Source organism: Leptopilina boulardi, unplaced genomic scaffold, assembly GCF_019393585.1.
Source record: "Leptopilina boulardi isolate dan_hultmark-lab unplaced genomic scaffold, ZJU_Lbou_2.1 LbouV2_2, whole genome shotgun sequence".
Taxonomy (NCBI): domain Eukaryota; kingdom Metazoa; phylum Arthropoda; class Insecta; order Hymenoptera; family Figitidae; genus Leptopilina; species Leptopilina boulardi.
The window spans coordinates 1-1,047,500 of record NW_026137751.1 but is presented as its reverse complement, the minus strand read 5'-3'; the positions used below and the strand labels follow the sequence as shown (position 1 = coordinate 1,047,500).

The 1,047,500-nt window shown below is 30.3% G+C and overlaps 11 protein-coding genes and 4 long non-coding RNA genes across 18 annotated transcripts; 4 read left to right on the top strand and 11 right to left on the bottom strand.

The window, feature by feature from the left end:
- The first annotated feature begins 9,991 nt into the window (after positions 1-9,991).
- LOC127278231 (putative mediator of RNA polymerase II transcription subunit 26) lies at positions 9,992-21,848 on the top strand. The gene is made up of 5 exons (XM_051299831.1): positions 9,992-10,085; positions 10,190-10,315; positions 21,039-21,187; positions 21,264-21,413; positions 21,657-21,848. Exons 1-5 carry the CDS (start codon positions 9,992-9,994, stop codon positions 21,846-21,848), a joined length of 711 nt encoding a protein of 236 aa, XP_051155788.1.
- A 53,266-nt stretch (positions 21,849-75,114) lies between these two features.
- On the bottom strand, positions 75,115-99,896 carry LOC127278230 (myb-like protein X). The gene is made up of 10 exons (XM_051299829.1): positions 99,797-99,896; positions 98,654-99,060; positions 98,426-98,581; positions 98,174-98,296; positions 97,886-98,123; positions 97,684-97,790; positions 78,932-79,145; positions 76,280-76,456; positions 75,340-76,120; positions 75,115-75,169 (listed from the first exon to the last, which is right to left on the bottom strand). The coding sequence occupies exons 1-10, from the start codon at positions 99,894-99,896 to the stop codon at positions 75,115-75,117; spliced, it is 2,358 nt and encodes a 785-aa protein (XP_051155786.1).
- Positions 99,897-168,462: 68,566 nt separating this feature from the next.
- On the top strand, positions 168,463-173,997 carry LOC127278229 (uncharacterized). The gene is made up of 3 exons (XM_051299828.1): positions 168,463-169,993; positions 170,066-170,735; positions 170,820-173,997. Exons 1-3 carry the CDS (start codon positions 168,463-168,465, stop codon positions 173,995-173,997), a joined length of 5,379 nt encoding a protein of 1,792 aa, XP_051155785.1.
- A 54,055-nt stretch (positions 173,998-228,052) lies between these two features.
- On the bottom strand, positions 228,053-1,008,420 carry LOC127278228 (furin-like protease 1, isoforms 1/1-X/2). The gene is made up of 10 exons (XM_051299825.1): positions 1,008,286-1,008,420; positions 901,827-902,048; positions 833,564-833,692; positions 721,107-721,272; positions 702,709-702,881; positions 702,120-702,537; positions 695,635-695,752; positions 412,571-412,652; positions 343,043-343,253; positions 228,053-228,843 (listed from the first exon to the last, which is right to left on the bottom strand). Exons 2-10 carry the CDS (start codon positions 901,968-901,970, stop codon positions 228,053-228,055), a joined length of 2,232 nt encoding a protein of 743 aa, XP_051155782.1. The 5' UTR covers positions 901,971-902,048; positions 1,008,286-1,008,420.
- On the bottom strand, positions 240,766-247,516 carry LOC127278217 (uncharacterized). The gene is made up of 6 exons (XM_051299817.1): positions 247,392-247,516; positions 246,072-246,328; positions 245,190-245,300; positions 241,844-241,888; positions 241,726-241,770; positions 240,766-241,126 (listed from the first exon to the last, which is right to left on the bottom strand). Exons 2-6 carry the CDS (start codon positions 246,247-246,249, stop codon positions 240,885-240,887), a joined length of 621 nt encoding a protein of 206 aa, XP_051155774.1. The 5' UTR covers positions 246,250-246,328; positions 247,392-247,516; the 3' UTR covers positions 240,766-240,884.
- Positions 289,519-298,696, bottom strand: LOC127278222 (uncharacterized). Its single transcript, XR_007842462.1, has 4 exons — positions 298,404-298,696; positions 290,290-290,384; positions 290,028-290,163; positions 289,519-289,902 (listed from the first exon to the last, which is right to left on the bottom strand). It is a non-coding gene; the product is annotated as an uncharacterized LOC127278222 (long non-coding RNA).
- Positions 321,730-322,855, bottom strand: LOC127278218 (uncharacterized). Its single transcript, XM_051299818.1, has 4 exons — positions 322,382-322,855; positions 322,243-322,312; positions 321,985-322,153; positions 321,730-321,910 (listed from the first exon to the last, which is right to left on the bottom strand). The coding sequence occupies exons 1-4, from the start codon at positions 322,526-322,528 to the stop codon at positions 321,811-321,813; spliced, it is 486 nt and encodes a 161-aa protein (XP_051155775.1). The 5' UTR covers positions 322,529-322,855; the 3' UTR covers positions 321,730-321,810.
- Positions 323,215-325,138, bottom strand: LOC127278224 (uncharacterized). The gene is made up of 3 exons (XR_007842464.1): positions 323,674-325,138; positions 323,430-323,583; positions 323,215-323,334 (listed from the first exon to the last, which is right to left on the bottom strand). It is a non-coding gene; the product is annotated as an uncharacterized LOC127278224 (long non-coding RNA).
- LOC127278221 (uncharacterized) lies at positions 402,326-411,260 on the top strand. Of its 3 annotated transcripts, none has more exons than XR_007842461.1 (2): positions 402,326-402,395; positions 405,012-405,803. XR_007842461.1 is itself a non-coding variant. In XM_051299822.1 (2 exons), the coding sequence occupies exons 1-2, from the start codon at positions 402,356-402,358 to the stop codon at positions 410,851-410,853; spliced, it is 339 nt and encodes a 112-aa protein (XP_051155779.1). In that variant the 5' UTR covers positions 402,335-402,355; the 3' UTR covers positions 410,854-411,260. The 3 variants fall into 3 exon arrangements, 2 of the variants coding, with proteins under 2 accessions (XP_051155779.1, XP_051155780.1); XM_051299822.1 differs by lacking the exon at positions 405,012-405,803 and adding an exon at positions 410,555-411,260 and having other exon boundaries at positions 402,335-402,395; XM_051299823.1 differs by lacking the exon at positions 405,012-405,803 and adding an exon at positions 410,558-411,260 and having other exon boundaries at positions 402,344-402,395.
- On the bottom strand, positions 575,566-579,022 carry LOC127278215 (uncharacterized). Of its 2 annotated transcripts, XM_051299816.1 has the most exons (5): positions 577,769-579,022; positions 577,505-577,664; positions 577,263-577,366; positions 576,682-576,910; positions 575,566-576,549 (listed from the first exon to the last, which is right to left on the bottom strand). In XM_051299816.1, the coding sequence occupies exons 1-5, from the start codon at positions 578,396-578,398 to the stop codon at positions 576,092-576,094; spliced, it is 1,581 nt and encodes a 526-aa protein (XP_051155773.1). In that variant the 5' UTR covers positions 578,399-579,022; the 3' UTR covers positions 575,566-576,091. The 2 variants fall into 2 exon arrangements, with proteins under 2 accessions (XP_051155773.1, XP_051155772.1); XM_051299815.1 differs by having other exon boundaries at positions 577,263-577,664.
- On the bottom strand, positions 708,681-709,913 carry LOC127278220 (uncharacterized). The gene is made up of 2 exons (XM_051299821.1): positions 709,666-709,913; positions 708,681-709,586 (listed from the first exon to the last, which is right to left on the bottom strand). The coding sequence occupies exons 1-2, from the start codon at positions 709,696-709,698 to the stop codon at positions 709,170-709,172; spliced, it is 450 nt and encodes a 149-aa protein (XP_051155778.1). The 5' UTR covers positions 709,699-709,913; the 3' UTR covers positions 708,681-709,169.
- Positions 751,737-753,301, bottom strand: LOC127278223 (uncharacterized). Its single transcript, XR_007842463.1, has 4 exons — positions 753,132-753,301; positions 752,641-753,053; positions 752,311-752,554; positions 751,737-752,231 (listed from the first exon to the last, which is right to left on the bottom strand). It is a non-coding gene; the product is annotated as an uncharacterized LOC127278223 (long non-coding RNA).
- On the bottom strand, positions 758,204-758,519 carry LOC127278225 (uncharacterized). The gene is made up of 3 exons (XR_007842465.1): positions 758,472-758,519; positions 758,343-758,402; positions 758,204-758,267 (listed from the first exon to the last, which is right to left on the bottom strand). It is a non-coding gene; the product is annotated as an uncharacterized LOC127278225 (long non-coding RNA).
- On the bottom strand, positions 931,583-934,447 carry LOC127278227 (uncharacterized). Its single transcript, XM_051299824.1, has one exon. It carries the CDS (start codon positions 934,445-934,447, stop codon positions 931,583-931,585), a length of 2,865 nt encoding a protein of 954 aa, XP_051155781.1.
- Positions 947,964-1,005,762, top strand: LOC127278219 (dynein axonemal intermediate chain 2-like). The gene is made up of 3 exons (XM_051299819.1): positions 947,964-948,252; positions 1,002,970-1,003,131; positions 1,005,509-1,005,762. The coding sequence occupies exons 1-3, from the start codon at positions 948,070-948,072 to the stop codon at positions 1,005,611-1,005,613; spliced, it is 450 nt and encodes a 149-aa protein (XP_051155776.1). The 5' UTR covers positions 947,964-948,069; the 3' UTR covers positions 1,005,614-1,005,762.
- Positions 1,008,421-1,047,500: the final 39,080 nt, after the last annotated feature.

Sequence of the window (1,047,500 nt, the reverse complement as noted above, 5' to 3'; positions counted from 1 at the left end):
TTTTTGAAAATTTTGAAAATTTTGAATTTTTTCAAAAATTAAAAAAAATTATCAAAAATCATTAGATTTTGCATTTTTCAGCTATATTAACTCAATGTAACTGAAAAATAATTTTTTTTTCAAAAATAATTAATTTTTAACAATTTTTGAAAATTTTGTAAATTTTGAATTTTTTCAAAAATTAAAAAAAATTATCAAAAATCATTAGATTTTGTATTTTTCAGCTATATTAACTCAATGTAACTGAAAAATAATTTTTTTTTCAAAAATAATTAATTTTTAACAATTTTTGAAAATTTTGAATTTTTTCAAAAATTAAAAAAAATTATCAAAAATCATTAGATTTTGCATTTTTAAGCTATATTAACTCAATGTAACTGAAAAATAATTTTTTTTTCAAAAATAATTAATTTTTAACAATTTTTGAAAATTTTGAAAATTTTTAATTTTTTCAAAAATTAAAAAAAATTATCAAAAATCATTAGATTTTGCATTTTTCAGCTATATTAACTCAATGTAACTGAAAAATAATTTTTTTTTCAAAAATAATTAATTTTTAACAATTTTTGAAAATTTTGAAAATTTTTGTTTTTGTTTTTGTTGTTGTTGTTGTTGTTATTGTTATTGTTATTGTTTTTGTTTTTGTTATTGTTATTGTTATTGTTATTGTTATTGTTATTGTTATTGTTTTTGTCTTTGTCTTTGTCTTTGTCTTTGTCTTTGTCTTTGTCTTTGTCTTTGTCTTTGTCTTTGTCTTTGTCTTTGTCTTTGTCTTTGTCTTTGTCTTTGTCTTTGTCTTTGTCTTTGTCTTTGTCTTTGTTTTTGTCTTTGTCTTTGTCTTTGTTTTTGATTTTGTTTTTGTTTTTATTTTGGTTTTGTTTTTGTTTTAGTTTTTTTTTGTTTTTGTTTTTGTTTTTGTTTTTGTTTTTGTTTTTGTTTTTGTTTTCAGCTATATTAACTCAATGTAACTGAAAAATAATTTTTTTTTCAAAAATAATTAATTTTTAACAATTTTTGAAAATTTTTGTTTTTGTTTTTGTTGTTGTTGTTATAGTTATTGTTATTGTTATTGTTATTGTCTTTGTCTTTGTCTTTGTCTTTGTTTTTGTGTTTGTTTTTGTGTTTGTTTTTGTTTTTGTTTTTGTTTTTGTTTTTGTTTTTGTTTTTGTTTTTGTTTTTGTTTTTGTTTTTGTTTTTGTTTTTGTTTTTGTTTTTGTTTTTGTTTTTGTTTTTTTTTGTTTATGTTTATGTTTTTGTTTTTGTTTTTGTTTTCAGCTATATTAACTCAATGTAACTGTAAAATAATTTTTATTTCAAAAATAATTATTTTTTAACAATTTTTGAAAATTTTGAATTTTTTCAAAAATTAAAAAAAATTATCAAAAATCATTAGATTTTGCATTTTTCAGCTATATTAACTAAATGTAACTGAAAAATAATTTTTTTTTCAAAAATAATTAATTTTTAACAATTTTTGAAAATTTTGAATTTTTTCAAAAATTAAAAAAAATTATCAAAAATCATTAGATTTTGCATTTTTCAGCTATATTAACTCAATGTAACTGAAAAATAATTTTTTTTTCAAAAATAATTAATTTTTAACAATTTTTGAAAATTTTGAAAATTTTGAATTTTTTCAAAAATTAAAAAAAATTATCAAAAATCATTAGATTTTGTATTTTTCAGCTATATTAACTCAATGTAACTGAAAAATAATTTTTTTTTCAAAAATAATTAATTTTTAACAATTTTTGAAAATTTTGAAAATTTTGAATTTTTTCAAAAATTAAAAAAAATTATCAAAAATCATTAGATTTTGCATTTTTCAGCTATATTAACTCAATGTAATTGAAAAATAATTTTTTTTTCAAAAATAATTAATTTTTTAACAATTTTTGAAAATTTTGAAAATTTTGAATTTTTTCAAAAATTAAAAAAAATTATCAAAAATCATTAGATTTTGCATTTTTCAGCTATATTAACTCAATGTAACTGAAAAATAATTGTTTTTTCTAAAATAATTAATTTTTAACAATTTTTGAAAATTTTGAAAATTTTGAATTTTTTCAAAAATTTTACAAAAATTATCAAAAATCATTAGATTTTGCATTTTTCAGCTATATTAACTAAATGTAACTGAAAAATAATTTTTTTTTCAAAAATAATTAATTTTTAACAATTTTTGAAAATTTTGAAAATTTTGAATTTTTTCAAAAATTAAAAAAAATTATCAAAAATCATTAGATTTTGCATTTTTCAGCTATATTAACTCAATGTAACTGAAAAATAATTTTTTTTCAAAAATAATTAATTTTTAACAATTTTTGAAAATTTTGAAAATTTTGAATTTTTTCAAAAATTAAAAAATATTATCAAAAATCATTAGATTTTGCATTTTTCAGCTATATTAACTCAATGTAACTGAAAAATAATTTTGTTTTCAAAAATAATTAATTTTTAACAATTTTTGAAAATTTTGAAAATTTTGAATTTTTTCAAAAATTAAAAAAAATTGTCAAAAATCATTAGATTTTGCATTTTTCAGCTATATTAACTCAATGTAACTAAAAAATAATTTTTTTTTCAAAAATAATTAATTTTTAACAATTTTTGAAAATTTTGAAAATTTTGAATTTTTTCAAAAATTAAAAAAAATTATCAAAAGTCATTAGATTTTGCATTTTTCAGCTATATTAACTCAATGTCACTGAAAAATAATTTTTTTTTCAAAAATAATTAATTTTTAACAATTTTTGAAAATTTTGAAAATTTTTGTTTTTGTTGTTGTTGTTGTTATTGTTATTGTTATTGTTATTGTTATTGTTTTTGTCTTTGTCTTTGTCTTTGTTTTTGTTTTTGTTTTTGTTTTTGTTGTTGTTGTTGTTGTTGTTGTTGTTGTTGTTGTTGTTGTTGTTGTTATTGTTATTGTTATTGTTATTGTTATTGTTATTGTTATTGTTATTGTTATTGTTATTGTTATTGTTATTGTTATTGTTATTGTTATTGTTATTGTTATTGTTATTGTTATTGTTATTGTTATTGTTATTGTTATTGTTCTGAAAGAAATTGGCGTTGTTCGAACCTTGGTTCCAAAAATAACATTGGAAATTAGAGATATGGACAGCTTAACAACATCTGAAGAAGTTGAAGACGCTATCAAGAAGAGCCTTCAGAATTACCATGATACACTAAGTATAAGACTAACGAATCCGAACACAATGGAACAGCGAATGGCCATTGTTACTCTGGAACAGGAGGCTGCTTTAAAGTTGTTAGAGTCATCTCACATTAAAATAGGATGGGTAAACTGCCGGATAAGACAACGGAAGCAGATTCTAAGATGCTTTAAGTGTTTATCATTTGGACACGATAGAATAGCTTGTAAAGGACCGGATAGAAGCAAAATGTGTTACAAATGTGGGAAAGAAGACCATAAGGCGGCAACCTGTTCATTAGAAAAATGGTGCTTCCTATGTGATAAAGCTGAACCAGAAGAAAGAAAACACATTGCAGGAACTTATTCGTGTAAAATATACCGAGAGGCATTAGAGAAAAAAGCGCCATCATAGTGGAGATATTGCAAGGGAACATGAACAGAAGCAGAAAGAGTGGATGGTATTCTGATATACTTGGAACTGCAGCTATTTGGATACCACAACTACATCGATTACCAGTAACCAAAAACGGATCCGGAAAAGGTTTTGTTTGGATAAAGAGCGACACTGTAACTTACGTAAGCTGTTACTTTACGCCTAACGAAAAAATAGGAGAGTTCCAAGAAAAATTGGATGAGCTTGAAGATAATCTGCGAGATATGGATGGGGATATTTTGATTGCTGGAGATTTCAATGCTGGTGCAACGGAATGGGGAGAATCTACAACAAACTCTAGAGGGAAACGAGTTATGGAGATGATTTCTAGGCTGGATTTGGTGATCTTAAACACTGGGAAGTCCCCTACCTTCAGAAGAGCTGGATATAGGCAAACGATAGTGGATATCACTATGGCGACACAAAGACTTGCACAAAGAGTGAAGAAATGGAATGTTGCAGAATGGCTATCGGCTAGCGATCACCAGTATATTACTCTCAGAATCGAGGAAGTTCAATCTAAGGCAACCCAATTAGTGGGGAAAAATCGCAAAATCATTTGGAACACCAATCAGATAGATACCAAAAAACTATCTGACGCTCTAGAGTGGAAAATGAGCAATCAGAAAATTACTCTTAAAGAGCAGGAGACTCCGCAAAGCGCTGAAAAGCTAGTAGAATGGACTATGAGGATTATTTATGGGGCATGTAAAGAAACCATACCTAATAAAACACCGCGAAGCAAGAGGATGTCTGTATACTGGTGGACTAATGAGATAGCAAATCTGAGGAAAGACTGCTTAAAGCTCAGGAGAGTGGCTCAAAGAGCTAAAAAGAAAGACCAGAATATGCAGGATAAAAACGAGAAGTATAAAAAAGCAAAAAAGGACCTGAGACAAGCAATAGCAGGAAGCAAACGTCTATGCTGGAAAAAGCTAGTACAAGATGTCGATAGCAACCCCTGGGGACTGGGATATAAGATAGTCCTGAGAAAACTGGGTGCGCTTTCTAAAACGCCTATGCTGGATACCTCGACAATAACCCATATAGTTGAGACACTGTTTCCCACTCACCAGAAGAGGAGCATTCAACATGATTCACAGGAAACATCAGAAGCTGATTTATTCACGAAAGAGGAACTTATAACAGCAGTACAGTCGCTAAAGCCTAAAAAAGCTCCTGGTCCTGATGGCCTACCGTCCGAAATAATGCGTGCTTAAAGAATGGAGTCTTTTATTCAAAATGGAAGGAAGCAAGGCTGGTCTTAATAAGCAAAGGAAAAGGTCTACCTGACGAAGCTAGCTCATATAGACCTTTATGTATGCTGGATACTGCAGGAAAGCTTTTGGAAAGGCTGTTGAGACCAAGGATACAGCAAGCGGTTAAGGAAGCCGGAAACCTGTCTGAAAGGCAATATGGCTTCAGAAGAGGACGTTCGACGATTGATGCGGTACACGAAGTTGTGATGGCTGCTAAAAGCACAGAGAGAGGGAATCATTACTCCCGACCGATCTGCCTGTTGGTCACACTCGATGTCAAGAACGCTTTCAACTCCGTCAGATGGAAAGATGCTCTAGAAGCCATGGAAAAAGATTTTAAAATCCCGGAATACCTCATGAGAATAATGAGGAACTACCTGAAAGACAGATTTCTTCTGTACGATACGCAAGACGGACAGAGGAAAAAGGAACTCACAGCCGGGGTAGCTCAGGGATCAGTACTTGGAGCTGATGTCTGGAACATATCTTACGACGGTATTTTACGAATAAATATGCCAGAAGGGTCCTTTCTTGTTGGATATGCAGATGATGTTGCAGCAGTGATTATTGAAAAGAACATGGAGCACGCACAAATGCGTCTTAATCAAGTTATGCGAAGGATTTACTCATGGATGGATAAGCATGGATTGGAACTGGCCCTGTCCAAGACAGAAATAGTTCTATTGACGAAAAAGAGAATAGAATTCCCTATGTCTATGAGAATGAGAGAAACTGAGATCCCGATAAAGAAGGCTGTTAAATATGTTGGAGTGATGGTCGACACTAAAATGACTTTCTGGGAGCATATAAGAAGAGCAGCAGAGAAAGCAGCTGAAGTCACTACATCTCTGGGAAGACTAATGACAAATATTGACGGCCCTACTCCTAGTAAAAGACGCCTTCTACAACGCACAGCAGAATCTATCATGCTCTATGGAAGCGAAAACTACGCAGAAAGTTTAAAGTATGAAAAATATCGAAAACGTATTGCGGGAGTTCAAAAAATAGGTGCTTTGCGCGTAACCTGCGCTTATAGGACAGTGTCAGAACCAGTAGTAATGGTGATAGCAGGTATTATACCCATAGATTTAATCGCTCAGGAACGAAAATTCGTCTATGAAATGAAGTCTGTTCATGGTAAAGAAAAGGCGAAAAAAATAGCTAGAGAACGTACAATGGAAAAATGGCAAGATCGATGGGACAACGAATCAAGGGGCAGGTGGACCGCACGTGTATTAAAAGAAATTCCCTTGTGGACTAACCGGAAACACGGGGAGGTTAATTTTTATTTGACTCAATTCCTGACAAATCATGGTCTTTTCAATAAATATCTCTGTAGAATGCGTAAGGTTCCAAATAATCAATGCATCTATTGCAACTGCCAGATAGATAATGCTGAACATACATTCTATGTATGTGAAAAGTGGAAGGAAGAAAGGCAAGCAATAGAAAAAATAATCGGAAATTTTAATCCAGATACAGTAGTGCAGCATATGCTAAGAACAAAAGAAACATGGGATCTTATTGCAGAGTATGTAGAAAAAATACTTCGACGAAAAAGGAATGACTTTCAAAAAATAACAAAACATCATTGACTAAAAAAAAAAAAAAAAAAAGAAGAATGAAGAAATAAGGAGAAAATGAGGGAAGCCAAGTAGGCAAAAAATAGGCAGAGTCGAGGCACGACCAAAAGACGCCGATAACCACGACACCTGAAGTAATGCGAAAGCGGTTCCGGGAGTCATGCGAGGCGAAGAGTGAAGGGATGTTTTTATATGGACATTGTAAATGTATAAATCTGTATTTTTTACCATAACCCTTAAATAAAAAAAAAAAAAAAAAAAAAAATTGTTGTTATTGTTATTCTTATTGTTATTGTTATTGTTATTGTTATTGTTATTGTTATTGTTATTGTTATTGTTATTGTTATTGTTATTGTTATTGTTATTGTTATTGTTATTGTTATTGTTATTGTTATTGTTATTGTTATTGTTATTGTTATTGTTATTGTTATTGTTATTGTTATTGTTATTGTTATTGTTATTGTTATTGTTATTGTTATTGTTATTGTTATTGTTATTGTTATTGTTATTGTTATTGTTATTGTTATTGTTATTGTTATTGTTATTGTTATTGTTATTGTTATTGTTATTGTTATTGTTATTGTTATTGTTATTGTTATTGTTATTGTTATTGTTATTGTTATTGTTATTGTTATTGTTATTGTTATTGTTATTGTTATTGTTATTGTTATTGTTATTGTTATTGTTATTGTTATTGTTATTGTTATTGTTATTGTTATTGTTATTGTTATTGTTATTGTTATTGTTATTGTTATTGTTATTGTTATTGTTATTCTTATTCTTATTCTTATTCTTATTCTTATTCTTATTCTTATTCTTATTCTTATTCTTATTCTTATTCTTATTCTTATTCTTATTCTTATTCTTATTCTTATTCTTATTCTTATTCTTATTCTTATTCTTATTCTTATTCTTATTCTTATTCTTATTCTTATTCTTATTCTTATTCTTATTCTTATTGAAGCAGCTATCAAACAAGAAATTGAATCCCAGGACTTGGAAATCATTGTATTTTTGACAAAACCTAATAAAATTTCCGAAATGATTGCAATCGTTGAGACTAGCGAGCTAGCAGCAAAGAGGCTGCTCAACATGACAAAGATCAAGCTAGGCTGGGTAAAATGCAGAATTCGATCTAGAACCGAAGTGCCTACATGTTTCAAGTGCCTCAGCTAGGGACATCAAGCAAGAAATTGTACAGGCCCAAATCGGACAAAACTGTGTTTTAAATGTGTCGAAGAGGGACACAAGGGATTTAAGTGCAATTCAACACGATGTTGCGTCCTGTGTACGGAGAAAAAACTCGATAAGGAATTGACAAATCATGTTCCTGGAACAGGGCAGTGACATGTTTTTAGAGAAGAGCTCAGAAAAGAAAAGGAAAAGCAGAAAAGATGATCAACGTACTCCAGGGGAACTTGTACAGAAGTCGAATAGCAACTGATTTGCTGTCCCAGATCCTTCTTGAGAAACAGATTGACGTCCTGATACTATGTGATCTGTATAAAGATAGCGATAATCAAAATTGGTTTCGAGATAAGTTAGGCACTGCCGCTATCTGGATAAGAAATCCGAATAAAGTACCTGTAGACAATCATGGATCTGAAGAAGGCTTTGTATTGGTCCAGAGCGGCGATACTGTGTTTGTTAGCTGCTACTTCACTCCAAACGAAAGCATTAACGATTTCCAAAATAAATTGGACAAATTAGAAGATTTCCTTGTAGACACTAACTTACAAAAAATTGTAGCAGGTGATTTCAACGCAAAAGCGGTGGAATGGGGCATGTCATGCCCTGATTCAAGAGGTAAACGTGTGATAGAAGTAGTTGCCAGAAGGGGCCTCCTTATTCTCAACGTGGGAAATACCACTACATTTAGGAGACCGGGATATACTGAAACGAAACCTGACATTTCCCTTGCATCAGAGGAACTAGGGAAGTTCATTGAGAAATGGGAAGTGACTGAGGAATTCACTGGAAGTGATCATCAGTATATTACTTTCCAAATTAGAAGCAACAAACCCGAGAATACTTCTCTTGGAAAGATAAAATTTAAATGGAACATAGCGAAAATCAACGAAGAGATTTTTAAGAGGGAAATTAAAAGAGATGATACCATTATTATCGAAGCCCTTTGATTCGCCTCGACTAGAAAAGATACCGAAGCAGGAATAAACCTTGCTATGGATCTGTTTAATCGAACATGTGCGGTTGCCATACCCCGAAAATGGATTAAACTTAACCAAAGGCCAGTTTACTGGTGGAATCCTGAAATTGCCATGAAGAGAAAAACCTGCCTTGTACTTAGGAGAAGAGCGCAGCGTGCAAGGAAGAAGAATACTGATTTCGGTCAGAATCAATAAGAATATCTTCTTTCAAAAAAGGAGCTTATAACGTCTATTAAGAGAAGCAAACGATCCTGCTGGCAAGCTCTCGTGAACGACGTTGATAACGATCCGTGGGGTCTAGGCTATAAGATCGTAAATCGTAGACTGAGGACTTCACCTTCTAGCGTCAAGGACTACCCTACGATGGTACATATTGTGGATACGTTGTTTCCAAAACACGCAGAAGCAGTGGAAGAGGAACTTGGAGACACAGAATTAACCTTTGAACCCTTTAATGAACAGGAACTGAGTCTTGCCGTGAAAGCTCTCAAAAATAAAAATGCCCCTGGACCGGATGGTATCCCAACGGAAGTTATAAAGGTAGCTGAAAAGTGCAATCCTAAAATCCTGCTGGAAATGTTCAACAGCTGTCTGCAGACAGGATGCTTCCCAACAATCTGGAAGGAACAAAGGCTGACTCTAATTAGTAAAGGTAAAAGTGACACTAATTCTCCGTCTGGTAATCGACCACTCTGTATGCTGGGCGTACCAGGAAAATTACTGGAAAAAATGTTATAGGCACGCATTCAAACAGCCATTAAACAAGGAGGAGACCTCTCGGAAAGACAATTCGGCTTCCGAAAAGGAAAGTGCACGGTTGATGCAGTCAAAAACATTGTAGATGCTGCGCTCATTATTAAACAAGGGAACCATTTTTCACGGAAGGTGGTACTTCTAGATACGCAAGGAAGAAGAATACTGATTTCGGTCAGAAACAACAAGAATATCTTCTTTCAAAAAAGGAGCTTAGAACGTCTATTAAGAGAAGCAAACGATCCTGCTGGCAAGCCCCCGTGAACGACGTTGTTAACGATCCGTGGGTTCTAGGCTATAAGATCGTAAATCGTAGAATGAGGAATCCACCTTTTAGCGTCAAGGACTACCCTACGATGGTACATATTGTGGATACGTTGTTTCCAACATACGCAGAAGCTGTGGAAGAGGAACGTGGAGACACAGAATTAACCTTTGAACCCTTTAATGAACAGGAACTGAGTCTTGCCGCGAAAGCTCTCAAAAATAAGAAAGCCCCTGGACAACTATAAATAAATTGTAATACATTATTATTACGCATAGATTAATTGAATTGCCTATATTGTAGTACAAAAATCAATTATTTGATAATATAAGAATATACCTTCGTCAGTAACTATGAAGATTTGATGATAAATATGACAATCAGTCGAAATATGAGTGTCAAAGGTGACAGTGTAGTCGAAGATCAAATAACGAACTTAATTTGTTATATCAATTCTTGCAAAATGGGCAAGTATATGTATTTCATTATTTACAAATTTTTATAAAAAAATTTTAGAAAAAAATTTTTTTTTAACAAATTTGTTTATATGTGCAAATTGATAATCCAAAAGATGAGGGAAGGAAACAGCAGCCAGAACAGCACCAACAGTTACTAAGAAAACCACGACAACAACCACTCCAACAACAACAACAGCAACCACAACCAATACAGCATCAACAGCAGCAGCCGAAAAATCGTTATTATTATCATCATCAGCAACAGTTTATTAAAAAATTGAAAAAAAGTAAATATTAAATCAGTATTTATTATTATTATTATTTATTTCTGAAAAATATTCCGTTAAAAAAAATCAAGAAGTTTTTATTTTTTAATTTTACTTTTCGAAATGTTTATACTGGTTTATCTATTGTGTGCTATTTATTTATTTTATAATTCTTTTTTAGTTTATTACTATTTATCCTATTTATCAATTGACACATTGTTACTAAGAGTCGCGCGCGCCATGTGCTGCAGTATAAATAATTAGAATTAAGCAATTAAAAACTTCGTGCTTTTTTGTAACGGAATATTCTTCAGAAATAATATTAATTATTATTATAAAATTTATTTTTCATTTTATTATTATTTTATTTTTAATTTGCATTTTAAAAAAAAATATTTAATTTTATAAATTAAAGTGGCTATAGGCTTTTGTTTGTAAACACTAAAGTTACTTTTTCAAGTTTGATTCATTACAATATATACAATTTATTTTTTAAAAAACGCAAGCGACATGGAATTGTACGCTTCGTGGAGAATCACTTATATTTTTTCATTAATACTTTATATTTTTTGTATATAGTTACAATGAAATTTATAAACATGAATAAATAATATTATATAATTATAAAAATATAATATATATTAATATAATTAAATTTACAATATAAACTATATGTACCATAATATTTTCAGATAATTATCGTGGAAAAAAAGGAGGTTGGAAGCATCGCTCATTCAGGACAGACAACGACAGAATTGAAACAAATATGAAGTTAATTTTTTCTTCTATTTTACAAGCCACAAAACAAAAATAAATGTTAATTTATTACAATAATAGTTATTTCGATTTTTAACCCTAAAAACAGTTTTATAGCTATATTTCAGTTTTAGATTGTAATTTTTGTAAAATTATGCTAAAATGTGACTGAATAGCATTTAATACCCAAGTATAAAAAGTTTAGAAACAATCTGTTAAGAAATGAATAATATGAAAATTTTTGATTTTTCGAATTTTTAAAAAAGTAGCATATCTTCGATACAAATTAATAGTTTTTAATTGGGTATGACTAACATTTTAAGTTAGCCTAATACCTAAGAGACTGTCAAGTACTATTCATTATTTGATAAAGTGAAAGAAAATATTAAAAAAGTTGTAAAATGAACTATAAAAAACAAAAATTTCTTAAAATCGTCATTTTTCACTTCGCGTGAGGTGTCTAACAACTCGAGTTTTTCATTGTAGGACTAATTATAAACAAACTTATTAATTAATGCAGGATTGGGCATAAACAATCAACAATGCAAGATACAAAAATTTTTATTTTAAACATAAATTTGACACTAGATTATTGTTATTTAACAATTTAAAAAGTTAAATATTGGAAAGAAAAGAAAATAAATTTTCAATTATATTTGAAATTAAGTAATAATTATTTAATTTAACAAAAAACTGTTTGATCTTTTTTTAAATAATAAAATATATAAATTATACATAATTATATAAATTTATTAACAATTAATACAACATATTAGATTAAAATAATTAATATCAAATACATTCCTTATTCTGGTAGCATAACATACACATAATTAAAAATAAATTATTATAATTTTCATCAAAACAAAAGTCTATTGTCTGAACTATTAGAATAAAAAATATTTATATAATGAAGTCGTTCATCATTAATTCGTAACTAAAATTTTCACGTACTTAGAAACAATACAGATTTTAAAGTGTTAACACAAAAATTTTTTATGGCTGAAAAGCGAAATATGGAAAGCTCTAAAAACGAAAATTACAAAAAAAAGATAAAAATTAATGAAAGTGAAAGAAGTGAAAAAGATGAAAGTGAAGAGAAATTAAATATTATAAATTTTCCAGATTTGGAATCAATAGTTACGACGGAAGTAAATTTAAAATCAAAATTTAACAAAAACCACTTTAATGAACTGTATAAATTAAATAATTTATAATGGAAAGTAAATTAATTTATTACATTCATTAAATTTTTTAATTGTAACAAATACGATTTATTTGGTTAAAAAATTGAAATTCAAGTCATTAGAATTAAAAACATAATTATTGGATTAAACTAAACAATTTTGTATACAAGGAAATATTTTTCAAATAACTTTAATTAATTGAATAAAATAATTTTTATATAATGATTTTAAAAAATTAAGTAGTTTATTATAGTTTTTTTAAAAAAAAATGTGCTTATTTACCATGATATTTTTTTTCATGTTCATAAGATTATCTTTTTTTGAATATGCTTTTTTTGATTGTCGATTTATTAAAAGTTATATTGAAATATTGTAAAGGAATGTTAAATATTATAAAATAATTTCGTGGCTGAAAGGTATAACTGCATTTATCATGATTTTGACAAAAACAAATTTTCATGTCATTTTAGTTGTCTGAAATACAAAAATTTACAAACGTTTTTTGGATACCATTTAGTATAATTATTTTAGGTATTTTTAAAATATGTTCATCCTTTTTAATAAAAAGCACGAATAGCAGAAAATTTTTAGAAAATTTTAGACTGCACTCTACTTCTAATGTACTTATGCGATTATCCAGGCATAGTTTACATATGTAATCAACTTTACTCTGCTTTGTTAATGCTTAATTTTCTTTTTATTGAATACATTATTTATAGTTATTTTTTAAATTTCAAATCCATAAGCATAACATACATATGTATTCAACAATTTTTTTCGCTTTTTTTTAATAAAAACTTTTTACATTTTACGTCAACCAGGGCAATTAAGGTATATCAAATCTATTTTATAGATATTCTGGAGTACATTAATAAAAGAGTAAAAATTATTTTTTTAAAATTAAAAAAGTTGTTTAAAATTAAAACATTATGCCAACAACTAAAGGTACCTTATTTGAAAGTTTTAAAAATTATATTTTTCAAGAACCACATATTGTTTTAGATTAAGTAAATAACACAATATAATTTTTTCTAATATTTTTAATTTATTTTTAGAAAAAAATTTGAAAATAAACTTAAAAATATCGTAATACTAATGAATATTAATATGTTAATAATATTAATATTAATAACCCATTTATATAGTTTTTTCCATCTTATTTATAATAATAAATTATGACCATAATTTACTTTTTTCAGTTCTCTAATAATAAAGTATCATAAAAACGTATCAAAATGATCCACTTTAGAATTACACTGTGCTAGAAAAAAGTACTTTTCTGGAACATACTTGGCTTATAGTGCATTAACCTAATTTGGATACGCTGAATTCAATGCCGTTATCCATTTTTAATGATCGAGTCTTTTTTAAATAATCGACATTTTCTTTTTTTTCCATTATCATAATAAAACATTTTTTCTAATCAAAAGAATGACATTAAATTAACAGTCGTTACACTTTTCTCTTAACTTCTTCACTGCTAAAGAAAAAATTGATACTGTGGTCTCAAAATTTCCAACAAATTCTGGTCCACAAATTTTTATAAAACTTTGTTTATAAAGTTTTATTGGGTCTCTGAATTAAAAAAAAATTTGGTGATTTTTATATGTTTTTCAATTGTTTATTAATTAAAAATAATAAATAAACATTTAATTATTACTTAAACAAATATTATTGATTCCTGTTGTGTGCGAATAATGATATTAAAGAATTTAATTTACAATTTAAATACAAAATTTCATTTATTTTGTGTTATGTTATTTTGTTTTGTGATGAACACGACAAAACGTATGTGTCGCTGACAGTTTGGGCCTGTATTTTTTCACGACACATTGTGTGTGTCGTTGATAGTAAAAGGGTTTAAATATACAATAAAAAGTTAGCAAAAATCGTATAAATCATCAAAAATACATTGACAACACTTACCTGCAATATTTTGTGAAAAACTCAAAAACTTTATGAAAAATTCTATAAAATTTGCGCATTTCTGAAAATGTTAACCTAATTTTCGCAAATTTACAACTTTTTCTGCATTTTGTCAAAAAATTAAAAAAATACATTCAGTGACATCAGTATAAAATTAATCAGACAATATTTACTCAAAGCGACAAACTCAAATATTTAAAATCAAAGAGTTTATTTATTAAAAACTAGCATTATTCATGATATCCCCTGGGATGACAGAATAGCTTCGGTTGACAGTTTTAATTTTTTTACGCAAATAGCATGTAAAATACATCTCATTTACAAATTTAAGCCAAAAACAAATAAGTCCCTATGTAGTTCGTAATATTATAAACATACTAAAATGTTCGCCTACTGGTATTATTTCTTTAACCCCTTGAGTGCCAATGGCAAAGATCTTTGCCATTTCGAACTTTCCTCTGAGTGCCACGAAACTGACAATCTTTGCCATGGTAAAAATTGAAATAAAAAAGTCAAAAATAAAAAAAAAATTTTTTAAATGATTTTTAGGAAGTCTGAGATATAGAGAAAACGATGTCCGTTTCCGTTTTTAAATTAAATAAATAACAAAAAAGTTAAAAATTATTAAAAACAACGTTTTTGGCAAAGTTTTCAAAATCTTTGCCATGAACAGTGCAGTCCATTTGCTTTTTAAAAACGGCTGAAATCGCTTGAAACTTGTTACTCAGGGGTTTTTGGGGTCGCTGATTACGAATCAGAAGTCACTTTTTCAAAATTCAAAATGTCCGATCGAATATGGCGGACGATTTTATAAAAATTGATTGGATTTACCTGAAAATTGTCACTCGGGGGTTTTCGGGGTTGCTGATAACGAATCTGAAATCAGATTTTCAAAATTCAAAATGGCCGATCCAATATGGCGGACGATTTTCTAAAAATTGTTTAGATTTACCTGAAAATCGTCACTCGGGGGTTTTCGGGGTCACTGATTCCTAATCTGAACTCAGATTTTTAAAAATCAAAATGGCCTATCCAATATGGCGGACTTTTCAAGATATTTGCAAATTTTCATACTTTTGGAACACCGTGTATATCACTGAATTGCAGTGAAAATTTAACTAAATGAATCAGTTAATCTGTATTTTCTTTAATTGAAAAGATTCATTAACTGACTTGTAGCTATTCCACCATTGAAATTTCACTGATTTAAATTGGGAGAGAAAAGATAATTTTGATAAATTTTTACCTCCCTACCTCCATGTAAGAACACATAAGAATTTTATGACACCCCCTCCCCCTTACGTAAGTTCTTAAAAATTTTAATGAAATTAAAAAAAACGAATCACAACAATACAAATAGAAAATGCTTGACAAAATCTTACGTAAAAATAGCTTCTACCCCCAGACAAAAGACGATTTAGAGATTGAATAAACCCACCGTACTATTAAGGACACTTATGTAATTTATATTTGTGTCAAATAAGCAAATGTTCTGTTTATGCTACCTCGCGTGGTAAGTTTGATATAAGCTTACTTTACAAAATTGTCACAAGTTTGCAATGCAGTTAAACCTTTCAGCCACAGAATTACAATATTTGATTAATTATTATTTTTTGGGGGAAATATCAATAGATGGAATTCTAAAGCGAGAATCACAAACAAAAGTGAGATTAAAAATTTTGCCAATGGAAAACTCTTCACAATAGACCTGCTCGATGTTTCTGGAGAAATAAGGTGCACAATTTTTAATAATTGTGTAGACAAATTTTTTGAAATGTTAAAGGTAAAATTTTCAAAAAACATATTTTTGGAATATTCATAAAGTATTCTCATAAAAAAATCACCACCTAAAAAAATTCGGAAATTAATTTAATAGTTTGATAAATTGTTGTCATATAAGAAATTAACAAAATCAGAAAATATGAATTTTTTTTTATAAAAAATAATAAAAATTTAGTGGATTAAAATTTAAATTCAGTAAAACCTCGATAAGTCGAATAAAATCTCCATTCTCTTCCCTAGAAACTTAAAAACCTCTGTAACTAGAATTCTAAAACCTCTATAACTCGAAGTAATTTTTATTCCCCTGCAACAGCATATCGTTAATTGTTGTTAAACAGAGATTTTTATTATTTCTTTTTTAACAGATTTCTTCTTTATTTTTTCTTTTAATATTTTCAAAAATAACAGATATTAAAAAACTATTGTTTAAAATTAACAATCTTACGTAAATATGAACACTTTTATTATGTATAAATGTACAGTATCTAAAAACCTTTATATGTCGAATTATATGTTCAGAAACCTTTAAAACTCAAAACCCTCTATAGTTGAAAAACCTTATAAACGAAATATAATGCCAATCACAGATCTTTTTTTTGGGAGTACTTTTTTTAAAAAGAATGCCACTAATATGTCATTAAAATAAACTATTTTTTTAAACAAAGGTAGGAAAGCAGTACATTTTTTCAAATGTTACATTTGCAACTGCAAATAAAAAATTTAATAATTTTTCAAATAAATTTGAACTTCAGTTAAATGAAGAGAGCATTATTAATGAAGAAACCATTATTACATTACCAAGTAATAAATTTAATTTCATAAAAATAGAGCAAATTCATTCTAGTATTCCAAACAAAATAATAGGTAAAGTGAAAATTTAAAGTAATTTCCTTATTATATATTATTAAATTAAAATTTCCATTATGATCAAAATGATTAACCTTATTCAAAAATTTTTAGATACATTTGGAATAATAACAAATATAGATGAGGTTGAAACAATACATACAAGAGAGGGAAAAAAAATTCAATAACGAAATGTCACAATAAGTGATGAAAAAGAAAATAGTGGTTTTAGAAACAATTTGGTTTCTGCTATTATAGAATTTTTTTCAAATTAAAATTGAAATCACAGTATAACTTTTAAGTATTCGTCAAGAACGAAATATCTGTAATAGGCCTGACAAATTCTTTATAGTTTTTGAAAATTTTAAAGAAATTATATTTAAACTAAATGTAATATAAAGAGATATTGTGGTACTTAATAAAAATTTTAAATAATTTTTAATATAATAAAAAATAAAATTATAAAAATAAAATTATTAATTGTAATTTATGAAATTTTTGAGGAAATTTATAATAATAATAATACAAAAAAAATTTAAGAATCAAAAAACTAAATCAGAAAATTTATTTGGTAATTCACGGAAATTTAGGAGGTAATTTGTGAAATTTATACGGTAATGTATGAAATTTTTAAAATAATTTATAATATATAAAAGAAAATTTTAAAACCTAATTATTGAAATTTATAGGATAATTTATGGTAATTTATGTGGTAATATATAAAAATTTAATGGAAATATATGTAGTAATGTTGTGAATTATTTTTAAAAAATTTTATCGTAATTTTTAAACATATCACATTCAATTAAAGACGGGAAAAAGACTTATTCATGTTGTTAAGGCTTTCTCATGACACACAATAAATAATGTTTTTTTAAAGAAATTATTTATCAACTTTTAATCGGTTTTGCATTTTTTTCAGTACTTTTTGAAAGTTTAACGCAATAATCAGCGATAACGAATTTACAATTATTTTAATAATAATTATTTTAATATTGCCTGAATACTACTTGGCAATATAACCTCAGACTTGTCGTGTAAAATTTTCTCAATATTGCAGCGCAACAATGCGAAGTTCTATTTGAAATGTCAATTATTAACACACACTTTTAAAAAATCATATTCTCGAAGGCATCTTTACTTAATAATCTTTTTTTCCTTTATATAAATAATTATTTTTTAAATTCTTTACAGATTGATTTAGTATTTTGGAGAGAAAATGCCGAAACTTTTAATGAAGAATTAAATTCAATTATACTTGTAAAAGAAGGAAAAATTAATGAATTTAATTCAAGAAAAACCATATCAATACTTCAAACTACATTAATTAATATTAACAATTTTGAAGTAGAAGAAATTAAGAAGTAATTGTTTATTCTTAAAATATTTAATAAACTTGTTTTGCATCGTAAATTAATAAAATAAAAAAAATTTAATTAATTAAATAGAGTAAAAGCATTAATTGTCGATGATTGAAGGTAACATGTGAGTTTAATAATTTTTTCTATAGAATTAATACATTTCAAAATATAATAATCTTAAATTTAGACAAATAATAAAAAAAAATTTTTTAACTTTTACTGAAGGTGATATCGTATTACAATGAATAAATATGTACCTCGACAATCAGTATTGCACTTACTCTAGATTTTTTTATCTACAATATTAAAATTTATAACTATGTTCAATTGAACACTGATAAAATTATCTTTTTTAAAAAATATTTAAATATAAATAACTGTTTTTAGGTTTTTTAGGTTCAATTATGTTCTTCGTTTATGATTTATGTTACTTGTTAAAGATTTATGTTCTTTATGTATTGTATGTTTTTTGATTGATGTTTATGTTATTTATTGTGTTATATTAATTTAAATTTTTAATACATTCCCCAAGCAGCATTTTCCAATAGAAAGTTATATGGACACATTGTCATCTATATTAAATATATATAAAGTCCTGAGCAAATGTCTATATACATATATATCTATGTGTGTGTAACAAAATATTTTGTTATTTAATTAACACAGAAACGTTTGGATGTTTATACCTATATAAAGTTCATATTATACGAAAGTCCTCAAATTAAATAATTTTTTTGAATCTTTGAAAAATTCGTTTTTTGTATTTTTTTTAAATAACTTTTTCCTATTGTAACGCTATTCTCTGTCTCTTTCTATTTCGTTAATCATTTCCCATTGAACTTATGCTCAATGGAAAATTCCAAAGAAAAACGCTACAAAAATGGCGACGATGGCGGGAACGATTTCGATCCCGTAAATCTCTTATAAATTTACCGGCAACCAACGGTGATCCGTTTAGGGTTATCCCAGCGTCAAGTAATTAATTACTCGGACCTCCGCTAATTAATAATGACTATGAGCTCTTCCCGGACTAGCTCTATTTACCGCGAACTCATCATTATATTTTTACCATGCCGCACTTTATCTCAGGGACGTGGATTTTTCGTACACGGGAGAGAGAGAGGGAAAACAATACACTTTTATCACTAATAAAACACTGTAAAAATTAATAACAATTTGAACACTTTATTAATTTTTGATTCTTTTTTATTTTTCGAGAAATCCACGCTGCTGTGTCGTTGAGACTAGTCAGAGCGAAATGCGTCGGCGTCCTTTGTTCCGCCATGCGGTTAAACACTTTTCCCGACTTTTCCTTTTATCTTTGTGGTGCCATTACCGGACAGGAAGAATGAGACACTAACCTTGGAGTTTCTTTAATATTCTCCGGTAATCCATATTACTCTCCCTTTAACCTCGGTTACACCGTATCTATTGGAAAATTAAATAGTTTTTCTCGATTTCGTGTTGTCACTCACGAGTAGCCAAACTCGAACTGGCAATTACATCAGGGTCGCCTGACCCAGTGACCTGCGCAATGCGGAAGGCCCCTGCCGGTTGATAACCTCGGTACTTCCGTGCCTAATTATAGTCGGCTTTTCGTTGACAATTATTAATTATAATTCATAATCAATAATAGAGACTTTGTGAAGATTGGACTTTTTCAGTTGACTCTTCTTTCTCCTCTGACTAATCAATTCCATTGATAGATTTACATTATTACTTATGTGGATTTCTCTTTTTATAGAGAAATACAATATCACTTTTCTCAATAATAATTTGAGTTCTTATTTCTTGTCGACGTATTTTACAAATTATTATTATGATGTTTTCATTAACAAAATAAAAGAAAGAATATTTTACGTAAATGAAATAACATTTTTCCTTTCAATAAACATATGAAAATTACAATAATAAATGAAATGTGGTAGGAAATATATAAGAAAAAAGTTGAGTCCGGGCTTGGCTAATATATCGTGTTATTCAATCGAAACGCGATCATTTACGAATTTAAGAAACTTTAATCAATATGTTATTCGGCGATAACTCTGAAAATCGCGTTTAAACAGGGTATTTCAATTATCACGTTACAACTCCCCTGGGCTTAGTCGAAACATATTCCCCAAATTTTATCAGACAATTGATCTGATTCTTCCTTTCCATCAGACACCTTTCAATTATTATTTTAGTTTATCCAACCAAATACAATTTCAATATTTCTTTTAATTATTGGATAAAGTATAAAAGAGAACCAAAATAATTTCTATTATTGATTCATTATTGATCTGACAGATAGAACATTTATTGAAGAATAAACAAAAATGTCTTACCCGTGATTTCCCATCCACACCAGCAGTGTTCTGTCTACCTTCGATGATTTAGTTCCATTTTAAACTTACGAGAAACATAGATTATAAAACTTACCGAATCTCGTGGTTCTCAAACACCATCCATGAGGAGTGAATAGGGGGTCAAGGATTATTCAATAATTATATATGAAAAATTAGATTTATTATAAAAATAGCTCTTATACCCGAACACGGTTTAATTACAGCCTCTTTCTTTGGTTATTAAAAAAATGTGTATTCCGGTATTTACCGATGGGAATATAATCTCAGAGCAAAACAAAAAAAATGATACAAAATACAATCTTACGGTTAACCTTAACCTAGCCTCTCTTATATCTTTCAGTCTTCAGTTTCCAATACTGTATTTGCTAAAGATAAGAGTAAAAAAAATAGATGAAACTAATAAAAAAAAAGAACTGGAGGAACAACCAAACAAACAAAAAATGAAAACTTAATTCTCAACTGAGGATCAACTTATAAAAAAACATTCCAGCCAACAAAGGCAAGATTCAATATTCCAACCAACAAAGGTATGATGTTACATTCCAGCCAACAGAGACAAGATGCAATAATCCAACCAACAAAGGTAAAATGTTACATTCCAGCCAACAAAGGCAAGATCTCATACTCCAACCAACAAAGGTAAGTTGTTACATTCCAGCCAACAAAGGCAAGATGCAAATAATCCAACCAACAAAGGTAAAATGTTACACTCCAGCCAACAAAGGCAAGATGCAATAATCCAACCAACAAAGGTAAGTTGTTACATTCCAGCCAACAAAGGCAAGATGCAAATAATCCAACCAACAAAGGTAAAATGTTACACTCCAGCCAACAAAGGCAAGATGCAATAATCCAACCAACAAAGGTATGATGTTACATTCCAGCCAACAAAGGCAAGATTCAGTAATCCAACCAACGAAGGTAAGATATTACATTCCAGCCAACAAAGGCAAGATTCAGTAATCCAACCAATGAAGGTAAAATGTTACACTCCAGCCAACAAAGGCAAGATGCAATAATCCAACCAACAATGGTAAAATGTTACATTCAAGCCAACAAAGGCAAGATTCAGTAATACAACCAACAAAGGTAAGATGTTACATTCCAGCCAATAGAGGCAAGATCTAATACTCCAACCAACAAAGGTAAGTTGTTACATTCCAGCCAACAGAGGCAAGATGCAAATAATCCAACCAACAAAGGTAAAATGTTACACTCCAGCCAACAAAGGCAAGATGCAATAATCCAACCAACAAAGGTAAAATGTTACATTCCAGCCAACAAAGGCAAGATTCAATAATCCAACCAACAAACGTAAGATGTTACATTCCAGCCAACAAAGGCTAATAACATTTTGTTATTAACTAAAAATTGGAAAAATTAATCTTACAACTTGAAGTGACAGTTTTAAAGAAAAGAATACCTAGGGTGGAGATGAAACAAGAGAATACTGATAGTAATTTTACATAAATCCTCAAATATCATCAACACTACATTGTTGTTTGACAGAATTTTAACTCCAATCTATGTGCACATTGCACTTCTTCACAACTGTTGAAGAAATCTGGTTACATTATTGAAGTATCACGTTTAATTTATTGAAATTTGGCATTAAATTTGTAATTAGCAACCTTAAAAACCCCCGAGTAACAAGTTCTTGTCCGTTTATATTTTTGTTCGTTTGATTATTGCATCTTGTCTTTGTTGGTTGGAATATTACATCTTGCCTTTGTTGGTTGGAGTACTACATCTTGCCTTTACAGGCTGGATTCGGCATTACATCATGCCTTTATTAGATAAGTTGGATCCGCCATTTTGAATTTTAAACAACTAACATCTGATTCGTAATCAGCGACCCCAAAAACCCCCGAGTAACGAGTTTCAAGCAAATCCGATTAAATTTCTAATTTATTGTCCGCCATATTGGATCTGCCATTTTGAATTTTTCAATTCTGACTTTGGAATCGTAATCAGCGACACCAAAAACCCCCGAGTAACACGTTTCAAGCAAATATAGTAATTTCCCTATAAAATACTGCTTTTCATCCCTTAAATTGAAAGAGGGTGTTTTCTACCCTTAAAACTTAAAACGGGCCTATATAAAAATGTACGTGTTTAATATTTTTCGATGTTTTTAAAGTGTGCCAAGTTTCATCAAAATCGGTGATTAACAGTTGGGTAGTGTTACTTGTTAGACTCTATGAAGTCTTAATCGAAAAGAAACGAAAAGAATAAACAACCAAAAAAAAATTGTATGTGGATCAATCTCTCTTTGAGCACTGATCTTCAAGGTGTCCTCTCTGGTGACATTTTACTCACCATTGTAGAGGTACCCCTAGTTCGGCTGACCGTTGTAATTCCCATCTCACGATGGCTTCCATACTTATTTGTTCGGCAAAACTCCGTGCGACTTCCTTCGCTCTCTCCACCTCGGCCTTTTCCCGTGCTTCGGATTCTCGCTCTTGTTCCTCCTTACGAGCTTGTCTACGAGCTTCTTCTCTAGCTTGCCTCTCATTCCAGAGAACTTCCGCTTCCTCTAGTCTCTTTTTATAGGCTGCTTCCTTTTCTGCCCGTTCTTTCGCCTTGTTTTCGCGGCTCTGGTTGCGCTTTTTGGCGGCTTCTTCTGCTCTCTTTTCGCGTTCCATTTCTCGTATAAATTTTGGAGGTCTATTTGGCTCCGTTCTCAAGCGAAATTCCCTCCAGGTCTCATTTTCTCGCCGACCAGAGATGTCAGCTTGGGCTTGGCGGTTTGGTCCGGTTTCTTCTGAGTCGGTAGTCCGTGCGGAGTTGCGACTCATGCTTCGGTCGGAATGACCACCTGCTGGTTCCCAGACTTGTTCGGTGTATTGGGTATGTGTCTCCGTGTCTGCTCCACCTCTCTCGATCTTTTCGGTTCACCCGGATAGGAGTCTACTTGCCAGGTGTAGTGGAACGGTCTGGAATGATGCCAATTTTCCCAATAATCATCCTCCTGCCTCGGATTGTATCTTTGGGTCAGTGTTGGCTGGGTTTGTCTCGGTCTCACCGTCTGTCTGTCCTCCCTCCGTGTTGAACTGTCTCTACTCTCGGTTTCGTCGTACTCCAGGAACAACTGTTCCATTCTCTGGCCCAACTCACGACGTCTCTCGGCTTGGTGTCTAAGTTCTTCTTCCTCCTCTATAAATCAGAATGGGATTTCTTTCCTTAGTCTTTCATATAATTGGAAGATAAAAAAAACCAATCATTATGTCCCATTTACAAATAATAGCAGAAGCGAAGCAAAAAAAAATTAAGCAATTTACTAGCCAAGCGTATTAAGCGTATTATTATTACATGCAGAAAATAAAACAAAACTTTTTTTTTTTAATTTAGGAGACTTATTCTTCAGATGTTCTCCTATTCTCCCCCTCCCTAGGTTCTCTATAGGGGATAAGTAACTTAATGGGGAACCTACCTAATATTCTACCATTTTCTGTTGCGATTTCGTAAACCAACGGTCCTAATACGCGTACTATTGTAAATGGACCTTGATTTTTACCACCAAATGACCGTGTGATTCCTTTACTGGCGGATGAAGTTACTTGTCTTTTGCACATAACCTTGTTTCCGACCTGGAAAACTACATGTCTGCGTCTTTTGTCATAATTTATTTTCTGTCTTTCGAATGTATTTTCCATTTGAAGGGATACGAGGTCTTGCAGTTCTTTCAGTTTTTCTATCCTTTCTAGCCTTTCATTCTGATTTTCATGTGTGGGATCTATCGGTTCGTCTACGCGGTTTCTGAGGTTATGGTAAGGTTTTGGTTCTCTTCCCATTTTAAGATACGCTGGGCTCACACCAGTGCTACTGTGTACCGCTGTGTTGTACGCAAAACGTAAGTCTTTCAAGTACACGTCCCATTGTCTGTGATTCTTTGAAACGTACGCGGAAATCATCGTTTTAAGCACTCGGTTCACCCGTTGTACCGGATCAGATTGCGGGTGGTAGACTGGTGTGAATGAGTGTTTAATTCCGTACGCTTCTGTTAGTCCTTCGAACGCTGAGTTGACATACTCGGTGCCGTTGTCCGAAACTAGGACTTGGGGTGCCCCCCATCGATTCCAAATAAGGTCTTCGAAGGCTTTAATAATAGTTTCCGCGTTTGCTTTACGCATTGGAGCTATTTCTATCCATGCTGTATACAAGTCTTCGAATATAATTACGTATTGGAATCCGAGTGAACTTTTGGGCCAAGGCTCCATGACATCGGTTGCTACTACTGTTCATGGTATTTGTATTACCCGTCTTCTCATTAAACCGGCGGCGGGTCTTTGGTCAGGTTTAATCTTTTGACACAGATCGCACGTACTGACCCATTTCTTAATATCTCTATACATTCCTGACCAGTAGTAGTCTGTTTTCGCTCTTTGATACGTTTTCTCGATTCTAAGATGGCCTGCTTGGGGTTCGTTGTGGATTTCATTGAACACTGTTGCCCTTTGTTCTGCCGGGACCACTAATTTCCAAGCATCAAGGTCATCTAATACTGATTCTATCAAGGGATTTGGGCAAAATCGGTAAAGTTTATCGTCCGTAACTTTCCAACCGTGAAATTTCCTCGGAGTTTCATTAACTTCCCTCATACGTTGGCAGTACCAAGGGTCTTCGACTAGGGTCATGGCAGCTATTGGCAGGGCCAACTCCTTTTCATACATTCTAGATAGTGCATCTGGGACTACGTGTTCTGATCCCTTTCGATACACTACTTCGAAATCGTATTCTAGGAGATCCAACGCCCAACGACCTAGTCGCCCTGTGTGTAAGCTGTGTAGCCAAGGTAATGAGCTGTGGTCAGTAATGACAGTAAAATGAAACCCCTCGAGGTAATGACGATATTTCTTAACTGCCCAAATTACAGCGAGACATTCTCTTTCGGTTACAGAGTATTTCCGTTCGGTTTCCGTCAAAGTTCGGCTTGCGTAAGCTATCGCCCGGTTTTTTCCGTTTTGTACTTGGGTAAGAACTGCACCAATACCGAAATCGCTTGCGTCGGTGTGTAGTTCAAACGGTAATGTAAAATCTGGGTACGTCAGGGTCGGTGCTGTAGCGATTAGTTCCTTGAGTTTATCGAACGATTCTGTTGGGAATCTTCCCATTGCCATGAAATACCTGTTCTCAATAATTTATTTAGGGGTTCTGCCAATGTCGCTAGTTGAGGTATGAAATGCCTGTACCACGACGCCATTCCGAGAAATCTTCGGAGTTGCTTGATTGTCTTTGGTGCCGGGTATGTCTGGATTGGTTCGATTTTATCCGGGTCTACTTATAATCCTTTGCTGTTAACAAGAAATTCTAAATAACGAGCTGTCGTTAGGCCGAATTTACTTTTCGCCGGATTAATTGTTAAACCTGCTTCTTGTAGACGGTTTATTACTATTTTTAACCATTTCTTATGATCCGCGATGGTTTCAGTCACTATCACGATATCGTCTAGGTACGCATACACGTATGGTTCCATATCCGGACCAATAAGGGAATCGATCAGCCTTTGAAAGGTTGCAGGGGCTCCCGATAGCCCAAATGGCATACGCGTGAATTGGTATAGTCCTAACCCTGGTACTGTAAATGCGGTGTATTCTTTACTTTTTTCGTCTAAAGGAATTTGATGATAACCCCATTTTAAGTCGAGTGTCGTGATATACTTAGCTGCTCTGAGCTTCTCGAGGATCATATCCATTTTTGGTAACGGATAAGCATCGGTTTTAGCAATACTGTTCAATTTACGGAAGTCTATGCATAGTCGATACGTTCCGTCTGATTTCCGAACCATAACCACTGGACTAGACCATCCGCTTTTCGACGGTTCGATTATACCCTCTGCTAACATTCTTAACGCGTCATCATGCATCGCTTTCAGGACCTTAGGGGAAACCCTATAATACCGCTGCTTTATAGCGGGATGGTTCTGAACATCGATGACGTGTTGTATACGGTCTGTAGCGGGTAAGTTAACGGGAACTAAACGGAGGAGAGAAGAAACAAACTTTTCTAAATCTTCTCTCTCTTGTTCTGTAATAGTTACTAAACCGTTTATTTGGTCTGGTTGTGGTTGTGCATTTTCACCCTCTATTCTTATGGCTTCAAGCCCCTCTTCGGTATAGTGATGTACCGAATCTGGGTAGTCGGACATATACCATGCTCTCCGACTACCATCGTGTATCACGCCGAAAGTGTGGATAAAGTCGACGCCCAAGAAAACCTGTTCACCCATTCCTGGAACTATCAACACTTTCATCATGCGAGATACACGGTCTACTTCAATAGGGAGATAGCAGACTGCTTTTACTGGACGTACCGTTGCAATTCCGCTTTGTACTTGTCGGCAATTGCTAAACCGATATCTCCCAATACGGTTCGCGACGCACCATTGTCTATTAAGGCTTGTACGTTTGGGGTATTTCCTATCCTAATTGTCGTGAATACCCTCAAGCTAAAACCTTGGTCTTCTGGTGGCGGTTCTTTTACTTCTAACCGTAATGTTCTCGTTTCCGATTTTTCTACCGGTGCGTTATCCGTTTTCAATAAGGCCATAATTGTCTGATTGCCCTCCCAAGGATACGTGCCACTACATCCCTCAACGCGGTCATTGACTCGGACAGTTTGGTCGGCCTCAAATTGACGGGTGGCCTTCCGGTTTTTCGACTTCCTATCTCTGACCTCTGTGAAATTTCGTGTATTATCTAAGGGTACTGTAACGGATTGTTCCACAGATTGAACGTTTACTTTTGTTGAGGTCTGATCTATTTCTATAGAGGAGGAGTTGACCTTTACTGCCCCCTCTTCTTTCCGTTTCCCGGACAATTTTCGCAAGATTTGGTCGTTACCCCTTCTTTTCCACAACGTTTACAATAATCATTGCGCTTTTTCTTCGCGCATCCCGTTTGGAAATGACCTTTTTGTTTACAGTTGAAACAAATTACTTTATCAGGATCGAAATTTTCATTTTTACTATTTTTCGATTCTGATTGGGAGGGGGTTTTGTTCTGGTTTTTTTTTCGAATTATCCGATTCATTCTCCGACGAAGTGTTCTTTTTCTTGTTCCATTTGGAACCTCCGCGGTTTTCGTTCCATTTATGTCGTTGATTGCCTTGTTGGTACGACGAATTATTATTTACCAACGCAACTATCAACGTATCTATGGTTTTTGGCCACATTTCGCTTTTTGTCTCCATGTTTGCTTGCGATTCTTCTTCGACTTTCGGATTCTGCGTCTGTTCTGTTGACGATTCTATTGTCGCTATCCTATTCGCTTTTTGATTTACCTTACCGTGCCCTTGAAATGCATATTCCGGAATTAGCGATTTCTCCGGCGGTGGTGGGGGTAAGTCGTCATCATTGATAGCGATCACTCGTTCGTACTCGTTCGCGAGATCGGCTAATCCGTTATAATCGCAAACTTCAAATCTTCGAATTGCCCTTCGGTAGTCCGCTCTAAAATTGGCATGGATTCTATCTAACTGAGTTGTCATGTCTACGGGTTTCGTTGACAGTTCATAGAGTCCATACATGCAGGTCAGGTAATCGGCTGCAGATTCTGCGGGACCCTGTTTTCTACTGAGAATCTGTTCGTCCAGCCGATCCTGAAACCGTGCATCGCCAAATCTACATTGGAAGTGTCTTTTACATTCCTCCCAAGTAGACCATCGCTTGCGGTTCTGCCTGTACCAGTGAGCAGCCATGTCTGTCAGTAGAAAAGGCATCGCGACGAGAAGTTCTTCGTCAGTCATAAAGGAAGCTTCTTTGCCTTCTTCTACTCGCCACAAGAAATTGTCGATACTGGAGTTTTTCTGACCATTGAACTTTATTTTCCAGCTTTCGACTATTCTTGTGACGTCTCTAGGCGGTCTCGACGAATTATTACGAACCTGAGAAAATCTTTGTATCGGTCCCGGCAAGCTTGTGTACCTATCAACTTTTTCTTGCGCGGCTAGTGTTGGGTTCGCATGTGGGAATAAACTAGTCGGCGGGTACAACGTATTGCTTGGCCCTGGCCGGTAGGACTCTGACGTCATTTGTCCGTACGGCATTTGCGAGTACCGTTCTGTTTTCGGTTAGTACCCATGCGAATTTAAAAAAAACCGATCCTGATTACCGCTCCATGTTAATCTCGAAAATGGTGTGTTCACATTACCGAAATTTAGGGATTGCACGGGAGGTGGGGCTGACATTCCCATTGAAACCGACGGGTACGCGTTCTCTAATGTCTGTTGCGTTTGTCCGTGGTTGTAAATTTGTCCATGTGACGTTGTCTGATAAGACATGTGATGTCTCGTTACCGTTGTCGTCGTGTTACATGTTGGACATGTACTCACCACCGTTTGTGGGTCGAGTATTTGCCCTTGGACTAGTTAATGTCAATTCTGAAATTTGTTGTTGCATTAAAAGGATTATTTCTTTGAATTTTTCTGTCGCATTGTCGACCCGCCTCCCCGCGGTTTCGTGTTTACATTTGCGTACTGGGAGTTTGGGGGTGGTACTGTGTTGTGAAAATTTTGTGATTTATTCAATTTATTGTAACCACTTGCGTTATCTTGTGAGAAATAATTTTTCCTATCCGTATCTATCGGGCTTACTGGTAACGGAACATATCTCGCGGACCCTCGGGTAGTGGGGGTTGACGTTTGTACCATGTCTACTGGTATTTGAAACGCTTCATCTTTTTCATACCATGGTACATCTGTTTTTCCGGTTAGCCGCGCAATTAGTCATTCTATTCGCGATTGTAGTTCTTCGAAGGAGCCTGACGTGTTACACCCGTGTAACTTCAGTTGTTCCTTCATTTCTTCAAAAGCGCGAACGCGTGTTCCTAACTCTTAAATTAGACCGGTACCCGTTCCGTGCATGACTTGTTCCCGAGAATTTTCGCAAGGTTGGGATTTAGTTTTGGTATTTTCCGTAATGTCTTGTTCGTCCTCTGACGACTTTGACTTGTTTTCTCGATAGTCGTCTTTGGGGATTATTCTATTGCTGTCTGACATTTTTATTATTCAATTGAAAATACAAAAAAAAATCAATTTAATTATTTTCACACGAGAAAAAAAATCACAAAATTTCTTAAATTTCCGAAAATTTCCAATAATTCTTTTTAAATTACTCTTTTGTAATTAGCGAAATTTCCATTAAAATAAACGTACAATTCCTATTTATCCTATTCCAACAAAATTTTCAACAGATTCCTAAATTACCGGAAAATTTCCTAAGTTTCCACGTAAATTTCCAATGGCAAGAATCAATGGTATGGTATGTAAATTTATTCGAAAAAAAAATTAACTTATTTTTTTTAAACAAAAAAATTCTGTTATAATTTCTTATTATTATTTTTTCTGACTTCGACGGGGACTATTGTTCCTTTCCCCCTCCAGGGTACACCTGTCAAAAAAAAAATTTCCTGGAATAATTTTCAAATTTATCCCTTTTTCCAGAAACATAAAAAAAGGATTTCATAAATTTCTATTCGGTTCCGGAAACTTTCCAAATATTTCTATATGTTACCGGTTAATCAATAAATTTTGAAATCTTTTATGAGTTCGAGCTGTGACAACAACAAATAAAAATCAATACTTATTTTCGATATTAAAATTCATTTTTACTTTTTATCTTAAAGTCTGAATTTAATTTTATTTTCCCTATATTCAACCTCACTTCGTTGTTTAAATTATTCGAGAAATTTAGAAGAGAGAAAGAAAAAAAAATTTTTTTCTTTCTATGTTCGAGAAAAAAAATCACTTTCAAAATAATACTAAAAAAAATTTTCCTTTATTATTTTTCACGATAGGAAGGTAGGAAACACTGCAGGTATAAACATATATATATTTCATATGCTGAAAATAAACAATGATTTACAAGCGTATAAGCAAATAGTAAAATAAGCAAGCAAAAATCATTTTTATGCCCAAGCAAAAGCGATAAAAAAATTAAATGTTGCTTTACTGTCAGACCAAATGATTATCAATTAAATAAATTTTAATTTTACTATCAAGTAAATATTATTTTGTATTTACTCACCAGCAGTGTAGACTCTCTATTAAAATATCAAATTTTTCTTTTAATTAAATTTTCACTTCGATAAATTTCACTTGTGAACAAATTTAATTATCATATTTTATATTATGAAAAGAAAACAATACTATGAATCACTACTCTCTCAGCCGTGACGATCCTTGTGTTGGGCGCCACTGTTGTAACGCTATTCTCTGTCTCTTTCTATTTCTTTAATCATTTCCCATTGAACTTATGCTCAATGGAAAATTCCAAAGAAAAACGCTACAAAAATGGCGACGATGGCGGGAACGATTTCGATCCCGTAAATCTCTTATAAATTTACCGGCAACCAACGGTGATCCGTTTAGGGTTATCCCAGCGTCAAGTAATTAATTACTCGGACCTCCGCTAATTAATAATGACTATGAGCTCTTCCCGGACTAGCTCTATTTACCGCGAACTCATCATTATATTTTTACCATGCCGCACTTTATCTCAGGGACGTGGATTTTTCGTACACGGGAGAGAGAGAGGGAAAACAATACACTTTTATCACTAATAAAACACTGTAAAAATTAATAACAATTTGAACACTTTATTAATTTTTGATTCTTTTTTATTTTTCGAGAAATCCACGCTGCTGTGTCGTTGAGACTAGTCAGAGCGAAATGCGTCGGCGTCCTTTGTTCCGCCATGCGGTTAAACACTTTTCCCGACTTTTCCTTTTATCTTTGTGGTGCCATTACCGGACAGGAAGAATGAGACACTAACCTTGGAGTTTCTTTAATATTCTCCGGTAATCCATATTACTCTCCCTTTAACCTCGGTTACACCGTATCTATTGGAAAATTAAATAGTTTTTCTCGATTTCGTGTTGTCACTCACGAGTAGCCAAACTCGAACTGGCAATTACATCAGGGTCGCCTGACCCAGTGACCTGCGCAATGCGGAAGGCCCCTGCCGGTTGATAACCTCGGTACTTCCGTGCCTAATTATAGTCGGCTTTTCGTTGACAATTATTAATTATAATTCATAATCAATAATAGAGACTTTGTGAAGATTGGACTTTTTCAGTTGACTCTTCTTTCTCCTCTGACTAATCAATTCCATTGATAGATTTACATTATTACTTATGTGGATTTCTCTTTTTATAGAGAAATACAATATCACTTTTCTCAATAATAATTTGTGTTCTTATTTCTTGTCGACGTATTTTACAAATTATTATTATGATGTTTTCATTAACAAAATAAAAGAAAGAATATTTTACGTAAATGAAATAACATTTTTCCTTTCAATAAACATATGAAAATTACAATAATAAATGAAATGTGGTAGGAAATATATAAGAAAAAAGTTGAGTCCGGGCTTGGCTAATATATCGTGTTATTCAATCGAAACGCGATCATTTACGAATTTAAGAAACTTTAATCAATATGTTATTCGGCGATAACTCTGAAAATCGCGTTTAAACAGAGTAATTTAATTACCACGTTACACTATATAGAAAGTTTAATTGATTGAAATTGTTGAAATCATGGAATTGTGCTATAAATTGTTATTTAAATATTCAGGAAGATTAAAAAACATTTTAACTTAATATAACCGTGGAATATTTCATCCATATCACTGGAATATTTCCTCAATATTAGTTGGATATATATATATGGGACGTTCCACGTCAACAAGGACAGGCTTCTGCCCAAAAATGGTTTTGACGGATTTCAATGTTCTAGGGCTTAAAAAATTCGTAAATTTCTATACTTTCGAATGCCGAGTGGCGTTTTTCAAAATTTTAAATGGCAACTTCAATATGGCGCATAAATGGCAGTAAGTTTGAAAATTTAAAAATAAATTTGTGAATTAAACTTCTTAAAGAATTCCATTCAATCTAAAACACCTCATACAACAGTTTTTGGGGTCGCTGAATGCAAATATGATGTTAGTTTTCCAAAATTCAAAATGGCGAATTCAAAATGGCGGTCAAAATTTTTAAAATCGATCAAAATGGCTTAAAACTTATTTCTCAGGGGTTTTTTGGGTCGCTTATTATGAATTTAAAGTTATTTTTAATAAATAAGCAAAAATAAAATAAATTTTAAAATGGTGGATCCAAAATGTCGGACAAATTTTTTTAAAAACGCTCGAAATTAATTGAAACCCTATTCTAGAGGGTTTTCTTGGCCGCTAATTACGAATTTAAAGTTATTTTTAATAAATAAACAAAAATAAAATAAATTCCAAAATGGCGAATCCAAAATGGCGGACAAATTTTTTAAAAACGCTCGAAATTAATTGAAATTCTATTCTAAGGGGTTTTCATGGCCGCTGATTACGAATTTAATGTTATTTTTATTAAATAAGCAAAAATAAAATAAATTCCAAAATGGCGGATCCAAAATGGCGGACAAATTTGTTTAAAAACTCTCGAAAATGATTGAAACTCTTTCCTAGGGGGTTTTCCTGGCCGCTGATTACGAATTTAAAGTTATTTTTAATAAATAAGCAAACATAAAATAAATTCCAAAATGGCGGACTAAGATTTTAAAAACGACCAAAAATGATTGAATCTCTATTCTAGGTGGTTTTTCTTGCCGAACGTAAAAATGAAAACAAAGAGGGCCGTACATAGTATTTTATGCATGTACATCTTTCTTTGGAACTTGAAATTTTTAAAAATTAATAATTGTCGAATAGTATTATTAATAATAGAATATAATGAAATTAATTAATAATAAATTATTGATAAACAAAAAAAATACAAATTTCTTTTTCCGGTTATGTATATGAAGTACATCGGGCACAAAGATCCTTTTAGGTATACGTTACTGACAGACACTGCAGAACCTCACTATGCTCTCTACTTTTCCTAGTTTGCAACCGAAGGAAACAGTCTTATCGAACCGGAGCTTGTCGATCTGGCTTCAATTGTAATTTAATGATTTCACATATTAATAATAAAATAATGGTAATTAATTTTTTTTAATAATATTGCCAGTCACAAAACAAACCTATTGATCCAGTTTTATTCCACAATTAGTCGCTTCTTATATGACCATATATGGACATGTTCTAGAAATCATGTGACTCGGGCGGACCAATCAGCGCGTTGCTGGGTCCTACCACGCCGCGTATCCCCACTACTGTAAAAACTATCCTAGCTCGTTCACATTATTTTGTCTTTAATTTAAACTACAATCAGTCTTTTTCAGGACTACCAGTTAGCATAATTCCAAAATCGTTAATTTAAACTACAATCAGTCCTTTTCAGGACTACCAGTTTGCATAATTCCAAAATCGTTAATTTAAACTACAATCAGTCCTTTTCAGGACTACCAGTTTGCATAACTCCAAAATCTTTAATTTAAACTACAATTAGTCCTTGCAAGGACTACCAGTTTGCATATTTTCAAAATCGTTAATTTAAACTACAATCAGTTTTTTTCAGGACTACCAGTTTGCATAATTCCAAAATCTTCAATTTAAACTACAATCAGTCCTTTTCGGGAATACCAGTTTGCATAATTCTAAATCAGTGGCCAGATACTTCCCATCGAATAGAGTTTTAATTAATCTCAAGCGTTTTTTAAATTTTTGTCCGCCATTTTGGAATTTATTTTATGTTTGCTTATTTATTAAAAATAACTTTAAATTCGTAATCAGCGGCCAGGAAAACCCCCTAGGAAAGAGTTTCAATCATTTTCGAGAGTTTTTAAAAAAATTTGTCCGCCATTTTGGATCCGCCATTTTGGAATTTATTTTATTTTTGCTTATTTAATAAAAATAACATTAAATTCGTAATCAGCGGCCATGAAAACCCCTTAGAATAGAATTTCAATTCATTTCGAGCGTTTTTAAAAAATTTGTCCGCCATTTTGAATTCGCCATTTTGAATTTTGGAAAACTAACATCATATTTGCATTCAGCGACCCTAAAAACTGTTGTATGAGGTGTTTTAGATTGAATGGAATTCTTTAAGAAGTTTAATTCACAAATTTATTTTTAAATTTTCAAACTTACTGCCATTTATGCGCCATATTGGAGCCGCGATTTAAAATTTTGAAAAACGCCACTCGGCATTCGAAAGTATAGAAATTTACGAATTTTTTAAGCCCTAGAACATTGAAATCCGTCAAAACCATTTTTGGGCAGAAGCCTGTCCTTGTTGATGTGGAACGTCCCATATATATATATATATATATATATATTTTGGTTTCCTTAGAAAATCATGGGAATATTTCACGGTGATATTCAGGGGATGTTGAGGGGATACACCGTGCTGCTTGGGTTCCTTTATTATATAATATTAACAAATGGAAATGAAAAATGAAAAAAATGTAAATAATTTCATAAATGACTGTAATTATGGCGTCGCAAATGACTTTGTTACAAATAACACTTGTTATGATTAAAGAATTTAATTACTATTTAACAATAATAATTTAAAATTTGATATATCTTTATTTTTTTGATATAATGAATCAATAAATCTTGTTTTTTGAATTTATGTTTCATGTTTATATTCATTACATTATATTATAATTTTTCATTAACAGCAACAGAATAAAATTTTTTTAAAAATATTTATAAAATTTGAATTTTAAATTCTTGACAATTTTTCTAAAAAACAAAGAATAAAGTATTTCATGTCACTCACAATCTTAGACAAATGCAGTCAATCAATGAACATTTCCGAAGATCTAACGTGTTTATATATTTGAATGATTGATTACGGAGATCGCTAGAACGATTTAACATTAGTTTTGGCTTTGATAAATACGAATATCAGTTCGATTATATATTTAATTAAATAATCAATTAATAGTACTAATTAATTATATTTAATTAAAAATATATTTTTATATTTACAAATTTGAATATTATATAATATAAAAAGTAGGGTATTCGTTAGGAAAAGTGGTAAGGCCCTCACCAGTTTTCCTTACATAGCATTTAGTAGCAATTGAAAAAAGAGAAACAATTTACAATAAATATTATAGAATAAAATCAGAAATTAAGTCAACAGACATATAAAATTTGTTTTATTACATTAAATTAAATTTTTTTTAAAAAAGTAATTTGAAAATTTAAAAATTGAATTATTATATTTTATAATGAAATAATAATTTAAAACAAAAAATAAATATAGATATGAATAAACTACAATACGTAAAAAAAAAGGAAAACTTCAACCGAGCGAGCGTCAGCGAGCGAGGAATATATCGCTAGTCTAAAATTAAAATTAAGCCTTAATTTATTTCAGAAACGTGCGTTTGGATCCATTTATGTAAAAAATACGTTTCACTGATCTTGTGCGTTGAACTCATTTCAAAACAAAATAATGAATCTTCACCCTTGATTTTTACAACGAACTTTTTTTAACGCTAATTATCAATATTAAATTAATATTTAAAGTTAATATTGAATCAGTATTTATTATGTAGAACCAAACAAAAACGTAAGGATGACAGCATTTGAGAATATAGAAAAATCTTCCAATCTCATTCTAAAAATGGCCTTTAAAATCTATAATTAAATGTTGATTTAATTCGTTATCTTTGTTTAATCCTAAAATTAACATAATTTTCACTTAATATTACTGATTAACTAAATAAACTAAACAATTTTATTATCATTAATTATAGTGTAAACAATAATTCCAAAATAAACTACTATATACAAAAAAATTTTTCAAAATATTATTTAAGCTAGTACAAATTTTGTACAAGGTGATATTGAAAAACAAATTTTTGAGAAATTTTCAGCAACACCTAATAAAAATATCTTAAAATGTTTACAACAAATATTGTTGAATTCTGCAATTCTAAATTCTGCAACATTACAACGCAATATTATTGCAACATTACTAAAAAACATTTCCGCAGCTTTCAAAAAAATTTAATTGAATATTTTTTTGCAATATTTCTGGAATATTGCACTAACATGTTGCATTAGTCGGACGTAGCAATGTTACTGAAACATTGCTGAAACATTTAATCGTAATATTTCAAATATTGCAATGTAATATTGCTGCAATATTATGTGTTATGTGGGTATATACCAATCGATTCGCTTGAATGCAATGAATAAAATTATTTCACTTATACACTTGAATTTAAAAAAAAAACAATTTTTTTTAGATAAAATCAGAATTTTTGATTTTTAACTTTCATTAATTCTTTAAATTTTAATCAAATGTATATTGATTTTATATATGAACATACCTTTGGCTTTGGTATGAGAGACATGTTAAAGTATCTAAACTGTTAATATCTGATACGCAAAATATCATCGTCGGAACGAGGCTCGAGTTATCCTCATTTATCATCATGGGCTCACCTAGTATTATAAATTGACAGATACTTTGGTTATCCTTATAATTCGTTTAATTAGTCCAAAATAGTATATTAAACTCAAAGTAGAAATAAGTGAAAGTGGGAGTGGAATTAGAAAAAGTAATCATGGAAGTGGGGGTGGAAATGAAAGTAGGAGTAAAATAAGAAAAAGTAGAAATGAAAATGGAATGAAATTTAGAAAAAGTGGAAATGGTAATGGAAGGAAGAGTGTAAATTAGGAAAAGTGCAAGTAGAAATGTATGTGGGAGTGGAATTAGAAAAAGTGGAAATGGATAAACGTCCTTAAGTAACCTGCTTCAGGTCCTGTAAAGGATTTTTAACAGGATATCAATAGGAAAAATAATTCACTGTACAAAAATCTTAAAATTTGTACTTACCTGAATGTTAGTTATCTTTGAAATTGTTAGGAATTATTAGAGAAATTATTTGTGCTGTAAGAGACCATGTTGATTATAATGTAGTAATATATAAATTTATTGCGCATTCGTAAATGCCATAAAAAATGTAAATTTCAATTAAAAGTAGTATTAAACTATATTAAAATACTTAAACATTATCATACCATTGCGGTAAAAAATGAACATCTTTATTAGATGAGTAAGAATCTTTAATGTTTTAACATGTTAAATAAAAATACTTTAAAAATTGCACTTTCAAGTACTAATACACAAGAGTTTAACGTCTTTAAATTAACTTTGAGCTGTTTTGTTTCAGAATTTATATTAAAATTTAAACGACGTTGTCTGGCTTATACAAACTATCATAAAATTTTACAAGGTGAATTTAACTTCTCTAATTTTTGTACTTCCTCAATAAGTTCGTTACTTTCAGTAGAATTTATATTATTAAATACGAGTATTTCACAAACAATGTTTCGTAAAGAAGACTGTGCGTTGAAAATCCAGTTCAGATATTCTATATATGTCCATGGAATATCCTTATTGATGAGCAACACTAATATAAGTAAAATGAGCCAACCATAATCACGACTTGTTATTTTATTACTTCCACTTGTTTGATTTTCATTAGTTGATATCTTTATTGGATGCTCGGGATGTGAAACGTGATCCACTTGTTGACTTCCGGACCATGGGTCACCTACCGTATCAATAATATTCTTCCTATCATTTGTTGCTATATTTTCGGATATTTCATCTTTAGGCATAATAATTTGTCTGGGATTATCCTTATCCAATATATCATCTACCTCTAAGGAAGACTCAGTGCCGTAAAATACCAGTTTCCATTCTTCGAGATCTGCAGGGAAAATAATTATTTTATAAAATCAGAAACATTCTATACTTAAATCTAAAAATATATAAATGCAAATTATTTAACAGCAAATTATAGTTAATGTTTCTCATGGCATATATGATTGCTAGATATCTGCCATAAAGGATATATATTATAATTAACAGAAACAGGCGCAATATTGTCATATTTTGATACTTGCATTTAATTTAAAGAAAATTATTAATTCAATATTTAGTATTGAAGCATTCATAAGCTCCCAAGTCCGGGGATTATTAAAATATTATATAATTTCTTATTTTTATTTAATTAAATTTATGTGATACATCGATTCTGAAAAGCAAATAAGTTCAAACATGTGGCTGATAAACTATAAACATATATGTTTAGGGAAGTATCAACCACATTCTATTATCTCTAATACAAAAGAAATAATAGTATCGTCAAAATTTAAAGGGACACTATATTCTTAATTTCTATTATTCAGTATAATGAAACGCTTGCGAGCTATATCATCAGATATGGTTGTAAACATGTAGTAGAGATTTATGAATGAAAATACGTTCGTATTTATCTTTTATTTGCTTTTCCAATTTCTATACTATACTGATATATATTTATATTGTTCTCTTTATTTTTAATTTATTTGTCGCTTTTCAAACTAAATTAAAGGAATCTTTCCAATAATTATTTTGTTTTTTAGCTTTTGTTATTAACTTTTAACGGTAAAACGGTGTTATTTCGCTCATTGCGGGTAAATTCGCTCACCCACTTTTATGCTTTATTTCCGCTTTAAAATAAAGTTTAATAACTTTATTATCAAGTAAAAATGTTAGATTTGTTAATAGAAATACTGAATTTTAGTTTAAATCAAATTTAAAGCAAAAAAATGAGTGAGCGAGTTTACCCGCACTGAGCGAAATAACCCCGTTTTACGGTAGTTACTTTTATCTAAATAATTGAAATAAACAATTAATCTGACGATATAACTTTCTTTGTTTTTAAAACGATTGTGGGTTTATCCTTAATTATCTCTCTTAGTTCTGAATAGAATAAAATTTACTTTTAGGTTAATTTAGTATTATAAATAAAAATAATTATTATATTATTATTATTTATTTTTATTATTATATTATAAATAAAAATAAATAAAAATAAATACAAACACACCTTTACTTTGTGATTATATAACTTGTAAATTGAATTGAAATATTGCTCTGTGTGGTTTTGAAAATCTACAAAAAAATATGAAATAAATTATTTTAACAACATTATAAACTTTACCTAACAAAACTTTTAGGGGTTAGTTTCTCCTAACTCTATTCTATCTTTATTATTTTTGGCATAGAAAAATTAAACTCCAATGATTTATCATAGTTTAACAATATATTGTTAAACTATAAAGTTTACGTTGAATTTCAATAGATTTATCTTTGAAAAACCCTACTTGACAATTTAATTTGATTAAATTAATTATATCCTATTCTAACTAAATTTTCGAGTTTATTGGTATCATCTCTTTAGTTTAATCTTTCAAATTGTCATGTGGATCGTCTATTGCAATACACATGGCATATAAGAATATTAAACATTTACTTGGCTTATATAGTCGTGTCCCTACCCTTGATTTTCCGGGGTAAGAAAAATTCAAAATGTGCGAGTGTGTGAATAAGGAATTTTAAATTGATTGAGCGAAAATCCGCTCGCCCTGCATAAAGTGGTGCTTCCCGCACCACTTTATGCAGGGCGCTTCTACTATGTATTTCTTACAGCCAATTTCTCCGTCTATTTGGATTTTTCGCGGCGTCTATTCGGTTTCTAACGCTTGCCGAGAACAATGACATTGTCTTCCTGTCAATCATTTCCTTTTAACTGGTTTTATTTTCTAAAATCTTTAATTTCTTAAAAAATAATAGTTTTAAAATTATTTAACTTTTACCAATAATTTTTAAATAATTTTTACTTTAATATAACATATAATTTTTATTTAATCATTATTAATTTCAGCAATAATTTTTTATTATTTTATTTTCTAAATATTTAAAAATTGTAAAATAAAATTTATTCATTAAATAATAATTCATAAAAATTCTTTTTTTAATAAAAAGAATCTTTAAAATTAAATTAATACGTGCAAGGATGACAAGAGATGGCGACAGGGGCTGAGGAGGAGGCAAAATTTGAATGCGTACAAAGTGCAGGAGCATGGACACAACCAGAAAAGGAGGTTTTTAGCACTCCGGCAGCAGCACGTAGGGGGGGAGTTTGAATAAAGATAAAAAAGAGAATTTTGAATAAAAAAGAGAGGGAGAAAAACGAATTTAGAGAGGCTTGGGGTGGGGGGATATTAAAAGGGAATTAAAGGAGGAAATAAAAGAAGAAATAGGAGAAATAAAAAATTTGTGGATGAATTTTGAAGAAAGATGGAAGGAAGAAAAATGCATGGTATGGGAAAAATTGGAAGATTTGGAAAAAGGTCAAAAGGAGGAAGGAGAAGATAGGAGAAGGGAAATGGAGCAGATGAAGACAAGAGTAGAAAACTTGGAGAAAAGAAGGAAGGATGAAAAGGTGGAAGAAGATAACAGTAGGGAGAAGGTACTAGAGATGAAGGTTGGAGAATTAAGTAGGAGAGTTAAAATGATAGAAAGGGAAAAGAGGAAGGAGAACGTAGTGATTAAAGGATTGAAAGTAAGCAGAAAAGAAGGCAGGATATCAATAGAAAGATTATTTAAAGATATTGGAGCGAAGGTGGGAGTGAGAGAATTTAGAGGGGTGGGAGGGATTAAAGAGGAAAACTTGAGCATTTGGATAGTGCAACTGGTGAGTGAAGAGCAGAAAAGAGAAGTGATGAGACTAAAGAAAAGATTAAAGGGAAGAGAAGAGAGAATTGAGGAGGACAAAACCTATGAGGAAAGCAGAGTGAGCTGGTTACTGGAGAGCAAGGCTTGGAAGGAAAGGGGAAATGGAAGTGTAGTGATTATGGGTAGGGATTGTGTATGGATAAACAGAGAAAAGTGGGTTGTAAATGAAACGTCAGGCGAAGTGGTAAGGGAGGAAGGGGCGTGGGGTTTTGGAGAGAGAGGGAAAGAGAGAAAAGGAGTGAAAGAGGAAAAGGGGAGTCAAGAAGACAAAGGAGAATAAAAGGGGAGGTGGATAGGTTAGGGGGTTAAAGGTAACCTTTTGGAATATATCGGGGTTAAAAAACAAAGAAGAGGGCTTTTAAAAGGATTTAAGAAAATGGGATGTGGTGATGTTATGTGAGACATGGGTAGAAGGAAAAGAATGGGAGGGGGTGAAAAGAAAACTGCCGAGAGGATTTAAGTGGTCTATACAGGAAGCTAAACGAGATCATGTTAAAGGTAGGAGTGCAGGTGGAATGCTATCGGGGGTGATAACAGTTATTATGGAGGAAACAAAATGGGATGGATGGAAAGAAGAAGGTGCCATGGTAAGAAGAATAAAGATGGAAAGGAAGAGATAACGTTAGTAGGATTATATAGAAGAAGAGGAGAGAAGAAAGGATGGAAAATATTGGAAGAGTGGATGGAACAAGGTAGAGATGAAAAGGTTACAATAGGAGGGGATTTTAACGCTTGGACTGAAGAATTGGGGGAAGGGGAATGGAGTGAGGAAGAAGAAAAATATGTAAGGACATCAAGGCACAAAGAAGTGGATAAAGAAGGAAGAAAACTGTTGAGTATGATTGGGGAAAGAGGATGGGCAATCTGCAATGGCAACATGGAAGGAGATAAAGAGGGGGAGTTCACGTTTGCAGGAAAAGGTGACACAGTCATAGATTACGTATGAGCGGATGAAAATTCAAGGAGGGTAATTAAAAGATTGGAGGTAGGGAGGGAATCAGACTCGGGTCAGTTTCCGCTAACTGTTGAATTAAAAGGGGGGGAAAAGAACCCAAGGAGGGAAGCAGGGAGGCAATTGGTAAAGGAAAAATATATTAAGATGGGAAAATGGGAGGTGGATAAACTAAAGGAATTTGGAAAGAAGATGCAGGAGAGAATGAAAGAAAGAAAGAAAATAGGGGGGTTAATGACAGATTAATAAGTTTAAAAAAGGAAATGGAGGAGGTGTTAAAGGGGATGGGGAAAGAAGAGCAAGTGAAATCAAAGAAAGGATGGTGGGATGAGGAATGCGAGGAAAGCAGAGAGGAATTAAGGGATTGCGTGAGCGAATGGAGAAAGGGCAGAAAGTCAAAATCCGATTATAATAGGAGGCATAAGGAACATAGGAAACTGGTAAGGAAGAAAAGGGAAGAAGGAAAAGAGAGATTTGTAAAAGAAGTGGAAACAGCAATAAAGGAGGGACGAGAATGGGAGGTGATAAATAGAGAAAGGAAAAGAAGGAAGGGAGTAAACAGGGATTTATTGTAGAAATAAATTTAAATTTTTTGACATTTTATGAGCCAAATTTCACGGTTTGCATACGCTAGGGAAGAATGTGTACATGAATTGTTTTATATAATTTGAATTGCATAACAAAATACGATTTCAATAAGCCTAAGAACGTTTAAAAATATTAATTTTTGCCAGAGAAATAAAAAAAATAATAAAAAGATTGAAAATTGGGTTTTCCTTAGATATCTAATTGAAAAATTAACATACTCTCTTTGTCAAGGTGTCATTTCTTTCAGAATTTTATTAACTTTAATAAAATAAAGAGGAAAAAATTTTAGTTTTAATATTTTTGAAGATTTGAACAGTTTTATAGTTGTTGAAAGAGCAGAGTTCGCACAATTTCGGACGGTAGTGTAGGTTAAGAAAATTGTATTTGGTTCCTCGAACATTGCCGTAGGCAAGGAGAGTAAAATAAAATTGAAATTGAATTGTATATTATAAATATAATATATTACATATATATATATATATATATATATATATTATATTTATAATATAGTATATATATAGTATATTTATTAATTATTTATTAATAAATATCTATAAAAACATTAATAAAAGCATATTTACATTATAAAGAATTCAAAAATTCACGCTTGAAATTAACGGGCTGTCGGTAAAAACAGGCATAATCGCTCAGCTGAAGCGGGCGAATATGAGGAAAACGAAAAATAGGCACACCTACAAGAGTAAGCGCACGGTTTATACTTGTGTGTGTGGCCGTATGGAGGGATGCGCACGGGCGGCATGGTGGGAGTGGAATTGGTTTGCAGCCTGGCATCACTGTTGGACGTCTTAAAGACGTCTTTAATTTGGCTACGTATGGTATATCTTAACAACGTAAATAATTTGTCTGAGGTTCGTCCAAAAAAGCTTCCATGTCTGTTCATAAAGATGTCTTTATCATGTCTAAAAGACGTCTTTTTCAGATTTTGAAAAGAGAAAATTTTTCATGAAATTAACTTTTATATTTTATTTTCTAAGTTTAACGTAAACATCGAAACTATTTAAGATAAATGTTATAGAAATTTCTTTAGTTTGATTCATTTCATTGACAAAGAAGTTCGTAAACTTTGTAAACGATTTTATCTGTCTCCTATGGCTCAGATGCTTAAGGCGTAGAGTTTGAACCCAACGTATCGCGAGTTCGATCCCAGGTCCGTGTGCAATTTTTTTCATTCCTGATTTCTGTATAAGCGTGTACAAATAAAACAAAAAACAAAATAAAGTTAAAATTTAAGTAAGATAATAAATAATTAATGAGCTTTAACTTAAAAAATATTAGGAAGAAAAAAATAATGGATAAAGTTTCGAATAAGGTCCCCCTCGGATTTTAATGAAACTCAGTATACTTACGTATTTTTGTGCGCTGATTACGAAAATGATAGTGAAAATTGGCGCAAATTTGATTATCATGGTAAAAACCATAAAAAACACCATAAAATCATGGTTTTTTGCGATTATCTCGTAAAAAACAAAAAATTTCGAAAAAAGTTTTAGACAAAAGTTGTAGATCTCTAAAAAACTCACATTTTATGTTTTATGCATTTTTTACCAAAAGTCATTATTTTTTGAGAAAAATGGTCCTAAAGTAATTCGCGGAAATTGTGGGGTATGGAGTCTACAGCAGCGGTAAACGGAAAATACTAAACACGGCCTTCGGCCGCGTAAGGTACTGCTCGCTTTTCTTGTTAAAAAAACCTTGGCGAGAGGGGGTGGATATGGCCGAAAGTATTTTGCAGAAATTGTGGGGTGGAGTCTGCAGTAGCGGTAAACGCAAAATATTAAACACGGCCTTCGGCCGCGTAAGGTACTGCTCGCTTTTCTTTTTAAAAAAACCTTGGCGAGAGGGGGTGGATATGGCCGAAAGTATTTTGCGGAAATTGTGGGGTGGAGTCTGCAGTAGCGGTAAACGCAAAATATTAAACACGGATCTTCGGCCGCGTAAGGTACTGCTCGCTTTTCTTTTTAAAAAAACCTTGGCGAGAGGGGGTGGATATGGCCGAAAGTATTTTGCGGAAATTGTGGGGTGGAGTCTGCAGTAGCGGTAAACGCAAAATATTAAACACGGATCTTCGGCCGCGTAAGGTACTGCTCGCTTTTCTTTTTAAAAAAACCTTGGCGAGAGGGGGTGGATATGGCCGAAAGTATTTTGCGGAAATTGTGGGGTGTGTGTATAATAGCAAGCTTCAAATAATAAATATCAATATTTGAAGAATATACGTATTTTTGAATTTTATGATTATTTATTGTTTTTTACAATTTTCTCGAAAACTGTTCACTTTAGATAAAAAATGCATAAAACATAAAATGTGTGTTTTTTAGAGATCTACAACTTTTGTCTAAAACTTTTTTCGAAATTTTTTGTTTTTTACGAGATAATCGCAAAAAACCATGATTTTATGGTGTTTTTTATGGTTTTTACCATGATAATCAAATTTGCGCCAATTTTCACTATCATTTTCGTAATCAGCGCACGAAAATACGTTAGTATACCAAATTTTATTCAAATCGGAGGGGGACCTTATTCGGAACTGCACCCAAAATAATTTTTAAGTCCTAAAGACGTCTTTTAGACGTTCTTTCAGAATGTCTTTTAGATGTCCTTTTCGGATGTCATTCAGACGTCTTCTGGTCAGACATAGAATAATACGTCTTAAAGAAGTCCTTTGTATGTCTTTATGATGTCTTCGAGACATTATCATCAAAGTCCCAGGATGTCCGTGGAAAAAAACGACGTCTTTTAGAAGTCCCGTTGCCCACCTGGGCATCTTTTGAGATGTCAGCGAACATCCTACTGATATTCCTTCCAGAGTTATTGAATTTTTAAAACTTAAAGAAAAACGATTTTTGTCCATAAATTAAAAAAAATTTATTGACACCAATAGGTATTTATCTTTAGTTTTGTAGTTTTTCAAGACGCATCTTTTGACCTATTTGCGAATATTCTACTGTTATTTTATCCAGAATTATTAACATTTTAAAAATTGAAAAATTTTGAAAAACCTGCCTTTTTTGCATTATTTATTAAATAAGCTCTATGTATCTTTAACAGTATTAGGAACAATTTGGAGAATAAATAAAACTACGTAGTCATGGTTCGAACCCCCCATCCCACACATCGTTTACCGTAGAATTTCACTGAACTTACCCAACCCCTAAACTGCCAACGTGGTTCATGGACGGCCCTTAGAAGTATGTATCAAAAATAAATTAAGAACACAAAATTAAATTTTTGTTCTCATTTCACCATAAATGTGCCCATATATTAGGTTTGAAATAAAAAATGGTAAAATTTTTAAGTTAAAAACAATTAATTTGAATGAAATTTAAAATTAGGAATAAAATTATAGGTTCCTAACCAAAAAAACATGTTAAAACGTTAAAATATGTAAGATTTTCTCACAGCATATGGAAAAGGATTTTGATTTATTTGACAATAAGTGAAAATAAATTTTAATAAAGTCGAGGTCGGTGTCGCTATTGGAAATTTGTTAACTTAATTTATTTTTTTATAGATGACTCTAATAATAAAACTTAGCACTGCTACCACGACGCAAGCAATGCGGAGCATTGAAGAGGCAGACCCTCTATCTGTCTCTGCTACCGAATTCAAAATCGAGAATAAAACTGTAGCAAGTGCTGTAGCCAATAATGCTACACAGACAAAGAAGGAAGAGGGAATGCATAACAGAAAAAAAACTTAATGAAAGGGAGCATTTACATATTCCGTCACACGCTTAGGGGGTAAGGGGTTGGTTGAATATGTGACGATCTGTGATGTTGGGGGGTGGGGGTTTCCAGTCTCAATGTATCATCACAGTATTAAAATACTAATATAAATATAAAATAATAAATAATATAATAAACCATACCATTTTTGAATAAAAAGAAACGCCTTCCCTAGTTGGCGTATAAGAGCATTTAAAAACTTCTTTTTTAAAAAAAATCTAATACATTTAGATTGTATTACAATTAGAAAAACAAACACAAGTTACACATTTATACACTTAGTACACTTAGTACACTTCATTAGATGAAATTTCATTTGTCATAATTATTTTTGAGCCGAATTTTTATTTGTTCGAATTAGTATTTTGCAGAAGTTGTATTAAAACGATTTTCTATATTACACAATTTTTATATAACCGAAAACCGGACAAATGAAAATTCTTTCAATTGGAAATTCTTTTTAATGATTTTTCAGTTAAGTAAAAAGTCTGTAGCATGAAAAATCGGTTATATAGAAATTATATCAAATAATAATTCGAATAAATGAAAATTCTATGCAATGAAATTCAACGCAATAAAAATTCTTTAAAATGCCTATTATGTTAAATGAAAATTCGAGCAAATAAAAATTCGAACAAATAAAAATTTTGTGAAGTGAATTTTCGGATATATAAAAATTGTGTAATATAGAAAGTCTTTTGATAAAAATTCTGCAAAATACTAATTCGAACAAATAAAAATTCGGCTCAAAACTAATTACGACAAATGAGATTTCATAAAATGAAAATTCTTACTAATGATTTTTAGAAGATATTCATGCGGCCCAAAGTTTACAGTTGAATACTGAAAAAATTATTAGTATTAAGAAGCTAGTTTTGGATTCGTTGATACAATTAAATGATGATTTTTATAAACATTGTTTATAATATAAATAAATTACAAATTATATAACAATAAATTTTTATTTTGTTATCTTTACGTTGAGGAGAGGGGGGGGGGTGTGGAGCATGTGATATCACATCCAGGGAGTTAAATTTTATTTTGACGATACGTGACATGGGAGAGGGAGGCTTAAAAAACTCAAGATTTGCGTGACTGAATGATCCCAAAAAGAATAAAACAAAAAAATAAATTAAGAAAAATAAAAAAAAATAATAAACCTAATATAACACAAATCGAAAAAGTAAAACTCAACATGGAAAAATATTTGCTTTATAATAAAAAAATAATAACGAAATAGAGAAGGAGGAACCCTTCCCTCTATTTGTTAAAATTAACGGAATAGTTTATCCAAATGTAATCAGACTTACTGATTACATTAAATAAAAAATTTTTTTATGTACACTTTACAGTCGAATCTCCCATAAGTTAATTCTGGTGGGGGGTTAAGTTATGAGAGAATTGCCGCGTAAGGAGAAATAGTTGCGCAGTGACCTATTGCGCATGGCGGTCATTTTCAAAATATATGTTTGAAGTCTTATGAAGTAAATGAGTTATTAGAAATGTTTGAATATTTAATTTAATATAAGTTTAGTTGACTGTGAAAAACATTGTCGGTACATACTTGTATTATTCTTTTACCTACTTTTATTAATTTTATAAATCATGGACGGAATTTTATTCCTGATAAAATATTATTTGAGTTAATTGGAAATATTATTAAGGAATTAATATTCGTAAATGATGCAGCTACATCAGTGAAACAATTATTTAATAATTAAATTAAATTAAAAAAAACAAAATTCAATTAAATTAAAAGAAAATTCTTTTAAACATGAATCGAATGTTTTCATTCTAGGTAGTGGTGCAAGATGTTAATTACACGTTTTAGAAGAACATTGTTAAACATCGTAGACATACATGTTAACTTGAGAACTAAAGATAACATAAATTGAAATCAATTTTTATTATAATTATAATTCAAATAAACTGTATTTTTAAATTTAAATAACGAAAATATATATTTTAACTTCCTATTTAAAAATAAAATAGAATATTGAGATTTTTTGAATTAGTATTTTTTTTAAATTAAAAATATTTGTTGACAGTTTGTCAAATTCAACATATTTGTGTACATTAAAAGTAGTCAGTCTCGTGGAGTCTTAAAAGTACATAAAACTTTAATTTTTAACAAGTTATGTTATGTTTATGTGTCAGCCATCTTGGCACCACTATGCGCATGTGTAATGACTAAAGTTTTTTTTAGGTAAAGGGGGTACGTGATAGGGGAAATTTAACTTATGGGAAGTTAACTTATGGGAGATTCGACTGTATTTATATTTTTTTTCTTCCTTCAAAAACCTGCAAATTAGAAATCTCATTTCTCTTGTTCATTTTATTTATTTATTTATTTATTTAAAGTTTAATTAAAATTTAAATTAAATATTATGATTATTATTATTATTCTGTTTTTTTCGTTTCTTTTTTTAAGGTGCAACAAGCTGTAAATGAAAACATTATCGCAAATACAGACGAGCAGTTCCTTGATATGATTTTAAAAAAGAAAGGTTATAAAATGAAAATAATTAATTCAACAAACCCCTCACCAATAAAAGCAAAATTATATGATAGAAAGGAAAAAATGAATAGAATGATAGAAGATTTATCAAATTATTATGAAGGGAGAGAGGAATCACATAGAATAAATAATTTCGATAATACTATTTTAAATATGACAATAATATACAAAGCAACAAAAACAACATACTGAAGGGGTATGTTTTACTCCTCAAAACGGGAGTATTCAACAGCGTAATAATATACGATGTGGATGAGCATGCACATAGTTACATAACAAAGACCAACATCTTCCACAACGTATACAAATTTTTAATAATCCCCAAATTTTCCATAAACATGGCCCTAAGTGACATATCCCCCCAAATAGAAATATTTGGAAATCAAGTACAAATTTAAGATTCCAAAGTTTTACAAAAAATATCACATTGATCTTTTATGTTAAAAAATTTATAAATAATCATCATGTTGGGTGGGAAAAGCATAATCAGTTATTCATCTTAGATGATTGGTTAACGGAGAGAAAATTAGCCAATATAATACTGTTACGCCAATATTTATTTGGCAACATAAATAAAATTAAAACATTAAATTTTTAATAATAAAATTATTAATTAAATATGTCAGAAATATTATATTTTAAAATAATTTTTCTTTATTCTTAAACTTGCTTCAAGTTAGATTGTAGCAACTCTAATATCATATTACCGTCGGGAATTTCGGGACATCAGCGAAACAATATAAAGAAATAACGCAACTTTATTAGGCAACTCACATCTTAGAAAAATAATAATTTTATTCCTTTTAAAAATTTAATTTATATGAAGCAAGCTCTTGAAGCCAACACGAATTTTAACAATATATCAATTAATGAGGGGTAACAATTTTATAATCTTCATTGATTGATTGTTCTTTTATTTTTAATAAAAATTCTTGTAACTTCGTCAATAACGTCGTTGCAAGACCCGCGTCTATTGTAGTACACTAATAACCTTGCAGCGACGTTGCAGACGAAACTCGTGAATAACTAGTGAACCGCAATTTTGCGAAGGTTGCAGAATAAATATTCATGACTCTGACATCCTTACGAAGCAAATGGACCTTGTCGCAATGTTACCAACTTGTAAGTTCCGTAGTTAGCGAACCGAAACTTTGCGAAAGTTGCGGCTTCGATAATAAACATTGCCACAACCTCTTGAAGCTTATTAGCAAAAATCTCATTGAATGGTAAACAGCCGAGATATCGTCCGAAACCTTTCAGCAACATTGCGAGTCACTATTGAATAGATATATGTATACATTTAATAATCAGGTGTTAGGCAACAAGTGCGAATTTCGTTTCAAGTCATTAATTATTTATTCTTGAAAATGTATTATTATATTATTCTAAATATATCGCAAAGTATTTATATTATTGTTGCAAAAGAATTGTTAAATTCTAAATTATTAAAAATTAAATTAAAAATAAAAATAAAAATAATATTTCTGCAGCAATAGGTGGGAGTCCTCACTGAACGCGTTGAGTGAAGGCTCCCCGCGCGGCCCTCGACATTGCGCGAGAGAGAAAGAAGATTGTATGTAGCGGCGAAGCGTTCTCTCTCAGGCACACTGATCTCGCGGAGTACTGCGTTCTCTCTCAGTCGCATGACTTTCTCAAAACTGGAATTGCAACAACATTTAAAATACTACAAAATAGAATGGAATTTCTTTCTGCTTGGAAATGTCCATTATCCTAAATTATATTAACCTTTTTATGAGAGGATTAATTCTAAAAAAAATCTTAAAGATTAGGTAAATATAAAAATATTCAAAAGAATAATTGGAAATAATTTTATTTCAAAATAACTTTCCCGCGTGAAATGGAATCATGGGTAAAATCATGAAAACCATGGGCGAAATCGTTTGCCAAGGTAGGAACGACTAGACCCATGGTTTAAACCTTGGCAAAAATCTCATAAACCGTTGCTCATGTACGTTTCCCATGGTACAATTATTTTTAATTTAACGGATTTTGGACCATTGCTAAAATCTTGAAAACCATGGGAAATCTTATATTTAAATTTAAGGATTATGGACCATTGCTGAAATCATGCGAACCATGGTAAATAATTTTTTAATTTCACAGGTTTTGGACTTTTGCTAAAACCTTGCGAATCAAGGGAAATCTCTTACATAATTTTAGGGATTTTTACCATTACTAAAATCTTGCAAACCATGGGAAATCTTTTATTTAATTTTAACGATTATGGACCATTGCTGAAACCTTGCAAAACCATGGGAAATTATTTTTTTAATTCACTGGATTTTGGACCATTGCTAAAATCATGAAAACCATGGGAAATCTTTTATTTAAATTTAAGGATTATGGACCATTGCTGAAATCATGCGAACCATGGTAAATTTTTTTTTATTTTACGGGTTTTGGACTATTGCTAAAACCTTGCAAATCATGAGAAATTTTTTTTTAATTTACCGGATTTTTGACCATTGCGAAAATCTTGCGAATCATGGGAAATCTTTTAATTAATTTTAGGGATTTTTGACCATTGTTAAAATCTTGAAAACCATGGGAAATCTTTTATTTAATTTTAGGGATTATGGACCATTGCTGAAATTATGCGAACCATGGTAAATTTTTTTTTAATTCCACGGGTTTTGGACTTTTGCTAAAACCTTGCAAACCATGGGAAATTTTTTTTTTAATTTACCGGATTTTTGACCATTGCGAAAATCTTGCGAATCATGGGAAATCTTTTATTTAATTTTAGAGATTTTTACCATTGCTAAAATCTTGCAAACCATGGGAAATCTTTTATTTAATTTTAAAGATTATGGACCATTGCTGAAATCATGCGAACCATGGTAAATTTTTTTTTAATTTCACGGGTTCTGGACTATTGCTAAAACCTTGCAAACCATGGAAATTTTTTTTTTTAATTTACCGGATTTATGACCATTGCGAAAATCTTGCGAATCATGGGAAATCTTTTATTTAATTTTAGGGATTTTTGAACATTGCTACAATCTTGCAAACCATGGGAAATCTTTTATTTAATTTTAAGGATTATGGACCATTGTTGAAATCATGCGAAACATGGTAAATTTTTTTTTTAATTTCGCGGGTTTTGGACTTTTGCTAAAACCTTGAAAACCATGGGAAATTTTTTTTTTAATTCACCGGATTTTTGACCACTGCGAAAATCTTGCGAACCATGGGAAATCTTTTATTTAATTTTAGGGATTTTTGACCATTGCTACAATCTTGCAAACCATAGGAAATCTTTTATTTAATTTTAAGGATTATGGACCATTGCTGAAATCATTCGAACCATGGTAAATTTTTTTTTTAATTTCGCGGGTTTTGGACTTTTGCTAAAACCTTGAAAACCATGGGAAATTTTTTTTTAATTTACCGGATTTTTGACCATTGCGAAAATCTTGCGAATCATGGGAAATCTTTTATTTAATTTTAAGGATTATGGACCATTGCTGAAACCTTGCAAAACCATGGGAAATTTTTTTTTTAATTCACCGGATTTTTGACCATTGCGAAAATCTTGCGAATCATGGGAAATCTCTTATTTAATTTTAGGGATTTTTACCATTACTAAAATCTTGCAAACCATGGGAAATCTTTTATTTAATTTTAAGGATTATGGACCATTGCTGAAATCATGCGAACCATGGTAAATTTTTTTTTAATTTTACGGGTTTTGGGCTATTGCTAAAACCTTGCAAACCATGCAAATTTTTTTTTAATTTACCGGATTTTTGACCATTGCGAAAATCTTGCGAACAATGGTAAATTTTTTTTTAATTTCACGGGTTGTGGACTATTGCTAAAACCTTGCAAACCATGGAAATTTTTTTTTTTAATTTACCGGATTTTTGACCATTGCGAAAATCTTGCGAACCATGGGAAATCTTTTGCTTAATTCTAGGGATTATGGATCATTGCTGAAATCATGCGAACCATGGTAAATTTTTTTTTAATTTCACGGGTTCTGAACTATTGCTAAAACCTTGCAAACCATGGAAATTTTTTATTTTAATTTACCGGATTTTTGACCATTGCGAAAATCTTGCGAACCATGGGAAATCTTTTGCTTAATTCTAGAGATTATGGACCATTGCTGAAATCATGCGAACCATGGTAAATTTTTTTTTAATTTCACGGGTTCTGGACTATTGCTAAAACCTTGCAAACCATGGAAATTTTTTTTTTAATTTACCGCATTTTTGACCATTGCGAAAATCTTGCGAACCATGGGAAATCTTTTGTTTAATTATAGGGATTATGGACCATTGCTGAAATCATGCGAACCATGGTAAATTTTTTTTTAATTTTACGGGTTTTGGACTACTTCTAAAACCTTGCAAACCATGGGAAATTTTTTTTTTAATTTACCGGATTTTTGACCATTGCGAAAATCTTGCGAACCATGGGAAATCTTTTATTTAATTTTAGGGATTATGGACCATAGCTGAAATCATGCGAACCATGGTAAAACTTTTATTTAATTTTAGGGATTTTTGACCATTGCTAAAATCTTGCAAACCATGGGAAATCTTTAATTTAATTTTAAGGATTATGGACCATTGCTGAAATCATGCGAACCATGGTAAATTTTTTTTTAATTTCACGGGTTCTGGACTATTGCTAAAACCTTGCAAACCATGGAAATTTTTTTTTTAATTTACCGGATTTTTGACCATTGCGAAAATCTTGCGAACCATGGGAAATCTTTTATTTAATTTTAGGGATTATGGACCATTGCTGAAATCATGCGAACCATGGTAAATTTTTTTTTAATTTCACGGGTTCTGGACTATTGCTAAAACCTTGCAAACCATGGAAATTTTTTTTTTTAATTTACCGGATTTTTGACCATTGCGAAAATCTTGCGAACCATGGGAAATCTTTTGTTTAATTCTAGGGATTATGGACCATTGCTGAAATCATGCGAACCATGGTAAATTTTTTTTTAATTTTACGGGTTTTGGACTATTGCTAAAACCTTGCAAACCATGGAAATTTTTTTTTTAATTTACCGGATTTTTGACCATTGCGAAAATCTTGCGAACCATGGGAAATCTTTTATTTAATTTTAGGGATTATGGACCATTGCTGAAATCATGCGAACCATGGAAAATTTTTTTTTAATTTTACGGGTTCTGGACTATTGCAAAAACCTTGCAAACCATGGAAATTTTTTTTTTAATTTACCGGATTTTTGACCATTTCGAAAATCTTGCGAACCATGGGAAATCTTTTGTTTAATTCTAGGGATTATGGACCATTGCTGATATCATGCGAACCATGGTAAATTTTTTTTTAATTTTACGGGTTTTGGACTACTGCTAAAACCTTGCAAACCATGGGAAATTTTTTTTTAATTTACCGGATTTTTGACCATTGCGAAAATCTTGCGAACCATGGGAAATCTTTTGTTTAATTCTAGGGATTATGGACCATTGCTGAAATCATGCGAACCATGGTAAATTTTTTTTTAATTTTACGGGTTTTGGACTACTGCTAAAACCTTGCAAACCATGGGAAATTTTTTTTTTAATTTACCGGATTTTTGACCATTGCGAAAATCTTGCGAACCATGGGAAATCTTTTATTTAATTTTAGGGATTATGGACCATTGCTGAAATCATGCGAACCATGGGAAATCTTTTGTTTAATTCTAGGGATTATGGACCATTGCTGAAATCATGCGAACCATGGTAAATTTTTTTTTAATTTTACTGGTTTTGGACTACTGCTAAAACCTTGCAAATCATGGAAATTTTTTTTTTAATTTACCGGATTTTTGACCATTGCGAAAATCTTGCGAACAATGGGAAATCTTTTGTTTAATTCTAGGGATTATGGACCATTGCTGAAATCATGCGAACCATGGTAAATTTTTTTTAATTTCACGGGTTCTGGACTATTGCTAATACCTTGCAAACCATGGGAAATTTTTTTTTTAATTTACCGGATTTTTGACCATTGCGAAAATCTTGCGAATGATGGGAAATCTTTTATTTAATTTTAGGGATTTTTGACCATTGCTAAAATCTTGCAAACCATGGGAAATCTTTTATTTAATTTTAAGGATTATGGACCATTGCTGAAATCATGCGAACCATGGTAAATTTTTTTTTAATTTTACGGGTTTTGGGCTATTGCTAAAACCTTGCAAACCATGCAAATTTTTTTTTTAATTTACCGGATTTTTGACCATTGCGAAAATCTTGCGAACAATGGTAAATTTTTTTTTAATTTCACGGGTTGTGGACTATTGATAAAACCTTGCAAACCATGGAAATTTTTTTTTTAATTTACCGGATTTTTGACCATTGCGAAAATCTTGCGAACCATGGGAAATCTTTTGCTTAATTCTAGGGATTATGGATCATTGCTGAAATCATGCGAACCATGGTAAATTTTTTTTTAATTTCACGGGTTCTGAACTATTGCTAAAACCTTGCAAACCATGGAAATTTTTTATTTTAATTTACCGGATTTTTGACCATTGCGAAAATCTTGCGAACCATGGGAAATCTTTTGCTTAATTCTAGAGATTATGGACCATTGCTGAAATCATGCGAACCATGGAAATTTTTTTTTTAATTTCACGGGTTCTGGACTATTGCTAAAACCTTGCAAACCATGGAAATTTTTTTTTTAATTTACCGCATTTTTGACCATTGCGAAAATCTTGCGAACCATGGGAAATCTTTTGTTTAATTATAGGGATTATGGACCATTGCTGAAATCATGCGAACCATGGTAAATTTTTTTTTAATTTTACGGGTTTTGGACTACTTCTAAAACCTTGCAAACCATGGGAAATTTTTTTTTTAATTTACCGGATTTTTGACCATTGCGAAAATCTTGCGAACCATGGGAAATCTTTTATTTAATTTTAGGGATTATGGACCATAGCTGAAATCATGCGAACCATGGTAAATCTTTTATTTAATTTTAGGGATTTTTGACCATTGCTAAATTCTTGCAAACCATGGGAAATCTTTTATTTAATTTTAAGGATTATGGACCATTGCTGAAATCATGCGAACCATGGTAAATTTTTTTTTAATTTCACGGGTTCTGGACTATTGCTAAAACCTTGCAAACCATGGAAATTTTTTTTTTAATTTACCGGATTTTTGACCATTGCGAAAATCTTGCGAACCATGGGAAATCTTTTATTTAATTTTAGGGATTATGGACCATTGCTGAAATCATGCGAACCATGGTAAATTTTTTTTTAATTTCACGGGTTCTGGACTATTGCTAAAACCTTGCAAACCATGGAAATTTTTTTTTTTAATTTACCGGATTTTTGACCATTGCGAAAATCTTGCGAACCATGGGAAATCTTTTGTTTAATTCTAGGGATTATGGACCATTGCTGAAATCATGCGAACCATGGTAAATTTTTTTTTAATTTTACGGGTTTTGGACTACTGCTAAAACCTTGCAAACCATGGGAAATTTTTTTTTAATTTACCGGATTTTTGACCATTGCGAAAATCTTGCGAACCATGGGAAATCTTTTATTTAATTTTAGGGATTATGGACCATTGCTGAAATCATGCGAACCATGGAAAATTTTTTTTTAATTTTACGGGTTCTGGACTATTGCTAAAACCTTGCAAACCATGGAAATTTTTTTTTTAATTTACCGGATTTTTGAGCATTTCGAAAATCTTGCGAACCATGGGAAATCTTTTGTTTAATTCTAGGGATTATGGACCATTGCTGATATCATGCGAACCATGGTAAATTTTTTTTTAATTTTACGGGTTTTGGACTACTGCTAAAACCTTGCAAACCATGGGAAATTTTTTTTTAATTTACCGGATTTTTGACCATTGCGAAAATCTTGCGAACCATGGGAAATCTTTTGTTTAATTCTAGGGATTATGGACCATTGCTGAAATCATGCGAACCATGGGAAATCTTTTGTTTAATTCTAGGGATTATGGACCATTGCTGAAATCATGCGAACCATGGTAAATTTTTTTTTAATTTTACGGGTTTTGGACTACTGCTAAAACCTTGCAAATCATGGAAATTTTTTTTTTAATTTACCGGATTTTTGACCATTGCGAAAATCTTGCGAACAATGGGAAATCTTTTGTTTAATTCTAGGGATTATGGACCATTGCTGAAATCATGCGAACCATGGTAAATTTTTTTTAATTTCACGGGTTCTGGACTATTGCTAATACCTTGCAAACCATGGGAAATTTTTTTTTTAATTTACCGGATTTTTGACCATTGCGAAAATCTTGCGAATGATGGGAAATCTTTTATTTAATTTTAGGGATTTTTGACCATTGCTAAAATCTTGCAAACCATGGGAAATCTTTTATTTAATTTTAAGGATTATGGACCATTGCTGAAATCATGCGAACCATGGTAAATTTTTTTTAATTTCACGGGTTCTGGACTATTGCTAAAACCTTGAAAACCATGGGAAATTTTTTTTTTAATTTACCGGATTGTTGACCATTGCGAAAATCTTGCGAATCATGGGAAATCTTTTATTTAATTTTAGAGATTATGGACCATTGCTGAAATCATGCGAACCATGGTAAATTTTTTTTTAATTTCACGGGTTCTGGACTATTGCGAAAATCTTGCGAATGATGGGAAATCTTTTATTTAATTTTAGGGATTTTTGACCATTGCTAAAATCTTGCAAACCATGGGAAATCTTTTATTTAATTTTAAGGATTATGGACCATTGCTGAAATCATGCGAACCATGGTAAATTTTTTTTTAATTTCACGGGTTTTGGACTATTGCAAACCTTGCAAACCATGGGAAATTTTTTTTTTTAATTTACCGGATTTTTGACCATTGCGAAAATCTTGCGAATCATGGGAAATCTTTTATTTAATTTTAGAGATTTTTACCATTGCTAAAATCTTGCAAACCATGGGAAATCTTTTATTTAATTTTAAGGATTCTGGACCATTGCTGAAATCATGCGAACCATGATAAATTTTTTTTTAATTTCACGGGTTTTGGACTATTGCTAAAACCTTGAAAACCATGAGAAATTTTTTTTTAATTTACCGGATTTTTGACCATTGCGAAAATCTTGCGAATCATGGGAAATCTTTTATTTAATTTTAAGGATTATGGACCATTGCTGAAACCTTGCAAAACCATGGAAATTTTTTTTTTAATTTACCGGATTTTTGACCATTGCGAAAATCTTGCGAACCATGGGAAATCTTTTATTTAATTTTAGGGATTATGGACCATTGCTGAAATCATGCGAACCATGGTAAATTTTTTTTTAATTTCACGGGTTCTGGACTATTGCTAAAACCTTGCAAACCATGGAAATTTTTTTTTTTAATTTACCGGATTTTTGACCATTGCGAAAATCTTGCGAACCATGGGAAATCTTTTGTTTAATTCTAGGGATTATGGACCATTGCTGAAATCATGCGAACCATGGTAAATTTTTTTTTAATTTTACGGGTTTTGGACTACTGCTAAAACCTTGCAAACCATGGAAATTTTTTATTTTTATTTACCGGATTTTTGACCATTGCGAAAATCTTGCGAACCATGGGAAATCTTTTATTTAATTCTAGAGATTATGGACCATTGCTGAAATCATGCGAACCATGGAAAATTTTTTTTTAATTTTACGGGTTCTGGACTATTGCTAAAACCTTGAAAACCATGGAAATTTTTTTTTTTAATTTACCGGATTTTTGACCATTTCGAAAATCTTGCGAACCATGGGAAATCTTTTGTTTAATTCTAGGGATTATGAACCATTGCTGATATCATGCGAACCATAGTAAATTTTTTTTTAATTTTGCGGGTTTTGGACTACTGCTAAAACCTTGCAAACCATGGGAAATTTTTTTTTAATTTACCGGATTTTTGACCATTGCGAAAATCTTGCGAACCATGGGAAATCTTTTGTTTAATTCTAGGGATTATGGACCATTGCTGAAATCATGCGAACCATGGTAAATTTTTTTTAATTTCACGGGTTCTGGACTATTGCTAATACCTTGCAAACCATGGGAAATTTTTTTTTTAATTTACCGGATTTTTGACCATTGCGAAAATCTTGCGAATGATGGGAAATCTTTTATTTAATTTTAGGGATTTTTGACCATTGCTAAAATCTTGCAAACCATGGGAAATCTTTTATTTAGTTTTAAGGATTATGGACCATTGCTGAAACCATGCGAACCATGGTAAATTTTTTTTAATTTCACGGGTTCTGGACTATTGCTAAAACCTTGAAAACCATGGGAAATTTTTTTTTTAATTTACCGGATTGTTGACCATTGCGAAAATCTTGCGAATCATGGGAAATCTTTTATTTAATTTTAGAGATTATGGACCATTGCTGAAATCATGCGAACCATGGTAAATTTTTTTTTAATTTCACGGGTTCTGGACTATTGCGAAAATCTTGCGAATGATGGGAAATCTTTTATTTAATTTTAGGGATTTTTGACCATTGCTAAAATCTTGCAAACCATGGGAAATATTTTATTTAATTGTAAGGATTATGGACCATTGCTGAAATCATGCGAACCATGGTAAATTTTTTTTTAATTTCACGGGTTTTGGACTATTGCAAACCTTGCAAACCATGGGAAATTTTTTTTTTTAATTTACCGGATTTTTGACCATTGCGAAAATCTTGCGAATCATGGGAAATCTTTTATTTAATTTTAGAGATTTTTACCATTGCTAAAATCTTGCAAACCATGGGAAATCTTTTATTTAATTTTAAGGATTCTGGACCATTGCTGAAATCATGCGAACCATGGTAAATTTTTTTTTAATTTCACGGGTTTTGGACTATTGCTAAAACCTTGAAAACCATGAGAAATTTTTTTTTAATTTACCGGATTTTTGACCATTGCGAAAATCTTGCGAATCATGGGAAATCTTTTATTTAATTTTAAGGATTATGGACCATTGCTGAAACCTTGCAAAACCATGGAAATTTTTTTTTTAATTTACCGGATTTTTGACCATTGCGAAAATCTTGCTAACCATGGGAAATCTTTTATTTAATTTTAGGGATTATGGACCATTGCTGAAATCATGCGAACCATGGTAAATTTTTTTTTAATTTCACGGGTTCTGGACTATTGCTAAAACCTTGCAAACCATGGAAATTTTTTTTTTTAATTTACCGGATTTTTGACCATTGCGAAAATCTTGCGAACCATGGGAAATCTTTTGTTTAATTCTAGGGATTATGGACCATTGCTGAAATCATGCGAACCATGGTAAATTTTTTTTTAATTTTACGGGTTTTGGACTACTGCTAAAACCTTGCAAACCATGGAAATTTTTTATTTTTATTTACCGGATTTTTGACCATTGCGAAAATCTTGCGAACCATGGGAAATCTTTTATTTAATTCTAGAGATTATGGACCATTGCTGAAATCATGCGAACCATGGAAAATTTTTTTTTAATTTTACGGGTTCTGGACTATTGCTAAAACCTTGAAAACCATGGAAATTTTTTTTTTTAATTTACCGGATTTTTGACCATTTCGAAAATCTTGCGAACCATGGGAAATCTTTTGTTTAATTCTAGGGATTATGAACCATTGCTGATATCATGCGAACCATGGTAAATTTTTTTTTAATTTTGCGGGTTTTGGACTACTGCTAAAACCTTGCAAACCATGGGAAATTTTTTTTTAATTTACCGGATTTTTGACCATTGCGAAAATCTTGCGAACCATGGGAAATCTTTTGTTTAATTCTAGGGATTATGGACCATTGCTGAAATCATGCGAACCATGGTAAATTTTTTTTTAATTTTACGGGTTTTGGACTACTGCTAAAACCTTGCAAACCATGGGAAATTTTTTTTTTAATTTACCGGATTTTTGACCATTGCGAAAATCTTGCGAACCATGGGAAATCTTTTATTTAATTTTAGGGATTATGGACCATTGCTGAAATCATGCGAACCATGGGAAATCTTTTGTTTAATTCTAGGGATTATGGACCATTGCTGAAATCATGAGAACCATGGTAAATTTTTTTTTAATTTTACGGGTTTTGGACTACTGCTAAAACCTTGCAAACCATGGGAAATTTTTTTTTAATTTACCGGATTTTTGACCATTGCGAAAATCTTGCGAACCATGGGAAATCTTTTGTTTAATTCTAGGGATTATGGATCATTGCTGAAATCATGCGAACCATGGTAAATTTTTTTTTAATTTTACGGGTTTTGGACTACTGCTAAAACCTTGCAAACCATGGGAAATTTTTTTTTAATTTACCGGATATTTGACCATTGCGAAAATCTTGCGAACCATGGGAAATCTTTTATTTAATTTTAGGGATTATGGACCATTGCTGAAATCATGCGAACCATGGTAAATTTTTTTTTAATTTCACGGGTTCTGGACTATTGCTAATACCTTGCAAACCATGGGAAATTTTTTTTTTAATTTACCGGATTTTTGACCATTGCGAAAATCTTGCGAATGATGGGAAATCTTTTATTTAATTTTAGGGATTTTTGACCATTGCTAAAATCTTGCAAACCATGGGAAATCTTTTATTTAATTTTAAGGATTCTGGACCATTGCTGAAATCATGCGAACCATGGTAAATTTTTTTTTAATTTCACGGGTTTTGGACTATTGCTAAAACCTTGAAAACCATGAGAAATTTTTTTTTAATTTACCGGATTTTTGACCATTGCGAAAATCTTGCGAATCATGGGAAATCTTTTATTTAATTTTAAGGATTATGGACCATTGCTGAAACCTTGCAAAACCATGGAAATTTTTTTTTTAATTTACCGGATTTTTGACCATTGCGAAAATCTTGCTAACCATGGGAAATCTTTTATTTAATTTTAGGGATTATGGACCATTGCTGAAATCATGCGAACCATGGTAAATTTTTTTTTAATTTCACGGGTTCTGGACTATTGCTAAAACCTTGCAAACCATGGAAATTTTTTTTTTTAATTTACCGGATTTTTGACCATTGCGAAAATCTTGCGAACCATGGGAAATCTTTTGTTTAATTCTAGGGATTATGGACCATTGCTGAAATCATGCGAACCATGGTAAATTTTTTTTTAATTTTACGGGTTTTGGACTACTGCTAAAACCTTGCAAACCATGGAAATTTTTTATTTTTATTTACCGGATTTTTGACCATTGCGAAAATCTTGCGAACCATGGGAAATCTTTTATTTAATTCTAGAGATTATGGACCATTGCTGAAATCATGCGAACCATGGAAAATTTTTTTTTAATTTTACGGGTTCTGGACTATTGCTAAAACCTTGAAAACCATGGAAATTTTTTTTTTTAATTTACCGGATTTTTGACCATTTCGAAAATCTTGCGAACCATGGGAAATCTTTTGTTTAATTCTAGGGATTATGAACCATTGCTGATATCATGCGAACCATGGTAAATTTTTTTTTAATTTTGCGGGTTTTGGACTACTGCTAAAACCTTGCAAACCATGGGAAATTTTTTTTTAATTTACCGGATTTTTGACCATTGCGAAAATCTTGCGAACCATGGGAAATCTTTTGTTTAATTCTAGGGATTATGGACCATTGCTGAAATCATGCGAACCATGGTAAATTTTTTTTTAATTTTACGGGTTTTGGACTACTGCTAAAACCTTGCAAACCATGGGAAATTTTTTTTTTAATTTACCGGATTTTTGACCATTGCGAAAATCTTGCGAACCATGGGAAATCTTTTATTTAATTTTAGGGATTATGGACCATTGCTGAAATCATGCGAACCATGGGAAATCTTTTGTTTAATTCTAGGGATTATGGACCATTGCTGAAATCATGAGAACCATGGTAAATTTTTTTTTAATTTTACGGGTTTTGGACTACTGCTAAAACCTTGCAAACCATGGGAAATTTTTTTTTAATTTACCGGATTTTTGACCATTGCGAAAATCTTGCGAACCATGGGAAATCTTTTGTTTAATTCTAGGGATTATGGATCATTGCTGAAATCATGCGAACCATGGTAAATTTTTTTTTAATTTTACGGGTTTTGGACTACTGCTAAAACCTTGCAAACCATGGGAAATTTTTTTTTAATTTACCGGATATTTGACCATTGCGAAAATCTTGCGAACCATGGGAAATCTTTTATTTAATTTTAGGGATTATGGACCATTGCTGAAATCATGCGAACCATGGTAAATTTTTTTTTAATTTCACGGGTTCTGGACTATTGCTAATACCTTGCAAACCATGGGAAATTTTTTTTTTAATTTACCGGATTTTTGACCATTGCGAAAATCTTGTGAATGATGGGAAATCTTTTATTTAATTTTAGGGATTTTTGACCATTGCTAAAATCTTGCAAACCATGGGAAATCTTTTATTTAATTTTAAGGATTATGGACCATTGCTGAAATCATGCGAACCATGGTAAATTTTTTTTAATTTCACGGGTTCTGGACTATTGCTAAAACCTTGCAAACCATGGAAATTTTTTTTTTTAATTTACCGGATTTATGACCATTGCGAAAATCTTGCGAATCATGGGAAATCTTTTATTTAATTTTAGGGATTTTTGAACATTGCTACAATCTTGCAAACCATGGGAAATCTTTTATTTAATTTTAAGGATTATGGACCATTGTTGAAATCATGCGAACCATGGTAAATTTTTTTTTTAATTTCGCGGGTTTTGGACATTTGCTAAAACCTTGAAAACCATGGGAAATTTTTTTTTTAATTCACCGGATTTTTGACCATTGCGAAAATCTTGCGAACCATGGGAAATCTTTTATTTAATTTTAGGGATTTTTGACCATTGCTACAATCTTGCAAACCATAGGAAATCTTTTATTTAATTTTAAGGATTATGGACCATTGCTGAAATCATTCGAACCATGGTAAATTTTTTTTTTAATTTCGCTGGTTTTGGACTTTTGCTAAAACCTTGAAAACCATGGGAAATTTTTTTTTAATTTACCGGATTTTTGACCATTGCGAAAATCTTGCGAATCATGGGAAATCTCTTATTTAATTTTAGGGATTTTTACCATTACTAAAATCTTGCAAACCATGGGAAATCTTTTATTTAATTTTAAGGATTATGGACCATTGCTGAAATCATGCGAACCATGGTAAATTTTTTTTTAATTTTACGGGTTTTGGGCTATTGCTAAAACCTTGCAAACCATGGGAAATTTTTTTTTTAATTCACCGGATTTTTGACCATTGCGAAAATCTTGCGAATGATGGGAAATCTTTTATTTAATTTTAGGGATTTTTGACCATTGCTAAAATCTTGCAAACCATGGGAAATCTTTTATTTAATTTTAAGGATTATGGACCATTGCTGAAATCATGCGAACCATGGTAAATTTTTTTTAATTTCACGGGTTCTGGACTATTGCTAAAACCTTGCAAACCATGGAAATTTTTTTTTTTAATTTACCGGATTTATGACCATTGCGAAAATCTTGCGAATCATTGGAAATCTTTTATTTAATTTTAGGGATTTTTGAACATTGCTACAATCTTGCAAACCATGGGAAATCTTTTATTTAATTTTAAGGATTATGGACCATTGTTGAAATCATGCGAACCATGGTAAATTTTTTTTTTAATTTCGCGGGTTTTGGACTTTTGCTAAAACCTTGAAAACCATGGGAAATTTTTTTTTTAATTCACCGGATTTTTGACCATTGCGAAAATCTTGCGAACCATGGGAAATCTTTTATTTAATTTTAGGGATTTTTGACCATTGCTACAATCTTGCAAACCATAGGAAATCTTTTATTTAATTTTAAGGATTATGGACCATTGCTGAAATCATTCGAACCATGGTAAATTTTTTTTTTAATTTCGCGGGTTTTGGACTTTTGCTAAAACCTTGAAAACCATGGGAAATTTTTTTTTAATTTACCGGATTTTTGACCATTGCGAAAATCTTGCGAATCATGGGAAATCTTTTATTTAATTTTAAGGATTATGGACCATTGCTGAAACCTTGCAAAACCATGGGAAATTTTTTTTTTAATTCACCGGATTTTTGACCATTGTGAAAATCTTGCGAATCATGGGAAATCTCTTATTTAATTTTAGGGATTTTTACCATTACTAAAATCTTGCAAACCATGGGAAATCTTTTATTTAATTTTAAGGATTATGGACCATTGCTGAAATCATGCGAACCATGGTAAATTTTTTTTTAATTTTACGGGTTTTGGGCTATTGCTAACACCTTGCAAACCATGCAAATTTTTTTTTTAATTTACCGGATTTTTGACCATTGCGAAAATCTTGCGAACAATGGTAAATTTTTTTTTAATTTCACGGGTTGTGGACTATTGCTAAAACCTTGCAAACCATGGAAATTTTTTTTTTTAATTTACCGGATTTTTGACCATTGCGAAAATCTTGCGAACCATGGGAAATCTTTTGCTTAATTCTAGGGATTATGGATCATTGCTGAAATCATGCGAACCATGGTAAATTTTTTTTTAATTTCACGGGTTCTGAACTATTGCTAAAACCTTGCAAACCATGGAAATTTTTTATTTTAATTTACCGGATTTTTGACCATTGCGAAAATCTTGCGAACCATGGGAAATCTTTTGCTTAATTCTAGAGATTATGGACCATTGCTGAAATCATGCGAACCATGGAAAATTTTTTTTTAATTTCACGGGTTCTGGACTATTGCTAAAACCTTGCAAACCATGGAAATTTTTTTTTTAATTTACCGCATTTTTGACCATTGCGAAAATCTTGCGAACCATGGGAAATCTTTTGTTTAATTATAGGGATTATGGACCATTGCTGAAATCATGCGAACCATGGTAAATTTTTTTTTAATTTTACGGGTTTTGGACTACTTCTAAAACCTTGCAAACCATGGGAAATTTTTTTTTTAATTTACCGGATTTTTGACCATTGCGAAAATCTTGCGAACCATGGGAAATCTTTTATTTAATTTTAGGGATTATGGACCATAGCTGAAATCATGCGAACCATGGTAAATCTTTTATTTAATTTTAGGGATTTTTGACCATTGCTAAAATCTTGCAAACCATGGGAAATCTTTTATTTAATTTTAAGGATTATGGACCATTGCTGAAATCATGCGAACCATGGTAAATTTTTTTTTAATTTCACGGGTTCTGGACTATTGCTAAAACCTTGCAAACCATGGAAATTTTTTTTTTAATTTACCGGATTTTTGACCATTGCGAAAATCTTGCGAACCATGGGAAATCTTTTATTTAATTTTAGGGATTATGGACCATTGCTGAAATCATGCGAACCATGGTAAATTTTTTTTTAATTTCACGGGTTCTGGACTATTGCTAAAACCTTGCACACCATGGAAATTTTTTTTTTTAATTTACCGGATTTTTGACCATTGCGAAAATCTTGCGAACCATGGGAAATCTTTTGTTTAATTCTAGGGATTATGGACCATTGCTGAAATCATGCGAACCATGGTAAATTTTTTTTTAATTTTACGGGTTTTGGACTACTGCTAAAACCTTGCAAACCATGGGAAATTTTTTTTTAATTTACCGGATTTTTGACCATTGCGAAAATCTTGCGAACCATGGGAAATCTTTTATTTAATTTTAGGGATTATGGACCATTGCTGAAATCATGCGAACCATGGAAAATTTTTTTTTAATTTTACGGGTTCTGGACTATTGCTAAAACCTTGCAAACCATGGGAAATTTTTTTTTAATTTACCGGATTTTTGACCATTGCGAAAATCTTGCGAACCATGGGAAATCTTTTATTTAATTTTAGGGATTATGGACCATTGCTGAAATCATGCGAACCATGGTAAATTTTTTTTTAATTTTACGGGTTTTGGACTACTGCTAAAACCTTGCAAACCATGGGAAATTTTTTTTTAATTTACCGGATTTTTGACCATTGCGAAAATCTTGCGAACCATGGGAAATCTTTTGTTTAATTGTAGGGATTATGGACCATTGCTGAAATCATGCGAACCATGGTAAATTTTTTTTTAATTTTACGGGTTTTGGACTACTGCTAAAACCTTGCAAACCATGGGAAATTTTTTTTTTAATTTACCGGATTTTTGACCATTGCGAAAATCTTGCGAACCATGGGAAATCTTTTATTTAATTTTAGGGATTATGGACCATTGCTGAAATCATGCGAACCATGGGAAATCTTTTATTTAATTTTAAGGATTATGGACCATTGCTGAAATCATTCGAACCATGGTAAATTTTTTTTTTAATTTCGCGGGTTTTGGACTTTTGCTAAAACCTTGAAAACCATGGGAAATTTTTTTTTAATTTACCGGATTTTTGACCATTGCGAAAATCTTGCGAATCATGGGAAATCTTTTATTTAATTTTAAGGATTATGGACCATTGCTGAAACTTTGCAAAACCATGGGAAATTTTTTTTTTAATTCACCGGATTTTTGACCATTGCGAAAATCTTGCGAATCATGGGAAATCTCTTATTTAATTTTAGGGATTTTTACCATTACTAAAATCTTGCAAACCATGGGAAATCTTTTATTTAATTTTAAGGATTATGGACCATTGCTGAAATCATGCGAACCATGGTAAATTTTTTTTTAATTTTACGGGTTTTGGGCTATTGCTAAAACCTTGCAAACCATGCAAATTTTTTTTTTAATTTACCGGATTTTTGACCATTGCGAAAATCTTGCGAACAATGGTAAATTTTTTTTTAATTTCACGGGTTGTGGACTATTGCTAAAACCTTGCAAACCATGGAAATTTTTTTTTTTAATTTACCGGATTTTTGACCATTGCGAAAATCTTGCGAACCATGGGAAATCTTTTGCTTAATTCTAGGGATTATGGATCATTGCTGAAATCATGCGAACCATGGTAAATTTTTTTTTAATTTCACGGGTTCTGAACTATTGCTAAAACCTTGCAAACCATGGAAATTTTTTATTTTAATTTACCGGATTTTTGACCATTGCGAAAATCTTGCGAACCATGGGAAATCTTTTGCTTAATTCTAGAGATTATGGACCATTGCTGAAATCATGCGAACCATGGAAAATTTTTTTTTAATTTCACGGGTTCTGGACTATTGCTAAAACCTTGCAAACCATGGAAATTTTTTTTTTAATTTACCGCATTTTTGACCATTGCGAAAATCTTGCGAACCATGGGAAATCTTTTGTTTAATTATAGGGATTATGGACCATTGCTGAAATCATGCGAACCATGGTAAATTTTTTTTTAATTTTACGGGTTTTGGACTACTTCTAAAACCTTGCAAACCATGGGAAATTTTTTTTTTAATTTACCGGATTTTTGACCATTGCGAAAATCTTGCGAACCATGGGAAATCTTTTATTTAATTTTAGGGATTATGGACCATAGCTGAAATCATGCGAACCATGGTAAATCTTTTATTTAATTTTAGGGATTTTTGACCATTGCTAAAATCTTGCAAACCATGGGAAATCTTTTATTTAATTTTAAGGATTATGGACCATTGCTGAAATCATGCGAACCATGGTAAATTTTTTTTTAATTTCACGGGTTCTGGACTATTGCTAAAACCTTGCAAACCATGGAAATTTTTTTTTTAATTTACCGGATTTTTGACCATTGCGAAAATCTTGCGAACCATGGGAAATCTTTTATTTAATTTTAGGGATTATGGACCATTGCTGAAATCATGCGAACCATGGTAAATTTTTTTTTAATTTCACGGGTTCTGGACTATTGCTAAAACCTTGCACACCATGGAAATTTTTTTTTTTAATTTACCGGATTTTTGACCATTGCGAAAATCTTGCGAACCATGGGAAATCTTTTGTTTAATTCTAGGGATTATGGACCATTGCTGAAATCATGCGAACCATGGTAAATTTTTTTTTAATTTTACGGGTTTTGGACTACTGCTAAAACCTTGCAAACCATGGGAAATTTTTTTTTAATTTACCGGATTTTTGACCATTGCGAAAATCTTGCGAACCATGGGAAATCTTTTATTTAATTTTAGGGATTATGGACCATTGCTGAAATCATGCGAACCATGGAAAATTTTTTTTTAATTTTACGGGTTCTGGACTATTGCTAAAACCTTGCAAACCATGGAAATTTTTTTTTTAATTTACCGGATTTTTGACCATTTCGAAAATCTTGCGAACCATGGGAAATCTTTTGTTTAATTCTAGGGATTATGGACCATTGCTGATATCATGCGAACCATGGTAAATTTTTTTTTAATTTTACGGGTTTTGGACTACTGCTAAAACCTTGCAAACCATGGGAAATTTTTTTTTAATTTACCGGATTTTTGACCATTGCGAAAATCTTGCGAACCATGGGAAATCTTTTGTTTAATTGTAGGGATTATGGACCATTGCTGAAATCATGCGAACCATGGTAAATTTTTTTTTAATTTTACGGGTTTTGGACTACTGCTAAAACCTTGCAAACCATGGGAAATTTTTTTTTTAATTTACCGGATTTTTGACCATTGCGAAAATCTTGCGAACCATGGGAAATCTTTTATTTAATTTTAGGGATTATGGACCATTGCTGAAATCATGCGAACCATGGGAAATCTTTTGTTTAATTCTAGGGATTATGGACCATTGCTGAAATCATGCGAACCATGGTAAATTTTTTTTTAATTTTACGGGTTTTGGACTACTGCTAAAACCATGCAAATCATGGAAATTTTTTTTTTAATTTACCGGATTTTTGACCATTGCGAAAATCTTGCGAACAATGGGAAATCTTTTGTTTAATTCTAGGGATTATGGACCATTGCTGAAATCATGCGAACCATGGTAAATTTTTTTTAATTTCACGGGTTCTGGACTATTGCTAATACCTTGCAAACCATGGGAAATTTTTTTTTTAATTTACCGGATTTTTGACCATTGCGAAAAGCTTGCGAATGATGGGAAATCTTTTATTTAATTTTAGGGATTTTTGACCATTGCTAAAATCTTGCAAACCATGGGAAATCTTTTATTTAATTTTAAGGATTATGGACCATTGCTGAAATCATGCGAACCATGGTAAATTTTTTTTTAATTTTACGGGTTTTGGACTACTGCTAAAACCTTGCAAACCATGGGAAATTTTTTTTTAATTTACCGGATTTTTGACCATTGCGAAAATCTTGCGAACCATGGGAAATCTTTTATTTAATTTTAGGGATTATGGACCATTGCTGAAATCATGCGAACCATGGAAAATTTTTTTTTAATTTTACGGGTTCTGGACTATTGCTAAAACCTTGCAAACCATGGAAATTTTTTTTTTAATTTACCGGATTTTTGACCATTTCGAAAATCTTGCGAACCATGGGAAATCTTTTGTTTAATTCTAGGGATTATGGACCATTGCTGAAATCATGCGAACCATGGTAAATTTTTTTTTAATTTTACGGGTTTTGGACTACTGCTAAAACCTTGCAAACCATGGGAAATTTTTTTTTTAATTTACCGGATTTTTGACCATTGCGAAAATCTTGCGAACCATGGGAAATCTTTTGTTTAATTCTAGGGATTATGGACCATTGCTGAAATCATGCGAACCATGGTAAATTTTTTTTAATTTCACGGGTTCTGGACTATTGCTAATACCTTGCAAACCATGGGAAATTTTTTTTTTAATTTACCGGATTTTTGACCATTGCGAAAATCTTGCGAATGATGGGAAATCTTTTATTTAATTTTAGGGATTTTTGACCATTGCTAAAATCTTGCAAACCATGGGAAATCTTTTATTTAATTTTAAGGATTATGGACCATTGCTGAAATCATGCGAACCATGGTAAATTTTTTTTAATTTCACGGGTTCTGGACTATTGCTAAAACCTTGAAAACCATGGGAAATTTTTTTTTTAATTTACCGGATTGTTGACCATTGCGAAAATCTTGCGAATCATGGGAAATCTTTTATTTAATTTTAGAGATTATGGACCATTGCTGAAATCATGCGAACCATGGTAAATTTTTTTTTAATTTCACGGGTTCTGGACTATTGCGAAAATCTTGCGAATGATGGGAAATCTTTTATTTAATTTTAGGGATTTTTGACCATTGCTAAAATCTTGCAAACCATGGGAAATCTTTTATTTAATTTTAAGGATTATGGACCATTGCTGAAATCATGCGAACCATGGTAAATTTTTTTTTAATTTCACGGGTTTTGGACTATTGCAAACCTTGCAAACCATGGAAAATTTTTTTTTTTAATTTACCGGATTTTTGACCATTGCGAAAATCTTGCGAATCATGGGAAATCTTTTATTTAATTTTAGAGATTTTTACCATTGCTAAAATCTTGCAAACCATGGGAAATCTTTTATTTAATTTTAAGGATTCTGGACCATTGCTGAAATCATGCGAACCATGGTAAATTTTTTTTTAATTTCACGGGTTTTGGACTATTGCTAAAACCTTGAAAACCATGAGAAATTTTTTTTTAATTTACCGGATTTTTGACCATTGCGAAAATCTTGCGAATCATGGGAAATCTTTTATTTAATTTTAAGGATTATGGACCATTGCTGAAACCTTGCAAAACCATGGAAATTTTTTTTTTAATTTACCGGATTTTTGACCATTGCGAAAATCTTGCGAACCATGGGAAATCTTTTATTTAATTTTAGGGATTATGGACCATTGCTGAAATCATGCGAACCATGGTAAATTTTTTTTTAATTTCACGGGTTCTGGACTATTGCTAAAACCTTGCAAACCATGGAAATTTTTTTTTTTAATTTACCGGATTTTTGACCATTGCGAAAATCTTGCGAACCATGGGAAATCTTTTGTTTAATTCTAGGGATTATGAACCATTGCTGAAATCATGCGAACCATGGTAAATTTTTTTTTAATTTTACGGGTTTTAGACTACTGCTAAAACCTTGCAAACCATGGAAATTTTTTATTTTTATTTACCGGATTTTTGACCATTGCGAAAATCTTGCGAACCATGGGAAATCTTTTATTTAATTCTAGAGATTATGGACCATTGCTGAAATCATGCGAACCATGGAAAATTTTTTTTTAATTTTACGGGTTCTGGACTATTGCTAAAACCTTGAAAACCATGGAAATTTTTTTTTTTAATTTACCGGATTTTTGACCATTTCGAAAATCTTGCGAACCATGGGAAATCTTTTGTTTAATTCTAGGGATTATGAACCATTGCTGATATCATGCGAACCATGGTAAATTTTTTTTTAATTTTTCGGGTTTTGGACTACTGCTAAAACCTTGCAAACCATGGGAAATTTTTTTTTAATTTACCGGATTTTTGACCATTGCGAAAATCTTGCGAACCATGGGAAATCTTTTGTTTAATTCTAGGGATTATGGACCATTGCTGAAATCATGCGAACCATGGTAAATTTTTTTTTAATTTTACGGGTTTTGGACTACTGCTAAAACCTTGCAAACCATGGGAAATTTTTTTTTTAATTTACCGGATTTTTGACCATTGCGAAAATCTTGCGAACCATGGGAAATCTTTTATTTAATTTTAGGGATTATGGACCATTGCTGAAATCATGCGAACCATGGGAAATCTTTTGTTTAATTCTAGGGATTATGGACCATTGCTGAAATCATGAGAACCATGGTAAATTTTTTTTTAATTTTACGGGTTTTGGACTACTGCTAAAACCTTGCAAACCATGGGAAATTTTTTTTTAATTTACCGGATTTTTGACCATTGCTAAAATCTTGCGAACCATGGGAAATCTTTTGTTTAATTCTAGGGATTATGGATCATTGCTGAAATCATGCGAACCATGGTAAATTTTTTTTTAATTTTACGGGTTTTGGACTACTGCTAAAACCTTGCAAACCATGGGAAATTTTTTTTTAATTTACCGGATATTTGACCATTGCGAAAATCTTGCGAACCATGGGAAATCTTTTATTTAATTTTAGGGATTATGGACCATTGCTGAAATCATGCGAACCATGGTAAATTTTTTTTTAATTTCACGGGTTCTGGACTATTGCTAATACCTTGCAAACCATGGGAAATTTTTTTTTTAATTTACCGGATTTTTGACCATTGCGAAAATCTTGCGAATGATGGGAAATCTTTTATTTAATTTTAGGGATTTTTGACCATTGCTAAAATCTTGCAAACCATGGGAAATCTTTTATTTAATTTTAAGGATTATGGACCATTGCTGAAATCATGCGAACCATGGTAAATTTTTTTTAATTTCACGGGTTCTGGACTATTGCTAAAACCTTGAAAACCATGGGAAATTTTTTTTTTAATTTACCGGATTTTTGACCATTGCGAAAATCTTGCGAATCATGGGAAATCTTTTATTTAATTTTAGAGATTATGGACCATTGCTGAAATCATGCGAACCATGGTAAATTTTTTTTTAATTTCACGGGTTCTGGACTATTGCGAAAATCTTGCGAATGATGGGAAATCTTTTATTTAATTTTAGGGATTTTTGACCATTGCTAAAATCTTGCAAACCATGGGAAATCTTTTATTTAATTTTAAGGATTATGGACCATTGCTGAAATCATGCGAACCATGGTAAATTTTTTTTTAATTTCACGGGTTTTGGACTATTGCAAACCTTGCAAACTATGGGAAATTTTTTTTTTTAATTTACCGGATTTTTGACCATTGCGAAAATCTTGCGAATCATGGGAAATCTTTTATTTAATTTTAGAGATTTTTACCATTGCTAAAATCTTGCAAACCATGGGAAATCTTTTATTTAATTTTAAGGATTCTGGACCATTGCTGAAATCATGCGAACCATGGTAAATTTTTTTTTAATTTCACGGGTTTTGGACTATTGCTAAAACCTTGAAAACCATGAGAAATTTGTTTTTAATTTACCGGATTTTTGACCATTGCGAAAATCTTGCGTATCATGGAAAATCTTTTACTTAATTTTAGGGATTTTTGACCATTGCGACAATCTTGCAAACCATGGGAAACTTTTATTTAATTTTAGGGATTTTAGACCATTGCTAAAATCTTGCAAACCATGGAAAATCTTTTATTTAATTTTACAGTTTCTGGACCATTGTTAAAATCTTGGAAACCAGGGGAAGTTAATTTTTTTTATTTAACTGATTTTGAACCATTGCTAAAATCTTCCGAACCATAGGTAAAAAATTTTTAATGTTAGATATTTTCGACCATTGTTAAAGTCTTGGAAACCATGGGAAAATATTGTTTTAAAAATAAAACACTCCGTTAGGAAGAATATTTAATATAAAGTTTATTATAATTTAAAATCATCAATCAAGCTCAATTGTATAATAAGTCCAGTTTACTAAGAGTCTCTCGACTTATGAATTTATAAACGTCATTCGGGCAACACACAAAGCGTTACAAAACTGATCAAATACATGCAACGGCAAAACTTAAACTAAATTTTCACTAACATGAATTTACTCTTGTTCTATAGTATTGACAGGCTCAACGACGTATATAAAATTTCTGTTTTTAATGTATATGAGAAAACACAACGAACGTAAAAAATTTACATTAACAATTTTAAATTCATTTTCAAGAATTTCCAAATGATGAATATAATTCAATCTCGGTCCGCCAGGTATACATGTATTTGGATATGCAATGCGACTTCGACAAGTTTTCATTACTGCATAATGCTCTGCCCTACACTGTCATAACCGACGGCATAAGCAATTACTCACTCTTACAAATAGTACTATAATGCCAAACATAGTTTCATTGTTATCAAAGTATTTTGCACAAGTAGAATTCGTAACTTTTGACCGAGTATAGAGTTCTGACATGTAAACAGTGTTATTTTTAGATAATCTTTTAAAAACACTATATTTTAGACCTACGATTCCGTCTTGTTCAAATTGTTGCATAATTTCATCTCGAACATGAACTCTTGATAATCCTCCTGCTATGTAGAGAGATTGACCAATATTGTACAATCTCAGTTGTTTTTTCGGACACAAAAGCTTTTTACAAAAAAGGAACGGTTTACTACCTTCATTTAAAAAATCTTTGTTTAAAGTGAAAGTACCAATAAAGCAGCCGCACTGTAAATTTGTAATTGTGCACTTTTACTACCATGGACCAAATTTTTTATCTTACTATTAATGTCTTCAAAACAAAAACAACTGTACTCCCACAGTGGTCCTAAATTGCGTACGAGATCAGGTAGATGAAGCAAAGAATGAATGTTGCATGACATATTTCGGAGACCATATTTATATTGATATCTCGAAACAAATTCGTGCAACATTCGTGATGCTTCAACTATCATCTGTTCCGAAATACTCTTTTGGCAAAGTAGGAAAACTGCTCCAACTAATAATTTTAGGTGTTCAAAATTATCCCGTTTCATTAGATCTTCCAAAATTAAGAGAGAGTAGTAAAAGAAAAAATTCTTCATTTCTGATGCCTTCCAATATTTTAAATGTTTTTTAATCGATCGCGGTCTTCTTTGCACAAAACCAGGTGGTTTTAAATTTTGAAACCTTCTATCTGCAGTGTCAATATGATTATATAATGACCAAGGCATGTTGTCAAACTCTACATTAAACCATAAATTTAACATTGCTTTCATTACACCTTCAAAAACACAATGCATTGCATCAAGTGCCGTTGTTTTAATCCATTGGAAGACAAGGAGGGATAGAATTGTAAAACCTTTTACACCAAGTATGGGTTGTCTGTCAACTCGGGCGGCTATCCCATTAGATTGTTTCATATTCAAGAAAAGGGCTTTCGCGGGAAGGTCGCATGTTCCGCAAATTATTATTCCCTTTACTTGAATATGATTTTCATAACCAGGTAAATTAAATTGAACTCCATTTCCTATTTGCTGAATTTCATCATACAGAGGAAGAAGGAATAAGTTTGGGAGCAGCTTTTCCTCCCCAAACCACAAGCCTGCTAAAATTAAATTTTCTTTTTTGAAACGTTCTTCATATGGAAGTTCGTTAATTACGAGGTATAGCGGCCAAAACGAGAACTTGGATGACTTAAAAACCTGTACACCATCAGTATACCAGCAGAATGATATATTATTCGGATCGGATAATATTTGTCCATCTTGACTTAGCTCTTTGTAAACGCTACCATCATAAATTTCTTCAATATTCTCATCAACTAATTTAAGTCTATTATATTTGTAATTTAATTTCTCTCGAAAACCGCGTCTACCATACAATGCACTCAATTGAGAAATTACAAAAATTGTCATAAAATAACTGACTTCAGTTTGATCGAAGCAATTGGTACATTGTTGATTTTCATCTTCAACATCATTTAAACAATTTTTACATTAAAAATGTCTTTGTACTGGGCTCTTCAAATGTTCGAAATATTTTTTGAACTTATACAAAGATTCAATGCACAGATTGGGCTCAGGGCAGTGCATTTTAATTAATTCTAAAATAGATGCTTGTAACACACCAGTAATAGTAAAACGAAGTGTGAGCGACAGAATGCTTAATAAACTCTCTGAAAGTGTTAGCGGGCATCCTGGAAACAATGGTAAGTCTTCATTTTCCACAAATTCATTATTTTCATTTTCGGAACCACTATCGCTATCGCTTTCGTCATTACTTTCTTCAATAGCGTCATAAAATTCTAAATGGTTATAAATTGATTAACAAACTTTATTTTCTAAAATAAAAAATATAATAATAATTAAAAACTAGCCAAAAAATACTAAATGCATTGAATACTAAATTATTTGGAATTTTGTAGAAAAGACTAAAATATAATAAAGAAACTCTGACGAAGTGGAGACATAGATTTCAATTGAGTAGCTGCCTGCAATAACTCGCCGAGCGCTTGGCCGATCGCTCTAACGCCAGTCAAACGTTCAAAAACGTGAAAAAAATGAAAAATCAAAATTTTGATTTTTGAAAAGTGCAATCTTGTAGGACATAAGATGGCGCATCTTTTTTTCCTTTGAGTTTTTTTTGTAGATCAAAAAATAGAGTTAATATATGCAAAACACTTAAAAATTTTATTTCACAAATTTCATTCAATTTTTAAACATAAATCATAGTATCTTTGACAAATTGCAATGAATCTTATTGAAAATTAATATACATACGTATTTAGGTCCATAGAAGACGACAACATAATCAAAAATATTAAAATCATCAATTGTTTATTTATAATTAATTGTAAATGAAGACTTGTCAATAATAATGTTTACTTACCTTTGTCGACATAAAGTGTGTGGGGAACTTCAGAGTTGAAGAAACTTCCAGTGAGACATTTGTTTATCATAATGTAAGGAAGTTTTTTGTAAAATTGAAAAACAATTTATCAACAACTTTAGAAAATATAGAACGTTTAAGAAAACATGCGCGACGCGCTAGCGAGTCTCCGCGCGGAGAATTGCACACAAGAGTTAAGAAGGACGTTATGTTATGTTGTGATATATTATGTTTTGAAAATGGAGCCAACATACTATCACTGTTGATATGTAACAATACACTAATTTCTTAAAAAAATGAAGAAACAGAAAATAAAGATATACCTTAATATTAATTAATAAAAAACTTATTTGCAAACTGCACAAATAGTACATACAAGCACCAAAATATTTTAAAACTATTGATTATTTAGTAAATATTAAAAAAACAGTTGTTCAAATTTAATTTGCATTTTCATAAAATTAACACATATTTTATTTGAAAAACATTTCTAAGAATGTAGTGACAATATTTGTTTCTGTATTTTCGGTCCTCTACAACTCTTGTTTGCAATTCTCCGCGCGGAGACTCGCTAGCGCGTCGCGCATGTTTTCTTAAACGTTCTATATTTTCTAAAGTTGTTGATAAATTGTTTTTCAATTTTACAAAAAACTTCCTTACATTATGATAAACAAATGTCTCACTGGAAGTTTCTTCAACTCTGAAGTTCCCCACACACTTTATGTCGACAAAGGTAAGTAAACATTATTATTGACAAGTCTTCATTTACAATTAATTATAAATAAACAATTGATGATTTTAATATTTTTGATTATGTTGTCGTCTTCTATGGACCTAAATACGTATGTATATTAATTTTCAATAAGATTCATTGCAATTTGTCAAAGATACTATGATTTATGTTTAAAAATTGAATGAAATTTGTGAAATAAAATTTTTAAGTGTTTTGCATATATTAACTCTATTTTTTGATCTACAAAAAAAACTCAAAGGAAAAAAAGATGCGCCATCTTATGTCCTACAAGATTGCACTTTTCAAAAATCAAAATTTTGATTTTTCATTTTTTTCACGTTTTTGAACGTTTGACTGGCGTTAGAGCGATCGGCCAAGCGCTCGGCGAGTTATTGCAGGCAGCTACTCAATTACTTAATATTTTGTTATTTTTGTAATGAAAAAAAATCAAGTTATGTACTATAATACGGAGAGAAATAAATTGTACGGGGTACAATATTTGATTTTATATATATAGATAGCTTGAAAATAGGTTGAAGCTTCTACCTGGGGGCGATGATTAGGCAAAGAGAAAACAACGAAAAAAGAGTGTAAATCAAATTGAAGAATAAAGAAAGTACATCAGTTTATATAAATGAAATGATTAGAATAAAAAATTTAGAATTTACTTTTCAATGATTTTTAAAATTTTATTTTTAAAGTAGTTGGTGACAATTTTCTAACAATTATGTTGAAACAGTTAATGAAATAATATGCATTGTATTAAGAGTTTTTATTAAGGAATATTTTACCAAATTGTTTTTTTTAGATATTTCAGTCACTATTTCGAATTGCACGATATAAGGAAAGTACAAGAAAAGTAACCAAAAAAATGTTTGTAAATATAGATTGAAATTTTAATAAACTAAGGAAACTTTTTACATGGGAAGAAAATAAATTATAGTTATATGTTGAAAATTTTTGCTTCCTCATAGAGGTAAAATCATTCACTTTGTGTCTAATTATGTAATTTGAGAATTAGAAGCTAAGAGCTATATAATTTTCAATTGCTTCAATAATAAAAAATTAATGCTAATGAATTATTATTTATTATTAAATATATATTTTTTTATGCTTTTTAACTTAAGCATATTTAAATTTAAGTAAGCTAAAAATTACCTTCATCATTTAAATCATTTGGGTCATTAATTGAATTAGCAGAATTATCGTTATTGTTACTGCTGGATGAAACTGATTTTGTATAAGAACCAACACTTTCGTTTTCAGTCGAATCATCATCAATATTACTGGAATCGGTATTTCTTAAATTATGCTCCTCATAAACATTGTCTATATGTATGGCATTGACATCAACATCACTATCATCATTATCCTAAAAATTATCAGGGACAGTAAGTTATGCTCATAATATTGGTTATGCAATTTTAACTTTTCACAACATAAAACTTGTGTTTAATATTAATAGAGATTTTATTTTTAAAAAAATACATGAAAAAAAGTAATTTTTTCATTTTTTTAAAAAAGTGATCGGAATTGACGAGAATTTTTCCACGTTGAACTTATTCTAAAAAAATACAGTACTGTACAGCAAAAAATTATATAATAATGGATTACAATTCAAATTTTTTTAAGAATGAATATTATAAAAGTTTTTTTAAGAAACATTTTTTATAATTTGCCTTGCAAGTAATATTGCATAAAATATATTTGAAGACGAAAATTTATTGAAATTTGCCATTAAAATTTTTTTTTCTAATGCGTACTTCTGCATTGTAAAGTTTAATGCTAAAAGTAATTAATCTAAAATGTTGGAAGAAAATATTAATCTGATATTTAAAAAATGTGAATTCCAAAAAAAATTGTTTTAATTTCTGAATAGCACAATAAGTCAAATTATAAAATTTATAAAGTTTTTCAAAACATAGAAAATAAAAAATATATATGGGACGTTTCACGTCAACCGGCCCAAAGCTATGTCCAAAATTCTATGCAATAAAAATAAACATGTAATAGATGAAAATACTCGTAAACTCATCCCCTTTCAATTGCAAAGTGGCAGGATTGAAAATTCAAAATGGCGTCCTTACTATGTCAAGTGGAAGCGGCTAACTTGAGAAATAAGTAAATATAATTATTAATTTCTTTTAGAAAATTATGCAAAAATTTTAGGTCACCACATATTTTAATGTTTTTGAGGTCGCTGATTACGAATCTGAAGTCAGTTTTTCAAAATTCAAAATGGCGGATCCAATATGGCGGATTATTTTTTAAAAATTAATTGAATTTGCTTGAAACTTGTTACTCGAGGGTTTTCGAGGTCGCTGATTACGAATCTGAAGTCACTTTTTCAAAATTCAAAATGGCGGATCCAATATGGCGGATTATTTTTTAAAAATTAATTGAATTGGCTTGAAACTTGTTACTCGGGGGTTTTCGAGGTCGCTGATTACGAATCTGAAGTCAGTTTTTCAAAATTCAGAATGGCGGACGAATTTTTAAAAATTCATTGAATTTGCTTGAAACTTTTTACTCGGGGGTTTTCGGGGTCGCTGATTACGAATCTGAAGTCAGTTTTTCAAAATTCAGAATGGCGGATCCAATATGGCGGACGAATTTTTAAAAATTCATTGAATTTGCTTGAAACTTTTTACTCGGGGGTTTTGGAAGTCGCTGATTATGAATCTGAAGTCCTAGCGTTCTGAGATGCCTGAAAGCTTCCTCAAACACAACTTTTCCTTAATTTTTCTTTACTCTCTGCTATGATTTAGAAGAAAATTAGGTACAATATTTGTAGATAAAATTATTCACCTTGTTGCGAGTCAAAGAAACTGTATAAATCGAAAGGAAGAAAACGAATAATCAAATAATGTGTCTGATTCAGTACATTTCATTATTAACTGATTAACTGAGTTTTAGTAACTTCTTAAATGCGGCTGTAATAATAATTTATTTTCATGAATGTTCTTGTAAGTAGTAACAACAATTGAGCATCGTAAAAACATGCACGATATCTAAAATATAAAAGAGCTTATTCAGACTTCGTAAGATATGTTTTAGCGATTGTCATTCTTTTCACGATTTTCAACTGTTTTTATTAATCCCTCAGTGTGTCAACTGTAAAAATAGTTATATAGAATTGGCCTCTAAAAGGTTATAACGATGGTCTTATGTTTTAGTGATCTTCATATGTGTTAGCGATTGTCATTTTTTTCACGATGTTTAAATGTTTTTATTAATCCCTCAGTGTATCAACTGTAAAAATAGTTATATAGAATTGGCCTCTAAAAGGTTATAACGATGGTCTTATGTTTTAGTGATCTTCATATGTTTTAGCGATTGTCATTTTTTTCACGATGTTCAAATGTTTTTATTGATCCCTCAGTGTGTCAAATGAACGTGTATAGTTTTAGATGTGATTTATTTAAGAAAATTACTTGTACTCTTGAGTTGGTGAGATTTATTACTTAAAAATTAAAGATTACCCGTTTTTTTCTTGTCTTTGTCGCTTCCTGATAAGGAGGATCATTTCTTTCATAGTATTGAACTCAGATTCAATAACATAAATTGATGTTTCGTTTCTTTTGTTTTATTCGTTTCCTGATAAATTAAATTATTTCATTAACTGATTTTTTTTGTTATTCGTTTTCATTCTTGCGTTTTCATTTTGTGTTTTACCATTTTATGACAAGGTGAATTGTTCGATTTACATTTTTGTTTTTTTTCTTAATTTCGTTTTTCACAGTTTCTTTGCTTCCTAACAAAGTGAATCCACAAATTTAGTACCTAATTTCATTTTATATCATGTCAGAGAGTAAAGAACAGTTTTTTGGTGGTTCAAACCACGGAGATCGATGCATCAATCCCCTTAATCGAGAAAATCAAAGGGATCAGGTTTGAGAAAAATATCGAAGAACTTACTAAAAGTATTTCCTCAGATTTCTCCGTTCTCTAGGATATGTTACGAATGTAGAAAAAGATGTAACCAAGATAATTCAGTAGAGAATTCAAGCAAACCTGATGAACCACCGCGAAAAAAAAAATTTTTTATCGAGAGAGGATGAATTAGAAGAATTATTATGTGGTCTTAAAGAGAAATTTGCTTCTCTCCCTGAAAACGATCCTTCACGCTTATCGATACTGACAATAGCTCCTGAATGTTGGACTATTCGTCAGATTGCTTCCGAATTTGGTTGTTCTGAAAGACAAGCAAAAAAAGCGGAGAAAGCTTTTGAGAAAAGCGGAGGGAGTTTTGGCAATATCCATTTCAAAAAAAGGTAAAGTTTTACCTGATCTTACAGTTCAGAAGGTGCAAGATTTTTACGAGTTTGACCAAAATAGCCGAATAATGCCGAATAAAAAGGACACGGTTACTATTAAAACAAATGGAGAGACTAAGAAAGTACAAAAACGTCTTTTACTTTCGGATATTAAAGTCTTGCACACACAATTTAAAAAGGAATATCCTGAATTTCCTATAGGACTGACAAAATTTGCAGAACTTCGTCCAAAAAATTGTGTTTGTGCTGGTTCATCAGGCACACATAGTGTTTGCGTTTGCGTCATTCATCAAAATTTCAAAATGATGATTGACGCTGTAAATTTTGCAAAATTGACATGTGACTCAGACATCATAATCGAAAGCTACAAAGATTGTTTCAAATTAAATTTGTGCCAAAATCCTCAACCATCTTGTTTTTTGCTAGAATGTAATTCCTGTCCCGGTATTGAAAATTTCACTTAAAAAATTTCATCCATTTTGGAAGAAAATGATATTTCGGAAATCATTTTTAGTTTTTGGCAATCGACCGACAGATGCAATTTGAAAAAATTGTGCCTTTCTGCGGAAGATTATGTCAAAAATCTGTCAAATGATTTCCAAAAGTTTTCCCAGCACCATTTCATCGCTAAAAATCAGTCCAACTTCTTTAAAGGCAGAAAAGAAACTCTCAAAGATGAGGAGGTAATTTTGCAGTGCGATTTTTCCGAAAACTATGCTTTCGTTGTTCAGGATGCTGCACAAGGATTTCATTACAACAATGATCAGTGTACAGTCCATCCTGTAGTTTTTTACTATAAGCATGAAGGCGAATTAAAGCACTACAGCATGATATTACTGTCTGATAGTAACAGTCACGACACATCTGCAGTTTACTTACTGCAACAGACAGTAATGCCCATCATCAAAGAGGTTTGCCCAAGAGCAAAAAAAGTCATTTATTTTAGTGATGGAGCACTATAAAAATCGCTTCCAAATTGTCAACCTCGTACACCACAAGGAAGATTTTAACTTAGAGGCAGAGTGGCATTTCCATGCAACAGCACATGGAAAAGGATCATGTGATGGCATAGGAGCTATTTTAAAGAGAGAAGCCACTCGTGCTAGCTTGCAATCCTCACCAGACAAAGCCATTTTAAATGCAGAGAGTCTTTACCAATGGGCTAAGCAAAATATCAAGACTTCGCAGATTTTCTTTTACAACAAGCAACAACACGAGAGAGTGAAACGAAAACTTGCTAGTAGATTTTCTAAAGCACCTAGTGTTACAAAAATTCAATCTGCTCATTCTTTTATTGTAACACCAGAAAAACAATTAAAAATATTCAAATATTCAAATGCACCTCATCCTATTGCAGTTATGCAATATTAAAATATAATTACATTGGTTTGGATGTATTTTGTAAATTTAATTCAAACGGCCTTTTTTAAGGCCACCTAAAAATTGTGGTTTAAAAATTTTAACAATCAGCCTTTTTCAAGGCAACCACATTCTTACAGTTCATAATTATAACAAAGTATCACAAAGTATGGATTTGCCATTTTGAATTTTGAAAAACTGACTTCAGATTCGTAATTAGCGACCTCGAAAACCCCCGAGTAACAAGTTTCAAGCAAATTCAATTAATTTTTAAAAAATAATCCGCCATATTGGATCCGCCATTTTGAATTTTGAAAAAGTGACTTCAGATTCGTAATCAGCGACCTCGAAAACCCCCGAGTAACAAGTTTCAAGCAAATTCAATTAATTTTTAAAAAATAATCCGCCATATTGGATCCGCCATTTTGAATTTTGAAAAACTGACTTCAGATTCGTAATGAGCGACCCCAAAAACATTAAAATATGTGGTGACCTAAAATTTTTGCATAATTTTCTAAAAGAAATTAATAATTATATTTACTTATTTCTCAAGTTAGCCGCTTCCACTTGACATAGTAAGGACGCCATTTTGAATTTTCAATCCTGCCACTTTGCAATTGAAAGGGGATGAGTTTACGAGTATTTTCATCTATTACATGTTTATTCTTATTGCATAGAATTTTGGACATAGCTTTGGGCCGGTTGACGTGAAACGTCCCATAATTATAATAAATTTTAATTATTAAAAAATAAAAGCAATTTTTAGCATATAAAATATATTTAATGAACTAAGTAATTTTATTAAGTAATTTATAGGAAAATAATAATTAATTTATTAGTTCATAATTAATTAATAATAATAACTGTAATAAACACATTTATATATATATATTTTTTAAATTACCATCATTTGCAATATACTGCAGCAAAGTGCTCCTTTACTGGTGTCGGTAAAGAGGAGCGCTCCATTACGTCCTCACTCTATGTCTCGTATTTAAACCTATCACATTCTGTATTGGCACTCATATTTAATATTCAACTTCTATTTATTTATTTAATTATCACTGTCTTCACTGAACACTGGTATTTTCGCATTCTATTAACTTGCATCAGCCACTACATGCAACTGTTAATGCTAATTGGCGCGTTATTTCAATTTTATTCACAATTTAAAAATGTCTCGTATTTGAAGTACCCGAATTCCTCATTCCCCATTCCTTCAAATACGGAATTTGTCGTTTTCCGTATTTCAACCTCACTACTTCAAATACGGAATGTCGCCATTTCTCATTCTCCTTTTTTTACAGGGTTTCTATAAAAACCGACCAAAATCTACTTATGTATAAATAAAATTTTAAATTTCCCATTCTTTTCATTTTCAGATTCAAAATGTATCCTCTATTAATTCTGTTACTTCCAAAAACAACCTATTCACAATACATCAATACACATTTTCTTTCTCTTGGAGGATTACTTTTTGAAAAGGACATTGACTTTAAAGTTCTATCCGATGAATTCCACTTCATCTCCTACCTAAATATTACTCAACTTATTCAAGTCAAATATAATATAACGATAATTTATAATGAACTACTCGAAGGTTGTAAAAATTGCGATTCACTCGAAGAAGAAACTGAATTTACCGTAGAAGATAGAATGATAAGTGATTTAAAAGAAAGAATCTTTAATATCTTACCAAACAAAACAAACGAGTTACCCTTAAATGCTGAAAATTTATTTTCTCAAATAACAAACAACAATAATATGTTCAATACAAAAGAGAACAACTCACTCTTATACGAAAACAAATTTTTATCAAAAATGTCAGAAATAATTTACCCAAATAACATATCGTGAAATAACAACCAAGAAGATACCATCTTACCAGGTCACTACATCAGGTTCTAATTGGAGATTCTTTAATTGACATCTTAAGGTAACCATACCAAACGTTATACAACATAAGAATTTGTTTGATTGTCTTTCTTGTTACACTAATTATTAAGAATATTATATATTTTTTAAATAAATAATTTATATATTGTTTTTCAATTCATTCATTTAATAAACCTCTCCCCAACTTAGTTAAATTAGCTAAGTTAAATTGAGAAATTAGAATAGGGTAAAATTGTAAGTTCAGATTAGGCAAAATTAATAATAATTGAAATTTTAAATAAATATGACATAACAAATAGTTATTTATTAATATTTAAATTATTTAAACATTTAATAATAAATAATTTAGGACAATGATATTAATTAATAATAAAAATTAAAAACATAAAAAATTACCACATATAAAAAAGGTTGATTAAGTGTTGAGTGATAAGTGATTAGTAATAAATATTTACTTTAAGAAGAAAGAAGAGGATAAAGACACTAAGTATTTATTCTCTATATATAAAAAAATAATAATAAATAAAAATAAAATAAATATAAAATATTAAAAATAAATGAATAAAAAAATAACAATAAAGAAAAGAAAAATGTATAAAAAAATATATAATAATAATATGTTATTGTTAAATATAAATAGAAAATAAGTAATTCAGATAAGGTTCATATAGAAAAGTTTAGAATGGTTGGATTTCTCTTCATTTTGTTTGGAAACATTTCTTTAAATTTATATTCAATATTATTGAATAATGTCAAAAATGAAAATTCAACAATATTTTCCTTAAACTATAAAGTTTATATTTTGATATTATACAGGGTTGAAAGTCATAATTTTTAAATTTTGGTTAGTTCTTATTTATCAGCAGTGAGTGTAGTGTCAGAAGTAGGATTATACATTCTCCACGGTATTTATAAAAATTAAATAAAATAAAATTGTTAAAAATAATATAAACAAATAAAAATATGAAAGGGGAAAATTAGAAAAAAAAAATTTTATTTAAAGACGGAAGTTACAACGACTGACCAGGGAAATATGACCCGCAAATATCGTGATTGCGATAATTATGAATTAAAAAGGGGATCCACAATCTCCGACACTATAACTGGGATAAGAAGAATAAAAAGAATTTAAAGAGTAACAAAAAACAAATTAACCCAAACAAAAAAATTTAAACTCTAATAAAATAAATAAAACAAGCTCCAAAGCTATGAGGAAAATAAAAATAACAATTAATAAAATTAATGGAATAAACATTACTAATATTGAAAAAACGAAGATCAACTTGGAGAAACTTTTCGGCCCTATTATTTAGACTATAAACGTCAGACATTGTTTAATAAATTTAAAAAAATGTAAAAAAATAATAAAATTAGGAAGCCAAAAATGAAAAAAAAATTTTCTTCTCTTTTGTTTTCTCTCTGCGTTGTGAGTGATTTTGGGTGTCACCAAATCATATAGACTATCATTATCAATTTTTTTTCTATCTTTTCATTCTGATACTATTATTTACATTTCTGTGGTTGAAAGGCATAACAGCATAATTGACATTTTTATCAAATTTGAGATAACACCAGATTCTAGTACATTTAGTAATGCTTTCCAAAGATTCATAGTTGAAAAATCATTTATGTAACTATTTAAGTAGAAAATGATGAAAAACCTAATCGCATAACTGCATTTTTGGCAATAGGCGATAGGCATAAGCGCATAACTGCATTCAGAATAAAAAAACAATTGACGTAATCTACAAAATTAAAGTAATATTTTAAAATAAAAATATTATTATAAGATAAAAATAAATAATTATTTATTTTTATCTTATAATAAGAAATTTCAGAAAAAATAAAATTTTTTATTAGTTTGACTAATTTTTCCATTTTCTCTTTTCATTAATTCTTTTGAATCACAGGTATCTTCATTCTTCTCGATATCTTCACAAAAAATATTAAATTTGAGAAATTACGGAAATGTAAACATAAAACCTAACCAATTTTATAACCTATTTTTAAAAAATATTCGTTTGATTTTTTTCATAGATACAATAAACATAAATAATAATTTTATTCTTTTGCCTTGATTATAATCATCTCCTTCAGATATATTTGTTTCAGACTCAGATTCGTACGTCGCTATTAAATTCATTTTGACAATTTACTATGACATGAAAAATAGAGTGAAGTTGGTTACATATTTATACTTGAACAGCATAAACACATAACTGCAAAAAAACTTTCAATTTGACTAAGAATATATTAAATTTCATATGAATTCGTGCGTTTTATTAAATGTGATAAACGTATTTTAAAAATACATTAAATAATGAGACTAAATGCCGAATACCAAACACATCCATTGATTTTCTGATTTGACAGAGCTAAATGAATATTAAAACTCATTTTTCTCAAAATCGTGACATGTGCTGTTATGCTTTTCAACCACAGATTTTACTCTCTAAATCATAAAAATAATTGAATAGTCGAATACTATTATTTTTAAAGATGGATGATGACCACCATGATTATTTCATTGTTCTGTCAGTAGAACAATTTCCATCACAAATCCTTCAATTTAATAAAAAATGTAATATAAAAGTTATAAATGCTGTAAGTCCATCATTTATGAAAACTAAAGTCAAAAATTTTTAAACATCTCACGAAGAAGTAATGTCTGAACTCAGTAAATTTTTTAATGAATATGATGAAGGATTTAAATTTATATTTGAAGGAGATTTGGTCAATTTTGCAGGGTGGCCTGTCATTGCTAAAATAAATCCAGGACATTATATAAGGGCGAATTTGATGTAATTCAATACCGGGATGAAAGATGTGTTTTTGATATATGATGTGGACAATGATGTCCACATTCATGTAAACAAAGAAAACATCTTTAATATTATATATAAATTTTTAAACATAAAAAAAAACATTGTGAAAATAGCATTAACCAATATTGTGCCCAATAATGACTTAAACTGTGAAAAACAAAGTGTAGATAAATTTATTTTTTACATGCAAAATACAGAATTTCAAATTCATTTAAAGGGGATGATAAATGAAAACAATATGGGATGGAGAATTTTAAACAAACTTTGGTCAGTTGATGATAGACTAATAGAGTCACATCTGGCTCAATTAGCTCCAGGTATGATGGAAACATTTTCAATGTATGACGAAACAATTACTGAGAAGGATGTTGAGGAAGATGAAGATAACAATAATAGAATAAGAACTGTTGGCGCCTAAATAAAGGTATTTTTTTTTAATTTTGATTTTTTTTATTCTAATAAACAAATCTATTTATTAAAGGATTGAATACATTTATTTGTTTATGAGGGCAACAAGGGGTTAATCGTAAATTTATTTTTTTTTCTTCTCTTAAGTTAGCCTATTGAGAATACTTTTGTTCTTTATAAACAAATCAATTCTTTTATATTAAAAGAATATAATTGGTTTAAGGAGGCATTAAAGAGTTATTCGAATAGTTAAAAGATTAAATGAATTTAAATGCAAATAAAAAAAATATAGAGTCAGATCCATGTTCAAAAGTATAACGTTTTATTTTGATATATATATATATATTTCGCGTCAACCGGCTAAGAGCTCTGTCCAAAAATCTACTAAACGAAAAGTGACTTATTATGACTGAAAATAACTGTGAGCTCATACTCTTTTAAATAAAAAGTGTCGAATTCAAAAATTCAAAATGGCGTCCTTACTGTGACATCTTTTTCAAATTTTTTACTGACTCAGCAAACAAATGTACTAATTATATTAAAAAAATCATTGCTATTGGTTGGAGAATAGGTCACTCTTACTTTTTTGGGGTCGCTGAAAATGGTTCTCAAGTCAGATTTAAAAAATTTTTTAAATTCAAAATGTCGGATCCCATATGGCAGATAGGTTATTAAAAACTTAATGGATTGGTTTAAATCTTTTTACTCGGATGTTTTGGGGTCGCTGAATACGAATCTGAAGTCATATTTTGAAAATTCAAAATGGCGGATTCAATATAGCGGAAATATTTTTAAAAAATTCAATGGATTGATTAAAACTTGTTAATCGGGGGTTTTTGGGGTCGCTGATTACGAATCTAAAGTCAGATTTTGAAAATTCAAAATAGCGGATCCAATATGTCAAACATTTTTTTAAAAAAATTCAATGGAATTATACATTTGTTTGCTGAGTCAGTAAAAAAATTTGAAAAAGTTGTCACAGTAAGGACGTCATTTTAAATTCGCCACTTTTTCTTTAAAAGAATATGAGCTCACAGTTATTTTCAGCCATAATAAGTCAATTTTCGTACAGTAGATTTTTGGACAGAGCTCTGGTCCGGTTGACGTGTAAAGTCCCATATATATGAATGTCTAAACTATATACTAATATAGAAATTTTAAAAAAGTGAAAGAGCATAGAAAAAATAAATTTAATGTTTAAACACTATAAAAAATTTTAAATAATTAATAATATTTAAATAAAATATCATTTAAATATTGATAAATAATATAATGAAAATTATTTTAATTTGCAAAATTACTATAAAAGTAATTAATTATTTAAAGAAAAGTCAGAAATTATTTATAAAAATTAATGTAAAGTAATATTAAGAAATAAATTTAAATCTGGAGAAATAGAATTTCAGAAATAATAGAAAGAGATAGAAGACATTCATAGATAAAACTATCGAGAAATATACATGAGAAAAATAATAGAAAGAGAAGAAAGATACAATTTCGAATAAAAGGAAATTATTAATTTGATTTAAATTTAAAGATCTTTTATTAACAATATTAAAAATAAATATAAACTATAATAAAACTAATGAACCATATTCTTCATTTTTTCATAAAATAATGCAAATTATTTTAATTAATTCCTTAAATTAATAATAATAAAATAAAATTATATCTTATATCAAAGTAAAAATTATTTAAAAATTAAAGGGGAAAGTGAAATTATCGTCAAATTATTATTTTTTAAGATATTAAAGATTTAAAGGAATTATATTCCGTTATAGAAAAATGATTGACATCTGGACAATGGCATTGTTCTCTGTAAACGTTACAACGGAAATATGATGAGAGTATTCACTCTATTCTTACCAAAATAATTTATATATTATTGGCTAAGAAAATAGGCCGCCGCGAAAAATGCGATTAGAGGGAAAATTTGGCGGTAAGAAAAGGATAGTACGAAAGGTAGGAAGGGAAGACCGCGGATTTTCACACAATCAGCCGTCAGAATTTCACATATATAGATGAACCGTCCTCTCGATTCTATAAATAGAGAAAGAAACCCAAATTCTGGGCATTCTAAAATTTACTCGGGCACTATAAATTTATATTAGCATTATCTCATTCTTAACATTGGAAGTTGTTTAGTAATGTTTCATTGCTTTATTCAAAATAATTTTTTGGAATATTCCATTGATGTTCTAAGAATGTAAAAATATCCGACCTTTGTAATATCCATTTGGAATATTGTAGGAATATTCTGTTGGAATATCCTTGTACGTTCAAAAAATATGATGTTATTTTTATGTTTTTCAAGAATATTGATGTATTATTCATATTATAATATATTTATAATTTTTTATTTGAATATTCCCAAAATATTCCAATGGAATATTCCCACAATATTCAAAAGAAATATTCCTGTAGTAATCCTATGAAGTATCCAAATATTCTTGCAACATTTCAAAAGAATATTTCAAAAAGCATATAAGAATATTAAACAAAAATTACAATTTGTCCTTTTCACCACTCTTGGATAATCAACAGTGTTGGTAGAGATCGTTAGAAAGCCCTTGACCGTTGATTTTGCGTGGCTTGACAATGTAGATTTGTTTTTTTTGTTGGTATTTTGTGTAGTTTCTTAGATAATAATTTATTTAATTGTAGATTTGAAATTTGAAATTATTTATTTAAAATAATATAAAAGAACTGTTCAGATCAAAAGAGAAAGAAACGTGCATTTACTCAGCTTATATAGTCGCGCCCCTACCCTTAATTTTACGGCGTAAGTAAAATTTAAAATGTGCGAGTGTGTGAGTAAGAAATTTTAAATTAATTAAGCGAGAATCCGCTAGTTTTCCTCACCACTTTACACAGGACCCTTCTCCAATGTATTTCTTACCGCCAATTTCTTCCTCTATTTGGATTTTTTGCAGCGTCTATTTGTAGACAGATAGCAATTACATTTAAATTATTATCTAAGGACAGAGCTTTTGTTTCTCTAATTCCGTTTCTAACGCTAGCCGAGAACAATACCATTATCTACCTGTCAATCATTTTCCTCTAACTGATTTTTATTTTCTAAAATCTTAAATATTTCAAAAAGTAATAATCTTAAAATTATTTAACTTTTACCATTAATTTTAAATAATTTTTACTTTAATATATAATGAAAGTTTAAAAATTATCGACCGAATATCGTAAATTATCTAAAGTCGATAATTTACATTACCGACGGATCGCATACACCATGTAGTACACGTTCGCGACCACGTGAGTCCCGAGACTCTCGGTAGTGGGGAAGGCGAGCGAGCGCGCAAGCCCAACGCGCCAGCCAATCACGGATCACTGGCTCCGGCGTAAAAGCAGAGCGCGCGGCCCGAGTTCCTTACTTCTTCCTTCATTGCGAAAGCGGTCTTACCGCTAAAAGAAAGTGGTCTATACCACATAGCATCTTTTGAATGCGGTTTCACCGCAGAATACATTTTTGAAACAATGGTTTCACCATTAGTTAACATACTTTTCGAAAACGGTTTTACCGTATTTAACGTGTAAAATTCTTTTAACAGTGGTTTCACCACTATCGTAGATCCTTATTTTTGAATGGTTATTAACCTTAATTAATGAAGTCATTTTTGAAAGCGGTTTTACCGCTATTAAAATCGATATCTCTTTTTTAGGTGGTCATTACCACACGTAAAGTCCGAAAATAGTTTGGCGTAGAGATGCGACGTTCTCTGGCGCGGACTAATCGGTAGTTTTTGAGAAACTACGCCGTCGTACATCGTTTATTTCATTTGTTAATCGCGTTCATGATTATTATGTTATTTTCTGTATTAATCGTTTGTAAATAGTAAATTTCTTGTGTTATTAATAAATACGTTAAATCTGTAATTTGTAATGTTAAATTTATTAAAAACGAACCCTGGCACGACGAAATATAAAAATATTCTAATAACAATCATTACAAATATAACATATAATTCTATTTTATTATTATTAATTTTATCAATAAAATAAAATAATTTTCATTATTTTATTTCCTAAATATTTAAAAAATATAAAATAAAATTTATTCTTTAAATAATAATTTATAAAAATTCTTTATTTTATTGAAAAAAATCTTTAAATTTAAATTAAATTAATAATTATTTTTATTCGAGTTTATATCTACCTTCTCTTTCTATTATTTCCAGAATTTCAATTTATCTAGTTTTATTTCAATTTTTATCTAATTTCATTTTTAATATTAATTAATTTATATTTTTTTAAATAATAATTAAATATTTTGCAATTAAAATTTTAACTATTGAAATACTATTTCAATGCCCCCTTACACAAATGAATTTTTTAACATAAAAAATTTTTTAATTTGTTTCAAAAAAAATAATTTAATTTCAATTGCCAAAAAGAAAGAAAAACAAGAAAGAATTTTATTTAAATTTTTAAGGACAAATTGGACTCTGTCATGCCTCCCTAAACAAATAAATTTCTTTTAATTTATGAATAAATTGTTTCGTTTATAATAAAAAAATAGTTTATTTATAAAATATAAAAAATGTGCGCTGTTGTACTTTTGGGGCTCTTATAGGTTCATTTTCTTGTTCATCTTCCTCCTCCATTACTTCATCGTGATTGTTACGAACGGAAGAAATTATTTGCTTTGAAATAATAATTATTAAAAATAATTAGAACAATACATCGGGCTTTTTAAATGGCCCAAATATCAAAGGTTCTCGGAGGTCCAAACTGCCAAAGCCTGAAGGACCTTGTTTTTATTTATGGGTTCGTTTCGTTCTAATTGTTGATATTTTCTAAGATAAGATAGGAAAATATACCATGACTTCCTTTTTATAACTTGTTACTATTAGAATAGAGGGAACAGAAAATGAAGAGAAGAAAGAATTAAAAAAATTATTAATTTTATTTTATCATTTAAAAGTACTGCTGACAAATATATTCCACTCTCTCTTACAAGAAGGAGGGAGGGAAGAAGGATATAGTTACTAAAATTACAAAATTACCCCGGAACGATACTGCGTACTTACCGTTCCGCTTCCTTATTCTACCGTCGGCAATTTCTTTTCGACGGGCAAAAACATGAATTTTGAAAAATCGTCCTCACACAATCACTCGAGTGGCGCATTCGCGGTTTGCCGTATGTTCTCTTATTGCGCGAACAAATTTTAAACAGGGACAGACAAATCCACTCCCTCTTACTCTAATTCGTTAAGCCGTCAATTGCAAGGGCAGACGCGGGCACTCAGCACCCGGTTGGTCTTTCGATAAAAATTTAGAAAACGAAAATTAATTACATTTAAAAACTCTTCACTTGAATTGATTCTTAGTCGGCCTCCGTGGACTTCGGAGTAAATTAGCGTTTTACTTTACGTCCGACCGAAATTATTCGGGTAAGCACACAAATTATTTCGGGTCCTTGGTACCGGACGGGAGCGCATAGGCTTTTTAATCCGGGCGGTTCTAAACAGAGTTGGAACTTCGATGCTCGCGGAAACCGTACTGAACAAAAATTTAGGGGCTGGAGAAGCCTCTACAGGTCGGCTTAGGGCACCTGGTGAGAAATTCTGCTTATTTTGAATTTCGAAATTGTAGGTGGAAAGGGAAGGTGGGGCCTGTTGCCATGCCAGTTTTGCTGAATTTGTAAAGTAATAAAATCGATTTAGTGCAAAAGTGTTGAAATAATAAAGTTATTTCGAAATAAAATTATTTCTAATTATTCTTTTGAATAATTTTGTATTTACTTAATCTTTAAGATTTTTTTTAAGAATTAACCCTCTCCTAAAAAGGTTAATATAATTTAGAATAATGGACATTTCCAAGCAGAAAGAAATTCTATTCTATTTTGTAGTATTTTGAATGTTGTTGCAATTCCAGTTTTTGACATCAATTGTCTCAATATTGATCTGGAATTGATCAGTTGCATATAAATCTGAAAAACACATTATAGTAAAGCAATGGCAGGCATAGCATGTTGGCTTGAGTGATACAGAGGGGCAAGGTAGGATAGGCTGTATGTAAGGAAGCATGGGTGTATTGCTGCCATAGCGTACAGCATAGACGTCCCCAGCCATACTAATGTGTATCATGGTCGTAATACCTAATGAGTGCGAGAGAGCAAGCATCCACTATGCATTCGAGAGCGTAAGAGCAAGAGAGACGCGTACTAGTCATTGGAGCGAGGGAGAAAACCATGCGACTGAGAGAGAACGCAGTACTCCGCGAGAACAGTGTGTCTCAGAGAGAACGCTTCGCCGCTACATACAATCTTCTTTCTCTCTCGCGTAAGGTCGAGGGACGCGCGTGGAGCCTTCACTCAACGCGTTCCCATTCATGGCTGCAGAAATATTATTTTAATTTCTAATCTTATTATTTTAATTTCTATTTTAAATTTCATTTTTTAATAATATAAAATTTAACAATTCTTTTGCAACAATAATATAAATACTTTGCGATATATTTAGGATAATATAATAATACATTTTCATGAATAAATAATTAATGACTTTGAAACGAAATTCGCACTCGTTGCGTAATACCTGATTACAAAATGTATATATCTATTCAATAGCGACTCGCAATGTTGCTGAAAAGTTTTCGGATGATATCTCGGCTGTTTACCATTCTCCGCACCCGGCTGGTCTTTATACAAAAATTTAGAAAACGAAAATTAATTACATTTAAAAACTCTTCACTTGAATTGAGTCTTAACCGGCCTCCGTGGACTTCGGAGTAAGTTAGCGTTTTACTTTACGTCCGACCGAAATTATTCGTGTAAGCACACAAATTATTTCGGGTCGTCGGTACCGGACGGGAGCGCATAGGCTTTTTAATCCGGGCCGCTCCAAACAGAGTTGGAACTTTGATGCTCGCGGAAACCGTACTGAACAAAAATTTAGGGGCTGGAGATGCCTCTACAGGTCGGCTTAGGGCACCTGGTGGGAAATTTTGCTGATTTTGAATTTCGAAATTGTAGGTGGAAAGGGAAGGTGGGGCCTGTTGCCATGCCAGTTTTGCTGAATTTGTAAAGTAATAAAATCGATTTAGTGCAATAGTGTTGAAATAATAACCCGCGTGGAAATGGAACCATGGGTAAAATCATGAAAACCATGGGCGAAATCGACTGCCAAGGTAAATACGATTAGACCCATGGTTTAAACCTAGGCAAAAATCTTAAAAATCATTGCTCTTGTCCGTTTCCCATGGTACAATTTTCCATGGGAAATTTTTTTTTTAATTTTACGGATTTTTAACCATTGCTGAAAACTTGGAAACCTTGGAAATTTTTCTTTAATTTTACTGATTTTTGACCATTGCTAAAAACTTGCCAACCATGGGAATTTTTTTTTTAAATTTACAGTTTTTGGACTATTGCTAAAATCTTGAAAACCATGGGAAAAAGTTTTTTAATTTTTTTAATTTTAAACCATTGCTAAAATCTTGGAAACCATGGGAAAATGTTTTTTAATTTTTTTGATTTTAAACCATTGCTAAAATCTTGCGAACCATGGGAAAATTATTTTTTTAATTAATGGAATTTTGACCATTGATAAAATCTTCGAAACCATGGGAATTTTTTTTAATTTTACGGATTTTTTACCACTGCTAAAATCTTAGAAACCATGGGAAATTATTTTTTTTAATTAATGGATTTTTGACCATTGATAAAATCATGGAAACCATGGGAAATTTTTTCTCAATTTGACCGATTTTTTACCACTGCTAAAATCTTGGAAACTATGGGAAATAAATTTTTTTAATTAATGGATTTTTGACCATTGATAAAATCTTGGAAACCATGGGAAATTAATTTTTTTAATTAAAAAATTATAATAAAAATAATAAAACATTATAATTATAAATTAATAAAATCTTCGAATTTTATAAGATAAATTTCCATTAAAATTTATTTGTCACGAATTAATAATGTTTTAATGTTTCAGTTATTTGATTAAATTCTTTAAATTAAATTATTAAATAAAATTATTAAATAAAATTAGATTAAATTAATCAATTCTTAATCATTTTTTTCTGTTTTTTTTTCATTTCGTCATCTGAACTTTCCTCATCGCAGTCAGCTGTCTTATTTTGTCGTTTTTTATTATCATTGTGCTTGGGGTTTCTGAGGGTTCCACACATGTTGTTAATGACTGTGTAATTGTCGCCTCTTGTAAATATTTCTTCATTTGTCCTTTTTCTTTGAACGTATACTGTATTTATAAAATTTAATAAAATTTAAAATCTATTCCATGTAACCTGTAAAGTTGCAGGAAACATGTAGCAAGCTTGCTGCAAGTTTTTGCAAGCTTACACAAAACCGGGTGGTATCAAAAAACTATAAAATTTGGAAAGTTTTTTGAAAATGTTTTTAATTTTCTTTTTATAAGACTGAAATTACAAAAAAACAATCAACTTTAACAATCTTATTGAAAATTGCTGTGCAACAAAAAAATATTCTTGGGGAAAATTTCTCTTGCGAAAATCCTTTTAAATCAAGAATATTACTCTTAAAATAAAAGGAAATCCTTTGCGTGATATTCTAGAGGAATCCTCTGAAATCAACAATATTTTTTTTCGGTGTGTAATAAATGCTGAAAAATATGTCATACTTGCTAAAACTTATACAACATATCAAAAAATTTCTAACTACTTTATTTTGGCTATAAATTGGTCTTTTAATCAAAAATTTTAAAGTCGCATAAATTAAAAAAATATATATCTTGTGAACAATATAATTAGACTAGATAATTAGATAGGATAAGATTCTTTGCTTACAGAAAACAGCTTCTCTTATATTGTCAGGAATTCCCTTTTTCTTTCCCTTTCCTAAGGATGTCATATTTTTTAATTCTTCTCGTCCGACGAGTTCTATAAGTAATCTCCGTGTTAATTCATTGGGATTATTTCGGAATGTTTTTAAAATAAATAATTTGGACGACTGAATGAAGACTGGAAACTCCTTGCATAATTGCGTGATTCCCTTTTTAAAAATACATAATTGAGTTAAAACTAAAAACATTTTTATTCTGAAAAAATTTTTTAAGCACGAGAAGAAAATAAAATAATGTTAAATACTCTTTATGCAGAAATTGAAATTTAAAAAATTAATATAAAATGTGATTAAACTGACTGTTAATGATGGTGATTTTGATTTTTTGTCTTCAACATTCCTTCCGAGTTTTTTGCGTACGAGTTCCGAAATTCTCTCCAGTAAGATAAGTGTATCTGGAGTTATAACTGTGAAAAATTGTGCAAATTATTTATTTATTTACAATTTATAGATGAGACATTCTCTGAGTAAGCAAATAATAAATGTTGCTATAGGCAGGTACCTATTCCATCAAATAAATTGATTAATATCGAATCCATCTTGGAGTCTTCCACTACAGAAGATTGTCTTTCTTCATTTTCAATATTTTCATCAATTGTAACATTTTCATCAATCATTTCATCATCTTTGTCATTATTTCTATTCTCATTTTCTTCTTCATCACTTTCTTTCTTCTTATTTTCCTCATTTTCTTTTTCTTCTTTTTCTCCATTCATCTCATTTTCTTGCTCGTTTTCTTTCTTTTTATTTCTTGGATCTTTACTTTTTTCTTTTTTATTCATTTTTTTACCCCATTCGTCTTCTCTTTTTCTTCTTCAGCACTTTCTTTCTTCTTAATTTTTTCATCCTCAGTTTCTTCTTTTTCCTTTACCTCTTTTTCTTCATTCATCTCATTTTCCTGCTTGTATTCTTTCTTTTTATTTCGTTTATTTTCACTTCCTTTTTTTCTGTTTATCTCTTTTGCCCCATTTCTCTTCTCTTTTTCTTGTTCATCACTTTTTTTCTTCTTATTTTTTACATTTTCACTCCCTTTTTCTTTTACCTCTTTTTCTACATTCTTCTTTTCATTTTCTTGCTTGTTTTCACTTTCTTCTTTTTGTTTCATGCCTATTTTCCCAATCTTTATTTCATTTTTTACATCTTCGCTTCCTTCTTTTTGCTTCATCTCTTTTTCCCCAATCTTCATCTCATTTCTTGTCTGTTCGTTTTTTTTCTTTTTATCTTTTGCACTATCACTGTCTTTTTTTTCGTTTTTTTATTTCTGTCCAACATTTTCCATTTTTCTTTTCTCATTTCCTTCCATTTCATTATCTTTGTTTTTATTTTTCGTATCTTTATTGACTTTCTTCTCTTTTTGATTCTTTTCTTTCATTTCTTTTTTATTTTCTTGGTTTTCGTTCTTTTTATTTGTTGCATCTGCATTGTCTTTACTATCTGTCTTTTCTTTCTCTTCTTTTTGTTCGACTTTCTTTGTTTTTCTTTTCTCATTTTCGTGCTTTTCGTCTTCTCTCTTTCTTTTTCCTGTCGATTCCTTATCTTTCTTCTCGTTTTGTTTAGTTTTATTAATTTCTATTTTCTCATTACCCTGATCTTCACCTTCTCTCTTTTCATTTTGTGTATCTTCTTTGACTTCCTTTTCCTGTACTTTATTCTTTTCTTGTTTCTCATTTTCTTTATCTAAATAGACAAATAGAAAAATTAAAAAATACTTAAAATTAAAAAAAAATAATTTAAATCTTTTTAAAATAATAAAATTAAGAAATAAATAAAATAATTAATAAATAAAATTAGTAAAAGTAATGTATAAATTGCTTTTTAAGTATTTTTTATTTTTTTAGGAATTGCATAATTTACTTTCAAAACTGCCAACATCAATTGGAAATGTAATTTTTGTTGAAATGTGTTTTTCCAATATTTTATTTGTTTTTATCCTCATTTTCTGTTTTAATTATTCCGCTACTTTTTGCTTTTCGATTTTTTATTATTTTTCCCTTTTTCTTTCGCATTTTTACTAATAATTTCTCCTTCCACAGAAACATCAATTTTTTGAAGAAACTGTTTATCTTCTACAAATAGAAAGACAGGTTATGAAATTGAAATTAAAAATTATTTTTAAAACTATTATTACAAATAAATTTTATACATTATTTTTTATGTATTATTATTTATTATTTTTAATAGTATTTTATATATATTCTAAACATTTAAAAAAAATGTTCTATTGTTTTTTAATATATTTTAAATAAAAATAAAAATAATTTTAGTATAATTATTAATAATTATAATAATAATTTATTAATATTTATTATTATTCTATATATAGGTATATATTTCATGTACTTTTATAAATTTTTTTAAGTATACTTATAATTTCAAAAATATACAATCATATGATTACATTTTTTTTTCTCACCGCTTCGTTTAATTAAAATTGCCTTATAGCTATCGTCACCATAGAAAACTTCGACAGTATCGCCTTCATTATTTTTTTCTAAATCTGGAGTTTCCTCCATCACAGTAATTTTGTTCGATTCTGTCCATTGCAATAAGACGAACATTTTTTCACGACTTATTTCTTAACTGTCAAATCTTAGGCTATGTTAAGCTATGTACGAACAAAAGCCTAATCATTGATTAATTTTGTTTTGTCACTAATAAAACAAATTAATTAATTTTTCTCTACGTAATTATATAAAATATATTTAACGTACTTTGACAGTTTTAAATTGAGGTATGAGAAATATTTATTTTTCCATATAATTAACCATGGAACATTTACAAGGATACAGTATTCGACATCAAAGAAGAATATTAAATGTATTAAATTTAAATGCTTTACAAGAACCAAGCTCTGAAGATTCGAACAGTTCAGATGATTCATATAATTTAAACGACTCCCATTCTGTAATTATCGTTTGGATATTAGTATATTTTTTAGAATTATATAACATATATGGGACATTTCACGTCAACCGGCCCAAAGCTATGTCCAAAATTCTATGCAATAAAAATAAACATGTAATAAATGAAAATACTCGTAAACTCATCCCCTTTCAATTGCAAAGTGGCAGAATTGAAAATTCAAAATGGTGTCCTTACTATGTCAAGTGGAAGCGGCTAACTTCAGAAATAATTAAATATATTTATTAAATTTCTTTTAGAAAATTATGCAAAAATTTTAGGTCACCACATATTTTAATGTTTTCGAGGTCGCTGATTACGAATCTGAAGTCAGTTTTTCAAAATTCAAAATGGCGGATCCAATATGGCCGGATTATTTTTTAAAAATTAATTGAATTTGCTTGAAACTTGTTACTCGGGGGTTTTCGAGGTCGCTGATTACGAATCTGAAGTCAGTTTTTCAAAATTAAAAATGGCGAATCCAATATGGCGGACGAATTTTTTTTAAATTCATTGAATTTGCTTGAAACTTGTTGCTTGGGGGTTTTCGAGGTCGCTGATTACGAATCTGAAATCAGTTTTGCAAAATTGAAAATGGCGGATTTAATATGACGGACGAATTTTTAAAAATTGATTGAATTTGCTTGAAACTTTTTACTTGGGGGTTTTGGAGGTCGCTGATCATGAATCTGAAGTCCTACCGTTCTGAGATGCCTGAGGTCTTCCTTAAACACAACTTTTCCTTAATTTTTCTTTACTCTCTGCTATGATTTAGAAGGAAATTAGGTACAATATTTGTAGATAAAATTATTCACCTTGTTGCGAGTCAAAGAAACTGTATAAATCGAAAGGAAGAAAACGAATAATCAAATAATGTGGCTGATTCAGTACATGTAATTATTAACTGATTAACGAAGTTTTAGTAACTTTTTAAATGCGGCTGTAATAATAATTTATTTTCTTGAATGTTCATGTAAGTAGTAACAACATTTGAGCATCGTAAAAACATGGACGCTATCTAAATTATAAAAGTACTTATTCAGACTTCGTAAGATATGTTTTAGCGATTGTCATTTTTTTCACGATGTTCAAATGTTTTTATTAAACCCGCAGTGTGTGATCTGTAAAGTATCATGTGATGGCATAAGAGCTATTTTAAAGAGAGAAGCCACTCGTGCTAGCTTGCAATCCTCACCAGACAAAGCCATTTTAAATGCAAGGACTCTTTAACTATGGGCTAAGCAAAATATCAAGACTTCGCAGATTTTCTTTTACAACAAGCAATAACACGAGAGAGTTTTAACGAAAACTTGCTAGTAGATTTTCTAGAGCACCTAGTGTTACAAAAATTCAATCTGCTCATTCTTTTATTGTAACATCAGAGAAAAAATTAAAAATATTTAAATATTCAAATGCACCTCATCCTATTGCAGTTATGCAATATTAAAATATAATTACATTGGTTTGAATGTATTTTGTAAATTTAATTCAAACGGACTTTTTTAAGGCCACAAAAAAATTATGGTTTAAAAATTACAACAATCAGCCTTTTTCAAGGCTACCACATCTTACAGTTCATAATTATAACAATCGGCCTTTTTAAAGGCCACAAAGTATCACAAAGTATGGATTTGCCATTTTGAATTTTGAAAAACTGACTTCAGATTCGTAATCAGCGACCTCGGAAACCCCCGAGTAACAAGTTTCAAGCAAATTCAATGAATTTAAAAAAAAAATCCGTCATATTGGATCCGACATTTTTAATTTTGAAAAACTGACTTCAGATTCGTAATCAGCGACCTCGGAAACCCCCGAGTAACAAGTTTCAATAAAATTCAATGAATTTTTAAAAAATAATCCGCCATATTGCAACCGCCATTTTTAATTTTGAAACACTGACTTCTGATTCGTAATCAGTGACCTCGAAAACTCCCGAGTAACAAGTTTCAAGCAAATTCAATAAATTTTTAAAAAATAATCCGCCATATTGGATCCGCCATTTTGAATTTTGAAAAACTGACTTCAGATTCGTAATCAGCGACCTCGAAAACCCCCGAGTAACAAGTTTCAAGCAAATTCAATTAATTTTTAAAAAATAATCCGGCCATATTGGATCCGCCATTTTGAATTTTGAAAAACTGACTTCAGATTCGTAATCAGCGACCTCGAAAACATTTAAATATGTGGTGACCTAAAATTTTTGCATAATTTTCTAAAAGAAATTAATAAATATATTTACTTATTTCTGAAGTTAGCCGCTTCCACTTGACATAGTAAGGACGCCATTATGAATTTTCAATTCTGCCACTCTGCAATTGAAAGGGGATGAGTTTACGAGTATTTTCATGTATTACATGTTTATTGTTATTGCATAGAATTTTGGACATAGCTTTGGGCCGGTTGACGTGAAACGTCCCATATATATATATATATATATATAATCTGAAGTCAGTTTTTCAAAATTAAAAATGTCGGATCCAATATGACGGATTTTTTTTTTAAATTCATTGAATTTGCTTGAAACTTGTTACTCGGGGGTTTCCGAGGTCGCTGATTACGAATCTGAAGTCAGTTTTTCAAAATTCAAAATGGCAAATCCATACTTTGTGATACTTTGTGGCCTTTAAAAAGGCCGATTGTTATAATTATGAACTGTAAGATGTGGTAGCCTTGAAAAAGGCTGATTGTTGTAATTTTTAAACCATAATTTTTTTGTGGCCTTAAAAAAGTCCGTTTGAATTAAATTTACAAAATACATTCAAACCAATGTAATTATATTTTAATATTGCATAACTGCAATAGGATGAGGTGCATTTGAATATTTAAATATTTTTAATTTTTTCTCTGATGTTACAATAAAAGAATGAGCAGATTGAATTTTTGTAACACTAGGTGCTCTAGAAAATCTACTAGCAAGTTTTCGTTAAAACTCTCTCGTGTTATTGCTTGTTGTAAAAGAAAATCTGCGAAGTCTTGATATTTTGCTTAGCCCATAGTTAAAGAGTCCTTGCATTTAAAATGGCTTTGTCTGGTGAGGATTGCAAGCTAGCATGAGTGGCTTCTCTCTTTAAAATAGCTCTTATGCCATCACATGATACTTTACAGATCACACACTGCGGGTTTAATAAAAACATTTGAACATCGTGAAAAAAATGACAATCGCTAAAACATATCTTACGAAGTCTGAATAAGTACTTTTATAATTTAGATAGCGTCCATGTTTTTACGATGCTCAAATGTTGTTACTACTTACATGAACATTCAAGAAAATAAATTATTATTACAGCCGCATTTAAAAAGTTACTAAAACTTCGTTAATCAGTTAATAATTACATGTACTGAATCAGCCACATTATTTGATTATTCGTTTTCTTCCTTTCGATTTATACAGTTTCTTTGACTCGCAACAAGGTGAATAATTTTATCTACAAATATTGTACCTAATTTCCTTCTAAATCATAGCAGAGAGTAAAGAAAAATTAAGGAAAAGTTGTGTTTAAGGAAGACCTCAGGCATCTCAGAACGGTAGGACTTCAGATTCATGATCAGCGACCTCCAAAACCCCCAAGTAAAAAGTTTCAAGCAAATTCAATCAATTTTTAAAAATTCGTCCGTCATATTAAATCCGCCATTTTCAATTTTGCAAAACTGATTTCAGATTCGTAATCAGCGACCTCGAAAACCCCCAAGCAACAAGTTTCAAGCAAATTCAATGAATTTAAAAAAAATTCGTCCGCCATATTGGATTCGCCATTTTGAATTTTGAAAAACTGACTTCAGATTCGTAATCAGCGACCTCGAAAACATTAAAATATGTGGTGACCTAAAATTTTTGCATAATTTTCTAAAAGAAATTTAATAAATATATTTAATTATTTCTGAAGTTAGCCGCTTCCACTTGACATAGTAAGGATACCATTTTGAATTTTCAATTCTGCCACTTTGCAATTGAAAGGGGATGAGTTTACGAGTATTTTCATTTATTACATGTTTATTTTTATTGCATAGAATTTTGGACATAGCTTTGGGCCGGTTGACGTGAAATGTCCCATATATATATCGACGCCCCCGTTAATAAAATGTTAATTGAAAAGCCAGTGGAATAAAATGCTAATTCAAAAGTGTGTTCTATATGATTCTTATTTAAATGTTAAATTTTGTGAGATATGAATCTAATTTAATTGTTTGTGTAATAATATAATCTTTGAAGTTTTGTGCTATAAAATGAAAATTAAACCGAATATCTAATAAAATTCTAACTTCACCATTAATAATTATAATTGGTTAAATAAGAAATATTCTCTTCTGAGCCTTGCATTTTGAAATTCTAATTACACTCACACTTTTAAAATTATTATCATTAGTAGCATTTTCTAGTTAAAATATTCTTTCGTTTTTTAAATGGAAATTAATTTAAATAAATATTATTGAATTTTCGGTTTAATTGGCTTTTTATGGCACGCAACCTCATTTCGCGTTTCTCTAACATACATGTATATGCTCAATAAAGAGATGAAAAATCAAGATAATTGACACAATAAGACTCAGTGGTGGATTAGTGTCAAGTGTTTGCGGATCCCTATATTCAGGAGAGAAGAAACGGGGACCCACGATGAGGGTGCAGTCGCATAACGGTGCGAATGCACAATTTAAACCATGGATGCAATACATTTAGAAATATATATTACTATCTCTTTCACTATCACAATTTTATGGTTTCTGCATTCGCGACGTTATGCGACTAGTGTCTAACGTATAAGGGGTTAATCACACAGCCCCACAAAAAAAAAAAGTGTCGTGCGCGGCAGACCAGACTAGTCATTTCCTATGTATTTTGACGCGCTGAACACGAATCCGAAGTCCGTTTTGCTCCATCACGTCAGGATTTTTTTCTAACCTCCAAAAACCTGTCGGATTTTGAGAGGTAGGCTATTTTTTTAAAAATTGATGGATTTACTTCAAAATTGGTATCTAGGGGTTTTTTGGGTCGCTGATGACGAATTTGAAGTTAGATTTTCAAAATTCAAAATGTCGGCTCCAATATGGCGGACGAATTTTGTAAAAATTGATGGATTTACTTCAAACTTGGTATCTAGGGGTTTTTTGGGTCGCTGATTACGAATCTAAAGTTAGATTTTCAAAATTTAAAATGGCGGCTCCAATATGGCGGACGAATTTTGTAAAAATTGGTGGATTTACATCAAACTTGGTATCTAGGGGTTTTTTGGGTCGCTGATTACGAATCTGAAGTTAGATTTTCAAAACTAGAAATGGAATTTCTTATATACATAAGTAAGGTATTCACGTCTTTTTATGATAGCGCACACTTTTGTCCTCAAAGGATCTGTGTAATGGTTTTCTTTTCAAATTGGTGCCTCCAGGTACAATATCCCTTTTCAGCATCCAACAGTAGTCGGCCATCATATTTATATCCCATCTTCCTTGATAACGACGCTCAAATTCTTTCAGATCTTGATGGAATCGTTCTCTTTGTTCTTCACTGTAATCTCCAAAATTTTCAGGGAATTGATCCCGATGCGTGTCTAAGTAATGCAACTTTATGCTCATTAAGCATCCTAACTTACCAAAGTTTTTAATCATATCACTAACTATTTGCTCCCAATTTTCACTCTTGTGATTACCCAGAAAATTTTTGACAACTGCTTTGAAACTAAGCCTTGCGGCTTTCTCCTTTTTATTCATCTTGGTGATAAATTGCTCATCTTTTAACAATTTGCGAATACGTGGTCCGTCGAAAACACCTTCTTTCAGTTTCGCATCAGAGATTTCTGGAAACTTTTGTTCCAGGTATTTGAAACAGTTTCCTTTTTTATCTAAGGCTTTGAAAAACTGTTTAATTGCTCCTAGTTTCGTGTGTAAGGGCGGAATTATCACCTTTGAAGGATCGATATAATCCGCCATATTGGAGCCGCCATTTTAAATTTTGAAAATCTAACTTTAGATTCGTAATCAACGACCCAAAAAACCCCTAGATACCAAGTTTGAAGTAAATCCATCAATTTTTACAAAATTCGTCCGCCATATTGGAGCCGACATTTTGAATTTTGAAAATCTAACTTCAAATTCGTCATCAGCGACCCAAAAAACCCCTAGATACCAATTTTGAAGTAAATCCATCAATTTTTAAAAAAATAGCCTACCTCTCAAAATCCGACAGGTTTTTGGAGGTTAGAAAAAAATCCTGACGTGATGGAGCAAAACGGACTTCGGATTCGTGTTCAGCGCGTCAAAATACATAGGAAATGACTAGTCTGGTCTGCCGCGCACGACACTTTTTTTTTTTGTGGGGCTGTGTCATTAATTATTTAAAGTTTCTTAAGGGGTTAGGGGTAGTCAGAGGCACGAAAAAATGAGAATTTTCAGTATTTTTTTTTGCTATTAAATAATTTTATTTTACAAAAGTAGTAATATGGTATTATTAAACAATGTTTTGACTTGAAGTCACGAAAATTTAAAAAAAAAAATTTTTATTTCCGAAGTTACAGCTGTTTGTGTTAACCCAGTTCCAAAAAAAGGTCCTTGCGGTGACAATCATAAGTCCTTGGAGATTAATCAGAAATCAATCGGATAAAAAAAATTAGTTTTATAAATAAATAATCCTGGGCCTGATCGAAGGATTTTTTTTTTTTCAAAAATTAACAAAATGGCGGCCTCAGGAAATTTTTGTCTAGATTTTTGGGAAAAAATCAAAAGTTAATTGGTCTTAAAAAATCGAAATTTTTCAAAAAAAAAAAAATCCTTCGATCAGGCCCGAGTTTATTATGTATTCTAAAAGCTGTATAAATTTCATTAAAATCGACTGAGCGGTTTTCGAGTTATAGTTGTCACCAGTTCAAAAAACATAGTTTTGAGAAAAACGCGTTTAGTTTCACACTAGATTTACGTACAAAAAAACGAATTATTAAATTACTTACACCGAGTCATCTATTCCTGGGCCATATTAATTTAGGTACTACTACATATACCCAAGTCTAAGTTCATCGATGACAATAGAACCCTAAAAGCCGATTTCTTGCAGCTGACACTAGCTGCAAGCGCTCCCGAGCGCTTTAAAAGGCCCGAGCTCTCTTTGTTATTTGTCGAATAACTTAAAAACGAATTATCGGATTAACTTGAAATTTTCAGAGATTATTTTTAAGATATTTTACTTAACGAAAATGCAAAAAAAAATTTGATTTTTTGAAAATTCTGACTACCCCTAACCCCTTAAGGGAGGGGTGGTTTATAAAAATTCTACACGGTCTTATGTCGGGGGTGTGGATTCTATTCTTACTTAAGATTTTGACAAATATTTTCCATTTATATTGCTGTAATTAATTTATTAATATTTTGAATTACATTACAATTTTTAAAACCTTACGTAAAAATGGAGAGGGAGAATTCTAAAAATCTTAAGCGTCCTTACATGGAGGTAGGGGTGGTCAAAATTAGCCAAAATCGTCCTTACGTAATTACGTGTGAATAGCCCGTAAAAGTTATAGAAATAAAAACAATCTCTATTTTTCTCACTCTTGTATGTTACCATAAAGATCATGCACATTGCAGTGATGTATGATCGCTCCCTGAGGAAAAAGGGGTGATTGCCCCTCAAAGATTTTTGAAAGTTACAATATTAATATACAAATATATAATAATTACCTATATTATCATCAATACCTGCAAGTAAAATGAAGTCACAATTTTCTTGTGAGTATTTTTATATCTCTGCGTAAAGCAGCTCATTCACTTATTATCTTGAACGTAAAACTTGAAATATCTTAAGTGAATTACCATTATACCATTCATAGGTTTCAAAAATTTTAAAAGCAAAAATAATTTAATTTTCTTTAATTTTTTTTATTGGAAAACAAATTAGTTTAATTAAATTTTTAAACTGTAATCTCTGAAATTTTTTTTTACTATTGTTACTATACATCTCACACAGTACAATATATTGCTGTAAAGTTATCGTATTATTATATTTGTAGATTATAAGGTTACATCGTAAGCCTGTAGTAAACTTAAGGTAGACTAAAAATTTCCGCCGTGATAGTAAGGTTACATTATAAAGGTTACAATAAGGTTACATTTAATGGTGGTAGTAAGCCTACATGCAAAGCTTGTGATATGCTCACTCGGTAAGTTTGTGGTTAGCTCAAGGTTAATAGAAAACTACTAAAATTCGCATCTTCGTCCTAATTCGCATGTAAGGTAATTTATCAAGAATTTGGTTTTGCATTAGTTATGGTTCAACAATTAAGGGCTCAAATAAAATTATCAGCGACCTCAAAAACTCCCGCGTAACGATTTTGGAGCGAATCCGTTAAAATTTGAATATTTCGCACGCCATATTGGATCCGCCATTTTGAATTTTTAGGAAGATAGATTACCAATCTTTTTTCCCCTCATGAGATTCGCACATGGACTTGCACTTGTACTTGGCTTTTGCACCTATTTGGGAACCGCCTCTATAGCGTTCGTACAAGCCTCGGTCTGTTTTCGGTAATCACTATTATTAACGTTCATCCATCCATTTTACAATATTTGAATTTTTTCAATTTATTTTTTTGAATAAAAGAAATTAATTTACTATTTTTAAATTTAACTGACTAAAGTAAACACAGTCAAGATATAAACGTAAAGATATTAATAATTACTGTAATATTATACGTTTATGTGAAATATATAAAAATTTCAAAACTTTCTTATAATAAAATAGTAAAAGATAAAAATTAATCAGTCAAATATTTTTAATTAGTTTTTTTTAATATTTATGAAGTACATAACACTTGTATTGTTTTTTTAAAAATAGATGATGATCGAAATGAAATCGATACAAGCAATTCAAATTCTGACAATCATGAAGAATATGAAAATGCAGGACATCAGTCATTAAGAGATATTGAAAAAGATTTATCTACTGATGAAGGTAAATAAATTATTTTTATATTAATTCAGAATTTAAAAAAAAATTCTCAAAATAAATTCATTTATTAATGCTCATTTTGAACTGACTTTTATATTCATCCATCTCTTAGATGGATTAAATAAAAACTAAATTTTTATAATTAAAATTTCACTACATTAAGAAAAATTATATTATTTTGTTAAACATTATTATGGAGTATAAAGTGTACAAAATCAAAAAAATGTTTGAAAGATTGACTGTTTGGCTACATTTTACATCATTGATACAATTTCCGGTCTCTTCATTATTTCGAAATACAGCCATTCTACGCTTCCCTTGCAAGTGGTAATCTCGCGCTGATACTTGGAGCGAGATCACCACTTACGTTTTTTTGTAGTAAAAATTAAATAATTGATTAAAAATCATTGAAAAATATCAAATAAATACAAATTATCACTATTTTATAACACTTCATTTATTTAAAAAAAAGAAATCGTTTAGAATTAACAATTAAAAATTAAATAAAGACTTAGCTAAGAATTGTTCACTGTCTTTTGCAATGTTGAATGAATGTTACTTTAATTAGACAATTTGTTTGAATCGTAATTACTGTTGGGCTTTCTAGCCGCAAATTAGATAAAATGAAATCTTTTATAACTAATAATTAAAAATTAATTGACCCCAGGTGTATATATCAAGAGAAAAAACCCAGTATCTTTTAAAGCACTTGAAAAACGCCATATAAACCTCACATTCACTAATATTAAGTTTCATTCAGTAATAATAATAATAATAATAATAATAATTTGTTTCAAGAAATAGTAAATTCAGAAACTGAATCAAAAAGTCTAATGAAGAAAAACTTTAAAAAGTTTAAAAATAATCCATTAAGTGGGTCGAAGGAAAAAATCAATTTTAAAATGAATCCCATTACTTTATCATCTTCAGGTAAGATTTTTTATAATTATAATAAAAAAATATTTCATCTTACATTTTTTTAAATGTCGTATGCTATTTTAAAAGGACGTGAGAATAATAATTAATGCGACAAAAAAACATTTGTTTTTATCAATAAGACTAAAAAAAAGTTAAAACTTAAATAAAATTGTATTAAGTTACTCAGGTCTTCAAAAAAAGAATTTTTTTAGTTGTCGGAGTGGTTTTCAATGTTTTGTTATGTGCGATACCGGGTTCCGAAATTGCGTATTACATAAGGATTTTGAGTAAAGAGGGAGTAAAGTCTACGAAAACAGTCTTTTTGAGGATATAAATTTCTAAAATAAGAATATCCTACAAATTTCTTTTTTAATTTATCAGAATGTACTTAATTTCATACGTAACTATATGTACATTGAGAATAAAGCAGCGTCTTTCAAACTTACTTTTCCCTATAAATGCAGGCATAATATTCTTTCATTTTAACTTTCATCTATTCAAAATGTCTGAATCCCTCACGATGAAGGCAGTCGATGAGCAAAGTATTTTACACAGTTTATCAGTTACTAATTTGAAGTTTAAAAAAAATCAGAACAAATTTTTTTTCTTATAGTACACCTTATTTATATGCATAAGAATGATATGCTATATGAACCCGGCGTAGCTGAATATAATTAATTTTTAATTTAATCATTGTTAATTACGACCAAACTGTTAAGAAAACTTTAAACGCGTTTTTCTAAAAACTACATTTGAAAAATTGGTTAGCACTATGGATGCCACAAATTCCAATCGATCCTCTTAGTTTTTTTATTTTGTTTGTTATATAATTATCTATCGAAATACATACGGATTTTTTTAAATATTAATATTTACATTTTTTAGACAACTTTAAGAAAAGAAAATTTAGGCAAAAATAAGCACTTTTTTCTTCAAATCGATGCCATTTAACGAAAAATGCATTTTTTTAAAACGAATACGTATTTCGCTAGATTTTGAGCTGTAGAAACTAATGCTTTTTGCTTTCTCATGGAGAAAGCATTGTAATACCGAAATTTTTCAAACTTGATTTTTACATTCTTATTATAATGAGAAAGTATTACATTTGGGCGATTTTGAGCATTCTCTATTTTTAGTAAATCTCGACGTTTTGAGACTTTCTGCCAAAAAAATGGGTCATAAAAAAATGTCTGTCCGACGATAACTCGAATAAATTTTAATGAATCGACTTCAAATTTTGTATGCACTTTAAGTGTAACAAAATGTCGCCTGAGTTCGTTGGCTAGTTGATTTCGTTGAAAAACAACAAAATTATTCAAATTTTTAGTTTTTAAAAATTTCAAAAAATTCAATTTAATAAAAATAATAAAAATGCACGTTATAATATATATGTATATAACATTTTCTTAAATATCTTGAATACTATAAGAGCTGTAGGGATAAATTTTTTTTAAATTGTAGGTCTCACTGGCGGACAAATAATGAGAGTACTTTGAGCGAACATTTTACTGATATTCTATCAAAAGTTATTGAATTTTTAATAATTAAAGAAAATTGTTTTTTGCCCATAACTTAAAAAATGTATTGATACCAATAGATATTTATCTCTAGTTTTCTAGAGTTTTTCAAGACGAATATTAGCGAATATCCTACTGTTATTTTCATTTTGAAATTGAAAAATTTTGAAAACCCTGCCTTTTTTGCCTTATTTGTTAAAAAAATATGTATGTATATTTGAAAGTATTATGAACAAGTTGGAGAATATTTAAAAACGATTCAATTGACCTTTATTTGAACCTTTTATTGTGAAATATTACGAAGTTATTGATGTTAAAAATTTATCTCTGCAAATACCCAAAAATACAATTTAACAGCTTCTAAAAATTATAATAATACCAACTAAGTTACCATAAATTGATCACAAAAAATCTCCATGAGGAAGCAAAGTGTTAATTTTATGAACACAACAAGTTCATACTTCAACTTGGCAGCGGTTTTTTATTTTGATCTAGTTCAAATCTGGACCGAGTTATAGTGCCCAACACATGGCAATACATTTTTAAAGCACTCCGCCATATCATCTGTCAGACCAACATTTTTGAGTACAAAATTTTTTGCAGTTCTACAGTAGTATAATACCCTACCGTATTTTAATTTTCTTAAACAAATTTCTATTCTTCAATAAAAATTGATGAAAAAGCGTATTTTTTGGTAGGGTCAAAGTAGTATAACCCCTTAATACAAAACCCACATAGCACGACTTCTTGCTATAAGGTTACTGTAAGAATTCGTACTAAGGTAAATGCCCCAGTTTTCGTCACTGCCTTAGTTACCGTCACTTTCATTGAAAATTACAAAAAATATTTTCTAAAACAAATAAAGATTATGTTTTTTCGATTTTAAATAATTATTTTTATACAAATAATAAATTATAATAATAATTTTTTCAATACATTGCTTTAAATTCTCAAATTACTTATGTGACGATTACTAAAGCAAAAGTGACGGTAACTAGGGCATTTACCTTATGTGGGAATAATTTAATGATTAAAAACCAATAATCAGCGCACTACAGTGTGCGCAGGTCTTTCGATTAATAAATATTATAATTATTCTTTTTCAAATTAGGTATTTTAATTGAAAAATTTAAAAAACAATATTTTTTATAAACGATGCTTTGAGTACAAAGAATGGACGTGGAAAAAAGACACGGAGCAAATATGTATAATTTAAAAAAATCATAATTTTATATACGAAACCTGACATAGTAATAAATTTATGTACAATATTATGAAATAATTAATTTTTTCAGAAGATAATTAAATTTTATAGATATTTAAGTGAAGGCACGTCCTTTATTTTGAGTCCTTTAAATTTTAATGATGGCAAGAAGTTATATTTTTTTCTGAATCCTTTGGGTCCTAAAAACATAGAATGGTCAAGAAAACAAAATTTTAATTTTTGACCATTTTATAATTTTTATTTTATATAAAAATTAAAATTTTTAAAAATCCATATGAGAGATTCTGAACAATAATTAAAAAAGCACACGGTGCTCTTGGATGATGTTTAACCCAAAAGTTCCCCCCTCATCCAATTTTTCTCTCAAATCTTATTCTAGTATCAAAACTGAATAATTTCAGCCAAAAATGAAAGTCTTTTATGGAAGGAATAAAAAGAAAACTCAATTTTTCTTAATTTTTTGTAGATTATTTGTTCTAGCTAGATCCAAAAGCACCCCACAGTTAAAATTTCTGTTGGAAATTAACATTAATAGCATTGAAATAAAAAAGATTAAAACATATAATACGCGTTTATCAACAATATATACTTTATTTGGAACATTTTTCTGGAAATGTTTTAAAACAAGGTGAACAAATTAAACTACATTCAAATCCTTATAATTATATTAATTTTGTAAGGAATTTAAATAGGATCTTAGTAGCCGACATTTAACATTTATTCAAAAAGAATGCAAAGCACTATATTCGCACAACGCATGTAAGAGTCGGCTCTGATACTCCGGATGCGTATTTATCACACTGTATTTTTTACAAGTCTGTTGGAAATCTGCATCTACGGACATCCACGACATGAAAAAATACAGCGTGAACTTTTGGAGTAATGGGTAATCCAATTTCGAGGTAATTCCGCTTAAATGTGTCAATAGTTTGCTTAAATGTAGGGTCAAGTTGAGTACTGAAACAAGCTTTAATAACTGAATTGAAATTTTCGAACACTTTTACAAATCTTAAGCATCCTATATCACTCGAACATGATCGGAGCCCTACCGAAAGAATGGTACTGGAATGGTACTGAATCGGACTTAGCTTGAGTTCCACTTCAGTACCACTACCTAATAACCCATAAGAAGACATTTTTAAAGTACTTTAACAATACTTTTAAAGGTATATTAGATCAACAAAACGTCTCTCACGATATGCGTGTAAAACAGCAAAAAAAATATAAATAGAAAGTTTCCGTTAAGTTTGGAAATTATATTGCAATCCCTCTTTGAACAATAGACCTCTAGGTCATTTGTAGAAAGAATTATAATTTTAACCAGCGTTTTATGGCTTAAAAAATTTGTAATTTCAATAACTCAACTTTAAAAAATATGTACTTAGATTCTTTGACATTTCCAGATTATGAATATCTAAAATTTATCAAAAAATAGTTACATTTAAAAAAGTTATAATTTATCTCGTATACCTTCAGTTTGATAAAAAAATGGACATCATTTTTGAATTTATCTGCCAAAGGACATATCATATGCATAATAATGTATGAAAATAATATAAATCCATGAAAAACAAATATAATATTGAAATAAATATAAAGTATTAGTTTAAACATATTGAAAAAACTAGCCGCTTTTCACTTTTATGAGGGTATTAACGGTAACTCGACCCTTTTCGCAGGTAAATTTCCCAGTTCCATTTCAGTACCAAAATGCACCAAATTAGTACTGAGTTGGTACTGAGCCTTCAGTTCCAATTTCCCAGTACCACGCTTCCGGTAGGAAGTACATCAATTTTGTTCAGTAATTGTTTACAACCGTTTCCTTTAAAGCCCGAACAACCGCGACGAACATCTCGAACAACGCAGCATTTAGTTGCCCACATTAGAGCATCTTTTTCAAAATTATGAAGCAAATGTGTGTACAAAGTATTTACGACGCCTAGCATTAAATGCAATTCTGGCGGTGGAATGACAAAGAGGAATGATTCATCCTCCTTTGTTGTAATCATTGGAGGATGAATGCAATTTTTAAACGACTTCGCTTCAGACTTTTTGGCTCCTGATTGACGCCATTTCTCGTAATTTTCAATAGCATTGCGTACGGTTCTATACTCTCTACAAACATTCATATCATATTTCGTAGCATAGCACCAAGTGCAAGGATTGAAACTGCTGTGCGACATTATACCAACTAAAATTTTAGGTAATTTTAAATCAGTGGCAATTGTGCCTTCGAATTGACTTATTTTCAACGCCAACCATAGTTGAGCCACATTTTCAAAATTTTCTTGAGATCCCCCTGCTAACGCCAATATAAACAATTTATTAACGCCTGAATCTTTGAATTTTTTCGTACATATTCCGTCACTGAATTTTCGACGTCGCTCATTCGGGGACTGTGTTTCAACATTTGATTGTATTGATAAACATACCTTTAAAAACTTTCTCCCTCCGTCTATCACAAATTTAAGGTGATAATCAGAAACGCCGCGTTTTTCAGTGACATGTTTAATGAAACCTTCAAGATTTACGCAGTAGGCAACAATCTCATTGTCTGCAGTAGTTACCTGCTCCTTGTCTTTCGTGAAATTAAATGTTTTTACATTGAAAAATTCATTGATACAATGACTCTTTTTAAATAACTCTTTCTGCAAATTCGGTTTGATTATCTTTGAATTTTTCGTAGCAACACGCAACACTTTTGCTATTTCAAGTGGTTTACCTCCGTGTGATTGAACAAATGACAAACTTGATTCATTACACAGCCCCACAAAAAAAAAAAAGTGTCGTGCGCGGCAGACCAGACTAGTCATTTCCTATGTATTTTGACGCGCTGAACACGAATCCGAAGTCCGTTTTGCTCCATCACGTCAGGATTTTTTTCTAACCTCCAAAAACCTGTCGGATTTTGAGAGGTAGGCTATTTTTTTAAAAATTGATGGATTTACTTCAAAATTGGTATCTAGGGGTTTTTTGGGTCGCTGATGACGAATTTGAAGTTAGATTTTCAAAATTCAAAATGTCGGCTCCAATATGGCGGACGAATTTTGTAAAAATTGATGGATTTACTTCAAACTTGGTATCTAGGGGTTTTTTGGGTCGCTGATTACGAATCTAAAGTTAGATTTTCAAAATTTAAAATGGCGGCTCCAATATGGCGGACGAATTTTGTAAAAATTGGTGGATTTACATCAAACTTGGTATCTAGGGGTTTTTTGGGTCGCTGATTACGAATCTGAAGTTAGATTTTCAAAACTAGAAATGGAATTTCTTATATACATAAGTAAGGTATTCACGTCTTTTTATGATAGCGCACACTTTTGTCCTCAAAGGATCTGTGTAATGGTTTTCTTTTCAAATTGGTGCCTCCAGGTACAATATCCCTTTTCAGCATCCAACAGTAGTCGGCCATCATATTTATATCCCATCTTCCTTGATAACGACGCTCAAATTCTTTCAGATCTTGATGGAATCGTTCTCCTTGTTCTTCACTGTAATCTCCAAAATTTTCAGGGAATTGATCCCGATGCGTGTCTAAGTAATGCAACTTTATGCTCATTAAGCATCCTAACTTACCAAAGTTTTTAATCATATCACTAACTATTTGCTCCCAATTTTCACTCTTGTGATTACCCAGAAAATTTTTGACAACTGCTTTGAAACTAAGCCTTGCGGCTTTCTCCTTTTTATTCATCTTGGTGATAAATTGCTCATCTTTTAACAATTTGCGAATACGTGGTCCGTCGAAAACACCTTCTTTCAGTTTCGCATCAGAGATTTCTGGAAACTTTTGTTCCAGGTATTTGAAACAGTTTCCTTTTTTATCTAAGGCTTTGACAAACTGTTTAATTGCTCCTAGTTTCGTGTGTAAGGGCGGAATTATCACCTTTGAAGGATCGATATAATCCGCCATATTGGAGCCGCCATTTTAAATTTTGAAAATCTAACTTTAGATTCGTAATCAACGACCCAAAAAACCCCTAGATACCAAGTTTGAAGTAAATCCATCAATTTTTACAAAATTCGTCCGCCATATTGGAGCCGACATTTTGAATTTTGAAAATCTAACTTCAAATTCGTCATCAGCGACCCAAAAAACCCCTAGATACCAATTTTGAAGTAAATCCATCAATTTTTAAAAAAATAGCCTACCTCTCAAAATCCGACAGGTTTTTGGAGGTTAGAAAAAAATCCTGACGTGATGGAGCAAAACGGACTTCGGATTCGTGTTCAGCGCGTCAAAATACATAGGAAATGACTAGTCTGGTCTGCCGCGCACGACACTTTTTTTTTTTGTGGGGCTGTGTTATCTCCAAGTTTTCTTTTCAATAATGATGAAATTACTTTATCGACAACTTTAGGTCCTGCTTAATTCTTCAATAACATTTGTCAAATTTTCAATGCGCGTAGGAAGTGAACATTTGTGCAAAATTCCTCTCGAAATCATGGTGAAGCAATTCGAACATCGGACCTCAGTCGCATTTGATCATATGTAAAAAAGAATTTAGTAAATTTAACAATTTTTTTGGTCTAATCGCTATTATCAAAGCATCATAATATTACTTACCAGCTTCTTTTGCATTTACGTTAGAAACAGATGCAATTCCTAATGAACTTTTACGTGCTATTATGCATCAGAACTCATTCTTGTAAATTTCTTTAATGATGCGAATTTGCTGTAATCCGGCATTTGGACTTTTTTTGTCGGATCATTTTTATGAAAGTATATTTTACGCTTACAATTGGAGCACAAAACGACCGATAAACAAGTGTCACTTTGATCATATTGAAATTGATCAGGCATAAGAGAATATAACGCGCCTTTTATAAGATGCATAGTTTTACTTTTGCCCAGGCATAAAAAACATACCCATTTTCGATTTTCTTCATGATTCCTGGCTTTCGGCATTTTCGCAACGTCAATTTTTATTTACATTATAACAATAACCTCAATTTACAAGCAATTCTAATCATTCATTTGTTTATATCGTTCAACTTTAGAATTATAAATAATTTATATTATTGAAAGCAGCCTTAAGTATTTTTCTTATCGTAAATTAAAAAACTATACATATATTTTGTAATTAATGCGTTATGTTTTTTTATAAATTAAAAATAAACAATTAATTAAAAAATTGATTTTCACTGAATTTCAAGGGAATATAATCTTTCAATATAAAATGTTATTTATAATAAAGTGTTTTAAAAATTCACAAAAAACATTGTTTTTCTCTGTTTTTATAGGTAATCAAATAAATAATACATGGATAATGTGTAATATATGCTTTAATCTTTCTTATTTCAATGCTATTAATGTCATACAGAAGAAGAAATGTTAAAAATCAGCATTTTACATCGCGCTACCTGCCAATTGTGTGCCTGCCGACCAACAAGTAGACATATCGATATTTAGTTCGTTATATCTCTGGTTCATCTTATTGGATTAAAATGAAACTTGTGCTCATTTTTTCAAAATTTTGTCTGCTTCAAAAATGTATTTTTAAAGATTTTTATTTTTTTGCATACTAAAAAAGTTACGGCCCAATTACTAGATGGAAAACTTTTTTTATGTTGTTTTTTAACATTATGACGGACATATCTTTTTTTTGAGTAAAGATAAAAAGTAAGTTAAACAACCAATTTGTAGGTAATTTTATAAGCTTTCAAATGAATATTATAACTTTTACCATTAAAATTACGAAAAATTGAGTTTTCTCTTTATTCCTGCCATAAAAGATATAAAATTTAAACGTCTCAAAATAAAGGTGGTACCTCCCCTTAAAAATATTTATAAAGTATATAACACTGGTATTATTTCTTTAAAAATAGATGATGATCGAAATGAAATCGATACAAGCAATTCAAATTCTGACAATCATGAAGAATATGAAAATGCAGGACATCAGTCATTAAGAGATATTGAAAAAGATTTATCTACTGATGAAGGTAAATAAATTATTTTTATATTAATTCAGAATTTTAAAAAAAATTCTCAAAATAAATTCATTTATTAATGCTCATTTTGAACTGACTTTTATATTCATCCATCTCTTAGATGGATTAAATAAAAACTAAATTTTTATAATTAAAATTTCACTATATTAAGAAAAATTATATTATTTTGTTAAACATTACTATGGAGTATAAAGTGTACAAAATCAAAAAAATGTTTGAAAGATTGACTGTTTGACTACATTTTACATCATTGATACAATTTCCGGTCTCTTCATTATTTCGAAATACAGCCATTCTACGCTTCCCTTGCAAGTGGTAATCTCGCGCTGATACTTGGAGCGAGATCACCACTTATGTTTTTTTGTAGTAAAAATTATACAATTGATTAAAAATAATTGAAAAATGTTAAATAAATACATATTATCACTATTTTATAATACGAAATTTATTTTTAAAAAAGAAATCGTTTAAAATTAACAATTGAAAAAATACTTAGCTAAGAATTATTCACTGTCTTTTGCAGTGTTTAATGAATGTTGCTTTAATTAGACAATTTGTTTCAATCGAAATTGCGGTCAGGCTTTCTAGCCGCAAATTAGTTATATAAAATGAAATCTTTTATAAATAATAATTAAGAATTAATTGACCCTAGGTGTATATATCAAGAGAAAAACCCGATAACTTTTAATGCACTTGAAAAACGCCATATAAACCTCACATTCACTAATATTAAGTTTCATTCAGTAATAATAATAATAATAATAATTTGTTTCAAGAAAAAGTAAATTCAGAAACTGAATCAAAAAGTCTAATGAAGAAAAACTTTAAAAAGTTTAAAAATAATCCATTAAGTGGGTTGAAGGAAAAAAGCAATTTAAGAATGAATCCCATTACTTTATCTCCTTCAGGTAAGATTTTTTTATATTTATAATAAAAAAATATTACATGTTACCTTTTTTAAATGACGTATGCTACTTTAGAAGGACGTGAGAATAATAATTAACGGGGCACAAAAATACTTGTTTTCATCAATCACGATGAAGGCAGTCGATGAGCAAAGTATTTTATAGTTTACCACTGTGCAAAATATTTTGCAATTGTTTATTTAAAAAATAAAACAATAAATAATAAAAAAAATCACTTTTTTCTGCACCACTAAATAAACTGGTTTAGAACTTAAAATTTTCCTTATTTTTAAAGCTCTTATACCGCACAAGAAAAATGACGTGATTCGAAATAGTTAACTCAGAATTTATTAAACAATGCCTGTTTTCTTTTTTGTATTTTATTTATTGTGAAACGTCTGCTATCGCTGCGAGCAACATTCGGAAATTGTCGCTTTCGTTATTGAACATAAACTCATTACACTAGCGTAATAGAAAGCATGTTGTGCGAAAAGTGAGGTTATGTTGGCATTGAACGAAACGTAAACATTTTTGGTTATTATATTAAATGATTTTTAATTATCTACTTTGCAGTAAAAAATCATAAAAAAGATTTTTGAGAATGAAAACCCGCACGTTTTATACAACATGGTTTTTACTACGCTAGTGTAATGAGCTTATGTTCAATAACGAGAGCGACAACTTCCGAATGTCGTGTGCATCAATAGCAGACGTTTTACAATAAATGAAATACAAAAAAAATTGTTTAATAAATTATGAGTTAACTATTTCAAATCACGTTATTTTTCTTGTGCAGTATTAAAGTTTTAAAAATAAGGAAAATGTTGATCTTTAAACAAATTTATTTGGTGGTGCAGAAAAAAAGTAATTTTTTTTCATTATTTAATGTTGTACTTTTTAAATAAACAATTGTTTTTACTTAAAAAGTTATTATTTTTTACCTTTATATTAAGGTGGGAACACCAGTTGTAACTTTAACCTTTAAGCTGCGGGATTGGTCGATATATCGACCACTCAAGAAACACAACATATTTAATGTTTCTAGACAAAATTCAATTTTGAATTTTGAAAAACTAATATCAGATTCGTAATCAACGACCCCGAAAACCCCCGAGTACCTATTTTTATCAGGATTCGGTTTTTTTTATTCCACAATTTTTTGACTGCGGGGGTGGTCGATATATCGACCAGCAATCAGGTCGGGGACTCTACCTGATATATCTAGTTAATTTATGTATAAATTTTGGATTTTATGACAGGTCAATTTGTACTAAAATTTTCCCGCAGCTAAAAGGTTAAAAAAATAATTTTTTTTGTTCATTTTCTTAAAGTATATATGGGACGTTTCACGTCAACCGGCCCAAAGCTATGTCCAAAATTCTATGCAATAAGAATAAACATGTAATAGATGAAAATACTCGTAAACTCATCCCCTTTCAATTGCAAAGTGGCAGGATTGAAAATTCAAAATGGCGTCCTTACTATGTCAAGTGGAAGCGGCTAACTTGAGAAATAAGTAAATATAATTATTAATTTCTTTTAGAAAATTATGCAAAAATTTTAGGTCACCACATATTTTAATGTTTTTGGGGTCGCTCATTACGAATCTGAAGTCAGTTTTTCAAAATTCAAAATGGCGGATCCAATATGGCGGATTATTTTTTAAAAATTAATTGAATTTGCTTGAAACTTGTTACTCGGGGGTTTTCGAGGTCGCTGATTACGAATCTGAAGTCACTTTTTCAAAATTCAAAATGGCGGATCCAATATGGCGGATTATTTTTTAAAAATTAATTGAATTTGCTTGAAACTTGTTACTCGGGGGTTTTCGAGGTCGCTAATTACGAATCTGAAGTCAGTTTTTCAAAATTCAAAATGGCAAATCCATACTTTGTGATACTTTGTTATAATTATGAACTGTAAGAATGTGGTTGCCTTGAAAAAGGCTGATTGTTAAAATTTTTAAACCACAATTTTTAGGTGGCCTTAAAAAAGGCCGTTTGAATTAAATTTACAAAATACATCCAAACCAATGTAATTATATTTTAATATTGCATAACTGCAATAGGATGAGGTGCATTTGAATATTTGAATATTTTTAATTGTTTTTCTGGTGTTACAATAAAAGAATGAGCAGATTGAATTTTTGTAACACTAGGTGCTTTAGAAAATCTACTAGCAAGTTTTCGTTTCACTCTCTCGTGTTGTTGCTTGTTGTAAAAGAAAATCTGCGAAGTCTTGATATTTTGCTTAGCCCATTGGTAAAGACTCTCTGCATTTAAAATGGCTTTGTCTGGTGAGGATTGCAAGCTAGCACGAGTGGCTTCTCTCTTTAAAATAGCTCCTATGCCATCACATGATCCTTTTCCATGTGCTGTTGCATGGAAATGCCACTCTGCCTCTAAGTTAAAATCTTCCTTGTGGTGTACGAGGTTGACAATTTGGAAGCGATTTTTATAGTGCTCCATCACTAAAATAAATGACTTTTTTTGCTCTTGGGCAAACCTCTTTGATGATGGGCATTACTGTCTGTTGCAGTAAGTAAACTGCAGATGTGTCGTGACTGTTACTATCAGACAGTAATATCATGCTGTAGTGCTTTAATTCGCCTTCATGCTTATAGTAAAAAACTACAGGATGGACTGTACACTGATCATTGTTGTAATGAAATCCTTGTGCAGCATCCTGAACAACGAAAGCATAGTTTTCGGAAAAATCGCACTGCAAAATTACCTCCTCATCTTTGAGAGTTTCTTTTCTGCCTTTAAAGAAGTTGGACTGATTTTTAGCGATGAAATGGTGCTGGGAAAACTTTTGGAAATCATTTGACAGATTTTTGACATAATCTTCCGCAGAAAGGCACAATTTTTTCAAATTGCATCTGTCGGTCGATTGCCAAGAACTAAAAATGATTTCCGAAATATCATTTTCTTCCAAAATGGATGAAATTTTTTAAGTGAAATTTTCAATACCGGGACAGGAATTACATTCTAGCAAAAAACAAGATGGTTGAGGATTTTGGCACAAATTTAATTTGAAACAATCTTTGTAGCTTTCGATTATGATGTCTGAGTCACATGTCAATTTTGCAAAATTTACAGCGTCAATCATCATTTTGAAATTTTGATGAATGACGCAAACGCAAACACTATGTGTGCCTGATGAACCAGCACAAACACAATTTTTTGGACGAAGTTCTGCAAATTTTGTCAGTCCTATAGGAAATTCAGGATATTCCTTTTTAAATTGTGTGTGCAAGACTTTAATATCCGAAAGTAAAAGACGTTTTTGTACTTTCTTAGTCTCTCCATTTGTTTTAATAGTAACCGTGTCCTTTTTATTCGGCATTATTCGGCTATTTTGGTCAAACTCGTAAAAATCTTGCACCTTCTGAACTGTAAGATCAGGTAATACTTTACCTTTTTTTGAAATGGATATTGCCAAAACTCCCTCCGCTTTTCTCAAAAGCTTTCTCCGCTTTTTTTGCTTGTCTTTCAGAACAACCAAATTCGGAAGCAATCTGACGAATAGTCCAACATTCAGGAGCTATTGTCAGTATCGATAAGCGTGAAGGATCGTTTTCAGGGAGAGAAGCAAATTTCTCTTTAAGACCACATAATAATTCTTCTAATTCATCCTCTCTCGATAAAAAATTTTTTTTTTCGCGGTGGTTCATCAGGTTTGCTTGAATTCTCTACTGAATTATCTTGGTTACATCTTTTTCTACATTCGTAACATATCCTAGAGAACGGAGAAATCTGAGGAAATACTTTTAGTAAGTTCTTCGATATTTTTCTCAAACCTGATCCCTTATGATTTTCTCGATTAAGGGGATTGATGCATCGATCTCCGTGGTTTGAACCACCAAAAAACTGTTCTTTACTCTCTGACATGATATAAAATGAAATTAGGTACTAAATTTGTGGATTCACTTTGTTAGGAAGCAAAGAAACTGTGAAAAACGAAATTAAGAAAAAAAACAAAAATGTAAATCGAACAATTCACCTTGTCATAAAATGGTAAAACACAAAATGAAAACGCAAGAATGAAAACGAATAACAAAAAAAATCAGTTAATGAAATAATTTAATTTATCAGGAAACGAATAAAACAAAAGAAACGAAACATCAATTTATGTTATTGAATCTGAGTTCAATACTATGAAAGAAATGATCCTCCTTATCAGGAAGCGACAAAGACAAGAAAAAAACGGGTAATCTTTAATTTTTAAGTAATAAATCTCACCAACTCAAGAGTACAAGTAATTTTCTTAAATAAATCACATCTAAAACTATACACGTTCATTTGACACACTGAGGGATCAATAAAAACATTTGAACATCGTGAAAAAAATGACAATCGCTAAAACATATGAAGATCACTAAAACATAAGACCATCGTTATAACCTTTTAGAGGCCAATTCTATATAACTATTTTTACAGTTGATACACTGAGGGATTAATAAAAACATTTGAACATCGTGAAAAAAATGACAATCGCTAACACATATGAAGATCACTAAAACATAAGACCATCGTTATAACCTTTTAGAGGCCAATTCTATATAACTATTTTTACAGTTGACACACTGAGGGATTAATAAAAACAGTTGAAAATCGTGAAAAGAATGACAATCGCTAAAACATATCTTACGAAGTCTGAATAAGCTCTTTTATATTTTAGATATCGTGCATGTTTTTACGATGCTCAATTGTTGTTACTACTTACAAGAACATTCATGAAAATAAATTATTATTACAGCCGCATTTAAGAAGTTACTAAAACTCAGTTAATCAGTTAATAATGAAATGTACTGAATCAGACACATTATTTGATTATTCGTTTTCTTCCTTTCGATTTATACAGTTTCTTTGACTCGCAACAAGGTGAATAATTTTATCTACAAATATTGTACCTAATTTTCTTCTAAATCATAGCAGAGAGTAAAGAAAAATTAAGGAAAAGTTGTGTTTGAGGAAGCTTTCAGGCATCTCAGAACGCTAGGACTTCAGATTCATAATCAGCGACTTCCAAAACCCCCGAGTAAAAAGTTTCAAGCAAATTCAATGAATTTTTAAAAATTCGTCCGCCATATTGGATCCGCCATTCTGAATTTTGAAAAACTGACTTCAGATTCGTAATCAGCGACCCCGAAAACCCCCGAGTAAAAAGTTTCAAGCAAATTCAATGAATTTTTAAAAATTCGTCCGCCATTCTGAATTTTGAAAAACTGACTTCAGATTCGTAATCAGCGACCTCGAAAACCCCCGAGTAACAAGTTTCAAGCCAATTCAATTAATTTTTAAAAAATAATCCGCCATATTGGATCCGCCATTTTGAATTTTGAAAAAGTGACTTCAGATTCGTAATCAGCGACCTCGAAAACCCTCGAGTAACAAGTTTCAAGCAAATTCAATTAATTTTTAAAAAATAATCCGCCATATTGGATCCGCCATTTTGAATTTTGAAAAACTGACTTCAGATTCGTAATCAGCGACCTCAAAAACATTAAAATATGTGGTGACCTAAAATTTTTGCATAATTTTCTAAAAGAAATTAATAATTATATTTACTTATTTCTCAAGTTAGCCGCTTCCACTTGACATAGTAAGGACGCCATTTTGAATTTTCAATCCTGCCACTTTGCAATTGAAAGGGGATGAGTTTACGAGTATTTTCATCTATTACATGTTTATTTTTATTGCATAGAATTTTGGACATAGCTTTGGGCCGGTTGACGTGAAACGTCCCTTATATATAATTACTGCATTAATTTCAATTTCTTAAATTAATTGTTCAATACTAAAATTAAGAAAAAAATAAGTTTCGTATTTTTAATATTAATAAAACTTGATAACATGAATAAAATTCATACTTAATTTTTTTTTAATTTATGAGATGAAGCTAAATGAAAACTTATTAATTTAATAATTCATAATTAATTAATTATTTAATAGGTAATTATTATTCATTATTTTAATTATTAATTAATTAATATTATTGATAATTAATTATCAATAATATATTTATTTCAATTATGATGGGATGATGAAAGTTAATTAATACAGGTTCAAATTTCCATTCCAGTATTGGGATCTGACATTCGTACACATGCCATCTGGTGTTGAAAAATGTAACTAGTTTTGGATAACTGTTTGTGTCACTTGCAATTGTAGTTCCGCTGTCATTGTTAATTATTTTATCATTATGAATGAAGCTACATTTTTACCGCGTGAGAAATCTTCCTGCAGAATTAAGTGTTCTGTGAGAGGCTGTGGCAGTACTGTAGCGAAAAATTTAAGCGTAATTTTCCATAAATTTCCGAAACCAAAACAACGAGTAGTGGATGTGAAAATACGTTCGATAATTTTGAAAAAGTCGATCAATTAAAGGCCTGAAAAAATGCTTTAAAAATAAATAGTATAAAGCCTTCTATGAGAGTATGTTCTCTGCATTTCAAAAGAAGTGATTACATTTTGCCAGGTAAGTTTAAGATTTTAAAATTTGGAGGTTATATAATCTTTCATATTACCCGTGCATGTGAACATTTTGAAAGTTAATTTATCACTGTAGAAACGGATAAATAAATTTTTTTTCAGTTCTTGTTAACAGACTTTTACAATGAAAAATGAAATACATACATTTATAAATTTTCATATAATTTCATGAAATATAAAGGAAAATACAATACTTTTCTTGCACATGTATCGCTGGATTTGAGAAAATAATTTGTATAAAAATAAGATTTCTTTTATATTTTTATTCATGTTTGTAAATAGGAATGTAAATAGTAATTTTGTATTAAAAAAATTCACTTATACATTTATTAAATTAAGCAATATTTTTTAAACGATTTAGTTCTATTGCATCCCATGTTATTCCCATGTAAATTCACTAAAAGTGTTACCCAATTTACGCCATATTGCTTTAGGCCCCGCCCCCATGTCAGATCCCAATAAATTTTAATATTTTCGATTGTAAGATACACAATACAAATTGAAATGTATTTTAGACATTTACCATTAAAAAATTCTAATTAACAATTAGGTTTTAATTAATTTTTTAAAAAGTAGTCATTATAGATTCATTTTAAATATCTTTATTCTTAAAAATCAAGACAGTCCTGCTTTAAAATACAATTTTTATCACAACAACATGTTAATATATCTAAACTTACTAATTACGTTAAAATCGCGAAATCATTAAATTTTTTATTACACCAGAAAAACTGTTTTAAATTAAGGGGAGAGCTGAAATTTTAACACATGAAAATTAAAGCTGTTTAAGGTTGGTCAATATTTTTTCTGACAATATTAATTATTTAAAAGTATAGTATACCATGAAAAATTAAAAAACTATGTTAATAATTTTTTTAATAAAATTTAAAATTCTTGAAAATTTAAACTTTATTTTGAAAAATAAAACAAATTTGTAAAATTGTTAAAAATTACCTTTTGTTATTTATCTGAGTAGAATATAATTGTTGGTTGTAAAAATTTTTTTAAAAAAATTATTACCCCTAAACAAGGTCAATTTTGATTCCTTTCAATAATATTCAGTTTGCATAATTCAGTCATAAATTCGACAATACTCTTAAGGATGATATATCTAATTAGTGTTATATATCACTATAATAAAATCTCTTTTTTATGTTACTACGTCATCTGGGAATTTTATTTCTTTCTTATATATTGTTCAAAAAATTTTAATATTCCTGTTGTATAAGAACGTACAATTTTGATTGCGAGATTATTTCTATTGTCAATTTCTACTTAAAAATTTTTTTCGAAAATATTTTTTAAAATTTTACAATTGTATAATCTTTCCATAAGAACTAGAACTAGTGTTCTAAAAAATAAATTGTTTAAAAATGTTTTTTACATATGATAACTTGAATTTCGCTAAACTACTGCACTTCATAACAATTAGGCATGGAGCACACATATTGTTTATTGCCTAAATCTATTGCTACGATTTTCGATGTAACATATGAAATAGGGATGACAATAGGCTGTGTGGCACATGGAAGTACTTTCCAAATATGACGCACTGTTATATCTTTTATAACAAATTGCTGCACGCTCAGTATTTGCACTTTTAGCCAACAAGAACCATCAGGTCGAAGACATATATCGATAATCTGTGCAATATCGTCATTTGTTAATTGCACCACAGAATCATTAAATGAGTTGTTTCGGGTGTAATTCACAGTACTTAGTATCATATTTCTATACATGCATCGTAAGAAAGTCTCGCAATTTGAGGGGAAATCGTCGGACTTATATTTACAATAAAATTTAATCTCCTCAGAAGATTTATATTTCGCAGTGTAACGTTTTTGGGTTACAAAACTTTCGCAAAGATCTTGCACATCTTCAGGCAAATGACTTCGAGACTTAGATTTGTAGATCAATTGTTGCAGAGCTATTTTGACCATTTGTTGATCGGCACCTTTAGGCCCATTTGCATACTCTTTTAAAATAAATATAAAACTTTCGTATGGAAAGGCTGAAGTTGCCCAAAGGGGTCCAGTCTCATCAACATTCTCTTCGCTGTGCAACGATTGATGAACGTTAAAAGTCATTGCTTGTAGTTGGTAATTGATCTCAGTGTGTGCAACAAATTTCATAAGATCTTCACCGGATGTGCTCCTTTCGGAGGGAGTTATTTTCGTTTTTGATAAAGTGCACATTGAATTCACAAATAAAGCATAATGTGCTAATAAATCGATGGGTGCTTCAACTTCAGATAAAAGAGGGAGGCTGTAGTACAGCATCCAAGCTTTCCAATGAGTTGCTTTCCATAAACTTGTTTTTGACAATTTCGTTGGTATCCAGTGTAGCTCTCTTGGCTGTTGAATTTGAAGCAGCAAGGAATCAAGTTGGTCACGTTTTTTGCGAGATATTCTTTTTGTGATCTCATCTGTGACTTGTTCCGTCACTCCTAAAATTCCAAAATGCATATGATCTAAACTGAAGCTGCGGATCATGTCAATATTTGGAAAGTCGCAAAAAGCGGATCGACCTTTGACGCCATTATAAACGGATCCATTGCTTTCAAACTGACGAACATCTCGCATGTGAGATTCATGAGTTCTCTTTGTGCATTCACTCGCAATAAAAGGAAACTTTATAATGTTCAAGTAAAACCCCATCTGATAGCAGTTAGGGCAGCTACAGTAACCATTGTATCGCATTTTATTTTGTAGTAGTGCTTTAGCAGGAGAGTCAGCTTCAATAGAATGCACAGAAAAACGGAGAATTCGCGTAACACCATCTTCAGGAAATGTAAAGAGTATTCCATTTATATGTAAGAAAATGGCTTGTTCTTTAAATTTATTTATGTACAAATTTATTAACTCCATACTTGGCTCCTTACTTACAGTCATTATTCCAACAAGAATTATGTTTTTGAATCTGTGTTCAGGAGGCAAATCATTTAATGTTAACGTCAAATGCCAGAAACTACGTGCAGATTTTTTTGCGCTACTGAGAGGAGCACCATCTGTGCTTAAGTTGTACGAAATATTACATGGGAACTCGATATTAGTGTGCCTATATAAACGACTGTCTTGAATATCGTAAATGTTACCATCAAATTGACGCTGACCATTACGACTTACTTTTTTTAACAAAGATCGTCTGATAATTTTATCTTTTAACATAAAACGAAGTTGATATTCAAAGTCAACTGACAAAAAATAATTTGAGTTGTATAGGGAAATCTCATGACTGGCTTCACATTTGTCGCAAATTACTTTTTGACCTTTGATCTCGGATTTCATAGCTGAGTGCAGAATTGTGCCTTCGCAACTTTGGCAATAATAATTGAAAATTATTTTATCTTCAGGAGGATCTAATAATTGTTTAATCATATAAGTAGAGATAGTTAAATTTCGAAATTGAGGGCCTGCCAAAATTTTTATTATTTCTTTTATTTTAGTTCGCGCACTTTCAACTACTCCAAATTGAATAAAGTACCCTTGCAGCATTTCTAACACATCCTTTACACGAAGACCAGATTGAGGAAACATTAAGACATTGTTGATGTCAAGATATACAAGAATGTGGAGAGTCTGAGTCATTCATGAATGAAGTCGTATCTCGGCCAGTTTTACAGTTGTTGTCGTCTGATGGTAAATCGGAAAAAATAACGTTGGTATCTTTATGTGGACTTTCATGCTTCTCAGGAATATCAATTTTATCCCATTCTTTATCTATCACTCTGTCCTTGTCTAGAATTGTTCTCAAAGATTCGTGTAGATCATTATCAGCCAAACTTTTGCTTTGAAGACTTTGTTTTATAATAGACTGCTTTGCAATCTCCTTTTCAGTAGCTTCTACAATGAAAGAAATCTTATCAGTAAGGAAAAATATATTTTCCAATAGAAAATATTTAATTAATATTGTTCAATATTCTAAAGTTGTAAGTAAAAGTTCAAAAAACGTGAAATTCTTATATTGCTGTCTACTTCAATTCACTGCTTTTTACAATTTTAAATATGTTTAATAATTATCTGAATGAAACGTTAATTATAAAACTATTGAATATTATTATTTTATGGATCACAATGGTTACTGCCAATCGAAGAAAGTGGGGTTTTTTTTGTTGAGATTTGTCACTTTTGCAATTAAAGTATAAATCCCACTCTTCAATTGTAGATCAAAGCAACTTACAAATAATCAACATTTACTTTAAATTCTATAAAAATAATTTCCCATGCTATAAAATTTTCATTTTTAAAAAAAATTTTTTAATTGTTATTTTATATAAACATGAAATGGGTCTAAAAAACGAAAAAATAAATTGAAAAACTGTTAGAATGAATTTGACTTGTAAAAGCTGTAATTAATACAAAAAAATTATTTTGATAATTATTTAAGTAAAAAATATCGGCAATAAAATACAAGAAAAATAATGAAATAAAATTTTAATTGTGTGAGAATTTCAAGTTGTTTTCGTTTGTTTGTTTTTGATTTTTTTAGTTTCTGCTCTGGGAAAATAAAGAAAGTACTTAGAGACAATGATGGGGTCAAGAAGTGTCTCGCTTTTTAAAATACAAGAAGGAAACTTAAAAATCGTACAAAAATAATTAAATTAAATATTTTTAATTAAATATTAAATTAAATGGATACAAACTTTTAAAACTACTCTCTAAATCTGAAATAGTCGTTTTCTACTCCTTAAATAGTGCGAATTCGTTTACTAGTATCAAATAGTAACCGTTTGACCAAACAAATAGTAGAAAATTACTAATTAGTTACTTTCTACTAATTTTTTAGTCAAACGGTTACTATTTGATACTAGTAAACAAATCCGCATTATTTTATAAGTAGAATACTATTTCAGATTTAGAGAGTATGTATTTTATATATACATATATTAAATTATTATACACCCATTACAATTTTTTTTTAATTTTCCACCCCTTAATAAATTAATACACATAAACAAAATTTTCGCCTTAAATCTTCTTTAAAAAAAAGTCTTGTCCCCCCTTTACCGGATGTTTGCATTTTCTTTCTAAATCTATCATCAGTGGGGAAAATAGTTTCTGTTGTAGAGAAATGAAATAACAAATTAATGCAAATGAAAACCGGAAGTATTGCTTTTTAAAATTAAAATAAACTTCCGTCATTAATGAAGCATATTTATTTAGTCTCCATTTACGACAGTTGACTCTACATATTTTTTTAACCGTTAAAAAAATATTCCAGCATTCATTTCATCATAATTGCCCCCATACCATTAAAGGGTCAAATATTTTGGCTATAAACTTGTAAATTATTTTAAAATTTGTAGAGGGTTAATCACTAGTTTTCATTTCTAAATAAATAAACGAATAAGGTGTCAAAATTACGAATGTAAATTACAAAAGAAATATTAGTAAATGTCTTACCATGTTGCAGTCTTAACATTGAACATTTCGCTAACACATATTTATCTGTTCTACTACGTTTCTTATTGCCACTTGAGGTTTGCAAACTGAATGTCTTCATTTGACGATTCAATTGTGTTATCCATGTTGTCATCTAAAGAAAGATTTTTAACTGTAAAAAAAACCAATAACACAAAATAACAAATTTCCACAAAAATTTTTTATGAAAAATTTTGAATGAACTTTCTCTTTTGTAATATAATTTCCTTGTTTGTAAATTATTTTTTTAAATAAGAAATCTAATTCAGAAGTATACAAGAGCCAAAACAGAAGAAATAAAAATATCACACACTCCATAAGAAGAAGGTATATAATTGGGTGATTCCACGTCAGATTTCAGTTTAAATTTTAAGTTCGTCCAAACTATACTTTTGCGTTCTCTATTGAAAAAAAGGATACGTATTTTTTTATTTTTTTATAATTGGCCAAATTTTTGAGTTATGAATTTTTTAAAGTTCTGGTTTTTGAAAAGTAGACCTATTTTCAATGACTTGTTACTCGAAAACCATTGAATCTATGAAAATTTTACTCGGAAATGAAAGTTCCGTTTTTTTGTCGACTTTTTAATAGTGTTAATCAAAAAAATAATTTTTAAACTCCGCGTGTAAGTTGAGCGCGCGATGTACTTTCCGAATTTCTCTACTTTAAGCAGCAGTGTTCTCTTTCAACGTCAGTTTTTAATTTGTTTCTTTTATTTTATAACACATCTACGACAATTATTACTTTAAAATAATAATACTGATAATTATTATTTATATTACACCGTCCGACAAAATTCAACTTTTTTTTCACACACGAAAAAATCAATGATTTTCAGAAACTAGGACCAAAAAAAAAGATACCCGTGTCTGGCCGTTTTGCTAGATCAGGTCATTTTTTGCTTTTAAGGGTAAAAACAACCCTTAAATGAAAGGTGATAGGAAATCTTGTACAAATTAATAATTTTTTATGAAACCTGGTATCTCGGGGTTTTCCGGGTCGCTGATTACGAATCTGATGTCAGATTTTCAAAATTCAAAATGGCGGATCCAATATTGCGGTCGAAATTTATAAAAATTCACCAATTCATTTGAATGTTGTTACTTAGGGATTTTTGGGGTCGCTGATTACGAATATGATGTCAGATTTTCAAAATTCAAAATGACGGATTCAATATGGCGGTCGAAATTTATAAAAGTTCATCGAATTCACTTGAAACCTGTTACTTCAAGGTTTTTGGGGTCGCTGATAACGAATATGATGTCAGAATGGAAAATTCAAAATGGCGGATCCAATATGGCGGTCGAAATTTATAAATATTAATTATTTTTTGTAAAACTTGGTATCTAGGGGTTTTTGGGGTCGCTAAGTACGAATCTAAAGTCAGATTTTTAAAATTCAAAATGGCAGATTCAATATGGCGTTTGAAATTTATAAAAGTTCGTCGAATTTACTTGAAACTTGTTACTTGAAGGTTTTTGGGGTTGCTGATTACAAATTTGATGTCGGGTTTTCAAAATTCAAAATGGCGAATCCAATATGGTGGTCGAATCTTTAAATCGTAAAAATAAGTGTCTAAAATTTACACAAACGTAATACAAGAGTTGTTATGAAATGTTTCTATTAATTTTAATTTATTGCATTCTCACACGTTTATTATATATATATATATAATTTAGAATTTGCAAATAAAGAAAAGAGTAACATTATTGTTAATTATAAAAGCACTTATTGAAAAATGTTTATACAATTACCTCTATAAAAAGTTATGTTCTCGCATGTCACATTGTACGAAAAATATCGAAAACGAACTCGAAAATGATTTTATGCATACATATTTTTACAATTTTCACAAATCTGACTTCATCTGACTGTATTTTACATTGCTTAAAGTCACTAAAAAGTCTCTTTTTCGTTTACTCTCATTTACTTTTGGAAACGATATATTCTTTCTAGACCTTTCAGGACACAATTTTAGACGGCGTTACACATACATACTTTTATACACTTGCCTCTGTCTATCCATAAGTAAGACGAAGATAGTTATAACTATATATAGATATATGACATATGGTAAATACAAAGGCAGATATATAACAGTCTCCTATCTCTCTCGGTTCGCCAGTTAATGTGATAGCAGTGTGCACGTGTATGCGTTCCTTCCTTCCACGCAGTTTATAGTTCTTCTCTTTGACCATGCTACAGATTTTCTCATTTTTCTTCTGCGTTATCCATCTTTCCACGTACCGATATTAACAGCGGCCGTATTTATTTTCGCATAATATGGAATCAGTTAGTATATATTAGAAAAGATAACAAAACTATTCGTTTTATCTTTTATGGTAAATGAAATTTTATTATTATAAATATTCCGAATTTATTGATCATGAACACAAAGAACTGTTTTTCGAATAGTGCAAATGGGGATAATGTGGTACCCAAATATGCACATGTTTTTCTTTAAGATTTAAAACGTTTAGAAATAATTTAAAATTTGACTATTTAAAATTTGATCCGAAAAAGAATAGAACCTATACTATAAATTTTAAGTCTATTCAAGGATGCGTGATTAATATTGCAGGTAAGGTTATAACAATTAATTTAATAGTAATATAATTGTGTAAAAAAGAATTATTTGTACTTTAGAAAGAAATATTTCTTTTTTTTCTTTTCTTTATTGTTACTGTTTACTTGCAGTTTGTAACTCCATTATCTCGTTTAAACTGTAACTCTCATTAGAAACTAATTAGTGTGAATAATAAAAGTTGAAAACCATCGCAAAGAAAAAAGAAAAAATAGTAGCAGAAAACACTGCTACTTGTATACAAATTTTTAACCCTCCGTCCGACACATGGTTCCACCTAGACAGCGAAAATGATTAAATTAATATTTTGAGGATAAGAGAAAATATAATTCAAATATAGGTGTCGGACGAAGGGTTAAAAAACAAATTTGTCAATTGCAATAATTTATTTAGCTATATATATGGGCGATTCCACGTCAGTAGATTTCAGTTAAGATTTTAAATTCAGGGAAACATTTTTTTCTGTTCCTTAGAAAAAAGGTATACGTATTTTTTTCGTTTCTTTGTTAGACGAAATTTCGAGTTTTGAATCGTCGAAATTTTCATTTAATTTTCTATAAATAAAAAATTATTGATTTTAGAATAATTTTGCAAATAAAAGGTTTCAATTTTCCTCGACTTTTAAATAAAGTTTATTTAAAAGTTTATTTAAACATTTTTAAAAAATTTCGAAATTTTTTTTCAATAACAATTTTTTATAAAAAATGAATGTTTGTTCAATTTTGGCATTAAAAAAAATTATTTTTTAATCCATTTTTAAGCCATTAATAAAATTAAAAAATATTTTTTTCTTTAACTTTATTTAAAAGTCCAGAAAAAACCAAATTTATTCTTTTGGCGAAATTTTTCTAAAATTAATAATTTTCGAGTTGTAGGTCATTGAAAATAGGTCTGCTTTCGAAAAACTCAAAATTTCAAAAAGTCAGAATTTGAAATTTTGATCAACAAAACAAACAAAACAACAACAACAACAACAAAAAAAAGGAATTGTCTGCAACGAAAAAACGACCTTGAATTACAGCTCGAAAAAATGCTCCTTCAGCAGCAACTGACAGCTCCACGGAAGAGGAGCGTTTTAGAAAAAAGAAAAAATTGTCACAACCCACAAAAGTATGAAAATTTATTAATGTCTCAAAAAATATTTTGATAATGATAATTACATATTCATAAAATAATAATTTTTTAGGGTTGCAGTACAAAAAGACACATTGAAGACAATTTAAATCGAAGAATTGAAAAGAGTAGAGCCGAACGTCAATATTTAGAAAAAAAGGCTCCAAGTTTTGTCAATGCTAATTCCACGGATCCAACTGTTTCTGACATTGTCTTCAAAGAAAACAGAGGAAAGGAAAATGCTGATCTTAATGTTCACAAAACATTGCCACTGATTGTCAATCTTCATTCGAAAGATCAAAACGTTCCTGAGATTAAAAGGAAAGAAAAAAGAAATGTTGACATTATTAATTCCAAAACGGATCCACTGCTTGACAATCTTCATTCAATAGATCCAAATATTTCTGAGGTTGGAGGAAAACCAGGAGAACAGGAAATAAACAATCCTGAAGGCTTTAATTTCTTTCGTAATGGAAAGGTACGAATAACTGTAATACAATAATATTATATTATACAATATTATAATATTTATATTTAAATATATATATATATATTAATATTAATTATTATAATATTATTATTATTGTATTATTATACAATATTTATTAATAAAGTTACCGTAATTCTGAAGTTAGTAATTGAAAGTTAACGTAATTCCGCATCCAACGAGCACTATATGAAGTATTTTGGATGAGCAGATTGTTAATAAACAATTAGTTAACATTGCAATTGTTTATTAACAATCTACTTATCCAAAATACTTCATATAGGGCTCGTTGGATGCGGAATTAGCTTAACTTTCAATTGGTTAGTTGAGATTTACGATAACTTTATTTGTTAGTAAAATATTTTATTTTTTACTAACAACAAGCATCCAAAAGCCCTATATGAGGTATTTTTGTTCAATTTTAGTTAAATAACAATAAAAAATGAAATATCTTACAAACAAATAAAGTTATCGTAAATCTAAACTAACCAATTGAAAGTTAAGCTAATTCCGCATCCAACGAGCCCTATATGAAGTATTTTGGATAAGTAGATTGTTAATAAACAATTGCAATGTTAACTAATTGTTTATTAACAATCTGCTCATCCAAAATACTTCATATAGTGCTCGTTGGATGCGGAATTACGTTAACTTTCAATTACTAACTTCAGAATTACGGTAACTTTATTCGTTTGTAGAATATTTCATTTGTTATAAACATTAATTAATTAATTAATATCTCAAAAACTTTAAAAGATCCCACTCTGAAAATTACATGTTTTGTAGGAAATTAGTCAAGCTTTCCATTGAGATAGTTAAAAATAATTTTAAAAAATCCGATTTTGAGATAAACGTAAATTAACATTTTGACCTTGAATTTCAAGGTCAAATGTTATTTAAAAAAAAAAATTTTTATTAACAGCGTGTAGCTTGGCAAAAAAGCTTTAAAAATCATTATATATATGTTAACTTTTATGCTTTCTACTTATAAATATTGTACATTGAAAAAAATTTTTTTTTTCAAAAGTCAAAAATTAAAAACGTTGTAATTCAAAAACTATTTTATTAAATTCAATAATAATTGATTTTTAGACTTTCACCAACAATAACAACATTTTAGAAAAGTATGGATTAAATTCGAGAACTTTTAATTTTTTGTTCGGACATTTCAGGAATTTTGCCTCATATGTATATATATATATATATATATATATATATATATATGAATATAATATTTAATATTATACAATAATATCATAATATTATTAGAATTGATACTTTTCATTTGGCTCAAATTAAAATTTTTTTTTGTTTTGGTACTCTACAAGAAGTAGCTTAAATATTAATATATTTTTTATCTTTTTCATATGGAAATTTTTCGGTCTCGTCAAATAATTTCTTTGTAATTTAGTTAAAAAAATGTGTAAATACATTTGCCACTTTCTTTACAGTTTATAAATTTTATTTTAAAATTGCTTACTTTCTTCAATTATATTTGAAAAAAAAAAAATTATTTACTTCACACAATTTTTGAGCATGGTTTGCTCATAAAGAAACAATTTTCTTAAATTGCTTTCAAAATTGTTGAAAATGAGTAAAATTGTTTATGTTATCATAAATCGATATACATACTTTCAATTTTTTGGATATTATGCATACTTATATGTATATTTTAATGTATATATTATAAAAATTGTAGTCGGAATACCCAAAAATATCCCTGACTGGTTGAGAAAATCGGATTGCGACCGATTTCGATTGTGACTCGGTTGCGTTTCAGTTGCTGGTGAAGAATTTCTCCAAAAACTTGACAATTGATAGAAAAAACTTTTTGGCATGAAGAAATGACTTTATTTTATTTTAGAGTCAGTTTATTAATAATTTTTTTAGATTCTTCTTTATTAATTTTTTTTTCATTATTTATTTATAGTATTTATTTATTATTTTTTTATATTAAGAGTTTACTCCTACAATAGTTTGTTTGAATAAAGCTTTTATTAAATCCCATATTAATATTGAAATTTCGGTTGCTACTGAAAAATGTCATGAAAAACGTCAAAATTGATTAAATAAACTATTATATGAATAAACTTTTGAATTAAAGATTTATTCATTCCAATAGTATTTTCTATCTATTTTTACGTTTTTCTTGAGATTTTTGACCAGCAATTAGTGATGTATATACACATATTTGTAATATAAAAATTAGTAATATAATAAATTATAATGGATTGTATAAACATTTATAAATGTAAATAATGACTGTCGTATAAAAATGTTTCATCTTTAAGTAAAACTTCTTTTATCTTAAAACAATTTTGTCTTTCTTACTGTGTAGATTGATGCACGTGATAATGCAGATGAGAAAAACTCTTGCAGTGATTCCCATAACATTGAAAGCGATTTTTACGACAGTGAAATTAGAGACTGTGATGATGAGAATTTTGAATTTGAAAATAATTCTAGATATTTGGACACAGGTGAAAAGAAATTGATTCAAATTCAGCCTAAGGAAAACATTGCTTCCTTGAAAATCATTCCTGATGCCTCAAAAATGAATAAGGCTACGCAAAATGCTGAAGAATCTGTGGTGGATATTCGTTCTTTACTCGGTGAAGAAAGCGTAACTTTCGGGAGGATGATAAATCACCACAGAACGAATTCCGACAACAACAATAATGCGATTCTAGTTTTGAAATAACAAATACAACAAGCACTTGCTGAAAAGAAAGAATTAAAACGAAAATTACAAAGAGCAGAGGCAATTATTGAAATAAAAAATACAAAAATTAATGAATTACAAAACTTAAACTTCGAGTTACAAAACACTGTCATCAATGGCATGGATGAAATCCGAGGTAAAATAATTGAACAGATTTCAATTATTACATATTGAAGATTCCACGTCAGATTTCAGTTCACATTTTAAATTCAGTCAAACAAATTTTCGAGTTGCAAATTTTTGAAATTTTTATAATTAAAAATAATAAAAAATAAAAATCATAATTTTTTATTAACAATTTTATCTTTCTTCAATTAAAATTTTTATTTATTTATTTTTTTTGTTTCTTGTATGGAAATGGTAAGGGTGAAATCACATGAACGCGTCAAACGTCAACCGGAAATTCTTGTGAGTGAAAAGGATAACTTAAGCGGTTGCTACTTTTGCACTCATGGATTTCCTGTTGACGCTTGACCCCGCCATGTGATTTCACCCTAAAAATAGTTTTCAAACAATTTTGGAGTGGGTTTCATAAAACTGCATATTGCAATAATTGTTTTACAGAAAAACATTTTTTTAGTTTTTTTTCTACTTTCAGGCTTCCCAGACTGTCCCCTATTTCCCTAAAAGTCCACTTTTTAAAATCTAGTCCCCTCAAAGTCTCCTAGTTTGAAACTTTCCTCTAATTTTCCCCTTTTTTCCACAAACTCATTGTAAAATCTTAATTTTTAAGGTTTCGTTCACACGGAGAACAGGGACAAAATTGAGAATTGGTATATTTTTGACATTTTTTTTTTCGAAAAAATACAAAACTACTGGAAAATCTCTCGATGTGAATTTGCTTGTAATTGAATTTTGTCAAAAAATTGTGCCATTTTTCGAGAAATGTCAAGAGAAGTAGAAAATCCCTTAATGGCTTTTCTTATAATTGAATTCTGTGAAAATTTTTTGCCATTTTTTTAGAATATACAATTAATAGAAACAATTTTTCTCCTTATAATAAAATTATATATAATATTCCTTTTCATTTGAATAAGTTTCATAGTCCCCTAAAAATACCATACTTTTATATTTTCAGTCCCCTATTTCCCCTAAAATACGTTTTGGGATTACTGTGAAGCCTGTACTTTTTAAAACAAATTAAATTTATTATCACCAAAACTCTTCATTTACCTCATAGAAGAGCAAAACGGAATAAATTTTGATAAGAAAAATAAAAAAAAATCGAAAAAAATTTTTTTATAAATGTATTATTTAAACAATAAGATTTAACAGGCCCACTCTAAAGCTATATGAAAACGTTTCTTATCTTTTCAAGTTAAGAAATATTTTTAAAAATTTGGAAAAAAATTAATTTGCTTATTAAAATTGTATAATTTAAAAAAAATCAAAAAAATTTTTTTTTTCATTAACTTGATTTAAAAGTCCAGAAGAAACCAAACTTTTTTTCTCTTAGCAGAATTTTTTTAAAACCAAATAATTTGCGAATTAGAGGTAATCGAAAATAGGTCTGCTTTTAAAAAATCAAAATCAAATTTTGAAAAAAAATTCGTCTACCTTTTTTCCGTAAGAAACGAAAAAAAAATATTTGCCCGATTTCAAAATGTTAACTGCAATCTGACGTAGAATTATTATTTATTAATTATATAGAAAAAAATAGAAAAAATATAAATAATACCAATATTTGCTAATATAAAGTTAATCTAAATTATCAAAAATTAGACTTCAAATAATGAAATAAATTCTAAATTTTTGTTCTTGAAATTAAAACACAATTGTTGCTTCCAGTTTGAAAATTATAATTTCTATTCAAGTAAATTAAAAATGTGCAATAATAAATTGATTACATTTCATATTTCTATAGAATCAATTTTGTACAATTTTTACTCAATTAAGTTAAAGTTATTTTTAAAATGACCACGAAAAAAAATACTTTTCTAAATAAATCAATTTTTTCCAGTATTCATTCGGCAGCCTTTAACACCAGAAGATGAACCTTCGATTGAGCCCCCCGTAGGGCGCATGACCAAGGACTTGAAATTGGTAATTCTTGATTTAATATTATTTTTTACACTTTTTTAAAAGTACAGGACTTCTTGCCTGAATTATATGAGCATTATTATTTTTCTTTTAATGTTTACAGTTTCATATGGGTCGTCTTATTTACATAGAAACTAAAGACTATGTTAACGCAATGTCAAATTTGAAATCGTTTCCTCAATTTGTACGAAATATAACTGAAGTTGTTTTCGGAAAGAAAAAATTACTGTGCTCCACTGTTACTGGAAACCATTCTCGTAGAAAGGGTAAAGAAATAGAAAATATTCCAGACGCTGACATACTGGACCCCAAAAAGATTTTGGCTATAAAAGGTATGGTAAACTGTAATAAAGATATGAGGGACTGGATGCTATAAGAGGATACGCGTCATTTACTTAACACGGAGCGTATCACCTTATAGCATCCAGCCCCTCAAATTTATCTACTATTAAGTTTCTAAGTGGTTAAAGATTTTCGCTAAGTGAAAATGCATTCAAATAACAATTTTTTTATTATAAGTTATATCATAAATAATTATAGATAATATTTAATGTAAAATTAGGTTTCATTAAAAATCTCATCTACATAAATTTTATATAAAGAAATTTCTGTAAATTATTTGAACTGGAGGGGAAAACATATGAAAAATTGGTCAATATGAAAATTGTATAATATGAAACTTTGCTCATAAATAATCTGAAGTATGAAAATGAGGTGTTTTTTTACAAAATAACTATATATATGGGACGTTCCACGTCAACAAGGACAGGCTTCTGCCCAAAAATGGTTTTGACGGATTTCAATGTTCTAGGGATTAAAAAATTCGTAAATTTCTATACATTCGAATGCCGAGTGGCGTTTTTCAAAATTTTAAATGGCGGCTCCATTATGGCGCATAAATGGCAGTAAGTTTGAAAATCTTCTATTATATTAAGTTAACAAATTTCGAAAAACGACACCGACCCCGTGACCTCGACACCGTCCTTGAAAAATCTATTTTCAATTATTTTTAAATAAATCAAAATACTTTGCTTATATGATGTTAGAAAATCTTACAAACTATTTTTATGTAACATCTTTTTTCAATTTTAACCCGAAAAAGGGTTATTTTGCAATTTTTTAAGAATTTTTTGATTTTTTCAATTTTTTATTATTATTTTTTATTATTTATTGTTGTTTTTTCAATTTTTAGTTAGTAACCTATAATATTGTGTCTAATTTTAAGTGTCATTAAAATCAAATGTTTTTAACTTAATAATTTTAACATTTCTTAATTTAAAACGAAACATCTTCTATTATATTAAGTTAACAAATTTCGAAAAACGACACCGACCCCGTGACCTCGACACCGTCCTTGAAAAATCTATTTTCAATTATTTTTAAATAAATCAAAATACTTTGCTTATATGCTGTTAGAAAATCTTACAAACTATTTTTATGTAACATCTTTTTTCAATTTTAACCCGAAAAAGGGTTATTTTGCAATTTTTTAAGAATTTTTTGATTTTTTCAATTTTTTATTATTATTTTTTATTATTGATTGTTGTTTTTTCAATTTTTAGTTAGTAACCTATAATATTGTGTCTAATTTTAAGTGTCATTAAAATCAAATGTTTTTAACTTAATAATTTTAACATTTCTTAATTTAAAACGAAACATCTTCTATTATATTAAGTTAACAAATTTCGAAAAACGACACCGACCCCGTGACCTCGACACCGTCCTTGAAAAATCTATTTTCAATTATTTTTAAATAAATCAAAATACTTTGCTTATATGCTGTTAGAAAATCTTACAAACTATTTTTATGTAACATCTTTTTTCAATTTTAACCCGAAAAAGGGTTATTTTGCAATTTTTTAAGAATTTTTTGATTTTTTCAATTTTTTATTATTATTTTTTATTATTTATTGTTTTTTCAATTTTTAGTTAGTAACCTATAATATTGTGTCTAATTTTAAGTGTCATTAAAATCAAATGTTTTTAACTTAATAATTTTAACATTTCTTAATTTAAAACGAAACATCTTCTATTATATTAAGTTAACAAATTTCGAAAAACGACACCGACCCCGTGACCTCGACACCGTCCTTGAAAAATCTATTTTCAATTATTTTTAAATAAATCAAAATACTTTGCTTATATGCTGTTAGAAAATCTTACAAACTATTTTTATGTAACATCTTTTTTCAATTTTAACCCGAAAAAGGGTTATTTTGCAATTTTTTAAGAATTTTTTGATTTTTTCAATTTTTTATTATTATTTTTTATTATTTATTGTTGTTTTTTCAATTTTTAGTTAGTAACCTATAATATTGTGTCTAATTTTAAGTGTCATTAAAATCAAATGTTTTTAACTTAATAATTTTAACATTTCTTAATTTAAAACGAAACATCTTCTATTATATTAAGTTAACAAATTTCGAAAAACGACACCGACCCCGTGACCTCGACACCGTCCTTGAAAAATCTATTTTCAATTATTTTTAAATAAATCAAAATACTTTGCTTATATGCTGTTAGAAAATCTTACAAACTATTTTTATGTAACATCTTTTTTCAATTTTAACCCGAAAAAGGGTTATTTTGCAATTTTTTAAGAATTTTTTGATTTTTTCAATTTTTTATTATTATTTTTTATTATTGATTGTTGTTTTTTCAATTTTTAGTTAGTAACCTATAATATTGTGTTTAATTTTAAGTGTCATTAAAATCAAATGTTTTTAACTTAATAATTTTAACATTTCTTAATTTAAAACGAAACATCTTCTATTATATTAAGTTAACAAATTTCGAAAAACGACACCGACCCCGTGACCTCGACACCGTCCTTGAAAAATCTATTTTCAATTATTTTTAAATAAATCAAAATACTTTGCTTATATGCTGTTAGAAAATCTTACAAACTATTTTTATGTAACATCTTTTTTCAATTTTAACCCGAAAAAGGGTTATTTTGCAATTTTTTAAGAATTTTTTGATTTTTTCAATTTTTTATTATTATTTTTTATTATTTATTGTTTTTTTCAATTTTTAGTTAGTAACCTATAATATTGTGTCTAATTTTAAGTGTCATTAAAATCAAATGTTTTTAACTTAATAATTTTAACATTTCTTAATTTAAAACGAAACATCTTCTATTATATTAAGTTAACAAATTTCGAAAAACGACACCGACCCCGTGACCTCGACACCGTCCTTGAAAAATCTATTTTCAATTATTTTTAAATAAATCAAAATACTTTGCTTATATGCTGTTAGAAAATCTTACAAACTATTTTTATGTAACATCTTTTTTCAATTTTAACCCGAAAAAGGGTTATTTTGCAATTTTTTAAGAATTTTTTTATTTTTTCAATTTTTTATTATTATTTTTTATTATTGATTGTTGTTTTTTCAATTTTTAGTTAGTAACCTATAATATTGTGTTTAATTTTAAGTGTCATTAAAATCAAATGTTTTTAACTTAATAATTTTAACATTTCTTAATTTAAAACGAAACATCTTCTATTATATTAAGTTAACAAATTTCGAAAAACGACACCGACCCCGTGACCTCGACACCGTCCTTGAAAAATCTATTTTCAATTATTTTTAAATAAATCAAAATACTTTGCTTATATGCTGTTAGAAAATCTTACAAACTATTTTTATGTAACATCTTTTTTCAATTTTAACCCGAAAAAGGGTTATTTTGCTATTTTTTAAGAAATTTTTTATTTTTTCAATTTTTTATTATTATTTTTTATTATTGATTGTTGTTTTTTCAATTTTTAGTTAGTAACCTATAATATTGTGTCTAATTTTAAGTGTCATTAAAATCAAATGTTTTTAACTTAATAATTTTAACATTTCTTAATTTAAAACGAAACATCTTCTATTATATTAAGTTAACAAATTTCGAAAAACGACACCGACCCCGTGACCTCGACACCGTCCTTGAAAAATCTATTTTCAATTATTTTTAAATAAATCAAAATACTTTGCTTATATGCTGTTAGAAAATCTTACAAACTATTTTTATGTAACATCTTTTTTCAATTTTAACCCGAAAAAGGGTTATTTTGCAATTTTTTAAGAATTTTTTGATTTTTTCAATTTTTTATTATTATTTTTTATTATTGATTGTTGTTTTTTCAATTTTTAGTTAGTAACCTATAATATTGTGTTTAATTTTAAGTGTCATTAAAATCAAATGTTTTTAACTTAATAATTTTAACATTTCTTAATTTAAAACGAAACATCTTCTATTATATTAAGTTAACAAATTTCGAAAAACGACACCGACCCCGTGACCTCGACACCGTCCTTGAAAAATCTATTTTCAATTATTTTTAAATAAATCAAAATACTTTGCTTATATGCTGTTAGAAAATCTTACAAACTATTTTTATGTAACATCTTTTTTCAATTTTAACCCGAAAAAGGGTTATTTTGCAATTTTTTAAGAATTTTTTGATTTTTTCAATTTTTTATTATTATTTTTTATTATTTATTGTTTTTTTCAATTTTTAGTTAGTAACCTATAATATTGTGTCTAATTTTAAGTGTCATTAAAATCAAATGTTTTTAACTTAATAATTTTAACATTTCTTAATTTAAAACGAAACATCTTCTATTATATTAAGTTAACAAATTTCGAAAAACGACACCGACCCCGTGACCTCGACACCGTCCTTGAAAAATCTATTTTCAATTATTTTTAAATAAATCAAAATACTTTGCTTATATGCTGTTAGAAAATCTTACAAACTATTTTTATGTAACATCTTTTTTCAATTTTAACCCGAAAAAGGGTTATTTTGCAATTTTTTAAGAATTTTTTGATTTTTTCAATTTTTTATTATTATTTTTTATTATTTATTGTTGTTTTTTCAATTTTTAGTTAGTAACCTATAATATTGTGTCTAATTTTAAGTGTCATTAAAATCAAATGTTTTTAACTTAATAATTTTAACATTTCTTAATTTAAAACGAAACATCTTCTATTATATTAAGTTAACAAATTTCGAAAAACGACACCGACCCCGTGACCTCGACACCGTCCTTGAAAAATCTATTTTCAATTATTTTTAAATAAATCAAAATACTTTGCTTATATGCTGTTAGAAAATCTTACAAACTATTTTTATGTAACATCTTTTTTCAATTTTAACCCGAAAAAGGGTTATTTTGCAATTTTTTAAGAATTTTTTGATTTTTTCAATTTTTTATTATTATTTTTTATTATTGATTGTTGTTTTTTCAATTTTTAGTTAGTAACCTATAATATTGTGTTTAATTTTAAGTGTCATTAAAATCAAATGTTTTTAACTTAATAATTTTAACATTTCTTAATTTAAAACGAAACATCTTCTATTATATTAAGTTAACAAATTTCGAAAAACGACACCGACCCCGTGACCTCGACACCGTCCTTGAAAAATCTATTTTCAATTATTTTTAAATAAATCAAAATACTTTGCTTATATGCTGTTAGAAAATCTTACAAACTATTTTTATGTAACATCTTTTTTCAATTTTAACCCGAAAAAGGGTTATTTTGCAATTTTTTAAGAATTTTTTGATTTTTTCAATTTTTTATTATTATTTTTTATTATTTATTGTTTTTTTCAATTTTTAGTTAGTAACCTATAATATTGTGTCTAATTTTAAGTGTCATTAAAATCAAATGTTTTTAACTTAATAATTTTAACATTTCTTAATTTAAAACGAAACATCTTCTATTATATTAAGTTAACAAATTTCGAAAAACGACACCGACCCCGTGACCTCGACACCGTCCTTGAAAAATCTATTTTCAATTATTTTTAAATAAATCAAAATACTTTGCTTATATGCTGTTAGAAAATCTTACAAACTATTTTTATGTAACATCTTTTTTCAATTTTAACCCGAAAAAGGGTTATTTTGCAATTTTTTAAGAATTTTTTGATTTTTTCAATTTTTTATTATTATTTTTTATTATTTATTGTTGTTTTTTCAATTTTTAGTTAGTAACCTATAATATTGTGTTTAATTTTAAGTGTCATTAAAATCAAATGTTTTTAACTTAATAATTTTAACATTTCTTAATTTAAAACGAAACATCTTCTATTATATTAAGTTAACAAATTTCGAAAAACGACACCGACCCCGTGACCTCGACACCGTCCTTGAAAAATCTATTTTCAATTATTTTTAAATAAATCAAAATACTTTGCTTATATGCTGTTAGAAAATCTTACAAACTATTTTTATGTAACATCTTTTTTCAATTTTAACCCGAAAAAGGGTTATTTTGCAATTTTTTAAGAATTTTTTATTTTTTCAATTTTTTATTATTATTTTTTATTATTGATTGTTGTTTTTTCAATTTTTAGTTAGTAACCTATAATATTGTGTCTAATTTTAAGTGTCATTAAAATCAAATGTTTTTAACTTAATAATTTTAACATTTCTTAATTTAAAACGAAACATCTTCTATTATATTAAGTTAACAAATTTCGAAAAACGACACCGACCCCGTGACCTCGACACCGTCCTTGAAAAATCTATTTTCAATTATTTTTAAATAAATCAAAATACTTTGCTTATATGCTGTTAGAAAATCTTACAAACTATTTTTATGTAACATCTTTTTTCAATTTTAACCCGAAAAAGGGTTATTTTGCAATTTTTTAAGAATTTTTTGATTTTTTCAATTTTTTATTATTATTTTTTATTATTTATTGTTGTTTTTTCAATTTTTAGTTAGTAACCTATAATATTGTGTCTAATTTTAAGTGTCATTAAAATCAAATGTTTTTAACTTAATAATTTTAACATTTCTTAATTTAAAACGAAACATCTTCTATTATATTAAGTTAACAAATTTCGAAAAACGACACCGACCCCGTGACCTCGACACCGTCCTTGAAAAATCTATTTTCAATTATTTTTAAATAAATCAAAATACTTTGCTTATATGCTGTTAGAAAATCTTACAAACTATTTTTATGTAACATCTTTTTTCAATTTTAACCCGAAAAAGGGTTATTTTGCAATTTTTTAAGAATTTTTTGATTTTTTCAATTTTTTATTATTATTTTTTATTATTGATTGTTGCTTTTTCAATTTTTAGTTAGTAACCTATAATATTGTGTTTAATTTTAAGTGTCATTAAAATCAAATGTTTTTAACTTAATAATTTTAACATTTCTTAATTTAAAACGAAACATCTTCTATTATATTAAGTTAACAAATTTCGAAAAACGACACCGACCCCGTGACCTCGACACCGTCCTTGAAAAATCTATTTTCAATTATTTTTAAATAAATCAAAATACTTTGCTTATATGCTGTTAGAAAATCTTACAAACTATTTTTATGTAACATCTTTTTTCAATTTTAACCCGAAAAAGGGTTATTTTGCAATTTTTTAAGAATTTTTTGATTTTTTCAATTTTTTATTATTATTTTTTATTATTTATTGTTTTTTCAATTTTTAGTTAGTAACCTATAATATTGTGTCTAATTTTAAGTGTCATTAAAATCAAATGTTTTTAACTTAATAATTTTAACATTTCTTAATTTAAAACGAAACATCTTCTATTATATTAAGTTAACAAATTTCGAAAAACGACACCGACCCCGTGACCTCGACACCGTCCTTGAAAAATCTATTTTCAATTATTTTTAAATAAATCAAAATACTTTGCTTATATGCTGTTAGAAAATCTTACAAACTATTTTTATGTAACATCTTTTTTCAATTTTAACCCGAAAAAGGGTTATTTTGCAATTTTTTAAGAATTTTTTGATTTTTTCAATTTTTTATTATTATTTTTTATTATTTATTGTTGTTTTTTCAATTTTTAGTTAGTAACCTATAATATTGTGTTTAATTTTAAGTGTCATTAAAATCAAATGTTTTTAACTTAATAATTTTAACATTTCTTAATTTAAAACGAAACATCTTCTATTATATTAAGTTAACAAATTTCGAAAAACGACACCGACCCCGTGACCTCGACACCGTCCTTGAAAAATCTATTTTCAATTATTTTTAAATAAATCAAAATACTTTGCTTATATGCTGTTAGAAAATCTTACAAACTATTTTTATGTAACATCTTTTTTCAATTTTAACCCGAAAAAGGGTTATTTTGCAATTTTTTAAGAAATTTTTTATTTTTTCAATTTTTTATTATTATTTTTTATTATTGATTGTTGTTTTTTCAATTTTTAGTTAGTAACCTATAATATTGTGTCTAATTTTAAGTGTCATTAAAATCAAATGTTTTTAACTTAATAATTTTAACATTTCTTAATTTAAAACGAAACATCTTCTATTATATTAAGTTAACAAATTTTGAAAAACGACACCGACCCCGTGACCTCGACACCGTCCTTGAAAAATCTATTTTCAATTATTTTTAAATAAATCAAAATACTTTGCTTATATGCTGTTAGAAAATCTTACAAACTATTTTTATGTAACATCTTTTTTCAATTTTAACCCGAAAAAGGGTTATTTTGCAATTTTTAAAGAATTTTTTGATTTTTTCAATTTTTTATTATTATTTTTTATTATTGATTGTTGTTTTTTCAATTTTTAGTTAGTAACCTATAATATTGTGTCTAATTTTAAGTGTCATTAAAATCAAATGTTTTTAACTTAATAATTTTAACATTTCTTAATTTAAAACGAAACATCTTCTATTATATTAAGTTAACAAATTTTGAAAAACGACACCGACCCCGTGACCTCGACACCGTCCTTGAAAAATCTATTTTCAATTATTTTTAAATAAATCAAAATACTTTGCTTATATGCTGTTAGAAAATCTTACAAACTATTTTTATGTAACATCTTTTTTCAATTTTAACCCGAAAAAGGGTTATTTTGCAATTTTTTAAGAATTTTTTGATTTTTTCAATTTTTTATTATTATTTTTTATTATTTATTGTTGTTTTTTCAATTTTTAGTTAGTAACCTATAATATTGTGTTTAATTTTAAGTGTCATTAAAATCAAATGTTTTTAACTTAATAATTTTAACATTTCTTAATTTAAAACGAAACATCTTCTATTATATTAAGTTAACAAATTTCGAAAAACGACACCGACCCCGTGACCTCGACACCGTCCTTGAAAAATCTATTTTCAATTATTTTTAAATAAATCAAAATACTTTGCTTATATGCTGTTAGAAAATCTTACAAACTATTTTTATGTAACATCTTTTTTCAATTTTAACCCGAAAAAGGGTTATTTTGCAATTTTTTAAGAATTTTTTATTTTTTCAATTTTTTATTATTATTTTTTATTATTGATTGTTGTTTTTTCAATTTTTAGTTAGTAACCTATAATATTGTGTCTAATTTTAAGTGTCATTAAAATCAAATGTTTTTAACTTAATAATTTTAACATTTCTTAATTTAAAACGAAACATCTTCTATTATATTAAGTTAACAAATTTCGAAAAACGACACCGACCCCGTGACCTCGACACCGTCCTTGAAAAATCTATTTTCAATTATTTTTAAATAAATCAAAATACTTTGCTTATATGCTGTTAGAAAATCTTACAAACTATTTTTATGTAACATCTTTTTTCAATTTTAACCCGAAAAAGGGTTATTTTGCAATTTTTTAAGAATTTTTTGATTTTTTCAATTTTTTATTATTATTTTTTATTATTTATTGTTGTTTTTTCAATTTTTAGTTAGTAACCTATAATATTGTGTCTAATTTTAAGTGTCATTAAAATCAAATGTTTTTAACTTAATAATTTTAACATTTCTTAATTTAAAACGAAACATCTTCTATTATATTAAGTTAACAAATTTCGAAAAACGACACCGACCCCGTGACCTCGACACCGTCCTTGAAAAATCTATTTTCAATTATTTTTAAATAAATCAAAATACTTTGCTTATATGCTGTTAGAAAATCTTACAAACTATTTTTATGTAACATCTTTTTTCAATTTTAACCCGAAAAAGGGTTATTTTGCAATTTTTTAAGAATTTTTTGATTTTTTCAATTTTTTATTATTATTTTTTATTATTGATTGTTGCTTTTTCAATTTTTAGTTAGTAACCTATAATATTGTGTTTAATTTTAAGTGTCATTAAAATCAAATGTTTTTAACTTAATAATTTTAACATTTCTTAATTTAAAACGAAACATCTTCTATTATATTAAGTTAACAAATTTCGAAAAACGACACCGACCCCGTGACCTCGACACCGTCCTTGAAAAATCTATTTTCAATTATTTTTAAATAAATCAAAATACTTTGCTTATATGCTGTTAGAAAATCTTACAAACTATTTTTATGTAACATCTTTTTTCAATTTTAACCCGAAAAAGGGTTATTTTGCAATTTTTTAAGAATTTTTTGATTTTTTCAATTTTTTATTATTATTTTTTATTATTGATTGTTGCTTTTTCAATTTTTAGTTAGTAACCTATAATATTGTGTCTAATTTTAAGTGTCATTAAAATCAAATGTTTTTAACTTAATAATTTTAACATTTCTTAATTTAAAACGAAACATCTTCTATTATATTAAGTTAACAAATTTCGAAAAACGACACCGACCCCGTGACCTCGACACCGTCCTTGAAAAATCTATTTTCAATTATTTTTAAATAAATCAAAATACTTTGCTTATATGCTGTTAGAAAATCTTACAAACTATTTTTATGTAACATCTTTTTTCAATTTTAACCCGAAAAAGGGTTATTTTGCAATTTTTTAAGAATTTTTTGATTTTTTCAATTTTTTATTATTATTTTTTATTATTTATTGTTTTTTCAATTTTTAGTTAGTAACCTATAATATTGTGTCTAATTTTAAGTGTCATTAAAATCAAATGTTTTTAACTTAATAATTTTAACATTTCTTAATTTAAAACGAAACATCTTCTATTATATTAAGTTAACAAATTTCGAAAAACGACACCGACCCCGTGACCTCGACACCGTCCTTGAAAAATCTATTTTCAATTATTTTTAAATAAATCAAAATACTTTGCTTATATGCTGTTAGAAAATCTTACAAACTATTTTTATGTAACATCTTTTTTCAATTTTAACCCGAAAAAGGGTTATTTTGCAATTTTTTAAGAATTTTTTGATTTTTTCAATTTTTTATTATTATTTTTTATTATTTATTGTTGTTTTTTCAATTTTTAGTTAGTAACCTATAATATTGTGTTTAATTTTAAGTGTCATTAAAATCAAATGTTTTTAACTTAATAATTTTAACATTTCTTAATTTAAAACGAAACATCTTCTATTATATTAAGTTAACAAATTTCGAAAAACGACACCGACCCCGTGACCTCGACACCGTCCTTGAAAAATCTATTTTCAATTATTTTTAAATAAATCAAAATACTTTGCTTATATGCTGTTAGAAAATCTTACAAACTATTTTTATGTAACATCTTTTTTCAATTTTAACCCGAAAAAGGGTTATTTTGCAATTTTTTAAGAATTTTTTATTTTTTCAATTTTTTATTATTATTTTTTATTATTTATTGTTGTTTTTTCAATTTTTAGTTAGTAACCTATAATATTGTGTCTAATTTTAAGTGTCATTAAAATCAAATGTTTTTAACTTAATAATTTTAACATTTCTTAATTTAAAACGAAACATCTTCTATTATATTAAGTTAACAAATTTCGAAAAACGACACCGACCCCGTGACCTCGACACCGTCCTTGAAAAATCTATTTTCAATTATTTTTAAATAAATCAAAATACTTTGCTTATATGCTGTTAGAAAATCTTACAAACTATTTTTATGTAACATCTTTTTTCAATTTTAACCCGAAAAAGGGTTATTTTGCAATTTATTAAGAATTTTTTGATTTTTTCAATTTTTTATTATTATTTTTTATTATTGATTGTTGCTTTTTCAATTTTTAGTTAGTAACCTATAATATTGTGTTTAATTTTAAGTGTCATTAAAATCAAATGTTTTTAACTTAATAATTTTAACATTTCTTAATTTAAAACGAAACATCTTCTATTATATTAAGTTAACAAATTTCGAAAAACGACACCGACCCCGTGACCTCGACACCGTCCTTGAAAAATCTATTTTCAATTATTTTTAAATAAATCAAAATACTTTGCTTATATGCTGTTAGAAAATCTTACAAACTATTTTTATGTAACATCTTTTTTCAATTTTAACCCGAAAAAGGGTTATTTTGCAATTTTTTAAGAATTTTTTGATTTTTTCAATTTTTTATTATTATTTTTTATTATTGATTGTTGTTTTTTCAATTTTTAGTTAGTAACCTATAATATTGTGTCTAATTTTAAGTGTCATTAAAATCAAATGTTTTTAACTTAATAATTTTAACATTTCTTAATTTAAAACGAAACATCTTCTATTATATTAAGTTAACAAATTTCGAAAAACGACACCGACCCCGTGACCTCGACACCGTCCTTGAAAAATCTATTTTCAATTATTTTTAAATAAATCAAAATACTTTGCTTATATGCTGTTAGAAAATCTTACAAACTATTTTTATGTAACATCTTTTTTCAATTTTAACCCGAAAAAGGGTTATTTTGCAATTTTTTAAGAATTTTTTGATTTTTTCAATTTTTTATTATTATTTTTTATTATTTATTGTTTTTTCAATTTTTAGTTAGTAACCTATAATATTGTGTCTAATTTTAAGTGTCATTAAAATCAAATGTTTTTAACTTAATAATTTTAACATTTCTTAATTTAAAACGAAACATCTTCTATTATATTAAGTTAACAAATTTCGAAAAACGACACCGACCCCGTGACCTCGACACCGTCCTTGAAAAATCTATTTTCAATTATTTTTAAATAAATCAAAATACTTTGCTTATATGCTGTTAGAAAATCTTACAAACTATTTTTATGTAACATCTTTTTTCAATTTTAACCCGAAAAAGGGTTATTTTGCTATTTTTTAAGAAATTTTTTATTTTTTCAATTTTTTATTATTATTTTTTATTATTGATTGTTGTTTTTTCAATTTTTAGTTAGTAACCTATAATATTGTGTCTAATTTTAAGTGTCATTAAAATCAAATGTTTTTAACTTAATAATTTTAACATTTCTTAATTTAAAACGAAACATCTTCTATTATATTAAGTTAACAAGTTTCGAAAAACGACACCGACCCCGTGACCTCGACACCGTCCTTGAAAAATCTATTTTCAATTATTTTTTAATAAATCAAAATACTTTGCTTATATGCTGTTAGAAAATCTTACAAACTATTTTTATGTAACATCTTTTTTCAATTTTAACCCGAAAAAGGGTTATTTTGCAATTTTTTAAGAATTTTTTGATTTTTTCAATTTTTTATTATTATTTTTTATTATTTATTGTTGTTTTTTCAATTTTTAGTTAGTAACCTATAATATTGTGTCTAATTTTAAGTGTCATTAAAATCAAATGTTTTTAACTTAATAATTTTAACATTTCTTAATTTAAAACGAAACATCTTCTATTATATTAAGTTAACAAATTTCGAAAAACGACACCGACCCCGTGACCTCGACACCGTCCTTGAAAAATCTATTTTCAATTATTTTTAAATAAATCAAAATACTTTGCTTATATGCTGTTAGAAAATCTTACAAACTATTTTTATGTAACATCTTTTTTCAATTTTAACCCGAAAAAGGGTTATTTTGCAATTTTTTAAGAATTTTTTGATTTTTTCAATTTTTTATTATTATTTTTTATTATTTATTGTTTTTTCAATTTTTAGTTAGTAACCTATAATATTGTGTCTAATTTTAAGTGTCATTAAAATCAAATGTTTTTAACTTAATAATTTTAACATTTCTTATCTTCTATTATATTAAGTTAACAAATTTCGAAAAACGACACCGACCCCGTGACCTCGACACCGTCCTTGAAAAATCTATTTTCAATTATTTTTAAATAAATCAAAATACTTTGCTTATATGCTGTTAGAAAATCTTACAAACTATTTTTATGTAACATCTTTTTTCACTTTTAACCCGAAAAAGGGTTATTTTGCAATTTTTTAAGAATTTTTTGATTTTTTCAATTTTTTATTATTATTTTTTATTATTGATTGATGCTTTTTCAATTTTTAGTTAGTAACCTATAATATTGTGTCTAATTTTAAGTGTCATTAAAATCAAATGTTTTTAACTTAATAATTTTAACATTTCTTAATTTAAAACGAAACATCTTCTATTATATTAAGTTAACAAATTTCGAAAAACGACACCGACCCCGTGACCTCGACACCGTCCTTGAAAAATCTATTTTCAATTATTTTTAAATAAATCAAAATACTTTGCTTATATGCTGTTAGAAAATCTTACAAACTATTTTTATGTAACATCTTTTTTCAATTTTAACCCGAAAAAGGGTTATTTTGCAATTTTTTAAGAATTTTTTGATTTTTTCAATTTTTTATTATTATTTTTTATTATTTATTGTTGTTTTTTCAATTTTTAGTTAGTAACCTATAATATTGTGTTTAATTTTAAGTATCATTAAAATCAAATGTTTTTAACTTAATAATTTTAACATTTCTTAATTTAAAACGAAACATCTTCTATTATATTAAGTTAACAAATTTCGAAAAACGACACCGACCCCGTGACCTCGACACCGTCCTTGTAAAATCTATTTTCAATTATTTTTTAATAAATCAAAATACTTTGCATATATGCTGTTAGAAAATCTTACAAACTATTTTTATGTAACATCTTTTTTCAGTTTTAACCCGAAAAAGGGTTATTTTGCAATTTTTTAAGAATTTTTTGATTTTTTCAATTTTTTATTATTATTTTTTATTATTGATTGATGCTTTTTCAATTTTTAGTTAGTAACCTATAATATTGTGTCTAATTTTAAGTGTCATTAAAATCAAATGTTTTTAACTTAATAATTTTAACATTTCTTAATTTAAAACGAAACATCTTCTATTATATTAAGTTAACAAATTTCGAAAAACGACACCGACCCCGTGACCTCGACACCGTCCTTGAAAAATCTATTTTCAATTATTTTTAAATAAATCAAAATACTTTGCTTATATGCTGTTAGAAAATCTTACAAACTATTTTTATGTAACATCTTTTTTCAATTTTAACCCGAAAAAGGGTTATTTTGCTATTTTTTAAGAAATTTTTTATTTTTTCAATTTTTTATTATTATTTTTTATTATTGATTGTTGTTTTTTCAATTTTTAGTTAGTAACCTATAATATTGTGTCTAATTTTAAGTGTCATTAAAATCAAATGTTTTTAACTTAATAATTTTAACATTTCTTAATTTAAAACGAAACATCTTCTATTATATTAAGTTAACAAGTTTCGAAAAACGACACCGACCCCATGACCTCGACACCGTCCTTGAAAAATCTATTTTCAATTATTTTTTAATAAATCAAAATACTTTGCTTATATGCTGTTAGAAAATCTTACAAACTATTTTTATGTAACATCTTTTTTCAATTTTAACCCGAAAAAGGGTTATTTTGCAATTTTTTAAGAATTTTTTGATTTTTTCAATTTTTTATTATTATTTTTTATTATTTATTGTTGTTTTTTCAATTTTTAGTTAGTAACCTATAATATTGTGTCTAATTTTAAGTGTCATTAAAATCAAATGTTTTTAACTTAATAATTTTAACATTTCTTAATTTAAAACGAAACATCTTCTATTATATTAAGTTAACAAATTTCGAAAAACGACACCGACCCCGTGACCTCGACACCGTCCTTGAAAAATCTATTTTCAATTATTTTTAAATAAATCAAAATACTTTGCTTATATGCTGTTAGAAAATCTTACAAACTATTTTTATGTAACATCTTTTTTCAATTTTAACCCGAAAAAGGGTTATTTTGCAATTTTTTAAGAATTTTTTGATTTTTTCAATTTTTTATTATTATTTTTTATTATTGATTGTTGCTTTTTCAATTTTTAGTTAGTAACCTATAATATTGTGTCTAATTTTAAGTGTCATTAAAATCAAATGTTTTTAACTTAATAATTTTAACATTTCTTAATTTAAAACGAAACATCTTCTATTATATTAAGTTAACAAGTTTCGAAAAACGACACCGACCCCGTGACCTCGACACCGTCCTTGAAAAATCTATTTTCAATTATTTTTTAATAAATCAAAATACTTTGCTTATATGCTGTTAGAAAATCTTACAAACTATTTTTATGTAACATCTTTTTTCAATTTTAACCCGAAAAAGGGTTATTTTGCAATTTTTTAAGAATTTTTTGATTTTTTCAATTTTTTATTATTATTTTTTATTATTTATTGTTGTTTTTTCAATTTTTAGTTAGTAACCTATAATATTGTGTCTAATTTTAAGTGTCATTAAAATCAAATGTTTTTAACTTAATAATTTTAACATTTCTTAATTTAAAACGAAACATCTTCTATTATATTAAGTTAACAAATTTCGAAAAACGACACCGACCCCGTGACCTCGACACCGTCCTTGAAAAATCTATTTTCAATTATTTTTAAATAAATCAAAATACTTTGCTTATATGCTGTTAGAAAATCTTACAAACTATTTTTATGTAACATCTTTTTTCAATTTTAACCCGAAAAAGGGTTATTTTGCAATTTTTTAAGAATTTTTTGATTTTTTCAATTTTTTATTATTATTTTTTATTATTGATTGATGCTTTTTCAATTTTTAGTTAGTAACCTATAATATTGTGTCTAATTTTAAGTGTCATTAAAATCAAATGTTTTTAACTTAATAATTTTAACATTTCTTAATTTAAAACGAAACATCTTCTATTATATTAAGTTAACAAATTTCGAAAAACGACACCGACCCCGTGACCTCGACACCGTCCTTGAAAAATCTATTTTCAATTATTTTTAAATAAATCAAAATACTTTGCTTATATGCTGTTAGAAAATCTTACAAACTATTTTTATGTAACATCTTTTTTCAATTTTAACCCGAAAAAGGGTTATTTTGCAATTTTTTAAGAATTTTTTGATTTTTTCAATTTTTTATTATTATTTTTTATTATTGATTGTTGTTTTTTCAATTTTTAGTTAGTAACCTATAATATTGTGTCTAATTTTAAGTGTCATTAAAATCAAATGTTTTTAACTTAATAATTTTAACATTTCTTAATTTAAAACGAAACATCTTCTATTATATTAAGTTAACAAGTTTCGAAAAACGACACCGACCCCATGACCTCGACACCGTCCTTGAAAAATCTATTTTCAATTATTTTTTAATAAATCAAAATACTTTGCTTATATGCTGTTAGAAAATCTTACAAACTATTTTTATGTAACATCTTTTTTCAATTTTAACCCGAAAAAGGGTTATTTTGCAATTTTTTAAGAATTTTTTGATTTTTTCAATTTTTTATTATTATTTTTTATTATTGATTGATGCTTTTTCAATTTTTAGTTAGTAACCTATAATATTGTGTCTAATTTTAAGTGTCATTAAAATCAAATGTTTTTAACTTAATAATTTTAACATTTCTTAATTTAAAACGAAACATCTTCTATTATATTAAGTTAACAAGTTTCGAAAAAAGACACCGACCCCATGACCTCGACACCGTCCTTGAAAAATCTATTTTCAATTATTTTTAAATAAATCAAAATACTTTGCTTATATGCTGTTAGAAAATCTTACAAACTATTTTTATGTAACATCTTTTTTCAATTTTAACCCGAAAAAGGGTTATTTTGCTATTTTTTAAGAAATTTTTTATTTTTTCAATTTTTTATTATTATTTTTTATTATTGATTGTTGTTTTTTCAATTTTTAGTTAGTAACCTATAATATTGTGTCTAATTTTAAGTGTCATTAAAATCAAATGTTTTTAACTTAATAATTTTAACATTTCTTAATTTAAAACGAAACATCTTCTATTATATTAAGTTAACAAGTTTCGAAAAACGACACCGACCCCATGACCTCGACACCGTCCTTGAAAAATCTATTTTCAATTATTTTTTAATAAATCAAAATACTTTGCTTATATGCTGTTAGAAAATCTTACAAACTATTTTTATGTAACATCTTTTTTCAATTTTAACCCGAAAAAGGGTTATTTTGCAATTTTTTAAGAATTTTTTGATTTTTTCAATTTTTTATTATTATTTTTTATTATTTATTGTTGTTTTTTCAATTTTTAGTTAGTAACCTATAATATTGTGTCTAATTTTAAGTGTCATTAAAATCAAATGTTTTTAACTTAATAATTTTAACATTTCTTAATTTAAAACGAAACATCTTCTATTATATTAAGTTAACAAATTTCGAAAAACGACACCGACCCCGTGACCTCGACACCGTCCTTGAAAAATCTATTTTCAATTATTTTTAAATAAATCAAAATACTTTGCTTATATGCTGTTAGAAAATCTTACAAACTATTTTTATGTAACATCTTTTTACAATTTTAACCCGAAAAAGGGTTATTTTGCAATTTTTTAAGAATTTTTTGATTTTTTCAATTTTTTATTATTATTTTTTATTATTGATTGATGCTTTTTCAATTTTTAGTTAGTAACCTATAATATTGTGTCTAATTTTAAGTGTCATTAAAATCAAATGTTTGTAACATAATAATTTTAACATTTCTTAATTTATAACGAAACATCTTCTATTATATTAAGTTAACAAGTTTCGAAAAACGACACCGACCCCATGACCTCGACACCGTCCTTGAAAAATCTATTTTCAATTATTTTTTAATAAATCAAAATACTTTGCTTATATGCTGTTAGAAAATCTTACAAACTATTTTTATGTAACATCTTTTTTCAATTTTAACCCGAAAAAGGGTTATTTTGCAATTTTTTAAGAATTTTTTGATTTTTTCAATTTTTTATTATTATTTTTTATTATTTATTGTTGTTTTTTCAATTTTTAGTTAGTAACCTATAATATTGTGTCTAATTTTAAGTGTCATTAAAATCAAATGTTTTTAACTTAATAATTTTAACATTTCTTAATTTAAAACGAAACATCTTCTATTATATTAAGTTAACAAATTTCGAAAAACGACACCGACCCCGTGACCTCGACACCGTCCTTGAAAAATCTATTTTCAATTATTTTTAAATAAATCAAAATACTTTGCTTATATGCTGTTAGAAAATCTTACAAACTATTTTTATGTAACATCTTTTTTCACTTTTAACCCGAAAAAGGGTTATTTTGCAATTTTTTAAGAATTTTTTGATTTTTTCAATTTTTTTTTATTATTTTTTATTATTGATTGATGCTTTTTCAATTTTTAGTTAGTAACCTATAATATTGTGTCTAATTTTAAGTGTCATTAAAATCAAATGTTTTTAACTTAATAATTTTAACATTTCTTAATTTAAAACGAAACATCTTCTATTATATTAAGTTAACAAATTTCGAAAAACGACACCGACCCCGTGTCCTCGACACCGTCCTTGAAAAATCTATTTTCAATTATTTTTAAATAAATCAAAATACTTTGCTTATATGCTGTTAGAAAATCTTACAAACTATTTTTATGTAACATCTTTTTTCAATTTTAACCCAAAAAAGGGTTATTTTGCAATTTTTTAAGAATTTTTTGATTTTTTCAATTTTTTATTATTATTTTTTATTATTGATTGTTGTTTTTTCAATTTTTAGTTAGTAACCTATAATATTGTGTCTAATTTTAAGTGTCATTAAAATCAAATGTTTTTAACTTAATAATTTTAACATTTCTTAATTTAAAACGAAACATCTTCTATTATATTAAGTTAACAAGTTTCGAAAAACGACACCGACCCCATGACCTCGACACCGTCCTTGAAAAATCTATTTTCAATTATTTTTTAATAAATCAAAATACTTTGCTTATATGCTGTTAGAAAATCTTACAAACTATTTTTATGTAACATCTTTTTTCAATTTTAACCCGAAAAAGGGTTATTTTGCAATTTTTTAAGAATTTTTTGATTTTTTCAATTTTTTATTATTATTTTTTATTATTTATTGTTGTTTTTTCAATTTTTAGTTAGTACCCTATAATAGTGTGTCTAATTTTAAGTGTCATTAAAATCAAATGTTATTAACTTAATAATTTTAACATTTCTTAATTTAAAACGAAACATCTTCTATTATATTAAGTTAACAAATTTCGAAAAACGACACCGACCCCGTGACCTCGACACCGTCCTTGAAAAATCTATTTTCAATTATTTTTAAATAAATCAAAATACTTTGCTTATATGCTGTTAGAAAATCTTACAAACTATTTTTATGTAACATCTTTTTACAATTTTAACCCGAAAAAGGGTTATTTTGCAATTTTTTAAGAATTTTTTGATTTTTTCAATTTTTTATTATTATTTTTTATTATTGATTGATGCTTTTTCAATTTTTAGTTAGTAACCTATAATATTGTGTCTAATTTTAAGTGTCATTAAAATCAAATGTTTTTAACTTAATAATTTTAACATTTCTTAATTTAAAACGAAACATCTTCTTCTTCTATTATATTAAGTTAACAAATTTCGAAAAACGACACCGACCCCATGACCTCGACACCGTCCTTGAAAAATCTATTTTCAATTATTTTTAAATAAATCAAAATACTTTGCATATATGCTGTTAGAAAATCTTACAAACTGTTTTTTTATAAGTCCAAAAAATTTAGGGACTTAGAAAAATATTAATTTTTTTAATTTAATACTTTATTTTCATTTAAAATAATGTAAAGTTATAATATGTTTTAACTTATTCATCGCATCCATTCTGCAATTTTCGTAAGTTGTTTTATTTCTTATTAATTTTTAAATTTATTTTTTATAATTTAGTTTTATATGAGTGATGTTATTAATAAATTATTATAATTTATTGTATTATTTTCTTTATGTTACGCAGATGTTACTACTCAGCGCAGCCAGTTTACAGTTTTTGTTATTACTTGATTATTTTTTTTTTTGTTAATGAGGGAGCATATTTTATATATTTTTTTCTTTTAAATGGTTTTTTAATCCTTTCTATGCCATATGATCAGTATAATAATAATTATAATTTTTTTTTATGGCGCTGCCGTTACTGTTCAGCGCAGCCATTTCCAATTCAATGAATTAATTTATTTATAAAGTAGAGTTAGTAGATTTCTTCGTAGTCGAATTTTTTTAAAACATGTGTTAAATATTATTGTAATAAAATAATAATAAAAAAATAATATAAATAATAATTTAATAAAATAAATAAAATACTTCTTGGTAAACAATGTTTCTTACATAAATTTCTTTTTCATTGCCTATCTTTTTTTTATTCCTTTTTCGCTATGTGTAATACTTGAATTTTTATATAATAATACTTTAAGATTATATTTTGAAGTTACTCTTGATAAAGCAACATATAATTGTCACGGACTAAAAACATGTGAAGGAAGGTATATGCCTACTTTTTGGAAAGATTGGCCTTGAGATTTGTTGATTGTTAAAGCAAATCCAAGCCTTATTGGAAATTGCTTTCTTGACATTTGAAATGGTATTTCTTCGTTAGACGGTGACAATGTAATTCGTGGCAAAATTACAATCTCATTTTTACAATTTCCCGTTATTACTTGTGCATGAATAGAAAAACTACCCATTTTAATAACTTTTAGTCTTGTTCCATTACAAAGACCTCTTTCTAAATTAATATTCCTTAAAAGTATCACAATTGCACCAATCTTTAATATTAATTTGTGAGGAGGAAGTCCAGTTGGAGTTAAACTATTTAATACTTCAATTGGTATTAAGTTAGTTATTGTGTCACACTTTTCATCTTCTTCAGATGAATCTGTACTTAAATATTCTCTAGGTTCACCTGTCATTCGTTTAACAACATCATTATTTAATTCAAATACATCATTATTCCGGAGAACTAGTAATATATGTAAAATCAAACAAGAATCTCTTTATAACGGTTTACTATAGATAATAAAAATAAAAACCGATATTTTAAAAAGTATTTCGATTTATTACGAATATTTTTCTCAAAAATTTGCAAAATCTACATGTGTTTGTGGGACAATTTACATCAATATAATATAATATAATTTAAGATAAAAAAAATATATTATAATATAATATAATTAATATTGTTGTCATAATTATAATAAAAAAAATCTAATATTTAACAATTTTCATTTCATCCTTCAATGAAACTGATCAAAATTAAGATAAATTTTATACAATATTAATAAGATATTAATTTAAAACATAAATTATATATATAATATACATAAACTACAATAAGTAAACAACAATAAGTACAATTTTAACCGAGCGTGCGTTAGCGAGCGAGGAATACATCGCTAGTTTAAAAATAAATTTGTGAATTAGGGAGTTTTCCTGGCCGCTGATTACGAATTTAAAGTTATTTTTAATAAATAAGCAAACATAAAATAAATTCCAAAATGGCGGACAAAAATTTAAAAAACGCTTGAGATTAATTAAAACTTTTCGGTATTCCCGAAAAGGACTGATTGTAGTTTAAATTGAAGATTTTGGAATTATGCAAACTGGTAGTCCTGAAAACGACTGATTGTAGTTTAAATTAACGATTTTGGAATTATGCTAACTTGTAGTCCTGAAAAAGACTGATTGTAGTTTAAATTAAAGCCAAAATAATGTGAACGAGCTAGGATAGTTTTTACAGTGGTGGGGATACGCGGCGTGGTAGGACCCAGCAACGCGCTGATTGGTCCGCCCGAGTCACATGATTTCTAGAACATGTCCATATATGGTCATATAAGAAGCGACTAATTGTGGAATAAAACTGGATCAATAGGTTTGCTTTGTGACTGGCAATATTATTAAAAAAATTTAATTACCATTATTTTATTATTAATATGTGAAATCATTAAATTACAATTGAAGCCAGATCGACAAGCTCCGGTTCGATAAGACTGTTTCCTTCGGTTGCAAACTAGGAAAAGTAGAGAGCATAGTGAGGTTCTGCAGTGTCTGTCAGTAACGTATACCTAAAAGGATCTTTGTGCCCGATGTACTTCATATACATAACCGGAAAAATAAATTTGGGACGTTCCACGTCAACAAGGACAGGCTTCTGCCCAAAAATGGTTTTGACGGATTTCAATGTTCTAGGGATTAAAAAATTCGTAAATTTCTATACTTTCGAATGCCGAGTGGCGTTTTTCAAAATTTTAAATGGCGGCTCCATTATGGCGCATAAATGGCAGTAAGTTTGAAAATTTAAAAATAAATTTGTGAATTAGGGAGTTTTCCTGGCCGCTGATTACGAATTTAAAGTTATTTTTAATAAATAAGCAAACATAAAATAAATTCCAAAATGGCGGACAAAAATTTAAAAAACGCTTGAGATTAATTAAAACTTTTCGGTATTCCCGAAAAGGACTGATTGTAGTTTAAATTGAAGATTTTGGAATTATGCAAACTGGTAGTCCTGAAAACGACTGATTGTAGTTTAAATTAACGATTTTGGAATTATGGTAACTTGTAGTCCTGAAAAAGACTGACTGTAGTTTAAATTAAAGCCAAAATAATGTGAACGAGCTAGGATAGTTTTTACAGTGGTGGGGATACGCGGCGTGGTAAGACCCAGCAACGCGCTGATTGGTCCGCCCGAGTCACATGATTTCTAGAACATGTCCATATATGGTCATATAAGAAGCAACTAATTGTGGAATAAAACTGGATCAATAGGTTTGCTTTGTGACTGGCAATATTATTAAAAAAATTTAATTACCATTATTTTATTATTAATATGTGAAATCATTAAATTACAATTGAAGCCAGATCGACAAGCTCCGGTTCGATAAGACTGTTTCCTTCGGTTGCAAACTAGGAAAAGTAGAGAGCATAGTGAGGTTCTGCAGTGTCTGTCAGTAACGTATACCTAAAAGGATCTTTGTGCCCGATGTACTTCATATACATAACCGGAAAAATAAATTTGTATTTTTTTTTGTTTATCAATAATTTATTATTAATTAATTTCATTATATTCTATTATTAATAATACTATTCGACAATTATTAATTTTTAAAAATTTCAAGTTCCAAAGAAAGATGTACATGCATAAAATACTATGTACGGCTCTCTTTGTTTTCATTTTTACGTTCGGCAAGAAAAACCACCTAGAATAGAGATTCAATCATTTTTGGTCGTTTTTAAAATCTTTGTCCGCCATTTTGCAATTTATTTTATGTTTGCTTATTTATTAAAAATAACTTTAAATTTGTAATCAGCGGCCAGGAAAACTCCCTAGGAAAGAGTTTCAATCATTTTCGAGCGTTTTTAAAAAAATTTGTCCGCCATTTTGGATCTGCCATTTTGGAATTTATTTTATTTTTGCTTATTTAATAAAAATAACATTAAATTCGTAATCAGCGGCCATGAAAACCCCTTAGAATAGAATTTCAATTAATTTCGAGCGTTTTTAAAAATTTGTCCGCCATTTTGGATTCGCCATTTTGGAATTTATTTTATTTTTGCTTATTTATTAAAAATAACTTTAAATTCGTAATTAGCGGCCAAGAAAACCCTCTAGAATAGAGTTTCAATTAATTTCGAGCGTTTTTAAAAAAATTTGTCCGCCATTTTGGATCCACCATTTTAAAATTTATTTTATTTTTGCTTATTTATTAAAAATAACTTTAAATTCATAATAAGCGACCCAAAAAACCCCTGAGAAATAAGTTTTAAGCCATTTTGATCAATTTTAAAAATTTTTACCGCCATTTTGAATTCGCCATTTTCAATTTTGGAAAACTAACATTATATTTGCATTCAACGACCCCAAAAACTGTTGTATGAGGTGTTTTAGATTGAATGGAATTCTTTAAGACGTTTAATTCACAAATTTATTTTTAAATTTTCAAACTTACTGCCATTTATGCGCCATAATGGAGCCGCCATTTAAAATTTTGAAAAACGCCACTCGGCATTCGAAAGTATAGAAATTTACGAATTTTTTAATCCCTAGAACATTGAAATCCGTCAAAACCATTTTTGGGCAGAAGCCTGTCCTTGTTGACGTGGAACGTCCCATATATATATATATAATTGGCTTATAAATTATTTTTCAAATTTGCTTTATAAAATTTGATTTTATCGATATTCATATATTAACTATTTCAGGGAATATTTATGTGTCTCTATAAAAATATCAAAAAAATCTACCATCAAAAAATAAAATTAAAAAATTATTTGATTTATGAAACTATTACTTATTATTTAAACATTAATTTTATTCTTATTTTCTAGACACCTATAGCTATTGGATGCAAAAGGAAGAAAGCCTTAGTCGGACATCTGCTGATTTTGAGTCTTTGAAATTTGTGGGTTATATATCGAAATACATTTCAGATTTGAAAAGTTACAAGAATGGGAGTAAGACATTTTAAAAATGTTTTTTTAACAATTACACAACTAAATCGGTAGCGGCAATGATATATTGAAATTCAATCAATATAGCTGATAAAACTTTATTTGCAATAATTATAACTTTAAAAATCGCACTCTCTATGTATAGTAGGGTGGATCGAAAAATAAAGAATTATGAAATATAAAAATTATGAAGTGAAGAAATCTCATACTTGCATTGCGCATGCGTCACACACACACATATACGTACATCCAATATGATCCTAATTTTATTCGCGCATCGGCTTCTCCTTAAGGCGCATTCAGACCTTCGACTGTCTGCACAGGCAGCCTCCCACCACCCTGAAAACGTACAAGAGTAAGAGAGACAGAGAATCAGTAGATTCAAATTTGAATTTTCTGTCTCTCTTACTCTTGTACGTTTTCAGCGTGGTGGGAGGCTGCCTGTGCAGACAGTCGAAGGTCTGAATGCGCCTTAAGGAGAAGCCGATGCGCGAATAAAATTAGGATCATATTGGATGTACGTATATGTGTGTGTGTGACGCATGCGCAATGCAAGTATGAGATTTCTTCACTTCATAATTTTTATATAAGGAGAGGCAACTAGAATAGGGGAAGAGCAACATATCAGAAGAGTCAAATTTGTAGAATTCAACTGTAATTAATTTACTTTATGTATATTAAATAAGATGATAAACAATTTCTGCAACTTCCGAGCTTTTGCCGGAGCTGAAGAAATCGACTTTTAATATCCGTTAAAAAAAATTTCACAACAAGATGAATAAAATAACATTTTAGAAACTACCCGAACTTCACTTGAAATGAAACTTTTTTGATATCAATCTTGAAAACAAATTTTCTACAAAATTTAAAACTTCATTTACATTGCCGGAGCTGAAGATCGTAATCTCTGTCATCCCCAAAAAATTTTCTAAAGTTTTCAATGTCAATATATAACTTTTTTACTACCCAAATTGAATTTTTTGAATTCTTTATTTTTCGATCCACCCTAATGTATAGGCATTTTAATTTAAAGGCACTCATTAATCAATTAATGTTTTTCAGAATCTTCAAAAAAGAAAAAAGCGCCAAAAGTCAAAAAACTGGGCCACTTACCTCCGAACGAACAGAATGCTTCAAATTAACTGCTTCAACCCTATCAAAAAAATACGCGAAGAAATTCGCATGTAATTTGCGAGGGCTTTGCGAGTAAATACACTACTTGTTTTCGACATACATATGCGTGAATTTTTGCAAGAATTTTGAGAATAAATTTTAATATTAATTTTTACATATTCTGCATTTATTTATGCGAGGATTATTGACTTAAACATATATAACTTTTTTTGCATGTTGTTGAATATTTTTATATTTCTTTTCATCAATAACATGGAAAATTCCAATGAATTTTAATCTCGACACCAAAATTGTCTTTCTACGAGTTTTCGCGCCTATTTATACTCACACACGTTCAACCTCGATGTATTCGGGAACGACGACACACACACACATTCTCATAATCGAACACCTAGCCTAACGCGTTTGCGTGTAACACCAGTTGCTCATTAACCACGGAAAGAAATCAACGCTCATTTTTTGTGTTTCGCAATAGAGCTTTCTTCTTATGTTAAAATCGACAAACAAACAAAAAACTTAATTTTCGGAGTGTCTTATAATCATCGGAGTTTCTCATTTTAAAAGTGACCTCATCAAAACAATTTTTATGTGACAATTTTCCTTTATTTTTTTTTTGTGATCACCACGGCGTGGTGACGCCATTTTTGAGTGCGCATATACTTTCCTACCTCAATATATTTAAAGAATAAAATTAAGTTCACTTTATCCAAGTCTTTTATTCAGACCCACTTCTCACCATTAAGTCAATCTACTTTTTCAAACATTTGGTCCTTCGAGCCGGATAGTGATCTGAAAAAAAAAGTTTAAAGTGCAAGTTCTCTTCCAAGTACAGTGAAAGGCAAGTGTAGTGCGCAGGTGGTGGGGACTCAAGGCTCTCGCTCTGTGACGGACATCGACTTGCCCGCCATATTGGCTTTCTCGCTCCCCCACGGCACAGTCTCTCAGACGCTTCCCCTTGACTCTCTGCGCGAACGCCGTGCGTACCATCACGTACAGTGATCCGCTCCTCAGGCAGCAGTTCTCGCCATCTTGGACTCTCTCTCCCTACCAGTGGTGCGCTCTCTCTCTCTCATTGGAAAGTGCTCTCTCTCAACACGTGGTGCGCGCTCTCTCTCTCATTGGAAAGTGCTCTCTCTCTTAACACGTGGTGCGCGCTCTCTCTCTCTCTCTTTGGAAAGTGTTCTCTCTCAACACGTTGTGCGCGCGCTCTCTCTCTCATTGGAAAGTGCTCTCTCTCTCAACACGTGGTGCGCGCTCTCTCTCTCTCTCTCATTGGAAAGTGCTCTCTCTCAACACGTTGTGCGCGCGCTCTCTCTCTCTTTCAACAATTAGTGCTCGGTCTCTCTCCTTCTCACCATGAGTACAAAATCAACTGATTCGACACCGCATTCATCGACGGAAAATCTCACCACAAATCCAGAAGGCTCTGTTAAATCGGACAAGGATGTGAAGGAAGTGACTCACACCTTGCAAAAACTCACTGTAAAAGACGAAAAGTCACCATCACACATTGTTGTTGATCAACAACAATTAATGGAAAACTCACAATCAACATCAGGACAATCTCACGTTTTGACATCTCATCAGGAAGTTATCAAGGAAATCACCCATGGAAAAAGATCAAAAAGCTTAATTCATCAACCCAAGCCAAATCAGGACAGCCTCAAGGCACGACTCACATTCAAGGTAATTACTCAAATGAGTCGACTCAACATCATGACCGAATCACTAGAGCAAATCAAACACCAAAGTCACCGATACACAATCAATGAAGCCAATTCAATGCTCTCAGTCTTTACTGATTTATGGTCAGAATTTTCTCAAACTCACGTAGAAATTGGAGAAACGTGTAATGACGATTTTTTCAATGAACCATACATGAATGAGGATTGTTTTGAACAAGGACTCAAGACTTTGATGGAAGCCAAGGCTCTACTCAACTCTATAATTGCGCATCTCACTCAACCAACTGCTCAACCTACTCAAACAGCGGAACCGTCACTTTCCTCAAGAAGACAACTTCCAGAAATCTCATTGCCTAAGTTTTCAGGAGATTACTCAACTTGGACATCATTTCGGGATTTGTTTCTCTCATTAGTAGGACAGAACTCAGAAATCACATCTGTTGAAAAAATGCATTACCTTCGTTCATCACTCACCGGGGAAGCTGCTCAGCTGATTGCAAATCTACCTCTCTCAAGTGACGCATTTAACTCCGGTTGGGAATTGCTCACCTCTCGGTATGAGAACAAACGATTACTCATCGCTTCTCAGATGGACAAACTTTTTAACTCCAAAATCATCTCATCAAAATCAGCTAGCGACCTCAATTCCCTGATCACGACTACAACAGAGTCACTCAATGCTCTCATCTCGCTAGGAGCACCAGTCGATCAATGGGATCTGGTTTTGGTTCATTTTATCACCCGCCGGTTGGACACTCAAACCAGGGAAGCCTGGGAGGTTAAACAAGGCTCAAGGACAACTCACCCCACTTATCAGCAACTTAAGGAATTTCTAACTGGACGTGCCCGTGCGTTGGAAAATATGCAGCTTAACTCATCTCAATATTCACAGACAGTAAAAAAATTGAGTAGCAACTCATCAACAACTCAAAAATCTGCACAAGCTCTCACTGTTTCTCACCAAGACTATGGATTTGCCTGTTCATGTTGTCAACAATCTCATTTCATCGTAGTGTGTGAAAAATTCCGGAAATTAACTCAACAGGAAAGACGAGAATTCGTTAAAACTCAACGACTTTGTTATAATTGTTTGGGGAAACACTCAGCTCATGCTTGCCAAAGTGACAAACGATGTAGGGAATGCAATGGAAAACACCACACCATGATTCACATAACAGACTCTAAGGCGAGCACAAAACAAGGTACATCTCAACCGGCGACAACTCAACATGTTCAAAAGGATGACAAGTCAGACTGACTCAATGTCTTGACAGCTCAAGGTAACACTCATTTTAATATAAGACCTATTGTGCTTCTCGCTACTTCTCAAGCTTTGCTGCTACTCAATTTCGGAATCTCTCATCCAGTAAGAATCTTATTGGATTCAGGATCTGAGTTATCCTTCATTTCGGAACAACTTGTTGCTAAACTCAATCTTCCACGGCAATACTCAAATATTCCAATTGTTGGGATTGGAGGAACAGCATCCGGAACCACTCGAGGAATGGTTTCAATCAAGCTCCAATCTACTCACTCTGATCAAATTCTATTGCTTAACGCCTACATCCTTTCAAAATTATCCTCAACTCTTCCTTCAATCTCGCTTAATGCTCAATCCATTCCTGAATTTAAAAATTTACAATTAGCTGATCCTCACTATTTTCACAGCTCAAGAATAGACATCATTATTGGAGCTGATCATTATGGGCAACTATTAGAACCAGGTCTCATCCACGGCGTAGACTCATCACTCACTGCTCAAAAAACCTTCTTTGGCTGGGTCATCCTTGGTCCTGTGAAGGCTACCTCAACTAAGCCCAGTCACTCATATCATCTATCAGTGAATCAACAACTCAACGACCTCTCAGATCTCTTGTCTAAGTTCTGGGAACAGGAGGAGGTTCCATTCAAGGTCAAGGACTCACTCACACCACAGGAACAAGAGTGTGAGAACCACTTTCAAACCACTCACTCTCGAGACTCAACAGGAAAATATATTGTATGATTGCCACTCAACTCATCACCAAGTCAACTCGGCGACTCACTCGTCACTGCTCAACGATGTCTAAGGTCAACGCTCAAACGAATCTCGAAAAATCAAGTTTATGGGGATCTTTATCATGCCTTTCTCACGGAATACGAAAAGGATACTCATATGATTCGTGCTTCATTATCGGATCAATCATCACCAGTCTATTATTTACCTCATCACGGCGTACTCAGGGAACAAAGTACATCCACAAAATTGAGGGTTGTATTTAACGGATCAAGTTCATCAAGCTCAGGGTACTCGCTCAACGACATTCTTCACACAGGGGCGAAACTTCAAAGGGACATCTCAGATGTGCTGCTCTGGACAAGAAAGTTCCGATACATTTTCTCAACGGACATCACAAAAATGTTTCGTCAGGTCAAAGTTCATCACCTTGACTGGAATTTACAACGCATCCTATGGATAGATGACAATAACCAGGAGGTACCTTATCAACTCACGACTGTCAGTTATGGAACAAAATCAGCACCTTTTTTGGCAGTTCGTGTAATTCTTCAACTTATTCAAGATGAAGGGGACAAATACCCTCTTGCGGTACCAGTACTCATCAACGGTCGATATGTAGACGATATTTACGGCGGAGCTGATCAACTCAAGGATCTCATCCCTATTGCTCAACAAACCAAGGACCTTCTCAATCGTGGTGGCTTTCCATTGGCCAAATGGCAAAGCAACCATCCGGATTTAGTCAACACTATCTCACCTGGACAAACCTCATCACAAACTCATTTGTTCGAGAACAACATCACGAAAATACTTGGTCTTTCATGGTGCACTCAAAGTGACTGCTTTAAATTCATCTTCCAGTTACCAAGTCAATCATCGGAACCAATCACCAAGCGGATCATACTTTCGGAAGTGGCTCAAGTATTCGATCCACTTGGATTTTTATCACCTTTCATCATCCGAGCCAAGATGTTATTACAGGAACTCTGGCTCGCAAAACTCGGCTGGGATGACTCAATTCCCGACGAAATTACCAAAAAATGGTTTAAATTCAAAGGTGAACTTGCTCAACTCTCATCAATCTCAATTCCACGGTGGCTAAATCTCACAACATCATCAATAGTTGAACTTCATGGATTTTCGGACGCATCTCAATTAGCAATGTCAGCAGTCATTTTCATCAAAACAACAAACCCGGGTCTTGAACCAACAATCAATCTCATCTGCGCAAAAACTAAAGTTGCATCACTCAAAAGGATCACCATACCAAGGTTGGAACTCACGGCAGCGCAATTATTAACTCGACTCATGGTATACACTCAAAAGACGTTGGATTTCTCTCAAGTACCAGTATTCATGTGGACAGACTCACAGGTGACATTAAATTGGATCCAAAGTCACCCATCTCGATGGAAGGATTATGTGCGCAATAGAGTTTCGTTCATTCAAGAACAATTACCTCATGCTCAATGGCGGTTCATAAAAGGAAAGGAGAATCCAGCAGATTGCGCATCTCGGGGATTGGCAATCTCACAACTCAAGGAACATGCTCTCTGGTGGAACGGTCCACCATGGTTAAAGAACTCATCCGATCAATGGACATCCCCAACGGTCAAACAAAGCAACTCAGCTCAAGTTGAAGAGCGGCCAGGACTCTCACTCATGGTAGCAGCTAATCCTCAATCTCAACTCTGGGATCTAATAGGACGGTACTCATCACTCAACAAGCTGCTGAGAATCACATCAATTTGTTCAAGGGTCATCAAAACACTCAAGCAAACTCCACAATCATCCCTGGTTTATCCACTCACTCCTGGCGATCTCAATTCATCACTTCTTTACTGGGTTCGAGCTATTCAAGGAGCATATTTTTCAACGGAATTAAACACACTCACTCTTGGCCAAAAATTAGCAAAATCTCACCCTCTCACCCGTTTAACTGCATACATTGACAACCACGGAATCCTCAGGGTAGGAGGACGACTTAAACGTTCAAACTTAGATGTAGATTATGTGAATTCAATGATTCTACCAAAGGATTCAACACTTACTCAACTTATTATTTTGGAAGCTCACAAACGGACCTTACATGGCGGCACACAACTCACGTTATCTCATACAAGAAAAAGATTTTGGATCATAGGCGGACGTCACTCAATAAAATCCCTTGTGCTCAAATGTGTAACATGTGCTCGACAACGAGGACAACGAGCTCAACAACTCATGGGACAATTACCATTGTCAAGAATTACTCCAACAAGGGCCTTTCTCAACACCGGAGTCGATTATGCAGGACCTGTCTCAATCAAGGCTTGGAAAGGTCGAGGAGCAACTTCTCAGAAAGGTTGGATTTGTATATTCGTGTGCTTTTCAACGTCCGCTATTCATTTAGAAGCAGTAACAGACAACTCAACGGAAAAATTCATCGCAGCATTTAAACGGTTCACTGGAAGGCGTGGCATCTGCAAAACACTCTATAGTGATTGTGGAAAAAATTTCAAAGGCGCAGATGCTGAACTCAAACGGATGTTTCAATCTGGAACTAAACAATTCCAAAAGTTATCTCATCTCTTTGCCAATGACGGAACCACTTGGATTTTCAACCCTCCGGCATCACCTCATATGGGAGGCAAGTGGGAAGCAGGCGTTAAATCGGTAAAATATCATCTTCGAAGGACAATTGGCGAAACAACACTAAGCTTTGAAGAATTTACGACTTTTCTTGTGCAAATTGAAGCGATACTCAACTCTCGTCCAATGGAACCACTTTCAGATGACCCTGATGATTTCTCCGTTCTCACACCAGGCCACTTTCTCATTGGAGAACCACTCTTCACGATCCCAGAACCATCACTCATCGATTTGACTCTCTCACCAACTCAACGGTCAAAACTCATTACACAAAAGTTACAATTCTTTTGGTCAAAGTGGTCATCAATGTATCTACAACGACAACAGTCCATCTCAAAATGGCATTATCCTTCGAATGATATCAAGGTTGGTTCACTGGTACTTCTCACTGACGAGAGATTCCCACCTGCAAAATGGCCACTTGCTCGTGTACTCAAACTTCACCCAGGAAAAGATGGACTCACCAGGGTTGTTACAATCAAAACAGCCACCTCAAGATATCAACGGCCAATTCACAAATTAGCAATTCTTCCCATTCCTACGGAAGACTCATCATTGGAAGAAGAATCACCATAGAGCATCGTCAACTCTATTGCCGATGGGGGGGAGAATGTTGAATATTTTTATATTTCTTTTCATCAATAACATGGAAAATTCCAATGAATTTTAATCTCGACACCAAAATTGTCTTTCTACGAGTTTTCGCGCCTATTTATACTCACACACGTTCAACCTCGATGTATTCGGGAACGACGACACACACACACATTCTCATAATCGAACACCTAGCCTAACGCGTTTGCGTGTAACACCAGTTGCTCATTAACCACGGAAAGAAATCAACGCTCATTTTTTGTGTTTCGCAATAGAGCTTTCTTCTTATGTTAAAATCGACTAACAAACAAAAAACTTAATTTTCGGAGTGTCTTATAATCATCGGAGTTTCTCATTTTAAAAGTGACCTCATCAAAACAATTTTTATGTGACAATTTTCCTTTATTTTTTTTTGTGATCACCACGGCGTGGTGACGCCATTTTTGAGTGCGCATATACTTTCCTACCTCAATATATTTAAAGAATAAAATTAAGTTCACTTTATCCAAGTCTTTTATTCAGACCCACTTCTCACCATTAAGTCAATCTACTTTTTCAAACACATGTATTTATGCAATGTTTTTGACTTAAATTTTTTATTCATTTCACATTACCGCGTGTAATTTTGCAAGGATTTTTAATTCAAATTTTTTTTACCTTTGTTGCTTCTATTTATACGAGGATTTTTGACTTAAATTTTTTTTCTTTCCCCAATTTTCGCGTGTACATAAGCAAGGATTTTCAACTTATAAACTTGTAATTACATGTTTACCTTTTTCCGCGTCTAATTATGCAAGGATTTTTAACCTTAACTTTGATTAACATGTTTACATTTTCCACGTGTATTTTTGAAAGGATTTTTTACTTTAACGTTCAATTAAATATTTACATTTATCGCGTGTATTTTTGCAAGAATTTTTTATTTGAATTTTTACATTTTCCACGTCTATTTATGCGAGAATTTTTGACTGAAACGTATTTAACATTTTTTGCATGTAATTATGCGAGGTTTTTGACTTAATTTTTTAAATCTTTTTCACATTTATCCACGCGTATTACTGCGAGGATTTTTGACTTAAACATATTTAACTTTTTTTGCATGTATTTATGCAATGTTTTTGACTTAAATTTTTTATTCTTTTTCACATTATCGCGTGTATTTTTGCAAGGATTTTTAATTGAAATTTTATTTTAATTTTTTCGTTTCTATTTATACGAGGATTTTTGACTTAAATTTTTTTTCTTACCCCAATTTTCGCTTGTACATAAGCAAGGATTTTTAAACTTATAAACTTGTAATTACATGTTTACCTTTTTCCGCTTCTAATTAGGCAAGGATTTTTAACCTTAACTTTGATTAACATGTTTACATTTTCCACGTGTATTTTTGCAAGGATTTTTAACTTTAACGTTCAATTAAATATTTACATTTATCGCGTGTATTTTTACAAGAATTTTTTATTTGAATTTTTACATTTTCCACGTCTATTTATGCGAGAATTTTTGACTGAAACGTATTTAACTTTTTTTGCATGTATTTTTGCAATGTTTTTGACTTAAATTTTTGATTCTTTTTCACATTACCGCGTGTAATTTTGCTAGGATTTTAAATTCAAAATTTTTTTTACATTTTTCGCGTCTATTTATACGAGGATTTTTGACTTAAATTTTTTTTCTTTCCCCAATTTTCGAGTGTACATAAGCAAGGATTTTCAACTTATAAACTTGTAATTACATGTTTACCTTTTTCCGCGTCTAATTATGCAAGGATTTTTAACCTTAACTTTGATTAATATGTTTACATTTTTCACGTGTATTTTTCCAAGGATTTTTAACTTTAACGTTCAATTAAATATTTACATTTATCGCGTGTATTTTTGCAAGAATTTTTTATTTGAATTTTTACATTTTCCACGTGTATTTTTACAAGGATTTTTAACTTTAACGTTCAATTAAATATTTACATTTATCGCGTGTATTTTTGCAAGAATTTTTTATTTGAATTTTTACATTTTCCACGTCTATTTATGCCTGACTCACACGTCGTTTAGCGTCACATCACACACAAAAATAAACGCGTGATCCAAACACCATATTACGTTTCAAATTTTCATATAAAATCTTAATGAACAATTTTATTCAAGTTACTTTGTCATTGACATATTTTTTCTGCACTTAATTATCTTTTTTTGAAACAAGAAAAAAGTTTTTTCTTGAGCGTACAGCACTGACTCCCATAATACGTCTTTATTGTTCGCACACTTAACTACAACGTATGTGAAAAGTTCGCTGACATTGCTAACAAATACTTGCATACAAAGACAGATGGATCTAGTGTGATAAAACAAAATAAACGCGATGACTCAACTCTGACCACTGTCCAACCCTGACTACTCTCCCCTACATGTTTACATTTTCCGTGTCTATTTTAAAGGATTTTTGATTTAAAATTTTGTTCTTATTTTCACCTTTTTTCGCGTGAACATACGCAAGGATTTTTAACTTAAACTTTCATTTACAACTTTACTTTTTCCACGTGAATTTTTGCAAGAATTTTTAACTTTAACTTTCTTTTACATGATTACATTTTCCGTGTGTAATTTTGCAAGAATTTTTATCTTAAATTTTTACATTTTCCGCGTTTATTTATGCGACGATTTGTGACTGAACTTTATTTAACTTTTTTTGCATGTATTTATGCGATGTTTTTGAATTAAATTTTTTATTCTTTTTCACATTTATCATCGCATATTTCTGCGAGGATTTTTGAATTAAAAATTGTCTTATTTTTTCGCATGTATTTATTCGAGTTCTTTAACTTGAAACTTTTTATTCTTTTTCACATTACCGCGTGTAATTTTGCAAGGATTTTTAATTCAATTTTTATCTACATTTTTACATTTTCCGCGTCTGTTTACACGAGGATTTTTGACTTAAATTTTTATTCTTTTTTCCCCAATTTTCATCCCCTAGGGGCCTAGGACCTTGTTGTTGGTGGGGAGGCTTACGAATTTATTTGAGTACCGTCTTCGGACCCCATTCTTTTCCTCGCTATTCTGTTGTGGCCTTTTCGTGTGGGAAGGACCGTCCGGAAGTTAGAGAAAATTGGTGGGCAGAAATGACCACCACCGGAAGTGGAGGAGTTAAGTGCTTGGGTAGATTTAACCGAGAAACGGCCCCTCCAGTTTCTTGATGGGCGAGGAATCTGGAGTAAGGAGGCGCAAGTCTTCTAGCCCCCCCAATCCAAGATGTTTTCGCTGTGTCAATGGATGAATGGTACCATGGTTACCAAATTCATCTCGCTCCTGAGGAGGTAGGCGCGGACGGGGGTCGGCTTTCAGACTTGCACAGGTTTAGCATTGGTAAAGCTCGAGAGCGACTGTACCGGGCTGGGTCGATCTGTGGTCGCTCTGGCGCTCTGCGGAGTCGTGATGAAGGTATCGCAAACGGAGACACTAGACGAACTCTCAGTAGTATTTAGTCTTATCTTTGCATAAGGTGCTCTGTGAGGACGGACCTTCTGTTCCCCTGTTATTGTGGGATCTAAATGGAGACTACTGATAACAAAAACAAAAGTGTTTCGCCCGAGAATACCGAACACTCTTCGGAGAGTCGGGATTGAGGGCCGGAGATATTGCCGCAGGATGAAAGGGCACCTTCAACGGCCTCACAATGAAATGGGACCTGAAAGGGAACCATTAAGTTCTGAGGCTCTGATGCAGAACAGTTCGGGATCGTCCCAAGGTTCCACTGTTCTTGTGGTCGAAGGCCTAATGTCGAACTTATCCGTTAAGGGTAAAAAGCTCAGTTGCAGTGCAAGATAGTGGCTGAAGAAACTTATGGAGCAGAACCGGCAAGGGTCTCAACCTGCTTCTTTCTTGACTTCTATGCCTGCTAACAGCAAAGCTGAGTCTGTTGGTCAGGGCACGAAAAAGCGTCCGCGCCGACAAGACTCAGACGCCTCTCCACAGCAGGAGAAGAGAAGGAGGAAGGAACCCCTGGTAGGTACCATGTCCAAAGGTGAACCAGACTTCAATTCTGTCTAACCTCAGGAGACAGAATCCTGGGGTAGTTTCTACGGCTGCAGGCTGGACTCCCGCGGTAGGCGTGCCAGAGACTCAGTGAGTGTGCTCGAGTCTCTCCACTACAAACTGTGTCTCGGTCTTGGGCAGATCCCTCTTTGAGTGAGGAAGCACAGAACGGACACGGAGAGTGGTGGACAAGGCACGATTAGAGAAGCGACAGAGGATTCCGAGGTGCAGTCCTTAACTAGACGGGCCACGGAATTCAATGTTCGCAGATTAACTTGCAACACTTTAAAACCTTGGGTTTACAAGGGTAAGATTAGAGGTTTGAGTAACTGTAGGGAGTTAGTGAGTTCACCACAGGAAGTGGCACCCAGGGCGTGTATCGCCTATAAGGGAGTAATTGCGTTTCCTCTTTTAGAGTTAACTAGTCGAGATCTGGCAGTTATAAAAGTCATATATCGAGACAAAAATGGAAGTAACAAAAAGGTGATTCTTGCCTCTGGTTACTTTCCATGATCAGAAAATGAACCCTCACCACCAGACGAGGTGATAAGACTGGTGGATTACTGCCATCGGGAGGGACTTTTTCTTATTCTGGGTTGTGATGCCAATGCACACCACGTTATTTGGGGTAGTACAGACATCAATGATAGAGGTGTGAAACTTCTAGACTTTCTAGTTGAGTCAGGCCTAGATTTCCTTAATCAGGGAAACGAGCCTACCTTTGTTACTAAAAACAGGAGGGAGGTTTTGGATATTACTATCTGTTCGAGGTCAATGTGGGAGGAAGTACAGAATTGGGTAAGGTGAGAAAGTTGCTGCATAAAACAAAGAAAAATAGGAATCAACAGGCATGGACATTGTGACAGAGCTGAGTGTCTGAGTCATCTTGTGGGAATTAATTTCCCAGAATTTAGAGAATCAGAGCAGAGCAATGGGGGTCGGAATCCACGTAAATCTCGTCCTGGACGAGAACACTGGAAACTTGCATCCGACATTGTGACTGTGGAAAAGATTGATTGGGCTTTAGGCCGGTTTAAGCCATTTAAGGCACCAAGGGGAGACGGCATTTACCCGGTTCTTTTACAAAAAGGACTGCTGTATGTTCGTTTACCTTCGGTTAAAATCATGATATCAAGTATAGCTCTAGGCTACACTCCTGAGGCATGGAAAATGACCAGAGTAGTGTTTATTCCGTAGGCTTGGCGTGCTGTTTATACAGCAGCCAAAGACTTCAGACCGTTCAGTTTAACCTCCTTCATCCGTAAGACGTTGGAGAAACTGATCGATACTTTTATCAAACAGGAATGTCTGATGGATCAACCTTTACATCCAGGACAGCACGCGTTTAGAGCAGGCTGTTCTGTAGAAACAGCCCTTCATTCAGCGATTAGCAGAATAAAGGAAGAGTTAGACTCAGGGCGTTATGCGGTAGGCACTTTTCTAGATATAGAGGGTGCTTTCCCTAACACCTGTAGTCAAACAATATGCAATGCAGCTAAAAAATGTGGCATACCAAATCCATTGATTAGATGGATTAAAGGTATGCTCCATAATAGAGCCCTGGAAGCAGAGTATGGAGAGGCCAAAATAAATGGCCTAGTTTCCTTTGGTTGCCCACAAGGCGGGGTTTTATCTCCTCTATTGTGGAGCTCAGTTGCAGACGAGTTATTAGTAGAACTCAACGGCCAGGGATTTCATACGCAAAGCTATGCGGACGTCTAACGACTCTCTCGTTAGATACACTCTTAGAATTGACAGAGAAGGCATCAGGGATCGTCAAGAGATGGTGTGAACGAACTGACCTCTCTGTTAATCCAGACAAGACGGAAATAGTTATCTTTACTAGGAAATAGAAGGTTCCCACTATGAGAAAACCTGTATTTTATGGGAAAGAAGTGCCTTTTTCCGATTCGGTCAAATATCTAGGAGTGATTCTGGATAAGAAGCTGATCTGGAGAAAGCACTTAGAGTATCAATATAGTAGGTTTTGCACTACATTTCGGGTTTGCAGAAGGGCTATTGGATCATCTTGGGGTCTAAAACCGGATATGGTTCAGTGGCTCTATCGTATGGTCATGCTGCCAAGGTTTCTGCATGCATCAGTTGTTTGGTGGATTAGAAGCCAGTTGAAAACGGTGACATTGAAACTTGAACAATGGTGTCCAGAGGGATTACTGGCGCAATGAGAACCACGCCAACATCTGCGTTAGGTTTCTTACTGGCGGACGAACCTCTACATATTTTAACGGTTACGAAGGCTGCTCTCACAATGACCAGACTTCAAGCACAGGGGAAATGGAGAGATTGAGGAGAACACACAAAACTCCCGGCCTCTATACTAAAGATCCCAAAAATCAGTATGGGACAGGGTAGAATGGTCAAAAGAGTGAAATTCAAACCTCGCTTTGAGACCATTATTCCTTTGAGAAAAGATTGGGAAAAGGGCTGTCCACTTGGAGGTGAAGTATGGTTTACAGATGGATCCAAGATGGAAAGAGGCACAGGTTTGGGTGTATACTGTAAGTCTAATGCAACTAAAGTGACATTATCTTTAGGCAATTACACTGCGGTCAGGCAGGCAGAGGTCGGTGCTGTAATGACTTGCGCAATGATTTGTCTTGAAAAAGAAAAATCTGGAAAGAAAATTAATATCTGTGTCGATAGCCAGGCGGCTTTAGACGCCTTGAGTAATCCGACTATAGAGTCAAAACTAGTCTGGGAATGTTGGAAGGTATTGGACGAGCTGGGTTTGAAAAAAAGCTCTTATTAATCTGGGTACCAGGACACTAGGGAATCAGAGGAAATGAGGAAGCGGGTATCTTAGCCCGTAGAGGGTCTGAGATGACTATGATAGGTCCGGAACCGGCGGTTGTCATTATGCCAGGCGCGGTGAAAGGGACAATTGAAAGATGGTCTAGGAGATGTCATAAGAGAGAGTGGGCGGGGACTACTGTAGGTAGACAGGCCAAGGCTCTGTTGGGATTAAAACTCAATAGGGGTTTTTCCGAGTCCCTTCTAAAACTCAACAAGATCAGAGTTAGAGGAGTGGTCAGGCTGCTCACGGGACATGCCCTCCTGTACTACCATTAGCACAAAATAGGTAGAAACGTCTCACCTAGGTACAGATTGTGTGACGCAGAAGAGGAATCTTCGACTCATATTTTATGTCACTGTCCAGCTTACGCTGCAGCAAGACATCAATGCTGGGGTCATGCCTTTGTAGACCCAGATAGGATTCGCGTGTATATACGCAAGGATTTTTAACTTAAACTTTTATTTACAACTTTTCTTTTTCCACGAGAATTTTTGCATGAATTTTTAACTTTTATTCACATGATAACATTTTCTGTGTGTATTTTTGAAGTATTTTTAACTTAAATTTTTATCTACATTTTCCGTTTCTATTTATGAAAATATTTTTGACTGAAACTTATTTAACTTTTTTGCATGTATTTATGCGAGGTTTTTGACTTAATTTTTTATTCTTTATCTACACTTTTACTTTTTTCGCCTCTATTTATCCGAAGATTTTTGACCTGAAACTTTTTTATTCATATTCACATTTTTCGCGTGTACATATGAAAGGATTTTTAACTAAAACTTACAATTACATGTTTACCTTTTTCCGCGTGTAATTATTCAAGGTTTTTTAACTTAAACTTGCAATTACATGTTTACATTTTTCACGTGTATTTTTGCAAGTATTTTTAACTTTAACTTTTATTTAAATGAATCTTTAAATGCTATTATCTCGGAAACGTTATTTTTGAGAACTATGTACAGTTACGGTGACTGCTATTTTTTTAAAACTGCTAAACAGATCGGGCTGCAATTTTCAGGGGTTCTGTATACATACAGAGCTAGTGCGTGAATAAAGGAATTTAAATTTGAACCAAAATTAATATTTTTTTGATCAAAAGACCAAATTTTAAAGCCCTAAAGTCACAATTTTTAAGGAAAAATCATCACCATTTCTAAAAATTTTTTTTTTCAAAATTCTTCGTTCACACACAAGGTAATATATTATAATAAGGAAATTAGCGTTGTTTTTTAATTTTAGTTAAATTCTGTCTGACTTATCGCAGTCACCGCAAGCAGCTATTAGAAAATGGTGTTTTATTTCAAGGTCTACAGTTTCCACAATTATTAATATTTCTTAATAAAAATTTATATACAAGTACATCGAAATATATACTTTTCGGTAAAATAAATTTAATTTTTAAAAAATTTTAAATAACGGCTAACAAATTTTTTTAAAATTCCTCTTTTGTGACGCGCATAAAGGTATATAACCCCTTAAAACTTTTTCATTTTTTTCATATTTTTTTCAAGTATTCGGTTTCAGTGACATTACATAACAATTGAATTTAAAAATATTAAAAATTTTGGAATAAATGTAAAATAATTTATTTGCATACAAAATTTATAAATATAAAATATGTTAGTATTTTTTAAACACAGATAGAAGCTTATTCAAAAAACATGTGAATTACTGTCGCATGAAAAGTTCATCTTATTTATGTATTGATATTGCAATATATAACTATGTTAAACGTAGAATGGAGAAAACATATTTTGAGAGTAGTTAAATTACCAGTAAGAGTTAGAACTATTTAAATATACTTCTTAAATTATTTATTTTGTTAAATTCAGTAACGTTGAACAATGCAATAATTTTTTTCAAAACTAAAATATTTCATTATTTTGAAAAATATCGTACAATAGGGTAAGTGTCCTAATTTTGGCACGTTTAAATTATTTTTTAACATCAAGAATTAAATTAACATATACAAAATTTAAAAACATTTAGGACAGATCATATATATATTGATAATTTAGCACAGAATTTCGAACAATTATAACTTTTAAAGAAAAATGTGCTAAACCGTTGTTATTAACAAATAATTGTTTGTATGTCGCAAATTACCTGTCATTAGCACTCTTAAATATTTATTTATAATTAATAAATGATATAGTATCCACTGCAGAGTTGCTTAAAGAATTACACAAGGTCAACGATTAACATAAACTAATTATAAAAAGTGAAAAAAACTTAAAACATTGAATCGAAGAGTTTTAAACAGTTTCCAGCTTAAATTTTATTGCTCAAGTTCTTGAGCAAGCCGTTAAGCAGAATTCATTAACTAACCTTTAAAATGTAGAAGACAAACATGAACGAATATTATGTCGCACTAAATATATTATAGCTTTAAATAAATTTCAATCATAATAAATGCGAAGATATGTCATATAATTATTGGAGTTGTGCCTGATAAGATGTATACTATTAGCGAAATAGAATAAAATCTATAAATTGTATCAAGTGAGTAGCTATGTAATTTATTGTTTTGTATAACATAAGAAAATAAAGTTGACAGTCACATAGATTTTCTAAATAAGAATATTAAAATAAAATCGTGAAACTATATAGATCCGATAGTTAAAACGAATAAAACTATGATAATGCTCAAATTAAATATAGATTCCAATAATGTGAATGAGAAGGAATAATAAAAGAAAAATATAAACCAGGCGCTTATGTTATTCTTTGATTATACAAATTGCTTTTCGATATTTCATTCTGTTAGTGATTTAAATTTTGCCGTTGAATAATAGAGGAAGCGAATGTCAAAGAGGGTGAGTAAGAAAGAGTCAATATTGATCGAGAATTATATCGATAAAGCTTTTAAGAAATTTAAAGCTTTTATAAAGATAAAGTTTCTTTAATTGTCTTATTCTAATTGTTATTTTCACATTAAAGTTAATTCTTTTTTTATTTAAAAAAACCTCGTTTGTAAATTACTTACAGCTACTCAAAATGACCGACGTATGGTGCGGGAACTGGTTACTTTGAATAGTTGGAAGAGGTTTGCAAACGAGAATTTTGCATGCATGAATAAAGAGAAAGGCATTTGTAAAATTTGAAAGTAAAACTGCACGATGAATGAAAATGACAGAATGGTCACAGCGAAAGGTGAACCTATGACTACATTTTCATAAGAAAAATTTGTTTTGCATTAAAAAACTTTAAAAAGAGTCCTCCGAGAGGAGGATATTAACATCCTCAAAGGAAAGGATATTAACCATATACATAAAATCATCCAATGTTAATTTTTAGTCATATCACACGTGGGAAATGTCAAGAAACTTTTATTCAATTCAAACAATGATTGTTGAAAAACTTGTCTTTCCAAGTTTTAAATTAAGTATAACGAAGATAAGATAAGCAAACCTTACAAGAGAGTTTGATTTTGATACGATAAGATTAGCACCGACTGTATCAGAAGAATGTGAATTTGCAAGTCAATATAGATTACATGGAAGAAACTCTATTGTAAATCTCCATGACGAAATGTTAACGTACCAATATATTGTTTATATTTAAAAAAACGTGACACTCTAAAGTGACACAAAAATGAACTTCAGAAGATATAAAACAAAAATATAAAACGATTTGAAAACTAATTTGACAAAAATCAAGACCTCGGGAGTTAACGTAAAGAAGTGGTAAATCAGTGATGACAAGCATCGATATTAATTTTAAGAATCAACTAACAATGCTACAGAATGCTATGTTTCGGAAAAATTATTGGAAATAGAAAGACAACACTGAAATATAGTTAACTTAAAAAAAGTGATTTTACTGGTGAGAAGTATTTCTAGTCGTAGAATAAATTTGGTACAGAGCAAATATACTCTTTTTTTTTATCTTAAGAGAAACAGCAATTTTTTGCAACATTTGCACAGGTACAGCTTGAATATTTTTTTCCAACCTAATTACCTTTTTAAAATGTGGATGTTGATTCTTATAGGCTCTTTCCGTAAAAATATACTTACAAATTACATACTCTCTCTCTAATTGTTCATCTACGATAAACTCTAAGATTTTGATATGCAAACCGTTACTTAATTGCGCATAACTATTGTTTGACCGTTCGCTTTGTCTAACAATACCAGAGTAAAGACACTTATTTTTTACCATTCGTTTGTAAGAAACTGATTCAGGCGAAAGTTGTAGTTTTTCAATCCACTTTATTTTTGCTAACTTAGGCGTTCCAAAATACCGAACTAAATCAACTTTACACGTTTTTTGTGTGTTCTTGTGTGTTAGATTGGTACAATAATTTTGTACTTGTAGTGATGATTGTGGAAGTATATGATTTGTTAATAACAAATCACATTGTTTCATGGATAGTTTTCGGCAAATCTGATTAGTTACACCGTTAGCAGCATGAATCATTTTTAATAATTTCCCATTTCCACTTTCAAAAGGAAAAGTGTTATGAGCCCAAGATGGACCCCACCTATCATTACTTTTTGGCCAATGGTAACTTATGTGGGCGTTAAACGTCATCGCATTTTTTGTGTACAAATTTTCTAGGTCTGCTAAAAATAATTTTATCAAGTAGTCAGTTCGTTTTAATTGATCTTTTGTGATGACAGTTTGTAAAGATAAATAAAATGCTTCTACAAATAGAGCCCAATGATTTAAGTACTTGTCTTTTGAATATAATTCCATAATTGGAAGACTATAATATAAAATCCAATTTTCCCATTCTTTTCCCTTTCAAAATGCTCTATCGCTGAAAGACCTCGTCAAACGCATTGTTTGATGGGGAACTGAAATAGAAACAAGTAATTTATCAATTTCTTTTATAATTTTAGCCGACAATGGTTTAGATAGAGATGATGTTTGTCCCTTAACCCAAGAATTTGTAAGCTGCTCCGCTAAACCTAATCGAGCAAAGTGTAAATCGTCAGGCACAAATCCATCAATCATTTCAAATTTATTCAAATTATTTAAAGGAGATACATGATTTACTCCGAACGCACGTTCATGTTCATCTTCATCATCCTTATCATCATTATTATCATTATCATCATTATCATCATTATCATCATTATCATCATTATCATCATTATTATCATTATCATCATTATCATCATTATCATCATTATCATCATTATCATCATTATCATCATTATCATCATTATCATCATTATCATCATTATCATCATTATCATCATTATCATCATTATCATCATTATCATCATTATCATCATTATCATCATTATCATCATTATCATCATTATCATCATTATCATCATTATCATCATTATCATCATTATCATCATTATCATCATTATCATCATTATCATCATTATCATCATTATCATCATTATCATCATTATCATCATTATCATCATTATCATCATTATCATCACTAAGATCAGAAAGATAATTAACTTCATTGTCAGTGTTAGGTACAATTTGATGCTCCGAATCAGGGTTTTCTCTCGAGTTAGATTGATTAGTTTTAGTTGAAGAATTCTGTATTAATATATAATTAAGGCACTCTAAAAAATGGTCTTCTGTTCGTTCTTTAGGTACTTTATCTAAGAGAGGAAATTTAATGCAACCTCCTTTCCCTGAAACATTTTTTACATACTCTCCCGGATGTAAACACCAGTTACATGAATAATGACCATTGAACTGTTTAATGCCTTGCATCGGAGCTCGAGCAACTGAATCTACACTGCAGCATATTGCGTACGGTTTAACTAATCTAATTTCGCCTTCAATATTACATTCTACACCACAATTAGTAAACTCGTTCATTGTATTAACAAAACCTTCCATAAGAGCATTCATGTCAGGTTTAGATTTACCGAACCACAACGCACATATAATAGTTTCTGCAGTTCTAACTTCAATTGGCAATTCATTTATCATTAATTGAACTGGATAAATAGAACAGTTGCTACTTTCGAATGTCGGCGCACCATCACAGTTAAAAGTAAACGTCACATATCTATTTTGTTCATCAAGTGTTAAGTTTTCAACAAATCTTCTGTACGTTCTTCCATCATAAATATCACGATAAACTTCAGAATCATGATATCTATTTGTCACAACATTATTATAGTATTGGCCGTGACGTTCCAAAAGAGATTTTACATTACTTTTAACATCAAATGTTGCAAAGAAATTGTTGAAATTTGGACCATTAATACTAATTTCTTTGTGACAAATATTACATTGAATTTGTCGATCTTTTCGCACAAATGTACCAACGTATGAATTACAATCCGGGCAAATACAATGATATTTTACAAAATCAGTTTGGAAAAATAATTTATCAATGAAATATCGAGTGTCGGGTAAAACGTTAGAAGCGAAAATGCAATTGACTGCTTTAAATAATTGCATAACAGCAGTGTGATTTAATTCTGCGAAAATTGCGTATTTTAGAAAAATTAGCAGCAATTCTCCTTCACTCACCACTACCGGCGTAGTAATAACTTGTAATATTTGTGGTGATTGCAATTTTTTTTGTAATTCACTATTAACATTTTCAGGAGCTACAGGGAAGTCGTCAACTGCATCATCATTATCATAATTTTCATCATAAAAACCATTCTCTGATAGTTCACTCTAAAATAAATAATACAATTTCATTATGATAACAATCAAAATGTTTAACATAATAAAATTGCGATTAGAATAGTACAATTTTAAAATCTTTACAGATTTTATATTATATATAATGAATTTTGATATATTTCTCAATGCAAAATAAGTTGTATCAAAAAAAAATTTCAACGACTTTTTTAAAAATAAAATCTTATTTTTTACTTCTGACCGAATAGGGAACTATTTTTTATTTTTACCAGGAAACTTCCTAAGCACGGTATATCCCCTTCAATATCACCATAGAATATACCCATGCTATTCTGGAAAATCAAAATTCAAAATGTCCGCCTCATAGAAATATCCCAGTAAAAAAAACCTAATTAAAATGAATTGACTTTTGGTTCAATTCTTCTGAATCCCGCTTACTGATTTGTCACGACGAATTGAAATGAATAGAAATGAATTCCCAATGGGAAAAATACCATTAATGGCCCAATAATGGGAGCCAGGAATGTCAATGTAATTTCAATTATAAACTCAATAATGGACCATTATTGGTAACGTCATGGGCTGTCCACGCCGTTGCCAATGATTAGCAACCATCATTGTCAAAGTATTGGCAGCGAATAATAAGCAAATATTAAAAATTTCGATAATTTAAAAAATCAATTATTTAAAAAAATTATTTTCTTATAGTTTATTATTGTTTAATAGTTACTATTATTTTATATTTAATAATTAAATTAAAATATAAAAATTAACACATTGTTAGTGAAACCATTTCTTCCAAATAAGAAAGGTTTTTTTTTTTTTTTTTTTTTGCTTAGGGAATTTTGGGAAAATCTGTGTAGAGATACTTCGGCTTCTGCATGCCAAGGTTATGTGGGGTTGGTAAAAAAAAGGAGAACACTAAACAAAATAAGCTGGCGAACTACTACCAGCCCCGACCCACTAAAAGAAACCCGTCAACCCTTCTTGGGAGCCCTTTTATCCACCCTCGGTACTGTCGTGAAGACTTTTGCCTTCAAGGGTGGCGCTCCAACTCTGTCGCAAAAGCGACTTCGTCTATTCCTGCGGACATCCTGCGTTATCAATTTTAAAAATAAAACAAAGCTCAATGTCAAGCGAAATCAACAGCATACCATAACAGAAAACAATAAAAAGTCAATAAATAAAATAAAAAGTAAAATAAACAAAGTCAAAAATAAAATTGTAAACAGACAGATTAACACACAAAATATAACATAAAACTGTAAAAAGACTAAAATAAATAAACAGAAAATTGTAAAAAGACAATAAAAACAAAATAAATAAAAAAATGGATACTGTTAATTACGCCTTCCTGCGGCCATCGAGATCCTTTCTCATCATAACAGAGATGATAAAGGTCTCGATGAGCCGCCAGTTTTCCAGGGACTGGATCATCAGCGCTACCATGTTCTCCGTTGTAACTGTAGCGTTTACACCGGTGAACCGGCCTCTCCAAATCCCATCGACTGCAGGCAAAGAGGGTGTGCTCTGCGTTGTCCACAGGGAACTGGCAGTAAGCACACTCGTCGCTCTCTATCTTTTTAAAGCGCTGCAGGTACGAATTAAAACATCCGTGACCTGTCAGCGCTTGTGTCAAATAGTAGGAGACCTCTCCATGGCTCCTACCTAACCAAGTGGCGAGTGTCGGTATAAGGCGATAAGTCCATCGACCTTTTTCCCCCGCCCACTCTGGTGCTGCATAAAGCAGCTAAGCGTGGGCGACACTCGCCACCAGTCTCCGTTTCTTCTCACGGGGGCCTCCAACATTTGGCATCACCCAAGCTAAATTAGCCGCACACTCGATTGCCTTGTTCGACGCCGTAGCCATGTGGTGATGGAAATTTAACCTTCCATCCAGTTCCACACCAAGGTACTTTATCTGTCTCCTTCACTTGACCTCGAATTCGTCTATCACGATTTGTGGGGATTTATAACCACGTTTGTCTGTGACCAGCAATGCTTCGGTCTTTTCCAGGGCCATTTGAAGACTTCTGGTTTCCAGCCAGCATTTTACTAGCCGCAGACATTCGTTCACCAATGTCCCCAGAGCTTCCGCCGAGTAGGCAGCACACACGATCAACGCGTCGCCCGCAAAGCACCGCACCTTCGGGCAGGTCCATTCTCAGGAAGTCATCGTAAGATACATTCCATAAGAATGGTCCTACCCTCGAGCCTTGAGGGGCCCCACGCTGCATCTCTTCTTTGAGAATGCAGGTGTCTCCCTAGTAAATAACCCACCTGTCGCTAAGATAATTATCTATTATCCGCAACAGGTAGGGCGGTATACCCTTCTGTATCATCGACTCGATGAGATCTTCCCATCTCGCGGAATTGAACGCGTTCCGTATGTCTATTGCTACCAACGCGCAGAAGCTCTTCTTTTTATCTGGACCCAATTTGTTTTTCCCTTCTCTGGCGAGGTCCACAACTGCCTTTACGGCATCAACTGTGGACCGACCTTTGCGGAATCCAAATTGGTTATCGGATAGACTATTCTCTCCGGTCAAGTGAGATTGCATTTTCTGCAGAACCATGTCCTCTAGAAGTTTGCCCATCGTATCCAACAGGCATATGGGCCTGTAGGATGAGACCTTATCTAGAGGTTTGTCGCCCTTTCTTAGGAGGACCAGCCTTTGCCTCTTCCAGTCTGGAAAGAACTCTCCTCTCTCTAGGCAACGATTGAAGATGTCCAGCAAAATTTGGGGGGAAGCAACAATCACCTCTTTTAGGATCTTGTTGCTTATCCCGTCGATTCCAGGCGACTTGCCTATCTTCAATCTTTTCCCTGCTGCTTCCAATTTTTCAAGAGTAAAAAGTTCTTCCTCTGTGACTATGCTAGAACTCCAGTCCTTCCTAAGCCACGGCTCTGCAGGAGGAAACAGGGCTTTTATTACCTTTCTGACCCAAACGGGATTGTCCAGGCCGGGGGTCTTTTGCCTCGTTACTAATTTCTTAGTAACGATTTTAAAAGCCACACCCCATGGGTCCTTCTCGACGTCCTCGATTAGGTCCTTCGAGCTACGGCGTCGCGACGCGCGGATCTCTTTGCTGAGGTTCTTTTTGACCTCCTTGTATGCTTCCTTGAGCAAAGGATCTCCCTTAGATCGGGTATAATCCTCCTTGCTCCTTTCGCAAGGGGGCCAACCTTTGTGAACACTAGTGCAAGGATCTCTTCTTAGGGAATGTGCCATTGCGACGCGGCATTGACGCATCGCAGGCGGTGACGATTATATTTCTCACCGCCCGCACTTCCTTATCAAGACTGTTCGGCCTCCTTACCCAGCCCAACTCTTGAACTAAGCGGTCTTCTAGAAGGGACTGACCGAACTTCTCCTTGTCGAGTCTCTTAGTGTTCCACGAGGGACTTTTTCGACTAGGAGCTTCCTCTCTTCTGCCTCCTCGTGTGTCTCCCATTGAGACTGAGAACTCGATGTACTGGTGGTCACTTGCGGTATAGTCCTCAGAGACCCGTCAGTCGCATATGCGGCTAAATATTTTGGAGGATGCGATCGTTAGATCTATAATGGATCCGATCGCATCTCTCCTAAACGTCCATGTTTTTCCCCGGTTTACAACTACTAGGTCGTTCCTGGAGATCATTTCGCCGGTCAGAATTCCTCTTTTATCGAGCCTCGTCTCGCCCGACTCTGGAGACTTTGCATTAAAGTCGCCAGTGACGAGAACATCCAACTTGGAATCTCGTAGGCTCGATTCAAGGTCCTGTATATCGGATTCGAAGTCTGTCAGTGGATCATTTGGCGAGAAGTAGCAGCTATACATACGCATGTTAGCCACCTCCACCCAAACAAATCCACTGCTCGTCTCCAGGAACTTGTCAACCCGCAATTCTGGGTTGCACACCTTGATAGAGGCTCTCTTCGCCTTGTCCTGATACCAGGGAGCGAGATCGCCCCCTCGATGCTGCTCACTGCAGAACAGGATATCGATCTCATTTTCCCTGGCTGTTTGCATCAGGAGGACCTGTGCATCCTTACTTGTATAAAGGTTGACCTGAAGGAGCTTTAAGGATTTGCCCTTTTATGCCTCCCCAGCTCCTCCCTGTAAACCGGGCAGGAAATTCTTCCACTTACATGGTCCGTTTCGGTCTTTCGTAAATCAGTGCATGTTAAGCACTTTGGCTTTTTCACATCGCACTTCTTAGCGAAGTGACCCTCTCCGCCGCATTTCCGACAGTTCTTAGTCCTGTCGGGGCCCTTGCAGATTCGGGTCGCGTGCCCATAAGCTAAGCATCTTTGGCACCTTGCCACTTCTAAATGCTCTCTAATTGGAACATTAATCCACCCGATGTGGATTTTGCCTAGCTTGAGCAAAGCAGCACAGTCCACGTCAGGAAGGCGGATCAAAGCCGCCATTACTCCTCCAATGCGTGGTAAAAGTCGACACTCCACAGTCAGGTCAGACTTTTCCAACTTACCCCTCAAGGCACAAACCACATCCTCCTCGGTAGTGGTCTCATCGAGATCTCTGATCTCGATGGTCCTTCTGTTAACCAAAGCCCTAACCTCAGCCTTGTCGGACAGAGCCGAGGAGAGTTCTTTGGCAAACTTGGAGGTCTATCCTCCTTTTTTCACCACTACGAGGACTTCTTTAGTAAGGGTCCTCCTTACTTTTAAAACTTCGGTACCAGTTTCCTCTGGTTTAACCGAGGTTTTCATAAGTTTTAGGATTTCGGCGTAAGAATCTTTATCTTTTGCCGGAATCCTAACTGCCTCCGTGTTTCTTTGCCTTGAAGGGCGCTTCAGAGCCTCAGCACGCTTTTCGCCTTTCTTTTTCCGCGCCTTCTTTTTTTTATTGACTGCGAGTTGAAAGCCGTCACCGACTTTCCCGACGCCCTCTCCAGCACCCGCAACTCCGAACCCTTCCGCACGCAAAACAGCATCTCCCTGCACCTGTGAGATGAGGGTATTGTCAGGAGCCTCCTTGCTCTTGATCCTCTTCACTTTAGGAGTCATCGGCTGATGTCTTGCGTCGGGTCTTCCTCCCTCTCTATGGCGCTTTTTAGCTTCCTTGAGAGGGTGCTGAACAGCCTTTAATGTCAGCAAAGATGTCTGGACCTTTCCTTTGGACGGCTCGGAGACCTTAAAGGGTTCATTAATAAAACGTAGGTTACTGCGAATTATTTCGAACGCCTTCTCCAGAGCCATCATACCGTCTTGAACATCTTTGCTGACGTTCTTTTACCGTTTGCATGCCTGGCGCATGCTGTCCAAAACCTTTGGAATGGTTTGGAGCTGTTCAACAACATTCAGCTCGAAGTTGCTGGTTCCACTTTCTTTGCACCTTGATGCTTCACTTGCTGCAGGACCCAAGCAGTCAAATCCTACAGCCTTGTTGACGCTTGATACCGATGCTGGGGGGCCAACAAGCCCACCCCCGGCAGCGCCGTTGTTGAGGGATCCGACCACCTCAACGACCATATTTTCAATGGGTTCCATTATCATATTTTTTTTTATTTGGTTTATTTGGTCAGGGATCACCCTGGTTAGTGGTTGTCCTTTAGTGAAAAGCCCCACCACCACGACAAGGTCTACCAAGAATATCCATGATGTCCATGATTCTTGGCAGCGGACAACCATCGGCAAATAAAAAAGGTTGTCTCACATCCTAATAAATAAGAGAGACATCGGGCAGAAAACTTTTTATATACAAACCTAGTGGCACCTCAACTGCGAGAAAGAGTGATGTTCGCCCTCCCTTTGTCGCGTTTAGCGAACTACAGTGATCAAACTCACGAATTCAAACGAATGGTCTACTCTCTAAATCTGAATTAGCGACTATTCGCTTATTCCTAGCGCATAGTATGCAGCTGGGGATAAGTGAATAATCACTAATTGGAAATTCGCTAATTGCTAGCGAATAGTCGTTATTTTAATCAGCCCAGAATATGCAGCTGAGAGATTCTTTTTCAAAAAAAAAAATTCCCGAATGGATGAAAATCGAAAAATAAGGGTTGATTTTGAAAAACATGGGGTCAAAAAATTTTTTTTTTAAATTTCGTATACATTTTTGAAAAGTACGTGAAAAATGCATTAAAATTCATTCTAGGTAAATTAAAATCCATTAACTTTTGTCATAGTTATACGGATTTGAAAATGACAATGTTACCCTTAACGTCAAAACTTCAACCCCCTCTACTTTCTACAAATATTTTTTTAATGAGTTTATATTTTAGGGATTTATCACTATCATATAGGACAACAATTTACCAAAGTATGAAGCCAATCCCAGAACATTGACTTTTTGGGCTGGGGCGATTGAAAAAGAATCTCTCAGCTACGTTTACTGGGATTACATTGAAATACAATGACATCCAGGAAATATTCTATTGACATTGAGAAAATATTCAAGTGATATTAAGAAAATATTCCACGGTTATATTGCATTTTTTTGAGGCTATGTTTATGTTACTTTTACAATGATTAACAAATTTTTTAAAGATATATGAAATTATAATCAGTTTTTATTTATTTTTTTATTTTATTAATATTCCCTGAATGTCACCGTAGAATATTCCCATGAGGCGCACATTTTGATTTTCCTAGTAGATCATGAAAATATTCCAATTTGATATTCAGGGGATATACCGCCATGTTATTTTGAAAACATGATAACTAAATTCACATTGTACAGTAGCCTATCTGGGACTATCATATCGTTGTTAATCCATAAACGAAAGTCAAACGGTGCAAGTGGTCAACAGCAGTTAATTAACAAAGGAGGTATCTCAGATTAGTCAGTATTTCCGAAAGAAGCCACCCAAAACCATTTTATTTTGTTTTTCGTTCTAATGCAGTTTTTTTTAATAGTGTTTTATATTAAAAATTACCATGTCAAAGAATTTTGATAAAAAAAATTGTTGTTAATGTTGGACATGTTCTTCAAAAATTTCTGAAGAATATTCCGTTTCCAGTAAACGAAAACATATTCAGACAAATTAAAATTACTTAACTTTAACTTAATTCTATTTTTATCAGTTAGTTTCCACCTGCTGAGAATTCAATCATAAAGACCAACCCAGCTATTAAATTGAATTCGTTCTGATGAATTAAAAAATATTAATGCCCGTAAGATTGTTTATTGTCATCATCATTATTGTCATCTTAAATTTGCGCGAATTGGTCTTGCTTGGAATTATTTGTGAATTCAATCTAATTTGCACGAAATTCTTTTCGTTTATTGAGTTGAGAAAAAAATAGCACGTAGTTTGTACTTGTTTAATTTTAATTAATTTTGCCACAGTGTATGGCGTGCCCGCTTAACACGGTAAGGCACGTTCGATCATGCTTGTATGAATTGCGCTTCTCAAAAGCTGTATTTACTTTTTCTAAGAAAAAACATTTCCCACGTGAAAGAGTTCCCGGAAGTGGCTCCCGTGAAAAAATTCTGGATAATTTAGTTTTTTATCAAAAAAGGTTCCCAAGTATTTCCCTGGTGTCTACGTAAATTTTGGACAATATCTACAGAAAAAATTACCTAAATTAAAAAATGTGGAAAACTAGGAATTCTCAAAATGTTTGTTAGGTGTCAAGATCACTTTTGGTCAATTTATACGGTTATATAGACCACAACAAACAAATATGGAAAACCAGTTCTCAACATGACTGACCGGTGCCCAGGTCGATTTTGGTCAACATAAGTTAGCAAAGATGGAAAACCAGAAGGTCGATTATGTAATTCTATTTACATTCACACTTCCACTTTTTCTAATTTTCATTTCCATCTTCACTTTTTTATTTTCATAACCACTTCGACTTCTATTTCCTCTTTATCTAATTTTCATTTCCATTTCCACTTCTACTTTTTTATTTTGGTTACCACTTTCACTTTTTTTAATTCTCATTCCCACTTCTATTTCGATTTCTATTCTTTCTAATTTTCATTCACATATCCATTTCTACTTTTTTAAATTATAATGGATGGAAATTATAAAAAGTGGAAGTGGTAATAAAAATAAATAAGTGGAAGTGGAAATAAAAATTAGAAACAGTGGAAGTGGGAATAAGAATTAGAAGAAGTGGAAGTGTTAATGAAAATAAAAAGTAGAAGTAGCAATAGAAATGTAAATTAGAAAAAGTGTAAGTGGATTGGAAATGAAATTACCTAATCGACCATCTGGTTTTCCATTATTGTTAAGTTATGCTAATTTTCCTGTAGAAATTGTCCAAAATTGACCAAGACACCAGGAAAATACTTGGGGTCCTTTTTTGATAAGAAATACAAATTTGCCGGAATTTTTTCCCGGGAGGTTCCCGAGAACTTCTTCACATGGGTTATCAACATAATTTTAAAATTTCATATAATTTTTTCAATGATCGTTGAAATCAACTATTTGCATATAATTTTTTAATTTTATGACTAAAATAAAGAAATATATTCACTGATAAAAAATACAGATGTAATAAGAAATTTGCTTATTTTTTTGAAACATTAAGGATTATTATAAATTCTCAGTCATAGTATTTTCTATTAACTAATTTACAGTAGCACAGTAGTTTGGTTTTATTTTTTTTCTCAGTTTAAAACTTTCATTTAATGTAAGTTATTATAAAGTCTTAAAACTGGACTTAAAATTTTTTAATCTGAATTTAAAACGTGTTCTATATACGTTAAAAAGAAGTTACTAGTACGACTATAAAATATTTTAATACTTAAGTTAATTTTTATATATTTTTAAGCAAAAGATTTTCTTGGATTAGAGCATACGTTGGAGTTCTGCATTTTGTAATGGTCATAAACTAATAAAAAATGTCTTTTTCTTGAAAACATAAAAATATTATTTAACAAAACCCAAATTGATGTGCTACTGTAAATTTGTTAGTAGAAAATAATGAGTAAGAAAATAAAAAGGTTTCAGGTGGCTACTTTCAAAAATACTCACTCTGGTGTTAAATACTAAATTGAACAAGTAATAAACCGTTCGAATGGTCTACCCAAAAAGAAAATACGTGTAGAATATTTCGCTTTAATAAACCTCTTATAGGGTGCCATAGGCAAATGATGTTATTTAATTATCATTATCCTAAAGTTTTTTGAAACGGCTCGAAGTCATTTGGACAAATCGGCGAAGAATTGGTATTTCGCGAATATTGATGAACTAAAGGTTTGGAAAGAATTTCGAAAAGCCTTCGCCAACACTTTCATGGTCTAGAAGTCATTAACTCAGAAATTCCAACAGAATAAGCAGCATATTGCTTCTTCATAGAGGAATCATTGTAATATTGGAATTTTTCGAACTTGATGTTTTGATGTATCTTTATGTTTTTCGAGCACAGGAATCCAAAAATCACATTTTTAAAAAATGTCGTTCCGTGTGTGTATATATATATATATATATATATATATAAGTAATTAAAATTTCTTAATTGGGATTTTTCGAATTTGAATGCAGATAAGGAAAGTCGAGAGGAGTGGCTTAAAAGCAATTGTCAGGAGATTTATCCTTACACTATCTTATGTGGAAAAATAGAAAATATATCGCAATCCATTGTAGTTTTAAATGGAGAGAGTTATCTGTTTTCGAATCCCATAAAGGCAGTAGAAGCAAGTTTTAAGGGGGTAGTCTGGTGTTACGATGCCTTCTTGGGAGCTTATTTCAGAATTTACTTTTATTATAAAATAAAATGTAATCACACCAAATCTTTTTACAACGTTTTATTTTCCTTATGAAGTGTTGAAAAAAATTATAATCGATTATTTTTTACTAGACATTGTTATTTATATTGAATATTAATGTTTATATCAAAAAAATGCTGGCGCAAGTGATTTACAAAAATCTGTTCAACCGATTGCTTTAATTTTTTTAAACTTATTTTACAGAAGTATGGCTGTAGCCCGTACTAGAATTACGCAATTTTAATGATAACTTTTTTTTATTTTTAACTTTTTGTCAATAAAAAAGAGACAATTTTTGAATCTTTTTGCTTAAATAGTCCGCTATTTGGTTATTTATTAACAAAAATGTTTTATTCTAGTACGGGCCAGAGCCATGCTTGTGTAGAATAAGCTGTAAAAAATTTGTAGCAATCGGTCGGATAGATTTTTGTAAATCATCTGCGCCAGCATTTTTTTGTTATAAACATTAATATTAAATATAAATAACAAAATCTAGTAAAAAATAATCGATTATAATTTTTTTCAACACTTCATGATCAGAATAAAACGAAGTAAAAAGATTTGGTGTGATAATATTTTACTTTATAATAAAAAAAAATCCTGAAATAAGCTCCCAAAAAGGCATCGTAACACCAGACTACCCCCTTAAATACTTAATGTCACTTCGGACGTTTCAGTATTCAACTGATAAAAGTTTCAAATAATCCTGCATCAAGTGAAATAGAAGTTTTTATAGAAGTTGATATTGTTTAAAAAACACGCAACTTATTATAGATATTGAAATAGAAGACATTGAGGCAGAGGAAAATTTTTTATATGTGTAATTAAAACTATTTGTTTGGAGGTATATATTGATTTTTTTTGATTTCAAAAACCACGTTACAATTTTGGCGCCCAACGTGGGGCGACGCCAAGACATTGAGGCAGAGGAAAATTTTTTATATGTGTAATTAAAACTATTTGTTTGGAGGTATATATTGATTTTTTTTGATTTTTATTTTTTTGATTAAATTTTTTGTGTATTTTGTGTGGCCGTGTATATTGGGAATATACATCGGGAAATTGAACATTCGCCATGTGCTCAGACGTGACGTCACATTGAGCCAAATTGGCGGTATCAGGAATTACGTCATCGGAACGAAAATCGCGCGAAAGTGTTTGTGGCCTTTTCGGTTCTGGTAAAACCTGAAATTAGTAAAATTAATCAAGAAAATTAGTATTGATTAGTGTTGTGAGTTGTCGAGATTAATTATATAGGAATTTTTTTTTCTCTCTCGGAAAATTCTTAAATTATCGAAAATTTTTTAATTAGTAGATTAAATTGATTTTTTTCTCGGCGTGTGTGGAAGTGACGTCATTCGCGTATATAGTATCGTGAGAAATCTTTTCCGCGGGAAATATGATTTTAGACGCCATTTCCAAAATTTTGTGTGAGTGGTGAAAAATTCTTGCGAAGAAAAATTTAAATTTTATTTACGACTTGTCGTGGACAAGTAAAAGAATTTTAATTTATTGAACATTTTATCAATTTTTAAATTGTGGCTTGCTCATTCGCAAGGTTAGCAAATTTTTTTTAATTGTGTTGTTCATTATTTATTTTTGAATGTTAAAATTTCTTTTAATCGTGAGATTGGCTCTCTAGCGTAGCAGGTTGTAGATAAATTAATATAAGATTAAAAATTTTATTTAATTTTTATTGTGTGTTGTATGGTACTATTTTATTATCGGCGTATTTTTGTCCATTTTAAAGAGGGCGCTAGCTACAAATTAGTTAGCAAAATTTTTTTTTAAAATAACGTGTCAATAAATTTTTTTTTGTGTGTATTGGCAGTTACTATTGTCCTTTCTCAATTTTGTGGCACCATTTTGGGTGGAAAAATTTTGAAAAATAAGCCAATTAAATTCGAAAATTTTTTTTTTGGGAATTTGAAATTGATTAATTATTTCAACATGAGTAGGGAGTCCGACGTTTTTAAACGACAAATGGAGGCGGTTTTGAAAGATCCGAAGGCCCGAAAAATTTAAGAACAAGTCAAACAAATGACAATTGAAGATGTCGTCATCGAATTGAACAGTCAAGGATGCAGCATCAAAGGGTCAGTCCAAGTGCTGTATGAACGACTTTTGAGGCTCCGAACAAGAATTGTTTTAGGAGAAACATTGTATGTGCCGTGGGCAGATAAATACGATGCGGCAGATTCATCCAATGTATTCATTTTGGAAGGACTTCCTGGCCCTTTAAGAAAAAGGAGTAGTAGATCGGATTCAGTGGCCAGTGAGCGGGAGGAATCACTGGGGGCAATAGGAGGGCAAATTAGTGGCGCTGATATAGCGGTGACTGAGGAACTCAATAGCACTGACGAAAATGATTCGATTTGATCACAGCAGACACAGATACCCAGGTCCAGTGTTGGCGGAAAAGAAGTGTCAATGACGGGTGATGTCAATGCGGGCGCTAACTTGGCCAATTTTCCTGAAACTTGGAATATGAATCATATAGCTCAGTGGCTACAAAGGGGGCCTGAAGCACAAACCTTTTTCACCCACAGCCAAAAAACAGCGTTAGGTTGGTGGAAGATGGGTACTCAGGCTGGCGCCGATCAACGGGGTGGCAATCCAGACGCGGACACAAGAAGGGGTCCACTTACCAACGAGTTACCTCAACAAAGATTAGGTGCCATCTCTAAACAGGGAGTAGATCAGTCTACAACTAGGCAAAAGAGTGCAGATGCGACGATAGAGGAAATGTCAAAAATAGTACAGGACATGAAACGGGTATTAGAGGCCCCAGAATCTAAGGAGTGGGGACGACGGGCTAAGGGTGAGCCCACACCAAAGAAAAAGAGGCCTACAGGAAAGGAGTCCTGTGGTGAGGATAGCGTCAAGAGCTATCACTCCGGGGGCAAAAAGGACAATTATGCCAAATCTAGGTGTAGCGACAAGCAGTCGTGGCGAACATTGTCGTCTTCGGAATCGGAAAGCGATTCGGACGGTGTTGAAGATAGGCAGGACCGGAACCAGCAATCCAGGTCGGATCAGGGGACGGTCAAACTACTTAAAGACTGGGAAATTAAATTCTCGGGAGGCGAGAAGGAAGATCCAGAAGAATTCATCCAACGATTGGAAGATTGCAAGTATTGTAATGGCCTGAGTGATGGCCAAATTCTCAGAGCAGTCCCAGGAGTTCTGCGGCAGTCGGCCACGAGGTGGTTTAGGGTAGTGAGGAATGAGATTGGCTCATGGAAGACTTTTAAAAAAGTTTTCATGAGGGAATTTACCAGGGTATTGGACGACGAGGACATTTGGGATGAGCTTAAAGCCAGAACCCAAGCCAAAGGCGAGAAACTCTCCTCATATATCACTAACCTAAAAATGATCGCAGATCACTTTAAGAGGCCCCTATCGGGAGACAAAATGTTAAAATTAGTGTTTAGAGGGCTGACACCCGAATATAGGCGGTTTATTGCAAACCAGGAGGTGCAAGACTTGGGTGACTTGGAGAAATTTGCGCGAAGATACGAGAAGATTCGTGATCTGGATAAGCGTTATATTCCACCACCCACTAAGGAAAAAATGAGATTTCCATCGGCTGCACCAAGAGGTGGAGCAAAAGCAAGCAAGCTAGATGCGCTGCTTGAGGATTCTGCGTCGGAGTCGGGGTCAGACAAGGTTAAACAGACTGCAAAGAAAAAGTCCAACACCAAAAAAAGAAGGCGACCAAGAGCACGGAAGATGAGACGGTCGATGCATTCCAAATGCAAAAAGGGCAGTGGAACGCAGATGCAAATAAAAAAGTGGCAAGACAGTCAGCACGACAAGCACCCGTAGCAGTGGCTCCTAAGAGGTTTTAAGGACAAAAAGCACCCGAACCATCGAGGCCGGTCAGTGGTACTGTACCGGAACCACGGCCATTTTTGGGCACCTGCAACATGTGTCAGGTGGTGGGACATAGGGCGTCCCAATGTCCGACGAGGATCTGCTATAAGTGCAGAGTTCAGGGACATTTTGCTTTGGAATGCCCAAACAATCAATCGGAATCTCTTGGTGGCCAGTGTCAGGTCTGTGGGACCAAAGGCACTGTGTTTAAAAGTTGTCCAACTTGCGCCCCATTGCGAGCAATGTGGGGAAACGAGTTTGGGGGAAACAGACAAACCCTCCCCCCAACCTTAGGCTCAGTCACCACAAGTGAAGAGGTGTTCCTGAGAGTGCAGGAGAAGGTGTACTCTGATAAGAGTGGGGAGGACCCACTCAAGCATCAGCAGGAACGAAGAGAAGCACGTAGGGGTGGGTGTCCACCCAGTGTGAGTGTAGAGTGTCAAACTCAAATTGAGCAGAGGACGAGTGAGGAGGACTCACTCAAGGCTCAAAATGAGAGACATGTATTAGAGAGAGTTGGTGAGTGTTCACCAAGGAAGTGGCCTTCGTGGCAAACTCAAATTGAGCAGAGGACGAGTGAGGAGGACTCACTCAAAGCTCAAAATGAGAGATGTATGTTAGAAAGGAGGGGCGAGTGTTCGCCCAGTGTTAAGTCTGTGAGACTTACTCAAGTTGAGCAGAGGACAAGTGAGGAGTACTCACTCAGGGCTCATCAAAACGTCTCAAGTAGAACGGGTGAGAGATCGCCCAGTGATATGGCCGTGGGCCATTCACAAAATGAGTCGCTGGCGAGTGAGGAGAACGTACTCAGGACTCATCTACAGGTCACAAGTGAAAATGGTGAGTGTTCACCTAGTGGAAAGTCTGCGCGGCAGACAAAGAAAGTTGGTTGTTCAAGTGAGGAGGACTCACTCCGTATTGAGAGAGGGACAGAGCGTCCCATTGTTTTTGGGACACCAAGCATTAGTGGCTCTGGGAAAAATTGTCCCAGTAGTAAAAGGATATTACATCCTACTAGTGGTGTTGGTGTTAGTGGGACTAATAGTGCTGAGCATATAGCAGCACGTATAGTCCAGGGGAGGGGAGAAGTTGCAAGTGATGCAACGGAATTCCCCGAACCTAATGAGATGATCGATGGGACAAGGGCTGAAAATAGATACTTTTTAAAAGTCATTATCGCGGATCGTCCATATATGGCGTTGTTCGATCTTGGTGCGATGATATCAGTCGTAGGTCCCAAATTGGCGGCCAAATTTCGGGAGAAATTAGAAGCGGCCGATACAGCGGTCCAGAGTGTCCTTGGTGGATCAACGAGTACATTAGGACAGTTGAGATTACAGAGATCTGAACAAAGTAACCATCAAAGACGCTTATCCGATCCCTAGTGTGGATTCAATTTTGGATAAATTACGGAAGGCCAGATATATATCCAAGATAGATCTGAAGATGGCCTATCATCAGGTACCAATGTCGGCGGAGAGTAAAAAGTATACAGCTTTCTCAATTCCAGGCTTAGGGTTATTCTAGTTCAAAAGAAGGCCCTTTGGTCTAACGAACGCGCCTATGACATTTCAACGGCTAGTCGACTCTTTGTTCGGTCCAGAATTCGAACCAGTGGTGTTCGGGTACCTGGATGATATTATTATCGTGACAAACGATTATCAGGAACATCTTCATTGGCTGAAAATTGTCCTAAAGAAACTTGTTTCAGCTGGTTTGGTAGTGAACCCGAGTAAATGCGAATTTGGTTGTTCAAGGGTCACGTACTTGGGATATGTCTTGGATAAAGACGGTTTGAGGCCAGATCCGGATAAGATAGCACCGGTTCTGGAATATCCAGTTCCACAAAATGTCAAACAACTTCGTAGATTCCTAGGAATGGTAGGATGGTATTCGCGGTTTATCCAGAAGGATAGCGAGCTTAAAATACCACTTTTGCGGCTACTCCAGAAGGATAAGAGTTGGGAATGGGAAAGCGACCAACAAGAGGCGTTTCAAGAGTTGAAACAGAAATTGGTTTCGGCACCAGTGTTGGCCCGTCCTGGTTTCACTAAGCCGTTCACGATTCAATGTGACGCTAGTGACTCAGCGATTGGAGCTGTGCTTACACAGGAGACTGAGGAAGGCGAACATCCCATTGTTTATGCCAGTAGAGCATTAACATCGGCGGAACGCAATTATAGCGTTACCGAAAGGGAATGTTTGGCCCTATTGTGGGCAATTCGTAAATTTAGACCATATGTGGAAGGCTCTAAATTCAAGGCCATAACGGATCATAGTGCGTTGAAGTGGCTGAGGAATCTGAAGGATCCTACAGGACGTCTGGCACGCTGGGCATTGGAGATGCAGCAGTGGGATTTCGACATCGTACATAGGAAGGGTGCGAATCACCATGTACCAGACGCATTGTCTCGCATGTTCGAGGAAGAAGAGGCCGAGATAGCGGCCTTCGAGACAATCACAGATCCGTGGTACTTGAAGAGGAAAGAGATGGTCGTGAAGTTTCCGAAGAGGTTTCCTGGCTGGTTGATCGAAGACGAGAGATTATATCGTCATCGGAATGACCCATTATTACTTCCGATACCTGGCGATGAAGTGGGGTGGAAATTAGTGGTTCCACTTGAGTATAGGGCAGAAGTGCTGAAAAACGCACATGCTGAGATTTCGGCGGGACACTTGGGCATTGAGAAAACGTACCAGCGCTCAGCTCAGGAATATTATTGGCCAGGAGTGTGGCATGATGTTCAGACGTTTGTCAGGCAATGTCCCGAGTGTCAACGGTTCAAAGTGTCACAAGAAGGACCTCAAGGTCTCATGGGTCAGAGGATTGTGGATAGAGGTAAAACCTCTGAGATCGGCGGATGGCAAATCAATTGCCAAGGCCTTCGAGGAGTTAATTTTATTTCGATGGTTAACTCCGAATTTCTTGTTGACTGACAACGGGAAAGAATTCGACAATAACCATCTTAAATCAACACTCGAAGAGTATGGTGTGCGTCATTTGACTACACCACCATATCACCCTCAGGCCAACCCCGTTGAGAGAAGTAATCGGACACTGAAAACAATGATTGCTACCTTTGTAGGTTCTGACCACCGTGATTGGGACAAGCATGTGCACGAGTTACGTCATGCAGTCAACACGGCAGTCCAAGCGACTACGAAGGTATCACCGGCGTTTCTCAATTTTGGTAGGCAACTTAACCCCGTTAAGAGTTTACGGCGGAAGGTTGAAGAGAAACGATTAGTGCAGCGTATCGATCCTGAAGTCTGGTGTGACAGAATGCGTAGATTGGACGCATTGCGCGATTTGGTGGCTCGTTTTATCGACGAGGAAAGGGAGAAACAGGCGAAGTACTATAATCGAAATAAACGCGAAGCAACGTTTAGCGTAGGCGATTTTGAACTTTGGCGAACGCACAAGTTATCGAACGCGAATCAGCGGTTTTCAGCCAAGTTGGCTCCCAAGTTCGAAGGTCCGTTCGAAATAATTAGGCGACTATCTCCCTCGGTTTATGAACTCAAATCTGAAGATAAGCGGCGAGTGGCCAAAGTACATGTCTCGGATTTGAAAAGATATATACCTCCTCGTAAATAGAGTCAATTAACGGTTGAGAGTGGTGATTAATATATTCTGATTCCAGAGTTCACGCAGAGTTCTTGCGGCAGCGTGATAGAGGTTCACTGTTGCAAACTAATCGCGGCTGGTGAAGAAAAAGGATTCTTAACCAGAGAACCGTCGTAGTCCGTCGGTTCAATCTCAAATTGAGCGGCCCCCACCCCGGGAGGAGAATGTTGAGGTTGAAGCTCAACCTGTGGCGACGTCTGGCCTGAGTCTCTTAGATGAACTGCGTGAGTTAGACCAGCGCCTTGAGGGGGTTCCTCAAGAACTAAAGGAGGAGTTAAAACTTGAATTCCTCAAGGACCGTCAGAAGCGACGTGTTTGAATCAAAGGGAAGGAGATTCCAACGATTTTGAGTTAAAAGAAATATGTATTTGTGCAATGATTCTCCTTTCTCTTTCTTTTTTTTGTAATAAATTTTTCGTTTCTTTTTTTTTGAACTATGTTTAGAATACTTACTTTCCCCCCTTTAATCGTTTTTTGTGATTTGATTTTTTGTGGCTCTTTGTGAGGTTGATAGGCGATATTACTGAGAGTAACATCGGCCTAGGGGAGGGGATTGTAACGAAGCATTCGTTAGTCAGTTTTTGGTATTGCTTTTCTATGTGGCAGTCTAATTCAGTTGCTTTCGCGAAATCTGTCAAAGGCGTGACGTACGAACGTTTACGGTGGGCGGCGAATAGGGACGAATAGTCATTTTCGTAGGCTAGGATTGTCCGTAGGAGTGAGAGAGATCGAACCATATTGGAGATCTAAGGACCGGCAGGGGGATCTATCAGCAGTTCAATTACCCGATCGATATAGAGCGGACGTGCTCACGTTTTCAATTATTTCCTATACATTTATTGTTCTATATTTTATTATAATTAATTAGTTAGTACTTAATAAATAGTATCGTGTTAAGTTTGGAGTATTTTCATTAAGAGTTTTTCTCCTTTGCGGATTTCTTTCCACTACTTGTGAAGCGGCGTCGGTTTTGAGTCAGCTGAGCGTCCTCAAGGTAAGTGAGGTTAGTGTTGGCCTGCCTCAACGTCCGGCATCAGATGTTTGTGTCTTGGAGGATCCCCTTGTGAGATTTGTTAGTAAAAAAGTACCTTTTGAATTGGCGGGTTAGATGCCAGATTTATTTTAATTATAAATTCAAAAACCACGTTACAAGGTTCTTTGGTCTTGTTATTGGTGATTGAATTTCTAACAAAACTGATCAGTGCTGGCAATTGTATAAATTCCTGAGGAAAATTATAGATGTACTTTCCTCACCACGTCTAATTCGTTCTGATTGAAAACATTTGAAAGTGCTGATAAAAAAACATAATAAATTATATGTAAAACTTTTCGGTTCACTAAAACCCAAATTTCACAATCTACTCCATTATCCTCGTATATTATTAGAAAATGTACCATGTATTAATTTTTGGTGCATGAGATTTGAATATCGTCATAGGAAGATAATGGCAACAAACTGCAAAAAAATCTGCTTATCACAATTGCGACGAAACAAATGTTGCAATTTTGCTCAATGCTTCAAGATTTCAATTGCAAAACAGATGCTGTCTCAGGTTCTCAAATAAATAATAACTCTATCGATTAATGTTATAAAGAAGTCAAAATTTGTAATATTTCGTAGAAAATATGAAATTTTGTTGGAAGTAATTTAGAAAGTATTGAAAAGAAATTGGGAAAAATTGTCGGAATAAGTAGACTTGATAATAAGATTTTGTTTAAAATTCAAATCTTTGCATAAGTAACATTCGATGAACACTACGATGCATACATTGTTAACCCACGCTCTAATAAGTTTAAATTAATTTACTTAATTAATTTAATTTTTTTGCCTAAAGCTCCGCCATATTTATATGTCTTTCAAAACAATACACATTTCATCGCAACAGATTATATGTTATAAATTATACACTTATGAAAATTCCTTATAAGAAAATAATGTTAAAGCTGAAATGTTTTCAGTATAATGTTTTTTGTATAATATTTTCGCGATTATAGGTAATTTATTATAAGAAATTCATTATAAATTATTACAATTTTATAATTATGAAAATGTAATTATAGAAAATAAAATTTTGCACGTGCAAAAATTAAAATATTATAAAATTAAAATTATAAAAATATATAATATATAGTTATCAGTAAAATACAAAATTAATTAATTTCTGTAATTAAATTTTTATAATATTTTAATTTTTGCACGTGAAAAATTTTATATATATATATAGTTATCAGTAAAATACAAAATTAATTAATTTCTGTAATTAAATTTTTGTAATTTTAATTTTATAATATTTTAATTTTTGCACGTGAAAAATTTTATTTTCTATAATTACATTTTCATAATTATAAAATTGTAATAATTTCATTATAGTGTCATAATTATAAAATTGTAATAATTTCATTATAGTGTCTCTGATAATTATATTTTTATAATTATTTGAGAAAAAAAATTTTATAATGAATTTCTTATAAAAAATTACCTATAGGTAATCGCGAAAATATTATACAAAAAACATTATACTGAAAACATTTCAGCTTTAACATTATTTTCTTGTAAGGAATTTTCCTTATAAGGGGTGTTTTCCAAATTTTTTTGTGCTCCTGCGATTAGTGAAAAAAAATTTCAAAAAATTTAAAATTTGACCCTTTTTTTAAAAATCAAAATTTTTTTGATTTTTTTTAAGTTTGGTCTTTTTTTTAATTTATTTTTTTTGAAAGTTAAAAGTATGCATTTTTACCTCAAAAAATATTGAGATGTCATTTTTTGTTATTTTCGAGATATTAGTTAATTAATTAATGTCATTAAAAATTTATATATTTTATAAATGAATAAAGGTATCGTAATTCTGACGTTACTTAATAAAAGTTGACATAATTCCTCATCCAACGAGCCCTCGATGAAGTACTTTGGGTTAATGAAATGTTAATAAACAATTGACTAACATGGAGATTGTTTATAGAAAATCCTGTAATCCAAAATAGTCTATATAGGACTCGTTGGATGCGGAATAATGTCAGCTTTCAATTGGTACCTTCAGGATTGTAATAACTTTATTTATTTGTAAAATATTTCATTTTTTATTAACATTAATTAATTAATATATGTAAACTATATGCAAGTTACAGCCCGATCCGACAAACTTTTTTTTCACTTTTGTTTGCTACAAGAATTTTACCCCATCTATATTGACCAATAAGAGTATAAAAAAGTGTATTGTAAGTAAATATTTTTTTAAATATATTTTTATTTAATATATTTTTCCTTATTAATAGGTAATAAACTAATATTTCCATCAAAACCAGTCGCAAGAGCTCGAATAAAAAAATGTGATTCATAACCAGATAGGTTATGAAAAACAATAGGAATAATATGAGAGTATTTAGAATTTGCATTACAGCTTTGATGAGCTGGACCACGATATTTACCAGTAAAATGACAATGATCACGGTTTTTAATATCATCATTATTTTGAAAAGGTTTCTCACAAATGTGACACAATTTAGCACTTTGGAAATCTGATTCCTCTTGTTTAGTTAACTTATTCATAGGGATAATTTTGAAAAAATATTTCTCATTTATATTGTTTCCAATACTTTTTAATTTACAATGAACTATTGAATACAGTCATGATCACGATAGAGATTTGTTTGTGATAGTGACTCATCAAAGTTACAATATAAATAATAAGCAACACTGTTCGGGATATGCTTTTGAGGATTACATGTATTTGTGTCTGACTCTCCAATGGGCTCGAAGAGACATTCAACATCTGCGTATATTTCAAAAGGAACCTTATCTTTATCATCATCTACTATTTTTCTTCTACTATCATTGCATTCATCTAAACCATAAACATTAACTCTTAAATTTTTTAAATTCTAAAATTTTTTAAATCTTTTAAACTAATTAGACATTTAATATCATTGTATTTTAATATGTGACTCTAGTGAGGATATGACTCAGTACAAGTTAAATGATCTCTTGCAGAATTTAAAGTTGATGTTACACACTACAGAAAACAAAATTTTTACACATTTCTATATTATAAAAATAAAAAGCCAACATATCATGTGAAAGTACTTGGAAAGTACTTTTTGTTAGGTAGTAATAAATTTTATAATATTTATGAACTTTCTTGGAAAATATAAATAAAATGTGCCAAATTTTGACATTTTACAGGTAAGTTTGAATATTAATTTTCGCGTAGTATTTTGGCTTTTTTTACACAATTATAAATTAACATTGGTAAATTAGACTATTTTAAACAAATATCAATGAAAAAAATGTACTAACTGAATTATTTCTGTTCTTTTTTATAAAATTTCCAAAGCTGTCAAACTAACCTATTTTCCGTTCAACTCAACTTAAAAACTAAATTTTAAAGTAAATAAAAAAAATTTCATAAAATAATTGTCAAAAATGAATTGTACGGATATTTAAAGTCATTAATACGAAATATAAAATTTTTCTAAAAATAGGCTGCAACGACTATAGGTGAAATAAAATGGAATGACCAATCATTATTTTCAATATTAATTACAGCTTTTTTATTTTTAATAAATTTTGGTAAATCAGTGTAAGTGGAATATCCCACTAAAAATGCGTCACATCTACTGATATTTACAACTAAATTTATAATTTTTTTAAACTTCAACCAGATTCTTTTTCTTGAAATTCCTCAATTTCCACCAATACACTATATCTCACTTCATTATTAGTTTTGTTGAAATACACCTAATTTCAATGACATGTAACTCTAAAAGTATTGGATTTAGGAATTATAACCAAGATACAAAAAAGTTTCAATTTTTTATCGACTTTCAAAATATGTTAAAGAAAAAAAAATTTTGAATTTGTTTATAAAAAACCGCGATTTTTTATAAACAAATTAAATTTTTTAAATTTAGTCGCGATTTTTTTTATTTTTACACTTACGATTATTACCCCGACCCCCTTTTCACCCGCAAACTCCCATTTAAAGGCACAACCCTGGTCTATCACACGGACACGCACCCACACACACATTGCCTCACTCCGACACAATACCATTTGGTCCAGAACCGACACAGTATATCTACTCACGAAAACATGTCATGCTGTTCAAATATCTTTAAAAGATTCATTACAAGCATTTTTTCAAATACCTGGGATATATGATCAAATGTCCAATTATTACAAAGAATTATCGGCTGATCCGACATTCGTATCCAATTTCGTATACGGGGACTTATGGTTGGAAAAATACTGCCCAAAAAATAAGGGGAAACTAGTTTTCCTTATATTCATTTACTTTGATGAATTTGAAGTAGGCAACGCATTGGGAAGCCATGTCGGGGAACAAAACATAGGAGGGTTGTTCGCTTCGCTCACTTGTTTGCCTCCTTACTTAGAAGCTAAACTGGAAAATATATTCGTGTTAACGCTTTGTTATGACAAAGATTTGAAGAAATTTCCAAAAATAAATCAATATTCGAAAAAAGTGTTAAGGGTATGTAAAAATGGCATTGAAATAAAATATGGCAAAGAAACTGTCAGAATTTATTTTTAATTTGTGTTAATATTAGGAGATAACTTAGCTTTTAATTGAATTTGCGGGTTTTTAAAAGATTTTAACGCAAAATTCTACTGCAGAATTTGTAGTGCTAATTCTCCACAATGTGATAAAATGACTGTCGCGGACAAAAGACTATTGAGAAATAAGGCGACATATGAAAAGGATTTGCTTTAAAATGATTTTACTTTAACAGGTGTTAAAGAAAAATGCGTATTTAATATGATAAATTGTTTTGAATTCACAGAAAATCAGTCTGTTGACTTCATGCATGACGGTCCTAAAGGATTTGTTACTGTTACGTTCCGAACTAGGCGTGGTTTTTTAAAAAAAAATGAATTTTATTTACTTGAAGGTAATAAGGCTTATTAATCAGGTTGGTAAAGCCTGATATTTATTTTTATGTAGGATCGTGGTCACTTGTCAAAACTACGGGTTTTGCGTCACAATAACAAGTCAAATATTCCCTTTTATAACTTTTATTGATTAAATAATAATTATATAGTAATGATTATATAATAATAATACAAGTTTACAATTCTTTTACTTACTTTTAGCAATGAAGTCGGATAAATCGATGATTATAGCTTAGTCGTTATAATTGGTTTTGATTTGATTTGAAATAGTTCGTTTTGGTCGCACTTGTGTAACTTTAACGACTTAGATTGTTTTATAACTATTTAAAGAATTGCAATATTCTTTATTGTTATTTCTCGTCACTCGCACCTTTGACAGGAATGAATTTTATAGCAGGTGTAAGAGAAGCAACATATACTAAATTGACAAATTTAGAAAAAGAGATAATGCAGGATTTCTTTAGTATTTATAGTTATAAATACGACAGTTATTTCTATTAAATTATTGATTCTAAGTGTTAATTTGCTTCTCTTGCACCTATTGGCTATCAGGAAAGAACTATGTTCTAAGTGAAAAGTCAAATTAACTTGCACCTATTGGCTATCAGGAAAGAATACAATAATTATGGCGAAAGTAAACTGAAGGGTCGCTCTACGATGTTAGAGATTGCACCGGAACTTTTGACAAGCTTTATGGAAAAAGCTCTTGTTTATATACTAGTCGATTATGCTAATTAGTGGGAGAAATGTCATATTATTGAGGAAGGGGTGATCTATAAATAGAATCACTTTCCTTATATGGTAATGATCTACATCGCATGTATGACATTGAATCTTCTTCTTTCTGAATTCTCTCTTTTATATGCTGACAATGGGCTTTTGAAGATCATATTACACTTGGATCTTCACAACCTTCACATTCTTCACGCGTATAAACAAACAAGCTCGAACTTGCTTCACATTTTGCTTACATATATATTCTATTTTTAGCTTTTCAACTTTCTGAACTTTTATGGTGAAAACGAATGTCATATCTCTTTTGAGATCGATTTCGTTTCCACACTCTATCCTATCAATATATACATAAATAAATACATTAAAATAAGACATATAGTTTAAGTATTGTAAAATTATCATAGAATTATATAAAATGTCTTATTTTAATGATAATTTTAAGGAAAATTAGGGAAAATTGTTACCGGGATGTAACAGTTACATCTCTAAAATTAAATAAAGGCGAAATTCAAAATCTCAAAGACCTGATTCATTTGTATCATTCTTAGTGTATTGAATTTTTTGGCGATTTGACACCGAAAATGCATTTATTGATACATTACTTTAAAATCATGTTTCAGAATGGTCCAGTGATTCATTTCTCGTCATTCATGTTTGAACGTAAAAATAAAAAGTTAAAAAAATGGTTCTTCCAATAACCTCAAACATTAACTTGCCATATACAGTAGCTGTTCGACACCAACTTCAACTATGTTATATGAAAGAAACTTGCGGAAATGTTTCCAGTTATTTTTCTCTTGAACCTATTAAGAATAGCAATGCCTTAATTGATTTAAAAAAAATTTGTGCTGACACAGAAAAAATTCCGATGAAAACCCTGAAATATTTTGATATAAATGGTAAAAAATTTTTGGTTGGAACTGTTTTTGTTTCATGCATCACTGTTGAAGGGCTGAAATTTGGAGTTATTAAGGAAATATTTCACCAACGCAATGAAGTTCTTTTCTACTTCTCTGAGTATGAAACAATGTATTTGGACCATTATTATCATTATTACACAGTGCGATCAACTAATGCAAAAAATTTAATCGAGATTAATTCGATTCCCAAACTTCCACCCTGCTAGTATATTAAGAAAAAAATTAAGAGAAACTATTAGTATTAGCTTAGACAAAAACTTATCGATGATGAAATATATTTTAAAAGATGAGAATAAAAGCAAATATTTATTTATATAAATAGGTATTTTTCATATATAGTTTTTTATTAATATATAAAATAAATATAATATAATGTATAAAAATATATTTGGAGTAAATTTCCTGTAGCGTACTCAGTGAAAAAAAGTTGATTGTTATAATTTTTAAACGAAAAGATGAAAAAAAATTTGACCTACACTACCGTTGAAAATTGTCGGTACGGCTAACGTGCGAGGAGTAGAAATTTGGTGCTGAATTTTTAGTGCAAGATATTTTAAGATAGAAAAAAGATAGAGACTTTTACTAGAGTAGATGTCAGAAATTTAGTTGTGACCAAAATTGTTATAGTATATGTTAGAAGGTGTTAATTTATTTGTTTCATTTTTTCCTTTGGTCATTTATTGCACAATATATATGAGGCAAAATTCCTGAAATGTCCGAACAAAAAATTAAAAGTTCTCGAATTTAATCCATACTTTTCTAAAATGTTGTTATTGTTGGTGAAAGTCTAAAAATCAATTATTATTGAATTTAATAAAATAGTTTTTGAATTACAACGTTTTTAATTTTTGACTTTTGAAAAAAAAAATTTTTTTTCAATGTACAATATTTATAAGTAGAAAGCATAAAAGTTAACATATATATAATGATTTTTAAAGCTTTTTTGCCAAGCTACACGCTGTTAATAAAAATTTTTTTTTTTAAATAACATTTGACCTTGAAATTCAAGGTCAAAATGTTAATTTACGTTTATCTCAAAATCGGATTTTTTAAAATTATTTTTAACTATCTCAATGGAAAGCTTGACTAATTTCCTACAAAACATGTAATTTTCAGAGTGGGATCTTTTAAAGTTTTTGAGATATTAATTAATTAATTAATTAATGTTTATAACAAATGAAATATTCTACAAACGAATAAAGTTACCGTAATTCTGAAGTTAGTAATTGAAAGTTAACGTAATTCCGCATCCAACGAGCACTATATGAAGTATTTTGGATGAGTAGATTGTTAATAAACAATTAGTTAACATTGCAATTGTTTATTAACAATCTACTTATCCAAAATACTTCATATAGGGCTCGTTGGATGCGGAATTAGCTTAACTTTCAATTGGTTAGTTGAGATTTACGATAACTTTATTTGTTAGTAAAATATTTTATTTTTTACTAACAACAAGCATCCAAAAGCCCTATATGAGGTATTTTTGTTCAATTTTAGTTAAATAACAATAAAAAATGAAATATCTTACAAACAAATAAAGTTATCGTAAATCTAAACTAACCAATTGAAAGTTAAGCTAATTCCGCATCCAACGAGCCCTATATGAAGTATTTTGGATAAGTAGATTGTTAATAAACAATTGCAATGTTAACTAATTGTTTATTAACAATCTGCTCATCCAAAATACTTCATATAGTGCTCGTTGGATGCGGAATTACGTTAACTTTCAATTACTAACTTCAGAATTACGGTAACTTTATTCGTTTGTAGAATATTTCATTTGTTATAAACATTAATTAATTAATTAATATCTCAAAAACTTTAAAAGATCCCACTCTGAAAATTACATGTTTTGTAGGAAATTAGTCAAGCTTTTCATTGAGATAGTTAAAAATAATTTTAAAAAATCCGATTTTGAGATAAACGTAAATTAACATTTTGACCTTGAATTTCAAGGTCAAATGTTAATTAAAAAAAAAAATTTATTAACAGCGTATAGCTCGGCAAAAAAGCTTTAAAAATCATTATATATATGTTAACTTTTATGCATTCTACTTATAAATATTGTACATTGAAAAAAATTTTTTTCTTCAAAAGTCAAAAATTAAAAACGTTGTAATTCAAAAACTATTTTATTAAATTCAATAATAATTGATTTTTAGACTTTCACCAACAATAACAACATTTTAGAAAAGTATGGATTAAATTCGAGAACTTTTAATTTTTTGTTCGGACATTTCAGGAATTTTGCCTCATATATTTACATATTACACATATTTAACGTTTCGGCTATAATTTTTAGCCCTCTTCAGAAAGTCTAAAATAATAATAATAATAAAGATGAGAACAGTATATAATTTCTATAATTTCTATATTTATTTTATATGTCATGGGTGTTTTAAAAAACAATTTTTTACCATGTCAAGTTATAATAATTTTTTTTTTTTTTTTTTTTTGCGGATATATATCCATTGTCAACAGTTAAGAAGATAAATATTATGTGTAAAAGGACTAGAGACATTTGACAGCAGTAAGCTGTGTTAATAAGTGTAGATAGGTCGTGTGACTTAAACTTGGGAAAAAATTGTTGTCACTGTGGTCTAACAGATTGTGTTGTCGAGGATCCCACATGTGACACAGGTGGCGCTGGTCTTTTAAATTTTCTGCTGTCATATATTATGTTCTTATACGCGTTGCTAAGGTATTTTACATCGGTTTTGGCATTTACAGAGTTTTGATTTTTTATGATATGAAACATTTCGGCAAAACTGCGTTTCATGAAATTACTTTCTGTAGTGAGAATTTTTGCGTTATTAAAATCGAATAAGTGGTTTTGTGTGTGTGAGTGTCGGACTAAGGCGGATGATGCTTCGTCAAGTCTACATGATTTAATGTGTTCATCGATTCTAGTTTTGAGTTTTCGTTTTGTTTGGCCGATGTATACGCCGTTACAATTTTTTCATTTACATGGTATTTTGCATGGTTTGAATACGACATTGAAATTGTATTTTTTTAAAATGTTTTTTAATTGTTTATGATTCTCATGAAAGTATGGAACTATCACTAGTTTGTCAGTGTCAAAAACTTTCTCGACATTGTTGTTTACTCCAGGTTTTCTGATTTTTTCTATTCTTAAATTAATGTATTTATCAATGAATCTTGGTGGAAAGTCATTCTGTATCAGAGTGTCTGTAATTATTTTTAAATTTTCAAGGTGGAATTTTGTATCAGCGAGTTTAGTTGCTCTATCTACTAGATTGTTGATTGTTGAACCTGAAAGACCCTATTCCGCTATATATAACAAAACAAACGTTGTATACGAAATACCATGTAAATGAAAAAATTGTAACTGCGTATACATCGGCCAAACAAAACGAAAACTCAAAACTAGAATCGATGAACACATTAAATCATGTAGACTTGACGAAGCATCATCCGCCTTAGTCCGACACTCACACACACAAAACCACTTATTCGATTTTAATAACGCAAAAATTCTCACTACAGAAAGTAATTTCATGAAACGCAGTTTTGCCGAAATGTTTCATATCATAAAAAATCAAAACTCTGTAAATGCCAAAACCGATGTAAAATACCTTAGCAACGCGTATAAGAACATAATATATGACAGCAGAAAATTTAAAAGACCAGCGCCACCTGTGTCACATGTGGGATCCTCGACAACACAATCTGTTAGACCACAGTGACAACAATTTTTTCCCAAGTTTAAGTCACACGACCTATCTACACTTATTAACACAGCTTACTGCTGTCAAATGTCTCTAGTCCTTTTACACATAATATTTATCTTCTTAACTGTTGACAATGGATATATATCCGCAAAAAAAAAAAAAAAAAAAAAAAAAAATTATTATAACTTGACATGGTAAAAAATTGTTTTTTAAAACACCCATGACATATAAAATAAATATAGAAATTATAGAAATTATATACTGTTCTCATCTTTATTATTATTATTATTTTAGACTTTCTGAAGAGGGCTAAAAATTATAGCCGAAACCTTAAATATGTGTAATATGTAAATATATATATTGTGCAATAAATGACCAAAGGAAAAAATGAAACAAATAAATTAACACCTTCTAACATAGAGACTTTTAACTTAGATGGTTGGAAAGCTGATAAAATTATGCTTCGCAATGTATATCAAGAAATTTTTTTTCTTTTTTTTGGCATTTATTACACCGAAATGATTTCAAGAAAGAATTATGCAATTTTCTACTTTCGTACTAATGTTTTCTGTCTCCCGGCATAATCTAGAATAATGCATGTAAAAATTTGACAATTTGACAACATAATCTTTTGGGTCTTAGCTTTAATTTGCATTTTTGAAACTTAAAAAATACTTTGTGGTTCCTGAAATATGTTAAAAAAAGGTCCGAGCATGTTTTCCTACAACTCAGCCGTCAATCATCACTTTTCGCCGTCTCGTATATTTCAGGAACTACAAAACATTTTTGAAGTTTCAAGAAGCAAATTAAAGCTAAAAACTCGAAGATTGAGTTAAAATTGGAAAAGTAAAAATGTTTTGTAGTTCATGAAATATAATAAAAAATGTTGGAGAATCTTTTTTTACAACTCAGCAGCGAGGCGGCGAAAAGTATAGGGCATAATAAATCGAATAAAATAATTACACCGTTGTAATTTGATTAAAGAGCCACAAAACAATTTATTAATAAAATAAGTAATTGGTTAAAATATATACATTTAATTGATTTATTTATATTGCGTGTTCACATAGCGAGGCTCACGTTAAAACTGAGAAGCGAATTCGGAAATCACGTTGAGGCACAATATAAAACTAAGAATCCCCTCTCCCCGTAAAATATAATACACTCAAATAAACACGTGAATTTAAAGTAATAGAATGCTAGTTTGTCACATATATCCAACACGCCCTCTCAAACTGCATTCCCATTTTTTTTTATATATATTTATTTATCAGTGAGACCAAGTTTAATTAGACATTTTTCATGACTCACTCGCGGTAATGGCTTTGTTAAAATGTCGGCTACCATTTCCTCGGAAGACAAATGTTTTAATAATAACTTGTTAGCACTTATTGATTCACGAATAAAATGATATTTTATATCAATATGTTTAGTACGCGCATGAAACATAGGATCACCGGCTAAACACTCAGCACCACGATTGTCGTTATAAATTAAAATTCGATCACATTTACAAAAGTCCAACTCTCGTAACAAACTTCGCAAATATAAAGCCTCTTTAGCAGATTCAGCCAAACTTACATACTCTTCCTCTGTCGACGATAATGCAACTGTTTTCTGTTTTTGCGATTTCCATGTAACAGCTGCTCCTGACATCAAAAATGCATACCCTGAGTATGAGCGACGATCCACTGCACTACCGCCCCAGTCAGCATCCACATATCCGAAGATCTGTTCTCCCGTCCTCTGATATAAGAGTCCAACATCAGTTGTTCCCGCAAGATATCTGAGGAGTCTTTTTGCAGCCAACCAGTGACGTTTTTGCGGCTTGTTTGTCCACTGAGCTAATCTCGAGACAGTATTGGAAATATCCGGCCTTGTTCCCACAGACAAATACATAAATGCACCGATCAATTCACGATAAGGATAATTGATTAATTCCTCATCATCGTTTTCATCATCGAAGCGCACATTCAATTCTAAAGGAATCATAACGGGATTACAATTCTCCATTCCATACTGCTTTAGTAAACCCAATATATATCCAGTTTGTTTCAATTTGATTTTATTTGCTTCCTGACATATTTCTAATCCCAGACAATACTTTGCTCGTCCAAGATCTTTAATCTCGAAGTCCTCCAATAAATTTTTCTTCAAATTCATGATGCTGGATAATTTCGTAGAAACCACTATCATATCGTCCACGTAGATCAACACCAAAAATATATCGCCATCAGAGATGGCGTAAAATAAACAAGGTTCATTCTGTGTGGGTTTCAATCCCAGATTCAATAGTTTTTCACTAAATTTCGAGTACCATTGGCGACCGGCTTGCTTAAGGCCGTATAAGGCCTTTCGAAGATTACAAACATTTCCACCTGATTGTAAATCCTCCAACATCCGATGACACTTAATTCCAATTTTCGAAGAATCACCTTCTCGAGATAAAATCCTTTGCAGCATCTCATCCAACATTACAGGTATCTTCATATAAATTTCATCATTAAGTATTCCATTTAAATATGCTGACACGACATCGAACTGCCATACTATTAAATCATACTGCACGGCAAGTGCCAATACAAGTCGTAGCGTTTCCAATCTTGCAACTGGAGCATAAGTATGTTGGTAATTTACACCATATTCTTGACTGTAGCCTTGAGCGACTAATCTCGCTTTATGCTTAAGTAACCCACCATCAGGATTCAGTTTATCAGTAAGGACCAATCGACATCCAACGACACTTTTATTTTCTTTATTTTTTACGATATCCCAAGTATCGTTTTTTATTATATTTAAAAATTCTGATTCAATCGCGTCCTTCCAATCTTCACAATTCTCACTACTTAAAGCATCTTTTACGCTGATTTCAGCAACACCAGCAAAAACATTATCTTCAAGATCTCCGTCAAGGTCAAGTCCGTCTTCATCCTCAAAATCCTGATCAGCTGATGAAGTAGGTAATGAATGAAACAACCTTCTAGGTCGCCCTCTTAACCCAGTACGTAAGATTCGTGGTCTACCGCGACCTCTAACTGACCCCTGAAACTGCAGACGCTTGTCTGGTGTTTCCTTTTGATCCGATTGATCAACTGATTTCTTTGGAGATGATAGATCAACAATTCTCGAATTATTTTCTGCACTCTTTTTTGAATCAGAATCAATCATAATTAACTCTTCAAGGTCAATCGCGGTTTCTGGATTTTTCTGTACTTCCTCGAAAAATTTCACATCACGAGCCTCGATTATCCGATGCCATTCTGGTACCCACACACGAAAACCCTTTCTTTCTCGTGAATAACCAACAAAGACACCCTCCATTGATCTTTGTGCCATTTTATCTTTATTAGGATCTTTATCTAAAACAAAAACTTTTGATCCGAAAATTCGAAGATGATCAAATTTCACTTTATTTCCGGTCCACTTTTCGAAAGGAATCCCTCCACTCAAACACCTTGTCGGACACCGATTGCGAATATGGGATGATGTTGCAACAGCTTCAGCCCAAAAAGATTTTGGCATTCCAGACTGGATCATCAAACACCGAGTCATATTCAATAACGTGCGGTTCATGCGTTCAGCAACCCCATTTTGTTCCGGCGTATGAGGAACGGTTAACCGACGTCGAATACCTTGATTAATTAAATAATTATCGAACTCGGTATTACAATATTCTCCACCATTGTCTGACTGAAGATATTTAATCTTTGCACCAGTCTGCTTTTCGACCATTTTCTGATACATTTGAAAGGCTTCAAATGCACCACTCTTCTGACGCAAAAAATATACTTCGCACCATCCTGTACATTCATCAATAAAAGTTATAAAGTACTTCGCACGTCCCAAGGATTCTGTTCTAAATGGACCAACAAGATCAGAGTGGATTACCTTTAAGATCTCATCACATTTATTTCCACCTTTTGTAAAAGGTGTAGCTGTCATCTTTCCTTTTGCACAAACTTCACACTTCGCCAATTTATTTACATCGGAAGTGTCAATAGGAGGCATTGAATTGCCTTTGATGAGCTTCAACATGTCCTTGCTGTTTAAATGACCCAGTCTTTCGTGCCACCTCAACAGTTCGGAACACTCAGACTGCACAACCGCGCATTCGGCATTTTCCTGGACATAATATAGGTCACCTCTGCGAACTGCAATAGTAAAATTTTGTCCCAAATTATCACGTACAAATGCATCATGTTGACGAAATACGACATCATGACCTTTATCAGTTATTTTCGCCACTGATATCAAATTTGATCTTAAATTAGGTACATATAACGTATTTCGAAATTCAATTAGTCGAGAATCATTGTTTCCATTTACGGATAAATGAACAACTCCTTTACCTTTTACTTCTGCTGATGCTTCACTTGCCAAATTAATTTTAGTATCCGAAGATTCACTGAGAGATAAAAACTTCTGTTTATCTCCACACAAATGAGTTGTACAACCACTATCTAATAGCCATCCTTTACTTGAAACTTTCGTAGCACAACACACATTTAGATTTGTTGACATATGAGTCACTAAGTAAGACTCGTCTACACTGTTCGCTGATAGCTTTGATTGTAACTGTGTACTTTGGTTACACACTCGCTTTCTCCGGACACTCGTTGGCTTTGTGTCCCATGACACCACATTTGAAGCACTTAAATTGTTTTGATTTTCGTCCTTTCCATCGATTTCCATTTTGGCGCCATTTCTCACGATTTTTCGCTGTCATGGCCGTAATGACGCTTCCACTTGCTTGTTTACGCGCTTCACTTTCCTCAATGATTTTGATTTTAAGCACTTCCGCAATCGGTAACTCATCCCGGCTCTCGATAGCACATCTAAAATTTTCGAAGGAAACAGGCAAACTATACAATAACATTATAGTCAGCAGGTCCCCATTTATCTGTACAGCCATATCCTCAAGTTTGTCCACGGCATCAAAGAATTTCGCCATGTGCTCCTTCACGTCTCCGCCATCTTCGAGTTTCTGTAGCATTAATTGTTTCAAAAGATTTGCTTTTCTCGCAGGGCCTTTCGACGCATATATGGATTTCAGCTTTTCCCAAACCTGATTCGACGTTTCGCATCCTCGAACTTGCTTCAACTCGGATGGCTGAATAGATAAAATCAATTCTGCTTTTGCATTTTTGTCCTTCTTCTTCCAAATTTCCTGCTTTGCTTCCTCTTCCGGGATTCTATTCGTACCGTCTACAAAATCCCACAAATCACTTTTAGTTAAAAGAGCTTCAATTTGCATACTCCAAGTATCGAAATTGTCTTTATTTAACAACTCTAAACGCGTAACACCCGCGGCCATATTTGCCAAAAAATTTTTCACAGTAATCGCAATTTAGCACACCTGGGCCCATAACCTATAGGGCATAATAAATCGAATAAAATAATTACACTGTTGTAATTTGATTAAAGAGCCACAAAACAATTTATTTATAAAATAAGTAATTGGTTAAAATATATACATTTAAATGATTTATTTATATTGCGTGTTCACATAGCGAGGCTCACTTTAAAACTGAGAAGCGAATTCGGAAATCACGTTGAGGCACAATATAAAACTAAGAATCCCCTCTCCCCGTAAAATATAATACACTCAAATAAACACGTGAATTTAAAGTAATAGAATGCTAGTTTGTCACATATTTCCAACAAAAAGTAATGATTGACGGCTGAGTTGTAGGAAAACATGCTCGGACCTTTTTTAACATATTTCAGGAACTACAAAACATTTTTTAAGTTTTAAAAAAGCAAATTAAAGCTAAGACCCCAAAGATTATGTTGTCAAATTGTCAAATTTTTACATGCATTATTCTAGATTATGCCGGGAGTCAGAAAACATTAGTACGAAAGTAGAAAATTGCATAATTCTTTCTTGAAATCTTTTCGGTGTAATAAATACCAAAAAAAAAGAAAAAAAATTTCTTGATATACATTGCTAAGCAGAATTTTATCAGCTTTCCAATCATCTAAGTTAGAAGTCTCTATCTTTTTCTAACTTAAAATATCTTGCTTTAAAGTCAGCAACAAATTTCTACTCCTCGCACTCTAGCCGTACCGACAATTTCCGACGGTAGTGTATCTGTTTTCGAAAGGTTTTTCCTGCTCTTTCGAATGGTGTAAAAAAAATGTCAAAGAATTAAAAAATTGACTCTTTTTTTTAAAAATGAAAAATTTTTTTGACTTTTTTTAAGTTTGGTCTTTTTTATTTATTATTATTTTTTTTAAAAATTAAAAATGTGCATTTTCACCACAAAAAATATTGAGGTGTGCTTTGTTGTTATTTTCTAGATATTAATTAATTAATTAATTTTAATAAAAAATGAAATATTTCACAAATAAATGAAGTTATTGCAATTTTGAAGCAGTCAAATGACAGCTGACGTAATTCTGCTTCAAACAAGCCCTATATGAACTATTTTGGATTAGAGGATTTTTATAAAGAATTGTAATGTTAGCCAATTGTTTATTAACAATCCAAAGTATTTAATGTAGTGCTCGTTGGATGCGGAATTATGTGAATTTTCATTTAGAAATTATAGTATTATAGTATTGTATAGTATTATAGTATCTGAATTACGATAACTTTATTTGTTTATAAAATATATTATTTTTTATTAACCTTAATAATTAATTAACTAAAAATTGTAAATATTATATAAGTAGATGAAAAAATTTTTGACATATATGTTTTCCTTAGGTTTTTTTGTGCTCTTTCGATTGGTGAAAAAAATTCAAAATTTTACCCTATTTTTTTAAAATCAAAAACTTTTTTGACTTTTTTTAAAAAGGTTTTTTTTTATTTTTCAAATTTTTTTAGAATGTTTAAAACGTATATTTGCAACACAAAAAAATGGAAATGTATTTTTTCGTTGTCTTCGAAATATTAATTAATTAATTAAATAATGTTAATAAAAAATTATATATTTTAAAAACAAATAAAGTTATAAATAAATAAATAAATAATAAAAATAAATAAAGTTACCTTTCGAAAACATATATGTCAAATTTTTTCCATCATTTTGTTTAAAAATTATAAATCTTCAAAAATTTACTATTTAAAGTTTTCAAAAAAATTCAACCCCCTCCCTCTCCTACAGTTTTTGTAAAAACCTAACAATACTTTGTGGTTAAAATACTCACCCCTAGAGTTAATCGATGTACATGTTGCAGCCCGATCAGATCAACTTTTCTTCACTTAGTACGCTACAGGAAACCCCACATCGTCGGGTTAGTGGAAAACTATGCCATTTCAGAAAATATTTGAAAAACATGCCATTCCGCGTGAAGATTGGAAAAGATGCTTATTCGTGAAAGCCGTGTGGAACATGCCATCTCGGATGATATTTGAAAAACATGCCATTTCGGCGAAGAGTTTTTTTTCTCCTATTTTAAGTTGGTAATACTGACTCGAAATAAATAATAGGCCTGTTTTTATTAATTAAATCGTCAATTTCTATTTCTGACAGACAGTATTTTGTTTCGATTAAATTTTAATATAGAAGCTAACCGACATAGTAAAAACCCAAAAAGGGTATACGTGAAGAGATCAAAATAAACAAAAATAATATAGAAGCTAATATTTCATATAAAATGCACTATATTGTAAGTGCAAACCAAGTAGAAAAATAATTACAAGAAATCTAATTTTAAAATAGTAGTCAAAGAAAATATGTAGAGTAAAATACGAACTTTTGGCATTTTTAGATATTTGACTAATTTGAAAAAAGTGTTTTCATTATTAAATTTTTTAATAAGAATAGCAGAAATCAGAGAAAAAGCTTTTTAGAGATGCCTATTATTTATTTCGAGTCAGTATTACCAACTTAAAATAGGAGAACGGCTTTCACGAATAGGCATCTTTTCCAATCTTCACGCGGAATGGCATGTTTTTCAAATATTTTCTGAAATGGAATAGTTTTCCACTAACCCGACGACATACATTTTTAAATATCTCAAATACTATAAGAGATAAATGGATTAATTTTTTTTTAATTGTAGAACTCACTGTCGGACAAATGTACTTTAAGCCATATTAATACAGATTAACTATTACTTTTTTGCATTCAAAAATTTGTTTAAATTTTTTTTTGCCCATAACTAAAAAAATGTTATGACATCTATGAATATTTTTCTTTAATTTTGTATAGTTTTTTTAAGACTGATCTTTTAAGTTATTGTCGAACATTCTACTGTTATTCTATACAAAGTTAGAGAAATTTTAAAATTATTAAACTCATTGGGAGTAAAAACTATTTTAAAAAATTGTTTTCTTGAATTTACCTCTTCACTGTATAAAAAAGTGATAGTTTAGTAATGAAGGGGTGCAATTGCAATTTAAAAATTGTAAAGTATGTAGCTTAAAAGCCCTAAATTAGCACTAAATTATGGCGCAAAGTAGAAGTTCATACAATTATTAGTCTTGAAGATATCCATACCGGAGTACTGAGTTCAGTTGAAGTAAACACTACTACATGTTTTTGGTAAAAATTACAAAACACTACACTTTTTCTTTACGGTATACATCAGCACTAAATTATGATTCCCGGACATTTTTCTGAACAAAAAAGTTTCCAAAACATTAATTGCGGAATACGAGGATTATAAAAATAATAACAAATTATTTTAAAAATTAAGAATTCGAAAATAATAACTTTTGGAAAATTTGTTGTTAGGAAAAATGTCAGAGAACACTAAATTATGCCTCATATGCCATGTCAAACTATTAATATTATAGTGCCCAATTCATGGACATCTTCTAGGCGGACAAAGCCATGGCAAAGAGGTGTGCGGGTTTAGGAGGGACTACATCGGTGAAAGGTGTAATTATGTGAATTCCTGAAAATTTTAAATTTTATTCTAGAAAAGTTCGACTCTATGTGGACATAAATAATTTAATTATCCTTGTTTAATTTTACATTAGATAAGTTTTTTAATTAAAAATTAAGTTTTTTGAACTTCATAATAATATAATTGTTTAAATGTCCAGGCCAAATATTCCAAGAAATAATTTTATTATTATTATTCTGAAAGTTTTTTAACTCTCTCAAATGCGAAAAGTTAGGACTGTCAGAACAGCTTAACAATGGCCCACTAATGAGCCGAAATACAGCAAATGTTACTGGGCCAGTATTGGCGGGCAACTCTTCCCATTACTAGGCCGATATTGGCACCGATTTTCAAAAATTCTATTTCGTCAAACTTGGGCCGAATCTCGTTCTATTATTTGTGAATCAATGTCAAAAGTTTTTAATCTTTTACAGCGAATTTTTTTCTGCCAATGATGAACCGAATCTGGGCCCAACGACGCACAGTGGAAAAAAAATTATTTTGTTGTGTTAAAATCATAGAACTTTTGATAGAATTGATCAATTTTAGGAAATCAAAAACGAAATGAAAGCTAGAACATAGAGAAGAAATATAGAGAACATGAAAAAAAATTCCTAACCTATTAAAAATCATTGCAAACTTGACACATTTTAAAAAAAGCATCATTTTTCGCCTTTAGTGCTAAGATGAATGACGAAAATTACTCACTTAACGTCTAAACTTGAATACCTAGTCATATTGAATAAGAATCTAAAGTTGATATATGCATAATAAAAATGTCATATTCAAAATGGTGGCCAAAATATGAAAATATTTTAAAATCGATCGGTTTCGCTTGAAATTTTTTACTCGGGGGTTTTTGGGGTCGCTGATTACGAATCTGATGTCAGTTTTTAAAAATTCAAAATGACGGATCCAATATGTCGGTTATAATCTGTAAAATGTTACTGAAATCGCTTAAAACTCGTTACTCCGGTGTTTTCCGGGTGGCCGGTTACGAATCTGATGTTAGTTTTGGAAATTTTTTATTATTTGCTCCAATATTTCGGAAAATGTTTTCGTATGTTAATCGGGCTCAACTGAAAGAAGTTTAAGCTTTTTGTATTTGGGAAAAAGTATTTCTTTTTAGGTAGTTACAAAATAAACGACATATTCTATCCGCCATTTGAAATTTTTTAAATCCGACATCAGATTTGAAGTTAGAGACCTAGAAAAACCCTAGCTAACTAGTTTTATGCGAATTCCATAACTTTTAGCTAATTATGTCCGCGATATTGAATTCGCCATATTGAATTTTTGAAAACTCACGTTAAATTCGTAATCAGCGACCTTGAAAACCCCTAGGTAACGAGTTTCGTACCAATTCAATAAAATTTTACAAATATTGTCCGACATATTGGATCCGCCATTTAAAATTTTTAAAAACTGACATCAGATTCGTAATTAGCAACCTCAAAAACCCCCGAGTAACAAAATTCAAGCGAAATCGACCGATTTAAAAAATTTTTTAATTTTGGCCACCAGTTTGTTTCTAACATTTTTATTTTTCATATCTACTTTAGATTCTTATTCAATATGACAAGGTATTCAAGTTTAGACTTTAAGTGAGCAATTTTCATCATTTATCTTAGCACTACAGGCGAAAAATGATGATTTTTTTAAAAATGTGTCAAGTTTGCAATGATTTTTAATAGATTAGGAATTTTTTTTTCATGTTCTCTATATTTTTCCTCTATGCTCTAGAAAATAAGCTTTCATTTCGTTTTTGATTCATTAAAATTGGTCAATAATTCTATCAAAAGTTCTATGATTTTGACAAAAAAATACATTTTTTATCCCTCAGGCAAAAACATGACGCTTTTAGATACTTGACGTCCGGGTGTAAAGATAATTTTCTTTCGTCTGAAAAGGGCGTCCATGTTTGCCCTAGGGTAAAAATGAACAGAATTGCTTTGAGTCGGCTAAGCCGACTGGAATACCTGGGTCCTGAAGGACTATACTGGTAGAAATAAACAAGTAGCCCATGTGTTATATTTCCCTGAAATAAAAATGGACGCCAATTTTAAACAGTAGAACAAATGAATGGCTCTTTTTCCATACCATCAGATAACCTAAAAGCGCGACGTTTGACTAATTAATAATTTTAATTAAAATTCTTTTTTGACTTTGCCAACACTGAGCCATTAATGGCAGCCAAGATTAACTCTGTAATGCCTGCCGATACTCGGTTGTCGACGTGTAGCCGCGCTTGAAATCACAACAATGAAACAAATACAAGGCTAGTATTGGGCCGTGTTGATTTCACACTTGGTTTATCAATACACGAAGAGAAATAGATGGTACGGGGTACTATCTAGATAGTACCAGGTACAATATTTAATCTTATATATACGGACAGCTATCTAGATCACCGTCCGACACGATTTTTGACCCACAAAAAAATCCAACATTTTCGGAAACTTGGACACACAAAAAATATCCGTGTCTGGCCGTTTTGCTAGATCAAGTCGTTTGTGGTTTTTAGGGGTAAAAACAACCCCTAAATGAAAAGTGACAAGATATCTTTTAAAAATTATTAATATTTTATAAAACTTGGTATCTAGGGGTTTTTGGGGTCGCTGATTTTTAATATGATGTCAGATTTTCAAAATTTTAAACGGCAGATCCAATATGACGGTCAAAATTTTAAAAAGTTATTAATTTTTTATTTTTTATCCACCATTTTCAATTTTGACATCAGATTCGCCATCAGCGACCACAAAATACCCTAGATACCAAGTTTTATAAAAAATTAATAACTTTTAAAATTTTGACCGTCATATTGGATCCGCCATTTTTAATTTTGAAAATCTGACATTAGATTAATAATCAGTGACCCCAAAAACCCCTAGATACCAAGGTTTATAAAATATTAATAATTTTTAAAAGATATCTTGTCACTTTTCATTTAGGGGTTGTTTTTACCCCTAAAAACCACAAACAACTTGATCTAGCAAAACGGCCAGACACGGATATTTTTTTAGGTCTAAGTTTCCTAAAATGTTTTATTTTTTTGTGGATCAAAAAAAAGTTGAATTTTGTCGGACGGTGGATTCTATCAGTTACTATCCAGATTGTACGGAGTAACTTCTTGATTGTAGTGGGTAACATAACCGTACTTTTTTGTAACATCTTTGATGGTACAGAGTAGCATAATGATGGTACCGGTTAACATCTACTTTTTACCATCTTAAGATCATAAGTTTTTACCATCTAATTCTCTCCGTGTAAGATTAATAAATTATAACTACTTATAATTTTTTAAATAATTGTGTTCACCCCTGTGTATCTAAAAATAACATGCTGACACATTTAAGTAGATTGTTTGGATACCCTTGTTAAATTGATGATTTCTTGAGTTAAATTGTTCGTCTTGTAATAAATCGAGACCCTTTCCTCTGGTAGCATGTTGACCCATGATTATTGTCTTGTCGTAAACTGGGTAAAGGGGATATAGTTGCTGGATTTTCGGATATTGTTGAAACACCTTTGGTACATTATTGGTTGGAGATTTTATAGCTGGTTCCATTAAAATAAGGCCTTGTCGTCTAGAAGACACGGTCACAATATCTGTCGATTTGGGTTTAGATATTGGGCGATAAGTCCACGATTTTGTTGTCGGAACAATGTCAGTGGTATTTTTAATTGTATTTGGAGTACTTTGACATCGAGTTTTTGAAGTGTTCAGTCGTACCCCTCCAGTTTTGAGACCACAAGCAATTGACAAGCCTCGTAATGTTTGTACAGTAGGATTACCAGTTGGCCTATTGACCATTTTCACATTTTTATTGCGACCACGAGTTTTACTTTTTCTTTGCACTTGACTCGAACTGTTAATTCCAAAAGACGAATTCACACTCGCTTGTATTTTATCAGATTTGTACTGATGGGTATGCTTACCTCTCGGAATATTTCCTAATAAAAAATTTTGATTCTTGAGAAATTTTGTATCTCTGGATTTCATAAATGGCCTACGTGTTATATTGATTACAGACGGATTTAAAAGTTGATAGTCTTTTCGATCATTCAGAGTAGTCGTTCCATAGAAAATTAAAGCCCATTCCTGAAGTGTTGCACGACCTAAAGATGAATGGATTAAAAAATATGCAAAGAAGTAATTTTATTTTCATCAGAATTGTTGATTTAACACAATACTAAGCATTTAATTTTAGTTTAAAATAAATATCTTTAAAATTAAGTGAGTCAAATTCGCTATTACCTGATTAGTATTAAATATATCATTTAAATTACTGCCCATCCAGCACAATGTCTTACAGTAAAGGTATTGTGAGCTTGCGATATTATAAACATGCGTATAATAAAGTACAAATATCTAAATTATACAATTTATCCGAAACTTTTTTACAATAAATGATGTATTTGCATATAAGTGAGAGACCTTGACAGGATTTAGTTTAATAAAATTTACTGTGCATCCTTAAGTGCCATAAGAAATAAATTAATATTGTTCAAATACTGTTTAAACAAGTTTTTTAATACTTTATTCGTACCATGTAAGCTTATTGTTATCTTACTGTAAAGTAACATGGTTAACTTACAATGACCTAACTATATAGGTTTACAGTCTCCTTATCATGTAAACTAACGGTGGGCGTACCTTATAAGGTTACTGTATTCTTACCATAAGATATCGTGCTGTGTGAGTATTTAAGAAATTTTTATTCGATTTAAAAAATTTTTGTTTCAAAAGAATATACATTATTTGATAATATTGAATAATTTTGTATTTAATTCAATTTTTTGCATTTCAACAAGTCTAAATTCATGTATATTATTTAGGGGAGAGTACCCTGTTATGCAGCAGCCCCGGTTGTGCAGCACTTGTCATTTTGTTCATGTTCTTTTATCTACTGACATGAAACTTATATCAACTTATGTTCACGTTAGAAGGATGTTTTTGAGCAAACACCGATCCGCCAAATGTTATTTAACCCTTTGTTAGCACTGTGTAAAAAACGCTGCTTGAAAAATATTTACAACATGTAGAGACTTAACTATAGTCCCCTACTTTATGAAACATAAAGGATTTTTGTAAAATAATTGAATCGAAAAAAATTATGTGGTCATTTGCAAAATTGTCCCAGACCCGGTTATGTAGCACCACATAAAATATATTTTGTTGTAGTTTTATGATCAAATATCGACTTTATTTTTATATTTAAGTAATTTAAAAAGCACAAGTTATAAATAAAGTTAAAGCAATTCTAAAAAAATATAAAATTTTTTTTTTTAAAAAAAGTAAAAAAAATCAGTTTTGAAATATTTAAATTTTTTTTTGTGAGATTTTTATGAAGTGACGACTTTAATTTTCTTTAAACATACCGTATAATGTCCTCTTTAACATATATTTTTTGCAGATTTTTCAAAAATGTAGTTTTTGAGTAATTTAACGAAAACTACCGTCGCGCAACATGGCGCGACAAGCTACCTAGCGTGGAGCATACAGTGTGATGATTCTTTAAGAAATGTATCCGCTTAGGAAAAAAGCTAATATTTTCCCGGATTTATTGTGAAATATCAACAATGTCATTGAATTTCTATTACATATTAAAATAAATTTATTAATTATTTATTTATAACAGCACAAGCATACAAAAAAAAAATTTCAGTTGTCAGAGATCGAGAAGTCATTTCCTCCAGTTTTTGATGCGCTGAATCTGCATCTGGCAACGAAAACCTTCCATCACGTCAAAATAATTATTTATTTATAATAGTCAATAGAGACGTCTGCAGTTACCCTAAAAAATAGTTTACAGACTTTAACACGTGGAGGTTGCAGTACGATTTTAAACTCCTTACTCGGGAGTTTTTTTAGAGTGAGTTCCCTCGCCTCTCACTTAGTGAATTCTACTATGCTAGAAATATACAGCACAGTATACTCACATAGGAGAATTAACTAAGTGAAAAGCGAGGGAACTCACACAAAAAAACTCCTGAAAAAGGAGTCTAAAACCATAAGTGTTGAGCTGCAGATAATATAACTGTTCACTTTTTATTCAGTATTACTTTCAACGTATATTTGAAAAATCTTATAATTAACAACGTGAGAGGCAAGGAAACTTATTCTAAAAAAACTCCCGAGTAAAGATTTTAAAATCGTACTGCAATCTCCAAGTGGTAAATTCCGTAAACTATTTTTACGGTAACTGCAGAAGTATCTATTGCCTACACAAGCCTGCAAAAAAAATAAAATTTCAGTTGTCAGAGATCGAGAAGTCGTTTCCTGCATTTTTTAATGTGCTGAATCTGAATCTGGCAATGAAAACCTCCCATCACGTCAGGATTTTGAGAAAAATAGTGGTAAATGTTCCAAAAAGCACGCTTTTGGCAGTTTTTGAACATTTCTACTGGGTAAGTACGACGTGCTACAGACTTGTCATAGAAGTCTAATTAAAGCTTGAACCCTGTATTTACGACCATATATAACTCCATAACTCCCCCAAGAATGCGTATTAAGGATTCATACTTGCTAAATTTTTTGTTCATGGGGGTACCAATATATGGTGCCAGTTTGAATTAATTAGGTGAGGGGGCACTTTTTGCATGCTTAACCCACTGTACCTATTGAGCGCAACAGAATGAGGTCTTATAGGGCTCAAAATGTTCTTACAAACAAGTACTTTTGAATGCAGCATGGCGTTTTCAAAAATTTCAATGTGGCGGCCCTATACATTAGATACAATGCCCAAAAATGAAAAATCATTCAACAATATCGCCGATGAAAATCTTAAAAAACAATAAATTATTTTTAAATCTGTAAATTTTTGTGTATTTATTATCGTTGATTACAAATGAAAAACACAAAATGTCAGTACCCACTTTCTCAACCTTTTCTTTTGTGTCTGCCAAGACGGCATCAAAGTTGTTATCCATGAAGGTAGCTGGATATCGGACAAACTCCGTTGGCCACCGTGACCGCGTGGAGGTGCCCTGGACGCAGATACAAATAAGAAGTTATTTCACTAATATGGACTGAAGGTCTTTTCGAAGTATGGAGTTCTTTTTAAATAGCACGTTGCATACAATATACTTACCTTCAAGTAACGAATTTCATGAAAATATCCCAATCTCTAAGAAAATTTATTAAAAATCACCAATTTTCAAAATATTTATCTAACATATTGGATCGGACATTTTGAATTTTCAAATCTGACTTTAGATTCGTAATCAGCGACCTAGAAAATATCAGCGTAACAATAATATTTATTTTATCAAATTTTTTGTAATCCAACTTTTTATTTTATAGAATTACAATTTAAACCAATTTTAATTTACCAAAATTCGCATTCAGCAGAATTTAAGTGATTCGAATTGTATAATGTCAGAATTTTCAAACTATCGAATTTCCATGTGTCAGAATTTTCATTTACATGAATTGTTATTTGATATAGAATTCCTAAAACAGAGAATTTTCATTTGATAGAAATTACAAATGGCCGAACAAACAAACGTCAGAAAGATTTCGGCGCAATTTTTAAAATAGACCAATTCGGTATCTATAAACTATGAGTAGTAGGGCTGTGCCGGTTCTAAAACAGTTTGACCTTGCAACCCTTTTTTCAACCCTCTTGGCCCCCCACCACCCCCTAATTTGCATATTAACCCTTTTATTCACCACCCACCACCCCTTAATTTGCATATTAACCCTTTTATTCACCAATCACCATCCCCTAATTTGCATATTAACCCTTTTGATCACCACTCACTTTCAACCCTTTTGGTCACCCACCTTTTGAATTTTAACCCGTTTGATCACCCCTTACCACCCACTTTCAACCCTGTAGGCCACCCACCTATTGAATTTTAACCCTTTTGATCACCACCCACCACCTCTTACCCCACCTTCTTTCAACCCCCTTGGCAACCTACCCCCCCCCTAATTTTCATATATATTTTTAACCTTTCACCCTTTTGGTCGCCCATCCACCCTAATTTGCATAACCCTTTTCAGTATAAACATATACGGTCCCAAAAATTTAAAAATCATAATTAGAACCTCGAGGAACAAAGGGTTCGCGAGATACCGCGCGGGACTGTGGTGGTTGGGAGTGGGTGGCTGTGGGTGGTGCACAGTAGATGGCTCAAAAGTGAAAGGTTGGTAGGTTGGTAGTCAATGCGTCAATTTTTTTTTTTTAGTTGCTCGCGGGGAATTTTTAAAATTTAACCCTTTTGGTCACCTCCCTTACCACCCACTTTCCACCCTATTAGCTACCCACCACCCTCTAACTTGCGCTGTTGCTCGCGGAAATTTTTAACCCGTTTGATCACCTCCCTTACCACCCACTTTCCACCCTCTTGGTCACCCACCACCCCTCTAATTTGCATATATATTTCTTTAATATTACCACCCACTTTCCACCCTCTTGACCACCCACCACCTCCTAATTTGCATATGTCTTCCCTATGTATAAACATATACGGTCCCAAAAATTCAAAAATCATAATTAGAACCTCGAGGAATAAAGGGTTCGCGAGATACCGCGCGGGACTCAAAAGTGAAAGGTGCGCGACAGATATGCGCGTACGGTCACCGGGCCCATTGGCAATTTCTTATCGAGCGTTATGGCTTTATTTTTGTAGAACTTTGACTTTTGCTCGCTATTGGCATTTGAATTTGTATACAAAACTAATTATATAGAAATTATTACATATTTTATGAATTTAATAAATATTTTTTATTATAAATATAAACATTAATTGTAGCTTGTTATTCAATTAATAAAAAGCATTTTCTCTAAATTGGTGTCGCACAAAGTACTGTGTGCAACACGTATGAAAAAACATTTTCCGACTCCCTCCGTGCAAATTTTACACTTGTCGGAAAACATCTTCTTTCGGTAAGGTAAAAGTACTCATTATGGGACAATTTATAAAATTTCACCTACTATGGGACAAACTTGGAAAACATTAATTTGAGACCTGAACATTAAAAAAAGTAAACCGAAAAATATTTTCCTTAATAAAACACATATTTTATTTCACAGAAATAAAATAATAAATGAGCTAAAAATTAATTGAAATTTTTAAAAAATTAGTTTATTGCGTAATGTCAAAAAATGGAAAACATCGTTCATGATTTCAGCAAAATTTCTAAAACCCTGTGACTTATTATTGATTATACTGCAAAAGTAAGACTATAATGTGTTATGTATAAGTGATCAAACAATTAGTTTTTTATTCTAGAATCTATTTCAAAAATGATATAATTTAAATTTAATTAATTTTTTGAGAAACATAAGTGTCTTATAATAGGTTCATAATTTTATACGTGTCTGTAATTATGGGACGGCAAAAGGCTTTGTCTCAAATCAAGGTACAATTTAAAAACCCTGATCCTATTGTGGGACACGTCAGTTTATTGATTTATTTAAAGAATCTCTCATTATAATTTTTCTCAAGGATCATTATTTATTTATTTTAATTATACAATATATAAATAAACAATAATAAATAATTAAAAGTTAAAAATAATTAATTGAATCCAACATAACCTCCAAATATTGTTTGCACACAATTTAAGCTGTACTTGTTTATATATTTCATGTACATTAGTACAAAAAAAATAACCGCTAGAGGACAGCAGCAGACGGCTCATAAATTTTTTCTTATTTTATTTTTATTATAACCGTATATTATATTAAATATTTAATTTATTGTGCGCAAGTGAAAATACAACTTAGTACCATTATAATTATGCAAATTAATTGACATTATAGTAACAATTTGTTCAGTGTCCCATAATAGGAACCGCATTGATGGGACAAAGGTGTACTATAAAATTCATGTCTTCATAATGGGTACAAGAGAACTACCATAACGGTGACTACGATTTTTTCAAAACCGCTAAACCGACCGAGCTGAAATTTTGGGACGCATGAATATTCTCCAAATTAGACTTGCCGGATTTTTTGTGGTGTCGACTTAAAAATTATCGAATTTACATTTAGTAGAATTTAAAAAAAAAGTATATTTTACAATGAACCCAATTTTAATATCGAAAAATTTCTATTTAAAAAAAATTATAATTTTATAGAATTTTTATTTAACTGAACTCTAATAAAGCAGATTTTCTAATATATCAAATTTTCAAATAACACCATCTCAATTTAACAAAATTTATATCTAGAAAAATTTTCATAAAAAAGATATTTTATTTATCAGAATTGTTCTTTTATCGAATTTCTATTTATCTGAATATTCACTTAAAATTATTTTTATTAACAGAATTTCCAATTCAAAGAATTTCTATATAACAAAATTCCTATTTAACAAAACTTTTATTAAATAATATTTATTTTTTATTTAATTTTTATTTAATAGAATTGTCATTTAACAGAAATTCTACTTAGCTAAATTTTTAAGACAAAGAATTTTTATTTCACCGATACTTTATTTGACCGAAGATTCACTTATCCGAATTTTCATTAGATAGAATTCTTAAAACGTCCAATTTCCATTTGATCGAACTTTCATATATCAGATCATCCACTTGACAGAAACATTTCAGTGGGAGTTTTAAAATCAACCAATCAAAAATTATCTTTTCGCTGGCGCGTCTCAGCCAATCAGAACGTTCGACTTTAAACGCCTTTCCTGTATAATTCTGTTTTGTCGCGTTTTCAAATAGTTAACTTTAACTTTTCAAGAACATGTACATTTTCTTGTACAAGTATATTTTCTTGTCCAGGATCTTGTACAAGTTCTGGTATAAGAACATGTCTGAATTCCGGATGCTGAACTTGTTCAAGAACATGTAGAAATTCATTAATGAACATGTAAAAGAACTTGTACATTTTCTTGTACAAGTTTTTTTAGCCGGGAACTATTTAAACAAACGAGGCAATAGTAGATTATGGTTATGTAGCGATTGACAGCGACACAACCAACCCCAAGCGAAAGGCACAATTAACCGCGTTGCGTCGACGCTCACTTTTTATCACATATTAAAAAACTAGATAAATTAAATGTTACATTTCATACACTATTAAATCCGTCGATAAATTTGTATCATTTTAAAAAAAATATATATATCGATATCTTTAAAAAGTGACTCCAAAGCACCAAATTACTAACAGCTAATTATTCCGATAAGCAGAAAACATCAAAATAGTTGCCAAAGATGCGCATAAGTAAAACAATACTTCTCAACATGTCAAAATGTCCTCTTGTGGCAAGCTTGCAGAGCAACGTTGGCACAAGCTTGCTGCAAGTCTGCAAAACTTAATACGATGCGCAGTTATAAACGGAAGCTCCTTCGGCCGTGCAATAAATTTTTCAACCTCCAAAGCAAGGTGCCCGCATGGTTCGTTTTCAGTTTGTTTCTCAAATTCATGCAAAGATACACGAGGCCGCCCTATCAATTCCGAACGTCATTCGGCTTATCCACTACATTATGCATATGTGTGTAGCTTAACTTTTTTAATTAACTTTTTTTAAGCTTTAAATTTTGAAAAAGTTAAAGTTAACTATTTGAAAAGTTAAAGTTAACTTTTGGAAGAGTTATATGTAAAAAGCATGTAAATATTTGAAAAGTTAAAGTTAACTTTTGGAAAAGTTAAAGTTAAATTTTGGAAAAGTTAAAGTTAACTATTTGAAAAGTTAAAGTTAACTATTTAAAAAATTAAAGTTACCTATTTGAAAAGTTATAGTTAAATTTTGGTAAAGTTATATGTAAAAAGCGTGTAAATATTTGAAAAGTTAAAGTTTACTATTGGAAAAGTTAAAGTTAAGTTTTGGCGAGACGACTGCTTTTCCCCGAAAGGACAAAATGTCGAATGGACAAAACGTCGAATAGCAAAACGTCGAATGGACAAAATATCGAAAAGCCATAATGTCGAATGGGCAAAATGTCGAAAAGTCAAGACGTCACATAGTCAAAACGTCGAACGGACAAAATGTCGAAAAGCCAAGACGTCGAACGGACAAAATGTCGAAAAGCCAAGACGTCGAACGGACAAAATGTCGAAAAGTCAAGACGTCGCATAGTCAAAACGTCGAATAGCCAAGACGTCGAACGGACAAAATGTCGAATAGCCAAAACGTCTAATAGCCAAGACATCTAATGGACAAAATGTCGAAAAGTCAAGACGTCGAAAAGTCAAGACTGCGAATGGACAAAACGTCGAATGGATAAAATATCGAACCGTCAAAATGTCGAAGTGTCACAATGTCGAATAGTCAAGACGTCGAATGGTCAAAACGTCGAATGAATAAAATGTCGAATAGGCAAAACGTCGAATGGCCAAAAAGTCGAATGGCCAAAACGTCGAATGGACAAAATGTCGAAATGTCAAGACGTCGAAAAGTTAAGACTGCGAATGAACAAAATGTCGAATGGACAAAATATCGAATGGCCAAAATGTCAAATGAACAAAATGTCGAATATACAAGACATCGAATGGTCAAAATATCGAATAGCCTAGACGTCGAATGGATAAAATGTCGAAAAGGCAAGACGTCGAAAAGTCAAAATGTCGAAAAGCCAAGACGTCGAACGGACAAAATGTCGAATAGCCAAAACGTCAATAAGTCAAAATGTCGAATGGCCAAAACGTCGAATGGACAAAATGTCGAAAAGTTAAGTCGTCGAAAAGTCAAGACTGCGAATGGTCAAAATGTCGAATGGACAAAATATCTAACCGTCAAAATGTCGAATTGTCAAATTGTCAAATAGTCAAGACGTCGAATGGTCAAAATGTTGATTAGTCAAAACGTCGAAAAGTCAAAATGTCGAAAAGCCTAGACGTCGAAAAGTCAAAACTGCGAATAGACAAAATGTCGAAAAGTCAAGACGTCAAATGGTCAAAATGTCTAATGGACAAAATATCGAGACGTTATTTTGCTCTGAGTTTCCCTTCTATATAATGCACACGTGTTTGTTGTTGCGTTTAACACTCGATAGATATCGCTAGTTGTATTGTTTTTGATGTGTCGTGTTTGATGTAATGTTTGGATTTTATCTTTCAAATTAATATTATTCTGTATTTTGTTTTAAAAATTTAATAGTTTTGAAGTGCAAAGTATTAAAAAGTGTCACATTGAATTTTTTTGTTTTCTTTTTTAAGGTTAAATAAAATTTGCTACAGAATGAAATCTAAATTTGTTTGCATTCTTTATTTTTTGTTAATCCAGTTTTTTTCTTTTATTAATATATGGCACTTAAAATTATTTATTTGTAAGTTTCAAAAATTTTTTATTGTTAATTAAATTTTCTCTTTCAGTTTAATTTTTTCATGTCATTAATAATATAAAAAAAAAAGTTCACTATTTGAAACCATATTATTTTTTAAATATAATCGAATAACTGTTTAAAATTAAAAGTTTGTATTTATAAAGATAAAAAGAATAATTATTCTCATGTCAAAAAATTTGTATTATTATTATTATTATTATTATTATTATAAAATGTAAAAAAAACATTAAAAACGATTAAAATTTTATTTTTATTTTGATAAATATTTACTATTTCAGAAGTTAAATTTTAAAGAAATGTTAACTTGAAGAGAAAAAGATAATAATGATTATTGTATTCCAACTTATCATCATCAATTACTGTAAATTGTATTTTTGTCTAACAATTATTTTAATTAAAATGAACGCAGAACATACGTATTAAATCATATCAACAATATTAATAAAATTACTTGATCATCATATTAAATATTTAAGTAGTATCACAATTTAATTCTCCTTATCCTTATTTATTAATTTTAATATATGTTTTTGTGAATTGTGTTGTATCTTGAATTGGGATTTGATAAATTGATAATTGTCCTTCTTCTGTAGTTACTATTTAATTATAATGTACATTTATAGAATTTTGAAATTAGTTTGACAACACTCTGACAACTTATTTGTGATTGAAATTTAGTTGGCTCAATTAGAACAATTTTTTTTCATTGTCAGTATAAGCTGTCATAACATCACTGTTAGAAAATAATTATTATTTAAAATTAATAGCAATATTTTTGTAATTTATATCTTTTGTATTATATATATATATATATTAATTTTGAAATAATAACATTAAATACTTAAAAAAAAACTGGTGGCCAAAACTGGAAAAAATGTGTCTACAAATGGTGCAGTGGCCACAACTGGTGAAAAAGAACTTTTGAATAATTTAATTTTTTAAAAATAATAAATAAAATTTTGAAATATTTTGAATTACCGTAATCAATTTAATAACATATATTAGACTTGATAAAAACCCTATATGTCCACAATTTATAAGACAATAATTTGCCATATTTGAGAAACATGTAATGCATATTAAATTGGTTTCTGTAAAGCACAAAAAGGTAAAAATTAAAAAACATTTTTCGAGAAAAATGAAAAAAGTGACCATCATATTCAATATTTTAGTAGTAATATCACAATTTATTTTTTTATATTCCACAAAATTTTCAGCAATTTTACAGCAAAATTGACACATTTTGCCAATTTGTAAATTTCCACGGTAAATATTTGCTGCATAATTTAAAATGCAATGAAATTGTTTCCCTGTGACGGGACCTGAAGAATTTGAAGTATTATAACAAATAATATTAATTTCTTTTGAAACTTTTTAAAAAATATTGAAAGTTACAATTAATAACAAAATGACGCCGACATCCTCATCTAAACTTTATTGCGTAGTATCACAATTTTTATCTTATGAGAAATATATAATATACTTATAATTAATAATAAAATCTTTTGTCTTCTTTCAGTCTTTTTTTAAAATGTAACTTTTTGTGGATAATAAGTAAAAGGAATCATATTTAAGAGGTTTCGCCACCCTGAACGCCTGAAAATTGAACAGTATTTCAAAAATAAAGTTGACAAAAATATTAAAAATACAACTTTTTAATAATTATGGTTTAAAATACATGTATTTAACTTTAAATTTTTTTTAAATTTTAAAATATTCAAAAATGCCGGAAATTTCGCTTTTTTTCGGAAATACAGATTTTGGAGCGGTGTACATGTTTTCTCAGAAACTAATCAACCGATTCTCTTGAAAATTTGTACACAACTTCTCAATAACATTCTCTATGGCACGACCTAGCCGTTTTTGAAAAAAAATTTTTTGAGCAATTGGGAGCACTTCAGAAAAAAGAAAAAAAATTTTTTAAGTGCTACCATTTGCCCAAAATTTTTTTTTCAAAAACAGCTACGTGGTGCCAGAGAGAATGTTATTGAGAAGTTGTGTGTAAATTTCAAGAGAATCAGTTGAGTAGTTTCTGAGAAAACATGTACATCGCTTCAAAAAATGTATTTTCGAAAAAATGTCATATATCCGCCATTTTTGATTATTTTTAAATTAAAATTTTTTTTTTAATAGCAATATTTTTATAATTTATCTCTTTTTTATTATAAACAAGAGTAAAATAGTGAAATACCGTCCAATTTGCAGGCGTTGAGGGTGGCGTAACACATATACCTCTACTGAAAATCCCTGTATAAGATCTTGTACAATTTCCTGTACAGGATCAGCAACTGAATTTGTACTAGTTCTGACCAGTTCATGTACAGGAAAATGCATACGAATTTGGAACAAGTTCATGTGTGAGATCTTGTACAAGAAAGATACTTGTACAAGAAAATGTACATGATCTTGTACAATTTCATGTATAAGTACTTGTACATGAATACGTTCATGTTCTTGCACATGTATAGTTGTAAATTTTTTTTTTAATAAAATTTGAGATTTTTATAATTTTTAATCACTAAGATTCGTAACACATGCATGCTAAAAACTATTGCGTAGCTGTAAAATTAAAGTAAACTATTGCGCAGCCTTTGAAGTTTTTAATTTTTAGTAAAGAAAAACATGAATTAACATGTGCAAGAACATGGACGTGTTCATGTACAAGTACTTATACATAAAATTGTACAAGATCATGTACATTTTCTTTAGAAGTATCTTTCTTATACAAGATCTTGCATCAGATCTCACACAAGAACTTGTTCCAAATTCGTATGCATTTTCCTGTACAGGAACTGGTCAGAACTAGTACAAATTCAGTTGCTGATCCTGTACAGGAAATTGTACAAGATCTTGTACAGGGATTTTCAGTAGGGACATTTTAGTATCAGAATTCAGTTCTTCTTATTCATTAATTGTAATATATTTTTGTAAATTGTTTTCTATAATCATATTTTTTTCTGCATATTGGACAGAATCTTGAATAAGGATTGACAATTTGGTAATCTCCGTCTACGTATTCATAATCGTCGTCATCAACTATTGCGCGTTTGTGTCTATTCCAACATTCGTCGCAGTATGGTATATGTCCACAATTTATAAGGCAATGATTTGCGGTATTTTTGAAACATATAACGCATATCAAATTGGTTTCTGTAAAGCACAAAATGGTAAACATTAAAAAACATATTTTAAGAAATATGAAAAAAGTGAAGATGAGTTGTTTATTGTTTGCCCATTAATATACATTAAGCATATAAGAGGCGCAAGAATTTTCTCAAAATTTCAAATGACCTAACACATAATTGATCTAAATTCAATTAGTCTAAATGTCGTATAGACTAATTAACACATTTATGAACGTGAATCATAAGAGAGAAAAGAACAAAAATATGTTCCGTAACTATCCCTCTCATGATTCGCATTGATGAGCAGGTGAAAAAAAAAATTTAGGCCAGGTGACAATTATGTCAACACCTAATGAGAATTAGATTACATTAAGAATATGCGAATTGAGAATTAGATTAGATTAATATTAGAACAAATAACAATTAGGATGTAGTAAAATAGTATGATTAGGCCAAATGAGGTTTTATAAAGATTAGAACATTGTCATTTAGGCCAAGTGAGATTTAGGTGAATTAAGTGTTAGGTCATTTGAAATTTGGTGAAAATTCATGCGCCTCACTAAAAGGTGTGTGGGCACCTATATGGGGCACAATCATTGAAAATAATATTTCACAAGTACTTACCGGTAGCATTCGAATGTGATGGACCTGGAACTGCATCTGCATTTTCTGTGGAGAGAAGCATATAAACAATAATAATAATTGGTTAAAATATTAAAAATAATATTTCACAAGTACTCACCAGCAACATCCAGACGTGACGAACCTGGGATTGCATCTGCATCTTCTGTGGAAAAAATAAGTATGTAAATAATAATAATAATTGGTAATAATTTAATTACAGAATAATATTAGAACTAAATTAATTCGAAATTTGATTCACTAATAGGTAGTATGATTCTTCTATAAAAATTTCTTTTTATCCGCCTTTTTAAAAAAAATTCTAATTTAAACGAAATTGACGAAATTTGTATTTTTGAATAGCAGAATTTCACGGGCGGTATAGATTCTACACAAATAAAGCCTACACAAGAAAATTGCGCACCGATAATTTTACAAAAAAAAATCCTACACTTGGACAATAAGCAAAATAAAATTAATTAACAATTTTTTACTTTACACAATTAAATCAAAGATAATTTTATTCTACACATTTAATTGCACACAGGAAAACCCTACACCGTTAACTCTGAAAAAAAAAATTCTACACAATAATATGCGGAATAAAATTTAAAAACAAATAATAAAAATTCTAAACGATTAAGTACTACAAAATATAACCGTACACATTAAATTGCACACAGGAAAACCCTACACCGTTAACTCTGAAAAAAAAATTCTACACAATAATATGCGGAATAAAATTTAAAAACAAATAATAAAAATTCTAAACGACTAAATACTACAAAATATAACCGTACAAATTAAATTGCATTCAGGAAAACCCTACACGATTAACTCTGCACAACTCTCCACGGTTAATTAGAATTTTTTAAATTCTACACAGTCGACATGGCAACCCTGTTTTTTTCATAAATAAACATACTTATGAGTAAGTATATAAGGTGCAGAGTTAATCGTGTAGGCTTTTCCTGAGTGCGATTTAATGTGTACGGTTATATTTTGTAGTATTTAATCGTTTAGAATTTTTATTATTTGTTTTTAAATTTTATTCCGCATATTATTGTGTAGAATTTTTTTTTCAGAGTTAACGGTGTAGGGTTTTCCTGTGTGCAATTGAATGTGTAGAATAAAATTATGTTTGATTTAATTGTGTAAAGTAAAAAATTGTTAATTAATTTTATTTTGCTTATTGTACAAGTGTAGGATTTTTTTTTGTAAAATTATCGATGCGCAATTTCCTCGTGTAGGGTTTATTTGTGTAGAATCTATACCGCCCCGAATTTCACATTTATCGAATTTTTATTTCCTGGAATTGTTATTTGAATGAATTCTTAAAACACTGAATTTAAAATTTAATTAAAATTTAAATTATTAAATAAATTGCTCCTTTATTTAAGTAACTAATTAGAAATTATAAAAAAATGTTAGTTCGGGCATTAAAAATTTTGAATAAATGGAAATTTAAAGTTTTAAAAATAATATCGAATAACAATTCATGCAAATAAAAATTCGGTAAAATTAAGATTTGCTGAATTGGAAATGCTGACACTTAAAAATTTGAATGAATTAGAAACCTGTTTAATAAGAATTCTTTTTAAAAAAGATAGGAAAAGAAAAATGTTATAGAATAAGAATTTGTCAAATAAAAATTTGTTAGCCAAAAATTCTTTTGAGTAAAAACTTGAGTAAAAAAATTATATTAAATGCGAATTCAGAAAATAAAAATTCGTAAAAAAATAAATAATTATGTAGGGTCAGCCGGGGTAAATCCGAACGGGGGGTAAATCCGAACGCTAATTATTTCAGCTTAATTAAAATTTTTAAAAATAAGTTCGATATGAGAAATTTTACCTCAGATCCTCTTCAAGAGATTCTAAGTATTATCCCATTTTTCGTTTGTTAATTAGCAACAGCATAAACAAAGATAGCGAGTATTGCAAAAAAGATTGAAAATCAAAGATGACACTCTTTCAGTATTTTGTCTCGTGTTTGAAGAAAAAGAAGCTAAAAATTTATTTTATTATTTATAATTGTTTGTTATGAATACTAGAACAGAAACTATTTTTGATTTTTGCCTTCTGTAAAATTTTATTAATAATATCAGACCGTTCGTATTTACCCAGGAAAATTGGAAAACCGGGGTAAATCCGAACGGTATTTTCAATAATTTTTTTTTACATCAGAGCCACACAAAATTGTTTTTATTTCATTACACTATTATTTTAACATTATAAAAGTACATAGAAAAAAGTTTTTCTTTCTATATGTATCCTCGTTAGCAATTAATAAGTAGAAACTTAATCTCTGTTCTCTCGAAGGAGTGTTTCAATTTTTTTGGCAAATGGTTTGTTGAAAAAAGTTTTTCAGGATCTTAATAAAATTTGGTATTCTACGGTTTTTGGGGTCGCTAATTACCAATTTGAAGTCAGTTTTTCAAAATTCAAAATGTCGGACGAGAATTAAAAAATTCATTGGATTCGCTCGAAAATTGTTACTCGGAGGGTTTCAGGGTCGCTGATTACGAATTTTTGATCATTTTTAAAAATAAGTTTTAGGAAAGTCCGCCATTTTGAATTTAAAAAATTTGACTTTTATTTTTGTATTTACATTCAATCACTCCAAAATACTTTCTGTACCAAGTTTTGCAAAAATCCGTTATGATTTGATAAAGTTATTGAAGGTTTTAATTGTGTAATGCATTTTAATGTTTAACCTGTTTGATTTTTGTATTTATATATGATGCATTATTACATAATAGGTTTATTATCGTATTTTTTTTGAGTTTTTATATAAGGTTAACAATTGCAATACTTTAAATTTATTTTCCCTAAGATTTTTCTGAAATACAGTGGCGTTCGTATTTACCCCGGTATTTTAGGAAAGTTGCAAAGTATCGAGGTAAATACGAACGCTAAGTTTCCTGCGATTGTAATTTATCAAAAATTTTTGCTACCCCATAAAATTGTTCTATGGAAGTAAAGTAACAACTTCATGCACCAGAATACCGGAAGTATTTTTTTTTAAAGAAAAAACTTATGTTATTGTTGAAACTTACTAAAAGCGTTCGGATTTACCCCGGTTGACCCTAATATGAAAAAACTAATTACTGATATGTTTATAAAATTAAAATTTCTACTGTTAAGTGCTTTTGCACTAAAGGGTCATATTTTACTTTTTTTATTTGTAAGCCCATACATTGTAAATAAATATCTAAATAAAATAATTATGTGTTCTTACCCAGACGTAAGCTTGCAGCAAGCTTTAAATGTCCCACCTAGCCCAAGCTTGCATGGTAAGCTTGCCGAAAGATTGCACAGTAAGATTATCGCAAAATTGCATGGTGAGCTTAACGAAAGATTGCAGTGTAAGGTTGCTGCAAGATTGCACAGTAAGATTATCGTAAGCTTGCCGCAAGGTTGCTGCAAGCTTACGTGCTATCTGGGTAATTGATTACTTATATTTACCAATAACCGGTGATTCTTGTCTACTGTTCACAGGTTCTACGAACAATGGATCGTCAGGTACATTGATCTCAAAATCATTTTGGTCGTTTTCTTGATCATCATCAGCATCAACTTTTGTAGAAGCAAAAAAGTATGTAAACAATGAAAATCTTCATGTAATGAAATTGCCTAATTGTAAGGAGCATATGTGTTCTGACGCGGTGAAAGGGACCTTATGGTGCAATAGTAAATTGTACTTTTGAATGTTCATAATGAAAAATGAATTGAACAAAATAATTTCTAGTTTTTGGAAATGAAAGAGCAACTCAAATAATTTTATTTACAAAGACTAGAAATTATTTTGTTCAATTCATTTTTTATTATGAACATTCAAAAGTACAATTTGCTATTGCACCGTAAGGTTTCACCGCGTCAGGACACATATTGAATTAACTATTCAAACATTGGTCCATATTTATTATTATTATTACTCATATAAATATAACATTCCGAAAGTTTTAAACCCTCTCAAGTGCAAGTAATATTACACGCTTACTAGAAATACTTAAAAATTTCAAAGTTTTCTTCATGATAAAGCAAAAAAGATAATAATACTGGGTTGCATAGAAATGGTAATGTGTTTATTAAAAATTTCCTTTGTTGCTATTTTATTTTCCATAGCTTCAAAGAGTGCTAAAAAGGCATTTTTTAAATTTTTTTTGCATTTTAATCTTTTTTATGGAACTGACAGAAATAAAATTTTATTTTTGTATATCTAAATTTTCAATAAACAAAATAAATTTTAAATAAACACATCACCATTTTTTGTAATCCAGTCTTAAGTTAAAATGATAATGCTCATTGGACCAAATAATAGAAAAAATTAATTTGTTACATAATTACCATTTACTACATTCACTTCCTGTCTTGGAATCTTATATTCAAAAAATTGAATTGTAAATTTGTAAAATATATTTCCTGTTCTTGTTAAAAATTCAGAAATTGTGAGTGTCGTCGAATTTAAATCTTCCCATGCACGTTTAATATCCGTTCTCAATTCTTTTACTAACAATTTTGGCATTTGAACGAGTTTTTTTTTTCTTTAATTAACATATTCCTTTTGTCAGCGTGAATTCTCGCATTAATATCAGCCAAATTTTCTGTAATTTCAAAATAATTCTGAGTCGAACTTTCCTTAAACACAAGCATTAAATTCGTAAACTTACAGTTCAGGTCAGCACAAAAGCTTGCAACAAAGTTGCAGGAAGCTGGACATGCGAGTTGTGCAAGATTGACGTGCAAATTGCATCGAAAAAATTTGTATATTATAATAATTTCAAAAAAAAAAAACAGGCAAATTTAGGCATCGTGATGCAAGGACAGAATGTCCATTTTTTCATGGAAATGACAAATTTTATTTTTTATTCAAATTAAAAGGGCCAAAAAATTCGCATTTTTTGTTTATATTTAACATGTTGGACAAGCCTTTAAGCGGCGAATGTAGGTTCAATCCACAGCACCCCATAATTTGTTTTCAAAAGTTCTTGCTCAACAAGCATGCAGTGCTTGATTCAATGTGAATCAAAGCAGAGCAACAATGTTTGTATATTATTTATTTTATTTTTAATCCCAGATAGTAAATTTTTTTTATTGATAATAATAATAATAATAATAATAAAGATCTATCTATCTATCTATCTATCTATTATTATTATTATTATTATTATTAATATTAATAATAATATTAATACTTCTTAAATATTATTTTTGTATTTTTTACAAATATTTTCGTCCAACCTTTTCTGAAAATTTAATTTAAATTTTTAGGAAATGTTCGTCACAAAAATTGACTGAATATTTAAATTACATTTTCACTCAACTTTCGGTATAAATTTTTAATAAATATTTAATTTAAATTTTTAGTCAACTTTTACGCCAAACATTTCACGAAACTTTAATTTAAATCTTCACTCAATTTTCGAGTCGAAAATTTCTGGAAAATTTAATTTAAATCTTCCGTCAAGTTTTACGCCAAACATTTACTCATTTTGGACATTTAAATCTTTATACAATTTTCTTTAAACTTTGCAATTAAAGTTTCCGAAGTTTGCAAATAAATCTTTAGGAAATTTTCGGTGCTGTGGGGGTTAGTATGAAGAAAGGGTGAAGGAAAAGCGTCAGAAAGCAGGGGTCCTCTAGCCGCAGCGAAAATATCACATGTACCTGAAAAGCTCCACATTTTTGGAAAGTCCCCAATTTTTGTTGTTAGCGTATTATCATAATCTCTAAATATGTTGGTTGTGCAATTCAGGTCATTATAAACCGACATCTTTTCAATACTTATTTCCTGAAACCAGAATGTTTCAAAGCGTTCCAAAAATTGCTCAATTAAATTAAAATTTTCTTCCCGACTCGCTCTTCTCTTTAATTGCTCATAAGTAAATTCAATATCTTCTTCTGGGAGAAGAGGCAGCACAAGTAGCTTTAAAATCAATTTTCTTGTGTTTGAATCAACTTCACGGTTCATGTGTTGGTGTAATCCACATTCATTTATCATGTCATAAATGTGCTGAAGAGAAATAAAAAGTTTCAATGATAATAATAAATACTCAAATTTACAATGATTTTGATTTACAGAATTTGATAATAATTTCTCATGTAAAATTTTCTCTGAATCTGACAACTGAAAAGTTCCACGTGCGATGAGCCAAAAGTTCTGAACGTTCAAATGAACAAAATATTTTTTTAAGTCTATAAATTATTAAAAATTATAATGTTAGTGTAAAAAAACAATAAATTAAACAAATATTAAATTAATAACTTCTTTTTAGATATTTTAAACAATATTTTGTAATAAAATTCGTACCTAAAGAAGTTGCAAAAAAAATTTCGTTTATTTGAACTTTCAAAACTTTTCGCTCATCACGTGCGGGGTACATTATTATTGACAAATTGTCATATTTGACCTACACAACAAATAACGGAACTAACATTTTGATCCACACAACAAGTTACAAAAATGTCATTTTACCGACACGACATGTAACGAAACTGTCATTTTACTAACATATTTTAGTGCGAATTGAAAAATTAACGAAGTAAAAGTTATTATTAAAATTGTGATGTGTCAATTTTTAAATTCACGCTAAAATATGTAGGTAAAATGACAGTTTTATTACATATCATGTCGGTAAATGACAGCGCTGATACGTATCATATGAGTTAAATGACAATTCTTCTGTTATAAGTCATTTTGGTTTCAATTTTAGAGATGTGACCAAGCCATAATAATATAAATATAGTACTTTTTGATATGATGGCAAGTTAACTTTTATCTCTGTCCCAGGAAACGAATCAGCGATGGCTTTTCTTAATGTATGGTTAGGACTTGTAATAACTTTGTCAAAATAGAAGGTTGGATACAATCTTTTTAATTTGTTAAATATTTCCAAATACTCTTCTGAACTTTCTCCTTCCATTAATATCCAAGTTGAAGGTAAAACCTAAAAAAATCATACCAAGAGACAGAAACTTTAGGTATGCTTTTTACACTCTCTCACAAAATTTACAGTTATGTTGCAATTATGCAATAATTATGATCTTAAAAGTTTACTTTTATGCTTTGATTATGCTTTACATCTGGGAAATTTTTATTTAACAGTGTTAAACAGTGTCTGAAATTCTTTGGCTTAGAGAGACCTTTAATTATCGGCCTATAAAAAACGGCACTGAATGTAGAAATGTTAAACATTAAATGTGGCACGATCTGAAGAAAGGGACCTTAGAAGCAAAAACTTGTAGGTTACGTTTTGAAATTTTAAAGTGAAATTATACAAAGACGTTTAACTTGTAATGCAAACTAATGATATTTAGGTCTTCATTACATCCAAAATATTCAATAAAAACTGATTTCACTTTTACAAAAACAAAAATAAACTTTTAGTTTGAGTAAAACTGTCGTAAACATAACCTATAATTCATTTGCTTCTAAGGTCCCACGAAGTAAGAATAAGGAGTCTTCACTTTGAAGGAAAAATGTCCCCAAAACTGGTAAAAGCATTCCGGAAAATTATAATAGTCGGAGGTGACGTTCGTAACGGGAAAAACCTTAAACTATTGATTTCCCTAATGAAAGTCGTCTGCTATTTTTGAAAAGTATATTATAAAATCACATAATTCCATATTTTTGAAAAATTAAGTAATTGAATGAATAGTAAATGTTACGAACGCCTCCGACTATTATAACTTTCCGGAATGCTTTAAGGAAGTTCTCTCCCTCCAACGTCAGTCAAATCAATGCCCATTTAAGTTTTCATTTGTATCACGTAGTATTAGCTCAACGCTTGGCAACGTTGGATTATATTTCCCCCGTTCCGTTTCGTGTCGTCTGCTATTGTTTGATTTATTTTCGTTAAATAATAATAATAATAATTTATTATTTTAAAAATCTTAATTTTTTATAAGCAAATTCAAATTATTATTCATTATTATGAATCTTTGAAGAATATACTATTATATGTATATACTACTTATATTACTTTCAAATTTCGCGCTTTTTCTATACCTAACCTACAAGACGCAACGTTGCCAAGCGTTGTGCTAAGTAATTTCGGATTGTCAAAATACGGTGTTTTTTTAGACAAAATAATTAATTGTGAGTCTCCTAAGCCAGGTCTGATCAATTTTATTAAAAGTAAGTGAACATTGGCTATTAAACTTTATGTATATAAAGTTCCAGTAATATCTTTTCGTCAGATTTTTCACAATTTGAGATTTCAGACCAAAAAATTCAATTTCCCATAAGAACCCGTGTTAAATGTGAAAAGAGAAAATTATTTATATCTTTTGTCAAAATCCACCTAGACCTCTAAAAATTTAACTACATCTTCTTTAAACCATTATCTATCAGTTTATCAAGTTTGATAATTAACTCTTCGTCATTTCTGTTTGCGAGAGAACTTCCTTAACCAGATTTGGGGACATTTTTCCTCCAATCCACGCATGGAGTGAAGACTCCTTATTCTTACTTCGTGTAAGGTCGCTTTCTTCATATCGCGTCACAAATTTAAAAAACTTTTTTCTCGAAAAACAGACACTTTAAAAAATTCGCCAACATATACCACGGAAATTCTTATCTTATAAATGTTCAGAAAGATTCTTCGAATTACATTATCGAATTATATTAATTTCTTATTTCCAATTTTACAATCGCTTTTTTACTGTGTTTCGAATAATCTTTTGGATATAGGAAATTTAAAAAAGTGGTATACGTTGGTCAATATTGTAAAAAGTGTTTGTGGTTTGATACAAAATTATTTTAAAATCAATGTACATCATTTTCACGTTCAATGCCGTTTTTATAGAGCGATAATTAAATGTCTCTCTTTCCTAAAGAATTTCAGAGACCGTTCAAAACTCTTATGCTAAAAACGATTAATTATCTCTAATAAATCTAAAATTGTATTATTCAAACGAAAAAGTAATGCCTCCTCTTTTTTTCAGATGCTTTAATAACACTGTAAAAATGTTAATTGAATTTTACTGAATTTTCATTTGTTCGAATTCATTTATAATTGAATATAAATATATAATATAATGGAATTTTTGTTATATAACAATTTTTAGGCGGGGAATTTAAATTTTGTTTTTAAATATTTTTGAAACACAATTCTATAGAAAGAATAAATGATGAATAAATTTTATTTGTAAAATTGAATAATTTTAAAATGAATTTATTTTTCATACCTTTATATTTTTCGAAAGTATTTCAAATTCAACTTTTTTCCGCCTAAAAATGTTATTTTTGTAAAATATAGACTCGTGTCCAAACGTCATTAAAACTATACAGCGTCAATCCATTACATTTCACCTGAAATCGTTGTTATTTATTTTTGATGGACTCTGATAATTAGCAATAATTATATATATTCGTAATTTAATTTATTTATAATAATTCTTAACAGTCATTTGTATGTATATCGAAAAATTATTATTACGAACTGTCAGATTTTTCAAATATAGGTAGCAAGGACTTTAGGTAAAATGTAATGGATTGATCCTATAACAATAATAAAATGAATTATTAAATAAATACTTACGTAGTTATCTACTATTTTTAAAATTGTCATAAGTTGATGACACCAAGTTTTTGAAGAAATGCATTTTTTTGAAATGTGAATTATGAAGTCTCCATCCGTTAAAAATTCATCTGCTAAATTTATATCATATATTATGATGGACCTTTCCTCTATAGTATACTTTAAGCACATTCCATCCTCCCCTAAAAAACGCCTCCATTGATTTTGGTTTATAGTTTCAACAAACGACTTGCTGCTATTAATATCATTTGGAACAGCTTTGTCACATTCTCTTGCCATCGATCGTTGAATCTTTTTAAAATATAAACTTTTTGCTGCATTCCCATGCCTGAAATAGGTATAAAGAGCATCTGACCATTTTTGATAAATGAGGAGCTGGATATTAGAACTCGCTCTCCGCTCGGCTGAACTCCGTAGAGCCAGTCAAACGTTCGAAAAAATGATAAAAATTAAAATATAATTAGTTTTTCACATTGAAATATAAATTCCTATATTATTATTATTTTCTATTCACAATTAACATTTACAGTTTTTTTGCCGTTTTGAATAAATGGTAAAATATCGTTCTTTAAAATTTTTTGTTTTATTTAAGTTTTAATTATACTGTGTCTAAATCTGAAAAATTTAATATTTACTTATTGTAAGTCTAAAATCGTTCACGTAAAAAAATAAGTGTATATTTATTTATTTTAAATTTATATGCACTTGTTTTTTTACGTGGACGAGTTTTGACATATTCGAATTTGGAGAGTATAAAATAAAATATTGTAAAATTTTGGTTTTATGATTTTACCAGGTTTATAAACTTTAGAAAATAAATATGATCTGTGTAATATTTTAGACATAATATATATATTTTACCATTTATTCAAAATGACAAAAAATTTGTAAATTATACCTATCTGTTTAATAAAAAAACATTAGAAATATTGGATTAAACATTGTAATATTAATTGTAAACAAATGTTAATTGTGAATAGAAAATAATAATAATATAGGAATTTATATTTTAATGTGAAAAACTAATTATATTTCATGCACGCAACAGCTGACTGTGCGAGTAGCGTTGGACTTACATGCGGGCTAAGCGCGCTTTCTTAAAACTTCAATAACTTTAAAAATTTTCAATGAATTGATTTAATATTTTACAGAAAACTTCCTTATATAGTGATAAACAAATGTCTCACTGGAAGTTTTCTGAACTACAAAGTTTCCCGCAGACTTTTGTCGATGAAAGAAATAAAACGTTATTATCAACTGGTCTCAATTTTTATTAAGAAAAATTAAAAAAATTAATGATTTTTTAATTTTTTATTATTTTGTAGCCTTCAGTAGACCATAATACGTGTACATATCAAATTTGAATCAAATTCATTAATAATTGTCGGTGATACGACGATTTATGTTTTAAAACTTAATTAAATTTAACAATTTAAATTTCTCAGTTTTTGGTCTCTAGAAACTAAACTATTCGTTCTACTAAAAAATTTAAAAAAGAAAAAAGATGCGCCTTTTAATTTCCTACCATGTAGTATTTTTCAAAATTCAAAATTTTGAATTTTAATTTTTATCATTTTTTCGAACGTTTGACTGGCTCTACGGAGTTCAGCCGAGCGGAGAGGGAGTTCTAATATCCAGCTCCTCAAATAATTAATTCTTAGATAGTACAAAAAACTTGCTACAAGTTTGCATGGTAATTTTGAAGCAAACTTGTGGTGCAAAATTTCCAGAAATTTTGAGAAGCAATTGATTCAATTAAAGATTCAATCAAATAGCAATTTGTGCAACTAAAAATTCAGAGAAATGAGGATTCCATGAAAGAAGGTCTTACTTTTTAGACCTGTGTTATCCGTTAATTTACAATAAATGAAAAATAAAATCAACTTACAATTCTTCAATGCTCTCATACAAATCTGAATGCTTCCTTTTTTGCGTTTTGGCGGCATTATATAATTCTTGGCGAAATGATGCCTCCTCTTCTGCAGTATTATTTACTGGATGTATATGTTGATGGATTAATTTAAAATTTCCTTCCTCATCTACTTTGCCGGTACCCTTGCATTTTAACGTAATATTATACCTACATTTCAGGTACCTGTAAAGAAAGTTAAGAATAACTATACAGGAAAAAATGGGACGCATAAATAAGCTCTAAACTAAATGTTTTAGAATTATGATTTGATGTAATTTTATTCTTTAGAATATTAATTTTGCAGAATATAGAGTTGTTCGAATATTATTGTCTTAGAAAATGCAAATGGTCGAAAATGAATTTGACAGAATTTTTATTTAGACCGAATTTTCACTGAATTATTTCTGGCAAATTGATAATCCACCATTTTTATTTTTTGGAATATTAATATTCGAGCAAATGAATATTTTGCAAAATTAATATTCTTGGAGTTTTAACAATACCTTTCATTCAATAGTTCAGTTATTTGACCATTTTTCTATTTATATTAGTGATCCGATTGAAAATTGTTAAATATTATCGTATAGCTGGGAGAATTTTCATTAATTGAAATTAATTTTATAATTTTTTAACAAAAACACCGTTTAAAATCTTGCACGTGTGATTTTTCCCGTTTAAGAGAATATCAATCATATACATTGAAATTTAAAAAATACTTACATTGTATTACCCACGCGTCTTCTTATTAAATAATGGTGACCATTAAAATTGCGGTAACCCTTATGTTGGTCTTCTTGACTGTAACAAAAGGATTTTTACAGTAAATCAGCCCTCAGATCGAAAAAAAATTTATGAGAAAGAAATGCACTTTCTGTAGAAAGACAACACTAGTACAACACAGTGTATAATATGTCATCGGAAATAGGGTGCCTCCTACACGGAGAGAAAAAACGAGCCTTTACAGCATGGACCTATATATGCTCTCTTCGTACGCGCCTCTACCGTCCATCTTCGGTACGACCTTATACTATATTTTCACTTGCCCGTACTAAAATAGTAAGGAGCCGAGCTACTACAGCAAGAGATGGTACCGAAGATGGACGATAGAGGCGCGTACGAAGAGAGCATACATAGGTCCATGCTGTAAAGGCTCGTTTTTTCTCTCCGTGTAGCAGTTAATCACTTTAAAATTCGCGGGGTTATACTGGATTTTAAATTGACATAAAGGTAATCAGTTTTTTTATGAATATATAATTTTTCTAAAGTAAATAAAAAATATTAATAAGCTTCCAATTGAGAATATATCAAGTAAATATTTTTCATTCTTAATTAATTTTATAATCAGTAAATATTTTTATTAACGATTAGTATTACATATGAAATAAATTGTAAAATAACCAACATTTTTTTTACATAAGTTTACACGTAAGTAGGTTCTTTTAAAGGCGATTCGAGAGTAAGTGCAAAAGCCAAGTACAAGTGCAAGTCCAAATGCGAGTCCCATGAGTGCAAAAAAGATAGATAGACTAACTATCTCTTTCGCACTCCTGAGATTAGCACTTGGTTTTTGCACCTATTCTGGAACCGCCTTGAAATCAGAAGTTTAACAAAAAATATGCAGAAGAAATAGAAATACTGATAAGGTAAACTGAAAAGAAAAGATAAATAATATAGTAAATCATTATCTGCACGAAAATTTAGAAAAAAAACTTGACGTGTATGTTGTACATGTGTTATATATTTTGTAATACATGCTGCAAATTTGCACTGCAATTTTTGTACAACTTACATTATATGCTTCCTGCAAATTTTCATTCTGATTGCAGTTCAATAAATAGCAATTTTAGTATACTTACATTTCATCTTCCTGCATTTTTTTTTAATTCCAATACTTGGAGATTTCTATGTCGCGTTTTTAAAAAGGCTGTTAAATTACGGGTAACTGTTGTCACGAACATAAATTATGTAGAAGTGAAAAACGAATGTTGAGATAAGTCCAAGAAGTCTAGAAACAGGAGGTATACCTCCTGTTTCTAGACTCAGCCATAAGGGTACGGTTACACTATCTCATGCATACACTGTGCACGCATGCAGAAATATTTGGCCGCAGTCACAGTTTAACGAAATCTAGTGAATGTTTAGTAACTTTCTAGTTACAACCAAAGTTTTTGGAAAATTACTATAAAGTTGCTAAACATTCTCTAGATTTCATTAAAGTCATAAAGTGTATTCAGATAAATGTTTCTGCATGAAAGTACAGTGCATGCATGAGATAGTGTGACCGTACCCTTAGTTTGAGATACACGAGTTAGAAAAGGACAGAAACTATCTCTGTTCTTTTCTATCTCATGTTTCCCGTACTCGTGTTCATAATCGCAGTCATTATGCTTAGGTCTTTACGATTTCGGTTCCGTTTCTATTCTGCTTAGGCCTTTCTGAATTCTTTTACCGCTGCATGCTTGGAGTTTAAAGCACGACGTTGTATGGGAAAACCGGGTATCGTATTTTCAAAAAAAATTACTGTTCAATAAAAAAAATATATTATTTTTACCCTGAATTTTAAATTTTTTAAGAAATTAATTTATTTGCACAATTTTAAATGGCTTGACTTAACACAGTTAATAGTTTTCGATTTAAAACAATTTAAACTTATATGTGACGCCCCGCGACAAAAGGTATATCTAAGCTCCCAAAATTTTTAAGTTATATTTTTATAGTCAAGTCTTTGGTTATAGTTTTACCTCAATAAAAAATTTTTATTTTACTTAAGCAAATTCAAAAATAGATTTTATTCAATATTTTAGATGTAATAAAGACTTAAACATAAAAAGTTTGTATAAAGAGTTGAACCTCTTTATGAATTTGCACTTAAAAAATCAAAAATATAACCTAAAAATTTTGGGAGCTTAGGTACCTTCTATTGTGGAGTGTCACATATTTGAAAAAATTTGTTTTTTCTGTCCCGAATTTTGAGCCTTTCAAGAAATTAAATTTTGCTAAAAAAGCAGAATTAAAAGTGAATTCAATGTTTTTTCAAGGCAAAAATATACTAATACCTCTTTTTTGCTTTTTAGATTTTAATCTTTAAATTGGAAGAGAAAATGGCAGATCCATCAGAAAAATTAAATATATTAAAAGATCACATCTGGGATGGGTACCGATATATAATTAACAGTCGGAAGAATAATGTTACGTAAGTAAATTTCTAAGTACTTATGTATAGTTATATAAATTTTATTTCACAATAATTTACTTATTGTATCAAATTACTTATTTCGTTATTTTATTCTTCTTATTATTATTATTAATATAATAATAAACATGTTTAAAATGATGTAGCAGTTTAGGGGACACATGAATATTCCCTTCATTAGATTTGACGGAATTTTTGTGGTGTCAAATTAAAAATTGTCGAATTTACATTTAGTAGAATTTTAAAAAAGAGATTTTATAATGGGCCCAATTTTAATATCAAATTATTTAAGGTCATGTGACTGTTAAGGTCTGTAATGTTAATTTTTTCCTAACTTTTCTCGCAAAATGCTGAATGCATTGAGCTGAAATTTTGCAGAGGAATTTAAAATATGATAAAGAATGGTTGTGAAGTGCGAAAATTTTGATAAAAGTGTTAAATAAATATTATAAAAAGCATAAAAATTGTTTTTTAATCCGACACACCTAACTTTACATTTTTTAACTATTTTCAAGTGCTTTATAATAATTATTTAACAACATAACAACATTTTCTCACTTGACAACCATTCTTTATCATATTTGGAACTCCTGCATAAAATTTTAACTCAATCCATTTAATATTTTACGAGAAAAGTTACGGACAAATTATCATTACAGACCTAACAGTCACATAACCTTAACAAAATTCTTATTTTGTAGAATTTCTATTTAAGTGGACTGTGATAAAGTAGACTTTCGAATATATCGAATTTTCAAATAATATAAAATCTGAATTTAACAAAGTTTATATCCAAAAAAATTTTTATTCACAATTCTCTTAATAATTTTTGATTGTTTGACTTTAAAACTCGCGCTGAAATGTTTATGCTAAGTGACTGGCATGATATATGAAAGTTTGATGAAATGGAAATTCGATATTTTAACATTTATTCTTTGTAATGAAAATTCGGATAAGTGAAACTTCTGTCAAATAATGTATCGGTGAAATAGAAATTCTCGTTCTTAAAAATTTAGCTGAGAAGAATTTTTTGTTAAATGACAATTCTATTAAGGGTATGTGGGAACCTCCCACGTGACCTAGTACGGGAAAATGTGTTTTGGTAGTATACGTTTCACTCCAAAATGAAAAAAGAATTTGTCTAAAATTTTGAGGGATGATATATTAGGGTACAAGGAATCTCGCTGTTCTCCGAAAAATACATAATTTTGCGCATACACAGACGTTGCTTGAGTGTGTCAGTACTCCAGTAAAGAGCGCCAATTATTCGAGCAAGTGGCCGCTGAATGAACCATGATATAATACATTATTTTCCTATTTATTGCTTTATTTTTATTATTTTTGCGTTAAGTTATGGTAAATGAGTAGAACAACGAGATTCCTTATACCAAATAAAATCATTCTGACGTCCTTTGCCCACATACCCTTAAATAAAAGTATTTTTAAGTGAATATTCGGATAAATAGAAATTCGACCTAAGAACAATTCTGATAAATAAAAATTTTTTTTATGAAAATTTTTCTAGATATAAATTTTGTTAAATTTAAATTGTATTATTTGAAAATTTAATATATTAGAAAATCTACTTTATCACAGTCCATCAGTTAAATAATTAATTTTAGTATTAAACGGTAATATCACGAGGCGCACTTTTTGATATGACTGTAATGTTAGTCATATTACCAGTATTTCAGATCTCTATAAAAACCAAAAATTTATTTCTATAAATGTTTTAGGTATTACGAGTGCATTCACAAAAGAAAAAGCACTTGCTCAGCCCGTGGAGTAGAAAGAGATGGAGTTTTTACATTAAAAGGAGAACATCTACATCCTCCACAAGAGGATGAACTACTTGAACGTAAGTTCAAGCAAGAATTATGTCGTCGTGTAATGACTGAAGAGTCTACTAGCAAGCAGATATATAATTCTTCTCGTTTGAAGTAAGTATAAGTTATAATACTTTGCTGAAACGATTTTGAAGTTTTCAAGATACCGAAATAAAAAGAATTTTATTAAAAATTTAGTTATTTATTTTAAAATATGAATTTAAAGTATATGGGCATGTCTCACGAGATGGGGACTTATTTTTTGTGCCGCCTTAAAATAAACGGATATTTCGTAATAGAACCCCCAACAGATTTGAACCAAACTTTTGGTATACTAATGTATTTTTGTATGCTGATTACGAAAATGATAGTTAAAATTGGGTCAAGTTGATTATTATCATAGTAAAAACTATAAAAAGCACCATAAAATCATGATTTTTTGCGATTAACTCGTAACAAACGCAAAATGTTAAAAAATGTTTTAGATAAAAGTTGTAGGTCTTAATAAAAACACATTTTATGTCTTATACATGTGTTAAAAAAATATATTAATTTAAAAATTATAAAAAAAATTGAAAATTTTATTTATTAATAAGAGCAATTAATAATTTTTTTTTTAAATTTAGTTTTTAGATATTCTAAAAGTAAAGGATATAAGCTTATAAAAACCGATTGTTTTTACTTCCTCGTGGAGGAAGCTTTGTAGTACTTTGGTTTAGAAAAATTTTCAAAATGTCGAAAAAAAATTTTTTCTCTATATAGAAACATGTTATATGAGATCCTGATCAATTGTCCGGATGTTTGTATGTATGTGTGGACCCCCTTTTTGTGAACACGATAACTTTAACAGGTTTTAATGGATTTCAGTAAAATTTGGTATGCTTATTTATCACATTAATATCTAAAAATGGACGAAAGAATTTTAAAAAATACCCAAAAAAAATTTTATCGCTTTTTTTCCAAAAAATTTTTTAATCGACAAAATTTATAAATAGCAAATTTTAAGGTGATATAATTAATAAAATCGTATTCCTTACGTTAAGACTAATCGATTGGTATATGTGTCCTGACGCGTCAGGACACATATATAAAGTATAGATTTGATCGAGGATTTGATTTAAATTTAAGGGTATGTGGGTAAAGGACGATTTTTGTGGTTTGAAACTTTCTCTGATATAAAAAATGATTTCGGGTTAAAACTTTTTAGAAATTATTAAATAAAAAAAAACTTATAAATAGTAAAATAATGTATTATATCATAGTTTATTCAGCGGCCACTTGCTCGAATTGGCGCTGTTTACTGGAGCACAGACACACTCATGCAACGTCTATGAATGCGCTGCCATCTTTGTTTTCATTTTCGTTTAAAAATGCCTCTTTTTGAACTTAATTTTTAAATAATTTAACGCAAAATTATATATTTTTCAGAAAAGAGCGAGATTCCTTGTACTCTATCATCCCTCAAAATTTTAGATAAAAATCTTATCTTATTTTATAGTGAAATATATACTACCAAAACACATTTTTCCATATTAGGTCACGTGTGAGGTTCCCACATTTAATTAAAGTTACAAAGTCAAAAATTCACATTTTAGCTATAAAATTTTGTATTCTCAAATGTTTATATTATTATATTATTTATAATATAATAATATAATGTTATATTAAATATATATGCATATTTATATATAATATATTATATATATATATGGGACGTTCCACGTCAACAAGGACAGGCTTCTGCCCAAAAATGGTTTTGACGGATTTCAATGTTCTAGGGATTAAAAAATTCGTAAATTTCTATACTTTCGAATGCCGAGTGGCGTTTTTCAAAATTTTAAATGGCGGCTCCATTATGGCGCATAAATGGCAGTAAGTTTGAAAATTTAAAAATAAATTTGTGAATTAAACGTCTTAAAGAATTCCATTCAATCTAAAACACCTCATACAACAGTTTTTGGGGTCGCTGAATGCAAATATAATGTTAGTTTTCCAAAATTGAAAATGGCGAATTCAAAATGGCGGTAAAATTTTTAAAATTGATCAAAATGGCTTAAAACTTATTTCTCAGGGGTTTTTTGGGTCGCTTATTATGAATTTAAAGTTATTTTTAATAAATAAGCAAAAATAAAATAAATTTTAAAATGGTGGATCCAAAATGGCGGACAAATTTTTTTAAAAACGCTCGAAATTAATTGAAACTCTATTCTAGAGGGATTTCTTGGCCGCTAATTACGAATTTAAAGTTATTTTTAATAAATAAGCAAAAATAAAATAAATTCCAAAATGGCGAATCCAAAATGGCGGACAAATTTTTAAAAACGCTCGAAATTAATTGAAATTCTATTCTAAGGGGTTTTCATGGCCGCTGATTACGAATTTAATGTTATTTTTATTAAATAAGCAAAAATAAAATAAATTCCAAAATGGCAGATCCAAAATGGCGGACAAATTTTTTTAAAAACGCTCGAAAATGATTGAAACTCTTTCCTAGGGAGTTTTCCTGGCCGCTGATTACAAATTTAAAGTTATTTTTAATAAATAAGCAAACATAAAATAAATTGCAAAATGGCGGACAAAGATTTTAAAAACGACCAAAAATGATTGAATCTCTATTCTAGGTGGTTTTTCTTGCCGAACGTAAAAATGAAAACAAAGAGAGCCGTACATAGTATTTTATGCATGTACATCTTTCTTTGGAACTTGAAATTTTTAAAAATTAATAATTGTCGAATAGTATTATTAATAATAGAATATAATGAAATTAATTAATAATAAATTATTGATAAACAAAAAAAAATACAAATTTATTTTTCCGGTTATGTATATGAAGTACATCGGGCACAAAGATCCTTTTAGGTATACGTTACTGACAGACACTGCAGAACCTCACTATGCTCTCTACTTTTCCTAGTTTGCAACCGAAGGAAACAGTCTTATTAATTAAATTAATTATTATTATTATTAAATAAATTAAATTTTTTTAATAATATTGCCAGTCACAAACAAACCTATTGATCCAGTTTTATTCCACAATTAGTCGCTTCTTATATGACCATATATGGACATGTTCTAGAAATCATCTGACTCGGGCGGACCAATCAGCGCGTTGCTGGGTCCTACCACGCCGCGTATCCCCACCACTGTAAAAACTATCCTAGCTCGTTCACATTATTTTGGCTTTAATTTAAACTACAATCAGTCTTTTTCAGGACTACAAGTTAGCATAATTCCAAAATCGATAATTTAAACTACAATCAGTCGTTTTCAGGACTACCAGTTTGCATAATTCCAAAATCTTCAATTTAAACTACAATCAGTCCTTTCGGGAATACCGAAAAGTTTTAATTAATCTCAAGCGTTTTTTAAATTTTTGTCCGCCATTTTGGAATTTATTTTATGTTTGCTTATTTATTAAAAATAACTTTAAATTCGTAATCAGCGGCCAGGAAAACTCCCTAATTCACAAATTTATTTTTAAATTTTCAAACTTACTGCCATTTATGCGCCATAATGGAGCCGCCATTTAAAATTTTGAAAAACGCCACTCGGCATTCGAAAGTATAGAAATTTACGAATTTTTTAATCCCTAGAACATTGAAATCCGTCAAAACCATTTTTGGGCAGAAGCCTGTCCTTGTTGACGTGGAACGTCCCATATATATATATATATATATATATATATATGTATGTTAATGCTTTCTCCACGAGGAAACAAATTTTTTTGCTAGCGTAATGTAGAAGCAAAATGTTCATGTAATGAACATCTGAATTTAGAACTTGTTTCTTTTGTCTTTATTAGAAACAAAAACAAAACTTTTTTGCAACACCTAATATTCTGTAGGTAATTAAAAATCTACTGGACGGCACATAAAGCCCATTTTTATTTTTAGACATCCACATGCTGCCGTCAATGTCACCTTCAGTAAGGTGGAAAATAATTTATTTAACTGGAGACGCACCGGATCAACTCCCTTGCCAGCGATACCAGACTCCATTGAATCATATGGCAATATGATAAATTCACCAGAGTTCCAACGATGGAAAGATTTCAATGGCCGATCATTTAATGTTTCTGTAGTCACAGACAATTTGGGAGCATCTTCAACAATTTTTATTGACGTCGAATCAGCAAATGCAATTATTGAAGACAATAATTGCCTTTATTTAGATGCGACGTATAAAATTGTCCCACAATTGAAGGATGCTTATCAATTTTTAACATTAATGATGATAAAATACAACCACGTAAGATACAATATATATATATATATATATATTTATGTGGGACGTTCCCCTTCAAGCGGATCAGTGCACTGTACATATTTGTATTAGGTCAATTGTAACGTTTAAGGTCTCAAAATGTTTGTCACATTATATGCCTCAAAAATTGAAAATTTATCATTAAAATATTAGAAAAGTAGTAAAAAAAGGTTCAAATTATTTATAAACTAAGTACTAGTAATGTTAATGTATTAGAAAACGAAAATATGTGGACAGTTTTCAAAAATTTTAAATGTCGGATCAAATATGTCAGAAAAATTTAAAAATTGATTGAATTCGCTTGACACTTATTACTCGGGGGTTTTGAGGTTCGCTGAATACGAATACGAAGTTAGTTTTTCAAAATTTAAAATAGCGGATCCAATATGTCGGAAAAAATTCAGAAATTGATACAAATCCTACTACATTCTTACAATATTCAAAATTGCATAGCTGATATAGCCAACAATTTAAAAAAAATCATTGTATTGTAAAAAATTGTTGGCTATATCGGCTATGCATGACAAACATTTTGAGACCTTAAACGTTACAAATGATCTAATACAAATATGTACAGTGTACTGATCCGCTTGAAGGGGAACATCCCATATATACATTAAGAATATAATCAACAATAAATTTGTTAAACTATTTAAACTTCCCACGTAGCACATTATACTGCTGTAGACTTACCTTTATCATACAAGAGATATTCAGATCCCTGTAAGCTTACGATGGAACCTTAACTTGAAGTAATGTAATTGATTAATGTAATCAATGTTAGCTTACAGTGATCTGTATATTGTTATAAGTTTACTATAAACTTACAAAAAAATTTATATTTTCAGAAATATAATTACAATTACAATATTTTTAGACAGTGATGTATTTCTGTTGCATTGTTTACAGGCCTATAGTTAAGTTAATAAAAATTTATTGCACAGTTGTTGATGTCATAGAAAACTACTGCGCATAAATTATTTGTTAATATAATAATTAAAATTTTTTGTAGGATTAAGGTAAACTTACTATAATCTTTTAGTAAGATTATATTAAGCTTATAGAATAAATTCAGGGTAAGGTTACACTGTAAGTTTACAGTGAAAAGGACATATTTTTGTCCTACCTGCACGAAAATTATGTCATTTCGGGCACTTAGTGCGGGCGCAAAGTAGGGGAGAGTGGGGAAAAACCGGGTACCCCCAGTTTTCCATAATAGGTATTTCCATTTGTGTCACCCATTACATATATCTTTTATATTACAACCAACATCATTTTAATTATATAACCACTATATAAAACTTTATTTATTATATTTTACGCGACTTTTAAATTTTAGGTCAAAAGAAAATCCATTTTTTATCGAAAGTAAATCACTTATCAAACTTTTTGTGTCGATATATTCGTTTCGGCAAGTATAACATCTTTTTCAGCAATTATATACGAGTAATTTTCATTAAAAGTAATTGTTAAATTATTAACAATAAGCTGAGAATTTTACATTTTGTGAAAAAATGCAGTGCTAAACGTGATATAATGTGTTTTTATATAAGAGAATATAGTAAAATAGTTTGACAGGGGGGGGGTAGGGGTAAAAATCTTGAAAAAGTGCGTAACATCATTTGTGAATGTTCCCAAATACTAGAATGACGATTGTTTCGTTTTCGAGTTATTAATTAATTAACTAATTAATGTTAATCAAAAATGAAATATTTTACAAACAAATAAAGGTGTCGTAATTCTCAATTTACCTTCTTGAAAATTAAGGTAATTCTGCACCCAACAAGCCCTATATACATTATTTTGGGTAAGTAAATTGTTAATAAACCTTTGCAATGTTAACTAATTGTTTATTAACAATCTACTTATCCAAAATACTTTATATAGGGTTCGTTGGATGCGGAATTACGTTAACTTTAAATTTTTCTGTTCAGAATTTCGGTAACTTTGTTTGCGAAATATTTCATTTTTTATTAACATTAATTAGTTAATTAATATCTCTAAAACAAAGAAACGTCATTCTTGTTTTTTTGGTATTGAAAATATATATCTTAAGTTTCATTTTAAGGATTAAAAAATGTGTCCCTTCGAAAAAAATACTATTGATTTTCAAAAAAATGGGTAAATTTAGAATTAAAAAAAAAATTTCATTCTTTGAAAGAGTAGAAAAAACCTTTCGAAAACATACAGGTCAAAATTTTTTTGCTCCATTTATACAGGGTGTCCCATTTTAATCTATCAGGCGAAATAACTTTTAATCAGTTGATTTTACAAAAAAAATGTTTTAGACAAAAGTTATTGTGCTCAGAGGGGGACATCCAGTGGTAAACTTGAATTTGACCTAAATAACCTAATTTAGGTCATTTCAAGGTCAACTAATTTTTTTTAAATGGAACCACCTACTTTTTATGCCGGAAATCGATAAAGCAGGTAATTCCACGTCGAAATCGTTGCTGCACTTTTTTTCGATAGATCGACCTATTTAGGACAAATAGGTCATTTAATTATTATTGTATTATTTGGGGAAATAACTTTAAACTAATTAATTTTACAAAAACATGTTTCAGTCAAAAGTTGTTGTGCTTAAAGGGGAATATTCAGTGATGACCTTAAATTTGTCCTAATTGAACTGAATTAGGTCATTTTAATTTCAACTCATTTTTTTTAATGGTAGCATCTACTTTTCATGTTACAAATCGGAAGAGCAGGAAATTCCACTTTGAAATCGTCCAAGTACTTTTTTCGACAGATCGACCTATTCAGGTCAAATAGGTCATAATTAATTTCACCTTCAAGGCCTTGGTTAGATCTAGTCTATGTCAAATAATATTTCATGAAGAAAGATCAAGTTTTTATGCAAGGAATCGTCAGGGCAAGAATTTTTATGTAAAAAACACTAGACCCAACCAAGACCTTGTAGGTGAAATTGATTATGACCTATTTGACCTGAATAGGTCGACCTGTCGAAAAAAGTACTTAGACGATTTCAAAGTGGAATTTCCTGCTCTTCCAATTTATAACATGAGAAGTAGATGGTACCATTAAAAAAAATGAGTTGAAATTGAAATGACCTAATTCAGGTCATTTAGGACAAATTTAGGGTCATCACTGAATATTCCCCTTTAAGCACAACAACTTTTGACTGAAACATGTCTTTGTAAAATTAATTAGTTTAAAGTTATTTCCCCAAATACAATAATAATTAAATGACCTATTTGTCCTAAATAGGTCGATCTATCGAAAAAAAGTGCATCAACGATTTCGACGTGGAATTTCATGCTTTATCTATTTCCGGCATAAAAATAGGTGGTTCCATTTAAAAAAATGAGTTGACCTTGAAATGACCTAAATTAGGTCATTTAGGACAAATTCAAGTTTACCACTGGATGTCCCCCTCTGAGCACAATAACTTTTGTCTAAAACATTTTTTTGTAAAATCAACTGATTAAAAGTTATTTCGCCTGATAGATTAAAATGGGACACCCTGTATAGAAGTTACGATTTTTTAAAAAATCCACTGTTCACATTTGACGAGAAACTTAAACCCCCTCCCCCTCTACAGTTTTGCATAAAACTTATTAATAATTAATTAATATTAATATTAATTAATAATAATATTAATATTAATTAATAATAATATTAATATTAATTAATTAATAATTAATAACAAAAATGTCACATAACCGAACTGATATGTAACAAAATTGTTATGTTGCATTTCTGTTACATGTCAGGTCGATTAAGTGACAATTCTGTTAGGTGTCAGGTTGGTTAAATGACACTTTTGTTATATGCGGTTCAGTTAAATGACAATTCAGTTAAATATCAATTGGAGAATATTCATGCGCCTCACATTTCATAAATGTTATTGACTCTAAAACTAAATAGTTCGGCTTCATTCGTTCTGATATAATAATTTTTACCAAAATAAAAATTTGTTAAGTTTCTTTTTTTAAAGTACTACCTCTAATGTATGCCTTTTCAGGGTTTTCCAATAGCATATGCGTTAATGGAAAGTAAAAGTCAGGAGGCATATGAGTCGGTACTTAATCAAGTGAAGATAATTCTTCCAGATTTAAATATTACGTCATCAATGTCCGACTACCAAATTGACATACAAAATTCTGTACTCACTCATTTTCCTGATTGTGAAGTGCGAGGGTGTTTTTTCCACTATACAAAGGTAAAATTTATTTTTATACATAACTTCAATTAGATTTAATTTTGATTTTTTTAAAATATGCGATTTTAAGTAATCATTTAAACAATCATTATAACTATGGCTGCTTCACTGTAATCTATATTATATATACGCGTCATTTAATTAATGTGGCGCGTATCACCTTATAGCATCCAGCCCCTCAATTTTTAGAAAATCAACCAATGATAACACAGGCACACAAAAAAAAAAGTCAGGTCCCAAAAAGCACAACCCCATATTCCTATGTTTTTGGGGTCGCTGAAACCGAATATGACCATGAAAAATTTTTTTGCCGACCCATTTTCCCGCAACCACCCCCTTGCACCTACTCACGGGGGTTGGAGTTTCAAATTAAAAAAAAAGTCAAGTTCGGTGTCTAATCCTACGTTTTTTGGGGCGCTGAAACCGAAAAACGCCACCAAAAACAAATTCTTTACCCCCTTAACCCCCTACAACCCTCTGGGAGGGGGTTAAAATTTTAAATTTCACAAAAAGTCAAGTTCGGTGTCTAATCCTACGTTTTTTGGGGCGCTGAAATCAAAAAACACCACCAAAAACAAATTCTTTACCCCCTTAACCCCCTACAACCCCTGGGAGGGGGTTGGAATTTCATTTTTCACGAAAAGTCGAGTACGGTGTCTAATCCTATGTTTTTTGGGTCGCTGAAACCGAAAAACATCACCAACAATAAAGTTTTCTAGAAAGTTACCTATGATTACACAAATACGCACCTACAAAGTCTTAAGGAAATTTATTTTTCTACACTTAGCGCCGTGAAAAATGAAATTCCAACCCCCTCCCAGGGGTTGTAGGGGGTTAAGGGGGTAAAGAATTTGTTTTTGGTGGTGTTTTTTGATTTCAGCGCCCCAAAAAACGTAGGATTAGACACCGAACTTGACTTTTTGTGAAATTTAAAATTTTAACCCCCTCCCAGAGGGTTGTAGGGGGTTAAGGGGGTAAAGAATTTGTTTTTGGTGGCGTTTTTCGGTTTCAGCGCCCCAAAAAACGTAGGATTAGACACCGAACTTGACTTTTTTTTTAATTTGAAACTCCAACCCCCGTGAGTAGGTGCAAGGGGGTGGTTGCGGGAAAATGGGTCGGCAAAAAAATTTTTCATGGTCATATTCGGTTTCAGCGACCCCAAAAACATAGGAATATGGGGTTGTGCTTTTTGGGACCTGACTTTTTTTTTTTTTTGTGTGCCTGTGTAATTATTATTATTTGATTATCCAATTAATCAAACCATTATCAGATTCCGAAACATCAACCCCAAAGCCCAAAAATGTTACATTGTGTGTAAATCTATCAATATTAAATTAAAAATTTCATCTGCTTACATCTTAAATCTACAATTTTTTATAAGTTTTAAAAACCCTAATGCAATGTAACAAATCTGATTTCAGTTTTGTTATCAACGCTGAAAAATAATAAATATTTCAAATTTTCAGGCTAATTTCCAACATGCAGCCAGTATTGGCCCAAAAGTATATTTACAAACAAATGCCGAGGGAAGACATACCCTGCGCCAAATTATGGCTCTGGCTCTTTTGCCAGCCGAACAAATAATTGAAGCATACAATGAAATAAAGCGTTCGAAATCACGGCAATGCAAAACTACCTTGACGGATTTCTTTAAATACTTCGAACGCCAGTGGTTGCGAAAAATTAAGCCAGAAGGTTTTAGTGTTTTTGGTCTTCAAAGAAGAACGAATAACGTTCTTGAATCATATCATAAAACCTTAAATGGCATTTTTGGAATATCCCCAAAAATTTGGCATTTCACAAGTAAGTAATTCTATGAAAAAAAATTATGATCGTCCTACGGAAATATTGCGACTATACTCATTCAGGACAGTCATAATCAATTTTGTAGCAATATTGCCGTGCAATATTCCCAATATTGTCAAGTAATATTGAAGAAAAATTATTAACCTTTATGGGACTGACGAGGTACCCGGGTACCTTCTGCATTTTCAAATTGGTTTTTTTCGTAATTTTAAAAATCGTACCGACCTAAGGTTTTTTGATATCTCAAATTTATCCATATAAAGTCTTTTAGTATTGTTTATAATGTACCTTTTTTATTTATTTATTCGGAAATAATAAACAAAGTTTCTTCACCCTTAAAAAGCGGACAAGGTACCCGGGTACCTCTGTACATTTCATGCAGATAAATGTAGAAATTTCTATTAAAAAATTATGAAAAATTACATTAAACAATTTTTTTTAAATTTTTATAGTAATGCACATAATTTTTTTTATAAAATATGTAATTTAGTTAGTATAGTTAAATAATAATATTCATAAAAAATCGTCAGTTTTTAACTTAAAAATTACCGTAAAAATGAAGTTTGAATAGAATTAAATTGTATTAAAAATTAATTTTAAATAATAAAAAATAAATTTCTTACATTTTTATATTTGATTTCATAAATAATCTGCCTAAATATGTACCTGTTTTGCAATCTAGCAAATATTATATACACATATACGATAAATTGATACGAGTTTTTTTGGATGTTTTCTTATATAATTGCTTCGAAATATAATTTTTTTATTGAAAACAATAAAATTTTATTATAAAATAAACGTCATATACTCGCTGCTGAAATTTTCCCATTGCGTCCAATCTAGAGTCCACAATTCTTATCAAAAACAAAAAAACAAAATTTTTTCTTTAATCGTACATTAGTGCCTTCTGTATAAATAAAAAAAAAAAAATTTTTAAGTTGAATTTAACATTTTGGTTCAAGAAAAAGTAAGTTTTTTTTGTCGAAAATTAAAATTTTTCTGAAAGTCATGTAAAATTTTTAATTCTCAGTTTCTATCGTAATCTTTTAATTCATATAGAAGGTAATAATGTACGATCGCAAAAATAATTTGTTTTTGATAAGAATTGTGGACCCTAGATTGGGAAAATTTCAGCAGCAAGGCGTTATATATATGACATTTATTTTATCAAATTTTATTTTTTTTAATGAAAAAATTATTACTTTTACAGTGTATTCGTATAATGTGATTGTATCTTTTATTGAAACGTCCACAATATTGGCATAGTAAAAAGTATTTTAATCTTATACGAAGCATATTACCTTAATATTTCCTCAATATTCGAATATTAATATTCCAGAATATGAAAATGAACAGAAATCAATGTGTCAGAAATAATTAGGCGGAAACATTAAATTAGACCAATCACAGTTTTTCTGCAAATTTCTGATAATGACCAAATTCAAAAATAAGACCAAAAAATTTCTCTCAAATTGATTTTCGACCATTTTCATTTTCTAGAACATTAATATTTGAAAAAATTAACATTCTACAGAATAAAATTCTATCAAATCATATTACTATAAAATTTGTTTTAAAAGTTATTCATACATCCTATAGTTATACACATAAATTTTTGTAGCATTGCAATATTGTGACAATATATATTATATTATTTGGATATTTATTGCTATCATCTATAATATTATTCAAATTTATTTAAGGAGAAGTGACACCATTGACCCGAAAAATAATCTTTTTTTTGCTTAAACGATAGTTTAAGATGTGTAGAATAGAAATTATATCATAAGAAACGATTTCGAAGTTATTTTGTGTGAAAAAAATCGAAATCTACAGAAAGTGTCCCATAGCGCTACCGATACTTGTCAAAACTTTAAAAACGTTTTTCTCCAAATGACATTTTTCAAAGCGGTGGGCAGTCTAGCTTGAACAGTTTTAATCAGATTGATGATTGATGATTTTTAAAATATCCTATGTACTCTAAAGCTAAATCTATCACAGATTCAGAAAAAATTTAAATTTTTTTTCTATTAAACGATCTAACCAGAATCTTGCTTACCGATTTGTCCTGTAGAGAAAGAGAATCAACTTTGGCGCCCTCTATAGGCAACAAATTAAAACTTTTTTTAAGTATAAATATATTTTTGTAAACTTAAAAAGTTAACAAATAAAGTCCTCGAAACCAAATTTTGTTTACTTTATTCTTGTGTCTTAAAAAAATTCATGAAAAATAGGTTCAAAAGAGACCTCAAAGGTGTCACTCCCCCTCAAACGCAATGTCCATTGTAGTTTGCTTCATATAAAAATTCTGAGAATTATATGTCGAAAAAATCAATTTTTTATTGATTGGTGATTCTTATAGAGACAACTTTTTTCTATCAGTATCACCAATCAATTAAAAATATATTTTTTCGCACGTAAGCCCCCTTTTCACTATCCAGGTCACATATAAGTTTGTTATTATTATTATTCTTATTATTTCAGAACAATTAACAGAATTCCAAGAAGGGTTGCGGTTGGATTTAAAATCATTAACCCAAGGAAATAACATCAGCCGCGTACAAAAAGGAATAGTCCTGATGAGAAACGAATTTCTCCTTCACCAGTGGGACAATTTGCAAGGACCAAACAGGCTAACGAGTTTGGAATTTTTAAATAAAATTATTGATTTTAATACAGATCCATTTAATGAGTATTTAAATCTGTTTGCCGCTTAAATGGTATTTCACTATTTTACTATTGTTTATAATATAAAAGAGATAAATTATAAAAATATGGCTATTAAAAAAAAATTTTAATTTAAAAATAATCAAAAATGGCGGATATATGACATTTTTTCGAAAATACATTTTTTGAAGCGATGTACATGTTTTCTCAAAAACTACTCAACTGATTCTCTTGAAATTTAAACACAACTTCTCAATAACATTCTCTCTGGCACCACGTAGCTGTTTTTGAAAAAAAAAATTTTGGGCAAATGGTAGCACTTAAAAATTTTTTTTTTCTTTTTTCTGAAGTGCTCCCAATTGCTCAAAAAATTTTTTTTCAAAAACGGCTAGGTCGTGCCATATAGAATGTTATTGAGAAGTTGTGTACAAATTTTCAAGAGAATCGGTTGATTAGTTTCTGAGAAAACATGTACACCGCTCCAAAATCTGTATTTCCGAAAAAAAGCGAAATTTCCGGCATTTTTGAATATTTTAAAATTTTAAAAAAATTTAAAGTTAAATACATGTATTTTAAACCATAATTATTAAAAAGTTGTATTTTTAATATTTTTGTCAACTTTATTTTTGAAATACTGTTCAATTTTCAGGCGTTCAGGGTGGCGAAACCTCTTAAATATGATTCCTTTTACTTATTATCCACAAAAAGTTACATTTTAAAAAAAGACTGAAAGAAGACAAAAGATTTTATTATTAATTATAAGTATATTATATATTTCTCATAAGATAAAAATTGTGATACTACGCAATAAAGTTTAGATGAGGATGTCGGCGTCATTTTGTTATTAATTGTAACTTTCAATATTTTTTAAAAAGTTTCAAAAGAAATTAATATTATTTGTTATAATACTTCAAATTCTTCAGGTCCCGTCACAGGGAAACAATTTCATTGCATTTTAAATTATGCAGCAAATATTTACCGTGGCAATTTACAAATTGGCAAAATGTGTCAATTTTGCTGTAAAATTGCTGAAAATTTTGTGGAATATAAAAAAAATAAATTGTGATATTACTACTAAAATATTGAATATGATGGTCACTTTTTTCATTTTTCTCGAAAAATGTTTTTTAATTTTTACCTTTTTGTGCTTTACAGAAACCAATTTAATATGCATTACATGTTTCTCAAATATGGCAAATTATTGTCTTATAAATTGTGGACATATAGGGTTTTTATCAAGTCTAATATATGTTATTAAATTGATTACGGTAATTCAAAATATTTCAAAATTTTATTTATTATTTTTAAAAAATTAAATTATTCAAAAGTTCTTTTTCACCAGTTGTGGCCACTGCACCATTTGTAGACACATTTTTCCAGCTTTGGCCACCAGTTTTTTTTTAAATATTTAATGTTATTATTTCAAAATTAATATATATATATAATACAAAAGATATAAATTACAAAAATATTGCTATTAATTTTAAATAATAATTATTTTCTAACAGTGATGTTATGACAGCTTATACTGACAATGAAAAAAAATTGTTCTAATTGAGCCAACTAAATTTCAATCACAAATAAGTTGTCAGAGTGTTGTCAAACTAATTTCAAAATTCTATAAATGTACATTATAATTAAATAGTAACTACAGAAGAAGGACAATTATCAATTTATCAAATCCCAATTCAAGATACAACACAATTCACAAAAACATATATTAAAATTAATAAATAAGGATAAGGAGAATTAAATTGTGATACTACTTAAATATTTAATATGATGATCAAGTAATTTTATTAATATTGTTGATATGATTTAATACGTATGTTCTGCGTTCATTTTAATTAAAATAATTGTTAGACAAAAATACAATTTACAGTAATTGATGATGATAAGTTGGAATACAATAATCATTATTATCTTTTTCTCTTCAAGTTAACATTTCTTTAAAATTTAACTTCTGAAATAGTAAATATTTATCAAAATAAAAATAAAATTTTAATCGTTTTTAATGTTTTTTTTACATTTTATAATAATAATAATAATAATAATAATAATAATAATACAAATTTTTTGACATGAGAATAATTATTCTTTTTATCTTTATAAATACAAACTTTTAATTTTAAACAGTTATTCGATTATATTTAAAAAATAATATGGTTTCAAATAGTGAACATTTTTTTTTATATTATTAATGACATGAAAAAATTAAACTGAAAGAGAAAATTTAATTAACAATAAAAAATTTTTGAAACTTACAAATAAATAATTTTAAGTGCCATATATTAATAAAAGAAAAAAACTGGATTAACAAAAAATAAAGAATGCAAACAAATTTAGATTTCATTCTGTAGCAAATTTTATTTAACCTTAAAAAAGAAAACAAAAAATTCAATGTGACACTTTTTAATACTTTGCACTTCAAAACTATTAAATTTTTAAAACAAAATACAGAATAATATTAATTTTAAAGATAAAATCCAAACATTACATCAAACACGACACATCAAAAACAATACAACTAGCGATATCTATCGAGTGTTAAACGCAACAACAAACACGTGTGCATTATATAGAAGGGAAACTCAGAGCAAAATAACGTCTCGATATTTTGTCCATTAGACATTTTGACCATTTGACGTCTTGACTTTTCGACATTTTGTCTATTCGCAGTTTTGACTTTTCGACGTCTAGGCTTTTCGACATTTTGACTTTTCGACGTTTTGACTAATCAACATTTTGACCATTCGACGTCTTGACTATTTGACAATTCGACATTTTGACGGTTAGATATTTTGTCCATTCGACATTTTGACCATTCGCAGTCTTGACTTTTCGACGACTTAACTTTTCGACATTTTGTCCATTCGACATTTTGACTTATTGACGTTTTGGCTATTCGACATTTTGTCCGTTCGACGTCTTGGCTTTTCGACATTTTGACTTTTCGACGTCTTGCCTTTTCGACATTTTATCCATTCGACGTCTAGGCTATTCGATATTTTGACCATTCGATGTCTTGTATATTCGACATTTTGTTTATTTGACATTTTGGCCATTCGATATTTTGTCCATTCGACATTTTGTTCATTCGCAGTCTTAACTTTTCGACGTCTTGACATTTCGACATTTTGTCCATTCGACGTTTTGGCCATTCGACTTTTTGGCCATTCGACGTTTTGCCTATTCGACATTTTATTCATTCGACGTTTTGACCATTCGACGTCTTGACTATTCGACATTGTGACACTTCGACATTTTGACGGTTCGATATTTTATCCATTCGACGTTTTGTCCATTCGCAGTCTTGACTTTTCGACGTCTTGACTTTTCGACATTTTGTCCATTAGATGTCTTGGCTATTAGACGTTTTGGCTATTCGACATTTTGTCCGTTCGACGTCTTGGCTATTCGACGTTTTGACTATGCGACGTCTTGACTTTTCGACATTTTGTCCGTTCGACGTCTTGGCTTTTCGACATTTTGTCCGTTCGACGTCTTGGCTATTCGACGTTTTGACTATGTGACGTCTTGACTTTTCGACATTTTGTCCATTCGACATTTTGGCTTTTCGATATTTTGTCCATTCGACGTTTTGCTATTCGACGTTTTGTCCATTCGACATTTTGTCCTTTCGGGGAAAAGCAGTCGTCTCGCCAAAACTTAACTTTAACTTTTCCAATAGTAAACTTTAACTTTTCAAATATTTACACGCTTTTTACATATAACTTTACCAAAATTTAACTATAACTTTTCAAATAGGTAACTTTAATTTTTTAAATAGTTAACTTTAACTTTTCAAATAGTTAACTTTAACTTTTCCAAAATTTAACTTTAACTTTTCCAAAAGTTAACTTTAACTTTTCAAATATTTACATGCTTTTTACATATAACTCTTCCAAAAGTTAACTTTAACTTTTCAAATAGTTAACTTTAACTTTTTCAAAATTTAAAGCTTAAAAAAAGTTAATTAAAAAAGTTAAGCTACACACATATGCATAATGTAGTGGATAAGCCGAATGACGTTCGGAATTGATAGGGCGGCCTCGTGTATCTTTGCATGAATTTGAGAAACAAACTGAAAACGAACCATGCGGGCACCTTGCTTTGGAGGTTGAAAAATTTATTGCACGGCCGAAGGAGCTTCCGTTTATAACTGCGCATCGTATTAAGTTTTGCAGACTTGCAGCAAGCTTGTGCCAACGTTGCTCTGCAAGCTTGCCACAAGAGGACATTTTGACTTGTTGAGAAGTATTGTTTTACTTATGCGCATCTTTGGCAACTATTTTGATGTTTTCTGCTTATCGGAATAATTAGCTGTTAGTAATTTGGTGCTTTGGAGTCACTTTTTAAAGATATCGATATATATATTTTTTTTAAAATGATACAAATTTATCGACGGATTTAATAGTGTATGAAATGTAACATTTAATTTATCTAGTTTTTTAATATGTGATAAAAAGTGAGCGTCGACGCAACGCGGTTAATTGTGCCTTTCGCTTGGGGTTGGTTGTGTCGCTGTCAATCGCTACATAACCATAATCTACTATTGCCTCGTTTGTTCAAATAGTTCCCGGCTAAAAAAACTTGTACAAGAAAATGTACAAGTTCTTTTACATGTTCATTAATGAATTTCTACATGTTCTTGAACAAGTTCAGCATCCGGAATTCAGACATGTTCTTATACCAGAACTTGTACAAGATCCTGGACAAGAAAATATACTTGTACAAGAAAATGTACATGTTCTTGAAAAGTTAAAGTTAACTATTTGAAAACGCGACAAAACAGAATTATACAGGAAAGGCGTTTAAAGTCGAACGTTCTGATTGGCTGAGACGCGCCAGCGAAAAGATAATTTTTGATTGGTTGATTTTAAAACTCCCACTGAAATGTTTCTGTCAAGTGGATGATCTGATATATGAAAGTTCGATATTAAAATTGGGTTCATTGTAAAATATACTTTTTTTTTAAATTCTACTAAATGTAAATTCGATAATTTTTAAGTCGACACCACAAAAAATCCGGCAAGTCTAATTTGGAGAATATTCATGCGTCCCAAAATTTCAGCTCGGTCGGTTTAGCGGTTTTGAAAAAATCGTAGTCACCGTTATGGTAGTTCTCTTGTACCCATTATGAAGACATGAATTTTATAGTACACCTTTGTCCCATCAATGCGGTTCCTATTATGGGACACTGAACAAATTGTTACTATAATGTCAATTAATTTGCATAATTATAATGGTACTAAGTTGTATTTTCACTTGCGCACAATAAATTAAATATTTAATATAATATACGGTTATAATAAAAATAAAATAAGAAAAAATTTATGAGCCGTCTGCTGCTGTCCTCTAGCGGTCATTTTTTTTGTACTAATGTACATGAAATATATAAACAAGTACAGCTTAAATTGTGTGCAAACAATATTTGGAGGTTATGTTGGATTCAATTAATTATTTTTAACTTTTAATTATTTATTATTGTTTATTTATATATTGTATAATTAAAATAAATAAATAATGATCCTTGAGAAAAATTATAATGAGAGATTCTTTAAATAAATTAATAAACTGACGTGTCCCACAATAGGATCAGGGTTTTTAAATTGTACCTTGATTTGAGACAAAGCCTTTTGCCGTCCCATAATTACAGACACGTATAAATTTATGAACCTATTATAAGACACTTATGTTTCTCAAAAAATTAATTAAATTTAAATTATATCATTTTTGAAATAGATTCTAGAATAAAAAACTAATTGTTTGATCACTTATACATAACACATTATAGTCTTACTTTTGCAGTATAATCAATAATAAGTCACAGGGTTTTAGAAATTTTGCTGAAATCATGAACGATGTTTTCCATTTTTTGACATTACGCAATAAACTAATTTTTTAAAAATTTCAATTAATTTTTAGCTCATTTATTATTTTATTTCTGTGAAATAAAATATGTGTTTTATTAAGGAAAATATTTTTCGGTTTACTTTTTTTAATGTTCAGGTCTCAAATTAATGTTTTCCAAGTTTGTCCCATAGTAGGTGAAATTTTATAAATTGTCCCATAATGAGTACTTTTACCTTACCGAAAGAAGATGTTTTCCGACAAGTGTAAAATTTGCACGGAGGGAGTCGGAAAATGTTTTTTCATACGTGTTGCACACAGTACTTTGTGCGACACCAATTTAGAGAAAATGCTTTTTATTAATTGAATAACAAGCTACAATTAATGTTTATATTTATAATAAAAAATATTTATTAAATTCATAAAATATGTAATAATTTCTATATAATTAGTTTTGTATACAAATTCAAATGCCAATAGCGAGCAAAAGTCAAAGTTCTACAAAAATAAAGCCATAACGCTCGATAAGAAATTGCCAATGGGCCCGGTGACCGTACGCGCATATCTGTCGCGCACCTTTCACTTTTGAGTCCCGCGCGGTATCTCGCGAACCCTTTATTCCTCGAGGTTCTAATTATGATTTTTGAATTTTTGGGACCGTATATGTTTATACATAGGGAAGACATATGCAAATTAGGAGGTGGTGGGTGGTCAAGAGGGTGGAAAGTGGGTGGTAATATTAAAGAAATATATATGCAAATTAGAGGGGTGGTGGGTGACCAAGAGGGTGGAAAGTGGGTGGTAAGGGAGGTGATCAAACGGGTTAAAAATTTCCGCGAGCAACAGCGCAAGTTAGAGGGTGGTGGGTAGCTAATAGGGTGGAAAGTGGGTGGTAAGGGAGGTGACCAAAAGGGTTAAATTTTAAAAATTCCCCGCGAGCAACTAAAAAAAAAAAATTGACGCATTGACTACCAACGGGCCCCGGTGACCGTACGCGCACCTTTCACTTTTGAGCCATCTACTGTGCACCACCCACAGCCACCCACTCCCAACCACCACAGTCCCGCGCGGTATCTCTCGAAAATATATATGAAAATTAGGGTGGGGGGGGTAGGTTGCCAAGGGGGTTGAAAGAAGGTGGGGTAAGGGGTGGTGGGTGGTGATCAAAAGGGTTAAAATTCAAAAGATGGGTGGCCAACAGGGTTGAAAGTGGGTGGTGGGGGGTGATCAAACGGCTTAAAATTCAAAAGGTGGGTGACCAAAAGGGTTGAAAGTGGGTGGTGATCAAAAGGGTTAATATGCAAATTAGGGGATGGTGAGTGGTGAATAAAAGGGTTAATATGCAAATTAGGGGGTGGTGGGTGGTGAATAAAAGGGTTAATATGAAAATTAGGGGTGGTGGGGGGCCAAGAGGGTTGAAAAAAGGGTTTCAAGGTCAAACTGTTTTAGAACCGGCGCGGCACAGCCCTACTACTACTATGTTAAATAAAATTTTGCTTACAAAGAAAGTAATTAAAATGCTAATTCGAAAAATGAAAATTCGTCTAAATAGAAATTTTATCAAATGATATTTATACAAATGAAAATTCTAGCTAATGATTTTTATGAAATAATCATGCGCTTCACTATAAATTGTACTTTTTCATATCATTTACTTTTCAAATAAATAATTGAAATAAATTAAAGATTACTTATAACTATGGCTTTCGTTTTATTCACATTTCAATCCTAAAAATCAAAATAATTTATATTTAAAATATACGCATTATTTTACCTCGCCTTTCACTGGAGATGTAACAATTGATATAATTTTTAATGAGTAGCCTTGATTAGTAGCCTTGAAAAAGCCAGAATTCTATATAAATTTTATATTTTAATAACTTGGTCGACTTAAAAAAGGTCCATTTAATAGTTTGTAATATTCAAAAGCTGTAAAGTGTCTTTTCCATTTCAATATTTTATTTAGTCCTAGAATAAAAGCTTGTGATATTTGGATATTTTGTGCTCGTGGCGCATTGGACAATTTGTACTATTTTTAATTACTGACCTTCAACTCTTATTTTATTAACAACCTCTATGTTAAATTGGTAAATAGGTAATGATCGCGATAATGTTAAAAAATTTTTTTAATTAAAATAGTTTATTTTCCAATATTGGACAAATTATGCTTGTCAATGCAATAATCGGACGAGGGCTCGAACGCACGCTCTGATAGTAGTGGGGGTAGCAGTGAGTGACTATGGCTTTCCCACTGCTACCCGACTACCATCATAACATGCGTCCGAGCATTTAACAAATTTTTTATCAAACATTTTTTATTTTTCAAATCTGACTTCAAAATCGTAATCAGCGACCCCAAGTATCAAGTTCCAAGCAAATCTGATGATTTTTTAAAAATTTTTGTTCCCAATATTTTATTCGCCATTTTTGATTTTTTCAAATCTGTCTGCAGATTCGCATTCAGGGATACTAAAAACTCCCGAGTAACAATTTTCAAGCGAATGTGAAGATTCTTTAATTTTTGGTCGCCATAGTGGATGCACCATTTTGTATTTGTGATTCTGACCTTTTATGCTTCTTATTTGTAATCCACGATCATAAATACATTAAAATTTATAGATTTAGAAATAATTTAAAGATTTTAAAATTTTTTATCAACTATATTGTTGAATGATTTTTTATTTTTGGACATTGTATCTAATATATATGATCGCCATTTTGAAATTTTTTAAAAGCGCAATATCCCATATGAGACAAAATTCCTGAAATGTCCGAACAAAAAATTAAAAGTTCTTAATTTTAATCAATACTTTTCTAAAATGTTGTCATTGTTGGTGAAAGTCTAAAAATCTATTATTATTGAATTTGATAAAATAGTTCTTGAATTACGTTTTAAATTATTGACTTTAAAAAAAAAATGTTTTCAATGTACAATATTTATAAGTAGAATGCATAAAAGTTAACATATACATATATAATGATTTTGAAAGCTATTTAGACGGGCTACAAGGTAGTGATAAAAATTTTTTTTAAATAAAATTTGACCTTGAAATTCAAGGTCAAAATGTTAATTTACGTATATGTCAAAATCGGATTTTTTAAAAAAGTTTTTATATATATCTCAATGGAAAGCTGGACTAATTTCCTACGAAACATGTAATTTTCAGAGTGTGATTTTTTAAAGTTTTTGAGGTATTAATTAATTAATTAATTTATGTTTTTAACAAATGAAATATTTTAGAAACAAATAAAGTTACCGTAATTCTAAAGTTAGCAATTGAAAGTTAACGTAATTCTGCATCCAACCCTATAAGGAGTATTTTGGATAAGTAGATTGATAATAAACAATTAGTTAACATTGCAATTGTTTATTAACAATATAGTTATTAAAAATACTTCATATAGGGCTCGTTGGATGCGGAATTACCTTAACTTTCAATTGGTAAGTTCAGAATTACCATAACTTTATTTGTTTGTAAAATATTTAAGTTTTTACTAACAACAAGCATCCAAGAGTACTATATGAAATATTTTGGTTCAATTTTAGTTAAATAACAATAAAAAATAAAATATCTTACAAACAAATAAAGTTATCGTAAATCTGAACGTACCAATTAAAAAATTAGGTAATTTCGCATCCAACGAGCCCTATATGAAGTATTTTGGAAAAGAAGATTGTAAATAAACAATTGCAGTGTTAACTAATTGTTTATTATCAATCTACTTATCCAAAATACTCCATATAGGGTTGGATGCGGAATTACGTTAATTTTCAATTGCTAACAACAGAATTACGGTAACTTTATTTGTTTGTAACATATTTCATTTGTTAAAAACATGAATTAATTAATTAATTAATACCTCAAAAACTTTAAAAGATCCCACTCTGAAAATTACATGTTTTGTAGGAAATTAGTCCAGCTTTCCATTGAGTTATATAAAAACTTTTTTAAAAAGTCCGATTTTGACATATACGTAAATTAACATTTTGACCTTGAATTTCATGGTCAAATTTTATTAAAAATACGGAATGCTATAATTGATTAAGACTATAGTGGAAGCCTTTTCCCATTTCCTACTCGTAATATTTTGTCTTTATGCTTTCATTTCTAAGCTTTCTGAAATGATACTTTAATTCTTCTTATTAGGGCAATCTATTTTTTCCGTTGTGACTCTTGAGAATGCCAAGTAAGACCTAATTTATTTAGGCTTTGATACCGTACCGTTATATGCTCACTGGCATGCATCCATGTCTTTGGCTGAACCATTGGCCACACACATACTTTTTCCTCCATTTTCCTTTCTCACGCCCACTTTCACTTTCTTTAGTTTCTCCAATCAATGCACATCACTCCTTTTACTTCCTTCCGCTTTTCTCTCATTCGCTCTCTACTTCCACTATGCGGCCCATTTCTTTCTCCCCATGCACGTATTCTCTGTCCGCCCCCACTCCTAGCGCATTAGGCCCTTCGTTCTCGCCTGCCACTTTCTCCCGTCTTTTAGCGTCCTTATACTTTCTGCGTTTTATTTTAATCATGAAAAAAACAGTAAATTAATTTTGCTTCTCAAAATTATCTATCATTAATTAATAAGTAAGCTAAAGATGAGTGTGTATGTGTATAAGAATATAACCTAAAATTATATTATATGCTGTTCTATATATCTAAATTTATAACTATAAGAGCGTTTGATGTTTTAGAGATTATTTCAGATTTTATTTTATCATATTATTGTGTATTAGTTTTATTCTTTATTTTATATATATGTCGTAGGCCGATAGACATTTCAGGCCGTTAGCCAAAATCCTGGCTTATATTCTAATGGCCGGCCAGTAGACAATAGCATAGGCCATTAGCCGAATAACTTGCTGGATGGCTACTAGCCTGACAATTTTTAGGCCATTAAAAGAAACAATTTATACAATTCTGCCGTGTGAAATAAAAACTTAGTTAAGTCAAATTTTGTTTGAACGGAGAAAATGACGAAAAACTGTTTGTATTTAAAAACCTAATGTAATATAAACAATTCTTTAATCTAACTTCACTTCCTAGGTAATTTGATAGAGTTCTTTTTAATTCTGAATTCAAAAGTTAATTATTTAAACAAATTATATTAAATAATTGACTTACGTTTTATTTTTTAAAACCAAAACTTGGTTAACTCGAGTTACGTAGTGCTTTTCGAAAAAGTAGGCGAGCGCGAGCCTTCGTTCAGAAGTAAGAACTTAGTTAACTCAAGCTAAATACATGGGATTCCGAATTCACCCGACGAAAATCCGAACTTTAACGAAGTTGACTTACGCTTGCTCCCATCGAAATGCAGTGTCCGGATCATGCCACTTTTCGAAAGAGAAAACACTCAAGTCGAGTTAACTAACTTTTTATTTCGTATCTTATGTTCGATCTCAATGCTTCCTACGATTTTTGGACTACTCAACTCGAGTTAACTGAGTTTTTATCAAGTATTCTTTCATTTTCTGGGTTTTTGTAGATTTTTAATAACTATTTTTTGCAATAAATAATTAAAATAAAAAATTTTTAATAACGAAATCAGACGCAGTTTTTCATTGATACCAAAAACTCATTTTTGTCAAAAATATGACTTAACAAAGTTTTTACATCGTACGGCAGAATTGTGGGTTCACTAGGATCACTTCTTTTTAGAATTACGCGCATTTCACTTCCGATTTTAAACAGTTCATACAATTTCGAATAGTGATAATGATGACTTTTTTTGTTTTTTTTCTTCACATTCTATAAGAGATGTAATATCGTTTAACTCGTGCATTTTATTCCACACTGACCTATTACTTGCTGCATTTTTGTCATAAAAGCTGAACAATTTAGCTTCAAATTCGCCACGATTTACAATATTTTCGGTCATATTGTGAATGAATTAAACAAAAGTTATTTGAAAATTAAAACTTATTTTCAAAATTATTCTCTTTGGTAAATGTAAGAACAATACCTACCTCGTTTCCTCATTAGGCAATTACTAATATTTATATTAATTAACGTGTGTTGAATTATAATGTAAACAGAGTTTTTTCTAACGGCCTGAAGAATGTCACTCTAGTAGCCCATTAGCGCAGTATTCTACTGGCCGGCCATTAGAACATAATCCAGGCTTCTGGCTAACGGCCTGAAATGTCTATCGGCCTACGACATATAGATATGATATAGAAAAGAGCCGATGCGACGCACGGGCACCAGCTTCCTCCTTCTCTCTACGTTCTTCCTCACGCATCCCAGTACCCGGATACTTGTCGCCTATGAATTTTGTTAAAAAAAACATCGATTTTGTTTATATAAACTTGTAATTTTTTCGTCATAAGTATTTTATAAATTGTAACTCTTTAAGTTTACGCTACGAGCGCTATCTTTTAAAAAATCTATTGAGATTAATTTTCTCTCACAATCGAGATGCTCTCATGCGGAGATAAAAGCGTGTGTGCAAGACCACCCAAGTGTCAGTCGTACTACACCAAATTGCCATCTTGAATCCCAGACTTATCCACACTCCCCTGTGCAAGCCGCCTTACGGTTTCCCCACTACTCCATTGGAGTGAGAGAGAGAACCTCCACGGTGTATGCGTGTCCTTGTCTAGCCATAGGACCCAGTCGCCATCTTGTATTCTCTAGCCAACCAGAGCCTACAGTAAGAGAAACCTTAAGGTGCACCTAGTAACATAGTCGCCATCTTGTTTTCTTTAGTCACCATAGCCTAAGGTACGAGAAACCTTAGGCTCACCTAGTGATACAGTCGCCATCTTGTTTTTCTTCTGTCTTACCCCTACCCTAACAGTGCAGGGAACCTTAAGACCCACCGGGGTTACACATTAGCCACCCTGTTCCTTGACTAACCCCTACCTTAAGGTACCAGAAACCTTAAGGTCACCTTGTGACACCATTGCCATCTTGCTGCTTTGAACTAACTTGCACCCTAAGTACAAAATTTTCTCTTGCCCTTTCACTCCTCGTACAATGACTGGTGTCAGCTTACTATGTGAACCTTTGGTAAAACGCTGGTAGATGAGGCTCCGCGATTCACCATAAGGTTCGAACGCAACCCAACTATTATTTTGAAGATTTAGTGTCCTGGGTCGAATTGGGCACTGATTATCCTAAACTGGGTTGAAGGAATTCCTATTGGCAAGGAGGGACAGTCAACAAGGTAGAGAGTTTCCTCTTGTTGATTCAGTTGTTTTGATTCTTTGTGAAAAGTACTGGTAGACGAGGCTCCGCGATTAAATAGCTGGTAGGGCTGAGCGATTAGAAGAACGAACCAAATTCTTGTCCCGATGGTTGGGTACTCTTTCCGATTCTAATTCCGGATTCTTTGAGAAAATCAAAACCTTAAATGAAAAACTGTCCGAGCAACAAGACATTATTGCAACTTTGACAGACGAATTCAACCGACTGACATTAGATTAAGACTTAATTTATAAATGTCTTCTGACTGGAAGAATGTAATTTTTGATGACACACAAGAGGAGATAGTAAGAGTTAGCAATTTTTTCCAGTCTCTCACTATAGACAGTCTAGAATTAAGGGTAAGGAATTTCCAGTTACAAAAACGATTAGACAAGGTAGAACGAGAATTAGATTTCTATTTTCGGCTAATTCCATTTGAAAGCGACATATCTCTTCAACTACAGGCATATATCTGAGATCTAGAAAGCCTAATGCAGAACTTGAACTTGAAATCCTCCCCTAAAAGAATTTATTCAGGACATCCTGAATGGAGCCGTTTTTATAACTGAGGCGACTGAGCCCGCATTTGTTAAAGCCGTGTTAAGCAAATTAAAAGGGTCTGATCGAGAAAGTTGCAGGGTTAAGCAGTTTAATAGAGTAAGCGCGTTGGTTGATCATTTAAACAAACGTTTTGCTCCCACCAAAAAGTATCAGTGGTATTTTGATAGCATAATGACTCTAAGATTAAAACAAACTGAAACCCTGAGCGACTATTATGACCGACTGCAGGGACTGATCAGTGGCGCCAAATATGCTTTAGAAGCAAAATATAACAAACGTTTTTCGGAAATAGTAGAAGGGGAACGTGGGCGACAGAAATAGGAAGCCGACATCATTATGAAACTCGTTATAGATTGCGCCCTTGAATCTTTTATACGAGGACTCCCCAAGGAAATGACGATTTTAATAGACACGCGAAATTCAGTCAACATAGAAGAAGCACGCGATCCGTGCCGAAGAAAGACAAAGATACTCCGAAAAATCTAGGGCATGGTCATATCATATCACCCGAGTAGAAGATCGAGCGCGCTCAGTCAGTCCTTTTCGCGGCAGGTGGAAAAATCTAGCAACACGGAGAAAAGTCGAGTAGAATTAGATCGAGAAGTGACCCTTTCAAACAAAACTCGTAGTGCCATCCCTAACACACTGCAGCTGACTCCTGAACAATTGTCCCAATATTTCCGGACACAAATCTAATTAAAAATCACGCTGTAAAAACGCTGGAACGTTCCGGTAATGTTTCACGTAGTAAGAAATAATTTTCCTATTTCTACCTACGGAATTTTAGGGCTACACTACTTGCGACAAGAGCAGGCATCTCATTCAACATAAAATTCCTACCATCAATTATAAGTTCATACATAAAAAACAGTATCGGTCCCCGAATGAGGCCTTAAAACAAATCGATACGCGACTAAAAAAGCAATTCGATAGCGGCATTATTGGCCATTCCAAGTCACCCTATAATGCCCCACTTTTGATTGTTCCAAAAAAACATGATGCTTCAGGTGTAAAAAAGTGGAGGGTGGTGGTGGACTATCGGGCCCTAAATGACAATATGATTGGTGATGCTTTTCCACTCCCAAATATCAGCTCAATTCTTGACAGGCTAGGGACCGCTCGCTATTTTACAGTTTTTTACCTTTCTAGCGGTTTTCATCAAGTGGAAACGCATCCAGAGGATCTGCATAAAACTGCCTTCTCGTCGCGAAGCGGACATTTTGAGTACCAAAGGATGCCAATGGGTATAAAGAATGCACCCATCTTTCAACGATTACTTACTGGCGTTTTGAGTACAATGCTTGACGTTGAAGCATTCGTGCACTTGGACTACATCATTACTTATTCTAATACCTTGGAAGAACATGCTAGACGCCTTTTTAATCGACTGCGAGCGGCAAACCTGAAACTTCAGCCTGATAAATGCGAATTCTTAAAAACCGAAGTTCTTTACCTCGACCATATTATAAGTGAAGAAGGCGTGAAACCTAACCCTAGCAAAATAATTGCAATAAAGAATTTCCCGACGCCAACAACCCCTAGGGACATCAAAAGTTTCCTAGGACTATCGGGATATTACCGACAATTTATAAAAAACTATGCAAAATGGGCCAAATCTCTAACGGAACTATTAAAAAAGGACGCCCCCCTGGAATTGGGGAGAATCGCAAAAGAAAAGTTTTTCTCGACTAAGAAAGTATCTCTGCCGCGAACCCATCCTCCAATATCCAGATTTTAACGCAACATTTAAGTTAACGTGTGATGCATCCGAACACGCTATCGGTACAATGTTGACACAAGTAAAGGACGGGGTTGACCTTCCGGTTGCATTCTACTCGAAAATATTAAACGCGAACGAACATCAAACGCGAAGTTTGAATATAAAACGGAAAAAATAAACCGAATTGTCGAAGACTTATCAACCAACCCTGCAGATAGGGTCGAAACTTCAAAGAACAGCTAAGAGTCTGACTGGCCCGACAAGTCCTCTTTGACTTCTGATACATCAGACCCAAATACCATAACCGCTAAGGACACTAATGACAATAAAGAACTAACCGAGAGACCCTCGGAAAACTACCGCGCTTTTCCTATAACAACGCGCTTCTCTTCCAGGCAACCTAAGGCAAGTAGTGCTGGAATAAGTCAAGAAGACCCTGTGGAGTACCCAAAAGACCTTCGAGTACCTCCTGCCTCTGCCCAACAGAAAAAGGGGAAGGGCTGAAGTCGTTTAAATCTAGGGTGGATTCAAATCTCCCTGACAGATCCATGGTGAAGGCCCCCGTCACCTATACTAAAGACAGGAAGGAATCAGATACCCCTTCACAATGGACAGCGAAACTAGGAGGATCAGCAAGTACATCAAACACTAACCGTCCTGCAGAAATAAAAATGACTCATTAAGAAGGCCAAAAGACGCATTACCAAGCCCTAGTGGTGAATCGACTAGCGTAAAGTACCCCGTCCCAGATGCTGCCTCTGCCCACACCTTGCCCGATGAAAAGGGGCCCCCTAGACCAAGAAGAAGACCTAAAGGGACAACAAAGTCCAAGAAGTCATATTATGGTCAACCTTCGTCAAGATCGATAATAGCTGATGCTGATAAAAGCTGCATTGCAAAACGTTTAAGGCCCAGAAAGGGAGTTAGCGTTGTTCATCAATCAAGAGATCCCTCATCCTTAACAAATGAACAATCAGGTGAAGACGACAATGACTCCGGCCTTCCGAAAGGATCACAGCGTTTTTCCACATTTCCCCCCAGACCATGGACTTTTCCGATCTACTGTTTCAATGGTTACCTCCCCTCAAGCTCAAAATACAGTTTCTTATCTTCCATTAATTCCTGACATCTATACGGACGTCTACGTGGACCGGGGCATGTGGCGAGAATGGTGAAGCAAGTCCAAGGGCTGGAATTGGAGTATGGTTTGGACCAAATAACCCACTCAACGTCTCCAAGCGATATAAGGGACAACAAACGAATAATGCATCCGAAATCGAAGCAGCCGCTGTGGCCGCACGCCAAGCGAGAAAGGGAGGAATCCAAAGGTTAATGATTAAAACTGACTTGCAATATCATGGCACGTTCCAGGCCATGATAACATCACTGAAAACGAAAACGCCGATCGCCTGGCTCGAGAAGGAACATTAATGGAACCAGAACCAAGTTCTACATTATCCTCAGAATCGGAGGAAGAGCTACCCCCTGAAAACATCATCAATGAAGTAAAGCGACGTCCAACGAGCAGTGATGAAGATACAGAAAGCCAAGTCGAATTTCAACCGACGGAACCTCTGACCGAAAAAGAGCAAATTATTGACGATGTGGAAAAATCAATCAAAAAGTTCGATACTACTGTTGTCAGTATTGGACTCAACTCCCCTGGGCTTACCAACAACATCTTATTTTGGAACTACGAAGGGTTAGATTGCAGTCCCAGGAAACAGCATGTTTCCGACGGAGAAGAGGATGAGGGACATTTAGAATATCTCAAGTCGCTAGATCCCGCGACTGACTTTGAAGATGGGCTCCCTGCACGAGTTTCTCATCTAAACTTCAACTCTCCACACCAGGACCTCAAGATGCCCCAGAGCTCAATCTAGTCCATTTATTAATTTACGGGATAACGAGGAAGAACAAAGACAATTCGGGTACAAGAAGATAACCGATGTAGTGCCGCGTCGAATTCAACCGTAAGATAGTGAAAATAGTGTAAAGTGCCTCTTCATTCATAGACATTAAGTTTCCCTGTTGTGATCTCCTGTTTCCCCTTTCCTCTACTGAATCCTCGAGTAAGGAGGAGAAGGTGCCAAAGGTACCGACTACCTCAGTGAACGACAAACCTCGTTTAGTCATACATACAAACGTGACAATTATGCTCATTTCATCTCAGAAGACTGTTAGCTCGTGGACTTAATTTCTAAGCTTTTGATTGCTACTGAAAAAATTGACCTCCGGGATATTCACGATAACAAGCCCATCAAGGGACAGATTTACGTTACCCCCTGCGGTAAATATAAGGTTTATGCCGTCATCCTGAAACTACGTCACTATAACGAAGTAAACTGGAATAACGTGATCACGGGACTGAATAAATCTAAAAATCGCCCTCGAAAATGACAAACAAAGATCTTGTCAAATGGAAAATACTGGAGACCTGCTGGGCGCTCTGATCCAAAGTAAAATGTCAGAACTTGTAACAGGAATTTTCCGCGGTGGCGTCGTAACCATCACCTTATGCCACGGAAAAATTGAAGTACCCCCTATTGAGTTACGTCCTAAAATCATTTCTAAATGATGATCAAGCAGCTGAGCGCTTGATCAAAGCGAAGGAAAAATCGAAAATTGACTACTACGATCGATCGATTTCTTGGCAAGATTGACGGACCTGTTGCTGCAATGCTAACGTTTCCACCGAAGAGGTTGCTGCGATTGCCGATCCAGCGCCTATAACCGGCATAACTAAGGTTTTCAATTCTTTTCTTATTTTGCTCAACAGAGCTATTTATCTGTTAAGTACTAAGTTAGCATAATATTTGTTCTTAATATGATTTTCTTACTTTTGACAACTAAGTAATAATATTAAAAAATTTTTTTTCTCCTCTTTGATAAATAATAAAGACCTTGTTCCATTGCAAAAGAAGAGAATATTGCACGTATATATTTCATACGGGGAAAGCCGAATTAATATTGTTCACACTGTTATTTTGCGTAAGTTGTATAAGGCGAATAGAAATATGCATTTTTTTTGGAGATTAACTACCGGAAGGGCAAGAAGTATTTTACTATTTTTAAAAAAGAAGAGAGAGAAAAATTAAGCTGATGTGTCAATGGAAGTATTTATCTCGTTTCGTATTAATAAAGTATACGTCATAATGAGGGTATTCCACTTCTGTTCAGATTTTCTATTCTTAGTTTATTTTTATAATTCTTATAATTATTACAATTCCTCTGACTTCATTTTGTTTGTTGAGATAATAAAAAAGAGGTTATAAAGGAGAAAAGGTTGCTTCTAAAAAAAGAGAAGAAGAAAAGAGGGCAGGGGTTTATAACGTGCCGCTACCACCAATCTTCGTCTTCAACTATTCCCTCCTTTGATTTTATTGTATCCTCGTCTCTTATAAGTCCTTCCTTGCCAACATCTTCCCAAGCCTCATCCTGGTCAACCGCAAAAGTCTGAAAAAAATGGTATGTATGAATGTATATAATTAAAAGGGAGGTTTAAGACAAAATTATCAAAACGAAACACATTAAAACAATATTTATCATTTTATCAAATTGAATAAAAGAACATAACTTACCACTTGCCAATTGGCGTAACATTGTGGTTCCCCTTTCGACGTACGATAAAAAGTTTGTTCTAAGGACAACCGCAGAGCCTTGTAAAAGGGTTGGTAACCCTCTTCTAAAGGTACCCTTGGAAGAAATTGCAAGGACCTAAAGAAAAAAAAATATTTAATGCGCATATCGGGGCCCACACTTACCCAGTAAAAGATTTCATTAAATTATTTGTAACATTGACAATTCCCTGTTATAATCAACTGAAATATGAAGGTCCATTACCGCGTGGCGGTTCCCTCCTTTCCGTTCCAGGCTCCTTGAATGAAATTCAAAATGCAAAGATTCCTAGGGACTCCCGCTGGATTTTGGAAGTTTTTCTACAACAAAAGAAAACACTAGGAATAACTTTATTTTCAACAGTAGTTCTTTTTCTGGGCAATTAATGTTGCACTCGACCAAGAGTTTATAAGTAATAGCGAAATTTACGATTAATTAATTTTAATTTACTTTAATTTTAGTTTTATAATAATTCAGTAATAGTTAATATAATAAATTCAACGTCAAATGTGTTTCTGAGAAAATAATTTCATTATCTTACAGTCGCCCAATAACCCAATTCCCGAATCTTACAGAAAAGCTAAAAAGAAATACATTTTGTTTTGTTTTATCACGGATAAATTAAAAAAAAGGAGAAGAAGAAAAGAAATAAAAAATATATATAATATATATAGTAGAGTTTAACTGAGGAAAATTTATCACTCTGGTTTTCTCCGTGTAGTTAAAAATTTGAAAAGGGATTAATTTGAATTAAAACTGTGACAAATAGTTCTTTTGATAAAGATTAGGTGAAGTGGCTTTTGCTGTGGGCAACAGAATTCAACATGATAAGTAAAAAGAAACGGAAAAAAGAAATTTTTTTTTATTCGAACTCTGAATTTTAACGAATATTTCATTATACACAAATTTTAATCAAGAAATATTTTCCTCTTGCTCAAAGCTTAATAAATTTTAACCCAATTTTTTTTAATTAAAAGAAAAACGATTTAAATAATTAATTTAGAAGAACTGGATAAAATTTGCTAAAAATAGTTAATTTTGTAAAGTAATTCCGTTAATTTTTTTCTTCCTGTTTTTTTTCTCTTGTTTTATAATAAATTCAATTTTGAAAAAAAAAATAAAAATATTTTATATGTATATAAATAATAATAATAATATCTCCCACAATTGCTTTGCGGTCAGGGTCGTTCTATTTTCTCAAAACCCTAAAAGTTTTTTTAATCTTGGACTTAACTCCACAGAAGTTGACATGTCAATCGCACCCTTCACAGCAGGCATCGAGGAAAAGAAGGGCCTGCTACGATATTCTCAGCACCACCGTCCTCCGTCGGAGAAACGCCATACACACGACCCAGGAGGTACGCTCTGAGTCGAGCGAATCTTTCCCCCGGAATCAGAATGCGTATCTTCTGGGCCCTCTCATTTGCGTCCCCATTAGAGAAGGTCGATTCGCTATTTTCCATCGAAATTTCATCCTCCTCTATCTCGCAATAACTTCTCACTAGGTAATTTCGCGAACTTTCCAATTTGAGCAAAACTTTTTCAATAATTTGTTCCGACATCATTAAAAAAAAGAACTTTTTTTCTTCTCCACTTCACAAATTCACAAATTTGAAAAAAGTAATAATAAGAGGGAGGGGCAAAAAAAATTCTGACCGTGCAGTGGACAAACTATTCCGATAACTGCCACAGAGCAACTAAGTTGCGGATGCAATGTGCTGATACACCAGGGGCAACAAGGGCCCATACATTAGTCATAAGACTGCACCGTATCACAGCATTCCTAAACCCCAACGGAAACTGCCATGGTACACCGAAAATAAAATAAAATCTTAAAATGAGAAGATAATTCCTCTCAACTTTTACTTTTACATTTTATTTTCAATATATGAATATTCATCTAAAAAATAGAAGATTCTCTTCTTTAATTTAAGAACATTTTGGTTAGATGATTACTTTTAATCTTTCTTTTTCGATTGAAAGTATTCTTTTCCAATTGAGATTTTTCTTTCTATAACTGATATTATTCCTCTAGAATCATAGTTTTTTTGTTTCTTTACGCACATTTTCAAACTGTTCGAAAAGTGACAGTTAAAAAAGTAAATAATGGACATCGCACTAAGAAACCTTCTATGTGAAGTGGGACTAACAAATTACATCTGTAATTTTGAAAATAATATTAAGTACTTACAATTAATAATGTTATCATAATAAATTAATGTCAATGTTTTTAACCTCTATTCTTTCTATAATTAGAATTTTGTAATATTCCAGTTAGAATTAAATTTTTTCAGCATCATAATCTATAAATATTATTTAAAAATATATATTCATTTTTATATAAATAAAGATAAGAATGAATTTTTCTCTTCCATATTTTTATTTTTAGGAATGTTTATGAATTACTTTTTCGATTTTTTGGAAAGAAGTAAATACAAATTATTTTATAATTAATTCATAAACTTTTTTACTTGCATACTATTCAGTTTATTTTAAAATTAACCTAAGTTAAATGTATTTTTCTTACACTAAAAAATTTTAGTATTTTCATCTTGCCATATTTCGTTCTCTAAAATGATTTCTTTCCCTATAAACAAAGTTTATAGGGTGAACTAACCAATATAATTTCTTCTAATTAAATAAAGAAGATTGACATTTCTGAACTTGACGTAGGATTGAAACAAGATGAATATCTCTTTATTTGAGATTATTCCTCTCAAAATATAGAAGAGGAAAATCCTCTCAATTGGATATGAATACTTTAGTGCCCATACATAAGAAAAAAAATTGCATCAAAAGAAGAGGAATCTTCTAAAATTAAGAACTTATTTTTTTCGGTGTACAAATAATGTAAAGAAAATACATCGGGGTAAAGATTCTTGAGAACCAAATATGGCGTCTGTAAGAAGCAGATAACAAAAGATGAATTGTTATAAAATCTGTCAATAATTACTATTTTCCACACGGAACAAACAAAAATAAAAAAAAGAAGAAGTTTTTTTAAACGAAAAAAGATTACATCTGAATAAGAAGTACATTTTATTATGATATCAAGTGTCTTGCCATTTTAAATAAATTAATTCGGGGAAAAGATTTCGACCACAATATAGAATTTAAAATTGGCAAAATAATATATGAAATTAGTTTCTTCTTGCCGTTCCTATAAGTTTGAACTCTATCGCTACGTCATAATAAAGGTACTATTTATTAAATAAGTGAACAAATGTAATCAATCGTAATTATAAGGAATAATTACTAACTGCACTTGTCTTGTTGGTAGGGATAAGACTCCGTAAAAAAAATAATAATAATAAAATTTGATTTGTTTTCCTGAAAATTATGAAATGTGACAGGATTCATATTTATCTGTAGGAAATTTACACAAACAAATATGATTCATGCTATGAGTAAAAAAAATAAAGAAAAACCCTGAAATTATAAAATAATATTGGATATTAGATATTATATAATCTTAGATATTATAAAAAAAAAATTTTTTACGTGTAACACGTAGGTCGGAAGGAAATTGCGCTACATAATACCACAATAAGACGCAGTCAAGCGCAATGAGTTTTTGGGGCAAAAGCGAAATTTTCACGGTAGATTGTCACGATTTCAGATTGTAACACCAAAATTAAATTTAATAAAATTTTGTATGTATTGTATATTTATATAATGTTGAATGGTTGTGGGTTGCAGGTGATTATATGAATTATTATAAATAACTATATATGATTTTGTGTATTTAATAATCATTTCCTTGTCAAATGTTAATTTCGTTTTGTCTCCCGCTTTTCTTTTCTTGTTCTGTTGCTCGGTGATTAGGCTAACGGCAATGAAATATGAACCACCAACAGCAGATAAGCAGCTCGTAAAAGCGCTTGCCTGTACCTCAAGAGAACTGGCATGATTTGATGGAAGGAATGTTTTCCTTTAATATTCGTCTAGGTTGTAATTAATTTTAAAACTAGTTTAAGTTTAATGATTTTATCCATTAAATGTGTAGACATTTAATAATTAAGGGGATTTAAACGGTGGCGTTACAAACATTTAAATCTAAATAATAAAGCGATGTGGCGGAATTTCAAGTAGTGTCGAAACAAATATTGGGTTGAAAATTAAAGAAAACCAACAAACACGGGCTCCCGGTTTACGAGTATCAACACAACCATGAGTTCTTCGTGCTACGGTAACACACACACGCACCTCTATGTAATGATGCAACTCCGCATGCCTTTACTCGCCGCCTTATCTGTCTTACCGAGATCCCCTCACCCCTCCCCTGGAACTACAACCCTAGAAACTACGGCATTTAAAAACAAACGCACGCGCGTCTGAATTCCAGCCTGGTAAAAAAACACCCGTTGAAGGCGCACTATGAAAATTGAAACCTGATTTTCAATTAGTTTAAACATTTTATTGGAACTCCCCGTTCGCAATAAAATGCCGGAGGAGTGTGAATTACATGTGTACCTAATATAGAAAATACCCCTGTAATTGGCACTAACACAGGATTATACTAATGTTTGTGACTGTGGGTGGGTCACAATTGTAATTAAACTTAACATTACAATTGTGACTTACTATTTATAGTCAACAAAAAAACATTAACGTAAAATATATATATTTAAAAAAAAAATAATATTATATATATGAGGCATTCTTTGTCAAAACCGACACCCCCCTCTCGCACAAATTCTTTTCATTTTAAATTCATGTTTAATGGCTTAAATTTTAGTTAAAGGAATATACTTTTGAAATCTGAGTGGCGTATTTCCAAATACAAAGGGCTAAAAAGGCCTCAAACATTACTTTTTGGATTGTTCAAAATGAATTAGAGTAACTTTTTATTGGTAAATTTAAAGAATAACCTTTATATTGGATCCTATATTTTGTTTTTGGATATATGCCACTCAGATTTCAAAAGTATATTCCTTTAACTAAAATTTAAGCCATTAAACATGAATTTAAAATGAAGAGAATTTGGGCGAGAGGCCGCGTTGACAAAGAATGCCTCATATATAAATAATATTTCCAGAAAAATATCAAATTACTTTTGATATTTCCGTTCTCACGGAGACCATCGTGATATTAAGAAGCATGACAGCCAAATATACTGTCCAATGGGCCTTGTTTTTTCCCTACTTCCATCCTTATTACCCCAAAAACCATAAAATATCCCACCTAGGCTAGGACTAAAGGCATGTTAAAAAAAATTTTAATAGGGGCAGTACAACTTTCCTCGAATATTAACAAACACTTCTCCTGGCTTTAGCTTGGTAAGAGTTCTTTAAGCTTGGAAACGCCGCGACTTAGCCCGTCCGCGCGTCGAGTCCATGTTAAAACTTTATACTAAGTAAACTTGGGTGGACGAAAAAAAGAGAGATAAAAAAAAATGTTTTCTTTTGAATTCTCTAAATCGGCGGAGTCGCGTGGAGGCCATTTTTGGTGAAAAGTACAGTTGTTATTTCCATGCTACAGCTGTGATTTTTGTTTTCCAAACCAGCCATTCCGCATGCAAGTGCCTGAGTCGTCCTAAAATTGGTGGATCCACAGAGAGAGAAAAGTTACAGATCTTAGTTCGCCCGTTGGACGACGTCGTAAAACCCGTGCGTAGACGACGTGCAGCGGTAATTAAGAGACACCTACCGTAAGCAGAATAAGTATCGTTCCTAAAATTAATTTGTTGTATTCCTTAAATTTAATTTTGATAAATAATGATTAATGAAATTTCTAAGTCTTTTCTTATTCTACTTTCGTAACAATTAGTTTCAATTTTCCATTTTCTTTTTCTACACAAAGTGGCTTGGCGGAACGTTTTTTTATTATAAAAAAAGAAGGATAAATGATCCCACTTAAAAATAAACAGAGTTTTAAGCACCTTTTCCTTACACACTTTCGGTTAACTTAAAATTCTAGCAGCTTGGTGCCTCCTCTAACCTCAAAATTGACAATGTCATTTTAGTATAATTTTCTCGTTTGTAACATTATCACTACCGTGTAGCCCGTCAAAATAGCTTTCAAAATCGTTATATATATGTTAACTTTTATGCATTCTACTTATAAATATTGTACATTGAAAAATTTTTTTTTTAAAGTCAAAAATTAAAAACGTAATTCAAAAACTATTTTATCAAATTCAATAATAATTGATTTTTACACTTTCACTAACAATGACAACATTTTTGAAAAGTATGGATTAAATTTAAGAACTTTTAATTTTTTGTTCGGACATTTCAGGAACTTTGCCTCATATATATATTAGGGTGGTCCTTAAAAAACAAATTTTCGAATTTTAAAGTTCGTAACCCCTCATTTTGTTAAGCATGGAAAAATAAGAGACACGTATTTTTTTTTTTTTTTTAAATTAATATTTAATGGTGCCTCATCGCACTTGAATTTTTACATGCATTTTGCATGGGGATAAAACGTTTTTTCGTAGATTTGCTATGAAATGATGAAAAATGAATATTTTTTTATCGGACCACTTTGTTTTTCTTCATTTATGTTCAAAGAATAAGATCCAATAATTTATTTATGAATTTTTAATAACAAATATTTTTTAAACAGCTCCTAAAAACCCTCAAAAAATGCAAAATCAGGGAAAAATCGTTAAAAAATGTTTATTAATATTTTTTATAGTCTTTTTTGCAAGATTTTTTATTTACAAATTGAACAAATACTATTAATCGTATTTTTCAATAATTTGCAATTTGTTTAAACAATATATTGTTGTTACTGTAAAATTGTTGTTAAAAATATCTGGAAAATGATTTTTTTTTAATTTTATAACTTTTATTGACATGAACTGCAATAAATAACAGTTTATTTAAAAAAATGTCAACAAAAATTGTTTAAACAAATTATTTTTGTTATTTTAAAACTAGTGTTTAAATGTATCTACAAAGTTGCTCTTCCCCCTTAATTTTGCAAGTAGTTCTGCTGTTTACAATTGCAATATTATCTTAAATTTCAAACTTCATTTTCGACAATTGTTTAAACAATTTAATTTTTTAATCAATTTAATACTTTTAGATTTTCTAAAATACATACAGTGCGAATTATTAACTGCGGCCCAGCCTAATTCTGACAGTATAGTTTTATTTATAATGTTGCAAGTCGATGTGCTACGACAAGTTTAGACGGGTTTGTTCAGGTAGCACATCGACTTGCAACATTATAAATAAAACTATACTGTCAGAATTAGGCTGGGCCGCAGTTAATAATTCGCACTGTATGTATTTTAGAAAATATAAAAGTATTTAATTGATTAAAAAATTAAATTGTTTAAACAATTGTCGAAAATGAAGTTTGAAATTTAAGATACTATTGCAATTGTAAACAGCAGAACTACTTACAAAATTAAGGGGGAAGAGCAAATTTGTAGATACATTTAAACACTAGTTTTAAAATAACAAAAATAATTTGTTTAAACAATTTTTGTTGACATTTTTTTAAATAAACTGTTATTTATTGCAGTTCATGTCAATAAAAGTTATAAAATTAAAAAAAACATCATTTTCCAGATATTTTTAACAACAATTTTACAGTAACAACAATATATTGTTTAAACAAATTGCAAATTATTGAAAAATACGATTAATAGTATTTGTTCAATTTGTAAATAAAAAATCTTGCAAAAAAGACTATAAAAAATATTAATAAACATTTTTTAACAATTTTTCCCTGATTTTGCATTTTTTGAGGGTTTTTAGGGTCAGTTTAAAAAATATTTGTTATTAAAAATTAATAAATAAATTATTGGATCTTATTCTTTGAACATAAATGAAGAAAAACAAAGTGGTCCGATAAAAAAATATTCATTTTTCATCATTTCATAGCAAATCTACGAAAAAACGTTTTTTCCCCATGCAAAATGCATGTAAAAATTCAAGTGCGATGAGGCACCATTAAATATTAATTTAAAAAAAAAAAAAATACGTGTCTCTTATTTTTCCATGCTTAACAAAATGAGGGGTTACGAACTTTAAAATTCGAAAATTTGTTTTTTAAGGACCACTCTAATATATATAATCTATAAATGTTAAAGGTTTTTATGTTAAATAAATAATATAAAAATTTACTTTTATATTTGTATTTCTTCATATTTTTACATTTTTAATTAATTTTTGGAAGTGCTGCACGCAACCGGGGTTAAATTTTATTTGGTCCGAAAACACTACCTTTTGAAATTCTTTCATAATTCTTCTATTTTAAAATAAAAGTCTAGTTTCTTTACCAAAAGTTAGGTATTTACACTAGCTTTAAAATGGAAACAAATTAATAAATACACATAATTAAACACATGAAAATTAAAAAACCCAAATAAATAATAATACCTGGAATTTAATCTTCTGATAAGAGGGATATACGCTCTATTATGAAAACAAATATCCGCCTTCTTATTAATTGTAGAATCGTTACTTAAAATATGAAACATTTAGGAAATAAAGCGTTTTTTATCATTTTTTTACGATCTTGTATAATGGTATTCTTCCAATCGAAGTCATGATCACAATTTAGTTGATGTGCACGAACCACAGATTTATCGTTTTTGTTATTTTTATGTTCATTGATACGTGTGTTCAATGAGAATTTTGTCTGGCCAATACAATTTGCAGGGCAATTCTTACAATTTAATTTGTAAACTACATTCGATTCTTGATACTTCTCGGTTTGATTTTTACCGAGTTATACTACATATTTTACATTTTTTATTAACAATCGGAATGGAATGAATGTTATGTCGTTTAATAATTTTGACAACTAAGCATTTAACATTGACTATTTGCAATGTAATATTATTTTAAATATTCAGGTATTATTATTAATTAGTTTTTTAATTTATGTATTTATTTATTTGTTGTTTTGTTAAATGAATTAGCCGGAAGAAGATGGTAAACCAAACCATTGAAACGTCGCAAATTGACAAAATAACATAAATTTGTTTTTTTGTTTTTTATCTTCCACTGAAAATTTCACTTCTCATCAAAATATACACATGGAAGGAAATTTCTCATTTATCTATAAAATTTAATGTAGGTAACTGTTAATATTTAGCACTCAACCTTTATATGATTTTTTTAGACTTATTATTTTCTTTAAGTTAGGGGCACTCATTTTATATTAAAATTATAACATTTTTCATTCAATAGACTGTTAAAATCAAGGAGGTCACCTCATTGCGTTTCTCTTGTATTAGACATTTAGGTTTTTTAAATTTGAATATTTTTTGTTTATATTATATTTCATAACGCTATCAAAAATGATATAATTATATATATGTTGAAAATTATGCTTTTTTAAAATATAGAGATGATCCAAATACATAAGATTTGTTCAATATTAATTTTACTACAATATATTTAAATATAAATTGAGCGTACTACCCAATAGAGCGTGCGTTTGAGCGTCGATCGAGATTCAGAATTGGGACGCGCAATTCCAGTTGTTTATATGTTATAAATGAGGGTCCACGCGATTCGAATATAAAAGTTGTCAGACCGTTTTTTATATGGCTAAAATTTTTTAACTTTTACTACCCCCTTCACAGTCGATGACGTGTATACACGTCATGGCATAAGTGGGCTCAAACTGTCGATGACGTGTATACACGCAAGCAGATTTGTGGCTATATAAACAGACATATTTGTCCCAAAATTGTTACTCGGGGGTTTTCGGGGTTTCTGATTACGAATCTGATATCAGTTTTTTAAAATTCAAAATGGCGGATCCAATATGGTGGACGACTTTTTCAAAATTTGATGCGATTCGCTTGAAACTTGTTACTCGGGGGTTTTCGGGGTCGCTGATTACGAATCCGATGTCAGTTATTCAAAATTTCGGATCCAATATGGCGGACGACTTTTTAAAAAATTCATCGGATTCGCTTGAAACTTGTTACTCGGGGGTTTTCGGGGTTTCTGATTACGAATCTGATATCAGTTTTTTAAAATTCAAAATGGCGGATCCAATATGGTGGACGACTTTTTCAAAATTTGATGCGATTCGCTTGAAACTTGTTACTCGGGGGTTTTCGGGGTCGCTGATTACGAATCCGATGTCAGTTATTCAAAATTTCGGATCCAATATGGCGGACGACTTTTTAAAAAATTCATCGGATTCGCTTGAAACTTGTTACTCGGGGGTTTTCGGGGTTGCTGATTACGAATCCGAAGTCAGTTTTTAAAAATTTTTAAAATTTAAAATGGCGGATCCAATATTGCGGACGACTTTTTCAAAATTTGATCGGTTTCGCTTGAAACTTATTACTCGGGGGTTTTCGGTGTCGCGGATTACAAATCCGATGCCAGTTTTCCAAAATTTTGAAAATTCAAAATGGCGGATTCTTTTTTAACGTCTCGATTCCCGTTTGTTATTGTCTGTACAGTACTGTCACTGTCATTTTCGTTGAAGGCGATTGACTGTCAATTGTTTTCGTCATTGCGTTGTTTCTGTGTCGAATGTGTTATTTTTATGCTTCTTTTCACTTTCAAAAATTGTCTCATCTCTGTTTTACTAAATCGATTACCAATTGTTTTTTACAGTCTCGATTCCCGTTTGTTATTGTCTGTACAGTACTGTCACTGTCTTTTTCGTTGAAGGCGATTGACTGTCAATTGTTTTCGTCATTGCGTTGTTTCTGTGTCGTCTGCCATATTGGATCCGCCATTTTAAATTTTGAAAAACTGACATCGGATTCGTAATCAGCGACGCCAAAAACCCCCGAGTATCAAGTTTCAAACGAAACCGATCAAATTTTAAAAAAGTTGTCCGCCATATTGGATCCGCCATTTTGAATTTTCAAAATCTGATGGAAGATTCGTAATCAGCGACCTCAAATACAATAGTATACTTGATTGCGCAAATTTCAGTTTTTAAAAATGTTGGTGACATTTTGAGCCCACTTATGAGATTTGGGTCTCGACTGTGAAGGGGCTACTCTACCAAAAATGGTTTGTGTTCTAGCGAAAAATCTTTAGTTAAATATCTTTTTAACCCTTTGCCTACAGTAGAAAATCCCTACTATGTGAACGCAACCACGTGACCACCTCACTGACGTGTAATACATGAGTGTTAGTGACTAAAGCTCAGGGCTGTAATCGTTCTAAACACACTCAACACCCGAGTAGTAATATAATATCTTTAATTGTATAAATTAACAGAAACAAACGAATTAAAAGTATTTTGTGAGTAATAATAATGCACTTGTGTGCCATTGTAAGAAATATTTAAGGATATGTAGAAGAAAAAATCTAAAAATCCATTTTTTATTATAACCTCAAAATCTGGACAATGTCAAATCATAAAAGGTAAATAGAGAAACTTTTTCTTCTTTACTTACATTAGACAATTATAATAAACAAAAAATTTAAAATTAAATAATAGTAAAAATGAAATTTTAATTTACTCCCAACATGTAAATCATAAAATGGTCCCACCGGTTCTTTGAAGGGTTTTGGATATATGTTTTTGAACTTTGATGATCATTTCTACGAATTTAGTTTTCTTTTTTATTTTTGCTTTGATTCTTTTTAGACTGATATTCTTTCTCAAAATCATCTTCATCAATTTCAGATGCACAGTTTATTTTGAAATTACTATTCTCTTCATCCGAACTAGAATCACTTATAATTTTAAAATATTTTTCTTTCTCGAAAAGATAATTAAATTTTTACGTAAAAACTGACTAACAGTATTTGCGACATTTATTCTAAACACAAATTACAAACGACATTCATGTTTTGGTATTTGGAATCTATTATCAACTTATAGGCGTAGGCAGAAAATAAATATTTTTTTGTAACTTTATTGATAATTACACAGCCCCACAAAAAAGTGCAATGTGTGGCAGACTACAGTACACTACCCCCATGTATTTTGGGCCGCTGATCACGAATCGGGTGTCCGTTTTGGTACAGCACGCCTAGATTTTCTCCTAACCTCAAAAAACGTGTCAGATTTTTGGTCATTTACGAATTTTTTAAAAAATTAATAGATTTATATGAAACTTGGTATCTAGGGGGTTTTAGGGTCGCTGATTACGAACCTGCAATCAGATTTTCAAAATTCAAAATGGCAAATCCAAAATGTTGGACAAATTTTTTTAAAAATTGATGGATTTAAAAGAAAATTGGTACCTAGGGGCTTTTGAGGTTGCTGATTACAAATTTGATGTCGGGTTTTCAAAATTCAAAATGGCGGATCCAATATGGTGGTCGAAATTTATAAATGTTATTAATTTTTTATAAAACTTCGTATCTCTGGGTTTTTGGGGTCGCTGAGTACGCATCTGAAGGTAGATTTTTAAAATTCAAAATAGATCTAATAATGTAGAAGATTAGAAAACAATATATAAAAAATAAAAATTTCCACATATGTGTTTTTTGTATATTGGACACTTTTTTAATGACAAAACAGGCTTTGTAGTAAGTAAGAATATTTTTATTAGATAACAGTAATAAGCTCAAGTAAGATAAATTTAAAGATGTGAAGTGATTGTTTAAAACTGCTGTGCAAAGTAAAAAAGTCTACAATTGTCATTTGTTTTATGTACTATTTTCCGTAACTATGCAACTGAAAACGAACATATAAACAACTGTCATTTGTTTTAACTTTGTCTAATATACAAAAAACACATATATGGAAATTTTTATTTTTTATATATTGTTTTCTAATCTTCTACATTATTAGATCTATTTTGAATTTTAAAAATCTACCTTCAGATGCGTACTCAGCGACCCCAAAAACCCAGAGATACGAAGTTTTATAAAAAATTAATAACATTTATAAATTTCGACCACCATATTGGATCCGCCATTTTGAATTTTGAAAACCCGACATCAAATTTGTAATCAGCAACCCCAAAAACCTTCAAGTAACAAGTTTCAAGTGAATTCGACGAACTTTTATAAATTTGAAACGCCATATTGAATCTGCCATTTTGAATTTTAAAAATCTGACTTCAGATTCGTACTCAGCGACCTTAAAAACCCCTAGATACCAAGTTTTATAAACAATAATTACACAGGCACACAAAAAGTAAAATGTGGTTTGGCCGAGACACTACACTAGTCTATTTTCATGTATTTTTTCACGCCGAATCTGAATCCAAAGTCAGAAATGTTAGATTTGCTCAAATTTTTGAGATAATTGCAATAAAAGGTAAGTAACAAAAAACTCAAAATATTCAAAATCAGTTTTTTGGAATATTCTTCAAAATTTGAGCCTATCTGTCAATTCTGACTTCGAATTCGAATTCAGCGTGAAAAAATACATGAAAATGGACTATCGTAATGTTTCGGCAAAAAAAAATTTCTTTGAGCTAAAATCGCCAAAAACTGATAAAAATTCTGAATTAGGGGCACAGATAATTTTTTTTGACGAAACACTACGATAGTACATTTTCATGTATTTTTTCACGCTGAATCTAAATTCGAAGTCAGAATTGACAGATTGGCTCAAATTTTGAAGATAATTCCAAAAAACTGATTTTGAGTATTTTGAGTTTTTTGTTACTTGGGTTTTTTTGCAATTATCTCAAAAATTTGAGCAAATCTAATAATTCTGACTTTGGATTCGGATTCAGCGACAAAAAATACATGGAATTACACTATCGCAGTGACATTCAAATTTTTTTTAACTTTTTGATTTTATTTTTCTTTCTGAGCAGTTTTTTGAGTTTATCTCAAAAATAAAAGCCAATCTGATAATTCTGACTTTGGATTCGGATTCAGCATGAAAAAATACATGGAAATAGACTAGTGTAGTGTCTCGGCCAAACAGCTTTTTACTTTTTGTGTGCCTGTGTTATTATTTATAAATTTTGACCGCCATATTGGATCCGCCATTTTGAATTTTGAAAATATGACATCAGATTCGTAATCAGCGACCCTGAAAACCCTGAGATACCAGGTTTCATAAAAAATTATTAATTTGTACAAGATTTCCCATCACCTTTCATTTAAGGGTTGTTTTTACCCCTAAAAGCAGAAAATGACCTGATCTAGCAAAACGGCCAGACACTGGTATCTTTTTTTTGGTCCTAGTTTCTGAAAATCATTGATTTTTTCGTGTGTGAAAAATCGTGTCTGACGGTGTTATAATTAAATTACAACTAAATTAAAAAATATATTTAGTGGGCATGTTCTAAGCGTGGGTGACCTTTATTTTTTTGGGATCACTGATTACGATGCTGGTGTCCGTTTGACCCCATCACGTCAGCCTCAAGGTCAACACAACGCAAATACCTTAATTTGAAATATTTAATTTTTTTGACCCCGGATTCAGAAAAAGCGGAAAATTTTACGTCCAGATACGTATTGACTTTTTTTTAAACGAACATTTCAAGGTCATCTAGGGGTCAAATTCTTCTTTTAATCTCTCGGCCGGAATTTTAGCCTGAAATCAGTCCTAGAACAGTTGCTTCTCATGTTTTTGGGGTCGCTGATTACGATGCCGGTGTCCGTATGACGTCATCAGGTCAGCATCAAGGTCAAACACCCTAATTTGAAATATTTAATTTTTTTGACTTCGAATTCAGAAAGAGCGGAAAATTTTATGTACGGATACGTTTTGACCCTTTTTTCAACTAACATTTCAAGGTCATTTCCGCTCTTTCTGAATCCGGGGTCAAAAAAATTATATATTTCAAATTAGGGTGTTTGATCTTGAGTTGACCTTGATGCTGACCTGATGACGTCACACGGACACCGGAATCGTAATCAGCGACCCCAAAAGTATAAGAAGCAACTGTTCTAGGACCTAAAATTCCCGCCCAGAGATTAAAAGAAGAATTTGACCTCTAAATGACCTTGAAATGACCTTGAAATGTTAGTTTAAAAAAAGCCAAATCGTATCTTGACGTAAAATTTTCCACTCTTTTTGAATCTGGGGTCAAAAAATTAAATATATCAAATTAAGGTATTTGACCTTGTGTTGATCTTGAGGCTGACGTGATGGGGTCATACGGACACCGGCTTCGTAATCAGTGACCCCAAAAACATAAAGGTCACCTACACTTAGAACATCTCCACCTCAATTTCTCTTTGTGGTTCTGTGTAATTAATTTGAGGGGGGAAACTCATGTGAAAAATTTTTTTTACAATTTTTTTTGCTTTAATAATTAGTTTACTATATGTAGAATATGATCCTACATTACTAATCTATAATTAGATGTATGAATGTCTATAGTAATCATAAGTTTATCACTTCAGATGCTACCAAATGCAGTTAACTATGAGCACGAGATCCTTCTATTCCTTTGGTTTCTTGTTAATATAATTTTATTAATTGTCATTAGCAAGCACCATAAGAAAGTGATAATAAATCTTTGTTTTAGTGCAAAAGTTATTTTCGAATACATAACGTCTTCAAAGCAATAGTTAAGCACTACTTTTATGTATCTGAAACTTTATACGCGTTTTTCTCGAAACGTGTTTTTTCGCGCGCCGTGCAAGGTAACTCAGCCAATTTATAACCGATTTTATTCAAATTTACCACCAATCTTCTTTATCTTACTGGCTATTGCATGACAAGCTTCTTTTAAAAAAAAAATTTTTTTACTGGCTATTGCATGACAAGCTTCTTTTAAAAAAAAATTTTTTTTTAACAATGTTCAAAAAGAACATTGTTTATAAAAAAGTGAGTTTTTTCAAAATGGTCCCAAATTAAAAAAAAAATTTAGTTTTCTCTTCGTCATGCAAAGCGTATTTGCGTATTTTAACGGTAAAAATTTTGATTTTCAATTTTATTTAAGATTTGTTACCTATAGATTGCTCGGCGCAAAATCAAAGATGCAACTTCAATCGCCTGTAACGCCGCCATTTTATAATATTTTTTAATACAAATTTTTTTATGAAGCTTATATTTTGTACTTTAAGATATGCTTTACTTTAATTTAATAAACTTTACCAGTTTATTAAAAAAAATTCCTGAAGAAACGTGCATTTATACGAGTTCCCCCCTTAAGTAATTCATTTACTCATGTCAAAAATTATTCACAAGATATGTAGAAGAAAAGGGCCTTTTGCCATCACGAAACAATGGAGATACAGCACTGATCACTTAAAGCCCGTTCGAATTTCACTAACACATGCAATTTTATGTACGTGAGGACTGCCAATGGTCGATCCCCTTCTCTTACCTCAAATAGAGGATTTTAAACTATATCGGTCACGATTATAAAGTGATTAGGCCCTGTTGCACAGTGGGGGAAAATGAATCAAGAGTTGGCAAAAAATGAAAAATTCAATTCCAACTTTTAATTTTATTATTTCAATAAACAATAATATGTCAAAGTATAATGAAATCTAATTTTTACCTCTTTTTTCTGTCGATTTTCATAGAAACATGTTTTAAAGTCAACCTATTTTCAACGGTTATGTTCGCGCTTCTTTGTTTATTTATCAATGTAAGTTTAGTAACCTGAATAAAACGTACAATGTGACAGATTTTAAATTATTTACCATGGGATCATCAAATTTAGATATTTAATTATAATATAAAAAAGTAAAAATCGTATTTTATAATTTTTAAATTATTAAAATTCTTAAAAGAAACGAGCTACGAAAATTCAAGAATAGAAAACATTTTCTGTAAATATTATTATTTTATTTACTCTCTCTGCATACGCAGAGTTCGAGACTCCCAAATACAAAATTTCCACTTAACCTAAATACATAAATCCTTAACCTAATCGCAAAACTTAATCTAACTTAAATCTATCAAATTTATATCCGCCAATGTGCCAGGGCTTCCGTTTCCAGTTTCAATTGCCCTTTTTGGCTTCGTCCCCCAAAGAAAATATAAACAAAACGCCCACCCCTTAATTAACAACCCCCCATTCTTTCTTTTCTCATTCTTTCTAAGCCTTTCATCCACCTTTCACCCTGTCCATTCTCTTCTAAAATCCAACATACTCTTTCCCCCACTCCTTTTCCTTCATCCATTCCTCCCACACATCTATCCAACACGTGCGCCCAGCTCTCTCTTTCATACCCACATATTCTACATTTTTTCTCAAACTCATCCATCCAATACTTACATTCTTTCATACCTTCACCCATTCTGAACCTGCACACCCTATTCCATTCTTCAAATTTCTTTTTCGTCTCCAGATACCCCGGTAACCCTTCCCCTCTCACCATCCTGTACCATCTATTGTAACGCGATCCAACTATCCTTTCCCACCTTTGCTGCTCGTCCCTCCTACTCCAACCATCCTTTACATCTCCTTCCACCTCACTCCATCTTCTTCCTTCCTCCATAGCCCCTCTTCTCTCTCTCTCCCATCTCGATACATCCTTCCTTCCTCTCCTTACTCCTTCTTCCACCAAAGCCCAGCACGCCTGTGCCACTCTACTCCCCTTCCCCTGTTTTAGCTTTTCCTCTAACCCCATCGCTCTTCTTCTCTGCCTTATGACCAGCTTTTCCCTACCCAATTCCTCCCTTAGCATATACCCTGGACATTTCTCATCCACTCCCATGGTCCATCTCAGAAACCTCTCATGCAATCTTTCCAATTTCTCACTCTCTCTCCACCCCCATATTTCTACCCCATAACTTATAACCGACCATACTAGCACGTCAAACAACCAAATTCTCTTTCTCCAATCATTCTTAAATCTTCTTTCCCCAATCCCCCATACTTGCTTCATCACTCTCCCCCCTTTCTCAATCCTCTTACTCACATTCAAATCCTGACTCCCATTCCATTTAAACCAATATCCCAAATAACAAAATTCACTCACTTCCTCCACGCTTTTCCCATTCATACTCCACACTTCCTCATCCCTCCCTCTTTTCTTTCTAAATCTCATAACTTTCGTTTTTTCCACATTCACCCATAAATCTCTTTCTCTCACATACAACTCAAACTCTCTCATCAACAATCTCAAACCACTCTCCTCCTCAGCCATTAAATTTTCTGTAAATATTAATTAATTTTACTTATGTTCCAAGTTAGTCCAAGCGTTACTTCTTGGATTTTTTATTATGTTTTGATTGCAGATTTCAGAATATGCTAGAAATTTTTGGGAATATTTGCGATTTTTCGAGAAAAAGTAATTTTATAGGACACATTGCAGAATCCAGAAATATTACTAATTTTGTGTTTAAAAATTTATAAATTAGGTTAAATAAATATTTTTACAATTTTCGAATTTCTTTGTAGCATGAGTATTTTATTTTATCTTCTTCTTCTAGTTTCTTTTATAATTTCAATTTATCAGCGCACAAAAATACGTAAGTATACTGAGTTTCATTAAAATCCGAGGGGGACCTTATTCGGAACTTTATCCTCAATTTATTTTAAAATACAGTTAAAAAATAACGTTATAGAATAAAAAACAAATAAAAATTTACATATGTAAAATTTTATAGTCGTTATTATTTTTATTTATTGCAGTATTCAACACATTTTTCTGTCCCGAATGTCACTTGTGGCAAATCAAAGTAAGTTTATATAGGTGATTCTCCTCAAAGTGTCATTTTGCATATCTCAATGTATTTTACAAAATCTATTCACTGATAATTATTGTTAATTTATACAATGAAAATTTTACCGGTTTAGACTATTGTAAAAGAAATTAAGCAATTTCATTGAACACATAATTTTTTTTATAATTTCGGAATAATCAAAGGGTATTAACATTATTTTACTTCTATTTCTTAGTGGAATAAGAAGTAAAAATGATTCTACACGAAACTTAAAATTCACAACGATATTCTAGAAATAGAAAAATAGTACTGCCACCGTAGTGACCTAAAATCCACGGTACTAATAGTAATACAATGTTTAGAAAAACATCTCGTATAAACCCTCATAACAAAAGGATATCCCTAGGATATCCATATCAATGGTCGATATCCTAGAATGGTCCCCGCCGGTCTGTGGGACATCAACAGGACATCCACAGGATATCCCTAAGACATCCACAAAATTTCTATTGGATATTATATCGCAGGATATCCATGGGATATCCTCAGGATGTCCGTGGGATATTCTTAGGATATTCACGGGATATTTAATATCTCAACATATATTTTTAAAGGTTAAAATTGTTAAGCTAATATAATGAATAATAATATAATAAAAACAAAAATCTTTAAATAAACTCATGCACTTAATGTATAATTAATATTAATAGTTATTCGTTATTTGCGGGGAAGAATTTATATTGTTTAAAGCCAATTTCTTTTTTGACAATATTAAGCATATCAATAAAGGAATGAATCACGAATGAGAAAAAAATTAGTTAATAATTTTTCAAATTAAACAACTTTTTCGAAAAACAAGTTGCATTTTATTTTATTTATATAAAATTTAATTCACAGAATATTCTCACTCGTAGTCTCATAATGACTTTAAAAACAGTATCCTGAGAATATCTTCTTGACATCCAGAAGATATACTGAGAATATCCTGAAAATATCTGTGGGATATCCTGACGATATCTATGGGATATCTGGAGGACATTTATGAAAGTCTATAGAGATATCCAGAAGATATCCTGTGGATATCCAAACCGCCGATTTTTGGATATCCTTAAGAGATCCTTTTGATATCCATAGGACATCCCTAGGATATCTGCGGGATATTATCAATACATCCCAAGATATCATGTGTTATTAGGGAAATTTTGAATTTATGGAGTAGGAGATGTTTCCTACATACAAGATACTTTGATATCAAAGTTCTATTAATTAATAAAAATTATTTTATTGATAAATAATAATTGTTTATTATTAAAATCACAAAAGAGGAAGTAAATGAAAACTGAAACTTAAATAAGTTGACGTATAGAATAATTACTCTTATTAAGAAAGTATACGAAGTGAAAAATGAGTTTATTTATACTAAAAAATTAAGTAGTTGGATGCTATAAAGACATACGCGCCAAGTTAAATAAATAGCACATATTTTTTATTAAAAATTAAAATTTTTATTGTAGTCCCAAAAGAAATTATTTTATGAAATATTTAAGAAATTCGTAAAAAATTTTTAAACCACATAAAAGCCGCAAAACGACTGAAAAATATATGCAAAGCGCTTTTGAACGCCATCTATTGATCAACGTGTGTAATATACATATATTATGTCAATACCAAACATTTATTACATATTATTAAATATTTAATTATTGAGTAGTATGTAATTGAATAAATAACAAAAATAAATAATATTGCTATTAATTCAATAGAAAAAATTTCATTTTATAGAATTTTATTTTTTTTCATTCACAAAATAGATTAAATCATGACAGGTAAATATACTACACTTTAAATACGTTATAATTATTTATTAATAGCTTAATAACCCCATAATATTGTATAAATCAACTAAAAAATCATTAATTTATACTTTCCAAAAGCAATTTTACAAATATTTCAATTATTTTTTGCAAATTATTGGCTCAAAAGCCACCCAAACGAACCGAAAGTTGACCGACCTCAGTCAACTTCTCGGTTTATACAAACCGCCAGGGTAGTCAAACAGGACTCATGCATGTAGGTTGTCATCACTGAAAAAATAATATTTTATATTTAAGAATGCCTTCTTAAAAAAAAGCCAAGAATATTACTCACTTAAAGTAAGTGGGAAATATTCTTACAATAAGTAATATATTCTTATTGTAAGAATATTTCCCTCTTCATTTAAGTGGGGACTTTTCTTGGCTTCTATTTAAGTAGTTATTCTTAAATCTAGAATATCGTTTTTTCAGTGATGACATCTTACTTCTTTCTTGTATTGTATGTATCGTCTATTACATTTGAAACTGTGCCTATTAATTTAAACTATTTATTTTGTTTTTATTAAATTTAAAACTAATTTATAATAATAATAATTGTTAACAATATTTAATTTATAATTTTATTTATACAAAATATAATTTACTATATAATTTTACAATAATATCAGCGAATTATTACAAAAAATAACAAAGAACAAATTTATATTAATTTATTTATAACATGTTATTATTATTAAATAATTGGATAAATGCTACTACATTTACATAAAAGATATTTTTTATAACTTTTTTGCTATTCTGTGCATTTATTGAATCTAAATTTACAAGACAACCTTATAAAGATGCCACGATAGTGATATTCCATAAAGTGCCACGGTAGTGACATTTCCAGCTTATTTTATGTCTTACTCATAGCCATTTTATTTTTATCAAGCTTCCGAAATAGTTTTACAAGTTGCTAACAATATCTATGTCAGGGAAGTATAACTTTTATTTCAAAAAATTATTACCTCTGAAAACGGAATACCACGGTAGTGACATCATATTTTTTGACAACGTTAATTTTTGATTTTACTAAAGGATATTACTTTCATATCTCTTTAAAAACTTTATTATTTTTTTAAAATTCATTTGCTATTATTCCCTGATGCAAAATTAGTTGTTGTTGACATGTTATTTTTAATATTATGATTATAGAAACACAAGAATATCGTGAATGTAGAAATATCGAAAATTTGGAGACAAAGTTTAGTGGCGTTTTGTGAACAATAAATAAACAATATAGAATAAACCTATAAACATAAATGTAGGGAGTCTAATCATATGAAAGACTGCATTAGCAGATTTTTGCTTTTTGAATATTTGTTTTTTTAAAACAGATAAAAAGGTACAAAAACTGGGTTGGGGACATGCAACGATAGTGACATTTGAGGACTGCTTTATGTGATTGCATTGATAATCATTAGAATAAACAACTTTCTTATGTGGGTCCACTTAAAATAACGAGTCCAAAATATAGTCTATATGATGCAGAACGTTAATTTTTTAATACGCAGCTGATATACGTTAGGGACATAAAAATCACAGTTTGTGGAAGATCACCTATATGATTAAAATTTTTACCCTGCAGTCTGATTAATAATAAAAATCTTCAAACTTTGTCTTAACTTTTAGGTTTAAATTTCTTAGTAATGATTAATCATATTTTTAGTTAACAAAAACACTTTAAACACAGTTTTAATATATGTTAAACGAAAGCTAACGTTTCAAAATTTGTTTTTCTGTTATATTTCTTGCAAATAAAAGGTTGAATGCTGCTTTTATAAATAATCAAAATTAGAAGGTTCGCGCGAGTAAAAATTAATTTCATCTCCGTAACCTTGTATTTTTCAATAAATAACTAAATTCTGTTGATATATTAGCATCATAAAATATAGTTATGACAAAATTTTACTTACTTTATTGAAAACAATCATTAAATACATCCTAATGCTAATGAAACATTAAAAAAATTTTAAAAATCACTGTATTTTTATCTCCGTCAACTTCTCATTGATACTAGTATTTCGTCTGCTTTTTGTATGTCTTTTACTATTTTGACAGATGATAATCACTTAGAAACTACTAATATCTCGTATTGGAAATACGTGGTATGTATTAAAAACAATCAATTATTAATTTGTTTGCAATTGTTACGTATGAATTTCGTAATGTAATAGTTGATTTTTCAAGAGAAATATTAAAATATATTTTTACAAAACGATTAGAAAATATTAAAATAAGATTATTTAAATAAGACCCGATATCATAAACAATGGAATTATATGACAAGAGAGATGGAAATTACATACGAAAAATTATCAATTATAGAAAAATAGAAACACTTCACAATTCAAGTATAAAAATTAGTCTTTAATATAAATCAAAATAGATAATACACTCGCGATCGCAATCTATCTCGACTCGAGTCTTTGATATTCAAAATTTAAATTCGTCGTTGTCACATTCACACATATACATACACATACAAATCTGACGAATCAATAGAGAATAATCGTTAAATATTATAGTTAATAAAAAAAAAGAACAATAAAAAGACAGCAATTGTAAAAATGTAAAAACATATGAGAATTGCACAGAGCAATTCAGAAAGACAAAAATAATAAAATTAAAGACTTATCAGTCATCGTTCTTGGCAGTGATGAGTGCGGGCGGAATCGTGGCACTGGTCCGAAGCGTTATGTTTCACACAAGAAAAGATACGTTTGAATATCCATACTCGGAAGCAACTCCTCTTTGGATTTTCCTTTCCAGAGTCTTTTTTAGGCCCAATCTGGCCAGGATCACGCCGTTTATCAACCTGGATCCGATTACCGCTTCACAGACGCTCGACCTCCTCAACACCTCATTTTGCAACCATATTAGAACAAAAGCGCCATACTGAACAAACATTTAAAATTATAACAAATTATGATTTTCTAATTAATTTCACACCGATTACAATAAACAAAAGAAATTTTACCCTTAAATCATCGGCGTCGGATATAAAATATGGCGCAGAAATCAGACAACTTGTCTGTTCAATTTTTACGAACGATTGAGGCGGAGCGTCATCGAGCCATCGAATTTATTTCCCTACATCATTTTCCCCACTTTAATTACCTATTCCTCGAACGAATGCCACTTCTTCCAAGAATCTTCGCTCATTTTCCCGAAATTGCACGACTCTTTCCGGAGTTTCCCTATACTCTCTCATTCGCATATTCAGAAATACCAGACACTCAAATCTTATCGTTGATAATATAATCGCTTCGTAGTTTTATACAGTGTTGGTCTCTCTATACTCCTTCAGTAACTTCTTATTAATAAATTATTAATATTATTAATAATTCATTAATACAATACTTGAAAAAGAGAACACATTTTGAAACACAGAAAACAAATAACACATTATAAACATTATACGAAATGCCTTTAGAATTTCTTAGAGCTGTCCAAATAATTATATATTAAATATTAACTTTCAATTAATAACCTAAATTTATTGCAAAGGTTGCAATAAAAACATTGACAACAATAAATTTTTTAAATAAAATATACTTTTCCCCACCAAAAGTCAACTTAATAAAATCAGTTGACACACAAAGATCGAGGTCTTCCAAGTGTGGTCTCCAAGTGAGACAGGTGGAACAACCACTTAGACCAGGGTTGTTTAGTGTCAGTTTGGGAGAGAAGAGAGAGAGAGAGCTCAGTGTGGAGCTTGGAGTTTTTCAGAGTTTCGAGTTTGAGTCTCTGAGTTGAAAGACTCTTTGAAACAAACCTCTAGTTTGGAGGTTGTTTCCATTTGGAGTTTTTATTCTGAGTTTTGATTTGAGTTGTGATTTTTGAGTTGAGATTATTTAAGGGGTTATGCCACTCTAGAGACCGAAAAAATAGGTGTTTTATGTGAATTTTTTTTAGAAAAACCATAAAGTCAATTAAAAATATAATATAAGAAGTTTATTATACATCTTTTTAGGTGTAAAAAAATAATTTCTTATAAATATTTCTTGAAGAATGGTGGCGCTGTAGCGGTCGTCCTTCGACTCCTCTATGGTTCAAGGGGTACGTGGCCGAACTAACTGCTCCTGTAAATTTTGAAATATCTTGAGTATCTAAATTTTTTTTTATTATATATTACAATAGCTAAAGTAACACGTAGGATTTTTTCGATATATTGATTCATGATCAAATGGCGCACTTCTAAAGTTAAACTTTCTAATTTCGACTAAAAAACCATCAGTTAATAGTTAATAACAAATGAACTATATAGAATAAAAAAAAAATCCTACGTGATACCTTAAAAAATGTATTTTTAAAGATGTGTGTCAAATTTGAACCTAATCGGTTGGAAATTGTACGAGTTGTTGGTTCGGCCAACTCGAAAAATGTAGTTTGGAGATAAACGCGTTTAAAGTTTTAAGTTGTAAAAAACTTAAATAATTTCACAATACCTTTAATCTGCAATGCCTGCACCATATAATTGACCACTATAGTCTAGCAAGTAACTAGCGTCTTTGAAAACATCTGCCGTATACCTGCTGTAGATCCTTCAAAGATCACCCCCCGTAGAACTGACAAAATGAGCTCGCCGCGTACCGTGCAGCCTTGCAAGGAACTTCGAAAATAAATTATTTAGAGATTTTTCCGAGCCATAATCCTGCAATATGTTATTTCTGAGACCCTAAGGAACTATTTAAAGCAAAAAAAAAAAGCGATTTTTTGAAAATCCTAGAGTGGCATAACCCCTTAAAGACAAAGAGTATCTACTTTTGAGTTGAGATTATTTGAGAAAATGAGTACTTAGTTTTGAGTTGTGATTTGATTTAAGAGTATTGAGTTTTACAAAGAATTAATAATTGAAGTTTTTTGAATAAAGAGAATCTGATTTTGATTATGATTAAAGAGTATACAATTGAGTTTTTGAGATCACTTAGTTTTGAATTGAGATTAAAAATAAATAGTAATTGAGAAATAAAGTTTCATGTTTTCTATTGAGTTTTAAAATTGTTTGTTAAAAATTAATGACATAATTGTTCTATTAATATGGAATCTCAACCAACTCACTGAATAATAGTAAGGTAAGGAGGGGATCCACTACCTATACAATGTAATTTGTCCAAAGGGAAACGTATGTTAAAGTACCAAAATCTTTTAGAGTTTTCGAAAACATGAATCTTTGATTGATATTGAAAAAAATTAATTTTTTAATTTTCAAAATTCATCTTTAACAGTAATTATTGTATACTTTTATATTAAATATGTGCCGAGTTCCCAAGAAAAATACCTCAATTAAAGATTATGCTTGTGACAATTTTACCTTGCTCAAAATTTTCCTTTAACTTTGGAAATAAAAATATGTTTTTTTGTGAATATGTAAAATTTAAAGAAGACATAAAGATGAATGATTTATATTGAGAGTTGATCATCTTTGTGAATTTTCATTTCAAAAGTTGTAAACATAACCTAGAATTTGTTTCTTCGGAATCTTTCTTAGGAGAGCGACAAATATGTTCCAATTTTAATAATAATTGTGAATGACATTAATGTACTTTTTATAGAATTCATAAAATAATAAAAAATAATAATAATAATAATAAAATGGAGCAACAAAATCAATCTTCTCGAAAGGACAAATTAAAAAAAGGAGAAGCGCAGAAGAAAAGAAGAGAAAGAATAAAAAATAATCCAGAAATATTTAAGCAAATTAAAAAATGAGAAAGATTCGCACAGAGAGTACGTACAGGTAAAATTAAATCAAAGGCTAATATGTCAGTAGAAAAATTAAAGAAAAATCGTGAAAAAAATTAGAAGCAGTTCGTCGATACCAAAAGAAAAAATCTGAAACAATTAAAAAAAAGTTTAAAACTATTTATAGAAACACGAGAAGTCGTAAGACAAAATCAGAATTAAGAAGTACTTTTCAAGACAATAAGGGGAAAAAATTTGCTTACCTCCTACAAGGAAAGAAACAAAGGCGATATTTGAAAACGGAAACAAAAATATCTTCAGCAAGTTATAAAAAAATTTTATGAAGAAAATAGTAGAATTCGATAAGGTAAAAAAGATTTTGTAATTAAAAATAAAATTAAAATGCAGTCAGCATTCCTTAATGCCCCACTAAAATCACTTTTTAAAAAATTTTGCTTTGAAAATACAAGGGGCCATCCATAAATTACGTTGCACTATTTTTCACCATTTTCGACACCCCCCTCCCCCTTGTTGCATTTTTTGCATACATTAGCGCCATTTTTTCTGTTGCATGTTGCAAATTCTTGACCCGCCCCCTCCCCATTAAGCGCAACGTAATTTATGGATGGCCCCCAAGTATTAAGATAAGCTATTCCTATTTTTCAAAATTACTACCTTTTTGGATTATACCCCCTCAAAATTAAAAAACGCGATACATATTTATGCCTTAAATACGAAAGCATAACTTTGATTACAACTTCATTAATAAAAAATAAGATTATTGTTAGTAAAGATATTGAAGATATCGATTCTATTGTCTGTTCACCAAAAACGGAAGATTGTATGCTACGCAAGATTAAGAAATGTAAATTTAAAAAAGTCCAGTTCCTGAAAATAACTAAATAAGAATTATGAATTTAAGTATCAACAATGGAAAACTACAAAGGAGGATAGAATTTCTGTAAAAACAAAGAAGAAAATTACAGTTCAAATTATGTCTAAACAAGAAACTACTATGAATATAAAGGACGCGGAAAGAAATTTTCAGTCAAAATTGCTTGTAGTCTTTATGTCACATGGTACTTACGCCTAAAGTTAAGAATTCTAGTCCGCTGTTAGCAGCTACAGTAACCATAAACATTTTTGTTTGGACACAATGTTATGATAATCAATTCGAATCAGGTTCGATATATTTTTTTATAATCTACGCGCAAAAATACATGTATAAATACATATGTATTCGTTTTACAGTGTATGGAAGCCTAACAATTATCAAATTATTATTATTTCATAAATTCTTTTATCTTATTATTCAATACATAAAAAAATTCCTTTATTATGCAAGTTTAATTATCCAAAAAACACGATAGTACAAAACAAAAAAAAATTTGCTTAACTGCGAGTCGAATACACGCCGTCTGTAAACGTCGGTCAAAGCTGACTCCACGCGTGTCTAGTATATCTCTGGAAATCTCTACACATCAAGTAGTAAATATCATCCTTAACGATATAATAAATTGAAGAAGTAGCATTTATTTAGGCTGCGAAGTGTAATGTTCAGCAAAAGATTTTTTGGGGCTACTCTGGATTGGATGGGAATAGTTGCAAGAATTTGTTACAAAATACCGATAAATTAAGAGCAATGTGTTCTTTGAATTGCGTAAAATATGTAAAAGCTTTTGAAGATTTTCATGCAGTGATTGAAGCTTGTTTCACTAATGATTTGAAAAATAATTACATAAATTGTATTTCTAACTTCCGAAAAATGTTAGAAAGGTCTCTCCATATGTGTCATTCCGATAGTCCACGATGTTTTATCTCATATCGACGACTTTTGCTCATGGCAAGAAGTGGGTTTATGTTACTACTCAAAACATGCAATGGAAGCAGTCATGATTTTAAAAAAACTTGGGACAATAAATACACCATTAAATCCAATCACCCAAACAATATGAACCAATTGCGGATGACTGTTTGCGAATATAAGTTTTACATTTAAAAAATGTTTTAAGTCATAAATTACAGGTTTACAAATTTACATTTTTTTCGATTTGTAGGTGTTTTTTAAGTAAGAAAAACATATTTTAGATTTTTTCCTTCGTGAAATTTTTCTGAATCCAAAAAAACCTATTTTCGAGGTGTAACTTAAACTCACCTGTAGGAAAATTAGCTAGTCCAAATTTAATAAATAATATAAAAGTTGGAAAGGTAATTAAACTACATTTCGAACTGTCGGTCATAGAATAAAATCGAATGAAAATTGACAGATCTATAGTTGATCATAGTTCAAATTTTGATGATTTTTACATACTTTTGTAACTTCTACTAAATTTTTTCTAATCCAACACTGAAAAAAAGAGGGCGCATTGCGTTACTTTTTCGAGTCTTGGAGCGCGACTGAACTTTGAGGACTACTGTGCCACTTTGAAAGTGTGCTGTAGGCTTTTCTGGGGAGCGTTGCAACCTAATGTACCAGCAATGCAATATTTAAAACAAAAATTTAAGGTTTAACAAACGAAAATTAAATCTGAAATATTCAACGAAACTCAAATCAGAGCGCTATATGGAGACAAAAAATTTAGCAGTTGTTTGGCAGAAGTGAAATTGGAAGCATGGAATGCGTATAAAGATGTTCTTCACAACTTCTTAGGTATCTACAAAACTTGAGATCACGTCGAAAAAATTAACACAATGGTGAAAAAATACAATGAAGTTGGTAAGCATAAATTACAAATATTAGTTCTTGATGGTACAAAATTTAATTCGTTAATGACAAACGAAGTAATGGAGTAAAACTTTTCGAGTAAAAATTTGACTCCAAAATAGTGTTAATCTGATTCCATCAGGGGTAAGGAAATAGTAATGTTTCTGACCAAAAACTTTGATGCATCTTATACAGGAATTTTTAGCTGAGTTAAGCATTAGATCTCTTGCCAGTTGATGCGTCATGCAAAACAAATATTAATGCTAAAATTAACTTTTAGTAGACCAAAATATCTCATTATATTTTTCTCATGCGGCAACAACTTTTAAATCATATATGTGACTTTTATAGAACTCTGTAAGAGTTCAAATTTAACTCATTTTTTGTCAGTGTGATAGATATTCTTTAAAAATTTTAATTTTCAGGAGCGAATATGACGATCAAAATGTATTTTATATTCAGCAATTTAGATTTCTTACCTGAGAACCTAGGTGCAGAAAACGATGACTAAGGAGAACGCTTTCATCAGGATATGGTTGAAATAGAAAAACAAAGGCTTTTGGGATGAATCAATGATGGAGGACTACTGTTGGTTCCTAATACGCGAAGATGGAATGCAGAAAAAACGAAAAAGTTCCAGTCGAATCTCATTTAAAAACACCACTACAAAAAATAACGAACCAGAGAATGTTAATAGAAAGACACAAAAGCGCAAGAAAAAATAATTAAAAATTGTAATAAAATTATACTTTTAATTATACTGTTAAAAATATATAATAAGCAAAAAATATTGTATAAATTTACTATAAATTAAAAATTTATCTTTTTTATGAATTTATATCCAATTTTCAAAATTGTGTCTGCTATATTGGATCCATCATTTTGAATTTTCAAAAACTAACTCTGGATTCGTAATCAGCAACTCCAAAAACCCTAGATTATAGATTTTTAAAACCTTAGATTAACTAATTGTTTTTGAAACTGGTTTTGATTTTTTGCACAAAAAATTTTTTTTATAAAGTAGAATAAATTTGTGGCCCGTTGTCGCATGATGATGAAAAATATTTACATTTTTATCAAAGAAATGGATTGTTTCGTTCACTAAATCTAGTGTAGAATTTTTATTTTTCATCCGATTGTGCTCTACTTGGGCTCAAAATTTTCGTAATTAAATGTACTATTGATAAAAAAGTTAAAGCATGATTTTTTATGGTTTCGATTAGAAAAAATTAGCAGAAGTTACACAACTATGTAAAAATTATCCAAATTTGAACTTTGATCAACTATAGATCTGTCAATTTTCATTCGATTTGATTCTACGACCGACAGTTCGAAAGGTAATTTAATTACATTCCTAACTTTTATATTAGGTAGTTATTATATTTTGACCAGCTAATTTTCCTACAGGTGAGTTTAAGTGACGTAACACCTCGAAAATGGGTTTTTTTGGATTCAGAAAAATTGCACGGAGGAAAAAATCTAAAATATGTTTTTTGCTATTATTAAGAAAAATTTTTCTAACCAATAACTTTTAGATAGAATTTAATTTTTCCAATTAAAAAATGTAACATAAATTATTTTATTTCCTTTTTTAATGAAAATGTTTGTGAGAATTCTTTTTAATCCTAATATAAAAAATAATTCTTAATAATAGGAACATATTCTTTGTATTATTTTAAATCGATTTTTGGAAGACAGGTGAATAAAACACATTCACATATATAATGACAACGTTTCGGAGGCACAGTTCGCCACCATCCTCAGGTCACTTTATTACATTCTAAACAAATTCAATACATACAGAATAAACCAAAAAACTAATTTAAATTATTTAAAAATAATATTTACCTAATTAAAAGAAAAAGAAATTGCACCAACACTTCATCAAAGGAGTAAAAAAAAAAAAAATTAAAAAATAAAAAATTGTAAAAGTTTAAATTATAAATCACGAACATGATTATTGTAAGCGATTAGTCAAACTGAGTCTAACGGTGACAATTTTCACATTATATACAGAATAATGGGTCAATGAACCTTCATAGAAATATTATGAATATAATCATTGTTTCAATTTGCTAAGTAAAGGAAAATAAGTATTGCTAAGAAATTGGGTAAAGACTTGACAAAGAAATGGGATAGAACGAGTATTGTGTATAAGTTCAATTGTAATAATTGCCCTGCTACTTATATAGGTGAGTCGAAACGGACTTTAAAAAAAAGAATTAATGAACATAAAAATAATAAAAATTCTGATTCAGTAGTAAACAAACATCAAGCTGATTATAATCATTCTTTCAATTTCGAGGATGCAAAAATTATAGATTACGAATTTTCTTATAGAAAAAGATTAATTTCAGAAATGATCCATATTAAATGCAACGAATTTACTATTAATAAGAAAGAAGATGTACAATTTCTTAGCAATACTTATTTTCCTTTACTTAGCAAATTGAAACAATGATTATATTCATAATATTTCTATGAAGGTTCATTGACCCATTATTCTGTATATAATGTGAAAATTGTCACCGTTAGACTCAGTTTGACTAATCGCTTACAATAATCATGTTCGTGATTTATAATTTAAACTTTTACAATTTTTTATTTTTTAATTTTTTTTTTTTTTACTCCTTTGATGAAGTGTTGGTGCAATTTCTTTTTCTTTTAATTAGGTAAATATTATTTTTAAATAATTTAAATTAGTTTTTTGGTTTATTCTGTATGTATTGAATTTGTTTAGAATGTAATAAAGTGACCTGAGGATGGTGGCGAACTGTGCCTCCGAAACGTTGTCATTATATATGTGAATGTGTTTTATTCACCTGTCTTCCAAAAATCGATTTAAAATAATACAAAATATATATACATATGGAAGAATTAAATATATAATTTTTAGGAACATATTCTATTTATTTCGTAATATATGTTTATTCATAAAAATAAAATATTATCTAATATAAAAATAATGTATGAGCATTATATCAGAATTTAAATATAAGTAATGCATGTTGATATTGCTTATAATGTAATAAATAATTATCCAGAGATATCAACTATTACTTAAATAAGCGACAAAACTTTCGTATTAGCGTCTGGGGTTTTTCTTTTATTTTTCCTGCCTCGTTTGTGTCCGTCTACTGGGTTGATATCCAATAACATCCTGAAAAATAGTTTGTTCGTTAAGTCTTTGAGATCAGTCAAATTTTACTATTTGAAACATGTTTTTGTAATTACCTTTGAATTAACTCCAACGTAGATGATTTTTTTTCGTCATAATTATAGCCATACATATAATGGCTTAATGAAAATAGAAGTAAACCTTCCAACAGGCTGTCCGACTTGACAAGAATGGCAATTTCCACTGCCACAGACGTTAGACAATTTTCCTGGTAAATTGACAGACCTGTAATGTTAAATTTTCAATTTTGTACAAAGAAGTAATAAAATTATCTTAATTAATATTAAAGATTGAAATGATATTTTAATGTTTACCTTGTACGACTAAGATTGGTCGAGTGGAAATTTCAATTTTCCTTATTTCCTCATTTGTAGCTTCTTGATCCTGAAATTACGATTAATAATATACAATAAGATAAAAATATTGTTATTTAAGTGCTTAGAAAAAACTTACTATCAATATATAGAGATCAGATTCCTTAAAAAATGCTGAAAGGAGCTGAATGAAGCCAACTGTTTTCGGATACTGACTTTTTAAATTTTCGGATTGTGTTTTAATGTCACTCAAGATGGATAGAATATTTTTTATTTTTTCATTCATATTATTGGAAGATTTAAATTTTCTTATATAATTAAAAAAATAATCATATATACGTTTTGTTTTGCCGATATTATTTTCCCAGATGGTTGATAGGTTTCAGCCTAGAAGAGTGTTGCAATGTTGCAAAAAATGATCCCTCAAAATAAATTAGGCCAGTGATCTTCTTGAATACTTTGAAGTGTTAAATTGTGACTTTCTCTCCTATTTAGACAAATTCACTATGATGGATATGTGTCTGTAAAATTTTTTTTTCTTCTAGAATTGAGAGTTTTTGTTCCTGAATCTGAAAGGAATCTAGTAGAAGTTGTTTTTTATTATGTTAGCTTTCTTTTGTTATAGCAAAATACGTTTCCTTGAAGTTTCTACTTCGTCATTACAATCAGTGACTCTTTTGCGCTTATTGGTTGTAGGGGTTGCTTTCCTGACTCGGTCATATCGTCGATATTGCAGTTGAGCGACTCCAGAAACGCAAACATTATTAGTTGATGTAGATGCCTCATCCGTATCCAACGACCACGTTTTAATTTGGAAAACTGGAGGAAATTTGGCTATTGCTAACTCCGCCAATTTTTTCGAAGTACTTGAAGATGTATCTTTTAATAAATGTTTCTGATATTCACCCAGTCTTCTTATGAACTCCAACTCATAAGATACAGGCAGAGGAAAAATATTTTTCATTTCGTGGGGAACAATGTTGTCCCAAGGCAGAGCAAATGGTATTTCTTTTTCCTTTAAAGATAATTCAGTAGCATTGTTCATGTCTTTAGTCTTTTCGTTAGAAGATGAAACCAGATCTGAGTCGTGTTCTGAGACAAAAAGTTATTAATAAAATAAATATTAATTAACTATTTTAAATAAAGCATCACACAACTTTAAGTATTATCAAATTATTAACCAATACCTGTTACTTTTGTAATTATTGGTGCGGTTTTAGGTGTCCATTTCTTCTCATCTAATAAAACCATGAGAAGCAATGATGAATTTGGGTACTTAGAACATAAGTGCTCCAATAATGTAAATTTTTTAATAAGAGTTCCATCTTCTTCAAGTACAATCTATAATAATAAAATTAATAATAATTAATAATGTAATAAACACCAAACAATAATTTACAATAATAATGAAATAATGTAAAAAATTGATACCTTGCAAGAACTATTGTAAGCAATTTCCAAAGAATCACAAGCATCAATGAGAAACTGCAAATAATAAGAAGAAATACATCCATATTCAAAAATTTCTTATAAAATTCTGCCGTCCAAAGTAAAAAAGGCGTAAATTACAACAATGTTTGTATTGTTGCTTATGTATCTTTTTACTTTGAACGGCAGAATTGACTGTATAATTCAACTTACAGAGTGTACATGCCATCAAGGATATTTGAAGGAAATTTACGGAGATGTTAAATATACATAAAATTGCGGTTGTATTTTTAATTAAAAAAATATTCTTATTAAACATGTCTATATTTTCTATAAAATCAAAAATTCTTTTAAAATGCATATATTACATCAAAGAAGTATATCAATTTTTATCCTTATCTAAATAAATATTCTAACATAAAGGTGTTGATGATAATGCATGTTTCACTTTTACCGAAGATACAGTATCATGAGTATAAACATGAAGAGGAGTGTAACTAATTAAATCGTTAAGACAGACACATTCATATGCAATGAAATTGCCAAGTTCATATAGTCTTAAGTTTGAAATAAATTCTGTTTCTATAAGTTCAACTACGAAATGGACTAAATCTTCTCCATCACACAATATTACTATAATTCTTCCAATATGAACTTCATATTGATAAAATTTCTGTCTAATCACAACGGCATCTCCTTTCTTATAATAATTACCTTTTGAAACAACGGAACAAGCTTCAGATATATTTCCATTTAATTTCTTATCATTGACAGCTTTTTGAATTTCTTTTGAGTATTGGAAGGTATGAAACTCACTTTCATCTATAAGATTTAATTCAACTTTAAGCTCAATTCCTGACCGAAGCATACTTTGAAGAAGCTCATGTTTTTCACTTAGTGACCCAGTTACATCTTTGAAGTTTTTGACAATTCTCATTGCCCTTTTAAAAAAAGTATGTTTATGCTTGGGTCGCAATACAACGGTGGAAAATAATTTCTTTCTCATATAAAGATACTCATTGATGAGAGACTGCAAATATGAGAGAAACGGTTTGTGAATTTCAGGTGCAATAACTATTTCTACTATTTCAGTTAATTTTAAAAGCATGAGCCAAACTTCGTTTTTATGATCAACTTTTTTTCCATACCAATAATCAAAGGAAACAGACGAAATAAAACTAGTATTTGCCAAGCATCACCCACAATTCTTTTTCCTTTCTCGGGGATTTTAGCAGGTTTATCCCTCTGATCATTAGAAGAATATTTAAAATTTTCTACTTTTCTATTTAAATCAGAAAACGAAAACCATCCTAGGGAAACAAAAAATATTATCATAAGCATAAAATCAAAAGCTATAATTCCCTCAAGCAAATCATGAGCTAGACAAGGAGGTAATCCTGACTTACAAACATGAAAATATTTTAATTTATTAAATATAGAATCAAAGAGCCTCGGCAAGCCCCATGCAAAAAATGCCCCTCTTTCGTACCTCGAATTTTGAAACTTTTTTTATGACAAATGGTTACATATGATGACCCAATAATCCCTGCAAAATTTCAAGATGAGCATGTTCCCCCTTTCCGAAATACAGGGGGTCAAAGGAGGCCATGTCCAAAATTAGAATATGCAATATAATCGAATAATAATGTTAAAAAAAATCAGACCAATTGGTTCCCTTAATATTTTCGTCTGCTGATTACGAATCTAAAGTCCGTTTTTAAAAATTCAAAATGGCGGATCCAATATGGCGGACGACATTTTTAAAAATCGATCCAATTGACGTGAAAATCGTTACTCAGGGGTTTTTGGGGTCTCTGATTACGAATATGATGTCCGTTTTTAAAAATTCAAAATGGCGGATCCAATATGTCGGACGACATTTTTAAAAATCGATCCAATTGACTTGAAAATCGTTACTCGGGGGTTTTTGGGGTCGCTGATTACAAATATGATGTCCGTTATCAAAAATTCAAAATGGCGGATCCAATATGGCGGACGACATTTTTGAAAATCGATCCAATTGACTTGAAACTTGTTACTCGGGGGTTTTTGGGGTCGCTAATTACGAATATGATGTCCGTTTTTAAAAATTCAAAATGTCTGATCTAATATAACGAATAAAGGCAAGATTTAAGGCTAAATTCAGCTTGCAAAGGCCAGATGTAATAATTACAAAACCATCTAAAGTAAGATGTAATATTCCAATCAACAAAGATAAGAAGTAGTATCCCAACCAATGAAGGCAAGATGTAATCGACAACCCGATCAGCAAAGATAAGAGATAATAATCCAACCAACAAAGGTAAGATGAAGTTATCCAACCAATGAAGGCAAGATGTAATCGACAACCCGATCAACAAAGATAAGGGATTAGAATCCAACCAACAAAGGTAAGATGAAGTTATCTAACCAATTATTTTTTTTCAAGTCAATTGGATCGATTTTTAAAATTGTCGTCTGCCATATTGGATCCGCCATTTTGAATTTTTAAAAACGGACATCATACTCGTAATCAGAGACCCCAAAAACCCCAGAGTAACGATTTCCACGTCAATTGGATCGATTTTTAAAAATGTCGTCCGCCATATTGGATCCGCCATTTTGAATTTTTAAAAACGGACGTCATATTCGTAATCAGAGACCCCAAAAACCCCAGAATAACGATTTTCACGTCAATTGGATCGATTTTTAAAAATGTCGTCCGCCATATTGGATCCGCCATTTTGAATTTTTAAAAACGGACATCATACTCGTAATCAGAGACCCCAAAAACCCCCGAGTAACGATTTTCACGTCAATTGGATCGATTTTTAAAAATGTCGTCCGCCATATTGGATCCGCCATTTTGAATTTTTAAAAACGGACTTTAGATTCGTAATCAGCAGAAGAAAATCTTAAGGGCACCATTTGGTCTGATTTTTTTTAACATTATTATTCGATTATATTGCATATTCTAATTTTGGACATGGCCCCCTTTGACCCCCTGTATTTCGGAAAGGGGGCACATGCTCATCTTGAAATTTTGCAGGGATTATTGGGTCATCATATGTAACCATTTGGCTTAAAAAAAGTTTCAAAATTCGAGATACGAAAAAGGGGCACTTTTTGCCGAGGCTCTTTCACACCGTCGCAGTATTTCGTTTTCCCCTTAATTCTTTTCAGCGATGTTTTATATGAATTAACAGTTCGTTTTTCATACGAATGTGGAATGTAATCAGTACTTTTCTCTGAATATTGTTCGGGATTAAGCTCAGAATTAGGTTGGGAATCAATTACGGTATTAGATTCAGAATCAATTTCTAAATCAGATACAGAATCAGTTTCTAAGTCAGATACAGAATCAGTTTCTAAATCAGATACAGAATGAGGTTCGGAAGCAGGCCAAAACTTATTTCGAGTTACCAAACAAAACCTACAAAAATATTGTGTAGTACTAAAATTTTCAAGGAAACCTCTCAAACCGTGGCTTCCTAAATTATCAGCAGATTGTGCACATTTCTGAAAAGTAAAAAAAATGGTTAAATTGTTAAAAAATTTTTTTTTCATTTTTCATAGCGAAATAAAATTTCAGGTTTCAAAAAAAAATTTTTAAATAATTTTTAACAATTTAACAATTTTTTTTACTATTCAGAAATGTGCACAATGCTGCGCGTATGGTGTTTAAATGTTTATTTTAACCTATAAAACTTATTAACCCACTCTACATTTTTTGCTAAATCTTCTTATTATTTTCAGGTATGTTTTAAAAAAATCACATCCAAATTAAAAAAACTTAACTTGTTTATAAAAAATTGTAATTTTTAACAAAAAAAGAAAAAAAAATTTTGTTTTAACATTATTCAAATGTAGAAAAAAACTGAAACTTTTTTTCTTTTAGCAAAAATTGAAAAACTCTCATTTTTTCGAGTTATCAACCATTGAAAATAGATCTACATTTACAAAACTGAAATTTTGAAAATACATAACTCGAAAATTTGAACAAGAAAAAAAATATATGGCCGAATTTAAAGGGTCCAATGAAATCTCACGTGAAATTACCCATATATAAAAGTTAATGATTTTTTTTAACAGAATAAAATATATTAATAACCACTGTAAAATAAAATTATTATTGATAAATTGTTTAAAATTATAATTTTTATAAATATTATCTTTATTTACCTAATTTAGTTAAAACATAAATAATAATGTGAAAGTAAACACCATAGAAAATTCGATACAAATTAATAATGTATTAAATTGTAGGTAATTTTAATAGGTACTGACAACAATGCTTACAATTTAATTTTAAAGAATATTCTCATTTTATTTAAAATTAACTTATTTTTTTATTTGGACAAGCCTACGTAAAAGTTACAGTTCAAACTTTAATTTCGGGTTGATATATTTGCTATTTTTTATTATTAAAAAATATTATATACGCTTACATATTTTTTATTTTCAAATTTTATAAATTTTGATTTTGTAAATACATATTTATGTAGGTATTTAAAATTGCTTATATCTTTTAAAAAAATTAAATTTAGAAAAATTTTGTCAAAAGATTAATTTTTCTTTAACTTCAAAAAAAATAAAATATATTATAAAAATTGTATAGATATAAGTTTTTAAATAAAAAAATTGTTTTTATTAATAAATTAATTATTTTTACTTATGGGCCCGATAAAAGAATTAATAATAATTATAACAAAAAATTATAATTATAAAAATTATGTTATAAAATTTATAATTATAATAAATTAATAAAAAATAAAAAAAAATTTATCGAGCCCCAATGTAAAAATAATTAAGTACCTAATTAATTTACAAAAACAATTTTTCTGATTTAAAAGAACCTATAAAATATTTTTTAAAATTGATTATTTTATTTATTTTTTTAAGTTAAAAAAACTAATCTCTTGACTAAATGTTGTCAGCATTAAAATTTTTAAATTCTAAAATATGTTATTTTATTATAATATTACAAAGAATATTATTTTTCAAAAATTTTTACGGCAAAATATGTAATAAAAAGAATTTGATTTTTCTTATGACTTTGACAAAAGCACATTATTTCACATTATTATTTATGATCTAACTGAATTAAATAAATAAAGATAATATTAATAAAAATTATAATTTTAAACAATTTATCAATAATAATTTTATTTTACAGCGGTTAGTAAATATTTGTTTCATTTTAAATTAATTATTATAAATTAATAATTATTATAAGATTTATCGAAAAAGAATTCCGTATTTATTCAACTATATATTTCTCGAGAGAACATTTAGAATTCCAAATTTAATAAAAGTTTAACCTTAAAAATATTGGCCGATAATGAAATCTAAAAAAAAGTCAAAAGATTGAATGAGGACCGCACGCACGTTTCGTTTTTAGTTTGTTTCTCTAATTCATGCAAAGATACACGAGCCCGCGCGATCAATTCCGAACGTCATTCTGCTTAGCCATTACATTATGCGTATGTGTGAAGCCTACTATTCCTCCGTGATGTAGCCTCACCGATTTAAGCAATATAAGCAATATTTAAGCTAACCACCTAGGCTTCGAAATTTTGACCGCGAGTGGGCAGATTTTAATAGAAAAGCGTGATTTGCATTACGTGCTTACTCTCAATTCCTCTCTGGTATTAGCATTAAATAATAAATTATTCGTATTAATGAATAATTTACTTTATTTAAGGTTCACTGCAAAAAGAAGTATCTTATTATAAGACACATTGGAAGCAAGTTACCAAAAGTATCTTCCTATCTATCTTATGTCTTAAGAAACTAATGCATTTTAAGATGTTTTTGATAACTTAGAAGCAAGTTATAAAAAACATCTTAAAAAGGCGACCAAAACATCTTAAAATAAGATGCTTCTTTTTGCAGTGTTGAACGGATAAAATAACATTGCATCAAATAATTTTTATTTATATTAATAACCAAATATTTCACTGAAAAAAATTAATTAATTATTATCCACGTTTAAAACATCATTTATAGATTCAATTAATAGTAGTAAATAATTATTTACTTAATGAATATAAAATATATCACATGATTAATAATTGAGTGTGAAGGACAACTTTTTAATTTGCATTTGCAAATTTCTTTCTTAAAATTCTAAATATTTAAAATTGTGAAAAATAATGAGACAAAAGTTCTGAACGTTCAAATGAACGAAATATTCTTTCCAATATATAAATTATTAAAAATTATGATGACAATGTAAAGTAAAACAGTAAATTAAACAGATAGTAAATTAATAACTTCTTTTTAGATATTTAAAAAAATATTTTGTAATAAAATTCGTACTTCAAAAAGTTACAAAAAAAATCTTTCATTTGAACGTTCAAAAATTTTGGCTCATAAAAAATAATAAAATATTTCGAAAATTAAATTTTTTTTTAAATATATAGCAAATTTAACAACTCTCAAAATCTATTAAAAGACAGTAAATAAATATTCTTTGTTTGAGAGAAAGGTTTCTTTTCTATAATCCTCTATAATTTTAGACTTTAATGTAGAGAATTTTTCTTCAACTATTATTTTTCCTTCTCATTTTAAGGGGATAGAAATGATCTTTGGCACATTCTTCTCACTTTCAGAATAAATCTTCACAGAAAAAGAATATTCTCTTTCTCTTGCAGTAAGAGAAAATCCTTTTGATACCATATGTTATTATTATTAGTACCCTCACAACAAAAGGATATCCTGAGGGTATCCTCAGGATATCCTAAACTAATGTAGTATATCTTTAAAACGTCCATAGGATATCCTCAGAACATACAAACCGCCGTTACGTAGGATATTTTTGGGATATCCTGGGGATATACGGAGGATATTCTGGGATATCCTGGGGATATTTTAGGGATATTCTGAGGATATTCTAGGGATATCCCTGGAATATTCCAGGGATATTCTAGTGATATCGTGGGGATATTCTTGGGATAAACTTGGTATATCGTTAAAATATTCTAGAAGTATCGCTAAGATCTCCCTAGGATATCATTATGATGATTCAAATTTTGACTATTTGAGATAGCGATTTTTTGATACAAATAGGTTTCCCGTGATTGTCAATCACCTTTCAAATCTGGGCCTTAAAGTTGATAATTAGAGCATATATTTAAGCCAAAAATGCGATTTTCGACACTTTAAATTCGTTTTTTATGGGACTGGCCGAATGAAAAATTTTTGTTCTAACACACGCACCGAAAGCACACCATTTCTTACCTGTGTAGCGGGAGAAAAGTATGTCTTTTCCGACGAGCGGGAGGGAAAGTTACATTCCCTCCCGGTGACGTCACTGAGCGGGAAATGATTAGGATATCCTTGGGACGTCCTAGGGATATCCTTAAAGTATCCTTAGGATATCCCTGGGGTATCCCTAGGATATCCAAGGAATGTTTTTGGAATATCCTAGGATATCTGGTGCTGTGAGGGTAGTAATTAATAAATATTATTTACCTTAATTGCAATCCTTCAATGTTCACCTCTTTAAATTCACTACACTCACAAATAACGTATTTTAAAATACTTTTGTCGTGGGTAAGTAAAGTATAATATTCTTGGGCAAATGCTCAAGAGCAACTGACGCTGGAAAGGCTTTCCTGAAGAAATGTCTTTGAAAATATTTAAGTTTTCCCAGCATTTACTGTGAATATTTCAATCCAAAAAAAATTTCACAAACTTTTGGTCGAAATAAATATATGGGACGTTTCACGTCAACCGGCCCAACGCTATGTTCAAAATTCTATGCAATAAAAATAAACATGTAATAGATGAAAATACTCGTAAACTCATCCCCTTTCAATTGCAAAGTGGCAGATTATTATATATGGCGGATTATTTTTTAAAAATTTATTGAATTTCCTTGAAACTTGTTACTCAGGGATTTTCGAGGTCGCTCATTACAATTCTGAAGTCAGTTTTTCAAAATTAAAAATGGCGGATCCAATATGGCGGATTATTTTTTAAAAATTAATTGAATTTGCTTGAAACTTGCTACTCGGGGGTTTTCGAGGTCGCTGATTACGAATCTGAAGTCAGTTTTTCAAAATTCAAAATGGCGGATCCAATATGGCGGATTATTTTTTAAAAATTTATTGAATTTGCTTGAAACTTGTTACTCAGGGATTTTCGAGGTCGCTCATTACAAATCTGAAGTCAGTTTTTCAAAATTAAAAATGGCGGATCCAATATGGCGGATTATTTTTTAAAAATTAATTGAATTTGCTTGAAACTTGCTACTCGGGGGTTTTCGAGGTCGCTGATTACGAATCTGAAGTCAGTTTTTCAAAATTCAAAATGGCGGATCCAATATGGCGGATTATTTTTTAAAAATTTATTGAATTTGCTTGAAACTTGTTACTCAGGGATTTTCGAGGTCGCTCATTACAAATCTGAAGTCAGTTTTTCAAAATTAAAAATGGCGGATCCAATATGGCTGACGAATTTTTTTAAAAAATCATTGAATTTGCTTGAAACTTGTTACTTGGGGGTTTTCGAGGTCGCTGATTACGAATATGAAGTCAGTTTTTCAAAATTCAGAATGGCGGATTTAATATGACGGACGAATTTTTAAAAATTGATTGAATTTGCTTGAAACTTTTTACTTGGGAGTTTTGAGGTCGCTGATTATGAATCTGAAGTCCTAGCGTTCTGAGATGCCTGAGGTCTTCCTCAAACACAAGTTTTCCTTAATTTTTCTTTACTCTCTGCTATGATTTAGAAGGATATTAGGTACAATATTTGTAGATAAAATTATTCACCTTGTTGCGAGTCAAAGAAACTGTATAAATCGAAAGGAAGAAAACGAATAATCAAATAATGTGGCTGATTCAGTACATTTCATTATTAACTGATTAACTGAGTTTTAGTAACTTTTTAAATGCGGCTGTAATAATAATTTATTTTCCTGAATGTTCATGTAAGTAGTAACAACATTTGAGCATCGTAAAAACATGGACGATATCTAAATTATAAAAGACCTTATTCAGACTTCGTAAGATATGTTTTAGCGATTGTCATTTTTTTCACGATGTTCAAATGTTTTTATAAAACCCTCAGTGTGTCAACTGTAAAGGATCATGTGATGGCATAGGAGCTATTTTAAAGAGAGAAGCCACTCGTGCTAGCTTGCAATCCTCACCAGACAAAGCCATTTTAAATGCAGAGACTCTTTACCAATGGGCTAAGCAAAATATCAAGACTTCGCAGATTTTCTTTTACAACAAGCAACAACACGAGAGAGTGAAACGAAAACTTGCTAGTAGATTTTCTAGAGCACCTAGTGTTACAAAAATTCAATCTGCTCATTCTTTTATTGTAACATCAGAAAAACAATTAAAAATATTCAAATATTCAAATGCACCTCATCCTATTGCAGTTATGCAATATTAAAATATAATTACATTGGTTTGGATGTATTTTGTAAATTTAATTCAAACGGCCTTTTTTAAGGCCACCAAAAAATTATGGTTTAAAAATTACAACAATCAGCCTTTTTCAAGGCTACCACATTCTTACAGTTCATAATTATAACAATCGTCCTTTTTAAAGGCCACAAAGTAATTATATTGGATTTGCCATTTTGAATTTTGAAAAACTGACTTCAGATTCGTAATCAGCGACCTCGGAAACCCCCGAGTAACAAGTTTCAATAAAATTCAATGAATTTTTAAAAAAAAATCCGCCATATTGGATCCGACATTTTTAATTTTGAAAAACTGACTTCAGATTCGTAATCAGCGACCTCGAAAACCACCGAGTAACAAGTTTCAATCAAATGCAATGCATTTTTAAAAAATAATCCGCCATATAGGATCCGCCATTTTTAATTTTGAAAAACTGACTTCAGATTCGTAATCAGTGACCTCGAAAATCCCCGAGTAACAAGTTTCAAACAAATTCAATTAATTTTTAAAAAATAATCCGCCATTTTGAATTTTGAAAAACTGACTTCAGATTCGTAATCAGCCACCTCGAAAACCCCCGAGTAACAAGTTTCAAGCAAATTCAATTATTTAAAAAAAATAAGCCGCCATATTGGATCCGCCATTTTGAATTTTGAAAAACTGACTTCAGATTCGTAATCAGCGACCTCGAAAACATTAAAATATGTGGTGACCAAAAATTTTTGCATAATTTTCTAAAAGAAATTATTAAATATATTTACTTATTTCTGAAGTTGGCCGCTTCCACTTGACATAGTAAGGACGCCATTTTGAATTTTCAATTCTGCCACTTTGCAATTGAAAGGGGATGAGTTTACGAGTATTTTCATGTATTACATGTTTATTTTTATTGGATAGAATTTTGGACATAACTTTGGGCCGGTTGACGTGAAACGTCCCATATATAAAAAAAAGGTCCCGAAATACTCATAAAATAGATCCTCTTGAAAGGAGAAACCCTTATAGCTGGTCATCCTAAGACAAACCAGATGTGCGAGAAAACTTTCAAAACGAAAAAAACATTTTATATATTTATTTTAAAGTGAAAAAGTTTTACGTTAAAGAATATAAATTGATTTTATAACTCAGTGATTTTTTAACGCTTATTAATAATTAACATTATCTGTTTGTTAAACAACAATTTGTTAAATTGTATTTTCAATAGTTGATTTTTTACCTCAAATTTAATTAAAGAATTTCAAATATAACATTGAAGGCATTAAATACACATCATTGAGAGTAAATTTTTATTAAATTGTATTATTAAACAGTTATTTGTTAATTATATGGGTAAAGTATTTTTCTCCTTTTTCAGAAAAATTTCTTTTAACATTGGTCAAAATCCATTTTTGGTACACATTCGTGTGTTAACATGTAGATTACAGGAAAAAAATAGAGACCCCGATTAGTACTGATGGTTAGGAGCTACAAAGGAAAGAAAACGGGTTTTTTCGAAAAAAAATGCAAAATATGTCCTGTCCGCCCCTTACCTTCTACATTTTTAGGTTTTCGTGTCCTAGGCCCGAAAGCATAAAACTTAAGACTTAAGCATAAGACTTAAAAATAAAATTTATGACTTACAATTAAGAATAAATCTTAAGACTTAAGCATAAGACTTAAAAATAAAATTTATGACTTACAATTAAGAATAAATCTTAAGACTTAAGCATAAGACTTAAGACTTAAGAATAAAACTTAAGACTTAAGGTATCACATCGGTACTAATCGGAGTCAAAAGTTTGTAGCTCGCATTACTACTTCCCGCACTATACTTTCGCCTTCAACTCCCTATACTCTCAGCCCATACTGTACCTACTTCTACAAATACACTCGTACACGTATACCCCACACTAGCAGCGATTGGAAGGAGTAGGAGGTTTGACAACGTCGCTATAAGTCTCGCTTTGACTACTGTGGACTACTGTCTCTCTCTAACTAATGTTACCATCCTGCGATGTTGCCACATCAAAGTGGCGGGTGTGCTATATATTGCAAATGACGTCATGAAATAGAATTTTTAATTTATAATTACAAATAAACGGCACGGTAAATTATAAATTTCTTTGTATATTTTAGTTCCAAATTTATTCGTGAATTCAACTTTAGTTTTTGAAAAAAATTTATAGAAAACTTCTGATGATATTTATGAAAATGTACTTCTCCCCTATACATTAGTCCCGTCTCCCATGCAAAATAAGCAACTTTGATTGCTAATATCTCTGGTTTCGTACGGCGAAAATTCTTCATATTTTGCAAATTTGTCAAGAATGATAATAAGAACATATGGTAAAATTTTCAAGAAAATCTATAGAAAACGGTTTTACCGATGTGATACCTTAAGCATAAGACTTGAGACTAAATTTTTTTTAAATGATCGTAAATCTTGAAAATGACCAATTAGAAGCCACAAAACCCTATGATGTAGGCGCTTTGCGCCTGCTTCTCGTACTGATTTTTTTAAATGAAGAACTGCATTTTATTACACATACGTATTTTTGCATGTAGATTACAGGAAAATTATAGCTCAAATATAGTTTGATTTTTATATAAAAAAGAGTTTATTATTGTCTGTGTACGGAACAGATTGTACAATTTTTTTTTATTTTTGATGAAGCACTCATTAAATATCGTAGCTACCGCAAAATTATTTTTTGGAAGTGGTTTAAAAAAACTTGATGCTGTTGTTTTAAATCTTAATAATTATTATAGAAAATTTAATAATTCTTAGGTGAATGTTCAAATAAAGTGTCATTTAAAATTCATATTAATATAAATTATGGACTTGAATTGACACTTTATTTGAACATTCGACTAAGAAATGTATTATCAACCACAAGTCAACACATAAAAAAAAACATTATACTAAATATATATTTAATAACTTACTTATTTTATAGTGTACTTAACTAAGTGCTCAAATAAAATAATTTATTTATTATATAGAAATTGATAAAACAAATTTTCATGAGAAAGAAAAATATTTTTGAAATATACACAAAGGTATATATATACTTCAACTTGGCGGCTGTTTTTTTTAATGAATTGCAGTTTTTAAATTATTTGCTCCATTTATCTATATTAATAAAATTAGACTTTTGTCTGTACATTGCTTAGAACTTAAAAATTCATGTATAATTCTTCGTTTCAAGTCATAAGGATTCTAAAAATAGCTTTAAAAAAAATTCTGTCTGTCTGTCTGCACAATATTTTGTTCGCCAATCACGCATAAACGGCTTGACCGATTCAAGTGAAACTTGGCAGTCTTTTAGGTATTAGACTAACTTAAAATCTTAGCCATACTCCAACAAAAAATATTAACTTGAACGGAAATTATGTCACTTTTTGTAAAAATCGAAATTTAAAATTTATTTTTATTATTTTTTTAGAAGTTTTTTGAGGTTAATTAATCGCATTTTTACTTTAAAATTGAGAAAATAACTGATAGATTTAAAATTGTGAAGAAAAATTCCAAAAATCAAATTTTTTAAATTTAATTTCTGTTATATTTTACTAATCCTTTTTTAACTATGTTTTTGAGTCCAATTAATCAAATTTTAACTTTAGAAGTAAAAAACATGACAAATATAAAGAAATAAAAAAATGTTTTTTAGTAACAACCTTTTTCTAATTATTGTTTTCGGGTTATAGATTTTTATTTTAATGTTATAGTTTAAATAATATTAAAAGATTTTAAGTTGTAAAAAAAGTATAAGAAATTAAAATTTAAAAATAATTATTAAAATAAAATTTTATAATGCTGTTTCGATTTTGTCTCAACTGATTATTTGCTAACTTCATTCCCGCAATTGAGTGTCTTATTTTGTCAACACGTTTGACAGATGTTTATGGAAAGAAGCAAGGAAATCGATACAGATAAAATCAATGAATTATAATCGATAATAATTATTAATATATTATAATAATAATAATAAAATAATCAATTAATATTAAATCAAATATTTTAAGCCATCGATTAAAGGAAGATTATTTTTCAGGTATTTAAAATAAATAATTAAAAAAAATTTTTGACATTCATTTTGATAATATTTCTTTTTGTCATTTTCTAATTTTTTAAACTAAGCATTCTAATTAACTTCAAAAATACATTTAAAAAATTTAACATCTATCTATCGTCGGCTTTGCGGACGACGAGTTGATCGTGTGCGCTGCCGACTCGGCGGAAGCTCTCGGGACATTGGTGAACGAATGTCTGCGGCTAGCAAAATGCTGGCTGGAAACCAGAGGTCTTCAAATGGCCCTGGAAAAGACCGAAGCATTGCTGGTCACAGACAGACGTGGTTATAAATCCCCACGAATCGTGATAGACGAATTCGAGGTCAAGTGGAGGAGACAGATAAAGTACCTTGGTGTGGAATTGGATGGAAGGTTAAATTTCCATCACTACATAGCTACGGCGTCAAACAAGGCGATCGAATGTGCGGCTAATTTAGCACGGGTGATGCCAAATGTTGGAGGCCCCCGTGAGAAGAAAAGGAGACTGGTGGCGAGTGTCGCCCACGCTAAGCTGCTTTACGCAGCGCCAGCGTGGGCCCCCTCCCTGAGAACAAACAGATGTTCAACCATCTGTAAAAAGATGCTGTCCGCGCAGAGATGCATTACTTCACGTATTGCCTCTGCTTATCGGACAGTATCTACGAGCGCTGTGCAGGTCCTTGCAAGTGTCCCGCCAGCAGATCTTTTGGCGCTTGAGAGGGAGGAAATTATCCTCCTTCTCAAAGAGGCGAATTCCTCTGAAGAGGAAGATCGACCCAGCAAGGACCGCATCCGCTTTGAAGCGAGGCACAGGCTCGTCGAAAAATGGCAACAAAGATGGGACGGGGAGGTAAAAGGTCGATGGACTTATCGCCTTATACCGACACTCGCCACTTGGTTAAGTAGGAACCATGGAGAGGTCTCCTACTATTTGACACAAGCGCTGACAGGTCACGGATGTTTTAATTCGTACCTGCAGCGTTTTAAGAAGAGAGAGAGTGAGGCGTGTGCTTACTGCCAGTTCCCTGTGGACAACGCAGAGCACACCCTCTTTGCCTGCAGTCAATGGGACTTGAAGAGGCAGGCCATGTTTACCGGTGTAAACGCTACAGTTACACCGGAGAACATGGTAGCGCTGATGATCCAGTCCCAGGAAAACTGGCGGCTCATCGAGACCTTTATCATCTCTGTTATGATGAGAAAGGATCTCGATGGCCGCAGAAAGGCGTAATTAACAGTGTACAGTATTTATTTATTTTATTTATTTGTTCATTTTATTATTTATTTTGTCCTTTTATTGTCTTTTTACAAATTTCTGTTTTTATTTATTTTAGTCTTTTTACACTTTTTTGTTAAATTTTGTTTGTTCATCTGTCTTTTTACAATTTTATTTTTGACTTTTGTTTAATTTACTTTTATTTTATTTATTGACTTTTTATTGTTTTCTTTTCTGGTGTGCTGTTGATTCCGCTTGACATAGATTTCCGTTTTATTTTAGAATTGGTAACGCAGGATGTCCGCAGGAATGGACGAAGTCGCTTTTGCGACAGAGTTGGAGCGCCACCCTCGAAGGCAAAAGTCTTCACGACAGTACCGATGGTGGATAAAAGGGCTCCAAAGAAGGGTTGACGGGTTTTTAGTGGGTCGGGGCTGGTAGTAGTTCGCCAGCTTATTTTGTTTAGTGTTCTCCTTTTTTTTTACCAACCCCACATAACCTTGGCATGCGGAAGCCAAGGTATCTGTATACAGATTTCCCAATAGTCCCTAAGCAAAAAAAAAAATAATAGTAATAATAATAATAATACTAATAATAATGATAATAATAATACGTATAATAATAATAATAATAATACTTTAGGTAGTTCCCACTATTCGGGATATACCTGAAATTTCCAGCCGTCTATCAGTCACATGCGTTTTAACATTCTTAACGACGATATAGCTTCTTTTCTTTTATTTTACCGACAGTGTATTTTAAAAAAATTTTTTTAAAAAATTGAAATAACTGTCCGCAACAAGAAACGCAAGTCTTCTAAGTTTTTTTTTAGTGTTCTCTTTTTTTTTTACCAACCCCACATAACCTTGGCATGCGGAAGCCAAGATATCTGTATCTGATTTTCCCAATAGTCCCTAAGCAAAAAAAAAAAAAAAAAAAAATGAATTATAATCGATAATAATTATTAATATATTATAATAATAATAATAAAATAATCAATTAATATTAAATCAAATATTTTAAGCCATCGACTAAAGGAAGATTATTTTTCAGGTATTTAAAATAAATAATTAAAAAAAATTTTTGACATTTATTTTGATAATATTTCTTTTTGTCATTTTCTAATTTTTTAAACTAAGCATTCTAATTAACTTCAAAAATACATTTAAAAAATTTAACATCTATGTTAAATTTTTTAAATGTATTTTTGAAGATAATTAGAATGCTTAGTTTAAAAAGAAATTAATTTCTAAATTTTTAAAAAATATTTTTTAATTTTGTAATAATTTTTTATAATTATATTTTATTCTTTAAATATATTTTTAAAATTGTTTATTTGTGAAATTTAAAGAAAATTTAAGACAGGTTTAAATAAAAAGGGTTTAATAGTAACCTATATTTTTTGGGAATTTATAAAATTAAAAAAAATTTCAATTTTGTGGTAATTTTTTATGATTAAATTTCCTTTTTTAAATAATAATTTGTATTGTCTTATAAAATTGTATATTTTAGAAAAATATTTTTTAATTTTATGATGAAATAATTTACATACATTTAAGAATTTTACATTATTGAATTGACATAACTTGAATTTTCGATGTAAAATTTAAAAAAAGTAATTTTTAATTAAAACGAGGTTTAATATTAAACTAAATTATTTAATGCCTTTTTAAAAATATGTTTTTATTCAGTAATAATTTTTAAATTAATTTTTAAAATTCTAAAAAAATATTTTTTAATTTTGTTATAATTTCTTATTACTATTTATAGTATCCTTATTTATAAGGACGGAAACAAAAATAATATTACCAATTACCGACCAATACATATTTTAAACACTATTTCCAAAATATTTGAGAGCATCATTCATGATGATCTTTATAGTCAGTTGGAGTCATCAATTATTGAGGAGCAGCATGGTTTCATGAGGGGCAGATCAGTTTTGACAAATATGAGTCTTTTTTCTAATTTTGTACTTAATAGCTTAGATAAGGGTATACAAGTTGATGTGGTCTACACAGATTTTGCCAAAGCTTTTGACAAAGTTGATCATGGTATTCTCTTGGCGAAGCTTGAAGCTCTGGGTTTTTCTTCTAATTTACTCAAGTGGGTTACAAGCTACCTTCAAAATAGAACTTTATCAGTACGTGTAAATTATGAGTATTCTAACATTTTTATTGCTACATTTGGTGTCCCACAGGGCTCAAATCATGGACCTCTATTTTTTATACTTTTTATCAATAACATAAACTTAATATTTAAATTTTGTAAATTTTTATTATTTGCTGATGATTTGAAATTATTTATTAAAATATTCAATGTTAGTGATTACATGCAATTGCAATATGATCTTAATCAACTTCAGTCTTGGTCTGGAAAAAATAAACTTTTTCTAAACATCAATAAATGTAAAGTAATATCATTTTCTAAAACCTCAAATATCATCATTCAAAATTATACTATAGATGACAGTAAACTTTCTAGAGTGTCCTTGATACGTGACCTTGGGATAATGATTAACGATTCATTTTCTTACATTGATCACATTACTCAAACAATTAATAAGGCTACCAGAGCTTTGGGTTTCGTTATTAGGAATGCAAGAAGTTTTCGTAATTTAACAGCATTGAAAACTCTTTATTTTGCTCTTGTCAGGCCCATACTTGAATTTGCCTCAGTATTGTGGAGACCATATCAAGATTACCTGATAGTTGATATTGAACGTGTTCAGAATAGATTTTTGCGTTTTATAGCTGGACAAATTGGTATGCCTGTAGATTACCAGAATCATGATTACACAGACTTGCGTGAGGCATTTAAAATACCATTATTATCTCAAAGATTTATGTATGCTGACTTATTATTTTTGTTCAAAATTATTAACGGTATTATTAACTGCTCAGAACTTTTACTTTTATTTGGTTTTCATATACCACAAAGACCTGCAAGACATCCACAATTATTTAATGTTCCTTTTTGCAGAACTGACTATTTAGATAATTCTGTAATTAACAGACTACGTAGGGAGGCAAATCAGTTCAATAGTAATGTCAATTTTTTTGGTATTTCTTTAAACTCTTTCATAAGAGAACTTCGTAACCTATTGTACGATAATAACAACAATAATGTTAATGCGGCCAACTGAATTTTTTAATTGTTATAAAATTTCTTGTTATAGTACTTTGTACGAATGGGTTCTACCCGTATACATTCAATAAATAAATAATTATATTTTATTTTTAAAACATATTTTTAAAATTGTTTATTTGCGACATTTAATAAAGTTTAATACAGGTTTAAATAAAAGGGTTTAGTAGTAACCTATATTGTTTTGAGCATTTATAAAATTTAAAAAAAAATTTTAAAAATTAGGAGGAGGTTAAAACATGAAGGTTAAAAAACCTCCACGTGGTATATCTTGGTAACAAAATCATTGAAATGCTTTTATATAAGCATTCAATATATATATTTAATTTAAATAAATTTGAAACAGAAAGAAAATGATCAAATTAGTTTCAATGAAATTGGCTAAATACCAGTCTATTTGTATATATAGCTTAGAACATAAAACTTCTTAAATAATGTTTCTTTTTAAGAAATAAGGAATCTAAAAATGAAAAAAGGTAATAGAATAATGATGCTGTTTGAAAAATTTGGTTTGAGAATTATCAAAACAAGGCTTAAACGAAATCAAATTAATCATGGTAATCTGTTAGAGATATAAAACATTTAAAATCATTAATTACGAAGTTGATAAAGAAAAATAAAAGGTTAGTATATTTTTAGTATAGTGTTTTTTAGAGTTAAAATTTTAAACAATTTTAAAATTTAACAAATTTGTGAATTTTTTTTGAGCACATTAAGGGATTACACCACTTTGACCCGACCAAAAAATAAGCTTTTTCAACAATTTTTAATGAAGAACAGAATTTTTTTTAAGAAAATTGAAATACAGTAAGGTATATTATACCACTCTTGAACTGCAAAAAAATATTTTTTTTAAAAAATGTCGGTTTGACAGATGATATGGCAAAGTGCTTCAAAAATGTATCACCGTGCGGTGGGCACTATAAATCGGTCCATATTTAAGCTAGATCAAAATAAAAAAAAAGCATTAGTTTCTACTACTAAAAATCTAGCAAAATACGTGTCCGTTTTGAAAAAAATGAATTTTTCGCAAAATGGCATCGATTTGAAGGAAAAAGTGCTTATTTTTTCCTAAATTTCGTTACTTAAATTTGTCTAGAATAATTAAATATTAATATTTCAAAAAATCCATACGTTTTTCGCATTAAAAACACAGTGGGATGTTAAGGATCTATGTTTACATACAAAGGGTTAAAACTCTCTGTATCCTTCGATTTTTTTTTATTTAAAAAAAATTCTTTCTTTTACAAACATTTTAAGCTATGTCGGATAAGGAGGAAAAATTTTTTTCAATATTTTCGGAATATTGAATTTCTTTAAATCTTGTAAACAGTTAAAATTTTTTTTTAATATGGCACTCTTTTTGGTAGAAATACAAAAATTTTAGCCAAATCGTAACTGTCTAAGTCAGCTTTTATATTCGAATAGCGTGGATACCGGTAAAATACACATATATAATTAACAATAGATTTATCGATTAAAGGTTGACAAGGAAAACTTGTGTGCTAAAAAAACAACAAATATAAACAAAAAAATATGCAAATTTTTTTTGTACAAAATGATTCAGTCTTACCTAGGTATCTTCCTTCGTTATGAATTTCCAACTTCCATATACCATGAGGCCTCTCACCCCAAGTGTGCACAGACATAAATGGCCACTGGTTAAAGCCAGCTTTTGAAAAGTCATGAGGCCTTTTTGCTAGTAAAATGCTTTTAGTACCTTGTGGCGAAGTCAAATAAATCTCCAAGTCCCCCCTTCTTGAAGCCGTCAGAGACACTTTAGCCTAATATTAAATTAATAGTTTAGATGTTAACATTTTATTTTACGAAATAATGATTTATTTTTTATAAATATAACAAATAAATTTTGCTTTGCAATATTGACACAATATTGTTCCAATGTGTTGTTCTGTTTGCGTATAAAGTCGTTTTTCTAGAACTTTTAAACTTTTTTTTAACTCAACTTAAAAAATTCTCTTCGTGCAAAAAGTAAAGCAATGAGCTCTATAATGGAAACTCATTGTTTTTATTACTTTTATATTTTTTATGGATAGTGTAGATGTTAACGATTTTCCTTTATACTTTTATAATATAAAAGTAGATATTACAAGAAGATTAAAGTGTTTAGAAGCTAGATTAAAGATGTGCTATTAAAAAATTTGTTTTTTTGAAATGTGTTATGTTTGGAATTTTAATCTTTAACGTTATTGTAATCTTAATGTATAGGTGGCACAGATTTCTGTAATGGTTCAAATTACTTCTTATTGTATAAATAATGTGCTCGCGTTCTTTGGTTTTTTAAAAACCAATGTTAAAAAAGTTATCTTAAGTTGATTGGTAAATTTGAAAATGTAAAAAAAAAATTTCGCGCAAGTTTGCACAGTGGTCCTCAAGCATCGACAGGTTCGACTAAAATGGATCCAAAAATTGACTGAACAAGCTTTTAAAAGACTATTCGTAGATGTAAAAACTGGTTTTCATAAAATCCTAGCTGATCGTTTTCTCGAAAAAACTCAAAATTAAGTTTCACGAAATGTATTTTTAACATTGTATTATATACTGTTCAATAATCAACAATTATATCTTTAATGTTCTTTGGTAAACCATTTTAGTGCACAGTACGTACTCACTAAGCATTAATATATTTGACTTATAGTAAAATAAATACAAAAGCTTGTAGAATAGCTCATTAGATTACTCTTTATAGACGCTAAAACGACTTTGTCTGAAATCAAAACCAATTTTTTTCGAAATATTTTTAAACTGCGTTTTACAATAATTTTTTATATTTTAAGATTACCATTATGCTTAACTTATCATTTAAGCTTTATTTATCTATTTATATTTAAGTTGAAATTCCATTCATTCATCCATTCATATCAATGTATTTGTGCATTAGTTTAGTAACGTTTTGTAACAACTGACTGATTAACTTATTGCTTGTGCTCAAGACCAATTGCTTTTTCTCTATTTTAAAATGAGTTCACATGAGGAGAACAGGAAGAAAATATGTGCACCTTGCGGTCAGAAAATTGCTTTTAAAAAGGTTAAACCAGAAAAGTTTCTTATAAACAAAAAGTTCACTAATTTAATTAAAAAACTTATCAACAATAGTTTTAATTTAAATGATGAGAAATTTTTATTAAGCATTTGTAGAATATGCTATCTTACTTTTCTTGATTACGAAAAAAGTATCTTTAAAAGGCCAATTTAAATTAAAATTATTGTTGATAAATTTTTTAATTACATAAATTAGTTAACTTTTTGTTTATAAGAAACTTTTCTGGTTTAACCTTTCTAAAAGCAATTTTCTGACCGCAAGGTGCACATATTTTCTTCCTGTTCTCCTCATGTGAACTCATTTTAAAATAGAGAAAAAGCAATTGGTCATGAGCACAAGCAATAAGTTAATCAGTCAGTTGTTACAAAACGTTACTAAACTAATGCACAAATACATTGATATGAATGGATGAATGAATGGAATTTCAACTTAAATATAAATAGATAAATAAAGCTTAAATGATAAGTTAAGCATAATGGTAATCTTAAAATATAAAAAATTATTGTAAAACGCAGTTTAAAAATATTTCGAAAAAAATTGGTTTTGATTTCAGACAAAGTCGTTTTAGCGTCTATGAAGAGTAATCTAATGAGCTATTCTACAAGCTTTTGTATTTATTTTACTATAAGTCAAATATATTAATGCTTAGTGAGTACGTACTGTGCACTAAAATGGTTTACCAAAGAACATTAAAGATATAATTGTTGATTATTGAACAGTATATAATACAATGTTAAAAATACATTTCGTAAAACTTAATTTTGAGTTTTTTCGAGAAAACGATCAGCTAGGATTTTAAAAAAACCAGTTTTTACATCTACGAATAGTCTTTTAAAAGCTTGTTCATTCAATTTTTGGATCCATTTTAGTTGAACCTGTCGATGCTTGAGGACCACTGTGTTTGAAGGTATATAATTTTGTTCCTAGGTAAGGCACATCATTGTCTCAAGGATTTTTCAATTGTTTACACTCGCATATACTTCTACCAAAAGTTACAAACCATAAAAATAATTTTTAAAAATATTATAATGCTTAAACTGCAAAAATACTGCCAGTGTCACACACAAGTAACAGTCAAATTCACCACTTTTCTTTACTCTCAATTTTTTCTACATTATTATAATGATTTTTTAACACTTGCAACATGTAAAGCGAACAAACATTTGTTAAAATTTGGTGTTGCAAAATAATTTTTATAATTTTTAAGGTATCATAATGAGCTACAACATAAAGTTTAAAAGTTCTGGAAAAATTCGCATAAATATGAGTTTAAATGGGGACCTTTATGGCCAAACTCATTTTCAGTCAGTATACAGCAGCACTACTGTAATATTCTATAGCGCAAAATTTTAAATCGTATTTGTTGCATGATATTAAATAAACAAAATATAAAATGTTCTGGTTTATGTAAAGGAAAAATAAAATCATTAAATAGGAAATAGTGACTATAATAAAATATGAGGAGACGCATAAATTTTCTCCAAATTTTAAATGACCAAAAACTTAATTGACGTAAAGTAGTATGAACTAATTACACTAATTACACGAATCTCAAGTCCGTTTTACTCCTGCACATGTACGTTTCTTCCAAACCTCAAAAAACATTTCACATTTTCTTTAAATTGATGGATTTATATGAAACCGGGCGTTTAGGGGTTTTGAGATCTCTGATTACTAATCTGATGTCAGATTTTGAAAATTCAAAATGGCGGATCCAATATTGTGGACAAATTTTTAAAAATTAATAATTTTTTAGAAATTTTTTAAAAAATTGTTGGATTTTTATGGAATTTGTTACTTGGGGGTTTTTGGGGTTGCTGGTTAAGAATTTGAAGTTAGTTTTTCAATTTTCAAAATGGCGGATCCATTATGGAGGGACGAATTTTTTAAAAATTGTTGGATTTTTATAAAACTTTATATAAACTCAACCTGGACCGTCGGCTTTAGCACTACCCGATGTACAATACGAGGAGGTGCCCTGGAGGCAGACACAGGTAAGGCACGGTTTGCCGGAAGGGTGTTTAGTAAAAATTGTCGTGCACATCTGATTTTCTTTTTGTAAATGGTAGTTCGAGGTTGGAAGTTAGTCTAATTGTTAGACTTACATAGAAACTAATTGATTGATCTATATATTTTACCTAAATTTATAAAATTAATCGATATTTTTAAAGTCAACAAAACGTAAATAAATTCGAAATAAATTATTCGAAAGAACTTAAGAAAAAGAAAAATCTGTGAAGTAACAAAAACTTCTTCAGGAAATGCAAAATCGAAATTAAAAAAAATTTAATTAAAAGTATTAAAACAAAATTTTTTTTATATAAATTAAATGAAATATTTTCTGCGAGAAAGCATAATGTTCGTGAAATGAACTTCACATTTATGTAATATAAATGTCCACCCCTTCTTGTTTTGTAAATGGTACTTTGGGATACAAGGAAATTAGTGCAATAATTTTTAACGTCTAAATCAAATAACCCACCCCTTAAAACAACATAAAATCAATAAAAGTGTGAAAAAATCTGTTTTTACATGAAAAAACATAAATAGAAAAAAATTATTAATTTTTATTTAAATAACATAAATTTTAATGATAAATACAAAGTGTAATTATTGAAAAAATTAGCAATGTCGATTGATGTTAAAAAACATACATTAATATCATTAATTTCACTTGATGTGGCGAGCGTTGTATACAATTTTCAAGCCGATCTGAATGATTTTCATTTTTTGTCTGTCATACTAAATCCGCTATTATGAATTTTGAGAATCTAACTTCTGATTCGTAATAAAAGGCCCATAAAACCCCTAAGTAACAAATTTCATAAAAATCCAACAATTTTAACAAAAAATTCTAAATAATGATAATTTTCATAACATTTGTCTGCCAAATTGGATCCGCCATTTTGAATTTTTAAAATCTGACATCAGATTCGTAATCAGTGACCTCAAAAATCTCTTAACACCCAGTTTCATATAAATCCATCAATTTAAAAAAAATCTTATTCTTATGTGAAATGTTTTTTGAGGTTTGGAAGAAACGTACACGTGCAGGATCAAAACGGACTTGAGATTCGTGTTCAGCGGTCAAAATACATGGGGGTAGGATACTTTGATCTCCTACCCCGGGCACTTTTTTGTGTGGCTGCATGCAATCAGACTTTAATTGAACTGTTTGTATGCGCACTACACCGCAAATAGGAAAAAGCCATTTTTACCGTTTTTGCAATTTTGACTGCTTTAAACTTCCAAAAGGACAATTTGAACCTTAAATTCATAATCAGCGAGTAAAAACACGTTTAAAAAAGCTGTACCGACATTAATTGAACTGTTTATCTGCGCTTTACACCTCGAACAGACAAAAAAATGCCAATTTTTAGATTTTTTTGCAATTTTAACGACTTTAAACTCACCAATCAACAACGTTGACCCTGAATTCATAATTAGCGAGTAAAAATACGTCTGAAGAAGCAGCACCGATATTGTTCGAATTGTTTGTCTGCGTTCTGCAGACATAATACGTCATGTTCGCACCGCGAACAGACATAAAAATGCCTTCTACTTTATTATTATTAATAATTTTATTTTACATATCATAATTTCCGTATTCATTCATTTATTCCGTCTGTCCGCACTTGTAGTTAGTTGTTTTGCGTTTATTTTGTTTTTCTAAAATTTTGACAATTCTCAATTTCGTAATATTTTATAGTTAACATGACTATCGTCATTATAGTTAAGTGATATATTAAGCGATAGTTTAAAGTAAAAAAAATAAATATTGTTTATCGTATACAGCATAAGATTATATTTCCCACTCTGTATTTGTTGAAATTTTCAGTAAATGAATAATTAATTGTGGATTGAGGTATCAAGGTTAATTAATAACCAAAGGCGTCAGTTCCATTTGACAAAGAAATGACCATTAATTTATCTATAAAAACCCTGTTCGCGGTTAACCACTTACAACAGTAAGTTTCACCAATAAATAATTTAGTTCAAAGTTTATTGTTCAAATTGTACCAAAGTAAAACAATTACAGTCAATATATATGGCGACTGATTCGTTCCTCGTGCCCTTGTATACTAACTCAATTACATAATTCCAAGAAATTGCACACACATTCTATAGGAAATCAAAAAGCACGAGGTGTACAAAGAGCTGCCTACCGAAAGGCGCTAATAATTGCATTCAGTTTCTCGATCATACCGCTCGCATCGCCTGTATTATCGACTGTTTAATTAAAGATACATTTAAAGTTAAGTATAAAAAACACAATACAATAATTCATTCAATCATTTAAACAATTCATTCTCATTCGAAGACTTTATCGGAAGTAGATAAGTTTTACTTAAAGGTTGATTGAATTCAGAATCTGCCGTTTTAACTTTCACAACTCGCACAAGGTTGTCAGATCCCTTAAAACATTCCAACACTCTACCGAGAAGCCAGTGAGCAGGAGGGAGGTTATCATCTCGCAGAAGTACCAAATTTCTCTCTTTAATATTAGGTTCAACAGTACCCCATTTATAGCGTTTTTGCAATGATTGCAAATAATCAATGCGCTATTTTCTCCAAAAAATTTCAGAAATCCGATGAATTAATCCCCAACGAGTTAATCGATTTTTAGGTGTAAACTCAAGCGACGGCTCAGGTATACTAGTGATTGGGGCACCAATCAAAAAATGACCAGGTGTCAAATACGCAAAATCATCAGCATTTTCAGAGAGAAGAGCGATAGGTCGTGAATTTAAAGGGGCCTCAATTCTTGTAAGTAATGTATAAAACTCTTCAAAAGTAAATTTATGTAGGCCAACAATTCTCTTCAAATGATATTTCACGCTTTTTACCCCGGCCTCCCATAGTCCCCCAAAGTGAGGAGCACTGGGAGATATGAAATTCCATGAGATACCTGGTGATACCAGTCATGCAATTTAGCATCTGCTTGCAATTCAATAAGAAACTGTTTTAGCTCACGATCAGCTCCCACAAAATTTCGTCCATTATCACTATAAACATGGGAAGGTTTACCTCTTTTTGACGCAAAACGAAAAAATGCAGCTAGAAAAGTTGTTGCAGTTGTTGCATGGCAGACAAGTTCATTGTGAATCGCACGAGTGGAACAGCAAATGAATTAAGCCACGTATGCCTTTCGAGTTTTACAGTCCCGACCTGGGCTCAATTTTAATTCAAAAGGTTCTGCATAGTCGACTCCGGTATGAGTAAAAGGTCGACTTGGAGTCACACGAAAGTCAGGTAAATCGCACATGAGCTGTTGACTAACAGCGGCCTTTTGTCTAATACATTCGACACAATTATTAATTATTGCTTTAACTAGTGAACGAGCTCCAACCTAAACCTAAACGAAGTAATTCGAATGAATCAATGAATGGATGTAGACTTTTAATAGGGGATCTCGCTGCCAGAGTTGTTTGATTCTTAATATCTTTATTTTCAGATTCAAAGCATTCTTTTTGTATTAGTTTTATAAAAAAACACACGCGTTTGCTCAATTTCTGACGTAGTAATTGATGAAAAATTGCAGCTTGAATTTAACTTAAAATTTTTAATTATATCATTAAATCTAAAACAATAAGTCATGACTCGTAACAATTTAGGCCAAGATGCCAATCTATCAGTTATTTCTAGACAAGAAGTCTGATCACTCTGTGCAAAATAAGATTTTACTGTTTTCTTTTCCAATTCAGTTGATTCAAGGATCGATTTATCACTTTTTGGAAGTTTTTTTAGTTCATAAGAGAGCCACTCAGGCCCTCCCCACCACAAAGAACTTTGCTTGAGGAACTAATTCGTCAAATAAAGCTACTCTATTGGCTACAAAGGTTTTCCATGTAGAGGGATGTTTTTCCAACCACGCTAAAACGACACTTGAATCAGTGTAACAATAATGAGGAACACCTTGGAATTTCAATTTTTCTAGAACATATTTCATGAGTTTTGACAATAGAACTGCAGCACAAATTTCTAACTGGTGTAATTGGTGCGATTCTGGATTTCGAAATTAAAAAAGTGGTATGAACTTTATTGGAATCATCGATAACACGAAGGTAAATATTAGCCGCGTAGGCACGATTGGATCCATCTGCGAATCCGTGCAATTCACTATTTGAAAAACACAGGCACATAAAAGAAAAAAAAATTTAAATTGCCAGGACTGCCATATGGTAGATTTTCTTACTTAAGGTGTATCTTAGGAGAAAAACGTAGTCCGACATAAAACTAACGAACTTACGTTCGTGTTTTCTTTTTACATGCATAGTGGGGGGGAGATTTTTGAGAAATTCATTTCTATGGGAATTTACTCAATTTCTATATTTAAAACTAAATTTTTGCTTCTTCTGAATGCTGATTTGGATTTAGTGACATTAATAACATAAAAATTGGATATATAAAAAAATAAAAAATGGCGGATCTAAAATGGTGGATTTTTTCAAAAAATTGCTCGCATTTCTCTGAAACTTGCTACTCGGGGGTTTTTGGGGTCGTTGATTACAAATATCATGTTAATTTATAAAAATTCAAAATGGCGGATCCAATATGGCGGCCAAAATAATTTTGAAATGAATGAAATCTATTGAAATTTGTTACTCGGTGGTGGTTTTCGAGGTCGCTGAAGACAAATCTGATGTTAGATTTAAAAAATTTAAAATGGCGTATCCAATACGGCTGAAGATGGAATTGTTTTTAGATTTTTTTGTTTCTAGTTAAATTAGCGCCTCCAGGAAACACCTAAGTAACAAGAATACACCTTAAGGAAGAAAATCTACCATATAGCAGACCTGTCAATTGAATTTTTTTTTCTTTTGTGTGCCCGTGTTAGTTACAACTGCACCTACCCAACATAGTATTTCTAGATTTTTGAGAACTTCTAACTGATTATAGTACTCAAACCACTGTTTCAATAAATGAGGTAGCAATTTCTCGTCCCAATCTAATTTACGCAACCACAATTCCTGCATGATCAGTTTTGCAGTAACAATAACAGGAGCTATCCAACCAACTGGATCATACAATTTTTCGATAACTGACAAAACCGTTCTTTTCGTAGGAATATCAATTAATTCCAAACTAACTCTGATTCGAAAACAATACGATGAGGGATCCCAACTTAAGCCTAGAACATTCAAAGATGTGCCTTCAGTTGATTGTTCATCTAATGCCCGTTCATGATTCCCTAAGGTGCAATCACCCAATAAAGCATTATTATTCAAGGTCCACTTACGCAAATAAAAACCTTCACTTTTCATTAAATTAACTACTTGATCCTTTGTTTCTTTAGCTGTTCCGAAATCATCCTTTCCAAAGAAAACATCATCAACGTAGATACCCTCCTCAATTATAGACTTTGCTAACGAAAAGTTCATGCCTTCATCTTGAGCTAATTGTTTGACTACTCTGTTGGCTAAGTATGGGGCGCATGCTGTACCATAAGTAACTGTTAAAAGTTGATAAGCTAACAATTGACCTTCAAAGATTTTACACAAAATCCGTTGATAATCTACGTCTCTTGGATCGATTACCATTTGTCGAAACATTTTTTCGGCGTCGGCGTCGATATTTGCGCCAATTAATTAAAATAGAAACTAAATCATTCAATAATGGTGGACCAATGTAAAAATGTGAGTTGAGAGAAGTATTATTTGAAGTGAGACTTGACGCGTTAAAAACGCGTCGCTTAATTTAGTTGTCAAACTACTCTCTCGAAGAATAGCATGGTGTGGTATATAAACAGTTTGAGAAGACTTGTCAAACTCGTTCTTCTCTACCAAACGCATATGACGTAACTCGAGATATTCTGATAAAAAATCACTATACACTTCAAATTGTTTCGGCTTTTCCCTTAAGCGACGCAAAACTCTATCCAAAATCATTTTTGTTCTTCCGAATGACTGACCTATATTTATAGGTGGACCACTTTTAAATGACAATCGAACCATATATCTTCCACTGAATAACCGTTTGAAAGTCGAATTAAAATGTTCTTCACATCTCAATTGCTCCTCTGTCAAAGATGGAAAAGTAGGAATTTCTTCCAAATTCCAAAAACGCACAACCGCATCATGCAATTCTTCGGTTGAAATCTTGACATTAGTAGTCAAAGAAAGAACAGAAGGTGTTCAGGAAGCATCGATTAACCCTGAAATAATCTAGACAAAAATTGTGGCTTGCGCTGTTAGACTGCCAATAACGTTGTGCTTAAAGCCTGGTAGCAAACAAGAAACAAGCTTGTCTGCGCGTAGAATAAAATCTACTAAAAGGTCACTGAATGGATCTGGATCGGCAAATGATAAAGCCTTTAAATCTGAATTAGAAATGAAATCCGGTTTAGTAGGTGGGTGATAAGAGGTGGGTTGATATAAAACTAGAGCTTGCAAAGTTAGAGCTTTGGAGCCCTTATCCTTAGGTAGGAACTGAAAATGAGCCAGCTTTTTTGCAAGACCAACTGTTTGTCCCCCTACCCCATAAATAAGTGCATTAATACGATCATATTTCGGTTTTAAAATTTCAACTGCTCTATCTGAAATGAAGTAACATTCAGAACCCTGATCAAATAAAACTTTAAATTTATGAATTTTTCCATTATTTACTTTAACATCAATTAATGCCGTAGCTAGAATTGTACCCCCAGTAAATTTTGAATGTACATTTAATCCTGAAACCAAAGCTTTATTTTCCAATGAAACATGATTTGCACTTACTGTTGATGATTCTCCCCCTCCACCATTACTAGACGTTTCCTTTACACCTGATTGCAAACTAGTTGCAGCAGAAACTGTGGAATCATTATTATTTTTAACTTCAAAATGTAGAAGAGTGTTATGTTTTCGATGACATTTTACACAAGTAAGCTTACTTAAACACGAAAAAGGATTATGGCCAGGCGTTAAACAATTAAAGCAACAATTATTCTTTTGAGCTAATTCTTTACGTTTTTCAACAGTTAAGGCTTTAAAATTTGAACATTTAAACAAAGCATGATTCTCTTTACACATTACGCATTTGGACTTGGAATATGCAGCATGGCTTTTAACTGACATAGATTTCGAAAATTTATGTTTATCTGAAGAAGATAATTTTGCTGCTTGAATTGCTTCAAGAGCTCTAATTCTTGTTGATAAAAATTCATCAAGTTGTTGATATGTTGGATAATCTGAACTAGAACCCCGTTGCATCTCCCACTCCTTGAGTGATTGAGAATCAAGCTTGCGCGAAATTATAAAAACTAATAAATCACGCCATTGATCTACAGGTCTATCCAAATTTTTAAGTGCAGCTCAAGCTTCATTAGTAGTATCCCGTAGTAATTTCAAACTCTCAACACAATTACTATTGACATCCGAAACTTCCATGAACGACTGAATGTGCGCGGTAATAAGAGCTCGCTAATTTTCATACCGAGATAACTAAATTTCCCACGCATTTAAAAAATTAGTTTTCGTAATTGCAATATGTTTAATCAATTGCGCGGCCTCTCCATTTAACGCAGTTTTCAAATAGTGAAGTCGCGTAACATTGAACAACCTATCATTTTTAATAATGAGCGCGTTAAATAAATCACGAAAATTTTCCCACTCTCCATAATTTCCGGAAAATTCAGGTAAACTAATCAGCGGTAATTTTACATAAACAGGTTCGTTCGTTGCAACTTGATTCGAACCGCACGATTTTGTTGTTGGAGTAGTTAGCCTATGTAACTGAGAATTGAGAAAATCTAACGCTGACAAAGAAGCTTCTTCTAATTTCAAAAATTGAGCTTGTTTAAAATAATCATATTTTTGATTGTCCTCGTTGACAGATGTAATTTGAATTTTTAGATCTAATGCTAGAGGAACTGTCCAACGTTTATTCAACAATTCTATTCGCCTCTTGACAACGGACTCATTAATATTTGCTTTACCAATCTTTTTAAAATTTGTCTCAGTTCGACAAATCGCTTGATAAGTGGATTCTATTTCAACAAAAAAGGTTCCATTTTAAATGTTGGATTTAGTAAAACAGAAACAAAAACAAGAACAAACAACAAAACTTAAAAAAAATTTAAAGAACAAAACCAAAAAAAATTAATTTTCTTTTTGATAAATAATTTGTCACATATTTAATTAAAATATATTGGACGTAACATTAAAATTCATTTAAACAGTCTACAAGAGTTAAATTTGATTTTAATAATAAGACTGATAATTTCTGAAGATCATTCAGTTAAATTTTAAAAACCGTGATAAGCGACGGTGACAGAAATGTACAAAACAAGACATTCAAGTATACATGTACTTAGCCAGTGTAGCCAGTGACGATGAACAGCGATGACTGATCCCCACTTTGCCATTATTCTACTTGCCCTTATAATTGATAGTAGTAGGAGTAAAGAGAGACCATCTTATGAGTATAAGGAGTACAGACTATATCTGCTAGACTGTTGGTCACCTGAGCAATGACGTAATAATTTCTCCTCCGTCCCTCCCTCAATTTCCCTCCAAATTGGTGAGCTTGACGTCGTATAATGCTTTGGCGGGAACCACTTTTAATGACTTTTTTAGGGGGAAGAAAAGTCAACCACTAAATTTAATTGTAGTCACTGCTACTTAATAATTATTTTAGACAAAATAATTGTCAAATTATGCGAGGAACTTCAATTTTTAATATAAAGTCACTGGTGCACTTGTATTGGTGAACACAATCAACACGAACCGTTAGCAGTTTAAAAAAGTCACTTTGCAATTATTTCATTAAAAAATTCACTCAAATTGGCTCGAAGGACCATGTTGAAATTTTCAGTAAATAAATAAATTAATTGTGGATTGAGGAATCAAGGTTAATTAATAACCAAAGGCGTCAGTTCCATTTGACAAAGAAATGACCATTAATTTATTTATAAAACCCCTGTTTGCGGTTAACCACGTACAACAATAAGTTTCACCAATAAATAATTTAGTTCAAAGTTTATTGTTCAAATTGTACCAAAGTAAAACAATTACATTCGATATATATGGTTACATAATTCCAAGAAATTGCACACACATTCTAGGAAATCAAAAACCACAAGGTGTACAAAGATCTGCCTACCAAAAGGCGCTAATCATTGCATTCAGTTTCTCAAACAGTATTTATAGAAAACATAAGATTCAATTATGTAACTTATATTATAACTGATAGGTGGCTACTTAGTGCACATGCTTGTGCTTTATTCCGCAATTAATTATTCAGTTTAATCGTTTTAGTTATTACTTATTTATGTTGTTTTTTATTTCATTTCATTTAAACTAGTACACAATTCGCGCGCTATAGCATGTAAGCTTGCTGCGAAATAATGCGAACCTTGCACGGCAAACTTACCGCAAGACTACTGCCAGCTTCAAATGAATTACCTGACCACCTAATCAAATGGAAAAATTAAGATGATAGTCTAAAACTAAAGGGGTAATGAATATCTCTCTTTCTCACAACAAGGAATATAACATTTAAGAACTTTTTCGTTTAATATAGCACTTTTATCTAGAGAATTTAAAACGACATTAAAATAGCTTAGTCTAAAAATCATACTCTTCTTTCTATCTGTTTTCAAAATAAAATAAATATATGGGGTAAAATTCCTGTAGCGAACTAACAATAAGTGAAAAAAAAGTTGATCGGATCGGGTTATATCTTGCACATAGTTTAGCCCTAGGGGTGAGTAATTTAACCACGAAGTATTGTTAGGTTTTTTTAAAAACTGTCGGAGAGGGAGGTGGATGAATTTTTTTGAAAAATTTAAGCAGTGAATTTTTGAAGACTTTTAAAATTTAAACAGAAAAAAAATTTGTTCTATATGTTTTCGAAGGGTTTTTTCCTGCTCTTTCGAATAGTGCAAAAAAATTTTCAAAAAATTTAAATTTTGACCCTTTTTTTGAAAATTAAACTTTTTTTCGAATTTTTTTTTAAGTTCGGTCCTTTTAATTTTTTTTATTTATTTATTTTAAAAGCTAAAAATGTGTATTATCACCACAAAAATATTGAGATGTCTTTTTCTATTATTTTCGAGATATTAATTAATTAATTAATGTTAATAAAAAATGAAATATTTCACAAATAAATAAAGTTATTGCAATCTTGAAGGTACTAATTAAAAGCTGTCGTAATTCCGCTAACACAATGTACTTCATATAGGGCTCGTTGGATGCGGAATTTTATCAACTTTTATTTAGTAACGTCTGAATTACGATACCTTTATTAGTTTATAAAATATATAATTCTTTATTAACACTAATTAATTAATTAACTAATATAACGAAAATAACAAAAAAGAACATTTCAAAATTTTTTGAGGTAAAAATGCACATTTTTAACTTTCAAAAAAAAATAAAAAGAACCTAACTTTAAAAGAAAGTCAAAAAAATTTTAATTTTCAGAAAAAAGTATTAAATTTTTTAATTTTAGGAAATTTTTTTTCACCAATCGAAAGAGCACAAAAAACATTTGGAAAACATATATTTCACAATTTTTTTTATTTACTTATATAATATTTACAATTTTTAGTTAATTAATTAACTGTCAAGGTTAATAAAAAATTATATATTTCATAAACCAATAAAGGTATCGTAATTCTGACATTACTAAATAAAATTTGACAAAATTCCGCATCCAACGAGCACTATATGAAGTACTTTCGACTAGTGGAATGTTAATAAACAATTGGCAAACATGGCAATTGTTTATAAAAAATCCTCTAAACCAAAATAGTCTATATAGGGCTCGTTTGATGCGGAATTACGTCAGCTTTCAATTGGTACCTTCAGGATTGCCACAACCTCATTTATTTGTGAAATATTTCATTATGAATTAATTAATATCTCAAAAATAACAAAGAAGGACATCTCAATATTTTGTGGTGAAAATACACATTTTTAGTTTCAAAAAAAAGGACCGAACTTAAAAAAAAATTCGAAAAAAAGTTTAATTTTTAAAAAAAGGATCAAAATTTAAATTTTTTTGCACTATTCGAAAGAGCAGGAAAAAACCTTTCGAAAACATACAGAACAATTTTTTTTTCTTTTTTCTGTTTAAATGTTAAAATTCTTCAAAAATTCACTGCTTAAATTTTTCAAAAAAATTCATCCACCTCCCTCTCCGACAGTTTTTAAAAAAACCTACCAATACTTCATGGTTAAATTACTTACCCGTAGGGCTAAACTATGTGCAAGTTACAGCCCGATCCGATCAACTTTTTTTCACTTATTGTTAGTTCGCTACAGGAATTTTACCCCATATATTTATTTTATTTTGAAAACAGATAGAAAGAAGAGTATGATTTTTAGACTAAGCTATTTTAATGTCGTTTTGAATTCTCTAGATGAAAGTGCTATTTTAAACGAAGAAGTTCTTAAATGTTGTATTCCTTGTTGTGAGAAAGAGAGATATTCATTACCCCTTTAGTTTTAGACTTTCATCTTAATTTTTTTTTTAGGGAATTATCGGTGCTGTGTGGGTATATACAGATAATGAGGATTGACTCTGAGGACTCAGGTAATAATTTCTTTTCTCCCTTTTATTACATGGAAAGCTATGGAGAAAGTCTAAAACTGAAGAGATATCGCCCCAGGTAACGTTTTTGATATCGCCGTAGGTAACGGTAACGCATACCTTTCCCTCGCACACCAAGGAATATAACATAAGAATGTCTTTCTCTACCTAATTTGCATATTTACTCGTTTCATAATAGGATTGTTTTTCGTTCACGGACATTTGTTTTATGCTTTTATTGATTTCTAACCTCACTTTTATTACGACAAAACTACCTCCCCTCAGTGTGGAGAAAGTCTGGAATTTTTATATATTACTGACATTTAAGAATTATTTTTAGGTGTTTCTTTTTCTTTTTGTGTGTGACCAAAATGGACCAAGTTGTAAAATGTGCAACAAGGATGTTGTACGTGCAACTCCCACTCATTGTGTTGTGTGCAACCTGCCATACCATCCCAGTTGTGAGTTACAGTTGCCTACCATATCTCATGGTTCATTTGCTAGATGTTGTAGACCTAGGTCAATATCTCCATCGAAAAATTCTCAGAGTCCACTAGTCTTGATACTATTATGAGTGTCATTAATAAACTAACGCAAACAGTATCAGATAATTTCAGCACCATAATGGGAAATTTCGCGGATACGCTCAATAGGCTCACCAGCATGGAAGGTAGGGTAGCTGATCTGTCTAGACGTATATTGGACGTGGAGGGGAGACTAGTTAAGTGTGAGAGTAATCTTTAAAAAAAAGTTGACTACAAATCTGATACTAATGTGTGTATGAATGACACACTCTCATTCTCACACTCACTCAATATTTTTTCTCTCTCACTCAAAAATTTTTATCTCTCACTCTCACCGTCACTCAATATTATTTCTCTCTCACTCTCACCGTCACTCAATATTTTTTCTCTCTCACTCTCACCCTCACTCTCACTCAAAAATTTTCCTCTCTCATTCTCACTCTCACTTAAAAATTTTTCTCTTACTCTCACTCAAAAATTTTTAACTCTCAATCTTACTCTAATTCTCGCTCAAAAATTTCTCACTCTCACTCAAAAATTTTTCCCTCTCACACTCCCTCAAAAATTTTTCTCTATTACTCTAACCCTCACTCCCACTCACAAATTTTTCTCTTTCACTCTCACTAATAAATTTTTCACTATCATTCTCACTCTCACTCAAATTTTTTCTCTCTCGCACTCACTCTCACTCAAAAATTTTTCACTATTATTCTCTTTCACTCAAAATTTTTTTTTCTCTCACTCACACCCAAAAATTTTTCATTATCATTCGCACTCTCATTCAAAAATTTTTCTCTCTCGCACTCACTCTCACTCAAAAATTTTCCACTATCATTCTCTTTTAGTCAAAAATTTTTTTCTCTTGTCATGTCACCGTAACATTTTTTTATATTTATTTATGTACAATTAATTTTTTTTAACTACATTTTTAAATAAATAATTGTTTTTAAATTAACAAATATTTGTAAATAAACAATTATTTATAAATAAAACGAATATTTGAGAGTAAATTAATTGTTTATAAATATTAAATGTATAATAAAATAATAATGTTAATAATCATAATTAATGTTAAAATATATCAATATATAAAAATTATAATGTTTCTTTGGGATGTAGTGTTCTTGACATTTTGTGTTTTTAAAATAAGGAAATCACGGATCCCGATCTGGATAACTAAGTGGTGCTCATTCAGTTTATATTAAATATGATTTTTAAAGTTTCTATAGACTGTTGCAACTTTTTTCAGAATATTTAATTTGGAATAAGGCAATAAATTCTGAATTTTATATCTTATCGAATTTTCAAATATATAATCAATCGATGCACTTTTAAATGCTCTACAAGCCAGTAATAAGCATTAAAAATTGTGAAATCTCAATAGAGGGGGAAGCATTGAGGATGTTTAAAATATAAACGAGAGAAAATTATTCATTACACTACTATTTTTACAGAAAGCGGAAATTAATATTAATAATCGTTGATATACATTAATTTGGAAAGTTCTATGTCTAACGGGACACCCTCTACTGTCCAAAACGCATGGAAAATGCATGTGTAGTTTTTTTTGCCACATGGTATTTTTGGAATTACAACTATACGCGGTCAATATGGCGCTTCGAATAAAAATGTGCATTAAACAATGTAATTTTTGCCGTAGTTTTAAAAATTAGTTCAATTGTTCAAACACTAAATATTCAAAGCTTTGAGGGGTTGCTGATTATGATTATGAAATTAAAATCAAAAAATTCAAATTGCGGATCCAATATGACCAACGATTATTTTTAAATTCATGGAATTCACTTGAAACTTTTAACTCGGGGGTTTTTGGAGTCGCTGATTATTACGAATCCAAAGTTAGTTTTTCAATTTTCAATATTCAATATAGTGGATCCAATATGGCGGACAATTTTTTAAAACTCATGGAATTCACTCTTAACTTTTTACTTGGTAATTTTTAGGGTCGCTGATTACAAAACCAAAATTAGTTTTTCTGAATACACGGAAAAACTTTGTGAATCATTTTTTGTTAAACTCGCTACTAAATTTTAATAAACTTGTGACTAAATTTAGAAAAATGTGAAAACTATTAATTAATACAAGTGTTTTTAATAAAAGATGATACACAAAGTCTTTCCGTGTATAAAATATTGGACCTAACATTGTTACCAAAATTATCAAAAATTGACCAGGCTCTCTTAAAAGTTGTGACTCAGGGGTTTTCGGGGACTCTGATTATGAATTTTAACTGAAGTTTAAAAATTCAAAATATCGGGTCTATTAATCTTTTTATCTCGTTGTTTTTGTGTGGCCAATTACGAAACTGACATCAAATTTGTAATCAGTAACCTCAAAAATACCCGAGTCGTAAGTGTCAATCAAATCTGTTAAATTGTTATAAAATTGGTTTGCATAATTTTAATCTGACAATTTTTAATTTTTGCATAAGCTATATTAGACCTACCATTTTGTGCTTCGAAAAACCGTCCTCGAATTTGTAATCAGCAACCCCAAAAACCCACGAGTAATAAATTTTAAGCGAATTAAGTAAGAGGGAATAATAATAATAAGAATTTTTGAGTGAAAGTGAAAGTCTTAGTGAAAATTTTTTGAATGAGTGAGAGTGAGGGTGAGAGTGAGAGAGAAAAATATTTGAGTGAGAGTGAAAGTGAGATTGAAAAATTTTTGAGTGGAAGTGGGAAGTGAAGAATTTTTGAATGAGAGTAAGAATGATAGTGAAAAATTTTTGAGTGAGAGTGAGAGAGAAAATTTTTTGAGTGAGAGTGAGAATGGGGGTGAGAGTAAGAGAGAAAAATTTTTGAGTGAGAGTGAGGGTGAGAGTGACAGAGAAAAATTTTTGAGTGAGAGTGAGAGAGAAAATTTTTTGAGTGAGAGTGAGAATGGAGGTGAGAGTAAGAGAGAAAAATTTTTGAGTGAGAGTGAGGGTGAGAGTGACAGAGAAAAATTTTTGAGTGAGAGTGAGGGTGAGAGTGAGAGAGAAAATTTTTTGAGTGAGAGTGAGAGGGAAAAATTTTTGAGTGAGAGTGAGAGAGAAAAATTTTTGAGTGAGAATGAGGGTGAGAGTGAGAGAGAAAAATTTTTGAGTGAGAGTGAAAGAGAAAAATTTTTGAGTGAGAGTGAGAGAGAAAAATTTTTGAGTGAGAGTGAGGGTGAGAGTTACGTGAACGCACCGCTGTATGTTGACAGCACACTGGTTTTGTATTAAAACCGAAGCGATACGCGCATTTTTTTAGAAACAGTGAGCATTATAAAAATATCTTGAATAAAATGAAGGAAAAAGTGATTTTTTACTTTTTTCCACGTGTGTTAAATAGGTGTAAATTATTAAAAAAAAGGTCAGTGCAATTTTTTTTGTTCACTGTTTACATTATATTTTGTGGTTTAATTTTGAATTTGACCTAAAAATCAAAACTACATAAATTGTTGGTCTTTTAAAAAAAAGATGGATGTTCTGGTTGTGGGCACCCTTGTTTTTCTCAATTAATGCGTATATTTAATTAATCTTTTAACACCGAAGAAAAATTGTTAGTAGGTCTAAACTAATGAAACGTTATATTAGGTGTTTTTAAAATCGCTGATTATAAACTTTATGTTAAATTGACAATTTGACAGCTGTTAATGCAACAGTCGAAGTTTCTAAAAAAATAATTATATTTAACAAAATTGACGTTATATGGATCTTCGGGGTCGCTCATTCCGATTATGATATTAAATTGACCGTTGGCAGCTGTCAATTGAACTGTGAACTTTTCTAAAATGTAATTATTTTTAACGAAAATGGCAATAACTGGGGTTTTCAGGTCGCTGATTACGAATATTATGTCAAATTGACAATTATTTGTCATTATATTTGGAATGAACAACCTTAAGAAACATTCGTATACTGTCATTTTTGTTAAAAATAATCACTGTTTATAATACTTGATTGTTGAATGATTGTTGTCAATTGACAAACTGTAAATTTGACATCATCTTCGTAATCAGCGTTCCTGAAAACCATTATAATATTAATTTTGTTAAAAATAATCACTGTTCAGAAAAGTTGATTATACTTTTAAATTCTAAAAAAAATTAGTCAAATCACATTGAAAAATGTTAATATTTGTGGGTTTCGTCTCCCACTGACTCGGCAGAAGGTGGAATGAAACTCACTGCTCCGTTAATTGATATTTATTATTACTATTATCACAATTATATTTGTCGCACGCGTTCCATGACTCTCATTCACAATCACGTGTTTCTATTACAATGGTTCAACAACGAATCTGATTCGCGATCACACTCCCGCTGACAGGTGCGTTCTTACGGTTGCCCCCACACACTCCCTCCTCAGTGACAACGATATAATATTAAAAAAAAAAAAATAATTAGTTAATTTTTCGTTGACTGAGGAATTTTTTTTTAAAGTACATACAGAGTCGTGGGTTTGCTATCGATTTAATTTTTGTCGTAATTATTTATAGTTTTCTTTTAATTTAATATAACATTTCCGTTTTGTCAAGAATATCACAGTCGTAGTTAATTATCGACAATTATTTTATCTTATGTTTTTTTAGAATTTTTTTTTTACTTATTTGAGTAATGTCGTCTAAATTTACAATATTATTTTGTTTTATTACCTAATTTGTACCGCGTCCGATACATTATTTGTCGACTTTTGATTATTTATCGTTGTAATTGGAGTTTCTTCACGTTTATTTTTTCGTAAAATCGAAGGTACGAATTTGACACGTTTGCACGCTTCGTGTTGATTTAAATCGTATTTCGAATTTTTAACTACCGGTATATTTATTTCCGGTGTTATTATCGTGTTGTCCAATTTTTCGACGATTTCTTTATTATTTTCAATTTTTCTATTTTGCTCGATAACATTTTGTTGGTTATCTACTAAATTATCCGATTTATCGGGGGTTTTTTGTGGCAAGATTTGTTCTTCTGTCAAAAAGAAAGCGGGTTTTAGATTCTCAATCGATACTCGCTTTATATTACCGTTGGACCTCTATTTCGTATACTCGGTCCGATATGCGTTCGATTACGCGATGTGGTCCGGAGTAGGGACTTTCTAATGATTTCCTGATTGGAGGTGCTTTGAGAAAAACGAAAACGCGACGATTATGATTATGAGTCACGGGAATGGGTTTGATGCGGTTTATGTACTCCTTGACCTCGGTTACGAACGTGTTACGGTCTTGAATTTCATCTTGGGGTAACGTAAACTCCCCTGGGATGCGTAAAGTTGTACCGTAAGTGTATTTGGCGGGTGAATAACCGCATTTTAAAACGCTTGTTCTAAGACCTAATAAAACCGAGGACAACGATCGGGTCCATTGTTCACCAGCGTGACACATAATTGCTGATTTTAGAGTCCGGTGCCACCTCTCCACCATACCGTTGGATGCGGGATGGTAAGTGGTGGTCCGGACCCTATGACAGCCTGCAAATTTCATTAGACTTTGTGTCATTTTTGATTGAAATTCTTTACCTTGATCAGTGGTAACTGTTTCTGGAACTCCGAATCGTGATATCCAATTATCGTAAAACGCTCGACATACTGATTCGCTTGATTTATCCTTGATTGGGATTGCTTTGGCCCAACGTGTAAATTTATCTATAATTGTGAGACAGTATAAAAAACCGTCGCTGAGACCTAAAGGACCAATCAAATCCATATGGATATGCGAAAATCGAGATGAGGGGGGAATAAAATGACTCGGATTTGTAATCGTGTGTCGGTTTATTTTCGACGCTTGACAGTCGAGACAAGCTTTTGACCATTTTGTTATATCGCGTTGCATAAAAGGCCATACAAATTTTTTTCTGACTGTTCTAAAAAGAGCGTTTGCGCCCGGGTGAGCGTGAGAATGGAATTTCTCAAAAACACGTTTACGAAAATTCATTGGTAAAATATATCGCACGAGATCGTTCGAAAAATCGTATGTTATTTTCACGTTTTCTTTTTTAAAAACAATATCACCAATTTTTAATCCCGAGGTGGGTGATTTTTTTAGTCTTTTGACATCTTCGTCAATTTCTTGTGCGGCGGCTAATTCTCGCAGATCGAATTCGGTTGGCAAGGTTACTGATTCGATACGTGACAGCGCGTCGGCCACAACCTGATATGTGCTCGATCCATATTGTAAATTGGGAAAATAGTGCTATTTGTCTCTGAGTGCGATCTAGAATTTTATCTGATTTTTGAGAAAACATGTATATTAAAGGTTTGTGATCGGTTAGAATTTTGAAGTTTTTTCTCGGTAAAAGATTTTTGAAATGTTTGATTGCTTTAACTATGGCTAAAAGTTCTCGATCATATGTACTGTATTTACGTTGAGCTGGGTTTTCGAAAAATATACGAGAGGTCTTCAGCGTTTAATAATGAACTGCTCGAGGACTGCTCCCATGCCGATATCCGACGCGTCTGACGCGAGCCGAGTGGGAGCATTTTCAGATGGATGTGCTAACAATGTGGCTTTGACAATATCTTGCCTAACATCTTATACAGCTTTTTCGGTTTCGGGAGTCCAATAGATTATTATTTTGTCCTTTTTACGAGAACCCAGTAAATACTGTAACAACGAAGCTTGTTGATGAGCTGCATGTCGCATGCTGCGTCTGCAAAAATTGCTCATTCCTAGAAACCTACGTAATTCAGAAACGTTTTGTGGTTTTGGGTACTTCAAAATGGCTGAAACTCGATCTGGAGTTGGTCTAATTCCATCTCCATTTATGAGGTATCCCAAAAATTCAACTTCTCTTTTTCCGAATTCGCATTTTGCAAGATTTAAACGCAATCCGTGTTTTTTTAGAATTTCAAAAACGGTTTTCAGATGTTTTCTATGATCCTCTTCGTTCTTAGATGCTATTAAAATATCATCTATATAAACGAAGACAAAATCAATTTTCTTGAAAATTGTATCTAAAAATCTTTGAAATGTCTGTCCGGAATTTCTTAAACCAAAAGTTGTTACTACATATTCGAACAATCCAAATGGGGTTATTATTGCTGTTCTTGGAATATCTTTCGGATCGATCGGAATTTGGTGGTAAGCTAAATATATGTCGAGTTTGGAAAAGATTTTCTTTCCATGAAGATTTGCGGTCGCATCGTGAATATGAGGTATTGAATATCGATCGGGAATAGTTTGAGCGTTGAAGCGCCTATAATCACCGCAAGCTCGCCAGGTGCCGTCTTTTTTCATTTTCATGAGTAAGGGAGAGGCCCATAGACTGTTAGATGGTCTACAAATACCTGCCTCTACAAGTTTTCGAAATAATTCTTTTGCGGCACGCAATTTTTCGGGTGAAAGGCGTCTAGCCCGTGAAAAGACGGGTAAACCGAAAGTTTCGATTTGATGAAGAACTTCGCAAGTTTGGGCAATTGTTGGTTGACCAATATTAAAAAGAGACATGAATTCATGAAGGATATCACTATATCGCGCGTTTTTATCAATCAAACTTATATCGGTCAAATTTGAAGAAGCCAATTCTCCCCTACAACTGAAATTTGTTACTGGATCCATTATTCGATGTGATTTTAAATCAACGATCAAACCGAAATGTGTAATTAAATCTGCGCCAATAATAGGTCGCTGTACATCGGCTACACTAAAATTCCATTTAATATCTCGCCTCAAACCTAAGTCTAATGTTACATTTTTATTTCCGTACGTTTTTATTCTGGTATTATTTGCTGCGTATAATACTAGGTCTGTGACTTTGTCTCTCCTGATCAAATGAACAGGCAATATGGACAGATCTGAACCTGTATCTACTAAGAATTTCCAACCGTTTAGTTTGTCAGTAACATGGAGACGATGGGACTTATTTCATACAGAGCACGTCTCCGATCGCTGTAAGGTTACTCGTTTCCCGATGAACTGTTCTCGCATTTTTTGGATTGATTATTTTCGCAACTATGGTTCCGCTGGCAACAACGATCTTCGCTTTTACTTCTATTATTGTGATAATTATTATATCTATTACCTCGGCCGCGGTAATGTGAATAATTATTATTTCCGCGATGCCAACTTCCTCTCGTTGCTGAGTGATTTCTATATCTTCCAGAATAACCTCTGAAACCGCGATATGAACCACCTCGACCTCTACTACGTGAACCGCGATTATTGGGAGTTCTTGATTCTTTTTTATGAGATTTATCAAATTCTGCTTTGAGGGAAGCTACTTCGGATACCAAAGTTTCGTCTTTTTTATTTTCTTCTTCCGAAACCGACGCTACAGTATTATTAGTACTTGATTCTACTTCTGCCATTTGATACGCTTTTTTAGCAATCTCATTTAAAGTCATTTTACCTGATGATGTCAAAACTAATTAATGTTGTTTTGGTAATTTAGTCAAAAATATTGCTTTTAGAACATCTTCGCTTACATTAACCGAATTCAAAATTCTCAATCTATTCAGAATTTGTGATGGTTTACCGGTTGTCAAAACATCACCTTTAATCAATTGATATACGCGAGATTCGTCTGACACGGAGAAATAAGTGCTTCTTTCATTTGTGAATAGGAATTGAAGCTCTCGGGTCTGCCATAACAATATGTTTGACAACACTTAATATTTCCGCGTCAGCGTTTGAAACGAGGGCTCGAGTTTTTACAGCGTCAGTAATTAAATTTTGATTAGTAAAAATTGACTCTATTTGCATAAACCATAATTCAGGTTCATTTAACAACATTTTGGGCAACTTAATTGAACCTAATCTTTCGACATTATTTGTAGTTAAATTTACCAATTGTGATAGTAATGTATTATTAAAATTGCCTTTATCAACCGGGGAATCACTAGAGGTACTCGGTCAATGAAGTGGTGTTTGTGACATTTGTTGTTGTTCTTGTTGTTCCTGTAGATTTTGTTGTTGCTGTTGTGGTTGGTTTTTCAATTGTAGTCGTTGTTGGTTAATTTCCTGCTGAACTTGTCTTTGTTGTTTAATTAAAACCTCGAGCTCTCGTTCCCGCTGTGTAAAAGCCGTCAACCTTCCAAGTAGTTCTGTTTCACGTGGTTCGATATCATTTTTTCTCTTTTGGAGTTCATTGGATTGAACCTCCAGCTCGTCGCGTGTGAGCACCATTGTTATTTATTTCTATAATATATTGATAGAGAATAAGAATTTGTGAAATGATATCGGTGTCATTTATTTTTATCAAAAAAAATTGTTGTGTTAAAATTTATCGTTTATTTGAAATGAAAGTTAAAAGAACTGCGAAATTTCTTGACATTGGAGAATGAATATGGGAAAAAAAATTTTTTGTTTTAGAAAAATTGCAACAATCTGCATTTTATTATTTGATTCACTCGATTAGACATTCGATTTAAAATTATTAAATTTGTTAAATTTTATTTTAATTTTGAAAATGTTTAGCTACCATCCAAGCACGCGCCACTGATGACAAAAATACGTAATTAAATTTGAAAATAAAAGTTTGGTTATTAATTTACATTTATTTTGGATACGCTATAAGCTTTTTGGAGGTCGACTTTTAAGACAATTCTAAACACGAGATATAAATTTCATGAATTTTTTTTTACAGGTAAATAGATCGATTATAGAATATTAAATCCGATTATTCAAATTTTCCTAAACTCCAATTTGTATAGTGCATCTTAAAAAAAAATTCAATTACGATTTATTTTTTTATACATTTACAAAAAAAATCTTCTGATTTATTCAATTTATACATTTATTAGAATTTATTTGATGATCATTGTCTGTCATCAGTGGCGCGTGTTGGTCTGTCTATTTTGTGTTTACTCCATTATGAATTATTATTAGTGAAAATCAAAATATTGAGAGAATTAAATTTAATAAAATTAAATTAAATTTCTTGAATGGTCACTATTGAAATCATTCCTATTGTCAAACGTATACACTAGTTTTATGATTTTATTTTGAAAGAAAATGGAATTTATATTTAAAAATTTTTAATATATTTTTTTTTTTGTGGAAAATAATTTAATTAAATTTATTCAATGTTGACAAGAAAAATTTAGATTGTTAAAATTTGGGAAATAAAAAAAAATTTAATTTTAATTGTTTATAAATTTTTAGAGAAAAAAAAATCGAAGAGAAATATTTTTTATAAAGTGAAAAGAATTTTTAATATTTAAAGGTACTTAATTTCGAGTGAAAGCAGATGTTGACGTCGTTGAGATCCTCGTCTTGAAAAGCATTGTTTTTTCCGTAGATGTTGCTCGAAAAGGAAGTCGTGATGTCCTTGAAACATTGTTATATTGGATTATCTGCTGCGGTAATTTTTCCGGAATGGCTCGTTAGGATTTTGCATGTGGTAGGCTTCACCATGTCCAACTCCCCGGCTGTTACTCATCAATGAAATTCAGGAACTTCCATTGTTGATAGATGTTAATTATTTATTTTTCGAACCAAAATATTTAAATTTATTTGTGGTATAAATTTAAAAAGAGACTTTTTGATATGGCGTAAGAGTGAAATAATTATTGTGTTGAGTCGGCGTGGTTAAAATGGCATGGCATGGTTTGAAAAATCGCAAATTTTTGTCAATGATGATAAACTTTTTGCGAAAAAAATTGCTTTATAATTTTCTGTTGTGTGTGAAGAAAATTAACATGATTTGGAGTTGAGGATGCATGAGATTTTTCCAGATGAGTCTGCGTTCAGGTCCGCCTCGTGTTGGGAAAGTGTGCACTATTCCTTATCGGCGTCCATTTTTAATATCCAGCATGGATAAAAGTCCGAACTTCGGCATTGCAAAAAAGATGGATTTTCCGTTCAAAACTCGGGGTCACCAATGTGGGTTTCGTCTCCCACTGACTCGGCAGAAGGTGGAATGAAACTCACTGCTCCGTTAATTGATATTTATTATTACCATTATCACAATTATATTTGTCGCACGCGTTCCACGACTCTCACTCACAATCACATGTGTCTATTACAATGGTTCGACGACGAATCTGATCCGCGATCACACTCCCGCTGACAGGTGCGTTCTTATGGTTGCGTTCACACTCTATCGGCTTTCGGGAGGCAGCCTTAAGCTGGCCCCACATATTTAATAAAGTTATACGCATTTTTGCATTATTAATTTCTTACATTAAATTTAATTTATTAAAATTTTATTTTAATACATTATATTAAAAATAATAATAATAATAAATAATTATAATAATTAATATCATTAATTTATAACATTCATGCAATAAATAAATAAACCTACATTTTATTTTTTTTATTTTTATTCCCACAATATTCGAATGGAATATTTCCATGATATTCCATTGCTTTATTATAAATAATCCTTTGGAAAATTCAATTTATGTTCTAAGAATATAAAAATATCCGACCTTTGGAATATTGTAGAAATATTCTGTTGTAATATTCTTGTAAGTTCGAAAAATATGATGTAATTTATATTTTTTCAAGAATATTGATGTATCATTCATATTATAATATTTTTATTTGAATATTCCCAAAATATTCCAATGGAATATTTCTACAATATTTCAAAGAAATATTCCTGTAGTAATCCTATAAAATATCCAAATATTCTTGTGACATTTCAAAAGAATATTTCAAAAAGTGGATATTTTTATGCTTCTGGAATATAAATGGAATATTATTTTAGAATATTCCCAATATTCTAATGGAATATCCCGTGCTGTTCATCAATTATCAATTTCATTTCAATTATGGTGGTTTTCCTTCTTTTTTTTGCGGATTCTCCTAGATTGCCCACAATCGGGTACTACTTTTTTTCACTGAAAGTGATCACTTTACTAAATTTTTAATAAAATTTTTCCACTTAAAGGAATCAATTTAGTTTTTTTACAGTTACCTAAGGCCTCCAGATAGCCACTGATCCACAAGTCTCATAATATGCATTTGGATAAAAGTTATGAGCCATAAACAAAAGGGTGCCCACAACCAGAACTATTCCCTTACCCACTGATAATTTAAAAACACTCGTGATTAATAAATTACAAAAGGGAGATAATGAAGGGGACAAATAAAATATTTTATAAGAGTGAAACCTGTCCTGAATGTATGAAATGAAGCTAGCTGGCGTGGTCCAGTTTTTTTGGCGCGAAACCGGCGCATTATTTGACTATGAATCACCCCCAATATAGTGTTAAAGTTTATGAAGACTTTAGTATATTTTACTTTAGAAATATGCAACCCGGTTTACAGAGAAGTTTGAAAAAAACATTGAACAGGAGTCATTTTTAAATTTGCCGCTTGAAATTGGATGCGCGCGATGATTTAAGTCATCACGTGATAGCAGAAAAGGCAAGTTGGAAACCATTTTGGTTATACGAAATCAAAACATAACCCCAAATAATCATCGTATTTGACATTATTAATAAAAAACAAATAGAAATAAAAAAAAATAGTCATTAAAAGATTATAATAATGATAAAAAAGTTAAAATAAAAATTTAGTGAAAAAGTGTTTGGCAATTTTATCTACATAGTGTGATGTGGAAGAGAAATATTATGTGTTTGAAACAATGTTTGTCGGAATTATTTATTTATTTATTTATCATAAAATAGAGTCCGATTGTATTCTTTCAAATCAGCAAATAAATGATTAATTCATAATTTCAGTTGTGTAGTTTCTAACCGTATTTTTTTCGTTGTTTTCGAATAAATAAATAATTTATTGTGAATTAGGTCAAAATTTCTTGTAGAATACCTTGTGACACTGTTCACTTTATACTAATTTTTAATCAAATTCTTTAGAGTTTATCCATTTTTCAATTAAAAAATTTTTTTTCAATAAATAATTCCGACAAACATTGTTTCAGACACATAATATTTCTCTTCTACATCACACTATGTAGATAAAATTGCCAAACACTTTTTCACTAAATTTTTATTTTAACTTTTTTATCATTATTATAATCTTCTAATGACTATTTATTTTTTATTTCTATTTGTTTTTTATTAATAATGTCAAATACGATGATTATTTGGGGTTATGTTTTGATTTCGTATAACCAAAATGGTTTCCAACTTGCCTTTTCTGCTATCACGTGATGACTTAAATCATCGCGCGCATCCAATTTCAAGCGGCAAATTTAAAAATGACTCCTGTTTAATGTTTTTTTCAAACTTCTCTGTAAACCGGGTTGCATATTTCCAAATTAAAATATACTAAAGTCTTCATAAACTTTAACACTATATTGGGGGTGATTCATAGTCAAATAATCTTACTGTATAAAGATTCCTTTTCATCGAATGGCCTAAGTCCAAGAAATGTTTTAGTTGGGAATTATCCCTTTTTTAGTATCCAAAATTACGGAATACACACTCGCGTCTTCCTCACTTCCAGTAACCACTGATAAATTAATCGACACTCTAAATTTTAAAACAATATTAAAAAAAATATTTAATAAAATATATTAAAACAAAAAAGAGAAATCAAGCCTCATTTATTAATCTACATTATCTATCTATACCTCTGGTATATGCGCCAAAATTTACCCCCCCCCCCCGCTTAATCATAAACCCCACCGTCCAACGCTCCTCCCGCCCATTTATACTTTTGGCGCTCTTTTGTGATTCTACACACCCAACAACCCAGTTCAAAGATGACAAGAGATTTTCATTAAATATATTATATATGAGCATATCTCTAGAACTTTTAAACTTTGAGATATTAGAAAAATTAATTTTTTTTTCAGGGCACATTCGTGAAACAAATTTTATTGTCTTCAGTATTGATCAAATACTATAAAAAAATTTGCGTAACTCATTTTTACACATTGTTACGCAGCACAGTGGGCCTTATTGCAAAAAACCTGCCCAAAATCTCTAGATGTGTTTAAAAGTGACTGAAATTTGTTACTCGCGGATTTTTTTGGTCGCTGATTACAAATCCGACGTTATTTTTTCAAAATACAAAATGGCGGATCCAATATGGCGGACAACTTTTAAAAAAATTGATCCAATTGGCCGGAAATTTGTTACTTGGGGGTTTTGGTAGCTTAGTTTTTGTAACCATGTACATAAAATTTAAAGTTTCATTACTAATATTTACAATGGTGTATCAAATATGTCAGAAAGATATTTTTCAATTATTCCATTTTTATAAAAATTTATGCCTAAGGTTTTCTGAGGTCACTGATTACGAAACTGAACTTATTTTAAAACCCAAATATATTATTATAATATAAACTAAAATTTTAAAAATTAAAATGTGTAATTTAATATTGAGATATTTAATGCTACAGTTTCGAAAATTTTATGTCCTATGGCTTATTAAGTCATAAGTAATTGTAGTTTATAACAATTTTTGAATTTTTTAAAAATTTTTTAAAAAATTTTGTTTGCAATTTTGGATCCACCATTTTGAATTTTGAAAAATTAAGTTCAGATTCGTAATCAGCGACCCCATAAACCCCCGAGTAACAAATTTTAGGCCAATGGGATCAATTTTGTCGGTAGATTTTTGTCTACAGAGGGTCATTTTTTTCCCACTGTGGCGCCGAACAGTTTAGGTTTATATTCATTATTAATTATACAGTTTTAATGAAGTGTGCAAAGGTTAACGATTTTTCTGTATACTTTTATAATGCATGAGAAGAGATTACAATGAGTTGGGAGCATTTAGAAGCAAAAAAAAAGATAATATAATCCCGTTGTGCCGTTACTCAAAAACCTTCTTTAAAAAAGTTTTATCAGTTTAACTGCTAACTTGTAGAAATTTTGAAAAAGTTGTCTCGCAAGTTTGAAGCTACATAGTATTTATTCAATTTGAGGCACATCATTGTTTCATGGATTTTTTAGTTCTTTACACTCCCACCTACTTCTATTGCAAGCCACAAGACACACAATGTTTCGTTAAAAAAGTTACAGTCTATAAACTAAAAAAAACAGTCAATATCACACACTAGAAACTGTCAATTTCACCACTTTAACTTACGTTCGTCATTTCCTACATAATTAAAAAAATTATATAATGCATGATACATTTAAAAAGCCCTATAATTGGTCAAATTATGGTATTGGAAAATTATTAAAAAAATTCTTAAGGTATCATAATGAGCGATAACATAAAGTTTAAAAGTTCTAGAGATATTCCCATATATTAAAAAAGACTATCTATCCCTTTAACTTGTTCCAAAAATTTTTATTTCGGTTGCTGTAATGATTTTGAATGTAAATATAAGGCAAAATTCCTGAAGTGATCCAACTTTAAAATTCAAGGTTTTCGGATCGGGCTGAAATTTGCACAAACTTTAGTACTTTGGGTGAGTACTTCACCCATAAATTATTATTAGGTTTTATGCAAAATTGTAGAGGGGGAAGTGAGTTCAATTTTTTCGTCAAATGTGAACAGTGAATTTTTAAAAAAATCGTAACTTATATAAATAATTTTAAAAAATTTTGACCTATATGTTTTCAAAAGGTTTTTAGTGCTCTTTCGAATGGTGAAAAAAATTTGTTTAAAAAATTCAAAATTAAAAGTTAAGGTAATTCCGCATCCAACGAGCCCCATATGAAGTATTTTGGATAAGTAGATTGTTAATAAAAAATTGTATTTTGAAAACAAAAAAAGACGTCCTTCTAGTTTTTTTTGGTATTGAAAGTATATATCTTAAGCTTCATTTTGAGGCTAAAAAAAAGTTCCTTTTTGAAAGAAAAAATCAAAAATATTGTTTTTGATTTTCAAAAAAGGGGTAAATTTTGAATTTTTTAAACAAATTTTTTCACCATTCGAAAGAGCACAAAAAACCTTTTGAAAACGTATAAGTGAAAATTTTTTTGATTTATTTATATAGAAGTTACGATTTTTTAAAGAATCCTCTGTTCACATTTGACGAAAAACTTGAATCCCCTTCCCCCTCTACAATTTTGCATAAAACTTAATAATAATTTATGGGTGAAGTACTCATCCATAGTACTAAAGTTTGTGCAAACAGCCCTATGCGAAAACCTTCAATTTTAAAGTTGGATCACTTCAGGAATTTTGCCACATATATATTTTTAAACCCTAAACCATTTGGATGTATAATCAGAGAAAGAAGAGCATTCGTTTTTCCACAATTTGATAGTCCACAAAAAGCTGCTCGAATACTATTTGAAAATAAACTTCCATGTCGTTTAACCCCATTACCCTTAGTTGAAATGAGGTCCTTGCAATGGTCAAGGATTTCTCAATACTACAATTATTAAATTACCATTTGAGTGTCACGTTCCTAGTTATCAATATTGTGGACCTGGTACAAAGTTGTCAAAACGACTTGCAAGAGGGGATCCTGGTATAAATCCCTTGGATGCAGCTTGTAAAGTGCATGAAATAACCTATTTATAAGATAAAGACGTGGCTGCAAGAAATACTGTAGACAAAATACTAGCTCAAAAAGCGTGGGAACGAATAATTTCTAGGGAGGTTAAAATTAGGACCCCGATTCTATAATAAGACCTACGTTTGAGGTAGCCGCCTTGCGACCAGACAGGTGGTCCAAAAATGGAAGAAAATAAAATTCAAATATTTTAAAAAGGCTATCCTGTAGGGAATGAAAATCAGCACCTTTTAACCTTTGAGATTTTTTTATAAAACGAATATTAAAATTAATAGAGGCAAAAAAGTAGAAAATTTTTTTACGATAATTGAATGGACTTTTACAATATAACTCGTCGTAATTTTGCCAAATATTGATGGATTTTTTGGAAATTTGGTGCATTTTATTCAATTTATACTATTAAAGACGACAATCATAAAAAAATCAAGAAAATTGTTATTATTTAATATTAAATAATAATAAAGTTTTAATTTTGAAAATATGTGTTTTTCAACCTTCTACTGAAAAACTTATCGAGGGGATTTTCATTCTAGAAAAACTTCTCGCAACAAAGTTTTTCCTTACACATTAAAGAAGTTTTTCCAAAAGTTTGGAATTAATTCTATAAAAACTAAAGAAGTTATAAGGAAAATAGTGAAAAACTATTTTTCCATATACTGCAGCAGTAGCCATGACACCTATATTAAATCAAATTTTTCGATTGACTTTACTCCTGAAGATTCTATTGATAGTTTATTGGGATTCACTGCTGGCAAACTACCACCGAATTTAAAACATTCCTCCGATTTACCTGTAAAAATATTGAATTTGAATGCTCTACGCATTGAATGTAATATTACCACTGGAGCGTATATAAGTGGTGAAAAAGTTAACACTATACATGAACTTTTCCCTGCTGTATCCTTTAATTCCATTAAGTACAAGAGTAATGTGGCAAATAAAATCATCAACACAATTAGAGAAGCCTCGATATGCAATTGTTAGATTCCAAACAAAAAGAAAAAATAAACGTAAAATGTCTGCATGTTATTTTGATCACTCTGTCATTACATATGTAAAACTTTTCTTGAATTTACTGAAGCTTGAAACTTTTCAATCATTGGCTCCTCTAATTATTATTGATTGTTCAAAACAAAATGAGTTTCTCAAGCAAACTTCAGTTGATGTACGTTTAGAATTTAAAGCAAGAAATAATATACCTGCTGAAACAACTGCTTATTGCCTCATCATCCACGATCGCATTGTACAATATAAAACAGAAAATCTCTGGCTAAGAAACATTTATCATGGAATCCATTGGACGTCTGGGAATATATCTTATGATGAATTGCGTACCATTCTACAAGGAACATTACGAGGTGCAAAAACTTTTTACACGAAAGGTGTTGAAAAAAGCAGTGGTTAGAGAAATATTTAATGAATGTGCAACATTTAGAGGATGTGGACTGTCCAGCGATTAAAAATATTAGAACTCAATCATTGTTAACTACATGTACGGACCATATTATACAAACTGAAAATTGTGCTGTGAACAATGTCATGAGTCTTCGAAATTGGTTTCTGAATGTATCGAATGAATTGAGAAATTTATCATTAGGCGTCGATGAAGTGGATTGTAATTATACTATTTTAAAATCATTTTATGGAACTTCTGAATCTCTATTTTGAATAAATAAATTTAATAGTATTAAAAATATTGATATCTTTTTATTATTATTGTTCAACCTATACCCTTAGTATTAAGACTAATAATGAAGGTAAAATAAGAAAAAAAATTTTAAGTAAAAAATATATACATTTATTTTCTCTAACATTTTCTATATATTTACATTTTTCTATTACAATTATTTTTTATATATTTTAATATTATTTATATTCAAATTCAATTTCATTGAATTTTCCACCAATATATTTTAATTGTAATTTTTGAGACTGTACGTTCTGTACGTACTATATGTTCAGCTTCAAACAACTTAGCCAACAATGCTAGCATGAATTTTGTGAATGCAGCATTCAATTATACTACAATGATGCCTCCGAATTTGGTCTGCACCCTCTTTATTTTAATTACTGCATACAACCCATTTGGAGACAATTCAGCAAGCTGTTTGGTAGGCAGAAAGCTTTCCATGCGGCCAACTGCGTTGAGTTTTAGTAAATCCATAGTTTTTTTATATTTGCAAACAAAAAATAAAATTTAAAATAATAAAAAATAGAATAAAAGGATTTGAAGAAAAAAAGGATATAATACATACCAAAAGAATGCCTCTGTTGCTGCTGCTATTGCCGATGCTGCTGGTGTTGCTGATGCTGTTGGAAATCTAGAACAGAAATTATCTCTTCGGACATGGTTTGCATTTTAACTCTGCGAATCCCACTCTTTCTCAACTCCCACTATTACAATGATGCACACGCAACTTTGGTGAAAAGAGAGGGAGAGTGCGCACGCCATTCACAATATACTCTGTACCCCACTCTGGTTATCAAGAGGGTGGATAGTGGAAGCTTAAACAAGACATATGCAAATGAGTGTGTGGTAGAAGGTGACCAAGTGGGAGGAAAGTGGGTGGGATTCTCAAAAAAATTTAAATAATTTTAATTCTACTGATGTGAGTGCTGGAGGTATGATGCGGCTGTATATGAAAGTTGAACTCTCCACGTGTTAGATGTTGCATGCAGTAAGTAGCTTCCCCACCATCTTTCTGTCCTACTACTCTCACGATCCTTTCACTGAACACTCTCGTTACGTTACAAATAAAAGAGCACGATGTCCAGCGCATTGGGCCCTCTCATGCCACCCTCTCCCAACCTCCCACTGTTCCGCGCAATATCTCGCAATTTTTTTTAACAAAAAAATAATTTCCTTTTTGTTTTATTATTTTTATAAAAAAAATTCTTAAAAATGCTCGGAAGTTATTTTTTTATACTGTATATTGTAGACTTGGCACCTGTGGATTCTTTTAATTGCTGAGCCATCTTTTTTTCCCCTTTTTCTGTTTTGTCTTATTATTTTTTATAAGTTACTTTTCGCTAATTTGCAGAAATAGTTTCTTTTGGTGTCTGTTTTAAGTTACCTAGTGCTGCAGTTAGGGGTAACTCCTTCTCTAAATGGCCTGTAGTTTAAGTTAAACATATATAAATCCCTAAAAAAAGTTTTACAAAAAAAAATTAAAATTTTTTTTGTAGCTCCCGAAAACCCCCACCCTACGGCAACTTTCTTTGCTTCTTTGAGAAAAACCACCTCTCAAATGAACAGCTATTTTCCCGAGGACTTCCCTTTGCTAGGTAGTTATTTATTTTTTTCATTTTTTTTTACTTTTATTTATTTTTTTTAATTATTTTTTTTTCTTTTTTAGGCAAATACTTCGATCTTTCTGTCCACAGCTCAGCTGCCCCCTTCCGCCGATGAGCAGGTGGTGCTCCAGCTCGTCGCCCGACTCATTGTGCTGCCCGATGGCTCCTCTAGAGTTGTTTATCGGTGGGCAGGTCCATTTTTATTAATTAGGCCTTTTTTGTATAAAGTGAGTTTTTATATCATTTTTGTTTTAATATAACTACATATAAAAAAGAAAAAATATATAAATACCTTAAACAACATATAGGTACGGGATTGTACCTGTAAACTTTATATTTATTTTACCCTTGCCCCTTTTCTTTTTTATTTGACATTATTTTTCCCCTTTTCGATTATTCTGATGACCTGCAACTGGGCTAATTTTATACTTGATTGGAATATAAATTATTGTTGTGGATCTATTCTATTGCTAGTTTTGCTAATCTATCGACTACTTCGTTGCCTTTTATTCCGCTATGACCAAGTTCGTCAATTAATTCTGCTTTAATCCCTTTTATATTATCGCTTAATTTGTTAAATATTTCCTTACTGTCTACAGGTTTTCTTCTATTGGTTTTCCAACCATTTTCTTTCCATTTTGGTAACCAACTCACGTAACCATCTATCGCAAATTTCAAGTCGGTGTGTATCCTGGCATTGCGTAACTCTCTTTTCTTTAGTATACTAATTGTTTTCACAATAGCTTCTATTTCTGCCGCATTATTAGTTTTTTTCATTTTCGCTTTTTCGCTGACATTAAGGGGGTGTTGTTGATTGAACCATACCCCTATTCCTGCTGTTGCTGATTCTTTGACATTAGCTTTACAATCCCCGTCGGTAAAAACGTGTATATAACCTTCTTTGTCTTCTAGAAATCCTGCTTCGTTTTCTAGTCATAAGTACGCCTTTTTGACTTGGTCTTTGTGTTTTCTAAATCTTTTTCCTTCAGCATCGCATAGAATTAAATTGCTATTTTCAGTTATTAAAATAACTTCGTAGGGTCCGTGATAGGAATGTTCAAACTTCCCTGCTTTGACTTCTTCTTTCACATCTACTACATCGCCTATTTTTATATCTAACGGTCTAGTTTGTTGGTCGTAAATCTCTTTTGATTTGATTTTTATTTTGATTTTTCGCGGCTAGTCTCCTAATTTCGATGAGTCGTATAAATAATTCTTGCAAATAAGATTCATAATTTGCTAACTTTTCTTCTGTAGGAAAAGATGTGGGGATTCTTGCCTTTTTCCCAAATACTACCTCATAAGGTGTGAATTTGGTCGCATTATGGACCGAAGTATTGTATGCTAACATTGCGAAGGGTAATAAACAATTTGAATTAGCGTAGTGTCTAATGTATTCCGCTAATACGGCATGACTTCTCTCTAGGGCACCATTTGTCTGTGTGTGATAAGCAGTCGTAGTTACTTGGGTGTTTTTGGGTGCTCCATAAACTGAAAATAAATTTGTTGCTAGGGCGTGAGCTATTGTTGTCGCACTTATATCTGGGACGGGTACAAATATGCTATATATTTACTTAATTGGTCCTGCATGGTTAACACGTGACAATTTCCATCGATCGTAGTGGGTAATTTTCCTACTGTGTCTAGGCACACTTTGTTATTAGAATTAGTTCCCTATTTTTAGTTCGGACTATTTTCCTTTGGGAACAACTTCTACATTTGCGAATATATTCCGTAATATCTTGTTTTAAACCAGGCTATGTGAATTTTTGCCTGATAAGTTCTGTTTACTCCTTTATGACCAGCTATCAAACTATCGTGATATTCGGATATGATTTTCTCGCGATATTCGTTTGGGGGAATGTTTATTTTTCCGTAGCATAGCTTGATTTCGATTTTACTGTTACGAAATGTTTTTACTAACTGTTCCATAACTTTTTCGCCCCATTCATCTAGTAGGTCACCATAGCGTGACACTCTAAATCGTTTTACCCCCTCTTTAATCAAAATTACTTTAAGATTGAGTAACGCGAAATCTAATTTCTCCTCGTCTATTTTTTGATCGTATTTTTCTATTATAATTACTGTAAAAGTCTTATATTTTCCTTTTGGCGTAATCAGGATCTCTTCTGGTTTACTACTTTTTATTTCTGACAAATCTATTCGTCCTGTTGCTATCAACAACTTGCTTGTCGGTGTAGATGGCTCTGCATCTGCTGACATGAAATGAATATAATTGTCCCTATTAATCGTTAATGGTCCTCTATCATAGGTTAGAACATCAAGCCTGTCTAGTTTAGTTTCCTTCTCGTCGTGTTTTATATCTTGAAAAGGTGGTTTTCGGACATCGATGTAAGGCATTGTTATGTTTATTCCTGGATTGAACCCCATTTTGCCTTTATTAGAGCACTCATTTTCTTTGCCTGTTACAATTTTTCTAGGAATTACTTGTTTTTGTCTAGGTTCTATTACCGTTTCATCTAATTCCATTTCTTCCAGAAGCGTATTGGGTACATAGGGCGTTGATTGCGCATTCGATCTCGCGCTTGAGATGGGAGTGTCGAAAGTGACTGTTTTCTTGCTACTTATAATGTCTTTTACAAAATCGCTAGTTTCTTTTTCCAAATTTCTACTCTCTAATACACTCTTGCCCGGTTGATTTATTTGTTCTGAAATTTCCTGTAAATCCACAATAATCTCATCTATCGACCTAACTTCATCCTTCTTCTTCATTCTCATTCCCTATATTTGTATTTTCTGCTTGTTAATTTCCATTCTCTACTTCTTCCGCATGTTCCTCAACGAATTCGTCATCCCAAAAATATGATTGATGACCGGTCATCGATAAATTGAAACACCTGATTGATTCCCGGATACTATCTGCCATTTCTTTGTCTTGCATTTGTGGAGTACTGACGGTTTCGCAAATAGTCATGTCTTTTTCGGCTTCCTCTTCTAATGTACCTACGGGTGGGCTTAAATAAACGGCGGTTTCCTCACTAGTAATAGGTTGCTCAATTTTGTCAGTGTCTTCCCTATCGCTTGACTCGTCGTTCGTATCTTCAGCATTCGTGTCATTTAAAGAAGGTAAAATGCTGTGACTTTTTCGCAAGATAGGAATATCTTCTGCTTCTATTCTGGTTTCAGATTCCGTATCTGATTCGCCGCTTTCTGAGACAAGCGTATCATAAATATCTTTGGCGTTCCCTTCCAATGCGATTACTGGTTGAGTTTTAGTTCTCGGTGTTAGTCTCAACGCAATAGGAAATCTCTAAGATTATTATGCGCTCTTTTATCTACTTGTTTTTCCCCTGTTCTGCTCGTCGAAGGGCGTATTTTATTTTTCTCCAATAGATCGTTTAAAACTTCACTGTCCCGCCTTTTAGTTAAATTAGACGCACTGCTAATGGGGAGCACTTGGATATTTTCCGAATTTTCACTGGAAACTACACTATCACTAATTTCCTGACTGCTAGTTGTAGATTCTTCTTCTTGTGAATCTGAATTTTCTTCTTTAGCATTTTCCGATAATCCTCTTAACCAACGATTTATTTTTCCTGGTTTGCATTCGAAATGATATTGATAATCTTGTAATCTCAATAACCATTTTGTCATACGTGATGTCAGTTTCCTAGCTTCGTTTATAATTTTTAGTGGCTCGTGATCGCACGCTAGTACAAATTTTCTCCCGTATAAATAGGGCCTAAAATTTTCCAACGCATAAATTACTGCCAAACATTCCTTTTCCATAGGGTCGTAATTTTTTCTGCTCCGACTAATGTTCTTGAGAAAAACGCAACTGGCAGATCCATGCCATCTGTGTTTATTCTGTGTTATTACCGCACTAATAGCATGTTCGCATGCGTCCGTAGTAACTTTAAAAGTTTTTGAAAAGTCTGGATGTTGCAAAATCGGATTTTTCCACACAAAGCTTTCTTTAATGCCCGTAAACTTTTCTTTTCATCCGAGTCCCATTTAAAATTTCTGTACTTTTTTAACAATTCATACAAAGGTTTAGCGATTTTAGCGTAATTGGCTATAAATTTTCGATAATAACCAGTGATGACTAAAAATTCGCGTATCGTTTTTTGATTTTTCGGAGCCGGGAATTCATTTATGGCTTCTATTATCTTCGGGTCAGCTTTTATTCCGTCCTCTCCTACTAAATGTCCTAGATAAGCTACTTCTTTGCGCAGAAACTCGCATTTTTCCGACTGTAAGGCTAATTTAGCATTTCTCATTCTTTCTAATAAACGGATAATAGTTTTATCATGCTCTTCTAACGTAGCAGAGAATACTATAATGTCGTCTAAGTAAACAAACAATTCTGGTCCCTGCAAACCCGTCAAAACGTTATCAGTTAATCTTTGAAAAGTAGGAGCCGCATTTTTAATTCCCATGGGCATTCTTTTGTATTGGTAATGCCCCCTACCTGATGAAAACGCTGTTTTGTGTTGGTCTTCTTCTGCCCTACCTATCTGATGATATCCCATAGCCAAATCGAAAACGGAGAAGTATTTAGCGCCACCTAGCCTCTCCAAAATTGTTCTAATCAGGGGCATCGGATAACTGTCTTCCTCTATCTTTTCGTTTAGCGCACGAAAATCGATTACTAATCTATATTTTTTATTTCCATCTTTGCTTTTTTAGGCATAATCAGGACAGGTGAATTGTAACATGAATTTTAATTTACGATTAAATCATCTCCGTACATTTTAGCTAATAGTTTGGCCGCGGCCTCCTCGTACTCAGGAAGTTGCCTATATTGCCTAAATTTTATTGGGTTATCATCTGACAGTGAAATGTACTATTTCACTAGAGGAGTAGCCGGCAGTTTATTGCCCGGTACTAAAAATCTATCTTGCCCTAAATTTATCTATTTTTTTACATAACTCAATTCTTCTTCATTTAAACTTTCAAAATACATTTTATCGAGGATTGCCTTAATTCTTTGTTCTTTAATTTCTTCCTGATTATCTTTTTGATCGCTAAAGGTTTTCTCTTCTTCGTCTGCATAATCGAAAGGGTAAAGTTGCTGAGGGAGAATGGCTACTTCGATACCTCTTTCTGTAGTATTAATTGCCATAATTTTACATTTTCCTTTTTTTTGTTTCACTAATGCTTCACCTAACATTAACCCGGCTGGGGCTTCTATTTTGGGTAAATATTCCTCTTTGAGATCCTGATTGGCAACTTGAATATCTATTACTTGTATAGTTCTGGCTTTGATTCGAAACAACCGCGGTACTGACTTAACTTCTTTTCTCAAACTATGTCTGGCTTCTTGTGATTCCTTATCTATGAATGGAATAGGTTGTACTGGCCTAGACGCGGTTATTAACGAATTGTAAAAGAAATTGATATTAGCTCTTTCTTCCCTTAAATAGGGTCTTCCTAGAATACCGTCTGTTTTTACCCCAAAGTTTGGTTTTACTACATGAAAGGTGTATTGCTTGTCAAATATAGTGATTTCGACTGTTCCTAAAGTATAACCTTTTGTTTTTGACACCCCTGCCATGTATGAAGCTTTTGAAGTTTTAACCGGTGCGTCCGGGCTTAAAGTGTCCGATTTTATAATATTAATATCTGCCCCGAATCTACGAAGAAGTTACCTTTTCCCCCTACTGAATAATTTCCCGGTAATTTTACTGCGGGCGATTCAGTTACTGTTTCACTTATTTTGAGAATGCCTGGTTTCCCTGAAAACATACCATTTTTGGACGCATTTGGTTGTTCGAGCCTGTCGTTGCGTCTTTCCGACGAGCTAGCTCCCAGTTTAAAGGGCGGTCAGTGTTATCCCTTTCTACCGATGCTGCTCTACTATTCTGATAAATGTTTCTTTCTCCATTTCCTTAATCGGTAGGGTATCTATTTTCCCAATTTTCCTTAGGCCTATTTTTGTTATGGCGGTTTTCTTTTGCATATCTACTGGAACTTTGATACCTATTTCCCCAACTGTTTCTACCCGCGTTAGGGTTGTAAAGTCAAGGGTCGTAATAGTCGTTGCTACGCCCCGTATTATCCCCCTGAGTATCCACGTAACTATTTTGACCATAATTCTTATCATAATTTGTTTCATTTCTTTGCTCGTATCTGGACTGATAATTGCCCGAATCCTGATATCTTCCCCTCCTAGATCGATTTCCGCCATTATATCTATTTCTATCACTTCTATTGTCTCTAGAATCATTTTTTCTTTCCCTTAGCGGTAACACACCCCCCTGATTATTATCGTTATAATTTGTGATGTATAAAAAATAATCCCCTGTAATTGGCTGCATTTTTCTTTCTTGCGCCGCTTTTGCGTATTTGTACGCTTCCTCTAAATTTCTGGGAGCGCGTGCATCTACCGCATTCATAATTTCATCGGGCAACGCCCCAACAAAAGTTTTTAACGCTGTATGCTTTACCACATTTATAGTATTAGCCTCTGTATTAGCGTCGAACGTAGCGCGCAAGGCTGAACTTGCCCCGCTAAGTAATCTCAATAATCTATCATAAAGGTCGGCTAAGTTATCATTCCTATACATTTTTAAATTCATGATTTCCCTATAATATACTGGCGCGAATCTTTCTTTTAATAACTCTATTATATCCGTGAGTCTAACAGATTGTTTATTGTCGGTGCAGTTCCTTGCTGGTCCTGACAATTTTCGTAGCACTGAAGCAATTAACGCTCCTTCATACTCGGGTGGGACGGTTAACGCTGCCATTACTATAGCCGAATAAAGTCTTTAACCGACATGTTCGTTCCATCAAAAACCCTTATCTGCTGTAGAGAAGTTTGTATATTTAAAGTATCCGCGATAGATAGAGCAGCGGCAAAACCAGCATTTTCTCCAACGTTTGCGATAAATCTGTCCTGTCTCTATACAATTCTGCTACACTCGTTGCATTTGAATTTTTACATCTATTGATACATGTCACTGATGGGGGTAACGAGAATTCATGAAGAATGCAAAAACTTTACTACATCTTCATGAATTCTTGTCCTTAGCTGAGTCATTGGTAACGTATTTTTCTACACTTTTCCAAACATCCTATCGGCGCGCCCCTTTTCACTCCACGCTTTCCACTCTTTTCCCTATTCGCTCTCTCCACTTTCGCCTTACGGCCCATCTCTATTCATCCTTGCACCTCCCACTTTCAACGCGACAGGCCCTTTGCTTTCCTCGCGCCACTTCTTTTAACTTTCTGTTCGCCGGATACTTTTCCGAGCCGAATTTTCAATTATTTATTTAAATAAAAGGTTATGTTTGAAGTTAGATGTGTTTTTTATATCTTGTAGATCATTTATAGCATAATTTATTATAAATAATTATTGTATCATAATAAATTATTATTAACTAATTATTAATTATAATTGTTATTACAATAATTATAATTTGTTAATTGTTAATAGTATATATTATTGTTATAGTGATTTATAATTTATAATGTTATATATATATATATATATATATGTGTGTGTGTGTTTAATACGAATAATATTATAATGTTAACTTATAGTAAATATATATTATGTTACACATACATATCTGTATTTGTAACATATTGTATTAGTAAACTATATTTTAATATAATAATACTATTATCATATATCACACTTATTAAGTAAGATTAGTTATTAATTAGGTTAATTAGGAATGGTTAAGCAGGGATGTGAGAGAATTTCGGGGATAGAGGTGAATCTCGCGAGAAAACGCACGACTTGGCTCTTGACTCGCGGTTTTCCGCGGGTCAAAAGTAAGAAGTGCATAGACGGAAGATTTGTTTTTTCTCAACGTTATTTTTTACATAATTTTTTTAGTTATTTTTTACATAATTTTTTTTGTTATTTTTTACATATAGAAAAAAAATTTTTCGTTATTTTTTTGGGGCGGTTTGAGGTGCCCACAAACTAAATGCATACATTGAAACTGTATATAAGTTGCATTTACAAGTACAAATGAATATTAACATTAATTCGTATGCAGTTTAAAGTTTGGGTCAGTTGGGGTAAATGGGGACAAAATCCGTATTTTTCACAAATTAATTAATTTTATGCATCAGAAATAAATTTAGATAAGCTTTAAACGCATGAAACTGACTGTCCTTATTTACAGTAAGATTAAAAAAAAATTTTAATTTGGGGTAAATGGGGACAGCATAGTTTCTAAAAAAGGTTTAAGAAAAACGTTTCCTTAAGTATATTACTGTATTAAAGGATAAAAATACTTGAAAGGAATTTTTAATAGGGCGGACGAACTTAAATTTTTTTTATAAATTGATTAAATTTGCTTAATTGATATCTTTTATTATTTTTTTATTTAAGTATTTTGTCTAGCATTTCAAAGAAAACAGACTTAAAAATCATACAAAATTTTTTTCTTATTCCTTATGATTTCCTTAACAAAAATACACTTTAATTTCTGATTTTTGTCGATTTGGTTAATAATAACAAGTTGTCCCCATTTACTCCGAGTTTTCAAATTTTTAGGGTTATTATTAACCAAATTGACAAAAATCAAAAATTCAAGTGAATTTCTGTTATGGGAGTCATAAGGAATAGGAAACAAATTTTGTATGATTTTTAAGTCTGTTTTTTTTCAAATGCGAGACAAAATACTCAAATAAAAAAAAATTTAATTGGTTCAACTATTATATATCTACTACAAATTTTTTTCAAGATTTTCCATCCCTTAATACAGTAATATACTTAAGGAAACTTTTTCATAAACCTTTCTTAGAAACTATGCTGTCCCCATTTACCCCAAATTTAAAAAAAAATTTAAATCTTACGGTAAATGGGGACAGTCAGTTTTATGCGTTTAAAGCTTATCTAAATTTTTTCTGCTGCATAAAATTAATCCTGGGAATGTAAATAATAACTTAAAAAATAAATCCGCAAATATAACCTTTTAAAGGAAGAAACTTACGTAATTTGTGAAAAATACGGATTTTGTCCCTATTTACCCCAACTGACCCAAACTTTAAACTGCATACGAATTAATGTTAAAATTCATTTGTACTTGTAAATGCAACTTATATACAGTTTCAATGTATGCATTTAGTTTGTGAGCACCTCAAACCGCCCCAAAAAAATAACGAAAATTTTTTTTTCGTTATTTAAAAAATAACAAAAAAAATTATGTAAAAAATAACTAAAAAAATTATGTAAAAAATAACGTTGAGAAAAAACAAAAAAAAATTCAATGTACAAAATAACAAATTAAAAAAAAAATTTTTTCATTTACAAAAAAGTTAAAATTTACAAAAAATAAAAACAAGATTAAAAAAATATAATGTAAAAAATAACAATTTTTATGTTTTGTACAATATAACTTTTTTATGAAAATTCTTGTGTAGTTTTGATACCGACTCAAAATTCCGAGTCAGTGGACTTAGAAAAATTTCTACTTATTTGTACTTAGAAATTTTTCCGAGTCTTGGACTTTGAATTTTTCTTTGCCTTTCGAACTTAGAATTATTCTACCCTTGTGGGACTTATTTCAACAAAGTGTACTTAATGAAAATAAACGATCACTTGTACATTGACTCGTTTTCATTCACCCCCCCCCTGGCATTAACTTGAATTTCGATCACCATCGTTGTTGAGATCAGTTGCTGTTCTCAATGATTGAGATACTTGCCTCAATAGAAAAGTTGCTTTTCTATTGTGGGGTGGTGAATCGACTCGCGAATATGATACATAACCTTTAAACTACTTTTGGACTCCATAGTTTCCACACTGTCAGTCGCCATTTTTTTTAAAGCTTTGTATCACCACCATTATTGAGACTAGTTGCTGGTAACAATAATTGAGGTGCTCGTCACAACGGAAAAGTTGCTTTTCTCTTGTGAGGTGGTGACTCTCTCTCTCTCTTCCAAACTTTAATGAAATTAAAGTTACTCTGCCACTATTTCGCTGTACCTTTGAATGCTCCCCATTGGTTATAAAGGTGAAATAGATTTGGCCTTGTAGGATTCTTTATTATTTAAAATAATTTAAAAATGTTTATCAGAAGGGAATCCTTACGATTGTCGTGTAATTATTATTTTATAAATTAAAAACTAGTGGTAAAATTAACAATTCACTTTATTAATTCTTAAACACATTACAATGCGTATATCACACTTGTGGTTCCAGACGCAACTGAACAGTAAAACGCGGGCATTCATAAGAAGCGTATGTTCCTTTCTCTCTCTACGTGGGAGGGAGAAGAGGCATTTGGCGCGAAGAACTCAAACGTTCATTTTGTTACCACGCGCGCAAGAGCAAAGTATTCAGTCGCAGGAATCGACTTTACCGTGCTGTGATCCCCACAGTACTCCCCCTAAGTGAAACGGTTATTTAAAAATATTTGATTATCACGAAAAAAAATAATCACTTAGTGCGGTGTGATTCGAAGGAGTATTATTTTTTAAATAAAAATTAGTGATCGCAGCTACAATATTATTTGTCAAAATTGAAAGTGAAAAAAATAAATTGAAAAATTGTGAAAACTGTTAGTGTCACTACGCATTGTTTAAACAAGTATTTATCCGGTGATCAATCGTCTAATACTTGGGTAAGTTTTTACATTATTCTCTATATACATATAATACTGTGCACAGTTGTAACGAAAAAAATATAAATAATAAATATAATTATTTTCTTAAAAAAATTTTTAACAATAGACAAATATCGCTATTTTTTTCAAAAGAATATCGCAGTCATATTAGTCTTATCGTTTCTTTAATTAAAATTACATGACTTTTATTGTTTAAAAGAGACCTTTTTTTTATTCACATAAGTACGCATGACTGGTCTCGTGTTAAAATTTAAATTACCTTGCGAAGTCGAAGGTGTAGGATTTGCCTGCGCTGTCGCATTATAATCTGAATGTGCATTGCTCGCTTGTATAACATTTTAAGAATTAATATCTTTCGCGAAAAATGCTGGTTTTAAATTTTCAACTGAAATTTGTTTGTTATTTCCATTAATTTCAATCTCAAATACTTTATCTGAGGTTCGATTAATAACTTTGTGCGGTCCAGAATATGGACATTCTAGCGCCTTTTTAATTGAACAAATTTTAACAAAAACATGTGAGCAAGTATATAAGTCCTTATAAAAAAAAATTCCTCTTTTATGTTTGTGCTCTACGGGTATAGGTTTAATCATCCTCATGTGCTCTCTAAACTCCTCAATGAAGATTTCTTGATTCGCGGAAAAATCTTCTGGGACCACGAATTCTCACGGAATTCTTAAGGTGGTTCCATACAGGTACTCGGCCGGCGACGCCCCCGAGTCTAAAACATTGTTTCGCAAACCCAAAAGCACGGTAGAAAGAGAACGAACCCAATTCGCATTACTATGGCACATTATCGCTGCCTTAAACGTGCGGTGCCAACGCTCAATTAACCCGTTTGCTGCTGGGTGATAAGGAGTAGTTCTTATGCGATTACACCCTGTTAACTTAAAAAGCGCGGAAAACAATCGGGACTCAAATTGAGAACCCTGATCCGTTGATAAGGTCTCTGGAGAACCATAGCGGAAAATCCAGTTGTCGAAAAATGGGCGACAAACTGTCGCTTCTTCAATATCTTTTAATGGAATGGCTTCTGGCCATCGCGAGAATCTATCCATTAGGGTTAAGCAGTATTTAAAACCGTCAGAACTTGGAAGTGGACCTACAATGTCCATGTGGACATGTCGGAACCTACTTTCCGGTGCTATAAAATGGGATGGTAGAACGGTGGTATGTCGCGATACTTTTGCGCGTTGACATTTTATACAAAATCTACACCATTCTTTAATATCTTTATTCATTGATGGCCATACGTATTTTTTTCTGATTATTCGGTCAGTTATCCTTCCCCCAGGATGCGAAGCATTATGCATTATTTCAAAAATTTGTTTACGATGTGAACGCGGAATATATGGTCGTAAATTATTTCCCGAAATGTCGCAGATTAATGAGACATTGTTCCAATCGAAACGTTTCAGTTTTAACGACGAATCTTTATCCGCGGTATAGCGCTTTAACTCTTCATCATCCCTTTGAGCTTGAGAAAGCTCTGACAATTCGATCTCTGGAGAAAAAGTGATCGCATCGGAACGAGATAAAGCGTCTGCGACGACGTTATCGTCTCCGGGCAGATACTCAATCACAGAGGTGAATTGTGACAGGAATGAGAGTTGTCTCTGTTGTCTGGGAGAGGCTTTTTCGCTGTTCTTTTGAAACGCGTAAACTCACGGTTTGTGGTCAGTAAAAATTTTGAAATCATGACCCTCTAAGAAATATTTAAAATATTTTACCGCTTCGTAAATTGCGGTAAGTTCTCGGTCGTAGACTACTTCGACTGGGCGGAGTTGAATTTTCGAGAGAAAAATGCTAAAGGTTGCCACGTTTTATTTACAAATTGCTTTAAAGTCACTCCCATCCCTAGATCCGATGCGTCCGTAACGAGACGTATAGGTGCGCTAGAAGATGGATAAGCGAGCAATGTGGACTTTACTAAAGCTTCTTTCACTGCCTCAAAAGCCTGATCGGCTGCCGGATTCCAATTAATCTCACGTTTATCGTTTTTACGCGTATCATGCAAAAACGCGTTGAGAGGTTGCTGGATCTGTGCGGTGTGAGAAATATTACGGCGGTAAAAATTAACTAGCCCCAAAAAACGTCGCAGATCTTGAATCGTGCGCGGTTTTCCGTACTCTGATACGGCCCGAATCTTTTTTTTTTACTTTCACCGAAAATACATTTTTTAATATTAATTTTAAGAAAAAATTCTTTAAGACGCTTAAAAACAGTGTCCAGATGCACCTCGTGTTCCTGCAAACTTCTGGAAGCAATGAGGATGTCATCTAAGTAAACGAAAATAAAATCTAAATCGCCGAGAGCCCTGAACATATACCGCTGGAATGTTTGTCCCGCATTCCTCAAGCCAAATGGCATGAACAGGAACTCAAACAGTCCAAACGGTGTTGTTACTGCGGTTTTTGGAACATCGTCGGGAAAAACAGGTATTTGGTGGTATGCCGCGTGCAAGTCTATTTTAGAAAAAATTTTCCTACTATTTAAATTAGTCGCAAAGTCGTGCAGACAGGGTATCGGAAATTTGTCCGGGACTGTTGAGGTGTTTAAAAGTCTATAATCTCCACAAACTCTCCACTGGCCATCACTTTTTTTTACCATGTGGCTGGGAGAAGCATAGGATGCACTAGACGGTCGACACTTTCCTTCTGCCGTTAAAGCTTTAAAATGGCCTTTAGCAATTACAAGCTTGTCGGGAGGAAGTCGACGCGGTATTTTGGACACTGGTGGTCCTTTTGTCACGATGTGATGATATACACCATGCGTGGTATGCGACTCTTGTAGGGTTGAATTTAATGTTTGCGGATATTTATGTATTATATTATAAAAAGGACTAGACTTGTCGATTGAGCTAATGTCCGTAACAGTAGCTTTTTAAGATAACAATCGGCGTTATTACCACAGATTACATCAATAAGTTTCTGATTTTTTAAATCAACTATTAGACCGAAAAATGTTAACCCTGTTTTACGGTCTTGAATATATAATCGTTTTGAACGCGGAAGGTTATTTATCGTATTTACTTGACGCGGCCATATTAGTTTTCCGAGGCTGTATCAGCTTGCCAAGCGCAAGGTGGGACACATTTTAGTGCTTTATCTCCGAACTTGCCATGATAAAAGCACAAGTGAGAATTATTCGCGTTATTCCTTTGGACATTGTTATTTTGATTAAATGGTTTTCTAAATTTTTTATTATTATTGAAATTGTAATTGTTATTATTATTGTTAAATTTTCTATTACCAGATTTACTTCTGTTTCTATTTTTATAGGTATCATCGCGCTGAGCTGTACGGAATCTACCAGAAGCGGAAATGGCGTCAACTTTTGCAGACAACGCTTCAATCATCTTAACCAACGCATCGTTGGAATTTTCAGAGGATACGGCCGCGATTTGAGGATTACTAGGCTGACCAGAGGCTTCAACAAAACGGTCTGCTAATTCAACAAATTTTTCGACTTCACTAACCTCACTCAAGGCTAACGCCGAACGGCAATTGATGGGCAATTGATCCAAAAACACGGTTTTAATTATTTCATCCCCGCATTTCCCTTGACTGAGTGTTTTTATAAGATTTAATATTAACGACGGTTTACCCTCTCCCGACAACTCACCCTTTAACAACTGTCTTAAACGCGATTCGGAAGATACCGCGTAATTCGCGATTAATCTCTGTTTAATTTGACTGTATATATCGATCGGTTGAGTTTCCTGAGTAATAATGTCACTAATCGTCATTACTGTCTCGAAATCCAAGGCTGCCAGCACTGCGCCAGCCTTGGTTTTCTGGGTAACAACACCTGCATAATCAAAAAGGAGTTCAATCTCGGCGAACCATACTCTAGGTTCCTTGTGATAAAACCCGGGTAATTTCAAAATTTGACGAAAACGGTTGTTTCTCCCGGGGACGCCACCGTGTTGCCGTTCGTTATCAGAACCATCGTCTGTCCAAAAATCGTTGCTTCCAACATGTGCCATCGTTGTGACAATATAAAGAAACCGCAGAGCAGAACAGCAAAAAAAATCAAAAGAAAAAAAAAGGAAATATTTCTTTTTTTTTTTTTAAATAATATAAAGGCTCTATTTAAATTTTTACCAGAAGATATTGTAAATCTAAACTAAACCGTTTTCTATCAACCTCAAACAATAACTGTAATCTGTTTAATCAAAATTATTAAATATTATAATTTCAAATGAAAATAAGGATAAAAATAAAAGTTTAAAATAAAAATTATTTAACGCGTATGAGCAATGCACAAGCAAATTAAACAATATAATACTATCAAAATAAAATGACTATGTACAGAGTATGTACCACAGGGGAGCAACAAAATATTTTTATTTTCTTTTTCTTGGAAAAATAAAAAAAATATTAAAAAAAGAAAAGAGAGAAACAGAAATAAATACAAAATTTACAAATATACAATTGCGATAAATGTAAAACAAATTATCTTGGAAAAGTAAAAAAAAAATATTTAAAAAAAATTAAAAGAAGAAATTGACAAATATACATATTGAGAATTATTAAAAAAAATTTTATCTGAAAAAAATGAATATAAAATGTCGCTTTCATTAAATTTCACTCTTCACACCGAGCTGGCCGAGAACCACTGTACTTACAGAATTCAAAATGGACCCGACATAGAAACGCAAGTAAACCTTGTGTGCTCCGGTGATGATGTTGTCCCTTGAAAAATTGTGGTGTCTGCGAGGCGACTCCCCACCTTGATACGGCACTGGAATTGAGTTTTGGCGCCTTGGCTCACTCCAGAAAATGTCCGACCATGAGGCGGGAAACGTGAAAAAAATAGAAATTTATCTAAATTTAGACAAAAGGAAAACTGTTACTGCTACAGGTAGTGAAACAATACACACCTGTTGCATGGGCTCAGAGTATTCTGCCCATGCGCCGTTTTCCAAAAGCGTTATTTTATTTTTTAACAGCCTATTACCAGCTCACCAAAAAGTTGAATTAACTGCTGCAGAAATGATTATGCTTTACACCAATGCAACGAACAAGGACGCCAATGTGCTGTCCTTATCTGAATGGAAGTCCCCAAAATAGACAGAAAATCCTTAAAATTGAACCGGAAGTCCTTAAATTTGTTTATAGGCTTTAGCGTCCGATGTTGGCCGGAACCATGCTGTGAGATTACCACTTAGTAAATAAAAAAAATCAATTTTTATGAAAACATTTTTTTTTAAATAAAAAAAATGTAGAAAAAAAATGTTAGGGAATTGAATTTAAATTAATTAAAAAATATTTTTGTTAAAGGAGGACTGTTGCTGAACACGAAAAAGGAAGTCGTCTCCTCTTGATGTCATGGTGCGGCGTCACTTCAAAAAACATGTGCTCCAAAAATGAAAAAGTCGAATAATTGTCACTGTATTAATTTTTCGACGAACTATAGTCACTATTTTGTTCGGAGAATTTTTTTGAGCACCATATCACTATCAGCAGTCCAGTTCATATTTATCACGATTACATCGGATTTAATTATTCACAAAAACATGTGCTTTGCACACTTGTCGGGGTCACCAATGTAGGATTCTTTATTATTTAAAATAATTTAAAAATGTTTATCAGAAGGGAATCCTTACGATTGTCGTGTAATTATTATTTTATAAATTAAAAACTAGTGGTAAAATTAACAATTCACTTTATTAATTCTTAAACGCATTACAATGCGTATATCACACTTGTGGTTCCAGACGCAACTGAACAGTAAAACGCGGGCATTCATAAGAAGCGTATGTTCCTTTCTCTCTCTACGTGGGAGGGAGAAGAGGCATTTGGCGCGAAGAACTCAAACGTTCATTTTCTTACCACGCGCGCAAGAGAAAAGTATTCAGTCGCAGGAATCGACTTTACCGTGCTGTGATCCCCACAGCCTTTGGCCCGGTGGCTGCCTCTACAGTGACCGGTGTCACTATCGGCCGCGAAAGGGTGTCCATGGTTGTCGCCACCATTACTGGATTGACGCCGTTCCCCGTTTCTTTTCTGGTCCGTCATGGTCTTTCGCAAAATAAAACGCAAAGATCAAAAACAACAAAAAAAATCAATCAAAAATTATTCATCTCTTGATAATCGCAAAAACAAATACTCGTATTTTCCCGATTTATTATTTCGTAATAAATGTTTTTTCTTTTTTATAAATACTCGTGTAACTCTGTAACACGACACGGTTTCTTATTTCGTATTCTCTATACTCTTTACCGCAATTGAACAAAAATCGCATTCAAACGTCTACTGCTGTTTGACTAATAAAATAACTGTATATCATTTCTTCTAATTCTCAAATCTAAACGCACAAAAAAATTTCAATAATTCCCTTCTATTAACGCAAATAAAATTCCTTTTAAAGACTCCTTGTAAATTACACCTTTTTTCTTTATTATTATTTTAATTCTTTCACCTATATATTCTGCCGATTCAGCACTCTGGCCCGACTCGGTTCTCGTACTGCTTTGTAATATGACGAACACACTAACCCCGTAAACTACCCAGCTACTGTAGGTCATTAAATTCGCAACAAATAAATAAGTCGATTAATTAACCCGGCATGTTCAAATTTCGCAAGGATTGTGCTAATGAACTACAATTGTTTTCTGAACGCGTATCTTTGACAGTTTCTTTTTCAACGAATAATTGCCTTTTTACCGAGAAGGTATCATTTTCACACAAATTTTTTTCTTAATATTTTATATTATACAAAAGTTAATATTGGTATATTATAATAGTGAAACTGAAAAAAAATCTTTTTACAAATGTAAAGTTAGCAAATTTTATTTTTTACAATTCTGAAATTAAAAAATGTTACATTTTACAAATTTTTCAGAGACATGATGAAAATATAACAAGACGTATAATATAATTTTTATTCATGCTTCACAATATTTATAAACGCATTAGAAAAAGGAAAAATTCTTTTTTTATGTGTTCATTCTAAAACATTTCTGAATATTAAGATTGCATATAATTTTTAAAAAATTCAAAATAACTTGATAGTAAATTAATTGTTTAAATTATTATTTATGTATTTTTTAATTGAAAATTATTATGAATTAATTATTAAATTGATATACACAACCCAGTGTAATGGGATAAGCTTAAACTTACTTTAAGTTTACTGTAAGCTTACTGTAATCTAAATAATACGCTTGCAGTAATATTAACAATTCTTTATTATAATTATAATAATAATAATTATATAATATTAATTATAATTATAATAATTAAAATTAATAATAAATCCAGTGGCCTCTTATTCTATGACCCTATTTTTAACATTAAACACAACATCATCTTGACCAAGAAATAACCTAATTATTGCAGTTATGCTTTCTATGATTTTAACTTCAAACATATTGTTCTTCTGCTTAGTTCATATTTTGAACCTCGGAACCAGACAACTTTTTTTTCAGGTACTGAAGTACATGAATTGAACAAAAATAAAAATAAAATTATCCATTAAGAGATGGTAAACATATAATATATCTTTTTAACAATATTTTTTATGTAAAACTTGATGTAATACATTGTAGTTGTGCTATTTGTCACATCAAGGTAAGTGTCACATGTTTATTTTTGTTTCGACAAAAAAAATTGTAAAAACGGTTCGGACTAAAAGTTTTTCGTAAAAAGTTCTACATTTTTCACATTTATTTTGAAGCCAGATTTTAAAAAATTCAAAATGGCGGATCAAATATGACGGTCGAAGTTTTAAAAATTTAACATATTTGCTTGGAAATCGTAAATCGGGGGTTTTCTGGATCGCTGAGTAAAAATCCGGTGTCCGTTTTTCAAAATTTGCTTGAAACTCGTTTTTCGGGTCGCCAATTACGAACCTTATATTAGTGAATTGTATTCATTTTTAATATGCCTGGCCGCCATATTGGATACGACATTTTAAATTTTGAAAAACTAACATCAGATTAAAAATCAGTCGCCCTGATAACCCCCAAGTAACGATTTTCAAGCGAATCCGAACGATTTTTTAAAAAGTTTTCCGCTATATTGCATCCGCCGTTTTGAATTTTGAAAAACGGACACCGAATTCTTCATCAGCGATACCAAAAACCCGCGAGTAACGATTTTCAAGCAAATATGTTTAATTTTTCAAAATTCTTCCGCCACATTGTAATTTTGAATTTTCTAAATCTGTAATATTACATTAACCATACAATATTATTACAGCAGTATTAACTATTAATATTACCAGGAGGTAGACACTTTAATATTACTGCAATATTACTGTAATATTACGTGCTACTTGGGCTGGACTGGCCTATATTGCGCTTAGCAATAAACCTTGTTGAAAATTGAAAAATAATAATTTTCGAATTATAATTCCCAATAATCAAAGTACTAATTGTTTGCAAATGTTTTTTAGAAATATTTTTAAAATGTGTTTTTTCCTTTGTAATAAGAGAATTATTAATAACATCGTGGAAGTGACAAACTGTTTGTGATAGATTACAATACCAATATTAAAAGTAAGTATTGATTTTATAAAATTTTTGGAATTAACTATCTTTCCACACAGCTCAACAATTTACTGCAATTTAAGGAGGATGAAAAATGGACTCGAAAAAAAATCTATTTGCTTAAACGATACCTTTGTGTAGAATAGAAATTATATCATCAAAAGCGATTTCGAAGTTATTTTATGTGAACAGAACGAAATCTGCAGAAGGTGTCTAAGAGAGCTTCATGTGATACTTATCGCTATCAGCTATTTTCTCTTTTACCGTGGTAACAATTGCGTTCTTTTACACGTACAGCCGCTCGATTGGATGAATTTAAGTCTAGTATGATCAGTTTTGATCGGACTGACTTTGATCAAAGTTTTTTTTTGATATTAATAATAATAATTAAAAAAAATATATAGGGGGCATTCCACGTCAACGAGAGACCCCCCGCCCCCAGAATAGATTTAAATGAAAAAAGTTCAAATACGGCTTAAAATTTAGGTAATTACATCTACTTTAAAATGCAAAGTGGCAAAATAAAAAATTCAAGATGGCGGATCCAATATGGTGAAAAAAGTAAAAAAAAATGCTTGAATTCACTTGAAATTTGTTACTCAGGGGTTTTTAGGGTCGCTAAACACAAATATGAAATCAGATTTTTAATATTAAAAATGGCGGATCCAATATGGTGGCCGATTTTTAAAAATTTTAACAAATTTCAATAAAACGTATCTTATAGTGCTTTGTAGGGTTGTAAAAAGTTCTAAAGATTTTAAATTGAATTAGAAATTTAGGTAATTACTCCTACTTTAAAATGCTAAGTGTCAAAATAAAAAATTCAAGATGGCGGATCCAATATGGTGAAAGAAGTAACAAAAAAAGCTATAATTCAATTGAAATTTGTCACTCAGGGGTTTTTAGGGTCGCTGAACACTAATCTGACATCAGATTTTAAATATTCAAAATGGCGGATCCAATATGGCGACCGATTTTTAAAAATCGAAACAAATTTAAATAAAAAATGGATTACGAGAGTTCGTAGGGTTGTAAGAAGTTCCAAAGGTTTTTTATTGAGATAGAAATTTAGGTAATTAGACATACTTTCAAATAAAAAATGGCCAAACACAAATTTCATAATGGTGAACCTAATATGACAGAAGAAGTAACAAAAAAAGCTTCAATTCAATTGAAATTTGTCCCTCGGGACTAAGATAAGTAGACCTTACTTTTACTAGTTGGATTTTTACCCTTTCTTACTTTAACTAGTTGGAACCTAAATTGATCTTGCCTTAAGGTATCACATCGGTAAAACCGTTTTCTATAAATTTTCTTGAAAATTTTCCCATATGTTCTTATTATCATTCTTGAAAAATTTGCAAAATATGAAGAATTTTCGCCGTACGGAACCAGAGATATTAGCAATCAAAGTTGCTTATTTTGCATGGGAGACGGGACTAATGTATGGGGGAGAAGTACATTTTCATAAATATCATCAGAAGTTTTCTATAAATTTTTTTCAAAAACTAATGTTGAATTCACGAATAAATTTGGAACTAAAATATACAAAGAAATTTATAATTTACCGTGCCGTTTATTTGTAATTATAAATTAAAAATTCTATTTCATGACGTCATTTGCAATATGTAGCACACCCGCCACTTTGATGTGGCAACATCGCAGGATGGTGACATTAGTTAGAGAGAGACAGTAGTCCACAGTAGTCAAAGCGAGACTTATAGCGACGTTGTCAAACCTCCTACTCCTTCTAATCGCTGCTAGTGTGGGGTATACATGTACGAGTGTATTTGTAGAAGTAGGTACAGTATGGGCTGAGAGTATAGGGAGTTGAGGGCGAAAGTATAGTGCGGGAAGTAGTAATGCGAGCTACAAACTTTTGACTCCGATTAGTGCCGATGTGATACCTTAATTGGTTGGACTCTTTATGTCTTACTTTCACTAGTTGAATTTTTATCCTCTCTTACTTTTACTAGTTGGAACCTAAATTGGTCTTGCCTTAATTGGTTGGACTCTATATGTCTCACTTTCACTAGTTGGATTTTACCCTTTCTTACTTTTACTAGTTGGAACCTATGTCTTACTTTTGCTAGTTGGATTTTTATTGTTTCTTACTTTTACTAGTTGGATTATTACCCTTTCTTACTTTTACTAGTTTTGGAACCTATGTCTTACTTTTACTAGTTGGATTTTTATTGTTTCTTACTTTTACTAGTTGGATTATTACCCTTTATTACTTTTACTAGTTGGTATCTAAATTAGCCTTGCCTTAATTGGTCGGAACCTATGTCTTACTTTTGCTAGTTGGATTTTTATTGTTTCTTACTTTTACTAGTTGGATTATTACCCTTTCTTACTTTTACTAGTTGGAACCTATGTCTTACTTTTACTAGTTGGATTATTACCCTTTTTTACTTTTACTAGTTGGAACCTATGTCTTACTTTTACAAGTTGGATTTTTATTGTGTCTTACTTTTACTAGTTGGATTTATAACCGCTCTTACTTTTACTAGTTGGATTATTACCCTTTCTTACTTTTACTAGTTGGAACCTATGTCTTACTTTTACTAGTTGGATTAATACCCTTTCTTACTTTTACTACTTGGTACCTACATTGGCCTTGCCTCAATTGCTTGGAAGCTATGTCTTACTTTTACTAGTTGGATTTATAACGTTTCTTACTTTTACTAGTTGGTACCTAAATTTCATTACTAGTCCTGCATTTATTGGCTGTAACCTACTTATCTTAGTCCCGAGGGACAAATTTCAATTGAATTGAAGCTTTTTTTGTTACTTCTTCTGTCATATTAGGTTCACCATTATGAAATCTGTGTTTGGCCATTTTTTATTTGAAAGTATGTCTAATTACCTAAATTTCTATCTCAATAAAAAACCTTTGGAACTTCTTACAACCCTACGAACTCTCGTAATCCATTTTTTATTTAAATTTGTTTCGATTTTTAAAAATCGGTCGCCATATTGGATCCGCCATTTTGAATATTTAAAATCTGATGTCAGATTAGTGTTCAGCGACCCTAAAAACCCCTGAGTGACAAATTTCAATTGAATTATAGCTTTTTTTGTTACTTCTTTCACCATATTGGATCCGCCATCTTGAATTTTTTATTTTGACACTTAGCATTTTAAAGTAGGAGTAATTACCTAAATTTCTAATTCAATTGAAAACCTTTAGAACTTTTTACAACCCTACAAAGCACCATAAGATACGTTTTATTGAAATTTGTTAAAATTTTTAAAAATCGGCCACCATATTGGATCCGCCATTTTTAATATTAAAAATCTGATTTCATATTTGTGTTTAGCGAACCTAAAAACCCCTGAGTAACAAATTTCAAGTGAATTCAAGCATTTTTTTTTACTTTTTTCACCATATTGGATCCGCCATCTTGAATTTTTTATTTTGCCACTTTGCATTTTAAAGTAGATGTAATTACCTAAATTTTAAGCCGTATTTGAACTTTTTTCATTTAAATCTATTCTGGGGGCGGGGGGTCTCTCGTTGACGTGGATTGCCCCATAGGTATAATTATATTGTAGTTGTTTATTAAAAAAATGTATTAATAAGCATATTATCATCGATGTAGTATACATTTTTAAGAATTACAGAGAATTACATATTTTACATATATTTATATTTATTTAAATACGATGGTAAATAGGTTTCTCCTATTAAGTATATCATTAACCTAATCATATCTGATAAGGTAGAAATTTTATTGACTAACAGTCAAATTTGTATGTACGAAACTCGTACAAATATTTTTGTGCATGGTTTCTGAAAAAAGTGGATCTTACCGGCAATAAGAAGGTTCTGGGATCATACCCCAGCAGCGAGAGGCGATCCACTTTTTTCAGAAACCATGCACGAAAATATTTGTACGAGTTTCGTACATACAAATTTCACTGTTGGTCAATAAAATTTCTACCTTATCAGATATGATTAGGTTAATGAAATACTTAATAGGAGAAACCTATTTACCAACGTAACTACAATATTAAATTCAAAACAAAATTATCATCCTCACTAGATATTTATATTTATTTAAATAATAATGTATTAAATAATTTAATAACGCATTAATTTATTTAAATAATATCTGTGGTTGAAAGGCATAACAGCATAACTGACATTTTTATCAAATTTGAGATAACACCAGATTCTAGTACATTTAGTAATGCTTTCCAAAGATTCATAGTTGAAAAATCATTTCTGTAACTATTTAAGTAGAAAATGATGAAAAACCTAATCGCATAACTGCATAAAAATAAAATTTTTTATTAGTTTGACTAATTTTTCGATTTTCTCTTTTCATTAATTCTTTTGAATCACAGGTATCTTCATTCTTCTCGATATGTTCACAAAAAATATTAAATTTGGGAAATTACGGAAATGTAAACATAAAACCTAACCAATTTTATAACCTATTTTTAAAAAATATTCGTTTGATTTTTTTCATAGATACAATAAACATAAATAATAATTTTATTCTTTTGCCTTGATTATAATCATCTCCTTCAGATAAATTTGTTTCAGACTCAGATTCGTACGTCGCTATTAAATTCATTTTGACAATTTACTATGACATGAAAAATAGAGTGAAGTTGGTTACATATTTAAACTTGAACAGCATAAACACATAACTGCAAAAAAACTTTCAATTTGACTAAGAATATATTAAATTTCATATGAATTCGTGCGTTTTATTAAATGTGATAAACGTATTTTAAAAATACATTAAATAATGAGATTAAATGCCGAATACCAAACACATTCATTGATTTTCTGATTTGACAGAGCTAAATGAATATTAAAACTCATTTTTCTCAAAATCGTGACAAATGCAGTTGTGCTGTTATGCTTTTCAACCACAGATATATAAATATAATTTTTTTAATAGACAATATATTGTCAGTGAATGTGTTGTCATGACGACAGTAAAACGTGAGTCGACAGTTTATTTTGATGTTCTTTGTAATAAGTAAATTTTTTATCATTCTGTACTAGTTTTTTAAAAAAATGTGTTGCTGGTGTTGAATTATATTTTCTTTGTTTTTCTAAGTAGTAATACCTTGCAAACTTACTACCACGGTGGCTACAAATATGATAGAGACTATAGATGCACACGAACCGTCACCTACAGGTTATCATTTTCAAAATTTTTAAACTTAACTCTAATTCTACTTTTTTATTCTTTTTAATTAAATTCTAATTTTACAGAAATTACATTTCTATTAGAGAAAGTTGATTTAATTGTTATTTAATTGAACTTCTATTAAAAAATTTAAACCCTTAAACGTTTCATATAAAAATCAATTAAATTTATTAATTAAATTAAATTAATTAATAATAATATTTAATTACTATTAATTAGAATTAAATTAATTATTTAAGATTAAAGTTAATATATTATATTACACTGTACAAATTTTTTTGAAAAATTAATTAAAAGTTGTTTTGAAAAGGTTAGAGGATTTTTCCAAATAGTAATACAAGATAAATTCAAACATCTTTTTTGACTTTAGCCCAACGAATCTTTAAGAAAAATTTTGAAATTACTTAAAAATTTTTTAAATCCAAAGTTGAAATTAATTTCTAACAAGTATTCAATTTTTTAAAAAATGTATTAAAAATTGTCGAAACATTGTTCAATGTTTCATGTTTAGTTAATTTGTCACTTATCTATCCAAAACGTCATTCCTTGCACCGCTTTCTTCCTGATTTCTTCGTCTCACTCCTTCATTAACGTCTAATAATTCGATTTAACTTTCCAATTATTCAAAATTGCTTTAAATGTGTAAACCGTACAAACAGGATTAAAGGATGTTGTAAAGGTGGTTTGAAGAAAGTTGGTAATCAGTACCAACTAATAAAGCCCCATCTGTGTTCTCGAGACGACAACGTTGAAAATAATAATGCGGTCAAATAAAAAATGACTAAACGTTGTTTAATAATGACACTAAATTTAAGAGAAAATTATTATGAAGTATGTCATGAGTGAGTAAAACTTTCTATTAAGCTAGCCACGCAAGCTTCCCCGACAATTTTACTGTACACTGGAAAAAAAATTTATTCGAATCAATTGATTCAAATTATTTGAAAAATATTTACTTTGTACAAATATTTTTTAGTTGGATCTAAAAAATATGCATTTGATTTAAATAACTTAAATTATTTGAATCAAACATATTTGAAAAAAATAAATCGTAATTGGGTCAAGTAAATATTTAATTGAATCTAATAGGGTCAGTTGGGGTAAATGGGGACAAGAGGTTTTGTAGCTTAATTTACAGTTTTAAAATTAAGTTCAACGTCAATATTTTAACCCCAGATCAACCTGCAAGAGGTTTTGAGTATTGACAAGCTTTTATCTTGACAATTATCAGCAAGATAATTCAAGTTATCGCTCAATGCATGAAAACTTGAAAATTAAAGTCAAACTGTTTCAGTATTTTGTCGAGTATTTTAAAGAAAACAGATTAAAAATCATACCAAATTTTTTCTTATTCCTCATGACTCTTATAACAGAAATTTACTTAAATTTTTTATTTTTATCAATTTGGTTAATAATGACGAGCTGTCCCCATTTACCCTAAGTTTTCAAATTTTTGGGGTAAATGGGGACAGCTTGTCATTATTAACTAAATTAACAAAAATTCAAGTGAATTTCTGTTATGGGAGTCGTGAGGAATAAGAAAAAAATTTGGTATGATTTTTAATTTTTTTTCAAATGCTAGACACAATACTGAAATAAAAAGAAAATAAATAAAAAAATTTCAATTGGTTCAACTATTATATATCTACTACAAATTTTTTTCCAGTGATTTCATCCCTTAATACAGAAATATACTTAAGAAAACTTTTTTCTTAAAACTGTCTTAGAAACTATGCTGTTTCCATTTACCCCAAATTTTATGAAATTTTCTAAATTTTGGGGTAAATGGGGACAGTCAATTTCATGCATTTAAAGCTTATCTAAATTTTTTCTGCTACATAAAATTAATCCTGGGAAAGTAAATAACAACTTAAAAAAAATAAACCCGCAAATATTACCTTTTAAAGAAAGAAACTTACGTAATTTGTGAAAAATAGCGATTTTGTCCCCATTTACCCCAACTGACCCTATATGAATTTATTTAACACAAATAATTTGTTACTTAAAAAACTTTATTTATTTCAATTAAATACTTCATTTTTTTATGTAAGTATAAATTATTTGACACTGAAATAAATAAATATTTAATTGAAACAAAAATAGCGAGTTATTTAAAACTCAAACTTAATTTATTGACTTAAGTAAATATAATTACTTAAGGCAAATTTTTTTTTCTTTAACTTAAAAATTATAATCACCTTCAATTAAATATTCACATATATATATATATATATATTTTAATTTACTTACTATTATGTGCCTTTTGTTATTTATTTTATATTAAAATATATTTATTTTTATTAATTTTTAATAAAATTATATTTATTCTGATAAAATATACTTATTTTAAAACGTTTATATAGTAAGAATACTCGTAATTTAAAGTCAATTAATATTTTTATTTTTTTATCTGTTGACATATATGTATAAAGAAATTTAAGATTTAAATATTATTTTAAAATGAAGTATTTGTAAAAAACAGATATTTTAAAATCAAATAGTTAAAATATTTATGTAAATTATGTTGTTTTAACTCTTCCAATTTATACAGACATGTCGAATAAAAAATTGCTATTGCTAATTGTTAGGTCTCAATTTTTTTAGGTTCCGTCTCTACAGGGTTCAAATTTTAATTTAATATTTAATGTTAAAAAAATGTATTAAAGATTCGAAAACAATGGAAAGAATGTTTCTCTAGAGTGGAGATCTGTAAAACAAATATTATTGAGAAAACGGAGAAAGGCTGGATTTTGCCGTCCTAAAACATTAGAAGAGTTAGCAGGTTACTTGTTAAAAAATTCAAAGTTAAAACCCATTTTTAAAGGTGTAGTAAAGCATGGAACACAAATGGCATTACTGTTCTCTACGGATAAACTTAACAGCGAATTAAATAGTCAAACTGGAGTTTATATGGATGGAACATTCGAAGTAATGTTATGTTTTTAATTTTGGTATTGATTGTATTACTTATTTTAATTATAATTCTATATGACAGGAAATCTTTTTATTTAAAATTTTTATATACGCGGTAGAAATTTTAACTGAATACTAGGAAATTATTTTAATTTGTCTAACTTTAAATGTGGTGTTGGATCAATTTTGTAGGATGTGGCTGTAACGTCTGTATCAATAAAATATTAGAAGAACCAGATTTCTGCAAGTAAAAATATTTTTTGCTAAATTTAAAAGAGAAAAACTGTTTGATAATTGTAATTTAAATTAAATATGCGTACAAAAAATGACAAAAATAAAGAAAGTGTATAAATTAAACATACTGTCTGTGGGTAATGTGTCTTCTTAAGAAATGTAGCTCATTCCAGTGCTCCCAAGTCTCCGGATTTTCTATCTCGTACAACCTCATATATCTATCTCACAAGAACTTCCAACGAGTTCTAACATCTTAAATAAATTAATAAAACATTATTAAGAAATAAAAAAATTTCCTTTTCTTTTTAATTAGACCATAAGTTTTTTAAATATTCAATTAATATTCAAGAAATAAGGAAATTAATAAATAAACATTAATTAATTAAATTAATTAAATTAAATTAATTAAATTAAATTAATTAAATTAAATTAATTAAATTAAATTAATTAAATTAATTAAATTAATTAAATTAATTAAATTAAATTAATTAAATTAATTAAATTAATTAAATTAAATTAATTAAATTAATTAAATTAAATTAATTAAATTAAATTAAATTAAATTAATTAAATTAATTAAATTAAATTAATTAAATTAATTAAATTAATAATGCTGACAACTGAAAAATTTTCATTGAAATTTTTAAATTTTATTTAGTAATTAAATTCTTCTGAAATAAAAATTCTAATAATCATTGAGAATGAAATAATAAAAATGATTCTACTAAATGAGAATTACATTTTAAAAAACTCTGGTGTTTCTCTTAGCGATTTAACATTTCACTGATTTTCAGTCAAATGTCACTAACTGTTAGTGATAACCACTGATTTAAATAGCTAGAATTTAGCGACTGATTTGAGACCAGTGACATTTTCACTTATTCATATTTAGAGAGTAGGAAATTAGGGAAGGAATATGAAATACCTGGAACCTTATTGCTTGAATTAATTTCTCTTAAATAATTTTGAATTTTATCCCATGCTTCTTTTTGATGTTTTTTTAGATATACCTTGATTTTGTCTACTGTACATCCACGGGTGTTTTTCAACATATTTAATTATTGATGAATTTCCCTTACTTTCACTAAGTCCCATATTTTTTTATTAATTTTATCGAATTTCTAAGAAAGATCAAATTAATTTAAAAAGAACTATGTATAATCCACTTTTAAACAATCTTAAGTTAATTAAATAGAATTTACAATGGTTACATAAAAAAATTGCATATTTAAATAAATCATGAACAATATTAAATCAACTTTGCGTTAAATAGGTTCTTCGATATACTCTTCAATCTTATGTCTAAAATCTTAATAATACTTCAAATGAAGTAATAATAATAATAATTTACAATAAAAAAATGAAATCATACATTATGAATGTGGGAAAATAGATTTATGAAACAAAGGTTTACGTTTAGTTGTAATTTTTCCTAGCGATATCAGGCACACTTACCATATGGAAAATTGTTCTGCAGTGTTATCATCAGAACTTTCAAATCAAGAATTATTTATCACCTAAGTAGGATATCAGGAATCATTAACTCAAAAAGTCTTCTTGTTTTAACTTTATTCTTAAACACTAAGAGAATGAATTGTGCTCTACAATTACATTTTAACACTAATAGTCCACTGAAAAATGATGTTCCGACATTTAATGTCGCGATTGGTCCCAATATTGAGCAGACGCTTTAGTGATATACCTGAGCGACTACACATCAAGTGTTCGCACAGATTTAGGCTATTTTGATAAATTTTTATAATATTGATAACACAGGCCTACAAAATTGTCGATTTTGTCAGACCTAGAATCCGGACTAGTCATTTTTCATGTAATTTTTCACGCTGAATCCAAAAATGACAGCGAAATTGGTCTATCACGTCAGGATTTTGAGATATTCTAACCTGAAAGCGTGAAAAAGACCGTTTTTGGCAACATTCAACCATCTATAAAATCTTCAAAAAATTTTTTTAAACATAGGTCCAAATTTTTAAAGAAAGTTCTACTATTCACCTTTCAAAATTTTCTTGGCCTGTTCCGATCCGATTTCTTTTCACTGAGATACAGCCATTTGAGTATTACGTTACACGACCTAAAAACTTTTTAAAAAAGGAAAAATAAAATTGCAAAGAACTTCAACTAAAACTCGTTACTAGGGGGGTTTTTGGGGTCGCTGATTGCAATTTTAATGTCAGATTTTCGAAATTAAAAATTTCGGATTCAATATGGCGGATATTTTTTTAAATTCAACTGATTCGCTTGAAAATCGCGTAACTTGGGAGTATTTTAGATCTTTGATGACGATTCTGATAGCAGCCGTATTGGATCCGCCATTTTTTCGAAAATCTGGCATCGTTATCGTACTCAGCTACCTCGAAATCCCCCGAGTAACAAGTTTCAATTTAAGGACTTAGTTTTCCTTTTTTTAGGGTTTTCAGGTCGTGTAACGCAAAATTTAAATGGTTGTATCTGAGTGAAAAAAAATCGGATTTGAACGGGTCAAGAAAATTTTAAAAGGCAAATAGTAGTACTTTCTTTAGAAATTTAAACCAACGTTTAAAAAATTTTTTTGGAGATTTTATAGATGATTGAATGTTGCCAAAAACGGCCTTTTTCACGCTTTTAGGTTAGAATATCTCGAAATCCGGACGTGATAGAGCAGTTTCGCTGTCATTTTTGGATTCAGCGTGAAAAATTACATGGGAAATGACTATTCCGATTTCTGGGTCTAAAATTTGTAGGTCTGTGTAATTTGGGTTACTTTAAATTAATACTTTATTCAATAAAATCAGATTAATCATAAAAATGTAAAAATTAAATTTCTGCATTTTTTAAAATGCTTATAACTTCTATATTTTTAACCGATTTTGTTAAATCACCGCTTTTTTTTATCGTTATACATCACACTTTAATTACCCATCATTAATCAGGTCATTAAAAATTTAATTTAACAGTAATTAAGAATAGAATGCAGTTTTTTTTCTACATTTTCATAAATTTGAATTAAAATTTTCGATATATTCATCAATTGCGTCTAAGGCAATAGTCGAATTGAGAAATATTCTATAATCAGTTGTTTGAAAAATTAATTACGTTTAATTCAAAAAAAAGAAAATTAAAATCCGTCTATTGAAACCGAAGATATTTAAGTAAGTAGTAGTAATATTAATTTATTTGTAATAAGAAAAAATCGCTATTGGTGCAAGATGCCCCACGGATGGAGCGTCTTGCACCACCATCATAGAAATGTTTTCATGTGTATTTACGATTATAATTACATTTATTGAAATCGCAAACACATCGAAAGAACAGCAAACATTTTTCGAAAAATGGGCAGGACCAAATTTAGCATTTTTACCTGCAGGCTAATTTCAATTCTCAGACGAAAAGTCAGGAAAAATAGTGCGCGGTAATGAACTTGCGTAAGGTTAGGTTTTCTGTTTAACTAACACCATCAGTGATCAACACTCATAAATTCCTAGAAACTTTTTCATATTTATTACGCAATGCCGCATTTATCTCAACACCAAAACTAGGGGTCGGTTCAACAACTAATTAGCGGGAAACTCACACCACAACATTCTCACTTTCCTCACTATATACGACAACACACAAATACACTCAAAATCACAAAGCGCAAAACACACACAACCAATGCGCTGCGTGTATGCATAATTTGTATTCTCAAATCATTCAACCGGAACAGGCTTTCTCATGAGCTATTTTGCGATTAGTGAGCAATTTCAATAAACATAAAATCAAAGTTTATTCTCATTGAATTATCTCATATCGGTTTTTCTCAAATCATTCAACCGGAACAGTCTTTCTCATCAGCTATTTTGCGATTAGCAAGCAATTTCAATAAACATAAAATCAATGTGATTCTCATTGAATTATCCCAGATTGTTTTTCTCAAAATTAAACTTTAAACTATCGGTAAAAACTTACATTAAATTGTTTTATGCTTGACCTCATCACGGTCGCGCCATTTTTGCACTTGTGTGCTTAACTTTTTGTGATTTCAAATAAAAGTTTAAACGTTAGTAATTGTACGTAAAGTGAATTTATTTCCTCCAAATAAGAAAGGTGAATTTCAAACATTTGGTCCCTCGAGCCGGATTTTGTGTGGCGTGAAAAAGTTTAAACGTGCAAACTCAACAGGTGTAGTGAAAGGAAGGTAGTGCTGAGTGGGGTGGTTCTCAGTACGACAACTGAGTTGAATGTTTTCTAATGGCAAGCTCGACCGGTGAGAAGTTCCTTAAGTTGTGAATACGAAGAGGGGGGGGGGTAGTGCGCGAACCTTGATTTACCTCCTATGCTTCCCTTGTATGAGAATCCAACCTTCTTGTAATGAAATGCGCAAGTACCAAATTACATGAGTTGACTGGTACACCGAGACAATTGAGTGCATTTATTGCTTCTGTTGTGTTTGTAGTAAATGTGTTAAGTTCACTTGCCGATTTAGCTGAGATGACTGATGAGTTAAATAATTTATCCATTTGAGAAGTAATGAGTAATCTTTTGTTTTCGTAACGAGAGGTGAGTAGTTCCCATGCCGAATTAAATGAGTCAGTAGATAAAGGTAAATTAGCAATGAGTTGAGCCGCTTCTCCAGTAAGAGATCATCTTAAATAATGCATTTTTTCAACGCCTGAGATGTCTAAATTGCTAATTACCAACGATAAGAATAAATCCTTGAATGAGATCCAAGACGAGTATGAACCACAAAAACATCCATTAAACTCTTTTAATAATAGACATATTGTGCTTCTCGCTACTTCTCAAGCTCTGCTGCTTATCCATTATAGCCTCTCTCATCCAGTGAGGATTTTCTGGTTCAGAATTATCATTTATTTCTAAAAAAAACTCATAACTCAATTATCTCATTATCTCAACCAAGCTACTCTTATAATGTTTTGGTCGATCTCTGATCTACATGAAATACTCACAAGGTTTTGGGTACAAGAGGAGATTCCACTCAATACTAAACTCATTTTCAGCAGATGAATTGGAATGTGAAAATAAATTCCAAACTACTCATTCACGTGACTCATCAGGAAGGTATATCATTCAGCTACCACTCAACTCATCATCAAGTCAACTTGGAGACTCATATATCATTGCTCAACGGTGTCTTCCATCGTTACTCAGGTGGGTCTCAAAAAATCAATCTATTTACGGTATGTACCACTCATTTCTACAAGAATATGAGAAACTCAAACATGTAACTCACGCTCAACCAATAAACTCATTATCACCAATTTACTATCTACCTCATCATGGAAATCTCAGGGAATAAAGTACAACAGCTGAATTAAGGGTTGTTTTCAATGGATCATCGGCAACCAGCTCAGGGATTTCACTCAATGCCATTTTACACACTGGAGAAAAAACTTCAGAAGGACATCTCAGATGTATTGCTCTGGACCAGGAAGTTCAGATTTATCTTCTCAACTGATATTACAAAAATGTTTCGCCAAATCAAGGTTCATCCACTCGATTGGGATTTACAACAAATCTTGTGTGTAAAAAAGGATCAAGAAGAGCCATATCAACTCACCACGGTCAGCTACAGTACAAAATCAGCACCATTTTATCAGTTAGAGCAATTCCACAACTCATCGAGGACGAAGGTCATGATATTCCTCTAGCGCTACCAGTTCTCAAATATGGAAAATATGTAGATGACATTTATGAAGGATCTGTGTGTCGATTATGTAATTTGATTTGATTCTGACGTCAAATTCAAATTTATTTTGACGGCAAAGTCAAATTTCATTCATGAAATGCATTTTTGGATTTGATTTTGACGTCAAATTTAAATTTATTTCGACGTCAAAATCAAACCAACAAATAAATTTCTCTAATTAAATTTCCATCGATAGAATTGCCGTTGATAAGTTCAGATAATATTGTTTGACAATTTACACACATTCTCGATACAAAATTTTGAATTATTTAAAGAAAAATTTCTATTCTCATAAGTTTTGATCAGCTTTTCTTTGTTTACTGTGATGAAAAAAGTTTCTAAATTACCGTCTTTGCAAACAATTTTTCTACCACACAAGGCACAAATTTTTTTATGTTTAAATCATGACAACAGGCGTGATTTAACTTGTAGTAATAAGTCATTTTTAAATAAATTAAAAATAAATCAACTACATCTACAAAACTTTGAATTAATTTTAGCCAACTTGTTATTTATTTTCTTACACGATACAAATACAAATTCCAATATCAGTAACTAATGTTGCGTATATTAATAAGAATAAGAAGTGATAGAAAATTTGGATAATCTAATGTTTGCATCTGCGGTGTTCTAGGGAAAATACTCTCTTATTATTTTTGTTCACAGTGCGGATTCAAAATTACAATATTGATCATCCAACATTTATTCTGAAAAATTATAGTTATGTATTATTATTATTATTATTTTTACATTTAATAAGTATAAAAAAATTGCACTAGTAATTTCAACTGATCTGCAAATCGTAATGAAGCAATTTTTCATTATAATGCATAAAAAAACAATAAATACATAAAAAGTCATGCAGGAGGATCGGTTACGATTTTGAATCTTTGAAATTTTGTTTATTTAGTGTCCAGAGATTCAAAATATATATGAGTTTTTTTTCGGCATCGGGGACCAACTTTTTCTTCATTTAAGACAGGTGTGAGTAGGAAATATAAACTGATGCTGTACACGATAAAAAACATATATTTTTACTGATGTATTTTATTGTACTTAAAAAAAACCTGTAATTAAGAAATTTTTTGACGTTGTCATGTAGGCGCTCCCTGAAAATCGCTTAAGTTTTAAATGTAAAATTAAACAATTTTGAATAGAAGAAGTCTTGCTAAAAATTATTTAGTTGCTCTCATTATTTAACGATGTGAATAATAAATTAAAATAATATATTGTACTACCTCGAAATTATTTAGAGACGACAAATATTATTATTTAAAATGTAAAAATAACTTAATAAAAAATTCCTTTAAAAGATTGACTCCTTTACCTGAACGTGCTCTAAAAAATTCACTCCTCTGCATTCTTTTACATCTAACATGAGAGTTAAATGACTTTTTGGAGGTATTGACCTGCAAACAAATTACTAATTAAAAAATTATTATTCTTTTTAAAGGGTCATTCATTAATTACGTAAGATTTTCTAAGGCTTTAAAAAATCTGTACATTACCTTGCGTTGGAAGAGGGGGGTATAAGTCATTTTTACGTAATATTTAGAATGAATAAAAATTCGCCTGGCAGTGTGCATTAGACGCAACCATCATTTTGTAGACTAAATAGCGTTTTGCATTTTCATTCATCAGTTTTGCTGCTGTCCACTGATAAATCATGCGCTAATAGTTGGTTATCTCAATGTTTAGTTGAAGTAACGCGAAATATTTTTTACCTTGTAGTAAACAAGTTGAAAAAGTTTAATTATTTTAAGACTGTTTCAAATGTACTTTTTCAATTTGGAACTGAAAGTTTTCCTAACTTATATTTTTTCAACTAATTTGTTTAATTACTTTAAGATATAGATTCCTTTCTTTAAGATTATAAAAAAACTTAATTTTAATTATAAGTATTTTCCAAAGAATTTAAAATTATTTTTTAAGAAATAAAAATCTTTGATATATGCTAATAATGCTTTTCAGTTTTTTTGAACCTTTTCAAACGCCACTAAAACAGTTTAGCACTTTTTAGGAAAACTTCAGGTGAAATCCTACGTAAATAGGGGGTGGGAGGTCTGTATAATTTTATTTGTCCGTACATAGGGAGAGGGGGTCAAAATAAGCCAAAATCGTCCTTACGTAATTAATTAATGGACCCTAACAATATTTATAGTATTTTAACCTATAACATGTTGGGGATCCTCCATAAATTATGTCACACCTTAAGGGGGTGTCAAGCAATTTGTGACAACCAGCAGAAAAAATGGCGGTAATGTATGCAAAAAGTGTGACATGGGGGGTCTGAAATGGTCAAAAATAGTGTGACGTAATTTATTGACAGCCCCTTGCTACAGAAAAATTTTTTTCGTGTACATATGTTCTAATGTATATGCAACGGTAGAGAAGGTCGAAATAATCATTTTAGTATATTAGAAATTTCAAATATACTTTCAAAGTTTAAAGTTGCCTGGATAGCACGTTAGCCTGCGGCAAACTTGCGGCGTCAAATTACCGAAAGCTTGTCTAAAATGGCCCATGCATGACAAGCATGAAGGATTACTATAAGATTGCAGGGAATTATTGCTGGAAAGTTTACATTTATGGTTTCAGTATCCTTGACAAGAAAATTGTTGCAAGCTTGCTACGAAATATTGCAGAAGGATTGAATCAAACTGGTTGCAAAATTGCAGCAAGCTTGCTGTGACTTTTCAAAAATATTTTTTTAAATTAATAAATGAATTTCTTTTAAATTCTTTGTTTTTTAATTGAAGATCTTCTTATAAAAAACCTGCTAGCAATAAACGATTTAACTTTTAAATTGAAAAATTTTAATGACATTTCAGAAATTTTATTTAGATAATTCACTTTCAGTAGAAAAAAATTGTTAGAAACTTTATTAGAAAATTTTTTTTTGGAAATTTGACATTATTAGAAAAATATTTAGGAAAACTGTACCCAAATCTAAAAAAAGTTATAAAAATTTTTAATTTTGAAAAACAGTTTTAAGTGTGTTCCGAACCGAAAAAATATTAATTATAAAAATTATTATCCTTTGTTTCCTGGAGGCACCAAGATGCCGAAATTAAAAGAAAATTCTGTTTATTTTATGGGATCGTGTATCCTATTTTAAAAGAAATTGCCAAGCTACGTTATTAGAGAATAAATTAAAGGGATAAAACACAATAAAACAATTAAGACCCTTTAATACATTTATTTTGTAAAAAATCTCGATTTCAAAACATAAAAATAAAACAAGAAGATAAAAAGAAGGAACGATACATGTTTGAAAAACTTACGCTACTGCTTAAATTACCGTCGCAAGCTAACGAGGGCGAAGCGTCGAGCTTCTATCTGACGGGCGGAAAAATGCACACATTTATCAAAGCGCGAAAATGTCAAATGGTAGCGCACAAGAATGCACTCACGCGTCCACTGAATTCAAACAGCGCAGACACCACACGTGCGGACTGGCCGGTCAAAAAGACAAATATTCAATATTTCGATTTTATTCGAATTATTGAATTTTTATTAAAGACGACTTCCGTTGGACCTCGTCGGCGTGAAGTATTTACTTTAACATTTCGTCTGTCCAATTTTAATCACTATCTATGTAGTGGATTATGAAAATTGAAAATCCGACTTACGGACGGGCTTAGTTCCGGCGTCTCAAAATCTTTTTTATGCCTCTGAAAAATTGAACCGGCGGATCGTAGAAGGGCATATAGGCCATGCTAGATACATTGCGTATATGCCCTTCTACGATCCGTTGGTTCAATTTCAGAGCTGACTCGCGAATGAGAGTTGTACTGCAATTAATTGACTTCTGCGATTCCATGGGATGTGATCACATGAATTTTTGCTGATTGAAGCAATTTTATTAAAACCTTGTGAATATGTTCCTTTATTTGTACAGAATGAAAGCCCACAAACAATTTTTCAAAATTTTCAAAATTTTTTGAGATATCTCTAATTAAAAATTTGTAATTTTTTTAAAAAAACAATGTAATTTTTTTTCCTGTTATCCAAATGAGATCATTTTTTTCAAATTTCTCACAAAAAGATGCTATTTAAAAAAAAAATAGTTCATGAAAAAAAAATTTTTTTTTGCCCAGAAAAAGTAAAAAAAAATTTGAATTCATTTTTTGAAAAAACTATCTCTTCGATTTAAAAATTTTTTTTTCTGCTTAATGCCTATGATGTTAAGAATAACTTCTCTACTTTTCATAATGGGACAGCAAGAACTTTGCGAAAAAAAAATTAAAACGTCCCGTGCGACGCGCCGGGAAAAAAGTGGTTTTCTTAAATAAGACCACTAATTTTCAGTATCAAGTTCGTAATCCCTATGAAATTCTGCGTTTAGACATATTGTATAAGTGCCCAAAATATTGGTCCCAATGTCTGAGATTGGGCCCAACATTTTTTGACAAACAAATAAATAAATTTTAAAAAATCTTATCTTTGGGGTTTTTGAAGTCACAGGGTTAAAAATTCGAAGCTAATTTTGAAATTGGGCACAGAGCCCAATGTGAGATTCCACGGCCCAATATGAGGCCCACAGTAAAGAAATTAGTTTTTTTTAAATAAAACCCACTAATTTCCAGTATTCATTTCGTAATCGTTATGAAATTCTGGGTTAAGACGTGTAGTACAAATGCCAAAAATATTGGGACAAATGTCTGGGATTGGGCACAATTTTTTTGGAATTTGTACCACAAGTCTAAGCACAGAATTTCATAACGATTACGAAATGGATGGAAACTAATTTTTTTACTGTAGGTCTCACATTGGGCCCCCAAAGATAATATTTTTTAAAATTTATTTGTTTGTCAAAAAATGTTGGGCCCAATCTCAGACATTGGGACCAATATTTTGGGCACTTATACAATATGTCTGAACGCAGAATTTCATATGGATTACGAACTTGATACTGAAAATTAGTGGTCTTATTTAAGAAAACCACTTTTTTCATTGTATGGACCAACATTGGGCCCCCGCCCAATTTTTTGGTCTCAAATATGTAGATCATGTTGTTTGGAACAACTTTGGTCTTAAACATTTTTTACGAAAATTCGTACTTTTCGAGATATTTGCAAGTTTCCATACTATATAATGGACGTGTAAACTAAGATGCGCGCGTCCCGGCGCGTCGCACGGGACGTTTTAATTTTTTTCTCGCAAAGTTCTTGCTGTCCCATTATGAAAATTAGAGAAGTTATTCTTAACATCATAAGCATTAAGCATAAAAAAAATTTTTTAAATCGAAGATGTAGTTTTTTCAAAAAATGAATACAAAATTTTTTTTGACTTTTTTCCGTGCAAAAAAATTTTTTTTTTCATGAACTATTTTTTTCTTAAAATAGCATCTTTTTGTGAGAAATTTGAAAAAAATTGATCTCATTTGGATAACAGAAAAAAAGTTACATGGTTTCTTTAACCTTTACTTGACACACTTTTTCTGAGTATCATACTTGACACATTGGGGTTTTTTGTACCCCATCGACAAAAATCATCATGAAAAATAAAATATTAAATATATCTACTTCAATTTTTTTTACATATTCTTGAGAGGTATCTTCTGAAAACTATATAAGTTATATAGTAGAATATTTAAAGTAAGTATTTTTAAAAAATTGGAAAACGTGAGGTATTTCGAGAAAAATTGGTAAGAATGGAAAAACGTGGGGTATTTTGTACCCCAGTGTGTCAAACAAAGGTTAAAAAAATTATAAATTTTTAATTAGAGATATCTCAAAAAATTTTGAAAATTTTGAAAAATTGTTTGTGGGCTTTCATTCTGTACAAATAAAGGAACATATCGTCGATTTAGGGCAGAAACACGCCTATTCAGGCGAATGTTGAAAAACATGACAATCTAAAAAATATTAGGGAAACCTGCCATTCCAGTAAAGATTTCAAAAACATGCCATCTCAGATGTCAAATTTTTGTTGATTGTTTTAGGTTGGTAACACTTTCTTGAGAATGTTATATTATAGTTAACAAAATTTTATTCTTAAAATCAATATTAAAAATTAAGAAAAGTATAATTATTAATAATAATAATAATAATAAAATTGCTCCAATCATCAAAAATTCTTGTGATCACATCTCATGGAATTGCTCTCTTTTATATGAACGTTTAGAGATTTCAGGTGGGAAAATTTTGTGAAGTAAGGTTTTTTAACACGTGAATAAGGCGTGAGCTCTGGGCCTGTTACTATGCCAATAATGCTGAGTTTTTGTTTTCTTTTAGTAGTTATAGCCAAGTATAATAATATACACTTGATAAAATCAAGTACGAGTTATTATTGAATAACTTGTTTTCTTTTGGATTTATTTTATGAATTTTCCGTGTTGGAAAATGTTTGGTTTTGGGTATTTTTACCCCTTTTTCATTTGCGACAATTACAACTTTGATGTTGTGTTGTCATGGGCATGTAAGATTGTTGGGCCCAGAATACGTAATAAAAAGGGGGGTGGAGTAAGAAAGGATGGGAAGCTGAAGAATTACGTTCAAGGAAAAAGCTCATCGCGTAGATTTGTTTTAACTATCGTTTTCCATAATTCGCGAGAAGTACAATTTCTAATGTGTCACCTACGCCTATCTACACTCATTTTAGACCTGCAAGCGATAATGGCGAACCGCACATGAGTAAAATACCTATTGTCATTATTTGCAATCAATCTTCTTTACGAAAAAAATCTACCCATCCAGGGAATCGAACCCCGAACTCAAAGCACACGAGTCCAGAGTTTTACCAACCAGCCAAATTGACTTATAATATATTTACGTTTTTTATGCTTTATGAATAACTCAAATCAGTCTGTAATATTACTGTAATATTACCGTTAATATTACAGTAATATTTCCGGTAATATTACCTTGAGGCGGACATTTTAAGATCACTGTAAGATTACTGTAATATTACAGCGTTATATTACGAATCTCACGTGTAATATTACCTTGATATTGAGGATATATTACGTGCTTCTTGGGTTACCGCAACGCTAAATGCGCTCAGAACGTTACCGCAATGTTCGTTAACATACCCGCAACATTCGCATTCACTAACTTCTACAATTTTAGTTTGGGAACATTGCCGCAATGTCCAACGCATCCAGGGCGCTGCCGCAATGTTCGTTAACGTATTCACAACATTTTTATTTGTTAATTTTTGCAATTTGAACTGGGAACATTGCCTCAACATATTGAACGCGGTTGCAATGTTCGATAACATACTTGTAATATTTACAGTATTAAAATCAAAGATTTTCAATTAACCCGAGTCCGTTCGCTCATAGCTTCAAATTTTCGCAATTGCTTTTATTTTTCAAAAAATCTTAAAAATTTTTACTCACCGTTGACGTGGTTGCACTCTAATATAATAAAATAAGTATACTTATAATAAAATAAAAATGACATTGAAACAGCAATTTTCTCAAGGTTACGAAAAAGTAACCAATTGAGTTACGTTCCGAACTAGGCATGGTTTTTAAATAAAATGAATGTTATTTACTTGAAGGTAATAAGGCTGATTAATCAGGTTGGTAAAGCCTGATATTCGTTTTTATGTAGGATCGTGGTCACTTGCCAAAACTACGAGTTTTGCTTTACATTAACAAGTCAAATATTCCCTTTTATAACATTTATTGATTAAATAATAATTACACAGCCACACAAAAAAAAGTTTTGATCTGGAGGTCTGACTATGCCTACTTTATGTTTTTTGGGTCGCTGAATCCGAATTCGAGGTCCGTTTTACCCCATCAGATCAGGATTTTGAGATAACCTCAAAAAACCAATATGGCGGACACTTTTTGGAAAAATTCATCGGATTTGCCTGAAACTCGTTACTCGGAAGTATTTGGGGTCGCTCATCACGAATCTGGTGTCAGTTTTTAAAAATTCAAAATGGCGGACACACACGGCCACCAGGCTTTTACTCAAAGACTGTCAAATTCAATAATCAAGAGAAACTCAAAGCAAAGAAATGATTCAAAATTCAAATTAAATTAAAATAGTCTTCCTTTTACACGACCTGCCGCAGTCACAATTCTTGGTTAACAGTAGAGAAGGCGGTTCGGAAAAGCCATATTCGAAAAGATTTAATTTTTAAATTAAATAAATGAGATTTTCTAAACAAAAGGTTAAAAAATTTCTTTATTTAAATTTTTAAACATTATAAAAATTTGAGTCAAGACTCTATATAATGCTAGTAATCAATTAAATTCAAAAGAAATAATTTTAAATTAAATTAAATTGAAATTCTAAATTAAATTAAATTCAGATTTAATGAAAATTCATTATTGAAAAATTCAAACAAATAAATAATTTTGAGATATCATTCACAAATGGAAAATAAAATTTTACCAGAGAATTCCAAAAAATTAATGTGTTCAAAATGGCTGACGGCAACGAATATCTCCAATGATAAATTCAAACAATTCTTCTTTTTCGATTTATAAATATATTTTTCATCACACATGCACGATTTAGTCAGTTTTACGCCCCACCGAGCGAGCTTAAACTCCAGCTTTTCGAGCGGCGTGCGCGGGTGCGTTTAAATTAAAAATTTACACTCTAGGGATTAAAAACGTGACGTCACACACATGAAACAAATCATTTACACACACTTTTCAGTCTGTCGTTGTTGCTGTGCGCATACTCCATACTGGCGCACGCAGGTCAATGTTTTCTGTGAGACAGTACCTGCATGTCTGCTAGATATACTAATCGGGATGTCATTGGCACCGACTCGAAAACCTGAAGTTTAAACTCGCTGGACGGGGCAGAAAACTGTCAAAATCGTGCATTCGTGATAAAAAATATGTTGCATGACATGGGGAAGGACCGATTTACGGAGAGGACTGAATTTTTAGCACTTGACGAGCACTGCGAATCACTCAGCCTTCACCATCGCGCCTTCGGCGCTTGGGCTACGGCTTCGTTCATCTCAGTCTGTCTTCTCCATGTTAAGCAATATACTATTCTTATTTTTAATGTTTCCTTTATTTTTCCTTTATAATAAACTAGCAACTTTGTCGTCCGCAAGCGGCCGACTACGTTGCTAGTGTGCATTAACCATATTTTTTATTCATTTTTTTTTCAAAAAAATTTAATATTAGAAATGTAAAAAGAAATGTCTTTATATTGGATGTACCACCCAAGTAGCACGGAATATTGCTTGAATGTCAAGCTGATATCAACCGGGAATATTTTTGTGACATTCAGGCGATATCATAATGTCCTCTTCACGGGGACATTCCTCAAGAATGTATCTATGTGACGGTCTTTCACACAAAAAATGTAAAGCATTACAAAACTTACATTCTACATTTATTAAACCAAAATAATTCTGTGGAACTTTACTTTCATTAAAATCTTCAAAAGACATAATTGCAACTCCTGCACTTTTTTTAGTCCGATTATTGTTTTTACATGTCAAATTCTTTTCTTCACACATTCTTTTCATCTTCCGTTGCCGTAGAAAATTGTTTCTTCTTACATGACAAATTATTTTCTTGACGCACTTTCTTTTCATCTTGAGTTTCCATTGATATTTTCTTTTCCTATATGCCAAATTTTTATCCTTGCGTATTTTCTTTCCATCTTCAGTTTTTATAGATAATTTCTTTTTTTTGCGCTCTTTCTTTTTTATTTCTGTTTTCTTACGATTACGTTTTCTCAATCTCTCATTCTCCTGGCTTATTATTTTTTGCTCATATGTAACTTCGCGCCTTGCCTTCCTTTTTCTTCCCTTCTCTTTAATTGCTCGATTTATCTTTTTATCATTTTCTTTACTCAGAAAATTTTTCATTGTTAAATATTCATGTGGTGAAATTTTGTTCACAGTATTATAAGTTGTACGAATTATTTTCTTTTCACTAGTGTCATTTAGAGAATGTTTAATTTTTAAATCTTGTGTTAATAGAACTCTGTTAATATTATTACATGGAATATAATTACTAAAAATATAATTTTTATGTTCCTGAGTTCAATTTATGAAAAGACGGTTCTAATCATTTTCTATTATCGAATTCCTATTGTGAGATGTTCTTACTGTCGGAAAATGATTTAGGCGATTATTTTTAAACATTGACTTAAAATGGTTTCTCATTTTGTTATTATCAGTTTCATAATTTACACGGTTTGGCATTACGTTAAATAATATAGATGTTGCAAATGCTATTGCATATACTCCACACTTAACACTACCAAAAGGTTGTTGATCTTTATTTTGTCTTTAATTCAATACAACCAATTTTACCTTTTATTAAATATAACCAATTTTTCCTTTTATTCAATACAACTAATTTTACCTTTTACTAAATATAACCAATTTTTCCTTTAATTCAATACAACCAATTTTACCTATTACTAACCAACCATTGGACAATAGAATCTTTGTTAATAAGGATTAACTCTGAGGACCCAGGTAATAATTTCTTTTTTCACATTTATTATATTGAAAAATAAAGATGTACCAACCCTTGGCCAATAGAACCTTTGGTAATGAAGATTAACTCTGAGTACATAATGAAATGTACTGTAGGTTTACATTGACATAGGCACGTCTGACGTCTCGAAATTTTTTCCGTGTATTATCACATGGAAATATAATGATAAAAGTCAAAAACTGAAGAGGTAATGTATATCTTTCTTTCTCACATCAAGGAATATAACATATAAACATTTTCATTTAATATTGCATTGCTCTATCTAGAGGATTCAAAATAACATAAGAATATCTTCACCTAAAAATCTTACTCTTCTTTTTTTCTGTTTTCAAAATAAAAAAAAATATGTATATACCAGTATTAGACCCTCAGAACAATTACCACAAACAATACCATTCCTTGGACAATAGAGCCTTTGTTAATAAAGATTAATTCTGAGGGGTCAGGTAATAATTTTTAAATTTTTTTATTAAAATTTTCTGGGGCTCTAATACATGTAGGGGAAAGTGATAAACAGTAGGACACTTTAAACAGTAGGACACTTTAATTTTCTGAAAAATTACTTAACCCTTTAAGGACCAAATGTACAAAAATTTTACCTGAATTTTGGCAATTTTTTTAACTAACAAAACGCATTAAGAAAAAATTCGCAATATACATTTCTTATGGTCCATGAACCGCTCTTTCAGATGGTGCATCTGAAAAAACCGTAAATTGAAAATTAAACAAATTACAGATAATTGTTTATAAAAAAACACGAATTTTCAAGGTTTTTTTTTTACTTTAGAATTTTTTTGGACCATGTACCATTTTAGAATATCTTCGCCAGGTACAAATAACGCGTCAAAAATGTTCGCCCTTTGACATGGTGGCATAGATTTTAATAAAAAACTAAATGTCAAAAAAATATTGTTAATTAAAGTTGACATTTTAATAACAAAAAGGCAGCTATTGTCAAACAATTTAAAAACTCATCGGATCCTCTCGAAAATTGTTACTCGGGGGTTTTCGGGCTCGCTGATTACGAATCTGAAGTCGATTTTCAAAAATTCAAAATGGCGGATCCAATATGGCGGACGTCAAAATGAAAAACTCATCGGATTCACTCGAAAATTGTTACTCGGGGGTTTTCGGGGTCGCTGATTACGAATCTGAAGTCGATTTTCAAAAATTCAAAATGGCGGATCCAATATGGCGGACGTCAAAATGAAAAACTCATCGGATTCACTCGAAAATTGTTACACGGGGGTTTTCGGTGTCGCTGATTACGAATCTGAAGTCGTTTTTCGAAAATTCAAAATGGCGGATCCAATATGGCGGATGTCAAAACAAAAAACTCATCGGATTCACTCGAAAATCGTTACTCGGGGGTTTTCGGGGTCGCTGAGTACGAATTTGAAGTCAGATTTTCAAAATTTTTATAATTCAAAATGGCGGATCAAATATGGTGGACGAAAAATTAAAAATTCATTGGATTCACTCGAAAATCGTTACTCGGGGGTTTTTGGGGTCGCTGATTACGAATCTGAAGTCGTTTTTCGAAAATTCAAAATGGCGGTTCCAATGTGGCTGTAAAATGTTCAAGAATTCATCGCAGACGATTGAATTATTTGTATTTAGTTATTTTTTATTATTTTTTATTTAGTTAATTTTTTTTTAATTTTTTGATTCCCAAAGGGTGTGCTGCAGTTTTCTGAAAAGATTGACTATATTTTTATAAGTTTAAAGAATATTTACTACGTTCTTCAGCCGTCAAATTGTCTAAACGTTATCCGACTCTCACCGCGTGGAGGTAAACGTAGATTGGAGAGCCTTTTTTTAATTTTTTTTTAGATTTTTTAATTTTTTAGATTTTTTTTAGATTTTTTATTTTTAAAATTTTTTTTTATATTTTTTGATTTTTTAGATTTTTTTTAGATATTTTAATTTTTTAAAAATTTTTAAAAATTGTTTTTTATATATTATTGTCTTTTTTCATTGCAGTCTTTCATTGCTTAGTCTTTGACATTTATTTATTATGCGTTGAAGAAAAGCATTCTTTGCAAAAGTAACCTGTGCACAATTTGCAATATAGAAATGTTCTGATCTCGCAGGTGTCTTGAGAACAATACTTTCTTTTTTGAGTTGTTTCCAGCGAATGGTTTTTGAAATCACCTGATTTTTTTGTTGACAAATAATGTTTGGCAATACTTAGTGCGAAATCTTTCACTGACATTTTTTTTTCTTCTTTGACAACAGCATTCCTTAATAATATAGCATTTGTAAGAGAAGATTGAATCATTCTCAAAAACACTGGCCAGGTCCACCTCTTACTTCGAAAAGTTGGTAACGCTTTACTACAATATTGGTCTTGTAGGTCAACACCTCCCATATATTTATTGTAGTCTTTAAAGGCCTTGGGCATTTTGAAATTGTCCCTAGCTTTTTTTTCTTTAGAATAGCGTTCCACGTCTTTCATTGGTTGAACTCCAGCTGCTGTTGAAAGCAAAGAAACTTCTTTGGAATCCATGATAGCGATGTAGTTTAAACCACTATTTTCTTCGTGCTTAACTATAAATTCACCTCTGGAAGCATTTTTATTTAAAGAAAATTTTTCTTTCACTCGATCTTTTCTAACAACTCCAGTTGCTTTCAAACCGCATTTTTTTAAATGGACAAGCAAATCGGGATTTGTGAAGTAATTATCAAAATAAATGTGATATTCACCTAGCTTCTTTCTGGTAGTTGTTAAAAGCAATTTTTCAGTCATGTTTAAAATCACGCGACTTCCCAAAGCACATTTCGATAATATACCTTCATTGTTTTTCGAATTTTTTCCACAATAAATATCAGATTCGAACAGAAACCCATCGGCACCACACAGTGCCCACATTTTGACGCCGAAACGCACTGGATTATTACGAATGAATTGCTTAAATTTTAAACGACCATAAAACTTGATCATCATTTCGTCTGCTGAAATCGCTGTTTGAAAAAAACCAAAGCGCTTTATATTAGTTTTAAACAATTCAAAAATTTTTCGTACTCTCCATGCTGGGTCACTTGAATTTTCATCATCCTTTTTCGAGAATTTTAAATTAGTTTTGATTTTTAAAAATCGATTTCGGCTCATAGCTGACTTGACAACGGTACATTCTAAAAAAGGATCCGTTGACCAATAATCTTTTTCAGCTGTTCGTTTATTAAATATTGTTAAAATAATTATGGCGATGAAAGTTTCTAACTCTTGTAATGAAATCTCTAAACCATTTTCGAAAGATGCTTCTATAATATATTCCTTCATTGAAAGTGAAAAAAACATGTCGAAAATTTCAACAGGCGTACTGTTACGAATTGTATTTTTATCTTTATCAGTCAAAAGATATTCATTCAATAACTTATCATTGTATCGCTTTTCGCCGTCAACCCAACTATACTCATGATCTTTTTCTAAATACTTCTGATTTTCAGTATAATTTTCAAAAACTTCTCTGTATGCCTTGTTATTGGTACAGAAAATTTCTTCACCTTCATAATCATCATTTTGACTTTTATAATCATCATTTTCATATTCAGAATCATCTTCAGCATCTGAGATGTTTGAATTAGGCAGTATAGCGATATCAATTGTTTCGTCATTTTCAAATAATTCTGTACGTGCCACTTCAGATGCTGAATAAGTAGATTGAGCCGATTTTCGACGAGGCATGCTACTCACTTCCAAGGAGAAAAAAGTATTTATATTGTAAAAGTTATACAAACCTGCTGTGACGGTCGAAAATAAATTTCGTAATACAAAAAATTTACACTACTACAAGGTACTTATAATATTTGATGTCCGTGTTTCTTGTGAGAAAGTCATCCATCTATCGGAGCTTTTGGGAATTAATTTTGGCGGGTTATTTCAAATGCAGTTGTACACTTTCATATAATTTCTTTGATTTTCGGCTGCTAATAATAATAAAGCTAAAATATTATATATCAAAAATAGAGAAAAAATATAAAAAATTATAAAATTTAGAAAATTTTTATCGGATATTCTGAAAATCGACATCAGATTCGTAATCAGCGACCCCGAAAACCCCCGAGTAACAATTTTCGAGTGAATCCGATGAGTTTTTCATTTTGACGTCCGCCATATTGGATCCGCCATTTTGAATTTTTGAAAATCGACTTCAGATTCGTAATCAGCGAGCCCGAAAACCCCCGAGTAACAATTTTCGAGAGGATCCGATGAGTTTTTAAATTGTTTGACAATAGCTGCCTTTTTGTTATTAAAATGTCAACTTTAATTAACAATATTTTTTTGACATTTAGTTTTTTATTAAAATCTATGCCACCATGTCAAAGGGCGAACATTTTTGACGCGTTATTTGTACCTGGCGAAGATATTCTAAAATGGTACATGGTCCAAAAAAATTCTAAAGTAAAAAAAAAACCTTGAAAATTCGTGTTTTTTTATAAACAATTATCTGTAATTTGTTTAATTTTCAATTTACGGTTTTTTCAGATGCACCATCTGAAAGAGCGGTTCATGGACCATAAGAAATGTATATTGCGAATTTTTTCTTAATGCGTTTTGTTAGTTAAAAAAATTGCCAAAATTCAGGTAAAATTTTTGTACATTTGGTCCTTAAAGGGTTAAAGAAACTCCACCAAAATTTAAATGTAAAGCATGTTTATGACAACACACTATCTCCAAAAATTTTAGGCACATTGATTCATTATTTACAAAGAAAATTGAAAAAAACTGTTTTTGACGTTACGGAGTAAATTTTTTCTTAAAATACAATGCTGATTTTTATATAAATAGGACAGTTTTTAATAATAGTATAATTGTTACTTCGTTTATTCATGTTTTTAAGTATAATATCCAATAATTTAAAATATTTTAAAATTTTACAAACAATTTTTATTTAAATAATTTCTTGCGATTGCTTAATTTAAACAGTGGGACATTAAACACTGGGACAGGCCAAAATTTAAGTTTATGAAACGTGGATTTTGGCAACACTAATTATAAGTTGTGTCAGCTATACGCATGCGCATTTTTACTTACACAGCGACTAAAAATGTGATTTTTTATGCTAAAAAACATTAAAAAATTCAAAATTTATAATTATTACAATTATTGTTCGGCAACATTTGAAAAATAACACTTGTTAAGAGAACGACTATTCAAATTTTTGTACAAATTGTTTTTAGGTTATGACCAAATTATGACGTATGATCAGCAGTACTGTAAACGTAAAAAAAATAATAGCAATTTTTCATATGAAACTTGACATCGTATTATAAAAATGTAAAATATTATTAAATTATGAGTGTATTCCAACAATTGTTAACGTTATTTAATGCAAAACATATATATTTACAAATTATGAAGCAGAATATTATTACTGAAACAATTATTCATTATTTAATAATAGGTGTCCCACTGTTTAACACAAACCTTCAAAACAAGAAAAATGTATCAAGTTCCAAAAACTTGAAATTTTTCTATTTAATCACAATATATTTTAAATAGAATATATGCATTATGTAAAAAAGAGTTCAAACTTTATGGTAATACCAAAAAGTTTCCAAAAATATATAAAATTGACATATTAATATGTCTTTGAAAAAAAAGTGTCCCACTGTTTGTCACTCTCCCCTATATGAGGCATTTCATTTGAAAACGATCAGTCATGACTTAGATTTTTTTAATATTTCGTTTTTTTGTATTGTTTGGGGACTTAAATAAGTGTGAAAAATTTTAATTAAAAATCTTAAGTTTTTTTCAAGTTATTTACATTAACAAATTTAAGATACTTTTTTTCCTTTTCGCTATAAGTTTTTCATTTTTCTTTGTACAGAAAAGTGTTTTAAATGTTTCTTCTTCAAAAATTATTGAATTTTAAGAAAATGATTTTTATTTTTAATATTTTATAATTTTTATATTATTTATTTTTAAAAAATTTTTTTTATTAATGTTTAAACCTGTAATCGGGCTAATTTCGATCTAAAAAAAATCATGAATATTCTTCAATATTATACAAATTACATATTAAAATTTGGTGAATGCATTATGTTTTGTTCTCGAGAAAAATTTTTTTGAAATTTACCGTGCATTTTTTTAAAATAAATAATATAAAAATTATAAAATATTAAAAATAAAAATCATTTTCTTAAAATTCAATAATTTTTGAAGAAAAAACATTTAAAACACTTTTCTGTACAAATAAAAATGAAAAACTTATAGCGAAAAGGAAAAAAAGTATCTTAAATTTGTTAATGTAAATAACTTGAAAAAAACTTAAGATTTTTAATTAAAATTTTTCACAGTTATTTAAGTCCCCAAACAATACAAAAAAACGAAATATTAAAAAAATCTAAGCTAATGTGGTCCGGTCAACATTAGCTCGGATAACTGGAGTCCTACTGTATATGAATATTTTTTTTTATTTTTAAAACAAAAAGGAAGAAGATTAAGATTTTAGACGATGATGTTCTTATGCCATTTTCAATCGTCTAGATAGAGAAACGCAATGTTAAACAAAGAAGTACTTATGTTATATTCCTTGGTGTAAGAAAGAAAGGTATGCGTTACCTTTTCAGTTTTATACTTTCTTTATAGCTTTTTCACGTGATAAAGGGTGAAAGAAATAATTACCTGGGTCCTCAGAGTTATTAATTAATCCTCTTTAACAGATTGCAGGTCAAACGAACTCTCATTTGCAAAATAAAGATATATCGTTCTCTCTCCATAACTTGTTCTTTTCCCTGTCACCGAAAACCCAGCAAAGGTCTGGACGGAATGAATGAATGAATACCAAGATTATTATAGTTAAAACATATTTTATATTAATTGAAATTCCCAAAATAAAAGTGACGAATGAATATAATAAAAGCGTCTAGCTTATACGAAATCATATTAAAGAATGATAAAAAAAGACGTTTTTTGTTTTCTCCTAGGAGATTTTCGTTACCAACCAAAAAAAATCAATATCTAAAAAGAAAAAAAAAGATCGGGACAAAAAAGAAAGTTCGACGGTCGGTAAAAAGGTTTTCATCTATATCTTCACGCTGTTTGGTACAAACTGATTAAGTGCGAAATTCAAATTCGATAATAAATGTTGTTGACAAAAATAGTTTTCTTGAATAATAAAAATACTTCTTCTTGATTAACGTTTTTAATACGTTAATCCGACGCAAGATGGTAAATCCTTAATTCTTCTCCAATATAAATATTAATGAATTCGGAATTAATATTGAAATTTACAAAGATAATGCCACACTCAAGTAAAAATCTCCAAACTTCAAATTGACAAAAATACAAAAAATCAAATATATCATATGGGCTTTGGCTAACCGCAGCAATAAAAGTTTTCCCTCATAACAAAAGGATATCCATATCAATGGTCGATATCCTAGAATGGTCCCAGGATATCTTGGGATATCCAAACCGCCGGTCTGTGGGACATTAACAGGACATCCATAGGATATCCACAGGATATCCCTAAGACATCCACAAAATATCTATTGGATATTATATCGCAGGATATCCTCAGGATGTCCGTGGGATATTCTTAGGATATTCACGGGATATTTAATATCTCAACATATATTTTTAAAGGTTAAAATTGTTAAGCTAATATAATGAATAATAATATAATAAAAACAAAAATCTTATGAGCTTCTAATTTATTTTAAATGAAGATTTGAAACGCATTTTTCAAAGTTTTTAAATAAACTCATGCACTTAATGTATAATTAATATTAATAGTTATTCGTTATTTGCCGGGAAGAATTTATATTGTTTAAAGCCAATTTATTTTCTGACAATATTAAGCATATGAATAAAGAAATGAATCACGAATGATAAAAAAATTAGTTAATAATTTTTTAAATTAAACAACTTTCTCGAAAAACAAGTTGCATTTTATTTTAGTTATATAAAATTTAATTCACAGAATATTCTCACTCGTAGTCTCATAATGACTTGAAAAACAGTATCCTTAGAATATCTTCTTGACATCCAGAAGATATACTGAGAATATCCTGAAAATATCTGTGGGATATCTGGAGGACATTTATGAAAGTCTATAGAGATATCCACAAGATATCCTGTGGATATTCTAAGATATCCAGGGGATATCCAAAGGATATCCAAACCGCCGATTTTTTGGATATCCTTAAGAGATCCTTTTGATATCCATAGGACATACCTAGGATATCTGCGGGATATTATCAATATATTCCAAGATTTGTGTTATTAGGGTTAAATAGTAATTTAAAAATATAAAGAAGCCTTCCAAAACTCATAATAATTTTGAGTGTTTCGCCGGAAATGAAGTCAATGATATTCTCAGGGTGATATTTGCATAAAACGTGAAAATACTTGGCATCTCTTAATTATTCAATTAATGGGTACATTAATTTGAGTTGAACATTCACACCTATCTTAAATGAAGAAAAAGTTGGTTCCCGATGCCGAAAAAAAACTAATAGGGGAAAGGTGGGTAAGTTCGCGCGGCGGATAAGTTCGTTTTTCTTAATAACTTTTTTAAAAATAAATATTACGTATAACCGTTTTTAAGAATGGAGTATTGTATGGTAACGATGGTGTCTAAAAAGTTTTGTTGTAATCGGTTTGTTATTAACAAAAATATTAAACAAGTATGAAAAAGTTGCTTCTAATTGTAAATTTTTTGAATTTTGAATTTTAGAAAAACGTATTTATTATCCATAGAAATTGGTAATTTTTCTTTTATTATAATTCTGGAACATTACACTTTATGAAAATCATGTTTTGAAAATTAAAAATAAGTTGTAAAATTAAATAAGTAATAAAATGTTTAAACTATTAATGTCTGCTAAGTTCGTGCGGTTAAGTTCGTCAAATCACAAGTCGCGCAAGCAAGATACGTAAGTTAGGTACGGGACATGCGCAATTGCTCAGAATGTATATAGAGATATGCAGCAGAAGACAAACTGATAGATTTCTACAAATGCAGGAAATTATTTAATAATAATTTAATTTAATGCTGCAATAACTAGTATATTTTTATTTAAATTTTTGTTTCGCTTTTAATTTTCATTTATTGTAGCAGAATCAAGAAAATTACTATTATGCATAACCTCAATTATATACATAAAATACCTATCTAAAATGTAATATTTTAAAGTTTTAAAAGATTTTATACCGAATAGAAAAATTTTAAATCTGATTTTTAATCAGGTTTCAGAATAGATGATTGTTAAATCTGATTTTTCGTCCAATACTAAAAATGTTATTTACACATTGTTAAATATCAATAAATAAATTATCTTTTTCACTGTCATTCGCATTCATTCTTCCTTTCATGTCTAAAAATTTTTTAATAGAAAAAATGCGTAATTCAATAAATTTATAATAACAAATAATTATTTGAATATTTTGAGAAAGAAAAACATTAAAAATAAGCGCGCACAAAGCGCGCATGCGCATTTGTCTCTGAGAGTTACGTACTTTACGTAGCTACTTTCTCCTCCTTTAAAAACTAGTTTTGATTGAAAAATTAAATTTGACAAAAAAAATGTATATTTCATTATAATACAGTATTAATTTTTAAGACATTCATAAGATTATTGATTAATAAAAACAAATACAAAAAAATTTGACACATTTACTTCAATTTATTCCTACTTTTTGGAAGAAACAGACTTACTCTCCTCCGTAGTCGAACTTACCCGCACCTCAGGTCAATTCTTCATTTTTACCATCGATATTTTAATTACAATTTATTTAATATTTTCATTAAAAGACAATTCAAATAACTATTCTGTTTTATTTCTGAAGGTTGTCTTTGTACTATGAAAGAGTTTTTATACTCAAACATTATAATTAAGTAACTTTTTTTATACTCTAAACTTTTTTTGGGCGAACTTACCCACCTTTCCCCTATATTTTGAATCTCTGGACACTAAATAAACAAAATTTCAAAGATTCAAAATCGTAACCGATCCTCCTGCATGACTTTTTATGTATTTATTGTTTTTTTATGCATTATAATGAAAAATTGCTTCATTACAATGTGCAGATCAGTTGAAATTACTAATGCAATTTTTTATACTTATTAAATGTAAAAATAATAATAATAATAATACATAACTATAATTTTTCAGAATAAATGTTGGATGATCAATATTGTAATTTTAAATCCGCACTATCAACAAAAACAATAAGAGAGTATGTTGTCATGATTTAAACATAAAAAAATTTGTGCCTTGTGTGGTAGAAAAATTGTTTGCAAAGACGGTAATTGAGAAACTTTTTTCATCACAGTAAACCAAGAAAAGCTGATCAAAACTTATGAGAATAGAAATTTTTCTTTAAATAATTCAAAATTTTGTATCGAGAATGTGTGTAAATTGTCAAACAATATTATCTGAACTTATCAACGGCAATTCTATCGTTGGAAATTTAATTCGAGAAATTTATTTGTTGGTTTGATTTTGACGTCGAAATAAATTTGAATTTGACGTCAAAATCAAATTCAAAAATGCATTTCATGAATGAAATTTGACTTTGCCGTCAAAATAAATTTGAATTTGACGTCAGAATCAAATCAAATTACATAATCGACACACAGATCCTTCATAAATGTCATCTACATATTTTCCATATTTGAGAACTGGTACACAGTGAGGAAAACTGTAAATTTTTGTGTCAAAATCGTAGAACTTGGGACAGAGTTGATACAATTTAATAAAAAAAATTGGAGATGAAAGCTGTGACTCTAGAGATTAGAGGAAAAATACGGAGAAACCTGTAAAAAAATTGTTAACCTATAAAAAAAATATGCAAAGTTTGAATTTTATGGTAGAAAATTGGTTTTCAATGTACTGCGAGCATAAAAACGATGAAATCTTTGTCTATGTCGACTATACTTACGTACTTTTTCATGCTGAATTCGAATCCGATGCCAGAATTAGTGAAAAAAAATCGAGGAATAGAAATCGACCATGTTTTTTTCATAAAAAGTCCAAATTATTTAGATTGAAACGAAACTCACTTTTTAAGTGTTTTTGGGGTCGCTGATAACGAATATGACAGCAGAAATTCAAAATTCAAAATGGCGGATCCAATATGGCCGACTAAAATTTTTAAAATGCTTCTGTTCTAATCAAAACTTATGTTTCTTATGTTTTTGAAGTCGCTGCTAACGAATATGACCTCGAAAATTCAATATTCAAAATGGCGGATCTAATATGGCTAACTACAGAGATATGAATAAGATTCATAAGAAACATAAGTTTTGATTAGAACAGAAGCATTTAAAAAATGTTATGTTTAACCTCAAAACGAAAGCAGTTTTACTGCATAAAGTGGTTATACCACAAGTGGTTTTTCCACACGTGATCCGAAATGCGACTTTTCCCTCGTAACGAATAGTGTAATATATATTTCTTTTACGTCGTCATTCGTCAACGTTATTTTGTAAATTAAAACGCACGATTTATATTTTATTTTGTCGATTCCCACGTTACGTTTAAAATTTATCTGTCAGTATTTTATCTACTATGTTAATTGGACGTATTTATGTTTATATTTTTATATTCTTTGCCTTGTGCATTTGCGAAAGTACTTATTCGAATCGAACGAGGGCTAGTTTCGATGTTTTTACCTTTTGTTCAATTATTATTTTATTTAGCATTGTATTATTAGAGACTAAATATTTTATCATTAAATATGTCATTTAAACAAATCTGTTTATAGTTGTATTTTTTCCTTTAATTTCGAACCCAGGTCCGACGAGCATCCGTATTTGCAAAATTTCTTACAACATTCATTACAGATTTTGGCGCCCAAACAGGGACGGATTAGATAAACGACGCGATTAAATAATTTTTGTTTTTGTTAAAATAATTTCACTACAATGGCTGACGACAGTGAAGCGATCACAAAATCAAAGATTTGGACTATGACCATACCCGCATTAGAAAACGCGTTACGAACAAGGAACATACCGATTCCTTATAAACCAACTCGTGACACATTACGTAATTTATTACGCGACGCGATAGAAATTCAAGATCCGGAAGATCCTTCGTTACAACGAAATTTAGGTGCTGATGACAATAACCACGACGATGATAGATGAAGTAACGCTAGTAGTAGAACAGAATATTTGTCGCGTAGTCGAAATCAAAGTAGGCAACCTAATCGCATTCAAAGCAGGCAGTCCAGCCGCGTTCCTAGTCGCCAACCAAGTCGAGAAAATAGTATTCCACGTAGTAATAACGAACGAAACGATCCGCGGTTGAATCGACGCGACGACTTAAATCGAAATAATCAACGGTTAGTCGATAATAATCACGATCCTCGAACAGTTAACGATCACGAACGCGAGGAAAATATTCGTAGGTTCCGTCAGGAATTCTTAAATAACGAACGACAGGTTCAAAATCATGTTTCTCCGAGACGCGACATTTCGAGACCTCGGTCAAGAAACGAACATATTGATTTTGATCGTAATAGCGAAAATAATTACGATACTCAGGGAAATCCTCGAGACAGTCTCGCCGAACGTGTTAGGAAATGGGGTGTTTCTTTCGATGGTAAAGGCGACGTTTTGAGTTTCCTCGAGCGGATAGAAGAGTTGAGCTTTACGTACGATATTCAACTCAATAATTTACTTACATGTCTTCCCATGCTCCTTAAAGGCAAAGCGATACTCTGGTACCGCAATAATCGCCGATATTGGAACTATTGGGATGATTTTGTGACCGATATAAGGGAATTCTTTCTTCCCGTAAATTTAAACCGGCAACTAGAAGACGACATACGAAATCGTACCCAAGGTCCCAAAGAAAACGCGCACGATTATATTACCGCGTTACAGACTTTAATTCGTAGATACGGAAGTATGAGTAAAGAAAGTGAAATTGAAAGACTATATGTTAATCTTAGACCAGAATATCGCCGTTACATTCGACGACACGAAATCCGAAACGTGTCGGACTTAATTAGATTAACAAACGAATTCGAACTCATATTACACACGGAAAAGCATTATAAACCGCCCCCGCAAGCGATGTTAAATTCTGATAATAAAACGGATTCAACAGATAAAAACAAAACGAAAGAAAACGTTGCTTCGGTCGATAATAAATACGAACGGTACGAATGTTGCTGGCGATGTGGTCAGCGTGGCCACAGACGTCCTAATTGTAGAAATCCAGCAAAAAAGTTTTGCTCGTATTGCGGTAAAACGGGAGTCTTTTATTTAGATTGCGAATGCGAGAAGCCGGAAAACGCAAAACGGATCGATATAAGAGAACCGGCGAAAAATCGATCCGAGAACAGAATTCACGTAGCCGGCAACCAAACCAAGAAAGATTAGGAGTTATAGGATCTGACGATAAACGTATCTTCGAGCCCATTCATTTTTTAAATAAAACTTTTTACGCACTTTTAGATACTGGCGCGAGTAAATCGTACATTTCAGAAAACACATATACGGAGTTAAAATCTCACGGTAATATCGAATTAAAACCCGCAAATTTAATCGCGAGATTTGCGGATAGTAGGTGCGCAACAGTACTCGGTACGGTCGATTTAGTTATAACTTTCCACGGACAAACAGTACGAATTAACTTTAGAGTTTTACGTAACCTAGAAACAGACCTTTTCTTCGGTTTAGATATTTTGACCGCGGTAGACTATCACTTTAATTTCTCTACGGTTTCCGAAATTAAAGAGAAAACGGTATCAAACGCGGAAGAAATCGAAGCGTCTCTTAAAGTTATTAACGAAGAATTAAAATTGTTTGAGAAAATAAACAAACCGACTACTTACGGCGAACACGTAATCAAACTAAAACCAAACACGAAACCCGTAAATATCCATTATACACCTCGTAACCCCGTTATGTTAGACGTCATGTTCAAGGAAAGCGATGCAATGTTGGAAGCTGACGTCATAGAACCAGCTGACGACGAATGGTGTTCGCCTATCGTCATAACTAAACGTAAAGACAAAACGTATCGTTTTTGTAATGATTTCAGAAAGGTGAACAGCGTTTCCATTCGTGACGTATATCCTATTCCACATATCAACGCAACGTTAGATAGATTAAGAGATTCGAAGTATTTTTCAAAAATTGACTTACGAAATGGTTATTGGAATATACCACTCGCCAAAGAAAGTCGCCCGATTACTGCTTTCGTAATACCAGGACGAGGGTTATTCCAATACAAAGTTATGCCCTTCGGGTTACACTCGGCTTCCGCTACTTTCCAAAGGATACTGGAAAGAGTACTTGGTCCAGAATTGGGAGTAACTGCATTCGTATATCTCGATGACGTCATTATACTTGGAAATACGGTTAGCGAACATCTACGTAACGTAAGACGCGTATTGAAGCGATTGTTAGAAGCAAATTTAAAAGTAAACCCCGATAAGTCCGAATTTTTTAAAACGCGCGTTGTATATCTCGGTCACGTAGTAGACAGCAAAGGCATACATACTGACCCTGAAAAGATAAAATCCATGGTCGAATTTAAAACACCAGAGAACATTACCGAACTTCGTCGTTTTATCGGTATGATTTCTTGGTATCGTCGATTTATACCTGATTGTTCAACATTATCAAAGCCACTGTCAACTTTGCTTCAAAAGAGGCAAAAGTGGATATGGACGAAAGAACGGGACGATGCATTTGTAACTTTAAAGAAACGATTATCGACGGCACCAGTTCTCGCGGTTCCAGATTTTTCTGTTCCTTTTTGTTAATAAACCGATGCAAGCAAATACGGTTTAGGCGCAGTTTTAACTTAAATTATTGACGGAAAAGAGGTAATCATCGCGTACGCGAGTAGAACGCTAAACAAAGCCGAGTTAAACTATTCTGTAACGGAAAAGGAATGTTTAGCAGTCGTATGGGGAATATCGAAAATGCGATATTACCTAGAAGGATATTCATTCACGGTAATGACGGACCACCTTTCGTTAAAATGGTTGCAAAATATCGAAAGTCCTACCGGTCGTATAGCGCGTTGGAGTATATATTTACAACAATTCGATTTCGTTGTACAATACAGAAAAGGCAAACTTAATAAAGTTGCCGATGCCTTATCGGGCGATCCTTTGCCACTCGACAACGAAAATATTGAAGAGCTAGATGAAACGGTCTTCTTTATCGACGAAAATGAATAATGCGCGTGGTATAAAAATTTGTTGCAAACAACGCTCGCGAATCCCGATCGTTACCCCGAATTCACGGTTAAAGAAGGTGTATTATTTCGTCACATGCATCATTCTTTGAATTTCGCGGATAGAAATAAAACATGGAAGTTGTGCGTTCCGCAAATGTTACGTGAAAAAGTCCTAAAGGAAAATCACGACGCTCCGACAACAGGACACTTAGGTATCGCTAAAACAATAGCCCGAATCGCCGAAAACTATTACTGGCCCGGAATGAACGGTGAAATCGCGAAATACGTTAGGCAATGTGGTTCTTGCCAAAAATTTAAAAGTTCACAAAATGCCGTAGCCGGAAAAATGGGAACGTGTAACGCTACACACCCATGGTAATACGTAGCGATGGACATTATTGGTCCTTTGGTTCGTTCATCAAAAGGTAACCGATATTTGTTAGTGATGCAGGACAAATTCACCAAATGGGTCGAATTTTGTCCTTTACGAGAACAGAAAACACAACAGATAATAAAAGCGTTCAAAGAAAAAATTTTACTACGTTACGGAACCCCTCGTGTTCTTATAACGGACAACGGAACACAATTTACCGCTGGAGAATTCCAAAAATTGGTAGAAGGTTTTGGGATTACACACCAACGCACTCCCCCTTATGCGCCGCAATGTAATCCAGTGGAAAGGACTAACCGAACGATCAAAACGATAATTGCTCAATATGTAGGCGAGAATCAAAGACGATGGGATATACTTTTGCCCGAATTCCAATTCGCGATCAATTCCGCTAAGCATGAATCAACGAAATTTTCACCTGCATATTTAAATTTTCAAAGGGAGATATTACCGCCCAATACCCTTCGTTCAGAAGTAGAGAAAAACGCGAGTTTAAAACATCCCCACGTAGAAAAATTAAAAGAAACAATGGAACTCGTACGTGTTAATTTGGCGCGAGCTTTCTCATCGCAGAGTAAAAATTATAATAAAAGGCGTCGCGACTGGTTACCCGCGGTAGGTGATAAATAATTAAAAGAGAACATCATTTGTCCTCAGCCATCGATAACTTCTCCGCGAAACTAGTTCACGTAAAAGACATCAAGCCGTTCCGAACAGAAGAAGACGATCTAGGCAAAAAAGAAATCGAAGAACCATTGGTCTGAGCACGACCAATCACGTACCACGAAACGACCAATCAGCAAACGTCGTCCTGAGGTTGGACACGCCAGTTTTAACGTGGGCCTAATGAATCCCAATTTCATCTCATTATTTCGCTGACCATTGTATCACGTACAACTAGTGTTTTATTTTATAAGATGTCAAATCACAACGGGTATGTAAGTGACGAAGATGAAGTCATTCGTCAAATTAATAATTTTTTGGACCCATCAGTGCCACCGGGTCCCGCCGTCGTTCATCAGAAATGCAGAGACCGAGGATCGTGGATTATTTTTACCGACGACAAAGGTACACCTTCGCCCTCGTCGAAAAATAAAAAAGTAGTCTCTGATAAGGTGATAGCAATGGAAACTGATCCAGTCGAACAGGAAGAAACAAGAAGTGCCGTTCATGTTCTCGAAAATTTGTTGTTAGAGATGCCCACATGTTTGCCACCCGGCGAGTGTTTGAGTCCACCGACAGAGCGAGTTGATGTCAGAACGCCTGAAGTCCAGTACCCAGCAAATAATGTCGAAGAAGTCAAGTTCGATTCCATAAACAACGATTCTCCTATCATGTCAGAGTCCGAACGTAAATGGGAAGAAGTATACGAGGAACTAGATCAACAGCTCGCGAACCACACGAAATGTTTCGCGGAAGAATATGATCCAGCGGAAATACAAACAGAACCGGTGCCTGACTGGAAATTGATACCTGTGGAGATTCCGCATCGACCCATTCCGACAGCACTTCTACAAGAAAGAAAAGAATTGATTAACAAGATCCGCAAATTACCGAAAAATATCCCGACCGAAAAAATATCTGTTCGAGAGGTGAATTCTTCTTCGTGTCAGCCGAAGTCAATCCACAAATTGAATAAACCAACGCCGATACAAAAAAAAGAAATTTTTGAAAACCATCAACGTCCAGCTGATGCAAGTGGTTATCAACATATATGGACGTGAAACCGTGAGACCGGCGAAAAGAAGACAATAGACACTTCGTGTGATTTTTTTTTATATTTCGTTTTAGTGTTGTGATATAGTTATATAATTTTTGTTTATTGTTAAAGTGTTTAAAAAAAAAAAAAGTTTAGTCAGAAGAAACACTTTAGAGAAAGTTTTCTTCTTTATCACGAAAAAGGGGTGTGAGGAACGTATCGATATATAATTTATTTAAAGTTTATTTTTATTTTAAGGAAAACATTTTTTTATTATTTATATATTATCGATGAATGTGGCGAGTCGTGCGGGCATACGGCCCTGACGAAAATCAATAATTGCGCGCACGCGCTCAAGCGTCGGCGGTCCCCACCATCGATCAACGCGGCCGGTCGTCCCCACTCCGCCGAAAACCTATAGGTCCCGAGCGCCGGCTGAGATCCTCACTTTTCGAAGCGGTGTCACCGCAGCTGGACGCAGCAAGTGGTCTTCCCACGGCAAAGAGGTCTTCCCTCAAATAGTTTTACTATAGGCCAAAAGCGTATAAGTGGTTTCACCACGTATTAAGAGGTTTAACCTCAAAACGAAAGCAGTTTTACTGCATAAAGTGGTTATACCACAAGTGGTTTTTCCACACGTGATCCGAAATGCGACTTTTCCCTCGTAACGAATAGTGTAATATATATTTCTTTTACGTCGTCATTCGTCAACGTTATTTTGTAAATTAAAACGCACGATTTATATTTTATTTTGTCGATTCCCACGTTACGTTTAAAATTTATCTGTCAGTATTTTATCTACTATGTTAATTGGACGTATTTATGTTTATATTTTTATATTCTTTGCCTTGTGCATTTGCGAAAGTACTTATTCGAATCGAACGAGGGCTAGTTTCGATGTTTTTACCTTTTGTTCAATTATTATTTTATTTAGCATTGTATTATTAGAGACTAAATATTTTATCATTAAATATGTCATTTAAACAAATCTGTTTATAGTTGTATTTTTTCCTTTAATTTCGAACCCAGGTCCGACGAGCATCCGTATTTGCAAAATTTCTTACAACATTCATTACAACACAAGGCACAAATTTTTTTATATTTAAATCATGACAACAGGCGTGATTTAACTTGTAGTAATAAGTCATTTTTAAATAAATTAAAAATAAATCAACTACATCTACAAAACTTTGAACTAATTTTAGCCAACTTGTTATTTATTTTCTTACACGATACAAATACAAATTCCAATATCAGTAACTAATGTTGCGTATATTAATAAGAATAAGAAGTGATAGAAAATTTGGATAATCTAATGTTTGCATCTGCGGTGTTCTAGGGAAAATACTCTCTTATTATTTTTGTTCACAGTGCGGATTTAAAATTACAATATTGATCATCCAACATTTATTCTGAAAAATTATAGTTATGTATTATTATTATTATTATTTTTACATTTAATAAGTATAAAAAAATTGCACTAGTAATTTCAACTGATCTGCACATTGTAATGAATCTTCGAATCCCCTCGGTTTCCTAAATCTCGCCTGCGCCACAATCACCTATTTTGCGCCCTTGATACGAAAATAACTATTTCGGGAATAATAAACAAAGTTATTTAATATATTAAAAAATAAATAAACCTTTGTGATTTGTAAAATTTTAAATTTTACAACGTCACAAGTCATAGTCAGGCCCCCAGATCAAAATTTTTTTTTTGTGTGGCTGTGTTATATATAATAATTTGCCAAGAAGAACAAGTTATGGAGAGAGAAAGATATATCTTTATTTTGCAAATGAGGGTTGGCTTGACCTGCAATCTGTTAAAGAGTATTACATAATAACTCCGAGGGCACAGATATATATATGTATATACCTGTATTAGAGCACCAGAAAATTTTATTAAAAAAATTTTTAATTATTACCTGGGTCGTCAGGGTAAATACTCATTAACAAACTCACAAGGGGTCTATTCTGCAAGGGTTGGTATTGTTTGTGGTAGTTATTCTGAGGGTCTAATACAGGTATATGTATATTTATTTTATTTTGAAAACAGAAAGAAAGAAGAGAAAGATGTTTAGACGAAGATATTTTTATGTCAATTTTAAATTCTCTCGATAGAGAAATGCAGTATTAAACGAAAAAAAAGTTCATAAGTTATATTCCTTGGTGTGAGAAGCAAAGATATGCGTCACCTTAAGCGTTAATAAAAACGTTACCTGAAGCGATATCAAAAGCGGCACCTCAACCGAAACCTTATTAATAAAGGTTCTATTATCCAAGGGTTGGTGTATCTTTATTTTCCCATGTAATAAGTAGGAAAATAGAAATTATTACCTGGGTCCTCAGACTTAATCCTCATTAACAAAGGTTCTATAGTCCAAGGGTTGGTACATCTTTGTATATAAAATCTCCACCTTCTGACAAGTTGCATTTTGTAGAATATTTTCGATTTAAAAATACAGTATTACTGTGAATTATTTTTGAAGTAATTGAATTGAAAAAAATTTTTTATTGAAAAAATTAAATTGATTGATATTTATATCAGAAAATAAATTGGAAATTGGTTATATTTGATAATAGGTAAAATTGGTTATATTTGATAAAAGACAAAATTGGTTATATTTGATAAAAGGCAAAATTGGTTATATTTGATAAAAGGTAAAAATGGTTATATTGGATTAAAGGCAAAATTGATTATTTTGGATAACTTCACTCACTGTATGTGAGTGAATACAAAGTAAACTTAGTGTATATATTGTGACTCTTGTGTATATAAAGTGAGCTTCGTAGTGAATATAAAGTCAACTTCGTGAATATATTAAGTAAGTAATATAATAAGTACTGTTACATTTTTAATCTGATTCTTTACCTCACTTTGTGAATTAATTACTTGAAGAAAATACTATTGAAAAAAATTAAATTGATTGATATTTATATTGGAAAATAAATTGGAAATTGGTTATATTTGATAATAGGTAAAATTGGTTATATTTGATAAAAGACAAAATTGGTTATATTTGATAAAAGGCAAAATTGGTTATATTGGATAAAAGGTAAAAGTGGTTTTATTGGATTTAAGGCAAAATTGATTATTTTGGATAAAAGGCAAAGATGGTTATATTGGATTAAAGGCAAAATTTGTTGTAGTGGATAAAAGGCAAAATTGATTATATTGGAGAGAGTAAGAATTAAAGATATTTAGATTTTCATGAATCAAAAAGAAAATTAAACGAAGCATTATATGGCCAACATAAAAGAGGACGTTATTTTAAGTGATAAAGATTTCAAAATTATAGACAAAGAAAATGAATTGTTAAATGATATGCATATGTTCAAATTTAAAGATTTATTAAAAAAAGATTCCAATTCTTTTTTCAATATGCAAAGTACTTTGTTTGTACAAATGCTTGATTTTATTGTCTCAACTAGCTAAAAGAAACGCGCGCAAACGCGCGTGGTATCTGTAATTTTTTATGAAAAATTAAAATCGCAAATTTGTGTACGTAAACATATAGTTAAATGAACATGTGGCAATCCACGCTTTTTTCTTCTCTATGAAAGACGATACATATAAACTTGTAAATGAATAAAATTACAAGTACCTTCAGTATGCTTAAGGTGAACAGTCCATCCAGGATCACCATAAGGAAACATTGTAGGATATGTCATGGGATCAAAATTTTCCCTAACAATAAGACTAGAAATTATTTTCTTATTATTTTCTGTTGTGCATACTGAATTTACATCAACATGTAAATCCCTCTTCAATTTCTGTAGATAATTTCTTCATCTTACAGGACAAATTTTTTTCTTTAGGTATTTTCTTTTCATTCTCAGTTTCAGTAGACAGAACTCTGTTGTCATTTTTACTGGGAAAAGTCTTTAAAAAATATGAAAGGTTTAGTTCACTATTTTGAAGTTCTTCAGCTCGATTTATGAAACGACAATTCCAATCATTCTCTACAAATCGAAATCCTAATATTAGACATTCTAACTGCCGGAAAATGATTTAATTATTTGTTTTCAAAAAATGATATCAAATGCTTGCTCATTATATTATTATCAGTTTCATAAATTAATCTTTTAATTTACACTGTTAACCAATACAGATGTTGCAAATACTATTGCATTATACTTCACACTTAACTATACCAATCGGTTGTTGATCAACACCTACAAAAAATTCTGTTGGTTTAAAAGGGAACAATCTAATTAAATATTTTATTTGATGAATATTCAAACACCCTGCATTAAGGCTATCAAAAATATAAAGTCTTACTCCATCGTAATAAACTCAAATCCGATGACCAGAATTGTTATTACCGCTAAAAACTATTTCAATATGTTTATCCCTTTCTCTAATTGGAACAATTAAATCAAGCATTTGTAAATACAAAATACTTTGCATAATGAAAAAAGAATTTGAATCATTTTTTAATAATTCTTGAAATTTATACATATGCATATCATTTAACATTTCATTTACAAACTATTATTTAACCCATAAAACAACTTCAACCCTTAAAACAATATTCAAACCTCTTTCTATCTATTTAAATACTTTTCCAAAAGCCAGCATCCTCTATTTTTATTTTTTTTTATTTATTTATTTATTCAAAATATCCCGCAGTCCATTTGGACCATACATGGGTAACGAAACCTTATAATTAGAAAAAGAAAATGATATTAATTAATAAAATATTACTGCATCAATGGCGCAAGTACTGTTTCGTTTGTTAAAGAGATCAATACCTTATACACATATTTCACTATTGAAGGGTCAATAAATACCTATTAATGTCGATATGAAATCATTCGTAGACGAGAAAAACAAATCAAGATTAGGATTAATTATAGTATACATTTCATTAATGTGCATACATTTGTGCATACATACATTTGACAGTGAAGAATAGTTTCTGAAATTTGATTCAATCTTTCCATTTAAATTTTTTTGTAAGAAATATAAATAAAACAAGTTGTAAATTCAGATGTTCATTTCATGAACATTTTGCTTCCTCTTTACGATCAGTAAAAAAATTTGCTTCCTCATGGAGAAAGCAAAATTTTATTGCCAAAATGTGAATTTTTGATTTTTTAACTTTCATTAATTCTTTAAATTTACCTCAAATGTATACTTTATATATATATCGATCGATTCGTCTTGACGTAAGGAATACAATTATTTCATATATAAACTTCAATTTAAAAAATCACAAAATTTTATAGCCAAAATGTGAATTTTTGATTTTTTAACTTTCATTAATTCTTTAAATTTACCTCAAATGTATACTTTATATATATATCGATCGATTCGTCTTGACGTAAGGAATACAATTATTTCATATATAAACTTCAATTTAAAAAATCACAAAATTTTATAGCCAAAATGTGAATTTTTGATTTTTTAACTTTCATTAATTCTTTAAATTTACCTCAAATATATACTTTATATATATATCGATCGATTCGTCTTGACGTAAGGAATACGATTTTATTATATATAACCTTAAATTTTTCTATTTAAAAATTTTTTCGATTAAAAAAAATTTTTTGAAAAAAGACGATAAATTTTTTTTTTTGGGTATTTTTCAAAATCCTTTGGTCAGATTTGAGATATTAATATGATAAATGAGCCTACCAAATTTTATCTAAATCCATTAAAACCTGTTAAAGTTATCTTCTAAACAAAAAAGAGATCCACACACACACACACACACACACATACATACATCCGGACAATTGATCAGGATCTCATATAACATGTTTCTATAAAGAAAAAAATTTGTTTCCACCACTTTGAAAAGTTTTATAAACGAAAGGACTACAAAGCTTCCTCCACGAGGAAGCAAAATAAAAAAAATTTTTTTATATAAATAAATAAAATTTTCTTCCCCTTTATCATAACTTTTTTAAAATTTTTTTTAGAAAAGAAATTAATATAATTTTTATTTAAATTTTTAATATCTTCTTTTTTGTTTAGTGGTTTCTTTTGTAAACCAATATGTATCATTTCAGAAATTAGTCTTTTTCGCCAAACTGGTTCATTGTCTAGAATCGAGATGTCATTCCAATCAAATTCATGATTTCGTTCTTGTCTATGTAGAGCTATGACATTTGTTTTTGATTTTTTATGTTCCTCAATTCTCACTTCAAGCATTCTTTTCGACTCTTCCACATAACTCGCAAGACAATCCTTACATTTTAATTTATATACACAATTTTTTTTTTTAGTTTTGTTGGTTACGTCTTTGCCTTAACGTTAAAAAGGATTTTAATTTTATTTATTTGACTTGGAGGATTGATATATTCCTATATATGTATTAAAACTATTTTGTTTTGACGATGACAGGTAGACTAGACGATGGATGATTTTGATATTTGTTTCTCCTTCTTGAATTCTGATTTGAAGGTCCTGCTTCACTTGTTGGTATTTGAGATGTTGTAATTTTGTGCGATCTGGAGCTATTGATAAATGTGAATAATGTTTAAAATATCAGATTCCTGAGAAATAGAATTATGTGAAGGGGCTGATTCATTCATGCCAAAGATCAGGAGATTATTTTGCCTTTTTAGACGATCTTCTACTTCAGAAGGAGTGTATCAACATCATTGTGTGAGGGTAAATTACCTTTATTCAACTCAACAATTTTTAATTCCAACGTTGTCATTCGATCAGCTGTTTCATTGTTATCGGCAATACACCTGTCAACTTTATCATTTATTAAACGGAGATTAGAACTCAGATCAGTTATGGCAGATGTTAAGTTTCTAATGTCCTCACCAATATTATATTTAAATAAATTTAGCTCTTGTTTAATTAGAGAATGTAGATTTCCTGAATTTAAATTTTCGTCTTGACTGTAGGAAGGCGTTACTGTTGACAGGTCAGCTGTTGAAGAATATGGTGAAGGGGGGCCACAGCACTTCTTAAAACCACCGTTTGGAGCAAGGGCCTGCTTAGCAGCGCATGCCGGGTGATAAGGAGAAGAGCATTGTGGACAGGGTTTAACAGTGACCACTCCGGATTTACACAAAGTACAAATCAGTTTTGAAATTGACTCTGTGGCACCATCTGTAGTCTTCTTGTTGATATTTTTGGCAAGGTCAACGGATAGTTCATTTGTATTTGCCATCTTCAATTTAATATAATATGATATGCGCAAAGGAAGCAGTAATAGTACAATCACACACAAAATAAAATCTAATTCAATAACAATATGAACTATGTACACTTTTTAGGGGTAAAAAACGAAGAAAAAAAAAAAAAAAAAAAAAAAAACTACGAAATACATAGGAGCACATGGAAATATGTCCGAATGTAGAGATACTTTCATTAATTGTTTGTGCAAATGATTTGATTATGTTAGGGATATAACGTGTTGTAGGGAAAGTTCATGATAGATGCGAGTCAAGCACGTGTAAAGTTTACTTAATGTCAGCAAAACTTCACTTAGGTGCACAACTGGTTCAAACACTTCGAAACTAATAGTTAATAACAAATGCAAACGGATTATTCACATAACTCTTCAATTCACATACCGTAAATACTCATTATAAGGGATATTTCGTGGACCAAACATTCAGCGTGAATACAGTACTACCGCCATACTTAAAGTATTATTATCATTTATCAAACAGTCAATATTTTTTTTCAATATCGAAATATATTCAATACCAATGTTATCCAATATCATATTTTATTATCCTCAAAATCCAAATATCTTTAATCCCAATCTTATCCAATACCAAAAAATTTTTCCAAAAACCAACTTCCACTGTGGTCAAATAATCAATATTTTTTTCCAATATCAAAATATATTTAATACTAATGTTATCCAATATCATTTCTTATCCTTAAAATCAAAATATCTTTAATGCCAAAATTACACAGCCACACAAAAAAAAAGTACCCGGGCCGGGGAATGAGACCACCATTTTTTGATGTATTTTGATGCGCTGAACACGAATCTGAAGTCCGTTTAGCTCCATCACGTCAGGATTTTGACATAACCTCAAAAAACATAGCTGATTTTAAATGACAGGAAAATTTTTTTAAATAATGGCAGATTTGCTTGAATCTTGTTACTCGGGGGTTTTTGGGGTCGCTGATTACGAATTTAACGTCAGATTTATAAAATTCAAAATGGCGGATCCAATATGGCGGACGAATTTTTAAAAAGTAGTTGGATTTTTACAAAAATTGGTATCATGGGGTTTTTTTGGAGTCGCTGATTACGAATTTAACGTCAGATTATTCAAATGTAAAATGGCAGATATAGTACGGTGGTTAAATATCTTTAAGTTTCTACATGTGTCTGCATCCAGGGCACCTCCACGCGGTGACGGTGGGCAACGGAGTTTGTCCGCTATCCGTCTAAGTCCCTGGATAATGGCTTTGATGCCGTCATGGCAGACACACGTAGGAAACGTATTACGATGCAGGGACTCAAAACCCCAGTATCGGCCAAGTTACATAAAAATTCAGCTATTTTTAAAAAACTCGTCCGCCATATTGGTTCCGCCATTTTTAATTTGAATAATCTGACGATAAATTTGTAATCAGCGACTAAATACCAATTTTCGTAAAAATCCAACTACTTTTTAAAAATTCGTCGCCACATTGGATCCGCCATTTTGAATTTTATAAATATGACGTTAAGTTCGTAATCAGCGACCCCAAAAACCCCCGAGTAACAAGATTCAAGCAAATCTGCCATTATTTAAAAAAATTTTCCTGTCATTTAAAATCAGCTATGTTTTTTGAGGTTATGTCAAAATCCTGACGTGATGGAGCTAAACGGACTTCAGATTCGTGTTCAGCGCATCAAAATACATCATGAAATGTTGGTCTCATTCCCCGGCCCGGGTACTTTTTTTTGTGTGGCTGTGTTATCCAATACCAAAAAATTTTCCCAAAAGCCAGTTTCCACTATTATCAAACAATCAATATTTTTGTTGCATTATCAAAATATATTCAATACTAATGTTATCCAATATCTTTCTTTATCCTCAAAATCGTAATATCTTTAATGCCAATGTTATCCCATACCAAAAAACCTAAATGGATTCATGTTTTTTTATATGAAACATTTAAGACAACCAAAAGAAACAAATATCTTCTATACCAATATTATGCAATATCCATATTTTATGTATAAAAAAATTATTCAGTAATCAATGTTTTATCTTCAAAATACATATATAATTATTAATACTATACAAAAATAGGAATATATTTTTTGGGCCTAATACAAAAATGAAAAAGACAAATATAATATAAGAAGATTCAACACATGCAGTGAGTTATTGATCGAAAAATTTCAGAAAAATATTATAAACTATATAATAATCAAGTTAAGTTACCTGAGACTATTAGAAGCTTTTTTAGCGACACTACTACAATGTTGTTGCAACGGTAGACGGTTGCTCTATGTTTATCTTACATCAGCAGTAGCCGTTTCACTCCATTGAGGAGAAGTGTTATACCCCCACTCTACCAACCCGGGCCTATGTTAAGTTCTCACGTGAGGCAGATATTACGGTAGGCCTGAGTGGCGTCCTCGGGGATAAGTGTTGGTAAGTTAAGTATGGATACACCAATTCCACTCACGGGGATTAAACGGTTATCATCTATATCGCATATGCAATAATAAAAAAAATTTCCCTCAACCCAAGGCTATTGAGACGAATCTAGCGATCACGGATTGGGTCCTGAAAAGGGAAGTGGTATACCCTCACTCTATAGGACTCTCCCTGGCTCAGACCTCGAGTAAGTCAATTACAGCGAGGACCTGTGTGGCGTTCTCGAGCTTAATGACAATATTATTTTATGACGCTTAATGAGTTTTTCAAAAAAATTATAAAATTTTTAAATATAAACATTGTTTACTTTATTTTGACATATTCGTTATCCTCAGAAGTTCACGATTACGAGCACCAATAATAATAAATGTTAATATTGAAAAGTTTTATAATTTTAGTTTAATTCAATAAACCTACATGATGTGTTTTAAACCGATTTAACCCAAAACTGCTGGCACCAAAAATTTTCTTCTTGCTTTTTATTCTCCAGTACATATAACCACATGGTGATTGTTCGGGCCGGGCTGGTAAAGTGGGGTACACAACTTTGCCTTACAGGACAGTATTTAAAAAGTCATCGACCATCTTACGAACCCTCAACCGAAGGCTGTTTTGACAAAACAAATTTTAGGTAGAAACCCTCGAGAACCCTAATTATCAAAGCAAAGATATTTATTTATATATAATCTAATAATAATGTGAAATTCAAGTGCTAAGAAAATGTGAATGAATGACGGAAGGAATGAATACAAAGATTATTATAAGATAATAATAATAATAATTAGAGAAGGTGATAAACATATTCAAATACTTTTTAGCGGTAATAACAATTATGGTCATTGGATTTGTGTCTATTACGATGGAGTAAGGCTTTATATTTTTAATAGCCTTAATGAGGGGTATTAAAATATGCACCAAATGCAATGTTTAATTAGATTGTTCTCTTAAAAACCTACAGTAGTTTTTGTAGTTGTTGATCAACAACCTTTTGGTAGTGTTGAGTGTAAAGTACACGGAGGAATAGTAAGGAGACCGATCTCTGCGTTTGAAAATGTCAGAAAAACATGTACGATAAGTGCCACCCGCGTGGAAATGGAAGTATGGGCAAAAGATGGCAAAGTATGGCAACAGTATGGCAAAAGTATTGCTAATAAGCGAATCCCATAGTTAAAGTATGGCTTCAAAAAAGCCATTTTTTCAATCTTTCAACTATGGGCGAACTATGGGTTAAGTATGGCGAACTATGGAAGGCAAAAAAAACATTTTTTTTCAATTTTCCAACTATTAGCTAAGCTTGGCCAACTATGTGAGGCAAAAAATCATTTATTTACAATTTTCCAACTATTGACTAAGTTTAGCAAACTATGTGAGGCAAAAAAATATCATTTTTTCCAATTCTTCAAATATGGGCGAACTATGGGCCAAGTATGGCAAAGTATGGGAGGCGAAAAAAACACTTTTTTTAAATTTTTAAACTATGGGCGAACTATGGGCCAAGTATGGCGAACTATGGAAGGCAAAAAAAATCATTCTTTTCCAATTTTCCAACTATTAGCTAAGTTTGGACAACTATGTGAGGCAAAAAACCATTTTTTCCAATTTTCCAACTATTGGCTGAGTAAAAATATGATTTTTTTCAAATTCTCCAAATATGGGCGAACTATGGGGAAAGTATGGCAAAGTATATGAGACGAAAAAATTATTTTTTTCCAATCTTCGAACTATGGGCGAACTATGGGCAAAGTATGGCGAAGTATGGGAGGCGAAAAAATCATATTTTTCCAATCTTTGAACTATGGGCAAAGTATGGCGAAGAATGGGAGGCGAAAAAATCATTTTTTTCGAATCTTTGAAATATGGGCGAAATATGGGGAAAGTATGGGAAAGTAGGGGAGGCGAGAAAAACACTTTTTTCAAAATTTTTGAACTTTGGGCGAACTATGGGCCAAGAATGGCGAAGAATGGGATGTGAGAAAAACACTTTTTCAAAACTTTTGAACTATGGGCTAAGTTTGGCCAACTATGGGAGGCAAAAAAACAATTTTTTTCAATTCTCCAACTATGGGCGAACTATGGGCCAAGAAAGGCCAAGTATGGGAGGCGAGAAGAATAGCTTTTTCAAAATTTTTGAACTATGGGCCAAGTATGGCATTTTGCATCCCATAGTTCGCCAAACTTAGCCAATAGTTGAAAAATTGAAAAAAAATTGTTGTTTTGTCTCCCATACTTCGCCATACTTGGCCCATAGTTCGCCCATAGTTCAAAGATTAGAAAAAAATGATATTTTCGTCTTCCATACTTCGCCATACTTTGCCCATAGTTCACCCATATTTGTAGAATTTTCAAAAATAAATTTTTTTGCCTCACATAGTTGACCAAACTTAGCTAATAGTTGGAAAATTGGAATAAAATGATTTTTTTTGCCTTCCGTAGTTCGCCATACTTGGCCCATAGTTCGTCCATAGTTCAAAAATTTAAAAAAAAATTATTTTCTCGCTCCCCATACTTCGCCATTTTTTGCCCATAGTTCAAAAATTTTGAAAAAAGTGTTTTTCTTGCCTCCCATACTTCGCCATTCTTGGCCCGTAGTTCGCCCATAGTTCGAAGATTGGAATAAAATTATTTTTTCGCCTCATATACTTTGCCATACTTTCCCCATAGTTCGCCCATATTTGGAGAATTTGAAAAAAATCATATTTTTACTCAGCCAATAATTGGAAAATTGGAAAAGAATGATTTTTTTTGCCTTCCATAGTTCGCCATACTTGGCCCATAGTTCGCCCATAGTTCGAAAATTTAAAAAAAGTGTTTTTTTCGCCTCCCATACTTTGCCCATAGTTCACCCATATTTGTAGAATTTTCAAAAATGATTTTTTTTGCCTCCCATAGTTCGCCAAACTTAGCCAATAGTTGGAAAATTGGAAAAAAATGATTTTTTTTCTCCCATTGTTGGCCAAACTTAGCCAATAGTTGGAAGATTGGAAAAAAATTATTTTCTCGGCCCCCATACTTCGCCATTTTTTGCCCATAGTTCAAAAATTTTGAAAAAAGTGTTTTTCTTGCCTCCCATACTTCGCCATTCTTGGCCCATAGTTCGCCCATAGTTCGAAGATTGAAATAAAATTATTTTTTCGCCTCCCATACTTTGCCATACTTTGCCCATAGTTCACCCATATTTTTAGAATTTTCAAAAATGATTTTTTTTGCCTCCCATAGTTCGCCAAACTTAGCCAATAGTTAGAAAATTGTAAAAAAATAATTTTTTTTTCTCCCATTGTTGGCCAAACTTAGCCAATAGTTGGAAGATTGGAAAAAAATTATTTTCTCGGCCCCTATACTTCACCATACTTTGCCCATAGTTTGAACATTAAAAAAAAACGATTTTTTCGCCTCCCATTCTTCGCCATACTTTGCCCATAGTTGGCCCATATTTGGAGAATTTTGAGAAAAATGATATTTTTTTGCCTCACATAGTTCGCCATACTTAGCCAATAGTATGGCGAACTATGGAAGGCAAAAAAAATCATTTTTTTCAAATTTTACAACTATTAGCTAAGTTGGACAACTATGAGAGGCAAAAAATCATTTTTTTCCAATTTTCCAGTTGGAGAATTGGAAAAAAATAATTTTTTTCCTCCCATAGTTCGCCAAACTTAGCCAATAGTTGGAAAATTTTAAAAAATGATTTTTTTGCCTTCCATACTTCGCCATACTTGTCCGACAGGTCGCCCATAGATGGAGAATTGGAAAAAGAATGATTATTTTTGCTTCCCATAGTTCGCCAAACTTAGCCAATAGTTGGAAAATTTGAAAAAAATCATTCTTCTCGCCTCCCATATTTCGCCATACGTGGACCATTATTTGCCCATAGTTGGAAAATTGGAAAAAAATGATTTTATTTTGCATCCCATAGTTCGCCAAACTTAGCCAATAGTTGAAAAATTGAAAAAAAAATTGTTGTTTTGTCTCCCATACTTCGCCATACTTGGCCCATAGTTCGTCCATAGTTCAAAATTTTTAAAAAAAGTGTTTTTCTCGCCTCCCCTACTTCGCCATACTTGGCACATAGTTCGCCCATAGTTCAAAAATTTTTAAAAAAAGTGTTTTTTTCGCCTCCCATACTTCGCCATACTTTGCCCGTAGTTCGCCCAAAGTTTAGAAATTTTGAAAAAGGTGTTCTTCTAGCCTCTCATACTTCGCCATTCTTGGCCCATAGTTCGCCCAAAGTTCAAAAATTTTGAAAAAAGTGTTTTTCTTGCCTCCCATACTTCGCCATTCTTGGCCCATAGTTCGCCCATAGTTCGAAGATTGGAATAAAATTATTTTTTCGCCTCATATACTTTGCCATACTTTGCCATACTTTCCCCATAGTTCGCCCATATTTGGAGAATTTGAAAAAAATCATATTTTTACTCAGCCAATAGTTGGAAAATTGGAAAAGAATGATTTTTTTTGCCTTCCATAGTTCGCCATACTTGGCCCATAGTTCGCCCATAGTTCAAAAATTTAAAAAAAAGTGTTTTTTTCGCCTCCCATACTTGGCCCATAGTTCGCCCATATTTGAAGAATTTGAAAAAAATGATATTTTTTTGCCTCACATAGTTCGCCAAACTTAGTCAATAGTTGGAAAATTGGAAAAAAATGATTTTTTGCTTCACATAGTTGGCCAAGCTTAGCTAACCCTACCGAAAGAGTGGTACTGGAATGGTACTGAATTGGGCTTGGCTTGAGTTCCACTTCAGTACCACTACCTGATAACCCATAAGAAGACATTTTTAAAGTACTTTAACAATAGTTTTAAAGGTATACAAGATCAACAAACCGTCTCTCACGATATACGTGTAAAACAACAAAAAAAAACATAATAGTCTGTAGAAAATTTCTGTTGAGTTTGAAAATTATATTGCAATCCCTCCTTGAACAATAGACCCGTAGGTCCTTTGTTGAAGGATTAAAATTTTAACCCGAGTTTTATTGCTTAAAAAATTTGTAATTTTAATAACTCAACTTAAAAAAATATATATTCAGATTCGTTAATATTTCCAGATTATGAATATCTAAAATTTATCATAAAATAATTACATTTAAAAAAGTTATAATTTATCTCGTATACCTTAAGTTTGATAAAAAAATGAACATCATTTTTGAATTTAGCTGACAAAGGAAATATCATATGCATAATAATGTATGAAAATAATATAAATCCATGAAAAACAAATATAATATTGAAATAAATATAAAGTTTTAGTTTAAACATATTGAAAAAGCTAGTTGCTTTTCACTTTTATGAGGGTATTAACGGTAACTCTACCCTTTTCGCAGGTAAATTTCCCAGTTCCATTTCAGTACCAAAATGCACCAAATTAGTACTGAGTTGGTACTGAGATCTCAGTTCCAATTTCCCAGTACCAATCCAGTACCACCCTTCCGGTAGGGAATAGTTGGAAAATTGGAAAAAAATGATTTTTTTTGCCTTCCATAGTTCGCCATACTTAGCCCATAGTTGAAAGATTGAAAAAATGGCTTTTTTTGAAGCCATACTTTAACTATGGGATTCGCTCATTAACAATACTTTTGCCATACTGTTGTCATACTTTGTCAGCTTTTGGCCATCTTTAACCCATAGTTGGCCATACTTTGCCATCTTTTGCCCATACTTCCATTTCCACGCGGGCAGGTTCAGCGCATTGTTCTCAACCACCAAAGTAGCTGAGCATGCGCATTGGACCTCAATTTTGACAGATGAAAAGTGTGGTGATGCGATATACATATATGTCACAAAAAAAAATCTTAGTGTTCAGTGTTTATTTCCGAAATTTTATTTATCATTGTGATATTGTATCTCCAAAATCATGTGTAAGTATATAATAATGTATGCTATTGGAATATTTAAAGTGTCAATAAATTGATGTAATTATTAAAAGAATAATGGAGCCATAGTAATTACAAACATATTATTTATTATGTATGTCAAGAAAAAGATTTTTCTTACATCGTGGCACACAGCACGACATTTAAAAAAATACAATAATAATTATTAAAATAATAACAATAACACATAACCACTTCATCACAACACGCATGGAAGACTTGAGAAATATACGTCAGCCAGATCTCACTCGCACACTTTTTGCGAGAGAAAGGGACAGCATATGGCTAATGCGCATGCTCAGCTACTTTTGTGGTTGAGTAGAATGCAGTGAAACTGGCATTTATCGTACATGTTTTTCTGACATTTTCAGAAGCGCTACTACAGCAAGATCGGTCTCCTTACAATTCCTCCGTGGTAGAGTATATGCAATAGCATTTGCAACATCTATATTTTTTAACGTAATGCCAAACAGCGTAAATTATGAAACTGATAATAACAGAATGAGAAATCATTTAAAGTCAATGTTTGAAAATAATCGCTTAAATCATTTTCTGGCAGTAAGAACGTCTCATAATAGGAATTCGATAGTAATGAATGATTGGAACCGTCTTTTCATAAATCGAGCTCAGGAACTTAAAAATAATATTTTAAACACTTGTTCTGTTTTTATTACTTTTCCCAATAATAATATTAACAGAGTTACATTAAAACAAGATTTAGAAAATATACATTCTCTAAATGACACTAGTGAAAAGAAAATAATTCATACAACTAATAATAATATGAACAAATTTTCACCTCTTGAATATTCAGAAATGAAAAATTTCCTGAGTGAAGAAAAAGCGAGCAATTAAAGAGAAGGAAAGAAAAAGGATTGCAATGCGCGAAGTTACATGTGAGCAGAAAATAACACAGGCACACAAAAAGTAAAATGTGGTTTGGCCGAGATACTACACTAGTCTATTTTCATGTATTTTTTCACGCTGAATCCAAATTCGAAGTCAGAATTGACAGATTGGCTCAAATTTTGAAGATAATTTCAAAAAACTGATTTTGAGTATTTTCAGTTTTTTGTTACTTGCGTTTTTTTGCAATCAACTCAAAAATTTGAGCGAATCTAACAATTCTGACTTTGGATTCGGATTCAGCGACAAAAAATACATGGAATTACACTATCGCAGTGACATTCAAAAATTTTTTTACTTTTTGATTTTATTTTTCTTTCTGAGCAGTTTTTTGAGTTTATCTAAAAATAAAAAACAATCTGATAATTCTGACTTCGGATTCGGATTCAGCGTGAAAAAATACATGGAAATAGACTAGTGTAGTGTCTCGGCCAAACAGCTTTTTATTTTTTGTGTGCCTGTGTAATTAGACAGGAGAATAATAGATTGAGAAAACGTAATCGTAATGAAACAGAAAGAGAAATACAAAAGAAAGAAAGCAAAAAAAAATTTGATATGCAAAAAAAAGAAATTATCTATAGAAACTAAAGATGAAAAAAAATACGCAAGGATAAAAATTTGGCACGTAGGAAAAGAAAAATATCAATGGAAACTCAAGATGAAAAGAAACTGCGTCAAGAAAATAATTTGTCATGTGAGAAAAACAAATTTTTTACTGAAATGGAAGCTGAATAAAAAATGTGCCAAGAAAAGAATTCGGCATGTAAAAACTAAAATCGGAATAAAAAAAGAAGTGTAGGAGTTGCAATAATGTCCTTTAAAGAGTTCGATGAAAGTAAAGTTCCACATAATTATTTAGGTTTGATGAATACAGAATGTAAGTATTGTAATGCGTTACATTTTCTGTGTGAAAGACCTTTAGATAGATTATTTTTTATATTAATTATTAATTATTAATCAATCATTATTAATTATTAACATATATTTTTTTAATACTATTAGTATTAATATGTGTTGAATGTCAAATAATATAAGTGATACAAAAAGGAACAATTTTGTAAAAAAATTTAAGAAAATTGTTCCTCTTCGTATCACATATATTATTTGATATACATCACATATTTTTTAAACATTTGTTTTTATGCCAAATAAGTTCGCTTCGTGTACGGAACCCTCAATTTCGGTGCGAGTGTAACTAGCACGTGTCCGATTTTTTTATTTTAGAGTTATAACGACTGAAGAAATAAACTTAAGGAAAAAGTCTACATTTCCACTTTTTATCATGTTTATTGAATTATTTCTATAATCTACACATAAAAATACGTAAAAATGTATAAATTTGAAGCCCTTTAGATAAAATTTTATTTTTTATTGGAAGAGAAAATTCATGATTTATTCTAAAATATACAGTTTTTTCTTCACAGTACCAGAAAAATAAATTCCAATCGTCCTTGCTATATTTTGTTTGTAATTTACACGTAAAAATGTATAAATTTGAATCACTTTAGATAAAAAAAATTTTTGATTTGGTGGAAAAATACATTTTTTCCCAAAAATTATTTTTCTTAAAAAATTTGATAAAAATTTAACATTAACTCCAATTGTGCTTACATTTTTTCGCTGTACTTTTCACGCAAAATACATTTATACAGCAAATATGAACACTCTGGCTTGAATATTGTGTGCGCCAAGGAGATTAAACCATTTTCTTTAAATCTTAGATAAAAAGTTAATTATCAACGCCAATGGAGACCATTTTTTTCTGAATTTTTCACGTAATAATAAATTTATATACTAAATATGAACTGTATGGGTTGAATATTTTTTGCGCTAGAGAGATTAACCGACTTGCTGATGTCCTAGAGTACTGCAATTTTTTATGCATATTCAGAACTGACAACCACACAATAATCCATGTTTAATTTTTACCTACAGAACTAGGTTGCCTATGATGGGTATACTTTAGGATCATCGCCGAGAATTTAGCTCCAATTTTTTTTAATGGTTTTGGCATTCATATTTGAGGTTGGAGAAAATATCCTTAACACTTAGACAACCAGGTCGTCGATAACGGGTATACCTGGAGATCATCTTCGAGGATTTAGGTCAAATTTTTCGTTAATTTTGGAAAATTTATAATTTTTTATTTTAAACCAATATACCAAGAGTGATTTTTATCTTAGAATTACTTATATTCCCAAGAAGCACGTAATATATCCTCAATATCAAGGTAATATTACACGTGATATTCTTAATATAACGCTGTAATATTACAGTAATCTTACAGTGATCTTAAAATGTCCGCCTCAAGGTAATATTACCGGGAATATTACTGTAATATTAACGGTAATATTACAGTAATATTAACGGTAATATTACAGTAATATTAACGGTAATATTACAGTAATATTACAGACTGATTTGAGTTATTCATAAAGCATAAAAAACGTAAATATATTATAAGTCAATTTGGCTTGTTGGTAAAACTCTGGACTCGTGTGCTTTGAGTTCGGGGTTCGATTCCCTGGATGGGTAGATTTTTTTCGTAAAGAAATGTTCCCATAATATTACTGTAATATTCTCTTGTAATATTACCTTAATATTACGGTATAATATTACTGTAATATTACCTTAATATTAGCGCGTAATATTACAGTAACATTACCGGTAATATTACCTTTAGGCGGACATTTTAAGATCACTGTAAGATTAATGTAATATTACAACGTTATATTACGAATCTTACATGTAATATTACCTTGATATTGAGGTTATATTACATGCTTCTTGGGTTTTAATTAAAAAAATTTGTCGACAAAAAAAATTTTTTTTTTTTTTTAAACAAATAACAAATTTTTTTTTAATATTCAAGACTAGTTGCATTGTATTTTCAGGACCTTAAACAACAAGAAACCATCATAAAAAATTGATTTTTTGGTCGATAACACCGTTTTCTCAGACCCGGTCACATATATATTTTCGCGTGTAGGTTACAGGAAAAATATAGCGAACCTGATTAGAATTGATTATAATAGCGTTGACAAGAAAAAACCATGAATTTTTACGAAAAATGGCTAAAAATGACTATGTACCCACTTGGCGGCCACATCTTTTGACATAAAGAGCTTTAATTTGATACACTTACGTATTTTTACGTAAAAATTAAGGAAAAGTATACCGAACTTAATTCGGGTTAATTTACATAACGTTGTCAAGGAAAAATCAAAAATTTCGAAAAAAATGGTTTAAGGGCTAGTCCAAGTTTTTTTTATTTGTAAACAAAAGTTAATTGCACGGACGGGCTAACCTCGAAATTTTTCTCATTTCTAATCTGAAAACAACATAAAATTTTTACATTTCTTTTGCAGAAATGGTAAAAGCAAATACGAAATTTGGTAACTACGCTTTATTTGAATAAAAATAAGTGAAAAGATTTTATTACCGTAAATAAATACGTACACGGAAAAACTTTGTGCAAGAATCATTCCTAAATTTGTTCAGGAACTGAGGATATGAGAATAATTTAAGAAATCTTATTTATATTTTCTTTGAAAAATTCTAAGCAGTATTTCTATAAGAATTGTAGAGAAGTTCAAGACAACTTCATAAACTCACTACAGAAAGTCTTGAACTTGTTTTAGAATAAATTTTTACGTTTGCGAGAAAAAACATTTACTCTGGGAGGACTCGATCCCACGTCCTCGAGAGTCCAAAAACTGCGCTTTACATCTCTCAGCTACCTTAGCAGCTTATGGTATTATGCATTGGAAACATATTTGACGCAACCAATCCCTGCCTAGTGCTTGGTTACTGTACTGTGTCTTCTAAAACAGTTCAAGAAACTTTCAACACCCAGTGACTGAGATATTCCGATCGCGGCATTAACAAGAAGTCTTCCAATGTCATAATAAAAATACAAGTATTTTCTTGAATGATTTTTGTATTTTTCTGTAAATTTTGCAGAATTTTTCTCATATCCTCAGTTCCTGAACAAATTTAGGAATGATTCTTGAACAAAATTTTTCCGTGTACAGTTTTTCGTGATATAAACACAATTTTTGGCAGGTCTAATTTCCATAAGACACATCCATTAAAAAACACTTCTCCTGAATGAAATTTTATATTATAAACATGGTAACTATGCAATTGTCCGATTCGTAAAAATTAAATAAATATATTTATTTATAAGAATAAATTTAGGTAACTGTCAACAACACGATCTTGTTGACATGCAAACATACTGATAAGACTTACGAAAGATTTCTCACAGTTTGCAACAGGTGTCGCTGCGACTGAGAGTTATAATTTGAAAATTAATAAATGGAATACATTTATTAATTTACGTCACCTTTCAAATATTGTTAATGTTTTTTTAATTATCCGACTATGCGTAATTACAATGATAACATTTTTTTTAATTTCAGAGAAAAAAATTTTCTTTGAAACATTATCTCATACTGATTCTACATTGGCTGCGCAGTAGTAGATGCAAACATAAACGTTCTGACGTCACAATGCGATTCAAACAGGTGATTTGAAACCTAGTCTGTGGGCCAACGCACAGTGAGGCCTAAAAAGAATATAAACGTAACCGTAATCGCAATCGTAAACGGAAGAATAGGTTAGAGGAGAGTAGTTATATATTGTTGTTCTTCTCTTACTAATTCTTCCGGTTACGTTTAAGATTGCAATTCGGAGTATGATTTTAGGGTAACGGCACCAGTGAAAGAACATTTAAGGAAATGCATACTTTTATCATTTATTATTTTTGAATGCAGTTATTGAAAATTTTTTTACCAATTTTTTTTCGATAGCTAATTAAGTGTAGAATGCGAAGGTCACATTTAATTTTCATAAATATAAGATGTTAATTAAAATTTTAATTAATAAGTAAAACATACCTATTTCACCAGTGAAAGAACAAATTGTCTAATGAAAGAATTTTCTGCATCCAGTGAAAGAACGATGTGAAATATATATTTAAAATATATTAAAACAAGTAGGGGGTCCTTTATGTTTATTTCATAAACATTATGCTTCCTCATTGTGTGAAGCAAAAAATTCGCTTCCTCGTGAAGGAAGCAATGAATTTGTCCAATTCAATTGATTGATTTAAAAACTTTCGAATTAAAAATGTTTTAAATTAATTAAATTTTTTGAAAACTAAAGAAAATTTTAATTAATTTTGAGTGTAACATAAACTTTATATATACGAATCGATTCGTTTTAATGCAAGGAATACAATTATTTTATTCATCAACTTGAATTTAAAAAAACACAAAATTTTTTAACTAAAATATGAATTTTCGATTTTTCAATTTTTATTAATTCTCAAATTTTAAATCAAATCTATACTTTATATATACCAACCAATTCGTTTCAATGCAGGGAATAAAATTATTTCATATATAAACATGAATTTAAACAAACACATCATTTTTTAGCTAAAATGAGAATTTTTGATTTTTTAACTTTCTTTAATTCTTTAAATTTCAATCAAATCTATACTTTATATATATCAATCGATTCATCTTGACATAAAGAAGACGATTATATTATATATTACCTTAAATTTTTCGATTTAAAAATTTTTTCAATTAAAAAAAATTTTTTGGAAAAAAGAAGATAAAATTTTTTTTTTGGGGTATTTTTAAAAATCCTCTCGTCATTTTTGAGAGATTAATGTGTTAAATAAGCCTACCAAATTTTATCCAAATCCATTAAAACCTGTTAAAGATATCGTGTTCACAAAAACGATCCACACACACATACACACACACACACATACACACACACACACACACATACATACATCCGGACAATTGATCAGGATCTCATATAACATGTTTCTATATAGAGGAAAATTTGTTTTCACCATTTTTAAAAAGTTTATAAACGAAAGGACTACATAGCTTCCTCCACGAGGAAGCAAAAATTAAGTTACAATGCCTGTAACATCAAAGAATCATACCAGAAAAAGTGGTCGCCCTCAAAACAGTAAAAAACCATATCCTCGGAAAAAGGGTGCTGTATTAGCGAGGTAAGTGTTTCACATTTTTTTGCTTGTAAAACATGTATAAAGAAAAATTACATTATTCTGCCTAAATTTTTGGAGTTTTATTTCTTGTTAATACTTGATAATTCATTGAATAAGTTTTGTTTTTATTTTTATAATTATTTACCTCATTTCAATAGCAGTCATTTTTACCACTTTTATGACAACAATACAATAAAAAATATTTTTCACGCGAGGCCCGACAAGAGGGGGGGACAGGAGGAGTAAATGCCATAACATAACCCCTCTGGATAAGGACATTGACATAGAATTCATGTCAATTTCCTAAAATATTTTATCTACGTAGCAAACAAATACAACATGAAGGTGGAATCAATTCTCTAACTTCATGTTTGCCAACTGTTAGTTTCAAATAAAATAATTCACTAGTGACGAAATAAATTATACTTTAATATTGCAAATAACCTATTAATTTAATAAATAACAACTTTAAAAATAAATCATCTAGTTTAATGTTAAAATAATTTATAAAGTAAATCAATTTTTTTAATTTAATTTAATAAATAAAAATTAAGAAAATTAATCTTATTGCAAGAATTAAAAATAATAATTGCATGAGATTTAAAATTAGGATATTCTTTACAAGTCTAAATTTAAAAATTTTTTTAATTAATTTAATTAATTATTTTTTAATTAAATTGATTTCAATTTTCATTTCTTGAAAAAATCTTTAACTCACAAAAAATGCCCTATACATTTTTTTAGTGAAACCTTGCGTGTGAACAAAGATTCTATTTCCGAGGTTATATCTTCAAAATTTTTTGAATTAAATTTTTTTCCCTATTTTAGACAATGTCTAATAGAAACTTTTAATCCTATGAAAAAGATAATAAATATAAATGCAATAAATATTTAATTATTAATATAAAAAAGAAAAGTAAATAGTTGATTATTATTGGATAAAGTTGAATTATTTTCTTGATTTTTTGTAAGGATAGAAATTGGAAATAAATGTCTCCTTTTTTCTTTATTATTATTATGTTTTATTTAGTTTATAATTATTAATTATAAAAAAATTCAAGGTTTAAATTTAGAAATAAAAGTGTTAATATAATAATATTAAGAATTATCTTTGCCTCAAATTGCCTTTTTTATAACTTTTGAGAGTCAGACTTTTAGATATTTCTTTTAATTGCTTCATTTCTTTATCGTGGGAAATCCTTATGAATTTGATACATTCTTGATTCTAAAAAAAAATTGTTAAATTATAAAATAAAGCAAATATGAGAAAAAAATACACTGAAAAACAATTGTACCAACCTAAATCTATCAAAATGATACCATTTTTAGGGTTCCGTACTCGGTTCGGAACCCTATTAATATCGGTTTTTTTGAAATCGTGTACCCCCCCCCCCTAGCGGCCACATAAATTTATCTGGAGGGCTGAAAATTAGTACACATATGTATTTTCGCGTGTAGATTACAGGAAAATTATAGCGAACTTGATTGGAATTGATTAACATAGCGTTGTCAAGGAAAAACCATGAATTTTTACGAAAAATGCCTAAAAATGACTATGTACCCCCCCCCCTAGCGGCCACATCTTTTGACATAAAGAGCTCAAATTTGACACACTTACGTATTTTTACGTGAAAATTACAGGAAAATTATAGCGAACTTGATTCGGATCAATTTACATAGCGTTGTCAAGGAAAAATCAAAAATTTCGAAAAAAATAATTTATTCTCCCTAGCGCACACAATATTCAACCCAGACAGATCATATTTAGTATACAAATGTATTTTTACGGGAAAAATACAGGGGAAAAAAAGCGGTCACGATTAGAGTTGATGATTAACTTTTTATCAAGTTTTTCAAGAAAAAATGACAATTTTAGGAAAAAAATGTATTTTTCCACCAAAAACGAACAAAATTTTATTTAAAGGAAATTAAATTTATATATTTTAACGTATTTTTACGTGTAGATTACAAAAAAATATAGCGAGCATGATTGGAGTTGATTATCATAGCGTTGTCAAGGAAAAACCATGAAATTTTACGAAAAATACCTAAAAATGAGTATGTACCCCCCCCTAGCGGCCACATCTTTTGACATAAAGAGCTCAAATTTGACACACTTACGTATTTTTACGTGAAAATTACAGGAAAATTATAGCGAACTTGATTCGGATTAATTTACATAGCGTTGTCAAGGAAAAATCAAAAATTTCGAAAAAAATGATTTATTCTCCCTAGCGCACACAATATTCAATCCAGACTGTTCATACTTGCTGTAAAACTCAATTTTTGCGTGAAAAATTCAGGGAAAAAATGTAAGCGCGATTGGAGTTGATGATCAATTTTTATCAAATTTTTGAAGAAAAATGATAAATTTAAGAAAAAAATGTATTTTTCTGCAAAAAACGAAAAAAGTTTATCTAAAGTGATTCAAATTTATATATTTTGACGTATTTTTACGTGTAGATTACAAAAAAAAATATAGCGAGGATGATTGGAGTTGATTTTTCTGGAATTAATAAACAAATTTTATTTTTTAGATAACTTTCGATTTTTCCTTGACAAGCAGCTACTAGCCTTATATCAATATCTTAAGTTTTATCTCTTTTTAACTTAGAAAGATAAAATTTAATATTCAATATATTTTTAAAATGTAAATACAATAAAAATATTGCGAGTTGAAATAAAATTATGTTTCTTATATTTTTTTACACTACCGTCCGAAATTGTGCGAACTCTGCTTTTTCAACAACTATAAAACTGTTCAAATCTTCAAAAATATTAAATCTAAAATTTTTTCCTCTTTATTTTATTAAAGCTAATAAAATTCTGAAAGAAATGACACCTTGACAAAGAGAATATGTTAATTTTTCAATTAGATATCTAAGAAAAACCCAATTTTCAATGTTTTTACAATTTTTTTTATTTCTCTGGCAAAAATTAATATTTTTAAACGTTCTTAGGCTCATTGAAATCGTATTTTGTTATGCAATTCAAATTATATAAAACAATTCATGTACACATTCTTCGCTAGCGTATGCAAACCCTGAAAGTTGGCTCATAAAATGTCAAAAAATTGTGATTAATATTTATATGACAAAAAATGATCAGTAAAATGTATAAATCTTAAATTTACTTACATAAATCAGAGAAGTTTAGAATGATATATTTACTTGATTTTTAAACATTATATTTTATTGTAGAATTAAATTTAAATTTTTTGACATTTTATGAGCCAACTTTCACGGTTTGCATACGCTAGGGAAGAATGTGTACATGAATTGTTTTATATAATTTGAATTGCATAACAAAATACGATTTCAATGAGCCTAAGAACGATTAAAAATATTAATTTTTGCCAGAGAAATAAAAAAAATAGTAAAAACATTGAAAATTGGGTTTTTCTTAGATATCTAATTGAAAAATTAACATATTCTCTTTGTCAAGGTGTCATTTCTTTCAGAATTTTATTAGCTTTAATAAAATAAAGAGGAAAAAATTTTAGTTTTAATATTTTTGAAGATTTGAACAGTTTTATAGTTGTTGAAAAAGCAGAGTTCGCACAATTTCGGACGGTAGTGTAGTAAAATATTTTTTAAAAAATAAAATCGGACAAGTGCGAGTTACACTCGCACTGAAATCGAGGGTTCCATACTCGAAGCGATCTTATTTGGTATAAAAACAAATGTTTAAAAAATATGTGTTGTATGACAACTAATATAAGTGATACGAAGAGGAACAATTTTCTTGAATTTTACAAAATTGTTCCTTTTTGTATCACTTATATTAGTTGTCATACAACACATATTTTTTAAACATTTGTTTTTATACCAAATAAATTCGCTTCGAGTACGGAACCCTCGATTTCAGTGCGAGTGTAACTCGCACTTGTCCGATTTTATTTTTAGTCACCCGATAGCAAGAAAATTTTTTAAAGTGAATGTAGCTTTGAATCGCTACGTAGCGAAATCTTCGTAGCGCTGTCGCTATTTGTAATCCCACTCCTGGAGTCTTAAGGGCCCGGCCGCTCTGGGTTTGAAAAAATTTTAAAAAAACCAAATTTTATTTAAATTAACTGTATACGGATTAATATTATATTATTATTGTTTAAATATAAGTATTTTCCTGCGTTTTTAATGGGTTCGCAACAAGAGATGGGTAAGTAATTTACCTCACGTACATTAAATAGTTATTTACAGTAAGTTATCGTCCATTTTATAACCTGAGATTTTTACAATAATGTATTTTGATCGAGACAGGTAATTTACGTAAAATACGTGCATGCAATTTACATGAAAATCCACCAGTGACGCGTCACTACCCATCTCTGGTTCGAAGTGTAGTCATCCAACCTTGCTTGCTGTCAGTCTGGTAACGATATCACCTGTTTTTAATGTTACATCTGAAGAAATGTATTCATGCGGAAACAACAAGAAATAATTAATCTTTGAACACAGTAACTTGTGTACTTAAATAATTTCCTATTTAACGTGATCACCCAAGAAGCACGTAATATATCCTCAATATCAAGGTAATATTACACGTGAGATTCGTAATATAACGCTGTAATATTACAGTAATCTTACAGTGATCTTAAAATGTCCGCCTCAAGGTAATATTATCGGGAATATTACTGTAATATTAACGGTAATATTACAGTAATATTACAGTAATATTACAGTAATATTACAGTAATATTACAGTAATATTACAGTAATATTACAGACTGATTTGAGTTATTCATAAAGCATAAAAAACGTAAATAAATTATAAGTCAATTTGGCTTGTTGGTAAAACTCTGGACTCGTGTGCTTTGAGTTCGGGGTTCGATTCCCTGGATAGGTAGATTTTTTTCGTAAAGAAATGTTCCCATAATATTACTGTAATATTCTCTTGTAATATTACCTTAATATTACGGTATAATATTACTGCAATATTACTGTAATATTACCTTAATATTATCGCGTAATATTACAGTAACATTACCGGTAATATTACCTTGAGGCGGACATTTTAAGATTACTGTAAGATTACTGCAATATTACAACGTTATATTACGAATCTTACATGTAATATTACCTTGATATTGAGGTTATATTACGTGCTTCTTGGGCAACGATAGAAATTTAGAATAATTGCCGCGATATAAAGAAAGGGACCTAAGAATCAAATCATTTTAATGTTATGTTTGTGTTAGTTTTACTTTTTGTGTATTTTCAATATAAAAATTACAAACATAACCTAAAATTTTTTGTTTTTTAGGTGCTTTTCTTTATATCGTTCCACATATGTTAAGAATAAAAATGTTGCACTTAAAAGGAAAAGTCTCTTATTGAACTTAAAGCATTATAATTTAATTATAACTAGCGATATATTCCTCGCTCGCTAACGCTCGCTCGGTTGAAGTTTTACTTTTTTTCCTTTACGTATTGTTGTTTATTCATATGTATATTTATTTTTTGTTTTAAATTATTATTTCATTATAAATTATAATAATTCAATTTTTTTAATTTTCAAATTCCTTTTTAAAAAAAATTTAATTTAATGTAATAAAACAAATTTTATATGTCTGTTGACTTAAATTCTGATTTTATTCTACAATATGGATTGTAAATTGTTTCTCTTTTTTTCAATTACTACTAAATGCTATGTAAGGAAACCTGGTAAGGGCCTTACCACTTTTCCTAACGAATACCCTACTTTTTAATATTATATAGTATTCAAATTTGTAAATCTAAAAATATATTTTTAATTCAATATAATTAATTAGTACTATTAATTGATTATTTAATTAAATATATAATCGAACTGATCTTCGTATTTATCAAAGCCAAAACGCATGTTAAATCGTTTTAGCTATCTCCGTAATCAATGATTTAAAAATCTAAAAGGGTTATCTCTTCGGAAGTGTGCATTGATTGAGTGCATTTGTGTAAAATTGGGAGTGACATGAGATGCTTTATTCTTTGTTTTTTAGAAAAATTGTCAAGAATTTATAATTTAAAATTCAAATTTTATAAATATTTTTAAAAAAATTTTATGGTGTTGCTGTTAATGAAAAATTATAATACAATGTAATGAATATAAACATGAAACATCAATTCAAAAAACAAGATTTATTGATTCATTATATCGAAAAAAATAAACATATATCAAATTTTAAATTATTATTGTTAAATAATAATTAAATTCTTAAACCATAAGAAGTCTTATTTGTGCCAAAGTCATTTGCGACGCCATAATTACAGTCATGCATGAAATTATTAACATTTTTTCATTTTCCATTTCCATTTTTTAATATTATATAATAAAGGAACCCAAGCAGCACGGTGTATCCCCTCAACATCCCTTGAATATCACCCTGGAATATTCCAATGATTTTCTAAGAAAACCAAAAAATATATATATATCCAAGCAATATTGAGGGAATATTCCAGTGATATGGATGAAATATTCCACGGTTATATTAAATTAAATTTTTTTTAATCTTCCTGATTATTTAAATAACAATTTATAACACAATTCCATGATTTCAACACATTAATAAAGTGGTTCATTTAATGAAAATATTTAGCTTCTTCATCTTGATTAACAGAACTTATACTATTAGTTTTAAAAAATTAAAAATTTTCATTTTTTGTGAAAAATAATGCCAGCAATTATATTCTGACAAAAATCAATTAAAATGTTTATATAGGAAAAAGTTATTTAAAAAATTCAATTAAAAAATAAGGAGAAATGTAAAAGATGTCGAAAAATGAAAAAAAAATTAAGAATGAAGAAATAAAATTACAAAATATTGAAAAATGTAAAGAATATCGAGAAAATTGTAGAAAAAGAAAATTAGAAGCCAATAATAATATTAATTTAAAATGTTTGAAGTTAGCAAATAATATAGTAATTTGGATGTTTTTTGTTAATTTTGTCCAGCATTTTCTTTCAGAAATGCCAGAGGATAAAAAGTTTAGTACATGTTGTCATAAAGGCAAAGTTTTGTTAACTGAATATCCATTACCCCCGGTAGAATTAAAGGAAATTGTTTGTGGTCAAACTGCAATTAGTAATCATTATAAAAAAATGTATAAGAAGCTACAACAATACAATAGCGTTTGCAAGATTTGGTGCAACATATGCTTCTCTACAAAATAAAGGTCCTCAAGTCTTTAAAATGTGTGGTCAAATTTACCATAACACATATTCATTACTTCCCAAAGAAAATGAATTCAGAAAGTATGGTCAACTGTATATAATTGATAATAAATTAGCTACACAAAGTCGTAAAGATATTAATAATAACTGCAGAAATGATATTTTATCTAATTTAGATAAGTTGATCAGAAAAATTAACCCTTATGCTAAAGCGTACAAAATGATGTACGAAGTAGAAAAAGAAGGACAAGAATTTGTTACTAATAATAATAATCTACCTCGAGAAATTAAAATGATTATGAAAAGAGATATTAATTTAGATAAAAACCGATATAACTCTCCTGTTACAAATGAAGTTGCTGTTGTATTTGTTGATGAAAATGATGAACCTCCAATAAAACGCGATTTTTGTGTATATTCTAAATTTGATAAACCAATTAGCATCCCTGCAATAAGTAGATATGTAGATCCAATGACATATCCTTTAATATATCCTGCAGGAGGTAGTGGTTGGATGCCGAAATTATTATCAAAAGATCAAAGAAACAATATAACAGCTTTACAGTTTTACTCATTTAAAATTAGTGTTAGAGATGAGTTTAGTCCATTTCTTAATTTAGGTAAATTAAGCCAACAATTTATTGTCGATGCTTTTGTAAAAATTGAAGGTGCAAGATTATATTTTATAAAGAAACAACAACATATCATGAGAACTGAATTATACTCTGGATTAAAGGATTATTTACATAAGAGAAAAGAAGAGAAGAAAATTGTTCAAATTCGTAAAATCTTTATATTGCCATCTAGTTTTGTTGGAAGCTCTAGAGCATTACAACAAACTTTTAGTGATGCAATTTGTTTAGTTCAAAAATATGGTAAACCTGATTTGTTTATAACTATGACATGTAATCCTAAATGGAAAGAAATTACTGATAATATTAAAAAAATGAAGATGTAATAAATAGGCCAGATATAGTTGCAAGAGTATTTAAACAGAAAGTAAAAGAATAGCTTCATAAAATTACTGTGAATGAAATATTTGGTACTTGTATTGCTTACACATATGTAATAGAATTTCAGAAGAGAGGATTACCGCATATTTACTTATTACTATATTTACATATAGATGACAAAATAAGAACAACATACGATGTCGACAACTTTATTTCAGCAGAAATACCTGGTGAAATAACTAATCCACGTTTATTTAATTTAGTAAAGCAATTTATGATTCATGGACCATGTGGAAAACAGAACTTAACTTCTCCTTGTTTGAACATAAATACAAACAAGTGCACTAAAAATTATTCTAAACAATTTAATGATAATACAGAATTTAATAATAAAAGGCTGCGCTAGAAATTATCGGCTGCGCCTTTCAAAAGTTAAAAAAATACAAAGCTACGCTGAACAAAAGCGGCTGCACCTTTTAAAAATTTTAATAAAAAATAAATGGTTGCGCTCAGAAACATCGGCTGCGATTTACAAACAAATATACATATAAAATGGCTGCGCTGGAAAATCGCATCAATGTCGTAAAAAACACTTAAATATTAATTTTTCTAGGCAGGTTACTTTTAGTTAATTAATTACTTTTCATAATACCATTATGTAAATTTTTTATACTAATAAAAAAACAGTTTCTAAATGAAATTAATAATTAGTACTTTTACTTCATTAATTACTGTTCATACATTTATTGTTTTTTTTTAATAATAAAACCACAATATTTAAATGAATTTCATAAATAGTATTTATTTTCTACCTTTTCAATCCGAAGACAAAAAAGACAGAAAATGATGTAATATTAAATACAAGTTTCATAATAGAAATTTTTGCAAAATTCATGCAAATAACTTAAAAAAAAAAAAAAAAAATTTGGCATTTTTTTTTTAATAGAAATGCATGTAAGGCATGTGATTTCAAATTTTGAAGGAAAACTGTAAATAACTTCAAAAAGAAAACGAAAAATTTGTTTTTGGTGTCGGTCGGTGTCGGTCGTTTTAGAACTTAATATAATAAGAAGGATATGAGGGAAATTGAATATCGCCATAACTTTGTGAAAAAAATTTTTTTTTAGCTGAGATTTAAAATAGTGACGTATTTTATGTTTTATTATCGGAAAAAAATAAAAAATTGCAAAAAATTGCAAAAAATTTTTTTTGCAAAAAATCGCGCAAAAAAAATTTGGAATTTTTTTTTGAATAGACATGTATGTAAGGCATGTGATTTCAAATTTTGAAGGAAAACTGTAAATAACTTCAAAAAGAAAACGAAAAATTTGTTTTTGGTGTCGGTCGGTGTCGGTCGTTTTAAAACTTAATATAATAAGAAGGATATGAGGGAAATTGAATATCGCCATAACTTTGTGAAAAAAATTTTTTTTTAGCTGAGATTTAAAATAGTGACGTATTTTATGTTTTATTATCGGAAAAAAATAAAAAATTGCAAAAAATCGCGCAAAAAAAATTTGGCATTTTTTTTTTAATAGAAATGCATGTAAGGCATGTGATTTCAAATTTTGAAGGAAAACTGTAAATAACTTCAAAAAGAAAACGAAAAATTTGTTTTTGGTGTCGGTCGGTGTCGGTCGTTTTAGAACTTAATATAATAAGAAGGATATGAGGGAAATTGAATATCGCCATAACTTTGTGAAAAAAATTTTTCTTTAGCTGAGATTTAAAATAGTGACGTATTTTATGTTTTATTATCGGAAAAAAATAAAAAATTGCAAAAAATCGCGCAAAAAAAAATTGGCATTTTCTTTTTAATAGAAATGCATGTAAGGCATGTGATTTCAAATTTTGAAGGAAAACTGTAAATAACTTCAAAAAGAAAACGAAAAATTTGTTTTTGGTGTCGGTCGGTGTCGGTCGTTTTAGAACTTAATATAATAAGAAGGATATGAGGGAAATTGAATATCGCCATAACTTTGTGAAAAAAAATTTTTTTTAGCTGAGATTTAAAATAGTGACGTATTTTATGTTTTATTATCGGAAAAAAATAAAAAATTGCAAAAAATCGCGCAAAAAAAATTTGGCATTTTTTTTTTAATAGAAATGCATGTAAGGCATGTGATTTCAAATTTTGAAGGAAAACTGTAAATAACTTCAAAAAGAAAACGAAAAATTTGTTTTTGGTGTCGGTCGGTGTCGGTCGTTTTAGAACTTAATATAATAAGAAGGATATGAGGGAAATTGAATATCGCCATAACTTTGTGAAAAAAATTTTTCTTTAGCTGAGATTTAAAATAGTGACGTATTTTATGTTTTATTATCGGAAAAAAATAAAAAATTGCAAAAAATCGCGCAAAAAAAAATTGGCATTTTTTTTTAATAGAAATGCATGTAAGGCATGTGATTTGAAATTTTGAAGGAAAACTGTAAATAACTTCAAAAAGAAAACGAAAAATTTGTTTTTGGTGTCGGTCGGTGTCGGTCGTTTTAGAACTTAATATAATAAGAAGGATATGAGGGAAATTGAATATCGCCATAACTTTGTGAAAAAAAATTTTTTTTAGCTGAGATTTAAAATAGTGACGTATTTTATGTTTTATTATCGGAAAAAAATAAAAAATTGCAAAAAATCGCGCAAAAAAAATTTGGCATTTTTTTTTTAATAGAAATGCATGTAAGGCATGTGATTTCAAATTTTGAAGGAAAACTGTAAATAACTTCAAAAAGAAAACGAAAAATTTGTTTTTGGTGTCGGTCGGTGTCGGTCGTTTTAGAACTTAATATAATAAGAAGGATATGAGGGAAATTGAATATCGCCATAACTTTGTGAAAAAAATTTTTCTTTAGCTGAGATTTAAAATAGTGACGTATTTTATGTTTTATTATCGGAAAAAAATAAAAAATTGCAAAAAATCGCGCAAAAAAAATTTGGCATTTTTTTTTAATAGAAATGCATGTAAGGCATGTGATTTCAAATTTTGAAGGAAAACTGTAAATAACTTCAAAAAGAAAACGAAAAATTTGTTTTTGGTGTCGGTCGGTGTCGGTCGTTTTAGAACTTAATATAATAAGAAGGATATGAGGGAAATTGAATATCGCCATAACTTTGTGAAAAAAAATTTTTTTTAGCTGAGATTTAAAATAGTGACGTATTTTATGTTTTATTATCGGAAAAAAATAAAAAATTGCAAAAAATCGCGCAAAAAAAATTTGGCATTTTTTTTTTAATAGAAATGCATGTAAGGCATGTGATTTCAAATTTTGAAGGAAAACTGTAAATAACTTCAAAAAGAAAACGAAAAATTTGTTTTTGGTGTCGGTCGGTGTCGGTCGTTTTAGAACTTAATATAATAAGAAGGATATGAGGGAAATTGAATATCGCCATAACTTTGTGAAAAAAATTTTTTTTTAGCTGAGATTTAAAATAGTGACGTATTTTATGTTTTATTATCGGAAAAAAATAAAAAATTGCAAAAAATCGCGCAAAAAAAATTTGGCATTTTTTTTTTAATAGAAATGCATGTAAGGCATGTGATTTCAAATTTTGAAGGAAAACTGTAAATAACTTCCAAAAGAAAACGATAAATTTGTTTTTGGTGTCGGTCGGTGTCGGTCGTTTTAGAACTTAATATAATAAGAAGGATATGAGGGAAATTGAATATCGCCATAACTTTGTGAAAAAAATTTTTTTTTAGCTGAGATTTAAAATAGTGACGTATTTTATGTTTTATTATCAGAAAAAAATAAAAAATTGCAAAAAATCGCGCAAAAAAAATTTGGCATTTTTTTTTTAATAGAAATGCATGTAAGGCATGTGATTTCAAATTTTGAAGGAAAACTGTAAATAACTTCCAAAAGAAAACGATAAATTTGTTTTTGGTGTCGGTCGGTGTCGGTCGTTTTAGAACTTAATATAATAAGAAGGATATGAGGGAAATTGAATATCGCCATAACTTTGTGAAAAAAATTTTTTTTTAGCTGAGATTTAAAATAGTGACGTATTTTATGTTTTATTATCAGAAAAAAATAAAAAATTGCAAAAAATCGCGCAAAAAAAATTTGGCATTTTTTTTTTAATAGAAATGCATGTAAGGCATGTGATTTCAAATTTTGAAGGAAAACTGTAAATAACTTCAAAAAGAAAACGAAAAATTTGTTTTTGGTGTCGGTCGGTGTCGGTCGTTTTAGAACTTAATATAATAAGAAGGATATGAGGGAAATTGAATATCGCCATAACTTTGTGAAAAAAAATTTTTTTTAGCTGAGATTTAAAATAGTGACGTATTTTATGTTTTATTATCGGAAAAAAATAAAAAATTGCAAAAAATCGCGCAAAAAAAATTTGGCATTTTTTTTTTAATAGAAATGCATGTAAGGCATGTGATTTCAAATTTTGAAGGAAAACTGTAAATAACTTCAAAAAGAAAACGAAAAATTTGTTTTTGGTGTCGGTCGGTATCGGTCGTTTTAGAACTTAATATAATAAGAAGGATATGAGGGAAATTGAATATCGCCATAACTTTGTGAAAAAAATTTTTCTTTAGCTGAGATTTAAAATAGTGACGTATTTTATGTTTTATTATCGGAAAAAAATAAAAAATTGCAAAAAATCGCGCAAAAAAAATTTGGCATTTTTTTTTAATAGAAATGCATGTAAGGCATGTGATTTCAAATTTTGAAGGAAAACTGTAAATAACTTCAAAAAGAAAACGAAAAATTTGTTTTTGGTGTCGGTCGGTGTCGGTCGTTTTAGAACTTAATATAATAAGAAGGCTATGAGGGAAATTGAATATCGCCATAACTTTGTGAAAAAAAATTTTTTTTAGCTGAGATTTAAAATAGTGACGTATTTTATGTTTTATTATCGGAAAAAAATAAAAAATTGCAAAAAATCGCGCAAAAAAAATTTGGCATTTTTTTTTTAATAGAAATGCATGTAAGGCATGTGATTTCAAATTTTGAAGGAAAACTGTAAATAACTTCCAAAAGAAAACGATAAATTTGTTTTTGGTGTCGGTCGGTGTCGGTCGTTTTAGAACTTAATATAATAAGAAGGATATGAGGGAAATTGAATATCGCCATAACTTTGTGAAAAAAATTTTTCTTTAGCTGAGATTTAAAATAGTGACGTATTTTATGTTTTATTATCGGAAAAAAATAAAAAATTGCAAAAAATCGCGCAAAAAAAATTTGGCATTTTTTTTTAATAGAAATGCATGTAAGGCATGTGATTTCAAATTTTGAAGGAAAACTGTAAATAACTTCAAAAAGAAAACGAAAAATTTGTTTTTGGTGTCGGTCGGTGTCGGTCGTTTTAGAACTTAATATAATAAGAAGGATATGAGGGAAATTGAATATCGCCATAACTTTGTGAAAAAAAATTTTTTTTAGCTGAGATTTAAAATAGTGACGTATTTTATGTTTTATTATCGGAAAAAAATAAAAAATTGCAAAAAATCGCGCAAAAAAAATTTGGCATTTTTTTTTTAATAGAAATGCATGTAAGGCATGTGATTTCAAATTTTGAAGGAAAACTGTAAATAACTTCAAAAAGAAAACGAAAAATTTGTTTTTGGTGTCGGTCGGTATCGGTCGTTTTAGAACTTAATATAATAAGAAGGATATGAGGGAAATTGAATATCGCCATAACTTTGTGAAAAAAATTTTTCTTTAGCTGAGATTTAAAATAGTGACGTATTTTATGTTTTATTATCGGAAAAAAATAAAAAATTGCAAAAAATCGCGCAAAAAAAATTTGGCATTTTTTTTTAATAGAAATGCATGTAAGGCATGTGATTTCAAATTTTGAAGGAAAACTGTAAATAACTTCAAAAAGAAAACGAAAAATTTGTTTTTGGTGTCGGTCGGTGTCGGTCGTTTTAGAACTTAATATAATAAGAAGGCTATGAGGGAAATTGAATATCGCCATAACTTTGTGAAAAAAAATTTTTTTTAGCTGAGATTTAAAATAGTGACGTATTTTATGTTTTATTATCGGAAAAAAATAAAAAATTGCAAAAAATCGCGCAAAAAAAATTTGGCATTTTTTTTTTAATAGAAATGCATGTAAGGCATGTGATTTCAAATTTTGAAGGAAAACTGTAAATAACTTCAAAAAGAAAACGAAAAATTTGTTTTTGGTGTCGGTCGGTGTCGGTCGTTTTAGAACTTAATATAATAAGAAGGATATGAGGGAAATTGAATATCGCCATAACTTTGTGAAAAAAATTTTTTTTTAGCTGAGATTTAAAATAGTGACGTATTTTATGTTTTATTATCGGAAAAAAATAAAAAATTGCAAAAAATCGCGCAAAAAAAATTTGGCATTTTTTTTTTAATAGAAATGCATGTAAGGCATGTGATTTCAAATTTTGAAGGAAAACTGTAAATAACTTCAAAAAGAAAACGAAAAATTTGTTTTTGGTGTCGGTCGGTGTCGGTCGTTTTAGAACTTAATATAATAAGAAGGATATGAGGGAAATTGAATATCGCCATAACTTTGTGAAAAAAATTTTTTTTAGCTGAGATTTAAAATAGTGACGTATTTTATGTTTTATTATCGGAAAAAAATAAAAAATTGCAAAAAATCGCGCAAAAAAAATTTGGCATTTTTTTTAATAGAAATGCATGTAAGGCATGTGATTTCAAATTTTGAAGGAAAACTGTAAATAACTTCAAAAAGAAAACGAAAAATTTGTTTTTGGTGTCGGTCGGTGTCGGTCGTTTTAGAACTTAATATAATAAGAAGGATATGAGGGAAATTGAATATCGCCATAACTTTGTGAAAAAAAATTTTTTTTAGCTGAGATTTAAAATAGTGACGTATTTTATGTTTTATTATCGGAAAAAAATAAAAAATTGCAAAAAATCGCGCAAAAAAAATTTGGCATTTTTTTTTTAATAGAAATGCATGTAAGGCATGTGATTTCAAATTTTGAAGGAAAACTGTAAATAACTTCAAAAAGAAAACGAAAAATTTGTTTTTGGTGTCGGTCGGTGTCGGTCGTTTTAGAACTTAATATAATAAAATAAGGATATGAGGGAAATTGAATATCGCTATAACTTTGTGAAAAAAATTTTTATTTAGCTGAGATTTAAAATAGTGACGTATTTTATGTGTTATTATCGTAAAAAAATAAAAAATTGCAAAAAATTGCAAAAAATTTTTTTCGCAAAAAATTGCGCAAAAAAAAATTTGGCATTTTTTTTGAATAGACGTGTATGTAAGGCATGTGATTTCAAATTTTGAAGGAAAACTGTAAATAACTTCAAAAAGAAAAGGAAAAATTTGTTTTTGGTGTCTGTCGGTGTCGGTCGTTTTAGAACTTAATATAATAAGAAGGATATAAGGGAAATTGAATATCGCCATAACTTTGTGAAAAAAATTTTTTTTTATCTGAGATTTAAAATAGTGATGTATTTTATGTGTTATTATCGTAAAAAAATAAAAAATTGCAAAAAATTTTTTTTGCAAAAAATTGCGCAAAAAAAAATTTGGCATTTTTTTTGAATGGACATGTATGTAAGGCATGTGATTTCAAATTTTGAAGGAAAACTGTAAATAACTTCAAAAAGAAAACGAAAAATTTGTTTGTGGTGTCGGTCGGTGTCGGTCGTTTTAGAACTTAATATAATAAGAAGGATATGAGGGATATTGAATATCGCCATAACTTTGTGAAAAAAATTTTTTTTTAGCTGAGATTTAAAACAGCGACGTATTTTATGTGTTATTATCGTAAAAAAATAAAAAATTGCAAAAAATTTTTTTTGCAAAAAATTGCGCAAAAAAAAATTTGGCATTTTTTTTCAATAGACATGTATGTAAGGCATGTGATTTCAAATTTTGAAGGAAAACTGTAAATAACTTCAAAAAGAAAACGAAAAATTTGTTTTTGGTGTCGGTCGGTGTCGGTCGTTTTAGAACTCAATATAATAATAAGGATATGAGGGAAATTGAATATCGCTATAACTTTGTGAAAAAAATTTTTATTTAGCTGAGATTTAAAATAGTGACGTATTTTATGTGTTATTATCGTAAAAAAATAAAAAATTGCAAAAAATTGCAAAAAATTTTTTTTGCAAAAAATTGCGCAAAAAAAAATTTGGCATTTTTTTTGAATAGACGTGTATGTAAGGCATGTGATTTCAAATTTTGAAGGAAAACTGTAAATAACTTCAAAAAGAAAACGAAAAATTTGTTTTTGGTGTCGGTCGGTGTCGGTCGTTTTAGAACTTAATATAATAAGAAGGATATGAGGGAAATTGAATATCGCCATAACTTTGTGAAAAAAATTTTTTTTTAGCTGAGATTTAAAATAGTGACGTATTTTATGTGTTATTATCGTAAAAAAATAAAAAATTGCAAAAAATTGCGCAAAAAAAAATTTGGCATTTTTTTTGAATAGACATGTATGTAAGGCATGTGATTTCAAATTTTGAAGGAAAACTGTAAATAACTTCAAAAAGAAAACGAAAAATTTGTTTGTGGTGTCGGTCGGTGTCGGTCGTTTTAGAACTTAATATAATAAGAAGGATATGAGTGAAATTGAATATCGCCATAACTTTGTGAAAAAAATTTTTTTTAGCTGAGATTTAAAATAGTGACGTATTTTATGTGTTATTATCGTAAAAAAATAAAAAATTGCAAAAAATTTTATTTGCAAAAAATTGCGCAAAAAAAATTTGGCATTTTTTTTCAATAGACATGTATGTAAGGCATGTGATTTCAAATTTTGAAGGAAAACTGTAAATAACTTCAAAAAGAAAACGAAAAATTTGTTTTTGGTGTCGGTCGTTGTCGGTCGTTTTAGAACTTAATATAATAATAAGGATAAGGATATGAGGGAAATTGAATATCGCTATAACTTTGTGAAAAAAATTTTTTTTTAGCTGAGATTTAAAATAGTGACGTATTTTATGTGTTATTATCGTAAAAAAATAAAAAATTGCAAAAAATTGCAAAAAATTTTTTTTGCAAAAAATTGCGCAAAAAAAAATTTGGCATTTTTTTTTAATAGACATGTATGTAAGGCATGTGATTTCAAATTTTGAAGGAAAACTGTAAATAACTTCAAAAAGAAAACGAAAAATTTGTTTTTGGTGTCGGTCGGTGTCGGTCGTTTTAGAACTTAATATAATAAGAAGGATATGAGGGAAATTGAATATCGCCATAACTTTGTGAAAAAAAATTTTTTTTAGCTGAGATTTAAAATAGTGACGTATTTTATGTTTTATTATCGGAAAAAAATAAAAAATTGCAAAAAATCGCGCAAAAAAAATTTGGCATTTTTTTTTTAATAGAAATGCATGTAAGGCATGTGATTTCAAATTTTGAAGGAAAACTGTAAATAACTTCAAAAAGAAAACGAAAAATTTGTTTTTGGTGTCGGTCGGTGTCGGTCGTTTTAGAACTTAATATAATAAAATAAGGATATGAGGGAAATTGAATATCGCTATAACTTTGTGAAAAAAATTTTTATTTAGCTGAGATTTAAAATAGTGACGTATTTTATGTGTTATTATCGTAAAAAAATAAAAAATTGCAAAAAATTGCAAAAAATTTTTTTCGCAAAAAATTGCGCAAAAAAAAATTTGGCATTTTTTTTGAATAGACGTGTATGTAAGGCATGTGATTTCAAATTTTGAAGGAAAACTGTAAATAACTTCAAAAAGAAAACGAAAAATTTGTTTTTGGTGTCTGTCGGTGTCGGTCGTTTTAGAACTTAATATAATAAGAAGGATATAAGGGAAATTGAATATCGCCATAACTTTGTGAAAAAAATTTTTTTTTATCTGAGATTTAAAATAGTGATGTATTTTATGTGTTATTATCGTAAAAAAATAAAAAATTGCAAAAAATTTTTTTTGCAAAAAATTGCGCAAAAAAAAATTTGGCATTTTTTTTGAATGGACATGTATGTAAGGCATGTGATTTCAAATTTTGAAGGAAAACTGTAAATAACTTCAAAAAGAAAACGAAAAATTTGTTTGTGGTGTCGGTCGGTGTCGGTCGTTTTAGAACTTAATATAATAAGAAGGATATGAGGGATATTGAATATCGCCATAACTTTGTGAAAAAAATTTTTTTTTAGCTGAGATTTAAAATAGCGACGTATTTTATGTGTTATTATCGTAAAAAAATAAAAAATTGCAAAAAATTTTTTTTGCAAAAAATTGCGCAAAAAAAAATTTGGCATTTTTTTTCAATAGACATGTATGTAAGGCATGTGATTTCAAATTTTGAAGGATAACTGTAAATAACTTCAAAAAGAAAACGAAAAATTTGTTTTTGGTGTCAGTCGGTGTCGGTCGTTTTAAAACTTAATATAATAATAAGGATATGAGGGAAATTGAATATCGCCATAACTTTGTGAAAAAAATTTTTCTTTAGCTGAGATTTAAAATAGTGACGTATTTTATGTTTTATTATCGGAAAAAAATAAAAAATTGCAAAAAATCGCGCAAAAAAAATTTGGCATTTTTTTTTTAATAGAAATGCATGTAAGGCATGTGATTTCAAATTTTGAAGGAAAACTGTAAATAACTTCAAAAAGAAAACGAAAAATTTGTTTTTGGTGTCGGTCGGTGTCGGTCGTTTTAGAACTTAATATAATAAGAAGGATATGAGGGAAATTGAATATCGCCATAACTTTGTGAAAAAAATTTTTCTTTAGCTGAGATTTAAAATAGTGACGTATTTTATGTTTTATTATCGGAAAAAAATAAAAAATTGCAAAAAATCGCGCAAAAAAAATTTGGCATTTTTTTTAATAGAAATGCATGTAAGGCATGTGATTTCAAATTTTGAAGGAAAACTGTAAATAACTTCAAAAAGAAAACGAAAAATTTGTTTTTGGTGTCGGTCGGTGTCGGTCGTTTTAGAACTTAATATAATAAGAAGGATATGAGGGAAATTGAATATCGCCATAACTTTGTGAAAAAAATTTTTCTTTAGCTGAGATTTAAAATAGTGACGTATTTTATGTTTTATTATCGGAAAAAAATAAAAAATTGCAAAAAATCGCGCAAAAAAAATTTGGCATTTTTTTTTTAATAGAAATGCATGTAAGGCATGTGATTTCAAATTTTGAAGGAAAACTGTAAATAACTTCAAAAAGAAAACGAAAAATTTGTTTTTGGTGTCGGTCGGTGTCGGTCGTTTTAGAACTTAATATAATAAGAAGGATATGAGGGAAATTGAATATCGCCATAACTTTGTGAAAAAAATTTTTCTTTAGCTGAGATTTAAAATAGTGACGTATTTTATGTTTTATTATCGGAAAAAAATAAAAAATTGCAAAAAATCGCGCAAAAAAAATTTGGCATTTTTTTTTAATAGAAATGCATGTAAGGCATGTGATTTCAAATTTTGAAGGAAAACTGTAAATAACTTCAAAAAGAAAACGAAAAATTTGTTTTTGGTGTCGGTCGGTGTCGGTCGTTTTAGAACTTAATATAATAAGAAGGATATGAGGGAAATTGAATATCGCCATAACTTTGTGAAAAAAAATTTTTTTTAGCTGAGATTTAAAATAGTGACGTATTTTATGTTTTATTATCGGAAAAAAATAAAAAATTGCAAAAAATCGCGCAAAAAAAATTTGGCATTTTTTTTTAATAGAAATGCATGTAAGGCATGTGATTTCAAATTTTGAAGGAAAACTGTAAATAACTTCAAAAAGAAAACGAAAAATTTGTTTTTGGTGTCGGTCGGTGTCGGTCGTTTTAGAACTTAATATAATAAGAAGGATATGAGGGAAATTGAATATCGCCATAACTTTGTGAAAAAAATTTTTCTTTAGCTGAGATTTAAAATAGTGACGTATTTTATGTTTTATTATCGGAAAAAAATAAAAAATTGCAAAAAATCGCGCAAAAAAAAATTGGCATTTTTTTTTAATAGAAATGCATGTAAGGCATGTGATTTCAAATTTTGAAGGAAAACTGTAAATAACTTCAAAAAGAAAACGAAAAATTTGTTTTTGGTGTCGGTCGGTGTCGGTCGTTTTAGAACTTAATATAATAAGAAGGATATGAGGGAAATTGAATATCGCCATAACTTTGTGAAAAAAATTTTTCTTTAGCTGAGATTTAAAATAGTGACGTATTTTATGTTTTATTATCGGAAAAAAATAAAAAATTGCAAAAAATCGCGCAAAAAAAATTTGGCATTTTTTTTTAATAGAAATGCATGTAAGGCATGTGATTTCAAATTTTGAAGGAAAACTGTAAATAACTTCAAAAAGAAAACGAAAAATTTGTTTTTGGTGTCGGTCGGTGTCGGTCGTTTTAGAACTTAATATAATAAGAAGGATATGAGGGAAATTGAATATCGCCATAACTTTGTGAAAAAAAATTTTTTTTAGCTGAGATTTAAAATAGTGACGTATTTTATGTTTTATTATCGGAAAAAAATAAAAAATTGCAAAAAATCGCGCAAAAAAAATTTGGCATTTTTTTTTTTAATAGAAATGCATGTAAGGCATGTGATTTCAAATTTTGAAGGAAAACTGTAAATAACTTCCAAAAGAAAACGATAAATTTGTTTTTGGTGTCGGTCGGTGTCGGTCGTTTTAGAACTTAATATAATAAGAAGGATATGAGGGAAATTGAATATCGCCATAACTTTGTGAAAAAAATTTTTTTTTAGCTGAGATTTAAAATAGTGACGTATTTTATGTTTTATTATCGGAAAAAAATAAAAAATTGCAAAAAATCGCGCAAAAAAAATTTGGCATTTTTTTTTTAATAGAAATGCATGTAAGGCATGTGATTTCAAATTTTGAAGGAAAACTGTAAATAACTTCAAAAAGAAAACGAAAAATTTGTTTTTGGTGTCGGTCGGTGTCGGTCGTTTTAGAACTTAATATAATAAGAAGGATATGAGGGAAATTGAATATCGCCATAACTTTGTGAAAAAAATTTTTCTTTAGCTGAGATTTAAAATAGTGACGTATTTTATGTTTTATTATCGGAAAAAAATAAAAAATTGCAAAAAATCGCGCAAAAAAAATTTGGCATTTTTTTTTAATAGAAATGCATGTAAGGCATGTGATTTCAAATTTTGAAGGAAAACTGTAAATAACTTCAAAAAGAAAACGAAAAATTTGTTTTTGGTGTCGGTCGGTGTCGGTCGTTTTAGAACTTAATATAATAAGAAGGATATGAGGGAAATTGAATATCGCCATAACTTTGTGAAAAAAAATTTTTTTTAGCTGAGATTTAAAATAGTGACGTATTTTATGTTTTATTATCGGAAAAAAATAAAAAATTGCAAAAAATCGCGCAAAAAAAATTTGGCATTTTTTTTTTAATAGAAATGCATGTAAGGCATGTGATTTCAAATTTTGAAGGAAAACTGTAAATAACTTCAAAAAGAAAACGAAAAATTTGTTTTTGGTGTCGGTCGGTGTCGGTCGTTTTAGAACTTAATATAATAAAGAAGGATATGAGGGAAATTGAATATCGCCATAACTTTGTGAAAAAATTTTTCTTTAGCTGAGATTTAAAATAGTGACGTATTTTATGTTTTATTATCGGAAAAAAATAAAAAATTGCAAAAAATCGCGCAAAAAAAATTTGGCATTTTTTTTTAATAGAAATGCATGTAAGGCATGTGATTTCAAATTTTGAAGGAAAACTGTAAATAACTTCAAAAAGAAAACGAAAAATTTGTTTTTGGTGTCGGTCGGTGTCGGTCGTTTTAGAACTTAATATAATAAGAAGGATAAGGATATGAGGGAAATTGAATATCGCTATAACTTTGTGAAAAAAATTTTTTTTTATCTGAGATTTAAAATAGTGACGTATTTTATGTGTTATTATCGTAAAAAAATAAAAAAATGCAAAAAATTTTTTTTGCAAAAAATTGCGCAAAAAAAATTTGGCATTTTTTTTTAATGGACATGTATGTAAGGCATGTGATTTCAAATTTTGAAGGAAAACTGTAAATAACTTCAAAAAGAAAACGAAAAATTTGTTTGTGGTGTCGGTCGGTGTCGGTCGTTTTAGAACTTAATATAATAAGAAGGATATGAGGGAAATTGAATATCGCCATAACTTTGTGAAAAAAATTTTTTTTTAGCTGAGATTTAAAATAGTGAAGTATTTTATGTGTTATTATCGTAAAAAAATAAAAAATTGCAAAAAATTTTTTTTGCAAAAAATTGCGCAAAAAAAAATTTGGCATTTTTTTTGAATAGACATGTATGTAAGGCATGTGATTTCAAATTTTGAAGAAAAACTGTAAATAACTTCAAAAAGAAAACGAAAAATTTGTTTGTGGTGTCGGTCGGTGTCGGTCGTTTTAGAACTTAATATAATAATAAGGATATGAGGGAAATTGAATATCGCCATAACTTTGTGAAAAAAATTTTTTTTTAGCTGAGATTTAAAATAGTGACGTATTTTATGTGTTATTATCGTAAAAAAATAAAAAATTGCAAAAAATTGCGCAAAAAAAAATTTGGCATTTTTTTTCAATAGACATGTATGTAAGGCATGTGATTTCAAATTTTGAAGGAAAACTGTAAATAACTTCAAAAAGAAAACGAAAAATTTGTTTTTGGTGTCGGTCGGTGTCGGTCGTTTTAGAACTTAATATAATAAAATAAGGATATGAGGGAAATTGAATATCGCTATAACTTTGTGAAAAAAATTTTTATTTAGCTGAGATTTAAAATAGTGACGTATTTTATGTGTTATTATCGTAAAAAAATAAAAAATTGCAAAAAATTGCAAAAAATTTTTTTCGCAAAAAATTGCGCAAAAAAAAATTTGGCATTTTTTTTGAATAGACGTGTATGTAAGGCATGTGATTTCAAATTTTGAAGGAAAACTGTAAATAACTTCAAAAAGAAAACGAAAAATTTGTTTTTGGTGTCGGTCGGTGTCGGTCGTTTTAGAACTTAATATAATAAGAAGGATATAAGGGAAATTGAATATCGCCATAACTTTGTGAAAAAAATTTTTTTTTATCTGAGATTTAAAATAGTGACGTATTTTATGTGTTATTATCGTAAAAAAATAAAAAATTGCAAAAAATTTTTTTTGCAAAAAATTGCGCAAAAAAAAATTTGGCATTTTTTTTGAATGGACATGTATGTAAGGCATGTGATTTCAAATTTTGAAGGAAAACTGTAAATAACTTCAAAAAGAAAACGAAAAATTTGTTTGTGGTGTCGGTCGGTGTCGGTCGTTTTAGAACTTAATATAATAAGAAGGATATGAGGGATATTGAATATCGCCATAACTTTGTGAAAAAAATTTTTTTTTAGCTGAGATTTAAAATAGCGACGTATTTTATGTGTTATTATCGTAAAAAAATAAAAAATTGCAAAAAATTTTTTTTGCAAAAAATTGCGCAAAAAAAAATTTGGCATTTTTTTTCAATAGACATGCATGTAAGGCATGTGATTTCAAATTTTGAAGGATAACTGTAAATAACTTCAAAAAGAAAACGAAAAATTTGTTTTTGGTGTCAGTCGGTGTCGGTCGTTTTAGAACTTAATATAATAATAAGGATATGAGGGAAATTGAATATCGCCATAACTTTGTGAAAAAAATTTTTTTTTAGCTGAGATTTAAAATAGTGACGTATTTTATGTGTTATTATCGTAAAAAAATAAAAAATTGCAAAAAATTTTTTTTGCAAAAAATTGCGCAAAAAAAAATTTGGCATTTTTTTTCAATAGACATGTATGTAAGGCATGTGATTTCAAATTTTGAAGGAAAACTGTAAATAACTTCAAAAAGAAAACGAAAAATTTGTTTTTGGTGTCGGTCGGTGTCGGTCGTTTTAGAACTTAATATAATAATAAGGATAAGGATATGAGGGAAATTGAATATCGCTATAACTTTGTGAAAAAAATTTTTATTTAGCTGAGATTTAAAATAGTGACGTATTTTATGTGTTATTATCGTAAAAAAATAAAAAATTGCAAAAAATTGCAAAAAATTTTTTTTGCAAAAAATTGCGCAAAAAAAAATTTGGCATTTTTTTTGAATAGACGTGTATGTAAGGCATGTGATTTCAAATTTTGAAGGAAAACTGTAAATAACTTCAAAAAGAAAACGAAAAATTTGTTTTTGGTGTCGGTCGGTGTCGGTCGTTTTAGAACTTAATATCATAAGAAGGATATGAGGGAAATTGAATATCGCCATAACTTTGTGAAAAAAATTTTTTTTTAGCTGAGATTTAAAATAGTGACGTATTTTATGTGTTATTATCGTAAAAAAATAAAAAATTGCAAAAAATTGCGCAAAAAAAAATTTGGCATTTTTTTTGAATAGACATGTATGTAAGGCATGTGATTTCAAATTTTGAAGGAAAACTGTAAATAACTTCAAAAAGAAAACGAAAAATTTGTTTGTGGTGTCGGTCGGTGTCGGTCGTTTTAGAACTTAATATAATAAGAAGGATATGAGTGAAATTGAATATCGCCATAACTTTGTGAAAAAAATTTTTATTTAGCTGAGATTTAAAATAGTGACGTATTTTATGTGTTATTATCGTAAAAAAATAAAAAATTGCAAAAAATTGCAAAAAATTTTTTTCGCAAAAAATTGCGCAAAAAAAAATTTGGCATTTTTTTTGAATAGACGTGTATGTAAGGCATGTGATTTCAAATTTTGAAGGAAAACTGTAAATAACTTCAAAAAGAAAACGAAAAATTTGTTTTTGGTGTCTGTCGGTGTCGGTCGTTTTAGAACTTAATATAATAAGAAGGATATAAGGGAAATTGAATATCGCCATAACTTTGTGAAAAAAATTTTTTTTTATCTGAGATTTAAAATAGTGATGTATTTTATGTGTTATTATCGTAAAAAAATAAAAAATTGCAAAAAATTTTTTTTGCAAAAAATTGCGCAAAAAAAAATTTGGCATTTTTTTTGAATGGACATGTATGTAAGGCATGTGATTTCAAATTTTGAAGGAAAACTGTAAATAACTTCAAAAAGAAAACGAAAAATTTGTTTGTGGTGTCGGTCGGTGTCGGTCGTTTTAGAACTTAATATAATAAGAAGGATATGAGGGATATTGAATATCGCCATAACTTTGTGAAAAAAATTTTTTTTTAGCTGAGATTTAAAATAGCGACGTATTTTATGTGTTATTATCGTAAAAAAATAAAAAATTGCAAAAAATTTTTTTTGCAAAAAATTGCGCAAAAAAAAATTTGGCATTTTTTTTCAATAGACATGCATGTAAGGCATGTGATTTCAAATTTTGAAGGATAACTGTAAATAACTTCAAAAAGAAAACGAAAAATTTGTTTTTGGTGTCAGTCGGTGTCGGTCGTTTTAGAACTTAATATAATAATAAGGATATGAGGGAAATTGAATATCGCCATAACTTTGTGAAAAAAATTTTTTTTTAGCTGAGATTTAAAATAGTGACGTATTTTATGTGTTATTATCGTAAAAAAATAAAAAATTGCAAAAAATTTTTTTTGCAAAAAATTGCGCAAAAAAAAATTTGGCATTTTTTTTCAATAGACATGTATGTAAGGCATGTGATTTCAAATTTTGAAGGAAAACTGTAAATAACTTCAAAAAGAAAACGAAAAATTTGTTTTTGGTGTTGGTCGGTGTCGGTCGTTTTAGAACTTAATATAATAATAAGGATATGAGGGAAATTGAATATCGCTATAACTTTGTGAAAAAAATTTTTATTTAGCTGAGATTTAAAATAGTGACGTATTTTATGTGTTATTATCGTAAAAAAATAAAAAATTGCAAAAAATTGCAAAAAATTTTTTTTGCAAAAAATTGCGCAAAAAAAAATTTGGCATTTTTTTTGAATAGACGTGTATGTAAGGCATGTGATTTCAAATTTTGAAGGAAAACTGTAAATAACTTCAAAAAGAAAACGAAAAATTTGTTTTTGGTGTCGGTCGGTGTCGGTCGTTTTAGAACTTAATATAATAAGAAGGATATGAGGGAAATTGAATATCGCCATAACTTTGTGAAAAAAATTTTTTTTTAGCTGAGATTTAAAATAGTGACGTATTTTATGTGTTATTATCGTAAAAAAATAAAAAATTGCAAAAAATTGCGCAAAAAAAAATTTGGCATTTTTTTTGAATAGACATGTATGTAAGGCATGTGATTTCAAATTTTGAAGGAAAACTGTAAATAACTTCAAAAAGAAAACGAAAAATTTGTTTGTGGTGTCGGTCGGTGTCGGTCGTTTTAGAACTTAATATAATAAGAAGGATATGAGTGAAATTGAATATCGCCATAACTTTGTGAAAAAAATTTTTTTTTAGCTGAGATTTAAAATAGTGACGTATTTTATGTGTTATTATCGTAAAAAAATAAAAAATTGCAAAAAATTTTATTTGCAAAAAATTGCGCAAAAAAAAATTTGGCATTTTTTTTCAATAGACATGTATGTAAGGCATGTGATTTCAAATTTTGAAGGAAAACTGTAAATAACTTCAAAAAGAAAACGAAAAATTTGTTTTTGGTGTCGGTCGGTGTCGGTCGTTTTAGAACTTAATATAATAATAAGGATAAGGATATGAGGGAAATTGAATATCGCTATAACTTTGTGAAAAAAATTTTTTTTTAGCTGAGATTTAAAATAGTGACGTATTTTATGTGTTATTATCGTAAAAAAATAAAAAATTGCAAAAAATTGCAAAAAATTTTTTTTGCAAAAAATTGCGCAAAAAAAAATTTGGCATTTTTTTTTAATAGACATGTATGTAAGGCATGTGATTTCAAATTTTGAAGGAAAACTGTAAATAACTTCAAAAAGAAAACGAAAAATTTGTTTTTGGTGTCGGTCGGTGTCGGTCGTTTTAGAACTTAATATAATAATAAGGACTAGCGATATATTCCTCGCTCGCTAACGCTCGCTCGGTTGAAGTTTTACTTTTTTTCCTTTACGTATTGTTGTTTATTCATATGTATATTTATTTTTTGTTTTAAATTATTGTTTCATTATAAATTATAATAATTCAATTTTTTTAATTTTCAAATTACTTTTTAAAAAAAATTTAATTTAATGTAATAACCAAATTTTATATGTCTGTTGACTTAAATTCTGATTTTATTCTACAATATTGATTGTAAATTGTTTCTCTTTTTTTCAATTGCTACTAAATGCTATGTAAAGAAAACTGGTAAGGGCCTTACCACTTTTCCTAACGAATACCCTACTTTTTAATATTATATAGTATTCAAATTTGTAAATCTAAAAATATATTTTTAATTCAATATAATTAATTAGTACTATTAATTGATTATTTAATTAAATATATAATCGAACTGATCTTCGTATTTATCAAAGCCAAAACGCATGTTAAATCGTTTTAGCTATCTCCGTAATCAATGATTTAAAAATCTAAAAGGGTTATATCTTCGGAAGTGTGCATTGATTGAGTGCATTTGTGTAAAATTGGGAGTGACATGAGATGCTTTATTCTTTGTTTTTTAGAAAAATTGTCAAGAATTTATAATTTAAAATTCAAATTTTATAAATATTTTTAAAAAAATTTTATGGTGTTGCTGTTAATGAAAAATTATAATACAATGTAATGAATATAAACATGAAACATCAATTCAAAAAACAAGATTTATTGATTCATTATATCGAAAAAAATAAACATATATCAAATTTTAAATTATTATTGTTAAATAATAATTAAATTCTTAAACCATAAGAAGTCTTATTTGTGTCAAAGTCATTTGCGACGCCATAATTACAGTCATGCATGAAATTATTCACATTTTTTCATTTTCCATTTCCATTTTTTAATATTATATAATAAAGGAACCCAAGCAGCACGGTGTATCCCCTCAACATCCCTTGAATATCACCGTGGAATATTCCAATGATTTTCTAAGAAAACCAAAAAATATATATATATCCAAGCAATATTGAGGGAATATTCCAGTGATATGGATGAAATATTCCACGGTTATATTAAATTAAATTTTTTTTAATCTTCCTGATTATTTAAATAACAATTTATAACAAAATTCCATGATTTCAACACATTAATAAAGTGGTTCATTTAATGAAAATATTTAGCTTCTTCATCTTGATTAACAGAACTTATACTATTAGTTTTAAAAAATTAAAAATTTTCATTTTTTGTGAAAAATAATGCCAGCAATTATATTCTGACAAAAATCAATTAAAATGTTTATATAGGAAAAAGTTATTTAAAAAATTCAATTAAAAAATAAGGAGAAATGTAAAAGATATCGAAAAATGAAAAAAAAATTAAGAATGAAGAAATAAAATTACAAAATATTGAAAAATGTAAAGAATATCGAGAAAATTGTAGAAAAAGAAAATTAGAAGCCAATAATAATATTAATTTAAAATGTTTGAAGTTAGCAAATAATATAGTAATTTGGATGTTATTTGTTAATTTTGTCCAGCATTTTCTTTCAGAAATGCCAGAGGATAAAAAGTTTAGTACATGTTGTCATAAAGGCAAAGTTTTGTTAACTGAATATCCATTACCCCCGGTAGAATTAAAGGAAATAGTTTTTGGTCAAACTGCAATTAGTAATCATTATAAAAAATGTATAAGAAGCTACAACAATACAATAGCGTTTGCAAGATTTGGTGCAACATATGCTTCTCTACAAAATAAAGGTCCTCAAGTCTTTAAAATGTGTGGTCAAATTTACCATAACACATATTCATTACATCCCAAAGAAAATGAATTCAGAAAGTATGGTCAACTGTATATAATTGACAATGAATTAGCTACACAAAGTCGTAAAGATATTAATAATAACTGCAGAAATGATATTTTATCTAATTTAGATAAGTTGATCAGAAAAATTAACCCTTATGCTAAAGCGTACAAAATGATGTACGAAGTAGAAAAAGAAGGACAAGAATTTGTTACTAATAATAATAATCTACCTCGAGAAATTAAAATGATTATGAAAAGAGATATTAATTTAGATAAAAACCGATATAACTCTCCTGTTATAAATGAAGTTGCTGTTGTATTTGTTGATGAAAATGATGAACCTCCAATAAAACGCGATTTTTGTGTATATTCTAAATTTGATAAACCAATTAGCATCCCTGCAATAAGTAGATATGCAGATCCAATGACATATCCTTTAATATATCCTGCAGGAGGTAGTGGTTGGATGCCGAAATTATTATCAAAAGATCAAAGAAACAATATAACAGCTTTACAGTTTTACTCATTTAAAATTAGTGTTAGAGATCAGTTTAGTCCATTTCTTAATTTAGGTAAATTAAGCCAACAATTTATTGTCGATGCTTTTGTAAAAATTGAAGGTGCAAGATTATATTTTACAAAGAAACAACAACATATCTTGAGAACTGAATTATACTCTGGATTAATGGATTATTTACATAAGAGAAAAGAAGAGAAGAAAATTGTTCAAATTCGTAAAATGTTTATATTGCCATCTAGTTTTGTTGGAAGCTCTAGAGCATTACAACAAACTTATAGTGATGCAATTTGTTTAGTTCAAAAATATGGTAAACCTGATTTGTTTATAACTATGACATGTAATCCTAAATGGAAAGAAATTACTGATAATATTAAAAAAATGAAGATGTAATAAATAGGCCAGATATAGTTGCAAGAGTATTTAAACAGAAAGTAAAAGAATAGCTTCATAAAATTACTGTGAAAGAAATATTTGGTACTTGTATTGCTTACACATATGTAATAGAATTTCAGAAGAGAGGATTACCGCATATTTACTTATTACTATATTTACATATAGATGACAAAATAAGAACAACATACGATGTCGACAACTTTATTTCAGCAGAAATACCTGGTGAAATAACTAATCCACGTTTATTTAATTTAGTAAAGCAATTTATGATTCATGGACCATGTGGAAAACAGAACTTAACTTCTCCTTGTTTCAACATAAATACAAACAAGTGCACTAAAAATTATTCTAAACAATTTAATGATAATACAGAATTTAATAATAAAAGGCAGCGCTAGAAATTATCGGCTGCGCCTTTCAAAAGTTAAAAAAATACAAAGCTACGCTAAACAAGAGCGGCTGCACCTTTTAAAAATTTTAATAAAAAATAAATGGTTGCGCTCAGAAACATCGGCTGCGCTTTACAAACAAATATACATATAAAATGGCTGCGCTGGAAAATCGCAGCTGCGCCTAAAATCAATGTAAATTGCAAAAAATTTTTTTTGCAAAAAATCGCGCAAAAAAAATTTGGCATTTTTTTTTGAATAGACATGTATGTAAGGCATGTGATTTCAAATTTTGAAGGAAAACTGTAAATAACTTCAAAAAGAAAACGAAAAATTTGTTTTTGGTGTCGGTCGGTGTCGGTCGTTTTAGAACTTAATATAATAAGAAGGATATGAGGGAAATTGAATATCGCCATAAATTTGTGAAAAAAATTTTTTTTTAGCTGAGATTTAAAATAGTGACGTATTTTATGTTTTATTATCGTAAAAAAAATTAAAAATTGCAAAAAATTGCAAAAAATTTTTTTTGCAAAAAATCGCGCAAAAGAAATTTGGCATTTTTTTTTGAATAGACATGTATGTAATGCATGTGATTTCAAATTTTGAAGGAAAACTGTAAATAACTTCAAAAAGAAAACGAAAAATTTGTTTTTGGTGTCGGTCGGTGTCGGTCGTTTTAGAACTTAATATAATAAGAAGGATATGAGGGAAATTGAATATCGCCATAACTTTGTGAAAAAAATTTTTTTTTAGCTGAGATTTAAAATAGTGACGTATTTTATGTTTTATTATCGTAAAAAAAATAAAAAATTGCAAAAAATTGCAAAAAATTTTTTTTGCAAAAAATCGCGCAAAAAAAATTTGGCATTTTTTTTTGAATAGACATGTATGTAAGGCATGTGATTTCAAATTTTGAAGGAAAACTGTAAATAACTTCAAAAAGAAAACGAAAAATTTGTTTTTGGTGTCGGTCGGTGTCGGTCGTTTTAGAACTTAATATAATAAGAAGGATATGAGGGAAATTGAATATCGCCATAACTTTGTGAAAAAAATTTTTTTTTAGCTGAGATTTAAAATAGTGACGTATTTTATGTTTTATTATCGTAAAAAAAATAAAAAATTGCAAAAAATTGCAAAAAATTTTTTTTGCAAAAAATCGCGCAAAAAAAATTTGGCATTTTTTTTTGAATAGACATGTATGTAAGGCATGTGATTTCAAATTTTGAAGGAAAACTGTAAATAACTTCAAAAAGAAAACGAAAAATTTGTTTTTGGTGTCGGTCGGTGTCGGTCGTTTTAGAACTTAATATAATAAGAAGGATATGAGGGAAATTGAATATCGCCATAACTTTGTGAAAAAAATTTTTTTTTAGCTGAGATTTAAAATAGTGACGTATTTTATGTTTTATTATCGTAAAAAAAATAAAAAATTGCAAAAAATTGCAAAAAATTTTTTTTGCAAAAAATCGCGCAAAAAAAATTTCGCATTTTTTTTTGAATAGACATGTATGTAAGGCATGTGATTTCAAATTTTGAAGGAAAACTGTAAATAACTTCAAAAAGAAAACGAAAAATTTGTTTTTGGTGTCGGTCGGTGTCGGTCGTTTTAGAACTTAATATAATAAGAAGGATATGAGGGAAATTGAATATCGCCATAAATTTGTGAAAAAAATTTTTTTTTAGCTGAGATTTAAATAGTGACGTATTTTATGTTTTATTATCGTAAAAAAAATAAAAAATTGCAAAAAATTGCAAAAAATTTTTTTTGCAAAAAATCGCGCAAAAAAAATTTGGCATTTTTTTTTGAATAGACATGTATGTAAGGCATGTGATTTCAAATTTTGAAGGAAAACTGTAAATAACTTCAAAAAGAAAACGAAAAATTTGTTTTTGGTGTCGGTCGGTGTCGGTCGTTTTAGAATTTAATATAATAAGAAGGATATGAGGGAAATTGAATATCGCCATAAATTTGTGAAAAAAATTTTTTTTTAGCTGAGATTTAAATAGTGACGTATTTTATGTTTTATTATCGTAAAAAAAATAAAAAATTGCTAAAAATTGCAAAAAATTTTTTTTGCAAAAAATCGCGCAAAAAAAATTTGGCATTTTTTTTTGAATAGACATGTATGTAAGGCATGTGATTTCAAATTTTGAAGGAAAACTGTAAATAACTTCAAAAAGAAAACGAAAAATTTGTTTTTGGTGTCGGTCGGTGTCGGTCGTTTTAGAACTTAATATAATAAGAAGGATATGAGGGAAATTGAATATCGCCATAACTTTGTGAAAAAAATTTTTTTTTAGCTGAGATTTAAAACAGTGACGTATTTTATGTTTTATTAACGTAAAAAAAATAAAAAATTGCAAAAAATTGCAAAAAATTTTTTTTGCAAAAAATCGCGCAAAAAAAATTTGGCATTTTTTTTTGACTAGACATGTATGTAAGGCATGTGATTTCAAATTTTGAAGGAAAACTGTAAATAACTTCAAAAAGAAAACGAAAAATTTGTTTTTGGTGTCGGTCGGTGTCGGTCGTTTTAGAACTTAATATAATAAGAAGGATATGAGGGAAATTGAATATCGCCATAAATTTGTGAAAAAAATTTTTTTTTAGCTGAGATTTAAAATAGTGACGTATTTTATGTTTTATTATCGTAAAAAAAATAAAAAATTGCAAAAAATTGCAAAAAATTTTTTTTGCAAAAAATCGCGCAAAAAAAATTTGGCATTTTTTTTTGAATAGACATGTATGTAAGGCATGTGATTTCAAATTTTGAAGGAAAACTGTAAATAACTTCAAAAAGAAAACGAAAAATTTGTTTTTGGTGTCGGTCGGTGTCGGTCGTTTTAGAACTTAATATAATAAGAAGGATATGAGGGAAATTGAATATCGCCATAACTTTGTGAAAACAATTTTTTTTTAGCTGAGATTTAAAATAGTGACGTATTTTATGTTTTATTATCGTAAAAAAAATAAAAAATTGCAAAAAATTGCAAAAAATTTTTTTTGCAAAAAATCGCGCAAAAAAAATTTGGCATTTTTTTTGAATAGACATGTATGTAAGGCATGTGATTTCAAATTTTGAAGGAAAACTGTAAATAACTTCAAAAAGAAAACGAAAAATTTGTTTTTGGTGTCGGTCGGTGTCGGTCGTTTTAGAACTTAATATAATTCAAATTTTGAAGGAAAACTGTAAATAACTTCAAAAAGAAAACGAAAAATCTGTTTTTGGTGTCGGTCGGTGTCGGTCGTTTTAGAACTTAATATAATAAGAAGGATATGAGGGAAATTGAATATCGCCATAAATTTGTGAAAAAAAAATTTTTTTAGCTGAGATTTAAAATAGTGACGTATTTTATGTTTTATTATCGTAAAAAAAATAAAAAATTGCAAAAAATTGCAAAAAATTTTTTTTGCAAAAAATCGCGCAAAAAAAATTTGGCATTTTTTTTGAATAGACATGTATGTAAGGCATGTGATTTCAAATATATCGCCATAACTTTGTGAAAAAAAAATTTTTTTAGCTGAGATTTAAAATAGTGACGTATTTTATGTTTTATTATCGTAAAAAAAATAAAAAATTGCAAAAAATTGCAAAAAATTTTTTTTGCAAAAAATCGCGCAAAAAAAATTTGGCATTTTTTTTTGAATAGACATGTATGTAAGGCATGTGATTTCAAATTTTGAAGGAAAACTGTAAATAACTTCAAAAAGAAAACGAAAAATTTGTTTTTGGTGTCGGTCGGTGTCGGTCGTTTTAGAACTTAATATAATAAGAAGGATATGAGGGAAATTGAATATCGCCATAACTTTGTGAAAAAAATTTTTTTTTAGCTGAGATTTAAAATAGTGACGTATTTTATGTTTTATTATCGTAAAAAAAATAAAAAATTGCAAAAAATTGCAAAAAATTTTTTTTGCAAAAAATCGCGCAAAAAAAATTTCGCATTTTTTTTTGAATAGACATGTATGTAAGGCATGTGATTTCAAATTTTGAAGGAAAACTGTAAATAACTTCAAAAAGAAAACGAAAAATTTGTTTTTGGTGTCGGTCGGTGTCGGTCGTTTTAGAACTTAATATAATAAGAAGGATATGAGGGAAATTGAATATCGCCATAAATTTGTGAAAAAAATTTTTTTTTAGCTGAGATTTAAATAGTGACGTATTTTATGTTTTATTATCGTAAAAAAAATAAAAAATTGCAAAAAATTGCAAAAAATTTTTTTTGCAAAAAATCGCGCAAAAAAAATTTGGCATTTTTTTTTGAATAGACATGTATGTAAGGCATGTGATTTCAAATTTTGAAGGAAAACTGTAAATAACTTCAAAAAGAAAACGAAAAATTTGTTTTTGGTGTCGGTCGGTGTCGGTCGTTTTAGAATTTAATATAATAAGAAGGATATGAGGGAAATTGAATATCGCCATAAATTTGTGAAAAAAATTTTTTTTTAGCTGAGATTTAAATAGTGACGTATTTTATGTTTTATTATCGTAAAAAAAATAAAAAATTGCTAAAAATTGCAAAAAATTTTTTTTGCAAAAAATCGCGCAAAAAAAATTTGGCATTTTTTTTTGAATAGACATGTATGTAAGGCATGTGATTTCAAATTTTGAAGGAAAACTGTAAATAACTTCAAAAAGAAAACGAAAAATTTGTTTTTGGTGTCGGTCGGTGTCGGTCGTTTTAGAACTTAATATAATAAGAAGGATATGAGGGAAATTGAATATCGCCATAACTTTGTGAAAAAAATTTTTTTTTAGCTGAGATTTAAAACAGTGACGTATTTTATGTTTTATTAACGTAAAAAAAATAAAAAATTGCAAAAAATTGCAAAAAATTTTTTTTGCAAAAAATCGCGCAAAAAAAATTTGGCATTTTTTTTTGACTAGACATGTATGTAAGGCATGTGATTTCAAATTTTGAAGGAAAACTGTAAATAACTTCAAAAAGAAAACGAAAAATTTGTTTTTGGTGTCGGTCGGTGTCGGTCGTTTTAGAACTTAATATAATAAGAAGGATATGAGGGAAATTGAATATCGCCATAAATTTGTGAAAAAAATTTTTTTTTAGCTGAGATTTAAAATAGTGACGTATTTTATGTTTTATTATCGTAAAAAAAATAAAAAATTGCAAAAAATTGCAAAAAATTTTTTTTGCAAAAAATCGCGCAAAAAAAATTTGGCATTTTTTTTTGAATAGACATGTATGTAAGGCATGTGATTTCAAATTTTGAAGGAAAACTGTAAATAACTTCAAAAAGAAAACGAAAAATTTGTTTTTGGTGTCGGTCGGTGTCGGTCGTTTTAGAACTTAATATAATAAGAAGGATATGAGGGAAATTGAATATCGCCATAACTTTGTGAAAACAATTTTTTTTTAGCTGAGATTTAAAATAGTGACGTATTTTATGTTTTATTATCGTAAAAAAAATAAAAAATTGCAAAAAATTGCAAAAAATTTTTTTTGCAAAAAATCGCGCAAAAAAAATTTGGCATTTTTTTTGAATAGACATGTATGTAAGGCATGTGATTTCAAATTTTGAAGGAAAACTGTAAATAACTTCAAAAAGAAAACGAAAAATTTGTTTTTGGTGTCGGTCGGTGTCGGTCGTTTTAGAACTTAATATAATTCAAATTTTGAAGGAAAACTGTAAATAACTTCAAAAAGAAAACGAAAAATCTGTTTTTGGTGTCGGTCGGTGTCGGTCGTTTTAGAACTTAATATAATAAGAAGGATATGAGGGAAATTGAATATCGCCATAAATTTGTGAAAAAAAAATTTTTTTAGCTGAGATTTAAAATAGTGACGTATTTTATGTTTTATTATCGTAAAAAAAATAAAAAATTGCAAAAAATTGCAAAAAATTTTTTTTGCAAAAAATCGCGCAAAAAAAATTTGGCATTTTTTTTGAATAGACATGTATGTAAGGCATGTGATTTCAAATATATCGCCATAACTTTGTGAAAAAAAAATTTTTTTAGCTGAGATTTAAAATAGTGACGTATTTTATGTTTTATTATCGTAAAAAAAATAAAAAATTGCAAAAAATTGCAAAAAATTTTTTTTGCAAAAAATCGCGCAAAAAAAATTTGGCATTTTTTTTTGAATAGACATGTATGTAAGGCATGTGATTTCAAATTTTGAAGGAAAACTGTAAATAACTTCAAAAAGATAACGAAAAATTTGTTTTTGGTGTCGGTCGGTGTCGGTCGTTTTAGAACTTAATATAATAAGAAGGATATGAGGGAAATTGAATATCGCCATAACTTTGTGAAAAAAATTTTTTTTTAGCTGAGATTTAAAATAGTGACGTATTTTATGTTTTATTATCGTAAAAAAAATAAAAAATTGCAAAAAATTGCAAAAAATCGCGCAAAAAAAATTTGGCATTTTTTTTGAATAGACATGTATGTAAGGCATGTGATTTCAAATTTTGAAGGAAAACTGTAAATAACTTCAAAAAGAAAACGAAAAATTTGTTTTTGGTGTCGGTCGGTGTCGGTCGTTTTAGAACTTAATATAATAAGAAGGATATGAGGGAAATTGAATATCGCCATAACTTTGTGAAAAAAATTTTTTTTTAGCTGAGATTTAAAATAGTGACGTATTTTATGTTTTATTATCGTAAAAAAAATAAAAAATTGCAAAAAATTGCAAAAAATTTTTTTTGCAAAAAATCGCGCAAAAAAAATTTGGCATTTTTTTTTGAATAGACATGTACGTAAGGCATGTGATTTCAAATTTTGAAGGAAAACTGTAAATAACTTCAAAAAGAAAACGAAAAATTTGTTTTTGGTGTCGGTCGGTGTCGGTCGTTTTAGAACTTAATATAATAAGAAGGATATGAGGGAAATTGAATATCGCCATAAATTTGTGAAAAAAATTTTTTTTTAGCTGAGATTTAAAATAGTGACGTATTTTATGTTTTATTATCGTAAAAAAAATAAAAAATTGCAAAAAATTTTTTTTGCAAAAAATCGCGCAAAAAAAATTTGGCATTTTTTTTTGAATAGACATGTATGTAAGGCATGTGATTTCAAATTTTGAAGGAAAACTGTAAATAACTTCAAAAAGAAAACGAAAAATTTGTTTTTGGTGTCGGTCGGTGTCGGTCGTTTTAGAACTTAATATAATAAGAAGGATATGAGGGAAATTGAATATCGCCATAACTTTGTGAAAAAAATTTTTTTTTAGCTGAGATTTAAAATAGTGACGTATTTTATGTTTTATTATCGTAAAAAAAATAAAAAATTGCAAAAAATTGCAATAAATTTTTTTTGCAAAAAATCGCGCAAAAAAAATTTGGCATTTTTTTTTTAATAGACATGTATGTAAGGCATGTGATTTCAAATTTTGAAGGAAAACTGTAAATAACTTCAAAAAGAAAACGAAAAATTTGGTTTTGGTGTCGGTCGGTGTCGGTCGTTTTAGAACTTAATATAATAAGAAGGATATGAGGGAAATTGAATATCGCCATAAATTTGTGAAAAAAATTTTTTTTTAGCTGAGATTTAAATAGTGACGTATTTTATGTTTTATTATCTTAAAAAAAATAAAAAATTGCAAAAAATTGCAAAAAATTTTTTTTGCAAAAAATCGCGCAAAAAAAATTTGGCATTTTTTTTTGAATAGACATGTATGTAAGGCATGTGATTTCAAATTTTGAAGGAAAACTGTAAATAACTTCAAAAAGATAACGAAAAATTTGTTTTTGGTGTCGGTCGGTGTCGGTCGTTTTATAACTTAATATAATAAGAAGGATATGAGGGAAATTGAATATCGCCATAACTTTGTGAAAAAAATTTTTTTTTAGCTGAGATTTAAAATAGTGACGTATTTTATGTTTTATTATCGTAAAAAAAATAAAAAATTGCAAAAAATTGCAATAAATTTTTTTTGCAAAAAATCGCGCAAAAAAAATTTGGCATTTTTTTTTTAATAGACATGTATGTAAGGCATGTGATTTCAAATTTTGAAGGAAAACTGTAAATAACTTCAAAAAGAAAACGAAAAATTTGGTTTTGGTGTCGGTCGGTGTCGGTCGTTTTAGAACTTAATATAATAAGAAGGATATGAGGGAAATTGAATATCGCCATAAATTTGTGAAAAAAATTTTTTTTTAGCTGAGATTTAAATAGTGACGTATTTTATGTTTTATTATCGTAAAAAAAATAAAAAATTGTAAAAAATTGCAAAAAATTTTTTTTGCAAAAAATCGCGCAAAAAAAATTTGGCATTTTTTTTTGAATAGACATGTATGTAAGGCATGTGATTTCAAATTTTGAAGGAAAACTGTAAATAACTTCAAAAAGATAACGAAAAATTTGTTTTTGGTGTCGGTCGGTGTCGGTCGTTTTAGAACTTAATATAATAAGAAGGATATGAGGGAAATTGAATATCGCCATAACTTTGTGAAAAAAATTTTTTTTTAGCTGAGATTTAAAATAGTGACGTATTTTATGTTTTATTATCGTAAAAAAAATAAAAAATTGCAAAAAATTGCAAAAAATCGCGCAAAAAAAATTTGGCATTTTTTTTGAATAGACATGTATGTAAGGCATGTGATTTCAAATTTTGAAGGAAAACTGTAAATAACTTCAAAAAGAAAACGAAAAATTTGTTTTTGGTGTCGGTCGGTGTCGGTCGTTTTAGAACTTAATATAATAAGAAGGATATGAGGGAAATTGAATATCGCCATAACTTTGTGAAAAAAATTTTTTTTTAGCTGAGATTTAAAATAGTGACGTATTTTATGTTTTATTATCGTAAAAAAAATAAAAAATTGCAAAAAATTGCAAAAAATTTTTTTTGCAAAAAATCGCGCAAAAAAAATTTGGCATTTTTTTTTGAATAGACATGTACGTAAGGCATGTGATTTCAAATTTTGAAGGAAAACTGTAAATAACTTCAAAAAGAAAACGAAAAATTTGTTTTTGGTGTCGGTCGGTGTCGGTCGTTTTAGAACTTAATATAATAAGAAGGATATGAGGGAAATTGAATATCGCCATAAATTTGTGAAAAAAATTTTTTTTTAGCTGAGATTTAAAATAGTGACGTATTTTATGTTTTATTATCGTAAAAAAAATAAAAAATTGCAAAAAATTTTTTTTGCAAAAAATCGCGCAAAAAAAATTTGGCATTTTTTTTTGAATAGACATGTATGTAAGGCATGTGATTTCAAATTTTGAAGGAAAACTGTATATAACTTCAAAAAGAAAACGAAAAATTTGTTTTTGGTGTCGGTCGGTGTCGGTCGTTTTAGAACTTAATATAATAAGAAGGATATGAGGGAAATTGAATATCGCCATAACTTTGTGAAAAAAATTTTTTTTTAGCTGAGATTTAAAATAGTGACGTATTTTATGTTTTATTATCGTAAAAAAAATAAAAAATTGCAAAAAATTGCAATAAATTTTTTTTGCAAAAAATCGCGCAAAAAAAATTTGGCATTTTTTTTTAATAGACATGTATGTAAGGCATGTGATTTCAAATTTTGAAGGAAAACTGTAAATAACTTCAAAAAGAAAACGAAAAATTTGTTTTTGGTGTCGGTCGGTGTCGGTCGTTTTAGAACTTAATATAATAAGAAGGATATGAGGGAAATTGAATATCGCCATAAATTTGTGAAAAAAATTTTTTTTTAGCTGAGATTTAAAATAGTGACGTATTTTATGTTTTATTATCGTAAAAAAAATAAAAAATTGCAAAAAATTGCAAAAAATTTTTTTTGCAAAAAATCGCGCAAAAAAAATTTGGCATTTTTTTTTGAATAGACATGTATGTAAGGCATGTGATTTCAAATTTTGAAGGAAAACTGTAAATAACTTCAAAAAGAAAACGAAAAATTTGTTTTTGGTGTCGGTCGGTGTCGGTCGTTTTAGAACTTAATATAATAAGAAGGATATGAGGGAAATTGAATATCGCCATAACTTTGTGAAAACAATTTTTTTTTAGCTGAGATTTAAAATAGTGACGTATTTTATGTTTTATTATCGTAAAAAAAATAAAAAATTGCAAAAAATTGCAAAAAATTTTTTTTGCAAAAAATCGCGCAAAAAAAATTTGGCATTTTTTTTGAATAGACATGTATGTAAGGCATGTGATTTCAAATTTTGAAGGAAAACTGTAAATAACTTCAAAAAGAAAACGAAAAATTTGTTTTTGGTGTCGGTCGGTGTCGGTCGTTTTAGAACTTAATATAATTCAAATTTTGAAGGAAAACTGTAAATAACTTCAAAAAGAAAACGAAAAATCTGTTTTTGGTGTCGGTCGGTGTCGGTCGTTTTAGAACTTAATATAATAAGAAGGATATGAGGGAAATTGAATATCGCCATAACTTTGTGAAAAAAAATTTTTTTTAGCTGAGATTTAAAATAGTGACGTATTTTATGTTTTATTATCGGAAAAAAATAAAAAATTGCAAAAAATCGCGCAAAAAAAATTTGGCATTTTTTTTTTAATAGAAATGCATGTAAGGCATGTGATTTCAAATTTTGAAGGAAAACTGTAAATAACTTCCAAAAGAAAACGATAAATTTGTTTTTGGTGTCGGTCGGTGTCGGTCGTTTTAGAACTTAATATAATAAGAAGGATATGAGGGAAATTGAATATCGCCATAACTTTGTGAAAAAAATTTTTTTTTAGCTGAGATTTAAAATAGTGACGTATTTTATGTTTTATTATCGTAAAAAAAATAAAAAATTGCAAAAAATTGCAAAAAATTTTTTTTGCAAAAAATCGCGCAAAAAAAATTTGGCATTTTTTTTTGAATAGACATGTATGTAAGGCATGTGATTTCAAATTTTGAAGGAAAACTGTAAATAACTTCAAAAAGATAACGAAAAATTTGTTTTTGGTGTCGGTCGGTGTCGGTCGTTTTAGAACTTAATATAATAAGAAGGATATGAGGGAAATTGAATATCGCCATAACTTTGTGAAAAAAATTTTTTTTTAGCTGAGATTTAAAATAGTGACGTATTTTATGTTTTATTATCGTAAAAAAAATAAAAAATTGCAAAAAATTGCAAAAAATCGCGCAAAAAAAATTTGGCATTTTTTTTGAATAGACATGTATGTAAGGCATGTGATTTCAAATTTTGAAGGAAAACTGTAAATAACTTCAAAAAGAAAACGAAAAATTTGTTTTTGGTGTCGGTCGGTGTCGGTCGTTTTAGAACTTAATATAATAAGAAGGATATGAGGGAAATTGAATATCGCCATAACTTTGTGAAAAAAATTTTTTTTTAGCTGAGATTTAAAATAGTGACGTATTTTATGTTTTATTATCGTAAAAAAAATAAAAAATTGCAAAAAATTGCAAAAAATTTTTTTTGCAAAAAATCGCGCAAAAAAAATTTGGCATTTTTTTTTGAATAGACATGTACGTAAGGCATGTGATTTCAAATTTTGAAGGAAAACTGTAAATAACTTCAAAAAGAAAACGAAAAATTTGTTTTTGGTGTCGGTCGGTGTCGGTCGTTTTAGAACTTAATATAATAAGAAGGATGTACTTCAATTGAGAAAATACTATTTAAGTGGAAACATGATAATTGTGTTTAAAGGTTAATTGATATTTTTGCAGGAGCAGATTTATGCATGTTCGTCATTGTTGTTGTGAAAGTTTAATTTTAACATTACTGTTTACATTGAGCGCAACTTAAATTGGAATTCTTTGTCATTGTGTTTTAATGTTAGTTTTTATTAAAAATTCATATAAAAGGTAAGTATTAAAAAAATATATTTTTAAATTTAAAATTTGGTAACGTTTTAATACAAATAATATTATAGCTATGGATTACCGTCACAAATCTGGTGCTCAAAAAAGAAAAGAGAAAGACGAAAGAAAAAAATTGGATAATCAGGGTCAAAGAACATTTGAATCTTTAGGATTTTTTATAAATTTAAGTGAGGAAGGTGGTAACAAATTATTACATGATAAAGTGGCAGGTGAAGTTCGTGTTGAAGATGAGTTGGTGAATTTGAGTAGTATGGCTAGGAGAGTTCTAGGACAGGTTCTGATCCCGGCTAAGTTACTCACAGTCGGTAACTGCTCTGTCGGTAATGCAGATTTCTATATTATCAACAGCTGGACGAATTCAAACCTAGTTGGTAATGTGGGAAACTGTTTTACCGACCGAATTAGTTGAGTGGACACCCAACAGATGGCGCCACTAGCGAATTCAAATCTGCTTGGCGGGAAATTTAAAAATTTATTTGACAATTCAAATTTACTTGGCCGCCATTTTGTTTTACCGGCCAAGTATAGTTTCGGTTGTCACCGAGATATGGCGCCACTAGCGAATTCAAATCTGCTTGGCGGGAAATTTAAAAATTTATTTGACAATTTAAATTGGCTTGGTCAGAGAGCTACCCATCCCTGTTTTACCGACCGAATTAGTTGAGCGGACACCCAACAGATGGCGCCACTGTCGATTAGGTCAATTGTGCTATAAGAATTTTTAAATTTTGGCTGTAAATTTTACAATTTTTTATTGGTAATAATTAATTATCTTATTAATTATGAAAATTAAACTTAACCTAAATATAATCTTAATTCTAACTTAATACTAATGAGGTATTGAATTAAATACAACGTAAATAACATATTATACATTTATTATATACAATATTTACACTTGTTTTATTTTAAATTCAATATGGTTGTATGGACCACCAATATACTTAAGCCGCAATTGTCCAGAATTAATAGCTTCTTGCATTTGGTCCAAGCATATCGAGTCATCAGTGAACATTGGTACAAATCTTGAAGGTAGGAATGTATTGAACTTTTTATCTACCTCAACAACAATTTTTTCTCCATATTTGGTGTTGACTACCTGGATCTTTGTAATTGGATACTTATGTCCAGGAGTCAATTCGGAGAGCGGCTTCGTTGGCAAAAATGCATCCACACGGCCAATGGCGTTGATTTTACTGAGATCCATAGCTGCTAAAACTGTGAACAAAAGAAGAATGAGCAAAAATGCTTATGGACCCTATATTTATACTCTAAAATTTTGCTCGTGCATGCGCAATAGACTTTTACCCCCTACTCTTGCTATTTACCCTCACTCCTTCTTCTACGCATGCACAGTTCATCTCAGCATTTTCCACGCATGCGTGATACCCCCACCACTCCGAAATTAGCCACACCCACTTTGTGACGTCATAAGACAAGTTTATACATGCTTAAACTCGTTAAAAATAGCTTAAACATATAATAAAGATAATAGGAAGGTAGGGTAAATTAATATAAAACATTTTAAATACATTTTTATACATTTATTCATTGCATATAAAATTTTCACAATCATTATAAAAGTCTTTTAGTGTACAATCTTTGTCAACTTCATAATTATTTTCTATATTATTTCGTAGTACATTTGATGGTTGTATCAACCAATTTCGTAGGTTACATACATTTTTAACAGCGCAATTGCTAAAACTACTTGTGTGGTTTGTACATGTAGATGAATTATCTACATCTGAACTTTTTAATGATGGACATTTGAAATCATCTAAATTAAATACGTTTAAAGTATATTTTTCCAGCCATCTTTGTTTTTCCAAATCTTTTACGTAAACAGTAGGTGTACCAATTAATACTTCTTTTACTATAGGTTGTAATTCTTCATAAGGTATGTCGCCGGCAGCCCAATCGATACCATGATAATTATTTGTCAGCCATCGATTCTCACATTTGTATCTTGCTGGTAATCGACTCCAGGCGTATGGCGGCTCGAAGAGGTAGACCAATGGGTGAGCATCTTCTTGAAGAGGTAGAATAGCCAGCTCCTTGATGACAAACTCGTTGTAGGGTCTTTTGAAACATTGGATATCTACAACGTACGACATGATATCTGTAACAGAGGAATGACCCAAGCTGCATAGAACTGCTCTTTTTATAGTCACTCCTCCCCACCACTAACACCCTTTCCTCTCTTCTGATTGGCTATTACAACCACCAATCATGATACTTTTTTAACAACGCCGCTGATTGGTGAATATTGGATAATACTATCATGAATTATTAAACAGTATGCAGCTGTATTATTGGGAAAATTATCACTAGCTTCAAATTCCAGGCGTACATCTACAGATGACTGTTTTAAAAATTCATTTTGTTTTGAACAATCTATGACAGTTAGTGGTGCATAATCTTTAAAGTTATTTCTGTTTAGCAAAGGCTCAGGTTCTTTTCCATAGTATGATGATTGAAAATTACAATACACATTATAAAGAATAGAAAATTGACCTTGATTAAAATTTAAATTCAAACTACCATATGGATAGTATTGTGAATTTAAGTAAAGTTTTACATTGGTTAAATTACAATTATCAAAAATGTTGGCATACCTTGTATAATTTTCTTTTCGGTTTGTTTGAAAACCAAGAATAACATATCGAGGTTTTTCAACTTGAGTTGAAGTTTTTACAGTCCATATATGTTTTCGTGTAGCAGGAATCATAGGATATTCATACAAGTCCCATGCTCTGAAACTCATCGTTATAGGTGAATCTTTTTCAGTGTATTTTAGTAATTCAATTTTTTGTCGATCACTAACAAATAAATATGGAATCATCCATTCAATTTTACTAATTACAATTTTGAATTCTTCACGCTCTAATCCGTCAATGTTAACTATAGCATTAAGGTCTGTACGAGATCTTGTTAAAATAAGTTCATGTTTTGCATTTACAACAATCTTTCGATAGTCCTCAGCAAATCCAAGAATCATATTTAGTGGTATATTTACATCAAAATATCCATCAGTATTAGTTACTCTACTAGCATCATCAAAGTCAAGATAACCTGCATTCTCAGCATAAATCATCTGATTAGGAGTTTGAGAAATCTATGATTTCATAGTTGTCGTTAGACCAACATTTTTACAATGATCAATCTCAACCCCATTTAATTCATAACGAATCTCATTAAACATGTAACAAATACTATTGCTAATTAGTTTTGTATTTGTTACAGCATTATTATTAGTTTTAACTAATCTTCCATGTACATGTAATGTACTTTTAGAGGGAAGAATGTATAAATCTTGATGTTGAACTGCAATTCGAATCTCATCACTATTATTAAATGCTGATAAAACATACGGTTGATGAGCATGAATTTCATAATGTGCTAATGAATTATCATATTTTACTGGACTTAGAATATTTAAAGTCTCTTCCATTTTTATTACAACAACAGAAAAAGAAAAATATGTGAATTATTAGTTTTCCTTTCTTTGATTTTCTTGATAAACCCGTAGACCGAGCTGCTTCAGGAAACGTAAATTCTGAGGTGTTAGCCTCTTGCGAACTGAATGAAGACTGGATGATTTCTGACATTGTGACTCGTTTATATAGTTTCCACCAGTTTTTCTATGAAATATAATACCCATTACACTGATTTAACATGTAATCGAATTGTTATAGTTTCACCTCGAAAATGTATTAAATCTCCGTCTTGATCGATGATTCGTAGTTGAATATTATGTATAGTCTTCACGGCAACTGCAAGGTAAATGACGTGTGATGGTACTTCCACTATCTTATATCCTGCAGGAACAACTGGAAAAAATTCATGAATTGTGTGTACCTTTTTATTGTTAATGTATGCACCAGTAGTAATATTACATTCAATTCTAATAGCATTTATTTTGAGAATGGCTACTGGTAAGTCAGACGTATGAGATTTATTAGCTATTAGCGCTCGTGGTGTAAATCCCAACAATTCACCAATAGAATCTTTAGGTTTAAAACTTACTTTGTGAGTACTTTTTATTTCACTACGTAACGTATTATTGTTTGGTTTTATAGTTATACTTTTAACTCCATCTGTAATAGAATTTTGAATATATTTTTCCATATCTTCAATTTCATAACTACCAGGAGGTATAGTAATTACTTGATTATCAATATAAAATTTATTTTTACCCTCATCAATATTAGGAATTGAATTGAAAGTTAACAATTCAACTAAGCCAAGTACATAATTTCTATTAGGTAATAGTTCTATTGGTGGAAAATATTCAGCCTCCAGAATAGATGAATTGCCAGAGATAGTTAAAGTAAACGATTCATCCATGATGATGACTTTTTTTAAACTGATTAGGTTATATAAATGCCATCATTTATATAGAATATATTTTTGTGTGATTTCAAGTTGTCCACATAAAAACTTAAGACATAAATGACCACAATGAAAAGTATCATAATCTTGATAATTTTTATGATTGTATTGTATTAGAGTATTATAACCTAAATAACTAACAAGTTCAAATGGTGGTTGAAGATTACCAAAACTGTCAAAGTATTCAGCTTTATTATTAACTTTTTTATATGCAACCCAATGGGTTCCAGAACCATCTTTATCATCTAAATTAATAATAGCTGATTCATTTTTTCGTGGCCCTGTTGTCGGCAATTCATTTCGCATAAAAACCCCTCTAAAGTTAGAAATTTTCAAGTCTTTAACATACTTGAGCAACTCAAAGTCAGTTAGTGCTCGTTTAGAAAGTATCAAAAAAATTTTTTTTTGAACACTTCTTTATTCCTTGTCCTCTTTGATAAGGTTTTAAATGAAGGCCTGATCCTTTTGAAAACGGTTTTAAATGAAGACCTAATCCTTGTCGATAGGGTTTCAAATGTAGACCTTTACCAAGTACAATATCTTCCATTGCTTTATTATGGCGATGAGCTTCTTTTAATTTATCTTTTGCTGCACTTGCACTATTTACAGCTTTTGATACACCTGCTACACCTCCAGTAAGTGCTCCAAGGGCGCTTAATCCAGCAAAAATTGGAATTAATGGTAGTAAACCACCAATTTTTGAAGGTACAGGCAAGATGCGCGGTGCTAAAATTTTCTTTCTTCCTCCTGCATTTCTAACAGCTTTCCGAGCAGTTTCAATGGCACTTTTAATTGTTGATTGAGCATCATTACCAGGAATTATGGATTTTCTAGCTGCATCTACAATTTTTCTGAGGGCAGTTAGTTTTTTAGAAGATATCTTTTTTTTCTTCCTTCCACCCAAGCCTAATTTTGACTTTATCTTTCTCCTAACTCCCATACCTAATTTTGATTTAACTTTCATAGTTCCAGATATAGCTAAAGCAGCAGCTTTTTCACCTAAACTGGAATCGTTTGCTGTAACACGTTCCGAAGCCTTCTCAGCTAAAACTCTATCAGCAACGTTTCTTGCTTCTACGTTTTCTCGATTTTTCGAATATGAGATATCGTGCTCCTTACAAGCGGCGTCCAGAAGATTAATACCCGGATCACCTTTTTGTAGACGTTTTACTAACTTTGTGGCTGGTCCACAATATTGATAACCAGGCAGATGTAATTCAAATGGTAACTTATTTATAAGACTATTGACTAAACCTTTCCCTCGAGAGCGATGATGAATAATCATACCTTACTCTATGAAAGTTTAAAATAGAATGACTGAAAGGTTATATAAGCGCTGCATTTATACCTTTTACAACAGTCTACATCAGGATGCGATTCAAGGAACAACCTAATAAGCTGCCAGTCGTAAATCTGGACTCAATTATTGAACAACAAGAGAAGAAAGTTAAGCGTCATGGTAGTTTATTATCAGGTAGTATTCGTGCAATTTTCTGTGGCCCATCAAATTGTGGAAAAACAAATGTATTACTATCTCTAATTCTAGATCCTAATGGTCTCAGATTTGACAAAATTTACTTATACTCAAAATCATTACAACAACCAAAATATAAGTTCTTAGAACAAGTTGTGAGTAACGTTGATGGAGTTGAATATTTACCATTTAGTGATCATGAAGTAGTAATTGCTCCTAAAGATGCAAAACAAAATTCAATATTTATATTTGACGATATTGCATGGGAAAAGCAAGACAATGTAAGGGCATTCTTTTGTATGGGTAGACATGTTGACGTTGATTGTTTTTACCTCTGTCAAACATATGCTAGAATTCCTAAACATTTAATACGTGATAATGTCAATTTATTAGTCCTTTTTCGCCAAGATGAGAAAAATTTAAGACATGTGTATGATGATCATGTTAATACTGACATGACATTTAATCAATTTCGAGAGTTATGTTCAACATGTTGGAATTCAGACAAACATGGCTTTGTAGTAATTGATAAAGATTCTAATTTCAATGATGGAAGATATAGAAAAGGATTCGACAGTTTTCTAGCACTATAAATACACGATAATTTTTAAAATAGTATTAGTGTTGTTTTAAAACTTGAAATATCAACATGTTTCATAAAGAGAAAGAGTATCTACGTCAAATTGCTAAAGCTAGTGAGGCAATTAGACGGAAGCATCGTATGTTGAAATTAGGGAAGGAAGCTGTCGAAAATGTTTTGAATGAAACTTTTAAGCCAGTAGTTCAACCTTTACAAAAAATTATTAACTTGACAGATTATAAACATGAAAATGTTAATATTGAAAAGAAAGAAGAGATTGAAAATAAAGCTGCATCTGATAAAAATGATAGTGATGATGATATAAATTATATGAGTACTGATGATGGTGAAACACTAAAACCCGGATCTGACATTGATAAATTAGTTAGTAAATATATATTTTTGATAAAACATAATAGAAAACAATGTTTGGATATGATATATGGAGTACGCAAAGCTAATGATGGTTCCCTTATGATTGGTAATAAAACCATAATCTTTAAAAATCACATTGTAGATATTGAAGATAAACGTTTTAAAATTACCTCTGGGTTATTAGAACTTTTATTTAAAAACAAACCTGAAAAATCATACATTAGTGAACATGATATGAATAGTTATAAACAAATTCTTACCACCTCCAATGCACATAGAAAAAACTATAGTTCCTCTAACTCTATTCATAGAATTATATCAAAATTATTTCCTTCTACAAAAGAGTCATCTATAAGTGGTAGTTCACTACCTAAATTTATGATTGCGAATAAAAGTTTTAAACCAGATTATATTTATTGGGATGATCCAAATGAATTGGTTGATCGTCTTCGATTACTAATGGCATCTCAAGGAGCTGGTAATACTAGTCATAATAATGAAATTATGTCAATTATTGAGGAATTACGTGAGGCTAAAATCATATATTAAGGTGTGCTTTAGTAAATGTCATTCATTTCAATAATGAGCATTGACCTGTTCGGACATCCTCTCAGTCAAGGAGGAACAGTAATAGCAAGACGTGGACCTACTGGAGTTGGATTTAAAGTTAATTCAAGTCGACACTTTGATATAGATAATAAAAGACTTTGTAACGTTAAAGACGCTGAAGAACTGCATGATGCAGTAAATTTAAGACTTGTACAAAACATTGTAAAAAACGAAATAAAAACTATTTTCCAAGTTACGTCATCATTAAGATCATCTATTGATGACTTGAATCTTTTTATGCAAATTATTGAGGACAGAGTTAACGAAAAACTAAAACAAATTGAATCACAGCAAAATTTATATTTAATGCAGCTAAATTTATTAAAGAATGATGGCTGATAAAAAGTTAACAGTAGTAACTGAACTTCATACACAGGCTAGAAAAAATTTCCATCGCCGTCGCGTAGAAATGCGTGATATTGATGACACCTGGCAAGCAGATTTAGTTGAAATGCTACCTTATTCAAAAATAATCAAAGGTTACAATTATTTACTTAAAGTCATAGATATCTTATCCAAGTATGCTTGGGCTGTTCCAGTAAAAAGTAAAAATGGAAAAGATGTGACTAACGCAATGAAATTCATATTTGAAAAAGGACGTATTCCAAAAAACCTTCATTCTGATAAAGGTAAAGAATTCTACAATTCTCAATTTGAAGCTTTAATGAAAAAGTACAAAATTAATTTTTATTCAACATACAGTAACTTGAAAGCATCTATTGTTGAAAGATTTAACAGAATACTTAAAAGGAAAATGTGGATGCAATTCAGTTTACGAGGAAATTACAAGTGGTATGATATATTACCTAACCTCATTTCTACTTATAATGACACAAAACATAGAACAATTGGAATGAAGCCTAAAGATGTTACTGCACAACATGTTGATATTTTAAAAGATCGAAGCTCAGAAAAATTCCGTTAAGACGATCTAAATTTAAAATTGGTGACAAAGTGCGAGTTAGCAAATATAAAAATATTTTCGAAAAAGGTTATACTCCTAATTGGACTACTGAAATATTTACAATTGATAAAGTGGAATCAACTCAACCTGTGACTTACAAACTCAAGGATTACCAAGATCAGCCCATCAGTGGAGGATTCTATGAAGAGGAGCTTCTAAAAGTGAAATATTCAGACATTTATCTTGTTGAGAAAATTCTCAGGACACGTGGAAACAAAGTCCTTGTCAAGTGGCTTGGTTTCGATAACTCTCACAACACTTGGGAAGACAAAGCAAATGTATAATTTATAGTTAATGTTGAATCAATGTTAAATCAATGTTAAATCAATGTTGAATCAATGTTAAATCAATGTTAAATCAATGTTAAATCAATGTTAAATCAATGTTAAATCAATGTTGAATCAATGTTGAATCAATGTTAAATCAATGTTAAATCAATGTTGAATCAATGTTAAATCAATGTTGAATCAATGTTGAATCAATGTTAAATCAATGTTGAATCAATGTTAAATCAATGTTGAATCAATGTTGAATCAATGTTGAATCAATGTTGAATCAATGTTGAATCAATGTTGAATCAATGTTGAATCAATGTTGAATCAATGTTGAATCAATGTTGAATCAATGTTGAATCAATGTTGAATCAATGTTGAATCAATGTTAAATCAATGTTGAATCAATGTTAAATCAATGTTGAATCAATGTTAAATCAATGTTATAATGTATATATGTAAGGAATTTTTAAATAAAAAACACATGAAATTAAAATACAATTGTTCTATTTATTTCTTTTATCACAGCCTTTACATTTCCCGACATTTTTTCTCAAACTTATCAACTATTTACAAATCGTCGAGATTTGGGATCGCATAGTGACCCCACGGTAGAGTATCGGTACTCCCCGGTAACAAATACCATTTATCGTCTTGTGGAGATAAGGCTACTTTCAACTGTTTAACAGTTTCAACATTGTGTAGCCGCGATCTTATATTATACTGCGTGCGAGTTTGAATGTCAAAATCTCGTAGACATTTTACATAATCATCAAATTGAATGGTCTTTTTAACAACGCCGGCTTTAATACCTTTGGCCTTTTTAATAAAATCTTTATCTTCGACGCGTACACTGTACAGCTTACTCCGCAAGCCAACAAATTCAGTTACAATTCTACCGTTGCACTCATCTTTCATGAGGCCGAGGATCTTTTTGTTGGCTTGCGGAATGCCGTACACGTTGCTTGCGGGATAATCTGACGTATCAAACTTTTGGATATCATTTTTCATGTCATTGTAGACATCTTTGCATTTGATTTCATAGATTAGACTGTCTGTATCGGTATACATCAGTTTACAATTTTCACCGTACTTTTCTAACATATATCCGTAGTGAAAATCATAGATTAGCGTCTTAGATATATCAAGCACACTTAACCCTACGTATATCGGTTTGTTGAGTAGTACTTCGGTTTTACGCAGTTCAATGGCAACCAGATTCTCATCGAATATCGCTCGACTATGGAAGTTGGGTCGGGAAATAAGGGCTTCAGCTCCGTAGCGACCAAACCATTGTGTAACAAGCTTAATGTCGACATGTTTACGGACATTTTCCATCGTCTTGCCGTAAACAGCGTTGTTCATTAGTTTGAACAAATTCTTTTCAAACTCATTCTTGGCGTTGGTTCTCGTCATCGTGTTGTAGTCAATGTACGGTTTAAGCCAAGTTGATTGCTTAAACTGTAGCACGCGGTGAATTTTAACAAGTTTAATGCCATTTGAGAGAACTTGCTTTAGCGTTCGATAATGTATCACATACTTTTCTTTTGGCAGGAGAGTTGTTAATAATTTCTCCTGCTTTGACAATGGAGGTTTCATATTTTCAGCACAGAACGGCATGTCTTTGTGAGTATCATGAATTTCTTTCGGATACTCCAAATCGACTTCTAGAATGTACCCAATAGGGGAATCGTCAGGTAAATTAAAATTAAAAGCATCATCGACATTTTCAACCCATTTAAAGCCGCCATAAGGGAGCGATTGTGCCATTGCCCAACCATACAAATTGTTGGCATCGAAGTGCATTATATAACTTGTATCTTCGTCTTTATCGAACTTTTCCATATACGGATTATTCGCTTTCGCATAGCGGTTATATCAATGTGGACTAGGTTTAGGACTGCATTAGTGTACAATCTGCACGCAAAAGCACTCTCACACTCTTCCCAGCGCACACGATTACACAGCCCCACAAAAAAAAAAAGTGTCATGTACTTTTGACCGGAATACCCTAACCCTATGTATTTTGACGCGCTGAACACGAATCCGAAGTCCGTTTTGCTCTATCACGTCAGGATTTTTTTCTAACCTAAAAAAACATGTCGGATTTTGAGAAGTAGGCGATTTTTTTAAAAATTGATGTATTAACTTCAAACTTGGTATCTGGGGGTTTTTTGTGTCGCTGATTACGAATCTGAAGTTAGATTTTCAAAATCAAAAATGGCGGATCCAATATGGCGGACGAATTTTGAAAAAATTTTAAGATTTACTTCAAACTTGGTATCTAGGGGTTTTTTGGGTCGCTGATTACGAATCTGATGTCAGACTTCCGAAATTCGATATGTCTGATTCAATATTAAGGAATTATTTTTAAAAAATTGTCAGATTATTATGAAATTTGGTATCTACAGGTTTTCTAAGTTGCTGACAAGTAACACTAGGGAAGTGCCATACGCCGATTTTTCTGAAACATGGCAATTTTGTAGTTTTTTGAAAACAATTTGACATGTATGTTTTGTTTTTCCCCAAAAGCTGATTTATGGGAGGAAAATACACCTTGAATTTTTTTTTGGTAGGGGGACATTATTTTACGAAATTTTTCAAAAATTAATGTGCAATAGTGTATCTGGGGGTTTTTTGGGTCACTGATTACAAATCTGATGTCAGATTTCAAAAATTCAAAATGGCATATCCAACATGGACTTCTATCGGCCACATTAGATACGCCATTATCAATTTTTGAAAACTGACATCAGATTCGTAATCAGCGACCCAAAAAACCCCTAGATACCAAGTTTGAAGTAAATCTTAAAATTTTTTCAAATTCGTCCGCCATATTGGATCCGACATTTTTGATTTTGAAAATCTAACTTCAGATTCGTAATCAGCGACCCAAAAAAGCCCTAGATACCAAGTTTGAAGTAAATCTTAAAATTTTTTCAAAATTCGTCCGCCATATTGGATCCGCCATTTTTGATTTTGAAAATCTATCTTCAGATTCGTAATCAGCGACACAAAAAACCCCCAGATACCAAGTTTGAAGTTAATACATCAATTTTCAAAAAAATCGCCTACTTCTCAAAATCCGACATGTTTTTTTAGGTTAGAAAAAAATCCTGACGTGATAGAGCAAAACGGACTTCGGATTCGTGTTCAGCGCGTCAAAATACATAGGGTTAGGGTATTCCGGTCAAAAGTACATGACACTTTTTTTTTGTGGGGCTGTGTTATTAATGTCTGGGTCACCGATTCCAGCACCATCTACAATGTGAGACTCGAACAATGCGCGAAATCTAATGATGGTTTGCAGAATGCTCACACATCTCTGCTTTTGATGTGTAAAATACATCGATTTTAGGATGCTAGACAACAAGTTTTCATGTTGTGAGCATTCTACAATCCATCGATCAATAAAAGAACGTCTTACATTTACGTTATCGAGCAGTGGAATTAGTTCAAGAGCCTCCTTGATGAGAGCAACAGTTAAGTCACTCTCATCAAGGATGGTCGTGTAGTTTGGATACTTACGTGGTCCATCGGTGGTTGTAGCCCTCCGCTTCATGTCTGAACCTGAAATCACACTTACAAGCTAAGAAAACAAAAGAACACACTTACAAGCTAAAAAAACAAACAAAAGAACACACTTACAAACTAACAAAACGAAAGAACACACTTACAAACTAAAGTATTTAACCTAAAGAACAAAACAAAGTAAATGTAATAAATACGGTAAATATAATAAAATAAGACAGTAAATATAACAAAAAAAGACAGTAGATATAACAAAAAAAAGCAATAAGATAATTAGTAATGGCCAAGGGAGACTGCTACTACTGCTGCTGCTACTGCTGAACCTGTGAACAGCCACTGACTGAAACTGCTATAGATTCTCAATATATACCCCAGAATCCCCACTCTCCCCTTTCGCGTATGTTCTGTTAACAATTTACCCCCACTTCTACTTATTACCCCTACTTCTATCTTTACACATTCACAGTATCACATTTTTCCCCTCACTCATACTTATTACCCCCACTCCTATGATTACGCTTGCGCAAAAAAAACTTATTTAAGGAAACTTATTTATTTATTAAATATGAATATTAATATTAATTATAATATTAATTTGTCTCTGACGACGACTACGATGACGACGGTGACGACGTTGACGGCCTCCAGCAGGAGGGGGTGGCGTCGGCATCCTGGGCTGCGGAGGGGGGGGTCAGCGCCCTAACCTCTTCAGGAGGTACTCTAACCTCTGGTGGTGGTGGCGTCGGTGACCGGGGTTGTAGACAGCCAGGGTAGAGGCGTCGACGACCGAGGTGGTGTCCCCAACTCCACCCAGGATGGTGGAGACTCGGGTTGACACCAGGGATACCTCGGTGGAGACTCTGGTGAGGTTGCCGGTAACGGTAACTCATTGCCTTCATTCTGCAACTAAGGAAATTATATTACATTATATTACACTATATTACACTATATTACACTATATTACACTATATTACACTATATTACACTATATTACACTATATTACATTACAATATATTATACTTACATTATGAATAGACACCCTCATTATGTGGCACCGGTAGCATGTGCACCACTGCTCCATGGTTGACCGCTCGTTGTGATTCCTAGAAGCAGATTATGCTTCTCTACCGTGGTGCTCAGAATCTTATAACCCTTACCCTACCACGCACTCACCCCACCATGCGATCACCCCACCACGCGCTCTCAACACCTTGTGTGAGCGGCCGTTGAGTAAAGCTCCTACAATAATATACAAAATAATAAAAGAATATATAAACAATAATATACAAAATGAAAAAATATGAATAAACAATATTATACAAACTAAAATTGTGCTACATGTAACCGTTATGGAATGAAATGGATTGCAAAAAATTAAAAAAAATATCTGGTAAAATGAAAAAAGAATCCGATTTTGTATATTATTGTTTATTTATTTGTTTTGTAGATTAAATGTGTCAAAAGAAAGGTTTCAGTTTGAATATATATTTAATATAATAACATTATTTACCGTCATTATAAATTATCAGCTGTATATATGAAATGTATGGTTTGACAATAAATATGGCGGCTCAGGGATGAAACAGTCAGAAATGTTACCCATATTTCACACAATTTTTAAATTAGAAACACGGTTTTTATCAGTGACTATATAATAAATTTATTAAAAACTATTCGTGTTCAACAAAATCTTCACATAACTTCACTTGTATAAACGTATAAAATAATAAATTAAGAATATTTAATAATGTGAAAGTTTAAAAATCCCGCCATGTATTAAATTCTCATAAAATCTAGGAAATTACAAACTTGAAAATCTCGAATAAACTTAAATAAATATTTATAAAGTATTAAAAATTATTCATTATTAACAAATTAATTAAAATTTGTATTCTAAATTTGTAAACATAAGGATTTTTCTTACAAATTTCTTATAAGAAATTAAATCATTTTTTCACTAAGGGAATTGACCAATCAGAAAATTTATATTCTTTTAGGGCTAGTCGAATATCGATTCGAGAGTATTGAAAACAAAATCAGCGCGAAAATCGAATTTCAAAATGCTTGTTAAATAATAATAATAAAATAAATTAATGGTTTAACTTACCTTAATTAATAAATTGATTTAAAAATTTAAAGAAATAAATAATGTACCTAAATTTTAAGTAGCATTTATTAATAAATGTGTATATATTTTAAACTTACCTTAATAAACAATTAAAATATATTAATAAATCAATTACAACTTACCTTAGAAAACATATTAATAATTAGTTATGAGCAATATTAAATATAAGCAATAAACATTTAGATAATAATTCCTAATAAATATATTTATTAATAAATAATTAATAGTTAACAATTTTGACAAATTACCAACGTCATCTACTTTGACTTTTTACATCTACGCTTGACTATGTAGTTCAGTGAGTAAAACAGGGATGGGTAGCTCTCTGACCAAGCCAGTTTAAATGGTCGAATAAGTTTTTAAATTACCCGCCAAAATTTAAAATTGATATAGCCCAATTGGGTTAATTAATAGTGGCACCACTATTGGGTTGATAGTAAACTAACTCGACCGGTAAAACAAAATGGTGGCCAAGCCAATTTAAATTGTGAATTAAATTTTTAAATTTCCCGCCAAGCAGATTTGAATTCGCTAGTGGCGCCATCTGTTGGGTGTCTACTCAACTAATTCGGTCGGTAAAACAGTTTCCCACATTACCAACTGGGTTTGAATTCGACCAGCTGTTGATAATATAGAAATCTGTATTACCGACTGTGGGTAACTTAGCCGGGATCAGAACCTGTCCTAGAACTCTCCTAGCCATACTACTAATTTGATTGACAGTAATAATTCTATTCCATCCGCTTCGAGTCAAAATAGACCAGACATTGTTCAATTAAAGTCTCCAATTGAAACTGACTTTGACGCAACAACCAATTTTGTACCAATTCCTTCCATTTTATGTCCAGACAAAGCAGATATTGTTAAAGAGAAAATACAAAATGAGACTAATGCAATGAATCATTCTGTTTCAACCAGTTTATCCCAAAATAAAGCAGATAATTTAGAAGTAAATGACATTGGATTGATCAAAAAATTATTCTGTTCTCCTGACGAAGTTGAAAAATTTATTCGGTATGGATATATGCACAGGCCTTTAAACTTCCCAAAAGATGTATTTTCTCAAAAATTTCCGGAATCTGTATTTCACATCTCAATGGCAAATGGGGAAAAAATTTAACGAGATTGGCTAGTATGGAGTGAGACCAATGATTCACTCTACTGTTTACCCTGTCGACTTTTTTCTAAACTACCAGATGCTCAACGGTCTTCATTAACTTTGCCCACTGGCTATTCTAAAGAAAATAACTGGAAAAAACTGTATGACAAAGTACCTCAACATGAATCTAGTACCAGCCATAAAAAGTGTTATATATCATGGAGAGAATTGGAAGCATCTCTTAAAAACGAAACTTCGATTGATTTGCTTCTTGAAAAAAACATCAAGACTGAAATGCACACATGGCGACAAATGCTTAAAAGGATATTAGACGTCATTTTATTTTTGGGTGAGCGAGGTCTCTCATTTCGAGGTGAAACACACCTTATTGGTGACTCAAGGAATGAAAATTTTTTGGGAATTCTCGAACTCATTAGTCACTACGATCCTGTTCTAAAAAATCAACTTGAAAAAGTAAAAGTTTCACAAGAAAATCAAACGCGAATGCAAGCACACTATTTGTCAAATGATATCCAAAATGAATTTATTCAATGTTGTACAAACGAAGTTATAAAAGTTATTTTAGATGAGCGTAAAGATTGTAAATATTTCTCAATAATTGTTGACGCAACACCCGATACCGTCCATATTGAACAAAACGTTTTTATTTTACGATATGTCTTTTTGGATAAAGTAACAGCAAAATGGGATATAAATGAAAGATTTCTAGAATTTTTGGATTGCAATAAAAAAACAGGAGAAGATATCGCTAATCTTATTAAAGTTACTCTTGAAAAGCATAATATATCACTGAATGATTGTCGTGGACAAGGCTATGACAATGGAAGTAATATAAAGGCTCAACCAAGGGAGCCCAAGCGCGAATTTTAAATGAATTTCCACTTGCCACTTACTCGCCATGTGCATGTCACAGTTTGAACTTATGCGGTGAGGAAGCTGCTGCATGCTGTCCTAAAGTTTTGACTTTTTTTTGGAGTAGTGCAGAAACTTTATAATTTATTTAGTAGTAGTCCGCAAAGATGGGAAATTTTAAAGAATAATATCGGTTCATCTCTTCATTCTTTGTCCCAAACACGTTGGTCAGCTAGGGTAGATTGTATTAAACCTTTCGCCAACAATCTTGCCGGTATAGCAGAAGCATAGGATGCTATAAAAGATTTTAATTTAACCGCAGAAAGCCGTGCTGATATAAATGGAATCGTCTCATATATTAACACATTTGAATGTGTTGTTATGTCCACTACATGGCTAAAAGTCTTAACAGCTATTGATTATATCAATGTTGTTTTGCAAGCAAGAGATGCAGCGTTAGATATCGAAGTTTCAAACATCAAACATTTAGTTGATGACTTAAAGATTCTGCGTAACAATTGGGAATCAATTTTAAAAGAAAGTAAGTTAGTGGCCAAATCCCTTAATATTTCTCAGGAGTTTTCCATAACTAGGCGAAAAATAAGAAAGCGATTTTTTGATGAAACTTCTGGTGAAGTATTGGACTCTAATTCTGAAAACGTTTTTAAAACAGATGTTTACTATTTGCTTTTCGATAGCGTTATAGAAAACATTAATAGACGATATGAAGCTGCAAACGAAATTGATAGCACTTTTAATTTTCTCTGGAAGTATAACGTATACGAAGAAGAAGAATTACGTAAAAAGGGTCAAGATTTTGTAGAAAAATACAAAGCTGATGTTTCCAAGAATCTTATAGAAGAAGTTCTACATTTGAAAGCTATCCATGACACTAATATAAAAAATGACTTAAGTCCTATTTTGCTCTTGAATAAAATTAACGATCTGAAGCTTGGATCTATTTTTCCAAACATATGTATTAGTCTAAGAATATTTTGTACATTACCAGTGACAGTAGCTCAAGCCGAAAGATCTTTTAGTACACTTAAACGTATTAAAAACAATATGAGATCAACAATGACGCAAATAAGATTATCTGGATTGGGTACATTGACAATGGAATGCGATTTGGCTAGGCAAATAAATTTTGATGCCGTAATTGATCATTTTGCTAGCATTAAAGCCAGGAAAGTATTACTCTAGCTGAAAGAATATAATCAACTATTTTATGCAAAATTATTTTATTTATAGTTAAAAAATGTGTATTAAAGAATGATTAAAGTTTTTTGTATACTTATAGCAAAGAATTATTTTTGTTGATTAAAATGTCTAAATAAAAGAGTTATATTGAAAAATGAAAGTCTGAAGAAATTCAAATATATACCGATCTTTATTAAAAAAAAATAATTTAAGCATTTCTCATCCTACTATGGGGCCCGCCAATGTTGATTTTCCCAGGGCCCGTGCCAGCTCTCCACGGCCCTGCACGCGAAAAAAATAAAAATTTTTGCTTACAATTTTTTTCAAATAAAAAATCATAATAATTTGCATAGAAAAATATTTTTTCTTCTAAATCGTTGATCGTAAACGTTGTAAACTTTACTAAAGTTTATTTAAATAAAATATGATTTTTTAATATAAAATACTGCTTATTTTGACTTTTATAGTATATAATATAACTAATCAATCTATTTCTTAATTCCTGTAGTATATTTATGTCTGAAAATTATAAAAAAATGTGTTTACTACAATATTTTACGTTTCATTACAGAGATAAACACATTATAAACAGGAGTTTGTTTTAGAAAAACAATATAAAAACAACAATAAAAGAAGAAAAATTAGTTTTGAACATTTGTGAAAATTTATTCTTAAGCGGGCAGTCAGGGTCTATTTAAAAAAAAAATTTTCCGTAAATATAATTTTCGTGCACTACATGTATGTAAAATTAATGTACAAACACTCAAAATAAGATTACGGAGCGAGGGGAAGTCCCAGAGTCGAGCATCGACTAGTACTTCTCAAAGCATATTAGGGCGATTCAGTTGCTGTATTGTAACGGTATAATTTATTTATGTATAATTTATTTACTTCATTTTGAAACAAGATTAAATTGTAGTCGCTGACTGAATGTAATAATTTTTTTAATGATTATATGTACCATCAACATTGAAAAAAAATGTAAATGCATTTAAAAAATTTTTAACATATTTTTTAAATAATTTAAATTGCAAAAAAAGTTCAAATAGTCAAAAGTCGGTCAATTGTTTTATTTTTCACGGAAGTGTTTAATTTTTCTACCGGACATATATATTTAATTATAATTAAATACCCTGCTTAAATTTTTATATTCCGATGTTTCTGACGGAGATATAATGTCAGCAAAATTTTAGTGGGCTTCCCAGTCAGTCATTTTGTAGCCTTAATCTAATAAAAAGACTTTCAATTTGCTTAAATATATATAAGATAATATTTAAAAAGTTAAAGAGATTTGAAAAAACTTTACAACAAAAATTTTTTCAAAATTTATACAATAGACCTGGACTGCCCTCTAGGGTCAGTTTTTATTTTTGAATTATAAAAATTTAAATCAAGCATGATTAAAAATTATCCTCTAAAACAATACTTTTTTATTTTATTGTAATAAACGAGTTTCTAATTTGCAGTTTGAATTTAATTAAATTTACAAACAAGATGAATTCCTCTGTGGAAATGTAAGGATGCACATAGAATTACCGAAAAAATTGCAATATAATCGTCACCTAAAGGATTTGATATAATAAAGGACAAAGAATAAAAAATTTTAGGAGAATTTAGACCAAATTCTTATGTTTTCATTAAAAAAGAGTTTTAATTTTCTAACAAGATTATTTCCCCCGTTTTAATATTGAAATGATTTTATAATATCCAAAAAGTAGATTCTAATCGTCACTATTTCATCCTGAAAAAGGAAAAAAAGCAGTATTTTTTCATTTATTCTAATTTTTCAGCAAAAGTATTGAAAGTTTGGAATAATTTGTATTTTGAACATACAAACGAGTTTGTTTCCTCGGTAAAAATTTAGAAATATATTACAATAAAGGACTATATAAAAATACGAATTGGAGAAATTAAAATATTGTATTATTTATCCGAATTTTTCTTCTATAATTTTTATATATATGAAAATATTTACTTCTTTTTCTATAATACCATGACAACTAGGTGACGATTTTATTTAAATTTTTGTCGATAATTTTATAGTATTTCCATATTTTCACGAAACAAATACTGTGACTTTTTAAATTCTAAAAACTTTTTACTTAAAAAATGAAAACTGTCAAAAATATAAGTATTTTATTATCACCCAGTGGATTTGGTGTATTTAGAAAATGTCCATTTTTATCAATTATTCACTGTTTTCGGCCGAAATTCTTGTTTTCATTAAAAAACAGTTTTAATTTACATACAATAAAAATTTCTACGTGGAAATGTAGGGATGCACATAGAATTATCAACAAATTGCAACTCAATCGTCACCTAGGTGATTTGACATTTATTGCAGTTGTCGGATCACATTCTTATGTTTTTATTTTAAAAAAAGTTTTAATTTTTTTTCTGCTGAAGTTTTCATGTTTGGAATAAAGAGTTTAAACTTACAAACAAGTATGTTTCCTTAGTAAAAATTCTGGGGACATGTTTATTATAAAGGATATTACCGAGTTACGAATTGGAAATTTTTTTTATTTCTTCGTATTTTTCTGATTGAATTTCATATTTGCAGTCAATATTTTATTGACTTTATATTCAAGAGTATTTGTTTGGTGAAAATATGGAGATAAAGATAGAATATAGAAGATATAACTTTATCAACTGTATGTAACAAAGGAAAAAAATGAAAATTTTTCAATTATTCGCAGCTCTCTGCCAAAATTTTTATGTTAGCAGTAAAAAATTTATTTTTAAATTTTGTTAATAAATCTTACATTTTTTTGTAAAAAATTTGCACTTGAAGAACATTGCGCGAAAAATTTTTTACATTTCTAGTAGTTCTCTTTCATGGTCGAAATTCTATTTAAATGGTTTTAATTTATTAATGAATTTAATTTCTTTAAAGTTGTTTTACAAAATTTTTCATTGCCGTGCGATTTTTATGTAATGAATAGTAGACCTATAAACTTTTTACTTTTGAAAGAAAAATATGTGTTGTATTTCATTTCAGTATATGAACTTTTTCTTCTTACAGACGTGCAAAGCAGAACGCTATGATTAAAACGAAGGAAGATATAATTTTCGAAGACAATAGTTCTCATTCCAATGGCATGTATTCCTTCCCCTTATTTGATTCAAATGAAGAAATGGAAATCATATCTTATGAAGTCATTGATTGGAAAGATGAGAAAAAGGATAATGAACAATTCTTTCCTTTTGGTAATTACAATGATAGTGTAGAAGTCATCAATGTTGGTAAGGAGGAAGAGGATCATGAACAAATCTTCCCTTTGTGTAGTTATAATGACAGTTTGGAATTCATTGAATGTGAAGAGGTTGAAAAGGATAATGAACAATTCTTTCCTTCTAGTAATTACAATGACAGTTTAGAAGTCATTGATTGTAATGAGGAGGAAAACATGTCATCTAATTCTACAATTACTGCTAATGGGGATGATATGTCTTGTTATTCTACTATAACCTTGTTATCCGCTTCTTCTACTATTACTGCTGATGATTCTCAAGTCCCAGATAATTTGTATGAAAGATGTACTAAAGGTAAGAAAGTTTTTGTTGAAGATGCTAAAGTATTATCCCCTTCTTTTACTATTACAGCTGATGATTCACATGTCGTAGATGACTTTGGACTTGAGAGTCAAGTGCAAGGCATGTGCGACATGCGATAGAGGAGGATACAAGAAAGACCATGGCTGCTATAAAAACTTTAGCAGAGACGAAGCTTCTTCATTAATGGAATCGAGAGGTACTGTTGAAGCGTTCAAGGATAGCATGGATCTACATGACATTGTCTATAAGAACTTTGTTGGTGACGGAGACAGTAGCGCTTTTACTTCTGTTTTAAAAGCTGATCCATATGCTAAATTTGGGATCACGGTTAAGAAGCTTTCATGCACTAACCATGCATTGAAAAATCATACAAAATATTGTAAAAAAGTAGGTCCAAAATTACCGCGAGTTAAAAAAACATTCGCTCCAAAAGCTCGCAAGATTATAATACAAAGAAAAGGACATAATATTGTCAAAACAAAACCGTCTGTCATCATATCAAAGAGAAGAGTTTTAAGAAAACGTATGTCAAAAGCTCGCGAGATATTGAAGGAAAATTTGCAAAGATTTCGAAAGGAGATAAAAGCAGCTGCTAGAAGAAGAAGAGAAGATAGTCAATTATCATATGACAAGAAAATTGAACTTTTGAAAAAGGACATAATGAATGTACCATATCATGTTTTTGGTTGTCATAAACAATGTTCTTCATTAGGTGGCTGGCCTTGTGTGGATCAGATGAATGCTGTTAATGGTAAATCCGAATCTGTAGAAACAGTGACTGCTATTAGCGATAATACTGATGCTGAAGAAGATGATGTTATTTCTCTATTAGAAGAGTTTGATGTTCTTCCCCAGCTTTTGCGTTTACATGGAGGATTATTTTTAATTATCGATAGTTTGTTGTTAGATACTACAACGAACTTAGTCAAGTCTTTAAATGCACTGATTTGCAAACATTGCGCTGGGAAAAGATTATCTCTTTCTTTAAGTGGTAACTATTGTGCACGTTGTCATTGCGCAATAATTGGATGAAGTACTAAACACTTACAATCGACAGTAATAGAACACGCTGGAAAAATGGTACCTGTTTCTGTGCGGACCATGGAAGAGATAAGAGAAGCAAAGCTGCAAAGAAATAAGCAGTATAACAGCAAAAAAAGAAGAGATAAAAAATCTAACAAATATAATGACAAAAATTATGGTCAAAAAGCGGAAAAAGACGATATGAATGAAGATACAGTCGAATCTCCCATAAGTTAATTCTGGTGGGGGGTTAACTTATGAGAGAATTGCCGCGTAAGGAGAAATAGTTGCGCAGTGACCTATTGCGCATGGCGGTCAATTTCAAAATATATGTTTGAAGTCTTGTGAAGTAAATGAGTTATTAGAAATGTTTAAATATTTAATTAATTATAAGTTTAGTTGACTGTGAAAAACATTGTCGGTACATACTTGTATTATACTTTTAACTACTTTTATTAATTTTATAAATCATGGACGAAATTTTATTCATGATAAAATATTATTTGAGTTAATTGGAAATATTATTAAGGAATTAATATTCGTAAATGATGCAGCTACATCAGTGAAACAATTATTTAATAATTAAATTAAATTAAAAAAAAACAAAATTAAATTAAAAGAAAATTCATTTAAACATGAATCGAATGTTTTTATTCTAGGTAGTGGTTAACTTGAGAACTAAAAATAACATAAATTGAAATCAATTTTTATTATAATTATAATTCAAATAAACTGTATTTTTAAAGTCAAATAACGAAAATATATATTTTAACTTCCTATTTAAAAATAAAATAGAATATTGAGATTTTTTGAATTAGTATTTTTTTTAAATTAGAAATCTTTTTTGACAGTTTGTCAAATTCAACATATTTGTGTACATTAAAAGTAGTCAGTCTCGTGGAGTCTTAAAAGTACATAAAACTTTAATTTTTAACAAGTTATCTTATTGTTTTTAATTTTATAAAAACCTTGATTTTTTATTTTGAGGTTCTAAAATAAGATCACAGTTATTGTTGAGATCAGGACTATCACAATACTCCTTCTGTAATTCTTTTAAAGAAATATCCTCCCATTTACGAAAAAATTTTTAAATTAGTATTTTTTTTTAATTAAACTAAGTCACAGATGATCATAAAACACGTTTGTAGACGAGGTTATGTTTATTTATGTGTCAGCCATCTTGGCAACACTATGCGCATGTGTAATGACTAAAGTTTTTTTCAGGTAGAGGGGGTACGTGATAGGGGAAAATTAACTTATGGGAAGTTAACTTATGGGAGATTCGACTGTATGTTGAAAATGCAAAAAGCAATTTTTCTCTAAACGTTAAAAACGTATCAGAAAAATAGATCTGATCAGTATTTAAATGATGAATGGAAAGGATATCACCGAAAAATGTTAACATCCTCAAATTTTGGGGATATTTGCAAACAGCGAGATACTACGTTGTGTGGTCCTTTAGTGAAGAAATTATTATTTCCTTCTGCCAGGGATCCTTCTTCTGCTAAATTTTACGGCTTAGAAAATGAAGAAAATGCAAGAAAAGCTTTGATTGAGATGATTGGTCATCCCGTTGAACCTACTGGAAGCTGGATTGATCCTGATTTAGAATACCTTGCAGGATCACCAGATGGTTTTATTAATGTCGATTTAAAAGATTTGCGCGTTTTTGGTTCTAAAGCTAAAAGAAAGAAGCCTCGCTTTCTTTTCAGTGTTTTAGAAGGCGGAGTTGTAGAAATAAAATGCCCACAGAGAGGAGAAGATCTTTCACCGGATGATCTTTTAAATACTTTTCCTGATTTAAGGAGTGTTTTAGACAAAAAAAACCAAATCTTTATTTGAATAAGAGGCATTCATTCTACTACCAAATTCAAGGACAACTACATGTTACCAGGGGAACATAGGCAATTTTTGTTTTGTGGACTCCACTTGGTATTAAAACTATTTTTGTCTGGGGGTCGATTACGTAACTTTCCCACTTCCCACATTCCACATCCCACTTCCCATCTTTCACATCCCACTTCCCATATTTCACACCCCACATCCCATATTTCACATCTCACTTCCCATATTTCATATCCCACTTCCCATATTTCACACCCCACTTCCCACATCCCATATTTCATATCCTACTTCCCATATTTCACATCCCACTTCTCACTTCCCATATTTCATATCCCACATCCCATCTTTCACATACCACATCCCACTTCTCATATTTCACATACCACATCCCACTTCCCATATTTCACATTCCACATCTCACTTCCCACATCCCACTTCTCACATTTCACTTTTCACACTTCACATTGTACATTACACTTTTCTTATCACGCTTCCCACCTTTTATATCCCACTTCCCACATCTCTCCCATTTCCCACAATTCAACTCCCAATTTTCACATATCACTTTCTATTTCCACATCTCACGTTCCACTTCCCGCATCTTATATCCCATTTCTCAATGTTCACTCATTACCGTACATCTCACTTTCAAATTTTTACTCTTTATTCCGTTCATTAGTCTTTCGATTAAACTTTTGTATCATAAATAATCAGCATAAATTAATGTATTAAATTAAATTAAAAATTTTAGAAAATAGTAACAGAAAGTCGAAAGAATATGACATTATTTTAGTGTTATGTTTAACGCATCGCAAAATTTTTAGTTTCTTTCAGAAACTAGTTAAATCTACACAATAACAATTTTTATAAAATGGAAGTGAAAAAAACAAAGCAAAAAGTGGGATGCATGACGTCAAGAGTGAAAAGCGGAAAGTAACATGTGGGAAGTGATATATGAGAAGTGGAATGTAGAAAGTAAGATGTGAGAAGTGAAATGTGGGAAATGATATGTAGGAAGTGATATGTGGTATGTGAAAGATGGGTAATGAGATGTGAGAAGTGGGATGTGCAATGTGAGATGTGAGATGTGGTATGTGAAAGATGCGTAGTGAGATGTGAGAAGTGGGATGTAAAATGTGGGAAGTGGGATGCAAAATGTGAGAAGTGGGATGTGGGAAGTGGGATGTAAAATGTGGGAAGTGAGAAGTGGGATGTAAAATGTGGGAAGTGAGATGTGGGATGTTGTGGGATGTAAAATGTGGGATGTTGTGGGAAGTGGGATGTAAAATGTAGGAAGTGAGATGTGGGAAGTGGGATGTAAAATGTGGAATGTGAGATGTGGAAAGTGGGAAAGTTACGTAATCGACCCCCTGATTTTCAACGAAAAAACATATGAGGCAAAATTCCTGAAATGTCCGAACAAAAAATTAAAAGTTCTCGAATTTAATCCATACTTTTCTAAAATGTTGTTATTGTTGGTGAAAGTCTAAAAATCAATTATTATTGAATTTAATAAAATAGTTTTTGAATTACAACGTTTTTAATTTTTGACTTTTGAAGAAAAAAATTTTTTTCAATGTACAATATTTATAAGTAGAATGCATAAAAGATAACATATATGGGACGTTCCACGTCAACAAGGACAGGCTTCTGCCCAAAAATGGTTTTGACGGATTTCAATGTTCTAGGGATTAAAAAATTCGTAAATTTCTATACTTTCGAATGCCGAGTGGCGTTTTCCAAAATTTTAAATGGCGGCTCCATTATGGCGCATAAATGGCAGTAAGTTTGAAAATTTAAAAATAAATTTGTGAATTAAACGTCTTAAAGAATTCCATTCAATCTAAAACACCTCATACAACAGTTTTTGGGGTCGCTGAATGCAAATATAATGTTAGTTTTCCAAAATTCAAAATGGCGAATTCAAAATGGCGGTAAAATTTTTTAAAATTGATCAAAATGGCTTAAAACTTATTTCTCAGGGGTTTTTTGGGTCGCTTATTATGAATTTAAAGTTATTTTTAATAAATAAGCAAAAATAAAATAAATTTTAAAATGGTGGATCCAAAATGGCGGAGAAATTTTTTTAAAAACGCTCGAAATTAATTGAAACTCTATTCTAGAGGGTTTTCTTGGCCGCTAATTACGAATTTAAAGTTATTTTTAATAAATAAGCAAAAATAAAATAAATTTTAAAATGGTGGATCCAAAATGGCGGACAAATTTTTTTAAAAACGCTCGAAATTAATTGAAACTCTATTCTAGAGGGTTTTCTTGGCCGCTAATTACGAATTTAAAGTTATTTTTAATAAATAAGCAAAAATAAAATAAATTCCAAAATGGCGAATCCAAAATGGAGGACAAATTTTTAAAAACGCTCGAAATTAATTGAAATTCTATTCTAAGGGGTTTTCATGGCCGCTGATTACGAATTTAATGTTATTTTTATTAAATAAGCAAAAATAAAATAAATTCCAAAATGGCAGATCCAAAATGGCGGACAAATTTTTTTAAAAACGCTCGAAAATGATTGAAACTCTTTCCTAGGGAGTTTTCCTGGCCGCTGATTACAAATTTAAAGTTATTTTTAATAAAAAATTTGTCCGCCATTTTGGATCTGCCATTTTGGAATTTATTTTATTTTTGCTTATTTAATAAAAATAACATTAAATTCGTAATCAGCGGCCATGAAAACCCCTTAGAATAGAATTTCAATTAATTTCGAGCGTTTTTAAAAATTTGTCCGCCATTTTGTATTCGCCATTTTGGAATTTATTTTATTTTTGCTTATTTATTAAAAATAACTTTAAATTCGTAATTAGCGGCCAAGAAAACCCTCTAGAATAGAGTTTCAATTAATTTCGAGCGTTTTTAAAAAAATTTGTCCGCCATTTTGGATCCACCATTTTAAAATTTATTTTATTTTTGCTTATTTATTAAAAATAACTTTAAATTCATAATAAGCGACCCAAAAAACCCCTGAGAAATAAGTTTTAAGCCATTTTGATCAATTTTAAAAATTTTTACCGCCATTTTGAATTCGCCATTTTGAATTTTGGAAAACTAACATTATATTTGCATTCAGCGACCCCAAAAACTGTTGTATGAGGTGTTTTAGATTGAATGGAATTCTTTAAGACGTTTAATTCACAAATTTATTTTTAAATTTTCAAACTTACTGCCATTTATGCGCCATAATGGAGCCGCCATTTAAAATTTTGAAAAACGCCACTCGGCATTCGAAAGTATAGAAATTTACGAATTTTTTAATCCCTAGAACATTGAAATCCGTCAAAACCATTTTTGGGCAGAAGCCTGTCCTTGTTGACGTGGAACGTCCCATATATAATGATTTTTAAAGCTTTTTTGCCGAGCTACACGCTGTTAATAAAATTTTTTTTTTAATTAACATTTGACCTTGAAATTCAAGGTCAAAATGTCGTTTACGTTTATCTCAAAATCGGATTTTTTAAAATTATTTTTAACTATCTCAATGAAAAGCTTGACTAATTTCCTACAAAACATGTAATTTTCAGAGTGGGATCTTTTTGTTACATCCCGGTACCAAAAAATTCTTAAAAGATGGATCATGAACAAATTAAATTATCTCTTTTAAATAAAGGTCATTACATACATATGAGTCATTCACAATGTTAATAGTGAAAGATAGATGTAATATAACACCTCTGAATGCGGAAGACTCGCATAAAGCAGATGTGTTATATATATATATATATATATATAGTAAATTAAAGAATTCAATAAGATTATTGATCATTACTCAATATTAATATTATTTTTCATAATACCAATTGTCGATCACTATACATCCTAAATGACTGCAATCAACTAATTAATAATCAATAAACTAAAATTTTAATAAATTAATTAAGATATTATTATAATTCTATTAATAAATAATGTACGTGACTTTTGCGCTAAATGAAAATTGTACGTGATAATTGCGCTGTCTGTAAATTATACGTGACAATTCTACCCCAATGAACAAAGATCATGTAGTATATAAACCCCAGTTTTTCTATTGCAAAATGTCAGTTAATCGGACGAGCTTCTGCCCGAACAGTGTCTGAGAATCGGCCCTTCAGTTTTGTAATTGTTTAAACTTCGTTATTTAAACCCGCGAGTTTAGTGAGTTTTACAAAAGTTTTGTAAAAGAGAAACAAGTTTCTCTTTATTTTAAACAATATAATTCTTTTGTTCGAGTTAAATAATTCTTAACTGTCGTACAAAATCTAAATTGTGTAAGTGTAACAATTTATGATTTGTATAACAACGCATCCAGAGACACATATTTGTAATCCTGATTGCCGCTTGTTACATTACTAAGTTTCAACGAATCAATTGTAAGTACTATTGTAATTATATATTGTTATTAATAAATTGCAAATCATAAAAAGGAATATTTTTCTTTAATCGCTTGACACAAAACCCTTAGTTTTGACAAAGTGACACGATCCTACATTAAAAAAAAATATCAGGCTTTACCAACCTGATTAATCAGCAACTTTTCTCCCTTTTATTATTATAAATAATAAATAAACTCTACCTTAGCTCGGGACGTGACACTTTTAAAGTTTTTGAGATATTAATTAATTAATTAATTAATGTTTATAACAAATCAAATATTTTACAAACGAATAAAGTTACCGTAATTCTGAAGTTAGTAATTGAAAGTTAACGTAATTCCGCATCCAACGAGCCCTATATGAAGTATTTTGGATAAGTAGATTGTTAATAAACAATTAGTTAACATTGCAATTGTTTATTAACAATCTACTTATCCAAAATACTTCATATAGGGCTCGTTGGATGCGGAATTAGCTTAACTTTCAATTGGTTAGTTTAGATTTACGATAACTTTATTTGTTTGTAAGATATTTCATTTTTTATTGTTATTTAACTAAAATTGAACAAAAATACCTCATATAGGGCTTTTGGATGCTTGTTGTTAGTAAAAAATAAAATATTTTACAAACAAATAAAGTTATCGTAAATCTCAACTAACCAATTGAAAGTTAAGCTAATTCCGCATCCAACGAGCCCTATATGAAGTATTTTGGATAAGTAGATTGTTAATAAACAATTGCAATGTTAACTAATTGTTTATTAACAATCTACTCATCCAAAATACTTCATATAGTGCTCGTTGGATGCGGAATTACGTTAACTTTCAATTACTAACTTCAGAATTACGGTAACTTTATTCGTTTGTAGAATATTTCATTTGTTATAAACATTAATTAATTAATTAATTAATATCTCAAAAACTTTAAAAGATCCCACTCTGAAAATTAAATGTTTTGTAGGAAATTAGTCAAGCTTTCCATTGAGATAGTTAAAAATAATTTTAAAAAATCCGATTTTGAGATAAACGTAAATTAACATTTTGACCTTGAATTTCAAGGTCAAATGTTATTTCAAAAAAAATTTTTTATTAACAGCGTGTAGCTTGGCAAAAAAGCTTTAAAAATCATTATATATATGTTAACTTTTATGCTTTCTACTTATAAATATTGTACATTGAAAAAAATTTTTTTTTTCAAAAGTCAAAAATTAAAAACGTTGTAATTCAAAAACTATTTTATTAAATTCAATAATAATTGATTTTTAGACTTTCACCAACAATAACAACATTTTAGAAAAGTATGGATTAAATTCGAGAACTTTTAATTTTTTGTTCGGACATTTCAGGAATTTTGCCTCATATCGTCGTTAAGCCCAAACGTTAAATTAATACAATTACAGTTATATTTTTAGTCGTATTTCTAGATGCTTATGAATAAAAAATTTGAAAATGTATATTTTCAGCTTTGAAACCGTTTTTTAATAAGGTATACATGTTTTTTGACTTAACTTTAATACTGTTTGATTTTTCGTTCCTCTTACAGTTTATGAAATATAAAAAAATTTACGACGTTTTAGCGATTGTACATTTTGAATTTTCAACATTATCGGCATTAGAAAATTTGACATTTTTTCCATTTAACGTTTTTGCCGTTCTTACAAAATTAGACGATTCGTAATAATAATGGAATTTGTTACAGAACCAGTCACCTTTGCGATAATGGCATGTAAACAACACAGTGAAAATTTACCGCTTCAAGATCGGTAATATATTTAAGCACATTAAAAGACAGGGAAAAAGAGTAAAAAAATAATAGAGAAGAATGAAGAAGAAATGCCAAATACTCAAGATTGAAAAGAGATAGGGACGCATGAATAAGCTCTAAATATATTTTTTAGAATTATGATTTGATAGAACCTTATTCTGTGTAATAATAATTTGTTCGTATATTAATATTTTAAAAAATGTAAATGGTCGAAAATCAATGTGACAAAATTTATATTTAGCGAAACTTATTTTGACAGAAATTTAATTTAATTGAAATGTTTTCTAGTAGAATATTAATTCTGCAGAATTTTAATTAAAAAGAATCTTAATTTTGCAGAGAGAAGGTTAAAAAGAATATTAATTTTGCAGGATTTTTGTTTACTCAAACATTGAAGTACCAGGAAATCAAAAAGGTCCAAAATCAATTTGCCAAAAATAATTCGGCGGAAACCCCAAATTTTACTAATCTCAATTTTCTTGATAATTTCTGATTCTTCAAATGAAGATTCGCGGTAGCGAATTGCCGCCAAGTAAAAACCGCGAAAATATATTCTCAAAATGTTGGCATTTTTGGTGACAACTATGTATCTCCAGCAGTTGTCTGTATATTTTGTTTACATTTTTTTTGTCAACTAAAAATAGAAAGTTTAAATTAAAATTTTTTCAAAATATTCTATACTTTAGAAAATTATATTCAAACAACTGAATTTTTTTTAATTTTTTGAGATTTATCCAGGTCTACAGCAAATACTACTGGCCCGACTTGTCTGATATTGAATAATAATGTTAAAATCTGGATTATTATCTAAGAAAAACCTGGACGTTGGAAGATAGAAGAATTTTATTTTTTTAATAAAAAAGAAAGATGATTACATCTTTCTTTTTTATTAAAAAAATAAAATTTTGTTTGAATTAAAATGAAATTCAAATAAAAAAAAACAAAAAAAATTACGTTTTTCATCATTATTTATTTTCATAATGCCCATATCTATGCAATTTTTATAGTAAAGTATTAGGGTCCATTCATTAATTACGTAAGGACGATTTTGGCTAATTTTGACCCCCCTACCCCCATGTAAGGATACATAAGATTTTTCGGACCCCCCTCCCCCTTCTTACGTAAGTTTTTAACAATATTAATGTAATTAAAAAATTAATTACATCAATACAAATGGAAAATACTTGGCAAAATCTTACGTAAGATTAGCTTCTCCCCCCCACCCCCCACGTAAGACCATGTAGAGATTTTATAAACCCCCCCTCCCCCTAAGGACCTTTACGTAATTAATGAATGGCCCCTTAAATATAAAATCCAAAAAAATGTAAAATTTAAATTGGCTTTTTATTAAAGTTACTTACTGTTACTAATTTCATTTCCTCGTCCCAAGCCTTCTGTCTCTCAAATTCTTTATAAGGATTGTAGGAAGACCCATTAGATGAATAATTATCGTAGCTCGCCACTGGAGCAGAAGTTGAAGCCCTTGCTACGGTTGAATTAAAATAAGATTGCTTTTTCAGCCACTTCGATTGGTTTTTGTGCTTTTTTTATTCTTATTTCAGCTTCTGCATATCTCCTATCATACTCGAGTTTTTCTTTAGCGCGTTGCTTAAGTAATAGAGCTTCTTGAGCCTTCCGTTCAAGAGCTTCTGCGCGTTCCTCTGCCTCCAGTGCCTTTTTCTTGGATTCCTCCAATTGATTCAAAGATTGATTGATTGATACTTTGATTGAAAATACGTAATAGAACTGATTGTTTTAAACTCAGCTGGACAGTCAGCCATTGTAAAAGTTTTAATAATAAGGAGCAATGTATTTTTGGGTTATGTTCAACGTACTTCTAATTTTTCCCACTGTTTATATACTTCCCACGAGAGCGCTTGTGTTCCATTACGTATTTTCATGACACTAAGCGGTTACCAAAATTTGGTCCACTTTCAATGTACGTCGTTCGGTCTCCTTATACTACTCCATGATTTCACCAATGCAATTGGATCAAATACATAATAATTTAATTAGCAAAACACTATATTTACTTCTTGTTAACAAGTGTATTCCGTATAAGGCAGTTCAACTTGTCGCGTTTAAAATGTCGACTTCTAAGAAGACATACAATGCATTGAAGTCAATGGGGAAAATTAGTTTCATCAAATAACTTTCGAGAAATTAATTTTTGTTTCTAAGTGTAAGGGTAAAATATTTTTCATTTGTCGAGATCTATTTTTTAAAATAACAGAAATTAATTTTTTTATTTTACTGTTTGAAAAAATTGTTCTCGATAACTAAAAAATGCTTTCCTATTACACACTTGGGTTCACAAATTAATTTTTCAAAAGTTAATTTAAAAAACTGATTTTTTCCATTGATTTCAGTGCATTGTAAGTCTTTTTCGAAGTCGCCATTTTGAAAAGTGACGTCACGCTACGTCACAAGTTGAGTTGCCTTATTTAAAATATGAGTAAAATTAATGAAAGTGAAAACATTTTTTCTTTATACGTGCATGCAAAAATCTCGTTTGGCAACCACTTACAGCTATTCATAGTAGTAGAATACCTCACCGTACGCGCGGACGATGAGTAAAGTATTTTGCTCACCGTTAAACGGTAGCCAAAACATTTACCTCATCGTCCGCGTGCACAATGAGGGACTCGGCTATTTTGAATTGCTGTAAGTAGCTGCCAAACGAGGTTATGACTGCACTTATAAAAAAATATCATTCGATACACGTTGCCTCGCGAGCCACTTGTATCGAAATATACTATTTCCTAGAAGAATAACGTTGTGTTGTCTCTTTGTTATCCCTCTAGCTATCTGACTGCATATATAGAATCGACTATGACGTCGTTTTCTCCGTCTCATATATCTGTCATTTTCTAACACACATTTTACGTTCCCGAACGACTTTCGGTTGGTTTCCATTGTCCCCACTCGCCATTTGTCATAATTTTCGTCAATTACCGCACCCTGCTCTAGTAGCAATTTTATGACTTTATTGTTAAAATTAAAAGTTACTATAAAGTTACTAAATTTTTGCTAAAGCAGGGTACGGTAGTTTACGAGAATTATGACAAATTGGGCATTGTGAATGTTGGCGAGTGGGTCGATAGAACAATGTGGTAGAAAAGGAATGAGCGATATTTCTGTCCTTTTCTAATTCATTTGAATCATATCCTGCCCACTGTTCCATCTTTTCTCGTGCGAGCACCCTAAAGGCGCTCGCACACTTCCGGCTGCCTGCACTGGTAGCCTCCCACCACACAGAAAATGTACAAGAGTAAGAGAGACAGAAAATTACAATTTAAAACTACTGACTCTCTGATTGGCTGTCTGTTTAACAAACCTGTGTAGCATTGGTCAATAAGCATCCCAAAATGCCGAATGGTTCAATCGTGATGTTCCAATAAGCTAATGGTAAAGGATGGTGGCATCGGCACATGTTGCCGCTGGCCTTGACCTGAAGAAGTTCCGAGTTTTTCGGAAATCACTACCTTCCGGTTGGTCTTGGCATATATGTGGTGCATGTTGTCGTATTTAAACGGTAACCGACCGCCAGTATGGCCTCCGGTTCCCCGGATACTGGAAAGTGGTACTCGTACCTGAGTAGAATGGTACCACGGGACGTGTCTCGAGCCCAGGAGACCTACGGGTCTCCGCCAGGCATTGGGTATGGATTCGTGGTGGCAGTGGTAAGCCCACATCGCTTAGGGTTAGCGTGCGTTAGTACGTGGTAAGGTCCATTCCACAATAGCTAAACGCAAAGTTAAAGCGCACGCAAAGATGACGCGCGCGTTGGTTTGGTTGGTTAGAACCAACGCGCGCGTCATCTTTGCGTGCGCTTTAACTTTGCGTTTAGCTATTGTGGAATGGACCTAACACGTCTTTCGCATTCGGTGCGTGAGTTGCATTAACTCAACTCGGGTGGAAACCTGCAGAGTTTCTAGGGATATGGAAGGTCCCGGCTCTTACCAAGAGTGGCAATTGTGACTTAGGTCTGTCGCATTGTCAATTGGCAGGTGACTGGAAGATATTCTGCGTCACCGGTGCTGGTCAGGCATTAATTTTTGACCCTCTGTCCCATGGGGGACCGTGTTTGTATACATGTTTATGGAGATCTTGCACGTTAAACTATTTAGGCGCTGATTGGCTGCTTGTGCAGACCTCCGGAGGTGTGAGTGCGCCCTAAAAGTTTTCCTTTGCCGGATTCGTCTTTGAGCCAAGGCACAAGAGATTCGTAAACGAGATGTATGTGTTAGAAAATGACAAGGATATATTTGTGTCATTTTCCACCTCATGAACCACATACGCGAACGACTTTTGCAACACTATTGTGCGTTGGTCTTAAAATGGAATAGAAAAGATAAAAATAGTTTTATTAGTCGCGAACGCGTAGAATATCGTATAATGTAAATTGTAAAGTTCAAATGAGACAGAAAAGGATAGAAATATCTCTCGCTCTTTTTATGTCATATAAAGTTTACTATTTACGATTTTTTATGTGCTTAGGCCGACGGTGTTCATTCCAATGAATGGTAGAACGGTTATCACAACGATATTGCGCTAACGGGAGGCAACGGTCTATCGGTATCCTCTCCGCTCATCACGGCCATTGGCATAACAACAACCGAGACGAATCCAGGGATAATCGCTTGGCCACAGTGAAACGTACCTATCGCCACAAACATATTAGGCTCATTTCTTTTTGCTCGTTCACAAAGAAACACTCTTGGCCGTATATGCCTACACTTTTTTGGCCTTGTCTAACTCCCATGTAGTCATGGCAACACGTGCGTTAGAAGAGGACAAAAATATGTGGGTATATCTGGTTACGAGTGTACATCAGTGAATGAACAATATGGCGACTATTGTTTCAATCTGAAGCAAGAAAATTAGAAACAGAAGATGCAACTCAGCCATGAGTCATATGAAAAGAGGTAATAAGAGTGGTGGAGACATATCTTGGCTGGGCTTTTTGTTCGACTTACACTCAATAGATCTCTGCGCATACTAATGCATATGCATTAACATGCATGTTTTATGGGAGGGATTTGTGCTTATGGTATGCGTATGTATTACTGTGCATTACTGAAAGAGTTATACCTCCCGTTTCTAGTCTTCTTGATATGAAGCATACACAAGTAATGGGCATACGCTCACAAGGCAACGTGTATCGAACAAATATTTTTCTTTATAAGTACAGGCATAACCTCGTTTAACAGCCACTTGCAGCAATTCAAAATGGCTGACTCCCTCATCATGCGCGCGGACGATGAGCAAAGTCCTTTGCTCACCGTTAAACGGTAGTCAAAATATTTTGCTTCGGAAGCTTCTACGGGCCACCACGCGATGAGGCGAACCCAACTTATGCTCGTTTCATATTTATGCTGATTCTACACTTACATAAAACTGTGCGAGCGGTCCGCTTTTGAGTCACGTTTTATATATATGTGACGCTCCACGAGAAAAGGGACCTAACGCAACAAAAAATTAATTTCCAGTTTTATATGCGAATCGATAGTATTTGAGTTGCTCTTTCATATAGAAATGTCAAAAATAATATTTTTCTAATTACTTTTTTGTAATAAAGCTTTAAACATGACTATGTCAATCGCGTACCAGCACGGACTACGAAAACCAACCCCACCACCACTACTACTAGTATACTTGTTGTATCCGTGAGACGTAGGAACGATGTAGTAGTAAGGTAGTGGGGCTGATATTCACTGGCGCGTCTCAGCCAATCAGAACGTTCGACTTTAAACACCTTTCCTGTATAATTATGTTTTGTCGCGTTAGGTCCCTTTTCACGTGGAGCATCACTTATATATATATATATATAGATATAGTTAAATATGATATACATAGCGAATAATAAATAGATAAATAGCGATGATATAAATATGATAAATAATAGCGTCACGGAAAAGCGGACCGCTCGCTCCTTTGTCGGTGAGTGTAGAATCAGCATAAGTGGTTGACAAACGAGGGTTTTGCTTTCATTTGGACAGTGGCATCTATGGGTGTTTTCGGGATTTGCTGACAGTATACTGACAGTAAAAAATTACCCAATCAGAATTAACATGCTGATCGATAAGCTAATCACAACATACTAACAGTATACTCACAGCAACTCCCGAAAACACCCATTATTCAACGTAATCACGAAGTAGTATAAGGAGACATATCGCTGTATATAAAAGATGGCCTGTTTTTGGTATTCACGGTTCTCAAGTTTTTACCAATCTAATTTCACTTGCGCCAACAGCGGGAAATTGTGGTATTAAACTCTGTATTCTCTAAAAACACGTGGATTTATTACCAAGCTTTCTCTCTAGAGGCGCAAGTGTAATTAGATTGGTGAAAACTTGAGAACTGTGAATACCGAAAACGGGGCTACATTCCGTTAGAGCCGGCCATAAGTGATATGTCTCCTTATACTACTTCGTGAACGTAATATACTTTCTCAGTAGAGATGTCTAATATGAGTGCACGGAAAACCTAACCTTCGCTGTGCTTACGCGCAAGTTCTTTGCGTAGCCGGAGTCTGACTCACGCTCGAACCCCGAACTTGGGTTCGAGCGCAGCGTCGGTTATGCTTTCCGTGCACTCATATGACGTCACCCCTGACGGTAAAATCATAGAAAGTAGAGCGATTACCACCGTGGCTCATAATAACAATTTTTGTTTTAAATAAACTAGTAATTTATGCAATATATATTTGCGTATAATTATATCATCAATGTCTCAAAGATAAAAAAAATTAAAAATTAGTTCTAGCAGAACTTGTAGAAGAGAATTTCGTCTGGTAGAACTAATTTTTTATTATTCTTTGATGATATAATTATACGCAAATATATATTGCATAAATTACTACTTTATTTGAAACGAAAATTGTTCTTATGAATTATGTAGTATATTGCCGTAAAGTGCTGCCATCTTAAGTAGAGTATTAGAAGTAAGTGTACGTGTGAAGCGAGCTGCATACTCAGTCTTTGTCGAGCATTGCAGTCGACTACCTCATGTCTTATTAATAAATCTTATAATTACTATTTGTAATAAATGTGAGTCTTATTTATTGCCCCGAGTTATTACATATTGGCGACGAGTAAATGTATAACGCGAAAATGCAGAAATGACTAATGATGTAACTCCTATGGACTTAGACGAAGAGTTAGAAAATTCGATTATTCGAACACGTGGTGATGAAACAGAAAATGCCGTACAAGGATTATTAACGTTACAAGCGGGTCAATTTCCACATCAAAATCGTTCACAAGCAAATATAGCGATGGAAGCAAGTGGTGGCTTACAACAGCAAGTTATAAACGTCGGTGCAGGGGTTGGAACAATTCGAGAGTTCAAGCCTGGAGACGATTGGAATGTTTACATTGAACGATTAGAACAGTATTTCATTGCAAATTATGTGCAAGATAACAGAAAAGTGTCAGTGCTTTTAACTACGATTGGAGAGGAAGCGTACAAGATGCTACGAGATCTCTGTGACCCGACTTTACCCAAAGATAAATCCTACGAAGAATTGTGCGAATGTTTAAAACGACAGTTTTCACCGAGAATTTCAGTTTTTAAAGAAAGAAAAAACTTTTACGAGCTTAAGCAATTAACAAGTGAAACGGTTAGTCAATGGTACGCTCGAGTTAAAAAAAGTACCGTAAACTGTGAATTCGGGGCAACTCTTGAAGAGAGATTAAAAGATAAATTTGTAACCGGATTGAAGCCTGGAAAAATTCTGGATAGAGTATGTGAGGAAAGTCATAGAGCAAATTTGAAGGATGTCCTGGAAGTAGCCTTAAAAAAGGAAGCCACGATGGAGACAGCGTCAGCGGGAGATTCTACGAGTCTTAACAAAATATCAGCGAAGCCAAGGCCCAGCGACTGGAGGGGCAGAGAAAACAGCGCAGGCGCAGAATCAAAATCGAGTTCAAGGCAACAGGAATCAACTTCGAAAACGACGGTAAAATGTAAACATTGTGGTGGTGTCAACCACAGCTTTTCAAAATGTAAGTACAAGTCTTATAAATGTAACAATTGTAAAATGACAGGTCATTTACAATCTGTTTGTAATTAACCGCAAAGAGAAAATAAAACCGAAAAGAAAACTCGTACAAATTATGTTTCCGAAAACGAAACGGAAAGTGACGATAATTGGCAAATGTATTCGATAGGTCAAAGCAATGTAAATAAAGTTATGCCAAAAATTGTTGAAGTTAAAATGGCGGGGGTTCCGGTAAAAATGGAAATAGATAGTGGCGCGGGATTATCCGTCATTCCAGAAACATTGTATGAAAAGTATTTTTCACAAAGTAAATTGGACAAATGTACTAAAATTTTATCAAACTACGATGAAACGCCTTTAAAAGTTTTAGGGGAAATTACAGTTTTAATTGAGTACAAAGAAATTAAAGATTCTTGTTCAGTAATTGTTGCTAAAAGAAAAGGCAAAACGGCGCTAATGGGAGGAGATTTGATGAAAATTTTTGGTTTTTATATTGCGGAAATAAATTCAATCACACCAAACACGAAAATTAATCAGATTTTAGAGGTATATAAAGATCTTTTTAGCGATGAATTAGGTGAACTAAAGGGGGAAGTGATTGATTTAAAAATGAAAGAAGGGACAAGACCTATTTTTATAAAACCGCGACCGATAGCTTTTGCATTCAAAGGTACAGTAGATGGCGAGTTAGATCGGTTAGAAAAATTAAATGTAATCACGAAAATAGATAACGCAGAATGGGGTACACCTTTGGTATGTGTGGATTATAAAGTCACGGTAAATAAAGGTTTAGAGGATGTTAAGCATCCATTTCCGAGAATTGAAGAATTATTCGCAGCACTTCAAGGAGGTGAACATTTTACGGTTTTAGATATGTCGCGTGCGTGTAATCAATTAAAAGTCTCCGAAGAAACACGATTATTGTTAGCATGGAGTACACACAGAGGTATATATGCTATGAACAGATTACCATTTGGTACGAAACCGGCTGTAGCGATTTTTCAGAAAGTTATGGAAAAAATTTTGCAGGGTTTAGACATGCTAAAAAATTTTCTCGATGACATTCTTGTAACGGGTAGAACTGCAAATGAACACATTGCAAATTTGATTGAAGTTTTCAAAAGATTAAAAAAAGCGGGATTAAAGTTAAATTTGGTAAAGTGCAAGTTTTTTCAAAATCAAGTTGAATACTTAGGGCACATTATTGACAAAGAGGGCTTAAGAAAAAATTTGTGTAAAGTTGATGCTATTGTCAATATGTCAGAACCAGAAAATGTCACTCAGGTAAAGGCTTTTATTGGAATGGTTAATTATTACGCGAAATTTATTCCAAAAGAATGCGGAATTCGAATGGAACGATGATTGTAAAAAGAGTATGGAACTAGTTAAAAAAGAAATTGTCTCTGATAAATGTTTGGTTCACTTTAATCCGGATTTGCAAATTAAGTTAGCGTGCGATGCATCTCGAGATGGAATCGGGGCTGTTCTATCGCATGTCTATCAAAATGGGGCTGAAAGACCAATTTCTTTTGCATCGAGAACGTTATCGAAGGCCGAAAAAAATTACGCAACGATCCACATTGAAGCTTTAGCAATTTTCTGGGGTGTTAAAAAGTTTTACCAGTACCTGTTAGGAGCAAAATTTATTTTGGAATCGGATCACAAACCGTTGCTTGCGTTGTTTGGAGAAGAAAAAGGAATTCCACTCATGGCAGCGGGACGTTTACAGCGATGGGCATTGTATCTTAGTGGATTTAATTATACTTTTCGACATGTTAAAGGTATTTCCAATGGAGGTGCTGATGGTCTGTCCAGATTGCCAGTAGCAGAAGAGAAGACCAGAGAGGATTCTGAAGACTATTACAGTTTTTACGTCGAAGAGAGATTACCAATTGATGGCAAATTGCTGAGGAAAATAATTCGAACAGATGTCGTGTTGAGTAAAGTTCTGTTGTATACAATGACAGAATGGCCTGATAAGGTGGACGAACCTTTGAAACCTTATTTTATGAGAAAACACGAGATTAGTGTCGACAATGGATTATTGTTCTGGGGATACAGGGTTATTATTCCAGAGAAATGCAAGGACGATCTTTTAAGCGAACTACATGCTACTCATTTTGGAGCGAGCAAGATGAAGATGTTGGCTAGGCAATATTTTTGGTATCCGAAGATTGATAAGGAATTGGAGGATTTATCGAGAAGTTGTGATGTTTGTCGTCAAAATGCAGATAATCCAAACAAAGCACATTTGATCAAGTTCGAGGAAGCACAAAAACCAATGGAGAGGGTTCATATCGACTTTTTGGGTCCTTTCAATGGTATTACGTATTTGATTTTGACTGATTCTTTTTCAAAATGGCCCGAGGTTTATGAAATGACAAGATGTGATGCGGCGATGATGATTGAAAAGTTACGAGATTACTGTTCCCGGTTTGGTTTACCGAAGAAAATTGTCACGGACAATGGACGTCAATTTACATCAAAAGAGTTCCAAGATTGGATTAAGAACAACGGCATTAGACATGTGAGAACGGCTCCGGCACATCCATCGACGAATGGTGCAGCGGAAAACGCTGTTCGTTCTTTCAAAAACGGATTAAAGAAAATTTTTTCTGACAGTAGAAATTTGGATGTAAATAAAAAAACGTTAATTTCGCGATATTTGTTTTGTTATCGTAGTACACCGCATTGCACTACTAACGAAACTCCGGCAAAGAAAATTTTTAATAGGGAAATGAGAACTAGATTTGATTTATTACGCGATCAGACAAACGAGATTAATCGAGACAGACAGATAGAAAATTACAAAGGAAATCGAGAACTCTGTTTTCAGCGCGACGAAGTAGTTTTTGTTAGAGATTATCGAGTGCAAAATAAACCAACGTGGAGTAAAGCAAAAATTGTCAAAGCGTTAGGTCCAAGAAACTATTTATGCTCGTTGTGTGAAAATGAGAATGTTGTGTGGAAGAGACATTTAGATCAGATAATAAAAACAGGTTCTTTTTTCGACGGTATTTATAACGAAATGAAAAACGATGTTTACGAAAGGGAAAATGTAAATGAAACGTTGCACAGATTTCCACAGAGTGTTATACCTGAAACAGTAAATTTCGATGATAAAGAGCTTAAATTAAATCAGGAAAAATGTTCTGAGAAGTCTGAGGTAACTACAGCAAAGTTGATTCAGGAAGGAATTGCGAGCGAAAATGACAGCACAAATGAAAAGATTGTAGAAAAAGTGATTAAAAATAATCGAGGAATTGAAACTCCCAAGAAAACAGAAATTGTAACACTTAAACCTGCATTGAATGTTAATGAACGACCAAAGCGAATTATCAAGAAACCAGTTCGATTAAATTTATAAACTTTTCAAATTTATTAAAAATTTTAGAAGGGAGGAATGTAGTATATTGCCGTAAAGTGCTGCCATCTTAAGTAGAGTATTAGAAGTAAGTGTACGTGTGAAGCGAGCTGCATACTCAGTCTTTGTCGAGCATTGCAGTCGACTACCTCATGTCTTATTAATAAATCTTATAATTACTATTTGTAATAAATGTGAGTCTTATTTATTGCCTCGAGTTATTACAAATTATTTTCTAATTTCAGAGAAAATAATTTCTGAAATTTACCAAATAAGCCAATGGAAACTTGGGGCTACGGTGGTAATCGCTCTACTTTATCTGACTTTACCAACATAGGTCACGTCACGTTAGACATCTCTGTTCGAACGCACTCATGTAAATGCGCACTGAGCCTTGCCGAATCACCTTAAAGTTCCTTCGTTAGCAATCTTTGTATCTGGCGACGTTTTTCCACATGTAACTTGTTTTGACCTGAGAATTCGCCGGCCGGCGGTTTGCATCTTCAAGCAAAAAATTCTTTTTAAAATGTGATGTTTCGTGAGTACAGTGTCAAAAAACGTCAATAAATAGCGAAAGGAATAGCGCTAATAATAGTCATGGTGTACAAATAATTAATGGATACTGCAATGCTGTCAGTTTTTAAGGATTATAAATAACTGAGACAACAAACATTTCAGGTAAGAAATTTGTCAATAGAATAATAAAAATGATGTAATTTATTTTTCTTTTCGAAAGAATAGATAAAAATTAGAAACTGAAAACATATACTGTAATATGCATTTCATTTAAATTTTTATATTATATACAAATAACGTATATATCAAAATTGTTTTTATATATTACATTAAAAATTTTATTGGGCATATTTAAATATGGTTCATGTATTAAAAATATTCCAGCTGTATTTCAAATGAGTCCCCTCATGAATAATTAACATAATTAGAAGTTTTAAATAAATATTTTTGACATTTGATAGAGATAGAGAGGGCCGTAATTCATTCTAAAATGGCATTAAAGGCATTAAAGGAAATAAAAAATGTATTTAATATTGAATGAATAAACATTAACAAAAATAAAGTTAGAACTTTGTAAAATAAAGTAATTTAAGGAAGTGATTTAAAAATTGTTTAAAATAAAAATGTTTTATTTATCATGAACTAATTTTTCGTCAAGGAAACCAATTTCGAAAAAATTTACATACCTAATACTGCTTTTACAGGTAAATGATGTAGATAAAAAGGCGTGAAGAAGAAGGAGCGCACATTCTTTACTCCATCCATAACAGGAACAACAAGAATATTACCAAATCGTCGCATCTGAACTAAGCGATGGGATTCATATATGAAGTGAGTATAACATTCATTTTTTAATCAATAATAATAATTTATTATTAATTAACTTTACAACATAATTACTAAATAATATTAAATAATTTATTCATGTGGGTCACTATGTGAATTTTGCTCTAAAACAATTATTTTAAAAATCTTTATGAAAAATACATATGTTATAATTTTGTTATTTGATAAAAATTGTAGAATTTTTTATTTTTTGCTTTATATATGAAGGGTAGAATGACAAAAGGGGTCAAGCGCCAATTCACTGTTTTTACAGGAAGTAAAAAAACATTTTTAAAAATTTTGCAGGTCATTTAAAAAAAACTGAGAAAACCGTTTCGATATATTAGTATGTTTTAATAAATAAACAACAATTTGTTGAAATAAACCTACATATTAAAAAAAACTGTGGTGCCTTGAGGTTATATCAACTGCGCACATTTTCTTTAAGCATTAATTATAAAAAAATATACAGTTTAAAGAAAAACTGAAAAATTAGTTTCCTTCTATGGAATCGACGAAATGAATAGAAAAAAAAATTCCTTTAAAAAATTGTTTGTTTTCAAGAAAATTACGAATTAATTGCTTGCTTTGGAATTGAGCAATTCTTTCATATTTAAATTCAATTGTTCACTTAGTATAATCATAAAAATATTTAAAAATTAATAACAAAATGATTTTAAAATTGTTTAAAATTGAAAATATATTATTATTATTATTAATTTTATTAATTAAAATAAAATTAAAATAAAATTAAAATAAAATATTAAAATAAAACCTAAAAAAATAATATTTTTGATCAAAATTGAACACCACTTTCTTTTGTTTTTCAATCAGGTTGCAATAAAGTAAATTTGAAGATATTTTATTAATTTAATTTTTATTAAAAACTGATTTAAATACGCAATAAAAAAGGAAATCCTTCTACAGAAATGTGTAAATGAATTTTCTTGATTTTTTTATGCAAAAACCTCATTTTCGATAAATTGGCGCTTGACCCCTTTTGTCATTCTACCCTTCATATATCCTTGATTCAGCTACATTAAATTTAAAATATTATAACTTTCGCAATTTTCATACAATAAAAATGTATTTACCTATTTTTGATAAATATGACAAAAAATTATGCAGTCAAAAATAATTTTTATTTAGAAATTTTAAGTAGAGTTCACATTCCCTATATTGAATCCACATTAAATATAAACAATCATATAAAAAGAAGAGTTTTACGAAATTTTGACATTTTTTAAGAAGAGGAAGCATTTTACAAGGAAGTAATTGATTGTTGCCAAATTTTTAACAAAGAAGAAATTGTCAAGAAATGCGGAAAACATTTATTCTGAATTAAGGACGAGCAGAAAAAATTGCCAATTCAATGCAACGAGAATAAATTGAGTGCTTTTGAAGGTAGACGAAACTTCTTTAGATGAACATAAGAAAATCATCGGTATTATGAATGGTGAGTTTACATATTATTTTTAAATTATTACACCTCATTATTATCAAAATAATATTTCTTAAGTTTCTATTTGCACATATTTGAGATTTCTAAAGACAATTATTATCTCCGCAGTTAAAAAACAAATTTATGATAACAATTAGCAATTTGGATACAGTAGTAATTTCTTCATCACCTATTTCTTTATAAGTGTATTTTAATGTCTGAAAATTAAAAAAATTAAATAAAACTAGTTAAGGCAAAAGAAGTTTGAGAAAATTTGTCAGGTTGAAATAATTTTTTTTTATTTTTACTATTTTAAAACAATGATACTTATTATACATAGATAAAAACTTTATCCGAATTACAAGTTATTATGGTAAGTTTTTTTGTAATATTAGAGAAAAAATTTATTTTCTAAAATAATTGCTCTACCTTCTGTAACTTTACACGCTAAGTTTGATATACGTTAGACATGTCTTTCAATTTTTAAATTTTAATTTTCGTGTTTTCTTCTATTAAAAAGGTAAATGTCAATATCTTTTGTAGGATAGTTGAGAGGATGTAATTCTTTTTTCACTATAAGGAAATTTCCTTTTTTTAAATTATTTTTCCAGACATTCTGAATGCTTGGAAATCTTTTTATGAAATTGTTTTGTCAACGAATTTATTAGAAGGAACTTCTTATCATTGTTGCTGATAGCATCAAATCAAAAAATAATTTTTTTAATAGGATATGCAAGAAATATGAAAATAAAACATTCGAAAAAATAAATATCCAGAATTTTTACTTTACAAAATTTTTATGCAATAGAATTTTTAATTCATAGAATTTTTATATAATCAAATTTTAATTTAAAAAATATTTATATTCATCCGAATTTAGAATGAGTCGAATTTTTAAATTCTAAATTTTTTATTTGTCAGACTTTTTATTTGATAGAATTCTCAAAATGATAAATTTTCGATTGAATGAAATTGCAAATGACCTGTCTAACCGTCAGAAAGATTTGTCAAAAATGTTCAAATTGACCAATCACAATTTTCTTGAAATTCGTTTAAACTATAATTCCAAAAATAATAATTCGAATAAATAAAAATTATATCACATGACTTAATCATGAAGGGTTTGATAGTTGATCTTCTACGTATTTTCACTCAAGATAGTACAAGATAACCTTTTTTAGTTTTTTAAGATCCCTTTTTCGTAGCGCGTCAAAAAATGAAATGATTTAAATTAATAAAATGTTTTTTTCAGATGATCCACACAAAATATATTTGATAAGGCAGAGCAAGAATACAGTTTCGATTATTGGAATTCTCATGGTCATACTCAAAAGTTTTAATGAAACATTTAGAAGTTATTGATTTTCAAACATTTACAACAGGTATGTTGCATATTATTATAAGAAATACCAGGGTGGCTGGTTGACTGGGACATGACAGGGAATTTTTTTGGACCGAAAAATGATACGATATTTTTTTCTCGACCAGGAATTTTGAGTTTTTATTAAAAAGTGTTTTGTTTAATTTAAAAATACGTTATAATGATTTGCGTGAATATTCCTACTTAAAAAATTCAATATAATTCGACTAGATAATGATATTTTTCTAAATTAAATTTTTTTTAAATTTCAAAAGAATATAAATTTTCCTAAGCTAAAAAATTTTCTAATTTTTAAAAAAGGGAAAATTTTTCTATTATAAAAAGAAATTCTTTGTAATAGATGTTTAGTTTTTTAAAATGTTAAATTTTTTTTGAACTTAGAAAAAGTTTAAGTTTTTACAATTTTTATTTATGGCCGTGGTATGACCTGGAATTTTTTTTCATAAAAAAAGCGTTCACCCTAAAAGATATTATTTCATGTCCTAGAACCAGAAAATTAATATTTTTACAGCAGATTATTTCGAAATTTTATGCACTAAATACTTGATCTCTGTCCAACAGTTAAAAATTTTTAGTGCAACATTGTGAGTGTAATAATCATTAGTAAATTTTTTTTTAAAATTTTAGTTTGTGTCGATAATTTATGTGCATTATTTTGTGTTTTTAAAGTTCGATTTTTGTTAGTGAGAATTTCGTCTGTGTTTTGCTTCTAAAATAATCGTAATAATATTATGTTTTGTGAAATAGATTTTAAACTTGCAAGTGAAAATTAAAAGTGTAAATATAAAAAGTGTTTTCGTTTTTTTATTTACATTGAGTGTGTGAGATCAGTGTTAATGAATGACTAGGATAATTCGGTAAGTTGTTTTAATTTTATAAATTACTTTATTCCTTCTTTTTTCCTTAAACCAAATCATACTATACTAGTAAAAATAATAATTAAACTGAATGATTGTTCTATATTGTTTATATACTATATTACAGACTTTACAGAAGTGCAAGGTTTTACTATGCATTAGCATATGTGTACAAGTTACATAATTTACACTGTTTTAAGTTAAAAATGGTTTAAATCATAAAGTTATGTTGATGTGCAAAAAAGATTTGAAGAGTCAATTGGAATTCTTAGAAAATCATACTAATGATTCTCTTTATTTAATAAGTTGATTAAAATTCACAAACAAATAAGACTTTATGAAAACAGTGTATACGAAGCAAGCATATTAGAAAATTTTCTCAATAATACTTTTTACAGAGTAGCTTGCTTCGTATTTTCCTTGCACGTTTTAACTATATATGTAAGCATTTTTTTTAATTTATTTACTCAACAGTTTAAATAGGGTATCTTTAATATAATTATATAGTTAAACGATCAACACTGACATTTCTTGTTAAAATTGAAGTTTATTTGAAAATATTTTAAAATGTTTAGCAAATATTGTTAAATAATTATCCACTATAATTATACACTATATGTGAATGTGTAAATTAATGTGACAGTGCAAGAGAAGTAAAAAAATATGTGTAGTAGAAATTAGAAAAAGTTGGAGTCACAATATTATCACACATATTTTTATTATGCACATGTAAAAACTTGAAATAAAGAATAAATAAAATACTGGAATTTCTGATTCTACTTGCAGTAAGATTTACTACAGACTTCACGTTAATGGCCTAACTATATTCATTACTAGCATAAATATTTATTATTTATAAGTATTATTTGCATTAATTAAATAAAATTACTTTGTTTAATAACAAATCAATATTGACAACTAAATATGACTTTATCAAAACAGTGGTTACGTGGCAACATATCAAAAAATTTTATCAGTTATAAATTCTTACATAGTAAGAAGCTTGTCACGTATTTAAGCATGATTTAATACATTTGTAAACATGTATTTTAACTCCACTATTCTACACTGACCTATACCGTTATTTTGGGTAAAAATCCAACATTTTTACAAAAATGTATTAAATGAACTGTTTGATTATGATAAAACTTAGTTCTTAAGGTTCTCGGTGGTCGTTGAGGATGAATATGATGTCAAATTCATATTTTTTAAAATTTCGTACCTCATACAACAGGTAAAAATTTAAAAAAATAATTGGTACTTATTTGTAACACTGAGCTTTCAAACATTTTTTGGATCACTACTAAAACCTTGAAAATTTCGAAATTGGCATCATCCTCTCATCCACACTTTCTAAACTATACTGCATATAAAAAAATGTTATAATCACAATTATAATCACATATAACATGTTATTAAACATATGTAAAAATTTATAATTGTTTTTAAAAATATTCCTGTTAAGGAAAACTTATAACAATATTTAATGAAAAAGAAATATTTATTAATTACGCTGATAACACAGCCCCACAAAAAAAAAAAGTGTCGTGCGCGGCAGACCAGACTAGTCATTTCCCATGTATTTTGACGCGCTGAACACGAATCCGAAGTCCGTTTTGCTCCATCACGTCAGGATTTTTTTCTAACCTCCAAAAACCTGTCGGATTTTGAGAGGTAGGCTATTTTTTTTAAAATTGATGGATTTACTTCAAAATTGGTATCTAGGGGTTTTTTGGGTCGCTGATGACGAATTTGAAGTTAGATTTTCAAAATTCAAAATGGCGGCTCCAATATGGCGGATGAATTTTGTAAAAATTGATGGATTTACTTCAAACTTGGTATCTAGGGGTTTTTTGGGTCGCTGATTACGAATCTAAAGTTAGATTTTCAAAATTTAAAATGGCGGCTCCAATATGGCGGACGATATCGACCCTTCAAAGGTGATAATTCCGCCCTTACACACGAAACTAGGAGCAATTAAACAGTTTGTCAAAGCCTTAGATAAAAAAGGAAACTGTTTCAAATACCTGGAACAAAAGTTTCCAGAAATCTCTGATGCGAAACTAAAAGAAGGGGTTTTCGATGGACCACGTATTCGCAAATTGTTAAAAGATGAGCAATTTATCACCAAGATGAATAAAAAGGAGAAAGCCGCATGGCTTAGTTTTAAAGCAGTTGTCGAAAATTTTCTGGGTAATCACAAGAGTGAAAATTGGGAGCAAATAGTGATATGATTAAAACCTTTGGTAAGTTATGTTACGCCAATATTTATTTGGCAACATAAATAAAATTAAATCATTAAATTTTTAATAATAAAATTATTAATTAAATATATCAGAATTATTTTATTTTAAAATTATTTTTCTTTATTATTAGACTTGCTTCAAGTTAGATTGTAGCAACTCTAATATCATATTACCGTCAGGAATTTCGGGACGTCAGCGAAACAATATAAAGAAATAACGCGACTTTATTAGGCAACTCGCATCTTGGAAAAATAATAATTTTATTCTTTTTTTTAAATTTAATTTATATGAAGCAAGCTCTTGAAGCCAACACGAAATTTTAAGAATATATCAATTAATGAAGAGTAATAATTTTATAATCTTCATTGATTGATTGTTCCTTTTATTTTAAATAAAAATCCTTGTAACTTCGTCAATAACGTTGTTGCAAGACTCGCGTCTATTGTAGTACACTAATAACCTTGCAGCAACGTTGCAGACGAAACTCGCAAATAACTAGCGAACCGCAATTTTGCGAAGGTTGTAGAATAAAGATTCATGACTCTGACATCCTTAAGAAGCAAATGGATCTTGTCGCAATGTTACCAACTTGTAACTTCCGTAGTTAGCGAACCGCAATTTTGCGAATGTTGCGGCTTCGATAATCAACATTGCCACAACCTCCTGAAGCTATTAAACCGTGCTAAAATCTTATTGAATGGTAAACAGCCGAGATATCGTCCGAAAACCTTTCAGCAACATTGCGAGTCGCTATTGAATAGATATATACATTTAATAATCAGATGTTACGCAACAAGTGCGAATTTCGTTCAAAATCATTAATTATTTATTCGTGAAAATGTATTATTATATTACCCTAAATATATCGCAAAATGTTTATATTATTACCCTAAAGAATTGTTAAATTTTAAATTATTAAAAATTAAATTTAAAATAGAAATTAAAATAATAAGATTCGAAATTAAAATAATATTTCTGCAGCCATGGGTGGGGACTCCTCACTGAACGCGTTGAGTGAAGGCTCCCCGCGCGTCCCTCGACATTGCGCGAGAGAGAAAGAAGACTGTATGTAACGGCGAAGCGTTCTCTCTCAGACACACTGTTCTCGCGGAGTACTGCGTTCTCTCTCTGTCGCATGGTTTTCTCCCTCGCTCCAATGACTAGTACGCGTCACTCTTACTCTTACGCTGTCGAATGCATAGTGGATGCTTGCTCTCTCGCACTCGTTAGGTATTACGACCATAATACACATTAGTATGGCTGGAGACGTCTATGCTGTACGCTATGGCACCAATACACCTATATTTCCTTGCTCACAGCCTATCTTACCTTGCCCCTCTGTATCTCTCAAGCCTACAAGCTATGCCTGCCATTGCTTTACTATAATGTGCTTTTTAGATCTATATGCAACTGATCAATTCCAGATCAATATTGAGACAATTGATCTCAAAACTGGAACTGCAACAACATTCAAAATACTACAAAATAGATGGAATTTCTTTCTGATAGGAAATGTCCATTATCTTAAAGTATATTAACCTTTTATATGAGAGGGTTAATTCTAAAATTTCAAAGATTAAATAAAATATAAAATTATTTAAAAGAATAATTGGAAATAATTTTGTTTCGAAATAACTTTATTATTTCAACACTATTTCACTAAACCGATTTTATTGCAAATTCAGCAAAACTGGCATGGCAACAGGCCCCACCTTCCCTTTCCACCTACAATTGCGAAATTCAAAATCAGCAAAATTTCCCACCAGGTGCCCTAAGCCGACCTGTAGAGGCATCTCCAGCCCCTAAATTTTTGTTCAGTACGGTTTCCGCGAGCATCGAAGTTCCAACTCTGTTTGGAACTGCCCGGATTAAAAAGCCTAAGCGCTCCCGTCCGGTACCAAGGACCCGTTTTGATTCGTGTGCTTACACGAATAATTTCGGTCGGACGTAAAGTAAAACGCCAACTTACTCCGAAGTCCACGGAGGCCGGTTAAGAGTCAATTCAAGTGAAGAGTTTTTAAATCTAATTAATTTTCTTTTTCTAAATTTTTGTCGAAAGACCAGCCGGGTGCGGAGTGCCCGCGTCTGCTCTTGCAATTGACGGCTTAGCGAATTAGAGTAAGAGAGAGTGGATTTGTCTGTCCCTGTTAAAAAGATTGTTCGCGCAATAAAAGAACATACGGCAAACCGCGAATGCGCCACTCGAGTGATTGTGTATGGACGATTTTTCAAAATTTATGTTTTTTGCCCGTCGAGAAGAAATTGTCGACGGTAGAATAAGGAAGCGGAACGGTAAGTACTCAGTATCGTTCCGGGGTAATTTTGTAACTACATCCCTCTTCCCTCCCTCCTTTCTTGTAAGAGAGAGTGGAATATATTGTCAGCATTATTTTTGAATGATAAAATAAAATTAATAATTCTTTTAATTCTTTCTTCTCTTTATTTTCTGTTCCCTGTTTCTAATAGTAACAAGTATAAAAGGAAGTCGTGGTATATTTTCCTATCTTATCCTAGAAAATATCAGCAATTAGAACGAAACGAACCCACAAGTAAAAACAAGGCCCTTCAGGCTTTGGCAGTTTGGACCTCCGAGAACCTCTGAAATTTGGGCCATCTCAAAAGCCCGATGTATTGTTCTAATTATTTTTAACAATAATTATTTCAAAACAAATAATTTCTTCGGTTCGTAACAAACTGATGGTGGCAGCGGTGGGATTTTGGACTTAAAATTTTATCTCGATTTCGATCTTAAAATTTTTATCTCGATTTTAAACTAAAAATTTATTCAATCTCGATTTTTCTAAATTGCTACCTTGCCACGTTTTCTTAACTTGTTACTTTATTCATTACACTTTGGATACTTTTAAAACTCTATTCTTTCTATCATGTTAGCTACAGTCTTACTTCATTTCCTCTGTGAGCTAATATGCCCTATTTTACTATTCGCACTTTTTGCCTATACTATAGTAAATGAAATTTTTCAATTAATTTTTGGATTTATTTCCCTATTTAAATTTTCGCACTAGATTTGATTGGAGTGGATTTGACGACTCTATTGCGAGCTGTGAGATTTTGGCTCTCGGATAACCGATGATGACGTAATCTCGCATGCTGCGGTGGTGGCTCGAAAAACTCTATCAGATTTACCTGCGTTCTAAAATTCAATTTCTTTCAATTTTACTGGACTGTATATACAGATTTGAAATTGTTACAAGTGACGACTCTGACCACTGTGATAAAGAAATTTGGCTCTCTGGTCCAGACCAGATGACGACTTAATTCCGCATCACTAAAAGTGGCCGGTGGCTCCGAGAACAGTGTTCGATCTGTTATTACAACCCCCATAGCTTCATATTCCTTCCAATTTTCTATGGTGCATAAAGGGATTTAAAATGGTACTATGTGATGACTCTAACCGCCTGGGATAAAGAAATTTGGCTCTCTGATTAAAAATCAGATGACGACTTAATTCTTTATTACTAAAGGTAGTCGGTGGCTCCAAGAACCGTGTTCGACCTTTTTCTGTACTCATAACATTCTTTATTCTTTCTCACCTTTCTTTCGGTACTAAGTTCTATTGCCTTTTCTAATGCCGAGTAAAAATAGAAAAAGAGGTGGGAGATCAAAAAGGATCAAGTCAAAGGTACAGGGAGAATTTTCCGCTGACGGAAAAATAGTGAAAGCTTTAGATTCTGCTGTCTCTCAAACAACCCTCCCTAAAACACTTCCACCTCCAACCAACACCTTCTCTAAAAATCCTATAAATTCTGGGGGGAAATTTTCAGAACAATTGCATTATTTTGTGGTGTTTAATCCAAAATTCCCGTTTCATAAGGGTACTGTTGTGAATCGCCAAGACTTGAGAAAGCTCTCATTAACCTTGGTGCGATCAGCTGACATCCTCACAGATACCCCCACCTTACGTCTAAGAGTGAGACGTATTGAGAATTATAATGACGAGAAAATAAAGATTATCCGACCCCCTATTGTACCCACAGAATCATACAAGAATAACGACTATGACAGTTGTGACAGTGACGCCACTGTAAAATACGACGATGACGTCATAGTGATTGACTAAAATATCCCTTATTGTGATTTTCAATTTTATAGAAAATAACGTGTAACCATCGATTAAATAATTCCTCATCGATAGACAAATAGAGCTACTACACACCGATTAGTTTTTCTCTAACTCGTGAGTGTTCTATTAAACAAAAAAAAAAATAAAAAAATAAATTCGCAAATAAATATACATTTGTATATAGAACGTTTACTCGTGTCAGTAGTACAAGAGTTGTGCAATTAAGATTCTAGTGAAGACGCGTCAATTCGAGAAGTGGAGGGGAGAACGAGGGCATTATGTTAAGAAACATGTCCCACCACAACATTATGACTCCCACTCCTACACTCAGTGTTTTGATCAAGCGAGACCCCAAGACACCGCGAGGTCGACTGGTCATTCACTTCACTACCTTGAACCAGATAGTATCGCGTCGCGAACAGCTGTTGACAAAAGTGATACCTAAGCTGTAGTTGCATTTTGTTTAAATTATTTTTATTTTCTTTTATTTGTTTTTGCTTTCGACTTCGAATTATCCCGTGCAAATTAGCAGGAATATTCCGCGGTGGCGAAAAACAATAATTGAAATTTAAATTGTTTTCCTTTTCTTTCTCAACTACTCTACGAATACTGACAAGTAAACATCTTATTAATTTAAATTTATTTTCCGAATTTTATTTAACATTAACACGAAATGACGGATCGCGGGGAAACCAGTACCGGTATAGGATTTGGGGGTACACATTCAAACATTACCCTCCAACAAAACCCTGCAAACCTTGATACGACGGCCGCGGTGGCCTCAGTTCTCGAATGTATGACGTTACAGCAGAGCACCCTACACATTCCCGTTTTTGATGGACGTAATCCGCCTCTGAAAGAATTCTTACAAGACGTGGCAAATGGAGCCGCGTTCTTGACGGAAAATTCTGAGCCTGGATTCATCAATGCCGTACTTAGCAAATTAAAAGGTGCGGCTCGGGAATGCGTGAGAGACAGGCGCTTTCAACGATTAGACGAATTAGTGTCCCATCTAAAGAAAAGATTCGCCTCTTTTAAAAAGTATCAATGGTACTTAGACGGTATCATGAGTATCCGTTTTAAACAAACAGAGACGGTTAGCGATTACAATGATCGATTACAGGGCTTGTTGAGCGGAGCGAGACACGCCCTGCAAGCAAAATATAACGCACGTTATCGTGAAGTACAAGGCGACGCTGTTCGTATTCAAGAAACTCCCGAAAGTACTATCATGATGAAACCTATCATTGACTGTGCCCTTGAAGCATTTATTCGAGGTCTGCCGGAGGAAATGTCTATTTTTGTGGACACGAGAAATCCGGCAAACTTGGAAGAAGCTTTCGAGCATGCCCTTCGTGCTGAGGAGAGGCATAAATATTCGGATCGGTCGCGAGGTACATCGTATCATATTACCCGCGCCGAAGAACGCCCTCGATCACCTAGTCCATATACAAGGCAGGTCGAGAGGAACGTTCCCAATCCGGATAAGCGCAGATCAGAAAGCGATAGGGATTCTGAATCACATAGGTCGCGAAAGAATCCGGCAAGTGACGTGCTGCAATTTACACCCGAGCAGCTTGCAACATTCTATCGATCAATGATGCCACAATTCGCGAATTTTCAACCCCCTCCGCGACCCATGAATTATCAACCCTCTCAGTACCAACAACCACCAACAAATAGAAATTATCAGGAACCAACTTCTAACCCCAAATTTAGTATGACACCACCACGTGCAGTGTCTCCTGGACCTCAAGGAAATTTAAACTTCCAACCGACTCGGCGCACCGACGCGGCGGCGAGTCCAACCCCGCAGCGTCAGCGGAGTGTCCAGTTCGCGGACAATACCATAAAGTCCTACGAGCAGGAAACACGGCCGAGGACTCCCCAGTAGTGCAGTTCACCGCATCAGAATTTAGAGAGCCAAAGATTAGGTTTCTAGTAGATCCAGGGTCCGATACCAACTTAATCAAGCTGTGTGCCCTAGAACCCGAACTCACCCTTGACCCGAGCAAGCGTACAGAGATTACGGGAATAACAAACCATACAGTCAGAACACTCGGTACAATTGTACTTAACATCGCGAATACACCTGTCGAGTTTCACGTGGTAAGAAACAACTTTCCTGTTTCTACTCACGGAATTTTAGGGCGACCCTACCTTCGACAGGAAAAGGCCCAGCTATCATTCTGGCACAATACCCTGGTTACTATCTCTAATCCAGTGACCCCTATCCCTTTTGTTGATAAGGAATCACTGGCCGCAAAGCAGATTTTGAAACCTCTTATCAAGCCCTTTAAAAGGGTTCTGCGCATTCGAGCCAGAACTCGACATCCAATTGCTATAGACGTTCGCAACCCTAATTTACCACAGGGTTATCTTCCCCGAATTAATACTCCTCCGGGGGTGTATTTAGGTGACGCCGTGGTAAATAGTGAAAATGGCGTATGCCATGCTGTTGCTATTAATACCACAGAAGAAGATGTCGACCTAGAATTGACTCCTCAAGAACTAATCCCTTTTGATTTTTGTAATCTTGAGGATAAGGAATCTTCCGACTCAGAGTTTGATCATCCCTCACCCCCACTCTTAACCTATGCAGAACGAATTAAAAAGGTTAAGGATGCCCTTTTCGTGTCCCATTTAAATTCAGAAGAAAAGGAACTTGTCTTTCAATGGGCTGATGACTATGCTGATATTTTTCATCTCAATGGGGAGCCCTTGAGTTGCACCCATTTAATTCAGCATAGAATCCCTACCACCGACGATAAAATCATTCACAAAAAGCAGTATCGATCTCCTAATGAAGCCCTACAGCAAATCGACGAGCAATTGCTCAAACAGTTCGATAGTGGCATTATTGGAAATTCGACCTCCCCCTATAACTCCCCTCTTCTTATTGTTCCAAAGAAACTTGATGCTTCGGGAAAAAGAAAATGGAGGGTAGTTATTGATTATCGGGCGCTTAATGAAAAGGTGATAGGAGATGCTTACCCCCTCCCCAATATTTCCGCCATTTTTGACAAATTGGGGACGGCAACGTACTTTACGGTCTTTGACCTTGCCAGTGGTTTTCACCAAGTGGAGACACACCCAGATGATCGGCACAAAACCGCTTTCTCGTCTCGAAATGGACATTTCGAATACAAGCGCATGCCTATGGGGATTAAAAACGCACCCCCCACTTTTCAGCGACTTCTAAATAACGTGCTTGGCGGTATGCTCGATTCGGAGGCATTCGTGTACCTTGACGATATCATTATCTATTCTGATACCCTCGAAGAACACGATAGGCGAGCTCGAAGGCTATATAATAGACTTCGAGAAGCTAACCTAAAACTCCAACCTGACAAGTGTGAATTCCTGAAAAAGGAAGTTGCCTATCTTGGTCACATTGTTGGAGCAGATGGAGTAAAACCGAATCCAGTAAAGATCAAAGCCATCAAGCATTTTCCTGTACCGAAAACCCCAAAAGAAGTCAGGAGTTTTCTCGGCCTCTCGGGCTATTACAGGCGCTTTATAAAAGAGTACGCTAAAGCAGCGAAACCTTTATCCGATCTGTTAAAGAAAACAGAAGAGTGGAATTGGGGTATTCCACAGCAGAAGAGTTTTAAAAGACTTAGAAAGGCTCTGTGCAAAAGGCCTATTCTGCAATACCCTGATTTCACAAAACCGTTTAAACTAACAACCGATGCCTCTGAATATGCCATTGGGGCAATGTTGACCCAAGAGCGAGACGGCATTGACCTCCCTGTCGCGTATTATTCAAAAGTCTTAAATGCTACCGAGCAGAAATATCTCAAGCCTGAGAAGGAATGCCTTGCAATATTGTACGCTGTTGAGCATTTTCGACCTTATTTATACGATCAAGATTTTATCCTGTCGTGCGACTGTGAACCAGTTCACTGGATGAGTTACGTTGAGAATCCAGGAACGCGACTTCAAAAATGGCGATTAAAGTTACGAGGGTATCGTTACAAATTCGAGTATAAACCCGGTAAAATAAATAGAATCGTGGAAGCCCTTTCTAACAACCCTGTCGAAAATAACGACAAAGAAAACATAAATGAGGAGTTGCTGTCCTCCGAGTCAGAATGGACTGAATCTTCTGACGAAAGTGATCAGGATGACTTACATGACAAACTCGACGAATCAAAAGACAATACACCCCCACTCCGCGCCCTTCCTATATCTAGTAGTGCGCTAAAGAAAACAAGTGGTGACAGTGCGCGAGTGAAATCCGATCAACTTCAAAGTGATAGCAAAAACCGACAAGGTGCTCCCCACCCTTCCAGGGTTGAACCCAAACCCACCAACAAGCAAGAAGGTAAAAACATTCGACCTATTCCTACTTTCAAATTTCCTGCGGAAACAAGGAAAGGAGTTTCTTCTTCAAGGTCAGTGATACCCCCTTCGGGTTCTAGACAAGCCCCGCCCACTTCATCATCGACTTCCAGGACAACCAGGTCGTCAGGGGATTCTCTAAGACCGGCTACATCGAAAGAAACCCCATTCATGCCTAGGAAAATTCTCACGAGACCTCCAACATCACAGTCAATCAAACCTGTGTGCTCGAGTGGCAACAGTTCTCCAATCCCAGGAACTTCTTCAGAACCAAAACCAACAACCTCCAGACCCCGTGGAAGACCCCATGGATCCACCAAACCTAAGGAACCCCAAGGTGAGGATGCTTATGTTCCCCCTCCAGGCTCTAAACTTGTGGATCCAGATGTAAGCAGCATTGCTAGGAGGTTGAGAGAAAGGAAACGAGAAATTCGAGAGGAAACTCGTCGCCAGGAAGAGGAATCTTCCTCTTCAAACGAATCAACAACAGAGACTGACAAAGAGGAAATTTCCGACCCTCCAGTATTTCGTGCGAGTCACAGTGTATTCCCTAGTCTTCCTCCCCACCTCACACCTAAGAGTTCGACTGCACCCGAAACTCAAATCAACATCAATCAATCATCACCCCCGTGCATTCCTCCAGAGTCCAGTTCATACACAGACGTTTACGTAGATGGCGCGTGTTGTGATAATGGCGGCGTAAGACCACGTGCGGGTATCGGTGTTTGGTTTGGTCCTGATCACCCTCTCAACATCTCGCAACGATACAAGGGTAGACAGACCAACAATGCTTCCGAAATAGAGGCTGCCACTGCAGCAATCAAACAAGCAAAACGGGCTGGGATGAATCATCTTAGAATAAAAACTGACTCCAAGGTTCTTGTGCAGGCAATCCAGGAATGGGTTCCAAAATGGCAGAAAAATGACTGGAAGACTAACGAGAATAAACCAGTTAAAAATAAAAGTGCCTACGAACGATTGGTCAAGGCCATGAAAAATCTGGATGTCGTGTGGGAACACGTGCCCGGCCATGACGGAATAGATGGAAATGAGAACGCCGACCGACTAGCAAGAGAAGGCGCCCTTCTAGAACCCCCTTCAGAATCCAGCTCTTCCTCTTCCAGTGAGTCATCGGATCAAGAGAGTGCAGAGGTGCTTCCTCCAGACCAGGCGATTGTTACAGTACCCCCTCCACCTCCCGACAGCGAGGAAAGTTCGGAATCAGAAGATGAACAAGAAAAGGAAACTGAAACACAGGATAATCCAACAGATCCTAGCGACCAGGATGACTCCTTACAACGATCAATCAAGCGATTCGATGAATCTCTAAAGCAACGTGATTTAAACTCCTTCGAACAGTCCAATCAAACCTTGGCATGGGATCATGAAGGTATGGGCCGAACACCTAAGAAAAGGATTCATGTTTCCGATGGAGAAAGCGACGAAGATTACCTACAGTACCTTGAATCTTTGGATCCTTGCGGAGAAGGTGACGATGGCGAATTCGCGACTAGAGTAAAAAGATTTTTGGACAATTTTAACAAGAAACGAGAATCGAATCGAGAGCAAGACCACACACCTCGTGTAGAATCTATACCACCCCTCGTGTGTGAACCTCCCTCTACCAGCGGAATTTTAAAAGACACCCCCGTGACAAGTCACCCTTGCCCCGGAAGAAAACAAAGCGTGGTACGTTTCCAGGACATGCCCGAAGTGATTGAAGAAGCAAGTGTTAACGATAGCATTGCAGCCAGCCTTCCGGCCTTTACCCCAGGAAACTTGCCAGCTCCAGGTGCGCAGTCCACCCCGTTCACCCGATTTCAGGAAAAAGAAAGCGAAGAACAAACTGAAGAAGTGCGACGGAGAACGAACATTGTGCCTCGGCGACTACATTCAAACTGTGCGGATCTACCCCCACCAGTGATGTGCGTACCCCGAGCAGCTTCGCCAATAGACATTAGCATTTCTGACGTAGATTCCCCTTCTTCCTCTGAATCCTCGGACGACGAGAAAGTGATTGCCACTACCTCCAAAATTACCAAGGAAAACTCGGAAAATGTTTTCCACCAATGGACCGAACCTTTGACCTACAAGAAAGACAATATCGCCCATTTTATCTCTGAAGATTGTGAACCCGTGGATTCAATTTCTAAACTTTTAATTGCCACCAACAAAATCGACTTACAAGATATTCGAGATAACAATCCGATAAAAGGACAAGTTCAGGTCACCCTTTGTGGACGATATAAAATTTACTCGATCGTGGTCAAGAAAAGACATTCTGACGAACTCAACTGGAGTGACGTTACCGTAGGGCTACGAAATTTAAAGTATGCTTTAGTCCTTGACAATCAGACTCATTGCCGAATGGCCAATTCTGGAGACCTATTAGGTAACCTCCCTCAAACGACCATGGCGGGCATATTAGCAGGAATATTCCGCGGTGGCGACATAAAGATCACCCTTTGCCACGGAAAAATCGAAGTTCCTCCTCCGGAAATACGCCCTAAAATAATAGCTGAATTTCATGGTAGTTTGATAGGTGGCCACAAAGGTATTACAAAGACGTACAGACGAATACGTGAACGATACTATTGGCCCAGGTTACGAGATGATGTAACACAATTTATTCGCAAGTGCAAAAGCTGCCTTGAGAATAAACTAGTAAGAGCTCGAACTCGCGAACCTATGCTGATAACTGATACCCCGGCAAACCCATTCGACAAAGTATCCCTTGACACAGTGGGTAAATTAAGAACTACCCCTAATGGAAATCGACACATTCTAACCATGCAGGATAACTTTAGTAAGTACTGCATCGCAGTTCCTATCCCAGATATAAAGACTACCACCATTGCCCATGCTGTGGCAACGAACCTTTTCTCTCTCTATGGAGCGCCTAGATGCGTGCTCACAGACAGAGGGGGAAGTTTTGTGAGTTCCTTGATGCGAAAATTGGAGAAAATATTTGGCGTGAAGCAACTCACCACTTCCGGTTATCGCCCTCAAACCAACGGTGCTTTGGAGAGAAGTCACATTGAACTGACAGATTATATTAAACACTATGCAAATGATTTCGACGATTGGGATCGTCTACTTCCTTTCGCGATGTTTAATTATAATACATCGGTTCATGAAGCTACAAACTTCACTCCATACGAGCTGGTTTTTGGTCGAATGGCCCGGATTCCTAGTTCGTTCCCACAGGGCCCAGAACTGGAAACTTATGGTGTTTACCTGAGAGATTTGATAGTTAGAATGCACGAGCTACAAAATTTGGCTGCCGATCGATTGATCAGAGCTAAGGAAAGATCGAAAGAATTTCATGATTCAAAAGCTCGGCCCTCTAACGTCAAGGTCGGCGACCAGGTCTACACGTATAAGGAAGTTCGAACAAATAAATTTGATTCTCGTGCCCTTGGTCCGTACACTGTGGTCGGACTAACCCAGAATAATAACGTCATTCTGGAGGACGAAAATGGCGAGAGATTTGCCAAACACAAAGATAAGATAATGGTTGCTCATTTTTAACCATTATCTCTCTCCTGAAACGTCATTAACGTGATTTCTGATTTTAGGTGAAAAACAATAACGAAAGGGTGGATCATAACTGTTTTGTGCCTACTTCCTATCATTGCAGTGAGCAACGTTTGATCAAAGATGTCTAATTTCTTCGCAAACTCGATATCACTTAAAGAATTGGAGGAAGAGTTTCAAAGGCGTCAAGATCTATACAGTCAGAAGGAGGCCATGGACAGACAAACGACCCTTATCTATGGTTCGTACGGAAGCTCGATGCTGATCATCATATGCATCTTGATGTACCTGTGCTGCAAAGTTATTTCGAGTAGAGCCAGCTGTTTCACAAACACCACAAGGTCTAAACAGAAGAAACCCAAGGTAACAGCTGATTGCCAGTTCAAGTTAAGACGAAACTATGCTGTGACCTCGGAAGCCCAGGTCAACAGCTCGACATTACCCCGGTGTCCTACTATCAACGAAATCAATGATTCTACTGAAAACAGTGCAGGAACATTAAATGACTATAATCCAATCAACATGGGGTCTTGTGATACCCCACAGCCTTCAACAGCATCCCTGTATCCTCGCATCAATGAGATTAATGATTCTACTGAAAACAGTGCAGGAACATTAAATGACTATAATCCAATCAACATGGGGTCTTGTGATACCCCACAGCCTTCAACAGCATCCCTGTATCCTCGCATCAATGAGATTAATGATTCTACAGAAAACAGTGCAGGAATATTAAAAGAACATCATCCAATCAATATGGGGTCTTGTGACACCCCACTACCATCAACATCACAACAAGAGGAATTACAATTTAATTCTGTACCAACAATATTTAGAAAAACGCATACGCCGCCAGCAGCGACCACAAGACCAGCCGTCGTGCTGCCGATACAACAGCTACAACCGTATTAGTAAGGTATATTAGGATATAAGGCGACTAATATTACATAACGGTACAGTAAAGAGTAGCAATGATTTTGTGCCGGAGAGAAAAATCCGCGGCTTGGAACAATAATATCCCATAAATAATAAGAGGAACATGCGAAGGTCTTAACGATAAACCCTAAGGGTTTAACTGCCAACTAGAGGCGCCTCAAGTGCCCGTTCTCCCTCCTGTCGTTTTACTAATGAGTGATTGCTTTTATACAAACTCGTAAATGCAAACACTCATAGCGTACGAAAGTGTTGGGTCAGCACATATCATTGCTGTCTTTTACTGTAACCAAAACAGGAAAGTTGCGGTGCGTAAGAATACATTATACTCTGAGAGCGTTTCGACAATGGAGCCAGTACCGTCAGGACGTATCCGCGGCCTTCTCCTCGTCAATAAGCAAGGAAAATTTACCATGGTGGGGAACATATAATGGGATAAACTTACAGTGTAACACAGCCACTCAGAGGCGCACCCACCATGGAGGGGCCAGATTTCCTTCCTACCATGTAACCAACAAATGGTGTTTGCTATTATAAAAAAAAAAAAAAAAAAAACTTTTATAAAAGCATGCACCCATGGCTTATGAAAGTTTTGGGTCAGCACCTTACCATTTTCGAAACGCCCTAGAGAGTTATTTTATTTTTATTTTATTTTTGGGAAATTAATAAATAAGCTAAAACGGGCTGCGATAATAGCTATTCTATTTTTTATATTAAATATACATCTGAAAATTAAAAAAAAAAAAAAAAAAAAAAACAATACATTTATGCATATGCGTATTTATATGTATGTGTACATGTGTATGTATATGCGTGTATTATGTTGAAATAATATTTTATATTTATATTGGGAATATATTTTATACATTTAATGAAAAAAAAAAAAAAAGTAAATAAATAAATAAACAAAAAAAAATAATAATAAATAAATAAATTTATAAACAAAGGGAGAAAAATAAGTGATATAAATGCTATATATGTATATATATATATCATTTATAATATATCAATATACAATTAAAAAAAAAAAAAAAAAAAAAAAAAAAAAAAAAAAAAAAAATTTTTAATGTGAATGTGTGTTAATATGTATGGGTATGTGCCGTGTGTTCTATGTAAATCTATTATGGAGTATATTATCAATATATTACCAATCTGTCGATAAAGGGACCGGCCTTTCGCCTCATACTCCATCCAATTTGCGAAAATTCCAAAGAAACAAAGATCACGAACAACACCCACTCAACCGTACACACTACTTTTGTCGAACCGTCGCGCGTCTAAACTATACTAATGAGGTAGTGCAATCACGGTCAAGTGCAACGAGGCCCACCCATCCCCACCGCGAAGGTGCTAATGAGTATATCGCGACAGCATGTGTAATAGGGCAATTGAAAAGAGAAAAGAAATATAGCCACGAATATAATCGCAATTCTCTTTCCTCTTTTCGCTCTTCTATAGTAATAACAATTGTAGCTTATTATTCACGTCAACTCGATAATTAAAATTTATAAATGATTAGATACATTTTATTAACTCGTGTTGAGTTTAAGAGCTGCTAGTTTTCGGGGACGAAAACGGAATTTCCACGGTGGTTTGTTACGCCAATATTTATTTGGCAACATAAATAAAATTAAATCATTAAATTTTTAATAATAAAATTATTAATTAAATATATCAGAATTATTTTATTTTAAAATTATTTTTCTTTATTATTAGACTTGCTTCAAGTTAGATTGTAGCAACTCTAATATCATATTACCGTCAGGAATTTCGGGACGTCAGCGAAACAATATAAAGAAATAACGCGACTTTATTAGGCAACTCGCATCTTGGAAAAATAATAATTTTATTCTTTTTTTTAAATTTAATTTATATGAAGCAAGCTCTTGAAGCCAACACGAAATTTTAAGAATATATCAATTAATGAAGAGTAATAATTTTATAATCTTCATTGATTGATTGTTCCTTTTATTTTAAATAAAAATCCTTGTAACTTCGTCAATAACGTTGTTGCAAGGCTCGCGTCTATTGTAGTACACTAATAACCTTGCAGCAACGTTGCAGACGAAACTCGCAAATAACTAGCGAACCGCAATTTTGCGAAGGTTGTAGAATAAAGATTCATGACTCTGACATCCTTAAGAAGCAAATGGATCTTGTCGCAATGTTACCAACTTGTAACTTCCGTAGTTAGCGAACCGCAATTTTGCGAATGTTGCGGCTTCGATAATCAACATTGCCACAACCTCCTGAAGCTATTAAACCGTGCTAAAATCTTATTGAATGGTAAACAGCCGAGATATCGTCCGAAAACCTTTCAGCAACATTGCGAGTCGCTATTGAATAGATATATACATTTAATAATCAGATGTTACGCAACAAGTGCGAATTTCGTTCAAAATCATTAATTATTTATTCGTGAAAATGTATTATTATATTACCCTAAATATATCGCAAAATGTTTATATTATTACCCTAAAGAATTGTTAAATTTTAAATTATTAAAAATTAAATTTAAAAATAGAAATTAAAATAATAAGATTCGAAATTAAAATAATATTTCTGCAGCCATGGGTGGGGACTCCTCACTGAACGCGTTGAGTGAAGGCTCCCCGCGCGTCCCTCGACATTGCGCGAGAGAGAAAGAAGACTGTATGTAACGGCGAAGCGTTCTCTCTCAGACACATTGTTCTCGCGGAGTACTGCGTTCTCTCTCTGTCGCATGGTTTTCTCCCTCGCTCCAATGACTAGTACGCGTCACTCTTGCTCTTACGCTGTCGAATGCATAGTGGATGCTTGCTCTCTCGCACTCGTTAGGTATTACGACCATAATACACATTAGTATGGCTGGAGACGTCTATGCTGTACGCTATGGCACCAATACACCTATATTTCCTTGCTCACAGCCTATCTTACCTTGCCCCTCTGTATCTCTCAAGCCTACAAGCTATGCCTGCCATTGCTTTACTATAATGTGCTTTTTAGATCTATATGCAACTGATCAATTCCAGATCAATATTGAGACAATTGATCTCAAAACTGGAATTGCAACAACATTCAAAATACTACAAAATAGAATGGAATTTCTTTCTGCTTGGAAATGTCCATTATCTTAAAGTATATTAACCTTTTATATGAGAGGGTTAATTCTAAAATTTCAAAGATTAAATAAAATATAAAATTATTTAAAAGAATAATTGGAAATAATTTTGTTTCGAAATAACTTTATTATTTCAACACTATTTCACTAAACCGATTTTATTGCAAATTCAGCAAAACTGGCATGGCAACAGGCCCCACCTTCCCTTTCCACCTACAATTGCGAAATTCAAAATCAGCAAAATTTCCCACCAGGTGCCCTAAGCCGACCTGTAGAGGCATCTCCAGCCCCTAAATTTTTGTTCAGTACGGTTTCCGCGAGCATCGAAGTTCCAACTCTGTTTGGAACTGCCCGGATTAAAAAGCCTAAGCGCTCCCGTCCGGTACCTAGGACCCGTTTTGATTCGTGTGCTTACACGAATAATTTCGGTCGGACGTAAAGTAAAACGCCAACTTACTCCGAAGTCCACGGAGGCCGGTTAAGAGTCAATTCAAGTGAAGAGTTTTTAAATCTAATTAACTTTCTTTTTCTAAATTTTTGTCGAAAGACCAGCCGGGTGCGGAGTGCCCGCGTCTGCTCTTGCAATTGCCGGCTTAGCGAATTAGAGTAAGAGAGAGTGGATTTGTCTGTCCCTGTTAAAAAGATTGTTCGCGCAATAAAAGAACATACGGCAAACCGCGAATGCGCCACTCGAGTGATTGTGTATGGACGATTTTTCAAAATTTATGTTTTTTTGCCCGTCGAGAAGAAATTGTCGACGGTAGAATAAGGAAGCGGAACGGTAAGTACTCAGTATCGTTCCGGGGTAATTTTGTAACTACATCCTTCTTCCCTCCCTCCTTTCTTGTAAGAGAGAGTGGAATATATTGTCAGCATTATTTTTGAATGATAAAATAAAATTAATAATTCTTTTAATTCTTTCTTCTCTTTATTTTCTGTTCCCTGTTTCTAATAGTAACAAGTATAAAAGGAAGTCGTGGTATATTTTCCTATCTTATCCTAGAAAATATCAGCAATTAGAACGAAACGAACCCACAAGTAAAAACAAGGCCCTTCAGGCTTTGGCAGTTTGGACCTCCGAGAACCTCTGAAATTTGGGCCATCTCAAAAGCCCGATGTATTGTTCTAATTATTTTTAACAATAATTATTTCAAAACAAATAATTTCTTCGGTTCGTAACAAGTTAGGATGCTTAATGAGCATAAAGTTGCATTACTTAGACTCGCATCGGGATCAATTCCCTGAAAATTTGGGAGATTACAAAGAAGAACAAGGAGAACGATTCCATCAAGATCTGAAAGAATTTGAGCGTCGTTATCAAGGAAGATGGGATGTAAATATGATGGCCGACTACTGTTGGATGCTGAAAAGGGATATTGTACCTGGAGGCACCAATTTGAAAAGAAAACCATTACACAAATCCTTTGAGGACAAAAGAGTGCGCTACCATAAAAAGACGTGAATACCTTACTTATGTATATAAGAATTTTCATTTCTAGTTTTGAAAATCTAACTTCAGATTCGTAATCAGCGACCCAAAAAACCCCTAGGTACCAAGTTTGAAGTAAATCCATCAATTTTTACAAAATTCGTCCGCCATATTGGAGCCGCCATTTTAAATTTTGAAAATCTAACTTCAGATTCGTAATCAGCGACCCAAAAAACCCCTAGATACCAAGTTTGAAGTAAATCCATCAACTTTTACAAAATTCGTCCGCCATATTGGAGCCGCCATTTTGAATTTTGAAAATCTAACTTCAAATTCGTCATCAGCGACCCAAAAAACCCCTAGATACCAATTTTGAAGTAAATCCATCAATTTTTAAAAAAATAGCCTACCTCTCAAAATCCGACAGGTTTTTGGAGGTTAGAAAAAAATCCTGACGTGATGGAGCAAAACGGACTTCGGATTCGTGTTCAGCGCGTCAAAATACATGGGAAATGACTAGTCTGGTCTGCCGCGCACGACACTTTTTTTTTTTTGTGGGGCTGTGTAATCAGCGTACTAGTACTATGGGGCATATTATAACATACTGCATGTTTGTATTCTATTATATAATTGAGCAAGTTTATTTTGTGTTAAATTGATTTCATAATTTGAATTCACAGTAAATACAATAATATAAAAAGTGTTTCAGAATTGCCTCTAGCTCCCCTACTAGCCGTGTACGTTCGTACTGTACCAAGTACTGTACTAGTATTTTGTACCGTAATGACAGAAAATACATTGAATCAACCGAACCTAAAATACGACATAAATTTATTATACTAATATCGTACTTGTGAGAAACAAGTATGGTACTAGTTTATCGAACTGATAAACCTATTTTTACGCTTGGCTATCTGGGTAATTAAATTTATTTAATAAATGTGTGAATTGTTTTATAATGTGGATTGAATAAAAAGACATTTTTAATTCTTAAATCGATCAGAGGCCAGCATTCAAGAACACAATGATAATTATTTATTCATGAATTTTAGCAATAAAATTTTCTAGAATAATGCCAAAATAATTTTTCCCTTAACAAAAAAGTTAATAAATTTCTGCATAATTTGCGGGCCTTCAAGTAGCCGTAATTTTGCTTTTCATTTGACAAATGCAGTATTGAATACTGATAAATATAATTTTGTTTGATTTAATAAAAATTTTCAACATTTGTAAAAGTAAAGATAAAATTTTACTTCTTGCTACGTGAATTTATTTCTTCTTTTATGAAGAGTATTTATTTTTATTTTTATTCTCACAAAGCACGTGAAATTGACTCAATATTTTAAAATCGCAACAATCTTGCAGGAATAATGTCATTGTTTAGTCAATGTTGTCAATTTTGCTAAAATTTTATATGCTGTAACAGTTATTTATATAATTAGCACACAATTTATCTCTTTCAAATAGTTTATCAGAACATTTACCATTTGTCCCGATAAAAACAATTTTTTCTTTTTTGCCTGAGACGTTTCACAGACGGATACAAAATAACTCTGTGTACAAATTACATATTTATTTTGCTGTGCAAAAATATTACTTTTCACTAATAAAACATTGCACTGACACGAACAAAAAGGCATAAAATTTTTTGGAATTATTCCTGTGTATTTACACTGTACAGATAAAATTAATTATTTAAAAAAAATCTCTCAGTTTATATAAAAAAATGAATTTGAGAAACAAAGAGTAGAAATACTTTCAATTATAAAAAATAAATGTAATAGTTTTTACAGGTGAGGTTAAGTTTATTTCACCGTAAAATACAAAACAAATTGAACGGTACTTTTATTTAAATATTTATAAATATTTAAATAAAATTCTTCAATTATATCCCAAGTAGAAATGTGCCACTGGCATAGTACTGACCCAACACTGTCAGTCAGTATAACAGTACTGTCTGCCGTACTGGGTCAGTAGTGGGCCAGCCCTGGCTGGTAACGCTGTCCAGTACTGATTTTGTCTCGCTCACCAGTACTAACGTAGTACTGGAATAATACTGGCATAATACTGGTAAAGTACTCATCCGGAGTTAAAATCTCATTTTTTTACAAAATACTATATAATACTCTTTCCATTACAAATTTCATCCTTATAAGCTTATTACTCCCATTTTTACCACGAAAAGGTAATGTGAGGGTAATAATAGTTAATTTAATTTAGAATATATAAAATATTATTAATAATAAATAATTAAAATAATAATTATCATATATGTTAATTAAATTATATTATTTTTAATAAATTAATTTACAAAAAATATTTTTGTAAATTAATTATTTTTTAATTCATACTATTTAATTTTTTTTTACTTTGCACTTATACTTAATTAATTATTTAATAATTAATATTACAGATAAACAAATATTGTACTTATAACACTTAAAACTAAGAATGAAAAATCTCGCACTCATGAGGGATCGAACCCTAAACCCTAAGAACGCAAGTCGGATACGCATACCGCACAGCCGCGCTGGCTTGATGTGCTGACTTGAAGTAGTTTACCCTGATGCAAAAATTTGATTTCGAAGACCGTATTATCTATTAATCACGAAAATAAAATGTATTTATTCTTGAATTTTTTTATCTTACAAAATTTTTAACTAATACAAACAAATATATTTTATATATATAATAATAATACATTACAATTACATCAAAAATTTTGAGAGAAAGTATTGGAAAGAAATTAATAAACATATTTTTTAATAAAAAATCATCGTTTTCTACCTATTGGAATAATTTAAAGACTTTTTCATTTAATGTTCTTTTACCACCGACATAGTACTGATTCGGTGTGAATGGCAGTGTTCTGCTAGTACTGGTTTTAATATTTGTCTACCTTCGATATAGTACTGATTCGGTGTATTAGTCAGTACACTACCAGTACTAAAAGTCAATACCGGCGGCCAGTATTGGATCAGTACCAAACCGATGTTTAATTACGGCGAGCTACGGACATTTCTACTTGGGATGGTTCACAATTTTTTTTTCTATTGTGCACATGAAAAAAATTTGATTGTAAATAATAAACTAACGTTCCCCTTTCGAGCGAAACACAAGTTCCAAATCATGACTGTGTGTAGAAAGTATATATATAGAGAAACAAAAAATAGACACAGCAAACATGTCTAAAATGGTGTCTAATAACAATAGTGGCACCATCTGCGGGGACATGTATGCAACTATACCTTACCATACTTATACTTCGCTAGGTATAAGTAATGACAATACATTGCATATTGGAAAATACTAATTTTTATTATTTTTATTGACTAATTCCTCCTTTTTCATCATTTTCCATCATTAAATACCATTTCTTAATATTCCCTGATCATATTTCATTTAATTTTAGTTATGTTTTAAATATAAACAAAGAATGTAAACAATAACAAAGGATTGTTTACAATCAAAATAACAACTTGGACATGCCCTTAAATTTTAAAATTTCATATTTTGACTTTTGCAAAACAAATTGTTTATAACAATAACACTGATGTTCAAAAAATTATTTAACCATAAAAATCTTGTTCAGCATAAAAAATAAATAAGGAACACTTATCTAGACCCTTTGAAATATAAAATGTTTTAAGAAATCTATTTTAATTAGTAGTAAAACTTTAAACGAGTTCTTCTCGAAAAGTTGATTTTGATCTATAGCACCGTTTTCTCAGACCCGGTCACATATGTGTACCTTTGAAACAGCCTATGCAGCACGTAATATTAATGTAATATTAAAAAAAAGTCAAACTGCATTTAAAAATATTTGACTGATTAATTATTATCTTTTTTTGCTTTATCATGAAAAGTTCTAAAATTTGATGTATTTCAAATAAGCGTGTAATATTAACCCGTAAGATTAACATGAGGCAAATATTTTAATATGACTGTAATAGTAACCTTACATGAAGCTTACAACAACCTTACCGTAAAAGCTTAAAACAACCTTACCATGTAAACTTACCACAACCTTATTGTGTAAGCTTACCTTAGCTTTACTGTGTAAACTTACTGTAATCGCAGAAGTTTTAAGGTGACCTCAAGTTTACTGTAGGCTTACACGGTAACCTTACAAACCCTACAGATATCCTTACAGTAACTTCACAGCAAGAAGTCATGCCATGTGGGAGAAGAAAAACACGCGCGTTTGTTTTAGCTAGTTATATAATAATGATTATACAATAATGATACAAAATTACAATTCTCTTACTTACTTTTAGCAATAAAGTCGGATAAATTGATGATTATAGCTTAGCCGTTGTAAATTGGATTTGATTTGATAGAAAACTGAAGGATCGCTCTACAATGTTAGAGATTGCACCGGAACTTAGTCGATTATGCTAATTAGTAGGAGAAATGTCACATTATTGAGGAGGAGGTGATCTATAAATAGAATCGCTTTCCTTATATTGCAATGATTTACATCGCATATGACAATGAATGTTCTTCTATCTGAATTCTTTCTTTTCCCTGCTTAAATTATCAGATAGAAACCGGATGAAAATCGGTTTTAATCTGGTCTTGATGGATATTTTACCAGGTTTTTGTGTCCGCATTTAATACCAAATTTTTTTGAAATATTTTTGGTTGTATATGTTGTTAATCCAGCAACCATATCAGAAAATAGAAATAAGTTGTGTATTCTCATGGTTTCTTAATGAGATTAATCGGCTTTTGTCCGTTATTATATTTTGAAATTAAAATAAATAAAATCAATAACGGTTATTAAGTGTTCTTGTTTGGTTCTTATTTGGCATAATTATAACCATTATTTTTTTAAATAAATGTAAAATTGCATTTTATTTGATTTTATCTGCTTTATATGCAATGACTAAAACAGAAATTTTTTTGGGTATTTATTGTCTTTAGTACGACGCAATTTGTCTGTTTAAATCAGAAACTATTTATGATTTTTATGTTTGGCCTTTATACGTTTCTAACCGAAACATTTTAGGAAATTTTTCATTTAAATTGTATATAATTTTAATCTGCTTCTTAATCGTTTTTTTTCATCTATTTTAAATTATGTTAAAATGAGGTGTGTCTAGATTTGTCTAAAACAGGATGGAAAAAGTGAAATATCGAAATTTATCCGATTTTACTGGATTTTCTATATGGTTTTTGTATTCGATATTTAAACGTTTGTAACTGTTAATTAGTAGTAGTATGTTCATGAAAATATAATCCGAAATTTATCCGGTTTTCCATTCGGTATTTAATTGTTTTTCTTGCAATTTCTTCTCAAGATCTGATTAATGAAATGTATCTGATTTTGTCTGAAACTGGTAAGAAAGTTAAATATCGAAATATATCCGATTTTGCTGGATATTTTATACGATTTTTGTGTCCGACATTTAAACGTTTGTAACTGTAAATTAGTAGCAATATGATTATCAAAATTATGTCTGAATCTAATCAGGTTTTTTCTTCGTTACCTAGTGTAGAAATTGAAACCAGGTGCTTAGCAGGACTTCATCAGGCAAAAATAGGGTATGGTCAGGAAAAAAATATAATGAAATTTACCATTAATTATCAGAAAAAATTTTTTAGTACGTTACTTTGAAGCAAAATAAATTAATATTAAAAATATTATTTACAATTTGGAAAGTTTCTTTATTAAACAATTATCTTAAGATAATTGTTTAATAAAGAAATAAAAAGTACTTGAGCACATTTAATTATTATTAAATTATACTATACAAATTTAATTCAAAAAAATATAATTAAAATTTTTTTATGCAAAAAGTTAACTTACTTTTTTCTGCATTCGCAAAATAGTTGTCAAGTGAAACGATATCTTCGAACTCTTTTTGTGATATTTTTTTGCATTTTTTAAATTATTATTTCGGGTATATTTCTTATTCGTAATCTTATAAATGGACATTAATAAACAAAATTTACGTCAAACAATTGATTTTTAATAAAATTGCCTTAACCTTTAAATTTTTTTAAATTTAAATTTACAATAACTATTTACTTTTTAAGAAAAAAAATTTTTTTGTATAAAAAGAAGTAGAAGAAATATGTTGTATTATATGTATTTTAAAAACAGACCTAAAAAGGATTTAAATATATTATATGCAATGAAAACAATGAGAAATTTTATTAAATTAATAAAGCTTATTTATTTTTAAATTTAAATTGAAATAAAATTTTTATAATTGATAATAACACTTGTACACTTTGGTACATAAAAAACTGCATTTACACTTATTTTAATCAAATTTTTGGATGTATCACATATTAATTGTCGCGTGGATTTATTGTAAAATACTGTTTTCGAGTCACAAGTTTTTAAAGTAAGATGAATAAAATTTATTTCGTCTTTAAGTATAAACTGAATTATGCTTTAATTTTATAAAATATCCAAGATTCTAAGAGTAAAACTACGGTTAAATTCAGTCTCTTTGTAAGTAATGAAAGCATAGAAAGTATATACTACTCTCTTAGAACTTTTACTTATTATCAAAAAAATCTTTCTAAGTGATATACTTTCATTTCCAACAATTCTGCATTTTCAAGGACAAAAATTAAAGCATTAAAGAGAAACAAGTACTTAAATGTTTAAATTTGATTATAAAAAAATAATTGTTTTTTCTCATTTTATATTCAACTTTAAGCAATCAAAGCTGAATATTGTGGAAAAAAATGTAGCTTTTCAACTTAACTTTTTTGATGGCCTTAGTAATAAAATATATATTCTTTTCATATAATAAGGCGCTCATTACTAAAAAAATAATGTTTTAAACAAAGAAATTATATATTTATCTTAATCATCGTCTTCAGTAGGTGTGTCTACTTGAAAGTTTTCCCTATCGGAAAGCTCCTCATCGAGTTGTTCTTCTTCTGAGAAGTCAGTAGTATTGTCTGACTCTGGAGGGTCACTCTTTTCACGCGTCTGAAGATCAGGTTGTGTAACTATTCGGGAATTGGATATTTCTTCATTCTCATCGCTGTTACTTTCATTATCTTCTGGAGAGATTGTTTTCTTTGATTTTAATTTTCCATTTTCACTGGCAACACTCTCTCCATCACTACTTTCCTCTTCTTCCATAGGAATTATTTTCTTTGACTTCACTTTTGACTTCTTGGTCCTGTTTTTCCTACTCGGATTTTTTCTGTTTAGATCGCTAATTTGTTTGGATAATGTTGTACCAATACTTTCCATAGCGTTTAGAATTTTATCTTCATCAATCTTCCGTTCCACCATCCAAAATCTTGTAATGGCTTTAAATATAAATTTTAACAATGAATATAAGAAACTTATAATTAATCAATATTATCAAAATTATTGTAAATAATTTTACTTAAGCATTTTGATGTTTTTAATTATGAAAAAGGTAAATAACAATAAATTACCTTTCAAAGCATTCACCTTTCTGGAATTTAATGCCGTTCTTGGGGTGACATTAACTTTGTTTCTGTCTTTATTAGACAATTGTCCAGTAACGCTCGATGCTTTTAAAACCTCCACTGTAAATATTGCTCTAGACATGGATCTGATAAATTTTGTAGAACAACCTTTCGACTTGAACTTCGCTCTCCCATAATCATCTTGCGGGATCCAAATACCGTATCCTCCATGAATCTAAAATTGAAGCAATCAAATAAACAAAAATTAAATTTTTTAACTTTATTAGTTTCTTGCTAAATAAAGGTTTTAAAGTTTTCACGGTAAAATCTTTGTTTGGTAGAAAAAATTTCTCAATGTTTTATTTGTTGAAATAAATTCTTAAATATAAACTTATGAATTATCTTAAATCGTAAAAATTAATACATTTCAACGGTTAAAAAATTAGTTTACAAGAAATAAAGATATTATTTTCACAAAAATATTTTAAAACAATGAGATTGTCAGTACTGTCAGAAAAGAAAGAGAAAAGAAAAAAAACTAAACTTTTTCATTTCATGCACCACGCAGGAATGATTTTAAAACTTACTGTTTGACTAATGCGATCAATTGTTCCCACTGGTAAATCTTCACCGCTTGCTATTCGATCTTGAAGACTTCTCTCAGATGTTTCATTAACAGTTTGAAGCGAAGCTGCAAAATAAAGTTGATCAAAAATATTATATTTTTTATTCTTTGGCACACCTTCAAATTTCCAAAATTCTAAAAAGTGTAAAAAAATATCGTAATATAAAATTTTATAAATATGTACATAAATTATACAATATATACATTGAATACTCGGAAATTTGTCGACGACTTTCTGCTGCAGTTCGATGTTTTGAGCACTTAGAACTTTATTAATCCTCATAGTATCAATTAATTGTCGTTTTAAATTTCGGATTTCTTGTTCCCGTCCTTGTGAATCTTGCAAAATCAAGTTAGCATCAATCTAAAAAAAAATAATTGACCAAGTCACATGTAGTGTACAGCTGTTGTTGTTAATGGTGCTATTGGGTGTCTAATCGTATATAAAAATGTATAAATAAATAATACTTCTGAAATAAGTGCTGCATCACTAGTTTCCTCATCGCTGCTGGTATCAGATGCATCAGATGCGTGTCTGGCATTGGAGGTAAAACTAGTATCTTTGGCTGTAAGGCTGCTTTTCACTATTTGGTTGATATCGTCAATGCGGCTGGCTTTGGCTGTGAGACTACTTTTCACTATTTGGTTGATATCGTCAATGCGGCTGGCTTTGGCTGTGAGACTACTTTTCGGTGTTTTGTTGGTATCGTCAATGCGGCTACCTTTGGCTGTGAGACTGCTTTTCGGTGTTTGGTTGGTATCGTCAGTGTGGCTGCCTTTGGATGTGAGACTGCTTTTCGGTGTTTTGTTGGTATCGTCAATGCGGCTACCTTTGGCTGTGAGACTGCTTGTCGGTGTTTGGTTGGTATCGTCAGTGCGGCTGCCTTTCGCTGTGAGACTGCTTTTCGGTTTATGGCTGGTATCTTTCGCTGTGTGGCCGGATATCGGTGTTTGTTTTAAAATTTTTGTTGGTGTACCTCCAGAAGCAGAAACGCCTTTTCGTTTTGAAGTTTGAGACTGAAAAATTGTAAACATTAAAAAATTTAATCTATTAACGATTTCAAAAAGTAGAACAATTAACAAGAAAAAAGATGTCATTTCAATTAATATCAATAATTATAACTCTGATATTTTTTAATAAAATACCTGCGATTGTTTGTTGATATTATCTGGGTTTGGCAAGACTTTTTTGCTTTGAGTGCCTTTTAAAGATTTTTTCGAGTCTGTTTTAGGTTCATGGAAAACACTTCCAGTATACTGATTACCAAGTGTAATCTAAGATAATCATGCAAAAATTAATTATAAGTTTTTTTTATTTTTAACATTTTCACTATAAATAAGTTGGTAAAAATGCATTGATGAAAATTTGTTAATAATAAAAGGTGACGTTTAGAAAAGTTCAGAGTGATTGATATTTTGATTTATTAAAATGTATGTCCACGTTCAAAATAATAAAAACTTAAAATAGGGTAAACCAGACAGCAGTTGGACACTGTAGGTATAATCTTTCAATTAATACTGCATTAAAAAGTTCAATTACGATTTATTTTTAATTTCATTTACGTTCTTACGATTATTGCAAAAGTATTAACTATATCCATCGAATGAAAGAAAATGTGTTTATAATAAAAATTTCAAATAATTTAATATATCTTACATCAGGTACAGTCAGCTTTTGCATCTGAAGCACTTTCGCTGTCAGCAATGCAGCTTTTTGTTGTTTTCTTTTAGTCTCTAGTAATGCAGTAACCTACAATTTTCAGTAAGAAATTCTTCAAGATAGTTTAAAGGAATTTTTCAGAAATGTTCAACTCGAAATAAATAGTAAACATTTTGATTTTTAAAACATATTAGTTAAAATCAAATAATAATTTTTTTATAAGATGATTTTTAAAGTATTATAACCTGTAAGTATATATATACAGATTATGAACTCTAAACAATAAATTATTGAACACTTAGAAAATCTTATTAATTAATCTAGTCGATTTCATATTTTTTAGAAAAACTTTGTTATATCGCATTAAATATGTTTTCCCTGTAGTTTCTATAAAGAGATAGCTTATTAGAGACTTTTTTAATTTGAAAGTATTAAACTCTTTTAAATTAGTTTTAAATTACTTTAAATTACTTTTAAATTTACTTTAAAACAGTCGTTGTATGTGTATACAATAAATTTATATAAAAAAAATTGATGAATAATATAATCCATATTTATATATAATCATAGAGAAATGTATTGAAAAAACTGAGAGGTTTTATTTATTAAACTAAACAGTATAATTCCTTTTACTCAATTTTCTTAAAAATTTTATGCAATACGTATATGAGACACGATTATAATTAAATTTAATTTTAAGATACGTCAAGTTGACTTCGTGACAATTTTTAAAAAATTAGATTAGAAATAAAAAAATATGAACTGAATGGTCAGAATGTTTACTGCATTAGTCTATATATATATGTATACCTTTTTGTTAACTGTTGAATCATTTTCTTTTTCGTTACTGCTAATATCAGTATTTTCTTTGCGTAATGTTGCTGTTGGGAATTTCACTCGAGATCCTTTCTTAATGAGCTCTTCCACTTCGTCTTTTGTCTCTGTAAATATAATTAATAAATACACACAGGCAATTATTTCATTTTTCATTTCAAAAAGTTGTTGACTAAATTAAAAAATTTTATTATAACAATTAGATAAATTTGCATATATTTTTGTATATATCTGCAACTACATATAATTTTAAACTGAATAAGTTTTTAAAATTTGCTTGTTTATATTAAATCCTTTAAAAAGAATTGAGTAAATGATTATTAATTATTATTTATTAATTTATCAGAAAAGTTATATTTTCTCGGTTAACATTTAACTATTCATATTCATATGAATTAATTTAATTTTCTTGATGTCAAAATAAAAATAAATAAAACATAAAAATTAAAAAAACAGAAATTCATTTTATTTTGTCCAAAGTCAAGCGTAAATAAATTCATATCTGTTAAAAGTAATTATAATTAAAACAACATTGAGCACTTTGTATCAAAATAGTTATTTTTCAGGACAAGTCGCGATAAATAACAATCTATAATTCTATAATACTGAAAGTTAACTCCGTTCTTATATATGTATATATATATATATATAATGCTAGATGTGTGAAAAATGCGTATATATATATATACAGTACGCATTTTAAGAAAATGCAATATTTATTATAGGTTTTAAGTATTTTCTTATTTTGTACTTACTGTCGATGATTCCTATTACTGCCAAACATTTGCTGCTTCCGCATTTAACTTTGAATTCACGATTTTTATTTTCCTTGTATTTTTCAAAGTTCAATACATCTGTCACTGGCACAATGCAAGTACTTTTGTGTTGCCCAATTGGATTTTTGCATGGATTTATAAACTTAATATAAACGTGTTCAATTAAATTCGACATTTTGTGATAGCGTCTAAAAGCACAGTCGAACTAAACAAATGAATCTGTAAACAAACCGATCACCATGGTTCCGTAAAGTTGTACGAAGAACAGTACACACACATTGGTGCATTGCTTTGAAAAAATAGTCCCTAATGAATTCTTTAAAATAATCTGTGAAAATATAATTTCCATTTTATAGGATATTTCTTTTATACTTATTGAAATATAAATAAAAACATTATTATAAAAATGTATATCCCTTCGATTTCAAGTATATTTTCTTTACATGCTTTCATCAGCATATAAATTCAAAAATTATAAATAAAATTTTGAGGTGAAATATTACGTTGTTATGGGTGACAACTGTAAACAATGAACCAAATTTAGTTTAATTTATATTTAAAACTTATTTCAAAACGGAAAACTTAAAGAAATAGAAAATTGACAATTTAATAAGTTAAAGTTCTTTTTATATACTACATGTGAACAGTTCACATTTGTATTCAAATAAAAAGTGGATATATCCTGCCAGCAAAATTATTTAAAAGGTACGTTGAAATGGCTATACAACTTATTTGATATTTGTTTTTTATTAATTTAAAAAATTGGTTTCTTTTTTAAAATATGTTTAAATAATGTTATTTTCATTAAATAATTTAAATTCTTTCAACTTTCAATTTCGTGGAAAATGAAAAGCATTATATGATTAATATAATGAATTTTACTATATTTTACCTATGAAAAGCTCTAAATTTTTTAAAGTACAAATAAACAAATTTTTTTAACTTTGAATAATTTCGAAAAAGTTTAAAAAGTAATTCCATTAACATTAATTAATTTTGTAACGATATACAAAAAACGTTGTTTTAAATGTTCAAAATTCTAGAAACATAGCTTTATTTTAGTGAGTTTTTTATTTACGACCCTTATATGGTTTTATATCGGTATATTATTTTAATAAATTTGATCAATGACAATAAGATTGTGATGGTTTTTGAAAAATCTGAATAACCCTTAAAGCAAAATATTTTGTTAACGGGTTTCTCGCGTATTATTATTTCTTAAAATTTTTTAATTATATATATTAACAACATGCTTCTTTTTGATGGCAATCTAAAATAAGGTTAGGTCGTACGTTTGTATGTATGTATCTATGTGTGCTGTACATACATACAACGTCAATCACTTCAGTATAGAGCGTCCGAAGGAAGACACTTTGAAATTTTGAATTCTACCAATTAGCTGTTGTGCGCTCGCCTTAACGTACATACAAGCAAAAAAAGAACTTTGTCGTCTCTAGTTACTAAGTAGTTCGTGTTAATACCAGTTATCTTAGATTGATATTTTTTTAATGTTTAAATAACAAATAAATTGTTTAAAATATTTACAATATAAATAGTTTATTCACAGTTTAAGACCGATAAGCGTGTAAAAGATATTACAAAAAATTGTTGGATTATTGCCGCCATACAAACAAAATGTTTCTAAAATACGAGAAATTTTTAATAACAAACTTGAATTTTGATTTAAAAAAATGCCTATTTATTATTTTACTTTTATATTTATATACACATTGTATATTCAATCCAATTACTATCGGAAAATCACAACAGAATAATAAGTGTAAGCTCATATATTACAAAATGTTGATTCGCTTAGAAAATATTCAAATTTTTCGAAATCATTCATTTCTCTCATAAGTAAATAATGACAATTAAACATTATTTTTATATGTAAAAATTGTTTTATAGAATTTACAGTCTTATTAATACAACATTATATAAAGAGAAAATATTTTTATTTATATATCTTAGAAAACAAACAATTTCTCCTTGTTTTTACTTTTTCAACAGGCAGTCTGCATTCATTTGACTGAGTAAAATATTTTCAAAATATATTTCAATTTTTGTTAATATTCAATATAATATGTTTCTCTTGATGTTAAAATTTGGAGATTTTTTATTATTCAAAAATTTAGAAATACATATATGTATAATATGACATAAAATATAGCAATAATTTTATAACCTATAAAATTATAAATTTATAATTTAAATTTTCTTTAATTTTTCTTGTCATTTAGTACTTTCTATATTTAAGTAAACCTAAATTTAATAATTTCCTGTAAAATTACATATTTAATTTATGTTTATAGCAATGGATTCTGATGAAAATGAAAATGAGACAATTAATTAATTATACCTCACCCTTAAACAGTACGTCGAAGAAATCGTACTTTAGATTCAGCATTAGATACAGGTGACATATATATTGTATTGTTGCATAAGTTTATTTATATTGAATAAAGTATGATTTTTTATGTCACTGTTAATTATTAAAAACATTTTTTCAAGTAAAGTAAATTATTAAACTATATGTATTATAGAAATACTACTGCTAGAAAGTGAGATGTCCTGGGATTCGAATACAGATTGTGAAAATCAGGAAAATACGAATAACTTCAACTGCATCGCTGAAACTTCTGATTTTGATGTATTAATTAGATTTGAAAGAGCTAGTTCAGTCGGTAGGTGATGCTACATAATTTTAAAAATTTAATTGTTTATTAAACGAAAAGTTTGATTAGCAGCAGCGAATAGGTTTATGTATTTTTTATTTTATCATCGATTTCTTTATTTCCAAAAAAAACACTTTCCTATAGATTCAAAATTTTAATTTAAATAAGAATTTTAAACGCTAACAGTTCAAAAAATTTTTACTAAATAACTTTTAACATACTGAAGCAAGTTGATGAAAAATTATTACAAAATGACTTGAAAATACAAATTAAAAAATTATAGCTGTGCAAAGAGATAAAAGGGTGATATTTTTTTAAGTACGCTAATCCTAACTCATCACACACAAAACTTCAATTAAAAAAATTTTATTGCTCATGAAAAATTTGAGACAAATAATAATATCAGTTTAGGATATTATTTTTTCATATAAAAATTTTTTACTATAAATTTTATAAAGAATACTGAATATTAACGGAATTTCCTTGTTATTAATTTATAAAAAATGTATAAATGTGAATTTCATAATATTTAAAACCTTTTTCTTATAGAAGCACATGCAACAGCTCCCACGATGAGTCCTTTGCTAAATACATCACCTAATGACTACAAAGATTCATTTTCCTGCGATGAAAAATTGTATTCTCTACTTCAATCTTCAAATTCTTCGATTTCTAGTACCTCGTCTTCTTCCTCAGAAGATGAACATTGTAAACAAGTCAATTATCATCAGAATATAATCCAAACGGAGAATTCAAATTTGTCTGAATCTTCTAGCGATGAAGATTTTACAGAGACTTGTGAAATGTTATCAGAACCTCATGCTAATTCCCGTACTTTTAAAGATTGCGAAAATTTTAATATGAAGCCTTTGCAGGATTACTTTTCAAATGATAAAGAAATAATGTTCAAGGCATCGCAATTAAAAATATGCGACGTTATGCTTATGATATTTTCTTACTCTGTTCGATTTTCTCTAAGCTACAAAGCAAGACGAGCTTTGATAGAAATGACGAAAACGTTTGCCGGTCCTGCATTTTCACAATGGTACATCAGCGATTATTATCTATCAAAAATATTTGATCCACCAGATTCTGTCATTATGTATAATTTTTGGTGCCCAGTTTGTTACTTATTGTTAGAAGCGCCTACGACTAAAAAGAGTTTTAAAAAACATGAATGTGTGTGTGATAAATGTTCTCAACAGTATACATTGTCAATGAACTCTCCGAATTACTTTATATCTATAGATTTAAAGTATCAAATAACTGCTCTGCTAAGCACGGACATGATTCGAGAAGCTTTATTTGCAAATTTAAAGTACATTAAATCGATGAAAAATGATGGAACAATACGTGATATTTACGACAGCTTACTTTATCAAAAATTTCTATTATCTATGAAATCAAGCACAAGTAATCTGTTATCTTTCATTTTCAATACAGATGGAGCTGCTTTATTTCATAGCTCGAAGCAGTCGTTTTGGCCAATATTTGAGTTTAAATGGCTTTTCGTGGGAAGACAAAGAAACAGGCGAGATGTTGGATTTTATTTTAGAGGCTTTCATATGCTCTTTGGATACTGTTGCTCGTGCTGTAGTTCAGAATAGGATGGCACATAATGCCTACTACGGTTACTCTTGGTGTTTTATGTTTGGCAGGTATTGTGGGGATGTACGCGATTTTTAATGAAAAAAAAGGAAGCGCCTAACCGCACACATTTAGAACATTTGACGCATATGATACAAGCAATGAAAAAAAGTGAAAAAAGTTGTAATAAAAAGAAGTTCAAAGGAATTAAAGGTGTAAAGGGTTACAGTGTTTTAACGGAATTGGAGAACATCGACATGGTGTGGTCCTTTCCAAGAGACTACTTACATGCCGATTTAATTGGTGTGGTTTCACATATGTGGTCAATGTGGACAAACCCAAAAAGCCCTATTCATGTTACTAAAGATCAAGTAAATGAAGTTAACAATCGTTTGATAAAGATGACGCCACCCCAAGAAATACACAGGCTTGTGAGGTCAATAACGTGTGAAAGATCAAAATGGAAAGCATCAGAATGGCAATCCTGTTTGTTGTTTTACTCAATTCCTTGTTTGCATGGAATACTAGATGATTGTGCTTTAATGCATTTTGGTCTTTACGTTAATAGCATGCACACACTGCTTCAACAAAGTATGAATGAAAACGAAACAGAACAAGTTAATCGCGATTTAAACCTCTTTACCGCAGTATTTGAAGTATTATATGGAGAGGAATTTATAAAATTTTGCGTTCATACATTAAATCACGTTGTTCCATGTGTAAAGACTAGTGGTCCAATTTGGGCTACCTCAACTTTTCCCTTTGAGAATGCAATTTTCTATTTGAAGCAGTGTGTTCACGGTCCAAAACGTATTTACCAACAAATGGCGAAAAAAACGTTACAAGCAAATGCTTGTCAAATCATTGTAGAAGAAGCTTCAGATGAAAATAATTGTAAAGATTATTGTCGATCATTGTTTTCAAGAACTGAGGTTTCTACGTTTTATCGTACTGCTTTTGATAATGTTGTACTATTGGTAACGGAACACATAATCTTAAATACGACATACTTTCGCAAACAGGAAGCAAAATTCTTACATTTCAACGATGTATTTTTAAAGGCATGGTGATCAACTCTGTTGATTATGAACGTGCGATAAAATCTGATAATACCACATTTTTGCTCGAAAACAGAAAATTTGTGCAAGTTTTAAATATATTATTGTGTGATGAGAATGCTTATGTTGAGATCGTGAACTTCCAGGTAGAAAAAATGGTCTTATCCTCTACTAACAAAAATTGAATTTTCTAAACTCTTGGGATAGATAACGTTGTATGCAAAACCCATGTAAAAGTACAGAAGCGATTAAATACAGATATTATACCTGTTTCATTTCTTAAAGAGAAATGTGTTGTTATCAGAGTTGAGAGAGATATTTACATATCGAAATTGCCAAAAACTTTAGAAATCCAATAAAATTATTTCTAAATGTACTGTGAAGTATTAAAAAAGTATCTGTTGTTACAGTTTATAATATTAAAGAATTTATTGAAATTATGAATAAAGTAGTTAAAATAATAAAATGTGTTATATATTTATACTAAGGAAAGTTGGAAGTAGAAATCTGTCTCTACTGATTATTTACACAAAAACTTAACAAATTTAACATTTAAGATATAACCGATTTGTATCAGATAAAAGCGGTATAAATCGGATCTTTAAAAAGTGAGAAAAAATTTTCACGTATTCTTTTTTACGACGAAAATCATATTAAAACGGATAAATTTCGATAGTATAACTTAACAAATTTAACATTTAAGATATAACCGATTTGTATCAGATAAAAACGGTATAAATCGGATTTTTAAAAAGTGAGAAAAAATTTTCAAGTATTCTTTTTTACGACGAAAATCATATTAAAACGGATAGATTTCGATAGTTTAACTTAACAAATTTAACATTTAAGATATAACCGATTTGTATCAGATAAAAACGGTATAAATCGGATTTTTAAAAAGTGAGAAAAAATTTTCAAGTATTCTTTTTTACGACGAAAATCATATTAAAACGGATAGATTTCGATAGTTTAACTTAACAAAATTAACATTTAAGATTTAACTGATTTGTATGAGATGAAAGCGGTATTAATCAGAATTTTAAAAAGTGAGAAAAAATTTTCAAGTATTCTTTTTTACGTCGAAAATCATATTAAAACGGATAGATTTCGATAGTTTCACTTGAAAAAATAACATTTAAGTTTTAACTAATTTGTACCGGATAAAAGCGATATAAATCAGAATTTTAAAAAGTGAGTTAAAATTTTCAAGTATTCTTTTTTACGACGAAAATCATAATGAGACGGATATGTTTCGAAAGTTTAACTTTTTTATACGAAAAAAACCGTATTTAAACGAATAATTTTGAAATCTGTCTTTCAAAAAGATGAAGATTTAAAGATTAAGACTTGAACCAGATAGAAGCAGAAAAAGAAAAAAAAACAAAAAAATTTAATAATTTTTGCTACGATAGAAATCAGATTAAAATGGAAATGTTTCGACTGTCTTTATTTTTGTGTAGGACATAAACCAACTTGAGACAGATAAGTTCCAAATTTGAAGGATAAATTACTGATAAACTCGGTTTAAATCCACTTAATAACTTTGATAATATTACAATTTTTATTTCGATGATCGAATAAAAACCAGATAAGTTCATTTATTTGTCAAGAATGAAAATTGTAACCGTACAAAATTCGGATATAAACAGACACAATACATGTACGGTTTTTATATGGTTTCTGTCTGGTTTCTATATGGTCTTTTAAGCAGGGTTGCTTACAACGGGCTTTTGAAGATCATATAACACTTGGATCTTCACATTCTTCACGCGCATAAACAAACAAGCTTGAACTTGTTTTACATTTGCTCATATGTACCTTATTTTTAGCTCTCTAATCTCTGAACTTTTATGGTGAAAACGAATGTAATATCTCTTTTGAGATAGATTTCGTTTCCACGCTCTATCCTATCAATATATACATAAATAAATACATTAAAATAAGACATATAGTTAAAAACATAGTAAAATTATCATAGGATTATGTGAAATGTCTTATTGTAATGAGAATTTTAAATGAAAATTAGGGAAAATTGTTACCGGGATGTAACAATCTGATGCACGGACGTCAGACAAATAGTCGCGCATTTGTCGTCTGGGAGCAGACGACAAAAGCACGTTTTCGCTCTACCGGCAGATTCCTTCAGAGCTAAGGGTGCTCGCACAAGGATTGCAGGTGCTGGGTGCCGGATAGGACTCACGGACAGGCCATCCGTGCACTACTACATGACGTGAACCAATCCCGTGCAAGATGTCGTGCTGTGACGTGCAGTGTTGTCGTACCGGCTGCAAACGTGTTGGATGTGTTTAAAATTGTCATTTTAAAACTTTTTATTTATGAAGTTAATTAATTAACTCAATTAAATTCTTCCTAAATTTGAATTCGTTAAAAATAACCAATTCGATAGTAAAAAGTGAGTCACTAATTTAATTCAGTGGTTAATAAACCACTTGGTTAAAAAAACTAATTATTAGTTAAATTCATTTTCATTTTATGTGAAAAAAACTAAAATTTTAGTAGAAATTCTACTGACTAATTCAATCAATCAGTAGAAATGTACTATTTTAATTTTTTTAAAATTTTTATTAATTATTAGTTATTTTTTACTAATTGCTGTAGCAAAAAGTGAGACACGATTTTATTAATAATGAGGTATTTTTAACTAATTCAAATTTAGAGAGTAATTATAAATTTTTAATTCATATTGAATAAGTTATGTTTTCAATTAAATAGTAAAGAATAAATCTGTACTTTAATTGATGTAAGTAATAACAATTACAAGAAGGTGTGATAAAAATTGTTTTACTTAATTTTTATTGTTAAACAATTGTCATTCTAAACTATAATTAGAAAACATTTTGATAAAAGCTCTTTTTTCCTCAGATAAAAGTATTTAATTTATTATTCTCAAAACTGACAAATTAATAAAATTTGAATAAATTTGAATTTCAAAGTTTAGAAAATGAAAGAATTATTATTTTTAAGGAATATTTTAAATGAAATTAAATAAAAACCTTTAAAAGGTTTTCTAATCCTAATTTTTTTTAAATTATTATAAAATTGTATAAATATATAATATTTATATAATATTAATAAAATTATAAATACATAAAGTTTTACATAAAACTTTTTCTAATTAGTGTTATTTTTATTATTTTTAATAACAATTTTTTTTAGTATTTTTTGAATGTAAACTTATCACGACCTTATTCTGTAAGCTTACCTTACTGTGTAAACTTACTGTAATGGTGGAAGTTTTAAGATGACCTTAAGTTTACTGTAGGCTTACACGGTAACCTTACTCATTTAATATACATAAAGTATGTAACGTACCCATCACTGCTTTCAAATGAAATTCAGCGCCATCTGCGCTACGTAACCTCAAAATTTGCGTACACTGTTAAATGTCAAGAAATACACTTAGTCGAAGCATGTACATGTATAAATAAATGAATAAAAAGAAAATGTTGTTAAAAGTTTAAATCTAAAAGTGCTAAATGGCTCTGCCGTGAATATTGTAAAGTGATATATGTGAATTAAAATAAGGGATATAAAATATCGCAGAAAGAGAGAGGAGACTGGTGATTCTAGAGTTTTTAAACTTGTCAAATTGAACAAAACTGAGATAATTAAACTTTTTAGTGTAACCGTAAGTGGTTGTATTGATTTTTTAAAATAATTGTGAACATTACAAAATAATATTTTACTTAACTTCTACTTAACATTATATAAATAACCACATTTAACCTACAGAACCATATTTCTATTCTAAGATAAATAAAATTGCATATATCAATAAAATTATAGTAATTATTTTTCAGATATTTTTACAAAAAATATATTTTCGATTTTTTTAAAATGTTTAAAACTTATTTTGGAATTTATATTCAAATTTAGAGTAATTGAAAGCAGAAAACATTATTTTTATGGCGGTTAAATTTAATAAACAATAACATAACCGTGAATAATTTCGATAAACCTATAAACTTATTTATTTTCAATTAATTTTGAACATCAAAAAAATCTAATTCAATTGTATACATTGAGTTTTTGTGTAAAACTAACAAAAATGTTAGTAGGTAAACATAAATCAAATTATTACATAGTCTTTTTTAATAAAATGTTTGCAAATACATATATATATATATATATACATACACGGAGAAAAAAATCTGGCTCTTATAGTATGAAAGTAGTTCTTACTATTCCAGCATGAATTTTTCCTACAATTAGAGCAAGAATTCATGCGTTCTCAGCATGAAAGCAATCAATGGTAAAAAGGTATGTTGAACATACTCTCATAGGAAGAACTTCATGCTCTGAAAGCAGGAGCGCCAAGGGGCAAAAGTATAGAACACAGTCCTACTAGGATTGCAGGAGTCTTATGCTTTTTCGGTATGAGACTCTTGCAACAGGAGTTTAAGCCATGCCCACTTATATACTTTGCGTGAAAACGTTAACGACGCATGGGCTATTTCGAATTTCTGATATCAGTATGTGAAATGCAGTGATTGATAACAGACGAATTGTGTTCGGGTTTTTGTTCGTATTTTTGATGTTTTTGATTTAATGAAAGTATGAATATTAAATTATTATCTTCACGCATTCAAAAATTCAATAATTCTTAAAAATTTAAACTGTTCTATTTGAATATTTTAAATTAAAATTATTGGATAAATCAATTACTTCCCATTATTTTATTAAGTATAAATTTATTTCATTATTATAATGTTTGATACAATTTTACCTTGATGAGAAGTTTCTATTTCATTAAGTAAGATCAAAATTAGTTTTTATTAAATATTTTTGGTGTAATGAAAACTTGAAGATCAATGGTTTGTATTAAAAGTTGATCCTATTTGTGTATTTTCATTCCTAAAATTTAAAACATAATCTAAAATTCTTTGCTTCTTATGTACCTTTCTTTGTAGCGCGACATATATATATATATAAATAGTTTATATTTAATTAAATATAAATATATGTTCAAAATATTTTAACAATACTATATTAGATTTTAATAAAATATAATACTTTTTTATTTATATTATATAATTTTTTAACATTATTTTTGAAATAAGATATTTATCATTATATAATTATATATTATTTAATATAAATATTATATCTAGTCGCAACAAATTTATATATATATATATATATATAAATTGACACAGTCAATTTACTTTTTACAATATATAATTTAGATTTTTTAATATTGTAGGGGTGAAATTGAAAAAATCTTACTTTTAATTTTAAATATTTATACAATTTTAGGGAATTTAAATAATTATAATTGTTTACATCAAGAACAAAAGATTTAATTTTATGTTAATATATTGTATAATAATATTTTTTCCAGGAAATTAAATTTTTGCATTAAAAAACATATTACTTGTCTTTTCTATTTAATTTGAGAAATACCTTTTCAAAACAGATATTGAAAGATTTAAATGACTTATTAAATTGAAATGGAAGAAAAACAAAACTAATAAGTTTCTACAATTGTGAATTTTTGTTTACAAAGTAAGAAATTAGTGCGTATAAATCAGACTTTTGTAAACGATTATACAAATGTAGAACTTTATTATTATCTAAATTATTTATGTGTCTTTTCATATTAATTTTATTCATCTGTCAAATAATAATTCTTTTGTTTTTGCAAATTAATTTTCAATTTCAGATTTGAAGGGAGTTGTAGAATTTTTATATAATAATTGTTATTTGGGCAATAAAATATTTGACTTAAAGATTACCTCTGCACTAAGTTTGAGTTCTTATTACAATTTTACATAAAGTTTTGAATACTTAATGACTTAATATTTGAATCCTTTATTTCGAATTTGCAATTTCTAATTTTTAACTGAATCAACAACTCTAAAAACATTTTTATTTTTAGATACTCAAATTTTTCAATGATGCAATTCCACATTTTATTATTCTAGCAATGAAATTTTAATCAAAGTCAATCATAACACTTCCAGTTTAAGTTAGAGTGCAAGAAATTATACAACTGTTGACTTTTGGAAATGTGATTCTTAAAGTATTAAATTTGCCACTTTTGTTAAGAAAATAGTAAAAGTAATAAAAAATTTTAGTATTTCGGCAATAAAATTTAAAGAAGGAACAAAAAATATATTTTTCATCTGTAAATAAAGTCAATTACAATTACTAATTTTTTTATGTTTATAATTAAAATTTATGTTTACAGTTTTTCTACATTTAAATTTTTGAATTTGTCATTTTTTATTTTCTAATTTTCAATATTTCAATTAGAAAAACCAAAACACTACCATGACAGGTTTTATTACAATTAACAAAAATTATTAATTTTTCACTCTCTAAGAGAAATGTTTATTATTTTTTATTCTTATTTATTATTTTTACTATATATATATATATATATATATATATATATATAATATAATAATAAGAAAGCACATTATTTTGATCTAGAAGATTCCTGTTGTTTTGAAAAAAATATATTTCGCTTGAAAAGTTTTAAACAAAAATATTTACAGTTAATTATCAATTGAACAAATTATTTAAAAGAAGTATTTCATGTATAATATATAAAATTCATTAATTTATTATATGCTATGTGTTATTGCAGAATTTTCTGTAATATTGTGGCTCCTGTTTCAACCTTGAATCAATCGTCAAATCATATTGTATCTTCACAGAATCAGAAATCGACTGCTTTCACTTTACCACCTGTGTCCCTTTCATCATCTGCTTCATGTGCATCAAATTCATCATTTTATTCTTCCCAATCACCCGACAAACAAAAACATAGCGACACAGAAGAAATTTACCCAATAGAGTCACCATTTTTTAATTTATCGTCGATAATACAAGAACGTTTTGTCTACGGTAATTCAAAAAAGAACTTAAAAACTGATGAAGTTAACAATGCTTCAACTGATAGAGATTTTGACAATTTAATAGCTCTCGAATTATCAAATCTTGATGAACCAAAAAAATATTAAAAAAACAACGCCTTAAAGCATTATACGAAGATTAATATTTAATTTTTGTCTTAATGATATTTTACATTTCTAAAATAGTCTTAAAATTACTTATTTCATACTTATTCTTGACACAGTTTGATCATCTTTCAAAAAATGGGAGGTCTCACACTTCTTACATGTAATATACTTACATTTTAAGAAAACGAAATCGTTAAATAATTGAAGAATTTGAAAATGTATTTAAATATTGCAATAAATATTCTTTAAATATTCGCAAAACAAAACAATTGTTTATTCAAAAATTTCATTAATTTTCGGTATATCGAATATAATCGTACTGCCACGGAACCTCGCCTACTGCAATTTGAAAGTAGTTCTTGAGAATATTTCTGATTCTCTCACCCTCTCTCGGTTCATTCGCAACCTGAACTACTGGCAAAGGAAGTAATTGGCCCTGATCATTTGCCCTCCATTCTCCAGGATAAATAATTCCTCTATCTTCCCAGTCGACAAATCTTGGAAGGCAATATTGCACTGCAGGAGGATTTTCGAGTTCATCTTTTGTTCGCAAAAAATTGTGCAAGCATAGTGTTGCAAGAATTATTATATCAATACAATCGACTTCTAACTCCAAAATCCTTTTAAAAATTCTCCAACGAGCAACTAAAATGCCAAAGGCATTTTCTATTACTCGTCGTGCCCTTCAAAAAACGCGCCATTATTTCAGACCATACTTGTGTTGGGAGACTTCAAATAAGTAGGTGCAAGTACTTGGACTAAACATGCGCCACTTCTTTAATTATTATATTTCTTGCGGAAATAATATGTTTAAAGACATTACGCTTAAATAGAAAAAATAAAGTCATTTTAAAACAAACAAAATATATTTTGAAATTTATAATATAAAATCAAACCAAAATATAAATGTTTCAATTAAACTTAATCATGTTTGACTGTATAGCAAAGAAGAACTAAGTTTGATTTAAACATAATTTGTTTGACTCAGAATAATTAGTTTTTTTAGTGTTTCCTAATTGTGCTCTTATTTAAATTTATTACTAATAACTAATCTTATTAAATAATCTTTTAATAAAACTGTCTAAAACAGAAATACATCAACTAAAGAACAGATTTATTCTTTACTATTTAATTAAAAACATAACTTACCTGCTACGAATAAAAAACTTATAATTATTTAATTGAGTTAATTAATTAACTTCATAAATAAAAAGTTTTAAAATGACAATTTTAAACACATCCAACACGTTTGCAGCCGGTACAACACTGCACGTCACAGCACGACGTCTTGCACGGGATTGGTTCGCGTCATGTAGTAGTGCGCGGATGGCCTGTCCGTGAGCCGTATCCGGCACCCAGCACCTGCGATACTTGTGCGAGCACCGTAAGGAAGCTATGCGCACGATAACGTGTACCGCGCTACGATATTGATTGTACTATTTTGCACTTTGTTATTTTTATTAATTTCATTAATTAAAGGTTTTTGTGAAATCTAATCTAATATTCTTGATTCGCGCGTGTTGTAGTTTGTCCATAATTAATAGGATAATAATAATTATTGCTCCAAGGTCCACCAGTAAGGTTCATTCTGAGAGTACTCAACCAGTCGTAAGTCCATTGAGTTTCCTCTCGATTCGCTCGCTTTATCATCTCTGCGACGCATCGCTCATCGCAGGCTAGTATAGTGGACCTTTCTCGACAACATACGCAACCAAATCTGTGGAAACTTCGTCATTGTGCTCCTGATACGAGTCGGACTCACGTCAACTAATCAAATACCCCTTCTTTTTCTAAATCTCGTGTCCGGGTTGTCACATGTATGGTGCCCAACGTGTTCTTTTTGTAAGAATAATATATTTTAAAGCTATAATTGTGTCTTTGTCACATTTATGGCACCCAACTTGTTTCAACTTTTAGTGTTAAAATCAAAACTTTTTAGTGCGTTTTTCCTCTTGGAAAGATCCACCGGCATTTTAAGTTATCGCGCAACATGGCTTTTCCACGAGGATAAACGGTCTTTCTTTCTCGTGCTTTTCACGCAAAGAAAATGTCGAATTCCTCGCGCCTTTAAAATTTTCAATAATTCAATGAAAATTTTTTCATTTATTCGCGCATAAGATAGCACTCAAATTAAGACGAAATTTCCACAATTTGCTTGCGTAAAATTTCGAATAACACATAAACACGGCTGTGTTTACCAATTTTTTTTCTCCCTCATACTTGCCAACAGCAAATCAATTAATTTCTTTGAAATTGAAATAATAAAATTAAATTCTCAAATATTTTTTAATTAATTAAAATTCGATTTAAATTCTAAATACTGGATTTTCTTTTGTTTTTCCTTTCGCTTAAAACTAAAATAAAATGAAAATTAAACAATTTTTTAATTATTTTGAATAAATGAGAGATAAAAATAAAAATTATCAAAGTTCAAGACGAGTAACTACACGCTCTCAAACTTGCACCACGATGTTCAACACACCACCCTCGCAAGTGGGTGATACAAACCCCGAACAAAACCCTGAGACGCAAACAGTCACCCGGAAACGGTTAAACTCATTAGCTCGATTTGCGTAGAAACACAAGAGGCAATATATGCTTTAAGAGTAGAATACAAACGCGAAATTCAAGATCTAGTGGAAGACTTAACCTCAAAAATTGCATCCCTTACTCAAAAAGTAAGCGCATTGCAAGTGCATCAAGCACAATCACCTTAGAGAGATTCAAGATGGCAATTCGATGACAGCGGGGAACACATGCCACCACTGACATATATACCCCCCACCATCACCACTACTACGGTTACGACGTCGACAGTAGGTTCCTTCGTGACGACACAAGCAGGACCACAGCCTTCGTGCTCCGCTCTCTCACTCATTCACGCAACAGATTCGATGCGAGTTTCCCCACCGAACCGCACATTACAATTCGACAATAACCCGCAGTACTACGATTTCCCCTCTCCAAAGAGAGGGGACTTACCACCACCTCCGATCGCCCCTCTACAACCTGCACCGCGACAAGCAGACTCTAACTTACACAAGATTATAAAATCTTGGGAATTCAAATATCCCGGTAAATTGGAAGCGCAAGATTTTCTCGCAGAATTTGAATGCCAAATGCTGTGAATCGATATTAATCCCAATGACGCCATTCACTCGATGTCACAAGTTTTCACGGATAATGCGTACATATGGTACACTACCTTTCGTCATACTTGGCACACATGGAGCGAGTTTATGGCTAAATTCAGTATTCCCAAGTATCACGGAATATTGCTTGAATGTCGAGGTGATATCAAGCGAGAATATTCTTGTGACGTTCAGGCGATATCACAATGTCCGCTTCATGGGGACATTCCCCGGGATGGGAATATTCCCGTGAAATTCATGTAATATTCAGAGGATATCCCTGTGATATTGAGAGGAATATTCCTGTGATATTGAGGGAATATCCCTGAGATATTAACAGAATATTCCTGTTATTTATAAAATTCTAAAATGTTTTTTGTTTTGATTGTTTTAAATATTTAAACAAAAAAATAAATAAATGGAAAAAATGTACAAAACATTTTTTTAGAATTTTTTAAATTATCTCATCAATATCACTGGAATATTCCCTCAATATCAGAGAAATATTCTCTTAATATTACAGGAATATTCCGCTCAATATCACAGGGATGTCTCCTTAATATTACATGAATTTCACGGGAATATTCCCTCTGTATTGTCACGTCACCGTAACTTTTTTTTATAAATAAATAATATTTATGTAAAATTAATTTTATTAAAATACATTTGTAAATAAACAATTATTTATGAATAAACAAATATATTTATAAATGGATGATTATTTTTATTTTTATAAATAAACAAATATATTTATGAATAACTGATTGTTTATGAGTAGACATGTATTTATGAATAAAACGAATATTTGAGAGTAAATCAATTGTTTATAAATATTAAATGTATAAATAAATAATAATGTTAATAACGAAATAATCATAATTAATGTTAAAATATATTAAAAATGATCAATATATAAAATTATAATATTTCTTATAAAGATGTAATGTTCTTGACATTTTGTGTTATGAAAATAAGGAAATCAACATACGGAGTCACCAATACATAAAAAAAAGCAATAAACACTTTTCGTGTCTGTGAGGTACCGATTTTGAATCTAACCCAAAGAGGCGAGCTGGTACCGCCGAGAGAAATACATTGGAAAATATAACTATACCATAAAGGGAAACCTTTCACTATACGAAGGCAGTCCCAAATTATACACACGGAGTAGTAGTACACAGTTTCCAAAATTATCATAGTTCTCAGTGGTTATATGCGGTAATAAAAATCTTAACGACCAAGAAGATTCAATCTTAGGAGGTCACTACATCAGGTGCTAATTGGAGATTCCTCAATATTACATCCTAAGGTACCGTAAAATGAGGTAAAATCGGCGTTTGACGGTAAAGTCGGCCGGCGCTTTAAATCATTTTAAAGTTTAACTATTAATTTTTGCCAGAAGATATCCGAGTTTTATTAAAAATGTAGTTACACGGAGAGAAAAATCTGCCTTTTATAGTATGAAATAGATTGCTGCTATTTTTCTTTAAACTTTTCATACTAATAGAGCAAAGATTTGAGAATTTTTAGGATAGTATTTGTCCGTACTAAAAAAGCATAGTATATATGCTTCTATAGTACAAAACATGTAGTTTAATAGCAACAACGCCATGCGAAGATCGCACATAACATCATCCTACTATGTTTGCATAAGTTCTATGCTTTTTCGGGGATAGACTCTTGCAACTGGCGATTAGGCCACGCCCACCTTTACTGAATTGGAACTGCCCTAATCGCCAGTTGCAAGAGTCTATCCCCGAAAAAGCATAGAACTTATGCAAACATAGTAGGATGATGTTATGTGCGATCTTCGCATGGCGCCGTTGGATTAAAAGTATAATAAGTATGTAATAAGAGGCTATATGACAAACTTTATTAGCATAGACAAGTTTCATGCTAAAAAGACATACGATTGTACTATAATTACTCAAATTTCATGTCTATATAGCATAGAAAATTTCTGTGCATTAAATGTAAACCTTTCTATACTATAAAAGGCAGATTTTTCTCTCCGTGTAGAGTTAATGTAAATTAATAAATGAAATACAATATTTAAGTGTTTAAAGCGCCGGCCGACTTTACCCGCAAACGCCGAGTTTACCTCATTTTACGGTAACCATACCAAAAGTTATAACATAAGGATTTGTTTGATTTTATTTATTATAACACTAATTGTTGAGAATATTTTATATTTTTCTGAATAAATAATTTATATATTGTTTTTAAATTCATTCATTTTAATATACCTCTTCCCAACTTAGTTAATTTAACTAAGTTAAATTGAGGAATTAGAATAGGGCATAATTGTAATCACGCGAATGTCACAAGAATATCACCGTGGAATGTCCCCATGAAGCGGACATTATGATATCGTCTGAATGTCATAGGAATATTCCCACTTGATGTCACCGTGACATTCAACCAATATTCCGTGCTACTTGGGATTACTTTTGGCGAATCGAACGATGACCAGACGTTGACAAATAAAATTCAACGCGCAGTCTAACATTCGGACGAAACTGGATTCAATTTTGTCATACGAGTCTGCTCACTTTATAATAAACTACAATATAAGGTGCCAGAGACATACCAACTCTACATTTATACAGATCTCAAATCAGAATTAATAACTCAATTTGACCGTGACACATTCAATACTTACGACGGACTAGTTTCCCAAATTCATAAGTATGAAAACAAAATCGCGGCCATGCATTGGTCAACACAATTGCGCGAATAAGATTTCAAACAAAATAATAACGCGCGCGATAATACGCAACTAAACGCGATCGACAATTTGCCACCAACCAATGAAAAAGCGGAACCAGAATCGTTAACCGAGACAAAACCAGATGCTTCCGCTAAACAAACTGAAAATACCGACAAAAAACAAGGTAAACAACAGCAACAATCTTCTAATAATAACAACTATGAATCTTATAGTCAACGGCAAACCGATCCTCGACGCGATAAATCGCGCAACTTTACCACGTCGCCGCGCCTCGTTACCCCTACAAGTTCGACATCGAAATTTTCGATTGTACCGGCGAAATGTGGTTCGCAGTACTCGACGGACTCACCACACCAATTATCTTGGGAATGGATTTTATAACCTTGTGGAATGTCATCATCGACGCTGCCCAAAGTTACTGGTTTGCATCGATTATCAACGACTTAATAAAGTCACAAAAAATCTGCATATCCGCTCCCCCAGATGGACAGTATACTCGACGCTGTAACTGACGCAGTTATTATTAGCACATTACCGATTTTAGAAAATAAAAAGGAAAAAATTTTAGTTTCAATATTTTTGAAGATTTTAACAGTTTTATTGTCATTGAAAAAGCAAACATCGCACAATCTCCGACGGTAGTATATATATATATGGGACGTTCCACGTCAACAAGGACAGGCTTCTGCCCAAAAATGGTTTTGACGGATTTCAATGTTCTAGGGCTTAAAAAATTCGTAAATTTCTATACTTTCGAATGCCGAGTGGCGTTTTTCAAAATTTTAAATGGCGGCTCCAATATGGCGCATAAATGGCAGTAAGTTTGAAAATTTAAAAATAAATTTGTGAATTAAACTTCTTAAAGAATTCCATTCAATCTAAAACACCTCATACAACAGTTTTTGGGGTCGCTGAATGCAAATATGATGTTAGTTTTCCAAAATTCAAAATGGCGAATTCAAAATGGCGGTCAAAATTTTTAAAATCGATCAAAATGGCTTAAAACTTATTTCTCAGGGGTTTTTTGGGTCGCTTATTATGAATTTAAAGTTATTTTTAATAAATAAGCAAAAATAAAATAAATTTTAAAATGGTGGATCCAAAATGTCGGACAAATTTTTTTAAAAACGCTCGAAATTAATTGAAACCCTATTCTAGAGGGTTTTCTTGGCCGCTAATTACGAATTTAAAGTTATTTTTAATAAATAGACAAAAATAAAATAAATTCCAAAATGGCGAATCCAAAATGGCGGACAAATTTTTTAAAAACGCTCGAAATTAATTGAAATTCTATTCTAAGGGGTTTTCATGGCCGCTGATTACGAATTTAATGTTATTTTTATTAAATAAGCAAAAATAAAATAAATTCCAAAATGGCGGACAAATTTTTTTAAAAACTCTCGAAAATGATTGAAACTCTTTCCTAGGGGGTTTTCCTGGCCGCTGATTACGAATTTAAAGTTATTTTTAATAAATAAGCAAACATAAAATAAATTCCAAAATGGCGGACTAAGATTTTAAAAACGACCAAAAATGATTGAATCTCTATTCTAGGTGGTTTTTCTTGCCGAACGTAAAAATGAAAACAAAGAGGGCCGTACATAGTATTTTATGCATGTACATCTTTCTTTGGAACTTGAAATTTTTAAAAATTAATAATTGTCGAATAGTATTATTAATAATAGAATATAATGAAATTAATTAATAATAAATTATTGATAAACAAAAAAAATACAAATTTATTTTTCCGGTTATGTATATGAAGTACATCGGGCACAAAGATCCTTTTAGGTATACGTTACTGACAGACACTGCAGAACCTCACTATGCTCTCTACTTTTCCTAGTTTGCAACCGAAGGAAACAGTCTTATCGAGCCGGAGCTTGTCGATCTGGCTTCAATTGTAATTTAATGATTTCACATATTAATAATAAAATAATGGTAATTAATTTTTTTTAATAATATTGCCAGTCACAAAACAAACCTATTGATCCAGTTTTATTCCACAATTAGTCGCTTCTTATATGACCATATATGGACATGTTCTAGAAATCATGTGACTCGGGCGGACCAATCAGCGCGTTGCTGGGTCCTACCACGCCGCGTATCCCCACTACTGTAAAAACTATCCTAGCTCGTTCACATTATTTTGTCTTTAATTTAAACTACAATCAGTCTTTTTCAGGACTACCAGTTAGCATAATTCCAAAATCGTTAATTTAAACTACAATCAGTCCTTTTCAGGACTACCAGTTTGCATAATTCCAAAATCGTTAATTTAAACTACAATCAGTCCTTTTCAGGACTACCAGTTTGCATAACTCCAAAATCTTTAATTTAAACTACAATTAGTCCTTGCAAGGACTACCAGTTTGCATATTTTCAAAATCGTTAATTTAAACTACAATCAGTTCTTTTCAGGACTACCAGTTTGCATAATTCCAAAATCTTCAATTTAAACTACAATCAGTCCTTTTCGGGAATACCAGTTTGCATAATTCTAAATCAGTGGCCAGATACTTCCCATGGAATAGAGTTTTAATTAATCTCAAGTGTTTTTTAAATTTTTGTCCGCCATTTTGGAATTTATTTTATGTTTGCTTATTTATTAAAAATAACTTTAAATTCGTAATCAGCGGCCAGGAAAACCCCCTAGGAAAGAGTTTCAATCATTTTCGAGAGTTTTTAAAAAAATTTGTACGCCATTTTGGATCCGCCATTTTGGAATTTATTTTATTTTTGCTTATTTAATAAAAATAACATTAAATTCGTAATCAGCGGCAATGAAAACCCCTTAGAATAGAATTTCAATTAATTTCGAGCGTTTTTAAAAAATTTGTCCGCCATTTTGGATTCGCCATTTTGGAATTTATTTTATTTTTGTCTATTTATTAAAAATAACTTTAAATTCGTAATTAGCGGCCAAGAAAACCCTCTAGAATAGGGTTTCAATTAATTTCGAGCGTTTTTAAAAAAATTTGTCCGCCAATTTGGATCCACCATTTTTTAATTTATTTTATTTTTGCTTATTTATTAAAAATAACTTTAAATTCATAATAAGCGACCCAAAAAACCCCTGAGAAATAAGTTTTAAGCCATTATGATCGATTTTAAAAATTATGACCGCCATTTTGAATTCGCCATTTTGAATTTTGGAAAACTAACATCATATTTGCATTCAGCGACCCTAAAAACTGTTGTATGAGGTGTTTTAGATTGAATGGAATTCTTTAAGAAGTTTAATTCACAAATTTATTTTTAAATTTTCAAACTTACTGCCATTTATGCGCCATATTGGAGCCGCCATTTAAAATTTTGAAAAACGCCACTCGGCATTCGAAAGTATAGAAATTTACGAATTTTTTAAGCCCTAGAACATTGAAATCCGTCAAAACCATTTTTGGGCAGAAGCCTGTCCTTGTTGATGTGGAACGTCCCATATATATATATATATATATATATGGGACGTTTCACGTCAACCGGCCCAAAGCTATGTCCATAATTCTATGCAATAAAATAAACATGTAATAGATGAAAATACTCGTAAACTCATCCCCTTTCAATTGCAAAGTGGCAGAATTAAAAATTCAAAATGGCGTCCTTACTATGTCAAGTGGAAGCGGCTAACTTCAGAAATAAGTAATTATGTTTATTAATTTCTTTTAAAAAATTATGCAAAAATTTTAGGTCACCACATATTTTAATGTTTTTGGGGTCGCTGCTTACGAATCTGAAGTCAGTTTTTCAAAATTCAAAATGGCGGATCCAATATGGCGGCTTATTTTTTAAAAATTAATTGAATTTGCTTGAAACTTGCTACTCGGGGATTTTCGAGGTCGCTCATTACAAATCTGAAGTCAGTTTTTCAAAATTCAGAATGGCGGATTTAATATGGCGGACGAATTTTTAAAAATTGATTGAATTTGCTTGAAACTTTTTACTTGGGAGTTTTGGAGGTCGCTGATTATGAATCTGAAGTCCTAGCGTTCTGAGATGCCTGAGGTCTTCCTCAAACACAACTTTTCCTTAATTTTTCTTTACTCCCTGCTATGATTTAGAAGGATATTAGGTACAATATTTGTAGATAAAATTATTCACCTTGTTGCGAGTCAAAGAAACTGTATAAATCGAAAGGAGGAAAACGAATAATCAAATAATGTGGCTGATTCAGTACATTTCATTATTAACTGATTAACTGAGTTTTAGTAACTTTTTAAATACGGCTGTAATAATAATTTATTTTCATGAATGTTCATGTAAGTAGTAACAACATTTGAGCATCGTAAAAACATGGACGATATCTAAATTATAAAAGAGCTTATTCAGACTTCGTAAGATATGTTTTAGCGATTGTCATTTTTTTAAAGAGAGAAGCCACTCGTGCTAGCTTGCAATCCTCACCAGACAAAGCCATTTTAAATGCAGAGACTCTTTACCAATGGGCTAAGCAAAATATCAAGACTTCGCAGATTTTCTTTTACAACAAGCAACAACACGAGAGAGTGAAACGAAAACTTGCTAGTAGATTTTCTAGAGCACCTAGTGTTACAAAAATTCAATCTGCTCATTCTTTTATTGCAACATCAGAAAAACAATTAAAAATATTCAAATATTCAAATGCACCTCATCCTATTGCAGTTATGCAATATTAAAATATAATTACATTGGTTTGGATGTATTTTGTAAATTTAATTCAAACGGCCTTTTTTAAGGCCACCAAAAAATTATGGTTTAAAAATAACAACAATCAGCCACAAAGTAATTATATTGGATTTGCCATTTTTAATTTTGAAAAACTGACTTCAGATTCGTAATCAGCGACCTCGAAAACCCCCGAGTAACAAGTTTCAAGCAAATTCAATGAATTTAAAAAAAAAATTCGCCATATTGGATCCGACATTTTTAATTTTGAAAAACTGACTTCAGATTCGTAATCAGCGACCCCGGAAACCCCCGAGTAACAAGTTTCAATCAAATTCAATGCATTTTTAAAAAATAATCCGCCATATTGGATCCGCCATTTTTAATTTTGAAAAACTGACTTCAGATTCGTAATCAGTGACCTCGAAAATCCCCGAGTAACAAGTTTCAAACAAATTCAATTAATTTTTAAAAAATAATCCGCCATATTGGATCCGCCATTTTGAATTTTGAAAAACTGACTTCAGATTCGTAATCAGCCACCTCGAAAACCCCCGAGTAACAAGTTTCAAGCAAATTCAATTATTTTAAAAAAATAAGCCGCCATATTGGATCCGCCATTTTGAATTTTGAAAAACTGACTTCAGATTCGTAATCAGCGACCTCGAAAACATTAAAATATGTGGTGACCTAAAATTTTTGCATAATTTTCTAAAAGAAATTAATAAATATATTTACTTATTTCTGAAGTTAGCCGCTTCCACTTGACATAGTAAGGACGACATTTTGAATTTTCAATTCTGCCACTTTGCAATTGAAAGGGGATGAGATTACGAGTATTTTCATGTATTACATGTTTATTTTTATTGCATAGAATTTTGGACATAACTTTGGGCCGGTTGACGTGAAACGTCCCATATATATATATATATATACATTATAAATTACAAATAAATTATTATAACAATAATATTTATAATTAACTATTAAGAAAATTATAATTATTATAATAGCTACAATTACAATCATCAATTTTTTAATCATTATTTATTATAATATAATAATTATTTATAATAAATTATAAGTTATAAATTATTTATTAGATTAAATAAATTCTGATTCCCCATAAAATACTGTTTTTATAGAGCAATTCCATGGGATGTGATCACAAGAATTTTTGATGATTGGAGCAATTTTATTGAAACCTTGTAAATATGTTCCTTTATTTGTACAGAATGAAAGCCCACAAACAATTTTTCAAAATTTTCAAATTTTTTTGAAATATCTAATTAAAAATTTATGTCATTTTTTTAAAAAAACCATGTAACTTTTTTTCTGATATCCAAATGAGGTCAATTTTTTTTCAAATTTCTCACAAAAAGATGCTTTTTTAAGAAAAAAATATTTCATGAAAAAAAAATTTTTTTTTGCCCGGAAAAAAGTCAAAAAAAAATTTTGAATTCATTTTTTGAAAAAACTACCACTTCGATTTAAAAATTTTTTTTCTGCTAAATTCCTATGATGTTCAGAATAACTTCTCTAATTTTCATAATGGGACAGCAAGAACTTTGTGAGAAAAAAATTAAAACGTCCCGTGCGGCGCGACGGGACGCGCGCAACTTAGTTTTCACGTCCATTGTATAGTATGGAAACTTGCAAATATCTCGAAAAGTACGAATTTTCGTAAAAAATGTTTAAGCCCACTAATTTCCAGTATCCATTTCGTATTCGATATGAAATTCTGGGTTAAGACTTGTAGTACAAATGCCAAAAATTATGGGCCAAATGTCTGTGATTGGGCCCAATATTTTTGGAATTTGTACCACAAGTCTAAACACAGAATTTCATAACGATTACGAAATGGATGGAAACTAATTTTTATACTGTGGTTCTCACATTGGGCCCCCAAAGATAAGATTTTTTAAAATTTATTTATTTGTTTGTCAAAAAAATGTTGGGCCCAATCTCAGACATTGGGACCAATACTTTGGGCACTTATACAACATGTCTGAACGCAGAATTTCATAGGGATTACGAATTTTATACTGAAAATTAGTGGTTTTATTTAAGAAAACCACTTTTTTCATTGTATGGCCCAATTTTTTGGTCTCAAATATGTAGATCTTTTTGTTTGCAACAACTTTTGTCTTAAACATTTTTTACGAAAATTCGTACTTTTCGAGATATTTGCAAGTTTCCATACTATATAATGGACGTGAAAACTAAGATGCGAGCGTCCCGTCGCGCCGCACGGGACGTTTTATTTTTTTTTCACAAAGTTCTTGCTATCCCATTATGAAAATTAGAGAAGTTATTCTGAACATCATAGGAATTTAGCAGAAAAAAAATTTTTAAATCGAAGTGGTAGTTTTTTCAAAAAATTTTTTTTTCATGAACTATTTTTTTCTTAAAATAGCATCTTTTTGTCAGAAATTTGAAAAAAAATTGATCTCATTTGGATAACAGAAAAAAAGTTACATGGTTTTTTTAAAAAAATGACATAAATTTTTAATTAGATATCTTAAAAAATTTTGAAAAATTGTTTGTGGGCTTTCATTATGTACAAATAAAGGAACATATTCACAAGGTTTCAATAAAATTGCTCCAATCATCAAAAATTCTTGTGATGACATCCCATGGAATTGCTCTATAAAAACTCAATTTTATTTAAATCGGGCACGTAAACTGATTTTTAAAACTATAGAGAAATCTTTGTTATTCATCTCAGAATCATAATCAAAAAGAATTTTTAAGTGCCAATTTATTTTTATTTAAACCACCTTCTGGCGCACCGTGTGACAGCAATGGGCCTGACGCGTGGATAGTGGGAGATAAAAGTTTGAAAGCGTAGCAGACCCGTTAACAATGACTCAGCCAAGGACAAGAAATTCTGGCTATCTTCATGAATTCTAGTCTCCCCTATCAGTGACATGTATCAAAATCAAGGTTAAAATTCAACAATTTTAAAAAACAAAATTCACAATTGGAAAGAGAAGGAAAAAACTTTCAAAAAATATACCTGCCAAAATTTTTTTATTGCATTTATAAACAGAAAAAATTCAAATAGTAGGCGGTGTCAGGGAAAACTTATAAAATTGACCCCCCTCTATCTTCTCCAAAATTTCAAAAAAGTCAGAAACTTTTTTGGGGAAATGTTACTATCAGGTAGGACAACAAGTTCCCCGAGTATCACTTTTTTCGAGAAATCAATTTTTTAACTCAGGACATTACACGTAAAATGCCTCATTTATATATATATGGGGAAATCTCACGAGCTGGTTACGAATTGCCTACTGCGATATCGGTGCCACAAAAAACCTCCAAATTGTCAATTCACATTTAATTTAAATTTTTAATTTACATTTAATTTAAAAATAAAAAATGGTCTTATTAGGCAAAACTAGATATTTTTAATGCTTAGGGTTTTTTGACATTCATTTATGGGTTCTGAAGGATTAAAAATGTGTGTTAGACAAGTGTGCCACTTGTAATATGCGGGATAATGAGCTATTCATAAGTGTAACTACATTTTTGCTGATTTTTGAAAATCATCAATTTTCTTATAATACTTTTTGAGCGATCATTATTTAACATTCGCCCTTATAAAATTTACATTTTTAGCTATCCAGGAAAAGAAATCTGGGTAGTAGAACATTGTGCCACTTAACATTTCTATGTAATCGTTCTGAGAAAACGCGCAACGAGTGCGTAACTCGTCCCCAAAAAATGGTTTTTCGACGAGCACAACAAATTATACGTAAAAAAATATATATATCCATTTTTTAATTTGTTGTTTTAGTATAATAAATATGTGTAAAAAATGCTCACCCCTAAAATTAACATTAAGGGTTGATATTGAACAATTTTTCACGAGAAAATTGGTTCATTAGTCTGTTTAATGTGCCCTTGAAGAAAAAAATATATTTGGACGATCCCAGGTGGAATTTTGATGAATGTAGGTTTAGGCAAATGTAAGGAGGTGTTTTTAAACGGTTGTAAAGTATTGTAAATTTTCGAAAATGAAAGAGATAAGTAAAATTGCCTTAAAATATCAAAAAATGGAAAATTTGTTGCTTTTATATATATGTACATGTGTTTGGTCTTAAGGAAGTATTATTTAAAAATGAATTATCTACAAAGTCACCGATGGGGTGATATCTACCCCTATTTAGAAAAATTATATCCAATCCATAAAGTTTCATTATTATTATAATTTACATCTTGTCAGGTACTTATAAAAATTTTGAAATTTATATGAAATTGTTAATTTCGATATTTTTTCCAATTACGATTTTCGTCCTTCTTTCGCCACAAAGATGATTTCTTTCTTAGCGAATTTTTTAAAATGCAAAAAAATCGCTATCTTGGAATACTCGAGCGTGTCAGATTTTTATACAGATGGTTCATCTGGATGCTGCAGTCATGATAACCCAAAATCTGACGATTATTTTGAGGAATATTGTTAATCTGCCAGCTGTTTTGTGATCAGCTGAAATGGTATCATGGCGACGGAGAGCAGTGTTACAAATCGAGATGGAGCGAGAGAGTCAGAAATAGGAAAAAAGTGAAAGGGAAGATGAGGCACGGAGTGGGGAATGCGTGTTGTACTCGAGATGCGCACACTAATGTCCATATAGACGATTTTCATTACTTCGGCTTCTGGAAAGCGTCAGATTATGTTTTATTCGTGATTCTTATGTTATTTCCTTCAAATTAAAAAAAAATTTAACCACGCTCGAGAATGTCAAGACAACGATTTTTTTGCAAATTTACAATCCTCCCACTCCCTTACGTTACGCTCAAATCGTCAGATTTTTTAAGTGTACACTTTTTAGTCAGTAATTAACCCACCTTCCTTTAATCTGAAGCGCTTCGATATTTCCGACGATCGATTTTTTTACTAATCTGATGGGCTGTCCTAGACGCACGTCTTGATAAAAAGAGTTAATACTTGGAATAGGTACTCAACAACATGCAAGGTACCTCCCCCTGTGTTTATCTGCCGCGCTCGAGTTAATCCCACAAAACACATTGGGCTCCCCTACTATAGCTTCAGGAAGCTGAATGTAATAGATTCATTTTCAGCGATCCATGTAACAATTTTTAGATGAACATGAGTAATTATTAAAAAAAATCATTTTTTATATTGGATCAGCCATATTGAATTTTGAAAAAGCCACTTGGAATTTAAACGTATTTGATTTTATTGAAATTTTTAGCCCTTTCCCGATTTTTTATATTTCAACCAATTTTGAAGAGAGGGGGCTTCCGTTAACAATGAATGCCTCATATATGACGCATTTTACGTGTAATGTCCTGAGTTAAAAAATTGATTTCTCGAAAAAAAGTGAAACTTGGGGAAATTGTTGTCCTACCCCAGTCGAAAATCCTACGCTATGTTAAGCTGAACAAAAAGTTGTTTTGAAGTATTGAGATAACCATTAGAGAATTGTGAGACAGTAGATAACTAGCTATAGAAAACTTTCAGGAAGCCTGTTATGGCCGATTTTTCGCTTCCACGGAAAGCTTGAAAAATAACAAATTTTGTACGTTTTAAACAAAGCATTCAAGTAGCTTTAAGAGAGTTATCAAACAGTTGCAGGATTTTGCATATATAAAAAGAAAGCGTTCAGGTGGCGAAAATTAAATGAAGCGTCATGGATGTTTCAGGAAACAGAGGAAAAATGACAATGATCAAAAATTAAATTTAACCTTTCTTTCCATCTTTATTTATCTCGTAAAAATATGATGTACTAGATTATTATATTTAAATATTGAAGAATTAAAGAAAAATTATTTACGTCAGACTCGGTATTTCCACAGTCTTTTTAAAAGGGTACAATTGTTTTATAAAATATCTATTAGTGATATTAAATACTTTTTTTTTAAATTAATTATTATCTTCTTTCAATTAAAAGTTAGTTGTCAATTAATTTTCTATAGTGAAATTACACAATTAATATTGATTAATAATTTAATGTTTCATGTAGAATACTTTTAAAAATTTGTAAATAAAAATACGCTGTTAAATTCATTTTCATAAATTATGAAATTCTAAAAGAATAAAGAATATATTATTTATAAAAAATATTCATAAATATCAAGTATAAAAATAATAATCTATTTTTTTAAATATTAAATATTTTGTCTTTTTTTAAGAAATTGTATTCATTATTCAAAATAAAAGGTTTTCACCGTGTTCGTATTCCTAACCCCAAATTTTGCTCAAGTTATATATAATTTTTTTCGTATATAATTTAAGTGTTTAAAAATAAACGTTTTTTTTTGAAAAATAATTTTTATATAATATATAAAGAATAATTATTAATTGTATAAAACGGATTTACAAATTACTATAGAATTTTTATGATTTTTCGATTTAGTTTAATTTAATGAAATTATTCTAGTTTTCAGGAAGTGTAAAAAAGGTAATTAAATTACATATTAATTTGCAACTTGTGAAAAGCAAATAGAATTGCTTTCTTACACATTAAACCAGGCATTAGGAAAGCATTCACCAAGCAAACTGGTAGACCTTTTGCTAGAAGCTGTCCACAGATATTCAACAAGCTGTAGAAAAAGCTTCCGGTTAAGAAGTCAGAAAGCAAATATCACAGAATTTTAGGTCTAATGTATAAATAGTTGCCATGAAGCTTTTGAAACCTTCATAACAGTTACCTGAAGGCCATGTGAACCCTTCAGGGAAACTTACGATTTTCGACTGGGACCTGATAGTAAAATATTCCCAAAAAAAATTTTTACTTTTTTGAAATTTTGGGGAAGATAGAGGGGAGTCAATTTTATCAGTTTTCCCTGACACCGCCTACTATTTGAATTTTTTTTCTGTCTGTAAATGCAATAAAAAATTTTTGGCAGGTATGTTTTTTGAAGGTTTTTTTCTTCTCTTTCCAATTGTGAATTTTGTTTTTTAAAATTTTTGAATTTTGATCTTGATTTTCTATAATTAAACATAAATTTGCTATTTTCACTAAAATCGATGAGAATTGTTTTAAAATGAATAATTGCAAACGAAAGCTAAGGTTTTTTCCGATCTGTATATAAATTTTCAGAATGCCGTTTTTTATGTTTTCGAGATATTAAATGTCAAAGATTTTATGTCGGCGTGCGCGCCGAGGCGGTCGACTCATAACGCGTAGCGGTAGCTGTTTACACTAGCGCGCGCGGACATAAAATATTTGACATTTAATATCTCGAAAACAAACAAAATCGGCATTCTCAAAATTGATATACAGATCGGAAAAAACGCAGCTTTTGTTTGCAATTATTTATTTTTAAAGAAATCGCATCGATTTTAATGAAAATAGCAAATTTATGTTCAATTATAGAAAATTGATACCAGCCACAAGGGCTGAAAAGCTCAAAGGAGGGAAAAAAACTAAATACCAAAATTATGTTTGCGCAGGCGCGAAAGAGTTTGTGTTGTATTAGAGTAAGAGAGAGTGACGTCACGTGAAGTGCTCTCTCTCTCTCTCTCTGTCGCATGGAGTGAAACGAGAGTGTGTGAGATGACGTCACCTGGTGGTTTCGGCATCCGACCCTTTTTTTTTTTTTTGCTTAGGGACTATTGGGAAATCTGTATACAGATACCTTGGCTTCCGCATGCCGAGGTTATGTGGGGTTGGTAAAAAAAAGGAGAACAATAAACAAAAATAAGCTGGCAAACTACTACCAGCCCCGACCCACTAAAAACCCGTAAACGATTTGCGGCTCTTCACGTAACGTAAACGCTCGATAAGAGTGACTCCCCGTACGTTTACTTACGTTAGTGAGGCGGCACCTGGTGGTCACGTCACGTGATGACGACGATGAGAAGCGAAGCTTTCCATATTTACAGATTGACTGGCGAATGTTGCTGGAGGGTTTACCCGTAGCCTAACGACTCGCTGAGAGTGACTCCCCGTATCTTTAGGCGGGTTTGTGTGTTCTGTGGGCCTGTACTGTAATCCGACTCGTAAAGAGTGACTCCCCGTATCGGACAGGTGGGCCAGAGACTCTGCACGTAACGTGAACGCCCATAGAGAGAGACTCCCCGTACGATTTACGTTAGTGAGAGTGTAAAAGAGGGGTAGGGCCTGAAAGTAGAAATTGGTTAGTACGCCTACGGCAGTAGGGTGACAGAAAAGTAGTAAAGTTCATTTAAAAGAACCTTTATTTGAAAGTTCGCAAGAGATCTACACGCCGCTAGGCGGCAAATCGTCTGCTGGCAGACGATTGAAACACTCAGACCTTATATACACTTAGCAAGTGTTTATTATCAAATAAGTACTAAATTGAAAACTTATAAGTAACAGTAACACACACACATATATATGTATATACATATATGTATATCTTTTCTTTGATAATTAGGGTTCTCGAAGGTTTCTACCTGAAATTTGTTTTCTCAAAACAGCTTTCGGTTGAGGGTTCATAAGATGGTCGATGACCTTTTAAATACTGTCCTGTAAGGTGAAGTTGTGTCCCCCACTTTACCAGACCGGCCCGAACAATCACCATGTGGTTATATGTACTGGAGAATAAAAAGCAAGAAGAAAATTTTTGGTGCCAGCACCTTTGTGTTAAATCGGTTTAAAACACATCATGTAGGTTTATTTAATTGAACTAAAATTATAAATCTTTTCAATATTAACATTTATTATTATTGGAGTAATATATGCTCGTAATCGTGAACTTCTGAGGAAAACGAATATGTCAAAATAAATTAAACAATGTTTATATTTAAAAATTTTATAATTTTTTTGAAAAACTCATTAAGCGTCATAAAATAATATTGTCATTAAGCTCGAGAACGCCACACAGGCCCCCGCTGTAATTGACTTACTCGAGGTCTGAGCCCGGGACAGGCCGATAGAGTGAGGATATACCACTTCCCTTTTCAGGACCCAATCCGTGATCGCTCGATTCGTCCTAACAGCCTTGGGTTGAGGGAAATTTTTTTTATTATTGTATATGCGATATGAATGATAACCGTTTAATCACTGTGAGTGGAAGTAGTGTATCCATACTTAACTTACCAATATCCATCCGCGAGGACGCCACTCAGGCCTACCGTAATATCTGCCTCACGCGAGAACTTAACATAGGCCCGGATTGGAAGAGTGGGGGTATAACACTTCTCCTCAATGGAGTGAAACGGCTACTGCTGATTTAAGATGCTGATGTAAGTCTATCGTTGCAACAACATTGTAGTAGTGTCGCTAAAAAAGCTCCTAATAGTCTCAGTTAACTTAACTTGATTATTATATAGTTTATAATATTTTTCTGCAATTTGTCGATCAATAACTTACTGCATGTGTTGAATCTTCTTATATTATATTTGTCTTTTTCATTTTTGTATTGGGCCCAAAAAATATATTCCTATTTTTGTATAGTATTAATAATTATATATGTATTTTGAATATAAAACATTGATTATTATTGAATAATTTTTTTAAGCATAAAATATGGATATTGCATAATATTGGTATAGAAGATATTTGTTTCTTTTGGTTATCTTAAATGTTTCATATAAAAAATACTTCAATCCATTTAGTTTTTTTGGTATTTGATAACAATGGCATTAAAGATATAACGATTTTGAGGATAAAGAAAGATATTATATAACATTAGTATTGAATATATTTTGATAATGCAACAAAAATATTGATTGTTTGATAATAGTGGAAGCTGGCTTTTGGAAAAAATTTTTGGTATTGGATAATTTTCGCATTAAAGATATTTTCATTTTAAGGATAAAAAATGATATTGCAGAACATTAGTATTGAATATATTTTGATATTGGAAAAAAATATTGATTTTTTGACCACAGTGGAAGTTGGTTTTTGGAAAAATTTTTTGGTATTGGATAAGATTGGCATTAAAGATATTTGGATTTTGAGGATAATAAAATATGATATTGTATAACATTGGTATTGAATATTTTCCGATATTCAAAAAAATATATTGACTGTTTGATAATAGAGGATGCTGGCTTTTGGAAAAGTATTTAAATAGATAGAAAGAGGATTGAATATTGTTTTAAGGGTTGAAGTTGTTTAATGGGTTAAATAATAGTTTGTGAGTTGAATATTCATTTGAATATTAATAATAGGTGCAGAGGAAAATAAGTTAAATAATAATCATTATCGAAAATAATATAATATGGAAAAAGATTAATCAACGCTAATTCACGTTCATGTAAGACTATCATTGTTGCATTAGTTAGCTGAATTATAGTTAATGAAATATTTTATAGATGAAACACATGTAAGTAAATTTTTTAAAGCAATAAACTAAAATAAACGATTTGTTTTGAAAATTGGCTTTATCAACAGTTTAAAAGTTGAAGAAGGATACCTCGACGAACATAGAAGAGTATTTTATTTTAAGTAATGAAGATTTTAAAATTATTGAAAATGTAAATGAAATGTTAAATGATATGCATATGTATAAATTTCTATAATAAATTATTAAAAAAATGATTCAAATTCTTTTTTCATTATGGAAAGTACTTTGTATTTACAAATGCTTGATTTAATTGTTCCCATTAGAGAAAGAGATAAACATATTCAAATAGTTTTTAGCGGTAATAACAATTCTGGTCATTGGATTTGTGTTTATTACGATGGAGTAAGACTTTATATTTTTGATAGCCTTAATGCAGGGTGTTTGAATATTCATCAAATAGAATATTTAATTAGATTGTTCCCTTTTAAACCAACAGAATTTTTTGTAGGTGTTGATCAACAACCTATTGGTACAGTTAAGTGTGAAGTATAATGCAATAACATTTGCAACATCTGTATTGGTTAGCAGTGTAAATTAAAAGATTAATTTATGAAACTGATAATATAATGAGCAAGCATTTGATATCATTTTTTGAAAACAATTAATTTAATCATTTTCCGGCAGTTAGAATGTCTAATATTAGGATTTCGATTTGTAGAGAATGATTGGAATTGTCTTTTCATAAATCGAGCTAAAGAACTTCAAAATGGTGAACTAAACCTTTCATATTTTTTAAAGACTTTTCCCAGTAAAAATTATAACAGAGTCCTGTCTACTGAAATTGAGAATGAAAAAAAATACCCAAAGAAAAAAATTGGTCCTGTAAGATGAAGAAATTATCTACAGAAATTGAAGAGGGATTTACATGTTGATGTAAATTCAGTATGCACAACAGAAAATAATAAGAAAATAATTTCTAGTCTTATTGTTAGGGAAAATTTTGATCCCATGACATATCCTACAATGTTTCCTTATGGTGATCCTGGATGTACTGTTAACCTTAAGCATACTCAAGGTATTTATAATTTTATTCATTTACAATTTTATATGTATCGTCTTTCATAGAGAAGAAAAAAGCGTGGATTACCACATGTGCGTTTAACTATATGTTTACGTACACAAATTTGCGATTCAGAAACTTTAAATAAAATGATATTTGCTGAAATCACAGACGAAATAAAGAATCCAGAACTTGTTAACATTGTAAAGCGATTTTAAGTTCATGGGCCTTGTGGTAAATAAAATAGGAATTCACCCTGCATAGATCCTGAGATGGGTCATTTAAATGTATTGCTGACAATTCGACGATCGTAGCATATAATCTTTATTTGAGTACAAAATTTGAAGGTCATATTGACTGGGCAATCATAGGTTTTATATTATTATAACACCATAATGTTAAAATAGTAATACAGTAACGATTAGATAAATAATGTTATTATTTTTTAGAGATCAAAATTCCAATAAGTGTCAGTCAAATAAAAATATATTCTTAATTTTTCATAAAAAATTGTAGATATCGCGCGCGTTTCTTTTAGCTAGTTGGTTATATTTAGTAAAAGGTAAAATTAGTTGTATTGAATTAAAGGAAAAATTGGTTATATTTATTAAACGGTAAAATATGTTGTATTGAATTAAAGACAAAATTGGTTATATTTAATAAAAGGCAAAATTGGTTATATTAGAGAGAGGGAGCAAAAGGGTTAAAGATATTTAGATTTTCATGAATCAAAAATAAAATTAAACGAAGTATACTATGGCCAACATAAAAGAGTATGTTATTTTAAGTGATAAAGATTTAAAAATTATTGAAAATAGAAATAAATTGTTAAATTACATGCATATGTACAAATTTAAAGATTTATTAAGAAAAGATTCCAATTCTTTTTTCAATATGCAAAGTGCTTTGTATGTACAAATGCTTGATTTTATTGTCCCAATTAGAGAAGGTAATAAACATATTCAAATACTTTTTAGCGGTAATAACAATTATGGTCACTGAATTTGTGTCTCCTACGATAGAGTAAGGCTTTATATTTTTGATAGCCTTAATAAGGGGTGTTTAAATGTGCCTCAAATAAAATATTTAATTAGATTGTTCCCTTTTAAACCAACAATAGTTTTTGAAGCTGTTGATCAACAACCTTTTGGTAGTGTTGAGTGTGGAGTATATGCAATAGCATTTGCAACATCTATATTATTTAACGTAATGCCAAACCGTGTAAATTATGAAACTGATAATAACAAAATGAGAAACCATTTTAAGTCAATGTTTGAAAATAATCGCTTAAATCATTTTCCGACAGTAAGAACGTCTCACAATAGGAATTCGATAATAGAGAATGATTAGAACCGTCTTTTCATAAATTGAACTCAGGAACATAAAAATTATATTTTTAGTAATTACACGAAAAAAATCTGAAAGCACTGAGTATTTTTTCTCACATCACTGGCTACTGTGGAAACCAAAAAGTTAAATTCCAAAACTCTGAATGTTTTTTGCACAGCACTCAATGCTCTGCAGAAAATAATCACTATTTTTTTGACAGTTATTAGAATTTCTGTTTATATTAATGGACAACAGAGTTTTCAAAGCTAGGAATATAGCAATAAATTCTTCGCTCGAAGTCGTGACTGCTTTCCTCACAGCTCTGAGTACTGTGTAGAATTATTTTTTAGGATTAAAAAAATAAAAGAACATTTAACTTTTAATAAAAAATAAATAACAATTTTAAACAAGCGTTCAAGACTATTTTAATCAATTTTAGATGTTTTCTTATATTTTTATGAAAAACAGATTATTTGACTAAAATTATTTGTATTTAATTAAATAAGAAGTAATAAACTTTAATAATATTAAACAAATTACTTTTTATTAATAAACGTAAGAAATAATAATTTTTATTACTTCACGAGATAAATATTTAAATTAATAATGTTGAAACTTAATATTTTTTAATCATAATTATCTATAAATTTAGATTAGGTTGTAATTTGATATTAGCTAAGAAATCTTAAAATCTTAAAACTTGTGAAATACAAATAAATATTTAAAATTTATCTATAATAATTCATTTTAAAAATAATTATTTATTATTTCATTATTGTATAATAACTTTATTTGCTACATAACTGGAAAATTAAAAAAGCGATAGTTTTCAAGAAGACTTTTTGAAGTCTTCATTTCATTATATCTGTTATTCATTAACTGTTTATAAACATGTCAATTAAAATCAATATTTGAAAAGAAAAAATAACCATGGCTATCTTCTTTTAAATTGACGTTAAACGTTCCTTTGTTTTCTAAATTCTAAAAAATAATTCTGCACAGTACTCAGAGCTGTGAGAACAGCAGTCACGACTTCGAGCAAAGAATTTATTGCTACATTTGTAGTTCTGAATAATCTGTTATTAAATAATATGAAACGAAACTCTGTTTACTGTCAAAAAAAGTTGTAATTATTTTCTGCAGAGCATTCAGTGCTGTGTGGAGAACATTCAGAGTTTTGAAATTTAATTTTTTGGTTTACACAGTAGCCAGTGCTATGAGAAAAAATACTCATTGCTTTCAGATTTTCTCCGTGTATATTCCGACTAATAATATTAACAGAGTTCTATTAACACAAGATTTAAAAATTAAACATTCTCTAAATGACACTATTGAAAAGAAAATAATTCGTACAACCGATAATAATGTGAACAAAATTTCACCTAATGAATATTTAAAAATGAAAAATTTTCTAAGTAAAGAAAATGATAAAAAGATAAATCGAGCAATTAAAGAGAAGGGAAGAAAAAGGAAGGCAAGGCGCGTAGTTACATATGAGCAGAAAATAATAAGACAGGAGAATGAGAGATTGAGAAAACGTAATCGTAATTTTTTATAGAATAATAATCTTTGTATTCATTCCTTCATTCATTCACATTTTCTTAGAACTTGAATTTTCTCATTATTATTACATTATATATACATATATATCTTTACTTTGATAATAAGGTTTCTCGAAGGTTTCTACCTGAAATTTGTTTTGTCAAAACAGCTTTCAGTTGAGGATTCGTAAGATGGTCTATGACCTTTTAAATACTGTCCTGAAAGGTGAAGTTGTGTCCCCTACTTTACCAGCCCGGTTCGAACAATCACCGTGTGGTTATATGTACTGGAGAATAAAAAGCAAGAAGAAAATTTTTGGTGCCAGCACCTTTGGGTTAAAGCGATTTACAACACATCATGTAGGTTTATTGAATTGAACTAAAATTATAAAACTTTTGAATATTAACACTTATTATTATTGGAGCAATATATGCTCGTAATCGTGAACTTCTGAGGAAAACGAATATATCAAAATAAATTAAACAATGTTTATATTTCAAAATTTTATTATTTTTCTTAAAAAACTCATTAAGCGTCATAAAATAATATTGTCATCAAGCCCGAGAACGCCACACAGGCCCACCGCTGTAATTGACTTACTCGAGGTCTGAGCCCGGGACAGGCCGATGGAGTGAAGGTATACCACTTCCCTTTACAGGACCCAATATGTGATCGCTCGATTCGTCCAAAAAGCCTTGGGTTAAGGGAAAATTTTTTTATTATTGTATATTTGATATAGATGATAACCGTTTAGTTCTCGTGAGTAGAAGTTGTGTATCCATACTTAACTTACCAACACCTATCCCCGAGGACGCTACTCAGGCCTACCGTAGTATCTGCCTCACGCGAGAACTTAATATAGGCCCGGGTTGGAAGAGTGAAGGTATAACACTTTTCCTCAATGGAGTGAAACGGCTACTGCTGATGTAAGATAAACATAGAGCAACCGTCTACCGTTGCAACAACCTTGTAGTAGTGTCGCTAAAAAAAGCTCCTAATAGTCTCAGTTAACTTAACTTGATTATTATATAGTTTATAATATTTTTCTGCAATTTGTCGATCAATAACTTACTGCATGTGTTGAATCTTCTTATATTATATTTGTCTTTTTCATTTTTGAATTGGGCCCAAAAAATAAATTCCTATTTTTGTATAGTATTAATAATTATATACGTATTTGGAGGACAAAACATTGATTATTGAATAATTTTTTTATGCATAAAATATGGATATTGCATAATATTAGTATAGAAGATATTTGTTTCTTTTGGTTGTCTTAAATGTTTCATATAAAAAATACTTCAATCCATTTAGTTTTTTTGGTATTGGATAACATTGGCATTAAAGCAATTACGATTTTGAGAATAAAGAATTTAATTTAGCAAATATAACTTAACAAAATTTCATGAGATTTGTTCCAACGAAAAGTAATCTATCTCTAAAAAAATGAATAGCGCAATACCATCACGGTAAGATTTTTGGTTCATTTCAATGTTGAAAATTTCATTGACATTTATAAATATTACAAAAAAGACGTGCAAAATAGTTCTACAATTCCAATTCATGAGAACATAAGTGTATTGAAAATTGATTTTAATGATTTCAACTTTGCAACGGATCATGATGATGAACGTAAGATTGAAACGGTTAATTATTTTTAATCTATTGCTTTCTATCCGTACAAATTTTTAACCTAAATAATTTTGTTTTATAATGCTGGACAAAATATAAATATTTATTAAATTTTTTTTATTTTTAAAAATATATATTTTGTAATGTAATTATTATCAACTGAACTAATCATAGAAAAATTTTTCTTTTAAAATTGTTATTTTGTTTTATAGGTAAGGCATGTCTATAGAACATTCCTTTCGAATTCGAAGTCGAAATTCTGGAAAAGTAAATTATATAATATTTTAATTAAAGAATTATATAAATATATTATTAATTAAAAGCAAGACAAGCTGGAGAAACATACACTAATCGTCATGGACATGAAATTGAATCTCGCAGTATGAAAGAAGGATGCAACTCAAATTGTATTCAAAAATGCAAATCGAAAATTACAGATAATGACAGATTTGAAGTGTTTAATTCATTTTGGAAAGTACCTTCTCAAGAAGAAAAATGGTATTACATTTTGAGCCACGCACAGTGGGGCAAAATACTGAAAACATGCCGAAAACCTCAAAACATTTTTTGATTGATATAAAACATGGTAATTATATGTTTTTGGGGGCGCTGATTACGAATCTGAAGTCCGTTTTTAAAAATTCAAAATGGCGGATCTAATATGGTGGATTAATTTTGAAAAAATTAATGGATCTTAATAAAAATGAATTTTAGGGGGGTTTTTAGGTCGCTGATTACGAATCTAAAGTCAGTTTTTAAAAATTCAAAATGGCGGATCCAATATGGTGGATTAATTTTGAGAAAGTTAATGGATTTTTATAAAAAATAGTTTCAGGGGGTTTTTTATGTCGCTGATTACGAATCTAAAATCAGTTTTTAAAAATTCAAAATGGCGGATCCAGTATGGCGGATTAATTTTTATAAAGTTAATGGATTTTTATAAAAATAAGATTCAGAGGGGTTTTTAGGTCGCTGATTACGAATCTAAAGTCAGTTTTTTAAAAATTCAAAATGGCGGATCCAATATGGTGGATTAATTTTGAAAAAGTTAATGGATTTTTATAAAAATAAGTTTCAGGGGGTTTTTTAGGTCTCTGATTACGAATATAAAGTCAGTTTTTAAAAATTCAAAATGGCGCATTGATTTTAATGTCTTTTAACAATGTGAAAAGTTATGTAACCAATAAATTTGTTGTTATTTTTTAGAGACACCTGATTGGTCGAAATCGTTTAAGCTCATTTCGAATATTTTATTTAAAAAAAGTATTCATATTTTTCATTACTTAATTATTATGAATAAAATAATAAATAAAAAAAACCATTTTATTGTGATTATTTAGTTTTGCAATTTTTTAATTAAATTTACTGGAAGACGGAAACGTAATTATGATTTAAATATATATTTAATATTTGCAAATTCTTTTTTAAAATACATCAAGCGTTATATCCGTCAAATATGTCCTGTTATGTTCTTAAAATAAAAATAAAATATAAAAATCTATTGCGCAGCCATAGGTGTTTTAGAATTTATTTTAGCATAAAATTTATAATCAGCAAACAGAAACATTTTTAAGTAATAAAAACAGCAATATTAGTTGAAAAGAATAGAAAATCCGATAAAGGGTTATGTAATTTAATTGCAGTAATTGAATAAAAATACATTTAAAGCAAAAAGGGGCAAATTTTGGGCAAGTTTTCTTTGTAGGGTTAGTTTAAGGGACGTTTACTTACTAATTAAAAAAAAAATTAGCCAGTTTTTGCCAGATTCATAACTTTTTCAATTAGTTTTCAAAAAATCTATACTCTTTTTTTAAAACATTTTCATTGATTTCCTAGTTAAATAGTTTTTCTATTTATTAATATTATTAATTATAAAATATACAAATGTATTCCATCAGTTTTCATGAGACAAATCCAATTTAGAGAATGAAAAAATAGTAAAATTTAAACTTTTTATACTGTTTTTACGTGCACGATGTAATTTTTATTATAATTTACTGATTTTTACAAATACGGAAGCTAGATTTCAACAAACCGTAGAAGGATAAGATTTTCTTGCAAATCACTATAAATTGTTTTTTCTAACTCAGAGAAGGTCAGAGAATAATGCTATGAACGTCAAATCCTTTTTTTAAAAAAATTTAATTTTAGGGTTTTTGGCACGTTTTCAGGATTCTGCCCCACTGTTCCACGTCGAACAAAGTGAAACAACAAACAAGACGACTAAAGAGTGGACGAGCCGAAGAACTTTCAGTCGAGAATACTTTTTATCTGTATATGAAAAAAAAATCAAAGTTTGCAAATCCACTTTTTTAGACACGTTGGGAATCAGTTCTGCTTGGGTTATTACGGCATTTAAAAAACGCAATGACACTGGAACCGTCAATCATGATATACGAGGAAAATTTTCGATAAATAGATATAAGGTACCAGAAGGCATAAAAAATGGAATTAGGGATCACATTAATTTATTTCCTAAAGTTCCAGCTCATTATACGAGGAAAGATTCGAATAGAGAATATTTGGAAGAAGGCCTTTCAATTAGAAAAATGCACTCATTGTATTTAGAATGGGCAAAAGAAAAATACGACAAAATTGCTACAGAGCGACAATATCGTGATGTCTTTAATCGCGAGTTCAATTTAAGTTTTCACTAGTCTAAAAAGGACAGATGTGATCAATGTGTAATTTGGGAAAATAGTGACGAAAATAAAAAAAAAAGCCACTCGAGAAGAGTATGAAACGCACATAAGAAATAAAGATACTGCTAGGTACTTAAAAGACACAGCAAAAGAAACGCCCTTAAAGGTAAAACTCTCTGTGTTGCCTGTTACGATTTACAAAAGGTTATAGTCACTCCACATGGCGAAATTTCCGGGTTTTATTATAAACGCAAGTTTTCGGTACATAATTTTACAATTTATGACTGTGCTAACCATGAAGGTTTCTGTTTTATATGGGGTCAAAATATTGCTAAAAAGGGATCCAACGAAATAGGTAGCTGTGTATTAAAATTTATAGATAATAGAAGTCAAAAAGGGGTTCAAGAAATTCAGCTATATTCTGACAATTGTGGAGGCCAAAATAAAAACAGGTTTATTTATGCGATGTATCTGTATGCTGCAGTCAAATTTCGTATCAAAATCACGCACAGATTTTTAGAGAAAGGGCACACTCAAAATGAAGAGGACAGTATGCACGCCTTAATTGAAAGACGAAGTAAAAACAATACTATTTTTGTTCCGCAGGAGTGGATCAATTTAATAGCAAACGCTAAAAGTACGTCGAAGCCTTACATTATAAATGAAGTTAAAACGGAAGATATTTTGGACTTTAAACCTCTAGTAAATGATCAAAATTGGTAAAAAGACATCAACGGGGAAAAAATATCTTGGACTCAAGTACGTGAAATTAGTGTCACTCATGAAGATCCGTTTACCGTCAAATTAAAATACAATTTCATGGATGATCCGCTAATTTTGGATGTCAACAAAAAAAGAGGACGTCCTATAAATTTTAAAACTTACAAATTTCCTAAAGCTTACAATAGTGGCAATCCTGGTCGAAAAGAAAAAACTTCAAGATCTTTTAACATTGTGCAAGAATGGAACGATTCCTTCCAAATATCACGAATTTTATAAATCCTTGACTTCGAATAAAACTTCTGATCTAGTAAATTACTCCGAAACGGAGGAAGAGGATGACGAAGAAGATTAAACAATGCGTGATATATTTAATTTAATAATTACTGAATTGTGTTAAAGTTATTTAAAGAATTAAAAATTATGTAATAATAAAAAATTATATAATAAGTATAATAAATTATATTTGTTATAATTCAATAATAATTTTTAATTTTTTTAATTATAAATAATTATAATAATAATTTTTAATTTTTTTAATTATAAATAATTATAATTATTATTTTATAAATTATTATTGTTATGTTCTTTGATTATTATTATTATGTTTCTTAATAAATTCTAATTTGCCATTAACCCATTAACGCTCAGACGGACGAAAAATTGATATTGACTTTGAGGATCTCGTTCTTTTAAAAAAGTCTTTCCAAAAAATCGGCATATACCATTTCTAATGTAAAATTTATTGCTCTTTCAGAAACTGGGGTCAGAATTTGTTTATAATAAATATTTAAATAGTTATAAACAATTTTTTCCAAAAAAACACGATTTTTCGAGAAAAAAATTTCTTTTCAACCATACTTTCACCGGAAAAAAGAAAGGGGATGCTCTCAAAACCTCAAAATGTCGCGTCCATGGACCCTCAGCTACAAAACCCTGATGCGACCAATTTTTAATTTCAAGATGGCGGAACCCAATATGGCGTCCAAAGCTCAAAAAATAGTCCAAAAAAAACAAAGTGCTCAAATTTCTAAAAGTCTGAAAATCGTAACTCGGGGGTTTTCGAGGTCGCTGATTACCAATCCGATGTCACTTTTTAAAAATTCAAAATGGCGGATCCAATATGGCGGACAAGTTTTGTAAAAATTGATCGGATTCACGTAGAATTCGTTACTCGGGGGTTTATGGGGTCGCTGAAAACGAATCTGAAGTCAGATTTCAAAAATTCAAAATGGCGGATCCAATATGGCGGACGACTTTTTTGAAAGTGTTTGAATTCGTTTGAAAAGTTCTACTCGGGGGTTTTTGGGGTCGCTGATTACCAATCGGGTGTCAGTTTTTAAAAATTCAAAATGGCGGATCCAATATGGCGGATATGTTTTGTAAAAATTCATCGGATTCACGTAAAATTCGTAAAATTCGTTATAGAACTTTACAAGCTAATCTGATGAAATTTTTTAAATGGGTCCGCCATATTGGATCCGCCATTTTGAATTTTTGAAACCTGACTTCAGATTCGTTTTCAGCGACCTCAAAAACCCCCGAGTAACGAATTTTACGTGAATCCGATGAATTTTTACAAAACATATCCGCCATTTTGAATTTTTAAAAACTGACACCGGATTGGTAATCAGCGACCCCAAAAACCCCCGAGTAGAACTTTTCAAACGAATTCAAACACTTTCAAAAAAGTCGTCCTCCATATTGGATTCGCCATTTTGAATTTTTAAAATCTGATTTCAGATTCGTTTTCAGCGACCCCAAAAACCCCCGAGTAACGAATTCTACGTGAATCCGATCAATTTTTACAAAACTTGTCCGCCATATTGGATCCGCCATTTTGAATTTTTAAAAAGTGACATCGGATTGGTAATCAGCGACCTCGAAAACCCCCGAGTTACGATTTTCAGACGATTTTAGTGACTTTTAGAAATTTGAGCACTTTGTTTTTTTTTGGACTATTTTTTGAGCTCTGGACGCCATATTGGGTTCCGCCATCTTGAAATTAAAAATTGGTCGCATCAGGGTTTTGTAGCTGAGGGTCCATGGACGCGACATTTTGAGGTTTTGAGAGCATCCCCTTTCTTTTTTCCGGTGAAAGTATGGTTGAAAAGAAATTTTTTTCTCGAAAAATCGTGTTTTTTTGGAAAAAATTGTTTATAACTATTTAAATATTTATTATAAACAAATTCTGACCCCAGTTTCTGAAAGAGCAATAAATTTTACATTAGAAATGGTATATGCCGATTTTTTGGAAAGACTTTTTTAAAAGAACGAGATCCTCAAAGTCAATATCAATTTTTCGTCCGTCTGAGCGTTAATGGGTTAAAACATTTTTTTAATTATCCATAATTTTTTCTTATATATTTAATTATATTTAAGTTTGTGTTATATTTATATATTATGCTTATTTAATATCTCTTACGGTTTTGAAACATTAGGAAATTTTATTTTTCACATAACCAAAAAATTATCCAGAATTTATACTTTTTCCCATATTTATTGATGTGTAGATGTTTTTTTTATATATTTCACTTAAATAACAATATAACTTTTCATTTTTTATAAAATTATTCATTAATTTGAATTTCTCGATTTGATTTATGAATTCGAAATTTCAAATTACTCTACTGAAAAATTGCATTTTGACAGTTAGAACATTTTGTCACCGTTAGCGAAAACTTAGACTGTTGTGAATTTGCATCTAGACGATAGACTGTTTTGTGTCGGTTACAAAACGATAGTTTATATTTTGTAGTACCCGTCGAAATGATATGCATATGTATAAATTTCAAGAATTATTAAAAAATGATTCAAATTCTTTTTTCATTATGCAAAGTACTTTGTATTTACAAATGCTTGATTTAATTGTTCCAATTGGTGAAAGAGATAAACATATTCAAATAGTTTTTAGCGGTAATAACAATTCTGGTCATTGGATTTGTGTTTATTACGGTGGAGTAAGACTTTACATTTTTGATAGCCTTAATGCAGGGTGTTTGAATATACATCAAATAGTATATTTAATTAGATTTTTCCCTTTTAAACCAACAGAATTTTTTGTAGGTGTTGATCAACAGCCGATTGGTACAGTTAAGTGTGAAGTATGTGAAATATAATCCGTTTTCTACGCCGAAGGGAGGAAAACGGGTATTTTAGATTTTGCCGAGGCTTGACCTTTCGGAGATTACCTACCGCATCTTTAAGGTGTATTTGCCCAAAGTTTATCTTTTGGTTCCCTTTTGGGAACTAGTGGGGGGCTTGACCCCCACTTTGCGGAAGTCTATGTGCCAGCTAGAGCGAAGGGTCGCGTTAACTAGGGGTCGTACATACTCCGAAAGAGCCGGCAAGGCCTCGCTCAGGTCAAGCCTCGGCAAGATGATAACAAAAATGATTCAACGGAATCAAAATTTTAAATTATAAGGAATATGTCGACGAAATAAACGATTCCTAATATTTAATGTTAGATATATTTTATATAGAAATACTATATTTATCGCTGATTAAGAATTTTTGAAATTTACGAAATTGAAGAATTCGACTTTATCAGCAAAGTGACATCTATTAGATGTCATTAAAACTTCGAGTCCTCACAGATGCACAGTGTACTCGAGCACGCAGCTTATTTTTTCAGATCAAAATTAATTCAAAAATTGATAATTATTTGTCGACAAATCATATCGATATAATTATCACATGAAACACCTAACTCTGAACCAAGGAGTTTTAATGACATCTAATAGATGTCACTTTGCTGATAAAGTCGAATTCTTCAATTTCGTAAATTTCAAAGATTCCTAATATTACTTATCGTAAAAAATTACATAACGATTTAACAAAACATATTTTTAATGTTTAGAAATTAAAATTAAATTTTGTTAATGAAAACAACCCATATTAGTTTTTCAATTTTAAAGAAAGAGAACATACGAACGTAAACTGGAACAATTTCAAACAGGTTCAAAAATTTCAATTACTGAATTTTTTGAAGGAACTTTAGATTTTTTGACTGACTTACAATAATGTTTAAAGATGTTCTCTGCTCCTTTCCAGTTTCCTCTTTTTAGCACTGTATCCAGTGGGACCTCGTTCTCGTAGCTGTATGAAGCGACAGCTGATCTGACTGAGCCTGGACTCGCGTTGATTCCCAAGTCTGAGAATATAGTTTTTACCCAACCAGCGATTACAGTCCTTGAAGCTGCTTTTTAACTTGGTATAGGAACCCCAAGTATGTGGTGAATTGCTGGACTGTAGGCTTGTTGGGTATCACGTTGTTATTGTTACACCAATGCACCCATTGTTTCCAGGCCGATGAATACGTTCTCCACGTAGACTCTCTCCATGCTGTGCACAACAATTCGATGTCCTTCTCGTCTAATCCTGTCAGTAATTCACTCCACCCCGTACCTTCCAAACCTCCAAACACAAGTCCTTGGCTCCTTGTGGTGGGTCTCCTATTGCCATGTCGATTAAAAATTTCTCCAGATTCCTCAACTGAAATGGGGCTGACAGACTCCTGTTCTTCAGGTCTGCTCTCCAGAATGTTTTCTCCCACCGAGGTGCTACAATCAGGAAAGTTCCCTTTCCCGTTTTCAGATGTTGAAGGACTCTCGGTATCAAGGATGGGGGAGGAAACACCCAGGCTAGCTGTACTTCCCATGATCTGCTGAACGCATCTACAAAGTACGCCTCTGGGTCGTTGACATCTATCGAAAAATATCTCGGTACTACCTTGGATTGGTTGGTGGCAAACAGGTCTATTTGCGGAGTTCCCCATTTTTGAAAGATTATCTTCGTTAAAGGATGCTGAAGGTGCCAGTCTGTCAAAGGCAATCTTCTGGATAATCTATCCGCTAGTCAATTGTATTGTCCTGGCAGGTAAAATGAGACTAGTCGAATTTGGTTTTGATGTGCTAGCAATAATATTTTCTTGACTAGATTGTGTAGGATTTGCGATTTCGTTCCGCCTTGTTTGCGTATGTATGCTACCACGGTTTTGTTGTCGGATTGCACCATGATCGTTTTTCCTTGCATCTGATTCATGCAGTTCGTCAGTGCTAGCCATATCACGTACATTTCCTTGCGATTTACATGCCATTGTGACTGGACCGGGGACCAAGTTCCCGCCTGCATGTGGTTGCCCATTTGAAAACACCATCCGTGTCCCGACGCGTCCGTTGCCAAGAATTCTGTTGGTTTTTCTTCGAAGATGGGACTCGTCTGATGCACATTTTTTATCCACCATTGACAATCCTCCAAGGCTAGTGTGGCCAATGGAAATGATTTCCTTGGTTTTTCCTGAGAAAGTTTGCGACACGGTCTTTGCAGATGTCGCATAAACAGGCGGCCCAATGGATTTACTATTGCTGCAAAGTTGAGTCTTCTCAGTAGTGATGTGGCTTGTGACCAATTCCAATGACCTCTCGATATTATCGGTTGAAGATCGTTCCAAATTCGATTTCTTTTGTCCCTCGGTAGAGACTTTAGGTTCGACTCTGTGTTCCAACTGATTCCCATGAATTCGATCTCTTTCGTTGGGGTCAGAATTGATTTTTCCCAATTTATGATCCAACCCATCTCCTGAAAGAAATTCAGCACCCATTTTAATTGTTGACGGAGTGTTGCTTCGTCTTGATGGACTAGAAGAAAGTCGTCGAGATAAACCAGGACTATTCTTCCTCTGTTTCTTAACACACTTGCCATCCAATTTGATATTCTGGAGAACGTCAGGGGTGCTGTTGCGAGACCGAAGGGGAGACAGAGATACCTCTGATGACTTTCCTTTACTGGAACGTGAAGATAAGCTTGGGTGAAATAGATTTTTATCATGAAATCTTCCTTTTGAAGGAAGCGTGGGACTTTTTGCAGATTTAACAAACGGAATTCCGAGTCAGGATCTCCTTTGACGTGGATGTTTTCTGTCCGAACTTCCACGTTTCGATTCTTTCCTTGAGTCCTTGTAGCTTGGTTTCGAAAAGAGTTGCTCGTTGAAGATGATGGGAATTTTGATTTCTGGCTTCGCGAATTCCCGCTTGGATTGGATGAATTGTTAGGTTTAAACTTGAATCCGGAAGGATCTTTTTCTTTGAAGTTTTTGCGAGGAAAGTTCTTTTGTGGGAATACTTTATTGAATCCTCCGCGTTGCTCTAAAAATTTTGATAAGGATTCTTCGTCGAATAAATGAGATTCTGAAGGGGGAATTTCGGCTAATCCAGCGGCGTGATGTTGTTCTTTGGGTATAAGAGCATTTCTTCGTGATTCGATGATTTCCGCTCTTCTTGCGCAAACGAAGTGAAGAAGATCGTCAGAGATTTCTTTCATTGATGATTCACCAGTAAAGGTTTCCTTAATATTGTTGAACGCATCTGGATGTTTTTGTGCCAATTTTCTCATCCCATCTGAGATTTTTTCTCTTTGCAGTAAGAAACCATGAATTACTGTGCCAGTAAATTCATCTGTCCTTGACAATAGCGTTTGAGTATAGGATTTCTGTGCCAATCCTTCTAATTGATAATTTACTTTTAGGGAATTGAAAACTGGTGAGGCATGAAGTTTTTTCTGCACTTCCTTGTACCAAATCTTATTCCAATTGGAAGTTCTCAACTTTTGACATTTCAGACCCTGTGCTTTTATCTCAGGTGTTGGTGGAGGTATATGGGGTTCGCTTTCCTTCACTTGAGGGGCTAACGACAGGGACTCCAAGTTTAACTGGTGTTCTTTGGGTTTTCCGGGTTTTGGGAGTTTTCGAGGTTCCTAGAGTTTTCCGAGTTCGGGGTTCTTCCACATTGAAGACGTCTGTGATCGATGTTACGAAAGTCTCGATTCTGCTTCACTAATCTCGCCCTATTGAAAATCCCCACATAAGAAACCTCATGGGATCCTATGTAAAACCCCATTCCCCATATGGGAAACCATATGGTTTCCCATATAAATCCCCATGGGAAATTGGGACAGGAATTGGCATAGGAAAATATCAAAACGAGGTTCCTCATTTCCCATGTCATTTCCTATGTAAAATCCCATGTCAAATATCATGTTAAATACCATGTTAAATACTTATTGAGATCCTTTATCATTTTTTTGAAAAATTTTCCTATGTCAAACCCCATGTCATTTCCCAAGTAAAAACCTTTATCATTTATTTGAAAAATTTTTCCACATGGGAAACCATATAGGAATCCACAGAGGAAATGGAATACGATAAAGGATTTCACATGGCAAATGACATGGGAAATGTGGATTCCCATATGCTTTCCCTTGTGGGGATTTTCGATAGGGCAAAAGAGGATTTGACATTGGAAAATTTGTCAAGAAAATGATGAAGGATTTCACGTGGGAAATGAAACGGAAAAATTTTTCAAACAAATGAAATAGGATTTGACATGGGAAATGACATAGGAAATTTCAATATAGTTGTTGATCGTCATTATAGTTTCATTGTTTCGCCACCAGATGGTGAAAATATTTTCTCTCACAGTTGAGATCAGTCTGGAATACTATAAAAGCTGAGAGTCTAAGGCAGAAGTAAAGTAAACTTTTTTTATTTTCAGATGAGTTACAGTATTATTATTTGATATTTAATCAAATAATTAATTTTTTTTGTAAACTGCCGCCTGCATAAAGCAGACAACTAAAAAATTCCCGAAAAAAATCCTATATCGTTTCCTACATGTAAATCCATGTGAAATCTTAGGTTGAGATTTCAGAATCTATATGAAATCTTATATGATTTCTTATGCTTAAATCTATTTGTTTTATCATTTGGAAGAATGCACATGAAATCGTATTCCTTTTCCCATGTGGATTCCCATATGGTGTCCCATGTGGATTTCCATATGGTTTCCCATGTGGATTCTCATATGCTTTCCCATGTGGGTATTTTCGATAAGGCGAAACAGGATTTGACATGGGAAAATTTTTCAAAAAAATGATGAAGGTTTTTACTTGGGAAATGACGTGGGAAAATTTTTCAAAAAAATGATAAAGGATCTCAATTAGCATTTAACATGGTATTTAACATGATATTTGACATGGGATTTGACATAGGAAATGACATGGGAAATGAGGAACCTCGTTTTGATATTTTCCTATGCCAATTCCTGTCCCAATTTCCCATGGGGATTTATATGGGAAACCATATGGTTTCCCATATGGGGAATGGGGTTTTACATAGGATCCCATTTGGTTTCTCATGTGGTTTCCCATGTGGTTTTCCATGTGGGGATTTTCAATAGGGTGGAATCAGTAGAGTCCGATTCTACTGACCTATCGCTCTCGATTCTTTCCGAATTATTATTATTTTGAATTTGATCGATTTTTTGGCACATTATTTTGAACATGTTTTCCACGCGATCTTCAAGCATCTCTACTCTTGATCGTTTCTTTGGTTGTGTCGAGTTCTCCATAGGTGAACCGTGACGTTTCCTGGGGCTTTCTTCGTCCTCATCCTCTCCAGATTCGGGATCACTAATATCTTTGCTGAGTTCACGAGCTGCTTGCTTACGGGGAATGAAAAGGTGTTTAAAAGGCTTGATTGATTCCAAAAATATTTGTGGCTGTGCTACGGAACCTTTAGTTTTATTGACGATTGGGGGTGGACTCATAATTAATGCTCTGCAAAACTCCCACTCAAGAATTTGCATTTTGAAATCTCGATATTGTTTCTCTGTCAGACTTACAATTGTAGGGTTAAATGCCCGCGCAATCTGTACTGTAGGAAAAGCAAATCTTATTACGATGGAATAAAACTTTATATTTTTGAAAGTCTTAATGCAGCGTGTTTGAATGTTCTTCCATGTATAATATTTAATTACATTGTTCCCTTTTCAACCAATAGTAGTTTTTGAAGCTCTTGATCAACAACCGATTGGTACAGTTAAGTGTGAAGTACATGAAATAGCATTTCCAACATCTGTATTGGTTAACAGTGTAAATTAAAAGATTAATTTATGAAACTGATAATAATATAATGAGCAAGCATTTGATAATATTTTTTGAAAACAATTAATTAAATCATTTTCCGGCAGTTGGAATGTCTAATATTAGGATTTCGATTTGTAGAGAATGATTGGAATTGTCTTTCCATAAATCGAGCTAAAGAACTTCAAAATGATGAACTAAACCTTTCACATTTATTAAAGACTTTTCCCAGTAAAAATTACAACAGAGTTCTGTCTACCGAAACTGAGATTCCATGACATATCCTACATTTTTTCCTTATGGTGATCCTAGATGGACTGTTAACCTTAAGCATACTCAAGGTACTTGTAATTGTATTCATTTACAATTTTATATGTATCGTCTTTCATAGAGAAGAAAAAAGCGTGGATTGCCACATGTGCGTTCAACTATATGTTTACGTACACAAATTTGCGATTCAGAAACTTTATATAAAATGATATGTGCTGAAATCACAGACGAAATAAAGAATCCAGAACTTTTAACATTGTAAAGCGATTTTAAGTTCATGGGCTTTGTGGTAAACAAAATAGGAATTCACCCTGCATGGATCCTGAGATGGGTCAATTAAATGTATTGCTGACAATTCGATGATCGTAGTATATAATCTTTATTTGAGTACAAAATTCAAAGGTCATATTGACTGTGCAATAATAGGTATTATATTATTATAACACCATAATGTTGAAATAGTAATATAGTAACGATTACAAAAATAATATTATTATTTTTGTCAGATTAAAATTCCAATAACTGTCCATCAAATAAAAATAAATTTTTAATTTTTTATAAAAAATTATAGATACCACGCGCGTTTCTTTTAGCTAGTAAAACAGAAATAAAAAAGAAAGAGCGCAAAAAAAATTTGACATGCAAAAAAAAGAAATTATCTATACAAACTGAAGATGAAAGGAAAATACGGAAGGATAAAAATTTGGCATGTGGAAAAAGAAAAATATCAATGGAAACTCAAGATGAAAAGAAAGTGTGTCAAGAAAATAATTTGTCATGTAAGAAGAAAAAATTTTCTACGGCAACGGAAGATGAAAAGAATGTGTGAAGAAAAGAATTTGACATGTAAAAACGATAATCGGAATAAAAAAAGTGCAGGAGTTGCAATAATGTCTTTTGAAGATTTCGATGAAAGTAAAGTTCCACAGAATTATTTAGGTTTAATAAATGTAGAATGTAAGTTTTGTAATGTGTTACATTTTTTGTGTGAAAGACCGTCACATAGATACATCACCGAGGAATGTCCCTGTGAAGAGGACATTATGATATCGCCTGAATGTCACAAAGATATTTCCGGTTGATATCAGCTTGACATTCAAGCAATATTTCGTGCTACTTGGGTGGTAGATCCAATAAAAAGAAATTTTTTTTTACATTTCTGATATTAAATTTTTTTTCAAAAAAATGAATAAAAAATATGGTTAATGCACACTAGCAACGTAGTCGGCCGCTGGCGGACGACAAAGTTCCTAGTTGAACAATATTTGAGAATTCATTAAAGATTTTTAGGGATTGTGTTACGAACCGAAAAAATATTAATTATGAAAATTATTATTTCTTATGTCCTGGAGGCACCAAGCTGCCGAAATTAAAAAATTCCGTTTATTTTTATGGGATCGTGTATCCTATTTTAAAAGAAACTGCCAAGTTACGTTATTCGAAAATGAATTTAAGGGATAAAACACAATAAAACAATTAAGACCCTTTTATACATTTATTTTATAAAAGAAATCTCGACTTTAAAATGTTGAAATAATACAGTAAGATAAGAAGATGGAACGATACATGTTTAAAAACGTACTCTACTGCTTATTATACAGTCGCAAGCTAACGAGGGCGAGGCGAAGTGGCTGCTATCCGACGGGCGGAAAAATATACACACTTATCAAAGCGCGAAAATGTCAATTGGTAGCGCACAAGAATGCACTTACGGGTCCACCGAATTTAAACAGCGCAGGCACTACACGTGCGGACTGGCCGGTCAAAAAGACAAAAATTCAATAATTTGATTTTATTCAAATTATTGGATTTTTATTAAAGACGACTTCCGTTGGACTTCGTCGGCGTGAAGTATTTACTTTAACTTTTCGTCCGTCCAATTTTAATCACTATCTATGTAGTGGATTGTAAAAATTGAAAATCCGACTCACGGACGGGCTTAGTCCCGGCGTCTCAAAATCGTTTTTATGCCTCTGAAAAATTTCAGAGCTGACTCGCGAATGAGAGTTGTACTGCGATTAATTGACTTCCGCGATGTTCTTTTATATAAACGTTTAGAGACTTCAGGTGGGAAAATTTTGTGGACTAAGGGTTTTTAACACGTGATAAAGGCGTGAGCTCTGGGCCTGTTACTATGCCAATAATGCTGAGTTTCTATTTTCTTTTAATGGTATAGCCAAATATAATAATATGCACTTGATGAAATCAAGCATAAATTATCATTGAAAGACTTGTTGTCTTTTGGATTTATTTTATGAATCTTCCTTGTTGGAAAATGTTTTGATTTTGGGTATTTTTACCCCTTTTTCATTTGCGACAATTACAACTTTGATGTTGTGTTGTCATGGGCTTGTAAGATTGTTAGGCGCAGAATACGTAATAAAAAGGGGTGAAGTAAGAAAGGATCGGAAGCTGAAGAATTGTCGTTATTTGTAATCAATAGCTTCCATATTTTTATCTTGAGAACATTATTTGAACGCCAAACGCACCCAAGGCAATGCCGCAATGTTCATTAACACAATCGCAACATTCCCATTTACTAACTTTTACAATTTTGGTTTAGGTACATTGCCGCAACGTCCAACGCACTCAGGGAGCTGTTGCAATGTTCGTTAACGCACTCGCAACATTCGTAACATTGCCGTTCGCTATTTTCTTCAATTTTAAACTGGGATCATTGCTGCAACATACCGAACGCAATTGCAATGTTCACCAACACGCTTGTAATATTTATAGTACTAAAATAATATATTTTCAATTAACCATATAGAGATAATTTTTATTTTCAAATGTTATATTTAATTATGAATACCCGTAGAAATAAAATTAGAATATATGCACATATTTTTATTGGTGATATTTGTGACATTTTGTTTTAGATATTTGTAATAATAATAATATGTGCATATATAACATTTGAAGAATAAACGCACGAATCCGTTCCCATCGCATTATGCTGACAATTGAGTTTTATTATCAAAGTATTGTATTGAAATTCACAAGAAGTAAATTTCACCACAATAAAACAAAACTCAAAATTTAAACTTTTTAGGTACCACCGTGACAGATTGCTAGTCATTTTCGTAATTCCTATTTTGAAATTAAGGGAAATAGTGCTTTCATTTTATTTGAAGTAATTGAGAGATTCTTGCAAGAAAAATAGATTAATTGTATAATTCGGTAGTATTTAAGCCATTGACTATACCTCGCGCTTAATCACAAGGACTCGTACGTATTCGGCTTCTGATTCGAACGGAATCGCAAGGACTTGTTGATATTCACAAATTCCTTATTTGCGCTGCTTCGTGTCGCAGACTAAATAAAGTATATATACAAGGAAGTGAAGATTACGATAAAAAAGTCAGTCAATAATAATAATTAGTGTAAATAGTTTTTTATTATTTATACAATTTTCTATCAAAACATATTTTGATATAAAGCAAATAGAAAATATTCTATATTTATTATGCATGATAGATAGATGATGCATGATAGATTCGTTCGGATTCGCATAGTATTCGACAAATTCGAACGTCATTTTCAATAATCGTCGGTAATCTCCACTTAAAATACAATATATTCAGAATCAAGAAATTTACATTTTCTTATGTTAATAATGAAAATTTGGAAGATACCAGGTATATTCTCTACATTACAAATCGGGTATTCGAGAGTGAACAGCCCCTCGTCAATTTCGTCACAATGACCATATTGCTCCATATTTCACCTAAAATTTCTCTAGCTTTGCGACAGTTCTCCTTTCCGAGATCTTTATTAATATTATGACCACAATTATCAAGGTGATTTCCACATAAATCATGCGGCAAAATCAGCTTTGCTTCCTGTCTGCTAAGAGGTGCCATCGTTCGTTCCACTCTATTAAGTGCACTTCTACTTGGCGCATTAGTAAAAATGATTATGACATCGAGATCATAATTATAGAAGTGCATTATCGTATTTGATATTACTTTGGCTAATCGAGGATTTTCATCTGACTCACCATCAAATGAAATCATAATAATAGATTTAACATCACCTAACTCATTACGAAAGATTTTTTTAAAAGAAGGAACTCCTGTGAATGAGTTTTTTGAACCCTTCTGCATGCAAAGATGCAGTTGATGAAAAATGTTTCCCGCTTCTAATAGTGATATAGGTCGTTCCTGAATAAGTAATCGCTTCTGGTTTTCCCATTGTATTGATTTTTATCAAACATCCGGCACTAGAATTTAATTTATGTAGGTTAACTAGGAACCAATCAGGGTCAGACAAAAAACTTTGTTCTCGACGTGTATTAACAACGGAGATTGTTTAATCACTACAGTAATTGCTGATAGGTACTCGCGCTTTGTCGTCTTGTGAAATATAGTTCACTTGCACTGAAAGAAATTTGGCTGAGCAGCAGTACCAGCGAGTACAGGTGCTCTATCAAACCGAAGAACGCTAACGACCTTTTTTTCGATCGGCTGACATCCCGTTTCGGGAGCTCAGACTACCCGTATCGGTAGAGCTAAAGTTCCTTCATAGCCTTACCTTGTCTATAAGGTACTGCGCTTACCGTTACTGGTTGCGCACTGTTCCCCGAACAGAATGTCTGTCATACATTTAGTAAAGGAACGCAGCGCTCTCAACGCTGAGACGTCTATGCCCACCCAAATTTTTTGCAGTGTGGTAGGGTCCTAAAATTGTAGCTATAGTTTCAAGGTTCCTAATAATAGTTGCAACGCAGAAATACTAGTCTGGGTGTGTCTTGTAATGATCCACAAATGTATTATACCTTCTGGGTAGTAAGCAGAATGTATAATGCGCTTCTGGAAATTTGGTAGCCAAGATATTGTAACAGATCACGAAGATCGTCAAGGGTTCTACAGCTACAAATAATTTCCAAGAAGCAGGTAGGTGACGGTCCTAGGATCCAACAAGCGAGAGATAAAGCTCGCAGTTGTAGTCAGCGACCAAGAAGAAGTAAATAGATTATGGCCACATAGGAAAGGTTTGTAACAGCGTGTTCTACATGGGAACGAAATCGCAAAGTCGTTGCGAGCATCGTAACCCCTCCATCCCATCTACTCTGTCCTTTCCCCTCCGTGACGTCAGAAGGGGAAAGCATTAGGTAGATGACACTGTGGGATCGCAACGAATCTGCGATTTCGCTCCCATGTAGAACCCCTGTAAGGCTGCGGACAGATCGCAAGGGTCGCCGATGTATATTAATTAGCCGGCGTCTTTCCTCAATCCTTGCTGGCCTTCTTCATCCTTCCCTCTCTCTCGCTCACTTGTCTCGTCTGTTCTTTCTTCTTCTACTTGGTGACAGTGACCCCTATTCTGAACCTACATTCAATATATTTCGACCGAGTGACATACATTCCGTTACTAGTGGGTCACTCGTTCGCACGGTCCATACATTACCACAACCTAGTACTGATACTGGTTTTGGGAAACCCAATAGATGGCGTGACACTCACTTCGTCGCAATCCCCTCCTCATGACCAGAACTACTCCCTGTAGTGCCGTCATTAGTCAAAAAAAATTATTTCTTACCCTTTTATATCCAGCTGGAAACAGTTTCCTTATCTATTGTTGATGATGGTAGTTCTACTAGGGCTCTGGTTATCTCTAAGATTTTGGATCTCAAATGTTTTTCCCTTTCATCAGCTACCTTCTTCCTTTCCTATAGTTGGTCCACTGTCTTTATTAACGTTTTCCCTCTGGCCTTATCCTCTCGTTCCGAAATTCCCTCCATAATTGGTTCCTCTGTTTCTTTCTCTGGATTTTCATGGCTCACTGGTTAATACCAGTCGATCACCTTTTTTCCTCTTTTCATAGGCCTTGTAACATCGATACTCTTAATGGTGCCCTCTTTGCTCCCGTATCTTGTGTTCTACTTTGTTCCCCTTTCTCTGAACGATGTGGTCTAATGTCCTGCCTATCGACTGTCCGATTGTCCCTTCACCTCACCGGCTAAGTGTTTTAGGAGCGGTAAAGCTAATCAAAAGTTCCCAGACTGCAAGATGAGCCCAAACTGATTCTTATGCAACGAAAAGTACAGTGATATAAAGATAAAGAATAACAACCGTATCGACGGTACAAGAGTTTGCAATGCCTTCCGATCTTCCCTTGAGGAAGCGAAGAAGGGTCGGGAAAGCGAGATCCCAGGGAATTTCACGTACAAAGTTTAAAGCTTGACGGTAGTTCCATAGTGACGATTAGTCCGGCCAAAGGGTGTGCTTTTTAGTGTCTCAACCATAACAAGAACAGTCATCACCACTTGGTATTCATCTACCTTGAATACTATGGGTTATGCAGATTTTCCACTTCCCTCGTAAAACAAAAAAACTGTACGCATTATTATTATTGAAGTTCAAAATTTCCAAAATATTTATACAACAAACGCTAAAATATTTGTTATATTTTACAGAGTTCCTTGATTTTATCAATAATATTTCAAATACTTAGCATTGAAATCTTCTAAATCTTTTAATGCAATATTTTAGAAATATTTAGGAAATGCTATGTGAATTCACAGTTTTTATTCGTATTAAACACTTTTACACTGTCAAATACACTGATAAACATCGTTCACTTTAAACATTAATAATTTAATAATTACAACTTAATTAAACCCACATATGGGCGATTCCACGTCAAATTTACAATCAAATTTTTAATTCGGCCAAAAACATTTTTTCTTCATTCCGTATTGAAAAAAGAGGATACGTATTTTTTTTTATGGCCAAATTTTCTCACTATGAATTTTTGAAATTTATATTTTCAAAAGTAGACTTATTTTCAATCACATGTATCTTTAAAACTATTAACTTTAGAAAAATTTTGTAAAGACATAAAAAATTTGTTTTTTCTTCGACTTTTTAAAAATGTTAACAAAAAAAATCTAATTTTTTTTATAAAAAATATTAATTTTTTTTAAACAAATTTTTTTTTTTTTCGTATACCTACCTGGAAGTGTTAAGAAGACTTTAGAAAAGGTTTAAGAGTGGGCCTGATAAGTTTAATAAGTTTAAATAAATATTTAAACTCGGATTGCAAGCTTAATGCGCGCGCGGTGCTTTGTGAGTCTATCTAGTTTGAAAAGAAATTTTCTTTAATAGGCATTTTATATTTTTTTAACTTGTTACATCTGTTTATTACAAAACGGATTTGTTAAAACTTTAAATATAAACATATTTAAACATTTCAATTGTTTATACGATTAATTAAATAGTTAGATTAATGAATTTTTGTTTTATTCAATTTTTACATATCACAATATTCGAAAAGAATTGTTTTTCAAATATTGTCACAAAAACACATATAATAATAAGCACAAAAGGTGAAAAAAAGTTATAATTATTTTTAAAATATAATAGGTATTTTAAAAAAACATTTTGAATCTACAGTATAGAACGGTTAATCGGATAAATGATAAAATAAACGAATTTTCGATTTATAAAGTAATTATTTAAGTATTTATTTTTAATTATTTGATACGATAAATTGACGTAAATTCGTTTTTTACATTCCTCAGAAATATTGTCGTTTTACGTATTTGAGGATTTTGAAAAAATGTTTACGTGAATCATTTTAATTATTTTTAAACAGAAAATTTATTTATATTGACTTTAAGAGTTTTAATTTTGTATAAGTCTGTTTTATATAAATAAATACTTAAATAATTACTTTATAAATCGAAAATTCGTTTATTTTATCATTTATCCGATTAACCGTTCTATACTGTAGATTCAAAATGTTTTTTTAAAATACCTATTATATTTTAAAAATAATTATAACTTTTTTTTACCTTTTGTGCTTATTATTATATGTGCTTTTGTGACAATATTTGAAAAACAATTCTTCTCGAATATTGTGATATGTAAAAATTGAATAAAACAAAAATTCATTAATCTAACTATTTAATTAATCGTATAAACAATTGAAATGTTTAAATATGTTTATATTTAAAGTTTTAACAAATCCGTTTTGTAATAAACAGATGTAACAAGTTAAAAAATTTAAAATGCCTCTTAAAGAAAATTTCTTTTCAAACTAGATAGACTCACAAAGCACCGCGCGCGCATTAAGCTTGCAATCCGAGTTTAAATATTTATTTAAACTTATTAAACTTATCAGGCCCACTCTTAAACCTTTTCTAAAGTCTTCTTAACACTTCCAGGTAGGTATACGAAAAAAAAAATTGTTTACAAAAAATTAATATTTTTTATAAAAAAAATTAGATTTTTTTTTGTTAACATTTTTTTTAAAAATGTCTAAGAAAAAACAAAATTTTTATGTCTTTACAAAATTTTTCTAAATACAATAGTTTTTGAGCTATTCTTAATTGAAAATAGGTCTGCTTTTGACTGAACAAAATTTTGAAAATTCGTAACTCAAAAATTTGACCATAAAAAAAGAAAAAATAGGTGTCTCTTTTTTTTCATAAAGAATAAGGAAAAAATATATTTACTAGAATTTTAAACCTCGACTATAAATCTCACGTGGAATCGCCCATATGCAAAAATCAATAAATGATTAATAGATTTATTCACTTCAATAGCTTTTTTGACAATTTTCTTTTATTTTCCTCATTTTTTCAACAATATACGAAAGTGCCACGAGTGTGCAACAAGTTCGTCAAACACTCGTAGATTGTGATACGCTAAGGCTGCCATGAAAATTTCAGTGGTGGCGCTAGCATGGATTTCCACGATTTTTTTCTACCAAGAAATTTCTAAATTTTAGATTATTGGATAACAACTTTCAATTTTGATAGTCTATTTGAAATTTCATGTATACTATAAGTACACTATTTCAAGTATATAAAGACAAAAAATTTTATTTTTTTGTAGCACTAGTAATTACGAACACAAAGATGATTGAAGTAATTTATTATATCTATGCATATGAGGGATTCTTCTTCAATCGTCCCAGTCCAAAAAGTGAAAGTTCTTGTATTGGCTTGATAATTTGGTAAATTTTTTCCTATATGACAGTAATAAATTCCTGAAATATTAACTCATTAGAAAAAATTTGTAGAAAGTAGAGGGAGTTGAAGTTTTTACGTTTCCAGTAACATTGTAATTTTCAAATCCGTATAACTATGACAAAAGTCAATGGATATTAATTTACATACAGTGAATTTTAAAGCATTTTTCACGTACTTTTCAATAATTTACACGAAATTTAAGAAAAAAAAATTTTCACTCCTTTTTTCAAAATCAACCTTTATTTTTCGATTTTCACCCCTGAGCGACTCCACGTCAAGTGATTTCACCGATTTAGGGTATTTTGATAAAATTTTATAATATTGATAATTTGGGTTCCTTTAAGGGTCAAAAAAAGAAATCCTATTTTGAAAAAATTCAAAATATTTTTCAAAATATTGCACATTTAAATTTTTTGTAATTCTTTTTGATTTATTATAACTTTCGTAATTTTTAACTAATCAGGATGAATTTTTTTTAAATACTCGTATTTAGATGCTCTTTCATGAATAAAATTTTGAAAAAAATAATAAATTTTAATTTTTATTAAAAAAAACCATTTTAATTGTTTAAAGAATTCGAAAAATATATCTTCGATTTTTTCAAAAAATTCATGAACATTCTCTACAATGTCCTGAAAAATTTAAGACCTTGGAAAAGATGGTATGTCTTCTAGTTTTCGAGAAAAAAATTATTTAGTTTTTGTAGCGCTTGAAGTCATTGTAAACTATATACTTATATGAGGCATTTTTTTTATGAGAATACGGGGTCATGTCCCGTTTTTTTCTCAAAATTCGGTAAATTGTAGTGATAGTGGTGCTACATAAGTGTACAAATTTTGAATTTGAAATTTTTAATATTTTTCGAGATATTTACAATAACAAATTAGTGTTTTTTACTCAAAAGACCTTAAACTTCTAGAAACAAATTATTTTTTTAAAAAAATTTAATTTTTGAACAATTTGTTAAAAGAATAAAATTTGTTTATAACTTTTTAACATGTTCTCACTCATTTTAAAGCGCGAAAAAAACCATAAATATTGTTTAAGTCATAAATATATTTTATTTGTTCGCAAAATATTTCATTTTTTATTAACTTATGTTAGTTAATTAATTAATATCTCGAAAACAAAAAATAATGCTATCTCAAGAATTAAACCATCGATTTATTATGACTTAAATAATATTTATGGTTTTTTGCGCGCTTCAAAATGAGTGAGAACATATTAAAAAGTTATAAACAAATTAACAAATAAACAAAAATGGTTTTTTAAGCTGGTAATCATCAAAATTACACTGTACGTAAATATAACTATTTTAAGAAATACTTGGATTCGTTTAGAATTTGTCACTCGGGGGTTTTCGAGGTCGCGGATTATGGATATGATTTCTGATTTTCAAGATTCAAACTGGCGGAACGAATATGGCGCACGAGTTTTTTAAAAATCGATTCAACCGGCATATTGGATTCGCCATTTTGAAAATCTGACATCATATTCGTAATCCGTGACCCCAAAAACCCCCGATACCGCTATATCGTCGTAAAGTACATGGTTCAAGCTCTGATTTGACTCCTACGACAAGTCTCTAGCACGTCAGATTTACCCGGTAGAAATGTTCAAAAACTGCCGAAAACGTCTTTTTTGGGACATTTACCCACATTTTTCAAAATCCTGACATAATGGGAGGTTTTTGTTACCAGATTCGTATTCAGCACATCAAAAACTACGGGAAATGACTTATCGATTTCTGACAACAGAAATTTTATTTTTTTGCAGGCTTGTGTAGTCAATAGAGACGTCTGCAGTAACCCTAAAAAATAATTTACAGAGTTTACCACTTAAAAGTTGCAGTACGATTTTAAACTCCTTTCTCGGGAGTTTTTTAGACTGAGTTCCCGCGCCTCTCACGTTATTAATTATAATATTTTACAAATATACGTCGAAAGTAATAATGAATAAAAATGGAACAGTTTTATTATCTGAAGCTAAACACTTAACGTTTAAAACTCGTTTTTTAGGGGTTTTTTTGTGTGAGTTCCCTCGCCTCTCACTTAGTTAATTCTACTATGCTAGAAATATACAGCATGGTATAGTAGCATAGTAGAATTAACTAAGTGAGAGGCGAGGGAATTATCTTGACCTGATGGAAGGTTTTTGTTGCCAGATACGGAGTTAGGGCATCAAAAACTACGGGAAATGACTTCTCGATCTCTGACAACAGAAATTTTATTTTTTTGCAGGCTTGTGCTGTTATAAATAAATAATTAATAAATTTATTTTAATATGTAATAGAAATTAAACGACATTGTTAATATTTCATAATGAATCCGGAAAAATATTAGCTTTTTTTCTAAGAAAATACATTGCATAAAGAATCTTCACACTGTGTGCTTCACGCTAGGTAGCTCGTCGCGCCATGTTGCGTAACGGTAGTTTTCGTTAAATTACTCAAAAACTACATTGTTTAAAAATCTGCAAAAAATATATGTTAAAGGGGACATTATAAGGTTAGTTTAAAAAAAATAAAAGTGGTCACATCTAAAAATCACCCAAAAAAAAAATTTTGAAAATTTAAAAATTGATTTTTTTTGGAAAAAAAAATTGATATTTTTTTAGAATCGCTTTAACTTTATTTATAGCATATCTAAAATTTATTAAAATCGCTTCAGTACTTTTCGAGAAAAAATGGTTTTTTAATTTTTCTTTCCCCCTTTATAACTCCTCCACAAATGCGTATTAATGGTTCATACTTGCAGAATTTTTTGTTCATGGGGGTACCAATAAATGGTGCCAACTTGAATTAATTAGCTGCAGGGGCACTTTTTGCATGCTTAACCCCCTATACCCTTTATCGTCTTTAACTTCTTGGAATTTGTACAATAGACATTCGAGTATATGAAAGCTAAACAAGATCAGCTCTTGCTCGTAGCACATTAACCACAAACTTTCCAAATGTAGTCAGTTTATTTATCTCTTTTGAGGTTAACAGATGCCACCAAAACTCACTGTCGGAAAGTTGTAAGTCAGTTACGATAAACATTTCTTTTCTGATACTTAAATAGAAAGAGCAAATAGCAAAATATGATACATTGTTTCTTTTTTTTCATATTACAAACTGGTCAAATTTAGGTGGGGTCAACTAGGAATCTTTTTTTTGATATCTGATTCTATGCTTTCTATTTACGGTTAGTCTAATTTGAGCAATTATTTTGGCTATAGGCATAGGTAATCCGCAATTAAGATAAAAAGGGATTTCTTTGTTTTCTTCTCCGACTGACAAGAATGGAAGGATCTGAAGACTTTCAGAATTTCTCAATCTCTCCTCATCCGAATCTTTCAGAAGTTTCTCACAAACCTCCAAAATCCTATGCTTTTCCGCTAATAAGCTTTCAACATTCAATAACGCTGTATTTTCTTTATACCCTAGGTTTCTAATTAGAGACTCGAATTGCAACGCCCAGTTATATTTTTGGTTAATATTTTTGCGTTGTCTTGCCAATTCAAAAATTCTATCGCAGCAAATTTTGGGGTACTTGTTCGGTGACATATTATTTATTTTTTTAACCATTTAAAAGTAGACTTTAAAATTCACTAAAGACAGGTGACCCTTCTCGCTTCTATTCTTACGGCGTAGTTGGGAGTACTTTTTGGTACCGTTAATACATTTTTGAAAGAAGTTGTTTGAATTCTTTCAATATGATCAATATACCGGAGGCCATAGACCTCAGCTTCATAGACTACCACCGTTTTTACCATTGCGTCAAATAATTTACTTTTTGTCCCCCATGTATCTGATTTAGATCTTTCAAGAATTTTTAATACAGAACTTGAAGCAAGTTTTGCCGCAGTAAATGCTTTATTAGCTGCAGAATCAAAATTGCCCGAATTGGAAAATTGCGTCCCTAGGTAAACGTACTTCTTGTACTTTCTTCTACCTCATATTTCGCGTATGTGAACTTGTGCTTTTTTCTGCGTCCCCTTTTTTGAAAAATGAGTATCTTAGATTTTTTAAGATTAACTTTTAAATCCTTTTCATTACAAAATTCATACAAGATATTTAGTTTCCTATTCAATAACTGCGTAAAAATTTTTGCAATTGTATTCATTAGAGATATACATCTATAATTTTCTGGGACTGAGCTGTCCCCCTTCTTGTGGATCATGGAGGCATATGACTGTCCCCACGCTTTGGGTACCGATTCCAAATTTAACACTTCATTAGTTTCATTAGTTTGTAATTTAACACTTTAATTGTTGCAAATATAAAAGCCAATTTGACGGCAAATTTTTTATAATTTCGTAGGATATCCCGTCTGGGCCCGGAGATTTATTATTCTTACATTCTTGGATGACCACAATCAACTCCTCTTAGGATATTTCACTATCCAATAAGGGATGTCTCGCGTCATATAAAACCTCACTAAATGCAATCCTTGGAGGATATTCATTCCATCTGTGTCAGGTATTCATTCCACGTTTCTATCTCGACGCGGTCGGATCCTCGGGGCGGAACTTGAAACTATTAACGGCCTTCCAAAAGATAGAAGGATACTTTGACTGGGCAATTTCGGTTTTGATTTTAATTTCAAACCTTCTTTTATTTTTCTTAACCAAATCTTTAAACAGTTTTTTTCCTTTATATAAGAATCATTATCTTCTTTGATAAAATTAGACTTGACGCATTTTTTAAACAATGTTTTAACCTTTTTCTTTTGATTATAACATTCCCCATTAAATCATGGTTTATTACTATTTTTAATTCCTACCACGCTTCTCCGCATCCCCAGTGATTCGGACACTCAAGTCACAGCTGAGACCAGCGAATTATATATCACCCTCAGGTGATTCCCCCTCCATTAAATATTCGGGTGCCAGGTCATTCTTTCCGAAAAATTTTTCACCTAATCTCCCTTCCCATTTACATCCCCAGGCGCTCGACCTCCCATCCCTACTTAAACCCGTATCTTGAAGAATATCTATTGACAATAAAACAGGTAGGTGGTCTGATTGGGTAACAAGAGGGGATACACGCAGGTCTGTGACACAACGAAGATAATCAAAATTACAGAATACTAAATCTACAATACTATTTCCCTTTGGTCCGCAGAAAGTAAAACAGGCAGGGGTATCCTCCCTTGTTTTCCCGTTTAATAACATAAAAGCATGTTCCTCGAAAAAGTCAGTTATTAGTCGACCTCTAGCATTAATTTTCGTGTCCATCGTTTTCCTTTCTCCTGTTAATTAAACATGGTTGATATTGATGATTTTAATTTAGTTAGAGGGACAGATATGGTAAAAGGGGAGGAGGTGTTGCAATATATGTTAAGAGTCACCTTCATTTGAGAATTTTATTTTCATCCTCTGAACTTTTTGATAATAAACCAGAATTTATTATAATTGAGATTTCTAGTCATCATATTAAGCCTTTACTTTTTGCTGTTGTTTACCGTAGACCTGGTGGAGAAAGTCTGGATGATTTTGAGTATCATTTTAAAAAAATTTTTAATCTGTATGATAATGTTGTAATATGTGGTGATTTTAACTATAATCTTAATGGGATATCAATTGAGTCAAATTATATCAGAGATTTTTTTGAGTCATTTAATTTATTTATTGTGCCTTATGATTCAACTCATCATACGACTAATTCTGAATCTTGGATTGATTTGTGTGTGGTAGATGATAAAGATAAATTGATTGCTGTATCTCAATCCCATGTACCTTTTGTAGCGGACATGAGCTTATTTCAATATCTTATAAATGGACATTTAAGCAAACAACATGTTTTGCTAAAACTTTTCGAAACATTTGTGGGATTGATGATACTTCTTTCTTGTCAACTCTTAATTCTGTAAACTGGTCCAATCTTTATCTTTCTCATTCTATTGATTTTAAGCAGTCTTTCATTTGTAATGCTATCATTAAGGCACTTGATGAACATGCTCCACTACGTACCTGTGTAATGCTACGGAATGTATGTCCTTGGATGAATGATGACATTCGAGATATGATACGACAAAGAGATTCTGTTTTTAGAGCTTGGAAGAGAGTTGGTACTGATTCATTGCGAAATAAGTTTAAAACACTTAGAAATATTGTTAAATTTTCAATTAGAAAAGCGCGTGATGAGTACAATGCCGGTAGGCTGAGATTAATTACTGATTCGGGTAGACTTTGGAGTGAGCTTAGACGCATTGGCCTTGCAAAGAGAAAAATGGATGATTCTCCACTTAATTTTGATGTTAATTTAATTAATGATTACTTTATATCTGTTTGTGGAAATTCCTCTTTTAATATTAAGCCTTTGTTTCTTTCAAACCTTTTTTGTGTTGATGAGTTTGATGACACTCTTTTTTTCTTCAAGGATATATGTCCATCTATGTTAATGGAAGCTCTAAGAAATATTAAAACAGAGGCACAGGGATTTGATGGTTTATCCATAAGTGCTGTCATGAAAGCCATGCCGGTGTTGTTTCCTTACGTGCTTGATCTTTTTAATTTATCTTTGCAAACATCTACCATTCCTGATGAATGGAAGAGAGTTCTTATCAAGCCGGTTGCTAAAGTAAGTGTGCCGCAACAGCCTGCGGATTACCGTCCGATAGCTTTACTTAGTTGCTTGTCAAAGGTCCTTGAAAAAATTGTTTATTTTCAGTTTATTGAGTTTATAGAATTTAATAATATCCTGAGTCCTTATCAGTCTGACTATAGAAAGGGCTTCAGTACTTAAACTCTTTTAATAAAAGTAAATGATGATATATGTAAAGCAATTGATGAGCGGAAAGTAACTATAATTGTTTTCTTTTATTTTAGTAAAGCTTTTGATATGGTTCCTCATACCATTTTGCTAACGAAACTTAAATCTATTGGTTTATCGTGCTCTGTTTTAAAATGGTTTGCTTCATATCTCTCAGATAGGATGCAGGCTGTTGTTGGAGCTAACGGAGAAATTTCTGAGTGGACTGATATTGGAACTGGAGTTCCTCAGGGATCAGTGCTAGGACCACTTTTATTTTTATTATTCACAAGTGAATTAAGTAATGTCCTCAAATATTGTAAGCATATGTACTTTGTGGATGATTTGCAGATTTATATGCATTCTAGCCTGAAAGACTTAAAACATAATTTATCATTACTGAAGGAAGACGTTCAGTCTGTATTAAATTGGGCTGAGATCAATATTCTTAAAATAAATCTTAATAAGACCTATTCTATGATATTTGGATCTACTTGGTACATAAATAATGTCAATGAATATAATTACCCCTTGATTGAGATTGATAACATTACTATTCCTTTTGTTGATTCTGTTAGAAACTTAGGTGTTATCTATAGACCAACTCTTTCTTGGGACAAGCAAGTTGGTAAAATTTGTAAAAACACTTATGCTAGTTTATCGCAATTTAAAACAAATAGAAATGCCCTCACTACAGAAATAAAAATAAAGATTGTAACGTCCTTAATCTTTCCTCATTTCGATTACTGCTGTGCTGTGCTGTGTATGGATGCACATGTAACGCCATATCGTCGAAAACTTGGATGGCTGAGTGTTCGTAAAAGACGGCACTGGTTTATTGGATGTTTAACACATGTCATTTTAAATACTAAAAAACCTTTATATCTTTATGAAAAATTTACTTTCAGGGATGAGATTACTACTCGAGCGTTGAGGTGTCCTAATATTCTCAGGGCTCCTCCTTGTAAAACTGAACAATATAAAAACTCTTTCATAATTACTGCGACATCTCTGTGGAACTCTCTTCCCAGTTCTATAATTTCAATTAAATGTACGTCGACTTTTAAAATTAAATTGCATAATTATTTGTTTGCGCTTAAAGATTAGGAATTTTTTCAAATTTATATACATATTTTATAATTTGTAATTGCGATAAATTTATTCAAAGTATGTTGCGAATAATATTATCTTTTATTTATGATTGTTATTATTTTTGTTTTTCTTATTTTTTGTATATTTGATTGTTTTTCTCATGGTTTTCCTGGGACAAAATAAAGAAATTCTAATTCTAAATTTGCCGAACAATACTCCATAACCGTTTCATCCACCTGATTCAAGTTCCCCACTCTACCGTTGAAATCACCCCCCACAATTACAGGACATTCTAGATTTAATCTACCAATTTGTGCAAAAGCCAACTTAAGAGTTGCATACCATTCGTCATCTTCTAGACAAGGACTGAAATATACATACATGACCCATAATAAATCTTTGAGTACCTATTGTTAACAACATAAACATACATCATTCGTTCTGGAAAATCGTGCTTAAAAATGTATAATCTTCTTTGATAAAAACACAAAACCCTCCCCTAGGTCTGCCAGTATAGCAAATTCTCAAGTTGCATTGTTACTTTTAATATTATAATTATTTACCCAATCTGGTAAAAACGTTGAGTCAGCCATGTTTCCGTCACACATAATACGTCGATTTCTGCGATGTTCTCCATGATGTCTGGGAGATTACGAAAGCCGTTAATATTCCAAAAGCACTCTTACTGATCTCCTATTTCTTTCACAAACAGTATTTCGAACAAAAAAACATAGATGAAAGTTCCTTGTGGAAGAAGAGAACTTGTGTGAAGAGAAATTGTTGTGGTCCCCGAGATCAGTGGATGTACCTAGAGTTGTAGTAGATGTACAAATTCCGGTAGGAACTCATTCTTTTTCTGCATGAATCATCTCCAAAGGTTGCTCTTTTTCCTCCGTTGATTTGGGTAGATTTTTCTTAATAAATAGTTCCATAGAGCCTTTATCATGTTTTCTTACTTTTGGTGCTTTATTGTTATTGGAGGTAGGAGGACGTCCTCATTCACGTTTATTAGCCGGCTGTGAGTCAGATTGATTAGTGGGGGTAGATAGTGGTAGTACTATCTTTTAAGATTTCATTTAGTTGGGCATCCTGCAGATCTTATGAGGAATATTCTACATCGTTGATCCAAATGGATCCATTTCTCACACGGACACTGGCTCCTGATTCTCGAAGTTTTTTAAAAGCTTGACGGTGTTTGCTGTTGATGAGTTGGGTTTCCTTATCCAAATCATTATTGATGTGTATATCCGTACCCTTCAGCTTACCTCTACTACCAAGGATAGCCTGTTTTGTTATTCCCGATGATAAACAAAGTAAAACATTTCTATTGTAATCCTTTTTTGGTTCTCCAAGTCTTTTTAAATAATCAACGACATTTAATTCCAGCGCATATCCCATTTTTTCTAACAGGATGCTTTGTATACTGTCAAATAATATCAGTTGAGTTTCTCCCGTGTGTTCAGGAAGATCACAAATTATTAAATTATTCTTGCGTTTAATATTTTCTATAAACTTATCCTGCTTGGCCACAAATTCTTTGAGTTGAGCACATTCTTTTTTAACGAAATCTATATCCTTCGTGTTCTGTTTGATTGATGTTGTTAGCCCCTCCAACTCTTTTTTTATTATCGATTCAGTGTCCTCTTTTATATTTGATTGTAACCCATCAAGGAAATTTTTGAGGATTTCCTCAGTGATAGTTCCCGACATGTTTGTATATATTTCCAGTCAATGTGCCACTACCACAAAGTACTTAATTGTTTACTATTTTTACTATTGTTTACTATTTTTAAATATCCTAAAACATTTGGATTCTAGAGCACAAAATCAAAACTATGTCCATCTTGGGGCCCTCTTCCCTAATTATTACTATTCTATAGAATTTTTACTAGAATCTCAGCACCATTTTCTTCGTGCAGAAAATCGATTTTCTTGAAAAAAGATGTGGTAGTAACCCCTTAAATTAAAAAATATCCAAGCTTTTGCACTCCACTGCACTTCCTCATAATATTTTCGACCTTCTCACAAAGTATCACCTCAATACATTCTATATTTTACGAGAGTAGTTGCCGACAAAATTTGGATTATTTATGAGAAATGCCGTCACAGCAGAAAAATCAAAGAATGATGTTTTTACCATTTTCAATAATATATTTAATGTTTTTATCATTTTCAATAATATGTTAAATTTTTTAAATGCATTTAATTTCCATTTTTAAAGAATTAAAGAAAGCGAATACATATGATCAAAAATTAAGAAACATTTAATTTAATTACATTTATGGTTTTTCGTGTTGTGCTCTTTTCGAAACGCAGTTTTTCACTGAAGTGATATCACTGAAGTGTCATTAAGGAAATGTGAACCGAAATTAGAATAAAGAGTCAACTTTTCAAAAGAGAGGATTTTAATTACTAAAATAAAAATGGAAAATATTCTACTCATAAATGGAAAAAAATTCATATGATGGATGTGCATAACTGCAGACTTAGCCAATTGCAGGAGCAAAAATATATTTAGAGATAGAAAAAAATTCAACTTTGTTTTGTACAATATACGATGTGTAAAAGTTGTGTTAGGGCATATTAGTACAAACGAAAGGAAGCTATCATCGAGAAATTTGTTCCTACATTGAATAAATTAAAATAATTGAATTGGTATTAACCGTGCCAGTTTTACGTAGATTCTGTAAAATGGAATTTTATAAATACAGTTAAAGTTTCTTCTTAAGGTTACTATACTTTAATAACTGTAAATCGTTACGCAAAAAATAAGGAGGAAAAGTAAAAAAGGGGTGGTCTACAGTGCTTTAAATCCTTTATTGCGTCTCAAGGAATAAAATCTTATAAACTAAAAGGCAACGGAGATTAGTACTATTATTAAATTTTATATAATAGCGGTTTAATTTTATTTGCATTTATTGGAATACTTGATATTTTGTTGCAAAAACACAAGATACCCTGCAAAAAAATCAGAACATATTGAGTTCAATTCAGATATGAGTCATTTTGAAGGGACTAACTTGGGTATTTTTAGAGCAGACAGTTATTTCAGTAACGTCTGCGAGACGTATATGTCACACTTGCAAAAAACCCTGTAACTTTTTTTAAATATTTATATTTTTTAATGCGGTTTCACTCATTTTTTTCAGTAGATATCGTAGTATCGAGAAAAAATACAAGTAACGATGAAAAAAAATTTTAACATAAATAAATAACCGATAGTTTATGCAAATCGCAAAAATCGTAAAAAAACCAGTTAGCTCGCGTACACAGATCAATGTCAAAAAAAATTATCGGACACGTAACTGAAAGTTTTTAAACCAATGAATACAAATCTGATACCAATTTTGAAAAATTCAAAATGGCGCATCATAGATGGCGCCCTAAACATAGAAAAAATAACTTTCATTTCCCAAGTAGTAATAATAATCATTCAGTGGCATATGTTTTTAAGGATTTGCGGGGTCGCTGATTACGATTATGGTGTCAGATTACATTATTACATTATTTTTGGCAAAAATCACAGTATAAGGGTTTTCGGGGCACGAAAGGGTTAAACTGTCAAGTGATGTTACTCTGCGAGTGCGATGTAATTGAGCTGCTGGATCAAAGAAGGGCACATAAGTAATGTAATTCAAATGGGTTATATGCCTTTCTTTGATCCGACAGCTCAGTTACATACGTAGCGAATTTTAAAAATTGTACATACATCATATGGTTTTCGATCTGAATAAAATTTTGCAAATGGGCAAGCACATTGCAGCAATATCCTTTTATAAAATTATATATTTATATATTTGAGGCAAAATTCCTGAAATGTCCGAACAAAAAATTAAAAGTTCTCGAATTTAATCCATACTTTTCTAAAATGTTGTTATTGTTGGTGAAAGTCTAAAAATCAATTATTATTGAATTTAAAAAAATAGTTTTTGAATTACAACGTTTTTAATTTTAGACTTTTGAAAAAAAAAAAATTTTTCAATGTACAATATTTATAAGTAGAATGCATAAAAGTTAACATATATATAATGATTTTTAAAGCTTTTTTTACGGGCTACACGCTGTTAATAAATTTTTTTTTTTAAATAATATTTGACCTTGAAATTCATGGTCAAAATGTTAATTTACGTTTATCTCAAAATCGGATTTTTTAAAATTATTTTTAACTATCTCAATGGAAAGCTTGACTAATTTCCTACAAAACATGTAATTTTCAGAGTGGGATCTTTTAAAGTTTTTGAGATATTAATTAATTAATTAATTAATGTTTATAACAAATCAAATATTTTACAAACGAATAAAGTTACCGTAATTCTGAAGTTAGTAATTGAAAGTTAACGTAATTCCGCATCCAACGAGCCCTATATGAAGTATTTTGGATAAGTAGATTGTTAATAAACAATTAGTTAACATTGCAATTGTTTATTAACAATCTACTTATCCAAAATATTCATATAGGGCTCGTTGGATGCGGAATTAGCTTAACTTTCAATTGGTTAGTTTAGATTTACGATAACTTTATTTGATTGTAAGATCTTTCATTTTTTATTGTTATTTAACTAAAATTGAACAAAAATACTTCATATAGGGCTTTTGGATGCTTGTTGTTAGTAAAAAATAAAATATTTTACAAACAAATAAAGTTATGGTAATACTGAACTTACCAATTGAAAGTTAAGCTAATTCCGCATCCAACGAGCCCTATATGAAGTATTTTGGATAAGTAGATTGTTAATAAACAATTGCAATGTTAACTAATTGTTTATTAACAATCTACTTATCCAAAATACTTCATATAGGGCTCGTTAAATGCGGAATTACGTTAACTTTCAATTACTAACTTCAGAATTACGGTAACTTTATTCGTTTGTAAAATATTTGATTTGTTATAAACATTAATTAATTAATTAATTAATTAATTAATATCTCAAAAACTTTAAAAGATCCCACTCTGAAAATTACATGTTTTGTAGGAAATTAGTCAAGCTTTCCATTGAGATAGTTAAAAATAATTTTAAAAAATCCGATTTTGAGATAAACGTAAATTAACATTTTGACCTTGAATTTCAAGGTCAAATATTATTTAAAAAAAAAATTTATTAACAGCGTGTAGCCCGTCAAAAAAGCTTTAAAAGTCATTATATATATGTTAACTTTTATGCATTCTACTTATAAATATTGTACATTGAAAAAAATTTTTTTTTTCAAAAGTCAAAAATTAAAAACGTTGTAATTCAAAAACTATTTTATTAAATTCAATAATAATTGATTTTTAGACTTTCACCAACAATAACAACATTTTAGAAAAGTATGGATTAAATTCGAGAACTTTTAATTTTTTGTTCGGACATTTCAGGAATTTTGCCTCATTTACTTATTATGATTGAAATTTTTAGAAGTTGCAGTAGAAATTAATAAAGATCGTACATTGCGTATACGCGTTGAATCAGAAGTCTAGGATCTCGAAGAAATTAAAAAGTTTGTTTTAAAAACTTTTACTTTTTTTACTTAAATACGTGCTCCTTATTTATTTTTTATGATGAACACGTCTGTTTCTCGATCATTTACAATAACAGAGGAATTTTCTAGTTTTGTAGGAAAATATATTCAACTTCGCCCATCAGACACGCAGACAGAACGGTTTTTTTTTAAATTACCTAAATGGTAAATGTTCAATTCAAGTGATAGGAATTAATGAAATTTCGAAAATGCCGCAAAGTGTTCCTTAATATTTAAATTTGGATAACGTGGAATTATACACGGGACATTGCTTCAGGCGAACAACTGCAACTTTGTTAGCAGATGCAGGAGCTAACATCACGACCTTGAAAAGGCACGGTGGATGGAAGTCAGATTTTGTGGCAGAAGGTTACATTGAAAATTCGTTAGCAAATAAAACCAAAACTGCCAACAAATTGAAGAAATGATTATTCCTCAACCGACCACAAGCGCAGGCAGTTCTTCGTACGATGTATCAAGTCCTAAAATATTTAAACTGTCTAGTGACATTACAAAAACTGAGTTGAATCATGAAAAAGTTTCAAGCCACGAAGTAAAAATCGAGGAAACAGGTTTAAAATTTACTTTCGCCAACTGCTCAAATATTACCATTACAATTAATAAAACATAAGTTTGAAAAAACTTGGTGTTGTCGTGGTGGAAGAGTCCATAATAGATCCAAGACTCAGTGTATTTTAAATATGAATGAGAAATTCCCTTCCAAGTGTATATTTTGATATGAAGTAAATTCGATCAATGGAAGGTAAAGAAAAACACATAAAACAGATTTATGTTATTTTGTCAAGTTGCGACGTTTCGATGGTTTGGTTTACCATCTTCTTCAGGCTAATTTATTAAATAAAACACCAAATTAATAATTACACAAAATTAAACACACAAATTAAAACACTAAATAATAATAATAATACCTGAATATTCAAAATAATACTACATTGCAACTAGTCAATGTTAGAATCCATTTTTAAATTATCGTTAAAGATTAAAAAATAAAACACTACAAAAATTAGATACGCGACAATTTTCGTCATTTCGATGCGAGCATCAAGTCAAAACTGAATTAAAATTAGTTTTTGGAAGAATACCACACGTGTTAAAGAAGGAAGTCAATGAACTCATAGGTAAATAGTGAATAGAGGAAAAGACCTTCAAGATTCTATTATGAATTTAATTTTCTAATAAGAGGGAAATACGTTTTATTAAGAAAACAAATATCTTCTTTCTTATTAATTGTAGAATCGTTACTTAAAATATGAATCATTTCGGAAATAGAGCGTTTTTTATAATTTTTTTCACGATCATGTATAATAGTATTCTTCCAATCGAAGTCATGATCAAAATTTAGTTGATGTGCACGAACCACAGATTTATCGTTTTTATTATTTTTATGCTCATTGATACGTGTATTCAATGAACGTTTTGTTTGGCCAATATAATTTGCAGGGCAACTCTTGCAATTAAATTTGTAAACAACATTCGTTTCTTGCCACTTTTCGGTTTTATCTTTACCGAGTTTTGTTATAGATTTTAGATTTTTATTAACAATCGGAATGGGATGAATGTTATGTGGTTTTATAATTTTTGACAACTTAGCAAAATCAGAATTGTTAAACGGTAAACAAATTTTAGGAATTTGTTTATAAACCTGGGATCTTGTTTTTTTGGAATTCGAGTCTTTATTTTTAAATCTAATTTTGTTTAAACGGATTTTAATATATTTTTTATAAAAAAGAGGGGGGTAATCGTTATTTATCAAAATTGTTTCTACTTTTGATAAGTTGTCCTTACGAAACGAATGGTGAGAAAGAAGAATTGCTCTGTCAACGAGATTGTATACAATGTTGATTTTTTGTTGAATTGGATGATTTGAGAAGTAATTGATAAGTCTACCTGAAGATGTTGGTTTTTGGTACCAGTTATTTATTAATTTATTGTTTTTAACATTTAAAGTGATAAAACATAAAACATAAGTTATCACTACGATAATTTTTGATTTACACTTTGTAATATTTTATAATCAATTTTAAAGTTTATCGTTAGAAAAATGTTCAAAATTTAGTTTAAAATTAAATTAAAATTCTTCAATACTTTATACATTGCATGTGTAAACGCATGATCTTTGGACATTTTTAATATATTCTTAATTCACACTTGCATACAATATGAACCCAAGGAGGGTTCTGATACCGGATCAGTATCAGACCGATGTTGGATTTCGTCATACCAATGTCTTATCGATACTGATATTCAGTACTGTTTCTGTATCGAAAGTTTGTTGGAATGTAAGATCGGACCGATACTGTTTTCAAACACCGTTACAATATTGGAATCCGACATTGGCCCGATACTGAAATTTAACCTCGATCCAATATTGGATTCCAGCATTAAATTAAAAAAATAATAAAAATAAAATAAATTTATTGGATTTATTAAATTTAACTTAGTGTTACTTTTTATTTTCTGCAGATTCCACATAGATGATATTTTTCCCTATCTTAAACGCAATTGAACGCACAACTCGCATATTTTGAAAAATCCTAACCGACGCCGAGATTCGAAGACCCTAACCTAACGCTAAACGTATATTACGAACCTAACGCAATAACCGCAGAGCCATCGAGGCCTTGATAGTTATTATTGTAACTATCAATTATATTATAATTGATAATTATTATAAGTTCATTTGTTTTTTTCAGGGGCGTAGGCAAAAAAGAAGTCTTAGGAAAAATTTTACGTTTGCTTAGATTTGTCAAAAAAATTCAAAATTCACGGGGGTTGAGGTTTTAACCCCAAAACTACCCACTATGGGTGTTTTCGGCATTCACTCAGAGTTAACTCTAGAGTTAACAGTGGTGCTCAATGATATTATCTTTGAAAATTTATTTACCTAAATAAAATAATTGATTTTCTATTTTCATCACCCTGAGTTTGAAGTTAGTTGTCCTTGTTTGCTTACTTTTTTTTAATTTATACGTATTTTTTGTTTTTCATTTAATAATGGAACATATTTTTGCTACCCATAAACGTGTTATTTTTTTAAAGTTTATAATTTTCAAATTTTTCATTATTTCCCTAACTTTAATTAATCTGAATTGTTTTAGAAACTAGATTATTTATTTTAATTAAAGTTGTTTTTTATAAATAAAAAGTTAAAATAATTTTTAATAAAAATAAATTATTATGTTTCAATTTACACTTTTCAAAACAAACAATCCGTTCACAAATTTTGTCGGCCATTAAAGGTTAGGACTGACCCTTTTTCTTTACTCTCGCAAGAAAACAGAGTTAACTCTGGGTCATCTAGTAATAAATTTTTGGGGACTTTTATGAAATCTAGAAACAAAAAATTTTATTTTAACATTACATTACTAGAATAAAAGGCCCGTTTTCACATGTTGTTACAATTGCAAACCCTGCGCCAATCAAAATGAATCGTCTATGCCAAATTGCCAATCAACAACGTTCACAACCAACAGACGAACTGAAAATCAAAATTTACATTTGAGCACCACTGCTAACTCTAGAGTTAACTCTGAGTGAATGCCGAAAACACCCTATGTTTCTTAGGGGGCATGTATGTGTGCCCCCTGGATTTACGTCTGATATTGTAATACAATAATAAACTTCTTTTCCATATTTTCATTCAAAGAAATATATTTTAATAATGAAAATATTCAATGGTACCGTTCTCAAAAACGGCTCCATAGATTATTTTGATTTTTTTGAGAAAAGATTCTATTTTCCATATACTTTCACGAGAAAAAAGAATTTTTACTTAGCAAAGACTTTTGGGTTGAGTTTGGTTAAGGCGCACCGTGGCGATTTGTCAAAAAATGGTCTTTTTAATGCATCGATTGACCAAAACACTGATATTATAAAACGTTGACTCGCAAAAGCATCGACTTTTCTTTATATTGATTTTTCAAAACACCGATTCGCTAAATTATCGACTAACCAAATCACCAATTTGTCAAAATATAGATTTGCTAAAACATTACATTTTCCATACATCAATTTAGCAAAACACTGATTTTCTTAAATGTCGACTCACAAAAACGTCGACTTTTCATTACACTAGTTTTTCAAAACATCGACTTTCCAATACATAGATTTTTTTAAAACGTCGAATAATCACAGCACCTATTTTTTAATACACTAATGTTTTAAAACATTCACTTTTCAATACAGCAATTTTTCAAACCGACTTATAACCACATCATTGATTTGTCAAAATGTCGATTTGATAAAACATCTATTTTGTAATGCACCGATTTTCTAAGACACCGACTTTACAAAACGTTGACTCGCTAAAGTACCGATTTTTCAATACATTATTCATCAAAGGAACGAATTTTCAAATCATCGATTTTCTAATGCACCAACCTGTAAAAGCATCAAATTGACAATTCGTCGACTTCCGAGTACATCGATTTTTCAAAACATTAACCTGTCATAACATTAAATTTCTAATGCTCGTCAATACAACAAATTGTCAAAGCATAGAATGGTTAATACATAGATTCGTCAAAGCACAGACATTTTTTTGCATCGAATATCCATTACATCGATATTACCCAACCTTACCTTACCTACTAACAATAGAAAGTAAACTCTAGTGAAGAAAAAATATCGATGTAATGGATATTCGATGCAAAAAAATGTCTATGCTTTGACGAATCTATGTATTAAACATTCTATGCTTTGACAATTTGATGTATTGAAATAGAATTCTATTGATGCAATAGAAATTTAATGTTATGACAGGTTAATGTCTTAAAAAAATCGATGTACTCGAAAGTGGACGTATTGGAAATTTGATGCTTTTACAGGTTGGTGCATTAGAAAATCGATCATTTGAACATTCGTTCCTTTGATGAGGTAATGTATTGAATCGGTGCTTTGGCTAGTCGACGTTTTGTAATGTCGCTGTCTTAGATCATTTTGAAGTTCAACCTGTTGGAAATTCGATGTTTTGAGGACTCGATAATTTTACAAGTCGATGTTTTGGTCAGTCGACGTTTTGAAGAATCGATGAATTGCAGAGTCAATGTAATAGATCTCAATGCTTTGACAATTCGATGTAATAGATTTTGGGCACAAATCATGCGTCCCTTTTTTACACTTGGACACAGTTGAAAATTTTCTTTAAAGCATGTGGGAACTTTTTGAGTAGTGTAAAACCTTATTTCATCTTAAGCCATTTCAAATAACGCGCTCTTTTTGACCAACGATCACGCGGCAAACATAACCTCAAATTTTTCAACTTCTTTCTTTCTTGTTGTTATTTATGTATCTCAATGCGATGTTTAGAGTAAACTTGTGTAAATATTTTGCGTAAAGAGATTATTTTCTATGGACGAACTCGAAGTTATCGAACAGCAGTATCTAAATTCTGGTAACTTACCAAAGGGCATAGGAGGTTAAGTATACAAATTTTTTGGGGGGTTATGGAGGTGGAAAGAAAAATAAAAAAACTCATTTTTTTCGAAAACTACTGAACCGATTTTAATAAAATATAAATTTGTTATAAAAATAAATAAAACAAATTACAAGAAAAAATTTCAAAAATTAAAAAAAAAAATGTCAAACAATTTTAATTTTGAAATTTTCACAAATTTTTTTTTTGGTTATTTTCTGAAGGTACACCTCAAATTTTTTTCAAAAAGTATCTTATAATGTCCCCTTTAACATATATTTAAAAAAATTTTAAAAATTTTAAAAAATAAAATAAAAATTTTTAAAAAATATACTTGTGGATGAAAATGAGATTTTTTAACCCCTTGTACTAGATGCTACAATTTACATATATTGAATTATGTAAGCAATAAATAAATTTTTGTAAATATAGGTGCCATTCCATGAGTTTTTTTATCACTTTTCGGAGTAACCTTTCCAAATTAAATGAAAAATTTTGCTTCCTCGTGGAGAAAGCTTTGAAGTCCTTTCGTTTATAAAATTTTAAAAAATGGTGAAAACGTAGGTAGGCTAGTTTATCACATTAATCTCTCAAAAAAGAAGAGAGGATTTTTAAAAATTTTTCAAATTTAAATTTGCATATTAACCCTTTCGTTTACCACCCACCACCCCATAATTTGAATATGTCTTTTTTAAATATTACCACGCACTTTCATCCCTCTTGGCCACCCACCACCCCCCCTAATTTGCATATGTATTTTTAAACTTTCACCCTTTTGGTCGCCCACCCACCTTCCACCCTAATTTGCATAACCCTTTTCAGTACAAACATATACAGTTTCCAAAAATTCAAAAATCATAATTAGAACCTCGAGGAACAAAGGATTTGCGAGATACCGCGCGGGACTGTGGGTGGTTAGGAGTGGGTGGCTGTGTGTGGTACACAGTGGACGACTCAAAAGTGAAAGGTGCGCGGCAGATGAGCGCGTACAGTCACCGGGCCCGTTGGTAGTCCATGCGTCAAGTGGGGGTGGTGTTCAGTGGTGGAATGTTGTGAATGGTGGGGACTACATGTACCTCAAACCATTCCCTTGGCAAGGAAAGTCATTCTGTTCCAACTTCCAGTATTAGCAGCATCAGACCTTCAGCACTCGCAGCAGTAGCATTAAAATAGAGAATCACACCCACATTCCTCCCACTTGGTCACCCTCTATCACCCACTTATGTCTTTTTAAGCTTCCTTCCCACTTTCCACGCACTAATTTGCATGCCGATTTAATTTTTCATGGTATGTAACTATTTTACCATATACTAATGTTGTTTTTTAAAAGAAGACGTCACTTTTTAAAACTTCTTTTTTTTCATGGTAAGGCCCTATTTTTCAATGGTAACTCTACTTTATCATAGATCAATGTTACCGACTGTTGTCGCAAGATGGCGCTGTTTCTCGCGGGAATTTTTGAATTTTTAAACCCGTTTGCGCATGCTTTTTTGAAAATTCTACCCACTTTTCTCCCACTTGGTCACCCGCTACCACTCACTCATTTGCTTATTTCTTTATTTTTTTATTTTTTTAAGTGGGAGTGAAAAGAAGTGGAAGAAAAAGATGAGTGGGGTTGATGGGATATAATGCACAACACAAGCCTAGAGATAGCATAACTGTTACAGATATACTGAAGTAACAACATCAACAGCAGCCACACCACTTGCATCACTACTCCATCTTCTATAAGGTATATATTCTACTTTAAATCCTTTTTTAACCCACTCTCCTCACAGCTTAATTTTGGTTTTTATATTAAAATTTTCCATTTACTTCTGCTTACAGACATAAAAAGAAATCATAGATTTACAAAAAATTCAACGCTATTCGTCACATGGAAAGTTTCCTGCCAACAGAACCGTTTGCTAAGTTGACTCCAAATGCTTTATATACTATAACTAAAATAAAGAGGGTGCAGACAAAATTCGGAGGTAGGATACATGAAAAATTGTTTCTTTTCTTATTTTACATTCATTATTAGTCTTAATACTAAGGGTATAGGTTCAAGTAATAAATAGGCGTTTTATTATTTTTTTAAAAATTAATAAATTAATTTATTCAGATAAAGTATTTAAAATTTATTATACATAAGATTCAGAATTTTCATAAAAAGATTTAAAAGTAGTATAAGTACAATTCACTTCATCGACGCCATCTGAAAAATTTCTCAATTCATTCGATACATTCAGAAACCAATTTCGAAAAAACATAACAATGTTTACAGCACAATGGTTAGTTTGTGTAATATGATGCGTATATGTAGTTAACAATGATTCAGTTTTAATATTTTTAATCGCTGGACAGTCTATATCTTCTAAATTTTGTAAATTTAACAAATATTTTTTTAACCATTGCTTTTTTCAACACCTTTCATGTAGATAGTTTTTGCACCTCGTAATGTTTCTTGTATAATAGTACGCAGTTCATCGTAAGATACATCTCCTGATATCCAGTAGTGTTATATACCTCTCAGTTCAACCCCCCACTACATCCATTTTACCCCCTCCACTGCTTTACATCTTCTTAACTTTACCGCTGATTGGTTTGTACTGTACAATGCGATCATGTATGATGAGACAATAAGCAGTTGTTTCAGCAGGTATATTATTTCTAGATTGAATAAAAGTTAACTTTAACTATTTAATATGTTAACTTTAACTTTCTTAAAATTTACATGCTTTTTATATATAACTTTTGAAAAAATTAACATTAACTTTTTCAAAAGTTAACTTTAACTTTTCTAAAAGTTAACTTTAACTTTTCTAAAAGTTAACTTTAACTTTTAGAACAGTTAACTTAAAATTTAGAAAACATAACTTTAACTTTTAGAAAATTTTTAATTTCTGATTTATTCATCCAACTATTGAGAGAATTGTCGAATCCAAGCCATTTTACATAGACTTTATTATGACGATTTTTGAGAACTTTCTCGACAAGATAAACATCTGAATATTTGACTTTGGAAATTTCTTCTTCATAGAAACCGCCTTCGATGGGTTGATCTTGATAATCCTTCAGCTTATATGTTACCGGCTTTGTTGATTATACTTGAGTGATGGTGAATATTTCAGTTGTCCAGTTGGGTGTGTATCCTTTTACGAAAACATTCTTATACTTGCTAACTCGCACTTTATCACCAACTTTGAATTTTGCTTTCTTAGATAAAATTTTTCTTTGTTTGGATATGTACCGTTAGGAAGTTTACGTACTCTATAAACCGTATCTATATATTGTTTCCTATTTTTGTTCAACATTTGTAGAAATTTCTTTGTTAATTTATCAGAATCTTCTTCCACAGTATTAACCACAGTACTTTCATCTTTAATATCGTACATGCCTTGCTCATGAAAGTCATCATTAAGGATATTATTATTTTGCTCATTAGTAATAATATTATGATTTTCTTGATTCGGCAATCTATCAATTATATTTTCTTTTGTTAAATTTTGTATGTCTTCTTCTTCCTCTTCATAAATAGGATCATAAAACGTTACATCATCATTATAAATAGATGTGTTGAAAGGTGTATCTTTACTAATGGCAGTCTTAAAAGATGATTCAAAGTTTTCTTCTTCTTTTTTCTTTACATGGTTTTGAAAATTAAAAATTTAAGAATACGATGCTTTCGACGTATAGCATCACTTGCTGCAGCTATTTGATGTAGTGTCTCTTGCTTCTTTCGAAACATGTTTATTTATGAAAGTCTCAAACTGAACTAATGCAATTCTCTTGAAATGCTTAATATTTATAACCGAATAAAGCAATCATATCCCTTCCTATATCTTCCATCATTCATATTTCTATCTTTATCAATTACTACAAATCCATACCTGTCAGAGTTCCAACATACTGAACATAAATCTCGAAACTGTGTAAAAGTCATATCTGTATTCACATGATCATTGTAAACATGCTTGAGATTCCTTTCATCTTGTCTGAATAGCACAAGCAAATTAATATTATCTCTAACAAGATGATTTGGAATATGAGCATACGTTTGACAAAGATATAAACTATCGACGTTAACATGTCGCCCCATACAAAAGAACGCCTTAACATTGTCCTGCTTCTCTCAAGCGATATCATCAAAAATGAAAATTTAATTAGTTTTTGCATCTTTAGGTGTAACAACTTGTTCATGTTCAGTGAATGGGAAGAACTAGATGCCATCTACTTTACTAAGTACTTGTTCCAAAAATTTATATTTCGGCTGCTGTAATGATTTTGAAAATAAATATATATTTCAAATCCTAAACCATTCGGATGTATAATCACAGAAAGAAGTGCATTCGTTTTTCCACAATTTGATGGTCCACAAAAAGCTGCTCATATACTATTCGAAAATAAACTTCCATGTCGTTTAACCTCATTATCTTTAGTTTCAATGAGGTTATCCACATTTGCAATCGGGAGTTGTACAGCTTGTACCTTGAACTGCATCTTAGAATTGACTAATGAAAAAACTATAAATACCCCACTTATATAGTCGCCCTCAATCAGTTGGTTATAGACCATTGTCGAGTGAAGAATGATTACTCACGATAAAGTGAAAAAAAATTCTTGTAGTGGTCAAGGATTTCTCAATACTTTAATTAACAAATTACCATTCGAGTGTCACATTTCTGGTTATCAATATTGTGGACCTGGAACAAAGTTGGCAAAACGTCTTGCACGAGGGGATCCTGGTATAAATCCCTTGGATACGGTTTGTAAGGAGGATAATATAGCCTATTCAAAAGATAAAGACGTGGCTGTAAGAAATACTGCAGACAAAATACTAGCTGAAAAGGCATGGGAACGAGTAATTTCTAAGGACGCTATAATTAGTGAAAAAGCAGCTGCATTAGCTGTAACTAATATAATGAAAGATAAATCTAAATTTGGGATGGGTTTAAAAATTAATAATAATATTAAGAAAAAGATTATGAAGAAGAAGATTACAATTTCCAAGAAAAATAAACGAATGACATTATGGAAGATTATTCATTCTGCTAAAAATAATATAAAAAAATAATCATAACGCAACGGACACTATTAAAAAAGCAATGATTGGTGCACAAAATGCAGTTAAAAATCTTGGTAGTAAGTGTAAAATTTCTTCACCTCGAATTCCAATGTACCTTCAAAAGTTGGCTGTATTTTACCGTTAATACCAATTTTTGCCGGGCTTAGTGCATTAGGAGCACTTAGTGGTTGAGTCAGTGGTATTGTAAAAGCAGTAAATGATGCTAATGCTGCTAAAAAACAACTTTCAGAAGCTCATCGACATAATGAAACAATGGAGGCTATTGCTATAGGAAAGGGTATATATTTGAAACCCTATCGTAAGGGACTTGGTCTTTATATTAAACCACATCAAGGAAATGGATTGAAAGATACAAAGAGCGTTCAAAAAAACTAATATTGAAGCTACCTTACCGCGCACTAACCGACTATGATTTACTTAAATATGCTAAACTTATGAAAATATCTATATTTTGTGGAGTTTTCATGAGAAATGAATTACCTATTACAGGACCTTATAAATATGAATCAGCAATAATTAATCTTGATGATAAAGAAGGTCCTGGAACACATTGGGTAGCATATAAAAAGATAAACAATGAAACGGAATATTTTGATAGTTTTGGAAATCTTTCACCACCATTAGATCTCATTGTTTATCTAGGTGTTGGTAGCTATCTAAAATATACTCATGAGAGATATCAAAATTTTGATACATTTATATGTGGTCATTTATGTCTTAAATTCTTATAACGTTAAGAACAGTTTTAATCTATATAAGAATATGTAAACAATTATAACCTTCAGTATAAAAGTAGATGTATAAAAGTAGTTTGAATACAGTTGGCAAGGTGTTTTCTTGTTTATTTTGTGTCGCTGTTATAAGAAAAATGGAGGCCATTCTTAGCATTCCAGCATCAGTGAATTTTTATGAATCCATAGCTAATTATGAGATTCACAGTCATCAACCATATGCATCCTCATCGTTTAACAATAGTGATGAAATTCGCATTATTGTACAAAATCAAGATTTATCTATTTTACTGAGCAGCAGTGTATTACATATTTTTGGAAGGTTGACTAATGCTGATGGAACTGATGCCACACAAAATATTCAGTTCACAAACAATGCTATAACCTATTTATTTGATGAAATTCGTTATGAATTGAATGGTATTGAGATTGATCGTTGCTAGTATGTTGGACATACAACTACTATTAAAAACTTGGTTCCCTTAACACCACCTCAACTTAACCACGCTGAAAATGCAGGAGTTTTGAATCTGGAATTGAATACAAGAATGCAAGATGGATATTTTGATGTATCAATACCACTTGGTATGATTTTTGGTTTTGATGAAGATTATAAAAAAATTGTTATGAATGCTAAACATGAACTGATTTTAATAAGAGCACGTAGTGATTTAAATTCTATTATTCAAATGGGCGAAGGTGCAGATGAACAGTTCAAAGTACAAATTAATAAAGTGGAATGGTTAGTGCCATATGTTTTACCATCTGATAATAATAAAAAAAATAATTGAAATTTATCGAGAAAGATCCACTAATTTCAATGAGTTTTCGATAGTGGGAAATGTTTGAATATCCGTTATTTAATTTCGTCAAGTACAAGAGTCATGTGGCAAATAAATTCATCAACACGATTAGAGAAGCCTCGATATGTAATTGTTGGATTCCAAACAGGAAGAAAAGATAAACGTAAAAAGTCTGACAGATAGTTCGATAACTGTGACATTACAAATGTAAAACTCTTTTTGAATTCACAATCATATCCTTATGGAAATTTAAATCTAAATTTTAATCAAAATCAATATTCTATACTTTATGATATGTATGCTAATTTTCAATCTTCCTACTATGGAAGAGATTCTGAACCCATATTGAAGCTTGACACTTTTAAATCATTGGCTCCTCTAATTGTTATTAATTGTTCAAAACAAAATGAATTTCTCAAACAAACGTCAGTTGATGTACGTTTAGAATTTGAAGCTAGAAATACTATACCTGCTGAAACAACTGCTTATTATCTTATCATACATGATCGCATTGTACAATATAAACCAATCAGCGGCATAGTTAAAAAAACTGTAAAGCAATGGAGGGGGTAAAATGAAAGTAGTGGGGGGTTGAACTGAGAGGTATATAACACTACTGGATGTCAGGAGATGTATCATACGATAAACTGCGTACTATTATACAAGAAACATTACGAGGTGCAAAAACTATCTACATGAAAGGTGTTGAAAAAAGCAATGGTTAGAAAAATATTTGTTAAATTTACAAAATTTAGAAGATATAGACTGTCCAGCGATTAAAAATATTAAAACTGAATCATTGTTAACTACATGTACGCATCATATTACACAAACTAACCATTGTGCTGTAAACATTGTTATGATTCTTCGAAATTGGTTTCTGAATGTATCGAGTGAATAGAGAAATTTTTCAGATGGCGTCGATGAAGTGGATTGTACTTATACTACTTTAAAATCTTTTTTATGAAAATTCTGAATCTTATGTATAATAAATTAAGACTAATAATGAAGGTAAAATAAGAAAAGAAACAATTTTTTATGTAAATTTATACATTTATTTTTCTCACATTTTGAATATTTACAATTTTATATTACAATTATTTTTTTATTTTATAGTCGAAGAATTTTTTTTTTAATATTACTTATATTTAAATTCGATTACATTAAACTTTCCGCCGATATATTTTAATTGTAATTCTTGAGATTGCGCGGCTTTTTCAATCATTGTGAATGATGCAGGTTCAGCTTCGAACAGCTTCGGGAACCTTGCTGGGAGGAAAGTGTTGAATGTAGTATCTAGTTCTGCTACAATCCTACCTCCGAATTTTGTCTGCACCCTCTTTATTTTAGTTATAGTATATAAAGCATTTGGAGTCAACTTAGCAAACGGTTTTTTTGGCAGGAAGCTTTCCATGTGACCAATAGCGTTGAGTTTTTGTAAATCCATGATTTCTTTTTATATCTGTAAGCAGAAGAAAATGGAAAATTTTAATATAAAAATAAAAATTAAGCTGTGAGGGGAGTGGGTTAAAAAAAGGAGTTAAAGTAGAATATATACCTTATAGAAGATGGAGTAGTGATGCTAATGCCGTGGCTGCTGTTGATGTTGTTGCTTCAGTATATCTGTACCAGTTATGCTATCTTTGGGCTTGTGTTCTGCATTATATCCCATCAACCCCACTCTTATTTTTCTCACACTTAAAAATAATAAACTGCGCACGCAACTCACCATATACTATGTATCCCTACTCTATTATAATAATGCGCACGCAAGTTGATGAAAAGAGAGAGAGGGGGAGTGCGCATGCAACTCACCATATACTCACCCCACTTCGGTTGTCAAGAGGGTGGAAAGTAGGAGAGTAGCTAAAAAAATAAGCAAATGAGTGGGTGATCAAGTGGGAGGAAAGCGGGTAGAATTTTCAAAAAATGCATATGCAAAGGGGTTAAAAATTCCCGCGTGAAACAGCGCCATCTTGCGACAACAGTCGGTAACACCGATCTATGATAAAGTAGAGTTACCATTGAAAAATAGGGACTTACCATGAAAAAAAGAAGTTTTAAAAATTGCCGCCTTCTTTTAAAAAACAACATTAGAATATGGTAAAATAGTTACATACCATGAATAATAAAAACGGCATGTAAATTAGTGGGTGGAAAGTGGGAGGGAAGCTTAAAAAGATGTGAGTGGGTGGTAGCGGGTGACCAAGTGGGAGGAATGTGGGTGGGATTCTCTATTTTAAATCTACTACTGCGAGTGCTGAAGGTCTTATGCTGCTTACTCTGGAAGCTGGAACAGAATGACTTTCCTTGCCACGAGAATCGCCTGAGGTACATGTAGTCCCCACCATTCACAACACCCCACCACTGAACCCTTTGTTCCTCGAGGTTCTAATTATGATTTTTGAATTTTTAGGACTGTATATGTTAATACATAGGAAAGACATATGGGTACGTGACCAAAAAGGGTTAAGGTTTAAAAATACATATTCAAAATAGGGGGAGGGGTGGCCAAGAGGGATGAAAGTGCGTGGTAATATTTAAAAAAGACATATTCAAATTATAAGGTGGTGGGTGACCAAGAAGTTTGAAAATGGGTTGTAAGAGGTGGTGAAAGGTGACCAAAAGGAGGAAAATTCAAAAGGTGGGTGGCTAAGAGGGAATGTAATCACACCAAATCTTTTTACAACGTTTTATTCTCCTTATGAAGTGTTGAAAAAAATTATAATCGATTATTTTTTACTAGACATTGTTATTTATATTTAATATTAATGTTTATATCAAAAAAATGCTGGCGCAGGTAATTTACAAAAATCTGTTCGACCGATTGCTCCAATTTTTTTAGCTTATTTTACAGAAGTATGGCTGTAGCCTGTACTAGAATTACGCAATTTTAATGATAACTTTTTTTTATTTTTAAATTTTTGTCAATAAAAAAGAGACAATTTTTGAATCTTTTTGCTTAAATAGTCCGCTATTTGGTTATTTATTAACAAAAATGTTTTATTCTAGTACGGGCCAGAGCCATGCTTGTGTAGAATAAGCTGTAAAAAATTTGTAGCAATCGGTCGGATAGATTTTTGTAAATCATCTGCGCCAGCATTTTTTTGTTATAAACATTAATATTAAATATAAATAACAAAATCTAGTAAAAAATAATCGATTATAATTTTTTTCAACACTTCATGATCAGAATAAAACGAAGTAAAAAGATTTGGTGTGATTATATTTTATTTTATAATAAAAAAAAATCCTGAAATAAGCTCCCAAAAAGGCATCGTAACACAGGACGGTTAATCACCGATTTTGATGAAACTTGTCACACTTCTTAAACATGGAAAAATATTGAACACGTATTTTTTTATATCGGCCCGTTTTAAGTTTTAAGGGTAGAAAACACCCTTTTTCAATTTAAGGGTTGAAAAGCAGTATTTCATACGGAATTTATTAGCATTGCTTGAAACATATTACTCGAGGGTTTTCGAGGTCGCTAATTACGAATCTGAAGTCAGATTTTAAAAATTCAAAATGGCGGATCCAATATGGCGGACAATAAAATCAAAAATTAATCGGATTTGATTGAAACTCGTTAGTCGAGGGTTTTTGGGGTCACTGATTACGAATCTGATATCAGTCGGGTAGTTGATTACGAATACGGTGTCAATTTTTAAAAATTCAATATGGCGGATCCAATATGGCGGACAATAAAATTGAAATTCAATTGAATTTACTTGAAACTCATTACTCGGGGGTTTTTGGTGTCGCTGATTACGAATCAGATGTTAGTTGTTTAAAATTCAAAATGATGGATCCAACATATTCAATAAGGCCATTATTATAAAGACAAGATCTAATACTGTGACCAACAAATGCAAGATATGATAATCGAACCAACAAAGGCAAGAAGAAATTATTCAACCAGTAAAAGCGAGATGTGATAATCCAACCAGTAATGGCAAGATGTGATAATCTAACCATCAAAGGTAAGAAGCAATAATTTAACCAGTAAAGGCAAGAAGCAATTATCTAACCAGTAATGGCAAGATGTGATAATCCAACCATCAAAGGTAAGAAGCAATAATTCAACCAGTAAAGGCAAGATGTTATAATCCAACCAACAAAGGTAAGAATTATTGCTTCTTACCTTTGATGGTTGGATTATCACATCTTGCCTTTACTGGTTGGATTATTCTTTCTTACCTATGATGGTTGGATTATCACATCTTGCCTTTACTGGTTGGATTATCACGTCTCGCCTTTACTGGTTGGATTATTGCTTCTTGCCTTTGTTGGTTGGATTATTGCTGCTTGCCTTTACTGGTTGGATTATTGCTTCTTACCTTTGTTGGTTGGATTATTGTTTCTTTCTTTTACTGGTTGGATTATCACATCTTGCCATTACTGGTTGGATTATCACATCTCGCTTTTACTGGTTGGATAATTGCTTCTTGCCTTTGTTGGTTCGATTACACAGGCACACAAAAAGTAAAATGTGGTTTGGCCGAGACACTACACTAGTCTATTTCCATGTATTTTTTCACGCTGAATCCGAATCCGAAGTCAGAATTATCAGATTGGCTTTTATTTTTGAGATAAACTCAAAAAACTGCTCAGAAAGAAAAATAAAATCAAAAAGTTAAAAAATTTTTGAATGTCACTGCCATAGTGTAATTCCATGTATTTTTTGTCGCTGAATCCGAATCCAAAGTCAGAATTGTAAGATTCGATCACATTTTTGAGATAAACTCAAAAAAACGCAAGTAACAAAAAACTCAAAAAACTCAAAATCAGTTTTTTGGAATTATCTTCAAAATTTGAGCCAATCTGTCAATTCTGACTTCGAATTCGGATTCAGCGTGAAAAAATACATGAAAATGCACTATCGTAGTGTTTCGTCAAAAAAAATTTTTTGTGCCCCTAATTCAGAATTTTTATCAGTTTTTGGCGATTTTAGCTTAAAGAAATTTTTCTTTGCCGAAACACTACGATAGTGTATTTTTATGTATATTTTCACGCTGAATCCGAATTTGAAGTCAGAATTGACAGATTGGCTTAAAATTTGAAGATAATTCCAAAAAACTGATTTTGAGTATTTTGAGTTTTTTGTTACTTGCGTTTTTTTGCAATTATCTCAAAAATTTGAGCGAATCTAACAATTCTGACTTAAGATTCGGATTCAGCGACAAAAAATACATGGAATTACACTATCGCAGTGACATTCCAAAATTTTCAAACTTTTTGATTTTATTTTACTTTCTGAGCAGTTTTTTGAGTTTATCTCAAAAATAAAAGCCAATCTGATAATTCTGACTTCGGATTCGGATTCAGCGTGAAAAAATACATGGAAATAGACTAGTGTAGTGTCTCGGCCAAACAGCTTTTTATTTTTTGTGTGCCTGTGTTATCATATCTTGCATTTGTTGGTCGCAGTATTAGATCTTGCCTTTATAATGTAATGAAAGTATTCTTTTTTAAAAATGATTATTCCCCGCGAGGAATATATTTCTCATTTTAGTATATTCCGTATATATATATTCAAGACAGCTCTCTCGCTGCGAGCCAAGTAGTGAGTAACGACGGCGCACACTTGCCGCGCCGCCGGCTCTCTCCTTTCCCCGCGAGTCCACATACTGTCTCGCGACCATTCAATATACTTGATCGCACAGTTTCAATTCTTCAGTTCGCCTTCGACCGTCCTCGAGGTGCTCCTCGGGCAAAACGACGGCGGATGAACTCCTCGCTCTTCTTCGATCTCTTTTTCCACCCTTTAAATCCTTTCTTTTCACTAGGTGAGCTGGAGGCCTGTAGGCGCTCCTGCGACCCCCGGCTCACGAAAAATCCTAGAAGGAGATGTGCAGGTCCTGTAGGCGCTCCTGCGTACCAGTAACACCCTTCGCCCGCTTTCCACATCCTCTCCACGAATACACCAGGTCTCTCTATAGGCGCTCCTGTGAGAGACCAGGGTATTCCCTTTTCCACCTGGGGAACCAGGTTACTCTTCACACACACACACATACATCTCATACTCAGGACCGTCCATGTCGAGTAGAGGCGCCCCTCTCTCGACCTAGACGATGCCCCAGGTCAACTCCCATCCCGAGTTATAAGTTTTAAGCGAACGCAATGAATTTTTTAAAAATTTGTCTGTCATTTTGGAGCTGCCATTTTGAATTTTTTAAATCTGACTTCAAATTCGTAATCAGCGACCCCAAAAACCCCCGAGTAATGAGTTTCAAGTAAATTCGATTGAAATTCAATTTTATTGTCCTCCATATTGGATCTGCCATATTGAATTTTTAAAAATTGACACCGTATTCGTAATCAACTACCCGACTGATATCAGATTCGTAATCGGTGACCCCAAAAACCCCCGACTAACGAGTTTTAATCAATTCCGATTAATTTTTGATTTTATTGTCCACCATATTGGATCCGCCATTTTGAATTTTTAAAATCTGACTTCAGATTCGTTATCAGCGACCTCGAAAACCCCCGAGTAATATGTTTCAAGCAAATCTAGTAAATTCCGTATGAAATACTGCTTTTCATCCCTTAAATTGAAAAAGGGTGTTTTCTACCCTTAAAACTCAAAACGGGCCGATATAAAAAAAATCGGACAAGTGCGAGTTACACTCGCATAAAAACCGAGGGTTCCGTACCCCTAATCCTAAAATTTGAGGAGTTGAAAGTGTGAAGCCCGATGGAAAAATTCCAATTTTGCTTAATTTTTCTTGTAATGTGAGCATGGAAATACATATCATAAGTTTTAAAAAAATTTTTAATTTTTTTATCATTTAACATTTTCAATTTTATGATTTTTTTTAGATTTCACCAAATAATTAAAATATCAACAAATAAAAAATGTCAAAAGATAAAAAAAATAGCAAATGGTAAAAAAAAGAAAATGGCAAAAATGGAAAATTATAAAGAATGGCAAAACACGACAAAAAAATATAGCAAGCACAATTGAGCTGCTCGGAAGAAGAACTCGCTCTTCGCTCGGAAGAGAAAATTTCATAGCAGTTGTAGGCATAAAAATAGGAAAAAAAAAATTTCAAAATTTTATTTTTTAAAAAGTACTACCTTGTATAAAATATTAAAGCGTATCTTTTTTTTCTTTGAAATTTTTATGTAGAGCGAATATTTTAGTTAATAATAACAAAAAACTGACAAATTTTAATTCTTAAATTTCATTTAATTTTAAAACATAAATTGTCATATCTTTGACAATTATTAATAAAATTACTTTAGAATTGATATCCTAACACATTGAAGTATAGAGAAAAGGATAACATAATAAGAATGTTCCAAATCATCATTTGTTTAATAATTTTTAATTGTTATTAAAGGACATATTGATAATCATGTTTTCTTACCTTTGCCGACAAAAAGTCTGCGGGGAAGTTCCGAGTTCCAAGAACTTCCATTGAGACATTTGTTTATCAATGTGTAATAAAGTTTTTTGTAAATTTACAAAACGATTTATTAAATAGTTTAAAAAATATTGAAGTTTTAAAGAAACGCGTGCAGCCGCATATCACATCGCCACGTAGAGTAGAGTCTTATTACGCTCTCAGGGCGTGAAAACATCATCTTCCCATTACTTTTCAATAATATTATTAGTTATTTTCATAATATTATTAATTAAATTGTTTAAAATTATGAACAATTAATAAAAAATTAATTAACAACATTATTAAAAATAATTTAAAAAATTTTTAAATATGTATATATTGTATCTAAATTTTTATTAAATATATTATATTATTAAATAATTTTAAATTTTATTACAATTAAATAACAATTATGTTACTAATTACAAATGTTATTACAATGTTAAAATATAATGTAATACGTGTCGTCAAAAAGAAAACCGTTTAAAAGTTAATTTTAAACATCAAATTAAAAAATACAATAAAAGTGATATACTATAACTTTTCATTGTGATATAAAATAGGTTACTAAATAAAAATGTAACTACAAAGTTAAAATATTGTTAAATATTAAAAAATTAATATTGTTTAAAAATATGTTATCTGCAAAAAAAATGAACGTATACTTTACAAAAAATATTTCTGAAACAATATTATTTTACTTATTAGGTAACTAACTTGTACAGTATATTTATTTTAATTTTTTATTAATTGTTTTAAAATTTAATGAAATTTAAGAATTAAAATTTGTCAGTTTTTTGTTATTATTAACTAAAATATTCGCTCTACAAAAAAATTTCAAAAAAAAGATGCGCTTTAATATTTTAACAAGGTAGTACTTTTTAAAAATTAAAATTTTGAAATTTTTTTTTTTCTATTATTATGCCTACAACTGCTATGAAATTGTCCCTTCCGAGCGAGTTTTTCTTCCGAGCAGCTCAATTGGAGTTCTCGCAATATTTTTTTTGTAAAAATAAAATAAAAAATAAAAAAATTCTTCGTTTTTTGGGGAAAATCATGATTTTTATCGAAAATTATTAGTTTTTCCTTGAAAACACAATGATAATTAACTCCAATCGTTCTCGCTATATTTTTTTTGTAATCTACAACTAAAAATACGTAAAAAAGAATAAATTTGGATCCCTTAGGATAAAATTTTCTTCTTTTTTTATTCGAAAAATCCATGATTTTTCCTAAAAATATGAGTTTTTCTTAAAAACAATATGAACATCAACTCCAATTGTGCTCGCTATGTTTTTCCTGTAATCTACACGCAGAAATACGTAAGTATACCAAATATGAACTGATTTGAGCTCTCTATGTAAAAAGATGGGGCAACCAGAGGGGGGGGTGCATAGTCATTTTTAGGGATTTTTCGTAAAAATTCATGGTTTTTCCTTGACAACGCTATGATAATTAATTCCTATGAGATTCGCTATATTTTTCCTGTAATCTACACTACCGTCCGAAATTGTGCGAACTCTGCTTTTTCAACAACTATAAAACTGTTCAAATCTTCAAAAAAATTAAAACTAAAATTTTTTCCTCTTTATTTTATTAAAGTTAATAAAATTCTGAAAGAAATGACACCTTGACAAAGAGAATATGTTCATTTTTCAATTAGATATCTAAGAAAAACCCAATTTTCAATGTTTTTACTATTTTTTTTATTTCTCTGACAAAAATTAATATTTTTAAACATTCTTAGGCTCATTGAAATCGTATTTTGTTATGCAATTCAAATTATATAAAACAATTCATGTACACATTCTTCCCTAGCGTATGCAAACCGTGAAAGTTGGCTCATAAAATGTCAAAAAATTTAAATTTAATTCTACAATAAAATATAATGTTTGAAAATCAAGTAAATATATCATTCTAAACTTCTCTGATTTATGTAAGTAAATTGAAGATTTATACATTTTACTGATCATTTTTTGTCATATAAATATTAATCACAATTTTTTGACATTTTATGAGCCAACTTTCAGGGTTTGCATACGCTAGCGAAGAATGTGTATATGAATTGTTTTATATAATTTGAATTGCATAACAAAATACGATTTCAATGAGCCTAAGAACGTTTAAAAATATTAATTTTTGCCAGAGAAATAAAAAAAATAGTAAAAACATTGAAAATTGGGTTTTTCTTAGATATCTAATTGAAAAATTAACATATTCTCTTTGTCAAGGTGTCATTTCTTTCAGAATTTTATTAACTTTAATAAAATAAAGAGGAAAAAATTTTAGTTTTAATATTTTTGAAGATTTAAACAGTTTTATAGTTGTTGAAAAAGCAGAGTTCGCACAATTTCGGACGGTAGTGTACACGCCAAAATACATATGTATACCAAATTTCAGCCCTCTAGATAAATTCGTGTGGCCGCTAGGGGTGGGGGGTACATGCCTTGCTTCACTAGTCTCATTAATAGGGTTCCCCCTTCGGGTACGGAACCCTAAAAAGTGTTCAATATTTTTCCATGTTTTAGAAGTGTGCCAAGTTTCATCAAAATCGGTGATTAACAGTTGGGTAGTGTTACTTGTCAGTTCTCCATGTACGTGTATGGACAAATGAGCCTAATGCATTTGAGGAATAAAACTGTTAATTGCAAAAATTTCTAAAATTATCACTTTTACGTGAAAAATTGTAAATATAAATTTTGTAGAACAAAAAAAACCTACAAAATTTTTATAAACAATTTTTTCATGTTAAATATTTTTATTAAAAATTAAAAAAAATTTATTGTAAAATATCAATTGTTACCATTTTTGCACATGTGGTATGATTTTTGACTCAATTGGTGTCAATAAACATTTTTTTAAGGAAAATATTGTAAGTTACAACTAGTTTTAAGTTATTTTTTAAGAAGTAAATCTATTTTACTTTCGAAATTTGCGTTCAAAACGTATACGCTCCTGAAACTTAATGAGGTTTTAAGTGCGTTTTAAAGGATAAATAGAAATTAGGTTTTAATGAGATGTCTTGGTATGCAGAGATGCTACATGAATGGACACAGATCATTCGATGCTAGATTTCCGTGTTAGTTACTTGAAATTTCAATTCTATTTTAAAATAATTTACATGTATAAAATTTGAGCAGCAAAGAAATATTTTTTACTTAAATGCTAACTGTAAAGTTCTATAATTAATCTATATTTGGACGTTTTTGCTTCCGAATTAAATAATTATGGACAGGAACTTGTGTTTTATTTGTGAAAAATCCCTTGATGACATTGAAAATGTTTGTCGAGTTCAAAAAAGAGGAATCAGAACACTAATAGGTGAGAAATCATTACTTAGTTAAAATGTGTCATTTTCAATTTTCTTCTGTTAGGTGCAATAAGTTTAGAACATTTTATTTTAAATAATTTTTTTTAAATACTCACCTAGTAGGAAAAAATTAAAATGACCTATATTTGACCGCAATAGTTCAACCTATCGAAAAAAAATTATTTTAATGATTAGTTAAATAACTTTAAATGCTTTCGATTCGTAATTTCTTGCCCTTTATGAAATATGTTTTATTAATATATGCTAGTAGAAAAAGAGGCTTAAACGAACATACACAAATGTTAGAAGGAATAGAGGTTACATTGTGCATGACGTAAAAATTACACATGATTTTGAAAATTGTTGTTTTATATGCAGCGAATATATCGATGAAGAGTTCATTAGAAAGGATATTACAAAAAGACCTCAGCATAAAAATAAAATTGTAGTTGTTTCGAAAAAAACCTTTCGAGACACGATTTTAAAAAATTTAAATTCTCGGCAGGATGAAATTGCCCTTCAAATAATTTCGCGTATTTCAAACGTTCAGGCTTTAGTTGCTGTCTGTTCAGAATCCAAACCGGTTTCATATACAATTATATTTCAAAATATAGATATAGATATAAAGAGAGATAAAGGGCTTGAGTGTGCGAATGCAATGTGGTCTCCTAGCGAAAAGGACACATTGTCATTTCTTCAAGAAACATGTATCAAATAATATAGTGATTTCAAATTTTCTTTTCTTTAAAGTTCGAATGTCAATTTTAATAAAAGTTATATTAATCTGCTTTTCAATAATAAAATTTGTGAACTATATTTAAAAAGTGAACATTAGTACAATTGGACGATGACTAATCCTGTTAGTCATTATAACAGGTTTGAAAGTGTTGTGAAAGGTTACATTGTTATTATTCCTTTCCTCAACATAAAAAATGGTCCTTCGAGCCGGATGGCTAACTATACAAATTATTGAAAAAAGGAAATGGAGTATAATAACAATTTTCTGCAAGTTTTAAAAGTTCACACAGTGTTTTAATAGAATAGTTTCACAAATTTATTCGAAATCGAAAATAGTCTGTAAGACTTTCTTACTTGATAAGTGTAAACACGACGATGACTAATCCTGTTAGTCATTATATCAGGTTTGAAAGTGTTGTGAAAGGTTACAATAGATTCGTGTTGGACTCAAAATTAATTTCGAAGCCGATATTATCTTTCTCGAAAGCTTTTCAATTTCGCGTTGAAAATTAACTTGATGCTTCTCAGCTGACACTGGGTCAGTTTATTCCTAGCTCAAGTGAAATTTCGAAATACATTGTTTACCATTTTCGTAGTGTTACTACCAAAGGTGAAAATGATTTTCGAATATACAAACTGTTAACAGTGCTTGTGTATGAAAAGACTTATTGTGAAAAAACTGTACATTCAAGTTATTCAAGCACGTGTATAAGTTCCAGTGGTTAATAAAAATGACACCACAGAAACAAGTTTCAATCGATCTCGACGCTGAGATCGCAACTTTCGATCACACTGTTCGATACATTGCGAATTTCATCACCAATGTTAATAAACTTGTTGCAAAACATCAAACCCTATCTATACTAAAAGGTAGGCTTAAACTACTTGACTCGTACTGGGGTACCTGTCAAAAGGCGTGTGCACTCATCGAACTGTGGGCCACCAAAGCTGAGAGGGAGGATCTGCCGTTCTTCACAGAAAATCTCGCAGAGGAAGCAGAGTACGAGTATCTACAGGCATACGATTTCATGCAGGAAAAACTCGCTACCTTCGAGGGACCAACACACAGCGATACCGCAACAACAGGTCAACAAGCAACAGGGTCCGTAAGTTCTTCTCTTAGATTAGAACCTTTTAAGATTCAACCATTTTCAGGTAATTTAACCGACTGGATTTCTTATCGAGACATGTTTACTTCTCTTGTAAGAAATCGTGCTCAACTTTCAAATGTAGAAAAATTACATTATCTAATTTCTACTGTAACCGAGGAAGCGGCTAAATTGATTTCACATATTTCTTTGACTAACGCCAATTTCGAAGTTGCATGGAGAGTGTTATCCGATTAATATGAAAACGAACGGGTGATTATTAATGCTCATTTTCAGAATTTGTTTTCAATTCAGCAATTACATCCGATAACTTAACCGGTTTAAAACTAATAAGAGCACAATATTCTGAATCGATAAAATCATTGCGCGCTCTTAATCGAAACGTCGATAATTGGAACGACATTTTAGTTTTTCATTTTTCTCAAAAATTAGACAAGGGTACGCGAAGATTTTGGGAAACACATTTAGGGGAGGATTCTACATATCCTACCCTTGAAAATCTTTTGAAATTCATTGATATGCGAATTCGTTCATTATAAGCAGTAAATACTTCGTTACCCGCTTCTCATACTTCAAAACCCGCGGAAAATAAACAAAAACAAACGCCTCAAAATAAAAAGAATACCGTGCATGCTCAACATTTTACGACAAAAGGATCATGTCCTATGTGTTCCGAAACACACAGACTAATGTTTTGCGATAAATTTAAAGCTCTTTCGATTACAGAACGATCTAATTACGTACGTGGTAATAACATTTGTGTGAATTGTCTTTGTAAAGGACATAAAATGAAAACATGTAAAAGTAAATTTACTTGTATGCAATGTAAAAAGAAACATCATACCCTTTTACATAAATCAAACGATGCGGATTCAAATAATGCGGGTCCTAGCAAGAAAGGTCCCGATAACTCTAACGATAAAAAAGATTCTGATCCTTCAAACACATTAGATGTTACTTCCTCTCATGTAAATTTTCAAAATCAAACAATTTTACTTGCTACAGCATGGGTGGAGATTGAAACTGAAAACGGGCGTTCGATGAATGTCAGAGCTTTAATTGATCAAGGCTCAGATGCAAGCTTTATTTCTGAAAATTGATCCCAAATTACACAGCCCCACAAAAAAAAAAAGTGTCGTGCGCGGCAGACCAGACTAGTCATTTCCTATGTATTTTGACGCGCTGAACACGAATCCGAAGTCCGTTTTGCTCCATCACGTCAGGATTTTTTTCTAACCTCCAAAAACCTGTCGGATTTTGAGAGGTAGGCTATTTTTTTAAAAATTGATGGATTTACTTCAAAATTGGTATCTAGGGGTTTTTTGGGTCGCTGATGACGAATTTGAAGTTAGATTTTCAAAATTCAAAATGTCGGCTCCAATATGGCGGACGAATTTTGTAAAAATTGATGGATTTACTTCAAACTTGGTATCTAGGGGTTTTTTGGGTCGTTGATTACGAATCTAAAGTTAGATTTTCAAAATTTAAAATGGCGGCTCCAATATGGCGGATTATATCGATCCTTCAAAGGTGATAATTCCGCCCTTACACACGAAACTAGGAGCAATTAAACAGTTTGTCAAAGCCTTAGATAAAAAAGGAAACTGTTTCAAATACCTGGAACAAAAGTTTCCAGAAATCTCTGATGCGAAACTGAAAGAAGGTGTTTTCGACGGACCACGTATTCGCAAATTGTTAAAAGATGAGCAATTTATCACCAAGATGAATAAAAAGGAGAAAGCCGCAAGGCTTAGTTTCAAAGCAGTTGTCAAAAATTTTCTGGGTAATCACAAGAGTGAAAATTGGGAGCAAATAGTTAGTGATATGATTAAAAACTTTGGTAAGTTAGGATGCTTAATGAGCATAAAGTTGCATTACTTAGACACGCATCGGGATCAATTCCCTGAAAATTTTGGAGATTACAGTGAAGAACAAGGAGAACGATTCCATCAAGATCTGAAAGAATTTGAGCGTCGTTATCAAGGAAGATGGGATATAAATATGATGGCCGACTACTGTTGGATGCTGAAAAGGGATATTGTACCTGGAGGCACCAATTTGAAAAGAAAACCATTACACAGATCCTTTGAGGACAAAAGTGTGCGCTATCATAAAAAGACGTGAATACCTTACTTATGTATATAAGAAATTCCATTTCTAGTTTTGAAAATCTAACTTCAGATTCGTAATCAGCGACCCAAAAAACCCCTAGATACCAAGTTTGATGTAAATCCACCAATTTTTACAAAATTCGTCCGCCATATTGGAGCCGCCATTTTAAATTTTGAAAATCTAACTTTAGATTCGTAATCAGCGACCCAAAAAACCCCTAGATACCAAGTTTGAAGTAAATCCATCAATTTTTACAAAATTCGTCCGCCATATTGGAGCCGACATTTTGAATTTTGAAAATCTAACTTCAAATTCGTCATCAGCGACCCAAAAAACCCCTAGATACCAATTTTGAAGTAAATCCATCAATTTTTAAAAAAATAGCCTACCTCTCAAAATCCGACAGGTTTTTGGAGGTTAGAAAAAAATCCTGACGTGATGGAGCAAAACGGACTTCGGATTCGTGTTCAGCGCGTCAAAATACATAGGAAATGACTAGTCTGGTCTGCCGCGCACGACACTTTTTTTTTTTTGTGGGGCTGTGTTATGAATTTAAAAAAGGAGAGAGTTCAAGCGCGTGTCGCGGGTATAGGAGGTGATTTAACGAGTTTAATAAAAAATGTCGCTATATTTAAATTAAAATCTATCCATGACAAAAATCAGAATTTTCCAGTTCGTGCTATAATTATACCTCGAATTACTGCGTACGCTCCGACTAGAATTGACTTGCGCGATACTGTCGCATACAAAAAGGGATTAAAATTAGCTGATCCAGATCCATCCTCACGGACCCCGATTGAACTCCTTATTGGCGCTGACTTATATGGTTCAATAATTCTCGACGGGGTACATAAAGAAAATAACAATTCTCTTATCGCACAAAACTCGGTATTCGGGTGGATATTATCAGGATCCTTTCAACCCTTATTTTCAATCTCATTATCGAGTTCCCAGTGGACGATATGGCGTCCGATTTCTATTCAAAAATGGTCCTCCAATCAATATTGGAGATTCGCGAACGATTGCACTTTCCTCTTTTTTCAATCTAGAAAAAAAACTAGAAAAAAACCCTGAACTCGATGATGTAATAAATTGTTTAGCAAAGGGCGGATTTAATATTAGAAAATTGGCGAGTAATTCTTCAAAACTTGCAGGAATCGATCTCAAAAATCATGGTTTAGCTCTCGAAAAACCGTTCGATGACGATGATAACATTAAAGTTCTAGGGTTAAATTGGAGTCAATTAAATGACGCGTTTAACGTGGTTATAAAACTTCCGGAGTGGGAGGAGCCTACGAAAAGAAAAATTTTATCGCTGATTGCACGTCTCTTCGATCCGTTAGGCTGGCTTTCTTCAGTAGTAATTATTCCTAAAATAATTATTCCTAAAATGATTCAAGAGCTCTGGAAATTGTCAATTGACTGGGATGAAAATTTACCCTCCTCTCTATCCTTGAAATGGAAAAACTTTTTTGAGCAACTTTCTTCTTTGAATGCAATTAGTATTCCTAGGTGGACGAGTTATGGTAGGTCAACTATTTCTGCTCATTTACACGGATTCTGCGATGCATCCGAAAACGCATACGCAGCAGTCATTTTTTTATTGCTCGAAAATCAAAAAGAGAACGTAGTTACTCTTATATTTGCTAAAACAAAAGTTGCACCGATCAAGAAATTGACTATTCCACGCTTAGAGCTATGCTCTGCTTCTTTACTCTCGAAATCGATCAAATATGTATACGAGTCCCTCAAAATTGAAATTCAATCAATCAATTGTTGGAGTGATTCGAGCATAGTTTTGTGTTGGATACGAAAACCTCCTTCTGCCTTAAAAGTTTTTGTAGGCAATCGTGTCGAAATTATAAAAAACGAAATTCCTGATGCCAAATGGAGATACGTACCGTCGGAGCAAAATCCAGCCGATTGTGCGTCTCGCAGAATTTTTCCGTCAAAAATCTTCGAAAAAACCTTGTGGTGGCACGGACCTGAATGGTTGAAAATGAACGAAAAGGAATGGCTCGATCAAAGCTTTTTAAACAATACTAAAACTGATCTAGAAATTAAAAAAGTTCATTTATAAAACACCACCACAAAATTCGCTCTATCTGACGAAATTTCAAATTGGCTCCATTTGAAAAGAGTCACTGCTTACATTTTTCGATTCATAAATCAATGCAAATCTCGTGAAATTACTTACAAAAAAATTACGTTAAATGTTGCTGAATTAAATAATTCACAACAATTCTGGTTTAAAAATGTTCAGAACGAATTTTTCTCATAAGAAATCGATTTATTGAAAAATGGTCACGCGGTTCATAATCAAAGTCCATTAGCGTCACTCGACCCCTTTTTAGACGAAACGGGTCTTTTGCGGGTAGGAGGAAGACTCCGATTTTCAGATTTGCTCACGGAACAAAAACACCCTATTGTTTTACCGAAATGCCGAATTTCCGAATTACTCATTGATTACATTCACCAAAAAACACTCCATGGGGGTGTCCAACTCATGTTGAGAGTTTTGCGTGAAAATTATTGGATTCTAAATGCTCGTAATTTAGTAAAAAATCATATTCACAAATGCGTAACATGCGTTTAAGAAAAAGCGACAGTCGGGGAACAATTCATGGCCAACTTGCCTCAAGATAGGATTCGAATTTCCCGACCCTTTGAACACTTTGGAATAGATTACGCAGGTCCAATACTAGTCAGGAACACAGCAGGCCGTGGAAATAAAAGTCACAAGGCATATATAGCTATATTTGTGTGTTTCACTACTCGCGCTATTCACATTGAATTAGTGAATGATTATACATCGAGTAGCTTCATAGCAGCACTCGAAAGATTTTCTGCCAGACGTGGACTACCAAGTGCTCTATATTCAGACAATGGAACTACATTTGTAGGCGCGGAAAAAGGGTTACGCGTTTCTTTCAAAAAAATGATTCAAGATGAAACATTGTTAAGTTTTCTAAGTTCAGATTCAATAGAATGGCACTTCCTGCCCCCCTCGGCTCCTCACTTCGGAGGGCTCTGGGAGGCCGGAGTAAAAAGTGTTAAACATCACTTGAAAAGAGTGCTTGGTGCTTCCACCCCAACCGCGGAAGAACTCACAACCCTCCTGTGCAATATCGAGGCGTGTTTGAACTCTCGACCAATTGCACTTTTACATGATGATATTTCGAGCTTCGATTCTTTGACCCCTGGTCACTTCTTGGTAGGATCCGCATTAAAAAGCGTTCCATTACCCTCGGTCTTAGATCACAATGACAATCGATTAAACAATTGGCAAAAAATGCGAAAGAAATACGAACAGTTCTGGCGGATCTGGTCTCAAGATTATTTGCACTCGCTTCAACAGCGTACAAAATGGCGTTTCCGACAACCTAACTTAAAAATTAATGACTTGGTTCTTTTGAAAAACACGAATCTTCCACCCTCTAAATGGGAACTCGGACGCGTAATTGAATGCTTTTATGACAAGGAAAATCTTGTTAGATCAGTTAAAGTCAGAACTAAAAATTCTCAATATTTGCGTCCAATCACGAAGTTACGTAAACTTCCAATTGATAACTGCTTAAATGAAAATTAATTCAGTCGATTGATGATACAAATCTTTTTTTTTCTCGTATGACTTCTGCGTATCAATATATTGTATATAGTTAGGCTTAAGTATGTATGGACACAAACTCTAATGAAGTTAGATTTGGTTTATTTTATTCTGTAATCACTTTGTAAATAGTAATTTTAGTTAAAATTAGGATACAAAAAAAAATATTTTTTCTTCTTATAGTTTCATAAAACTTACAAGTTCTTTTTTTCTACGATTTAAAATATAACAAAGGATTGTTTTGTTATATTTACATAAATTTTATTTCGAAAAAAAAAAAATTTCACATTTCTTTGCTTTAATTAAATCACTAATGATTTAATCGGGGGAGTGATGTTCAGAATCCAAACCGGTTACCTATACAATTATATTTCAAAATATAGATATAGATATAAAGATAGATAAAGGGCTTGAGTGTGCGAATGCCGAATGAGTCAGTAGCAATGTGGTCTCCTAGCGAAAAGGACACATTGTCATTTCTTCAAGAAACATGTATCAAATAATATAGTGATTTCAAATTTTCTTTTCTTTAAAGTTGGAATGTCAATTTTCAATAAAAGTTATATTAATCTGCTTTTGAATAATAAAATTTGTGAACTATATTTAAAAAGTGAACATTAGTCTACATTGTTATTATTCCTTTCCTCAACACTGTCAATGCAAAAGATCACATGAAATGTTCTAAGGAGATATATCGCGAGCGCAGTAATGTAGCATCAGGAGGTAGACCTATATGCGGCGAAGTTGAGGGTGCCATGAAAGATATTTATTTTTATTTGTCAGAAAATCCGGAAAGATGTCAATTTTCTTTACTGAATTAATAAACGTAATTAAAGGGGCTTTTCAACCTGACGAACGTACAGTAAAATCACACTTGAAAGCGAAATATGGGGATGAAATTTTGATTTTTGAAATACGAAAGAATACCACTTTCATACGTTTCTTAAAAATGGGTCATAAGATTCTTGCCAATATTTGGGATGTTCAGAAAGAATCAAATACATATAACAATAGACTTGAAACTGTTCAGGAAGCGGCGGACATCATAGTTGAAGATATACGTGCACAAAATTATGAAACATATTTCTATCTATTCTATTTCCACCTTCTGATATATTCATGGAAAATCTGCACTTTAATGTTCCGGAATCATTAAGCATTTTCCTTCATCAGTTAATATCTAAACCTAAACGCGGTAATTTAGATCAATGAAAGAGAAAATGTACTTCTATCGCACACTCCATTATATCAGCAGTTAGAAAATTCGGATCAAAACACTTAATCAATGTTTTATCAAATTTAGGGTTTTGCTCATCGTATACAGAAATTTCAAAATTTGAAGGATCTTGTATACAACGTCCACCCCATTTTATTCTTGATACCGCATTCTCACAATTTGTTTTTGACAATGCAGACTTTAACGTAAATACCCTTGATGGACATGGAACTTTTCACGCAATGGGCGGGATATAGTCTATTACTCTTAAATCCTACTTTAAGGACAAATATGCAGGGTTAAAATGGTCATGTCACAGAAACATTCCAGGCTGGAATGGCTTCATGGAACAAGTAACAGAGAAAAAACAATTTGATAAATCAAAGATTATTCCTCTTCCATTTATTAATTCACCTCCTTCAAATTATGATACCATATTTACTACACTTTCCTATGCAGTAGAAAAAGCCAAGGAGTTTAAACAAAGTGTCTGCTTTGTAACTTTTGATCAACCGCTATATTGGAAGGCGCGCGATATTATTGCAAATGTAGATCCTTTAAACGAATTGAATAAAGTAGTAGTAAGGCTCGAAGGCTTTCATCTCTTAATGTCATATTTGGCTACCATAGGGTATATTATGTATGGAAGTGGACTTGAAGATTTGTTAAAACTTATTTACGCCGAGAACTGTGTTGATAAAATCTTATCGGGACATGCTTATGGCAGGACTGTTCGTGCACATATTTTAGTGCATCTTTCTTTAGTAAAATTAGTCCTAGCTAAATGTGATTTTTCTGATGAAAAACGCGATGAATTTGAGTTATTCTTAAATTTTGAAAATAGGTCAGTCATTCTTAACGCTAAAAACAATTTTGTTATTGCAGCTTCTGTTGAGAAATATAATTCGGTTTTGAAACGGTTAGAAAGAAAGGGCCAACTGCTAAATTGTGGATTCAGTATATACGTATGGTTACACTTTTGAAGCACTTCATTGAAGCTGAAAAATCTGGTAACTGGTACCTTCATTTGGATACAATCCAACGAATGTTACCCTTCTTTCATGCATCAGGACATTTTCTTTATGCAAAATCAGCGCACTTGTACTTGCAAGATATGCTTGCTGTGAAACAGAAAATGACCTCTTCAGAATTTGAAAAGTTTGTAACTGACGGACAATTTACGATAAGACGTTCGAATAAATTATGGCCTAGTGTCATGTCAGACATGACAATTGAACAAACACTAATGAGGTCTATGAAGACATCAGGGGGTCTTACGCAAGGACGTGGTATTACTGACAGTACTATTACAACATGGACTATGGGAATGGTGCACTTGCAAACCATTGGCGAACAGGTCGAAAATTTTTGTGGTATTTCTGCTGCTACAACAGAACAGCATGTAGACATTCGTCCCGCTAAAATTTGTCGTGACAATAAAGACGGAGAGACAATTTATAATTGGCTTGCGTCCCATTCTCCTTTCGAAGAACAATCAGAACTTGTGTCTTTAAGCAGCGGTGTTATTGCAGGTGACAGTATTATCTGTCATCTTGCACATGAAATAAGAACATCCATGATTTTAAAAATCATTGATTTTTCTTATGATTTGATTACCTTTAAACGAAAGGACAAAGTTTTACCTATATAAGCAGTATCAAATACTATTACAATAGATACAGTGCCTATCACAATAAATCCATTGCTTCTTTTTCAAAGACTTTGTTTATCTAAGCAATCAGATAGCGACTTAAAAGATTTTCTCTGTTATCAACTTGCTCCTTATCCTTTGTCTCTTTTTTCTGAAAGCGGAATGAGAAAAGGCACAAAATCTACTCTATATAAATCATTTACAAGTGTAGTGTGGTCACCAGACGTAGGAATTGTTTACTCAAGAAAAGTTTTTATTTAATAGTAGCAACAAAAGTCGACTTATTGCGATGCTTAAGGGTTTATTTCTTCAATTTAATATTCAAGTTCAAGAAGCCGTTGAGGATGCAGATACTTTTATCGTTAATGTTGCTCTACAACATTCTTCCTCCTACGATTCAGTTGTTATTATTGGGGAAGATGTTAATCTTTTAGTTCTTCTTACTGGATTAGGACACAATACATCCAATGTTTACTTTAAAAAACCTGGAAGAAGGCAATCTGAAGAGCAGTTGTACAATGCCAACAGTTTGAAGTATAAGTTAATAGACATACAAAATATTCTATTCCTACATGCTTTCAGTGCATGCGATACAACGTCTGCTTTCTTTAATATTAGTAAAGGAAAATTCATTACAACCTTTGTACAAAATCAAGAACAATTAAAATCAGTAGAGCTTTTTAAAGGGAAGAAAATAGATAAAAACATTCTTGCATCTTTGTAGTCTCCCACCAACTGAAGCAGCTTTGCGTCAACACATTTTTAGAACTTACTTCCAAGTCCAATCCTGGCTTGGTAATTCTCTCGATCCACTTGATTGGGGCTGGAAACAAGGAAAGTGGGGATTAGAGTATTATCAATACTGCAGAACCTGCGCCATCTTCCATTTTACATTTGATATCATGTTAATGCAAAACTAATTGTGGTGCAAGTTGTGGCTGTCACAAAGCAGGATTAAAATGCTCACAAATCTGTTTGCATTGTAATGGAGAATCCTGTGACAATGTTACAAGAATTTTAAGTCTTCTTGATGATGACGAACTAGCAGCTGAACCAGACCAAGAATTTATAAATGATGATATTCAAGAAAATTTAACAGAAATTCAACTTGACAACCAACAATCAGTAAACGATGAACTTGAGGAACCTGGGCCACTCAAACGTAGCAAACATTAACAACGATATAAAGCACTATCAAAAATATTGTAACGGTTTTAATTTTATGTTTTTTTAATTTGCAATAATCATTTAATTTTTCATTTGTGGACTAGGCCTATTGGGGAAACCACATCTAAAAAAACGCGCCAAACTATACCTCAAAGGTGGTGCGGAAATGAGTTTTGATATTTTACAATAAAAAATTTTTTAATTTTTAATAAAAATATTCAACATGAAAAAAGTGTTTATAAAAATTTTGTAGGTTTTTTTTGTTCTACAAAATTTATCTTTACAATTTTTCACGTAAAAGTGATAATTTTAGAAATTTTTGCAATTAAGGGGAGGGACCGGTGAAATTTCAGCCTACTGAAGTTATTATTGTTAAAGAGTGTCAATTTTTTTTCTGGCATAATTTAGGATCCAAAATTATTATAAATTATTAAAATTTAAAAAAAAAATTTTTAGCCATTTTACAAAATTTATTTTTTGGAAAAATTAAATTTCTTTAAATTCCATACGATTGATTGTTTAAAATCGTAAAAAAAGCGTAAAAAAAATTCGACAATAAAAAATAATGAAAATTGTGGAAGTAGTTGAATTTTTTCAAAATTACCACTAAAATTGAAAGCAATCAAAATTGATCTTGTTTAGGGGTAATAATTTTTTTCAACATTTTTTTTCAACCAAAAATCTTATTCTACTGAGAAAAACAACAAATGGTAATTTTTAACAATTTTACAAATATTTTTATTTTTCAAAATTTTCATTTTTTGAAAAAATTGAAATTTTTCAAAATCCATACGCTTGATTGTTTAGAATCATGAAACAGGCGTATAAAAAAATCGGCAGTCAAAAATAATTAAAATTGTGAGAGAAGTTTAAATTTTAAATTTTCGAGAATTTTGAATTTGATTTTAAAAATTATTAACAAATTTATAGTTTTTCAATTTTTCATGATATATTATACATTTAAATAATTAATATTGTCAGAAAAAAAATTGACCACCCTTAAACAACTTTAATTTTGATGTGTTAAAATTTCAGCGGTCCCTCCCCTTAACAGTTTTATTCCTCAAATGCATTAGGCTCATTTCTCCTTACACGTACATGGAGAACTGAGCCTAATGCATTTGGGGAGATAGGTACCTTTCACCGTGGAGCATCACATAATATGTTAAATGCACTTCTGGTAGTTGCGCACTTCGAAGCGTTCCCCAGTCTTTCCTAATTTGTGTATGGAAAAAAGTTAATTTCAAAGTTGCATAGTTTTATAATGCCTTTATTTTTGAATAGGACTAATTTTGCGATAAATTGTATCAGTTTTGCAAAAAATGGTAAAAATGGAGTTTTTGCGATTAAAAATTTCGATTTTCTTAATATAACATAAAAACTACTCATCATATGACAAAATTGTTTAACCAAATTTTGTAGACAATTTTCAGCTCTACAAAATTGATGTTTACAATTTTTCACGTAAAAGTGATAGTTTTTGTAATATTTGCAATTTAAAAAATTTCTCTTTTTTCAAGATGGCGGAAAAATTTACCACCCCCCAAATTCGAAAACTTGTTTTTATACTCAGTAAAAACCCTTTATCGATTGCAAAAAGAATTTTTGACTTCCGAATTTTTGTAAGTTGAAATGTTTAATTTGACTGGACTAAAAAGGTGGGTGACCAAAAGGGTTGAAAGTGGGTGGTAAGGGGTGGTGGGAGGTGATTAAAAAAGTTAAAAATACAAATTAGGAGGTGATCAAAAGGGTTAATATGCAAATTAGGGGGTGGTGGGTGGTAAACGAAAGGGTTAATATCCAAAATAGGGGGTGGTGGGTGGTAAACGAAAGGGTTGAAAAAGGGGTTTCAAGGTCAAACTGTTTTAGAACTGGTACAACCCTACTACTAATCAAAAATTTACATTTTAGCTAAAAAATGTTGTGTTTATTAAAATTCAAGTTTATATATGAAATAATTTTATTCCCTGCATTAAAACGAATCGATTGGTATAGGGTCAGTTGGGGTAAATGCGGGCAAAATCGCTATTTGTCACAAATTATCTAAGTTTCTTCCTTTAAAAGGTAATATTTGCGGGTTTATTTTTTTATGTTGTTATTTACATTCATAGGATTAATTTTATGCAGCAGAAAAAATTTTAGATAAGCTTTAAACGCTTGAAACTGACTGTCCCCATTTACCCCAAAATTTAGAAAATTTCATAATATTTGGGGTAAATGAAGACAGCACAGTTTCTAAGAAAATTTTAGGAAAAAAGTTTCCTTAAATACATTACTGTATTAAGGGATGAGAAAAATTGGAAAAAAATTTGTAGTAGATATGAATTGGTTGAACCAATTTTTGCATATTGTTCAAAAAATTGTTCTTGAGTGGTTATACCTAAAAAATTTGAAAAAATAAATTTTTAATATGTGTTTAAACAATAAAATGTCAGGAAAAAACGTCATTTTTCAACTTTTTTGTTGAAAATAGTGCCATTTTTTTAAATTTTGATTTTTTAAGGTAATTTTAGGTATAACCATTACATTAGTACTTTAAGTTTCAGATAATTTTTTAATTGTTGGTTTTAAATCACTAGGGAGTGCGCTAGGTCTGCAACCGAAAAGAGCCTCAAAATCGAAGCGTCGACTATGACGCCGTCTGCAGCCTAACACAATACAAAAACAAGTTGTACATTCAGATGTTCATTACATGAACATTTAGCTTCCTCTTTTACAGAAAATTAAAAGGCATTAAAATAAGCTGCAACGCTTATCATTTTAATCCAATTTTGCTTTTTTGAATACCAAAATGGATTAAAATAAGCAAAATTGGATTAAAATAATAAGCGTTGCAGCTTATTTTAATGCCTTTTAATTTTCTGTGTTACGATCAGCAAAAAAATTTGCTTCCTCCTAGAGAAAGCATTAACATTGAAATAAACTTACAAAAATAATATAATAAACATTTGAGTTTAATTTAAAGAATTAATAAAAGTTAAAAAATCAAAAATTCATATTTTAACCGAGATTTCTAAATATTAATGAAAAATAATATATAATTATTTACAATTATATCGATTCGTTTTAATGCAAGGAACACAATTATTTTATATTTAAACTTGAATTTAAATAATTATAAAATTTTTCAGCTAAAATGTGTATTTTCTATTTTTTAACTTTCATTAATTTATTAAATTTACCTCAAATGTAAATTTTATATATACCAATCGATTCGTTTTCATGTAAGGAATACAAATATGTCATCTATAAACTTAAATAATCACAAAATTTTATAGCCAAAATGTGAATTTTTGATTTTTTAACTTTCATTAATTCTTTAAATTTAAATTAAAACTATACTTTATATATACCGATCGATTTGTCTTGACGTAAGGAATACAATTTTATTATATACAACCTTTAATTTTTCTATTTAAAAATTTTTTCGTTTAAAAAAAAAAATCTTTGGAAAAAAGACGATAATTTTTTATTTTTTGGGTATTTTTCAAAATTCTTTGGTCAGATTTAAGATATTAATATGATAAATGAGCCTATCAAATTTTATCTAAATCCATTAAAACCTGTTAAAGTTATCTTCTAAACAAAAAAGGGATCCACACACACACAATTAATGAAAGTTAAAAAATCAAAAAGTCACATTTTGGCAATGTGTTATAGTTGGTTATATTCCGGGTTATATGATGTTTGACAAAATTTAGCATTTTATTGTTAAATTTATCAAACATCAGAAAACACCGGAAGATTCTTTAAAATATCATTTTGACACCCACTTTTGTGCGGAGGAATAATAATTTTATCATTGCACATAATATTTATTAAGATATATTATAATTTTGACTAATATATTTTTACAATATATTCGGTAAAATATCAAATATAACCTTAAGAAATATTATGATTATAATATATTTTAACTTAGTTTAAAACTTTAGCTATTTGTACCGGAGTTCGGTACAAAGTTGACGGCATGGCATAAAGGCACAGTAAATCTTTCTCTCTCTCTCTCTCTCGCTCTGCAATTATAGCGACGTCTTGTCGCTATGAGCTTCCGCGCTCGACTGATTCTCGCTTCTTCCCCTTCTCCGCACTCCACATGCTCCGCATGGTGGGGGTAAAATAAGGCCTCTATTGGCCCTCACAATTTGGAGAGAGGGTACCTCGCGCGACTCTTCTCTCCGCGCTACATAAATACAGCGAGTTTCTGTGACTCGCTCTCTCTTCTTCGCCAACTCTCAACGTAGCAACACGTCACTCGTGACGTTATGCGTGACTCCAGCCACGCTGCCGCTCCACGCGTCTCACTGCCGTGAGACCCAAGCCGCCGCGTCACCTTCCGACGCCAACTTCTCTCACTCGCCTGCCAACCGTCAACTGCCTGCCGTTCTCCACAGGGAAATTTTTTGAATAAATACTATTTTATTCTGGGAAACCATCGACTAGTTACTTCTTTCACTGGCCGTGAAAGACCATGACACACCAACACAACAATCTGTCCTTTTCAGGACAACTATTAAACGGAAAACACATTGACAATTAGTCCTTTTCAGGGCAAATTGTCAATCGTAGGAATTATTTTTTGTTCATGGTTCTTAAAATTTAACCTCGACAGCAGTCGCCCCACGAATTATTGGGAGACTCTTGGGGACAGCGCTCTGAACCCTGCTTGGGTTCGAGTGCCCGTCACCAGGAACTCTCCCTGGCCACTGCTCGTTCGACATTTTTTTCGTTCTAGGTTAACCTTTGAGCTCGTCACTTTCCCTCAACACACAGTGACCGGTATCAAATGAAATTTGTGATTTTTTAAATTGAAGTTTATATATGAAATAATTGTATTCCTTGAAAGAAAACGAATCGATTGGTATATATAAAGTATACATTTGAGGTAAATTTAATAAATTAATGAAAGTTAAAAAAAAAATTCCCATTTTAGCTGAAAAATTTTGTATTTATTTAAATTCAAGTTTAAATATAAAATAATTGGTTTCCTTGCATTGAAACAAACCGATATAATTGTAAATAATTATAAATTATATATTATTTTTCATTAATTTTTAGAAATTTGAGCTAGAATGTGAATTTTTTATTATTTAACTTCTACTAATTTTTTAAATTTAACTCAAATGTATACTCAAATGTTTATTATATTATTATTATTTTCATTATTATTATTATTATTATTATATATAATAATTTCCGTATTCATTCATTCATTCCGTCTGTCCACACTTGAAGTTAGTCGTTTTTTTGTTGCTTTTGTTTTTCTAAAATTATATATAATAATTTCCGTATTCATTCATTCATTCCGTCTGTCCACACTTGAAGTTAGTCGTTTTTTTGTTGCTTTTGTTTTTCTAAAATTTTGACAATTCTTGATTTTGTAAAATTTTATGGTTAATAATAATTTCAGCATTCATTCATTCCGTCTGTCCACACTTGAAGTTAGTCGTTTTTTTGTTGCTTTTGTTTTTCTAAAATTTAGACAATTCTTTATTTTGTAATATTTTATAGTTAACGCGACGCATATTTTTATTCATGGTCATTAATTAGGTCACATACTAAGTGACAGTTTAAAGTAAAAAAAAAAATTGTTTATTGTGTGCAGCACCAGTATATTTGCTACTTGGTATTTATAGAGAAAAAAGTTTGAATTATTATAATATAATTTTTATTAGGATTTATAAAATTATTATATTATATATGATTTTTGTATATAATCATTATTACAGACAATTATAACATTTTAACATATAATTATTATTTTTTTCATTATTTTTTCATTATTCATTATTATTTATATCTTTATTTACTCTCCCTACAAACAGTAGGGTTCGAGACACCTATTTACAATTCACTAACTTAATTCTACGTACAATATTTCTTAAACTATCCTTACACACTAATAACCTAACGCAAAATAACAATAAAAAATAATATCCGCCAAGAGCCCGGGCTTCCGTTTCCCGTTCCAGTACTATGATGCCCATTCTGGCTTCGTCAGACTTAACGCTACACTACAAAACGATAAAGAAGATGTTCCCAGACAAAAAGTTTTGTACTCTATCCATTTACTAGAGGCCTTCCTATATCTTCCCTCCCTCTTAGCTTTTCCAACTCGTTCATCCACCTTTCACCCTGTCCATTCTCACACAAAATCCAACACACCATCTCATCCACACTATCTTCGCCCACCTTTCCTCCCTATCTCTTACTGACCATCCTTCCATTTTATTATCATCCCTATCTCCTCCCGCCTTCCCATCCCTTAGAGCTTGTCTCCTTCCTTTCTCCCAACTATTCATACTCCTCACCCCCACTTCCTCTCCTTGTTTTATCGTCCTCCAACATGTCTGTGCCAGACTACTCACTCCCCTTCCCTTAATTTTTCCTCCAGTCCCCACGCACGCTTTCTCTGCCTGACGACTAATTTTTCCCTCTCTAACTCCTCCCTCAGCATGTATCTTGGGCAACTCTTACTCACTCCCATTGTCCATCTAAGGTACCTCTCATGCATTCTTTCAACTCTCAAAGCCTCTTTCCAACCCCACAATGAACAATTTTTTTTTTACTTTAAACTGTCACTTAGTATATGATTTAATTAATGACGATGAATAAAAATATCCGTCGCGTTAACCATAAAATATTACGAAATCAAGAATTGTCAAAATTTTAGAAAAACAAAAGGAACAAAATACGACTAACTTCAAGTGTGGACAGACGGAATGAATGAATGAATGCGGAAATTATTATAGTTAATTTAATATAAAAGCCTTACAAAATTTACTATTTAATTATCCATTAACTAATTTCAATAGCTTTTTTAACAGTTTTCCTCCATTTATTACGTTCTTTTAATAAAAGTAAGTGTTTCGCGAGTGTTTGTCAAATTCGCAAAACAGTCGATCAACCAAATCCGACAAGAAAAAAATCAAAGATTGATGTGAATTTTGTAAAAATAACTTCAAGCCCCTCTACTTTCTGCAATTTTTTTTAATGAGTTAATGTTTTAGGGATTTATTACTTTCATATAGGACAACAATTTACCAAAGTATCAAGCCTATCCCAAAACTTTCACTTTTTGGGCTGGGGCGATTGTAGAAGAATCTCTCATTTATGTCTAACGGGAAAAATGTTGAATCCATTTTATTTGTGTGGAGTACCAACAGATACAGACATCAGAGATAATTTTCAATAATCTACGTTTTTTAATTAACATATTAAGGAAATACAATTAAATTTTTATTTTTTAAAGTGACAAACTAACCGTCCTACTTGAGATGCCAATACTTCGCAGTTATGTTGCTCAGCTACCGTCCTCCACTTGCGAGCTAATCGTACCATTGCAGCCGCATCCATTAATCCGTACCCAAAGCTATGACTAACTATAAATATAAACAAAATAAGTAATAGTAAAGAAAAATTCTTTTGTAATATGAAAAAAATAAGTGTTATTTCTCTTTTAAACATGCAACTAAATCAAGGATATGCGTATTTTAATAATTTAGAGTCTTTTATAGTTCAAATATTTCATGTGACTTATATTAAAAGAGCACTTAAATATTTGTATTTAAATTTAGTAAGCAGAAAAAAAATTAATTTTATTACAATTTTTAAATATTTGATTAAACGTGTTAAATGTTAAATTTATTATTAAAATAATAATTATTAAATTAATATTTGTTAAACGTTTAGTTGAAAAAAGACATGGCTAAAAAGTCTTTTACGGAATTTTTCGGTTTGTACAATACTATTATTTTTAAATTATTTATTTATTACAACTAGAATAAAATATATTTGTAAGAATTAGTAATATTTAGTTATTGGTTAGAATAATTAAAACTTTAATTAATTACTTATAAAACTGAAAATAAATCTTGTTGGCCCTACCTCACTAAAAATTTTTCTTCACTTTACTCATATAAAATTTTGCAAAAACTGATAAAAGTAATTTTTGTTGACATTTTTTTAAAGTCCGTGTTTTTAAAAGTGTCTCTGAAAAATTATATTTGGGGTAAAATTCCTGTAGCGTATTAAGTTGAAAAAAAGTTGAATGGATCGGGCTGTAACTTGCACAAAGTTTAGCAAAAAATTTTTCAAAAAATTCTAAATTTGAACCTTTTTTGAAAATTAAAAATTTGTTTGACATTTTTGTTAAGTTCAGTCTTTTTTTTATTTTTTTTAAGTTAAAAATGTGTATTATCACTACATAAAATATAGAGATGTCCTTTTTTTATTTTCGCGATATTAATTAATTAATGCTAATAAAAAATGAAATATTTCACAAATAAATAAAGTTATTCCAATTCTGAAACTACCAATTGAAAGCTGACGTAATTCCGCATCCAACAAGCCCTTTATGAAGTATTTTATATTAATGGATTGGATCAAGAATTGATGAATCATTGTAAAATCAAAAAAAATCTCATCTGGATAAAAAAATAAGTTGAAACTTTAAATGTGTTTTTCTCAAAATGACATTTTTAAAATCCATGACCACAATTACTCGAAAACCATCAATCCGATTAACTTGAAACTTAGTATGCATCATTTACACATATAAATCCAGCCCCTATCTCATAAAGAACACTCACAATCGTTAATTTCTGTTAAATTTTGTTTAGAATGAATACAAATTAAGCTTCAATATATATAGCTTCAATAACTGATTGGAAATTTTCCGAGGATTTTGAATTTGGACTTAGTTTTTTTATATATAACTTCAAATGCAAACAAAAAGCAAATACTGTAAGGAAACCTTGAAAAAATTTGAATTAGCTCACTATTTTGCATAAAAATGGTTAAAAGCTTAAAATACCCAAATTTTAGGTATAACCATTTTAAAGTATTTCTTTTCAACAGTCTTTCCTAAAAATTGAAGCCAAATCGAAATAGGTGTTTTTGAGTTATGAATTAAAAAAAACAGTTTTTTAATCTACTGCGCATGCGTTTAGAGATAGCTCAAAAATTCTAACGGCATTGGATTCTTTGGAAAATTTTCCATCGACTAGTACTTCTCCAATTTTATTTTTGACCAAATTTTACATTTTTTCAAGCAGAAATGGATTGTTCAATCTTCATTTTGAAAGATGTCATTTTTCAGGAAATTAACGATTGTGAGTGTTCTTTATGAGATAGGGGCTTGCAACTTTGGCTAGTTGAGTATTTTTAAAGATAGAATACACCTAAAAAATTTGAGCCAAATCGATAACTTGTCACCGACAACTGTGAGTTTTACACGTGTAATCCCTCCATTTTTAATCAGGACCAAACTGTTAAAAAAACTTTAAACGTTTTTTTTCAAAACTACATTTGAAAAATCGGTGAGCACTTTAGCTGCCACAAATTTCAATGGATGCTGTTAGTTTTTTTTTTATTTTGTTTGTGATATAATTATCTAGTATAATATATAATTATCTAGCGTAAGGATTTTTTGAAATATTAACATTTCAATTTTCTAGACAACTTTAAGTAATGAAAAGGAAAAAATAAGCACTTTTTCGTTCAAATCGATTCCATTTTCCAAAAATTGTATTTTTTAAAAACGGATACGTATTTCGCTAGATTTTGAGCTGCAGAAACTAATGTTGTTTTTTATTTTGAACTAGCTCAAATTTGGCCCGAGTTATAGTGCCCACCGCACGGCGATACATTTTTGAAGCACTCCGCCTATCATCTGTCAAACCGACATTTTTGAAAAAAAAAAAATATTTTTTTGCAGTTCAAGAGTGGTATAATACCATACTGTATTTTAATTTTCTTAAAAAAAATTCTATTCTTCAATAAAAATTGTTGAAAAAGCGTATTTTTTGGTCGGGTCAAAGTAACAAAGTCAAAGTAACTTAAATATGTATATTTTTTTAAACCCTTTGATTGTGAATTAGATAATTTTATAAAAAAAGAAAATCAATTTGATTTTCATTTCAGATAAACTGTACTTAAGGAATTTTGGTCAGCTCATTTCATGTTTTTCCCGAAGGCCTTACTTTCGATGGCTCATTGCACTTGAAAGCTTTTAATAAAAAATTTTTTGTTGTTGTTGATTAAAGTTTCAAACAGATACTTAAATAAGATTTAAAAAAATTCCATGTTTCGTTAAGGGGTTACCTGGGCCAAGACGAAAAAAAAATTCGTTTAATAGTATAACATGTCAAGAATACTTTCCTAAAGTTTTAAGATAATTTCAGTAACATTCTAGGAGAGAGAGAATATTCGAAAACGCTTTTTGCTTCGACAGCACCTAGTGCATTTGATTTTTAATTATTCAGTCCGCCATATTGGATCCGTCATTTTTAATTTTAAAATACTGACACCGTATTCGTAATCAGCGACCGCAAAAACCCAAAAGAAAAGATTTTCATACGAATCCGATGAAATAAAACGAAAATTCGACCTTTATATAAATAAATAGGGCCAAAAATCGTAATTTGTGACAAAAAAGTCTGCCAAAAATTCAAATTTTAATTTTTTTAAATCCTTCTTTCCATTACGAGCTAAACTCACTTACTAATAGAAAATATTTGAATTTTTTTTTATTTTGGAAGGGATCTCATAGAATCTGTTGCCATTCGCTGAATTTTGATTATTTATTAACAAATATTTTATAAGTTACTTATTTTATAGTTTTCTTTAAAGTAACTAAGTGCTGAAATAAAATAATTTATTTATCTATTATATGAAAAAAAATCATAAAAAGACATACATTTTTTGGCCATTTTGACCCATGTAACCCCTTAAGAAAAAATTCCTGAAAAAGACCTTTTTTATCGCGTTACAACTGGTGTACCTTCCTTAATCATTTTAACCAATATTTAAATTCCAATAACTCTAACCAATTTATTTTATTCCAGTTGTATTAAAAAATCAATTTATAATTGTTAACTACAATAAAAATACTAGCTCACTCCCCTAACCCCTCGAACACTCACACTTTTTCGACAATGATAACCGAAAATTTCCGAAATTTTTTTTTTTGACGTGTCCTTTTTTCCACTAAACGAGCGATAATAGTAGTGCCTATCTATATACATCTGTTTTATAATCTTTAGCTTACTTTTTGAACAATATACATATAAAAATTGTATTTAAATAAACATGCAAAATAATTATTCAAGTATTATCAGAATAGAGCTTCCGGTATCGTTATCGAGAACACGCGGAATTTTGGTGTTTCCATAAATTATTAATTTTGTAACTTTTAAAATTAAGGGTGGGTTGTAAGTGTGTGTAGAAGGTGCATTTTAGTGCAGTGTATGAATGTATTTCTTTATGTGTGAGTAAATTAGGTTATCAGTGATAAATAAAGGTGTGAGTGTTGGAGGGGTAAAATAGTGAGCTGGTATTTTTAAAAGGAGTGTGAAAGGTGTGGAGGTGAGTGCAAAGTGCAGTCTAGTGTGGTAAGTGTGGATATTGTGAGTAGGAAAAAATTTAAAAAGTAAAAGAAAGAAAAAATAAAGTTGAAAAGTATAGGTAATTTTAGGTTAGGCTGCAGAAGATGCACAGAGATAGTGAGGTTTTTAGCACTCCTGTGGCAGCGAATAGTGTGGGTAGTGTTAATAAAATAGAAACATCTAAATCAATAAGAAAAAAGAGGGGTAGAAAGTTAAATTTTGACAAACTCGGGGTAATGGGGCAAGGATCAGTTTAAAAAACTGAAGGCTTGGCAAATAAGTGCTGCATCAAGTAAAGGGTGACAGAAACGGAAGATGTGAAAAGTGGGGGGGACTCAGGGGTAGTGAAATTGAAAACGAAGTGTGAAGTTATTGGGATTATTAAGAAAAATAAGGGTGGAATCAAGAGATAGAATGGAAAAATTGGGAAAAAGATTCGATAAAGGAGTGGATGGAATTCAAAATGGAAATAAAGAAAGAAATTGGAGAAATGAAAAGTATGTGGAAAAATTTTAAAGATACGTGGAGAGAGGAAAAGCAAATGGTACGGAAAAAACTAGAAGAATTTGAAAAATAAATGGAGAGAGGTGGGTGGTAAATGAAGATACAGGAGAGGTAATAATAAAGTAGAGACAGAGGTTTTTGGGAGCAGAGGAAAGACAGGAGGGGAGAGAAAAGCTAGGGGGATAAAATTTTGGAATGGGGTATTTTGGAATGTGTCTGGGTTGAGAAATAATGAGAAGGGTTTTAGAAGAGACTTGAAAAAATGACACGTGGTAGTATTAAGTGAAACATGGGTGGAGGGTAAGGACTGGGAGGCGGTGAAGAGGAGATTGCCCAGAGAATATAACTGGATGATGCAGGAAGCAAGAAAGGATCACATGAAAGGTAGGAGTGCTGGCGGTATGACTTTGGTGTAAAGTTCGTCATTGTAGAGGAAGCAAGATAAGAGGAATGAAAGGAAGAAGAAGCTATTGTGAGAAGATTAAAGATGGGTGAAGAAGGAGTAACTATTTTGGTATATACAGCAAAGAGGTTAGAGAATATTGGAGGAATGGATGAAAAATGGGAAAGATGAGAAGGTAATAATTGAGGGGGAATTTAACGCTTCAACGGGGATAAGGACGGGAATTTTACATTTATGGGCAAGGGAAATTCAGTAATAGATTATGTAATAACGGATGAAAAATCAACGGGGCTGATAAAACGGATTCGGGCACTTCCCCGTTGATTGTAGAATTAAAGGAGAGGATTACGGGTAATAATGGAAAAGAGGAGCAAAGGATATCAAAAGAAAGAAGCATTAAGATAAGGAAATGCAAAGTGGATAAGCTAGTGGAATTTGAGAAAAGGATGTAGGAGAGAATGAAAGAAAGGGAGAGTGAAGAAGGAGTGGATAGCAGATTAGTAAGTTTGAAGAAGGAAATGGAAGAAGTTATTAAATAAATAGGGGAAAAGGTAGAAATGGAGAAACGGTAGAATAGAAAAAAGAGGATATAACTAAAGGCACAAAGAACACAGGAAATTGGTGAGAAAGGAAAGGAGAGTTTTTTTAAAAAAATATTTAAAAAACAAGGAAGAGGAAGTCGACTGGCACAGAAGTGTTGGAGATTGATTAAAAATGGAGAGAATAGAGGAGGAGATGTTTTGTCCAGATGGGAAAAAGAGAGGAAGGTAGCAATAAGAGAGGCATTGGCATGGACGAGAAGGAACTTTTTGGGGCCATGGTGTAAAAAACATAGAGAAGAAAGGTAGAAAAGATTGTAAAATCAAGGTAGAATAAGTGGTATAGGGTGGAAAGGAGGGGTGGGGTATCGAAATATTTGGAGAGAGTGAAAAATTATGTGAAATGGAATAGAATTTGTAAATTTAGAATGGGTGAGGGAATGAATAAATGCAGATATTGGATGAGAGAGGAGAAAAAATTGTGCAGAATATGTAAGTATGGGAGAGAGGAGTAGGCGCATATTCTGGAGAGGTGTGTTTGAGCAGAAAGGAATTGGGGAGAGAGTGAGATGGTGTTTGGATGAGAGTGGAAAAGGTGAAAGATGGATGAATGATTTAGAAAAATTGAAAAAGGAAAGAATGGAGTGTATAATGTAATACGGCGGATTAAGAGTGGGATATATATTTTTTTCTTAAATAGAGTTAAGGAATAGTTAGTTTTAAGATGCGTTTTAGATTTAAGGTTTTTATTGTGTAAATAGTTTGTAAGATTAATGTAATTGGGTCCTCGAACCCTGCGTACAGCACGGAGAGTTAATTAAAGCATTAGGTATTTTCAGAATGAATATTAATTCCCGTTTTCTTCAAATTTTGAGTAAACAATTTTTTAATTCATTTTCTGTCTGAAAGCAATTACCGTTTCGTCCAATGCCGTTTGTGACCCAATCTGAAGAATTTAAATTCCAAGGTTTTGCAGTTTGAACAACAATATGCTGCATGTCTCTCCATGTTAAATTTTTATTCGCTTCCAGGGCCAGAGCACAAATGCCAGCAGCTAATGGTGCAGATGCTGATGTTCCTGTATGACTACTCGTGCAGTGATGATGCAGGTCAGTAGTTATGACCTGCTTTTCCCCTGATAACCCAGAGCTGTAAGTAGTAGCTAATGTTGATGAACATTTTTCACTATACCAAGGTACAAAACCATTTTCTGTTGCACTACTAATAGAAAGTGTCCAAATACTGTTAGTGTACCCATCACAATTGCAATTGTCATAATCTCTACCACCATTGCCAGACGCCCAAATAAAGATCGACCCCTTACCACCTCGACCCTTAAATGCAGAAAAATACTCATTTTACATTTTCAAATCTTTTAATTTCAATTTTAATAATTTTTATTGGAATTAAATATTTAGTAAACAAATTGAGTTTCTCTGAAACACTTATTAACAAAATAATTAAAAATTATTTAAACAATAATAATTCTTAAATATACAAATTACCTTAGTAATTCCTTCAATAAAAGCTCTTGTAGCTAATTCACCTGGTCCATCGACTGTTTTTCCATCGTCATCTGGACCCCAAGATGCACTATAAATATCAATATGTTGTGGATTTAAACTCAAAGATCTGGCTTCGACTGCATCCGTTACATCACCATCCAGCATGCGGACTCCTTAAGACAAAGGTATTTCATTTTCAGTTACTTAATATATAATTTAATAATCCATTTATCGCAAAAAGGAAATTATTAATATTCTAATTTTAAGATTAGAGAAGATACGAAGCTGCCGAAATTTGAGAATCCAAATTAAATGAGTCATAAAAAGACACTGAACTCGGTTTATTATTTTGTTGGGTTATTTATTACTTTACTCTTCTTAAAAACGTGCCTGTCAAGCCATTATTATTAATTATTAGTTTAAAGAATAAATTTCATTCTTTCTAAACTTTAATCGAAAATTTTGATATGTGTCTGTAGTTTTTAAAGTAGTAATAGTAAAAACTTGAAGTGCGCAGACGTGTATTTGCATTCACAACAGGTATTACAGAAAATATTCTACAAAGGAAAGTGTCAAAAATTTGCCAGGCTCTTCTTTAGAGTGCTTGTACATAAACATAAATTGCGCCCTTTACCTTTATTACTTAATAATGTTTATACATGACTACAGGAATAAATAAAATTAGGTAATGAATAACATTATAATTTTACCACTAGCAAATAACTTCTAAAACTATTTTAATAAATTAATTTTTTTAACATGTACGAGTATGAATGATAATAGTAGGGGAGAGTGGGGAGTTGTGATCCAGGTTTTGTTTTTCGATCACGGAATTATTCGATTACTGTTAACATTAATATCAGTAAATTTTTTTTGACTATTCTATTATATAGAACTTTTAATACACGTACAAACACAACTTTTGGCATGATTGATTAATTACAATTCAAAACAGAAATAGATATTTTGCTTGTTTTTCGAAAATACTGGTTTTATGACTTTTCAAAAACAGTGGGGATTTGTGCTCCACTGTTGAAAATTGAAGAAAAAAACATATTTTTTAGAATATTCTTTATTTAAATTTTGAAATGTGAAAAAGTAAGATAACTTACATAAAATAAAGTAATATGTAAGATAATAAATGATTAATTTTAGATAATTTTGATAAAATTAAATTATTTTAAAAAGAATTGAATTAAACTAGATAATTAATTTCATTTACAGTGAATACAGATGTAAAAGTCTTATTTTGCTAAAGAACATAATTTAAATTGCATAAAACATTCTAATTATTCACAAATAATGCGATAAATATAAATAAATAAATATGTTACGAACCGAAAAAATATTAATTATAAAAATTATTATCTATTATGTCCTGGAGGTACCAAGCTGCCGAAATTAAAAAAATTCCGTTTATTTTATGGGATCATGTATCCTATTTTAAAAGAAACTGCTAAGTTACGTTATTAGAGAATAAATTTAAGGGATAAAACACAATAAAACAATTAAAACCCTTTAATACATTTATTTTATCAAAAGAAATTTCAACTTTAAAATATAAAAATAATACAGTAAGATAAGAAGGAACGATACATATTTAAAAACTTACTCTACTGCTTATGATACCGTCGCAATCTAACGAGAGCGAGGCGTCGAGCTGCTATCCGACGGGCGGAAAAATGTACACACTTATCAAAGCGCGAAAATGTCAAATGGTAGCGCACAAGAATGCACTTACGGGTCTACCGAATCTAAACAGCGCAGGCACCACACGTGCGGACTGGCCGGTCAAAAAGACAAAAATTCAATAATTTGATTTTTTTCAAATTATTGCATTTTTATTAAAGACGACTTCCGTTGGACTTCGTCGGCGTGAAGTATTCACTTTAACTTTTCGTCCGTCCAATTTTAATCACTATCTCTGTAGTGGATTGCAAAAATTGAAAATCCGACTCACGGACGGGCTTAGTCCCGGCGTCTCAAATCGTTTTTACGCCTCTGAAAAATTTCAGAGCTGACTCGCGAATGAGAGTTGTACTGCAATTAATTGACTTCCGCGATGTTCTTTTATATGAACGTTTAGAGACTTCAGGTGGAAATATTTTGTGGACTAAGGGTTTTTAACACGTGATAAAGGCGTGAGCTCTGGGCCTGTTACTATGCCAATAATGCTGAGTTTCTATTTTCTTTTAATGGTATAGCCAAATATAATAATATGCACTTGATAAAATAAAGCACGAGTTATATTGAAAAGCTTGTTTTTCTCTTAGGTCTATTTTATGAATTTTTCCTTGTTGGAAAGTGTTTGGTTTTAGGTATATTTATCCTTTTTCCATTTGTGACAATTACAACTTTGATGTTGCATTGTCATAGGCATGTAAAATTGTTAGGCCCAGAATACGTAATTTTAACTATTATTATTATATCTTTTTTTTTTTTTTAATTTGCGAGAAGTCCAATTTCTAATGTGGTTCCTGTACGCATCTATAATCATTTTTAGACCCACAAGTGATAATAGCGAACCTCATAAGCAGAAGGTGTCTATTGTTATTACTTGCGATAAATAATTCCTGTGTTTTTATTCTAAAAGCATTTACACAACGTAGAATGGCCTGTAAACATTGCTACAATATTTAGTAATGTACCCGCAACATTCGCAGCATTCCCATTCACCTACTACTACAATTTTGGTTTGGGAACATTGCCGCAACGTCCAATGTGCTCAGGGCGCCGCCGCAATGTTCGTTAACGCACTCGCAACATTCGCAACATTGCCATTCCCTACTTTCTTCAATTTTAAATGGGGAACATTGCCGCAACGTTCAACGCATTTAGAACGTTGCCGCAATGTTTGTTAACATACTCGCTACATTCCCATTTACTAACTTCTACAATTTTGGTTTGGGAACATTGCCGCAACGTTCAATGCGCCCAGAACGTTGCTGCAATGTTCGTCAACGCACTCGCAACATTCTTATTTGTTAATTTTTTTACAATTTTAAACTGGGAACATTGCTGCAACATATTGAACGCGGTTGCAATGTTCATTAACACACTTGTAAAATTTACAGCACTAAAATTATAAATTTTTGAATTAACTATGTGGATATAATTTCCATTTTTCAATGTTATATTTAATTATGAATACCCGTAGAAATAATATTAGAATATATGCACATATTCTTATTGGTGATATTTATGACATTTTGTTTTAGATATTTGTAATAATAATAATATGTGCATATATGACATTTCAAAAATAAAGCCCGAATTCGTTCCCGTCGCATTATGCTGATAAGAGAATACTATTATCAAAGTATTGTATTAAAATTTACGAGAAGTAAATTTCACTACAATACAAGGAGAAAAAAAATTAAAATTTTAGGTACCACCGTGACAAAATATACTAAATACATAATTATAAATAAACATAAATAATAAAAAGGTCTTACACATAGAAAATTAGTTGAGATTCTGAATTAACAATGTTCATAGATGAGAAAAATCAAAAAACTAAATTAATCTGTGGAGAGATTTTGGAATAAATCCACTTTGAACATTTTTCCGCACGAAGTACGATATTTTAGAAAATATGGCATTGTTTTATATGAATAGAAAGAAAAAAATGATATAATAAATTTTTAAGTGGTAATTCTATTAAACTTTCATTATTTCACCATTTGAGTACCAATAAAATATAAAAATGTAACATAATTTAATTATAATTACATCAATTTAAACATGTTAAGCATTATATCTACAAACAGCGCTCAAAACGTGTTTAGGATAATCCGGGTGATTCGCAGCAATCTTATTCATTTCCCTCGAAAACTTTAAGAAATCAAAATATGTGGACTCCATCGCCTGCTCCACAAAAAATGTTAATCCTTCACCGTTTTTATCACAGAACTGTTCTATGTGAAAAAAACTGTATGAACTTTTGGTGTAACGCTGACACCTAAGTCCATGTAGCTCTTTTTAAAAGCTTCTATACATGCTTTGTAATTTTGGTCAAGATTATTTCCGAAACATGCAGAAACTACTTTTTTGAAGTCGTCAAATACTTTAACATACTTAGGTATTGCTAGATTTTTAAACTGGCGCAGAAGGTCTACTTTATCTAAAAGTGTTTTGCATGCATTTCCTTTAATATAAGGTTGTCTGTGGAATAATGTCTGGAAATGTTTTGCCTCCAGCAGTTGTAATTAGCGGTGGATGAATGCAGTAGAAGTAATCTTTCGCTTTGTTTTTTGAACCTTTTCCTTCAGTCAGGCGTTTTGTATTATACGATGAAACATTTTCTCAATTCGCCACAGCTGCTTAGCTCATATTTCTTGGCACAACAATAAGTGCACGGGTATGCATACTACTGTGCGACATAATACCTGCCAAGATATTTGCTAGCTTCAAATCGGTCGCAATTGTGCCGTCGAAAGGACTTATATTCAACGTTAAAAAGAGTTGATCTACATTCTTATAATTTTCTTGTGCACTTGGAACGGCTGCTAGAATAAATAGACGTTTAACTCCAGAATCCTTAATTTTTATTTGTTAAATACTATGTACTGATGAGAATATAGATGAATACTATTTTCCATGTATTTTTATAATGCTGAAAATAGTGTTGTAGTTGATAGAAAATTTCTCTCTCTCTCTAATATAAGAAATATTTTTGAAATTTCTGTTTCTATTTACTCCGAATTTCCAGTTTTTAGGGGTAAATAGAAACAGTCTCCTATTTTTAATTAAATTTTGTAAAATGAAAAAATCAAAGTTCATTTTTGTTGTAGTATTAATAAGAGATAATTCAGTGTATTTGTAAGAAACTACAAAGAAAAATGGATAAAATAATAAATGAAGGTAAGTTTTACAGTAATGTGATATATATAAAATTGTTTTATACTTTATATCTGTTCTAAACTATTTATTTTAGAGTACTTTTTGACATTACTTATACCGATATTTTACCACAAAACAAAATAATATTTTATGAAAGTTTTACAAATGTTTATATTTCATTTCAGGTGCTGAATCTAAGCCGTGTAGGTCATGTACAATTTCAATTTCCAAAAACTAGAAGAGGAGTTTAATAACACTCATTTACACAATAAGAATTGGAGTTATTCTGCAATCAAAGGTGAGATTTTCGGTTTTCAAAAGATCGAAATGGATTATATTGTTAGAAAGAGAATGGTTGTATTTCCGGATTTACATGTAGATATTTCCTTTGATGATAAATTGCATCCTGTTTCCAAATTCATCACAGTATTTGATATGAATCATTTGCGTGAGTTAATGGAATTTATTGATAAATTAACATTATCTCAGGGTTGTTTAACTTGGAAAAAAGAAAATATAATTGATAAATAATAAAACACCTTTGTTTATCATAAACTTCCGCAAATTGATTAATGAAAAACTTTTTAATTCCTACATTACGTATTGTATTTACCAGTGAAACTTTAAATGTAATTGTGTAAAAATGATTAATTTTACCAAACATTTCATAAAGATGTATAAAATAGATATTTATTCAAGACAAATAAACTAAACAGATGTTAATAAGACGTTGTATAATTTTCACTTATAAGTTAAAATATTTTATATATATATATATTTTTATAGTATATAATATTTTATAAATAAATATTTTTTCTATGTTATACTAAATTCGTTACAACATTTTTAACATGGTAGTATTTTTAAAAAAATTATATATTATTATAATAAAATTTTATAAATAAATTTTTGTTCTCTTTTGTACTAAATTCGTTAAAACATATTTAATACAACAATTAAAACTTCAGTGTAAAATAATTTTTCTATTATATGCTAACTTTGTTTTCTTTGATACTTTGCATACTTTTTTCTTCCGTAAAGTTTCTCTTTTTCTATTTTATAATAACTTTGTTTTCTTTGATTCTTTGCATACTTTTTTTTCTCTTTTAAAGTTGCTTCTCGTCGTCTCTTTGTGGATTTTTTTTCCATTTCATTTTGTTTTTTTGTGGTATTGAAGGGCTCAAATATTTCCGATATGTCAATAGGCGCAAATAAATTTTGAATCTCATTTATCTGTATGGATTTCGTAATTGATTTGTCGGCTTCTGAATCTACTACAAAGGAAAGCTTGGCCAATTTTCGCCTCTCCTGTGTTTTCATTTTTTGAGCATCATTGTTTTTGTTGCTTTGTTTGCATAAAAAATACATTCGAGTCGTCAAGTAATAACTTATTACTTTTTGTGTCAAGGTGCTTGAATTGAAGGAATCGCATGTATTGCTTCGGTCGCATCAAACAATGTGTCAGAATGTAATTGACCCAATCGAACAGCACTTAATATTCCTCTCTCTAAGCACGACGTTAGTTCAAAAAGTTGAACCGAGGGATACTTTCAAAAAACCTCTATTTCTTAAGTCTATTAACTTGTATTTTTCGGGAACACTGTCTTTCGATTCTAAAATTAATGATTGTTTGCTCTCATCACAAAACACTCTTTTTTCTTTATTATGCAGTTAAAAAACTTCGATGCTTTGCGGGCAATAAACCCTCCAATGTATGCTATAACATAATCTGAAGTTGTGAATTTGTGTTGGTCATGGTCTTCTAATAAGTTTATAGCATCAGCGATTCCGTCACAATTCTGCCCTTTCGCAATGACTGTTTGCACTAAATTGTTCCATTTCTCTTGTGTTTTATCTTCATTTGTGATGTCCTTCAGAGTCACTAGTGCATCCATCACTTCTCCGCTCGTAATATTGCATCCTCGTGGAGGTTTTACCAAAGAATAAGTTGATATTAAGCGGAACATTTGAATAAATAAAGCCGAGTCAGGGTGGTCATTTGAACCACATGCTCCTCTCATAAGTCCAAAAAAGCGCTGCAAAATAATTGTACACTTATTTCTTATGACAGATGATAAGTTTTATATGTAAATATTAAACAAAGACATCAAATACCTCCAAATTGTCTTGATTCAATCGTGCTGTCATCAAATATTTAAAACCATCGTTCTCTATTAGAAATTTACTTATTTCAAGTGCTGCACGTAAAGATACTTTCAATCTTTAAAGTGTAGAATTACTAAATATTTCGTAGTTCTCTTTTTTACAGCCTTCTTCCCAAACATATGGATACGTCAAAAAATTCTCGATAAACTAAAAAATTTTTTTGATAAATTAATATTAATGAATTTGTCGACATTAAAGGGTTGCCACAAAATTAATATTCAAAACAATTTAACATTTTTGATTAAAATTTTTTTAAAATATTTTTTAAGTAAATTCAATAAATTGTAATCTTGAAATAAAAATTGAAATTCCTTACAGTCCACTGGTTATTTTTAATCTTCAGCCAATCAAAAGGATTTCGACAGTTCATCGCCGTGATAAGGTTCTTCATTCTTTTGCAAAAATCGATAGATGGTTTGCAATCCTTGAGATCGGAATGTTTTTCTTTAAACATTTCTAACGAATCTGATACTCCAAAAAACTAAAAACAAAAACGTAAATAAATGCATAAATATTTTGTTTAACAATTAACATATATTTTGAGAGAATTATGACTCATTTGAAATGCAAGGGCGACATTCATTTTTTGAAAATATTGCGGATTAATGTGTTCATTGCGCAACTTGAAATTCACTTTTCAATTGTACCCGTTTGGATTTTCTACAGCTAATATTGCTCTCCAATGTTTTATCGATATAAATCCATCAGGCGTCTAGAACATTAAAAACAAACATTAATAAGAATATTTTAATACGTATAATGAACCGTAATGGTATTTCATTTAATTACCCAAGTGTAAGAGCCATCCTGATACTTGCATATGAAGTTTCTGAAGTTTTTAATGAGATGAGGAAAATCGGACACAAACCATAATTTACGTCTTGAAACCGTGATATGCTCCAGAAACGGGTTTTCCGCAGTGACACCGAAAAGATCTCACATGGAACGATTCCAAGTAGCACAGGCACAAGATATACCATCAATTTGTAGTCCAGCTCTTTCAGCCAAAACAATGCATTCCATTAAAAGTTTATGTAAAATTGTTCCAGTTGCACTGCCACGACTTAAAAAGCAGCCTAGAGCCTGGACCCTTTAACCTCTGAATGGCTGAAAAACTATCACTAGTGCGTGATCTCCTTTTCTTCCAGCCTGGTGTTTTGGTGTATGAGCACCTAAATCAGTGAACCCTTCTACTCTTAAGCGACTCCGATTAAAAACCAAAGTTTTAGTCAATTTCATCTCGTCGACGAGTAGCATACCTGCATTATAAAAATTACAATAAAGTATAATGAATACATAAATATTCATAAAAAAGTAAATATGAAATACAAATACCACGCAAGTCCGATGGTTCCATTTTTTATGTTTTCAATGATAACATTTTAAACATGCTTTCTAAAAAGCCATACGTCCCTCCAATACCTTTAATGTATTTATCTAAAGTTTTAATAGAAGGTAAAACGAGGATTTTATTTTTTCGTAAATGATAGTAAGTTTCTCTGCTTTTGATCTTGTTCAATAAGCACTCATAAATCCACTGGTAACTTCTAACTTCTTTGTCGATACAAATTCCTCGTTTGGCTTTGCAATTTATTTATCCGTTGTCGGACCACTTCTCTCTTTTTAGCCTCAGATACTCTTTTCCTTTTGCTATCGCAAAATTTAATGCAAGAATTGCATCTTCTTTTTTTTGGATCTGGGGATTTTTTGTAGTCTATTGTCACGAAACCAAGACAATGTCGTGATCCTGTTATAAAATCCATTTTTACACGAGGCTCGATCGTTGACATCATATCGAGAAGTTCACGACATCGTTCTACACTGTTGACGGTTTTGAAATCAGGCAAATGAATTTCATCTTCCCTTAAAAAAATCTATAGAAAGAAAAATTGTTTTTTTACGAGATTAAATATTAATTTTTAATTAACGTTTCATTAAAATATTATTGCCGCAACATGCGTCGCCATCGCTAACAGTAATTGCTCGAGCATAACACGTTTTTTTATTTTTGCATCTCCAATACACAGATTTCGCCTCCGAGTGTTTGTAATACAAAAATCCATCCACTTCTAAAACACCAGTTCTACCTTTTCTTATTATTTGAGCCATTTCAATAAATCTATTTCTTCACTTCAAATTTTTAATTTTATTTAAACTACACTATATTTTACCAAGAGATGTTATTTACTTTAAATTTGACACTAAAATGTTCCTGTAAAAACAACTGAATGATGCCAATGAGATTAGCTGAGTATCGGTTTGCACTATTATTATTATTATATTTTTTGAACAATTTTGGAACTTTTAATACTTTGGGAAAAATGTCTTTTGGGAAAAAGAACTTTTTGGAACTTTTGGGCTTGGAACTTTTGACTCCCTACCGTCCTCGCCACTGAATGGACACTCTATGGTGTAATTTTCTTTACAATTTAGAATTAACGCTTCTAATTGTTCAAAGAAAGATTTCTCCTTTTCAATATTGGTAGGTTTTTTAATTTCCAAATCTTTAGATTTCTTATTACACATTTCCGTGAAATTTACTTGCAAATCTATCTGTACCGCGTAAGGGGATTTTACAGGTTATATTAGATTTACAGGAAAAATACTAGGAACTGCATATTCATTCAGTAAAGGACGTTCTCTTGGCACTCAGTCTACTATTCCATTTTTTTATAAATTATACGTTCCCTTTCAGTATCCTCAAATGGAAAATGAATCTCGCAGAGAACATGGTTTGATTTAAACTCTTTGTTCTGATTTGGAATAGCTTTCTGCCAAGCCTTTAACATCTTTTCCTGTGAAAATAAAGACATTTATTTTCATTTCATTTCATTCAAATTTTAAAAGAAATCGATAACATGTCGATATATATATTGCATATAAAATCCGCTAAAAATCCGTTAAATATATACTAAAAAGTAAACCAAAATCCGATAAAATCTTGTTAAATATTACTTCTAAAATTCGGTAAACATCCTAAAAAGAATCAGATGAAGTTTCGGTAAATATTTTTACTTATTTATTTATGATTTTATTTACTTAGACAATAATTCTTTAAAATAAAACATTCTACTCACTGATCGAGGCTTAAACACACTCCTTTTCGAGTAGTTTTTCTCACATTTTCTACTCCTCTTGTCTCTGATTTGCATCCAAGTATGAAACACTTCATCTCTGCAATAATGTTCATTATACTACAAAAAATGAATTTTATAAAAATGTTTAAAATTAGTTTTATGTGTCTTATGTAAATAAATATTCGCTGCGATATACATTTATTTTTGGTTATGTTGCACTAATATTGGTGGAATACGTGATGAAAAATGATGAACAAAAAAATACTTACTTTATTACAAAAAGATTTTTACATAAGTACCACAGAAAAACAAAACAATAACTTTACGAGTTTAATATAATCACAGTATCTGTATATTATATATTACGTGAACACGAACTTCATGATACATTCGCATAATCGATACATTTACACGCAACAATCTATATATATGTCTACTCATCACTGCGCATGCTCGAATAGTGTGTCAGTTCATTCCGCTTTCCGATAGTTTGCGATCTTTTGGAAGCCCACTAGTTCCACTAGCAGACGACAAAATGCAGGTAGATAGTACTCCTTAGTATTACTTCGTGGTTTCGATTTACCTCTTGTTTCTATTTACCCCGACTGAAAACAATTTGACCTTTTTTAATTATCCTAGTTTGGGCGATAGCTACACATGTGCTGAACATGCCCTGTAAATTTGATCAAAATCGGTCAAGTGGTTTCTGAGATATCATGGACGCCAGTTCGAAAAAAGTAGTTTCGAGAAAAATGCGTTTGAAAGTTGAAGTACGCTTAACCGCGCGCTTGAACAAACTGGCATATCAGTGCTATAACTTTTTAAGGACGTTGTATATAAAAAAATCGCTTTACCCACATATTCTACATATGTTATAGATGAAATTTATGCAAAACAAAAAAAATCGAATTTTCGAACCTATCAAACGGGGTGACCCCCTTAATATTATCTCTAACAAGATATTTTGAAATATGAGCATATGTTTGACATAGATAAAAACTATCAACATTAACATGTCGCCCCCATACAAAAAAACGCCTTAACATTGTCCTGCTTCTCACAAGCGATATCATCAAAAATGAAAATTGAATTTGGTTTTGCATCTTTAGGTGTAACGACTTGTTCATGTTTACTGAATGGGAAGAACTCGAAGTCATCTGCAATAAAGATGAAATTCGCATTATTGTAGAAAATCGAAATTTATCTTTTTTACGAAGCAACAGTGCACTACATATTTTTGGAAGGTTGACTAATGCTGATGGAACCGCAAGTATGTTGGTCATACAACTGCCATGGAAAGTTTGGTTTCTTTAAAAAAATTAAATTATTGAAATTTATTGAGAAAGATCCACTAATTTCTATGAGTTTTCGATCATGGGATATGTTTTGGTATCCTTTAATTCCGTCAAGTACAAGAGTCATGTAGAAAATAAAACCAGCAACATAATTAGAGAAGCCACGATATGTAATTGTCGGATTTCAAACAGAAAGAAAAGATAAACGTAAAAACTCTGCATGTTATTTCGATCACTGTGGAAGAGATTCTAAACCATAGAGATATAAGAATAGAGTGCGCAAGAGGCTCGAAAAAACGACAGATTATATGCGTTGGACAGAAAGAGACAGATGCGATTTGTAGGCCCCTTTCCCATTCTTGTTTCACTGATGTTTCAGAGTTAGTAAGACAAGAAGGAAGGCATGGCCCACTAGTTGCATCTGGCTTCTTCTATTTGTTTATCGCAGCATAACATGGAAATTGTACAGGTTTGCGCACTCCATTTTTATATCTCTATGTTCTAAACCCATATTGAAGCTACAAATTTTTAAATCATTGACTCCTCTAAATGTTATTGATTTTTCAGAATAAATGAGTTTCTCAAGCAAACTTCAGTTGATGTACGATTGGAATTTGAAGATAGAAATAATATACCTGCTAATTGCCTTATCATCTAATTTATCATCCATGATCGCATTGTACAATATAAACCAATTAGTTGAATAGTTAAGAAGCTATAAAGCAGTGGATGGGGTAAAATGAAAGTAGTGGGGTTGAACTAAGAGGTATATAACTCACATTCCTGGGATAGAAATTCATTTCTGTTCCAAGATGGAGTTTATTATTGGGATCTGACATGGGGGCGGGGCCTAAAGCAATATGGCGTAATTTGGGTAACACTTTTAGTGAATTTACATGGGAATAACATGGGATGCAATAGAACAAAATCGTTTAAAAAATATTGCTTAATTTAATAAATGTATAAGTGAATTTTTTTAATACAAAATTACTATTTACATTCCTATTTACAAACATGAATAAAAATATAAAAGAAATCTTATTTTTATACAAATTATTTTCTCAAATCCAGCGATACATGTGCAAGAAAAGTATTGTATTTTCCTTTATATTTCATGTAATTATATGAAAATTTATAAATGTATGTATTTCATTTTTCATTGTAAAAGTCTGTTAACAAGAAGTGAAAAAAAATTTATTTATCCGTTTTTACAGTGATAAATTAACTTTCAAAATGTTCACATGCACAGGTAATATGAAAGATTATATAACCTCCAAATTTTAAAATCTTAAACTTACCTGGCAAAATGTAATCACTTCTTTTGAAATGCAGAGAACATACCCTCATAGAAGGCTTTATACTGTTTATTTTTAAAGCATTTTTCCAGGCCTTTAATTGATCGACTTTTTCAAAATTATCGAACGTATTTTTCACATCCACTATTCGTTGTTTTGGTTTCGGAAATTTATGGAAAATTACGCTTAAATTTTTCGCTACAGTACTGCCACAGCCTCTCACAGAACACTTAATTCTGCAGGAAGATTTCTCATGCGGTAAAAATGTAGCTTCATTCATAATGATAAAATAATTAACAATGACAGTGGAACTACAATTGCAAGTGACACAAACAATTATCCAAAACTAGTTACATTTTTCAACACCAGATGTCATGTATACGAATGTCAGATCCCAATAGACATTCAAGGCTTCAAGAAACCCTGCAACGATTTTATTTTCAAAGAGTTAGCTATACTTCCTCTTAAAGCTGATGCTTAACCTCGAGTTTACCTCTTTGAACCTCCATATGCTTGGAATTCACTACCTGGACATTATAAAAGTGAAAATCCCTGGCTAATAAACAAATATAATGGAATCCATTGAATGTCTGAGAATGTATCTTACGATGAACTGCGTACCATTCTACAAAAAACATTACGATTAATAATAATATATATAACGTTCTGAGCAAATATCCAGATGTATGTGTGTATGAGTGTGTGTATGTGTGCGTATGTCACAAAATATTGTGTACAAATTATCTCAGAAACGTTTTCACGGATTGTCCTGAAATTTTATATGCTTATTGCAGTCATTAACACCTAAAATCTGACACAAGGATTTTAAGATTAACAATGTTTTCCACAACAATTTTTTTTCAATTTTTTCAAAATTGGAAAAACTTGTTTTTTATCAAAAAAATTTTTCATTGTAAATTTAATTTTGTTTGGTAAAAAAATTATTTCTTGCATTATAACGAATCGATTAACCTATATAAAGTTCATATTTTAATAAAATCTATAGCTCAAATCATTTTTTTGATTTTTTGAAAAAAATCGTTTTTTATATTTTTTGAAAAAAATCGTTTTTTATATTTTTTGAAAAAAATCGTTTTTTATATTTTTTGAAAAAAATCGTTTTTTATATTTTTTGAAAAAAATCGTTTTTTATATTTTTTGAAATAACTTTTTCTTATATAAAATTTTTTACTCAATTCTTGTCAAAGGCCGTAGCCGGATAAGCAGGGTCCTGCGGCCCCCGCTCAAATTTCGTCGATATTTACAAGATCAATTAGTCTCAGTATGAAACTTTTTTTCGCCAAGTTTCAACTTCTAAAAATAATTTTGAAAAATGTTATGGCATTTTTAAAAAAAAATTAAAAATTGGATTTTCTCTTAAGCGTTTATAGTTTTTTTATCGGGTAAAAAATATGTTATAGGGGAAGCAAAAATGCATCTAACAAAAATTTGGCGACCATTTTTGTGTAGTGGAAGGGGTAAAAAAAATTTTTTTTTACTTTTTATATTTTTTAAAAATATTAATTGACTTGGCACAATCACCATATTTTTTCCTACATTCTTTAACATCCAAGAAGCAACATATTTTTTTGGCAACTCGATCTGAGGGGTACTTGCCCGTTAAAATTTAAAAAAACTTATTTTTGGCCCCTAAAATGTATGGTATCTCTTGAAAATGGGAGGCCAACATCACCGGGCAAAGAAAATGTTAAAAAGGAAGCAAAAATGCATCTAACAAAAATTTGGCGACCATTTTTGTGTAGTGGAAGGGGTAAAAAAAATTTTTTTTACTTTTTATATTTTTTAAAAATATTAATTGACTTCGCACAATCACCATATTTTTTTCCTACATTCTTTAACATCCAAGAAGCAACATATTTTTGTGGCAGCTCGATCTGAGGGGCACTTGCCCGTTAAAATTTAATAAAACAGATTTTTGGCCCCTAAAATGCATGGTATCTCATGAAAATGGGGGGACAACATAACATAACAACATAACATAAATATAAATCCTCCACTGCTAAAACTGTTATAATTGAATCGGATAGATTGGCGGAATACTGTGCATATGATTGTGCACTAAGAGTGTTGCAGAACTAGTAATAGTAACGAAAAGTACACGAATAATAAATGTTATTGCATTTATGATAAGTTAGATATACTAAACTTATGTTAATATAGTTTTATATAATTATAATATTAATGAAAAAAGTGCCGTGCACTAAAAATACACTTGACTTGTAATAATTGCCTGTTATTTTACTTAATGTTTCACAGTAAAAAGTAAATCTTATATTAAGGTTAATCTTAAATTAAATGATTCTTGGAAATCAACATAGTCTTAATTTAAAGTGAGCCTTGTATGAATTTAAGGTACTCATAAATCTGAATTTATAGAGTGTTTGAAATTCAACTCCCTTTGAGCCTTAATTTATAAAAGCTAAGTCTTAAATTCAGCTTGGGGCTGCTGCTTTTACCAAAAAATTGCCTTCAATATAGCACATAAAAAGTTCTGAAAATCAGCTTACATACTCCCTTTTTAAAATCAACAATGCTTGTCTTAAAAATGTTGAGTCTTAAAATAAAACTTAATTCCGCCCTTCAAATAAGATTCTCTTTTTACTGTGTTCAATTTCACTCATAAAGCTGCCAAAAGAAGGCACACATTTGCATGTAAAAAAGAAGGGAAGAAAAAATAGGGCGATTGTGCCAAGTCAATTAAAAATTTTAAAAGAAAGTAAGAAGTAAAATATATTCTTACACCTTCCACTGCACAAAAATGGTCGCCAAATTTTTGTTAGATGCATTTTTGCTTCCTTTTTAACATTTTCTTTGCCCGGTGATGTTGGCCTCCCATTTTCAAGAGATACCATACATTTTAGGGGCCAAAAATAAGTTTTTTTAAATTTTAACGGGCAAGTACCCCTCAGATCGAGCTGCCAAAAAAATATGTTGCTTCTTGGATGTTAAAGAATGTAGGAAAAAAATATGGTGATTGTGCCAAGTCAATTAATATTTTTAAAAAATATAAAAAGTAAAAGAAAATTTTTTTTACCCCTTCCACTACACAAAAATGGTCGCCAAATTTTTGTTAGATGCATTTCTGCTTCCCCTATAACATATTTTTTACCCGATTAAAAAACTATAAACGCTTTAGAGAAAATCCAATTTTTAATTTTTTTTTAAAAATGCTATAACTTTTTTCAAAATTATTTTTAGAAGTTGAAACTTGGCGAAAAAAAGTTTCATACTGAGACTAATTGATCCTGTAAATATCAACGAAATTTGAGCGGGGGCCGCAGGACCCTGCTTATCCGGCTACGGCCTTTGTATTCTTGGCATGAAAATGAATCGATTGATTTATTAGCATTATATTCAATATTTGAATTCTAAAATATAATTGTAATTTATTTGCAAATATAAATGCAAAAAATATTTAATCTTTTAATACTCTAGAGAACATAAATAGCTCACAAAAAGTCGCGTTGTTATACCTTCTTCGACAGGGAGAAATTGAGTTTTAAGTACAAAAAAAGTAATTAATTTAATTTAAGTATTACCGGATATTCTTAGGTTTTTGGGGTCGATGATTACAAATCAGACGTCAGATTTGGAAAATTCATAATAGTGGATCCAATATGTCGGACAAATTTTTAAAAGTTAAACATATTTGATTAACGATTTTCAAGTGAATATGTTAAATTTTTAAAAATTCGACCGCTATATTTGATCCGCAATTTTGAATTTTTTAAAATCTGACTTCATAATAAATGTGAAAAATGCAGAAATTTTTACCAGAAACTTTTCTCCGAACCGTTTTTATTTTTTTTTGAGGGAAGCAAAAATAAACATGCGACAATCACCTTCATGTAACAAATACCACGAATACCAGGACTACAATAGAATGTATTACACCAAGTTGTGCATAAAAAATGCTTACATATTGTTAAAAAGATATATTATATGTTCACCATCTCTTAATGGATAAAAATTTTATAATAATATTTTCTTTATTGAAGTTCATAAAAAAAAGTTGTCTGGGTCCGAAGGACCTAGCCCAAGCAACTACGTACATAAGAACTTTAATTTAAGCCTATATAGAAGTCTCTATCACGTCAGGCTAAGGAGAATAAAATACTGAAAACCCTCTAAAACACGGTTTTTGGAGACTTTACCCCCACTTTTCTCAAAATCCTAAAGTAATATGCAATTTTGGAACTCGGGACCGTATACAGGACACAAAAATACATTAGAAACCAGTCTGATATCTCAAAAAAATACCTTGTAGACCTGTGTAATCCAAGCAGTAAAACTTTTAAATATGAACATTTTTTAAATAGAAAAACATATGCTCATATTCGTGAAATTCTGAAGAATACAAATACATTAACAATAATTAAAAAATATTTATATTTAAAAATTTTATATTTTTGGTGAAAAACTTATTAACCCGGCGAGAGTGTGGTGCGAAAGTGTTACACCGGGTGTGTGTTTCGGTATGACATACCCAAGCGTAAAAACTGCCTCTAAATGTGTTTATGTGATTGTTTTCGGTTAATTATAGTATTAAATTATAAAATGGTAACTAATAAACAATATTTATCTATTATCTTAAAGTTGTAATTTTTTATATTAACATCTTTAATATGAGTATACACAAGCTCTGTGCCTTGTTTTGAATGTAGAATTTATTTTTGACTATAAACTAAAAAAATAAAACATAATATAAACAAATAAAGAAAAAATAAGTACAATAATGTGTTGCAGATTTTAAGGATTCCTGGTTTTCCATATTTGTTAATTTAGATTAATTACCCTGTAGAAATAAGCCAAAATTGACCTAAACACCAGAAAATAATTGTTGACTTTTTTTTTGGTATCAAATACAAATTTTCCGGAATTTTCTCTCGGGGATAAAAAAAATTGAAAACTTACACATTCAATTAATTTGAGCTCGAAAAAATGTTAATGGTGCCAGTTCTGAATCTTTGTTAATTAGACTTGAATAATAACTGTTGAGAACAACGTACGTAACATCATCATTAAAACGAAACGATCGACGAAGAGAGAATTATTTTTGCTGTCGATGAAGGTGAAAATGTTCACGTGGAATTTTGATATAATTCCACTTAATAATAATACACGTGGAGCTTGATAAAAAAGAAAATGTGAAGTTTCACATATAAGTAAAAATAATCGCCAGCTTTGAATTTGGAGACCCCCTTTTTCTCATACATATAATACTGTATATTAAGAAATTATAAAAAGTTTCAAAATTTTTTGCGTAGAATTCCACGTGTGAAGGTTACAATGACATTACATGAATTTCTACATGTACTTACACGTGAATATTTTTACTTGAGTATACAGTTACACGCATTTTTTGGTATCTTTGAACTTGATGCTTATCACAATATGAATCCAAATCATTCATTGAAAAAAATCATTAAAATTGTCATTTGTGTAAGAGTAATAGGATTAGTTTTAAATGATTTAAGTTTATTGTCAATTCGAGTTTATTTTTATTTGCTTATTAATCCTACTAACGGTAATTCTGTCTTATTGTCGTTTGTCTCAACGTAATTTCCTCGCGAGATTTTGTTCATTTAAAATAGGGAAAGAAGAAAAAATAAAGTGGAATAAATTCGTAATCAGTGAATGCTATAGTAATTGTTTCTTTAACTGAAAATTACATTACAAAATACTTTCTTCAAATCCCTTACCTCCCACTTGTGCAGAAAAAGCTACCCCAACAGCGCAGAAAGAATTGTTTGCTGTAGCAGCAACTTCACCTGCGCATCTCGTTCCATGACGATTGCTATCGGCAAGATCGTATCTGGGCATTGGATCTTCGTCATGATTGTTTACGTCATAACTAGCTAGTGGATCCTAAAATAAATTTTACACATTATTCTCCACCCTGAAAAATTTCTCAACTCTTTACTTTTTCAAATTTTAGTAGTTCAAACATAAATTTATTATATTTAATAAAACTCAAGTAATATTGCATTATAAATTATTTATTTAAAAAAAATTTTTAAATCAGACAAGTGCGAGCTGCACTCGCAATAATTCGAGGGTTCCGTACACCGACGATAATAAATTCTTTTTAGGGTTCCCTACTCGGTTCGGAACCCTATTAATATCGGTTTTTTGAAATCGTGTAGCGGCCACACGAATTTATCTGGAGGGCTGAAATTTGATACACATTTGTATTTTCGCGTGCAGATTACTTTAAAAATATAGCGAACCTGATTGGAATTGATTATCATAGCGTTGTCAAGGAAAAACTATGAATTTTTACGAAAAATACCTAAAAATGACTATGTACTATGACTAGCGGCCACATCTTTTGACATAAAGAGATCGGTACAATTACGTATTTTTACGTGAAAATTACAGGAAAAATATAGTAAACTTGATTCGGATTAATTTACATAGCGTTGTCATGTCAAGGAAAAATTAAAAATTTCGAAAAAAATGGTTTCATCTCCTTAGCGCACACAATATTAAACCCAAACGGTTCATATTTAGTATACAATGCTTGGGAAAATTGTTGTCCTACCTGATAGTAAAATATCCCCAAAAAAATTTTTAACTTTTTTGAAATTTTGGAGGAGAAAGAGCGGGGTCCATTTTATGAGTTTTCCCTGACACTGCTTACTATTTGAATTTTTGTTGTCTATCAATGCAATAAAAAAAATTTTGGCACGTATGTTATTTGAAAGTTTTTTCATGTTTCTTCCAATGGTTAATTTTGACCTTGATTTTCTATAATTAAACATAAATTTGCTATTTTCACTAAAATCGGTCCTTTTTTTAAAATAAATAATTGCAAACAAAAGCTGAAAAATCGGCATTCTGAAAATTTATATATAGATCGGAAAAAACTTCAGCTTTCGTTTGCAATTATTTATTTTAAAAAACGCACCGATTTTAGTGAATTATAGAATTATATTATTATTATATTTTAATTATAGAAAATCAAGGTCAAATTTCAAAAATTAAAAAAACAAAATTCACCATTGGAAAGAGCATGAAAAAACCTTTAAAAAACATACGTGCCAAAATTTTTTTTATCGCATTTAAAGACAACAAAAATTCAAATAGTAAGCGGTGTCAGGAAAAACTGATAAAATTGACCCCGCTTTATCTCCCCAAAAATTTCAAAAAAGTCAAAAATTTTTTTGGGGATATTTTACTATCAGATAGGACAAAAATTTTCCCAAGTTTCACTTTTTTCGAGAAATCAATTTTTCAACTTAGGACATTACACGTAAAATGCCTCACTTTTACAAAAAATGCCTAAAAAAGACTTATCCCCCCCCTAGTAGTAACATTTTTTGACATAAATAGCCCAAATTTTGTACAATTACGTATTTTTACGTGAAAATTACAGGAAAAATATTGCGAACACAATATTCAACATAGACTGTTCATATTTGCTGTATAAATGTATTTTTACGTGAAAATTACAGGGGAAAAATGTAAGCACAATTGTAGTTGATGATCGATTTTTATCAAATTTTTAAAGAAAAATTATAATTTTAGAGAAAAAATGTATTTTTCCACTAAAAACGAAAAAAAGGTTATTTAAAATTATTCGAATTTATACATGTTTACGTATTTTTACTTGTAGATTATAAAAAATATATAGCGAGGACGATTAGAGTTCATTTTTCTGGTGCTGTCAAGAAAACAAGTTGTAAATTCAGATGTTCATTACATGAACATTTTGCTTCCTCTTTACGATGAGCAAAAAAATTTGCTTCCTCGTGGACAAAGCAAAATTTTATTGCCAAAATGTGAATTTTTGATTTTTTAACATAGATTAATTCTTTAAATTTACCTCAAATATATACTTTATATATATCGATCGATTCGTCTTGACGTAAGGAATACAATTATTTCATATATAAACCTAAATTTAAAAAATCCCAAAATTTTATTGCCAAAATGTAAATTTTTGATATTTTAACTTTCATTAATTCTTTAAATTTACCTCAAATGTATACTTTATATATATCGATCGATTCGTCTTGACGTAAGGAAAACGATTTTATTATATATAACCTTAAATTTTTCTATTTAAAAATTTTTTCGAATAAAAAAAATTTTTTGGAAAAAAGACGATAAAAATTTTTTTTTGGGGTATTTTTCAAAATCCTTTGGTGAGATTTAAGATAATAATATGATAAATGAGCCTACCAAATTTTATCTAAATCCATTGAAACCTGTTAAAGTTATCTTCTAAACAAAAAAGGGATCCACACACACACACATACATACATACACACACACATACATACATCCGGACAATTGATCAGGATCTCATATAACATGTTTCTATAAAGAAAAAAATTTGTAAATTCAGATGTTCATTACATGAACATTTTGCTTCCTCTTTACGATCAGCAAAGAAATTTGCTTCCTCGTGGAGAAAGCAAAATTTTATTGCCAAAATGTGAATTTTTGATTTTTTAACTTTCATTAATTCTTTAAATTTACTTCAAATGTATACTTTATATATATCGATCGATTCGTCTTGACGTAAGGAATACAATTATTTCATATATAAACTTCAATTTAAAAAATCACAAAATTTTATAGCCTAAATGTGAAATTTTGATTTTTTTACTTTCATTAATTCTTTAAATTTACCTTAAATGTATACTTTATATATATCGATCGATTCGTCTTGACGTAAGGAAAACGATTTTATTATATATAACCTTAAATTTTTCTATTTAAAAATTTTTTCGTTTAAAAAAAAAATTTTGGAAAAAAGACGATAAAATTTTTTTTTTGGGATATTTTTCAAAATCCTTTGGTCAGATTTGAGATATTAATATGATAAATGAGCCTACCAAATTTTATCTAAATACATTAAAACCTGTTAAAGTTATCTTCTAAACAAAAAAGGGATCCACACACACACACACATACATACATCCGGACAATTGATCAGGATCTCATATAACATGTTTCTATAAAGAAAAAAATTTGTAAATTCAGATGTTCATTACATGAACATTTTGCTTCCTCTTTACGATCAGCAAAAAAATTTGCTTCCTCGTGGAGAAAGCAAAATTTTATTGCCAAAATGTGAATTTTTGATTTTTTAACTTTCATTAATTCTTTAAATTTACTTCAAATGTATACTTTATATATATCGATCGATTCGTCTTGACGTAAGGAATACAATTATTTCATATATAAACTTCAATTTAAAAAATCACAAAATTTTATAGCCTAAATGTGAAATTTTGATTTTTTTACTTTCATTAATTCTTTAAATTTACCTTAAATGTATACTTTATATATATCGATCGATTCGTCTTGACGTAAGGAAAACGATTTTATTATATATAACCTTAAATTTTTCTATTTAAAAATTTTTTCGTTTAAAAAAAAAATTTTGGAAAAAAGACGATAAAATTTTTTTTTTGGGATATTTTTCAAAATCCTTTGGTCAGATTTGAGATATTAATATGATAAATGAGCCTACCAAATTTTATCTAAATACATTAAAACCTGTTAAAGTTATCTTCTAAACAAAAAAGGGATCCACACACACACACACATACATACATCCGGACAATTGATCAGGATCTCATATAACATGTTTCTATAAAGAAAAAAATTTGTAAATTCAGATGTTCATTACATGAACATTTTGCTTCCTCTTTACGATCAGCAAAAAAATTTGCTTCCTCGTGGAGAAAGCAAAATTTTATTGCCAAAATGTGAATTTTTGATTTTTTAACTTTCATTAATTCTTTAAATTTACTTCAAATGTATACTTTATATATATCGATCGATTCGTCTTGACGTAAGGAATACAATTATTTCATATATAAACTTCAATTTAAAAAATCACAAAATTTTATAGCCTAAATGTGAAATTTTGATTTTTTTACTTTCATTAATTCTTTAAATTTACCTTAAATGTATACTTTATATATATCGATCGATTCGTCTTGACGTAAGGAAAACGATTTTATTATATATAACCTTAAATTTTTCTATTTAAAAATTTTTTCGATTAAAAAAAAAATTTTGGAAAAAAGACGATAAATTTTTTTTTTTGGGATAGTTTTCAAAATCCTTTGGTCAGATTTGAGATATTAATATGATAAATGAGCCTACCAAATTTTATCTAAATCCATTAAAACCTGTTAAAGTTATCTTCTAAACAAAAAAGGGATCCACACACACACACACACACACATACATACATCCGGACAATTGATCAGGATCTCATATAACATGTTTCTATAAAGAAAAAAATTTGTAAATTCAGATGTTCATTACATGAACATTTTGCTTCCTCTTTACGATCAGCAAAAAAATTTGCTTCCTCGTGGAGAAAGCAAAATTTTATTGCCAAAATGTGAATTTTTGATTTTTTAACTTTCATTAATTCTTTAAATTTACTTCAAATGTATACTTTATATATATCGATCGATTCGTCTTGACGTAAGGAATACAATTATTTCATATATAAACTTCAATTTAAAAAATCACAAAATTTTATAGCCTATATGTGAAATTTTGATTTTTTTACTTTCATTAATTCTTTAAATTTACCTTAAATGTATACTTTATATATATCGATCGATTCGTCTTGACGTAAGGAAAACGATTTTATTATATATAACCTTAAATTTTTCTATTTAAAAATTTTTTCGATTAAAAAAAAAATTTTGGAAAAAAGACGATAAAATTTTTTTTTTGGGATATTTTTCAAAATCCTTTGGTCAGATTTGAGATATTAATATGATAAATGAGCCTACCAAATTTTATCTAAATCCATTAAAACCTGTTAAAGTTATCTTCTAAACAAAAAAGGGATCCACACACACACACACACATACATACATCCGGACAATTGATCAGGATCTCATATAACATGTTTCTATAAAGAAAAAAATTTGTAAATTCAGATGTTCATTACATGAACATTTTGCTTCCTCTTTACGATCAGCAAAAAAATTTGCTTCCTCGTGGAGAAAGCAAAATTTTATTGCCAAAATGTGAATTTTTGATTTTTTAACTTTCATTAATTCTTTAAATTTACTTCAAATGTATACTTTATATATATCGATCGATTCGTCTTGACGTAAGGAATACAATTATTTCATATATAAACTTCAATTTAAAAAATCACAAAATTTTATAGCCTAAATGTGAAATTTTGATTTTTTTACTTTCATTAATTCTTTAAATTTACCTTAAATGTATACTTTATAAATATCGATCGATTCGTCTTGACGTAAGGAAAACGATTTTATTATATATAACCTTAAATTTTTTCGATTAAAAAAAAAATTTTGGAAAAAAGACGATAAAATTTTTTTTTTGGGATAGTTTTCAAAATCCTTTGGTCAGATTTGAGATATTAATATGATAAATGAGCCTACCAAATTTTATCTAAATCCATTAAAACCTGTTAAAGTTATCTTCTAAACAAAAAAGGGATCCACACACACACACATACATACATCCGGACAATTGATCAGGATCTCATATAACATGTTTCTATAAAGAAAAAAATTTGTAAATTCAGATGTTCATTACATGAACATTTTGCTTCCTCTTTACGATCAGCAAAAAAATTTGCTTCTTCGTGGAGAAAGCAAAATTTTATTGCCAAAATGTGAATTTTTGATTTTTTAACTTTCATTAATTCTTTAAATTTACTTCAAATGTATACTTTATATATATCGATCGATTCGTCTTGACGTAAGGAATACAATTATTTCATATATAAACTTCAATTTAAAAAATCACAAAATTTTATAGCCTAAATGTGAAATTTTGATTTTTTTACTTTCATTAATTCTTTAAATTTACCTTAAATGTATACTTTATATATATCGATCGATTCGTCTTGACGTAAGGAAAACGATTTTATTATATATAACCTTAAATTTTTCTATTTAAAAATTTTTTCGATTAAAAAAAAAATTTTGGAAAAAAGACGATAAAATTTTTTTTTGGGATATTTTTCAAAATCCTTTGGTCAGATTTGAGATATTAATATGATAAATGAGCCTACCAAATTTTATCTAAATCCATTAAAACCTGTTAAAGTTATCTTCTAAACAAAAAAGGGATCCACACACACACACACACATACATACATCCGGACAATTGATCAGGATCTCATATAACATGTTTCTATAAAGAAAAAAATTTGTAAATTCATATGTTCATTACATGAACATTTTGCTTCCTCTTTACGATCAGCAAAAAAATTTGCTTCCTCGTGGAGAAAGCAAAATTTTATTGCCAAAATGTGAATTTTTGATTTTTTAACTTTCATTAATTCTTTAAATTTACTTCAAATGTATACTTTATATATATCGATCGATTCGTCTTGACGTAAGGAATACAATTATTTCATATATAAACTTCAATTTAAAAAATCACAAAATTTTATAGCCTAAATGTGAAATTTTGATTTTTTTACTTTCATTAATTCTTTAAATTTACCTTAAATGTATACTTTATATATATCGATCGATTCGTCTTGACGTAAGGAAAACGATTTTATTATATATAACCTTAAATTTTTCTATTTAAAAATTTTTTCGATTAAAAAAAAAATTTTGGAAAAAAGACGATAAAATTTTTTTTTTGTGATATTTTTCAAAATCCTTTGGTCAGATTTGAGATATTAATATGATAAATGAGCCTACCAAATTTTATCTAAATCCATTAAAACCTGTTAAAGTTATCTTCTAAACAAAAAAGGGATCCACACACACACACACATACATACATCCGGACAATTGATCAGGATCTCATATAACATGTTTCTATAAAGAAAAAAATTTGTTTCCGCCACTTTGAAAAGTTTTATAAATGAAAGAACTACAAAGCTTCCTCCACGAGGAAGCAAAACTTATTATTTTCGAAAAAATCATGAATTTTCTCCCAATAAAGAAGAAAATTTTATCTAAAGGGCTTTAAATGCAGTTTCAAGATGTCGGAAAAGTCACAGAATTTTCGTAGATATGAACAGAATATGTCACAAACAGTTAAAAAATAGTTAAATTTACCTCAAAATGGTTACTCAGGGGTTTTCGGGTAGGCTGATTACGAATCTGAAGTCAGTTTTTGAAAAATCAAAATGGCTTGACTTAGGGCAAAATTTCATTTTCATTATTATTTGACAAGTCATTTCCACCATCTACGGAATTAGCATCAGATTTACCAGAATCATGGATCTGGTAGGATCCGAAGAATAATCCGAGGAATAATGTCATCATAAATATCATTTTCATCATCAATGTTAAAAACAATTTTACTTGATTTAGATCTCTTTCTTCTTTTACGAGATAAAGGAAATTCAGCAGTATTCTGTGCATTATTGGAAGAAATATAAATATCTACCTTTTACTTCTCAAGATATACAAATACCTATATTTTACTGGTAAAAAAATATAAATACTGACCTTTTACAACAAAAGAAATAAACAATTGACAAAAAACAAGCAAATGACAATAATAAATACTAAGAAAATGACTGATTGAGTATGAAAATCGAAGTTATATGTTAGCTATAAATCAAATAAATTATTATTATACCTTACGACGCAAGTATTTCGCTGCTATAGAAAAACAAATGAACGAACGTAAGAACTCAAAGATTTGCTTCTAACAGTAGTAATAAACAGATAAACACGTTACCACTTCTATCGGATTCATAATCAGCGACCTCGAAACACCCGAGTAGTGAGTTTCAAGCGAATCCTAACGAGATTTTTTAAAAAAAGTAACGCAAGGAAAAAATTAACTATAATAATCTTGGTATTCATTCATTCATTCATTCATTCATTCCGTCCGGACCCCTGCTGGGTTTTCGGTGACAGAGAAATGAACAAGTTATGGAGAGAGAAAGATATATCTTTATTTTGCAAATGAGGGTTCGCTTGACCTGCAATCTTTTAAAGAGGATTAATTAATAACTCTGAGGACCCAGGTAATAATTTCTTTCTCCCTTTATCACGTGAAAAAACTATAAAGAAATTCTAAAACTGAATAGGTAACGCATACCTTTCTTTCTTACACCAAGGAATATAACATAAGTATTTCTTCGTTTAACATTGCGTTTCTCTATCTAGACGATTGAAAATGGCATAAGAACATCTTCGTCTAAAATCTTAATCTTCTTCCTTTTTGTTTTAAGAATAAAAATAAATATTCATATATCTGTATATATGTATATAGGGGAGAGTGACAAACAGTGGGACACTTTTTTTCAAAGACATATTAATATGTTAATTTTATATATTTTTGGACACTGTTTAAATTAAGCAATCGCAAGAAATTATTTAAATAAAAATTGATTGTAACATTTTAAAATATTTTAAATTATTGGATATTATACTTAAAAACATCAGTAAACGAAGTAACAATTACACTTTTTTTAAAACTGTCCTATTTATATAAAAATAGGAAAAGAACTAGGCGCAATTGCGCCTACATCTAGGGTTTCGTGGCGCTTTAAATTTTAATGTCAACTACTGGGACATGTCAACTATATGGACATGTCAACTATTGGGACATGTCAACTATTGGGACATGTCAACTATTGGGACATGTCAATTACTGAGACAGGTCAACTACTGGGACATGTCAATTATAGGGGCATGTTAACTAATGGGACATGTAATGTCCATTTATGTAATGTCCATTCAGTAAATGGAGATTTGGGATCTCTGGGGCCCCAAAATTTGAATTTGGGATCCGTGGTGACCCAAAATTCGAATTTGGAAGCTATATTTGCCCAAAATTTGAATTTAGGATCTGTGGTGCCCCAAAATTCGAATTTGGAAGCTATGTTTGCCCAAAATTCGAATTTGGGATCTGTGGTGCCCCAAAAGTTTAATTTGGGATCAGTGGGGCCCCAAAATTTGAATTTGGGATCTGTGGTGACCCAAAAGTTTAATTTGGGATCTGTGGGGCACCAAAATTTGAATTTGGGATCTGTGGTGCCCCAAAAGTTTAATTTGGGATCTGTGCCCTAAAATTTGATTTTGGGAGCTGTGGTGCCCCAAAATATACTACGGACAGACGGACGCCAAAGTGAAACTATAAGGCTTTCGGCCATGGGCCACGAAACCCTAAAAATCAGCATTGTATTTCAAGAAAAAATTTACTCCGTAACGTCAAAAAGAGTTTTTTTCAATTTTCTTTGTAAATAATGAATCAATGTGGCTAAAATTTTTGGAGATAGTGTGTTGTCATAAACATGCTTTACATTTAAATTTTGGTCGAGTTTCTTTAAGTAGTTTTTCAGAAAATTAAAGTGTCCTACTGTTTAAACTGTGCCACTGTTTATCACTCTTCCCTACCTGTATTAGAGCCCCAGAAAATTTTAATAAAAAAATTTAAAAATTATTACCTGGCCCCTCAGAATTAATCTTCATTAACAAAGGCTCTATTGTCCAAGGATTGGTAATGTTTGTGGTAATTGTTCTGAGGGTCTAATACTGGTATATATACATATTTTTTTTTATTTTGAAAACAGAAAAAAAGAAGAGTAAGATTTTTAGGCGAAGATATTCTTATGTTATTTTGAATCCTCTAGATAGAGAAATGCAATATTAAATGAAAATGTTTATATGTTATATTCCTTGATGTGAGAAAGAAAGATATACATTACCTCTTCAGTTTTTGCCTTTTATCTTTATATTTCCATGTGATAATACACGGAAAAAATTTCGAGACGTCAGACGTGCCGATGTCAATGTAAACCTACAGTACATTTCATTATGTACTCAGAGTTAATCTTCATTAACAAAGGTTCTATTGGCCAAGGGTTGGTACATCTTTATTTTTCTATATAATAAATGTGAAAAAAGAAATTATTAGCTGGGTCCTCTAGAGTTAATCCTCATTAACAAAGGTTCTATTGTCCAATGGCTGGTTTTTTGTGGTATTTTTTCCGGGGTTTTAATACAGTTATGAATACGTATATATGTTATTTATAATGAACTACTGATTACTCATATAAGAGTGTCCTTTTTGCACTTATTGGCTGATCAGTAGTTACTGATTCATAGTTACACATAGTTCTCTCATTCATTTGGATATATGGTAGTTTTATTGGATAAAAGGCAAAATTGGTTATATTGGATTAAAGTAAAAATTGGTTATATAGAATTAAAGGAAAAATTGGTTATATTTAGTAAAAGGTAAAATTAGTTGTATTGAATTAAAGGAAAAATTGGTTATATTTAATAAAAGGTAAAATTGGTTGTATTGAATTAAAGACAAAATTGGTTATATTTAATAAAAGGCAAAATTGGTTATATTACAGGGAGTGAGCAAAAGGGTTAAAGATATTTAGATTTTCATGAATCAAAAATAAAATTAAACGAAGTATACTATGGCCAACATAAAAGAGTATATTATTTTAAGTGATAAAGATTTAAAAATTATTGAAAATAGAAATAAATTGTTAAATTACATGCATATGTACAAATTTGAAGATTTATTAAGAAAAGATTCTTTTGTATGTACAAATGCTTGATTTTATTGTCCTAATTAGAGACGGTGATAATCATATTCAAATACTTTATAGTTTTTGAAGCTGTTGATCAACAACCTTTTGGTAGTGCTGAGTGTGGAGTATATGCAATAGCATTTGCAACATCTATATTATTTAACGTAATGCCAAACCGTGTAAATTATGAAACTGATAATAACAAAATGAGAAACAATTTTAAGTCAATGTTTGAAAATAATCGCTTAAATCATTTTCCGACAGTAAGAACGTCTCACAATAGGAATTCGATAATAGAGAATGATTAGAACCATCTTTTCATAAATTGAACACAGGAACATAAAAATTATATTTTTAGTAATTATATTCCCAGTAATAATATTAACAGAGTTCTATTAACACAAGATTTAAAAATTAAACATTCTCTAAATGACACTGGTGAAAAGAAAATAATTCGTACAACTGATAATAAGGTGAACAAAATTTCACCACATGAATATTTAAAAATGAAAAATTTTCTGAGTAAAGAAAATGATAAAAAGATAAATCGAGCAATTAAAGAGAAGGGAAGAAAAAGGAAGGCAAGGCGCGAAGTTTCATATGAGCAGAAAATAATAAGACAGGAGAATGAGAGATTGAGAAAACGTAATCGTAATAAATCAGAAATAAAATAGAAAGAGCGCAAAAAAAATTTGACATGCAAAAAAAGAAATTATCTATAAAAATTGAAGATGGAAAGAAAATACACAAGGATAAAAATTTGGCATGTAGGAAAAGAAAAATATCAATCGAAACTCAAGATGAAAAGAAAGTGCATCAAGAAAATAATTTGTCATGTAAGAAGAAGAAAGATGAAAGGAATGTGTGAAGAAAAGAATTTGACATGTAAAAACGATAATTGGAATAAAAAAAGTGCAGGAGTTGCAATAATGTCTTTTGAAGATTTAGATGAAAGTAAAGTTCCACAGAATTATTTAGGTTTAATAAATGTAGAATGTAAGTTTTGTAACGCGTTACATTTTTTGTGTGAAAGACCGTCCCATAGATACATCACGGAGGAATGTCCCCGTGAAGAGGATATTATGATATCGCCTAAATGTCACAAAAATATTCCCGGTTGATATCAGCTTGACATTCAAGCAATATACCGTGCTACTTGGGTGGTAGATCCAATATAAAGAATTTTTTTTTACCTTTCTAATATTAAATTTTTTTGAAAAAAAATGAATAAAAAATATGGTTAATGCACACTAGCAACGTAGTCGGCCGCTTGCGGACGACAAAGTTGCTAGTTAACTATAATAATCTTGGTATTCATTCATTCATTCATTCCGTCCGGACCCCTGCTGGGTTTTCGGTGACAGAGAAAAGAACAAGTTATGGAGAGAGAAAGATATATCTTTATTTTGCAAATGAGGGTTCGCTTGACCTGCAATCTTTTAAAGAGGATTAATTAATAACTCTGAGGACCCAGGTAATAATTTCTTTCTCCCTTTATCACGTGAAAAAACTATAAAGAAATTCTAAAACTGAATAGGTAACGCATACCTTTCTTTCTTACACCAAGGAATATAACATAAGTACTTCTTCGTTTAACATTGCGTTTCTCTATCTAGACGATTGAAAATGGCATAAGAACATCTTCGTCTAAAATCTTAATCTTCTTCCTTTTTGTTTTAAGAATAAAAATAAATATTCATATATCTGTATATATGTATATAGGGGAGAGTGACAAACAGTGGGACACTTTTTTTCAAAGACATATTAATATGTTAATTTTATATATTTTTGGACACTGTTTAAATTAAGCAATCGCAAGAAATTATTTAAATAAAAATTGATTGTAACATTTTAAAATATTTTAAATTATTGGATATTATACTCAAAAACATCAGTAAACGAAGTAACAATTACACTTTTTTTAAAACTGTCCTATTTATATAAAAAACAGCATTGTATTTCAAGAAAAAATTTACTCCGTAACGTCAAAAAGAGTTTTTTTCAATTTTCTTTGTAAATAATGAATCAATGTGGCTAAAATTTTTGGAGATAGTGTGTTGTCATAAACATGCTTTACATTTAAATTTTGGTCGAGTTTCTTTAAGTAGTTTTTCAGAAAATTAAAGTGTCCTACTGTTTAAACTGTGCCACTGTTTATCACTCTTCCCTACCTGTATTAGAGCCCCAGAAAATTTTAATAAAAAAATTTAAAAATTATTACCTGGCCCCTCAGAATTAATCTTCATTAACAAAGGCTCTATTGTCCAAGGATTGGTAATGTTTGTGGTAATTGTTCTGAGGGTCTAATACTGGTATATATACATATTTTTTTTTATTTTGAAAACAGAAAAAAAGAAGAGTAAGATTTTTAGGCGAAGATATTCTTATGTTATTTTGAATCCTCTAGATAGAGAAATGCAATATTAAATGAAAATGTTTATATGTTATATTCCTTGATGTGAGAAAGAAAGATATACATTACCTCTTCAGTTTTTGCCTTTTATCTTTATATTTCCATGTGATAATACACGGAAAAAATTTCGAGACGTCAGACGTGCCGATGTCAATGTAAACCTACAGTACATTTCATTATGTACTCAGAGTTAATCTTCATTAACAAAGGTTCTATTGGCCAAGGGTTGGTACATCTTTATTTTTCTATATAATAAATGTGAAAAAAGAAATTATTAGCTGGGTCCTCTAGAGTTAATCCTCATTAACAAAGGTTCTATTGTCCAATGGCTGGTTTTTTGTGGTATTTTTTCCGGGGTTTTAATACAGTTATGAATACGTATATATGTTATTTATAATGAACTACTGATTACTCATATAAGAGTGTCCTTTTTGCACTTATTGGCTGATCAGTAGTTACTGATTCATAGTTACACATAGTTCTCTCATTCATTTGGATATATGGTAGTTTTATTGGATAAAAGGCAAAATTGGTTATATTGGATTAAAGTAAAAATTGGTTATATAGAATTAAAGGAAAAATTGGTTATATTTAGTAAAAGGTAAAATTAGTTGTATTGAATTAAAGGAAAAATTGGTTATATTTAATAAAAGGTAAAATTGGTTGTATTGAATTAAAGACAAAATTGGTTATATTTAATAAAAGGCAAAATTGGTTATATTACAGGGAGTGAGCAAAAGGGTTAAAGATATTTAGATTTTCATGAATCAAAAATAAAATTAAACGAAGTATACTATGGCCAACATAAAAGAGTATATTATTTTAAGTGATAAAGATTTAAAAATTATTGAAAATAGAAATAAATTGTTAAATTACATGCATATGTACAAATTTGAAGATTTATTAAGAAAAGATTCTTTTGTATGTACAAATGCTTGATTTTATTGTCCTAATTAGAGACGGTGATAATCATATTCAAATACTTTATAGTTTTTGAAGCTGTTGATCAACAACCTTTTGGTAGTGCTGAGTGTGGAGTATATGCAATAGCATTTGCAACATCTATATTATTTAACAATGCCAAACCGTGTAAATTATGAAACTGATAATAACAAAATGAGAAACAATTTTAAGTCAATATTTGAAAATAATCGCTTAAATCATTTTCCGACAGTAAGAACGTCTCACAATAGGAATTCGATAATAGAGAATGATTAGAACCATCTTTTCATAAATTGAACACAGGAACATAAAAATTATATTTTTAGTAATTATATTCCCAGTAATAATATTAACAGAGTTCTATTAACACAAGATTTAAAAATTAAACATTCTCTAAATGACACTGGTGAAAAGAAAATAATTCGTACAACTGATAATCAGGTGAACAAAATTTCACCACATGAATATTTAAAAATGAAAAATTTTCTGAGTAAAGAAAATGATAAAAAGATAAATCGAGCAATTAAAGAGAAGGGAAGAAAAAGGAAGGCAAGGCGCGAAGTTTCATATGAGCAGAAAATAATAAGACAGGAGAATGAGAGATTGAGAAAACGTAATCGTAATAAATCAGAAATAAAATAGAAAGAGCGCAAAAAAAATTTGACATGCAAAAAAAGAAATTATCTATAAAAATTGAAGATGGAAAGAAAATACACAAGGATAAAAATTTGGCATGTAGGAAAAGAAAAATATCAATCGAAACTCAAGATGAAAAGAAAGTGCATCAAGAAAATAATTTGTCATGTAAGAAGAAGAAAGATGAAAGGAATGTGTGAAGAAAAGAATTTGACATGTAAAAACGATAACACAGCCCCACACAAAAAAAAAGTGTCATGTACTTTTGACCGGAATACCCTAACCCTATGTATTTTGACGCGCTGAACACGAATCCGAAGTCCGTTTTGCTCCATCACGTCAGCATTTTTTTCTAACCTCAAAAAACATGTCGGATTTTGAGAAGTAGGCGATTTTTTTAAAAATTGATGTATTAACTTCAAACTTGGTATCTGGGGGTTTTTTGTGTCGCTGATTACGAATCTGAAGTTAGATTTTCAAAATCGAAAATGGCGGATCCAATATGGCGGACGAATTTTGAAAAAAATTTTAGATTTACTTCAAACTTGGTATCTAGGGGTTTTTTGGGTCGCTGATTACGAATCTGATGTCAGTTTTCAAAAATTGGTAATGGCGTATCTAATGTGGCTGATAGGAGCCCATGTTGGATATGCCATTTTGAATTTTTGAAATCTGACATCAGATTCGTAATCAGTGACCCAAAAAACCCCCAGATACACTATTGCACATTAATTTTTGAAAAATTTTGTAAAATAATGTCCCCCTACCAAAAAAAAATTCAAGGGGTATTTCCCCCCCATAAATCAGCTTTTGGGGAAAATCAAAACATACGTGTCAAATTGTTTTCAAAAAACTACAAAACTGCCAAGTTTCAGAAAAATCGGCGTATGTCACTTCCCTAGTGTTACTTGTCAGCAACTTAGAAAACCTGTAGATACCAAATTTTATAATAATCTGACAATTTTTTAAAAATAATTCCTTAATATTGAATCGGACATATCGAATTTCGGAAATCTGACATCAGATTCGTAATCAGCGACCCAAAAAACTCCTAGATACCAAGTTTGAAGTAAATCTTAAAATTTTTTCAAAATTCGTCCGCCATATTGGATCTGCCATTTTTGATTTTGAAAATCTAACTTCAGATTCGTAATCAGCGACACAAAAAACCCCCAGATACCAAGTTTGAAGTTAATACATCAATTTTTAAAAAAATCGCCTACTTCTCAAAATCCGACATGTTTTTTGAGGTTAGAAAAAAATGCTGACGTGATGGAGCAAAACGGACTTCGGATTCGTGTTCAGCGCGTCAAAATACATAGGGTTAGGGTATTCCGGTCAAAAGTACATGACACTTTTTTTTTGTGGGGCTGTGTAATTGGAATAAAAAAAGTGCAGGAGTTGCAATAATGTCTTTTGAAGATTTAGATGAAAGTAAAGTTCCACAGAATTATTTAGGTTTAATAAATGTAGAATGTAAGTTTTGTAACGCGTTACATTTTTTGTGTGAAAGACCGTCCCATAGATACATCACGGAGGAATGTCCCCGTGAAGAGGACATTATGATATCGCCTAAATGTCACAAAAATATTCCCGGTTGATATCAGCTTGACATTCAAGCAATATACCGTGCTACTTGGGTGGTAGATCCAATATAAAGAATTTTTTTTTACATTTCTAATATTAAATTTTTTTGAAAAAAAATGAATAAAAAATATGGTTAATGCACACTAGCAACGTAGTCGGCCGCTTGCGGACGACAAAGTTGCTAGTTAACTATAATAATCTTTGAATTCATTCCTTCATTCTGTCCATTCCTTCATTCCGTCTATTCATTCATTCCGTCCGGACCCCTGCTGGGTTTTCGGTGACAGAGAAAAAGAACGAGTTATGGAGAGAGAAAGATATATCTTTATTTTGCAAATGAGGGTTCACTTGACCTGCAATCTTTTAAAGAGGATTAATTAATAACTCTGAGGACCCAGGTAATAATTTCTTTCTGTCTTTATCACGTGAAAAAAAAACTATAAAGAAAGTCTAAAACTAAATAGGTAACGCATACCTTTCTTTCTTACACCAAGGAATATAACATAAGTACTTCTTCGTTTAACATTGCGTTTCTCTATCTAGACAATTCAAAATGGCATAAGAATATCTTCGTCTAAAATCTTAATCTTTTTCCTTTTTGTTTTGAAAATAAAAATAAATATATATATATATATATATGTGTGCATACCTGTATTAGAGTCCCTGAAAATTTTAATAAAAAAAATTTAAAAATTATTACCTAAGTTCTCAGAGTTAATCCTTATCAACAAAGGTTCTATTGTCTAAGGGTATTTTTCCATGTAATAAATGGGAGAAAAGAAATTATTACCTGGGTCCTCAGAGTTAATTCTCATTGATTATTTAACAAAGGTTCTATTGTCCAAGGGTTGGATTTTTGTGGTAATTAATCCGGGGTTTTAATACAAGTGTATATAAATGTATATATGGTATCTGTAATGAACTACTGATTAATCATATAAGAGTGTCCTTTTGCACTTATTGGCTGATCAGTAGTTACTCATTCATAGTTCTCTCATTCTATTGGATATTGGTAGTTGTATTGGATAAAAGGCAAAATTTGTTATATTGAATTAAAGGCAAAATTGGTTATATTTAATAAATGGCAAAATTTGTTATATTGGAGAGAGTGAGCGAGAGGATTAAAGATATTTAGATTTTCATGAATCAAAAATAAAATTAAACGAAGTATACTATGGCCAACATAAAACAGTATGTTATTTTGAGTGATGAAGATTTAAAAATTGTTAAAAATAGAAATAAATTGTTAAATGACATGCATATGTACAAATTTGAAGATTTATTAAAAAAAGATTCCAATTCTTTTTTCAATATGCAAAGTACTTATACTTTTATAGCCTTAATGAGGGGTGTTTAAATGTGCATCAAATGAAATATTTAATTAGATTGTTCCCTTTTAAACCAACAGTAGTTTTTGTAGTTGTTGATCAACAACCTTTTGGTAGTGTTGAGTGTGGAGTATATGCAATAGCATTTGCAACATCTATATTTTTTAACGTAATGTCAAACAGCGTAAATTATGAAACTGATAATAACAGAATGAGAAACCATTTAAAGTCAATGTTTGAAAATAATCGCTTAAATCATTTTCCGTCAATAAGAACGTCTCACAATAGGAATTCGATAATAGAGAATGATTGGAACCGTCTTTTCATAAATCGAGCTCAGGAACTTAAAAATAATATTTTGAACCCTTGTTCTGTTTTAATACTTTTCCCAGAAATAATATTAACAGAGTTCTATTAACACAATATTTAGAAATTAAACATTCTCTAAATGACACTAGTGAAGAGAAAATAATTCGTACAACTAATAATAATATGAACAAAATTTCACCACTTGAATATTCAGAAATGAAGTATTTTCTGAGTGAAGAAATTGATAAAAAGATAATTCTAGGAATTAAAGAAAAGGGAAGCCAACGCGCGAAGTTACATATGAACAGAAAATAATTAGACAAGAGAATGGTAGATTGAGAAAACGTAATCGTAATGAAACAGAAACAGAAATACAAAAGAAAGAGCGCAAAAAAAATTTGACATGCAAAAAAAGAAATTATCTATAGAAACTAAAGATGAAAAGAAAATACACAAGGATAAAAATTTGACATGTAGGAAAGAAAAATATCAATGGAAACTCAAGATGAAAAGAAAGTGCGTCAAGAAAATAATTTGTCATGTAAGAAGAACAAATTTTCTACGGAAACGGAAGATGAAAAGAAAGTGCGTCAAGAAAAGAATTTGGCATGTGAAAACGATAATTGAAATAAAAAAGTGTAGGAGATGCAATAATGTCTTAAAGTTTTCAATGAAAGTAAGGTTCCACAGAATTATTTAGGTTTGATGAATGTAGAATGTAAGTTTTGTTATGCGTTACATTTTCTGTGTGAGAGACCGTCACATAGATTATTTAGTAGTTGCTGTCATAAGGGAAAAGTAAAGTTAAGCGCCCAAGTAGCACGGAATATTGGTTGAATATAACATTGATATCAAGTGGGAATATTCCTGTGACATTCAGGCGATATCATAATGTCTTCACGGGGACATTCCTCGGTGATATTCACGTGTGATTCGTATGATATTGAGGGAATATTCTCGTGAAATTTGTGTGATATTGAGTGAATTATTCCTCTGATATTGAGGGAATATTCCAGTGATATTAATAAGATAATTTATAAAATTCTAACAAAATTTCAATTTTTTTTCATTGATTTATTTGTTTAATTAAATATTCAAAATAAACAACATTTTAGAATTTTCTAAATTACAGGAATATTGTCTCAATATCATAGGGATATTCCCTTAATATCCCAGGAATATTTTCTTAATATTGCGTGAATTTCACGGGAATATTCCCTCAGTACCATACAAATATCACGCGAATTTCACAAGAATATCACCGTAGAATGTCCCCATGAAGCGGACATTATGATATCGCCTAAATGTCACAAAAATATTCCCGCTTGATATCACCTTGACATTCAAGCAATATTCCGTGCTCCTTCACGGTTGGCCTGAACTAAATTTTATTCAAACTTTCAGTAACTCTAAATTTTTTTGTTGATTCTGAATTTATATTTTTTTTAGCATTATTTTAAGACAAAAAAGAAAAAAATCGGCGGAGGACTTTTTGAAATATACCATTTTAAAAAAAAAAATTTTTTTACTAATAACTAAGTTACAGATTTATTTGAGTTGACTCGTTTTGTTTGTATTTTTTTTAAGCAGTCTAATAAATGTTAAGGTATTTAAAGGATAAGTAGGATTTCATAGCTGCAAAAGGTTTTTAATTTGACAAACAATGTACCGTTGACAAAAAAATATTTTATCGAACTAAATATTTGAAATATAATTTGTAATAAATCTGTAATAAAAATTACAATATTTTTTATACACATTTTAACGATTTATAAATGAAGTTAAATTTTAAAAATGTTTATGCAAAATATATAAACATGTAGCTTGAGATGTGCAGTGTGTCAGTATAATAGTTCGCACATCTGAAGCTACATGTTTATATATTTTGCATAAACATTTTTAAAATTTAACTTCATTTATAAATCTTTAAAATGTGTATAAAAAATATTGTAATTTTTATTACAGATTTATTACAAATTATATTTCAAATATTTAGTTCGATAAAATATTTTTTGTCAACGGTACATTGTTTGTCAAATTAAAAACCTTTTGCAGCTATGAAATCCTACTTATCCTTTAAATACCTTAACATTTATTAGACTGCTTAAAAAAAATACAAACAAAACGAGTCAACTCAAATAAATCTGTAACTTAGTTATTAGTAAAAAAATTTTTTTTTTTAAAATGGTATACTTCAAAAAGCCCTCAGCCGAATTTTTTCTTTTTTGTCTTAAAATAATGCTAAAAAAATATAAATTCAGAATCTACAAAAAAATTTAGAGTTACTGAAAGTTTGAATAAAATTTAGTTCAGGCCAACCGTGCCTTGGGTGGTAGATTTAATATGAAGAAATTTTTTTAAAATTTCTAATATTAAATTTTTTGAAAAAAAAGAAGTGAATAAAGATATGGTTAATGCACACGAGCAACGTAGTCGGCCGCTTGCGGACGACAAAGTTGCTAGTTTAATATATAAACTTTTTAAATTTCTTAACTTACGTTAATTTTTTAAAATTTACAATACTTAATTATACTATATTTTCATGAAAGATATTTGCTTTCATTGGTTTATTTCAGAAATAACTTTCAACTTTTTTTAGATTAGAAATAAATCGAATCTATACTAAATTTAAAAAAAACAACTTTATAGTATAATCCCAATGCTGGTAGATACAGTGAAAATTTTCAGATTTTAGTATTCGTGTTAAAAATTTGGTATTTAAAATAGGGGTCCCGTGTCCTTTTTGGAACTTGTTTCGAACTGGAGCGCGACAGGACCCGTCCCTAGCGCGGGGTTGCTGTTCCCTAATCGGGCGCGTCCCTAGGTGGTGGATAAGGGCACGCCTCCTAGATATAGGTGGTGCCGGCGAAATAAAATAACCGGCGCGAACCAAAAGCAGCATACACGGAGAACTTTCAAAAGAACAGAAAAGAAAGGAAAAGGGGTGAGATAGTGGACTGCTCGGGGACTGCTCCCCTCTGCGGCCGATCGGACTCTTGTCTGTTCTGCCGGCCCTTGCTCCTGCATCACAGAATAGGGGATGAGGATGGATCGCTTGGTTGTGCGGGTTAGAAACCTAGTGTCTTTGAAAATATTAAAGACGCTCGGTGCCCTAACGGAAAGCGATGACCAACGGACGGGCTGAAAACCCTGTCGCCTGAAGGTTCCAGCGACCTCACGAAAGAATGTCCGTTAAATCGGTCTTGCGGGATGGGGAAGATGGTCATCCAACTCCACTGAAATGAACTGCGAAACCCTCTGGCTGGTTAACCACCAGGTTTTGCGTTCTGCGGCCGATGGGATCGGTTCTTCGGGTAGACCGCTGTTAACCCCTTTGACAAAGTTACTCCACCCACACTTAAAATTTACACGCGCATGTAAGTGACACAAACACTACGGACCTCCGCGTACCCTGTCGTGGGACAGTACATTGCGGAGGTCTTTCAGACACATATATCACACACTTACATGCTAGGGGAAGGAACCCCGATAAAAAATACAAACCTTAGAAAAAAAATGGAATAACAAAATACTGAAAATAAAGTTACCTAGCAGGGGAAGTCGGAAGCCCCAGTGGCGGCGATGTCCCAGGGTGCGAAGCAGGCCCTGGAGCGTCGAAATCCAAAGACTGCTTTGGCTCATCGGTGGCTGACTTGGCCGATGAGTCATTAAATGCCTCAAGCGGGCTGCTTCACCGGAGGTCGATTGATGGCGTGCCATCCTTGGATTTCTGGAGAGGCAGTCCGAGGTTGTTGAGCACCTCGTCCAAGCACTAAAAATATTGCGGGATGGGATGCTCAAAAACAACTCCAAGGAGGTTAAGAACAGCGCCAAAGAGGCTTACCTCTATAGTGGGAGTCTTCGAGGCATCATAAAAGATGCAAAGGAGTAGGGAGCAGCGAGCTTCCTCCGAAAGATGGAGGAGGCTGACTCCCTCTCTTAAAAGAGAAATCGGAGTCACCAAAGGGTAAAGTCCCTGGCGACTCCGATTTCGGGAAAAGGAAAAAATAGGAATAGAACTAGGCGCAATTGCGCCTACATCTAGGGTTTCGTGGCGCTTTAAATTTTAATGTCAACTACTGGGACATGTCAACTATAGGGACATGTCAATTATGTTAATTATAGGGGCATGTTAACTAATGGGACATGTAATGTCCATTCGGGAAAATGTCCATTCAGTAAATAGACATTAGGGATCTGTGGGGCCCCAAAATTTGAATTTGGGAGCTATGGTGCCCCAAAATTTTAATTTGGGATCTGTGGTGCCCCAAAATTCGAATTTGGAAGCTATGTTTGCCCAAAATTTGAATTTGGGATCTGTGGTGCCCTAAAATTCGAATTTGGAAGCTATGTTTGCCCAAAATTCGAATTTGAGATCTGTGGTGCCTCAAAAGTTTAATTTGGGATCTGTGGGGCCCCAAAATTTGAATTTGGGATCTGTGGTGCCCCAAAAGTTTAATTTGGGATCTGTGGGCCCCCAAAATTTGAATTTGGGATCTGTGGTGCCCCAAAATTCGAATTTGGAAGCTATGTTTGCCCAAAATTCGAATTTGGGATCTGTGGTGCCTCAAAAGTTTAATTTGGGATCTGTGGGGCCCCAAAATTTTAATTTGGGATCTGTGGTGCCCCAAAAGTTTAATTTTGGATCTGTGGGCCCCCAAAATTTTAATTTGGGATCTGTGGTGCCCCAAAATTTTAATTTGGCATCTGTGCCCTAAAATTTGATTTGGAAGCTGTGGTGCCCCAAAATATACTACGGACAGACGGACGCCAAAGTGAAACTATAAGGCTTTCGGCCATGGGCCACGAAACCCTAAAAAACGAGATGCCTCGAAAACTTCCTCAGAGATAGGGGTAATGACGAAGGGCAAAACAGGCGAGTTGGCCGTAAAGGAAAACTCGCCTGTTGTCATAGCGACAAAGGAAAACAAATAGACTTCTTCCCAGGTCGATTCTGAGACCTGGAAAGAAGTCAAAAAGAAAAAGAAGAAGAAGAAAGAAAAAAGGACCACAGAAGAAGCCAGGGAGTCGTCAAGCATTAAAGCGGGACGACCCCCAGGTAAGAGGTCTAGAGGGACGGAGGCCATCAGGGTATCCGCAAATTACGGCCAGTCCTACGCGTTGGTCGGTAGAAATAGTAGACCTCGACGAGACCATCGTCGATGCAGAGGTGGTAGAGGCAGTCCGGGTAAAACTGGGCAAGCCAAACCTTGAGGTGCAATGCCAAGTCTCACTCGGTATGGTCACAACAAGATGGCGATTCTGCGACTCCCGGAAACGGAAGCAGAATACCTTCTTGCGACCGGAAGAGTGAAGATTGGCTGGGTCAACTGCAGAGTTAGTGCCAGGTTGGAAGTAGAGAGGTGCTATAGATGCCTCTGGTACGGCCACCTGGCCGGAGGATGCATTGGCCCCGACAGGAAAGCTGCTTGCTGGAGGTGTGGCAGTCCGGACTACCGGAAGACGGAATGCAAAGGCGAAGCCAAATGCATTACGTGTTCCGAAAGTGGAATGAAGGATTTGAAACACCTTCCAGCGAGCAGGGCTTGCCCAGTTTACTGGAAGTTGCTCCAGGACCTATAGTCCCGAGCTAAGATTTCTCCAGGTTAACCTCAGAAAAGGAAGAGTCGCGCAAGATCTCTTGATGCTACTTCTCTCCAAACGATCCCTTTAAAAAATTCGATGCCGAGATTCAAGCTCTTGAAGAAAGCGTTAGAGCTTTCGGCAGTGATGTCCGCATTGCGGGAGACTTCAATAGTAAGTCGCCGGAATGGGGAGAGAGCCGTCTAGACAGGAGAGGAACCTTGGTAGCGAATATGGTCAATCAAAGCTGCTTTAGGCTGCCCCTGTTTGGGTTTCGGCCCTAACAGCGGTTACACATGTATGCGAAGTCGTATAGTCGTTGCGAGCCCCGTATCCCCACTGCGCCATCTACTCAATGCACTCCCCTCCGTGACGTCAGAAGGGGAGTGTATTGAGTAGATGGCGCAGTGGGGATACGGGGCTCGCAACGACTGTACGACTTCGCATACATGTGGAACCACTGTAAAGTTCCACAGCATCTCTGACCGGCTCCTCGTGGTCCAGAGAGACCCGGCATGGAGAATTGTGTCAGCCTTCAGAACGGTGTCTACTTGCGCTGTTCTGGTACTCGCTGGATTACCGCCAATGGATTTATTGGCGATGGAAAGGAAGCAGATCTTCCATCTTAAGAAAGATTTGGCGGGTACTTCAGAGCATAGCGATAGACTCAAAGCGATAATACGCAGAGAGTCCAGAAGTAGACTCGTTCAGAAATGGCAGGAGAGATGGGATGGGGAGTCTAAAGGTAGGTGGACCTACCGCCTGATTCCCCTCCTCGCCACATGGTTAGATGGGAAACAAGGTGAAGTTGGCTACTACCTTACACAAGCGTTGTCAGGTCATGGTTCTTTCAGACAGTATTTTTATCGATTTAAAATAGAAGCAGAAGCGAGATGTGTGTATTGCAACGGTTCGGGTGTCGACGAAGCAATACACACTGACGACGCGGAGCACACGCTCTTTTTCTGCGGGCACTGGCGTGAACTCAGGCAAGCCATGTTCTTGGCTGTGGGCACTGAAGTCACATCCGAGAACATGGTTTCTATCATGTTGCAGAGCGCGGACTCTTGGAGAAGAGTAGAATCCTTCATTACAACTGTAATGAGGACGAAGGAGGATGACAGGAGGAGGTTAATACGGAGAAATTCTGCTGCTCGGCTGGGTGCACGCGCGGGACGGGGGAGACCTTAACTGGCTCTCCTTCTTCTGGCGCTGGCACTCAGTTAAGGATTTAGGACCGAGAGCAACGTTAAGGAGATTTCCACTGGCGATGTATAAAGCTTAATAGCAGTTCCGCCAGTGGAGTTAAAGTCTCAAAAAGGGTGTGGTTTTTAGTGGGTCGACCAGAACAAGAGCGGTCATCCCCACATAACCTGAGAGTACGGGCTCCAGGTATCTGACATGGAAGTAGACCTCCAGGGTTATGCAGATTTTCCACTTCCCTCGTAAAAAAAAAATTTTTAAATAGGGGTTATTTTGGTTAAAAAATCATACAAAAATAAAAAATCATTTCTGGAAAAAATCTGAATTTTAAAAATCGAGAAAAAAAAATTTCTGATATCTGTTTCTGTGCAAAAGGGTTTATATCTTACATGAGGGTTATCTTTTCTTACATCTAGGGATAGTTTTGGATTATATCTATTTGGAGGCATACAAATTTGATCTGGAACAATGCTATATTTTAAGCGAGTCCTTCCCGCGTGAAAATTGTTAATATGGGTAAAACATGTGTAATGTGGTAGAGAATGGGGAGTCGTGTTTCACCTTAATTTTTTTATTATGGCAATTAATATAACAAATTTCAACTATTGGCATATTCTTTTCACGTTAAGGGGGGGGTATAGTTAATTCGGTGAAAATAATGCATACTTTTAAGAATTTTTTTTGGCGATACAAAGAAAGTTAATATATTTATTAAATTTTTATATAATAGTACAACATTTGAACAGTATTTCACCAAATTTTCATTGCAAAATATTGCAAATTGAGCGAGTAAGAGCAAATCTCCTCAGGCGCTTGCAAAAAAAGTTACTTTACGGTGTACACTCTAACTCGCAACAGAATCATCCAAAACAAAAAAACCAAGATGCATTAGTCAAAGGAGATGTTTCTCGAGGTAACCCTGGGAGCTTTTTTTGTTTTTTAAAAAATTACTCATTTTACAATAACAAATTCGTCGATTTTTTATAGAAAAAATCGGTTTTTTGGCCTTTATGTGTTACGAAAAATCGAAAAATGAAAAAAAAAAAAATCCTCCGAGCGTTACCTCGAGAAACATCTCCTTTGACTAATGCATCTTGGTTTTTTTGTTTTAGATGATTCTGTTGCGAGTTAGAGTGTACACCGTAAAATAACTTTTTTTGCAAGCGCCTGAGGAGATTTGCTCTTACTCGCTCAATTCGCAATATTTTGCAATGAAAATTTGGTGAAATACTGTTCAAATGTTGTACTATTATATAAAAATTTAATAAATATATTAACTTTCTTTGTATCGCCAAAAAAAATTCTTAAAAGTATGCATTATTTTCACCGAATTAACTATACCCCCCCCTTAAGAACTAACTTTTTAAATGGAATTCCACTAATTTTTTTAACATATATGTATCACTTACAAAATATGACATAACTATTACACCGTCCGACAAAATTCAACTTTTTTTTTCACACACGAAAAAATCAATGATTTTCAGAAACTAGGACCAAAAAAAAGATACCCGTGTCTGGCCGTTTTGCTAGATCAGGTCATTTTTTGCTTTTAGGGGTAAAAACAACCCTTAAATGAAAGGTGATAGGAAATCTTGTACAAATAAATAATTTTTTATGACACCTGGTATCTCGGGATTTTCCGGGTCGCTGATTACGAATCTGATGTCAGATATTCAAAATGGCGGATCCAATATGGCGGTCGAAATTTAGAAAAATTCACCAATTCATTTGAAAGTTGTTTCTTAGGGGTTTTTGGGGTCGCTGATTACGAATATGATGTCAGATTTTCAAAATTCAAAATGACGAATCCAATATGGTGGTCGAATCTTTAAATCGTAAAAATAAGAGTCTAAAATTTACACAAACGTAATACAAGAGTTGTTATGAAATGCTTCTATTAATTTTATTTTAGTGCATTATATTTGTTTAATAAATTTTGATTATAACCTTTTTAATTTATTAATTCTAATAGAAACTTAATTTATTAAAAATCACTTAAAATAAAAATTTTAAAATGTTGGCTTGCAAATTTTAACAAAAAATTAATCGAACATTTAAATTTTCCAAATTATTTTTCAGATTTGTGATCGTCACCTTTATTAGATTTGGCGTTTTTATTATTCTTATCTGACATCATTTTCGTACTCAGAGACGCCGAAAGGACTTAGATACGAAGTTTTATAAAAAATTAACAATTTTTATAAATTTCAACCGTTATATTGAGTGTGCCATATTGAATTTTAAAAATCTACAATCAGATTCGTACTCAGCGACCCCAAAAAGCCAGAGATACGAAGTTTTATAAAAAACTAATAACATTTAAAAATTTCGACTACCATATTCGATCCGCCATTTTGAATTTTGAAAATACGACATCGAATTCGTTATCAGCGACCCCAAAAACCTTTAAGTAACAAGTTTCAAGTGAATTCGATGAACTTTTATAAATTTCGACCGCCATATTGAATCTGCCATTTTGAATTTTAAAAATCTGACTTCAGATTCGTACTCAGCGACCCCAAAAACCCCTAGATACCAAGTTTTACAAAAAATAATAAATATTTATAAATTTCGACCGCCATATTCGATCCGCCATTTTGCATTTTCAAAATCTGACATCATATTCGTTATCAGCGACCCCAAAACCCCTAAGTAACAACTTTCAAATAAATTGGTGAATTTTTATAAATTTCGATCGCCATATTGGATCCGCCATTTTGAATTTTGAAAATATAACATCAGATTCGTAATCAGCGACCCGGAAAACCCCGAGATACAAGGTTTCATAAAAAATTATTAATTTGTACAAGATTTCCTATCACCTTTCATTTAAGGGTTGTTTTTACCCCTAAAAGCAAAAAATGACCTGAACTAGCAAAACGGCCAGACACGGGTATCTTATATATCAAGTCCTTATATATCAAGTAGCAGAAAAATTCACAACTTGTGAGAAACGCTTGTGAAGTGAATAAATAATTTATTTTACTTTTATAATTTTATTATTGACTCTTAATGGAATAAAATATATTTAGGTCAATTAATTATGGTTTAGAAATTAAAAATTTCATTCAAGTTTTTAATTTAAAATAAAAAAACTATAACAAAAATATTTATTTAAAAAAACAGAATAAAAATAAAGTTAAAAATTATTTAGCAGAAGAAATAGTAATTTATTTTATATTGTAATAAATAACTAAATAGACTACAAATTATATTGAAATTTATAGAATAACAGATTTTTTGATGTGATGAAGACAATCATAAAAGGAAAGTTTTAAAATAAATTATTTTAAATTTTCAAATAAACAATAATCAACTAATAATAATAAAATATATAAAATATTTAATATTAAATGAAAATACTTATTATGAAATCCCATTTTTTAATAAGGAATAAATAAAAAAGTTTAATTTGCCATCATATTTTTTTTTTTTTTTATTATTTTATAATAATACAATAATGTGAAAAATCACATCCAATTTTTTTGAAAATATTAATGTCCGTCGCGCAATTTGTGAAGTGTAGTAATTTTACTATTTATCATTTCTGAAGATGATAATACATGCCAAGAAAAATTGCTTTTATGATATATTTTAAAAGCTTGAAAATGATCAATAAAAAACATTCATTTAAACGCTGAGTAACAACTTGAAAGTTATTGTTTTCATTTACAATAAAAATATAAATTTCAAAGAATTTCGGACCTTCCTCTTTAAATAGTACAATAACATTATCTCTAGTTATTTTTTTATCATATAAGTTTACCGACTCAGTAACACCCAAAGTATTCGAAGATGGAGTCCATATTAAATGATAAAATTCATTAATATTTGGTAACATTTCCGAAATTACATTTTTGACATTTTTAATATTCTTGGAAATGATTCGTCACACAGTAGACGATAATTGAGCATTAATTGATGCTTGAAGGCGGTTCCAGAATAGGTGCAACAGACAAGTACAAGTGCAAGTCAAAATGCAAATCCCATGAATGCAAGAGAGATAAATAGACTACCTTTCTCTCTTGCACTCATGGGATTTGCATTTGGACTTGCACTTGTACTTGGCTTTTGCACCTATTCTGGAACCGCCTTTAAAGCGATGGTGCGACAAACATTGACTATACTAATAGCAACATGCGATGTTACTTTACCCACATGATGTGTTTCGTCTAGACGCATACAATTAACTTTACAAAGTGGACCTATGTTAATCATTACTTCACAATAATGTTGTAAAAAATGGTGCTTCGGTCTTAATTTCCCTGGAAATAATTCGTTATGCAAACTCAAATACTCTGTAATTAGAGTATTTAAAAGCATTGGAGTTTGAACATGAATAATTGGACTCACAACAATTTCAACAATACTTTTTAGCATTTTTAGCAAATTATAACAGTCAGTTTCTAGGGGCATTGAATGACCAATGATGAGGCACACATTTCTAATCAATGATCTATTGCCTTAAAGGTAGAATTGATATCCTCAAATTTTGTAAGACAAAATCTACAAAAAAAGTTGAGCGAAAACATTCATTAAGTCCGAATAAGGTTTGAATACCTAAATTATCTCCTCTTATGAGTGCTAATACAAGAAAAATTGGTATGGGATGAGTAATTGTTATTCCTTTTGTTTGCATCAAATTAATTTCATCGACGGCCTTAGAAAAAACTATTTTGTTTATAAATAATGAACGATTACGTGTATTAAATAACATGAACAGGAAAATATTTTCGAGTTTTGATTGATATTCTGGGCGTAGGATAGATAAGAGACCATAAAAAGCACCACAATTTCCTTTATCTTTGTGACTACCTAAGGAGTTATTCGTCTCATAGTCATTAAAAAACAGATCAAAAAGAATAACAATTTTATCCCCATAGTTAGCAATCCTTTTTTTCCAATACGGCCCTTGTATGTTATTTGTCATAGTTTCTTCGTTTTTTAGAAGTGTTCCTCGATATTCCATAATTTTGTCACAAACAAAAGGTAACTCCAAAAGTTTTTTAAAAACTTTAGACAGCGGGGTAAATTTAGCTACAATAGGTACATATTTTATAATTTTTACACCATTTTTCTCTTTAATTTGTTCTTTTTCCTTTAAAATAAAACTTTCCGGCATTATAAAAGTGTCTGAATTTTTGAATTGAGCAAAACGTTGTGCTTCGGTTTTAAATTTTGAGAAGGATTTGAAAATTTATCTACAATGTTGTCAATGTTCGATAAAGCATCCGAGCTATTCGGAAAAGTAGCTAACATATTGTGAATTTCATTTTTTATAACATTTACTGATGATTGCATTAAATCAGACGTATTTTGTATAATTTCATTAACTCTTTTTCTCGTAAGATCTGGACACTTATGTAATTTTGCAACAAAAAGTAATTGCTCCTTACTTACATTTGAGTAGAATAATGGTTTTTTTTTAACTGGGTTGTTTCAGATAGAAATCCAAGTCGTCCTTAGAATCGGAAATGCCATCATCTTCATTAGAGTTATTAATTTCCATTAAAATTTTATCTACTGATGATGCTGACGATGTCTCATTATCAATTGATTTTTCTGAATTTATTTGCAATTCTTCTTGTATTATAGTAGAAACTATTTCATAAGCATTCTTTGGAGCATGATTAGTTTTTCTGTGTTTATTATATTATTTTAATAACTTGAAATTTCTGTTACAAATTGCTTCTGAACATTTAAATGATTTGACTGAACTATAAACTAGTTCGATATGTTTTAAAAGCGATTCATTGCTTTAATATTCTAAATCACAAGCGAAACATTTCATTTTGGCTGACTTTTTTGTTTAAAATTTAACAGCGTATAAACAAAAATTTTTAACAAAAACAATATTTGGTTTTAATCCAGCAAAGATTTAAATAAATTATTTTTTCCCGTTTATAACTAGTAAAATTAAAAATTATCTAAATTTTTTACATAAATTTGATTGTGTTTTTTCGAGATCTAAACAGAATTTAAAATTTTTTTTCTCCTTGTAAAACGCGACTGTGTGTAGAAAGCCTTTCTCCAGAAACTATTGCAATTAGAGGTTGAAGTTTTAAATTTCTAGACTTCAATGAATTCCTGAGTTCAGTCAATTTAGTCTCTAGTTCCGTTGTATTCTAAAAAATTATTCTATCAAAATTATTTGAATCTTTAAATTAACTGCTTACTTCAACATGCAGAAGATAGCCACTTCTTTTTTCAAAAACACTTAATCTTCGAAATTCTAAAACATTCAGTGATTGATAGTCATTACTTTTCCTCTTGTCTGACGTTGTAATGTAATGCAATAAATGGTAAATAATAACATCTTGTTTCTCTAAAAAAGTGAAAAAGTCGTACTACAATTATTTGAGATTTAAATTTTTTATAACTAATTTGTTAGTACAAAGTATTACGAATTAAAATAGTTCTGTCATGTGGATGTAACATAATTGTCTCTTGCGTTAAGTGGATCCCTCAGTTTTAATGACATTATATACCACACGATAATCCTGTGATGACTCTTAAAAGTGCTGCATCTTCAATAGTTGTTGATTTTACTGTTTGTAATTTATTAATCAAGTATCCTCTAATTTTTTGCCACTTTTGAAAAAGCTTTGACGAAGTATTTTCGTTGCCTTTGTTAAAATCCAATTTAATCTGTAAATATAATAAATATATCTTACTTGCATAATTTGATAGTATATAAATTTAATATTAGTATGATTTAGCTTATCAATACTAACCTAAAACAATATTTTGTGATTGAATTGCGGTTTCTTTTTTTTTTACTTCCAATAAGAATACCTGACACTCGCATCAAACTTTGTGCATAATGATGAGCATACAAATTCCCTCCAGCATCTAAATGATTTCCTTGTTCACAAGAAAATGGAACATAATATGTGGAAGCTGATTCTCCATCAAATAGCGTTTTAATTTCTAAAGATAATTCTGTAAACCGCGATTTTGAAATGCTCCAGGACTCCAATTTTTCTCCACGTTTCAAGTTTTTTAAAACCTCATTTTTTTCTCTGCGAATAATCAAATCAACCAAAGCTTTACGAGTTTTTGAAATTAATAATTTTCCATTTTGTTGATAGGAAATTAATATTTCCTTTCCCTCTTCATTATTATTGTTCAAAAATGTTGACAAGGTCTAAAAAAAATAACCGAATTGCACTTTGAAATTAATTATTAAATTAATATAAAAGTAATACAAATAGGCTATATTTACCTCCTTATAATCTTTTGAATTAGCTGCTGCAGTTATCTGAGTATAACACAATATACAATATTAAATTTAATAAAAAGAAAAGTATAAAACATTAATAACACAAATTTTCATTATTAAATAAATATTATAAGTTGGACTTCAATTAAAAATACCTAATTTGAATCTGTAGGTTTTTGATTCACCTGATTATTTTCATTTACTATAGATGGGGACAAAGTTGTTTTGGAAAAATGAACAACTAAAAGAAATAATACACTTCAGATATAAATTTAATATTTGCAAAAACATTGTTATATTTTAAAAAATATATAAATTTATGTTTTTTTAAAAGTTTTTTTAAATATTTTAAAACGTGCATTTCTCAATTATTCTTAATTTAATTTAATTCTCAGATATTTAAAATGTTCAATTTTCTCAAGCTCATTTTAAAAAAAATTTTGTTTAGAATTTATAATATTTATAAAAAAATATTAGAAAATTATACTGTATATATTCAAAATAAATATAAATTCATATTATAATCAGATTTGTTCAATATTTTAAACTCTTAGATAAATAGATTCATTTGTTTTGAAAATTTCTTTGGAAAATTATATTCAATAGAATATGAATTTCGTGTTATTATTTTGGTTCTTATCACTTAAACTTAAACACTTGTAACTTTAAAGGAAACTTTATATTGCTAAATCATTAAAATGTTAGTCAAAAATAATTGTGTCATGGAACTTTTATATATTCTATTTAAAAAATAATTAAACATTATAACTTTTAATTTTATTTAATATTTTTTTAATCAAATTAAAATAATAAAAAATTCTATTTATATCAATTCAAATAGATGAGAATAACTCGAATGAAAAATGATTGAAAATATATTTTATATATAAGAATAGTTATTGCTTACAGAATTTATTACAGATGACGACCTCAATTTTTTTTGAAGCACATTAAACATTTATTATATGAGAAACACCCCTGACGGATTGTATGACGCGAATGCTCCACGCAATTGGCAGAGCATTCGTGGAGCACGAAATCGAAATTGAAATTTTATCTAAAATGTATAAAAATGATAAAATAAATATTAAAATCAGTAAGTTTTATGCATTTTAAGATGATTATTGTTGAATAATTATAAATTTTTTATGTTTTTATTAATTTCAATATATTGCAGTTGATTGTCAACATTTGTCGATAAAATCAATAGAGCCGCGCTTTTTAGAAGGTAGATTGCAGTACTCTTATTTTCTTTTCTTTAAATTTTTTCTATATTTTTTTTATCAAAGCAAAATTATTTGTTCAACCGAAATATTAGTAAAATAATGTATTATTATATTTAAATAATTAATATTTTAATAAAAAAATATTATTGGTAAAAAAATTAACTGTTTTTATCAAAACATTTGAAAAAAATTAATTTTAAACGTAAATAATTGTGAAAAAAATGAATTATTTCATCAAAGAAATTGATTAATTATTCAAAGAAATTGATTAATTATTCAAATAAATTGGTGAAAATTTATTTTTTTTATCTAAAATATTGTTGGCAAACATTTATTTTTTATCCAAAAAAAAATTTTATTTAAAAAAAATTTTTTTTATCAAAAATATTGGTGACAAACATTTATTTTTTATTAAAAAAAAAAAATATTTTAATTAAAAAAAATTTTTTTTATTTATTTATTTATTTAAGAACAGTGTACAGGCTTACAAAGAAAAAATGCCCTTTTGTGCATATGCACTACAATAAAAAGAATTATAACAAAATCATATTCATTTGGTTGGTAGTATCAAAAATTAAAAAGTTAATATTTCAGAACCAATTTACGAAGGTCGCAAATAAATTTGCTTGGAGAAACGCCAAAAAAATCGAGTTGGTCACAATATTCATTTCCCCTAGAACATATTCTATTTAAAACAGAGTTCTCAACATAATTAGCTCTGTACCTTCTAACCTTAAATAAACTGTAATTTCTGAAATTCTTGGACGGAACAGCATAGTCAAAATAAATGGACAATCTAAAAGACCATTAATTATTATAAATAAAAACAAAAGGTCCAAATATAATAGTCTTTATGTAAACTTGGGAATAAGTAAGGTTCTTCTTAGGTTAGTATAGTTGTGACTAAAAAATCATAATATATGTTGGCTTGCTTCGCTACGAAGCGAATAAATCTGTTTTGTACGCGCTCCATTTTTAGTATCCTGATAAGATTCCCAAATCAATACTGCAGATTCAAAAAGAGATCTAACAAAAACAAAGAATATTGATTTAAGTACCGTTATATTCTTAAAATAAGACGCGTTTCTAACAATGAAGCCAAGCACTTTAAGTGATTTATTTACAACTTCAGTAATGTAAAATTCAAAATCCAAGTTGGAGCAAAAGTTAACTCCAAGATCATTTATGACAAAGACTCTTTGCAGTTAAGTTTTATCAATAACATATTTATTATCGATAAAACTATTACTTCTAAAAAAAGATATAACACTACATTTTTTAGGGTTAAGACTAAGTTTATTATCAATTGACCATTTTAATAAGTTATTAATGTCTGCCTGAACCAACTTGCAATCGTTCTCACTTGTGATGATCCTAAATATTTTAAGGTCATCCGCGTATAAGAGGTATACACAATGCATAATTGAATCAGCGATATCATTAATTTGTAAAAGAAATAGAAGTGGGCCCAAATGTGATCCCTGCGGAACCCCTGATGTAGCGCAGAAAGACAGCGAATAATCACTATTTACACGGACTGATAAAAAACGATCTTTAAGATAACTACTGAACCATTTGATAAAGAAATCAGTAAAATCAAAAGAATAGAGTTTCGACAGCAATATAGAATGTTCAACTTTATCAAAGGCCTTAGAAAAGTCCGTATAAACAACATCCACCTGTCTACCCTGCCCCATATTATTCAATAAAAATCCTGAAAAGGACGTGAGATTGGTAACGGTTGACCTTTCCTTTACAAATCCGTGTTGTTGAGGAATGATTGAATGTGATACATAACTATAAATTATATCGTAAATGATACTTTCAATCACTTTAGAAATAGAGTCAAGAATCGTTATTGGTCGATAGTTATCAATCTCATTCCTGTTCCCAGACTTGTATATTGGGACGATAATTCCCTTTTTCCATTCTGATGGAAAAATACCCAATTTGAGAGATAAATTAAAAATAATGTAGAGAGGTTGAATGAAGGAAGACGAACATGATTTTAAAAGGAAGGGAGGAATATCATCGGGACCTGCACCCTTGTTAATATCAAGACTTCTTAGTTTTTCTTGAATCCTACCCGCGTGAAAACGAACTATAAGAAAAAGCTATCAAAAGCTGGCAAAAGATGGGAGAAGATTTTCGCCATTGTTTTTAAGTTTTATCCCATACTTTAAAGAATTGCAAAAAGCTCAAAAACCATTGCTTATGAGCCTTTCCCATACTTTTTTTAATAACATATATCATTGCTAAAATCTTGCAAAACAATGGGAAAAAGATTAAGAAAGAAACCTTTTTTTTCTCATTTTTTCATCTTTAAAAATTAGATTTTTAAAGTATTTATTTTTAATTATTTATTTAATTATTTAATTACAATGTACGGACTTACAAATAAAAAGTTAAAAATGCCCTTTAGTGCAAAAGCACTTAAGGGTATAGGGTATAAGGGTATAAGAAGGTATAATGAATGTAATCACAAAATGACGAAATCATGTAGGTGACTTATAGACTAATACAAAACTAATTTTCGTAGGTCGTTTGTGAATTTGCCTAAAGATATACCAAAGAAGTCTAACGCGTGACAGTACTCGTTACCTCTAGTACAAATTCTGTTAATAATACTGTTGTCTAAATAGTTAGATTTATTGAATTTAACTCTGAACTGTTTTTGATTTCTTAAACCTTTTGAAGGAACAATAAAATTTATGCTTGACAATATCGATGGACAATCGATTAATCTGTTAATAATCTTGAACAATAATAGCAGGTCCAAAAAAATAATTCTGGAGTAGAATTTTGGAACCATTTGTATTTTTCTTAAATCTGTATAATCATGACTGAGTATGTTGTAATATACACCAACTTATCTTGCTGCAAAACGGAGAAATTTATTTTGTACACGCTCTAATTTTAACAATTGGTACTCTTGGTATGGGACCCATATTGCTATTGCAAATTCTAATTTTGTTCTTAAAATGACACGCATTTCTTTGGATTGAGCCAAACACTTTAAGTGCCGCGTTAACAGTATTAGCAATATGAGTATCAAACCTTAGATTAGATGAAAAAGTGACCCCCAAGTCACTCAGGTTGGAAACCCTTCTCAATTGTTCACTGCCTACAGCATAGTTATACAAAATTGGATTTTCATGTCTAAAGAAAGATATTACACTACATTTCTTAACATTGAGAGTAAGCCTTATATCAGCAGACCATCTCACGAGATTGTTAAGATCATTTTGTACATCAGAACAATCATCATTACACGTAAAAACTTTATAGATTTTTAGATCATCCGCAAATAATGAAAAATTGTAATGCAATATTGACTTATCTACATTAATAATGTATAACAAAAAGAGAAGAGGTCCTAGGTGAGATCCCTGAGGAACACCAGAATTAGCTATAAATGGTAACGCGTATTCGTTATTTACACGTACAGACAAGTAACGATCTTTAAGATAACTACCGAACCACAATATAAACCCGCGAGTGAATCCAAATGTGTCTAGTATATCTAGTAGTAAACAATGATCAACTTTATCAAATGCCTTAGAGAAATCAGTGTATATTACATCAACTTGTTTGCCATCCCCAACGTTTTCAAATAAAAATTCAGTAAAACATGTTAGATTTGTAATTATTAAACGTTTCTTCATAAAGCCATGTTGTTGTAAAATTACAGAATGTGAAACATGACTGTAAATAATATCATAAATCAAGCTTTCAAATATTTTTGATATAGAGCTAAGAATTATTATTAAAATTTTTAGGTTAAAGCCAATATATTTCAATTAAAAGATGTTTTTTTCATTTTGGCCTAAATGGCTTTTAGTTTATTGCAAGAATTGACATAAAAATGTGACGCGTTTCGACACAGAATTCTGTGTCCTCATCAGATGCATTTCTGCAAAGATAAATTTTTTTAGAATTTTTTTCAAACGAAGATTAAAGTTCTTTTTTTCTTTCGAAGAATACATACCGACATTGTCACGTCTGTTTAATTTTGTTTATTTTATTTACATATAATAATTTTAATCATCTGTAAAAATGTAAAACTGTAAGAACCAGCTATTACTTAAAATATTTTATCTAATTATCAAAAATTTACCTTTAATTAATTTTGAAAGTTGAATTGAAAAGATTTTTTATTTTATATATATTGATTTAAAAAAATTTTTTTGGAAAATTTAAAATTAAAAATAAAACTTTTTTGAAACACATGTTTGACATGTGTTTCAATTTTGTTGGTTAGAAAGGTCAATGAAAAACAGATTTAGTATTGAGAATCAGAACGGTGTCAAGCCAAGGTTCATATAAAAAGTGCTAAAAGTATAAAGGTCGGTTCACAAACATTAACTGATAACTGTAAATAAATATAACTTAACTTTTCAACATCAGTTTTAAAGTTAATTGAACTATTTTCTTTTAAAATATAATACATTTCTATAATTTTTCGTTTTCGTAAATTTTTTTCGGAATATAAAATTTTAACATCATTTGATGAAAAGTTAAACTGATGTTTTAATTCCGTTGAATGTTTACAAAGGGCTGTTTCTTTACTTTTAATCGACTCCTGATATTTGTGTCTAGATATTCTATTCTTTAGATGCTGTGATGTCTGACCTACATAACATGAATTACAATTTTTACAATTTATTTTATAAACTAAATTAATTTTTTCAAAATTGGGAAAACAGTCTTTGGGCAATTTTAGTATATTATTTTCAAGTTTATTTATGGTTTTAAAAACGACTTTAATCTTCGTTTGCAAAAAATTTTAAAAAAATTAATCTTTGCAGAAATGCATCTGATGAGGACACAGAATTCTGTGTCGAAACGCGTCACATTTTTATGTCAATTCTTGCAATAAACTAAAAGCCATTTAGGCCAAAATGAAAAAAACAAGAATTATTATTGGTCTGTAATTCGATATATCGTTTTTATTACCAGATTTGTAAACTGGAACAAGAACACCTTTTTTCCATTCGGAGGGAAAAATTCCCGACTTTAGTGACATATTAAATAGTATATAATGTGGCTCAATAAAGTACTCATGACAAGATTTTAAGAAAGAAAGGGGGATATCATCAGGTCCCGCCCCCTTATTACCATCAAGACCTTTAAGTTTAATACGAATGTCTGATCTTTTAATTAACACAGAATGTAAATTATTAAAATTTGAAAAATCAGAGTTAGAATTGTTACTGTTATTTAAACTATCATGATAAACATTCTTAAAAAATTCCGCAAATAAATTGGCAATATCTCTATCGTTGTCGACTTCAACATCTAACAATTTCATTATCTTGGGTATACCACTATCATTACGTGAAGCATTCGCAAAGTTCCAAAACATTTTTGGACAATCTAGCAATGACTTTTCAATGTTCACAATATAAGAATCATAGCAAAATTTTGACAATTTTTTACATTCTGACCTTAAGCTTGAGAAAGTATTATAATTGTATTTAGTACTATTTTGTTTATACCTCCTATGCGCAATTTTTTTAAAACAAGTAATACGCTTTAAGTCTTGGCTAATCCAAGAAGGATTTTTATTATGAAAAATTACTTTAATTGGAACAAAAAATTCAAATGCTGTATAAACGTATTCATAAAAAATATTTAAAGCAAAATTAACATCAGTGTTATTTAGACAAGTACCCCAATCAATATTACCAAAAAAGACATAAATCCAGCATAATTCGCATTTTTAAAGTCATACTTATATAAGCGAGAATTCGAAGCAGTAGATAAGTGCACATAATCAGTATTAATCGTAAACAAAATTGGAGGATGTAATACATCGATTGGAACAATTATATCGATCGCCAAAGTTAGCGTATAGTTGTATGAATTGTAAAATATAAGATCTAAGATCGTATTACAACTATTAGTAAAAGCGTTTAATTGCCTCAAATTTAAATAGTTTAATAACTCAAAAATATTATCTGCAATTTTTCTTTGAGATAGTGAAGAACCCGGCAAACAACTATTAGCCAAATTAAGATTTGAGTTATAATCCCAACAGATAAAAGGTGTGTTGAAATCACCCAAGATACATAATACGGCATGTGGATATAACAAAGCAACATTTTCTAAAATTTTGTTAACTGTAATATAAATATTTATGTCAGAATTTGGAGGTATATAAAAGGCACAAAAAATATAAATATCAGAATTTATGTGACATTTCACCAGTAAATGTTCAATTGAATTTACGGAAGTCATTATTTAACCATGTTTCAGTGAATACAAAAATGTCATACATTGTTGAAGACAGACTATGGCGTAAGGCATCCAATTTCGTTCTGAGACCTCTCACATTTTGATAATATAAATTGACATCAGTTTTAGGTAAGTGTATAGCTGAGGAGACAGATGGTTCACAGCGCGTAGTAGTGGGAATAGACTGGGAGGGAGTACGCTGCGTGTAGGAGTGAGAACTCACACATTTGGAGACTGTATGTCTGGAGTCACCAGCTGATTCACTGCTTGCGAAGTGAGAATAGACGCTCGATCTACTACCACTGGCAGTGTGCGTTTGATTAGCACCGGTACACCTCGTTGGTAAATTAAATGGAGATCTTTCTCTCCCTGGGAAATTCGATGCTCCAATTGCTTTTTCAGTGATGTCAATTCCTCTAACTGGTTTTTCGTTTTGTCTGGATGCAGTGATATCCCTTGTAGTGTGTTGTCCAGTGCAGCCTTCTTTGCTCTTATAAATTCTTTGTGTAGTGACTTCGCCAAAGTTTCGTTTTTCAGCACCAGCATTATTGGTCTTGGCTTCTGGTTGCCCTGTTTAAAATTCCCAATTCTATGAATATTAGTACCAGCTATTGAGGAAGAATCGAAAAATGTTGAAATAAGTTTGAGTGTATTAAGTTCGTCAGTTTTTTTATCATCATTGTCACAAGTAGTGACACTCGATTCAGAAAGCCCAAACAGTATTAGATTACATTTTCGTTTTATTCTGTCCTCAAGTTCAAATAAACAATTATTAATTTGAGAAAAACTATCTAATTTTGTAGATGTTGTAACGCTATTCTCTGTCTCTTTCTATTTCTTTAATCATTTCCCATTGAACTTATGCTCAATGGAAAATTCCAAAGAAAAACGCTACAAAAATGGCGACGATGGCGGGAACGATTTTGATCTGGTAAATCTTTCTCTTATAAATTTACCGGCAACCAACGGTGATCCGTTTAGGGTTATCCCAGCGCCAAGTAATTAATTACTCGGACCTCCGCTAATTAATAATGACAATGAGCTCTTCCCGGACTAGCTCTATTTACCGCGAACTCATAATTATATTTTTACCATGCCGCACTTTATCTCAGGGACGTGGATTTTTCGTACACGGGAGAGAGAGAGGGAAAACAATACACTTTTATTACCAATAAAACACTGTAAAAATTAATAACAATTTGAACACTTTATTAATTTTTGACTCTTTTTTATTTTTCGAGAAATCCACACTGCTGTGTCGTTGAGACTAGTCAGAGAGAAATGCGTCGGCGTCCTTTGTTCCGCCATGCGGTTAAACACTTTTCCCGACTTTTCCCTTTATCTTTATGGTGCCATTACCGGAAAGGAAGAATGAGACACTAACCTTGGAGTTTCTTTAATATTCTCCGGTAATCCATATTACTCTCCCTTTAACCTCGGTTACACCGTATCTATTGGAAAATTAAATAGTTTTTCTCGATTTCGTGTTGTCACTCACGAGTAGCCAAACTCGAACTGGCAATTACATCAGGGTCGCCTGACCCAGTGACCTGCGCAATGCGGAAGGCCCCTACCGGTTGATAACCTCGGTACTTCCGTGTCTAATTATAGTCGGCTTTTCGTTGACAATTATTAATTATAATTCATAATCAATAATAGAGACTTTGTGAAGATTGGACTTTTTCAGTTGACTCTTCTTTCTCCTCTGACTAATCAATTCTATTGATAGATTTACATTATTACTTATGTGGATTTCTCTTTTTATAGAGAAATACAATATCACTTTTCTCAATAATAATTTGTGTTCTTATTTCTTGTCGACGTATTTTACAAATTATTATTATGATGTTTTCATTAACAAAATAAAAGAAAGAATATTTTACGTAAATGAAATAACATTTTTCCTTTCAATAAACATATGAAAATTACAATAATAAATGAAATGTGGTAGGAAATATATAAGATAAAAGTTGAGTCCGGGCTTGGCTAATATATCGTGTTATTCAATTGAAACACGATCATTTACGAATTTAAGAAACTTTAATCAATATGTTATTCGGCGATAACTCTGAAAATCGCGTTTAAACAGGGTAATTCAATTACCACGTTACAATGTGTTATTGGATAAATCGTGTAAATTACCTTCAATAACCGTAACGGTTATTGAACCGTTAAGCAGACATTGCATTATTCACTATTCGCTCAATATCAGATACAGTACTCTCTAAAACTGAATCAGTGAAATTTCACTGAGAATCAGTGAAATTTCACTGATTGAAATCGTGAGAATAGAGTCACTGAGAATCAGTGAATGTTGATAGATTTAATCAGTAAAATTTAATAATTGATTGAATCAGTTGATGTTACATTGATTTAATCAGTAGATATATGATTGTTTAAATCAGTAGATTTATGTTTTATTGAATCAGTAGATGTATTACTGATCTAATCAGTAATAAATCAGTTATATACCTAGATGTATTTAAATTCTACCATTATGAATATGATTTAAATAAAAAATCAATCTTTCTTTTTGTAATTAATTGTAATTTATTATTTATAAATTCATAAAATAATTGAATATTGCAATTATTAAATTATAAATTAAAAATGATAATTTTTAATTTAGTTAATAGTAATCATACTTCTTAAACAATTTTAACATTTGTTACAATTTACATTGTTACATTTGTTATCAATTTACATTTAACTATTAAATTGAAAATACTTTAATAGTATTACAATTAATAATGGTGAGTTATAATTTAATTAACAGTTATCAGTCTTTTTAATCAAATTTAAAATTTTTTAAGGACGTATGGAAGGACTGAACAGAATTCACGACTGTTGAATTCGTTTTGTAAAAAGATGTTTCGATGAAATTATAAAAAAACGTTAATGATGACGCGAATTTAACATCAGTTACATAATGTAACTTAAAAAGTATATCGAAACCAGCAAGTGGACTTTCATCTTTATGAATTTCGACATTTTTTAAATACGTATTTTTGACTATAAAATTGAAAGTAGTTTAATAGTATTATAATTAATAATTATAAGTGATCATGTAATTAACAGTTATCAGTCTTTTTAATTGATTTTAATATTTTTTAAGGACCTATGAAAGTACTGAACAGAACTCATGATTGTTGAATTCGTTTTGTAAAAATATGTTTTGATGAAATTATAAAAAAACGTTAATGATGGCGCGAATTTAACATCAGTTAAATAATGTAACTTAAAAAGAATATCGAAGCCAGCAAGTGGACATTCATCTTTATGAATTTCGATATTTTTGAAGACGTATTTGACTATAAAATTGAAAATAGTTTAATAGTATTATCATTAATAATTATAAGTGATCATTTAATTAACAGTTATCAGTCTTTTCAATCGATTTTAACATTTTTTAAGGACGTATGAAAAGACTGAACAGAACTCATGACTGTTGAATTCGTTTTGTAAAAATATGTTTCGATGAAATTATAAAAAAACGTTAACGAGGGCGCGAATTTAACATCAGTTACATAATGTAACTTAAAAAGAATATCGAAGCCAGCAAGTGGACTTTCATCTTTATGAATTTCTATCATTCTGCCATCAGCTATAATAAAGTATTTTTTAACTTTTTGACCGGACACAGACAATTAATACGGCTGTAACGATCCTCTTGACTCTACTTGCGATCTTGAAACTGCCAAATTTATATCAGTGCCTTCCTATAAAACAAAAAAATTAATTCAGAATACACAATTTTCTCATTCAGTGTAGCTATTTGAAGAAAAGTAGATATGCAAATAGTCCAATTAGCTGATATTACCTTCAGAATTTTTATTAATTCAGGATTTGGGAAAGATGAAGAAGAAATTTGCTTTGAACTCCCTGGACCAAATAAAATCTCCATCTCATTCTCAGCAAATGCAGATTGCTGACCTTTGGCCAATTTTATCCGTTTGCTTTTGCTTGGTCCTGTGCTCTTTTCATCAGTTTTGCGATTATGTATAAAATTAGCAGCGGGTAATAAAGCAGGTATAAGAACGAGTGCTCTTAAATTCTCTGTAACAAAAGTAAAACTATTATAAAAGGAACATATGTATTACTTATTAAAATTATTATTATTGCCAAAAAATTACCATCTTCTATAAGTGACGTTGCCTTACTAAATACTTCTGGTTTTCTTTCGCTACTGTATTTTAAAATCCTTGGAACATACCATGATTGGAATTTTTTTAAAAAATTTCTACTATCGGAATTTGTTTCTGCAGTTGACATTAGTTCATAGTCTTTGTCAATCTTATAAACAAAACGCACATTATTAAGAATAATTTTAAAACTTTTGTAATTGGAATAGTATTTCACGTTCTTGTTATTTACAAAATTAAAATTTTGTAGAAAAATTTTCTAATAAATGAGAAAATTCACCAAAATAATAATTAAAGGTTTTACCATATATCCGTTAAAATCAAACAATCGTGGATATTTGGCTCCTATATCATCAATAGTAGGATAACCCTCCAATATCCACTTGTGTCTGTTCGGAAACGTCAAATAAAGAGATTCTTCAATCTCTTTCTTCCTATCTTCCCTAGGCATTGTGAGTTGCATCCAGGAAATCTGTAAAATTAAGAAACGTATTTTAGAATAATTAATTGCATAAATCAAGAAATAAATAATTATCATTGAATAAATATACCTGTTCTTCTAATTCTTCTTCATTCAATAGAAATTTATCAGTTTCGTCGACTTCACAATGATCTTTCTTAAGAAAAGCCTTCACCTTCGTAGTTTTATATTTTTTTTGGTCTGCAGGTAACGACTTACGTGCATTCCAAAGTCTATGCTCAATGAAGCCTTTCCCAGATTGTTTATCAAAATATTGTTCCTAAATTATAAATTTGAAAATTCATTAACAGTGTTACATACAGAAACAATGTATATCATATTATATAAAAAATCCTCTTCTAATATCCCATCATAACAAAAGTATTTTCCTTCAATGCAGAACATTTTTATTTTTGGAGATTAATAATAAAAGAAATCAATTTTTTGAGATGCTAGTGTAAAAAATCTTGAATTTAAGTTGAATAAATTTAACTAATTAATTAATGTGGATAATTAATTATTTATTAATTACACTGCCACGCAAAAACATAGAGGAAATACACCCTAATCATCAGACCTGAATCAGTTTTTATTTTTTGTGTGATCAAAAAATCATTTTTTGAGGTTCAGTCAAAATCCTGACGTGATGAGGTAAAGACGACATTGAATTTGGATGCAGCACCCCCCAAAAAATAGTAAATATGGTCTGATACCAGGATAAAAGCAGTTTCTTTTTTTTGTCTAGCTAGAAAGTATTTTTAAGGTTATGCCAAAATCCTGACGTGATGGGATGAAATGGATCTCGGATTACTTTTCAACGACCCCAAAGACATATAGTACATAGGTATGGTGCGAATTTCAGGCTGTTACATCCCGGTAACAATTTTCCCTAATTTTCCTTAAAATTATCATTAAAATAAGACATTTTATATAATTCTATGATAATTTTACAATACTTAAACTATATGTCTTATTTTAATGTATTTATTTATGTATATATTGATAGGATAGAGTGTGGAAACGAAATTGATCTCAAAAGAGATATGACATTCGTTTTCACCATATAAGTTCAGAAAGTTGAAAAGCTAAAAATAGGATATATGTAAGCAAAATGTGTAGCAAGTTCGAGTTTGTTTGTTTATACGCGTGAAGAATGTGAAGGTTGTGAAGATCCAAGTGTAATATGATCTTCAAAAACCCATTGTCAGCATATAAAGAGAGAATTCAGAAAGAAGAAGATTCAATGTCATACATGCGATGTAGACCATTACCATATAAGGAAAGTAATTCTATTTATAGATCACCCCTCCTCAATAATATGACATTTCTCCCACTAATTAGCATAATCGACTAGTATATAAACAAGAGCTTTTTCCATAAAGCTTGTCAAAAGTTCCGGTGCAATCTCTAACATCGTAGAGCGACCCTTCAGTTTACTTTCGCCCTAATTATTGTATTCTTTCCTGATAGCCAATAGGTGCAAGTTAATTTGACTTTTCACTTAGAACATAGTTCTTTCCTGATAGCCAATAGGTGCAAGAGAAGCAAATTAACACTTAGAATCAATAATTTAATAGAAATAACTGTCGTATTTATAACTATAAATACTAAAGAAATCTTGCATTATCTCTTTTTCTAAATTTGTCAATTTAGTATATGTTGCTTCTCTTACACCTGCTATAAAATTCATTCCTGTCAAAGGTGCGAGTGACGAGAGATAACAATAAAGAATATTGCAATTCTTTAAATAGTTATAAAACAATTTAAGTCGTTAAAGTTACACAAGTGCAACCAAAACGAACTATTTCAAATCAAATCAAAACCAATTTATAGCGACTAAGCTATAATCATCGATTTATCCGACTTCATTGCTAAAAGTAAGTAAACGAATTGTAAACTTGTATCATTATTGTTTAATCATTACTATATAATTATTATTTAATCAATAAATGTTATAAAAGGGAATATTTGACTTGTTATTGTAACGCAAAACCCGTAGTTTTGACAAGTGACCACGATCCTACATAAAAATAAATATCAGGCTTTACCAACCTGATTAATCAGCCTTATTACCTTCAAGTAAATAAAATTCATTTTTATTTAAAAACCACGCCTAGTTCGGAACGTAACACAGGCCATTAAAAATTTTTTTTGTGTGCTGTACAATTAATTATAATTATTTTTTTAACTAAGAATATTTAATTTAGTGCACGAGAATACTTTTTTTATCAGTTCATAACCATTTATTAGTTTAAATAATATGCGAGAGGAAAATTCTTTCAAGTGAATACTATTACTTTTTATACCATATGTAAGAGAAAAATATGCATTAAATTTAAAGGAGTCTATGAAAATGAAGATTACTTTTTTCACAGTGTGATAATTTCAATTTTAATTTGAATACTTGTAAACATAAAATATTATTGGGAAATTTATATCTCTGTAACAATTGATTCTAGTGTCATTGACAATTATTATTTAATTATAGAATAAAACTTACACAGTCTCACTGTCTCAGAAACAGGAAAATTCGCGTACAATACATTTCGCTAATGACCATTTAACATCTTTTGAAGGATAGCTTTTAAGGGAAATAAATTATATTGAATATATTATATTAAATGATTATTGTAAGAAAACTTTACCAAGAAATTTTTTTGCAAAAAGACTTACTAATTGTTGTTTTGGGCTTTAATCAAATCAGCCACTAGTATTCGAACGAGACATTTTCTTTCTTCTTCTCCAAATTTATTGTTCTCCATGGCAATTAGAAGATCACTACCTTGTGGATCATTTTGTAGTGCACATGTTAAACTTGGAAATGTCTGTAACATACATATTACAATTAACAAATTTTTTCTGACTATTTTAATAACCAACTATAAATAATTAGAAAGTTAAGGAAAATTAACATTGAAATTAGAAACATGTCAATAAGACAAATACTTACAGAATAGGCATTGTTAATATCTGAATTATCAATTTCCTGTACATTTGAAGTTATATTATCTCTTTGTATTCGTTGTACTCTTAAGTCATTCATTTCTGAATCATCCAAATTTGGGATATTTACCTGTAAATAGTAATAATTTGTAATACATGTATATGTAATAAATTTAGTACTATGGCTATTTGAAAAAATAAATAAATTATATTAAAAAAAATTTCAATAATTCTTCTAAGTTTATAATAAATACTTACATCTTTTTTGCCTCCATCGGATTCTTGGCAGTTTTCTACACTTTTATTGTTTGCTGTGATTATTTTTAATAGTTTTTTTGTTGGGCCCAGTCGTATGTTTAAAGATTGTCGCAAATCATTTTCTGTTAAATCAAAAAAACTTTCGCCGTCTATCTGCTCATCTAAAGGAAATCCAGAAATTAGTCATATAATGATATGGCGTAAGCTAATAAACAATTTATTAGAAGTTGTTTCAGTCTAAATAGATAATGGTTTATAATGTGCAAGATTTGCCACTAAGGTAAATGACGTAGGCCCATTTAAATCTCCTAGTTGAATTGAATAAGCGTTAAAGTCTATATCAAAATATAAACTTTCACAGAGTGTCAACTTTAAATAAATAGAATTTTGTTCCAAGATGATAATTTCCTTTATTTCACCGAAAATTGGAAGATTATCATCAGATGTAGTTGCAGCAGCTACACAAACTACCACTTCGTTTCTATATTCTGTCCCATTCACATTTACTGAATTTGTACGAAATACATTATCAGTATCGATGAATCCAAAATTCAGCAATTCTTGTCGACTAAACGTATCTTGAACTTCAACTGTTTTACCTCCATAAGCGAGGATAATGTTTATTTCCATATCCTGACCACCCCATTGTGCACTTTGTGTACATTGGCATATCCTAAGAAGTGTTTTCGGACAATTGCGGTAATTGTGCATTACATGACTCCTTTCTTTTAGTTGCCCATGTTTTAACTCAAATTTCATGCACCAGAAGTTAATTAAAGGGCCTGACCATTTAATGCATTCGACATAATGCAAAAGGTGGTGAAATTTATTGATAAAATTTATGTCAGGAAAAAGCTTTTTAAACATTTCGAACAGATCTTTAATTAAGTGAGATAAATATGGACGAAGACTTTTATTTATTTTTGGAGCAAAGACTATTTCCATAATCCGCAGCAACAAAATAATTAATTCCATATGTCTTTCACCTTTTGGTACTTTGTCTGACACCAAAAATGGAAACACTCGAATTAAGCACCAAGTTTGCATGGCTTTTTGACTGATGCTGTGGTAATTAATATTTCGAACATTCGCATAAGTAAAATTAGGTGACGGTTTATTTTTTTTTCAGAAAATCCATATTGGAAGGATGAAATTCTTTCATTCAAAAACGATATATCAAAAACAGAAGCTACATATACATAATGATTTATGACTCTCTAGAAACAAGACATAGTCGACAGAACTTGTTGGCAGACGGTCCTAGAAGACCGTAAACATCGTGAACAGCGAGAGTGTCTCCATAGAATGCTGCTAGAGAAGCTCTAAGAACGAAATTCTCATTGTTGATTTTAATACTCACGCCCTCGTCAGATTCTAGTTTATTTAGATCACGCATGAATTCCCTCAAAATTTGTTGAAATCCATATTTTTTTACATCTTCGGAACAACACAAACATGCGACATGAATATTTCCAATTTTACTTCTGATGTGTTCTGGCAAATTGTCAATTAGAAAATAAAACACTCCTAGCTTATGAGGCCCTGTTTTCGATCCAAGAGGATTAACTATTTCCAAATCGTCATAATATAAAACTATTCTCAAAGCATGTTTAAATCGCTGGAAAAAATTACTTTGTTTGAAATGTTCCCCATCTATATATGATGAAAGAACTTCATTTTCTGAATCCCTCTCAGTTAAAACTGCATTTCGGATTGCAGGATTTGACATAATTAAAGTCAAAACTTCAATGAGAGGAACATATTGAAACGTTTCTTTGACTAACTTAGGTACTGTAGTTGATGAATTAGTATCCAAAATATTATCTACTCTATCACCTAAAGGAATTTCAATGCCTTCTATGTAGTTACAATAATTTTTAAGAGATGCTATTTGCTCCTTCAGTGTTCTAAGACCAGAAAATGCTGTACTCGGTGATTGAAAATTTTTAATTAACTCTTGGCTATCTGGATTGTGTAAAATATTATTGTTTTGAAGAACCATCTCCGTTTTTTTCTTTAAAAATTCATTGTAACTTAATAAAGTTTGCTCAAATTCATCAAGAACATCGGTTATAGTGTTTCCTGTCATTGCAGGTTTTGATTGCAGTCTACTTATCATGCGGACAATGCTGACTCGCAAGTTGAATTTATCATCATTTACAATATCGATATTTTCATGTATATCAATATTTTCAATTAAAGGTTCAGGTGACTCTATTTGTTCATCATTATAATTGAATCCTTCTTCATGAACAGCATCGTCTATTATATTAACAATTTCCTCATTATTTCTTCCAAAATGAATTTTTCTTATATGGTTGCGCAATGAATTAAAAAGTGCAAATCGTCTTCTGCAGCCATCTTGTCCACATTTAAAACCCAATTGCCCACCTCCTTTACTAACAGTGAACCCATGTTTATGTCGTAGGCAATTAGAAGAATTCGCAATTTAGCTAAAAGCCTAGGCGTTTAGCTAAATCGCACAAGTTAGACGAATGGACTTGGAAAATGATTAAATTCGTCTATTTGCCTGAATAGATTTGACATTTAGCTAAGTGACTAGTCATTTAGCTATTTGCCTAAAGCTGTGTCGGCAAATAGAAGAAAATGGTTAACACATAGAAATTGAATTATATATTATAGTTTACATAGAATACGGAGACAATTTTTTTCGGGTTTACCTCCAGTAATTTGTCGTAATAACCCTCGATCGCAATGACATAAATTAATGGATCTTTTCCTTGTTTGCGTTTTAAAATTATATGATTTTCACCACCAAGTTTAACGATTTCATAAAGTTTCGAACAGTGATAAAATGAACTGCTTTTCGTTATTTTCACTCCTTCGGATTCTAAAAGTACTTGTGTCACTTCCAATAAACGTTTTTTATTCCAAGCGTTTCGATTACTTTTTTGACCACTGTTAAACACTTTCAATTTTTCTTCAAATTCATTGCGATTTACACTCATTTTTGGTAAAAAAAAAATAGAAATTTAAATAAAAATTCGCGTCAACTACAATTTTCACTTAGAGGGTACGGAAAATATGATTATACTAAATAAAATTTGGTTTTGTAACGTAATTTAAGGAAATAAATTTATTTTCTTTTGATCATTTGTTTACAATTTCTACAAATTAAATGTACATATCTGACGTTTGTTTCAGAAATTAAATTTATTTTGTTTCCAGCTCCTGTTTATAATTTCTATGTGTAAACCATTTTCTTCTATTTGCCGACTCAGCTTTAGGCAAATAGCTAAATGACTAGTCACTTAGCTAAATGTCATATCTATTCAGGCAAGTAGACGAATTTAATCATTTTCCAAGTCCATTCGTCTAACTTGTGCGATTTAGCTAAACGCCTAGGCTTTTAGCTAAATGGCGAATTCTTCTAATTGCCTACGACATTTATATTGTAAATGATAAACGTAGTTATTGAATCCTTGTAGGAGAGTTGGGCATTCAGAACATTTAATACTTTCCATGGTCTCATATAAAATAATCTATGTTCAATAAAATATAAGACACTTTATGAATAAAAAATACTCACTTGTTATTCATTAGTATTAAGTTTTCTACAAACTATTATTTAAGTTCTAAACGTTCAAATTAAAGAAAAACAATTTTACTATTTCATAAAGTTCAAATGCTATTTTAAAATTTACTCCATATAAAAGTAACGTTCATTATTAATGTATTAATATATTATTAAAGTTTTGTTTATTTTAACATTTTGAACTTTAAGCCCATTTTTTAAATTGTCACAAATTGCTTTACACATAACCTCCTCTCATTTATGGAAAGCAACTTATAATTATATAAAATTTAACATAATTGTAATTTTGTTTAAAACGTACCTCTTAGTATTGAAATTGTTCCTTCGTCAATCCTCATTGATTTTAAAACATCAAGTAAATCATTTGTGTTTCTTGTTCTTAATTCTTCCATAGTGCGCACTGAAACTAATAAAATTTTTAGAAAGTGAGGTTATGTTATTTTATACTGTAAAATGTTTTTACTTTTTTGAAAAATTTATTATGCATTGGCTTTTAAATTGCAAATGTATAATATTCAATTTGTGTTATTTTTGTGAAAAAATTTGGAAATGTGCTATAACTTATAAAAAAGGTTACTTTTCGAAAAGAGACAAGAAATGTTGATTTAGAAATTCGAATTTTTACTGCTTGTCTCACTTTTTATAAATATCTATAAATATAATCCAGAAATTTCATTTTATATAAATATCTTACCTTTGCATTAATTCTTCTTGTCAGGATGTTAAAAAAATTAAATTGTTTATATAACAAATAAAATTAAACCATACTTTTAATCGCAAGTTGATAGGTAACCACTGTGGAACAGTCTATGTGAACAAACTACAAAGTGTCACTAACTATAGAGAGCTAAGTCACAATTTAATTGTAGGAGGAAAGTTGTTAAATTAAATTATTTTTATATTATATATGACAAATAAAATTAAACGATGCTCTTGACCACAAATTGATATTTTCTCCAGTTGATGAGCAGTTTATATAAATTAACCATAAAGTAACACTAATGCTTAGAGCACTTACTCACAATAGGTAAATTCTCACGCCGCGCCGGTGGACAAATATGCCATTTGTTCGTCAACTGCCCAACTTTGCTTTTTGAAATTTTGGACACAAACCTGAAAATTTCATCTAACAAGATTGGACAGTTGACAAAAAATTAAAAATTCCATTTAGCACGGATGGGCAGTTGACAAAAAATTAAAAATGTCGCATTTGGACATTTTCTGGGATTTAAAACAACAGCGCCCCCATATTTTTACAAATGCAAAAGCTAGGCTTTATGCTATAGGTGTATTTTCCCATCTCTAGTCTTCTTCATACCCGTCAAATTATTGAAGAAAACAAACGCGCATGCAATTGTTTATATTTACTATTCCATTAAAGTCGTTCAATTTATTAATTTTTACGCAAAAATAATTAAAAGATTTTAAATATCACTAAATTGTAACTTATTGACTGAAACAATGAATGTCAAAACAATGTGAAGATATTTATATCCTTATTTGATTCAACACCAAACTATATTATATATATTCCATAAAGCGACATTCAATGCAATTCGCATTATGTCTTAAAGGTGAGGCTATGTTAGTTGATCATATTATATAATTAGTTATAATTATATAATTAGTTATACTTTTAGTTAACGGAAAAAGTGTCCTGGACAAAATTAGAAAAATATCTTACCTTTAACTTGATAAATGTCGCTCTATTTCTTGAAGGTGAGGTTATGTTAGTTGATCATATTATTTAACTAAGATTGTTTCACAATTATTGATTCAATGGAATATTTAATTTTGCTTTCAGTTAATGGAAAAAGTGTCCTGGACTTAAAATTAGAAAAATATTTTAACCTTTAACTTGATTTTTATTTCTTGAAGTGTCAAAATTTAATTCTTATATGTAAAAACTGTCAATTTCGACGAATTATTTTTTTTTCATTGGTCAATAATAATTTTACTATCAATATACAGACTTCTAATATGTTTCCCTTCGATAAAACAATAACTATAATTACTCAGAAATATGTTTACTATTAAAAAATAGTGGAAAAATGTAGTGTTTCTTCCTTTTCTACAACATTTTTTTCAATTGCACTACTGAATTATTTAGTGAAACAATTAATTGATTAAATCTATGACATATTTTTACTGATTTAGTTCAGTTAATACTTTTTACTGATTTTTCACTGATTTTTCCAATAAACAGTTAATAATGACTGATTTACCAGTTAAGGGGTTACATCTGGTTGGAGGCCTAAAAAATAGGCTTTTTTCAAATTTTTTTTCTGAGTAGGTCTTTGAATAAACATAAACAAATATTATAAAGATCAATTAAGCAACTCTTCAGGTATATGAAAAAAATTGTTTATTGACAAAATTAAACAAAATGGCGGCTTCCGATAGATAAATATAAAGTGATGTTTAAAAATATGGCTCCGCTGCACGCAGTAGAAGTCTCCTGCACCATCATCTGCAAGCATAAAATTTTTTTTTTCATAAACTAGACGAGTTTGTCTAGAGAAGTACACACGATTATAATTTTATAAAATTTTTTCGAAAAATGGCGAGACTTTGAAAAAAAAATCGATTTTTTGACCAAAAAATCGCTATTCAAATATCTCTAAAAAAAATTTTTTTTCATCCACTGTAAAAATCGTGTGTACTTCTTTAGATAATCTAATTAAGAAGTTACAGTTAAAATTTCAAGTCATTTGGATAAAAACTCTTCGAGTTCTACTGCGTGCAGATTTCAAAAATGTGGTTTCTAGAAAATCGCAGTTAAAGTTTAAGAACACTACAACTTTTTGAAATCATGATAATATGGTCTGTAATAATTTTTTACCTTCACTCTGCTATCCCAGCACCATACAACTGCCCTTCCAAATTAGAATTTTGGTCCTCTTGTTCCTTTCTCGACGAAGTAATACTGCGTCTCACCATTTTCTCGACTTCTGAAATCGAGTGTTCAGCGGCCTTAATGCGATTTGCGTCCGATTCCATACAGAAGTCGAGTAAAAAACGCCCAACTGTCATGCCTAGTGCATCGTAGATGGAAAATAAGCCGGATAATCCCTCGTTGAAAGTGATGGTGGAGATATCAGTCGCTATATCGAGAATTTTCTTTCCGCTTGACATCGATTTTGGAGCGATGGCCCATACGACTGAGTTAAAAGACTCATTTTGATTTTGAGTGTATCCGCCCCTATTGCCTTTCTTGCCACTATACACTTTATCACTCATGATTCAGAAGGTTTAAATAAATTACGAAATCAAAATATCAACGGTAAACACTTAATTGCAACGCACATGATTGTGCGTTAACGATATACTCGAAATTCGCTCTTTTAACATCTTAAAGTTGCTCTACAAAAACCAATTTTTAGAGCATTTCTGAAGTCTTTTCATGCTTGGCCGTTATTGATTATTAATCTAGGAATGTTTTGACGCAATTTCAGTCAATAAAAAAAAAATGCAAAAAAAAAAAATTCTAACCAGATGTAACCCCTTAAACTATACATGACTGATTCAATTAGTATTAATTTCACTGATTCAGATTTAGAGAGTAACTGCAGTTTGCACTTGAGAAGATGAGGGGGGGGACATCAAGGCTGTTGGGTGAATTCGCACGTGGTGGACCACAACATCGCGAAAAAGAACCATTTTCTAGCAGCACTGACCTGGATGCACATGAGGAGTGGTACGGAGCATGACAACCAATGCACTCTTTAATAGCGTCTACAACTTTTTTGCCACAACGAACACAAAATTTATCACCAGTATTTAATTTCGAGTCCCACATTTTATATGAAAATAAATTTTGAGGTTAGGAAACTATAAGTACGGTCCTCAATGATTAAGAGGAAGACAAAATAAGTAAAAACAGTAACAAATTGTAGGCACCAAAACAAACAACCAGATTGACCGAAAACGCAGAAGCCGAACCAAACTCGGAAAAATTCATTTAAAAAAGTATACTGAGTCACAAGCGAAAACGTGTTCAGGGGTAGCCACCTAGCGGCTATACGAACAAAATTAATTAATTTTTCTGGTTATTTAACTTTAAAAATCTGGTTTTTGAAGTATTGCAAAAATATGGGAATCAGAATTTGAAAGGAAAAATCAATTTTCCTCTATTTTTCAACTTTAAAAATTTGATTTTTAAAGTATTGCAAAAATATGGGAAAAAGATTGGTAGTGAAAAAATCAATTTTCCTTATTTTTTAAACTTTAAAAATTTGTTTTTTAAAGTATTGCGAAATCATTGGAAAAAGATTGGAAAGAAATAAAAATCAATCTTTCTCGATTTTTCAGCTTTAAAAATTTGATTTTTAAAGTATTGCAAAAATAAGGAAAAAAGATTGGGATAAAAAAAATAATTTTTTTTAATTTTTGCTTCCTCGTGGAGGTAGCTTTGTAGTCCTTTCGTTTATAAAACTTTTCAAAGTGGCGAAAACAAATTTTTTTCTTTATAGAAACATGTTATATAAGATCCTGATCAATTGTCCGGATGTATGTATGTGTGTGTGTATGTGTGAGTGTGTGTGTGTGGATCTCTTTTTTGTTTAGAAGATAACTTTAACAGGTTTTAATGGATTTAGATAAAATTTTGTATGCTCATTTATCATATTAATATCTTAAATCTGACCAAAGGATTTTGAAAAATACCCCAAAATAAAAATTTTATCGTCTTTTTTCCAAAAATTTTTTTTTAATCGAAAAAAATTTTAAATAGGAAAATTAAAGGTTGTATATAATAAAATCGTATTCCTTACGTCAATACGAATCGATCGATATATATAAAGTATACATTTGAGGTAAATTTAAAGAATTAATGAAAGTTAAAAATTCACATTTTGGATATAAATTTTGTGATTTTTTATATTGAAGTTTATATATGAAATAATTGTATTCCTTACGTCAATACGAATCGATCGATATATATAAAGTATACATTTGAGGTAAATTTAAAGACTTAATGAAAGTTAAAAATCAAAAATTCACATTTTGGCAATAAAATTTTGCTTTCTCCACGAGGAAGCAAATTTTTTGGCTGATCGTAAAGAGGAAGCAAAATGTTCATGTAATGAACATCTGAATTTACAACTAGTTTTAAATATTACAAAACTAGGTGACAAATAAGGTGCCAAAAGGAAATAATTTTTCTCATTTTCTTACTATGAAAATTTTGTTTTTTAAATAATTTTTTCTTAGTTTTCCAAAATTCTTTTTTTTGAGAGCACTTCAAAATATAGGAAATGCATGGAACCAAATATAATTTTTTTTACATTTTTGACTTCTAATAATTTTGTTTTTCTAATTATTGTGAATCTACGGGGAAAATATAGTACATGTTATTTTATTATTCCACTTTTATAAATTTGTTTTATAAAATATTGCAAATGTTGTGAAGAAACATGATACAAGAAAATTATTTTTCATTACTTTTTTTATAATTTTCAAACTATTACAAAAGTACTGTAGGAATATGTAACATAAATGAATAATTTTTTGCATTTTAAATTTATAAGTGTTAATATTAAGTGAAATTCAGTTTATTGGAATTTCCCTGAAAATCAGTTAAAAATGACTGAAATATCAGTCATATTTCACTGATTGTCCAATTAAAAAATAACTGAAATTTTCAATATGCTTGACAGAAATTTTCAGTAATTTTTTAACTGGACAATCAGTGAAAAATAACTGATATTTCAAACATTTTTAACTGATTTTCAGTGAAAATTCACTGATTGAAATCGCGAGAATAGAGTCACTGAATCAGTAACTCTATTGAAATCAGTCAAATTTTACTGATTCAGTTTTAGAGAGTAATATAAGATTATAATTTCATTAAAAAAACTTTTGGAATTAATATTTTATTCATGCTCAATTTTCTTCTTCAGCTTCTTCACCACTCTCATCATCTGCTCTTTCATTGTCTTCTGAATCGCTATTCTCTCCTTCATTGTTACTGTCACTTTCTTCTTCATCAGTACTATCTCTTATAATTTTTCTGTGACTTTCGTATTCTTTCCTTGCTTCGTTGTTCTCTTTCTCATTATTAATGTCGTTGTTATTTTCTTCTCCTTCACTACTATCTGATATCATTTTTCTGATATTCGCATATTTTTTTTCCACCGCTTCTATCTTCTACACCATTCTTAGCATTTTCACTTGTCATATTTTCATTGCTCTTGTCCTCAGTCCTTTGCTTTTTGTTTCTTTCTTTTTTATATTCTTTTTGATGTTATCTCCTTCTTTCTTAGGGTGTCTTAATGTGCCACATTTATTATTAATGACTTTTATCAAATCCTCATTTGTAAATTCATCTGGAACCGTTTTCTTCCTCTGTACGTAAGCTGGAAGATAAATCTATATTAATAAAATCAGACTTATGTTTGTACATTGCTCAAAATTAATTTTTCTTGAATAGTTTATCATTTTAAGTAGTGAAGATTCCAAATATGCCAAAAATAAAAATTCTGTCTGCCTGTCTCAACTCAATCGATCAAGGTGAAACTTGTCAGTTTGTTGAATCTTAGGGTAATTTAAAATCTTAGCCATCTTTGCTTATAAAACATTAACATGAATGGAAGTTATGACACTTTTTCAAAAAATTTGAAAAATCAAAAAAATGCAAACTTTTTCGTTTTTGTCAGATTGATGTGAAACTATCTGTACCTAATTTTTTCATATAAATACAACCAATTTTCACACTCAAATTAGCGCAACTTAAAATCTTAGTCTTATTCCATTGAAGAATGCTAATTTGAACAGAAGTTATGACACTTTCAAATAAAAAAAAATTAATATTTCTTATTTTTTGACAATTTGTTGCTAAAGTTTCTTTATTTAAAATTTTGTGACCAATGAAGTACATTTTTAACAGTAAAATTGAAGAATTTTATTAGAATTGGTATATTAATAATTCTAAATCTTTAATATGAAATTAGATATTGTAAAAAAAATAAAAAATGGCTATACTAACTCTTTGAAATTAACAATTATTATTTCGTTGTCAAATTTTTCAATTAAACAAATATATTATTAATATTATTTAAATTACACCAATTGTGTACTGACACTCTACGTTTCATTAAAACTATAAAAATTTAATTATTTTTTTAAATAAAGTAAATAAAAATATTTTTAAAAAGTGCCAAAAGTTTAGAGGGGTTGTTCAAAAAATACGTAACGCATTTAAGGAGAATGAGAGATCAAGTAATTTGTCAGTCTACAGAAAAGAATGGTGCTAATGTATGCAACAGAGCGTTACATAGGGGAGGAAGGGATTTTCAAAATTGTGGCCCCTAGTAAGTTCAAATAAACGAAATTTTTTCTATAACTTCTTTAAGCACAAATTTCATTATAAAATATTCTTTTAAACACCAGAAAAAAGAAATTATTAATTTAATAATTATTCAATTTAGTGCGTTATTTTACATTATTATAACAATTTTTAATAATTTGTAGATAGAAAAAAATATTTTGTTTATTTACCAATATAGGAAGTGAAAACCCTTCGAAAACGGGTACGACAGATAGTTATTTTGTAAATATTTAACATTTTTTTGTACAAGATAAATGATGAATTGCACTTACAGAGAATAGCAATTCTAATGTCTTCAGGAACCGCTGTATTCGATTTGCTGTGCCCTAACGCACACATTGTTTTTAATTGCTCTTTCTCTATTAATTCAAATAATTGCGATCGAGCTAAAAGCTTGGGTTTATTTTTAAATCTGTTAATTAATATTAACTTCGACGATTTAATATATACTGGTATCCCTTTTCGGAGTTGAATTAGAGGATCTGAATCCTTTGAATCGGCCTAGAGACAGAACAGAAAAATATTAGGTCGATCATGCATATTAAAGAACAATGATTAAATCATCATTATTATTAACAATAAACAATAAAAATAAAAAAAAATAAAAACGTGGATTTAAAATGAACTCATTTTATTGTAGCTCGAAATGACCCAAGCAAAAATTTCTGTCATATTCCAATATTAATAACAGGCTCAGTATTGCACCAATACTGGCTTACCCGTACTGATCCAGTACTGGTATGAATAAAAATTCGGTACTGTGCCAGTACATTCTCATTACTGCGCTAATATTATGTGGACAGTATTGGCAAACCAGTACTGAATATAATTTCTTCCAGTACTAAACGCCAGTAATAATATATTAATATTTGATTAAACGTTCATTATTATTAACAAATAATAATTCGAAAACTAAAAAAAAATGAATGACAGAAAGAAATATTAAATAAATAAAGTGTTTCAAAAATTATTTTAATAATTATTACTATTTACTAATATTCAGATTATTAAATGACAATTGCTCACAAATTTGTTTAAATTAAATGATTCAAATATTGTAATTACTTGTTCAAATACAATTTGTTCAATTTGAATGAAAATTATATGATTCTGGTAAATATTTATTTAATAATAGATAACTTTGCGTTTATTTATTGCAACAAATGATTTTTTTCTGAGTCGAACCTATATTAATTTTAATAAATAACTGGTAAATTTCAACTGATTATTAGTAAATAAATGACTATAAGAAGATATAAGAAGATAGATATTGATTGATTGATAAGAATTATTAAAATGCCTATTCTGTGGCAGTACCAACAAGTTAAAATAGAAAAACTTTGTATCGAACATATTCCAGTACTGGCTGATTACCGGTTAGAATAATTGTGCCCGTACTGGCTCGGGTAATGAAAGCGGCCAGTATTGCGCTAGTAATTGACAGTACGAAGCTCATTTTGAGACAAGGCTTTTTTTACTAAATAGAGGAACTGAATTAATTTATTAATTTTTTCAGAATTTGTTAATATAAAAATTTCCTTTAATATAATATTAAAAATCAATATATATATGAGGCATTCTTCGTCAACGGGACCCCCCTGCTCTCCAAAAATGGTTTATGTTTAAATTATCGGGCATAGGCTTAAAATTTAGCTAAAAAGGAATACTTTTAAATGCCGAATGGCACTTTTTGAAATTTCAAAATGGCGGCTGAAATATGGCGGGCGAATTTTCAAAAATTAATTTATTTCACTTGATACTTGTTACTCGGGGGTTTTTGGGGTCGCTGATTACGAATCTGATGTCAGAATTTCAAAATTCAATATGGCGAATCCAATATGGCGGACGAATTTTTAAAAAAGGGCTGGAGATACTTAAAACTTGTTACTCGGGGGTTTTTGGGGTCGCTGATTACGAATCTGAAGTCAGAATCTCAAAATTCAATATGGCGTATCCAATATGGCTGACAAATTTTTTAAAAAGTGATTGGATTTGCTTGAAACTTGTTACTCGTAGGTTTTTGGGGTCGCTAAATACGAATCTGAAGTTAGAATTTAAAAATTCAATAGTATGGATCCAGTATGGCGGACCACTTTATTTAAATGTAATTTTTTTAATAAAAATTGTTACTAAGGATGTTTTAGAGTAGTTGCTTTTGAATATAAGTTAATTTTTAAAAAATTCAATATATTGTATCACATATAACAAACGATTATTTTAACTTATATGATTTACATGATAAATGTTAGTTACTGGTTTTTAGGTTAGCTGATTACATAAATATAAGGTCAATTTTCAATAATTCTAACTGTGTAAAATATATCGGACGATATTTTTTAATTTTATTAGATTTTCGTAAACTTTAAAAATTTTAAAAAAAGGTTTCTGTGTTACACGGTCTGTCACTGTCATATATTTCTAATGAGAAATCTTAGTACAATGAGTATTTGAACAGCAACTTGTCCTAAATTATAATTTTCTAGAAAAAAATAAATGTACTGATTTTTCCTACTTAATAATATACCTGAATATTCTCAAGGTATTGATTCTCGGAAAATTCCCTAGAAAATCCCGGATTAGTATCGGAAAAATGGATACCCGAGAAATTTTCTGTAATTTTCGTAAAGTTTCTTGCGAATATTTTTATATAGAATTGAATGTCACAAATATTACTTTTCCGATTTTTCATATACTAAATTTGCTGCTTTGTAATAATGAATATGATTTTAATTTCGCAAGTTTATGACATAATTCTTCAACAAAATCTTTAGAAGAAATTGAGTATTTTAATCAATTTGCATCAACTTTAACTGGTATTTACACAAGACATTAAAGACATTAAGACATTAAAAAATTACATTTAAATAAAGTAGTCCGCCATACTGGATCCATACTATTGAATGTTTAAATTCTGACTTCAGATTCGTATTTAGCGACCCCAAAAACCTACGAGTAACAAGTTTCAAGCAAATCCAATCACTTTTTAAAAAATTTGTCAGCCATATTGGATACGCCATATTGAATTTTGAGATTCTGACTTCAGATTCGTAATCAGCGACCCCAAAAACCCCCGAGTAACAAGTTTTAAGTATCTCCAGGCCTTTTTTAAAAATTCGTCCGCCATATTGGATTCGCCATATTGAATTTTGAAATTCTGACATCAGATTCGTAATCAGCGACCCCAAAAACCCCCGAGTAACAAGTATCAAGTGAAATAAATTAATTTTTGAAAATTCGCCCGACATATTTCAGCCGCCATTTTGAAATTTCAAAAAGTGCCATTCGGCATTTAAAAGTATTCCTTTTTAGCTAAATTTTAAGCCTATGCCCGATAATTTAAACATAAACCATTTTTGGAGAGCAGGGGGTCCCGTTGACGAAGAATGCCTCATGATAAATATTTATGGGATATTTCACATCAACTGAACCTCCCTTCACCCCTCTGCTCAGAAGAGATTTAAATTAAAAATTTCACTATTTGGGCGATTTTGAGCCTTCTCTAATTCCAGTGAATCTCGACGTTTTGAGACTTTCTGATGCCGAAAAAATGGGTCTTAAAAAAATGTTTGTCTGTATGTATGTCTGTATGTATGTATGTATGTATATATGTCTGTAGACAAATTTTGTCCGACGATAACTCGAACAAATTTTAATGAATCGACTTCAAATTTGGTATACACTTTAAGTGTACCAAAATCTCGCCTGAGTTCGTTGGCCTGATTTCGTCAAAAATCAACAAAATTATTCAAATTTTGAGTTTTTAAAAATTTCAAAAATTCGCATTTTTCAAAAAAAAAAAATTTTTAATTTTTTTTCGTAAATTACGACTAAAAATAAACCCTTTTTTCCTTTGACAATTTTTAATAGCGATTAAAACAAAAAAGTTATACCACTTTTTTAAAAAAAGACAAAAAATGACAAAAACGGATGAAAAATGGGTAAAATGCTGGGCAAAATTACTTTATTTTGAGAAAATATGAGCAACTATGTATTATTTCTCTTTAAACCACCTTAAATTAACATAAATTAAAGTAACTTACTTATAAAATACCGAATTTTTTTTTTTTTTTTTTAATTTTTAATTAAAAATTAATTTTTTACATTCTCATCATAATGAGAAGGTATTACATTTGGGCGATTTTGAGCCTTCTCTAATTCCAGTAAATCTCGACGTTTTGAGACTTTCTGATGCCGAAAAAATGGGTCTTAAAAAAATGTTTGTCTGTATGTATGTCTGTATGTATGTATGTAGGTATGTATGTATGTCTGTAGACAAATTTTGTCCGACGATAACTCGAACAAATTTTAATGAATCGACTTCAAATTTGGTATACACTTTAAGTGTACCAAAATCTCGCCTGAGTTCGTTGGCCAGATGATTTCGTCAAAAATCAACAAAATTATTCAAATTTTGAGTTTTTAAAAATTTCAAAAATTCGCATTTTTCAAAAAAAAAATTTTTTTAATTTTTTTTCGTAAATTACGACTAAAAATAAACCCTTTTTTCCTTTGACAATTTTTAATAGCGATTAAAACCAAAAAGTTATACCACTTTTTTAAAAAAAGACAAAAAATGACAAAAACGGATGAAAAATGGGTAAAATGCTGGGCAAAATTACTTTATTTTGAGAAAATATGAGCAACTATGTATTATTTCTCTTTAAACCACCTTAAATTAACATAAATTAAAGTAACTTACTTATAAAATACCGAATTTTTTTTTTTTTTTTTTTTTAATTTTTAATTAAAAATTAATTTTTTACATTCTCATCATAATGAGAAGGTATTACATTTGGGCGATTTTGAGCCTTCTCTAATTCCAGTGAATCTCGACGTTTTGAGACTTTCTGATGCCGAAAAAATGGGTCTTAAAAAAATGTTTGTCTGTATGTATGTCTGTATGTATGTATGTATGTATGTATGTATGTATGTCTGTAGACAAATTTTGTCCGACGATAACTCGAACAAATTTTAATGAATCGACTTCAAATTTGGTATACACTTTAAGTGTACCAAAATCTCGCCTGAGTTCGTTGGCCAGATGATTTCGTCAAAAATCAACAAAATTATTCAAATTTTGAGTTTTTAAAAATTTCAAAAATTCGCATTTTTCAAAAAAAAATTTTTTTTAATTTTTTTTCGTAAATTACTACTAAAAATAAACACTTTTTTCCTTTGACAATTTTTAATAGCGATTAAAACAAAAAAGTTATACCACTTTTTTAAAAAAAGACAAAAAATGACAAAAACGGATGAAAAATGGGTAAAATGCTGGGCAAAATTACTTTATTTTGAGAAAATATGAGCAACTATGTATTATTTCTCTTTAAACCACCTTAAATTAACATAAATTAAAGTAACTTACTCATAAAATACCGAATTTTTTGTTTTTTTTTATAAGTCCAACCATTGTTATCCATTTCCAAACATTGCAATTGTTTTTTAAAAAATCCTCTATTCCAAAATAGTTTATATTGCGTTGTTTATACCAGAATTTCTTATGTTTTCGATTACTAACTCGCTGAATCGGAATTTGTGTTCAAATTAAATATTTCAAAATGGCGGACCCAATATGGCAGAATAATTTCTAATTGATTTGTTTCGTTTAAAATTTTGTACTCGGCAGTTTTTGGAGTCGCTGAATCCAAATTTAAGGTAAAATTTTAAAAATTCAAAATTGCAAACCAATATGGAGGAAATTTTTTTTATTTCAAATTATTTATGAATAATTAGAATGTTTTATGCAATTTAAATATTGTTTTTTAGTAAAATGAGACTTTTTACAACAGTATTCACTGTAAATGTAATTAATTACCTAGTTAAATTAAATTATTTTTAAAATAATTTAACTTTTTCTAAATTATCTAAAATTAATCTTTTATTATCCTATCTATTACTTTATTCTATGTAAGTTATTTTACTTTTTCACATTTCATAATTTAAATAAAGAATATACTAAAAAAAATGTTTTTTTCTTCAAATTTTAACGGTGGAGGTCATCTTCCACTGTTTTTGAAACATAAGAAAACCAGTATTTTTGAAAAGAAGCAAATTCCCGTTTTAAATTTTAATTAATCGATCATGCTAAAAGTTGTTTGTACATTTACTAAAAGTTTCATATAATAGATTAAAAAAAATTTATATAATCATTTTGATGGAAAAACAAAACCTGAAGCACAACTCCCCACTCTCACCTATTATAATTGCTCGCTTTTGAGCCTTCTCTAATTCCAGTGAATCTTCACGTTTTGAGACTTCTAGAATCCTAAAAAAATAAATTCACAATACAAAAATCTTTGTCTTTGTCATATACGCATGAATGTCTGTAGACAAAAAATTTGTCCGACGATAACTTGAGCAAATTTTAATTTATCGACCTCCAATTTGGTATACACTTTAAGAGTACCAAAATTTCGCCTGAGTTCGTTGGCCAGATGATTTCATCGAAAAACAACAAAATTATTCAAATTTTTAGTTTTTAAAAATTTCAAAAATTCGCATTTTTCAAAAAAGAATTTTTTTTCGAAAATTACGAGTAAAAATAAACACTTTTTTCATCTGACAATTTTTAATAGCGATTAAAACAAAAAAGTTATACCACTTTTTTTAAAGAAAGACAAAAAATGACAAAAACGGATGAAAAATGGGTAAAATGCAGAGCAAAATTACTTTATTTTGAAAAACTATGTTTAATTTAACTATCATAGCTAGCTCAGTTATATTGTATGTAAAGTGAAGGTGTATATCGATTAAACTATTTTTTTGAACCTTTTTTGTTTAATATTGTGCACGTCGTAAATAAAAGATTGGTATTTTAATGAAGAAAATTTAGATTAATGTTCTGATAATGGTGCAATATTGGCAAACACCATTGGCCTCATGCACCCCAAAAATTTCGACATGATAACAGCATTATCAAGAATTTTTTTTCTCTTTAAGATTAGATTTATGCTATTTTGAATTTTCTTTAATAATTCCTCTAAATCTGCAAGTTTTGCTATCGCTTTTTTCTAATTTTCGAGCGTGAAACGCGAGTGCCGTGATGAGAATGTTATCCTTAAAGTCAAAGTACTTTAAGAAAATTAAATGTTTAAAAAATTTCACTTACATCCATTGTACACAAATTTTTTAGGAATTAAAAAAAAGGGCGATACCTCCTATAAAATTAAATTTTGTTGTTGCTTTAAAAATTGATTTACTATAAAGTTATTTTTTTAAAATGTTTTAAAATTTTCAATTAATTTATTCGTTTACTCAATAGAAATTAATTTGAAGAGGAATAACTTATTTTAATAAATAATCTGGGTTTGTTGATTTCGTTAATTACAAAGAACTGGCCAATCAACGGCGCAAAAGTAACGAACTAAGTCTGAACAGCTGCAGTGCCGCCCTTTTTTTTTCTCGATAAAAAATTTATTCTAATACCTTTAAACCTTACCTATTTGTATAATTTAATTTTGGTGGCCATATTGGATCCGCCATTTTGGATTTTAATTTTTGACATACACAAGACGAAAAATATCTTTTCAACATAAAATTTCTACCCATAGAAATTTTTTAAAATTTTACTCTCTTCTGGACAGAGAGGTGGTTCAGTTGACATGGAATAACCCTTATATTATATTATATATATTTATTATTATTATATACTATTTATTGTATAAATAAATATACCAAATAATGTAATAATTATAATTACCTTAGAATTGAAGCCGTTTTATAGACCAGAATATACTAAAAATTGAAAAATTATATAATTTGTTTATTTAATTTAAGTTTATTTAAGTGAAAATTTATGCAAAACAACTTTTTTATATACTTAAACATTCGTAGTAAGTCATCTGTTGATAAAAATGTTGATAGCAATTTTAACATATGCATAAAAACGATTAGGGACCACGCAATGATCATGCTACCTCAGCGTCACTCAGCGCTCAGGACACCGGTGAGTTCAAGACCCTGTAGAAACGAAAATATTTTGCGGATCGCAAAATCACTTCACACGCGTATTCTACACATATATAGCTTTCAAGAAATGCAATTAAAAAGAAATCGATTTTTTGAACCCCCGCAATGGGAACCTCCCCTTAAATCAGTTTTTAACTCAAAATGTTTTAAATCAATTAATTTAATTATAGTAATTCATAGCTTCCTTCACGAGGAAGCAAATTTTTTGCTTCACACAATGAGGAAGCAAAATGTTTATGAAATAAACATAAAGGACACCCTCCTTGTTCTATTAAATATTCAACTACTTTTACAATTTTTGACTATTTTTCATCAGCAATTTTTAGCACGCTTTTTTAAGGGGTCTACCCACTTTAGACGCGCTAAAATGAGGGCTGTTTTTAAGAATTTTTCTAATTGGTTTATATTATAAATATTGACATATAAGTTGTTAGACTAAAGAAATACACTTCCGAAATACATGAAAAATTTTTTGTTATTTGTTTTTTTAAAATTTTATATGCATGCAAATGGTAGTTGAAAAAAAATCCCCCAAAAACGATGGGTCCACGCTGTTGATGAAATCTCTGACATGGATTGTCCGAAACCAAAAAATCAAAAAGTTTTGGATTCAGTGTGGTAATAGCTATAGCGCATATCAAGGGATTTTTTATTTTTGCAAAATTGACAAAATGGCGGACATTTTTCGAAAAAACTAACACACGGTTTTCTTTAATTTTTCGAAAAATGTCCGCCATTTTGTCAATTTTGCAAAAATAAAAAATCCCTTGATATGCGCTATAGCTATTACCACACTGAATCCAAAACTTTTTGATTTTTTGGTTTCGGACAATCCATGTCAGAGATTTCATCAACAGCGTGGACCCATCGTTTTTGGGGGATTTTTTTCAACTACCATTTGCATGCATATAAAATTTTAAAAAAACAAATAACAAAAATCTTTTCATGTATTTCGGAAGTGTATTTCTTTAGTCTAACAACTTATATGTCAATATTTATAATATAAACCAATTAGAAAAATTCTTGAAAACAGCCTTCATTTTAGCGCGTCTAAAGTGGGTAGACCCCTTAAATATTCTGTATAATCTTTTGCATTGATTTTACAAGTTTTTTTATTTTTCTCTAAAGTGCAAATTCTAAAATGGTCAAAATTTAAGATTTTATTTTCTGCATTAACTTGTACGTTTTTAGTACCTATATGATGCAGTAAAAATATTACGTCGTGTGATTAATTGTAAATTATCGAACGAAAACATTTTAGTGCAAATTTTAATATTGTCCAATCACAAAATATCAAAAAACCGCTGCCAAGTTGAAGTATGAATTGCTTTCTCATGGGAAATGTACTTTTGTCTTCATTCTATAAAGACTTGGCTTCCTCATGGAGATTATTTGTAATCAATTTCGGATAATTATAATATAATTAAAAGGTTCATAACTAGGTCACTCGATTTGTTTTTCAATATTTTCTAAGTTGGTTATGATTATTTTTTAATTACACAAAGATTTGGGACGCATGAAAATGCACCACCTGTCATTTGTCGGAATTGTCATTTAACAGAAAGGCAAATATCAGAAACGCCAATTAACGGAATTGTCATTTGACTGAATTGCCATATAGTAGAAATGCTACTTAACGAAGTCGCTACTTAACCGACGAGTCAAATAACAGAAATGTCACATAGCCGAAATGACATGTAACTGAAATGTCAATAAACGGAATTGTCATTTAACGAAATTGTCATTGCACGTAATTGTCATTTAACAGAATTGCTACTTAACAGAATTGTCAGTTAACAGTAATGTCAGTTAACAGAATAGTCATTTAACGGATTTAACATTTAACGAAATTGTCATTGACTGGAATTATCAGTTAACAGCAATGTCAGTTATCGGAATTGACATTTAACAAAATTGACAGTTAACGCTATTGTCGTTTAACGGAATTGTAGTTAAACGGAATTGTCATTTAACGGAATTACCGGTTAACTGAATTGCCAGTAAACGGAATAGACATTTAACAGAATTGTCGTTTAACGGAATTGTCATTTAATGGAATTGTCAGTTAACCGAATTATCAACTAACGAAATTATCAATTAACGGAATTGACATTCAACGAAATTTTCTTTTAACGGAAATGTCATTTAACGGAATTGACATTTAACGGCATTGTCATTTATCAAAAATGTCAGTTAACAGAATTTACATATAACGAAATCGTTATTTAACAATATAGTCATGTAACCAATTTGTCATTTAACGGACTTGTCATTGAACAGAATTGTCATTTAACGGATTTGACATTTAACGCAAGTGTCAGTTAACAGCAATGTCAGTTAACGGTAATGTCATTTAACGAATATGTCAATTAACGGGATTCTCATTTAACGGAATTGTCAATTAACGGATTTGACATTTAACAGATTTGTCATTTAACGAAATTGTCTTTTAACGGATTTGTCATTTAGCGGATTTGCCATTTAACGGATTTGTCATTTAACAGAAATGTCTTTCAACGGATTTGACATTTAACAGATTTGTCATTTAACGAAATTGTCTTTTAACGGATTTGACAATTAACTGAATTGCCATTTAACGGATTTCACAGTTAACGGATTTGTCCATTAACGGAATTGTCTTTTAACGGATTTGTTATTTAGCGGATTTGTCATTTAACAGAAATGGCTTTTAACGGATTTGTCACTTAACAGACACTATTTTAGTATGTGAGTTTACACTCTATCAAATCTATAGTTACATTTAAATTTCGCGCGATTTTATAACAAAACTAAAACTATAGATTCGATAGAGAGTAAACTCACATAATAAAATATTATCCGTTAAGTTTCAAATCCGTTAAAAGACATTTTTGTTAAATGATAAATCCGTTAAATGTCAATTCCGTTAAATGACATTTCCGTTAAAAAACAATTTCGTTAAATATCAATTCCGTTGATTAATAATTCCGTTAGTTGATAATTCCGTTAACTGACAAATCCATTAAATGACAATTCCGTTAAACGACAATTCTGTTAAATGTCTATTCCGTTTACTGGCAATTCAGTTAACTAGCAATTCTGTTAAATGACAATTCCGTTTAACGACAATTCCGTTTAACGACAATTCCGTTAAGCGACAATAGTGTTAACTGACAATTTTGTTAAATGTCAATTCCGATAACTAACATTGCTGTTAACTGATAATTCCAGTCAATGACAATTCCGTTAAATGTTAATTCCGTTAAATGACTATTACGTTAACTGACATTACTGTTAACTGACAATTATGTTAACTAGCAATTCTGTTAAATGACAATTACGTTCAATGACAATTTCGTTAATTGACAATTCCGTTCAATGATAATTCCGTTGGATGGCATTTCTGTTAACTGATATCGCTGTTAACTGGTAATTCCATTAGGCAACTATTCTGTTAAATTTTAATTTTATTAAATGACAATTCCGTTAATTGACAATTCTGGTAAATGACAATTACGTTAACTGACAATTATGTTAAATGACAATTTCGTTTACTGACAATTCCGTTAAATGATAAATTCGTGAAATGTCAATTCTTTTGAATGTCAAGACTGATAGTTGACAATCCTGTTAACTGACAATTGAGTTATATGTCAATTTCGTTTAATGCCAATTGTGTTAACTGACTGTGCTGTTAACTGTTAATTTCGTTAAATGTTAAAACTGTTAAATGGCAGTCCCGTTAAATGACAATTTGGTTATGTGTCATTTTCGTAACCTAACGTTCTTATTAGCTGGCAGTTCGGTTAAGCGTCTTTTCCGTTGATTGTTGTTTCTGTCAAATAACATTTCTGTTAATTGACATTTCGGTTACTTGTCATTTTGGTTATGTGACATTTCTGTTATTTGACACATCGGTTAAGTAGCGACTCCGTTAAGTGGCATTTCTGTTATATGGCAATTCAGTCAAATGACAATTACGTTAATTGGCGTTTCTAATATTTGCCTTTCTGTTAAATGACTATTCCGACAAATGGCAGGTGGTGCATTTTCATGCGTCCCAAAGATTTTTAAGCAAATAATGCAAAAATGTAAATTTTTCAAAATTTTAAAATATTAATAACTCTGAATAGAATAACAGGGAAATGTTTGCTAATAGGTCAAAAGATGCGTCTTGAAAAAGTCTACAAAACTAGGGATAAACATGCATGGGTAACAACAAATGTATTGACATTTGTTTTAAGTTATGGGCAAAAACGTTTTTTTCTAATTTTTAAAAATTCAATAATTTTGGATAAAATATCAGTTGATTGTTTGCTAATAGCTCAAAAGATGCGTCTTAAAAAACTCTACTAAATTACATTAAATATTCATAGGTGTCGTAACATTTTTTTAAAGTTATGGACAAAAAACGGATTTAAAAAAATTTTTAAATGCAAAAAAATAATAGTTAATTTTTACTAATATGGCTGAAAGTACTCTCATTATTTGTTTGCCAGTGAGACCTACAATTTAAAAAAAGTTTAACCCTTTAGCTTCTATAGTATTCGAGATATTTATGAAAATGTACTGTATATATATGCACACACACGTAACGACATTTTTGGATTCCTGAGGTCAAAAAACATAAAGATACATCAAAAAATCGAGTTCGAAAAATTTCGGTATAACAATACTTCCTCTATGAGGAAGCAAAACAGATATGATTGAGCAATTTTAAAATTATCGCCAGTAATTTTTTCTTCAGACATTTGCAATTTTGTTTAAATATAAAATTTTATATCGCTATTTCGGTTCAAAAAAGATTTCCTTAAATGACAGTTAGTATAAATAAATATTTTACATTTTAAACATAAAAATCAGGGATTAAATTTAGCCACATTCAATAATTGCGGGTAAATTCACTCACCAAGTTATCTTCCTCAGATAACTTTAAAATAAAATTTGATACTCTTATTGGTCTCATTATTAATTTAATAAATTTTTTGTCTAAAATGTTAATTATAAAATATTGCTTCAAAAATATTTCAATTTTGTCAAAGTATGTTTTTTATATACAATTCAAAATTGACGTCCAGTTTTCCATTTCAAGAGTCTTTACTGACATTATGTTTGTTTTAATTGTGCAAAAAAGCCGGTAGCGCTAGCATATAATTTTTTAATCTACTTTACCTAAAACAACGCGAAAATATTTATTGAGAAGTGTGAAAAGTTGTAAATGAAAAGTGAAAGTTGAAAAGTTTCGATCATTTATTAAAAGTGTCAAATCTTAATATTATTGAATGCAACTCTTATACATTATCTGGAGATGGGCAATTCTCGTAAATGTGGTTATTTAACTGCAGAAAAAATGAAAAAATCAACGAAGATGAAAATGGCTAAAATCAGGTTGGTCAATTAAATTTTCTTCTTGTTTTCTATTTTTAACATAGACAACATTTTTCAGACCTCATATGCATTTTACAATTGAGCCACCGCGTACAATAACCGCAGATGCGCTCGAACACATCTTCTGTCTCTTTTTTCGCAAGATAAATGCTCCAAAAAATTATCTGAAAGTAAAAAGTAAAAAAAACAGAAAAATAAAAATAGTTTCTTATACAGCTAGACAAGACACATATTTTTTCCTTATACATTTTTTTCATAGACTAATATTTTCCTCAATAAAAAATAAAAACTAAAGTTTTTACTATCCTTGAAAATAATTAAATTTCAGCAATCTACTCGAGATATTTCATTAACCAAATAATTTAAAAAGACGAAACTTCACTAAGTTTGGTAAAAAACCCTGCTGAATCCAACAAAATCGTCAGAATTTAAGAAAAAAAATTATTTTTTATTATTTTTTAATTTTTAAGTGTGCGTGTCATTATTTATGCATGAATACCTTTGATGTAAAAATGTCAGTGAGGAAGTTTTGAATTTCGAAAACTTCCAGTGAAGAAGTTGTTAATATGAGTATAAAGAAGTTTTTCAGAAAATATAACGTTTTTTTATGAATAACTTTAGCTGTTAGAATAATTTGTTTAACGGCGCTATTGAATTATGTGGCGCATTCTCGACTACAGAAATATAATCGTTCTTTTTATTCGCTGATAAACTTTTAGAAACATGCGAAAATCAAATTAATGCATATACCTATTTTGTTTATCGTGTTATTGTTTTATTTAAAAAATTATTATAAATTTTTTTTATTTAGTATTATGCTTATATTTTTCAAAATAATTATTTTATTATTTTTGTAGCTTAGGGAAGATTTGAAATTACTTCTTGCCTACTGACAAAATTTTTCCTCCTTTGCACTGACTTTCCTACCAAATAGCTATATTATATGCTAATTAATCAAAATATTTATTATTCAGAGTGAGGACTATTACTCATTGAAGTACAATAACTTTATTTGCACAAAGATTTATTTTAAATCAAAGTATTCTCTTTTTCACTGTTCAAAATCTTTGGAGTAAAGTTCCCGTACATTTTTTTTGCAACACACATATAAATAATAAATAAATCAAGTGTCAGTGCAATATCGTTTTGAGAAAAACTAAATTTGGAAATAAAAAATGACTAATGAGAATATTTTTTTTGGGCGAAAAAAGAGAAAAAGTGATGAGAATTGGAAACGCAATGTTTCTAAGAAATTACGAAACGAGGTTAGTTAAATTTTATACTTCAATTTAAAGAAATTTAAATATTAAGTACTTGGATATCTTATTGTAAATTACGAATTAAATGTCAATATTTAGCTTTTTGAAAAGCTCAGTAATGACTTATTAATTAATAACATGGGACGAATTTATATTTTTGAGTGATTAATTTTCAAAATTTGTCTTTATGTATTACTAAAGTTATAAAATGGTAATTGAAATATTCCAGTTTTATGCGAATAAAATATTTTCTTTGTTAAACATTATTTTTAAAAATAATTTAAATTTTTCCTAATTGTAAACAAAAATTTTATTTAATGTATAGGTGAATTTCGGTTATTTAAACGCTTTATAGATGAGTTAATAGAGAACTTTTCCTTACAATTCTAACAAATACATAAATTAATAAAATTGTTAATATGAAGAGAGTTACTTAACTTTATAATTAATTATTAATTATTACTAATTTTTTTACCAATTATCATTTTATTACATTTTGTATTTATTTTTTATTCTATTTTATAAATATTTTTATCTGATTTATTTTACTTTTTTTAAAAAAAAATTTTTTAATTAGGGAAAAGAATATGTTTCCTTGACAAATGGTAAAGATGTTCCTGCGAAAGCATTTCAAGTTCAAACTTCCTGTTGCACGAAGAAATGTTTTCTGAAAATCGATAGGTTGGAACAAGAAGAAGTATATAATAAATTTTGGAATCTTGGAGATTATGCAGCCCAAAAGGTTTTTTTAAGCATGCTTTTAAGAAGAAAAGAGTCCACTAATAATACTAATAAATATAAGAGATGAAATTTTTATTTTCCGAGTCAATTTGAAGTAAGTGGTGAACTTGCCGTTTGCGAATCTTTTTTACTGTCTGCTGTTTGTATAAAAGCAGCAAGATTAAGAAACATCAAGGAAAAACTTATAAATCATTCATCTTTGAAAGACAACAGAGGAAAATCGAATCATTTTACAAAGTTAACCGACGAATTGCAAAATTTGATACATTTACATTGTAACAGTCTGCCTCATTCGATGTCCCATTATAAAAGTACAAAATTAAATTATTTTAATGAAAGCACTTTAACGATCAAAAGTTTATATGAAAAATTTCTCGATTTTTATAAAGCAAAAACTGGTCTTAACAATGTGCCATTAACGGAGTCAACATTTGCAAAATATTTTAATTATTATGTCAATTTCACTTTTGATGTTCCAAGGACTGATGTTTGTAATCAGTGCTATAAAAGTGAAAAACTCGGAAACAACAACGACGCAGAATTCTTAAGGCACAAAAAAAATGTTTCTCAACATATGACATTGAAAAAATCCATGTTGTCATCATGTGGAGAAAATTTGTGTCTCGAATTCGACTTCGGGCAAAATCTTCCTCTGCCAAAACTCCCAGTCTCGGAACAATTTTATTTAAGAAAAATTTGGTTGCATATTTTCAACATTCACTTGCATACGGATAAAAATGTAGCTTCTCCTAGTTATATGTTTCCTTTTATGGAAGGTTTTTTTAAAAAGGGAGGAAACACTGTTTTTAATTTGATCCTTTTTGTGATCCTTCGTGAGTTTAAAAAAAAAATTACCATAAGATATTTCTGTTTTCTGACTCTTGCCCCGGTCAAGACAAGAATTATAATCTCATGATTTTGTTGTCACATTTGTCAGAATATTTGCAAGTTCCGATTGTACATTTGTATCCACAAAAAGGTCATTCTTACTGTGCATGCGATCGAAATTTTGGCATGTATAGCCAGAAAAAAAGCGACAGAAACAATTGAAACAGAGAAGGAATATATTCAATTAATTAAAAATGCGAGAAACCCACCTTTCATTGTTGTGGAACAAAATGAATACGTCATGAAAGATTTTGAATCAAAAATAACAAAAGAATTTGAATTACCATGTTACGAACCAAAGAAATTATTTGTTTTGAAATAATTATTATTAAAAATAATTAGAACAATACATCGGGCTTTTGAGATGGCCCAAATTTCAGAGGTTCTCGGAGGTCCAAACTGCCAAAGCCTGAAGGGCCTTGTTTTTATTTGTGGGTTCGTTTCGTTCTAATTGCTGATATTTTCTAGGATAAGATAGGAAAATATACCACGACTTCCTTTTATAACTTGTTACTATTAGAATACAGGGAACAGAAAATAAAGAGAAGAAAGAATTAAAAGAATTATTAATTTTATTTTATCATTCAAAAATAATGCTGACAAATATATTCCACTCTCTCTTACAAGAAAGGAGGGAGGGAAGAAGGATGTAATTACAAAATTACCCCGGAACGATACTGAGTACTTACCGTTCCGCTTCCTTATTCTACCGTCGACAATTTCTTCTCGACGGGTAAAAACATAAATTTTGAAAAATCGTCCATACACAATCACTCGAGTGGCGCATTCGCGGTTTGCCGTATGTTCTTTTATTGCGCGAACAATCTTTTTAACAGGGACAGACAAATCCACTCTCTCTTACTCTAATTCGCTAAGCCGTCAATTGCAAGAGCAGACGCGGGCACTCCGCACCCGGCTGGTCTTTCGACAAAAATTTAAAAAAAGAAAATTAATTAGATTTAAAAACTCTTCACTTGAATTGACTCTTAACCGGCCTCCGTGGACTTCGGAGTAAGTTGGCGTTTTACTTTACCGAAATTATTCGTGTAAGCGCACGAATCAAAACGGGTCCTTGGTACCGGACGGGAGCGCTTAGGCTTTTTAATCCGGGCAGTTCCAAACAGAGTTGGAACTTCGATGCTCGCGGAAACCGTACTGAACAAAAATTTAAGGGCTGGAGATGCCTCTACAGGTCGGCTTAGGGCACCTGGTGGGAAATTTTGCTGATTTTGTATTTCGCAATTGTAGGTGGAAAGGGAAGGTGGGGCCTGTTGCCATGCCAGTTTTGCTGAATTTGCAATAAAATCGGTTTAGTGAAATAGTGTTGAAATAATAAAGTTATTTTGAAACAAAATTATTTTCCAATTATTCTTTTGAATATGTTACGTTCACAAAATCTTTTTCAAAATCATTATTTAAAATATCTAATAATAATGATAGTAATAATTATATTGTCTTAGTGTGGTATAATATTGTGTAAAATGCATAATATTGTATAACCTATTGTATGGTATGATTGTTATTGCATTATTATATTAAACCTAAAATTAATACGAAATTAAAAGGTGCAGTATAAACCAATACGGCAATTAAAGTTCATAAGAGGTCAAGACTGTCACCACAGTACGTGACCATTAAAAGTCGTTCGCTTCTACAAAGAATAAGAGTAGAAGACCGACACAATGTAGCATATTTTTCGCACTCTGTAGACACATGCATATGGTGTCATACGAGGTCATCGCGGTCAATCACCTGATCAAATAATCTGAATCGATTAAAGATCAACTAATCTTAGAATTAACGTATATTAATTATTTAATTAATTAGTATTGTTCTTATTATATTCCATTATACAAAATTAGTGTATGTTTGTATGATTGAATGTTTGTATGATTTTATTATTAATTTCACAAAAATAAGACCTTTTACATGACTTACATATTTATTTATTTATTATTATTAACAATTAATATTTTTATTAATATCTTAATTAACTAAAAATAACTGGAATATATATAAGTCATGTAATAAGATCATTTTTTCCAAGAATTGTCTGGAGGAGAGGAACCAGTGCATTTCCCCACTTTTACCGAGAAACAACAATGACTCCTCCCCATCAGATGAATTCTTATTGGTCATTATAAAGCAAATTAATTCAGATTGGGTAACAGTGACGATATAAATTATTTAATATGTTGATTGGCTATTCAAAATCGTCACAACGTCACCTTTGCCCCGTCACCCCTATACCAAAGGGTATAAAAGCCTGGAAATTCTCCTCCAGAACCGATACATTTTTCTGCGACAGTTTACTTCAGACAGTTGTCTGTATTTCGGTCTTCTGTACTTTAATATTTATCCCATCAGTAATAGATTCGTTTATTTATTCCGAAAGCGGATTCGGGCCTAATTGTCAAAATTAATAATTATATGGCATGGTCCATACGAACCATTGTACTCGGTATAATTTATTTCGAATTCTGATGTAAAATCTGGTCAAAGATCGGCATTCGAGTATTTTTACTTTCGATAAAAAGATAACCAAAATCTCGTACCCGTATTGACTTCCAACCAATTCTAAACCTTGTTAAAATATCTAAACACATAATTTATTCAACCATACTACGTATACATTCCTTCGAGGAAAGCACATAAGTAAGTTGTGAGTAATACTTGGTTGTAATACTTTATTATACTTATAATTTAATTTGATTTTATATTTGAGTTCTTATTATAATAAACTAATATTCTCTTGCATATCTTTATATTTTATTTTCTCTTAACCTTTAATACTCTTTTCTGTCAAATAACTAAGAACAATTTCATAACGGTCCCCATAGGGCTGAGGCAAGAAACATTCCTACAAATAAATAAAAATAAAGCACGAATATTGCATTCGTGTGAAATATTTGCTAACGACTTCCGAAGTATAAAATACCTTTTGACTACGCTTACCTTCAAAATTAAATATAAACGTAACAGTTAGCAAATTTTCTGGTGGCAGCGGTGGGATTCCTGCCAAAAATTTGACATTGTTCTTAATTATAAATCTATCAGGTTCTTAACTCTGACAAGACTAATCACTCAAAATTATTACCTATTCTATCTCTGTTTTTCTTGATTTAAAATTGTGTAATTGTTGGAGAAATTTATATATTTTGTGTGCCTGTTCAAATTTATAATTTCATACATCATAACCCATTTGAACACTTCTTTAAAAAGAAGCCATATTCGTGTCGATTATCACTTGATACAAAATTCTATCATTCAATAAACACTCATTTATCATCAATTCTATTAAAAAAATTTTATAATAAATAAAATAAAAGAATCAATTTTATTTTATGTATACTTTGAAATTTTTTATTTGGATTTGGTTTGAATTGCACTTACCTGTCAATAAATCAGAATTAAACACCAGCTTTTTATTGTTCGTTTTACTAGATTAAGTTAATTTTAACGTATATTATTATTATTTTTTTATTTTTATTTTGACACTTGAGTTCAATTGCTCGTGTCTTTAATTTACTTTAACTTATTTTTAATTTAGTTTAAGTTACTTTAATTTAGTTTTAATTACTTTTAATTTAAGTTATTTTTAAGTTACATTTAGTTGACACTTGAGCTTAACTGTTCGTGTCTTTAGTTTAATTTAGACTAAGTAATTTAATTAGTATCTTAAGTTAACGAACAATAAATTGAATTCATATTATTGCTTGGTTATTTAGTAAAATTTAATTTAATTTTAGTTAATTTTAAGTTAGTACCTTGAATTCTTGAGTGTACTGCTCGTATTCAAGGGTTAAGTTACTTTAAGTTACTTTAGTTACCTTTAGTTTTATTATAGTTTTATTTACCTTTTTGCTTGAGTGTACTGCTCGCATTAAAAGGAAAAATATTATAATAATAATAAAACAGAAAAGGAAATATATACATATTGCTTATCTTTTTTTTGTCTTAGACTCTTGAGTGTACTGCTCGTATCTAAGGCATTTTAATTAATTAATTAATTAATGGATTTATTAACAACCAAGCAATAAGTTAAATAAATTAGTTTAAAATTAAAATGATTAATTATAACCAGGCCAATTCAAATGAAATCTAGAATAAACAAAAAACGAGATAAAAGAACTATCGAATATAAGTGGAAAGAAATACTAGCGAAATTGATTCTTGATTTTCCTCAAACCATTTTTGAAATAAATTCTACCAAATTAACTAAAAATAAAGAAAATTTTAATTCGTTAATTACTGAATTAAGAAAAGAACTACACAACCACACCAAAAACCTCAAAGCGGAATAAAACTTAAAAAGTATTCAATTAAAAATAAAATTATTATATGTATTCTAGTAACATTTCATTAAACACTATTTTTCCAAATTTAGAAATCGCATCAAACCCACATTTTCCTAAAGGAAAAATTCGAACTCTAAAATACGCCAAATCTTCTCTCGAAGAATTAACTGCAGAATACGATCTGTCCAAACCTATTTATTCTTTACACTACACAATTGGTTTAGAGCACGATAAAACTTTTTACGTAAAATGTGTTGTTAAAGATTATAATCAAAATAATTATTTTCAAGAAATAGGAGACGGTGAAAAACGACTAAAAGACGCTGAACATTCTGCAGCTAGAAAAATATTAGAATCTCTAAATAGAGTGTATTATTTTAGTGAACAGAAAAAGAAAAATTCAGAGAAAACTTTTGTTATCTCACTACCTCTTGAAAATCCTATTAGACCAAAATTAAAATTATATAAGTGGACTAATTGTTGTGAATATTGTTTCCAGCGTGGTCACACCCACTTATTTTGCTATAAATATAAATCTAATCCTAATAATCAAAAGGAAATTGAAAAATAAACTCAAACTTTTATTTTAATAACCCTACTGAGATACATCTTATTTTATTTCTTCTTATACGTATCAGTAATAAGTACGTGCAGGAAATTAGGATTAATGGTCATACAAAATCATACCCTTGGTTTTTACAAGAAATTGCTTCGATTCGCATGAGAAGAGGGGAAGGAGTAAATGAATTTCATGATAGACTCTCTCTCCTCTGCTCAGGTGCTGAAGCTGCCCTTGAAGAAAAATATGGGGCTGAAGCCGAAAATATGTATTCTCCTTTACGAGATTGTGCCCTAGAAGCGTTTATTCGTGGTTTGCCAGACGACATGTCATCTAACGTAGATATGCGTAACCCTGCAAATATACAAGAAGCTTTGCAAGCAGCTCTTCATGTGGAAAATAGACAAAGAGAACAATTTAGCGGACCAACTGCATATCGCGTATCAAGACAGGATCAACACATTTCAGGTCCCCCTATGCGTGACAGAAGCCCCAGTCCAAATCAACATTTCAGGTTAAATCAAAATCAACAACCAACAGTAAGCATTTTGAAAAATCCTTTTCCACAACCTTCTGGTTCACAATATCCAACATATCCTTACCCTTATCCTTATCCTTACTTTAATCCTTATCCATACCCCCCTTATCCACCACAATTTTCACCTTCTCATCAACCACCTAATCAAGCATATAATAACCCTAAACCATTTAACACTTTAACACCACCCCGTTCATCATCCCCAATTCCTCAAAAACGTCCCGAAAATTTAAACTACAACTACGCCCGTCGGAACGACGCAACGACGAGCGATGTGAAACCAGAGCGTCGTATGACGGTGAAGTTCCTCGAAAACTCGGAAACATTTTCCAAGCCAACGGAGAATGCTGTGAGTCCCCAGTCATAGAAATTTCAGCTCCCGAATTTCGAAACGCTAGAGCTCGATTTTTGATTGACACAGGCGCAGACGTAAATCTTATAAAAATAAATCAATTAAAAAGAGAATTATTAATCGACCCGACAGAAGCCATAGAACTTTCAGGTATTACAAAACTCAGAGCCAAAACTTTAGGTAGTATAATTTTAACTATCAGAAAAACACCCGTAAAATTTCAAGTTGTTATGACAGATTTTCCTATTACTACGGACGGAATTTTAGGCCGAAATTACCTTCGACAGGAAAAGACCGAAATATCATTTTGGCATAACACTATTGTTACACATTCCGAACCAACTAAACCAATACCATTTGTTGACCAAGAATCTTTTGATCCAGATAAAAAAGCACTAAAAACTTCAAAAATTTTTAAAATTCATGCTAGAATGAGAGAAACTATACCTATCGACGTTTTAAACACAGAAATCAAAGAAGGATATCTTCCTTTCGTACCAACAAATCCTGGAATTTATATAGGAGAAGCAGCTGTAACAAATCGAAATGGAGTTGCATATATTTTGGCTATTAATACCACTAACGATGACGTCACAATTGAATTAAATCCACAAGAATTAATACCTTTCGAATATTATAATATACCAGGTGACGAATATCTCGAATGTTTTGAATCTTCTGAAAATCCTATTCCACCAACAGACAGAACAGAAGCAGTTATGGAAAAATTAAGGTTAGAACATTTAAATACAGAAGAAATCCAACACGTAGAAAGTTTAATTAACGAATTTAAAGACGATTTTTATCTCCCAGGTGATAATCTTACTTCTACTCCTCTAGTAAGACATAAAATCCCTACAACTGATGATATCCCTATTAATACAAGACAATATCGTTTTCCACCAATCCAAAGAGAAGAAATTGAGCGACAAATAACTAAAATGCTTTCAGAAGAGATCATAGCACCATCTAATTCACCCTACAATTCACCACTGTGGATAGTACCAAAGAAACCGGACGCCCAAGGTAACAAGAAATGGCGGCTCGTGATAGACTTTCGTTCTTTAAATGAAAAGACGATAGGGGATGCTTATCCCCTCCCTAATATCACGGATATTCTTGATCATTTAGGGGAAGCAAGGTATTTTTCCACCTTTGACTTAGCGTGGGGTTTTCACCAAATAGAGACTGATCCAATCGACCGACCAAAGACTGCATTTTCCACACTCAACGGACATTACGAGTACATTAGAATGCCATTTGGACTAAAAAACGCCCCTGCTACTTTTCAAAGACTAATGGACCAAGTCCTTAGAGGTCTCCAAGATGTAGAATTATTTGTTTATCTCGATGATATTGTTGTTTATGCTAAAGACTTAAATGAACACGGTAAAAAGATTAAAAGGTTATTTTCAAAATTACGTCAAGCTAACTTAAAATTACAACCAGAAAAGTGCGAATTTTTGAAACGTGAAGTAATATATTTAGGTCACATTATAAGTAACGACGGATTAAAACCCGACCCTAAAAAAATTGAAGCTGTAAAGAATTTTCCCACACCAACAAATGTACGAAACATCAGACAATTTCTCGGTCTTGCAGGCTACTATAGGCGATTCATACAAGATTTTTCTAAAAAGGCAAAACCATTATCTGATTTATTAAAAAAGGACAAAAAGTTTATTTGGGCTCCTGAACATGAGGAAGCTTTTAAATTACTTCGCAATGCCCTTTGCGAAGAACCTATTTTACAATACCCTGATTTTAATAAAAAGTTTACTTTAACTACAGATGCGTCTGATTATGCGATTGGAGCGGTATTAAGTCAAGAAAAAGACGGATTTGACCACCCTGTAGCTTATTTATCACGACTTTTAACAGGACCTGAGAAAAACTATTTTACAACAGAAAAAGAATGTCTCGCAGTTTTATACGCTGTAAGATATTTTCGTCCTTATTTATATGGCCGAGAATTTTTATTAGTAAGTGATCATGAACCCTTGCGTTGGATTGATAGTATAAAAGACCCTGGTCAAAGACTAGTTCGTTGGAGATTAAAATTAAGAGATTACGAATACACCTTCAAATATAAACCAGGAAAATTAAATTGTAATGCAGATGCTTTATCTAGAAATCCTTCCGAAACAAGCGACGATTTACAAAATAAAGTATTCATGATGACAAGATCAACAAAGAAAAGTTTAGAAAAACCATCAACTTCCAGTAAAATTCCAAGCGATGAAAAAGAAAAACTAAAAACATCTATTCCCCCACTAACTAAACCAATTTCGAAAAACCCTCTTTTGAAACCTAAAGTAATTCCCAAACCAATTACCAAACCAAAAATCCCCAGTTCCAAATCTACCTCTGATTCACAAACTTTTCAAGATCTAGCTAAAAGACCCATGACAAGTCGATTAAGATTACGATCAAAAATCACTTCTACTTCATCAACAAAATTACATGACGAACAAAATGTTAGTTTAATTGCTAAAAGATACCATCCACGTAAAGCAAAAGAGAACATTCTCTTAAAAGAACTAGACGACACAGAAAGTGAAAGTGCTGCTAAGGAAACAGAAGAATCTGACCTAAATGAAGAAGAATCAACCAGTTTACATATTCCTATTTGGAAAAGAAGAAAAAGTGTTTTTCCTAGTTTAGATATAACCGCAGATTCCGCAAAATTTCCTACTCCACTTAAGAGCGCACCTGCTCTTACAAATATAGAACCTTCTTTTCAAGAAATGGAACCAGAACAAAGTCAGGACAACAACGAGCCAATCACCGATCAATCGATTGTTCCAATCTCCTTAGAAGGACCTCCGCAGGATGAATCAGGTACTAACAGTGAAAATGATGATTTTCAACTTAACGAATCCTCTTTAGATAGTACACGTCAACAAATATGAGATGAATTACACAAATCATTTGAAAAATTTAATCAATCTCTAAAAGAACGCGAAGATAAATTTTCACAAGAACAAGATTCTATTTCTCTTAAAAGAATATCTGAAGGAGAGTCAGATGAAGAACTGTTAGAAACTCTTAAAAATTTAGATCCCTATGACACAGAAAATGAAGATCACGAATTAGAAAGTCGAATTGAAAAACTTATCGAACATACCCAAAAACAAACTGGACTAACAACATTAAATACAGATAAAGAAAAAGAAGAAATGAATGAAGAAGAAAATTCAATAATACCTTCTAACCCACAAATTACATCAACCCCTTTGCCATTACAAAGCTTAGCTACTCCACTAACAACAATACAACCAAAAGCCAGATCTACACCATCTGTACGTCAAAGAGTTTTTCCGGAAACTATTCAAGAAGAAAACGAAGAAAATTTGACTATAATGAAACCAAAGGAAAATGAACAACAAACAAAACACGTAGATAAACAAAACACGAATGATACAACTCATCCCAATATACAAGAAAACACAGCTTTTTACCCTACTACATTTCAAGAATCTATAGATAAACCAACTAAACCAATTTTAGATAACGATCTGCAAAATTCAATAAAAGGATTATATGTTCGAAATTTAAATATTCAAAGTTGTAGAGAAAATCTCACTTATAAGCGAGATAATTACGTACACTTTACTTCTGCAAATTGCGAATTTCTTACATCAATAGATAAACTATTCATTGATCTAGGAATTATAGATCCTGAAGAAATAAAACTACAGAATCCAAAATTAGGTCAAATTTTGATTACTTCTTATGGAAGTTATAAAATATTTACAATTATAGTTAAAAATAAACATTCCGATAACTTAAGTAAAACTAATCTCGAAATTTGCCTCAAAAATTTACAGAAAATATTAATAAAAGAAGCAATAAAAACACTACGATTTTCTTTATTAGGAAACTATTTGGATTCTCTAGGACCAACTCAATTTTCCGAAGTTCTAACCAAAATTTTCTATTTGGATATTGTAACCATAACCCTATGTTATAGTAATGTTTTGATTCCACCTTTACAAGACCGTTTGAAAATAATTACTGAAATGCATAAAAGTCTTATAGGAGGTCATAAAGGTATAACCAAAACATATCGAAGAATTAGAGAACGTTTTGTTTGGTCAGGAATGAGAAATGACGTCACTGATTTCATTAGACATTGCAAAACATGTCAGGAACAAAAGGTAGTTAGATCTAGAATAAGAGAGCCTATGCTTATTACTGATACGCCGATAGATACTTTTGATAAAGTTTCTCTCGATACCGTAGGTAAACTTCCAACTACCCCTGATGGCAATAAATACATTTTAACGATTCAAGATAATCTATCCAAATATTGTATTGCTGTACCCGTACCAGATATTTCCACTACTACAATTGCACATGCAATAGCAAGAAACCTTTTCTCACAATTTGGTGCCCCTCGCGCAATATTAACCGATAGAGGTGGTAGTTTTGTAAGTAAATTAATGAGTAACTTATGTCGAATATTTGGAGTAAAACAACTAACCACTTCTGGATATCGCCCTCAAACCAACGGGTCATTAGAACGAAGCCATACAGTCTTAATGGAATTTATAAAACACTATGCAAAACATTTTGACGATTGGGATCGTTTAATACCATTTGCAATGTTTTCCTACAATACCTCTGTTCATGAAGGTACAAATTTCACCCCCTATGAATTAGTATTTGGAAAAATTGCTCGTGCACCAACTGCATTTCCTCAAGATGAAAAATTAGTTACCTATGGAACTTATCTACGAGAATTAATAACACGACTTAATGAAATAAAAATATTAGCTGCTAAAAATTTAATTCAAGCCAAAGGTCGTTCTAAACTAAACTATGATAAAAGTTGCAAGGAATTTCAAGGTAAAATTGGCGATTTAGCTTATATTCAAAAAGAACCTAGAACCAGTAAATTTGAAAAGCGATACCATGGCCCTTACAGAATTATTGACATAACCAACATGCATAATGTCATACTTGAAGGAGAAGATGGTCAACGATTCCAAAAACATATGGACAAAATCAAGATAGCCTATGAATAAAATAATAACTCCTACTCTGTTTGAGCAGATTCAGATGTTAGAGAAAATTTTTAGAACTCTAACACTGATAATTGCTTAATCAGCTTGGAAGCAAAATTCTTCAAAAAAAAAAAAAGAAGAATAAATAATATTCTGGTATGAAAATATTATTATTTTTACTAACCAACTAAAATCCTTAAAAATAAGCAAACGAAATTTTTATTATGAAAAATAGATATCTGTTCTATTTTCAGCTACAATATGAACAACCAACATCTTGATGACGAAATAACCCCCGGACATTTAAAAATCTACGAGTTATTGGAACTCGAAGAACTCGATACAGAAGAAATAAAAATCGTGCTACAAATAATTACAAATTATTGTTATATTTTCACAAACACTATTACTAGACCAATTGAAGAACACAAAATAACAACCAAAAATGAAAAATTAATAAAAAAATCTTATAAAAAGATTACAGATTTTTCTGCCCAACAACAAGAAAATATATTTTCTCAAATTACTACACTATTATCTATAGGAACAATTATACCATCTGATTCAAAATACAACAATGAAATTATTGTTTCACGACAAAGATTATCACTTACAGAAGAACCACAATGGCGAATAACTGTACCCCTTACATCACTCAATCGGAAAATTATTTCAATAGAACCTGCTTTTCAAAAACTCTCTGAAATACGGGGATTACTTAGTAAGAATTTATATTTCTCAATTATGAATTTAGAAGAGCTATATGGTCGAATACTTCTCCATCCAGAAGACGCATCAAAAACAGCATTTACTACACCAGTTGGAAAATATCAATTTACATCACTTTTACCTTCGATAAAAGGATCTCAAGTAACATTTATTAATTTGCTGCGACGACTGTTCCCAAGATGGAAAGATGAAAACATTGTCTTTCTCCCTCTTGGAATAATAATAGCTAGCCCGAGCTTAATTGAACACAAGAAAATACTTACTAATACCTTTCATACTCTACTATATCACGTTATTACAATTAACCCAAGTAAAATCAAACTATTTCGATCTATTGTTGATTGCTATGAATTTGTAAACCAATCTATGGGAATACAAAATTTTGTGTATGAACCCCAAACCTATACAGGTAAAATATTGCTTCAATTAGTAATGAAAGAAACAGGATTCGACACCATTCTTTCTGAATACCATAAAACTCATATTACACCTTTAAGTAATTCATCTAGAACATATAACGGACAGGAACAATTCTATGGTTATCACGATAAAATTGGCCTTGCCATTATACACTCTATAAGAAGATTTAAAGGATTCATTACTAACAATTCTATCCTTTTTTATGACGGAAGAAATAGTTTAGAATGGTTAGAAACTATATCAAGAGGTTTTAAACACATGCAATGGCTTCTAGACATAGAAAAAGTCAATTGGAGCTATATTCCCAGCGACGAAAATTAAAGAATAAAATACCATTTTTTTTACCACTGTTATTATTTTCAGGTTACAATGGAGGAAAATCGTCTAATTTGTAATGAGGAATATACACGAATATTTGAAGAATTAGAAACAGAAAAGTTGAGTTCCAAAGAAGTTGAATTTGTAAACGAAATAATATTTTTGTTTTACCCACTTTTTGCTCTACATTCATTTGAAACTTTTCCTCAAATTCGGCACTGTATTGACACTATTAATCATTTACCATTTCAAGAAAGTTACAATCCAATAACATCATATACCCAACACCAAAAGGAAGATCTTTTAGAACAAATCGATCACTTGTTATATGCAAAAATTTTTGAAAAATCAACATCACCTTATAACAATAAAATTTCTGTGAGACTAGTATGGATACCTCATACACAACGACTTACTTACAAATTTGGGACAGATTTCACAACATTAAATTTACTAATACGTGATACTATCTCACAACAAACAACAATCGAAGACATTCGAATAAAAATAAATGATGCAAAGAAAATATCAATTATTGACTTAATGGAATTATACTCTCGAATAGAAATAAATCCATCGGACACAGACAAAACGTCATTTATTACACCAGTAGGAACATATAAATTCACCCGTTTAGCACCATCAATTAAAAATGCGGAGAAAACCTTTTTAAAATTTTTAGAAATTGTATTTCCTCCTACGCATAGAAAAGATATAATCTTTTTCCCTAAAGGAATTCTTATTACAAGTAAAAATCTAAAAAAACATCAAAATACTATAAAAACAGCATTTAATATCTTCTCCGAAAATGGAATTACTATTCAAGCAGCTCAATGTAAATTTTTTGTCGACAAAATTGATGCACATGACTTCATAGATAACGAGTTTGAAACTGAAATTCCAGAAATAATAACCTACCCAATATATTCAGGACAATTAATATTATATTTTCAAATTTTGAAAGAAAAATTTCGAACAATCCTTGCTGAATATAAAGATAATGAGATAAAATATATAACAAAATCCTCTCGAACTTTTCAACCAATAGAGAAAAATTATAGCTATCACGAAAAGGTTTGTTTAACTCTAGTTCACGCAAGAAGAAGATTCAATGAATATATTGGAGAAAACTCTATCTTATTACCACATGGACATGATGCATTTGATTGGCTAGCAAACCTAAATATAACAAATAGCAGACTATATCGTTGGATTCTAGAATTAACTGCAGATGAATGGATATTAGTGCAATATAATTGAATAAATTTTCAAAAATTTGATATAAAAGTGAAAATATATATATTTTCTTCTTAAAATTTAATAAAAAAGGAGAATAAAAATACAAAACTATAAAAATCTAAATAAAGAAATATAAAAACTAACACTACTCGAAAGAAAATTTAATCTATTTACAACGTTAAAAATCCTAACAACCATATTTTTTATCGACGAAGAACTCGTTTCTCTTCATATTTTTAAAAGGCGGACTCCACAAGAGAAGAACGTCCACCATAGGTCGCTGAAAACAAAATAAATAAGAAAATATTAATACTACAGAAAAAATACATATACAGGTAATTTAAATACGTATATATTTTTTTTATATAACCCACCAATGACCAAAAAGACGTCGGTTTAGAAAACGGACCATCCGAAAATTCTTCCACCAAAACTAAAACTAGGCTGTTCCTTATCGGAATCCAATCAAGTCCTTCTCGACCATTTGGTAACTCCGTAAGCGAACACTCTGATGCCTCATTATTAATTTTCCTCAATTTTCTGTCCTTCTCACGGAGCATTATATTTCCCGGATGTACAAAATTCCACTGAAAATAACATACTAATTAGCACACTAAACATTTAACTAAAATTAAAAGGAAAATTTAAATCTCTTTTAAAAATATATAAATAAAATAATAATAAACAAATTTTTTCTTATATAATTTCTATATATTTAAACATATACAACTTTACACTTACCGGACGCCAATAACCTCTCCAGTAAATTTTACCTTCAGGCTGCATTTTTATATACTCCTGACTCCAAAAAATTTCCCCATCAAATTGATCAGGTAAATCCTCCCAAGGAACACCTGATAACCGAACTTGCCCAGGAAGACTATCGGTAGGGTCAAATGGTTCCCAACAACCAACATTAAAAATAGTCCTACAATCAAATCCAAAAATATTAAAATTAAAAAAAAAATATATATATATATATATGTATAATATAATAATATACCCATTTATTAACTTACTATATAATTTAATAAAACAAACAAAAACAAAACAAAAAAAAAAAAAAAAATATTTTTTTTTTAAATCGCAATTTACATGTCTTAGATCTCAAAATATCGTGTCCCGTTGTGGTGATCAAATGTTCCTATTCACATAAACTACAATAAAATGACATTTAAAAATTATAAAAATTCATTCTTTTTATTTATTTTTTATTTATATATAAAAAAAAAAAAAAAAAAAAAAACTCAGTAATTTTTATATTTCTTTTTTTTACTCACCCCTTTTCAGTTAGTTCACCTGTTCTCACCTGGTACCAAGAAGAAATTAGTCGATTAATCCCACACTTAAAAAAATGAAACGAAGAAACTAAAATATTTACATCTTCCTTGGAAAGATACCGACACAATAGAGGAACTTTGCCCACACCCTTAAAATAATCTGAGACTAATGTTAAAAATTCTGGAAATTCCTTTTTTATTAATTTTTCAAGTTCTTTTCGTCCTTCAGAACAGTCACTTAATTCACTATCACTAATATATCCACTTATAAACATAAACATTTTACTTATTTCTAAATCATCTGATTTTTCTAACACACTCATATTAAAATTTTTATATTTTTTTGATCCTCACGATAATCCAGTCAAAAAGACACTGCAACAAATTCAAATACGAAACACCATACTGACCAGAACATCACAGTATCAGACGCAGTGTTGCCAGATTGGGCTACAAAGCGCGATTTGGGCTATTTTTTGGGAATGTTTCGCGGCTTAAATTTCAGTTTCGCTACAAGTAGCAATTTGGGCTATTTTTTCTTATAAAATTGCTTTTTTGGGCTACTAGGACATTTTTTTTAACAATACTAGAAAATCGAATAGTAAATCATTAAAAGTATGAAAACTGTCAATTGGCGCCTTGTAGTGGATTTGTTTGAAAATCACTTCGAAAAGTGTTCATCGGTTCCCAGTGCTACGTTTTTCTAAATTTACGTTCCTGTTCATGTTAAAATGTTGTTTCAGTTTTTATTGAAAAATTTTAATACCTGCGATACCTGTATATTAAAGTTATTTAATATATATTATATTAAAGTTATTTAATATATAAAAATAAAAATTTTATTAGCATAATAATAAAAAGAAATAAAAAAAGTAACTTTTAAATTAGTCTTACATCTATTTTTTCATATATATGGGACGTTCCACGTCAACAAGGACAGGCTTCTGCCCAAAAATGGTTTTGACGGATTTCAATGTTCTAGGGATTAAAAAATTCGTAAATTTCTATACTTTCGAATGCCGAGTGGCGTTTTTCAAAATTTTAAATGGCGGCTCCATTATGGCGCATAAATGGCAGTAAGTTTGAAAATTTAAAAATAAATTTGTGAATTAAACGTCTTAAAGAATTCCATTCAATCTAAAACACCTCATACAACAGTTTTTGGGGTCGCTGAATGCAAATATAATGTTAGTTTTCCAAAATTCAAAATGGCGAATTCAAAATGGCGGTAAAAATTTTTAAAATTGATCAAAATGGCTTAAAACTTATTTCTCAGGGGTTTTTTGGGTCGCTTATTATGAATTTAAAGTTATTTTTAATAAATAAGCAAAAATAAAATAAATTTTAAAATGGTGGATCCAAAATGGCGGACAAATTTTTTTAAAAACGCTCGAAATTAATTGAAACTCTATTCTAGAGGGTTTTCTTGGCCGCTAATTACGAATTTAAAGTTATTTTTAATAAATAAGCAAAAATAAAATAAATTCCAAAATGGCGAATACAAAATGGCGGACAAATTTTTAAAAACGCTCGAAATTAATTGAAATTCTATTCTAAGGGGTTTTCATGGCCGCTGATTACGAATTTAATGTTATTTTTATTAAATAAGCAAAAATAAAATAAATTCCAAAATGGCAGATCCAAAATGGCGGACAAATTTTTTTAAAAACGCACGAAAATGATTGAAACTCTTTCCTAGGGAGTTTTCCTGGCCGCTGATTACGAATTTAAAGTTATTTTTAATAAATAAGCAAACATAAAATAAATTCCAAAATGGCGGACAAAAATTTAAAAAACGCTTGAGATTAATTAAAACTTTTCGGTATTCCCGAAAAGGACTGATTGTAGTTTAAATTGAAGATTTTGGAATTATGCAAACTGGTAGTCCTGAAAACGACTGATTGTAGTTTAAATTAACGATTTTGGAATTATGCTAACTTGTAGTCCTGAAAAAGACTGATTGTAGTTTAAATTAAAGCCAAAATAATGTGAACGAGCTAGGATAGTTTTTACAGTGGTGGGGATACGCGGCGTGGTAGGACCCAGCAACGCGCTGATTGGTCCGCCCGAGTCACATGATTTCTAGAACATGTCCATATATGGTCATATAAGAAGCGACTAATTGTGGAATAAAACTGGATCAATAGGTTTACTTTGTGACTGGCAATATTATTAAAAAAATTTAATTACCATTATTTTATTATTAATATGTGAAATCATTAAATTACAATTGAAGCCAGATCGACAAGCTCCGGTTCGATAAGACTGTTTCCTTCGGTTGCAAACTAGGAAAAGTAGAGAGCATAGTGAGGTTCTGCAGTGTCTGTCAGTAACGTATACCTAAAAGGATCTTTGTGCCCGATGTACTTCATATACATAACCGGAAAAATAAATTTGTATTTTTTTTTGTTTATCAATAATTTATTATTAATTAATTTCATTATATTCTATTATTAATAATACTATTCGACAATTATTAATTTTTAAAAATTTCAAGTTCCAAAGAAAGATGTACATGCATAAAATACTATGTACGGCTCTCTTTGTTTTCATTTTTACGTTCGGCAAGAAAAACCACCTAGAATAGAGATTCAATCATTTTTGGTCGTTTTTAAAATCTTTGTCCGCCATTTTGCAATTTATTTTATGTTTGCTTATTTATTAAAAATAACTTTAAATTTGTAATCAGCGGCCAGGAAAACTCCCTAGGAAAGAGTTTCAATCATTTTCGAGCGTTTTTAAAAAAATTTGTCCGCCATTTTGGATCTGCCATTTTGGAATTTATTTTATTTTTGCTTATTTAATAAAAATAACATTAAATTCGTAATCAGCGGCCATGAAAACCCCTTAGAATAGAATTTCAATTAATTTCGAGCGTTTTTAAAAATTTGTCCTCCATTTTGGATTCGCCATTTTGGAATTTATTTTATTTTTGCTTATTTATTAAAAATAACTTTAAATTCGTAATTAGCGGCCAAGAAAACCCTCTAGAATAGAGTTTCAATTAATTTCGAGCGTTTTTAAAAAAATTTGTCCGCCATTTTGGATCCACCATTTTAAAATTTATTTTATTTTTGCTTATTTATTAAAAATAACTTTAAATTCGTAATTAGCGGCCAAGAAAACCCTCTAGAATAGAGTTTCAATTAATTTCGAGCGTTTTTAAAAAAATTTCTCCGCCATTTTGGATCCACCATTTTAAAATTTATTTTATTTTTGCTTATTTATTAAAAATAACTTTAAATTCATAATAAGCGACCCAAAAAACCCCTGAGAAATAAGTTTTAAGCCATTTTGATCAATTTTAAAAATTTTTACCGCCATTTTGAATTCGCCATTTTGAATTTTGGAAAACTAACATTATATTTGCATTCAGCGACCCCAAAAACTGTTGTATGAGGTGTTTTAGATTGAATGGAATTCTTTAAGACGTTTAATTCACAAATTTATTTTTAAATTTTCAAACTTACTGCCATTTATGCGCCATAATGGAGCCGCCATTTAAAATTTTGGAAAACGCCACTCGGCATTCGAAAGTATAGAAATTTACGAATTTTTTAATCCCTAGAACATTGAAATCCGTCAAAACCATTTTTGGGCAGAAGCCTGTCCTTGTTGACGTGGAACGTCCCATATATATAAAATTGTTATTAAAAAAAAATTATTTACAAATTTTTTATAAATTTGTAAATATTTGAAGCTTCCTGCGGTTTTTGGGCTACGTCAGTGCCGTCTATCCGCGGTTCGGCGCGTTGAAACTTTGGCAACCCTGATCAGACGACAAATTTCTTTGATACTCACATTGTATATATAACGCATAATCATAACATCGACGGTATGATAGTATGCGAGAAGGCAAAGAAACTTGAGAATTTAACTTATAAAATTAATATTCATTTAAAATATTTTATAAAAAAAATGATATATATACGTATAGTACATATATAAAAAAATATATATATAAATAATAATTAAAAGTAAAATTTTTTTTTTATATATTTAGTTAAAATAATTAAAATTTTAAATAAAATCTATCAATTATATTAAAAAAAAAAAAATAATAATAATACTATTTATTATTTATTTAAACATTAAAAATGCATTATTTAAAAAAAAAGGGAATTATATATGTATGTATGTATATCTATATATATACACCTGTATATATATTCATATATAATTATATAATTAATTCTCCATTTTCAAGAATTTATATAAATAAACAATATAAAATTACATATTTTTCATATACAAATTTTTTTTTTATTCTATCCCCTTTTAATAAAATTAACTGATATATTATAATATATCAGTGTTCTTCGCCCGCAAGCCATCAGAAGCGCGCCGAAGGAGCAGAGGTTGAGAATACCGGAACGACCTTGATAGAGAGAACGACTGCCTATAGCGAAGATTTTTTTTAAGAGCAATAGAAAGTGAAAATACAAACTTGCTAGAGCTCTCGGCTCTTACGGGGCCAACCAGGGTTCAAACCCCGGGACCCCCAATATTTTTTTTTATTTTTTTTTCTCCTTTATTTGTTCATTATTTTTTATTTATTTAATTAATTTTTATTTTTTTTATTTTTTTTTCTCTTTATTTTTGTTTTTTTTTTGATAAATTTTTCTTTTTATTTTTGTTTTTTTTTATTGATAAAATTTTTTTTTATTTTTTTTTTCTCTTTTTATTTTTTATTAACAAATTTTCTTTTTTTACAGTTACTTACATACAAAAATCTTATAAACTATCTATTACTTCTAAAATTCTTATAATTATAAAATATAAAATTTAATATTAACTTAAAATTATTCTTATAAAAATTAATACTATTTACTAAAACTAAACTTAATATTATTGTACCTCCTCATTATTTTCATTTTCATTATTTTCATTTTGATTTTCATTTTCATTATTATTATCATTATTATTATCATTATTAATATCATTATTAGTATTATTATTATTGTTATTTGGAGGTTGCGGTACAGGAATCTGAAACAAAAATGGCAATAATATATATACTACATGTTATTAATAATATATGGTGGGTAATGGCGGGGATAATAATGAATAATGATAAATTTTATTTAAAAAAAAAAAAAAAAAAAAAAAAAAACACCCTAAAAATTTAAAAAAAAAAAAATATACAGGGAAAAACAAAATTTTTATACTTACAACACGAGTGACTCGCGACACCGGTCGGGACTCCGATCCCTTAAAGGACGCCAGTGGCCTTGGCCTTCGTGGCAACGTGTCCCACGTTTGCCACCCCAAGAACCACTGATCCTTGTCCAGGATCTCTCCCGACCCCCAAAATTTGGGCAGCACCATCATCCTTCTTCTGCCCTCAGGTACCTTGTACCTGCACAAGGGGGCACACCTCTTCTTGGAATCGGAAGGTTCTTCTTCCGGTTCTTCCCTCCTTGGCATGTACCCCCCACATGCTGGACACAAGAAACCTGAAAATAAATACAAAATATCATTTATAATTTTTTTAATTTTTTTTATTATTTTGTTTATTTTTAAAATAAATTACACATTATTTTTATTTAACATATACTTACAGCTGAGGACAGTACTGCCACCTGCAATTGATCCCCTCCTCACCTTGCCGCAAACATTGCACCTAAAACCTGAAAATAAAAACAAAATAATATTATATTTAATATTATTATCTATCAAATATTAAAATTTTCTAAACTATAATAATCTTCATTTAAATTATATATATTCATACTTACTCTCAGACATCTTCCACGTCCAATGTCACACTGATCACAACCAGATCACTGCATATACGTTGTCCAAATATCATAAACATATACAATTAAAAATTGATACACATATACCAAATCAAAATCTATATGTATATCAATGTCTAATTTACTATACGTAATTTAATATGGTAAAATAATAACGATAAAATTAAAACAATTATTTTACAATAAACAATTAATTAAAGTTTTTTTTTATAAAAATTTCAAAATTTAATTAAATGATTTCCAAAAAATTAAAATTTCTAATAACTATTTAATGAAATAAATCTTAACTTAATTAACATATATTATATTCGTTATTATAAAATTAACAAATTATTAATTTTAATAATTTTCTTATTAATAATACTAGTGATTTTTACAATGGAATGATTCAAATAACTAATTGTTTATAAAAATAACTTATTGTTATTATTAATATTATCGATATTTTTTTTTATTATTATTTTTTTTTATTTATTTTACAGGTATAATTTTTTTAAGAAATTATAAATTTTAAATCATTTGTAATAAAAAAATTTTTTTTTATTGCAAATAATTAAATAATTAACAAAAATTTTATAAGTAAAAGAAAGAAAATAAAATTTTGAATAAAATATAATAAAGAAATACAATGAGAACCTAAAATGTAGCATCAAGTCATGGTCACCAGCCAGCATTTTCCTCACACCTCATAATCTAAACATCACGTACTCATAACACCGCCGAGTCTGAGACACCGGTCAATGAATACCACAGTTCGAAAGAACCTTCAAACTTAAAGATTCTCAATGCATTTCTCTAAAATAATATTTCATTACAATAATTAATAATGAATTTGTTAATTAATAACAATATTTTATTTATTAATTATAATAAGTAATGATTGCGATCAGGAATGACAATAATACTGAAAATACAAATCTTCATAATTAAATCTATATTCTCTTTACTTATCATTTCCTCTTTACTACACCTTTCGTACATAGTAACCTTGAGAAGGCAAGGCCGATATACGCTCCGCATGTAAGACACCTTACTCTTAACAAACCGTACCGCTGTATATTAAGCCGCATACAACCTGCGCTACGAAACCCACAGACAAAATTCAACCCCAACCACCCCTAAAATTTTTCTCCCTATTATTTAAATTTTTTTTTATATAAATAATTAAATAATGAAAAAAAAAATAAATAAATTTTATTATTAATATTAAATATTATTAATTTTTTTTTTAACAAAAAAAAAATAATAATATTTTAAACAAAATAAGGAAAAATAATAACACCAGAGGCGATGTTAACTCTTAAGAGGGGAAGGGAGTGAATAATAATTTTAAAAAATTTTTATACCCATTTTTATTTTAAATTTATTAATATTATTATTAATATTAATATTCTAATTTTTATTCATAAAAATTGAATAATGAATTAATTAATTATCATGTAATTTATTTGTTTATTATATATAAAATAATAATAATTATTATTATTTATTTTATTTTTGTCTTATTTATTTTTGATTATTATTATTATTATTTATTATTATTTTAATTTAATTTTAATTTAATTTTTTTTGTTTTTTTTATTATTATTTTTAATTCTTTTTTTTATGTATACATCGATACTTGTATATATATATATATGGTACCTCGCAGATTCTCTCAAGGTAGCCTTCCGCCATGATGATAAGAGCATCAAGGGGAAGCGGCGGAAATGTTTAGATGACACAAGAAGAACACAAGGTGAATCCTCTCACCCTACAGTGTTGCCAAATTATTAATAATAAAATTTTTATTTTATTTATTTATTTTCTTTTTATTAATTCTTTTTTTTATATTTCAACCAACAATATTTAAATAAATATTTTTAACAAAAATAAAATTTTTTTTTTATATAATAATAATTTAATTTTTCACTCAAAATTCTTCGAATTTTTCTGCTATATTGAAAATTTTTAATATGACCTATGACATTAATTTAAATAAAAAAAAAAAAAAAAAAAAAAATTTTTCTTTCAATAACTCATCAAACATGAACACAACCATAATTATTTTTTTTTACCATAACATTTAGTCATACCATAAAGCATATTATTCTACTTTATGAATTGGATTTGAATGTGTAATTATATGCACCTATGCATATATACATTAGTATTGTTTTATAACTATAATATCAAATTAATATAATTTTGCCTTTTCACAGATTAAAACATAAAAAGATGTTATTTCAATGGAGTTTCCTTATTATAGTCACTACAATATACGCAAATCCAGAAAATTACAAAATCACTATATTTGACAAAAATCCGGGATTATTTTATGAAAGAATAAAAACAATAAGATTCATTCAGACCTATTGGAGATTGACAATTTTTATTGATTTTGAAAAATTACAAAATCATTTTCCCATGAAAACATTGATAAGAGAAATTGACCAAATATTTATTAATTGTGCAAGACCTTATACTGAGCCATGTGAACAGACCTTAAGACCTCATATATTAAGAGAAAAGGTCGTTCGAGCAAATAATATGTTTCAAGATGCAACAAATTTATTAACTAACCTCAAAGAAACACCAATAGATATGGAAAATTTACCTATAACAATGAGAAAACGTAGATCCCCTTTAGACTTCATTGGACAAGCATTAAAACCAATAATAGGTATATTAACAACAGAAGACGGAGAAATTTACAACGAAGCTATTGACGAACTTTACGAATTAAATAGAAATTTATCCCATCTTGTTGGAAAACAAACTCACATAATACGATCTGATTTACAAAAATTATATGAAGAAGCAGACCGTCATTCAGAAGTTTTAAATCATGTGCGAAACAATCTGAAAGGTTTAAACGCATTAACTGAGTCATTAAATCGCACTCGATACTATATTTATTTAGCACAATGGACTCAAAGTCTAGAAACACAACTAGACCATTTTATCCATGCATTGAAAGAAATAATACAAATAATTCTTTCAGCTAGAGAAGGAAAATTCCACCCATCATTGTTAAATAGTGAACAACTTGTAGATATTAAAAATAGATTACAAACAATTAATAAAAATTATGATTTTCCAATACAAGGATCTAGGATTTTAGCAGAAGAAATATCTACTTTGGCAAGAACAAAAACAGGTTACCACAAAGAAAAATTCCTAATGTTAGTAGATATTCCTTTATTAAACAAAAATATTTATAAAATATATAAAATCCATTCCTATCCAGTTCCTCAAAATATTAAACCACAAAATTATTCCGCATACATTATTCCTGAAACACCATACATAATCATATCTGAAGACCGGCGATCACACATATATATGGACCAAGAATTTCTCAATACATGTATAAAAACAGATACTTATGATATTTGCGATAATAATCAACCAATATTTGAAATAAATGCTTTAAAAACATGTGAAAGCCAACTACTACTCGAACCAAATGAAAAAGCTTTGGATTTGTGTGATATACGATTAAAAATAAATACAAAAACCTATTGGAAGCAAGTTACTACACTAGGAGGATGGTTATTTTCTACTCCTAGCCAAGAAACTATGACTATAACTTGCCCTGATAATTACGAACGACGTATTAAAATTTCTGGATTTGGATTACTACGTCTCGGAAACACCTGCGTTGGTAGAAGTTCCTACATAACTATAACTGGAGGATCTATACAAAATACTGGGATAGAATATCTTTATCAACCTGACCTATCTCTAAATATTTCTACCATAATATCAAATACAACAGACCTAGACAACATGCCAATATTAGACGAATTTTTAACAAAAGATGAATTATTCCAAACAACTAAATGGGATCTCTCTGAAGGAACACCCCTCTCAGAAATTGAGAACCAATTAAAAGTTTTAAGCACTCATCAAAGAAAACCTTATTCCAGTTTTTATAGAGACTTATTTAGAGGTTTATCTATGATTGGAATAATTATTAGTGCACTCACCACATACTATGTAATTCGACTAGCAAGAAAGCCTTAAATTTTTCTTTTTAAAAAAAAGGAATATAATAATATATCGACTCTAAAAACTTTACTAACCGACTAACAATTAAAGAAAATTTTGCATGCAATTAAAAAAAAAAAAAAAAAAAAAAAAAAATAATAATAATTGATTCATACTAACCTAATTAAACAATATAATATAAAATTTTATACATTAAAATAATAAATAAAATATGTTATAATACATAAAAAAAAAAAAAAAAAAAAAAAAAACAGATTTATAATTTTTTTTTATTATAATTAATATTCAATAATTTTAAAATTAAAATTATAATCTAAACAATAATATATAAACAAAAGGGGTAAGTATCCTATAAACTTTTACGCAATATAGATATTAGAATTCATCCTCTTTAATCAATCCGCAAGTAGTTTCTATATACATATATATAATATATCGCTTTAAGCACATCTTACCTTTACACTGTATTCTTTATACCAAGCATGCTCATAACTTCCGCCTATGTCTTCTTTTTATCCTGCAATTGTTTTGTTTAATTCACATATTTCGAAATCTAAAATTTTTAAATAAATAATTTTGATTTATTTATTTCTTTTATACAAACAAAGAGAGAAATAAGAAATTTTTGATTAAAATCGTTAATAAAATAATTTTATTTTATTTTTTTTTACATGTGTAATAATAATTGTGTATAAAAATCTGAATAATTGATCAATTTGATTTGAAAATGTAAAAATTTATTATAACTGTTTTGAATATATAAGAATGAATATGTGTGTATTTTGTTATTAATTTTAATATAAATGATGCGAATAACACTATTTGACCCATTTTGTCACTAACGTCTGAAACAAAAAAAAATATATACTTTTAATAATTAATTATTTTGGTATTAAAATTTTCTTTTAAATATTACAATTATTTTATAAGGAAAAGAATAATTAGAAAAATTTGAATACATACTGTAAATTTGAAATTCTGGTTCTGCGAAGAGAAATGAAACGATGGCCGTCATGGTGTTCAATAACAGGAAACAGAGGACGAGAAAGGTTAAAATTTTGGCGAGTTAAAGATAAGGCCTCGTCTTTATCAATAGAGATGGATTCTCTAAATGTAGTTTTCTCCTCCTCTGGTTTAATTAAAAGAGAAACACCTGGATCCATTTCCATCGATAAGGCTAGTTTGTGTTTCCTTTTTCGAGCTAGAAATTTAAATATAATAAAATTTTAAATAATTACATTTTTTTTTATCCTAACAATACAATCAAAAAAATTAATTGTTTTGTAATTAATATTTTCTTTTTGGCACAATAATCAAAGTCAATATTTACCTGGTTTATTGTCAGTAATCCGCAACTTTGACATCATTTTTGTTAATTCGTCAAGACCACCATGTTTCCGCTTTGCTCCTAAACTATTTTTCGATCCTGAAAACAAATCAATGTTAATTAACTTATAATTATATATTGACATTAAAACATCACATACATATTGTATAAAAAGGGTCCCTTAGCATCACTCGCACCACTTCGCCATACATCTGTAACAAAATTGTTTTTTTTATTTATCCTTCACATATTTTTATTACCAAATAATTAGTATCAAAATGTAATCATACTAACCTCAAATCCTTCCCACTGAAATTCCATGACTGGTTAAGGTATCTCCCGATCTTAAAACAAAATCCCTAACCAGCCTTGATGTAAATCTTATTAATACACCTTTTCTTGGTTCAGGTAAATAATCCATCACTGTTGCTGTATCCCTGGAGCCAATCCTCAAAATATTGTCCATGACATTCGCAACCTCTGTACCAGGATCAACCATTGGCAAGCCCCACATAGTGAGATAATAAATGGACATATTTTCCTCAACTGCTGATACCCGATTTGCCAGCTGAGCCAACAACCTGGTTATTTCCAACCAGCTGCTATCAACAATCCGAGTTCTGTTTGTTGCATCAGTTCTTAAAACAACGTTATTAAGAATTGGGGAAGTTCTTCGACGATGGCGACGGGTACCACGAAAAATGGGACCCAAATATGATGGTTGTGTTGACACATTACCGGAAGAAGAAGATTGAGCAACACACTCTAGTTCTGCAGTACCTGCCACATCAACAGCACGGTCTGCAGAAACAAAACTTGTTCCACTTGTTTCCCGAATCTCGGAAATCGAAGTATTAGTTACTTGATTTCCTGGATTTTCAATCAACGCGGAAACTACTTCTTCTTCTCTTGAATCAGACACCACGACTTGATCATCGTCACTTAGAACTACCACGGGCTCTTGATCTGCACGAGACATCTTCTACTTCAGAACTGATCTGTATCTTGAGATATTTAACACTGCCAATGCTCATCATACCATGGGATTTCGATCTTAAGAGAGGGATGAAAAATTTTGATGAAGTCATTTATATAAACTATTTTTATCACGATTTCAAATACGCAAACATCAATGGAAAGCCGATATATCAAAGATGAAGTATATACAAAGTCTCGGTTGCATCCTCTGCACTCATTATCTCCAAACCCCCTTCCATTTACTTACTTACCCTGTCAGTGTCCCACGTTCCATAAACAAATGCCATTCCACTACATCACCAACCGAATTATTGTTCAAGAATACCAAAATTACACATAAATTAATATTCAGATCTAAGCATGGTTGATCTTACGTTAGTTCAGACATTATCGAGGACGATAATACTTTAAGAGGGGAAGATTGTTACGTTCACAAAATCTTTTTCAAAATCATTATTTAAAATATCTAATAATAATGATAGTAATAATTATATTGTCTTAGTGTGGTATAATATTGTGTAAAATGCATAATATTGTATAACCTATTGTATGGTATGATTGTTATTGCATTATTATATTAAACCTAAAATTAATACGAAATTAAAAAGTGCAGTATAAACCAATACGGCAATTAAAGTTCATAAGAGGTCAAGACTGTCACCACAGTACGTGACCATTAAAAGTCGTTCGCTTCTACAAAGAATAAGAGTAGAAGACCGACACAATGTAGCATATTTTTCGCACTCTGTAGACACATGCATATGGTGTCATACGAGGTCATCGCGGTCAATCACCTGATCAAATAATCTGAATCGATTAAAGATCAACTAATCTTAGAATTAACGTATATTAATTATTTAATTAATTAGTATTGTTCTTATTATATTCCATTATACAAAATTAGTGTATGTTTGTATGATTGAATGTTTGTATGATTTTATTATTAATTTCACAAAAATAAGACCTTTTACATGACTTACATATTTATTTATTTATTATTATTAACAATTAATATTTTTATTAATATCTTAATTAACTAAAAATAACTGGAATATATATAAGTCATGTAATAAGATCATTTTTTCCAAGAATTGTCTGGAGGAGAGGAACCAGTGCATTTCCCCACTTTTACCGAGAAACAACAATGACTCCTCCCCATCAGATGAATTCTTATTGGTCATTATAAAGCAAATTAATTCAGATTGGGTAACAGTGACGATATAAATTATTTAATATGTTGATTGGCTATTCAAAATCGTCACAACGTCACCTTTGCCCCGTCACCCCTATACCAAAGGGTATAAAAGCCTGGAAATTCTCCTCCAGAACCGATACATTTTTCTGCGACAGTTTACTTCAGACAGTTGTCTGTATTTCGGTCTTCTGTACTTTAATATTTATCCCATCAGTAATAGATTCGTTTATTTATTCCGAAAGCGGATTCGGGCCTAATTGTCAAAATTAACAATTATATGGCATGGTCCATACGAACCATTGTACTCGGTATAATTTATTTCGGATTCTGATGTAAAATCTGGTCAAAGATCGGCATTCGAGTATTTTTACTTTCGATAAAAAGATAACCAAAATCTCGTACCCGTATTGACTTCCAACCAATTCTAAACCTTGTTAAAATATCTAAACACATAATTTATTCAACCATACTACGTATACATTCCTTCGAGGAAAGCACATAAGTAAGTTGTGAGTAATACTTGGTTGTAATACTTTATTATACTTATAATTTAATTTGATTTTATATTTGAGTTCTTATTATAATAAACTAATATTCTCTTGCATATCTTTATATTTTATTTTCTCTTAACCTTTAATACTCTTTTCTGTCAAATAACTAAGAACAATTTCATAACGGTCCCCATAGGGCTGAGGCAAGAAACATTCCTACAAATAAATAAAAATAAAGCACGAATATTGCATTCGTGTGAAATATTTGCTAACGACTTCCGAAGTATAAAATACCTTTTGACTACGCTTACCTTCAAAATTAAATATAAACGTAACAAATAATTTTATATTTTATATAATCTTTGAAATTTAAGAATTAACCCTCTCATATAAAAGGTTAATATACTTTAAGATAATGGACATTTCCAAGCAGAAAGAAATTCCATTTTATTTTGTAGTATTTGTCGAGGGACGCGCGGGGAGCCTTCACTCAACGCGTTCAGTGAGGACTCCCACCCATGGCTGCAGAAATATTATTTTAATTTCGAATCTTATTATTTTAATTTCTATTTTAAATTTAATTTTTAATAATTTAAAATTTAACAATTCTTTTGCAACAATAATATAAATATTTTGCGATATATTTAGGATAATATAATAATACATTTTCATGAATAAATAATTAATGATTTTGAACGAAATTCGCACTTGTTGCTTAACATCTGATTATTAAATGTATATATCTATTCAATAGCGACTCGCAATGTTGCTGAAAGGTTTTCGGACGATATCTCGGCTCTTTACCATTCAATAAGATTTTAGCACGATTTAATAGCTTCAGGAGGTTGTGGCAATGTTGATTATCGAAGCCGCAACATTCGCAAAATTGCGGTTCGCTAACTACGGAAGTTACAAGTTGGTAACATTGCGACAAAGTCCATTTGCTTGTTAAGGATGTCAGAGTCATGAATCTTTATTCTACAACCTTCGCAAATTTGCGGTTCGCTAGTTATTTGCGAGTTTCGTCTGCAACGTTGCTGCAAGGTTATCAGTGTACTACAATAGACGCGGGTCTTGCAACGACGTTATTGACGAAGTTACAAGAAATTTTTATTTAAAATAAAAGAACAATCAATCAATGAAGATTATAAAATTAATACTCTTCATTAATTGATATATTCTTAAAATTCGTGTTGGCTCCAAGAGCTTGCTTCATATAAATTAAATTTTAAAAAAGAATAAAATTATTATTTTTCCAAGATGCGAGTTGCCTAATAAAGTCGCGTTATTTCTTTATATTGTTTCGCTGACGTCCCGAAATTCCTGACGGTAATATGATATTAGAGTTGCTACAATCTAACTTGAAGCAAGTCTAAGAATAAAGAAAAATAATTTTAAAATAAAATAATTCTGATATATTTAATTAATAATTTTATTATAAAAATTTAATGTTTTAATTTTATTTATGTTGCCAAATAAATATTGGCGTAACAACCAAATGAAATGTTTATTAGTCGGGTTTATTATTTTCCTAATAGTAGCATCAATGTTTATGAAAATTATGACAGTGAACCGGTCACGCATTTCATTTCCAAGTCCGTAACTTTTGACAATTAAAAAAACACGACACCTGTCGAGAAAATAGGAGTTTCTAAAGAAAAGGTAAAAGACTTGAAATCTTTGATGCAATATTTAACAGCTAAGGCCCGTGAACATTATGAAAAATACTTATGTGAAGTAGGAGTCGGTAGGAAAAAAGTCAAAGATCAATTTAAGACAAAAAAAAGAGTTAAAATATTGGAAATTTGTTTTGAAATTTATATTTGACTAAAATATTATATTTTTAAAAAAAATATAGCTTCTTACATAAGTCAGTATTAATATAGAAAGAAAATATATTTATGTTTTTAAAGTTTTTATGTTTCTTGATGTTAGTACAAAATTTAAAAAATAATGTACTTTCAAAAAAAGCGGAAAAATAAGAAATGACGTTTAAGACGTATAAAAATTAATATAATTTTATAAAACATTTGTTTTAAGAAAATTTGTTTAATTACAATTTATTGAATTAAAAATTTGTAAAGCTGTTTAAATCGGCGTTAATATTAAAAAGAAATATGTTTAGGTGCTTATTGTAACGAAAAATAGAACAATGTTGTTTAAAATTTGTAATAATTATTTAAGAGGGTAATAATTATTTGTTATTAACTATTATGAGAGCAATCTGTGTATTTTATTCATTCATAACGTCCATGATCCTTTAATTTCATTCAATGCTCTCTTCGTGGTCGAGAATGCGCCACATAATTCAATAGCGCCGTTAAACAAATTATTCTAACAGCTAAAGTTTTTCATAAAAAAACGTTATATTTTCTGAAAAACTTCTTTATACTCATATGAACAACTTCTTCACTGGAAGTTTTCGAAATTCAAAACTTCCTCACTGACATTTTTACATCAAAGGTATTCATGCATAAATAATGACACGCACACTTAAAAATTAAAAAATAATAAAAAATAATTTTTTTTCTTAAATTCTGACGATTTTGTTGGATTAAGCAGGATTTTTTTCCAAACTTAGTGAAGTTTCGTCTTCTTAAATTAGTTGGTTAATGAAATATCTCGAGTAGATTGCTGAAATTTAATTATTTTCAAGGATAGTAAAAACTTTAGTTTTTATTTTTTATTGAGGAAAATATTAGTCTATGAAAAAAAATGTATAAGGAAAAAATATGTGTCTTGTCTAGCTGTATAAGAAACTATTTTTATTTTTCTGTTTTTTTTACTTTTTACTTTCAGATAATTTTTTGGAGCATTTATCTTGCGAAAAAAGAGACAGAAGATGTGTTCGAGCGCATCTGCGGTTATTGTACGCGGTGGCTCAATTACTGTACCTGCCATTCATAAAGAAATTTTTTTATATGTGACCTTGATATTGAAAAGGGGGCTTATGTGCGAAAAAATTAATTTTTTATTGATTGGTGATTCTGATAGAAAAAAGTTTTCTCTTTCAGAATCAATCAAAATTTTATTTCAAGATATAGTATAAAAAAGAAATATTTTTTAAATTTCATGAAAATTACAAGATAAAAAATATTTTATTTTGAAAAAAATCTAGTGATGATTTAATTTATTGTCATGAATATGACCTCAAAACTTAGAATATTTTAATAAATGAAAACCATTTATTTCCTGACTTTTGAATTAGCCTAAGCTTTGAGGTTATGTTTATAACAATAAATCAATTAAAAACAGGACTTTTTTAAACAGAATATTTTTAATCTTTCCAATTTACATGACATTTTAAAGATAATATTTTACTTTTTATACGATGTCTTAAGAGAACAAAATTTCATGATTTTTATTCTAGCGAATTTCTAACCTATAAATAATGTCAAATATAACACTCATTAAAATATTTACACGCTTTTTTTTAACGAGAAAAAATTTTTAGTTCACTTCTTATATACAAATCTAGTGGTACCTCAACTGCGAGAAAGAGTGATTGGTGCCCTCCCTTTGCAGCGTTTAGCGAACTAAAGTGATCAAAGTCACGAATTAACTGACGCATTTATTGAATTCGTACAGACGAATTAAAAAGAATTAAAGCTTAGAAAACTACTTCACTGAAATTGAACGAACTGAGGGTTCGTCAGTTCAATAGAGGCTTATCGAATTCAGGAGAATTAGCTAATATTAGGCTAATTTTAGGAGCAAGAATTAATTTTTCTGCTCCTTTATTTTTTTCAAAAAATTGATTTTTCGGTGGAGGTGCTAAATGACAATTTAGTTAGCACCTCCACTATATAAAATATCATAAATTAAAAAAAATAGACCATAACTTCGGGCTTCAAAAATCAATAATTACTTTTTTGAAAAAACCACCCCTATTTCCAAAAACTACACTTTTACCAAAAATATAACATTTTTTCACAAAATCGCCAGTACCATAATTTCGGGCTTTCCAAATCAATAATTACTTTTTACCATAAACCACCTCTATTTTCAGAAACTACCTTTTGATTATTTAAATATTTAATTTAATTGTTTATATATGGGGTAAAATTCCTGTAGCGAACTAAGTGAAAAAAAAGTTGATCTGTAACTTGCATAATTAAAAATCATTCTGAGTGGTTTGTGACCATGATTGAAACCTAATCTTTTAATTGAGATAATATCTTTCTCCGACACTCTAACTTTCATTGAGGAAAAAACATTGAGCACTTTATTTAATAGGTCCTCATTTTCACTTTTCTCAACGCCAAAACATGGTCAGGTTTTTCTCCCTCTGCTTTTTCTGCAGATACTGAACGGCAGAATCAGCATGGTCCAGTCTCTTCCTTAATTGATGATTCGTCTTTTTAATGTATTGTATTTGTCCACACAACCTTGGAGGCTAGAGGATAACTTTTCGTTCGCCTTTTTAAACTTGACACATCAGTAGCCACATTATTTAAAGTTTGTTTACTATTGTTCACATTGGTTTTTATTTCTAACAATAATTTCATCAAATCGTCGTTGGTGGGCATAGTTTATAAAATCATTATATACTGGGAGAATATTATATTGAAATACGGAGCGAATATAAACACGTCCGTTCTGCATGAGAGCCAAAATCAAACTCCACATATATAAATATACTACAATAATATTTAGCAGAACAATTTATAGTAATTAATTGTTTTAAGCATTTGTAATTATATAAAGTTAAATTCGTTAAATAGTATACTCGTTAAACACTTTCGCATTAAAATATTTTTTAGACACACACACATGTACATGCGTGCGCGCACACACATGTATAAATAAACAAACATGCATGTCTAATATTTTAAAAAGAAAATAATTTCGTTTTATTGAAATTTCAATTTTTGTTGTACACTAAACTGTTCACAGCCAAAAGAAAATGGCTTCCACTAAACACGCGAGGACGCCGCCACCACGCCGTTTCTGAATTATTAGAATTTTCACTTGAAAATATATTTTGCGCAGTGAAAAATGTTCCTGGGATCATAATAACCTGTTAGCTTAATTCGTTTATTGAGAAAGTTTAAGTCAGTAATAACACACTAAATCACTATATATCACGATAGTTTATTTGGCACGAAATCAATGCAGCGCGGTCAATCACACGAGAGTAAGTGTAAAGGGATGCGCAAGAGTAAGTGAAGAAGAAATGCGCACGCAAACGGACGTGACGTAGGCTCGGACTATACGAGTCAATCGAGAGATACATAAAGGCGGTTAAATTGAATATTTCAACAATTGCAAATACGTCAAAATCTTCATTTTCCACTTGCTCAAGATTATGAAATTGCGCTTCTAGATATGCGTAAATTTTCTTCGAAGAAATTCTTTTATAAGATAATTCATTGTATCGTAAACCACCTTTTATGAGCAATATTTCAACAGCTGTTGATGCTTTTAATTTATTTGACTTCATCAAATTATGTTGTGAAAAAGTTCGCTCTGCAGCAGCAGAGAAATGTAAAAAAGAATTACATATTTCACAACTTTCATCAAGTTTAAGAAAAACAATTCGGGAGCTTCGTTTTTCTTTTTATCACCCAAGCACTAAAAATCGATTGTTTTTAAAGTTGAGCATTCTTGTAGAACAAATACTTCTGGAAGCAATTGCCATTCTAAATTAATTAATTCCGCATCAGCACCTATTGAGGGATATAAATTTAAGTACTCTGATATTGACATGAATCTGCCGGATAAATCACTTTCAACTGAAAAGTTGGACGCATAAACCAGATGAGGATTTTTAATCAAAACTTACTTTGATTTGTTTCGATAACTCGATATAAAAGTCATGTGCCCGCAATCGAAAGTTGTTCAATTCTCTTTGATCTATATAGGTATAACGCTTTTAATAAAAGCATCGACTTTTGCACCAAAGTGCATTTCTTCAAGCGGCTTTAAATTACGAGGCTAATCTACTTGACTCCTTGACAATTCATTATAAGCGAGAATATCCGGCTTCATGTAACATTATAGAATAGATTTGTATAAATCTATCACACTTTTGAGGAATGTATCGATTTGTGGCCTTTCACGTTGTAGTTCGAGATTCATCTTAACTGACTACATCAAAGCATGTGTCAAAGTTAGGCGGACTACATGCCAAGGCATGACTTTAGGTATGCCTCGGCATGCAGGCTGCCTAACTTTGTACTAATTTCAATGTTACAGATCGACGAAATTACATAAGCATTATTTATTTGCCTTTATTACTTATATAACCATGTTATCTCTACTCGGTTCTCTGCGATCCTTAGTAGCCATCGTAGCTCAGGTAATTGATACTATTACCAACGCTGGACTTGGGGAATGTTGGTGAACCGTATTGAGCTGCTACGGGGTTATTGGACCAAGCTGCAAACAAATCATCTGGTTCTCATCGGCAAGACACGACTTGCAGAGGTCCATTATTTTACTGATATTATCTACGAGCATATTGAGGGGTCTACCCACTTTCGACGCTCTAAAATAAAGGTTGTTTTCAAGAATTTTTCTGATTGGTTTATATTATAAATATTGACATATAAATTATTAGACTAAAGAAATACACTCCCGAAATACATGAAAAAATTTTTGTTATTTGTTTTTGTAAATTTTTGTATGCATGAAGATGGTAGTTGAAAAAAAATCCCACAAAAAATTTTTTTTCCGCGCTGTTGATGAAATCTTGGAAACGGCTCCACCGATCCTTACCAAATTTTTACCACATATTCATTGTGACCATAGCTCTTGCGCATATCAAGGGATTTTAAAAATTTTGATTTTAAATATTTTTTTTAGGCCCAAAACGGTCAAAAAACAACGTTTTTTTTACATTTTTTTCGTAAAATGTCCGCCATTTTGTCAATTTTGCATAAAAAAAAATCGTATGATATGCGCAATAGCTATCAACATGCTGAATCTAATACCGTTTGAATTTTTTGTTTCAGACCATCCGTGTCAAAAATTTCATCAACAGCGCGCACCACATTTTTTTTAAACATATTTTTCAACATGTATTTTTAAATAAAAAAATTAATTGAAAAAAATCAAAAATATTTTTTTTTGCACTTCGAGAGTGTATTTATTATGTGCAATACCTCGCATATCAATATTTGTAATATAAACTTAAAAAAAATATATATGAAAATAGCCTTTTTTTAGCCTGTCTAAAGTGGGTAGACCCCTTAAATCAGCCGCATTAACGGTTTTTAGTAATCTTTATGATGAACGTGGCCGCTTTGATGCAGCTCAACAAGCTGCTGTTTGTTCGCTCCCTGCACTTAACCACTTACCTCGCCGCATTAAGTGATGTCCAAAAATTGTGTCAACTAAAGGGTTAATTTAAAGGAAAAGCAAAAGGAGCTCTTGATAGCCTTCCAGTCAGAGACGCCAATTACCAGACTGTTTGGCTACTCTTACTGAAGCGCTACGACAATGAATGGATCCTCGTTCAAGAAAGTTTATCGACTCTTGTCTCCATTAGTGGATTAAAATAGGAGAGTGCAGCGGACTTGCAATCGCTATTAGACACGCTTAACCGAAAAAAAGATTCCCTCAAGGCTCTTAGACGTCCAGTTGAACATTGGGACGACTGGTTCGCGTTTACTTGCTGCTCGTGGTATGGACCCCTGTACTCGATGTAAGTGGGAACATGAGCTTCGCGGGTAAGACACAATTTTAACTTTTATTAAAGTCAAGTCTTTTCTTCAGAGAAAGGTTTGGGCCTTGGAGGCCACGGAAACCAACAGCGAAAAAAACCCTATATTTCAATGCAGAATTCGCGAGGCAAAAAGTCAACTTTTCGTAGCTGTTTACGGTTACTAACTGTGTCTACCTCTCAAGGATCATTTAGCCTTTGCGGGCATCAACATTATATCAGTCATTGTCCTGAATTCAAGAAGAACAATCCTGAAGAACGGAACAAGTCAATCACACAATTTAATTTATGCTTTAATTGTCTACGAAATGGGCATATCTTTAGGGAATGCCCTTCTAAATCCAAGTGTCAGGAATGCAAAGCATCCCACCATACCCTTTTTCACCGATCAGTGCGTTCTAAACGACCGAATATCGAACAATCACGATCTGCCGAAAAGAAAACCCGGTTGGAAAAGGGGACTTCAACTTCTCAAATTCCTCAGGAGTCCTCATTGCATACAGCATGATCAACATTACTAGCGACTGCCCTTGCCCTGGTAGATATCAGCAATGGTTTGCAAGTGTGCGTCCGAGTTCTCATCGACCCAGGATCCGAAGCAAGTTTCGTGTCATGCATCTTAGCTCGGCGCTTAGGTTTAATTCAGCGCAGGACAGATAACTCAATTAGCACAATTAGTGGTTCTCAGGTCGACACTTTGCACAGGAGTGTTACTCTCCATCTTCATTCAAAACAAACTCCTGCATCTCTCGAAATTCATGCCCTCGTTCTCTGTTCACTAAGAATAATTACACTCCAGAAGAAGCTTATGAGAACATATTGACCCCACCTAAAAGGAATCAAACTCGCTGACCCTGATTTTACCATGCCTCAAGGCATTGAAATCCTTTTAGGCGCCGGTGTATACGGCTCACTTCTCCTTGAGGGCATTTATCGGGGATGTGATGATGCTGATGGGCAACTGAAACTGGACTTCAGGTTAATCTGTCTACCGTGATAATGCGGTGGCGTTTCTTAGGTGTGGTGTTTGGCACTAACATCAAGATGATGTATCGCATGATTTGAGTCGATGAGCGTGACGTTGATCTTTAACGAATCGTTTGGAAGCGATCGGAGGAAAAAGAAGTCACTCACTTCCAGCTGCTAATACTAATCTGTGGAATGTCTAGCTCTCCTTACTTGGCTCTCCAAATGATGCAACAACTTGCTTCCGATAAACAAGCTAGATTTCCTGACGCTGCTTGCATCCTTCGCGAGAATACCTATGTTGACGATATCTACACCGGAGCTGATACTGAGTCAATCGCAGAACAGCGTAAAATTCAATTGATTTCAATGCTATCTATCGCAGGATAACATCTAAAAAATGGATCTTAAATCATCCACCTCTGCTGGAACGAATCCCGGAGTGTGATCGGCTATGTCCCCATTGGAGACATTTTAAAACCGGTGGACCCGCTTATGCGTTAAGTTTTGTTTGGGATCTTGTACATGATGAGTTTATCATGGTGTGTTAACACAGGTATAATTATAAACGTATTTTGTATTGTCGAATTCGCAATCAACCTGAATAAAATCAAATTTCTACAATAATACAACTTGTCTTTAGTTCTTTTTTTTATTATTATTTTAATTTGTAACACTTTGGCATATTCGGAATGTCGGATACGTCAAAGAACCCAACATTTTTCCCTTTATGTATGAAAACAACTTTGCATTAATATAAATAGTAACATGAAGGTCATAAATTTTTTTATTGCGTCCAATCTATGACTATAGTCACTTATCAAGTACCTCTGGAAATCCGTAAACCCTTTAATGGGTTAAGAGACAATAAAAAAATAAAAGAATTATAAAAACCAATTTAATAATTTGTCATATTAAAAAAATTTATAATTAATTTGTAACTTACGTAATTATCTTTTAAATCGGGATGATCTTTTTCCAATCCATCGTCTAAAATTGTAACGACAACACTACGACCTGTAATTCCTTCAGCCCAAGCTTCTTGTACATTCATGTCTAGTCCTTTTCCCCGATTCTGTAGAAGATAAAAAGCACACATTTGCACAATATTAAAGAAGAAATTCTTACATCTTGTACTTGTAAGAATTTTTGTAATAAATTTAGTGTGGATTTTTAGAAGAATGTTCTATACTGTTTCCGCAAATATTTTCAGACAAATGTACTAAATCAGAATAATACAAAATAATTTTGTTAAGAACTTTTTGATAAGCACAGGTACATAAATTGGGTTGGCAGAACAAAAAAGAAAGCAGTATTTAATAGGGTGGTCAGAAAATAATTTTTTTTAATTTCTCCAAGTCTTACCAGATTAATTTCTTTTACATAGTAAAAAAAATTTTCTAATTTTTTCAGAATTTTTAAACAATTTCTAGAAGTCGATATTGTCGCACAAAGTACGCAAATCCGTTATTTTCTAAAGAACAAATATTTAATTCGATGTTAGGTGTTGAAAGCATTTCAGCATTGCGTAAAATAATTTTTCAGAACTGCTCTTTTAGATTTTGCAATAAAAATTGAAATAGTTTAAAGGAAAAAAAAGATATAGGTACTTTCTAACAAAGAAATTATAATTTTTTAACATTGTCCGTCGTAAATGACTTTTTTGTGGTTTTACAGTATCAGGATATGTATGAACGCTTTCAATATCGCTTCCGCAAGTCCTGAGCTACATCAAGTGTATTTACTGATTTCAAAATTCAACATGGCGGGCTTTAAAATGGCGGTCAAGGGTCAAAAAATTTTGTTTAATATCGAATATTATTCTACATTCCCGATTCCACATTCTTAATTCCACATTTCGGTTTCCACATTCTGGATCCCACATTCCGTATCTTACATTCTGGAACCTACATTCCGGATCTAATATTTCAGATTCTAGATTCCGCATTCCAGATCCTACAATCTGGATTCTGCCTTCCAAATCCCACATTCTAGATTCCGCATTCTTTATTTTACATTCCTGATTCCACATTCCAGATTTCACATTCCAGATTCCACATTCCAGATTCTACATTCCGGATTCCATTTTCCGGATTCCACATTGCAAATACCACATTCTAGATTCCACATTCCAGATCCTACAATCTCGATTCAACATTGGATTTTCTTGATTTTCGTTTTTTGTGTGCAACATTTTCAAGTCGGATCCACATCACCTCCCTTTTTATTATATCAAAATATTAAATCTTGTGTATGGTTTGACACAATTTTTATTTTAATAATATTATATTATATAATTTAAATAAGTGAATTTTAACATATTTATTTATATTACTGATTATTATTCAATAATTATTATTGGTTATTGCGTGTACTTAATATGCAGTACTGTATATTACTGTATATTACTGTATATTAATAGAATTTTAATAAAGACAAAATTTTTTAGCTAAAATGCAAAATTTCTTTTTTTATTTTTGATCCGTAATGTGGGATCCGGAATTACAAACAATTACAAACAAAAGATGAAAAAAGAAGTTGTTGAATGAAAAAAATACTAATATTCTCAAAGTTTCCGAAGAAAATTATTACTCAAACCTATTATTTTTAATTAAGATTTTTTTAAAAAATTAGTTTGAATTTATAATTATTTACTAACTTATAAAAATAATAATTTAGAAATAATTAATTAAATTTAAAATAAAAAAATAATAATAATAATTAAATAAAATAAATAAAAAATATTTGCAACAATAGTGTTTCAAGTTTTAATTGATATAAGCAGGTAACTTGTTTCTTTGTATGTATCAACTTGTTGTTTTACTGAAAACCAAAATATAAAAAAATGGTGAACTTTTGAATCAAAATTTCGAAAAACGACGTTTTTTCTTACTTAAATCTAGCGGGGGGTGGAGGTGGGGAGGTTACCGATTCGATTCATCCTAGTTCATTAACTGCAGAAAGGTGTGCCAAAAAATATGCAAAAAGATTTAAGGCAATATCTTTCTTCATTTTTTCTGAAGCGTGTTTACCGTATAAAACATGATTTTCAGAAAAACACGTTTAAAGCCACGATAGCGCTATACGTTACAGTGGTTGCGCCATCCACTATAACTGATCTATCTCGAAAACTATCACTCAGATCTACTTAAAATTTTAGGAGGGCATTTTTGACATATTAAGAAGTAAATTTATGCAAAAAAATTGATTTTTTCATGAGAAACCCCCCTTAAGAGTGCTTTTTTCAATTTAAAAAAAATTCAGTGCAAAACTGAAAGCCCGTAACTTAATTTTTAAATAGGTTATTTTAACCATTAGTTTTTTCCTTCTCCTAGAATATAGAAATAGAAATTATGAAAAATTTGATTCATATTAGATAACAATAATTATTACTATCTTAACAAGACAAAATTTGATCAAAATTTTAATCTCTTTATTTTTATAGAAGTGAAAATGTAATAGTCAACAAAACCTAATTCAAATATGAAAAACTGTCTTTACTGTCTTTCAGTTTTGCACGGCAGCGTAGGTGTATGGTTCTGTTTATTAAAAAAAGTGTTATTTGATTTTTATATCTTCTAAGTTTGAATTTGTTCAATTAAGGGTAGTTTTTTCGATTTAAAAAAATTTAGAGGGTGTTATATCAGTTCTGGCTTTGTTTTTGAGTTACGAATATTCAAGAGAACTCTTTTTTTTACCAAGGATCTCATTTTCAATGTTACTTACTATTTTCGAAATTAATTATTTCACCGTGTATATCATTCTATTTTAGAGTTATGTAATAAACTTAATTTAATGTGAATTGTTCTGTGTTTCTTTTCATTAACAATTGTTGCACGATTTACCTTATTCTTTCCCCTCTTACAAAAATTGTGGAAATTACAGGCAACTGTACGAACATTTTTGGTCCTTCGAGCCGGATTAGTGATCAGTGGTTAATTTATTTATCAAATTCAGTGTTTAATTTGTTCATCGAATTCAGTGTTCAGCATTAAAAATGAGAGTTGATCATATCAAGAGTCGCATCGATAATCAAACATCGCATATCGATTTTATCTTAAGTTCAGTGTCAAAATTGACAAGTGTCGGTGTGTCTAATATGTCCTCGCATCAAATTGCCGTAAGACAGTTAAATACTCGGGATAGAGATCACATTTTGCAACTTTCTTATTTTAAATACAATTATTAAATTGTATGTATGTTACAATTGATACATACAATCAAATTATTCAAGAAGGATATCTAGAAGCATTAGAAACAATAAACTCAAAGCTTTATCGTCTTTGGAATGAATACCGCTCTCCTTCTGTCAATTCAAACTCACAAGCTTCAATGTTTCCAAATTCTTTTAACCACGTTCCACGATCAGCATCCTTGACACTTCCCACTCTCCCCGATTATGAAATTGCAATTCTTGAAACAAAGTCTCACTGGTACCGTCTCTCATCTTCTAAAAAATACTTCATTGGTTAGTGATAATTTTCAGAAGGCTTAGGATTCTCTTGTCACTTTTTTTGAAAACAAGCGATTATTAGTTAATTCCGCTCTACAATCATTATATTCAATCAAACACATAACCAAGGAATCATTCGCGGAACTTAAAAGCATTTACGCTACTGTGACACAAATCTATCGCTCTCTCGAAACTATCGGTCGTCCAGTAGAATATTAGGATGATATGCTGGTTTTTTCAATTGTTAGAAAATTAGATTCGGATTCTGCTAAGGAGTGGGAGCATCATCTTGGACCCTCTCAGGAACCTCCGACATGGCGTAAATTCCTTGAATTTTTATTAACAAGATTACTGACTCTCAAAGCAGTTGAGAAATCAAGAAAAATCATGGATCATCTCAACAACAATCAGTAAAAGCTCACCTGGCTTCTGATGGATCAACCACTACCCCGAAATGCTCGATTTGCTCTGCTGATCATTATGCATCAAAGTGTCCTGAATATAAAAAGAAAATTTCAAATGATCGGTATGTACTTGTTAAAAAACACAATTTATGCTTCAACTGCCTCGGACAACATCGATCAAACGATTGTCGTTCCACCAATCGCTGTATGAAGTGTGAGAAAAAACATTAGACGAGCATACATCCTGCGGATAATTTAGAAAAATCGGAAAAACCTACATCAAATGATAATAAAACCGCGCCTTCGGAAACAAGTGCTCAAGTCAACTGTGTTGCTGTTAATTTTAGTTCCTCACCATCTCGAACTATTCTCGCTACCATTCAATTAATTACCGCCTCTGATCACGGAGAAAAACACAAGGTCCGAGCGTCGGTCGATCCTGGTTCTCAAATCTTGTTTATCTCAGAGAGACTCGCTCAGACTTTAAAACTTTCTCCACAACACACTTCAATTCCGTTAATAGAAATTGGTGCCGTCAAGGCTGGTTGGACTCGAGGCCTTGTGTCTCTTCGCTTGAGTCCTCACTTTGATTCATCAACGGAGCTGCGAATGACAACTTACATTCTTCCAAAGTTGACTGCTCGTTTTCCATCAGCCAAGATAAATAAAGAAGAATGGAATCACCTTTGTGATCTTCAACTCGCTGATCCAGACATCACCTCTTCTTGCGAAATTGACATCATTATTGGAGCAGATTATTATGGACTGATTCTTAAAGAAGGCCTTCGCCGAGGATTATCGTCCTCTCCAATAGCTTATGCAACTAGAGATGCACGTCGATACGAGATGATCGCTTAGCTCGTTGAATTTAACTCGAAAGACGATCAATTTTCGAACCGAGAAATTTGTATTTTCATTTGTCATTATCGTGTTTTTTGATATCGACAGTTTCAGCCTGCTCGCTAAAGATTAAATGTCATTATAACTGTTATAATTATTTCTCTCAGGATAGTTTATTGACGCAAGATTTTTGAATTAGAGTAAAATGCTGATGAGCCAAGAAGAAGAGGAAAATGGACGGTTTTCTACAAAGTATTTTCAGCACTTAAATATCTCTTTGTAAAAAATAATTAAAATATATGAGCTAATTTTGAAATTGACAACTTACTTTTGTATTTATATCTTTTAGTTTTGATTGTATGATATATAAAGTTTTACTTTACGCTCAATATTGCTTACTTTACAAATATGTCTGTTGTTAATTTTAACTTTTTAACTTGTAAAAATGGTTGTATAATTTTAAAGAAAATATTTTTTTGTATACAAAAAGAGTAATAAATAGTTAAATTTAGATAATTAATTTTTAAGACTTTGACAGCATTTTTTCTTTAAATTGTATATTTCAATGAAATAAATCAATTTCTAATTTCTCTTTCCTAATATAATTTTACATAATTTAAATAATTCGTAACAAAATATTTATAATTCTTAATCCTTAATTAGCGAGAATCTTGAAGATATATTTTAACCGAAACGTAGGAAACATGATGGCAAACCTTTTAATGAATCCTTCGAATTTTCTACCGACAAAAATAATGTAAAATGGGGCAAATGTAAACTCTGTCTGTCAAAAAATCCTCCTGCAGTCAAGTGTATTAAAAAGACTGGTAGTAATACAACAGGTATCAAGCGACATCTTCAAAAAGAACACCCTATCGAATTTAAACAAACATATCCTTCATCATCTTCATCGGTAACTTTAAACAGATGTGTTATTATTATTTTATTATTATTTAAGTTGTTTTATTGTTTTCAGTACTTATAAATTTTTATAAAAATTCTAACCGTCAAAAGCAGTGTTCACATTTGTTTGTCACGTGATTCTAATGTTAACTGATTGAACATATAATAACTTCGTGAATAATTGCCAAAACTTTTTCTAGATAATTAAAATTATTTTTTAATACTTGTTTAGAGAAACTCATAACCTTATTAGAAACAAATAGGCATTGTTAACATTTGCGATGAAGATAGTTCGGAAAACGAATATGAAGAAGTTGAAGATGATACTGAAAAAAATGATGAAGATGAAGCGAGGGAAATGCTACAAAACATTGAAGACAATGTTACTACCAGTACATCGCCACTTTCTAAATTGAGGAATTTATTTAAAATTTTAAAGAATTCAGAGCAATGGAGAAACAAATTCAAAACTTGTTGCGAGGTTTGTGATGTCAAAATGTTATCTCCAAATATTGACGTGTCAACTCGCTGGAATTCCACTTGCGATATGATCTCTTTGGGGATACGTATGCGATTACCAATTATGTTGCTTTGTCAAAATAATCCTGGCCTTCAAAATTTAATAATTTCCGAACACGAATGGACCCTTCTACAAGAAATCCATAAGTACTTGCGGCATTTCAAAATACACTCTGAAGCTTTCAGCGGAGAAGAGTATCCTACCCTAAATTGAATAGTCTTGGGATTCAATATGCTTTTGGACAAAATGGAAACCTCGATACAAAAATTGCAAGAAAAACGTAGAAACCCGGTTGAAGAAAATGTACTCTTAGCTTTGCAGTTAGGATTAGCAAAATTGTCAGAACACTATAAGAAAAGCAACTGGATCTATTGTGCCGTATTGATCCTTGATCCAAGGCATAAGGTCGAAACATTCGACATGACATCATGGGGACAAGAAATGAAAGCTGCTTCGTTGAAAAAATTTAAACAAATATTTAAGAGCGAATATTATGGAAAATCAACATCAATTGAAAAGGTAGTTCTTAAAATTTTAAGAATTAAAAACACTTTTTTAAACAAAAAGAAAACAAAAAAATTATTAATAAAATAAAGCAATTGAAGAAATATTTTTATTTTCTAAATATACTTTGAGAATGTGTTAGTTTAATTATTTTAAATTCATATTTTTATACATCTTCTGATGTGACGTTATAAATATATTTTAATTCCAATACTACTACATTTGTGTTTGCTTAAATAAAATAATATAATAATAATGCATATTGAAATTGTCTTATATAAGTTTGTTTATATGAAGGAAAGCTTTAATCAAGCTGAAAACTTAGGGCATCCATCCGAAGATGAAGACGAAGATATCAGCCTATTTTCCTTCTTTAAAAAAAGCGTACCTTCATCTAGTTCACTTGAAAATAATTGGGAACGAGAAATAAAAAAGTATTTGGCAGAAGAACGAGCAGTTGCGACGACTAATGTTTTGAATTGGTGGAAAGAACGCGAAAATCAGTACCCCGATCTTGCCCGCATGGCTCGAGACTTTTTAGCTATTTCAGCCACATCAGTTCCATCAGAACGCCTATTTTCTAGAAGTTCTCTAACAATGAGAAAACACAGAAATAAGCTAAATGACAAGTCCATCACTTCTTTGATGTGTCTCAATTCCTGGGTCACTTGTTCTTTAGCCTCAAAAATAAAATCCGCAATGGAAAAATAAAACTTAATATAAATTTTGTTATTTATTAATAGATTATGCTATATTTAACAAATCAAAGTAGTTTAAAATAAAAAGAATGATTTAAAACACAATTCTGTTTCCTTAAAAATTGATATTACATTTTATTTATTTTTTGACAGAATTAATTTTATTATTATATTATGCTTTTCTTACTTTAATTAATTTAAAAAAAATACTTTTATAGAAAAATATATTTAAAAACGTCAGAAAGTGCGATTGAGATTTAGTAATAAGATAAATTCTTTATTTAAGGGGACTTTCTGGTTTAGAATTTCAAAAAAATCGATTTTTTTTTGCTTAAAAATGTTCCATAGTATCATAGAATTACTGTCCCAAAACGTTTTTTAAAAAATATGTACAAAAACAAAAGTTATAACAATATTTATGACGGTATGTATTTCAACAACAATCTACAGTTATCTTATTTACATATTTGGTGTTCCTCTTTTATTGATATTAGCTTGAAACATGTTACTCGAGGGTTTTTGGGGTCGCTGATTACGAATTTGATGTCAGTTTTTGAAAATACAAAATGGCGGATCCAATATGGCGGACGAAAAAATAAAAATTCAACCGGATTTGCTTAAAACTTGTTACTCGGGGGTTTTTGGGGTCGCTGATTACGAATTTGATGTCAGTTTTTGAAAATACAAAATGGCGGATCCAATATGGCGGACGAAAAAATAAAAATTCAAGCGGATTTGCTTAAAACTTGTTACTCGGGGGTTTTTGGGGTAGCTGATTACGAATTTGATGTCAGTTTTTGAAAATACAAAATGGCGGATCTAATATGGCGGACAAAGATTCAAAAATTAATTAAATTTAGTTGAAAATGGTTACTTGTGGCCTTTTGAGATTGTTAGTTATGAATACAGGCACAAAACATTAACGTTCTAGGAACGTTTTAATTAATTAAAAAAGTTAATTTTTTATTTTGTGGTCCGCCATATTGGATCCGCCATTTTGAATTTTCAAAAACTGACATCAAATTCATAATCAGCGACCCCAAAAACCCCCGAGTAACAAGTTTTAAGCAAATTCGGTTCAATTTTTATTTTTGTCCGCCATATTATGTCCGCCATTTTGTATTTTCAAAAACTGACATCAAATTCGTAATCAGCGACCCCAAAAACCCCCGAGTAACAAGTTTTAAGCAAATTCGGTTGATTTTTTATTTTTTCGTCCGCCATATTGGATCCGCCATTTTGAATTTTCAAAAACGGACATCAAATTCGTAATCAGCGACCCCAAAAACCCCCGAGTAGCAAGTTTTAAGCAAATCCGGTTGAATTTTTATTTTTTCGTCCGCCATATTGGATCCGCCATTTTGAATTTTCCAAAACGGACATCAAATTCGTAATCAGCGACCCTAAAAACAGCGGGATACGAAGTTATGTTGTAATAAAAAGTTGTTTGATATTCATGACTCAATTAACTATGTTATGAAAACTTTGAACGCGTTTTTCTCGAAAACTCATTTTTCAATCTGGTACAGAGCTTTTCTCGAAATCTACCGAACCGATTTTGAATTCCAAAATTTTTTCGATTCTTTATTTAAAAAACTGGGGCCTAAATCTCTAAAAACTCATATTTCTACCCCCTGTGTTTTTATATGGAGGTAAATTGACCCAAAAACACGGCGTTTTTGCGAGTTTTTGAGAAAAATGTACATAAAAAAGAAAAAAAACCTTTAAAAAAAATCGTTTTTGAGGTTTAGGCCCCAGAATAAATCCTTATGAAGAGATTCCCGTTTGGAACTTGAATTTATGTATTACAGGTTGCCCGGAAACTAACGTACCAAAAAAAAGGTATCTTTTGGAAGACGCCACCTACAGCTATGAAATTGAACTAAATACATTCAAACATATTTTTTAAATTTTCTCTACGCAATGTGCTACAATGTCCAAAAATAGTTTTTACAATTTCTTTAATACTGTTCTTACAATAAAAGTTTTAAAACCTTCCTTTTTTGTCAATTCTAAACCAGAAAGTCCCCTTAAATAATTATTTTTATTTTCTATTAATATTCTAGTTAAATCTGAACACTGTATTTACAGAAACATGAGCAGTAGAAAAAATTAATTAATTATTATTTAATTTGAAAATTTATAATTATAATTTAATTAAATAATTTTTTATTACTTTTTAAAAAAATTGTTAAATTAGATTTAATTTTAGGAATTATTTAGTATACTTAAGTATGCAGCAAAAACAGGTTAATTTATTTATTATATTATTTTTAATGAAAATTTAAAATTCACTATGGAAAAAGAAAAAAATGGATGTATAAATTTTTTAGATGTTTTAATAGTTAGAAGAGAAAATAATACATTATTAACTAACTAGCTAAAAGAAACGCGCATAAACGCGCGTGGTATCTATAATTTTTTATAAAAAATTAAAAATTTTTTTTTATTTGATGGACAGTTATTGGAATTTTAATCTCACAAAAATAATAATATTATTTTTATAATCGTTACTGTATTACTATTTCAACATTATGGTGTTATAATAATATAATACCTATTATTGCACAGTCAATATGACCTTTAAATTTTGTACTCAAATAAAGATTATATGCTACGATCATCGAATTGTCAGCAATACATTTAATTGACCCATCTCAGGTTCCATGCAGGGTGAATTCCTATTTTGTTTACCACAAAGCCCATGAACTTAAAATCGCTTTACAATGTTAAAAAGTTCTGGATTCTTTATTTCGTCTGTGATTTCAGCACATATCATTTTATATAAAGATTCTGAATCGCAAATTTGTGTACGTAAACATATAATAGTTAAACGCACATGTGGCAATCCACGCTTTTTTCTTCTCTATGAAAGACGATACATATAAAATTGTAAATGAATAAAATTACAAGTACCTTGAGTATGCTTAAGGTTAACAGTCCATCTAGGATCACCATAAGGAAACATTGTAGGATATGTCATGGAATCTCAGTTTTAGTAGACAGAACTCTGTTGTAATTTTTACTGGGGAAAGTCTTTAATAAATATGAAAGGTTTAGTACATCATTTTGAAGTTCTTTAGCTCGATTTATGGAAAGACAATTCCAATTATTCTCTACAAATCGAAATCCTAATATTAGACATTCCAACTGCCGGAAAATGATTTAATTAATTGTTTTCAAAAAATATTATCAAATGCTTGCTCATTATATTATTATCAGTTTCATAAATTAATCTTTTAATTTACACTGTTAACCAATACAGATGTTGGAAATGCTATTTCATGTACTTCACACTTAACTGTACCAATCGGTTGTTGATCAAGAGCTTCAAAAACTACTGTTGGTTGAAAAGGGAACAATGTAATTAAATATTATACATGGAAGAACATTCAACACGCTGCATTAAGACTTTCAAAAATATAAAGTTTTATTCCATCGTAATAAGATTTGCTTTTCCTACAGTACAGATTGCGCGGGCATTTAACCCTACAATTGTAAGTCTGCCAGAGAAACAATATCGAGATTTCAAAATGCAAATGCTTGAGTGGGAGTTTTGCAGAGCATTAATTATGAGTCCACCCGCAATCGTCAATAAAACTAAAGGTTCCGTAGCACAGACACAAATATTTTTGGAATCAATCAAGCCTTTTAAACACCTTTTCATTCCCCGTAAGCAAGCAGCTCGTGAACTCAGCAAAGATATTAGTGATCCCGAATCTGAAGAGGATGAGGACGAAGAAAGCCCCAGGAAACGTCACGGTTCACCTATGGAGAACTCGACACAACCAAAGAAACGATCAAGAGTAGAGATGCTTGAATATCGCGTGGAAAACATGTTCAAAATAATGTGCCAAAAAATCGATTAAATTCAAAATAATAATAATTCGGAAAGAATCGAGAGCGATAGGTCAGAAGAATCGGACTCTGATTCCACCCTATTGAAAATCCCCACATGAGAAACCAAATGGGATCCTATGTAAACCCCCATTCCCCATATGGGAAACCATATGGTTTCCCATATAAATCCCCATGGGAAATTGGGACAGGAAAATATCAAAACGAGGTTCCTCATTTCCCATGTCATTTCCTATGTCAAATCCCATGTCAAATATCATGTTAAATACCATGTTAAATACTAATTGAGATCCTTTATCATATTTTTGAAAAGATCTCTGACGATCTTCTTCACTTCGTTTGCGCAAGAAGAGCGGAAATCATCGAATCACGAAGAAAGGCTCTTATACCCAAAGAACAACATCACGCCGCTGGATTAGCCGAAATTCCCCCTTTAGAATCTCATTTATTCGACGCAGAATCCTTATCAAAATTTTTAGAGCAACGCGGAGGATTCAATAAAGTATTCCCACAAAAGAACTTTCCTCGCAAAAACTTCAAAGAAAAAGATCCTTCCGGATTCAAGTTTAAACCTAACAATTCATCCAATCCAAGCGGAAATTCGCGAAACCAGAAATCAAAATTCCCATCATCTTCAACGAGCAACTCTTTTCGAAAACCAAGCTACAAGGACTCAAGGAAAGAATCGAAACGTGGAAGTTGGGACAGAAAACATCCACGTCAAAGGAGATCCTGACTCGGAATTTCAGGGAGACCAACTGAGTCGCTTTCTTCATCGTTGGCGTCAAAAAGAAGCACCGGATTATATTTTAAAAACACTAACCGGATACAACATCCCATTCGTAATGAAGCCCCCAGCAGTACCCTTTTCTGCAGAAAACAAAAAGAAATTCCAAACCAAAGAATCTGCACAAATGACCCTGGAAGTAAAAAATTTCTTAAAATTAAAAATACTCAAAAAAGCACAATGGAGGGCAGGATTCATCTCCCCAATGTTTCTCGTATCTAGACCAAACGGGCAGTTTCGACCAATTTTCAATTTACGTCGACTAAATCAATACCTTCTGCCACAAAAATTCAGTTTGTTAAATCTGCAAAAAGTCCCACGCTTCCTTCAAAAGGAAGATTTCATGATAAAAATCTATTTCTCCCAAGCTTATCTTCACGTGCAATAGTAAATCCATTGGGCCGCCTGTTTATGCGACATCTGCAAAGAGCGTGTCGCATACTTTCTCAGGAAAAACCAAGGAAATCATTTCCATTGGCCACACTAGCCTTGGAGGATTGTCAATGGTAAATAAAAAATGTGCATCAGACGAGTCCCATCTTCGAAGAAAAACCAACAGAATTCTTGGCAACGGACGCGTCGGGACACGGATGGGGTTTTCAAATGGGCAACCACATGCAGGCGGGAACTTGGTCCCCGGTCCAGTCACAATGGCATGTAAATCACAAGGAAATGTACGTGATATGGCTAACACTGACGAACTGCATGAATCAGATGCAAGGAAAAACGATCATAGTGCAATCCGACAACAAAACAGTGGTAGCATACATACGCCAACAAGTCGGAACGAAATCGCAAATCCTACACAATCTAGTCAAGAAAATATTATTGCTATAGCACATCAAAACCAAATTCGACTAGTCTTATTTTACCTGCCAGGACAATACAATTGAGTAGCGGATAGATTATCGAGAGGATTGCCTTTGACAGACTGGCACCTTCAGCATCCTTTAACGAAGATAATCTTTCAAAAATGGGGAACTCCGCAAATAGACCTGTTTGCCACCAACCAATCCAAGGTAGTACCAAGATATTTTTCGATAGATGTCAACCACCCAGAGGCGTACTTTGCAGATGCGTTCAGCAGATCATGGGAAGTACAGCTAGCCTGGGTGTTTCCTCCCCCATCCTTGACACCGAGAGTCCTTCAACATCTGAAAACGGCAAAGGGAACTTTCCTGATTGTAGCACCTCGGTGGGAGAAAACATTCTGGAGAGCAGACCTGAAGAACAGGAGTCTGTCAGCCCCATTTCAGTTGAGGAATCTGGAGAAATTTTTAATCGACATGGCAACAGGAGACCCACCACAAGGAGCCAAGGACTTGTGTTTGGAGGTTTGGAAGGTACGGGGTGGAGTGAATTACTGACAGGATTAGACGAGAAGGACATCGAATTGTTGTGCGCAGCATGGAGAGAGTCTACGTGGAGAACGTATTCATCGGCCTGGAAACAATGGATGCATTAGTGTAACAATAACAACGTGATACCCAACAAGCCTACAGTCCAACAATTCACCACATACTTGGGGTTCCTATACCAAGTTAAAAAACAGCTTCAAGGACTGTAATCGCTGGTTGGGTAAAAACTATATTCTCAGACTTGGGAATCAACGCGAGTCCAGGCTCAGTCAGATCAGCTGTCGCTTCATACAGCTACGAGAACGAGGTCCCACTGGATACAGTGCTAAAAAGAGGAAACTGGAAAGGAGCAGAGAACATCTTTAAACATTATTGTAAGTCAGTCAAAAAATCTAAAGTTCCTTCAAAAAATTCAGTAATTGAAAGTTTTGAACCTGTTTGAAATTGTATCAGTTTACGTTCGTATGTTCTCTTTCTTTAAAATTGAAAAACTAATATGTGTTGTTTTCATTAACAAAATTTAAATTTAATTTCTAAACATTAAAAATATGTTTTGTTAAATCGTTATGTAATTTTTTACGATATGTAATATTAGGAATCGTTTATTTCGTCGACATATTCCTTATAATTTAAAATTTTGATTCCGTTGAATCATTTTTGTTATCATCTTGCCGAGGCTTGACCTGAGCGAGGCCTTGCCGGCTCTTTCGGAGTATGTACGACCCCTAGTTAACGCGACCCTTCGCTCTAGCCGGCACATAGACTTCCGCAAAGTGGGAGTCAAGCCCCCCACTAGTTCCCAAAAGGGAACCAAAAGATAAACTTTGGGCAAATACACCTTAAAGATGCGGTAGGTAATCTCCGAAAGGTCAAGCCTCGGCAAAATCTAAAATACCCGTTTTCCTCCCTTCAGCGTAGAAAACGGATTATATTTCATATACTTCACACTTAACTGTACCAATCGGCTGTTGATCAACACCTACAAAAAATTCTGTTGGTTTAAAAGGGAAAAATCTAATTAAATATACTATTTGATGTATATTCAAACACCCTGCATTAAGGCTATCAAAAATGTAAAGTCCTACTCCACCGTAATAAACACAAATCCAATGACCAGAATTGTTATTACCGCTAAAAACTATTTGAATATGTTTATCTCTTTCACCAATTGGAACAATTAAATCAAGCATTTGTAAATACAAAGTACTTTGCATAATGAAAAAAGAATTTGAATCATTTTTTAATAATTCTTGAAATTTATACATATGCATATCATTTCGACGGGTACTACAAAATATAAACTATCGTTTTGTAACCGACACAAAACAGTCTATCGTCTAGATGCAAATTCACAACAGTCTAAGTTTTCGCTAACGGTGACAAAATGTTCTAACTGTCAAAATGCAATTTTTCAGTAGAGTAATTTGAAATTTCGAATTCACAAATCAAATCGAGAAATTCAAATTAATGAATAATTTTACAAAAAATGAAAAGTTATATTGTTATTTAAGTGAAATATATAAAAAAAACATCTACACATCAATAAATATGGGAAAAAGTTTAATTTCTGGATAATTTTTTGGTTATGTGAAAAATAAAATTTCCTAATGTTTCAAAACCGTAAGACATATTAAATAAGCATAATAAATAAATATAACACAAACTTAAATATAATTAAATATATAAGAAAAAATTATGGATAATTAAAAAAATGTTTTAATGTCAAATTAGAATTTATTAAGAAACATAATAATAATAATCAAAGAACATAACAATAATAATTTATAAAATAATAATTATAATTATTTATAATTAAAAAAATTAAAAATTAATATTGAATTATAACAAATATAATTTATTATACTTATTATATAATTTTTTATTATTACATAATTTTTAATTCTTTAAATAACTTTAACACAATTCAGTAATTATTAAATTAAATATATCACGCATTGTTTAATCTTCTTCGTCATCCTCTTCCTCCGTTTCGGAGTAATTTACTAGATCAGAAGTTTTATTCGAAGTCAAGGATTTATAAAATTCGTGATATTTGGAAGGAATCGTTCCATTCTTGCACAATGTTAAAAGATCTTGAAGTTTTTTCTTTTCGACCGGGATGCCACTATTGTAAGCTTTAGGAAATTTGTAAGTTTTAAAATTTATAGGTCGATCTCTTTTTTTGTTGACATCCAAAATTAGCGGATCATCCATGAAATTGTATTTTAATTTGACGATAAACGGATCTTCATGAGTGACACTAATTTCACGTACTTGAGTCCAAGATATTTTTTCCCCGTTGATGTCTTTTTCCCAATTTTGAGCATTTACTAGAGGTTTAAAGTATACAATATCTTCCGTTTTAACTTCATTTATAATGTAAGGCTTCGACGTACTTTTAGCGTTTGCTATTAAATTGATCCACTTCTGCGGAACAAAAATAGTTTTGTTTTTACTCCGTCTTTCAATTAAGGCGTGCATACTGTTCCCTTCATTTTGTGTGTGCCCTTTCTCTAAAAATCTGTGCGTGATTTTAACACGAAATTTGACTGCAGCATACAGATACATCGCATAAATAAACCTGTTTTTATTTTGGCCTCCACAATTGTCAGAATATAGCTGAATTTCTTGAACCCCTTTTTGACTTCTATTTTCTATAAATTTTAATACACAGCTACCTATTTCGTTGGATCCCTTTTTTAGCAATATTTTGACCACATATAAAACAGAATCCTTCATGGTTAGCATAGTCATAAATTGTAAAATTATGTACCGAAAACTTGCGTTTATAATAAAACCCGGAAATTTCGCCATGTGGAGTGACTAAAACCTTTTGTAAATCGTAACAGGCAACACAGAGAGTTTTACCTTTAAGGGCGTTTCTTTTGCTGTGTCTTTTAAGTACCTAGCAGTATCTTTATTTCTTATGTGCGTTTCATACTCTTCTCGAGTGGCTTCTTTTTGATTTTCGTCACTATTTTCCCAAATTACACATTGATCACATCTGTCCTTTTTAGACTAGTGAAAACTTAAATTGAACTCGCGATTAAAGACATCACGATATTGTCGCTCTGTAGCAATTTTGTGGTATTTTTCTTTTGCCCATTCTAAATACAATGAGTGCATTTTTCTAATTGAAAGGCCTTCTTCCAAATATTCTCTATTCGAATCTTTCCTCGTATAATGAGCTGGAACTTTAGGAAATAAATTAATGTGATCCCTAATTCCATTTTTTATGCCTTCTGGTACCTTATATTTATTTATCGAAAATTTTCCTCGTATATCAGGATTGACGGTTCCAGTGTCATTGCGTTTTTTAAATGCCGTAATAACCCAAGCAGAACTGATTCCCAACGTGTCTAAAAAAGTGGATTTGCAAACTTTGATTTTTTTTCATTTACAGATAAAAAGTATTCTCGACTGAAAGTTCTTCGGCTCGTCCACTCTTTAGTCGTCTTGTTTGTTGTTTCACTTTGTTCGACGTGGCACAGTGGGGCAGAATCCTGAAAACGTGCCAAAAACCCTAAAATTAAATTTTTTTAAAAAAAGGATTTGACGTTCATAGCATTATTCTCTGACCTTCTCTGAGTTAGAAAAAACAATTTATAGTGATTTGCAAGAAAATCTTATCCTTCTACGGTTTGTTGAAATCTAGCTTCCGTATTTGTAAAAATCAGTAAATTATAATAAAAATTACATCGTGCACGTAAAAACAGTATAAAAAGTTTAAATTTTACTATTTTTTCATTCTCTAAATTGGATTTATCTCATGAAAACTGATGGAATACATTTGTATATTTTATAATTAATAATATTAATAAATAGAAAAACTATTTAACTAGGAAATCAATGAAAATGTTTTAAAAAAAGAGTATAGATTTTTTGAAAACTAATTGAAAAAGTTATGAATCTGGCAAAAACTGGCTAATTTTTTTTTTTTAATTAATAAGTAAACGTCCCTTAAACTAACCCTACAAAGAAAACTTGCCCAAAATTTGCCCCTTTTTGCTTTAAATGTATTTTTATTCAATTACTGCAATTAAATTACATAACCCTTTATCGGATTTTCTATTCTTTTCAACTAATATTGCTGTTTTTATTACTTAAAAAGTTTTCTGTTTGCTGATTATAAATTTGATGCGCAATTAAATCAGACCAATCAGGTGTCTCTAAAAAATAACAACAAATTTATTGGTTACATAACTTTTCACATTGTTAAAAGACATTAAAATCAATGCGCCTAAAAACCTAAAAACCCCCCTGAATCTTATTTTTATAAAAGTCCATTAACTTTATAAAAATTAATCCGCCATATTGTGTCCGCCATTTTGAATTTTTAAAAACTGACTTTAGATTCGTAATCAGCGACATAAAAAACCCCCTGAAACTCATTTTTATAAAAATCTATTAACTTTCTCAAAATTAATCCACCATATTGGATCCGCCATTTTTAATTTTTAAAAACTGACTTTAGATTCGTAATCAGCGACCTAAAAACCCCCCTTAATCTTATTTTTATAAAAGTCCATTAACTTTATAAAAATTAATCCGCCATATTGTGTCCGCCATTTTGAATTTTTAAAAACTGACTTTAGATTCGTAATCAGCGACATAAAAAACCCCCTGAAACTCATTTTTATAAAAATCTATTAACTTTCTCAAAAATTAATCCACCATATTGGATCCGCCATTTTTAATTTTTAAAAACTGACTTTAGATTCGTAATCAGCGACCTAAAAACCCCTCTAAAACTCATTTTTATTAAGATCCATTAATTTTTTCAAAATTAATCCACCATATTGGATCCGCCATTTTGAATTTTTAAAAAGGGACTTCAGATTCCTAATCAGCGCCCCCAAAAACATATAATTACCATGTTTTATATCAATCAAAAAATTTGTTGAGGTTTTCGGCACGTTTTCAGTATTCTGCCCCACTGTGCGTGGCTTAAAATGTAATACCATTTTTCTTCTTGAGAAGGTACTTTCCAAAATGAATTAAACACTTCAAATCTTTCATTATCTGTAATTTTCGATTTGCATTTTTGAATACAATTAGAGTTGCATCCTTCTTTCATACTGCGAGATTCAATTTCATGTCCATGGCGTTTAGTGTATGTTTCTCCAGCTTGTCTTGCATTTAATTAATAATAGATTTATATAATTCTTTAATTAAAATATTATATAATTTACTTTTCCGGAATTTCGACTCCGAATTCGAAAGGAATGTTTTGTAAACATGCATTACCTTGTGCGTTGCACAATTTTTCGTAATTATTATTTATATTTTTGTTGAAAATATACATAAATAAATGATTGAATCGCGAATATAATTTTGTAAATAAACAATCGCCAGTGATTGTCAAGAATTCTCAGGTCATAGTCACTTATAATATTTGTTTTTAAATTTGTTTTTTTTTGTAATAAAAATATTCGACGAGCTGTTCAAATGAAGGAGAGTTCGCGGTTCCTGTTCATTGGTTCAACAGAAGCCAACACGCTTGCGCCATATCGTCACTTCCGCTTACCCTGTTTGGAGGAGAATATCACGTGACCAAAAATCCCCAAGCAATATATATTATTATCGTTACCATATTTCTACATCCAACTCACAAATTGTTACCGACTCCCTAAATAACACCCAGTATTTTGAAATAATAGACATTTTCAATATTTGGGGTAGTTAATTCAAAATTTAATTTGAGAGAGTATTTCCTGTCATTTCTCCGTTCCAGTGGAGACAACCTTTAGCCAGTGCCCGAGTAATTATACATTTTTCTCAACCTTAATTAATATCTTTGATTTTTGAGAAATCATAATTAAGGGAGTTGAGTTCCTCACTAAATTCTCGGAGGTTGACGGCATGGAAGACAAGGATGGAAATCTATAGCAAAAGGAAGCAGAAAACTGTGTGTAGTTTACTTTAGGGTAAGTACTTTTTCCAGCAACTACGCTCCTGGCGCTTGATCGCCGTGGCGCAGTAACACATGTTGCCTTGGTGGCTACCGGCGGGGTGAGTGGGGAAGGCGGACGACGCATCGTGCCGGCAACGAGGACTTTCTTCGCTCTCTTGCTTTTTGGCAATCATTGGTGAATGTCACTTTATTTTTTTTGTTAGTGAAAAGTGCATTATTTATCGAGGATCTCCTTTTGGAAGTAATTTAGTTCCGAATAGCACATACCTCCGATTTCAATAAAACTTAGTATCCCTACGTAATTTGGTGCGCTGATTACCAAAATCATAGTGAAAATTGGCGGAAATTTAATTATCATGGTAAAAACCATAAAAAACACCATAAAATCATGGTTTTTTTCGATTATCTCGTAAAAAACAAAAAACTTCGAAAAAAGTTTTAGACGAAAGTTGTAGATCTCTAAAAAACACACATTTCATGTTTTATGCATTTTTTACCAAAAGTCATTATTTTTCGAGAAAAACGCAAAATAGTAAACACGGCCTTCGGCCGCGTAAGGTACTGCTCGCTTCTCTTTTTAAGAAATCTTGGCGAGAGGGGGTGGATGTGTCCGAAAGTAATTTGCAGAAATTGTGGGGTGGAGTCTACAGCAGCGGTAAACGCAAAATAGTAAACACGGCCTTCGGCCGCGTAAGGTACTGCTCGCTTTTCTTTTTAAAAAAAACCTTGGCGAGAGGGGGTGGATATGGCCGAAAGTATTTTGCGGAATTGGTTGGATCCTGAGTAATGGTGAATATGATAATTTCTGCAAATTACTTTCGGACACATCCACCCCCTCTCGCCAAGATTTCTTAAAAAGAGAAGCGAGCAGTACCTTACGCGGCCGAAGGCCGTGTTTACTATTTTGCGTTTTTCTCGAAAAATAATGACTTTTGGTAAAAAATGCATAAAACATGAAATGTGTGTTTTTTAGAGATCTACAACTTTCGTCTAAAACTTTTTTCGAAGTTTTTTGTTTTTTACGAGATAATCGAAAAAAACCATGATTTTATGGTGTTTTTTATGGTTTTTACCATGATAATTAAATTTCCGCCAATTTTCACTATGATTTTCGTAATCAGCGCACCAAATTACGTAGGGATACCAAGTTTTATCGAAATCAGAGGTATGTGCTATTCGGAACTGCACCCATTTTCTTTAATAGAAAGAGTGAGTAATGTCGCAACATTCATAAATATTCCTTTTCTTTATGATAAAAATGTGAAAAATTAAAATTTTTTATAATGGTCGACCGACCTCGTGTTCAAGCAAATTACTGTTTGAACATTATTTCTTTAAAATAATGCTCTATTTTAATTTCTAATTTTTGTTGTAATAATAATTAAATAATTTAATTTTATTAAATTAATTTTTTTGCTTTTTCTCACTTTTTGCTTGAACACGTGTCGGGTTTTCAAGAGTTCACTATTTTCTCATTTTCTTTTTTTTTGTGTAATTAAAAATATAAAATCGGTTTATTTTCTCCCTAATTTATTGTTGTCGTTACCTATCCCTTAATTTATTTTTTTTGTGACCGATTCTAGATTCTTCCCTTTTTGTCCCTGTTACCTAATTTTGTGCCCCTTTCATTATTGTGACCTCCTTATTAGAATAAAGATTATTAATATCATGTGAATCTCTTATTAAATTGATTTATTTTGACCATTTTGTTGATTTATTAATTCTTAATTTTAACTTGACCTGAGAAATGCTAGAGCTAATTTTCTTTTGTAATTTTATTTTTTTTGTTTGAATAGTTAATTTGAGACTTTGGGAATAATTTAATAAACGTTATAATTGATATTTAATAAAAATGGTATACTTTCTTCGCACCCCGACGCTCTATTCCTTTGGTCATGTGACCCTGACTAGCCAGAAAATTCAATATCCCTTTCTTTTGAAAGCATTTCATTTTTCTCAATGTTGCAGCAAAATTTTAATTTATCTTTTAATTTTTGGGTGTTTGATCCCGTAATTTTGACTTTTCGGATTTTTGATCCTGTATCTTGGAATGTAGTTCCATTTTTTTAATTTTAACTGTTTTTAAGAAAACTGTCCCAAGAAAGGAATAGCGCCCAATTTTTGCTGAGTTTAGCGCTGCAGAGTTGATAAAACATTGAAATGGCTTTCTCCTTTTTCCCCCCTTTCTTTTCCTCAATTGTCTTGGACTATGAGACTTTGGCTTAAATTATCGATATCTTATTCTAAAATTAATATTTTGTCTATTGTTATTTATTTATAATTTTGAGATTTTCTTTTGTTTATTTTGCTTTATTTGTTTATATTTCATTCAGTTAATTATTATTGTTTATCTGTAAATTCTAAATAATATGAATCTTTGTTTATTAATTTTAGAATAAAAATGTTATAATTATTCTTTTATTTATCTTTGTAAAAAAGTCCATTACAACCTATAAAACAAAATAACAATTTTAAAAGAAAAATTTTTCTATGATTAGTTCAGTTGATAATAATTACATTACAAAATATATATTTTTAAAAATAAAATAAATTTAATAAATATTTATATTTTGTCCAGCATTATAAAACAAAATTATTTAGGTTAAAAATTTGTACGGATAGAAAGCAATAGATTAAAAATAATTAACCGTTTCAATCTTACGTTCATCATCATGATCCGTTGCAAAGTTGAAATCATTAAAATCCATTTTCAATACACTTATGTTCTCATGAATTGGAATTGTAGAACTATTTTGCACGTCTTTTTTGTAATATTTATAAATGTCAATTAAATTTTCAACATTGAAATGAACCAAAAATCTTACCGTGATGGTATTGCGCTATTCATTTTTTTAGAGATAGATTACTTTTCGTTGGAACAAATATCATGAAATTTTGTTAAGATATATTTACTAATTAGCAATAATTGCTAACTTAGCAGCATTGCTAGTCATAATCCCGGCCCTGTTTTGTATCGGTAACAAAATGATAGTTTATTTTTCGTAGGACCCTTCGATTTAACATTTCATTTACATTTTAATATTTTTAAAATCTTTATTACTTAAAATAAAATACTCTTTTATGTTCGACATGGTATCCTTCTTGAACTTTTAAACTGCCGATAAAGCCAATTTTCAAAACTAATCGTTTATTTTAGTTTCTTGCTTTAAAAAAATTTACTTACATGTGTTTCACCTATAAAATATTTCATTAACTATAATTCAGCTAACTAATGCAACAATGATAATCTTTTATGACGGTGAATTAGCGTTGTAGAATCTTTTTCCACATTACATCATTTTCGATAATGATTATTATTTAACTTATTTTTCTCCGCACTTTTTATTAATTCTCAAATCAATATTCAACTCACAAACTATTATTTAACCCATAAAACAACTTCCACCCTTAAAACAATATTCAACCCTCTTTCTTTCTATTTAAATACTTTTCCAAAAGCCAGCATCCACTATTATCAAACAGTCAATTTTTTTTTAATTATCGAAATATATTCAATACCAATGTTATCCAATATCATATTTTATTATCCTCAAAATCCAAATATCTTTAATACCAATCTTATCCAATACCAAAAATTTTTTCCAAAAACCAACTTTCACTATGTTCAAATAATCAATATTTTTTTCCAATATCAAAATATATTCGAGACTAATGTTATCCAATATAATTTTTTATCCTTAAAACACAAATATCTTTAATGCTAAAATTATCCAATACCAAAAAATTTTTTCAAAAGCCAGCTTCCACTATTATCAAACAATCAATATTTTTGTTGCATTATCAAAATATATTCAATACCAATGTTATCCAATATCTTTCTTTATTCTCAAAATCGTAATAGCTTTAATGCCAATGTTATCCAATACCAAAAAAACTAAATGGATTGAAGTATTTTTTATATGAAACATTTAAGACAACCAAAAGAAACAAATATCTTCTATACTAATATTATGCAATATCCATATTTTATGCATAAAAAAATTATTCAATAATCAATGTTTTATTCTCAAAATACGTATATAATTATTAATACTATACAAAAATAGGAATTTATTTTTTGGGCCCAATACAAAAATGAAAAAGACAAATATAATATAAGAAGATTCAACACATGCAGTAAGTTATTGATCGACAAATTGCAGAAAAATATTATAAACTATATAATAATCAAGTTAAATTACCTGAGACTATAAGAAGCTTTTTTTTAGCGACACTACTACAAGGTTGTTGCAACGGTAGACGGTTGCTCTATGTTTATCTTACATTAGCAGTAGCCGTTTCACTCCATTGAGAAAAAGTGTTATACCCCCACTCTTCCAACCCGGGCCTATATTAAGTTCTCGCGTGAGGCAGATACTACGGTAGGCCTGAGTAGCGTCCTCGGGGATAGGTGTTGGTAAGTTAAGTATGGATACACCACTTCTACTCAAGAGAACTAAACGGTTATCATCTATATCAAATATACAATAATAAAAAAATTTTCCCTCAACCCAAGGCTGTTTGGACGAATCGAGCGATCACATATTGGGTCCTGTAAAGGGAAGTGGTATACCTTCACTCTATCGGCCTGTCCCGCGCTCAGACCTCGAGTAAGTCAATTACAGCGGTGGGCCTGTGTGGCGTTCTCGGGCTTGATGACAATATTGTTTTATGACGCTTAATGAGTTTTTAAAAAAATTATAAAATTTTTAAATATAAACATTGTTTAATTTATTTTGATATATTCGTTTTCCTCAGAAGTTCACGATTACGAGCATATATTGCTCCAATAATAATAAATGTTAATATTCAAAAGTTTTATAATTTTAGTTCAATTCAATAAACCTACATGATGTGTTGTAAATCGATTTAACCCAAAGGTGCTGGCACCAAAAATTTTCTTCTTGCTTTTTATTCTCCAGTACATATAACCACACGGTGATTGTTCGAACCGGGCTGGTAAAGTAGGGGACACAACTTCACCTTTCAGGACAGTATTTAAAAGGTCATAGACCATCTTACGAACCCTCAACTGAAAGCTGTTTTGACAAAACAAATTTCAGGTAGAAACCTTCGAGAACCCTTATTATCAAAGTAAAGATATATATGTATGTATAATGTAAGGGAGAGTCGGTAGTGGCGAGACACGTTTTGTTTTTTTGTTATAGCACTCACATTTTCAAGAACATCAAGTCTGTATATATATCCATGGACAGGTGTGACTCTATACTGCAAATTTAAGTTATACAGTTACAGAACAGATATTGGAAAAAAAAGTTATTGCCGATTTACGATAATGTCTCGCGACTACCGACATAAAAAATCGTCCGTAGTGGCGAGACGCTATCTTAAAATCAGAGTCTTCATCGCTCAAACGTCACAAAAACAAAGGAATCAAAGAGAAAGAGTATAATAATTGATGCCTTTAAATCATAATATTGTTTCATTCAATCATAAAAATACAGGCAAATATTTTTCTCATTGTGAGCCGCTAATCCATGTCACAGTTATTAAAAACATATAAGCTTTTCTTCCTGTTCACCTTTTTCAATTTAAACTATAGTTATGAAAAATATTGTCGACAAAACGTACAAAAATTATATCAAATTCATTAGGACATGTACAATATTATTAGATATAAAAAAGCCACTGCCGACAACAAGTGTCTCGCCAATGCGGAAACAGCATTTTTCGGTAATGACGATGTACAATCCTATGCATCGAACAATAATTCATAGTGCTCTGGAAATTTTGAAGGAAACTTAAATACTAAAGACTCAAAACATTTAACCCTTCAGAAAATTCCGGAAATTTTTATATATTATCACTTATACCGATGGGAAATAAAACTTTTAAAATATCTTGAAACTGTTATTAACAGTATAGCGATATTTCGTACATCAAAAACGTATGTATCATATTGAAAAGTTAAAGCACAATAAAACTTGACTTTCAGACCAGAAGTGCCAGCACAGTCAGTTCAGCTGTCTGAAATATCCTAATGTATCGCCACACCGGCTGTCTCGCCACTGCGGACAACGCCTTAATAATAATGAGAAAATTCAAGTACTAAGAAAATGTGAATGAATGAAGGAATGAATACAAAAAGATTATTATTCTATAATAATAATAATAATTGGTATAAAAACCAACCTATTCAGCTAGATTTTTGAACTATTTATCATGTCATCCGATAGAACAAAAAATTGCCATTGTTAAAAATTTAGTAGACAGAGCAATAAAATTATCGAGTAAAGTATTTTGGACAGAAAATTTAAATATTGTTAGAAAATTACTTTATGACAACCATTATCCGATAGAATTCATTGAAAAACACATTAAAAACAGAATTTTGAATAGGTATTAAACGTAATGATATTAATAATAAAAAAGTCATTGAAAATAGATATATTTCTGAAAAAACCTTTGTTATTCCATATTTTGGAAATTTTTCAGAAAGGGTTAAATCAATGTTACAAAAACACAATCTCAATACAATTTTTAGAGTTCCGTCAAAATTAGATACAATTTTTGACTTTGGTAAAGACAAATTGAAAAACATTGAAAAGAAAGAAGTTGTATATAAGCTAAGCTGTAAGGAGTGTGAGGCAACGTATGTAGGACAGACTGAAAGACTACTTGATATCAGATTAAATGAACACAAAAACAATATTAAAAGATGTGAATATTATCACAATGTAATCTCCAAACACAGAACAAACAATAAAAATCATGATTTCGATTGGGATAACATTGAAGTTTCACACACAGAAAAGAACAAACGAAAAAGAGAATTAATGGAAATGTTATATATAAAAAAAGAAGGGGATAGTGCGATAAATTTAAAAACTGATCTTTTGAATTTAAAGGGATGTTTGGAAAGTTTTGTTAAGTATTTATAATTGATAATTATTTGAATTAAAATTTGAATTTTAAATTTGACGCTTTTTTGAGATAAAATGGAGTTGTGTCATAACTTAGAAATTTCGATTATCACTGAAAACAAACTTTTCACACTATCTTTGCTTTTGTCTTCATCTCCGTTTTCATGCAGGTCTTTCTTTTCATAACCTATTTTTGACTTGATTAAATTAAAAACCAGTCAACATGTAAAAAATTAATTTTAAAAGGACATGTTCTTCCTCCGAAGACATGCAACTTTATATAATTTTAATTTAAATTTAAGTTTATAATGTTTGATAAATTTATATAGGTGAGTTAAAATTTTTTAAATTATTATGTTTGAGGTTAGAATGAAAAATAAACATGTGGTTTTTCTGTATAATTATAGACTGAAGAAGGTAGCAACGTTGCTGCCGAAACGTCTCTAATAAATATTTATAAAAACTAAATTTCCAGTCTTATTCCTGTAAAATTAATATATTAATTATATATACTGGATGAAAAATACAAAATTTTAATTAAATTCTTTTGTTATAAATCAAAATCTCTTGTTATAAATGATCTTCGATCATGTGTACGAGCAACTCGATTTGCTTGCTGCTCGATTCACGAGCATGAAATAAGACGATATATTGCATTTAACAAACGAGTAATTTTAACCAACACTGTCATTTCTCGTTCAACGTGATCGACGTGCATCTCTACATGCAACGATCTTTGTTTGGATCCTGTTTGGAACATCTAATTCCTTGGTCCCTGCAACCACACCAAAGGGTTGTCACTTATCTATGGAGGAAGATGCTAGCCACTTAACTCAGAGTTATCATGTATCCATCGATGAAGAACTAAATAATTTGATCCCTTTGTTTTGGAAATTGGATGAAATTCCCACTTATACTAAATCTACTAGCTCCCGTGATGATCCGGAATGTGAAGACCATTTCTAAGCTACACATATTCACCCAACGGACAATATATAGTGCGGATTCCATTAAAAGGATCACCATCACTTTTGGAGAATTTACGAGATGCTGCACTCAAAATGTTTTCTAGGTTGATGGCTCGGAGGAAGACACATCCAGATCTCAAAACTGCATACTGTGCATTTCTCAAGGAATACGAAGATTTGAATCACATGCAATCAGCTCCATTAAACAACAGTGATCATCCGATTTATTACCTTTCTTATCACGGAGTTATTTGCGAAAGCAGTATAACAACAAAGCTTCGAGTTGTATTTAATGGATCTAGCCGTACTTCAACTGGGACTTCGCTTAATGATATCGTTTATACTGGCGAAAAATTGCAAAGTGACATCATCAACGTGCTTCTTTTGTTTCGTCAGTTCCGATACGTTTTTACATCTGACATCGAGAAAATGTATCGACAAATTGAAGTGCATCCTGATGATCGAGATCTTCAAAGAATACTATGGAGTGGAAATTCAAACAATCTAATCGACTATCAGTTGACTACCGTAACTTACGGTTTAGCTTGTGCTCCGTTTCTTGTTCTTAGAACAGTTCAACAATTAGTTGAAAATGAAGGCTCAAGATTTCCTTTAGCTGTTCCAACAATGATCAATGGAAGGTACGTCGATGATACTTTTGGAGAAGCTCATTCCATTTTAGAGGCTCAACAAGTGGTTGATCAAGTCAATAACTTGTGCATGGCAGGCGGATTCCCTCTTCAAAAGTGGGCAAGCAATGAGCCGACCATCTTATAAGATCTACCTGCTGATAAGAAGCTGCCTTCAACCACTAAATGCATTTATCAGTCAACATTGATTCACGCCCTTGGTATGAATTGGAATCCCTTAACAGGTACCATCCATTTCACGTCTGCAGTACTATCTCAATCTAAGGTGACAAAAAGGACAAAATTGAGGGGCCGGATACAATAACAACCAGTACGCTCGGCCGGTCGCTTTGAAGCCAATCAACACCTCAAAATTGAAACTCAAAATTCGGATTTTTCAGAAGCACTACTTTATAGAAGATAAAAAAACATATCTTTTTTCTCTTAGAAATTTTTTTTTAAATTCAATATTTTTGATAATAAAAGCAAAAAGCCCAAAAAAATTTTTATCAAATGTAATGAAATTTTAAAATGTAAACGATTATTTCTTTCACAAATAGTAATAAATTTGTTTACAACTTGATATACATACTAAATTAGGTCTAATAAAGCCATTAAAACATTAGAAAAGGGAAAAAAAATTATTGTTTTATTATTTTTACTTAAAAATTCACATTCTCTAACTTTTGACGATAAAATGTCTGCAGGGAATTTCAAAACTGTAAGAAGTACTCTTATAACATTTATTCACTACTATTTCAGGAAGTTTTCTGCAAAATTCCAAATCAATTCCTGTTATAGTTTTTAAAAAAATTAATTTTCAAGAAAAAGCGGATAGCCCATCGCGTTCACTGAACCCGCTGGAGACTCTTTCTTGAAGTATGTGAAATTATTTCGGCTCGAATAAGAAATTAGTGAAATAAGAAGAAAGTTATGTTTATTTTTTGTGATTAGTATCTTATATGTATGTACATTAGTATTAGAATTGTTAACAATATTAATATTAGTAACATTTATAATTCATACTTGATATTTTGTAAATATTTAAAATCCGCGGGGGTGGTTTTAAGGGGTGAGACATGTTAAAAAAAATTTTTTTCTCATACTGAATACTTTAGTAATTAAATCTAATATACATTATAAGTCTAAAGTAACGACAAAAAACTCGGCCATTAAAGGGTTAAAAAGAAGGTTTTAAAAAAATGCATTTCTTGCCGCAGGGTTAAAACATACTCAAGGCAATATAATATTACGTACTTTGAGAGAGTTTCCATTTAATTTAATTTATTTACCGAAAGATACAAGGACTTTACTGAAAACTTCTACAGACGTTGCCAGTAGACGTATAGATCCAATTGCTGGTGGTGAATATCTGCACATTGGCCTAAAGTCAACTATGACTAAAAAATTGGAAAATCTGCCTGCTGATAAATTGCCAGCAACAATTGAGATAGACTTCTCCACTGATGGTGCAAAAGTAGATAAAGGATTACATCAATTCTGGCCACATCAGTATCGGATATTAAACATCGGAGACAAGAGACCTATCATCGCAGGCATATATAAAGGTATAAACATACCATTCAACCCTTTAGACTTTTATGAAAAGTTTGTAACAGAGATTCGTGAAATTCGAGAAGAAGGTGGTATTCGAGTAAGAGAACAAATAATTCCAGTGAATGTTCTACGTTTTATAGCAGATGCACCTGCAAGAGCGTTTGCTTTAAACCATTTTGGACACGTATCTACAAATCCTTGTTCAAAGTGTAATGTAGAAGGTGATAATTCTAGTGGAACTATGGTTTTTACAAATTTAGATAACATCGAAAGAACAGATCAGGAATATCAGAATGCTAATGACGAAGACCATCATAAAGGTAGAAGTCCTTTATCTAAAGTTTTGGGATCAGTAACATGTGTTCCATTCGAAACTATGCATTTGGTATATTTAGGTGTTTTTAAAAAAATATTATCCGCAAAATTAGATGGCAAGTTTGGAATCCAAAAGTTATCCTGTAGACAAATAAATATACTTGATTTGAGAATGAAACAACTCTCAGTTTGTTGCCCATCCGAATTTAACCGCAGGCCTAGAAAAATAAGTTTGTACCAACATTACAAAGCTACTGAATTCAGCAAGTGTTGCTTTACACTGCTCCAGCCGTTCTAAAAAATGTTTTCAATGAGGAAGCGTATTTACATTTCATAATGCTCCACTCATCTATGCGGATTCTTACTTCTGAAGAAACACCAAATGAAATGTATGCATTTTGTCGAGAATCTATACGAAGTTTCTTGACATTATGTCCACAACTTTATGGTCAAAAGTTTTCGTCCTACAATGTACACGGTTTGTCACACGTTGTAGATGATGTCGAAATATCAGGTCCATCAGAAAGTTACAGTGCATTTTGTTACGAGAATAATATGACAACACTTCGAAAATTAGTTAGAAAACCACACTTGACTCTCCAACAAGTTCATAAGCGATTGTCTGAATTAAACGATGTTTCTTCTTTACCTATTGACAACAACATTCTTATTCATCCTTCATTAGGTCATAGAGACGGACCTTTGCCAGAAAACTTTCCAGCTCGACAAGTACTTCGACAGTTTAAAAAATTAAAAACAGGTGAAATTACATTAGCTGTGGCTTTACGTGATTGCTGCTGCGCTTTAACAGATTCGAGAATTTGCCTCATAAAAAATATTCTAAAAATTGAAGATGAATTTGTTCTTCTTGTTCGAGCATTTCAAAGGATTGAAGTAGCGTACGACGTAGGATTAACATCTGATATCGTGGAAGTGTACCAATGCACAGATCTATCTGAAAATCTGGAGACAGTAAATTTGAGACAAATAAAAAGCAAAGTTTATAGGATGCCCAATGGAGTGGAAAAGAAGGAGAAGAAGAACATATAGTAGAAAATCATTGGATCTGAGTCAATTTAATCACTAAAATAATTTTTCCACAAAATTAAATTACTGTTGGGACTGTAAGTAAATACACAAATTTAGCGTGAAACTCCTTGCTTATATGAAAAAAGTTATTATTTATAATTTCTTTCTGGATGTGGTTTTTCGATGTTGTTTTTCTTTATACTTTAGTCAATATGCATTATCTATCAAACAATCATGGTATTCTTTCAACCATTTAATCTTCCTATCTTTATTTATTCTTTTCACTTCAGAAGTTTCACGTATTGGGGTTTGCTTTTGTTTTTTATAGGTTTCTATACAGTAAAAAATGTAGGGAGTTAACGAGACTAGGAGCTCCTAGCTCCTGGTGCCGTTGATTTTCAACTCGAAAAAGGAGTTAACCAAGAGTGGAAGGGAGCTCAGTATCAACTCCCTTTTGAGTTATTTTATAATAAAGGATCATATTCTCCAACTCGTGTAAGGAGTTAAAGTTGAACTGCCTAACCTGAACTCCCCTTGCTTTAACTCTCCAACTTTAACTTTTATAGCACCCCCTGGGGAGTTAAAATTCAATTTCTTTTTTTACAGTGTACGTTTGATAATATCATATATGAAAATGTTGTATTGTTTGTGTTTTTTTCTTCTTAAGAAATGCTGTAAATAAAATTTAATTTTTTTTGTGATAGTCTTTTTTTAATTTATTTTTTTTATCTTAAATTCTTACATACTTCAAATTAATAAAAATATCTTTTTGTATGCATGCATCATGACGCTTTTTAGTATCTATTTAATTAAATTAGCCACAATTTTCTTGCTTTTATATAAATTAAATGTTTTTTTCAGAAAACATTTCATTTATTTAGTCCCTGTATCTTGAAAGTATAATTTGTTATATGTATTTTAGAATGGCTGATCTCGTCCAGTTAAAAGGCAAGGATCGTTCAGAAGCCAAAAGAAATATAAGGACGACGAACAGTTGCGAGAAATTGCAGCCGAACGAGGGCTCACACACGTCGCACAAAATTCCCCGCAGTCAAAAAAGGCTACAAAAACTACCTATGTGCAGTAAGTAAAATCTTAGAAAGTCTTGGTTTAATAATAATATGAATATTTATACCAATTTCTAATGCATAATTTATACTTTAATTTATACTTGAGTAATATAATACTGCATAATATTAGAGGGTTTATTTTTGTGTAGTTAAATTTTTTGACATATGTAAGTTGCATTATAAACATAAGAACATTATGGCTTTAATTATGATTATTTTCTGTTTGTGTAGGATACACCAGGAACTCAATTGTGACCAAATTCCTATGGTCACAAACGCTGAATCAAATGCAATAGAAAAAACTATTGCAAATAATAAAAAAATAACATCGCAGTCTAAGTTCTGAGCTAGTACTTCAAAGCAAAGGTAATTGAAAATAATATTTCTTTATGTATAACATAATTTTTGTTAAAACATTTTAATTTAAAAATTTAATAAATTCCTAAATTTCAATAATTTTCATAATCATACTCTTTGTATAATTTTTGTATTGTATTTATTTTTTGTTCATATAGTACACATTCGAATTCCAGTAGTCAATTGGATGACTTTATTATAAGTTACCTATTTTGGTAGCGAATGATTTAGCAAATGAAATTGCTTCAGTAATAGAGAAAAAAAGTAAAGGAAATCTCGAAACTATTGAAGAACGTTTAGGGTAAGTTCTTGATTACTTAAAAAAATATTGTAATACTTTATAGCCCTAAATTTTTTAACGATTAAATTCAAGTTTGAATTTTAAAACAAAATATTAATTTACACATTAAAATATAAATTATTTACTTTTTAAATTTATTCACATTATATTTCTCATTCAAATACAATAATTTTTGTGAAACTATCAAAACAGAAAAATTTCTTTCATTTAAACGTTTAAAATTTCATAGACATAATGATATAAAAATTTTCTTATACCAAACCAGCAAAAATAAAATAATATTTTTAATGTATCCTCATAATTTCAGAATTCTTGAAAACGAATGCAAGTTGCTTCATGAGAAGCAAGACCAAATTCTGGCTCAAAATGAGAAAATAATAAATTAAAATGCTCAAATGCTTGAGCTTTTACAAAGGGGTATTTCAACAAATACACAATTGCAAACAACATTATTTCAGCCACTTCGAGGATTACCTTTAACTAATTTGGAAGATTATCACAAATTTATTTCTGACGAGAATAATGATAATCTTCAAAATGTGGTAAGTTTTTTTATTCTTTAACGTTTTCTTATCTAAATCTTATAAATTTTTTTTCTTATTAATTCTTATTGTATAAAGACTGCATAATAAGTACAAAATTATCAAAATATTTATTTAAATCCATCCGTGAATAAATTAACATGTAGGCCTCAGATTGTAAGATTTTTTCCGATTTTTTTAAAATATAACATTTTTCGACTTCTTTTGAGATATTTCTAACATTTTAAACGTTTTAATTTAATTCTTGAATAAAATTCTTCTAAAAATGATATCAGCAATACACATTTGCAAAGAATTATTAATTTCCTGGTTTTTAATTAATTTTGAAAATTTTAATTGTAGGTTTTCTAAAATTAAATTAATTTTTCAATTACTATTTATAGCTTTTCGTCAAGTTTTAATTATTGATAATAAGTTTAATGACTTACTTCTGAAGTAGAATAAAAACATTTTTATTAAAATTTTTTTAACACTTTGTTCTCATTGGTAGATTGTAAAAACAATCTATCAATTCATTTTTACAAAAAAAATTTGATTTAAAATCTCTGTAAAATTTATTAATTTTTAAAAATATTAATTGTTAATTATCCAAAATTCAATTATTTTTAAAATTAACTTGAATTTTTATCCAAGGTAATTATAATCAATAACATTTTCCAATTTCAATTAACAGTTTGTGTAAAATTTCTTGAATAATGGTGTATAAATACTATTTTTATTATTTTCAGCATAATCATTTGGTTCAAATTGGAGAATCAAAATTCAGAAACTACTTATTAAAGCAACTTATGACGGATGAATTAGTTACACAATTCTCATGGCCTGGCAGCTGCAATAGTGAAAAATTTGTCGACACAAAGTCCAATCTTTTATATGGTAAGTTTGTTTTTAATTTGTACTATTATTTATATTTTTTATTCATTTAAAAAATTTTTTTTACATTACAAAAAAAATTTTCATTTCTACACCGAGAAAATCTGAAAACACTGAATATTTTTTCTCACAGCACTGGCAACTGTGTAAACCAAAAAAATAAATTTCAGAGCTCTAAATATTCTCCACACGGCACTGAATACTCTGCAGAAAATTATCACAATTTTGTTTTACAGTAATCAGAACTTCGTTTCATATTAGTTGACAATAGAGTATTCAGAGATTCATAAAAACATAAAAAACTACAATTTGTCAATTTGACCTTGCAAATAAGCAGATCGATGATGATCGATGATTTCTGTCAAAGTGTGATTTTAAAGTACACAAAAATGCTATTTTTTGAGTCCAAAAACAAAAAATTTAAAAACGGCCTTAAGGGTATATGGGCAAAGGACGTTTTTTTGTGTTTTGAAACTTTCTCTAAAATAAAAAATGATTTCTGGTTGAAATTTTGGAGAAATAATTTTGTTCGGTACAAAGAATCTTGCTGTTCTACTCATTTATAATAAATTAACTCAAAAATAATAAAAATTAAGCAATAAATAGTATAATAATGTATTATATCATAGTTCATTCAGCAGCCAATCGCTCGATGCGTCGCCATGTTTGTTTTCATTTTCGTTTAAAAATTCCACTATTTAAACATCATTTTTTAATAATTTAACTCAAAATTATGTATTTTTCCGAGAACTGCGACATTCCGCGTACCATAATCTATCACGCTTCAAAATTGCAGACAAAAATCTTTTCTCATTTTAGAGTGAAATGTATACTACCGAAACACATTTTCCAATACCAGGTCACGTGTGAAGTTCCCACATACCCTTAAGCAGCGAAAATTAAATTTTTTTAGTAATAGAAGTAAAAGTTTTTTTGGATTATAAAAATTGTAGTATGTGATGTTTATTTTTTTATTTTTTAAATTAATCCACTTTTTATTATTAAAAATCTCTTAGTACATAAGCTTTCGCCCAACTACGTCGGGCCTCTTCAGATGAGAATAAACAAAGTGGATTACCTCCTTCTCGTAATATGTGAAATCAAAAATTAAAAATTATAATGAAAGCGCATTTTTGGCGCGAAGATAATTTTATTAAAAAAGAGTAAAAATTCATGTTGCCACATAATAATCGCAAGTTGACGGCGGAACATAATCATTATAATTTCATGATAATTTTTAATTTCACATATTACGAGAAGGAGGTAATCCACTTTGTTTATTCTCATCTGAAGAGGCCCGACGTAGTACATAAAGTAGAGAAAAAAACCATTCGAAAACCCTGTAAAAAAAGTATAATTGAATAAGTTTTATAGAAGTCATGTTAAGATGAATTTTAGAAAAATCGTCCGAGAGTAAAAATTATCTAATAATAAAATGCTTGGTCTGTCCTTCTATCCGAACTTGAAGTTGATCTATACTTATTTCACGTATTTTTCGAATTGTAAAGTTATGTCGTATCAAATTTGTGTCACATTTTGAAAATTCTTTTTCTCATTTTTGCCAAAGTTGTATAATTGTGTTTCCAAACTTCGGAATTAGTTTCTTTAAACCTTCTTTGTAATAAACAACTACATACCCGATTTCGCGAGCTGGCGCTTGTTTACTTTGCTAGTAATAGAATAAAATTGGAAATTTTTATTGTTTTTTAAATACACAAGTGTTACATTTTTTACGCTAATATACATTGATTTACAAGAAAAAAAAAGTATGACATACTGTTTGATTTCATTTAAGTTTATTTTTTTTCATTTTCCAGGAGAACATCTTTCTTAAAAAATGGAATAAAATTGATTATTCTTATTCTATTGCAATTCAGGTTGAATTGGTAGGTTTTTTTAAAGGTAATATGTGTTGTTTAAAGGTAAAAAAATAATAGAGACATGCTGTTTAATTTTATTTGATTTGGTAAGGGATTTTTCCATTTTCCAGGAGAACATTCTTTCTTAAAAAATGGAATAAAATTGATTATTCTTATTCTATTGCAATTCAAGTTCAATTGTTATGTTTTTCTAAAGGTTATATGTATTATTTAAAAATAAAAAAATAATAGAGACATGCTGTTTAATTTTATTTGACTTGGTAAGGAATTTTTTCATTTTCCATGAGAACATTCTTTCTTAAAAAATGGAATAAAATTGATTATTCTTATTCTATTGCAATTCAAGTTAAATTGTTATGTTTTTTTGAAGGTAATATGTATTATTTAAAGGTAAAAAAATAATAAAGACATGCTGTTTAATTTTGTTTGACTGGTAAGGGATTTTTTCATTTTCCAGAAGATTCTTTCTTAAAAAATGGAATAAAATTGATTATTCTTATTCTATTGCAATTCAGGTTGAATTGATAGGTTTTTTAAAGGTAATATATGTTGTTTAAAGGTAAAAAAATAATAGAGACATGCTGTTTAATTTTATTTGACTTGGTAATGGATTTTTTCATTATCCAGGACAACATTCTTTCTTAAAAAATGGAATAAAATTTATTATTCTTATTCAATTGCAATTCAAGTTAAATTGTTATGTTTTTCTAAAGGTAATATGTATTATTTAAAGGTAAAAAAATAATAGAGACATGTAGTTTAATTTTGTTTGACTTGGTAAGGGATTTTTTCATTTTCCAGGAGAACATCTTTCTTAAAAAATGGAATAAAATTGATTATTCTTATTCAATTGCAAATCAAGTTAAATTGTTATGTTTTTGTAAAGGTAATATGTGTTGTTTAAAGGTAAAAAAATAATAGAGACATGCTGATTAATTTTGTTTGACTGGTAAGGGATTGTTTCATTTTCCAGAAGATTCTTTCTTAAAAAATGGAATAAAATTGATTATTCTTATTCAATTGCAATTCAGGTTAAATAAGTAGTTTTTTTTAAAGGTAATATGTGTTGTTTAAAGGTAAAAAAATAATAAAGACATGCTGTTTAATTTTATTTGACTTGGTAAGGGATTTTTTCATTTTCCAGGAGAACATCTTTCTTAAAAAATGAAATAAAATTGATTGTTCTTATTCTATTGCAATTTAGGTTCAATTGGTAGGTTTTTTTAAGGTAATATGTATTATTTAAAGGTAAAAAAATAAAAGAGACATGCTGATTAATTTTGTTTGACTGGTAAAGGATTTTTTCATTTTCCAGAAGATTCTTTCTTAAAAAATTAAATATAATTGATTATTCTTATTCTATTGCAATTCAGGTTGAATTGATAGGTTTTTTAAAGGTAATATGTGTTGTTTAAAGGTAAAAAAATAATAGAGACATGCTGTTTAATTTTATTTGACTTGGTAAGGGATTTTTTCATTATCCAGGACAACATACTTTCTTAAAAAATGGAATAAAATTTATTATTCTTATTCAATTGCAATTCAAGTTAAATTGTTATGTTTTTCTAAAGGTTATATGTATTATTTAAAGGTAAAAAAATAATAGAGACATGCTGTTTAATTTTGTTTGACTGGTAAGGGATTTTTTCATTTTCCAGAAGATTCTTTCTTAAAAAATTAAATATAATTGATTATTCTTATTCTATTGCAATTCAGGTTGAATTGATAGGTTTTTTAAAGGTAATATGTGTTGTTTAAAGGTAAAAAAATAATAGACACATGCTGTTTAATTTTATTTGACATGGTAAGGGATTTTTTCATTTTCCAGGAGAACATTCTTTCTTAAAAAATGGAATAAAATTGATTATTCTTATTCAATTGCAATTCAAGTTAAATTGTTATGTTTCTCTATAGATAATATGTATTATTTAAAGTTAAAAAAATAATAGAGACATGCTGTTTAATTTTATTTGACTTCGTAAGGGATTTTTTCATTTTCCAGGAGAACATTCTTTCTTAAGAAATGGAATAAAGTTGATTATTCTAATTCTATTGCAATTTAGGTTCAATTGTTATGTTTTTCTAAAGGTAATATGTATTATTTAAAGGTAAAAAAATAATAGAGACATGCTGTTTAATTTATTTGAATTGGTAAGGGATTTTTTTATTTTCCAGAAGAACATACTTTCTTAAAAAATGGAATAAAATTGATTATTCTTATTCTATTACAATTTAAGTTAAATTTTTATGTTTTTCTAAAGGTAGTATGTATTATTTAAAGGTAAAATATAATAGAGACATGCTGTTTAATTTTATTTGACTTGGTAAGGGACTTTTTCATTTTCCAGGAGAACATTCTTTCTTAAAAAATGGAATAAAATTGATTATTCTTATTCAATTGCAATTCAAGTTAAATTGTTATGTTTTTCTAAAGGTAATATGTATTATTTAAAGGTAAAAAAATAATAGAGACATGCTGTTTAATTTATTTGAATTGGAAAGGGATTTTTTTATATTCCAGAAGAACATACTTTCTTAAAAAATGGAATAAAATTGATTATACTTATTCTATTGCTATTCAAGTTTAATTGTTATGTTTTTCTAAAGGTAATATGTATTATTTAAAGGTAAAAAAATAATGGGGACATGCTGTTTAATTTTATTTGACTTGGTAAGGGATTTTTTCATTTTCCAGGAGAACATTCTATCTTAAAAAATGGAATAAAATTGATTATACTTATTCTATTGCTATTCAAGTTAAATTGTTATGTTTTTCTGAAGGTAGTATGTATTATTTAAAGGTTAAAAAATAATAGAGGCATGCTGTTTAATTTTGTTTGACTTGGTAAGGGAATTTTTTATTTTCCAGGAGAACATTCTTTCTTAAAAAATGGAATAAAATTGATTGTTCTTATTCTATTGCAATTTAGGTTCAATTGGTAGGTTTTTTTTAAGGTAATATGTATTATTTAAAGGGAAAAAAATAAAAGAGACATGCTGTTTAATTTTATTTGACTTGGTAAGGGATTTTTTCATTTTCCAGGAGAACATTCTTTCTTAAAAAATGTAATAAAATTGATTGTTCTTATTCTATTGCAATTTAGGTTCAATTGTTATGTTTTTCTAACGGTAATATGTATTATTTAAAGGTAAAAAAATAATAGAGACATGCTGTTTAATTTATTTGAATTGGTAAGGGATTTTTTTATTTTCCAGAAGAACATACTTTCTTAAAAAATGTAATAAAATTGATTATTCTTATTCTATTACAATTTAAGTTAAATTTTTATGTTTTTCTAAAGGTAATATGTATTATTTAAAGGTAAAAAATAATAGAGACATGCTGTTTAATTTTGTTTGACTTGGTAAGGGAATTTTTTATTTTCCAGGAGAACATTCTTTCTTAAAAAATGGAATAAAATTGATTATTCTTATTCAATTGCAAATCAAGTTAAATTGTTATGTTTTTGTAAAGGTAATATGTGTTGTTTAAAGGTAAAAAAATAATAGAGACATGCTGTTTATTTTTATTTGACTTGGTAAGGGATGTCTTCATTTTCCAGGAGAACATTCTTTCTTAAAAAATGGAATAAAATTGATTATTCTAATTCTATTGCAATTCAAGTTAAATTCTTATGTTTTTCTAAAGGTAATATGTGTTGTTTAAAGGTAAAAAAATAATAGAGACATGCGGTTTAATTTTATTTGACTTGGTAAGGGATTTTTTCATTTTCCAGAAGATTCTTTCTTAAAAAATGGAATAAAATTGATTAATCTTATTCAATTGCAAATCAAGTTAAATTGTTATGTTTTTGTAAAGGTAATATGTGTTGTTTAAAGGTAAAAAAATAATAGAGACATGCTGTTTAATTTTATTTGACATGGTAAGGGATTTTTTCATTTTCCAGGAGAACATTCTTTCTTAAAAAATGGAATAAAATTGATTATTCTTATTCAATTGCAATTCAAGTTAAATTGGTAGACCTTTTTTTAAGTATTAAGTGTTGTTTAAAGGTATAAAAATAATAGAGACATGCTGTTTAATTTTGTTTGACTGGTAAGGGATTTTTTTATTGTCCAGAAGATTCTTTCTTAAAAAATGGAATAAAATTGATTATTCTTATTCAATTGCAATTCAAGTTAAAATGTTATGTTTTTCTATAGGTAATATGAGTTGTTTAAAGGTAAAAAAATAATAGAGACATGCTGTTTAATTTTATTTGACTTGGTAAGGGATTTTTTCATTTTCCAGGAGAACATTCTTTCTTAAAAAATGAAACAAAATTGATTGTTCTTATTCTATTGCAATTTAGGTTCAATTGGTAGGTTTTTTTGAAGGTAATATGTATTATTGAAAGGTAAAAAAATAATAGGGACATGCTGTTTAATTTTATTTGACTTGGTAAGGGATTTTTTCATTTTCCAGGAGAACATCTTTCTTAAAAAATGGAATAAAATTGATTGTTCTAATTCTATTGCAATTCAGGTTGAATTGATAGGTTTTTTAAAGGTAATATGTGTTGTTTAAAGGTAAAAAAATAATAGAGACATGCTGTTTAATTTTATTTGACTTGGTAAGGGATTTTTTCATTATCCAGGACAACATTCTTTCTTAAAAAATGGAATAAAATTTATTATTCTTATTCAATTGCAAATCAAGTTAAATTGTTATGTTTTTGTAAAGGTAATATGTGTTGTTTAAAGGTAAAAAAATAATGGAGACATGCTGTTTAATTTTATTTGACATGGTAAGGGATTTTTTCATTTTCCAGGAGAACATTCTTTCTTAAAAAATGGAATAAAATTGATTATTCTAATTCTATTGCAATTCAGGTTAAATTGGTAGGTTTTTTTAAACGTAATATGTGTTGTTTAAAGGTAAAAAAATAATAGAGGCAAGCTTTTTAATTTTATTTGACTTGTTAAGGGCTTTTTCATTTTCCAGGAGAACATTCTTTCTTAAAAAATGTAATAAAATTGATTATTCTTATTCTATTGCATTTTAGGTTTAATTGGTAGGTTTTTTGGAAGGTAATATGTGTTTTTTAAAGGTAAAAAAATAATAGAGACATGCTGTATATTTTTATTTGACTTGGTAAGGGATTTTTTCATTTTCCAGAAGATTATTTCTTAAAAAATGGAATAAAATTGATTATTCTTATTCAATTGCAATTGAGGTTGAATTGATAGGTTTTTTAAAGGTAATATGTGATGTTTAAAGGTAAAAAAATAATAGAGACATGCTGCTTAATTTTATTTGACTTGGTAAGGGATGTTTTCATGTTCCAGGAGAACATCTTTCTTAAAAAATGGAATAAAATTGATTATTCTTATTCTATTGCAATTCAGGTTGAATTGATAGGTTTTTTAAAGGTAATATGTGTTGTTTAAAGGTAAAGAAATAATAGAGACATGCTGTTTAATTTTATTTGACATGGTGAGGGATTTTTTCATTTTCCAGGAGAACATTCTTTCTTAAAAAATGGAATAAAATTGATTATTCTTATTCAATTGCAATTCAAGTTAAATTGTTATGTTTTTCTAAAGGTAATATTTATTATTTAAAGGTAAAAAAATAATAGAGACATGCTGATTAATTTTGTTTGACTTGTAAGGGATTTTTTCATTTTCCAGAAGATTCTTTCTTAAAAAATGGAATAAAATTGATTTTTCTTATTCAATTGCAATTCAAGTTAAATTGTTATGTTTTTCTAAAGGTAATATTTATTATTTAAAGGTAAAAAAATAATAGAGACATGCTGTTTAATTTTATTTGACTTGGTAAGGGATTTTTTCATTTTCCAGGAGAACATTCTTTCTTAAAAAATGGAATAAAATTGATTATACTTATTCAATTGCAATTCAAGTTAAATTGTTATGTTTTTCTATAGGTAATATGAGTTGTTAAAAGGTAAAAAATAATATAGACATGCTGTTTAATTTTGTTTGACTGGTAAGGGATTTTTTCATTTTCCAGAAGATTCTTTCTTAAAAAATGGAATAAAATTGATTATTCTTATTCAATTGCAATTCAAGTTAAATTGTTATGTTTTTCTAAAGGTAATATTTATTATTTAAAGGTAAAAAAATAATAGAGACATGCTGTTTAATTTTATTTGACTTGGTAAGGAATTTTTTCATTTTCCAGGAGAACATTCTTTCTTAAAAAATGGAATAAAATTGATTATTCTAATTCTATTGCAATTCAAGTTTAAGTGTTATGTTTTTTTGAAGGTAATATGTATTATTTAAAGGTAAAAAAATAATAGAGACTTGCTGATTAATTTTGTTTGACTGGTAAGGGATTTTTTCATTTTCCAGAAGATTCTTTCTTAAAAAATGGAATAAAATTGATTATTCTAATTCTATTGCAATTCAGGTTAAATTGGTAGGTTTTTTTAAACGTAATATGTGTTGTTTAAAGGTAAAAAAATAATAGAGGCAAGCTTTTTAATTTTATTTGACTTGTTAAGGGCTTTTTCATTTTCCAGGAGAACATTCTTTCTTAAAAAATGTAATAAAATTGATTATTCTTATTCTATTGCATTTTAGGTTTAATTGGTAGGTTTTTTTAAAGGTAATATGTGTTTTTTAATGGTAAAAAAATAATAGGGACATGCTGTTTAATTTTATTTGACTTGGTAAGGGATTTTTTCATTTTCCAGGAGAACATTCTTTCTTAAAAAATGAAACAAAATTGATTGTTCTTATTCTATTGCAATTTAGGTTCAATTTGTAGGTTTTTTTGAAGGTAATATGTATTATTGAAAGGTAAAAAAATAATAGGGACATGCTGTTTAATTTTATTTGACTTGGTAAGGGATTTTTTCATTTTCCAGGAGAACATCTTTCTTAAAAAATGAAATAAAATTTATTATTCTTATTCTATTGCAATTTAGGTTCAATTGGTAGGTTTTTTTAAAGGTAATATGTGTTGTTTAAAGGTAAAAAAAATAATAGGGACATGCTGTTTAATTTTATTTGACTTGGTAAGGGATTTTTTCATTTTCCAGGAAAACATCTTTCTTAAAAAATGGAATAAAATTGATTATTCTAATTCTATTGCAATTCAAGTTAAATTTTTATGTTTTTTTGAAGGTAATATGTGTTTTTTAAAGGTAAAAAAATAATAGGGACATGCTGTTTAATTTTATTTGACTTGGTAAGGGATTTTTTCATTTTCCAGGAGAACATCTTTCTTAAAAAATGAAATAAAATTGATTATTCTTATTCAATTGCAAATCAAGTTAAATTGTTATGTTTTTGTAAAGGTAATATGTGTTGTTTAAATGTAAAAAAATAATAGAGACATGCTGTTTAATTTTATTTGACATGGTAAGGGATTTTTTCATTTTCCAGGAGAACATTCTTTCTTAAAAAATGGAATAAAATTGATTATTCTTATTCAATTGCAATTCAAGTTGAAATGTTATGTTTTTCTATAGGTAATATGAGTTGTTTAAAGGTAAAAAAATAATAGAGACATGCTGTTTAATTTTATTTGACTTGGTAAGGGATTTTTTCATTTTCCAGGAGAACATTCTTTCTTAAAAAATGAAACAAATTGATTGTTCTTATTCTATTGCAATTTAGGTTCAATTGGTAGGTTTTTTTTGAAGGTAATATGTGTTGTTTAAAGGTAAAAAAAATAATAGGGACATGCTGTTTAATTTTATTTGACTTGGTAAGGGATTTTTTCATTTTCCAGGAGAACATCTTTCTTAAAAATTGGAATAAAATTGATTCTTCTTATTCAATTGCAAATCAAGTTAAATTGTTATGTTTTTGTAAAGGTAATATGTGTTGTTTAAATGTAAAAAAATAATAGAGACATGCTGTTTAATTTTATTTGACATGGTAAGGGATTTTTTCATTTTCCAGGAGAACATTCTTTCTTAAAAAATGGAATAAAATTGATTATTCTTATTCAATTGCAATTCAAGTTAAAATGTTATGTTTTTCTATAGGTAATATGAGTTGTTTAAAGGTAAAAAAATAATAGAGACATGCTGTTTAATTTTATTTGACTTGGTAAGGGATTTTTTCATTTTCTAGGAGAACTTTCTTTCTTAAAAAATGAAACAAATTGATTGTTCTTATTCTATTGCAATTTAGGTTCAATTGGTAGATTTTTGAAGGTAATATGTATTATTGAAAGGTAAAAAAATAATAGGGACATGCTGTTTAATTTTATTTGACTTGGTAAGGGATTTTTTCATTTTCCAGGAGAACATCTTTCTTAAAAAATGGAATAAAATTGATTATTCTAATTCTATTGCAATTCAAGTTAAATTGTTATGTTTTTCTAAAGGTAATATGTATTATTTAAAGGTAAAAAAATAATAGAGACATGCAGTTTAATTTTGTTTGACTTGGTAAGGGATTTTTTCATTTTCCAGGAGAACATCTTTCTTAAAAAATGAAATAAAATTTATTATTCTTATTCTATTGCAATTTAGGTTCAATTGGTAGGTTTTTTTTGAAGGTAATATGTGTTGTTTAAAGGTAAAAAAAATAATACGGACATGCTGTTTAATTTTATTTGACTTGGTAAGGGATTTTTTCATTTTCCAGGAGAACATCTTTCTTAAAAAATGAAATAAAATTGATTATTCTTATTCAATTGCAAATCAAGTTAAATTGTTATGTTTTTGTAAAGGTAATATGAGTTGTTTAAAGGTAAAAAAATAATAGAGACATGCTGTTTAATTTTATTTGACTTGGTAAGGGATTTTTTCATTTTCTAGGAGAACATCTTTCTTAAAAAATGGAATAAAATTGATTATTCTTATTCAATTGCAATTCAAGTTAAAATGTTATGTTTTTCTATAGGTAATATGAGTTGTTTAAAGGTAAAAAAATAATAGGGACATGCTGTTTAATTTTATTTGACTTGGTAAGGAATTTTTACATTTTCCAGGAGAACATCTTTCTTAAAAAATGGAATAAAATTGATTATTCTAATTCAATTGCAAATCAAGTTAAATTGTTATGTTTTTGTAAAAGTAATATGTGTTGTTTAAATGTAAAAAAATAATAGAGACATGCTGTTTAATTTTATTTGACATGGTAAGGGATTTTTTCACTTTCCAGGAGAAGATCTTTCTTAAAAAATGAAATAAAATTGATTATTCTTATTCTATTGCAATTTAGGTTCAATTGATAGGTTTTTTTTAAGGTAATATGTATTATTTAAAAGTAAAAAAATAAAAGAGACATGCTGATTAATTTTGTTTGACTTGTAAGGGATTTTTTCATTTTCCAGAAGATTCTTTCTTAAAAAATGGAATAAAATTGATTATTCTTATTCTGTGGTAATTCAGGTTAAATTGGTAGGTTTTATTGAAGGTAATATGTGTTTTTTAATGGTAAAAAAATAATAGGGACATGCTGTTTAATTTTATTTGACTTGGTAAGGGATTTTTTTATTTTCCAGGAGAACATTCTTTCTTAAAAAATGGAATAAAATTGATTATTCTTATTCAATTGCAATTCAAGTTAAAATGTTATGTTTTTCTATAGGTAATATGAGTTGTTTAAAGGTAAAATAATAATAGAGACATGCTGTTTAATTTTATTTGACTTGGTAAGGGATTTTTTCATTTTCCAGGAGAACATTCTTTCTTAAAAAATGAAACAAAATTGATTGTTCTTATTCTATTGCAATTTAGGTTCAATTTGTAGGTTTTTTTGAAGGTAATATGTATTATTGAAAGGTAAAAAAATAATAGGGACATGCTGTTTAATTTTATTTGACTTGGTAAGGGATTTTTTCATTTTCCAGGAGAACATCTTTCTTAAAAAATGAAATAAAATTTATTATTCTTATTCTATTGCAATTTAGGTTCAATTGGTAGGTTTTTTTGAAGGTAATATGTGTTGTTTAAAGGTAAAAAAAATAATAGGGACATGCTGTTTAATTTTATTTGACTTGGTAAGGGATTTTTTCATTTTCCAGGAAAACATCTTTCTTAAAAAATGGAATAAAATTGATTATTCTAATTCTATTGCAATTCAAGTTAAATTTTTATGTTTTTTTGAAGGTAATATGTGTTTTTTAAAGGTAAAAAAATAATAGGGACATGCTGTTTAATTTTATTTGACTTGGTAAGGGATTTTTTCATTTTCCAGGAGAACATCTTTCTTAAAAAATGAAATAAAATTTATTATTCTTATTCTATTGCAATTTAGGTTCAATTGGTAGGTTTTTTTTGAAGGTAATATGTGTTGTTTAAAGGTAAAAAAAATAATAGGGACATGCTGTTTAATTTTATTTGACTTGGTAAGGGATTTTTTCATTTTCCAGGAGAACATCTTTCTTAAAAAATGAAATAAAATTTATTATTATTATTCTATTGCAATTTAGGTTCAATTGGTAGGTTTTTTTTGAAGGTAATATGTGTTGTTTAAAGGTAAAAAAAATAATAGGGACATGCTGTTTAATTTTATTTGACTTGGTAAGGGATTTTTTCATTTTCCAGGAGAACATCTTTCTTAAAAATTGGAATAAAATTGATTATTCTTATTCAATTGCAAATCAAGTTAAATTGTTATGTTTTTGTAAAGGTAATATGTGTTGTTTTAATGTAAAAAAATAATAGAGACATGCTGTTTAATTTTATTTGACATGGTAAGGGATTTTTTCATTTTCCAGGAGAACATTCTTTCTTAAAAAATGGAATAAAATTGATTATTCTTATTCAATTGCAATTCAAGTTAAAATGTTATGTTTTTCTATAGGTAATATGAGTTGTTTAAAGGTAAAAAAATAATAGAGACATGCTGTTTAATTTTATTTGACTTGGTAAGGGATTTTTTCATTTTCCAGGAGAACATTCTTTCTTAAAAAATGAAACAAATTGATTGTTCTTATTCTATTGCAATTTAGGTTCAATTGGTAGGTTTTTTTGAAGGTAATATGTATTATTGAAAGGTAAAAAAATAATAGGGACATGCTGTTTAATTTTATTTGACTTGGTAAGGGATTTTTTCATTTTCCAGGAGAACATCTTTCTTAAAAAATGGAATAAAATTGATTATTCTAATTCTATTGCAATTCAAGTTAAATTCTTATGTTTTTTTGAAGGTAATATGTGTTTTTTAAAGGTAAAAAAATAATAGGGACTTGCTGTTTAATTTTATTTGACTTGGTAAGGGATTTTTTCATTTTCCAGGAGAACATTCTTTCTCAAAAAATGGAATAAAATTGATTATTCTAATTCTATTGCAATTCAAGTTAAATTGTTATGTTTTTCTAAAGGTAATATGAGTTGTTTAAAGGTAAAAAAATAATAGAGACATGCTGTTTAATTTTATTTGACTTGGTAAGGGATTTTTTCATTTTCCAGGAGAACATTCTTTCGTAAAAAAATGAAACAAATTGATTGTTCTTATTCTATTGCAATTTAGGTTCAATTGGTAGGTTTTTTTGAAGGTAATATGTGTTGTTTAAAGGTAAAAAAAATAATACGGACATGCTGTTTAATTTTATTTGACTTGGTAAGGGATTTTTTCATTTTCCAGGAGAACATTCTTTCTTAAAAAATGAAACAAATTGATTGTTCTTATTCTATTGCAATTTAGGTTCAATTGGTAGGTTTTTTTTGAAGGTAATATGTGTTGTTTAAAGGTAAAAAAAATAATACGGACATGCTGTTTAATTTTATTTGACTTGGTAAGGGATTTTTTCATTTTCCAGGAGAACATCTTTCTTAAAAAATGGAATAAAATTGATTATTCTTATTCAATTGCAAATCAAGTTAAATTGTTATGTTTTTGTAAAGGTAATATGTGTTGTTTAAATGTAAAAAAATAATAGAGACATGCTGTTTAATTTTATTTGACATGGTAAGGGATTTTTTCATTTTCCAGGAGAACATTCTTTCTTAAAAAATGGAATAAAATTGATTATTCTTATTCTATTGCAATTTAGGTTCAATTGGTAGGTTTTTTTGAAGGTAATATGTATTATTGAAAGGTAAAAAAATAATAGGGACATGCTGTTTAATTTTATTTGACTTGGTAAGGGATTTTTTCATTTTCCAGGAGAACATCTTTCTTAAAAAATGGAATTAAATTGATTATTCTAATTCTATTGCATTTCAAGTTAAATTGTTATGTTTTTCTAAAGGTAATATGTATTATTTAAAGGTAAAAAAATAATAGAGACATGCAGTTTAATTTTGTTTAACTTGGTAAGGAATTTTTTCATTTTCCAGGAGAACATTCTTTCTTAAAAAATGAAATAAAATTGATTGTTCTTATTCTATTGCAATTTAGGTTCAATTGGTAGGTTTTTTTGAAAGTAATATGTATTATTTAAAGGTAAAAAAATAATAGGGACATGCTGTTTAATTTTATTTGACTTGGTAAGGGATTTTTTCATTTTCCAGGAGAACATCTTTCTTAAAAAATGGAATAAAATTGATTATTCTTCTTCAATTGCAAATCAAGTTAAATTGTTATGTTTTTGTAAAAGTAATATGTGTTGTTTAAATGTAAAAAAATAATAGAGACATGCTGTTTAATTTTATTTGACATGGTAAGGGATTTTTTCACTTTCCAGGAGAAGATCTTTCTTAAAAAATGAAATAAAATTGATTATTCTTATTCTATTGCAATTTAGGTTCAATTGATAGGTTTTTTTTAAGGTAATATGTATTATTTAAAGGTAAAAAAGTAAAAGAGACATGCTGATTAATTTTGTTTGACTTGTAAGGGATTTTTTCATTTTCCAGAAGATTCTTTCTTAAAAAATGGAATAAAATTGATTATTCTTATTCTGTGGTAATTCAGGTTAAATTGGTAGGTTTTATTGAAGGTAATATGTGTTTTTTAATGGTAAAAAAATAATAGGGACATGCTCTTTAATTTTATTTGACTTGGTAAGGGATTTTTTTATTTTCCAGGAGAACATTCTTTCTTAAAAAATGGAATAAAATTGATTATTCTTATTCAATTGCAATTCAAGTTAAAATGTTATGTTTTTCTATAGGTAATATGAGTTGTTTAAAGGTAAAAAAATAATAGAGACATGCTGATTAATTTTGTTTGACTTGTAAGGGATTTTTTCATTTTCCAAAAGATTCTTTCTTAAAAAATGGAATAAAATTGATTATTCTTATTCAATTGCAATTCAAGTTAAAATGTTATGTTTTTCTATAGGTAATATGAGTTGTTTAAAGGTAAAAAAATAATAGAGACATGCTGATTAATTTTGTTTGACTTGTAAGGGATTTTTTCATTTTCCAGAAGATTCTTTCTTAAAAAATGGAATAAAATTGATTATTCTTATTCAATTGCAATTCAAGTTAAAATGTTATGTTTTTCTATAGGTAATATGAGTTGTTTAAAGGTAAAAAAATAATAGAGACATGCTGATTAATTTTGTTTGACTTGTAAGGGATTTTTTCATTTTCCAGAAGATTCTTTCTTAAAAAATGGAATAAAATTGATTATTCTTATTCAATTGCAATTCAAGTTAGATTGTTATGTTTTTCTAAAGGTAATATTTATTATTTAAAGGTAAAAAAATAATAGAGACATGCTGTTTAATTTTATTTGACTTTGTAACGGATAATTTTAATAATAAGATCGAAATCCCATTATCCGCGTGATCCGCTAGCAATAAACCCCTTTACGCAAAAAACACTCACAACAAATCTCATGTGGAGATTCCGCTAAGACAACGACGACGCGGACGACGTTGAAATCAAAAAGATTACCAATATTATAACCATCACTTACCGTTGATAAGCCGGTGAAATTCCTTTGTGAAAAATCAGGCACTGGAATCTCGCAGCAACAATCGTAAGGAAAACGTCACGACAAATAATAATAAGAAAAATGACAAAACTCAAAATATTTTAAACTTGTGATTTATTAATCTAGAACTCAATTACTCAAAATGTACAAAAACGCGCACCCGCAAATAAAAGACAAACTTTCCCTCTGAGGTCCCAAAAGATAGTGTGTCGGTACTTCCGAAAAAGAAAAGAACTTCCTCATTTCTCCACCTGCTCTGCTTCCTATTGCTGTCTTCTTCGCTCTGCTGGGGCCAGTCGAACTCGTTCTCTCTCTCACTCCAAAGGAACCTGTAAGAAATCGGCCCGAGCCGCCAACCCTCGGGGACTTCCGCCAATACAACTGCGCAAACCATTTGCCAGAAAGACATGACAGAGGACACTCAAAACCGCTAATAGGGAAATTCGATCCAAAATCCGAAAGCCACAAATCACACCAAAATGAACCCGCTTAATTTGCTCTAATAACGAACACTTCGTTACAATCCCCCTTCCTAGGCCGATGGTGCCTTTAGGTAACATCGCCGAAAATCCTTAAACATTTTCCCTCAACCGCAAAGAAAGAACAGGTGCAAATAATTAATAATCACAATGGTCATAAACTTCATTAACTTTAATATAATAATTGGTTGGTTCTATACTAGTGGAATCTATAATACTGAATAAACTAATGCTTATATAAAAACAAAATAACTTTCCTTTTCAAATAAAAAAAAAATAAACCTTCGAAAACTTTTTCTAACATTAGTATCACAGTACTTGTTCATATTACTAAAAAAAAACTTTTTATCATTAATAATACTGTTAGAACCAATACTTAAAGGAAACAAAATAAAAACCCGCTTATACATTATCAGATCACTGATCATTTATCGTCATTCTCCCGCTGATATCTACGAATCAGCTGGCTCTTTGCCTCAATAATCAATTCAGGAGAGAGACCCTATAACAACCGCTCCAACTCTCTCAAATCAGTAATTAAACCCGCTGATGAAACAGACGAACACTGACGCTCTGGGACGGATGGTCCCGGTGACTCCACTTGTGACCCTCCGTGAACAGGGAGCTGACTCCGAATCGGCTTTACTTCCGTTCTATCGACCCGCTGATTATGATCACCAGGAGCATTGTCACCCCTGTGGCTTTGCTTAACCGCTGATGTTGAAAGGCCATTCCTGGTTCTTTTCTCCTCCGTTCTCACCCGTCGATGCTTATCGTAAGCTTCTTTGCCGTATCTATGGATCATATCCTGACGGTGAACACAACCACAGCGGGGGCATTCGGTCATAATGACCCCAAAACGTCCACAATTCCGACAAAAAATCTCTGATGGGCGAGGACAACTGGTGGAACGATGTGTAAACTCCCAACAGTTAAAACAGCTTCCCATGGGGGGATCCAACTCCGGATCAGTCGCGATTATATCCAACCGGCCAAACATAATTCCGGATCTGATAACTGGACGCGACGAACTCTTCGGTGCGAGCTTTACTCTCGTCCTAGCTCGGATGTCCGGTAATGTTGAAGTTGATGATGCCGCTGATGGGGAAGGGTCCCTTGGACTCACCAGATCGCTAAGGTTCAACTGGCGACGACCTCTCAAGTAGAGCTCACGCTCCTTGGCCTGTTGGTGAGTGCCGCTGACAATATTATTGTTGTCTGGGTTTTCCAGACAACACAAACTCTCCGCTGAAACCGCATCCTTGGACACATCCGTCCGGACATTTGAAGATGGTGATTGCTCAATCACTGTCATCTCAGGCTCCACTACCTCGGTATCCGTGACGCCAGATGGTTCCGCTGATTCAATATGGGCCAACTGCTCCATCTCCTCCTCACCAATCATAATGTCTAAATCGACATCGGCCAATGGATCCGTGGTCGGCTCCTCATTAATTTCCTCTAACATCTCCTGTCGATGCCGGTAGACATCCACAAAACGATGAGAGAGCAACTCTGGACGCAAATCCACCTCCGGTGTCTCGTCCTCAAATTCCCCGACAACCGTTGTCGATCCGCGCCTTGCGCCCCTCCTCGACCTGACGGTGTTATACCTCCACATGACCAACTGATAATTTGGAACCGCTGACAAAAGATTGGACCAGTAATCTACAAGAAAGAAAAAGAACAGTTAATTATCATTCACAATCCAGATTGGCAATTACGAGGTGGTATATATCTTTTGATATCTGACACATGAACTTTCGCAACACGACGATTATTTTCCGAATTAAGCTCGTATACCGTCGGAGACAACTGTTTAACAATTTCAAACGGACCCTCATACTTGGGGGCCAATTTCGCTGAAAACCGTTGACTCGCATTCGAAAGCTTATGCGTTTTCCACAATACCATATCACCTACGCTAAATGTCGCCTCCCGCTTATTCCTGTTGTAATAACCTGCTTGCTTTTCCCGTTCCTTATCGATAAACCTGGCCAGTAAATCCCTCAACGCGCTCAATCGTCTCATCCGGTCTCCCCATACCTCCGGATCAATACGTTGAACCGAGGTAGTATCTTCGACCGCACGACGCAAGCTTTGAACAGGTTCAGGCTGCCGACCATAATTTAAAAATGCCGGTGACATCTTTGTTGTCGACTGTACCGCTGTATTCACCGCATGCCTAAACTCGTGTACGTGCTTATCCCACTCTCGATGATCAGCCCCAACAAAAGTCGCGATCATCGTCTTAAGCACGCGATTACTCCGTTCAACAGGGTTCGCTTGAGGATGATAAGGCGGGGTGGTCAAATGTCTGACGCCATATTCCTCTAAGGTCGATTTCAGATATTTGTTATCGAATTCTTTACCATTATCGGTCAATAGAAATTTCGGTGTACCCCATCTGAATAAAACTAACTCCTCAAAGGCCCTGGCAATCGTTTTACCATCCGCTGATCTCAAAGGTTTGACCTCTACCCAACGCGAAAACAAATCCTGGAAAACCACAAGATTCCGACACTGACTTTTGCTTGGTGGAAATTCCATGCAATCGGCCGCTACCACTATCCAAGGCTGTTTCACTATTCTTTTGCCCATTAGACCTTTAGGTCCTTCCTGTGAAACCTTATGCAGTTGACACTTCTGACACGATTTAACAAAATTGTGTACATCGAACCACACTCCCTGCCAGTAATACTCTGTGGCTACCCGGCCATACGTCTTTTCCACCCCCAGATGACCAGCTGATAACCCATCATGAGCATCGCGCAACACCTTTTCTCTGTATTCCTCTGGTACCACTAATTTCCAACCTTGCTCTTCCCCAACGAAAGGAAGCAATATCGGGCAATTTCGATGCCTATATAATTTATTGCCTTCCACCGTCCAACCCGGGAACCGCTGAGGAAATTTCTCGACCAATTCTTTCCTTTTAAGATACCAAGGATCATTAACAGTCTCCAATGCTGAGATTTCATCGCCATCTTCTTCAAACATTCGAGACAAGGCATCTGGCACATCATGATTAGTTCCTCGCCGGTAAACGATCTCAAAATCCCACTGTTGCATTTCCAATGCCCAACGAGCCAAACGTCCGGTAGGATCCTTCAGATTTCTGAGCCATTTTAAAGCGCTGTGGTCAGTAATTGCCTTAAATCGGTAACCCTCTATATATGGGCGGAATTTCTTAATTGCCCACAATAACGCTAAACATTTCCGCTCAGTCACACTGTAATTCCTTTTGGCCGCTGTTAATATTTTACTCGCATATACAATAGGATGTTCCCCATCTTCGGACTCCTGAGTGAGAACTGCCCCAACCGCTGAATCACTTGCGTCACATTGAATTGTGAACTGTTTTGTGAAATCGGGTCGAGCTAAAACCGGAGCAGAGATTAATTTACTTTTTAAAGTTGCAAATGCCTCATCCTGTTCCGCTAACCATTCCCACTTTCTTCCCTTGTGGAGTAACCGCAAAAGTGGTAACTTCAAATCACTATCATTATCTATAAAACGCGAATACCAACCGATCATTCCCAAAAACCGCCGAAGTTGTTTAAGATTTTGGGGCATCGGATACTCTACTATCGGTGCTATTTTATCTGGATCTGGCCGCAAACCATCTTTATCCAAGACATATCCGAGATAAGTGACCCTCGAACAACCAAACTCACATTTTTGGGGATTCACCACTAATCCCGCTACCGCTAATTTCCCGAGCACAATTCTCAGCCATTTAACGTGCTCTTCGAATGTGTTTGTTACGATAATTATATCGTCCAAGTAACCAAACACTACCGGTTCGAATTCCGGTCCAAACAATGAGTCCACTAAACGCTGAAAGGTCATAGGAGCATTGGTTAATCCAAATGGCATGCGTTTAAACTGAAAAAGCCCTAACCCCGGAATCGAAAAAGCCGTATACTTTTTACTATCCGCTGACATAGGTACCTGATGATATGCCATTTTGAGGTCGATCTTGGATATAAACCGTGCTCTTCGGAGCTTATCCAATATTGAGTCAACACTCGGAATTGGGTAGGCATCCTTTACAGTCACTTTATTCAAGTCCCGATAGTCAAAACAAAGGCGAAACGAACCATCGCTCTTTTTGACCACAACCGGGGCCGCACTCCACCCACTCGCCGCTTGTTCAATTATACCTTGTTCTAACAATTTTTTAACTTCTTTGATCAACCACTGAAGGATCATGGGTGACATTCTCCTCGGGCGATGTTTAATCGGCGTTGAATTGCTAACACTGATATAGTGTTCCGTTAAAGATGTCATACCATGTTCGCAACCTTGCGGTAAGACCAATTCATCGACAATGCTTTGAACTTGCTTCCGCTGATCAACCGTTAACTCGGATATGCCCGCGCATTCAGCTATAATATTACCCTTCTGATTATCACCTGTTTGAGTGGCGAAATCATGCCATTCTTTACCGCTAATTCGCCACAGACCTTTGCCTAACTGAACTTCCATATCCATATCCTTGCAAAAGTCTATGCCCAAAATCAGATCATGAGTTAGGGAATTTACGGCCCTTAATTCGAAAGACTGCGTACATCCATCCACTGTCAACCATAATCTCAATTTACCCAATGTTTTAGTGAATCCCCCAATAGCACTTTGTAGAGACGTATCAGCCGCGACCAATTTCTCTCTAAATCTTTCCGCTAATCTGGGACCCACCACTGAAATCATCGCCCCTGGATCAAACAAAGCGACATAGGGTTTGTCCCCAACCATAACTTTTAGGAAATACCTATTTTCAGTACGTGTCCCATCTACACACACGTCAGCATCTGAAGGTCCAGCTGCCATATCAGCAGCAATTCCCCCCCCCCCCTGTACTATACGTGCTGAAATTTTTTCAACACTATTAGTACTACCACTCTCTAAATCTATTACTGCCGATTGTACAGCCGGTACTGTGGGACACTCTGTCCCCGTTAAATTCTCACACATTTTCGGTAACTGTCCCGAAAATGTAGGACACTCTGTCCCAGTAACCCTCTCACACATTTCCGGTAATTGTCCCGAAAACGTAGGACACTCTGTCCCAGTTACACACTTGGACGTTTCCGGTAATTGTCCCGAAAACGTAGGACACTCTGTCCCAGTTCCACTCTCACACGTTTCCGGTAATTGTCCCGAAAACGTAGGACACTCTGTCCCAGTTCCACACTCGGACGTTTCCGGTAATCGTCCCGAAAACGTAGGACACTCTGTGCCAGTTCCACTCTCACACGTTTCCGGTAATTGTCCCGAAAACGTAGGACACTCTGTCCCAGTTCCACACTCGGACGTTTCCGGTAATCGTCCCGAAAACGTAGGACACTCTGTCCCAGTTACACTCTCAATCACTCCTGATTCCACGGCCGGTAAATTGGGACATTCTGTCCCACCTGCCTTATTCCGCTGATCAACCAGTGATTCTTCCTCACTGACATCTGAGTATTCCATTAGTTTTAACTCAATGTCCAAAATCTCTCTCGAAATAGGTCTCTCTATTGTCCCACCTAGTTGTGTCGGGGGGGAGGGTTGTTCTGTCCCCCCCCCTTGCGCGTTTCCCAAACTCTGACGCATGGCCAAACAATTTGGGCAATTCGCACAGATCGCTTCCTGAGAAGTAACCGTCTGAAAACCCCCAGTACTACGACTTTGCTGCACATTGGGACATTGTGACGCATAGTGACCCGTTTTCTTACACCTAAAACACACTCTGAGCTGACATTGCGCCGCGCGATGTCCCACCACATGACAAACGTTACATGCCCCCACAAAGGCTCTGTGCTCAAATGGGGCTGACATCGGGTTTAACTGTTGTCCCGACAAAGATCCCAATGCTGTCCCGCCTGTCAGGGTATCGCTTGATGCTGGTGGAATGCCCACCTGCGTGAAAGTAACCGGTGATGAGCGCTCTTGCTTATCCTGGACCTGCGTCCTGATTGAGGATTTTAACTGTCCCGTTGACATTTCACGCGTCTGTCCCTCACTGGACCGGTAAGCATCAATTGCCTGTCCATCCTCCGTAACCACTGACTTTTTATTTTGCTTCTTTTTTTTGGAAGACTTCCACTCAGTAGTTACCTTTTTCCTCTTCTCGACTTCTGAGTCCGACTCCGAACTTTCTACTATACTATCTATTTTGGGTCCCTTTAAGGGGGGGTATAGTTAATTCGGTGAAAATAATGCATACTTTTAAGAATTTTTTTTGGCGATACAAAGAAAGTTAATATATTTATTAAATTTTTATATAATAGTACAACATTTGAACAGTACTTCACCAAATTTTCATTGCAAAATATTGCAAATTGAGCGAGTAAGAGCAAATCTCCTCAGGCGCTTGCAAAAAAAGTTATTTTACGGTGTACACTCTAACTCGCAACAGAATCATCCAAAACAAAAAAACCAAGATGCATTAGTCAAAGGAGATGTTTCTCGAGGTAACCCTGGGAGCTTTTTTTGTTTTTTAAAAAATTACTCATTTTACAATAACAAATTCGTCGATTTTTTATAGAAAAAATCGGTTTTTTGGCCTTTATGTGTTACGAAAAATCGAAAAATGAAAAAAAAAAAATCCTCCCAGCGTTACCTCGAGAAACATCTCCTTTGACTAATGCATCTTGGTTTTTTTGTTTTAGATGATTCTGTTGCGAGTTAGAGTGTACACCGTAAAATAACTTTTTTTGCAAGCGCCTGAGGAGATTTGCTCTTACTCGCTCAATTCGCAATATTTTGCAATGAAAATTTGGTGAAATACTGTTCAAATGTTGTACTATTATATAAAAATTTAATAAATATATTAACTTTCTTTGTATCGCCAAAAAAAATTCTTAAAAGTATGCATTATTTTCACCGAATTAACTATACCCCCCCCCCTTAAAAGATTTCTCGTTGCCGCTAACAGGGGTCGTGTTCTCTCTCTGACGAGAGGGGGCGTATAGCGCTTATCTAAATCTTTTACCTTTTCAAAACGCTTTAAAATCTCTACGAGATCCGGTAAGTTACGAATATCTGCCGTCGACGCATAACGCCGATATTCTGGGGTTAAACCTCTGAAAATTATTTTAAGCATCTTCTCCTCTGAAATCGGTCGCCTAAGCCGATCCGTTATCATACGCAGATTCATGATATACGTAGAGATCCTTTCCCCTTTAGCTTGTGTTCTCGACCTAAGGTCATCCCACACATCTTCCTCGTCCATTGCGCCCCCGAATTTCCTTAAAAATCTTTTTTTAAACCCATCCCATGAGTGAATATCGTCGCCAACTAAACGGAACCACCTACTAGCCGACTGACGTAATACACCCGGGACTGCCTCTAAGAGTTGTTTACCGGTGAGTTTTTTACAATATTTCATATCCTCTATGCTCTCCAAAAATTCAACCGGATTCTCTTTTTCAGTAGCCGCAAATTTAATGTCCCATTCTTTTAAATATTTGGAGACTTGAGAACTTCGCCGCCCCTGATGCCCCTGGGTGTTCCTGTGATCGTCGATGTTAGCTTCGACATCACTCTCTACCTCTGATTGGGAAGAATTCAAGTCTAACAGTAGGGGCAGCTTGCCACTTTGCCTTCGTGGCCGCTCCTCCCCACTCCTTAAACCACTAGCCTTCTCCCCCCGTTTAGTACCGCTACTCGATCGTCGTTCACGCTTAGGTTTCTCCGGCGACGGCGATCCGCGCGCCCTTCTCTCCCACTCTTCCGCCTCGGGTGGGTTGAGTAACTTTTTCATGTCCTTAATTATCGATGACAAATTATTAAAACAGTCGTTCGACATCCGCGACGGACCTTGACCATCAAAAGGTGATGCATTATTCACTTTGGGAACTTCCCCTCCCCTCGAACCCTTTTCACCCCGAACGGTGGGAGGTACCATCTCATTTCCCTCAATAGGGGTTCCTGACCGCTTAGTCTCCTTCCCTTGAGAAGGTTGTTGAGGTGGAGGGGTAACCCAGTTAAATTCCATATTTTGGTTTCGCGCCACAAATTCACCCGCCTCAGAACCAAAATACATACTCGCGAACAACTGACGCAAACCCCATAAATTTGGAGCTGCCGCTGATGTACTGTTCATATTATGAGCAGTCTGACTGGATAAGGTCACCCCCCCGGAAGTCATCGGTAATTCCGCCCCTGCTGATGTGAACTCATTTCCCGGTGATACCGACGACGCGTTCCCTGTCTGATTCCGCTGATAAGAATCACTAACCCCTAACTCCTCATTTACCCTAACTGGTAAATTATGCTCACTGACTCCCTCAGTCCGTGAGAGTGACTGGCCATTATGGTTTTCAACATTGGCCAATATTTGTTCCGTTAAGTCATCCCCGTCAATGATATCTAAGTTACCTGGAGGGTATGCCTCTAAAGTGAACACGAGTTTCGAATCCGCTAAATCATATTTATCAAGCCAAGGAACCGCTACGATCTCACCTAATATCATCTTCGTTCTTACTCTCAGAAGCCGCTCACGTAGTACTTGCACTGACCCCTTAGTACTACAACCTAAATCTTCGAGTTCGGTTACCAACTCTTCTATAGGCGTTTTCTGTACCAAACGCCAAATAACTCTAGCGTCCCGATTCTCCAAAACCTTGACAAAATGTCGACGATAAACCTCCATGTTAAATAACATAAAATTATTATTTCCGTTAAAACCGAAATAACCGTCGACCTTGTCGAGTCAAAACAAAAACAACGCCAGTAATAATTTGCGCGCCAAATCTTACCGCATAAACTTCCCCCACGAGTACACTAAGTGGGAAAAACGCGCGAACTCGACCAAGACAATTTTCCACGAGCGCTCAACAATAATTTCAAGCATACGAACACAACAAAAAAATCAATCAATATTGTGTGAACAACAAAAAAAATAATTCGAACACTCAACACTACACAATTCCCGAAATACCGCTAATTCGAAACAACGGGCAACACCACTTATTTCCGATACGGCACGAGAATAAAAACAAGATGGGGGTCCCTTTTTATAAAAGAAGTTTATGTTCATTTCATGAACATTTTGCTTCCTCATTGCGCAAAGCAAAAGATTTGCTTCCTCTTGGAGGAAGCAATAAATTAATAATTTATATACATATTATTTTTAAAATATGATAAATGATTTCAAAAAATATATCTTTTTCCACCTATTCCACTCTTTCAGCCGTTTTATGAAACAATTTTGAAAATTGAAACAATTTTTTTATTAAAATCAATTTTTTGAAAAAAAGTAAAAAAAAATTTTTTTTTAGGGGGTACTTTCTAAAATTGTTGTGTTCATTTTGAGATATTAATGTGACAAATGTACATACCGAATTTTAGCCAAATCCGTTAAAACGTATTAACGATATCGTGTTCACAAAAACTTTTTTAACTAAAATATGAATTTTTGAATTTTTTAATTTATTCTTTAAATTTCAATGAAATATAAACTTTATATATACCAATCGATTCGTCTTGATATGAGGAATACGATTTTACTATGTATTGCCTTTAATTTTGCTTTCAATAAATTTTTTCGATTAAAATCGATTTTTTTGAAAAAATGCCAAAAAAAATTTTTTTGTGGGTATTTTCTAAAATCATTGTGTCCATTTTGAGATATTGATGTGACAAATATACGTACCAAATTTTAGCCAAATCCGTTAAAACGTATTAAAGTTATCGTGTTCACAAAAAAATGGATCCACACACACACACATACACACACACATACATACATCCGGACAATTGATCAGGGACTTATATATGACATTTATAAATAGAAAAAAATTTGTTTGGTGCATTTCTAATAATTTCATAATTTGAAGGACTACATAGCTTCCTCCAGAGGAAGCAAAAACAATCAATTTGGCATCAATGCCCAATTGCCGGTAATGGCCATAATGCCGTTGATGTCACAAATTAAAAATTTATCTCACTTGTCCTCTGACAAACCCATTCCCCATATTTTAAAATAAAATAAATAACAAAAATTTTAGTTCACTCTTATTAATAAATCACATCACACCATATTTCTTTTGTGGGACAACAAAAAAATGAAAGAATATGTCAATTTCTTGATTGTACACGAAAATATTTCCCGTGTAACATATAATATAATTTGTCAATTGTATCGCAATTGTGCCCTATGCTTGTGGAAACGACATTATAATACTGCACGATTACTCTCTTCGACATTTCGAATCACAGAAACGGAAGAGAAAAATGTCGCGATATATCCTCAAGGCACGCTCTTATCACATACCGCCAAAACTACGCGCGTCGTGACGTCACGTCCGAGCACATGGCGATACTAATTTTCCAATTCTATAGTCTCCGCAAAAAAAAAACACACGCACCGGCGAGAAAATACAAACCGCTAATAACAAAAAATCCACACTTATTATCCACAGATATTTCCCCGCTCAATGCCACAAAAAAAACTATAATCTTCTTGTCTCAAAGTCTCAGCAGCCCAGCCCCACGTTGGGCGCCATAATTGTAACGGATAATTTTAATAATAAGATCGAAATCCCATTATCCGCGTGATCCGCTAGCAATAAACCCCTTTACGCAAAAAACACTCACAACAAATCTCATGTGGAGATTCCGCTAAGACAACGACGACGCGGACGACGTTGAAATCAAAAAGATTACCAATATTATAACCATCACTTACCGTTGATAAGCCGGTGAAATTCCTTTGTGAAAAATCAGGCACTGGAATCTCGCAGCAACAATCGTAAGGAAAACGTCACGACAAATAATAATAAGAAAAATGACAAAACTCAAAATATTTTAAACTTGTGATTTATTAATCTAGAACTCAATTACTCAAAATGTACAAAAACGCGCACCCGCAAATAAAAGACAAACTTTCCCTCTGAGGTCCCAAAAGACAGTGTGTCGGTACTTCCGAAAAAGAAAAGAACTTCCTCATTTCTCCACCTGCTCTGCTTCCTATTGCTGTCTTCGTCGCTCTGCTGGGGCCAGTCGAACTCGTTCTCTCTCTCACTCCAAAGGAACCTGTAAGAAATCGGCCCGAGCCGCCAACCCTCGGGGACTTCCGCCAATACAACTGCGCAAACCATTTGCCAGAAAGACATGACAGAGGACACTCAAAACCGCTAATAGGGAAATTCGATCCGAAAGCCACAAATCACACCAAAATGAACCCGCTTAATTTGCTCTAATAACGAACACTTCGTTACAACTTGGTAAGGGATTTTTTCATTTTCCAGGAGAACATTCTTTCTTAAAAAATGGAATAAAATTGATTATTCTTATTCAATTGCAATTCAAGTTAAATTGTTATGTTTTTCTAAAGGTAATATGTGTTGTTTAAAGGTAAAAAAATAATAGAGACATGCTGTTTAATTTTATTTGACTTGGTAAGGGATTTTTTCATTTTCCAGGAGAACATTCTTTCTTAAAATTGCAATTGCAATTGCAATTCAAGTTAAATTGTTATGTTTTTCTGAAGGTAGTATGTATTATTTAAAGGTTAAAAAATAATAGAGGCATGCTGTTTAATTTTGTTTGACTTGGTAAGGGATTTTTTTATTTTCCAGGAGAACATTCTTTCTTAAAAAATGGAATAAAATTGATTATTATTATTCCATTCCAATTTAGGTTCAAGTGGTAGGTCTTTTTTAAGGTAGTAAGTATTGTTTAAAGGTAAAAAAATAATAGAGACATGCTGTTTAATTTTATTTGACTTGGTAATGGAATTTTTTATTTTCCAGGAGAACATTCTTGCTTAAAAAATGGAATAAAATTGATTATTATTATTCCATTCCAATTTAGGTTCAATTGGTAGGTTTTTTTAAGGTAATAAGTGTTGTTTGAAGGTAAATAAATAATACAGACATGCTGTTTAATTTTATTTGACTTGGTAAGGGATTTTTTCATTTTCCAGGAGAACATTCTTTTCTTAAAAAATGGAATAAAATTGATTATTCGTATTCAATTGCAATTCAAGTTAAATTGTTATGTTTTTCTAAAGGTAATATGTGTTGTTTAAGGGTAAATAAATAAAAGAGACATGCTGTTTAATTTATTTGAATTGGTAAGGGTTTTTTTCATTTTCCAGGAGAACATACTTTCTTAAAAAATGGAATAAAATTGATTATTCTTATTCTATTGCTATTCAAGTTAAATTGTTATGTTTTTCTAAAGGTAATATTTATTATTTAAAGATAAAAAAATAATAGAGATTTTCTTATTTTCTTATTCTATTGCAATTCTGGTTCAATTGGTAGGTTTTTTTGATGGTAATATGTATTATTTAAAGGTAAAAAAATAATAGAGACATGCTGTTTAATTTTGTTTTACTGGTAAGGGATTTTTTCATTTTCCAGAAGATTCTTTCTTAAAAAATGAAATATAATTGATTATTCTAATTCTATTGCAATTCAGGTTAAATTGGTAGGTTTTTTTTAAACGTAATATGTATTATTTAAAGGTAAAAAAAAATAGAGACATGCTGTTTAATTTTGTTTGACTTGGTAAGGGAATTTTTTATTTTCCAGGAGAACATTCTTTCTTAGAAACTGGAATAAAATTGATTATTCTTATTCGATTGCTATTCAAGTTAAATTGTTATGTTTTTCTGAAGGTAGTATGTATTATTTAAAGGTTAAAAAATAATGGAGACATGCTGTTTAATTGGCGATTCAAACAGCTACACTAGCGCCACAGTTGAACTAATTTAGGCGTGACTCGCTCTAAAGCAGTCTCTGTTTTGACAGTTTATGTCAAATTATTTAATTATTCTGATATTTTTATTGCGTTTGTAAAATTATTTTTAAGCGTTAAATAAAAAAAAATAATTTAAAACACATGGAGTGCTACAGAGCGAGTCACGCCTAAATTAGTTCAACTGTGGCGCTAGTGTAGCTGTTTGAATCGCCAATTTTGTTTGACTTGGTAAGGGAATTTTTTATTTTCCAGGAGATTCTTTCTTAAAAATTGAATAAAATTGATTATTCTTATTCAATTGCAATTCAAGTTAAATTTTTATGTTTTTCTAAAGGTAGTATGTATTATTTAATGGTAAAAAATAATAGAGACATGCTGTTTAATTTTGTTTGACTTGGTAAGGAAATTTTTTATTTTCCAGGAGAACATTCTTTCTTAAAAAATGGAATAAAATTGATTATTCTTATTCTATTGCTATTCAAGTTAACTTGTTATGTTTTTCTGAAGGTAGTATGTATTATTTAAAGGTTAAAAAATAATAGAGACTTGCTGTTTAATTTTGTTTGACTTGGTAAGGGAATTTTTTATTTTCCAGGAGAACATTCTTTCTTAAAAAATGGAATAAAATTGATTATTATTATTCCATTCCAATGTAGGTTCAAGTGGTAGGTCTTTTTTAAGGTAATAAGTGTTGTTTAAAGGTATAAAAATAATAGAGACATGCTGTTTAATTTTATTTGACTTGGTAAGGAATTTTTTCATTTTCCAGGAGAACATTCTTGCTTAAAAAATGGAATAAAATTGATTATTATTATTCCATTCCAATTTAGGTTCAATTGGTAGGTTTTTTTAAGGTAATAAGTGTTGTTTGAAGGTAAATAAATAATACAGACATGCTGTTTAATTTTATTTGACTTGGTAAGGGATTTTTTCATTTTCCAGGAGAACATTCTTTTCTTAAAAAATGGAATAAAATTGATTATTCGTATTCAATTGCAATTCAAGTTAAATTGTTATGTTTTTCTAAAGGTAATATGTGTTGTTTAAGGGTAAATAAATAAAAGAGACATGCTGTTTAATTTATTTGAATTGGTAAGGGATTTTTTCATTTTCCAGGAGAACATACTTTCTTAAAAAATGGAATAAAATTGATTATTCTTATTCTATTGCTATTCAAGTTAAATTGTTATGTTTTTCTAAAGGTAATATTTATTATTTAAAGGTAAAAAAATAATAGAGATTTTCTTATTTTCTTATTCTATTGCAATTCTGGTTCAATTGGTAGGTTTTTTTGATGGTAATATGTATTATTTAAAGGTAAAAAAATAATAGAGACATGCTGTTTAATTTTGTTTGACTGGTAAGGGATTTTTTCATTTTCCAGAAGATTCTTTCTTAAAAAATGAAATATAATTGATTATTCTAATTCTATTGCAATTCAGGTTAAATTGGTAGGTTTTTTTTAAACGTAATATGTATTATTTAAAGGTAAAAAAAAATAGAGACATGCTGTTTAATTTTGTTTGACTGGTAAGGGATTTTTTCATTTTCCAGGAGAACATTCTTTCTTAAAAAATGGAATAAAATTGATTATTCTTATTCTATTGCTATTCAAGTTAAATTGTTATGTTTTTCTGAAGGAAGTATGTATTATTTAAAGGTTAAAAAATAATAGAGGCATGCTGTTTAATTTTGTTTGACTTGGTAAGGGAATTTTTTATTTTCCAGGAGAACATTCTTTCTTAAAAACTGGAAAAAAATTGATTATTCTTATTCGATTGCTATTCAAGTTAAATTGTTATGTTTTTCTGAAGGTAGTATATATTATTTAAAGGTTAAAAAATAATAGAGACATGCTGTTTAATTGGCGATTCAAACAGCTACACTAGCGCCACAGTTGAACTAATTTAGGCGTGACTCGCTCTAAAGCAGTCTCTGTTTTGACAGTTTATGTCAAATTATTTAATTATTCTGATATTTTTATTGCGTTTGTAAAATTATTTTTAAGCGTTAAATAAAAAAAAATAATTTAAAACACATGGAGTGCTACAGAGCGAGTCACGCCTAAATTAGTTCAACTGTGGCGCTAGTGTAGCTGTTTGAATCGCCAATTTTGTTTGACTTGGTAAGGGATTTTTTTTATTTTCCAGGAGATTCTTTCTTAAAAATTGAATAAAATTGATTATTCTTATTCAATTGCAATTCAAGTTAAATTTTTATGTTTTTCTAAAGGTAGTATGTATTATTTAATGGTAAAAAATAATAGAGACATGCTGTTTAATTTTGTTTGACTTGGTAAGGAAATTTTTTATTTTCCAGGAGAACATTCTTTCTTAAAAAATGGAATAAAATTGATTATTCTTATTCTATTGCTATTCAAGTTAACTTGTTATGTTTTTCTGAAGGTAGTATGTATTATTTAAAGGTTAAAAAATAATAGAGACTTGCTGTTTAATTTTGTTTGACTTGGTAAGGGAATTTTTTATTTTCCAGGAGAACATTCTTTCTTAAAAAATGGAATAAAATTGATTATTATTATTCCATTCCAATGTAGGTTCAAGTGGTAGGTCTTTTTTAAGGTAATAAGTGTTGTTTAAAGGTATAAAAATAATAGAGACATGCTGTTTAATTTTATTTGACTTGGTAAGGGATTTATTCATTTTCCAGGAGAACATTCTTTCTTAAAAAATGGAATAAAATTGATTATTCTTATTCTGTGGTAATTCAGGTTAAATTGGTAGGTTTTTTTGAAGGTAATATGTGTTTTTTATTGGTAAAAAAATAATAGGGACATGCTGTTTAATTTTATTTGACTTGGTAAGGAATTTTTTATTTTCCAGGAGAACATTCTTTCTTAAAAAATTGAATAAAATTGATTATTATTATTCCATTCCAATTTAGGTTCAAGTGGTAGGTCTTTTTTAAAGTAATAAGTGTTGTTTAAAGGAATAAAAATAATAGAGACATGCTGTTTAATTTTATTTGACTTGGTAAGGGATTTATTCATTTTCCAGGAGAACATTCTTTCTTAAAAAATGGAATAAAATTGATTATTCTTATTCTATTGCTATTCAAGTTAAATTGTTATGGTTTTCTGAAGGTAGTATGTATTATTTAAAGGTTAAAAAATAATAGAGACATGCTGTTTAATTTTGTTTGACTTTGTAAGGGAATTTTTTATTTTCCAGGAGAACATTCTTTCTTAAAAAATGGAATAAAATTGATTATTCTTATTCTATTACAATTTAAGTTAAATTTTTATGTTTTTCTAAAGGTAATATGTATTATTTAAAGGTAAAAAAATAATAGAGACATGCTGTTTAATTTTGTTTGACTGGTAAGGGATTTTTTCATTTTCCAGAAGATTCTTTCTTAAAAAATGAAATATAATTGATTATTCTAATTCTATTGCAATTCAGGTTAAATTGGTAGGTTTTTTTAAACGTAATATGTATTATTTAAAGGTAAAAAAATAGAGACATGCTGTTTAATTTTGTTTGAGTGGTAAGGGATTTTTTCATTTTCCAGAAGATTCTTTCTTAAAAAATGGAATAAAATTGATTATTCTTATTCAATTGCAATTCAAGTTAAATTGTTATGTTCTTCCATAGGTAATATGAGTTGTTAAAAGGTAAAAAAATAATAGAGACATGCTGTTTAATTTTATTTGACTTGGTAAGGGATTTATTCATTTTCCAGGAGAACATTCTTTCTTAAAAAATGGAATAAAATTGACTATTCTTATTCTATTGCTATTCAAGTTAAATTGTTATGTTTTTCTGAAGGTAGTATGTATTATTTAAAGGTTAAAAAATAATAGAGACATGCTGTTTAATTTTGTTTGAATTGGTAAGGGATTTTTTTATTTTCCAGGAGAACATTCTTTCTTAAAAAATGGAATAAAATTGATTATTCTTATTCTATTGCTATTCAAGTTAAATTGTTATGTTTTTCTGGAGGTAGTATGTATTATTTAAAGGTTAAAAAATAATAGAGACATGCTGTTTAATTTATTTGAATTGGTAAGGAATTTTTTCATTTTCCAGGTGAACATTCTTTCTTAAAAAATGGAATAAAATTGATTATTATTATTCCATTCCAATTTAGGTTCAAGTGGTAGGTCTTTTTTAAGGTAATAAGTGTTGTTTAAAGGTATTAAAATAATAGAGACATGCTGTTTAATTTTATTTGACTTGGTAAGGGATTTTTCTCGAAACAAGATTTTTCAAACTGGTAGGCACTGTAGCGTCTAAACTATTCAACCAATTGACTTCCGGTTTCCGGCAAATGAAAGATAACTAAATTCTGCTGGGGTTATACCTATAATATGGTATAATTGTTAACAATAACCCTTTTTTACAAGGGGTTAAACATGACAAAATAGTGCAAAAATTGCATATTTTCAAAAAAGTGTCCGCCATTTTGTCATTTATATAACTTTTTGGCCATTTTACAGGTATAACCTATTCTTTAGGATGTCAGCTTTCTAAAAAATTTTGGTTTTTTGTTCTAGGTTAAAAATTGGCGAGTGCAGAGTGCCCACCGTTTCACTTATTAAAAAAACATTGGTTTTTCAAATCGCCATATTGGACGCCATTTTAAAAATTTTCGAAAATAAAAAATATTTTTTAAAAGGTTAAGGATGTATCTTTATTTATAAAAAAACCTAGATCGATATGTGATAACAGTTTCTTGCAAAAAAATTTTAAATGTTGGACTTTTTTTCGTCGCCGCAATGAGAACCTCCCCTTAAACATGGTAAGTTTACGTTCGGCAATGAGAATTTTCCCATCCTCTGTAATTTCTCAGTCATTAGTTATTTTGCTACATTAAAAGTTGGTACTATTATTACCTACATTGAAAGTGTCAAAATCATCGGAGATTTGACAATTATTTAAAATGGGAAAATTACAAAATTTTATGTTTTTCATTTTAGATTCTGTATTTTTGCCGCATTATAAGAAGCACTATTACCAACGATTTTCTAGATTGAAATTTCTATCAGTGATAGTGCAAAAAATTGCAGGAAAATTCCCTTATGACTTTTTACAGTGAGATGAAAATCGTTTAAAAGTGAATTTATTATGCTTTTGCAAGATAAAAGAGATGTTTCCATTAACGAAAACACTAAAATTTAAGTCGTATAATATTTTCTTAATTCACACTCGTATACAATACAAAACTATTATTATTTCATTAATTAATGTTTGCTTAGATTTTTCGAAAAAATTTATAACTTCAAGGGGTGTAGGTTTTAACCCCAAAACCCCACTATGTTTCTTGTAAAGGGGCATGTAAATGTGCCCCCTGGATCCGCAACAGAAACTGTAATACAATAATAAACTTCGTTATTTTCATTTAAAAAAATGTACTTTTAATGGCGAAAATATTCAATGGGACCGTTCTTAATAACGGCTCCACAGATTATTTTGATTTTTGTGAGAAAAGTTTCTATTTTTTATATACTTTCACTGGAAAAAAAATTTATTGACCAAAGACTTTTGAGTTGAATCTGGTTAAGGCGAACCGTGCTGGGTGATGTTACCCCTTAGGATTATATAATCTTTGACATAAAAAATATGTTTAACTCCTTACAATAATTATTCTTAACTGAATTACTTACTAAGTACCACATTATAGGCCATCTTTCATCATTAAAAATAGTTGGAGTTTTTTGCTGTTTTGGTATTGATATAAAGTCTCTCTTCTTTCGTGACTTCACTCTTTGTTGTTTTGCTTTTTGAACTCTATAATCACGTAGCAACATTTCATGAAATTTAATATGAGGATCTGTAGATCTTTTCTTTACTGTTCTATGATCAAGATGGTACCAATCTTCAACAATCTAAAAATAATAAAAAGTTTATGTTAAAATTATTACAAATTCATGACACCAATTTATATTTATTTTTGGGTTATAGAACAGTGTTGGGTAGTAACTAGTTACTTGTAACTAAGTTACTGAAAAAGATACGTTACTAGTAACTTATAACGTAACTTAGTTACTTTATTTCAAAGTAACTTGTCACGTAACTTAGTTACTATTTTAATAATAACTTTTAACTTTAAGTTATTTCGTTAATTTCTTTGCACTTTTCTTCTTGCTTTAAAAACATAATAATTTCGTGATTCAAAAAGAGCACACAAAGTGATAGTTCAATCGTGTATAAATAGTGGACAAGATTTTTTTTAATATAAGAAATTAACTTAAAAGAATGTCAGAAGTACTTAATTCTGATATTTCCGATAGTAACGAATACAAAGTGACTAATTTGAAGGTTTGATTCCATGGATAGGATTTGCAGAATACTTTACTTTTACTCTAAGGAAGAAAATAACTTCAAATTACTAAATACAGTAGATGTACCATTTATGACCACTGAACCGGTTTTGACCACTTTCAGATTTCTTTTGATATCATTATTAAATTTTCTGATGTAACTATTACATTATATGTACTTTTATAGAATTCCAAAATAATTTGACAACACTGACAACTTAATTTTGATAGAAGTTCAGTTGGCTCAATTAAACAAAATATTTATTTTTACCAGTGCAAATTAAAACAAGTTTTGTTAAAAAAGTAAGTAAGTGCTAAGTAAATAATTCTTATTCAAAATTAATATCAATATTTTTATAATTTATCTCTATTATATTATATATAAAGGATAAATATATATATGAGGCGTTTCATATGAGAACGACATATGATGTCTCAGACTTTCCTTAACTTTTGGTGACATTTTGGTGTTAAATAAGTATGTAAAATTTGAATTAAATTTATTTAATATTTTTAGAGATATTTGCATTAAAAAATTGTTGTAACATTTTTTTCTTTTTCTTATAACTTTTGTTCTTTTGATCCTATAAAAAAAAGTTCTAAATGTATTTAATGCTAAAAATGTTAAAATTTATGAAAAAAATTATTGCAATAAAAAATTATTAAATTTCAATTAATTTATTTAAAAAATAAATTTTAATTTTACGTTTTAAACATGTTCTCCCTGTTTCTCAACCCTGAAAAAAATCATGAATGAAGTTGATAATGTAATAAAGACTTCCTGAAATTTTAAGCTTGGCGTTATTTTTTGTTTTCGAGATAAAAATCTTTAAACAAAAAGAAAAAAATGTTACAACAATTTTTTAATGCAAATATCTCTACAAATATTAAAAAAATTTAATTCAAATTTTACATTCTTATTTAACATCAAAATGTCTCTCAAAACCCAAAAGTTAAGGAAAATCTGAGACATTATATGTCGTTCTCATATGAAACGCCTCATACATATATATATATATGTGTGATTAATTTCATTTATATTAATTAATTAATCAATAATAAATTAATTATTAAACATTAAAAACGAATAATTAAATTTTGAGGTTGCATAAATGGAAATTTATTTCGGGTGGCCACTAAAAATATTCACCTTCCGGCTACGGAACTGCTAAATGTTAATTTTCATTTGTCTGAATTTGTTAATACTATATTTTTTTGGTTTTACACAAAATACATTAAACTACAAAAATACAATAAAAACGTTTATTTCATTAATTGTAGACACTTTTAAATAAAAGCTTTTCAAATTTAAGCTAATTTAAATAATATTATATATTAATATTATCGAGAATATTATATCATTATATTATATCAAAAAAAAAGTTGTTTTATATTTCCAATTAAATATTATTTTAATAACTAGCTAAAACAAACGCGCGTGTTATTCTTCTTTCTTATAGACTTAAATTTAAACATCTTATTCAATTTATATTTACAACATCTTCCAAGTAGCACGGAATATTACAGTCATATTAAAATATTCGCCTCATGTTAATCTTACCGTTTAATATTACACGCTTATTTAAAATACATAAAATTTTAAATAAATATTTTTAAGTGGAATTTCACTTTTTTCTAGAATTGCATTAATATTACGTGCTGCATAAGCTGTTTAAAATTTTAACTAAAAATAAGAATTTTTTTTTCAATATTTAACAGTATATAAATGCTGTTTCATTACATGAAATTCTAATACTTTCAAATTTCCTACAATTTAACTTTAAATAAATAAAATTATTATATTTTAAAAATAATAGAAATGAAAAAATTTAATCATAAAAGAAATTAATCGCTACATAATCAATTGAACTGTAAAAATTTCATACCGCTTGACCTGCAATCTGTTAAAGAGGATTAATTAATAACTCTGAGGACCCAGGTAATTTATTCTTTCTCCCTTTATCACATGAAAAAGCTATAAAGAAAGTCTAATACTAAATAGGTAACGCATACCTTTCTTTCTTACACCAAGGAATATAACATAAGTACTTCTTTGTTTAACATTGCGTTTCTCTATCTAGACGATTGAAAATGGCATAAGAACATCATCGTCTAAAATCTTAATCTTCTTCCTTTTTGTTTTAAAAATAAAAAAAAATATTCATATATCTGTATATTGTAATGATAGTTAGAAATCGTCCGGTAAATATTTGTACTAAATATTATCGCGCGTCGATAAACAAGTTACCGACCGCGGAGCTCAAAGACGTAGTACCCAATATCGCCGTGCGGGCCGCATCGCCAAAGCTCACTCGCGTGCGCCCAGCTCACCGATCGGCTATATAACAGCGGTTCCACATGTATGCGAAGTCGTATAGTCGTTGCGAGCCCCGTATCCCCACTGCGCCATCTACTCAATGCACTCCCCTTCTGACGTCACGGAGGGGAGTGCATTGAGTAGATGGCGCAGTGGGGATACGGGGCTCGCAACGACTATACGACTTCGCATACATGTGGAACCGCTGTAAAGCGCGTTCCACACTTAAACTTTTCGGGCGTCCGACACGACACACGTGCCCCCTCTTCTCCATCTACCAAATGCATTCCCCTCCTGACGTAGGAGAAGTTAGTATTGAAGAGGGGGCACGTGTGTCGTGTCGGACGCCCGAAAAGTTTAAGTGTGGAACGCGCTTAAGCTGCGCTCTCGCTGAGGACCGACACTCTCGCGCTACACGGAGTCCGAGTGGGTCTTACCCACCTGACTAGGAGTTTTACTCCGAGAATCTTTGTAGAGAGTGTCACTCTCGTTCGTCGGGTTTTACCCGTCGAACATTATATCGGTTTTTAATGTATATAGTGTAAAGTATCGTAACAAATGTATAGTAAAGACTTGTAAAGTAACGTATCACGATGTAAAGTAACGTAACAAATTGTATAGTAAAGAGTCGTAAAGTAACATAACGAAATGTATTGTATTCACGTAGTTTAAAGTAGATTTTCCGTTTTATTACCGTTTTTAGATATGCTTAGAGTTATACTCTTTGTATAGTTGGAACGCGAGTTTTACTCGTGATTCACCAGCGTATCGCGAATTTTTAGGCAGTATTGTAACAGATTTACGGCTCATCACAGCGAGTTGAAGCCGATTTTGTTAATGCACGGCTCAAATAAGCAACGTTCCAGATTGACACCGATTTTCAATTTTCGCGGCTCAACACTTTTCAGATAGACGCTACAATATATGTGACGTTCCATGAGGAAAGGGACCTTAGCTGCAATAGACGCATTTTCCAGAAAAGGTATTTAAAGTAGAGCGTCCCTGATTGGTTGAGACCCTCCATCGAAAATCAGCCCCACCACCTTACTACTACATCGTTCCTACAGCTCACGCTTACGACAAGTATACTAGTGTAGAAGTGGTGGGGATGGTTTCTGTAGTCCGTGCTGGAACGCGATTAACATGGTCATGATTAATGCTTTATAACAAAAAAACTAAATAGAAAAGTACAATTTTTAACTTTTGTATCTGAAAGAGCAACTCAAGATCTATCGACTGATATCAAAAACTCAATTTTCATTTTTTTGCAGCTAAGGTCCCTTTCCTCATGGAACGTCACATATGTATATAGGGGAGAGTGACAAACAGTGGGACACTTTTTTTCAAAGACATATAATTATGTCAATTTTATATATTTTTGGACACTTTTTGGTATTACCATAAAGTTTGAACTCTTTTCTACATAATGCCTATGGGCGATTCCACGTCAAATTTACAATCAAATTTTTAATTCGGCCATCTAGTTTGAAAAGAAATTTTCTTTAAGAGGCATTTTATATTTTTTTAACTTGTTACATCTGTTTATTACAAAACGGATTTGTTAAAACTTTAAATATATTATTTAAATATATTATCATTTATCCGATTAACCGTTCTATACTGTAGATTCAAAATGTTTTTTTAAAATACCTATTATATTTTAAAAATAATTATAACTTTTTTTTACCTTTTGTGCTTATTATTTTATGTGTTTTTGTGACAATATTTGAAAAACAATTCTCTTCGAATATTGTGATATGTAAAAATTGAATAAAACAAAAATTCATTAATCTAACTATTTAATTAATCGTATAAACAATTGAAATGTTTAAATATGTTTATATTTAAAGTTTTAACAAATCCGTTTTGTAATAAACAGATGTAACAAGTTAAAAAAATATAAAATGCCTCTTAATGAAAATTTCTTTTCAAACTAGATAGACTTACAAAGCACCGCGCGCGCATTAAGCTTGCAATCCGAGTTTAAATATTTATTTAAACTTATTAAACTTACAGGCCCACTCTGAAACCTTTTCTAAAGTCTTCTTAACACTTCCAGGTAGGTATACGAAAAAAAAATCGGTCCCAAATGTAAAAAACATTAATTTGTTTATAAAAAATTAATATTTTTTATAAAAAAATTAGATTTTTTGGATTTTGTTAACATTTTTAAAAAGTCGAGGAAAAAACAAATTTTTTATGTCTTTACAAAATTTTTCTAAATACAATAGTTTTTGAGCTATTCTTAATTGAAAATAGGTCTGCTTTTGACTAAACAAAATTTTGAAAATTCGTAACTGAAAAATTTGACCATAAAAAAAAATAGGTGTCTCTTTTTTTTCATAAAAAATAAGGAAAAAATATATTTACTAGAATTTTAAACCTCGACTATAAATCTCACGTGGAATAGCCCATATATTCTATTTAAATTATATTGTGATTAAATAGAAAAATTTCAAGTTTTTAGAACTTGATACATTTTTCTTGTTTTGAAGGTTTGTGTTAAACAGTGGGACACCTATTATTAAATAATGAATAATTGTTTCAATAATAATATTCTGCTTTATACTTTGTAAATATATATGTTTTGCATTAAATAACGTTAACAAATGTTGCAAAACACTCATAATTTAATAATATTTTACATTTTTATAATACGATGTCAAGTTTCATATGAAAAATTGCTATTATTTTTTTTACGTTTACAGTACTGCTGATCATACGTCATAATTTGGTCATAACCTAAAAACAATTTGGAAGAAAATTTGAATAGTCGTTCTCTTATCAAGTGTTATTTTTCAAATGTTGCCGAACAATAATTGTAATAATTATAAATTTTAAATTTTTTAATGTTTTTTAGCATAAAAAAATCACATTTTTAGTCGCTGTGTAAGTATAAATGCGCATGCGTATAGCTGACACAACTTATAATTAGTGTTGTTAAAATCCACTTTTCATAAACTTAAATTTTTGCCTGTCCCAGTGTTTAAATAAAAATTGTTTGTAACATTTTAAAATATTTTAAATTATTGGATATTATACTTAAAAACATGAGTAAACGAAGTAACAATTACACTTTTTTTAAAACTGTCCTATTTATATAAAAATCAGCATTGGATTTCAAGAAAAAATTTACTCCGTAACGTCAAAAACAGTTTTTTTGCAATTTTCTTTGTAAATAATGAATCAATGTGGCTAAAATGTTTGGAGGTAGTGTGTTGTCATAAACATGCTTTACATTTAAATTTTGTTTGAGTTTCTTTAAGTAGTTTTTCAGAAAATTGAAGTGTCCTACTGTTTAAACTGTCCCACTGTTTATCACTCTCCCCTACCTGTATTAGAGCCCCAGTAAATTTTAATAAAAAAATTTAAAAATTAGTACCTGGCCCTTCAGAATTAATCTTTATTAACAAAGGCTCTATTGTCCAAGGATTGGTAATGTTTGTGGTAATTGTTCTGAGGGTCTAATACTGGTATATACATATTTTTTTTATTTTGAAAGCAGAAAAAAAGAAGAGTAAGATTTTTAGGCGAAGATATTCTTATGTTATTTTGAATCCTCTAGATAGAGAAATGCAATATTAAATGAAAAAGTTTATATGTTATATTCCTTGATGTGAGAAAGAGAGATATACATTACCTCTTCAGTTTTTGACTTTTATCTTTATATTTCCATGTGATAATATTAGGGATAAAGAAATTATTACCTGGGTCCTCAGAGTTAATCTTCATTAACAAAGGTTCTATTGGCCAAGGGTTGGTACATCTTTATTTTTCTATACATATAATAAATGGGAGAAAAGAAATTATTACCTGTGTCCTCATAGTTAATCCTCATTAACAAAGGTTCTATTTTCCAAGGGTTGGTTTTTTTGTGGTATTTTTTCCGAGGTTTTAATACAGGTATAAATATGTACATATGTTAGTTGTAATGAACTACTGCCCACACAGCACAACATCTTACACCAGGCCTACAGCAGGCTTACATGTAAGGTTTGTAAGGTAACATCGTAAGCCCATAGTAGACTTACAGTAAACCTAAAATGTCCGCCTTACAGTAAGCTTACATGGTAGGGTCGAGGTAAGCTTACATGGTAGGGTCGAGGTAAGCTTACACGGTAAGGTCGAGGTAAGCTTACACGGTAAGGTCGAGGTAAGCTTACACGGTAAGGTCGAGGTAAGCTTACATGGTAGGGTCGAGGTAAGCTTACATGGTAGGGTCGAGGTAAGCTTACACGGTAAGGTCGAGGTAAGCTTATGAGTAAAGGCTGTGGTAAGGTTATTATTAAGTTGTAAGGTTGAGGTAAGGTTGTGGTAAGCTTACAAGGTAAGGCAAGTTATATTCAAATAATAATATTAATAATAAATAAATATTCAATAAAAAAATTTTTCTTTTGCCTTATTCTATTTTGGGAACCTATCATTTCGCAGAAAGTTTTGAAAACAAATTTGGGAGGAGTAGGATTCGAACCCGGGACCGAAGTATATACCTAACAACCTAACCAACTGAGCTAAACGGGGAACTGACAATGAGAAAAGTAATCTTGCTTTTAAGGAGTTGATTATCTTCTTGGTTCCACTTTAAAAGTAAGATTACTTTTCTCATTGTCAGTTCCCCGTTTAGCTCAGTTGGTTAGGTTGTTAGGTATATACTTCGGTCCCGGGTTCGAATCCTACTCCTCCCAAATTTGTTTTCAAAACTTTCTGCGAAATGATAGGTTCCCAAAATAGAATAAGGCAAAAGAAAAATTTTTTTATTGAATATTTATTTATTATTAATATTATTATTTGAATATAACTTGCCTTACCTTGTAAGCTTACCACAACCTTACCTCAACCATACAACTTAATAATAACCTTACCACAGCCTTTACTCATAAGCTTACCTCGACCTTACCGTGTAAGCTTACCTCGACCCTACCATGTAAGCTTACCTCGACCCTACCATGTAAGCTTACCTCGACCCTACCATGTAAGCTTACCTCGACCTTACCGTGTAAGCTTACCTCGACCTTACCGTGTAAGCTTACCTCGACCCTACCATGTAAGCTTACCTCGACCCTACCATGTAAGCTTACCTCGACCCTACCATGTAAGCTTACTGTAAGGCGGACATTTTAGGTTTACTGTAAGTCTACTATGGGCTTACGATGTTACCTTACAAACCTTACATGTAAGCCTGCTGTAGGCCAGGTGTAAGATGTTGTGCTGTGTGGGTGATTACTCATATAAGAGTGTCCTTTTTGCACTTATTGGCTGAAAAGTAGTTACTGATTCATAGTTACTCATAGTTCTCTCATTTTATTGGATATTTCGTAGTTGTATTGGATAAAAGGCAAAATTGGTTATACTGGATAAAAGGCAAAATTGGTTATATTTGATTAAATGAAAAATTGGTTATATTGGATAAAAGGTAAAATTGGTTATATTGAATTAAAGGCAAAATTAGTTATATTTAGTAAAAGGTAAAATTAGTTGTATTGAATTAAAGGCAAAATTGGTTATATTTGAAAAAAGGCAAAATTGGTTATGTTAGAGAGAGTGAGCAAAAGGGTTAAAGATATTTAGATTTTCATGAATCAAAATTAACTATAATAATCTTGGTATTCATTCATTCATTCATTCCGTCCGGACCCCTGCTGGGTTTTCGGTGACAGAGAAAAGAACAAGTTATGGAGAGAAAAAGGTATATCTTTATTTTGCAAATGAGGGTTAGCTTGACCTGCACAATTGGAGTTCTCGCTATTAATTAATACGTAAAAAAGTATAAATTTGGATCCCTTAGGATAAAATTTTCTTCTTTTTTTATTCGAAAAATCCATGATTTTTTCTAAAAAAATGAGTTTTCCTTAAAAACAATATGAACATCAACTCCAATTGTGCTCGCTATATTTTTCATGTAATCTACACGCAAAAATACGTAAATATACCAAATATGAACTGCCTTTGTCAAATATTGTGTGCGCTAGGAGGATTACTCGCTTTTTTTCAAAATTTTTGATTTTTCCTTGACAACGCTATGTAAATTAATCCGAATCATGTTCGCTATATTTTTCCTGTAATTTTCACGTAAAAATACATAAGTGTACCAAATTTGAGCTCTCTATGATGTAAAATGATGTGGCAACCAGGGGGGGGTACATAGTCATTTTTAGGGATTTTTCGTAAAAAATCATGGTTTTTCCTTGACAACGCTATGATAATTAATTCCTTTGAGATTCGCTATATTTTTCTTGTAATCTACACGCCAAAATACATATGTATACCAAATTTCAGCCCTCTAGATAAATTTGTGTGGCCGCTAGGGGGGGGGTACATGCCTTGCTTTACTAGTCTCATTAATAAGGTTCCCCCTTCGGGTACGGAACCCTAAAAAAATATTCATTTATATGTATTATAACGTGTATTTTAATTAATTTATTTATTTAATTGAATTTTACTAAAATTTTTAATGTTAATTAATTAATTTAAATGTGGATTTGAGTAAAATACCCGTTATATTTGGTTTATTTTAATTTAATGCCCGAGACGCCAGGTTATTTTGTGGAAAATAACCAAACCATTTATTTAATGAATTTAATATGCTAGCCCAGCTGTAAACAAGGAGAGCGGGTGGGTAAGGAAAATCACCAATATCATTTTTAAACCACACTTTAATTATAATATAAAACAGGTCCAGAAGGGACCTGTGACAACACAGAAATTTAGTTATAATTTGAAACAGGTCCTGAAGGGACCTGTCAAAACACACAAGTTTTCGTAGAACAGAGTTTTGATTATTTTAATATTTTAGGCGATCAAATCCGCCGAAAGTTCACTTTAAATGACGAGAGACTCACCGGAGATACGCCGCTGTCCTCGCAATAGACCTCGTCTCATTATTTTACTTATTTTTATACAATTTTCACTGGACACCAAAATGAAACAATACTGTTGTCGAACGCCAAAACGAGAATGATCAAAAAATGGCTGTTCGTCCGCGTCAACGCGTCCGTTCGTCGCGCTTCGTCTACATGGTGAGTCTCGCCCGAGTTACAAAAGATCCACAATTGGTAATCGATGCGCGTCAGATGGTAATTTCATTAATTATCGACGGTCGAAAGAAAGTTCGATAAATCACCGATAGGGGCGCTGCACAATAACATGTGTCTGGAAGATGGCGATGAACAGTGTTTTGACAGGTCTCTGTTATTAAAAGTGGATCTTCGTTTTCCTGGCAATGTTGAATAATTGGGACTCACATCCAATTATATATGCCAGAAAATACTTCCCTTGATGTCTTCCTTCAAGGATGTTTAAGTCGATGATCGACCCGATAATTGTGAACTCGGGGACTTAACCCCGAGTGTCATTTTATGTAAAGTAAGAGAGAGAAAAGTGTTAGTTTAATTCTTAATTTTTTAATGATCGGTGAACAATAATCTGACGGTTCGCCCATTAGCGAAATTATGGAATTTATTGAAATAAAGGTAAAATAAAAGTGATAGAATTGAAGTGAAATAAGTGTGATTCCCGCTCTGGCGTTAAATTGACGATAAATTAATTATTTTTATTTATATGGAACGCAGGCAATAAAATGCCGCGTTACAGTATATATGTATGTAGAAGAGAGTGACAAACAGTGGGACACTTTTTTTCAAAGAGATATTAATATGTCAATTTTATATATTTTTGGACACTTTTTGGTACTACCATAAAATTTCAAGTTTTTGGAACTTAATACATTTTTCTTGTTTTTAAGGTTTGTGTTAAACAGTGGGACACCTATTATTAATTATTAAATAATGAATAATTGTTTCAATAATAATATTCTGCTTCATACTTTGTAAATATATATGTTTTGCATTAAATAACGTTAACAAATGTTTCAAAACACTCATAATTTAATAATATTTTAAATTTTTATAATTTTTTATTACATTTCATTATGTACTCCGAGTTAATCTTCATTAACAAAGGTTCTATTGGCCAAGGGTTGGTACATCTTTATTTTTGTATATGATACACGGAGAGAAAAAGCATGCGTTTTTAGTATGAAAGTGATTCATACTAGGATAGTATGAACCGTTCCTACGCTTAATGTAAGAATTCATGCGTTTCTAGTATGAGAGTATTGCATAGTTTAACTGTATGCCGTACATAGTCCAGTTGTATGAGCTTCATACTCTCTCGGTATGATAGCTATACAACTGACGATTAAGCCACGCCTTCTTTCAGCTTGCTCATTTCCTATCGAGAGAGTATCTTGTGAATTTGTTCCTGATCCCCGCATAATTTATTATTATAAATTATTGTTATAATAATAATTATTATTATTATAAATTATTGTTATAATAATAATTATTATTATTATAAATTATTGTTATAATAATAATTATTATTATTATAAATTTGTGAAAATATATTATTTGCTGAAGTAACAAATTAAAAAAATAAAGAAGTGTTTCCTGCTACATTTTTTTTTAATGTAAGTATACAGAAATAATAAAAAAAAATTTTAAAAATTAAACATTATTAAAAAATTATAAATTATTTTTTAAATTAAAAATTAAAAAAAATAAAAATATAAAATTACGGAAAAACTAAACTTTGACTGGGTGGATTACAACTAATCTGACGCTTGCCGGGTTAAAAAATTAAAAAAAAGTTTATTTATTTAAAAAAAATTTTGTTTAATTAAATAACATTTCTTCAATATTTATTTTGTTCTTTGACATTAAACAAATTATATCAAATATAAATTTAAGAATCTATTTATCAAATAATTCTTTTACATTTATTAATAATTTTTTATAATTTCATAAATATTAATAACAATACATAACATATTCATCTTAACTTCATCTTTGAAATATAATAAAAAATTATTTAAATAAATCAAAACTGAGAAAAGAATTGAAAGCGGGCAGGTGATTCAGAAATATGCAAACTGAAAGTGGGCGGGGCTTAATAGTCTGTTCTATGAGTATCATACCGAGAGAGTATGAAGCTCATACAATCGTAGTATGTTTGTATTACATACGTTTGGCGTATGGACTTCTTACTGCGAAACTATGAATGTCATACAGTATTCGCATGAGAAAGTTTCATACATTAAACGTATGCCTCTTCATACTAAAAACGCATGGTTTTTCTCTCCGTGTAAATGTGAAAAAAGAAATTATTACCTGGGTCCTCAGAGTTAATCCTCATTAACAAAGGTTCTATTGTCCAATGGTTGGTTCTTTTGTGGTATTTGTTCCGGGGTTTTAATACAGGTATAAATACGTATATATGTTATTTATAATGAACTACTGATTACTCATATAATAGTGTCCTTTTTGCACTTATTGGCTGATCAGTAGTTACTGATTCATAGTTACTCATAGTTCTCTCATTCTTTTGGATATTTGGTAGTTTTATTGGATAAAAGGCAAAATTAATTATATTGGATTAAAGTAAAAATTGGTTATATTGAATTAAAGGAAAAATTAGTTATATTTAGTAAAAGGTAAAATTAGTTGTATTGAATTAAAGAAAAAATTGGTTATATTTAATAAAAGGCAAAATTAATTATATTAGAGAAAGTGAGCAAAACGGTTAAAGATATTTAGATTTTCATGAATCAAAAATAAAATTAAACAAAGTATAATATGGCCAACATAAAAGAGTATGTTATTTTAAGTGATAAAGATTTAAAAATTATTGAAAATAGAAATAAATTGTTAAATTACATGCATATGTACAAATTTGAAGATTTATTAAGAAAAGATTCAAATTCTTTTTTTAATATGCAAAGTGCTTTTTATGTACAAATGCTTGATTTTATTGTCCCAATTAGAGACGGTGATAAACATATTTAAATACTTTTTAGCGGTAATAACAATTATGGTCACTGAATTTATGTCTATTACTATAGAGTAAGGCTTTATATTTTTGATAGCCTTAATAAGGGGTGTTTAAATGTGCAGCAAATAAAATATTTAATTAGATTGTTCCCTTTTAAACCAACAGTAGTTTTTGAAGCTGTTGATCAACAACCTTTTGGTAGTGTTGAGTGTGGAGTACATGCAATAGCATTTGCAACATCTATATTATTTAACGTAATGCCAAACCATGTAAATTATGAAACTGATAATAACAAAATGAGAAACCATTTTAAGTCAATGTTTGAAAATAATTGCTTAAATCATTTTCTGACAGTAAAAACGTCTCACAATAGGAATTCGATAATAGAGAATGATTAGAACCGTCTTTTCATAAATTAAACTCAGGAACATAAAAATTATATTTTAAACTATTGTTCTGTTTTTAATACTTTTCCCAGTAATAATATTAACAGAGTTCTATTAACACAAGAGTTAAAAATTAAACATTCTTTAAATGACACTAGTGAAAAGAAAATAATTCGTACAACTTATAATACTCTGAACAAAATTTTACCACATGAATATTTAACAATGAAAACTTTTCTGAGTAAAGAAAATGATAAAAAGATAAATTGAGCAATTAAAGAGAAGGGAAGAAAAAGGAAGGCAAGGCGCGAAGTTACATATGAGCAGTAAATAATAAGACAGGAGAATGAGAGATTAAGAAAACGTAATCGTAATAAAACAGAAATAAAAAAGAAAGAGCGCAAAAAAAATTTGACATGCAAAAAAAAGAAATTATCTATAAAAACTGAAGATGGAAAGAAAATACGCAAGGATAAAAATTTGGCATGTAGGAAAAGAAAAATATCAATGGAAACTCAAGATGAAAAGAAAGTGCGTCAAGAAAATAATTTGTCATGTAAGAAGAAAAAATTTTCTACGGCAACGGAAGATGAAAAGAATGTGTGAAGAAAAGAATTTGACATATAAAAACGATAATCGGAATAAAAAAGTGCAGGAGTTGCAATAATGTCTTTTGAAGATTTAGATTAAAGTAAAGTACCACAGAATTATTTAGGTTTAATAAATGTAGAATGTAAGTTTTGTAACGGGTTACATTTTTTGTGTGAAAGACCGTAACATAGATACATCACGGAGGAATGTCCCCGTGAAAAGGACATTATGATATCGCCTGAATGTCACAAAAATATTCCCGGTTGATATCAGCTTGACATTCAAGGAATATTCCGTGCTACTTGGGTGGTAGATCCAATATAAAGAAATTTTTTTTTACATTTCTAATATTAAATTTTTTTGAAAAAAAAATGAATAAAAAATATGGTTAATGCACACTAGCAACGTAATCGGCCGCTTGCGGACGACAAAGTTGCTAGTTAAAATTAAACGAAGTATACTATGACCCAAAATAATAGAGTATGTTATTTTAAGTGATAAAGATTTACAAATTATTGAAAATAGAAATAAATTGTTAAATTACATGCATCTGTAGAAATTTGAAGATTTATTAAGAAAAGATTCCAATTCTTTTTTCAATATACAAAGTGCTTTTTATGTACAAATGCTTGATTTTATTGTCCCAATTAGAGAAGGTCGGTTAGGATTTTTCAAAATATGCGAGTTGTGCGTTCAATTGCGTTTAAGGTAGGGAAAAAAATCATGTATATGGAATCTACAGAAAATAAAAATTAACACTAAGTTAAACTTAATAAATCCAATAAATTTATTTTATTTTTATTATTTTTTTAATTTAATGATGGAATCCAATATTGGATCGAGGTTAAATTTCAGTATCGCATCGGGTCACTGTCAGATTCCAATATTTTAACGGTGCAGGAAAACAGTATCGGTCCGATCTTACATTCCAACATCCTTTCGATAACGAAACAGTACCCAATATCAGTAGCGATACAACATTGGTATGTCGAAATTCGACATTGGCCAAATACTGAATTAAGAAAATATTAAAAATGTCCAAAGATCATGCGTTTAAGCATGCACTGTATAAAGTATTAAAGAATTTTTTATGCATTATAACAAGCACTATTACCAACGATTTTCTAGATTGAAATTTCTATCAGTGATAGTGAAAAAAATTTCAGGAAAATTCCCTTATGACTTTTTACAGTGAGATGAAAATCGTTTAAAAGTGAATTTATTATGCTTTTGCAAGATAAAAGAGATGTTTCCATTAACGAAAACACTAAAATTTTAGTCGTATAATATTTTCTTAATTCACACTCGTATACAATACAAAACGATTATTATTTCGTTGCAAAATTAATTTGACAAACAGAGAAGTTGTCAAAAAAAATTATTATAAGTTCATTTGTTTTTTCAGGGGTGTAGGAAAAAAAATTTCAGAAAATATTTTATGTTTGCTTAAATTTTTCAAAAAATTCAAAATTTCACGGTGGTGGAGATTTTAACACCAAAACCCTACAATGTTTCTTGGGAGGGGCATGTAAATGTATCCCCTGGATCCGCGACAGAAACTGTAATACAATAATAAACTTCGTTATTTTCATTTAAAAAAATGTACTTTTAATGCCGAAAATATTCAATGGGACCGATCTTAAAAACGGGTCCACAAATTATTTTGATTTTTGTGAGAAAAGTTTTTATTTTTCATATATTTTTACTGGAAAAAAAAATTTTACTGAGCAAAGACTTTTGGGCTGAATCTGGAAAAGGCGCAACGTGTTTGGAATTTGCAATAACTTGAGAATTGAGAATAACTCTTAAAGATTTAGAAGTGACTTTTTTAGAAAATTTTCAATGAGAATTTAGAATTTTTTTAAAATGTTGAATGAGTGACTTACTTACGCAAACATGCGTTTTTAATGGTATCATAAAAATAAGTAGGGGAGGATGGCGCAAGAATAGTTAGTTGCTGTTATGCTTAGACGACTTGCTCAAAAATCGCGTCATTCATGGTATATTTGCGTCTTAACACCAATAGATGGTAGTAAAAATTGCAAGTCAATCTGTCACCATTTGCGAAGTCAGGAGTTTACTTTTGTAAAAAGTATGTTTTGCTATAATGTGAAAGTAGTGTTTATCATATTGTTTTCTATATTAGTGTTTCCGAATATTTATTTACGTGGGTGTTTTCCGAAGTGGAATTTTCTGCTGAACACGAATATCGTATTTATTTTCAAATCCCTAGCGGATGGGTTCAACGCGATTTGAACGGAATAACGTTGAAACACCGTTGCGAACACAACGGTCACTAAAAATGTTATTTAAAAAATAAAATATGATAAAGTATTTATTGGTATTTGTAGAAAAAGTGTTCATGAGTAATTTAAGACCTTATTTGTATCAATTTAATACGAAATAAGTGAAATAAAAGATAAAATATGGAACACTGTTATATCACCCACACAGCACATAATATTTTCGAAATATTTTTGAAATATTTTCGAAATATTTTTGAAATATTTCACTGAAATTTTGAAATATTTCAATGCAAAGTCCTTGAAATATTGCTGCAAACAGGAAAATGTCCGCTTATGAGGAAATATTGATGGTAAACTTGAGAAAATATTTCACTGAAATATTCCTGCAATATTACAAATAACAACTTCTGAAATATTCAGGAAATATTTTACAAAATGTCCAAAATTTTTTGACACATGAAATCAATAGGTATTTTCTGAAATTTTTAACACCCTTAGGATTCTAGAAAACTAAAAACTACTGCGCAGTTGTACAGGCCATAGTAACTGAGATCGACCAGTGCGCATCATTTAAGTTGAAAATTTCCTGAATATTTCAGTGAAATATTTTCTCAAGTTGACCATCAATATTTCCTCATAAGCGGACATTTTCCTGTTTGCAGCAATATCTCAAGGACTTTCCACTGAAATATTCCAAAATTTCAGTGAAATATTTCAAAAATATTTTGGAAATATTATGTGCTGTGTGGGCAGGGTTTTCTGTCAAATTTTTATATAATTCAATGAAAAGTGTTTTAGATATGATTTTTGAATAATAAAAAAACAGTGAAAAAGTATTAATTTATTATTTTAATGCATTTGAAAGGGTAATAAATAGTGAAAATTAATGTGTTTATTGTGTACTATTTGTGTGTATAGGACAACGTTTTTCGACAGCAAGTTACAGGTTACATCGGTGAACGCTAGATGGCAGCACAGTAAACAATTAATAAGACTTTGACAAGAAAAATATTTAACCCACTGAACGTCGATGATGCATCTAGACACAAATAAAAAAAAATGCTAAATACTTATTGAATATTCTTAAAAAATGTTACTAGGGGGTTTTCGGGGTCGCTAATTACAAATTTAATAACAGATTTCCAAAATTCAAAATACCAAATAAACACGGAGGAATAGTAAGGAGACCGATCTCTGCGTTTGAAAAAGTCAAAAAAACGTGTACGATAAGTGCCAGGTTCAGTGCATTGTACTCAACTGGCCAAACTAAGTGAGCATGCGCATTGGACCTTAATTTTGACAGATGAAAAGTGTGGTTATGCGATATACATATATGTCACAAAAAAAATCTTAGTGTTCAGTGTTTATTTCAGAAATTTTATTTACCACTGCGATATTGTATCTCCAAAATCATGTTTAAGTATATAAAATAAACATTAATAATAATTATTAAAATAATAACATAACAATAACACATAACCCCTTCATCACAACACGCATGGAAGACTTGAGAAATATACGTCAGCCAGATCTCACTCGCACACTTTTTGCGAGAGAAAGAGACAGCACATGGCTAATGCGCATGCTCAGGTTTTTTGATGGTTGAGTAGAATGCAGTGAAACTGGCATTTATCGTGCATGTTTTTCTGACATTTTCAGAAGCGCTACTACAGCAAGATCGTTCTCCTTACTATTCCTCCGTGCAAATAAAATATAACAAAATAGAAAAAAATTAAAACATAATCAAATTCTCCATCAGCTTGCTACTCGGGGGTTTTTGGGGTTCGCTGATTACGAATATAATAACAAATTTTGAAACTTCAAAATCTTGAAAGAAAAAAAATTAAACTTAAAACAAATTCTCTAAAAGTACGTTACTCGGGGGTTTTTTCGGTCTCTGATTACGCATATAATAACAGATTTCCAAAAATCAAAATGGCGGATCCAATATGGCTGATCAAAACAATTAAACAATAATCGAATTTGTTATTATATTCGTAATCAGCGAACCCAAAAACCCCCGAGTAACAAGTTGATGGAGAATTTGATTATGTTTTAATTTTATTCTATTCGTTATATTTTATTTGGTATTTTGAATTTTGTAAATCTGATATCAAATTTGAAAACCCCCTAGTAACATTTTTTAAGAATATTCAATAAGTATTTAGCATTTTTTTTTATTTGTGTCTAGATGCATCATCGACGTTCAGTGGGTTAAATATTTTTCTTGTCAAAGTCTTATTAATTGTTTACTGTGCTGCCATCTAGCGTTCACCGATGTAACCTGTAACTTGCTGTCGAAAAACGTTGTCCTATACACACAAATAGTACACAATAAACACATTAATTTTCACTATTTATTACCCTTTCAAATGCATTAAAATAATAAATTAATACTTTTTCACTGTTTTTTTATTATTCAAAAATCATATCTAAAACACTTTTCATTGAATTATATAAAAATTTGACAGAGAACCCTGATATAACAGTGTTCCATATTTTATCTTTTATTTCACTTATTTCGTATTAAATTGATACAAATAAGGTCTTAAATTACTCATGAACACTTTTTCTACAAATACCAATAAATACTTTATTATATTTTATTGTTTAAATAACATTTTTAGTGACCGTTGTGTTCCCAACGGTGTTTCAACGCTATTCCGTTCAAATCGCGTTGAACCCATCCGCTAGGGATAAAACTCAATTACTATTTATTTTCAATCTCAATTCAGAACTAAGAGATCTCAAAAACGCATTTATATACTCTTTAATCAAACTCAAAATCAGATTCTCTTTATTCAGAAAATTCAATTATTAATTCTTTGTAAAACTCAATACTCTTAAATCAAATCACAACTAAATACTAAATACTCTTCTTTTCAAATAATCTCAACTCAAAAATAAATACTCTTTAAATAACCTCAAATCCAAAATCACAACTCAAATCAAAACTCAGAATAAAACTCCAAATGGAAACAACCTCGAAACTAGAGGTTTGTTTTAAAGAGTCTCTCAACTCAGAGACTCAAACTCGAAACTCTCAAAAACTCCAAGCTCCACACTGAGCTCTCTCTCTCTTCTCTCCCAATCAACAACTGGCTCACACTACTTGTGTCTACTGGTTTTATTGAGCTGATTTTTGGTGGGAAAAAGTATGTTTTATTTAATAATTTTATTGTTTTCAATGTTCTTTATTGCAACCTTGCAATATTGTGATAGTGTTTCAGTTCATTCTGAATGGACATACTTTGGATGCAGCAATCTTTATTGCATCACCCTTTGTTTCTTGTATTAAATTAAATCACTTAGTTTCTCAACTTTCTCATGAAAGTTAATAAGGTCTTCCTTAAAATTTAGGTAATTAATTGAATGTTAATATTTAATATATAATTATTTGGACATCTCTAAGAGATTCCAAAGGCATTTCTTATAATGTTTATAAAGTGTTATTTGTTTTCTGTGTTGCATAATGTGTCCTCTTTTTTAAGTATTGTATTAATGAATTATTAATAATGTTAATAATTTATTAATAAGAAGTTACGAAATTCATACGTAACAATAATATTACTTATTTTAGTTTTAAAAATAAATTATAATTATAAATAAATTATTAATATTATTTATTTATAATTTAGTATAATCAATTATGATTATATATATATTAATTTAATTATGATATTTTTATTATTTATAATAAATAATTACCCGTGTTGAAAAAGACACGATCTTGCCCCCAAGACTTCTGGGCCTCCCGGCGGGGGCATATGAAGGCTGAGGGCCCGCATGATCGATTAGCAAAATTTTCTAAGTCCAAAAGTCATATATTTTTTTATCACCGAAAAATGAATGTTTACAATGATTCGAAACAACGAAAAACGCGTTTTTAATAGAAATATATTTACAGTTTTTTTGAAAATTCACCTGGGATGATTCATGATAATAATCATAAAGCATATAATTAATTATATTTTATGAATTGCATTGAATTGGAAAATATAATTAAATATCTTAACTTTAAGTAAATTTTTAAAAAGTGTTACAAATCAAAGAGAATTAAAAGAAAATGTAAGTGCAATGCATATTTACACAGCAAATGTTATATTTTGAGATTTAATACCGACTGCCACCGGAATTTTTACAATTACAATTTTGTCATGACTTTTGAATGGGACTTCAAAATTCGGTCGTGGGAACCTGAATTGATTCAGTTGTGGTCACCCCTTTTTTTACAACTCGTAAAATATCGTCGCTGATATAATCACAAATAATTTTTTACACCTTTAATATTGCATAATGCATTGATTGCAATCGGCCTGTGCATTTGATGTGTGACAAAATGCGTAAGAGCTATTGGCAATGCAAACGTTGTGAAAAGGCTTAAGAATAATGGCAAAAGTTGTTATTTTAATGCTTAAGCTTTTGAAATTAATAAATTTTATTTTTTTCATATATCTGTGACGGTTTTACTTCACTTCTTTTCATTTTCAACAGATTTTTCAAGGGTGCCCACAACCGAACCAAAATTTTTTTTTGCCAAAAATGCCCATTTTACTGAAAGGGTAACAACATTTTTTTAGTCAACGGAATCAATTTATTTTATTTTCCAGTTGTTACCTAAGGTCTCTAGCTTTTAAAAAAGAGGCATAAATTTCCTTAATATCTAATTGGGCACAAGTTGTGACCCAAAAACCAAACTATGCCCATTAATCCTCATTTTATCTGTTTTTATACAGGGGGTCCCTAGCAGATGGGCCGAACGGGTTTTGAACGGAATAGAGTTGAAACACCGTTGGGAACACAACGGTCACTAAAAATGTTATTTAAACCATAAAATATGATATAGTATTTATTGGAATTTGTAGAAAAAGAGTTCATGAGTAATTTAAGACCTTATTTGTATCAATTTAGTATACGAAATAAGTGAAATAAAAGATAAAATATGGAGCACTGTTATAGTAGGGTATTCTGTTAAATTTTTATATAATTCTTTGAAAAATGTTTTAGATATGATTTTTTAATAATAAGAAAAAAGTGAAAAAGTATTAATTTATTATTTTAAAGCATTTGAAATAAGCATTATGACACTAGTGAAAATTAATGTTTTTATTGTGTACTTTTTGTGTGTATTAGACAACGTTTATAGTTACTCGGGGTTTTGGGGTTCGCTGATTACGAATATAATAACAAATTTTGAAAATTCAAAATGGCGAATTCAATATGTCGAAACAAAAAAATTAAACTTAAAACATATTCTCTGGAAGTACGTTACTCGGGGGTTTTTTGGATCGCTGATTACGAATATAATAACAGATTTTCAAAAATCAAAATGTCGGATCAAAGAAATTAAACATTAATCGAATTCTCTGGAATCTCGTTATTACCAGTCTAAGGGTAAGATCACATTGTGGCAATTCTACACATAATTATGGGGATCGTAGCGTGGTAAAGGTAATCCCTGTAATGTCCTCTCTCGCACAATAATGAGATGCGAGATCGCAAGTTTCTCTCTCGCGGAGAAAAAGGATAGAACAGCCGGCGCACGACGATCCTTCTCTCTCATGCGTAAAGAGAGAAGGAGTATAAGATATCATATGTAATTCCTTTTAATTGTACAGTTGCGTACGGGACCACGCTTGAGTGATGACTTAAATTATTACATACATTTTATTTCAATAAAGTAATTTTTAAACATTATAATAGTCCAGTATATTTTTATTATTTGGGAACACGCATAAGAATATGGGAATCCTTCTGAGGAAATTTTATGAAATAAACATTTTTAAATATTAACGCCAAAATCCCATAGTGGTGACCCCGACTGGCACGTGCACGGGAATAAATCGAGGTGTATCTCGTGCATCGTAACGGAAAAGTTGTGATAGTGATGAGAAACATTTAGTAAAAAAATCAAGGAAGTGTTTAGTGTAAAAATTTAAAAAAAAATCTCGGACTTTGTGGCTGAAAATAAAGTATCCAAGCACGTTTTGGAGACAAAGTTGAGGGACGCCTCATCAAAGGACGCCATATTGGAGACAGCAGGAGCACATTTTTCCTTTCTTGTTTTCCGTCCTATAAATATTTAAAAAAACACTCTTTTTAACACTTTCCTTTTCTTATCACTGACAAAAAAAAACAAAAAAAAATCTCTTCCTGAACAAAATTTTATTTTTTAGAATAAAAAATTTTTTTATTCACTCACCAAATTTTTTTAGCGGGTCCCGGGGGTGGACGATCACAGGAAGCTTTCCGCAACATTTACAAGGTTATTCCTGTCCAGGATCAGTTTTTTTTGAGACCATTTAAAACAACATCCACACGGATTACAAATACAGTTCCGCTATAAAATAAAAAAAGGAAACAGGACATTTTACATTGAGTTTGTTCCTGAGACAACAATTTTTTTCTCGCTTTGGGAAACGGCACATGGGCATTATATTCTGAGCCCATGCTACAGGTACGTTTCGTTCTTTTTCACCTGATGCAGTAACAGTTTCCCTCCCCTAAAAATTGTAAATATCTTTGTTTGACGGGTTCCTGACCGCCATTTTGATCACTCCGAGGAAGCATTATCAGCTACAAGGTGACGGAGAGGTCGAAGCAGTGGATATTTTGATACAAACCAGTCTCTTGGAAATAAGTCGAAGCATCTTCGAAGTCTATTTTCAAATCAACAGAAGCTTACCATGGACGTAAAAATTGTTGGGGTAATTATGTGAGTAAACAGTGGTTCCCGACCAACTTCAATTGCGACGCGTCTACAAGTAATAATTGTATATTGAAAATTTTTTTTACTTTTATTTTTTTTAATTTAAATTTTTTTTTCTTTTCTTTACAAAATAAAAATATTACCTGGTGTGTTGTTGATTGTTAGGAACTATTTATTTTATTTTTTTATAATATCGTCCATAGAAACAATTTTTTAAAAAATTTGTATAAATTGTTGACAACTTGTCTTTTTGTATTTTGGTCTGTACTGTCATTTGACATGGTCATTGGAGGCACCTGGAACATCCTGCAAATCATTGAGCGAGTTATTATACAAAAATAATTATATTTTATTTATTTATTTAAAATAATTATATTTTATTTATTTATTTAAAATAATTATATTTTATTTATTTATTTAAAATAATTATATTTTATTTATTTATTTTTTATAAGAAAAAAATTTTTTTAAAGTTTTTTTTGAGACGTTTACTGACCTGTTGTTTAATTCGCATTGGCATTGCTGAAGCATTAAGCGATCGAGAGCTGTCATTGGGCACAAATAAGGCGTATTATATATTTAAAAAACGACAAATTCTGATTTTTTTTAAAGAATTAAAAATTTTTCTGTGTATGTCCTTGAAATTTAAAATTTAATTATTACATTTATAAAGTAGAGTTTAATCAAATGAACGCCGAAAATGAAAGATGAAAATGAAGATGAAATTTTACCTTAGTAAAATTTAAAGTTGTTTGATTTATTAGTATAATTTAAATTTTTTTCTCTTGTTCCCTTGCTGGACCGAACACTTTTAAAAATGGCACGTAATTTCAATAGCGATGACCTGACTGATGATGGTGCCGGGGAGGGGGAAACGATCGCCGGTGGTCCCCCCGGAAACAATACGGAGAACAGAGATAGAATTAGGCAGATTCTTAAGTTGCCAGGTTTTTATCCTAATGAACCTAATGTTTGGTTTGCTGAGGTAGAATTACTCTTCGATTATACCGGCGTTCAAACAGAAAGAACCAAGGCTGGGGCAGTAATGGCCGCGTTGGATTTAGAGACAATAATGACAATCAGCGACATTATCACTCAAGAAGTACCCCCTCCAGATTTATATAGACAAATAAAGCAACGCCTTATTGCAAGTTTTTCGGTATCCTCGGAATCGCGTCTCAGACAATTATTAAAGGGCGAATTGTCCGGTGAAGGGAAACCTTCCTTAATCCTTAGTCGCATCCGAAACCTTAGTCAGGATAAATGTAGCGACGAGGTTATCAGAACGGTTTTTCTTGATCAATTACCAAGCAACTGCAGATCAGCATTAGCGTTGGTCGACGTAACGGACATAAATAAATTAGCCGAATTAGCCGATCGTTTCGTTGAGATAGCCGGTCAGAATTCTTCTTGCACGTCCGCAGTCGTACGAAATTCCAACGATGAATTGCTTCAAAGAATCGACGCATTGTCCGCCAAGGTCGATGCAATTTCCGCCCAGAATAGATTCCGTCCTAATCAACGCTCAGGATTTTATCAAAAAAGAAACAGAAGCAAGTCAGAAAAAAGAAATTTCAGTAACGAAAATAACTCGAATTTGAAAAATAAAAATTTTAATAACAATAATTATGGCAGGAAAAATAATTTCAATGAAAAAGAGAATTCTTTATGCTTCTATCACAGCAAATTTGTCAATAATGCTCGTAGGTGTGTACCACCTTGCATCTTGCAACTAAGTACCTCTTCTTCGGGAAACTGAGCAAGCCGCGTGTAGTTCATTTAACTGATAATGTTATTTCTTCTAAACGTTTACACATTAATGATCGTATTTCAGGATTAACATTCTTGATAGATACCGGTTCGGATCTCTCCTTAATTCCTGCAAATTCACAAGATAAACTTACCCCCACCAACCATGTCATTTATGCTGCAAACAATTCGCAGATAAATACATTTGCTGAGCGTGTATTATCAATTGATTTGAGTCTTCGTTCGAATTTTCCATTAAATTTTTGCATAGCATCAGTGCCTTATCCCATTATCGGTGCCGATTTTCTGAACCACTTTGGATTATCGGTTGATATCAAGAATCGCTAACTCACAGATGCACATTCAGGCAGTGAAACTAAATGTAAAGTTAAAATCGCTTCTATAACAGATATTAGTTCAATTGACAAATCAAGTCGTTTTTATCAAATTTTATTAAATTATCCTGAAATTACGAACCCGGGAAATGACAAACAACCTTTTACTCATGGTATATTACACCACGTTGTAACAAATGGTCCTCCTGTCTCGCAGCGTCCACGTAGACTTTCTCCGGACAAGTTAGTTGCAGCAAAAGCACACTTTAAATCCATGATTGATTCTGGTAAATGTCGAGCCTCTAGTAGCACTGACGCATCCCCTATTCACATGGTCCAGAAATCAGATGGTCAGTGGAGAGTATGTGGGGATTACAGAATGTTGAATAGTGTTACCATTTCTGATTTTACTATGAACCTTCGTAATAAAAAAATCTTTTCGAAAATTGACTTACACGCGGCGAATCATCAAATTCCTGTATTCCCCGACGATGTACCTAAAACGGCGGTAACTACCCTCTTTGGACTATTTGAGTTCCTGTGCATGTCATTTGGCTTGCGGAATGCAGGACAAACATTCCAAAGGTACCTGTTTAAGGCCCTAGGAGATTTGGATTTTGTTTTTGTTTATTTAGATGACATCCTCATAGCGCCCCGCGATATGAAGGAGCATGAGGATCATCTTAACATTGTGTTTAGTAGATTAAAATTATACTCTTTAAGTCTTAACTTAGACAAATGCATTTTTGGTAAAACGGAATTTGAATTTTTAGGCCATCACATCGATCAAAACGGTTCTCGGCCTACTGCAGAGAAGGTCAAAGCGATAAAAGATTTTGAAAAACCGCGCACTACAAATGAACTTAGACGTTTTCTAGGTTTAGTTAATTTCTATCGTCGTAATCTTCCTCATGCCGCCCAAAAACAGCGACCTTTGAACGCCTTTTTACATGACACACGCAAAAATGACAAGCGTGAAGTTAATTGGACACCTGAAGCCGAAAAGGCCTTCGTCGCATTAAAGGAAGCTCTTGCTCAAGCTACACTTCTGGCTTTTCCTTCTCCTGAAGCTCCCACACGTTTGGTAACGGACGCTTCAGACTTAGGGATGGGAGCAGCCTTAGAGCAATTTTTGGATGGTGCGTGGCGTGCTTTAGCTTTTTTCTCACGAAAATTTAATACAGCGCAAACTAAGTATAGTGCGTATGATCGAGAGTTAACTGCAATTTATGAAGCCGTTAAATACTTACGTTACTTCCTAGAAGGTCACGAATTTACAATGGCGGCTTCCATAAATGATGTCACAGGCTTAGGGGAGAGGGGGGTGTACGAAATTGTGACAGTTTGTGACAGGGATGGGGGGGGTGTTTCATAAAATGTGACATCACGAATTTACTTTAAAAGTAACTTTCATTTAACTAAAGAAATCAATTTTTTTTACTTCGTGAAATTTAAATATCTTTCATAAAGCGCGCCGTTTTTTGATTCGGCGCATCTGAATCTTGCGTCACCTTAAGGTATGCTCCCAGCTCGGCTGCCTGCCGAGAACGTAAGTCAGTACGTTGCCTACGTAAATTATTCTTCTACCATTGTGTATTATGTGCGATCACAGTTCTCGCACTTTGCATTTATGTGTATTCTAAAGTAAGCTCAAGGCTTAACCTTTATAGTTATAGTTAGTTTTATGTTTAAAACAAAATTCATAGGAATTATTTTTATAGCTCTAAAAATAATAATAATGTAATCAGAACTTATAAAAATTAATATTTGTTTTCGAATACAATTGTGAAAATTCAGAATACAGTTAGTGCGCAATTATTATTAATTTTGTCCTGATTTTCTTTTGCAAGTATATTTGCATTAAAAATGCTTGAAAAATAAGCAAATTCATTAGTTGAGGGATTATTTAAAATAACTAAATTACTATTTATTGAAAAAAGATTTTTTTCATGAAAAATAACTGTTTTGAATATTGTGACGCGACATAGGGGTGGGGGGGGGTCTGGAAAAATGTGACAAATTGTGACATAGGGGAGGGGGGGTCGAAAATGTCCGAAAATCCTGTGACATCATTTATGGAAGCCGCCAATCTGCACAGACCATAAACCTTTAGTTTATGCTTTACAGAAAAGCACGGAAAAAGCTTCACTTAGACAACAAAGACAACTTTCTTTTTTATCAGAGTTCACAAACGTGAATGAGTATCTTCCAGGTGAGACTAATGTAGTGGCCGATTCCTTATCTCGCGCAGATGTGATTAGCTTCCCCACGGAAATTGATCTAAAGGAGCTTTCACAAGCTCAAATCGTCGATGAGGAGTTAAAAGCAATTTCCAATAACAATACTACTTCTTTAAAATTGAAAAGATTCGACTGGAATAACACTTCACTAATTTGTGATGTGTCAGGTGATAATCTTCGTCCATACATTCCTTCTTCCATGCGAAGGCGAATGTTTAATCTTCTCCATAATACTGCTCATTCTGGGGAAAAGCTCACTACTAGATTAATACAAAAAAGATATGTTTGGCATAGCATGAACAGGGACATAAAGGGGTGGTGTCAATCTTGTCTTTATTGCCAGCGATCAAAAGTCTCGAGACATAATATACTGCTTCCTTCTCAATTTGTTGCTCCGGATAGTCGTTTTCGACACGTTCATATGGATATCATCGGTCCATTACCGGAATGTGAAGGCTACAGGTATTGTCTCACATTGATAGATAGGTTTTCTCGTTGGCCTGAAGCCGTTGCACTAAAAAATATAGAGGCGATGACTGTTTGCCGTGCATTCTTCAACTGTTGAATCTTTCGTTTTGGTTCGCCTGAGACTCTCTCAACAGACCAGGGTAGCCAATTTGAGTCGAGATTGTTTTCTGTATTGTTAAAAATTTCTGGTTGCAATAGGATTCGAACGACACCTTATCACCCTGCAGCAAATGGATTGGTTAAACGTTGGCACCGCACGCTTAAGGCTGCAATTATGTGCCACAATAACCTTAAGTGGATTCATTCGCTTTCCACAGTCATGTTGGGACTTAGAAATAATGTTTTGGATTCGGGGACATCGCCGGTTGAGTACCTCTACGGTACCACCCTCAGAATACTGGGCGAATTTGTTATTCCGGAAGATTTTTCCGCGAATCGTCAAATCTTCATAGAAGAATTTCGGGAACATATGAAATTGGTTAAGCCAGTGCCGGTCGAGCACAGGCACAAGAGAAAGATTTTCTTTTTCAAAGATTTGTACTCTTGTTCCCACGTGTTTGTTAAAGTTGGTCCAAATTAAAAAGCTTTGGAATGTCCATACTCAGGTCCGCATAAGGTCATTAAACGTATATCGGACAGAGTTTTTGAGGTAGAGCTTAATGGTATCAATAAACAAATTTCGGTAGAGAATTTAAAGCCCGCGTATTTTGCTCTCAGTGACAGCGACAGTCCTATTGAGTTTTCAAGTGAAGAGCCTTTAGAATTGCTTTCTACTTCGAGTAGTGTTCCAGGTGCATCTAGTGTCCCTAATCAATCCAGCATTCCATTAATTGCTAAAAAGAATTTAAATTCAAATTTGACTTCGCCAATTAACAATAAATTTAGGTCTAGACCAACAATTTTACGAACGTACACGAATAAGAAAAAAGTTTCTTTCGATCTTTCCGGAAAAAATAACATCTCATCGATAGAAATTTTACTTTAAAATAATAAGTTGTTGAAAAATTGCTAATTCATTTTAAATTGTAACTAAAGACTGATACGACTACGATATTTAATTTAAGCGATATCATTGTTTAGTTATTTTATATGAATGCGAAGTATTATTTAAATATGTGTGATAACCACATTTTTTTATATATGTTTACGATCGATCGTCCTTATATTACATACATTATTTATTATATTATATTATTATTTATATTATATTTGCTAAATGATTATTTATTATTTAAAATAATTATTTAAACTTCATATAGACTTACCATTTTATGTCACTAATTCCGTATCTTCCTTGCACTGTTGCACAGTTGCATTGATCGTTACACTTGGGTGGAGTACTGTGGGGATCGTAGCGTGGTAAAGGTAATCCCTGTAATGTTCTCTCTCGCACAATAATGAGATGCGAGATCGCAAGTTTCTCTCTCGCGGAGAAAAGGATAGAACAGCCGGCGCACGACAATCCTTCTCTGTCATGCGTGAAGACCCTGGCAAATTGGGTAAACTGAGATGTAACCGAATTGGGTTACGTTTCAGTTACTTGTGAAAAATTGTCGTTAATCGACGAAATATGTTGTAAATAACTATTAGGAATGGTAAATAGACATTTAGAGGTCTTATTTATACAATAATAACAATAAATTAAGATATAATTACTCAATAATAAGTGTTTTAAGTGTGTTTAATTTTCGTTTAAATTAATAGTTGGATCATTAAATAACACTCACTAGTTCATTTAAGTAGAAAACTCACATTAATATTTATTAAAGAATAAATTGTTTTCACGGCTAAAACCACTCACAAATAAAGTTAATAAAATTAGACACTTGTCAATAATTAAAAATTGTTCAGAGAAAAAACATCAAAGGGACTTTGTGAAATAAATTAAGATTAAATATATTGAGTCGAATTAACGACTATCGCTTTCCTCGCACTCTTGCAGACTAACGGTGAACATTTCCCCGAATTAGCATACCAATTTCGAGAATTACCGAATACAGATCGGAAGAAAAACTTCTTACAACGTTAGCCTATTTACAGGCGCTTAATTATAATTTAGAAATATCTCTCACATTCGAACATACCGCTCGCCTCGTAATTATACGAAAATAAACAACAACAAAAAAAAGAGAGAGAAGGAATTTATTATCAAAAAAAAAAAAAAAAAAAAAAAAAAAATTTTAATATTTAAACAAACTGTGGTTTTAGCCGCCCGCCATAACACCTTAAATTAAACAATTTCATCATTTGTGCCTGATTTAACAGGAAGTAAACATAATTTACTAATCGGACGTACAAATTCAGAATGAGCAGTTTTAACTTTTACAACTCTAATTAAATTATCTGGTCCCGTATGACATTCAATTATTCGTCCCAAAAGCCAATGAGCAGGGGGTAGATCATCTTGTCTTAATAAAACTAAATCTCCAATAGAAACATTAGGTTTAAGAGAAGACCATTTATATCTTTTCTGTAAGGTATGTAAATAATCAATTGCCCATTTTTTCCAAAAAATTTCTGCAATGCGTTGAATTGTTTCCCATCGATTTAATCTATTTTCCGGAGTAAATTCTAGCGACGGCTCAGGTATACTTGTTATAGGTGTACCAGTTAAAAAATGACCCGGTGTAAGATAAGAAAAATCGTCTACACTTTCGGAAAGTGGAGCTATTGGACGCGAGTTCAGAGTCGCTTCTATGCGAGTGAGCAAAGTAGAGAATTCTTCGAACGTAAATTTATGTAATCCGACAATTCGACGCAAATGGATTTTGACACTCTTAACTCCCGCCTCCCATAGTCCACCAAAGTGGGGAGCGTTAGGTGGGACAAAATGCCATGACGTACCTTCGACTGCCAGCAGATTCCGCAAATCATTATCGCATCTCAACTCCTTTAAATGCCTCTTTAATTCTTTCGCAGCTCCTACGAAATTTTTACCATTATCGCTATACATGTGCGAAGGTTTACCTCGTCGCGATACAAAACGCTGAAAAGCAGCGAGAAAGGCGATAGAAGTTAAATAGGAAACTAATTCGAGATGAACAGCGCGAACACAACAACAAACAAACAACGCAATATAAGCTTTATGACTTTTGTAACCCCTTCCTGAACTCGTTTTGACATCAAAGGGGCCTGCATAATCCACTACGGTATGAGCGAATGGACGACTTGGAGTTACTCGAAATTCAGGTAAATCCCCCATAAGTTGCTGAGTTATCGCAGCTTTTTCGCGTACGCATATGACACATTTTTTAATAATTGTTTTAACCAAGGATCTTGCTCCAATAATCCAATAACTCTGACGCAAAGTGTGCATTGTTAATTGTGTGCCTCCGTGCAAACATCGTATATGAGCATGATAAATTATCATTTCACTGAATTTATGTTTGGGTAAAATTATAGGATGTCTTTCGTCATATCCTATTGGAGCGTGACGCAAACGTCCACCCACTCGCAAAACTTCCGTTTTATCCAAAAAAGGATTCAAATTTTTAATACTTGATCGATCAAAAATTGTCTTATTTTTATTCAAAGAATTTATTTCCTTTTCAAAATATTCTCTCTGTAACAATCTTACTAAACGTAAACGTACTTGATCGATCTCTACGTTACTTAAACAAAGAGAATCCGATTTATTAGTGATCTTAGAGCCTTTGCAATTTGTTATAAACCGAAAGCAATAAGTAATCACGCGTAGCAATTTCGGCCAAGACGGAAATTGACTTATTAAGGACAAAAAATGATCATTCTTGTGAGTACTTTGAAGGCATGTTGATTTAACCGTTTTTAATTCTAAATTAGTAGTTACTAATTCCTTTGAACCCCTTTTCAAAACATCAATATATGGACTAGAAAGCGACGATGGTCCCTTCCACCACAAAGAAAAGTTGCCAATCTCATTTGGTAATAAACCTCTTGAGGCACAATCAGCTGGATTGTCCTTGGTTGCAACATGAAGCCATTTTGCTTTCGGAATTAGTTCATTAATTAAAACTACTCGGTTCGCGACAAAGGTCTTCCAAGTGGATGGATGCTTTGCTAACCACGCTAGAGCAACATTTGAATCGGTATAACAAAAGCAAGGCACATTACTACTGCTCATATTCTCTAGAACAAATTTAAAAAGTTTGGCCAGTAACACACAAGCGCACAACTCCAACCTGGGAATACTCACTGGGGTAACCGGAGCAACCTTGGACTTTGCAATAATCAAAGAAATCTGAATCATTCCTGATTGATTAATTAAACGCATATAAATACAAGCAGCGTAAGCTCTATTGGAAGCGTCGGCATAACCATGAAACTCACACGTTGTATTAGACTTATATAAACCTATCCAACGCGGAATAACAATATCCTTTAAACTAATTAAATCAGGATAAAAATTAAACCATTGTTTTTTCAAATCTAAAGGCAAAGTCTCATCCCAATCGATCTTCCGCAACCAAAGCTCTTGCATAAAAAGCTTCGCCGTGACTATTACTGGGGTTATCCAACCAAGAGGATCATATAACTTCGCTATGAGAGAAAGAACTGTCCTCTTCGTAGGAAATTCAATAGTTTCTAAATTGACTCCTATTTGAAAAGAATCAATTTTCGGATTCCAACTTAACCCGAAAACTTTAAGCGAATTATCCTCATTAGATTGAAATTCCAAAGCTAATTCATGTTTACCAGTGGCACAACCCTTTAACAATTCTTCATCATTAACAACCCACTTACGCAAATGAAAGCCACCACTTTCCATTAATGGTGATAATTGAACTTTAGTTTCAATAGCTGTAGGAATATCATCAGCGCCAAAGGGCACAGCATCTACATAGATATTTTCTTTTAAAATAGGTTTAGCAAGTGGAAAACGGTCACCTTCATCCTGAGCTAACTGTTTTATTACGCGATTTGCTAGGTAGGGAGCACAAGCAGTTCCATACGTGACTGTTAACAATTGGTAAGCCTGTAATTCCCCTTTAGAATCTCGCCACAAAATTCTCTGATAATCAAGATCCTTAGGGTTTATCAAAATTTGACGGAACATTTTTTCCGCATCCGCAACATAAACGTAACGATATTCGCGCCACTTGAGTATAATCGACATCAAATCATTCAATAACCGAGGACCTATGTGTAAATGTGAATTTAAAGACGTGTTATTTCAGGTCGGACTAGAAGCGTTAAATACCACACGTAGTTTTGTAGTAGAACTACTTTCCCTTACGACACTATGATGTGGTATATAGACAATTTGATTTCCAGAATCCTCTAAATTAACTAAACGCATGTGATTTAATTAAACATACTCGTCCATGAATGCTCGATACATACTCAAATGTTCTGTTTTGTCCGATAAGCGATTTAAAACGCGATTAAGAATTAATCTCGCTCGTTCGAAGGAGCTCCCAATATTTATCGGTGGACCCTCTTTAAATGGTAAACAAACCATGTATCTTCCCGAACTCACACGCTGATGAGTGGAGACAAAATGTTCTTCACACCGTACTTCATCTTCAGTTAAAGTATTTGCAGTTGGAATTTCCTCCAATTGCCAAAAGCGAATTAAATCTTCGTGAAGAACATCAATTGACATTGTATTAACAGAAAGAGAGAACACCTTAGGTACTTGATTAGTGTTAACGGTACCTGAAAGGACCCACCCAAAAATTATAAACTGTGCGGTCAAACCTCCCAAAACGTTATGTTTGAGACCAGGAAGTAAACAAGTTCCAAGCTTATCTGCTCCTAAAATAAAATCAATTTCCTTTTCTTTAAAAGGATCCATATCCGCTAAATTTAATTCTTTTAAATTGGAATTTTCCCATTCAATAGGTTTAGAAGGAGGGTGATAAGAAGTGAGCTTATACATAACTAAAGCTTTCAAATTCAAAGCTTTACATCCTTTCTCATTAGGAAGGAATCGAAAATGCGCCAACTTCTTCGCGGAACCAACCGACGAGCCGCCAACGCCATAAATTAATGTACTTATTTGTTCATATTTTGGTTTTAATAATTTCATAGCCCTTTCCGAAACAAAACTATACTCTGAACCCTGATCCAACAGAACCATAAATTGATGTATTTTACCACTCTCAACTTGAACATTAACAAGAGCCGTCGCCAAAAGTGTACTACAAAAAATTTTTGTTTTTGAATTCAAAGAATCAATGGTTTCTTGTGATTTTACTGAAACTTGAACAGCATTAGTAACGAGCTTATTTTCATTCCCATTACTAGTACCCTGCTCATTGACTATTACTTGTTGACTCGTAGTGGTTAAATTATTACTACTCTCATTTTTTGTTTCGAAATGTAAAAGGGTGTTGTGTTTACGATGACATTTTGAACAATTAATTTTACTATAGCAAAACTGTGGCTTATGGCCAGGCACGAGACAATTAAAACAACATCGGTTTTTTAATGCTATTTCTTTACGTTTATCAACTGGCAAACTTTTAAATTGAAAACATTTAAACAACATATGGTTCTCTTTGCAAAAGAGACACTTGGGATTGGGAGATGCAGTATGATTTTTTACTGAACTTGATTTTGAGACTTTACTTTTCTCAGAAGAATTTTTTGCAATTTGAATTGATTCTAATGCACGAATTCGTGTTAATAAAAACTCATCGAGTTGGTGATAAGTTGGATAATCAGGAGATGCACCTAACTGCATTTCCCACTCCCTAAGTGTTTCATTATCAAGTTTTCTAGTTACAATAAAAACTAATAAGTCACTCCATTCTGGTACTGGACGTCGTAAATTTTTTAAAGCCTCTAATGATTCGTTGGTACTGTCGCGAATTATTTTTAAACCTTCTATTACATTGCTATTAACATTCGGAATATCTATAAATAATTGAATTTGAGCCGTGATTAAGGCTCGATTATTATTATACCGAGTTTTCAATTTATCCCACGCGTTAGAAAAATTTGAATTAGTTACCGAAACATTTTTCAATGTAATCGCGTGACATCAGACAAACTCTCATTTTCAATTATTAAAGCATTAAACAAATCGCGAAAGTTTTCCCAGTCACAATAATTACCGGAAAATTGAGGAAGACTAATCTGCGGCAATTTTATGTGTACAGTTTCACTTTTCGATAAATCGTTAATTGCGTTCTTATCATCTTCAACATTTAAATTATGTAATTGGGTATTCAAAAAATCTAAAGCGTTTAAAAACGCCTCTTCTACTTTAAGAAAATGAGACTTTAGAAAATAATCATTTTTCTTTTGATCAGCAACAGAAATTGTTTGATGTAACTTTAAGTCTAACGCTTGTGCGTCTTTCCAACGTTCATTAAGAAGCGTTAAACGACCTGTTACGACTGTAGAGTTTATATTCGCCTTGCCAATTTTTCTAAAATTGACTTCGGTGCGCGAAATTATTTGATATAAGTTTTCTATTTCAATAAGAGTAGCTTCCATTTTAAAATTTTAAAGGAAAAAGGAGCTTATAAATTAAAAAAAAGAAGAATCTGCAAGAGTTAATCATTAATTAAAATTAAGACTGAAAAGAAGTGGAGAAATATTTCTCGACTTTTCATCAAACGAAGCATACAAAGTTTTTCTCAAATAAGCAGGTACATGTGTACTTATCCAAAATTGATTGACTGTAGGAGTATCTGAAGAAGACTGACTTGTCCCCACTCGCAATCGTTCCACCTTCAGCCTTCGTAGTAAGTTTGGAGAGGGCAGTTGAGAAAGAGAGTACCTCTCAGTAAAAACGAGGATAGCAAAGAAACTTGCGCGCTTAGTTTCTTATCGTTTCTGTGATGACGTAATTGCTTCTCCTTCTATCCCTCTCTCAAGGCACTAGATTTGGCGGCTAACCCGCTCGTTTTCGGCGGCGTCTTTTCCTCCTTTTGGCGGGAACTCCGCCAACAGTTCCAAAAATTTAGGTAATTTTTGTAAGAAAAATACAATAACAAAAAAAAACCTTTCAGCTTCTGACGACAAATTTGAAATAAATATTCAGTCTCAAAACAGTATTTTTTTGCAAGGAACGCTATACACTTCACAAAGTTTGACAAGGTCACTGATCATTGAGCATCATTTCAACGGTTTTTTCATACACGTGAATAGTTGAGTTTACACCACTTTTGATAAATTGTTTTTTATTGATCCGGCTCGAAGGACCATGTTTAATTTTCGTTTAAATTAATAGTTGGATAATTAAATAACACTCACTAGTTCATTTAAGTAGAAAACTCACATTAATATTTATTAAAGAATAAATTGTTTTCACGGCTAAAACCACTCACAAATAAAGTTAATAAAATTAGACACTTGTCAATAATTAAAAATTGTTCAGAGAAAAAACATCAAAGGGACTTTGTGAAATAAATTAAGATTAAATATATTGAGTCGAATTAACGACTATCGCTTTCCTCGCACTCTTGCAGACTAACGGTGAACATTTCCCCGAATTAGCATACCAATTCCGAGAATTACCGAATACAGATCGGAAGAAAAACTTCTTACAACGTTAGCCTATTTAAAGGCGCTTAATTATAATTTAGAAATATCTCTCACATTCGAACAAAGTGTACAATACATACAGTTGTTGAGTTACCATATATGTATATTACCATCAGCGGGAGCTGTGATTTGCGCTTTAAACATAAGATGGCGTTGAAAATTACTTTGTGAATGAATTTCTAAAATTAAACTTTAGATTGTCAAATGTGTAAGTGAATATAAGTTTTAAAAAAATAGATCGATTAATTAAAACAACTTTTTTCATTTCTATAAATATAAAAAAATTTTTTTCTCAATAAAAATTTTTTTTCTCAATGGCATGAGAAAAATTAATTGTGACACAAAGAAATCTATTTTTCCCTAAAAAAATTTTTTTCTTAATAATAATTTTTTTTTCACAATAAAATGAAAAGATTAATTTTTACACAAACAAATTTTTTTCTTAATAAAAAATTTTATTTTTTCAATGAAATGAGAAAAAGTAACTTTTTTCCTCAATAAAATAAGAAATATTAATTTTGAAAAAAAAAAAATTTTCTGAAAAAAATATTTCTTTTCTCAATGAAAGGAGAAAAATTAATTTTGACAGAAAAAAAAATTTTTTTCATTAAAAAAATTTTTGTTCCTAATAAAATATTTTTTATTTGTACAAATAAAAAAAGTTGTTTTAATAAAACGATCTATTTTTTTAAAACATATATTCACTTACACATTTGACACTCAAGGGTTTAATTTTAGAAATTCATTCACAAAGTAATCTTCAACGCCATCTAGTGTTTAACGCGCGTATCACAGCTGCCGCTGATGCTAATATACATATATGGTAACTTAACAAATGTATGCACTGTACACTTAAAACACTTATTATGAAGTAATTATATCTTAATTTATTCTTATTATTGCATAAATAAGCACTCTAAATGTCTATTAACCATTCCTAATAGTTATTTACAACATATTTCGTCGATTAACGACAATATTTTACAAGGGACCGAAACTTAACCGAATCGTAACCGAATCGTAATCTAATTCGGTTACAACTCGGTTTACCCAATCCGCCAGGGGAGAGAAAGAGTATGAGATATCATATGTAATTCCTTTTAATTTTACTGCTGCGTACGGGACAACGCTTGAGTGACGACTTAAATTATTACATACATTTAATTTCAATAAAGTAATTTTTAAACATTATAATAGTCCAGTATATTTTTATTATTTGGGAACACGCATAAGAATATAGGAATACTTCTGAGGACATTTTATAAAAAAAACATTTTTAAATATTAACGCCAAAATCCCATATAATTGTGGTGAATGCTTTATGTTCCCCCACTATATATAGATATACGGGCTGACGCCATACTTGGCAACCGTTGCTAAGAGGACCGGAAAAGGTTAGTTAGTCATATTAGAGAAATCTTTCAAGTAACACGTGCTGTCATTATCATTATGTAAAATGATAATAAAGTTGTTAATTATATATTATACTTAGTAACAAGTTTTAATTGTTAACCTTTGTTTTATTATCCGTTGGAGAACTATATTATATCTTTATTATTGATACTCATTCTCCACATTAGTGACCACAACTACCGAACACGTTTTCGGAAATCGATGGACATGTTTGACATCGTAGTTTTATATAAAATTTATCAAGTGGATTTCTTATTGCCAGTGACTTGTTTACTGTGTTTCTTAACATAGCTTATATTTATAATTATTTGTCAATAATAATATAAATTATTTATAATAATTGTAAATAAATTTCTTGCATTCTTTAAATCAAAATTTTTTATACAACGCAATGTTTTTTCATATTTTTTATAATAAAAAAACATATCTGTATTAAAACACAAAACACACTGTAACAAGTCGTATAATATATATAGTAATTTAAAAAAAATTTATGTATTTACAAAAATTGATTTAAAATTTAAATAAAAGAGGAAGGATTTTTTTATTGTACCAACATCAATTTAATTATAGAAGGATTTAACTCATCCAGTCACTTTTATTAGATTTAAAAAAAAGTATTAAAATCTAGTTTTGTGGGATAATTGTTTTTTCAAATAACTGTGAACCGTTTTGGAAATACAATTGTTTTTACAATTTTCTAAAAGTCTTAAATAAAAATTATGTCTTTATCGAATTTTGAAAAAAGACAAGTTTTTCACGTAACCGTCTTAAAATCCATCAATAAAGCTTTTTCCTGTTTTTCCCTGGTCAATTCACAACATTGCTCAATAGGTAAATATTTATTAAATAATAATATATTAAATATTAATACTTAAATAATATTAAATAGTTAAAAATATAAATGAAATAATCGTAGCTAATTACGATTTTTAATTAATTTATAGATATAAAAATTAATAATAAGTTTCTTTATTATAAAAAATATGAAAAAACATTGCGTTGTATAAAAAATTTTGATTTAAAGAATGCAAGAAATTTATTTACAATTATTATAAATAATTTATATTATTATTGACAAATAATTATAAATATTTATTATAAAATGCAGATACTTTAATTTTTAAATTAATTTATCAAATTACAAATTGACGATTTAAATGTCCACCATACATCTCGGTAAATTTAATTAATTAATTAATGATAAAAGCCATAAACATACGTTGATAAATGTTCAAAAAGTTTTTCTAATTATGTTACTTTTAATTGAATAATAATTTAATAAAAATTTGACAAGTCCAGAATTTTTTATAACGAGATTCAGTATTTAATAAATTTCATTTTTAAAGAATTACCTTAAATCGTTTTATATAGCTGCTAGTTTCACAAATAATATTAATATTAACATTGCAATATTATTTCAATGCCCTTTTAATTATGACACTAATTTAATAATAGAATTTAAAAATATTTCGTTGAAAACATTTTTAAATTTTCCCGCCATTCGTGTCAACTGATGACGACAAGGCTTGCAGCTTATAAAGACCCGAAAGTTACCCACCTTCAGGTCGTTGGTTAGGTTAGTGGTTAGGGTTCTTGGCTGTTGTGTTGCGCGTCCGGGTTCAATCCCCAGCTCCTCCAAATTTATTTCCGAAAATTGCGCCGTTAATGTTGGGGAAAAATAAAAGAAAGCGCAATAAGGGAAAAATAAATTTTTTTAATTTTACTTTTATTTAATAAATATTATAAAACGTTTATAATAAACTTACCTTATAAAATTCACTGAAAACTTGCATTTTAATTTTACAGGAAATTTGTCTATATATCTTTAGAGTACTTTCCGGAGATAGTTTTAAAGAAATTCACAAAGCAAATTTCTGTAAAACTCAAAATTTAATATTTCCTAAACTTTTATCCACAATTTTTCGGCAAACTTAATCGGATAACTATCCTGAACTTCGCACCGCGAGTTATAAAACCGAGGACATATAGAGCTCGCCTGAACTTCCCCTGAAGCTCCCCAACTTAGTTTCCGAACTTAACACGGGGAACTCCCCGCGAACTCCCTGCGAAAAACGGTGCTGTCTGGGTATCAAATACAACGCCAGATAACTTTTTATGGAAATTACGTGAGGATTATTTAATTAATAATCACAAGACTAGATTAATTTTTTAATTCTATTCGCTATTTTGAATTTTAAATAGAGATTTGTCAACAACCATTTAAAATTTTTTTAAAACTGACATCGGATTTGTAATCAGCGACCAAAAAAACCCCTATGTAGACATTTTTACGAAATTAGCTCAATTTTTTAAACCCCCGAGTTGTAATTTTCACGAGCCTAGCTCAATTTTTAATTTTATCCGCCATATTTAATCTGCCATTTTGAATTTTGAAAGGAGATACGTTATCAGTTTGTAAGTAAACTATGTTGTCGTTATTTTTATCGTCATATGTGAAGCTTTAAACAATAATATAGATCATATTAGTGACAGCTTTATCAGCTGACAAAATTTCCGATGCTACCGCCCCTTTTAGCAATAATGTCGCTTCGGTTACATCTATTCCAACCAAAGATAACTGCATTGAAGCAAAGTTGGATCAGATCACCGCAGAAATTGCAGCGATTAAATCAAGATTTAATGAGTCTGAAAATAATAGTCGTCGCTTTTTCAATCGTTCTAGGTCAAGATCTCGAGATAGTCACTCTCGCGGTCATTTTCGGAATAGATCGTCCAGCAGTAGCAAGTCAGGGTTGTGCTGGTATCATAAAAAATTTGCGAAGTCGGCAAAAAAGTGTGTTGAGCCGTGCACCTGGGTAAATAAAGAGGAGAAAAAGGGAAACTAAATGAGCCGATCCGAGTTGAGACCATCGGATCTGGTATCAAGTCAAAGCGTCTCCATATTAGAGATCGCGAATCAGGTCTTATTTTTCTTATTGATACGGGAGCCGATGTATCCCTGTTGCCGTCATCGCATTCTCGTTCTCGTAAGCCCACCGAATTTAGTCTTTATGCAGCTAATAACACGCGAATTCCCACGTTCGGAAATAAGCACCTTTCTCTGAACCTTGGCCTTAAACGCGAAATATCATGGAATTTTTGTATCGCAACGATACCGTACCGAATTATTGGGGCCGATTTGCTCGAACATTATAGCTTATTGGTTGATCTTCGTCATCGCAGACTTTTGGATTCCTTGACTAGTCTCTCGGCAGCGTGCTCGATCAAGAAGGTCGTTGTTCATGGCGTTAGTTTGATTGATCAATCTATACCTTTTGCCGACATTTTATTAGAATTTCCTGAAATAACAAGACCATCTCAGGGATTGGAGAATTTACCCGGCGACGTTGTGCATCACATTGTTACAAAGGGTCCTCCGATTTCTGCAAAAGCTCGTCGTTTAACAATCGAAAGGGAACTCGCTGTCAAGGCTTATTATCAGTCAATGGTCGCTCAGGGAAAATGTGCATATTCCAAATCTTCATGGGCCTCTCCTATCCACGTGGTTGAGAAGAAAGACGGTGGGATAAGAGTTTGCGGAGACTATCGCGGTGTAAACAACGTTACCGAACCCGATCGTTATCCTGTTCCCCATCTTCACGATTTTTCGTCAAGACTCCACGGTAAAAAAATTTTTACGAGATTAGATTTGTATCAAGCTTATAATCAGATTCCGGTTAACCCTCACAACATAAAGAAAACTGCTGTCATCACCCCTTTTGGGTTATATGAGTATAAAGTCATGACATTTGGTTTGCGAAATGCAGGGAGTACCTTTCAGCGTTATATTTTCCAAGCTTTCGGCGACTTAGACTTTGTTTTCGTTTACATAGATGACATACTCATTGCCTCTTCTTCTATGGCTGAGCATGAGTTGCATCTTGGAGAGGTTTTTCGGCGTCTCAGGGAATATCGTTTGCGATTAAACCTAGATAAGTGTTGTTTCGGTAAAAGCGAGCTCGAGTTTTTAGGCTATATTGTAAATACTAATGGCATTCGCCCTACTCCCAAAAAAGTTAAAGCTATTGTTGATTCTCCGCGTCCCAAGACTATCGTCGATTTACGCCGATTCTTGGGCCTCGTTAATTTTTACCGTCATTGCATCAAGCATGCCGCTCACATTCAAATTCCGCTAAATCATTTTTTGCGCGATTCGCGCAAAAATGATAAGCGCATCGTACCTTGGGATCCTGTTTCTGAATCTGCTTTTGATAGAATTAAGCATGAGGTAGCCAATGCTGCATTGCTATTTCATCCTTGTTCCAAAGCAGAGACGCGCCTAATCACCGATGCTTCTAACACCGGTATTGGTGCGGCTCTTGAACAAAGATTCGGAGATGAATGGAAACCTCTTGCCTTTTTTTCCAAGAAACTTACACCTTCCCAATGCAATTACAGCGCATACGATCGTGAATTGACGGACATCTTCGAGTCGATTAAGTACTTTAAACATTTTCTCGGTCCAAATCAATTCAAAGTAGTTACTGATCATAAGCCACTCGTATATGCTTTCAAACAGCGTCCGGAAAAAGCTTCTCCTCGACAAATTAACCAGCTATCTTTTATTTCGCAGTTTACCACCAATATTGAGCATATTCCTGGTTCCGAGAACGTTGTCGCCGGCGCACTCTCTCGTGTTGATGCTATCCTTTTTCCTTCGGAGATCACTCTTCTTGAGTTTGCTGAAGCCCAGGGTAGTTGTCCCGAGTTGAAGACTTATCTCGAGGATCGAGATACATCTCTGAACCTAAAAAAATCATGTTTGGTCAAGGCAGCAATTTTATATTTTGTGATCTTTCCGGCGAGGTCCTCCGACCATTTGTTCCGATTTCTCTGCGCGAACGCGTTTTTAAATTGCTACATTCTCCGGCTCATCCGGGTGCCAAGGTCACGGACCGCATAAATCGTCAGCGATATGTGTGGCCTAACATGCACAAAGACATTTCGAAACTGTGTAAAAATTGTCTGGATTGTCAACGTTCGAAGATATCTAGACATGTTAGTCTCAAACCTTCGCAATTCGTGGCCCCGGAATCGCGTTTTCGCCACATTCACATAGACATTGTTGGTCCCCTCCCGGTCGATTCTGGATTCAGATATTGTCTGACCATGATCGACCGGTTTTCACGTTGGCCTGAAGCTGTCCCCTTAAGGGACATTGAGGCAGCAACTGTGGTACGTGCTCTCATGAACAACTGGGTATCACGCTTTGGATCACCTGAGACAATCACTACCGATCAGGGCAGCCAATTTGAGTCCGCGCTTTTTCAAGCGCTACTTAAACTTATTGGCTCCAAGCGTATACGTACCACTGCATACCACCCCGCCTCAAATGGCATTATTGAAAGATGGCACAGAACTTTTAAAGCTGCCATCATGTACCATGCCACTCGTGAATGGACACGTATCCTTCCTATCGTTCTATTAGGATTGAGATCCAATGTATTGGATTGTGGTTCGTCACCTGCCGAATTTTTATACGGTACAACAATTCGAATTCCCGGCGAATTCGTGCTTCACGATGATTTTGCACCAAATCCGCAAATCTTTTTAGAAGAATTCCGCGAATTGATGAAGGAAGTCAAGCCTATTCCCGTTGAGCACCGCCACAAAAATAGAGCATTTGTTTTTAGAGATCTTTATTCATCAACTCATGTTTTTCTTCGCGCAGGACATTTAAAAAAATTCTTGGAACTACCCTAATCTGGTCCACACCGAATTATCAAAAGGGTAACTGATCGTGTTTTTGAAATCGAAGTTAATGGAACTTCTCGCAACGTTTCTGTTGAAATGCTCAAGCCCGCATATTTTCTTCGAGAAACAGATGATCAAAATGTAAAAAGAGTTCCAGCAAATAATCCTGTAAAAAGGGGCTTGACCATTCAACCCGACATTCAACCAAAAATTTCATTTCCCAATGCAACGCCAAATGTGCCAATAACCAACGATCCGTCAAATTTTATTTTTAACAAATCTGCTGTACTTAAAACATACTCTAGAAAAAAGAAAGTCAGCTTTAATGTGTGATAGAGGTATGCGTGATCGCGTAGGATGTAATAGTATTATCTATCTATTTTTTTTTAGTATTATATCTGCTCAAAAATGTAGACAGCACATATTTTTTTTATATAATTATGATACATTTTATTTACATGATAAAAAGCTATGTATAAGTAGTTTATATTTTTAATTAAATTTATATCGTCAGCCCGTTTAAACTTAATTAAAAAACTTGTAATTATTAGATCTTATTTTTTTTAACTGTAATTATTATATGTCATTTTTAGTATTATTAATATCTCTACGATTTTATAATTGTGATTTTTATACAAATGTTGCAATTTTATATATATAATATATATATAATTATATTTTTTTAAATCTTATATCATTATCATTCGGGGGGGAGTATGTGGGGAATGCTTTATGTTCCCCCACTATATATAGATATACGGGCTGACGCCATACTTGGCAACCGTTGGTAAGAGGACCGGAAAAGGTTAGTTAGTCATATTTGAGAAATCTTTCAAGTAACACGTGCTGTCATTATCATTATGTAAAATGATAATAAAGTTGTTAATTATATATTATATTTAGTAACAAGTTTTAATTGTTAACCTTTGTTTTATTATCCGTTGGAGAACTATATTATATCTTTATTATTGATACTCATTCTCCACATAATTGTTTACTGTGCTGCCATCTAGCGTTCACCAGTGTAACCTGTCAGTTGCTGTCGATAAACGTCGTCTAATACACACAAAAAGTACACAGTAAAAACATTAATTTTCACTATTTATTACACTTTCAAATGCTTTAAAATAATTAATTAATACTTTTTCACTTTTTTTCTATTATTAAAAAATCATATCTAAAACATTTTGCATTGAATTATATAAATATTTGACAGAATACCCTAATATTGCGGATAGCGCTCCATATTTAATCTTTTATTTTACTTTTTTGTATTAAATTGATGCGAATAAGGTTTTAATATATTTAATATATGTAGAAGAAACAGTATACAGTTTATAGTAAATTATAATTTAAAATTTTGCATGAAATTTTTGAAAAGTTCAGTTAAAAAACAGATTTTGAAAAAAACTTTTAAAATTGATGCATTTTTAAGAAAGTTATGAGTATTCAAATAGAAATTTTTTTAAAAACCTCAAATTTTGAAAAATTCATATTTCGTAAACAGTTTGATTAAAAAATTGACAAAATCGTGTAGCTTTAAAGAAATCGAAGTCAACTATATGTTGGAATGGCATGGAACCCCTCACATATATTAAAACTGTATTTCAAGTTTCTTATACATTGTGACGTGGCATTTTGCCACACACAATAATTTATTGTTATTTTTTTCTTATTACCCCATCAAAATGGGAATCTTCCTTTTTCCTAAAAAAAAAATAATAAGTTAGGCAAAATAAGTAATTATTAAAATGTAACAATTAAATTAAAGTAAAATAATAGATTAAACCTGCCAAATCGTTCGATCACTCTCGTATTATTTTAATAAATAAAATTTGAATACTCGCGTTCCACATATGATTTCATGTTATCACGAGGAATTGTCGACAATATCCAAATCCATGGTCGCTCATCTGTTACGAAGTCAGCAGGGGAAGTACTTCCTGGTGAACATATTTCGATGAGATTCCTAAATATTCAAGAGCACCAGTAATCCGAAAAATATTGATTGTTTTGTTCCTGTCACAATAATGGGGGCAGCCATTTTGAATAGAGGACACCACTACGCTCTCTGGAAGAGTTGCGATCTACCTTACCAGCGGCATCGATAAAAATTATCGACGCGTGATATATTGATTATCGACAAATAGAAAGTTATTAATCACTTTCACTGGGACTCAGCATCAAAAAGAAAGCGTGAAAAATTACGCCGACTAGAGTCAAAGGTCAGCGCGATGCGTGGACGACGACGCATTAACGGTGAGTCCCAGTTATGTATAAATTCCATTTCTCGCCAGATTGACATAATAATAAATATAATTTAAAAAAAATTAAAGTGATGTTTGCTCACCGCATGGCAAGCGGAATAATCTTTTTTGTAAGTTCATTCATTATTATTATAATTAGTATATTAAGTATTAAGTAGATTAATTAAACTCTTCAAATATTATTTTAAAAGAAAATTAATAAATTAATAATAAAATTAAATAGTGGAATTTAAATAAATATTACAGTGAAATTAAATTCAGTGGAATAATTAATGTGTTTTTCTCCTTACCTCCCCCCTCTCCGCGATTTGCTAGGAAGTTTTCCTATCAGTTTTTGAACTAGTCTGGTAAATATTTAAAATAATTAAATAATTAACTTTTTTATATTTTTTTATAAAATATTCTGGCGCTTAAATAAATTATTCCCTTTAAAAATAATAATAATTCAAAATTAACCTCAAAATGTAGATAACATTTTCCTATTATAATCTTGTGATAATAATTATTATTATCCTTTTATTAAGACTTAACAAAATTTAATAATAATAATAATAATAAATAAAAGAAAAAATGGTCACAAAAATGTTATAACATATATTAAAAATTGATTGAGTAAATAGAATCATTTCTAAGCTTTATCTCAGAAGACACGAAAATGTAAAATACGAAATTGTAAGTCACCTACTGTCATTTTTTCTAAAACCTAATTTCAGTTTAATGTACAAATATTTTTGACAGTATAGTAATAAAAAGTACTTTAATTTTATTTATTGACATATAATAAAGCCACAGCACATAAAAAAGATAATAAAGAGAAGATTTAAATTAGTTCATAATCATTTAATATATAAAAACAGATAAAATGAGGAGTACCTATGTATATGTAAAAACACGTGCTTCTTATGGAAAGCAATGTATTTTTAATATGAAGGAAACATATTTCGATGAAGTAATTTTACCAAATTCTTTGTTAAATGAACAATTTGTTTTTCAAAATTCTTGTCACAAAAAAATACAAATCTCAAAAAAAGTAGCTCATCATGAGGTTAGTACATTTTTAAATAGACACATTCTGATACGTAGTTCATAAACTGTAGCTTTCATAATGAAACAATTTTGTTTAAGTAACATTTAAGTAAAGAACATTTTTAGTACACTTCCAACATTAAGATATTTAATATTGCAAATATATTTTCTATGTAATTGAAAAATTAAAAATTTGAATTCAAAAAATTGCAAAGTTATGATATTTGAAGAACAATAACCCATACTAAAATTTTAACTTCTCATTTCAATATTTACCAAAGATATTCTACATCTTTCAAAGGCTTAAAAATAGTATTAAATACCTTTTAAATTCCGCACAACACTTTATACCAACTTTACGCTAGAAACAAAATTTAATATTTAATAATAATTAAAATAAATATAAGTATTAAAATAATATTTCTTTTTAAGTTTACAAAATTTTTAATTTCAAAATTATTTTTACCATTATTCACATAACAAACGCAATGTCAACATCTTCCATGATATAACCTAAAAATTATTAAACCAGAAGAATAAACATATCCATATTATAGAAACTTTTAAAGTTTATGTAATTATTATAACCTAAAACATATTTTACACACAATATATATTGCGTCCGCCATTTTTTAATAGAAAATTAAAATTATTCTTTTGGTATGTGAAAATAGAAAATTGTTATATAAAACTATGGAAAGAAAGCGTATTTGACTAATAATATGAAAAAATAATTATTAAAATGAGAAGTACACTGAATTAGCAATTTTGACAAATTTAGAAAAGTTTATCCGCTGTGTATTGGGATCTGATATAAGAGCGTAGTATATACTAAGAGCGTTACTTTTAGTAAATTTACATGCATACAGCATGTCAATTTAAGAAATGCATAAGTGAACTTATTTGACCCGTTGCCTGTTTCTGACCCACGGGTGGGTTGTGGAAAAGTTTGGCCAGAATGTTTCTGACCCACCCGTGGGTCGTGTTCATCTTAGCTCAAAATAAATATAATTTATTTTTAAAAATTGATAAACCTAGGTTTTTAGGGTCGCTGAATTCAATTATGACCTCAAAATAAAAAATTCAAAATGGCGGATCCAATATGGCGGACATTTAAAAAAAAATTGATCCGATTTGCTTAGAAACTGTTACTCAGAGTTTTGGGGTCGCTGATTACGAATCTATCATTAGTTTTCCGAAATTCAAAATGGCGGATTCAATATGGCGGACTTTTTTTATAAAATTGATCCGACTTGCTTGAAAACTGAGGGGCTGATAGCGAAAATGGTTTAAAAAACAATAGGAGGAAGAGTGAAATAAATAATTATATTGGTGTAAAAATTACTGACATTTAAATAACCATAAAAATCAAAATAAACTAATAAAGTAATGAATAGGTGTAACCTGATTTAGTACGTTCTGTTAAATATTATTAAAATTATGATAATTATGATTCATAACTATATTATGAAAATTTTAAATTATTCACATTTTATATATTTTTTAATTTTAGTATATAATAAATTTACCATTTGGACGTTTCAACGTAACAAAATAAATCTTACTAAATTTTATTGTTTGTCTGATTAATTCAAAAAGTTCCTAAGATAATTTTTAAAATGAAGTTAATTGAACTAAAAATATTAGAAACTAAAATGATTATTTTATATGATTTTATTACAGCAAGTGCTAAAATAACTTTTATTTTATTTAATTCTACTACTTCTTGCAATCGTTTAAATTATTCTTTTAAACTTTGAAAAAATGGATAATTTTATTGAGCTGAAGAGATTTGGAATTATTTCGCAAAATTAATTAATTTCATTGTTTTATTTTTGCAAAAAAATTATAGTGGAATCTCTCATAGAAGTGTTTTTCAATGATTTCATGTATAAAGCAATAAGCAGACAAATTTATTATAAATTTCATATTTATTTGAGGGATATCTAACATGGAAAGATTATTAATATAATCGTTATAAAAATATTATTTAAACGATACAATAAATAATAATAACAACTCTCATTGTTTCATACGAATAAAATCGAAAAGGTTATTAAAAACACTCTTATTCATCATCGCTGTCATCACTGACGAAATCATAGTCTTTAAAGGAGTAATTAGTTCTTAATTTTTGATAAACGGATTGGTACTTTTGAGGAACATAATCCATTAAAACCATAAGATCATTAAATTTTTGTTTAGTGATTGTTTTTACATTCGAATACAAAAATAACAATTCTATGTCTCTAAAGTTTTCTTCAGTTACGTTTTTTTCCCAATGTGTACTGTGTGAAATTTTTGATATCGTATTTAAAGAATAAATCAAATGGTTGTTTTCTGGCATGATTTATCATTCCTGCTTTAAACCAATTTATTTATCCTGATTGAATTTGTGTTTCTACATAGGAATTCATGTAGATTCTTATATAATTTCTTACATCCCATGTAAGATTTTATATAGGAATTTTCAGTAGGGTACATGAGAGAGAAAAGGACAAAAGATATTTCTATATTTTTCTCTCTCATGTAAAAGCTTAAGATTTACGATCAGAGATTGTCCTTCGTAATTTATTTTTACAGTATCAGGATATTATGTATGAACGCTTTCAATATCGCTTCTGCAAGTCCTGAGCTACATAAAGTGTATTTACCGATTTCAAAATTCAACATGGCGAGCTTAATAATGTCCGTCAAGTGTCTAAAAATGTTGTTTAATATAGAAAATTATGGAATTTAATACTACATTCTATCATATATTGATAAAAATGCTTACTGTTAAAGATTTGTGATCGTTTACTGTAAACCAAACAAAACAGTAACCATATTCAAAATGGTTCTGGCTAACCAGAAGTATAAAAAAGTACTTAAAAATTCCCAGAAATAACTACTCAATAATTGTCGATGTCGTTGATTATAAAACTGGTCCCAGATTTTCTAAATTCAAAATGGCGGATCAAACATGGCGAACCAGAAGTATAGAAAAGTACCTAAAAATACCTAGAAATAACTCCTCGGAGCTTTTAGATATTTCTGTTTGCGAATAAGATATTAGAATTAGTGAAATGTCGCTTATTAATGTCAAAATGATAGACGAAATTTGAATTTTGTAATTGAAACTTGTATCATGTAAGTAATAACAAATTTCACTTTATCAAATTTTGATCATTGTAATCAAATAAAAAATGATGAGATGTAAAATTCGATTAATGGAAGGTAAAAAACATAAAACAAATTTATGTTATTTTGTCAACTTGCGACGTTTCGATGGTTTGGTGTATTTAAAAAAAACTTCAAAAAATCAGATTTTTAAAAATTCATAACTCAAAAATTTGAACACTTATAAAAAAAATACGTAAATCTTTTTTTTCTACAAAGCATCTATACAAGCCATAAAAAACTACTGTGCTGCCATTAAATATTTTAATAATTAACTGTAAGGGAAAACTCAAAATTTTGTACATGATCTTACACACGATCATTTTCGAGTACACGAGCATGGACTTGTATAGTGGATTCCATTAGTTGACATAAATATGAACATGTACATGTTCTTGTAAATGTTCTTGTACAAGATCGTTGTTCCAATTCTTTTTACATGTTCACTTGATGCTCTTGTACATGACCTGGCGAATGAAAATGTGCAAGATCGGTGCACAATCATGCAAAAGATCGTGTACACGATCCTGTACAAGTTTTTTCAACAGGGTAATTAATAATTAGAATATTTAAAATAATATTCCATTGCAACTAGTCAATGTTAAAAATCACCTTTAAAATATATTTTTATTTTATTTCAAAAAAGAAGTTTCTAGGCCTAAGGAGCCCTTTAATGTACATTTTAGATGTAACAATTTGTAGTAATAAAAAATACATTCATTATATAAATAAAATACAAAAAACTAAAACTAAACAACAATATAGTGGCAAAAAAAATATAATTCAAGAGGAAAAAGGACATGATAAGAAAAATAAAAACTATTTGCATACACTCAATATTTTAAAAGATATTAATAAGTTACCAATATATTATATCAAAAGTATTTCTATTATTTTAAAATAATAAATCAAAAAAGCATTTTTTAAAAGTAAATTGTGTAGTTAAGGGGTTAGTACCACATCTCAGTGACTTTTCATAAATACTTTTTTATATTACAAAATTTATTTTATTTACTTTAAACTTTATATACCTAAAAGAAGGGGTTTTAAACTGTTAAAAAAATTGTTATTTCTTATTTATTCTGCATTATCTTGATGTCATGGCCGCCTGAAAATACCCCTACTTGTGATTGGCGGAGACTGTATATCTGATTCAGGTTATCGAAAAATAAAATTTTTAATATTTTTTTTGAAAAGTAAGCTTGTATACATGTATATATGCTCTTATATACATATACGTATAATTTGATATATATTTATATTTATATAGTTATATATTTATAAAAGCATACATTGTACTAGCGAAAAGTACGCTCCATGAGCGCGTGACTTTTACATTGTATCCCGTTTTTCGATATGTTACCGAAGTTTCCAACCAAAATAATAGTTTCCACAGCATTTCTACGTATATTTAGTACAAGAATGTGCAGTTTTTAGAAAATCGATTTTGTTGAAAAAGATGTGGTACTAACACCTTAAATTCCGAATTGTTTTTGGAAGCTTGTTCCATAGTCTTGCTCCTCTTATGATCTTTGCATTTTACATGTTCTATGTTGTGGAATTATTAAAGGAGATCTATTTTCTCGGAATCTGTCTCGAGATTCTTCATTGGTATCTTTAAACTCAAAAAAATCATACAGGTATATAGGAATCATATTGTTGGAAATATTAAAAATCAAGTTACCAATAAAAAATTGTCTTCTCGTTGCAACATTAAGAAGTCCAGACCTGATTCTAAACTCGGTAATATGCTCATACTTAGGTAAATCATAAATGAACCGAATGCAGACGTTTAACGCCCGTTACAACTTATTATTCAAATCGTTAGTTATATTGTCATACACAGGGCAACAGTAATCAAAAATTAGGAGAATAAGGGTTTTGACGAGTAGTAATCGAGTTGAGGTTGGAAGAGATTCCTTTTTCCTGTTAAGGTATATCTCCGGCTCCAGTGGTGCTCAGTTCCTTGCGACTAGTTTATACTAATCAACAGCTTACTTCACTGTCGTGTTTTCTCTCTCTTTCTCAAGCGAGTATTATACTTGACTCTCTTGAAAAATCTATTAATAACAGAAGTTTTCTACTTCAAAACGTTGTAATGATCTATATTTTAATGCCAAAGGATTCGCTTGCCAGGTGGGGACCGAGTTCTTGTGTTCACTTAATTCTTACTTCTGGCGTTACTATTTATCTTTATGGAACTATTGCGTTCTATGATCTAGTGGAGAGGTGTAGTCAATAACGAGTCTCTGTTTAAACCTTCAAAAGAATGATATATTGTAAAATAAAGAAATTAAAATAAGAGTACAAAATTATATGTATAGAAGGAATATAAACAATATAAAACAATAAATAATCAAATAATGACTCGATTCAATGCAAGTAGTTTTTAGGTTGAGTAGATCAACCAGATCTGTCAAGTTGCTAGACAGCACTGCCCTCTATCGGATTGTTCTGACAAGTTTCTTGTCTGAAATGATACAAAGGTATGTTTAATATTCGCGATCGCGTTTACCAGGAGTTAATCTAGTAATTTATCCAAAATGTAAGTTAAGCTATCACGGCAAACGAAAACTAGAACTCTCGCAGGAGCGCCTACGGAGCAGTCGCAAGGATGACGTTCCAGGTACGTGAAGGTATCTTCTCGGTCTCTCGCAGGAGCACCTACAGAGAGTCCAAGTCGATGAGGAACAAGGAGGTTAAGTAAGGTTCACTTGACACAGAAGCACCCATAGTCAAGTGTACCATACCTCGCATTACCTGAATTCAATGAGGAGCGTCTACTTTCTCTTTCTTCACCGGGCGAGTATACTTACGATACTCCTATCGTTAGAACGTTGTAATTTAAAAATTAGCATGGATACCCATACTAAAACTTTTTTATTATAATTCTATTAATTCCATACCACTTATAAAGTACATAAAAAGGAACATTTTCCCAGAGTTTAAAAAAATTCTAGCGAAAAATAATACATTAAGCTGTTGTAAAATTATGAATGTTTCACATGAGACACTAGATACGTGCTCTCCCAATGACAGAGAGCGATCAAGGATCAAACCGAGGTCCTTGACTGAATTTTTATATAAGAAAGGAGTACCTTTAACTGTGATCGGAGGAAGATTAATTACCACATCATTGTTAGGGAAATCTGAGTATGTTCCTTGCATGTGTAGTTTTCGTGTAAACTAGGATTTTTAAAATTCATTAATATTTTTAAAAGTTATAAACAATTTAAGTTGCAAAATTGTTGTCGAAAAATGAAAAAAGTCTGCCAATCGGTTTTTTTTCAATGAATATTTCTCATTCGTGTGTCTTCAGCACGGCATCAAGATTGGCCGACCACCGTTTCTTAGACAAAAGTCTCAATTTTCACAAGCCGAAGCTTTAAATATTTGCAGTATTGCTTCTACAAGAGTACATATTGAACGCTTAAACCAAAGACTAAAAATATTTCAAATCCTTTGATGAAAAATGCCTTCTTGTCTCGTGAAAAAATACGAAAATATTATGACCATTATTTCTGCAGTTGTTAATTTGAGTGCTCCAATTTTAAGCGACGAAAGATTCCCTGTTGAAGTTTTTTTAGAAACTGAATAAAAAACCTTGGCTTCGAATGGGACAAGCGATTTTTTCATAACTGTTTAAATAGTGTGGATGCCTTGCACTTAAACATTATTAATTATTAAAAATTTTCAAGTTTTCTACTTGATTTTAAATTTGAATTTTATAGGTGAAGATCTCATAAACTTACGATAAATACATGGATTTCCACTCTTGTTATTGTAAAAAGTCATGTAAATTGTTTAAAAACCACTCGTGTTTTTTTTATTTATTTCTCTTTATTTCTTGTTTAAATCTATTTTTATTTGAGAACAATAGCTGAGATATATTAATCGTTGATAAGTGAGTCAGTTATGTGAAAAAATATTTTATTATAGTTTAATAAATATCCAAATAGTGATATATAAAAAAGGTTAGATATTTGAAAAAATATATAACGGACTTTTCACGTCAACCAGCCCAGATCTCTGTCCAAAAATCTACTGAACGAAAATTGACTTATTATGGCTGAAAATAACCGCCAGCTCATACTCTTTAAAATAAAAAGTGGCAAATTTAAAATGGCGTCTTTCAGAATTTTAAAAACTTAATGGTTACGCTTAAAACATGTTACTTTAGGGTTTTTGGGGTCGCTGATTACGAATTTGAAGTCAGATTTAAAAATTTTAAAATGTCGGATCCAATATGGCGGACATAGTTTTAAAAAATTTAATGAATTCGATTAAAACTTCTTACTTGGTGTTTTTTGGGGTCGCTGATTACGAATCTGAAGACAGATTTTGAAAATTCAACATGGCGGATTAAATATGGCAGGCATGTTTTTAAAAAATTCATTGAATTCGCTTAAAACTTGTTACTCGGGGTTTTTTGGAGTCGCTGATTACGAATCTAAAGTCAGATTTTGAAAATATTAAATTAATTAATTAAATACTTCGAACTCAGGAGTTTTTAACATGTCTGTTTATAAATCTGTAGTAAATATTAAGGTTTTACTGTTGGGGTTAAGGTTCTTATACACTGTAAAGAAAGAGATGAATTTCAACTCTTTTGGGGATGCTATAAAACAACAAAATTTTATATAAATCAGATCAATTTTTGAATAATATCATTGTTATATTCGTTTCGCTATTTAATATTTTCAAAATCTAACTCACGAGTTTTTAAGTTAGCTGTTTATAAATCTGTAGTAAATATTAAGGTTTTACTGTTGGGGTAAAGGTTCTCATACACTGTAATAAAAAGAGATAAATTTCAACTCTCTTGTGGACGCTATAAAACAACAAAATTTTATATAAATCAGATTAATTTTAGAATTAGTTGGTCGTTATATACGATTCGCTATTTAATATTTTCAAAATCTGACTTCAGATTCGTAATCAGAGACCCTAAAAACCCCCGAGTAACAAGTTTTAAGCGAATCCTTTGAATTTTTTAAAAACATGTCGGCCATATTGGATCCGACATTTTGAATTTTCGAAATCTGACTTCAGATTCGTTATTAGCGACCCCGAAAACCGCCGTGTAATAAGTTTTAATCTAATCCGTTAAATTAAAAAAAAATGTTTGCTATATTGGATCCGCCATTTTGAATTTTAAAAATCTGACTTCATATTCGTAATCAGCGACCCCAAAAACGCCCGAGTAACAAGCTTTAAGTGAATCCTTTAAGTTTTTAAAAATCTGTCTGCCACATTGGATCCGCCATTTCGAATTTTGAAAATTTTTGAAATCTGTCTTAAGATCCATTTTTAACGACCCTAAAAACATAAGAGTGACCTATTCTGCAACTATTAGCAATGATTTTTTCAAGATAATTAATACATTTATTTGCTGATTCAGTAAAAAAATTTGAAAAAGTTGTGACAGTAAGGACGCCATTTTAAATTTTTGAATTCGTCACTTTTTATTTGAAGGAGTATGAGCTCATGGTTATTTTCAGCGATAATAAGTCAATTTTCGTTCACTAGATTTTTGGACAGAGCTCTGGGCCGCTTGACGTGAAACGTCCCATAAATAAATATTTATATTATCTAATGTATAAATCATTTAGTGAAACTAATTGTACTCTATTAAAGGTTTATAGAACCAAATAAAGAAATAATTTACAAACAGTGTTTTTCAATGATTTTATTCATTTGTCAATCAACATTTTACAAAAATACGTTTTTTAAGTTTTCAATATCTCTTTTACAAATGTTAAATTTAATTCCACTGGAATGATCACAAAGCTGTTGTTGAAAGAAGAATGAAATATAAAGTCTGTTTTCTCGAGATTAGGAATAGCCATGCCCTATTGGACTTGACCATAATGTGGATGCTTTTTTTTAACTTAATTTCAGGAAATTCAATAAATTTTAATTCTGCAAGAATATCATTAATACTTTTTTCTTTGCCGGAAAATGGACATTTAATTTCTATAAGTTTAATTGGTTTGCCATTTTCAAAAACAATTCTATCCGGTGAATAACACCGGCACACAAAAAAAAAAAAATTTCTAGTGCGAAGACCGCCACATGGTAGGTTCTCTTCCTTAAGATGTATCTAAAGAGAAAATCCTAGTGAATGTTTGCTTATTCTAACTGTGGATTTTGATTCAGTGGCTCTAATTACATGAAAATTTAATAAATACACAAATTTAAAAATGGCGGATCCAATATGGCGGACCTAAAATGGTGGATTTTTTGAAAAATTTGCTTGGATTTCCTTGAAACTTGTTACTAGGGGGTTTTTCGGGTCGCTGATTACGAATTTGATGTCAAAATTTTATAAATTCAATATGGCGGATCCAATATGGCGGACCTAAAATGGTGGATTTTTGAAAAATTTGTTTGGATTTCCTTGAAACTTGTTACTAGGGGGTTTTTGGGGTCGCTGATTACGAATTTGATGTTAGTTTATCAAAATTCAAAATGGCGGATATAATATGGCGGACCTAAAATGGTGGATTTTTGAAAAATTTGTTTGGATTTTCTTGAAACTTGTTACTAGGGGGTTTTTGGGGTCGCTGATTACGAATTTGATGTTACTTTTTCAAAATTCAAAATGGCGGATCTAATATGGCTGAAAATTTTCGAAAAATTGTTTGGTTTTTGTAAAAAATTGCTATTTTGGGCTGTTTAGGTTGCTGAATAAGATTCTGACACTTCTATTTTTTAAATTTTGCAATAGTGAATTTAATGTGGCTGACAATTAAAATTTTTTTATTTTCTCGATCGTTTACCCTGAATCTGAATTCACCAAAATTTAGTAATGGCTTGATGTAAAAGTTGTCAAAATATAACTGCATATCTGTAAAAATACAACCTCAAGTTAGTTGTCTTATAAATAATATTTCTCCGATTTAATTTCTATTTTTTCTATTTTCGCTACTAGGACACCTCCCCGTGGTGAAGGCGGGCAACGAATTTTCGGCTAAGTTTCTAGGTTTAAAATATGCCTTCATGGCAAAAGTAGATAAGAAGATTACGATGCAGAGGAGGGATACCTCAGTATCAAGCCATTACTAAATTTTTGTGAATTCAGATTCAGGGTAAACGATCGAGAAAATAAAAAAATTTTAATTGTCAGCCACATTAAATTCACTATTCCAAAATTTAAAAAAAAGAAGTGTCAGAATCTTATTCAGCAACCTAAACAGCCCAAAATAGCAATTTTTTACAAAAACCAAACAATTTTTCGAAAATTTTCAGCCATATTAGATCCGCCATTTTGAATTTTGAAAAACTAACATCAAATTCGTAATCAGTGACCCCAAAAACCCCCTAGCAACAAGTTTCAAGAAAATCCAAACAAATTTTTCAAAAATCCACCATTTTAGGTCCGCCATATTAGATCCGCCATTTTGAATTTTGATAAACTAACATCAAATTCGTAATCAGCGACCCCAAAAACCCCCTAGTAACAAGTTTCAAGGAAATCCAAACAAATTTTTCAAAAATCCACCATTTTAGGTCCGCCAAATTGGATCCGCCATATTGAATTTATAAAATTTGACATCAAATTCGTAATCAGCGACCCGAAAAACCCCCTAGTAACAAGTTTCAAGGAAATCCAAGCAAATTTTTCAAAAAATCCACCATTTTAGGTCCGCCATATTGGATCCGCCATTTTTAAATTTGTGTATTTATTAAATTTTCATGTAATTAGTGCCACTGAATCAAAATCCACAGTTAGAATAAGCAAACATTCACTTTCAGTTGATAAAAGAAATTAAATTCCCATATATGTTAATTTCTCAAACTACACCCCCCACCAGGCCTGTAAAAATGAAACAAGAACCAAACTCGAGGTCGGACTAGGATTTTCTCTTTAGATACATCTTAAGGAAGAGAACCTACCATGTGGCGGTCTTCGCACTCGAAATTTTTTTTTTTGTGTGCCGGTGTAACCGAGCCACGGATTGTGATTTGGTACATTTAAGCCAAATTGAAATACTTCGACTTTCATTTCTTCGACATAAGCTTTGCGTGCATATTCTTCGTTTGCAATACCGTGCTTAATTGCGACATTTGGGTTAAATGGCTTTGGATAGAAATAATTCAAAGATTTAGATTTCCACTGAGCATTCGTATTACTACTGTAAGTAAAAATTCTGTAGCAACGAGAGCCAGTTATTCTAAATTGTCGAACATGTAGCCAGTTTTGTCGACTACATTGAGTTTCCACGCAAATAATACTACTCTCTCCAATCATTCTACTTAAAAAAGATTGAGAACACGATTTAATTTCTTCCTCAATTGATTCGTTTTCGAGATTACTCATACTCTGGGAAGACAAATTTCCTAGCAGAGCTTGAAGTTGAGAAGAATTTATATATATATATTATTATTATTGTGTAAATCCGGATTAATTTCTTCGTGCCACCCATACCTAATAAATTCAATTTTACTGTAGAGTACTGAAATTAGATAAAAAATGTTAACATACATTTATATATATATAATAATATAATATGTATGATATATAATAAAAATCTAAACATTGACTTAAGTATGAATTATAAAAATTCAATTTGAAAATTAATTAATAAAATTAAATTTATAATTTTAATAACTATTAACATTAGAGATCGTGTTTCGTTAGAGATGAGTTCAAATTGGTGTTGAAGAGTAGATTTTTTATAAATTCTTCGTCTTCTACGGAAACTTGCGTTAAATAAATTTAAAGAGTCTGTGAAACATTCATGAGTCTTAATTGGATGTGGATCGTAAGTTTCCAATGCTTTTGTTTGAGATACGTTCCACAGACATTTAGTATCCGTGCATGCTGCAACATCTAGATTTTCTTCTTCAATTCTATGAAATTAAGAAATTATTATTATTATTGTTCGTAAAATTGATCTTTAAAAACAATAATTTGAAATATGTCATGCATAAATAAGGAACATTAAAATAATTCATTAGTTTTCAGTTTAAATTGCAGTAGTAATGAAAAATAAGCAAACATAACCTATAAATAAGAATATTAATTGTTTTTATATTGGTAAAAAGAAAAAGTATTTCCACTTAATAATTTTAAATAAAATTTTTAAAAAACTTTATGATGAAATTAATTTTTTTTGACAATTTATAATGTTTTATTTTTATAAAATAATAATAACACAGCCCCACAAAAAAAAGTGTCGTGCGCGGCAGACCAGACTAGTCATTTCCCATGTATTTTGACGCGCTGAACACGAATCCGAAGTCCGTTTTGCTCCATCACGTCAGGATTTTTTTCTAACCTCCAAAAACCTGTCGGATTTTGAGAGGTAGGCTATTTTTTTAAAAAATTGATGGATTTACTTCAAAATTGGTATCTAGGGGTTTTTTGGGTCGCTGATGACGAATTTGAAGTTAGATTTTCAAAACTCAAAATGGCGGCTCCAATATGGCGGACTAATTTTGTAAAAGTTGATGGATTTACTTCAAACTTGGTATCTAGGGGTTTTTTGGGTCGCTGATTACGAATCTGAAGTTAGATTTTCAAAATTTTAAATGGCGGCTCCAATATGGCGGACGATATCGACCCTTCAAAGGTGATAATTCCGCCCTTACACAAGAAACTAGGAGCAATTAAACAGTTTGTCAAAGCCTTAGATAAAAAAGGAAACTGTTTCAAATACCTGGAACAAAAGTTTCCAGAAATCTCTGATGCGAAACTAAAAGAAGGGGTTTTCGACGGACCACGTATTCGCAAATTGTTAAAAGATGAGCAATTTATCACCAAGATGAATAAAAAGGAGAAAGCCGCATAACTTAGTTTTAAAGCAGTTGTCGAAAATTTTCTGGGTAATCACAAGAGTGAAAATTGGGAGCAAATAGTTAGTGATATGATTAAAAATTTTGGTAAGTTAGGATGCTTAATGAGCATAAAGTTGCATTACTTAGACTCGCATCGGGATTAATTCCCTGAAAATTTGGGAGATTACAGTAAAGAACAAGGAGAACGATTCCATCGAGATCTGACAGAATTTGAGCGTCGTTATCAAGGAAGATGGGATGTAAATATGATGGCCGACTACTGTTGGATGCTGAAAAGGGATATTGTACCTGGAGGCACCAATTTGAAAAGAAAACCATTACACAAATCCTTTGAGGACAAAAGAGTGCGCTACCATAAAAAGACGTGAATACCTTATTTATGTATATAAGAATTTTCATTTCTAGTTTTGAAAATCTAACTTCAGATTCGTAATCAGCGACCCAAAAAACCCCTAGGTACCAAGTTTGAAGTAAATCCATCAACTTTAACAAAATTCGTCCGCCATATTGGAGCCGCCATTTTGAATTTTGAAAATCTAACTTCAAATTCGTCATCAGCGACCCAAAAAACCCCTAGATACCAATTTTGAAGTAAATCCATCAATTTTTTAAAAAAATAGCCTACCTCTCAAAATCCGACAGGTTTTTGGAGGTTAGAAAAAAATCCTGACGTGATGGAGCAAAACGGACTTCGGATTCGTGTTCAGCGCGTCAAAATACATGGGAAATGACTAGTCTGGTCTGCCGCGCACGACACTTTTTTTTGTGGGGCTGTGTAATTTTTGACAAGTCTATGTTTACTTACAAATGTAATTGAAATAGAACTGCAATAACATGTTTGCACTTTTCACTTTTTCCTGCTTTACAGCTGTACTTCATATTTAAAATATTGCCAATGTTAATTTCACCTGTTATTTCGTGAGGGTTTTCTCGAATTCCCAAAGATTTCAAACAAAAAGCTTTATATAGATATTATCGATTTATATAGATATTATTTGGATCAACCAAGGAATAGCCTGTTGATTTCTTTCCACAATATATTACATGTTTCGCACGTAAAACTTTTTCTCCTTCGGTAAAATTTCTACACGAAGGTGTAGAATTACTAAAACGACATATTTCAGCTATGCTGATCATTTTTTTCCGAAATAAAACAATTTTTTTTAAATATGCTGTCAATTCCCATGTGTTTACCACAAACTGACTCCAATGTCGACGGCCATATTTTTTTGTGATGTCATGATTTCAGATCAAAGACTTGTAGATATGGACCGCTCACCTCTGTGGTGTGTAAGGAGAGGAAAATATGAGAGAGAGGGCAAAGCGAGTTTTCCGTTGCCTCTCTGTTTAAAGTAGGAGTGCCACAAGAAATCAGTGGACCCAGACTTAAAATTTTAAAGTAATATTATTTTTTTGAATTTTCTTACTAAAGTGAAATAAATACATAAGTTACAATATTCAATCATTATTTCTTTTATAAATGCAATAAATTTAATAAAATGAACTTATAGTTTATAGTATATATATTTACAAACATATTTTTTTATAACATGGTACGGAAGTAAAATTATAATTAAATTATTATTTACTAAAACAATGGTATTACTTATATAATACATTTAAAAAAATCTTTCTTTACATAACCGGATAATATTAACATGTTAAAGGAGTAATTTTATAAATATATAATTATATTTCTTAAGGAACTCACCATAAAAATGATAAAATAATTGTCAAAATATCATAAATTTATATTAATTAAAATCCCTTATTCGCGCAGTAACAGAAGAGTTATTGGTTGTTAAAAAGAATTAATTTTGTGAATTTTTGTCTTATTCTGTTAGTGGAAGCATTTTTTTCTGATGCTTTATATTTAAGACGAAGAGTTAGATATTTAAAAATAATAATTTTGATCAGCTGTGATCTATGGTCAGATAAAATGCTTTGTTCAAACATGTGCTCATCATTAATGAAAATGTTACTTGGAATATTTCTAAAAATAACGCTCATTAAATATTGCAAAATATTTTTTGTTTTGAAAACGTCAGTTGCTCTTAAATATTTTTCCGCTATTACACAAACTTTACAAACATCCTTTGATGCTGACGTTAACCGTCCTTTGCATTTTTGACGCTGCAAAAGTGATAGAGGAGTTTCTTGGCTTAACTGTTCCAAACAAATTGTGCATGTAATTTTTTTTAATTTGTTTGACGATAAATCCTGCAATGTAGGAAGTAATGTCTTCAATATAATGCATGTTTGGATCAGCGAATATATTCTGAGCAAAATAGTTGTGTTCTTCTGAAAAATCGTCAACAGACATATCCAATTCTTCGTTGCAATCCATATTCACCAAAGAATCCAAATCATTTCTTTTTGAAATTTTAGGCTGCTGCACTTGTAAGAAAATCGTTTCATCTTGGGGTGCACAGTTTGCATATTCAGAACCTTTTACTTCCGTATGGATCAGGAGTCTTTTGAAAGAAGATTTGAACAGAATACACGTTGGATTATCATGATGTCCACATCTGCTTCGTAATGCAGAGAAAAATAATTCTAAGTGATCTTGTGAAAGTTTATAAGTTAATAAATATTTTAAACCTAAATTGACGTCAGTTAAGTACTCATCATATATTCCCAAGACACTTCTTAAACAGATGATCAAACCCAGAAATCCCGTTTTCTTTTGTGTTTTTATAATTGGGGTTCCAGCTATTTTCAAATTTGACAAATAATTTATATAAAATGAAATTTTTTCTCTCAAATCCTCAATATTTTGTTCATCAACGCAACGCTTAGATTTTATTTTACAATAATAATTTCTTGAATTAAGCAGATCGAAAATTTCGTTAATGATATAACAAAATCTTGCAGTTGCTTCACTGTCAGAAAATTCCGGGACTTTTAAGTCTTTTTTCAAAAATCTAAGTGCGCTAGCAACATTCCCACTTAAAACTTGCACGGCTAAGCAAACTTTCATTTTTTCTGTTTGAAAATTTAAGTGCCTTCGACGAACTTTTGTTGCAGCATGCAGCCCTTGAATTTCCTGAACATGCACTAATTGAGTAACATATTTTCATGATATTTTTCCATTCTCATTGTTTTCTTCCGCGTCGTCAGCGTTGCTTCCGTCTTCAATTTCGTTTTCAGAAAAAACGTTTCTTCCTAATTTTACCATATGGCACGGATCTAAAATTACAAATACTTTTTGATTGGTTTCAGGATGATGGAAGTAGGGTTGCATGTTTTCCAATAAACAGTTAATTTTCGCGCCTAAACATTCTGCCATTGTGAAATTTGATGCTGTTCCGTCGAAAGTTAGCGAAATTATTGTCGCTCCTGCAGATCCAACTTCAATCAGACATTTTATCACTAACTCTGCTCTCTGTTTACCTGTCAATGAATGAATTAAAAAATAAGCAATTGGAATTTTTATGTGTTTATTAACACCTACTGCCATAACTATCATGGCAAGTTTCGCCTGTCTTAGTTTGTCATTTTTTATATTATTGCTTCGGAGCAAATGCCGGGATTACCGTCTACCGATTGATACCATCTTCTTATGGTATGAGGATGTGGTAAATTGTCCAAGAAATGTTTTCGCACGTAATTGTATGCTTTGGGAGAATAAAAATGCAATTATATAAAAAATATACAAATATTGCACGGACAGAACTCTGTGGCGATTATTATACGAAACATAACTTAGATTAATCATATGGAAGTAGTCGTAGCGAATTTTGTTTGAATCCATATGAAGTTTGTTAGCAACGCGACTTATAATAGCACTGAGTTCCCTTTATAAAAATTGCTCGAACTCCAACTGATATTCATAAATACCTTTTCATTAACCACTTTTGATTTCAATTGTGTTAGATCTCCTGTATGTCCGTTACAGCCCGCACTATACGTTCTTCATATATGACAGATTGTTGTGGTTCTTAAATAAAATTACTTAATTCTGCAGTTGATGATTCCTAAAAACGTAAATATAAAATAATATTTAGAAATATTTTAATTTCCAAATATAGGATAATAAAAATAATTATATACAAACTTCTTCGTCAGTATGTGGCTTATTTCCAACAGTCAGAATAATGTCGGTGTTAAATTGCGAATTCAAATCGTTATTTTCATTTCTTAAGACTTCTGTTGGAATAGCATCTTTTTTCAAACGCTTACTCCGAAATAAATTACTTGAGATTGTTGACTCTATATATGAATCATTCTTGAAGTGTTTGCTGCAAATTTTAGTCGTTTTTTTAATATTTACTTCTGGAACATTTAAAGCTAAACACCAGTGCGACCTTCTCTCGTAATTTTCTGGAAAACTATATGGTAAAAATTTTCTTTTAAATACAAGTATTTTTATATAAATAGTATAAATTTATTATATGTAATTATATTTCAAAAAAAATAATGTTTAAGGTTATGTTAGAAGTACTTATAATTTAGATAATTAAAATTTTTAATACATAACTTACGCATGAAATATTACTGATGTATCCTTCTTATCATACGACAACTTACAAATAAAACACGAGACAACCATTTTTTTAGAATAGATGTCTTTATTATAAATAAAAATAAATATTTAAAACCAAATGAACCGACCATCTAAGAAAATACACGAAAGGCGCTATGATTACAGTAAGCAGCCCTGATGCGCTTACGTCACAAAATGTGAGAACGAATCATATTCTGTCAGACAGAGAGGCAACGGAAAACTCGCTTTGCCCTCTCTCTCTCATTTTACTTTCATGAAAAGCCACAGAGGTGAGCGGTCCATATCTACAAGTCTTTGTTTCAGATCCCTAAAATGAGAATTTTTTATTTTTTAACTTTCATAAATTCTTTAAAATTTAAATCTAATCTATACTTTATATATACCAATTAATTCGTCTTGACGTAAGGAAGATGATTTTATTATATATCATTTTAAATTTTTCTACTTAAAATTTTTTTCAATTAAAAAAAAATTTTGAGAAAAAAGACGATATTTTTTTGGTGTTTTTAAAAATCCTCTCGTCATTTTTGAAACATGAATGAGATAAATAAGCTTACCAAATTTTACCTAAATCCATTAAAACCTGTTAAATGCATCGTGTTCACAAAAACACATACACATACATACAACCGGACAATTGATCAGGATCTCATATAACATGTAGAGAAAAATTTGTTTTCACCATTTCTAAAAATTTTATAAACTAAAGGACTACAAAGTTTCCTCCATGAGAAAGCAAAATCAATCAACTTGTTACTTGAGGGTTTAAGGGTCGCTGATTACGAATATGTTTTTGAGCTTGTATCAAACTTTGGTGATTGCAAAGTAACATTATCGAAATACGAGTTAAGTTAACCCTATATTCATTAAAATACACGATCCATCATTTTGAATGATTAAAAATTGGATACACATACATACACGCATCACGAATACAAACCTTAAACTCTAGTAAGTAGTAGGTAAGTAGTGGTAGTAAGTAAGTCTTACTACCAATCGAAAGAGCATCAAAAAAGCCTTACAGAACTGATTATGATAAAAAATTTTATTTTGATATTTAAGAAAAAATAATTATAACATACAGTGTACTGTAAAGCCACAAAACTTTTACCTCGCTCCCTCGAAAAATATTTCTAAATGAAAAAATATTTTTACCACAGATTAACATCTATGATTATTACAAATGCCCAGAGTTTAAGCCCCATCGGAGAAAAAAAATTTTGAAGCTTGATCACTTCACTTTGGATTCCGTATATATATGATTATATAGATATAGTTTAATTTAAAATTTTTTATATTAAAAATTCAAAATTAATGTCTATAAAATATTAGTAGACTCTTATTTATGGATCAAATTATGACGTGAAACATATGATGAATACATACAGGGTGAATTGTACATCAAGATATTTTTAAAACATAAATTTAACTTATATTTATGAATATGTATTAAGTCGATCTTTTTTAATTGGTATAAAACTTTTTAAGAAATATAAAATGCATAATATTATTAATTTAACCCCTTCACGCCCCTGGGACATATACGTCCTACCTACAAAAATCTCAATATCTTCAAACAAAATTAATATTTTTTATTCAACTTTAGTGCGTTTTCTTGAGGAAGGACAGAGCTTAATAAATATGTGGATCATATTGTGCCTAAAATTTCCTATTGTTAAAAAAATATATAAATAATCCTTAAAAAGTTCGAATTTTCAAAACATCTTGGATTCGCCTGAAACTTGTTGCTCGGGGGTTTTTGGGGTCGCTGATTACGAATCCGGTGTTAGTTTTCGAAAATTCAAAATTGAGGATCCAATATGACGGACAAAAATTGAAAAATCGTTTAGATTCGCCTGAAACTTGTTACTCGAAAGTTTTTGGGGTCGCTGTTTACGAATCCGGTGTTAGTTTTCGAAAATTGAAAATTGCGGATCCAATATGGCGGACAAAAATTGAAAAATCGTTTAGATTTCCCTGTAACTTGTTACTCGGGGGTTTTGGGTCGCTGCTTACGAATCTGGTGTTAGTTTTCAAAAATTCAAAATGGCGGATCCAATATGGCGGACAAAATATTGAAAAATCGTTTAGATTCGCCTGAAACTTGTTACTTGGGGGTTTTTGGGGTCGCTGATTCGGTGTTAGTTTTCAAAATTTCAAAATGGCGGATCCAATATTTATAACAAATGTTTAAAAAGAGTATTTTTTATAATTGTATTAGGTGTATTTCAAAAAAACTTGAAAAAAAAGATTTTTAAAAATTCATAACTCAAAAATTTGAGCACTTATAAAAAAGTAAAAAAATACGTAAACCTTTTTTTTCTGCAAAGAATAAGAAAAAAATATATTTAGACGAATTTAAAAGGTCATAGATAAATCTCACGTGAAATCGCCCATATATATATACACATACATATATTGCTTTCACAAGAAAGAAAGCAAAATATTTGACAACTAACATCGAATTCGTAATTTTGGAAAACTAACACCGAATTCGTAATCAGCGGCCTTAATAACTATAAGAACCACTTTAGATTGCTTTTTTTCATTTCTCAGTTTGGCTGGGGTATGAAAGGGTTAAATTTAATTTTTTAAATAATTTTTAATAATTAAAAATAACATATGCTTAAAAATGTCACGTATTTTTGAAAGATAAAATGATTTCTATTCAATGTGTATTATAAGTAATTCACATTCGATGCAATTTGGTATAATCTGAAACAAAGGACCCCGCACAAAACATAGGGGACAAAAAGTTTCGGTCAAATTTTTTTATACTTTGCAGTTTTGTAGCTTATTATCTGCTGAATAAAAAATGTTAATCGCAAAACCCCCGAAATTCAATAGTTTTTGACTTACACTATGTTGAGCCTCAATAAATGGGAAAAAATTAATCAAGTTTCGTAAGGATTGCATAAGGCTTACTCAAAGCTTAAGGCTTCTTTACGACTTAAGACTCAAGGCTTGATAAAGACAGGCAAGGCAGGCTTATGGCTCAAAGCTCCATTAAAGCTCAAGGCTTGCTCAAGGATCCAATCACTCCTAAGCACCAAGTCTTCTTACGACACCAGGGTTGATTGTAACTCAAGCTTTGAATATGGCTCAAGACTTGATAATGACTCAAGGCTTGATTATGGCTCCAGAATTGAATCAAAGACTTATCCGTATGCTAAAAAAAATTCCAATACAAATCATTATAACTAATTGTCACTTGTAATATAATTATATTACAAAGGTATAATAGTAAGATTTTAAGGATTAAAAGTATAAGAAAGAGAATTAACTGTTGGTTTAAAGGAAACTGTTGTGATTTGTCTTTGATCAAATTGTCTTCCCATCCACGAAACCAGATTTTCTAAAACAATGTAATTGTCTCTTGTAACTGAAAAAAGACAAATAATTTCCTATTGTTTATTGTCGATATTTCATTGTTTTATAATATTAAGTTTTTAAATTTATAATATCCAAAACAGGAAAATCAATAAATTAATAATTTTTTACCTAAAACTTTAAATTTTTAGAACCTTTGAGCTTCTGTTATAATGTTTTTTTCAGAGCCAATTTGGCACTTTTTTTATTATTTTTAATGAATAATTTTTAAAAAATAATCCTATGGATTTTTAAAAAATTAAATTTTTTGAAAATTAAAAGAAATATTAATGCAACAAAAACTTTTTAAAAATTATTTTATAGTCTATTATGGTTTCATTATTGAAATAATTGTCACTCTTAATATATCAATTGTCAATTTTAATTCGTTAACATTTTACTGGTTTTTAAATAATGTCCATCGGATTACCTGTAAGAGTTTCATTCGATTTAGAAGGGTTAGACAATATAATATAATTCTTTTCGAAACTTGAACTAGCTAAGTGTTTTTCAGAGCCATTATTGAGTTTTGTTTTTTTTGAAGAATGAGAAAAGTTATGCAAGGCATTTTCATCAACGTCAGAGTTTAAATTTTTCTCCACAGGATCAATAGTTATAAATTTTTTAATTAAATTCGTGTCATCGATGCAGGAGTTAATCTTCGCTGAGTGTTGGTCTTCAAAATTTGACTTTTGAGTTGATACAGCGTTACTAGAATCTATTAAAAAAAAATTATATGTATTTTTCTAATAACTTCTTAATTAAATAATTTTCATTAATTTTAAAATTTAACCATATGATAAATCAATGTAATTTAGATCATACTGTTTAAATACTTTATACACATAACAAAATTAATATTTGAGAAAAATATTTTGCAAACATAATTTGTAAAAAAAAATGCATTAGTTTTAGTTTTTAAAAATTATTATAAAGAGAGTTTAGAATTCAATTTTTTTTATAAGTTAAGGGGGGCGCCTACTTTATCGGGTCAAAAAAATCGATTTTTTAAAAGTTTTCTTAACTGAAAGTACAACTATCAGAGAATATAATTTTAAAATATTACGTCAAAGTACAAAGTATTTTTCGAGTTACAGCTTGTAGAACGCAATAAAGCGCGTGGCCTGGCGCGCGACTCCACTCGCGGTCTCTAATACTTTTCATAATTTGTTGCGCTTATCTACTATTACACCTACCATTAAAATTACCATTTATCAGTAAAATGTCGTCTTATCCAAGAGCTACCCATAAAAAAATCGTTCATCGAGGCCTGTGACTGCCGTAAGTTTTTAATAAACAGTTTTTCAATCTTTAAACTCGTTTTTCTCAAAACACTGTTTTTGTAGTTTGCGTACACGATAGACAAAAATCTATTCAACCGATTAAGGTCTACCTGGGCTTGTTTTAAAGATAAAAAGTGTCTCTTCTGTATGAACTAAATTTGTTTTTGATAGAGTTAAATTTAGTGCTTTCTTTTAAAGAAAAAATAAGATTTTTTTGGCGAAAATTAAATTTTTTTTAAAAAAGTCATGTAAAAATGTCAGTTTTTACTTTCTATTGAAATCTTTTAATTCATACAGAAGGCAATAATGTATATTTAAAGAAAAAATTTTGTTTTTTCGTTTTAGATAAGAATTGTGGACCCTAGGTTGTACGCAATGGGAAAATTTCAGCAGCGAGGCGTTATATATATGGCGTTTATTTTATTATTAAATTCTATTTTCATTTAATCAAAAAATTATATTTCAAAGATTTAAATATATAAGAAAACATACACTAAATCTCGCATCGATTTATTTAAATGTGTTTGAGAAAAAAATTCCTGAAATGTACGCAGTTTTTTACCTTCTAAAGTAGGCGCCCCCCTTAACAAGTTATAATATAATTCTATATAATATGTTTTATAATTATAATAACACAATTATTAATTACATAATATAATGTAATATAATATAATATAATATATAAAAACATTTATTTATTACGTTGAATAGTTAAAATTAGTTAATAATAAAATTTTTAATAAAAAATTATTGGAATTGTATAACAAATTATTTCTTATTTATAAAATTTTTTTATACATTAATAATATAAATATTAAGAATAAAAAATATAACAAAATTATAAAAACAAGAAAAAAATTCTTGCATCTTACCAGGAATTTCATCCTTCTCAGTAGAATATTTCAGTTTATTCTTTTTTGGAGAAAGGTTTGGATTTGCTTGTACCTTATCGACAGATTTTAAGATTTTTATCAAAGGGGTGTCTTCGTCCCAGGAGTTAATTTTTTCTGATTCTTGATCAAGATGGTTTAAATTTTGAGTTAAAGTGGAGTTTATTTGATTTGATGATTTCATTTCTGAATTTTCGTCACTTTTAAGATTTGATGCATTGTTTTTAGGTAAATCCTGGGATTTTAACTTTTAAATATAATTTTTAAATTAAATAATTTAATGAATGAAACAAAAACAATTATTTATTATATGTAAATGTTTATAAATTATATAAAATTTAACTAATTAAAGAAAAACAATGAAAATGAGTAATTTTTTTAAATTAAAAGTAGTAGTATTCATCCATGTCTTGACAAAGCCATTTTCATGAGTATAATGATTTTTAATATGTGATAAAAATAAGGTTAGGAAGAGGGACATAAGATTTAAAGGTGATACCTGTGGCGGAGTAGAATGGTTTATTTTCTTTTGAAACTTTTTTTGTATTATTGATTTTTAATGCAGATTTTGAAGCAACAATTTTTTTCTTCGTCATTTTTCCTTCTTTTGTGACGTGGAAAGATTCCAAAAATGATTTATCTTCTGTAAATAGAATTTTGAAATAATTTTAATGTTATATAATTAAGTACATATATGTTAAATAATTCCTACCACTTCGAATTTTGAGAATGGCTCTGAATTTTTTTCCATTGTAATTTATATCCAGTTCATCTCCTTCTTTTTTGTCAATCGTTTCTTCTGGTTCTTCCATGATTGTAATAGAACGCTGTTTCACCCACTGGACAAGCACACACTTCATTTTCAATATTTAAAAACTTAAAAACTTTCTTCAAGGAAAAATAAACCGGTAAAGTCGAGTGACATTTATACCAATAACAATTTTCGTGGTTATGTATAAGAAACATAAAAATAAATGAACGTAGAGGAAGCATGAATGTATCTAATTATTTCTAGTGAACTGAGGTAAAATTGATTGAAATATAGTTTTTGAAAAATGAATTAAAATATAGTTTTTGAAAAATGAATTAAAATTTTTGAAAATAAACCCTGGCGGAATGGTTGACCGCGGATCGGACGCCGTTGCGTCCAATTCGCGTCTGACCGCGTACGCTCTTGTATTTTTGTTATTTTTAAACTTTAAATAATAAAAAAAGTTAAAAAATTATTAGAAACTATAAAAAAGTATTAAAGAATCGAATAATACCATATTTATGCATGATTAATGCAAAATAAGTTAAAAATTAATACTTAAAAAAGGTAAATATGTGAAAGTTTATCATGAAATTTGTGTGCAATTTAACGAAATGTGTTGTTTACAGGAAATAATATTAAAAAAGAACATTAAAAAAGTAAATTTCTACAATTTAGAATTACTATTTTTGACAGAAATTAATTAAAATAAAAGTAATAAAAATAAATGTTCCAACAACAAGAATTTACAGACAACAAGGCGTAAGTTGATATGGTGAAATGCTAGATGGCAGCACATAAACTAATCAAATCTTTTTAAATGGAACAAGAAGAAAGAGAATCTCAAAACTTATAATCGAATGCAAAACTCGTTTGTCACATTTCACTAAAAATTCATCACGCTTAGGTTGTAGAGGGCTCTGATGTCAAATTTAATAATAATAATTTTTAAAAATTAATAATAGTAATAACCAATAAATTATTTTTTTAGATTTATCTCAAATTCACGAATCAGGGATTTTAGAGGGCAATAATATCGAAGTTAATAATAATAATAATTTTGAAAAATTCAAAATGTCTAAAAATTGTTTATTTAAATTTCTTTATAATTCACCACTCGGGGCTTATAGATGGCGCTGATGTCAAATTTAATAATAAAATTTGTTTAAAATTAAAAATGGTGGCAAAAAGAAAGTTTTTCAGATTATTCTAAAAATAATTATTTTAAGGTTTATAGAGGGCGCTGAGGTAGAATTTTATAGTTTTTAAAAATTCAAAATGGCGATCAAAAAATAGATTTTTCAGATTTTTCTAAATATAGTCGTTTAGTGATATAGAAAGCGCTGAGGTAGAGTTTCATAATTTAAAAAGTGCAAAATGGCGGCAAAAAATGTTTTTTCAGTTTTTTTTAAAACCTAAGAAGAAAATCATTTTAAGGTTATGTATGTCGTAATTTTATCTTAATTAAAAGTTTATTTTTTATTATGTAAAGTAAAATCAGTTTTAATTGAATATTGTCAATGTTATGAAGATTTAAACACCAATAATTTATATTGAGAGTTGATTCCCTTTGTGTATTTTTTTTTTAAAAATCACAAACATAAGCTAGAATTTTTTGCTTCTTAGGTACCATTTTGAATTTCCGAAAATTATTACTATTATTAAATTCGACAGCAATGCTCTTTAAAACCCCTGAGCGATAAATTTTAAAGAAATTAAACAAACAATTTAAGGGTAGCTATCTCGAATTTTTGAAAAATATTAAATTTTACCTCTAAATGATGGTTTTTAGAATAATTTAAAAATACTTTCTTTCTGCCACCATTTTTAATTTTAATCAAATTTTATTATTAAATTTGACATCAGCGCCATCTATAAGCCCCGAGTGTTAATTTTTAAAAAAATCTGAAAAAACATTTTTGCCGCCATTTTGAATTTTTTTAACTTATGAAACTCTACCTCAGCGCTCTCCATATCACTAAACGACTATATTTAGAGAAATCTGAAAAATCTGTTTTTTGATCGCCATTTTGAATTTTTGAAAATTATGAAATTCTACCTTAGCGCCCTCTATATACCTTAAAATAATTATTCTTAGAATAATCTGAAAAACTTTCTTTTTGCCACCATTTTTAATTTTAAACAAATTTTATTATTAAATTTGACATCAGCGCCATCTATAATCGCCGAGTGGTGAATTATAAAGAAATTTAAATAAACAATTTTTAAACATTTTGAATTTTTCAAAATTATTATTATTATTAACTTCGATATTATTGCCCTCTAAAATCCCCGATTCGTAAATTTGAGATAAATCTAAAAAAATAATTTATTGGTTATTATTATTAATTTTTAAAAATTATTATTATTAAATTTGACATCAGAGCCCTCTACAACCTAAGCGTGATGAATTTTTAGTGAAATGTGACAAACGAGTTTTGCATTCGATTATAAGTTTTGAGATTCTCTTTCTTCTTGTTCCATTTAAAAAGATTTGATTAGTTTATGTGCTGCCATCTAGCATTTCACCATATCAACTTACGCCTTGTTGTCTGTAAATTCTTGTTGTTGGAACATTTATTTTTATTACTTTTATTTTAATTAATTTCTGTCAAAAATAGTAATTCTAAATTGTAGAAATTTACTTTTTTAATGTTCTTTTTTAATATTATTTCCTGTAAACAACACATTTCGTTAAATTGCACACAAATTTCATGATAAACTTTCACATAATTACCTTTTTTTTAAGTATTAATTTTTAACTTATTTTGCATTAATCATATGGTATTATTCGATTCTTTAATACTTTTTTATAGTTTCTAATAATTTTTTAACCTTTTTTTATTATTTAAAGTTTAAAAATACAAGAGCGTCCGCGGTCAGACGCGAATTGGACGCAACGCACAGTGGGGCAGAATGCATAAAAAGTTGGCAAAAAATGAAAAATTGAAAAATTCAATTCCAACTTTTAATTACATTATTTCAATAAACAATAAGTCAAAGTTTGATGAAATATAATTTTTAGCCCTTTTTAACTGCGGATTTTCATAGAAATATGTTTTAATGTCGACCTATTTTCAACAGTTATGTTCGCGCTTTTTTGTTTATTTATCAAGGTAAGGTTTGTAACCTGATTAAAACGTACAATGTGACAGATTTTGAATTATTTATCATGGAATCTTCAAATTCAGGTATTTAATTATATTATAGAAAAGATAAAATCGTATTTTATAATATTTTAATTATTAAAATTCTTAAAAGAAACGAGCTTCTGAAATTCAAAAATTGAAAAATTTTCTGTAAACATTAATCATTTTAGATATGTTCCAAGCTAGTCCAAGCGTTAATTCTTGAATTTTTTATTATGTTTTGATTCCAGGTTTCTGAATCTGCTTGAAATTTTTGCGAATATTTGCGATTTTTCGAGAAAAAGTGATTTTATTGGACACATTGCAAAATACAGAAATATGTATTTTCAATAATGAGTGTACTTTGTTTTAAGAAAATTTGTTAACCTTTAAAAATTAAACTTAATAAGATTTTGATTTTAAAATGTTTTATATTATTAATTTTATATTTAAAAGTTTATAATTGAAATTTATAAAACGGGATAAATAAATATTCTTACAATTTTTGAATTTCTTCGTCGCATAAGTATTTTTAATTTAAGTAAATATTTGTAATTAGTGTAGAAATTAAAAATAAATTATTGTAATTTTTATATTAGGAACGACTTCAAGCATGCTTCATGCTTAAAGAAAAAAGAACTCGTTGAAATAATGAACCGTTCAAATAGCAGTAAATTCGATGAGAGATTTAATTTTTTAATATCTGCCATTTTGAATCTGCTATTTCGTAGTTTTAAAAAATTGACTTCATATTCGTAATCAGCAACCCCAAAAACACACGAATATCTAGTTTCAAACGATTTCGTTGAAATTTAAAAAACATATCCGCCATGTTGGATCCGCCATTTTGAATTTTAAAAATCCGACTTTAGATTCGTAATCAGCGACCTCGAAAACCCTTAGATACCAAATTTTATAGAAATCGAACAATTTTGAAAACAATTGTCCGCCATATTGGATCCGCCATTTTGAATTTTAAAAATCTGACGTTAGATTCGCAATCAGCGACCCCGAAAACCCCTAGATACCAAATTTTATAGAAATCAAACTAATTTTTTAAAAAAATTGTCCGCTATATTGGATCCGCCATTTTGAATTTTTAAAAACTAACTTCATATTCGTAATCAGCGACCCAAAAAACTTTAAAATCTTTAATGTCAATAATTTTCAATGAAAAATACATTTAATGCCAACTTTTTTAACATTCTGCCCCACTGTGCAACGGCGTCCGATCCGCGTTCAACCATTCCGCCAGGGAAGTTTTTTCTATTTAGCTTTTACAATTTTTAAGCTAAAAAGTTATATTTTTGTATTCTTACTACTATGAGAAGATTAAACAAAAAATATAGTGGATCGTATTGAAATTAAATAAAAATATTTCTTTTGTAGAAAAAATTACCTTTTTTAAAAAAAATGTGTCCTTTCTTTTACTTTTACAGTTGTGGATATAGGAAGCTAAAATTTAGTATCATGTGTAATTTTTCATTTGAAAAATAAAATAAAAATGGTAAAATTGTGGACGATTTCTGACACGAGAAAGTGCAGCTTGCACTTTACCAATTTTTTAATACTACCTAACTGAAGAAATAAATCTGGAATTTCCACGTGTAAATCCAGGTGGAGATTTCGAACAATCCATATGAAAATCCACATGAAAATCTGCATTGAAGTTTTCTTTTTTTTACATTTTTAAATATATTCAAAAATAGACATCAAATTCAAATTCTGAGACCCCCAAGGGATCTCACTGATAATTCTTTATATTTTAAAAGTTTTTTTTTTATATTTGATGTATATTAAGATTAAAGGACAATCCATATGGAAATCCAGGCGGATTCCAGTTGGATAGTTTCAAATATCCACATGGATTTCTGCATGGAAAATCCATGGGTAAATCCAGACGGATGTTTTCAGTAGGGTACTGATTTATGTTTTAGCAGCATCATTTTCCTAAAGAATACGCACTTTTTTCTTGTTTGATTTTTTCATCTTAAAATATATTTCAATTCAAACGATTTGACATTATTTTATGTATATAATAACTGACATTAAATATACTTATAGTTTTCAAATGAAAGACTGCATTGTTTGTATAGTTGAAAATGAAATTAAAAATACATTCCATTATTTTTGTTGCTAAGTGACAAAAGTATACATTATCCTGACAGTTTTCATCTGTCAATTTGTTTGCCTATTTCTTGCCTTTTTTGGTTGATTTATTATTAGTTTATTAACAAATAATAATTTATTGGTATAAAGAAGAAGAAATTACATTTTCCACCATAGTGAACTTTGTGACTTATAATAATGCTGAATTTGTGAAGATTTAAAGAAAATATCAGAAAATGTAAGGTTTAATTTCTATTCAATTTTACATCACCATGAAAACAACTTTTAGTTAGTTAATTTTATTTATTTTTCAGTAAGGGAGAGTCGGTAGTGGCGAGACACGTTTTGTTTTTTTGTTATAGCACTCACATTTTCAAGAACATCAAGTCTGTATATATATCCATGGACAGGTGTGACTCTATACTGCAAATTTAACTTATACAGTTACAGAACAGATATTGGAAAAAAAAAGTTATTGCCGATTTACGATAATGTCTCGCGACTACCGACATAAAAAATCGTCCGTAGTGGCGAGACACTATCTTAAAATCAGAGTCTTCATCGTTCAAACGTAACAAAAAACAAAGGAATCAAAGAGAAAGAGTATAATAATTGATGCCTTTAAATCATAATATTGTTTCATTCAATCATAAAAATACAGGCAAATATTTTTCTGATTGTGAGCCGCTAATCCATGTCACAGTTATTAAAAACAAATAAGCTTTTCTTCCTGTTCATCTTTTTCAATTTAAACTATAGTTATGAAAAATATTGTCGACAAAACGTACAAAAATTATATCAAATTCATTAGGACATGTACAATATTATTAGATATAAAAAGCCACTGCCGACAACAAGTGTCTCGCCAATGCGGAAACAGCATTTTTCGGTAATGACGATGTACAATCCTATGCATCGAACAATAATTCATAGTGCTCTGGAAATTTTGAAGGAAACTTAAATACTAAAGACTCAAAACATTTAACCCTTCAGAAAATTCCGGAAATTTTTATATATTATCACTTATACCGATGGGAAATAAAACTTTTAAAATATCTTGAAACTGTTATTAACAGTATAGCGATATTTCGTACATCAAAAACGTATGCATCATATTGAAAAGTTAAAGCACAATAAAACTTGTCTTTCAGGCCAGAAGTGCCAGCACAGTCAGTTCAGCTGTCTGAAATATCCTAATGTCTCGCCACACAGGCTGTCTCGCCACTGCGGACAACGCCCTATGCAATGGAAGATTCCAATCTAGAACAATGGTGCGAATACACCTAGAAAATGATGCTGCTAAAGTTGAAATTGCAATTAACAGACGAAACGTTTCCAATTTTCCTCCAATGCATTTAAATGATCACACACGTTTATGTATTAACTGCAACAGATCTATTAGAGAAGAAATAGAAGCTCTTGAACAGGATCCCAACTGTTTAAGATTAAACGTCTTAGTTCAAACAGACAGTAGTAGCTGTGCAATTTGTAATGCTCGATTTAATTTACATTACCTTTCCAAGGAGTCTAGAGCAAATGTTTTTATTACATCAAACATTTACATCCCCGAATCAGTTAAATCATGTCCAGTTCATCTAGATGATCGAGGATATCTGTTGCGACATTTCATACCTGGATTACGATATGTATACAGACCATACAAATTACAAGGACAACAGCTTCAATTATTTCTCCAAAGTCTGCGTGATGTTGCTAATAATATGACCAGAATAGAGGACGAAAATAGTTTTACCGACGATGAATTTAAAATCTTCTTTTCAGTAACAAAAGATCAATTCCAGGAGTTATTTAACTATTGTGGTGAAGTACCAGCTGCTGATGTGGGACATAGATATGTTTATAAAAAGGACATACTAGTTTTTTTATGTAAATTACGACAGGGACTTTCTGATGAATTTCTTACCACCATCTTCCAATATTCAAGTCGTCAAGCAACGAGTATGGCAATTTCAACAGTTCGCCAGTACTTAATGAGAAAATTCGTACCTGAAAATATTGGATTTACGGCTACAACACATAAAAATTATATTCGTGATCATGTTTCAGTATTTGCTAATCGTCTCTATAACCGTAATCCCGAAGTTCCACGAGTCATAACGATAATTGATGGTACTTACACGTATGTGCATAAAAGTAGCGATTTCAAAGCTTTACGCCAATCCTATAGCATGCACAAAGGAGAACACCTTATAAAACCCCATATTATTGTTGCTCCAGATGGAGTATTCTTTGGAAAATGCCATCTTTCCTTGAACGAGGACAACCACAATTTAGCACCGAGGAAAGTAATTCATCTCGTCTAGTGACAATTCAACGATGGGTAGTGGAGGACAGAAATGGTCATTTCAAATCCATTTTTAAATTCCTCGGTAATTCCGTTCAAATTCAACATGTCCCGCACATTGGCGATTTTTACCGCATAGCAGGAGCACTTATAAACAGATTTCACCCTCCACTCGTCATGGACCGTGCAACTCGCGAGTTTGCAGAACAAATCCTCGAAAAGGCACAAGAACCAAACGTTGTGCAAGCTCTTGTGGAAACTGATAATCTCGAGATGGCTTCGATTGGATGCGGTCCTTATGAATGATTTCCCGATTTTGACAATTGATTATTTGAGGACGTTCACTTACGAAACGTATCAAATTAAACTAGCACAATCGTATGTCCAAGACAAATTAAGGCGAGATGGCGATAATGAGTTTCAAATTGAAATGCCACGAAACCAAGACCGGACAATTCGTCCAGGTTTGTTGAGGGTCAGAGTTTATTCACGATTCAGTGCAAGGACAAAACACCAACTATGGATTGCTTATGTTCCCACAAATGAACAAGAACACCAAATGGAAGAAGACTCAGATCCTATTCAAGGCCATTACTGCACATGCAAATCTGGAGCACGAACAGTCGGTTGCTGTGCCCACATTACAAGTGTCATCTGGTATCTCGGGTATGCCAGGCACAGCGAAAATGTAAAATACCCCTGTACCAGATTTGTTGAAAGCGTGCAGGATGCAGGAAATCGACGATAATAAGTCAAAATCAAAAAGGTAAGTTGGTAAAGATTACAATATAATTACAAAATCATAATGCCTAGAGGACATAATTGCATAACAATATTTAATTTATATGAAAGACTTTGATTCAATAGTCTCTGAATTAAACATGGAGCCACAATTAATACTTGAGCCTACATCAAGTCTCCGATTTAATTATGGAGCCATAATCAAGCCTTGAGTCCAGATTAAGACTCTGGTTTCATTTTGGAGCCATAATTAATCCTTGAGCTAACATCAAAACTCTGGTTTAAGTTTGGAGCCATAATTAATCCTTGAGCCTAGATCAAGACTTCGATTCAATTTTGGAGCCATAATCAACTTTGGAGCCTAGATTAAGACTCTCATTTAAGTGTGGAGTCATAATCGAGTCTTGAGTCCAGATTAAGATTCTGGTTTGAGTTTGGAGCCATAAATAATCCTTGAGCCTTGGTCAATTCTGCAATTTAATTATAAAGCCATAATCAAGCCTTGGGTCCAGATTAAGACTCTGGTTTACTTTTGGAGCCATAATTAATCCTTCAGCCTAGATCAAGTTTCCGATTTCGTTGTGGAGCCATAATCAAACCTTGAGTCCAGATTAAGACTCTGGTTTGAGTTTGGAGCCATAATTAATCCTTGAGCCTAGGTCAAGTCTTTGATTCAATTCTGGAGCCATAATCAAGCCTTGAGTCATTATCAAGTCTTGAGCCATAATCAAAGCTTGAGTTACAATCAACCCTGGTGTCGTAAGAAGACTTGGTGCTTAGGAGTGCTTGGATCCTTGAGCAAGCCTTGAGCTTTAATGGAGCTTTGAGTCATAAGCCTGCCTTGCCTGTCTTTATCAAGCCTTGAGTCTTAAGTCGTAAAGAAGCCTTAAGCTTTGAGTAAGCCTTATGCAATCCTTACGAAACTTGATTAATTTTTTCCCATTTATTGAGGCTCAACAAAGTGTAAGTCAAAAACTATTCAATTTCGGGGGTTTTGCCATTAACATTTTTTATTCAGCAGATAATAAGCTACAAAACTGCAAAGTATAAAAAAATTTGACCGAAACTTTTTTTCCCCTATGACTCTGTTTTAATTTTGTTGTTATTAAAGCATAATTTAATTTCTACATTTATTGCATCAACTAAAATATGAAGAATTATAAAAATAAAATTCAGGTTGAATACCAATTTATTTAAGAAACAGGGTTTTGATTAAAAAATAATTTAGGAATTCTATTTTCTTGTAAATTTATTGAACGCTTTCGTTTTGTTAAAATTACTCAGTAAACAAAATAATTTTCTGTATCCCCTAACCGAAAGTACGATCTTCCCGTCTCAATTTTCTTCCGGGAACAGCGACTTTTGTGGCCTGCTCGAGCCAACGCGCGCTCTGATTGGCTACGAGATTTTCATGGCCAGCTAGCTTAGCAACCACATAGTAACGCTTACTTCAAGGCCTTTGTTATGACATGGGCTGTGAATAACCTCATAACATAATTATTTTTCAAGTTTATGTTTAAATATAATGCACTTAAACGAGTGTTTTTTCTGTTTTTAAAATTTTTAAACTAAATAAATTCTTTCCTTTTGTCAACTGTATAACTATAATAAACACTACTTCTTGGAGGTTAATAGCACAAATGTACACAGGTGGTTAGATCCTTTGACAGAAAGACTATATTTCTCACATTTGATTATTACTTTTTCTTTTGCATATTTTTTATGTTTTACAAATTTTTTCGGTGCCCGCCCCGACCAGCAAAGACCTCGGCTTCGCCTCGGTGTTGCAAAAGTCGGGCGGGCGAACTGTCAGCTGATCGAGGCTAGGAGCAGATACCAAGTACATTTCATCATACGCTTCGAGAGGTGACCACGAGAGCGCGCTAACGCAGTCCGCTACATTAGACACAATATAGATATGCTATTAATGACATTTTATTAATTAATATTAATTATTGAGCGTACTTTCGGTTGGGGAAACAGAAAAATTGTATACGACACACGACCAGAAAGCTGGATGCCCTAGCAGGCGATATATAGGGCCGAGGCGAAGCATGGCAATATATACTATTTCTGTCCCAGGATTTTCATGAAAAAGAATTTTTATTTATCAGAATTGTTCTTTTGTCAAATTTCTATTTGTCTTAATATTCATTTAAAAGAATTTTTATTAACCGAATTTCCAATTAACATAATTTCTATATAACAAAATTTGTGCGGGGTCCTTTTAGAAAGAAAGTTTAAATATTTAATTCATAATATAATCTTTTATATAATCAATAATTTGGAAATTTCTTAATATTAATATTAAATTCAGACAAATGTTATTATAATAATTATGTTTTTGATAAAAATTTAATGTTTTCTTTAGTGTTAAAACTCAAATAACCGAACATGTTGCAACAATATTAAAATAATATTAAATGACAATATTGCAAATATTGCACGGCAATATTACAGAATATTGATTTTCTCCGCCCATCGGAAATATTGTGTGATGATTATATTGAAATGAATAGAAATTGAGATAACATAGTAAAAAATATATATCCTATATTTAATTTTTATTTTCAATATTTATATTCATTACATTTCTTAAATGCATGCAATAGAATTGGGTGCGCATAACGCGCAAATTGTATATTAGTAACCCAGTAAAAAATAGAAGATACAAGAACGTCGGATTGCGGTTACAAGCTCAATAGCTGGTAAACGAATCCATGAGAATCTCGGATACAAGCACTTTTCGGTATCCGAAATGATCATAAGCTTGTAAACGCACTGAAGCGGACGACTTTTGTAGGTCTTTTAATCAAGAAAAAACAATTAAATGGATGCAGAAACGATGGAAAATTAAATTAGAAGCAAAAATAAATAATTATTTTTTAAAGAAACGTACATTTAAACAAAAAACAATTATTCTTATTAATTCTAACCTCTGCATTAAAAACATTGTAAAATCAGTGTTTTGTTGGTAATTTTATGTTGCTATTCGGAAAATATGGTTTTCTACCTTACCAACGTTGAATATTAATTTAACGAGGGTTTTTTTTCGAATTTTCTATTTTAATGCAATTTAAAATGATTTAATTAAAAGGGGGAAAGGAAATTAAAAATGAGCACCGTTTTATGTTTAATAATATTTTGATTATTATGAATTGCTTCTGAAATTGGAAAATCGAAAAACCCACGTTAAATTAATATCCAATATCGGTAAGGTAAAATTACCAACAAAACACTGTTTTTACAATGTTTTTAATGCAGAGGTTAGAATTAGTAAGAATAATTGTTTTTTGTTTAAATGTACGTTTCTTTAAAAAATAATTATTTATTTTTGCTTCTAATTTAATTTTCCATCGTTTCTGCATTCATTTAATTGTTTTTTCTTGATTAAAAGACCTACAAAAGTCGTCCATTTCAGTGCGTTTACAAGCTTATGATCATTTCGGATACCGAAAAGTGCTTGTATCCGAGATTCTCATGGATTCGTTTACCAGCTATTGAGCTTGTAACCGCAATCCGCCGTTCTTGTATCTTTTATTTTTTACTGGGAATACTAATAATCACAATTTCTTTACGTTTAACGTAGAATGCAGGGAGAACAAAGTTGCAGCTGTCATATTACTTAAAATTAGCGATTATTAGCATTAGTATAAATAAATTATTAATTTTCTATAAAATATATTAAAAAACAATTTTATTAAAGAATTATGAATATGAAATAAAAATTTACAACTTTTTTAATTAATTTAAATTTAATTTGAATAGGGTCAGTTGGGGTAAATGGGGACAAGAGCTTTTGGAGCTTAATTTACAGTTTTAAAATTAAGTTCAACGTCAATATTTTAACCTCGGATCACTTACAAGAGTTTTGAGTATTGCCAACCCACACAACACATGATATTTCCTAAATTTTTCTGAAATATTTCATTGAAATTTTGAAATATTCCAATGCAAAGACCTTGAAATATTGCTGAAATGAGGGAAATGTCCGCCTATAGGAAATATTGCTTTGTAATTTTGCTGAAATATTTCATTAAAATATTCTAGAAAGTTTCCAACATAAATGATGCGCACTGGTCGATCTCAGTTTCTATGGCCTGTACAGCTGCGCAGTATTTTTTAATTTTCTAGGATCCTAGGGTGTTGATCATGTTAGAAAATAATAATTGATTTCATATTTTAAAAAGTTTCTAACTTTCTTTGAAATATTTCTTGAATATTGCAGAGTCTTCATGTGTAATATTGCAGGAGTCTTAGAGTGTAATATTTCAGCAAAATTGCATGGCAATATTTCTTATAGGCGGACATTTTCCGGTTTTCATCAACATTTCATGAACCTTGCATTGAAATATTTCAAATCTTTCAATGAAATATTCACGAAATGTTTAGGAAACATAATGTGCTGTGTGGGAAGCTTTCATCTTGACAATTGGCAGCAAGATAATTGAAGTTATTGCTCAATGCATAAAAACTTGAACATCCAAGTCAAACCGTTTCAGTATTTTGTCTCGCATTTCAAAGAAAATAGACTTATAAATCTTACAAAATTTTTTTCTTATTCCTTTTGACTCCTATAACAGTAATTCACTCGAATTTTTGATTTTTCTCACTTTGGTTAATAATGACAAGCTATCCCCATTTACCCCAAAAATTTGAAAACTCAGGGTAAATGGGGACAGTTTGTCCTTATTAACCAAATTAACAAAAATAAAAAATTCAAGTGAATTTCTGTTATAAGAGTTATAAGGAATAAGAAAAAAAATTGGCATGATTTTTAAGTCTGTTTTTTTTAAGGTATTAGTCGCGTAAAATCATTTTCGTCAGATATTTTTTAAATTTTGCATGAGTGTTTCTGACATAATTATCTACAAAATAAGACCAATCCCATCGATTTTGACCGTTCCTAAGCTTTAAAATATCATTTCAAAGTTGATACTTTTTACATGGACGGAGCACCTAATGCATGTAAGGAATTTGCTTTATAATTATTTAAATGAAAACCAGTCGTCAGATTTTAAAATAAAACTACCACATAATACATTCTCATGAAACGAATGCATACAAAAAAACTGAAATTTTTTGACCGTACCAAACTATAAATATATTAGGAGAAAGTTAACAAAATTTTAAATTATATGAAGTTCCACTGCTGGAAAGCAGTAAACTTGGCAACGCTGTAGCGCGCGAATGCATACAAAATTCAAAATCATGCAAAGTACACAGTTAGAAAGTAGGAATATCTCATAGAGTAGAATAAAAAAATAATATATTTAAAATTTCACAACATAGATTAGTATTAAATAATTCTCAATTTTTTAAATTAAATCATATATTTTAAGAAAAATAAGAATGAGAAACGTTAAATTGGTTGGTTATATTTCAACAGTTAAGAAATAAAAACATTTTTTGATGAAATATTTATTTTTTATAAATTTCCCCTTAAACCTTAATTGATTTGACATTTTTCTTGCACTTTTTTATTTCCATAAACTACGACAAAAACAGCTAAACACTTTTTGTGACTCTAACATTCAGTAGCACTGGTACATTCAGATTGCGACGTTGCCGCGATCAAAACTTTAGTTCTACACGTGCGAGAACGCGGCGCTCTGAGTGAATGTTACCTGTACCCTTCAAAAAGTTTGACTCAGAACTATACCTCTTGCTAAGCAGAGACTGAGTCAGACTCAAGACAAACTTTTGGTTAGAGCCGGCGCGCGACTAATACCTTAAACGGAGCCCGATAACAAGTTTAAAAATTAAAAACAAGTTTAATTTTTTAAATAAATAAATTAAAAAATTTAATTTTTAAAAATTTTTTTTTTTTCTTAAACTTTAATATTTTCTGAGCAAAAAACGTTTAAGAAACTTTTTGCTTGGACTAAAAGTAAAAAAGTTATGAATAATTGAAAAAAAAGTTGCACTAATTTTTTAATGCAAATATCTCGAAAAATAATAAATATTTTTTTTACTCAATTAGACCCATAACCTCTACCCAAAAACGTAGTATAGAAGGAATTGGTGGATAGACACCTCAATCTCACGTGGAATTGCTCATATACCACGTGAATTTTTCGTTTCAAAAAGTTTTGTAACAGTTATTATTTCAGTCGGTTAAATTATCTACATTTTTTATTTCGAATAGATTCATATTGTAATAACCTCATTTATTTCACGTACAATAATAATCTAAAAAGATGCGGTTGATACTGTGTTTGTAAATAATTTTTATTGGCGCACAAGAAATTTTGAATCAATAGACTGTCCATCTTAGGACTTAAAATATTAAGTCCTAAGATGGACAGTCTATTGATTCAGTCAATTCAGCTTAGAGTCTGTTTCCAATACGTATAACATTTTTTATGGGATTTTACATGGGTTTGTATGTGGAAAATCATATGGGAGCCTGTGTAAGAATTTTCAGTTGATATTTCACCATTCTGCCTAATCTTTATCTGATCTTAATTGATTGAAAATACAACCATCCTGCCTTCATTCGCTGGTTATCCTCGCCTCGGTTTGATCTTAACTTATTAAACATGATGCCATCTTGTCTTGTTTAACATCATTGCTAAAAGAATGATATAATTTTTGTATACATTTTTGAATTTTGTGACATTTTTAATATGAAAGCTTGAAAAAGGTAACTTTATAATGAATCAGGAGATAAAAAAAGTCATAAATATTGCTTAAAAAATCTTAAAGTATGGAAAGAACTTTAAAAATTTTTTTAGTAAAAACTAATGGTTTTTGAGACATTTTCAATTTTAAAAGTTGTAGAGGGGTAGTATTTAAACAAAAACAGAGATACAAAAAATTTTGACAATTGTTTATAAATACTCTTGTAGTGGATGAATAATTTTTTGCACAAATTAACGATTTTTGGGATATTTTTAATTTTAGGGATAGCAAAGATATGGTTTTCAAAATTGGTAAGTGTTCGCGATATGATTACTGACATTTACATTGATTTTGTGGTGGAAAAATTAATTTTAACATAATTGATAAAAAGTAACAAAAGTGGTGTTTTTTTCGTAATACGAGTTTATTTTCGTTTCTGTTATTCGTTTTTTGAGAAGTAAATCGACTGAAGTCCTTAGGAAAATAGCAGCAAACATTTTGGCAAAAGCCCAAACCTACAATTTTTGGGGTAAGTTTTTTCGTTTCAGGGGGTGCTAAGGAACCACCGGATAATAATGACTTTTCTTGGCATCGTAGGCAAACTTTTTTTTCCTTCCGGGCACCTGTCTACATCCTAAGATGTATCATTAATAATTTAAAAATTTTTAATATAAATTTTGTTTTGATTCTGGACTCTCGTGCAATCACTCGGGGCCTTTTCGGTTTATTTTTCTTGATAATAATGGAAAAGGAATTTGTTTTAAAAAGGATATGAGAAAATAATTACGCTCGGGTAGCTCAAAAATTTCTCGAGAATGTTAAAATTTACAATTGGACTTGCCAATCGGAATTAAATAGAGAAGTCAAGGTTTAGATAAAAAAATTCAGTGATAATTGATAAAAATTTCTTGATACCAACAGGAAATATTCAGGAAAATTTTAGAATGACTTTATTTTGAGAGAAGTTGAACTTGAATTAATTAAAAATTTTAAAGCACTTGAAAATAAACTTGTAGAAACCAGAAATAGAGTAATGTTAAAAATTTAATTTATGATTTACCAGAAGTGATGTACTAATGGTGAAGAATGAAAGTAATGATTATGTATGTGTTCTGTAAGGACATGTTTTTTAAGGTTTGTACCCAATACAAATTTTGAATTTTTTAATGTTGGCGGAAATTTTTAAAAGAAGTGTAAAAAAGGATCAGAAAACTTATTAGTTTCCTCAAAATAAAATGGCAAAAAATTGATAAGTATTGTCTTTCTATTGAGCCTCGCTAACCCAGCTCTAAGGGAATAGTCCCGGTTATGGGCACCCTAGGAGAATCCGCAAAAAAATGAAAAAAATTAAGGAAAACCACCATAATTGAAATGAAAATGATAATTGTTAAATAACACGAGATATTCCAATTATATTCTTTGAATATTACATTAGAATATTGGGAATATTCTAAAATAATATTCCATTTACATTACAGGAGCATAAAAATATCCACTTTTTGAAATATTATTTTGAAATGTTGCAAGAATATTTGGATATTTCATAGGATTACTACAGGAATATTTCTTTGGGATATTGTGGGAATATTTTGGGAATATTCAAATAAAAAATTATAAAAATATTATAATATGAGTGTCCCGATCAAATAACTCGACCGACGCTCGGACGAACGCTCTATTACCAGTCAAGTAGCAGTGACAGCCTGTGGGCGGCTCACTGCTACCCGACTACCATTAGAGCGGGCGTCCGACCGTCGGTCGAGTTATTTGATCGGGACACTCATATGAATAATACATCAATATTCTTGAAAAAATAAAAATTACATCATATTTTTCGAACTTACAAGAATATTCCAATTCCTATTTTTCCTATGTCCAAAGGGACATTCTAAAGGTCGAATATTTTTATATTCTTAGAACATCAATAGAATGTTCCAAATGGTTATTTCAAATAAAGTAATGGAATATTATGGATTAAAAGTAAGTTTATACCTACTATCAATTTTTCTTTGATGTTAAAAGATTAATTAAATATACGCATTAATTGAAAAAAACAAGGGTGCCCACAACCGGAACACGCACCTTTTTTTAAAGAGACCAACAATTTATGCAGTTTTGATTTTTTCGTCAAATTCGAAATTAAACCACAAAATATAATGTAAACAGTGAACAAAAAAAATTTTCACCTTTTTTTAATAATTTACACCTATTTAACACACTTGGAAAAAAGTAGAGAAAATCACTTTTTCCTTCATTTTTTTCAAGATATTTTCATTATACTCACTGTTTCTAAAAAAGTGCGCGTATCGCTTCGGTATTAATACAAAAACAGTGTATTGTCAAAATACAAATTTGACCATATTCAGATCAGCAATATCTATTTGCTGTCAAAAATTACGTAGGGGTGCCCACAACCGGCACTCTTCCCTTACAGATACAGTACAATTCCGATATGTTTTCTTTCTCTTCTTCCTGTCATCACACCAACATTCACTCACACTAATTAGATGTCGAACGGTAGATATGAAAAAAGTGGCCGCACTTTTGCTGACCGTATTTCTTATGGGCTCACTTCTATCAATAACAGCGCCTCACTCGGAGAGGCTGACCCTCTCGTTATAAACAAGAAAGCATAATATAACCTGTGCTTTTTTCGTTTGTTTAAGGTGTGCGGTTTATCGTTTGATAAATAAATTACGATTGAATTGTGATAAAATTTTCACTCGCTTAAAATAAAATATTTTGAGAAAGTGTAATGTGACAAAAAATGCCTTCCGTGTGTCTAGTGGAGTCATGTATTTCATCAATCTTGATAAAAGAAGAAAGAAAAATGATTTTTTTAAACCAAAGGTTCGCAATGAAAAATATGAGAGATTTTTCTTCAATCGTCCTAGCCCAAAAAGTGAAAGTTCTGGGATTGGCTATATACTTTGGTAAATTGTTGTCCTATATGAAAGTAATAAATCCCTAAAATATTAACTCATTAAAAAAAAATTGTAGAAAGTAGAGGAGGTTGAAGTTTGACGTTTTCGGTAAGATTGTAATTTTCAAATCCGCATAACTATGACATGTATAGTGGATTTTAAAGCATTTTTCATGTACTTTTCAATGATGTACGAAAAAGAAAACAAATTTTTTACCCCTTTTATCAAAATCAACTCTTATTTTTCGATTTTCACCCCTTCGAGTATTAAAAATTTCTTTTTTTTTACATTTATTGGAAAGCTGAGGTTTTTTCTAATAGTCTATGTAAATATAAAACTAGGACAAGAATAATATTTTGAGAAACATAATATTAAAGTAGGCGATGTTCCCGCGCAATCAACGCAGCGGTGCTTACACGTCGTGGTACACACCTATATTATTCTCATATACTTCAGTAATAGGTCTCTGCATTCTACAGAGCTGTGACTGTCCACAAAATAATGCCTGCATTATTGTTACTGAAAGAAATTTAAATTTTTAAAATTTATAAATCAAAGTTTTATAAAAAGTTAACATGTTTTTAATAGGTATGAAATTATTAATTTTAATAAACTATTGAATATAATTTGCTTGAAATATTAACTTGGGATTAACTTAGAAAATTATTTTCAATTTAATATAAGGGGGTTTAATTCCTTTATGATTTTTATTACATTTTTTGTTGCCTTTTTTTGTTGAGAAATTGGTGAAGGAATTTTTTTAATTCTTTTCAACATTTTGATGCTTTTTCTGATGAAACATATTCACTTTTTATTAACTCTCTGCCTATACTAACTTATCCCCACTCTAAAGCCATAGAACGTAATTCCCATAATCCCCACCAGGGGTCCAGACTGACGATGTTTGACAATAACGGTCGTTAGCATAGGCAGAGAGTTAATCTTTGATTTACAATTTTTAAAAATTTAAATTTCTTTCAGTAACAATAATGCAGGCATTATTTTGGACAGTCTCAGCTCTGTAGAATGCAGAGACCTATTACTGAAGTATATGAGAATAATATAGATGTGTACTACGACGTGTAAGCACTGCTGCGTCGATTGCGCGGGAACATCGCCTACTTTAATATTATGTTTCTCAAAATATTATTCTTGTCCTAGTTTTATATTTACATAGACTATTAGAAAAAACCTCAGCTTTCCAATAAATGTAAAAAAAAATCGGACAAGTGCGAGTTACACTCGCACTGAAATTGAGGGTTCCGTACTCGAAGCGAACTTATTTGGTATAAAAACAAATGTTTAAAAAATATGTGTTGTATGTTAAATAATATATGTGATACAAAAAGGAACAATTTTTAAAAAAAATTTAAGAAAATTGTTCCTTCTTTGGTATAAAAACAAATGTTTAAAAAATATGTGTTGTATGACAAATAATATAAGTGATACAAAAAAGAACAATTTTGTAAAATTTAGGAAAATTGTTCCTCTTCGTATCACATATATTATTTGTCATACAACACATATTTTTTAAACATTTGTTTTTATACCAAAGAAGGAACAATTTTCTTAAACTTTTTTAAAAAATTGTTCCTTTTTGTATCACATATATTATTTAACATACAACACATATTTTTTAAACATGAGTTTTTATACCAAATAAGTTCGCTTGGAGTACGGAACCCTCGATTTCAGTGCGAGTGTAACTCGCACTTGTCCGATTTTATTTTATAAAAAATATTTTACTAAAAAAATATAAGAAACATAATTTTATTTCAACTCACAATATTTTTATTGTATTTACATTTTAAAAATACATTGAATATTAAATTTTATCTTTCTAAGTCAAAAAGAGATAAACCTTAAGATATTGATATAAGGCTAGTAGCTGCTTGTCAAGGAAAAATCGAAAGTTATCTAAAAAATAAAATTTGTTTATTAATTCTTATTATTAATTAATTTATAATTTAATTAAATCTTTTGAAGATTAGTATTTTGCCAATTTCATTGAAATAATTAATGTTAGTCTCAAGTTTTGCTTTAAAATATTAGTGCATTAAAATTCTTGTTAGAAAAAAAGAAACTTTGTTTATTTAAAGGAAACAACTTTCAATGATATTGTTTCCAAGACGCACCACGTGGAGGTAACTAATTATGCATCTCAACACAGAAAAAACCTAGTCTCCTTTTTGTTGAAACTTAAAATAAAGCCATAATCGACATAGACAGTGGCGCCACCAACCTGGCTCATTTTTGGTTCACTTCAAAATGAATAACTACTCATTTTGAAACCAGGTTTTTTCTGTGAAGCTGAAAAATTTAGAATAATTTGTTTTACATTTGTTTAATATTTATATGAACCATTACCCAAGAAGCACGTAATGTAACCTCAATATCAAGGTAATATTACATGTAAGATTCGTAATATAACGTTATAATATTACAGTAATCTTACAGTAATCTTAAAATGTCCGCCTCAAGGTAATATTACCGGTAATGTTACTGTAATATTACGCGCTAATATTAAGGCAATATTACAGTAATATTGCAGTAATATTATACCGTAATATTAAGGTAATATTACAAGAGAATATTACAGTAATATTATGGAAACATTTCTTTACGAAAAAAATCTACCCATCCAGGGAATCGAACCCCGAACTCAAAGCACACGAGTCCAGAGTTTTACCAACAAGCCAAATTGACTTATAATATATTTACGTTTTTTATGCTTTATGAATAACTCAAATCAGTCTGTAATATTACTGTAATATTACCGTTAATATTACTGTAATATTACCGTTAATATTACAGTAATATTCCCGGTAATATTACCTTGAGGCGGACATTTTAAGATCACTGTAAGATTACTGTAATATTACAGCGTTATATTACGAATCTCACGTGTAATATTACCTTGATATTGAGGATATATTACGTGCTTCTTGGGTAATGATAACAAATTATACAAATTATTTTAGAAGCTGTTTTTTAAAATTTATAAATTGTAGTTTAATTTAGTCGTCTGTTAAATTAAATTTTTAATTTATTAAACTTGAATAAATATTTATTAAATTTGAATCACTTTAGAAAAACTTTTTTCGTTTTTTGCGGAAAAATACATTTTTTTCTGAAATTTATCATTTTTCTTCAAAAATTTGATGAAAATTTATCATCAACTCCAATCGCGCATACATTTTTTCCCTGTATTTTTCACGCAAAAATACAATTTTACAGCAAATATGAACAGTTTGGGTTGAATATTATGTGCGCTAGGGAGAATAAATCATTTTTTTCGAAATTTTTGATTTTTCCTTGACAACACTATGCAAATTGATCCGAATCAAGTTCGCTATATTTTTCCTGTAATTTTCAAGTAAAAATACGTAAATGTACCAAATTTGAGCTCTTTATGTCAAAAGATGTGGCTGCTAGGAGGGGGGTACATAGTCATTTTTAGGTATTTTTCGTAAAAATTCATGGTTTTTTCTTGACAACGCTATGATAATCAACTCCAATCATGCTCGCTATATTTTTTTTGTAATCTACACGTAAAAATACGTTAAAATATATAAATTTAAATCCCTTTAAATAAAATTTTGTTCGTTTTTGGTGGAAAAATACATTTGTTTCCTAAAATTGTCGTTTTTTCTTGAAAAACTTGATAAAAAGTTAATCATCAACTCTAATCGTGATCGCTTTTTTTCCCTGTATTTTTCCCGTAAAAATACATTTGTATACTAAATATGAACTGTCTAGGTTGAATATTGTTTGTGCTAGGGAGAAAAAATCAGTTTTTTTCGAAATTTTTTATTTTTCCTTGACAACGCTATGTAAATTGATCCGAATCAAGTTCGCTATATTTTTCCTGTAATTTTCACGTTAAAATACGTAAGTGTGCCAAATTTGAGCTCTTTATGTCAAAAGATGTGGCTGCTAGAGGGGGGGTACACGATTTCAAAAAAAGCGATATTAATAGGGTTCCGAACCGAGTACGGAACCCTAAAAAGAAATTTTTAATACTCGAAGGGGTGAAAATCGAAAAATAAGAGTTGATTTTGATAAAAGGGGTAAAAAATTTGTTTTCTTTTTCGTACATCATTGAAAAGTACATGAAAAATGCTTTAAAATCCACTATACATGAATTAAAGTCTATTGACTTTTGTCATAGTTATGCGGATTTGAAAATTACAATCTTACCGAAAACGTCAAACTTCAACCTCCTCTTCTTTCTACAAATTTTTTTTAATGAGTTAATATTTTAAGGATTTATTACTTTCATATAGGACAACAATTTACCAAAGTATAAAGCCAATCCCAGAACTTTCACTTTTTGGGCTAGGACGATTAAAGAAGAATCCCACATATAAATTTTTATTGAAAATTAGAATTAAAGTTAAACTATACTCCAAAACAACTAATTACTTTGTCGAATAAAAACAACATCTTCACTGAATAATCAAGTAGCAGACGACAAATAGTGCCATTTTCCTCCATCGAGAGCGCTGTTGTCGATAGAAGTGATCCCATAAGAATTACCATCTGCAAAAGTGCGGCCACTTTCCGCGCATGGAGTTCGGTCTCCTTATACTACTGCCTTATTTTAGGGCTTAAGATTGTATAATGTAATATTTTCTTATAAACATAATTATATAATCTAACGTAAGAAAATAAAAATCTATATTAATAAAATCAGACTTTTGTCTGTACATTGCTCAGAATCTAAAATTTTTGACATAGTTTGTCGTTATGAACAACAAGGAGTCCAAAAATAGCCATAAAAAAATTATGTCTGTATGTACTTGTAACTTTTAAACAGAAAGAAGAAGAAAAATTTGTCCTATATCCCCCACAGCAGCCAATCTTTACTAAAAATTTCGTAAAGATTTCCTTGAAATCTTGTGAATATTTAATTGAAAAGTTTAATGAAAATTGCATAAAGATTTAAATGTCCCACCAACATAAATATTTGGCGTAAAAGTTGACTAAAAATTTAAATGAAATTTTCAGGAAATGTTCGTCGCGAAAATTGAGTAAAAATTTAAATGAAATTTTTATGAAATGTTTGTCGCAAAAATTGAGTAAAAGTTTCAATGAAATTTTCAGGAAATGTTCGTCGCGAAAATTGAGTAAAGATTTAAATGAAATTTTCAGGAAATGTTCGTCGCAAAAATTGAAATGAAATTTTCAGGAAATGTTGGACGGAAATATCTGTAAAAAATACAAAAATAATATTAATAATAATAATAATAAATAGATAGATAGATCTTTATTATTATTATCAATAAAAAAATTTACTATCTGGGAATAAAAATAAAATAAATAATATACAAACATTGTTGCTCTGCTTTAATGCTTTGTTTCACATTGAATATCAAGCACTGCATACTTGATTGAGCAAGAACTTTTGAAAACAAATTTTGGGGTGCTGGGGATTGAACCTACATTCGCTGCGCGCTAGCTAAAGACCCTAACCACTACACTACAGATATCTGGCAGAAAAAAAAAATCTTCCATAGGCTCTACAACTTGCTGATAGACAATTAATCCTACTTATCGACCTAAAAGGGCGGGCTCATTTGAAAATGTTTTTCACGGAGATATTTGAATATTCTGAATATTCACATTGCAGGTGAATATAAAAATTAAAAGTGTATCGAAATAATGCTGTAAAACCATGACTGAAGGTCATGTGATAAGGTTATAATAAAATTAATTAATTTTTTAAATATTATCTATTAATTAAAAATTCACAAATTTGCGAAAATTAATTTAAAAATTTTTTTATTTATTAATAAACAATTATATTAGTATTGTTAAAGACAAGAAAAAACGTTTTAAAAATAATTAAGAAAATAATTTTAATATATTAAAATAAGAAATGAAAGTGAACACAAAAATTCTATTTTTTAAACATTTAAATCTTTACTCAATTTTCGCGACGAACATTTCCTGAAAATTTCATTGAAACTTTTACTCAATTTTTGCGACAAACATTTCATAAAAATTTCATTTAAATTTTTCCTCAATTTTCGCGACGAACATTTCCTGAAAATTTCATTTAAATTTTTAGTCAACTTTTACGCCAAATATTTATTTTAGTGGGACATTTAAATCTTTATGCAATTTTCATTAAACTTTTCAATTAAATATTCCCAAGATTTCAAGGAAATCTTTACGAAATTTTTAGTAAAGATTGGCTGCTGTGGGGGATGTTTTCGAAAAGTTTTTTCCTGCTCTTTCAAATAGTGCAAAAAAATTTTCAAAAAATTCAAATTTTGATCCTTTTTTTGAAAATTAAACATTTTTTCGAATTTTTTCTTAAGTTCGGTCCATTTTATTTTTTTTAATTTTTTTTATTTTTATTCTTTTTTAAAGCAAAAATTGGTATTTTCACAACAAAAAATATTGAGATGTCCTTTTTTGTTATTTTCGAGATATTACTTAATTAATTAATTAATGTTAATAAAAAATGAAATATTTCACAAATAAATAAAGTTATTGCCCTATATGGACTATTTTGGATTAGAGGATTTTCTACAAACAATTGCCATGTTAGCCAATTGTTTATTAACAATCGACTCTCCCAAACTACTTCATATAAGGCTCGTTGGATGCGGAATTATGTCAACTTTTATTAAGTAACGTCAGAATTACGATACCTTTATTCGTTTTATATTGACATTAATTAATTAATTAACTAAAATCTCGAAAATAACAAAAAACGACATCTCAATACTTTTTGAGGGAAAAATGCACATTTTTAACTTTCAAAAAAAATATAAATGGGACGTTCCACGTCAAACGGAACAGAGCTCTAGCCAAAAATTGGCTTGATAAAAAAAATCGTTTAAGGGCTGAAAAAACTTGTACACTCTTGTACTTTCGAAAGCAGATGGGCGATTTCAGAAATTCAATATGACGGCGCCTGTAGATGTGATATAAGTCATCAATGTCACGATTCGACAAATACAAACATGAATAAAATTTCCAAAATTAATTAAATTGAATCAAAAAATACACTTTTAAGCATTTTTGGGGTCGCTGAATACGAATCTGAAGTCAGATTTTAAAAATTCAAAATGGCGGATCCAAAATGGTGGTCGATTTTTAAAAATTTAATATTTTTCCTCAAAGCTTACTACTTGGGGGTTTTCGGGGTCGTAGAATACGAATCTGAAGTCAAATTTTAAAAATTCAAAATGGCGGATCCAAAATGGTGGTCGATTTTTGTTAAAACTAAATATTTTTTCTCAAAACTGGTTACTCGGGGGTTTTTGGGGTCGCTGAATACGAATCTGAAGTCAGATTTTTAAATTCAAAATGGCGGATCCAAAATGGTGGTCGATTTTTTGTTATAACTCAATTTTTTCTCAAAACTGGTTACTCGGGGGTTTTTGGGGTCGCTGAATACGAATCTGAAGTCAGATTTTTAAATTCAAAATGGCGGATCCAAAATGGTGGTCGATTTTTGTTAAAACTCAATTTTTTTTCTCAAAACTGGTTACTCGGGGGTTTTTGGGGTCGCTGAATGCGAATATGTTGTAAATAAAATAATAATAATAAAAAACTAAGCGCATATGAAAAATAAAAAAATAATATGTAAAATTAATGAGTAGTAAAGTGTTTGTAAGGACTTTTGATATTTAAATCTTTCTTTTACATAGGTAAAATCATAAAGCTCTAAAAAATATACACTTTTAATTACAATGCTATCGTTCATAAAAGGTTTCAAAGACACTTGGCTAAAAAATATACAAGTGCTCCTTTGTTTTAAAAATAATCGACCTTTAAAACACCCGAATAACATATTTAATCAAAAAAATCTAATTTTATAATTAATTCATCCACACCGAAAACCCCCAAATAACAAGTTTCGAAGAAAAAATTGAATTTTAACGAAAATGGACAGCCATTTTGGATCCGCCATTTTGAATTTTTAAAATCTGACTTCAGATTCGTATTCAGCGACCGCAAAAACCCCCGAGTAACCAATTTTGAGAAAAAAAATTGAGTTTTAACAAAAATCGACCACCATTTTGGATCTGCCATTTTGAATTTTTAAAATTTGACTTCAGATTCGTATTCTACGACCCCGAAGACCCCCAAGTAGCAAGTTTCGAGGAAAAATATTAAATTTTTAAAAATCGACCACCATTTTGGATCCGCCATTTTGAATTTTTAAAATCTAACTTCAGATTCGTGTTCAGCGACCCCAAAAATGCTTAAAAGTGTATTTTTTGATTCAATTTAATTAATTTTGGAAATTTTATTCATGTTTGTATTTGTCGAATCGTGACATTGATGACTTATATCACATCTACAGGCGCCGCCATATTGAATTTCTGAAATCGCCCATCTGCTTTCGAAAGTACAAGAGTGTACAAGTTTTTTCAGCCCTTAAACGATTTTTTTTATCAAGCCAATTTTTGGCTAGAGCTCTGTTCCGTTTGACGTGGAACGTCCCAAATAAATTTTAAAAAAAGACCGAACTTAAAAAAAAAATATTTGAATATTTTGAATTTTTTTTCACCAATCTCAAGAGCACAAAAAAAAATTTGGAAAACATATATGTCAAAATTTGTTTTGTTTACTTACCCCCATTGGCGATCCATGAGATCGCCCCTATGCGCGCCCTCATGGGCCCTCATCTTGCCCTTAATTTTGCTTTAATGGTTTTTAATCAACAATATTAATAATAGTTAATTAATAATAAATAAGCTTAAATTCTGAATAAATAACATATTTATTTACTAATTCTTCCATTTTTAAATTAAATTCTTACTCAAATTGAATTTATTAATTAACGTTCTAATTAATTAACTGTCAGATATAATTAAAAGTAATATTAAATAAATTAATTAAAAAATTAAAAAATATGTTATGACCGGATATTTTCATTTTTCAACTAATTCATACATAGAATTAATGATTAAACGCAAACCTGAGAAATAAATAAATCTAACGCATGGGGGGAATCGAATCTACGACCTACGGACTATGAGCCCAACGCTTTATCAACTACGCTACGCACGCTACGTGAAAACGAATTCTAACTTCTTAATGGCATTTAAACTTGCAAAATACCTAACTCAGAAAAGTCCTTAACATCATTTAGTTACAGTTAAGATATTAAATTATATTTTCCAATCAAATGAAATTTATAAAATATAATTAATTATATGCTTTATGATTATTATCATGAATCATCCCAGGTGAATTTTCAAAAAAAGTGTAAATATATTTTTATTAAAAACGCATTTCTCGTTGTTCTGAATCATTGTAAACACGAGGGGCTGTTCACTGAAAATCCAATTGAACAATATTTGAGAATTCATTAAATATTTTTAAGGATTGCTAGTCATTTTTGTAATTCCTATTTTGAAATTAAGGGAAATAGTGCTTTCATTTTATTTGAAGTAATTACTTGCAAGAGTAAGATTGCAAGAAAAATAGATTAATTGTATAATTCGCCGCCGAATTCGCTCGTATGTCTCCGTAACCATTCGTGACTCGCAACAATTCTTACTGCATGATTTAGAATTTTACTGGAATCGACGAGATTCGTTTGGATTCGCATAGTATTCGACAAATTCGAACGTCCTTTTCAATAATCGTCGGTAATCTCTAATTAAAATACAATATAGTCAGAATCAAGAAATTTACATTTTCTTATGTTAATTGATGAATATTCGGAAGATACCTAATATATTCTCTACCTTACAAATCGGGTATTCGAGAGTAAACAGCCCCTCGTGTAAACATTAATTTTTTGGTGATGAAAAAATATTTCACATTTGGACTTAGAAAATTTTGCTAAACGATCATGTGGGTAATCCATGCGGGGCCCCTACGTTGGCCCTCATGGATTCGCCATATGGATCAGCCCTTATGCGCCCCCGCCGGGGGCCCCGAAGTCTTGGGGTCAAAATCGTGGCTTCTTCTACACGGGTAATTAATTAATTAATTAGTTAATTAATATCTCGAAAATAACAAAAAAAGACATCTGAATATTTTTTGTGGTGAAAATACCAATTTTTGCTTTCAAAAAAAAAAATAAAAGAAATAAAATGGACCGAACTTAAGAAAAAATTCGAAAAAATTTTTAATTTTCAAAAAAAAGGATCAAAATTTGAATTTTTTGAAAATTTTTTTGCACCATTTGAAAGAGCAGGAAAAAACTTTTCGAAAACATATAGGACAAATTTTTCTTCTTCTTTCTGTTTAAAAGTTACAAGTCTTCAAATATTCACTGTTTAAATTTTTCAAAAAAATTCAACCCCCTTCCTCTTCGACAGTTTTTGAAAAAACCTAACAATACTTTGTAACCACACCGTAGCAAAAATTTATAATCATAGTATTCCTTTGAGTACATGTTTTTCTGTGATGGAATATTCGATATGTTTTTGGTGCTGTGTGCGTAAGATGCATGCACCTCTACATGGTGCATCTTGGAAACCATATCATTGAAATGTTAAAAGTTAATAAAAAAATTTAAATTGGTAAAATTACACTGTGTTACAAAAAAAATAATTAAAAAACACTTTTTATCGGACCTACTAGAGGTTGTAGGTAACAAAAAACTAAGAAGAATGGTATATTAAAAATTTCCCTAACACCCCAAATTTTAATTTTAGAGCCAAAAAACCGTTTTCACGTATATTTATATGACTAAAACCCTTGTAAATTTTTTCTTTTCGCACCGATTTAAAAGTTTTTTTTCATTTTAAAGTTAAAAAGCAGGGCTTTTCAACCCACATAGAGTATTTTTGTTAAAAGTAATATTTACAAGAGAAATGTTCCAAGAAAGTGTGGAAATTGTCAGTTTTTCCTCAATTTTACAACTTTAACTGATGTTTACCCCATTAATTATATTTTAAACATTTTTTTTCTTTATGTAATATTCAACAATACTAAATTGTGCGTCGAACCTGCCCTATTTGAATAGTTTTCTTTAAAAATTGACTGATTTATTGCAGTTTTTCTATTTGCAAGATCAGTAGCAAATTTAAGTATTTGTCAGTTTTCCTTAATTTTTGATTCTTAATTGTTTTATGTAAAGTGCTTTTGAAGTTTTGACCATTTTTTTGTATCTTGATCTCTCTAAGAATAAGTTTTTCTGTAAATATTAATTTTATTTTCCATATAAGAAAAACGTAGCTAGCCTTGAAAATGAAATTGCAACATCTATAAAAATTCAGTTTTTGCACTTCCATTTGGATTTATTTTCCGTAAACCTTGGACAAGATGAAAGATTTCATCATGAAATATATAAACAAACAAATGTCACGAGGACGATTCGAAGATGAAAATAAAAAGGCTAAATAAACACTTCTAATTTCAAAATAATTTGAATTTTCAGATATTTTTTTAATTTAGTAATTAATGTTAAAAATTTAAGTTGAATTTTATTTAGCAATAAAAACATTCTTGACAAAAAGTATATTTTAAAATTTCATTTTTGAGGCTAGGTTTTCTTATATAGAAAATAAAATTAATATTTACAGAAAAACTTATTCTTAAAAAGATCAAGATACAAAAAAATGGTCAAAACTTCAGAAGCACTTTACATAAAACAATTAAGAATCAAAAATTAAGGAAAACTGAAAAATACTTAAATTTGCTACTGATCTTGCAAATAGAAAAACTGCAATAAATCAGTCGATTTTTAAAGAAAACTATTCAAATAGGGCAGGTTCGACGTACAATTTAGTACGCTTGAATATTACATAAAGAAAAAAAATGTTTAAAATATAATTAATGCGGTAAACATCAGTTAAAGTTGTAAAATTGAGGAAAAACTGACAATTTCCACACTTTCTTGGAACTTTTCTCTTGTAAATATTACTTTTAACAAAAATACTCTATGTGGGTTGAAAAGCCCTGCTTTTCAGCTTTAAAGTGAAAAAAACTTATAAATCGGTGTAAAAATAAAAAAGTTACAAGGGTTTTAGTCATAAATATACGTGGAAACGGTTTTTTGGATTTAAAATCAAAATTTGGGGGTGTTAGGAAAATTTTTAAAATACGATTCCTCTTAGTTTTTTGTTAACCTCTAAATAAAAAGTATTTTTGGGCTATCGGACAGTGTTAAGGGGTTACACTACTTTGAAATTTAAAAAAAACAAATTTTTTTTTTGCTTTAAGTACACCTTATAGGCATAGAAATGATATGCTATATGGACCCGGCGTAGCTGATTACAAGTAATTTTTAATTTAATCATTGTTAATCAGAACCAAACTGTTAAGAAAACTTTAAACCAGTTTTTCTCAAAACTACATTTGAAAAATCGGTGGGCACTCTAGCTGACACAAATTTTTAATCGATCCTCTTAGTTTTTTTTATTTTGTTTGTGATATAATTATCTAGAGAAATACGTAGGGATTTTTTGAAATATTCATATTTAAATTTTCTAGACAACTGTAAATAACGGAATTTTGGCAAAAATAGGTACTTTTTCCTTCAAATCGATAACATTTTGCGAAAAATGCATTCTTTTAAAAACGGATAAGTATTTCTCTACATTTTGAGCTGCAGAAACTAATGCTTTTTTTATTTTGATCTATCTCAAATTTGGACCCAGTTATAGTGCCCACCACACGGCGATACATTTTTGAAGCACTCCGCCATATCATCTGTCAGACTGACATTTAAAAAAAAATTTTTTTGCAGTTCAAGATTAGTATAATACCCTACTGTATTTTAATTTTTTTAAAAAAAATTCTATTCTTTAATAAAAATTGTTGATAAAGCGTATCTTTTAGTCGGGTCAAAGCGGTGTAACCCCTTAAGTTTAAATCATAATTTAAGTTTAAGGAAGATGTAAGTTTAAATTGACATAGGTTAAATAATAATCAAATATTTATATAATTTTTAAGCAATGAGAATGAATTCTGAGCAATTTACAGACGATCCTGATGAAAATACTAAGTATAATACTAATACTAATACTTTTACTATACTAATACTTTTTACTATACTAATACTTTTTGTAAGAAAATACTATCGGTTACGCACCACTAAATATCGAGACCCACCGAAGGCGGGGTCGACAGCTAGTTTATTATAAAATTCCTCGTTCTAAGTCGTTTAGCTTAGGTTCCATTAAAAATTAAAATATGTAAATAAAATTTATTCACAGATTCAGACAATAGGAAAGTCATTTAGAAGTATAGGAATACATCATTTTGAGGGCGGATGGCCGAAAGAAATTGATCCTATGGATGAAGAAGCAAAGGCAAGATATCGAAGACGAGTTGAGAAAGAAGAAAATTGGTATTCTAAATTAAGTAATTTGTTTAAGGTGAGCTTTTAAAATCATTATCTTAAAATCGTAAAGTAATACATTAATAATATCCCGGTAAGAAGAGATTGATTTAGTTTAATTATCGTAATATCCAATGTGATATAATATGGAACATTTCAAACATTAAATTAATATTATTTTTGAAATTTTAAATTTCAATTCGCTTTTTAGGCATACACGGAAAAAAATTTGTTGAATTTTTTGTTAATTAGTTATTCATTTTTGGATAGCACACATTTTTCGAGAAGATTTTTTGAAAATTCATTGAATTCGCTTGAAACCTACATATTACTTGGCTGTTTTCAAGGTCGCTGATTATGAATCTGAAGTCAGTTTTTCAAAATTCAAAATGGCGGACTTTTTTTAAAAACTCGTTTGGATTCGTTTGAAACTCACTATTCGGGGTCGCTGATTCTACATCACCAGAGAATATCTTTTCTCCATGAGACGATTTGTATGTGTGTAGACTCTCTAGTTCATCTTGCCCTCGAAAATCGAACAGCGATTTTTTTTAGGTTTTTTTTATTTTATCCGCCATATTGGATTTCCTGATGGACCAATCTCTATTTTGACCTCAAAATCTAAAAGAGCGATCTCCAATATCCCCTAGAACTCATTGACGTTAAAATATCTGGTCTTTTAATGTTTAAATTTTTACATTGAAGTTAAGGTAAAAATTTGGACGTTTGGTCGTTAATAGGTTAATATTAAACTTATTGAAAAAAATTATAGATAGTTCACTAAACTTAAATGCAGGTTCATGAAGATTTCGAGAACTATCTGTAATTTTTTTGCAAAAAGTTTGCCTATATCTTCTAAAATAATATATTGGAGATTTCACGTCAACATGGACAGAGCCCTAAACAAAAATTGCTTTGATGGTTTTAAACGTTTTAGCGCTTAAAAGATTTCTATATTCGTGTACTGCATGATACCGATGGGCGTTTTTCAAATATTTTTATTTTTGATGCCAATAGAGATGTTAAATGTCAAAAAATTTCAAAATACTTTTACGAATTAAATGCTAAAAACAAGGTAAATAATTCAAAAGGGAGAAGTAATAAAATTATGGGTAAAACTCTGTTAGAAATATTACGATTTGCAAGAAGTTTCTCGATTTCTCTGAAACTGGGGGAAGTAATAGTCTTAGGTGAAGTTTAAACTTCTTAATTTAAACCCCCCAAAAAAATTTCAAAATTTTCACCTTGCTACGGTCAGATTTAATAAAACACTCTCCAAAAAATTATATCTCTTTTATGATTAACAATTTATTAAAAAAAAAGTATACAATACAGTTGGAGGAAGGATTTAGACTAACTTGTTAATGCGTTTCTCTACTCATATGGAGTAAAGAGTAAGACAGCTGAAGATATACATATTGCTGACTATAACATCTTTCTCACTAGATTAGGTTTAGTCCCTAAGCCTAAGTTTTACGTTTTTATTTAAAAAAAAAAGATTTTATACTTATTTCTGGCTGTCTATTTGGTTGTCTTTTGGTTACTACGACAGGTTCATTAGTGATTTTTTTTTAATACAAAACAGACATACATTTTTAGGTATGCATTTTAGTAGTACTTTGAAGAATCCACATCTATACAACATAAAAATTTATTTATCTCTGAGATTTTCTATTATACTTTTATCGAATGGTAATGCGTAGCTGACATTAATTATTATAATTTTGTTTAATGTTTGTGTAGCTGGAAGATACAATTCCGTGTTTTTGGAAGCTTTTGTGTTTATAATATGAAAATCAAATTTCTCAATAAGTGAACCTTTAATTTTATTTGGTATAAATGTTAAACTTCCAATTATTGGGATTTTGTTTTTGAAAGCTTAGTAACTTTTATGCCACCAGAGTTGAATTAATTTAATCTATATGAAATTGTTCGAAAATAAGTCCCCTTAAACATATTATATTATTTATATTTAGCGCATTTAAGAAAAAACTGATAAAAACTGGTCTCCTAAATTCGTATTCTACAATTTTACAATTTTACATAAAATTTTATGTACTTTAATTCACCTTTAACGATATTAGTATGAAGTGCCTAACATACCAGTTAGTTGCATTTTTTGTGAAGGCGCTCACCAGTTTAGCGCTAGATCCGTGCTCCCCGTTCAGAGTCACACGCACTCTGGCCGGGGCTCTGTCGTTAAAGATTTTTGTTTCTAATTTAATTCTGTTTGACTTATAGAATTCACTTCAATAATTTTATTCTCTTTATAACGTTGTTTAGAATTCGAATGGTAACTTTTAGAAATAATAAATTATTTTGAACAGAAGTGTTGTATTTAATTAAATTTATCTCTTTTTACTGAGATTCTTTTAAAATTAAGAAGAATGTATATTTAGCAAACGGTTTTATAGGTTATTGAAAATGCGATTCTCCAGAACAACTCTACTAATATTTATGGCCATTACTTTAAAGATGTACTACCCTCAGCATCAAAAGGATTTCAATCACCGATGTAAACCCTAAATGGAAGATAATAATATGGTCTATTTTTGTTACTGATAAATTTTTACATAAATGTGATTGTCATTGATATCTGAAACCATATCGGTAAAAATCTAACCTACAAAAAGCATATACAATTTGAAATTTGTTGCGCATATTTTAATACGGTAACACTGCACTCACTTACATGGGTGAGAAAAATGATTTTTAAATTTAAAGTCTAAAATTTACTAGTAATTACACGTGGAGTTCATAGAAAAAATTATTGTTAAATTCGAAGTATTTACGTATGTAATTACATCTGTATTTTTTCAATAGAGAAAGAAAACAAAACAATTTATGGAATTTAATACTTAATTTGTTACGATCAAAAATTAATTGTAAAGGGTGAGGTCAAACCCTTTTAAATTTTAGGTCAAACCTAATTATTATAGTTAATGTTTAAAGAATGAAAGTCATTCCTTGTTGTAAAATCCTTCATGAAATAGGAGTCGTCATAGTCGGCTCGTTGTACAGTCAAACGTCGAGAGAACAAATACCTTTTGGCATCCGAAGCACGGTACATCAGAACGTGGACGGAGACTAACGCTCTCAAAGTGACGTGACAACTGAAAAAGTAAAACAATATATTTTTTTTTCTCGACGACAGCTGGGTCGGTTTTGACCCAGTTCGGTTTCTGGGCCTATATTTATACCAGATCCTGCACGAGTTTCTCCTTCTACAGTACTTTGTCGCGGAAGTGGGCGAAAAGTCTTAGCTGCGAGGCGCTACTCTCATTTTCGTACCGTAACGCGCAACTTTGCTTGAAAACAAAGAGCGAACATTGAGACCTTTCTATTATATACCATTCGCGCTTTTGCCTGGGTCTTGGATCTTTTACATGGCGTTATCAGTAATTTGACAGATTTTACATCGTCGTATTTATATTGATTATTTTACACTTCTTTGAATTTGTATATTACTATACAGTAAAACCCCGTTCATCAGAGCTCGCTTTATCCGAGGTCTCGATTATCCGAGCTGGTGTCCTAGTAGGAAATTCTGTATTATCTGAGTCTAGTCTACTTCATCCGAGTAATTTTTGATTTTAATTTTTTATAAATATGAGTTTATTTTTAATAAATTCAAATTGTTTAAATTATTATGAAATATATACAATATTATTTTCCCGTTTGTAAAAAATAATAATTGTTTAAACAATAATAATGTTAAATTGTAATAACAATTCGGATTATCCTAGTTTACGCCTTAACCGAGGTAAGTCCGGTCCACATTAGCTCGGATAACCGGAGTCAGTATATCTTAACTGAGTGAGGGATATCTTAATCTTTGTTACTATTTGACCCGTGTGGAAAAGTTTCAAGTATTTCACAGTGCGTAAGTGGGCGCTAGCTGGATCATTATTGCCTTATAATTATGCATTCAAATTGTAATTTTATAAAAAATTTTGTAGTAATTCATTATTTTTTTGTATGTGATCGTCGGCCTATTAACTACCATTATATTACTACGAAATAAACTAAATTTTTTCATTGTCTTGTAAGTCATTGAATCATTTTAATTTTTAATATTTAATTTATAAATATAGGTATTTCATTGCGATAAACATTCAATATTATATTAATTTTACGTATACTTATAATTACTACAACTGTGTTAAGTAATCACTAAAACTTTATAGAAAATTTATCTTTAATTAAAAATACTAACAAAGAACTTTTGGTAAGTGTCCACCTCCTGTTTGGATGAAACTCATATATGTTGCAGAGCCTCGAAAAATATGAGATACGTGTTTTTTATCTGCTGAAGAATACTTTAAACGGGTCAAACCACGCCCTCAATCCTTTAACCGCAATGCAGGAGAGAATCATAAGTTTGCGCATTTTTTATTCGATAATATTTCTTGACCCGAATCGAATTTTCAGTTAAGCTAAACATAATACGCTAGGTCAAAACATATTAAAACTTTTATTAATGTATGCTGTTGCTATAAAATTAAATCATAAAAAGTTATTAACCATTTTTTGAACACAAAAATGTTGAGGTGAAGCAGAGATAGTGGGGCGAAGCGGCGCCGTACTGGGGGCCAAGTAGCGCACTTGCTTTTTTATATTATAAGTTAGTTATATTAAATAAAAGTAAATAAACGTAAGATATTTTTTTATTTCAAATATTAAATTAAATAAAAAATTAAGTAAAGTATTATAATTAAGTTAAATATTAAAAATATACCATGAATTTCTTTTGAACTTGAAAAAAATTAGTAAATTTTCTTATTTAAAATATTATAACTTAATTCCAAAACAGAAAATCTCACAATTGTTTTTTGTTTACAAAAGTAAAGGATATTAACTTTAAAAAATACTTATGTTTAAGATAAGTATGCAAAAAATTTATAGAAAAAATTCTCATTTTATGGAACCAAAAAACTGAATTTCCAGAGGTCGAAAACAAGTTATTTATCCTGAAGTGTCTATGAATAATAATAAAATCCTAAATGTCATGCCACCAAAAATAAAGGTTTATGTGGTGTAACTATTGACATACGTCATAAACAATTAAATGTTATTGTTTTTGAGAAGTGTAGACTGCGCCGCTTCACCCCACGCTCTCCTAAATATATTATTTATAACTGATGTCACTGATGGGGGTGACGAGAATTTATGAAGAATAACATAAACTTACCAAATCATGAATTCGTGTTCTTAGCCTAGTCGTTAACGTGTTTCCTACGTTTTTCCAAAAATTTCACCGCGCCCTTTTTTCACTCCACGCTTTCCACTCTTTTCCTATTCTCTCTCTCCACTCTCGCCACACGGCCCATTTCTATTGTGTGTGTGTTTAATATGTTTAATTTTATATTATTATGCTATAGCGAATATGTAATATATTACATATACATATGTATATTTGTACTATATTATATTAATACGTTATATTTTAGTATAATAATATTGTCATTATTATTCACTTATTAGTTAAATTAGTTATTAATTAGAAAAGGTTAAGCAGGGATGTGGGAGAATCGATGTGTCCGGAAACGGAACTAAAATGAATTATAATTTTGTTCCGTTCCGTGCCAGAGGCATGAAACTAAATTACTTAAGGAATTGTTTTTGTGTCCCGACACGATACAAAATAAGAGGTAATTATATTTCGTGTCGAGGAACGGAACAAAAATAAGAGGTAATTATATTTCGTGCCGAAGAAAGAAACAAAAATAAAAAGTAATTATATTTCGTGCCGAGAAACGAAAAAAAAAGTACCCTTATAACAAAAGGATATCTCTAGGATATCCTTTAAATAAACTCATGCATTTAATGTATAATTAATATTAATAGTTATTCGTTATTTGCGGGAAGAATTTATATTGTTTAAAGCCAATTTATTTTCTGACAATATTAAGCATATGAATAAAGGAATGAATAACGAATGAGAAAAAAATTAGTTAATAATTTTTCAAATTAAACAACTTTCTCGAAAAACAAATTGCATTTTATTTTATTTATATAAAACTAGCGATGTATTCCTCGCTCGCTAACGCACGCTCGGTTAAAATTGTACTTATTGTTGTTTACTTATTGTAGTTTATGTATATTATATATATAATTTATGTTTTAAATTAATATCTTATTAATATTGTATAAAATTTATCTTAATTTTGATCAGTTTCATTGAAGGATGAAATGACAATTGTTAAATATTAGATTTTTTTGATTATAATTATGACAACAATATTAATTATATTATATTATAATATATTTTTTTTATCTTAAATTATATTATATTATATTGATGTAAATTGTCCCACAAACACATGTAGATTTTGCAAATTTTTGAGAAATATATTCGTAATAAATCGAAATACTTTTTAAAATATCGGTTTTTATTTTTATTATCTATAGTAAACCGTTATAAAGAGATTCTTCTTTGATTTTACATATATTACTAGTTCTCCGGAATAATGATGTATTTGAATTAAATAATGATGTTGTTAAACGAATGACAGGTGAACCTAGAGAATATTTAAGTATGGATTCATCTGAAGAAGATGAAAAGTGTGACACAATAACTAACTTAATACCAATTGAAGTATTAAATAGTTTAACTCCAAATGGACTTCCTCCTCACAAATTAATATTAAAGATTGGTGCAATTGTGATACTTTTAAGGAATATTAATTTAGAAAGAGGTCTTTGTAATGGAACAAGACAAAAAGTTATTAAAATGGGTAGTTTTTCTATTCATGCACAAGTAATAACGGGAAATTATAAAAATGAGATTGTAATTTTGCCACGAATTACATTGTCACCGTCTAACGAAGAAATACCATTTCAAATGTCAAGAAAGCAATTTCCAATAAGGCTTGGATTTGTTTTAACAATCAACAAATCTCAAGGCCAATCTTTCCAAAAAGTAGGCATATACCTTCCTTCACATGTTTTTAGTCCGTGACAATTATATGTTGCATTATCAAGAGTAACTTCAAAATATAATCTTAAAGTATTATTATATAAAAATTCAAGTATTACACATAGCGAAAAAGGAATAAAAAAAAGATAGGCAATGAAAAAGAAATTTATGTAAGAAACATTGTTTACCAAGAAATATTACAATAATATTTAACACATGTTTTAAAAAAATTCGACTACGAAGAAATCTACTAACTCTACTTTATAAATAAATTAATTCATTGAATTGGAAATGGCTGCGCTGAACTGGAACGGCAGCGCCATAAAAAAATATTATAATTATTATTATACTGATCATATCGCATAGAAAGGATTAAAAAACCATTTAAAAGAAAAAAATATATAAAATATGCTCCCTCATTAACAAAAATATATAAAATATAAACAAGTAATAACAAAAACTGTAAACTGGCTGCGCTGAGTAGTAACGGCTGCGTAACATAACGAAAATAATATAATAAATTATAATAATTTATTAATAACATCACTCATATGAAACTGAATTATAAAAAATTAATTTAAAAAATCATAAGAAATAAAACAACTTACGAAAATTGCAGAATGGATGCGATGAATAAGTTAAAACATATTATAACTTTACATTATTGTAAATGAAAATTAAGTATTAAAAATAAAAAAAATCAATATTTTTCTAAGTCCCTAATTTTTTTGGACTTATAAAAAAAAATAGTTTGTAAGATTTTCTAACAGCATATATGCAAAGTCTTTTGACTTATTTGAAAATAATTGAAAATAGATTTTTCAAGGACGGTGTCGAGGTCACAGGGTCGGTGTCGTTTTTCGAAATTTGTTAACTTAATATAATAGAAGATGTTTCGTTTTAAATTAAGAAATGTTAAAATTATTAAGTTAAAAACATTTGATTTTAATGACACTTAAAATTAGACACAATATTATAGGTAACGAACTAAAAATTGAAAAAACAACAATAAATAATAAAAAATAATAATAAAAAATTGAAAAAATCAAAAATTTTTTAAAAAATTGCAAAATAACCCTTTTTCGGGTTAAAATTGAAAAAAGATGTTACATAAAAATAGTTTGTAAGATTTTCTAACAGCATATATGCAAAGTATTTTGATTTATTTGAAAATAATTGAAAATAGATTTTTCAAGGACGGTGTCGAGGTCACGGGGTCGGTGTCGTTTTTCGAAATTTGTTAACTTAATATAATAGAAGATGTTTCGTTTTAAATTAAGAAATGTTAAAATTATTAAGTTAAAAACATTTGATTTTAATGACACTTAAAATTAGACACAATATTATAGGTTACTAACTAAAAATTGAAAAAACAACAATAAATAATAAAAAATAATAATAAAAAATTGAAAAAATCAAAAAATTCTTAAAAAATTGCAAAATAACCCTTTTTCGGGTTAAAATTGAAAAAAGATGTTACATAAAAATAGTTTGTAAGATTTTCTAACAGCATATATGCAAAGTATTTTGATTTATTTGAAAATAATTGAAAATAGATTTTTCAAGGACGGTGTCGAGGTCACGGGGTCGGTGTCGTTTTTCGAAATTTGTTAACTTAATATAATAGAAGATGTTTCGTTTTAAATTAAGAAATGTTAAAATTATTAAGTTAAAAACATTTGATTTTAATGACACTTAAAATTAGACACAATATTATAGGTAACGAACTAAAAATTGAAAAAACAACAATAAATAATAAAAAATAATAATAAAAAATTGAAAAAATCAAAAAATTCTTAAAAAATTGCAAAATAACCCTTTTTCGGGTTAAAATTGAAAAAAGATGTTACATAAAAATAGTTTGTAAGATTTTCTAACAGCATATATGCAAAGTATTTTGATTTATTTGAAAATAATTGAAAATAGATTTTTCAAGGACGGTGTCGAGGTCACAGGGTCGGTGTCGTTTTTCGAAATTTGTTAACTTAATATAATAGAAGATGTTTCGTTTTAAATTAAGAAATGTTAAAATTATTAAGTTAAAAACATTTGATTTTAATGACACTTAAAATTAGACACAATATTATAGGTAACGAACTAAAAATTGAAAAAACAACAATAAATAATAAAAAATAATAATAAAAAATTGAAAAAATCAAAAATTTTTTAAAAAATTGCAAAATAACCCTTTTTCGGGTTAAAATTGAAAAAAGATGTTACATAAAAATAGTTTGTAAGATTTTCTAACAGCATATATGCAAAGTATTTTGATTTATTTGAAAATAATTGAAAATAGATTTTTCAAGGACGGTGTCGAGGTCACGGGGTCGGTGTCGTTTTTCGAAATTTGTTAACTTAATATAATAAAGAAATTAAGAAATGTTAAAATTATTAAGTTAAAAACATTTGATTTTAATGACACTTAAAATTAGACACAATATTATAGGTAACGAACTAAAAATTGAAAAAACAACAATAAATAATAAAAAATAATAATAAAAAATTGAAAAAATCAAAAAATTCTTAAAAAATTGCAAAATAACCCTTTTTCGGGTTAAAATTGAAAAAAGATGTTACATAAAAATAGTTTGTAAGATTTTCTAACAGCATATATGCAAAGTATTTTGATTTATTTGAAAATAATTGAAAATAGATTTTTCAAGGACGGTGTCGAGGTCACAGGGTCGGTGTCGTTTTTCGAAATTTGTTAACTTAATATAATAGAAGATGTTTCGTTTTAAATTAAGAAATGTTAAAATTATTAAGTTAAAAACATTTGATTTTAATGACACTTAAAATTAGACACAATATTATAGGTTACTAACTAAAAATTGAAAAAACAACAATAAATAATAAAAAATAATAATAAAAAATTGAAAAAATCAAAAAATTTTTAAAAAATTGCAAAATAACCCTTTTTCGGGTTAAAATTGAAAAAAGATGTTACATAAAAATAGTTTGTAAGATTTTCTAACAGCATATATGCAAAGTATTTTGATTTATTTGAAAATAATTGAAAATAGATTTTTCAAGGACGGTGTCGAGGTCACGGGTTCGGTGTCGTTTTTCGAAATTTGTTAACTTAATATAATAGAAGATGTTTCGTTTTAAATTAAGAAATGTTAAAATTATTAAGTTAAAAACATTTGATTTTAATGACACTTAAAATTAGACACAATATTATAGGTAACGAACTAAAAATTGAAAAAACAACAATAAATAATAAAAAATAATAATAAAAAATTGAAAAAATCAAAAAATTCTTAAAAAATTGCAAAATAACCCTTTTTCGGGTTAAAATTGAAAAAAGATGTTACATAAAAATAGTTTGTAAGATTTTCTAACAGCATATATGCAAAGTATTTTGATTTATTTGAAAATAATTGAAAATAGATTTTTCAAGGACGGTGTCGAGGTCACGGGGTCGGTGTCGTTTTTCGAAATTTGTTAACTTAATATAATAGAAGATGTTTCGTTTTAAATTAAGAAATGTTAAAATTATTAAGTTAAAAACATTTGATTTTAATGACACTTAAAATTAGACACAATATTATAGGTTACTAACTAAAAATTGAAAAAACAACAATAAATAATAAAAAATAATAATAAAAAATTGAAAAAATCAAAAAATTCTTAAAAAATTGCAAAATAACCCTTTTTCGGGTTAAAATTGAAAAAAGATGTTACATAAAAATAGTTTGTAAGATTTTCTAACAGCATATATGCAAAGTATTTTGATTTATTTGAAAATAATTGAAAATAGATTTTTCAAGGACGGTGTCGAGGTCACGGGGTCGGTGTCGTTTTTCGAAATTTGTTAACTTAATATAATAGAAGATGTTTCGTTTTAAATTAAGAAATGTTAAAATTATTAAGTTAAAAACATTTGATTTTAATGACACTTAAAATTAGACACAATATTATAGGTAACTAACTAAAAATTGAAAAAACAACAATAAATAATAAAAAATAATAATAAAAAATTGAAAAAATCAAAAAATTCTTAAAAAATTGCAAAATAACCCTTTTTCGGGTTAAAATTGAAAAAAGATGTTACATAAAAATAGTTTGTAAGATTTTCTAACAGCATATATGCAAAGTATTTTGATTTATTTGAAAATAATTGAAAATAGATTTTTCAAGGACGGTGTCGAGGTCACGGGGTCGGTGTCGTTTTTCGAAATTTGTTAACTTAATATAATAGAAGATGTTTCGTTTTAAATTAAGAAATGTTAAAATTATTAAGTTAAAAACATTTGATTTTAATGACACTTAAAATTAGACACAATATTATAGGTTACTAACTAAAAATTGAAAAAACAACAATAAATAATAAAAAATAATAAAAAATTGAAAAAATCAAAAAATTTTTAAAAAATTGCAAAATAACCCTTTTTCGGGTTAAAATTGAAAAAAGATGTTACATAAAAATAGTTTGTAAGATTTTCTAACAGCATATATGCAAAGTATTTTGATTTATTTGAAAATAATTGAAAATAGATTTTTCAAGGACGGTGTCGAGGTCACGGGGTCGGTGTCGTTTTTCGAAATTTGTTAACTTAATATAATAGAAGATGTTTCGTTTTAAATTAAGAAATGTTAAAATTATTAAGTTAAAAACATTTGATTTTAATGACACTTAAAATTAGACACAATATTATAGGTAACGAACTAAAAATTGAAAAAACAACAATAAATAATAAAAAATAATAATAAAAAATTGAAAAAATCAAAAAATTCTTAAAAAATTGCAAAATAACCCTTTTTCGGGTTAAAATTGAAAAAAGATGTTACATAAAAATAGTTTGTAAGATTTTCTAACAGCATATATGCAAAGTATTTTGATTTATTTGAAAATAATTGAAAATAGATTTTTCAAGGACGGTGTCGAGGTCACGGGGTCGGTGTCGTTTTTCGAAATTTGTTAACTTAATATAATAGAAGATGTTTCGTTTTAAATTAAGAAATGTTAAAATTATTAAGTTAAAAACATTTGATTTTAATGACACTTAAAATTAGACACAATATTATAGGTTACTAACTAAAAATTGAAAAAACAACAATAAATAATAAAAAATAATAATAAAAAATTGAAAAAATCAAAAAATTCTTAAAAAATTGCAAAATAACCCTTTTTCGGGTTAAAATTGAAAAAAGATGTTACATAAAAATAGTTTGTAAGATTTTCTAACAGCATATATGCAAAGTATTTTGATTTATTTGAAAATAATTGAAAATAGATTTTTCAAGGACGGTGTCGAGGTCACGGGGTCGGTGTCGTTTTTCGAAATTTGTTAACTTAATATAATAGAAGATGTTTCGTTTTAAATTAAGAAATGTTAAAATTATTAAGTTAAAAACATTTGATTTTAATGACACTTAAAATTAGACACAATATTATAGGTTACTAACTAAAAATTGAAAAAACAACAATAAATAATAAAAAATAATAATAAAAAATTGAAAAAATCAAAAAATTCTTAAAAAATTGCAAAATAACCCTTTTTCGGGTTAAAATTGAAAAAAGATGTTACATAAAAATAGTTTGTAAGATTTTCTAACAGCATATATGCAAAGTATTTTGATTTATTTGAAAATAATTGAAAATAGATTTTTCAAGGACGGTGTCGAGGTCACGGGGTCGGTGTCGTTTTTCGAAATTTGTTAACTTAATATAATAGAAGATGTTTCGTTTTAAATTAAGAAATGTTAAAATTATTAAGTTAAAAACATTTGATTTTAATGACACTTAAAATTAGACACAATATTATAGGTTACTAACTAAAAATTGAAAAAACAACAATAAATAATAAAAAATAATAATAAAAAATTGAAAAAATCAAAAAATTCTTAAAAAATTGCAAAATAACCCTTTTTCGGGTTAAAATTGAAAAAAGATGTTACATAAAAATAGTTTGTAAGATTTTCTAACAGCATATATGCAAAGTATTTTGATTTATTTGAAAATAATTGAAAATAGATTTTTCAAGGACGGTGTCGAGGTCACGGGGTCGGTGTCGTTTTTCGAAATTTGTTAACTTAATATAATAGAAGATGTTTCGTTTTAAATTAAGAAATGTTAAAATTATTAAGTTAAAAACATTTGATTTTAATGACACTTAAAATTAGACACAATATTATAGGTAACGAACTAAAAATTGAAAAAACAACAATAAATAATAAAAAATAATAATAAAAAATTGAAAAAATCAAAAAATTCTTAAAAAATTGCAAAATAACCCTTTTTCGGGTTAAAATTGAAAAAAGATGTTACATAAAAATAGTTTGTAAGATTTTCTAACAGCATATATGCAAAGTATTTTGATTTATTTGAAAATAATTGAAAATAGATTTTTCAAGGACGGTGTCGAGGTCACGGGGTCGGTGTCGTTTTTCGAAATTTGTTAACTTAATATAATAGAAGATGTTTCGTTTTAAATTAAGAAATGTTAAAATTATTAAGTTAAAAACATTTGATTTTAATGACACTTAAAATTAGACACAATATTATAGGTTACTAACTAAAAATTGAAAAAACAACAATAAATAATAAAAAATAATAATAAAAAATTGAAAAAATCAAAAAATTCTTAAAAAATTGCAAAATAACCCTTTTTCGGGTTAAAATTGAAAAAAGATGTTACATAAAAATAGTTTGTAAGATTTTCTAACAGCATATATGCAAAGTATTTTGATTTATTTGAAAATAATTGAAAATAGATTTTTCAAGGACGGTGTCGAGGTCACGGGGTCGGTGTCGTTTTTCGAAATTTGTTAACTTAATATAATAGAAGATGTTTCGTTTTAAATTAAGAAATGTTAAAATTATTAAGTTAAAAACATTTGATTTTAATGACACTTAAAATTAGACACAATATTATAGGTAACTAACTAAAAATTGAAAAAACAACAATAAATAATAAAAAATAATAATAAAAAATTGAAAAAATCAAAAAATTCTTAAAAAATTGCAAAATAACCCTTTTTCGGGTTAAAATTGAAAAAAGATGTTACATAAAAATAGTTTGTAAGATTTTCTAACAGCATATATGCAAAGTATTTTGATTTATTTGAAAATAATTGAAAATAGATTTTTCAAGGACGGTGTCGAGGTCACGGGGTCGGTGTCGTTTTTCGAAATTTGTTAACTTAATATAATAGAAGATGTTTCGTTTTAAATTAAGAAATGTTAAAATTATTAAGTTAAAAACATTTGATTTTAATGACACTTAAAATTAGACACAATATTATAGGTTACTAACTAAAAATTGAAAAAACAACAATAAATAATAAAAAATGAAAATAAAAAATTGAAAAAATCAAAAAATTTTTAAAAAATTGCAAAATAACCCTTTTTCGGGTTAAAATTGAAAAAAGATGTTACATAAAAATAGTTTGTAAGATTTTCTAACAGCATATATGCAAAGTATTTTGATTTATTTGAAAATAATTGAAAATAGATTTTTCAAGGACGGTGTCGAGGTCACGGGGTCGGTGTCGTTTTTCGAAATTTGTTAACTTAATATAATAGAAGATGTTTCGTTTTAAATTAAGAAATGTTAAAATTATTAAGTTAAAAACATTTGATTTTAATGACACTTAAAATTAGACACAATATTATAGGTAACTAACTAAAAATTGAAAAAACAACAATAAATAATAAAAAATAATAATAAAAAATTGAAAAAATCAAAAAATTCTTAAAAAATTGCAAAATAACCCTTTTTCGGGTTAAAATTGAAAAAAGATGTTACATAAAAATAGTTTGTAAGATTTTCTAACAGCATATATGCAAAGTATTTTGATTTATTTGAAAATAATTGAAAATAGATTTTTCAAGGACGGTGTCGAGGTCACGGGGTCGGTGTCGTTTTTCGAAATTTGTTAACTTAATATAATAGAAGATGTTTCGTTTTAAATTAAGAAATGTTAAAATTATTAAGTTAAAAACATTTGATTTTAATGACACTTAAAATTAGACACAATATTATAGGTTACTAACTAAAAATTGAAAAAACAACAATAAATAATAAAAAATAATAATAAAAAATTGAAAAAATCAAAAAATTCTTAAAAAATTGCAAAATAACCCTTTTTCGGGTTAAAATTGAAAAAAGATGTTACATAAAAATAGTTTGTAAGATTTTCTAACAGCATATATGCAAAGTATTTTGATTTATTTGAAAATAATTGAAAATAGATTTTTCAAGGACGGTGTCGAGGTCACGGGGTCGGTGTCGTTTTTCGAAATTTGTTAACTTAATATAATAGAAGATGTTTCGTTTTAAATTAAGAAATGTTAAAATTATTAAGTTAAAAACATTTGATTTTAATGACACTTAAAATTAGACACAATATTATAGGTTACTAACTAAAAATTGAAAAAACAACAATAAATAATAAAAAATAATAATAAAAAATTGAAAAAATCAAAAAATTCTTAAAAAATTGCAAAATAACCCTTTTTCGGGTTAAAATTGAAAAAAGATGTTACATAAAAATAGTTTGTAAGATTTTCTAACAGCATATATGCAAAGTATTTTGATTTTTTTGAAAATAATTGAAAATAGATTTTTCAAGGACGGTGTCGAGGTCACGGGTCGGTGTCGTTTTTCGAAATTTGTTAACTTAATATAATAGAAGATGTTTCGTTTTAAATTAAGAAATGTTAAAATTATTAAGTTAAAAACATTTGATTTTAATGACACTTAAAATTAGACACAATATTATAGGTTACTAACTAAAAATTGAAAAAACAACAATAAATAATAAAAAATAATAATAAAAAATTGAAAAAATCAAAAAATTCTTAAAAAATTGCAAAATAACCCTTTTTCGGGTTAAAATTGAAAAAAGATGTTACATAAAAATAGTTTGTAAGATTTTCTAACAGCATATATGCAAAGTATTTTGATTTATTTGAAAATAATTGAAAATAGATTTTTCAAGGACGGTGTCGAGGTCACGGGGTCGGTGTCGTTTTTCGAAATTTGTTAACTTAATATAATAGAAGATGTTTCGTTTTAAATTAAGAAATGTTAAAATTATTAAGTTAAAAACATTTGATTTTAATGACACTTAAAATTAGACACAATATTATAGGTAACTAACTAAAAATTGAAAAAACAACAATAAATAATAAAAAATAATAATAAAAAATTGAAAAAATCAAAAAATTCTTAAAAAATTGCAAAATAACCCTTTTTCGGGTTAAAATTGAAAAAAGATGTTACATAAAAATAGTTTGTAAGATTTTCTAACAGCATATATGCAAAGTATTTTGATTTATTTGAAAATAATTGAAAATAGATTTTTCAAGGACGGTGTCGAGGTCACGGGTCGGTGTCGTTTTTCGAAATTTGTTAACTTAATATAATAGAAGATGTTTCGTTTTAAATTAAGAAATGTTAAAATTATTAAGTTAAAAACATTTGATTTTAATGACACTTAAAATTAGACACAATATTATAGGTTACTAACTAAAAATTGAAAAAACAACAATAAATAATAAAAAATAATAATAAAAAATTGAAAAAATCAAAAAATTCTTAAAAAATTGCAAAATAACCCTTTTTCGGGTTAAAATTGAAAAAAGATGTTACATAAAAATAGTTTGTAAGATTTTCTAACAGCATATATGCAAAGTATTTTGATTTATTTGAAAATAATTGAAAATAGATTTTTCAAGGACGGTGTCGAGGTCACGGGGTCGGTGTCGTTTTTCGAAATTTGTTAACTTAATATAATAGAAGATGTTTCGTTTTAAATTAAGAAATGTTAAAATTATTAAGTTAAAAACATTTGATTTTAATGACACTTAAAATTAGACACAATATTATAGGTAACGAACTAAAAATTGAAAAAACAACAATAAATAATAAAAAATAATAATAAAAAATTGAAAAAATCAAAAAATTCTTAAAAAATTGCAAAATAACCCTTTTTCGGGTTAAAATTGAAAAAAGATGTTACATAAAAATAGTTTGTAAGATTTTCTAACAGCATATATGCAAAGTATTTTGATTTATTTGAAAATAATTGAAAATAGATTTTTCAAGGACGGTGTCGAGGTCACAGGGTCGGTGTCGTTTTTCGAAATTTGTTAACTTAATATAATAGAAGATGTTTCGTTTTAAATTAAGAAATGTTAAAATTATTAAGTTAAAAACATTTGATTTTAATGACACTTAAAATTAGACACAATATTATAGGTAACTAACTAAAAATTGAAAAAACAACAATAAATAATAAAAAATAATAATAAAAAATTGAAAAAATCAAAAATTTTTAAAAAATTGCAAAATAACCCTTTTTCGGGTTAAAATTGAAAAAAGATGTTACATAAAAATAGTTTGTAAGATTTTCTAACAGCATATATGCAAAGTATTTTGATTTATTTGAAAATAATTGAAAATAGATTTTTCAAGGACGGTGTCGAGGTCACGGGGTCGGTGTCGTTTTTCGAAATTTGTTAACTTAATATAATAGAAGATGTTTCGTTTTAAATTAAGAAATGTTAAAATTATTAAGTTAAAAACATTTGATTTTAATGACACTTAAAATTAGACACAATATTATAGGTAACTAACTAAAAATTGAAAAAACAACAATAAATAATAAAAAATAATAATAAAAAATTGAAAAAATCAAAAAATTCTTAAAAAATTGCAAAATAACCCTTTTTCGGGTTAAAATTGAAAAAAGATGTTACATAAAAATAGTTTGTAAGATTTTCTAACAGCATATATGCAAAGTATTTTGATTTATTTGAAAATAATTGAAAATAGATTTTTCAAGGACGGTGTCGAGGTCACGGGGTCGGTGTCGTTTTTCGAAATTTGTTAACTTAATATAATAGAAGATGTTTCGTTTTAAATTAAGAAATGTTAAAATTATTAAGTTAAAAACATTTGATTTTAATGACACTTAAAATTAGACACAATATTATAGGTTACTAACTAAAAATTGAAAAAACAACAATAAATAATAAAAAATAATAATAAAAAATTGAAAAAATCAAAAAATTCTTAAAAAATTGCAAAATAACCCTTTTTCGGGTTAAAATTGAAAAAAGATGTTACATAAAAATAGTTTGTAAGATTTTCTAACAGCATATATGCAAAGTATTTTGATTTATTTGAAAATAATTGAAAATAGATTTTTCAAGGACGGTGTCGAGGTCACGGGGTCGGTGTCGTTTTTCGAAATTTGTTAACTTAATATAATAGAAGATGTTTCGTTTTAAATTAAGAAATGTTAAAATTATTAAGTTAAAAACATTTGATTTTAATGACACTTAAAATTAGACACAATATTATAGGTAACTAACTAAAAATTGAAAAAACAACAATAAATAATAAAAAATAATAATAAAAAATTGAAAAAATCAAAAAATTCTTAAAAAATTGCAAAATAACCCTTTTTCGGGTTAAAATTGAAAAAAGATGTTACATAAAAATAGTTTGTAAGATTTTCTAACAGCATATATGCAAAGTATTTTGATTTATTTGAAAATAATTGAAAATAGATTTTTCAAGGACGGTGTCGAGGTCACGGGGTCGGTGTCGTTTTTCGAAATTTGTTAACTTAATATAATAGAAGATGTTTCGTTTTAAATTAAGAAATGTTAAAATTATTAAGTTAAAAACATTTGATTTTAATGACACTTAAAATTAGACACAATATTATAGGTAACTAACTAAAAATTGAAAAAACAACAATAAATAATAAAAAATAATAATAAAAAATTGAAAAAATCAAAAAATTCTTAAAAAATTGCAAAATAACCCTTTTTCGGGTTAAAATTGAAAAAAGATGTTACATAAAAATAGTTTGTAAGATTTTCTAACAGCATATATGCAAAGTATTTTGATTTATTTGAAAATAATTGAAAATAGATTTTTCAAGGACGGTGTCGAGGTCACGGGTCGGTGTCGTTTTTCGAAATTTGTTAACTTAATATAATAGAAGATGTTTCGTTTTAAATTAAGAAATGTTAAAATTATTAAGTTAAAAACATTTGATTTTAATGACACTTAAAATTAGACACAATATTATAGGTAACTAACTAAAAATTGAAAAAACAACAATAAATAATAAAAAATAATAATAAAAAATTGAAAAAATCAAAAAATTCTTAAAAAATTGCAAAATAACCCTTTTTCGGGTTAAAATTGAAAAAAGATGTTACATAAAAATAGTTTGTAAGATTTTCTAACAGCATATATGCAAAGTATTTTGATTTATTTGAAAATAATTGAAAATAGATTTTTCAAGGACGGTGTCGAGGTCACAGGGTCGGTGTCGTTTTTCGAAATTTGTTAACTTAATATAATAGAAGATGTTTCGTTTTAAATTAAGAAATGTTAAAATTATTAAGTTAAAAACATTTGATTTTAATGACACTTAAAATTAGACACAATATTATAGGTAACTAACTAAAAATTGAAAAAACAACAATAAATAATAAAAAATAATAATAAAAAATTGAAAAAATCAAAAAATTCTTAAAAAATTGCAAAATAACCCTTTTTCGGGTTAAAATTGAAAAAAGATGTTACATAAAAATAGTTTGTAAGATTTTCTAACAGCATATATGCAAAGTATTTTGATTTATTTGAAAATAATTGAAAATAGATTTTTCAAGGACGGTGTCGAGGTCACGGGGTCGGTGTCGTTTTTCGAAATTTGTTAACTTAATATAATAGAAGATGTTTCGTTTTAAATTAAGAAATGTTAAAATTATTAAGTTAAAAACATTTGATTTTAATGACACTTAAAATTAGACACAATATTATAGGTTACTAACTAAAAATTGAAAAAACAACAATAAATAATAAAAAATAATAATAAAAAATTGAAAAAATCAAAAAATTTTAAAAAATTGCAAAATAACCCTTTTTCGGGTTAAAATTGAAAAAAGATGTTACATAAAAATAGTTTGTAAGATTTTCTAACAGCATATATGCAAAGTATTTTGATTTATTTGAAAATAATTGAAAATAGATTTTTCAAGGACGGTGTCGAGGTCACGGGTCGGTGTCGTTTTTCGAAATTTGTTAACTTAATATAATAGAAGATGTTTCGTTTTAAATTAAGAAATGTTAAAATTATTAAGTTAAAAACATTTGATTTTAATGACACTTAAAATTAGACACAATATTATAGGTAACGAACTAAAAATTGAAAAAACAACAATAAATAATAAAAAATAATAATAAAAAATTGAAAAAATCAAAAAATTCTTAAAAAATTGCAAAATAACCCTTTTTCGGGTTAAAATTGAAAAAAGATGTTACATAAAAATAGTTTGTAAGATTTTCTAACAGCATATATGCAAAGTATTTTGATTTATTTGAAAATAATTGAAAATAGATTTTTCAAGGACGGTGTCGAGGTCACGGGTCGGTGTCGTTTTTCGAAATTTGTTAACTTAATATAATAGAAGATGTTTCGTTTTAAATTAAGAAATGTTAAAATTATTAAGTTAAAAACATTTGATTTTAATGACACTTAAAATTAGACACAATATTATAGGTAACTAACTAAAAATTGAAAAAACAACAATAAATAATAAAAAATAATAATAAAAAATTGAAAAAATCAAAAAATTTTTAAAAAATTGCAAAATAACCCTTTTTCGGGTTAAAATTGAAAAAAGATGTTACATAAAAATAGTTTGTAAGATTTTCTAACAGCATATATGCAAAGTATTTTGATTTATTTGAAAATAATTGAAAATAGATTTTTCAAGGACGGTGTCGAGGTCACGGGGTCGGTGTCGTTTTTCGAAATTTGTTAACTTAATATAATAGAAGATGTTTCGTTTTAAATTAAGAAATGTTAAAATTATTAAGTTAAAAACATTTGATTTTAATGACACTTAAAATTAGACACAATATTATAGGTAACTAACTAAAAATTGAAAAAACAACAATAAATAATAAAAAATAATAATAAAAAATTGAAAAAATCAAAAAATTCTTAAAAAATTGCAAAATAACCCTTTTTCGGGTTAAAATTGAAAAAAGATGTTACATAAAAAAAGTTTGTAAGATTTTCTAACAGCATATATGCAAAGTATTTTGATTTATTTGAAAATAATTGAAAATAGATTTTTCAAGGACGGTGTCGAGGTCACAGGGTCGGTGTCGTTTTTCGAAATTTGTTAACTTAATATAATAGAAGATGTTTCGTTTTAAATTAAGAAATGTTAAAATTATTAAGTTAAAAACATTTGATTTTAATGACACTTAAAATTAGACACAATATTATAGGTTACTAACTAAAAATTGAAAAAACAACAATAAATAATAAAAAATAATAATAAAAAATTGAAAAAATCAAAAAATTCTTAAAAAATTGCAAAATAACCCTTTTTCGGGTTAAAATTGAAAAAAGATGTTACATAAAAATAGTTTGTAAGATTTTCTAACAGCATATATGCAAAGTATTTTGATTTATTTGAAAATAATTGAAAATAGATTTTTCAAGGACGGTGTCGAGGTCACGGGGTCGGTGTCGTTTTTCGAAATTTGTTAACTTAATATAATAGAAGATGTTTCGTTTTAAATTAAGAAATGTTAAAATTATTAAGTTAAAAACATTTGATTTTAATGACACTTAAAATTAGACACAATATTATAGGTAACTAACTAAAAATTGAAAAAACAACAATAAATAATAAAAAATAATAATAAAAAATTGAAAAAATCAAAAAATTCTTAAAAAATTGCAAAATAACCCTTTTTCGGGTTAAAATTGAAAAAAGATGTTACATAAAAATAGTTTGTAAGATTTTCTAACAGCATATATGCAAAGTATTTTGATTTATTTGAAAATAATTGAAAATAGATTTTTCAAGGACGGTGTCGAGGTCACGGGGTCGGTGTCGTTTTTCGAAATTTGTTAACTTAATATAATAGAAGATGTTTCGTTTTAAATTAAGAAATGTTAAAATTATTAAGTTAAAAACATTTGATTTTAATGACACTTAAAATTAGACACAATATTATAGGTTACTAACTAAAAATTGAAAAAACAACAATAAATAATAAAAAATAATAATAAAAAATTGAAAAAATCAAAAAATTCTTAAAAAATTGCAAAATAACCCTTTTTCGGGTTAAAATTGAAAAAAGATGTTACATAAAAATAGTTTGTAAGATTTTCTAACAGCATATATGCAAAGTATTTTGATTTATTTGAAAATAATTGAAAATAGATTTTTCAAGGACGGTGTCGAGGTCACAGGGTCGGTGTCGTTTTTCGAAATTTGTTAACTTAATATAATAGAAGATGTTTCGTTTTAAATTAAGAAATGTTAAAATTATTAAGTTAAAAACATTTGATTTTAATGACACTTAAAATTAGACACAATATTATAGGTTACTAACTAAAAATTGAAAAAACAACAATAAATAATAAAAAATAATAATAAAAAATTGAAAAAATCAAAAAATTCTTAAAAAATTGCAAAATAACCCTTTTTCGGGTTAAAATTGAAAAAAGATGTTACATAAAAATAGTTTGTAAGATTTTCTAACAGCATATATGCAAAGTATTTTGATTTATTTGAAAATAATTGAAAATAGATTTTTCAAGGACGGTGTCGAGGTCACGGGGTCGGTGTCGTTTTTCGAAATTTGTTAACTTAATATAATAGAAGATGTTTCGTTTTAAATTAAGAAATGTTAAAATTATTAAGTTAAAAACATTTGATTTTAATGACACTTAAAATTAGACACAATATTATAGGTAACTAACTAAAAATTGAAAAAACAACAATAAATAATAAAAAATAATAATAAAAAATTGAAAAAATCAAAAAATTCTTAAAAAATTGCAAAATAACCCTTTTTCGGGTTAAAATTGAAAAAAGATGTTACATAAAAATAGTTTGTAAGATTTTCTAACAGCATATATGCAAAGTATTTTGATTTATTTGAAAATAATTGAAAATAGATTTTTCAAGGACGGTGTCGAGGTCACAGGGTCGGTGTCGTTTTTCGAAATTTGTTAACTTAATATAATAGAAGATGTTTCGTTTTAAATTAAGAAATGTTAAAATTATTAAGTTAAAAACATTTGATTTTAATGACACTTAAAATTAGACACAATATTATAGGTAACTAACTAAAAATTGAAAAAACAACAATAAATAATAAAAAATAATAATAAAAAATTGAAAAAATAAAAAATCAAAAATTTTTAAAAAATTGCAAAATAACCCTTTTTCGGGTTAAAATTGAAAAAAGATGTTACATAAAAATAGTTTGTAAGATTTTCTAACAGCATATATGCAAAGTATTTTGATTTATTTGAAAATAATTGAAAATAGATTTTTCAAGGACGGTGTCGAGGTCACGGGGTCGGTGTCGTTTTTCGAAATTTGTTAACTTAATATAATAGAAGATGTTTCGTTTTAAATTAAGAAATGTTAAAATTATTAAGTTAAAAACATTTGATTTTAATGACACTTAAAATTAGACACAATATTATAGGTAACTAACTAAAAATTGAAAAAACAACAATAAATAATAAAAAATAATAATAAAAAATTGAAAAAATCAAAAAATTCTTAAAAAATTGCAAAATAACCCTTTTTCGGGTTAAAATTGAAAAAAGATGTTACATAAAAATAGTTTGTAAGATTTTCTAACAGCATATATGCAAAGTATTTTGATTTATTTGAAAATAATTGAAAATAGATTTTTCAAGGACGGTGTCGAGGTCACAGGGTCGGTGTCGTTTTTCGAAATTTGTTAACTTAATATAATAGAAGATGTTTCGTTTTAAATTAAGAAATGTTAAAATTATTAAGTTAAAAACATTTGATTTTAATGACACTTAAAATTAGACACAATATTATAGGTTACTAACTAAAAATTGAAAAAACAACAATAAATAATAAAAAATAATAATAAAAAATTGAAAAAATCAAAAAATTCTTAAAAAATTGCAAAATAACCCTTTTTCGGGTTAAAATTGAAAAAAGATGTTACATAAAAATAGTTTGTAAGATTTTCTAACAGCATATATGCAAAGTATTTTGATTTATTTGAAAATAATTGAAAATAGATTTTTCAAGGACGGTGTCGAGGTCACGGGTCGGTGTCGTTTTTCGAAATTTGTTAACTTAATATAATAGAAGATGTTTCGTTTTAAATTAAGAAATGTTAAAATTATTAAGTTAAAAACATTTGATTTTAATGACACTTAAAATTAGACACAATATTATAGGTAACTAACTAAAAATTGAAAAAACAACAATAAATAATAAAAAATAATAATAAAAAATTGAAAAAATCAAAAAATTCTTAAAAAATTGCAAAATAACCCTTTTTCGGGTTAAAATTGAAAAAAGATGTTACATAAAAATAGTTTGTAAGATTTTCTAACAGCATATATGCAAAGTATTTTGATTTATTTGAAAATAATTGAAAATAGATTTTTCAAGGACGGTGTCGAGGTCACGGGGTCGGTGTCGTTTTTCGAAATTTGTTAACTTAATATAATAGAAGATGTTTCGTTTTAAATTAAGAAATGTTAAAATTATTAAGTTAAAAACATTTGATTTTAATGACACTTAAAATTAGACACAATATTATAGGTAACTAACTAAAAATTGAAAAAACAACAATAAATAATAAAAAATAATAATAAAAAATTGAAAAAATCAAAAAATTCTTAAAAAATTGCAAAATAACCCTTTTTCGGGTTAAAATTGAAAAAAGATGTTACATAAAAATAGTTTGTAAGATTTTCTAACAGCATATATGCAAAGTATTTTGATTTATTTGAAAATAATTGAAAATAGATTTTTCAAGGACGGTGTCGAGGTCACGGGGTCGGTGTCGTTTTTCGAAATTTGTTAACTTAATATAATAGAAGATGTTTCGTTTTAAATTAAGAAATGTTAAAATTATTAAGTTAAAAACATTTGATTTTAATGACACTTAAAATTAGACACAATATTATAGGTAACTAACTAAAAATTGAAAAAACAACAATAAATAATAAAAAATAATAATAAAAAATTGAAAAAATCAAAAAATTCTTAAAAAATTGCAAAATAACCCTTTTTCGGGTTAAAATTGAAAAAAGATGTTACATAAAAAAAGTTTGTAAGATTCTCTAACAGCATATATGCAAAGTATTTTGATTTATTTGAAAATAATTGAAAATAGATTTTTCAAGGACGGTGTCGAGGTCACAGGGTCGGTGTCGTTTTTCGAAATTTGTTAACTTAATATAATAGAAGATGTTTCGTTTTAAATTAAGAAATGTTAAAATTATTAAGTTAAAAACATTTGATTTTAATGACACTTAAAATTAGACACAATATTATAGGTTACTAACTAAAAATTGAAAAAACAACAATAAATAATAAAAAATAATAATAAAAAATTGAAAAAATCAAAAAATTTTAAAAAATTGCAAAATAACCCTTTTTCGGGTTAAAATTGAAAAAAGATGTTACATAAAAATAGTTTGTAAGATTTTCTAACAGCATATATGCAAAGTATTTTGATTTATTTGAAAATAATTGAAAATAGATTTTTCAAGGACGGTGTCGAGGTCACAGGGTCGGTGTCGTTTTTCGAAATTTGTTAACTTAATATAATAGAAGATGTTTCGTTTTAAATTAAGAAATGTTAAAATTATTAAGTTAAAAACATTTGATTTTAATGACACTTAAAATTAGACACAATATTATAGGTAACTAACTAAAAATTGAAAAAACAACAATAAATAATAAAAAATAATAATAAAAAATTGAAAAAATCAAAAAATTCTTAAAAAATTGCAAAATAACCCTTTTTCGGGTTAAAATTGAAAAAAGATGTTACATAAAAATAGTTTGTAAGATTTTCTAACAGCATATATGCAAAGTATTTTGATTTATTTGAAAATAATTGAAAATAGATTTTTCAAGGACGGTGTCGAGGTCACGGGGTCGGTGTCGTTTTTCGAAATTTGTTAACTTAATATAATAGAAGATGTTTCGTTTTAAATTAAGAAATGTTAAAATTATTAAGTTAAAAACATTTGATTTTAATGACACTTAAAATTAGACACAATATTATAGGTAACTAACTAAAAATTGAAAAAACAACAATAAATAATAAAAAATAATAATAAAAAATTGAAAAAATCAAAAAATTCTTAAAAAATTGCAAAATAACCCTTTTTCGGGTTAAAATTGAAAAAAGATGTTACATAAAAATAGTTTGTAAGATTTTCTAACAGCATATATGCAAAGTATTTTGATTTATTTGAAAATAATTGAAAATAGATTTTTCAAGGACGGTGTCGAGGTCACAGGGTCGGTGTCGTTTTTCGAAATTTGTTAACTTAATATAATAGAAGATGTTTCGTTTTAAATTAAGAAGTGTTAAAATTATTAAGTTAAAAACATTTGATTTTAATGACACTTAAAATTAGACACAATATTATAGGTTACTAACTAAAAATTGAAAAAACAACAATAAATAATAAAAAATAATAATAAAAAATTGAAAAAATCAAAAAATTTTTAAAAAATTGCAAAATAACCCTTTTTCGGGTTAAAATTGAAAAAAGATGTTACATAAAAATAGTTTGTAAGATTTTCTAACAGCATATATGCAAAGTATTTTGATTTATTTGAAAATAATTGAAAATAGATTTTTCAAGGACGGTGTCGAGGTCACGGGGTCGGTGTCGTTTTTCGAAATTTGTTAACTTAATATAATAGAAGATGTTTCGTTTTAAATTAAGAAATGTTAAAATTATTAAGTTAAAAACATTTGATTTTAATGACACTTAAAATTAGACACAATATTATAGGTAACTAACTAAAAATTGAAAAAACAACAATAAATAATAAAAAATAATAATAAAAAATTGAAAAAATCAAAAAATTCTTAAAAAATTGCAAAATAACCCTTTTTCGGGTTAAAATTGAAAAAAGATGTTACATAAAAATAGTTTGTAAGATTTTCTAACAGCATATATGCAAAGTATTTTGATTTATTTGAAAATAATTGAAAATAGATTTTTCAAGGACGGTGTCGAGGTCACAGGGTCGGTGTCGTTTTTCGAAATTTGTTAACTTAATATAATAGAAGATGTTTCGTTTTAAATTAAGAAATGTTAAAATTATTAAGTTAAAAACATTTGATTTTAATGACACTTAAAATTAGACACAATATTATAGGTAACTAACTAAAAATTGAAAAAACAACAATAAATAATAAAAAATAATAATAAAAAATAAAAAAAATTAAAAAATCAAAAATTTTTTAAAAAATTGCAAAATAACCCTTTTTCGGGTTAAAATTGAAAAAAGATGTTACATAAAAATAGTTTGTAAGATTTTCTAACAGCATATATGCAAAGTATTTTGATTTATTTGAAAATAATTGAAAATAGATTTTTCAAGGACGGTGTCGAGGTCACGGGGTCGGTGTCGTTTTTCGAAATTTGTTAACTTAATATAATAGAAGATGTTTCGTTTTAAATTAAGAAATGTTAAAATTATTAAGTTAAAAACATTTGATTTTAATGACACTTAAAATTAGACACAATTTTATAGGTAACGAACTAAAAATTGAAAAAACAACAATAAATAATAAAAAATAATAATAAAAAATTGAAAAAATCAAAAAATTCTTAAAAAATTGCAAAATAACCCTTTTTCGGGTTAAAATTGAAAAAAGATGTTACATAAAAATAGTTTGTAAGATTTTCTAACAGCATATATGCAAAGTATTTTGATTTATTTGAAAATAATTGAAAATAGATTTTTCAAGGACGGTGTCGAGGTCACAGGGTCGGTGTCGTTTTTCGAAATTTGTTAACTTAATATAATAGAAGATGTTTCGTTTTAAATTAAGAAACGTTAAAATTATTAAGTTAAAAACATTTGATTTTAATGACACTTAAAATTAGACACAATATTATAGGTTACTAACTAAAAATTGAAAAAACAACAATAAATAATAAAAAATAATAATAAAAAATTGAAAAAATCAAAAAATTCTTAAAAAATTGCAAAATAACCCTTTTTCGGGTTAAAATTGAAAAAAGATGTTACATAAAAATAGTTTGTAAGATTTTCTAACAGCATATATGCAAAGTATTTTGATTTATTTGAAAATAATTGAAAATAGATTTTTCAAGGACGGTGTCGAGGTCACGGGTCGGTGTCGTTTTTCGAAATTTGTTAACTTAATATAATAGAAGATGTTTCGTTTTAAATTAAGAAATGTTAAAATTATTAAGTTAAAAACATTTGATTTTAATGACACTTAAAATTAGACACAATATTATAGGTAACGAACTAAAAATTGAAAAAACAACAATAAATAATAAAAAATAATAATAAAAAATTGAAAAAATCAAAAAATTCTTAAAAAATTGCAAAATAACCCTTTTTCGGGTTAAAATTGAAAAAAGATGTTACATAAAAATAGTTTGTAAGATTTTCTAACAGCATATATGCAAAGTATTTTGATTTATTTGAAAATAATTGAAAATAGATTTTTCAAGGACGGTGTCGAGGTCACAGGGTCGGTGTCGTTTTTCGAAATTTGTTAACTTAATATAATAGAAGATGTTTCGTTTTAAATTAAGAAATGTTAAAATTATTAAGTTAAAAACATTTGATTTTAATGACACTTAAAATTAGAAACAATATTATAGGTAACTAACTAAAAATTGAAAAAACAACAATAAATAATAAAAAATAATAATAAAAAATTGAAAAAATCAAAAAATTCTTAAAAAATTGCAAAATAACCCTTTTTCGGGTTAAAATTGAAAAAAGATGTTACATAAAAAAAGTTTGTAAGATTCTCTAACAGCATATATGCAAAGTATTTTGATTTATTTGAAAATAATTGAAAATAGATTTTTCAAGGACGGTGTCGAGGTCACAGGGTCGGTGTCGTTTTTCGAAATTTGTTAACTTAATATAATAGAAGATGTTTCGTTTTAAATTAAGAAATGTTAAAATTATTAAGTTAAAAACATTTGATTTTAATGACACTTAAAATTAGACACAATATTATAGGTAACTAACTAAAAATTGAAAAAACAACAATAAATAATAAAAAATAATAATAAAAAATTGAAAAAATCAAAAAATTCTTAAAAAATTGCAAAATAACCCTTTTTCGGGTTAAAATTGAAAAAAGATGTTACATAAAAAAAGTTTGTAAGATTCTCTAACAGCATATATGCAAAGTATTTTGATTTATTTGAAAATAATTGAAAATAGATTTTTCAAGGACGGTGTCGAGGTCACGGGGTCGGTGTCGTTTTTCGAAATTTGTTAACTTAATATAATAGAAGATGTTTCGTTTTAAATTAAGAAATGTTAAAATTATTAAGTTAAAAACATTTGATTTTAATGACACTTAAAATTAGACACAATATTATAGGTTACTAACTAAAAATTGAAAAAACAACAATAAATAATAAAAAATAATAAAAAATTGAAAAAATCAAAAAATTTTTAAAAAATTGCAAAATAACCCTTTTTCGGGTTAAAATTGAAAAAAGATGTTACATAAAAATAGTTTGTAAGATTTTCTAACAGCATATATGCAAAGTATTTTGATTTATTTGAAAATAATTGAAAATAGATTTTTCAAGGACGGTGTCGAGGTCACAGGGTCGGTGTCGTTTTTCGAAATTTGTTAACTTAATATAATAGAAGATGTTTCGTTTTAAATTAAGAAATGTTAAAATTATTAAGTTAAAAACATTTGATTTTAATGACACTTAAAATTAGACACAATATTATAGGTAACTAACTAAAAATTGAAAAAACAACAATAAATAATAAAAAATAATAATAAAAAATTGAAAAAATCAAAAAATTCTTAAAAAATTGCAAAATAACCCTTTTTCGGGTTAAAATTGAAAAAAGATGTTACATAAAAATAGTTTGTAAGATTTTCTAACAGCATATATGCAAAGTATTTTGATTTATTTGAAAATAATTGAAAATAGATTTTTCAAGGACGGTGTCGAGGTCACGGGGTCGGTGTCGTTTTTCGAAATTTGTTAACTTAATATAATAGAAGATGTTTCGTTTTAAATTAAGAAATGTTAAAATTATTAAGTTAAAAACATTTGATTTTAATGACACTTAAAATTAGACACAATATTATAGGTAACTAACTAAAAATTGAAAAAACAACAATAAATAATAAAAAATAATAATAAAAAATTGAAAAAATCAAAAAATTCTTAAAAAATTGCAAAATAACCCTTTTTCGGGTTAAAATTGAAAAAAGATGTTACATAAAAATAGTTTGTAAGATTTTCTAACAGCATATATGCAAAGTATTTTGATTTATTTGAAAATAATTGAAAATAGATTTTTCAAGGACGGTGTCGAGGTCACAGGGTCGGTGTCGTTTTTCGAAATTTGTTAACTTAATATAATAGAAGATGTTTCGTTTTAAATTAAGAAATGTTAAAATTATTAAGTTAAAAACATTTGATTTTAATGACACTTAAAATTAGACACAATATTATAGGTTACTAACTAAAAATTGAAAAAACAACAATAAATAATAAAAAATAATAATAAAAAATTGAAAAAATCAAAAAATTCTTAAAAAATTGCAAAATAACCCTTTTTCGGGTTAAAATTGAAAAAAGATGTTACATAAAAATAGTTTGTAAGATTTTCTAACAGCATATATGCAAAGTATTTTGATTTATTTGAAAATAATTGAAAATAGATTTTTCAAGGACGGTGTCGAGGTCACGGGGTCGGTGTCGTTTTTCGAAATTTGTTAACTTAATATAATAGAAGATGTTTCGTTTTAAATTAAGAAATGTTAAAATTATTAAGTTAAAAACATTTGATTTTAATGACACTTAAAATTAGACACAATATTATAGGTAACTAACTAAAAATTGAAAAAACAACAATAAATAATAAAAAATAATAATAAAAAATTGAAAAAATCAAAAAATTCTTAAAAAATTGCAAAATAACCCTTTTTCGGGTTAAAATTGAAAAAAGATGTTACATAAAAATAGTTTGTAAGATTTTCTAACAGCATATATGCAAAGTATTTTGATTTATTTGAAAATAATTGAAAATAGATTTTTCAAGGACGGTGTCGAGGTCACAGGGTCGGTGTCGTTTTTCGAAATTTGTTAACTTAATATAATAGAAGATGTTTCGTTTTAAATTAAGAAATGTTAAAATTATTAAGTTAAAAACATTTGATTTTAATGACACTTAAAATTAGACACAATATTATAGATAACGAACTAAAAATTGAAAAAACAACAATAAATAAAAAATAATAAAAAATAATAATAAAAAATTGAAAAAATCAAAAATTTTTTAAAAAATTGCAAAATAACCCTTTTTCGGGTTAAAATTGAAAAAAGATGTTACATAAAAATAGTTTGTAAGATTTTCTAACAGCATATATGCAAAGTATTTTGATTTATTTGAAAATAATTGAAAATAGATTTTTCAAGGACGGTGTCGAGGTCACGGGGTCGGTGTCGTTTTTCGAAATTTGTTAACTTAATATAATAGAAGATGTTTCGTTTTAAATTAAGAAATGTTAAAATTATTAAGTTAAAAACATTTGATTTTAATGACACTTAAAATTAGACACAATATTATAGGTAACTAACTAAAAATTGAAAAAACAACAATAAATAATAAAAAATAATAATAAAAAATTGAAAAAATCAAAAAATTCTTAAAAAATTGCAAAATAACCCTTTTTCGGGTTAAAATTGAAAAAAGATGTTACATAAAAATAGTTTGTAAGATTTTCTAACAGCATATATGCAAAGTATTTTGATTTATTTGAAAATAATTGAAAATAGATTTTTCAAGGACGGTGTCGAGGTCACAGGGTCGGTGTCGTTTTTCGAAATTTGTTAACTTAATATAATAGAAGATGTTTCGTTTTAAATTAAGAAATGTTAAAATTATTAAGTTAAAAACATTTGATTTTAATGACACTTAAAATTAGACACAATATTATAGGTTACTAACTAAAAATTGAAAAAACAACAATAAATAATAAAAAATAATAATAAAAAATTGAAAAAATCAAAAAATTCTTAAAAAATTGCAAAATAACCCTTTTTCGGGTTAAAATTGAAAAAAGATGTTACATAAAAATAGTTTGTAAGATTTTCTAACAGCATATATGCAAAGTATTTTGATTTATTTGAAAATAATTGAAAATAGATTTTTCAAGGACGGTGTCGAGGTCACGGGGTCGGTGTCGTTTTTCGAAATTTGTTAACTTAATATAATAGAAGATGTTTCGTTTTAAATTAAGAAATGTTAAAATTATTAAGTTAAAAACATTTGATTTTAATGACACTTAAAATTAGACACAATATTATAGGTAACTAACTAAAAATTGAAAAAACAACAATAAATAATAAAAAATAATAATAAAAAATTGAAAAAATCAAAAAATTCTTAAAAAATTGCAAAATAACCCTTTTTCGGGTTAAAATTGAAAAAAGATGTTACATAAAAATAGTTTGTAAGATTTTCTAACAGCATATATGCAAAGTATTTTGATTTATTTGAAAATAATTGAAAATAGATTTTTCAAGGACGGTGTCGAGGTCACGGGGTCGGTGTCGTTTTTCGAAATTTGTTAACTTAATATAATAGAAGATGTTTCGTTTTAAATTAAGAAATGTTAAAATTATTAAGTTAAAAACATTTGATTTTAAAGACACTTAAAATTAGACACAATATTATAGGTTACTAACTAAATATTGAAAAAACAACAATAAATAATAAAAAATTGAAAAAATCAAAAAATTTTTAAAAAATTGCAAAATAACCCTTTGTCGGGTTAAAATTGAAAAAAGATGTTATATAAAAATAGTTTGTAAGATTTTCTAACAGCATATATGCAAAGTATTTTGATTTATTTGAAAATAATTGAAAATAGATTTTTCAAGGACGGTGTCGAGGTCACAGGGTCGGTGTCGTTTTTCGAAATTTGTTAACTTAATATAATAGAAGATGTTTCGTTTTAAATTAAGAAATGTTAAAATTATTAAGTTAAAAACATTTGATTTTAATGACACTTAAAATTAGACACAATATTATAGGTAACGAACTAAAAATTGAAAAAACAACAATAAATAATAAAAAATAATAATAAAAAATTGAAAAAATCAAAAAATTCTTAAAAAATTGCAAAATAACCCTTTTTCGGGTTAAAATTGAAAAAAGATGTTACATAAAAATAGTTTGTAAGATTTTCTAACAGCATATATGCAAAGTATTTTGATTTATTTGAAAATAATTGAAAATAGATTTTTCAAGGACGGTGTCGAGGTCACGGGTTCGGTGTCGTTTTTCGAAATTTGTTAACTTAATATAATAGAAGATGTTTCGTTTTAAATTAAGAAATGTTAAAATTATTAAGTTAAAAACATTTGATTTTAATGACACTTAAAATTAGACACAATATTATAGGTAACTAACTAAAAATTGAAAAAACAACAATAAATAATAAAAAATAATAATAAAAAATTGAAAAAATCAAAAAATTCTTAAAAAATTGCAAAATAACCCTTTTTCGGGTTAAAATTGAAAAAAGATGTTACATAAAAATAGTTTGTAAGATTTTCTAACAGCATATATGCAAAGTATTTTGATTTATTTGAAAATAATTGAAAATAGATTTTTCAAGGACGGTGTCGAGGTCACAGGGTCGGTGTCGTTTTTCGAAATTTGTTAACTTAATATAATAGAAGATGTTTCGTTTTAAATTAAGAAACGTTAAAATTATTAAGTTAAAAACATTTGATTTTAATGACACTTAAAATTAGACACCATATTATAGGTTACTAACTAAAAATTGAAAAAACAACAATAAATAATAAAAAATAATAATAAAAAATTGAAAAAATCAAAAAATTTTTAAAAAATTGAAAAAAACCCTTTCTCGGGTTAAAATTGAAAAAAGATGTTACATAAAAATAGTTTGTAAGATTTTCTAACAGCATATATGCAAAGTATTTTGATTTATTTGAAAATAATTGAAAATAGATTTTTCAAGGACGGTGTCGAGGTCACAGGGTCGGTGTCGTTTTTCGAAATTTGTTAACTTAATATAATAGAAGATGTTTCGTTTTAAATTAAGAAACGTTAAAATTATTAAGTTAAAAACATTTGATTTTAATGACACTTAAAATTAGATACAATATTATAGGTTACTAACTAAAAATTGAAAAAACAACAATAATAACAATAATAATAGATTTTTCAAGGACGGTGTCGAGGTCACGGGGTCGGTGTCGTTTTTCGAAATTTGTTAACTTAATATAATAGAAGATGTTTCGTTTTAAATTAAGAAATGTTAAAATTATTAAGTTAAAAACATTTGATTTTAATGACACTTAAAATTAGAAACAATATTATAGGTAACTAACTAAAAATTGAAAAAACAACAATAAATAATAAAAAATAATAATAAAAAATTGAAAAAATTAAAAAATTCTTAAAAAATTGCAAAATAACCCTTTTTCGGGTTAAAATTGAAAAAAGATGTTACATAAAAAAAGTTTGTAAGATTCTCTAACAGCATATATGCAAAGTATTTTGATTTATTTGAAAATAATTGAAAATAGATTTTTCAAGGACGGTGTCGAGGTCACAGGGTCGGTGTCGTTTTTCGAAATTTGTTAACTTAATATAATAGAAGATGTTTCGTTTTAAATTAAGAAACGTTAAAATTATTAAGTTAAAAACATTTGATTTTCAAGACACTTAAAATTAGACACAATATTATAGGTTACTAACTAAAAATTGAAAAAACAACAATAAATAATAAAAAATAATAATAAAAAATTGAAAAAATCAAAAAATTCTTAAAAAATTGCAAAATAACCCTTTTTCGGGTTAAAATTGAAAAAAGATGTTACATAAAAATAGTTTGTAAGATTTTCTAACAGCATATATGCAAAGTATTTTGATTTATTTGAAAATAATTGAAAATAGATTTTTCAAGGACGGTGTCGAGGTCACGGGGTCGGTGTCGTTTTTCGAAATTTGTTAACTTAATATAATAGAAGATGTTTCGTTTTAAATTAAGAAATGTTAAAATTATTAAGTTAAAAACATTTGATTTTAATGACACTTAAAATTAGACACAATATTATAGGTAACGAACTAAAAATTGAAAAAACAACAATAAATAATAAAAAATAATAATAAAAAATTGAAAAAATCAAAAAATTCTTAAAAAATTGCAAAATAACCCTTTTTCGGGTTAAAATTGAAAAAAGATGTTACATAAAAATAGTTTGTAAGATTTTCTAACAGCATATATGCAAAGTATTTTGATTTATTTGAAAATAATTGAAAATAGATTTTTCAAGGACGGTGTCGAGGTCACAGGGTCGGTGTCGTTTTTCGAAATTTGTTAACTTAATATAATAGAAGATGTTTCGTTTTAAATTAAGAAATGTTAAAATTATTAAGTTAAAAACATTTGATTTTAATGACACTTAAAATTAGACACAATATTATAGATAACGAACTAAAAATTGAAAAAACAACAATAAATAATAAAAAATAATAATAAAAAATAATAATAAAAAATTAAAAAAATCAAAATTTTTTAAAAAATTGCAAAATAACCCTTTTTCGGGTTAAAATTGAAAAAAGATGTTACATAAAAAAAGTTTGTAAGATTTTCTAACAGCATATAGGCAAAGTATTTTGATTTATTTGAAAATAATTGAAAATAGATTTTTCAAGGACGGTGTCGAGGTCACGGGGTCGGTGTCGTTTTTCGAAATTTGTTAACTTAATATAATAGAAGATGTTTCGTTTTAAATTAAGAAATGTTAAAATTATTAAGTTAAAAACATTTGATTTTAATGACACTTAAAATTAGAAACAATATTATAGGTAACTAACTAAAAATTGAAAAAACAACAATAAATAATAAAAAATAATAATAAAAAATTGAAAAAATTAAAAAATTCTTAAAAAATTGCAAAATAACCCTTTTTCGGGTTAAAATTGAAAAAAGATGTTACATAAAAATAGTTTGTAAGATTTTCTAACAGCATATATGCAAAGTATTTTGATTTATTTGAAAATAATTGAAAATAGATTTTTCAAGGACGGTGTCGAGGTCACAGGGTCGGTGTCGTTTTTCGAAATTTGTTAACTTAATATAATAGAAGATGTTTCGTTTTAAATTAAGAAATGTTAAAATTATTAAGTTAAAAACATTTGATTTTAATGACACTTAAAATTAGACACAATATTATAGGTTACTAACTAAAAATTGAAAAAACAACAATAAATAATAAAAAATAATAATAAAAAATTGAAAAAATCAAAAAATTCTTAAAAAATTGCAAAATAACCCTTTTTCGGGTTAAAATTGAAAAAAGATGTTACATAAAAATAGTTTGTAAGATTTTCTAACAGCATATATGCAAAGTATTTTGATTTATTTGAAAATAATTGAAAATAGATTTTTCAAGGACGGTGTCGAGGTCACGGGGTCGGTGTCGTTTTTCGAAATTTGTTAACTTAATATAATAGAAGATGTTTCGTTTTAAATTAAGAAATGTTAAAATTATTAAGTTAAAAACATTTGATTTTAATGACACTTAAAATTAGACACAATATTATAGGTAACGAACTAAAAATTGAAAAAACAACAATAAATAATAAAAAATAATAATAAAAAATTGAAAAAATCAAAAAATTCTTAAAAAATTGCAAAATAACCCTTTTTCGGGTTAAAATTGAAAAAAGATGTTACATAAAAATAGTTTGTAAGATTTTCTAACAGCATATATGCAAAGTATTTTGATTTATTTGAAAATAATTGAAAATAGATTTTTCAAGGACGGTGTCGAGGTCACGGGGTCGGTGTCGTTTTTCGAAATTTGTTAACTTAATATAATAGAAGATGTTTCGTTTTAAATTAAGAAATGTTAAAATTATTAAGTTAAAAACATTTGATTTTAATGACACTTAAAATTAGACACAATATTATAGGTAACGAACTAAAAATTGAAAAAACAACAATAAATAATAAAAAATAATAATAAAAAATTGAAAAAATCAAAAAATTCTTAAAAAATTGCAAAATAACCCTTTTTCGGGTTAAAATTGAAAAAAGATGTTACATAAAAATAGTTTGTAAGATTTTCTAACAGCATATATGCAAAGTATTTTGATTTATTTGAAAATAATTGAAAATAGATTTTTCAAGGACGGTGTCGAGGTCACAGGGTCGGTGTCGTTTTTCGAAATTTGTTAACTTAATATAATAGAAGATGTTTCGTTTTAAATTAAGAAATGTTAAAATTATTAAGTTAAAAACATTTGATTTTAATGACACTTAAAATTAGACACAATATTATAGGTAACTAACTAAAAATTGAAAAAACAACAATAAATAATAAAAAATAATAATAAAAAATTGAAAAAATCAAAAAATTCTTAAAAAATTGCAAAATAACCCTTTTTCGGGTTAAAATTGAAAAAAGATGTTACATAAAAATAGTTTGTAAGATTTTCTAACAGCATATATGCAAAGTATTTTGATTTATTTGAAAATAATTGAAAATAGATTTTTCAAGGACGGTGTCGAGGTCACGGGGTCGGTGTCGTTTTTCGAAATTTGTTAACTTAATATAATAGAAGATGTTTCGTTTTAAATTAAGAAATGTTAAAATTATTAAGTTAAAAACATTTGATTTTAATGACACTTAAAATTAGACACAATATTATAGGTTACTAATTAAAAATTGAAAAAACAACAATAAATAATAAAAAATAATAATAAAAAATTGAAAAAATCAAAAAATTTTTAAAAAATTGCAAAATAACCCTTTTTCGGGTTAAAATTGAAAAAAGATGTTACATAAAAATAGTTTGTAAGATTTTCTAACAGCATATATGCAAAGTATTTTGATTTATTTGAAAATAATTGAAAATAGATTTTTCAAGGACGGTGTCGAGGTCACAGGGTCGGTGTCGTTTTTCGAAATTTGTTAACTTAATATAATAGAAGATGTTTCGTTTTAAATTAAGAAACGTTAAAATTATTAAGTTAAAAACATTTGATTTTAATGACACTTAAAATTAGACACAATATTATAGGTAACGAACTAAAAATTGAAAAAACAACAATAAATAATAAAAAATAATAATAAAAAATTGAAAAAATCAAAAAATTCTTAAAAAATTGCAAAATAACCCTTTTTCGGGTTAAAATTGAAAAAAGATGTTACATAAAAATAGTTTGTAAGATTTTCTAACAGCATATATGCAAAGTATTTTGATTTATTTGAAAATAATTGAAAATAGATTTTTCAAGGACGGTGTCGAGGTCACGGGTTCGGTGTCGTTTTTCGAAATTTGTTAACTTAATATAATAGAAGATGTTTCGTTTTAAATTAAGAAATGTTAAAATTATTAAGTTAAAAACATTTGATTTTAATGACACTTAAAATTAGACACAATATTATAGGTAACTAACTAAAAATTGAAAAAACAACAATAAATAATAAAAAATAATAATAAAAAATTGAAAAAATCAAAAAATTCTTAAAAAATTGCAAAATAACCCTTTTTCGGGTTAAAATTGAAAAAAGATGTTACATAAAAATAGTTTGTAAGATTTTCTAACAGCATATATGCAAAGTATTTTGATTTATTTGAAAATAATTGAAAATAGATTTTTCAAGGACGGTGTCGAGGTCACGGGGTCGGTGTCGTTTTTCGAAATTTGTTAACTTAATATAATAGAAGATGTTTCGTTTTAAATTAAGAAATGTTAAAATTATTAAGTTAAAAACATTTGATTTTAATGACACTTAAAATTAGACACAATATTATAGGTTACTAACTAAAAATTGAAAAAACAACAATAAATAATAAAAAATAATAATAAAAAATTGAAAAAATCAAAAAATTCTTAAAAAATTGCAAAATAACCCTTTTTCGGGTTAAAATTGAAAAAAGATGTTACATAAAAATAGTTTGTAAGATTTTCTAACAGCATATATGCAAAGTATTTTGATTTATTTGAAAATAATTGAAAATAGATTTTTCAAGGACGGTGTCGAGGTCACAGGGTCGGTGTCGTTTTTCGAAATTTGTTAACTTAATATAATAGAAGATGTTTCGTTTTAAATTAAGAAATGTTAAAATTATTAAGTTAAAAACATTTGATTTTAATGACACTTAAAATTAGACACAATATTATAGGTTACTAACTAAAAATTGAAAAAACAACAATAAATAATAAAAAATAATAATAAAAAATTGAAAAAATCAAAAAATTCTTAAAAAATTGCAAAATAACCCTTTTTCGGGTTAAAATTGAAAAAAGATGTTACATAAAAATAGTTTGTAAGATTTTCTAACAGCATATATGCAAAGTATTTTGATTTATTTGAAAATAATTGAAAATAGATTTTTCAAGGACGGTGTCGAGGTCACGGGGTCGGTGTCGTTTTTCGAAATTTGTTAACTTAATATAATAGAAGATGTTTCGTTTTAAATTAAGAAATGTTAAAATTATTAAGTTAAAAACATTTGATTTTAATGACACTTAAAATTAGACACAATATTATAGGTTACTAACTAAAAATTGAAAAAACAACAATAAATAATAAAAAATAATAATAAAAAATTGAAAAAATCAAAAAATTCTTAAAAAATTGCAAAATAACCCTTTTTCGGGTTAAAATTGAAAAAAGATGTTACATAAAAATAGTTTGTAAGATTTTCTAACAGCATATATGCAAAGTATTTTGATTTATTTGAAAATAATTGAAAATAGATTTTTCAAGGACGGTGTCGAGGTCACGGGGTCGGTGTCGTTTTTCGAAATTTGTTAACTTAATATAATAGAAGATGTTTCGTTTTAAATTAAGAAATGTTAAAATTATTAAGTTAAAAACATTTGATTTTAATGACACTTAAAATTAGACACAATATTATAGGTTACTAACTAAAAATTGAAAAAACAACAATAAATAATAAAAAATAATAATAAAAAATTGAAAAAATCAAAAAATTCTTAAAAAATTGCAAAATAACCCTTTTTCGGGTTAAAATTGAAAAAAGATGTTACATAAAAATAGTTTGTAAGATTTTCTAACAGCATATATGCAAAGTATTTTGATTTATTTGAAAATAATTGAAAATAGATTTTTCAAGGACGGTGTCGAGGTCACGGGGTCGGTGTCGTTTTTCGAAATTTGTTAACTTAATATAATAGAAGATGTTTCGTTTTAAATTAAGAAATGTTAAAATTATTAAGTTAAAAACATTTGATTTTAATGACACTTAAAATTAGACACAATATTATAGGTAACTAACTAAAAATTGAAAAAACAACAATAAATAATAAAAAATAATAATAAAAAATTGAAAAAATCAAAAAATTCTTAAAAAATTGCAAAATAACCCTTTTTCGGGTTAAAATTGAAAAAAGATGTTACATAAAAATAGTTTGTAAGATTTTCTAACAGCATATATGCAAAGTATTTTGATTTATTTGAAAATAATTGAAAATAGATTTTTCAAGGACGGTGTCGAGGTCACGGGGTCGGTGTCGTTTTTCGAAATTTGTTAACTTAATATAATAGAAGATGTTTCGTTTTAAATTAAGAAATGTTAAAATTATTAAGTTAAAAACATTTGATTTTAATGACACTTAAAATTAGACACAATATTATAGGTTACTAACTAAAAATTGAAAAAACAACAATAAATAATAAAAAATAATAATAAAAAATTGAAAAAATCAAAAAATTCTTAAAAAATTGCAAAATAACCCTTTTTCGGGTTAAAATTGAAAAAAGATGTTACATAAAAATAGTTTGTAAGATTTTCTAACAGCATATATGCAAAGTATTTTGATTTATTTGAAAATAATTGAAAATAGATTTTTCAAGGACGGTGTCGAGGTCACGGGGTCGGTGTCGTTTTTCGAAATTTGTTAACTTAATATAATAGAAGATGTTTCGTTTTAAATTAAGAAATGTTAAAATTATTAAGTTAAAAACATTTGATTTTAATGACACTTAAAATTAGACACAATATTATAGGTTACTAACTAAAAATTGAAAAAACAACAATAAATAATAAAAAATAAAAATAAAAAATTGAAAAAATCAAAAAATTCTTAAAAAATTGCAAAATAACCCTTTTTCGGGTTAAAATTGAAAAAAGATGTTACATAAAAATAGTTTGTAAGATTTTCTAACAGCATATATGCAAAGTATTTTGATTTATTTGAAAATAATTGAAAATAGATTTTTCAAGGACGGTGTCGAGGTCACAGGGTCGGTGTCGTTTTTCGAAATTTGTTAACTTAATATAATAGAAGATGTTTCGTTTTAAATTAAGAAATGTTAAAATTATTAAGTTAAAAACATTTGATTTTAATGACACTTAAAATTAGACACAATATTATAGGTTACTAACTAAAAATTGAAAAAACAACAATAAATAATAAAAAATAATAATAAAAAATTGAAAAAATCAAAAAATTCTTAAAAAATTGCAAAATAACCCTTTTTCGGGTTAAAATTGAAAAAAGATGTTACATAAAAATAGTTTGTAAGATTTTCTAACAGCATATATGCAAAGTATTTTGATTTATTTGAAAATAATTGAAAATAGATTTTTCAAGGACGGTGTCGAGGTCACGGGGTCGGTGTCGTTTTTCGAAATTTGTTAACTTAATATAATAGAAGATGTTTCGTTTTAAATTAAGAAATGTTAAAATTATTAAGTTAAAAACATTTGATTTTAATGACACTTAAAATTAGACACAATATTATAGGTTACTAACTAAAAATTGAAAAAACAACAATAAATAATAAAAAATAATAATAAAAAATTGAAAAAATCAAAAAATTCTTAAAAAATTGCAAAATAACCCTTTTTCGGGTTAAAATTGAAAAAAGATGTTACATAAAAATAGTTTGTAAGATTTTCTAACAGCATATATGCAAAGTATTTTGATTTATTTGAAAATAATTGAAAATAGATTTTTCAAGGACGGTGTCGAGGTCACGGGGTCGGTGTCGTTTTTCGAAATTTGTTAACTTAATATAATAGAAGATGTTTCGTTTTAAATTAAGAAATGTTAAAATTATTAAGTTAAAAACATTTGATTTTAATGACACTTAAAATTAGACACAATATTATAGGTTACTAACTAAAAATTGAAAAAACAACAATAAATAATAAAAAATAATAATAAAAAATTGAAAAAATCAAAAAATTCTTAAAAAATTGCAAAATAACCCTTTTTCGGGTTAAAATTGAAAAAAGATGTTACATAAAAATAGTTTGTAAGATTTTCTAACAGCATATATGCAAAGTATTTTGATTTATTTGAAAATAATTGAAAATAGATTTTTCAAGGACGGTGTCGAGGTCACGGGGTCGGTGTCGTTTTTCGAAATTTGTTAACTTAATATAATAGAAGATGTTTCGTTTTAAATTAAGAAATGTTAAAATTATTAAGTTAAAAACATTTGATTTTAATGACACTTAAAATTAGACACAATATTATAGGTAACTAACTAAAAATTGAAAAAACAACAATAAATAATAAAAAATAATAATAAAAAATTGAAAAAATCAAAAAATTCTTAAAAAATTGCAAAATAACCCTTTTTCGGGTTAAAATTGAAAAAAGATGTTACATAAAAATAGTTTGTAAGATTTTCTAACAGCATATATGCAAAGTATTTTGATTTATTTGAAAATAATTGAAAATAGATTTTTCAAGGACGGTGTCGAGGTCACGGGGTCGGTGTCGTTTTTCGAAATTTGTTAACTTAATATAATAAAGAAATTAAGAAATGTTAAAATTATTAAGTTAAAAACATTTGATTTTAATGACACTTAAAATTAGACACAATATTATAGGTAACGAACTAAAAATTGAAAAAACAACAATAAATAATAAAAAATAATAATAAAAAATTGAAAAAATCAAAAAATTCTTAACTAATTGCAAAATAACCCTTTTTCGGGTTAAAATTGAAAAAAGATGTTACATAAAAATAGTTTGTAAGATTTTCTAACAGCATATATGCAAAGTATTTTGATTTATTTGAAAATAATTGAAAATAGATTTTTCAAGGACGGTGTCGAGGTCACAGGGTCGGTGTCGTTTTTCGAAATTTGTTAACTTAATATAATAGAAGATGTTTCGTTTTAAATTAAGAAATGTTAAAATTATTAAGTTAAAAACATTTGATTTTAATGACACTTAAAATTAGACACAATATTATAGGTTACTAACTAAAAATTGAAAAAACAACAATAAATAATAAAAAATAATAATAAAAAATTGAAAAAATCAAAAAATTCTTAAAAAATTGCAAAATAACCCTTTTTCGGGTTAAAATTGAAAAAAGATGTTACATAAAAATAGTTTGTAAGATTTTCTAACAGCATATATGCAAAGTATTTTGATTTATTTGAAAATAATTGAAAATAGATTTTTCAAGGACGGTGTCGAGGTCACGGGGTCGGTGTCGTTTTTCGAAATTTGTTAACTTAATATAATAAAGAAATTAAGAAATGTTAAAATTATTAAGTTAAAAACATTTGATTTTAATGACACTTAAAATTAGACACAATATTATAGGTAACGAACTAAAAATTGAAAAAACAACAATAAATAATAAAAAATAATAATAAAAAATTGAAAAAATCAAAAAATTCTTAAAAAATTGCAAAATAACCCTTTTTCGGGTTAAAATTGAAAAAAGATGTTACATAAAAATAGTTTGTAAGATTTTCTAACAGCATATATGCAAAGTATTTTGATTTATTTGAAAATAATTGAAAATAGATTTTTCAAGGACGGTGTCGAGGTCACGGGTTCGGTGTCGTTTTTCGAAATTTGTTAACTTAATATAATAGAAGATGTTTCGTTTTAAATTAAGAAATGTTAAAATTATTAAGTTAAAAACATTTGATTTTAATGACACTTAAAATTAGACACAATATTATAGGTAACGAACTAAAAATTGAAAAAACAACAATAAATAATAAAAAATAATAATAAAAAATTGAAAAAATCAAAAAATTCTTAAAAAATTGCAAAATAACCCTTTTTCGGGTTAAAATTGAAAAAAGATGTTACATAAAAATAGTTTGTAAGATTTTCTAACAGCATATATGCAAAGTATTTTGATTTATTTGAAAATAATTGAAAATAGATTTTTCAAGGACGGTGTCGAGGTCACGGGGTCGGTGTCGTTTTTCGAAATTTGTTAACTTAATATAATAGAAGATGTTTCGTTTTAAATTAAGAAATGTTAAAATTATTAAGTTAAAAACATTTGATTTTAATGACACTTAAAATTAGAAACAATATTATAGGTAACTAACTAAAAATTGAAAAAACAACAATAAATAATAAAAAATAATAATAAAAAATTGAAAAAATCAAAAA

Bases quoted from the DNA above. Each gene is read 5' to 3' on its own strand.
- LOC127278231 (XM_051299831.1), top strand. From the start codon at position 9,992: ATGACAATCAGTCGAAATATGAGTGTCAAAGGTGACAGTGTAGTCGAA. The intron at 21,188-21,263 runs GTAAGTTGTTAC...GTTACACTCCAG, and splicing joins TCATACTCCAACCAACAAAG to CCAACAAAGGCAAGATGCAA. The intron at 21,414-21,656 runs GTATGATGTTAC...GTTACATTCCAG, and splicing joins CAATAATCCAACCAACAAAG to CCAATAGAGGCAAGATCTAA.
- LOC127278230 (XM_051299829.1), bottom strand. From the start codon at position 99,896: ATGGAGGAAACTCCAGATTTAGAAAAAAATAATGAAGGCGATACTGTC. The intron at 98,582-98,653 runs GTTGGACAGAAA...AAAAACGAACAG, and splicing joins AGAAAAGAAAAATGGAAAAT to ACAAGAAATGAGATGAAGAT. The intron at 75,170-75,339 runs GTTTCAAAATTT...TAAAATTATTAG, and splicing joins ATTGACACTGCAGATAGAAG to TTGGAGCAGTTTTCCTACTT.
- LOC127278229 (XM_051299828.1), top strand. From the start codon at position 168,463: ATGAGTACAAAATCAACTGATTCGACACCGCATTCATCGACGGAAAAT. The intron at 169,994-170,065 runs GTACATCTCAAC...ATGTCTTGACAG, and splicing joins TAAGGCGAGCACAAAACAAG to CTCAAGGTAACACTCATTTT. The intron at 170,736-170,819 runs GTGTGAGAACCA...CTCATCACCAAG, and splicing joins CTCACACCACAGGAACAAGA to TCAACTCGGCGACTCACTCG.
- LOC127278217 (XM_051299817.1), bottom strand. From the start codon at position 246,249: ATGCCAAAATTGTTAGTAAAAGAATTGAGAACGGATATTAAACGTGCA. The intron at 241,771-241,843 runs GTGAGTACTTGT...TTCTCTCCACAG, and splicing joins GTCACGTCTGGATGTTGCTG to AAAATGCAGATGCAGTTCCA. The intron at 241,127-241,725 runs GTAAGTACTTGT...TGTGCTTTACAG, and splicing joins ATCACATTCGAATGCTACCG to AAACCAATTTGATATGCGTT.
- LOC127278218 (XM_051299818.1), bottom strand. From the start codon at position 322,528: ATGAATGAAAAAATAAAAAATATTCTATCCATCTTGAGTGACATTAAA. The intron at 322,313-322,381 runs GTAAGTTTTTTC...TCGTAATTTCAG, and splicing joins CTGATCTCTATATATTGATA to GATCAAGAAGCTACAAATGA. The intron at 321,911-321,984 runs GTAATTACAAAA...ACTATTTTTCAG, and splicing joins ACGTTGGAGTTAATTCAAAG to GATGTTATTGGATATCAACC.
- LOC127278221 (XM_051299822.1), top strand. From the start codon at position 402,356: ATGATAGAGACTATAGATGCACACGAACCGTCACCTACAG. The intron at 402,396-410,554 runs GTTATCATTTTC...ACTCATTTTCAG, and splicing joins ACACGAACCGTCACCTACAG to CAGATGAATTGGAATGTGAA.
- LOC127278215 (XM_051299815.1), bottom strand. From the start codon at position 578,398: ATGACATCTTTTTTCTTGTTAATTGTTCTACTTTTTGAAATCGTTAAT. The intron at 577,665-577,768 runs GTATTATTTATT...ATTTTTTTTTAG, and splicing joins ATGCAGCACTTATTTCAGAA to ATTGATGCTAACTTGATTTT. The intron at 576,911-577,262 runs GTAAGTTTTAAA...CTTCAATTTTAG, and splicing joins TTGATCGCATTAGTCAAACA to ATTCATGGAGGATACGGTAT.
- LOC127278220 (XM_051299821.1), bottom strand. From the start codon at position 709,698: ATGACAGCACGATTGAATCAAGACAATTTGGAG. The intron at 709,587-709,665 runs GTATTTGATGTC...ATTATTTTGCAG, and splicing joins TGAATCAAGACAATTTGGAG to CGCTTTTTTGGACTTATGAG.
- LOC127278228 (XM_051299825.1), bottom strand. From the start codon at position 901,970: ATGTTGCTACGTGATTATAGAGTTCAAAAAGCAAAACAACAAAGAGTG. The intron at 702,538-702,708 runs GTAATTTGTATA...TCTGCATTTAAG, and splicing joins TTATTGAAGGAATTACTAAG to GGTCGAGGTGGTAAGGGGTC. The intron at 695,753-702,119 runs GTAATTGCTTTC...TTATATTTATAG, and splicing joins AAACGGCATTGGACGAAACG to TTAGTCATAGCTTTGGGTAC.
- LOC127278227 (XM_051299824.1), bottom strand. From the start codon at position 934,447: ATGTCGATTATACTCAAGTGGCGCGAATATCGTTACGTTTATGTTGCG.
- LOC127278219 (XM_051299819.1), top strand. From the start codon at position 948,070: ATGAGGAGTACCTATGTATATGTAAAAACACGTGCTTCTTATGGAAAG. The intron at 948,253-1,002,969 runs GTTAGTACATTT...ATTTATTCACAG, and splicing joins AAAAAGTAGCTCATCATGAG to ATTCAGACAATAGGAAAGTC. The intron at 1,003,132-1,005,508 runs GTGAGCTTTTAA...ACGGTTTTATAG, and splicing joins AATTAAGTAATTTGTTTAAG to GTTATTGAAAATGCGATTCT.